The 1,032,747-nt window shown below is 43.8% G+C and overlaps 5 protein-coding genes, 2 non-coding genes and 1 pseudogene across 12 annotated transcripts; 7 read left to right on the plus strand and 1 right to left on the minus strand.

Annotated features, from left to right (window-relative positions):
• The first annotated feature begins 190,331 nt into the window (after positions 1 to 190,331).
• LOC122561437 (dynein axonemal heavy chain 3-like) lies at positions 190,332 to 748,022 on the plus strand. 3 transcript variants are annotated; one of them, XM_087999740.1, is made up of 80 exons: positions 190,332 to 190,437; positions 215,671 to 215,762; positions 233,031 to 233,110; positions 234,349 to 234,466; positions 272,629 to 273,002; positions 273,815 to 273,938; positions 337,042 to 337,180; positions 343,967 to 344,071; positions 345,606 to 345,736; positions 346,406 to 346,604; positions 348,584 to 348,787; positions 360,201 to 360,335; positions 365,152 to 365,270; positions 371,277 to 371,481; positions 398,105 to 398,308; positions 399,200 to 399,330; positions 400,558 to 400,753; positions 406,642 to 406,836; positions 407,205 to 407,393; positions 427,787 to 428,017; positions 431,389 to 431,487; positions 431,997 to 432,136; positions 437,083 to 437,241; positions 437,360 to 437,588; positions 482,733 to 482,885; positions 491,110 to 491,251; positions 525,841 to 526,039; positions 526,931 to 527,039; positions 534,466 to 534,585; positions 537,978 to 538,148; positions 539,522 to 539,659; positions 542,404 to 542,547; positions 559,613 to 559,777; positions 561,874 to 562,096; positions 574,184 to 574,314; positions 577,186 to 577,286; positions 579,939 to 580,053; positions 580,401 to 580,534; positions 582,578 to 582,763; positions 590,411 to 590,606; positions 593,388 to 593,408; positions 595,808 to 596,046; positions 597,312 to 597,461; positions 610,278 to 610,497; positions 611,113 to 611,226; positions 611,330 to 611,479; positions 616,671 to 616,853; positions 616,967 to 617,105; positions 626,461 to 626,651; positions 628,086 to 628,181; positions 629,448 to 629,639; positions 631,664 to 631,797; positions 638,553 to 638,715; positions 641,952 to 642,134; positions 647,606 to 647,764; positions 650,320 to 650,427; positions 653,281 to 653,445; positions 656,960 to 657,144; positions 658,385 to 658,556; positions 661,226 to 661,359; positions 661,445 to 661,616; positions 669,581 to 669,784; positions 672,338 to 672,468; positions 674,180 to 674,372; positions 678,976 to 679,154; positions 680,092 to 680,350; positions 685,036 to 685,161; positions 688,954 to 689,131; positions 698,158 to 698,234; positions 701,088 to 701,381; positions 708,089 to 708,226; positions 714,996 to 715,256; positions 716,358 to 716,450; positions 721,441 to 721,539; positions 732,232 to 732,414; positions 733,753 to 733,845; positions 734,066 to 734,239; positions 738,246 to 738,356; positions 742,096 to 742,156; positions 743,718 to 748,022. In XM_087999740.1, the coding sequence occupies exons 1-80, from the start codon at positions 190,414 to 190,416 to the stop codon at positions 743,861 to 743,863; spliced, it is 12,519 nt and encodes a 4,172-aa protein (XP_087855866.1). In that variant the 5' UTR covers positions 190,332 to 190,413; the 3' UTR covers positions 743,864 to 748,022. The 3 variants fall into 3 exon arrangements, with proteins under 3 accessions (XP_087855866.1, XP_087855867.1, XP_087855868.1); XM_087999741.1 differs by lacking the exon at positions 348,584 to 348,787; XM_087999742.1 differs by lacking the exons at positions 680,092 to 680,350; positions 685,036 to 685,161; positions 688,954 to 689,131; ... (10 more) ...; positions 742,096 to 742,156; positions 743,718 to 748,022 and having other exon boundaries at positions 674,180 to 674,362; positions 678,976 to 679,080.
• Positions 748,023 to 767,014: 18,992 nt separating this feature from the next.
• On the plus strand, positions 767,015 to 767,086 carry trnaw-cca (transfer RNA tryptophan (anticodon CCA)). The gene has a single exon. It is a non-coding gene; the product is annotated as a tRNA-Trp (tRNA).
• A 1,667-nt stretch (positions 767,087 to 768,753) lies between these two features.
• On the plus strand, positions 768,754 to 797,287 carry tmpoa (thymopoietin a). 2 transcript variants are annotated; one of them, XM_043713272.2, is made up of 6 exons: positions 768,754 to 769,030; positions 778,903 to 779,029; positions 782,949 to 783,068; positions 784,496 to 784,581; positions 794,363 to 794,442; positions 796,176 to 797,287. In XM_043713272.2, exons 1-6 carry the CDS (start codon positions 768,785 to 768,787, stop codon positions 796,462 to 796,464), a joined length of 948 nt encoding a protein of 315 aa, XP_043569207.2. In that variant the 5' UTR covers positions 768,754 to 768,784; the 3' UTR covers positions 796,465 to 797,287. The 2 variants fall into 2 exon arrangements, with proteins under 2 accessions (XP_043569207.2, XP_043569208.2); XM_043713273.2 differs by lacking the exon at positions 768,754 to 769,030 and adding an exon at positions 773,156 to 773,977.
• A 6,429-nt stretch (positions 797,288 to 803,716) lies between these two features.
• Positions 803,717 to 811,980, plus strand: LOC122561533 (solute carrier family 25 member 3-like). 2 transcript variants are annotated; one of them, XM_043713271.2, is made up of 7 exons: positions 803,717 to 803,964; positions 804,557 to 804,681; positions 806,540 to 806,719; positions 808,299 to 808,480; positions 810,903 to 811,075; positions 811,453 to 811,563; positions 811,651 to 811,980. In XM_043713271.2, exons 1-7 carry the CDS (start codon positions 803,784 to 803,786, stop codon positions 811,806 to 811,808), a joined length of 1,110 nt encoding a protein of 369 aa, XP_043569206.2. In that variant the 5' UTR covers positions 803,717 to 803,783; the 3' UTR covers positions 811,809 to 811,980. The 2 variants fall into 2 exon arrangements, with proteins under 2 accessions (XP_043569206.2, XP_043569205.2); XM_043713270.2 differs by lacking the exon at positions 804,557 to 804,681 and adding an exon at positions 804,233 to 804,363 and having other exon boundaries at positions 803,728 to 803,964.
• LOC122561897 (small nucleolar RNA SNORA53) lies at positions 808,516 to 808,768 on the plus strand. Its single transcript, XR_006315143.1, has one exon. It is a non-coding gene; the product is annotated as a small nucleolar RNA SNORA53 (small nucleolar RNA).
• Positions 811,981 to 836,661: 24,681 nt separating the features above from the next.
• nuak1b (NUAK family, SNF1-like kinase, 1b) lies at positions 836,662 to 924,864 on the plus strand. Of its 2 annotated transcripts, none has more exons than XM_043713269.2 (7): positions 836,662 to 836,823; positions 879,340 to 879,460; positions 885,650 to 885,801; positions 912,455 to 912,520; positions 917,633 to 917,752; positions 920,823 to 920,955; positions 923,113 to 924,864. In XM_043713269.2, exons 1-7 carry the CDS (start codon positions 836,674 to 836,676, stop codon positions 924,186 to 924,188), a joined length of 1,818 nt encoding a protein of 605 aa, XP_043569204.2. In that variant the 5' UTR covers positions 836,662 to 836,673; the 3' UTR covers positions 924,189 to 924,864. The 2 variants fall into 2 exon arrangements, with proteins under 2 accessions (XP_043569204.2, XP_087855870.1); XM_087999744.1 differs by lacking the exon at positions 836,662 to 836,823 and adding an exon at positions 877,048 to 877,116.
• Positions 924,865 to 952,626: 27,762 nt separating this feature from the next.
• Positions 952,627 to 1,029,893, minus strand: LOC148145908 (uncharacterized). The gene is made up of 6 exons (XM_087999750.1): positions 1,029,780 to 1,029,893; positions 1,003,195 to 1,003,219; positions 975,582 to 975,614; positions 968,891 to 968,970; positions 964,322 to 964,359; positions 952,627 to 957,563 (listed from the first exon to the last, which is right to left on the minus strand). The coding sequence occupies exons 1-6, from the start codon at positions 1,029,891 to 1,029,893 to the stop codon at positions 957,509 to 957,511; spliced, it is 345 nt and encodes a 114-aa protein (XP_087855876.1). The 3' UTR covers positions 952,627 to 957,508.
• Positions 953,570 to 954,561, plus strand: LOC148145909 (28S ribosomal RNA; annotated as a pseudogene; the record flags this gene model as incomplete).
• Positions 1,029,894 to 1,032,747: the final 2,854 nt, after the last annotated feature.

Below are 1,032,747 nucleotides of genomic sequence, written 5' to 3' on the forward strand. Positions count from 1 at the left end.
ATTTGGTTGTAAAACACCTTGAGATGACACGAGATTACGAAAGACTTTTTTTAAAAAATGCAGCTCTATCTATTTTCTTCAGTCGACTGTAAAGCAAAATACAGCAGATGCTTGCCATCTGAATTAAAATCAGAAAATGCTGAAGATCAGCAGGCAGATTCATAGAATCCCTACAGTGTGGAAGCAGGCCATTCAGCCCATCAAGTCCTCACCAAACCTCCAAAAAATCACCCCACCCAAACCCATTCCCTTACAATATCCCTGTGGCTAATCCACCTGGTCTGCATATTCCTGGATACTGTGCGCAAGTTAGCATGGCCAATCCACCTAACCTGAACATCTTTGAACTGCAACAGCAAATCCATGCGGACACAGGGAGAATGTGCAGACTCCACATAGTCACTCAAGGGTAGAATCAAACGCAGGTTCATGGTGCTGTGAAGCAGCAGTGCTCACCACTGAGCCATTGTGTTGCCCAGGCAAACATAATAACCACTGCACTAGAGAAACATATGTGGAGACAGGAGCAGAGTTAATGTCAGCCTCATAGATGTGTGTTGCCCACAGTCAAAGCAATAGTTAACTAGATTTAATGGTTGGTTTAAAGTTGCTGATTATCATTACAATGCTCAAATAAACATCTATTGGTACATAGTTTAATGAAACACAGTATCTGGCATCTACTGAAAGTGTACTGAGAGGAACACACAGCAAGAAAATTCACAATGATGCTTGCCATTTCGAAAATCTCTGTTGGATGAGAAAGATCTATTTTTAGCTTAGCAAATTGCAGCTGTTTTCACCATCTCCGGCTTTAATCTTCATTCACTTTCTGAAAGATAGCATTGCTTCTTTCAGAATGCTCATTCAATTCAGCTCATCAATTTCAGAAAAAATCATGTTCCATTTCAGCTCTCCATTCTTAATCTCCTGGGTGTCAAAAACTGACTCTTCTGCCAAATTCCTGATGGAGATATTCTCAGACTTGATCTATTTCCCATGCAGATATTAAACAAGCAGCAAGAAGTAAATGTAATGAATATCCAGGAAGATAGAATATTTTGAATATAGTTAAAATCACACAACACCAGTTTATAGTCCAACGGGTTTATTTGGAAGTACTAGCTTTCTTTTAGATTAGATTCCCTACAGTGTGGAAACAGACCCTTCAGCCCAACCAGTCCACACCAACCCTCCAACGGGTAACCCACCCAGACCCATTTCTCTCTGTCTAATGCACCTAACACTATGGGCAATTTAGCATGGCCAATTCACCTGACCTGCACATCTTTTGACTGTGGGAGGAAACCAGAGCAAACCCACACAGACACAGGGCGAATGTGCAAACTCCACACAGACAGTTACTCGAGGCTGGAATCGAACCTGGGACCCTGGTGCTGTGAGGCAGCAGTGCTAGCTACTGAGCCACCATGCCACCCTGTGTTGCTCCCTCATCAGGTAGCTAGTGGGGCAGGATCATAGGACACAGAATTTAAAGCAAAATGTCATAGTGTCATACAACTGATGTGATGCATTGAACAAACCTAGATTGCAGTTGGACTATAACCTGATGTTGTGTGGTTTTTAACTTTGTCACAAAAGGCTTAACAGCAATCTAGGTTATTTTCAATATATTGCATCAGTTGTATGACACTGTGATCTTTTGCTCTAAATTCTGTGTCCTATGATCCTGCCCCACTAGCTACCTGATGAAGGAGCAGCGCTCCAAAGGCTTGTACTTTCAAGTAGCCCTGTTGGATTATAATCTGGTGTTGTATGATTTTTAAATTTGTCCACCCCAGACTTGTATGTAGAGGCATGTAAGATAATCAGAGGTTTAGATAGGGTGGACAGTGAGAGCTTTTTTCCTCAGATGGTGATGGCTAGCATGAGGGGACATAGCTTTAAATTAAGGAGTGATAGATATAGGACAGATATCAGAGGTAGGTTATTTACTCAGAGAGTAGCAAGGACGTGGAATGCCCTGCCTGCAACAGTAGTAGACTCGCCAACATTAAAACGGTCATTGGATAAACATGTGGATGAAAATGGAATAGTATAGGTTAGATGGGCTTCAGATTGGTTCCACAGGTTAGTGCAACCTGCAAAGGGCCTGTCCTGCGCTGTAATATTCTACGTTCTATGTAACACCACCACCACATCCACATTATATTTTGAATATCTGCATCAAATCAGTTTGATAGATATGAGAGACGTGGATTCGAGTATTTAGGGTATAATTTAAGTGGTTAGGGTATAATTTCAGTAGTTAGGGTATAATTTCAGTATTGAGGGTATAATTTCAGGTTTGCAACTGAACTTGTAAAGATAGTAGACAATTAATAAGATACTCAGGAGGTCGTAGACTGCTGAAGTCAAGATTAGAGTGGTGCTGGAAGAGCCCTTCATCAGGAATTTTTCTGCTCCTCGGATGCTGCTATGCTCTTCCATCACCACTCTAATCGTGACTCTAATCTCCAGCATCTGCAGTACCCACTTCCGCCAGAGACTGTTGAAGTCAGCCAAAATATAATAGATTAATGTTAATACCAAGAAGTGTGAAATGACACATTTTTGTCGGAGAAATGGGGAGACACAATGAAAGAGACATGTTTCAAAAAAAACATATTTAACAGAGGGGTTTGGAGCATTGGGGGTTTTGTGGATAACATGTATACACAAATCTTTGAAGGGAGCAAGATACATTGAGATGTTATTTTAGTAAAAGCATGTCGCTCCCTTTCTTAAAAGTATGCTCACGGCATGTGGGCACAGTTGGTGTGGCTGCATTTAGTGCCCATCTTGAGTTACCCTTGAGAAGGTAATGGTGAGCTATCTTCTTGGACTGCTGCAATCCTTGAGGAGTAGATACATCCACAATGACACTGGGGAAGGAATTCCAGCATTTTGGGCCCATTGACACTGAAGGAATGGCAATGTTAGGATGGCAAGTGGCTTAGAGGGAATCTTGAAGCACGTATCTGCTCCCTTTGTTCATTCCAGAGAGTAGTAAGGATATGGAATGCATTGCCTGCAATGGTAGTAGATTCGCCAAGTTTAAGTTCATTTAAGTCTTCATTGGACAGGCATATGGATGTAAATGGAATAGTGTAGATGGATGGGCTTCAGATTAGTAAGACAGGGCAGCGCAACATCGAGGGCCGAAGGGCCTGTACTGCGCTGTAATGTTCTATGTTCAATGTTCTATGAAGGTGCTGTTAAGGAGCCTTGGTATATTACTGCAGAGAAATTGAACATAAAAGCAAGAGAGTTACACTAAACCTATGTAAAACAATGGTGTTTTAGGTCAGCAAACTTTAGGGAAGAATGCTGAAGCCTGAAATGAGTGCATAAGAGCAGTTCTAGAATTTTACCAAGGTCAAGGAATGTTAGAGCTGGTGAGGACATCAGATTTCTTTCCCTAAAGGACATCACTGAACCAGGTAGGGTTTCACAACAATTCAGCTGCAGGGTATTCATTTCTCATGACAGCTTTGTATTCCAGATTTATTTACACCATAAGACCATTAGACATAGGAGTGGAAGTAAGGCCATTCGGCCCATTGAGTCCACTCCGCCATTCAATCATGGCTGATGGGCATTTCAACTCCACTTACCTGCATTCTCCCTGTAGCCCTTAATTCCTTGTGACATCAAGAATTTATGCCTTGAAGACATTTAGCACTCTGCGGCAATGAATTCCACAGGCCCACCACTCTCTGGCTGAAGAAATGTCTCCTCATTTCTGTTCTGAATTTACCCCCTCTAATTCTAAGTCTGTGTCCACGGGTCCTAGTCTCCTCGACTAACGGAAACAATTTCCTAGCATCTACCCTTTCCAACTTATCTTGTAAGTTTCTATTAGATCTCCCCTTAATCTTCTAAACTCTCAGGATCCTCAGCCGTTCCTCGTATGTTAGACCTACCTCGTATGTTAGTCAGTGCAAGGTCAGCAACTATTCACAGTCGGTATCAATGGTTTGAGTGTGGGGACCAAATGGATGTTCTCATTCATGAGTAAATAAAAACCTAACATGTATGTGAAGCAAGCAAATAGGAAGACAAATGGGATGTTAGCCTTTATTAAAGAGGAATTGAGTCCAGGAGAAAAGATATCTTCTTACAGTTGTATAGAGCCTTGATAAGACCTCACCTGGAGTATTGTATATAGTTTTGGTCTCTTTAACCAAGGAAGGATATAGTTACCATGGGTTGGGGGCAGGAAGGGGTGGGCGGCAGAGGTTTAGAGAAATAGATAGTGTCTTTTGTAAGCAGGATAGAGAGTCCCGCATGGTATCTTGTTTGCCTGGTCCCAAGGTGCACGACAACTTGAAAGGATATTGGAGAGGGAGGGGGAGGTTCCAGTTGTTGTGGTCCATGTTAGGACAAACAACATAGGCAAGACTAGGAAAGAGGACCTGTTTAGAGATTATCAGGAACTAGGAATTAAATAAAAGAATAGGTCCTCAAGGATTATAATCTCCAGATTACTGCCTGACCCAAGTGCAAATTGCTTTGAGACGTGAGAATAAGGGAAGTAAATACATGGCTAAAACAGTGGTGCGGGAAAGAGGAGCTTCTTTTCATGGGGCACTGGTATCAGCATTGAAACATGAGGGATCTGTACAGTTGGGACGGTCTCCACTTGAACTGAGCTGAGACCAGTGTTCTAGTAAAAAGAGTAAATATGGTGGTCAATGGGACTTTAAATGAGGAAGCAGGGGAGAAGGGAAGGGTAAAACTCCAAGAAGTATAATGGTTAATGGATGACATCTGTCAGGGTGAATTCAACTGCATGGGAAAATATGAAAAAAACTGAAAAGAAAGGAGAACTCAGGAGATGCTATTTAAGCCTCCAGCACAGAAAATAGCACAGAGTGTTTGGAAAGGTTTAAGAATTGAATTTTAAACACACTAGATAAATGAATGACAATGAGAAGAGAGACGGTCAATACAGGTCTGAAGGTGTTGTACATGAATGTTGTACAGTATACAAAATAAGATAAATAAGCTTGTGGCACAGATCAAAATCGGCAGGTATGATGTGATGGGATGTGACTGCAAGGGATCAGGACTGGGAGCTAAAGATCCAAGGACAAACATCCTATCGAAAAGGCAGGCAGGTGGCAGAGGAAGTGCGATTGTCTTGTTAAGTAAGATATTAAATTAAATCAATAGCAATAAATGAAATAAGGTCAGATGATGTAGAATCTGATTGGGTAGATTTGAGGAACTGCAAAGGTAAAACAAAAATGGGAATTTTGTGGAGGCCTCAAAACAGCAGTCAGGATTTGGGATACAAGATACACCAAGAGATAGAAAAGGCATGTAAGAAAGGCAAGGTTACAGTGATCATGGGGGATTTCAATTTTTTTTATTCATTTGTGGGACTTGGGCATCGCTGGCTGGCCATCCTTATTTGCCCTTGACAAGATGGTAGTGAGCTGCCTTCTTGAATCACTGCAGTCCACTTGCTATGGGTTGACCCACAGTAGAGGGGGATTTCCAGGATTTTTACCTAATGACTGTGAAGGAATGGTGGTATACTTCCAAGTCAGAGTGGTGAGCGGCTTGGAGGGGAACTTGCAGGATGTGGTGTTCCCAAGTACCTGCTGCCCTTGTCCTTCTAGTTGGAAGTGATCGTGGGTTTAGAAGATGCTGTCTAAGAATCTTTGGTGAATTTCTGAAATGCATCTTTTAGATAGTACACACTGCTGTTACTGAGCACCGGTGGAGGAGGGATGGAATATTTGTAGATGTGGTGCCAATCAAGCGGGTTGCTTTGTCCTGGATGGTGTCAATCTTCTTGAGTGTTGTTGGAGCTGCACCCATCCAGGCAATTGGGGAGTATTCTATCACACCCCTGACTTGTGTCTTGTAGATGATGGATAGACTTTGGGGTGTCAGGAGATGAGTTACTTGCTGCATTAGCCCTAGTCTCTGACCCGCTCTTGTAGCCCCTCTGTTTATGTGGTGAATCCAGTTGAGTTTCTGGTCAATGGTAGTCCCAAGGATGTTGACAGTGGAAGATTCAGTGATGGTACTACTATTGAATGTCAAGGGGTGGTAGTTAGCTTGTCTCTTATTGGTGATGGACATTGTCTGGCATTTGTGTTGCATGAATGTTACTTGCCACTTGCCGGCCCAAGCCTGGATATTGTCCAGATCTTGTTGTATTTGAGCACAGACTGCTTCAGTATCTGAGGAGTCGTGAATGGTGCTGAACGCTGTGCAATCATCAGTGAACATCCCCATTTCTGACCTGATGCTAGAGGGAAGATCATTGGTGAAGCAGCTGAAGATTGTTGGGCCTAGAACACTACCCTGAGGGTGTCCTGCAGAGATGGCCTGGTCCTGAGATGACTGACCCTCCACAGCCACAATCATTTTCCTTTATGCCAGCTATGACTCTAACCAGTGGAGTGTTTGCCCCCGATACCCATTGATTCCAGTTTTGCCAGGGCTCCTTGATGCCATACTCGGTTGAAAAGGGCCTTGATGTCAAGGGCTGTCACTCTCATCTCCCCTCTGGAATTTAGCTCTTTCGTCCATGTTTGAACCAAGGCTGTAATGAGATCAGGAGCTGAGTGACCCTGGCCAAACTCAGACTGGGCATCACTGAGCAGGTTGTTGCTGAGCAGGTGCTGCTTGATAGCACTGTTGCTGACACCGTCCATCACTTTACTGATGATGGAGAGTAGTCTGATTGGGCAGTAATTGGCCGGGTTGGATTTGTCCTGCTTTCTCGGCAATTTTTCACATTGTCGGGCAGATGCCAGTGTTGTAATTGTCCTGGAAGAGCTTGGCTAGGGGAGCAGCAAATTCTGGAGCACATATCTTCAGTATTCTCGCTGGAATGTTATCAGAGCCCATTGCCTTTTCAGTATCCAGTGTCTCCAGCCATTTCTTGATTTCACGTAGAGTGAATCAAATTAGCTGGAGACTGGTATCTGTGATGTTGGGGACCACTGGAGGAGCCCGTGATGGATCATCCACTCGGTACTTCTGAATGAAGATTGTTGCAAATGCATCAGCCTTATCTTTTGCACGAATGCGCTGGGCTCTTCCATCACTGAGGATGGGGGTATTCGAGGAGCCTCCTCCGCCAGTGAGTTGTTTAATTGTCCACCACCATTCATGACAGGATGTGGCAGGAATGCAGAGCTTACATCTGATCCATTGGTTGTGGGATCACTTAGCTCTGACTAACACTTGCTATTAATGCTGTTTGGCATGCAAATAGTCCTGTTTGGTGGCTGCACCAGGTTGACATGATGTTGCTCCTGGCATGTCCTTCTGCACTCTCCATTGAACCAGGGTTGATCCTCTGGCTTAATGGCAATAGTTGAGTGAGGATATGCCAGGCCATGAGGTTGCAGATTATGTTGGAGTACAGTTCAGCTTCTATTGATGGCTCACAGCGCCTCATGGATGCCTAGTCTTGAGCTGCTAGTTTGGTTCGAAGTCTGTCCCATTTAGCATAATGGAGGTTATTCTGAATGTGAAGGCAGGACTTTGTCTCCACAAGGACAGTGCGGTGGTCACTTTTACCCAAACTAACATGGACAGATACTTCTGCAGCCGGCACATTAGTAAGGATGAGGTCAAGTATGTTTTTCCCTCTTGTAGGTTCCTTCACCACATGCTGCAGACCCAGTCCAGCTTTATCCTTTAGGACCCAACCAGCTTGATTCAGTAATGCTGCTGCTGAGCCACCCTTGGTACATTTTGCACTCTTGCCACCCTCAGTGCTTCCTCCAAGTGTTGTTCAGCATGAAGGGGTACTGATTCATGAACCAAAGTAGGACGTTATATGGTAACCAGTAAGAGGTTGCCTTGACCATGTTTAATCTGGAGCCATGAGACTTCATGGGGTCTGGAGTCGACATCAAGGACTCCCAGGGCAACTCCCTCCCGACTGTATCCCCACTGTGCTGCCACCTCTGCTGGGTCTGTCCTGCTGGTGGGACAGGACATATCCAGGAATGGTATTGGTGGTGTCTGGTGTGTTATCTGTAAGGTATGATTCCATAAGAATGACTATGCCAGGCTTGACTACGTTGCTTGACCAGTCTGTGAGACAGCTCTCCCAATTTCAGCACTAGTCCCCAGATGTTGGTAAGGAGGACTTTGCATGGTTGACAGGGCTATTTGTGTTTTTGTTGTTGTCTTTTCCACTTCCAAGGTTGATGCCAAGTGGTCTGTCCAGTTTCATTTCTTTGTTGTGACTTTCTAGCGATTGATACAACTGAGAGGCTTGCCAGGCCATTTCAGAGGGCAGCCGAAAGTCAACTACATTGCTCTGGGTCTGGAGTCACATATAGACAAGACCAGGTAAGGATGGCAAATTTCTTTCCCTAAAGGACATTCGTTAACCAGATGGGTTTTTCTAACAATGATTTCATGGTTATCAGTCAACTCTTAATTCCACATTTTTAAAAATTGAATTCAAATTCCAAATTCAAATTGAGTTTGCATTTTGTAGAGTTTTGAAGAATGAGAGGTGATCTAATTAAAACTTACAAAATTCTTGCAGGCTATGACAGTGTTGAATGTTCCCTTCCTCCACTGCCTGGGAACATAATGTTAGGATAAGGAGCAGCACTGAGATAAGGAGGAATTTCTTCACTTCAAGACAGAAATTAATAGGTTTCTTCAGATAAATGACATTATGGGATATGGAGATAATATAGGAAAATGGCATTGAAGGAGATGATCAGCCTTGATCTAGAACGGCAAGGCAGGGTTGATGGGCTGAATGGCCTGCTCATGTTTATACATTCCTATGTATGACAGAAGCAGAAATTATGTGAAGGAATAAATGCATTAGAATTAGTCTTTAAAAAGAGGTGTTTGACAAATCTTGAGGTGTTGGAAGAAAATTGAAGTTTATATTGTTGATTTAAAGATCTCAAGAGATTCCAATGAAGTGCTTTGAATACAGTTTTATTCACTCAAAGGATGCGGGCACCTTTGACTAGGCCAGCATTTATCGCCCAGAGGGCAGTTAAGAGTTATCCATATTGATGTGGGTCTGGAGTCACAAGTAGGCCAGGCCGAGTAAGGACAGCAGTTTCCTTTCCATTAGTGAATCCACATGTTTTTTTCCGACAATGTCATCGTTGGACCTGAATTCCAGATTCTGTAAGTTGAATTCAAATTCCACCATAGAGTCATAGAGATGTACAGCATAGAAACAGACCCTTTGGTCCAACCCGTCCATGCCGACCTGATATCCCAACCCAATCTAGTCCCACCTGCCAGCACCTGGCCCGTACCCCTCCAAACCCATCCTATTCATATACCCGTCCAAATGCCTTTTAAATGTTGCAATTGTACCAGCCTCCACCACTTCCTTTGGCAGCTCATTCTATACACGTACCACCCTCTTATGAAAAAGTTGCCCCTTAGGTCTCTTTTATATCTTTCCCCTCTCACCCTAAACCCTCTAGTTCTGGACTCCCTGACCCCAGGGAAAAGACTTTGTCTTTTATCCTACCCATGCCCCTCATGATTTTGTAAACCTCTATAAGGTCATCCCTCAGCCTCCGACGCTTCAGGGAAAACAGCCCCAGCCTGTTCAGCCTCTCCCTACAGCTCAAATCTTTCAACCCTGGCAATATCCTTGTAAATCTTTTCTGAACCCTTTCAAGTTTCACAACATCTTTCCAATTGCAAGGAATTGCAAGGAATATTCCAACAGCGGCCTTAGCAATGTCCTGTACAGCCGCAACATGACCTCCCAACTCCTGTACTCAATACTCTGACCAATAAAAGAAAGATACCAAACACCTTTTTTACTATCCTATCTACCTGTGACTCCACTTTCAAGGAATTATGAACCTGCACTTCAAGGTCTCTTTGTTCATCAACACTCCCTAGGACCTTACCATTAAGTGTATAAGTCCTGCGAAGATTTGCTTTCCCAAAATGCAGCATCTCTCATTTATCTGAATTAAACTCCATCTGCCATTGGCCCAAGTGATCAAGATCCTGTTGTAATCTGAGGTAACCCTCTTCACTGTCCACTGCACCTCCAATTTTGGTGTCATCTGCAAACTTACTAACTGTACCTCTTATGCTCACATCCAAATCATTTATGTAAATGACAAAAAGTAGTGGACCCAGCACCGATCCTTGTGGCACTCCAGTCTGAAAAACAACCCTCCACCACCACCCTCTGTCTTCTCCTTTGAGCCAGTTCTGTATCCAAATAGCTCGTTCTCCCTGTATTCCATGAGATCTAACCTTGCATCTGTGGGACTTGAACACAGATCCCCAGAACATTAGTTGAGTTTCTCATTAATAGTCTAGTCATGGTGCCAGTAGGTCATTGCCTTCCTTGTTGTCACGGGGCAAGCTGCCTGCGTGCAGAAACAGACTAAGACAATGAGCAAACACCCAGATTCTCTGATGGACAGTCACAATGCAAACATAGAGGTGAGGTGTGCATGGAGACCCATGGAATTCTCATTGCACTCTCCGAAGGTATTGACCAGAAGATTCAATTTTTCCCTGAGAAATTCCTCTATCTGAAAGTATCCATAAAAATTAGAGAATCTGGAGGATTCCAAAGAAATTAATTGATACAATTACTCAGGAAGAGTTAAATTATTAAATGCCCAATCTAACTCCTGAGTAACTAATAAACTGGAATTCCCTCCCTAGTGACATTGTGGGTCAACTCACAGCAGGTAGACTGCAGTGGTTCAAGAAGGTGATTCACCACTACCTTCTCAGGGGAAATAGGGACGGGCAATAAATGCTGACCAGCCAGTGTCACCCACATCCCACAAAATGAATAAATAAAAAAAAAACAAGCCCCATATTTACCTCACGCTGCCCCAAATATATGCTGAACCAATACACTGTCCCCTCATCACTAGGCATGCTTTACCAATACCCTGCTCCACATCTGATCTCACCCCCCAACAAATGGTGCTCCCAGACCCAACGCCAGACCCCCATCTCCCCACCCCAAACCCCTGCTGGACCGGACCAGAACCCCACTGCCAGTCCTCTGACCCAGCTCTGGACCCGATACTTAAACTCCCCATCCCACCACCTGTCCGGTTTCTTACATCCATCCAGATCAATCCATTCAGAACAACGGTCTTCCAACCCAGTCCATACTGGCACTTAGCCTCCTGAGCACATCAGATCTTAACATTTGGCATCCTACCCAGATGGCATCCTGTTACCCGACCAGCTACTTACCTGGAGGCCTATCATCTGGCACCCTCCACGCATCGTCCCAGCACTCTATTCCCTGCTCATGTGCAATCATATCTTCCCAGCACCGAACATTACACTTAGCTGACAGCAGCTGTCAAAGTGACTGGCAGGATCTACAACTTTCAGCATACCACAGCTGACAGCTGTGAAAGTGGTGGGGGAAGGGGCAGGTTTGGGGTGGGGTTTCTTTCCTATGATAAATCTACACTTTGAAAGCACCATCAGAATCAAAGGTCCCCTCCACAATACTGAGGAAGCTCTATCAGAAATGTGGAGTGCCATCCTTTCACAAAGAATTTAGAATAGAATTAGAATCCCTACAGTGTGGAAACAGGCCCTTCGACCTAACAAGTCCACACCGACCCTCCAAAGGGTAACCCACCCAGAGCACCCAGGAGCACCCAGAGGAAACCTATGCAGACATGGGGAGACTGTGCAAACTCTACACAGACAGTCACTCGAGGTTGGAATCGAACCCAGGTCCCTGGCATTGTGATGCAGCAGTGCCTAGCCACTGTGCCACCCACAGACGAAGAGGTGGAGGAGGAATCTGCATGAGATAGTTTCTCCTCAGATAAATCGGACCCTCTATGTTAGACAGGTGAGTGGGGCTGTCGGAAGGAACAAATAGAAGAGGAGGTGAGGGATATACTTAATAGATTAATGAGTTGCAGTTTCTAGATTGCACTCCTATAAGCATTTTAACAGTTTGTTTTCTTAAGGACCCACCCACCCACACCTGTGTCTAATGAATTAATGTTAAAGTATGTATCTATCTTAGTCCTGAAAACTTCAATTAAACTGATGCCCACAATCTCTTGAGGGAAGAGATTTCCACATTTCACCTCACTGTGAAGTGCTGACAGCTGATCTCATACCTTGATGCTTTGGTATTAACAGGAAAGTGTCTGTCAGAATAGGAAGGCAGTTAAATTCATTACTGAGTTGAAACCATTGATCTAGATCATAATCCCTATTTCTGTACCAACTGTGACTAAACATGGGTCATTTAATGTTGAAGGAGTTCTCTGGGAGGGAGGGGGTTGATGGGAAAGGGAGGGGGACTGAAGGTTGCAGGTGCGTGAGTGGGCACTGGGGCCTGGTGATAATTGTTGTAAGTGCCAGGTGGTTTGGATGATTGAGGGTGCCAGGTGAATGGTGCAGGGCTTAGGAAAGGCTGGGGTGTCTGTGGGGGATAAGTTGAGAGGAGGTAATGAGTCATTGGAGGGGTGCCAGGACAGAAGTTCAAGCAGGTTTTAACTCAGCTAGTTCTATTCTCCACCCATAGTATTGTAGCCTCTAAATTCATCACTTTCAAATATATACCCAGCTCTCTTTTGAAACCTTGAAGGCAGCTCCAAATCCCAACAAATTACTGAGTAAAGAAGCTTCTCCTCATCTCACTCCTAACTCTCTTGCTAACAAACTCTTCCAACTGCTCCTGGACAGCTGTTAACATGAGTTCATTGGAACCCTCTGAACACTGTGACTCTGTCTCTGACTCAGACTTGACATCTTTGGAAGATTTCAGATGCTGGGTAATTTCCTACTGGAGCTTTCAACTTCCCAGTCAATTCCTGTGAGAATTTCCACAGGGGCCCAATATGCAGTTCCAGTCTGCAATGCTGCCCGTGGTTAAAGATGCCCTCCAACACATCTCGTCCACATCCCACACCTCCGCCCTCAGACCCACCCCTCTAACCGTAACAAGGACAGAACGTCCCTGGTGCTCACCTTCCACCCTACCAACCTTCGCATAAACCAAATCATCCGCCGACATTTCCGCCACCTCCAAAAAGACCCACCACCAGGGATATATTTCCCTGCCCACCCCTTTCCGCCTTCCGCAAAGACCGTTCCTTCCGTGACTACCTACAACCCCCCTACAACCCACCCTCCCATTCCTGCCATTACAGGAATTGTAAAACCTGCGCCCACACCTCCTCCCTCACTTCCATCCAAGGCCCTAAAGGAGCCTTACACATCCATCAAAGTTTTACTTGCACATCCACCAATATCATTTATTATATCCGTTGCTCCCGATGCGGTCTCCTCTACATTGGAGAGACTGGACGCCTCCTAGCAGAGTGCTTTAGGCAACATCTCCGAGACACCCGCACCAATCAACCACACCGCCCTGTGGCCCAACATTTCAACTCCCCCTCCCACTCTGCTGAGGACATGGAGGTCCTGGGCCTCCTTCACCGCCGCTCCCTCACCACCAGACACCTGGAGGAAGAACGCCTCATCTTCCGCCTTGGAACACTTCAACCCCAGGGCATCAATGTGGACTTCAACAGTTTCCTCATTTCCCCTTCCCCCACCTCACCCTAATTCCAAACTTCCAGCTCAGCACTGTCCCCATGACTTGTTCTACCTGCCTATCTTCTTTTCCACCTATCCACTCCACCCTCCTCCCTGACCTATCACCTTCATCCCCTCCCCCACTCACCTATTGTACTCCATGCTACTTTCTCCCCACCCCCACCCTCCTCTAGCTTATTTCTCCACCCTTCAGGCTCTCTGCCTTTATTCCTGATGAAGAGCTTTTGCCCGAAACGTCGATTTTACTTACCTCGGATGCTGCCTGAACGGCTGTGCTCTTCCAGCACCACTAATCCAGAATGCAATGCTGCAGCGACTATCGTCCTGAGGGAAGATCTAGGCTGATGTTTGATATTTTCTTTCAGCTCAAGATATAAACAGTTATATCCACCAGGGGTCAGTGTTGGGACTGTTGCTCATAGACAAAATCTCTGGAGGCTGGTGTAAGAGACACAACCTCAACATTTACTGTTAGTAAAATTAAAGCAAGTCGTTAACCATGAAGAGGACTGTCAATGAATCTAGGAGTCTGGTCAGTTAGCAGGTTGGGTCAACAGAAAATTAGATAACATTTAATGTGGTTAAATAGGGAAGATGAGATTGTGAGGAAGAATCAGTGAGGAAATGCTTGATCACAAGTTGGCAACATTATAAAAGGAGAAATGACACAAATCAATTTGCTCACTCAGATTCACTAAGCTTTAACATGTGAAGGAAAGTTACTTATAAATGTCCCTGACAACTTTGTTTATTTTTTATTTCAAAATATATTCATAAAAATATCTTTATGCAGCAGTCACTAAAGCAGGTCAGTTCTGCACTGTAGCATATGAAGAAAGAAACAAACATTGGAGCTTGACTCTATGCAGCAAACAAGCTTAAGGCATTTGTTACTTGTACAAGTCTATATCTACACACAGTTGGGACACCAGGAGGATCTGGTAATTGAACAGACCCCCATTTTACTTCAGCAGAAAGGCTTTAGATGGTGGTTCTCAAGAGGGCCAAACAATATTACAGCATTTGTTTGAGGTGCTGCTTTTGGACTAAAGCCTCATTTCATGCTACTTAGGTGGATGTACAAATCTCAAAGCAAAGAAGGCAAGCTGAGTTTTGCACAGTCTCCCAGTCAAGATTCAAACCCCTAACCACCTTCATGAATGCACGTGACATGGTCAATAGACAATAGACAATCGGTGCAGGAGTAGGCCATTCAGCCCTTCGAGCCTGCACCGCCATTCAATATGATCATGGCTGATCATTCCTAATCAATATCCTGTTCCTGCCTTATCTCCATAACCCTTGATTCCACTATCTTTGAGAGCTCTATCCAACTCTTTCTTAAATGAATCCAGAGACTGGGCCTCCACTGCCCTCTGGGGCAGAGCATTCCACACAGCCACCACTCTCTGGGTGAAGAGGTTTCTCCTCATCTCTGTCCTAAATGGTCTACCCCATATTTTTAAGCTGTGTCCTCTGGTTCGGCACTCACCCATCAGTCAGTTATTTCATTGCTGGTTACGGTTTTCCTCACATTACGATGTATAGTTACAGAGCTTGCTTGTGTCTCGTCAGTCCTCTATGTTGTTTCTTGCTGTTGTATATGGGGCTGGAAAGATCTGAAAGGGTTAATTGAATAAGCTTCACCCACTGTGATAATGTCTTGAGGACCAGGCAGAAGTATAAAAACAGCATCTGGTGAGAGACAGTGTTGGGGCTAGGCCCTCCCCACAGTCACTATAGACAGGGTTCTTACAGTTACAGAGAAACAATAAACTGCAGCTTGTTTACTCGACAATACACTTCCAGCTCAACCAGGAGAAGGAGACAGCCCTCACACACAGTTGACCATGTAAACCCCCTACTGAACCCACAGACTTTGACATGATAGCACACATAATACCCAAGAGATTTACAATCTGTAATCAGCCTTAATTAAACAAAGTTGCTGCTCTCATAATTTAACAAAAGGTCTAAGGGCTTTGTTGCTTTCGTTTCTACAATTTCATCAGCCGCACACTGAAATCTAATACCCCCAGTCCAAAAAAAATTCAATCTTCTTCAGTGCATGAACAGGCATGTGTGAGCTGCCAAATTGATATTAATAACTTGATTTAAATGCATTTCCAACTGTCATACCAGAATTATGGCAACTGGGGAGTTTAACATTTGATCAGATGAGATTGGAGGTGAGTCCATAAATATTTTACAAAGTAATTATTTAGCAAAGGCTTGGCCAATATTGGGGCCTGTCAGAGACAGTCCTGTGATGAGGAGAGTTGTTGAAGTTTCGATTGACTGTAGCTCGAGGTGTGCTGAAATATTGCATGCTGTGAATGATCTGAAAATCGCTGTTCCAGCCAGGAAATCTGCATTCTGTGTTAAACAAGTAACAGCATCGTGTTGCAGACCTCCTTGGATGTTCCAGCAGTGCGTTTTTGATTATCTCTGCATGTCTGTAGGCAGCAGCAGACAGTGTTTGACACAGTACAATTCACAGTCCCCAAATATTTCGGTGGACACACCACACTATAGTACCTTCAAAATACTTGGGACCTTGAAGAGAAAAAAAAAGTCTAAATATCATGCAATGGAGAAAAAAGACCATAAATTTTAAAACATTGACGTTCTTTTCTGCTGCTGTTAGAATTACTTAAATAGCATAGCTCAGATAGAAATATCTCCTAAATTATCTAATCAACTCATTCAGTAAAACTGGTGAAGATGTGAGCTAATAATGATTAGAATAACAAAGGAGCACTTGCTCCTTTTACAATCTCAGTATGTATTTATGAATGGATGAATCAGGAACAGGTCTAGACCATTCAGCTTTGAGACTTTTCCAACATTCTATAAGATCACCTCTGATCTGATTGTCATCTGAAATCTGTTTTCCCGCCTACCTCCCAGGACCTTTCACTCCCTTCCTTAACAAGAGGCTATCTCTGTCTTCAAAAATATTCAAGGTCTCGGTCTCCATCACCTTTTCAGGAAGTTAGTTCCAGAGACTCATTACTAACTGAGAGAAATAAATTAGCAAAATCTTTGTTTTAATAGGGTCATTCCTGATTTGTGTCGAGAGTGTGTTGCTGGAATTCCTGATGAAGAGCTTATGCCCGAAATGTCGATTTTCCTGCTCCTCGGATGCTGCCTGACCAGCTGTGCTTTTCCAGCGACACACTCTCGACTCTCATCTCCAGTACCTACAGTCCTCACTTTCTCCCACTCCTGATTTGTGTATGGTGACCATTAAATCTAGATACTCCTGTGAGAGGAACCAGCCTCACCACATCCCCTTCTATCTGAAACCTTACCCTCACTCTGTCTCTGTGACTGTATCCACCTCCCATCAAAGTTCATGCTCCACCCCTCTCACTGCTGCCTGCAACATCTTCCCTCACTTGCCCGATCCCATCCTAGCCCCTGGCACCACTAGCCTTTCTGGTTCACAACACTTCTGGTAAGATGGTGGTGGGGTAGGACTTCTGAGCCTGGGTCTCCTCTGCTCCAGCCGCTTTTCTTTTCATTTGTTTTTTTTTTCTCTTTCTCCTCTTTTTATTTCTCTTTTATTTTACTTACCTTTTGGTGAGGAGTTTGGTAGCAAGTAGGCCCAGCAGCATGGACTTGTGGCAGCGATATCGGAGGTGAGTTCAAGTTCCCAGCGGCTTCTGTGTGATCGAGACGGTCCTAGCACTGACCCATGGCTGCTGCCCTGGAGGCGAGGTTTGGGTTCCCGAGGTGTCTGCACTCAGCGCAGATTCATGGAGGCGGCGTTGGAGGCCGGTTTCGACCGGTGTGCGGTACTGGGTGGCATCAGTGACGTCTGCGTTGGCGAGGTCCAGTGAGGACTTGTGGTAGAGACGTTGTTGATAGAGGCGAGCTGGTGCTGAAGAGTGGCGACCTTTGAGGGACTCATGCCTGCATCACATGCCAGAGCATTTAACAAGGAGTCCTGTAAAGTTGAACACTTTGTCTTTACCTTTTTTATTTTTCTGCCTTTATATTTTACATGTTGGCTAGTTTTTCTGTGTCTTGAAATGGTTCCAGAGAGTGGCAACATTATGCAACATTTTTCATGGTACTTTTGTAACAAGAAACATGTAACAATAAATAAATGAAATCAAATCACTGCCTACCCACTCACTCCGGACATCCCCCCACCTATATCATCAGTTATATCTCTGCCACCCACTCTCATCTCCCGCTGTCTTACTCATTCAGGGAGGGAAACAGACTACCATGGGGCAGATCGAGTCAAGATGGTGATGTACTGTTCATCATGTGGCTCCTCATTCTTCATGAGGATAGGATCCTGACTCTGACCACCCTGAGCATGCCCTGGACTGGTATTGTAGACCTATTGTGCCAGGACCCCCTCAAGCCATGGCAATTGATTAAGGCTTCCTGGCTCTGGCTCTGCACTAAACAGCTGGTATAAACAGCAGAAGATGAGCTTGGTATTGCTGCCTGAGGGGGGTAAAGTACAAAATGGTGAGGCAAGAGAGGGATGCTGTGAGCACCAGATAGGCTGAGTGAGTAAGCACTATTCGAAGATGTGCAGGCTCGGTGGATTGGCCAATAGTAAAATGGGGATAGTGTGGGGTTTACGTTTGGGTAGGATGTTCTTCAAAAGAGATGTGCAAACTCAATGGGCCAAATAGCCTTTGAATGCAAAGTAGGGATGTGATGATTCTATGACATTGAGTGAAAAACCCAGAGTTACTGCTTGGTCCAGTCCATGAGCTGGGTGTATGTGGGGGGAGTATGTGGCCCTGTAGAGTATGCTCTGAGATGTTGGTGCCTAATCTTAAACATGGAAGCCATTTAGAACAAGTTGAGCAAGTTGAATCCACTGTTGTTTCTATCTTGAGTTTTCCCAATGGCTTGTTTTCCCAGTGGTGAGCTTCGGAAGGTCACAATTGTGTTGGGCTGCTAACAAAGTCTGTAATGAGAAGTTATAATGATCGCCAGTTTAATGTTTGTGGCTGCCTTGTATGAATCTCAGCAGGGCACTTGTGAAAAATGACCAATCTGCAGCGAAATTATCTCAACGTTGAGATGGACCTCAGTAAACATCCAGCCAATTCTATCACTCATAGCCCTCATCACTCAGAGAATGATACCTTTACGTTTACGTTTCAAGTCTGATATAACTTCTCCATAATGCTGTGGAGCACATTTATTCCCCAACAAACATCACTGAGCCTGCTCTGCAATTCTGAAGAACTCCCTGAACAGTGCTATGGGTGTTCTTAATGTCTGTCTGAGAAGGAAGGTAGGGTTCTCAATTTAATTCCCAATGCAACAGATGGCACCTTTGAGAAAGGAATGTTACTTCAGTGCAAAACTGACAGCAAAACTGAAAAACCTAAGAGGAAGAGAAGAGAGATTGACACATACAGGTCAAAGATCATTACCAAAATAATTTGAAAGTATTAATCTTTCTGCTACATTAGACTCTCATTTCGCTGGTTGTCAGAATCATTTGGAGCATGTTTATATGTGGCTGACTACAGACTGGATGTGTGAACATCCTGAACATTTGTTCACAAATTTTAATCATGGTCAAAATTTGATCTCTTGAACCTTGTTTATTTTTGCATTCCAACCAGGTGCCAACTGGCCGATACATGATACATATTCAAATAAAAGCAAAGGTCTGCAAATGTTGAGTTCATAAATAAAATTAGAAATTGCTGGAGAAACGCAGTAGGTCTGGCAGACTCCTTGGAGACTGAAACAAACATCACTTTGACTCTGGGAGAAGAGACATTCTGGACTTGAAATGTTAACTCTCTGTCTCTCTACAGCTGCTGTCAAACCTGCTGAGTTTCTCCAGCAATTTCTTCTTAAATGAACCTCCTGTGTTTTTCTTCATTCGTGAATGTATGATACAGAAAGATCACATTGGGGCTAAGTTTATTTTTAATGGTTACAACACAGCAGAAAGCCATTTGGTCCATCCAATTCATGCCATCTATTTAGCGTAGTCCCACTCTCTGCCCTATTCCTTATAACTCTGAGAATTATTTCTCTCCAGATCATTAGAGCATTGCAGATCCAATACATTACAACAAGAAGTGCAAACAGGTAGGGAAATTAACTTTTCAGGAGACCTTTCAAAATTGTCAGAAAGACAAATTTTACAGGAAGAATCATCACCTATGGTTAACTAAAGGATTTAAGGACCTGCAATTTCTCTCTGTTTTAATGACAGGTTGCTTTTCTATTCTTCCTGCCAATGTGGGCAAGTTCACAGCTTGGAGAAAGTGAGGACTGCAGATGCTGGAGACCAGAGTTGAAAAATGTGGTGCTGGAAAAACACAGCAGGCCAGGCAGCATCCGAGGAGCAGGAGAATCGACGTTTTGGGCATAAGCCCTTCTTCAGGAAGCTTCCCATATTGTGCTTCATCTGCCAAAATTTGCCACCCACTGACTCTATATCCCTTGGCAATCTCCGTCTGGCCAGTTCACATCTTAATTTTGGAACCATCTTAGTGTCATCCACAAATTCAGCCTCTTTATCAAAGTCATTTATTCCAGTATTTTCCCTGTTATGGACGCTAGGTTAACTGGCCAGCTTTCTGTCTTCTTCTGAAATCAGTCCGGTCAGCTTTTAGTTCTAATACTTCTCTGAACATCTTGCCCCTGGTGGTTGAAAACATTTTGATTTCCTCCTCCCTCTCACTTTACAATTTCTGAGATATCATTTGTAACCTCTACAGTGAAGACTGATGCAAAATACCTCTCTGATTCACTGGCATTTTCTTATTTTCCATTATTAATCCCTCAGATTCACTCTTTAGCAACTACCATTCAGTTTAAAAACCAAAAGAACTGCAAATGTTGAAAATCAGACACAAAAAGAGAACTTGCTGTAAAAATCTCAATAGGTCTGGCAGCACCTGTGGAGAGAAATCAGAGTTAACATTTCAGGTCAGTTCTGCGGAAGGGTCACCAGACCTGAAATGTTAACTCTGATTCCTTTCCATTGTTGCTGTCAGGCCTTCTGAGATTTTCCAGCAATTTCTGTTTTTGTCACCTTTCAGTTTATTTACTCTATATTTTTTAAACATCTGTAGAAACTCTTACTACCTTTTTTTATATTTTGAGCTAGCTTTAACTTATGTTAATTTCTCCCTCCTTTTTCCTTGAATTTTTTGTTCAATCTGCAGACCTGCCATTCGCCTTAATGGAATTACAAGCATTTTCTTTCAATTGATGCCATCTTCAACTTCCTCAGATAGCCATAGATGATAAGCTCTTCCCCAGAGTCTTTTTTACTGGAAGTTATCTTTGCCAAAATTTTCTGAACCAACTCCTAAGTCAATCATTGCATATCTACAGACCTATCCATTAATCTAATTTCCTATTTCACAGCACCCAGCTACATTTGCACACTTCATAATTGCCCTTAGTTATGTTTGAAGCTTTAGGCTTAGACCCACTCTTCTCAGCCTCAAGGTGAAGTTCAATCAGTGATATGATCATTGTTACCAAAAAACAGTTTCAAATCCAGCAAGAATCTTCTTCAGAACTAATGTTCAACATCTACAGTATTTGCTTTTATTCCAGTTTGGAATACTTTCTGGTTGGCTCTAGAAAGTGCTTTCTAAGGTGCTCTTAACTCATCATCCATGTATAGCTGCTCTCTCTGCCTCTCCCCCTCTCTCTTTTCCTCACTATTTGAAGGCCTACAGTGCAGAAAGAGGCTATTCAACCCACTGAGTCTGCTGACCCTCCGAATAACATCCTACCCATAGCCCTACCATGTCCCGATAACTTTGTGTTTACCGTGTAGCTAACACATCCCCAGACACTATGGGCAATTTAGGATGGACAAACTAGCTAACCTGCACGTTTTTGTACTGAAATATCCCCAATAGAATTTCAATCAAATTTTTCAACATACATGGATTCTGTCAAAGAGTATACTCTGTTATTTAAACGATGAAGTCTTCCCCAAGCAGAACTTCCACTTGGGTTCCCATTTTTCATCTCGAGCATTCTAAACTTCTCATATCCTCGAATATTCCCTCAGGACTATTTGACTCTGTGACTCACCAACATATTTCACCACACTGTACGTATTTCACCACACTGTACGTATTTCACCACACTGTGTATATTTCGCCACATTGTGTATATTTCACCACACTGTGTATATTTTATCACACTTTGTATATTTCTCCACATGTGTATTTTCATCACACTGTAGAAATGCATAACGCTGTGTGTATTCATCACTGCATTTATATTTACCACACAGTGTATAATCACATCATACTAGCCAATTCACATCAATTAACAAGCCCTTACTGGACATTGCTATTACCAAGTCTGTTTCCAGAGATGAGAATACAGGCAGTTTGTATGATTGTAAAAATGGGGTGACCTGCCTGCTGGATTGGTAGGGGGCCTGAGGTGATTGGGCACAAAGATGGGGGCAGACGAATGGCCACGGAAAGCCACGCACTTGTTTTGATCTCCAACACAATGAGTCATCTCTCCAAGTGTTCCCAACCCAGGATACAGCTAACCTACTTCTGAAAGGTATTCACGTTCAGCCTCTGAGGTTATCAGCTTCTGATTGGCTTGCAGCTTCAGTAGGGAGGGGGGTGAGGGGTCATCGCAATACCACGAAGTGGTGCATTAAAAGTTCCACCAGGGGACCACCTAATTGGTGTAGGCACTGGTGGACTTTCTCATTGGTGTTGAATCCCCATGTGTTATGGCACCTATCACAGTTGTAAATGGGTCTGAAAGGGTTAACACTTGACTGTGTGCTGTTAACACTACCTACTGTGATGATATCGCAAAGACTAAGTCAGAGCAAAGAAGGAGCCAAGATATGATGGCAATGAGCTCCTGGACAGTCCCGACAGCAATGTGGATTCTATTCCTGTAACTCGTTAGAGTAATGCAATAAACTTCATCTTCAAGACTCTTCTAATTAGAGTAGAAAAGTGGACATTTTAATCCACATTAGATGATTTTATGCTTGAAATAACCCATACTACAATAGAGTGGCAACATTGGGTTTCTGCACAACATGGCGATCAGTGATGATCAGCACTATTTCTAAATCGAGCGCAAAACAGGGAAATGCGGATTCCAGGCTTCAGGAGAAACCATGGAAGAAGTTGATGTCTCCAAAACTCACTGGTGTCACATACTTCGTGAGAGCACCCTGCACTAAAGAATATCTCAGGGAATGAGTCCGAAATTATTTAATATCTGACAGGAGATATACAGGAACAAAATTGGTGCAAGGATAGCCTTAGGTTATAGGAGGATATGGATGGAATGGTCAGATGGGCTGATCAGTGACAAATGGAATACAATCTGGATAAATGTAAATGATGCACTTGTACAGGACAAACAAGGAAACACATGGTGAACAATAGGACCATGGGAAGCACCAAGGTTCAAAGGAATCTTGGTGTTCATGTCCAACAGTACCTTAAGATATCAGGATGGGGGGATAAAAGTGGTTCAGAATGTGATTAGATTAGATTCCCTACAGTGTGGAAACAGGACCTTCGACCCAACAAGTCGACACTGACCCTCTGAAGAGTAACCCCCCAGACCCATTTCCTTCTGACTAACACTATTGGCAATTTAGCATGGCCAATTCACCCAACCTGCACGTCTTTGGACTGTGGGAGGAAACCCACACAGACACGGGAGAATGTGCAAACACTACACATCCAAGGCTGGAATTGAACCTGGGATGCTGGTGCAGTCGAGGCAGCAGTGCTAACCACTGAGCCACCATGCCACGCCATACCATACATGCATATGGTATACTGCCTTTATTCGTCAAGGCATGGAATTTAAGAACAGCGTAGTTATTGCTGGAACTGTATTTGTTCAGCCACTGTATTTTGTGGGAGGGATGTGATAGCACTGGAGAGGGTGCAGAGGAAATTTACCAGATGTTGCCTGGGCTGGAGAGTTTCAGTTATGAAGAGAGATTGGACAGGCTGGGGTTGTTTCCTTGTCCAGAGGAGATTGAGAGGGGACGTGACTGAGAGGGGACGTGATTGAGACGTATAAAATTCTGAGAGGCATAGATAGGGTAGATGGGAAGAAATTTTTCCTCTTGGTGGAGGGATCATAGATTTAAGGTAAGGGGAAGGAGGTTTAGAGGAGATGTGAGGAAAGACCTCTTTGTCCTGAGGCTGGTGGCAAACTAGGACACACTGCCTGTAAGGATGCTAGAGGCAGAAACCCTCAACATATAAGACATATTTAGATGGGCACTTGTGATGCCAAGGCATAGAAAGCTATGGCCCAACGTGCTGGGAAATGGGATTGGAATAGTTAGGTGGTTATTTATGATCGGTGTGTACACGATAGGCCAAAGGGCTTTTTTCTGTGCTGATGATCTCTATGATTGTGCGACTGCCCCATAGATTCACCCTTTTAGTCCTGGTGTCATTCTGTTTGTAGTCAATATTAATTCACAAGTTTTATTTCCAAATTCTGTATGACACAGAACTTTGGGAAAATTGTTGGGAATATCCAAATGGATAGCAAGGGGGTCTTTGTGACTTTGAGAAGAGTTTGAAGAACAGTTAAATATTTATTTCTTGTTGTGTTAAACTCATTATAACCATAATCACTATCCAATTCTAAATATATCTTAAAATGAACTGGTAAAGTGCTTGAAGTTATTTATTTGCAATACATTTAGATCTATTGTGATGATCTAGTGGAGAAATTGTCAACTGTATAATTATCTCTGAAATCTCAACTTCGAGAATGACATGAACATAGTTCTGCTGTTGCTGGAAATGCAAAATAAAAACAGAAAATGCTGGAAGTTTAAGCACATGCTGGGACACAGTATAGACCAACAATCTGAATATAGACCTGAGACTGTAATGGAAATTTGGAAATATCTCCTCAAAAAAAGCTGGGGATTTTTGGGGACAAATTGAAGCTCTCAAAACTGCACGTGAGCATTTTTCTTCTTGGAAGAAGATTCTATGAAACAAATCTGATGAAGAGCCGATTACCCCGTATCAAACTGAAGGATACAGTTGGCTTTGGTATCCTAAGGGAAAGACTAATAACCTGCCCCCATCCCCAGTGATACTTGGATGAGTGCACTGGATATACTGGAGCTCTATCTTGAGGCATATAAAACAAATTGGACCAGTACATGTCATTTTTAGGATTTTACCTTCTGGTTGTCTGAACGGCTTCCTCCTCCTAGCACACTGGCTCAGTGGTTAGCACTGCAGCCTCACAGTGCCAGAGTTTGATTTCAGCCTCAAGTGACTGTCTGCGTGGAGTCTGCACATTCTCCCCGTGTCTGCGTGGATTTCCTTCGGGTGCTCCGGTTTCATCCCACAGTCCAAAGATGTGCAGGTTAGGGTGGATTGTCCATGCTGAAATTGTCCTGTAGTATCCAGGGATGTTCAAACTAGGTGGATTACCCACGGTTGTTATGGGAATTAGGTGGGGGGATGCTCTTTGGAGGGTCAATGCAGTCTTGATGGGCTGAATGGCCTCTATCTGCAATGTAGGGATTCTATTCCAATGTTTTGATATAATTGGTAGAAGGAAAGGTTTATACCAAAACATCAACTCAATATGATCTCACCCGATACACTGAATGCTTCACAGAGTGCCATTTTTCAATTGTCTTTTCAAAGTGTGGGGTCCATTTGAGGACAGTAATCACTGCCACGCCGAAATATGGGCCCTGAGATGGTGAGGAGAGTCTGAGCATCTCTCCAGTTCTAACCTTGCCCCATAATTCCCCCTTCTCGCTGCCTGTCTCACCAGCTCCAGGGAGGGGAAAGTCATACCCATCATTTTTGTTGGGGTTTGTGAATATGTCACAGTTATAAACACAAAGCCATGATGGGAATTAACATCCAGCACATGGCTAATCTCAGCTAAGGTTTCTAATCAAAATGTAGTATTGTGGGTATTGGTCTGTGTTACAGAGTGAATTTTGAACTGTATACCTTCAGTCTAATTCCAAGATCCTTGAGATCTTGGAGAAGATTTGTAGCTGAGGGTATGGATCAGGTTGCCAGTTTGCTCACTGAGCTGGTGGGTTTGTTTTCAGACGTTTCATCAGCATGCTAGATAACATCATCAGTGAGCCTCCAGTGAAACAATAGTGTTCTGTCCTGCTTGTTATCTGTGTCCTGGTTTGTTGTTGTGGGTATTACCATTTCCAGTTCTGTTTCTGAGAGGTTGGTTAAGGGGTCCAAATCTTTACTTTTGTTAATGAAATTGAATGGCAGGCCTCTAGGAACTCCTGTGTGCATCTATATTTGCCTTCTCCCAGGATGGATGCACAGTCCCAGGATGGATCCATTGTCCCAGGATGGATGCACTGTCCCAGGATAGATGCACTCCCCCAGGATGGATGCACTCCCCCATGATGGATGCATTGTCCCAGGATGGATGCACTCCCCCAGGATGGATGCATTGTCCCAGGATGGATGCACTCCCCCAGGATGGATGCACTGCCCCTGGATGGATGCACTGTCCCAGGATGGATGCACTCCACCAGGATGGATGCAATGTCCCAGGATGGATGCATAGTCCCAGGATGGATGCACTGTCCCAGGATGGATGCACTCCCCCAGGATGGATGCACTGCCCCAGGATGGATGCATTGTCCCAGGATGGATGCACTCCCCCAGGATGGATGCACTGCCCCAGGATGGATGCACTGCCCCAGGATGGATGCACTCCCCCAGGATGGATGCATTCCCCCAGGATGGATGCACTCCCCCAGGATGGATGCACTGTCCCAGGATGGATGCATTGTCCCAGGATGGATGCACTACCCCAGGATGGATGCACTGCCCCAGGATGGATGCATTGTCCCAGGATGGATGCATTGTCCCAGGATGGATGCATTGTCCCAGGATGGATGCACTGCCCCAGGATGGATGCATTGTCCCAGGATGGATGCACTCCCCCAGGATGGATGCATTGTCCCAGGATGGATGCACTGCCCCAGGATGGATGCACTGCCCCTGGATGGATGCACTGTCCCAGGATGGAGGCACTCCCCCAGGATGGATGCATTGTCCCAGGATGGATGCATTGTCCCAGGATGGATGCATTTCCCCAGGATGGATGCACTGTCCCAGGATGGATGCATTGTCCCAGGATGGTAGCATTGCCCCAGGATGGATGCATTGTCCCAGGATGGATGCACTACCCCAGGATGGATGCACTGTCCCAGGATGGATGCACTGCCCCAGGATGGATGCATTGTCCCAGGATGGATGCACTCCCCCAGGATAGATGCATTGTCCCAGGATGGATGCACTCCCCCAGGAAGGATGAATTTCCCAAGATGGATGCACTCCCCCAGGATGGATGCATTGTCCCAGGATGGATGCATTGTACCAGGATGGATGCATTTCCCCAGGATGGATGCACTGTCCCAGGATGGATGCATTGTCCCAGGATGGTAGCATTGCCCCAGGATGGATGCACTGTCCCAGGATGGATGCACTCCCCCAGGATGGATGCATTGTCCCAGGATGGATGCACTCCCCCAGGATGGATGCACTGCCCCTGGATGGATGCACTGTCCCAGGATGGATGCACTGTCCCAGAATGGATGCACTGTCCCAGGATGGATGCATTCCCCCAGGATGAATGCATTGCCCCAGGATGGACGCACTTTCCCAGAATGGATGCACTCCCCCAGGATGGATGCACTCCCCCAGGATGGATGCACTCCCCCAGGATGGATGCATTGTCCCAGGATGGATGCACTGCCCCAGGATGGATGCACTGTCCCAGGATGGATGCATTGTCCAAGGATGGATGCACTGCCCCTGGATGGATGCACTGCCCCTGGATGGATGCACTGTCCTAGGATGGATGCACTCCCCCAGGATGGATGCATTGTCCCAGGATGGATGCACTGTCCCAGGATGAATGCATTGTCCCAGGATGGATGCATTTCCCCAGGACGGATGCACTGTCCCAGGATGGATGCACTGTCCCAGGATGGATGCATTGTCTCAGGATGGATGCATTGTCCCAGGATGGATGCACTGCCCCAGGATGGATGCATTGTCCCAGGATGGATGCACTACCCCAGGATGGATGCACTGTCCCAGGATGGATGCACTGCCCCAGGATGGATGCATTGTCCCAGGATGGATGCACTCCCCCAGGATAGATGCATTGTCCCAGGATGGATGCACTCCCCCAGGAAGGATGAATTCCCCCAAGATGGATGCACTCCCCCAGGATGGATGCATTGTCCCAGGATGGATGCACTGTCCCAGGATGGATGCATTGTCCCAGGATGGATGCATTTCCCCAGGATGGATGCACTGTCCCAGGATGGATGCATTGTCCCAGGATGGATGCATTGCCCCAGGATGGATGCACTGTCCCAGGATGGATGCACTACCCCAGGATGGATGCATTGTCCCAGGATGGATGCACTCCCCCAGGATGGATGCACTGCCCCTGGATGGATGCACTGTCCCAGGATGGATGCACTGTCCCAGGATGGATGCATTCCCCCAGGATGAATGCATTGCCCCAGGATGGACGCACTTTCCCAGAATGGATGCACTCCCCCAGGATGGATGCACTCCCCCAGGATGGATGCACTCCCCCAGGATGGATGCACTGTCCCAGAATGGATGCACTGCCCAAGGATGCATGCATTGTCCCAGGATGGATGCACTGCCCCAGGATGGATGCACTGTCCCAGGATGGATGCATTGTCCCAGGATGGATGCACTGCCCCTGGATGGATGCACTGCCCCTGGATGGATGCACTGTCCCAGAATGGATGCACTCCCCCAGGATGGATGCATTGTCCCAGGATGGATGCACTGTCCCAGGATGAATGCATTGTCCCAGGATGGATGCATTTCCCCAGGACGGATGCACTGTCCCAGAATGGATGCATTGTCCCAGGATGGATGCATTGCCCCAGGATGGATGCACTGTCCCAGGATGGATGCACTGCCCCAGGATGGATGCATTGTCCCAGGATGGATGCACTCCCCCAGGATGGATGCATTGTCCCAGGATAGATGCACTGCCCCAGGATGGATGCACTGCCCCTGGATGGATGCACTGTCCCAGCATGGATGCACTCCCCCAGGATGGATGCACTGTCCCAGGATGGGTGCATTCCCCCAGGATGAATGCTTTGCCTGAGGATGGATGCACTGTCCCAGAATGGATGCACTCCCCCAGGATGGATGCATTCCCCCAGGATGGATGCACTCCCCCAGGATGGATGCAGTCCCAGAATGGATGCACTGTCCCAGGATGGATGCATTGTCCCAGCATGGATGCACTGCCCCAGGATGGATGCACTGTCCCAGGATGGATGAATTGTCCAAGGATGGATGCACTCCCCCAGGATGGATGCATTGTCCCAGGATGGATGCACTCCCCCAGGATGGATGCATTGTCCCAGGATGGATGCACTCCCCCAGGATGGATGCATTCCCCCAGGATGGATGCATTGTCCCAGGATGGATGCACTGCCCCAGGATGGATGCATTGTCCCAGGATGGATGCACTGTCCCAGGATGGATGCACTGTCCCAGGATGGATGCATTGTCTCAGGATGGATGCACTGTCCCAGGATGGATGCATTGTCCCAGGATGGATGCACTCCCCCAGGATGGATGCACTGCCCCAGGATGGATGCACTGTCCCAGGATGGATGCACTGCCCCAGGATGGATGCACTGTCCCAGGATGGATGCACTCCCCCAGGATGGATGCACTGCCCCAGGATGGATGCACTGTCCCAGGATGGATGCATTGTCCCAGGATAGATGCATTGTCCCAGGATGGATGCACTGCCCCAGGATGGATGCATTGTCCCAGGATGGATGCACTCCCCCAAGATGGATGCTCTGTCCCAGGATGGATGCACTGCCCCAGGATGGATGCATTGTCCCAGGATGGATGCACTCCCCCAGGATGGATGCATTGTCCCAGGATGGATGCACTCCCCCAGGATGGATGCATTCCCCCAGGATGGATGCATTGTCCCAGGATGGATGCACTGCCCCAGGATGGATGCATTGTCCCAGGATGGATGCACTGTCCCAGGATGGATGCACTGTCCCAGGATGGATGCATTGTCTCAGGATGGATGCATTGTCCCAGGATGGATGCACTGTCCCAGGATGGATGCATTATCCCAGGATGGATGCACTGCCCCAGGATGGATGCACTGCCCCAGGATGGATGCATTGTCCCAGGATGGATGCACTCCCCCAGGATGGATGCACTGCCCCAGGATGGATGCACTGTCCCAGGATGGATGCACTGCCCCAGGATGGATGCACTGTCCCAGGATGGATGCACTCCCCCAGGATGGATGCACTGTCCCAAGATGGATGCACTGTCCCAGGATGGATGCATTGTCCCAGGATAGATGCATTGTCCCAGGATGGATGCACTGCCCCAGGATGGATGCATTGTCCCAGGATGGATGCACTCCCCCAAGATGGATGCTCTGTCCCAGGATGGATGCACTGCCCCAGGATGCATTCATTGTCCCAGGATGGATGCACTCCCCCAGGATGGATGCACTGTCCCAGGATGGATGCACTCCCCCAGGATGGATGCACTCTCCCAGGATGGATGCATTGTCCCAAGATGGATGCACTGTCCCAGGATGGATGCACTCCCCTAGGATGGAAGCATTGTCCCAGGATGGATGCATTGTCCCAGGTTGGATGCACTGCCCCAGAATGGATGCACTCCTCCAGGATGGATGCACTCCCCTAGGATGGATGCATTGTCCCAGGATAGATGCATTGTCCCAGGATGGATGCACTCCCCCAGGATGGATGCATTCCCCCAGGATGGATGCACTGCCCCAGGATGGATGCACTGTCCCAGGATGGATGCACTCCCCCAGGATGGATGCACTCTCCCCAGGATGGATGCACTCTCTCAGGATGGATGCATTGTCCCAAGATGGATGCACTGTCCCAGGATGGATGCATTGTCCCAGGATAGATGCATTGTCCCAGGATGGATGCACTGCCCCAGGATGGATGCATTGTCCCAGGATGGATGCACTCCCCCAAGATGGATGCTCTGTCCCAGGATGGATGCACTGCCCCAGGATGCATGCATTGTCCCAGGATGGATGCACTCCCCCAGGATGGATGCACTGTCCCAGGATGGATGCACTCCCCCAGGATGGATGCACTGTCCCAGAATGGATGCACTCCCCCAGGATGGATGCACTGTCCCAGGATGGATGCACTCCCCTAGGATGGATGCATTGTCCCAGGATGGATGCATTGTCCCAGGTTGGATGCACTGTCCCAGGATGAATGCACTGCCCCAGAATGGATGCACTCCCCCAGGATGGATGCACTCCCCTAGGATGGATGCATTGTCCCAGGATAGATGCATTGTCCCAGGATGGATGCACTCCCCCAGGATGGATGCATTCCCCCAGGATGGATGCACTGCCCCAGGATGGATGCACTGTCCCAGGATGGATGCACTCCCCCAGGATGGATGCACTCTCCCCAGGATGGATCTACTCTCCCAGGATGGATGCATTGTCCCAAGATGGATGCACTGTCCCAGGATGGATGCACTCTCCTAGGATGGATGCATTGTCCCAGGGTGGATGCACTGCCCCAGGATGGATGCACTGTCCCAGGATGGATGCACTCCCCCAGGATGGATGCACTGTCCCAGAATGGATGCACTGCCCCAGGATGGATGCATTGTCCCAGGATGGATGCACTGCCCCAGGATGGATGCACTGTCCCAGGATGGATGCATTGTCCCAGGATGGATGCACTGCCCCTGGATGGATGCATTGCCCCTGGATGAATGCATTGTCCCAGGATGGATGCTTTGTCCCAGGATGGATGCATTGTCCCAGGATGGATGCACTGTCCCAGGATGAATGCATTGTCCCAGGATGGATGCATTTCCCCAGGACGGATGCACTGTCCCTGGATGGATGCATTGTCCCAGGATGGATGCATTGCCCCAGGATGGATGCACTGTCCCAGGATGGATGCACTGCCCCAGGATGGATGCATTGTCCCAGGATGGATGCACTCCCCCAGGATGGATGCATTGTCCCAGGATAGATGCACTGCCCCAGGATGGATGCACTGCCCCTGGATGGATGCACTGTCCCAGGATGGAGGCACTCCCCCAGGATGGATGCACTGTCCCAGGATGGATGCATTCCCCCAGGATGAATGCTTTGCCCGAGGATGGATGCTCTGCCCCAGAATGGATGCACTCCCCCAGGATGGATGCATTGTCCCAGGATGGATGCACTCCCCCAGGATAGATGCATTATCCCAGGATGGATGCACTCCCCCAGGATGGTTGCATTGTCCCAGGATGGATGCACTCCCCCAGGATGGATGCACTCCCCCAGGATGGATGCATTGTCCCAGGATGGATGCACTGTCCCAGGATGGATGCATTGTCCATGGATGGATGCATTTCCCCAGGATGGATGCACTGTCCCAGGATCGATGCATTGTCCCAGGAAGGATGCACTGCCCCAGGATTGACTGCATTGTCCCAGGATGGATGCATTGCCCCAGGATGGATGCACTGTCCAAGGATGGATGCACTGCCCCAGGATGGATGCATTGTCCCAGGATGGATGCACTCCCCCAGGATGGATGCATTGTCCCAGGATAGATGCACTCCCCCAGGATGGATGCACTGCCCTTGGATGGATGCACTGTCCCAGGATGGATGCACTCCCCCAGGATGGATGCAATGTCCCAGGATGGATGCATTTCCCCAGGATGGATGCACTGTCCCAGGATGGATGCACTGCCCCAGGATGGATGCACTGCCCCAGGATAGATGCACTGTCCCAGGAGGGAAGCATCTTCCCAGGATGTATGCACTCGCCCAGGATGGATGCATTGTCCCAGGATGGATGCATTGCCCCAGGATGGATGCACTGTCCAGGATGGATGCACTGCCCCAGGATGGATGCACTGTCCCAAATGGGATGCACTGCCCCGAATGGATGCACTCCCCCAGGATGGATGCACTCCCCCAGGATAGATGCATTGTCCCAGGATGGATGCACTCCCCCAGGGTGGTTGGATTGTCCCAGGATCGATGCACTCCCCCAAGGTGGATGCATTGTCCCAGGATGGATGCATTGTCCCAGGATGGATGCATTGTCCCAGGATGGATGAACTGTCCCAGGATGGATACACTGCCCCAGGATGGATGAACTGTCCCAGGATGGATACACTGCCCCAGGATGGATGCACCGTCCCAAATTGGATGCACTGCCCCAGAATGGATGCACTCCCCCAGGATGGATGCATTGTCCCAGGATAGATGCATTATCCCAGGATGGATGCACTCCCCCAGGATAGATGCATTATCCCAGGATGGATGCACTCCCCCAGGATGGTTGCATCGTCCCAGGATGGATGCACTCCCCCAGGATGGATGCATTCCCCCAGGATGCATGCACTCCCCCAGGATGGATGCATTGTCCCAGGATGGATGCATTGTCCCAGGATGGATGCATTGTCCCAGGATGGATGCACTCCCCCAGGATGGATGCACTGTCCCAAACTGGATGCACTGCCCCAGAATGAATGCACTGCCCCAGGATGGATGCATTGTCCCAGGATGGATGCATTGTCCCAGGATGGATGCACTCCCCCAGGATGGATGCACTGTCCCAGGATATATGCACTGCCCCAGGATGGATGCACTGCCCCAGGATGGATGCACTGTCCCAGGATGGATGCACTCCCCCAGGATGTATGCACTGCCCCAGGATGGATGCATTGTCCCCGGATGGATGCACTGTCCCAGGTTGGATGCATTGTCCCAGGATGGATGCACTGTCCCAGGATGGATGCATTGTCCCAGGATGGATGCATTGCCCCAGGATGGATGCACTGTCCCAGGATGGATGCATTGTCCCAGGATGGATGCACTGTCCCAGGATGGATGCACTCCCCCAGGATGGATGCATTGTCCCAGGATGGATGCATTGTCCCAGGATGGATGCTCTCTCCCAGGATGGATGCACTCCCTCAGGATGGATGCATTGTCCCAGGATGGATGCACTCCCCCAGGATGGATGCACTGCCCCAGGATGGATGCACAGTCCCAGGATGGATGCACTCCCCCAGGATGGATGCACTGCCCCAGGATGGATGCATTGTCCCAGGATGGATGCCCTCCCCCAGGATGGATGCATTCCCCCAGGATGGATGCATTGCCCCAGGATGGATGCATTCCCCCAGGATGGATGCACTGCCCCAGGATGGATGCACTCCCCCAGGATGGATGCATTGTCCCAGGATAGATGCATTATCCCAGGATGGATGCACTCCCCCAGGATAGATGCATTATCCCAGGATGGATGCACTGTCCAGGATGGATGCACTGCCCCAGGATGGATGCACTGTCCCAAATGGGATGCACTGCCCCAGAATGGATGCACTCCCCCAGGATGGATGCATTGTCCCAGGATAGATGCATTATCCCAGGATGGATGCACTCCCCCAGGATAGATGCATTATCCCAGGATGGATGCACTGTCCAGGATGGATGCACTGCCCCAGGATGGATGCACTGTCCCAAATGGGATGCACTGCCCCAGAATGGATGCACTCCCCCAGGATGGATGCATTGTCCCAGGATGGATGCACTCCCCCAGGATAGATGCATTGTCCCAGGATGGATGCACTCCCCCAGGATGGTTGGATTGTCCCAGGATCGATGCACTCCCCCAAGATGGATGCATTGTCCCAGGATGGATGCATTGTCCCAGGATGGATGCATTGTCCCAGGATGGATGAACTGTCCCAGGATGGATGCACTGCCCCAGGATGGATGCACTGTCCCAAATTGGATGCACTCCCCCAGGATGGATGCATTGTCCCAGGATGGATGCACTGCCCCAGAATGGATGCACTCCCCCAGGATGGATGCATTGTCCCAGGATAGATGCATTATCCCAGGATGGATGCACTCCCCCAGGATAGATGCATTATCCCAGGATGGATGCACTCCCCAAGGATGGTTGCATCGTCCCAGGATGGATGCACTCCCCCAGGATGGATGCATTCCCCCAGGATGGATGCACTCCCTCAGGATGGATGCACTGTCCCAAATTGGATGCACTGCCCCAGAATGGATGCACTGCCCCAGAATGGATGCATTGTCCCAGGATGGATGCATTGTCCCAGGATGGATGCACTCCCCCAGGATGGATGCACTGTCCCAGGATATATGCACTGCCCCAGGATGGATGCACTGTCCCAGGATGGATGCATTGTCCCAGGATGGATGAACTGTCCCAGGATGGATGCACTGCCCCACGATGGATGCACTGTCCCAAATTGGATGCACTCCCCCAGGATGGATGCATTGTCCCAGGATGGATGCACTGCCCCAGAATGGATGCACTCCCCCAGGATGGATGCATTGTCCCAGGATAGATGCATTATCCCAGGAAGTATGCACTCCCCCAGGATAGATGCATTATCCCAGGATGGATGCACTCCCCCAGGATGGTTGCATCGTCCCAGGATGGATGCACTCCCCCAGGATGGATGCATTCCCCCAGGATGGATGCACTGTCCCAGGATGGATGCACTGCCCCAGGATGGATGCTCTGTCCAAGGATGGATGCACTCCCTCAGGATGGATGCATTGTCCCAGGATGGATGCACTCCCCCAGGATGGATGCACTGCCCCAGGATGGATGCACAGTCCCAGGATGGATGCACTCCCCCAGGATGGATGCACTGCCCCAGGATGGATGCATTGTCCCAGGATGGATGCCCTCCCCCAGGATGGATGCATTCCCCCAGGATGGATGCATTGTCCCAGGATGGATGCATTGTCCCAGGATGGATGCACTGTCCCAGGATGGATGCACTGCCCCAGGATGGATGCACTGTCCCAGGATGGATGCATTGTCCCAGGATAGATGCATTATCCCAGGATGGATGCACTCCCCCAGGATAGATGCATTATCCCAGGATGGATGCACTCGCCCAGGATGGATGCATTGCCCCAGGATGGATGCACTGTCCAGGATGGATGCACTGCCCCAGGATGGATGTATTGTCCCAGGATGAATGCACTCCCCCAGGATAGATGCATTGTCCCAGGATGGATGCACTCCCCCAGGATGGTTGGATTGTCCCAGAATCGATGCACTCCCCCAAGATGGATGCATTGTCCCAGGATGGATGCATTGTCCCAGGATGGATGCACTGTCCCAGGATGGATGCACTGTCCCAGGATGGATGCACTCCCCCAGGATGGATGCACTGTCCCAGAATGGATGCACTGCCCCAGGATGGATGCATTGTCCCAGGATGGATGCACTGCCCCAGGATGGATGCACTGTCCCAGGATGGATGCATTGTCCCAGGATGGATGCACTGCCCCTGGATGGATGCACTGCCCCTGGATGAATGCATTGTCCCAGGATGGATGCACTCCCCCAGGATGGATGCATTGTCCCAGGATGGATGCACTGTCCCAGGATGAATGCATTGTCCCAGGATGGATGCATTTCCCCAGGACGGATGCACTGTCCCTGGATGGATGCATTGTCCCAGGATGGATGCATTGCCCCAGGATGGATGCACTGTCCCAGGATGGATGCACTGCCCCAGGATGGATGCATTGTCCCAGGATGGATGCCCTCCCCCAGGATGGATGCATTGTCCCAGGATAGATGCACTGCCCCAGGATGGATGCACTGCCCCTGGATGGATGCACTGTCCCAGGATGGAGGCACTCCCCCAGGATGGATGCACTGTCCCAGGATGGATGCATTCCCCCAGGATGAATGCTTTGCCCGAGGATGGATGCTCTGCCCCAGAATGGATGCACTCCCCCAGGATGGATGCATTGTCCCAGGATGGATGCACTCCCCCAGGATAGATGCATTATCCCAGGATGGATGCACTCCCCCAGGATGGTTGCATTGTCCCAGGATGGATGCACTGTCCCAGGATGGATGCACTCCCCCAGGATGGATGCATTGTCCCAGGATGGATGCACTGTCCCAGGATGGATGCATTGTCCATGGATGGATGCATTTCCCCAGGATGGATGCACTGTCCCAGGATCGATGCATTGTCCCAGGAAGGATGCACTGCCCCAGGATGGATGCATTGTCCCAGGATGGATGCATTGCCCCAGGATGGATGCACTGTCCAAGGATGGATGCACTGCCCCAGGATGGATGCATTGTCCCAGGATGGATGCACTCCCCCAGGATGGATGCATTGTCCCAGGATAGATGCACTCCCCCAGGATGGATGCAATGTCCCAGGATGGATGCATTTCCCCAGGATGGATGCAATGTCCCAGGATGGATGCACTGCCCTAGGATGGATGCACTGTCCCAGGATGGATGCACTCCCCCAGGATGGATGCAATGTCCCAGGATGGATGCATTTCCCCAGGATGGATGCACTGTCCCAGGATGGATGCACTGCCCCAGGATGGATGCACTGCCCCAGGATAGATGCACTGTCCCAGGATGGAAGCATCTTCCCAGGATGTATGCACTCGCCCAGGATGGATGCATTGTCCCAGGATGGATGCATTGCCCCAGGATGGATGCACTGTCCAGGATGGATGCACTGCCCCAGGATGGATGCACTGTCCCAAATGGGATGCACTGCCCCAGAATGGATGCACTCCCCCAGGATGGATGCATTGTCCCAGGATGGATGCACTCCCCCAGGATAGATGCATTGTCCCAGGATGGATGCACTCCCCCAGGATGGTTGGATTGTCCCAGGATCGATGCACTCCCCCAAGATGGATGCATTGTCCCAGGATGGATGCATTGTCCCAGGATGGATGCATTGTCCCAGGATGGATGAACTGTCCCAGGATGGATACACTGCCCCAGGATGGATGCACTGTCCCAGGATAGATGCATTATCCCAGGATGGATGCACTCCCCCAGGATAGATGCATTATCCCAGGATGGATGCACTCCCCCAGGATGGTTGCATCGTCCCAGGATGGATGCACTCCCCCAGGATGGATGCATTCCCCCAGGATGCATGCACTCCCCCAGGATGGATGCATTGTCCCAGGATGGATGCATTGTCCCAGGATGGATGCACTCCCCCAGGATGGATGCACTGTCCCAGGATATATGCACTGCCCCAGGATGGATGCACTGCCCCAGGATGGATGCACTGTCCCAGGATGGATGCACTCCCCCAGGATGTATGCACTGCCCCAGGATGGATGCATTGTCCCCGGATGGATGCACTGTCCCAGGTTGGATGCATTGTCCCAGGATGGATGCACTGTCCCAGGATGGATGCATTGTCCCAGGATGGATGCATTGCCCCAGGATGGATGCACTGTCCCAGGATGGATGCATTGTCCCAGGATGGATGCACTGTCCCAGGATGGATGCACTGTCCCAGGATGGATGCATTGTCCCAGGATAGATGCACTGCCCCAGGATGGATGCACTGCCCCAGGATGGATGCACTGTCCCAGGATAGATGCACTGCCCCAGGATGGATGCTCTGTCCCAGGATGGATGCACTCCCTCAGGATGGATGCATTGTCCCAGGATGGATGCACTCCCCCAGGATGGATGCACTGCCCCAGGATGGATGCACAGTCCCAGGATGGATGCACTCCCCCAGGATGGATGCACTGCCCCAGGATGGATGCATTGTCCCAGGATGGATGCATTTCCCCAGGATGGATGCACTGTCCCAGGATCGATGCATTGTCCCAGGATAGATGCACTGCCCCAGGATGGATGCATTGTCCCAGGATGGATGCATTGCCCCAGGATGGTTGCACTGTCCCAGGATGGATACACTGCCCTAGGCTGGATGAATTGTCCCAGGATGGATGCACTTCCCCAGGATGGATGCACTCCCCCAGGATAGATGCACTCCCCCAGGAGGGATGCACTGCCCTAGGATGGATGCACTGTCCCAGGATGGATGCACTCCCCCAGGATGGATGCACTGTCCCAGGATGGATGCATTGCCCCAGGATGGATGCACTGTCCCAGAATGGATGCACTCCCCCAGGAAGGATGCACTGCCCCAGGATGGATGCACTACCCCAGGATGGATGCACTCCCCCAGGATATATGCATTGTCCCAGGATGGATGCATTTCCCCAGGATGGATGCACTGTCCCAGGATGGATGCACTGTCCCAGGATGGATGCACACCCCCAGGATGGATGCATTGTCCCAGGATGGATGCACTCCCCCAGGATGGATGCACTGTCCCAGGATGGATGCACTCCCTGAGGATGGATGCATTGTCCCAGTATAGATGCACTGCCCCAGGATGGATGCACTGCCCCAGGATGGATGCACGGTCACAGGATGGATGCACTGCCCCAGGATGGATGCACTGTCCCAGGATGGATGCACTCCCTGAGGATGGATGCATTGTCCCAGTATAGATGCACTGCCCCAGGATGGATGCATTCTCCCAGGATGGATGCACTGTCCCAGGATGGATGCACTGCCCCAGGATGGATGCACTGTCCCAGGATGGATGCACTCCCTGAGGATGGATGCATTGTCCCAGTATAGATGCACTGCCCCAGGATGGATGCACTGCCCCAGGATGGATGCACGGTCACAGGATGGATGCATTTCCCCAGGGTGGATGCACTGTTCCAGGATAGATGCACTGCCCCAGGATGGATGCATTGTCCCAGGATGGATGCACTCACCCGTGATGGATGCATTGTCCCAGGATAGATGCACTGCCCCAGGATGAATGCACTCGCCCAGGATGGATGCATTGTCCCAGGATGGATGCACTCCCCTAGGATGGATGCATTGTCCCAGGATGGATGCACTGTCCCAGGATGGAAGCATTGTCCCAGTATGTATGCACTCCCCCAGGATGGATGCAATGTCCCAGGATGGATGCACTGTCCCAGGATGGAAGCATTGTCCCAGGATGTTTGCACTCCCCCAGGATGGATGCATTCCCCCAGGATGGATGCCCTCCCCCAGGATGGATGCATTGTCCCAGGATCGATGCATTGTCCCAGGATGGATGCACTGCCCCAGGATGGATGCATTGTCCCAGGATGGATGCATTGCCCCAGGATGGTTGCACTGTCCCGGGATGGATACACTGCCCTAGGCTGGATGAATTGTCCCAGGATGGATGCACTTCCCCAGGATGGATGCACTCCCCCAAGATGGATGCATTGTCCCAGGAGGGATGCACTGCCCTAGGATGGATGCACTGTCCCAGGATGGATGCACTCCCCCAGGATGGATGCACTGTCCCAGGATGGATGCATTGCCCCAGGATGGATGCACTGTCCCAGGATGGATGCATTGCCCCAGGATGGATGCACTGTCCCAGAATAGATGCACTCCCCCAGGAAGGATGCACTGCCCCAGGATGGATGCACTACCCCAGGATGGATGCACTCCCCCAGGATATATGCATTGTCCCAGGATGGATGCATTTCCCCAGGATGGATGCACTGTCCCAGGATGGATGCACTCCCCCAGGATGTATGCACTGTCCCAGGATGGATGCATTGTCCCAGGATAGATGCACTGCCCCAGGATGGATGCACTGCCCCAGGATGGATGCATTGTCCCAGGATGGATGCACTGTCCCAGGATGGATGCACTGCCCCAGGATGGATGCACTGCCCCAGGATGGATGCACTGTCCCAGGATGGATGCACTCCCCCAGGATGTATGCACTGCCCCAGGATGGATGCATAGTCCCCGGATGGATGCACTGCCCCAGGATGGATGCACTGCCCCAGGATGGATGCACTGTCCCAGGATGGATGCACTGCCCCAGGATGGATGCACTGCCCCAGGATGGATGCACTCCCTGAGGATGGATGCATTGTCCCAGTATAGATGCACTGCCCCAGGATGGATGCACTGCCCCAGGATGGATGCACGGTCACAGGATGGATGCATTTCCCCAGGATGGATGCACTGTTCCAGGATGGATGCACTGCCCCAGGATGGATGCATTGTCCCAGGATGGATGCACTCACCCGTGATGGATGCATTGTCCCAGGATAGATGCACTGCCCCAGGATGGATGCACTCCCCCAGGATGGATGCATTGTCCCAGGATGGATGCACTGCCCCAGGATGGATGCACTCCCCTAGGATGGATGCATTGTCCCAGGATGGATGCACTGTCCCAGGATGGAAGCATTGTCCCAGTATGTATGCACTCCCCCAGGATGGATGCAATGTCCCAGGATGGATGCACTGTCCCAGGATGGAAGCATTGTCCCAGGATGTTTGCACTCCCCCAGGATGGATGCATTCCCCCAGGATGGATGCCCTCCCCCAGGATGGTTGCATTGTCCCAGGATGTATGCCCTGTCCCAGGATGGATGCATTGTCCCAGGATGGATGCATTTCCCCAGGATGGATGCACTGTCCCAGGATCGATGCATTGTCCCAGGATGGATGCACTGCCCCAGGATGGATGCATTGTCCCAGGATGGATGTATTGCCCCAGGATGGTTGCACTGTCCCAGGATGGATACACTGCCCCAGGCTGGATGAATTGTCCCAGGATGGATGCACTTCCCCAGGATGGATGCACTCCTCCAGGATAGATGCACTCCCCCAGGATGGATGCACTGCCCTAGGATGGATGCACTGTCCCAGGATGGATGCACTCCCCCAGGATGGATGCACTGTCCCAGGATGGATGCATTGCCCCAGGATGGATGCACTGTCCCAGAATGGATGCACTCCCCCAGGAAGGATGCACTGCCCCAGGATGGATGCACTACCCCAGGATGGATGCACTCCCCCAGGATATATGCATTGTCCCAGGATGGATGCATTTCCCCAGGATGGATGCACTGTCCCAGGATGGATGCACTGTCCCAGGATGGATGCACACCCCCAGGATGGATGCATTGTCCCAGGATGGATGCACTCCCCCATGATGGATGCATTGTCCCAGGATGGATGCAGTCCCCCAGGATGGATGCACTGTCCCAGGATAGCTGCACTGCCCCAGGATGGATGCACTGCCCCAGGATGGATGCACTGTCCCAGGATGGATGCACTCCCCCAGGATGTATGCACTGCCCCAGGATGGATGCATTGTCCCCGGATGGATGCACTGCCCCAGGATGGATGCACTGCCCCAGGATGGATGCATTGTCCCAGGATGGATGCACTGTCCCAGGATGGATGCACTGCCCCAGGATGGATGCACTGTCCCAGGATGGATGCACTCCCTGAGGATGGATGCATTGTCCCAGTATAGATGCACTGCCCCAGGATGGATGCACTGCCCCAGGATGGATGCACTGTCACAGGATGGATGCATTTCCCCAGGATGGATGCACTGTTCCAGGATGGATGCACTGCCCCAGGATGGATGCATTGTCCCAGGATGGATGCACTCACCCGTGATGGATGCATTGTCCCAGGATAGATGCACTGCCCCAGGATGGATGCACTGCCCCAGGATGGATGCATTGTCCCAGGATGGATGCACTGCCCCAGGATGGATGCACTCCCCTAGGATGGATGCATTGTCCCAGGATGGATGCACTGTCCCAGGATGGAAGCATTGTCCCAGTATGTATGCACTCCCCCAGGATGGATGCAATGTCCCAGGATGGATGCACTGTCCCAGGATGGAAGCATTGTCCCAGGATGGATGCACTCCCCCAGGATGGATGCATTGTCCCAGGATAGATGCAGTCCCCCAGGATGGATGCACTGCCCTAGGATGGATGCACTGTCCCAGGATGGATGCACGCCCCCAGGATGGATGCACTGTCCCAGGATGGATGCATTGCCCCAGGATGGATGCACTGTCCCAGGATGGATGCACTGTTCCAGGATGGATGCACTGTCCCAAATTGGATGCACTGCCCCAGAATGGATGCACTCCCCCAGGATGGATGCATTGTCCCATGATGGATGCACTCCCCCAGGATAGATGCATTATCCCAGGATGGATGCACTCCCCCAGGATAGTTGCATTGTCCCAGGATGGATGCACTCCCCCAGGATGGATGCATTCCCCCAGGATGGATGCACTCCCCCAGGATGGATGCATTGTCCCAGGATGGATGTACTGTCCCAGGATGGATGCATTGTCCATGGATGGATGCATTTCCCCAGGATGGATGCACTGTCCCCGGATCGATGCATTGTCCCAGGAAGGATGCACTGCCCCAGGATGGATGCATTGTCCCAGGATGGATGCTCTGTCCCAGGATGGATGCACTGTCCAAGGATGGATGCACTGCCCCAGGATGGATGCATTGTCCCAGGATGGATGCACTCCCCCAGGATGGATGCATTGTCCCAGGATAGATGCACTCCTCCAGGATGGATGCACTGCCCTAGGATGGATGCACTGTCCCAGGATGAATGCACTCCCCCAGGATGGATGCAATGTCCCAGGATGGATGCATTTCCCCAGGATGGATGCACTGTCCCAGGATGGATGCATTGCCCCAGGATGGATGCACTGTCCCAAATTGGATGCACTGCCCCAGAATGGATGCACTCCCCCAGGATGGATGCATTGTCCCAGGATGGATGCACTCCTCCAGGATGGATGCACTGTCCCAGGATATATGCACTGCCCCAGGATGGATGCACTGCCCCAGGATGGATGCACTGTCCCAGGATGGATGCACTCCCCCAGGATGTATGCACTGCCCCAGGATGGATGCATTGTCCCCGGATGGATGCAATGTCCCAGGTTGGATGCATTGTCCCAGGATGGATGCACTCCCCCAGGATGGATGCATTGTCCCAGGATGGATGCACTGTCCCAGGATGGATGCATTGTCCCAGGATGGATGCATTGCCCCAGGATGGATGCACTGTCCCAGGATGGATGCATTGTCCCAGGATGGATGCACTGTCCCAGGATGGATGCACTCCCCCAGGATGGATGCATTGTCCCAAGATAGATGTACTGCCCCAGGATGGATGCACACCCCCAGGATGGATGCACTGTCCGAGGATGGATGCACTGCCCCAGGATGGATGCTCTGTCCCAGGATGGATGCACTCCCTCAGGATGGATGCATTGTCCCAGGATGGATGCACTCCCCCAGGATGGATGCACTGCCCCAGGATGGATGCACAGTCCCAGGATGGATGCACTCCCCCTGGATGGATGCACTCCCCCAGGATGGATGCACTGCCCCAGGATGGATGCATTGTCCCAGGATGGATGCCCTCCCCCAGGATGGATGCATTGTCCCAGGATAGATGCTCTGCCCCAGGATGGATGCACTGCCCCAGGATGGATGCACTGCCCCAGGATGGATGCATTGTCCCAGGATGGATGCACTCCCCCACGATGGATGCATTGTCCCAGGATAGATGCACTGCCCCAGGATGGATGCACTGCCCCAGGATAGATGCACTGTCCCAGGATGGAAGCATCTTCCCAGGATGGATGCACTGCCCCACGATGGATGCATTGTCCCCGGATGGATGCACTGCCCCAGGATGGATGCACTGCCCCAGGATGGATGCATTATCCTAGGATGGATGCACTTTCCCAGGATGGATGCATTGTCCCAGGATGGATGCACTGTCCCAGGATGGATGCATTGTCCCAGGATGGATGCACTGACCCAGGATGGATGCATTGTCCCAGGATGGATGCATTGCCCCAGGATGGATGCACTGTCCCAGAATGGATGCATTGTCCCAGGATGGATGCACTGTCCCAGGATGGATGCACTCCCCCAGGATGGAGGCACTCCCCCAGGATGGATGCATTGTCCCAGGATAGATGCACTGCCCCAGGATGGATGCACTGTCCCAGGATGGATGCACTGTCCCAGGATGGATGCACTCCCTCAGGATGGATGCATTGTCCCAGGATGGATGCACTGCCCCAGGATGGATGCACTGCCCCAGGATGGATGCACTGTCCCAGGATGGATGCACTGCCCCAGGATGGATGCACTATCCCAGGATAGATGCACTCCCCCAGGATGGATGCACTGCCCCAGGATGGATGCACTGTCCCAGGATGGATGCACTCCCCCAGGATGGATGCACTGCCCCAGGATGGATGCACTGCCCCAGGATGGATGCATTGTCCCAGGATGGATGCCCTCCCCCAGGATGGATGCATTGTCCCAGGATCGATGCACTGCCCCAGGATGAATGCACTGCCCTAGGATGGATGCACTGTCCCAGGATGGATGCACTACCCCAGGATGGATGCACTGTCCCAGGATGGATGCATTGTCCCAGGATGGATGCACTCCCCCAGGATCGATGCATTGTCCCAGGATGGATGCACTCCCCCAGGATGAATGTATTGCCCCAGGATGGATGCACTGTCCCAGGATGGATGCACTGTCCCAGGATGGATGCATTGTCCCAGGATGGATGCATTGCCCCAGGATGGATGCACTGTCCCAGGATGGATGCATTGTCCCAGGATGGATGCACTGTCCCAGGATGGATGCACTCCCCCAGGATGGATGCACTGCCCCAGGATGGATGCATTGTCCCAGGATGGATGCACTGCCCCAGGATGGATGCACTGCCCCAGGATGGATGTACTGTCCCAGGATGGATGCACGTCCCAGGATGGATATACTGTCCCAGGATGGATGCACTCCCCCAGGATGGATGCACTCTCCCAGGATGGATGCACTCCCCCAGGATGGATGCACTGCCCCAGGATGGATGCACTCCCCCAGGATGGATGCACTGTCCCTCTTTATCTGTGTGGATGGATACCAGTGTAAGTTGGTCGTGTCTTTTGGTGGCTAGTTGGTGCTCATGTATCCTGCTAGTTTCCTGCCTGCCTGTCAATGTAATGTTTGTTGCAGTCCTTACAGGCTATTTTGTATATGACGTTCATTCTGCTGGCTGCAGGTACGGGGTCCTTTAAATTTATCAGTAGTTGTTTGAGTGTGGCAGTGGGTTTGTAGGCTACCATGATGCCTAGGGGCCAGAGTAGTCTGGTGGGTGGTGACAAAATGTTTGAAAACAAACCCAACAGCTCAGCAAGTAAACCAACAACCTGATCCAAGGCCCGTGATTTTAAAATGCATAAAAATTTGACCAAGGTTATAGTGAGCTTTTTCTCCCAATATGTAGACAACTCAGAAATAGGAAGCTGAAAAAAACTGTGAAGAATATTGCTATCAGGCTAAGAAAGATATTAATCTTTAAAAGAACAGAGCAGGAACAGTTTAGTGTGAGTAAATGCACACAAATTAGTGCAGAAAGAATCAATGTACAGAGGCACTCACTAAACAGATGCTGCTTAGAAAGAAATCTGTTGAATTTTAACATTTACATAAATGTAAACAATTTATATAATGTCTCTCTGTACTAGGGAGCAAGTGAATATATACTGAAGTGTGTTAATAATACACACTTCTGTGAATAATAGTCTAGAAATTTAAGCAGAGTTCCTTGTTGTCATTGCCGCGTTGTAGAAAAGTTACTAATACGTTGAAAGGATCGTCAGATAAATGACAAAAACTGAAGCTTTAAGGATGGTTAGAACATAGAACATTGCAGCACAGTACAGGCCCTTCAGCCCTCAATGTTGCGCCAACCTATGAAATCAATCTGAAACCCATCTATCCTACACTATTCAATTTGATCTTTTGACCTTGTGATGACCCTTTGATCTTATCCTTAAAAATGTGTCCAAGGCCTTTCTCTCACTAACACCCAATGAAGGAGCAGTGCTCCCACAGCTAGTGTTTTCAAAGAAATGGTTGGACTATAACCTGGTATTGCATGATTTTTGATCTTGTCCCTTCCCAGTCCAATACCGGCATCTCTATATCCTGATGAAGGGCTTTTGCCCGAAACGTCGATTTTCTTGTTCCTCGGATACTGCCTGAACTGCTGTGCTTTTCCAGCACCACTCTAATCTAGATGGGGGTTGGATTACCTCCTCCTGTTTGCATAAAAAACATCTCAAACAGTTTTGTGCCTTCTCCTGATCTTGTGCAACAGATTCAATGAGCTGAATGGCCTTATGCTTGCGTGACAATTTCCAGTCACTTTGTGGCCTCTTCCTGTTCTTGTGTTGCAGCATTGAGAAGGCTGAATGGTCTCATCCTGTTGCTGTGTAACAGGATACAGGTCCATTGGGATTGCTTACTCTTTCAAAGAGAACAGTCGGAAGTCGGAACAGTTGGATGTAATTTCATTGAAGCTTTTAAGACTATGAAAGGAACTTAATCTTCACAATCACATTTTCAAATCTCTCTATGGCATCATTCCTCTGTTACTCTGCTGCCTTCTCTCATCCCACAGTCCATACTTCGGTCATCCTAAGTCTTAAAAGCTGATAGTTTGGGGTATTGTGCATTTCTTTTAACACATTGAACTTCTGTATCAATTCTGGGAACAGAGATGCTTAACCTCCAGTGCCTTACCCAATGAGTCATAACATTTTAATTTCTCATTGAGTTCTTGACTGCCTTCATGCTTGTTCTTGCTGTCATCATTTGAAATAAAAGCAGTTCTGGCCTCTAGAGCATTTGGTAATTGTGCCTTTGTTTACCTGGCTCCTAGGCCCTGGAGTTCTCTTCCTGATTAACCCCACCTCTCTGCCTCTTGTTCTCCGTAAGATGGACCTTAAAGCCTCATTGAATAGGCCCAAATACCTCCTTAAGTGCATCACAAGTCAAGCGTGGAGTGATATTGCTGTTTTGAAATGCCTTTTCTTGTGTCAAAAGAGTTATATAACAATAAGGTGTTGTGGACTTAAACTGCTATTAATTGTAACTGCAGCAGAATGACCAGGTGACTTGATAAGGGAAGAAATAGAATTACAATTACAAACACTTAGGAGAGAAGATTAAAAAAGAACTATGACATTAAATCGCCAATAAACATAAAACAAATATATTACAAACACAGCAATCTAAAAGGAAGGCTGGAATGGGATATGGATCATTTAATAGTGAAGGAGAGAATGTCACAAGTAATGACTGAAAGATAGCAGAAATATTAAGTAATTATTTAGCTTCAGGTGTTTTAGTGTAATGTGAGCTTGCTGTATTTTTCAGGCCATCATTGCAACTTGCAGTAAACAGGCAAAAATCATAGATCCGCGACCGGAAAGAATTCATTTTGGTGTCTTAGAATATGGATGTAATTGGCAACGCTGGAATATATTTCCCAACCCTGATGCTCATCAAGAAGGTGTGGCACAGTGGCTCAGTGGTTAGCACTGCTCCTCAATTGTCAGGAACTCAGGTTTGATTCTACTCTTGAGTGACTGTCTGTGTGGAGTTTGCACATTCTCCCCTGTGTCTGTTCGAGTTTCCTCCAGGTGCTCCAGTTTCCTCTCACAGATAAAGTACACGTACATTCAGAAGCACTGAATGTAGTCGTCATGGAGAAACAGCTCTGGCAGCTGAAAAATGCCATAAGTATTCATGAAAATATTTGTAGAACGTTGAGAAATACTTACCAGTTGCATCTTCAGGTGTTTGGGCAAACTGCTAAGTTGAATCCTGATGAGTTGTGCATAGCTCATTGTACATACGTTTCTGCAGAATCGTGCAAGTGAGATCATGCTTCACTCACTTTGCAGCACGCTAACACTTAAACTCCGTCCCTCACGGATTGCACAGTTAAATATCAGCATGAGTGCGCTACACAGGGGCTCAATGGTAATACTCTCATCTGAGCAAGAAAGGTGAGTTTTGAAAACAGAAACAAAATCAGAAATTGCTGGGAAAACTCAGCATCTGCGGAGAGAAATAAATTAATGCTTCGGGTCCAGTAACGCTTCTCCAGAACTGATTGTAGCTAGGAAACATTTGGTATATATGCTTCAGAAGGGGTAAGGGGAGGGGGAGGGGGAGGTGGAAAGGGGAAAGAGTGAGCAATAGGTGGAGAAGGAGCCCAGCGAGAGAGAAAAACAATTGGGCAGACAAAGGAGTGGGTAAAGATCAGTATGGGAGAATCAATATCTGCTCATGGGAACCATTAGTGTGTAATAATGGGTTGTTTGTGATAACAATCCATGTGATGATGAGGCCTGGTGTGTGGAGTGTTGGGGTAAATAGATGGGAAAAGGTGCTCAGGCCCTGAAATAATTGAACTCAATACTGAATCCAGAAGGCTTCAGGTTTCCTAAATGGAAAGTGAGGTGTTGTTCGTCCAACTTGCACTCAGCAAAAGACAGTCCGGGCTGACACTGCAATGTAGACACAGAGGGACAGGGTTGGTGCAGTGGGAAAAGCAAAAGAAGCTCTGAGTGACCTCACACCTTCCAATCTTTGTCCTGCCATTTCGTTGTGTGCCTCTGAAGAATTCCATCCTATTGTATTGATTGTTAATAAATAGTTTCTCCTGTCAACACAGTTCATGTTTTCCTTTATGTCTCTGTGTGTGGTATTTGCGAAATTATTTACCGCAGTGTTGAAGCTTAGAGTGTCAAATCACATTGAACTTAATCCTATTGTGCTCACTCACATTCAGCAATGCAATGACTCCCATTTTAACTCTACCGTCAATGTCACTTAATGTTGGTAAGGTGAGCTCAGAGATTACTCTCATGGCTTTCCTGATATACCAGATTGTGAGGTGACCATACTCAGCCTGTTGAATGCGATTTGGTCACCTTAAGTCTTGCAAAATATTCCTCATTTTATATCTTCATTATTTAATTACCAGTGTCTTCACCTCTATGCTGAGTTCGCATCTTAGTTAGTTCTCGTTGCATTTGATATTTCATTTCATTGGTTACTTTCTCCCCTTCTCACAAGCTCCTTTAGCTCTGAAATGTCTCCAGCATTTCATATAGAACCACATAGAGGCCCATCCTAGTAATGTCCTCAGAGGACTAGCATAAGAACAGAAAGAACAAACTAAGGAAACATTGGAATGTTGGAAGATGGTGACTGGAAAAAAAAAGACATAGATTTCAGATCAGAAATGGGAGATGAGGAATGTAAGAAGACGAGGAGAATGTTTGAATCAAATTTGAGGCAATGGTCATGAGGAAAATAATTGGATGGCCGGAATGGAAACGTATTGTTAGCTGGAAGGCTAAAGTCTACTTTAACAGCAGCTTCTAAACTCACAATATCTACCTCCTAGAAGGATAAGGGCAGCAGATACATGGGAACACCTGCACTTGCAGGTTCCTCTTCAAGCCACTCAGCATCCTCACTTGGAAATATATCGCCATTCCTTCAGTATTATAGAGTCATACAGAGTGTCACTGAGTTGGAGAAGAAAGATAGGACAGACAAATCAGAAAACTGGACTGATCACCTGAAGATACAATATGCCAACTGGAGAATTTATTTTCAAATTGAACTCAGTAATGGTGACCATGCAACAACTGAATTGTTATAAAATCCCTCCTTGATCACTGAAGTCCTTCAGGGAAGGAATTTGTTATTTTATTCATTCATAGCCTTCAGTGGCTGGACCATCATTTATTGCCCAGAGCGCAGATAAGAGTGAATCACATTGCTTTGGATCTGGAGTCTGGCAGCTACTGCCTTGACCCAGTCTAGCCTACACGCAACTTCAAATCATAGCGATGTGGCTGATCTTTAGCTGAAATAACCTCTCAAGCCACTTAGTTGCATTGACAAAGGTGGCTCACCACCAGCTTCACAAGGGAACTAGGGATAGCCAACAAAACCTGCTGTTGATGTTTTGACATTCAGGTAGATTTTAGAACTGTCTTAACAGAAAATAGTCTTGAAAGCATGTTGGTGAAAATCTATTCAAAGTATATTAAACTATTCAAAGTATATTAAAGGGAGGCTTAGGCAGGACATCTCTAGAAGCTGCCACATTTAGGTCCCAGTTCCATGTGAACTGATATCTTCTTTAAACATGCTCGTGGATGAGGGAGTCGCTAGCTGGCCAGCATTTATTGCCCGTTCCTAGTTACCTTTGAGGAGGTGGTGGTGAACTGCCTTCTTGAACAGATATAGTCCATGTCCTGAGGTAGACTCACAATGCCATTAAGAAGGCAAAATCCAGGATTTTGACCCAGCGACAGTGAAGGAAGAGAGATAGATTCCCAAGTCAGGATGATGAGTTGGAGGAGAACTTGACGGTGGTGGGGTTCCATGTATCTATTGCCCTTGTTCTTCTCAATGAAAGTAGTTGTGGGTATGGAAGGTGCCTTGGTGAATTTCTGCAGTGCAGTGAACTTCTGCAGTGCATCTTGTAGATGGTATGCACTGCTACTACTGGGCGTTGGTGGTAGGGGAGTGCCACCACATCCACAGCCATCCAGTTATTTGGACTGCTTTGTCTTGCATGATGTCAGGCTTCTTGAGTGTTATTGAAGCTGTACTTAACCAAGCAAATGGGGAGTATTCCATCACAGTCCTGACTTGTGCCTTGCAGATGCTGGACAAGCTTTAGGGAGTCAGGAGGTGAGTTATTTGCCATAGTATCCTGAGCCTCTGACCTGCTATTTTGTAAGCCATTGTGTTAATGTGGCAAGACCAGTTGAGTTTCTGGTCAATGGTAACCCCCCAGGATGTTGATAGTGGGGGATACATTGATGGTAATGGCATTGAATGTCAAGGGGTACTGGTTGGATTGTCCCTTATTGGAGATGAGACAAAACATATGGTGCTGGAAAAGCACAGAAAGTTAGGTAGCTTCTGAGGAGCAGGAGAGTAAATGTTTCAGGCATAAGCCCTGTATCCGGAATGTGGAGGAGGAAGGGGGGTGAGAGATAAATAGGGGTTTAGCGTTGGGGCTGAGGGAGAGGTAGGTGGGATGGCTATAGATGGATGCAAGTGGGAGGTAATTGTGGTCATTTGGTGGGGAGGGTGGAGCGGATAGGTGGGAAGGAAGATGGACAGGTCAAGGAGATGGTGGCTAGTTGGAGAGTTGGATCTGGGATATGGTAGGATGGGGATTTGTTTTTAGATTCCCTACAGCGTGGAAACAGACCCTTCGGCCCAACAAGTCCACACTGACCCTCCGAAGAGCAACCCACCCAGACCCATTTCCCTCTGACTAATGCACGTAACACTATTGGCAATTTAGCATGGCCAATTCACATGACCTGCACATCTTTGGACTGTGGGAGGAAACTCATGCAGACACAGAGAGAATGTACAAACTCCACACAGACAGTCACACAAGGCTGGAATCGAATCTGGGTCCCTTGTACTGTGGGGCAGTCGTGATAACCACTAGATTGGTTGGAAACTAGTAGAGTCAAGGTTGGAAACTAGTAGAGTTAAGGTTGATACCGTGTGGTTGTAGGGCCCCAAGGCGGCAGATGAGGCATTCTTCCTCCAGTTGGTGGGTGGCTTTCATTTGGCATAGAGGAGGTCCAGGATTTGCATGTCGTTGGGGAAGTGTGAGGGAGAGTTGCAGTGGTTGGCTATAGGGCGGTGGGGTTGTTTGGTGCCTGTGGACGAGAGATGTTCTCTGAATCACTCCATGTTGTTATTGGCGTTCTGTCTCCCCGATGTAGAGGAGGCGGAATTGAGATCGATGGATGCTGTATATGAGGTGGGTGGATTTGTAGGAAAATCTCTGCTGGATTTGAAATGGAGATTGTCAAGTCCTGAAACTTGCGTGTTGTGAATGTTACTTGCTACTTTTCAGCCTAAGTTGTGACATTGTTCCAGATCTTGTTGTACTTGGGTACGGATTGCTTCAGTTTCTGAGGAGTTGGGGATGGTGTTGAATGTTGTCCTATCATCATAGAATATCCCCACTTCTGACCTTATGATGATGGGAAAGTCATTGATGAAGCAACTCGTTGGGTCTTGGACTAAAAGACCATGAAATATAGGAGCAGAATTAGGCCATTTGGCCCATTAAGTCTGCTCTGCCATTCAATCATGGTAATATGTTTCTCAACCCCATTCTCTTGCTTTCTCCCTGTAACTGTTGATCCCTTCACCAATCAAGAACCTATCTATCTCTGTCTTGAACTCAATGATTTGGTATCCACAGCTTTCTGCAGCAATGAAATTGCTTCAGGCTGAAGAAATTCCTCCATATCCCAGTTCTAAAGTATTGTCCCTTTGTTCTGAGGTTGTGTCCTCAGGTCCTAATCTCTCCTTCTAGTGGAAATGCCTTCTCCACATCCACTCTATCCAGACCTCTCTGTATTCTGTAAGTTTCAATGAGATACCCCTCATCCTTCTGAACTCAATCGAGTACAGACCAAGAATCTTCAACTGCTCCTAATTTGACAAACCCTTCACTCCTGAGATCATTCTTGTGAACCTCTTCTTGGCCCCTTCCAAGGCCACACATCCCTCCTTAGATACAAGGCCCAAAACTGCTCATAATATTCCAAATACGGACAGACCAGAGCCTTTGGAGTACATCAGTGCAGCAATGGCAGTGGAACAATTGCTCAGTGGTTAGCTCTGCTGCCTCAAAGCGTCAGGGACCTGGATTCAATTTTTGATGATTTCCTCGTGTCTGTGTGGGTGTCCTCCAGGTGCTCTGGTTTCATCCCACAGTCCAAAGATGTGCAGGGTAGGTGGAGTAGCCATGGTAAATACAGGGTTACAGAGATAGGATAGCAAGCTGGGTCTGTGTGGGATCAGTGCAGGCTAGATGGGCTGAATGGCCTCTTTCTGTGCTGTAGGAATTCTATGACTTCTGCTCCTCGATTCTATCCCTCTGGAAATGAATGCTAACATAACGTTTGTTTTCCTAACTGCCAACTGAAGCTTTGTGTTTACCTTAAGAGAATCCTGAACTAGGGCTCCCAAGTCCCCAGTCAGATTTCCAAAGCCTTTTTCCCATTTAGAAAATGGTCTATACCTCTACTCTTCCTACCAAAGTACATAACCGCACAATTTCCAACATTGTATTTCATCTGCCACTGCTTTGCCTACTCTCCTAGCCTGTCCAAATCCTTCTGCAGCCTCCCCACTTCTTCAACCCTCCACCTATCTTTGTGTCATGTACCTCGGTTCCTTTGTCAAGATCATTAATGCATAATGTGAATAGTTGTGGCCCCAACACTGACCCCACTAGTCACTGGCTAGCATCCTGAAAAAGATTCCTTTAACCTGACTCTCTGCCTTCTGCCAGTCAGCCAATCCTTTATCCATGCCAGTACCTTGTCCTCAATACCAAGAACTCATCTTATTTAGCAGCATCCTGTGCGATGCCTTATCAAAGGCCTTCTGGAAATCCAAATAGATTATGTCCACTGACTCGCCTTTGTCTAATTTACTTGTAACCTCCTCAAAGAATTCTAATGGATTTGTCAGACATGACTTGTCCTTGATGAAGCTGTGCTGACTCAGCACTATTTTACCATGCACTTCCAAGTACTCTGCAATCTCATCCTTAATAATGGTCTCTAAAACCATACTAATGACCAAGGTCAGGCTAACTATCCCATATTTTTCTGTCTTCTGCCTCCCTCCCTTCTTAAACAGTGTTTTACATTGCCGTTTTCTAGTCTGGGACACTCCCTGACTCCAGTGACTGACCACTCTACAATCTGCTCAGCTATCACCTTCAAAGTTCAGAGGTGTAGTCCATCAGGTCTGGGAGATTTATCCACCTTCACACTTTTCAGCACCTTTGCCTTAGTGATGGATGCTGCATTCACCTCTGAGCTTGACTGTCTTGAAGTACTGATATACTACCTTGAGGAACTTCTGCAGAAATGTCCTGCAGTTGAGATGACTGATCTCTAACAACCACAACCATCTTTCTATGTGCCAGCTATGACTCCTACCAGTAAATAGTCTACCCCCAATTCCCATTGACTTCAGTTTTGCTCCTTGATGTCACACTCTGTTGAATGCTGCCTTGATGTCAATGATTGCCACTCTCACCTCCCCTCCTGGAATTCAATTCTTTTGTCCATGTTTGAACCAAGGCTGTAATAAGATCAGGAACTGAGTGGCTCTGGCAGAACCCAGACTGGGCATCACTGAGCAGGTTCTTGCTGAGCAGGTACTACTTGGTTGCACTGTTGATGATGCCTTCCATCACTTTACCGATCATCAGGAGTAGACTGGAAGTGGACGGGTTGGATATGACCTGCTTTTTTGTGGACAGAACATAGCTTCAGTAATTTTCCACATTACTGAAGCTGACAGCTCATTTTCAGGTCTGCCTGGTGCTGCTCCTGGCATGGCCTCCTGCACTCTCCATTGAGCCAAGGTTGATCCCCTGGCTTGATAGTAATGGTTGAGTGGGGGATATAAGGGCCATGAGGTTGCAGGCTCAGTTGACGGCCCATAGGTGTCTCATCAATGTTCGGTCTTGATCTAGATCTATTTGAAGTCTCTTCCATTGTGCACAGTGATAGTGCCACACAACATGTTGGAGGGTATTCTCAATGGGAAGATGGAACTTTATCTCCATTGTACACGGGTCACTCTTACCGATGCTGTTATGGACAGATGCACTTGCTACCGGCAGATTGGTAAGTACATTTTTCCCTCTTATTGGTTCCCTCACCATCTGCCACAGACCCAGTCAAGCAGCTATGTTTTTTAGGACCCGATCAGCTCGATCAGAAGTGCTGCTGCTGAGCTACTCTTGGTGGTGGACATTAAAATTCACCACCCAGCGTTATATTCAGTGCCTTTGCCACTTTTCGTGCTTTCAGCAAGTGTTATTCAACATGGAGGAGTCCTGATTCATCAGCTTAAAGTGGTGGAGGGAGGTTGGTAGCTGTAATTAGCAGGTTTCCCTGCTCCATGTTTGATAACAACTGTGAGACTTTGTAGAGTCCAGAGTCAATGTTAATGACTTCCAGGGCAACTCCCTCCTGACTGAAACTCAGACATCACTGATGATGCTGCTAACTATGAGAATGTTCTGTTACGTCTGAAAATGAACTTACTAACGAAATGTGCATCACGTAAATGAATAAATAAACAAACTGTTGTGGTTATATCAAGGTGGACCTCATAGAATATGAGTTCTCTGATTGGGGCTGTTAAATCGGATCCAATCAGGGAGCCTTGCCTGACAGATATAAACAGAACTGTCCCTGGAGTTGTTAAGGGAGAGGTGGGTGCCACAGGGAGTGGAGTGCATTATTTCCCCCTCCAACTCTATTTTGATTTAGTCCCTGCCCACCCCTTCACTGTTTGATTACACAGCATTGCCCTTTGATGTGAAGGTCACTGCTTGTCACTGGCCACTCAGGTGTTTCCTTTCTTCCTGGTGGTGGAAACCGAATAAAGATTTGTGCACCTTGTGTCTTTCACTGTGTCCCACACCTGCACACACACAACATGGGTGCTGGGAAAATAATAAGCACTATAGCAGTTAGGCGGTAGTGTGGGGGTTTGTAAAAAAAAGAATAAAAGTGTCAGAGATCCTGTTCACTCTGAAAGCTGGCTCTGACGGAGCTGGATCAGTGTCAAGGACCCGCAAAAAAAACAAAATAAACAGAAGTGTCAGAGTTCTGTTCACTCTGAGAGCTGTCTCTGAGCAAGCTGGACCTGTGTCAAGGGCTCTTTACGTATAAATATAGGGTAGCTGGGTGATGGGATACCAGCCGCTGTGGAGTTATTTCAGTGGTGACAAGAGAAAAGTATGCTCCTGAAGACATTCACTTCATAGAATCCGTACAATATGGAAACAGGCCATTTGGCCCAACAAGTCCACACTGACCTTCCAAAGACGAACTCATCCAGAACCATTCCCCTACACTTACCCCTGAATAATGCACCTAACGTACACATCCCTCAACAGTATGGGCAATTTAGCATAGCCAATTCACCTAACCTGCACACCTTTGGATTGTGGGAGGAAACTGTAGAACCCGAATGAAACCCATGCAGGCACCAGGAGAATGCACAAACAGTCGCCCAAGGAATTAAACCAGGTCCCTGGCATTGTGAGACAGCAGTTCTTACCACTGAGCCACTGCGCCACCCCTTTGATTGGGGTAAGCATTTCTGGCATCATACTGTTATTTGGAAAGGTTGACTCATTCAATCTTGCCATCGAAGACTGGGCCCAGTTTGTGAAAAGAATACTTTATTTTTCACAGGCAAATGACATTGGGGCAAATGAACAGCAATGAGCAATTCTCCTGACAGCTTGTGGACCCATAGCCTTTTCAGTTATTAAGAGCCTAATTTTCCCTGAGACACCAGATACTAAACATTTTCAATAATTGAAGGATTTGGCAAAGGATATTAAGCCTCCTCTAATTCTGGGACACTATCAGTTTTACTTGGCAATTCAAAAACCAGGGGAATCTCTATCGGGATTTTAAATTAGGTCAACAGACAGGCAGAGGTATATGACTTTGGTTTAACCCTTAATAAGATGCTGAGAGTCAGTATGGTATGTGGGATTAATGATATAACCATGCAAAAGTGCCTACTAGCTGCAGCAAGTAGAGCATATGAGTTGCAAGGTATTCCAATGAAAGTGGACTCCCTCACCAGTCCGACTGAGCTTGGGGGACACAACTTGAGTGAAGGGAATTGCACAACCTCACTTAGGACATATCCTGATCAGCCCACAGCAAAACTCCAAAACAAAGCCAAGTCTTGGCCAAACAGTTAAAAAAGTTTCTTCAGGAGCTGGGCCTGCAAGTCATTGTAGTTGCTGTCAGTATGTGGACTCAAGACAGCAAAAGAGTTTCACTAGACCCAAACTAAGTCAGAGAACTGATAGGCTAATATCCAGGAAAGTGTCCAAAAAGGAAAATCCATCTACATCTGGTTTGGAACAGTCAAATTACTTAGCAACATCCAAATTAAAACCAATTACAATAAACATCCAGTTAAATGGTCACCTAGTTCTAATGGACACCAGTGCAGCCGTTTCAATAATCCCAGAACCAGTTTTTTAACAAAATTCACTCTGGACTCCAACTCTTAATTTTACACAAGACCTTGGCTAGACTAAGAATCTATACCAGGAAATCCTTACAGATTAAGGGTACAACTTCAGTTTCGGTCTGAAAAGCACTGAGATAAGTATAAAGATTGGGGCCCAGGCTTGATGGTGTGAAATTGGTTGAGAAAGATTCACCCCCCAACATTTGATTCAACATTTTCAAATAGAAAATGGCCGCCTGAGTGAAGTACTAATTAAATAACTCAACATTTTTGTGGAAGGTTTAAAGGAGTCAAGGCCATCTTGAATGTTCACCAGGAAGCAATTCCATGATTCAGCAAAGTGTCATTGCCTTACAGACAAAAGTAGAGGCAGAAATCAGGAGGCTGGAGAGTAGAAGAATCATCAAACCAGTGTATTTTGTGGAATGGGCAGCTCCAGTCGCACACATTGTGAAATCTGATGGGTCGGTTCACCTATTTGGGATTTTAAACAAACGGTAGGTCCTAGGGAGTGTTGCTGAACAAAGAGACCTTGGAGTCGCAGGTAGATAGGATAGTGAAGAAGGTGTTTGGTATGCTTTCCTTTATTGGTCAGAGTATTGAGTACAGGAGTTGGGAGGTCAAGTTGCGACTGTACAGGACATTGGTTAGGCCACTGTTGGAATATTGCATGCAATTCTGGTCTCCTTCCTATCGGAAAGATGTTGTGAAACTTGAAAGGGTTCAGAAAAGATTTACAAGGGTTGGAGGATCTGAGCTATAGGAAGAGGCTGAACAGGCTGGGGCTGTTTTCCCTGGAGCGTTGGACGTTCAGGGGTGACCTTATAAAGGTCTATAAAATTATGAGGTGCATGAATAGGGTAAATGGGCAAAGTCTTTTCCCTGGGGTCGGGGAGTCCAGAACTAGAGGGCATAGGTTTTGGGTGAGAGGGAAAGATATAAAAGAGACCTAAGGGTCAACTTTTTTCACGCAGAGGGTGGTACGTGTATGGAATGAGCTGCCAGAGGAAGTGGTGGAGGCTGGTACAATGGCAACATTTAAGAGGCATTTGGATGGGTGTATGAATAGGAAGTGTTTGGAGGGATATGGGCCTGGTGCTGGCAGGTGGGACTAGATTTGATTGGGATATCTGGTCGGCATTTATGGGTTGGACCAAAGGGTCTGTTTCCATGCTGTACATCCCTATGACTCTATGACTATGACTTTTTGTAGCTGGATAAATACCCAATCCCTGGTATAAATGATTTATATACGCAACGCTGGCAGGGGTGCTGTCCTTCATGAAGCTGGACATGAATCATTCGTACTTGCAATGGTAATTAGATGATTATTCCCAGTATATGAGACTGGCGTTTGGGGGATCATCAGCTTGTACAATTTTTCAGCAAACAATAGAGAACATTTTATAAGGTCTACCCCATGTAACCATTCATCTAGATGATGTGCTAATAACAGAGAAAACCAATAAGGAGCACTAAGAGAACTTGGACATAGTCTTTGGACTTTTCTCCCATGTGGACATACACCTCAGAAAGGAACAATGTCTATTCCAGGCACCGCAAGTGACCTACTCGAGCTTCAGAGCTATAGGAAGAGGCTGAACAGGCTGGGGCTGTTTTGGGGCTGAACAGGCTGGGGATGTAAGGCTGGGTTACATCCATCCGAAGGTAAAGAGAGGGCAGTCAAAGGTGCCCTGGTTCCCATATCTATACCAGAGTGTAGGTGTTTCCTTAGGCTGGTGAATTTTTACTGAGTGTCCTACATAATCCAACCTCTATCACCTTTGCATCAACTCTTAAAAAAGGGTCAGCCTTGGATATGGTCATGTAGCCAAGCCATAGCTTTCAGGAAAGTGGCGAAACAGCTAAGGTGTTGACACACTATGATAGCAGGTGAAATCTGGTATTGACATGTGATGCCTCCCAGGTTGCTATCGGGGCAGTATTAGATCACAAGTGGCTTGATGAACACCCAATAGCACGTGTATTTAGGACTTTGGATAATGCAGAGTTTCAGTATGCCCAGATAGAGAAGGAAAGTTTGACTGAGACCTACCCCCCTTTGACTTTCAGACAATGCCATTTGCTTGAAGCAAGTGCAGAGTGTTTGCTGTGTATGCTGCTGGGGCATAGTACAGTTAAGAGTCAGGGAGTGAATATGTTGCTGTACCAGGAAGCAGTACAGCAACATATTCACTCCCTGACTGAATACTCCTGACAGCCATGATAAGATTTTTGGCTTTGCATCTGCACTAAAAATCAAGACTGAAATACTGTGCACCTGTAGCTCCAGCTGAGGTGGTACGCTGAGGAGGCACCCTCTCCAATTTCTTGTTGCAAATTTTCAGTATCTAGTTTCTATTTGCCTATTGGTAGGTTGGGAACCAAAGCTGCATATTAAGTCAGGTGAGATTAGGAAGTAACAGAGATGATAATGAGTTTAGATCCTCTTTAATAGGCCTCTTGCTACTCATTAGCAAGAATCTCATCTCAGCATCTGGGATTGTCTGGAAATTGTGATTTATTGATCCTGACTTTGTGAGAGTTCTTGCATGACTTCCCACATGATTCTCCCACACTTCCCATTGTATCCCATGTCATCCCAGTCTGGGAATATTCTCCCTGCAGTCTCTATCCAGATTAGTTACCATAGACTTGAAAAGGGAAAATGTAACTTATTTCCATTTGGTGATGGAAAGGTAGAGAATGCAGCTGATGTAGTTCAACCAGATGTTGAAAAGTGTTTAATAAGTTGTCTCACAAGCTGCTTTTGAGTAAGATTCAGGTGTAATGCACATGAGGTTTGGGGCAGATGAGCTGAAGAGAGGTTGGATGTTGAGTCAGCTTTTGTCGGTGTTAGATGTAGAATATTTGGGAAATATGTTAATGACAGAGAGGTAAGAGATTTGGAAAACAGTGAGGGGGAATGTGAAGAACTCCAGGAAGTGACAGCAAATGAGGGTCCTGCCCAGAATGGTGACTGATACCATCTCCTGTGGGGAGTATGTGGTAATGTAATTGCGGAGAGAAAGCGGGAACTGGATTATAAACTTGAAGGAAAGGAACCGAATGTTTCAAGGACAGAGACACCCCAGATTTAAATACATGAAAATGTGACTGTGAACAGTTAAATCCAGAGAAAAGAACAATACGATTGTTTTAAAAACAGAGCGCAGGAATAAAGTGGAAGATGACGTTTATCTTAGCACCCAGATGGAGAACTAAAGTTGTTAATATGATGAATGTGATTTTTGAAGATGCATCATTTCGCATTGCAGAAGGTCTTTCCACACAGATTTAACCGATATTTACATATAGATGTGACAATGTGTCAAAAAGAATTGCAGCTTGATTGAAATGTTATTGTTCTGCCTATCAGTTTATATTTTGTATCAAATTCACCATGCTGTTAACCATTGGATTTGAGTCCCAGTCCGGAGACTTGGTTAGATAACCCGATGTAATACTGGCGGAATGCTGCCCTGTTGGGATGTGCTGTCTTTTAGTTGCGAGATTAAGCCAATCTTCCGTCTCAAGCGAAGGGCAGCATGGTGGCACAGTGGTTAGCACTGCTGCCTCACAGCACTAATAGCCTGGGTTTGATTCCACCCTCAGGGACTGTCTGTGTGTAGTTTGCACATTCTCTTCATGCCTGCGTGGGTTTCCTCCCACAGTCCAAAGATATGCAGGTTAGGTGGATCAGTTATGCCCATAGTATCCAGGGGTGTGCAGGTTAGGTGGGTTATCCATGGGAAATGCGGGGTGGGGGGTGGGGGGTCTAGGTGGAATGCTATCTGGAGGGTCAATGTGGACACGATGGGTTGCATGGCTAGTTTCTACACTGTAGGGATTCTATGAATGTAATGATCCCACTGTGCACTTTCAAAGAGAGCTGGAAAGGTCACCACAAAGTCTATGGAATAGTCTTGGGTAGGACGAAGCTAATATTACACAGTTGAATGAACAACAGCTAGGCAGCGATTGTGTTTGGATTGCAAAAGTGTTGTGTTGGAGGTTTGTAGAGGTGGTTATAGGATTCAAGTTTGGGGAAGGCGATGCAAGGGGGAAAGATGCCCAGGACATATGGGACCCAAGGAGACATTGTGGTACCTGGAGACAATGAAGGAATTTCTGGTTCCAGCTCCTATTGTAGGAAAACTGCAAGAGCTTCACCACTCACAGCTCGGGTTAAAACAGTGGAACTCCTTCAGATCTTAGAGCAAGTCAGTGGGTGTTCCAGCTTCTGAGCAGATTTATATTGTAACCTGGAGGAGGACAGGACTGAGGTAGGGAGCCAGGTAACTTGCTGAGACTTTCTATATGTGAACTTTGACACTCAAGCTGACACTTGGCTGAATGCTCTCCAACAACTGGTCACATTTCTGTTCCTTTACTCAATCAGAAACTCAATATTGCACAGATTTGCACAATCATTGAATTCATCACCTGTTGCTCTTATTTAATTAAATTCTTACGTCTCCCGAGCACACAGGAGAGGCTGGGGAAATCTCGCAAAGGATTCATTCGCTGCACATCTTGCAAATAATGAGACCAATATGTTAGTCACTGATACCGTTAATTAGTTTCTAAATTATATCGCTCAGTGTTAAGCAATTTATAACAGCTGCAACTGTGGAGGGCCATTAACGCACAGACTGGTCCCTACTGTGAGGTATAACTCATCCCTGGTGCAGTCTGGGGGCTAAGTGCTGTCTCAGACGGGGTTGGAAGGGCTGAACTTCATATTTCTTTATTTTTCAAATTTATTCCTATGATTCTGTGATTCCTATGATGGCACAAAGGTCTTTATTGCTGGACTTCTTATTTCCTTATATTTCCTATTCTTTTCCTAAAAATTTGTACTTATGAATCTGCATCTAGGTACATTTGTACCTAACATAGCACCATAAGTGGCGATTTGTAAACTTCTCACTGTAGTCATGTGTGTACGTGTGACAATAAACCTAATTTTCATTCTTAATCTGAAATGAGAGCAGCTATCAACACTGTACAATTATACCTCCTCCTCCTCCGTGCTCCTGTTTACACAACAGGTGGCAAGAACTCTTATAATTATAAAATCCCTATGGTGTGGAAGCAGGTCATTTGGCCCATTGAGCTTCCAAAGAGTATCGTGCCCATATCCACTGAAAGAATGTAGGGGAACCTCGATTATCCGAATGAGATGGGCAGGCACTACTTCGTTCGGATAGTCGAGTATTCGGTTAATTGATTAAATGCCTTTCCTCTGGGGCTCGGAGTTTTTAAAGTCTGCTCATCATTAAGCAGACTGCAGCAGCACACAGCACGCGCGCCCCCGCCCCCAGAACCACACCCACGCCCCCGCCCCCAACCCCATCCAACACCGCTCTCCCACCCAACACCCACCACAAACCCCATCCAACACTGCCCCCATCACCGCTCCCCTGCCCCCACTCCAGTCCAACACCGCTCCCCTGCCCCCACTCCCATCCAACACCGCCCCCTCGCCCCCAATCCCGTCCAACACCGTCCCCTCGCCCCCACTCCAATCCAACACAACCCCCACCCCCACTCCTGTCCGGCACCTCCCCCCACCCCCACTCCCGTCCGACACCTCCCCCCACCCCCACTCCCGTCCGACACCGCTCCCCACCCCCACTCCCGTCCGACACCTCCCCCCACCCCCACTCCCGTCCGAAACCTCCCCCCACCCCCACTCCCGTCCGACACCACCCCACACCCCCACTCCCATCCAACACCCCCCCCGCCCTCAACCCCATCCAACACCGCTCTCCCACCCAACCACCACCCCCACTCCCGCCAACACCACCCCCTGACTCCCACGCAAGTCCAACACCGCGCCCCACCCCCACTCCCATTCAACACAGCCCCCTCGCCCCCACTCCCGTCCAACACCGCTCCCCACCCCCACTCCCGTCCGACACCGCCCCCCACCCCCACTCCCATCCAACACCTCCCCAACCCACTCCCATCCAATACCTCCCTCCACCCTCACTCCCATCCAACACCGACCCCCATCCCCACTCTCGTCCAACACCACCCCCCCCCACTCCTGTCCGACACCACCCCCCCATCCCCACTCTCGTCCAACACTTCCCCCCACATCCACTCCCGTCCAACATCGCCCCCCGCCCCCACTCCCGTCCAACACTGCCGTCCATCCCCACACCCGTCCGACACCGCCCCCCCAACCCTCTCCCGTCCGACACCGCCCCCCCAACCCACTCCCGTCTGACACCGCCCTCCACCCCCACTCCCGTCCGACACCTCCCCCCACCACCACTCCCATCCGACTCCGCTCCCCCACCCCCACACCCGTCCGACACCGCCCCCCCAACCCACCCCCGTCTGACACCGCCCTCCACCCCCACTCCCGTCCGACACCTCGCCCCACCCCCACTCCCATCCAACACCGCTCTCCACTTCCACTCCCGTCCAACACCACCCCCCCTCGACCCGCACTCCAGTCCAACACCACTCCCAACTCCCACTCCCGTCCAACGCCGCCCCTCGCCCCCAACCCCATCCAACACCGCTCTCCCACCCAACCCCCACCCCCACTCCCGCCCAACACCGCCCCCTCGACCCCCACTCCCGTCCAACACCGCGCCCCACCCCTACTCCCGTTCAACACCGTCCACCCGACACCCACTCCCGTCCAATAACTCCCCCATCCCCACTCCAGTCCAACACTTCCCCCGCCCCCACTCCCATCCAACACCTCCACCCACCCCCACTCCCGTCCAACACCACCCCCTGCCCCCACTCCGGTCCAACACCGCCCCCACCCCCACTCACGATAAACACCACCCTCCACACCCACTCCCATCCAACACCTCTCCCCACCCCCACTCCTGCCCAACACCACTCCCCGACCCCCACTCCCGTTCAACACAGTCCACCCGACCCCCACTCCCGTCCAATAACTCCCCCCACCCCCACTCCAGTCCAACACCTACACCGCCCCCACTCCCATCCAACACCTCCACCCACCCCCACTCCCGTCCGACACCACCCCTCTCGCCCCCACTCCCGTCCAACATCGCCCCCGACCCACTCCCATCCGACACCGCCCCCCACCCCCACACCAGTCCAACTCCACCCCCACCGCTACTCCCATCCAACACCTCCCCCCACCCCCACTCCCGTCCAACAGCGCCCCCCCGCCCCACTCCCGTCCAACACCACCCCCCTGCCCCCACTCCCGTCCAACACCGCCCCCTCGCCCCTACTCCCGTCCAACACCTCCCCCCACCCCCACTCCTGTCCAACACCGCCCCCCACCCCCACTCCCGTCCAACACCGTCCCCTCGCCCTCACTCCCGTCCAACACCTCCCCCCACCCCCACCCCCGTCCAACACCTCCCCCCCACCCCCACTCCCGTCAAACACAGTCCCCCACCCCCACTCCCGTCCAAACTTGCCCCCGTCCCAAAACCAGTCCAACACCGCCCCCATCACCATCCCCCACCCCAACCCAGTCCAACACCGCCCCCCCCGCCCCCACTCCCGTCCAACACTGCCTCCGTCCCAAACCCAGTCCAACACCACTTCCATCACCGCCCCCCACCCCAACCCCATCCAACACCGCTCTCCCACCGAAACCACCCTCCCCCAAACCTGTACACACATGTCCTTTCTCCGGGGCAGCTGGACTGGACACCAACAACAAGACTGCTACACACACACACAAACACACAGACACCTTTTGACTGCAGCTTCCACCTTTGCCCTGTACAGGACAGATTACCTGGGGAAGGGGGGTTTAGGGTATACGCCTGTGTAGAACTCCAGGGAGAATGTGGGGAGAGAGAGAGGGCGGGAGGTCAGTCATTTGGGGACGGTGCCTGTTTAATCACTGTAAACAAAAGACGCGATCACTGTTGGAAACGTGTCTTTGATGTAATGTTTCTATCGGGACCTTGAGATCTCCTTCGGATAATCTGATTTTCGGATAATTGGTATTCGGATAATCGAAGTTCCGCTGTATTTTTCTGTTAAAAACTTCTGTTGTCACTAAGCATACGTCAGTAAATGTGACAGGTTAGGTAGAAAGAGCAGTTAATAAAGCAGCAATATTCGTGACTCTATTACTAGGGGCATAGGGCACGGTAGCAAGGAAGGCGATGTGTAAAACACTTGTTAGAACTCAGCCAAAGTATTGTGAACAGTTCTGGGCACAACACTTTAGGAAGGAGGTGAATGCTTTGGAGAGAGTAAAGGAGATGTTAACAAGAGTGTTCCAGGATTGAGAAACTTCAATAATGAGGATAGATTTGAGAAGGTGAGTTTATTAACCTTGGAGAAAAGAAGGGTAAGAAAAGAATCACAAATCCCTATAGTAAGGAGGCAGGCCATTCATCCCATCGAGTCCACACCAATCCTCTGAAGAACATCCCACCCAAACCCACCTCCCTATCCTATCCCTGTAACTCCACATTTCCCATGGCTAATTCACCTAACCTGCACTATTGGCAAATTAGATTAGATTAGATTAGATTAGATTAGATTAGATTAGATTCCTTACAGTGTGGAAACAGGCCCTTTGGCCCAACAAGTCCACACCGAAGAGTACCCACCCAGACTCATTTCCCTACGTTTACCCCAACTAATGCACCTAACACAATGGGCAAATTAACATGGCCAATTCACCTAACCTGCACATCTTTGGACTTTTGCTATCTGCAAGTTGAGAGTTATTAATATTAGCACGGCCAATCCACCTAACCTGCACATCTCTGGGAGGAAGCCCACGCAGATATAGGGAGAACGTGCAAACACCACACAGACAGTCACCCAAGGGTGAAATTGAACTTTGGTTTGTGGTGCTGTGAGGCAGCAGTGTTAACCATTGAGCCACTGTGCCACCCCTCAGAAGCTTTGAAGTTTTGAAGAGGGATCATTGAACCTGAAACGTTAATTCTGCTTTCTCTCCACAGATATTGCCAGACCTTCTGAGCTCTTCCAGCAATTTATAATTTGTTGCTGATTTCCAGAATCTGCAGTTTTCTGGGTTTTATTTATGAGTTTAAGTCTGAAGTTGAAAGTTAATTACTGTCTCCAGGAACTTGTACTCCTTATTAAAGTGTGAACCAGCAGAGCTGAGTGTAATTCTTTGACTCCAATTAAAACTTGGAAGTAACTTTATCACAGAGGATATTTGATTTGTTGAACATCCATCTGGGAGTAGATTGCTTGTTAACCCCTTCATCCACATTAAGTACCAAATCACAAGGACCAGTTCATGATGTTTTTTAATTCTTTCACAGGATGTAGATATTAATGGTTTGGCCAGCATTTATAACCCAAGGGTATTGAGGGAGGTTTCCTTCCCCAAAGGGCACTGATGAACTAATTATGTTTTTCCTGATAATTGACAACGGTCTACTGGTCTTCATTAGACCCTTAGTTCCAGATTTTTGTTGAATTCAATACCACCATTATGCTGGGATTTGAATGCAGGTCTCAGAACCCGAGTCCTTAGATTAATAGTCTGGTAATAGTGCCACTAGGCCACCGACGTTGGCCAAAACTCTGTCCTCATGTAATTGGTGTCTTGATATCTGTTTTGTTTTTATTGGGCCTCTGCGATGCAGCTTGCTGGATATTCTAAAAATTAAAATTTAGATTACCTACAGTGTGGAAACAGGCCATTTGGCCCAACAAGCCCCAACTCTCTGAAGTGTAACCCACCCAGACCCATTCCCCAACCCTGTATTTACCCCTGACTAATACACCTAACACTACAGGCAATTTAGCACGGCCAATTCACCTGGCTTGCACATTGTTGTATTGTGGGAGCAAACTTGTGCATACACAGAGAGAATGTGCAAATTCCATGCAGCAGTTTCCCAAGGCGGGAACTGAACCCAGGTCCCTGGTGCTGTGAGGCAACAGTGCTAACCACTGAGCCACTGTGCTGCCAAAGAAGCAGTGTTAAAGCTGTGAAGTGTTGTTAAGACAAGTAGATAGGTGTCAGGGATCACAGTATAGAACTGTGCATCCATACGACACAGAAAAAGGCCACTTGGCCCATTGGTCTTGTCCTGGCTCTTTGAAAGAGCGAGACTGGGAACAAGTGTAAAATGATTGAGCTTCTCAATCTCCGGTGAGTGTAGATTAAGCTGAGAGAGCACCTACAGCTGAGGTCTGGGCAACCGCTAGACTGATAATATGAGGGTAATCTTCTAGATAATCCCAAATTCCTGTTTGTCAACAGAGATTAATGCAGGCAATGAAACTTGCTCCAAATTTCAGAAAACGTTGCAGGTTTTTAGTATTCCTTCCTGAGAGACTAATTTCAATCTCTGGGTTAAGGTTAGGGTTAGGGCTAGTGGGGCTCTATGAAATCTTAGGAAAACTATTGGCTGTTTCTTATCAAAGAAACTGTTGCATTCTAAAAACAATTTGTTGCATTCTTTGGGATAGTACTATGTTGATCTTTCTCCATTTGTTTTGCTAAGCCAAAGTCACAGAATCACAGAAGAGGAGGTGATGGCCTAATTGGGCTGTTAATTCAGAGACACTGGGAATCCAGGTTGAAATCCTGCCAATGCACATGGAGGAATTTGAATTCAATTCCGTACCAATGTCATCTAGAAGTTTGCTGACAACACCGTGGTAGGACGGATATCAAACAATGATGAGTCAGCAATAGGAAGGAGATAGAGGGCTTGGCGTCATGGTGTAATTATAACAATCTCGCTCTCAATGTCAGCAATGATGCGAGGGTCAAAAATACACAACAAAGCCTCTTCTTCCTCAGGCGGCTAAGGAAATTCAGCATGTCCATTCGGACCCTCATCAACGTTTGCAGATGCTGGGTAGAAAGCGTTTTATTGGGTGCATAATGGCCTGGGATGGCAACTGCTCTGTCTAGGAATGTAAGAAAGTATAAAGCATTGTGTGCACTGTCCAGACCATCACGGAAACCAACCTCCCATCCATGGACCCCATTTACACTTCTTGTTGCAGCAGAAAGGCTGTCAACATCATCAAAGACCCCTCCCACCCTGGTAATGCTCTCTTCCACCTTCTTCCATCAGGCAGAAGATAGAGAAGCTTGAACACTTGCACCAACAGATTCGAGAACAGCTTCTTCCCTGCGTTATTGGATTGCTGAATTGACCTCTCTGATTTCAAATAATGTTGAACTTGTTAATGTTGATCTTGCTTTGTGCAGCTGTAACTTGTATGCCTCGCTCTGTCTAAAGTTAAAAATCACACAACACTAGGTTATAGTCCAACAGGTTTAATTGGAAGCACTAGCTTTCGGAGCGCCACTCCTTCATCAGGTGGTTATGGAGGACACAATTGTAAGACACAGGATTTATAGCAAAAGTTTATAGTGTGATGTAACTGAAATTGTACATTGAAATGTATAATATCTGTATGTCCTTGTTTGCTATGATCTGCTTGCAAAACAAAGTTTCTCACTGTATGTAGGTATATGTAACTGCAATATATCAAATATATATATTGTATATACACACATATATATATATATATATACGATATATCAAATCAAATCAATAAAATTCTGGGATAAGAGTCTGATGATGACCAGGAATCCATTGTTGATTGTCAGAAAAACCCATCTAATTCACTAATAGCCCTGTACCAGTTATCTGAATGAGCACCATGACTTAATGCCATTCTGCTTCCTTTTATTGAGAACCCTGAATATTACTTCTATTTAAATAGTCATCATAATGCTTTCTTGAATACCTTAAATGATATCAGATGGTGGCCTAATGGTAGTGTTATTGCATGATTAATCCAGAAGACCTTGTTTAATATTCCAGGCATTTCCTGATGAAGGGCACCTGCCCGAAACATCGATTTTCCTGCTCCTCGGATGCTGCCTGACTTGCTGTGCTTTTCCAGCACCACTCTAATCTTGACTCTAATATTACAGGGAGTCAGGTTCAAATCCTCCCATTGCAAATAGTTGAACTTAAATGCAATTTAAAAAGACATCTGGAACTGAGAGTCTAATGATGACCATGAAACCAATGTAGATTATCAGGAGATCCATCTGATTCACTAATGTCCTTTGGGGAGGGAAATGTGTTGTCCTTATCTGGTCTGGTCTACATGTGACTCCATACTCACTGCAACGTGGACGACTCCTAGTTGCTCTCTGCAGCAATTGGGATGGGCAATAAATGCTGGTCGATGGATGAATGAAAAAAATTGAAGGCAGTGTATTCCAAACACAAACAATTAATTTCTTTTTCCCACATTGAATTTGCTTCTTTTGCAAATTAGTTTCAATCTGTGACCTCTGCTTCTCATTTCAAAGAAAGCCTGGTTTTTGCTCAGTGTGCCATGTTAACCTTCCTCAAGCAGTTCTCAAACATGTTGCTTAAAGGCTAATTGGATGCAATGTGATTCTTTTTTTTATTTTTCGTTAATAATTTACAAATAATGGCCACTATAAAGTCAACTCTTTACGTTACAGCCCACTTTGAAACTACTTCCTGAAGATAATGACTGTGTTATGGGGCAGTGTTTCACTCACATAGTTGCTCTGTGGGGTTTCTAATGCCGTTGTGCGTTTATTTCCATGACACATCAGGAGGTCAATGGTTCAAGTTTTAGTCCTGAGGTTTGAGCGTACACCATAGTACTGAAGGACTGCTGCATTCCTGAAAGCTCTCTTTTTTGTGAATGAGATGACAAACCAAGGCTCTTGGTGTGCTGACATGTGGATGTACAAATGAATTGCACCTTAAGTGAATGCAGATGTTGGCCTGTAGTTGCACCGTCATGTACACCAGGCAATGTTGAATTGTTAGCTCATTTCCAGCCTTTCTAATTGGCTCAACAGGCGATAAGGCTGTCCTTAAATCAGGTGGGCGTGTTACAACATAGAGTCCACATTGTCTAAATTTTGAAATGGCAAGAATGTGAGAAATAGACGAGCGATATCGATCGATGTAAACTTTAAGGTTTACATTAAACCTCAAATGATGGTCTCTACACTGAATTTTACAAACAGTTGACATGCAATGGATTCAAGGAATATACCTGTCTCTGTGCAGTATATTTCATGGTGCAGAATGCCTCACAACGAAAAAAGTATTTTCAAAGTGTGGCTAGTGTTGGATCCCATTGGAATGCAGCTAAATCCTGCAAACAGTCATGTGAATGACCTATATCCTGTTTTAATTATCGTGTTTGAAGAATAAAGAACAAACCAGGAAACTCCATCCATCCATCTTTGAACAGAAGCGTCTATATCTGATGATTATTGACTCTTGGTTTAATATCTGATTTGGCACCTCCGGTAATGCAGCATTTTGTTATACCGTACTGGGTTATGTGTTCATCTCTTAAGAGTGGAGTTTGGAGGGAGTGTCTGATTACGAGATATAAGCATTGCCACAGAGTTAAGCTGCCAAACTAAGAGGGAAATAGAATTGCTACCAAAGTGACTCTGAACCGCAGTAATGCCTAACGGGTTGGAGACCGTAATCTTTCTTTACGTTTGTCCGTACAAAGTATACCTCTGTTGTTTTTATTTCATGAAGCAGCTTGACGGTTTTACCTGACACTGAACAAGATTTGATAGTGCCAATAAAAATCTGAGATTCTCCTTCAATGTGTATTCGTGAAAAAACCACACAGGCCTTTGAAATCATATCATCTAAAATAAATGTGATGTTGAAAAGGCTAATGATTTTTTCTTTGACTTCCTACCAATAGAATCCAGATCTCCCGCTGTTAATCTAAGGTGCAGCTATGGATATAAAACTTGTTATTGAAATGTCAATGTCCCAGGAGCTTGTTAGCATTCAGAAGCGATTCTCCACAATCGTATTTGCAGGAAAGTCATTTTCAGTGGTGCTGCAGGGAGATGCTATAATCCACCTACACACTGCGCTGATATGAATTGAGTAATGAGATGAGAAAGCTCTTGGAATTTTATTGTGAACCATATTCTTGAATAGCACATAGGTCTCCAGTCAGAGAGGTTGAAGTCAATGGAATAGCTGGTCAAACACATGGGGGCATGTCATTCAGACTCTCCAGTCTGTTCCACCATTCAAAAAGATAATGACGAGTCTGTTCACGGTCTCAGCTGGTACCCATCTCCCATTATCCTGGACTCCCTTGTCTATCAAAAGACCCCGTCAAAGGCTGATATCCCATCCCTTTACTGACATGGGGAAAGTCCTTGACACTGATCCAGCTTCCTGAGATCCAGCTGTCAGAGTGTCAGAATGTCAGACATTCCTCTTTTTATCTGTCAGACAGGGCTCCTTGATTGAATCAGATTGACAACCCCAATCAGGGAACTCATATTCTATGAGATCCACTCAACTAACCTTGTTACAATCACTATACCAGCCATCACTACTTTCTAAGTATCGCCAACAAGCCTCTGAGAGAAATAAACGTCTAATCACTGTCTTGAAAAGGAGACCCCTTATTCTTAAACTACATCTGCCATTTTTACTTCCCCTGAATCAGAAGGCGGCTGAGAGTCATCAAAGTGGAGTTCTGGGAGACATCGCCATAGTTATCAGGAGGCCTCCACAAGAAACACTCAGTGATATAACAAAGAAGGACAGCAAATCAAAGGGGGTTAGGGGGCAGCCGGGAAGGTAAATTTGAATATAAAATGCTTACTTCGTGAATTGGCAGAGCGAAGGCTGAACAGGAGCGGAAGCAGACGAGGGGAGTGCTGGGTAAGTGAACTAATATATTCGGGCAGCAGGCAAACCCGAAACACTACACAAGTCATGTCACATACCTGACCTCCTTCTCGAAAGAAAAAAAAAGACTCTGTGTGGAGGGTTAGTAAGGTAAGGTTATTTTAATCTCTTTTGGCAATTTAGAGCATAGGGGATGGAAGTTAGGGCTGATGCATGCTCCTTTTGGAGGATGTGGGAGGTAAGGGTTACCACTAGTGTCCCTGCTGACTTCACCTGCGAGACATGCACCCAACTCCAGCTGTTCACAGACCGTGTTGGGGAACTGGAGCGGGAGCTGGCTGAACTTTGGATCATTTGGGCGGCTGGAGGGGTGATAGAGAAGAGTTATATGGGTAGTCACACCTAACTTATAGGATAAAGGTAGCTGGGTGACTATCTGGAGAGGGAAAGGGAATAGGCAGACAGTGCAGGGATCCCCTGTGGCCAATCCCCTCAATAATAAGTAAACTGTTTTGGATACTGTTGGGGGGTGGGGGAAACGACCTACCAGGGGAGAGCCACAGCAGCCAGGCTTCTGGCACTGAGCCTGGCTCTGTGGCTCAGTGGGGAAGGGGTCTGAAAAGGAGAATGATAGTGATTACAGGAATAGGCAGGAGATTCTGTGATCGTGAACATGACTCCTAGATGGTGTGTTGCTTCCCTGGTGCCAGGGTCAGGGATGTCACATCATTGATGGGGAAGGTGAACAGCCAAAAGTCAAGGTACACATTGGTACCCATGATATAGCTAAGAAAGGGGATGAGGACCTGAAAAGTAAATATAGGGAGGTAGGTTGGAAGCTAAAAGGCAGGAAGAGCAGCGTAGTAATCTCAGGATTGTTACCAGTGCCACAAGCCAGTGAGGCTAGGAACAGAGAGAGAGTGCGACTGAATACGTGGCTGCAGAGTTGGTGTAGGAGGGAGGGCTTCAGATATGTAGATCATTTAGATACCTTCCGGGGAAAGTGGGACCTGTATATGGGACCAGATGGATTGCATCTGAACTGGAGTGATGCAAATATCCTGGGCGGGAGATTTGCGAAACCTCTTTGGGAAGATTTAAACAAGTTTGGCAGGGGCATGGGAACTGGAGCTACGGATCAGAGAATGGAGTAGCTGGAAAACAAGCAGATACAGTGTGCAGAGAGTCTGTGAGGGAGGATAGACAATTGATAGGCAAAGGTGTAGTCAGTGTGATGGGTTGAAGTGTGTCTATTTCAACGCAACAAGTGTTGGGAATAAGGGTGATGAACATAGAGCATGGATCAGCACTTGGAGCTACAATGTTGTGGCCATTATGGAGACTTGGATATCACAGGGGTAGGAATGGTTGTTGGATGTTCCGGGGTTTAGATGTTTCAAAAGGAATAGGGAGGGAGGTAAAAGAGGTGGGCGAGTGGCATTGCTAATCATAGTGAGAGAAAGAAAGGTCATCGAGGACGGTTTGTCCACAGACTCAGTATGGATGGAAGTCAGAAACAGGAAAGGAACAGTCACTTTATTGTGAGTTTTGTAGACATATCCTAACAGCAACAGAGACACAGAGGAGCAGATTGGAATGCAGATTTTGGAAAGGTGCCGAAATAAAAGAGTTATTATCATGGTTGACTTTAGCTTCCCTAATATAGATTGGAACCTCCTTAGTGCAAATAGTTTGGATGGAGCAGATTTTGTCAGGTGTTGTTGTGGTTCTGTTCGCCGAGCTGGAAGTTTTTGTTGCAAACATTTCGTCCCCTGGCTAGGTGACATCATCAGTGTTTGGGAGCCTCCTGCGAAGCGCTTCTTTGATGTTTCCTCCAGCATTTATAGTGCTCTGTCCCTGCCGCTTCCGGTTGTCAGTTTCAGCTGTCCGCTGTAGTGGTTGTACGTTTTTGGAACTGGTCCTCCTGGGAGCAGATGGGGCGGAGATGAAGGAATTGGGAGAATGGGATGGCTTTTTTATAGAGGGCAGGGTGGGAGGAGGTGTAGTCCAGATAGCTGTGGGAGTCGGTCGGTTTGTAGTAGATGCCTGCAAAGCCCCAGCTATGCCTGCCTCTTCGTAGGATATGTGGAACAGTCCATCTTCCGCAACTACACTGGCCCCACCCCCGACCTTTTCCTCTGCTACATCGATGACTGTATCGGCGCCGCCTCGTGCTCCCACGAGGAGGTTGAACAGTTCATCCACTTCACCAACACCTTCCACCCCGACCTCAAATTCACCTGGACCGTCTCAGACTCCTCCCTCCCCTTCCTCGACCTTTCTATTTCTATCTCAGGCGACTGAATCAACACGGACATCTACTACAAACCGACCGACTCCCACAGCTACCTGGACTACACCTCCTCCCACCCTGCCCCCTGTAAAAACGCCATCCCATATTCCCAATTCCTTCGTCTCCGCCGCATCTGCTCCCAGGAGGACCAGTTCCAAAAACGCACATCCCAGATGGCCTCCTTCAAGGACCGCAATTTCCCCCCCGACGTGGTCGACGATGCCCTCCACCACATCTCTTCCATTTCCCGCTCCTCCGCCCTTGAGTCCCGCCCCTCCAACCGCCACCAGGACAGAACCCCACTGGTCCTCACCTACCACCCCACCAATCTCCATATACAGCGCATCATCCGCCGTCATTTCCGCCACCTCCAAACGGACCCCACCACCAAGGATATATTTCCCTCCCCTCCCCTATCAGCATTCCGTAAAGACCACTCCCTCCATGACTCCCTCGTCAGATCCACACCCCCCACCAACCCAACCTCCACTCCCGGCACCTTCCCCCGCAACCTCAGGAGGTGCAAGACTTGCGCCCACACCTCCCCCCTCACCTCCCTCCAAGGCCCCAAAGGAAACTTCCATATCCGCCACAGATTCACCTGCACCTCCACACACATCATCTATTGCATCCTCTGCACCCGATGTGGCCTCCTCTATATTGGGGAGACAGGCCGCCTACTTGCGGAGCGTTTCAGAGAACACCTCTGGGACACCCGGACCAACCAACCCAACCACCCTGTGGCTCAATACTTCAACTCCCCCTCCCACTCCACCAAGGATATGCAGGTCTTTGGACTCCTCCATCGCCAGACCACAACAACACGACGGTTGGAGGAAGAGCGCCTTATCTTCCGCCTAGGAACCCTCCAACCACAAGGGATGAACTCGGATTTCACCAGTTTCCTCATTTCCCCTCCCCCCACCTTGTCTCAGTCAAATCCATCGAACTCAGCACCGCCTTCCTAACCTGCAATCTATTTCGAGACCTCTCCGCCCCCACCCCAGTCTGACCTATCACCCTCACCTTGACCTCTTTCCACCTATCGCATTTCCGATGCCCCTCCCCCAAGTCCCTCCTCCCTACCTTTTATCTTAGCCTGCTGGACAAACTTTCCTCATTCCTGAAGAAGGGCTTATGCCCGAAACGTCAATTCTCCTGTTCCCTGGATGCTGCCTGAGCTGCTGTGCTTTTCCAGCAACACATTTTCAGGTCTGATCTCCAGCATCTGCAGACCTCACTTTCTCCTCAATATATAGATAGGCCAACTAGAGGGGAGCCTTATTGGATTTGCTGCTTGGCAACGAACCAGGTCAGGTGGGAGAGCATTTTGGTGATAGTGATGACAACTCCTTGACCTTTACTATAGTCATGAAGAGGGATAGGAACAGATAGAGTAGGAAAGTATTTAATTGGGGGAGAGGGAATTACAATGCTATTCGGCAGGAACTGTGGAACATAAATTGGGAGCAAATATCCTCACGACAGAAATATGGAGGTTTTTTTTTTAGGGAGCACTTGCTTCAAGTGTGGGATAGGTTTCTCCCACTCAGGTAAGGTAGGGATGATAGGGCGAAGGAACCTTGGATGACAAGAGATGTCATCTAGTCAAGAGGAAGAAGGAAGTTTATTTAAGTTTGAGGAGGCTCAGACAGGGCTCCAGAGGGTTACAAGGTTGCCAGGAAGGAATTGATGAATGGACTTAGGAGAGCTAGAAGGGGGCATGAAAAAGCCTTGGTGGGTAGGATTAGGGAAAACTGTAAGGCATTCTATTGTTATGTGTGGAACAAGAGGATGGCCAGAGTGAGGGTAGAGCCGATCAGGGATAGTGGAGGGAACGTATGCCTGGAGTCAGAGGAGGTAGGTCCTTAATGCATACTTTTCTTCAGTAATCACTCGTGAGAGGGACCTTGATGTTTATGAAGACAACGTGAAACAGGCTGATATACTCGAACAAAATGATGTTAAGAATGAGAATATGCTGGAAATTTTGAAAAACATGAGGTTAGATAAGTCCCCTGGGCCAGATGGAATATGCCCAAGGATATTAGTGGAAGCAAGGGAAGAGATTGCTGCACCTTTGGCAATGATCTTTCTGTCCTCACTGTCTGCTGGAATAGTACCAGATGATTGGAGAATGGCAAACATTAATCCCTTGTTCAAGAAAAAGAATTGGGAGAACATTGGAATTGCAGACCAGTCTTAAGCTAATGATGGGCACAGTATTGGAGAAGAGTCTGAGAGACAGGATTTATGATTACTTGGAAAACCATAGTTTGATTAAAAATAGTCAGCATGGCTTTGTGAGGGGCAGGTCATGCCTCACAAGTCTTATTGAATTCTTTGAGGATGTGACAAAACACATTGATAAAGGTCGAGCAATGGATGTGGTGTACATGGATTTTAGGAAGGTGTTGATCAGGTTCCCCATGGTAGACTCATTCAGAAATTAAGGAGGTATGGGATACAGTGAAATTTGTCTGTCTGGACAGAGAATTGGTTGGCCCATAGAAGACAGATGGTAGTAGTAAATGGAAAGTATTCAGCCTGGAGTTCGGTGTCCAGTGGTGTTCCGCAGGGATTTGTTCTGTGACCTCTGCTCTTTGTGATTTTTATAAATGACTTGGATGAGGAAGTGCAAGGGTGGGGTAGAAGGATTGCTGATGACACAAAGGTGATGGAGTTACGGATAGTGTGGAGGGCTGTTGTAGCTTGCAAGGGGACATTGACAGGACTCCTGAAGAAGGGCTTATGCCCGAAACGTCGATTCTCCTGTTCCCTGGATGCTGCCTGACCTGCTGCGCTTTTCCAGCAACACATTTTCAGCTCTGATCTCCAGCATCTGCAGACCTCACTTTCTCCTCTGACATTGACAAGATGCAGAGCTGGTCTGAGAAGTGGCAGATGAAGTTCAACCTGGAAAAGTGTGAAGTGATTCGTTTTGGAAGGTGAAATTTGAATGCAGATTACAGGGTTAAAGGCAAGATTCTTGGCAGTGTGGAGGAACAGAGGAATCTTGGGGTCCATGTCGATAGATCCCTCAGATTGTTAAGAAGGCATATGGTGTGTTAGCTTTCATTAGCAGGGTGATTGAGTTTAAGAGCCGCAAGGCTCTATAGAGCTCTGTTGGACCACACTTGGAATATTGTGTTCAGTTCTGGTTGTCTCATTATAGGAAGGATATGGAAGCTTTAGAGAGGGTGCAGAGGAGATTTACTAGGATGCTGCCTGGACTGGAGGGCACGTCTTAAGAAGAAAGGTTGAGGGAGCTAGGGTTTTTCTCAATGGAGTGAAGAAGAATGAGAGGTGACTTGGTAGAAGTGTACAAGGTGATGAGAGGCATAGATAGAGTGGATAGCCACATTTTTTTTCCCCAAGGTGAAATGGCTATCAGGAGGGGTCATAATTTTAAGGTGATTGGAGGAAGGGTTAAGGGAGATGTTCTTTACACAGAAAGTGGAACGCAATGCAATAGTAGTAGAGTCAGATACTTTAGGGACATGGAAGCGACTGTTGGACAGGAACATGGATGATAGTTAGTTTGATCTTAGAGTAGAATAAAAGGTCAGTACAACATCAAAGGCCAAAGGGCCTGTACTGTGCTGTACTGTTCTATGTTCTATGTAAAGGAAGCATCCACCCCACCCATCCCTAGTTGCCCCTTGAGAAATTGGTTGTGAGCTGCCTTCTTTTACCGCTGCAGTCCATGTGCTATAGGTAGACCCACAGTGCCCTTAGGGAAGGAGTTCCAGGATTCCAAATACATTAAAGGAATGGTGACACATTGTCTGAGCCAGGATAGTGAGTGGTTTGGAAGAGAACTTGGAGAATGTGGAGAAATGTGCAGACAAGCTGAGCATGAGTGAGCATTCTGACAGTGAGTGAAGAGCCCAGAAATACAGTCTGGTCCAGTCCATCAGCTTGGTGTATGTCCCTGAGCTCAGTGTCCTTCCTGTAACATTGCAATGAGAATTATCGTGGCAGCCTAAGGTACAGCATTAAGGTGCAGAACTACTCTTTAAGTGAATTGGAGATGTGCCATGAGGATTCTTAGTAGCTGACACATTCAGAAGCCAATGTCTGTAGATGTAGGGTATGTGTGTGTATGTATGGCTGGTGCCCATGGAGTGTACACTTTGATGTTGGTGCCCAGTATCCACCACAGAAATCCTTCAGAGCTGAGACCACCAAGTGCATGCTCTGATTTTGAAGTTTTCTCGATATCAAGTTTGTTTGCCGGGTTTGGTAATATGTGAGCTTGAATATTAATAAGGCGACTTGTGACATTAACAAGACATTTAGCATGCATTATTCCCAATCAATCAGCATTTTTCTGCCATCTGATCAGAATCTCTCCATCACACTTGAGGAAAACATAAAACAGGGAGTGAGATGTTCTCCAGGTTGAGCTGGGCCATGCGGCACTTATCATCCAATTCTGCCACACAACTCACCCCATAGCTCATGTTAACAAATTTGAAGTGAAGGAAGTGTATAAAGCTATTGGGTGAGCATGTTCAGAAGACAGATGGGTGAGGGATGTAGGTTGGCAGACAAATGGATGAGGGTGTAAAATAGCAAGTAACTGGATGAGGGTGTAGGGTGGCAGGTAAGTGGGTGAGGGGCCAATGTGGTGAGGTTAGTATAATGGTATGTGGGTAAAGGTATGGAATGGATTGGGTATTCTGAGGTCAAGTGGGGAACATTGGTTGGGGATATTTGGTCAGGCTCATTCGAGGGGATGATGGAAGGGGATCTGGGTTGGGGGGTGTTGGGGGATTGCTGGGTCAGGTGGGTATTGGAAAGGGAGCTTGGCCAGGAGCTTTTGGGACAGCTAGGTGAGGTTGGGGGTGTGCTTGGGGGTGGGGGTGTGTTGAATCAGGAGGATATTGGAGGGGGAGCTGCATGAGATTGGGGGGTGTTGTCTTGGAGGAGGAGCTGGGTGAGGTTGAGGAGCTAACAGGGTATCAATGGGGCAAAGTCGGTAGGGAGGGGAGAAATCAGTTTCATAGTTAGCCAGGAGCTTGAGTAGGCTTTAATCCCTTTGCACCTTGCATGGGTAACTACTCAGATGAGTGAGTCAGAACTCTCAAAGTCAGAGTTGAAGTCCTTTTCAGAAGATTTCAGAAACTGGGTAATTGTCTGCCCAAATTTTAAAGCTGTTGGGCCAGACCTAGATGATCATGTGTTGGGATAATATTGCACTGACTGCCTGCCATCCAGAGGATGTAGGTCCATGAGGCAAATTGTGAAGTTGTCTATTTTAATGCCAAAAATAAAAAGAAATAAAAGCATTTTTGAATGATAAGGAATGGTTAATCGATTAACATCTAGATAAAACAAATGATTACAGTTTGTTTTCACTCTGTAGTTTAAGAGTAAAGAGATTTCATTGCAACTCTACAGGGCATTAGCGAGGTCACACCTTTGATACAGAAAACAGGTTTAGCCCTCTTACCAAAAGAAGGGACAGACTTGCCCTGGAAGGCAACGAGGGACAGAATGAAGATCGACTGGGCTAGTCCCTGGGATGAAGAGATTTTCCACAATGGAGAGACTGCGTAGGGGGCAATGTTGAGAAAATGTTTCCCCTGAGCTGCAGACTGTAGAACATGGTGGGATTAGGGACCTTGCACTAATACATGAGCAAGGAACAGGAGTAGATTATTCAGCCATTTGACTTTGCTCTGCCATCCAATAAGATCATGGCTGATGTGATTGTAATCTCATTCCCACCTACTTTCATCTCCTTGCTTAAGAGGAATCTATTTTATCTTGGCCTTCAAAATCATAGAATCCCTACAATGCGGAAGCAGGCTATTCAGCCCGTTGAGTCAACTCCAAACCTCCTAAAAGCATCCCGCTCTATAAGTGTGCATTTTTTATGGCCAATCCACGTAGCCTCTACATCTTTGGACTGTGGGAGGAAACTCACACAGACACAGGGAGAATGTACAACCTTCACACAAACAGTCACCCGAGACTGGAATCAGACCTGGGTCCCTGCCATTGAACGGTAGCAGAACTAACCACTGAGCCACTATGCCAACCCCATCCAAGGCTGGTGCTTCCATCGCCTTTTCTGAGAAAGAGTTTCAAAGACTGAGAGAAGAATATTCACCACATAGACTCATAGTGTCATAGAGATGTACAGCATGGAAACAGACCCTTCGGTCCAACCTGTCCATGCTGACCAGATATCCCAACCCAATCTAGTCCCACCTGCCAGCACCAGGCCCATATCCTTCTAAACCTTTCCTATTCATATACCCATCCAAATGCCTCTTAAATTTTGCAATTGTACCAGCCTCCACCACTTCCTCTGGAAGCTCATTGCATACACGTACCACCCTCTGCGTGAAGACATTGCCCCTTACGTCTCTTTTATATCTTTCCCCTCTCACCCTAAACCTATGCCCACTAGTTCTGGACTCCCCGACCCCAAGGAAAAGACTTTGTCTATTTATCCTATCCTTGCCCCTCATCATTTACTTAAATGTGGCACCACGTTAGCCAACCTCCAGTCTTCCGGCACCTCACTTGTGACTATTGATGATACAAATATCTCAGCAAGAGGCCCAGCAATCACTTCTCTAGCTTCCCACAGAGTTCTAGGGTACACCTCATTAGGTCCTGGGGATTTATCCACTTTTAATTGTTTCAAGACATCCAGCACTTCCTCCTCTGTAATCTGGATATTTTTCAAGATGTCACCATCTATTTCCCTACATTCTATATCTTCCATGCCCTTTTCCACAGTAAATACTGATGCAAAATACTCATTTAGTATCTCCCCCATTTTCTGCGGCTCCACACAAAGGTCGCCTTGCTGATCTTTGAGGGACCCTATTCCCTCCCTAGTTACCCTTTTGTCCTTAATATATTTGTAAAAAACCCTTTGGAGTCTCCTTAATTCTATTTGCCAAAGCTATCTCATGTCCCCTTTTTGCCCTCCTGATTTCCCTCTTAAGTATACTTCTATTGCCTTTATACTCTTCTAAGGATTCACTCGATCTATCCTGTCTATACCTGCCATATGCTTCCTTCTTTTTCTTAACCAAACCCTCAATTTCTTTAGTCATTCAGCATTCCCTTTACCTACCAGCCTTTCCTTTCACCCTGACAGGAATATACTTTCTCTGGACTCTCGTTATCTCATTTCTGAAGGCTTCCCATTTTCCAGCCGTCCCTTTACCTGTGAACATTTGCCCCCAATCAGCTTTTGAAAGTTCTTGCCTAATACCTTCAAAATTGGCCTTTCTCCAATTTAGAACTTCAACTTTTCGATCTGCTCTATCCTTTTCCATTACTGTTTAAATCTAATAGAATTATGGTCACTGGCCCCAAAGTGGTCCCCCACTGACACCTCAGTCACCTGTCCTGCCTTATTTGGGGAGAAAGTGAGGTCTGCAGATGCTGGAGATCAGAGCTGAAAATGTGTTGCTGGAAAAGCGCAGCAGGTCAGGCAGCATCCAGGGAACAGGAGAATCGACGTTTCGGGCATAAGCCCTTCTTCAGGAAGAAGGGCTTATGCCTGAAACGCGATTCTCCTGTTCCCTGGATGCTGCCTGACCTGCTGCGCTTTTCCAGCAACACATTTTCAGCTCTGTCCTGCCTTATTTCCCAAGAGTAGGTCACGCTTTGCACCTTCTCTAGTAGGTACATCCACATACTGAATCAGAAAATTTTCTTGTACACACTTAACAAATTCCTCTCCATCTAAACCCTTAACACTATGGCAGTCCCAGTCTATGTTTGGAAAGTTAAAATCCCCTATGACAATCACCCTATTATTCTTACAGATAACTGAGATCTCTACAAATTTGTTTCTCAATTTCCCTCTGACTATTAGAGAATTTGTAATACAATCCCAATAAGATGATCATCCCTTTCTTATTTCTCAGTTCCACCCAAATAACTCCCCTGGATGTATTTCTGGGAATATCCTCCCTCAGTACAGCTATCCCTTATCAAAAACACTACTTCCCCCTCCTCTCTTGCCTTCCTTTTTATCCTTCCTATAGCATTTGTATCCTGGAGCATTAAGCTGCCAGTCCTGTCCATCCTTGAGCCACATTTCTGTAATTGCTATGATATCCCAGTCCCATGTTCCAAACCATGCCCTGAGTTCATCTGCCCTCCGTGTTAGGCCCCTTGCATTGAAATGAATGCAGTTTAATTTATCAGTCCAACCTTGTTCTCTGCTTTGTCCCTGCCTGCCCTGACTGTTTTACTCGCTTCTGTTCTCAACTGCACCAGTCTCGGATTGATCTATTTCCTCAGTATCTCTCTAAGTACCACCACCATCACACACCCACACACACACACACACTTTACTAGTTTAAATCCTCCCGAGCAGCTCTAGCAAATCTCCCTATCGGTATACTAGTCCCCTTCCAATTTAGGTGCAATCCGTCCTTCCTGTACAAGAGATCTCTTCTGGAATCTCTCCCCAGAAGAGATTCCAATGATCCAAAAATGTGAGTCCTTCTCCCATGCACCAGCTCCTCAGCCATGCATTTATCTGCTCTATCCTCCTATTCCTGCCCTCACTAGCTCGTAGCACCGGGAATAATCCAGATATTACTACTCTCGAGGACCTCCTTTTAAAATTTCTGCCTAACTCTCTGTAATCTTCCTTCAGAATCTTAACCTTTTCCCTTCCTATGTCTTTGGTTCCAATGTGGACAATGACCTCTTGCTGGCCTCTCTCCCCCTTCAGAACATGCTGCACCATCTCTGAGACATCCTTGACCCTGGCACCAGGGAAGCAATATACCATTCTGATTTTTCACTGCTGACCACAGAAACATCCGTCTGTACATCAGACAAGAGAGTCCGCTAACACAATTGATCTCTTAGAACTCGACATACTCCTCATTGCATTAGAGCCAGTCTCAATACCAGGAAATTGGCTGTGCGTGCGATGTTCCCCTGTGAATTGATCACCCCCTACATTTTCCAAAACTGCATACTTGTTGAAATGGGGATAGCCATCTGTGTTTAAAATGGGCAATGCCTGACTTTTAAACAGTGACCCCCTGTTCAATAAGTTCATGGTCATTCTGGCATCAATTTCCTGACCTTTCCTCTGATCCTTTGATTCTCTGCATAGCCAAAATTTTGGTTTTGAAGTTATCTTTCTCAGCCTTAGTTATATTCAAGACCAGAGCATCCACAACCCTCTGAGAATTCCAAAGATTCACAAGCATTTGGATGATAACATTTCCCCTCATCTCAGTCCTAAGTGTTTGAGCCCCCGATCCTGAGACTGCGTCCCAGGGTTCTCGATTCTAAGTTGAAACAAGCCCTCAGTGACTTGACCCTGTCTTGCCCCTTTCAGGATCTTGTATGCTTCACTGAGTTCACCTCTCATTTGCTCACCTCCAGGAAGGTTCCATTTCTCATCTTGAAGTGCTTTGTTCTCTTTCTATTGCTGTGATGGTTCTGCTTTTATCTCATTCTTTCACCTTGTTTGCTTGCTGCCAATATGGCAGGAGACAGGCCAAAGGCATGCTTCTGTCAACACCCAATACAAAGCAAGAAGGACATTATTTGGTCTGTGAGCCCCTTGCAATTAGAATGTGTTACTCACACAGCTAATAAGTATAAGTAAACGAAAAATCCCATTGTGCTCACCCACAGTGCTGCCCCAGCCAATTCACTGGGTGTTTTTGATCGATGAGTTGCCCAAACAAAGACAAGCTTTTCTGGTTAAATCAACCCCACAGTCAACTCCTGCTCATGCGCTTAATGTTTCACTCTCGGAGATTACAAGCACGCTTGCTGGGTTACAGAAGAAAATAAATTAACAGATCTCAGAGGATGAGATTTGTCAGACTATTGATCCTTTTCAGATGGTTAACTGGCAGAACTGAGGTGCATTATTACTTGAGAAATAGCCATGCAAGTCTCTCCTGACATTATCGATGAGCAGAGCTGCTGGCACAATAAGCACAGGAGAACATTGAGATCAATGGAGTGGATGCCTACTCTCAACAGATAGCTCTCCTCATCTGAGGTAGGAACTATTTTTGTCATTGGTGTACCGAAAGGTCAACCCTTGGCTCGACCATTCTGGTTCATGTATCGAGGAGAAAGTGAGGTCTGCAGATGCTGGAGATCAAAGTTGAAACTTTATTGCTGGAACAGCACAGCAGGTCAGGCAGGAGATTCGACGTTTCGGGCACAGGCCCTTCTTCAGGAATGAGCAGAGAGTGTTCAGCAGGAGAAGATAAAAGGTAGGGAGGAGGGACTTGGAGGAGGGGCGTTGGAAATGTGATAGGTGGAAAGAGGTCAAGGTAAGGGTGATAGGTCGGAGTAAGATGGAGGCGGAGAGGTCAAGAAGAAGACTGCAGGTCAGGAAGGCGGTGCCGGGCTGGAGGGATTCGGCTGAGACAAGGTGGGGGGAGGGAGGATGAAGAAACTGGTGAAGTCCAAGTTCATCCCCTGTGGTTGGAAGGTTCCCAGTCGGAAGATAAGACGCTCCTCCTCCGACCGTCGCGTTGTTGTGGTTTGGCGGTGGATGAGTCCAATGACCTGCATATCCTCGGTGGAGTGGGAGGGGGAGTTGAAATGCTGTGCTACAGGGTGGTTGGGTTGGTTCGTCCGGGTGGCCCAGAGGTGCTCTCTGAATCGCTCCGCAAGTAGGCGGCCTGTCTCCCCAATATAGAGGAGGCCACACCGGCTGCAGCGGATGCAGTAGATGATGTGGGTGGAGATGCAGGTGAATCTGTGGCGGATATGGAAGTTTCCTTTGGGGCCTTGGAGAGAAGTGAGGGGGGAGGTGTGGGCGCAAGTGTTGCACCTCCTGCGGTTGCAAGGGAAGGTGCCGGGAGTGGAGGTTGGGTCGGTGGGGGGTGTGGATCTGACAAGGGAGTCGCGGAGGGAGTGGTCTCTACGGAAAGCTGATAGGGGAGGGGAGGGAAATATATCCTTGGTGCTGGGGTCTGTTTGGAGGTGGCAGAAGTGACGGCGGATGATGCGCTGTACATGGAGATTGGTGGGGTGGTAGGTGAGGACCAGTGGGGTTCTGTCCTGGTGGCGGTTGGAGGGGCGGGGCTCAAGGGCGGAGGAGCGGGAAGTGGAGGAGATGCGGTGGAGGGCACCGTCGACCACGTCGGGGGGGAAATTGCGGTCCTTGAAGAAGGAGGCCATCCGTGTTGTACGTATTTTGAACTGGTCTTCCTGGGAGCAGATGCGGCGGAGACGAAGGAATTGGGAGAATGGGATGGCGTTTTTACAGGGGGCAGGATGGGAGGAGGTGTAGTCCAAGTAGCTGTGGGAGTCGGTTGGTTTGTAGTAGATGTCCGTGTTGATTCGGTCGCCTGAGATAGAAACAGAAAGGTCTAGGAAGGGGAGGGAGGAGTCCGAGAAACAGAAAGGTCTAGGAAGGGGTTCATGTATCGGGCAGAGTAACAAAACTTAGCTTGACATGACATTCTTTTGTGTGTGATGGTGTTGAGTCAGATGTCATGATCCATCAATGACACAGGGACATTGGTTAGGTCATGTTTGGAATATTATGTGCAATTCTGGTCGCCGTCCTATAAGAAAGATGTTTTGAGACTTGAAAGGGCTCAAAAAGATTTACAAGGATGTTGCCAGGATTGGAGGGTTTAAGCTTGTAGGGAGAGGTTGGATAGGCTAGGGCTGTTTTCCCTGGAGCGTCGGAGGCTGAGGGGTGACCTCATAGAGGTTTATAAAATCATGAGGGGCATGGATAAATGGACAAAGCCTTGTCCCTGGGTTGGGGGAGTCCAGAACTAGGGGGCATAGGTTTAGGGTGAGAGGAGAAAGATTTAAAAGAGACCTAAAGGGGCAACTTTTTCACTCAGAGGGTGGTGCATGCATGGAATGAGCTGCCAGAGGAAGTGGTGGAGGCTGGCACAATTACAACAGTTAAAAGGCATCTGGATGGGTATATGAATAGGAAGGGTTTAGAGGGATAGGGACCAAGTGCTGGCAAATGGGACTAGATTAGTTAGGGTAACTGGTTTGCATGGATGAGTTGGACCAAAAGGTCGGCTTCCATGCTGTATATCTCTATGACTCTAGGACTAATTAATAATACTGCTGTAATGAATTTTTAGGGAGTAGTGAGCACAGAATGACAAAATTTTCCATTATGTTTGGAAAATGTAGCTCAGTCTGAAACAAGGGATGGCACGGTAGTTCAGTGGTTAGCACTGCATCCTCACAGGTTTGATCCCAGCCTCGGGATACTGTCTGTATGGAGTTTGCACATTCTCACTGTGTCTGCGTGGGTTTCCTCTGGGTGTTCCCATAATCCAAAGATGTGCAGGCCATGCTAAATTGCCCATAGTCTTAGGTGCATCAGAGGGAAATGTGTCTCGGTGGGTTCCTCTTCGGAGGGTCGGTGTGGACTGATTGGGCCGAAGGGCCTGTTTCCACACTGTAGTGAATCTAATCTAATATAAATCTAGACAAGGGAAATATGAGGAAGTGCTTGGTTGGAAGAATATACTAAAAGGTTTGACTATATATAGGAAATGGTTAGTATTCAAATAAGTAGTTTGTTTTCAATAAAACCATGGTATTGAAAAATTACACAGATGCATTTTAACTAAACAATGAGAAGTTTTCAACATGTCCATCTGCATGCACTTGTGAAACTACAAATTCTTCCTTTTTAATCCTTACTGACTTGGCCTAACTCCTATGGATCTATCTGAAATAGAGGCGGACTGCTGAGTTTCCTAGTCCTAATATAATGTCCTGTAACATCAAACCACTCAACTTTGAGGTGGATTCCTCCATTCTCTCTGATCATGCTCTGGGTGTTTGTAAGGCCTCGCCTGTGAGTGCACTGGACAATTTCTGCTCCTGTCCAATGTTTCTCCTTTTCGCTTTTGACCCCTGATCTAGCCTTTGAAATAGTTTTAACCTCTGACACATAAGAAGATGGTTGTGGAGGTGAGTCATCTCAGCTCCAGGATGTCTCGACATGAATTCCTCAGAGTAGTGCCTCAGACCCAAACACCTTGCCTACATCATAAGGTCAGAAGCAGGGATGTTCGTCAATCATTGTACAATGTTCAGCACCATTCATGACTCCTCAGCTATTGGAGTATTCCATGTGCAAATGCAGCAAGATCTAGACAATATCCAGGCTTAGGCTGAAAAGGTGAAATTAACATCCACCCCTCACAATTGTTGATTCATTTGACCACATTTCCTTGAATCCCATGGACTCTTTTGCTATTAGTCACTCATATGGGACCTTATCAAAAGTCTGGCTGAAGTCCCAATAGACTACATCAAAAGCATTGCTCTCAAGTACATGCCTGATCACCGCTTTGAAACTTCAGTCCATTTGGTCAGACATGACCTCCCCTTAACAAAACTCTGTTGACCATTCTTGATTAATCTCTGCCTTTCCAAATGCAGATTAATGTTGTCCCTCAGAATTGCTTCCAGTAGCTGCTCTGCCACTGATCTTAGTCTGATTCATCTGTACTTTCTTAGTTTATTCCTGCCTCTATCTTAAACAACAGTACAACACTGGCTATCTTCCAGCGCTCCGGTACCTCCCCCGTGGCTAGAGATAAATTGAAAATGTTTGTAAATGCACCTGTTATTTCCTCACTTGCCTCACTCAACAATTTGGGACACATTTCAGCTGGACCTGCTGAATAATCTACTTTTAAAGCTTCCAGACGACTCAGAACCTCCTCTCTGTCTGTGCTAATTTCTTTAATTAAATCACAGACCTTCTCCCTAAGTTCTGGAGCCACATCTCACTGGTAAACACTGACACAAAGTAGTCATTTAGAACCATACCTACATCCTCTGGCTCCATGCACAAATTACCATTGTAGTCCTTAATGGGCCCTATTCTTTCCCTTGATATCTTTTTACCTCTAATGTGCCTGTAAAATAACTTAGGATTTTCCTTCATTATATCTGCTGTTATCCTTTCACATCCTTTTAGCTTATTGAATCTCATTTTTTAAGTTGTCTCTTGCACATTCTGTACTCCTTGCAGTTATTGTAACAGGTTCTCCAGGTAGATCTCATAGAATATGGGTTGCCTGATTGAGGCTGCTGATTTGGTCCCATCAGGGAGCCCTGGCTGACAGATAAGAACAGGAGTGTCAGACAAGCTGTTCATTTTGAGAGCTGACTTTGAGGGAGCTGGGTCACTGTCACGGATTCTCTAATGGTAATTAAAGGGTGACTTGTTAATGGGACACAGACTCTATTGGGCTAGTTTACTCCCCTAAGCCTTCTACTGTTTTATGCCCTTGGTATCTGCCATAAGTCTCCCTTTTTCCCAGAGTGCTTAGGAAGTGACCATAGAAATAGTAGATGGATTGACAATCAGCTTCCAGGATTCTTTATAGTCTGGAACCTGCTAGAAGATAGCTAATGTAATCCCATTATTTTGAAAGGGCGTTAGAGAGAAAACAGGGACATATAGACCAGTTAGTCTGGCATTGGTAGCGGGGAAGAGGCTAAAGTGCAGAAGACTGGAGAATAGCAAATGTTGCCCACTTGTTCAAGAAGGAAAGTAAATACAACCCTGGTAATTATAGACCAGTGAACCTTACTTTGGTTGTGGTTAAAGTGTTGGAAAAGATTATAAGAGATAGGATTTATAATCAGCCAGAGAGGAATAAGTTGATTAAGGATAGTCAACACAGTTTTGTGAAGGGTAGCCCATGCCTCACAAACCTCATTGAGTTCTTTGAGATGGTGACCAAACAGGTAGATGAGGGTGAAGTGGTTGATGTGGTGTATATGGATTTCAGTGAGGCATTTGATAAGGTTCCCCATGGTAGGCTATTGCACAAAATACGGAGGCATGGGATTGAGGGTGATTTGATGGTTTGGATCAGAAATTGGCTTGCTGAAAGAAGACAGAGGGTGGTTGTTGATGGGAAATGTTCATCCTGGAGTTCAGTTACTAGTGGTGTACCGCAAGGATTTGTTTTGGGTCCACTGCTGTTTGTCATTTTTATAAATGACCTGGATGAAGGTGTATAAGGATGGGTGAGTAAATTTGAGGATGACACTAGGGTCGGTGGAGTTGTGGATAGCACTGAAGGATGTTGTAGGTTACAGAGGGACATAAATAAGCTGCAGAGCTGGGCTGAAAGGGGCAACTGGAGTTTAATGTGGAAAAGTGTGAGGTGATTCACTTTGGAAGGAGTAAAAGGAGTACAGAGTACTGGGCTAATGATAAGATTCTTGATAGTGTAGAAGAGCAGAGAGATCTCGGTGTCCATGTACTTAGATACCTGAAAGTTGCCACCCAGATTGATAGGGTTGTTAAGAAGGCATACAGTGTGTTAGCTTTTATTAGTAGAGAAATTAAGTTTAGGATCCATGAAATCATGCTACAGCTGTACAAAGCCTTGGTGTGGCCGCACTTGGAGTATTGCATACAGTTCTGGTCGCATTCAGGAAGGATGTGGAAGCTTTGGAAAGGTTGCAGAGAAGATTTGCTAGGATGTTGCCTGGTATGGAGGGAAAGTCTTATGAGGAAAGGCTGAGGGATTCGAGGCTGTTTTTGCTGGAGAGAAGAAGGTTGAGAGGTGATTTAATTGAGACATATAAGATAATCAGAGGGTGAGAACCTTTATCCTCGGATAGTGATGAGGGCGTGTAGCTTTAAAAAGAGGGGTGATAGATTTAGAACAGATGCCAGAGGTATTTTCTTTACTCAGAGAGTAGTAAGGGCATGGAATGCACTGCCAGCAACAGTAGCAGACTCATCAAGTTTAAAGGTATTTAAATGGTCATTGGATAAACATATGGATGACAATAGGATAGATGGGCTTCAGATTGGTTCCACAGGTTGGCACAACATCGAGGGCCTGTACTGCACTTTAGTGTTCTATGTTCTATGTTCTATAAAGTCCATTATCAAGGATTTTTAGTAGAAAATTTAGAAAACAGTCTGCATGGATTAACAAAATGGAAATCATGCTTTTCAAATTTACTGGAATTCTTTGAGGATGTAACTAGTAGAGTTGATCAGGGAAGCCAGTGAATGTGGTCTATTTGGACTTTTAAAGGGCTGTTGACAAAGTCTCACATAAGAGATTAAAATGTAAAATTAAAGCACATGGGATTGGGGAAGAGTATTTTTATGGATAGAAAATTGGTCAGCAAACAGGAAACAAGGGTAGGAAGAAATATATCCTTTTCTGAATATCAGGCTGGGACTAGTGGGATACCATAGGGATCAGTAGTAGGACCTCAGCGGTTCACAAATTAAGTTAATAATTTAGATGAGGGAAGTAAAGGTAACATCTCAAATTTTTCAGATGTCACAAAACTATGTGGGAGGCTGAGCTGTGAGGAGGATGCAGAGATGTTGCAGGTGATTTGGACAGACTTTGTGAGTGGGAAAATGCATATCCTGTGCAGTATTATGTGGATAACTGTGTGACTATCAATTCTGTTAATAAAAATAGGAAGGGAGATTATTATTTGAATGGTTGTAACTTGACAGAGGACAATTTCTGTTCAACAAAATCTTGATGTCCTCGTGCACCAGGTGCTGAAAATAAGCGCGCAGGTGCAGCACAAAGAAGACAAGCTATGCGTTGGTCTTCATACCGTGAGGTTTTGAGTACAAGAGCAGTGATGTCTTGCTGAAATTATACAGTTCATTGGGAAGGCCACACCTGGAATATGTGTGCAGTTTTGATCTCCTGATCTGAGGATGGATGTTCTTGCTATTGAGTGAAGGTTTATCAAATTGATTCCTGGGATGGCAGGGCTGACATACAAGGAGAGGTTGGGTCAGTTAGAATTGTATTCACTGGAGTTCAGGAGAATGAGGGGGAATCTCATGGAAATCGACCAGGCCTCGACAAATTACGTGCAGGAAGGATGTTCCTGATGGTGGGGGAGTCCGGAACCAGAGGTCATAGTTTAAGGATAAGGGGTAAACCTTTTACGACTGAGATGAAGAGAAATTTCTTCACATAGAGAGTGGTGGGCCTGTGGAATTCGCTGCCAGAGAAAATGGTTGAGCTCAAAACATGTCTTGTTTTCAAGAAGGAGTTAGATATAACTTTTGTGGCCAAAGGGGTCAAGGGTTATGGGTCAGGGGGTGGTTAGGGTATTAAACTTGATGATCAGCCATGATCATATTGAAAGGTGGGATGGGTTTGAGAGGACGAATATCCTACTTCTGCTCCTAATTGCTATGTTTCTATGTTTTTCTTAATCCAATGCTGTAGAACCCTTGAGTTTGGCTGCCTTTTCTTTATTGTAAATGTGTCCCATCTTCACTGCAGAAATTCACTAAGGATATTTAGATCTTTCCAAACCCATGACCAGTTCCATCTCAATGGACAAGGGCAGCAGATACCACTCCCTGCAAGATCCCCTCCAAGTCACTCATCATTTTGATCTGGAAATATATCACCATTCCCTCATTGTTGTTGGGTCAAAACTGGAACTCCCTCCATAAGTGCATTGTGGGTCTACCTACAGCACACAGACAGCAGTGGTTCAAGAAGGCAGCTCACTGTCAGCTTCACAAGGGCAACAGGCAACAAATGCTGGCCAGCCAGTGATGCCCCGAGGCTATGAGGCTGTTTTCTTGATTCTTTCCCGAAATTAGGTGCTGCTGACTAGGCCAATGCTTGTTGCCCCATTGTGGAGACTGGTGGTGGTGAGCTGCCTCCTATAACTTCTGCAGTCCATATGGTGTTAGGATTTTGACCAAGCGACAATGATATTATTCAAAATCAGGGTAGTAGAACATGTGCAGTGTGCAAGGGAACATGCAGGGAATGGTGCTCCCATCTGTCTGCTGTTCTAAGTGGTAGAAATCGCAAACTTGAAAGGTGCTGTTAGACATGTCTTAGTGAGCTGGTGTAGAGCATCTTGCAGATTATACAACATTCAGAGGAAGGAAAGTTACTAGGCTTTTGGCCTGAATTGTGTTGCAGTCTTTTCTTTCAGTAGAAGAAAAACAAGAAAAGAAACAAACAAGATATTGTGTGACTACTTACTTTGCAATGTTCAAATGAAATGCAAGTTATCTTTCTGCTTGGTTTAGTATTTGTTATGTTTTATGATTTCTAACTGAGCCCCCAGGAGCCACCAATTTAATACATTAAAATTTGAACTATGGAGTTGAACTAAAACTTAGTGTTCATTGGTCATAAAGCATCATGGCTTGGAGATATTCCTCAGTATTCAGCAGGAGTTTCTGAATCAGTCACGCACCAGGCAATGGAAAGCATTTGGATAATTTCAGTAATCACTTGCATTGATTCAAGTCGCTATGACATTCCACTGCAACTCAGCAGGTTCATTATCAGCTTCCTCCGCTGGTTGTCTGCTTTCAGAACCACGAGAAAGGAAATGAAAATCAATTTTCAAAGGAGTTGGATTTGCACTGTTCAGCCCAAACAAAAAATTGAAATGCAGAGGGGCAAGTAGAAGCTTCTTACACAGTGGGTAAGATAAGGACGTGTGGAGCATGGTCATTGTTTTGCCAAGTGAAGTTAGACATAGTTAGTTCAAACACAATTGTCATTGTGCGATCACTTACTGTTAAACAAGCAAAACAGTGTAACAGTTCATGCCTACCTGTATGCTTTTAAAGCTCTGCTCAATCTGTTTTTAATACAATGGAAAGGAGAACATGGAGTTATGCATGAAATACTTAATTAAGCTCAGATATAAACTGAGTGTTAGAACCTGTCATGACAACATGTGACATTGCAATATTCGTATCATTTTAGAATCATAGGAATCCATTCGGTCCATCGAGTCCGCAAGAAGGCTCCAAAGAGCAACTCATCCAGACATAGCTCCCCACCCTATCCCCATAACCCCCCCTCCATTTCCCATGGCTAATCTACCTAACCTGCACATCCCTGGACACGACGGGGCAACTTAGCATCGCCAATTGGCCTAATCTCCATTTGGATGGAGTATAAAACCATTTAATATTCCTGATCCTACTTCAACAACACAAAATGTTTCACAGTTCCATTTCTCAAAAACCTGTTTCCTTTCTTTGTTTCTAAGATTAAAGTAACAGTTCAATTGGCTACTAACCAGGAGGTTAGTTCTTTTACTGATAATAATTATTCTATTACTTTGTAGAAGAATCTTAGGGCATCACAAAAAAATACTGCTGTTGAATTTTATCATTTTGAAGAGTCATCAAATAGGAAAAAATGCAGCCGATTTACTGATGTTGGCTGAGGGGTAAATGCGCACTGCTGCCACTGAGTGTTGACGCTGAAGGGAGTGAATGTTGAAAGTGGTGGACGTGGTGCCAATCAAGTGAGCTGCTTTGTTTTGGATGTTCTTGAGTGTTTTTGAAGCTGCACTCATGTGGAATAGTGGAGGGTTAGATAGGTAGCTGAGTTGGTCTGGGACTAAGTGCAAGCTCCATCAAAACAAAGAATCAATGGATATGTTAAGATTGGATATAAGACACTTCTGGGAAAGGTGAGATTTTCCCATTCCTTTCCCTGTCTACATCGTTAATACTTATGTGGACAAGAGTGTGGTGCTGGAAAAGCACAGCAGGTCAGGCAGCATCCGAGGAGCAGGAAAATCAACGTTTCGGGCAAAAGCCCTTCATCAGGAATGAGACTGGGAACCTCTTGTGTGGAGAGATAAATGGGAGGGGAGTGGGCCTGGGTGGGGGGAAGGTAGCTGAGAGTGCAATAAGTGGATGGAGGTGGGAGTAAATGTGATAGGTCGGAGGGGAGGGTGGTACAGATAGGTGGAAGAAGGATGGACAGATGGGACAGTGCTGAGCTGGAGGGTTGGAACTGGGTTAAGGTGGGGGAGGGGAAATGAGAAAACTGGTGAAATCCACATTGATGCCATGGGGTTGGAAGGTCCCAAGGTGGAAGATGAGGTGTTCTTCCTCCCGGTGTCTAGTGGAGGGTCTGAGGAATCCCCCACTGGTCCTCACCTTTCACCCCATCAACCTCCATATAAATCGCATCATCCTCTGCCATTTCCGCCACCTACACACGGACCCCACCACCAGGGATATATTTCCCTCCCCACCCCTATCCACTTTCCGTAAAGACCATTCTCTCCGCGACTGCCTTGTCAGGTCCACTCCCCCCAACAACTGACCCTCCCGTCCAGGAACCCTACTCTGCCACCGCAGGAATTGCAAAACCTGTGCCCACACCTCCTCCCTCACCTCCATCCAAGGCCCCAAATGAGCCTTTCACATCCATCAAAGTTTCACTTGCACTTCCACACGTCATTTACTGTATCCGTTGCTCCCAATGCGGTCTACTATACACCGGGGAGACCGGATGCCTGTTTGCAGAGCGCTTCAGAGAGCATCTCCAGGACATCAACTCCCCCTCCCACTCTACCAGAGACATGCAGGTCCCTGGCCTCCTCCATCACCACTGCCTAACCACCTGGCACCTGGAAGAAGAACGCCTCACCTTCTGCCTTGGGACCCTCCAGCCCCATGGTATCAATGAGGATTTCATCAGTTTCCTCATTTCCCCTACCCCCCACCTTATCCCAGGTCCAACCTTCCAGCTTAGCACCATCCTCATGACCGTCCCCTCTGACCTCCCACCTCCATCCCCCTACTGCACTCTCAGCTACTTTCCCCCAACACCACTCCCGTCCCATTTATCTCTCCACATACGAGGCTCCCAGTCTCATTCCTGATGAAGGGCTTTTGCCCGAAATGTTGATTTTCCTGCTTCTCGGATGCTGCCTGACCTGCTGTGCTTTTGACTCTAATCTCCAGCATCTGCAGTACTCACTTTCACCTCTGTAGACCAAGTCGTGGTCCACACAGGCACTAACGACATCGATAGGAGAAAGGATGGGAATTTAAGGCAGAAATTCAAGGAGCTAGGCTGGAAGCTTAGTGCTGGAACAAACAGAGTTGTTATCTTTGGTCTCTTGCCTGTATCACATGTTATCTTTGGTCTCTTGCCTGTATCACATGCAAGCGAGGCGAGGAATAGGGAGAGAGAGCAGTCAGACACGTGGCTACAGGGATGGTGCAAGAGGGAGGGTTTCGGATACGTGGATAATTGGGAGTGATTCTGGGGTAGGTGGAATCTCTAAAAACAGAATGGTCTATACCTGAACCAGACAGGAGCCAGTATCCTGGGCGGAAAATTTGCTAATGCTATTTGGGAGGGTTTAAACTAATTCTGCAGGGGATGGGAACCTAAATTGCCATTCCAGTGTCCAGGAGGTTGAGAGTAGTGAGGTCAAAAATATGGTTTCAAGGTCGCAAGAGTTCACCGGCAAGCAGGAAGGTGGTTTGAAGAGTGTCCACTTCAACGCCAGGAGCATCTGGGACAAGGTGGGTGAACCTGCAGCATGTGTTGGTACCTGGCACTTTGATGTTGCGGCCATTTCAGAGACATGGATAGAGCAGGGACAGGAATGGTTGTTGCAGGTTCCGGGGTTTAGATGTTTCAGTAAGAACAGAGAAGATGGTAAAAGAGGGGGAGGTGTGGCATTGTTGGTCAAGGGTACTATTACAGTGGTAGAAAGGGCATTTGAGGTCCTGTGTTTGGGTGTTTTCTATAGGCCTCTGAATAGTTTCAAAGATGTAGAGGAAAGGATAGCAAAGATAATTCTGGATAGGAGCGAGAGTAACAAGATAGCTGTTATGGGGTCTTTAACTTACCAAATTTTGACTGGAAATACGATAGTTTAAGTACTTTGGATGCGTCAGTTTTTGCCCAATGTGTGCAGGAGGGTTTCTTGACACAGTACGTAAACAGGCCAACAGGGGTGGGATGCACATTGAATTTGGTGCTGGGTAATGAACCTGGCCAGGTGTTAGGTTTGGAGGTAGGTGAGCACTCTGGTGATAGTAACCTCAATTCGATTATGTTTACTTTAGTGATAGGTATATACTGCAGAGCAAGAGTTATAGCTGGGGGAAAGGCAATTATTATGCAATGAGGCAAGATTTAGGATGCATAGGATGGGGAAGGAAACTGCTAGGAATGGGCACAATTGAAATGTGGAGTTTATTCAAGGAACAGTGTCCTTGATAAGTATGTATCTGTCAGGCAGGGAGGGAATGATCGAGCGAGAGAGCCTTTGTTTACTCAAGAAGCTGACTCTCTTGTCAAGAGGAAGAAGAAGGCTTATGTTAGGATGAGACAAAAAGGCTCAGTTAAGGTGTTTGAGAATTACAAATTAGCCAGAAAAGACCGAAAGAAAGAGCTAAGAAGACCTGGGAGGGGACATGAGAAGTCATTGGCGGATAGGATGAAGAAAAACCCTAAGCTTCCTATAGGTGTATCAGGAATAAAAGAATGGCAAGAGAAAGATTGGGGACAATCAAAGACAGTAGTGGGAAGTTGAGGAGATAGGGGAAGTGTTAAATGAATATTTTTCATCAGTATTCACACTGGAAAAAGACAATGCTGTTGAGGACAATATTGAGATGCAGGCGACGAGACTAGACAGAGTGGAAGTTCACAAGGAGGAGGTGTTAGCAATTCTGGAAAGTGTGAAAATGGGTACATTCCCTGGGCTGGATGGGATTTATCCTAGGATTCTCTGGGAAGCCAGGAGGGAGATTGCAGAGTCTTTGACTTTGATTTTTATTGTCGTCATTGTCTACAGGAATAGTGTCAGAAAACTGAAGGATAACAAATATTGTTCCCTTGTTCAAGAAGGGGAGTACAGACAACCCTGGGAAATATAGACCAGTGAGCCTTACTTCGGTTGTGGGTAAAGTGTTGGAAAAGATCATAAGAGGATTTATAATCATCTTGAGAGGAATACGTTGATTAGGGATAGTCAACACAGTTTTGTGAAGGGTAGGTTGTGCCTCACAAAACTTAGAGAAGGTGACCAAACATATGGGTGAGGGTAAATCAGTTGATGTGGTGTATATGGATTTCAGTAAGGCTGAAAGGTAAGGTTCCCCATGGTAGGCTATTGCAGAAAATACGGAGGCATGGGATTGTGGGTGATTTAGCCATTTGGATCAGAAATTGGCAAGCTGAAAGAAGACCGAGGGTGGTGATTGATAGGAAATGTTCATCCTGGAGTTCAGTTACTAGTGGTGTACTGCAAGGCTCTGTTGTGGGGCCACTGCTGTTTGTCATTTTTATACATGATCTCGATGAGAGCGTAGAAGGATGGGTTAGTAAATTTGTGGATGGCACTAAAGTCGGTGAAGATGTGGATAATGCTGAAGGATGTTATAGGTTACAGAGGGACATAGATAAGCTGCAGAGCTGGGTTGAGAGGTGGCAAATGGAGTTTAATGTGGAAAAGTGTGAGGTGATTCACTTTTAAAGGAGCAACAAGACTAATGTACTGGGCTAATGGCAAGATTCTTGGTAGTGTGGATGAGCAGAGAGATCTCAGTGTCCATGTACAAGAAAGTTGCCACCTAGGTTGATAGGGTTGTTAGTTTTTACTGGTAGAGGGATTGAGTTTGGAACCATGAGGTCACGTTGCAGCTGTACAAAACTCTGATGCAGCCGCACTTGGAGTACTGCATACAGTTCTGGTCACTGCGTTATAGGAAGGATATGGAAGGTTTGGAAAGAGTTCAGAGGCGATTTACTAGGACTTTTCCTGGTATGGGGGGAAGGTCTTATGAGGAAAGACTGAGGGACCTGAGACTTTCCATTAGAGAGAAGAAGGCTGAGAGGTGACTTAATTGAGACATACAAGTTAATCAGAGGGTTAGATAGGGTGGACAGTGAGAGCCTTTTTCCTCAGATAGCGATGGCTAGCACGAGGGAACGCAGCTTCAAATTGAGGGGTGATAGATATAGGACAGATGTGAGAGGAAGGTTCTTTACTCAGGTGTGGAATGCACTGCCTGCAACAGTAGTAGACTCACCAAGCTTAAGAGCATTTAAATGGTCATTGGATAAACATATGGATGAAAATAGAATAGTGTAGGTTAGATGGGCTTCAGATTGGTTCCACAGGTCGGCGCAACATCGAGGGCCATAGGGCGTGTACTGTGCTATAACGTTCTATCACTTTCACAAAAAAAAGGCACCATGTACAATTTCAAAGTCTTTCCAATTTGGCCTCCAGACACAGGATCTCTCATTTTTCCCATTCAATTGATGTAGTTCATGAGTTGAGTTTATCAGCAACCACATTCCTTTCAAACATCCCCTGGGAATAGTTATCATAGGAATGGTACATCCTGCAGGACTTCCCTCTGGGTATCATCCTGATGGCACAGATTCCCCAACAGGTTTATTTGGAAGCACTGGCCTTCAGAGCGCTGCTCCTTCATCTAGTGAGCTTGTGGAATTCATTACCATTGTTAATGGGCAGCATGCTGGCTCAGTGGTTAGCACTGCTGCCTCACAGCGTCAGGAACCTGGGTTCGATTCCTGTCTTAGGCGACTGTTTGTGTTGCGTTTGTGCATTCTCCCTGTGTCTGCATGGATTTTCTCTGAGTGTTCCAGTTTTCTCCCAGAGTCCAAAGATCTGCAGGTTAGGTGAATTGGCCATGCTAAATTGGCCGTAGTGTTGGGTGCATTAGTCAGGAGTAAATATAGGGGATTGAGTCTGGGTGGGTTACTCTTCGGGAGGTCGGTGTGGACGTGTTGGGCCGAAGGGCCTGTTTCCACACTGTAGGGAATCTAGTCTAACCACCGAAGTAGTTGATGCCAAATCATTGAACATGTTGGCACGAATAGGATCAAAGGTTATGGGGAGAAAGAGGTTCGGTTATTGAGTTGGATGACAGAATAGGCTCGAAGGGCTGAATGGTCTCCTCTTCTTCATATCTTCAATGTTTCTATGTTTGTATGCTTCCATTGGTACTGCTTACAGTTGAAGGATTATCAGGTTATGAGGCCCTGTAATTCTTACCACTGGAAAAAATTACCATCGATCAACTGTAGAAAATGTTTGTCAAACAGTTTTAAAAACTGTATAAAACAAAGAACTGGAGATGCTGGAGATCTGAAACACACAAAAGCAGGAATTGCTGGAGAAACTCAGCTGGCTCAACAGCATCTGTGGACAGAAAATCAAATTAACTTTTCAATTCCAATGGTTACAAAGGTCATTGGACTCGAAACACTTGCTCTGTTTTCCCTCCACTAATGCTGCAAGACTTGCTGAGTTTCTCTATTCACAAAAAAAAGATTCTACACGTATTTAAATCGAATTGCAAATTTTCCTTACATACAGTTTATGGATGAAAGATCTTCACAATGGAGTAATAAAAACAGGGTTCATATGGAGCATCAGTTCTTGAAGAACTTCTGGCATTATGGTCTGCATCCTTCCGTTGAAAATGCCCCTTGTACTGCTGAGAATGATGAGCTGAATGTGCAAGTGATTTCAGTAAACTGTGTTACATTCAGCCTTATTAGCTCTGGATTACCCAAGTGCAAGTCATTGCATTCAGAAAGCTAGTTCAGGACCTCATAATGTTGTTGGGACTCTGCAAACAGTCGTTATAGTCACAGAGGTGTTCAGCACAGAAACAACCCTTCAGTCCAACTCGTCCATGCTGACCAGATATCCAAAATGAATTTAGTCCCATTTGCCAGAACTTAGCCCATTTCCCTCTAAACCCTTCTTGTTCATGCCTTTTGAATGTTGTAATTGTACCAGCCTCCACAACTTCCTCCAGCAGCTCATTCCATACACACACCACCTTCTATGTGAAAAAGTTACACCTTAGGTCCCTTTTAGATCATCTTTTTAAAAAAGTGACATTTGAGAAAGAAGTCAAGGAGGAACAGAATTGCTCCAATTTTAGCATGGTAGATTTGCGAAATCATTTTGCTGAAGCAATGATTACTTGAATTCAATGAAAGAGAAACAATTAGCCCTATCAGATCATCAGAAGCAATATCCAAGGCGTAAAAGCAAAGATGTGTACTCCAAAATGAGAATTCAGGTGTTGATGAGGCCATCAGTTACACCAGCAGGAATAAAATCTACAACAGTCATTTCAGAAATGACAAAAGGAAACACAGGAAACAAAACCCAAGGATGTGCAGGTTAGGTTGATTGGCCATGTTAAAATTGCCCATGGTGTACTGGGGATGTGTAGGTTAGGGGGGTTAGCCACGGTAAATATGGGGTTACGAGGATAATGTGGGGTGGCTGGGTCTGGGTGGGATCCTTTTTGGAGGGTCAGTGTGGACTTGGGCCAAATGTCCTCTTCCTGCATTGCAGGGTCTCTAGGATTCTAGAAAATAGAATTTCAGAAATAAGTTCTGATTGATACCAGGAAAAAATATTTTAAAAATTCCAACCATTTTACTAGCAGTTAAATGATTAAACAACAACTAAAGACTTCCAGAGTTCATAAAGAGCTATTTATATGGAATATGAATGAGTGTTGAAACTCCACCCAATAAGGGACAAATTTCTGGTTTAAACTAATCTGAAGAATTTTAGAATATTTATAACTCAGAAATGGGCTCAGCTTACTCATGTTAATGCTCATGCTCCACATGAATCTCCTTCTACCTTCTTCATCTCACCCTCTCTATAGTCTTCCACTTCCTTTCTCCTTCCTGTACATATGCAGAATCATTAACTTGTCTCAGTACTATTCTCCTCAACTACCCCCTACAGTAATGAGTTCCATATTCTCACTATGCTCTGGATAAGGATATTTGCTCCTGAATTCTTTATGTGATGATCAGAGTATTATTTCTTTTAATAAAACACTTCATTATCTTGTTTAAATTATTTTATTTTTGAATGGACTTTTGATGGATTTTGAAATGGCTGTCACTGAACACAGAATAGGAGAAAGTGAGGTCAGGGCGCCAGCCCGAAATATCGATTCTCCTGCTCCTCGGATGCTGTCTGACCTGCTGTGCTTTTCCAGCAACACACTGTCACACTGAACACAGAATAGCCACTCTGGTTATTTCTAGAAGCTTCCAACAAATACTAGAACAAATGTAAATTCATCACCTCCTGAAATATCATAGTTCTTGCACTGAATGAATATTGTGGCCAAAAGAGACAACTGACCATTATTGCCTGACCTAAACCGGTAAGAAAGGTGTTAAACAAGGGTTCACATTTTGATAGCATCTTTCATGACTTTTAGTCATTCCAAAACACATAACCAAATTAGTATGTTTGATAGATATGCGCTATTGTAAAGTAGAAAACATGGTAGTCATTTCTCTCACTATTGTCACATAAACAGCAATAAGGTAACTCCACCGTTATCTGCTACAAAATATACTGGTTGGTGAGGGGACATCATTCACATCATTAGCTGAGTGCCTCAACTCAAAACTCCAGTCATATGACTGAAGCTGTTGTTTGTTCGAATCATCTTGAAGTGCCCAGTTTCTGGATTACTTTAATCAAACTGCTTTCAAAAATCTGAGTTCTGGAAAGAATTCTGTACTTGGTCTGTGAAGTGAAGCAATTTCCAATTTATAACTACTGGATCTTCACCAACAGCTTGAAAGTGGTAGAGGGGATTTCTGTTCACAGCCAATTGAAAGAATCACCATTGGACATTAACATATTGTACCTGCTGAGTCATGTGAACCAATTCTTAGATCTTAACATAGAAGATAGAACTGTCCAGCACAGGAATGGGGTCTTCAACATACGATGTGCCAAACATGATGACAAATTAAACTAATTTCTTCTGCTTGCCCTTGGACCATATCCATCCATTCCTTGCATGTTCATGTGCTTATCTAAAAATCCCTTAAATATCCTTATCATATCTGCCTCCGCCAGCACCCCAACAGCATGTTCCAGACTCCAACCACTCTCAGCATAAAGAATTTGTCCCTCACATCTCCTTTGAACTTTTTCCCCTACCACCTTAAACGCATGTTTTAGACATTTCATTTTAGACATTTCAACTCCAGGAAAAAGATTCAGATTGTCAACCCTATCTATGTATCTCATAATTGTATAGACTTCTATCAAGTCTCCCCTCAGCCTACGCTGATCCAGAGAAAAGAACCCAGGTTTTTCTAGCTTCTCCTTATAGCTGACACCCTCTAATCCAGGCAGCATCCTGATAAACCTCCTCTGAACCCTCTCTGAAGCCTCCATGTTGTTCCTGTAATATGGCAACCTGAACTGAACGCAATACTCTTTCTTCTTCCTTGGATACGAGTGTGTGAATGTGTTGTGAACCATTTGTTATTCAAAAGGGAATCAGATAATTATTTGGAAAAGAGCAATGTGTAGGATTGTGGGGAGAAGGTGAGAGAATGGTATGTGGAGACAGACCCCTTGTGTGTGGTCTAGGGCTGAGATAGATAGATTCGTGAGCAGTAGGGGAATCAAGGGTTATGGAGAAAACACAGGAAAGTGAACTGTGATCATTCATGAACCTACTGGATAGCAGAACAGGGCCAAATGGCCTACACCTACGCCTATTTCTTATGGTCTTATTGTATTTGGGAAGCTGGCAGAGCTTTGATGGGCTGAATGACCTCCTTCTGCACGGGAACATTGCTGATTGGTTCCAACTTAAAATAGTTTACAAGGTTATTTGCTTTATTCTTAACAGGAACAAGTCTCTGTAATACATATATCTTTATTCACTTCCTGCTTCAAGTTCAGTAAAGTAAAAAGGAACGAGGCTAAATCCTTTACAGCTCCCATTGTTATTGATTAGCTGCTTAACCATATCTGAAAAAGCAGTATTACTTCCATAGATTAATGACGAGAAAGCCTAGAATTTGAAAAACAACCTACAAGTTGATTTTTCAGTCTTTGTTAGCTTGAGTGAAATCCGATAACTGAGCTGGTCAATGAAAGTGAATAAGCTGCTGAGGAGAGCAAGGTCTGAAAGCCACTTAAATCCTGCAGATTCAAATGCTAATTCCAAAGGCAATTTCAGCAAAGAAATGAAAAAGGAAGCTTCGTGCTACAGTGCCCAACTGGATATTACACTCAGTGGTCTGGAGACATTAGATGGAAAATAAATTGAGTTTATTGTCTGCATTGGCAAGTATTAGACTGTTACATTAAAAATAACATGGTATTATAAAAACACAACTTAATTGCAGTAACAAATGCATTTTGATAAATCTTTCGATAAAAAGATCTAAGTGGAGTTACAAAACTTTTATTTACATCTTGTGTTCAATATATGCTGTTCTGGAATTATACATTGACATGGCCTATATAAAATATTTGGATCACCAGTAGTATACATTACATATCAATCTTACAGATATCTCTATATATAATGACCCGAAGTACATATCTTATTGCTGTTTGTGGGACAATGGTGAGAAATGGCTACCACGTTTCCTACAGTGCAATAACACCTACCATTCAAACATCCTTCATTAGTACAGAGGAACTTCAATTATCCAGCATTCAATTATCCGAATATCAGATTACCTGGCATGATCACAAGGTCTCGATGCTTGGCTAAACTCTGTTATCCAGCATTCGATTATCTGAACATTCGATTAACTGAACGAAATACTCTTGCCTGTGTTCTTCGGATAATCGAGATTCCTCAGTAATCATGTGTTTTGGAATGACTAAAGGTCGTGAAAGATGCTATCAAAATGTGATTGCTTAATGTCTTTCTTATTAGCATAGGTACTTTCTAGCCTCTGCACTGTAAATTGGTGTTAACAGCTTTAGCTCTTAGCTGTAGTGCCCAATTTCCCTCTATGAGGAAATGATGCTCATTCATGGAGTTTGCTATTCTGGAGATGGAGCTCTCCCTGGAAACAGTCTGAATCAGAGTATTCACGCCCTCAATATTTCACTGGACCACAAGATGTATCTCTAACCACTTTTCAAATCACCATAAAGCCTTTCAACTGCCACCTTTGTAACATCTGCCTGGCCCATTCCTGTCTTTGCTCAGCTGCTGCTTCTCTGAATCCAGCTACTCCCAAGGCTTAACTGTTCTAATATTTGTCTCCCACACTCTATCCTCCATCATCCTAAACTCATCCGAACTCTGCTTCCTCTCCCCTAACCTGTCCCTTTCCTGCTCTAACTTACATTGGAACACGGATAAACTACAGCATCATTTAAATTTCTCATTTTTGTCTTTGAGTCTCCTTATGGCCTAATCCCTCTCTCTTTAATCTCCTCAAACTCCATGATGCTCAGATATCTGCACTGTTCCAATGCTTGGTACTTCGAGCATGGCCTGATCTTAGTCATTTCATCATTGGCCTCTGTGCCTTAATTTGCCAAAGGTTATGAGCTCTCAAGTTCTCTCTCTAAACTGATCTGTTTCTCTGTCCTCTAAGAATAGAAAAAGTTAAATGCAGAGGTAGACCATTCAGCCCATCGAGTCTGTCCCATCATTCAATGTGGTCATGTCTGGTCTTGGGCTTCGGAATCCTGCCCACTCCTCATGTCCCCTGATTGGGATTAAAGATCAAACATCTGTCCACTTTGGAGCTAAGTACAGTTGATGATGGAGCACCCACGACTCTCTGGGGTACAGAATCCAAAGGTTGTCCAAGTGAAGTAACTTCTCCTCATTTAGGTCCAAAATGATCGTCCCCCTTATCCCAAGAGTGTGCCCCCTGGTTCTAGATTCCCCAGTCAACAGAAACAATCTCTCAGGTCTACTCCACTGAACCTCTTCAAATTCCTCAATGAGATCATCTTGCATTCTTCTAATTTCCATGTTCCTTAAAACCTCGCTTATTGACCAAACTTTCGGTCACTTGCTTCACCATCACCAATGTCAAGATTTACTCGATAATGTTTTTATGAAGCAAGGTGGGATGCTTTTAATTAAATGTGTTATATAAATATTTACTGTTCCCGATGTCTGAGAAAGGACTGTGTCAGAACTACAGTTTGGAGTCTGTTTTGATACTTGGTGCTGCAGAGATATTCCTGGTGCTGATGAGTTCTTTTCTTCCTAGTTCCCTACCTTACAGCAAAGAAAACACCTTCAAGGGGGCATAGCTTTAAATTAAGGGGGGGTATGTATAGGACAGATATTAGGGGTAGGTTCTTTACTCAGCAAGTCGTGAGTTCATGGAATGCCCTGCCAGTAGCAGTGGTGGACTCTCCCTCATTATGGGCATTTAAGTGGGCATTGGATAGGCATATGGAGGATAGTGGGCTAGTGTAGGTTAGGTGGGCTTGGATCGGCGCAACATCGAGGGCCGAAGGGCCTGTACTGCGCTGTATTCTTCTATGTTCTATGTTCTATGTAAAAGTAGCTGCTTTGGGACTTCCAGAAAAGGTGTTATATAAATGCAAGCTTTTATTTTCCCTTCCATTTGATAGATAAAGAGAATGGGAAAAAAATGAGAGCATTTGCTTTGTATGTTTACCTGTGCCTTAGAATGTAAGTCCATTTCAAATAGCTCTGAAGAATGAAGTTTTCATTTGTGCAAAGTAAACGTGACAATAGATTCAAACTGACAATTCATTTACAATGCATGCATACCGTGTGAGTTTACAAGTTACTTGTTCTCAGGTTTATTTAAACCTTCCCTTGACACTTGTGCAGTTGGTAACATTCAGTATTCTGTCCTCTCAGGCGGAGGGGGAGTGGGGGAAGGGAGGGCAGACGTTCACAGCTTCTCTGATGGGGTACAGTGCATTATATAACAGGAAGTGCTACCACATTAACAACCATTTGACTGGTCTTATTTTCAGAGCTATTCCTTTATTCAGCTTGGTGAGGTGTCTTAAAGAGAAAGATTAAGCTTCTTTCTGATGGTTCTCCTTAAACTGTATTGACGTCAGCCATCACTGTTGTCTCAAAGTGGTATTTAATTGATTTGTTTCATTATTGTTGCATATACCTGGGTACCTGTACTGCATGCAAAGCAGATCATACCATACAAAGTGCATTAGAGCGAAGAATACAATTTAATGGCTGTCGAGAACATGCACAAAGAGTGAGATCAACATAAATTTAGAATTTGAGAAGTTCAGAAGTTTAATAACAGCAGGGAAGAAGCTGTTCTTGAATCTTTTGATATGTGTGTTTAAGCTTTTGTATCTTCTGCCTGATGGAATAGGTTGGAAGAGATTATAACTGGGATGGGATTGAATATGGCTGGGCCAGCCTTATTGTCCACCCTTATTGTTGTGAGTCTGGAGTCACATGTAGGCCAGACCAGGAAAGGATGGCAGTTTCCTTCCCCAAAGGATATTAGTGAACCAGATGGGATTTTACAACAATTAGCTATAATTACATGGTTGCCATTCATCTAGTTTTTAATTCCAGATTTTAGTGAATTGAAAATTAACTGTCTTCTGTCACAAGATTCCAGCCCAGATCCCCAGATTTTTACTGAATTCAAATTCCATCATCTGCCATGGTGGGATTTGAACCCAGAACATAGGGTTTCTGGGTTAATGGTCTTGTGTTAATACCAGTAGGCCGTCATCTCCCCTGCAGGGGACCAGGAATCAGCTGCTTCTGGGTGGCAGAGCCCTCAGGGCTGCATGTCAATCTGGAGATTGCGAGCTGGCTCCTCTGGTATTTACACAGCAAGATCCCAGACATTCATTGTGGATGGAATCCCGCAGTGATGTTCTCACAGGCCTCTCTGAAATAGCAATCCATTGACCTGTCGTCATCATCCACTGCCTCATTAACCTTTGGCTGCTCTTCTTCCTCATCTGAAGAGACAGCCGGCTCCTCCCATTCCCCATCTGCCAATGCCTCCCCACTCTGTCTTGAGGCTGTGCAGGAAGTGACAGTCCATGAGAACTGGACAGTCTCTCTGGCGGGTGCTGCCATGTTGTGGCATGGCATCTTCCATCACCCAGAAGGCACCCTCACAATTGTTGGCTTGTGGGGTGGGGCAAACAGTTGTGGCACCAGGGAGTGGGTGAGGATGTACGAATTACGAGAGCTCCCTGACTATGGAGGTCTGAATTCTCTTTGAGTTGCTGTGCCCCTAGAGGGCCCTCAGTGCCAAATGTAAGGACAACATGCCCCTTGACCCTGTGGAAAGACAGCTATGACCGAGAATCCTACAGCTGTCAGGGTCTGTGGTTAATGTCCCCAAACCATTGAGTGCACTCATGACTCCCTGCTGTGTTTGGGAGTGCCCCTTGCAGAGCCCTGGGAAGATCTGCAGAAATAGGCAGTCAATGCCACAGTGACACTTAAAGCCAGTGATATTGATTTTCCCCCAGCCCCAATCCCGGAGTGTCTTCCTGAAGAAGCTGACAATGCAGAGGGACAAAAGCCTATGCCACCCTCAGTTGGCATGGCCTCTCTGACATTTGCAGCTATAATTGTTGTATGAATTAGATTATATTATATACCTCTTTCCATGGTATATTTGATTCTGTGCCAATGCTCAATGTCAAACTAGTCCTGGATTGGGCACATCCTGAGTTGGCATATATTCACTGGAACTTCTTGTTGGTGTAGTGTCGTGATCTGTTCCTGGTTTAGTACCACACTCTGCCAGCTCCTCTCCTGATGTGCTAGAGCCAGCACTGGGCACACTCAACACATCTTGTCTGCCAGAGGTGAATAACGAATGAGAAAAGGGAAGCAGGGGGATGGGAACCTGAGATGTAGTTGCAGTGCACAGGAGGAGGAGAGTAGGGAGGACAGGGACAGGATTTCACGGTCACAAGAATGTGCTGACAGACAGCAAGCTGGTTTGAAGTGTGTTTACTTCAATGCCAGAAGTATCCGAAATAAGGTAGGTGAGCTTGCAGCACTGATAGGTACCTGGCGCTTTGATGTTGTGGCCATTTCAGAGACATGGATAGAGCAGGGTGAGGAATGGATGTTGCAGGTTCCAGGGTTTAGATCTTTCATTAAGAACAGGCAAAGTGGTAAAAGAAGGGGAGGTGTGGCCTTGTTAGTCAAGGATAATATAACGGTGGCTGAAAGAACTTTTGACGAGGACACGTCTACTGAGGTAATGTGGGCTGAGGTTAGAAACAGGAGAGGAGAGGTCACACTGCTTGGAGTTTTTTATAGGCCTCCACAGAGTTCCAGGGAGGTGAAAGAGAGGATTGTCAAAATTACTGTGGATAGGAGTGAAAGGAACAGGGTGGTCATTATGGGGGACTTTAACTTCCCCAACATTGACTGGAAATGTGATAATTCTAGTACGTCGGATGGATCAGTTTTTGTCCAATGTGTACATGAGGGTTTCCTGACACAGTATGTCGAAGGGCCGACAAGAGGGGAGGCCACACCGGATCTGGTGCTTGGTAATGAAGCAGACCAGGAGTTTGATTTAGTTGTAGGTGAGCACTTTGGAGAGAGTGACCATAATTCAGTTACGTTTAGTTTAGCAATGGAAAGGGATAGGTACATGCTGCAGGTCAAGAGTTATCGATGGGGCAAGGGCAATTATAATGCGATTAGGCAAGAATTGGGATGCATAGAATGGGGTAGCAAAATGCAGGGGATGCAGACAATGGAAATGCGGAGCTGGTTTAAGGAACAGATATTGCCTGTCCTCGATAGGTATGTCCCTGTCAGGCAGGGAGGAAACGATAAGGTAAGGGAACCGTGGTTTACAACAGAAATTGCATCTCTTGTTAAGTGGAAGAAGGAGGCTTATGTGACGATGAGACAAGATGGTTCAGATGAGGCGATGGAGAGTTACAGATCAGCTAGGAAGGATTTAAAGAGAGAGTTAAGAAGAGCAAAGAGAGGACACGAGCAGTATTTAGCAAATAGAATAAAGGAGAACCCTAAAGCTTTCTATAGGTATGTGAGGAATAAAAGAATGACGAGGTTAGGAATAGGGCCAGTCAAAGACAGAAGTGGGAAGTTGAGTGTGGACCCTGTGGGGATCGGAGAGGTGCTAAATAAACATTTCTCATTGGTTTTTACTCAGGAAAAGGAGAATATTGTAGAGGAGAAGAATGAGATACGAAATATTAGACTAGAAAAGATTGAGGTTAGTTACGAAGGGATGTTATCAATTCCAGAAGGAGTAAAAGTAGACAAGGACCCTGGGGCAGAAGGGATTTATCCAAGGATTCTCTGGGATGCTAGGGAGGAGATAGCAGAGCCTTTGGCTTTGATATTTGAGTCATCATTGTCTACAGGTTTAGTACCAGAGGACTGGAGATTGCAAATGTTGTGCTCTTTTTCAAGAAGGGCAGTAGAGATGACCCAGGTAATTATAGACCAGTGAGCCTTACTTCTGTTGTAGGAAAGGTTTTGGAAAGGATCATAAGAGATAAGATTTATAATCATCTAGCAAGCAACAATTTGATTTCAGATAGTCAACATGGTTTCATCAAGGGCAGGTCGTGTCTCACAAACCTCACTGAGTATTTTGAGAAGGTGACCAAGCATGTAGATGAGGGTTGGGCAGTTGACGTGCTATACATGGACTTCAGTAAAGCCTTTGATAAGGTTCCACATGGTAGGCTGTTGGAGAAAATGCAGAGGCATGAGATTGAGGATGATTTAGCAGTTTGGATTAGAAACTGACTTTTTGAAAGAAGGCAGCGAGTGGTGGTTGATGGAAAATATTCAGCCTGGATTCTGGTTACTAGTGGAGTGCCACAAGGACCTGGTTTGGGACCACTGCTGTTTGTCATTTTTATAAATGACTTGGACGCAGGCATAGGTGGATGGATTAGTAAATTTGCAGATGACACTAAAGTTGGTGGAGTAATGGACAGTTTGGAAGAATGTTACAGGTTGCAGGGGGACTTGGATAAACTGAAGAAGAGCTTATGCCCGAAACGTCGATTTTCCTGCTCCTTGGATGCTGCCTGACCTGCTGCGCTTTTCCAGCAACACATTTTTCAGCTCGACTTGGATAAACTGCAGAATTGGGCTGAGAGGTGGGAAATGGAGTTCAATGCAGCTAAATGTGAAGTGATTCACTTTGGAAGAATAACAGGAAGGCAGAGTACTGGGTCAGTGGAAAGATTCTTGGTAGTGTGGATGTGCAGAGAGATCTTGGAGTCCATGTGCATAGATCCCTGAAAGTTGCCACCCAGGTTGATAGTGCTGTTAAGAAGGCATATGGTGTGTTAGGTTTCATTCGTAGAGAGATTGAGTTCCGGAGCTGCAATATCATGCTGCAAATATACAAAACGCTAGTGCGGCTGCACTTGGAATATTGCATATAGTTCTTGGCGCCATATTTCGGGAAGGATATGGAAGCGTTGGAAAAGGTGTAGAGGAGATTTATCATGGTGTTGCCTGGTCTGGAGGGAAGGTTTTATGAGGAAAGGCTGAGAGACTTGGGTCTGTTCTCATTGGAAAGAGGAAGGCTCAGGGGGGATTTGATAGAGACATACAAGAGGATTAGATAGGGTAGACAGTGAAAGTCTTTTTCCTAGGATGATGGTATCAGCTTGTATGAGGGGGCATAACTACAAATTGAAGGGTGATAGACTTAAGACAGATGTCAGAGGCAGGTTCTTTACTCAGAGAGTGGTAAGGGCGTGGAATGCCCTGCCTGCTAATGTAGTCAACTCAGCCACATTAGGGGGATTTAAACAATCCTTAGGTAAGCAAATGGATGATTTTGGGATAGTGTAGGGGGATGAGCTGAGAATAGTTCACAGGTCATTGCAACATTGAGAGCTGAAGGGCCTGTTCCGTGCTGTATTGTTCTATGTTCTATGATCCAGTCAGTACAGTCTTTGACGAGCCTGCCCATGTCCTGAACACTTTGACCAATAGGAAATCCTGAGCTATGGATGAGCCACACACTGATCTCCATCCATCCGACCGTCGGACAGTTCCACCATTGAGCTAGATCTTGACAGCTCTTCACGTTGTCACAGTCATGTCTGTGGTACCTCACACTTTAACCTTGGAACTGGAAGCCATCACTCTGCATCTCAGGCATCTTTCACCTTCTGTCTATCACACTTGACCCTCACCTTGCATCTGTGAAGCTCAAGTTAACTCCCATTAACTTTGTTCTGGATTAGTGGTGCTGGAAGAGCACAGCAGTTCAGGCAGCATCCGAGGACAGGCAAAATCCGAGGACAGGCAAAATCGACGTTTCGGGCAAAAGCCCTTCATCAGGAATAAAGGCAGAGAGCCTGAAGCGTGGAGAGATAAGCTAGAGGAGGGTGGGGGTGGGGAGAGAGTAGCATAGAGTACAATAGGTCAATGGGGGAGGAGATGAAGGTGATAGGTCAGGGAGGAGAGGGTGGAGTGGATAGGTGGAAAAGGAGCTGGGCAGGTAGGACAAGTCCGGACAAGTCAAGGAGACAGTGTTGAGCTGGAGGTTAGAAACTAGGATGAGGTGGGGGAAGGGGAAATGAGGAAACTGTTGAAGTCCACATTGATGCCCTGGGGTTGAAGTGTTCCGAGGCGGAAGATGAGGCGTTCTTCTTCCATGTGTCTGGTGGTGAGGGAGCGGCGGTGGAGGAGGCCCAGCACCTCCATATCCTCGGCAGAGTGGGAGGGGGAGTTGAAATGTTGTGCCATGGGGCGGTTTGGTTGATTGGTGCGGGTGTCTCGGAAATGTTCCCTGAAGCTAGGAGGTGCCCAGTCTCCCCAATGTAGAGGAGACCACATCGGGAGCAACGGATACAATAAATGATATTAGTGGATGTGCAGGTAAAACTTTGATGGATGTGGAAGGCTCCTTTAGGGCCTTGGATAGAGGTGAGGGAGGAGGTGTGGGCACAGGTTTTACAGTTCCTGCGGTGGCAGGGGAAAGTGCCAGGATGGGAGGGTGGGTTGTAGGGGGACGTGGACCTGACCAGGTAGTCACGGAGGGAGCGGTCTTTGCGGAAGGGGGAGAGGGGTGGGGAGGGAAATATATCCCCAGTGGTGGGGTCTGTTTGGAGGTGGTGGAAATGTCGGCAGATGATTTGGTTTATGCGAAGGTTGGTAGGGTGGAAGGTGAGCACCAGGGGCGTTCTGTCCTTGTTGCGGTTGGAGGGGTTGGGTCTGAGGGCGGAGGTGCGGGATGTGGACGAGATGCGTTGGAGGGCATCTTTAACTACGTGGGAAGGGAAATTGCGGTCTCTAAAGAAGGAGGCCATCTGGTGTGTTCTATGGTGGAACTGGTCCTCCTGGGAGCAGATACGGCGGAGGCGGAGGAATTGGGAATATGGGATGGCATTTTTGCAAGAGATAGGGTGGGAAGAGGTGTAATCCAGGTAGCTGTGGGAGTCGGTGGGTTTGTAGAAAATGTCAGTGTCTGGTTAAAGATGCCCTCCAACGCATCTCGTCCACATCCCGCACCTCCGCCCTCAGACCCAACCCCTCCAACCGCATCAAGGACAGAACGCCCCTGGTGCTCACCTTCCACCCTACCAACCTTCGCATAAACCAAATCATCCGCCGACATTTCCGCCACCTCCAAATTACCTGGTCAGGTCCACGCCCCCCTACGACCCACCCTCCCATCCTGGCACTTTCCCCTGCCACCGCAGGAACTGTAAAACCTGTGCCCACACCTCCTCCCTCACCTCCATCCAAGGCCCTAAAGGAGCCTTCCACAACCATCAAAGTTTTACCTGCACATCCACTAATATCATTTATTGTATCCGTTGCTCCCGATGCGGTCTCCTCTACATCGGGGAGACTGGGCGCCTCCTAGCAGAGCGCTTCAGGGAACATCTCCGAGACACCCGCACCAATCAACCAAACCGCCCCATGGCACAACATTTCAACTTCCCCTCTCACTCTGCCGAGGATATGGAGGTGCTAGGCCTCCTCCACCGCCGCTCCCTCACCACCAGACGCATGGAAGAAGAACGCCTCATCTTCCACCTCGGAACACTTCAACCCCAGGGCATCAATGTGGACTTCAACAGCTTCCTCATTTCCCCTTCCCCCACCTCATCCTAGTTTCTAACCTCCAGCTCAACACTGTCTCCTTGACTTGTCCGGACTTGTCCGACCTGCCTAGCTCCTTTTCCACCTATCCACTCCACCCTCTCCTCCCTGACCTATCACCTTCATCTCCTCCCCCACTGACCTATTGTACTCTATGCTACTCTCTCCCCACCCCCACCCTCCTCTAGCTTATCTCTCCACGCTTCAGGCTCTCTGCCTTTATTCCTGATGAAGGGCTTTTGCCCGAAACGTCGATTTTGCCTGTCCTCAGATGCTGCCTGAACTGCTGTGCTCTTCCAGCACCACTAATCCAGAATCTGGTTTCCAGCATCTGCAGTCATTGTTTTTACCTTTTTATCCCATTAACTTTGGCCAACTAACAATCACCCTTGTGCATTGAGTGTATCAGCATCGGTGCACAGCTAGCTCCAAATGTCCTCTTAGATCTGGCGGTATTGTGTTTCAATGAGGATGCATGTCATGCTGATGATTTTGGAAAGTATGATTGACTTTGATCTTCTCCCAACAAAACTACTAACAAACCAACCAATTTCCCTCTACATACTAACCATTCCCTACTAAAACAAAATCCTAATGGTATGCTGTTTTAGTAAATAAAAGTCCCACTCATATAAAAAGGCAATAGAATTTAGTCTCTCAAAATTACAGCTAGGATATGTCTTTCGGACTGCTCTTCTCCCTCTCCACTGATTTTCCACTAGGAACACCTTTCTCCATTGAATTCTGGTGTCTGAATTGCCTCTCTCTGTTGAATTCTTGTATCAGTAATATTAGTAAGAGTGCCATAGTACCTTTAAGATGGTGCCTTATCAGAGAGCTTAAAGATTTCTGTGAGAGCCAGATATTTACTCTTCAGATGGCAGTTTGCTGTCACACTGATTTTCAAAAATCTTCTTCTTATATACCCTTGATGACCTGACAATTTTCTTATAATAAGATTAGTCCAAGGATGTCAAAACCACCAAATTTAAAGTTAATTAGGTTTTGGTATCTAGGGCCTTGTTTAAATTAATTGGCTAATATTCAATCTGGTTGCTTTAATATCAAAACCAGCCTAGGTTGCTAACCACACAGCCAATTGATAGATATGTTTCAATTTCAGAACTCTGTGTATCTACAGCTGCTTGCAGGCATTTTTATTTGTTTACATAGAACATAGAAGAATACAGTGCAGTACAGGCCCTTTGGCCCTCGATGTTGCGCCGATCCAAGCCCACCTAACCTACACTAGCCCACTATCCTCCATATGCCTATCCAATGCCCGTTTAAATGCCCATAAAGAGGGAGAGTCCACTACTGCTACTGGCAGGGCATTCCATGAACTCACGACTTGCTGTCCTATACCTACCACCCCTTAATTTAAAGCTATACCCCCACGTAATAGCTGACTCCATACGTGGAAAAAGGTTCTCATGGTCAACCCTATCTAAACCCCTAATCATCTTGTACACCTCTATCAAGTCACCCCTAAACCTTCTTTTCTCCAATGAAAACAGCCCCAAGTGCCTCAACCTTTCCTCATACGATCTTCCTACTATACCAGGCAACATCCTGGTAAACCTCCTCTGCACCTGTTCCAGTGCCTCCACATCCTTCCTATAGTATGGCGACCAAAACTGCACACAATACTCCAGATGCGGCCGCACCAGTGTTTAAATCGCCAAGCTTTGAAAAGCACATTACCTCTTAAAGGGACCATGCACTCTTCCCCACCCCCCAACCAGCATTTTTCATAGACAAATTCTAACTCCCTACCTTCCAATTCACAAGTACTGTGCACAACTTCACCACACAATTTAATAACCAACTTTCATCCTGCTTTTGGGAAGCAGCAGTTTTGCTTCCTCCTCAGTTAAAGTGACTCTAGACATCTAGTTTCCCACATGTGGAAACCTCATAAGATACCTCCTGACATTTTCAGTCTTCATCACTTCATTTACAAGTTCAGTTCTATATTTGTATATATACTCCTGTTCTGAAGAACGGTCATATTAGAATTGAAATGTCTATTTCTGTCTCCACAGATGCTGCAAGACCTACTGAGTTTCTCCAGCACTTTCAGTTTTTATTTGAGATTTCTAGCATCTGCAGTATTATATAAAAAATTATTATGGATCTCACAGCTTTTCATAGCTCAAAATTAGCTAATTTGACATTAAAACAGGTAACTATCCAATTCTTACGCATTGCCGAAACCTCCTGTAACTGTGACACTCACTTCCCATTATGTATTTCTAGTTAGCTATTTTTCTCATACATTCATTTGGTCCATTACTTCTCCAAGCCATTTAAGAACGATATGCAACAGTAAACTTTCAGAGAAATGTCATTTTTCAGAGAGAGCATTAGTCAGAAGCAGTGAGTCCCTCTTGCTGAAGACTGCCACAAGCTGAAAACGTTTTTTTCTGTATCTAGTCTACTAGCTCTTTTATAAATCCTGGAAATCGCAATCAAATCACCCCTTAGGGAAAGTAAGTCCAGCTTCAATATTTCTTCAGTGTACTTTAACTCGGTGAATATTCTAAGGAATCAGAGTGCTGGGTGATGTTCTCTTTAAACTGCAAGGCCAATGTCATGCCAACACCTTGCCAACCCATTCACTTTGGGTCATTCCAGGCAAGGAGCAGAGAAGCTGGAGAAACTAGAGGGAGCATAGGCACCAGCTATATGTATCCATCAACATCCATCATTTCAGCTTTTTCTCAATTTCACAAAAATATACCCACACCAATCTGTTCTGGTCCAAAATGAATCTCAGACATTCTTGCAAGGAAGTTCATCTGTCACAGTTCTGCCCACACACACCTCAATAACTTACAACTAGTGGAGTGCCTCAGGGATCAGTGCTGCGGCCCCAATTATTTACAACATATTAATGACTTGGATGAGGAAAGTGAATGTACTACCACCGGATTTGTAGGCAACGCAAACATTGCTGGGAAGGCAAGTGGTGAGGATGACGCAAATTATCTGTGGGGGAATAAAGACATAGGGTGTAGGTTTGCTCGGTTTGATATCCAGGTTTGATATCCAGACGTTTCATTACCTGGCTGGGTAACATCATCAGTGGCGACCACCAAGTGAAGCGAAGCTGTTGTCTCCTGCTTTCTATTTATATCGTTCTCGTGGATGGGGTTCCTGGGGTTTGTGGTGATGTCATCTCCTGTTCGTTTTCTGAGGGGTTGATAGATGGTATCTAGATCTATGTGTTTGTTTATGGCGTTGTGATTTGAATGCCAGGCCTCTAGGAATTCTCTGGCATGTCTTTGCTTAGCCTGTCCCAGGATAGATGTGTTGTCCCTGTCGAAATGGTGGTTTTTTTCATCCGTGTGGTGGCAATGAGGGAGAGAGGGTAGTGTCTTTTTTTTTAAGACAGGTTTAGTGAGAGGGGAAAAGCTTGGCAGAATTTAATGTGGGAAAACGTGAGGTTACGCAATTTCAGAGATAGAATATAGAAGCTGAATATTAATTCCTCACAGAATCCCTACAGTGTGAAAACAGGCCATTCAGCCCATCAAGTCCACACCAACCATCCAAAGAGCATCCCACTCAGAAACACCCTGCATTTCATATAGTTAATCCACCTACCAACCTACACAACTTTGGACTGTGGGAGGAAACCCACACAGACACAAGGAGAATGTGCAAACTCCACACAGACAGTCACCCAAAGGTGGAATTGAATCTGAGTCTCTGGCGCTGTGAGGCAGCAGTGCTAACTACTGAGCCACTGTGCCATCCCAAGTAATTGAAGAAAAACTGCAGAAAGTGATAGAGCAGAGGAATTGGGAGTCCTTGTGTGTGAATCCTAAAGATCGAGCATCCAAATTCAATACCATATATGCCTTTATTTCAAAGAAATGGAGGTCAAAGTAGGGATGTTTAGCTTAAACTATACACAGCACCAGATAGACCAGAGGTGGAAAGTTTGGGTCCCCTTGTCTAAGACACTTTAAGACATCTGTCACTATTGAAACATACATGATTCTTGGAGGACTTGACAGGGTAAACTTGGAGAGGTTATTTCTCCTTGAGGGAGAAACCAGGACCAGTGGGTATAATCTGAGTAAAGGGATACACATTTTAAATAGAGATAAGGAGCAATTTCTTCTCTCAGATGGTAGTGAATCTGTGGAATTATTTACTGTCAAGGGTTGGATCATTAAGTTTATTCAAGACTGAAATAGACAGCTTTTTAAATCATTAAGGGAATCAAGAGTTATGGGGGAAAAGGCAGGACAGGAGACTTGAGGATTAGAGTCATAGAGATGTACAGCACAGAAACAGTCCAACCCATCCATGCCGAACAGATATCCCAACCCAATCTAAATGATCAGATCAGCCATGGTCTCATTGAATGGCGACCCAGACTCGATGGGCTGAATGGTCTACTTCTGCTCCTGTGTCTTATTGTCTCTTTGTAACTGTGTTATTTACTATGCCAACAAATCTTGTGTGATCAGTAAACTTGAATGTGTGAGTCTCCATGTGTTTTTTAAGTAAAGACCAAACACTGAGCACTGCTGTTGTTCCAGCGCACATTCATGTCCAGTTACAGTGTTGTAATTTGAGCACAGTGGCTTGTTAGTTTATGGGTATGACTGTTGTTGTTGAATGATTGAGATGCAAGAGATCAAATCATGGAGGAATCATGAGCTTTAACCAATAGGTTTTGAACACGTGCAAGAGGCTTCTCAAACACCTTCTGGAAGTCTCCATCTATAAACATTTTGCTGTCAATTTTGTTACCGACTTCCTTAAAAGATTGTAATCTAATTCATTAATCATTACCTGCACTTTATAATCTCACATTGACTCAAATCAGCTAATATTTTCCAAGTATGGATTCATTCTCCCTACAGCAGATGCTAGGCCGACACAATTTACAATTTTTTAGTCTCTCTTCTCTTTTCTTATGGAATGGGATTTTGTTTACAGTTTTCTAATCTAAGGGAGGAAATTCTGAATCAGGAGATCTTTGGAAAATTATGATGAAGACGTCTGCAATTTAATCACCTATTTCCTTCAAAGCCCTCGGGTGAAAACAGCTGGGTTGTGAGCCTCTGAGAATCTTTCAGTGCCTTTTTTTTCTAATGCTTTATCTTCAGTTTGAGTTTCTCTGGACTGACAGACACAGTATACTCTTGCTCTTCTGAGAATATTGACACAAAGTAAATATCAAAAAGCCTGCCATTTCCTTAATTTCATTTGAGATATAACCTGCGTCTGTTTTAAATGGCCCATCTTACCTTTCAGGTGCCCTTTCTTTTCCAACATAAATGCAAAGCTCTTCTGGGTTAATTTTGATATCCCTCACAGGATTTGTATTTTTTTGCCCTTTCTGCAACATCACAATCTTTATCTTCTACTGCTGTTCTTTATATCTCTCCTAGGCCCCTGGAGCTACACTATTCTTGAATATTGACATGCATTTTCTTTTAGTTTTATGTGTTATCTCTGACATCTTTTTCTGTTTCATTTGGTTGTTAGAGCACTTTCCCTGAGGGCCAATGCAGATTCTGTATGAAACTGTTTTCTTCTTTTTATTACCTCCCACTTCCATCTGCAGTAATTGTTTTGACCAGTATGTTGTCAGTATCTGTCTCAGCCTGTTAGACTAAAATCTAAAATCTCGTTAACTCTTGTGTCTCTCCTTCACGGATCAAAGTTTGAACTTGATTATATTATGAAGTAAATGTTCCTTTGCTGCTAGATTACTAGTTTAGTCTGGCTCATTGCCTACTACCACATCTAGTATGACTAGCCTATGTGTTGTTATGTACCTAAGAGGGCAGAGGGACAAACCAGTTCTAGTCATGTGGTGACAACAACTTGCATTTCTGTGGTGTCTTTAGCATAGTAAAATATCAAAGAACATTTGATTAGATTCCCTATAGTGTGGAAGCAGGCCCTTCGGCCCAACAAGTCCACACCAACCCTCCGAAGAGCAACCCACCCAGACCCATTCCCCTACATTCACCCCTGACTAATGCACCTAACACTACGGACAATTTAGCATGGTCAATTCACCTAACCTGCACATAGAGTTATAGAGATGCCGACCAGATATCCCAACCCAATCTAGTCCCACCTGCCAGCACCCGGCCCATATCCCTCCAAACCCTTCCTATTCATATACCCATCCAAATGCCTCTTGCAATTGTACCAGCCTCCACCACTTCCTCTGGCAGCTCATTCTATACACGTACCACCCTCTGCGTGAAAATGTTGCCCCTTAGGTCTCTTTTATATCTTTCCCCTCTCACCCTAAACCTATGCCCTCTAGTTCTGGACTCCCCGATCCCAGGGTAAAGACTTTGCCTCACATCTTTGGATTGTGGGAGGAAACTGGAGCTCATAGGAACAAGGTCAAACAACATTTGACACAAAGGCACACAAGGAGACATGAAGACAGATGACCAAAACTTGATCAAAAAAATGCCTTAAAAGAGACAAGAGAAACAAAGAGGCAGAGACATTTGTGGGGATGGGGGGAGTTCTACAGCTCAGGACTAAAGTACCGGAAGGTTCAGCCAACAATGATGGAGAGATTAAAATCAGTGCCACACAAAAGCTGTGACCTCTGGGGAAGCACTGATCTCCCAGAGAGTTTCAGGGCAGGAGATAAAGATTATGACGATGCTGCTCCTTTAACAAGGTTATGTTGTCCTTGGTTTCTTCCATGAGGGGTTCCAGTAAGTCTGGAAATATCTACTACAGAAGGCTTTTAAATCTTTCTTTTAGAACACCTGTACAATGAAAAGGGAGTGGCCAGTTCTCCCAGTTCAGGGTTTGGGTTGGTTTGCTTTTAGCAGACTGTCTATTTTGAGGCTGCTGGTCAGAGAAACAGCTCCATGCTGACCCTTTCTTTCTCTGATATCTCTCCTATAAGAAGCTGTATTTGATTTTACCTTTTTTTTTTGCCAAGGTGGTGTTTATGGGGATGTTGCAAGTATTTGGAACAACATTATTAAGTTGCCGATAGAGTTGATTGGATTTTCCGCTAGGTTAAGTTATTCTAAATTTGGTTCTCTTTTGTTTTTGTTTCATTCATAAGTGTGTAAATAAATTCTGTTTTGTTTAAAAATATGAGTGGTTTGACCAACTGCATCACTCCCTGGAATATTCACTTTACACCTGCTTAGAACAACTAGCAACGTTAAGGGCTGGGCAACCTTCTTGAAATGTTTTGAGGGGGTCTGGCCTGGTCCATAACAGGATGATGAGGCCTTAGAGGAATTAGAAAACAGGGAGGAGAATTTTAAAATCAAAAAACTTGTCATAACCAGCAGGAGTGTTCACCATATGCTCAGTGAACTGTCAATTGTGATAGCTTTTGCAGGCCCCTAATAATTTGTAATGATTCCCATTTAAGAAAATCAGCAGGCAAGCTTTTATTCAAACTGGTTAAAAATCAGTTTATCATAAGTTATTGCAGAAGGCTCCTTTGAGGTAAAGAGATAAAGTTTTATGAACAAGAAATCGCAGATAAAGCAGGATAGACAAGACAGCAGAGTACTCACAATCTGAATAGTATACCAATGGGGGCTGTTATTTGAATCATTTGTTGCAGAATTGAAGAGTTTAACGTTTGAAGTCATATCCAGCTGCAGTGATGGCATCTCCGTCATGTAGTCTTCTTGCTCAGGTAAACCAGCAGAACAACAGATTTCGGGAGAGCCAGAGGTTCCTTGTTATTCAATAGTTCTGAAGATTCAGCATTTCCACAATCTCTGGTTTTCCTTTGACAGAAAAGTGATTGCTTTCTGTCTACCTTTTGCTCTTTGTTATGTCATAGTCAAACCATCCTCTGAGTCTCGTTCTCAAATCATTCCCATGGAAATCTATAAACTGGCTGTTCCTAGACAGGTTTCTTTATACAGTTCAAAATTCAAAATGGTAGTGTGCTGATTTTGGGTTCCACAAAGCAAAAAAATCAATTATGTTGAGCCTCCTGGCTGCTGTTTCTCTCTAAAACCTGAATTCTCGCACCTCCATTGTCTGATTGCAACCTCCTGGTTTCTCAATAGTCTTTACTTTTCCAGGCATGGCCCTTTACAAGCTATTTACAGCTGGCATCTACACAGTGAGGTGACTTGTAGCAGCTCTGTTGTTTTAGCATCTTATGTCTGGTTAGCATCAGATTTTCTTTTACAAAGTCTTACAATTGTCATAAGCCCTCAGTGCGTGATTGCAATGTCCACCTGGAATCAGTGTAAGTCAATGAAAACAGTGCTGAGTGGAGCTGAATGTCGGTCAGGATATGGGCAGAAGAGTCTTGGATGTGTTCAAGTTTATGGAGGGTTGACCAGGACAAGGGTTCAATTAGTCAGGTCCACAGCACAGCGTGGCTCTCCATCAGTACTGCACGAATACGGTCAGCAAGGAATGTGTGAGGCTTGAACTCACAAACGTCTGACCCAGAAACAAAACAGAAGCACAGAAAGAGGCCAAGATGCTGCAAAACCTTCCTTGCACCATTTTGTTAAAATTCAGAAGCAATCATTGTTTGTTTTGTCTTTGGAGACGCTTCAAACCTGAAAATGATACTTGCAAATAGATTTTCATCTCTTCTCAACGTCCTCCCTGCTACTATGAAATGAAAAGATTTCAGGTAAAGCTTTACAGAGACCAAGATTAATCCAGACAGTGAATTTCAATCTGAAAGAGCAAACAATTTGGATAAAACAAACTGTACTTAGTGATGACAGAGGGTTGTAATTTCACACCAGAAACAGTCTAATGGATGCAGTGACAGCAGTAATGGACAGGGAGCCTGAAGCCTTATGAAAAAATATTCCAGTTTAAATCTGCTCCTGATCCCTGTCACTGCACCGCCGACTCCAGAAACCCCTACCCCCTGTTCTATCAAACTCCAAAACCACTTGCTCCCATACAAACATGACTGGATAATTCCAGAAACCCAGTCAAATATTCAGGTCACCAGGCACCAGGTGGAATTTAAATTTAATTAACGAATCTGACTTTCAAAGCGAGGCTAACAGTGACTACAAAACCATGGTCGATTATCGTAAAAGAAACCCATCTAGTTTACTAATTTCCCTTATGGAAGGAAATCTGCCATCCTTACCTGCTCTGGCCTACATATGACTCCACACTCACAACAACCTCTTAGCTGCCTTCTGAACCATTCAGGTGTATCAAACATCTACAAAGCCTGATAAGAGAATGAAACTGGACAGATGACCCAGCAATGACCAAGGCACCAAAATGACAATTTGCAAACCCAGCTATTTCAACCCTGCACCATCCTCCCAATAAACTGCTTGGGATTTATGCAAAAATTAGGAGAATCGTCCCACAGATCAGTCAAGCAACAACCTGACCCAGTCATATTCATAGAATCACATCTTACAGACACCACCACCACCAATTTTGGTGTGCACTGTCCCACCAGCAGGACAGACCCAGCAGAGGTGGTGGCACAGTGATAAACAGGCAGGAGAAAACTATTCTGGGAGTCCTCGACATTGAGTCCAGACCCCATACAGTCTCATGGCATCAGGTCAAACGTGGACAAGGAGACCTCCTGCGGTTAGCAGCTATCACTCCCTCTTGGCTGATGAATCAGTACTCCTTCATGTTGAACATCACTTGGATGAAGTACTGAGGGTAGCAAGGGTACAAAATACACTTTGGGTGGGGGAATTCCTATGTCCATCACAAAGAGTGGTTCAGGAGCACAAGTATGATCGAGATGATCTGGTCATAAAGGACATAGCTGCTAGACTGAGTCTGTAGCAAGTAGTGAGGGAACCAACAAGATGGAAAAATGTACTTGACCCCATCCTTACCAGCCTGCCAATTCTAGATGCATGTGTCCATGATGATATTAAGAGGGAGCATCGCACAATCTTTGTGGAGGTAACGTCCCATAAGTACTCATGTTCTGACTTTGTACTTTTTTATTCATTCACAGGATGAGGACTTCACTGGCAAAGCAACCCTTAATTACCAGTTCAATTTCTGTCAATGGTAATCCCCAGGCTTGTATTATTTGAGTAGTAGTTTAATATTACATTGAAAACATAGTTGCTTTAAATTTATAAATTTGTTCTTGATATGTGGGCAAGATGGAAGGTCAGATTTCTTTCCTTCCTTAGTCGCCCTGAGAATGTGTTGGTGGACCTTCATTTTGAATTATTAAATATCTGTATGGTGCCACTGCTCCACCTTGCAGCTAATAAGATAAGATATTGGCCTGTCTGGCCTATACTAGTTTAAATGCCTCACATGAATATTCACCCGTCTAACTTCAATTCAGTATCAGCATATCCTTCTGCTCCTTCCTCCACTACGTACTAACCTTGCTGCCTGCAACAGCTTGCAACATTTTTGAAAATGGCAGGTCAATTTGAGAACACTTTTAAAAAGGCATTTGCTATTATTGAGTTTCTTAACAGAGAAAAAAATGTTAAAGTGAGGAAGGTATGTCAACTCATTGTTAAACAATCCTGTCATTAAAATTTGGTGTGTACATCTCAGATGGAATATTGGGTCAATTCTGGTCACCAGACTTTGGGAAGGAGAATGGAGAGGGCGCTGTTGAGATTTTGAGAGATGGAAGAAATTGGAATTTTCTCCTCAGAACAGAGAAGGCTCAGGGCAGATGTGTTGGAGGGTTCAAACTCAAGCTGTTTTTTGGGAGTGGGAATAAATAGACTATTTTCATAGACAGGGTGGTCAGTAATCAGAGAAGACAAGATAAAAATTATTGGTAGAAGAGTGAGGGAGACATGAAAAGCCATTTCTCCACAGTCTGTTGTTCTGATCTGGGATGTGTTTTGTGAAACGACCGGGTAAAATCAGATATAGCGGTAACTTTCAGAGGGGAATTATCAGGGTGTATCTCTCAGGTCTCTGTGCAAACTGCAAGGGGTTGAGACTGGACAACTCCCTCAATGAGCTAGCACAGGAATGATAGGTTGCATGGCTACATTTCTTGCTGCATCATTCTCTGTAAATCTACCAATGTGCTGTGATCTCAATAGGGACCTATTTCTCAAAAAGAGATTTGAACCAGTCAATAGCTGAAAGAATGACATGCAAAAGTTTCAGCTGGTAACACTTTTATTGCAATAAATGACTGAGAAAAGACATTACTGACTAAACATGATTTCACCTTTTGTGAGTAATATACTTTAAACTGTAAAGAGTAATATTTCTCTTACATAAATATAATACATCACACTCTGTTCAATTATCTCCTTTTTTTAATCAAAGAATTCACAATTCATCCCTGCTTCCAAAGGGCTTCTCTGTTACATGGAGCAGTAAATTTGAGTAACTGTTTGCAGGTACTTCCTCAGTTTCAGAAATCTACCAGCAGCAGTAAAATGTGTTCTAAAGCCCTTCCTCCCTCTGGCTGTGCCAGGAAACTTTCTCTGAATCTTTAATTAACTGCAGGAAGCATCATGTTAGCTAGAGACCATCTCTGTCCTGCATTTGGCAGTGATAGCTTACAAATCCAAGCAGCATCTATCTCTGCTGGCCACCTGAAATGAAAACTGTTGTCTGTCCGAGATATTCACTCTTATAGCGAGGCTTGTAATCTCACCCCAACAACAGGAGTTCTCAACCTGTTTTCCTGATCTTTAACGCTATTTTTCTGGTATTTTTATGATAGAATAGCAGACGTCCCCTGTGAAAAGTCACCTTAGTGTTCTTCCCTCAGTCCTACAGCTACTTCACAACTGACAATTCAGAGAAGGATAATGGGAGCCGCACACACACACATACCCACACACACCCACACACAGATACATACACATATAAACACACACAGACAAACACACACACACATAAACACACACACACACATACACACACACATGCAGATACACACACACACACTCACATGCAGAGATACACACATACACAAACACACACACAGACACTCAGACAGACAAACACACACATACACAGATACACACATAAACACACACAAACACACACACACACAGGTACACAAACACACAGACAGACACACACACATTTACGCACATACATACACATACACACACACTCACACACAGAGATACACACACAGACACACAGATAACACACAGCCACAAACACACACATGCACAAACACAGATACACACACGCGCAGACACACAAAAACACAGATACACAGACACACAACATACATGCATACTGAGAGATATTGTGTTATAGATTATCTTTATTAACTCACTCACCAGCTCGCTATATTGTTTAATACCAGGTCCCTATTCATTCATTCATAACCCAGGGTGTGCCTGGGTGGCATGGTGGCACAGTGGCACAGTGGTTAGCACTGCTGCCTCACAGCGCCAGAGACCCGGGTTCAATTCCTGCCTCAGGCAATTGTTTGTGTGGAGTTTACACATTCTCCCTGTGTCTGCGTGGGTGTGCTCCGGCTTCCTCCCACTGTCCAAAAATGTGCAGGTTAGGTGAATTGGCCATCCTAAATTGCCCGTAGTGTTAGGTGAAGGGGTAAATGTAGGGGAATGGGTCTGGGTGGGTTGCTCTTTGGAGGGTGGGTGTGGACTTGTTGGGCCGAAGGGCCTGTTTCCACACTGTAGGGAATCTAATCTACTAACCTGTTATTTACTGTAACATGTTTCATTCATTCAATCGTAACACCGTGGATTTATATTCTATTTTACTAACATAAGAGAAACCAAATTAAAACAACCTTTTATGATTAAAACAACCCTTTCTAATCAAACAGCCCTTTCAAACCCCTTGCTGCATTTTCACACCTTATCAGCCTTTGCTACTAACAGTTTTCGAGTTACCTTCGAATAGGTGTCAATATCAGAAACAATACCATTCGCATCAAGTCTCCATGAAACATTATAATATTAATCAGCTCTTACCAACCATTTCCTGAATCTGAATAGATTACTGAACACTAAACAGTTTAAATACCTTTTAACTGAGCAATTTTCCTTTTAAAAAACTGACTGACAAAATAGTGCTCCTTTGAAATTGCATGAATGAATGAAACTCACACAGGAAAATAGTAAACAAATCTGCAACCCAGGTGCAGTAATCAGTTTAATATACTTTATTCTTTTATTAAGTACAGGTACAATTTCTAACTTATTTAGAGCATATAGGCCTAGTATTTTTTACTAACATTTACTACCTAAAAAGACCAAAGAACTAACACCTCTTAATTATGCAAGCAGACTGCACAGACACTCTTAATCCCATCAGAAGTAGCAGCCAGCACTTAGCACATTTTAACCCATGTACTGTCTCCAAGAACAGAAGCCCTTCAAATCATTGTGCATTCTCGATAAAACAATGTAACACCATAGTAATGGAATTTTAAATATATCTAAGAACTGTATATAAAGGGGCTCTTGTAAGAACTGTATTTCAGGATTCTGTTGCTGCTTCAAACTTGTGCTGGGATTGCTAAATAAAAGAGGCTATTTTCGCCATCAACCATTCCAGTCATTATTTGAACATAATCCCACAACACACACAAAGATACACGTGACATAGACACACATTCAAACACACAACACACACTTACGCACACACAGACTCACAAAAACGCAGATAGACAGACACAGACACACACACATTCACACATCGCTGTGTGTTCCAAAGAATCCAGAGGACATTGGACCACAATCTTATAGAAGTCATAATCTTCAAGGCTACCACAATCATCCTCAATGCTGTGTGACCCCATTTTACACCCCCAATCCCTATCAATGGTCACATTTGATTCCTTGATAACTGTGGATTATGTTACGACACAGAGGTGTATCCCTGGTTTGGTTATTTAAACCAAACACCCAGAAAAGCTCGCCTTGCCTCATAATCTGTTGAAATATGGGTGACAGAGAGCTTCCAAATTCCACTATTTAAAGAAAATAGCATCAATTTACTCTCTTACTCTAAAAGTGAACCTTAAACTAATAACTATTAATTAATCTAAACATCTCTTTCTCTTAACTGCTTTCTATCTGCCTCCAACTCTATTACAATATGCTGTTCCAATAAGACACTTATTAAAATTACACCAACTTAATTTGATAACCACACAGTCTCTGTCTTCTTCTGAATCCTCACTCCTCTGGTTGCTGACCTCCCCAGGTCATCATCTTTCTTTTTATTGCCAGTACATTTCACATGAAAAGATACCTTTGATAGAGAGTGTTTTCTAATTCTTTGAGAGCATGATGTTAGATGGCTCTACAGCAGTTGCTGTCTGACCAATTTTCAAAATGCCTGCATTCTTATATGCCCCAATATCAGATCGTCTCATTAGTTCAATGTTGGCAAAACAATACATTCAAACTCAATTGGGTTTTAGTATCTTGGGGCATAATTTAAACCAATTGTTAAAATTTGTATAGTTATCAAAACTCAGGTATCCATTTCACTGTCAAATATTACATATTTTCAATTTTCGAGTACACTCTGGGACTGCCATCTAATCATATTCATAGGTGTTTGCAAGCTCTCAGTTCAGAACAGTATTCTCTCTCTCTTAAAGGTAAAGTACACATCTTTAATGACAAAACAATTGATAGAACCCTTATGAGTTAATAGGTTGTGGATTTAAGACCCAGTTCACAACAGTTTGACTGATACTCCCCAGTGCAGTACTGAAGGAGAATAACATTTTCAGGTGCAATGATAAATCAAACCTCTGTTTGCTCTCTCAGACGGGTTCAAAACTTCCATAGTGTGGAGCTGAAGAGTTCTTGTCAGTGCACCAGACAATGCTCATCACTCCTCCAACATCAAAGTACAATTTCTGGTCATTATTACATTACTTTTTGTGGGGACTTGCTGTCCTATGGTTATAACAGTGACTTCATATTGAAAGTACTTCATTGACTGTAAAATATGTTGGGATGTTGTAAAAGGCACAATATAGATTCCAGCCCATCTTTTTAAGTGACTGTATCATTCATTCCTTCACAAGATTATGTTGTGATCATGATTACAGAGATATCATTCTGCAATATTCCAGAGACAAGGTCCTGGCATTTCCGTTTTAATTTAATTTTGTTATTATTTCACAGGGAATCCTTATTTATTGTTAGAGATGTACAACTGAGGTACTGCAGTAGTGGTAGTGGTGAATATTTATTTACACCCTCAGAGTTAGCACCAGTACTATAAGTATGTCTACCTTATAATGAAGCTTCTTGCTGGAACTGTGCTGGAGTTGTTCAATGGAGGTTTCAGCTCTTATGTATCAATTTACTATCAAAATTCTGTAGTGATTGACTGCACATTGATAAGCAGGCAGGAGTAACTGCGCTAGCCTCAGCTGGATGTGGTGGTGTAAATACTGCAGATAAATTTGATGAAGTTGTGCCAGGTCTCTCAGTTCCGAGATATGAAGCAGATTTAAAACTAAACCCAGATATTCTGGTTCAACTAGCAATAATTCTCCTCAAAGTTCAATGCACATTAATCTAATAATCTTCTGAAGAACTTCCGTGCCACTAGGCTTTTGTCTGAGTGACTTATAGGAATTGCAACTCTCTGGTGAGATCAACATGAAATAATTCAACATCAGGAGATGACAGAACTGTTCTGGCACTCCATCCCTTATACCTGCACTGGTTCATTAAATAAAAATCATGACCTTGTGTGGATGTTTGCTTTCTACCCCTATCCTTGAACATTATTTTTATCCAAATAATCATCCAATGCGATCTTAAATGCCTCAATTGAATGTGTATCCAGCACTTTTCCAGACAGCGAATTCCAGATCCTAAGTATTGCTGAGTGAGAACATTTTCCTCATTTCAGTCTTAATTTTTTTGCAGATAACTTAAAATCTTTGCTTTCATGTATTCATTCCTTATGAGCAGGAACAGCTCCTCCATATCTACTCTATCCAGCAAATTCATGATTTTGAAAACACAGTGGCTCAGTGGTTAGCACTGCTGCCTCACAGCACCAGGGTCCCAGGTTCGATTCCAGCCTCGGGTAACTGTCTGTGTGGAGTTTGCACATTCTCCCTGTATCTGCGTGGGTTTACTCCGGGTGCTCCAGTTTCCTCCTACAGTCCAAAGGTGTGCAGGTCAGGTGAATTGGCCATGCTAAATTGCCCATAGCGTTAGGTGCATTAGTCAGACAGAAATGGGTCTGGGTGGGTTACTCTTCAGAGGATCAGTGTGGACTTGTGGGGCCGAAGGGCCTGTTTCCACACTGTAGGGAATCTAACCTCATCTAATCTAAAACCTAGTGCGAAGTATAAATAGAGTTAGCGGTAGTTATCTTTACCCAAGGATGGGGGATTTCAAGACTAGGGGCACACTTTTAAGATGAGAGGAGAGAGACTTAAATAAGACATAAGAGGCAAATTGTTTTACAGAGTGTAGTTTGCATGTGGAATAAACTTCCTGAGAAAGTGGTGCATGGTTGGGCCTAGGAATGTTTGCTATTTCAACATTTAAAAGACGTTTGGATAGATACGTGAATAGGAAAGGGATATGGGCCAGGAGCAAGTAGGTTGGACTAGATTAGTTTGGGATTATGTTCAGCATGAAGTGGCTGGACTGAAGTGGGAAATCATGTCTCACAAACTTGATTGAGTTTTCTGAAAAAGTAACAAAGAGGGCAGAGTGGTTCATGTGATCTGTATGGACAGTAAGGCGTTCGACAAAGTTCCCTACGGGAGACTGGTTAGCAAGGTTAGATCTCATGGAATACAGGGAGAACTAGCCATTTGGATACAGAACTGGTTTAAAGGTAGAAGACAGAGGGTGGTGGTGGAGGGTTGCTTTTCAGACTGGAGGCCTGTGACCAGTGGAGTGCGACAAGGATCGGTGCTGGGTCCACTGCTTTTCATCATTTATATAAATGATTTGAATGTGAACATAGGAGGTGTAGTTAGTAAGTTTGCAGCTGGCACCAAAATTGGTGGTGTAGTGGACAGCAAAGAAGGTTACCTCAGATTACAACAGGATCTTGATCAGATGGGCCAATGGACTGAGGAGTGGCAGATGGAGTTTAATTTAGATAAATGTGAGGTGCTGCACATCTTAGCAGGACTTATACACTTAATGGTAAGGTCCTAGGGAGTGTTGCTGAACAAAGAGACCTTGGAGTGCAGGTTCATAGCTCCTTGAAAGGGGAGTCGCAGGTAGATAGGATAGTGAAGAAGGTGTTTTGTATGCTTTCCTTTATTGGTCAGAGCATTGAGTGTAGGAGTTGGGAGATCATGTTGCAGCTGTTCAGGACATTGGTTAGGCCACTTTTGGAATATTGCGTGCGACTCTGGTCTCTTTCCTATCGGAAGGATGTTGTGAAACTTGAAAGGGTTCAGAAAAGATATTGCCAGAGTTGGAGGATTTGAGCTATAGGGAGAGGCTGAACAGGCTGGCGCTGTTTCCCCGGAGCATCAAAGGCCCTATAGGGTGACCCTATAGAGGTTTACAAAATCATGAGGGGCATGGATAGGATAAATAGACAAGGTCTTTTCCCTGGTGTCAGGGAGTCCAGAACTAGAGGTTTAGGGTGAGAGGGGAAAGATATAAAAGAGACCTAAGGGGCAACATTGCACTCAGAGGGTGGTGCATGTATGGAATGAGCTGCCAGAGGAAGTGGTGGAGGCTGGTACAATTGCAACATTTAAGAGGCATCTGGATGGGTATATGAATAGGAAGGGTTTGGAGGGATATAGGCCAAGTGTAGGCACATGAGACAAGATTAGTTTGGGATATCTGGTCAGCATGGACGAGTTAGACCAATGGGTCTGTTTCCGTGCTGTACGTCTCTATGACTCTATGACTCTACGTGTCTGTTTCTTTGCTATATGACTCTATGGCTGTATGACTTTATCAGATCTTTTCTCAGCCTTCTTCTCTCCAAGGAGAACAGTCCCAACGTCTCCAATCTATCCTTATAACTGAAATTTCTCATTCCTGAAACCGTTCTTGTGCATAGTCCTGTACTCTCTCCAATGCATTCACATCTTTCCAATAATATGGTACACATAACTGTACACAATACTCAGGCTGAGGTCTTACATGTGAGTTATGGAAATTTGGGAAATTTCTCCACTGATTGGAGTCAAGCCTGACAGGTAAGAAGGTGATTGTGGTTGCTGGAGGTCAGTCATCTCAGCTCCAGGACATCTCTGTAGGTATTCCTAGGCCCAACCATCTTCAGCTGCTTCATAATGACCTTCCCTGCATCATAAGGTCAGAAGTGGGGATGTTCTCTGATGTGGGGATGTTCTCTGATGATTGCACAATGTTCTGCACCATTTGCGTAACTCCCCAGATATTGAAGCAGCCCATGTCCAAATGCAGCAAGATCTGGACAATATCAAAGCTTAGGCTAAAAAGTGGCAAATAACAGTCACATAACACAAATGCCAAGCAATGACCATTTCAAACAAGACAGAATCTAACCAACCCTCCTTCATTCAATGGTACCATTGAATCCCCCACAGCTTTCGGAATTAGCATTAAGGAGAATCCAAAGGAATTCTACAAATATATTAAGGCCAAAAGAGTATCTAGGGAGAGAATAGAGCTCCTTAAAGATCAACATGGCCATCTATGTGTGGAAGCACAGGAGATGGGTTAGAGTATTTTGCAAGAGTGATTACTGTGGAAGGGGATACAGAAGCTAGAGAACTTGAAAAAGTAAACAGTGATATCTTGAAAAGTGCCCATATCACAGAGAAGGGGGTGTTGGAAGGGGGTGCATATGGTGGATAAATCATTGGGACCCAATCAGGTATATCCTCAGAAGTGTGGGAAGCTAGGGAAGGGATTGCTGCGCCCTTTGCTGAGATGCTTATATCATTGATTTCCACGGGTGTGGTGCCATTATTTAAGAAAGGTGGTAAGGAAAAGCCAGGGAACTATAGCCTGACATCAGTAGTGGGTAAGTTATTGGAGTGGATTCTGAGAGACAGGATTTACATATATTTGGAAAGGCAAGGACTGATTAGGGATAGTCAGCATGGCTTTGTGTGTGGGAAATTGCATCTCACTAACTGTGTTTTTTGAAGAAGTGGCAAAAAGATTGATGAAGGCAGAGCAGTGAACATTGTTTACGGGGATTTTAGTAAGGCATTCAATAAGGTTCCGGTGGTAGACTGGTTAACAAGATTAGATCACATGGAATACGAGGAGCCACTTGTATCCATTTGGATATGAAATTGGCTCGAAGGTAGAAGGTGATAGTAGAGAGTTGCTTTTCAGACTGGAGGTCTGTGACCAGCAATGTGCCTCAAGGATTGATGCTGGGCCCATCTCCTTTTACCATTTATATAAATGAGTCGGATGTGAATATAGGTTAGTATTGTTATTAAGTTTATAGATGACACCAAAATTGATGGTGTAGTGGACAGTGAAGAAGGTTACCTCAGATTACAACGGGACCTTGTTCAGATGGGCCAAGGGCCAAGGAGTGGCAGGTGGAGTTTAATTTAGATAAATGTGAGGTGCTGCATTTTGGCAAACCAAATCAGAGCTGGATTTATTCACTTAATGGTAAGCTCCTGGGGAGTGATGCTGAACAGAGATCTTGGGATGCAGGGTTCCTTGAAAGGTAGACAGGGTGGTGAAGAAGATGTTTGGTATGCTTGCCTTTATTAGTCAGTGCATTGAGTATAGGAGTTGGGATGACACGTAGCAGCTGTAAAGGTCATTTTTGGAATGCAACGTTCAATTCTGGTTACCCTGCAAAAGGAAAGATGCTGCTAAACTTAGAACATAGAACATAGAACATTACAGTGCAGTACAGGCCCTTCAGCCCTCGATGTTGCGCCACCCTGTCATACTAATCTGAAGCCCATCCCACCTACACTATTCCATGTACGTCCATTTGCTTGTCCAATGATGACTTAAATGCACTTAAACTTGGTGAATCTACTACCGATGCAGGCAAAGCATTCCATACCCTCACTACTCTGAGTAAAGAAACTACCTCTGACATCTGTCTTATACCTATCTCCCCTCACTTTAAAGTTGTGTCCCCTTGGAAAGTATTGAAAAGGTTCAGAAAAAATTAGCAAGGATGTTGCCAGGGTTGGCAGGTTTGTGCTATAGGGAGAGGCTGAATAGGCTGGCGCTGTTTTCCCTGGAGCATTGGAAGCTGAGGGGTGACCTTGTGGAAGCTTATAAAATCATGATGGGCATGGATATGGTGAATAGCTAAGGCCTTTTCCCCAGCTTATCGGAGTCCAAAATTAGAGAGCATAGATTTATGGTGAGAGAGGAAAGAATCAAAAGAGACCTAAGGGGCAACTTTTTCATGTAGAGGGTGGTGAGTATATGGAAGAGGGTGGTGAGAATGATCTGCCAGAGGAAGTGGCGGAGACTGGTACAATTACAACATTTAAAAGGCATCTGGATGGGTATATAATAGGGAAGGGTTTAGAGGAATATCGGCCAAATGCTGTTAAATGTGACTAGATTAATTTAGAATTAATAAAACAGACATGTTGGACCAAAATAGAACATAGAACATTACAGCACAGTACAGGCCCTTCAACCCTCGAGGATGTGCTGACCTGTGAAACCAATCTGAAGCTCAACTAACTGACACTATTTCATTTTCGTTCATATACCTGTCCAATGACTATTTAAATGCCCTTAAAGTTGACGTCTACAACTGTTGTAGGTAGTGCCCCCAATATTCTTTGAGTAGATAAACTACCCCTGACATCTATCCTATATCTATCACCACTCAATTTGAAACTAAGCCCCCTCATGTTAGTCATTACCATCTGAGGAAAAAGGCTCTCACAGTCCAATCTATTTAACCCTTTGATGATCTTGTATGTCTCAATTAAGTCGCCTTTCAACCTCCTTCTCTCTAAAGAAAACAGCCTCAAGTCTCTCAACCTTTCCTCGTAACACCTTCCCTCCATACCAGGCAACATCCTAGTAAATCTCCTCTGAACCCTTTCCAAAGCTTCCACATCCTTCCTATATTGCAGTGACCAGAACTGTATGCAATACTCCAAATTGGCCACATCAGAGTTTTATACAGCTGCAGCATGACCTCATGGCTCCAAAATGTGATCCCTTGACTAATAAAAGCTAATGCTTTCTTAGCAGCCCAATGAACCTGGGTGACAACTTTGAGGGATCTTTGTAAGTGGACACTGAGATCTCTCTGCCCATCTACACTACCAAGAATCTTATCATTAGCCCAGTACTCTGCATTGCTGTTACTCCTTCCAAAGTGAATCACCTCACACTTCTCCGCATTAAACTCCATTTGCCATCTCTCAGTTCAGCTCTGCAGTTTATCTATGTCACTCTGTAACTTACAACATCCTTCGGCACAATCCACAACTTATACCAAGCTTAGTGTCATCTGCAAATTTACTAAATCATTTTTCTACACCCTCATCCAGGCCATTTGTACAAATGACAAACAGCAGTGGACCCAAAACAGATCTTAGTAACTGAACCCCAGGATGAACATTTCCCATCAACTACCACCCTCTGTCTTCTTTCAGCCAGCCAATTTCTGATCCAAACCACTAAATCACCCTCAATCCCATGCCTCCATATTTTGTGCAGTAGCCTACCATGGGGAAATTTGTCAAACGCCATACTGAAATCTATATACACCACATCAATGGCTTTACCCTCATCCACCTGTTTGGTCACTTTCTCAAAGAACTCAATAAGGTTTGTGAGGCATGACCTACCCTTCACAAAGGGCATTGACTATCCCTAATCAAGTTATTCCTATCGAGATAATTATAAATCCTATCTCTTATAATCTTTTCCAACACTTTACCCACAACCGAAGTAAGGATCATTCCCAGGATTTTCTTTACTCCCCTTCTTGAACAAGGGAACAACACTTGCTATCCTCTAGTCTTTTGGCATTATTCCTGTAGACAATGACGACATAAAAATCAAAACCAAAGGCTTGGCAATCTCCTCCCTGGCTTCCCAGAGACTCCTAGGATAAATCCCATCTGGCCCAGGGGATTTATCTATTTTCACACTTTCCAGAATTTCTAACACCTCCTCCTTGTGAACCTTAATCCCATCTAGTCTAGTAGCCTGTTTCTCAATATTATCCTTGACAATGAATACTGACAAAAAATATTCATGTAGCGCTTCCCCTATCTCCTCTGACTCCACACACAACTTCCAACTACTGTCCTTGATTGACCCTGTACCTGTAGAAAGCTTTAGGGTTTTCTCTGATCCTATTCGCCAACAACTTCTCATGTCTCTTCCTCTCTCGTCTTAACTTTCTCTTTAGGTCTTTTCTGGCTACCTTGTAACTCTCAATCGCCCTAACTGAGCCTCCATGGCTTATCCTAACATAAGGCTTCTTTTTCCTATTGATAAGAGATTCAACTGCCTTAGTAAACCATGCTCTTTCACTCAACCACTTCCTCCCTGCCTGACAGGTACATACTTATCAAGGACACGCAGCAGCTGTCCCTTGAATAAGCTCCACATTTCAATTGTGCCCATCCCCTGCAGTTTCCTTCCCCATCCTATGCATCCTAAATCTTGCCTAATTGCATCGTAATTGCCTTTCCCCCAGCTGTAGGTCTTGCCCTCCAGTATATACATATCCCTTTCCATTGCTAAAGTAAACATAACTGAATTGTGGTTACTATCACCAAAGTGCTCACCTATCTCCAAATCTAACACCTGGCTGGGTTCATTACTCAGTATCAAATCTAATGTGGCCTCGCCTCTTGTTGGCTAATCTACATACTGTGTCAGGAAACCCTCCTGCACACATTGGACAAAAACTGGTCCATCTAAAGTACTTAAACTATCGTAGTCCCAGTCAATATTTGGAAAGTTAAAGGCTCCCATAACAACTACCTTGTCACTCTTGTTCCCATCAAGAATCATCTTTGCTATCCTTTCCTCTACATCTCTGGAACTATTCGGAGGCCGATAGAAAACCTCCAACAGTGTAACCGCTCCTTTCCTGTTTCTAACCTCAGCCCATACTACCTCAGTTGACGAGTGCTCAACGCCCTTTCTGCCACCGTAATACTGTCCTTGACTAACAATGCCACAGCTCCAACTCTTTTATTGATTTCTCTGTTCTTACTGAAACATCTAAATCCTGGAACCTGTAACAACCATTCCTGTCCCTGCTCTAACCATGTCTCTGAAATAGCCACCACATCAAAATCCCAGGTACCAACCAAGTTTACCCACCTTATTCCGGATGCTCCTGGTGTTGAAGTAGACACACTTCAAAACAACTTCTTCCTTCCTGGTACCCTCTGGTGATCCTAAAATCTTATTTCGGATCTCCATACTCTCAACCACTTGTATACTCGAACTACAATTTAGATTCCCATCCTCCTGCTGAATTAGTTTAAACCCACCCAAAGAGCATTAGTAAATTTCCCCCCCCCAGGATATTGGAACCTCTCTGGTTCAGGTGTAGACCATTCCGTTTGTAGAGGGTCCATCTACCCCAGAATGAGACCCAATTATCCAGGTATCCGAAGCCCTCCTTCCGGCACAGATTGGAGGAGATGTTAGAAATTCTGGAAAGTGTGAAAATAGGTTTCTGTTTCTCTCTTTTAGTTTTCGCTTTTAGGGAACTGGAGCTGGAGCTGGATGACCTTCGGATCATTCAGGAGGGGGAGGGGGTTATTGAGAGGGGTTACAGGGAGGTAGTCACAGCTCAGGTGCAAGAAGAAGGTAGATGGGTTACCGTCATGGGATGGAAAGGACAGGCAGTGCAGGGATCTCCACTGGCCGTTCTCTCAACAACAAGTATACTTGTTGGTGGGAAAAACTTACCAAGAGTAAGCCATGGAGTACAGGTCTTTGGCACAGAGTCTGTTCCTGTTGCTCAGAAGGGAAGGGGGAAGAGGAGCAGAGCATTAGGCACTGGGGAGCCCATAGTTAGGGGGACAGATAGGAGGTTCTGTGGGGACAAGAGAGACTCACGGTTGGTGTGTTGCCTCCCAGGTGCCAGGGTTCGTGATGTCTCGGATCTTGTTTTCGGGATCCTTGTGGGGGAGGGGGAGCAGCCCTAAGTCGTGCTCAACATAGACACAAACGATTTAGGTAGGAAGAGAGATGGGGTTTTAAGGCAGAAATTTAGGGAGCTAGGGTGGAAGCTTAGAGCTAGGATGAACAGAGTTGTTATCCGGCACACAGAAGCTTTTTTTTGTGAAGAGGAGGAGGATGTGCGAGAGACACAACCCGAGTAATGTTTCGGGTAAAGTAACCATCCAAATATAAAGCCTTATTACCCAGCAGCCCTATGTCCGCTCCTGCTCACTGTGCGCACTGCCTTTGTACAAGGTAAGTTTTTAAACTTTACTCCTACCTTCCCATTGGGCCTTTGGTCTTTGCTATCACTCCTCCCACTGCAACTGCCACCGAGAAAGTTTCTGTGCTGTACCATTTCTATGACTCCATGACTGAATCCTGGTTGTTACAAACTGAACTGGGCTCAACATTTCACTACAGTGATTACAAGAGCAGATAAGAGGCTAGGAATCCTGCAGTGAATAACTCACCTCCTGACTCCCCAAAACCTGTCCAACATCTGCAAGTCAAGAGTATGCTGGAATACTCCCCACTTGCCTGGATGACTGCAGCTCCAACAACACTCAAGAAGCCTGACACTATCCAAGCCAAAACAGTCTACTCGATTAGCACCATACCTACAAATATTCAGACGTCCACCACCGACACTCAGGAGCAGCAGTGTGTACCATCTCCAAGATGTACTGCAGAAAATCACCAAAGTTGCTTGGACAGCACCTTCCAACACCATGACCGCTTCCATCTTGAAGGACAAGGACGGCAGATAAGTGGGAACATCACCACTTGCAAATTCCCCTCCAAGGCACTCACCATCCTGATTTGGAAATATATTGCTGTTCCTTCAATGTCACTGGGTCAGAATTCTAGAACTCTCTTCCTAATCAGGGAGTGCAGCGGTTCAAGGAGAAAGCTCATCATCACCTTCTCAAGGGCAGCTGGTTTCGGGGTAATAAATACTGGCCCAGCAACGATGCCCACATCTTGCAAGCAAATGAAAACAAAATGCCCTGGTCTGCAAGTCCTTTGGAATACTGGGATTTTTTTTGGCTTCACAAATGTTCTTACTTGGTCCCAGAGTGCACTCCTGCAAATGTGTCAGGGATTAGTATTCATTGTGAGTCAAACAATTATTTCCCAGTCGGGATCACAGTGCTGATTTAAAATTCCTTTCCATCACTGATATTTAAATGAATGTTGTTTCTGATGACTCACTGTGAGGATAGTAAGAGGCAGAGACTCCCTGTAATCAGAATAATCTGCTCAGCCCTTAATGAATTACTGACCTACAGGGACATTCTGACCTCACTGCATGGCTTGCTAATTTTATGTCATGCTGTAACTCTGTGAAATGAACTGGATGTTAAGGGGCTGCCCACACTTGTGGGTCACTGGTGGGAGAACTTGTCTTCAAAGTCAGTGTGCTTGAAGTAACTTTTCTTAATGATTTCAGACATGTGGGCTGTGCTTCCTGGATGGGCTTTTGTTGATTTATTGCAAAAAATGAGGGATTTCAATAAGTGTTCTTTCTGCTTATTGTGCTCAATGAGAATTGGAGAGCTCTTGGTTTGTGGGATTAATTAGAGAAATAAAAGCTTTTGGCTGCAGAAATATCTTTCAGAACAGTGACACACATGGCATCATAGCTTTCTTGGTACTATAATTGCTATTCAAACCATTATTAAAACTCAGACCCACTATCATTTGAATATATAATTAAACTTAGCAAGTGATGTTTTTCTCATTGATTTGTCTCCTGGATTATTCTTGAAATATACTTTCTTTAACATTGGCTTGCTGAAGTAAGATATATATTGCCAAATGCTATTTTTCAGATGTTTATAATGTCTTTATTGGAATGTTACGTTTGTACTTGACACAAAAATAGGCGGAAGGTAAATGGTGAGGATGATACAAAGAGTCTGAGAGAGTGAGGTTAAGCGAATGGGCAAAGACATGATAGTTGGAATATAATGTAGGGAAATATGAGGTTATGAAAGAAAGAATAGAAGAGCTGAATATTATTTAAATAGAGAAAGACTGCAGAAAGCTGAAGCACAGAGAGATGTGGGGGGGTCCTCATCCAGGAATCACAAAAGGCTGGTGGCTAAATTCCGCAGGTTTTAGGGAAGGCAAATTGAATGTTGGCATCTATTTCAAAGGGAATGGAATATAAAAATAGGGAGGCTTTACAAGACACAAATCAGACCACAACAGGAATACTGTGAACAATCTCCAGATCCTTTGTGCCGTGGCTTTCTGCAGTCTATTTTATTTATATTCAGTCCCTGGATTCTTTCTGCCAAAGTTCATAACCTCACTTATTTACACATTATATTCCATGTACCAAGTTTTTGCTTAGTTAGCCCATGTATTTATATTCCTCTATTGACTTGTGTTATTCCCTACGACTTTTCTTCTATCTATTATATGTTGTATAAATACCCAATGAACATGCCCAATGCCTTGTAATCTATTATCTCCATTCATATGGATTTTCTTCTATGTTCTGTTAGCTATGCCCCTGCTTTTAGCTGCCAACATATCATTCCTAATGTTTTATCCCTATTATCCCTAAATGCTTTCTTCTTAAGTGTAGAGAGGGAGTGAATAGACAACTGGAATTAATCTAGATCAGAAGGGTGTAAAGAGACAATAGGCAATAAGAGCAGTTTTTTCAGCTTACTTGGGGTGCTCCTGAAGGGAAAAGATATTTTCAATTGGGAACAATAGAGATGACCAGCAATTCTAACTGGAACCCAAATGGGATTTGCAGTTGTTCAGTTGGCTCCAATAACTTTTCAGCTGCGTTTACCTGGAATGAGTTAGAATTAGGTGGAGGCGGTTGACAGGTTAGTTGGTTCTTTGAATTAAATCCTGATGTCATGTTTCAACCGGGAGCAGTTGAATCCAATAGGCCTCACAGAGTCCCTCTGCTGTGTGCATCAATCGACAGGAATTCCTTTGGAAGTGTTTCTCTGGGATCACTCCGCTGGAGAGATGACCATGCATCCTTTACTCAGCAGTGGCTCAAATGGACAGGGTCCAGGACCAAAGCAAATTTGGACTTGACCAAAATAGATTGGATGAATTTTTAAAAATTCCTGCGTGGGATGTGGGCGTCACTGAGTGGGGTAACATTTATTGCCTGTCCCTAGTTGCCCTTGAGAAGATGGTGGTAGCTGCCTTCTTGAATTTCTGCAGCCCACAAGTGAATAAAAAAAAGCTATAAACGGGCTCTTTTTCCCACCTGGGATTTATCTTCAGTCAGAAAACCTGCATGGCTTTGGCCCTTAATTCTTACCCAACTATATGCCAAAGTTAACATAATTCTTTCCATGTCATGGCCTGAATTTTCTTAATGCTGGAGACTCTTAATGTCAAGTGTAACAAAAATGGCTTAATTTTGAATATTCAGCCCTCAAACCTGACACCCATCATTTTCCCTGTGGGAGTGGGGATGATGGGAAAGAGGGTTCAGACTTTGGCTTTGACTCATGGAGACAGCTGCACATGTCAAAGAGTGCCTTCAAACAGATTGAATTTTCATAACTAGGTTGTTGAAAACACAACCTGTAGGCTTCAGACTTCCCAGGAGAAAGCTCTTTGAAGAAGCTGAGTGAACCTTTGCAGAGGTTCAGAGACACCTCTGGGAGAGGGCAAGTGCCCTTAGGGACCATTAAAAATAGACTGTGTGCATAAAAAGTGAATAAACTCATTGGAACTGTCAAACTGTCAATTGATTTTAATGTTCTGGCTTTTAAAAAAAGCTCCCTTTTGTGCAACCAGTGAATCATAGAAACCTCTACAGCGCAGAAACAGGCCATTCAGCCCACTGTGTCTGCAATAGCCCTCCAAAGAGCATCCCACTCGACATTTCTCACATCTAATACACTTAGCCTGCATATCCTTGGACACTACGGGTAATTTTACATGGCTAATTCACCTGAGTTTGCACATCTTTGGACTGTGGAAGAAAATTGGAGCACCCAGCAGAAACCCATACAGACGCAGAGAGATTGTGCAAACTCCATGCAGTCACCCAGAGCTGAAATGAACCCAGGTCCCAGTGCTGTGAGGCAGCAGTGCTAACCACTGAGCCACTATGGCTGTCTTCAAATGCTTTCCAGAGGGTCGTGGGACCAAGTCCAGTTGCAATACTTCTGACCCACTCACCTCATCCTGCAGCATAACAAAATCCAATTGCCTGGGCTACTTGCCCCTGAGTGGGATTTCCCTACTCTACACTCCTGAATCAGGCATGAAAATTTGGGAACGTAACATGATTTTCCAAATAAGTCTGTTGCATTTTGAAAGGTCCAGACACACTACATTGACTAAGGTACCTTCTCGATTACTCCATCAAAGGATTCAGTCAGGTAGGTCATTCAAAATTTGCTAATAACAAGGTTGTCCCTTATTAGCACAAGGGGGATTTAATTTTATTCTTGACAAGAGTTTTCCCACCACCTCATTAAAATGACCTAAAGTTATCAGGTTTACCTTTGGTAAAAGTGAAAAAAATATTAGCAATCCTTTTCTCGAAAAAGAATTGGAAGATTGGAAGATAGTAGTGAAATTTATTCTGCTACATTTACTCAGCAACCATAAAACAATCTAATCTGTATCAAGTGACATTATCTTTACACCTTCTAACCCATCCCATTAATTTCATCCTCTTCTTTTGTGAAGATAGATGCAAGACTGTTATGTTTTTCAGTTCTGCTCTTGACCCCCAGAGGCACATTCCTTTTATTGTCCCTAATTGGCCTCAATACTCCTCCTTTCTGTACGCTTACAAAGGACTTTTGGGTCATTGTTATCTTGGCAATTATTTTTTTCATTGTCCATCTCCCAGCATTTCTTTCTCAATTTACTCCTGAATTCTTTGTACATAGAACATTACAGTGCAGTACAGGCCCTTCTGCCCTTGATGTTGCACCAACCTGTGGAGCCAATCTGAAGCCCATCTATCCTACGCTATTCCAATTTTCACCCATATGTTTATCCAATGATCATTTAAATGCTCTTGAAGTTGGCAAGTCCACTATTGTTGCAGGCAGGGTGTTCCAGGCCCCTAGTAATCTCTGAGTAAAGAAACTACCTCTGACATAGAACATAGAAAAGTACAGCACAACCAGGCCCTTCGGCCCATGATGTTGTGCTGAGGATTAATCCTAATCTAAAGTAAAATAACCTAACCTACGCTCTCCTCTATTCACTGCTGACCATGTGCATGTCCAGCAGTCGCTTAAATGTCCCTGATGACTCTGCTTCCACCTCCACCACTGGTAATGCATTCCATGCATTCACAACTCTCTGCGTAAAGAACCTTCCTCTGAAGTCTCCTCTATACCTTCCACGTAACACCTTAAAATGATGACCCGTCGTGCCAGTCAATCCTGCCTGGTGAAAAGTCTCTGGCTATCTTCTCTATCCATGCCTTGCACAGCTCGATCAGGTCACCTCTCGTCCTCCTTCTTTCCAGAGAGAAAAGTCTGAGCTTAGTCAACCACTTTTTGTAAGGCAAGCCCTCCAGTCCAGGCAGCATTCTGGTAGACCTTCTTTGCACCCTCTCCAAATCCTCCTCATCTTTCCTATAATAGAATGACTAGTTTTGTTGAGCTGCAGCAAAACCTTGTGGCTCTTAAACTCGATCCCCCCGTTAATGAAAGCCAAAACATCATATACTTTTTTAACAACCTTATCCACTTGGGTGGCAACTTTGAGGGATCTATGCACTTGAACACCAAGATCCCGCAGTGTCTCCACACTGACAAGAATCCTGTCATTAATCCTATATTCAGCATTCAAGTTCGACCTTCCAAAATGCATCACTTCGCATTTATCCAGGTTTCTCATCCCAGCTCTACATCCTGTCAATGTCCTGCTGCAGCCTGCAACAGCCCTCGATCCGATCAATGGCACCTCCAATCTTTGTGTCATCAGCAAATTTACTAACTGACCCCTCAACCTCCTCATCCAAGTCACTTATTAAAAACTACAAAGAGCAGAACCCTGCAGGACACCACTTACCATTGACCTCCAGGCAGAATCCAAGGAGCTTTGAAATCGACGTTTCGGGCAAAAGCCCTTCATCAGGAATAAAGGCAGTGAGCCTGAAGCGTGGAGAGATAAGCTCTTCCAGCACCGCTAAGCCAGAATCTGGTTTCCAGCATCTGCAGTCATTGTTTTTACCTCCAGGCAGAATACTTTCCATCTACAATCTGTCCTATATCTATCACCCCTCAATTTAAAGCTTGTGTTTTGGGTTTGACTATACAGTTTTGATTTGTCAAATTTTTGATATTTGTCACAAAATTCCATTTTTCTCTTTCAATTTAACCTCTACTTCCTTTACTAGCAAATGAAAAGTGAGCTTTGGATGTCCACTTCTCCTCCCTATTATTGAACTGGATTGAACATACCTTCACCTTCCCATTTATTGTTTTCCTGACCAGTATAAGATTGCAGGGAAGAGAAAGTGAGACTGCAGTTGCTGGAGATCAGAGTAAAAAACGTGGTGTTGGAAAAGCACAGCCAGTCACGCAGCATCTGAGGAGCAGGAGAGTCAACGTTTTGAACATAAGCTCTTCATTAGGAATATGGGGTGACTCAAGGAGACTGAGCAATAAATGGGCAAAGGTAGTTGAGAATGCAATAGGTAGGTGAAGGTGGGGGGGTGATAGTGAGAGGTCAGAATGGAAGGTGGACAGGTAGGACGGTTCAAGAGGGCGGTGCTGAGTTGGAGAGTTGGATCTGGGATAAGGTGAGAGGAGAGGCCATCGGGAAACTGGTGAGATTAGATTACATTAGATTACTTACAGTGTGGAAACAGGTCCTTCGGCCCGACAAGTCCACACCGACCCGCCGAAGCATAACCCACCCAGACCCATTCCCCTACATTTATCCCTTCACCTAACGCTATGGGCAATTTAGCATGGCCAATTCACGTAACCTGCACATTTTTGGTCTGTGGGAGGAAACCGGAGCACCCGGAGGAAACCCACGCAGACACGGGGAGAATGTGCAAACTCCACACAGTCAGTCACCTGAGGCGGGAATTGAACCCGGGTCTCTGGTGCTGTGAGGCAGCAGTGCTAACCACTGTGCCACCGTGCCGCCCACAAAGGGGTGAGGTCGACATTGATTCCATGTGGTTGGTGGATCCCAAGGTGGAAGATGAGATTTTTTCCTCCAGGCGTCAGGTGGCTAGAATTTGGCGGTGGAGGAGGCTGAGTCTTAGATTGCAGTCCACCTCTTCCAAGATCACTGAAACCAGCTCTTTTGGTTCATAGAATAGGAGCAGACCAGAGGCTATTCAGCCTGACAAGTCCAGGCCAGCTATTGGAAAGATGAGTTTAGCTGCTCCGACTTTCCTGATGCCCTGAAAATGTTCTTCCTTTAGGTGTTTAACCGATTCACATTTGAAACTGCCTCACCACAGTCCTTGGTGGTGCATTCCACATCTTGATTTACTTTATCCTGCCTTTTATTCTTTTGTGAAAGCCTAAAATCTGTATTCGCAGCTCTCAATCCTTCAATGGGCAATCAATCTCAATAAACTCTAAATGTACACATCCTTGCAAAAGTGTGGTGCTGAGAATTACACAGAATATTTGAGTTAAGTCTAAACAAAGTATTTTAATGATTTATCGTAACTTCCTGCCTTTTGTACTCTATGCCTCTATTTATAAACTTAGCGTCCTATATGATGTGACGATGCCATCACTTTAACAGGGTTTTTTTAAAAGAGAGGTCGTAAAGGCAGAGGTGCTGAAATGTCTGAGAAGGAACCTAGTTTAACAATGGCAGGGAAGTGCCCAGTTCTCCCAGTTCAGGTTTTTTCTACTTTGGTTTCACTGTAGCAGGCAGTCAGAAGCTGCTGCAGAGAAAAGGTTCCATGCATCAGCAGATGATTCTTGACTGGACTTTTTCTCCAAAATCTCTCCTGCCTGTGAGAACCTGTCTTTGAATTTACCTTTTGCCAAGGAATGTGTTTATGGGATGTTGCGGGAATTGGAAAACAGCTCCTGGGTTAAGTTGCGGAATCGAGTTGGTTGAGTTTTCAAACAGGTAAATCATTCTAAATTCTATTTTATTTTGTTTGTGTATGACCTATAGTGTTTAAATAAATTCTGTTTTGCTTAAAGCCAAGGAGTTTGACGAGTTGTATCACACCTGGAACACCCACTTCACATGTGCCTTTAAAAGACTTAAGGTCTGGGCTACCTTCTTAAAATATTTTGATATAGGAGGGGGTGGGGGGGGGAGGTGCTCTGGCCTGGTCCATAGCAATGTCTTATTAATCATTTTGTCAACCTGTCCTCTGAAACTTAATGTTTTGTGCACATCTACACCCAATCCCTCTGTCCTCCACCCCCATAAGAATTGTACTCTTTATTTTGTACTGTCTTTCCTCATTCTTTCTCTTAAACTGTAGCACTTCATACTTCTTTCCTTTAACATTAATCTGCCACATATCCAACAGTCCATGACACTTCCGAGTTTTACATCATCTGCAGTGTTTGTAATGGTTGTTTGCATTGGAATTGAAAAATTGGAAAAGCGCAGCAGGTCAGGCAGCATCCAAGGAGCAGGAGAATCAATGTTTCGGGCATAAGCCCTTCAGGCTTGCATTGGAATGTCTCGCTCATAGAATCATAGAGATCTATAACACAGAAAAATGCCCTTCAGCCCATCGTGTCTGTGCCAGTAATAAACAACCACATAGGACTCTATCCCACGTTTCAGTTCTTGGACGTTAGCTTTTTATGGCAAGTGCACATCTAAATATTCCTTCAATGTTGTGAGGGTTTCTGCCTCTATCGCTCCTGGAGGCAGTGAGTTCCAGATTTCCACCATCCTTTGGGTCAAAAAGATTTTCCTTACAACCCCTCTAAACATTCTGCTCCTTATCTTAAATCTATGCCTCTCTCTATCAAGAGGAAAAGTTTCTTGCACTTGATAATTTTATCCATCTCAATCATGTCCCCTCCCAATCTCCTTTGCTCTGAGGAAAACAATGCCAGTCTGTCCAACCTCGCTTCAGAACTGAAACTCCCCAACCGAGGCAACAAATCTCCCCTGCACCCTGTCCAGTACTATCACATCCCTCCGAGAATGTGGGTTCCAGAACTGCACACAATAACCTAATCCAGCAATAACCTTCTTGCTCTTAAAATCTGTGCCTCTGTTAAAAAGGCAACTGTCCCATATCTTTCTTCAACCATTTCATCCATCTTTCCTAACATGTTCAATGCATCCCAGGGTTGTACCATTCATCTCTGGCCTTGTTTGTCCTGTCCAAACATGTCACCTCTCATTGATCCAGATTGAATTCCATTTACCACTGACCAGCCCATCTGACCAGCCTACCTTTACCCTGCTGTAATCTAAGGCTATCCTCCTCTCTACCAATTTTTATATCACCTTTGGTCATTCATATAGTGCCTGAAAGGCAGTGGTCTGGAGTGCTGACCCTCAAAGAACCCCATTGTATACCTTCTTCCAGTTTACCATAACACTCTGTTTCTTATCATTCATCCAGCTTTATATCCTAGACGCCAATTTCTCTCTAACTCCATTAGTTTTAACTTGAACAGCAACCCTGTTTGGAGGCACTTTAGCAAATCCCTTTCAGAATATGTTTGCATCTACAATTCTTACAATCTCTTACATTTATCTAAGCTGTGAGGTCCCAGCACAGGTCCTTCTAAGACACTGCTATAGCTGTATGCGGTCAAAATAGCAAACCTGCCCATTATGCAGAAAGTGAGGACAGCAGACGCCAGAGGTCAGAGTCAAAAACTGTGGTGCTGGAAAAGCACAGCAGGTCAGGCAGCATCCGAGGAGCAGCAAAGTCAACATTTCGGACATAAGCTCTTGATCTGGAATGTGGGGGTGCGAAGGGGTCTGAGAGATAAATGGGAGGGGGGTGGATTTGGAGGTGGGAAGGTAGCTACGAAGGTGATAGGTGGATGCAGGTGGGGGAATTATGGTGATAGTCAGAGTGGAGGGTGGAGCAGATAGATGGGAAGGAAGATGGACAGGAAGGATAGTTCAAGAGGGCGGTGCCGAGTTGGATGGTTGGATCTAGGATATGATGGGGAGAGGGGAGATGAGGAAACTGCTGAAATTGACATTGATGCCGTATGGTTGGAGGGTGCCAAGGCAGAAGATGAGGCGTTCTTCTTCCAGGCATCAGGTGACTAGGGTTTGACAGTGGAGGAAGCCCAGGACTTACATGTCCTTGGCGGAGTGAGAGGGGCAGTTAAAGGGTGATGGGGTTGTTTAGTGTATGTGTCCCAGAGATGTTCTCTGAGACATTCCATGAGTTGGCATCCTGTTTCCCCAATGTAGAAGAGACCATTGCAGGACCAGTGTTCATGAACACCAAGGTTCCTTTGATCCTTGGTGTTCCCTTGGCTCCGACCAACCATCATGTATTCCCTTCCTTTGTTTGTTGTGTCCAAGTGCATCACCTCATATCTACTTGAAATCTGGCCTCCACCTAGGCCTGACAGAGATGATTAAGGTGATATTGCTGCTGTGAACCGCTCATTGTATCTTATCCAGCGTGGTCTGTTGTTGGATGTCAGATGTGGGGCTGGTCAAGTCTAACAGCTACTGCATGCTGATAAAACAATGGGTGGCCTGAAGTCATTTAAAATTCCGAGTCACTTCAAAATTGAGTTTCGGTTTGTGAATTTGAACTGACCCTTTGTGAATTCCTCAGTGATTCAGTTGGGTTAATTGCCAGGAACCTGGGCACAGTAGGAGTCTTCTGCTGCCACTCTGGCCAATGTAAGAGACTGCTATTCACAGAACTCACAGTGAGGTTTTTTTTTGGTATGTTATTTACTTACAGCAGGGGCCAAGAGTGAGTGTATCTAGCCTAGTTTGAATTCTTGGGTCAGTTTGACCCAGAGTAACCCCTCCTCTGGTCTACAGAATTTCAATGGAAAATCTAATTACTATAACTGATATCTCAAGTTTAATAGTGCCGGAGAAAACATGACTCAGGTTATTGTTAACACAAATGAACATTTCTTGCCAAAACAAATCAGTTCACTGACGGAGAATCTGCCCTGAAACTCAACCTCAATCAAAACCAACTGACCTTGGATTGGATCCAACTATTGCCACGTGATGTACTTGACACCATTTGTCATCTCTAGTTAGGTTAAAAATGATCCATTCTTCAACCTTTCCAATTCTCACTGAACAAAACGCACAGGTTTCTGATTAAATCGTCACTTCTCTCAGGATGGCTGAAATCCCTGTGTTGGGATAATGTTCAGTAACTGGACACAATTTGACATTTTTTTTCTTTCCAGATGAAGGGCTTTGGCCTGAAACATTGATTCTCCTGCTCCTCGGATGCTGCCTGACCTGCTGTGCTTTTCTAGCAACACACTCTCAACAATTTGACATTTGACATGCAAGTAAAAACCAGAGTGAGGTCAGGTTCCCAATGGTGTTCTTTTTATATAGAATGCCTACAGTATGGAAGCAGGCCATTCAGCCCATCAAGTCCATACAGGCACTCCAAAGAACATCCTACCCAGACCTACTCCCAATCCTATCACCCTGCATTTCCCATGACTAATCCATCTAGCCTTCACATTCCTGGACACTATCAGCAATTTATCATGGCCACCTCGCCTGCACATTTTTGGACTGTGGGAGAAAATCAGAGCACCCAGAATGTGCAAATTTCAAATTGTCACCCAAGGCTGGATTTGAACCCTGGGTCCCTGGCACTGTGAGACAGCAGTGTTAATATGCCACTCTTCTGATTGGAATACTGTGGAAGGTGAACACATTATAGGTCAGTACTGCCTTCTGAAAGAGGCCGATTTTTCGACCTTTGAATCGTCAATGTTTGGATTAGATTTCCTACAGTGTGGAAACAGGACATCTGGCCCAACAAATCCACACCGACCCTCCCAAAGAGCAACCCCCCCTTGACCCATTTCTCTCTGACTAATGCACCTAACACTACGGGCAATTTAGCATGGCCAATTCACCTATCCTGCACATCTTTGGACTGTGGGAGGAAACCAGAGCATCTGGAGGATAACCCACACATCCAAAAGAGTTGCTTCCCTCCTCCACAGGCTCACTGACAATTCAGCCCACTCTTATTGCATCTTTCGCTATCACCACTTCAACACTCCAAAGGTGCAGCGGAACTGAAACCGGGGCGAGGGGGTGCAGGTTTCGTCAGCCTGGAGCCCAGACAGCAAGAGGGAGAGCATAAGGCTCAGGGGCTACACCCTTCAGGAAACCAGAGACAGCTCAGAGAGAGACTGAGGGAAAGAGGGGAAAAGAGAGAGCAAAACTAGGGAGGGACAGAAAGTGTGACTTTTAACAATGTGAGAGAGAGAGAGTGATTGTGAATGAGTGGGAGGGAGAGATAAAGGAGAGATAGAGAAAGGAGGAAAGTTAAAAGGGAGGAAGAAATAAAGCTGGAAAAGAGAAAAGGAGACAGGGTGGGACAGTGAGAGACTGTCGGGGATAGGGAGATAGAGAGAGATTGGCTGTTTGAGGGCGTGGTAAAGACTGATGGAGAAAAAGATTGTGGGGAGAGAGAAACTGGGAGAGAGACAGATTGAGGGGGAGAGAGAGATGCTGGGGGTGAAAGTGATATGGGGGGGTAAGAGAGAGGCTGTGGGGAGACAGAGACAGAGAGAGAGAGGCTGAGAGAGAGAGAGAGAGAGAGAGAGAGACCCCTCTTAATTGGCCACATGGTGGGTAATAAGTAAGATGCAAGCTCCCACTTATGCCATTTCACCCACCCACACAATGTAGGATATTGCCCATCACATTGAGTATCACTAAAACTGTGACAATACGTGCTTTGAAGAGGGTATTGTTCTATCCTGGTTCTCCTGAACAGGAGTGTTGTAAACCTGGTGCTGAAGTGTCTGGTCAATGGAAAGAGAGCAAATAGATTTGGTTTTATTTTAAGTTAGTCAAAAGAAACATGAGTGATTGGAATCAGGCTCACACAGCCCTGGAGTTTTAGTTTTGCTTCAGTTATTGAAGTTGGGTGTTTTGGAATTGAAGTTGATAGAGCCCTGTGCTGCTGTAAAAAGCTTGAGTTTTCAGTCTGGTGCTAGTTTCATTCTGTCAGTGTTCTTTCTCATGAACTGGAGCAGATAGCAAATGAGAGAAATCTGAATTTGCCTTGGGTCAAGGATGTGTTAATGGGATGCTGCTATATTGGAACAGTTGATGAGTAGTAGTTAAATAACATATAATTTTGTTAAGTATTTTGATAGAGTTAAAGTTATGTAAATCCTTTTTTTTTTGTTTATATTTTAACTGTTACGGACCAGGTCAGACTCCCTCAAAATATTTTAAGTAGGTAGCCTAGACCCTAACTTTTCTTATTTTGAAGGCAGATGTGAAGTGGATATTCCAGGTGTGATACAACTGGTCAAATCACTCCAGTTTAAGCAAAGCAGAATTTATTTAAACACTACAGTTGAAATACGAACAAAGGAAGACAGAATTTAAAATAACCTAATTATTGGAAAACCTAACTGACTCAATGCAGTTAGTTAACTAAGTAGCTGTTTCAATTTCCATTACATCCCATAAACACACCCCTTTGGCAAAAGGTAAATTCAAGCACAGGTTCTTACAGGCAATGGGGAACAACTTCCAAAGAAATTTCAGAGAGAAAAGTCTGTCAGGAATCTTCTGCACTGCAGCAGCTTCTCACTGCTACAACTAAACCAAAAGTAGTGAAAACCTGGACTGCGAGAACTGGCCACTCTCTTTCCATTGTCTTTCCAGACATTTTGGCACCTCTGTCTTTATGACCTCTCAAAATAAAAACACAAGGACAAAATAACCTTGTTAAAGGGACAGCATTGTCACATAACTGTAGTAATTAGACCAATTGAGTCACATTGGCAGAATGTCACACTTGCCTCTCGATAAGATAAAAGTTGGGGTCGAGGCTATATCCTTGATATATTTTGAGGGGGTGTGGTCTGGTTCATAATAAAACCGGCATGCAGAAATATTAGCAAGTTTAGAGAAATGGAAGTTAATTAATTATATTAAAATTATGACTAAAAGTCAAAGATCAAGGATTTATGACTCCCAAATAGTTCATAAAACAAAGAGGTAAGGCATATGGTGAAGATAAAGCAGTGGGACTGGGATACAACAAGCCTATTTAAACAGTGAATCAAAGAGCAAACCAGAAATAAATATAACACAAGGAAAAGAGTTAAGAAATCATAGAAACCCTACAGTGTGGAAACAGGCCATTTGCCCCAACAAGTCCACACTAACTCTCCAAAGACTAACCCTGCCAGACCCATTCCCCTACCCTATTAAACTACATTTACCCCTAACTAATGCACCCAAACTACACATTCCTGAACATTATGGGCAATTTAGCATGGCCAGTTCACCTGACCTGTACACATTTGAACTACAAAAGGAAACCGGAGCACCTGGAGGAATCCCACAGGGTCAGAGGGAGAATATGCCATCTGCACACCGACAGTCATCCAAGGCTAGAATCAAACCTGGGTCCCTGGTGTTGTGAGGCAGCAGTGCTAACCACTAAGTCACCATGATGCCCTTCAGCCTTCACACTTACCCTTTGTGTGTGTGTGTGTGTGTGTGTGTGTATATGTGTGTGCGCGCGCGCGTATGTGCATGTGGAGAGAGTGAAATAGGGGATGGTGTCTGGAGTGTGGACTGCTTTCAGATGGCAATGGGGGGTTGATTTTGTTGGGACATCTTCGAGATCGGATTGGAAGGTACAGCCTCAGGCTTGGAAAATAAAGGAGAGTGTGATGTAATGGTAGGCCCCACCACTGCCCTTATTGCAGCACCACTCAGAGAACACATTGTACTTTATCAGGATTTATCACTGTATGTGCTGCAGTTAATATTTCACTCATTGTCAATGTTAGACAGGCCAAGCTTTGTGGTGGGAAGATTAATTTGTTACCCCACGCCCTGTTCCACAATGCCCTCAAGGGGTTCTCTGGCAATGATAATATAGCTCTCCAGCCTGACTGCTGCCTTGGGCCTTTGGATGACTGGAAGGAGATCAGGGCTTGTTCCACTGCGAGTATCTGCTTGCTGATTCATGCCTTGAATAGGAGGCACCATGATGGTTTATCAGCATCACTATGCTGGCTATATGTCTGATCTTTCATTTTGAAGAATTGTGCTGTACAATGATTTCCCCTTGCTCAGCCTGTTTGCTAACAGATTCTATCATGTTATACTCTGCATCCTCACCGCTTTATTCTTCCAAGACCTCCATCCTTAGTGCTTCTGAATATTCCTCCAGCCCCATAACCCTCCAGGATCTCTGTTCTCCTCCAGTTCTGGCCTTCTGCTCATTGGCCAACTTTAACTGCTCCATCAGAGGTGTCCTGGATCCTAAGCTTTGCAATTCCTCTATAAGCTCCTCTTCCTTGCACCATCTCTCTCTTTCTTTAAGTCTCCTTATAAATCTAGATCCCCCCTGGATGTCATGGAACATGTCAAGGGTGGGTTACTCTTCGGAGGGCCGGTGTGGACTTGTTGGGCCAAATGGCCTGTTTCCACACCGTAGGGATTCTACGGTAAGGAAAGAGTTGGACAAAGAGAAATGGTGTATCAATACCAGAATCTCATGTTTGTATGAAGTCTGGAGGAGTCGAGAGAATCTGGGGATGAAATTAAAGAAATTAAAAAGTTAAAGAGAATATGAAAAAACATTGGCCAAAAAAGTGAGGAAAATTGAAACTGTTTCAAAAACACTCAAAGATCTAAAGGATAACTGAGGGAAGAGGAGGGATGATTGGAGATTAAAACAATAACTTGAGTTACAGCAGATAAAGAGATTGTTTATAATATCTTTACAAAGGAGGGTAATGATGAAGACTTTGTCATTAAGGAGGGGCAGTGTGAAATACTTAATGGAATAAGGAGAAAATATGAAGGTGTTTAGCTCCCTTGAAAGTGAACAAATTGCGAGGCTTTGGTAAAACATCGGACAAGACAAGCAAGGGAGGAAACAGCAAAGGCTGCAAGCATAATTTATAATCATCTTGGCTACAGACATGGTACAGAAGGTTTGCTAACATTGTACTGTTGTTTAAAAAGGGAGGTTAGGATAGACTGGGTAATAATCAACCAGGAGAAAGTGAGGACTGCAGATGCTGGAGATCAGAGCTGAAAAATGTGTTGCTGGAAAAGTGCAGCAGGTCAGGCAGCATCCAAGGAGCAGGAGAATCGATGTTTCGGGCATTCCTGAAGAAGGGCTTACGTCCGAAACGTCGATTTTCCTGCTCCTTGGATGCTGCCTGACCTGCTGCGCTTTTCCAGCAGCACATTCTTCAGCATAGCCCGGGTAATTCCAGGCTAATCAACTGAACGTTTGCTGTGATAAATTAGTTCGACAATTTCTGAGAAACAGAATGAATCACCGTTTAGACACAGATTAGACACAGGCATGAACAGGCAGCATGAGTTTATCAAAGGAAAGGTGCTTATGACTGAATTAATTTCTTGAGATGATAACAAGGAGTGTTTTCATTGACCATGTGGAATTTAGTAAGGATTTTGACAAGATCCCACCTGACAGTTAGACAGAAAATTAATGCTCGCAAGCGAGTGGTGCTGCGCTTGCACGGTGGCTCAGTGGTTAGCACTGTTACCTCACAGCACCAGGGTCCCAGGTTTGATTCTAGCCTTGGATGATTATCTGTGTGGAGTTTGCACATTCTTCCTCCCACAATCCAAAGATATGCAGGTTAGGTGAATTGACCATGCTAAGTTGCCTATAGTCCAGGGATGTGTAAATTAGGTGGATTAGCCATGAGAAAGGCAAGGTTACAGGGATAGGGTAGCTGGGGGTAGTCTGGGTGGGATACCATTTGCAGAGTCAGTGTGGACTTATTGGGCTGAATAGCCTGTTTCCACACATTAGGGATTCGATGAACATTTAATTCAAAATTGTCTCAGTGGTAGATAATTTTTTCTCAATCTGTTTATTGAAGTTATTTCCATCTCTGGAGCAAGTGGGACTTGAACCCAAATCTCTGGCAGAGTTAGGGATGCTACCACTGTGCTCTCAGTGGCAGGGCATAAAAAGGAATGGTTCACAGGTAGTAATGCTTGGATGAATACTTCCTAAGAGCTTAGCAACGTCAGCACAAAAAGGTCATTTCCCCTAATTTTACTCACCCATTGGATAATATCATAGCTGATCTGACTACTGCATTAACTCCATGCAACTGTCTGCCTCTTCCCTGTAACCTTTGACTCTCTTGTCAACTAAAAGTCTGTCTAGTTCTTGCCTTGAATAATAACCCACCTACTGGAAAAGAGAAATCAAGTGACTAAAAACCCGATGGGAAAAGAAATAGCTCCTCCATCCCAAATGGGAGAACCCCACATCTTGAAATTACCTCCTTGGTTCTAGACTCCCCCTATAAGAGGAACATCCTCTCAGCATCACCCAATCCAGCTTTAGAGAAATGTACACATTTCAACAGGATCACCTCTCATTCTTCTGAATTCTAAGGAGTACATCTTAGGTTGCACTTCAGTTCAAAAAGTGCTCTCATGCTTAAAATGGTTGGAGTCCACTGGCCAAGATTATAACACACACAAAGGTTATTTTAGAGCTGTGTAAAATGCTGCTTACATCAGAGTAATGAAGGTTCATGATACATGGGTATTTTTGTTTGGAAAATTGGATTCTAAATTGAACAGAACCATGAATATTCTTAAGTTTGATCTTTAGTTCTATATTTTATGGGTGAATTCATTTTTGAATTCTGTCTGTGTCTGGAAACTTGTTAACATGTGTTTAAATGATGTTTTTGAAAAAAAAATGTGGTGACTCAGTACTTTAGAAAACAAGACAGAAGAGAGGGAATAAATTAAGCTAAAGCAGAAAATACTGGAGAATTTCAACAGGTCAGGTAGTGTCTGTTCAGAGAGAAACAGACTTAATTTTTAAAGTCTACTAACTCTTCAACTCTTCAAATTGACACTGGGAGATGCACACACACAGAGAGAAACTAGTTCCTTTAGAGAGACAGAATCATCCGGAAGTTAAGTGAGTGGACAGGTTTATTTCAAAATTAGAAACAGGTCATCAGAGAGATTAAAAAGAAGGGACCTGGAACTTTAGCAGTGCAGTTTAGCAGACTCCAATATAGCCAGGGCAGAAGAAAAGACATCCTGAGTGGCTTAACATTGTTAGGTATGTAGTTGGGTGTGCTACGTCTTTAAGAGAGCAGGCCAGATAACCCAAAGGGGCAGAGATGTGAGAAGTATTCTTGTTCAGATCTACTATTTGTCTACTTTTTATATAATTCTCAATTCCAAGGAAAGTACCAACATGACAAATCTCAGCAAGAAATAAGTTCCAGAAACAGAAGGCTGTGGAAGAGAAATGTAAGGAATCTGTGTTAAGGAAGAATTGAGCTGTGTTAGCGCTGTATTTAAGGCTGTAGGGAAGATATATTAAATAAAGAAGATGGTATCTGGATTCACTCACCACTAAATACAGACATGCTGCTGTGATCCTAGCAGATGTTATTACCAAACAACATCCCAGACAGATCCCAGACAGAAACCTGGCTTGATAGATTATATTTTGATGTGTTTTGGTCTTAACAAAGTGGTTTCTCATTGAAACATAGGCACACAATGCTGCAGATTTTGTTTTACCAATAAAACAAAAGCTTATTAATAAAAGAAATAGAGATAAAATAGAATAAACTAAAACATTTACAAATTCAAATATTTTCAAATACACAGGAGAAGTATAATCCTTTTAGTTCAGAGCACTCTTTCATAAATGGAGAAGGAACAAACCAGCTTTTGTGCATTACCCAAAAGACACCCCCGGTACAGTATCCAAAGCACCATGCATACAATACTCACACCAGAGTCCCTGAAATCAGAGCCACAGCTGGAGTATTATATACAGTCTGATCACATGACATGAAGAATCTGTATGCACTAAAAAGAGCAGAGGCAATTAATGAGGGTATCGCCAGGAATTTTGGTGGTGACAAGAGACTAGATAAACCAAGATGGTTTTCTTTGGAACTTTGTTTGTTGTCTCTTCTTGTAGTTGTTGACCTTATGACAAATTTACTATTTCCATCCTACTCTCTAACACCCCAGTAAGTCTCTATTACCCAAGATTTAATGTTTAACTGTGTTCTTGGGATGTTTGTACCCTTGATGGAGTTAGCTAGCAGCTTCTGACAACTACTCATTCCCAGGTTCTGACACTTCCACAGACCTGAGTCTAAAGGCAGTGAAGACCAATCCTGTGAAAACAGATGATTCAAGAGGATTTGAATGACACCAACAATGAAAAAGGACACATCATGTCAAAATGCCCTTTCTCTGTTGTTTCTACTTTGCTCTCTGATCCCGGGATGAATCGCATGAACAAAAAGAAGAACAAAGAAAATTCTGGCGATGTCTGGAGATATCCGGAGTTGAGGAAATGAAGCCTGGTCTATTCCTCCTGGTATAGGAATTTCTTTTTCTTTTCCATGGTTGCCTCAGCTCGAGGCCATAGACAATGTTGTTATGAAAACGCCATCATGAAGTAGAACTATACCATCATCAAGAACAGAATAAAACCTATGGACCAGAATCTCCAGGAAGTTCCTGGCTAGTACTATGGTCTGCAGGCTTGCACTTTTGAGATAAGGACCCAAATGGTAATGAAAAGATGGTTTCAGATATTGCCCTGCTTCTTTATTGAACGGAAACCTTGAGTGTTTCCATGGCTTGCTGATGGGATTCAATTGCAGACTTCAGCTGAGCTTGATACAAGTTTTTAATCTCGGAACTTTCGTTATTGGCTTGATCCAATTGGGAGTCAAACATTTCACTCTCCCTGGAGAGCATTCTGCTGGCTGCTTGCAACTGTTATATTTTGTGAGTGGGTTCAGTGGAATAAATGAAAAAAAAAATTTTCTAACATTACTATTAAAAAGGGCGATTCTCTTCAAAAGACACAATAGGAGTATTTTCAGTGAAGTCAAAAAGCACAGCAAGATCCCGGACTACTGCTTCCACCAAATCACCAGCATAATTTTCTGATTCTCTTTTCTGAAAGAGGAAAAGAGGGTCTGGAATGTCCTCTTATGGCTTTTAATAAATCATGCTCCTACTTCTTCTGGTCTTTCTCAAAGAGTTGGCAGAGAGCTGAAAGTCCTCCTTTCACCTTGGGGATGGTGTTTCTTTAATGAAAGTGGAGAGGTGTTGTGTGGCTTTATCTCTCTGAGTGGGTAGGTGTCAGAGTGAGTCTCCAAGTCCTTCACCCTCTGCTCCCTATCACATTTGGGCTTCTCTTCAGACTTGTCCTCCTCTTCTGTGCTCACTGGCCTTAGCCTTCACACGCTTTACTATTTTCAGGCATTGCCTTGCCACTTGTTCCTTGCCACTGGTTCTGTGGGCTTGGACACTGCTTACCACTGTGCAGTATGAACACCTCGAGGCTGAGTGACCACCACCCCATGATAAAGAAGACAATAAATCAAAATTCTCCTCCTCATTTGCTTCTACTGTAATCTACTGACCCTTGTCAGTGAACAATAGCAGCAGCCTTCATTAGGTTTGTGGGCCATTTATAGGAGGAGACAAGGGCAGAGATCTCTGAAACCTTTGTGCCATACTCTGGTGCCGTTTGGTCAGACAAAATCATGACATAACTCCTTCTGCACATGCTCGTAGCTATCATTAACAATATCTTTACTCCAAACAAACAGAAACACTGCTCATATTTAAAAAAAGAGAAGTTAGGCACTTGAGATATTGCAACCAACTGAACCACCAACAATGAGCTGGATAAATGGGATTAGATTGGATATCTCCATTTCAGCTAGCACAGACATAATGGGTTAAATGGCTTCCATGTACTTTTTATGCTGCTCCTTAATTTCCATAATCTCTGTTACTTGGTGTAAAATTATGCCTGACAAACCCCTGTGAGTGCGACTTGAGACATTCGTCCACATTCAAGGTGCTTTGAAAATACAGGTTGTTATTGTAATTGTCAGTTTTTTCATACACCTTCCCATCCCCCATGAGTCAAAAAAGAGCCAAATGAGAACCTGACAGTTTTTGGACCATATAATGAGAGCAAAATTGATCATAACTAGCATTGTTTGTCATGTCGATGGGCTGCGGGTTTGATAGTCTCTGTTTTACAGCATCAGCCATCATCAAAATCCATTTCATATGGAGAGAATTTCTCAGCAAAAGTTTTGTAGAAACTACCCAGCTTCAATCAATTGAAATAATCATGTCCTTTTTTGTTTCTTCTTCCATTCTGATTTTAATCCTTCAATGCTGAGCTCCTCTATCTTCTCCTTCTCGTTCCCTCTCACAACCTTTTCAATCATTAATTTCCATTACTCGCCTCCTCTCCAACTCCCCCATTCCATTACTGCTAAACAACACATTGCTGTCCTCCCCTCTCAGGCTGCCTTTTCTTTCTCACAGCTCAGAGCTGTACACAAGCAAAACAACACATAAAAGAATACATGGGCATTTGGAATGTTCATTACGTAGAATAGAATCCCTACAGTGTGGAAACAGGCCCTGCAGCCCAACAAGTCCACACTGACCCTCTGAAGAGTATCCCACCATTTGGGCGGCACGGTGGCACAGTGTGTTAGCACTGCTGCCTCACAGCGCCAGAGACCAAGGTTTAATTCCCGCCTCAGGCGACTCTCTGTGTGGAGTTTGCACGTTCTCCCCGTGTCTGCGTGGGTCCCCTCCGGGTGCTCTAGTTTCCTCCCACAGTCCAAAAATGTGCAGGTTAGGTGAATTGGCCATGCTAAATTGCCCGTAGTGTTAGGTGAAGAGGTAAATGTAGGGGAATGGGTCTGGGTGGGTTTCTCTTCAGAGGTCGGTGTGGACTTGTTGGGCCGAAGGGCCTGTTTCCACACGGTAAGTAAATGATCTAATCCACCCAAACTCATTCCCCTACATTTACCCCTGACTAATGCACCTAACCTACAGGTCTCTGAACACTACGGGCAATTTCGCATGGCCAATTCATTTAACCTGCACATCTTTGGATTGTGGGAGGAAACCCGAGTACCCAAAGGAAACCCACGTAGACACAGGGAGAATGTGCAAACTCCACACAGTCAGTTGCCTGAGGCTGGAATCGAACTTAGGTCCCTGGCAATACGAGGCAGCAGTGCTAACCACTGAGCTACCATGCTGCCTCAAAATTACCAGGAGGCAATGTACAAGATGGTGGCACTGGCACAGTAGGTAGTGTTTAGACTTCTGAGACTGTCTGCTCCAGGCTGGCTGCATCCTTTTCTCTCTGGTATTTTTTTGTCTTTCCCTTTCTCTTTTTTCTTTTCTTCACCTTTTGAGGGCATGGAGAAGCCGGAGCGGTGTTTAGCGGGTTATTGTCAAAGGCAGTGGCGGTGTTTGGAGCGAGGACTCCTGGTTGTGGCAGGTCTGAAACATGGACTCTTGGCAAGTAGTTATTACGGTTCTTGGGGTGGGAACTCTTCAAATCTCGGGATACCTTGCAGAGACCTTGCAGAAGCTTTGGAGCTGTGGTTGAAGACATCTTGTACAGAAGATGAACTCTATTTGAGTAATTTATTTTTATAATTCAAAATGGCGCTGGATAGTGGTGACAGAATGATTTTCATTGCATCTTTCTAGATATATGTGACAACATACAACTTGTAATATAGGAATGGTACATAGAGTACTGTTTGTGTACATAATGTAGTCCTAATATCCATCAGGTGCTGCTTGTATACATAGGTGTATAAGGCAATCTCAGCTGTCTTTACTTTGGTCAACCACCGAATCCCATTATTTAGATTGGCTGAACAAATCCACACCAAACCACCCCCCCTATATTTCCCTCTGACTAATGCACCTAACACTGTGGGTAATTTAGCATGGCCAATTCACCTGACCTGCACACCTTTGGATTGTGGGAAGAAACTGGATCACCCAGAGGAAACCCACAGGGAGAACATGCAAACTCTACACAGACACCCAAGGCAGGAATTGAACTCAGGTCCCTGACGCTGTGAGGCAACAGTGCTGACCACTGAACCATCATGCCACTCCTTGTACGAAGGGATTGATAGAATGAATAATGAGAAAGTGCACCCTGTGGTGAGAGAGTGGATAATCAGAGGTAATTGTCAGAACAACAGAGGGAAGATCAGGTCAGAGTGTTTACACAGTGAATTCCAGTCAGGCATGCACTGTCCAAAATGGAAGAACATTGAAGTAACTTTCAAAAGAGAATAAGCTAAATACTTGAAGGGAAATGTTTTCAGGGCTACACAGAGAATTGTCAGCTCATTGGTTCAGTGGCTATTGTGTGATTCACAAGGATGCTGACTGTGTCCATTCAATCCCTGTTCCAGCCAAAGCAGCTGCCAACTCACCATGAGCCCTCCTGCCAGTGGAAGGAAATTGCTAAATGTCACTGACAAAATAAAAACTGCCCAGAGAGAACAGCCTTGGGCTAGCCAGCAGCAACTGGCAAAGAGCCAAGGCGAGGCAATGGACGAGTGGTATCATTGCTTGACTGTTAATCCAGAGATCCAAGCAATTAGATTAGATTACAGTGTGGAAACAGGCCCTTCGGCCCAACAAGTCCACACCGACCCGCCGAAGCGAAACCCACCCATACCCCTACCCCTACATTTACCCATTACCTAACACTACGGGCAATTTAGTATGGCCAATTCACCTGACCCTGCACATCTTTGGACTGTGGGAGGAAACCGGAGCACCCGGAGGAAACCCACGCAGACACGGGGAGAACGTGCAAACTCCACACAGTCAGTCGCCTGAGTCGGGAATTGAACCCGGGTCTCTGGCGCTGCGAGGCAGCAGTGCTAACCACTGGGAAAAAATGTGGGCTGGAGATCAGAGCTGAGAGTGTGGTGCTGGAAAAGCACAGCCGGTCAGGCAGCATCCGAGGAGCAGGAGAATCGACGTTTCGGGCATAAGCCCTTTATCCGGAGGCTCTGGGAACCCAGGTTTGAATCCCATTATGTCACTAAAAATATGTAATAAAGAGTCAAATGATGAGCATGACTCCATTGTGAATGGTTGGAAAAATCCAGCTGGTTTATTAATGTTGTTTAGGGAGGGAAACTGCCACCCTTACCTGATCCAGCCTGACTCCAGAGTCAATGTGTGGTTGACTTTCTATTGTCCCCTCTGGAGCAATAACAGCTGGCCTCGCCAACGATGCCCTCATCCCACGAATGAATTTCTAAAAAGGAACGTACTTTCAAATACAACACATAAATAAATGAGGTAGAAACTGGGAGTTGAAATGTGGACATCAGCGTAATGGGCCGAAGGGTATTTATTCTGTACTTTAGATAGAATATGGATGATTTTGAGCTCAGGAACCATTTGTTAAATTTGAGCCATTCCTGAATATGCTCTCATCCATGGTGGTGACCTCTCATACTGAGGGGCTGTGTTCCAGGCCATAGGGATTGGTCTGAGGATTGCTATTGTCACAAAACATGGTGAAAACCTTCTCTCCTGTTCAGGGACAGCACTGCACTTGAAGCTCTTGGCTCCTCTGCTGACCACTCTCAGCAACTGTCTCACATCACATAGCTTACAGCATTCAGCTGGAGCTTGCTAGCGCCATGTTAGGGGATACAGTCATGTTGCTCAGAAGGGAAGGGGCGAGATGAGCAGAGTATTAGTCACTGGGGACTCCATAGTTGGGGGGGGGGGGGTTCTGTGGAGGTTAGATAGGAGGATCTGTGGGTATGAGAGGGGCTTATGGTTGATGTGTTGCCTCCCAGGTGCCAGGGTTTGGGATCTCTCAGATCGTATTTTTGGAATCCTTGAGGGGGAGGGGGAGCAGCCCCAAGTCGTGGTCCACATAGGCACTAACGACATAGGTAGGAAAAGGGTTGGGGATTTAAGGCGGAAATTCAGGGAGCTAGGGTGGAAGCTTAGAGCTAGAACAAACAGAGTTGTTTTCTCTGGTTTGTTGTCCGTGCAACGTGCTAGTGAGGAGGGGAATAGGGAGAGAGAGGAGTTGAACATGTGGCTACAAGGTGGTGCAGGAGGGAGGGTTTCAGAACCCTGGATAATTGGAGCTTATTCTGGGGTAGGTGGGACCTCTACAAACAGGATGGTCTACACCTGAACCAGAGGGTTACCAATATCCTGGGGGGAAATTTGCTAATGCTCTTCGGGGGGGTTTAAACTAATTCAGCAGGTGGATGGGAACTTAAATTGTAGTTCCAAAGTCCAGGAGGCTGAAAGTAGTGAGGTCAGAAATAAGATTTCAAGGTCGCAACAGCATACCGGCAAACAGGAAGGTGGTATGAAGTGTGTCTACTTCAATGCCAGGAGAATCCGGAATAAGGCGAGTGAACTTGTAGCACAGGTTAGCACCTGGGACTTCGATGTTGTGGCTATTTTGTAGACATGGATAGAACAGGGACAGGAATGGTTGTTACAGGTTCCAGGATTTGGATGTTTCAGTAAGAACAGAGAAGATGGTAAAAGAGGGGGAGGTGTGACATTGTTAGTCAAGGACAGTATTAAGGTGGCAGAAAGGATGTTTGAGGACTCGTCCACTGAGGTAGTATGGGCTGAGGTTAGAAACAGGAAAGGAGAGGTCACTCTGTTGAGAGTTTTCTATTGGTCTCCGAATAGTTCCAGAGATGTAGAGGAAAGGATAGCAAAGATAATTCTGGATCGCAGCAAGTGTAACAGGGGAGTTGTTATGGGGAATTTTAACTTTCTAAATATTGACTAGAAATACTATAGTTCGAAGACTTTAGATGGGCCAGTTTTTATCCAATGTGTGCAGGAGGGTTTCCTGACCATTCGATTTAGTACTGGATAATGAACCCAGCCAGGTGTTAGATTTGGAGGTAGGTGAACACTTTGGTGATAGTGACCATAATTCGATTATGTTTACTTTAGCAATGGAAAGGGATAGGCATATAACGCAGGGCAGGAGTTATAGCTGGGGGAAAGGTAATTATGATGTGATTAGGCAAGATTTAAGATATATTGGATGGAGAAGGAAACTGCAGGGGATGGGCACAATTGAAATGTGGAGCTTATTCAAGGAACAGCTACTGCATGTCCTTGATAAATATGTACCTGTCAGGCTGAGAGGAAGTGGTGAGTGAGGGAGCCATGGTTTACTAAAAGAATTGAGTCTCTTGTCAAGATGAAGAAGAAAACTTATGTTAGGATGAGATGTGAAGGTTCAGTTAGGGTGCTTGAGAGTTACAAGGTAGCCAGGAAGGATCTGAAAAGAGAGCTAAGAAGAGCCAGGTGGGGACATGAGAAATAAATGGCAGATAGGATCAAGAAAAACCCTAAAGCTTTCTATCGGTATATCAGGAATAAAAGCATGACTAGAGTAAAATTAGGGCCAATCAAGGATAGTAGTGGGAAGTTGTGCGTGGAGTCTGCGGAGTTGGGGAAACACTAAACGAATATTTTTTGTCAGTATTCAGACTGGAAAAAGACAATATTATCAAGGAGAATACTGAGATACAGGCTATAAACTAGATTTTAGTAAGGCATTTGATAAGGTTCCCCATGACAGGCTATTGCACAAAGTATGGAGCAGGGATTAAGGGCAATTTAGCGGTTTGGAATGAAATTGGCGAGCTGAAAGAAGTCAGAGGGTGGTGGTTGATAGGAAATGTTCATCCTGGAGTTCAGTTACTAGTGGTGTAACTGCAAGGATCTGATTTGGGGCCACTGCTGTTTGTCATTTTTATAAATGACCTGAATGAGGGTGTCGAAGGATGAGTTAGTAAATTTGCGGATGACACTAAGGTCAATACAGTTGTGGATAGTGCAGAAGGATATTGTAAGTTACAGAGGGACATAGATAAGCTGCAGAGCTGGGCTGAGAGGTGGCAAATGGAATTTAATGCAGAAAAGTGTGAGAGGATTCACTTTGGAGGAGTAACAGGAATAAAGAGTACTGGGCTAATAGTATGTTTAGTGGAGATGAGCAGAGAGATCTCAGTTCTTCATGTGCATAGATCCCTGAAAGTTGCCACCCAGTTGATAGGTTTGTTAAGAAGGCATAACAATGTGTTAGCTTCTATCAGGAGAGGGAACAAGTTGCGGAACCATGAGGTCATGTTGCAGCTGTACAAAACTCTGGTGCGGCCACACTTGGAGTATTGCGTACAGTTCTGGTCACCGCATTATAGGAAGGATGTAGAAGCTTTGGAAAGGATTCAGTGGATATTTTCTAGGATGTTGCCTGGTATGGCGGGAAGCTATTACGAGGAAAGGTTGAGAGATTTGAGGCTGTTTTTGTTGGAGAAAAGGTTGAGAGGTGACTTAATTGAGACAAATAAGATAATCATAGGGTTAGATCGGGTGGACAGCGAGAGCATTTTCCCTCAGATGGTGAAGGCTAGCATGAGGGGACATAGCTTTAAATTGAGGGGTGATAGATATAGGACAGATGTCAGAGGTAGTTTATTTACTCAGAGAGTAGTATCGGCGTGGAACGCACTCCCTGTAACAGTTGTACACTTGCCAAATTTACAGACATTTAAATGGACATTGGACAGGCATATGGACAAGAATGGAATAGTATAGGTTAGGTGGGATTCAGATTGGTTTCACAGGGCAACATCGCAGGCCGAAGGGCCTGTGCTGTGCTGCAATGTTCTATGTTCTATGGGATTGATGTTCGCAAGGAGGCAGTGTTAGCAATTCTGGAAAGTGTGAAAATAGATAAGTCCCCTGGGCTGGGTGGGATTTATCCTAGGATTCTCTGGGAAACCAGGGAGGGAATTGCTGAGCCTTTGGCTTTGATCTTTGTGTCATCATTGTTTACAGGAATAGTGCCAGAAGACTGGAGGACAGCAAATGTTGTTCCCTTGTTCAAGAAGGGGAATAGAGACAACCCTGGTAATTATAGACCAATGAGCCTTACTTCAGTTGTAGGTAAAGTTTTGGAAATGTTGAGAAGAGATAGGATTTATAATAATCTAGAAAGGAGTAAATTGATTAGGGATAGTCAACACGGTTTTGTGAAGAGTAAGTCATGCCTCACAAACCTTACTAAGTTCTCTGAGGAGGTGACCAAACAGGTGGATGAGGGTAAAGTGGTTAATGTGGTGTATAAGGATTTTGGTAAGCTGCTTGATAAAGTTCCCCATGGTAGGCTATTACACAAAATATGGAGGATTGGGATAGCAGGTGATTTCGCGGTTTGGATAAGAAATTAGCTAGCTGAAAGAAGACAGAGGGTGGTAGCTGATGGGAAATATTCATCCTGGAGTTCAGTTACTAGTGGTGTACCAGAAGGGTCTGTTTTGGGGCCACTGCTATTTGTCATTTTTATAAATTACTGAGGTGAGGGCGTAGAAGGATGGGTTGGTAAATTTGCAGATGACACTAAGGTCGGTGGAGTTGTGGATAATGCTGAAGGATGTTGCAGGTTACAGAGAGACATAGATAAGCTGCAGAGCTGTGCTGAAAGGTGGCAAATGGAGTTTAATGTGGACAAGTATGAGGTGATTCACTTTGGAAGGAGCAACAGGAATAAAGAGTCCTGGGCTAATGGTAATGATAATGTAGATGAGCAGAGAGATCTCAGTGTCCAGGTACATAGATCCCTAAAAGTTGCCACCCAGATTGATAGGGTTGTTAAGAAGGCATATGATGTGTTAGCTTTTAATAGTAGAGGATGTGAGTTTGGAGCCACAAGGGCATGCTGCAACTGTACAAAACTCTGGTGTGGTCGGACTTGGAGTATTGTGTTCCATTCTGGTCACCGCATTATAGGAAGGATGTGGAAACTTTGGAAAGGGTTCAGAGGAGATTTACATAGAACATAGAACATAGAAGAATACAGCGCAGTACAGGCCCTTTGGCCCTCGATGTTGCGCCGATCCAAGCCCACCTAACCTACACTAGCCCACTATCCTCCATATGCCTATCCAATGCCCGCTTAAATGCCCATAAAGAGGGAGAGTCCACCACTGCTACTGGCAGGGCATTCCATGAACTCACGACTCGCTGAGTAAAGAACCTACCCCTAACATCTGTCCTATACCTACCCCCCCTTAATTTAAAGCTATGCCCCCTCGTAATAGCTGACTCCATACGTGGAAAAAGGTTCTCATGGTCAACCCTATCTAAACCCCTAATCATCTTGTACACCTCTATCAAGTCACCCCTAAACCTTCTTTTCTCCAATGAATGTTGCCTGGTAAGGAGGGAAGGCTTTATGAGGAAAAGCTGAGACTCTTGAGGTTATTTTCATTGGATGTAGGTTTGCTCGCTGAGCTGGAAGGTTCATTTCCAGACGTTTTGTTACCCTACTAGGTAACATCTTCAGTGGGCCTCAGGCGAATCAATGCTGAAAATTCCTGCTTTCTATTTATATGTTTGGGTTTCTTTGGGTTGGTGATGTTATTTCCTGTGGTGATGTTATTTCCTGTGGTGAAGTCACTTCCTGTTCCTTTTCTCAGGGGGTGGTAGATGGGGTCTAACTCGATGTGTTTGTTGATAGAATTCCGGTTGGAATGCCATGCTTCTAGGAATTCTCATGCATGTCTTTGTTTGGCTTGTCTTAGGATGGATGTGTTGTCCCAGTCAAAGTGGTGTCCTTCCTCATCCATATGTGAGGATATTCGTGAGAGATAGTCATGTCTTTTTGTGGCTAATTGGTGTTCATATATCCTGGTGGCTAGTTTTTTGCCTGTTTGTAGTGTTTGTTACAGTCCTTGCAAGTGATATTAGTTTTGCTTGTTGTCTGCCTAGGGTCTTTCAAATTCATTAGCTGCTGTTTTAGTGTGTCGGCGGGTTTGTGGGCTACCATGATGCTCATGGGTCTGAGTAGTCTGCAGTCATTTCCGAGATGTCTTTGATATAGGGGAGAGTGGCTAGGGTTTCTGGACGTGTTTTGTCTGTTTGTTTGGGTTTGTTGCTGAGAAATCGGCGGACTGTGTTCATTGGGTACCCATTCTTTTTGATCAATATGTGGTGTATGGTGATGAGACCACAGACCTCACTGATTAAACCACAGAGTAGTACATATATATTGCATAGCGTGTTACAGAGCTGGAATGTAGTAGATTTGGAACCCAGTGTTCCAGACAAATATTCCTGGCATGGGAGTTTCTTCATGACAACTTCAGAATTTGAATTTTGTTAAAAGAATACTTGGAATTAAAATGGATCATTTGTTTTTGGTATACAACTTGAGTCCTGCTGAGAAAAACATCATGTTCTCGAAGCTTTTTGTTTTGTGCTCATCAGGACAGATTCAAATTGGCCAATTTCAAAGGGAATGAGAATTTATACTGCATGAGAAATGAATACTAGTTAGTTGGCAAATCCATTCTGATTTGTTGAGGAGTTACCATGGAGAACGCACCATGGACCTTTTGACCTCCAAGCTGTTCTTGAATTAAAGAAGTCTAATGCTTGGACATGTTCCTTCCACTTGCAAAGGACAGGTTCCTGAGCATTGTCATATTGAATAGGAGCAGGAGTAGGCCATTTGACCCCTCAACTAGACTATGGTTGATCCTCTATCTCAAGTTAATTTCCTGCATTATTTCTGTAATACTCATTATTATTAATATGTAGAAACCAATACAGGAATGATCTCCATCGTAAATACACTCAATGATTGAGCAGCCACAGATTTCTGAGGCTGAGAATTCCAAAGATTCACCTCCCCCCCCACCCCCCCCCCACCACCGAGTGAAGAAATTGCTCTTCATCTGAGTTCCCTGTTCCCTTGTTTGACATTCCCCCATGTCAGCTGTTCCCAGGTCAGTTCCCCTTCCTGCACCTATCCCGTTGAACCTTGTAAGAGTTTTGAGAGCTTCAGTGAGATCCCCTTGCATTTTTTTAAACTCTAGAGAATACAGGCATGATCACCTCAATCACTCCTCCTAGGAGAATCCCACCATCCTGGTAATCTATCTGATGAACTTTTAATTGCATTCCCACTATATCCTGCTTAGATGATGAGACTAAAATTGTCTGCAATATTCCAAGGACCATTTCATGAAGGTTCCCTGTACCTGCACAAGATATCTTTATTCTGCACTCAAATTTCCTTGCGATAAAACCCATTTGCCTTTCTAATAACTTGCTGTACCTGCATGCTAACTTTCACTGATTCAGGAACAAGAACTCCTAGGTCCCTTTGGCTATTAGCATTTCCCACCCTCTCACCATTTGGAAAGTACACTGAATTTCTGTTTTTCTACCAAGGTGGATAATGTCATATTTTTCCATGCGCCTTGCTTCAATCTACTCACACAATCTGTCAAAATCCCCTTGAAACCATTTGTATTCTCCTAGTTTTATGTCAGTAATTAACATTAATTACAATTTGTCCCTGCATCTAAGTTATTGATAGAGATTGTGAACAATTGGAACGCAAGCATTGATCCTTCTGGTACCCCACAACCTGTCCATCTGAGAATGGCCTGTTGTTGTTAACCAGTGAACGCAGGCTTGTAGCAGACAAGTCTCACAATCCCACTTCAACCCCTTAGGCCCACAGGCTTACTTCACTCAAATACCCATCTAATGTTCTTGTAGAATCACCACTTGACCTTTTGTAGTCCACAGTCTGCAATTCTGATTGAATAATCCCTTCTCATAATTTTAGTCTAGGTATTAATTTGGTAAATCTATATTGTAATCACTCCAAGATTATTTTTAGGTTTGCCTGCTGCTGCTTCTGGCATGTCCTCTTACACACTCCATGAAACCAGAGTTGATCCCCTGCCTTGATGCTAATGGTTTGAGTGGGCGATATGCTAGGCCATGAGGTTACAGATTGTGCCTCATGGATGTCCAGTCTTGATTTGCTAGATCTGTTTGAAGTCTGTCCCATTTAGCATGGTGAGAGTGCTACACAGCACGATGGAGGTTATTCTCAATGTGAAGGTGGGACGTCATCTGCACAAGGACTGTGTGGTGGTGCCTCTTATCGATACTGTCGTAGACAGGTGCATCAGCAGCCAGCAGATTGATAAGGATGAAGTCAAGTTTTATTTTTCCCTCTTGTTGGTTCTCTGTATGAGGTCATGCTGGTTCTCTCACCACCGACTGTAGACCCTCACGTTTGGACCTAGAGTAAATGGAAGAGGGTCTGTATGAAAGAGCAGATGATGTGGAGATGCTGATGTTGGACTGGGTGGACAGAAGACTTCACCTGATGAAGGAGAAGCACTCTGAAAGCTTGTGATTTCAAATAAACCTATTGGACTATAATCTGGTGTTGTGTGATTTCTGACTTTGAAATACCACAGATTTAGAGAACCTTCAGGTAAATTTATCAATAAAATAGCCTGAACAGAGACATGCAGAAAAAAATAATTAGGAAGGGATATGATATGCTGCCCTATGTATCTGGAAAAAATGAAAAATAAGGAAGTACAAGTTATATGACAAACTAGGCTGTGTACCATTAAACAATTAAACAACTCACAGGAGAAGGAGGCTCCACAAATAGTCCCAATTCTCAATGATGATTTGATTTGTTCCACAAAATGTCAAGAAACATTTGGAGACGCTGGATAGTGAAAAGGCCTGTGGGCCCTCACAAGATTTAGGTAATAGTTGTTCCACTACAGTTACAATACTAGAATCTACCCTACAATGTAGAATATTGCAAAGATGTCTCCTGTACATAAAAAGGACAAATCTAACTCAGCCAATTTTGCCCCAATTGTCTACTCTCGATCATCAGTAAAGTGATGGAAGATATAATCAACAGTGCTATCAAACAGCACCTGCTCAGCAATAACCTGCTCAGTGACGCCCAGTTTGGGTTCCATCAAGGCCACCCCAACCTCAATACAGCCTTGGTTCAAAAATGGACAAAAGGTAGCTAAATTCTAGAGGTAAGGTAAAAGTGAGAGCCTTTGACATCAAGACCGAGTGTAACATCAAGGTGCTCTAGCAAAACTGGAATGAATGGGAATCGGGGGGAAGCTCTCTGGTGGTTGGAGTCATATCTGGCGCATGGAAAGATATTTAATGGTATCACCATCACTGAATATCCTGCCATCAACATCCTGGGTGTTGCCATTGATCAGGAATTATACTCAACTGGCCATATATATGCCATGGTTACAAGAGCTATTTGGAGGCTAGGAATCCTGCAGTGACTAACTCATCCCCTGACCCAAATCCTGCCTACCATCTCCAAGGCACAAATCAGAAGTGTGAAGGAATACTCCCCACTTGCCTGGAGGGTTGCAGCTCCAACAACACTCAAGACGTCTGACTCCATCCAGGACAAAGTAGCCCAAATGATTGGCATCACATCCACAAGTATCCACTCTCTCCACAGTGATGCTCAGTGGCAGCAATTTGTATTGTTTATAAGATACATTGCAGAAATTCACAAAGGTTCCTTAGAAAGTACCTTCCAAACCCATGACCACTTCCATCTGGAAGGACAAGGGCAGCAGATACATGGGAACACCACCACCACCTTCAAGTTCCCCTCCAAGCCACTTACTACCCTGACTTGGAAATATGTTGCTGTTCCTTTAGTATCGCAGAGTAAAATCCTGAATTCCCTCCCTAATAGCATTATGGGTCTACCTATAGCACATGGGCTGTAGGGGTTCAATAAGGCAGGTAACCATCACCTTCTCAAGAGCAACTAGGGATGGACAATAAATATTTGACCAGGCAGCGATACCGAAATCCTATGAATCAGTCAAAACTGAATGTAACATACGACGTGATCTCCAGGTGTAAAGGTCTCAGACTTCAGTCTGAGGTAGCTGGAAGCATGACATGTGTGTTCTCTATTACAATCTGATAATTTAAACTTAACCCAGGGACTGTATGCCTAAGCAATGTAATATTTGGACATAATAGTTAGCTGTTGTAAATATCTGTCAGATTCTTCAATACCACAACATCCACACTCAGCTTCTGATGTTACTAGGGAAAGTATTACCAATCTTATAAAAAGAACGCTGCTTGAGACAAAAATTACATCATCTTTTAAATTTTTATTCACAAATTTATTTTCATGCTCTCTTTATTCACTATTCCTACTATAATTTTGTCACCCTATGATGCTCTTTGCATGTTTGCCACTTGCCAAGATCTTTGTTCTTTGGAATGTTTTCTTTTTAGCCTTATGCTTTGATTTTTAACTCAGTCTTAATTTGTTATTGTCGAGTCCAGACATGGGCTGCAGTGGGTTAAAAGCTGCTTCATTTCTCCTTTTCAAAAATTACCATGGAGGTTCGCAGAATGCCATTGACTGACTGAAGGAGTCCATTTGATTTGAAGCATTGGATATTACTGATGGAGTAGGAATGGAGAATCCACAGATATTAGCTACTTAACAAGTGGGCATCTGTTATTTAACAAGTGGAATTTTCATAAAATAAAGGTTTACTCTAATATTGAAAAAAAATCAGGATAAAAGTGAGACTTTTCTTATCTAAATCTGCTGGGATCAATGTAGAGAAACAGTCGAGGGGTTGTTTATGAAGCTATTTTAGTCAACGTTCCCTAGAACCTCATGTCACTGTAACCCCTGTTCACTGAAACATATAGATTTGAATGTTTCTGTGAGTATTCTCTGTGATGGAACAATGATTAAAGGGGATGAGTGGGACTTCAAAACCTAGCTCATAGTCATATTACTAGGTCAGGCTGCAATTTGGATATAGAGTGCAGTATTTAAGTGATGTTTTCGACTCCACTATTCTAATCCTCTCCTGTCTGGACTCCCAATTGTTGTCTCTCTACTGTAAATTTCAATTTGTGTAAATTTTGGTTATCTGCACCATACCCCTGACCCACACCAAACCTCATTCACCCATCACCCTCTGCTCACTCGCCTATATTGGTTACATTGCCAGCAACAGTTCACTGTAAACATCTGTCTTCCAATTTCAGCCCTCTTCCTGGCCTTGCTCCTTCTTATCCCTGTTACTTCTGCCAGCTGTTCTTTCCTGAGAGGGCACTGCTGTCTTTTACTTACTTTGTACATTTCTAATTGCAATGACTCCACCATTAGTGGCTGTGTCTTCATCTGTCTGGGCCCTAAGCTCTGGAGTTCTCTTCCTGAACCTCTCTGTCCTTCCTGGTCATTGTTCTCCTTTAGGAAGCTCCTTAAATACTACCTCCTGAACCTTCTAGCCCACTACCTGACCATGGTCTTACTTTATCTACAACATTCATGTGATGTGCCTTGAGCTTTAACTTGCTGATGGTCAGATAATCATTTCTGCAGATGGAAGGTGTGCAGCGGGACCATGCAGAATCCTCTGTTTGTAGCAGAAATGCCTGGGAAATAGAAGATTCCACTGAGAAACTCCTCTCCATCTGGAACCATTTGAAAATCTCACATCCTGGGCACAGGATTTGGAATGATAAAAGGTCCAGCATCACAGGCAGCCATTTTAACACTTCCTGGATAAGAGTAAGTGGGCAAGGAAAATGTGGGGTAATGCAAGGAAAAAATATTATGGGGAATTATGTTGGCAGACCCTCACTTGGTACCCAGCCCCTATGCCCTACCCACCTGGTATTGAACTACCCTACTAACTAGCACCTCCCCACATCGCCATCACACCCTCATCCCACCGCATCCAACCAATGGCATTTTATTCACCAGGCAACTTCGCTTGGCACTTTACTCCCCTACAAACTGGCACCCTACTCCCTAACACTCTAACCCTTACACAATTTGTGCCCTATCCTCTACCCATTTGGTACCCAACTCACCTGGCAACATGCCTTACTGGCACCCTGACCTGTTGCTTATCCTTCCACATGCAGTGTCAAAGTGCTTGTCTGTAATGCTGGGCACTTCATCTCAGAACATGGCAACTGACTGCTGTGAGAAAGGAGATGTGGTCTGCCCTTGTCCACTTTTCTATGCCACGAGGTACTTGTCAGAATGGATGTACAGTTCCACATACCTGAAGGAATCCTGGTGAGAATCTCCTGTCGGAAATGCGGAGCACTTTTGTTTTGTGATAAGGGGGAAGAGTGGCCATGTGAGTGTGATTGCCACTTTTCAGAAAATCCAGCCTGTTATTATACTCAAGGTGGAAGCTAAAAGCATAGTTGTTGTTAATTATTCCGATTGGGATTTGGTACATTCTAGCGCCCCTGCAGAGTAATGGTACATTCAAGACAGGAACTCGTTCTATAACAGAGAAGTACTGACAGTAATTGCTGTCTTGCTGTCTTCCAGTTCCATTGTGAATAATTCATCGAGTGAAGGAGATCTCCTTTCAGAGGGATTTGGCTCTGTATTTACATGAGGTTTATAGGCTACAATTGGAGTCCAGCCAAGGAGTTACTTAGTTACTCCCAAGTAGGAGTTCTGTCAAGATAAGACTATAAGCAAATCTCACCCTTAAAAACGTCTAATGATGAAAGAGTGTGAAACAGAAAGATAATAAGCAATTAGATTTGAGTTGGCTTGGATGGCAAGCAATATTCAAATCACCACTCCAGGCAAACAGTGAGAATTTATTAGAAATAATAGGGCATTAGTAAAGACAGCCTTGTGTTAAAGTGCTAAATGCTGACAAGTGCAGGTCTTTCTGGGTATCTTTAACACTGTGGTGCAGTTAAATTCAAGGTCAGGATATTGGCAATGTTGACTGTGGCTCTGGTTTTCACACTGACAGCTCCAGACCTTTGGAGATCAGGAGGCCAATAAGAGTGTCAGAAACTTTGACCTTTTTACTGTGATCTGAGTGTCTGATACCTTGGGATAGCTCTAAATATGCAGGAGTATTGATTGGGGTGAAATCAACAAAATTGGCAACAGAATAATAAATGCAAAATCCTGCAGATACTGGAAACCTGAAACAGAAAGTGCTGGAGAAACTCAGCAGGTCTGGCAGCATCCGTATAGAGAAAATGATATGTGGAGCTTGTTCAAGGAGCAACTATTGAGTGTCCTTGATAATTATGTACCTGTCAGGCAGGGAGGAAAGGGTCGTGCGAGGGAGCCGTGGTTTAATAAGGAATTGGAATCCCTTGTTAAATGGAAGAGGGCGGCCTATCTCAAGATGAGACGTGAAGGTTCAATTGGGGCGATTGAGAGTTATAGGGTAGCCAGGAAGGACCTGAAGAGAGAGCTAAGAGCAGCAAGGAGGGGACATGAAAGGTCCTTAGTCGGTAGGATTAGGGAAAACCCTAAGGCTTTCTATAGGTATGTTAGGAATAAAAGAATGACTAGGGTAGGAATAGGTCCAGTCAAGGACAGTAGTGGGAAGTTGCGTGTGGAGGCGGAAGAGATTGGGGAGACACTGAATGAATACTTTTCTTCAGTATTTACTCAGGAACAGGGCATTGTCGTCGATGTGAATACTGAGTCACAAATAAGTAGAATGGATGGCTTTGAGGTATGTAGAGAAGAGGTGTTGGAAATCCTGGAAAAGGTGAAAATAGATAAGTCCCCCGGGCCTGATGGCATTTATCCTAGGATTCTCTGGGAAGCAAGGGAGGAGATTGCAGAGCCATTGGCCTTGATGTTTATGTCCTCTTTGTCTACAGGAGTAGTGCCAGAAGACTGGAGGATAGCAAATGTGGTTCCCTTGTTCAAAAAGGGGAGTAGGGATAACCCTAGTAACTATAGGGTTTTAATGAAGTACTTGCGGCTGTAATTGAACAGTTTGCTACAGCAATGTGCAAGTTCTCTAAAGAATGGTTTAATAGTCGTATTGGACTGTTTTTGCAGAATTGAACGCAATTGAGATTTAACTGCTACAGCATAAATATTCCTGATGTTATGTCATCAGGATCCAGAAATGACTCTTGATGATCTTAATGCATATTCAATTTTTAAAAATTCTTTCAAGAGACATGGGCATTGCTGGCTGGCCAGTCTTTATTGCTTGTCACTACTTGCCTTGAGAAGGTGATGGTGAGCTACCTTCTTGAACTGCTGCAGTCCATGTCCCGGAGATGAATTAGGGAGGGAATTTACAGCCAGTATTGGCTAAAATAGCATCTGCTAAAATGGAAGACAGGAATATTCATTTCGTAATCTGAGCTATTTAATAGAGTATTCATGCTCAACATGCCTGTAGCAATCCTCATTAACACACTCAATGCTCTCTTCTCCTTCGGCCCTCTTGCGCTAACCTATACAAGTAGTTCTTCCATAATGCGATGAGTCTCACTTCTGTTGTGGGCAAAGTCTTAGAGAGAATTGTAAGGGATAGGATTTATGCACATCTGGATAGGAATAATGTGATCAAGGATAGTCAGCATGGTTTTGTGAAGGGCAGGTCGTGCCTCACAAACCTTATTGAATTCTTTGAAAAGGTGACGAAGGAGGTTGATGAGGGGAAAGCAGTAGATGTGGTATATATGGATTTTAGTAAGGCGTTTGATAAGGTTCCCCATGGTAGGCTATTGCAGAAAATACGGAGATATGGCATTGAGGGTGAGTTGGAGGTTTGGATTAGGAATTGGCTGGATGGAAGAAGACAGAGGGTAGTAGTTGATGGCAAAGTTTCTTCATGGAGTGCCGTCACTAGTGATGTTCCGCAAGGATCTGTTTTGGGACCATTGCTGTTTGTCATTTTTATAAATGACCTGGAAGAGGGGTTAGAAGGTTGGGTGAGCAAGTTTGCGGATGATACGAAAGTCGGAGGAGTTGTTGACAGTGAGGAAGGATGTGGCAGGTTACAGCAGGATATAGAGAAGCTGCAGAGCTGGGCAGAAAGGTGGCAAATGGAATTCAATGTAGCTAAGTGTGAGGTGATTCACTTTTGGAAGAATAACAAAAAGATGGGGTACTGGGCTAATGGTCGGATACTTGGTAGTGTGGATGAGCAGAGGGATCTTGGTGTCCATGTACACAGATCTCTGAAAGTTGCCACCCAGGTAAATAGTGTGGTGAGGAAGGCATATGGCGTACTGGCTTTTATTGGTAGAGGAATTGAGTTCCGGAGTCCTGAGGTCATGATGCAGTTGTATAAGACTCTGGTGCGGCCGCATCTGGAATATTGTGTGCAGTTTTGGTCGCCATACTATAGGAAGGATGTGTGGAGGCACTGGAACGGGTGCAGAGGAGGTTTACCAGGATGTTGCCTGGTATGGAAGGAAGATCGTATGAGGAAAGACTGAGACACTTGGGGCTGTTTTCATTAGAGAAAAGAAGGTTTAGGGGTGACTTGATTGAGGTGTACAAGATGATTAGGGGGTTAGATAGGGTTGACAGTGTGAACCTTTTCCCGCGTATGGAGTCGGGTATTACAAGGGGGCATAGCTTTAAATTAAGGGGGGGTAGATATAGGACTGAAGTTAGGGGTAGGTTCTTCACTCAGCGAGTCGTAAGTTCATGGAATGCCCTGCCAGTAGCAGCGGTGGACTCTCCCTCTTTATGGGCATTTCAGCGGGCATTGGATAGGTATATGGAGGATAGTGGGTTAGTATAGGTTAGGTGGGCTTGGATCGGCGCAACATCGAGGGCCAAAGGGCCTGTACTGCGCTGTATTCTTCTATGTTCTATGTTCTATGTTCTAAAACAGAGTTAATGTTTGAATATGACTCTTCTTCCGAGTTGGGTTCTGTGTTAGTCCAGAATCACATATGTGTTTAGATTGTCCAATACTTGTCTCTTTAAAATGGTTTGGTTATTGTATCGATGTGCTAGGGAGATGATATCCAGTCAGAGCTGCAACTTTTGTTTTGAATTGCTACCCATTCATCCTGAATTGCCATCCTTTTATACAGGATTTTGTCAGTTTTGACTCACTCCATCCCCAATGCCTGGTTTCTCATCAGCTCACATCAAACTGTGGACCAGTCCCACAGATCACCTCCTCATGGTGCATTCTGTGCCTCTGTCTTGGACCTGCAGGTCTTTTCTGTTTCCATGGGTCTTCTGTCAGATCTGAAATATTTTCTGAGTCATTCTCAGTCGTTCAGCACAGGGTGTAATGACAAGGTTTATGGGATTGTCTGACACCAGCGACCAGCAGGATCTGTTACTTTTGATGTCTTTGGAGCCACCAACCTCTTCTTTCATGGTTTCTCTTGAAGCCGGAAATCCTCAATTCTCCTTTTTGGGCTTGCTTCAGAAACAGTGCTGGTTATCACTGATCACTATGCTGTGGCAGAGACCTATCGTTGGCACCATGTGGTACTGCGGCTTACTTCAAGCCCAAAGTCATCTAATGTGGATTAGGATATCCACCTATCTCCTCTAAATAGAGGACTCTTGAGTAAACAAGAAGTTTATTGCATTACTGTGACTATTTACAATTTAAATGCATATGACCATTAGTCCAATGATTGTTAGGAGCTCATTATCCCCAGGTCTGTCTGGTAATAGCTTCATGTTTACTCTGACCAAGTCCCCAAGTCATTATAGTGTTAACTGCATTCACTAAAGTATGAATCCTGTCAGACCCATGTACAACTCTCTCTTTATCAATGTTTAGCGTGCTCAGTATCTTCCGCTGTCTTCTTCATGAAGACTTCAACAACAACACCTTCCTGGTAAAGACAGATGTAAAATAGCCATTTAATATCTTTTCATACTCTCCCCACTTCCAGGCAGAGATTTACAGTTACTAATATTTTCTTTTGACACTGATCAAGTAGATTCTGTCCTTAACTCCTGCAGCATCTCTCCTCTCTTTATCAGTATAATATCCACCTTAATCAGTACCAGTAACATCACCCCACCTCCTTTCTTTACTCCCCTATTGTTCCTGAACTCTTTGTGTCCAGGAATATTTAATTTTCAGTCCATCCTTTTTTCAATCAGATCTCCATTACCACCATGGGGCTATCTCTAGCTTGCAGTTCACCATCCCTATTAACCATGCACTGCAATACATCCACTATCAACAAGAATTAAAGCGAATTACGTAATTATTCTCCAGTGGCCTCACTAGGAGGTCAGACAGATACAAAATACAGACGGAGCATGACTGGATAGTGTGCTCCAGAACTGTCTAATTAATAGACAAATTGTCAATACCTTAGTACATTTCTGTCAGCTGAGGTGAGTTAAGCTTCCAATATCTGAAAACTGCAAAATAATATAAGTATTGTGACACTTTAACACAACACAAGAGAAGACATTTTGAGGAGATGTCTAGCAAAAGGTTGTTGAAATCAGTTCAGTATGTCACAATATGGCAGGCTTGAAGATGTTGAGAAAAGTCACCTTCTCGGAGGGGAAATTGGGATCTGAGTAAAGAACAATCTACAAGGTCATGGCTTGGTATATCCCTCATTCTACTATTACCATTAAGCCAGGTGATCAACACTGGTTTAACGCGGAGTGCAGGAAGGCATGCCAGGAGCACACCAGGCATACCTGAAAATGAGGTATCAACCAGGTGAAGCTACCAAACAGGACTGTTTGCATGAGCAGCAAGTGATAGACAGTTAAGTGATCCTTCAACCAACAGATCAAAGCTCTGTAGTCCTGCCATGTTCAGTCATGAATGGTGCCAGACAATTAAACAACTCACTGAAGGAGGAGATTCCACAAATACCGCCATCCTCAATGATGGAAGACCCAATACATCAGTGCAAAACGTAAGGCTGAAGTATGTGCAGTAACCTTCAGCCAGAAATGCCAAGTGGATGATCTATCTCAGCCACCTCCAGCGGTCCCCAACATCACAAATACCAGTCTTCAGCCAATTGATTCACTCCACATGATATCCAGAAACAATTGCAGGCACTGGACACCACAAAGGCCTGTGGACCCTGACAAGATTTCGGCAATAGTACAGAAGAGCTGTGTCCAGAATATGTCATTGCCCTAGCCAAGCTGTTCCAGTACCGTTACTATGCTGGTATAGCCTGACAATGTGAAAAATTGCCCAAGTTTGCCCCACACAGACACATTCTCCTCATGCCTGTACGGGTTTCCTCCCACACTCCAAAGTTGTGCAAGTTAGGTGAATTGCTCATGTGTTCAGGGATGTGTAGGTTTGGTATGTTACTCAGACACAAATGTAGAGTAATAGGGAATGGGTGTGGGTGGGATACTCTTCAGAGGGTTGTGTGGACTTGTTGGGCTGAAGGGCCTGTTTCCACACTGTACAGATTCTAGTTCTAGATGTCATCACCTGTGCCATCAAGCTCAGCAATAAGATCAATGTTGCCCAGTTTGGGTTCTGCCAGGGCCACCCAGCTCCTGACATCATTACAGTCTTGGTTCAAACATGGACAAAAGAGTCGAATTCCAGCGATGAGGTGAGAGTGACAGCCCTTGACATTAAGGCCACATTTGATTGAGTAAGGCATCAAAGACCCCTGGCAAAACTGGAATCAATGAGTATCAGGAGGCAAACTTTCTGCTGATTGGAGTCATACCTGGTACATAGGAAGATGGTTATGGTTGTTGGAGGTTAACTTTCTCAACCCTAGGACATCATTGAAAAAGTGTCAACCATTTTCAGCTGAAGTTGTTAATCTGTCAATGTTTAAAACCACTGCCATGACAAAGATCTGCATGGTTCTTAACCCATGTTATCAATGAGACAGGGTGTTGGTTTCTTTGTCAATGCTGTCAATGCTGCCATTGTGGTACCAGTGCCTGTGGTAGATGTGGTGTTGGTATTGACAGTAACCTGGAATTAGTGTCAATGTTAATTCAGGTGTTGGAGCTGGGAAGGTGAAGGATGCAGATGGATCGTGTTCACAGGATTATGTTTATCAGTCCCTCAGAATGTGGTGACCAAGCCACTAATTGAGATTAGATTACCTACTGTATGGAAACAGGCTCTTCAGCCCAACAAGTCCACACTGACCCTCTGAAGAGCAACCCACCCAGACCCATTCCCCTACATTTACCCCTGACTAACGCACCTAACACCTTTAGCATGGTCAATTCACCTAACCTGCACATAGAACATAGAACATAAAAACATACCGCACAGAATAGGCCCTTTGGCCCACAATGTTGTGCTGAGGTTTAATCCTAATGTAAAATATAATAACTTAGCCTACACACCCCTCAACTCACTGCTATCCATGTACATGTCCAGCACATCTTTGGACTGTGGGAGGGAACTGGAGCAAACCCGCACAGACATAGGGAGAATGTACAAACTCCACACAGACCATCGCCCAAGGTGAGAATTGAACCCAGGTCCCTGGCACTGTGAGGCAGCAGTGCTAACTACTGAGCCACCATGCCACCCCAATTAACCTTGGAATTGCACTCAGAGACAGTGTGTAAGTGTTGACGAATGAGGCTAAAATAAAGAAATAGAGCCATAGATTCATAGAGATGTACAGCATGGAAACAGAAATAGAACTGAGGAATGAATGGGATTGCTTGGTGTTAAATCTCTAAGACCCATTGACCTGTTAACTAGTGATTTAAAAGAGGCAGTGGGATCCATGGCTTGTTTTGCCCAGGATTCACATCATTTTACATCAATTATACAGGGTGTTGGTAAGACCACCCACACAGAGTAGTATGTGCAGTTTTGGTCCTCCTATCTAAGCTAGGACACGGAGTGAATTTCCTATGATCAAGGGATGGTTTAATTAGGAATGACTGAGTATATGAGGTCTCTACTCCTGAAAATTTAGATAACCATCTCTAAATAAGTCAAGAGTGAGAAGAATCTCTTCACTCAAATAGTTGTTAATCCTCGAAATTCTTTTGCTGAGAAAGCTCTAAAAGCTCAATAAGGTTGTTCAGGATTGAGGTCAATACATTTTTGGGTATTCGGAACATGCAGATAATGTTGGAATTTGGAGCTGAAATGAAAGATCAGCCGTGGTCTATGTGTACTATCCACAAGATGCACTTTAGAAATTCATCTTAGACAGCACCTTCCAAACCCACATTCACTTCCATCTGGAAGGATAAAGACAGCAGATACATGGTAATACCACCACCTGCAAGTTCCCTTCCAAGCCACTCAGCATCCTGACTTGGAAAATAAATCCTTGTTCCTTCACTGTCGCTGGGTCAAATTCCCTTTGCAAGGGCATTGTGGGTCTACCTACAGCAGGCGGACAATAGCATAGAGTCATAGAGATGTACAGCATGGAAACAGACCCTTCAGTCCAACTCGTCTATGCCGACCAGATATCCCAACCTAATCAAGTCCAATTTGCCAGCACTTGGCCCATATCCCTCTAAACCATTCCTATTCATATACCCATCCAGATGCCTTTTCAATAATGCAATCCACCACTTCCTCTGGCAGCTCATTCCATACACAGACCACCCTCTGTGTGAAAAAGTTGCCCCTTCAGGCCATTTTATATCTTTCCCCTCTCACCCTAAACCTATGCCCTCTAGTTCTGGACTCCCCCACCCCAGGGAAAAGAGTTTGTCTATTTATCATATCCATGCCCCTCATGATTTTGTAAACCTCTATGAGGTCACCCCTCAGCCTTTAAAACTCCAGGGAAAACCGCCCCAGTCTCTCCCTATAGCTCAAATGCTCTGAGCCTTGCAACATCCTTGCAAATCTTTGCTGAACCCTTTCAAGTTTCACACAGTTCAAGAAGGCAGCTCATCACCACCTTCTCAAGGGGCAATTAGGGAGGGTCAATAAATGCTGGCCAGCTAGTGATGCACATATCCCATGAGCACATAAACAGATTGGAGGGGACACATCAGCGACATATCAGGGGACAAATAAGTTTGATAGTTTGGTAGTTTGTTCAGATTCTCACCAACTGGATTGTCAGTCACAGCTAGTTGGATCATATGATTATTCAGTGTCACTATTAAATGTCACAGTCCAGTACCTCTCACTGTTTGAATGAGTCTTTACTGAGTATAATCCAGTATTCTGACTAGTATTGATTGAGCCAGTGAAGACCGGTTCAGTAGCAAATGACCTTTTCCCTTTTAATAGTATTGTTAATGACTATGTAATTGTTGTTTGTACGTAAGTAATCAGAATGTGAGAATGGCAGAACAATGGTGTGTCTAACTGCCAGACCAGGAAGAACAGGCAGTCCCATTGGAGTTGGGGGGTGGGGAGGGGGCGAAGACATAGTGACAGACAAGTAAAGTTAAAAGAAAGGGAAGAAATGTGAGTGGGTTGATAATCTGAAGATGCTGAACTCAATATTATGTCCAGAAGGCTGGAAAGTGCCTTGTCTGAGGGTGAGATGCTGTTCCTTCAGTTTGCACTGTGATTCGCTGGAGCATTGCAGCATGCTGAGGACAGACAAGTGGGCATGTGAGCAGGGTACTGGCTATGGGAAGGTCAGACTCATGCTTGCTCATGGATAGGAGATGTCCTGCAAAGCAGTCACCCAGTCTGCATTTGGTTTCTCCACAGTGAGTAGGCCACAGTGGGTGCAGTGAATGCAATAGACCAGATTGGAGGAGATGCAGGTGAAATGCTGCTTTGGCTGAGAAGTTCTGGTTGTGAAAATTAGGGTGAATCCAAAGAGATTCTTTAAGTTTATTAAAGGAGAAAGAATAACTAGAAAGAGAATAGGACTCCTCAAGAACCAAAGTGGACATATATGTGTGGAACCGCAGGAGATGGGTGAGGTCCTCTATGAATATTTCTCCTCTGTGTTTACTGTGGAGAAGACTTGAGAACTTGGGAAAATTAGTGGTGATATCTTGGGGACAATTCATATCACAGTAGAGGAAGTGTTGGACGTATGAAGGTGGATAAATCTCCAGTTATATTCTAGAACACTGCTAGAGGCTAGAGAAGAAATTGCAGGGGCTCTGTGTGATTGTTTGCATCATTGCTAGCCTCGGGTGAGGTCCTGAAGACTGGAGGGTGGCTGCAAAGAAAAACCTGGCAGCTATAGACCAGTAAGCCCAACATCTGTGGTAGGTAAGTGACTTGAGAAGATTCTGAGGGATAATATATACATGCATTTGGAAAGACAGGGTTTGATTAGAAGTAGACAGCATGGCTTTTTGCATGGGAGATCATGCCTTGCAAAGTTGTTAGAGTTCTTTGATGAATTGACCAGAAAAGTTGACAAGGGCAAGGCAGTAGAGAGCTGGGGAGCAACTTCGTATCTAGTTCTGTGGCCGACCACTCACCCAGGAGCTTATGCCAGAATACCTTGGCAACACTGACCCACCTTGGCTAACACGTCTATTGCAATTTAAAGATCAGAGTCTCATCTGGAAACTGGCCAGAGTCAACACATTCTGCTGAACTTCACTCAGGCTAGTCTGTCCAACAGGACAGTACTGCTGCTGAACTGGGCTCAGGAACCACCAGGTAAACGTGGTTACTATCCACCTTTAGGACGTCAGCAGGAAAATTTCTGGAACTGTGGCCAATAAAACTCAAAGGGCTTCCTGAATGTATCAAATTTTCTGATGTCCACAGGAAAAATATCCTCTTCAAAGATCACCATTGGCTAACAGCAAGTTGAACACTTCTATTGACACAGGAAGAAGGAGTGAGGGGGTAGGGAAGGAGGAGATAATGAGTGGGGGGGGGGGGGGCGGGGTAATGAGAGGGTGATTAAGGGAATAATGTCAATGTGAGTTAGGGTGGACAGGGGGGTGAGACTGACACAGTGTGCAGAGTGTAATGTAAACAATTATTACACAACGTAACAATAATTTGAGCACTTTGATGTGATTGACTTGGGATGAGTACTGAGTATTTCAGACCTCTTTGACTTTCATTGTTAGGAACTGAGTGAGGCACCTTCACTGTATCCTCACAGTGTGCCATCTGCAATGGCTTTGAGATGAAGGAATCCCAGCTGCTGCATTTTGTAGCTAATACAGTAAACTCAGCTGTTCACATGCTCCAGCTCTCATTATCTCTGCTCCATCATTTAAGAGAATCATGGTTGATCTCATCTCGGCTTCAACTCCACTTTCCTGCCTGCTCCCTATAACCCTTCAACCCATTACTCATTAAAAATCTGTCGAGCTCCTCCTTAAATTCTCAATGGCCCAACATCGATTGCATGCTGGGGTAGGAAATTCCACAGATTCATGACTCTTTGATATAAGTAATTTCTCCTCTCTCTGTTTTATTTTAAAGCTATGACCTCTCACTTGAGAAGAGGAAACCTCCTCTCTACATCTACTTTGTCAATCCTCTTCAGCATCTTATCCATCTCAATTAGACCTCCTCCCATTCTTCTAACCTGCAGCAAGTACATGCCAAAACTGCTCATTCTCTCTTCATAAGACAAGCCCCTCATCTCTGAGGGTCAGTTTGGGGACACCTTTGGACCATTCTCTGAGCTCATGTCCCCAGGGCTGGAAGTCCTGCCAAATGAAGAGTCCAATAAGAGACAAGCAGCTCTTAGTGCTCAGTAGCACGACAGAGAAAGTCTGGCTGTGACCAGGATGACACCCAAGTTCCTGAAGACCAGGGTTTCAGGTGGGGAGGGGTGGGAAGTTTGGGGGATAGGCCAGCTCTTGCGCTATTTCTAATCCCTCAATTAGACCAGATTGAGAGAGTACCCGTCCCTCACCTCGCTGACAGCCTGCCCAACTGGAAGTGATATATTTACAGCCAGGCAGGAACAGGGCCTTAGAGTTGGTCATTAATTGGCAACATAATGGCCTTATTTGGCAGAGAAATGGGAGAGAGGAGCCTGTGCCTCCTTGCCCAGGACTTAACTTGGACAGTTGGTGAGAAGGTGGCAGTGGTACCACCTAGTGGGACAACACCACTCCAACCACTCCGGTTGGCTTCTGACCTCCAGACCTGCCTCCTCCAGGATTGGACAATCTTGCCTCTTCATTGCTACCATGCCAGAATAAAACAAACAAATCATTCCTAGTGACCAAATGTATAAGTTGGTATAGACCAGGTATGGGAAAAGGAAATTAACTGGGTTAGCAGCACTAACAGTAATGGTCTCTTTTTGGGGATGTATGCTTAGATTGAGCCCTTATTTGCCAGCACAGTTTTCTGCATTCCTAATTGCAATATGTCATCTTGGATTGCCCTGCTCTATAAGTTTACTTCTAATTGTCTATTTGATTATAAGACGGGAGGATAAGTACAGTGTGTGAGATAAAAGCTATGCGGCTGCTGGACAACTGCTGCCATATTATTGTCAAGCTTAGCAGGTGCCCCTCCACCCTCCCCAGCACAAAGATCTAGAAGCATCTCAGTATTTGAGGCTCAAAAGGGCAGTTGTGAAGGAATCTCCTTGAGAACCTTGAGAGTTGCCTGTGTACAGTGCAAGTGAGTACTTACTACATCAACGATGGCTGTGTAACCTCAGGTGGATCATGTACTTCTCTGATCTAAAGCTTTGCTTGACCTTGCCTTTCTGCAGGGTTTACAGATGCAATGGAAGTTGGTTGTGAACCTTGAACTCATGCAATTGTTGATTATAGATGTACCCATGGTGTTGTTAGGGAAGGAGTTCCAGGATTTTGACCCAATGACCTTAATGGCAAATCGTCACAATTCAAGCACAATATCTACCAAAACAACTGTAGGACTGTCAGTTGTGAATTCAGAGATGCAGGACAATTTCAAAGTCAGAAAGCAGATACATTTGAATCAAGCAGACCGCAGAGACTGGAAATAATTCTACAGTGCTCTGAGAGCCTCATTCAACAGATTCATCAGAGATCCTGGGTTTAGATAGGGCATCATTGCTCACAGTGAAGATACAAATTCTAGGGATTTGAGCAGGGCTGTTTAATCACCTCCTCAATTGAGTTGCATTGATCAGTGAAGAAGCAATCAACAGGCTGTCACAGATCACTATTAACTGCTGTCTCGATGAATGCCCCACATTGTTACAAACAAAAAACACTAGCAGCATAGTCTGAGAAGCTGATGCTTTTCCAGCTGAGATCTATAAATCGGGAGGTCAATGCCAGGTCACAATGCTCACCTCAGTCCAAGGGAGGCAGGAGCCATCCTGTAAGAGTGCAAAGAGGCCTCCACTATCCACATGTAGAAGTGGAACCATGTGATCCTGTAACAGTAACAGAGGAATAGCTGGGGAAACTGACCAAGGCCATCAATGGTCGTGGAAAAATTCAACTGCTATGAGAAATTCATCACAATCAACAATTCCATGACAATGTGTTCATGTCTCATGGACAATGCTGAGTCTTTTGACATATTCACACTCACTAATGGAGTTAATTAGAGGTGTATGCTAACACCAATCTTGATGATGTTCTCTGTTATCTTTAATGATGCCTTCCATGATGGTGATCCTGGCATTGGAATCATGTAACAAATGGCTGAGACCACTCCAAGAAGGGTTTTTAATTCAATCATGGGACATGGGTGTCCCTGCCTGGACAGCAGTTATTGCCTTTGCTAGTTGCCTTTGAGAAGGTGGACTGCCATCTTGACTGCAGTCCATGTGTTGTAAGTAGACCCACAATGCCATGAGGAAGGGAATTCCAGGATTTTGACCCAGCGACACTGGAGGAATAGCAATATATTTCCAAGCCCGAATGGTAAGTGGCTTGGAGGAGAACTTGCATGTCGTGGTGTTCCCATGTATCTGTTGCTCTTGTCTTTCGAGATGGAAGTAGTCATGGGTTTGGAAGGTGCTGTCTAAGGATCTTTGTTAAATTTCTGCAGTACATCTTGTAGGTAGTGCACACTGTGGCTACTGAGCGTCAGTAGTGAAGGGAATGAATGCTTGTGGATATGATGTCAATCAGAGGCTGCTTGGTTTGTGGTGTTTAGGTGACTGTATATGATTGCCTCATCCTTTCCGGACCAAGGTTTCCACATATTCTTATGTCATTTAATGATTTGAGGGACGCTAAAAGTTTGGATGTGAAATGCTTCAGAGTATCGTGCAACAATGAAGTGTTACAAGAATGTAAGTTCTTGTTGCTATAGTTGGGTCATGAGTGACAAAAAGAAAACCTATGCTCCCCATTGTGTCATGGCTCAAGCAGTACTATTTGGACCAGAGTGCTGGCAGTGTGTTTAAAAACAACAATTGTCAGTCGCTGAAAATGCCAATTTGCAGAGGTGGCAAACATTAGAGGCATTTAGGAGCTGCTGTTATGATATACTAATGTTGTAAAGAATTCTACTGCAGCTGTTTTAAGTAGCACCTAGAGCCCAAGGGTTTGCCAGGTTGTTAAGACTTCAATCAGGCTCTGCTTTATCCCTCCTTAATGGGTGACTTCCTTCTGGAAACACAAGGAAAGTAATTTCTAATGATTCAACATTTTTGTTTGAAGTTTTTGTTTGAACAGGTTAAAAGTTAATTTAATGCAAATTATTACTAAAGGTTCCTTAAGGATACATAAATATTATAAAAAATTATAAATAAGAAATTGCAGATATCAAAGTTAAAACGAGTACAGATAGGACCCAATGAATACCTTTAAGAAGGAAGTCCAAACAAGTCCTTGTGGTACATCATTTGGCGAATTGTTTGAGTTCTTTGTTGCTGAATTGGAAAGATTGAAGTGAGATCCATTGGCTGTAATGGTTTCTACAGTTGAATAGTTGGCCTTTTCTTCTTAGGTTACTTACCTTTAACATCAGAATTTTAGGAAGGAGAGAAGGTTCTTTAAATTTGGCACCTTCAAACTCTCTGACATTCTTTCAATTGAAAAGCATTTAACTTCAGTATATCTTTCCCACCCCTCCCTTAAAGTGGGAAACTACAGATCAGTTAGTTTGATCTCCGTAGTGGGGAAGTTATAGACACATAGAGTCATAGTCATAGAGCACGGCAACAATCCCTTCAGTCCAATTAGCCCATGCCGACCCTGTTCCGACTTACCTTTATTTGGCCCTTATCACTCCAAACCTTTCCTATTAATGGACTTATCCAAATGTCTTTTAAATGTTATGATTGGACCCGCATCCACCACTTCCTCTGACAGTTCATTCCACACACAAACCACTCTCTGTGTAAGAAGGTTGCCTCTCATGTACTTTTTAAAACTTTTTCCTCTCACCTTAAGAATTTGCCTCCTAGTTTTGAACTCCCCCAACCTAAGGAAATCCTTGCTATTAACCTTATACATGCCCCTCATGATTTTATAAGCCTCTATAAAGTTCACCCTTCAACCCACATTGCGTATTGAACTCAGCAATTATCTCAGAACCCATCAAACCAGAGTGCAAGCAGTTTTCCTCAATCCCAAAGGGCTGTTTAATAGTACCTGATTACATAAATGGAATTGTTACTAACTGTAGTAAGTTCCAAAGGATATTGCTGGAGTCAATCATAAAGGAGGAAACAACTAAACACTTGGAAAAACAAAACACAATTCACCAGTGTTAGCACAGTTTTATGAAGGGCAAGTTTTACTTGACAAACTTGCTGGAATTCTTTGAGAATGTAATCAGCAAAGTGGATAGTGGGGATTAGGTGGATGTGGTATGTCCAGGCTTCTAGAAGGCATTTGACAAGGTGCCCCACAAAAAAAAACTGACCCAGAAGATTAGATTCCCGGGAATTAAGGGTAGTGTATTGGCTTGGATACAGGATTGGCTGTCTAACAGGTAGGGATAAATGGGTCCTTCTCTGGATGGTGAACTGTAAACTAAATGGGATACCATAAGGTTCATTTCTCAGACCTCAACTATTTACAACCCATATGAATGATCTGCAAGCAGGGACAGAGTGTCACTGAGAAAGATTTGCAGATGGTACTAAAATAGGGGGCAAGGTGGGCTGACCTGAGGACATAAAGAGTTTGCAGATGGACGTGGATAGGCTGGGAGACTGGTCCAGAATTAGCCAGATAGAGTTTAATGTGGATAAGTGTGAAGGTGTGTATTTTGGTTGGAAAATTAAAAGGGCAATTTTTTATTTAAATGGGCAGCAGATTCAAAGTGCATCAGTGCAGAGGGTGTCCTTGTGCATGAATTGCAGAAAGTGGGTATGCAGGTGCTGTGCATAATAAGGAAGGCAAATGGAATCCTGGCATTTATTGCAAAAGGACTGGATTATAAAAGTAAGGAAGTGTTGTTACAATTATATAAAGTGTTGGAGAGACCACGCCTGGAGTACTGTGTCCAGTTTTGGGTCTCCTTACTTGAGGACAGATATGATGGCACTGAAGGCAGTTCAGAAGAGGTTCACCAGGGATGAAAGGGCTGTCATACAAGGAGCAGTTGAATAACCTAGGCTCATACTCTCTGGAGTTCAGAAAATGAGGGAGGATCTGATTGAGGTATATCAAATGCTAAAGGAGATTGGTAAGGTGGACAGATGTTGCCTTTTATTGGACAGTCTCGAACAAGACAGCATAGATGTAGAGTGACAGGAGGTAGGTTCAAAGCTGAGATGAGAAGAAATTACCTCTCTTAGGTAATTTGTGGAACTCACTGCCCCAGTGGAGGCAGAATCAATCACCAGATTCAAGAAAGAAATAGAAACATTTCTGATGAAAAATGGGATAAAGAGCGTTGGTGAGCAGGCAGGAAAGTAGAATTGAGATCAGGACAAGATCAGCTTTGCTCAAAACTCCTAAGGATTGTTCTCAAAGTCTTATATTGGAGTTCAGCACACCAAGAAAAATGTGCAGGTAATTGCAAGAACTGTCTGTTGCAGACCTTTGAGTTATCCTGCCAACTTAAAGGCTAGTTCTAGAGTATTTGCAAGATACAGTGTCTTGCAAATGAGGCTAACAGCTTTCCAAATGCTGCAGTTATCAACTTGAATGGCTCCTGCTTTGCGGGGAGAGACAGGGAGAGCTGTTTGCCCCTTAGAAGGATCCATTGTGTACCACAGGGCTCAGTGAACTATAAATGTCACTCTTTTTTGTAATTTGAGACTGACAGGACACAGCTCAATAGCTGTACTGTGACAGATGTAGCCTAATGAAGTCTCCATCTTGAAATATCTTTATTAACTTTATTGACAATGCACAGATTTTAAAGTAGAAACGTCCTCCTGATGCTTTTTTCTTAAAAACCTAAAATATCAGAAAGTGTATTTGTAACAATTCAAAACCAGTTTTAAGACATAATTGTAGAAATGTTCACTGTAATTCAGTGTGCAGAGTATGAATACACCAAGTATAAATAATTTACTGATGTTTTCTTGAATGTGTGGCTGAAAAACACAGGATTCTTTGTACAGTTTATCAGCATACTTTTTAAAGAGTAACTGAAGTACATTGTTGTACTGATGGTTACTAATGGAAACTTGGATTCTATCAGCACACTCCATTCACTTGTCACTTAGTGAGAACTATGCATGCTCTTGGGAATAGCCACACCTTGTTAAATCCTGCCTCATGAACTAATACCCAGTCGGCAGAAAGAATTCTGTAAACAGGTTTACTCTTTCGCGTTGGTTGCTTGAGTTACCTTTTGTTTTAAGTTGAAAAGCCAAATTTGAACCTGATAGTTTGCACCTGGGTGCAGGGCATTGTTGTTCTTCTCCATGGAAAGAGTGTGCGGAGGGAATCCAGGAGTAAATGGCTGCTGACGAATTTGATGTGGTAAGGCTTTACTCTTGAAGGATTTGTTGGATAAAGACTGGCTGTGGTCACTCTGTTTTTCTGAGCTTCACAGAAGTAGCTACAATTAGAAGATTGCAATTACACCACAATTGGAAAGTTTCGGCATCTGTTTTCAGATCTTATAAGATGAATAATTCTATCCTCTTCTCAATTCCTCTTACTCACAGTGGATTATTAGAGAAACATTTTCTCCACTTGCCACTGCTTTTTTTGTGTCTCACTTTGTCCTATTCCAAAAATGCCATTTGTGATTGATGCTGGATAATGTTACATCTGATATATGTTTTGAGCATGTGCAAAGATGCTAGTTAATTATCAGGACAAATTGTAAGACTGAGAACTTATAATTATTTTCTGCTGAGTAATATTGTAAAATTTGATTGCTTCAAAGTAGAGTTAGACGACTATACCTGTGAACATTAATGAAAAATGAACATCAAACATTGTGATATAATTCTTATTGTATACAAAGAGGATGGACTGTCTGAGCAGAAATGTAGATTCGCCAAATCTGATTGTAAACATTTTCAGGTTTTCCTGCTGTCAGAGTCTTACAGGAGTTTTAACTGGATTTTTTGATCATTTTTTCAGAGTAGATGGGAGGTGCATGCAGGAACCCTGTGGAATCCCCATTTCTTTTATTCATTCATGAGATATGGGTGTCACTGGCTAGATTAGTAATTATTGCCCATTTGCAAGAGTCAACATATTGCTGTGGGTCTGGAGTCACATGTGGGCCAGATCAGTTAAAGATGGCAATTTCTTTCCCTCAAAGACAATAGTGAGCCAGATGGGTTGTCACAAGAATTCACAATGGGTTCATGGTCATCATTAAATTCCTAATTTAAGATTTTTTTTATTGAATTCAAATTCTACCATCTGCCAGAATGTTCAAACCCGGGTCCCCAGAACATTATCGGGGTCGCTGGATTAACAGTCCAGTGATAATTCCACTGGGCTGTCATTTCCCCAGTGTTGCAGACTCTGAGGGAATAACCTGAGCAAGTTACCTCTACCTGGAAGGCTCTGATAGTCTACATTTAAACCACAGAATCTGGAAGGTGCCACTGCAATTAAGTAAAATAGATAGGAACAGTCAGTCTATTAAATGTCTAAACTAATTCCAGAGTAAATATCAACAGTCACCAACCAACCTCACATTCCTCCCAACAACATCTTCCTCAGACTCCCAACACCCACCAGCGCCAGACTCAAAACCTCTCCTGATATTACGAACCAACACACCCCATGACATGACCCCTGCCTCACCACCAGACCTAGCCTGTTCTTTTGCTACTCACCTGACTCCCCACTGGTGCACTGCCAGACCTGAACACCTCCACTGCACATTGCCAGACCTGAACTCTCTTCTGCCACTCCCTATTTGACCCACATTTACTCCATCACCACACCTGATTCCCCTTCTGCTTCAGAAATGACACCCCCCACTCCCCTCACCACGCCTCAAAACCTGGTCCCCTTTTCCATTCTGGGCCAAACCTCCCTTCCAATCCAAAATTGGACACAAAATCCCAGACTCCTCCTTCCTGCACCTGAACTGATATCTCCCACTTGCACCTACATTTTATCACTTACTGTCCTGTCACCTTGCTGCCTGACGCCCTTCTTATGACACCCTATCCACTTGGCATCCTACTTCCTACCCATTTGGCACCATACCCCCTCCTCACTTGGCACCCTGATCCCCAACGCACAAACCTTATGTCCACTTACTGTTCCACGGGAGCTGTCAAACTGACAGTGGGTAACATTGATCCTTTAATCACAGAGTGTAGCTACTCACCATTCTGAAAGAAAGGAGGACTGGCTTGCCTACGTCTGACTGTTCTTTGCTATGGGAGACCTGTCAGATGGAAGTAGAGCTCCACATTTCTGAAGAAGCCCTGATCAGAAACCCCTGTCAGAAATGCAAAGCTCTATGGTTGTATGTACATTACGGAGCAGAGTGGAAATCTCTGTGAGAATGTCACATCTCAGAAAATCCAGACCCATGACCTGTGCGAACTGACCAAATTTGGTCAGGCTGTTTGACACTATCAAAACAGAAATAATTTTATCCAATTTACATTAAAATTGATTGAGACTCCATGGTAATATATCACGGCTACAACAATTGTACTTAGTAGCACAAGCATCCTTGCTGTTGCATCACAGGTAGAGAGGGTGGTTAAGAAATATTTTGCATGCTTGCCTTCATTGCTCAAGCCATTGAGTATTGGAGTTGGGATGTCATGTTGAGATTGAACAAGAAATTGGTGAGGCCACTTTTGAAGTACAGTGTACAGTTCTGGTCACCCTTCTAGAAGAAATATTAAATTGGAGAGGGTTCAGAAAAGATTTACAAGGATTTGCCGGCACTGGAGGGTTTGAATAGGCTGAAGGAGAGGCTGAATAGGCTGGGTCTTTTTTCACTTGAATGTTGGAGGTTGAGGGGTGACTATATTAGAGGTTTATAAAATCATAAGTGGCAAAGCAAATAAGGTGAACAACAAAGGTATTTTCCCTAGGTTGGGGGAGTTCATACAAGAAGTATATTTTTAAATTGAAAGGACAAAGATGTAAAAGAGACCTGAGGTGCAATCTTCTCACACAGAGGGTGGTGCGTTTATGGACTGCGTTTATGTTAGTCGTGTCATTTTAAGAAGGTAGCCTAGACCCTAACCTTTTCTTATTTTAAAGGCAGATGTGAAGTGGATATTCCAGGTGTGATGCAGCTGGTCAAACCTCTTGGCTTTAAGCAAAGCAGAACTTACTTAAACACTATAGTTGAAACACAAATGTAAGAAAGCGAAATTAAGAATAACGTTACTGGAAAACTTAACCAAGCAATACAGTAACTACTAAAAATTAACTGTTTCAATACAGTAACACCCCATAAACATACCCCTTGGCAAATCTAAGTTCAAACATAGATGCTTACAGGCAGGAGGGAACAACTTCCAGAATAAGATTTTAGAAAAAAGTCAGAGGAGTTCTTTACTGAAGTTTGCAACTCTCCTGGACTCATGCATCTTGTGACTGCTACAGCTAAAACAATCTACAAAATAACCTGAACTAGGAGAACTGGCCACTCCCCTTCCATTGTTAAACTAGACTCCTCGGCAGATCTGCCTTTGTGACCTCTCCTCAAAAAAACCAAGGAAAAAATAACCATTTTAAAGTGACAGCATCATCACATTGGCTGTAATGAGGTCATTGTAGAGTCCCATGGTGAAATCCAAAATGTGCATTTGACTGGGTGTGGCATCAAGGAGACCTAACAAAACTGAAATCAATGGGTATCAGGGGGCAGTCTCCCCACTTGCTGCAATCTTACTTGGCACATAGATTAATGGTTTTGATTGTTGGAGGTCAGTCATCTCAGCTCCAGGACATCTCTGCAGGAGTTACTCAGGCTAGTGTCCCAGGCACAACCATCTTCAGCTGCTTCATCAATGACCTTCCCTCCATCATAAGGTCAGAAATGGGGATGTTTGCCAATAATTTCACAATGTTCAGCACCATTCATGATTCCTCAGATATTGAAGCAGTCCATGTTCAAGATCTTGATAATATTCAGGTGTGGGCTGACAAGTAACATTCACACTGCACAAATATCAGGCAATGACTATCGTAATTAAAATACAACTCAACCACGCCCCCTTGACATTCAATGGTGTTGCCAACACTGAATCCACCAATATCAACATCCTTGGGGTTAGCACTGACCAAAAACTCAATTAGACTCACCACATAAACACAATGGCAACAAATGCAGGTCAGAAGCTAGGAATAGCTCACCTCCTGACTCCTCAAAGCCTGTCCACATTCTACAACGTACTGGTCAGGAGTGTGATGGAATATTCCCCACTTGCATGAATGTGTGCAGCTCCAAGAACATTCAAGAAGCTTGACACCATCCAGAACAAAGCAGCCCGCTTCATTGACATCACATCCGCAAGCATCCACTCCCCCCAGCACCTTAAACAACACCTCCCAAACCCACACCCATTTCCATCTAGAAGGACTGGGACAGCCAATACTTGGGAACACCACCAGCTGAAAGTTCCCATTCAAGTCGCTCAGCATCCTGACTTGGAAATATATCATCATTCATTCACTGCCATTGAGAAAACATCCTGGAATTCCCTCCCAAATGGCATTGTAGAACAACCTACAGCACACAGATTTGCAGCAGTTCAAGAAGGAAGCTCACCATCACCTTCTCAAAGACAACTAAGGACGGGCAATGAATGCTGGCCTAGCCAGCAAAGCCCACATCCCGCAAGTGCACAATAAGCAACTTGTACTTTGTATTTTGAAAGCGGATATTTTTTGTACTATTGTCCTGTTTCCAATTCTTTTATTGTTTTGATAATACATGCACCAGCTCACTTGTGCTAGAAAATTTCTAACTGGGATTTTTATTAGCTATTGGTATTAAGGGCTATGAAACCAGGTCAGGATAAAGAGAGACAAGAAACAGGTCAGTAGTGACTTAATTGAAAGGTAGAACAGACATGAGGAACTGAATGGCTCTCTCTGGCTCCCAGTTTATATTTTGGATATGTTTGAATTGCCCTGGCAGTGTGGAGAACCCATTCATCACTGACTGGTTGTAATTTCATAATAATAAATGGACTGTCATAATTTATCAGATGCTGCTATTGATTAAATTGAATTAAAACATTAAAGAATAGTTGGCATGTTAAAAATTAAATGAATAGAAAACAGGTGAGTTTATATTATTGGTAAAACTGAATATGCAAATATTAGCAGAGTGAATACTCAGTGGCCGTGTAGTTAGCTATTTGTCATTTTAGAAGTGCATTCACAATACTATGAATATTCATTCATATATGTTTGTTTTTAGTGTTTGAATTTGATTTGTTGACACACTGAACCAGTTTAACAACTAATCTGTTTTTCAGGATTTTAAATTTCCTGTTGGTATCAAATTATTCACTGGAGTAAAGTCCCAGTCATTGAAAGATGATTAATGCTCCATTTAATCTGCCTGTATAACTCACATCTCTATTATTGCAAAGTACTGAAAACAGGAGGCTTCAGTTTGTAAAGGTCAGATCTGTGCACCTTATTTATACAAAATTGATAATGAATAGCTGGTGATTCATAGTTCGAGTTATTTAGCTCCATGAGCCCTGTACATTTACCAGCAAGTGATTATGTTACATAAATTGCTTTCAAGATAACAGGGAAAATGGAATTCAAATGGGTTTAGTCTCAACGCAACTTGGATTGAATAGTTTTGTTGCTAATGGGCACATTATTATGATAATATTGATGTAAACTGCATCATACGTCAATGAATACATCCCAGAATAGCAGCCTGGTATATGGTATATCAAATTGGTTTAATCATTGAATTATACAGATCAGAGAGAGACCATTCAGCCTATCATGCCCATGTCAACTGCTTAAAAGAGTTACCAATTAGTTCCATTCTCCTATACTTTCTCCATATCACTAAAAACTTTCCCACTTCAAATATTTATCAAAGCCCCTCTTGAAATATGGTACTGTATTTGCTTTCATCACCCTTTCAGGCAGTGTGTTCCATTGTCATAACTCATAATAAAAAGAAAAAAAGTCTCCTCTCATTTCTAGTCCTTTTGTCAATTATTTTAAATCTGTGCTTTCTGCAACTGACCCTTTTACCCTTAGAATTAGCTAACAGGTTCATCCTGCCTCTATGGCTGAGGGAAAAGTGTGTGGAGTAAATGAACAAACTGATCATGAGGATGATGGTCAAAAAGATGTTACTTAAAAATCTCCCAGTAAGGTATTCTCTGGGAAATAGTGATCATAACATAACATTGAGTTTGCAAGTGATGTACATAATCTGAAACCAAGCATTAAGTTTTAGTGTGGACAATTGCTTTAATATAAGATGTGAGTTTGCTAATATCATTTTGAAGATTGGATTAAAAGGTGTGACAGTAGATAAGTAATGGTGAATATTTAACACAATTCATTTTCTCAATCAATATAGTTTCCAGAAGAAACTGAAGTTCACCATGAAAGTACTTACCTGTGATTAAGAACAAGAATTTAAGAAAAATAAAGGTCAAAGATCATGAGAGTTTTAGAAACCGGTAAGGGATGACCAAAGGAATTGATTAAGAGGGAGAAAACAGGGTATCAGAGAGTACAAAACATGAAAACAGACTGCAGGAGCTCCCACAATTATGTGAAAAAGAAGAGATAACTGATAACCTATTAGAGGCTGAGATAGTGCAATACATAATGTGGAATAAGGAAGGAGCAGAAATGTTGGATAATTATTTTGTGTCTTTCAGCTCAAATAAAATGTATATAAAATACAAGAAATAGTGAGGAACCAAAGTTCTAATAAGATTGAAGAAATTTAGTAATTGGTATTCGTAAATTAAAAGCTGACAGTTCCGTTGATCTTCTCGATCAGTAAGTGGATCAACGGTTATTGGGAGATGGCAGGAGAATGGGGTTGAGACACATATCTGCCATGATTGATAGGTATAGCAGACTTGAAAGGCTGAATTGCCTAATTCTGCTTCTATATCTTATGGTCTTCAAGGAGGTCACTACAGAGATGGCTCAGAGCCAATGATCTTCGCTGGCTCTGATCTTTCAAATATCCTTATAACCTGGAAATGTACTGATGAATTGGAAGTTCACAAATATAATGCAATATTTAAGAACGGTGGATGAGAGAAAACAGAAAACTGTCAGCCAGTCAGCCTGATATCAATTGTTGGGAAGATGCTAGAAACCATTAATAAGAAATAGTAAGTATAATGGAAAATCTCATTGTGATTATGGCTTTAAGAAAGAAAATTATTTTTGATATATGTACTCAAGTACTCAACTAACAAGTACATAAGGGAGGACGATTAGTGAGTTTTGAGAAGATTTGTAGCTCAGGTTGATGTTTTGGAAGTAGGTTTGCTCACTGAGCTAGAAGGTTCATTTCCAGGTGTTTCGTCATCCTACTAAGTAACAGCTTCAGTGGGTCTCTGGGCGAAGCACTGCTGGTGATTTCTGCTTTCTATTTATATGTTTGGGTTTCTTTGGGTTGGTGAGGACCATTAGGTATACCATTTTTGGATTCTCAAAATGAATTCAACAAAGATTTTGAAATGGTGGCATACAAAACGAGGGATCATGTAGTTGGGGGTAAAATGTAATTATGAATAGACTAGAGGTTAAAGAACAGAAAAGAGAAAGTAACAATCAATTGAGTTGGCAGACTGTCACAAGGAGATCAGTGCTGGGGCCGTAGTGAAATATAATGTATAAATGACAGCACCAAAAGTAATGTATTTTATATTTGCTGTTGATTCAAAGCTGGGTGGAAATGAGTGGAAATGTAGATCATAAAGCGAAAATACAGGGGCACAGGATTTATAGATCTGTAGCACTACTAGATACAGTGTTATTGAAACTAGAGGTTTTCACAGGGGGAGGAGACTGTTCAACCAACCATACAGGAGGCTGTCTGAAAGGACTGACTAAGCTGCTGTTAGTGTTCCCTGTATGCTGCCCATTCAATATATACATCTCAGTCTCATACATCTGGTTCTCTCACCCTCCAGGCAGCACTATTTGAAACTCCCTCCTATCTCCCTTTCTCTATCCCGATCAACATGTCCTTTTGTTCCTTTCACCCTCACGCTCTTATTGACTGGCTCCTTTAAAATATCAATACTGTCCACCTTAACTCTCCGTGGGCAAACATTCCCCATTCTGTCAATTTACTGAGTAAAGGAGTTTCTCCTAAATTCATTAATGACTATTTTATATTCATGGTGTCTCGTTTTGGAATCTCCCAGAAGTGCAGACACCTTCTCCGCATGTACCATTGTGAACTGTTCCAAATTTAAAGAACAGTTTCTGTCATCCATCAATCTTCTTTGTTCAGAGAAAACTCCCCAGTCTATTCAATCATTCCTGATAGTTGTACCCTCTTAGCTCTAATCATATCTTAAGAAGTCCTATGTGTGCATTCTCCAATGACTCTATCTCTTTTCAAAAATGTGGTGAACTGAACTGTACAGAGTTCACGAAGTTTGGTATAACCTGATAGTTTAATATAACTTCCTAGCTGCATGTTTGTGGAGTTAATCTTGATCCTTGCCAGAATTTGAGACAAATCTAAAACTCTTTTAGAGTTCAGTACTTGGTCTTAGCTCTATCCTTGTACCACAAAAATATTAAAACGATGAACAGGAGTAGGTCTTAATGCCTCTTGAGCCTGCCTCACAATTCATTAAGACTATGGCTGATTTTCTATATTAACTAGACTTTTCTACCCAATTCCAATATCTATCAATCACTTCGATAGCCAAAATCCATCAATCTCAATAGAGAATGCAGCCAATGACTGCAATGGCTTTCTGGGACAGAATTCGAAATCAAAACAAACGCTTCCAAATGAAGAAAATGCTCCATCTTAGTCCAAACTTCCTTTCCCCTTATCATAAAAGCAAGTCCCCATGTCTAAGGTTTCCCCACCAAGTGAAACAACGTCTCAGCATTGACATGGCCAAGCTCCTACAGGTTGACCAGATTCTCTGATGGCAGTGCTTTATAGTCTGCTTCTCCTGGAGAGAGCTGGCAGAGGATCACAGGCCAGAATACCTCTTAAATGTCTGATGAGGCATTAATTGTCAAATGAAGGGACTTCAATTCCAATCTGGGGAGGACTTCCTGTCTAAAGAATTCCTAGTCAAATGGGTTGTCTGGCCAATCCTTATTCCCAGCTACCCAAGGTTCAGGCAGTAGGTGGACAGTAGGTTAGTAGACACACGTCACAGTTTATGATCTGTCCCCCTTAAAATTCCTCTCATTTATCGAAACTGCAGAGAAGGTAAATTCTTTCTCTACAATATCAATTGCCCTCTCATTTGAAAAAATTATCTTATTTACTCCTTCTGTCTGTTTTCTGTCCATTAACCAATCCTCAAACCCTACTCAATTTTATTCCCAGTCAAATGAGTCCTCATTTACAATAACCTTTTCTGTGGCACCTTCAGTAACGACCTTATGTAGGAATATGTAAAGATATAGCATCCCGTCATTTATGCCTCAAACACAGCAGCATATTTTTGTTCCAAACATAATTTCCCCTCCAAAATGTTTGTCTAGATTATCCCAAAGGATATTTGAGTTTTCTGAGAACCTTGTTACATCTCTAATAATAAATTTTAATAAATGATTCATGACAGGAGAAATGGCCTTTGGTTCTCTGTTTTGTACGACTTTCGATGAGTGATTTTGTGATTTTTGATAGCTTCTGATCCACTAGCAAGGACTAGCAAATTCTGGATGACCTGAGCTTGTCTCTGCATCCACCTCTTGTTAAAAGCTAGGATTTTGGCCATCAGATGCAGAAAACTTGTCAGCTTTTAGTCACATTAGTTTATCTGGTATTTCTTTTTCTTCTGGTACAATCTCCTTAATCACATTAGACCTTGTGTTCCCTGTCCCCAGTGTGTGTATTTTATTACATCTTCTGCTGTGAAGACAGATGCAACATATTTGTTTAATATCTCTACCATTACCATTCATCTCATTCTAATTTGGCAAAAGCAAAATACTATCAATGCTGGAGATGTGAAATAACAACAGGAAGTGCTGGAGAAACTCAGCAGGTCTGGCAGCATCTGTGGAGAAAGAGAAGCAGAGTTAATGTATTCGGAACTGCATTCTAATTTATCCTGTCTCCGTCTCTGAGGTAACAATGCTTGCTTTCACTAAATGATTTCGTTTTATGCTCTTGCAATCTGTTTTAATATTTCTTCCTAGTTTATTGTCAGATGCTGTTCTCTCTCTCGTTTCTATTTTCTAAAATTCTTCCAATTGTCAGTCTTGTCTCCTATAAATCTTCAGCATTGCTGAAAAAAAGACAGTTTGTTGAATCTATTTGTACTGCACTCATCAAGACAATTTGCAAAGAAACATAAATTTAAAACCAACATTTATACAGCATGAGAGGAAATTCTGATAGAGGTGTTTCTATGAAGAATGCACCAGCTAACAATGATTGACAGTTAACTATTATGTTTTGATTACATTTTAAAACAATAGTTAATATCTTGTTTAAACCTTATATTATCTGAAATCGTTCTAATAAGTGATATTCAGATTAATTGAGATTGTATTTCTTAAGGGAATGCATATTCATTGACAATTATGAATTATTTTCTTAACTATTTGCCACTGTTTATCTGCTCAGTAATCTCAGTTTTCCTGCTTCCCGAAAGGATTTATTAAATGCAAGATCACAGTTTTAGAACCGGAGTAGTTATATCAGTGACCTTATTTTTAACTGTGGTTCTGAATGAAATGGTTCTTTACAAGGCACACTGGGATTGGAACTCTTACCTAATCCCTGACAATTATCAGCAAGAACCTGCTACAGTTCGGAATCTGCCTGTTGGAAAGTTTTATGATGTCACCTCATTGGAACCTAAGAGACTCTAAGGGAGAAGTGGTCATAGCTGCATTGGGATAGCGTTTTCAGCAGTTTATGCACATACCTCTTTAATTTACCCTAACCGCCACCCCTACATTCCAACATTGAACTCTAATGCTGACCCCTTTAACTTCAGGTATGTTAGAGCATTAGATTAGATTAGATTACATTACAGTGTGGAAACAGGCCCTTCGGCCCAACAAGTCCACACCGACCCGCCGAAGCGCAACCCACCCATACCCCTACATTTACCCCTTACCTAACACTACGGGCAATTTAGCATGGCCAATTCACCTGACCTGCACATCTTTGGACTGTGGGAGGAAACCGGAGCACGCGGAGGAAACCCACGCAGACACGGGGAGAATGTGCAAACTCCACACAGTCAGTCGCCTGAGGCGGGAATTGAACCCTGGTCTCAGGCGCTGTGAGGCAGCAGTGCTAACCACTGTGCCACCGCACCGCCCTATTTTAGCTCTTCCTCATAATGCACTGACCCCAACATTACCTTTACGGATCCATGGACCAATTGGACACTGTGGAGACATAGGGTTCTGGTTGTGAGTCCTTTTCACCTCTCACTGTGAAGGTTTGAGGTTGTGAACCGTTTTCGGGGAAAATAAGAGGTGAAAATAATAAGTATGTCGCTTCCGATATTGTTCAGGGGGACGACCTATCAGCGGATAACCATGGCGGCCAGGTCTCTGGCACTGAACATGGCTCTGTGGCTCAGAAGGGAAAGGGGGAGAGTTGGAGAGCGATAGTGATAGAAGATTCAACTGTTAGAGGAACAGACAGGAGATTCTGTGATCATGAACGAGACTCCTGGATGGTGTGTTGCCTCCCGGGTGCCAGGGTCAGGGATATCTCGGACTGACTCTACAGGATTCCTAAGGGGGAGAGGGAGCAGTCAGAAGTAGTGGCACATATCAGTATCAATGATCGGAAAAGTGAAACAGGGAGTTAGGTTGGAAGCTAAAAGGCAGGACAAGCAGAGTAGTAATCTCAGGCTTGCTACCAGAGTCACAGGCTAGTGAGGCTAGGAACAGGGAGCAAGTGTAGCTGAACACGTGGCTGCAGACCTGGTATAAGAGGAAGGGTTTTAGATATGTGGATCATTGGGATGCCTTCTAGGGAAGGTGCGACCTGTACAAGGAGGACGGGGCACCAATATCCTGGGAGAAAGTGATGACTGCGGATGCTGGAAATCAGAGTCAAAACGTGTGGTGCTGGAAAAGTACAGCCAGTCAGGAAGTGTCCGAGGAGCAGGACAGTCGAGCATAAGCTCTTCATCAGGAATGTGGGGGTGGGCGGTGGGGACAAGGGGGCTGAGAGATAAATGGGAGGGGGTGGGGCTCTGGGAAAGGTATCTGGGAATGTAATAGGTAGATGGAAGTGGGGGGAGATGGTGATAGATCAGATTGGAGGGTGGAGCGGATAGGTGGGAAGGAAGATGGATAGGTAGGACAGTTCAAGAGGGCGGAGCCGAGTTGAAGGGTTGGATCTGGGATAAGGTGGGAGGAGGGGAGATGAGGAAACTGGTGCAATCAACATTGATGCCATGTGGTTGGAGGGTCCCAAGGCAGAAGATGAGGTATTCTTCCTCCAGGCGTCAGGTGGCTTGGATTTTGCTGTGGAGGAGGCCCAGGACATGCATGTCCTTGGCAGAGTGGGAGGGGGAGTTGAAGTGTTCGGCCACAGTTCGGTGGGGTTGTTTAGTGCGTGTGTCCCAGAGATGTTCTCTGAACCATTCTACAACTTGGCGTCCTGTCTTCCTAATGTAGAGGAGACCACATCGGGAGTAACAGACACAGTCGATGATGTGTGTATGGATGTGCAGGAAACTCTCTGCTGCATATGGAAGGATCCTTTGGGGCCTTGGATGGAGGTGACTGGGGACAGGCTTTACACCTCTGGTGGTGGCAAGGAAAGATGCTGGGAGGGGAGGGTTGGTTGGTGGGGGGCATGGACCTAACAAGGGAGTCACAGAGGGAATGGTCTCTGCGGAACGCAGATAGTGATGGGGAGGGAAATATATCTCTGGTGGTAGGGTCTGTGTGTAGGTGGTGGAAATGGTGGAGGATGATGCATTGTATCCGGCGGTTGATGGTGGGGAAGGTGAGGACAATGGAGTTCAATCCTTGTTACGATCGGAGGGGTGGGGTTCAAGTGTGGAGATGTGGAACGTGGAGGAGATGCTCTGGAGTGCACCATTGACTACCTGGCAGGGGAAATTGTGGTCTTTGAAGAAGGAGGCCATCAAAGATATTCTATGGAGGAATTGGTCCTCCTGGGAGCAGATGCGGCAGAGGTGGAGGAATTAAGAGTAAGGGATAATGTTTTTACAGGAGATAGGGCAGGAAGAGGTGTAGTCCAGGTAGTTATGGGAGTCGATGGGCTTGAGATAGATGTCCATGTTGAGTCGGTCACCGGAAATGGAGATGGAGAGGTCCAGGGAGGGGAGGGAGGTGTCCGAGATGGTCCAGGTGAACTTTGAGTCAGGGTGGAAGGTGTTCATGAAGTTGATGAACTGTTCAACCTCATCATGGGAGTACAATGGTCATGTAGTGGAGGAAAGGTAGGGAATGGTGTGGTGTAACTGTGGAGGATGGACTGTTCCACGTTTCTGACAAAGAGGCAGGTATAGCTGAGTGTGATTGGCCATGGCCACCCATTTGGTCTGGACGAAGTAGGATAATTCAAAGAAGAAATTGTTGAGGGTAAGGACCAGTTCAGCCAATTGAATGAGTATGTCAGTGGAAGGATACTGGTTGGGTCAGCAGGACAGGAAGAAATGAAGGGTTTGGAGGCCTTTGTCATGGTGGTTGGCTGTGTGTTGGGACTGGATGTTCATGGTGAAGATGAGGCATTGGGTGTGGAAGCATGGAGGAGATGGAATGTGTGGGTGGTGCCTCAAATGTATGCAATAAGATCCTGGACCAAGGGGACAGGACAGTGTCAAGGTATGCAGAGATATATTCGGTGCAACAGGACCAGGCTGAGACCAGGGCAGTCAGGTTTGTGCATGTTCAGTAGGAGGCAGAACTGGGCGGTGCAGGGTTACTGGATGATGAGGTTGGAGGCTGTCCATGGGTGATATCCTGAGGTGATGAGATTGTGTATGGTCTGGGAGACGATAGTTTGGTGTTGTGGATGGTCTGGGAGACGATAGTTTGGTGTTGTGTATGGTCTGGGAGATGATAGTTTGGTGTTGTGGATGGTCTGGGAGACGATAGTTTGGTGTTGTGGATATTCTGGGAGACGATAGTTTGGTGTTGTGGATGGTCTGGGAGACAATAGTTTGTTGTTGTGGATGGTCTTGGAGATGATAGTTTGGTGTTGTGGATGTTCTGGGAGACGATAGTTTGGTGTTGTGGATGTTCTGGGAGATGATAGTTTGGTGTTGTGGATGGTCTGGGAGACAATAGTTTGGTGTTGTGGATGGTCTGGGAGACGATAGTTTGGTGTTGTGGGTGGTCTGGGAGATGATAGTTTGGTGTTGCGGATGTTCTGGGAGATGATAGTTTGGTGTTGTGGATGTTCTGGGAGATGATAGTTTGGTGTTGTGGGTGGTCTTGGAGATGATAGTTTGGTGTTGTGGGTGGTCTGGGAGATGATAGTTTGGTGTTGTGGATGGTCTGGGAGACGATAATTTGGTGTTGTGGGTGGTCTGGGAGATGATAGTTTGGTGTTGTGGATGTTCTGGGAGATGATAGTTTGGTGTTGTGGGTGGTCTGGGAGATGATAGTTTGGTGTTGTGGGTGGTCTTGGAGATGATAGTTTAGTGTTGTGGATGTTCTGGGAGACGATAGTTTGGTGTTGTGGATGGTCTGGGAGACGATAGTTTGGTGTTGTGGGTGGTCTGGGAGATGATAGTTTGGTGTTGTGGATGTTCTGGGAGATGATAGTTTGGTGTTGTGGATGGTCTGGGAGATGATAGTTTGGTGTTGTGGATGTCCAGGAGATGATAGTTTGTTGTTGTGGATGGTCTGGGAGATGATAGTTTGGTGTTGTGGATGGTCTGGGAGATGATAGTTTGTTGTTGTGGGTGGTCTGTTTTCTACAATCCCCTAAATAGCAACAGAGACTGGAGGAGCAGATTGAGAGCCAGGTTTTGGAAAGGTGTTGTTGTCATGGGTGACTTCAACTTCCCTAATATTGCTTGGAACCTCCTTAGTGCAAATAATTTGGATGGAACAGATTTTGTCAGGTGTGTCCAGGAAGGATTCCTGATGCAATATGCAGATAGGCCAACTAGAGGGAAAGCCATATTGGATTTGGTGCTTGGCAATGAATCAGGTCAGGCATCAGAACTCTTTGGTGGGAGAGCATTTCGGTGATAGTGATCATAATTCCCTGACCTTTACTATCCTCATGGAGAAGGATAGGAGCAGACAGTATGGGCAAGTATGTAATTGGGGGAGGGGGAGTTACAATGTTATTGGGCAGGAACTAGGGACCATACACTAGGAACAAATACTCTCAGGGAAATGCACAACAGAAATGTGGAGATTGTTTAAGGAGTACTTGCTGCAAATGCTGCATAAGTTTATCTCCCTGAGGCAAGGAAGGGATGGTAGAGTGAAGGAACCTTGGACGATAAGAGCTGTGGAACATCTAGTCAAAAGGAAGAGGAAGCTTTCTTAAGGTTGAGGAAGCAAGGATCAGACAGGGCTCAAGAGAATCACAGGTTAGCCAGGCTAGGAACTGAAAAATGTACTTAGAAGAGCTAGAGGGGGCATGAAAAGCCTTGGCAGTTAGGATTAGGAAAAACCCCAAGGCTCTCTACACTTATGTGAGGAACAAGAGAATGACCACAAAGCGGGTAGGGCCAATCAGAGATAGTGGGAGTGAACTTTGCCTGGAGTCAGATTAGGCAGGGGAGGTCCTTAATGAATACTTTGCTTCAGCATTCACTAGTGACAGGGACCTTGTCATTTGTAAGGACAGCATGAAACAGGCTGATATACTCAAACAGGTTCTTTTTAAGAAGGAGGATATGCTGGAAATTTTGAAAACACGAGGATAGATAGGTCCCCTGGGCCAGACAGGATGTACCTAAGATTTCTACAGGAAGTGAGGGAAGAGATTACTGGGCTTTTGGTGATGATCTTTGCATCCTCACTGTCCACTGGAGTAGTGCCAGACGCTTGGAGAATGGCAAATGTTATTCCCTTGTTCAAGAAAGAGAACAAGGGTAACTCTGGGAATTACAGACCAGTCAGTCCTACATCTGCGGTGGGCAACCTATTGGAGAGGACTCTGAGAGACAGGATTCATGATTCTTTAGAAAAGCATAGCTTGATTAGAGATAGTCACCATGGCTTTGTGAGGGGCAGGTCATGCCTCACAAGTCTTATTGAATTCTTTGAGGATGTGACAAAACACATTGATGAAGGTAGAGCAGTGGATGTGGTGTATGTGGATTTTAGCAAGGTAGTTGATAAGGTTCCCCAAGGTAGGCTCATTCAGAAAGTAAGGAAGCTTGGGATACAGGGAAATCTGGCTGTCTGGAATTGACTGGCACATAGTAAACAGTGGGTAGTAGTAGGTGGAAAGTAATCAGCTTGGAGCTCAGTTACCCGTGGTGTTCCGCAGTTCTGGAACCTCTGCACTTTGGAATTTTTATAAATGACTTGGATGTGGAAATGGATGGGTGAGTTAGTAGGCTTGCCAATGATATGAAGATTGGTGAAGCTGTGGATAGTGTGGAGAGCTGTTGTAGGTTGCAATGGGACATTGACAGGATGCAGAACTGGGCTGAGAAGTGGCAGATGGAGTTCAACCTGGAAAAGTGTGAAGTGATTCACTTTGGAAGGTCAAATTTGAATGCAGATTACAGAGTTAAAGGCAGGATTATTGGCAGTATGGAGGAACAGAGGGATTTTGGGGTCACGTGCATAGATCCCTCAAAATTGCTACCTAAGTTATTAGGGTTGTTAAGAAGGTGTACTGTGTGTTGGCCTACATTAGCAGGGGGATTGAGGTTAAGAGCTTTGGTTATGCTGCAGCTCTATAAAGCCCTAGTTAGACCACACTTAGAATATTGTGTTCAGTTCTGGTCACCTCATTATAGAAAGGATGTGGAAGCTTTCGAGAGGGTGAAGAGGAGATTTACCAGGATACTGCCTGGACTGGAGGGGATGTCTTATGAAGAAATGTTGAGGCTAGGGCTTTTCTCGTTAGAGTAAAGAAGGATGAGAGATGACTTGATAAAGGTGTACAAGATGATGAGAAGCATAGATAGAGTGGATAGCCAGAGACTTTTTTCCCAGGATGGAAATGTCTATCATGAGGGGTATAATTTTAAGGTGATTGGAGGAAGGTTCAGGGGAGATGTCAGAAGTCGGTTCTTTACACAGAGCGTGGTGGGTACATGGAAGACATAGAACATAGAATAGTACAGCACAGCCCTTTGGCCCTCGATGTAGTGCCGATCTTTTATCCTACTCTAAGATCAAACTAACCTACATACCCTTGATTTTATTATCATCCATGTGCTCATCCAAGAGTCACTTAAATATCCCTAATGCATCTGGATCTGCTACCACTGCTGGCAGTGTATTACATGCAACCACCACTCTCTGTGTAAAGAACCTACCTCTGACGTGGCCCCTGAATCTTCCTCCAATCACCTTAAAATTATGTCCATTCATAATAGCCATTTCCACCCTGGGAAAATGTCTCTTGCTATCCATTCTATCCACGTCTCTCATCATCTTGTCCACCTCAGTCAAGTTACTTCTCATCCCCTTCGCTCCAATGAGAAAAGCCCTAGCTCCCTGAACCTTTCTTCATATGACATGCTCTCCAGTCCAGGCAGCATCCTGGAATGCACCGCCAGCAGTGCTATTAGAATCAGATACATTAAGGACATTTAAGTGACTCTTGGATGGGCACATGGATGCTAGTAAAATGAAGGGTATGTAGTCAAGTTGATCTTAGAGTAGGATAAAAGGTCAGCACTACATCAAGGGCCAAAGGTAAGCCAAAGGGCCTATACTGTGCTATACTGCTTTATGTTCTATGTCCTAAAATAGAGAGAATGCTAATCAGGGACACATTTAAGACCAACTTGTCTAGGTAATAGGGTCATATAGTGCAAAAAATGCCTTGCAGCCCATTGAGTTGGGTTTAATAGTTTTCAATCAACCTGTTTGGCCATGTTATGACATACTTCTGGGGATGGTATAATTTGAACCTGGACCTTCTGACCCAGAAATAGGGGCAATACCACTGTTCCATAAGAAACCCCATGGTTCAAAGCATGTTATCATCGGCTCATTGGGTTCAAAGAGTATCTGATGCCAGAGTTTTACTGAAAGTGTGTGAATGAAAGCACCTTGAAGAAAATCTCCAAGCGTTAACTGTTTATCTGAAACTGCCCATTTTCAGCTTGTCTCTCCTTCGGTTATTCCCAGCAGAATGTTCACTGATTTATCTTACACCCAGGAAACACTGAAGTTTTAGTGGGAAGGTTTTTTTTTCATTTGTTCATTGAGATGCCTGATAACAAATATGTGTGGCATATCTTCAGTTTTGTAAGTAGAGACACAGTGTATGGAAAAAGGGAAGATCAAGTTAATTTATATAAATCATTTGGTTAGGTTTCAGCTAGAGTAAGCTGTTCAGTTCAGGACATTCATACACTAGGGAGCATGTGAACACCACACAGAAGGCACTAAGGAGAGTTCATAGAGTGGTTGTAGGGATGTGTAGAGATGTTGGAGAGGCTAGGGTTATTCTTACAGCTGAGAATATTAAGAGGAGCTTTAATAGTTATTCAAAATTGTAAGGGGTTTTGACAGAATGAGTGCAGAGAAATTACTTATACTTGTGTACTCAGTTCCTGGATGTCCAGTACTTGTATATTCAGGCCCTGTGTATTCAGTGGAGGTGATGGGAAGATGATGGCTCAGTGGTACTATATTTGGGCTGTTAATCCAGAGACCAAGGAATGTTCTGGGTGCTTGGGTTCAAACTCCATCTTGGCAGATGGTAGAATTTGAATTGAATAAAAATCTGGAATTAAGAGTCTAATGATGACCATAAATCCACTAATGATTGTTGGGAAAAACTCAACTGCTTCACTAATGCCCTGTAGGGAAGGAAACTGCCATCCTCAACTATATGTGACTCCAGATCCACAGCAAAGTAATTGACTCTTAACTGCCCTCTGAGCAGTTAGGGATAAACAATAAATGCTGGTCTAACCAGCGGCGCCCTCATCCTGTGAATGCATACCTTTAGAAAATTCCTGTATATTGAAGTCCTGTCTTATTCAACTCCTGTGTATTTAATGTTCAGTATTTGAATATTCTATCCATGTAATGTCAGTTCTGTGAATTCAGAACCTATATATTCGGTAGTTGTGTAATCAGGACTTATCCATGCAGTACCTGCACAGCCACTGCCATGAAGGTTGGTTAGCTCAGTTGGCTGGATGACTGGTTTGCAATGCAGCAAGGGTTCAATTTCCACATGAACTGAGGTCACTATGAAGGACCCTCCTTCTGAACTGTTCCCCTTCTCTAAGGTGCGATGACCCTCAGGTAAAACCATCAATGGTCATCTCTGTCTGTCTCTCTCTCTCTCTCTGATGAAGGCCGCCCTATGGTCCAGTAGGAGTATGGAAACTTTATTTAGTATCTGTATATTCAATGTCTTTATTTGGGACTAGGTCAAGAAAATAACAGGTGTTGGTTTTCCTTAGTGTGCACTGTGACAGCATTCTTATCTTTTACTGTTGAGTTTAAATTTCATATCAATGTACAGCAAAGTATGAACATGGATTGATAATGAAAGTATGTAATTCCACACTCGATATTTATCCATTTAATGCAGTGTTGTCTATTCCATGATGTGGCTTGGGCACCAAATATTGCAGGGATGTCAATTGGCAATCCTGATGGCTTCATGCAGCTTGTCCGTTCCTCTAGCCTGCTCCATGAGCTTTGTTTATTATACATATCCGCTGCACAAAATTTCATCAAAAACTGCCTGAAGCTTGAGACACAGCGTTCTGACAGATACATTTCCATTATCCTGTAACAAATTGGGAGTTGAATTTTGTTTCTTGCATATTAGTTGGTCTCCATATTGAAAATCAGACCTCCCTGATGGCTGTGAAAGAAGAGTTTGCAAAGACAGATAGCTGGTGGCAAATTATAGAGTGAGAACATGACTGTGTAGTGGTAACCTTACTCAACCAGTAAAACACAGGATCAGACTAATGATTTGAGAGCCTGTGAGTGAATCTCACCTCTGCAATGGTAGAAGTTTGAATTCACTTCATAAATCTGAGATTCAAAGTTAGTCTAATGGTGACCATTTAATGATTGTCAGGAAAAACCCATCTGGCTCACTCATTTCATTTACGGAAGGAAATCTACCATCATCACCTGGTCTGGCCTACATGTGACTCCAGACCGGCTGCAATGTGGTTGAATCTTAACTGTTCTTTAAAATGTCCTCGAGAGCCACTCAATTCAAGGACAATTAGGAAAGGGCAACAATTGTTGGCCTAGCCAGTGATTTTCACTTCATATTAAATATTTTAAGAAGTTATATGACACTAACATGATGCTTCATTGCTATCTGGTGTGATTTACAGTAAATGAAACTGCTACTTGTTTATACAAGGAACAACACTTGACCATTCAAGCCTAATGCACCATTTATTAAGATCATGACCAGATTTTAAGCTCAACTCTACATTTCCGCGTATCCCCAATTAACTGTCATCCCCTTGGCCATCAAGAATCTATCTACCTCTGCTTTCAAATTATTTAAACATCCTGCACCCACTACTTTTTGAGGAAAGGAGTTCCATAAAAACACACAACCCTCTGAGAAAAATTATTTCCACATCTTTGTCTTAAACGGGTGACCCCTTACGAACCCAATTTCTAGACTGTCCCACAACAGGAAGCATCCTTTCAATATCCACCTGGTCAAGTCCCCTCAGGATCTTATAGCTTTCAGTTAAGTCCCTCTGACTCCTCTAAACTCCGGAGGATACATGCTCAGCCTGTCTAGCCTTTCCTCATAAGGCAATCAACTCATACCAGGTATTAGACTAACAAACTTTATTTGAACTGCTTTCAATGCATTAACATCTTTCCATAAGTACGGTGACAGTACTTTACACAGTATTCCAGAAATTGACTTATTCAAGCCCAGTATAACTGTTATAAAACCTCCCTACTCTTACATTCAAATCCCCCTCATTAAACCATAACATTCTATTAGCTTTCCTGATCACCGCTGTACCTGCACTAGGACACTCAGATCTTCCTGTATCGCAGAGCTCTGCAACTGCTCACCATTTAGATAGTATATTTTTAAAATTCTTTTTGCCAAAATGGACAATTTCACACTTTCCCACATTGTTACCATTTGCCAGATCTTTGCCTGCTAATTTAACCTTTGCAACTTCCTTAAGTCATCTTCAGAATTCACTTCTCTGCCTATCTTTGTGTCCCCAGCAAATTTATCTCCAGTCCCTTTGTGAAAATCATTTATAGAAATTGCAAAAAGTAATTTCTCAACACTGACCTCTGTCGCACACCAGTTAAGACATCCTGCCAGCCTGAAAAAGACTCATTTATTTCTACTCTCTGCTTTCTGCCAGTCATCCAATCTTCTATCTATGCTAATTCATGCATGTTAGTCCCTATGCCATGAACTTCTACTTTCTCAAACAACCTTTGATGTGACACATTATCAAAACAAAATAAAGAACTGTGAGTGTTGATGATCGGAAACAAAAACAGAAAATGTTGGAGAAACTCAGTGTATCTGGCAGCATCTGTGGAGAAAAATCAGAGTTAATGATTTGAATCCAGTGATCATTTGTCAAAACCAAAGAATTCTATCAATCTATGCAAAATTCTATGTATTTTATTTAGGTTAGATCCTATCTTTGACTTTTTTAGTTAATCATGGATGATGGGTTCATCCCCTACAATTTTTCTTATTTGTTGGAATTTGCCTATTTTGTGCTTTGTGGAATAGCCCTTAAATGTTTGCCACTGCATCTGTATTGACCTATCCCTTACCCTAAATTCTAGTTCACTTTTGCTAGCTCTGCGTTCATGCCCATGTTGTCCTTGTTTAACTTCCAAATGGTAAGGTTGAACCCACACTTCTCTCCCTTACACTATGTCAATGTGTAGGTTAAAAACCCCATGATAATTGCTGTACCCTTTTGACATGCTGCCATTTTTCTTCCTTGATATCATGTCCAACCATATGGGGACCTGAACACATCTACCACCAAGTGCACTTTTGCCTTTATCATTCCTCATCTCTATACAGGCTGCTTCAATCCTGGTTTCCTGAATTTAGGCATTCTCCCTCTATTGAGCCAATCTCACATTTACTTAGAAGAACCACTCTTTCAGCGTTTCCTAGCCCTTCCTAAATGTCACATTCCCTTCAATATTCAGGTTCCAGTGTAGGTCATCCTGTAGCCACATCTCAGTAATGCCTACTGAATTGCATTTATTTATCTCAATTTATACTACTAGCTCATCTGCACAGGTTCATCTGATGAGTTTCTTGTCAACCTCAGCAACCATTATTTGTAAGTATGACATCGATTTCCCATGAATGTGCTCTTGCTGTGTTGCTTTCTCTTGGGCGAGGTGATGTGATATGATCACTAGACTATTGATATATAATGTTCTAGGACCCAGGTTTGAATCTCACCATGGCAAATGGTGGAATTTGAATTCAGTAAAAAATTCTGAAATTAAGAGTGTAATGATGGCTATGAAACCATGTGGATCTTTGGAAAAGCCCATCTGCTTCACTAATTCCTCTTTAAGGAAGAAAATCGACCACCCTTATCTGGTCTGGCCTACATGTGACTCCAGGCAAACAACAATTTGGTTGATCCCCTGCCCTGTGAAATGGCCCAGCAAGCCACGCAGTTGTAAAAATCACTGCAAAGTCTCCAAAAAGGAATGAAACTGACAGACTATCTGGCATCAACCTGGACAGCAGAAATGGCAACAGTAGAAATAGCTCTGCAAAGTTCTCCTTAACATCTAGGACCAAGTGCCAAAATTGGGAGAGCTGACTCACAGACTAATCAAACAGCAGCCTGGCATAGTCACACTCACAGAATTCATACCTATAGACAATGTCCCAGACACCAACATCTCCATTCCTGGATGTGTCCTGTCCCACTGACAGGATCGATCCAGCAGCGGTAGCAGCACAGTGGGGAGGGGGTTGCCCTGGGAATCTTCAACATTGACTCTGGACCTGATGAATTCTCATGGCTTTAGGTTAAACATTAACAAGGAAACCTCCTGCAATTACCACCTACACTCCTACCTTAGTGGCCCTCCTCCATGATGAACACTTGAAGGAAGCACACGATATACTCTAAATGTGGGATTTCAATCTACACCATCAAGAGTGGTTATGCAGCAGTAATACTGAAGGAGCTGCGATGGTCCTAAAGGATATAGATGCAAGGCTGGGTCTGCAGCAGATGTGATAAGGAAATCAATAAGTGGGAAAAACACTTGACCTCATCCCTACCAATCTGCCAGTTGCAGATACATCTGTCCATGACAGTACTGGTAAGAGTGACGATCGCACAGTCCTTGTGGGGACAAAGTCCTGCCTTCACATTGAGAATATTCTCTATTGCGTTGTGTGGCATTTTCATTGTGTTAAATGGGATAGACTGTGAACAGATCTAGCAATTCAAAACTGGGCATCCATGAGGCACTATGAGCCATCAATAACAGCAGAATTGTGCTTCAACACACTGTGCAGCCTATTGGCCCAGCATATGCCCACTCAACCATTGCACCAAACCTCAGTACCAGGCATATCTGAAAATGAGTTGTCAACTTGGTGAAGCTACAGAACAGGACTACTTGCGTGCAACCAGCATAAGCAGTAAGCAATAGACAGAGGTAAGCGATTCCTCATCGAATAGATCAGATCCAAGCTCTGCAGTCCTGCCCAATCCAGTCGTGGATGGTGGTGTAAAATTAAACATCACACTGGAGGAGGAGGCTCCACAAATATCCCCATCCTCAATGATGGAAGGGCTGAAGGGCCCGTTTCCACACTGTAAGTAATCCAATCTAATCTAAGCCCAACACATAAGGCAGAAGATAAGGCTGAAGCATTTGCAGCAATCTTCAGACAGAAGTGCTGAGTAGATGATCCATCTCAGCCTCCTCCAGTGGCCACCAGCGTCACAGATACCAGTTTCCAGCTAATTTGATTCACTCCATGTAATATCAAGAAATAATTGGAAACACTGGAATACTGCAAAGGCTATGAGCCCTGACAACACTCTGGCAATAGTACTGAAGAATTGTGCTTCAGAATTTGCCACACCCCAAGCAAACTGTTCTAGTGAAGTTACAATACTGGCATTTACCCAACAATGTGGAAAATTGTCTCAGTGTGCCCTACACATAAAAAGCAGGATAAATTCAACCTGGCCAATTACCGCCTCATCAGTCTCCTCTTGATGATCAGTAAAGTGATGGAAGATATCATTAACAGTGCTATCAAGCAGCACCTGCTCAGCAACAACCTGCTCAGTGACGCCCAGTTTGGGTTCCACCAGGACCACTCAGCTCCTGACCTCATTACGGCCTTGGTTCAAACATGGACAAAAGAGCTGAATTCCAGAAGGGAGTTGAGAGTAACAACTTTTGGCATCCAGGCTGCATTCAACCGAGTGTGGCATCAAATAGCCCGAGCAAAACTGGAATCAATGGGAATCAATGTCATGGGGGATACTATTGATCAGAAATTGAACTTGACTTGCCACAAAAACACAGTGGCAACAACAGCAGGTCAGAGGCTAGAATACTGCAATGAGTAACTCACCTCCTGACTCCCCAAAATCTGTCCATCCTCTACAAGACACAAGTGATGGAATACTCCCCACTTGCCTGGATGAGTGCCTGCTCTGCCATTTGATAGGATCATGGCAGATTTTTCATTCTTCATGTCCCCTTTTCTTCCTTTTCACCATAACCCTTGGTTCCCCGACTGGTCAAAATTCTATCTCAGCCTTGAATACAGACACAGAATCTCCCTCCACAGTTCTCTGAGCTAAGGAATTCATAAGACTCTCAACCCGCTGAGAGAAGAAATTCCTCCACACATCAGTGCCCCCTTATTCTGAGACTGTGCCCTCTGGTCCGAGACTCTACCATGAGGTGAAACATCTTTTCAATATTTACCGTGTCAAGCTGCTTAAGAACCTGATATGTTCAATGAGATCACCTCCCATTCTTCTAAACTTGTGAGTATAGTTCCAACCTGTTTAGCCTTTACTCATAAGATAATCCCTCTATACTAGAAACCATCCTAATAATGAATCTTTTCTGAACTGCTTCCAGTTGTAGTTCCACTTCCCTACTCTTACACCCAACCCCTTGAACTAAGGGCCAACATTCCATGAATCTTCCTGATTACTTGCTGCACCTGTGTGTTTCTGTGTTTTGTGTACAAATACCCTTCAGTCCCTTTATGTTGCAGTTTTCTGTAGTATCTCTCCATTTAAATAATATTCTGTTCTTTTGTCCTCCCTTCCAAACGAACAACATCATATTCACATAACATCACAACCTAAACAATTCCACACTCACTGTTGTCAGGGATTACTTGAAATTGCCTTTACAATGTGAACATGGGAGGATGATGATGAGATTAATGATCCCCGGACAATTCTTTCTTTTATACAGCCAGTGTGTAGCCAGACCCCAAAGATCCTCCAACGTGGACCTTTGACTCAAGCAGCTCCTTGGAAAGAGGAGAAGTTTTATCGAAATGTCAGGTAAATCTCTTCTTGTCATTTCTTCTGAATTTCACCAGAGATATTTGAGGGTGTAATGGCTGTGGTGACATTCTGCAGTGTTCCTAATTCTACCCTTGGAAATTTATTTGAATGATCATAATAGATCCTGTTGCAATAGCACCAAGCAGATTGGTGACTTATTCACTTGGTAACAGGAAGAGTTTATATTTAGTCACATCTTTCCATTTGTTATTTCAATGCCAATAATTGATCCAGAGATGGTGACTTTCACAGTACTTACAGTCATTGGCTGCTGTGTTTGTACTGAAAGAATTCTTTGCACAAACTGTTTTTTCACTTTCCCTTGACCACCTGCAAACCAAGAAACACAAAGAAACAAAAACAATCCTTTTTGGAAATCAGGGACTATTGAACTGCTCAAAAACTCCAGTTGAGCTTTTGCCATCTTGAGAGCTTGTCAAGGTTACTGAATGAGATGGAAATGAAGTCATAGTTGCATTTCTCTGAAGTACACTTCAATTTCTACACAGCAAGCATTTCTACAAACAACAAGATGATAATGATGAGATCATCTGTTTCAGTGATGTTAGTTGAAAGATACATCTGAGGAGAACCCCTCTGCTTCTGTATATCACTATCTTTAAACTCATCTCATTGAGGTGTGTCATTTGTCAGATGGTGCCTCCAGCAGTCAGCTGTACTGCATTGGAACAGCAGTCCAGACTACTGGCTCAAAGCCCTAATGAGCCAAGGTCAACTTAAAATTAAATTAGTGACCACAATCTGCCACCAAATCCATCAAGTCTGGAAAATTGATTCGATACTTAATAGAATAGTGTTTATTTCCCAGCTCCAATTGGTGCTGATGGTGAACTGCCTTCTTGAACCATTGTAGTTGGTGGGATGTAGGAGATCTTGGTGGGATTTAGGAGATGTTGGTGGGATGTAGGAGACTCAAAATGCCAATAGGGAGGGAATTCCAACATTTTGACCCAATGACAGTGATATATTTCCAAGTCAGGATGGTGAGTGGTTTGGACAGAAAATTGCAGGTTGTGATGTTTCCATGTATCTGCTACCCTTGCCCTTCTAGGGGGTAGAGGTCTTCAGTTTGGAAGGTACTATCAGAGGAATCATGGTGAGTTTCTGCAGTGAGTCTTGCAGATGTTCCACACTGCTGCTATTGAGTGTCAGTGGTGGAAGGAGTGAATTTGAGGGTGGGGTATGTGGTGCTAATCAAGTGAGCTGCCTTATCCAGGAGGGTTTTAAGCTTCTTGAGTCTTGTAGGATCTACACTCATCCAGAGAAGTTTATTTGGCATTTAGAGCATCATTCCAACTTTATAAACAAAACCAAAGCTAGCTGGTCTCTGAGTAGACAGCTTGCCTCCAAGTTTATAAGACTTGCTTTCAAAAGGAACATGAAAGGCAGATTTGTAACAATACATCCTGCACTCTGTTTAGGATTGGATCAAAATACACATATCCCACATTCTATCCCCCCTCAGTCTTCTCTGCTCTAAAGAAAACAACCCAAGCCTAACTAGTCTCTCCTGATAGCTCAAGTGGAAGGGTGAGTTAGTAGGTTTGCCAATGACATGAAAGTTTGTGGAGCTGTGGGTAGTGTAGAGGGCTGTTGTAGGTTGCAACAGGACATTGACAGGATGCAAACCTGGGTTGAGAAGTGACAGATGAAGTTCAAAGTGAATTTAAAAAATGTGAAGTGATTTATTTTGGAATTTGAATGCAAATTCCAGGGTTAAAGGTGGGATTCTTGGCAGTGTGGAGGAACAGAGGGATCTTGGGGACCATGTCCAATAATCCCTCAAAGTTGCCACCCAAGTTGATAGGGTTGTTAAAAAGGCATATGGTATGTTGGCTTGCATTAGCAGGGGGATTGAGTTTAAGAGGTTACGACATTGTTGTGTCTGCATTACTGTACTTGTGTTGCAGTGAGCTGTATGGTATAATGGTGATCGTTACAGTAAAGCTGTTTTTAAGCCATGAGGTTACACTGCAGCTCAAAAAAGCCCTGGTTAGATCACACTTGGAATATTGTGTTCAGTTCTGGTCGCCTCATTATAGGAAGGATGAGGAAACTTTAGACAAGGTGCAGAGGAGATTTACTAGGATGCTGCCTAGACTGGAGGGCATGATATATGAAGAAAGGTTGAGGGAGCTAGGGCTTTTCTCATTAAGGTGATTGGAGAAAGGATCAGGAGAGATGTCAGAGATAGGTTCTTTACACAGAGAGTGGTGGGTCTGTGGAATGCACTTCCAGCGGTGGTAATAGAATCAGTTACATTAGGGATATTTAAATGACTCTAGGAAGACTGTACAGTGAAGGGTATGGAGGTTAGTTTGATCTTAGAGTAGGATAGCAGGTCGGCACAACATCGAGGGCCGAATGGCCTGTTGCTGTACTATTCTATGTTCTAAGTTCTAATTTCTCCATCACAGGCAACATCCTAGTGAACGTCCTCCATATCCCCTCGAGTGCTGTCACATCCCTCCTGTAGTGAGGTGACCACAGTATTCCAGCTGTCGCCTGTACAAATTCAAAATTATCTCTTTGTTCTTATACTCCATGCCATGACTGATGAAAGCAAGTCTCCCATATGCCTTCTTAACAATCCTACTCATGTGCTCAGCCAACTCCCGGGATCTGTGAAAGATTACCCCAAGATCCTTCTGTTTCTCTGTTCCTCAAAGCTACTCAGTGTCCTGCCATTCATTAAATACTCCCTTTTCTTGTTTCGTGTTCCAAAGTGCATCATGGTGGCTCATAGCACCCAGGGACCAAGGTTCAATTCCAGCCTTGGGCCACTGTCTGTGTAGAGTTTGCACATTCGCTCCATGTCTGCTCCAGTTTCCTCCCACAGTCCAAAGATGTGCAGATCAGGTGAATTGGCCATGCTAAATTGCCCATGATGTTAGGTCCATTGGTCTGGTTGGATATTGTTCAGAGGGTTGGTGTGGACTGATTGGACCAAATGGCTTGTTTCCACACTATAGGTAATCTAAGCTCAAAACTGTGAACTTGTCAGTGTTAAATACCATCTGCTCATTGGAACGTTCCCCCTTATATTTTCATCTACACCATTTAAGTATATTACAAACAATAAGGGTCCCAATACTGATTCTTGTGGTACACTGCTGGTCACTCCAGTCACTGAAACAATCATCTACCACTATATTTTACATCCAATGACTAAGCCAGTTTCTGATCCATCTCATGAAGTTTCCTTCAATTACATGTGCTTCAACCTTGTTTCTGACATGGCAACAATATCATACTCCCATGTGTCAATTTACACCATTAACTCATCAATCTTACCTATTACACTCCTAGCACTAAAGTTAAGACCATTCAGCCTTGCCTTACTCTCTTGATACTCAACATAGCTGAACTCATTATGACTTGCTTTCTTTGTTTACATCCCACGCCCCAGTTAGGATCAGATCAATGGACACCTGTTCCACACCCTGTTTGGGATTAGATCTACGTACATACATTCCACATTCTGCCGGAACTTGGCTTCTGACTAGATCTTGAACTTAGACCTCAGGTCATACCAGAATTCTTGTTCATCCCCGGCCTGTCACACCTAGACTTGAGGCCTGAATCCACTCAGGTGTCTATAAAATACTGAAGGTGGCATTAGTTCTGATCCATAAACATTGTCATATCTGCACTCACTGAATTGCTGTACTTATGTTGCAGTGAGCTGTGTAGTATAATGGTGATTGTTACTGTCAAGCTGTTTTTTTCCCCATACAATTATATCATGCTGATGTTTTATCTTTAATGTGGCAATCTGTGTAATATGGCCTAAGCACAATTAATGTAATCTGGATCACAGCAGGTCACATCTTGTTGGTGATGCATTACTTTGTGCTGTTCTTGCAGTGTACATTGCTAGGATGACAAAGTCGTATCTCAGTGAGGTATGGTGCAGGTCAGACTGGGCCAGATTATTTTCAACTATCCTGCATCAGGCATTAACACCATCCTCCAATGTCTCCAATCTGTGCACAAAGCAACACAAACCCCATCACAGACAGATAGATAATCTTGAAAGCCTAATGATTTAATGTGCCTGCTTTTTCAGGACAGGATGTCTGCATGTATCAGACTGTGGCTGCAAGTAGATGTGATACAAATGTTGAAAATAGCTTGTGAAAATAGTTTTCATGATTTATGGGAATGTTCAACAGTCAACCAATCAAATTTGGGTGAGCTTTCCAAACTTGCAGTCTTGTTACATTTTTGGGTATTACTCTCAATACTTTCCTCAGTCCCTCTGGGAGCTGGAGCATTGCCTCTGTCTCCTCAACAGCCAGCCAATCAGTGAGTACATGGTCTGATCAGAAAATGTCATTATCTCTCTATCTTTTACTGTCACAGACCCTCTTTAACTTTGGATAGAGATGACAAAACACTTTCTTATAGTCTTTAAGTCAAGATAGTAATTAAAATCAAACAGGCAATTGGACAGTGTTTCAGTAGGTACATGATCAGAAATTTACATGTACAGGGTGGCACGATGGCACAGCCTCACAGCGCCAGAGACCCAGGTTCAATTCCCACCTCAGGCAACTGTCTGTGTGGAGTTTGCACGTTATCCCAGCGTGGGTTTCCTCCGGGTGCTCTGGTTTCCTCCCACAATCCAAAAATGTGCAGATTAGGTGAACTGGCCATGCTAAATTGCTTGTAGTGTTAGGTGAAGGGGTAAATGTAGGGGAGTGGGTCTGGGTGGGTTGCTCTTCGGAGGGTCAGTGTGGACTTGTTGGGCTGAAGGGCCTGTTTCCACATTGTAAGAAATCTAATCTAAAATCAGACCTCAGTGCTATCAATGAGTTAGATGAGAGCTAGGACATTGGTTCGGGCACTTTTGGAATACTGCATTCAGTGCTTGTCTCCCAGCCATAGGAAAGATGTTGTTAAACTTGAAAGAGTTCAGAAAAGATTTATAAGGATGTTGCCAGAGTTGGAGGGTTTGAGGTAAAGGCTGAATAAACTGAGGTTATTTTTCATGGAGCATTGGAGATGAGGGGTGACATTATAGAAGCTTATAAAATCACAAGGGGTATGGATAGGGTGAATAGTCAAAGTCTTTTCCCCAGACTAGGGATTCCAAAACTAGAGGGCATAGGTTTAAGGTGAGAGCAGAAAGATTTAAAAGAGACCTAAGGGCAACTATTTCATGATGTGGAGGTGCTGGTGTTGGACTGGGGTGGGCAAAGTCAGAAGTCACACAACACTAGGTTAGAGTCCAACAGGTTTATTTGAAATGGGAGAAAGTGAGGACTGCAGGTGCTGGAGACCAGAGTTGAAAAATGTGGTGCTGGAAAAACACAGCAGGCCAGGCAGCATCCGAGGAGCAGGAGAATCGACGTTTCGGGCATTCCTGAGGAAAGGTTTATTTGAAATCACAAGCTTGCGGAGCACTGCTCCTTCATCAGATGAAGTGTGGAATGAACTACGAGAGGAAGTGGTGGAGGCTAATACAATTACAACATTTAAATCACATCTGGATGGGTATATGAAAAGGAAGGATTTAGGGGAAATGGGCCAAATGCTGGCAAATGGGACAAGATTAATTTAGGATATCTGGTCGGCATGGACAATTTGGACTGAAAGGTTTGATTCCGTGCTGTACATCTCTAGATAGATATGTTGATACAACACTGAGGGAGTTACAACACTGTCAGAGGCTCTGTCTTTTGAATGAGATGTTAAACCAAAGCTGATCTGTCCTCTCAGGTGAATGGAAGAAATCTCATGATCACTATTTAAATAAAGGGAAGTTATTTCCTGTGACTCAGCTAATAGTTACCCCACAGTCAATATCTCCGAGCAGAATTTCTGGTCATTTATTTAATCTCTGCTTGTGGGAGTTTGCATTCTGCCATGTGACCTCTCTTACACCGCTGATTATTCAACGATATCCCACTGGGTGTTCGAAATCACAGGAAATGTTATCCTAATACTCTCCTTATTTTGATTCTTTAACTATCCTTCCACACAAGAAAGGAAGGAACATTTCGTTACACCTGCTATATTGAACTGTATTTTAATTTGGCAAAACAGCAGTTAATGGGGCTGGAGACACAGTGAGTAAGGGAACACAGAGCTGGGGAGTCAGAGGCCTAACTGAAAAGGTGTTCGTGTTGATCCTCTACGGGTCCCCATAGCCATTGACACCTTTAGCTTCTAGAAATCAATCTCTCTTTTTCTTGAAGGTATTCAGTCACTCAGCCTCCCCAGCCTTCTGTGGTAGAGACATCCACAGGTTCGCCACTTTTAAACTGAAGACATTTCTCCTCATCTCAGTCTGAAATGGCCTGAGATTGCGACCTGTTGTTCTGGACATTCATCACCTGGAAGTATCATCCCTGCGTCCAGTCTTGTCAGAATTTTATAGGTTTCAATTAGATCCTTTTTCTAAACTCCTGGTAATACAGGCCCACTTAGCCCACTCTCTCTTCATATGATAAACTTGCCATCCCAGGAATCAGTCTGGTGAACCATTTCTGCACTCCCTCCATGACAAGTATTATATTTTCTTGGAGGTTTGACACTTAATTCCCTCATCCAAATCCTTGCTCGATATTGTGAATAGCTGGGGCGCAGGCACTGATCCTTGTGGTAGCCCAGTAGTCACTGCCTTCCATTCTGAAAATGGCCCATTTATCCCTGCTCTCTTCTTCCTGCTTGCAAGTCAATTCTCAATCTATAATGTTACCCCCAATCCTTGAAATATAATGTTTTCATTTTCCACTTTAATGTCTCCTGTGGGAAACTATTAAAACCTTGCTGAAGATTCAAATATACAACATTCATTGATTCTCCATGTTTTTTTTAGATTAGATTCCCTACACTGTGGAAACAGGCCCTTTGGCCCAACAAGTCCACACCGACCCTCCGGAGAGTAACCCACCCAGACCCATTTCCCTCTGACTAATTTACCTAATCACCTAGCATGGCCAATTCACCTGACCGGTGCACCCGGAGGAAACGCAGACACAGGAGAACATGCAAACTCCACACAGACAGTTGCCCGAGGCTGGAATTGAACCTGGGACCCTGGTGCTGTGAGGCAGAAATGCTAACCACTGAGCCACCATGCCACCCCATCTATTCCACTGACTGCATCCTCAAAGAACTCACATTTACCAAATATGATTTCCCTTTCAGTAAACCATGCTGACTTTAATTCTGCAGATATTTATGATGTGATAACAATTACTTTATAGAAATGTCGAAATCAGGAGCAGGAGTAGGCCATTCAGCACTTCAAGCCTGCTCTGCCATTCATTATGCTCCTCAATGTCAACGCTGTATTTTAACTTTCTCCCCATACTCCTTGATGTCTTTGAGATCTAAATATTTATCTTTCTTGAATATATTCAATGACTTAACCTCCACTGCCTGTGGTAGAGAATTCCACAGGTTCACTACTTCTCGAGTGAAGACATTTTCTCTCATCTCTGTTCCAATTGGTCTATCCCATTTCCTGAAACTGTGTGCCCTAGTTCTAAACTGCCCAACCAGGGGAAACATCCTCTCTGTATCTAGTCTGTCCAGCCCTGAAAGAATCTTATACATTTCAATCATACTCCCCTCAACCTTTGAAACACTAGCGAATACAGACCTGATCGAATCAATCTGTCCTCATAGAACAGTCCTGCCATCCTCAGAACCGGCCTGGTGAACCTCCACTCCACTCCCTTCACGGCAGGTATACACGTATATCCATTCTGAGGCAGGGAGACCAAAGCTACACACATTATACTCCAGATGTGGTCTCACCAACGCCCTGTATAACTGTAATAAGACATACCGTAACTGTGAACTCAAATTGTCTCACAATTAAGGGAAACATTTCATTTGGTTTCCTAATTGCTTGCTGCACCTGCCTGTCTACTTTCATTAACTGGTGTACAAGGACACTCTGATCCCTTTGAGTATCCACTCTTCCCAATATTTGAGCATTTAAATAATACAGTAGCGCCTCGACATACAAACGACCCCGTTCACAAACAAATCGGTTTACAAACAGGATTGTACATAAAGGTTTGCTTCAACTACGTACAAAGTTCAAGGTACGAACGAAGGTACGAGCGCAAAAAGCCCGTGTGCGACGACGTGGTTTCATTGTTCTGCTTTTCTATGCGCTTGTTGAAAGCAAAAGCTCTTGGGCCCCGATGATCTCACTCAGTTCGTCTTTGGCACGTGCGCAGTGAATGCTATCCGAACAATGTTCGTAAGTCGAGGCACTACTGTACTCTTCCTTTCAGATTTTCAGATTGAAGCGTTGAACGCCGTATTCATCCACGTTTATTGCCTCTGCCATGTGTTTGCCCACTCACTCAACTTGTCTAAATTACCCTGAAGCTTCCTTGCAGCCTCTTCCTAATTCACAATCTCGCTCAGGTTTTGTCATCAATAGATGTCATAAAAGACTTTATAATTTTGCCTGTTACCAAAATTAGGCTAACGACTTTGTAATTCTCTGCTTTCCCCTAAGCCACTGAGACTGTTCCAGAATCTTGGAAGATAACAACAACACATCCATTCTTGCTACAGCCCTCTCCTTTGGCAGCCTGAGATGTAGATTACAAGGCCCTTGGGATTTATTAATTTTCAATTCATTAATTGATCTCTGGGTAGGCAGGTGATTTGCCAACTTCCCTGCTTCAGGCAATATGGCAGAATAGATTCATAGAATCCCGACAGTGTGGAAACTGGCCTTTTGGCCCGAGTCCACACCAACCTCCAATGAGTAACTCATCCAGACCCATTTCCCTACATTTTCCCCTAACTAATGCATCTAACCTACACATCCCTGAACACTATTGGCAATTTAGCATAGCCAATTCACCTAACCTGCACATTTTTGCACTGTGGGAAGAATCCGGGACAGATACGGGGAGAATGTGCAAACTCCACACAGATAGTCACGCAAGGCTGGAATTGAACCTGGGTGAAAGTGAGGACTGCAGATGCTGGAGATCAGAATCTAGATTAGAGTGATGCTGGAAAAGCACAGCAGGTCAGGCAGCATCTGAGGAAAATCGATGTTTCGGGCAAAAGCCCTTCATCAGGGAACCTGGGTCCCTGGCGCTGTGAGGCAACTGTGCTAACCACTGAGCCACTGTGCTGCCTTAAATAGTAGGATACTTTGATTGTGATACTGTCTCCCAATATGCCGAGAAAGGCTGTGGCCAATTCCAGTATTAATTAAATAACAATATGAGGAAGAAAAAAGGACAACAATGAGTGAGTGATGCAGCAGCGCCTAATGTTCACACAGCGGGAAATATCTCCCTGGTTAAAATGGGAAAAGAAAGAACGTCCATTTCTTCCAACGGTTTTCAAAACATCAGTGCGCCCCTTTCAGTACTTCACAGCCAACATGTCTGAAGTGGTCTCTGCTGTAATGTGACAAACACAGCAGCCAGTTTTTAATCAGCAACATTCACAAACAGCAATCAGTGACGTTACTTGTTCAATAAATGTTGACCAAGGGACCAGGATTAACGTGCATTCATTTCAAAAATCATAGTCATAGCATCCTTGACGTTGACCTGGAAAGGAAACTTCTGCCCTGGTTTAATGTACAGGAACATCACAATCAGTCGAATTACGTGGGGCCCACTCTTTAAACTTGTGTTAAATAGAGCTTTGGGAGTACTGAGGTGCCCCTTTACAAATGGACGTTACCTGCTATTCTGCTATACATTAAAAAGATGAAAACAGCACTGCAGTCAATAAATACGAAAATGATTTTTGTTTTCAGTTTACTCACAAGTGGATAAGATGGTAAAGAATTTGTATGGTATGCTTGCCTCCATTGTCAGGGCATTGAGGATAAAAGTTGGCAAGTCATGTTGCAGCTATATAAAACTTTAGTTGGGCCACATTTGGAGTATTATGTGTGCAGTTCTGGTTGCCACATTATGGGAATGATGTGCAGGCTTTAGAGAGGGAAAAGGTTTACCAGGATGCTACCTGGATTGCAGCGTGTAGCTATAAGGAAAGGATGAACAAACTTGGATTGTTTTAGCTGGAATGTCGGAGGCTGAGGGACAATAGACAATAGACAATAGGTGCAGGAGTAGGCCATTCTGCCCTTCGAGCCTGCACCACCATTCAATATGATCATGGCTGATCAACCTGATAGAACCTGTATAAAATAATGATAGGCATGGATAGGGTGGATATTCAAGGTCTTTATCCCCAAGATGGAAATGTCAAATGGTCTGGACATCATTTCATCACTGTTTGTGCAATCCTGGGTCACAGATTCATGGAAGTCTGCCGTACAGGAAACGGCCCTTCAGCCCATCTGAACTGTACTGGTCTAAGGTGACCACCTCACTATTCTAATACCATTCTCCAGAACATGTTCCATAGCTCTTGTATGCCTTGGCATCACATGTGTATATCTAAATACTTTTCAAATACTTAAAGGGCATATATTTAAGTTTAAACAAGATGCGCGAGATAAGTTTTTTACACAGAGAGTGGGTGGTACCTGGACTGTGCTGCCAGGAGAAGTGGTACAAGCTACAATAGCAAAGTTTGAGAGGCATTTAAACAGACATATGAGCAGGCAGGGAATAGAGGGACCATGTTCAGGCCCATCGGATGAGTGTAGAATAGTATCATGGTCAGCACTGGCATGATAGGCTGAAGGGCTTGTTCCTGTGCCGTACTGTTCTATGTTCTTTAATAACCTGATCTTCGACAGATAATGAAAAATGATGGGAGATGGTTCTGGAAAAACTCAGTCACTTAGAGCGCTATCTTCAGATACCAAGTTGTCAATTCGGTCAAACATCTTTCCTGTTTTGAAATCCCGAAGTTATTCCATGATCCTTATGGGTTCAGGCAGGGAAACAGGCAGCTGAGCTATCCTCAATTTCCTCAGCCTTCCATTCAGCTTTCACAGAGAGGTCTCAACATCCAACCGAGGCTTCCCCATAATTTCACATCTCAGTGCGGCCGAACTCTGCTCCTATTGGTTGGCAAGGTCATGTGATAAACTGAAGCTTGGCTAACCCGGATTTACTGTTCCTAAACTCTGGCTGATCATCAGTTTCCATTGATTGGATGGTGGGAATGGCTGATGACTTTGAGACAGCTGCAGTTTTGGGCGATCTGATTGTGATTCAATGTGATTTCACAACACCGTGTAAAATGCAGTAGAACATAGAACATTACAGCGCAGTACAGGCTCTTCGGCCCTCGATGTTGCGCTGACCTGTGAAACCAATCTGAAGCCCATTTATCCTACACTATTCCATTGTCATCCATATGTTTATCAAATGATCATTTAAATGCCCTTACAGTTGGCGAGTCTACTACTGTTGCAAGAAGGCATTCCAGGCCCCTACTACTCTCTGAGTAAAGAAACTACCTAAACATCTGTCTTATATCAGTCACCCTTCAATTTAAAGCTACTAATTAGTACCTCATTGCTCTCAATGTTATAGCTCAAAGAACAGCAGAACAGACTGAAGGGGATCAAATGACTTCCTCATGTTCCTCTTGCCAAGGTTTTAAGAGTTGTGCAGTCACTTGATACAGTGCCACACAATAGACTTGTGAGGAAAGCTATGGTATACCATGGTAGAGCACCATGGTATAGCACCATAGATAGAAGCTGAAACTTTATTGCTGGAACAGCACAGCAGGTCAGGCAGCATCTAGGGAACAGAAGATTCGACGTTTCGGGCACATGCCCTTCTTCCTGAAGAAGGGCATGTGCCCGAAACGTCGAATCTTCTGTTCCCTAGATGCTGCCTGACCTGCTGTGCTGTTCCAGCAATAAAGTTTCAGCTTTGATCTCCAGCGTCTGCAGACCTCACTTTCTCCCCATAGATAGAAAACAGGCTGAGTGATAGGAAACAGAAAGTAATGGTCAATGATTGTTTTCTGGGCTGACAGAATGTTTGTGGTGGAGCTCCCCAGAGGCCTCTATTGGGACCAAATAAAAACCTAAAGAACTGAGGATGCTGGAAATCAGAAAGAAAAACAGAAATTGCTGGAAAAGCTCAGCAGGTCTGGCAGCATTTGTGGAGAGAAATCGGAGTTAATATTTTGGGTCCACTGACTCTTCCTCAAGAACTGATGGCAGCTAAAGGTCCCCATTAATGGCTATTCACCCTGCTAGCCTGATCGTTATCCATTCCTTTTTTCCTACCAACTGTTCTCTCCCTTTGGGCTGTACCTTCACCTATTGTTTACTCCCTACCCCCCCCCCCCCCACCCCAACTCCACGTTCTGCATAAAAAAACAAATTTTTTTTCACAGCAGTCATGAGTTCTGAGCAAGTGTCACTGGACCTGAAATGTGAACCCCGATTTCTCCCCACAGATGCTACCAGACTTACTGAGCTTTTCCAACAATTTCTGTTTTTGTGGCAGTATTAGGATCTTTGCTTTTCCTTATACATATTAGCAATTTAGGTAATGCAGGGGCCATTAAACTGGAAGAATTGTAAACCGTGAAAAGGACAGTGAGGAACTCCAAAGCGACAGTGACAAATTAGCAGAGGTAGATGACTTTCAGTGCGGAGAAATGTGAGGTGATGCATTTGAGTCAGAAGGACACTGAAAAAAAAACAGGGTACAATTCTAAAGGGGGTGCAGGAACAGTTGGACGTGGGTGTATATGTGCACAGATCATTGAAGGAAGTGGGACAGGTGGAGAAAGCTGTTAATAAATCAGAGAGTAGTCTCAGTTTTAATAACAAGGCCATAAGATACAAGAGCAAGGGGGTGATGTTTAACTTGTACAAGGCCCTGGTTAGACCTCAGCTGGAATAGTGTGTACAGTACATTGTAGGAAAGATGTGAATGCATTGGAGAGATACAGAAGTGATTTACAGAATGGTTCCAGGAATGAGAACTTCAGCACTGAGGAGAGATTGAAGAAGTTGGGACAGTTCTCCTTGGAGAGGAACCAACTAAGAACAGACACTAAGCAAAAAATAATGAAGAACTGCGGATGCTGGAAATCATTAACTGCTGGAGAAACTCAGCAGGTCTGGCAGCATCTGTGGAGAGAAATCAAAGTCAATGTTTCAGTTCAGTGAGCCTTCTTCAGAATATCTGACCCTTCTTCTGAGCTGAGAGGAGGTTCTTTTTAACGATCCCCATGACCATGAGTAAGCTGGACAGGGTAGATAAGGAGAAGCTGTGTCTGCTTGGAAAAGTTACAAAGACTGAAAGGATGCAGATTTGAAGCAAATGAGGCAAGAGTGATGTGAGAAAAAGCTTTTTCACACAGCGAGTGGTTAAGATATGAGATGCGCTGGCTGGAAATGTGGTGGAGGCAGGTTCAATTGAGACATTCATGAGGGGCATGGAATGGTTATTTGACTAGAAATAATGGGTAGGGATATTGTGCAAAGTCAGGAGGTTGGCACTTGGGAATAGAATTGATGTCGGCATAATGGGTTGATTGCCCTCTTTCTGTGTTAAAGAAATCTGTGAAACATGAAACAGAAAGCAGTGGTAATCACATTCTGAGTTTAGTGGCATTGGTGTTCAGTAAGTGCCTTCAGTCGTACTGCAACCAAACAGTTAAATACATAAATCAGTGTAATTTCTGTATTGATGGTTTACAATGCCTGTTAGCCACTTGTTACAAATCAGGCAGTAATCCCATTCTGCACTAACTATGGAATGACTTTGCCATTACTATAGCAACATCCTGATAATGAGCTCAACGCATCGCAGTAGGCTGCACCACCCGTTAGCTTTACTGATTCACGATGGCAGTCTGTCTCTACCCTTTGTTGGGATGGCTAAATGTCAACTCCGCTATAACTCACTCTGCCATCGGCCCCCAGTTTGGGATTGAGACAGAGTTTTCGATGAATTTGAGGTTGCTGCCTCGGCAACGACTTATTCAGTTTGCTTGTCTACAAATGACTTCCCTGTAGACTGTTTGTCTTTACTTATTGTTTCCTTTTTCTAAACTGCATCATTAAACTAACTCTTCAAAACTCTCAACTTGAGCTTTCACTGTCAGCTGCAATCGGTTGCTTTGAAAAAACAATTAGAACAATTATATCTGTCTCTTTGCTTAGACTCTAAATATTTGTTTCCAATCTCTAATTAAGCCTTGCCCTTCTAGGTCCTAAACAACAGTTCCTGTATTTTGTTACCTTGGAATGAATTTGCTGTTTATTTTAATCTCAGCCACTTTCTTTCTGTCCCTCATTAAACAGTTCAGTCAGATTCTATTTCTCAGATTCTGCCTTTCCAGCTCAGCACTTCTTGTTGAAGTATTCACAGCAGCTCTCCGGATATGTTACTTTCCGTAGTGATGATGCTTTCTTAACTTCAACTGCAAACAATCCCTTTCATCTCCTGCTGAAGGTATAAATCCATTCATTGCACCACTTGTGTTACTGAATAAAAGATTGAAAGTATTATTCCAGTTTGAGATCTTTAGAAAAGCCATTGAAACCAAAGACAAATGCGTATTCTGTGAAATGCTGTCAATTTCCTGATCCATTATCATCAGATTTAAATCGTTTCAGGGTATTGTAGTGCTGATTTAATATGCTCTATAATCACTGGGTAATCTCTGCATTCTGCAGAGAAGGGTGATTGACAGATCAGAGTGAAGCATTGCCTTCCACGCGGAGGAGTATTGGGCATTATTTGTGGCAGTATCTGACTGACCCTGTCCTGGATGTTCAGTCAACAAGCCAGTGGACAGTGACAGTGCAATTGCCTCTCCATTCTGGGAGCCGGTGGGGTATCAGGATTGTAGAATTCATTGAGCAGTAGCTTGGCAGGTCCTGCTGCACTCTCAAGGCAAAGTGTTGTGCTTCTTCAACACAGCTTGTACATCACAGTGACACCCCATAGGATTAGCACAGACTGAAGTGTTCAAATTTCCTCATGGTGGACAGCACAGAATTCATTTCACAGACTTGCTTAAGATCTAAGTAACTTTGTTCTGTCTGCTTTGGCACCAATTAATCACAGTTACATATAAAAGATCTGTTGACTGTGTGAACTGCAGTGCAGTTAGTATTGTTAACCATGAAAGACATTACTCTGTGAAAAGGGAAATAGGAAGGGGAGAGGGGAATGAGGAGAAGGGGTGTGGAATTAGGAGGAGGGGGAGGGGAATGAAGGGGGTAGAAGAATGAGAAGGAGGAGGAGGGGAATGAGGGGGAGGAAAATGAAGAGGGAGAAATTAGGAGGGGACAGGCGAATGAGGAGGGGGAGGTGAATGAGGAGGGGAGGGGGATGAGGACAAGGAGAGTGGAATGGGGAGGAGGAGAATTGAAATGAGGTTGGGAAAGTAGAATGAGGAGGGGGAGTGGAGCGAGGTGCAATAGCTTCTAGCCATTATATTCAGTTCGAAAATTTTGATGCAAGCCACAGTAGAACAGCTTGGTAACACTGACTACACAGAGTTCATATAATCAGTATATACTGAGTATACATGGGGTAATATCCCATGTGTAGGAACTGCCTGCTTGGCGAGTCAAGATGCTCTAACTTGGTGTCCCCTTCACATATGCTTCATGTGACTATTGCTATCGCCTGAGGCTCCTAGTTTGCAAGTTCCACGCAAGGTCACACTACCTTGGGAGCCTGCTACCTTCATGAAAACTGTAAAACATTTCACAGATGATTCACATCCAATTGTTTAACATTCTACTTTCTGTGATTCACATCCTAAATCTATCATCAAACATTGCAGAGGATCAATCATTCCATTTTTCAAAATGTAATTCTCAAATAGAACATAAGTACTTCCAGGAACATTTCAAAAGCTTCTACATCCTTTCATAGAGTCATAAAGATGTACAGCATGGAAACAGACTCTTTGGTCCAACTCAACCGCTGATCTCTACTCATTATCTAGGTTTCTGAGACTTACAGGAATATTGATAAAATGCAGCTCAATAAACAAAGCAGAAGGCCTTTACCCAAACAGAACAAGTTCCCTCAGACAATAGAATAAATAGATTGGCCCCCACCACCTGTCATCCAGCACCTGGAGAGACCAGGGCAGCAGATTCAGGGAGCATCGCTGTAGGATTCTGATTTTGCGAGGTTTGGTAGGACAGGACTTGAGTGTTGCTGAAAAAAGAAATGTTTGTGTTACCCTCATGCAAGAATGTCCTTGCAAGAAATAACTATGTAAAGGGAAAGCAACATTTATGAGAGTGCTGATTGGTTAGCAAGTGGACTCTGATTAGTGGAGGTGTTGCCATGGAGAATGCACCAACTAATTGACTCTGATTGATCAGGTTAATGGCCTGAGAAATGAACCAAAGACTGGTTGTTAACTATTTTGTTGATTTGAATTAGGCACAGTATAGATGCATGTACCTTCTGTCTTCAAAGAACAGGGACTATTAATATATGTAGCTTCCAGTCCACGCATAAACACTACAAGCCTATCAATCCTAATCAATGTAATTCTTCTTACACTCAGAATTATGTGGCAAATGTTGTCCACTTGTTAATATTGTGTCTACTTTTGAGAAATAGCATGGCACAGTGGCTCAGTGGTTAGCACTGCTGCCTCACAGCACCAGGGACCCAGGTTCGATTCCAGCCTCGGGTGATTGTCTGTGTGGAGTTTGCACATTCTCCCCGTGTCTGCGTGGGTTTCCTCCGGGTGCTCTGGTTTCCTCCCACAGTCTAAAGATGTGCAGGTCAGGCGAATTGGCCATGCTAAATTGTCCATAGTTTTAGGTGCATTAGTCAGAGGGAAGTGAGTCTGGGTGAGTTACTCTTCGGAGGGTCGATGTGGACTGGTTGGGATGAAGGGCCTGTTTCCACTGTAGGAAATCTAATCTAAAAAACCCTACCAGGCAGATTCAAACCCCACTCTGGATAAAGTCAATCTAGATCTCGTTCTCAATAACAAGTCGCAATATGGAATGGGGAATACAGGGATGTAGAGTAGAGAATATGAGAATATAGAATAGAGATGATTAAGGTATAGATTGGGGAATATCAGGATACAAAATGATTGGCTAAAGTTCAGTGTAAACATCTTATCTGCAGTAATATTCTGTGAAACATTTTTTAGCTGCAGGAACATTTCATTTATTGCAGGTTATGCTGGTGGATTCATCGCAGTTATTTATAGAAAGATTTTTCCAGTGGCTAAATTGTTCTTCCAGCTTTGCAGGAGAAAATGAGTGTGACGTTAGCACTGTGAGATCAATGAGCAAGTTGAACTCATTATTTGGCAGAGTTTCACTGAGATATTTGTTTTCTTTTTCAGTGATTCCATTGCAAATAACTACAGTCCTGCAGCCAGAAACTATTCAACTGATCATATCTACAAGCTGCTCAGCTCCTGTGGTAAGGACATCTAATAAGTGGCACTGCACTGTTTATTCTCATCCATTGACAGACAGCAACAATTCACAAAAAAAATCTTCTATATCTAATTTTTTGGTGCAATCTGTAATTCCTTTCTAAACATGCTGCTTCAAACCAGTTGCCTTGAACAGATTTTTGGTCATCTGCCCTAATGTAGCTCAATGTTTAACATGGCTCAGTGTCAGATTGTGTTTTGAAATGTTACTGTAAAGCATCTCAGCTCATTTGATTACACTAAGGGTATCTTATAAATTTTGATGCTGGCTGTACAGACTTTATGATGTGCAGTCTTCATGTCATGCACAGTCTGTGTTATGTGTCCAATCTATGTGACATACATAATCTTTATGATTTATGCAGTTGTGTTGTATTCAGTCTTTATGATCTGTACAGTTTGCATGTTGTGAACAGTCTGTGTGTTATGTATGGTCTTTATTTACAGTCAATATCTTGTACAGTCTATATTGTAGAACATAGAACCCCTATAATGTGGAAACAGGCCACACCAACCCTATCCTATTGCGCTGCATTTCTCCTGACCTACACATCCCTGAACACTATGGGCAATTTAGCATGGTCAATTCACCTAACCTACACACCTTTAGATTGTGGGAGGAAACCAGAGCACCCGGAGGAAATCCATGCTGACACGGGGAGAATATGCAAACTCCACACGGACAGTCGAACCTGGGTCCCTGGCGTTGTGAGGCAGCAGTGCTAACCACTAAGCCAATGTGCAGTTGATATCTTGTACAGTCTTCAAGTTATATACAGTCTGTGTGATGTTTATGAATCTTTCGAATATTATAATTTTGGCACCTGACACTTGACCAAGGAAATAGTTTCCTGAAATTGTGAGTGGCCCATTAGATTATTCTGAAGATGCAATCACTAAGATCTGCACAAATGTTAGATTTCAAAAATACCCAGCTCCAATTACAGCACAGTGGAAAAGCACCGACTACAGCTACCAACTATTGATCAGGTCAAAAACATGAAGTTAATGCAGTTACAGCAGGGAAATACTTCACTTCAATGAGACTGGATAAATCTTACAACCAGCCCACTGAGGCAGCTTCATACTTTGGTTTGATGCTTTCTAACATTATTAGTGTCCCTCAGTCTCTGTGCCAACACTACATCCAGTGTAAAACAGTATTGATTTGGGAAAAGATTACTGTGATGAGAATTCTATATTTATTTTGTGTCTGATTCAGAATCACTTGAACAGCAGTGGAGCGATGATCCAGAATCATCACTGTCTCTAAGAACTGCTCGCCATGGATCAAAGGGCCTCAAGAACAAATCACCCAGAACACCTCTGGGCAGGAGAAAGTAAGTACTGATTAGTGCTAATGAATAATATGAAATGAATTTGAACAATTAATTTCCAAAAGGTTTGGACACATTCCTTAAGTTAATTCTCAACATGTTGGTATCACTGGTTAGGCTGTCATCTTCTGCTCAAACCTAATCACCATGGAGAAGGTCATTATAAGGTTCCTGAAGTGACACAGTTCTTGTGGTGAAGGGCCAACCATATTATTGTGTATAAAGGAAGTTCAGGATTTTAACCCAGCAACACTGAAGGGAAAGCAATACATCTCCAAGCCAGGAATGTGAGTGGCTTGGAGGGGATTTTGTGGTTGGTGGTGTTCTCCTTCTTGGTATGCACCTCCTTCCCAAGTCCGTCTTAATGGAAGTGGTCATGGGTTTAGAAGGTCTCAGGAGCTTGGTGAATTTCTGCATTGAATCATGTGAATGACAAGTAATATTTTTCTTGCATGAACATTAGGCAATGACCATCACTCCTTCAAGTTCAACAGCATGATCATTCCCCCACTAACAACATTCTGGGGGTTACCATTGACCAGAAAGTGAACTGAACTAGCCATATGAATACATTAGCTACAAGAGCAGATCAGAGGCTCAGAATCTCACAGCAAGTAACTCAGATCCTGACTCCCCAAGCCTGTCCGCTACCTACAAGGCATAAGTCAGGAGTGTGATGGAATACTCCCCACTTGCCTGGAAGATTGCAGCTCCAACAACATCCAAGAATCTCAACATCTTCCTGGTGAAGAGCTTATGCCTGAAACATTGACTCTTCTGCTGCCTGATCTGCTGTGCTCTTCCAGCACCACACTTTTTGACTCTGATCTCCAGCAGCTGCAGTCCTCACCATCCAGGAAAAAGCAACTGGCTTGTTTGTCAACCCATTCTTGGGAAATAGAAATGTGCTGGAGGAAAGCTCAATTGAAGCATTCAAGAGGGTTTTGGATTTATAATTTGGATAGTAATGGTGTGCAGGTTTAATGAGGGAAAAAGCAGGAGATTGGCAGGAGATACGTCGTAGGACCAGCTTAAGACTGATGGGCCAAATGGCCTCCTTCGACAGTGGATCCATTCTGAGAGTCTTTTGAAGCATAAGGGAAACAAACATTTTGAAATTGAGTTGATAAATTAATAAATGATAATGTAATTAGACGCAACCCACAAAAATGAACAAAGATTTACAAAAATGGCTCTAGGAATGAGTTACTCCGGTAATGTAGGTAGTTTGGAGACAGTGCAAATCTTCTTCTTGGAAGTGGGACATCGAGAGGAGATTTGATCAAGATGTTTGGAATCATAACTGAAGAAAATGATGTGCAGCTCACACCCTAGGCACCTGGACCTTCTTCTGCATTACCTCCTGAAATCTCACCATCCCTTTCCAGAAAACCTCCCTCAATGACCACCCTCACAGTTGACTGTCCTAAAATCTCCCTTATGTCAGTTGATGCCTCATATCATGCTGTAAGATTTCTGTGAAATGTTTCAGAACATTTAATCATGTTGCTACATAAATGCAGGGTGATATTGTACACTTTGGGACAAAACTCATCCCAATGGATCCATTGGTTCTGAATTTTGGAGAATATACTGATAAAGATTCCCAGTTTAATGGCAGAACCAATCAGATTTAGAATAGCTAGGCTACAGTGGATGTGACGATACTGAGAGATGGGCGCTCAGTAAGTGCCAGTCACCGATGTGCTTCCAATTATTTTACCAATAAATCTGCTAAAAATAACAGCATTAGTTAACTGTGTGAAATGAAATGCATCCTTCCTCCTTTTATCTCTATAAATGCTTCAAAAAATGGAGCATGTGGAGTGTAGTTGACAGTTTAAAAAGAAAAGTTGATTTAATTCATTGTCGCATGAGATTACTCGTAAGTAGTTGTAATTTCCTAAATGTGTGATTCTGACATTTTCTGATATAAGCATTTTCCTCCAATTAGCATTTGCATTAAGTGTTTTGGGTGAAATGGAAGTTCTACTGGCTTGCCCAGTTTAATGCTGGTGGATTCATCATTTGTGGAGGCTTATGTGATGTTGAGACAAGATGGTTCATGAGGCGATGGAGAGTTACAGATCAGCTAGGAAGGATTTAAAGAGAGAGTTAAGAAGAGCAAGGAGGGGACATGAGCAGTCTTTAGCAGGTAAAATAAAGGAGAACCCTAAAGCTTTATATAGGTATGTGATGAATAAAAGGATGACTAGGGTAGGAGTAGGCCCAGTCAAAGACAGAAGTGGGAAGTTGTGTGTGGACCTGTGGTGATCAGAGAGGTGTTAAATGAATATTTCTCATTTGTTTTCACTCAAGAAAAGGAAAATATTGTAGAGGAGAAGACTGGGATATGGGCTATTAGACTAGGGAGGATTGAGGTTCGTAAGAAAGAAGTGTTATCAATTCTAGAGGTATGGAAGTAGACAAGTCCCCTGGGCCGGATGGGATTTATCCAAGGATTCTCTGGGAAGCTTGGGAGGAGATGGCGGAGCCATTGGCTTTGATCTCAGGTTTAGTACCAGAGGACTGGAGTATTACAAATATTGTGCCCTTGTTCAAGAAGGGCGGTCTTACGTCTGTCGTAGAAAAAGCTTTGGAAAGGATTATAAGAGATAGGATTTATAATCATCTAGCAAGCAACAATTTGGAAATCATCAACATGGTTTCATCAAGGACAGGTCATGTCTCACAAACTTCATTTTTTGAGAAGGTGACCAAACATGTGGATGAGGGTAGGGCAGTTATTGTGGTGCATATGGACTTCAGTAAAGCCTTGATAATGTGGAGGCATGGGATTGAGGGTGATTTAGCAGTTTGGATTAGAAACTGGCTTTTTGTAGGAAGGCAATGAGTGGTGGTTGATGGAAAATATTCAGCCTCGAGTCTGATTACAAGTGATGTGCCACAAGGATCTATTTTGGGACACTGCTGTTTGTCATTTTTAAAAATGACTTGGATGCAGGCTTAGGAGGGTGGGTTAATAAGTTTGCAGACGACACTAACGTCAGTGGAGTAGTGGACAGTGTGGAAGAATGTTGCAGGTTGCAGGGGGAGTTGGATAAACTGCAGAATTGGGCTGAGAGGGGGCAAAGGGAGTTCAATGCAGGTAAATGTGAGGTGATTCACTTTGGAAGAATAACAGGAAGGCAGAGTCCTGGGTCAATGGGAAGATTCTTGATAGTGTGGATGTGCAGAGGGATCTTGTTGTCCAGATACATAGATCCCTGAAAGTTGCTACTCAGGTTGATAGTGCTATAAAGAAGGCATACGGTATCTTTGGTTTCATTGGTAGAGGGATTGAGTTCTGGAGCCAGGATGTCATGCTGCAACTGTACAAAACGCTAGTGCAGCCTCATTTGAAATATTGTGTACAGTTCTGGTTGCCCCATTACAAGAAGGATGTGGAAGCATTGGAAAAGGTGAAGAGAAGATTTACCAGGATGTGGCCTGGTCTGGAGGGAAGGTCTGATGAGGAAAGGCTGAGAAACTTGGGTTTGTTCTCATTGGGGAGAAGAAGGCTAAGAGGGGATTTAATAGAGACCAACAAGATGATCAGAGGATTAGATAGCGTGGATAGAGAGGGTCTTTTTCCTAGAATGATGATATTGGCTTGTATGAGGGAGCATAGCTGCAAATTGAGGGGTGACAGATTTAAGACAGATGTCAGAGTCAGGTCCTTTACACAGAGTGTGGTAAGGGCGTGGAATGCCCTGCCTGCCAATGTAGTTAACTCAGCCACATTAGGGCGATTTAAATAGTCCTTGGATAAGCACATGGATGATGATGGGATAACTTAGGGGGATGGACTTAGATTGGTTTCACAGGTCGGCGCAACATCGAGCGCCAAAGGGTCTGTTCTGCTCCGTATTGTTCTATGTTCTATGTCCTATATCCTATGTTCTATTTATTTCATTGGTTCATCATTCAGTTCATTTTGGGACCACTGGTATCCCATCCCATACCTTGCAATAGGCATTCTTCTGTCTTCTCCATTTGCCATATCTGATGGTCAGTGTTGGAGCAATGATAAAAACAGAAATGCAGTGATCTTTCAGTCCCCTGCCCTTTCCAAGCATTCACACCCTGCACCCCTACCCCCTTCATTTGTACTGATCAAGAGATTTCCAAATCTGCCCCGTTGTGGAGATGTAATTTCAGCAAGTTTTACTGTAAAGGCTGGTTCACATAATTAAGGCTCATTGAATAGGAGATCGAACTGGATAAACCAATTGGATTAGAAACAAAGGAGCAGGTTTCTCAACTTTACTCCACCGATCGATAAGAACATGGCAGTCATGCTTCTGACTTCAATCCCACTTTCCTGTCACTGTCCTTGTCCATTTACTTTCTTGTCAATGATTCCTTCTGACTGAATCTTTCACAGAATGCCATTGACTGCCCTTCTTTCCTCATTGGTCATCACTGATAAATTTTACAAAATGGTACAGGAATATAAACAACTTGATGTTTAATACCACAAAGGACAAGAATCTGCCTCAGAGTTTCACCTTGTTGGAGACTTTCTTGCTGTGTTGAAATACTGGAAAATTTCAGGAAACGCAAGTCCCATCTCTGAATGGACCAAAGTTTCTGTTTTAGTGCTGTATGATTCTATGACTCTATGAACACAGAACTTCTCGTTTCTCCGAGGGCAAGATTTGGGGTGGGCCATAGATTGTACCTTTTATGTACCTTTCCTAAAGGCAACTGCCCTTTTAAATTAAAGAATAGTAGGTGGGTGTAGACATTTAAGTTGTCACAGGGACTGGCAAGAGCAGAAACCGGGGGCTATTGGGAAGGCAAATTCTTAATTTAGCAACTTAGCAGAGTGTAGAGGCTTCTGGGACTTTTTATTTCCCCTACAGGTACATACATTGGTGTATTGCCTCCCTGGTGCCAGGGTTTGTAATGTCTCACAGGAATGTACCAGCAGGTGGGAAGGTGGTTTGAAGTGTGTCTACTTCAATGGCAGGAGCATCCAGAATAAGGTGGATGAACTTGCAGCATGGCTTGGTACCTGGGACTTCGATGTTGTGGCCATTTTGGAGACATGGATAGAGCAGGATCAGGAATGGTTATTGCAGGTTCTGGGATATTGATGTTTCAGTGAGAACAAGGAAGTGATAAAAGAGGGGGTGGTGTGACATTGTTAGTCAAGGACAGTATTACGGTGGCAGAAAGGACATTTGATGAGGACTCCTCTACTGAGGTAGTATGGGCTAAGTTAGAAACAGGAAAGGAGAGGTCACCCTGTTGGGAGCTTTCTATAGTCTCTGAATAGTTCTAGAGATGTAGAGGAAAGGATTGCAAAGATGATTCTGGATGGAGCGAGAGTGACAGGGTAGTTGTTATGGGGTCTTTAACTTGCCAAATATTGACTGGACATACTATCGTTCAAGTACATGAGATGTGTCAGTTTTTGACCAATGTATGCAGGAGGGTTTCTTGACACAATATGCAGATAGGTCAACAAGGGGCGAGGCCACACTCGATTTGGTACTGGGTAATGAACCCAGCCAGGTGTTAGATTTGGAAGTAGGTGAGCACTTTGGTGGTAGTGACCACAATTCGGTTATGTTTACTTTCATGATGGAAAGGGATAAGTATATACTGCAAGGCAAGAGTTATATCTGGGGAAAAGGCAATTATGATGTGATGAGGCAAGATTTAGGATGCATAGGATGGGGAAGAAAATTGCAGGGGATAGGCACAATTGAAATGGGGAAGCTTATTCAAGGAACAGTTACTATGTGTCCTTGATAAGTATGCACCTGTCAGGCAGGGAGGAAGTGGTCAAGCGAGGGAGCCATGGTTTACTAAAGAAGTTGAATATCTTGTCAAGAGGAAGATGACAGCTTACGTAAAGATGAGACATGAAGGCTCAATTAGGGCGCTGAGAGTTACAAGTTAGCCAGGAAGGATCTAAAGAGAGAGAGCTAAGAAGAGCAAGGAGGGGATATAATAAAACTTTGGCAGGTAGGATCGAGGAAAACCCTAAAGCCTTTTATTGGTATGTCAGTAATAAAAGAATGACTAGGGTAAGATTAGGGCCTGATGAAGAGCTCATGTTCAAAATGTTAAGCTCCTGCTCTTCAGATGCTGCCAGACTGGCTGTGCTTTTCCAGCAGAACACCTTTTGACTCTGATCTCCAGCATCTGCAGTCATCACTTTCTCCTAAGGTTTCAGCCAGTAGTGGGAAGTTGTGCATGGAGATAGGAGAGGTACTAAATGAATATTTTCCGTCAGTATTCACACAGGAAAAAGACAATGTTGTCAAAGTGAAGACTGAGATACAGGCTATTAGACTAGAAAGGATTGACGTTCATAAGGAGGAGGTGTTAGCAATTATGGAAGGTGTGAAAATAGGTAAATCCCCTGGGCCAGGTGAGATTTATCCCAGGATTCTCTGGGAAGCTAGCGAAGAGATTGCAGAGCTTTTCACTTTGATCTTTATGTCATTATTGTCTACATGAATTGTGCCAGAAGACTGGAGGATAGCAAATGTTGTCCCCTTGTTCAAGAAGGGGAATAGAGACATACTCAGGCCTTACTTCAGTTAAGGGCAAAGTTTTGGAAAGGATTATAAGAGATAAGATTTATAATCATCTGGAGAGGAATAATTTGATTAGGGATATTCAACATGGTTTTCTGAAGGGTAGATCGTGCCTCACAAACCTAATTGAGTTCTTTGAGAAGGTGACCAAGTAGGTGAATGCGGGTAAAGCAGTTGATGTGGTCTATTTGGATTTCAGTGAGGTGTTTGATAAGGTTCCCCATGCTAGGCTATTGAAGAAAAGAATGAGGCATGGGATTGAGGGTGATTTAAGGATTTGGATGAGAAACTGGCTAGCTGTAAGAAGGCAAAGGGTGCAGGTTGATGGGATATGTTCATCCTGGAGATCAGTTACACTTGGGGTACCACAAGGATCTGTTTTGGGGCACTGCTGTTTGTCATTTTTATTAATGACCTACATGAGGGCGTAAAAGGATTGGTTAGTAAATTTTCAGATGACAATAAGGATGTAGAAGCATTGGAAAGACTGAAGAGAAGATTTACCAGGATGTTACCTGATATGGAGGGAAGGCCTTATCACTGAGGCTGAGGGAAGGCTGAGGGAAGTGAGGCTGTTTTTGTTAGAGAGAAGAAGGTTAAGAGGTGACTTAATAGAGACATGCAAGATGATCAGAGAATCTGCTAGGGTAGACAGTGAGAGCTTTTTTTCTCGGACGGGGATGGCTAGCATGAGGGTACATAGCTTTAAATTGAGGGGTGATAGATATAGGACAGATGTCAGAAGTAGGTTCTTTACTTAGAGAGTCGTAAGAGCATGGAATGCCCTGCCTGCAGCAGTAATGGACTTGCCAACTTTAAGGGCATTTAAATGGTAATTGGATAAACATATGGATATAGAATGGAATAATGTAGGTTAGATGGGCTTTAGATTGGTTTCACAGGTAGGTGCAAAATCGAGGGCTGAAGGGCCTGTACTGCGCTGTCATATTCTATGTTCTATGTATGAATAATACAGGACACAAACTACATTTTTGTACTGATGTAAATGTGTTTTCCCTGAATTATTCTGTACCCCTTTTGTTTTGGAGAGAAACTATCTTTGCTTCTGTCCCCTGTCAGGTCTCCTTTGAATTGCCCTAAAAATCTTTTAGTCACTCAACTTTCAAAGCTATAATCAATCTTTGATGGTTCTGAACCATAAGCTCAGTGTTTACTCTCCCAGTTATAAAGCATCACTGTACCAGCAATCTTCCATTAACAGTTCAGGAGTCCCTGCTCTTTGACACACTGTGATTAGACACACTTTTGTAATAAGACAGATGTGTTGATGGCATTAATAGAAATAAATGAATATGATCTGATGGCTATTAAAGTGATATGGTTACAGAGTGACCAGGAATGGTAACTCTATATTTAAGAGTGTTCAATTTTCCAGAAGAATAGGCAAAAAGAAAAAGGAATTGTGGGAGCTTTACTACTAAAGGATGATATCAGTGTGCAGTGAATAGTGATACAGATGCAATTGATCCTGATGTGTTATCAGTTTGAGTGGAAATAAGGAATTGAAAAGAAATAAAATGATGAGTGAGAATCATCTGTGTAGCCTTACTGTAAGATGCAGTGTAAATCAGGAAATCAAGGATGCATGGGAGAAAGGCATGAAAATTGTTATGGGTGATTTGATTCTGTATATCAACTGGACCAATCAGATCAGAAAGTGTGACATGGAAGAAACGTTTTTAGAGTATATCAGGGATTGTTTCTTAGAGCAGCTCTTCACAGAGTCTACCCAGAAATAGGCTAATTTAGCGTTAGTAATATGTATTCACAAAGGATTGATAAGAGATCTCACATTTAGGGATCTCATAGTTAGGATCCTTTGGAGGGAGTGATCACAATATGGTGCAACTTCAGCTTCAGTTTGAGGAAGAGCAAACCAGGTTTCAATTTAGTGCCCTCAATTTAAATAGGATGTATGAAAAGGTGTCCAAAGTGGGCTAGGAGAGACAGTTGATGAGCAATGGCAGACAGTTAAGCAGATATTTCATAACACTCAAAAGGCTATTTTAGTCAAAAAGGACATACTGAGAATGATGTAGCATGTGTGTGATAAACAAAATCAGCCAAAGAGAATATCCAATTTAAAAAAATACCTAAGGCATACAAATCTGATGAAGAGCTTATGCTCAGAAAAATCAACTCTCCTGCTCTTCAGATGCTGCCTGACAGGCTGTGCTTTTCCAGCACTACATCTTTTGACAGCAAAAATCAATGGCAAGCCAGAAGATTGGGAATATTTTTGTTGATTTTTCAGGATCAGCAGCAGATGAGTAGAAAACTAAGATGGAGAAAATTGACTATGAAACTAAACTGGCAAGAAATATAGAAACAGACAGCAAAAGCTTCTATGGGTACATAAAGGAGTGTCCAGAATATGTGAGGGACTCTTGTAGGATGTATCAGGGGAATTAATAACAGGGAACAGGGAAATAGCAACTAACTTAAATTGATATTTTGTAAGAGTCTTCATGGTGGAGGACACTATAAACATCCCAAAGATGGGAGATAAGCAAGGTACTAGTGGGAGTAAAGGTTTATAACAATCTCTGTCACAAGTCACAAAGCTTTTGATGGACTTTGATGGATAATGGGACTAAAGACAGATAAGCCATTAGAACCTGATGACCTGCATCCAAGGATTTTAAAGGAAGCAGCTGCAGAGTTCATGGGAGCAGGGGCCTAAATATTCCAGAGCTCAATGGAATCTAGGAGGGTGCCAGTGGAATGGAAAACTGTTGATGTGACACCCCTGTTCAAGAGAGAAGGACATAAAACAGGAAACCATAGGCCAGTTAGCCTCACATCTGTTGTTTAGAAAATGCTGTAGAGCTATTATCAAGAAAGATATAGCAGACCTTTAGAAAAACTTAACATAGCAGGACTTATACACTTCATAGTAAGGTCCTATGGAGTGTTGCTGAACAAAGAGACCTTGGAGTGCAGGTTCATAGCTCCTTGAAAGTGGAGTCACAGGTAGATAGGATAGTGAAGAAGGCATTTGGTATGCTTTCCTTTATTGGTCAGAGTATTGAGTACAGGAGTTGGGAGGTCATGTTGCAGCTGTACAGGACATTGGTTAGGCCACTGTTGGAATATTGTGTGCAATTCTAGTCTCCTTCCTATCGGAAAGATGTTGTGAAACTTGAAAGGGTTCAGAAAAGATTTACAAGGATGTTGCCAGGGTTGGAGGATTTGAGCTATAGGGAGAGGTTGAACAGGCTGGGGTTGTTTTCCCTGGAGCGTCGGAGGCTGAGGGGTGACCTTATAGAGGTTTACAAAATTATATGGGGCATGGATAGGATAAATAGACAAGGTCTTTTCCCTGGGGTCGGGGAGTCCAGAACTAGAGGGCATAGGTTTAGGGTGAGAGGAGAAAGGTAGAAAAGAGACCTAAGGGACAACCTTTTCACGCAGAGGGTGGTACGTGTATGGAATGAGCTGCCAGAGGATGTAGTAGAGGCTGGTACAATTGCAACATTTAAGAAGCATTTGGATGGGTGTATGAATAGGAAGGATTTTGAGGGATATGGGCCGGGTGCTGGCAGGTGGGACTAGATTGGGTTGGGATATCTGGTCGGCATGGACAGGTTGGACCGAAGGGTCTGTTTCTGTGCTGTACATCTCTATGACTCTATGACTCTAAGCCCACTGTACACAGACAGGCCATTTGGCTTGGCACATGGATGCTGACATTCCTGCTTCACTTGGGAATCTTCTCACTTTTACCTAAGCAGAACATCCTTCTATTCTTTTCTCCACATGTGTTTATCCAACTTTCCTTAAATACATCTATACTCTTTAACTCAACTATTCCATCATATATTCACTGCCTTAATTGATCAAGAACATTCTTCTCAATTTTGTAGCGTTTTTGGTTAATATGTAGTTTATGGTAGGTAACTATATTAAACTGAAATTTCCTCACAGGTCAGGTTCAGCCAATGTTCTGTCAAAGTTTTTTTTAAATCTCTGCCTTTAATTTGATTGCCCTAGAAATAAATCCCAGTGTTTTTACTCTTTCTGTGGTATATCAGACAGCATCACTACTCTTCAAAGATCTGAGTCTGTGTGCTTTCACTGGCATTGACAGTGGAGTCTACAGCATAGAAAAAGCCCCTTCAGCCCTTTGAGTCTGTGCCAGTTGAAAGCATTGACCTAACTATTCAGATTCCCTGAAAATTTCTTTTAAAAGTCCCATTACTTCAATTCTCCAGACAATATTTTTATGAGTATACAGCCTCCTGAACAAAATATACGCCTCATTTATACCTCACAACCTGCTTAGATATATTTTGATCCACCTCAGGAACAGAGAGACTTGAACCTGGATTATACTGTGCCAAGACAGGGACACCAACACCATGCCACCTGGTCACAGGTGTTGACACTGCAGTCGTGATGCCATATGGTGTGTATTTCTTAATGTTGTCTCAATCTGAAACCTGCAGAGGGAGCTGGTATGACATTAGTCAGCTTGTTTTGCTCCATCCAAGCTGTTGAACCAGAGTGGATGCAATTCATACAGTCCCATCACTGGCCCCAAGCTGGGGAAAGGCAATCCCTCGTCAAGTGGGGACTCTGCTTCTCTCTGTTTGTCCCTACGCTCTGATTCTGCTGTTGGCCTTCCTGGATGTTAAATGACACTAACACATCTTCGTTGCTCTCTTCTCTCTCACTGACTCGCTCACCCCCTCTGTGTCTCCTCACTCCAGTTCATGTCTTTAATCCTTGTCTGTGTCTTCTTCAGTTTCTACTGCCTTCTTTCTAAGAGAAAAGAATGACTTATATTTCTACAGTTCCATTTATAACCTTGGCATCCTCCAAAACGTATTGCTAATGAAGAACCTTTTGAAGAGTAGTACTATTTAAAGTAGAAAATCTTGTCTTTCTTATACACCACCCGCATCTCAGTCTTTCTTATACACCACCCGCATCTCAGTCTTTCTTATACACCACCCGCATCTCAGTCTTTCTTATACACCACCCGCATCTCAGTCTTTCTTATACACCGCCCGCATCTCAGTCTTTCTTATACACCGCCCGCATCTCAGTCTTTCTTATACACCACCCGCATCTCAGTCTTTCTTATACACCACCCGCATCTCAGTCTTTCTCCCTGTACTTACCTCACTTTCTTATACACCACTTTCTTATACACCACCCGCATCTCAGTCTTTCTCCCTGTACTTACCTCTCTTTCTTATACACCACTTTCTTATACACCACCCGCATCTCAGTCTTTCTTATACACCACCCGCATCTCAGTCTTTCTTATACACCACCCACATCTCAGTCTTTCTTATACACCGCCCGCATCTCAGTCTTTCTTATACACCACCCGCATCTCAGTCTTTCTTATACACCACCTGCATCTCAGTCTTTCTTATACACCACCCGCATCTCAGTCTTTCTTATACACCACCTGCATCTCAGTCTTTCTTATACACCACCCGCATCTCAGTCTTTCTTATACACCGCCCGCATCTCAGTCTTTCTTATACACCACCCGCATCTCAGTCTTTCTTATACACCACCCGCATCTCAGTCTTTCTTATACACCACCCGCATCTCAGTCTTTCTCCCTGTACTTACCTCTCTTTCTTATACACCACTTTCTTATACACCACCCGCATCTCAGTCTTTCTTATACACCACCCGCATCTCAGTCTTTCTTATGCACCACCCGCATCTCAGTCTTTCTCCCTGTACTTACCTCTCTTTTTTTCTGAATTTTATTTTCTGTTTCTCCCTCATCTGGAAATTCAAAGCTGACTAGGAACTGTACCCTCAGATTTCTCTCTGACTCTACAACTGATTTTGTCTTCCTTGGAGTGAGGGGTCAGCACTTGGTCGATATCCCTCTAAACCCTTTCCTATTCATATACCCATCCAGATGCCTTTTAAATGTTGTAATTGTACCAGCTTCCACCACTTCCTCTGGCAGCTCATTCCATACACATACCACCCTCTGAAAGGGTGAAAAGTTCACCCCTTAGGTCTCTTTGATATTTTCCCTGGGGTAGTATGGTGGCTCAGTAGTTAGCACTGTAGCCTCACAGCGCCAGGGACCTGGGTTCAATTCTCGCCTTGGCCGACTATCTGTGTGGAGTTTATACATTCTCCCTGTGTCTGCATGGATTTCCTCACACAATCCAAAGATGTGCAGGTTAAGTGAACTGGCCATACTAAATTGCCCATTAGTCAGGGGTAAATATAGGGTGTGTTACTCTTTGCAGGGTTGGTGTGGATTTGTTGGGCTGAAGGGCCTGCTTCCATACTGTATGGATCTAATCTAATCACCCTAAACCTATGCCCTCTAGTTCTGGACTCCTCCACCACAGGAAAAATACTTTGTCTGTTTATCCTATCCATGCCTCTCATGATTTTATAAACCTCTAGCCTCCGTCACTCCAGGGAAAACAGCTCCAGCCTGTTCAGCCTCTCCCATAGCTCAAATCCTCCAACCCTGGCAACATTCTTCTAAATCTTTTCTGAACCCTTTCAAGTTTCACAACATTCTTCCAATAGGAGGGAGGCCAGAATTGCGCACAATATTCCAAAAGTGGCCTGTCCAGCCGCAACATGACATCCGAACTCCTATATTCAATGTTCTGTCCGATAAAGGAAAGCATACCAAACACCTTCTTCACTATCTTATCTACCTGTAACTACCCTTCCAAGGAACTATGAACCTGTACTCTAAGGTCTCTTTGCTCAGCAACACTTCCCCAGGACCTTACCATTAAGTGAATAGGTCCTGCTAAGATTTGCCTTTCAAAAATGCAACACCTCACAACTATCACTCCATCTGCCACTCCACAGCCCACTGACCAATCTGATCAAGATCCCATTGTACTCTGAGATAATCTTCTTCGCTGTCCACTACACCTCCATTTTGGTGTCATCTGCAAAACTCACTAACTATACCTCCTATGTTCACATTTATATAAATGATGAAAAGTAGTGGACCCAGCACCGATCCTTGTGGCACTCCACTGGTCACAGGCCTCCAGTCTGTAAAGCAACACTCCACCACCACCCTCTGTCTTCTACTTCAAACCAGTTCTGTATCCAAATGGCTAGTTCTCCTTGTATTCCATGAGATCTAACCTTGTTAACCAGTCTTCCATGGGGAACCTTGTTGAATGCCTTACTGAAGTCCATATTGAACACATTCGCCACTCTGCCCTAATCAATCCTCTTTGTTACTTCTTTTAAAAACTCAGTCAAGTTCAAGAGATGTGATTTCTCACGCACAAAGTCATGTTGATTATTAGATTAGACTCCTTTCAGTGTGGAAACAGGCCCTTTGGCCCAACCAGTCCATACCGACCCTCCGAAGAGTAACCCGCCCAGACCCATTTCCCTCTGACTAATTGACATAACACTATAGGGCAATTTAGCAGGGCCCTAATCAGTCCTTGCCTTTCCAAATACATGGTCAAGAGTGTGGTGCTGGAAAAGCACAGCCAGTCAGGCAGCATCTAAGGAGCAGAAGAATCAACGTTTCGGTCATAAGCCTTTCATCAGCTTATGCCTGAAAGCGTTGATTCTCCTGCTCCTCAGATGCCGTCAGACTGGCTGTGCTTTCCCAACACCACACTATTGATACTGATCTCCAGCACCTGCAGTTTTCACTTTCTCCTAATCCTTTCCAAATACATGTAAATCATGTCTTCAGGATTCCCTCCAACAACTTGCCCACCACCGATGTCAAGCTTCACCGGTCTATAGTTCTCTGGCTTGTCCTTACCATCCTACTTAAACAGTGGCACCACGTTAGCCAACCTCCAGTCTTCCGGCACCTCACCTGTGACTATCGATGATAGAAATATTCAGCAAGGTGCCCAGCAAACACTTCCCTAGCTTCCCACAGAGGTCTAGGATACATGTAATCAGGATAGAGGATTTATCCACTTTTATGTGTTTTAAGATATCCAGCATCTCCTCCTCTGTAATATGGACATTTTTCAAGATGTCACTGTCTATTTCCCTACATTCTATATCTTCCATGTCCTTCTCCACAGTAAACACTGATGCAAAATATTTGTTTAATATCTCCTCCATCTCCTGCAACTCCACACAAAGGCCACCTTGCTGATCTTTGAGAGGCCCTATTCTCTTCCTACTTACCCTTTTGTCCTTAATGTATTTATAAAATCTCTTTGGATTCTCCTCAACTGCATTTGCCAAAGCCAATTCATATCCCCTTTTTGCCCCCCTGATTTCCCTCTTAAGTATACTCCTACTGCCTTTATACTCTAAGGATTCACTCGATCTCCGCTATCTATACCTGACATACGTTTCCTTCTTTTCTCAACCAAAACCTCAATTTCTCTATTCATCCAGCATTCCCTATACCTACCATCCTTGCCTTTCACCCTAACAGGAATATACTGTCTCTTGACTCTCGTGATCTCATTTCTGAAGGCTTCCCATTTTCCATGAATATCCACCCCCAATCACTTTAGAAAGTTCTTGCCTAATACCCTCAAAATTGGCCTTCCTCCAATTTAGAACTTCAATTTTTAGCCCCGTCTACCTTTTCCATCACTATTTTAAATCTATTAGAATTATGGTCACTGGCCCCAAAGTACTCCCCCACTGATACCTCAGTCACCTGCCCTGCCTTATTTCCAAAGAGTAGGTCAAATTTTGCACCTTCTCTAGTAGGGACATCCTACATACTGAATCAGAAAATTTTCTTGTGCATACTTAACAAATTCCTCTCCATCTAAACTTTTAACACTATAGCAGTCCCAGTCTATTTTTGGAAAATTAAAATCCCTGACCATAATCACCCTATTATTCTTACAGATAGCTGAGATCTCCTTACAAATTTGTTTCTCAATTTCCCGCTGACTATTAGGGGTCTATAATACAATCCCAATAAGGTGATCACCCCTTTCCTATTTTTCAGTTCCACCCAAATAACACCCCTGGACATATTCCCAGGAACATCCTCCCTCAGTACAGCTGCAATGCTATCCCTTATCAAAGACACTATTCCCCCTCTTCTCTTGCCTCCTTTTCTATCCTTACTGTAGCATTTGTATCCTAGAACATTGAACTGCCTATTCTGTTCATCCCTGAGCCATGTTTCTGTAATTGCTATGATATCCCAGTCCCATGTTCCTAACCATGCCCTGAGTTCATCTGCCTTCCCTGTTAGGCCCCTTGCATTGAAATAAACGCAGTTTAATTTATCAGTTCTACCTTGTTCTCTGCTTTGTCCCTGCCTGCCCTGACTATTTGGCTTATTTCTTTTCTCAACTGTACCAGTCTCAGATTGATATTGTTTCTCAGTATTTCCCTGGGTACCACCCCCCCTCCCACCCCACCTTTCTAGTTTAAATCCTCCTGAGCAGCTCTAGCGAATCTCCCTGCCAGTATATATATTAGTTCCTTCCAATTCAGATGCAATCTGACCTTTTTGTACAGGTCACTTCTACCCCAGAAGAGATTCCAATGATTCAAAAATGTGAATCCTTCTCCTCTGCCCCAGCTCTTCAAACATGCATTCATCTGTTCTATCCTCCTATTCCTACTCTCACTAGCTTGTGGAGTAATCCAGATATTACTACCCCCCAGAATCTCAATGTTTTCCCTTCCTATGTTGTTAGTTCCAATGTGTACAATGACCTCCTGCTGGACCCTCTCCCCTTTGAGAATATTCTACACCCTCTCTGAGGTATCGTAGATCCTGGCATCAGGGAGGTAACACACCAATCTGGTTTTTTGCTGCCGGCCACAGAAATGTCTGTTTGTGCCTCTGACGAGAGAGTTCCCTATCACAATCAATGAGGGAACCTAACGTACCCCTCATTATATTAGAGCCAGTCTCGGTACCAGAAACGTTCCTGAACAGCATACTTGTTTGAGATGAGATGGATCACTGGGAACTCCTGCACCACCTGCTTCCCTCTCCGACCTTTGCTGGAGTTAACACATCTACCTGATTGTATCTGTGGCTTTTCTCTCTTCCTAAACTGTCATCCATCACACCCCTTGCCTCCTGTCAATTCTTCAGTGACTCTAAGTATCACTTTAACTGATCCATGTGATCTGATAGGATTTGCAACCAAAGACACTTCCTGCAGACATAATCATCAATAAAATGGAAACTCTCCCGAAACTTCCCCATCTGACAGGAAGAGCATATCACTCTACTAAAGGCCATCTTTGCTCCTTCACAATCTACAGACCCAGAAAATAGCGTCATCTTTTTACTCTAAAAAACAGTGCTCTGGGCTAACTTAGTACTCATGGTTTATATTTTTAAAATTTAATCAAGAGACAGATATCATCAAGAAAGAACCCACTCTACTAACTATTGTAAATTTATAGTAAGGTTACACTCAAAACCTATGCACTTATCTGATCCTGTGCTCTGAGCTCTCCCATACAGGTTTGTCTAAGGTCAGCTGTGAATTTTGCTATTGTTAACTTTTCCAAGACGCACTCTGATGTCCAGAGATATTTAAACTCAAATAGCAAAGGCAGTAACTATGCAGCTTCACTGCTGTGTCAGACAGCAGGATAGGTTTCTTTCTCTGACCTGTGGTTGCTGCCTTTGTCTGTCTTCCATCTTTTCGAAGTACCATTGTTTTGATCTTTTTTCCCTCAAAGTTCCAAAACAATGCAACAGATAATAAAACAGTAATTGCTGCTCCTCCAACACCTAAAATGCCTCAAAAAAAGGAGCAGCTCCTACAGCCCAATTTTCTCCTGTCCTCTATCTTGGATTACCCAGAATTGATGGGCTGAATGGCCTGCTTCCATGCTGTAGGGGGTCTATGACTCCAGCAGCACTACTTTGGGAGACTAAACAGAAGTCAAACACACAACATTGTGGTGGCAAAAAGGAGGGATCACAGACAACAACTGCTGTGAGGCTCTGATCAACAAGAGAAGCGAAATGTTTTCCAAGACTCCAATAGGACAGCGGGGACATCATGGATTGGGCAGACTGTGTCCGAATAGACATGGATACCAGTTCACAGTGAGTCCTGATCTGAAGCAGTGGACAGCAGGGCACACATGGTGATGGATGAATGAACAACTAAAGTTAAAGAAAAATATGGGTCTGCTAGAGTTCCTGGGATTCCAAAGAGAAATTAGAGATAGTATTAGATCCAAAGATTAGTATTAGATCAAAAATTGCCAGGCAAAGCAGCAAGCCTGAGGATTGGGATTAGAGGGGATCCTTAGAAGGAAGAGAGGGGATCTGATTGAAATGTATTAAATTCTAACAGAGCTGGACAGACTAGATACAGGGCAGATGTTTCCCCTGGGTGGGGAGTCTAGAACCGGGGAATACAGTCTCAGTACACAAGGTAGACCATTTCAGACTAAGCTGAGGAAAACTTTCTTCGTTCAAAGAGCTGTGGAAACTTTCACTGTGGAAAGAAATCTGTGGAGGTCAAGTCGCCAAATATATTCAAGAACAAGAGAGATAAATGTTTAGATTTTAAATGCATCAAGGGGATAAAGTGGGAATTTGGCATTGAGATAGAGGATCAGCCATGGTCATATTGAATAGCAGGACAGACTCAAAGGGTTGAATTGCCTACCCCTGCTCCCTAATTTCTACGCCTCTATCAGCAGGTGTACAATGGTGATGATGGAGTGGTGTTAGATCAGTGCAATTAGATATAGAGCTGGAAGAGTGCTATAGCTCTGTCCTGCTGCAGACAATGGATTGATCCCTACCACTCCCCACCTCTTCCTCCGCTACATTGATAACTGCATTGGCGCCACCTCGTGCTCCCGCGAGGAGGTTGAGCAATTCATCAACTTCACCAACACATTCCACCCTGACCTTAAATTTAGCTGGACCATCTCTGACACCTCCCTCCCCTTCCTGGACCTCTCCATCTCCATTAATGACGACCGACTTGACACTGACATTTTTTACAAACCCACCGACTCCCACAGTTACCTGGATTACACCTCTTCCCACCCTACTTCTTGCAAAAATGCCATCCCGTATTCCCAATTCCTCCGCCTCCACCATATCTGCTCCCAGGAGGACCAGTTCCACCACAGAACACACCAGATGGCCTCCTTCTTTAGAGACCGCAATTTCCCTTCCCAAGTGGCTAAAGATGCCCTCCAACGCATCTCATCCACATCCCGCACCTCTACCCTCAGACCCCACCCCTCCAACCGTAACAAGGACAGAACGCCCCTGGTGCTCACCTTCCACCCTACCAACCTTCGCATAAACCAAATCATCTACCGACATTTCCGCCACCTCCAAAAAGACCCCTCCACCAGGGATATATTTCCCTCCCCACCCCTTTCCACCTTCCGCAAAGACCGTTCCTTCCGTGACTACCTGGTCAGGTCCACGCCCCCCTACAACCCACCCTCCCATCCTGGCACTTTCCCCTGCCACCGCAGGAACTGCAAAACCTGCGCCCACACCTTCCTCACCTCCATCCAAGTCCCTAAAGGAGCCTTCCACATCCATCAAAATTTTACCTGCACATCCACCAATATCATTTATTGTATCCGTTGCTCCCGATGTGGTCCCCTCTACATTGGGGAGACTGGACGCCTCCTAGCAGAGCGCTTTAGGGAACATCTCCGGGACACCCGCACCAATCAACCACACCGCCCTGTGGCTCAACATTTCAACTCCTCCTCCCACTCTGCCGAGGACATGGAGGTCCTGGGCCTCCTTCACGCTGCTCCCTCACCACCAGATGCCTGGAGGAAGAACGCCTCATCTTCTGCCTCGGAACACTTCAACCCCAGGGCATCAATGTGAACTTCAACAGCTTCCTCATTTCCCCTTCCCCCACCTCACCCTAGTTCCAAACTTCCAGCTCAGCACTGTCCCCATGACTTGTCCTACCTGCCTATCTTCTTTTCAACCTATCCAATCCACCCTCCTCCTTGACCTATCACCTTCATCCCCTCCGCCACTCATCTATTGTACTCTATGCTACTTTCTCCCCACCCCCACCCTCCTCTCATTTATCTCTCTACCTTTATTCCTGATGAAGGGCTTTTGCCCGAAAAGTCAATTTTACTGCTCCTCAGATGCTGCCTGAACTGCTGTGCTCTTCCAGCACCACTAATCCAGAGCTTGGGATAGAGCCAAAAAAAAGACAAATAACAAACAAAAAACTGGAGACAGTGAGACAGGCACATGCTGGACTGGTAGATAGGAATATATTTGTTGATATGAAGTCAGGAGGCTGTGATTCTCTATCGAGAGAGTTTGGGCCCAGATTGCTGATTATCAGGAGCAGCAGGCATCAAGTAGAACAGCCTCAAGCCAGGAAAATTCAACATCAGACATAAACTGAACACTGAGTCTTAGAAAACAAGTATTATACCAGTCCCAAGACCAAAGGGAATTAACATTCTCTGAGGTGTTTGAGATAATCCTCAGCATTGATGGGAAAATGTTTTTGTTCCTGTTATATTTTTAAATGAAAGCAACAAGGCATTAGGTGGGGAGCTTGGAGCCTGGGGTGGGGTGGGAGGGTGGGGCTGTTGTGAGAAGAGAGGTTTTAATCAGGCTGGAAGGGGTAGGAATCCTGCACTCTCCCCATGTCAGACTGATTAAATATAGGGTAGAAAGGATGGATAGGCTTTTTTTCTGGAAGTCAATCGAGGCCCTTCCATAGGTTGTTAATCAGTTAATGCCATCTTAATGGCTTTGTATCATTGTGGATATTTGACCAGTGGCAGTAAAGCAAACCCTACACTCTTTCACTGTGAACCTACAGGGTTGTGTGGGAGGTCTCGTTATTGGGACCTCAGTCTCTGATTTGATGACCTGACCTCAGAATGGGAGCAGCCAATGAAAGTCGGGACCAGCCCTGTCTCTGACCTCCAAGGGTCCCAGTCCCCAGTGCCCAACCCCCAGTCCCCAGTCCCCAGTCCCTAGTCCCTAGTCCCTAGTCCCTAGTCCCCAATCCCCAATCCCCAGTCCCCAGTCCCCAGTCCCCAGTTCCCAGTCCCCAATCCCCAATCCCCAATCCCCAACCCCCAGTCCCCAACCCCCAGTCCCCAACCCCCAGTCCCCAACCCCCAGTCCCCAACCCCCAGTCCCCAGTCCCCAATCCCCAGTCCCCAGTCCCCAAACCCCAATCCCCAGTCCCCAACCCCCAACCCCCAACCCCCAACCCCCAGTCCCCAGTCCCCAGTCCCCAACCCCCCGTCCCCAACCCCCAGTCCCCAGTCCCCAGTCCCCAACCCCCAGTCCCCAACCCCCATTCCCCAACCCCCAGTCCCCAGTCCCCAACCCCCAGTCCCCAACCCCCAGTCCCCAATCCCCAATCACAAATCCAGCACCATTCACATTTGGCCTAAGCCCCTCAATGATCCTGAGCCTCTACGAGCTGCATTACCAGCAGCTACCACCACTCCTGATAGTGCTTTTAACAATGGAGGAACATCAGCCTCTGATTGGCCAGCAGCATTTAGGGGATGCCATTTCTATTCTAGGGTCTTTCAAACTGGTAAAGGCCTAAAGTTGGCCACTGAAATGCCTGATGGGCCTTAATGGGGCTTCGCAAACTTAAACTCTGCCCATAGAGACATTGAGTACAGGAGGAAGGAGGCCATTCAGCTTGAGAATAAACTTTCAACAATGTTTGCTTGGCTCCTTATGTAAAGTTAATAAACTATTCAGTGTCAGTTTTTTTTACTGTTTCTCCAGCTAATGAAATTGGGTTTTGATTATCTTCTCCTTAGCCAATCAGGTATTTGGGTCTGTCTTCAGTTGGTTTGAGCCAGTTTAGTTTTTGCCCAAAAGTTCTGAGGAAGCATTACAAGACTTAAAACATTAACTCTGCTTCTCTTTCCACGGATGCTGCCTAACCTGCTGAGTTTCCCCAGCATTCTCTATGTTTGTTTCAGATTTCCAACATTCACAGTATTTTGAGTTGAAAACATAAAAATGCTGGAGATCACAGCGAGTTGGGCAGCATCCATGGAGAAACAGCAAGCTAACGTTTCGAGTCTCGATGCCTCTTCATCAGAGCTGAAGTAAAGTGTGCAGGGGGCAGAATTTATGCAATAGGTGAAGGGAGGGGTTAGGAGTGCTAGGGAAGAAAGGATGTTGATAGTTTACATTAAGTAATCAGACTGCTGCGTCTAACATTCCTGATGAAGGGCCTATATCCAAAACGTTGACTCTTCTGCTCCTCAGATGCTGCCTGACCTATTGTGCTTTTCCAGCGCCACACTTTTTGACTCTGATCTCCAGCATCTGCATTTCTCACTTTCTCCCAGAACAATGGCTTGGCTAACCGCCAGACTAGAAAGAATAGACAATCCCACTGGAAGGAGGCGGGCTGGGGGGGGGAGGGGGGGGGGGGGGCGAGCAGGTGATAGAGAATGTAAAAAGCAAAGCTAAAAGAAAGGGAAGGAATGGCTTTACAACTCGAAGGTGTTGAACTCAGTATTGAGCCCAGAAGATTGTAAATTGTCTTGCTTGAAGATGAAATGTTGCTCCTCCAATTTGCACTGTGATTTATTGGAGCATTGCAGCACATCAAGGTCAGACAAATGGGCATGCAAGCAAAATGTGGTGTTAAAATGACCTGCTTTGGGAAGTTCAGGTCCACGCTTGCTCGTGGACTGGAGGTGTTCTGCAAAGCGTTCACCCAGTCTGTGTTTAAATTTGATTCCCTACAGTATGGAAAGAGGCCCTTCGGCCCAACAAGTCCACACCATCAGTAACCCATCCAGACCCATTCCTTGACATTTACCCCCAATAATCACCTAACACCATGGGCAATTTAGCATGGTCAATTCACCTGACCTGCACATCCTTGGACAGTGGGAGGAAACCCACACTGACGTGGGGAGAGTGTGCAAACTGCACACAGATTCGCCCAAGACTGGAATTGAACTCAGGTCCCTGATGCTGTGAGGTAGCAGTGCTAACCACTGAGTCACCATGCCCAATTAGTTTAGTTTCTCCAATGTAGAGTAGGCCGCAGTGGATGCAGCAAATACAATACACAAGAATGGAGCAGATACACCTGCTTCACCTGGAAAGACTGTTTAGGCCCTTGGGTGGTAAGCAGGGAGGAGGTGAAGGGGCAGGTGTTGCACCTTCTGAGGTCATTTGAGAAAGTGCGGTGAGAAGGGGAATGGTGTTTGTGCTTGAGAAATGGACTTGGGTGTCCTGGAGGGAATGATCCTTGTGCAATGCAGACAGAAGGAGCTCTCCTCTCCCAGCCCCCAACCCAGTGGGACTATCTGTTCTTTCCAATCTGGCAGTTAGACCCACCATTGTTCTGCTATTCTCACAATCCGTTCACTTAATCTGAATTAGCAATTTTCTTTCCCCCCAGCACTCCAAACCACCCGCCCCCCCCCCCCACCCCTACTATTGCATAAACGCTGCTGCTCCACACTTCACTTCAGCTCTGATTAAGAGGCATCTCGACTCGAAACATTAGTTTGTTGTCTCTCCATGGATGCCACCTGACCCACTGTGATCACCAACATTTTTTTGTTTTCAGTTCAGATTCCAGTATCTGCAGTAATTTGCTCCTACTATCTGCATTTTGCTTTGTTAGAGGAATACAGTTCACACCAGGAGACATTGAAGACCGAAGAATGTTCATTTTTAACGTATTTCTCTTTTTTTTCCTGTTTTTTTCTCATGTCTATATTATTCACGATGTTACACTAACTTTAAGGAGCATTGCTTGCATTTAAATGGTAAAGAAACAAAAAAAATACAGATTTGAGGAAATTGCAAAGCAGGAAATAAATAGAGAAGGAGAAGCAATTAGTTTGAGATGTTTAATCTTGAACAATGACAACTTTTCCATGCATCTCTCCCATTGTTAATACAATCTTGACAACAGGTTTCTCAGTTACCAAACAGAAATAGGAGAACACGTTTCTGTTGGTATATTGTTAATGAAAATTTGCTCTTTCTATCTAATCCAGCTGATCACATTCAGATCTGATCCCACTGCTTCCTGTTCTCCCCACATTCCTTTATCCTCATCTGTTTCACAAACCGATTCAACTTTCCATAAAGGATAAGGTTGGCCTCAGCCTCTCCTTGCTAAAGCAACTCAAGTTCCAATGATCGTCTCTGTGAAAAAAATTCCTGTCTCCTCAGTCTCTGTGACTATTTTAAATTGATTGACACCTGAAACAGAGGAAGTAGCATTTCCCTTGTCAATCTATCAAAACCTGTCAAAATTTTAAAGGGATTGCCATTAAGCTTTCTCAGCTTGCTGTGTTCCAATGGAAACAGCCCCAGGAACTTGAATCTTTCCTCATTACTCATATTCCTCAACCCTGTTGTCACCTTGGAGCGTCATCTCCTCACTTTGAGCTGTCTACACTGAGAGGTGATATGCTGTCTCTAACGGGGACAAAGATCTCTGATTCACACACAATCAATGTTTTTGTATTAATGCAGAGGAGGACTGCTACAACACCAAGGAGAGCATGAAGAGACTTTCAGAAAGTGAATGGCAGATAGAATCAATTAAAACGAAAGTACGAAGTGGTCCATTGAGTTAAAAAGAATTCCCCTTGAAAAATGAGTCAAAACAGGGAAGAAAGACAAAGGGATCTCAGTGGGCACTGATTTACAACTTGTTAGATGTAGTATCACAAATTAATAAATTCAGCAGACCTCTGGGATTCGTTCCAAGTGGAATAGATTTGAAAAACAGAAAGGTTATCTTAATCCCATATCAAGCATTAGTGAGACCATGCATGGATGCTGTGAATAGTTATTTTGTAAAAATGGATTCAGAGACATTGAAGAATGCACAAGAAAGTTTTGATTGAATAATACCAGAACTAAGAAGTTATAACTGTCAGGAAAAGTTTAAGGGTGGGGTTTCTCAATAAAAGCAGAGACTGAGTTGTGAAGGACCTTGATCAACACATCTGGAGATGTTACAACTTGCAGCAAGACCAACCTAATGACCATAAATATAAAAGAGTCACTGCATTATAGATGACAGATACTTTTAAACTTTACACAACATAATTTGCATTTAAATGAAAATGTAAAAATGTTTAGATTAAAGGAAAAAAGTACAGAAAATAAATTGAAAAAGCAAAGTGATTGGCTTCTCATGCTTATGTCCTGAACAAACTGTATACGTGGCAATAACAGGTTTATCATGCATGACATTCAACTGTTAATTATAATCTTGACAACAGGTTTATCAGTTATCAAACAGAGCCTGCAGATGAACTGCAGCACCAGATATAATTTTCTGTTGGTCTATTGTTAATGCAGGTTTCTCTAGCTGTTTAATTGAATTCAACTGGTTTTTGAAACCTAAAGTGAGAAAAGCATTTGCTTTTCTGTCAAAAACCAATTGAATTCGATTAAACAGCTACAGCAGTTTGCTTTTATCCTTAAATGCCTCACAATTATCCAACAGCCTTTTTTTCCAATGTGATTGCTCAAAACATACTTTGAAGCTAGGTTTGTTTTATAGTCTTAATATGTATATGTCATAGCATCAAAGAGGTCTACAGCACACAAAAAAACCCTGTGGCCCATTGTATTCATGCCGGTCAAAACAAACACCTAACTATTCTAATCCAAAAACCTGTCCACCCTCCAGAAGACGCAAGTCAGGAGTGTAATGCAATACCCTTGATAACCCAGGTGAGTGCACCTCCCAACAACACTCAGAAAACTCAGTACTATCCAGGACCATGCACCTCACGTGAAGGAGTCTATAGCAACTCCCTCCATCAGTCACGCTTAGTAGCAGCAGTGTCTACTATCTACAAGATTCATAACATAGATGTGCCAAAGATCCTTAGACAGCACCTTCCAAACCCATGACGACTTCCACTTCGAATTATAAGGATGACAGATACATGCCAAGTTCCCTTCCTAGCCACTCACTATTCTAATTTGGAAATTTATCACTGTTGCTGGGTCAAAATCACGGAAGTTCCTTACTCAGGGCACATGGACTGTAGTGGTTCAAGAAGGAAGCTTATCACCACTTTCTCAAGGAGCAGTTAGGAATGGGCAATAATCACTGACAAATCAGTGACATCTATATTCCGTGGACAAATGAAGAAATATTGTTATTTACCCAAAGAGTAAGTGAGAAAGGAAAACAGCATTGTTAACATGTGGTTTCCTGAATGAACTGAAAACTCACAGATGTTGCCTCTTCTGTTGGTGCATCTATAATCCACAGCAACACAACATCTCAACAGATGGCCTGGTATAAATTATATAAATGTAGCTAGCTTAATTAGATATAACAGAATTTCACTAAGTTTTCCAAATCTCACTGATTCTGTGCAGAAGTCTCTAGATAATGTTGTTTATGTCTAACTGATGTAATTAACCCATCAAAGGCATGCCAACATCAAACCTGGTGCCCAGTATTGAGTGTTTAACATTTCACCTCTGAAAGTATGGAACAGAGCTGCCTCAATCGATGTGAACTGATTTCTTTGGCTGATCCTTTCTAAATTTTATTTTACAGAAATGGAATAGGTTGGTCTGACCATATAGCCTACAAAGAAACAACATTGGCTGCTTGCATTTATATAACCTCTGAGCTAGTTAAACATCCCAAGGTGTCGCAGTCACATAGAGTCATAAAATCATACAATATGGCCTAACTCTTCCATGCAAACCAGGTTCCCTAAACTGAATTAGTCCCACTTGCCTGCATTTGGCCTATATCCCTCTAAACCCTCCCTTTTCATGTACCTGTCCAAATGTCTTTTAAGTGTTGTAATTGTACCTGCCTCTACCATTTCCTCTGGTAGCTTATTCCATACACGCACCACCCTCTGTGTGAAAAGTTGCCCCTCAGGTCCCTTTTTACATCTTTGTCCTCTCACCGTAAACCTATGCCCCCACCCTAGTTTTACATTCCCATACTCTAGAGAAAAGACGTTGGCAATTCACTGTACATGATGGGATTTGCCCCTCATGAGTTTATAAATCTCCACAAGATTACCCCTTCTCTCCAAAGCTCCAGGGACAAACAGCCTATCCAGCCTCTCCTTATGACTCCAACCTTCTAGTATCAGTAACATGTTTGTAAATCTTTTCTGCACCCTTTCCAGTTTAATAACATCCTTTCTACAGGAGGGCAACCAGAACATATAACAATATTAAGGCAGGCTAGAAGAACATTTTCTGGCAGGTGATCAGAAAGTTAAAGTTTCGCTGAGTGTTTTAATGAGGTAGAAAGGCAGGGAGGTTTAAGAAGAGAATTCCAGGACATTCAGGTGTACCCACTAAACGATGGAATGAATCAGAATAGTCAAGAAGCTAGGACTAGAGAGCACCAACAACACATGGGTGGCTCAGTGGTTAGCACTGTTGCCTCACAGTACCAGAGGTCCCAGGTTCGATTCTCATCTCGGGCAACTGTGTGTGTGGAGTTTGCACATTCTCCCCGTGGCTGCGTGGGTTTCCTCTGGGTGCTCTGGTTTCCTCCTACAGTCCAAAGATGTGCAGGTCAGGTGAATTGGCCATGCTAAATTGCCCGTAGTGTTAGGTGCTTTAGTCAGAGGGAAATGGGTCTGGGTGGGTTTCTCTTCGGAGGGTCGGTGTTGGGCCAAAGGGCCTGTTTCCACACTGTAGGGAATATAATCTAATCAAAGCTTGTGAGGTTGAAGGAGATCACATAAATAGGAAGTGATGGAGGAATTTAAAAACAAACGTGAGATCTCTAAAATCATGATGTTGCCCCAATTGTCAGTAAGCACAGGAGAGATGGCCGAGTAGATTTTGTGAGAGCTGAAATATAACTATAGATTTTCACAGTTTACAGATAAGAGAATGTATGGACCCCAGTCAGGAGTATGTTGGATAATTGATTATAGAAGAAACACAAGGTGGGTGAGTGTTTGCGCAGTAAATGAGCTGAGGAAGGGGTGATGGTCTGGAGGTGCAGCCAAGATGATGGTTTCAGTCTGTCTGCTCATTCACTACTGGCTGTCAGACAAGCAGGAGGGTAATTTAGCAGGAGAGATGATGGTAAGCTAGAGTATCAGCATACCTTGTGGAAACTTAATGCTGTGTTTTTGAATGACCTGCAAAGGGCAGCATGAAGGTGGGAACTGTCAAGAGACTATAATTAGAGTACTTCAGGAAACCAGAGAGAACAGTGCAGGAGCAGGGAAAGATATAGAATCTGTGGCTGTGAGTAAGTGGTTAAGAATGGCACCAGGCAGCAGGTTCAGTCCCACCCAGCTGAGTGGCCATGGAGAGACAAATGCTGGACTACAATTTCATGATCAATTGTATCAAAGGGTATGAAGGATAGATTATCATGGTCACAATCTCAAGTTTAATTTGGACTGTTTGAGTTCTGAGGCAAGGTAATAAGCTAGTGGTCACAGCGTTGCACCTGTAATCCAGAAGGCCATGCTAAAGCTCTGAGAGGTTCAAATCCAATCAGAGCTTCAAATTAATAAAGAGCTGAGATTAAAACCGGATGCTAGATTTTCATCTCAAGGAAAGTAGGAAGAGAAGTCTTTGTTGTGTGGGCGATGGGTTCTGGTGCTTATTGAAGTCTAACCTGGAAAGCAAAAGAAAACCTTGGAAGGATCACGTGACATTGACCCATGTAAGGGAAACAGCAACAACACACCCCACCTTGGCCATCCTGCTAGGTTAGCCGAACTAACATCAGGGGGCTTGTGGTGGTTGGATCCTTCACAGATTGGAATCCAGTAAAAACTATGATCCAGTGCATGGAGGTCAATCATAGGCTGTGACCCAGTGAAGACTGTGATAATGCTCTAATCTGTAACTCGGATCCAGTGCAGACCATGGTCCATCTTATACTATGTTCCATTTCAGTCTGTGATCTATTACAGACTTTGATCTGCTTCATACTGTGATCCATTTCAAACTGATCCACTGCAGACTGTGATCCACCTGACTGCGATCCATTGCAGACTGAGATTTAGTGCAGACTGCACTGTAGACTGGTCCACAGGAATGTGACCTAGTGCAGTCCATGATCCGTCTCAGAGTGTGATCCACCTCAGGCTGGAGTCTAACTGCAGAGTGTGATCCACCTCAGGCTCTGTCTTACTGCAATCTGCGATTCATCTCAGACTGTGATCTAGTGCAGTCTTATGTCGACTATGATTCACGTCAGACTGTGATCTAGTGCCATCTATGATCCATAGTCTGGAACCCATGACAGCTGATAACGGAGAAGCCTTGCTGGAGGATTGAACTATTGTGTGCACTGGGAGTGTCAAGTGGGCTTTCATTGACAACAGACTGACCATTCTGCAAGAGGGAAAATTTCCCCTCAGATTCTGCTTCTGCTGCTTTTTTCATAGATGACTTGGATGAGGAAGTGGAAGGGTGGGTTAATAAGTTTGCTGGTGACACGAAGGTTGGTGCAATAGGACATTGAGAAGTGGCATATGGAATTTGACCTGGAAAAGTGTGAAGTGATTAATTTTGCAAGGTGGAATTTGAATGTAGATTACAGAGTTAAAGGTAGGATTCTTGGTAATGTGGAGGAACAGATGGATTTTGGGGTCCACATCCATAGATCCCTCAAAGTTGCCACCCATGTTGATAGGGTTGTTAAGAAGACGTATGGGGTAGTGGTGTCCTTGACAAGTACGTACCTGTCAGGCAAGGAGGAAGTGGTTGAGCAAGGGAGCTGTGGTTTACTGAAGAGTTGAATCACTTGACAAAAGATAGAAGGAGGTTTATGTTAGGATGAGTCATGAAAGCTCAGTTAGGGCGCTTGAGAGTTACAAGTTAGCCAGGAAGGACCAAAGGACAGAGCTAAGAAGAGTCAGGAGGGGACATTAGAAGTCTTTAGCAGGTAGGATCAAGGAAAACTCTAAAGTTTTCTACAGGTATGTCGGGAATAAAAGAATGACTAGGGTGAGATTGTGGCCAGTCAAGGACAGTAGTGGGAAATTGTGCATGGAGTCTGAAGAGACAGGAGAGGTGCTACATGAATATTTTTTGTCAGTATTCACACAGGAAAAAGACAGTGTTGTCAAGGAGAATACAGAGACACAGGCTATTAGACGAGATGGGATTGAGGTTCATAAGGAGGAGATGTTAGCAATTCTGGAAAGTGTGGAAATAGATAAGTCCCTGGGGTCGGATGGGATTTATCCTAGGATTCCTGGGAAGCCAGGGAGGAGATTGCAGAGCATTTGGCTTTGATCTTTATGTCATCATTGTCTACAGGAATAGTGCCAGAAGACTAGAGGATAGCAAATGTTGTCCCCTTGTTCAAGAAGGGGAGTAGAGACAACCCTGGGAATTATAGACCAGTGAGCCTTACTTCAGTTGTGGGCAAAGTTTTGGAAAGGATTATAGGAAATTGGATTGATAATCATCTATAAAGAAATAATTTGATTAGGGATCATCAACATAGTTTTGTGAAGGGTAGGTTGTACCTCACTAACCTTATTGAGTTCTTTGAGAAGGTGACGAAACAGATGGATGATGGTAAAGCAGTTGATATGGTGTATATTGATTTCAGCAAAGCATTTGATAGGGTTGCCCATGGTAGACTATTGCAGAAAACACGGAGGCATGGGATTGAGGGTGATTTAGCGGTTTGGATCAGAATTTGGCTAGCTGAAATAAGACAGAGGGTGGAGGTTGATGGGAAATGTTTATCTTGGAGTTCAGTTACTAATGGTGTACCACATGGGTCTGTATTGGGTCCACTGCTGTTTGTCATTTTTATAAATGACTTGGATGAGGGCCTAGAAGGATGGATTAGTAAATTTGCGGATGACACTAAGTTTGGTGAAGTTGTGGATAGTGCTGATGGATGATGTAGGTTACAGAGAGACATAGATAAGCTGCAGAGCTGGGCTGAGAGGCGCAAATGGAGTTTAATGTGGGAAAGTATGAGATGATTCACTTTGGAAGGAGTAACAGGGATAAAGAGTACTGGGTGAATGGTAAATTCTTGGTAGTGTGGATGAGCAGAGAGATGTCGGTGTCTATATCCATAGATCCATGAAAGTTGCCACCCAGGGTTATAGGGTTGTTAAGAGGTAATACGGTGTGTTAGTTTTTATTGGTAGAGAGATTGAGTTTTGGAGTTACAAGGTCATGTTGCAGCTGTACAAAACACTGGTACAGCTGCACTTGGAGTATTGCATACAGTTCTGGTAGCGGTATTATAGGAAGGATGTAGAAGCATTAGAAAGAGTGAAGAGGAAATCTACCAAGATGTTGCTTAGTATTGAGGGAAAGTCTTTTGAGGAAAAGCTGAGGGATTTGAGGCTGTTTTTCTTTAAGTGAGAAGAAGGTTAAGGGGTGACTTATTAAAGGCATGCAAGATGGTCAAAGGATTAGATAGGGTGGTGGTGGCTAGCACGAGGGGACATTGCTTTAAAATGAGAGGTGAAAGATATAGGACAGATGTCAGAGTTAGGTTCTTTACTTAGAGCGTAGTAAGAGCATGGAATTCCCTGCCAGCAACAGTAGTGGACTTGCCAACATTAAGGGCATTTAAATGGTATTGGCTAAACACATGGATGATAATGGAATAGTGTAGGTAAGGTGGGCTTGAGATTGGTTTCACAGGTTGGCACAACATCGAGGGCTAAAGGGTTTGTAATGTTCTATGTTCTTGCATTAGCAGGGGAATTGAGTTTAAGAGCCGCGAGGTTATGCTGCATCACTGTAGAGCTCTGGTTAGACCATACTTGGAATATTGTGTTCAGTTCTGGTCGCCTCATTGTAGGAAGGATGTGGAAGCTTTAGAGAGGGTGCAGAGGAGATTTACCAGGATGCTGGCTGGACTGGAGGGCATGTCTTATGAAGAAAGGTTGAGAGAGCTAGGGCTTTTCTCATTGGAGCAAAGAAGGATGAGAGGTGACTCGATAGAGGTGTACAAGATGATGAGAGGCTTAGATAGAGTGAATAGCCAGAGACTTTTCCCCAAAAATGGCTATCATAAGGGGGCATAATTTTCAGGTGATTGGAGGAAGGTTTAGGGGAGATGTCAGAGGAAGGTCCTTTACATAGAGAGTGGTGGGTGTATGGAATGCACTGCCAGCAGTGGTAGTAGGTTCATTAGAAACATTTAAGCAACTTTTGGACAGGCACATGGATGATAGTAAAATGAAGTGTATGTCAGTTAGTTTGATCTTAGAGTAGGATAAAAGGTCGGCACAACATCGAGGGCTGAAGGGCCTGTACTGAGCTGTAACGTTCTGTGTTCTATGTATTCAATTCCTGCCTTAGGACTAACACTCATACTGAATGAATCTATTCCACTGTTGTCAATCTGGACTGAACCTCAGGCTGTCTCAGTCTGTGTATCGCTTTCTGTGAGCAGTCAACGTTGGCAGCATCTATCTTATGCTTTCTTGACTTCTTGTTTCAAAGTTGATTGAAAGAATTGAATTGATGCTCATTCAGCCCAAGACTGTTTCCTTACCTGTTCTTGAACCCTCCCAGAATCAGCAAATAGACATAGCTCCACTTCAAATTCCATTAACTTTTTCTCTGCAAATGTGATACAGCCAACAATTAGACTTACAACTGAGAGTGATGACAGCAGGCAGCTCTGTTTATTGCTGCTATTCCAATCACCTTGACACTGATGATGGTAGAGTGTAGCTGAGTATTTTGCATGTACATTGTGACTTTGGTTCTGTATTTGGGTGAGTGAAGAAGAATTGTTCATGCACAGAAAGTCGAGCTACATGTTGATACTGTGACTTTATTCAAGAAACACACTTACAGCCAAAGTCTGAATTGCAGTGTAATGCATATCAGAGTATCTTTATGAATTGACCAAGTAATTACATTCAATTCATAAAAAGTAGCATGCTGCCACATAACAACAAACAAATTCAGGAAGTAACAGAAAAGAGGTGGATGGGATATTACAAGAAATAAAATTGAATTCAAACGTGCTTTTGAAAATGTATTCATGGGATGTAGCCATTGCTGACTGGGTCAGAATTTATTGCCCAGCCCTAGTTGCCTGTGCGAAAGTGGTGATGTGGTGCCTTACAGTCGTACATTTCACAGCATGGAAAGTGACCTTTTCACTCATTATGGTTTTGCTGTCATCAAGGAGAAAGTGAGGACTGCAGATGCTGGAGATCAGAGCTGAAAATGTGTTGCTGGAAAAGCGCAGCAGGTCAGGCAGCATCCAAGGAACAGGAGAATCGACGTTTCGGGCATTAGCCTGAAGAAGGGCTTATGCCCGAAACGTCGATTCTCCTGCTCCTTGGATGCTGCCTGACCTGCTGCGCTTTTCCAGCAACACATTTTCAGCTTTGCTGGTCATCAAGCAACTATGTCTTCTCATCTCATTTTCCAACGTTTGGCATGTTGCCTTGTCTTCTTTGACACTTCAGTTATTGTCTAAATAAATCTTTAATTTTATGAGGGTCTCCTCTTCTACGATCCTTTCAGGCAGTGAATTCTAGGCACCAATGTCCCAACTCTTTGTGCAAAATATTTTTCCTTATATCTGTCTAAACCTCCTACTCCTTACCTTAAATCTATCATTCCCCTACCCCCGCCTGGATATTGACCCCTCTACTAAGGGGAAACATTTCATCCTATCTATGCCTTTTATAACTCGGTATACCTCAATCAGGTGTCCTGCTCAGCCTTCTCTCCTCAAAGGAAAACAACTCCAGCCTATCTACCCTCTTTATGTCTATATCACGCCAAACCATGCATATCCTGGGAATCTCCTCTTCTCCCTCTCTGAAATCACTGCAGTCCATAAGCTGTAGGTTGACCCACGCTGCTTTTAATTCCAGGATTTTCTCACAATGGAAGGAACAGCAATGTGTTCCAAGTCAGGATGGTGAGTAGCTTGGAGGGGACTTACAGGTGATGGTGGTGTTCCTCTATATCTGTTGCCTTTGTCCTTCTAGATGGAACTGGTGGTGGGTTTGGAAGATGCTGTCTGAGAATCTTTGGTGAATTTCTGCAGCACATCTTGTAGATGGTACACACTGCTGCTACTGGGCATTAGTGATGGAGGGAGTGGATGTTTGTGGATGTGGTGCCAATTAAACACGTTGCTTTGTCTCAAATAGTATCAAACTTCTTGAATGCTGGAACTACACTGATACAGGCAAGTAGGGAATATTCAATCGCACTTCTTACAGGCTTTGAGGAGTCAGGAAATGAATTACTCATTGCAGGATTTCTAGATCTGACCTACTCTTGAAGACATTTTATTTATGTTGTTCAGTTTCTCATCAATGGTAAGCCCCAGGATGTTGATTGTGGGGACTCAGTGGTGGTAACACCATTGAATTTCAAAGGAGCAATAGTTAGTTTGTCTCTTATTGGAGATGGTCATTGCTTGGCATTTGTGTGGCGCAAAGTTTACTTGCCACTTGTCGGTCCAAACCTGATTTTGCTGCACTCAGACACACACTGCTTCAATATCTGAGTGGTGCTGAACATTGTGTATTGCAGCTCTCTGCAGTCTTTCTCTGTTTATGGATTGCAATTGACTGCAGCGGTTCAAGGACAATATGCAATGGGCTAGAAGTGCAGGCCCATCCAGCGAGTCCAACTCCTGCTGAGTAAATAAAGAAAAAAGTACTTTTATACAGCATCCTTCCCAGCCACTGAAAGCCTTCACAGCAAATGGAGACTTTTCAAAGTGTAGTCTCCATTGTCATGCAGGAAACATGGCAGCCAGTTTGTGCACAGCAAGATCCCACAAGCAGCACCACGCCAATGGCCAGCTGATCTCTTTTTCTTTCCTTTTGTTGCAAACAGAAAATCTGGAATTACTCAGCAGGTCTGCCAGTATCTGTTGGGAGAGAAACACAATTAACTGGTTTCTAGTTAATAACTGCTCTTGTGCTTTGTGATACTGAGTGAGGGATCAATATTGGCTAGGAGACACCCTTCACCACCCTGCCCCAACACTGTTCAAGATATTATCACAGGACTTTTCGCATTCATTGAGAGAGTAGGCAGGGTGCTTAGCTGAATACCTCATCAGCATGACAGTCCCTGGGGCAGTGTAGCACTCCTTCAGCATTGCTCGGGAGTGTCAGCCTTGTTTGCTGAGATTAAGTCTCTGGAATGGGACTGTGAATGTTAGCTTTCTGGCTCAGAGACCAAAGTGCGACTGACTGAGCTCCAGCTGACAGAATCATGATGCTTATCTCCCAGCTGAATGACTGAAAGAATCACCCGTGGGCCCACTGTGGATTAAAGCCACCTCTGAAACAAGTCTTGGAAACTCAAGATTTTAAAAATGTTAGAATCTTTCAGAATAAAGTCTTGTAGATTTGGTTTAGTTTCTTTTAGAATGAAACGTGGACATACAAAGAACATTTAAGCAGTGCGGGTGAAATAACTCCACGGATGTCAGTATCCTGTCACGAAGACACATTTTGTTTTCACATGGAGAGCCCTTGAAACTGGTCCAGCTTCCTCAGAGCCAGTTCTCTGAGTGAAAGGAAACCCTGACACTCCTGTTTAAACCTGTCAGCCAGGGCTCCCTGATTGGACCAGATTAACAGCCCCAATCATTGGACTCATATTCTATGAGGTCCACCTAGCTGACCTCATTACAATCACAGCAGTGAACTACCATTTTGGTGATAGTGATGAGAGGAATCTATTCCTTGGTGCTTCACGGAGCTGTTGACAGGGAAGGGATTGTAATGGTCAAGAGAGGGTGGGGATGGATGTAATGAAGGAGATTGATGGGATGATAAATATTATCCTCAGAATCTCTGCCAGCTTCACAAACTTTACAGTCAGGAATGTGAAGGACAAAGGAACACCACCAGTTGCAAGTTTCCCTCCAAGACATTCACCATCCTAACTTGGAATTTGATATTGATGTACAGAGGGATCTTGGAGTGCAAGTCCATAGCTCCCTCCAAGTTGCAGCATAAAGGTGGTAAGGTGGCATGTTTGCCTTCATTAGTTAGAGCATTGAGTATAAAAGTTGGCAATTCATGTTGGATCTGTCTACGACTTTTGTGAGACCATATTTGGAGTATTGTCTGTAGTTATGGTCACCATATTAAAAGAAAGTTGTGTATGCTTTGTTGTAAGGAGAGGTTGGACAAACTTGCATTGTTTTTGCTGGACCATTGGATGCTGAATGGCGACCTGATCAAAGTATATAAAATTATGAGAGATATGGACAAGATGGATAGTTGGAGTCTTTATCCCAGGGTGGAAATGTCAATGGCTGTGGAAGCATAGGTTTAAGGAAAGGGGGGGAAATGTTTAAAGCAGATGTGCAGAGAAAGCTTTTTTAAACACGGAGGGTGGTAGGTGCCTGGAACATGCTGCCAGGGAGGTGGTAGAATCAGATACCTTGGCAATGTTTAAGAGGCTTTTCGACAGATACATGAATGGGCAGGGAATAGAGGGACACAGACCATGTGCGGGGAGATGGAGTTAGTTTGGAATAGTATCACGGTTGGCACAGGCATGGTGTACCATTTTACATTCTAATATAGCATCGTCTCGTCCGTGTTGCTGGGTCAAAATCCTCCAAGTCTCTTCCTAACAGTATTGTGGATCTATCTACATCAGATCAGGTTCAGTGCAGACAAGTGTGAGGTGATGCACTTTTCATAGAACCTCTACTGTATGGAAACAGACCATTAAGCCCAACAAGTCCACAACGGGCGGCACGGTGGCACAGTGGTTAGCACTGCTGCCTCACAGCGCCAGAGACCCGGGTTCAATTCCCGCCTCAGGCGACTGACTGTGTGGAGTTTGCATGTTCTCCCCGTGTCTGCGTGGGTTTCCTCCGGGTGCTCCGGTTTCCTCCCACAGTCCAAAGATGTGCAGGTCAGGTAAATTGGCCATGCTAAATTGCCCGTAGTGTTAGGTAAGTGGTAAATGCAGGGGTATGGGTGGGTTGCGCTTCAGCAGGGCGGTGTGGACTTGTTGGGCCGAAGGGCCTGTTTCCACACTGTAAGTAATCTAATCTAATCTAAACGGCCCTCTGAAGAGTATCCCATTCAGGCTCATTCCCCTACCCTATTACTCTACATTTCCCCAGACTAATGCGCCTAACCTGCACATCTTTGGACTGTGGGAGGGAACCAGAGCACCTGGAGGAAACCCCACAGACATGGGGAGAATGTGCAAGCTCCACACAGATAGCTGCCTGAGGCTGGAATTGAATGCGGGTCCCAGGTGTTGTGAGTCACTTTTGTTAGAACATTGAAAGATAATTCAATATAAGGGGTACAATTCTAAAATGGGTGCAAGAGCAGAGGACCTGGGGGCACATGTGCACAGAGCATTGAAGGTGGCAGGACAAGTGGAGAGAGCTATTAATAAAGCATACCGTGGTCTCAGTTTAATTAATCAAGGCATAGAGTACAAGAGCAAGCTGGTGATGGTGAACTTGTATAAGCCATATTACAGGAAAGATGTGAACACATAGGAGAGAAAGTGCAGAAATGGTTTAAAAGAATGGTTTCAGGAATGAGAAACTTCAAGTGATGAGGATAGATTGAAGAAATTGGGATAGTTTTCAGTGGAGACAAGAAGACTGAGAAATGTTTTGATGAGGGTTTTCAAAATCATGAGTGGATTGGACAGAGTAGATAAGGAGAAGCTGTTCCTGGTCATGTAATGAACAAGAATGAGTGAGCATGGGTTTAAAGTGATGTCAAAAGAAAAAAGGATGATTTTAGAAAAAGACCTTTTCTCACTTCAAGTAGTGAGGATTTTGGACTACAGTGCCTGGGAATGGTGTGAAGGCAGGTTCAATTGAAACATACAAGAAGGGCATTGGATGGTTATTTGGGCTGAAATGGTGTACAGGGTTATGGGGGAAAGGCAGAAGATTGGCATTGGGTGCAGGCATGATAGGTTGAATGGTCTCCTGCCCACAACAATTCTGTGATTCTGTGAAAGGGGCAGCGGTTTAGGAGGGCAACTCACCTTCATCTTCTCAAGGGACATTTCGAGATGGGCAAGCATCCCTTGAGGAAATACAGAGTCTGTTCCACACATGAATTGTAACAGAATATTTCATTGCACCATGTTGTGTGACTCCATGAAATATCTAAGGTACAATTTAATTTTCAGCAACGATAGAAAATCAAATTAGCATCGGGGTTAAAGTTTCAGTTCACTGAATCCCTCAGCTCAATGATGCAATGCAATGATGTAATCAACGTTCCTGAAGTTTGTGTTTCTAGTCTGACAGCAATGCTCACTTCAAGAGATACTGTGACCCTAGGGGGTGTGGGGGAGATGTGGTGTTGGAATAGTCTCTGAAATAGCTAGGCTGGAGCTCCGATTGCTCAGATTTAGCTGGGTTGTACAGAGCTCTCCCAACACTGAGCAGGAGCAATTCTTCAGCCAATCTGAAAAGAGAGAGAAAAAAATGAAATCGCTATGGTAACTGGCAGGAGGTTTAGCACAGCTTCCTTTCAAAAAGAACCGTCAGAGCTTGTGACAGTGGGGAGAGGAGCGTTGATTTTGAAAACCTCTAGCAGATCAGGCTGAGTGCAAGCCCCTGATAAAGAGTGATGAGACTGAGGTGGTTTGGTTCTCTAGGGGCACAGCCCCACGGGGCTGGAGGGAAGATATGAAGGGGAGTTAACAAGGCTTGTGATTTTCAAATGATCTTTCCTTTGCAGGTTTAGTCCTCAAAGGCAGCTTCAGTGTGAATGGACTCTCAGAGATCACAATGAGGCTTGCTCGGACGTGGCAACTCAAGGCACTGAATTTTACACCGAAAGCCCAGCCTTCAAGATGTGGGTCCTGGGCCGGGAGCTCCAGGTTCTGGACAGTCTCCCCCCCATCCACAGCCACTTCAAACTGGGAATTTCCTGCTCTCCCGAGAGGGCAAGGTGGAGCCAGCCCCCACAGGGGGCAGGGGGACGCTCGGAGACCAGGATTGTGGGGGAAGAGGTGGCAAGTGAGGAGAGGTCCCAGGAAGACTGGGGAGCTGCAACAGAACCCCAGAAGCAAGAGGCTGGACCTGCGGAATTTTGTCTCCCTGCAGAATGTGGTGAGTTAATTCCCATGTTGCTGTTCCTGTGCACTTTGGAAATTGATTTGCACTTGTCCAAAACAAAAAGTCATGGTGCTTTTAAAGTTTAATGTTTGGGGATAGTAAGGATGTGTTTCAAACACTCATGAGTCCCTGAGAGAAGAAAGATTTCATCTCATCTCTGCTTTGTCAGCTGTCCGAAATCATTCCTGAATAAAATGAGCTGCAGCAAGAAGGCAGGGTGTTTAATCTGTGCAGCTACAGTTCAAAAGTAAAGCAACCAATTCTTATCCAGTATTGAGTGACAGCCTGTACATTCCAAATTGCCTGTGTGCTGTAAGCTTAAACTCTGCTTCCAGTTTTGCTTGTCCTGTCCCTCCTTTTAGTCCCCCTGCTCACCCCTATATAGTCTTTCCAATCTCAGATGCAGAAGGCCATTCAGTATTAATGTGCATCAAGGTGTGAACAAACTCCAGAAAAACCCATGAAGACAGCAGTTTCTCATTGAAATAAAGAGGGTGGGAAATAACCTGGCAGCCTATATTGTTCATTTTCACTCACTATTCACATGGAAAATGACTCGGTGATAATCAAATAGAAATGGAAACCCCATCAGAATCTGCACTGTTGAGGGAGATGGAATCAGGAATGTGTCACTGATTCTCAGATTGAGCAGCTCTGGTTTAGTCCAGTATGGTGAAGAATTAACTGTTGAATCTACACTCAGTATGATGGCTGCTGCTTGACCTGACATTAAGTTGATGGACTCACATGTCAATCAGTCACGATCTCTCCTAACCTGCTGCCTTTATTTTGTCCAATACATTCAGATGAAGATTATACCCTCCATGATGAAGCAACAAGGGCAGCTCTGGGCATCTTTTTTATCTCAGCCAAACATTCGACACATGGCTTATCAAGACCAGCTACTCCCAGAGAAGATCAGTTAGTGAGGTACACATTCTGCACTTGTGTATGTGTGTGTGTTTGTTAATGTGTGTAACTCCACATTTGTGATAGTGTGTGTATATGTGAGTGTGAGTTACTGCATATATGTGGTAGTGTATTGGAGCGTGCATGTTTTGGCATTTGTAATTAACAAACGAGTTGAAGATTATCGGGAGTAACTGGGAATGTGGAGTGAAGGCTGCAGTCAGATCAGCTGTGATCTTGTTGAATGATGGAGACTTGAGGGGCCGAGTGGCCTATTCCTGCTCCTACTTCATGTATTTTGTATAATTGTGCTGGTGTGTGTTATTGTGCCTGTGTTGTAGCATTGTGTGTGTTATAGAGTGTGTTAGTGTGTGTGTTACCATGTGTGTTACTGTATCTGTGTTATCGTGAGTGTGTTAGTATGACTGTGCTGTAGCTTGTGTGTCTTATAGAATATGTATTCATGTTTGCATTGTGCTGCATATTGGTGTGTCAATGTTATAGCACACGCGTGTCAGAGATTGTGTGTTTATAGTGTGTGTTAGTGTTTGTGTAGTGCTGTGTGTTAGTTTATCTGTGTTTACAGTGTGTCTTAGTGTGCCTGTGTTAGTGTGCCTGTGTGTTAGTGTGCCTGTGTGTGTTAGTGTGCCTGTGTGTTAGTGTGTCCATGTTAGCACGTGTGTCACTGTGTCTGTGTTAGTGTGCCTGTCTGTGTTAGTGTGCCTGCGTTGGCACATGTGTTACTGAGTCTCTGTTAGTGTACCTGTGTGTATTAGTGTATCCGAGTTAGCACGTGTGTTACTGTGCCTGTATTAGTGTGCCTGTGTGTGTTAGTGTGTCCATGTTAGCACGTGTGTTACTGTGCCTGTATTAGTGTGCCTGTGTGTGTTAATGTATCCGAGTTAGCACGTGTGTTACTGTGTCTGTATTCGTGTGCCTGTGTGTGTTAGTGTGTCCGTGTTAGTATGTGTGTCACTGTGTCTCTGTTAGTGTGCCTGTGTGTGTTAGTGTGTCCGTGTTAGCACATGTGTCACTGTGTCTGTATTAGTATGCCTGTGTGTGTTAGTGTGTCCATGTTAGCATGTGTGTTACTGTGTCTGTATTAGTGTGCCTGTGTGTGTTAGTGTGTCCGTGTTAGCATGTGTGTTACTGTGTCTGTATAGTGTGCCTGTGTGTGTTAGTGTGTCAAGTGTTAGCATGTGTGTTACTGTGTCTGTATTAGTGTGCCTGTGTGTGCCAGTGTGTCCATGTTAGCACGTGTGTTACTGTGTCTGTATTAGTGTGCCTGTGTGTGTTAGTGTGTCCGTGTTAGCACGTGTGTTTCTGTGTCTGTATTCGTGTGCTTGTGTGTGTTAGTGTGTCCGTGTTAGCACGTGTGTTACTGTGTCTGTATTAGTGTGCCTGAGTGTGTTAGTGTGTTCATGTTAGCACGTGTGTTACTGTGTCTGTATTAGTGTGCCTGTGTGTGTGTGTGTCCGTGTTAGCACGTGTTACTATGTCTGTATTAGTGTGCCTGTGTGTGTTAGTGTGTCCGTGTTAGCACATGTGTCACTGTGCCTCTGTTAGTGTGCCTGTGTGTGTTAGCGTTTCCGTGTTAGCACATGTGTCACTGTGTCTCTGTTAGTGTGCCTGTGTGTGTTAGTGTGTCCGTGTTAGCACGTGTGTCACTGTGTCTGTATTAGTGTACCTGTGTGTGTTAGTGTGTTCGTGTTAGCACGTGTGTTACTGTATCTGTATTAGTGTGCCTGTGTGTGTTAGTGTGTCCGTGTTAGCACGTGTGTTACTGTGTCTGTGTTAGTGTGCCTGTGTGTCAGTGTTACACGTGTGTCACTGTGTCTGTATTAGTTTGCCTGTGTGTGTTGGTGTGTCCATGTTAGCATGTGTGTCACTGTGTCTGTGTTAGTATACCTGTGTGTGTTAGTGTGTCCGTGTTAGCACGTGTGTTACTGTGTCTGTATTAGTGTACCTGTGTTTGTTAATGTGTCCGTGTTAGCACGTGTGATACTGTGTTTGTATTAGTGTACCTGTGTTTGTTAGTGTGTCCGTGTTAGCACGTGTGTCACTGTGTCTGTGTTAGTGTACCTGTGTTTGTTAGTGTGTCCGTGTTAGCACGTGTGTCACTGTGTCTGTGTTAGTGTACCTGTGTTTGTTAGTGTCCGTGTTAGCACGTGTCACTGTGTCTGTATTCGTGTGCTTGTGTTTGTTAGTGTGTACGTGTTAGCACATGTATCTCTGTGTCTGCGTTAGCGTGCCTGTATGCATTCCAGTGTTACAGTATGCATGTATTACAGTTCTAGTGCATGCATCTTAGCATGTGTGCATAGTAATCATGTTAGTGTATGCATGTTAACGTGTATGTATTAGTGTGTTATCACAGGACTAGCCTCCATTCTGAGAGCCTTGTACTTTATAAAGAAACTTGCCTTTCATTTTAATTGCTCGTCAAATGGAATTAAACACAGCATGCTTTCTCTTGCCTTTTGAAGGCTGAAGAATGAAAAGATTCCTCTAGTATCAATTAGATACAGTGTTATTAATGTTCAGAATTTTTAAATATGTAAAAATTATTACTCTCATCAGCCTTGGCTCAGTGGTAGCACTCTGAGCTCTGAGTCAGAAGGTCATAAGTTTGAACATGTAAACCAGGCTGACTGAGACCTGCATTGGTGAAGGGCTAAAGTTCGGACCAGTTATCAGCACAACTCACTTCTGCTATCACAGGTAAATGTAAAAAACCCCAGGCAACTACTTGAGAGCTTCTCCCAGTGACTTAGTGATATTTAACTCTCAACCAGTATCTGGGAAATACATCATCTGTTTATTAAATCACTTTGCTGTTTGTGGGGGCTTGCTTTGCGAACATTGACTGCTACATTAGCAACGTGACTCTGGTTCAGAAGTATGTCATTGGCTGAGAAGTGTTGTGTTGTGGCCGGGTGAGGGGCATTGCTGAATTTATGAAAAGCTGGGATAAAAGTGCCAGCAAGGATGCTGTATGTGCAGTGGATGATTTGGAATGTTTCATTTTCTGTATGCTGTGGTCTTTTTCACTGCCCGTTTCTGCATGTATATCAGCAATAGCTCCAAATGCCACTCCAGAGCTTTAACCTCGGCAAAAACACTGAGGAGGGAGGGAAGGAGGAAAAGCATCCTACCCAGACCTACCCCCTAACCTGTAACTTGCATTTGCCGTGGCCAATCCACCTAGCATGCACATCCCTGGAGACTATGGGCATGTTAGCATGATCAATCCACCTAACCTGCACATCTTTGGACAGTGGGAGAAAACCAGAGCACATGGAGGAACCCCATGATGAGAATGTCCAAACTCCACAGAGACAGTCTCCTGAGGCGGGAATTGAACTCGGGTCCCTGGTGCTGTGAGGCAATAGTGCCAACCATGGTGCTTTCCCTAGATGCAGAGCTTGAAATGAAAGGGATGAAAAGACCTCAGAATCAAACCAAGGGCAGCAACAGACTCAGGAAAAAAAGCAACAGAAAACACTGGAAATAACCAGTGGGGCATTGCACTATCTGTGGACAGAGAGAAACAGAAAGTGGGGAACATGGAAAGGGATCAAAGAGCAGGCGGGGTTTGTAATGGGGTGAAGGGCATGATGAAGTCAATGATAACGCAGGATAAAGAGAGTGGGAATGGGGAGCAAAAGAGACATAACAGGAGTCTAAGGGAGGTGTGAATGGCAAGGTTCACTTCTGCCTTCCACATCAAGGGATGGTCAGGCAGGTTCAAGGGAGGCTGAAGAGCGAGTCACCCTGGGCATCATGATACAGGAGAGAGATGAGTGAGAACCAAACTGAAAATTGGGAGGAGTTGGGAGTAGGTGTTTCAGGAGGAAGAGGAGACGAACATTGTCCTTAGTTTCCAAGCTGCTCCTAGAGCAGTGAATAATCATACAAAGCTTGATGGGAAAGTAAGCTCTGAGGATGACACAGAAGCTGCATAGACAGCTTGAACAGAGATGGGAGCAGCTGGAGTATAATGTGAGGAGTTGACAAATTAATGTGAGGAGGTGACAAATTTTGGTAGGAAAAATCCAAAAAGGAAGAATATTTTTAAATGGTAATCAAATGGGATTTTGATGTCCTGGGATGAAAAACATAAAGTTATCATACAGGAGAACAATTACAAGGGCAAATAGCATGTTGGCCTTTATTGCAAGGAAATTGGAGTACAGATTAGAGAAGCCTTACCACAATTATATAGGGAGATTGATGTGACCATACTTGTAGCAACATGTCTCCATATTTGCAAAAAGATGGGATGTCAATGAAGACTCATTGAGAGATTGATATTCTCTGAGTTTTGAAGAAACAGAGGTGATACAAAACCTATCAGAGTATGAGAGGCTTTGGATAAGCAGACATGGAGAGGTTGTTTCCAAGGCTGGAGTGGTTCGAACATGGTGAGTGAGGGTGAGAGTGCTATCTCAGGATAAGGGATCAACTATTTTGGATTGTAATTCAAGAAATGTTTTCACTCAGAGGGGTTATGAGCCATAGAGTCATAGAGTCTTGGAGATGTCCAGCACGGAAACAGACCCTTCGGTCCAACTCGTCCATGCCGACCAGATATCCCAAACTAATCTAGTCCCACCAGCACCTGGCCCATATCCCTCCAAACCCTTCCTATTCGTATACCCATCCAAATGCCTTTTAAATGTTGCAACCACTTCCTCTGGCAGCTCATTCCATACACATACCACCCTCTGCGTGAAAAAGGTTTCCCCTTGGGCCTCTTTTATATCTTTCCTCTCTCACCCTAAACCTTTAGTTCTGGACTCCCCAAACCCAGGGAAAAGACCTTGTCTATTTATCCTACCCATACCCCTCATGATTTTATAAACCTCTATCAGGTCATCCCCTCAGCTTCCAACGCTCCAGGGAAAACAGCTCCAGCCTATTCAACCTCTCCCTATAACTTAAATCCTCCAACCCTGGCAACATCCTTGTAAATTTTTTCTGAACCCTTTCAAGTTTCACAGCATCTTTCCAACAGGAAGGAGACCAGCATTGCACACAATATTTCAACAGTGGCCTAACCAATGTCTTGTACAGCCACAACATGGCCTCCCAACTCCTGTACTCAATACTCTGACCAATATAGGAAAGCATACCAAACGCCTTCTTCACTATCCTATCTACCTGCGACTCCACTTTCAAAGAGCACACGAAGAGCTCTTTGTTCAGCAACACTCCCTAGGACCTTACCATTAAGTGTATAAGTCCTGCTAAGATTTGCTTTTCGGCATGGTGACACAGTGATTAGCACTGCTGCCTCACAGCACCAGAGACCCGGGTTCAATTCCCGCTTCAGGTGACTGACTGTGTGGAGTTTGCACGTTCTCCCCGTGTCTGCATGGGTTTCCTCCGGCTGCTCCGGTTTCCTCCCACAGTCCAAAAATGTGCAGGTCAGGTGAATTGGCCATGATCAATTGCTTGTAGTGTTAGGGGCAGGGGTAAATGTAGGGGAATGGGTCTGGGTGGGTTGCGCTTTGGCGGATCGGTGTGGACTTGTTGGGCCGAAGGGCCTGTTTCCACACTGTAAGTAATCTAATCTAATCAAAATGCAACACCTCACATTTATCTAAATTAAGCTCCATCTGCCACTTCTCAGCCCATTGGCCCATTTGATCAAGATCCCGTTGTACTCTGACATAACCTTCTTCGCTGTCCAATACACTTCAAATTTTGGTGTCATCAGCAAATTTACTAACTGTACCTCTTATGCTCACATCCAAATCATTTATTTAAACGATGAAAAGTAATGGACTCAGCACCGATCCTTGTGGCATTCCACTGCTCACAGGCCTCCAGTCTGAAAAACAACCCTCCACCACCTCCCTCTGTCTTCTACCTTTGAGCCAGTTCTGTATCCAAATGGCGAGTTCTCCCTGTATTCCATGAGATCTAACACTTCTCACCAGTCCCCAGGGGGAACCTTGTCGAACGCCTTACTGATGTCCATAGCGATCACATCTACTGCTCTGCCCTCTTTGTTACTTCAAAAAACTCAATCAAGTTTGTGAGCCATGATTTCCCATGCACAAAGCCATGTTCTTTGGGATTCTCAAATCCAAGAGCTGTGGGTGTACATTCACTGTGCGGGTATCACATTCTCTTAGGGAATTAGAGTGAGGGCAGAGAGCACTCAAGGTTCTTTGTGATTGCTTTCTGTTCCTTATTCTTGTGTTCTCAGAAGGGTGACCGTAGAAAATAATGTTTGGTGATGTGGCCATGTTAAAACTGGGAGTGAGGACATTCACCGACAATATTCGAATCTGAATATACAAATGTGGATGTTGTGACAGGAAAGAATTAAAGGATTTTTGTTCGGGGGCAAGAGGATGGAAAGTAGAAGACAAAAATGCTGTTTAAATAGAGAGAATGCTGTTGAGTGAACTGGGACTTCATCTCTCCATCAACAAAGGAAGATAGCAGCTGTAGATGTGTTGCCTTCTCATACCATGGTAAGAGATATCTCAAAACGACTGGAACAGAATCAGAAAGGGTGTTGGAAAATCCAATAATGGTGATCCTATTGAGAACTAAGTGCTACTGAGGAAGTACTGGGAGTACTGAGGAAGTACTGAGAAACTCAATTTAAGGGTAATAATGTTTGGCTTATTGCCTGAAGAATGTGCAAACTGGCAGAGAGGTAAACATCAGGAGAATGAACACGCAGCTAAAAGGTTGGTGGGAAAAGTAGGTGGTCCTTTTTAATGATGATTGGGATCAGGAAGGAACAATGCTGATGGGATATGTTCCACCTGAAGCAGAATGAAACCAATGTTCCACACAAAGAAGGTGGTTGGGAGATGGGAAAATTAAAGAAGCCTAAATATAAACAAAATGGCAAAGTTGTGCAACTGGATAGACAAAATTATGGAATTGTCACAGTATAGAGGAGGCCATTTGGACCATAAGCAAATAAGCAAGTCCGATAGTTCCATTTTTCTACCTTCTCTCTGTTGCAAAGCAATTCTTTCTTTTCAGAAAATAATCCAATTCGTTCTTGAAAGTCTCAATTGTACTGAAGACTAAAGCATTACAGAAATGGCCAGGGAGTAATTATAAAACAGAGTGAACAGACATGGTTAAAATAAAGAGAGAAAAATAGTGATTAAAAATGTACTAAGGTGTCAGGATGGCAATTTGGGGAAATGGATTTAATAATACATTGTGAACAACTTGATATAATTGGGATTATAGAAATATGGCTACAGAGAAACCCGGAACTGAAATTAAATATTGTTGAGATTAAATATTTTGAAAAGATAAGAAAATGGGAGGTAAAATAGCTGTGCTGTCAGAGGTAGTAGAACATATGACACAGCCACCAACAAGCTAGTGAATCCCTTGTCTAAAAGAAAAAAAGTACCCCTGCAATAAATGGTGTAATCCACAGATCTCTGAACTGTGCAATAGGCAGGCAGTAAGGGGTGGTATTGGTGGGGAACGATGCATGTAAACAAGAGAAAATTGCTGAAACTCTAATAATAATCTTGGTGGAGTTTGGGGGCTGGGCTTGTTTCAACAACCCGAGAATTAAGTAGTCAGAAGAGAGAGGTAAATGGGAGGGATATGGCAATGGAGGGATATGGCAATGGAGGGATATGGGGACTAGTTACATAGAGTAGAAAGAAGCTCAAACACGGAGGATTTGGCAATGGATATAATAATGAGGAATGAATCAAAATAGATGTAGAGAATTAAAAGTAGAAGGCTATTGAGGTGATCATAGTACAATCATAATAATTGAGGGAAAAACGGATGAAATAATTGACGATTGTGTTGGATTTTATTAGCAGGGGGATTGAGTTTAGGAGCCACGAGGTTATGCTCCAGCTGTATAGAGCCTGGGTTGGAATGTTGTGTTCAGTTCTGGTCGCCTCATTATAAGAAGGATGTGGAAAGCTTTAGAGAGGGTGCAGAGGAGATTTACCAGGATGCTGCCTCAACTGGAGGGGATGTCTTATGAAGAAAGGTTGAGAGAGCTAGGGCTTTTCTCATTGGAGCGAAGGAGGATGAGAGGTGACTTGATAGAGGTGTACAAGATGATGAGAGGCATAGATAGAGTGGATAGCCAGAGACTTTTTTCCTAGGGCAGAAATGGCTATAATGAGGGGCCATAATTTTAAGGTGATTGGAGGAAGATTTTTGGGGTGATGTCAGAGATTAACACAGAGAGTGGTGGGTGCATGGAATACCCTCCCAGCAGTGGTAATAGAGTCAGATACATTAGGGACATCTAAGTGACTTTTGGATAGGCACATGGAAGATAGGGAAATGAAGAGTATGTAGATTAATTTGATCTTAGAGTAGGATAAAAGATCAGCATAACATCGAGGGCTGAAGGGCCTGCACGGTACTGTAATGTTCAATGTCCTATGTTCAGTAACAAAGTCCTGACTAATAGGTTGCAGTATGATGAAATATTCCCCACTTGCCTGGATAACTGCAGTCCCACTCAAGAAGCTTGACACCATCCAGCACAAAGCAGCCTGCTTAATTGGTACCACATTCACAGCATCCATTCCTCCATCACTGAAGCTCAGAAGCTGCACTGCAGAAATTCACCAAAGATCCTCAGACAGTACCATCCAAATCCATGACCACTTCCATCTAGATGCATGGGAACACCACTGCCTACAAGTTCCCCTCCAAGTCGCTCACCATCCTGACTTGGAAATATATCAGTATCATTGGTGTCACCCCCAACAGAAATATATTCAGCGTCATCGGTAAAAGTCCTGGAATTCCCTCCCTAAGGGTACTGTTTGTCAACCTCCAGCACACGGATTTCGGTGGTTTAAGAAGACAGCTCACCATCACCTTCTCAAGGGCAACTACAGACAGGCAATGAATACTGACCAACCAGTGATGTCCACATCCTGCAAGAGAATAAAAAGGTTTGAGGAATGGAACATGGAAAAATTGAATGCTAACAATATTGGCAAACAATGTGGAACAACACGGGAAAAAAATAATAAAAGTACTGTTCAGTCGAGTTCATGAAAAATATACCAAAAGAGAAAATGCAAGAAAATCTCAGCAGTCTGGCAGCATCTGTAAGGAGAGAAAAGAGCTGATGTTTAGAGTCTAACTGACCCTTTGACAAAGGGTCAGTTAGACTCGAAACGTCAGCTCTTTTCTCTCCTTACAGATGCTGCCAACCTGCTGAGATTTCCAGCATTTTCTCTTTTGGTTTCATATTCCAGCATCCGCAGTAATTTGCTTTTATCATGAAAAATATATTCTGCTTAAAAAGAGCAAACTGAACATTAATGAGAGATGATGAATGAAAATGAGACTTACTTTGCCACCAATGTTGCAAAAGAAGGATCCTGTTAATCACAACATCACCAACACAGATGAGTTACACAGGATTGATCAGAGGTGTTTACAGCACATTGTAACAGAGGGATGGCAGGGCTGACAGGGCACATAGTTCACCTCCAGGACATATGCCTTGCCAGAGTGGTAGTCATAGAAGAACAACACCTCTGAATGACAAAAAATTAAAAGGCTGGCCAAAGCAGATCTGGCAAAGTATATTTAAGTAGGGCAAATGGTGGAATCTTGCTGTGCATTGAAGCACATGGGACTGAAGGAAGTAATCCTAAATAACTATGTTTCTAGCACGACTTTCATGATCTCAGGATGTCTGAAACTGCTTTATATCTACTGAACATAACAACTGGGAGCAGGATCAGGCCATTTGATTCTTTGAAGCTGCTCCATTATTCAATAGGGTCTTGGCTGATCTGATTGTCAACTTAAATATCCTTTCCTGTCTATCCTCAATGACCACAACTCATCTGTAGATCAGAAAATCTATCTCATTCAGCTTTGAATATATTCAACAACTGAGATTCTTATCGCTGGAGAAGAGAATTCCAAAGGGTTATGATTATCTGAGAGAACAAATAGTGCCTCGTCTTTGTGTTAAATGACTTTACTCTTAAACTATGTTTCTCAACTACCCCGCAAGAGAAATTATCGTTCCAGCATGGGCTCTGTCAAGACCTCTCACAATATAGCACAGCAATCCATTTGCCTAATTACTAGTTATGCCTGATGCTAGCATTTTGTGATTCGTGTACAAAGAGATCCACAACCTCCTATACAGAAGCATTGTACAGTCTATATTCAATTAAATAATTTGCTCCTTTTCCCTGTTCTTCCTGTCAACTCACATTTTCCTACATTCTACTCCATTGCCAATTTTGTTTTGCCCATTCACTTTAACATACCTTTATCCCTTTGCAGACTCTGTACACCCTCCTAGCAACTTGCTTTCCTATTTGTCTTGGCTATATCAGCAAATGTGGCTATAAAAAGCTCCATTCCTTCGCCAACTCATTAACATAGATTGAGGTCCATGAGGCAAAAAAGCAAACACTTTCCCTTGTGATAGAGGTTATTGACTGCTCAATCATCTTCACCTTCCTGAGTACCATAACCTCTTAATATGTGTGACATCTTCTCGAATGTCTTTTGGACATGCAAATACATGACATCTAATAGTCTCCCTTTATCTACCCTTGCATGCTACATACTCAAATAACTCGTAATACATTTTTCAAGCACAATTTTCTTTTCAACAATACCACATTGACTCTGTTCTGCTCTGTTCTGCTAGGTCCTGCTAATACGTCCTTAATAATGGATTTGTGTATTTTCCCTGAGATGCGTGTTAGGCTAACTGACCTGTAGCTACCTGCTCTTTGCCTCTTTTCTTTTTTGAACAGAGATATTATATTTTCTTTGATTCAGTTCATCAGGCTTTTTTCCAGACTTTTTTCCATGATTCCTGATGAAGGACTCTGGCTCAAAACGTCGATTTTCCTGCTCTTCGGATGCTGCCTGATCTGCTGTGTTTTCCCAGCAACACATTCTCAACACTGATCTCCAGCATCTGCAGACCTCACTTTCTCCTAGCCCCAGTTCTATGATTTGGCAGGACAACTCTCTGACATTATTGATCGTCTGCCAGTTTGTCCCAGAAATTATTACCTTTGTGGTTCTCCTTTCTGATTTAGCCTCTACACTCTACACCCCCATAACAGAATCTCCTTCTTACTCCCATCTTTGTGTTTGGTACTTACATGTACCAGGATGTCTGCACCTTTCGCTCTTACGCCAAGGTCCTTTAAACCACCAAAGAGGCGTCCTTCACTCTGGCACTGAGCAGGCAACACTGTCTTTGGGACTCATACTCTTGGCTGTGAGTCAAACCAAGAGAGAACAGTTTCTGTACAACTAGCTAGTCTGGACTTTCCTGACTATCACATTCCTCTATACTCCCTACCTTCAATACGTTCAATACCCCAACTTCAAAGCCTTGGTTCAAAAATAGACAAAAGAGCTGAATTCCAGAGGAGAACTAAGAGTGACAGTTCTTGACATCAAGACTGCATTCGACTAAGCGTGGCATCAAGAATCAGTGGTTATCAGGGGGCAAACTCTCCACTGGTCAGAATCATACCTGACACATAGAAAGGTGGTTGTGGCTGTTAGAAGTCAGCTATCTCAGCTCCAGGACATCTCTGCAGGAGTTCCTCAGTGTTCCTAGGTTCAACCATCGTCAGCTGCTTCAACAATAACTTTCCTACCACCTTAATGTCAGAAGTGGAGATGTTCACAGATAATTATATAATGTTCAGCAACTCCTTAGATACTGAAGCTGTCCATGTTCAAAAACAGCAAGATGTGACAACATTCAAGCTTCAGCTGGGAAGTGGTAAGTAATATCCATGCCACTAAAATGTCACATAATGACAATTTCCAATAAGAAAGAATCTAATCACCATCCATTAGCATTCAATGGTGTTACCATCACTGCATCCCCCACTATCAACATCCTGGGGGTTATCATTGACCAGAAACTCAACAGAACTAGCCATATAACATAATGACTACAATACCAGGTAGGCTAGAAATCCTGCGGTGAGTAATTCACCTCCTGACTCCCCAAAGCCGGTCCACCATGTACAAGGCAAAAGTCAGGAGTGTGATGGAATACACTATTCTTGCCAGGATGAATGTAACCCCATAAACACTAAACAAGCTTGATACCAATGAGGACAAAGCAGCCCACTGGATCGTTGTTCCCTGCTCCCTGTCTCGGACTGTTCCTTATCTTGAGAAAGGACAAAACATCATCTCTAACTGCACCGAATGCTCTCACTCACCAAGTTCCCAAGTTAGGTAGTCTGTTGAAGCTGTCTTCCACCTTTATGTTATTTAGTAGTATGAAATGCAAATTGATTGCAAATAGAACGGGAGTGTAGGAAACCTGACAGTTAATTTGCAAGTAACAAAAACCCATAAACAGCAATGTTATAATGACCAGATAATTTGTTTTTTATTTGTGATGCTGATTGAGGGATAATCACCAACCAAGACACCAGGGAAAACTGCTGTACTCTTCCAGGAGAAAAGCGTAAAACGAAGGAGAATGTGGACAGAAGTCAGAAAAATAATTGAGAAGGCAAAGAGGTTCTGTGCTATCAGATTATCATTGAATATGTGAAAAAGAAGCAAAATATTCTATTCACATATAAATTAAAAAACTAAACGTTAGAATTAAAATAGAGGAACTAAGGAGCAGACAGGGTCTAATCAAAGATGGTGAAAGCATAAATTTAGAGATATTAATTAAGTACTTTACTTCACTATTTACTGACAGATGGATTATAATTTCTACCATTAATTGAGACTTTGGAAGCAAAGATTCAAATTCTAAATCTTGTGGATGACATCTAATTTGGCGATGGTGGGTGGGAGGATGGAATCAACTCAGGGGCAGTGCAATATGTGATAAGAAGATATGAACATAGATCCAGGGTGGAGAAATTCCGGCAAATGATGTACAGTCCAATAAAACTGAGATATTTCATTCCCAGGAAAGAAAATCAAGAGGTTGCTCCCCACTTACAATCATAGGATCATTGAACTATTACAGAACAGCAGGTGGACATTCATCCCATCAAATCCATGCCAGCTCTCTGTACAGAAACTTGCTGCCGTTGTCCACTTTTCCTTCCGGAGTCCTCTCCGTTTTTTTTAACCAGTTCCCATTACATTTCTTCTTGAAATCATTCATTTTCACTTCCAGTGCTCTGGTCCAACTGGCTGTGAAAGTCACTTCCTCTTCATATGCTCCTTTCATACGTCCTGGTTCATTCACATTGACTCCACAGCCAAGAAAAGCACACCAATGCCTCTAATTCCTCAGGAGGTGAAGGAACTTCGACATGTCCACAATGACTCTTGCCAATTTTTAATGATACACCATAGAAAGCATTCTATCTGGATACATCACAGCTTAGTATGGCAACTGCTCTGCACTGACTCTGACTACACTTCCCGCTGCCTCGAGAAAACAGCTAATTTAATCAATGACCCCTCCAACCCCAGTTAAGCACTCGTCCAAGACACCAGGGAAAACTGCTGTGCTCTTCCAGGAGCACAGAGAGAGCCAGAGAGAGGACACAAAAGTTTGAAAGCTTGGACCAACATTTTCAAGCACAGCTCCTTCCTCGTTGTTGTCAGACTTTTGAATGGACATCTCTTATCTTAGAGTTGAGCTTTCTCTGCACCTTCTCTGTAGCTGTAACACATGTTTTGTTCTATTACCCTGATGTACTTGTACAATTAATGATTTGTCTGGATAGCAATCAAAACAGTACTTTTCACTGTGTCACGGTACATGTGACAATATTAAATCAAATCCAATCAAAACAAAATCAAAAACAGTGTCCCTGCTGCTGGGACAATCAGTGAAGAGCTTTTCTTTGTCTTCCTTATCCAAACCTGTCAAATTCCTGTCCACCAGCTTCTCCAGCAAAATTCTGTCATTCAATTCCATCATCCCTGGACCCATTCTGATAAATCTCCTACTCAGTCTCTCTGACTCACTCACATCCTTCCTAAAATGCGATGGCCAGAACTGCATAAAATACTCTAGTCAGAGCCTAAACAGTTTTATAAAGATTCAGCATAGCATCCCTGCTTTTGTAATCGATATTGAGACTGTGTTGCTGGAAAAGCACAGTAGGTCAGACAGTATCTGAGGAGCAGGAGAATTGACATTACGGGCCCGATGCTGCCCAACCTGCTGTGCTTTTCCTGCAACACACTCTCAACTCTGATCTCCAGCATCTGCAGGCCTCACTTTCTCCTTTTGTAATCGATGTCTCCGTTTATGAAGAGCTTGATCCCATCAGCTTTACGAACCACACTCTTTATATGTCCTTCTACTATCTAAGATTGACATAAATGAGCTCCCAGGATACACTTAGTCTCAAGCCAAGGAGCCTACTCCTGCCTTTAATTTATCTGTCCCTGGAAACTCTACAGAGTTGTCACATTAAATCTATGTTACCGGCCTCTGTCTTTTCTGTCATCATCTCACACTTCTCTCTTTTAAGTAACATCTGCCACATATATTGTCACTGTGCTCTAATATCCTAATTATTTATATATATCCAAAAAACAATGGTCCTAGCGCTGATCCTTAGGGAACATCTATATTCCAGACTAAAAAAAAACATTCACCATCACTCACTCTTTCTTTCCATAAGACTAATTTTTTTCCAGTTAGATACTGACCCTTCTATTCAACCAGACTTTTATATGATACTTTGTCAAATCCTTTCTTCAAATCCATATCGGCCACATCCATTAGAATCCCTTCATCAGTCTCCTCTATAAACTCAACAAAATATAAGTCTGTAAGTTAGCTCGCTGAGCTGGAAGGTTTGTTTCCAGACATTGTCACCGTACTAGGTAACATCACCAGTGAGAGTCTCTGGTGAAGTGCTGGTGGTATTTATAGGTCTTGGTTGCTTAAGGTGGGTGATATCATTTCCAGTTCATTTCTTCAAGGGAAGATAGATGGGATCTAAATCAATGTGTTTATTGATGGAGTTCTGGTTAGAATGCCATGCCTCTAAGAATTCTCATGCGTGTCTTTCTTTTGCCTGTCCTAGGATGTGTGTGTTGTCCCAGTCAAAGTGGTGTCCTTCTTTGTCTGTATTTATGGAAACTAGTAAGGGTGGGTCATGTCTTTTGGTGGCCAGTTGGTGTTCATGTATCCTGGTGGCAAGTTTCCTGCTAGTTTGTCCGATGTAGTGTTTTTTACAGTTCTTGCATGGTATCTTGTAAATAAACACATTGACTTAGATCCTATCTACCTTCCCTTGAAAAAAGAGCCGGAAATGGCATCACCCACCTTAAGAAACCAAGACCTACAAATAGAGCCTCTCACTGACGACGTTACCTAGCATGGTGATGAAACGTCTGAAAACAAACCTGCCAGCTCAGCGAGCTAACTTACAGAATTATCATCAACCTGAGCTGCAAATCTTCTCAAAAATCACTATCATCAAAATATTTCATCAGATTAGTCAAGCACAATCTGCCTTTTACAAATCTATGTTAACACTCCATTATTAATTCTAATCTCTTCAAGTGCCATTGATTTTTCCCTGGTGATCATTTTAAGAAATCTGACCCATATTGATGTTAAACTCACAGCCTGTAGGCATGTCGTCCCCCCACTTTCTTGTATAAAGTGAAACATGCACAATGTTACAATTGGAAGATATTCTGTTAACTGCAGCTCCCCCACCCCTGCCTTCAGCACCCCAGAATGAAAGCTATTCACCCAGTCTAAGTACAGCAGCCTTTCCAAGCATCTACTTCCACTTCATCCTATAGCTTTGCCTGCTCTGCTTCCAACAACATTGTCAGCATCTTCTTCCTCACTGACACAAAGTATTTATTACATATTCTAGCCTTGCACAGTGCCTCCAAATCCTAATTCAATTTCGTTATTCCTAATAGGCTCCATTCTGCCTCTTACCACCTGCTTACTAACTCAATGTTGGTAGAAAGCTTTTAATGTCCCTTTTATGTTAACTGTCATTCCATTCACATCTCCTCTTTGCCAATCTTACTTTCTTCTTCATATCCTCCCTCAACTTACTGTACTTACCTGGTTATCTCATTTGAGTGGAATCACACACTCTGGTGTTTTATTTTATTTTATCATTTTCTATACAACTCTCATCATTCAAGAAGCCCTCTTCTTCCTTCTCGCCATTGCTGGAACATACATAGCCATTTCTGAAGTACTGATTCTTTCCAGTTCACCGTAGTTGCGTTTGAGCTTTCCCTGTCAATCTTTAGTTGCACTTTACCCTGGCTGCATTTTCACCTCACCTCTTTGAAGTTAGCTATCCTCCAAATAGGAAGTTCCACTTGTTTTGTTCCTGCCTTCTCTTTGCTGCTAATCTAAAGCTTATGAGATAATGATAATGAGGTTCTAAACAAGGGAATGGAGATATTTTCTACAATCATGGGTGGGCATATATGACTATGTTCAAATTCCTGACCCATGTGGCAACTACAGATGCTTCATGTGTGTAAGAGGTGTCTTCTGCCAATTGGTTCTCAGGTTCAGAATTGAACTGGAAGGCAATTGGAGTTTCATGGATGGTATGTTCCAGATGGTGGTCAGTCCACAGGTGGAGAGAGATCAGGATGGTAGATTGGCAACTATTTGGAACAGTCTTCAGGGTGTGCATCTCTCTGAAACTCAGTATTGGAGAGCCCTGGGGATGATGTTCTCCTGAATATGTTTAGTCTAAACCATTAGGCAAGGCTCTATATCAAGGAGAACAGTGCAGATTGAAAATACAATCTTTGCTCAAGATTTAATTGTCAGGATGCTAGACAGCCAGATGTGTAGAGTTGCACAATGTGTTGCCACCCTTGGGGCTAGATTAGAGTGGTGCTGGAAAAGCACAGCAGTTCAGGCAGCATACGAGGGGCAGTAAAATCGATGTTTCGGGCAAAAGCCCTTCGGTGCTGAGGTAAAGGATATCATGGCGAGGGTGCAAATTATTCCGCTGAGGGAGGGGAATGAGCCAGAAGATGCAGGATATGTTGGTCCACTTCACCTATCTTATTCAAAGAACAAAGCACAGGATCAGGCCCTTTGGCCTATCAAGACTGCACCGATGCATGACATCTTTCGAAAGAAATACCTTAACACAAAGGGTGGGTCGGATGTGGAATGAACTGCCAGAGGAAGTGATGGATGCAGGTACAGTTACAACATTTAAAAGACATTTGGACAGGTGCATGAATAGGAAAGGTTTGGAGGGATACAGGCTACACTCAGTAAGTGGGACTAGTGTAGGTTAGGAAACTTGGTCGACATGAGCGAGTTGGACTAAAGGTCTGTTTCTGTGCTATGCCCTCTAGTTTTGGATCCCCTACCCTGTGGAAAAGCCCTTGGCTACTCAACTTATCTATGTCTCTGATGATTTTATAAATCTCTATAAGGTCACCCCTCAGCCTCCTGTTCGCCAGCCTATTCTTATAAGTCAAATTCAAAGAACTAGACTTCTATGAAGAATTTTGAGCCCCTTATCCTGGGAAATACTGGCAATGGAGATGGTCCAGATAAAGTTCACGAAATTGGACCTGCGTATGGAGAGAGTTTCTTATGAGGTGAGGATGAGCAAACTGGGCTTATGCTCATTGGAGTTGAGAAGAATGGGGGAGAGACTTATTGAAACATACAAGATTCTTAGGGGGCTTTACAGGGTAGATACAAGGCAGTTATTTCCCTATTTGGGAGAGTCTATAGTCAAAGGGCACAATCTCAGAGTCATAGGTCACCCATTTAAGACAGATGGGGAGAGTATTTTTCCTCAGAGGGAACTTAATCTGTGAATTCTTTACTGCAGAAAGCTGCAGAGGCTGTGTTCATTAATGTTCAAAGGCTCACGTATTTAGATTGTTATTCAGTAAAGGAATCAAGGGTATTGGGGAAAAAGGCAGGAGGCTAGAGTTAGAATTATGAGATCAGCCAGCCCTATCGGTCACATAGCCTTCTTCTATTCCTACCTCTTATAGTCTGATGAAGATGACACAATCGCCAAATGTGTGCGAAGTCATGAGTGCTTATAGCTAATTGTGGCTTATCTTTGAAGTATCAACGACTTAAAGTGAAATTCATCCTTTAATTTGAAATGTTCTTCACCTTATTATGTTAACATTTAAATTCTGTCAATTTTAGTCGGTGTACTCCCGTGACAGTTGTCCAGCAGTTTTCCTTCTGTTGGTTTCCTTTCTTTTAATAAGTTATCCTTCTGCACAGAAATCATAACTAAAAGGTGGGAGTGAGGCCATAAAGGGCTTGAGAACAAGGACAAGAATGACGAGAACGAGGGTAGGTCCGATCAAGGACAGTAGTGGGAGACTGTGTTTTGAGTCGGAAGAGATAGGAGAGGTCTTGAATGAGTACTTTTCTTCAGTATTTACAAACGAGAGGGACCGTATTGTTGAAGAGGAGCGTGTGAAACAGACTGGTAAGCTAGAGGAGATACTTGTTAGGAAGGAAGATGTGTTGGACATTTTGAAAAACTTGAGGATAGACATGTCCCCCGAGCCTGACAGGATATATCCTAGGATTATGTGGGAAGCAAGAGAGGAAATTGCAGAACCGTTGGCAATGATCTTTTTGTCTTCACTGTCAATGGGGGTGGTACCAGGGGACTGGAGAGTGGCGAATGTTGTGCCCCTGTTCAAAAAAGGGAATAGGGATAACCCCAGGAATTACAGGCCAGTTAGTCTTACTTCGGTGGTAGGCAAAGTAATGGAAAGGGTACTAAGGGATAGGATTTATGAGTATCTGGAAAGACACTGCTTGATTAGAGACACCCAGCACGCATTTGTGAGGGGTAGGTCTTGCCTTACAAGTCTTATTGAATTCTTTGAGGAGGTGACCAAGCATGTGAATGAGGATAGAGCAGTGCATGTAGTGTACATGGATTTTAGTAAGGCATTTGATGAGGTTCCCCATGGTAGGCTTATGCGGAAAGTCAGGAGGCATGGGATAGTGGGACGTTTGGCCAGTTGGATAGAGAACTGGCTAACCGGTCGAAGTCAGAGAGTGGTGGTAGATGGTAAATATTCAGCCTGGAGCCCAGTTACAAGAGGAGTTCCTCAGGGATCAGTTCTGGGTCCTCTGCTGTTTGTAATTTTTATTAATGACTTGGAAGAGGGAGTTGAAGGGTGGGTCAGTAAATTTGCAGACGATACGAAGATTGGTGGAGTTGTGGATAGTGAGGAGGGCTGTTGTCAGCTGCAAAGGGACTTAGATATGATGCAGAGCTGGGCTGAGGAGTGGCAGATGGAGTTCAACCCTGTCAAGTGTGGGGTTGTCCATTTTGGAAGGACAAATAAGAATGCGGAATACAGAGTTAACGGTAGGGTTCTTAGTAAGGTGGAGGAGCAGAGGGATCTTGGGGTCTATGTTCATAGATCTTTGAAAGTTGCCACTCAGGTGGATAGAGCTTGTAAGAAGGCCTATGGTGTATTAGCGTTCGTTAGCAGAGGGATTGAATTCAAGAGTCGTGAGGTGATGTTGCAGCTGTATAGGACCTTGGTAAGGCCACATTTGGAGCATTGTGTGCAGTTCTGGTCGCCTCATTTTAGGAAAGATGTGGAAGCTTTGGAGAGGGTGCAGACGAGATTTACTAGGATGTTGCCTGGAATGGAGAATAGGTCGTACGAGAATAGGTTGAGAGTGCTAGGCATTTTCTCATTGGAACGGCGAAGGATGAGGGGTGACTTGATAGAGGTTTATAAGATGATCAGAGGAATAGATAGAGTAGACAGTCAGAGACTTTTTCCCCGGGTACAACAGAGTGTTACAAGGGGACATAAATTTAAGGTGAAGGGTGGAAGATATAGGGGGGATGTCAGGGGTAGGTTCTTTACCCAGAGAGTGGTGGGGGCATGGAATGCGCTGTCTGTGGGAGTGGCAGAGTCAGAATCATTAGTGACCTTTAAGCGGCAATTGGATAGGTACATGGAGCGGTGCTTAAGCTAGGACAAATGTTCGGCACAACATTGTGGGCCGAAGGGCCTGTTCTGTGCTGTATTGTTCTATGTTCAATGTTCTATGTGACATCATTATGACTCCAGGAAGGCCAGAAACCAATAAAGATGAGCACAAAGATGATGGATGAGCAGAACATAGTGAGAGAGAGTGGTATGTATATGGGAATGGGAACAACTGAAAGACATGCCCTGATACAGCAAGAAATATGAATGGAACCAGGAGAGGACATGAAGGTCCTGGGCCTCCTTCACCGCCGCTCCCTCACCACCAGACGCCTGGAGGAAGAACGCCTCATCTTCCGCCTCGGAACACTTCAACCCCAGAACATCAATGTGGACTTCAACAGTTTCCTCATTTCCCCTTCCCCCACCTCACCCTAGTTCCAAACTTCCAGCTCAGCACTGTCCCCATGACTTGTCCTACCTGCCTATCTCCTTTTCCACCTATCCACTCCACCCTCCCCCCGCTCTCGACCTATCACCTTCATCCCCTCCCCCACTCACCTATTGTACTCTATGCTACTTTCTCCCCACCCCCACCCTCCTCTAGCTTATCTCTCTACGCTTCAGGCTCTCTGCCTTTATTCCTGATGAAGGGCTTTTGTCCGAAACGTCGATTTTACTGCTCCTCGGATGCTGCCTGAACTGCTGTGCTCTTCCAGCACCACTAATCCAGAATCTGGTTTCCAGCATCTGCAGTCATTGTTTTTACCCAGAAGAGGACCTAGCTAGCCCTAACTAGTTGAACAATAGTGGATTGGTGTTTGATTGTTGGTGTGTCAGACTGATTGACAGATAGTCACATGGGATACATTAGGCCAGAAGTTCAGCAAGCGGATGATGGACTTGAATGGCCATGGTCCCAATCTGAGCTGTTCCTCATGTTCCACTCATGGAACAGATGGCTACATCATCCCTGACTGTCCTCAAGCTGACAAGGATTGTCCATATTTTCCAAGGATGGGTGAAGTCTGGGATTTCATTGCTTCGGTCAGTTATTGGGTCATGGTCAGTGATATTTGCAGACAATGTATGCCAGAGAGAAGTGGGACCAACTGTCGTTGGTTTGTGGGCTTCTGAACAGCGAAAGGGGAAAGGCAAATTAAACAAATACTCCACAACCACCTGATGAAGGAGCAGCGCTCCGAAAGCTAGTGCTTCCAATTAAACCTGTTGACTATAACCTGGTGTTGTGTGATTTTTAAAATTAAGCAAAGGCCCAGCTGAATCTGCACAGATAAAAGCGAAATACTAAAGATACTGGAATTAGGGAACAAACAAAGAATGCTGGAGAAACTCAGCAGGTCTGGCAGCATTTGGGGAGAGAGAAACTGAGTTAACATTGACTTCTTCAGAACTAGATTCAGAACTTCTGACAACGCACTGATCATTCCGTTAAAAGATCAGTTCTGAACCGGTCAGCAAGCGCTAACATTATTTCTCTCCTCCGATGCGGAGTTCCTCCAGCACTTTGTTTACATTTTGGAGTCCAGCCTCTGGAGAACTTCCTTTTTTTGTTTTCACACATGAGCGGGAGGTGATTAAATTGGCGCCACTTTCTGATTCTGATGAAGGATTCCCCGACACTAAGCGGGAACTCGGGGGAAACGGTTGCCCCATGAACCGAGCTGAGCCTCCCCGCTCGGTGCCTTCCTCACCCTGCCCGCTCTGCCCCGGCCTCGGGCCCCCGCTGTCGCCGCCGCCGCCGCCCCCACTCCGGTGTCCGCCTCCTCATCGCTGGAGAAGTCCGCGCCGCGCCCGCTGTTCCGCGCCGTCAGGTGCCGCAGGTAAAGCTGCACATAGACATCTTTGCGCTGGTCCCCGAGCGGCAGCTGCACACTGTGGGCAATCAGCTCGCTCTTCAGCCGCTCCTTGGTCAGCACCGACGGGTCCTGCAGATACTCGGGCATCGCGGTGGGAGGCCTAGCCTGCACTCAAGCTCCTGCTGGGCTGCAGACCTCCCGTTCTCTCAACTCCATCTTCCATTACTCCGCCCAACCTTTCATCCTGTCTCCATCCTGCTGTGTCCTCTGGCAATCCCCCTTGCTGTCCACAATCCCCTAGACTCTCTGTCACCCTCAAACTTACCAATCAGGCCACTGACATTCTCCTTCATTTACTTATATTACAAACAATAGGGGCCCCACAACTGATCCTGGAGGAGCACCACTGGGTCATAGATCTCACATCAGGAATGCAACCTTCCACCACTACTCTCTGCCTTCTATAACTAATCCAGTTCTGCATCCATTTTACCAGCTCACTGTGGATCCCATGTAACTTCACCAGGCATCACAGTGGCTCAGTGGTTAGCACTGCTGCCTCCCAGCACCAGGGACCGGGGTTGATTCCTCCTTCGAGCAACTGTGTGTGGAGTTTGCACCATCCCCCAGTGTCTGTATGGGTTTCCTCCAGGAGCTCTGGCTTCCTCCCATAGTCCAACGATGTGCAGGTTTGGCCATGCTAGATTACCTGTAGTGTCCAGGGATTGAGGGCATCAAATGAGAGTGCCTGGCAGGATTAGAGAAGGGAGTACTTTGCTGGAATTAAGAACAACATTATTGCAGGCCAGGTGGATTAGTTATGGGAGATGTAGGGTTACAGGGGTAGGGGGTGGGTCTCAGTGGGTCTTCAGAGAATCGGTGTGGACTCCAAGAACCAAATGACCTGCTTCCACTCTGTAGGGATTCTCTGATTTGATGAAAGATCATGTCAAAGGTGTTGCTAAAGTCCATTCTTCAGCACCAGGTGCAGCAATACCTCCTCTCCAGCTGGACTGAGAACAGGCTAATGCAGGGAGTTCTCCTGAGAGCTTTCATTTATTTCCACCCCTTACCCCTTACACTAATATTAGCTCACACATCAGGCCCTAATGGTGGGATCATGGTAACCTCTCTGGACTGATAACCCAGAAACCTGAGCTAATGCCTTGGGGAGAAAGGTTTGAGTTCCGCCACAGCAGATAGCAAAATTTGGTTTCAGCTAATACATCTGGAAACGGCTGTCAATTATTGTAAAAATCCCATCTGGTTCACTTGTGGCCTTTGGGGAAGGAAATCTGCCAACTTTACCTGTTCTGGACTATGTGTCGCTCCAGACCCACAGCAATGCATTTAACTCTGAACTGCCTAAGGGGGTAATAAATACTAGCTTGTTAATGATTCCCATATCCCATGAAAGAATAAAGGAAATGAATATTTGGGTAACTAACATTTCTCAATCACCTTTGCATTTATCTATGATTTCCCGCAGGTTTGCACCTATCTCTCTCAGTGGAGAATGGCCTCAGTGGTGTGATCATATCCTTTTAGTTCTCAACTCGAACTTTCCCTAATCAATGCTGCTTCGCAAAGTCTCTTTTTCCTTTCTCCTTCTTGTCTGAACACTCTTTCCTTGCACATTAAGTGCTGTCTCTTTACTGCTTCTATTATTGCCACTATGTCATGTTTCCATTCAGTTATTTGTACTTTTAACTTACCTGCTTTATTCCCTTAGAGCTTTCCACATAAGCATTGTCATCCTGCCTTTATATTTCCATAGTCCCGATAGTTAGATATAGATTTTGGGGCTAAAGGGATCAATGAGTATGGGGAGAAAGTGGGAACAAGCACTGAGTTGGAGGATGATGATCCATGATCATATTGAACGGTGGAGCAGACTCAAAGGGTTAAATTGCCTATTCCTGTTCCTATTTTCTACATTTCTATGCTCTTCTTAATTCTACCTAATAGCAAAGTACTCCCTTCTCTAATCCTGCCCAATACTCTCACTTGATGCCCTCATTTCGCTTTTCAACTTTTTATGCTCCTTATTTAGTTTAAACACTCCCCAAACACCCTAGTGACCTTCTCCAGAAGCACAGTATTGTGCAGGGCAGCTCTGCCTGTTGGATTAATTGCCAAATGCCCCAGTGCTGGCTCCCTAACCTCAGGAATCACCATGCCTCAAACCACACATTTATCCTCTCTGTCAATCGTTTCAGATGGTTGGAGACCAGATGTATAAACAGGCCACCAAATGCATCTGGACCCCTCCGATTTTCCAGAACATGTGCTCTGTGTGAATTTCCCAGGAAGTTTGAAATCCCGATAGAATCAGAGACTGCTGGTTTGCTCACCTGATTAGTTACCCAGCAAGTGTTAGCTAGAAAATTCCTCATTGGGTAACTATAAAAGTGACCACCCCACCACCCGACTCTCCTTTGATTACGCCCCAAACCAACCTGAACCAATCTTGCTGCCCATTCCAGCTACCAACCTACTGCTTCACCCACTTACTGCACCCACCCTAACTATTATTGTTCAGATTGTTCAAAGACTAATTTTGGATTAGATTTCCTACAGTATGGAAACAGGCCCTTCGGCCCAACAAGTCCACACCGCCCTCTGAAAAGTAACCCACCCAGACCCACCCCCCCTCTGACTAATGCACCTAACACTACTGGCAATTTAGCATGGCCAATTCACCTGACCTGCACATCTTTGGACTGTGGGAGGAAACCGGAGCACCCGGAGGAAACCCACGCAGACACTGGGAGGATGCGCAAACTCCACATAGACAGTCGCTCGAGGCTGGAATTGAACCTGGGAACCCTGGTGCTATGAGGCTGCAGTGCTAACCACTGAGCCACCGTGCCGCCCATGGGAGTGTTGCTGAACAGAAAGACCACTGGGTGCAGGTGCATAGTTCCTTGAAAGTGGAGTCACAGGTAGACAGACTAGTAAAGAAGGCGTTTGGTATGCTTGCCTTCATTGGTCAGTGCATTGAGTAATGAGTTGTACAGGACATTGGTGAGGCCATTTTTAGAAAATTGTGTTCAATTCTTGTCTCCCTGCCATAGGAAAGATGTTGTGAAACTTGAAAGTGTGCAGAAAAGATTTACAAGTATATTGCCAGGACTGGAGGGTTTAAGCTATAGGGAGAGGCTGAATAGGCTGGGGCTGTTTCCCCAGAGCGTCAGGTGCTGAGGGGTGACCTTTTGAGGTCTAAGAGAAAAGACACTCTCACCAGGTTTCATCAATGAACAACAAAACCAAAACCTTGCTAATTATAACAAAGTTATCTGTGTCAAAAATGGATTATTAATTACCGATCTGCAAAGTCAAGCTAAACCCCATTAAATCCAAACACATACAGATACTCATTCACAAATAGAATGGAAAAAACCAGATGAGACAAACGGTCCTACTGCAAAATGGTAGGTGGAAGATCCTGAGAAAAAGAAACAAGGTCAATGGACGAAGAGTCTAAATTACAATGGGGAATGATAGTCAGGGGAACTGTAGAGTAACAGGGTGCGGGAATGAGTCTGGATGGGATACTCTTTAGAGAGTTGGTATGGACTTGTTGGGCCAAATGGCCTGTTTCCATACTGTAGCATTTCTATTCTATTCTATTCTATACCACATTGTTATCGATTGTAGTGATGCTCAGTTCGGTATCTGGTTTGCCGAACCTTGAATTTAAAGTTTCGTTTCTGTTTGCAGGATCTTTAAATAATATGTCGTTTGTCACTCATAGACTTCTAGCATAGTGAGAAAAACTTCTAGCTTGTTAATAGGCTTTCAGAATCTGGGACCTCAAACATTGTCTCTCCTTTCGGTTCTGTGACAAACTGCTTCTTAAAACCAATCCAAAAGCTGTTGATGGGCCATTTCATTATTTTTCACCCCAAAAGATACTCAGTGCAAGCTGTTCTCTCAAATCCAGTGTCAGCAAGAGTTTGAAAAACAAACCAAAGAATTGCAAATGCTGGAAATCAGAAATAAAAAGGGAAATTGCTGGAGAAACCCAGCCAGGAGCCTGAAGTCTTGGTGGTGGTGATGCCCAGAGTGGGGACTCCTGGCAATAGTAGGCCCGGAGCCTGGACTCTTGGTGGCAGCAGTTCCCGAGGCATAAACTGCTGGTGAAGGTAGGCCCGGAGCCTGAGCGCTTGGTGGTGGTGATGCCCAGAGTGGGGACAGTGGCGGCAATATGCCTGGACTCTTGGCAGTGTCAGTGTGGCAGTGGCAGCAGCAGAGCTGGGGTCTCCTGGTATAATGGGATTCACGAAGGTGCCAACCATCCCAAACATCGCCAACAGACCCAAGTAGAGGCCAGGTGCAAACAGTGGAAGGAGCATGTGAAAACCGAAGAGTCACACCTCCTCACCAAACACCAATACACCTCCTGTGGCGGACATTGTAATCAGCTCAGGATCAACAACTCCAGAATGGAGGGAAGTCACCCTCAATCCTGAGGGAGTGCCTAAGAAGAAGACACTATTAATCTGGACTTGATGCTACTTTGTTCATGCAGAAGCAAGAAGCTTCCTGTATTTCCCTTTTCAATAGAAGATAAGACTGAAATGGGATAGGAATGTAAAGGAATCTAGGGGACAAAAGTATATGACTGAAAGTGGTGTTTCCAATGAATAAGGCTATTTCCACCAAAGAAATAATGTTGAAATGTAAAGATGTTTTCCCAAACCTTGATTGAGGCTTTGTTTGGAGTATTGTGTACATTTTGTAACCACAATTATTCAGAAATGTTGTCGAGGCACTGAGAGAGAGAGAGAGAGAGAGAGAATAAAAGGTTTGCAGTAATATCAGGAAAATCTGTGATGTGAACTTCTTTTCTTAAAAGGTGAAGATTGAGGGAGTCATCACTGAAGTAATGGCTCCAGCATGTGAGACAGCGCAAAACTAATGGTCATCTCTATAATTGAGTCACTCAAAATCCATCAGGGAATTCAGATTAAACCTCTTTACAGTGTCTGGTTTTGGAAAGGAAGAGGTAGCAGATATTGATAAGACAGTGATAAGAATGGGGATGCAGTCTCAACATTGCTATTGACAATGAAAGCCACAAATGATATGCTTTTATCTTTGTTTGTGTTCAATCCCACAGTGCAAGTTTCTCCCTCTAAGTAAAAGCCTCATCCCTTTGTAAACTCCCCCTTAACACACACACACACACACAAACAACAAAGAGGGAGAATAGATTATTGCTGGAACTAGAGAAAATTTGTGAAGTCAGTTCATCAGTCTTTGCTTTCTGATTCTCGTGTTGAGATGATCCTATTTCACTTAGCCAGGCCCTTGGTGTTCAGTTGTCTTTCTCTGGAAGCTTTCACTGGTTTGGAAGAAATACAGAGTGACTGAATCACTTGGAAAGTGTCTCTGATTTATCCCTTTAAAAACTCACATCTCACAGCAACTGCTACATGGTTTTTTGTTAAAGTGAGTTTTCTTACTGCAGAGAACAGGCAGCTTCTGCTGCTGGAAATAGCGGCTCACCCTCTTGTATCTTTCCCTCTGTCTGTGTCGATGTAGCTTGTTTCACCCTCTTGTATCTTTCCCTCTGTCTGTGTCGATGTAGCTTGTTTCCAGTTCCAACCTGCTCAGTCAGATGAGAGTCAATCAGCTTCACCTATAAACAACTCCCTGGCTCTTGGTCACCTGCTCAGTGCAGGAATCCACAGCAACAAAAATACAGTCCTCAACAGTCATCAACTTCTCTGACAGGAAATTGAGCAGCCACAAAAAACAGGTTTTAAAGTCCTTTTAATAGGGATACACTGAGGAACAAGCTTGAACCAATATCACGTTTGTGTGTGAATATTCCGTGCATCAGAATACCAACATTTGTCCTGTGGAAATTGAGTTCAGGGCTCAAATTCAGAAGTACCCAGATGTGAGGATTTCTAAAAACAAAACTTTGACTCACCCTTCATCTCACTGTGCCGGATCAATGGGTCTTTATACTGCAATATGTCAAAGAACTAACCATCAACTGGGAAGTGGGAACCTGCTTGTACAATGATCCAATATCTTCATACAGAAATAATGTTGAAGCAGGAGGAGGCTATTCAGTCCCTTGAGCCTGTTCCAGACACCCAATCTGTTAGAGATTTGGTGCTCAGTAAGTTGGACCAGGCATCTCTCTGGTTGGGAATCTATCTGGGCTGCTTTATATTTATATAATTCCCACTGGTAATCATTGCTCAGTAACAGACAGTCACATCAGTAAATTCTAATGGATCTGCTGACAGCATTTCAAAATGGATTTCAAAAATCCAATTAATAAAGTTTAAATTGCTACAATGAGATTCTTACTAAAAACAATCCAATGTCTGCACCCTCAGCCAGACTTCCAGAATCTATTCCAGGACTTTGTCATTTAAATCTGGGATACACTAAATAAACAGTATGAGAGCTATACTGATACAATTTGCTTCTTATTTATTGGCCATTTGGTTGATTGAAAATTATGGGTTTTTTTGTTGAAAGTTGTAGTAACGGATACAGAGTGACTTAATCATCTTTCATTTTTACTTTCATGTCAGCAGGAGTAGACAAGGAACGTAAGATCATTAACTAGTTGCTAAGTTCCCTTGGAAAGCAAGAAGCTATTTTTGGTTGCCATAGTAGATCTGACCTTATTCCTTGCCGTTTTTAGTGAGCCTACTTTATTTAGGAACATGGACCTTGATTTATGTCTAGATGAAACTTTGAATGCCAGTGCCTGGGAGTGACTAACAATCCTTTCAACTTTAACAAGTGAACACTGCTGTCTCCCTGAAAAGCTGTTTGTTCAAGGTTAATGGGATGGAACAGCCCAGAGTCTCTACAAATTGTTCACAGGTTGTAAAGGAAACAATGGAAACTTGGAGCAATAGCTTGAAAATCTGTTCATTGCCCCATTTATTATGTTTTGATTTAAACACACAATCTACGTTTGAGACAATGGCTCAGATATTGGATTGTGATATTCCCGCTGGTCAGGTATTAAGTGGGCACATTATCCAGTATGGTGAGTGGTACTTGTGCCAAAGTGCGTTGCACCTATCAGATGCCCATCAGATTTGTAAAGGCGGAGTGGTGGATGTCCAATGCCTGAGAATGGTGTGAGGCACTTTGCAGTCACAAATTGGGCTCCTTATATCTGTTTTCAGCCCTTTTCTTTTCAAATTCTACTGCCTTAAACTCAACTAGTGTTGGATGCATTCTGAAAATGATGGTCCTTGTGTGACCTTACCAACAGTCTTTAAAAGGATCGCTAGCTAGTACCACCAAAGAAAATGTGCTTTTATTAAAAAATATCACTTGAATGTGGAGCTGAGACATGCAGGAGTAGACCCCAAAACATTGTAACAAGAAAATGACTACAGCTAGTCCAACTCAAGCCCCAATCACCCTCTTTGCCCTCCATTATTTCCTTCCTGCACCCTGTCACTGCCAATCTCTTAAGACTAGCTCAAAGGTCATTGTCAATGTGTGACACCCAGTGGCTGCCTCAAGACTGTGACCCTCTAAAAATCTGTTCCTCAAGATTTGGTATTCCAGTCTCAGAAATGTTCTTACTCCACTGTTATAATTGGCTCTAAAGTAACATATTGTTGTTCAGTCTAAATCTTATGCTCTTCCAGCTGGATGCTACATCCAGTGTAAGAGGTCTATTGTTCTCCTTCACTCCTTATATATATTTATAGTTGTTGACTTGGGTTAATTCTGTTTCATTTCTCATAAAATCATAGAATTCTTACAGTGTGGAAGCAGGCCATTCAATCCATCGAGTCCACACCAACCCTCCAAAGAGCACCCCACCTCTCTACTGGATCAGCTGGCATTTCTTATGGCTAATCCACCTAGGCTGCACACTATGGGCAATTTAACATGGCCAATGCACCTAATCTACACATCCTTTGACTGTGGGAGGAAACCGAAGCATCTGAAAGAAACCCACACAGACTCAGGGGGAATGTGCAAACTCGACACACATAGTCACCCAAGGATCCCTGGCACTGTGAGGCAGCAGTGCTAACCACTGAGCCACCCCATGTCTCACTCATTAGGAAGCTTCCCAAATCTGACTATAAAATCTTGCTTGAATAATGCATTCTACATTTGAATAATTTGTTAAAATTAATGGCTTCTTTTCTATTTGGAAATAATCTCCTTTAATTGCAGCTAAACATGATTTGATTCATTATGAAGGAAGATTAGGAAGGAAACAGACTAATCGTGATCTGAATAGCTGAGCTCTCCAGAGCTCTAAAAAAGCCCCACATTTTCTTTGTGTTCAGTTATTAGCCACTGCTGATTCCATTTGCTGGCTTCACATCAGCAAGTCACCATTGACCTTTTTCAAACGTCAAATTAAAACAAGCCTGATAAAGCCTTCACATGACAGTCATTCTGGATAATTCTGCCTTTTCATAATCGCTGTTGTGGATGGAGCCACACTGTGTGATAAATGTGTTAGCAGCTTTATTCAGAGACTAGAAAAAGTAATTTCACACAAACACACTGACTCTGTTGTTTGCTCATGATTTACTGCAGTAGTACCATAGCTTTCTCCCCCCACACCCACACCCTTTCCCCAATATGCCACCAGTCTCTCTTTCTGAGTTTGCCCATTATTTTGAAACGTCAAGAATCCAAGCGTTTGATCAATGTGACCTGATGACGTTATACTTAAAGCAACAGGGAATCTTGCTTCAAACGTTTTAGGATGTCAGCAGGAATCACTGAAAAACAGACACACTGTAGAATATCTTTGCCTTGCAATCATCAGGACAGAATTGCAAGAATACCAAATCCCAAAGGGAGCAACATGCTCACATTTTGGGCCTTTTTCAGTTAAAGAAAATCTGACAGGTTAGCCAGTCCAAAGGTAGGCGGATCAGCCTTAGTAACGTGTCTATCGTGTCCAGGGATGTGTAAGTATGCGGGTTAGCCATGAGAAATGTGGGTTTATGAGGATAGAGTGGGGGCTGGGTCACGGTCTGGGTAGAATATTCTTTGGAGATTCAGTAAAGACTTAACAGGCTGAATAGCCTCTTTCTGTATTGTAAGGATTCTATGATTCCTTGGTATATGCTCCATGGCAAGACCTTGACAAATCAGAGTTCACTTGTCAACCAATCAATAGCCTCTTCTCATGAAATGTAAATTGTTGTTCCCTTTGGGATTTAATATTCTTGCAATTCTGCCACGATAAATGTAAGGAGTAAAGTTTCAACTGCATGTCTTCTTTATTTTAAGGAATACTCAGTCCCATAACAACAAGTGACTGAATTAATAAATATTTTTTCCAGACATACCCAGTAGGAAAGAAGATGACAAATGCATTTTTGCTACTCATCAAGGCCTTGCCATGGGCAAGTGCCTTTTGCTTTTTTTACATTTTTCACTCAAACAATACTGAGAATTTCCTTGGATATTCTCCCACTCCACCTCAATTGTAAACTTGCTGCTGGTTTGGCAATAATGTGGTTTTACAGCTGCCTGTGCAGGGTTTCTGGGTTAGTATGTTTGAGTGTCTGTAAGTCTGCACATCGCAGGACCAACTGCTCCTTCCATTGTGTCCAGGTGGGAAAGCTGACACTTGAGTTTCAGTAGGATTTCCCTGGGTCCCCCGTCCACAAAGTAACCAGGTAATGGCTTATCATCAAATAAAATTATTGGGAGGCCACATACCTCTCTCCATAACTCCATTTTAACCTTGGAATAAAAGAACAGTCTTAAACTTTAATCTTAGTCTAAACAATCATATCAAAACCAATCTTAGAATAGGTCACGGTGGCACAGTGGTTTGATTCCAGCCTTGGGCAACAGTCTGTGTGGCATTTGTACATTCTCCCCATGTCTGTGTGAGGGTTTCCTCACGAAGGGCTTATGCCCGAGACGTCGATTCTCCTGTTCCCTGGATGCTGCCTGACCTGCTGCACTTTTCCAGCAACACATTTTCGGCTCTTTCCTCACGGTGCCCGGTTTCATCCCACAATCCAAAGATGTGCAGGTTAGGTGGATTGGCCATGCTAAAATGTCCTGTAGCATCCTGGGATGTGCCGGCTAGGTGGAATAGCCTTGGGAAATGAAGGGCAACAGGTGGAAGGGTGGGTCTGAGCGGGAAGCTTCTTGGAAGATCGGTGCAGTTTCAATAGGCCAAATGACCTCTATGGAGAAAGTGAGGTCTGCAGATGCTGGAGATCAGAGCTGAAAATGTGTTGCTGGAACAGCGCAGCAGGTCAGGCAGCATCCAAGGAACAGGAGAATCGACGTTTCGGGCATAAGCCCTTCTTCAGGGCTTATGCCCGAAACGTCGATTCTCCTGTTCCCTGGATGCTGCCTGACCTGCTGCGCTTCTCCAGCAACACATTTTCAGCAAATGACCTCTATCTGAACTGTAGAGATTCTATGAGAATTTATAATAGTCATTACACCTCTTAGAAAAAAAATCATCAAAATATAACATAGTGAGCACATTAAAAATTTTACTATATTCAGAATAGATAATATTCTATTCCTCATTATCATTTGAAAGAAGTAATTTCTCCTCATCTCTGTTTTAAATCTGCTACCCCTCTTCATAAAACAATGACATCTCATTCATTGCCCCACATGCGGTAACATCCTTTCTATGTTTATTTTGTCAAACCCATTAGCATCTTATATACATGAATTAAATTTCTTCTCGTTCTTCTTAACTCTAGAGAGTACAGGTCTAAACTGCTCAATCTCTCTTCATAACACAGACACTTCATTTCTGAAACCTGTAATACCTTTTAACCTCGAGATTCTGCAATTCCTCCTGTTCTTCTGTAAAAACTGACACTGCATTCTCATTATGGGGTTGACACCTCAGTGCAGTTTTTGAATTTCCCTATTTTGGTTGTAACTTCTAAGCCCCATTCACTTCCAAGTTGATGATTTATTTCAATGTCTAAATCTGTAAAGGAGCCCTCAATCTGCCAAACATCTGAATTGTTCTCATCCTATTGAAATGCAGGATTATTTTTATTTTTACATTTGTTTCCTGCTTTATTCTAACAGTGTTCTGTATGAAGAATCACTGGGTCTGTTTTACTCACTGCCTTCTTTAGTACAAGCAGGTCTTTCTTCTGTTGAGTAAAATGTTCTTTATGAAAACCCTGAATATTAGGTAAATGGTAAGGCACAGAATTCCAGTACACTTTATTTTAGTCAGTTCAGGAATTATTTTCAATTCATTTTGCTTCTCAGTTCCCAATCAGCAGGTTCTTCAGTCTATTCTTTTCTGGTGAATATTAGAACTAAGTTAGGGATGGATCAATTGTTTCCTTTCCTCGTCTGGTCACAATATAGATTTGGATTAACAGGGAGATGATCGTGCCAAAGTTACCTCAGACAGTATCAGAAACAAGATAGATTAGTTCCTCACATCAATGAAGAACCAATTTATTGCAAACAAAACTTAGTCAAGCAAAAATGTAAAAAATGATTAACTGTGGCTAAATCTTACATTTTTTAAATCAAGTTTGTGTTGTGTCATATTTTTAAGGGTTATTTACTCAACGTTGTCTTGTCATATCTTGTTAAGTACATACCCCATCCCAATGGTGTCTACCTCTTCCAAATTTTAGTTGAGCTCTCTTTTTCTGGAGACAGTGGTGTAGATTCAGACTTCTCTTTTAAGAATTCTCTAATTTTGAGTTCTCAACTGTCAAACATTTGAGTCCCACAGGGATCTGTGCTGGGGCCTCACCCTTTTACAATTTATACCGAAACAGGGCAAGTTATAAAGGGAACACGGAGATGGCAGACTAGTTCATTACATAACTTTGATCCTGTTTCCAAAAAGGAGGACTCAAATAATGTTCCATGGTCTAGTGAGAGGGAAGAACTGAGGAATGTTAGTATTTGCAGGGAAATGGTTTGGGGGAAATTGATGGGATTAAAGGCTGATAAATCTGCAAACTCAATAATCTACATCCGAGAATACTTAAGGAATTGGCTACAGAAACACATTGATGAATAAGTGGCTATCTTTCAAGATTCAATACACTCTGGAAAAGTTTCTATGGAGGATAGCTAATGTAACCTCTAATTTAAAAAGGAAGGTAAAGAACTAATGGGAATTATGGCCTGGTTAGTCTGACATTAGTGGTAGGGAAAATATTAGAGTCCATTATAAGAGATTTAATAGCAGAGCTCTTGCAAAGGAGGGACAGAATTAATCAGTCAACATGGATTTATGAAAGTGAAATATTGCATGACAAATATACTGGAATTTTCTGAAGCGATTGACATGAAGTTGGTGTGTAAAAACTTGGTCAAACTGTAAAATGGGGAAAGCACTGCGACATCCCTTTAAAAGATGGTGTTGTTTTCGATGTTCAGAGAATTAAAAATGAATGTCTGTAGTCAACAGCTGCAGGTGCTCGAACTGACACATTGTGTCAAAAAGTCATTAGATGGCAAGCCCAAATAGACAACAGTTTAAATTCAGGGATTTGGAGACTAAGGGCCAAATAAATTCAAATCTGATGGTGTTGACAACAGGGGGAGATGGAAAAGAACTTAAAATATTGAGAGATGAAAGTATTTGCACTCTGTCTGAAATTTTACCAGAGGGAGTGATAATCTGTGGTATTATTCCTTCCTGTGAATTCAAGGAAAATAATGGTACCAGATGGAGTACCAGGCCGTGCACTCAGAGCATGTGCAGATCAACTAGCAGAGGTCTTCTCAGACATTTTCAATCTCTCCCTGCAGCAGCCACTGTCCCTGCCTGTTTCAAGAGGGCCATCATCATCCCTGTGCCTAAGAAGGCTCATGCAGCATGTCTCAATGACTACTGCCCATGGGCCCTAACTTCAGTGGTCATGAAGTGCTTTGAAAGGCTGGTCATGACATTAATCAACTCCAGCCTCCCCACTGCTTTTGACCCACTCCAATTTGTCTATCGAGCCAACAGATCCATGTCAGATGTCATATCACTGACTCTTCACTCCACCCTAGGACATCTTGAGACCAAGAACAACTACATAAGAATTCTACTCATTGACTACAGTTCTGCATTCAACACTATTATCCCCTCGAGACTGATTATGAAATATAGTGATCTTGGACTAAGCTCAAGGCACAATCAGTGAAGATTGGGGACAATGTTTCATCCGCACTAACACTCCAAGACCGTGTTAGGGAACTGGAGCTGGAGTTGGATGAACTTAGGATCATTCGGGAGGCAGAGGGGTTCATAGATCGGAGCTTTAGGGAAGTAGTAACTCCAAAGATTGCAGACAGATGAGTGACAGTGAGGGGGACTGGGAGGAAGCAGCCAGTGCAGGGACCCCCTGCGGTGTTCCCCTCAAGAACAAGTATACCGTTTTGGATACTTGTGGGGGGGGCGACTTACCAGGGGTAAGTAATGGGGCTCAGGCCTCTGGCATGGAGCCTGTCCCCGTTGCTCAGAAGGGAAGGGTGAAGAAGAGCAGAGCAATAGTAATTGGGGACTCAATAGTTCGGGGCACAGATAGGCAGTTTTGTGGGGGCGAGAGAGATTCACGTTTGGTATGTTGCCTCCCAGGTGCAAGGGTACGTGATGTCTCTGATCATGTTTTCCGGGTCCTTAAGGGGGAGGGGGAGCAGCCCGAAGTCGTGGTCCACATTGGCACCAACGACATAGTAGGAGGAGAGCTGAGGATGTTAGGCAGGCTTTCAGGGAGCTAGGTTGGAAGCTCAGAGTTAAAACGAACAGAGTTGTTGTCTCTGGTTTGTTACCCGTGCCACGTGATAGAGAGTCGAGGAATAGGAAGAGAGAACAGTTAAATGCGTGGCTACAGGGATGGTGCAGGAGGGAGGGATTCCGGTATTTGGATAACTGGGGTTCTTTCTGGGGAAGGTGGGACCTCTATAAACAGGATGGTCTACACCAGAACCTGAGGGGGACCAGTATCCTTGGGGGGAGGTTTTGCTAGTGCTCTTGGGGGGGGTTTAAACTAACTCTGCAGGGGCATGGGAACCCAGACTGTAGCTTTAGGGTGCAGGACCTGGAGTGTAGGGAGGTTAGGAACATGGCATCAATCTCAAAGGAGGGTGCCTGTAAACAGGAAAGTGGCTTGAAGTGTGTACACTTCAATGCAAGAAGAATACGAAATAAGGTAGGTGAACTTGCAGCGTGGGTTGGTACCTGGGACTTCGATGTTGTGCTATTATGGAGACATGGGTAGAACAGGGACAGGATTGGCTGTTGCAGGTTCCAGGGTTTAAATGTTTTAGTAGGGTCAGAGGTGGGGGTAAAAGAGGGGGAGGTGTGGCATTGCTTGTCAAAGATAGTATTACAGCGGTGGAAAGGACGATGGATGAAGACTCGCCATCTGAGGTAGTTTGGGCTGAGGTTAGGAATAGGAAAGGTGAGCTCACCCTGTTAGGAGTTTTTTATAGGCCTCCCAATAGTCCTAGAGACATAGAAGAAAGGATTGCGAGGATGATTCAGGAGAAGAGTGAAAGTAATAGGGTGGTTGTTATGGGGGACTTTAACTTTCCTGATATTGATTGAGAAAGCTATAGCTCTAGTTCGTTAAATGGGTCGGTGTTTGTCCAATGTGTGCAGGAGGGTTTCCTGACACAATATGTAGACAGGCCAACAAGAGGTGAGGCCATACTGGATTTGATTCTGGGTAACGAACAAGGCCAGGTGTGAGAATTAGAGGTAGGTGAGCACTTTGGGGATCGTGACCACAATTCAGTGACTTTTACTCTAGTGATGGAGAGGGATAAATGTGCACTGCAGGGCAAGAGTTATAGCTGGGGGCAGGGAAATTATGATGCGGTGAGGCATGATTTAGGATGCGTGGCTTGGAAAAGTAGGCTTCAAGGCAAGGGCGTAATTGATATGTGGAGCTTGTTCAAGGAGCAACTATTGAGTGTCCTTGATAAGTATGTACCTGTCAGGCAGGGAGGAAAGGGTCGTGTGAGGGAGCCGTGGTTTAATAAGGAATTGGAATCCCTTGTTAAATGGAAGAGGGCGGCCTATGTAAAGATGAGGCGTGAAGGTTCAATTGGGGCGATTGAGAGTTATAAGGTAGCCAGGAAGGATCTGAAGAGAGAGCTAAGAGCAGCAAGGAGGGGACATGAAAGGTCCTTAGTTGGTAGGATTAGGGAAAACCCTAAGGCTTTCTATAGGTATGTCAGGAATAAAAGAATGACTAGGGTAGGAATAGGTCCAGTCAAGGATAGTAGTGGGAAGTTGCGTGTGGAGGCTGAAGAGATTGGGGAGACACTGAATAAATACTTTTCGTCAGTATTCACTCAGGAACAGGACATTGTTGCTGATGTGAATACTGAGTCACAATTAAGTAGAATGGATGGCTTTGAGGTATGTAGGGAAGAGGTGTTGGAAATTCTGGAAAGGGTGAAAATAGATAAGTCCCCTGGGCCTGATGGCATTTATCCTAGGATTCTCTGGGAAGCAAGGGAGGAGATTGCAGAGCCATTGGCCTTGATTTTTATGTCCTCTTTGTCTACAGGAGTAGTGCCAGATGACTGGAGGCTAGCAAATGTGGTTCCCTTGTTCAAGAAGGGGAGTAGGGATAACCCTGGTAACTATAGGCTGGTGAGTCTCACTTCTGTTGTGGGCAAAGTCTTAGAGAGAGAATTGTAAGGGATAGGATTTATGAACATCTGGATAGGAATAATGTGATCAAGGATAGTCAGCATGGTTTTGTGAAGGACAGGTCGTGCCTCACAAACCTTATTGAATTCTTTGAGAAGGTGACTAAGGAGGTGGACTAGGGGAAAGCGGTAGATGTGGTGTATATGGATTTTAGTAAGGCGTTTGATAAGGTTCCCCATGGTAGGCTACTTCAAAAAATATGGAGGTATGGCATTGAGGGAGAGTTGGAGGTTTGGATTAGGAATTGGCTGGCTGGAAGAAGACAGAGGGTAGTAGTTGATGGCAAAGGTTCATCTTGAAGTGCCGTTACTAGCGGTGTTCCGCAAGGATCTGTTTTGGGACCATTGCTGTTTGTCATTTTCATAAATGACCTGGAGGAGGGGCTAGAAGGTTGGGTGAGCAAGTTTGCGGATGATACGAAAGTCGGAGGAGTTGTTGACAGTGAGGAAGGATGTGGCAGGTTACAGCGGGATATAGATAAGCTGCAGACCTGGGCAGAAAGGTGGCAAATCGAGTTCAATGTAGCTAAGTGTGAGGTGATTCACTTTGGTAAGAGTAACAAAAAGATGGGGTACTGGGCTAATGGTCGGATACTTGATAGTATGGATGAGCAGAGGGATCTTGGTGTCCATGTACACAGATCTTTGAAAGTTGCCACCCTGGCTTTTATTGGTAGAGGAATTGAGTTCCAGAGTCCTGAGATCATGTTGCAGTTGTATAAGACTCTGGTGCAGCCGCATCTGGAGTATTGTGTGCAGTTTTGTCGCCATACTATAGGAAGGATGTGGAGGCACTGGAACGGGTGCAGAGGAGGTTTACCAGGATGTTGCCTGGTATGGTAGGAAGATCGTATGAGGAAAGGCTGAGGCACTTGGGGTTGTTTTCATTGGAGAAAAGAAGGTATAGGGGTGACTTGATAGAGGTGTACAAGATGATTAGGGGTTTAGATAGAGTTGACCGTGAGAACCTTTTTCCACATATGGAGTCAGCTAATACGAGGGGGTATAGCTTTAAAGTAAGGGGTGCTGGGTATAGGACAGATGTTAGGGGTAGGTTCTTTACTCAGCGAGTCGTGAGTTCATGGAATGCCCTGCCAGTAGCAGTGGTGGACTCTCCCTCTTTATGGGCATTTAAGTGGGCATTGGATAGGCATATGGAGGATAGTGGGCTAGTGTAGGTTAGGTGGGCTTGGATCGGCGCAACATCGAGGGCCAGAGGGCCTGTACTGCGCTGTATTCTTCTATGTTCTATGTTCTAACACCGGAGCCCCCCACAGGGTGCGTACTCAGCCCCCTACTGTACTTACTGTATACCCTTGATTGCGTCACCACATACCAGTCTAATGCCATTTACATGTTCGCTGATGACACCACTATTGTCAGTCTAATCTCAGATGGCAACGAAACAGATTACAGACGGGAGGTGGAAGACCTGGAAAAATGGTGCACTGAGAACAACCTAGCTCTCAATGCCAGCAAAACCAAGGAAACTCATTATTGACTTTTGGCGGGATGTTACTAATGCCTCCCTACACATTAATAGCACGGAGGTGGAATGAGTGCAGAGTGTCAAGCTCCTGGGAGTGGTCATCCACAACAAGCTTTCTTGGACTCTTCATGTGGATGCACTGGTTACAAAGGCCCAACAACATCTCTTCATCCTCAGGCAGCTGCGGAAATTTGGCATGACGGCAAATACCCTTGCCAACTTTTATAGGTGTACCATCGAGAGCATTCTGTCTGGATGTATCACTACCTGGTATGGCAACTGTACCATTCAAGATCGGAGATGGTTACAGAGAGTGGTGAACTCGGCCCAGACAATCACAAAGGCCAACCTCCCATCATAGAATCCACCTACCAGGTCCGCTGTCAAGGAAAGGTCACCAGCATTCTCAAAGATCCATCCCACTCTGGCAATGTTTTTCTACAATCTCTACCATCGGGGAGAAGGTACAGAAGCTTGAACACATGCACCAGCCAGTTTTGTAACAGTTTCTACCCTACTGTTGTAGGGATACAGGTACAGTCGACTGTTAAGAGTTTGTGTGTCTTGTATCCCTACTGTTGTAGGGATACAACAGTGGGGATACAAGACACACAAACTCTTAACAGTCGACTGTACCTGTGGTTTTGTTTTTGCCTCTGTTTACCTATTATTTACTATCTATGCTACTTAACTATGTGATCTGCCTGTATTGCTTGCAAAACAAAGCTTTTCACTATGCCTTTGTACATGTAACAATAAATTCAATTCAATTCAATTCAGGCAGAGAGAGAGATTTAGCATTCCCCTCTGTAAGGTCAGATTGGAAAGTCCACCCAAGACTAGGGAAGTGACAGTCGGAGTGATTGCAAGACTGTGTATTCCAGGAATACAGTTTGCTCTTGGAAAGGACCTAGCTGGATCAAAAGTGGGAATGACGACCCTTATAGTAGAGAGGCCAAAGGCAAACCAGGGAACTGAGGACTTAAAAGAAAAATACCCTGGAATTTGTCTGGACTGTGTGCTAACAACTATAATAAATTAAAGCAAGTAGGAAAACCAAGTGATAGATGAAGCAGTTGAAATCCAGTTAGCTGACAACCTGATGGATGTAATGGTAAAGGAAGAATCTGAGAAGGTGGAGGATCAGGCAGAGGTGCTGAGTTCTGAAAGATTATTGGAATTACAATAAAAAGATGAGGCAATAAAAGACTTATTTAATAAAGGCTATTCAGAAAAGGAACCAGAATGTATTCCTGAATGTTATTATTTCAAGAATAGAATCCTAAGACAAAAATGGAGGCCACAGCAGATTATTACAGGGGAGGAATGGGCAGAAGTGCACCAGAATGTGGTGCCGGTAGCGTACGGACAGGAGGTATTACAGGTAGCACATGAATTCTCTGCAGGAGATCATCTAGGAATGAGGAAGATTCAGGCTAAGAGACAAAAGCACTTCTATTGGCCTGGATTGCATAAGGATGTGGTTGAATTTTGCTGTACCTATCATATGTGTCAAATGGTAGGAAAGCCACAGGCAGTAATAAAGCTAGCGCCTTTGGAAAGCGAACCGGAGAAAAAGGTATAAGTTACTGCGCCTCAGAGTGAGGAACCAAATCTGGAAGATTTGGATTTTGATGTGCCTCAGAGTAGATTGACTAATGTGGAGGTCATGAAGGAATGGGATAGGATAGTAAGCTATCTGTCTCAGGATGAAGGAACTGATTTGAAAGGCTTTTTGCAGTGATATAAGGACATATGTAGGAATTGACTGGGAGGACTAATACTGTAGTGAATGAGGGTGATGTAGGGAATGGTGTTCTGATAAAACAGCCCCTACAGGGATGGATCCAAGAAGACATTATCCAGCTGAGTCAAAGTGAGTGGAGTTTGCCGGTCATGTTGGTTCTGAAGCCTGAAGTACTCAATGGTTCTGCGTGGATTATCAGGTCAACATCCTAACAAAATCAGACTCATACCCAATCCCATGGCTGGAGGACTACGTTGAAAATGTTGGACAAGCCACTTACATTACAAGGTTGGACTTACTGCATGGTCACTGGCAAGTACCTTTGTCAGAGGAAGCAAAAGAAGTTTCTGCATTTGCAACCCCAAATGGGCTATAACAATTTAAAGCAATGCCCTTTGGAATGAAGAATGCACTAGTCACATTTCAAAGACTTATGAAAAGAGTTGTGGCTGGATTAACTAATTGTGCCATCTTTCTTGATGATTTAGTGATCTTTAGTTATTCATGGAAAGATCACATGTGCATTTGGCAGAGCTGTTTGAAAGATTACAGAAAGTGAAACTGGTTCTAAATTTAGATAAAACAGAATTCGTGAAGGCAGAAGTGATGTTCTTGGGACACGACATGGGACATGGAAGGATGACCCCCAAGAAAGTGAAGACAAAGGCCATCAAGGCATTTCCCAGACCATCCTCAGAGAAGGAAGTGCTTTAATCTTTGGGACTGAGCGGATTCTACTGGAGGTTTGTACCAAACATTAGTAGTGTGGTGGCACCAGTAACAGATTTGCTGAAGAAGATCAAGGAATATTGGTGGATAGAACAATGCCAAAAGGCATTTGAGAATTTAAAAGCTGTGTTAACCACCACAACAGTTTTAGACACACTAAATTTCTTAAAACCCTTTAAAGATGCAATTGACACCAGCAATGTAGGGGTTGGAGCTGTGTTGTTGCGGGAAGATAATGGTGAATTTGAAAGGCCAATTGGTTATTTTTCAAAGAAACTCAATATCCATCAGAGAAAATAGTCCACCGTCGAAAAAGAGTTATTGGGTTTGGTACTGGCCTTATAACATTTTAATATTTACGTTATGAAGAATGTTTTGGAGACACGGAACATAACTCTCTCACCTTTTTGGAACAATTTAAGGACAAAAATATGAGACTATTTCATTGGAGTTTTACGTTACAGGCATTTAATTTACAAATTGTACATGTTGCGGGTCATAGAAATATGATTGCAGATGCATTATCGCGGGCTTAAAAGAAAATGTGTAGATAAGATGGAACCAGTGTGGTCCAATGTTATGCAGAATTAGTATGAAAGGTATAACTTTAGATTAATGACTGATGTGTCTTGCAACAATGGCATTAAGATTCAGGAGAGAGAAACAAAAAAGTCATCATTTTATTATGATGGTTAATCTTTTTCTTATGGGAGAAGTATCACGAAGTTGGGATATAAAAACTTATAAAATGGGGAAAACATTACAATGTCCCTTTAAGAGATGGTGTTCTTTTTGGTACTAAGAGATTTAAAAATGAATGCCTGTGGGCAGCAGCTGCAGGTGCTTAAATTAACACAGTGTATCAAAAAGCAGTTCAGTTAGCTGGCCCAAGCAGCATTTCTACCCAGGCAAAAGTTTAAATTCAACCAATTAATTTAGAAAGGACCAATTAAATTCAAATCTGATGGTGTTGACAACCTGAAACCAATCATAAGAATTTGATGTGTTATATTCGGTATACAACAAAGAGGTAAATGGACAGAGAGGGGAGAACCAACTGCCATTTGAAGAGATAAGAAACTTTCCAGCTGCCAGAGACAAAAAGCAACATTTATCTAAAAAGTACACGGCATGTTTAGCGAATATTCTTGACATTGGAAAATGACTGAGAAGGCATTTTGGACAGAAGAAGATACAGAAAGTTTGTGAGGATCCATTCTGTGCGAACTTTGAGACACTAAGTTTTAATTTATTGTTCTAATTACATGGATTTATATAAGTGGGACCTATGTTATTGTAACAGCATTCCAATAGAACCTTGTTTTATTCAGGAATAGGTAGCTCATGAGGGATTGTTTAGTTTGGTAGTTGTTCTGTTAATTTGTTCACTGTTGGAGTTAGATAGATAAATTGTTACTTGTTGATTATAAAGTATGTGAAAGGATTCCACTTTATTTAACCATTCCTTTATAACAGATTGGGACTAAGAGGTAGGTTATACTACTTGTCATCCCTTCCTTATTAAGTTACAAGGTGAGGTGCTCCTGTCTGGGATTTTTGGTTTTAATGATCAGAGGTGTGTTGACCTCTACTTCGCAATGCTATACTGGTTGTGTTGATAAGAGGGAGCCAATGGATGACATCTACCTGGATTTTCAGAAAACACTCGATAGGGTTAGATTAGATTCCCTACAGTGTGGAAACAGGTCCTTCAGCTTAACCAGTCCACACCGACCCTCCGAAGAGTAACCCATCCAGATCCATTTACGTCTGACTAATGCACCTAACACTATGGGCAATATAGCACGGCCAATTCTCCTAACCTGCACATCTTTGGACTCTAACCGGAGCACCCAGAGGAAATCCACACAGACATGGGGAGAATGTGCAAACTCCACACAGACAGTCGCCTGAGGCTGGAATCGAACATGGGACCCTGGTGCTGTGAGGCAGCATTGCTAACTACTGAGCCGCCCTAGTACCACATGAGCATGTAAAATTGGATTGAGAGTGGTTAACTGAAATGGATAAAGTACTGGATGACAGACAGGAGGCAAAGTATTAATAATGGGTCTTTTTCTGAGTGGCAGCCACTGACTAGTAGGTTAAAGTGCTTGGACCCCAACTATTTACAATGTCTATCAATGATTTAGATTAGGGTACTAATTGTAATATCTCCAGGTTTGCAGGGTGGGAGGGTGAACTGTAAGGAGGAAAAGTTGAGTGAGTGGGCAAATACATGGCAAATAAAGTATAATGTGGATAAATGTGAGGTCATCTACTTTGGTAGCAACAACAGGAAGGCAGTTTCTTACCTGAGCTTGGGAAAGGGGGGAGATGCAACAAGACCTGGGTATCCTTGTACACCAGTTGCTGAATGAAAGCATGCAGATACAGCAAGCAAGAAAGCAGGTAAAGAGCATGTTGGCTTTCATCGCGAGAGAATTCGTGTACAGGAGCAGGGATGGTTTTGTTGTACTTGTACAGGGCTTCAGTGAAACCACGTCTGGAGAATAGTGTGCAGTTTTTTTTTATCTGAGACATGGAGGGAGTGCAGTGAAGGTTTCCCAGACTGATTCCTGGGATGGCAGAACTGACATAGGAGGACGGACTGGATTAGTTCTGGCTTTATTTGCTATTGTTTAGAAGAATAGGGAAGATCTCATAGAAACCTATAAAGTTTTAATAGGACTGAATAGGGTAAACACAGGAAGGATAATTCAAAAGACCACGGAGTCCAGAAACTAGGGTCACCATCTAAGGATATGGGATAGGCATTTAGGACTGAGATGAGGAGAAATTTCTTCACCCAGAGAGTGGTGAGCCTGTGGAATTCTCTAACACATAAAATGGCTATGACCAAAACATTGAATGTTTTCAAGAAGGACTTAGATGTAGTTCTTAGGGGTAAAGGGATCAAAGTGTATGGGGAGAAAGCAGGAACAGGGGACTGAATTGGATAATCAGCCATGATCATATGGAATGGAGAGGTGGGCTGGAAGGGCTGAATGGCCTATTTCTACTCCTATTTTCTACATTTGTATGTTCTTTCCTTCAAAAAGTGTTACTTCCAAGATGTTCAAGACACTTTCAACTGATGATATTGTCAGATTATAACTCATCTTCACAAAGCAAGGGTGACATCATTTTTAATGTTTTAATTTTTGAATGCTCTCTTGTAGCTCCCGATGGGTTGTAGTTGTCCTTTCAGTTTCAAAGTGAGCCTTTCCTTTGTTCCATCATTAGTTTTAAGTCCTGCTGCTATCTGCTTTGATCCCTCTTGCTCAGGTTCGATCTGTATATGTGAACCAGACTGTTTTAATCCATCTCCCATTGCTCTTTACACTTTGTTGTCAGTCTGAGATTCTGATGTCCCTTTAAGATGAGCAGTTGGAAGGTTTTGAGTCTTTGATTGAAATGGTGGTTGCTGCAACAGGATTTCAGACACTTGTGGATCTTTTACGTCACTTGCATTTACTTATAAATTTCAGTTTTACCAGCTTTGTCAGTCTTTGTTTGTAACTCCAGCCAAGCCATTTCCCTATTTCAAAAATCATTACCTTTAATTTCGAACATAGAAACAAAGAGGAGAAAGTGAGGACTGCAGATGCTGGAGATCAGAGCTGAAAATGTGGTGCTGGAAAAGTGCAGCAGGAATGAGGAAAGTGCATTCCTGAAGAAGGGCTCATGCCCGAAACGTCGATTTTCCTGCTCCTTGGATGCTGCCTGACCTGCTGCGCTTTTCCAGCAACACATTTTCAACATAGAAACAAACTCTATTATTACAGGACTAGAGGCTAGGTCATACTTTGACAGAATCACAAAACAGTGCAGAGAGAGGCCATTTGGCCCATCATGCCTGAACTGGTTCTATCCTCTAGTGCCAATCTCCTGTTTTTTCCCATATTACTGCACATCATTTTTAACCATCCAGTGCCCTCTTGAATATCTAAATTGTATATGCCTCCACAAAATTTCCAGGCAGTGCATTCCAGACCTTAATTATTCACTGTATGAAAAATGTTTTTCCTCACATCATCCTTGCTTCATTTTTGCACATCACTCTAAATTCATGCCCTTTTGTTCATTTTAATTTTTCAAGCAGAAACAGCTTCTCCCTATTTACTCTATCCAACTCACTGAAGAGTTTGAAAATCTCTCTCCGATCTCCTGTCAGTCATCTTCTCTCCAAAGAGAACAGTCCTACTGCTTCAAAATACCCTCACAGCTGAAATTTCTCATTCGTGTAGATCACTTCTGCACTCTTTCCACTGTCTTCGCATCTTTCCTATAATGTGACACCCACAAATGTACACAATACTCTAGGTGAGGTCTAACAAGTATCTTGTATTAATTCACCAGACTCTCCTTGCTCTATTTCATCTTGAATTTCAACATTTTAAATGATCTCAATGTAATGGAATCTCCATAATTTGACTAATTCAATACATTTTTATACTGTGAATCTTCTGGAGGGAGATACCCATCACCTAACACTGTTAGTGATTGAGATGACCCTGTACCTCCCTTACCCCTACACCTCACCCACCGCATGTCCCTTACCCATCACCCATTTACCTGTCAGCCCACCCCTTCATCCATCCCATCCCCTCACCAACCTTGCACCATTGCCCTACTCACTTACCAATCAATCACTCCATTTCCACCCCCACATACTTTCCACCCTAACTCATTACCCACTCCAAACTTTACCTCCTTTACCCATGTGCTGTTGTACCTTTTACCCATTCACTGTCATCTGAATGCCTACCCCAACCCCATACCCATCTGCTAGGCAACACCATTACCTACATGGCACAGTCCACCTTACCCATCCACCACCCTATCGTCTTACCCACCTTCCATAAACACCAACATTGCCACGTTTTAAACTGTGCCCACTTCCTGGAGTACAGCAGTAATTGCTGTAACAAGGGATGTGACCTCTGATGCTGTCCATGCAGTATGTTGGACTGCACCTGTTGGGGTGGATTCTGCTGAGAAACAGGCAAAACCAACAAGATAACTTCTTACCTAACCTGGGTGGGAGTCCCTATGTCCAACCCAAATTGGAAAGTTTGGCCCATCCCAATTTGTCTGTCTATTTCATGGAACAAAAATGGGGAAGTACAAGTCTTTTATTTCCTGTATTGTGATATTTTACAGGAGCAAATACTTTACAAGCTACCAGTTTTTGCAAACCCTAACCACTCATAAATAATTCTCTGGGGACATGGTATCCAATTCCTCAGTGTGATAGTTCTCCTTTTTAATTTCCACCAGTCAGCTCTGGTATGTCCTCATCACAAAATTAGCATATTGCCTCCTTGAATAGTCTTTTCTTTACTACTCTGAGGAGTATTGGTATCTTAAATCCTGGTATCCTCCTCAATCTTATATCTAATGATTTCTTTGCAGACCACAGCTGACAGCTACTCACATGCTTGTGAGACGAGACATAGTCGATCTTTAAAATGCTATGGTCTTCGAGGTGCGGCCTGATTCCTAATGAGACACTATTGCAAATTCCTTTGTAGTTATTGTTTGAAACCTTGTTCAACCTTGACGCCATCTGTCAAGTCACATTTCCTTTTCTCCAATCAATTCCACAGAAGTCTGATTCTGTTTCTTTTTCAGGTTTCTACATTCTTCCACATAAGTGTCTGGTCTGAGCACATACACAGTACCATGGTGGTTTTCACTCTAAAACTGTAGCCCTGAAATAAACTTAGCAGTAGAATGGACCAACATTCTTTTGGCAATTGTAACTTTGTAGCAATTCTCTCAAATGAAATAGGGATGTGAGATTGATTTAGGGCTGAGGAGAGAGATCAGGAGTGAGGGATCAGATTAGGATTGATGTAGGGTAATGTGGAGAGTGCAGTTCAGTAGGATTATTTTAGAGATTGTTACAGGACTATGGGGAGAGAGGGTGACATTGGGAATAGTTTGGGATTGATACAGGGCCTTGGAGACAGATCTGGACAGTGGGATTAATTTGGGATTAATACAGCGCCTTGGCGAGATACGGCAGGACAGTGGATGAGTTTGAGTTTGATTCAGGGCTATGGAGAGAGGAGGGCAGTGGGATTAATTTGGGATTGATGCAGGGCTGTGGGGAGAGAGTGGGACAATGGGATTCATTTGAGATTGATGCAGGACAATGGGGAGAGAGTGGGACAGTGGATTAGTTTAGGGTTGATATACTAAAATGTTGGTCCATTTCTTCCTTCTGCAGTACAAGAATTGTTTTTCTCCTGGTTCATCTCATTATTAGGACAAACTTGATATACATCACTCAATTAAAACGCCCTCACATTTAACCCTCAGTGGTGCTTGCTATTGATACCAGCAAACACTGTACTGCAGCTGGGGCAAGCCTCTTCCATTCAAGGCAATCTGATTTGAACATCCACTGATCGAAGTCGATGCTGGTATAGGTATTGCTCTTACACTTTGTGGACAGTGCACTTAATCAAAGTGAAATCCCCACAAAGGAGCTACAAGTATTTGTCTCCAGGCACTACGGCCTTTAATGTTGTGACCATGTTTGTATTCCTCTCTGTGGGCTGTGGAACAATTCAATAGAAGGTTAATCATCTCTGTTATGTGAAGATCATTACACATCACTGGACATTGCTCAGAGATCTGAGGTCCTGCCGTGGGAATCAATCAATCAGTGTGAGTCTCTATTTGCTTGGTGTGTTCTCAGCTGTTACTGACATGGTGACTTGTAATTCTGTCTCCCCACAAATAATTGAGAATATAAATGGCACACATTTGTTTGTTGATGTGTTGTTAAATGGTTCTTCTCAATCTCTGCTCCCCAAATGTCCATTGTCAGCATTAGAGGGAGATGAGACAAATGGGTTATGGAGCCTGTTAGGATCCTGAAGTCTTTTCTGTTGCCCCTTGGTGATGTGAAAGGTGGGGAGTTTTCTTTTGTCAATGATGTGCTAATACAACAATATGTCCTCCCTCAGGTTTGAGACTGGAACCTCTCTATTTCTACCTGCTGGTCAGTGTGATTGCTTCCTGTGTCAGTCATTCTCTCAAAGTGAGAACCTGTCATCATAAGCTAATTCTCTGCCTTAGTCTTGTTGCTTAAGTAAATGGTTTTGAAGTTTCTTTGCTTGTTGCTGAATGATGCATCTCTCTTCGTATGAGTGGAGATGGCAGATTGTACGTTGTTCCAGATCCCAATCCGAAGTAGCTGGATCCTGAATTATCCCATGGTGGATAGAAAATTTGAATGTAAATGGGAAGCACTGGTTAGAGAATCCTCTGTGAGAACAGATACAGACACAGGGTACCTTTCTGAGCTACTGTCACCAGTGACTAGTGAGCTGAAGGGTTTGTCCCTGTGCTGTACTATTCTATGACTGGTTTCGCCATTGGCTGGGGTACATTGTACATGATAGCCCATGAACAGGGCATCTTACTGCCCCCCCCAAAATGCCATTCCCTTGGCTATGATGACAGTCAATCCAGTAATGCCCATGCTGTGCCCCATCTGAAAGTTAAGTTGCCCCTCAGTGTTTCTTAATCACAGATCACAGTTCTTCCCTCTGCCTCCAACACCCCAATCAAATCAGTTACTCTCCCCTTACTTCCCTGAAATTAATCAGGATGTTGCTGTGTGTTAATGTAGTATATACATTTATGTTGTACATTGTATGGTGTTATAGTCCATATGAGAGAAGAGGAATGACCTGGTCAATACTTATTCTTCAAACTGCATCACAAAGCCCAGTTTACCTACTCATTGTTGCTTGGTGGTGATGTGTGCAAGTCAGGTTTTTGTTTTGCAACAGAGACTACATTTCAAGGGGAGCTCACTTGTCAGCAAGAGTGTTGAGCTATCCTTGTTTGTGAAAAGTGTCATATCAATGCAAGTCTTCTTTTCTTTGTTCTTCCAAGAAACACCATGTGAATATAGATGATAAAAGATTTAAACACAATGAGGAGGGCTCTCCATAAAACCTGGGTACATTGTGAATTTGTTACAGTAAATTTGCAACAACGGAGTGGTCCAAGATATTGAAACAAATGATTAATTACAGGAAAAAGTTAAATATCATTGAAATAGTAGCTATTCCACATTGACTCAAATATTCACAGTCAGGTTCATTGTGTCTGTACGGCCTTTGCTCAGATTATCCCAAAACTAATCCCACTTTCTATCCATAGCCATGTATCAACCCAAATGAATATCTTTATTCTAGTCTTTCCCAAAACCCCTGCATCAATTCCAAAGTAAATGCACATCTTCCATTGTTCTAAACTCCTTTGGAATGAGCCTATCCCCATAAAACAACATACTCATTCCAGGTACTAGGAAAAGTGAGGATTGCAGATGCTGGAGAGTCAGAGTGGAAAAGTGTGGTGCTGGATAGCACAGCAGGTCAGGCAGCATCGAGGAGCAGGAGAGTCAATGTTTCGGACTTAAGCTCTTCATCAGGAATGTGGAGGGGAAGGGGGGATGAGAGATAAATATGGGGATAGCACTGGGAGAAAGGTAGCTGTGAAGGTGATAGGTTGATGAAGGTGAGGGATAATAGTGAAGGGTCAGTGACCAGGGTGGAGCAGATTGGTGGGAAGGAAGATAGAGAGGTAGGACAGGTCAAGACAGTGTGCCAAGTTGGAGGGATGAGGTGGGGGGACGGGAGATTTGGAATCTGGTGAAATCAATGTTGATGTCTTTGGTTGAAGGGGTCAGATGAAAGATGAGGCGTTCTTTCTCCAGATGTCAGGTGACTTGGATTTGGCGGTGCAATCTTGTAAACCTCCTGTGAATTGCCTCCAACATTTGACATCCTTCCTTAATTATGGGAAGACCAAAACTGCACACTGTATTTGAGATGTTGTCTCACCAATGCCTTGAAAAACTGAAGAATAACATGCTCAAGTTTTCGTTAAGTTCCCCTCGTAATAAAGGATAGCGTCCAATGAACTTTCTTGATTGCTGTACCTGCAAACTAACTTTGTGTGACACATGCACTGGAACAGAGATTCCTTTTACACCTTGGAATCCTGGAGTCATTATCCACTTTCATTCTTCCTGCTAATGTGAACATCTTCTTGTTTTTTCATATTGTACTCCACCTGCCAGATGTTTATGCACACTCCCACAACCTATCTATATTCTTCTTCACACTCCTTATGTCTTCTTCAAAACATATTTTCCTACTTGTCTTGGCATCATCTGTGATTTAGCCATCATGCTTTTGCTTCCTTCATCTAAGTTATTGATGTAAACTGTAAAAGGTTGAAGCCCTGGGAGACTGCATTCATCACAGCCTGCTAATCAAAGACAGATTCATATATATGCTCTCTGTTTTCTGCCAGCCAGCTGATTTTCTATTGTTGTTACCATGTGACCCTCTACACCATGGGCTTTCATTTTCTGCAATAACCTTTGGTATGGCACCATACCAAATGCCATCAGAAAATCCCAAACTAATCCCTCTTCATGGCCCTGTTTGAATCCCAAGCTAATCTCCCTGGTGTTGGATTAGGGTGGACAAAGTCAGAAGTCCATTTGGGAGTAATACAGGACCATGCTGCTCCGTCGTCAGGTGATAGAGCAGCGCTCTGAAAGCTTGCAATTTCAAATAAACCTATTGAACTACAACCTGGTGTCATTTGACTTCTGACTTAATCTCTCTGCATCACTCTCTTCTCATGGCCCTGTATTACTCCCAAACAAATCCCATAGCCCTACTCCCTCATGGCCCTGTTGCAATGTTCCATAGACTTGGATCAATCCCAAACGATTCCCAATTTCCCACTGTCTTTCAACAGCCCTGCATTAATTGTAAAATAAGCCCACTTCTCCAATTCTTCCTGGTAGCCAACTCAATTCACAAATTAATCCCACTGCCCTGCTCTCTCCCCATAGCCTTGTATCAATCTCAAATAAATCTAAATGTCCCATTCTGTCCTCATTGCCCCCGGTATCAAACTCAAATTACTCCCAATGTCCGATCTCTTTGTATCTTGTTCGCATTCAAATATTTGTCTACTTGCCCTAAATAAAATGCAGTGAACTGCATTCATGAACTCTATTAAACCACGGGAGGAAAGAAAAACCTTGTTTTATTTTTATTCATCCTGCTTCCTCAATCATTCAGTACTTGAATTTTTGATCCATGTTTGGGCCCGTGATGAAGTTCCACTCAAATTTATCTCCATGTAATGTCTTGACATTTTCTTAAATGAAGGGATTTACAAGTGGTCGATGGTTTTCAGACTTTAAATTAATGATAACAAAGCCTTTGATTTATACCACTCTGACACCTTTCTCTAGCTAGGTTGCAGTTTAATTTATTTCTTTGTTGTTTTGCTCACAATTTGATATTGGAACTTTTTTTCCTATTGTCTTAATGGTTGTCAAGTTTTAATTCATCACTGAGATGTCATCGTATTCAGGAATGCCTATTTCCTGGGTGCTATGAGGTTTGGAATGTTCTAATATGTGTGTACTGGCACCCAAGCTTCATTGCGAGGTGCACTGAATAACTGTCTGCCAGGAGAGTAAGAAAGGCACAGCCAGATGGCTTCTTTATCTTCTTGTGTAATCATTTCTGTCAGAAACTGTTGGACTTTTCTGTATCGTTTATCTGTTTGCCAGTTCTGTAGAGTTTTCAGCATAAGTTTCAGGCTGCAGAGAGGAACCAGTAAAGGCACAGAACTTCACTTGCTTCAATCTTGGGTTTATGTCGTTCCAACAAAAGTGACCAGGGAAATCAATTCTCAATCAACCTTCTCAGAGTGTGCACTTTGCACTGAGTAAACTCCCTTGGGGATGAAGCTCAGCAGAACTGACATTACCCTGTGAGACAGGTTGGGAGGCAAGAATCCTCTGAAAATAGCACGCAAAGTGCAATAACTCTACCGAGGCCAGAATCCTGTCACCAAGTCACCCTTTATTTAAATGGGGAGAACCTTTGACACTGAGCCAGCTCCCTTAGAGTGAACAGGGATGTCTGACCCTCCTGTTTATATCTGTCAGCCAGTCTCCCTGTTTGGATCAGGTTAACAGTCTCAATCAAGGAACTCATATTCTATGAGGTCCACCATTACAATCAGGATATCCCTCCCCCTCTAAGTCTGAAAACATAGGCTGGTGTTTTTGATTAGATTACTTACAGTGTGGAAACAGGCCTTTTGGCCCAACAAGTCCACACCAACCAGCCAAAGTGCAGCCCACCCAGACCCTTACCCCTACATTTACCCCTTCATCTAACACTACGGACAATTTAGCATGGCCAATTCACCCAACCTGCACATTTTTGGAGTGTAGGAAGAAACTGGAGCTCCTCCTGGGACATTTTAGTACTAGGTCAGGTTCCTCCAACTCTGCTTCTGAAACAGACAGTGTCTAATGCACAGCGTCTAAAGCACATTAATTCACCTCTCATGCCCAGAGGGTCTTGGAAGAAACTCATTTTCCCCTTCAGGTGGCAAAGGCGTTGAGGTGGCCACATCTAATATGTCCACACAGATTCCGAGGTATCCTCAATGCTTGATGGAAAGCGAGAACCCTCAGGTCCCTCAAGTTAGAAAGGTTGTGAAGGAGCCGGGCAGGTTTTGCTCCTGCACCATTTTCAAGTTTGCAGCTTTCATATGGTCCACGTACTTGTTCTGGACCATCTTACCTATCTGGTCACTGGACATGATCTTGCATCGACCGTGCTTCTTGCCCATGCAGGGCCATTTCTGTGGTTTCTACACAAGTTTGCCCCCTGAAGTAAACTGTCTCTCTCACTTTAGTGGAGTCTTGTGTCCAGCATTGATGCTCCTGATGTCGTTTTACCCTACACCTCTACGTCTAGGAATATCAGATTTAATCTGGTGTGGAATCTTCTCCCCATTAGCAACTCTGCTGGAGTTATCCCTATAGTTGTATGAGAGATGGTCCTGTAATCAATAGGAACCATGATAGTTTAGTATCTAGTGAAGCTATAGACTGTTTCTTAGGCCTGCCTTCAAAGTTTGGATTGCTCTTTCTACCAGATCATTGTATGATGGATGGTATGAAGTTGTCCTTATATGACAACCATTTGAGTTTAGTAAATAAAGGCCTGTTATCTGTGACCAACTCTTCCAACAGTGTGTATATTGCAAAAGACATGGTTACATGTTTGAAAAATGAATTCTATGCTTGTCCAGCCACTTTGAATGGGCATCCATAATGACTAAGAGCATCGTGCGCATGAAAGGACCTGCATAGTCCAATGTTCACCCAGCCATTCCAATGAATGCAGTGACCTTGGTGGCAGTAATTGTTGTCCATGTTGGCACTCTGGGCACTGCCCCACCAATGTCTGCATCCAGTCCTGGCCACCAGACATAATTTCTTGCCAACATCTTTATTTTGGAAACCCATGGACAGAGTGGGTGGAGTTCAGCCAGTATCCCGTGGCCGCCTTTGGTCAGGACAATCACTCATATTCCCCATAATAAAAGGTTTTAGTTCTGGTTGTGATGACATTTTGGTTTCCCCCGTCACCACCAGCTATTTCAGTTTGTCAAGATCAGATCTTTCTGTGTCCAAAGTTTGATATTGGAAGTGTGTCCAGAAAATTTAAAACCATTATGGACTCTTCCAGTGGTGGTACTACTGGTGGTGTGTTGGCCAACGGGAGGTGGCTCAATGCATCCTCATTTGCTACCTGGCCACCCAGGCAGTATTCCAACTTGTAATTATATGCACTTAGTATTAGAGCCTACTACTGAATTCTGCCTGAAGCTATGGGCAGCACTGCCTTGTCCTTTTGAAGTAGACCTTGCAGGAGTTTGTTGTCCATTATTATGTCCGTAAAGGTATTGGTGGAACTTCCTGACCCCGAATATGACTGCCAATCCTTACTTCTATATCTGGGCACATATACACTCTGCATTACCCAAAGTCCTGGATTTTGGTTCATATGCTATTGAGCATTCCTCTCCCTTGGGCCTCCTTTGAGCTAATACTACTCTGATGCCATACAGAGTGGCATTGCATGTCAATATCAGATCTCACTTGGAGTCATAGTGTGCTAACACCTAACAGGATGATAGCTGTTTCATCACTTCCCTGAAAACTATGGTTTGGCTATGCAACCGTTTCCAAGGCTGACTCTTTAAGATGTAGAGGTGCCAGTGTTGGACTGGGATGGACAAAGTTAAAAATCACATAACACCAGGTTATACTCCAAAAGGTTTATTTGGACTTGTACCTCCAAATAAACCTTTGTTAAGAGATTAGATTACTTAGTGTGGAAACAGGCCCTTCGGCCCAACAAGACCACACCGACCCGCCTAAGCGCAACCCACCCATTCCCCTACATTTACCCACCTCCCTAACACTATGGGCAATTTAGCATGGCCAATTCACCTGACCTGCACATCTTTGGACTGTGGGAGGAAACCGGAGGAAACCCACGCAGACACGGGGAGAATGTGCAAACTCCACACAGTCAGTTGCCTGAGTCGGGAATTGAACCCGGGTCTCTGGTGCTGTGAGGCAGCAGTGCTAACCACTGTGCCACCGTGCCGCCCCTGATGCTGCAAAGGTGCCTAGATGGCTGCCAGGTTACATATGTATCTTCTGTAATAATTCACCAGCTCAAGGAAAGACCTATGCTCCAGTACAGATGTAGGAGCTGGGGCAGCTTTGATCACCCTCACTCTGTAGTCTGGATGTAGTCTGGTCGTGTCAAATCTGTGGCCCAACTAGATTATTTGGGATGCCTGGAACACATATTTTTTCTCTTTAAGACCATAGGACCACCTAAGAGAAACATGTAAGGACTAAGTCCAAGTAATCTTAATGCTCCTTATGAGCATGTCATCTAGATCAATCAGAGCCTGGTGTAGACTTTATAAAATGTTCTCCATTGTCCACTGAAGCAAAACCAATAGTGTCTCAGAATTAGACAAGGCTTTGTCAGGAGAATTGCTGGTTGCTTTTCATTTGCTGCAACGTCATTTGCCTGGAAAAAAAAAACCAATGCATTCTTCCCACATATTGGGCTCAGTGTTCGATAGCAAGATTGAATGATTGAAGCTTCCCAAAGAACGGCATGATGCCAGAAATGCTTACCCCAACTCAAAAATGACTGTTGCTAGCAAATTTCTTCAGGAGTGTGCTTTTCTCTCATCATCACTGAAATAACTCTACATTTGCCGGTATCCCCAAGTCAACTTTTTTTTTCCACACATGGAGAGGCTTTGCTACTTACAACCATCTCTCGGAGTGAACAGAGTTTATAACACACCTGTTCTTTTGTCCTTTTTTTTTCTTTGATCTTTTTAAATTTTTTTTGAATCTCATTTTTATTCTTCTTCTTTTTCCCTACACTACCGCCTAACTGCAGTAGTGCTTATGTTTTCCCCAGCACTCATATTGTGTGTGTGTGTGTGCAGGTGAGACACAGTGAAAGACAACAGGGTGTACAAACTCTTATTCAATTCCCACCACCAGGAACAAAGGAAGCACCCAAGTGACCAGTGACAAGCAGTGCCCTTCTCAGGGAGCAATGCTGCATGATCAAACAGTGAAGGGGAGCGCAGGGATTAAATCAACACTTTTTTTTATTTTATTAAACAATTATGAAACATTTTACAAAACAGTTTACAAAAAGAGTTAACATTTACAGCTGTATACAAGAGACAGCAATTTTACAAGGGAGAGGAGCAGCAAAACCAGGCTCCAAACCATACCATTCAACCAGTTTACAGGGAAATGAGGACAAACCTCAAATCCCAGTTTCACATATAAAAGACAGTGACAATGACATTTGTACATAAAAGGACAATCCAGTTACATAAAAAAGTGCATACAATACAGACCCAGCAAGCCCCCGTCCCTCCCATTCTAAGGCAGCCACCCCTACCCACCTTCCGGCTCTCGGTCCACCCCATGCCTCTTCCAGTTATTGGTTCCCCCCTGACACACCTTTTGACCACCTCTAAGGCAGCCCGGCCCGGTACCTGCCCGGGGTGACAGCAGTCAGGACAGCTACCCGCCTTCTGGCTCTCGGAAAACACCCGAGTGGCCAGTGACAAGCAGTGCCCTTCACAAAAGGGCAATGCTGTGTGATCACTCACTCCTGTTTATATTTTTTCTTCTTTTTTTTCAAATTGCATTGTGTGTTTTTTAGATTAGATTACTTAGTGTGGAAACAGGCCCTTCGGCCCAACAAGTCCACACCGATGGTTGTAAGGGAGCTGGATCAGTAGCAAAGCCTCTCCACATGCGGGGAAAAAAAAAGTTGATTTGGGGATACCGGCAAATGTAGAGTTATTTCAGTGATGATGAGAGAAAAGCAACTCACCCAGATCCAGTCCCCTACATTTACCCCTTCACCTAACACTACGGGCAATTTAGCATGGCCAATTCACCTAATCTGCACATTTTTGGACTGTGGGAGGAAACCGGAGCACCCGGAGGAAAACCACGCAGACATGGGGAGAATGTGCAAACTCCACACAGACAGTTGCCTGAGGTGGGAATTGAACCCGGGTCTCTGGCGCTGTGAGGCAGCAGTGCTAACCACTGTGCCACCGTGCCACCCACTCCTGTTTATTTATATCTTTTTTTCTTTTTTTTTCCTTTTTTTTTATTTTAACCCCCACACTACCACCTAAGTGCGGTAGTGCTTATTTTATCCCCAGCACCCATGGTGTGTGTGTGCACAGGTGTGAGACACAGTGAAAGACACAAAGTGCACGAATCACGCCTGTTTATTTATTTTTTTTATTTTTTAAACTAGGATTCTTCTGCACTTACTGTTTCCTTTGGTGTTGGATTGTATTTTCTATAAGACCATAAGCTATTAGAGTGGAATCAAGCCATTTGACCCATTAGATTAGATTACTTAGTGTGGAAACAGGCCCTTCGGCCCAACAAGTCCACACCGCCCCGCCGAAGCGCAACCCACCCATACCCCTAAATTTACCCCTTCACCTAACACTACGGGCAATTTAACATGGCCAATTCACCTGACCTGCACATTTTTTTTTGGACTGTGGGAGGAAACCGGAGCACCCGGAGGAAACCCACGCAGACACAGGGAGAATGTGCAAACTCCACACAGTCAGTCGCCCTAGGCGGGAATTGAACCCGGGTCTCTGGCGCTGTGAGGCAGCAGTGCTAACCACTGTGCCACCGTGCCACCCACTCCTGTTTATTTTTTTTTATATCTTTTTTCTTTTTTTTTTCCTTTTTTTTTAATTTTAACCCCAACACTACCACCTAAGTGCAGTAGTGCTTATTTTATCCCCAGCACCCATGGTGTGTGTGTGCACAGGTGTGAGATACAGTGAAAGACACAAAGTGCACGAATCACGCCTGTTTATATCTGTCAGGCAGGGCTCCCTGATTGGACCAAACTAACAGCCTCAATCAGAAAACTCATATTCCATGAGGTCCATCTGACTAACCTCATTACAATCACTACACAAAGGTGTCAGTAAGGGAATCTAAATTCTTCCTGCTACTCCAGATCATTCCAAACTGTGGGAGTGGGTGGGGCACAGCTACCTACTGAGCAGTTAAAGTAATTCATGAGACGTATGACTTCACATCCTCATTAGCAATTGAGCACAACAATCCCATCCCGGGCGGCACAGTGGTCAGCACTGCTGCCTCACAGTGCCATGGACCCAGGTTCAATGCCTACCTCAGGCAACTGTCTGTGTGGAGTTTGCACATTCTCTGCGTGGCTTTCCTCCGGATGCTCTGGTTTCCTCCCACTGCCCAAAGATGTGCAGGTTAGGTGAATTGGCCATGCTAAAATTGCCTATAGTGTTAGGTGAAGGGATAAATGTTGGGGGATGGGTCTGGGCGGGTTGCTCTTCGGAGGGTCGGTGTGAACTTGTTGGGCTGAAGGGCCTGTTTCCACACTGTAACTAATCTAATCTAATCAGAAGGGGCCAGCCAATTAACAGGTTCCGGGGAGGGAGCTTCCCTTTTATGGCTACTCGGTGGTCCCACAGTTAGACACATTGGAGGTACTGGTGACCCTACTGATCTGACATCCAGATAGCTGGTTCACACATCCACCCACCTGTGCCAGCCACCTGGATAATAACCTGCCTGGCCTCTGAGGACACCTCAACATGGAATGTTTTCTTCCTCTTCCTGCAGTGGTCACCTCTGTCAAGGTGGCCAGGCCATTGTGCTGCATGAGGTGAGCCATCATCCTCAATTGGGTGGCTTTTTTTATTGATTCATGGAGAGAGAGTGAGGGGGGGGGAAGAGAGAGTGAGGGGGGGAAGAGAGAGTGAGGGGGGGAAGAGAGAGTGAGGAGGCCAGCATTTACTGCCTGTCCCTAGTTATCCGTGAGAAGGTGGTGGTGAGCTGCCTTCTTGAACCGCTGCAGTCATGTGTTGGAGATTGACTCATAATGGCCTTCAGGAGGGAATTCCAGGATTTTGACCAGTAACAGTGAAGGAGTCAGACTAGTGAGTAGCTTGGAGGGGAACTTTCAATGAGTGATGTTCCCATGTATCAGCTGCCCTTGTCCTTCTAGGTGGAAGTGGTTGTGAGCTTGGGAGGTGCTATCTAAGATTTTTTGGTGAATTACTGCAATGTATCTTGTCGATCTTACACACTGCTGCTGCTGAGCCTCCGAGGTAATGGGGTGGATTTTTGTGCATGTGGTGCCAAGCAGTGGGCTGCTTTGTCCTGGATGGTGTCAAGCTTCTTGAGTATTGTTGGGCTGCATCCATCCAGGCAAGTGGGAAGTTTTTCATCACATTCCTAACTTGTGCTTTTTAGACAGTGGACAGGTTTGGGCATCAGGAAGTCAGTATTCCTTGTATTCCATTACAGTATTCCCAGCCTCTGAACTGCTCTTCTTGCCACTGTATTTCTAGTTTGTTTCTGGTCAATAGTCATCCCCTAGAATTTTTGTAATGGAGAAAGGTTAGATATTCTCCTGTTGGAGATGGTTATTGTCTGCTATTGTGTTGCATGAATCTCACTAGCCACTCTTCAGTCCAGATCTTGCTGCATTTGAACACGGACTGCTTCAGTACCTGAGGGGTCATGAATGGTGCCTGAACATCGCACAATTATTGGCTAACATCCCCACTTCTAAACTTATAATGGACCAACTGTCATTGAAGGAGCAGCTGAAGATGGTTGGACGTAGGACATGACTCGCCCACCCCTCTCACCTTTCCCCTCTCCCCTGGCACTGTTCCAAATGCCTGATCTCTGAGTTTCAAACTGGGTTTCCCTTCTCAACCATTCTGCGTGGAGCAAAAGGTTCAGGACCTGTAACTTTAAAGACTTACTCGATTGTGCCTGTGTGCTCTAGTCTTTATAGTCTTTAACCTGCTTCGCCTAGAGATACTTTCGGTCTTTATTCCTTAAGTCCATGCTACATACCATGGCCAATGGACCACAGATAGCAAACCTCAGGTTGTTACCTGAACAACGACAGCAGCAGCTTGTATTCAGAAAGGCAGCTGCAAGCTGGAGCCCATTCTCCAAGCTGCTCAGTGCACACTGCTCAAAGGATGGTGGAAGCTGGAGGGACTTATAGAGGTGAGGAGGCATGAGGCCACATGGGGATTTGTAAATGAAGAATTATGAAAATGGAGACATTATTGGACAACATACTAACTTAAATTCAAGTTAAAACCTTTCCTAGTCTTGAGTAGACATTGACCAGCCCGATATTAGTAGCAGCGATGTCACACTCACTGCTTTCCGGGCTGAAACCGCTGAGAAGGGCAGGCTTTCTGACCACACTTGCTCATAAACTTTCTGAACTTTATTGTCTGGGATTATGCAGCTCCCTAATTCGTCAAAGAATTGAAAAGACAATCCTCATGAATTTTAATATTCCCCCTTGCTTTAGAAGTGGTTGATGCATATAATAAGCAGCTTACCTGATACAATTGGGAGGCTTAAGTACTTGGTACATTGACAATGATCCTCATTTAAACTGAGTGGGAAATATGGAAGACGGATGTCTGCAGGATGGCTGCCTCTCGTCTTTCTCTGTGGAACACCTTTTGAACTCATTATTTTGCTGGTTGAATTAAATGAACACGTTTGTCTTGGTCAGCACTTGTACCAAACGAAATTCTCTGTCTCTGGAACTTCCGAGGCGAGGGCTCCAACACAAATTGTCTCCCCCTGCCCACCCCTGAACTGCCTGAGTTCAGCTCCGTGGTCGCGCCTCCTCCAGGAACAGGCTTTTAAAGTCAAAGGAACTCCTGGGAATGGGCTGCGGGAGGGTGGCAAGTGCGATCCGTGAAAGATAACCATTTTTAATAAAGTTTAAAATTACACAACACCACATTTATTTGGGAGCACTAGCTTTCGGAGCGCTGTATTTTTAATAAGACCTCCCAGCAGGACTCTCTTACGGAGGGTAGTTGGAAAACGGGTTGCCCCCCTCTCTCCCTGCCTTCGGCTCTCCCATCCACTTCCTTTCTCCTTCTCCCCTTCTCGCTGTCTCCCTCTCTCTCTCCCTTTGTCCTGCTCTCCCTCTATCTCCTTGGCCCTCTCCCTCTCTCTCTCACTACCCCGTCTCTCCCTTTCCCCCATTCCCCCCTCTCCTTCTCTCTCTCCCCTTTTCCTCTCGCCCTCTCTCCCCTATCTCTCACTCTCCCTTTCCTCCATCCCCTCCCTCTCTCCCCTCCATCCCCTCCCTCTCTCCCCTGCCTCTCACTCTCCCCCATCCCTCTCTCTCTCTCCTTTCCCTCTCGCCCTCTCTCCCCTGCCTCTCACTCTCCCTTTTCCCCCATCCCCCCTCCTCTCTCCCCCCTTTTCCTCTCGCCCTCTCTCCCCTGCCTCTCACTCTCCCTTTCCTCCATCCCCTCCCTCTCTCCCCTGCCTCTCACTCTCCCTTTCCTCCATCCCCTCCCTCTCTCCCCTGCCTCTCACTCTCCCCCATCCCTCTCTCTCTCTCTCTCTCTCTCACGGTACACCATTGGCCCCCAAGCACACTGCTGTCCCTCCCCAGTGAGCATGGAGCTGAACAATCCCACCAGGAGGGTACTAGGAGATGTGAGTGGGACCCTCGGTGCCCTTTCTCTGCCCCAGCTCTGCGGGAACCGGCAGCACCCGCACCCCTCATTCACTCCCATCGATCCGGGCCAGCCATTTAATCAGCAAGAGGGCCACTCTGCCGCCCTGACTGAGCGAGCAGTAATGGGAGACGGAGAAGAGGCAAAACCCCCTCCGTGAGAAGCAAACGTTCATTACTCACGTGACAAGACAATTCGAGAGCCTCTGAAAGTAAAGCCAAAACAAAAAAGGATTTAATCGAGAAAGCAACAAATGATTGTGAAGTAACCAGGGATTGCACAAATCTCTAAAACCATGTTTGGGGATTCCAAATAAGAGGAGAAAGTGAGGGCTGCAGATGCTGGAGATCAGAGCTGAAAATGTGTTGCTGGAAAAGCGCAGCAGGTCAGGCAGCATCCTTTCTCCTGTTCCTTGGATGCTGCCTGACCTGCTGCGCTTTTCCAGCGATTCCAAATAAGAGACAGGCAGTGAAGCAATGCTTTATCAGGCTCTTCGGTGGGCATGTATGATCCTAATTACTGTGTGCAGGATGCAATAGGAATGCAGCCAGGACATCCAGGGTTACGGGAACAAACGGAAGAATGGGGATGAGAAACTTAACAGGCATGATTGAATGGCAGAGAGATTCGATGGGCTGAATGGCCTAATTTCTGCTCCTCTGTCTTATGGTCTTAGGCAGGAGTGATGATCAAGATGGGATGAAGTGGAGCCAGTCTGGGAGGTGCCTGGCCTGGCCCACAGTTTGTCTGATCCTGCTGTAACTGAGGGCCATCAGTATTGGCCGCTGCAGATACAGGAGGCCGAATGGCATTTCGATAACGGTGGCATCACCATCAATCCCCCCAAACGGGTCAGCCAGCGAACTCGGTCAGGGAGGAAGAAACAACTTCCCAATTCATAATAGCAGCAACTCTAGCATCTAGATAACGGCGTTCCCCACTGTCCTGAAGCACTTTTGTGCCAATGAAGTCGTTTTGAAGTGGAGCCCCATGTTGGAATAACCGAGGCAGGTATCTGCCGGTGATCTGTTTGAATGAAGTTGCTTGGGGGATAAATGTTGACCAAGGAGGGAAAACTCTGCAAATCTTTATATCACGCAGGGAGTCTCTAACACCGATTGCGTTAATCAACCCTAAGATCGTACCATGCAGGAGTAGGAAATTCAGCCCATCAAGTTTGCTCTGCCATTCAGTGAGATCGTGGCTGATCTGATAATCCTCAACCCCACTTTCCTGCTTTTACCCCATATCCCCCGATACCCTTCCTGATTAAAAATCCGACTCCCTGTGTCTGATGACAATGCAGCACTCTCTCAGTGCTGACACTCCAGTAGCTTCCTGGACCACAAGGAGCTTGTTGAATTGGACCATCGTATTGTCCCCTGGTGTTGTCGGGCACTCCATATCCTTCAGTATCCATCAGCTGTGAAAATCCCAATTATTGACAGCTCCCAGGTTACCCGACAGGGGTGAGGCTGTGGAAGAGGCGGAGGTGGTCAGAGTCACTGCCACCATTAAACATGACCCTCCCTGACCCTTGTCCATCCTGGGCCTCTGGGATACCCGCACAGCCAAGCCCACAGGCACTGAGGGCTGTGAGAATTTGTGTTCCAGTGCACCAATGCAAGGGGGAGGGGTTATTGCCAGTTGGAGAATATTTCCAATCTCCTCAGCAATTAAGAGGAGACCAATGGATGGAGAGGTGACAGTAACTGATGTGACTTCTGATCTTTCATATTTGTGTTTCCCTTGTAGGTACTATGATCTTATTGAACGATGTATTGATCCCAGTGTAGTGACTCCATTGAGCAACGATTGGCTGCAGAGAGCCTATGCCTATGTCCCTGTTGACCACGACACTCAGCTAAGGGACACATGTCAGCGGCTAACACAGGTACAAGCTGAGGAACACTTGCTGCCATTTTGTTTGTGGGTATGATGCGATGGCAGCAAATCAATGACAATAAATGTGTTCTTTTTAGAGGAAGTGTACATTTATTTACCAGGTTTAACAGAGTAACTAACCTCACCCTGGACCCACCAAGTCCCTCAAATCTCATTTTGACTCCCCCCAGAGACCCTTAACTCTCACCTTTAACCCCCCAAACCCCTTAACTCTCACCCTGACCCATTCCAACTCCCTCGACTTCTCATCCCAATTCCCCCAATGACCCTTAACCCTCATCTTGACCCCTCAGAGACTGTTAACCCTCACCAATACCTCCCACCAGTGACCATTAACCCTCACCCTGACCCCTCAGAGATTGTTAACCCTCAACAATACCTCCCACCAGAGACCCTGAAGTTTCACTCTGACCCCCCAGAGACCCTTAATCTGCTGCTTCATACCCACTCCATCTGGTTTATCTTTTACTAAGACAACATAAGCCCATCCTGACTCACGTCTGAGGCCTTGTCCTTATTGCTACACACTACTTTGTCAGATGTTAAGTAATGTTACTCAGAACTGCACTTGGCTAAACAGTTTAGTCTTTAAGGGAGTTGAGATATTGTTCTTTATCAAAGCCACAAATTGCCTATAGCTGCTCCTTTACTGTCCACTCTCCCATTACGGTCTTGACAGTCAGAGATCAGAGGTACATGGCCTGTCTTTGAAGATGTGATGCCTTTACTTGTTGATGAACAGTCAGTGGAAATGAGGGGCCCATTTGCACCTTGCCTCAGATTAGCATCAGGAATGAAAATCAGGCTATTGGCTTGTTGTTCCTGCGCTGGCACATCCACTCATTATTTGTCAAGTAGATTAGATTCCCAACAGTATGGAAATAGGCCCTTTGGCCCAACGAGTCCACAATGACCTTCCAAAGAGTAACTCACCCAGACTCATTCCCCTACACTTACCCCTGACAAATGCACCCAACACTATGGGCAATTTAGCATGGCCCATTCACCTGACCTGCACATCTTTGGACTGTGGGAGGAAACCAGAGCACCCAGAAGAAATCCAGGCAGACATGATTAGATTAGATTACTTACGGTGTGGAAACAGGCCCTTCGGCCCAACAAGTCCACACCGACCTGCCGAAGCGCAACCCACCCATACCCCTACACTAACCCCTTCACCTAACACTACGGGCAATTTAGCATGGCCAATTCACCTGACCTGCACATCTTTGGACTGTGGGAGGAAACCGGAGCACCCGGTGGAAACCCACGCAGACACGGGGAGAATGCGCAAACTCCACACAGTCAGTCGCCTGAGGCGGGAATTGAACCCGGGTCTCTGGCGCTGTGAGGCAGTAGTGCTAACCACTGTGCCACCGTGCCGCCCACATGGGGAGAATGTGTGAACTCCACACAGACAGTTGCCCGAGGCTGGAGTCGAACCCAGGTCCCTGACGCTGTGAGGCAGCAGTGCTAACCACTGAGCCACTGTGCCGCCCCACCACATCACATCACGCCATCTCCTCAAACATCCCATCATATCGGATTTGAGTGCCTGGGTTCATAGCAGGGCTTGTGTCAGGTCCCTTATGTTTGGGAAACTGAAGTTATCCCAGAAGGAGAAACCAGAGAAATGAACCACAGTCATACTTAGAAACCAAGTTACTGGTTGTACTGGACTCCTGCTTTGAAGCTTAGCAGATCAGTTGGCGCAGTATATCTCATTCTCCAGTTTTATCAGTTTAATTTTCAGAGATATATATTTTCAACTCCAGCATGACCTCGTCAGCTATTTAAGCACAGATGGTTTGGTGGTTATCGGTTGTGTCATAACAGAAATGTTTAAATGCACCATAGAAAGCAACCTGTCCTGATGCATCGCAGCTTGCTCTACTAAGACCGCAAGAAATTACTGGGAGTTGTGAATGCATTACAAAAACCAGCCTTCCTTCCACTGACTCCACTTACACTTCCCATTGCCTCGAGAAAGCAGACAACATTATCAAAAAGCAGCCCCCCCCCCCCCACCCTGGTTATACTGTCTTCCACCCTCTTCCATCAGGCAGAAGATACAAAAGTTTGAAAACACGTACCGACAGAGTCAAGAGCAGCATCTTCACCGCTGTTATCAAACATGTGAATAGACCTCTCATATATCAGAGGTGATCTTTCTCTGCACCTTCTCTGTAGCTGTAACATTATATTCTGCATTATATTCTACCCTGGTGTGAATGAATGATTTATTGTCATTTGTACTCTACAATGAACAACACAGTAAAATACAGTGAAAAGCTTTAGCTCTTGCCACAATCCAGCACCATTTGAATATTTTAAGATAAATCTGAAAGAACGTCTATCTTAGTTCTGCCGCCTCCACCATGGGTCCTGAGCTGGTTGACCAATGACAACTACACTGCCAACTGTGCCAGACTCGCCACTCTTCAGGCACCATCTCTTCATCACTGGGCCCACCTCGCCCTTGATGCTGGGTCCCATGCTGGACCCACAGTCGGCCCACACCCAGGAGCCCCCGGCTCCACTGCTGCTGCAGCCTCACCAATAACCAGGTGACCCTGGCCTGAGGCCTAGCACAACCAGAAGCCCCTGGCTCCATTGCCAGGCCAGGCTGCTGCCTTGTCAAGAGCTCCGTTCTGGCTGCTCTCTTCCACATGGCGCCTTTCACATGCTGCCTAAAGGAAGAGGGTGAAGTAAAAGACAGAAGACAAAAAGGGTAAGGAAAGAAGGGAGGAAGCGGCCGTCTGACCAAGGAGCCCAAATGCTGCCGACCTTATGGGTTCTCTGGTTAGCATGCAAAACAAAACTTTTCACTGTAGATCGTAACAGTAATCAAATCAGTAATCAAATTAAAAAAAGATCAGGTTCACAACTGTGGATAATGATCACTGTGCAGCTGGAAAAAAGGTGTGATCAGTGCAGAATAACGCAAATCGCGATTCAGGATTGACGTTGTAACAATCTGAATAAACTGCAATGGATGAAGGAAGATGCTTAGGATGTTCTCCTCCTTGGTTTACCCATGGCTCATCGGAGCAACAGCAACGTGCACTTATGTAGCATATTTAACATAATGAGGTATTCCAAGGCACATCACCTTCAGGGAAAGATAATGGTACAGTGAAAATGCCACTAGGTTAGCAAACCAGGACCCAAGGCTAATATTCGGAGGGACTGGGGTTATGTGGCACTCTGATGATGAAATTTGAATCAGTTAATACCAGGGAGAAAGAGTCTAATAGTGCCAATGTAACCACTGTCAACTGTAGTGAAAACCCATCAGAGTCACTAATGCCCTTTAGGGAAGGCAATCTGCCATCCTTACTCGGTCTGGCCTACATGTGACTCCCAGGTCCACAGCAATGTGATTGACCCTTAACTGCCCTCTGGGTAATTAGGAATGGGCAATAAATGCTGCTCCAATCAACGATGCCCACATCCTGTGTATGAATAAAAATTTAAAAAAGCAGGAATGTTAACAAATAAAATTGAATTAGAAGCCACATAGATAGACATTGAGATAGGTGAGTGGGTGTCTGAAAGGAAAATAAAGAGACACAGTGAGGGAACTCCTATCTATAGAGCCAATGTAGCTGAAGGCATAATCAGCAACAATGAAATTAGGGCTTACTCAAGAGACCAGAATTAGTGAAGCGCTGATATCTCTGGGGGTTGTGGAGCTGGAGGAGATGGCAGAGACTGGGACAGACCAGGCTCTGGAAGGAATTGAAACAAGGATGAGAATTTGAGGGCATTGTGGTACCATACCCAGCTCAGTCAGAGCACATGGGATAAGTGGGAAATGAGATTCAGTGTATGTTAGAACACAAACCATGGGCTTTCAGAGAGACACTGAAACTGAGAAACCTTTCTAGAACAAAAGATGAAAAAAGAAACAGCATTTTGTGTTTGTAATAACTCTAAAAGTCTGGAGAAACAGCATTTTGAAGTTCATGACTACTCGATGCTTCATGTCCCTGAATGTGAGTCTGTATTATGAGCTTACTATGCCCAGGACTGTCACACATGAGACCGGATGCCAGGAATCTCCATCACATACCCCACACGTAATCAATCTCTGTCATTGCATTGCACTGACTCCATGTTGGATGCTTGTAGCGCAGTATTACTGCTTGCCTCCTTACTGCCCGGCCTCACACTCAGACTCACAATGGAGCTACACCACTCAGCAGCTCATACAGCGCCAGCTCCTAGGCCTCTCCTCACAGCTTGGATCATGTACATATCACATCAATTCTCACCATAAGCAAAGACCACCACCAAGCTGCCTGGCTTCAACACCAACCCCTCCCAGCAGTATCAGGCACACACATCCTGTAGAATCTTCTTCATTCAAATCAACTCAAGACTTTGACCTATCATTCAGAATCCTTCAACATTTAACATCACCAATACCACATTCTTCTTCCTGGTAATGTACTCAGACAGTCACTGCTCTGGGGATTACCTCGCATGGTGCTAATGTATCCATTCCAATTTGATTTCATGCATCTCTCCTTCTGCAGGGGAGGATCCTGTATCACTAGCGTGAGGGTGTCCAGATTGGGAGAGGGGGCTGGAACTTGACATAGGCTCAGCTTCTTTAACAAACACGCACTGAACTGGCAGGGAGACAAGGGGCACTGAGCTGGTTTTGAACAGGAAACTGACTCCATCCAGCTATCATGAGAGGAACTCATCAACTGTCTCCACCCTGAAGCAAGTGACACTGACCTACCTTTAGTTTGTCCGTGCAGCCCTGAAACACCCAGTCCCCAGGACCCTTCTCTCCCAGCCTCTTGAAATTGCTGGAGGGGAACGAAACAGCAGAGGGCTCTGATTTTCAGAAGGCTGCTGGAAGCAAGCCCCTGCTGAGGCCAATACAAGGATAAGACTCTGGGCATGGCTATTAAGGTGTTGTCAGAGATACAGGGGGTAGCAGAGGAACATCTGGCAGAGTGGCCAGAGATTATTTAAGGCTTTGATGGATTCTTGATCAGTAAGGGAATGAGGAAAAGTCAAGAAAATGGACGTAGGAATGCTGAATCAGCCATGATCCTATTGAATGGTGGAGCAAGCTCAAGGGGTTGAATGGCCTACTCCTGTTCTTATTTCTTATCACTTCAAGGTGCAAGTGACTGGAAATCGTAGTGAAGGTACCTGCTTGCAGGTTTTAGGTCTTAACCATCTTCAGTGTGCTGTGATTGTATATCTTCAATCTTTGAGGAGAAAGTGAGGACTGCAGATGCTGGAGATCAGAGCTGAAAATGTGTTGCTGGAAAAGCGCAGCAGGTCAGGCAGCATCCAAGGAGCAGGAGAGTCGACGTTTCGGGCATAAGCCTGAAGAAGGCTGATTCCCGAAGAAGGGCTTATGCCCGAAACGTCGATTCTCCTGCTCCTTGGATGCTGCCTGACCTGCTGCGCTTTTCCAGCAACACATTTCCAGCTCAGTATCTTCAATCTTTGACCAAGTTTTGAAGACACAATGAACCCAGAACCAAGCCTCTCAGTGTCGGAAATAGCTCTTGAGCATCACTCATCTGAAGAAATGAATATTTCTTCAGGCATTACTGAATCTTATGAGATGTGAAGAACCGAGATATGTCTTCCGTTTAATAATTCATGGCAATGTGATTACATGTTAATATTTAATATCCGCAGGTTTCATCAGAATATTCCAAGACGATAGTAAACTGAAGTGTTTGTGATTTGTTACAAGTTGTAGTAACCTAATGGCTGTCATTGGTTTACATTTCTTAAAGCATTTCCCTTGCACCATTTATTGGGAACTTATTAACCCAACTTTCTGAAGCATGAGATAACTTTATGTAAACATTCATACAGTCATATAGTCACAGAGATATATAACAGACCCTTCAGTCCAACTTGTGCATACCGACCAGATATCCTATATTAATTGAGTCCCATTTGCCAGCACTTGGCCCATATCCTTCTAAACCCTTCCTGTTCATGTACTCATCCAGATGCCTTCTAAATGTTGTAATTGTACCAGCCCCCACTACTTCCTCTGCCAGCTTATTCCATACTAGTTTTTCACCAAACATTACGTGTTGTCTGATTAGTGTTTCAAGCAGAATGCGAAAGCTTGATGTCAATTTCTCCAATCGGACGTGCCCTGCTCTCCCCTGCTACAGCCAGCAAACTGATTCCTCGTTTCAACAGTGGCTTGTGTGTCCACCATGTCTATTGTTTGTCAGTGTTTCAGATCTCATTCTTAGTAAAGGATGTTCCTTCATGATAGCACTATTACAGATTCATAGAAACAAAAGCAGAGAGGATGATGTTAGTGCTAGCTCTTTGGCTATTGAGTACGTTCTAATCTCAAGCTCTCACCCTATAACATGAAAAATCCTGAGTTTTTAATCTAATTCCATTCCACAGGTCGCTATTGATATTGCTTCCATGATCCTTTTAGGTAGAACATTGCAGATTAGACAATACTAGAAAATAATGGACTGCTCTTTTCCATCAAAATTGGGTAGCAGTGAATTTAATGAAATAACTGCCACTCAGGAATCACTGCATTCTCCAAACATTAATGAGGGCAGAGAGTCTTTCTGTCAAACCTCAGTTTGTTTCTGTTGAACCCATTGAATCCAGCCTTTAATTTATCTGGGATGAGTTTTATTTAAGAAAAATGACTTTACAAGTAACTTTTCTCCACTCAGTTTTCCCATATTGCTGAGCAATTCTGTAAACAGGCAGTACATCTGAACCTCTCAATTTCCTTCACTATTAGGAGATTCGGGATGCATATTCAGGAGCTATGAGGAAGGCTATACTTGACTATGTGCTGTTAGATCCATTTGAACAGGAAAGACTTGGTATTGACCTCCTTCCCAAGGTATGTGGAAATATAAGTTTCTTGGTCAATTGACCATGATTCTGAGGGAAAGTGTGTGTCTTCATGCACCATTTAGGAGAATTGTATGTTCTTCACATCCTGCATTTTGAATAAGTGAAGGTATAGTCATGAAATATGGTTGTGCTAGGCTGATACCAGGGGCAGATACAGGCTGAATCCTTTCCTGTCACTCAGTACTCTTCACTGGTTCCTGTAATGACATTGTGTTGTACTATAAACATATTCTATTATCTGACAGGAAATATTAGAAATTGTAAATTGCAAATCCTTTCAGAAATGTAATCTGCCTGCTCCATTTGCTCAGACGTGATACTACATTTGGCCAGGTGCACTGTGTTTGATTATTACCCTAATTCACACATAGGTCTGACCTTGTGTGAAAGAGAATAAGCAGTACAACAGCTGAATGAGCATCAACTTGGGCACTTGTTATCCACAAAACAGTGGATTTTATATCAGGTGAAGAGTAACTCCCCCCCCCCTTTAGATTAGATTATTAGATTAGATTACATTACAGTATGGAAACAGGCCCTTCGGCCCAACAAGTCCACACCGACCTGCCGAAGCGCAACCCACCCATACCCCTACATTTACCCCTTACCTAACTCTACAGGCAATTTAGCATGGCCAATTCACCTGACCTGCACATCTTTAGACTGTGGGAGGAAACCGGAGCACCCGGAGGAAACCCACGCAGACACGGGGAGAATGTGCAAACTCCACACAATCAGTCGCCTGAGGCAGGAATTGAACCCGGGTCTCTGGCGCTGTGAGGCAGCAATGATAACCACTGTGGGACCGTGCCGCCCACTTTTGCAGTAACATCCAAAATATTGAGATTGTGGCAGGAGGTGTGGGTCAGTTTAATCATTTGGCTGAATAATCTATGATTTCTGTAAATGCAGGGTAAGGGAATTGGTCTGGGTGAGTTACTCTTCAGAAAGTAGGTGTGGACCTGTTGGACCAAATGACCTGTTACCACACAGTCGGGATTCTATGAATATTGTGTGCAGCAGCTCCAACTGTGTAGATTGAAGCCGTCTATTATAGAGGTGGTTCTTGGACATTGCCCCCTCACCCTGACTGAAGGCATTTCCTTGTGTAAACCAGGATTAGGGGTCCTCCGACAATGAGAACTCAGAGAAATGAGAGACATACACACACCCAGATATTTGCTATCTGATTTCTTGGTCTCTATAGTGAAATGTTGCCAGAATTGCTAGAGTTAAATATCAGCCAAACCTAATAAACCAATTGAAAGATTAGGATTGACCTTAATGGCCAAGACAGTAAGTCAGAAATATTCGCAAACACAGGAGGAACTCAGCACAGGGGTGCTCCAAAGTGGGAAAGGACGGAGATTGAGGTTACCTACCTGTGTGGAATGGGATGATAATGAGACCTGCTGAAATGCAGAATCTACCAACAGCTATGAGCTACTGAACTCATCGATGCTGATGATATTCTCAATGCGTGTCTGTATCTTTACTGTAAATCCACTTTATTTCTCCAGCGGTCTAACACAGCGGGAAGAGGGAGGCTCCCCTGGCATGAAAGCGTAAAGTCTGCACGTGAGAAATTAACTGATAACTTATACATCACTCATCCAGTCATGTCCTCAATATTGCTCAATTTTCAGACCAGGTAGGCATTTTGAAACCTCCACTTCAAACTGTCTAGAAAATGTCAATCATTGTCGAATATCATTAATTCCCATATGGTTCGTTGATGATCTTTAGGGAAGGAAACTGCCTTCCTTGCCTCATCTCGTCTAAATGTGACTCCAGACCCATAGCAAAGTAGTTGACTTTTATCTGAAATTCTGAAATGGCCTAGCAAGCCACTCAGCTCAAAGGAAATTAGGAAATATGTAATAAATGCTAGCCCAGCCAGCGACACCCACATCCTATGAAGAAATTTAAAAAGTGATCAAGTAGTGACCACTTAAAGGTCTCAACTCACCACCCCCCTGATCACTCCAGCAATGAAACTGTAGTGACCTCTTTAGGGAGGGCCTTCAATTGTCCCAACTTGAGGGAACATGGAGACATAGATGGTGAGTGAGGAAGTAGCTTTGAAATGGCTGTGGTAATGAGCAAATAAGGGAGTGGAGCTTGTTTTGTGCATAAACATCTCTGCACATGCTTCAGAAGAACCTCCCAGACTGTAGGATATTTTGGAACATCATTTCTGTAGCACCGTGATGCAGCAAAGCAGCTTACAGCCAACAAAGGTGATTATGAAATTCAGTTTCTGTTTTACTGTGAGGAGAATCTGTGTCCCTGCAGGTAATTTTGCACTTCTGTGTTACAGATACAAAAACTTCCGACTGATAGAAGCTGAGCTGCTCTCACAGGTCTTCCCCTTTACTCTGGATCAGTTAATTAACCACGTCTCCATGGTTACAGAGAACAGGAGTATGGTTTTGCAGGATCACTGGTTGAAGGACTGTTCTGAGATCATTGCTGAGGACAGAGAGATTGTAGAAGCCTGGATGCCCCATGATAATGAGGTAAAACACTGACTGTGAATACTTCTATATTCAAGCTGAATTCTCCTGACAAATCCTGATTGGTAAGAACATTCCTCAAATTTTTCCCATTGGTCTTCAGAGTTGTAAACTGGCGGCACGGTGGTTCAATGGTTAGCACTGCTGCCTCACAGCGCCAGAGACCTGGGTTCGATTCCAGCCGTGGGTGACTCTGTGTCAAGTTTGCACGTGCTCCCTGTGTTTGTGTGGGTTTCCTCTGGGTGCTCCGGTTTCCTCCCACAATCCAAAGATGTACAGGTTAGGTGACTTGGCCATGCTAAATTGCCCACAGTGCTCAGGGGTGTGCAGGTTAGGTGTCTTAGTCAGAGGTAAATGTAAAGTAATGGAGAATGGGTTTGGGTGGGATGCTCTTCAGAGGGTCAGTGTGGACATGTTGGGCCACACTGTATGGATTCTAAACAAAGAAGAGAAACTGTGTCCTGCCTTGAACCAATCCCTCCAGACCCTTCTATCCCTATCCTCATCCCTGAACTCTTTCCCCCACATCTGATTTCCTCTCCTACCCTTCTCCCATTTACCTATCCTCCTTCCCCTGCACCAGCTCTCTGTGCATCCTCACCTCTCTTCCCCTTAAGTTCTCCAACCCACGCTGTGCTTGTTTCATCACAGTTTAGGTTTTGAGCCGGAATTTCCAATTTGGAGTCAGGAATTATGTGTTGGGATAGCTCACAATGTTGCATCTTGCATTAACACACATGTCTATGCTACTTATCCAGTGGGGAGTAGGGGTTAGTCCTTTCATTTCCCCTTTCCCTCATGCATCCTCCAGACCCACCTATCCTGTATTCACTATAGGAAGGACGTGTGAGCCTTATACTATCATTGGACAAATTTAGACATAATCACAAAAACAGCAAAAACAAATCACCCATTGAAACCCCACTTGAAAAAAATGCTTACCTTAAACATTTTTTTTTAATAAATAGGTTTATCTGCTGCTGAGGTAAATCAGTTTATGTGTGTTGGTACTCAGCCAAGCATTCATAATGAGATTCCATCATACAGGTGGTTCAGTAAATCCTCCAGAGCTGATTATGATAGAGATGTGATCTCATTATTTTCAAAGGTTCAGAAGATAGATTTTCAATCAAAGATACTTGGCATCAGTTCAGCTTTTTTCAACTGATAAATGTATAGCCTTTAAAAAAGTTAATGACCTTCAATCACTGGTCCAAATGACACAATAAAAGTTGTTTCTCGATACTGTTGAATACCCTTTATTCAGTGGAGAAAGTGCTGTAATACATCTGAACACTTCAACATTGCTGGTTGTTTGGTCAGCTATCCCAGTGCCATTTTGTGTGAACTTCAAATTAGAACTTGCCACATTTCCTGCACAAGACACGATAATGTCTGGGACAAATTGGAGGGGAAATAGTATATTTGTTCCCCCTCTGCCTCCTCCATTTCCAACCTCTAACATTGTTACAATGGCAAAATCAGTCTCTAGATTGCAGCAAGCTTACCAAAACATCCATTTCTTTAACAAAGCTGAGTCTGGGATTTCTCATGCTTCTATCATTCAAATTCTGGTAATTTGAGCAAACACTGGAGAAAGCAATTTAATAAAAATGTATAATTAGTCAGGAAAGAATATAATCCATCCCACGAATACAAATGAACATAAGCATGTATACATGATGATAGGAGCAGGACAGGCTAATAAAAGCCTGGATGTTAAACCAGTGAGTGAACAGTCTGCAGTTGATTGGAGCATGAAACTGCTGAGTAAATCACATCACATTCAGTTTTGTAATAGCTCAAATTAAAAACATTCACAATGCACTGATTAACCAATGGAGCTTGTATTAATTTGGATCATTTTGCAAAGTTCTACTTACTGCTTAAGAATTTTTATTTTCCAAATAGTCTGCATTAAACCACATCAACACCAAAAGATGATTAATGTTCTCTTGATGTAAAAATGATTTGAACTATAGGAGCTGAGGATGGTAAAAATGGACCACTTCTTTGGCAGTGTTGCCACACTCACATCAAATCTCCTCCGAAGCATTGTGGAAGGATCACTTCAAGAATTAGTCCAGATATTCGAAGTCTATCAACAAGGAAACAGTTATGAAGGAGATTACCCTACGGATTCCCTGGGGCTTCCTGTCAAACCTCATCCCATCATCATCTTCGTGGTAAGAGAAGACTACATTACGTCATTACCTCTGCTTTTCGCCCTCCACAGATGCTTTCACCCCTGCGGCATTTCTCCAACACTTTTGGTTTACCTTTCAACATCCACAGTATTTTATCTTTTTTTGTTGATTACAGTTCATTCATTACCCTCTGAAATTTCCTCTGAAGCTTCCAGAATATTTCCTTGCATTTGTTTCCTCTCCATATACCACGGAGAGGAGAGGATAATGGGGATGGGGGGAAGAGGGAAGGTAGAAAGAGCGACAGGATGAAGGAAGAATGTTAAGGAGAAAATGTGAGGAGAAGGGGAGGTGACAGGAGGGAAAGGGTTGAATGTGAGGCAGAGAGTGAGTGAAGGAATGAAGGGAGAAAGTAAGGGATGGGATAAAGGAAAGGGGAGAAGAATGGTAGGGAGAGGGAGGGGGGAAGAGGAGACGGATTGAAGGCTGAGGGGAGGAGATTAGAAAAGTAGTGAATGATGAGGAGGAGGGAGGGGTCAGCTGAGGGAAGAGAGAACAGAAGGCAGAATGAATGGCAAAAGGTGAGCATGGGGAGAGGAGCAAGGGAGTGCAGGACACATGGGTAAAGGGACAGATTTGAGGCAGAGATGAGGAAAGGCAACAGCTAATGGGGAAGTGACACACTGTAAATTGCTCAGACACTGAGCTAGCAGGTACACAATGGACCAAATGGCCTCTTTCTGTGCTGTAACAATTTTGAGAATTTATGTGAGAGAAGGAGATGAGGGGTTACAGGGAAAGGTGGAAAGGGGACATGTGGGAAAATCTCTGAAAAGGAAAAGGAAAACAAGCTGTCAATAATCGTACAGTGACAGAGCTCCCTGATGACAAATAGGATTCTTTCCTCCTCCTCTGGATAACCACTGTGGCCTGACCAATCTCTCCACGAGGTTCTCCCATCTGACCTTTGTCCCCATGATTTTTTTACTTACCCATCTCTGAACCTGGAGGGTCCTCTCTGCTCATTGTGACCCCTCACCTGAATAAACAGCTGAGGTTTCTAAACAGCTCTGAGGAGCCTGTCCACCCACCTCTTTTAATTGCATCTTTCTTTTTTCAATTCTTTCACTGGACGTCAGCATCACTGGTTGGACCAGCATTTATTGCCCGTCGCTAGTTAGATAGATAAAATCCCTATAGTGTGGAACCAGCCATTTGGCTCAACAAGTCCACACCGACTCTCCAGAGAGTGTCCTTCCCGGAACCATTCCCCTCCCCTATTACTCTACATTTCCCATGATTAATGCACCTAATCTACACATCCCTGAACACTATGGGTAATTTAGCATGGCCAATTCACCTAACCTGAACATCTTTGGACTGTGGAGCACCTGGTGGAAACCCACGCAGACACGGGGAGAATGTGCAAACTCCACACAGTCTCCCGAGTCTGGAATCGAACACGGGTCCCTGGTGCTGTGAGGCAGCAGTACTAACCACTGAGCCACCAGGTGATGATGAGCTACCTTGTTGAGCTGCTATTATCTGCATACTTTAGGTGGACCCACAATGTCATTGGGAAGGGAATTCCAGGATCTTCGTAGATGGTGCACACCTACTGAGTGTCGATGTTGGAGGTGGTGGATGTTTGTGGATGTGCCAATCAACCAGGCTGCTTTGTCGTGGATGGTGCCAACCTTCTTGAGTGTTATTGGAGCTGCACCCATCCAGGCAAATAGGGAGTATTCCATCACATGCCTGACTTGTGCTTTGTAGATGGTAGACAGGTTTTGGAGAGTCAGGAGATGAGTTACTCACCACAGGATTCCTAGCCTCTGACCTGGTCTTGCATTTATATATTTATATATATATTTTCCACAATGTTTATGGTCTAGTTCAGTTTCTTGTCAATAGTAAGCTCTGGGATAGTGGGCGATTCCGTAGTCATAATGGCGTTGAATGTCAAAGGTGATGACTAGATTCCCTTTTAATGGAGATGGACACTGCCTGACACCCACAATTCCATTTGAGAGGGAATGCCAGGATTTTGACCAAGCAATATTGAAGGAACGGCAATATATTTCCAAGTCAGGATGGTAAGAGGTTTGGAGGGAAACTTGCAGGTGGCAGTGTTCACATGTATCTGCTACCCTTGTCCTTCTAGATGGAAGTGTTGTGGGTTTGGAGGGTGCTGTCTAAGGAACCTTGGTGAAATTCTGCAGTGCACCTTTATAGATATGTGTGGTAACATTGTACACTTCTCACTGTATGGTGTACTTGAGTACACATGACAATAAAACCTAAATCTAACTCTAAATCTGCCTGTATTGCTCGCAAGACAAAGCTTTTCACTGTGCCTCAGTATGTGTGACAATAAATTCAATTCAATTCAAATCAAGATGGTGGACATTACTGAAATTGAGCATCAGTGGTGGAGAGAGTTGATTTTGAAGATAGTCAATCAAATGGGCTGCTTTGTCCTGATGGGGTCATTGTTGCAATTTAGTCTAGTTTAGCAACAGATGACATTGCACGGAAGCCAGTCAATAAGATTCAGAGTAGTAACAATCTTTAAAATTGTGTCCTTGCACAGGGAGTTCCATAAACTCTGAGGTGGGGTGATTTGCAAAGGACAATTTGCAGAGTTGAGCAAACACACCAGCAGAGACACAGCATCCAACAGAGGGAAGAAGATCAGGAACAGAAGGGTGACCAAGGGGCTGCATCCAGAAGAAAGCACTGATCTTTACACAGTTTCCAGAGGTCAGGGCTCCAATAGGGCTGTTGCTCTAGTGCCAAGTGGCCATCTACCCATGTGCCCTATTGGAGCTCAACTTCATGTCGTTAGGCCACTGGCAACCACCATTGCCCATGGCAGTGACTGGCCTGGAATCTTCATGTGTCCAGCTGAGTCCCAGACACAGCCACTGACACCTGAAGAATCTCACAATCGTCAAACCCTGATACTCTCTGTCCACTTGAGCATCCCAAAATATAGTTGCTCCACTTTTGAAGGCTGTACCTTCAAAGGCCTGGACCAAACCTCTGGACATTGATCCAGAAATTTCCCTGACCGCACTCTCCTCGACCATGACAGTCCTTCAGATCAGTCTCTGACCTCCCATTTGATCATCTACCCTTACATTTCCTCATGTGCTGGACACCTAAAGTTGCTGCAACAGTACTGCTGTGAATCCCCTGAGGAGATTTTAGAAAGGTTAAAGGCACTGTATAAATTCGAATTAATTTTGGCTCTCCATTGAGGGTTAAAGGACTCTAACCAATTCTTCTGCAATTTCAAGCCTACTTCTAACCCTACCTCAGCATCTCTGTCCTATTTTACTGTACTATGCACACATCCATTCACAACCATATACACACACACATATACACACATACACCTCACACACAAACATACATCTCACACACACACATACACGCACATCAGATAGACACACAGATTTATTCAGACACATCTCCTTGAAAATGAGCTCTTTCTATTCTGCTGTCTGCTGCATCTCTCCTTTGTGTCTAGCCAGATGATTTGTATATCTCAACTGCCTTCCTTATCGCACTGCTTCCAGGTCAAGAATCCCCAGATCATATGGGCTTATTGTTCAAGAAATTACAATTGATCCTTTTAAGTAATGCAATCTCTTAAAAGTCCCTTTCAAACATCTTTCAAAACAATAAAGATTCTACAGGCAAAGAAACTACACATTTTTTAAACTGTGTTTTGTCCAGATCAGAGGTCATCTGAGGATATCTGGTTTGTACTTGAGTCATCACTTTGCTGTGCTTCCCATTAGAGATTTTACTCTGCAATCATCTTTTCCCATTTACCCACTTTACTTTCCTAAAACATAAAGTTAACTCTTCCCCTGTGTAGTATTTTTACCTTGAAGGTTTTCTGGCCTTTTTTCATAAATGCTTTAAACCAAATTATATGGCTGCTGTTAATAGTTAAAATTGTCACAGAAATGGCAGTCTGCTGTTTAATGAGTGAGCTGGCTTTCTTCATTAGGGCAATTTTCTGTGCACCAAAAATCATAAATCCATTCATAATGAAATGGTTTGTACAATTACAGCATTCAGTATTCTGATGGGAAAGGCTAGTAAATAATAATATCGTAACTAGAAAATGCTGACAGTGACCTTTCTGAAGCAAAAGAGAATTATAAAAATGTAATACTGTTTAAGAACAAAGAACAATACAGTATAGGAACAGGACCTTTGGCCCTCTGAGCCTGTGTTGTCACATTTTGATCTTCCATACTGAAACTGTCTTCACTTAAAGGATCCTTATCCCTCTATTCCCTTCCTATTTATGCATTCATCCAGGTGTTTCTTGAATGCTGCTAGTGTGTCTGCTTCCACCACCTCCCCTGGCAGTACGTTCCAGGCACTCACCACCCTTTGTGTGAAAAACATGCCTCACACATCTCTTTTAAACTTTCCCCTCTCCCTGCACCCTGAACCTTTGTTCCCTAGTAATTGACCCCTCCACCCTGGCAAAAAAAGCCTCATACTTGCTGCTCTATCCATGCCATTCACAATCTTATAAACATCTAGCAGGATGCCCCTCAACCTCCTGCATCCCAGTGAAAACAAACCCAGTCTATCCAACCTTCCTTCATAGCTAAAATCCCCCCATACCAGGCAACATCCTGGGAAATATTTTCTGTACCCTGTCCATACATCCATCTGGTAGTGTGATGACCAGACTGTATGTAAATATGCATGATTATTTTGTTGTTTGAAATACCCTGATCATTTTTGCATGTTGATATGATGATCCTTGATGCAGACGTTTGTGATGTACACGCATACAGAGCCATAGAGTAACACAGCATGGAAACAGGCCCTTCGGCCCAAACTGGTCCATGCTGACCATGGTGCCCACTCAGTTAGTTCCAATTGCTCGCATTTGGACTATATTCCTTCTAAACCCTTCCCTTCCATGTACCTATCCAAATGTTTTTTAAATGTTGCTACTGTACCTGCCTCAACCACTTTCTTTAGCAGCCTATTCCATATATGCACCACTCACTGCATAAAGACATTGCCCCTCAGGTCCTTCTTAAATCTTGCCCCTCTTAACTTAATCTTATGCCCCCTGGGGGAAAAGACTACATGCATTCATCCTATCTATACCCCTCATGATTTGATATACCTCAGTAAGGTCACAGATGTGTGCTGCAAGGATCTGTTCTCGGTCCACTGCTGTTGGTCATTTTTATAAATGACCTGAATGAGGGCATACAAGGATGGGTTAGTAAATTTGTGGATGACACTAAAGTGAGTGGAGTTGCGGACAATGTGGAAAGATGTTGCAGGTGACAGAGAGAGACATAGATAAGCTGCAAGCTGGGCTGAGAGGTGGCAAATGGAGTCTAATTCAGAAAAGTGTGAGGTGGTTCATTTTGGAAAGAGTAACAGGAATTTAGAGTACTCAGCTAATGGTAAGAAAGTTGGGAGTGTAGATGAGCAGAGAGATCTCGGTGTCCATGTACATAGATCCCTCAAAGTTGGCACCCAGGGTGATAGGATTGTTAAGAAGGCTTACGATGTGTTAGCTTTTATTGATAGAGGGAGTGAGTTTCTGAGCCATGAGGTCATGCTGCAACTGTACAAAACTCTGGTGCGGCCACACTTGGAGTACTGTGTACAGTTCTGGTCACCGCATTATAGGAAGGATGTGGAAGCATTGGAAAGGGTGCAGAGGAGATTTACCAGGATGTTGCCTGGTATGGAGGGAAGGTCTTATGAGGAAAGGCTGAGGGACTTGAGGTTGTTTTTGTTAGAGAGAAGAAGGTTGAGAGGTGACTTAATAGAGTCGTACAGGATGATCAGAGGATTAGATAGGATGGACAGTGAGAGCGTTTTTCATCGGATGGTGATGGCTAGCACAAGGGGACATAAATTTAAATTGATGGGTGATAGATATAGGACAGAGGTCGGTTCTTTACCCAGAGAGTAGTAAAGTGTGGAATTCCCTGCCTGTAACAGTAGTAGACTCATTAACCTTAAGGGCATTTAGAGTCATAGAGTCATAGAGATGTACAGCATGGAATCAGACCCTTCGGTCCAACCCGTCCATGCTGACCAGATATCCCAACCCAGTCTAGTCCCATCTGCAAGCACCCGGCCCATATCCCTCAAAGCCCTTCCTATTCATATACCCATCCAAATGCTTTTTCAATGTTGCAATTGTACCAGCCTCCACCACTTCCTCTGGCAGCTCAATCCATACACGTAACTGCGTGAAAAAGTTGCCCCTTAGGTTTCTTTTATATCTTTCCCCTCTCACTCTAAACCTATGCCCTCCAGTTCTGGACTCCCAGACCCCAGAGAAGAGACTTTTTCTATTTATCCTATCCATGCCCCTCATAATTTTGTAAACTGCTATAAGGTCACCCCTCAGCCTCTGACGCTCCAGGGAAAACAGCCCCAGCCTATTCAACATCTACCTATAGCTCAAATCCTCCAACCCTGGCAACATCCTTGTAAATCTTTTCTAAACCATTTCAAGTTTCACAACATCTTTCCAATAGGAAGGAGACCAGAATTGCACTCAGTATTCCAACAGTGGCCTAACCAATGTCCTGTACAGCTGCAACATGACCTCCCAACTCCTGTACTCAATACTCTGACCAATAAAAGAAAGCATACCAAATGCCTTCTTCACTATCCTATCTACCTGCGACTCCACTTTCAAGGAGCTATGAACCTGCACTCTCTTTGTTCAGCAACACTCCCTCGGACCTTACCATTAAGTGTATAAGTCCTGCTAAGATTTGCTTTCCCAAAATGCAGCACCTCGCATTTATCTGAATTAAGCTCCATCTACCACTTCTCAGCCCATTGGCCCATCTGGTCCAGATCCTGTTGTAATCTGAGGTAACCCTCTTCGCTGTCCACCACATCTCCAATTTTGGTGTCATCTGCAACTCACTAACTGTACCTCTTATGCTCACATCCAAATCATTTATGTAAATGACAAAAAGTAGTGGACCCAGCGCCGATCCTTGTGGCACTCCACTGGTCACAGGCCTCCAGTCTGAAAAACAACCCTCCACCACCACCCTCTGTCTTCTAGCTTTGAGCCAGTTCTGTATCCAAATGGCTAGTTCTCCCTGTATTCTGTGAGATCTAACCTTGCTGATCAGTCTCCTATGTGGAAGCTTGTCAAACGCCTTACTGAAGTCCATATAGATCACATCTATGGCTCTGTCCTCATCAATCTTCTTTGTTACTTCTTCAAAAAACTCAATCAAGTTTGTGAGACATGATTTCCCACGCACAAAACCATGTTGACTATCCCTAATCAGTCCTTGCCTTTCCAAATACATGTATATCCTGTCCCTCAGAATTCCCTCCAACAACTTGCCCACCACCTGGCTTGTCCTTACCGCCCTTCTTAAACAGTGGCACCATGTTAGCCAACCTCCAGTCTTCCAGCACCTCTCTTGTGACAATTGATGATACAAATATCTCAGCAAGAGGCCCAGCAATCACTTCTCTAGCTTCCCACAGAGTTCTAGGGTACACCTGATCAGGTTCTGGGGATTTATCCACGTTTATGCGTTTCAAAACATCCAGCACTTCCTCCTCTGTAATATGGACATTTTTCAACGTGTCACCATCTATTTCCCTACAGTCTATACCTTCCATGTCCTTTTCCACAGTAAACGCTGATGCAAAATACTCGTTTGGTATCTCCCCCATTTTCTGCGGCTCCACACAAAGGCCCCTTGCTGATCTTTGAGGGGCACTATTCTCTCGGCAAAAGTGAGGACTGCAGATGCTGGAAACCAGAGTTTAGATTAGAGTGGTGCTGGAAAAGCACAGCATGTCAGGCAGCATCCGAGGAACAGGAAAATCGACATTTCGGGCCCTATTCCCTCCCTAGTTACCCTTTTGTCCTTAATGTATTTGTAAAAACCCTTTGGATTCTCCTTAATTCTATTTGTCAAAGCTATCTCATGTCCCCTTGTGGCCCTCCTGATTTCCCTCTTAAGTGTACTCCTCTTCCTTTATACTCTTCTAAGGATTCACTCGATCTATCCTGTCTATTCCTTCTTTTTCTTAACCAAACCCTCAATTTCTTTAGTCATTCAGCATTCCCTATACCTATCAGCCTTTCCTTTCACCCTGACAGGAATATACTTTCTCTGGATTCTTGTTATCTCATTTCTGAAGGCTTCCCGTTTCCAGCCGTCCCTTTAACTGCAAACATTTGCCCCCAATCAGCTTTTGAAAGTTCTTGCCTAATACCATCAAAATTGGCCTTTCTCCAATTTAGAACTTCAACTTTTAGATCTGGTCTATCCTTTTCCATCACTATTTTAAATATAATGGAATTATGGTCGCTGACCCCAAAGTGCTCCCCCACTGACACCTCAGTCACCTGCCCTGCCTTATTTCCCAAGAGTAGGTCAAGTTTTGCACCTTCTCTAGTAGGTACATCCTAATGTTCTATGTTCTATGTACCCCTCATTTTCCTACATTCTCAGGAATAAAGTCCTATCCTGGCCAAACTCTACTTATAACTCAAGCCTACTAGTCCTGGCAACATCCTCGTAAATCTTCTTTGCATTTTTTCCAGTTTAACTGTCTTTCCTATAACAGGGTGACCAAAACTGTACACAATACTCTGAATTGGCCTCACCAACAATGTATACAACTGTAAATAATGTCCAACTCCTGTACTCAGTGCCTGAACCAATGAAGGCCAGAATGCTAAATACCTTCTTCACCACCCTGTCTACCTGTGACACTGCTTTCAACGAACTATGTACTTGTATTCCTAGGTCTCTCTGTTCCATAACACTCTTCAGGACTTCCTATTTACTTATTTGTATTGAATTGAATTTGCCAATCCTCAGTTCCCTTCCCCATCTGTTGGAGATCCCTCTGTAATTTTTGATAGCCTTCCTCGCTATCAATGAGGTATAAAGATGTCCGTGTTGTAATCAACTCTACAAGAGTTCTATATATACTCATTGATACCCAGATGCAATGATTTTAATTTCCTGCAAGGTACAATATAGTTTCAAATAAGTATTTTATACAATCACAGATTTAAGGTAAATCAATGAGCTGATTTTACAATGAACCTAGATACTGGCTGTTGAAAAGAATTCTCTGGAGTGATCCCTGTAACACCAGTCCAAGCACCTTAAGAAAAAAATCTTGCATTTGTATAGAACTTTCAAAATCTCAGAATGTCCCAATGCTCTTTCCAACCAACAAAATACTGTGGAAGTGTCTGCACTGTTTTAATGCAAAAAAATGCATCCATGTGCTTTTCAAGCCTTCATAATATGGATTAGTACAACACAGGACAGACCCTTCAATCCACCATATCTGTGCCTGATCATAATGGCATTCTAAAGTGATCTCATCTGCCTGCACATGATCCATATCCCTCTATTCCCTAACTGTTCAGATGCTTGACTAAAACCCTCTTAAACTTTGCTATTGTACCTGCTCTACTACCCCCCCCCACTCCCTCCATCCCCCTGCAGCATGTTCCAGGCACCTACCTCCACCCATGTAAAATACTTCCCTTGCACATCTCCTGTGAACTTTCCACCTCCCATCTTAAACCTATACCCTCTAGTATTTGACAAATATTCAGATGTACAGATGCCAAAGCATACAAAAGCCACGGGAGAAATGCTGGAAAATGGGATTAGAATTGCTAGATGATTGCTTAGACCAGTACAATCCAGATTAGGTGATTGCTTAGGTGATTGCTTAGAACAGTACAATCCAGATGGGCTGAAGGGCCTTTTCCTGTGCTGTGCAGACTTCTGTGACTTTGTGACCCAAGCTCCTGCAAAGAGTGATGAAAAGATATCTAGATTTCTGTTTTTCTTCAGATATATTAAAAACCAGATTTCCATTGGTATGCTAGTGCCCCATATCAGTCACATTCCAGCTGTATTGTATGGCTGTTGGATTTGCACTTCTGGGGGGGACGCTGCAGATATTTATTCATTTACAGGGCAAATCATTTTTGTTGAAATCTTTGCCATGCAGAAAATAAAGAGATGTACCAAGCAGCAAAATCAGGAACTACTTTCCATGTCGCTCTGAGGTAGAGATTTTGTTGTTGAATGTTTTGTTGGAGAGGTGACAGTATCCTGCTGATATTTCTCAAAGCTGCAGTAGGGAGGGACATTAGTGAGTGCTATGTTTCTTTACGGAGAGTGTTTGGTCGTGGTGGCTGGCGATTGTAATGCTGAGCTTCAGGTGATTTATTTTCACCTGCTTTGCCTCGTTGTGTGCTCCCTAATTAAATGCGATTTGCGGATATCTTAATGCAGCTCACACACCCTGCCCAATCACCACCTCTTTGAGTACCTTAGCTTAATCACAATTGAAATAGCCCTGTGTGATAGAGCTAGCTAATTGTCCATTAATGTTTAACATTTCTGTGATGTGTCTTTAATTCAGTAGACTCGTTTCTGAATTTGTTTTGGTGGGCAGGCAAGTTAGGGAGGTGGTTAATATTTCAAGTGGTCCTCTGAATGGACACAGCAGTGGGTCTATTTGTGAAATGTTATGTAAATTGCATACTTCACACAGCGAGTAATTAGGGTTTCGAATGCTCTGCCTGGAACTGTGGTGGAGGGGGGTACAATTGAGACATTCAGGAGGGCCATTAGATGATTACTTGGATAGAAATAACATGCAGAGTAGAGGAGAAAAGGCAGGAGTGTACATTCTGATTGTGCGAGCATCCAAGGTGCAACTCTGGCAGTGAGTTCCAGAATCAGAATTCATTGCTGCGATTGGTGCGCCAATCCACAGAACGTCAGAGTGACTGCGCACAGCCACTTACAGGGAACGCTGATTGGGCAAGAGGTAATGGTTTAATAAGCCAGTCGGCATGACGGACTGAATGGCCTTCCTTCTGCACCTAACACAGCATGGGTCAGCACAGTGGCTGAGTGGTTAACACTGCTGCCTCATAGCGGCAGGGACCTGAGTTTGATTTCACCCTCGGGTGACTGTCTGTGTGGAGTTTGCACATTCTTCCTGTGTTTGTGTGGATTTCCAGTTTCTTCCCAGAGTCCAAAGATGTGCAGGTGAGGTGGATTGGCCATGTTAAATTGCCCATGGCATTCAGGGATGTGCAGTCTAGCTGCGTTAACCACGGGAAATGCTGGGTTTCAGGGATGGGGAGGCAGTCTAGGTGGGATGCTCTTTGAAGGATCAGTGTGGACTTAATGGGCCGAGTGGCTTCCACACTTTAGGGATTCTATGAATAATTATGTAAATCTAAAGCTGAAGGCACCATTTCTAATTTAATAATAACACTGACTAACCTAATAATGTCATGATACTTGGAAATAATGTATTTTCTGTAACTCTGATGTGTGATAAAAAAATCTTCAAAGTTCTCTATTCCTGAGTCTGTTTAACTCTGTGAAATGTATAGAAGCCTCAGTTGGAGGGATCCCAGGTCATATTCACACCAACTGTTGATGATGTGATCGAAGGATTAAATCGCATCGTGGACCTTTTAGTCACCAGCGTCCAGCAGATACCGAGAATTGAACACCAGCTCTTTCAGGTAGTTATCGGCTGCACTGCTTATTTTCACATGCCTCTCAGTAACTGCTATTTTCCTGTCTATGTATCCAATTTTCTCCCATTCATTCTGATGTACAGTATAAGCTGATCCTGCCTTAGAGTTCTCTGGGCTGTGTATGACTCAATTAACTGTGTTCAGGTCGAAACTGTGTCACTGAATGTTGGGAAGATGGTGGGCAATCACACCTGAGACCCAAGCTTCCCTCATCTGGTTTTGGGACAAACAGGTCCTTGGGGTGTTCGGGACTGGGAGCCCTGGATGATTTTCTGTGCACAGGGCAACAGTGGGGAACTGTGATTATCTCTGCCTTAGAACAGTGAACACGTAGGCAGACCCAGTCAAGACATTTTCCACAACGTTATCAATTCTTTCCCCAAGTGTTATACCTCACGGAGGCAGGGTGCTGGAGTTGAGTCGGTATTCAGTCTTGAACTCTCCTTTGATGGGATATTGATTGCAGTCAAGGTTTTGATGTAGGTGTTGAGGCCAGCCCTTACTTGGCATATTGACATTGACATGGGTGCCTTGACTAAATCAAGGCAACTGACATGGTAAGGAACAGCCGGCTGCAAAATGGCGTCAGTAATTGGAGGGCCAAGTCTCACAGCAACTTTGTAAAAAATTCCCAACATAAAACAGGCAGTTTGGGCACAACTTAGTGCGAGTGTGTATCTCTGTGTATTTGTATGTGCATGAGTGAGAATGTGTGTGGCTGGATGTGTGCATGGAAGTGTGTGTCTGTGTTTCTCTGCGTGTGTGCCTCTGTCCAAATGTGTGTGTGCTTGTATATGTGTCTGTATTTGTAAGTGTATCTGTGTCCGGGTACATGTGTGTTTGTGTCTGAGTGCATATATATGTGTATGTCAGTATGTGTGCGTGGATACGTATCTCTGTGTTGATGTGCGTGTGTATCTGAGTGTGCATATGTCTGTCTATCTGCATGTGAATGCGTGAGTGCGGGTTTCTGTGTGTGTATGTATGTGTTTCCCTGTCTGTGTGTGTTTGAATATCTGTGTGTGCATACATGTCTGTATGTATGGAGTGTGTATTTGTGTGTGTGTTTGGGGGGATGGTCGGTAGAGTGGGTGGTGGGGAGGCTCCACGCCCATTCCCCATATTCCCAGCACCGGGCAGATCTATCTGCTCCCTGTTGCACTGGGAAACTGGAGGGCAATTGGAACATTCCAGTTTCACATCAGAAGCAAAATACCATGGATGCTAAAGATCTGAAATAAAAACTGAAACTGCTAGAAAGCCCTAGCAAGTCTGGCAGCATCTGTAGTGAGAGAAAGAAAAGCTAAAATTTCACATCTATCATGAGAAGTGAAAGAGAGGTGGACAAGTGATGGCTTTTATGCTGCTGACGAAGTGAAGAGGGGCAGGAATAAGAGTGGGTTAGGGTCAGGATTAGGGTTAGAGTTAGATTTCAGATGAGAGTTAGAGTTAAGATTCGAGCCAGCATTAGGGTCAGAGTTATGGCTAGGGTTAGGATCAGGGTTGAGGTTAGGGTCAGGGTGAGGGTTAGGGTTGGGGTCTTGGTTCGAGTTAGGGTCAGGGTTAGGGTTAGGTTCAGGGTTATAGAACATAGAACAGTATAGCATACTACAGGCTGTCAATGCTACCTTTTATCCTACTGTAAAATCAAGCTAACCAACATATCCTTCATTTTGCTATCATCAATGTGCCTATCCAAGAGGCGCTTAAATGTCCCCAATAGTGCGGTGAGGAAGGCATATGGCGTACTGGCTTTTATTGGTAGAGGAATTGAGTTCCGGAGTCCTGAGGTCATGATGCAGTTGTATAAGACTCTGGTGCGGCCGCATCTGGAATATTGTGTGCAGTTTTGGTCGCCATACTATAGGAAGGATGTGGAGGCACTGGAACGGGTGCAGAGGAGGTTTACCAGGATGTTGCCTGGTATGGAAGGAAGATCGTATGAGGAAAGACTGAGACACTTGGGGCTGTTTTCATTAGAGAAAAGAAGGTTTAGGGGTGACTTGATTGAGGTGTACAAGATGATTAGGGGGTTAGATAGGGTTGACAGTGTGAACCTTTTCCCGCGTATGGAGTCGGGTATTACAAGGGGGCATAGCTTTAAATTAAGGGGGGGTAGATATAGGACTGAAGTTAGGGGTAGGTTCTTCACTCAGCGAGTCGTAAGTTCATGGAATGCCCTGCCAGTAGCAGTGGTGGACTCTCCCTCTTTATGGGCATTTAAGCGGGCATTGGATAGGTATATGGAGGATAGTGGGTTAGTATAGGTTAGGTGGGCTTGGATTGGTGCAACATCGAGGGCCAAAGGGCCTGTACTGCGCTGTATTCTTCTATGTTCTATGTTCTAATGTACCTGACTCTGCTGTCAGTGCATTCCATGCACCCACCACTCTCTGATATTTCCCCTATACCTTCCTCAAATCACCTTAAAATTATGCCCCTCATGATAGATATTTCTGCCCTGGGAAAAAGTCTCTGGCTATCTACACTATCTATGTCTCTCATCATCTTGTACACCTCTATCAAGTCACCTCTCATCCTTCTTTGCTCCAATGGGAAAAGCCGTAGCTCCTTCAACATTTCTTCATAAGACGTGCCCTCCAGTCCGGGCAGCATCCTGGTAAATCTCCTCTGCACCTTCCCTAAAACTTCCACATCCTTCCTATACTGAGGCAACCACAAATGAACACAATATTCCAAGTGTGGTCTAACCAGGGCTTTATAGAGATGCAGCATAACCTTGTGGCTCTTAAATTCAATTTCTTGCTAATGAAAGCCAACACACCATATGCCTTCTTAACAACCCTATCTACAAGAGTGCCATGATGACCCAATGGTTAGCACTGCTGCTTCACAGCGCTAGGGACTTGGGTTTGATTCCAACCTCGGGCGACCATCTCTGTGGAGTTTGTACAGTTCTCTCCGTGTCTGCATGGGTTTCCTCCCACAGTCCAAAGATGTACAGGTTAGATGAATTAGCCATGCTAAATTGCCCGTAGTGTTCCGGGATGTGTAAATTACATGCATTAGTCATGGGAAATGTAAGGTAATAGGATAGGGGAATGGGCCTGGGTGGAATATTTTTCGGAGGATCTGTGTGGACATGTTGGGCCAAATGGGCTGTTTCCACTCTGTAGGGATTCTATGAACTAGGTAACTTTGAGGGATCTATGGATGTGGACCCCAAGATCCCTCTGTTCCTCCACACTGCCAAAAATCCTGCCTTTAGCCCTGTATTCTGCATTCAACTTTGACCTTTCAAAATGAATCACTTCACACTTTTCCAGGTTGAACTCCATCTGCCACTTCTCAGCCCAGTTCTGCATCCTGTCAATGTCCCGTTGCAACCTACCACACCACCGACCTTCATGTCATCGGCAGTCTTACTAACCCACCCTTCCACTTCCTTATCCAATTCATTTATAAAAGTCGCAAAGAGCAGAGGTTTCAGAACAGATCCCTGCGGAATACCACTGGTCACTGAGCTCCAGGCTGAATACTTTCCATTTACCATTTTTATTTCTTCTATGGGCCAGCCAATTCTGTATCCAGACAACCAAATCCCTGTATCCCATACCTCCTTATTTTCTGGATCAGCCTACCTTGGAGAACCTTATTGACCACCTTGCTAAAATCCACATACACCACATCCACTGCTCTACCTTCATCAATGTATCCTTTCACATCCTCAAATAACTCAACAAGGCTTGTGAGGCATGACCTGCCCTTCACAAAGCCATGCTAACTATTTCTACTCAAACTATTTCCAACTAATCATAAATCCTTTCTCTCAGAATCCTTGCCAATAATCTGCCCACCATTGACATAAGACTGAATGGTCTGTAATTCCCAGAGTTATCCCTATTCCCTTTCTTGAACAAGGGAATAACATTTGCCACCCTCCATAATATTTGCCACTTTATAGTCAGGGTTAGCGTCAGGATTAGGTTCAGAGTCAGGGTTAGGGTCAGGTGTAGTGTCATGGTTAGGGGTTAAGATTAGTAGGTTAGGGAGATTAGAGATCAAAGGTGCCCCAGAACAAAAAGTAAAGGTTGTGGATAAGGGATAAAAGCATATGTCCAGGGCAAGTGTGAAGAGCAGACGAAATGTCAGTTTTGACTGAAAACAAAATGCAGACGGGCACTTGGGTAAAAGAGAAGAGTGTTCATGCTCTGAAGTTTTTGATGAACTGAACTTTCAATCCTGATGAGATGCTGCACCTCCAGGTAATGTGGAGCTGATCTGGAACACTGCAGTAGGCCCAGGATAGAAACACCAGCATGACAGCAAGATGGCTTATTGAAATGGCAAGTAACTGGGATGTCAGGGTCATGTTTGTGGACTGATTGGATGTGTTTCCCAAAATTATCAGCTTCCTGGGATGAGCAGACCCCAGGCCGCTTTGGATAAAACATCTAACTTCAGTGATATTCTTAGGAGGCTGGCCTCCAAACCAACGTCATCACTTTCAAGCCCCACCTTCACCTCTTCTTGACATCAGCGCTAGCATTCAACCTAATGGGGTTGATGTTAACCCATTCAATAGCCACTCACTTAAAGAATTCAGCTTTTCTATCTGTCTGTGTGATACTGTCAGTTGGCTATAAATCCATATTAATGTTCCAAATTCCAACTAAAACAAAGATGACCTCACCTCAAATTCTTTTTTTTTTTAGCTTTTCTGCACAGATTCATGAAAAAACAACAAAAAGAAGAGACTTTGTGTCTGAATGCTGTTTATTTTGGTGTTTCCAGTCAATGGGTAAAGTTGGCATCACTGGCTTGTCTATTTGTCCTGCAGGCTGTAGCTAACCTGGAGATCAAATATATCAGCTCAGTTCGAAATGAAGAGGAGATGGTCCTGAGTGCAAAAGCCACACTTCAGACTGTTGTTACAAACAACAGTCATGGTCCACTCAGGTAAGAGTGCATTAACAACAATCACATTACGATTTGGGATCGTATACTAGTCCTGGCAGATGTGGGGAGTGTGACACGTTTGGGAGGAACAAGTGAGTTTTTCTCTGGGCTGTTCAAGGTTGGAAGGCAGGTGGGTGAACTCATAAATTCATCCAGGTTCTTTAGACAGCACTTTCCAAGCTTACGACCACTTTCATTGAGAAGGATAAGGTCAGCAGATACATGGGAACACCACCATCTGCAAGTTCTCATTCAAGTCACTCACCATCCTAACTTATAGTCACAGAGTCATACAGCATGGAAATATACCCTTCGGTCCAACAACCCACACCAACCAGGTTCCAAAGTAAATTAGTCTCTGCCTGCATTTGCTCACATCCCTTGAAACCTTTCCTATTCATGTATTTATCCAATGTCTTTTAAATGCTTTCCCTGCATCCACCACTTCCTCTGTCAGTTCATTCCACACTCTCTGTTTAAAAGAATTGCCCCATGTAACCTTGTTAAAACGTTCTCCTTTCACCTTAAAAATATGCCCCATAGTTTTGAACTCCTCCAACCCTAAGGTTGCTATTCACCTTATCTCTGCTCCACATAATTTTATAAACCTCTTTCAGGTCACCCCTCAACCACCTATGCTCCAGTGGAAGAATTCCCAGCCTCTCCAGCCTTTCTTTATAACTCAAACTCTCCACTCCAGGTAACAGCCTAGTAAATCTTTTCTGAACCATCTCTAATTTAATAATATTCTTCCTATAGCAGGGCAACCAGAAATGCACACAGTATTCCAGAAGAGGCCAAGGCAATGTCCTGTACAACCTCATTTTGGAAATATATCTGTGTTCCTTCAAAATCCTGGAAATTCCCATTTTAACGTCACTGTGGGTCTCTCTACAGCACATGGACTGCAGTGGTTCAAGAGGGCAGCTCACCACCACCTTCTCAAGGGCAACTAGGGATAGGCAATAAATGCTGCCCAGATAGTGATGCCCACTTTCCACAAATGAATAAGAAAAAAACAGGGAACCATGCCATCAGCGTACCCACCATCTGCCCATCTGCTCCCACTCTCACAGCTACTTTACAAGTGGGGTCAGAATGGAGAGTTATCAGGTCCATATACACCACATCAACCGCTTTACCTTCATCCACCTGTTTTGTCACCTACTTGAAGAACTCAATAAGGTTAGTTAGGCATGGCCTACCCTTCACAAAACTGTGTTGATTGGCCCTAAATAAATTATTCATTTCCAGATGATTATAAATCCTATCTCTTATAACCTTTTCCAACATCTGACCCACAACCAAAGGAAGGCTCCTGGGCCTATAATTACCAGGGTTGTTCCAACTCCCCTTCTTAAACATTTGCTATTCTCCAGTCTTCTGGCACTACTCCTGTCAACAATGATGACATAAAAATCAAAGGCAAAGGTTTTGCACTCTCCTCCCTCATTTCCCAAAGAATCCAAGGATAAATCCCATTTGGCCCAGGGGTCTTATCTATTTTCAGATCTTCCAAAATTGCTAAAACCTCCTCCTTGTCAATCATAATCCCATCTAATCCAGGAGCCTGTATCTCCATATTCTACTAATATTGCTCTTTTCCAATATGAATGTGAATATCATGCAGTAAGTATAACAGTGAGAATATTGATACTCACTGTGGGGCAACAGGCCCCTCTGAAGAGTAACCCACCCAGACACATTCCCCTACCCTACATTTCCCCTGACTAGTGCACCTACTCTACACAAGACCAATTCATCTAACCTGCATATCTTTAGACTGTGGGAGGAAACCGGAGCACCCGGAGGAAACTCACACAGGCACAGGGAGAATGTGTAAACTCAGATAGTCATCCAAGGCTAGATTCGAACCCCGGTCCCTGGCATTGTGAGATAGCAGTGCTAACCATGAACCACCATGCTGCCCTCAAATGCCTCCATCATGGTTGACTCAGTAGTTAGCACTGCTGAGTCACAGCGCCAGGGATCTGGGTTCGATTCCACCCTCGGGCAACTATCTGTGTGGAGTTTGCACATTCTCTCCGTGTCTGCGTGGGTTTCCTCCCACAGTCCAAAAATGTGCATGCTAGGTGGTTTAGCCATGGAAGATGCAGGGTTACAGGGAGAAGGTCAGATCTGGGTGGGATGCTCTTTGAATAGCCGCTGAGGGCTTGATGAGCCAAACAGCCTTCTTCCATACTGTAGGGATTCTGATGATTATCAAAAATTTGCGATTTCAAACTCATGCAAATGTATAGTCCCTACATACAAACTAAACTCACCACAAAATGTTCAGACTTTGTCCAGGTTGAGAAGGTGATGACCTAGTGGTATGATTGCAAAAATATTAATCCAGAGACCCAGAAAATTCCCTGGGTGCCTGGTTTCAAATCTCATGATGCCAGGATTAACAACTTAATGATGATTATGAAACCATTGTTGATTTTTATAAAACTCACTGATGTCATTACCTGGTCTGGCCGACATGTGCCCTCCAGACCTACAGCAATGTAGTTGACTCTAACCTGTCATCTGGGCAATTAGGGATGGGCAATAATGCTGGACTAGCCAGCAACATCCACATCCCAGGAATGAATTAAATAAAAGTTCGGTCTAAATGGATTTTTAAAGATGTGATAAATATTAGTTGCAAACTGAACACTTTGTCCCTGTAAGTTTTCTTTTATGTGGAGGTATGTTTTTTCAGATGTTAATGATTGTCAAAGATTTTGAAAGATTAGAAATTTATGAATTAGGATCTTTTAATTAATTTTGTGCCTTTAAATGTAGTTTTTCAATACACCACTGCCAACCTGACCCTTACACCTTCATCATTTCCTTTATTTAGATTTAAAACTCTAACTTTGGATTCGACCATAAAACCATAAGAAACAGGAACAGGCACAGGCCATTCTGCCCCTCGAGCCTGCTGTGCTATGCAGTAGGATCATGGCTGATCTGATATTCCTGCTCTTCTCCTACAACTCTCATTCCTTAACTTATCAATAATCTATCGATCTCAGCCTTAAATATAAACAAGGGCTTTGCACTCACCACTTTCTGAGGCAAGGAGTTCCAAAGACTCACACCCCTCTGAGAGAAGAAATTTCTCCTCATCTTAGTCTTTAACTGAGCCCTTCTATTCTGTGACAATGCCATCTGGAACTAGACTGTCCCATGAGGGGAAACATGCTCTTAGCATTTATCCTGTTAAGCCCCTTAAGAATCATATATCTCTTAATGAAATTACCTCGGATTTTTCTAAACTCCAGTAAGTAGAGTCCCAACTTGTTGAACCTTTGCTCATAAGGCAATCCTTCCATACCAGATCAAACAAAGCACTGCAGATGCTGACAGGCTATAAAGCCTTCAGAACTCTCACTCCTGGCTGCAGAGAGAGTTCCCCTAACTATATTATTGTAGCTTGGAGGGGAACTTGAAGGTGATGGTGCTCCCATGTATCTGCTACTTTTGTCCTTCTACATGGAAGTCGTTGTGGGTTTGCAAAGTGCAGTGTGAGGAGCTGCTGTGAGTTACTGTAATACATCGTGAGGTTGGTACACATTACTGCTACTGAGCATTGGTGGTGGAGGACATGAATGTTTATGACTGTGTTCCATTCAAGTGGTCTGCTTTGTCCTGGATGGTGTCAAACTCCTTGATTGTTGTTGCAGATATAGTCAGCCAGGCAAGTGAAGAGTAGTCCATCACACTCCTGACTTGTACCTTGTGGACACGCTTTGGGGAGGCAGGTGGTGAGTTACTCACTGCTGTGTTCCTAGCCTCTGATCTGCTCTTGTAGTCACTTTGTTGACGTGCTGAGTCCAGTTGAGTTTCTGGTCAATGGTAACCCTCAAGATGTTAATGGTGAAAGATCCAGAGGTAGTAATGCTATTTAGTGTCCAAGGCCAATAGTTAGATTTTCTCTTTTTGGAGATGATCATTGCCTGACACTTCTTTGCCACAAATGTTACTTGACACTTGTCAGCCCAAACTTGGGTAGTGTTCAGATCTTGTAACATTCGAACATGAACTTCAATATCTGAAGAGTCACACATGCTGCTGAACTATACAATCATTAGTGAACATCCCAACTCCTGACCCTATAATTGAGGGAAGGTCATTGATGAAGCAACTGAAGATTTTTGAGCCTCAGACTCTACCCTGAGGAACTCCCGCAGAGATGCCCTGGAGCTGAGATGACTGACCTCCAACAACCAGGTATGGCTTCAACAGGTAGAGACTTTGCTCCCTGATGCCCATTGATTTCAATTTTGCTAGGCTCCTTGATGCCACATTTGATCGAATATGTTCTTGATTTTAGGGGTTGTCACTCTCATCTCTGGAATTCAACTCTTTTGTTCATGGTTGAACCAAGGCTGTAATGAGGTCAGGAGCTGAGTGACCCTGGTAAAACCCAAACTGGGCCTCACTGAGCAGGTTATTGCTGAGCAGGTGCTGCTTCATAGCAATGTTAATGACCCCTTCCATCATTTTCCTGATGATCAAGAAGAGACAGATGGGGTGGTAGTTGGCTGAGTTGGATTTACAGTCATACAGTCATTGGGATATACAGCACGGAAACAGACCTTTCACTTCAACTCATCCATACTGACCAGATATTCAAAACCAATCTGGTTTCATTTGCCAGCACTAGGTCAATATCTCTCCAAATCCTTCTTATTCATCTAACCATCCAGATGTCTTTTAAATGTTGTAATTGTAACAGCCTCCACCACTTCCTCTGGCAGTTCATCTCCATACATACACCATCCTTTGCGTGAAAAAAATGCCCCTTAGGTCCCTTTTAAATCTTTCCCCTCTCATCTTAAAGCTATGCCCTCTAGTTCTGGACCTTGTGTATTTACCATATCCATACCCCTCATGATTTTATAAAACTCTGTAAGGTCACCCCTCAGCCTCTGATGCTCCAGGAAAAACAGCCCCAGCCTATTCAGCCTCTCCTTATTACTCAAACCCTCCAACCCTAGCAACATCTTTGTAAATCTTTTCGGAACCCTTTCAAGTTTCACAACATCCTTCCAGTAGGAGGGACACCAAAATTGCACACAATATTCCAAAAGTAGTCTAGCCAATATCAGCTACAAGATGACCTCCCAACTCCTGTACTCAATGCTCTGACCAATAAAGGAAAGCATACCAAACGCCTTCTCCACTATCCTATCTACCTGAAACTCCACTTTCAAGGAGCTATGAACCTATACTCCAAGGCCTCTTTGTTCAGCAACACTCCCCAGGACCTTACCATTAAGGGTATAAGTCCTGCCTGGTTTGCCTTTCCAAAATGCAGCACCTCTCATTTGAAATCCATTTGTCACTCCTCAGCCTATTGGCCCCTTTGATCAAGATCCTCTGAGGTAACCTTCTTGATCATTCACTACACCTCTAATTTTGGTACCATTTGCAAACTTACTAACTATACCTCCTATGTTCACATCCGGCGGTGTGGCCTCTGAGCATCTGTAGAAATTTCTGAAACTGGAGGTAAGGGCCACAGTTGGTGTGCCAATGCTGATTGCCAGTGCACAGAAACCTGCAATAGCTGCACATGCAGCCGTGCAGCTTAGAACAAACCTTTACGTACAAGGACACTCCTGGACAATTTTCCACAATGTCAGGTAGATACCAGTGTTGTAACTGTATGGAATAGCATGGCTATGGGAGCGACAGGTTCTGGAGCACAAGTCTTCATTACTCCTGACAGAATGTTGTCAGGGCCCATAGCCTTTGCATTATCCAGTGCTTCCCACTGTTTCTTGACATTATCTAGAGTGAATTGAGTTGGCTGAAGTCTGGTATCTGTAATGCTCCCTCTAAGCTGCACAGCTGGTCTTTCAGCCATTACATTGGTAGAGGGATTGAGTTTCAGAGACATGAGGTCATGTTGCAGCTGTACAATCAGGAGTATTGTGTACAGCAATTATTATTAGAAATTAATGTGAATTCTTGATTCTGAAAACCCCTTTGTCTCACTTTTGATAGATACTGCTCAATATATGAACCATACAAATGCTTATTGTCCCTGGAAACAGAAAATAAGATTGAAGCTACAATCAAGAAAGAGTTCAACCTGAGAATATATACCAATGAGATTGAGAAGCTCCGAACAATGGCTTTGGAACTCGCCTCTCTCCCAGTCCGTGTCCCATTGAATTTGCTGCTTCTCGATGTCTCCGAGTTAAATCAGGTAAATGTGTTAGTTGTTTTGACAGTCTTGTGGTAGTTTTGTTCGAGACAAAAAAACTGCAGATGCTGGTATCCAAGGTAGACAAGCAGGAGGCTGGGAGAACACAGCAAGGCAGGCAGCATCAGGAGGGAGAGGAACACAGCAAGGCAGGCAGCATCAGGAGGGAGGGGGACACAGCAAAACAGGCAGCATCTGGAAGGAGAGGAACACAGCAAGGCAGGCAGCATCAGGAAGGAGAGGAACACAGCAAGGCAGGCAGCATCAGGAGGGAGAGGGACACAGCAAGGCTGGCAGCATCTGGAAGGAGAGGAACACAGCAAGGCAGGCAGCATCAGGAAGGAGAGGAACACAGCAAGGCAGGCAGCATCAGGAGGGAGAGGAACACAGCAAGGCAGGCAGCATCAGGAGGGAGAGGAACACAGCAAGGCAGGCAGCGTCAGGAGGGAGAGGAACACAGCAAAACAGGCAGCATCTGGAAGGAGAGGAACACAGCAAGGCAGGCAGCATCAGGAAGGAGAGGAACACAGCAAGGCAGGCAGCATCAGAAGGAAGAGGAACACAGCAAGGCAGGCAGCATTAGGAGGGAGAGGAACACAGCAGGGCAGGCAGCATCAGGAGGGAGAGGAACACAGCAAGGCAGGCAGCATCAGGAGGGAGAGGAACACAGCAAGGCAGGCAGCATCAGGAGGGAGAGGAACACAGCAAGGCAGGCAGCATCAGGAGGGAGAGGAACACAGCAAGGCAGGCAGCGTCAGGAGTCTGGGAGAACACAGCAAGGCAGGCAGCATCAGGAGGGAGAGGAACACATCAGGAGGTGAAGAAGGGTCACATCCGAAACGTCGACTTCTCCACCTACTGATGCTGCCTGCCTTGCTGTGTTCTCCCAGCCTCCTGCTTATCTACTTTGTGGAAGTTATGTGGCAGAGTGAGGCCGTGGTCCTGTATTTCTACTGGGATTCTCCCAATCCTCTAATGGGCTTTTCCTCTCAGGAGTATCCAATCTCATCCTGGGATATTCTGAGTGCATTCATACAATCAACATTGTTAGCATTGGTCATTCTGATGAACCTTTGAGTTGGGAAATTGATGCTGTCCCTACAGCGGGAAAGCTAACAGCCGGGATATTTTAGGCTAATTCACCATTTGTTGTGGGGAAATTATGAGAATCTGTTAATTGGGACAGAACAACTCAATATTTGGACAAATGTGAAATGATCAGAGAGAATGCAGATTTGTAAAAGAGTGAGCTATACCTGATGATTCTGATTGGATTTTTACAGATGATTTACATAGTCAAGAAGGGAGGGTCATGGATGGTAGTTATAGAGCTTCCTAGAGTGTGTTCCAAATGGTTTCACAATACACAATACACAATAAACAAAATAGAGTTAATACACAACAGAGAGTTAACACACAACAGAGTTAACACATAACAGAGATGTAATGATAGTAATGAGGCCTCCCCTTCCTGGACCTCTCCATCTCCATTAATGACGACCGACTTGACACTGACATTTTTTTACAAACCCACCGACTCCCATAACTACCTGGATTACACCTCTTCCCACCCTACCTCTTGCAAAAATGCCATCCCGTATTCCCAATTCCTCCACCTCCGCCATATCTGCTCCCAGGAGGACCAGTTCTACCACAGAACACACCAGATGGCCTCCTTCTTTAGAGACCGCAATTTCCCTTCCCACGTGGTTAAAGATGCCCTCCAACGCATCTCATCCACATCCCGCACCTCCGCCCTCAGACCCCACCCCTCCAACCGTAACAAGGACAGAACGCCGCTGGTGCTCACCTTCCACCCTACCAACTTTCGCATAAACCAAATCATCTGCCGACATTTCCGCCACCTCCAGACAGACCCCACCACCAGGAATATATTTCCCTCCCCACCCCTTTCCACCTTCCGCAAAGACCGTTCCCTCCGTGACTACCTGGTCAGGTCCACGCCCCCCTACAACCCACCCTCCCATCCTGGCACTTTCCCCTGCCACCGCAGGAACTGTAAAACCTGCGCCCACACCTCCTCCCTCACCTCTATCCAAGGCCCTAAAGGAGCCTTACAAATCCATCAAAGTTTTACTTGCACATCCACTAATATAATTTATTGTATCCGTTGCTCCCGATGCGGTCTCCTCTACATTGGGGAGACTGGGCGCCTCCTAGCAGAGCGCTTTAGGGAACATCTCCGGGACACCCGCACCAATCAACCACACCGCCCCGTGGCCCAACATTTCAACTCCCCCTCCCACTCTGCCGAAGACATGGAGGTCCTGGGCCTCCTTCACCGCCGCTCCCTCACCACCAGACGCCTGGAGGAAGAATGCCTCATCTTCTGCCTCGGAACACTTCAACCACAGGGCATCAATGTGGACTTCAACAGTTTCCTCATTTCCCCTTCCCCCACCTCACCCTAGTTCCAAACTTCCAGCTCAACACTGTCCCCATGACTTGTCCGGACTTGTCTGACCTGCCTATCTCCTTTTCCACCTATCCACTCCACCCTCTCCTCCCTGACCTATCACCTTCATCCCCTCCCCCACTCACCCATTGTACTCTATGCTACTTTCTCCCCACCCCCACCCTCCTCTAGCTTATCTCTTCACGCTTCAGGCTCACTGCCTTTATTCCTGATGAAGGGCTTTTGACCGAAACGTCGATTTCGAAGCTCCTTCGATGCTGCCTGAACTGCTGTGCTCTTCCAGCACCACTAATCCAGAATGATAGTAATGAGGTCAGCCAGGTCGATCTCATGCTCCTGATGTGGTCTCTTCTATCTCAGGGACACCAAATGCAAACTCAGGGATTGGTTCGCGGCTCTGCATGCATTAACCAACCCATTCTTCTGGTTGCCATCTATTTTATTTCCCCCTCCCACTCCAAAGGTGACATGTCCATCCTCGGATGCCTCCACTGTCAGAGTTAGGCTAAACATAAATTGGAGGAACAATACCTGATATTTTGCCGGGGCGGGGGGGTTATGGTCTAATGGCCTCAGTATTAATTTCAACTTCAAAATTCCTCCAGCCCCAGCCTTTTCCCATGTCCAGCCCTTCCTCTTCACCTTGCTTCCTTGACCTGGCCTAGCTTGTCTACCTTCCTACTCAACTATCCGCTCCATCCTTCCCACTGACCAATCACAATAACCCCCTACCTGCATCCACCTATGACCATCCCACCTACTCTTCCCCCAGCCTCACTCCCATCCCTCTATTTACTTCTGGGCTCCCCTCCCCCTCCCCAGTTCTGATGAAGAGTTTAGGCTCAAAATATTGATTTTCCTGCTCCTTGGATGCTGTCTGACCTGTTGTGCTCTTCCAGCGTCACATCTATTGACTTGTAGAATATGAGTCCCCTGATTGGACCTGTTAATCTGATCCAATCAGGGAGCCCTAGCCAACAGATTAGAACAGGAGGGTGGGTAATGAGTTCTGTTCACTGTAGGAGCTAACTATGAGCTAGTTGGATCCCTGTCATGTATTATGCACGTGTAAATAAATGTGAATTGGTGATAGGATATCAGCCTTCGTGGAGTTATTTCAAGAGACTTACCATACAAGAGAGTCCACACACAGAGTATTAGCAAAAAAACAGACAGTGAACACAGAACAGAGAATTCACACAAGACAGAGAGTAAACACAGAAGAGTGTTAAAACCAGAGTAACACAAGACAGACTTCTCAAGATGGCAGCAAGGCAACATCTGTAGCTGAAACGGGACTTGTAGCCTGGGGGCAGCCTGGTCTGGCAGCGGAGCCAGGGAGTTTTCATTGCATGGCGAGTGTGGGTTCAGCAGTGTCAACGATGTGGGCCTAGCGGCAAAGAGATAGTGCCTACAGTGGGGTGAGTCCTACGTGGATGGGTCCAGCACAGGCAGTGGAGGTCTCCCTTGAGGCTAGGTGGCAGCGTGGATTCGGTCAGAAAAACTGATATTCTGAACTTTTTACATCTTTATTTTTCTAATGTATTCCTATGACCTATAATGCTGGACATTTTTTTCGCTTTTCTAATTTTTTTGTTTCCTAAGAATTTAATCTTAAGTAACTGTACCTAGGTAACTTTGAACCCAAAATGGCGTTGTAATGCGGCCACTGTAAACATTTCACTGTATGCATTTGAGTACATTGACAATAAAGTTGATTCAATTCAGAGAATTAATAGAAAACAGAGAGTTAACATACCACAAAGAATTGATGAAAAACTAGAGAGTTAACACAAAACAGAGAGTTAACATAAAACAAGGAGTGAATGCACAACAGTTAAAACAGTGTTAACACACAAGATTATCATAGAATTATCCAGCATCGAAACAGACCGTTTGATCCAACTTGTCTGTGCCAATCAGAACATCCCAAACTGACCAAGTCCCATTTGCCAGCATTTGGCCCATATCCTCCTGGGAAGATACCTATCCAGATGCCTTTTAAATGTTGTAATTGTACCTGTCTCCACAACTTCCTCTGCAGATCAGGGAGACCAAACATAAACTTAGGGAAGGGTTCACCGAACATTTCAGCTGGGGCCACACGGGCCGACTGCACCTCCCAGTCATCGCCATTTTAATTCCCCTTCCCACTCCCTTTCCAACGTCAACATCCTCAGCCTCCTCCATTGTCACAATGAATCAAACTGCAAATTGGAGGAACAACACCTCATCTTCTGCCTGGACAACCTACAACCTGGAGGACTTAAAAATGAGTTCTCCAACTCCAAATAACCCCTCTTCCTTCCCCTTCCCCCACTCCCTTCCCAGCTCCTCCCCCATCCCTTCCCCTTCCACTCCTCCCACTAACCGGATTTATTCCTCTCATCGACCAACCACATCGTACCTTCTACCTGTATTTAGCTATCCCCACTTCACCACCGTGCCCCCTCCACCCTCTTTGTTTGCAGCTCCACCCATACCCAACCCCAGTCCTGAAGAAGGGTCAAACCCAAAACACTTCCGCACTTCCTGGTGCTGCCTGGCTTGCTTTGTTCTCCCAGCCTCCTGCCTTTGGATTCCAGTATCTGCAGTTTTTCTGTCTCTCTCCACGACTTCAGTTCGAACTCTGGCAGTTCGTCCCATACACGCAACACCCTCTGCATGAAAAAGTTGCCCCTCAGGTCCTTTTTAAATCTTTCCCCTCTCACCTTAGACCTATGCCCTTTAGTTTTGATCACCGCACCCCCCCCCCCCCCCCCCTCAGCACACCCACACACTCCCCCCCACCCTCCTAAGGAAAAAGACCTTGGCCATTCACTCTATCCACCCTCACGATTTTATAAACCTCTATAACGTCACCCCTCAGCCTCCGATGCTCCACGGAAAACAACCCCAGTCTATTCAGCCTCTCCCTATAATTCAAACCCTCCAGTTCTGGCAGCATTTTTGTAAATCTTTTCCACACCCACTCAAGTTTAACAACATCTTTCCTATAGAAGGGCAAACAGAATTGTGCACAGAATTCCAAAAGTGGCCTCATCAATGTCTTGTACAGTGCAACATGACGTCCCGACTCCTGTACTCAATGCAGTGCCCACTGATGACAAGAAAGCCAAATGTCTTCTGCATCACCCTATCTACCTGTGACTCCACGTTCAAGGAACTATGCACTTGCACCCCTAGGTCTCTTTGACAACATTCCCCAGGGCCCTATCATTAATTGTATGCGGAGAAGTGGAGATCTGAAACTATGAGTAAGTTGTAGAGGCTGGTAATCAATTGCAAATGTTAAAACTGACATTAATAAATGGTGACTGGGTACGTACACTAAAAATTACACAATTAAGAGGGAAATCATGTTAAGATGCAGACCAGGTATAATCCAACTGAGTGGTGAAAATGTTTAATTGCATGCAAATTTTGATCAAATTGGCTATTTCTTCTATGAGGAATTTGTAATACATGCAGTGACATTGCTAAGAAAAAAGTGATCTTACCTCAGTAACAATTATTAAAATAGTGGAAACTGTTACAAGCACTCAACTGTTGCAACTAGAACTCAAACCAAAATAACTCTGGAAACCCTGAACAGTCAGGCAGGCAGGATTTACAAAGTCAGACCTGTTGACTTATTACTCGAAGTGGAGATTAGCTTTTGTTACAAATGGTTAACAGCCTCATTAACCAGACCAAATACAGAGAAGTTAAGTGCAAATCAATACTTTGGCAATGCAAAATCTGCTTTCATATTTCAAAGCGTTATTTTGTAACATGTTCATCTTAAAAGTTAATAAACAAATATAACTGTCTTGTGAAAAGGACATGGATATATTCACCTCCTTGTTTGTTCATAACATTTTCTGAAAAATTGCATTATTTTTTACAAAGTTAAAAATCACAGAACACCAGGTTATAGTCCTATAGGTTTATTTGAAAGCACTAGCTTTCAGAGCGCTGCTCAACCAACTGCAACCGACAGGCTATCCTTCATTGTCCAGTACTTCCCAGGAGCCAAAGAGTTATGCCATGTTCTTCGCAGCGTGCAACATGATCAATGAGGATGAGCACCTCGCCAAGACCTTCCCCACACCTCTACGTCTTGCCTTTAAACAACCACTAAACCTCAAACAGATCATTGTTCACAGCAAACAGACAGGCTTTCTGTACAACACCATAGAACCCTGTCACGGTAGCTGCTGCAAGACATGTCAGAGTATTGACACGGATACCACCAGTACACGTGGGGACACCTCCCACCACGTACGTGGCAGGTACTCATGTGACTCAGCCAACGTTGTCTACCTCATATGCTGCAGGCAAGGATGCCCTGAGGCATGGTACATTGGCGAGACCAAGCAGAGACTACAGCAATGGATGAATGGGCACCGCACGACAGTCCTCAGACAGAAGTGCTCCCCCCCAGTCAGAGAACACTTCAGCGGTCCGGGACATTCGACCTCGGACCTTTGGGTGACCATCCTCCAAGATGGACTTCAGGACAGGCAACAACATAAAGTGGCCGAGCAGAGGCTGATAGTTTGGTACCCATGGGGATGGCCTCAACTGGAATCTTGGGTTCATGTCACACTTTAGCTTAAAAATGTGTTGCTGGAAAAGCGCAGCAGGTCAGGCAGCATCAAAGGAGAAGGAGACCCTCTCTCATTCACAAGCTCTCTCTCATACGCTCACACACACACTCCCACATTCACACATGCACCCTCTCACAGACACTCATAGTGCCTGAACACACCCACACACACACACACACATTGAGGGGTGAATTTGTACTTGCACAATTACATTTTATTTTGCTCAAAAACTGCACAAATCCATGTAAGATTCTGTAAATCCCTTTTTTAGATTAGAATCAGTCTGAACATTGTGACACAGACAGCCTCACACAGGGGCACTCACACTTTCAATGCATTATCTGGGCCGACATGGCACCAACCGAGAATATAACTTTAAGAAAGTTCTGGAATTTACATATGAAAGAATTGAAACCAACATGCCCATTCTAAAAGATGAGAGACTTAACAAGCAATCCAGGTCTTTTTGCAATATATAATTTCAGTTACATCACCTTGTAAACTTTCGCTAAAAATTCTGTGTCCTGCGATCTTATAACTCCACAACCACCTGATGAAGGAGCAATGCTCCAAAAGCTGGTGCTTCCAAATAAACCTGTTGGACTATAACCTGGTGTTGTGTGATTTTTAACTTTGTATATACCAGTCCAACACTGGCACCTCCAAATCATTATTTTTTACAATGTACACAGAGAAGTATCACTACAGTCCTGAAAGGAACCTGAACCTTGCTTTGTACGTTGTTGCATAGTATGTCGAGAAGTACAATGTATCTTTCAGTGTTGTTATTTTATCTGAGTGTTTGAAGTAAATGTGCGCCATGTATAACAGAATTATTAGGTCAGTGTGTATGTTGGTACCAAGAACATAGGTAGAGCAAGGAATGAGATTCTGCAGAGAGAATATAGGAAAGTAGGCAGGAAGTTGAAAAGTAAATCCTCGAGGGTAGTAATATCTGGATTACTCCTGGTGCAATGAGGATCGAATTTGTGACTGAAGGGTTGGTGCAGGGGACAAGGATTTACATTTTTAGACTGTTAGGATCTCTTCAGACCTATAGTAAAGGGATAAATTCCACCTGAATTGGAAGGTGATCAATATCCTTGTGGGGCAATTTGCTCGGGATCCTCAGGTGATGGTAACTAGCAGGAATAGTCAGCGGGAAATGGAGAATTACACAATTCCGGACAATTAAACAAGACAAAATTCCAGAAAATGAAACCCGACAGGACCAACACCCCACAATTCTACGTACTACCAAAAATCCATAAATGAGGAGCCCCCTCAGACCCATAGTCTCACTACCCGGAACACCAACTTACAGACTGGCCATAGAACTACATGCAAGACTAAAATACCTAGTAGAAGAGTCACAGCACTCCATCTACTCCACCTAGGAATTCCTAAAAATCATCAAAAACACCAAAACAGAGCAAGACGAAGCAATGATCTCATTCGACGTACTGTTCACCTCCATCAACATCGACCTGGCAAAGGAAACACTTACCACACTTTTAGAAGAGACCATCACACACACACACACACACACAAACACACACACCAACCAACCACCATCAATCACATTACCAACGGAAACATCATGAAGCCAGTGGACCTGTGCCTCACCACCCACTTCACTTTCAACAACATAGTCGACAAACAAACCAATGGCACACCCATGGGATCTCCGCTATCAAGATTCCTAGCAGAAGCAGTAATGCAAAGACTAGAACAAACAGCCCTACCAACCATCAAACCAAAAATCTGAATCCGCTACGTAGATGACACCTTTGTCATCACAAAACGAAACAAGATAGAAGAGACATTTAACAACATCAACAACACCCTCACAGGCATAAAGTTCACCAAGGAGGAAGAAACCGACAATAAACTCGCATTCCTGGACGTCACAGTCGAAAGAGAGGACAATGGAGAACTACAAATCTGCGTATACAGAAAACCGACAAACACTGACCAAATACTTAACTACACCAGCAACCATCCCAACACACACAAACAAAGCTGTATCAGAACACTATTCCAACGAGCCACCACACACTGCAGCACAGACGAACTTTGGAAAACAGAGGAGAACCACCTATACAACGTATTCAAGAAGAATGGATACTCAAAAAATACAGTGCGCAGATTCCTCAAGAACAAACCATGACAAGCAGACCAAACACAGCCAGAAACCCTAACCACCTTACCATACATCAAAGAAGTTTCAGAAATGACAGCTAGACTACTAAGACCCCTCGGAATCCTAGTTGCACACAAACCCACCAACATTCTCAAACAAAAACTATCAAACTTAAAAGACCCAGTACAACCCATGGACAAAACCAACATCATCTACAAAATTCCATGCAAGGACTGCCACAAACACTACGTAGGACAGACAGGAAGAAAGTTAGCCACCAGGATACATGAACACCAGCTAGCCACAAAAAGACACAACCCTCTCTCCCTCGTAGCCCTACACACGGATGAAAAAAACCACCATTTCGACTGGGACAACACATCTATCCTGGGACAGGCTAAGCAAAGACATGCCAGAGAATTCCTAGAGGCCTGGCACTCCAACCACAACGCCATAAACAAACACATAGGTCTAGATGCCATCTATCAACCCCTCAGAAAACGAACAGGAAATGACATCACCACAAACCCAGGAACCCCATCCAAGAGAAAGATATAAATAGAAAGCAGGAGACAACAGCTTCGCTTCACTTGGAGGTCGCCACTGATGATGTTACCTAGCCAGGTAATGAAACATCTGGATATCAAACCCACAGCTCAGCGAGCAAACCTACACCCTAAATTGAGAAGCAAATATGTAAGGAGATCTCCAATTTCTGTAAGAAAAATAGGGTTGTAATGGTTAGGGATTTTAACTTTCCAACCATAGACTGGGGCTGTATAGTATTAAAGGATGAGAAGGAATTTGTTAAGTGTGTACAAGAAAACTTTCTTATTCAATATATGGATGTGCCTACTATAGAAAGAGCAAAACTTGACCTTCTCTTGAGAAATAAGGCAGGGCAAGTGACTGAGGTGTCTGAGAGGACTTTGGGGCAAGTGATCTTAATTCTATTAATTTTTAAATTGTCATGGAAAAGAATAGAACTGATCAAAAATTAAAATTGGAGAAGGCCAATTTTGATGGGATGAGACAGGAACCCTCAAAATTTGACTGGGGGAAGCTATTTGCATGTAAAGGGATGGTTGGGAACTAGGAGGTCTTTAATAAAGAGATAATGAGAGTTCACAGACTGTATGTTCCTGTTAGTGTGAAGGGCAAGGTTGGTAGGTGTAGGGAATGCTGGATGACTAGAGACCTGATGCTCTGCTCAACAAAAAGAAGGCAGCATGTATCAAGTATTGACAGCAAGGATTGAGTGAATCGCTAGAGAGGTGTAATGGCAGTAGGAGTGCACTTAAGGGAAAAATCGAGAGGAAGATAAAGGGACATAAGATAACTTTGACAAATAGAGGTAAGTAGAATCCAAAGAAATTTTATAAATAGATTAAGGGCAAAAGAGTAACTAGGGAGAAACGAGGGCCCTTAAAGCTCAATGTGGCCAGCTATGCGCGGAACCACAGGAGATGGTGAGATACTAAATTAATATTTTGCCATCAGTATTTACTGTGAAGAAGGACATGGAAGGTAGCAAACTTGGGGAAATAAACAGTGATCTCTTGAAAAGAGTTCATATTACAGAAGAGGAAGTGTTGGAGATCTTACAACACATAAAGGTGGTTGAATCCCCAGGACCTGATCAGGTGTACCCTAGAACTCTGTGGGAAGTGAGAGAAAAGATTGCTGGGCCCCTTGCTGAGATATTTGTGTTATCAATAGCCATGGGTGAGGTGCCAGAAGACCGGAGATTCACTAATGTGATGCCATTAAGAAAGGCTATAAGGAAAAGCCAGGGATCTATGGACCAGTGAGCCTTATGTCAGTGGTGGGTAAGTTGTTGGAGCAGATTCTGAGTGACAGGATTTGTATTCATTTGGAAAGGCAAGGACTGATCAGGGATAGTCAGCATAGCTTTGTACGTGGGAAATATTGTCTCAATAACTTGATTGAGGTTTTTGAAGAGTTGTAAAAGAAGATTGATGAAGGCAGACCATAGATGTTGTCTATATGGATTTCAGCAAAACATTTGACAGGGTTTTGCATGTCAGACTGGCTAGTAAGTTCAGATCACGTGGAATCCAGGGAAGATAGCCAACTGAATACAAAATTGGCTTGAAGGTAGGAGACAGAGGTAGGTGGAAGGTAGTGTGATTATTACAACAGAATATGAATGGAGCCTTTACAAGTAGGCACCAGAGAATTTATTGTGGACAGGGAAAAGGCTAAGAAACTAAACAGTTACTTTGTGTGTATCTTCACAAAGTAAGGCACAGGTAATCTCCCAGAAATACTAAGAGACCAAGGAATGTGTGGAATTGAGGAATTGAAAGAAATGAATATTGTTAAAGAAATATTAGTTTAAAACTTAGCTGGATTGAGGTTGATAAATCCTCTGGAGTAGATGGGATTCACTCCAGAGTATTGAAGGAGGCAGGCATGGAGATAGGCATGGAGACAGGCATGCCTGTCCTTGGATGCTGCCTGAATTGCTGTGCTCTTCCAGCACCACTGATCCAGAATCTGGTTTCCAGCATCTGCAGTCATTGTTTTTACCCCATGGAGATAGTCGATGCCTTTCAAAGGCATGGAGGTTCTAGAAAGGTTCCTGCCAACTGCAATTGCAAATGGAACTCCACTATTTAAAAAGGGAGAGAAAGAGAGAGGAAGTGGAGAACAACAGAACTATCAGTTTGACATCAGTCAGAGGGAAAATATTAGAATCTATTGTAAAGGATGCGGTAACTCGGCAATTAGAAAAGACTGGCAGAATCAGGGAGAGTCAGAATGGATTTATGAAGGGGTAATCATGCTTAACCAGCCTGCTGAAGTTTTTTGAGGATAATACCTGTAAATATAGATAAAGAAGATCCAACGAATGTGGTGTATTTGGATTTTTGAATGGCTTTTGGTAAGGTTCCATACAGAGGGTTAGTAAAATAAAATTACTGGACATGGGATTGTCGGGTAATAAATTGGTATGGATAGAGAATTGATTAACAGACAGAAAGCAGAGAGTAGGAATAAACAGGTCATTCTCAGGATGGCTGGCTGTGAATAATGAGGTCAGCGTTAGGTCCAGAACTGTTCACAGCCTGTATCCATGATTTGGGTGTGGGGACAAAGTGTAGTATTTCCACATTTACTGATGACACCAAACTGGGTGGGAATGTCAACTGCGAAGAGACTGCAAGGAGGCTTCAAGAGGACTTGGACAGTCCACACGAATGGATTCAAGCATGGCAGATGGAATATAACGGGAATAAATGTGAAGTTCTCCACTTTGTTTAAAACAAAATAAGAAAGACAGAGTATTTTTAAATAGTGAAGGTTTGGAAAGTGCAGGTATCCAAAAGGATCCCGGTGGCCTAGTTCTTGAGTCACTAAAAGCAGCTAAAATAGTCAGTAAGGAAGGCAAATGGTATGTTATCTTTTATGGCAACATGATTTGAATACAGGAGTGAAGATGCAGTTATATGGAGCTTTGGTGAGACCATAACTGGAGTATTGCATACCATTTTGTCTCCTTATTTAAGGGGGATTCACATGTCATGGAGGGAATGCAACAGACGTTCACCAAGCTAAACTCTGCTTTGGTGGAATTGTCTTATGAGGAGAGATTGAGCGGACTGGATTAATATCCCTTAAAGGTTTGACAAAATAAGGAATGACTGTATTCAAACTTATAAGATTCCTACAAGAGGTAGTTTCACTTACTTAGTGTCTCTAGCACCAGGATACATAATATCAGGATAAGGGGCTGGCCACGCAGGACAGAAGATGATGAATCTTTGGAATTCTCTGCCCTGAATGCCTGCGGAAGCTCAAACACTGAATATGGTAGAGACAGAAATGGATATATTTCTGGAAGCTTATGGCTTTTAAGGAATATAGAGAAAGTGGAGAAAGTGTCATGGAGGTAGATGATCAGCTATAGTCCAGAATAATGGTGGAACAAACTCAATGGGGTGAATGGTCTTCTCCTGTTCCTATGTTGAAGCTTCTAGTAGCCTGTATATCGCCTAAATTAGGATGTCTATGTGGAGGAGGTGAAACTGAAGGAATGGGATTCCTTCCTAAGTGAGGATCTCACCTTCAGAAAAGTATGGATGGGACCAAAGGTAATTTGAGAACTAGACCCACGGAGGTCAAGGATCAACGTGGTTCAAAATGTTTCACATCATTCTCAAAACAGGAAGATGATAGTTAACTGCTTTCTCAGAGGGATACCGAGAAAGCTAAAACAGTGTCCCATTTCCAGATCTACACCTTTTGCTTGTGTTCCTGTGTCTAACAGGGAGGGATCAGGGTGAGCTGGTGTAAGGTACGCCCTTTGAAGGTCCTGAACTTCAGTGGCCTCAGCACTAGAATTCCAAGGAGTCAGAGATCTGTGAGGCCTTTGTTCACAATGTCAGTCTGCAGTAGGTAGGAGATGTGCAGTTGTACTGGCCTTTCTCATTCATCATTGCCCTTAAGTAAATAAAGACCACATGTATAAAATACAGAGGAAAACTATTCCAATTGTCTTAAAATAGATTGCACTAGTGATAGAGTAAAGGGCAGAGAGAGGAAAATGGAAAGGACATGAAATTGGATTGTGGATAGTGAGGAAGGTTGTTCAAGGATGCAGAGCTGAAAATGTGTTGCTGGAAAAGCGCAGCAGGTCAGGCAGCATCCAAGGAGCAGGAGAATCGACGTTTCGGGCATAAGCCCTTCTTCGGGAATCAGCCTTCTTCAGGCTTATGCCTGAAACATCGATTCTGCTGCTCCTTGGATGCTGCCTGACCTGCTGCGCTTTTCCAGCAACACATTTTCAGCTCTGATCTCCAGCATCTGCAATCCTCACTTTCTGTTCAAGGATACAGCAGGATATAGATCAGTTAGAAAGTTGGGTGGGGAAATGGCAGACGAAATTTAATCTGGTCAAATGCAAGAGGAAAAAAATACAGTAAATGGTAAGCCCCTTAGGAGCATTGATGTACAGAGAGATCTTGGGGTGCAAATCCACACCTCCCTGAAAGTGGCAACACAAGTGGATAAGGTGGTGAAGAAGACATATGGCATGCTGGCCTTCATTGGTTGGGGCATTGAGTATAAAAGTTGGCAAGTCATGTTGCAGCTGTACAAGACTTTAGTTAGCAGGAGAATTGACGTTTCGGGCATGAGCCCTTCTTCAGGAAGGGCTCATGCCCGAAACGTCGATTCTCCTGCTCCTTGGATGCTGCCTGACCTGCTGCGCTTTTCCAGCAATATATTTTCAGCCCTGATCTCCAGCATCTGCAGTCCTCACTTCCTCCTACAAGACTTTAGTTAGTCCACATTTGGAGTACTATGTGCAGTTCTAATGGCAGCAATATAGGATGGATATGGAGGCTTTGGAGAGAGTGCAAAAGAGATTTACCAGGATGTTGCCTAGATTGCAGTGTATCAGTCATAAAGTGAGGCTGCAAAAGGTCGGTTAGTTTTCACAAGAGTGCCAGAGGCTAAGGAATGACTTGAGAGAAACATAGAAAATTATGAGGGGCATAGATAGTGTGGATAGTTGGAGTCTTTTTCCCAGAGTAGAAATGTCAAATACGGTGGGCATAGGTTTAGGTATCAGGTGGAAAGTCTAAAGGAAATGTGTGAGGTAATTTTTCTACACAGAGGGTGGTACATGTCTGGAACATGCTGCCAGGGGAGGTGGTATTGGCAGATACGATAGCATTATTTTAGAGACATTTAGACAGACACATGAATAAGCAGGGAGGAAAGGGATACAGATCATATGCAGGCAGAAGGCATCATGATGGGTACAGACATGATGGGCTGAAGGGCATGTTCCTATGCCATTCTGTTCTATGTATCTATGTTTTTGAAGTGATTTTAGCAGGCTTTTTTGCCTTAGGTATTTAAATAATTGCTTGGTAATCAAAACTTAAACATTGCTAAATGGAGAGACAAAGACAAAGCTCTTCATCTTGCCCTCATCAGGCCTAGGGCATATTTGCAAAATGAACCCCAATTTATACAGCATTAATGAGGATTCTCATTGAATGGGCCATCACTAGCATGGAGCATCAGCACGAACAATTAGCACTCAATAATAGATCTCAAACCAGGAGGGTAAACTCTAATTTTGGTCAGGATATTGACAAGGAAATGCAGCAGAGATTGACAGTCTCCATGACCTATTCTTTTTCCCATGAAAAAAGATGTAAGCTGAAGATAAAAATGACAGGAAATCTCAGACCGGTGTTACGCTCCTCTTGCTCAATTTGGGAGCTCAGCGACGCGCTGATGACCCTGACTCATTCGCATGCAGGAAGTGTGTCCAGCTCCAGCTCTTGTTAGAGCACATGGCAACTCTGGAGCTGCAGATGGACTCACTTTGGAGCATCCGCGATGCTGAGGAGATTGTGGATAGCACATTTAGTGAATTGATCGCACCGCAGATTAGGATTGAGGGGGAAAGGAAATGGGTGACCAAAAGGCAGAGAAAGAGTAGGAAGGCAGTGCAGGTGTCCCCTGCGGTCATCTCCCTCCTAAACAGGTATACCGTTTTGGATACTGTTGGAGGAGATGGCTCACCAGGGGAGGGCAGCATTAGCCAGGTTCATGGCACCGTGGCAGGTTCTGCTGAACAGAAGGGCGGGAAAAAGAGTGGAAGGGCTATAGTCATAGGGGATTCAATTATAAGGGGAGTAGATAGGTGGTTCTGTTGTCAAAAATTAGACTCCTGAATGCCTCTCAGTTGCACGGGTCAGGGCTGTCTCAGATCGGCTTCAGGACATTCTGATGGGGAGGGAGCTGTTGTGGTGCATATAGGCACCAATGATTTAGGTAAAAAAACGGGATGAGGCCCTACAAGCAGAACAAAGGGAGTTAAGAGCCAAGTTAAAAAGTAGAACCTCAGAGATAGTAATCTCAGGATTGCTACCAGTGCCACACGCTAGTCAGAGTAGAAATGAAAGAACAGGCAGGATGAATGAGTGACTTGAGAGATGGTGCAGGAAGGAGGGATTAAGATTTTTGGGACATTGAGACAGGTTCTGGGGGAAATGAGACTATTACAAATTGGATGTTCTACTGATAAGCCCATTTCCTTCTAAATGTAAATAGATCCTATCCCTCAGTATCTTCTCCAGCAGCTTCCTTTGCACTGACGTCAGGCTCACCAGTCCATAATTACCTGGATTATCCCCGCGACCTTGGGCCAGATTGGAACCAATGTCCTTGAAGGTGCTTTTGCTAACGCTGGTTGGGGAGGGTTTAAACTAATGTGGCAGGGGATGGGAACCAAATGAGGAGGTTAGTGGTCAGGAAGGAGGTAGTAACTAAAGCCTGTAAAGAACTAGATAATGAAGTCAGCATGACCAAGGGAAGAGTAGGCAGGAAGTGGAAGATGAACTGGTGGTCTGAGGTGCATTTGTTTTAATGCGAGAAGGCCGATGAACTTAGGGCTAGGATTAGTACCTGGGTGTGTGGTGTTATTGTTATTACTGAGATTTAGTTGAGGGAAGGGCAACTAAATATCCCAGGATCTGGATGCTTCAGGCAGGATAGAGAGGGTGCACTTACAATGTTGGGGCTGTACTACAGGCCTCCCAACAGTGAGCATCAGATAGAGGTACAAATATATCAACAGATTATGGGAAGGTGTAGAAATGACAGGGTGGTGGTGATAGATTTTAATTTTCCCAACATTGACTGGGATTCACTTAGTGTTAGATTTCTAGGTGGAGCAGAATTTGTAAGGAGTATCTGGGAGGATTTTCTAGAGCAGTATGTAAGTAGTCCAACTCATGAATGGCCCATACTAGACCTGGTGTTGGGGAATGAGCCTAGCCAGGTGGTTGAAGTTTCAGTGGGGGATTACTTTGGGAATAGTGATCACAATTCCATAAGTTTTAGAAACTCATGGACAAAGACAAGAGTGGTCCAAAAGGAAGAGTGCTAAATTGGGGGAAGTCGAACTATCGCAAAATTCGGCAGGAGCTGGGGAATGTGATTTCGGAGCTAATGTTTGAAGGGAAATCCACATTTGATATGTGGGGCGCTTTTAAAGAGAGGTTGATTAGAGTGCAGGAGAGATATGTTCCTGTGAAAATGAGGGATAGAAATGGCAAGATTAGGGAACCATGGATGACAGGTGAAATTGTAAGAGAAAAAGGAAGCATAATAAGGTCTAGGTGACTGAAAACAGACAAAGCTTTGGAAGAATTTTGGGAATGTTGGACCAATCTGAAACAAGGAATTAAGAGGGCTACAAGGGGTCATGAAATATCTTTAACAAACAGGGTTAAGGAAAATCCAATGCCTTTTAATCATATGTTAGGAACAAGAGGGTAACTAAAGAAAGGGTTGGCCCACTCAAGGAAAAAGAAGGAAAGATATACATGGAGTCAGAGGAAATAGGTGAGATTCTTAATGAGTACTTTGCATTGGTATTCACCGAGGAGAGGGACATGATGGATATTGAGGTTTTGAGGTCAAGTCAGCATAAGAAGGGAGGAGGTGTGTATTCTAGAAGGTATTGAGATGGACAATTCCCCAGGTCCGGATGGGATATATCCCAGGTTACCGAAGGAAGTGAGAGAGGAAATAACTGGTGCCTTAACAAATATCATTGTGGCATCCTTGAACACAGGTAAGGTCGGGGAGGACTGAAGAATTGCTAATATTATCCCCTTGTTTAAGAAAGGTCGCAGGGATAATCCAGGTAATTATAGACCGGTGAGCCTGACATCAGTGCGAGGGACGCTGCTGGAGAGGATACTGAGGAATAGGATCTACTTACATTTAGAATAAAATGAGCTTATCAGTAATGGGCAGCATGGTTTTGTGCAGGGAAGGTCATGTCTTACCAACTTAATAGAATTCTTTGAGGAAGTGATAAAGTTGATTGATGAGGGGAAGGGCTGTGGATGTCATATCCATGGAGTTCAGTAAGGCATTTTATAAGATTTTCCATGGTAGGCTGATGGAGAAAGTGAAGTCACATGGGGTCCAGGGTGTTCTAGCTAAATGGATAGAGAACTGGCTGGGCAGCAGGAGACAGACAGTAGTAGTGGAAGGGTGCTTCTCAAAATGGAGACCTGTGACCAATGGTGCTGGGACCACTGTTGTTTGTGATATACATACATGATCTGGAGGAAGGTATAGGTGGTTTGATTAGCAAGTTTGCAGGTGACACTATAATTAGTAGAAGAGCAGATAGTGAAGGGGACTATCAGAGAATGCAGCAGAATGTGGATAGATTGGAGAGTTCCGCAGAGAAATGGCAGATGGAGTTCAATCTGGACAAATGCGAGGTGATGTATTTTGGAAGATCCAGTTGAAGAGCAAACAATACAGTGAATGGAAAAGCCCTGGGGAAAATTGATATATAGAGGGATCTGGGTGTCAGGTCCATTGTTCCCTGAAGGTAGCAATGCAGGTCAATAGAGTGGTCAAGAAGGCTACGGTATGCTTTCCTACACTGGACAGGGTATTGAGTACAAGAGTTGGCAGGCCATGTTACAGTTGTATAAGACTTTGATTTGGCCACATTTGGAATACTGCGTACAGTTCTGGTCACCACGTTACCAAAAGGATGTGGATGTTTTGGAGAGGGTGCAGAGGAGGTTCACCAGGATGTTGCCTAGTATGGAGGGCAGTAGCTATGTGGAGAGGATAAGTAGTTTAGGATTATTTTCATTGCAAAGAAGGAGGTTGAGGGGGTGACCTGACTGAGGCCTACAAAATCATGAGATGTATAGACAGGGTGGATAGCAAGAAGCTTTTTCTCGGCGTGTGGGGGAGGGATCTCAATTACTAGGGTCATGGGTTCAGAGTGAGAGGGGAAAAGTTTAAGGGAAATATGCTTGGAAAGTTCTTCACACAGAGAGGGTTGGTGCCTGGAACGCATTGTCAGCCGAGGTGGTAGAGGCGGGCACAACAGTGTCATTTAAGATGTATTTAGACAGATAATGAGTGGGCACAGAACAGAGGGATCTAGATCCTTGGAAAATAGGTGACAGATTTAGATAGAGGATCTGAAATTGGCACAGGCTTGGAGGGCCGAAGGGCCTGTTCCTGTGCTATAATTTTGTCTAATTCTCTGCAGTTTCTTGTAGTTTTGGAAAGAGCAGTTGCTATACCAGACTGTAATGCATCCAGATAGGATGCTTTCTATGGTGTATCTATAGTCTTTTGGGACATGTCAAATTTTCTTAGCTACCTCTGTGTGTACTTTCTTGACTGTAGTGTTAACATGGATAGGTTGTTGACATTGTCACTTCCAGGAGTTTGATGCTCTTGACCATCTCCACCTCAGCACTGAGTCTGTTCTCCACTCTGCTTCCTGAAGTCAATGAGCAGCTCCTTCATTTTTCTGACACTGATGAAGAGATTGTTGTCTTTACATCATGCTGTTAAACAGTCCATCTCCTTCCTGTGCTCTGTGACATTGTTGTTTGAGATTGGACCTACAACAGTGGTGTCGTCAGCAAACGTGTAAATGGAGTTAGAGCTGAATTCAGCCACACACTTGTGAGTGTATAAGGAGAATAGTAGGGAGCTGTGTTTACAGCCTTGCAGGATACTGGTATTAAAGATTACCGTGGAGCAGGTGTTGTCACCTATCCTTACTGACTGCAGTCTGTTGGTCAGGAAATCAAGGATCCAGTTATAGAGAAGGGAGCACAGACTTAGGTCCCAAAGTTCGGAGATGAGTTTGTTTGGTATTATAGTGTTGAAGGTAGAGCTGTAATCAAAAGGTAGGAGCCTGACATGGGTATCCTTGTTATCCAGATGTTCCAGGGATGAGTGCAGGGCCAGGGAGATGGTGTCTGCAGTGGACCTGTCATGACAGTCTGTGAATTGCAAGGAATCAAGGCAGGCTGGGAAGCTAGCGGTGACGCGAACCATGACCAACATCTCAGAGCACTTCATAATTATGGATGTCTGAGCTACTGGCTGGTAATCATTGAGGCACATTGCATCATTTTTCTTTGGCACCAGGATGATGGCGGTCTTCTTGAAGCAGGTGGGGACTTCAAATCGTAATAAGGAGAGGTTAAAGATGTCAGAGAATACTCACACCAGCTGGTTCACGCAGGATCTGCATACACAGCCAGGGACTTCATCCCGGCCAGCCGCATTCTGTGGGTTCACCCTTCAGAAGGCCAATCTAACATCTGCAGTGATGACCAAGGGTACAGATGCATTTGAAGTTGATGGGACAGGTGATATTGTTTCACTGTCCTTCTGTTCAAGCACAAGTGGAATGTATTGAGCTCATCGGATATGGATGTAATGTTGTCTGCGATTCTGTTCCGCTTCACTTTGTAGTCCTTTATGTTGTGCAAGCCTTGCCACAAACGATGGGTGTCCACGTACTTAGTCTGGGTCTCAGGCTTAGTTTGCTATTGTCTTTTGACATTCCTTATGGCATTCCGAAGGTTGTACCTGGATTTCCTGTATAGGTCAGGGCTAAACAGCTTGAACGCCTCAGACCTGGACTTCAGTAGGGATTTGATCTCCTGGTTCTTCCATGGTTTCCAGTTGGGGAATGATCAGATTAACGTCTTTGCACGCAGCCATCTGCACAGTTCCTGATGGAGTCTGTAATGGTAGTTACAATTTATGTATCAATTCTTTTTACCTAAATTCCATTGAGAAAAACATTCTCTGGGAGAAAGATGATACATTTATGGCTAACTAAGGAAGCTATAGTCGGTATCAAATTTAAAATAAATGACATGGCATGCAGCAAAGGTTAATTGTAGACAAGAAGATTTGAGAAATGTTCACAACGAGCAAAGAATGGCTGAAAAGAAAGATGAAAAATAATCATTAAAGACGGAAGTTAAAGTTGAAAAGTCCCTTCAGCCTTTTTACCTTCATCTTATGGTTTGTAAAGAAATTATTGCAAAGAGAATGGGATGCATCAATTGTATTCTTTCAACATTGCCAATTTCCCAAAAGTTCTCAGCAGATTGGATAACAATTTATGTAAGGTCCCTAGAGATAGAAAGTCTGAATCAGTAGGTGAGTTAGCATTAATGCCTGTCATTAGAAACATGCTAGAATTCCTTATTAAGCAAATAGTAATTTGACATTTTGGAAGTCATGATCTAGTCAGGCAGAGTTTGTGGTTTGAGTTGAGTACAATATATTATCAAAGGGCTAACTATCAAGAAACGGAGAGACAAGATAAATGGGTTATTTCAGGTTGGCAAATAGTAACTCGTAGGATACCTCAGATCTCAATTGTTCATGATCTATATTGATGACTGGGATGAAAAGACTAGCTATTTGTTGTCAGCATTGTTGATGATAAATAGATAGAAAAGCAAGTTGCAATACATATACAAAGTGTCTGAAAAGCACGTGAGCAAAGATTTGGCAAGTGGCTCAGTAGTTAGCACTGCTGCCTCACAGTACCAGAGACCCAGATTCAATTCCAGCCTTGGGCGACTGTCTGTGTTGAGTTTGCACATTCTCCCCGTGTCTGTGTGGATTTCCTCTGGGTGTTCCAATCTCCGCCCACAGTCGAAAGGTGTGCAGGTTAGGTGAACTGGCCATACTAAGTTATCCCGTAGTGCCCAGGGATGGGCAGGCTAGGTGGATTAGCCATGGGAAATGTAAAGTTAGAGGGATGGGGTGGGGGTGGGGGTCAATATGGACTTGGTGGGCCGAATGGACTGCTTCCATACTGTACAGATATATGATTCTAGGTGATTATAATATGGTAAAATGTGAAGTTGCCCACTTTGGGAGGAAGAATAGGAAACCAGAGGGTAGAATCTTACTGACATCTGAGTGACTTAGTTAATGGCGAGATGTCTGGTAGAATGAGACAACAAAGTCCACTGAGGTCTATCTTGAAGTCGAGATCACCTTTGATGTTTTTGACAAGCATTGTGTGCTGAGATTCTCACTGGGCAGCGCCGAGATGTCAACTGCTGTCATTATTGATTGTTAAATGTCTTGTCAGCACCACAATTCACCTCCTCCATGTCCACACTCCCATTATATCAGACTCCACAGACAAGGCCCAAGTCCAGGAAAACTCAACAGCGAAACCAGCGTGATCCCCTTTCAGACTCAGCTCACCACATGCTCTGAACACAACCTTTCACTTAAAGATTGAGATGAAGGAACTGAGGGAATTCTGGCTAAGTTTGCAGATGATACAAAGACAGGTGGAGGGTCAGGTAGTAGTGAGGTGGTGGGGAGGTGCAGAAGGATTTAGACAGGTTAGGAGAGTGAGCAAAGAAGTGGCAGATAAGATACAATGTGGGAAAGTGTGAGATCATGCACTTTATTAGGCAGAAAAGAGGCAAGGACTATTATTTAAATGGGGGAAAATTCAGAAATCTGGAGTACAAAGGGACTTGGGAGTACTATTCCAGGATTCTCTTAAGGTAAACCTGCAGGTTCGGTCACAAATTAGAAAGGTAAATGCAGTGTTGGCATTTATTTCAAGAGGACTAGAATATAAATGCAGCGATATACTTTCAAGGTTTTATTTGGAATCTATATTTGGATCACGTTTGGGATATTGTGAGCAATTTTTGGCCCTCATATCTCAGGAAGGATGTATTGGCTCTGGAGTGAGTCTAAAGGAGGTTCATGAGAATGATCCCAGGCTTGAACGGCTTAACGTGTGTGAACAATGTTTGACAACTCTGACTCGATGGAGTTTAGAAGGATGGGGGGGGGGATCTAATTGCAACTTACAGAATGCTGAAAGATCTGCATAGAGTGGATGTTGGGAAGATGTTTCCATTACCAGGAAAGATTAGGACCCAAGGACACAGCCGTGGAGTAAAGGGAAAACCATTTAGAATGGAGAGAAGGAGAAATGTCTTCAGCCAGAGAGGGGTGAATCTATGGAACTCATTGCCACAGAAGTCTGTGGAGCCAGGTCATTGAGTATACTTAGGACAAAGATACATAGGTTATTGATTGTCAAGAGGATCGACAGTTACAAGAAGGTGGGAGAATAGGTTGAGAAACTTATCAGCCATGATTGACTGGCAAAGAGCAGGATCAATGGGCCGAATGGCCTAATTTTTGTGCCTATGTATTATGGTATTATGGTCTTATGATTGACCTTTGTATTGTAATCCAGGCACCAACATCTCAGGGCATGCTCCGTGGGCACTAGTCACACACCCCACATCCACAGACATTGGCATCTGACATGTACCAACCTCTCAACACCTTTGTGACACATCTACAATTCACTTAGAGGATATTTCTGCCCTTTCATGCTGCATCTCAGGCTGCACTGGCAATTACCATTGTAATTCTACAGAAAGGACTCTGTGCTCAGGGACACACTCCCAGCTTGTGGACTGGACCAGGCTGCATCTCCAGGCTCTTCACTCACCATCATAGCACTCACTCACTCTGAGCCTGACTGGATGCTCACACCATCCCTGCCTTGCCTCATCATTTTATACATTGCCCCCTCAGCCAGAGATACCAAGCTCATCTTCCTGCTGTTTATACCAGCTGTTTATTGCAGACACAGAGCCAGGAAACTTGTATGGTTGGCAGCAGACCTTAGTCAAGTACAGGGAGGTAGTGTAACTCAGGGAGTCCCTGTCAGGGACAGTTTCTGATACCGGTCCAGGGGCTTGGGTATGGTCAGCCACTCAGGGTAGTACAGCCAGGATCCACGCCCGAGATGGGTGAGGAGCTGAGTATCAGACAGCTTCCCTGTCCATATTGCCTCTTTCTGCCCTATTGTGGGTTCCTTTCCTCCAGGAATGAGAGCGAGGTTAAGGAAACTTGGTCAGCATGGACGGGTTGGACTGAAAGGTCTGTTTCTCTGCCGTAGGACTCATTGCTGGGTGAGGCAAGGGCTAGCTCCCCACAATTTTCATGAGGTCAGAGCAGTTTCTCAAGGATACATTAACCACACCTCCCCAGGAGAGTCATGATTGTATGCAGGAACCTTTTGATAAGTAAGTTCAAAAGATCCTACTGATGATCCCCTTGCTCACTCATGCCGCCTACCTGCACTCATTGGCTCCTCATATCCTCGATGTCAACTCATCTCTGTGTCCATGCACCCAGCGCTCACTTTGGACGAAACTCATTAAAGCCTGTACCAGCAATAGCATCCTTACACAACAGCTATTCATAATTACCACAACCCTATAAATGGGTCAGCTATTTAAAGTATCAATAGCACATAACACCTTTATTTTGTGAAAATAAACACTGAGCCAGTTTCAAAATTGATCTGAGAGAGAAAAGGGATTGTAGACCTATTAATTAAACAGTTTATAATTTCTTTGCATATTTTGAATGAACTATTAGACTCCCGTACTCTCAACCAAACCTCATTATGCATTCAACAGTTGCATCGATATAGCACCTCTAATGTTCACAGCTGCTTTGCATGAGCATTGTTGAGCAGATATTTGGTGAAAGAGGTCAACTGTACAGAGCATGGTACAGGAGAAACGCAGTGAGACAGAGAGGTTTGAGAAGAACATCAGCGCAAGGTAATGAGGCCACTATTGTGGAACATTTAGAATCAGTGAGGAACAAGAGGTCAGAGCTCGAGGTAGCAGGATCTGACAGCATCTATGGCTGCAGGAGTTTACACAGATAGGGGGCTATGAGGCCACGCAGGGATTGGTAAGTGAATTTTAACATTGAGGCTTTGGGGAACAGGAAGCCAGTGTTCAGTCAGTGGGCACAGGGCTGCTGCATGAAAAGAATTCAGTGTGAGGAAGGATTTGGGCATCAGGGCTTTGGGTAAGTTGAGGTTTACAATGTACCAAGATTTCTGGTAAAGTGTTCTATTCTAACATGTTGTCTATATTCAAAAAAGCCAAGAGCCAAATGGATAGACACTCAGGCCCCAATTCTCCTTGTTGTTTCTCCTGCCCATTGGTTTACACAACCATATCATCACCAGAGGCTCAGGACGTGTATATCATCTGAGGAATAGACCCTCAAAGAAATCTCCTCTGCCTCCTCCAAAGGAAGTCACTTGAGAATTTTATTGACAACTCTCCTCAATTTCCCCGACCTGAACTTCCCTCCCAGCCACCAAACCCCAATGAGGGTCGATTTGGAACCTTCCAGAAGCTACTATACCTCATCCCACTGGACATACTGACTTACATCATTCGTCAAGCCCAATATGAAGCACGTCATTAGAAACCTCCAGCGATTTCCACAGTGTACTTTAGATTTTGGGTAATGTTTTAAACTGAGGCTGTGAATGTAAGTGATCGCACGGCTCTGTCGGGAGCAGCTCTGACCGAGGTCCTGCTGATCTTTACTCCCAGGCACCACCACCAAGAGAGAGGGTGAGAGTCTGAGCACGTCGGCTGGCTTCCCAGCGTGCACATAGCAGTCACACTGTACATTCATCATTGTCTGTGAAACACATTGGGATAGGTTATGAAAGGTGCGAGATAAGTTCCACTCTTTCTACATTAAACAGTTACACAATATTAGGAACGTAACAAATGACTGAGCTCAGCCCCAGCGCTGGTATACCTAGTTCAGTCATACAAACATCCACTTTAATTCCTCCCACTTCTATTTTCTCACATCTTTGAGGCAAATCCATCAATGCCGATAATTTATTGCCTTCATTGCAATGTAGAGGAATGTAAAACAGTTAAACAAGTGAACAAGTCACATGTAATCCCTGCGTGTAGGTTGAAAATGAAAGATTACAGTGGAGACTCATTAGCGAAACAGAGACGGTGCTAGCTGCAGTAAGTTTCAGTTCCAAAAGTCAAAAACACTGCCAGATACATCATCCTTTCGTGTAAGGAGTGGAACATTAGAGATGCAACCTTCCTGCATCAAATATTAATAAGCCTGTCAATATGCATAATTTTGATATTTTAAAGGAGCTAATACCTTTTGGAACATTTGTATAATTTTGTGCTTTAATGATATCTGAGGTTCAGTGTTGTGTAAATGAAATATCTTCCAGGAGGATGGTACAGTGGCTCACAAACTTAACTAACTGATTCAGCACAGCCGATTAAAAGTTTTACTGAATATCCTCAAAGTGATGGAAGTCGCACACCTCAATTCAAAGGTGCACCTTGAATGTCTGAATTGTTAATAATCGTCGTGGTCTCAATTGAATGTCACAAACACAATATATTATTTTCAGAAGTAAGGTCAGAAATGGATTGCAGATTGCAGCACAGTCTGGGCTTAGATCTGAATAGTTTTATTGATAATATGTATGGGCTTTAAAGCAGTCTGATCAGTCTCCAGATGTTAAGTCCTGTTCACTGATTGTCATGGTTTCCTGCGGGATAGCCAGCGACACTTTAGCTTCTTAAACTCCCAGTCTCAGGGAGGGAGAGACAGAGCTAATCTGGCTTTCAAATTAAAAGTTGGAAGTGGTAAGGAAGATACAGATCAAAATTGTGACAAATCATGTGACTGTCCTCACATGGAGCCTGAAGGTGTTTAATGGTTTCTGTTTCCTAGTGCCTGATTGATCGCACACGACAACTAGCTCATATCGTGATTAACAAAGTCGTCAGCGTGTCTGAGAAGTTTAATCGCAGGATCTGCCAGCAGTACGACAGCATCATGAGGAAAATAACAAACAAAACAGACTCCACTCATAAACTGGTCCAGGTGCAGAACTATTTGGATACACTGAGGAGCCATGAAATGCTTCAGCTCAAGGTACCTTCACTATCCTTCTTGACACTCGGGAAATGTTAATGAAGACAGGCATTACAAGAGCAAACCATCCGAATTTGTCTGGATTTTAGCCCAGAATAAAACCTTTCTGTGGTGAAAGATGCAAATTAAAATTCTTTTCATATATTCTGTAATATTGTAAACTGAATTTTCAAGTTTGTCGCAATTGGCAATGACCAAATGATTCGGGACAGATTGTCTTCGTTCCCTGATGTGTAATTTTGTGCATGGTCTGTAGCTGGTGGATAGAATGTCACGGTGATGTTTCACTAATGAGAATACCTGTAAGAGCAGCAGTGTGACATTAACCAACAGGGACTATGTGACAGCTACAATGGATTGGGCTAGTGGGAGGAAGGGGGCGGGACACACAACAAACTGCAACGTTAATGTCTCCTTTTAAATTAAACCTGGAGCATACTGCTACCTTTTAATTCCTGCTATGAGGTGGGTGGGATTGAAGAAGTGAAGTTGAAGTTAGTCATCTGCATGGATTTGCAGGACGTCTGTAGGTTCTGCTCTGGCTGTGCAAACAATCCCTTTGATTCCGTACGGGGCCCTCATTAATTTCTCTCTGTAAGGCAAAGGGTTTATGCAAAAACACGTAGCTTTTATATTTTGTAGAAGTTATCTGTTCAGTCTGCGTTGTGATGCCAAAGCACGTGAATGTAAAATAGCTGGAACCAATGGAAAAACCTGCCAGGTTATATGACTGTTCAATGGCTCCCTGGATATTAATGGGTCGGCCATCATTTAAAATTTGTTGCATCTTTATGGTTTGATGTCACTGGTATTTGAATGCTGAGAGGTGGAGAAAGGCTCATAGACTCTGGATTGGCAACAACATCACGTGTCTATCATCATCTCAAACAGGACAAGCTGGACATAGCAGCTGAGAATCTCCTATTCCTTATGGACTACGCCTCGCTCTCCAAGAAAGACATTACTCTGAATGGAAACACCTTCTCATGGCCAGATAGGATCAGCCCACTCATCAGAAACAGGTCTGTTTAAAGACTCACTGCCTCCAAGAGAACAAGGGCCCTTTAAAATAACCTGTTTTGTAATGATTTCTCATCCTCATGTGAGAATTATGGTGAGAAAGAGCATTCCCTACACAGAAGCTGAGAAGACCATTTACACTATATTCTACACAGTTTTCTCAATATCAGAAGATTAGCAATCTTAATTTTAATTCTTAAAGTTCTGTACAAGCAGCTTGTTAGGATTATCTCTTACAAGATGATGATAAATTCTATTACTAATCATTTTAATCTATTATTAATACAACATACTGATTTCCTGATGATTTCTATCCATGATAAAGATTAGATTACTTACAGTGTAGAAACAGGCCCTTCGGCCCAACAAGTCCACACCGCCCCGCCGAAGCGCAACCCACCCATACCCCTACATGTATCCCTAACCTAATACTACGGGCAATTTAGCGTGGCCAATTCACCTGACCTGCACATCTTTGGACTGTGGGAGGAAACCGGAGCACCCGGAGGAAACCCACGCAGACACGGGGAGAACGTGCAAACTCCACACAGTCAGTCGCCTGAGGCGGGAACTGAACCCGGGTCTCTGGCGCTGTGAGGCAGCAGTGCTAACCACTGTGCCACCGTGCCGCCCCAATCTTCTCTTCAAAGTAATGGCTGGATCTGTAACAGTTTTTCCTCGAGTGACTGGCAATGCCTTTAGGTCCATGTGCTGTAAAAAGCGTTCACACCTGAAATGTAGAGGCAGAGTCCCTGTGTGTATTTAGGGCTGAGATAGAGAGATTCTTAATCAATAGGTGAACCGAGGATAATGGGGAAAATGCAGGAAAGTGGATGTAAAGATCAGCCATGATCCAATTGAACAGTGAAGCTGGCTTGAGGCCTACTATTTCTATTTCTTATGGTCTAAACCTCACCAGCTGTCTAGCTTTCTTTCCTCCTCAGTATTGCTCCTTCACTTATCTCTCCAACCAAGATTTTGTTCAAACATCTTGACATCTACTCATGCAGCTGAGTGTCAAATTTTGTTTAGTACTCTATTCAGTGACGCCCCTTGGGAATTGTCAGTATCCTGAAGGTGATGTATAAATGCCAGTTGTTGTTTATTGTCTGAAAGCTGAGGTGAAATGATTGAAGTCCACGTTATTCACAAACATTATTGAGACACTGCATTGTTTCCACGCTAAGAAGCAGTTTATTTTCCTTTTTCTCCCTTCCCCTTGCCTTTAGTGAAATGCGTTTGCAGAGAGAACATGATATGGCAGTTTCCAAACTGGTTGACTGGCAGAATGATTTTACAAAGCGCATCGCAGAAACAGCAGCCTGGGTGAAGACATTTCAAAGGAAGGATCACATGTCTGAGGCACAGCACTATGTGACGGATCTGGAAGGCATCAATAGGCAACTAGAGCAATTTACAGAGGAGGTAAGCTTGAGTATAGTTCTTTGTCAGATTCTGGTTTAGGACACTCTGCAACTTTCCACAAAGCTGAACAGATATTGAGGAAAGCGGAAGAATTATGGTGAGATCACATTGCTTATGTGAACTCTACCCTTAAATATTCTGTGTCCTGTTAATTACGAGTTGTTAATTATGTCAGAAGTTGTTCCCTCATCATTTCCCTGCAATTATATTGAATGAAAATAAACCGTACATTACATTTGCTAATGACAGAAGTTCTTTGTTGTTTGATGATAGAATTAGCAGAACAAGCAAGTAATCGGATGGAGTTCAATAATGTTTCTGTGATTAAATATATTGGAGCTCCTTGAAACAGAGCAGAACCAAAGTCTCCAATATATTTAATCTCCAAAATGTCACGAGAGACAGAGAGAGAGGACCCTAATCTTGAAAAACTGTGACAGAGAGAAAGAGAATCTGAAGCCTTTAAACTGAGACAGAGAGGGAGACAGAGAGAGAGAGAGAAATTATCAAATTGATATAATAAGTGATAGGATGAGGATACTTCAATTAAATTCAGTAATTGGTTAAGACAATAATTGATTACTTAATTAAGACATGGCAGAGAAGGTGGTGTGTTGTAACTGCAGTATACAGGGGCTATCAGATGCCACTGTGTTCCAGAACAAGCCCATCTGCAGTCAGTAGCTGCAACTTGAGGAGCTTTAGCCCAGAGTTTATGAGCTGGTGACTGAGCCACAGACATTACAACATATCAGAGAAGTGTAGAGTTATTTGGGCATTTGGTGTCAGGTGGCCATCACAACTCTGAGGATAAGGTCTTCTGAATTGGTCAGTGGTCAGGGATGGGTTGATGTCACTGTGAGCAAGACATGTATAGAGACCTGCAGCTCAAAGGCGAGGAGTCTTAGCTCTTTACATTTGTCCAATATCTTCATGGTTCTCGCAGGCTGTGTTGATGAAAATGGTGGCTGCAGATTGTGTGAGTAAACTTACTTTGAGGAAAGAAGTCATTCAAGTGTGAGAGGTGAATAGAAAAGTAGTTGTGGTGTTAGGAGACTGTATGTTCATGGAGGGTTAACACTTTTCTCTGCTATCAGAGGGATATTGTCAAACTTGAAAGGGTTCAGAAAAGATTTACAAGGATTTGAGCTATAGGGAGAGGATGAATAGGCTGGGGCTGTTTTCCCTGGAGTATCAGAAGCTGAGGGGTGACCTTATAAAGGTTTATAAAATCATGAAGGGCATGGATAAGGTGAATAGCCAAAGTCTTTTCCCCAGGTGGGTGAGTCCAAACCGAGAGGGCATAGGTTTAAAGTGAGAGGGGAAAGATTTAAATGGGCAACCTTTTGACACAGACGGTAGTGTGTGTGCGTGTGTGGAATGTGCTGTCAGAAGAAGTGGGGGTGGCTGGTACAATTACAACATTTAAAAGGCATCTGGATGGATGTATGAATAGGAAGGATTTAGAAGGACGTGGGCCAAATGCTGGCAAATATAACTGGATTGATGTAGGATATCTGGTCAGCATGGACGAGTTGGACCGAAGGGTCTGTTCCCGTGCTGTACATCTCTATGACTCTGTGCTGCCGAGCGCAAGTGTCCAGGCAGATGCGTTGCCTCCCCAGGTGTCAGGGGTCACAACATTTGCCGTTGGTGGGTTAGGAGCTTGCAGTGAGAGGGGGACATGGTCTCCAGTGGACATGGTCTAAGTAGGTAGCACAAACATAAGTAGGGTTAGGAAAAAGATTCTGCTGATGCATTATGAGCAGCTAAGGGCTAAATTTAAAAGTAAAACTTTATAGGTAATAATCTCCGAATTAGTATGTGAACTGTGAGCAAACTGGAATGAGAACAGAAATTGCTTTGGAAAAAACTCAACAGGTCTAGCAGCATCTGTGAAGTGAAAGCAGAGTTAAAGTTTCAGGTCTGGTGACCCTTCAGAACTGATTGTAGGGAAGAAAAGGTTGGTAAACATGCTAGAGAAGGACTGGGAGGAGGGGGAAGGAGGAAATGATTAGATTACTTACAGTGTGGAAACAGGCCCTTCAGCCAACAAGTCCACATTGACCCGCCAAAGCGAAACCCACCCAGACCCATTCCCCTACACCTAACACTACAGGCAATTTAGCATGGCTAATTCACCTAACCTGCACATTTTTGGATTGTGGGAGGAAACCCACGCAGACACAGGGAGAATGTGCAAACTCCACCCAGAGAGTCGCCTGAGACGGGAATTGAACCCAGGTCTCTGGCGCTGTGAGGCAGCAGTGCTAACCACTGTGCCACCGTGCCGCCCAATGATAGTGGAGATGGAGCCCAGGGAGGGAGAGAAAATCAATTGGGCAGACAAAGGAATGGGTAAAAGAAATGGATCAGCCTGGGGGAGTCAAAACCTGCTAATGGGGACTTTTAGTAGCTGACACTGGGTTGGTTGTGGTAACAGCCCATATGATGACATGGTCTGGTGTGTGGGCATTGGAGTAAGGATATGGGAGAGGGTGCTGAGGGTCGAGACGTGTTGAACTTGATAATCCTACTGGTGCTGGTGGAAATGTCAGCTAATGATCATTTGGGTGTGGATGCATAAAGGGTGTATGCTGGTAAGTGGGAGCAGGGGGACACTATTGCTATAGAACTGGATCAAGGAATGTTCCACATACGCCACAAAGAGACCGGCATAACTGGGTCGCATGTAGGTACACATAGCCACACCGTTGAGCTGAAGAAAGTGAAAGGAGTTAAAGAAGTATTTCTACCAAATCCAGTTCAGTCTTGTCAATGGTGACATCGTGGATATTGATAGTGACGGATTCAGTAATGGTAATGACATTGAATGTCAAGGATTTCCTCATTTGATTGCGTCTTACTAAGAACAAAGAAAATTTACAGCCCAGGAACAGGCTCTTCAGCCCTCCAAGCCTGAGCCGATCCAAATCCACTGTCTAAACCTGTCACCCAATTCCTAAGGATCTATATCCCTCTGCTCCCCACCTACTCATGCATGTTCCAGACACACCGTAAATGAATCTACCATGCCTGCCGCTACTATCTCTGCTGGCAATACGTTCCAGGCACCTGGAACTTTCCGCATGTTTCCCCCTTAAACTTGTCACCTCTCACCTTGAACACATTTTTGAATCCCTCACCCTGGGAAAAAGCTTATCTCTATTCACCCTGTCTATACCCTTCATGATTTTGTAAATCTCAATCAGGACCCCCTCAATCTCCTTTTTTCTAATGAAAACAATCCTAACCTACTCAACCTCTCTTCATACTTAGCATCTTCCATACCAGGCAACATCCTCGTAAACCTTCTCTGCACCCTCTCCAAAAGCATCCACATCCTTTTGGTAATGTGGCGACCAGAACTGTACACAGTATTCTAAATTCGGCCGAACCAAAGTCTTGTACAATTTTAGATGGAAATGTGTTGCTGGAAAAGCGCAGCAGGTCAGGCAGCATCTAGGGAACAGGAGAATCGACGTTTCGGGCATTAGCCCTTCTTCAGCCCTTCTTCATTAGCCTGAAGAAGGGCTAATGCCCAAAACGTCAATTCTCCTGTTCCCTAGATGCTGCCTGACCTGCTGCGCTTTTCCAGCAACACATTTCCATCTCTGATCTCCAGCATCTGCAGACCTCACTTTCTCCTTGTACAATTTTAACATGACCTGCCAGCTCTTATACTCAATACCCCATCCAATGAAGGCAAGCCTTCTTGACCACTCTATCCACCCGTGCGGGGACCTGAACTCCCAGATCTCTCTGCTCATCAACTTTTCCCAAGGCTCTTCCATTTACAGTATAGTTCACTCTAGAATCACCTCACATTTGTCTGGATTGAACTCCATCTGCCACTTCTATGCCCAACTCTCCAGTCTATCTATATTCTCCTGTATTCTTTGACAGTCCCCTATGCTTTCTGCTACTCCACCAATCTTTGTGTCATCTGCAAACTTACTGATCAGATTACCAATGCCCTCTTCCAGATCATTTATGTATATCCCAAACAACAGTGGCCCCAGCACTGATCCCTGTAGAATACCACTAGTCAACTTTCTCCATTTCAAGAAACTCTCTTCAACTACTACTCTGTGTCTCCTGTTGCTCAACCAGTTCTTTATCCACCTAGCTAGAACAGCCTGCACACCATGTGACATCACTTCCTCCGTTAGTTTACCATGGGGGACCTTATTTGTGGAGCTGCCTCCTCCAGTGAGTTGTTTGATTGTCCACCACCAATCACGACTGGATGTGGTCAAACTGTAGAGCTCTGAACTATTGGTTGTGGGGGACTTGTGAGAAAGGTACAGTAATAATCAAGGTTGACCCTAAGATGCACAACTGCTCTGAACACACTAGAGTTCTTCGAGAAAGCAAGAAACAGTATGAACCAAGGGGAATTTGGGAATAACTGGAAAACATTTGACAAGAAGCCACACCAAAGCTTACAATGAAAATAAATGCTCATTCTGCCAGGGGTAACATTTTTCTAAGCATAGATGGGGACAAGGAAATGGAACATAAAGGTAGAGATATTTTACTGCAGTAGTGGAAGACTTTGGCGCTGGTCACATTTGGAACACTGTACTGTTTTAGTCTCCTTAGAAAACATAAATTTGTCAGTTCTGAGACAGTTTCCTGACTGATTTCTGGGATGGGCAATTTATCCTGTGAAGAAATGTGGGGCAGATTGAGCCTGAGTCCATTGAAGTTGAGAAGAACAGGTGATGATTTTATTGAAGCACTTAAGATTTTGAGGGATCTTGACAGAATGGATGCTGAGATGATGGGGAGAGACTGTAAAACAAAGGTGTTTCCCAATTTAGATGGAGACCGAAGAAATGTTTTTTCTCCTGGGGTGGGGGGGGGGGAGGGGGGTCTTGAGTCTGCAGAATCCTTTTCCTAAAGTAGGGTGGAGACATTGCATATCTTTAAGGCAGATGGGAATCGATTCTTGTGTTTAGTTAAAATCAGTCTGAAAATGTGTTGCTGGAAAAGCGCAGCAGGTCAGGCAGCATCCAAGGAGCAGGAGAATCGATGTTTCGGGCATGAGCTCTTCTTCAGGAATGAGGAAAGTGTGTCCAGCAGGCTAAGATAAAAGGTAGGGAGGAGGGACTTGGGGGAGGGGCATTGGAATTGCGATAGGTGGAAGGAGGTTAAGGTGAGGGTGATAGGCCGGAGTGGGGGTGGGGGCGGGGAGGTCAGGAAGAAGATTGCAGGTTAAGAAGGTGGTGCTGAGTTCGAGGGTTGGGACTGAGACAAGGTGGGGGGAGGGGAAATGAGGAAACTGGAGAATCAGTCTGCCCGGTTTTGGAGCAGGTGGGACTTGGACACATGGGTCGTCTGGTTCAAACCTGCCACAAGAGCTCAAGATAAATTCTTGATTTCTGTTATTTTAAAAACAACCTGATCCGAAACATTTCTGAAGTAGGTAGAACTTGGACCTTGGCTTCCTGGCTCAGAGACGGGAACACTATCACAAGCGCCATTACATTGTTTTCCTTTAACCTATTTTTCTAACCAACCTGTTCAGAGATGTTTGGTGCAGGGTGGGTGGGACTTTAAACCTGGACACTCACTGCGCCACAAAAGCCACAGATTAATTGTTGATGAATTAGGGAGTTTGAATGGTATTGGGTGGAGTTTAGGCAATTTGAGCAGCCATGTCATTATTAACTGGCAGAGCAGTATGATTACAAACCTTAATTTATATTCAGCGAATCCAGTTGGTTATATCTTGTTTTGATTGAATGCTCAGTTGGCAATCTGCATTCACCTGACTGTTATCAGTGTCCCCAGGGGGTAGTTTTTTACAGAATCTGTTTTGGATTGACCATGCCAGCTGCCCTTGTGTCAGGGTGTGACAAGTTGCTCTTATCTTCGTTCAGAAAGCCCAGATCAACAATGAAGAGGTTCTGCTGGAGACAGGACACATTAGCCCTTACCATCAAATCCAGCATATTATCAATGCTAAGGAGCCCTTTGAGAGGTTGTGGAAAACCGCTGTGCAGTTTAACCTGCTCTCTGACAAGTGGATGTATGGCCCCTTGTTACAAGTCAATGCTGAGGATGTGGAACATGAGGTTAGAAATATACCACTTTTAATCACAGAAGTCAAAATTCTCCTTAAACCGTAATTCTATTATATTACAATATTTTAAGTATAAACATACATATAAATACAATAGTTATGAGATTTTTAAAAATGTGTATGTTCGAATGATTGCTGGACTTTAATTTTAAAAATACTGCCTGTTTAAAAATTAATAGTTTAAGATTGAAAGCAACAGTCTGTATGAATGAAATGCGTTAAAATAATGTATCTTGCAGTGAGCTCAATTCGTGTTATTTTTAGCTTCCGAGAGACATTAAAAAGCATGTGGGTTAATCTGTTAGTCTTCAATTTCCAGTGCTTTAAAAGATCTTTGCTGCTGTGAACTGTTTCCATCAGGTGCAGACTTTATGGAGGGTTAGCTACAAGTTAACCAAGGTCTTCAGTCACCCAGATTTACACGGACCTTTGAAAGTTGCCACAACCATCAAAACGAAGCTGGAAAAGTTCAAAATCAATATGCCGCTCATCAATGCCCTCTGCACCCCGGGGATTAAACCACGCCACTGGAGTTTGATGAGCCAAAAGGTAGGCAGATTGTTTTAAGGGCACAGAATTTTATTTATAACTCACAGGATACAAGCATCTCTGGCGAGGGCAACATTTATTGCCCATACCTAATTACCCAGAGGGCAGTCAAGAGTCAAACTGCTGTGGGCCTGGAGTCACGTAGTCCAGACTTGACAAGGATAGCAGTTTCCTTCCCGAAAGAACGTTAGTGACCCAGATGGGTTTTTACAACAATCGAGAATGATTATCATTAAACTCTTAATTGCAGATTCTTTATTGAATTCAAATTCCGCCACCTGCCATGGTGGGATTCGAACCTGGGTCCCCAGAACACTAGAGTCAGGGTGTGGTGCTGGAAAAGCGCAGCAGGTCAGCAGCATCCCGGCAGCAGGAAAATTGACGTTTCGGGCAAAAGCCCTTCATGAGGAATGAGGCTGGGAGCCTCGGAGGGGGGGTTGGAGAGATAAAAGGGAGGGGGGTGGGGCTGGGGGGGGAAGGTCACTGAGAGTGCAATAGATGGATGGAGGTGGGGTAAAGGTGATAGGTTGGAGGGGAGGGTGGTGCAGATAGGTGGGAAGGAAGATGGACAGGTGGAACAGGTCATGAGGATGGTGCTGAGCTGGAAGGCTGGAACTGGGGTAAGGTGGGGGAGGGGAAGTGAGGAAACTGGTGAAATCCACATTGATGCCATGGGGTTGGAGGGTCCTGAGGCGGAAGATAAGGCGTGGGTGGTAAGGGAGGGACGATGGATGAGGCCCAGGACCTGCATATCCTGGCAGACTGAGAGGCAGAGTTGAAGTTTTCGGCTGTGGGATGGTGTGGTTGGTTGGCGCAGGTGTCCTGGAGATGTTCTCTAAAGTGCTCTGCGAATGGGTGCCCTGTCCTCCTGACGTAGAGGAGACCACATCAGGAGCAACGGATACAGTAAATGATGTGTGGAAGTGCAGGTGAAACTTTGATGGATGTGGAAGTCTTCGTTGAGGTCTTGGATGAATGTGGGGGAGGAGGTGTGGGCGCAGGTTTTGCAATTCCTGCGGTGGCAGGGTAAGGTGCCAGGATGGGTAGGTGGGTTGTTGGGGGGCGTGCACCTGACGAGGTAGTCATGGAGGGAATGGTCTTTACAGAAAGTGGATAGGGGTGGGAAGGGAAATATATCTCTGGTGGTGGAGTCTGTGTGTAGGTGGCGGAAATGGCACAGGATGATGCCATGTATATGGAGGTTGGTGGGATAGAAGGTGAGGATCAGGGGGGTTCAATCCTTGTTGTGGTTGGAGGGGATGGGGTTCAAGGTGGAGGTGCAGGAAGTGGTTAAGAGGCATCTTCAACCATGTGGGAGGGGAAATTGTGGTCTCTAAAGAAGGAGGCCATCTGGTGTGTTCTGTGGTGGAACCTGTCCTCCTGGGAGCAGATGCAGCAGAGGCGGAGGAATTGGGAATATGGGATAGCATTTTTGCAGGAGGCGGGGTGGGAGGAGGTGTAATCCAGGTAGCTGTGAGAGTCAGTGGGTTTGTAGAAAATGTCAGTGTTGAGTCGGTCACCGTTGATGGAGATGGAGAGGTCCAGAAAGGGGAGGGAGGTGTCAGAGATGGTCTGGTGAATTTAAGGTCGGAGTGGAGTGTGTTGGTGAAGTTGATGAACTGTCAACTACGTCACATCATCCTCTGCCATTTCCGCCACCTACAAACGGACCCCACCACCAGGGATATATTTCCCTCCCCACCCCATCCGCTTTCCGCAAAGACCGTTCCCTCCGTGACTACCTGGCCAGGTCCATGCCCCCCAACAACGCACCGTCCTCTCCTGGCACCTTCCCCTGCCACTGCAGGAATTGCAAAACCTGCGGCCACACCTCCCCTCTCACCTCCATCCAAGGCCCCAAAGGAGCCTTCCACATCCATCAAAGTTTCACCTGCACTTCCACATATGTCATTTACTGTACTTGTTGCTCCCGATGCGATCTCCTCTACATTGGGGAGACTAGACACCTCCTTATAAAGCACTTCAGAGAGCATCTCCAGGACACCCGCACCAATCAACCTCACTTTCCTCATTTCCCTAACCCCACCTTACCCCAGTTCCAACCTTCCAGCTCAGCAGCACCTCATGACCTGTCCTACCTGTCCATCTTCCTTCCCACCTATCCACTCCACTCTGACCTATCACCTTTACCCTCATCTCCATCCTCCTATTGCACTCTCAGCGACCTTCCCCCGCCCAGACCCACACCCTCCCATTTATCTCTCCACCCCCGAGGCTCCCAGCCTCAATCCTGATGAAGGGCTTATCCCCAAAATGTCGATTTTCCTGCTCCTGGGATGCTGCCTGACCGGCTGTGTTCTAATCTCCAGCATCTGCAGTCCTCACTTTCCCCAGAATATTAGCTGAGTGTCTGGATTCACAGATTAATTTCTGACCAATTGTGGAGAAAATCAGTGATGATATGTTGGAAATGAGAATAATGTAAAGGACAACATCCACTGGTCTCTTGTCTAATTATCCAGAACCCCAGGATAATGCTCTAGGGACAGGTGTACGAATCCTGTTGGTGAAATTCAACTTTATTAAATATTAGGAATTAAAAGCTAACAAGATAGTGACAGTGTTGTTTGTGTATGAAATTAATCCTCTATTTCATTTTAGTCCCTCTGTTTGTTTGATTTACCCAAAGCTGTGCTCTTCCCCACCATCTCCATTGGCTGGCTGGTGTTTTGGATGGGTAGGAATTTCCAGCTGGGGAGATGTAACGAGAGTTTTCAGCGAGGGAAGTGATTGCTGGGCCTCTTATTGAGGCATATGTATCATCGATAGACACAGGTGAGGTGCCGGAAGACTGGACGTTGGCTAACATGGTGCCATTGTTTAAGAAAGGTGGTAAGGAAAAGCCAGGGAACTATAGACCAGTGAGCCTGATGTCGGTGGTGGGCAAGTTGTTGGAGGGAATCCTGAGGGTCAGGATGTACATGTATTTGGAAAGGCAAGGACTGATTAGGGATACTCAACATGGCTTTGTGCATGGGAAATCATGTCTCACAAACTTGATTGAGTTTTTTGAGGAAGTAACAAAGAGGATTGACGAAGGCAGAGCAGTGGCTGTGATCTATATGGACTTCAGTAAGGCGTTCGACAAGGTTCCCCATGGGAGACTGGCTAGTAAGAGTAGATCTCATGGAGATCTAGCCATTTGGATACAGAACTGGCTCAAAGGTAGAAGGCACAGGGTGTTGGTGGAGGGTTGTTTTTCAGACTGGAGGCCTGTGACCAGTGGAGTGCCACAAGGATCGGCGCTGGGTCCTCTACTTTTCATCATTTACATAAATGATTTGGATGTGAGCATAAGAGGTATAGTTAGTAAGTTTGCAGATGACACCAAAATTGGAGGTGTAGTGGACAGCGAAGAAGGTTACCTCAGATTACAATGGAATCTTGATTAGATGGGCCAATGGGCTGAGGAATGGCAGATGGAGTTTAATTTAGATAAATGTGAGGTGTTGCATTTTGGGAAAGCGAATCTTAGCAGGACTTATACACTTAATGGTAAGGTTCTAGGGAGTGTTGCTGAACAAAGAGACCTTGAAGTGGAGATTCATAGCTCCTTGAAAGTGGAGTCCCAAGTAGATAGGATAGTGAAGAAGACATTTGTTATGCTTTCTTTTATTGGTCAGAGTATTGAGTACAGGGGTTGGGAGGTCATGTTGTGGCTGTACAGGACATTGGTTAGGCCACTGTTGGAATATTGCGTGCATTTCACGTCTCCTTCCTATTGGAAATATGAAAGGGTTCAGAAAAGATTTACAAGGATGTTGCCAGGGTTGGAGGATTTGAGCTATAGAGAGAGGTTGAATATGCTGGGACTGTTTTCCCTTGAGCGTCGGAGGCTGAGGGGTGACCTTATAGAGGTTTATAAAATCATGAGGGGCATGGATAGGATAAATAGACAAGGTCTTTTCCCTGGGGTCGGGGAGTCCAGAACTAGAGGGCATAGGTTTAGGGTGAGAGGGGAAAGATATAAAAGAAACCTAAGGGACAACTTTTTCACACTGAGGGTGGTACGTATATGGATTGAGCTGCCAGAGGAAGTGGTGGAGGCTGGTACAATTGCAACATTTAAAAGGCATTTGGATGGGTATATGAATAGAAAGGGTTTGGAGGGATATGGGCCGGGTGCTGGCAGGTGGGACTAGATTGGGTTGGGATATCTGGTTGTGGACCAGAAGTGGACCGAAGGATCTGTTTCCATGTTGTTCATCTCTACGATTCTATGACTCTGTCTGCCCCAGATGTGAGAGTGGTTTACACCTAAGATCCTTGAATCAGCAGGTTTAACTTTTTTTTTAAATTCACTCAAGGCATCACTGTCTGCACCAGCATTCCTGGCCCAGCCCCCTCGCTGCCCTTGAGAAAATGGTGGTGAGCAGCATTCTTAAACTGCTGCAGTCCATGTGCTTTAGGTTGACCCACAATGCCATGAGGGAGGGAATTCCAGGAGTTTGACCCAGTGATACTGAAGGAAGAGCAACATATTTCCAAGTCAGGATAATGAGTGGCTTGGACGGGAACTTGAAGGTAGTGATGTTCTCATGTATCTGCTGCCCTCATCCTTCTGGATGGAAGTGGTCACTGGTTTCGAAGGTGCTGTCTTTGATGAAGTGCTATTTCTTCATTCACTGCTGAAGCAAATAATTCCAAAAGCACCTCCCTCAGAGTGGGGTCTGTGATGCCTGTATATTCTCTGAGGAGGGGGCAAGGACTGCAGGAGCCCATTGTCCAAATAACTGCAGGTGTCCATTGTCCAATGTGACTCTTTCTTCTTTTGCATCATCCATGGGAGCTTGGTTGTATCTCCTCTGAGAAGCCTTTCACAGTGTGAGGCTGGAGAATGGGGAGCTGGATGCTGAGCGTGTACTTATCCCTGACCCTGTCTGAAACAAGGTGGAGATGGTGAGGGGGCAGCCATTGCTCCGTGGTTCTTCTACTTCACCGCTGCCAGTTTTCGGTAAACCCATAGAGAGCAGGTTGCCCACTGTCAGGGTAAGGGATATGTAGGAACCTTGTGAATGGACAAATCTGGATCCGTCTCACCCTAGCATTACTCCTTTCAACATTTGCCATGAGGAAGCTTGTTTTGCTGAGGATGGGGTTTTCCTAAAGAACATTCCGGCAAAGTGGTGCACATCATGGTTCATTGTGATGCCCCCCCCCCCCACCCCACCCCACCAGGCCTCAATGGGTACACCCATCACAGTGGTGTTGTAGACATGGGGCAGCCAATGCCGAGGGAGGTGGGGGGAGGGAAGTCCACCACTCTCTGCAAATGTTGGGCAGGAAGGAGTAGGATGGTTCACAAGGCCTAACTCAGGCAGACCCTGCCCAGTATATCCCCTTCCAGTGGACCCACTGATACCCATAATAGGAGTTGAGGGCAATGGCAGTGACTGCTCCAGAGCGAAGCATATCGACTGAGGAGACTTCACCCAGCTGTCATTGCCATTGGCTGGTCAGGACCTAAGACTCCCACTCCCAGTGAGCTCCATCAGGAATACTGGGGACACAATGCTGTGCACGCCTCTGTGCTTCAATCAGGACACTTCCCCAGCCTCCCACCAGACAGAGGCCTCCATCCATCCATCCATCCATCCAAACCAGGTTCCAAAGCCAGCACAGCCTAGTGGAATCAATCCCCAAAACTCCCTGATCTGAAATCAGGACAGCGAGGAGAAAAACATCAGCCCACAATGTTCAATTTACATTTCACCCACATTCTTGTCTTTACATTTATTTAATAATTTACTGATTCTTGTCTCTCAATGTCCTGATAGTTGATAAAATAAACTTCACAGTGGTCTACAAAATGCCATTGTTCTTTCTCAGAGTGTGATAGAATACTCCCCACGGGCCTGGATGGCGCAGCTCCAACAACACTCGAGATATTTGACACCATCCAGGAAAAAGCTGCCTGCTTAATTGACACCACATCCACAAGTATCCACTCCCTCCACCATCAATGCTCAATAGCAGCAGTGTGTACCATCTACAGGATGCACTGCAGAAATTCATAAAAGATCCTCAGACAGCACCTTCCAAACCCATAACCACTTCCATCTAGAATGACAAGGGCAACAGATACATTGGAACACCACCCCCTGAAAGTTCCTTTCCAGGCCACTCACCATCCCTGACTTGGAGATGTATTGCCACTGATGTTGGGTCAAAATCCTGGAACTCTCTCCCACACAGCATTGTGAGTGTAAGCATTCTGGTTTCCAGCATCTGCAGTCATTGCTTTTACCTCGTTGATTTTAACCCTACTGCGAATCCTCTTGCAAGGATGCCTGCCTTGAAGAAGTTTTCCTCCTCTCTCTACAAGAATCTCAGGGATCCCTCTCCCACTGCAACTCCCAGGTCATTTCCTCTGCCCTGAAGCTCTTCAACCATGTCCTGAAACAAACTCGCTATGCTACTTTCTCCCCACCCCCACCCTCCTCTAGCTTATCTATCCACACTTCAGGCAGTCTGCCTTTATTCCTGATGAAGGGCTTTTGCCCGAAATGTCGATTTTACTGCTCCTCGGATGCTGCCTGAACTGCTGTGCTCTTCCAGCACCATTAATCCAGATATTGTGGGTGTATGTACTCCCGAGGACTGCAGCACTTCAAGGTTAAGGTTTCATTTTAACCTTCACTGAGAAAGCAGAATTGTAGCTCATTTTAAATGTGCAATCTACCCTGGTCCCATTGCATTGTTTCGTCCTGTTTCTCATTCAGTTCCCCATTTGAGGGAACGCGGTGTTCTAGTTTGATGGACTGTCAGTGCATTGAAACTAAGGACATAAACTAGAGAAGAGGCTGTATTGAGTGACGGCATATCAGAAAAGGAGGCAGCCACTTGATCTCAAATTAAATACATTCAGGAAACACCAGCCCCACCCCTCATCCTAGTGAGAGTCTCAGTTTTATTTAAATTACACAGCATGAGCCAGGAAGGAGAAATGATTAACTGCAGTTGATAAGGACATATGAGATCACCAGCCCGGTAAGAATTCAGCTCAAAGGTGACATCCAGTTAGATGTCAAACCTCCAGTTGTGTGCAATTTATGTTCCTGCTTGTGTTGTCAGAGACTGATGTTGTTAAAATGTCATGATGTTTTCATCCTGTGAAAACCCCATAAATAAAAGCAGTAGGGAATTCCTCCAAGACATGACACTACCTCCACAACACTCGCCATGACAACAAAGCTGACAATGTACACAACGCCCAGTCAAATCCTTTGTGTTCAATGGACACATTCCTTCTCATTGCTACCCTACTCCATAGTCATTGCATTCAGCCAGAAGTTTCAGATGAATTCTCTGTTCTATGCAGGACAAACTCCTGTGCTACAGGCAGTGGTTTTTCCATTCACTCACAGAATGGAAACATCGCTGGCTGGAGCAGCATTCATTGCATGTCCCTTGGAGAAGGTGTGGGCTGAGCTATCTTCTTGAACCGTTGCAGTTCTTGGGACACTCATTGCAGAATCCAGGATTTTGCCCAGTGACACTGAAAGAACAGTGATATATTTCCAAGTCAGGATGTTGAATGAATCAGAGGGGAACTTGCAGGGAGTGGTTTTCCCAAACCGTGGAAATGATGTGTGGAAATTCCACATGATCCCACAGTTGTTTCCATTGGATTTGCAGGATGACTGCATTATCCCCTATTTGTTTGGTTAACTTTTAAGAGGACTTAGAACCTGGAATTTCTGTGACATCTGCCACTGAGAGAGATTTTATCCAAGAACTGCAGAAACCTGCCACAATAGTCAGGACACCTGTGAAAATGTGGGTTTGGTGAGCCTTTCTTTCAAATGGACAGAAAAAGGCAGACATTTTCTTTCTTTGACACAGACCCAATTTCAATTAATCTTCCAAAATAAATGCAAACTGAACTGAGTAGAAAGCATTGACCTGGGATTTCTACACTACCTGGGTTAGTTTCCACTCCCGGCACCTTCCCCTGCAACCGCAGGAGGTGCAAGACTTGCGCCCACACCTCCCCCCTCACCTCCCTCCAAGGCCCCAAATAAAACTTCCATATCTGCCACAGATTCACCTGCACCTCCACACACATCATCTATTGCATCCTCTGCACCCGATGTGGCCTCCTCTATATTGGGGAGACAGGCCGCCTACTTGCGGAGCGTTTCAGAGAACACCTCTGGGACACCCGGACCAACCAACCCAACCACCCGGTGGCTCAACACTTCAACTCCCCCTCCCACTCCACCAAGGACATGCAGGTCCTTGGACTCCTCCATCGCCAGACATAGCAACACGACGGCTGGAGGAAGAGCGCCTCATCTTCCGCCTAGGAACCCTACAACCACAAGGGATGAACTCGGATTTCCCCAGTTTCCTCATTTCCCCTTCCCCCACCTTGTCTCAGTCAAATCCATCGAACTCAGCACCGCCTTCCTAACCTGCAATCTTCTTCCTGACCTCTCCCCCCCCACCCCAGTCTGACCTATCACCCTCACCTTGACCTCTTTCCGCCTATCGCATTTCCGACGCCCCTCCCCCAAGTCCCTCCTCCCTACCTTGTATCTTAGCCTGCTGGACACACTTCCCTCATTCCTGAAGAAGGGCTTATGCCCGAAACGTCGATTCTCCTGTTCCCTGGATGCTGCCTGACCTGCTGCGCTTTTCCAGCAACACATTTTCAGCTCTAGTTTTTAAAACACCTATCTGATACTCTCTAAATCTGAAACAATATCCGTTTTCTCACTAGATTCCAATCAACAAAAAAATCAACAAAAATAAATATTGAAGTGAACACAAATGTTTAATCCTAACCCTAACCCATAACTCTAACCCAAATGTTAAATATAACCCTAAACCTACCCCCACACTTACTCTACCCTAAAACTAATCTTACTGCTGACCTACACCTTAACATGAGCCCTAAACTTCATCCTAACCCTAAAACTACCACTAACTCTACCCCGAAACCTATAAATCTAGCCCTAACCCTGACCGTAACCTAATGGTAGCCTTGACCCTAGCCCTAACCCTAATCGTAATGCTAACCCTAACCCTAACACTAACCTTAACACTGACCTTAATCTAATGTAACCCTCACCCTAACTCGAAACCTAATGCTAATTTTATCCAAATGTACAAGCAGATACAGGAGCAGCAGTAAAGCAAGTTGTAGGCATTGGACAAATGGACTCACAGGTGCAGGTCTCCAACAATGCAGTTTGTACCAAGCTCCCTTAGGCCTGTGACTGTCTGACTGCGTAGCGCCAGCACCCTCAGCATCTGCTAGATAGATGCACAGACCTGCACTGCAATGCTCTAACTACTGGTGCTCAGCAGCAACAGAAATGCAAAAGAGAAGAAAGGACTTTGACGTCACTCCCACTCATCCTTACACAACAGGAGACAGGGTGGGAGCAAGAGGTACCCAGCTGGAAGGGAAACCATACACACTGGCTTCCCAGAAGGATGCTGCAGAAGTGGCCGGGTTTCTGCTTGCTATTCTCAGCTGAGTGGGGAGTTCAAGATGCGGAGGGTGAGCCTGCCTCACAGCAGGACACACTCAGCATGTCTCGGCACCCTGGGGTCACCTGTGCACTACTCCCAATGCTCCATCATAAGACAGGTTCCTCCAGCCAACTGCAGACACCAAGACTGTACCTGCAGGAGGCTGGAGGGAAAAGCAAAAGGAGACCTCATCTGGGCACATGGGAAGTAGGTTAATGCTTCATTATGGAGCCTTGGTTCAAACCATGTGAAACAGTAAGGCAAGACAACAGGACCAGAAGCCTGGATGAGGCGGCAAAAGTGCAATAAGGTCAGGCCAAGGAAAGACCATGATAGAGACTCTGTGAACATCCCAAGTCGGTGCAAAGTGAGTGAGCAAACAAGGAGTTGGCAAATACTGTCTTGTCCAGTCAATGAGCTGGGAGCTGTCCCTGTGTGGAATGTGTCCTGGCTGCAGTGTTAGAATGAAGGTGCCACTGCAGTGTTGGAGCGCTTTGTTGGAGTTCAGTAACATGCTGTTACGGGTGAGAGATGTATCATGAGGCTGTGGTGAGGCTGGTTCATATCCGATGACACCGTCCATGGACAGAGAGTGCAGCACAGTCACTGTCCATGGAGTGTGCCCTGGCATGTTGGTGACTGCGGAGGAGTGAGCAGCAAAGTGGAGTCACCAGTTTAGACTTCCATGTTGGGAACTGGCCCCGCCTAGTTTCTCTCCACAGTGTGGGAAAATAACAAATTGCCTATCGCGGAGGCAAAAAGAGGTATTAACGCCATGGTACTTCATGAAAACTGGTAGGCAGTCCGTCATTGGCCCTCAGTTTGAATGCAGGACAGATTCAATGGCAACAACTTGATGGTTCAGGGACTGAGGGAGCAGGAATTAGACATGAAACAAAGGAATAAAAACAAAATGCTGCAGATGAAATCTGAAACAAACACAGAGAATGCTGGAGAAATTCAGAAGGTCTGGCAGCAACAGTGGTTAGAGACATCGAGTTAATGTTTCGTGTGTGATATGACACTAGAACAGAGCAAATGTGGTGCCCTGAGGAGATGTGAATGGCAGGACAATGAACAATTATCCTTCACATGAAATCTCCTAAATTGGCCGACACTTGAACTCGGCTTTTCATCTGTCCAATGAGATTTCTGAATCATTGAGGTTGTTTATGTGGATGGTTCCAAATTCACAGGTTCAACCCTTGATAGTTTGTGAGTTGATAATTGAGCTTTACCTGCTCTTGACAGCTCAGGAGCTTGTGCCCACTCTCCTTGAGGCCATGCTAAATTGCCCATAATGTCCATGAATGTACAGGCTAGGTGGATTAGCCTAGGGAAATACAGGGATAAGGTAGCAGGGTGGGTCTGGGCAGGATGCTCTTCACAGGGTCTTTGTGGACCCAAGGGTTGAACGGCCTGCATCCATACTGAAAGGATTTCTCTGATTCAGCTCAGAGGAGTACATTTCTAGGCCTTTTACTCATTTATCTGCATCTAACTTTGAGAAGAGTCTTACCCTTTGTGAACTGGCACAATGGTGAGGAACATTATTCTTACTTATCAAGCACCAAGTACTGCATGTTAACATCTCATTGAACTACAATTAGAGGACGGTCAGCCAAATGAGAACAGTACCCTGTGTCCAACATAAAACTAGCTAGAATATTTATACAGCTTCTAAAAATGATATGGGTACAGAAATCAGGGAGAAGGCCTGTGGACAGAGAGGAGGACCTGGGTGGTCAGGCAGGCTTAAAGGGCCAGATGAAATATATCCCAGGCTGTAAATATATCCCAGACTGTTCAATGAGACAAGGGATGAAATAGCAAGGGCACTTACAATAATTTTCAATTGCTCCCTTGTTGAGGTGCCAGAGGGATGGAGGAAGCTAATGTCATACCGTTGTTCAAGGAAGCAAGGGATAAAGTAGGAAACTGCCTCTCAATATGGGGAAAAGTGTTGGAATCAATGCTGAAGAACAGAATTAAGCTACACTTGGAGAGGCAGGGATTAATCAAGAGCAGTCAGCACAGTTTTATTTTGGGGGCGGTCATATCTGACCAACTCGAGTGAATGTTTTGAAGAGGTGACCGGCTGTGTAGATATGGGACTTTAGCAAGGCTTTTGATCATGCCCCACATGGAAACACTTATAACAAAGGTAAGAGCCCAGGGGATCCAAGGAAATTTGGCAAATTGGATACAGTGGCAGGAAGCAGAGGGTGATGGTTGAGGGGTGGTTTTCTGACTGGAAATCTGTGTCCTGTAAGATCTCACAGGGGTCAGTGTTGCGCTCTTGTTGTTTATGGTTTATATGAATGATGTAGAGATAGTTCTGGGATAAGGCGCATTTCAACAGTACAATTTGGCTGTAACATTGCTGAAGAATGAGGGAATGGTGTTTTCGAGAACGCTTACCTCTATTGGCAATAGCGTGATTCCAGTGGGGATCTGTTTGTGTGCTTCATTCTGCCCAGGTGCCAATGTCTGAGCAATCCTGTGCATGCGCCAATATCCGTGTTGTTCCATGCATGCACAACTTCAGTGCCAGTCTTTGTACCAATGTCAACACCGAAGGCTTCATGCCATTCTGCACATGTGTGATGTTAGCGTCAGCCTTTATGCTGTTCTGCGCATGCACCAATGTCAGCTGTTGACAGAGTAGCTTTCTGTGAGAGGTACTGTACAGGGAGCAGCTTTCATACATTTTTTAAATGTACTGTGTTAAATTTACATTTGTTTCATTAATAAATATGATTTCAACCTCCACTCAGGGTGTGCGATACTTTGCATTAGACTTTTGGGTGATTTTTGAGCGATTGTGAGCAATAGTGTTTGTTGACCCCACGTTTCCCATAGGCCCATTATTTCTATGAAGTGATTTTCTATTAAATGAAGTTTCACTGGAATACAACTGTGGGCATTTTAGGAAAACTACCTGTAGATTGAATGCTGGACAGTTGAACAGTAAGTTCATAGGTGATACAAAAATTGGTGGGATGGTATATAATGAGCCTTGGATTACAGGAGGAAATAGACTGGCTTGTCAGATGGGATGATCAATGACAAATGGAATTCAATCCAGTTAAATGTGAGACGTTGTACTTGAATGATCAGACCTGGGAAGCACCAAGGGTCAGTGGGACCTTGGTGTATATTTATACACCGGTCCCTTAAGCTAGTACGACAGGTAGATAAAACGGTTAAGAAGGCATATAGGATATGTGCCTTTATTAGTTGAGGCATCGTGTTTAAGAGCAGGGGGATTATCCTAGAACTGTATAAAATGTAGGTTAGGCCACAGCTAGTGTATTGCGTGCAATTCTGGAATCTGCATGTTTGGAGGGATATGATAGCACTGGAGAGGATACAGAGAAGACTTAGCACAATGTTGTATGAACTGGAGAGTTTCAGATTTGAAGAGAGATTGGTGAGACTGGGATTGTTTTCCTGAGAACAGAGGACATTGAGAGGGAACATGATTAAGATGTAAAAAATTCTGAAGGGTATAGGTAGGATAGGCAGGAAGGAACTTTGATGGGGATCAGTGATCAGGAGGCATGGATTTAAGGAACAGGGCAGGCAGTTTAAAGCGGATGTAAGGACAATCTTTTTTCACTCAGAGGATGATGGGAAATCTGGAACTCACTGCCTGTAACAGTTGTAGAGGCAGAAACCTTTAGAACATTTAAGAAGTATTCAGATGTACCCTTGCGATGCCAAGACATACAAAGCTATGGGCCAAGGATTGGGAAATAGGATTAAAATAATTAGGTGGTTGTTTTTGACCAGCAGAGATGCAATTGGCCAAAGAGCCTTTTTTCTGTGCTGTACACCTTCATGACTTGGAGCAACCTAACGGTATCGATATCTTGTATTCAGAACATTGTTAGTGGAGCTGCAGGTAAAGTTTGCCACCCTTCATTTGCACTTATTTACTGGATTGGGCCTACTGTGAGGCTGGGATGTCAGGATTATTAACAGGGTAATAGTAATGCACTTCACTAATGACAGGCTGCCAGAGTCACTGCGGGCTCTGTGATCGTGCAGACAGCATGATTTAATCATTTGGGGAAACTGCTACAGAAATGATTTCTTGCTTTCTGTCTGTTCTTGCAGCCTGAGCAGCCAGAGAAAGGTGGTGTCTAGCCTCTCTGGTGGTAGGGGATTCAATCCTTTCATAAATCTCAGCTGCAGCCTTCTGTCGAGCACTGATAAACCCGAGGGGTCAAACCTGGTCTGTGCTGTTTCTGTGCACACAAAAGAAAGAGACTAGTTTTCTCAGCAACTTAAAATGGTGTTAAATATCCTCCTTGAAATGCTCAGCATTTCTTCCTGTTCTCTTCATGTGCTTGTTTTGCTGGCCTTTCTCTGAAGAGATTTACTAAATGGGGCTGTGTTTAGGTCATCTAGAAGTACAGCCATAAAGCCACATTGATGGAGAGTCATAGAGTCCTACAGCACAGAAACAGACCCTTCAGTCCAACTCGGCCATGCTGACCAAGTTTCCTTAAATAAACTAGCCCCATTTGCTTGTGTTGGGCCTATAATCCTCTAAACTTTTCATAACTTTCTAAACTATTCATGTACCTGTCCAAATGTAACTCTACCTGCATCTACAAATTTCTTTGCCAGTTCATTCCACATAAGAACCACCCTCTGTGTGGAAAAAGTTGCCCCTCATGTCCCTTTTAAATCTTTTTCCTCTCTCCTTAAAAATATGCCCCCAAGTATTCAACTCCCCCCAACCGAGGGAAAAGACACTTGCTATTCATCTAATCTATGCCCCTCATGATTTTATAAACCTCTGTAAGGTCACCCCTCACCTTCCTTCACTCCAGTAAAAAAAATCCAAGCCTATTCAGCCTCTCGTTATGACTCAACGACACCCAGCAACATCCTGGAAAATCTTTTCTGAACCCCCTACAATGTAATAATATCCTTCCTATAGCAGGACAACTAGAACTGTACACAGTTCTCCAGAAGTGGCCTCACCAAAGTCCTGTATAACCTCAACATGATATCCCAACTCCTATACTCAATGGTCTGAGCAATGAAGACACGCCTGCCTAAATGCCTCCTTAACCACTCTGTCGCCCTGTGATGCAACTTGCAAAGAACTTTGTACCTGAATCCCTAGGTCTCTCTATTCTACAACACTACCCAGGGCCTGGCCATTAGTTATATAAGCCCTGTCCTTATTTGTTTTACCAAATTACAATACCTTGCACTTATTCAAAATTAAATTCCAAATGCCATTCCTCAGCTCATTGGCCCAATTGATCAAGATCCATTTGTAATCTGAGGTAACCTTCTTCACTGTTTACTATACCACCAATTTTGGTATCATCTGTAAACTTACTAACCACTCCTAAATTCTCATCCAGATCATTCATATACATGACAAACAGCAGTGAGCTCAACAAGGGGCTAATGGTCGGGTGACAAGATTTTTTTAAAAAATTGACCTGTTTAGAGACATGATTACACATCACTGGATCAAGTGGTACTTGAAGTTGGGCTTCCTAGCTCAAAGGTAGGGACAACTACCACTGCACCACAAGACCCCTCCCTTGTCATGTGACAACACCTGAGTAGTGAAATAGGTTCACACAGTAAACTCTGGTAAGACTCTTTGAACTGAAAATGTGTTGCTGGAAAAGCGCAGCAGAACAGGCAGCATCCAAGGAGCAGGAGAATCGACGTTTCGGGCATAAGCCCTTCTTCAGGAATGAGCTCCCAGCCCTGCCGTGTTTTCACCATCCCTCCAGAACTACCCCTCTTTGAGGATGAAAGATCAGTCCTCAGCAGAGGCCTCACCTTCATTCCCCTACTCTCTCGGATTAACGAGTCCAACATGCGGCGTGACATCGAACAATTCTTCCGCCGCCTTCGCCTCCGCGCCTACTTCTTCAACCAAGACTCTCGCCCACCCTCTGACGACCCCTTCTCCCGCCTCCAACACACCCCATCCACCTGGACACCCCATGCTGAAAAAAAAAGCCGCATTCTTGAAGAAGGGCTTATGCCCGAAACGTCGATTCTCCTGCTCCTTGGATGCTGCCTGACCTGCTGCGCTTTTCCAGCAACACATTTTCAGCACTGATCTCCAGCATCTGCAGTCCTCACTTTCTCCTCTAAGACTCTTTGAAGTTTATATGTAGATGGAAAGTCAGATTCTGGTATAGAACTGTGAGTTTTCAGATATGTTTCAGGAAGGTTGCATTGCTAAACAGGAAACTACCTGATGATTGCAGTTTTCTGTCAATCTGTTGAAAGTTGTTGGTTCAATTGATGTTAACTACTGTATCACAAAATAAAACTAGTTAATGGTTGATCTGAAGCTATGGATACAAGACAGGTTTTTAAACTGTATGGTCAGTCAGATGAGCAGACTATACCCGAGTGAGTAATGAATTAAGTTTAGGTGGTAAATGCTGATAAGTCTTTTTGAAGTTTATATATGGGTTAAGAATCAGACTCTGACAAGTCAACTAACAACCTTGAAAGTAAGTGTGATTGCCTTATTAAACTGACTGAATTGTAGACAGGATAGATAGTGAATTGGATTTTTAATGCTGAGCTCGAGCAAGTTTAAATATAGATTAAGAGTCAGGCTCTAACGTTAGAATGAACAACTTTCAAGTGAGTTTGATCACCTTGTTAAACAGTGAAATGTCATGAGCAGTGAATTGGGATCACTTGGGAATTCCGTGCATGAAGGAAAGCAATGCTTTTAAGTCAAGTTAGTTGCAAAAAGTGGTTAACAATCAGATTTATCACTTCAATTAAGGTTTATCAATAGTTGTCAGGATTAAGTAATGGCTAAGTAAAATAAAGTTAACATAAGTGAGGTAATGCCAAGGCACAGCAGGTTTGTTTATCCTGTAGTATAGGGAAGTTGTGGATGCTATCTGTAACCGAGGCAACTGTGTGAGGGATGTGCCACTAGCTGCAGAAACCTCAGTTCAATGTTTCAGATCACGAGCAGTCACTGTCAGGTCAGTAAGGGTAATGGTTGTGTGGATAGCTCATTCACAGAGAAGTGGTCACCCCTAGAGTCAGAGTATGGAGGCAGATAGGGAATGTGGGACATTCTTAGAGAACTACAAACATAAGAATAGGAGGAGGAGTTGGTCATTCAGCCTCTGAAGTCTCCTCTACCATCTAATACAATAATGACTGATCTCATCTTGGCCCACCCTCATTTTCCTGTCCACTCTTCCTGACACTTTCTCCCTTTACTCATTAAAAACCTATCTCCTCTTTCAAATTTATTCAGTGTTCTGGAGTCCACTGCACTCTGTATTATTGAATTTCACGGATTTACGATCCTTTGCAGAAAGGAATCTCTTTTCATCTCTGGTTTTAATTTGCTACCCCTTATCCTAAAACTGTGGTATCAATTTCTAGATTGTCCCATAAGGGGAAACTGGGGAAGGTAGTGCAAGTATCCTGGAGGTCAAGCTGTCTAAATGGTTTTCTAGTTTTGGATACTGGTAATGGCCTTGGTTACTCTGAGTTAATGGGCGGCACAGTGGCTCAATAGTTAGCACTGTTACTTCACAGTGTCAGGGACCCAGGTTCCATTCCACCCTTGGCCAATTGTCTGTGTGCAGTTTGCACACTCCCCCCGTGTCTGCATAAGTTTCCTCCAGGTGTTCTGGTTTCCTCCAACAGTCCAAAGATGTGGAGATTGGGTGGATTGGCTAAATTGTCCATAGTGTCCAGGAACGTACAGGCCAGGTTGATTAGCCATGGGGAAGTACAGTGTTAGGGTAGAGGGCTGGGTCTTGGTGGGTGCTCTTTGGAGGGTCAATATGGACTTGATGGGCTGAATGGCCTACTTCCACAGTGTAGGGATTCTATGATTCATAACCAGGTCTGTAGCATGAGAAAGAGGAGAAGGAGTACTCTGGCAGAGAACTGATTCATTAGGGAGCAGGCAGTCTATGACTTTATGTCACTCATCCCTGAGGACAACACTGGACAGAGGAAGTTCCAGAAGATCAAAAGCAGTAGATCTGATTGTGCTGGTGTCTATCGGGAAGACGGGCGTCTACCCCATTGATGGTGAAGTGGGGGGAGCCTCCTTCAGTTCAGTAGAGGAGGCACAGCAGGATTAAGTGCCCTTGGTTATTGCCATGATCATTGGTGAACCTTCCTGTAATTGGGGCCGGAGGTGGGGTTGGGATGTGGGGCAGTGCCAGAGGTCCTGCCCAGCATGGACTGCCAGATAAGCAGAGGCTTGTGGCTCTCTGCCTCTAGTGCCAATGGGCAAGGTGGTACTGTACCAAAGCAGGAGTGAGAACTGCAGATGCTGGAAACCAGAATTTAGATTAGAGTGGTGCTGGAAAAGCACAGCAGGTCAGGCAGCATCCGAGGAGTAGGAAAATCACCTAAAACATCGATTTTCCTGCTCTTCGGATGCTGCCTGACCTACTGTGTTTTTCCAGCACCACTCTAATCTAAACTCTGGTACTGTACCTACCTCTCAGAGCAGCATAGTATCCAGGGTAATTTGACTCTCACAGGGAGTTGGTGTCAGAGGCAACAGCAAGGAGTTAACTCCAAGCATTTCACCCTCCACTCCCTCCTAGTGCCAGGAGGCCCACTCAGGCACATTGGTGATGATGTGCCCACTTTTCCCCTTTTGCTGCATGGGGGCCACTGGCAAATCCCAACCAGATTTGTTGGATTGTTTACCAGGCACTTGGAAAGTGCTGGGATTGTCATGATGTTCATTAGAAACCAGTAAATTACTGTGTATTCAAGGGTAAGGAAAGTTGTTTGTGCCATTTTGGTGATTCCGATTGACATCTTACCTCCAGAATCCTGTGTCAGGGAGATGTTGCCCATTACTGAGTGCCCCTAACCAGAATTCAGTGTATCTGACCACCACAGACCCCACTTGAGGTGCAGTCAATCTAGCCCATTATGGCTGTAGTCACCTGTTTTAAAACCTTACAGTGTAGAATATCAGGTTCAGGGGATGTAACCTGTGAAACCGATTTGATGCTAAACGACAATAATGGAGTTCCATGAATCTCCTGGCTGACCACATGTTAAGCTACAAGAAGGCTTCCCACCAGCACTAGTTCACCACTAGTTACTTACAGACTAATTAATAGGTTGAGATCTTTTGGCTTTTAATTCTCTAAGTGTTTAGTTTTTTTTATATACACAGTTGATTGAAGTTGCAGAATTTTTCAGAGAGTGTGCCACGTCTCAAGGGATTCCTGCCTATGTCTGCCCAAACCAGTTGGACCCAGCCTTTGGCTTCCTCTTGGATCTGGGAGCATGTACAGAGGTCACATGGAGTAGGGCCAACTGCAGGTGAAGGAGAAAGATGGACACGTTCACCTATCCAGTGGGAGGTTGGACAGTCCCATTGTACATGAAACATTCATGTGAGTGTGAGAGCATTGACCTCAACCCCAGCTTCCCCCTTCACTCATACTCCGTATCTTCCATTTGTCACTGACCACCACATCATTCTCTTGGCAAGAAGTTAGAAATAACAGCTAACTCAAATATTCCAATCCAAATGCATGAGGCACATTTTGCTGCAATTCATACGAACTTTAACTCATCAATGTTGTCCCTGCCTTTTGCGTTATTCAGCTGGGGGTATGACAGACACCAGGCAAAGAAACGGTGCCGTGCTTTGGAATTAAATCCCTCGAGGGGTGCAAGTTATCTGATGTGGTGGGGGGTTACCATGACGTGGTGCTGATTCTGGGGTCAGAGTGGAGATGAACTGCATGGATGGCACTCAAGGTCCTGTGTGACAGTCATTTGCAGTGGCAATATCACAATAACTAGAGCACAAAGTATGAGTGGAAAGTAGAATGCAGAGGGAATGGTCTCTTGTTTCTATCCTCGGGGAAAAGGCCATCCCTTCTATCCAGGGCAGCCCTCAGGAGAACCTTTAGGGAGTTGAACCCTGGACCCTCAGATTAAAAATCAAGTGATCTTGGCCTTCCATTGATTATTGCCACCTGATTTTGAATAATGTTGGTTCTTTATTTAATCATATTCCCCTTTCTCAGGTCAATTATTTGATATTTTAGACCAAATCCCCTCGTCTGTGTTTTCGTGTTCCATTTCTGCTGCCTCACAGCGCCTGAGACCCGGGTTTAATTCCCGCCTCAGAATGTGTGGAGTTTGCACATTCTCCCCGTGTCTGCGTGGGTTTCCTCCGGGTGCTCCGGTTTCCTCCCACAGTCCAAAGATGTGCAGGTCAGGTGAATTGGCCATGCTAAATTTCCCATTGTGTTAGGTAAGGGGTAAATGTAGGGGTATGGGTGGGTTGCGCTTCAGCATGTCGGTGTGGACTTGTTGGGCCGAAGGGCCTGTTTCCACGCTGTAATGTAATCTAATTTAATGTAATCTAATCTAATCTAATTTCAAAATTCCTTAAATAAAGCAAAAAAATCCATCTGCTATACTGGGCGGCACAGTGGCACAGTGGTTAGCACAGCTGCCTCACAGCACCAGAGATCCGGGTTCAATTTCTGCCTCAGGCGACTGTCTGTGTGGAGTTTGCACATTCTCCCCGTGTCTGTGTGGATTTCCTCTGGGTGCTCCGGTTTCCTCCCACAGTCCAAAAATGTGCAGGTCAGGTGAATTGGCCATGCTAAATTGCCCGTAGTGTTAGGTGTAGGGGAATGGGTCTGGGTGGGTTGCTGTTCGGAGGGTCGGTGTGGACTTGTTGGGCCGAAGGGCCTGTTTCCGCACTGTAAGTAACCTAATCTAATATGGAATTAAAAATGGATACAAACACCCGATGATGAAAGGCTACTTCTCCACTCATTCAACATTGAAACCATGTAGATTGTTTGCAGTGACTGTATGTGTGTGTAAGGAGATTCACTTTGTCACAGGTTGGATTCAGTATCATGCCACATGAAAGCACAACCTTGATGGACGTCATGCAGCTGGGTCTTGAGAAGTACCTGGAAGATTTAAACCATATCAGCTCACAAGCCAGTAAAGAATATGCACTGGAGAAAGCTCTCAGCAAGATGGAGGAAGACTGGGACGAAGTTAATTTTACATACATCAGTTACAAATATACCGGCATCAAAATCTTAGCAGCAGTGGACGATATTCAGGTGCAGTATGTCAAAGGTGTTTTACTGATTAGATTCACACAGCACAGATAAGGTCCTTCGGTCCATCAAATCTGTACCAACATAACGGTGCACTAATCCCAATTTCCTGCGTCTGTCCCATATCCCTGAATGTTATGATATTTGAAGTATTTATCCAGATATGTTTTAAAGGTTATAAGGTTTCCAGCCTCCACTACCCTCCCAGGCAATGTATTCCCGATTCCCACCACTCACTGAGTGAAAAGGTTATTTTCCCAAATCCCCTTTGAATCTCCCATCTCTTACCCTAAGACTATGCCCCCTTGTGATTGACCCCTCAACCAAGGGAAACAGCTGCTCTGTATTCACCCTGTCCGTACCTCTCATAATCTTATACACCTCAATCATGTCCCATTTCTGCTGCAGAGAATTTCTCCATCCCAGGCAACATCCTGGTGAACCTCCTCTGTATCCCCTTCAGTGCTATCCCATCCTTCCTGTAGTGAGGCAACCAGAACTGCATCCAATAATCCAGCTCTGGCCAGACCAACACGCTGTACAACTCCAACATGACCTCCTTGCTCTTAAACTCCAAGCCATGACTGATGAAAGCCTTCTGAAATCCAGCTCCTCACCAAACTGTGCATGTGCCTTCTCAACAATCCTGTTCACATGCTATGTTGACTTCATGGATCTGTGAATAATTATCCCAAGATCCCTCTGTTCCTCTTCACTGTCCAGTGTCCTGCCATTCATTAAATACTCCCTCATCTTTTTTTGTCTTCCAAAGTGCATCACCTTGTAGTTATCAGGGTTAAAGACCACCTGCCACTGGTCTGCCTTATCAAAGGTTTTACTAAAATCCATGTAAGTATTCACATACATGCTCGCATTTTCAAAACTTTCTACCCCTAATTAACTAATGCATTTCCAAGTGGATATTAATCTGCTCTTTCATGAATTTTCGCCAATAGCTTCCCTACCACTGACGTGAGACTCACCTGCCTGTAATTTCCTGGCTCATCTCTACCACTCTTCTTAAAGAGTAGAACCATAATATGCCATCTTCCAGTCCTCTGGCATCTCCCTTGCGGCCAGAGATTAATCAAGACTTTGTGTTAGAGCCTCGGCAATTTCCTGCTTCGCCTCTCACAGCAGCCTGGGATGCAATTCATCTAGGCCAGGGGATTTGTCTGTTTTTAAGTCTGACTGAGCCTCCAGCTCCTCACCAAACTGTGCAAGTTCCTTACATTCCCTTTTACCAAATTTCATATCTACATTCTCCTTTTTCAGAATGAAGGGATGTGTTCATTCAACACTCTTACATTATCCTGCAGCCTCACACACAAGTTTAGATTAGATTAGATTAGATTACTTACAATGTGGAAACAGGCCCAAGAGCCCAACAAGTCCACACCGACTCGCCACCCACACATACTCCTACATTTACCCCTTCACCTAACACTTTGGGCAATTTAGCATGTCCAATTCACCTGACCTGCACATCTTTGGACTGTGGGAGGAAACCCACGCAGACACAGGGAGAATGTGCAAACTTCACACAGTCAGTCGCCTGAGGTGGGAATTGAACCCAGATCTCTGGCGCTGTGAGGCACCACTGTGCCACCGTGCCGTCCATACCAAGTTATAACCATAACCAAGTTTGGTTCCTAATAGGCCCTATTCTTTGTAATGTATTTATAAAACATCTTAGGATTCTCCATAATCCTGTTCACATGTCATTTCTCATACCCCTTTTTTAATTTTCTAATTGCTTTCTTAAGTTCCGACCTGTTCGTCTTGTATTCCTCAAGGGCCGCAGCTGAATTGCTCCCTTTGGACTTGCTAAAAGACTTACTCTGCTTCATCCTTATCCAGTCCTGAGTTGATCTAGACATCCAGGGTTCTCTGAACTTATTACTCCTACACTTCCGTCTTAAGGGTGAATGTTGCACCTGCATTTTCCCCAGCTCCTTTTTGAATGCCCCCCACTGCTCCGCAGTAGACTTACCCGCAAGGAGCTGTTCCCACTCTACTGTGGCCAGATCCTGCTTTACTTTAATAAAATCAGCCTTCCATAGTCCAAAGCCAGCTTTTGAAGCCATCTTTTTCCTAGTCTAAAACAAATTTGAACCATACCGTGCTGTGGGCTCTATCACTAAACTGATCCCGTACTGCCAAGTCAAACACTTGTCCAACCAGCTTCTGCCCCTGAACCACCTCATTGGACCTTCTACATATTGCTATAAAAAGATCCCCTGGTTACATTTCAAGAAATCCGCCCTGTCTAAACGCTTAACACTGTGACTTTCCCAAATTATGTCGGAAAAGTTGAAATCCCCTAGTGCAATTAGCTGATTATTATTCTTACACTCCTCTGTGAACTGTCTACATGATACATTGAGGTAATGCCTCCAGTTTCCTTTAGGAGTGAGTTGTGCAGTTACACTTGATGGTTAAGGAGGAAGTTTGGAACCAGTTTCCATATTTTTGTTCGACTTGGAGTGGGATTTTATCAAATGCAGAGGCACTCTTTAAAATGTGTTCAGCTTGAGAATGTAACTGGATTTGAACCTAATCTTCAGTGATCAGCTGTGCCTCGAATAGAGATCAGAAGATATCTAAAGGCTGCAGCTCATTTGATCTTTTGCTTGCTGCAGTATGTGTGATGGCATTTGCTGGCAGCTGCTGCTCTTGTGATTTTAAAAATACCTGATTTCCTAATTGGTTAAAAAAAGGAATAAGCCAAACTTGTAGGAAGCTATTTTTCATTAATAGCATCCAAAATCACACCTGGTCATTTCATAAGAATCAGTCTCAAGTTCACTTTTAAAAAATACAAAATTATGTGATCCCAAATTTTGAACAAGTAATATTGGATGAATTCTCTCACTTAGTGGATTAACTTCACAAATTACAATTAATTCTTCTGTTGCAGATACTGACAAGAATCATGTAATTCCATTATTGCAAAATAGACTTTTTGCAGAAGAGGTTTAAATTGTCTGCTTTGAAGTTAGCTGGTGCTTTTATTAAACCTCTCCATTGCACTAGGAAAAGAATGGATAGGAGTCTGGAGCTTATTTAATAGCTGCTATCTTGCATGCTGCATTTAAATAAAAAACTCTGTGATCTTATTGAGTGAAGGTATGAAAATTTAAATTGTTAAAGTGACAATAGTGAAATAGTTTCAGATGAGATTCTATGGGCAGGAGGGTTTTCTTTTGTAAATGACACTTCAGTCTCTGCAGCAAACAGCAATAAGGTTCAATCATTGCCAATTGCTGGCCACAAATCTAGCTCTGTACAAGCTCTAACTTATCTCTTCGTTTTATCTTATTCTTGGCATCCATTCAGGACCATAATCCGTGAGTATAATCTATTTCTCTCAGGTTTTACTTGAAGACCACATTGTAAAAACTACCACCATGAAAGGTTCTCCATTTATTGCCTCCTTCGAAAAGGAAATATCAGCATGGGAGTCTAAGCTGGTAAGTTGGTTTCTTGTAGAATTTAATTAGTGTCTGAATTTTTTTTTGTTGCATCCCACGCCTTGGTTTTTTTTTGTTATCTGTTGGCGTTCATGCTTCAGCAGTTTTCAGTTGATGTAACTTCTTCAACTTGGGCTGCAGTGCTGGTCTTGTGGGAACAGCATGACATGCAAACTGCTGAACTGAGGCTGCTTTAGTTTTCATCGTGAGAGACGAAACTAAATAGGCAGTCACTCAGTAAGTGAGCAACTCATCCATGTGAGACTGACCAAGGAGCAGGCTTGGCTCTTACTTCACTGTGCTTCTTCAACTAGAACAGAAAGAAGGAATGTCAGGGCTGGTTGTGCAAGATGAGAGTTCACCTCCCAGAAGCTTGCAAGACAGAAAGGAGGAGAACAGGCATCTGCAGAGCCATCCCCTTTCTCTGAAAAGTAATCCGTCTCTTTTCTTGTTACATTCGTACTGGTAGCAACAATTTCGACTTCACCCAGTATGTTGTCTTTTCACAGTGGCTGATGCATAATATCCTGGAATCTTGGCTCCGTGTCCAAATGGCTTGGCTGTACCTGGAGCCGATATTCAGCTCAGAGGATATCCACAGTCAAATCCCAGAGCAAGGAAAGATGTTTGACGTGGTGGATACAAACTGGTAAGGAACTCCTTTTACTTAAACAAAACAGAAACATGTGAAAGGATCATAGCGGAAGGGAGGGGAGGTGGTCTGTGTTTGTATTATAATAGAAACTAACCGCTTTTGTAAGAAAATGTGACATTTACTGTGGTTCTACAATGAATTTATCCACAAAATCATTGTTTTATCCCATATTTTACTGGCAAACGTGTTTTATTCACTATACATGTGAAAACGTTTGTTAGTCTAACATACATGAAAGAACCTGATTAAAATTAAGTTCCTTCACACAGAAAGATTTGTAATCATGATAAGTGATGAAATATAAGCAGCTCAGTTGGTGTTGCATTGATTGTGTTTACATTGAACCCCATTGTCTAGTGTTTTCTTATCATTGTTGGAACACTGAGTGCGTAGCTTGACTTTGTTTTTTTTAAAACTCACCGAGTAAATCTCCTTCTGTCAGTCGAGCTCAAAGTCCAAGTCTTTTTGAAGCTGAATGGACTGCATTGTCCTCCCAGCTAAAGGGATGCAATTAGCAATTTTAAACTCCGATGAGGAAATATGAGGTTGATATAAGGCAAGAGACTAGGGGATTAATGTCAAACTAGAACAATGAGAATCCCTTCTAATTGCAAATGCTTTTCACTAGTAAACATAGCAAAGGTTTTTAAAATGATCCAGTTAATTAATTTCTTATTCTCATATCTGATCTGGTATTAAATTTGGACATCACGATGTGATTTCATTTGATTTAAAAATAGTTGGTTCATTGTCACGCACAAAGATCGAGAAAGACATCGACCTGTAAAGATTCAAAGACCTGTTTCTCTCTTGAGGGGTGTCATGTACACCTTTAAAACTTGGCACAACTAGCTGTCTTAGCATCAAGTAAATGTGACTTTCCAATCTTTCAATATTGTGCAGTAACGCCAATAATGCCATAAAGCATATCTCTTTTGGAATTGGTTTTATGCTTCATCTAAGAATTTGGGTTGAAAGAACGGGCTGGATGAAAGGAATACAACTTCAAGACTTGGGTTTTTTTTGTCAGACTGTTGATCACAAATTAAGCCAAAACATTTCTTTACTCATTAATCTTTGATATTTTTGGCTCCAAATCTACTTTATTAAAAGACTATTTCAACATGTGCTTCTTTCTTCCAAATTCCTAATCGTCTGACTGACTCCTCCCACTCTGTGCTATTTGTGCCCAGTGGGGAGCAGGTCTGTGACAGCATCACAAAGTTACTCCAGGGTCCTAAATCCCTTACACAGTAGTATGCTCAGTACAGTGGAGTCTGAATCGAGACATAACAGTGAGGCCCCTATCTATCAACAAGGATGTAGAAGATCACAGGGCATAGGAAAGCAAGACAGTTATCTCTGGTCTCCACCATCATCTGTTAAAGAGATGATCTGGTAATTTATTAAGGAGCTGCTTATGGGAACTTGCTGTGTGCAAATTAGCTAGTGGGTTTCCTGTATTGCAAAAATGACTTCACTGTGAAAGTATTTCATCTGGCTTTGGGAGGTTGTGGTTGCGAAAAGTGCTCTCAAAACAAGTCCTTCTTTGTTTAACAATTCCATCATGTTTCTTTTTCGTAATAGCCTGGATTGAATTGTGAGCTGTTAGAGTGGCATTCACATTGACATCAAATAGAATGAGGCAGATTTGTGAAGAGACAATCAATCAGAACACAGCTTGAATGATGCTGCCTGAGACTGAAATGAACGCAATGATCTGAGCACATGCGGAACGTAGTATGTGTGCTTTTATAAAAACCAAACTGTGCAAACAACTGGCTTCAACTACCCACAACATGCATTTCCAAAATGTCTTTCAATTTTTCCGGTCTGTGCACACTACGTTTGTTTAAATGAATGTTCCTTCTCAGAGGGAAAATCCAGCAACACTTGAAATGAGGGTATGGGAGCGCCATTTTGCAATACAGTTGGTCCAGTGTGCATCATTTGTATGTTATATTATCCTTCTGGAAGAGTAAAGATCAGCCTTTCTGCATTTGTGTTCTGAATATTATTCTGTGCAGTATGACAATTGCTGCTTCCAGTTAGCTAAATCCTGTAGAGCTCTACAAGGTACAGAATGACTAACTGCATTGTGTGGTGATCAGGACTTTTAAAAATTAAATATGGGACATGGGTGTCACTAGCTGATCCAGCATTTATTGCCCATCCTTCGTTGTCCTTGAGTAGGTGGTGGGGAGCTGCATTCTTGAACCGCTGCAGTCAATGTGCTGTAGGTAGACCCACAATACCTTTAGGGAGGGAATTCCAAGATTTTGACCCAGTAACACTGAAGGAATGGTGATACATTTCCAAGTCGGGATGGTGAGTGGCTTGGAGGAGAACTTGCAGGTGGAGGTGTTCCAATGTATGCCATGCCCTTGTCCCGAGATGGAAGTGGCCATGGGTGTGAAAGGCGCTGTCTGAGGATCTTTGATGAATTTTTGATGGGACAATGTGCTGTGAGTGACTCAGATTATTACTATTGGTTTCCCAGGTCTTTATATTGAAGTTCAGTTGCAATATTCCTGTGTGCCATCTGCTGTTATTTCACATCTCAATTATAAAAAGGCAGAATTTAATTCTCCTCACCCCTTACCCCCACGATGGCAGGTTCAGTGAAGAAGGGGGGATGTTAAATAGAGGTAGTGGGGTTCAGGGTAGTGGTGGAGTCTCCCATCTTCCTACATTTCCCCTGTTCCATTTCTGGGGATTTCCCACAACTGAAGGCCAGTAAAGGGTTTCATTCTGTCTTCACTGGTGCCCCAGCAATGGGCAAGGGAAGTATTGCAATCCAACAAAGTGCGCCATCAAACCCTGACATATTTTTGTGGGTTGTTGTTGAGGGAGCCGGAGAAGAGGTCCCTTGTACATAAACGCATCTGATTTGAGGGGCCAGAAACTGAGATTAGGGTTCTCCATTGAGAACCAACCTCTTTAGGATTGACTCTCCCTCCTGACTCCCCTGTGCCTGGGACCAGTAACAATCTTAGGCCTTGAGATGGGTTTTGTATCAACATCAGACACAATCTTCACCTCCACCCCTCCAGGGATCCATTAGGGTCTGTTATAAATATTGAAAGGACTTTCACTATTCTGTAATAATTAAAGATGACCCTCACAGACTTGGTGAAACAGGATTAGACATTCTTCTCATGAGCCTTACCTTGGAGTCAGATGTTATTTGATTCACGCTCATCCCATGGATGAGCAACAAAACTCAATATAAACAGCTCTTTGTACTTGTCAATCGAAACAGAATAACACGGTGAAGTGACCGATGAGGATCACAAGCATCAGAGCCAAAATACATGTGCTCAATAAAGATTTATCTCAGATTTAAAATTGAGCATCCACTGATGTGTGTGGAAGAGAGTTCTAAATTAGAAATGCTTCCTAACATCTCTCCTGAACAGTCCGCCCCTAATTCTCCCTAGTTTTAGAATCTACTTCAGGGGTAATAGTTTATCTTTTACTATTAATTCCTATTAATATGTTGGACCCCTTAACCTTCTAAATTCTGGAGAGAACAGGCCCAATTTGTACAATCCCTGCTCAGAACTTAAATTATTTTGAGCAGGAACAATTTCTCCGTATCTCCTCTGTTTTTGAAAACCTCTATCAGATCTCTTCTTGGCCCTCGACTCTCCAGGGAGAACAGTCTCAATCTCTCAAATTTATCCTCCTAATTAATAAATCTTATCTCTGGGACCATTCTTGTAAATCTCTTCTGCACTCTCTCTCCAAAGTGTAGTGCCCAGAATGCAATACTCCAGCTAAGGACTGACAAATGACTTATAGAAACCTTGCTCCAGTGCTCTATGCCCCCATTAATAAACTGGAATTTTTATTAACTGCTCTTTCTCCATTTACCTTCAAAATAATTTCCTCTCATAGACCCAGATCATTCTGCTTCTGCATCCCTTTCAAGATTTTATCCCTTATTTATAATGTCAGAAAATATTTACTGTCAGAAAACTACGAGTTTCATTAATAGTAAGTAACCTCAGGCATGAAGCACAAATCTTTGTAACATGTAACACTGTGAAATTTAAAAATGTCTTTTTAACAAGGTGTTTAAGTATTTTAGAAAGACAATCCTTTGAGTTTAGCATTCCTGGTAGGTTTTTATTAGCATCAAAGTGTGACTGTTTTCATTCTTTTATTTTAAAGAAAGAGCAAGGTGTTCTGAATGTATTTTGTGCTGATTTGCAGAGAATTATGGAGTCCTAGCCATCAAAACCCCAATGGTCTAGTTTTCATTTTGTGAATGGCTATGAGAGCCATTTAGAATCGTTTCATAGTGTGAGACTTGAGTCAGTACCACATCGGAAAGAAAGGAAGACTTGCATTTATATAGCAACCTCTACAACCTCATGGCATCCAGTAGGGGATTAAAGATGGCAGTTTCCATAAGAGTCAACTAATTCAGACTGCCACTTTTGAAGCCAGGCTCAAGTTGAATATGGCATCCTTGCTATATACTGCTCAGCCATCCTGTTAGCTGCTGTTTCTTTGTGTTTAACTTGAGAATTGTGGTTTGGCAGACAGTCACAATGTGTCACGTTTTTTTTTTAAATAAGCTGAAAGTATTGGCATCAATAATGAAAACCTGCTCTGAGCAAATTAACAAAATTGCATTTTTAAAAAAAACCCTCTTCTGTCCCGTTTTTGTGAGGGCAGTTTTCAATTGGCTGTCTCGGGATAAAAATGATTCACACTGAGAACAATTGCAGCTTTTCATGTTCCATTTAGCTATAATTTGAGAATGAGGACAGCTGTGCTTTTGTAACAGGCAAGGCTGTTGTATTAACACGGTCCTGGTGGCTTCATGCTCATGCTGGTGTTTTGCGGCAATGCATTTTCAATTAAAGTTGTGAAGCCTGTTGTGCAAAGGTACAGTCACTTTATTCCGTCTATTCTCTCTGACTCTCCAGGAGGCTGATAATGAGAGAATCGGTCAAGGGAGCCAATGCAATGCAAGTTATCTCCCAGCCACAGATGTTGGATAAGCTGAGAGAAGCAGAGTCACTGTTGGATGACATTCAGAAGGGGCTCAACGAGTATTTAGAAAAGAAAAGACTTTTCTTCCCCCGGTAACCTACGTCTTTTTTTTTTACGCTTTTGTTTGGTCAAACAGCTTGCGGCTCATTCGAGTTGACTGAGTGGGATTTCGGGGCTTCACTCCCCCCTTGTTCTCCTTCTTTTCTGTAGGTTTTTCTTCCTCTCTAATGACGAACTGTTGGAGATTCTCTCAGAGACAAAAGATCCTCTTCGAGTCCAGCCTCACCTCAAGAAATGTTTCGAAGGGATTGCTCAGCTCACCTTCAACGCCAACAAAGAAATTACCCACATCGAGTCAGCCGAAGGGGAGAAAGTTGAACTTGTCACTCGCATCATCCCGGCCAAAGCCAAGGACCTTGTGGAAAAGTGGCTTTATGAGGTGAAGTGGCTCATTCTATCTCTGCTTTGGAAAACCTTACCCAATTAAAGAATGTAAAAACTAGGAGCAGAAGTAGGCCATTCAGCCCATCCAGCCTGTTCCACCATTTAATCAGATTATGGCTGATCTCATCTCAGCCTCAACTCCAATTTGCTGCCCTTCCTTTCACCCATTAATCATTAAAAATCTGGCCATCTCCTCCTTAAACTTATTCATAGGACATTATAGCATAGTTCAGGCACTTCTGCCCTTGATGTTGTGCCGACCTGTGAAACCAATATGAAGCCCATCTAATCTATACTATTCGCCCTTAAAGTTGGCGAGTCTACACCTGTTGCAGGCAGGCCGTTCCACATCCCTACTACTCCCTGAGTAAAGAAACTATCTCTGACATCTGTTCTATATTTATCACCTCTCAGTTTAAAGCTAGGCCCCCTCGTGCTATCCATCACCATCCGAAGAAAAAGGCTCTCCCTGTCCACCCTAGCTAACCCTCTGATTATCTTATATGTCTCTATTAAGTCACCTCTCAACCTTCTTCTCTCTCACGAAAACAGCCTCAAGTCCCTCAATCTTTCCTTGTAAGACCTTCCCTCCATAACAGGGAACATCCTAGTAAATTTCCTCTGAACCCTTGCCAAAGCTTCCACATCCTTCCTGTAATGTGATGACCAGAACTGTGCATAACACTCCAAATGTGGCCACACCAGAGTTTTGTACAGCCATGATCTCATGGTTCCAGAACTCTACTAATAAACGCGAACATACCATATGCCTTCTTAACAGCCCTATCAACCTAGGTGACAACTTTGAGGGATCTAGGTACATGGACATCGAGATCTCTCTGCTCATCTACACGACCAAGAATCTTACCATTCACCCAGTGCTCTGCATTCCTGTTACTCCTTCCAAAGTGAATCAGCTTATGATTTTCAGCATTAAACTCCATTTTCCATCTCTCAGCCCAGCTCTGCAGCTCTCCATGACCCTCTGTAACCTACAACATCCTTCGGCACTATCCACAACTGTACTGACCTTAGTGTCGTCTGCAAATTTACTAACCCATCCTTCTACTCCCTCATCCAAGTTGTTTGTAAAAATGATAAATAGCAGTGGACCCAAAACAGATCCTTACGATACACTAGTAACTGAACTCCAGGATGAACATTTCCCATCAACCATCACCCTCTGTCTTCTTTCAGCTAGCCAATCTTTGATCCAAGCCGCTAAATCACCCGCAATCCCATGCCTCTGTATTTTGTGCAATAGCCTACTTTGGGGAACCTTATCAAATGCCTCACTGAAATCCATATACACCACGTCAACCGCTTTACCCTCATCTACCTGTTTGGTCACCTTCTCAAAGAACTCAGTAAGGTTTGTGAGGCACGACTTAGTCTTCACAAAACCATATTCTGGATCAGTGGTGCTGGAAGAGCACAGCAATTCAGGCAGCATCCGAGGATAGGCAAAACCATGTTGACTATCCCTAATCAACTTATTCCTTTTGAAATGATTATAAATCCTATCTCTTATAACCCTTTCCAACACTTTACCCACAACTGAAGTAAGGCTCATTGGTCTATAATTACCAGGATTGTCTCTACTCCTCTTCTTGAACAAGGGAACAACATTTGCTGTCCTCCAGTCTCCTGGTACTATTCCTGTAGACAATGATGACATAAAGATCAAAGCCAAAGGTTCGGCAATCTCCTCCCTAGCTTCCCAGAGAATCCTAGGATAAATTCCATCTGACCCATGGGATTTATCTATCTTCACACTTTCCAGAATTGCTAACAACTCCTCCTTGTGAACCTCAATCCCATCTAGTCTGGTTGCCTGTTTCTCAGTATTCTCCGCAACAATATTGTCTTTTTCCAATATGAACAACATTCTTTTTCCTGGAATTCCACAGATTCATGATTCTTTGAGAGAAGTGATTTCTCCTCATCGCTGTTTCAAATCCACTATGCTATATCCTAAACCTATGACCTCTCATTCTCGATTGCCCCATTTAAGGAAACTCTATTGCCTCCCTATCTCCACCAGCCAATTAGCCAAACACCGACATATAGAACATAGAACAGTACAGCACAGAACAGGCCCTTCAGCCCACGATGTTGTGCCGACCATTGACCCTCAAATTTCTGTGACCATATGCAGGTCCAGCAGTCTCTTAAATGTCCCCAATGACCTCGCTTCCACAACTGCTGCTGGCAACGCATTCCATGCTCTCACAACTCTCTGTGTAAACAACCCGTCTCTGACATCCCCTCTCTACTTTCCTCCAACAAGCTTAAAACTATGACCCCTCGTGTTAGCCATTTCTGCCCTGGGAAATAGTCTCTGGCTATCGACTCTATCTATGCCTCTCATTATCTTGTATACCTCAATTAGGTCCCATCTCCTCCTCCCTTTCTCCAATGAAAAAAGTCCGAGCTCAGTCAACTCTCCTCATAAGATAAGCCTTCCAGTCCAGGCAGCAGCCTGGTAAACCTCCTCTGAACCCTCTCCAAAGCATCCACATCTTTCCTATAATAGGGCGACCAGAACTGGACGCAGTATTCCAAGTGCGGTCTAACCAAAGTTTTATAGAGCTGCAATAAGATCTCACGACTCTTAAACTCAATCCCCCTGTTAATGAAAGCCAAAACACTATATGCTTTCTTAACAACTCTGTCCACTTAGGTGGCCATTTTAAGGGAGCTATGTACCTGCAGACCAAGATCCTCTGTTCCTTCACACTGCCAAGAATCCTATCCTTAATCCTGTACTCAGCTTTCAAATTCGACTTTCCAAAATGCATCACCTCGCATTTATCCAGGTTGAACTCCATCTGCAACCTCTCAGCCCATCTCTGCATCCTGTCAATGTCCTGCTGCAGCCTACAACAGCCCTCTATACTGTCAATGACACCTCCGACCTTTGTGTCATTGGCAAACTTGCTGAACCATCCTTCAATCCCCTCATCCAAGTCATTAATAAAAATTACAAACAGTAGAGGCCCAAGGACAGAGCCCTGTGGAACACCACTCACCACTGACCTCCAGGCAGAATATTTTCCTTCTACTACCACTCGCTGTCTTCTGTTGGCCAGCCAATTCTGTATCCAGACAGCTACGTTCCCCTGTATCCCATTCCTCCTGACCTTCTGAATGAGCCTACCATGGGGAACCTTATCAAATGCCTTGCTGAAGTCCATATACACCACATCCACAGCCCGACCCTCATCACCTTTTCTAGTCACATCCTCAAAGAACTCGATAAGGTTTGTGAGGCATGACCTGCCCCTCACAAAGCCGTGTTGACTGCATTTAATTAAGCCATGCTCTTCCAGATGGTCATAAATCCTATCCCTCAAAATCCTTTCTAACACCTTGCAGACGACAGACGTGAGACTTACTGGTCTGTAATTGCCGGGCATTTCCCTATTTCCTCTCTTGAAGAGAGGAATTACATTTGTCTCTCTCCAGTCCTCAGGTACGACTCCAGTGGAGAGCGAGGATGAAAAGATCTTCGCAAGTGATGAAGCAATTGCATTTCTCATTTCCCAAAGCAGCCGAGGACAAATCTGGTCCGGGCCTAGCGACTTGTCAATCTTAATGTTTGACAAAATCTTCAGCACATCAGCTTCCTCTATCTCTATCTATTTCAGCATGCACACCTGCTCTTCAAAGCTTTCATTCACTACAAAATTCGTTTCTTTCGTAAAGACAGAAGCAAAAAACTCATTTAGGGCTTCCCCTACTTCCTCAGACTCCACACACAAGTTCTCTATGCTATCCCTGATCGGCCCTACTCTTTCTTTGACCATTTTCTTATTCCTCACATAAATGTAAAATGCCTTTGTGTTCTCCCTAATCCGTTCTGCCACACCTTTCTCATGCCCCCTCCTGGCTCTCCTCAGACCATTTTTGAGCTCTTTCCTCGCCTGCCTGTAATCCTCTAGAGCTAAAAAGCGCAGCAGGTCAGGCAGCATCCAAGGAGCAGGAGAATCAATGTTTCGGGCATGAGCCTTCTTCAGGAATGAGGAAAGTGTGCCCAGCAGGCTAAGAGAAAAGGTAGGGAGGGGGGACTTGGGGGAGGGGCGTTGGAAATGTGATAAGTGGAAGGAGGTTAAGGTGAGGGTGATAGGCCGGAGTGGGGGTGGGGGTGGAGAGGTCAGGAAGAAGATTGCAGGTTAGGAAGGCGGTGCTGAGTTCGAGGGTTGGGACTGAGACAAGGTGGGGGGAGGGGAAATGAGGAAACTGGAGAAATCTGAGTTCATCCCTTGTGGTTGGAAGGTTCCTGGGCGGAAGATGAGGCGCTCTTCCTCCAGCCGTCGTGTTGCTATGGTCTGGCGATGGAGGAGTCCAAGGACCTGCATGTCCTTGGTGGAGTGGGAGGGGGAGTTAAAGTGTTGGGCTACGGGGTGGTTGGGTTGGTTGGTCCAAGTGTCCCAGAGGTGTTCTCTGAAACGTTCCGCAAGTAGGCGGCCTGTCTCCCCAATATAGAGGAGGCCACATCGGGTGCAGCGGATGCAGTAAATGATGTGAGTGGAGGTGCAGGTGAATTCCTCCCCCAAGTCCCTCCTCCCTACCTTTTATCTTAGCCTGTTGGCACACTTTCCTCATTCCTGAAGCAGGGCTCATGCCCGAAACGTCGATTCTCCTGCTCCTTGGATGCTGCCTGACCTGCTGCGCTTTTCCAGCAACACATTTTCAGCTCTGATCTCCAGCATCTGCAGTCCTCATTTTCTCCTGTAATCCTCTAGAGCTGAGCTTCACCCTAGCTTCCTCCACCTTCTGTAAGCTACCTTCTTCCTTTTGACGAGAAGCTCCATCACTCTCGTCATCCAAGGTTGCTTTATCTTACGCCTTCTTGCCTGTCTCAGAGGGACATATTTATTCATCACTTGCAACAACTGTTCCTTAAGCAGTCTCCACATGTCTATAGTGCCTTTACCATGGAACAATTGCTCCCAGTCCATGCTTCCTAACTCATGTCTAATCGCATCATAGTTTCCTCTTCCCCAATTAAATATCCTCCCATTTTGCCTAATCCTCTCCTTCTCCATAGCTATGTAGAATGTGAGGCAGTTGTGGTCACTATCACCAAAATGCTCTCCCACCACAAGATCTGATACCTGCCCGGTTCGTTTCTGAGCAGCAGGTCTGGAATGGCCTCTCCCCTTGTTGGCCTGTCAACGTACTGAGTTAGGAAACCCTCCTGAACACACTTTACAAAAACAGCTCCATTCAAATCTTCTGCTCGAAGGAGGTTGCAATGAATATTGGGAAAGTTAAAGTCACCCATTACAACAACCCTACTACGTCCACACTTTTCCAAAATCTGCCGACCTATGCTTTCTTCAATCTCCCTGCTGCTATTGGGGGGCCTGTAGTAAACCCCTAAAGAGGTGACTGCTCCCTTGCTGTTCCTAATTTCCACCCATACTGACTCGGTAGGCAGATCTTCCTCGACAATGGAAGCTTCTGTAGCTGTGATACCCTCTCTGATTAGTAGTGCTACACCCCCTCCTCTTTCTCCCCCCTCCCTATTCTTTTTAAAGGCTCTAAACCCTGGAACATCCCTTGCCCCTGAGAAACCCATGTCTCTGTTATGGCCACAACATCATAGCACCAGGTGCTGATCCATGCTCTAAGTTCATCATTTTTATTCCTGATACTCCTTGCGTTAAAGCAAACACACTTTAACTGATCCCTTGGTTCCTTCCCAGGAAAATCCTTCCCACTAGCTGGTCTACCTCTTACTATTGCCTCATCTGCACCAACTCTCACCTCCGGTATACAGCTCAGGTTCCCACCCCCCTGCCATATCCCTCCTGGGGTTTTGTTTCCTCACTGTCATTGTCAGGTTGAATCCTGCAGCATACCACACAGTAACCTGGTGCTCCCTGTTACCCTTCGTGCATTTGAAATGATTGCTGCAGAGCTTACCAGTGTTATGAAGCTGAAAAGACTCCAATTAAAACTCTGGTTTGAATCAACTCATTTAGGCCAGAAACTAATTGGGCAGGGGGTTGGAGCACAGAATAGATGTAAAGTGAGGAACAAGGTTCAGTTATATATGTACTCGATACATACAGGAATACTAGGGCAGTTCCTGCAGGCGGCAGAGACATGTCCTGGATAAGGCACATGGGAAGGCTGGAAAGCTAAATTCTACCTGTTTTAATACAGTGAGCCTGACTGATAAGATTAATAAACTTAGAGCATTGATGAGTAGATGGGAATTTGATATTGTTGTAATCATTGAAACAGTGTTGAAGGAAAAGCAGGATGGGCAGCTCAAACTTCCAGAATATAAAAGCTTCAGGAGGTATGGGTTGGGATGTAAGAGAGGCGGCGGTTGGTGGGGGGGGCTATTGCATTATTGATAAAGGAGGCCATCATTGCAATAATGAAGGAAGCTGTCTTTGAAGGTTCTTCAAATCAGGCCATCTGGTTTGAGCTTAGAAATCAAAAAGGGCTCATTGCTTTGTTAGGATTACACTACAGACCTCACAACGGTCAGAGGGAGATAGAAAAGCTGACTTAGTAGGCAAATTGCAAAGAGGTCTGAGAGGAATAGTGCTATTGTTGTAGGGAATTTCAACTTTGCGAACATTAACTGGGATCACCTTAGATTGAAAAGATTAGTCAGGATGGAATATTTAAAAGTGCATGCAGGATAGCTTTCTATATCGGTACATAGATAGTCTGACTAGAAATAGTGCAGTGCTAAGGCATGCCAGCACAGGCAGATGGTGGTGAAGAAGGCATATGGGATTCCTGTCCTCATTAACCTGGGCATAGAATAAAGAGGCAAGGACGTTTTGTTGGAACTTTGTCGAGTACTGATTAGGACATGGATGGAATACTGTGTGCAGCTCTGGTCGCCATACTATTGGAAGGACATGATTGCACTGGAGAGGGTACAAAAGAAGTTCACCAGGATAATGCCTGGGAAGAAAAGTCTCTGTTGTGAGAAGAGAGTCGATAGGCTGTGTTTGTTTTCCCTGGAGCAGAGGAAGCTGAGGGAGGCTCTGATTGAGGTATAAAAAATTGAAAAGCACAGATAATGTAGATTGTGAAAATCTTTTCTGCATGCTAGACATATCTTAATACTGGAGGGCATAAGTTTTAAGGTGAGGAGTAAGTGGTAGAAAGGAGATCTGAGCGATAAACAATTTCACCCAGAGGGTTGTAGAAATATGGAATGTGCACCCCCAGAGGATGATTAAACATTTAAGAAGCCTTTGGGTGAGCACTTAAAATGCCAGATCATAGGAAACTAGGGACCAAATGCAAATAAATGGGATTTAGTTTATAATTTAGTTTTGGAAATCACTTATGTTAGTTGGTTGGCATAGGTATGATGCCCTCACTTTCTCCATAGGTATTATGTGCTCTATGGCTTTGAAATCTAACCTGAAACCTAGAAATTAGGATCAAGAGTAGGCCATTCCAACCTTTGAGTCTGCTCTGCCATTCAGTACAATCTTTATGGATTCTCTATCTTAATGCCACATTTCCACTTTCTCCTCATATTCCTTGATGCTTTTAAAATCTAAACATTTGTCTCTCTTGAGTATCGTCAGTAAGGCCTGCAAGGTCTCCTGTCGTAGTGAATTCCACAGATTCACTACCATTTCCTCATCTCAGTCCCATATTGTGTCCCATGGTTCTCGATTCCCCATCCCTGGGAAACCTTCTTCCTGCATCTAGCCTGTCCAGCCCTGTTAGAATTTTTTACGTTTCAATCAGATCCCTCTCATCCTTCTAATCTTGAGTGGATACAGGCCCAGACGAACCAGGCATGCCTCATTGGACAGAGCTGCCATCCCCAGTTTCACCCGAGTGGACCTCCACTGCACTCCCTCTATGACAAGGTACCATCTATTAGATGGGGAGACCAGACCTACATTCAATATTCCAGGCGTATGCAATATTTCTAGAATGGTTCTCAATGAGCTTAGTAAAGCACTTCACGCACACAAATAACATCACATTAGGAACTGTACATGGCAAAGGACGTTCAATTAAAGTTGGAGTCATTCTTATGTGTTATTATCCAGATGTGTTTGCTGCTGAGTCACACAGCGTTCCCCTTAAGGGTGACTCCTTTACCTTCTGTAAACTCCTCCCTCTGTCCCTGCTGTCTGTCCTATGCCCAGAGGTAATGGCCGAGGAGTGGCAGATGCAGTTTAATTTGGGTAAATGCGAGGTGCTGTATTTTGGAGAGGCAAATCAGGGCAGGACTTATACACTTAATGGTGGGGTCCTGGGGAGTGTTGCTGAACAAAGAGATCTTGGAGTGCAGGTTCATAGCTCCTTGAAAGTGGAGTAGAGATAGACAGGATAGTGAAGAAGGCATTTTGTACACTTGCCGTTTTAGGTCGGTGCATTGAGTATAGGAGTTGGGAGGTCATGCTGTGGCTGTACAGAACATTGTTCGACCACTTTTGGAATACTGTGTTCAATTCTGTTCTCCCTACTAAAGGAAAGATGTTGTGAAACTTGAAAGGGTTCAGAAAAGATTTACAAGGATATTGCCAGGCTTTGAAGGGTTTGAGCTATTGGGAGAGGCTGAATAGGCTGGAGCTGTTTTCTCCGGAGCGTTGGAGGCTGAGGGGTGACCTTAAAGTTTATGGATAGGGGTATAGATAGGGTGAATAATCAAGGTCTTTTCCCTAACATATGGAGTCCAAAGTTTTAAGATGAGAAGGGAAAGATTTAAAAGGGACCTAAGGGGCAAATTGTTCAAGCAGAGGGTGGTGTGTGTATGGAATGAGCTGTCAGAGGAAGTGGTGGAAGCTGGTATAATTACAACATTTAAAAGGCATCTGGATTGGTATATGAATAGGAAAGGTTTGGAGGGATATGGGCCAAGTGCAGGCAAATGGCACTAGATTAGGTTGGGATATCTAGTCAGCATGCACGAGTGGACTCAAGGGTTTGTTTCTATCCTGTCCATCTCTATGACTCTGTGAACTGCAAGACTGTGTGAAATATTAATCATATCATCTGCGAGAAGTATCTGTACTTACAGATTTCCACAACAACTAACTTCTTTCCCACATAAAACTGGAGATAAGTCACCAGACATGGAAAGCTCAACGATTGAATGTTAGTTTTAATCACTTACATGAGGCAAGTGATCACAAATCCCCAGCCTATTTTACACCCCGCTCCATTTTCTTGATGATTAAAGTAAGTGAAAACATAATTGATGCCAAAAACTAACTACACGCCACTGTGTTGTATTAGGTGAGGATCTGAAAGACTTCATGTTAAGGCTACATTGGGTTCCACACCATATTAGGCTATGTGTGGCGAATTGTGCCTCCTAACACAAGTCCTCATGAGTTAAGAGACAGATGTTATCTCTGGGTCTTAGTAGTCTTTTGGAATTGTGTCTAAGGAGTCAACACAATCTGTAATTATTGCAATAAACAACATCTTGTTGCTAAGTCAATGATCCTATTGAATGGTAGAGCAGGTCGAGGGGCTGAATGGCATACTCCTGTTCCTATTTCTTACTGCCTTACCTTTAAGACTCAATAGTAGTTTATCCTCTACCACTGCTAATTGGAAACACTTATCCTCAGTGCAGAAAGGAAGATTGTCCCACCTCAGTTGCCTAACCTGATTAACACTTTGAAAAGAGTAGAGAGGAGGATTACAGCTGGAAAGAATCCTCAATCAAGCCCATGATTTCTATCCCTGCAACGCTATTTTAATTTAATTTTGATGACGTTTCTATTGCAGTTCTTCACGTTTCAATTGACCGCATGATTTTTGTTTTCATTAGTGTCCCACCAGTTTACTATTAAAAATAGCAAGGAGGGTTGGTGACAACAATCCACCCCAGCTACAGGCTGCCAGGGGTTGGTACCAGAATATACAACCCCCGGTGATGGTAAAACCCCTGGTGATGGTATTGTTCAGAGGTGATAAACAAATTATGAACCTAACAGGTAATTAAATATTTTGTGATCGTTGGAGAGATTGACCATGGGAACGGTAAACAGACGAGTGACTCAGAAATCCAATAGGGAAATCAGGAGAAACATCTACCCGGAAACGAGTAATGAGAATGTGCAACTCATTGCAGTAGTTAAGCAGGACAGCACATACATTGAAGTTAGAGACATAGGGGAAAGAAAAAGAAGTGAATACTCAGACAAAATGGGATGGGAGAATGATCAACACCAACATTATCCAGTTAGACTGAATGTCCTGCTTTTGTACTGTACAATCTGAAGTGAATCATAAAATCATAGAGATGTACAGCACGGGAACAGACCCTTCAGTCCAACCTATCCACGCCAACCAGATATTCCAACCCAATCTAGTCCCACCTGCCAGCACCCGGCCCATATCCCTCCAAACCCTTCCTATTCATGTACCCATCCAAATGCCTTTTAAATGTTGCAATTGTATCAGCCTCCACCACTTCCTCTGGCAGCTCAAAAAGTCTGAATCTTGATTTAAGACGTTGGTTTTTTTTAAATCATCTTTGGTTGGTAGCCTGACGGACTATCTTGTTGTAGATTCCAGCCCTACCGTTGTGTGTGTGTGTGTGTGTGTGTGTGTGTGTGTGTGTGTGTGTGTGTGTGTGTGTGTGTGTGTGTGTGTGTGTGTGTGTGTGTGTGTGTGTGTGTGTGTGTGTGTGTGTGTGTGTGTGTGTGTGTGAGAGATAGATGGAAGGGATGTGTGGAGAGATTGAGAGCATATCAGAAATCACTGCAGGTGTTAAAAGATCAGGATTTGAGCAGCAGAATTTTGGATGCGCTCAGGTTTGAGAGTGGAAGATGGAGGCTAGCTGGGAAATCATTATTTTGACTGGAGCTCAGTTCACCTCTCGGTAAGAATAGAAGCAGAGAATTTCGTAAAGCTGTGAAACTTTCAAAATGTTGATATTCAGAGAGTGCATTTGTACAAGAAACACCAGAAATTTGCATGCAGGTGCAACAAACAATTCTGGAAGAGAATGGCAAATTGGATTTGATTTCAAGGGAGTTTGATTAGATTAGATTAGATTACATTACAGTATGGAAACAGGCCCTTCGGCCCAACAAGTCCACACCGACCCGCCGAAGCGCAACCCACCCATACCCCTACATTTACCCCTATACCTAACACTACGGGCAATTTAGCATGGCCAATCCACCTGACCTGCACATCTTTTGGACTGTGGGAGGAAACCGGAGCACCCGGAGGAAACCCACACAGACACGGGGAGAACGTGCAAACTCCACACAGTCAGTCGCCTGAGGCGGGAATTGAACCCGGGTCTCTGGCGCTGTGTGGCAGCAGTGCTAACCACTGTGCCACCATGCCGCCCACAAAGTACAAGAAACAAGAGATCTTGCTATCTTTGTATGGTACATTGTATGGGACATGACCAAACCTACAATACTGTGTGCCTTTCATCTTTAACGAAGATGCGACTAGCATTGGAGCTAGTATAGTACAGGGCCATTAGATTGGTCCCCGAGACTAGAGGTTTGCCCTATAACAGACTGAGTAAGTTGGGTCTATCCTCTCTAGAGCTTAGGAGAATATGAGGTGATCTCATTGAAACAGCCAACACCCTAAAAGTGTTTGACAGGATTGACTATGGGGTTGTTTTCCCCTGACTAGGAAATCTAGAAGACTCTGGATAACTCTGTTAGTTTGGGAGTGAGATGAGGAGGGATTTCTTCAGCCAAACGAGTTGTGAATATTTGGAATTTTTTATTCCAGATAGTTATGGGTGCCCCATTACTGATTATATTTAGTGCTCACCATAATAGATATTGAATGAAGGGGCTTTGGAAACAGTTGGGTAAAATAGAGTCGACAGATAATCAGCTGCGATGATTGAAATGGCAGTGCAGGCTTCAAAAGCCTAATGGGCTACTCCTGCTCCTATTTCTCCAGGTCTAGTGCAATTGGGCAGACGTGAAGCAAAAGTAGAAGATGATGGATAGGATATGTGTCAGAAGCTCAGACTCAATGAGATATGAAGTTTAAAGCATCTGATTCTGGCTCAGGAAGAGGTAAGGATTGAAGTCAGTGGCCAGAGCATAGTTAGTTGTGAAGACCGAGGTTTTGGCCTTCCTAAAGTTTAACTGGACAAAGGATCTACTCATCTGAGAGTGAAGAGTGGACAAGCTGTCTAATAACACAGTTGATGGAGGTGGTGATGAGCTAAAACTGGGGTCATCAGCTGAATGTCACACAGCTCGGCCAGCGTTTTAACACCTTCAAACAATCATACAATGGGCCAACTCGTCTTCTGTTCTCTAAAACTGCAGCTCTTGACATTCCTCTCATTGCCAAGTGACAGCCCATATGTTAACAAGCAGCACAGTGACATTGTAGCACCAATTTTAGGAACATCATTGGATAGGTTCACTCAGCATATCCATGAGGGTGAGAGTAGGTCAATTTAGTGTTTTAGTTTAATACCCCATCTCTAATGCGCCAGACCTTCAAAGTATAGAAAAAAATAACCATCTGAGTAACTGCAAATGGGAATTAGGTTGGGCTTGTAATGGTGGGGCTGATCACACTGGGTCTGTAATGCTAGGGCTGACCACGGTGGGCTTATAATGGTGGGGATGACCACACTGGCTCTGTAATGCCAGGGCTGACCACAGTGAGTCTGTAGTGCCAGGGCTGACCACACTGGGTCTGTAATGCCAGGGCTGACCGCAGTGAGTCTGTAGTGCCAGAACTGATGACACTGGGTCTGTAGTGGCAGGGCTGACTGCAGTGAGTCTGTAATGCCAGGGCTGACCGCAGTGGGTCTGTAATGCCAGGGCTGACCGCAGTGGGTCTGTAATGCCAGGTCTGATCACAGTGGGTCTGTAATGCCAGGGCAGACCACAGCACGTCTGTAATGCCAGGGCAGACCACAGCACGTCTGTAATGCCAGGGCTGAATGCAGTGAGTCCGTAATAGCAGATAGAAGTTGTGGAAATAATGTGGCTTCATTAAAAAGTGTTTTTCTTATCTGTGAGCAGCCTCAGTAATATTGTTATATGCAGTTTGCAAATATGGTTATGTAATGCAGCATGAAATGACCCTTCCATTTTGAAGAAGAAATGAGACCATGCAAAGAAAACGATGTCGGCAGTAATGAATTATTAGTCAGTGCTCAGCTCAAGCTGCTGAATTGGTGGAACAAATCTCAGAACTTCCTCTTCCTCTGTGTTTGCTTCTTGTATATTTTCCTCACCATAACTGTGCCTGTAATTGTCTTGGGCCCAAGGCAAGTTACTAACCCTGAACACTCAGCAGGCCTGAATATCTGCTAAATTGCACCTCTGTACTTATTGGAGTTTTGGTGATTCCCTCCTTAATGTAAAGTAGCATTTTTGAAACATTGTTCTCTTGGATTTTATCCAACAATTTTTCTTTTAGTCTGACAATTCATTTACTGAGGTTTGGTTTTCAGTTGTCTGTTTGAGGCTATTAATCCAATCCCATCCACTGTTGCACTAATGTTATCTAACTGATGGCAAAGGCTGTATTGCATTGGGGCTGCAATGCCAGGACTGACCACACTAGATCTGTAATGCCAGGGTTGACTGCAGTGGAACTGTACTGCCAGGGCTAATGACACTGGGTCTGTAATGCCAGGGCTGACCACAGTGGGCCTGTAATTCCAGGGCTGACCACAGTGGGCTTGTAATGGTGGGGCTGACCACACTGGGTCTGTAATGCCAGGGCTGACCACAGTGGGCCTGTAATACCAGGGCTGACCACAGTGGGCTTGTAATGGTGGGGCTGACCACACTGGGTCTGTAGTGCCAGGGGTGACCACAGTGGGCCTGTAATACCAGGGCTGACCACAGTGGGCTTGTAATGGTGGGGCTGATCACACTGGGTCTGTAATGCTAGGGCTGACCACGGTGGGCTTATAATGGTGGGGATGACCACACTGGTTCTGTAATGCCAGGGCTGACCACAGTGAGTCTGTAGTGCCAGGGCTGACCACACTGGGTCTGTAATGCCAGGGCTGACTGCAATGAGTCTGTAATGTCAGGGCTGACCGCAGTGGGTCTGTAATGCCAGGTCTGATCACAGTGGGTCTGTAATGCCAGGGCTGACCGCAGTGGGTCTGTAATGCCAGGGCTGACCGCAGTGGGTCTGTAATGCCAGGTCTGATCACAGTGGGTCTGTAATGCCAGGGCAGACCACAGCACGTCTGTAATGCCAGGGCTGAATGCAGTGAGTCCGTAATAGCAGATAGAAGTTGTGGAAATAATGTGGCTTCATTAAAAAGTGTTTTTCTTATCTGTGAGCAGCCTCAGTAATATTGTTATATGCAGTTTGCAAATATGGTTATGTAATGCAGCATGAAATGACCCTTCCATTTTGAAGAAGAAATGAGACCATGCAAAGAAAACGATGTCGGCAGTAATGAAGATAGATTCGCTGCATCGCTTTATGGCTTTTTATTCCTATGTGATTGTGATACAGTGGCACGTAGGGATGAAAGCCATGAACTGTTCAGTGATGAACCTCGGGGGAACATCCTGGAACGTTCCAATGCGTGCTGAATGTACAAACAGGTTTCCCTTCACCTCTCCTATCCATGCTCAATCAGTGATAGTTTAAATCATTGTTTGCAGCTCATCGATAATAAACAAGGACCAGCAATAGCCTTGCAATTTCAGATCAATACAGGAGGGCAAATTATTGAGCAAGTCCTAGCAATCTGTTGTTCACACTCTTCCAGAAGCATTTTCTTTCTAATTGATTATTATTCATTCTTTAAAGCACTTCACCTTTATGATGCTGTGCCTGCTCTGGTTGGAGCTGTCTTATCAAGTTTGATTTCCTTTGATGTAAAAGTTAATATCCTGCTTTAAAAATTGCATATATTTAATTTCAAAATATATTAATACATTTTTCTTGGCTGTGAAGGTATTTGATCCAACCATCATTACAGGAAGTGCATAGTGCACACATGAATGATCATCAGCACCTATTCCTAGATTCTATAATGAAATGATTTCTAGCAATAAGGTTCTGCCTCACTAACTATCTGAGAACATGGTAATTCAATCACAGGTTGTGAGATACAGGTGTAGCTGACAGTACAGTATTCAGTCATTGACAGCAGTCCGAGTGTGCACTGAGGGAGGGGGACAGCAGTCCGCGTGTGCACCGAGGGAGGGGGACAGCAGTCCGCGTGTACACTGAGGGAGGGGGACAGCAGTCCACGTGTGCACTGAGGGAGGGAGACAGCAGTCCGAGTGTACACTGAGGGAGGAGGACAGCAGTCCGAGTGTGCACTGAGGGAGGGGGATAGCAGTCCGCATGTGCTCTGAGGGAGGGAGGGAGACAGCAGTCTGAGTGTACACTAACGGAGGGGGACAGCAGTCCGAGTGTACACTGAGGGAGGAGGACAGCAGTCCGAGTGTGCACTGAGGGAGGGGAACAGCAGTCCACGTGTTCACTGAGGGAGGGGGACAGCAGTCCACGTGTGCACTGAGGGAGGGGGACAGCAGTCCGAGTATGCACTGAGGGAGGGGGTCAGCAGTCTGAGTGTACACTGAGGGAGGGGGACAGCAGTCCGCGTGTACACTGAGGGAGGGGAACAGCAGTCCGCGTGTACACTGAGGGAGGGGAACAGCAGTCCGCGTGTAGACTGAGGGAGGGGTACAGCAGTCCAAGTGTGCACCGAGGGAGGGGGACAGCAGTCCACGTGTACACCGAGGGAGGGGGACAGCAGTCCGAGTGTACACTGAGGGAAGGGGACAGCAGTCTGCGTGTACACTGAGGGAGGGGGACAGCAGTCCGAGTGTGCACCGAGGGAGAGGGGCAGCGGTCTGAGTGTGCACCGAGGGAGAGGTGCAGCGGTCTGAGTCTGCACAGAGGGAGAGGTGCAGCGGTCCGAGTGTGCACTGAGGGAGGGGGGCAGCAGTCCGAATGTGTGCTCAGGGAGAGGGGCAGCAGTCCGAATGTGCACTGAGGGAGGGGTCAGCAGTCCGAATGTGCACTGAGGGAGGGGGACAGCAGTCCGAATGTGCACTGAGGGAGGGGGACAGCAGTCCGAGTGTGCGCTCAGGGAGGGGGACAGCAATCCGTGTTGCACCGAGGGAGGGGGACAGCAGTCTGATTGTACACTGAAGGAGGGGGACAGCAGTCCGAGTGTGCACTGAGGGAGGGGGACAGCAGTCCGAGTGTGCACTGAGGGAGGGGGACAGCAGTCTGATTGTACACTGAGGGAGGGGGACAGCAGTCTGATTGTACACTGAGGGAGGGGGACAGCAGTCTGATTGTACACTGAGGGAGGGGGACAGCAGTCTGAGTGTGCACTGAGGGAAGGGGACAGCAGTCTGACTGTACACTGAGGGAGGGGGACAGCAGTCTGAGTGTGCACTGAGGGAGGGGGACAGCAGTCCACGTGTGAACCGAGGAAGGGGGACAGCAGTCTGATTGTACACTGAGGGAGGGGGTCAGCAGTCCGAGTGTGCACTGAGGGAGGGGGACAGCAGTCCGAATGCGCACTGAGGTAAGGGGCAGCAGTCCGTGTGTGCAATGAGGGAGGGGGACAGCAGTCCGAGTGTGCACCGAGGGAAGGGAACAGCAGTCCGAGTGTGCGCTCAGGGAGGGGGACAGCAGTCCGAGTGTGCACTGAGGGAGAGGGGCAGCAGTCCAAGTGTGCACTGAGGGAAGGAGACAGCAGTCCGAGTGTGCGCTCAGGAGGGGGACAGCAATCCGAGTGTGCACTCAGGGAGAGGGGCAGCAGTCCACGTGTGCATTGAGGGAGGGGGACAGCGGTCTGATTGTACACTGAGGGAGAGGGACAGCAATCCGAGTGTGCACTGAGGGAGAGGGGCAGGAGTCCACGTGTGCACTGAGGGAGGGGGACAGCGGTCCACGTGTGCACCGAGGGAGGGGGACAGCAGTCCACGTGTGCACCGAGGGAGGGGTCAGCAGTCCGAAAGTGCACCCAGGGAGGGGGATAGCAATCCGTGTTGCACCGAGGGAGGGGGACAGCAGTCCACGTGTTCACTGAGGGAGGGGGACAGCAGTCTGATTGTACACTGAGGGAGGGGGTCAGCAGTCCAAGTGTGCACTGAGGGAGGGGGACAGCAGTCCATGTGTGCACCGAGGGAGGGGGACAGCAGTCTGATTGTATACTGAGGGAGGGGGACAGCAGTCCAAGTGTGCACTGAGGGAGGGGGACAGCAGTCCACGTGTGCACCGAGGGAGGGGGGACAGCAGTCCGAGTGTGCACTGAGGGAGGGGGCAGCAGTCCGAGTTGCACCGAGGGAGGGGGGACAGCAGTCCGAGTGTGCACTGAGGGAGGGGGATAGCAGTCTGAGTTGCACTGAGGGAGGGGGGACAGCAGTCCGAGTGTGCGCTCAGGGAGGGGGACAGCAGTCCGAGTTGCACCGAGGGAGGGGGGATAGCAGTCCACGTGTGCACTGAGGAAGGGGGACAGCAGTCTGATTGTACACTGAGGGAGGGGGACAGCAGTCTGATTGTGCACCGAGGGAGGGGTCAGCAGTCTGAGTGTGCACCGAGGGAGGGGGGGTCAGCAGTCCGAGTGTGCACTGAGGGAGGGGGTCACCAGTTCGAGTGTGCACTGAGGGAGGGGGTCAGCAGTCCGAGTGTGCGCTGAGGGAGGGGGTCAGCAGTAGGAGTGTGCACTGAGGGAGGGGGTCAGCAGTCCGAGCGTGCGCTGAGGGAGGGGGTCAGCAGTCCGAGTGTGCGCTGAGGGAGGGGGTCAGCAGTAGGAGTGTGCACCGAGGGGGGGGGGCAGCAGGGGTCTGCATGGATTCCCACCTCTGTTTTTTCTTTTGCATTGAAATTTATTCAAATCAAGCTCCCTCTGAACTGATCTCTCTTCTCTGCTGACTGGTTTATGGCAATTGGTTGTTTGGCAAAGAATGTTAAGCAAATATTTTGATGCTATCTCTGTCTTATCATGAATGAAATATGTGTCTCACTAGACGCGGCGTAAGAAAATCACTGGAATTCATGATGACAGAACAATGGAAGGCAATGATTGATCACTTCAGTCTGATACAATAAAGGAATTTGTGACTTGTTTCACTTACCGTAAATGACTGAAGCTCAGTATCAACAACTATCGCAAGACAGAACATTTAAAATATGGTGTGCATATAGGATTAGTTGGCTCAGGTGACTTTGCCAGTGTCCTTGTGGGATAATGACTAGTTCAAAGCCTTTTAAAAAAAAGGATTGCATACCCAAAGCTGGTGAGATTCAGAAATACGCCTGTGGTAGTTACTTTACCTGGAAAACAAGCTGCTAACCTGCATTGCAAGGCATTTTCTATTCATTCGTGGGGTGTGTATATCACTGGCTGTCCCAGCATTGATTGTCCACCCCTAGTTACCCTGAGAAGGTGGTAGTGAGCTGCTGCAATCCACATACTGTAGGTAGGCCCACAATACTGTCTGACAGGAATTCCAGGATTTTGACCCAGTGACAGTGAAAGAATGGCGGTATACTTCCAACTTGGGATGGTGAGTGGCTTCGAGGGGAATTTGCAGGTGATGGTGTTCCCATGTATCTGCTGCTCTTGTCCTTCGAGGCAGAAGTGGTCATGGGTTTGGAAGATGCTCGTCTGGGAATCTTTGTGGTGAATTTCTGCCGTAAACACAGCTACTACTGAGTGTTGGTGGTGAAGGAAGTCAATGGCATCACATCCACAGACAGTCATTTGGGCTTCTTTGTCCTGGATCCTGTCAAGCTTCCATCCATCTAGGTATGTGAGAGTACTTGTGGGTGGCACAATGGCTCAGTGGTTAGCACTGCTGCCTCACAGTGCCAGGGACCCAAGTTCAATTCCAGCCTCGGGCGACTGTTTGTGTGGAGTTTGCACATTCTCTCCGTGTCTGCGTGGGTTTCCTCCTGGTGCTCCGGTTTCCTCCCACAGTCCAAATATGTGCAGGTCATGCTAAATTGCCCATAGTGTTGAGGGATGTATAAGTTTGGTGCATTAGTTAGGGGTAAATGTAGAATAATAGGATAGGGGAATGGAATACTCTTCGGAGGGTCGGTGTGGACTTGTTGGGCCAAATGGCCTGTTTTCACACTGTAGGGATTCTAGTATTCCATCACAATACTGACTTGTGCCTTGTATATGGTGAACAGGCTTTGGGAGTCAGATGAGTTACTAACCTATGACCGACTCTTGTAGCCATGGTATTTACGTATGTAATTAATCCAATCCAGTTTCTGATGGATGGGCACCCCTAGGCTGTTGCTGACATTTGTATCAAAGGTGCTGATCTAAGAGAAATGCACTGAGATCAATGGCAATCCATGATTGGTTGATAGATCCAGCTGGGCTGACTGGTGGAGTATTCTACAATCTTCCCACTCCTCCAACTGTATGTGCATAAAACAGATGACTAGTGTACCCCTGACCTACCTTCCCCATATCATAGGTATCCTCCAGCCATTTAAGAACCTTATGTTGGCCATTAGCTGCCTCTCGAGGGCATCATTCCACCTTCCACAGTAATTATTCAACCCAAGGGCAGAGTGGAAGGAAAACAGACTGCAGGAAGAGGTGTACATCCTTTAGAGGGCCCCCTGGGCCATTAGAGTGATGTCACCGCTCTCCCCAACCCATGACAAACAAATCAATCAATGGCATTCAGGAAGACAACTGCCATCACTTTCTCAAATTGGAAATGGACAATAAATGCAGGCTTTCCTGAGTATACCCACAAACTGAGAATTCCTATCTTTTAAAATCAAAATAAGGGAATGAAAAGAGGTATGGACAATGGCGGAGACTCATTTTGAAGATGATGTTCATCACTGTGTTGCCCATGTCCTCTCAAGTTTCAGATTCTGTATGGAGGCGGATTCATCAACATTTTTGTCATGTTTACAAGAGTAAATGATGAAGCACATTTTGCTCCTGTTGTCTGCACACTGATTACAAAGTTTAGTTGACAATTTATCAGACAAATAGAATATCGAAATAATAATTACCATCTTCACTTCTGGATTACTGGGTCCTAAATTGTGATGCAACTGCCATTAATACAGTTATTATGACATTATCAAACAAATATTGCAACTGGTTTTCTAAATTAAAATACTGAAATTAGGACTGATTGAACATTTGATATTGGAGTTACTTTACTGTCGGAATGTATCTTTGTTTTGATTTGAACACATGCTAAAGGATTAGGAGTAAGCTATTTGTCTTCACCGCAGTTTTAAATAACCTGCCTTTATCCTATGCTAATGTCCCCATGTTGTAGAGCTGCCAACCAGAGGAAACTTCCTATTCTGTAGCTGCCCTATCACAATCATAAGAATTTTGTAAGTTTGAATGAAAATTGCTTCTCATCTTTGAATTTCTAGAAATTTTGGATCCAGTTTCCTCAAATCTCTTTAACTCAAATAATTATGCCATTTCATGGATTAATCTGGTGAAGCTCCATTCTGCTGCCTCTATGGCAACTATATCTTTCCTAAATAAGGTGTTTACTGCACGCAGTAGCTCTCCTCATTACTCGTTGTACCTGCACACTATCCTCCTGTGATCCATGCACTGGGACACCCAGATCTCTCTGCATCTCAGCTCTTCAATCTCTCATCAATTAGATTAAATGTTATTTATACTCTTCCTGCCAAAATGGTCTATTGCACAGTTTCCTCCACTATATTCCATTTTCCAGATGTTTGCCTACTTACTTAACCTATGTATAACTTTCTGAAGCCTCCCAGTGTCCTCTTCATTTCTAACTTCCTTGCCTATCTTTTTGTCACCAGCAAATTTGGCAACTATATCTTCAATCCCTTCATCTAAATAATTTTATATAGCTTTGAAACAGTTGAGGTCCCATCTGATCCCTGTGGCAGACCACTCATTGCATCTCTACAATCTAAAAAAAGCTTATTTATGCTTACTGTTCGCCAAACAATCTTCTACCTGTGTTACCCTGTACAGCATGAGCTTTCACCCTCTGCAAGAACCTTTGCAGCATGTTACCAAATGCCTTCTGGAGGTTTAAGTACAGTGGTCCCAGTGGAACCCAAAATGGGGGTCCTCAAGCAGGTTGTTGCTAAGTAAGTGCTACTTGACAGCACTGTTGATGACACCTTCCATTCTTTTCCGATGATGGAGAGTAGACTGATGGGGCAGTAATTGGCCGGGTTGGATTTGTCCTTCTTTTTGTGTACAGGATATACCTGGACAAATTTCCACGTTGTCAGGTAGATGCCAGTGTTACAACTGTACTGGAACTGCTTGGCTGGGGGAGTGCAAGTGTGGGAGCACATTTTAAGTTCTATTGCTGGAGTGTTTTTTTTTATTTGTAACAGGGTGAGGGCATTGCTAGCTAGGCAGCATTTATTGTCCATCCCTAATTGCCCAGTAGGCAGTTAAGAGTCAACCACATTGCTGTGGGTTTGGAGGCACATGTAGGCCAGACTAGGTAAGGTCAGCAGTTTCCTTCCCTAAAGGACATTAGTGAACCAGATAGCTTTTTCCGGCAATTGGCAAAAGATTTATAGTAGTCGCAGTGGTTAGCACTGCTGCCTCACCGCGCCTGAGACCCGGCTTCAATTCCCACCTCAGGCGACTGACTGTGTGGAGTTTGCACATTCTCCCCGTGTCTGCGTGGGTTTCCTCCGGGTGCTCTAGTTTCCTCCCACAGTCCGAAGATGTGCAGGTTAGGTGAATTGGCCATGCTAAATTGCCCGTAGTGTTAGGTGAGGGGGTAAATATAGGGGTATGGGTATGGGTGGGTTGCGCTTTGGCGGGTCGGTGTGGACTTTTTGGGCCGAAGGGCCTGTTTCCACACTGTAAGTAATCTAATTAGATACTTAATTTCAGATCTTTATTGAATTCAAATTCCACCATCTGCCATGATGGGATTCAAACCCGGGTCCCTGGAACATTACCTGGGTCTCTGGATTAACAGTCCAGTGATAATACCACCAGGCTATCACCTCCCTGCTGTCAGAGCCCATGGCCTTTACAGTGCCTCCAAATGTTTAGTGATATCAAATAGAGGGAATCAAATTATCTGAAGATTGGTGTCTGTGATGCTGGGCACCACTGGAGGGGGCCAAGATGGCTTTCATCACTTCTGGCTAAAGATTGTGGTGCATATATCTTTTGCACTGACATGGTGGGCTCTTCCATCATTGAGGATGGGAATATTTATTGAGCCTCCCCCTCCAGTGAGTTGGTTAATTGTCCACCACCATTCATGACTCATTGTGGCAGCATAGCAGAGTTTAGATCTGATTCTTTGGCTGTGGGATCACTCAGTTCTGTCTGTCACTTGCTGCTTGTGCTTGTTGGCATGCAAGTTGCCCTGTTTGGTGGCCTCACCAGGTTGCCACCTCATTTTTTGGTAAGCCTGGTAATGGTCCTAGCATGTGTTCCTGCACTCTCCATTGATCCAGAAATCTCTTCAGTACTCCTAATGAACCACAATCCACGATTCTTTAACATGAATCCTAAAGGAAATATCAATAATGGAGCATCGTCATGACAATATCGATATTCATTCACTGACCCTTTTGGTATCTAACCCACTGGAGCCTGAGCCTCCTTCGATGCTTTTTCCATTCCCTGGGGGATCAGCTCCTTAGGGGTCAGACCCTACCTTCTCCCTGAGGGGTGAGTCTACACACACTTCCTGGTAAAAACAATGACTGCAGATGCTGGAAACCAGATTCTGGATTAGTGGTGCTGGAAGAGCACAGCAGTTCAGGCAGCATCCAAGGAGCTTCGAAATCGACGTTTTGGGAAAAAGCCCTTCATCAGGAATAAAGGCAGTGAGCCTGAAGCGTGGAGAGATAAGCTAGAGGAGGGTGGGGGTGGGGAGAAAGTCTTCCTGAAAGGGTCCCTGTTGGTCAAGTCTGCACTGTTTTATTTCTTGCTATGTCCCAAATTCTCTTTCCACACAATCTTAATCCACTAGCCAGCAGTAACTTGAGGGGTGTGAAGGTGAGGTTGATCTTAGATTAAGATAAATGCTTGGCACAACATCATGGGCGGAAGGGCCTGTACTGTGCTCTACATTTCTATGTTCTATGTTCTGGCCATTTCCATCTGGCCGCAGAGCAACTCTTTCTGTTTGTTCCCAGCCGCACAACAGTATTTCCATATCTGATCAGCTTCCTGTATTCGTTGTTGGTTAAATTCAATTTTAAAACCAGGCAGAAGAAGCAAGCTCTGACCTCTGGTGCTGACAATCTCAGGGGTCATGTATCCACAGAAGCATCATCACTACTAAGAAGTAAGAGGAACTGGCAAGGATTTGATATCGGCCTGAATTTGATTCCTGTTTGCAGCTTCCGTCTCAGTACCAGAGGATCGAGACAGGCCAGAATAAAGATTCACAAGGATGGTTACTGTGAGAAACTACATTGAGGAAGAAAAGCTACACTCATTGGGCAGTTTTTCATCAGAACAGAGTTAATTGTAGGAGGAAATGATAGGCTAGGACAAGGCAGAGAGAAACTTTTTCGAGGGACCCAGAGAGGCAGTGGGAGTGAAATAGACAATTTGAAAGGACGCAGAGGAATAAAGAAACAAGGGAGTGGACACTCTTAGCTACAAAGATTTAGCACTAAGGTGACAACCTACAGACTGAAAGACATAAGTCAACACCTTCAATGAAGAGTCCTTCATATCATGCTGGGTGGGGCTTATCGCCTAATATCAGTTAACCCTTCCAGGTACTAACTTCCTTCTATTGCAGTATTCATCCGTAATAAATCATGTGTGAGTACCCAGATAGAGAATGGTGATAAGAGCATTGCATGAGTAAACCAGAGGCCAGGTTAATATATTGAGGACATGGGTTTCAATCCCATGATGGCAGCTGGTGAAATTTAAATGTAATTAATAAATCTGGAATATTGAGTTATCATTCCTGAAATTCTGTCTGTTTCATTCATGTCTTTTTGGAAAAGAAACCTGCCATCCTTAGTCAGTCTGACCTACTTGTGACTCCGGACCAATAACAACATGGTCAACTATTAACTACCCTGTGAAATAGCCAAGGAAGGCATCAGCTCAAGGGCGATAGGGATGGACAACAAGGTGCTGGTCTTTTCTGTGATGTCTACATCCATACAACAGTAAAGATTATACATCTTTGAAGTAGCAGGACAGTTTGATTTCAAACATGTGGGTTTCTTGGCTCTATAAAAATAAGTTTGTGCAAAGATTTGTAGCTCGGGTGCTCGTTGTTGTGGTTCTGTTCGCCGAGCTGGAAGTTTTTGTTGCAAATGTTTCGTCCCCTGGCTAGGCGACATCATCAGTGCTTGGGAGCCTCCTGTGAAGCGCTTCTTTGATGTTTCCTCCGGTGTTTATAGTGGTCTGTCCCTGCCGCTTCCGGTTGTCAGTTTCAGCTGTCCGCTGTAGTGGTTGGTATATTGGGTCCAAGTCGATGTGTTTGTTGATGGAGTTTGTGGATGAATGCCATGCCTCTAAGAATTCCCTGGCTGTTCTCTGTCTGGCTTGCCCTATGATAGTAGTGTTGTCCCAGTCGAATTCATGTTGCTTGTTGTCTGCGTGTGTGGTTACTAAGGATAGCTGGTCGTGTCGTTTCGTGGCTAGTTGATGTTCATGTATGCGGATTGTTAGCTGTCTTCCTGTTTGTCCTATCTAGTGTTTTGTGCAGTCCTTGCATGGTATTTTGTACACAACATTAGTTTTACTCATGTTGGGTATCGGGTCCTTCGTTCTGGTGAGTTGTTGTCTGAGCGTGGCTGTTGGTTTGTGTGCCGTTATGAGTCCTAGGGGTCGCAGTAGTCTGGCTGTCAGTTCCGAGATGCTCCTGATGTATGGTAGTGTGGCTAGTCCTTTTGGTTGTGGTATGTCCTCGTTCCGTGGTCTTTCTCTTAGGCATCTGTTGATGAAGTTGCGCGGGTATCCGTTTTAGCGAATACCTTGTTTAGGTGTTCCTCTTCTTCTTTTTGCAGTTCTGGTGTACTGCAGTGTGTCTATAATAATAAGTAAAAATAATAAAAGTTATAGTATAATAAAGGGGTGGAGTACCAAGGTTTTGATAAGGTCATGGGCAAGTTCACCAGAACCATCTGGGATTCCTCGTGCAGATTCATAGCCACTGATCTCTCTTATTAAACTAATGATACCATATGGGGAAGAATGCCCAAATAAAGTCATTGACAGAAGTGAGATTTGATCAATAGTAAAAGTTTATTACATAGTACTTAATAACTAGTTACATTACATCTGAGATCCATGGTACTCTCAGGTAAGCCGGGAAAAACATTACTGTTTAGCTACAAAGATTTAGCGCTAAGGTGACAACGTACAGACTGAAAGACATAAGTCAACAACTTCAATGAAGAGTCCTTTATATCATGATGGGTGGGGCTTATCGCCTAATGTCAGTTAACCCTTCCAGGTACTAACTTCCTTCTATTGCAGTATTAATCTGTAATAAATCATGTGTGAGTTTCCAGATGGAGTATTATGTTCAGTTCAGAGCGTTCACTTTAAGGAAGGATAGTAAGGGCTTTGAAAGAGTGCAGAACAGCTTTTATTGGGATGGGATCAGGGAGAAGGGACTTCGGTTGTGTGGAAAGGTTGAAGAGGCTGGTATAGTTCTCTGAAGAGCAAGAGAAGAGATAAATAAAGTTAGGAATTTTAAACAAGTAAACAGGAAGACAGCTGCAAACAGTGGTGTCAGCATGGTCAGTCACCAGAGATACACAGATTTAAACAAATTGGAAGAAGAACCACACACATTGAGCTGTGGCACTCTGCAATCGAATTGGCGAGAAGGTTAATGGAAGCAGCAAAAAGAACCTCAGAAAGGAATGGATAAATACTCAAAATGGAAAAAGAATTGCATGGGTACCTGGAAATAATACAGGCAGAAGTCACATGACACCAAGTTGTAGTCTGACAGGTTTACTTGAAATCAGAAGCTTTAGGTGTGCAGCCCCTTCTTCAGGTGTAGTGAAAGAGAAGAACACATAGACCCAGAACTAATAGGTGGAGAGATCAAAAGATCATACAACTGGTGTGAGTGGGTTGTCGAATAATAAGTCTCTGCAGATGATCAAGAGTGTCAGATGATTTGAGTAAAGTGTCAACAACTGAAAACAACTGATGACCTATAATCTGATTAAATGAGGCAGAGAGATAATAACAAAAAATTAAAAATAAAGTGGTTCTGGAGACAAACTAAATGATTGGAATTATATGATGGTTATAGAGTTGTACACAAAGAGTCTAACCAAAATAATAAGTAATCCAAAACTATATAAACTAATTAAGGTAGAGAGATGATAACAATTTATAAAGGTGACAGTGTCAAAACAGGTACAGAACAGTGTGGTGGGGTCACATGAACCCAAGTTCACAACTGAGGCCATCTTCATGGGTACAGAACTTAATAATGAGTTTCTGCTCAGCAATTCTGAATTGTTGTGTATCTTGAAATCTATCTGATGACGCTTACCCGAAGATCTGAGGCCAAATGTCTTTGACAGATGAAGTTCCCAGACTGGGAGGGAACATTCCGGTCTGAAGATTGTTGCACAGTGTCCATTCATCCGTTGTCATAGACACTGGATGGTCTCACCAATATACCATGCCTCTGGACATTCTTGCCTGCAGCATATGAGATAGACAACATTGGCTGAGTCACATTAGTCTCTGCTGTGTACATGGTGGGTGGTGTTCCCACATGTGATGGTAGGATCCATGTTGATGATCTGACAAGTCTTGCAGTGGTTGCCATGGCAGGGTTGTATGGTGCTGTGGTCGATGTTGTCCCGAAGGCTGGGTAGTTTGCTGCTTAAGGTTTGGTGGTTGTTTGAAGTGGAGGCGTAAGGATGACATGTTAAAGACTGCGAAGAACATGGCACTGTCCCTCTGCCCTGGGGAAGTACTGAAAAATGAAGATCAGTCATATCCTGTGTCTGTCTTCTGAGAAGGTCTTGCAGTTTTTCGCTGTGGCATGTCAGAACTGGTGATCAATGAGTTGAGCTTCATATCCCGTTCTTTTGAGGGCATCCTTCAAAATCTTTAGGTGTCCATAACATTCCTCATCATTTAATATATTTCGGGTGAAAGCTAGAGAAGTGCAGCATTGTGAGATTATCTGTGGGCTTCTGGTAGAGTGAGGTACTGAGGTGTCAGTCCTTGATTGAGATGTGTGTATCCAAAAATGAGACTGGTTCTGATGAATAGTCAATGGCAAGTCTAATGATGGGATAGAACGCGTTGATATCACTATGTAGTCATTTCAGTGATTCCTCGCCATGAGTCCAAAGGAAAATAATATCTGGAAAGAATACAAGAATAGTTTTAATTCCATAGCCCTCACCATGAGCCAGTATAGTGACAATAAGTCAGGTACTCTCCTTTTGCACTGTATCAGTGCACCACAACATAAAGCAGTGGGCAAGATCAAATATAAAGGATTTAAACAAAGATCACAAGGATATTCATTCACACAGACCCATGACGGTCCCAGGGCCCATGGATATGGCAAAATGTCAGCACTGGAAATGAGATCGGTCAGGTGGAAGAACAGGGTTGCAGTAACAGGAGAAATAAACATAATTTAAACTGTTGACATGTATGGAGAGAAAATATCAATATAGTCTGGTTGGGCTCAGTGGTCTGTTTCTGTGTTGTTAGATTTGTTTATTTCTCTGAGAATTATAAACTCATTAGTTTGACTTTTATTCTGATCAAATACGTTCAGGCTGATTGCTTTAAGAAAGCAATTAGAGAGATATTAGCAAGTGCGAAGGCAATAAATTCAGGTATACTGGGCTTGTGGAAAGTATGTTAGGCCAAATGAAAATAACTGGATGGTGATGAGAATCAGTAACTGAGGAATCAGTGATGAGAACACTTTAATATAGCTTTCAACAAGTTTCGGATGGGGATCTACAAATCTAAACAAATCTAAACAAAACTTGGGAGAGGCACAAGGAGAAATGGAAATCTAGCAGCTCGAAAGAGCTGAAGAAACAACAAAGGGAGAAAAGGAAATTAAAAATAATTCATGGTAGGTATTTAACAGGGACTTGCCCATCAGCTATCAGGAAGTTATTAATTCAGTAAGTCAGATATTAAAAAGGCAAAATTGAGTTTGAGTAAAGAGTTAGCAAAGACAAGTAATCTGAGACTGATGTATCTGGAGTTGGGTGTATTCCCAGCACTACCTGAACATCCTGGGGCTTACCTTTGATCAGAAACTGGACTGGACTAGCCATATAAATACAGAAATTGCTGGAGAAACTCAAGGGGTCTGACAGCAGTTGTGGAGAGAAAGCGGAGTTCACGTTTCAAGTCCAGTGACCCTTCTTCAGAACTGGATTCAAAATGTCAACTCTGCTTTCTCTACACAGATATTGCCAGATCTGCTGAGTTTCTCCAGCAATTTTTGTTTCTGTTTCAGATCTTCAGCATCCTCATTTATTTGTTTTATTTTAGCCATATCAACACAGTGACTACGAGAGCACATTGGAGGCTAGCAATGCCACAGCAAGAATCTGACCACCTGACCCCCCCTAAAACCTGTCCACCACCTCTCACCCTCAATAACGCCGCGATATTAACCACCACCTGAACTCCCCCACCCCTCTCACCCACTCCAACCTCTCACCCTCAATAACCCCAAGTGCCTCCTCCCTACCTTTTATCTTAGCCTACTGGACACACTTTCCTCATTCCTGAAGAAGGGCATATGCCCGAAACGTCGATTCTCCTGTTCCCTGGATGCTGCCTGACCTGCTGCGCTGTTCCAGCAACACATTTTCAGCACCATCTACAAGCCACAAGTCAAGAATGTGATGGAATACTCCCCACTTCCTCGGATGTGTGCAGCTCCAACAACATTCAAGAAGCTTGACACAATCAAAGCACTTGGCTTGATTGGCACTTCATCTACCACTTTTAACATTCCCTTCCTCCACCACCAAAGCCCTGTAAAATTTTACCAGGATACCTTCCACAGAATACTTAAAAACCTATAACTGCTTCCATGTAGAAGGACAAGGGCAGCAGATACATGGGAATATAACCAACCACCAGCCACTCACTGTCCAACTTGGAAATATGAGGAAGCGTCACTGGACCCAAAATGTTAACTCTTATTTCTCTTCACCAATGCTGCCAGACCTGCTGAGCTTTTCCAGCAACTTCCATTTTTGTTTCTGATTTACAGAAAACACAATTTTTCCATTTTTATTTGGAAATATATTGTTGTTCCTTCACTGTCACTGGAGAAAAATCCTGGAAACAGCTGCATTGTGAGTTTCCTCCGGGGCGGCACGGTGGCACAGTGGTTAGCACTGCTGCCTCAGAGCACCAGAGACCCGGGTTCAATTCCCACCTCCTCTGTGTGGAGTTTGCACATTCTCCCCGTGTCTGCGTGGGCTTCCTCAGGGTGCTCCGGTTTCCTCCCACAATCCAAAAATGTGCAGGTTAGGTGAATTGACCATGCTAAATTGTCCGTAGTGTTAGGTGTTAGGGGTTAGGGGTAAGTGTAGGAGTATGGGTCTGGGTGGTATACGCTTCGGCGGATCGGTGTGGACTTGTTGGGCCGAAGGGCCTGTTTCCACACTGTAAGTAATCTAATCTAATCTAAACCAAATGGACTGCAATGGTTCAAGAGGAGGTCAGTTACACCTCCTAAAGAGCAATGTGATATAAGCTTTAAATGTTGTCTAATCAGTGATGCAAATAGCTAGTGGAAGATTAAAGAATGAAGAATATATGTCTCATCTATATGAGGCAATATTTCCCTAGTTTAATAGTAGGCTTGTGTCACTATTGTGATCCTTTTCCCAAGGCCATTCTAATATGTTGGCGAAACAACAAATCGTTTAATCACCACAATTCACTGAAGGTGCCACTCCATGCCATCAGAGATCCTGTCTCTTGGGTGGGACTTTCCAAGAACCGTGTCTGTCTCTTTGGAGGTTAAATCTTCTGTGACTTATACCTGATGTCAAGCCAATGTTTAACCTCAATCAACATCACAAAGACAGATTATCTACCAAGTAATGCGTTGCCGTTGTAGCATCTTGCTGCTGTGTGCACATTGACTGTGTGCTGTGTTTCCCATATCACAACAGTGACTACACTTCAAAAAGTACATCTGACTATAACAAAAACAGGCATTGCTGGAAAAGCCCAGCAGGCCTGGCAATATCTGTAGACAGGAAGCTGAGGTAAGCTCCGGTGAGCCTTTCTGAGAACCTTTCTTCTGTTCTGAATAAGGGTCACTGGACTTGAAACAATGACACTTTCTCTCCACAGATGCTACCAGACCTGCTGACCTTTCCCAGCAACTTCTGTTTTTGTTTCTGATTTCCAGCATTAGCAATTCTTTGGGGGATTTTTTACTTCGGGCTACTTTAAGACATGTGGTGGTCAGGAGAAGTGCTACATAAATGAAAATTTTGCCTTTTTAAATTAATGAACATGTATACCTATAGAGTTGTATAAACATATATGCATTTGCAATATGTTGGCGGAGTAGCACACTTCAGCCAGAGCTCATCTGTTCTGTCCGTTTCTTTCTGTCTTTTTTTTTCCTCCTTTCCTTTCTCTCTTTGTGTTTCTTTTCTTCTTTCTTCTCTCAGCCTCAGCACAGACCCAGCGAGGCGTCCTCCTGACCCAGAGTGGGAGTCTTTTGGCAACATATGGCGGTCTTCTGGCCCTGTGTCCAAGATGGCCGGTGGTGAGAGTGGGGCTGAGTGTACACCCGGGTGATAGGTGGCTGCAAGTAGGTCCCGGCTGGGCATGTTCCGGAGGCAGCAACAGCAGGAACGATGACATCGTGGCCCAACATGGGAAGAGTGAATGGTGAGGGTGGCCCCCCCAGTATCTGTGGCAGTAACCAGATCAGGAGCTGAGGTCACCCGGACAGCAAGCTAAGCAGAGGAGAGTGGGACCCCAGCAAGCACTCATCAAAGACTGTTAAACTTTTTTTTTCTGGTTTATATTAAGAAGGACTTTAATGTCAACAAATACATTATTTCTTTATTTTCTACTTATTCTACAAATGCTTAACTTTTAAAGTTTGTTTCTTTTGTTACTTTGTACTTGAGTTTTTTGTGGCGCCATGTGTGGGTGACATTATACATTTTTCACCACACGCCCATACTTCTGTACTTGAATACATGTGACAATAAATCTAAATCTAAATTATACATGAAAATAGGAACATCCTCTTTCATAGTAACCCCATGAAATTTTTTTATTTCATGAAAACTGGTTTAACCTCAGCAACAAAACCAAATTGCTGACATCATAACTCATTGGGGGAATCAATAAAGTATATTCCTGAGAAATGTGGCCATGTTGACTCCAAATATAAGTTTCATTCCTCATTGAGTCATGCAGTTCATTAATTTGTCATTGTAATAAAAACACAAATGAAGACAAGTTATAGTCTCAGAACTCCAAGGAAATTTTTGCCATTTTGTTTTCCTGCGTCAGCTGGAAACCCTTAAATCTGCTAAGGTTAGGGTTAGGGTTAGTCAATAGTCAATGGACCAATCATGTCTGAATTCTTTGTCTGACCAATCCCAAGCTAATTTTATGCCCCCACTCTCGCAATATCTTGTATCAGTCTCAAACTAATCCCACTACCCCAGCCTCTCCCTATGGCCCTGCATCAATCCCAAATGGATCCCAGTTCTCTATGCTCTCCTTATGGCCCTGTAATCAATCCTCATCTCATCCCACTGTTCCATCCTCTCCTTGTAGCCCTGTATCAATCCCAAACTAATCCTACTAGCCTGCTTTCTCCCCATAGTCCTGCACCAATCCCCAAACTAATCTCATTGCCACACTGTCACTGTAGCCTTGTATCAGTCCCCAAAATAATCCTACTATCGTCCTCTCTTTCTATAATCTTGGATCAATCCCAAATTAATCCTACTCTTCCAACATGATCCCCAAAGCCCTGTATCAATCTCTATCTGTTTCCCATCGCTACTGCTATCCAGAGCTGATATGTCTCTATGGTTCTCAGCTGGCACTTAAACTGCGCTCAGAACTCAAACACTAATTCAAGAGAAACATGGAATGCTGGCCTTTATCTCAAGAAAGCTTGAATACAAAGAGTAAAATTATTATCACAGCTGGACTGAGCTCTGGTTATATTCCAATCAGAAATTATTGGATTCAGTTTAGATTAGATTACTTACAGTATGGACACAGGCCCTTGGGCCCAACCAGTCCACACCGACCCGCCGAAGCGCAACCCACCCATACCCCTACATTTACCCCTTTAACCTAACACTACGGGCAATTTAGCATGGCCAATTCACCTGACCCGCACATCTTTGGACTGTGGGAGGAAACCGGAACACCCGGAGGAAACCCACGCATACATGGGAAGAATGTGCAAACTCCACACAGTCAGTCGTCTGAGTCGGGAATTGAACCCGGGTCTCTGGCGCTGTGAGGCAGCAGTGCTAACCACTGTGCCACTGTGCCGCCCACATGTTCCATCCTCTCCTTGTAGCTCTGTTCTGGACACTACGCCTTGGGAGGACTATATCGGCACTGGAGGGGGTGTAGTGTGCATTCAAAATAATATTGAGGGCAAAATGGTTGTTGTACAGTATTGGTGGTTCTGGAACCCAGGTGGGGTAAAGGAGTTAAGATACAGATCAGCCATGAGTGGAACAACGGGCTTGAAGGACTGAAAGGCTATCCTCTTGTTTCGCGTTCCTTACTGTGTGGGCTAGCTGGTGTTTAGTATAGTTTCTCAGTAAGACTTTACTCTTATCCTCAATAAAATCCAAGATGTGAATGGCCTATACTTTATTGATCAAGGAAATCTGTCACTGAACCCTTAAAATTTCTCTTCTCAAACACGCACCACATCCTTCAATGACACAGATATCCCCAACCTTTGTTTTCACCTCAGAATATTTCTCTGAGCTTCTTCCCATCAACTTAAATCATATCAGCTCCCTATCTATTCCATGAACTTATCTACGTCTTCCTGTACATTCCTCTTTTCCCATATGGGTTGATGCCACACTATGAGCTTGGACTCTTTGCAGATTGATTGAGTAGAAGGCAAAGTGAAGGATTATCTTTAGGCCTGGATTTCAAAGTAACTCCATTAGTTGTACATTGAAACTAAATCCTCCTGTAAATGGTAATTACAGATATATCAGGCTTTGACATTAGGTAAGGACTAAATTATCTTCTTCATGTGTTCATGCCTGTGTTTACTCTATATTTTCCAAAGAACAATGTCATTTAATCTCGTTTAGTCTAGTGTAGAATGATCTAACTCCACCCACACTGTTGTTTATACCCAGTGATGTGTAGCTCTGAGACATCATCGCAAGGTTACTCCAAGTGCCCAAAGTCCTTACATAGCAACATTCACCCACATCCTTTGCAAAATCTGATTATATTTCTAATGTTAATAAATTGTAATATCACACACCCTCAGAATCCAGTTCCAAATCTGATGACAGAAATGGGCTAATCACCAGGACACACCAATCTAAACCTTCCCTGTCATTCAAACAGGACCCATTATTTCTCGCCACCTCGTTCTCCATCAATCAATCAGCATTTTTATCAGACTGGAACAGGCTTCACTTGAAACACCTCAGAAGGCTTTTGACAATCTATACACTCAAAATGCTTTAGCCATTCGCATCAAATAAGATGGGTCACTTCTTCAAAAAAAACCTCCATCAACAGAAATTGTACCACGGAATTGTCCAAGAGTCCATAGGGGAAAAAATGAATTTAAGTGGTGTTGTGAGATGTTTGACATTCAAGCCTTTGTTTATCAGCAGAATATCTGACATATTTCCAAAGGGTCTACTGCACTGAAGTGGGAGTTGAACCGAGATGCTGAGCTGAAGAGGAGTTTAAAACTATGATCTATTCACATGGAAGTCAAAACACTGCCATGAAGTCAAGCTGATGAGAAGGTTGAGGGAGGAGAAATTCCACAGTTCTTGCAAGAGAATGACTCAGTGGTTGGATCCTGATTTTGACACAATGGAAATACAAGGGGGACTAATTGCTGAGGAAACAAATTACGTTAATTAGGAATTGCAAACATTAGCTTGATTGTTTTCACTGTGTTTGTGTAGTCAACAACAGCTTTAAACACCATCTGTGACTATTCATGACATTGAGCTTTAGAACCAGTGTTTGGAAGCATTCCAGACTGAGATTTTTGTTAAACACAATCTCAGCAATCGCTCTTCATCTTCCTGTCACCATTAGCTTTAAATGCAGTCGAGTTTAGCTGGTCTTTTGTGTTGAGTCATTATTCATGTAATAAAACCAACTTGCAGCAAACGCTATATAATAAGACAATTGGCACTTTATTGTAAATGCATATTGTGACATTTGTTCAGCTTCATCTGACTCACCAGCATCAAACTACATCCCTTCCAATCAGAGTGGTTCTATTGTCTTTTAATGAAGGCACAATATGTTCTAAACATTCTATCACAAAGTTCATCATCACCGTTTTGATGAGAACTTCACTTCCCAGGCTGTCAGTAATTATCTGGGGTAAGATTTGAGATCTTTTGTCAATTTCTTCGACACAAAGTTAGCACCATGACAGCCCATGAGAGATCCTGTTGCCAGATTAATCCTCACAGGTTTGAGGTATTCTTCATCTATATTTCTAGCCCAAGCTACCATAAGTCACTGGGAGAAGTCATCGCTAATTGGAGTCATAGCTGCACATAGGGAAATAGTTGTGGTTGTTGGAGGTCAGTCATTTCAGCTCCAAAACATCTCTGCAGGGTAGTGTCCCAGGCTGAACCATCTTCAGCTGTTTCATCAACGACCTTCCCCCCATCCTAAGAAGGATGTTCACTGATGATTACACAATGTTCAGTACCATTCACTACTCTTCAGATACTGAAGCAGTCCATGTTCAAATGCAGCAAGAACTAACTTGAGCTGATAAGTGGCAAGTAACATTTGCATAACTCAAAGGGCGACATGGTGGCTCAGTAGCTAGCACTGCTGCCTCACAGCGCCAGGAACCCAGGTTCAATTCCAGCCTCGGGTGACTGTCTGTGTGGAGTTTGCACATTCTCCCCATGTCTGCATGGGTTTCCTCCGGGTGCTCTGGTTTCCTCCCACAATCCAAAGATGTGCAGGTCAGGTGAATTGGCCATGCTAAATTGCCCATAGTGTTAGGTGCATTAGTCAGAGGGAAATGGGTCTGGGTGAATTACTCTTCAGAGGGTTGGTGTGGACTTGTTGGGCCGAAGGGCCTCTTCCCACACTGTAGGGAGTCTAATCTAAAAGTGCCAAGTAATGACCATCTCCAACAAAACAGGATCTAGCCAGCATCCTGTATTCAAAAGAATTATCATCATTGAATCCCCCACTATCAATATCCTAAGGGCAGAAACTGACTTGGAAACAAAAATAGAAGTTGCTGGAAAAGCTCAGCAGGTCTGGTAGCATCTGTGAAGATAAATCAAAGCTAACTTCTGAGGAAGGGTCAGCAGATCCGAAATGTTAGCTTTGGTTTCTCTTCACAGATGCTGTCAGATCTGATGACCTTTTCTAGCAACTTCTGGTTTTGTTTCTGATTTACAGCATCTGCAGTTCTTTCTTTTTTAGAAACTGAACTAGGCCAGTCATGTAACTATAGTGACTGCAAGCGTCAATCAGAGGCTAGGAATCCAGCAGCGATGACTCTACCTTCTGACTCCTGTCCACCAAGGCACAAATCAGGATTGAGATGGAATACTCCCCACTTGCCTGGATGGGTGCAGCTTGAATACCACTTAGGGGGCTTGACTCTATTCAGCACCAAAGTAGCCCACTTGATTGGCAACACCGACATGAACATCCACTCCCTTCACCACTGGCGCTCAGTAGCAGCAGTGTGTACTATCGACAAGGGGCACTGCAGGAATTTATCAAAGATCCTTAGCCAACATCTTCCAAACCCACAAGCATTTCCATCTCGAAAGACAAGGGTAGCAGATACACGGGAACATCACTACCTGCAAATTCCCCTCCAGGCCAATTCCCATCCTGACTTGGAAATTCCTTTAATGTCACTTGGTCAAAATCCTCGAACTTCCTCCCGAACGGTATTGTACACGTACTGCAATAGTTCAAGATGGCCTCTCATTGCCACCTTCTCAGACAGCAGCAACCACATCCTGCCATTTAACTAAAAATGGGTGTTTCAGTGGCTGATGCTTGTCCTGACATCATCCTGTAACAGCAACCAGGAGGATGAAATTTCAAGCACTGCTTCGAGTGATATTCTCTGTTCAAAGGGGTGTTCATTCATAAAATCCCTACAGTGTGGAAACAGGCCATTTGGCCCAACACATCCCCACGGAAGAGTAACCCACGCAGAGCCATTCCGCTATCCTATTACTCTATATTTCCCCTGACTAACTCATCAAACCTACACATCCCTGAACACTAGGGCAATTTAGCATGGCCAATTCACCTGATCTGCACATCTTTGGATTGTGGGAGGAAACCGGAGCACCCATAGGAAACCCATGCAGACACGGGGAGAATGTGCAAACTCCACCCAGACAGTCACCCGAGGCTGGAATTGAACCTGGGTCCCTGGTGCTGTGAGGCAGCAGTGCTAACCACTGGGCCACCATGCCACCCACTGACACTCATTTGTTGCTATTTTTGTGAAGACAACTTTCCGCATCAAGAATCATAATCAGAGATTTACCCCACAGAATGAGACCACTTGGCCCTTCATATCTCTCATGGCTCGCAGGAATGATCAGCCCAATCCCAGGCCTTGTTCCTTGTCTGTAATTTGTAGGCACTTAAAGTGCACATTTTGATGTTTACTTAAAACATGACAAAGATGTCTCTATCACCTTTTCAGGCAGTGATTTCGGGATCCCTATCACACTCTGGGTGAAAATGTTATTTTTCAAATCCCCTCAAGCTCCTGTTCCTCTAACTCTCAATCTTTATTTACTGGTAATGGATCCCTCTGCCTAGAGGAATAGGCTATTCCTATGCCCATTCTCTGGATTCATCATAAATGTTAAATAAATCTTCCTTCAGTCTCCTTTATTCCAAATTGAGAAAAAGGCCAAACCATCCAATCATACCTTCCTACTAAATTTCCCTGATCCAGTCAATATTCTCATCAATCATGCTTTTACTCTCTACAGTACAATCACATCTTTTCTATATTGTAGTGACCAGAACTGCATACAATGTCGAGCTATAGTCTATATTTCTCATTTTCTCACTCAGGTCTTTTGTTCTATTCCTTAGCCAATAAAAGCAAATGTCCAATCACCTTCTTAAGCACCATGCCAACTTTTCCTGCGACCTATGGATCTGACTTCCTGTTCTTCCACAATTCTCAATACCCAGCCAGTAATTGTCTATCTCCCAATTTGTTAGCCTTCCCCAAATGCATTGCCTTACACATCTCCAAATTCCATTTGCCTTTGTCTCCATCATACTATTGATCTTCCTGTAGTCTACAGCTTTCCTCCTCACTGTCAACAATAGCACCAATTGCTATCTCTCAATTATTCTCCCATGTTCAAACCAAGGTTATTGATGCATACTACAAACAATGCAGAAATCACAAACCGATAGAAACCTCGTGAAGCAGCTTTCCATTTACAAAATGAACAGCTGACCATAATCTTCATGAAGGGATTTTGCTCGAAACATCGATTTTCCTGCTCCTCGGATGCTGCCTGACCTGCTGTGCTTTACCAGCACCACTCTGATCTCCAGCATCTGCAGTACCCACTTCCGCCACAATCTCTTGCTTCCTGTCCTTGAACAAATTTTGAATTGAACTTGAACCTAGTTAGAAACATAGAAAATAGGAGCAGGAGTAGGCCGTTTGGCCCTTCAGGCCTGCACCACCATTAAATATGATCATGCCTGATCATCCTACTCAGTCCCCTGTTCCCACTTTCTCCCCATACCTTTTGATCCCTTTAGCCCTAAAAATTATATCTAACTCCTTCTTGAAAAGTTTTGGCCTTAGCCACTTTCTGCGGCAGAGAATTCCATCAACTCACCACGCTTTAGTAAAGACATTTCTCCTCTTCCCAGTCCTGAATCGTCAATTCCATATTCTTAAACAGTAACTCTGGTTCTGGTCAATCTAGTCATAGGGAAAATCTTTCCTGCATTTATCCTGTCTAGTACTGTTAGAATGTTCTAGTTACTATGTGTTCTCCCATCATTCTTCTAAACTCCAGGAAATATAGTTTTAACTGATCCAGTCTCTCTTCATAGTTCAGTCCTGCCATCCCAGGAATCAGTCTGGTAAACTTTTGTGCACTCCCTTCATAGCTAGATTATCCCTCCTCAGATAAGGAGACTAAACTGCACACAGTACTCCAGGAGTGGTTTCACCAAGACCATTACAGCAAGACATCCATGCTCCTGTATTCCTGTGAAGGCCAATATACCATTTGCCTCTTCACCACCTGCTGTACCTGCACACGACATTTCTATGCTGTTAACTCATGAAATGTGGGCATCACTGGTTGTACCATATTTATTGCCCATCCCTAGTTACCCTGGTGATAAGCTGCTTTCTTAACCAGCTACAGTTCCTATGCTGTAGATAATCTACAATATCATTAGGGAGGAAATTCCAGGACTTTGACCCAATGATAGTGAAGGAACAGTGATATACTTCAAAGTCAGTGAGTGGCTTGAAGGGGACTTTATAGTTGGTATCTGCTGCCCTTGTCCTTCTAGATGGAAATGGTTGTGAGCTTGGTGATGCTGTCTGAGGATCTTTGGTGAATTTCTGCAGTGCATCTTGTAGATACTACACACACTGCTACTAAGTGTCAGTGGTGGAGGAAGTGGATGTTTGTGTATGTGGTGCCAATCAAGCAGACTGCTTTGTCCTGGATGGTGTCACGCTTCTTGAGTGTTGATGGAGCTGCCCCCATCCAGGCAAATGGGGAAGTATTCCATCACACTCCTGACTTGTGCCTTGTTGATGGTGAACAGGCTTTGTGGAGTCAGGAGCTGAGTTACTCACTGCAGGACGTTTAACCTCTGACCTGCTCTTGTAGCCATGTGTTTATGTGGTGAGTCCAGTTGATTGCTGATCAATGGTAGCCCTCATGATGATGATAGTGGGTTCAACACTATCAACATCGTGAGGGTTGATGATGACAGGAATGGTGATGACATTGAATATCAAGGGCGATGATTAGATTGTCTTATTGGAGGTAGTCACTGCCTGGTATTAGTGTGGTGCAAATATTACAAATGGTTTACAAGGACACCTAGATCTTGTTACACCTCCCCTTTCCTCAAACTGTTGCCATCCAGATAACAAACTGCCTCCCCGTTTTTGCTACCAAAGTGGATAGCCACACATTTATCCATATATATTATGTATTTGCCTATTCATTCAGGCTGTCCAAAGCATATTGAAGCATCATTGACAGATGTCAGAGGTAGTTTCTTTACTCAGAGAGTAGTAAGGATATGGAATGCTTTGCCTGCAACGGTAGTAGATTCGCCAACTTTAAGTACATTTAAGTCATCATTGGACAAGCATATCGACGTACGTGGAATAGTGTAGGTTAGATGGGCTTCAGATTGGTATGACAGGTCGGCGCAACATCGAGGGCCGAAGGGCCTGTACTGCGCTGTAATGTTCTATGTTCTATGTTCTATCCTTTTCACAGCCTTATGTTGCCTGCAAACTGAGAGAAATTACATTTACTTCCCTCATCTAAATCATTAATATATATTATGAATAGTTGGAGTCCAAGCACTGATCCCCACTAACTGTAGCCTACTGCTTACTGTCTGTCACTCAGAAAAAGCCCCGTCTATTCCTACTGTTTGAATTCACCTTTGAGACCATGTCAAAAGTCTTGCTATAATTCATCAAATGCACTACTCCCACTACTCCTTGTTACCCCCTCCAGAAAGTCAATCAATTAATCAGATGCAGCCCTTTCTAAACAAAGAAACTGCCTTCCCTTAACAAATCCAGGTTGTTTTTACTTCATTGTCTCTTCCTCAATGAAGATTTGTCTTGTCACTTCAATATTTTCCGATAATTTTCCCACCACATGGCTTAGGCTGACTGTTGTGTAATGATTGGCTTGATTCCTTTCTTCCTTTTTGAACAATTCCTGAACATCCAAGCAACTTTAACCTGCAAATTCCCTGAGGACTTCATGGGGGTAGAGCACTTTCTGAATCTAACGTCCAAACAGCGTCAGGGATTTGGAACAAGTGGGATTTGTCTGGTCAGCATTTATCCAGCTGAGATTATAACTAACAAGTGGGCGGCACGGTGGCACAGTGGTCAGCACTGCTGCCTCACAGCGCCAGGGACCCGGGTTCAATTCCTGCCTCAGGCAACTGTCTGTGTGGAGTTTGCACGTTCTCCCGTGTCTGCGTGGGTTTGCTCCAGTTTCCTCCCACAATCCAAAGACGTGCAGGTTAGGTGAATTGGCCATGCTAAGTTGCCCGTAGTGTTAGTGGAATGGGTCTGGGTAGGTTGCTCTTTAGAGGGTCAGTGTGGACTTGTTGGGCCAAAGGGCCTGTTTCCACACTGTAAGTATTCTAATCTAAAAAAAAATTAGAATCCAAATTAAAACTGTAAAGAAAACTACAAGCTGGTTAATATAAACAGACTGGCTGTGACAGTTAACTTTCTTTCAACTGAAAGTGTCTGTCTCAATAATTATCAATTATTTTGCTCAAAAACTGCATGAATTTATGTAAAAACCTGTTATTTCACTTTTTAGATTGGAATCAATCTAAACATCAGGTCATAGACAGAGAACACAGGGGGCTAATACCTTCAACATATTGACTAGCTATCACCATTGTTAACAGCTAACCCAAGAATGCAACTTTAAAAAAAAGGGTTTTGTGATTTACACATGAAAGAAGTGAAACTATCACTGTATTCTAACAGATGAAAGGCTTAACAGACAATTAATTCTTCAATGTATAATTTCAATTACATCACACTGAAAATTTTTGCTATAAATTCTGTTACGATCGAGCCCTCCACAATCACCTGATGAAGGAGCGTTGCTCCGAAAGCTAGTGTGCTTCCAATTAAACCTGTTGGACTATAACCTGATGTTGTGTGATTTTTAACTTTGTACACCCCAGTCCAACACCGGCATCTCCGAATCACAATTATTTTGCAGTTGTAATTTGGTGCAAGTCAGAACTTCTGTATACCAGTAGACAGGGTTGACAAGAGTATGGAGCAAAATAACCAGGGAATAGAGTGTGTTAAAGACCAGCTGCTGAGGTGGAAATTGGTGCAACTGGGAATCTGTACAGTTGAGAAAAGAAATTGCTGATTTTTATTGTTTTTTTTATTTCACCTATCAAAGCTAACAAGGTCTATTCTATTTTCTCCCAGTTAAGAGATTATTACTTGTTTTCTAATTTATGAATAGCCAAAGTCTTTTCTACGGGGTAGGGGAGTCCAAAACTAGAGGGCATAGGCTTAAGGTGAGAGGGGAAAGATTTAAAAGTGACCTCAGGAACAACATTTTCATGCAGAAGGTGATGAGTGTGTGGAATAAGCAGCCAGAGAAAGTGATATATAAATAAGATTGGGCCAAATGCTGGCAAATGGGACGAGGTCAGTTTAGGATTTCTGGGCCACATGGAGGAGTTGGACCAAAGGATGTGTTTCAGTGCTGTATATCTCTATGACTTTATGACTCTATAATCAAATCAATAAGGTTAGATAGACATGTTTGGATTAGTAGACTGTCCTGACTGCAAACTTGGAAATCTGTGGAATGTATCACAATCTTGGACAACCATATCAAAGTCCACAGCATAGAAAAAGGTTTTTCGGCCCATCAAGTCTGTGACAGTCAAAAACAGCCACCAAACTAATCTAATCCCAATTTCCAGTAGTTGCCCCACAGCCTTGTATGCCTAGGCATCATAATGTACATCTAAATGTTTCTTAAATGTTAAGATCAATGGAACTGATGGAATGTATTGCAAGGGGAATGTAATAAAAACACTTTATAGCAGCTGTACAGGGCCTTGTCAGCGGAAAGTGCTGGAATAAATTATTAAGGAAGTGTTAATGAGGCCTATATAGAGTGAACAAATTATTTTTAAAAAGTCAATAAATGTTCCATTGCTGTCTTTCTCTCTAATTTCTCATTGGCAGTTTGAATGAATGGACATTTTTGAAAACAAAATCTGGAGTAGGTTAGGAACAGATCTTTAAAAAATTAAAGTTCCATGAAATTTATCAAATCGCAATTTGACATGTATTAATACAGTAATTAATTACAGAGACTACAGATGGCCAAACCCTGAATTGAGCAAATTTTGACAATCTTATGGTGATTAATCATATTCAACTGCCTCTCACATTTTTTTGAATTTGGTGCTGCCACAGTTTATTCTGAAGCCGAGAACGATCACCTGAACAGAGGATAATGATGTGGAGGTGCTGCTGTTGGACTGGGGTGGACAAAGCTAAAAATCCCACAACACCAGGTTATAGTCCATCAGGTTTATTTGGAAGTACAAACTTTGGGAGCGCTGCTCCTTCATCAGCTAGCTAGTGATAAGAACAGTGACTGTGACATTGACTCTGAGCAAAAGAGATTTATCAGGAAATAGAGTCATAGAGTCACAGAGATGTACAGCATGGAAACAGACCCTTCGGTCCAACTCATCCATGCTGACCAGATATCCCAACCCAATCTTGTCCTACCTGCCAGCACCCGGCCCATATCCCTTCAAACCCTTCCTATTCATATACCCATCCAAATGCCTTTTAAATGTTGCAATTGTACCAGCCTCCACCACTTCCTCTGGCAGCTCATTCCACACACGTACCACCCTCTGCGTGAAAAAGTTGCCCCTTAGGTCTCTTTTTTATCTTTCCCCTCTCACCCTAAACCTATGCCCTCTAGTTCTGGACTCCCCGACCCCAGGGAAAAGACTTTGCCTATTTACCCTATCCATGTCCCTCATAATTTTGTAAACCTCTATAAGGTCACCCCTCAGCCTCTGACGCTCCAAGGAAAACAGCCCCAGCCTGTTTAGCCTCTCCCTATAGCTCAAATCCTCCAACCCTGGCAACATCCAGGATTGCCAGGGTTGGAGGCAAGGTGGCACAGTGGTTAGCACTGCTGCCTCACAGCACCAGAGACCCGGGTTCAATTCCCACCTCAGGCGACTGACTGTGTGGAGTTTGCACGTTCTCTGCGTGAGTTTCCTCCGGGTGCTCCGGTTTCCTCCCACAGTCCAAAGATGTGCAGGTCAGGTGAATTGGCCATGCTAAATTGCCAGTAGTGTTAGGTAAGGGGTAAATGTAGGGGTATGGGTGGGTTGCGCTTCGGCGGGTCGGTGTGGACTTGTTGGGCCGAAGGGCCTGTTTCCACACTGTAATGTAATCTGTAATCTGTAAAAACACCCTTGTAAATCTTTTCTAAATCCTTTCAGGTTTCACAACATCTTTCCAATAGGAAGGAGACCAGAATTGCACACAATATTCCAAAAGTGGTCTAACCAATGTCCTGTATAGCCGCAACATGACCTCCCAATTCCTGTACTCAATACCCTGACCAATAAAGGAAAGCATACCAAACACCTTCTTCACTATCCTATCTACCTGTGACTCCACTTTCAAGGAGCTATGAACCTGCACTCCAAGGTCTCTTTCTTTAGCAACACTCCCTAGGACATTCAGTGTATAAGTCCTGCTAGGATTTGCTTTCTCAAAATGCAGCACCTCGCATTTATCTGAATTAAATTCCATCTGTCACTTCTCAGCCCATTGGCCCATCTGATCAAGATCCCGTTGTAATCTGAGGTAACCTTCTTCGCTGGCCATACACCTCCAATTTTTGGTGTCATCTGCAAACTTACTAACTGTACCTTTTATGTACACATCCAAATCATTTATATAAATGATGAAAAGTAGAGGGCCCAGCACCGATCCTTGTGGCACTCCACTGGTCCCAGGCCTCCAGTCTGAAAAACAACACTCTACCACCACCCTCTGTCTTCTACCTTTGAGCCAGTTCTGTGCCCAAATGGCTAGTTCTCCCTGTATTCCATGAGATCTAATCTTGCTAATCAGTCTCCCATGGGGAGCTTTGTTGAACGCCTTATCGAAGACCATATCGACCATGTCCACCACTCTGCCCTCATCAATCCTCTTTGTTACTTCTTCAAAAAACTCAATCAAGTTTGTGAGACATGATTTCCCACGCACAAAGCCATGTTGACTATCCCTAATCAGTCCTTGACTTTCAAAATACATGTACATCCTGTCCCTCAGGAATCCCTCCAACAATTTGCCCACCACCGAGGTCAGGCTCACTGATCTATAGTTCCGTGGCTTGTCCTTACCACCCTTCTTAAACAGTGGCACCACGTTTGTCAACCTCCAGTCTTCCGGCACCTCACCTGTGACTATTGATGATACAAATATCTCAGCAAAGGGCCCAGCAATCACTTCCCTCGCTTCCCACAGAGTTCTCGGGTATACCTGATCAGGTCCTGGAGATTTATCCACTTTTATGTGTTTCAAGACATCCGGCACTTTCTCCTCTGTAATATGGACATTTTTCAAGGTGGCACCATCTATTTCCCTACATTCTATATCTTCCATGTCCTTTTCCACAGTAAACACTGATGCAAAATTCTGATAAATGATGTTGTTTAAATTAAATTATGCATACGAGGGTTATCATGGAATTTTTAAAGAAGTTTGTGGTGCAGTACTATTCCGTCATCTGAGATGAAAGCTCTGGATTCAAGCCCCACTCTGGGACTTGAGGTTCAAAATCAGTGTTCACAGCAAGGCCAGATGGATTTGTTACTCCTCCCAAAGCAGGCAGGAAGTGCAGGAGAGATTACTACTCAGCCACAGGACATAAAGGAGACTCTGCTGTTTGGGCCATTGCTCCAGACTGCAACATGATGGAAAAGTATGTGTTATCATAGTAACCCAGAGTCCCAGAGTAAATGGTAAACCACCACAAGGGAAATTTATATCAAATAATAATCTCTATCAGGCAAGTGTACAGGGAAATTGTTCAGTTGGTTTTTGGAGTCTTGTCATTTGAATCATGTGTTAATGAAATCCAGGAAATTGTTTTATCAAGAAATATTAATACCGATTGTCATCTCTTTAATGTTCAGGTGGAAAAGGGAATGAAGAGCTCCTTGGGTGAAGTAATGCTACAGGCTATCATTGCTTACTCTAGCACTTCAAGAAAGGAGTGGGTGCTGAACTGGCCTGGCCAAGTAGTGTTGGCATCTAGCATTGTATACTGGACTGCAGCTGTCTCAGCGGTGAGTAACCAGCCCTAACTCTGTATCGATTACCCTGTTTCGATACGCAAAGAAATGGAATGTTTACAGAATGATGACATGTCCAATTGTATAGATTAAATATATATGAATAAAGTATATTTTTGAAATAAAAAAAATATGTTCTTATCAGTTTAATCAGAGGGCCCACGCAGTCATTTGGGCTCCGCTGGCGTCTCAGCTCAATGTAATCGCACCAACCTGTGAATACGAATGATTACCCTGTTTCGATACGCAAAGAAATGGAATGTGTACAGAATGATGACATGTCCAATTGTATAGATTAAATATATATGAATAAAGTATATTTTTGAAATAAAAAAAACCCAGCCCTAACTCTCTCACCAGGTCAGTATCCAGTCCCTGTCCTCTCGCAGAGGCAGCAACCAGCCCTTGCTCTCTCACAGGGTCAATATCTAGCCTCTGCCCTGTCACTAAGTTAGTATCCAGTCCCTCTCACAGGGTCAGGTACTACCTTTTGCCCTCTCACAGGGTCAGGTACTACTTTTTGCCCCGTCACAGGGCCAGTAACCGGTTTTTGCCTTCACAGGGTCAGATACCAGTTTTTGCTCAGTCATTAGAGAACCACAGACTTGTTGACAGAGAGATGGTGCCGGTGAGGTATTTGACAGCAAGTGACTGTACTCATTAATGAGGGACCGAACTAGGCCTGGGATGTCCAGGAGCATAGTCAGGAGCAGAGATGTTATCAGAAGCTGTTTAAAAAGATGCAATTTTCTTTATGATTTGTACATGGGACATGGGTATTGCTGTCTAGGCTCAGCATTTATCACTGGATCCTAGTTGCCCTTGAAGGTGTTGGTGAGCTGCCTTCTTGAACTGCTGCAGTCCACGTGCTGTAGGTAGACCTGCAATGCTCTTAGGGAGGGAATTCCAGCATGGAATTCAGGATGGACATGACCCACCAACAGTAAAGGAACGCCAATATATTTCCCAGTCAGGATGGTGAGTAGCTTTGAGGGGAACTAGTGGGTGGTGGTATTCCCATATATTTGCTGCTCTTGTCCTTCTGGAAGTGCAGAATCACAGAATTGTCACAGTGCACAAGGAGGACATCCAGGCCAATAAATGTGCATGGGGTCCATGATCTAGTATCAACTCCTGTCTTTCCCCCATAACCCTGAGCACCATTCTGTCCAAACACCTATCCAATATCCTCTTACATGCCTCAATTGAACCTGCTTCCACCACATTTCCAGGCAGCATATTCCAGACCATAACGACTCACTGTGTAAGAAAGCTCTTCTCAGATCACTCTTGCTTCATTTGCACTTTAAATCTGCATCCTCTCATTCTTTTTCCATTACGAACAGAGACAGTTTCTGCCTTTGTACTCAATCCACCCTCATCATGGTTTTGAAAACCTCTATCAAATCACCTCTCAGCCTTGTTTACTCCCAACCTCTTCAATCTATCCTCATCACTGAAGTTTCTCATTCCTGAAACTTGTCTTGTAAAACACTTCTGAATTCTGCATTCCTATAATGTGGCATCTGCAACTGGTCATAATGTTCGAGCTGAGGTCTAACAAGTGTGGCAGGTGTGGGGAATGGTGGACGGCTGGGAATTTGAGGCTCTGATCAAGAAAAAGAAGGAGGCCTATCTTAGGTCTCGACAGCTGAGATCGAGTGAATCACTGGACGAGTATAAGAGCAGCTGGGAGGATATTCAAGAGGGCAAACAGGGAACGCAAGATAGCTTTGGCAAATAGGATTATGAAAAATCAAAACGGATTCTACAAATACATTAAGGGCAAAAGAGTAACTAGGGGGAGAATAGGGCTTCGTAAAGATCACCATGGTAGTCTATGTGTGGAACCACAGGAGATGGTGAGTATAAATGAGTTTTTGCAGTGCATCAAATAGATGGAGCACTCTGATACTCCTGTGCATTGGTGATAAAGGGATTGAATGTTGAATGTTTGTGGATGTGATGTCAATCAAGCAGGTTGCATTATTCTGAATGGTATCAAGCTTCTTGAGTGTTATTGGAGCTGCACTCATCCAAGCAAGTGGGAAGTATTTCATCACACTCCTGAATTGTGGACAGGTATTGCGGTGTCAGGAATCACGTTACCTGCTGCAGTATGTTATGGACCGAGCCAGACCCTCTCAAAGCATTTTTAAGAAGGTAGCCCAGACCCTAATTGTTTTAGTTGGTTTAGGCAGTTGTAAGGTACATATCCCAGCTGGTCAAACCACTCAGCTTTAAGGAAAACAGAAATTATGTACACACCACCAAATGAAACACAAGCAAAAGAAAACCGAATTTAGAAAAACAACTATTTGAAAACCCAACCGACATAATATACCCGCAACTTAACAAAGGAGCTCCTCCAATTTCCTGCATCCCCATGAACACACCCCTTGGCAAAAAAAAAGTAAGTTCAAACACAGGTTTTTACAGGAGACATGTTAGAGAGAGAGAGAGAGAGAGTCAGCCAGAAACCTCTGTTGAATCAGGGAACCTTTTTATTCCCCCAGCAGCTGCCTTTGACCAGCAGCTTCCAAGAGACTACTTGCTGAAACCAAACCAAACCATTTTTTAAAAAACCCTGAATTGGGAGAATTGGCCACTCCCCTTTCATTCTAGAAGTTTGTAAACAAAAACCTAAATACCCTTTTCCCTGATTGTTTGTTAGGCCATATCTGTTAGCCATTAGCAAAGTCCCTAACCCAGACAAATTGGAACCTCTGCCTTTTACAACCCCTTTTGAAAAAAACCAGGACAACATAACCTTGTTAAAGGAGCAACATCGTCACACCTCCCCCCCCCCCCTTAAAAAAAGAACCATCAATATCCATAGATGCCTTCATTTTAAAACCCCTTAATCTTACACTGTTGGTGGAAATTGGAATTGCCAGGCATTTGTGTGCTGTGAATGTTACTTGCCACTTTTCAAGCCAAAGGAGAAAGTGAGGACTGCAGATGCTGGAGATCAGAGCTGAAAATGGAAGAAGGGCTCATGCCCGAAACGTCGACTCTCCTGCTCCTTGGATGCTGCCTGACCTGCTGCGCTTTTCCAGCAACACATTTTCAGCACTTTTCAAGCCAAGCTTGGAAAAGTGCAAGTCATGGTACCACTCACAGTGAAATTGCCTCAAGCAATAGAGGGAATTTAATGCCCTCCCTCAGGCACATTTGGACAGTTGGAGGTTCAATTGCTAATCAATTGGATGAGAGGATACTGTGTGGAGACCCTAATTAATTCGGGGACAGGAAGGTTCATACACTGCCCTCCCATCCCAGTGCTAACTGAGGAACTAAAGCCCATGTAAGGACTTCATCATACACCGACTGGCATTCAGACTCGGCCTGCTGGGACTGTGTTCACCTTGCGTATGGTCTTCCAGAGGAGGTCCTTCATTGCAAGGAACTCAAGGTAATAAGGCATGGGCAATAAATGCTATTCAGCCATAACTGCATCACATGAAAGAAAAAGAAAACCAAAATGTGTATTCTAACACTTCAGGAAGAGGCTGTAAACAGAAGGCTGATGACTGACCAAACAGAGAACTCAAAATGGTGAAAGGCCTTGATGGAGTGGGTACAGAGAGAATTCATGGCAGAAGTGGGTACTGCAGATGCTGGAGATTAGAGTCAAGATTAGAGTGGTGCAGGAAAAGCACAGCAGGTCAGACAACATCCGAGGAGCAGGAAAATCGATGTTTTGGGCAAAAGCCCTTCATTAGGAATGAGGCTGGAAGCCTCAGGGGTGGAGAGAAAAATACAAGGGGGCTGGGGAGAAGGCAGCCAATAGGTGGATGGAGGTGGGGACAAAGGTGATAGGTCAGAGGGGAGGGTGGAGCGGATAGATGGGAAGGAAGATTGGCAGGTAGGACAGATCATGAGGATGGTGCTGAAGTGGAAGTGTGGAGCTGGGGTGAGGTGGGGGAAGGGGAAATGAGGAAACTGGTGAAGTCCACATTGATGCCCTGGGGATGAAGTGTTCCGAGTCGGAAGATGAGACATTCTTTCTCCACGCATCGAGTGGTGAGGGAGTGGTGGTGGAGGAGGCCCAGGACCTGCATGTCCTCGACAGAGTGGGAGGGGGAGTTGAAATGTTCAGCCACGGGCAGTGAGGTTGATTGGTGCGGGTGTCCCAGAGATGTTCTCTGAAGCGCTCTGCAAGTAGGCATCCAGTCTCCCCAGAGTAGAGGAGACCACATCGGGAGCAACGGATATAGTAAATAGCATGTGTGGAAGTGCAGGTGAAACTTTGATGGTTGTGGATGGCTCCTTTGGGGCCTTGGATGGAGGTGAGGGGGGAGGTGTGGGCACAGGTTTTGCAATTCCTGCAGTGGCAGGGGAGGGTGCCAGGAGGGGAGGGTGGGTTGTTGAGGGCGTGGACCTGACTAGGTAGTCATGGAGGGAATGGTCTTTGCAGAAAGTGGATAGGGGTGGGGAGAGAAATATAGGGCTCCATTTGTAGCTGGTCGAAATGTGAGATTTATGTGGAGGTTGGTGGGGTAGAAGATGAGGACTGGGGGGGTTCTGTCCTTGTTGCGGGTGGAGGGGTGGGGTTCGAGGGCAGTGGTGGAGGGCATCATCAAACATGTGGGAGGGGAAATTGCGATATTTAAAGAAGGAGGCCATTTGTTGTATTCTGTAGTGGAACTGGTCCTCCTGGGAGCAGATGTGGCGAGGCGGAGGAATTGGGAATATGGGATAGCATTTTTGCAGGAGGTAGGGTGGGAGGAGGTGTAATCCAGGTAGCTGAGGGAGTCAGTATTGAGTCGGTCATCATTGATGCAGATGGAGAGGTCCAGGAATGCACAGAGACAATGCATCCTATTGTGGGGAAAAGCACAATGAGACTCCATCAGTATTAGAGAGTCCCCAAAAAATCCGTGGAATTCAAGATTATAGAGAGTGAATAAATTCCCTGCATTTAAAGAGAAGTCAGACAAGCATTTGAGCAAGAAGAGAATAGATGGTTACACTGTTAGATTTAGAGAAAAGACTGGAAAAGGTGTAGTGAGGAAAGACACGGAGGTAGATTGATCAGGCAAAATGGCCTTTTTCTGTGTCCTATGTCCTAGGTAACCTTAGGATATCAAAGAAATAGGTGCCCCTAATTATAATCTTCCAAAATTCTCAATTTAGGAACCATACTTGGCGATTCAGAAATTGGTTGTGTTGCTCTGCTCCATAAGAGAAGATAGGAGGGGAACCATAGTTGGCCTAGCTTCTGTTATTAGGAACTAACTCATCATTGGGATGACTGAACTCTCTGAAGATATTCAGCTAAGCAGAGAGGGTCAGCATGGGTTTGTAAAGGGTAGGTCAGGTCTGTGTTAAAGTTTTAAAAAGGTGACTAAAACTCTCAATGGAGAGATGTCCAGAGATGCTGTTTACGTAGAATTCCAGAAAGTATTTTGTATTTCTAAAGAAACCGTTGACTGTAAGTGAAACTTGTGGAATTGAAATATTCATACTGTAACTGAGAACATTAACAGATAATCTTGCAAATTAACATGCCCATGAAGCCTATCAGTATGCTCATCACAGTTCCCAACATTTATAAGTTTTGTAAAATTAAAATTGTGGCCATCACACTCACATTTGTTGAATTTTTAAAAATCAGGAAAAGTACTGGTGCTAATTCTGACCTTGGAGTCATTGAACCCCACTGTATACCTATCTCCAGTCCAAAACAAATCTTACCACTATTCTGTTTCTCTGTTAGGCAATTTCTTCTGAATCTAGATCAGTTCCATTTATTCCACAGTCTTTGATTCTGTTGGTAAGCGTTGACTGTGGCACTTTATCAAAGGCCTTTTGGAAGTCCATATACATGTTGCCAACCATATTCCTCTCATTTGTTACTTTATTAAAAAATCCAATAGTTTCATTTTTGAAAACTTCAAGAATTTGATTCCCTGATGTATATGCTTTTGGGTATTGTTTACTTGAGAGCAATTGTGTCTCCTTCTGCACCAGTTCCCAGCCCATGTCAAGGGATCGGTCAGTCCACCAAATCTAGCTGTAGGTCAATCTGTGCACTTGTAGCTCATGTCCCCATATAGAGAGACAGCAACACACAGGGCAGTGCCAACATCTCTCAATTGTATTACAACAGCAGGCAAGTGCCAATGGGAAACGGCAAGAACATTTGAAAGTCATTTTACTTTTTTGAAGAATCAAAATCCAATGCACCACCACTGGTGCGGTATCATCATTACTGGGTCAGTATCACTGTCACTGGGTCAGTGTCACTATCACTGATTCAGTATCACTGTCATTGGGTCAATATCACTGTCATTGGGTCAATATCACTGTCATTGGTGTGGTGCTGGAAAAGCACAGCAGGTCAGGCAGCGTTCGAGGAGCAGGAGAATCGACGTTTCAAGAAAGAGCCCTTCATCATGTTTCTCCTGCTCCTCAGATGCTGCCTGACCGGCTGTGTTTTTCCAGCTCCCCACTCTTGACTCTGATCTCCAGCATCTGCAGTCCTCACTTTCTCCCAGTTGATTTTAACCATCGCTGTCATTCGGTCTATATCCAGGAACGCCCTTCCATAGGTGTATCTACCACAAAAAGACTGCATCAGTTCAAGAAGGCAGCTCACCAGCACTTTCCTCAGGGCAACTAGGGATTTATAATCAATACTGGCCCAGTCAGTGATGCCCATATCTTCTAAATGAATAAAAAGAAAATCATTGTACAGGTCATTCTGCTATACTGCACGTTTCGTTAACGTGAATTTGCTATAAGGTGACTGATGAATGAAAGACACTGTTTGCAAAGTGTGAATGTTTAAAACATGCGTTGGCTGTAACATGATTACACTGCTAACATTTTAAACGCTGTTTCTAAAACACGATTTTTCTATAATACGGGGTTGCACAAGAATGCAACCAATGTGTTATAGAAGAATGACCTGTAATTGGATCAGAATCATCATCCCTGAGATTGTCTCACTGTCACTGAGTCAGTATTGCTGCTCCTTCATAAGACCATAAGAACTAGGAGCCCTTCGCCCACTTCACCACTCAATAAGATCATTGCTCATCCTTCCATAGCCTCAGCCCCACTTACCCACCCTCGCACTATGACCTTTAATTTCTTCACCATCCAAAAAATTATCTATCTTAGCTTTAAAAACATTAAATTAGGAAGCCTCGATGACTTCATTGGGCAGGGAATTCCACTGAACTTCACTGACTAATGCCCTAAATTTCTCTGATAACACCAACATGGAAATTCGTTCAGTAGTTTGTGAAAGGAGATCACCACCAGGACAACCAGAGATGACCAATAAGTGCCAGTCTTGCCAGTGATGCCCACAAATTTAAAATAAGGTTTTAACTATATAACAAATGACCCCTTATGAAACAAAAGATTAAGGCTTTATACCGAGATTATGGTCCTTTTGGTTCCAGCGATACTCAAAATTAGTGCCAGGGACCCGGGTTCAATTCCAGCCACGGGTGACGGCCTGTGTGGAGTTTGCACATTCTCCCTGTGTCTGTGTGGGTTTCTTCCCACAGTCCAAAGATATGCAGGTCAAGTGAATTGGCTGTGCTAAATTGCCCATCATGTTCAGGGATGTGTAGGTTTGGTGCATTAATCAGGGGTAAATGTAGAGCAGGGGGAATGGGTTAAGTGTGGGCTACTCTTCAGAGGATCGGTGTGGACTTGTTAGGCCAAAGAGCCTGTTTCCAGGCTGTAGGGATTCTGTGATCTGCTTCTAAAATGCTAGAAAGTCATTATGCCCTCATTACATTATTTCACACTGTGTAATTATTTTCAATTTAACATTTCACATCACCAAAGAATGTAACAAAATTAAATTTTCTACACGAGAGATGTTGAATGCAATGAAACAAAATAGTGATGGATGAGATTGATGTCTTTTTCATCATTTACATTCAATGTCATTCACTTAGTTCCTGCTGTTTTATTAGCAGGACCCAGAAATGTATTCAAATAATCTACAATGGGAAGAGAAGATACTCAATCTTCTGTGAGAGGATAAAGTAGAGGTCTCTGGTAAATTACCCAAACTCTTATTGGAGATGTCTGTCTGCTCTGTTTGTTTAATGAGATTTAAGTTTGGACTCAATAACATCAATTACTATAAAACAAATCGAAATGGACAAATAAAAAGAGTCAATCTCTCTAGTGTGACGCAAATAAGTGAGCTGTTTGCAAATAGCTTTCAGCCTTGTTTCTCTTTCAGGCCATCACTCAACAGAATGGACTAAGTGAATTTCTGGAGGAAAGTAATAAACAGATTGACGATATTGTCACCCTGGTGCGGGGCAAACTAACTAAGATGGCGAGAATAACCCTGGCTGCACTCATCACCATCGATGTTCATGGTGAGTGAAAGGTTACACTGAATTTCACATCTCTTATTCACTTCAGTAAAATGTTTAATATAAAGAGCATGAGACAAGGGATAAACATTTACCAGTCAAATCAGGGGCTGATTCTACTGTTGAGTTCAATCATTGAATCCCTACAGTGTGGAAGCAGGCCATTTGGCCCATCAAGTCCATACTAACCCTTAGAAGACTATCCCACCTAGACCCTGTAACCCTGCATTTCCCATGGCCAATCCATGTAAACTGCGCATCCTTGGACTGTGGGAGGAAACCACAGCACCTAGAGGAAATACACGCAGACATGGGGAGACTGTGCAAACTCTCCACAGATAGACACCTGAGGTGGAATCGAGACCATGTCCCTAGTGCTGTGAGGCAGCAGTGCTAACCACTGAGCTACCATGCTGCCCCATGTTCCTTCATAGAAGGATCTTAAGCAGTCTCTTAGAATCTGATGAAAGTGCTGACTGTTTTTAGAATGTTTATTGCCTGTATTTTCTTTTGTAGTAAATGCTATCCCTCAGGCTCCCCCTCCCTTGATAAACTCAACAGTTACCTCCAGTCTGTTATTAGATATCTCATGTTTCAAGTTATTCACTGTGGTGATGTCACTTCACTGGCTCAATTAACATCTCCACTCTTGTGTTTAACTTCCTTCACTGCCTTGCATTATGTGATTCTTTCTCTATTCAGTCGTGGGACGTGAACAGCCCTTGTGGAGGTGGTTATGAGCTGCCTTCTTGAACTACTGCAGTCCGCATGCTGTAGGCAGACCTACAATGCCTTCAGGGAAGGGGTTCCAGGATTTCGACCCTGTAACACGGGAGGAATGGCGATATTTTTCCAAATCAGGGTGCTGAGTGATTTGGAGAGGAATGTGGTGGTGTTCCCATGTATCTGTTGTCCTTGGCCATCTAGATGGAAGGAGTAATGGGTTTGTAAGTGCTGTGTAAGGAACTTTGGTAAATTTCTACAGTGCTATCTATCTATCATAAGATGTGCAGTAACAGCATGTGTACTATCTACAAGATAGATAGCACTGTAGAAATTTACCAAAAGTTCCTTACACAGCTTGTGAATAGAACATCGAACATTATAGCGCAGTACAGGCCCTTCGGCCCTTGATGTTGCACCAACCTGTGGAACCAATTTGAAACCTACCTAACCTACACTATTCCATCCATATATTTATCCAATGACCACTTAAATGCCCTTAAAGTTGGCGAGCCTACTACTGTTGCAAGCAATGCGTTCCATGCCCTTACTACTCTCTGTGTAAAGAGACTACCTCTGACATCTGTCCTATATCTATCACCCCTCAGTTTAAAGCTTTGTGCCCTTATGTTAGCTATCACCATCCGAGGAAAAAGGCTCTCACTGTCACCTCTATCTAACCCTCTGATTATCTTACATGTCTCAATTAAGTCTATCAAGCAGGCTGCTTTGTTCTGGATAGTGTCAAGCTTCTTGAGCTACACTCATCCAGACACTCCTGACTTGTGCCTTGTAGATGGAGGACAGGCTTTAGGAGTCAAGAGGTGAGCTACTCACTGCAGTGTTCCTAGCCCCTGACCTGCTCTTGTAGCCACAGTGTTTATGTAGCAAATGCAGTCATTGGGTAACCCCAATGATAGTGATAGTTAGGGATTCAGTGATGGTAATACCATTGAAGGTCAAGTATCCGTGACTAGGTTGTCTCTTATTGGTGATAGACATTGCCTGGCATTTCAGTGGCATGAATATTACTTGCCATATGTCAGCCCAAGCTCACCTATTTTTGGTGACTCAGCAATCATGGAATCACAAATTTCTTACAGCACAGAAGGAAGCCGTTCAGCCTATCATGTCTGGTTCTATTACTTTGCACTAATCATCTGTCTTTTCCCCATTTCCCCATGCACCATTTCTACCTAAATAATCATCCATCTTGAATGTCTCATTTAAACTTCCCTCCACCCTATTTCCAGGCAGGTCATACCCTAACTACTCGCTGTGTGAAAATATTTTTTTCTCATATGCCCTTTGATTCATTTCAATATGTACAGATCACAGGTTCTGTGCTTCTCCACATTCAAGGGTCTGTGTGAATGGCAGATCATGGGTATACCGACCATCAGAGATGTTGTTTCTGGAATTGAACCGAAGAATTCAGACACCCAGAATCTCACCATAGCAAGGTATGAGAGGCCCATGGTAGAACGTGATCGCAAAGCTCCAGATTGACATTGAGAAGGAATGTCACCCTCCTGTCTGGACTACATGTGACTCCAGTCCCACACTGTGTGGTTGCCCATCACGGTCTGCTGACTGGAAAGCTGGATGAATCACTTGCCAAAATGTAAATATTCACTTTCGGCTAGGACCTGGCCTCAACTTCATTGGCTGGCTGTTTGGCCAGAGCAGGGCTCTCAGAGCAGCTCACTCTCCTGAAGCCTACAAAAACATGGACGCAGCAGGAATCAGGGAGAGGGAGGGAAATGGAGGTTATGGGAGGCTGGGGGAGCAGGGGGTGCGGTTTTCTGGTGATGGGGTTAGCTCTTGCCAAGGATTGTGTATCATTTCCTTATGGAGCTCGGGCGTTGGGGATACAGGGGGTGTGTGAGGATCCTTCTGAAATGTGGCTTTCAATAATGATCTGTCACATTTCACACTTCCTCAGTCAGACCTAATGTTCAGATCCAAAACCGCTTGGCATCCCAGGCTCCAAATTGTATTCAAATGTAAATTAGGATCCCATCAGAGTTACAGGGGAGCTGGGAAATGAATAGATTGTTTCTCTGGGGACAGAGACAGTGAATTGCCTCTGTTACATCTGAGAAATGATCTGGTTGGAAACTCAATCCTACACTCATTAGTCATTGGACAGGCAGTTAGATGTGAGCCTTGCAGTTGTCATCAGTTTCCTGTTAGCACATCGTAAGAAATTAACATTGTCCTGTTCTTTCTGTAAGTATTGACAAACACCAGAGGATAAGGAAAAACAAAATGAAAGAACTGTGGATGCTGTAAATTGCTGGAAAAGCTCAGCATGTCTGGCAGCATCTGTGGAGAGAAATCAGAATTACTGTTTCAGGTCTCTTGACCCTTCCACAAAATGGAAGTTAAGATGTTGGTTAAGCAGCATGCTGGCATTCCCTCTTCCAGTCGAAGTCTAATTCTGACTCAACATCCCCCCACCCAAACTCCCAGTACACTAACTTGTACCATGTCACATTCTCACCCAGTTACTGATGAATATCAACAAAATATTATTTTCATCATTATCCATGGCAGACATGTCATTGTAGATTAGATTAGTTTCCCTACAGTGTGGAAACAGGCCCTTTGGCCCAACAAGTCCACACCGACCCTCCGAAGAGCAACCCACCCGGAATCATTCCCCTACATTTACCCCTGACTAATGCACCTAACACTACGGGCAATTTAGCATGGCCAAGTCACCTGACCTGCATATCTTTGGACTGTGGGAGGAAACCAGAACACCCGGAGGAAACCCACGCAGACACAGGGAGAACGTGCAAACTCCATACAAACAATTGCCTGAGGTGGGAATTGAACCCGGGTAATGAACAGTTACATGTAATTTCAATGACTAATAAACCAGAATAATTTTGTTATACAGGGGGAAAGAAGTACAAGAGCCAATGTTCATGTAGTTTTGCAGTTTCTGATTTTACTTATATACTTGTGCCTCTCAGCTGGGCTGGGGTTCAATCAGCCTGAATTTGACCACGCTGATTGTGCAGTTTCATGAGTAAATACTTTCTGATCCAAATGAAGTTTCTGTAATGGCTTTCTGCTGGTCGCTGCAACCCAGGGCAAGGCTACTTCTACCCTCAAATGGAACTCGCCTGCTGTAAGTTGCTGCTCTTTCCTTTGTTTTCAGCCTTTAGACCGAATTCACCAAATGAAACTGGTGTTTACTATGTTGACTCATGTGAATGCCAGAATTATCAAGTCATCACCAACTCTATCCCTAAATGTAGTGGCAAAAGATTGCAGCGGACTCTGATGAGATGGTCCGCTTGAAATCATGTGTTGTTGCGTGTGGAGTATTGGGAATTAATCTATAGTGGTAAAGGTATATATATCATACATACTCAAGTGATGATCGATTTTGTATATAAGTGAACCTTTAAATTTTAGCCAAAAAATCTAAACTCTATCTATGTCCCCAGTGGAGACAAGTAATGAGTACCAAGAGTTTGGGGATTTTGTACTGAAAGTCCAGAGCTAATTTATTCCAAAAAACGACTATTATACAAGTTTACGCGGCGTGTGACACCTTTTGATTAAATTTTAAGAAATTTCTCCCTGATCCTTTCTGGAAAGTTCTGGAGATGACAATACGTCAACACACCTGAACTTCCACCTTTGCTGATTCTAACAGGTGATTAGATTCCCTACAGTATAGAAATAGGCCGTTCGGCCCATCAAGTCCACACCGACCCTCTGAAGACTAACCCACCCAGACCCAATATTTACCCCTGAATAATGCACCTAACACTATGGACACTTTAGCATGGCCAATTCACCTGCCCTGCATATCATTGGATTGTGGGAGGAAACCGGAGCACTCGGAGGAAACCCACGCAGACACGGGGAGAATGTGCAAACTCCACACAGACAGTCGCTTGATATTGACAGACATAAGCACTGATGATCAAGAGCTTGATCAAAGAGGTAGACCTTGTGGAGCATTCTAAAGGATGAAATAGTAAGATCACCGTCTCAAAGCTTCTAAGTTGTAAAATTTACTAAAACAACAGACGTCTGTCAGCAATGAAACAAAAACATGGCTTTGATAGTTTTTTGCAGTGACTTCAAACCCAGGTTAATGACAGGTCACAGACTCCGATCACAATATTTCCCCTTTCTGATGATGACAATTTTAGATGCATCAGGTTACCACTTTCTCAGTAATATTTCAACACACAGAACCTTTTCAAATTACATTCCAAACCTCTTTCCCAATTGGGTTCATGAAGGATTGCTGACATGCTATAGAATTGCAATGAAAACCTGAGACAAGAAAAGCTTCTTAAAAGCAAATACAAATTTGAACACAATTCAACACAGCAGAAAAATCAGAAAATCCAGACTCCTGTATTTGACTTATGCTCCCAAGCAATTACAGAAATAAAACCATCAAATGCAACATATAGCAAAGAAGCTTGCACAAAGCTGAATTCTCCTGGTTTTTACAAAAAAAACAGTAGTAACAATGTTAAGAACTGGCTGTCAACATTGAAAGCATTTCATTCGTCATCACAAAGCAGTTTTCACTCCAAATTTAACCTTAATTGCAACAGACATGTCTAATCATGAACAAAAGATTGTGTGAACAATCAATTTTCCAACTTAATTCTGCTGGAAGACAGGTCGCTATGGTAACTGTGCTGAATCAGACATGTTATTGACAGGTGCCTGAGCACAGTTTAATGTTCAAAATAGAAGGTGGGTTTTAGTTTGCAACTGGACTGATTGGCATTGATCAAAAGAGCAATTAAATAGAGATTGATTAATTCTCCCCATATTCTGCAGAAACTGACTGGTAATATCCAATTAGTTGAGACATGCACCAATGTTACAGTTTTGGAGATGTTGAAATGTTTACTGGCTGAACAAGTTAACAAAATTGATCTGCTAATCGTTTAGTGTATTAATTATAATAAACACTGAAAGCAGTTCCTTGGGGTATCATATCAACCATGCTTTGACAGGGAAATGATCTATGATAATATATCCCTGAGACTATTCCTAACTTTCAGCTTTCTCAGCCATGCGTCAGTCAGTCTCAGCAATGAATCACTAGATTCTGGTTAGAACATAGAACATTACAGCACAGTATAGGCCCTTCGGCCCTTGATGTTGCGCCGACCTGTGAAACCAATCTAAAGCCCATCTAACCTACCCTATTCCATTATCATCCATATGTTTATCCAATGACCATTTAAATGCCTTTAATGTTGGCGAGTCCACTACTGTTGCAGGCAGTGCATTCCACGCCCTTACTACTCTCTGAGTAAAGAACCTACCTCTGATATCTGTCCTATATCCATCACCCTTCAGCTTAAAGCTATGTTCCCTTGTGCTAGCCATCACCATCCGAGGGAAAAGGCTTTCAGTGTCCACCCTATCTAATCCTTTGATCATCTTGTATGCCTCTAATAAGTCACCTCTTAACCATCTTCTCTATGCCAAAAACAGTCTCAAGTCCCTCAGTCTTTCTTCATAAGATCTTCCCTCCATACCAGGCAACACCCTGGTAAATCTCCTCTGCATTCTTTCCAATGCTTCCGCATCCTTCCTATATTCTGGCGACCAGAACTGTCCACAATATTCCAAGTGCGGCCGCTCCAGTGTGTTATACAGCTGCAACATGACCTCACTGCTCCTAAACTTAATCCCTCTACCAATAAAAGCTAACACACCATAGAACATAGAACAATACAGCACAGAACAGACCCTTTGGCCCTTGATGTTGCGCCGACCTGTGAAACCAATCTAAGCCCATCCCCCTACACTATCCCATCATCATCCATGTGCTTATCCAAGGATTGTTTAAATCTCCCTAGTGTGGCTGAGTTAACTACCTTGGCAGGTAGGGCATTCCACCCCCTTACCACTCTCTGAGTAAAGAACCTGCCTCTGACATCTGTCTTAAATCTATCACCCCTCAATTTGTAGCTATGCTCCCTCGTACAAGCTGACATCATCATCCTAGGAAAATGACTTTTGCTGTCTACCCTACCTAATACTCTGATCATCTTGTATGTCTCTTAGCCTTCTTTTCTCCAATGAGAACAGACCCAAGTCTCTCAGCTTTTCCTCATAAGACCTTCCCTCCAGACCAGGCAACATCCTGGTAAATCTCCTCTGCACCTTTTCTAATGCTTCCACATTCTTCCTGGCAGCCAGAAATGTATACAGTATTCCAAGTGTGGTTGCATTAGTGTTTTGTATAGTTGCAGCATGACATTATTGCTCCAGAACTCAATCCCTCTACCAATAAAACCTAACACACCGTATGCCTTCTTAACAGCACTATCAATCTGGGTGGCAACGTTCACAGATCTATGTACATGGACTCCAGGATCCCTCTGCACATCCACACTACCAAGAATCTTTCCACTGACCCAGTACTCTGCCTTCCTGTTATTCTTCCCAAAATGAATCACCTCACAACTCCATTTGCCACCGCTCAGCCCAATTCTGCAGTTTACCCAAGTCCCCCTTCCAAACTGTCCCACTCCACCGACTTTAGTGTCATCTGCAAATTTACTAATCCATCCACCTATGCTTGCATCCAAGTCATTTATAAAAATGACAAACAGCAGGTTCCAAAACAGGTCCTTATGGCACACCACTAATAACCGGACTCCAGGCTGAATGTTTTCCATCAACCACCACTCGCTGCTTTCTTACAGAAAGCCAGTTTCTAAATCACCCTCAATCCCATACCTCTGCATTTTCTTCAACAGCCTACCATGTGCAGCCTTATCAAAGGCTTTACTGAAATCCATGTACACCACGTCAACTGCTCTACCCTCATCTACATGCTTGGTCACCTTCTCAAAAAACTCAATGAGGTTTGTGAGACATGACCTGTCCTTGACGAAACCATGTTGACTATCTGTAATCAAATTGTTGCTTGCTAGATGATTATAAATCCTATCTCTTATAATCCTTTCCAAAACTTTTCCTACAACAGAAGTGAGGCTCACTAAGTATAATTACCTGGGTCATTTCTACTGCCCTTCTTGAACAAGGGCACAACATTTGCAATCCTCCAGCCCTCTGGTACTAAACCTGTAGACAATGACAACTCAAAGATCAAGGCCAAAGGCTCCAACATCTCCTCTCTACCTTCCCAGAGAACCTTCGGATAAATCCCATTCAGCCCAGAGGACTTGTCTCCTTTCACTCCTTCTAGAATTGATAACAACTCTTCCTTACTAAACTCAATCCTTTCTCGTCTAATATCCCATATCTCATTCTTCTCCTCTACAATATTCTCCTTTTCCTAAGTGAAATCAGATAAGAAATATTCATTTAACACCTCTCCAATCTCCACAGGGTCCACACACAATTTCCCACTTCTGTCTTTTTTTCTGGCCTTGTTCCTACTCTAATCGTCCTTTTATTCCTCACATACCTATAGAAAGCTTTATGGTTCTCCTTTATTCTACCTGCTAAAATCTGCTCATGTCCTCTCTTTGTTCTTCTTAACTCTCTCTTTAAATCCTTCCTAACTAATCTGTAACCCTCCATCACCTCATCTGAACCATCTTGTCTCATCGTCACATAAGCCTCCTTCTTCCACTTAACAAGAGATGCAATTTCTGTAGTAAACCACGGTACCCTTAACTTATCACTTCTTCCCTGCTTGACAGGGAAATATCTAACAAGAACATGCAATATCTGTTCCTTAAACCAGCTCCACATTTTGATTGTCCCCATCCCCTGCATGTACCTGTGGCATGTACCTATTCCTTTCCATCACTAAACTAAACATAACTGAATTTTGGTCACTCTCTCCAAAGTGCTCACCTATCATTAAATCAAATACCTGGCCTGGTTCATTACCAAGCACCAGATCCAGTATAGCCTCCCCTCTTGTCGGCCCTTCGACATAATGTGTCAGGAAACCTTCTTGCACACATTGGACAAAAACTGATTCATCCAATGTACTAGAGTTATAGCATTTCCAGTCAATACACACCAATACACCATACAGCTTCTGAACAATCCTATCAACCTGAATGGTAACTTTCAGGGATGGACCCCAAGATCTCTCTGCTCATCCACACTATCAAGAATTTACCATTAGCCCAGTACTCTGCATTCCTGTTACTCCTTCCAAAGTGAATCATCTCACATTTCTCCACATTAAACTCCATTTGCCACCTCTCAACTCAGCTCTTCAGCTTATTCATGTTCCTCTGGAACCTATAACATCCTTCCGCCTGCCCACAACTATACTGACTTTCGTGTCATCCACAAAATTTACTAACCCATTCTTCTAAGCCCTCATTCAGGTCATTTATAAAAACGACGAACAGCAGTGGTCCCAAAACAAATCTTTGTGGTACACCACTAGTAACTGAACTCCAGGATGAACATTTCCCATCAACCACCATCCTCCATCTTCTTGCAGCGAGCCAATTTCTGATTCAAATTGCTAAATCATCTCAATCCCATGCCTCCGTATTTTCTGCAATAGCCGACCATAGGGAACCTTATCAAATGCTTTACTGAAGTCCATATACACCACATCAACTGCTTTACCCTTATCCACCTGTTTGGTTACCATCTCAAAGAACTCAATAAGGTTTGTGAGGCAAGGCCTTCCTTCACAAAACTATGTTGACTATCCCTAATCAAATTATTCCTTTCTAGATTATTATAGATCCTTACAGGAGGAGGGCCTGTAGGAGCAGTTTAGAACTCCAGAAATGAAATTAGAATTTTTTTATGGGAAATAATAGGTCAAAAGACCAAGCTGGGAAGGAGAGAAGTGAAAATAAGAATGTACCTTCAAACAGAGCAACGCTACTATCATCACCAAACTGGCTCCACCAGGCACATTTACAGTGGACAGAGTGAGAGTCAGAAAATTAATTTATACCGAAGCCACATAATCAAAAAAATGTTGCCAAGCACATTTAAGACAAAAGTATGCTTGAGTTTCAAAACGGAGTCCAGTGGAAGGCAACATTAGAAGAATTTTAATTTTGTGATAGACTGGGACATTCACAACCTAAATGCAAATTTAGTGGAAAGAGTTATTAAGGCTGCAGCCACAGAGTTTTATTTAGAAAATTGTGCAAAGAGCTATGCATTCCATTTTAAACTTAAAAGATAGGAAAAGCCTGGATTTTTCCCAAGAAGAAGCAGGAAACCTCCACCTTGAGGTCATTGAAGGCATGAAACCAAAGGACAGAAGAATCCACAGTAAACTGTACAAAGATACAATTGTTATAAAATAAATTTGAAACTTAAAGGAAGTAACATACTACAGCATATTACAAAATTCATAGTGATATTACAAGAAAATACTACAGCATAACTATAACGCAGAGATTAAAGTCTTGCAGACAAGGAAAATGCTCCAACTTTGCTATTGTATTGGTGATTCAAGTTTGACAGAAATTGTTTATGTCAAAGAACATCTCATTGATTTTAAGCTTGATACGGGGCAAGTGTCACCACCTTATAAGAGCAAATACCATGGCTACAGAAACAGAAGTTACAAACTGCAGATATGAAGTTATGTGCTGAACTCTCGACATTAACGGCATGTTACAAGTAACACTACAACAGAAAGGATATCCGATAGGGTGGAATGTGTACATAAGTCAAAAACAGGAAACCTCCTTCTTGAGAAAAAATAGAATCACAGAGTCATAGAGATATACAGCACGGAAACAGACCCTTCGGTCCAACCCGTCCATGCCGACCAGATATCCCAACCCAATCTAGTCCCACCTGCCAGCACCTGGCCCATATCCCTCCAAACCCTTCCTATTCATATACCCATCCAGATGCCTTTTAAATGTTGCAATTGTACCAGCCTCCACCACTTCCTCTGGCACCTCATTCCATACACGTACCACCCTCTGTGTGAAAAAGTTGCCCCTTAGGTCTCTTTTATATCTTTCCCCTCTCACCCTAAACCTATGCCCTCTAGTTCTGGACTCCCCGACCCCAGGGAAAAGACTTTGTCTATTTATCCTATCCATGCCCCTCATGATTTTGTAAACCTCTATAAGAACACCCCTCAACCTCCGATGCTCCAGGGAAAAAACCCCAGTCTATTTAGCCTCTCCCTATAGCTCCAACCCTCCAACCCTGGCATCATCCTTGTAATTCTTTTCTGAACCCTTTCAAGTTTCACAACATCTGTCCAATAGGAAGGAGACCAGAATTGCACGCAACATTCCAACAGTGGCCTAACCAATGTCCTGTACAGCCGCAACATGACCTCAATACTCTGACCAATAAAAGAAAGGAATGTTTTACACTTAATCTTGTTCAAAAGATTAAAGAATTACAATAGCACAGCTGTAAAAGACACCTTGAGACAGGATAAATCGTTTGCAGGTGAGGCAAGCTCAATATTGAATACAGCATCAAAGGAGGATGCTAAACTGTTAAACACCCAGGAGGATTCCATATCTCTTAATGAATCAAATTCAGAAGCAACTTGAGAAAATGTCCAGGTTGGGTAAGATTTCCCCAGTGACAAAACTAATGGAGTAGTCCTCAGGCATGGTTACTTTGCCCAAACTCAATGTCACCATCAGAATATGTGTTGACTTAAAACAGCTCAACAGCAAGGGAAATCTCCCATGTAATAACTGTTGCTGAGAGTTTAGCCAAATTGTTCAAACTCAATGCCAACAGCGGGCATAGGCAGGTGCCAGCAGAACAGCAATTAAGACTGATTATGACATTTTTCATTCCATTTGGAATATTTGATACAACAGAATGCCGTTATGGATTGTCTTAGTTCCAGAGATTTTTCAAATGATATTATTTGTAAAATTTGTATGGTGCCAGATAAAGACCATTTCCAATAAGACACAATCCACCAACCACCCTTTGATATTCAATGGCATTACCATCACTGAATTCCCCATGATCAACATCCTGCTGTTTCGGGAACAACCAGATGGATGTCAGCAACTAGGATATTATTAGATTAGATTTGATTACTTACAGTGTGGAAACAGGCCCTTCGGCCCAACAAGTCCACACCGACCCGCCGAAGCGCAACCCACCCATACCCCTACATCTCCCCCTTACCTAACACTACGGGCAATTTAGCATGGCCAATTCACCTGACCTGCACATCTTTGGACTGTGGGAGGAAACCGGAGCACCCGGAGGAAACCCACGCAGACACGGGGAGAATGTGCAAACTCCACACAGTCAGTCGCCTGAGGCGGGAATTGAACCCGGGTCTCTGGCGCTGTGAGGCAGCAGTGCTAACCACTGTGCCACCATGCCACCCACGGTGGCATTATGCACCTAGAGCATTGTCAAACATGGAGACATACTGCACAGTTACAGAAAAAGAGTCTTGCTTGGTCACTTGTGCGTGCGAGAGGTTTTCAGACTACATCTTTGGCCTGCAAGCCCTCATAGAGATGGACGATGAACCATTAGTGTCCCTACTGTCAAGAAAGAATTGGCAAAGATGTTACCACGATTCAGAGGTTCCTAATCTTCCTGATGAGGTTTGCCTACGAGGCTAAATATGTGCATGGAAAGCTCCAACAGTGACAGATACAGTCTCCAGAGTGACTATTGGCAGCCTTCCAATGACTGATGGGGAATTCATTGGTGAAATTGAATCATATTCTCAGGCCACATTGAGCCAATGGCCAGCAAAGAGAAAGAAGCTCAATCACGTCCAACAGAAACAAAGGAAAGACCAGGATTGTGTTTTTATTTGTCACAATTGTGGCAAAGGTTGACCAGACCAAAGGCCCAATGGGTTGAACATGATGACCTATTTCAACAACATTTCACTGTTTCAGATGACTTGCTGCTATTTGATGAAAGGCTGGTTATTCAAGCTTCGCTGTGGGACAACATTGTAGACAAGATGGAAGCTTGAGGGCATACAAGTGCACACCCAGAGATCAGAGGTCGTGTGCTGGCCAGGGAACCAAAAGGAGATCAAGAACTTTGGAATTGATTGTGAAACATGTGCCATTCACAGGTCTGAACACAGAGAGGCACTGACTGCCATTCCATTCCCCAGCAAATCATGAGAACAAATAGGAACAAAACTGTTTACAGTGATGGATGATCTTACCTAATAGTTGTAATTATTTTTTCACAATGAACAGGATTGAAAATGGTAAATCCCCCCACCACGCAGAGTCAATGTCAGAGTATTATATATGAAATAATCACAACAACAGATCTATCTGTTCCTGTGAAGGTGAAGGGCAAGGGTGGCAGGAGGGGGGAACCCTGGATGACAAGAGATTTGGAGGTTTTAACCAGAAAAAAGAAGTAGATATGGCTCAGGTACAGGCAGTTGAGATCAAGGGAATCACAGGAGACAAATTGGGGATACAGAAACTTACTGAAGAAGGAAATCAGGAGGGCAAAAAGTGAGCACAAGATAGCTTTGGCTGAGAAGATTAGGGTGAATCTAAAGAGATACTTTAAGCATATTAAAGAGAAAAGAATAATTAGAGAGAGAATATGACCCCTCAAGGACCAAAGTGGACATGTAGGTGTGGAACTGCAGGAGATGGGCAAGGTTCTCTATGAATATTTTCCCTCTGTGTTTACCATGGAGAAAGACATGAAGACTTGGGAACTTGGTGAAAGCTAGTGGTGATACCTTGGGGACAGTCCATATCACAGTAGAGGAGATGTTGGATATATTAGAATTCATGAAGGTGGATAACTCTCCTGGTCCTGACCAGGAGAATCCTGCAAGAAGCTAGGGAAGAAATTGCAGGGGCCCTGGCTGATATCTTTGCACCATCATTAACCACAGGTGAGGTCCCAGAAGATGGGAAGGTAGCGGATTTTGTGACCTAATTCAAGAAGGGCTGCAAAGAAAAACCTGGGAACTATAGACCAGTAAGCCTAACCTCCTGGGTAGATATGTTACTTGAGAAGAATCTGAAAGATAAGATATACATACATCTGGAAAGATAGGGTTTATTTAGGAGTAATCAGCATGGCTTTGTGAGTGGGAGATCATGCCTCACAAATTTATTAGAGTTCTTTAATGAAGTGACCAGGAAGGTTGATGAGGCAGGGCGGTAGATGTAGTCTATATGGGTTTCAGTAAGGCCTTTGATACGGTTCCACATGGTAGGCTGCACTGGAATCCAAGGGGAGCTGGCAAATTGGATAGACAATTGGCTAGATGGTAGGAAGCAGAGGGTAATAGTGGAAAGGTGCTTGTCAGACTAGAGGCCTGTGACGAGTAGAGTGCCTCGGATCAGTGCTGGGCCCATTGCTGCTTGTTATCTATATCAGCGATTTGGATGAGAATGTACAAGACGTGATTAGTAAGTTTGCAGATGACACCAAAATAGGTGGTATTGTGGACAGTGAGGAAGGTTCTCAGAAATTTCAGCAGGATCTTGATCAGCTTAGGAAGTAGGCTGAGAAATGGAGTTTAATATAGGTAAGTGTAAGATCTTGCAATTTGGCTATTCAAATGAAGATAGGAGTTTCATAGTGAATGGTAGGGCCTTAAGGAGTGTAGTGGAACAGAAGGACCTTGGAGTTCAGGTGCACAGTTCTCGGAGAGTGGAGTCACAGGTAGACAGGGCAGTGAGGAAGGCTTTTGGCACCGAGTGACAGAGAATTCCTAAATTCCACTATTTAAAGAAAAATAACAATTCATTGTCTTAACTCTAATACTGAACACTAAACAACAATTATTCACAAATCCAAGCCCCCTTTTCTTAATTACTTACTATCTGACCACAATTCTATAAAAAATATGCTGTTCCTATAACACACTTATTAAAAATTACATCAATGTCATCTTAAGACCACACAGTCTGTCTTCTCTACTGTCTTCAATCTTCCAGTTACTGATCTCCCGGGGTTGTCTTCTTTCTTTTTTTTAATGTGAGTATGCTTTACATGAATACAGAAGTTGGGAAGTTATGTTGCAGTTGTACAGGACATTGGTGAGGCCACCCTTGGAATATTGTGTTGAGTTTTGGCCACCGTGTGATAGGAAGGATGTTATTAAACCAGAAAGAGTGCAAAAGAATTTCACAAGGATGTTGCCAGGACTAAAGGGACTGAGTTATAGGGAGAGGTTAGAGCGACTAGGACTTTTTTCTTTAGAGTGTATGAGACTGGGTAGGTGGGGTGCACTCAGCTTTTTTTCCCAGGGTTGGGGAATCAAGGACTACAGAGCATCAGTTTAAGATAAATTGGGAGTAGATGTTCTCAGGAAAATGCTCAAAATGTGAAGGCTGTTTAGGAAACACTTGCTTATAGTGCTGGATAGGTTTGTACCACAGAAGCAAGGAAGTAGTGGTAGATTGAAGGAACCTTGGTTGACAAGGAATCTGGAACATCTAGTCAAGAGGAAGAGGGAAGCTTACTTAAGGTTGAGGAGGCAAGTTGGAAGTCGTGGGTTTGGAAGGTGCTGTCTAAGGTTGTTTGATGAATTTTTGCAGTGCATCTTGGAGATGGTACAAACTGCTGCTATTGAGTGCTGGTGGTGGAGGGATTGAATATTTGTGGATGTAGTGCCAATCAAGTGGTTTGCTTTGTCCTGGATGGTGTCAAGCTTCTTGAGTTTTTTTGGGGCTGCACCCATCCAGGCAAGTGGGGAGTATTCCATCACACTCTGACTTGTGCCTTATAGATGGTGGATTGACTTTGGGGTGTCAGAAGGTAAGTTACTCGCCACACTATCCCTAATCTCGGACCTGCTCTTGTAGCCATTGTGTTTATGTGGTGAGTCCACTTGAGTTTCTGGTCAATGTCAACCCCAAGGATGTTGACAGTGGGGGATTCAGTGATAGTACTACTGTTGAATGCCAACGGGTGGTGGTTAGAGTGTCTCTTATTGGTGATGGTCATTGTCTGGCATTTGTGTGGCGCGAATGTTACTTGCCACTTGTCAGCTCACACCTGGATATTGTCCAGACTGCTTCAGTATCTGAGGAGTAGCGAATCATGCTGAACACTATGCAATCATTGGCGAACATTCCCACTTCTGACCTTATGAGAGAGGGAAGGTCATTGATGAAGCAACTGAAGATTGTTGGGCCTAGGACAGTATCCTGAGGGACTCCTGCAGAGATGGCCTAGAGCTGGGGTGACTGATCCTCCACAACCACAACCATCTTCCTTTGTGCCAGCTATGACTCTAACCAGTGGAGGGTGTAGAGGGCTGTTGTAGGTTGCAACGGGACATTGACAGGATGCAGAGCTGGGTTGAGAAGTGGCAAATGGAGTTCAACCTGTGAAGTGATTAATCTTGAAAGGTCGAATTTGGATGCAAGTTCCAGGGTTAAAGGCAGGATTCTTGGCAGTGTGAAAGAACAGAGAGATCTTGAGGTCCATGTCCATAGATTCCCTCAAAGTTGCCACCCAAGTTGATAGGGCTATTAAGAAAGCATATGATGTGTTGGCTTTCGTTAGCTGGGCATTGAGTTTAAGAGCCGCGAGGTTATGCTGTAGCTCTATAAAGCCCTGCTTAGCCCACACTTGGAATATTATGCTCAGTTCTGGTCACCTCATTGTAGGAAGGTTGTGGAAGCTTTAGAGCGGGTGCAGAGGAGATTTACCAGGATGCTGCCTGGATTGGAGGGCATGTCTTATGAAGAAAGGTTGAAGGAGCTAGGGCATTTCTCATTGAAGCGAAGAAAGATGAGGGGTGACTTGATAGAGGTGTAGAGGATGATGAGGAATAAGAGTGGATAGTCAGAGACTTTTTCCCATGGCTCTCACACGGGGCATAATCTTAAGGTGATTGGAGGAAGGTTTGGGGGAGATATCAGAGGTAGGTTCTTTACACAGAGAGTGGTGGGTGCGTGGAATACAATGTCAGCAGTAGTAGTAGAGTCATACAATAGGGATATTTGAGTGACTCTTGAATAGGCACATGGATGATAGGGAAATGAAGAGTATGTAGCTTAATTTTATCTTAGAGTAGGATAAAAGGTCAGTACAACATCAAGGGTTGAAGGGCCTGTACTGTGCTGTACTGTTCTATGTTCTACATAAGAGGGGAAAGATTATAGGAAAGTTGAGGGACAAGGTTTTACACAGAGGGTGGTACGCATATGGAATAAGCTGCCAACAGAAGTGGTTGAGGCAGGTACATTAGTAACATGAGACCCCTAGTGTGGTTATGGGAGGCAATAGATCACAGTTTGTTACCAAGTCTTTCAGTCAGTTTGTAGCCAGTTTTGGATTTGAAGGTGGATCAGCTTGTGGAGTTACAGACTTGTACTCCAAGATCCCTCTGTAAATTAATGCTCCTCAAGGTCCTGCCAGTTCCTGTATACTTTATTCTTGCATTTGACCTACCAAAATTCAATATTTCATACTTGTCATCTGCCAATTTCCATCCTCCATCTGTCATTTCTCCATTTAGCACTGCTGCCTCACAATGCCAGAGACCTGGGTTCAACAGTGGGGCAACTGTGTCTGAGGAAACTGTGAAGGAAACCCACGCAGGCTTTTAGAGACCAGCAGGTGGGATGCATCATCAGCCCCAAAACACAAAACTCTAAATATGTATGTTCCTTAGAAATTTTGATTTTCATTTGAAATCTCCTCAGAGGCTATCGACACTAATTTTGTTTTGTTTGCTCATTCTAAAACAGCAAAGATGAGGGTTGGTAGCAGCACTCTACTGGAGTTTTACAAGGATGCAATTTGTAGAGTAGATAAGGGACAGCCAGTGAATCTGGTGTATTTGAATTTTTAGAGATATTTTGATAAGGTCCTTTGTTAAAAGTTAAATCATGTGGCAATCATAGAATTCCTAGAGTGTAGAAACAGGCCCTTCAAGGAGAAAGTGAGGTCTGCAGATGCTGGAGATCAAAGTTGAAACTTTATTGCTGGAACAGCACAGCAGGTCGGGCAGCATCCAGGGAACAGGAGATTCGACGTTTCGGGCACAGGCCCTTCTTCAGGAATGTTTCCTGAAGAAGGGCCTGTGCCCGAAACGTCGAATCTCCTGTTCCCTGGATGCTGCCTGACCTGCTGTGCTGTTCCAGCAATAAAGTTTCAACAAACAAGCCCTTCAGCCCAACAAGTCCACACTGACTCTCTGAAGAGTAACCAACCCAGACCCATCCCCTATTATACTACATTTACCCCAGACTAATGCACCTAGCCTACATATCCCTGGATACTATGGGCAATTTAGCTGAGCCAATTCACCTAACCTGCACATCTTTGGACCGTGGGAGGAAACCCAGACAGACACAAGGAGAATGCACAAACTCCACAAAGACAGTCAGCTGAGGCTGGAATTGAACCCAGGTCCCCGGCATTGTGAGGCAACAGGACTAACAACTGAGCCATTGCGCCACCCCAATATATTGGCATGGGTCGAGAGTTGCTTGACAGACAGGAAACAGAGAGTGGGAATAAATTTTCCTGAGTGATACGTAGTGATCAGTGGAATACGGGGTTCAATACTTCGGTTCTAACAATTCACAATATATATCCATGATCCGGATAAGGAAACTAAATGCATTATTTCCAAGTTTGTTGACCACACAAAACTGGATGGCATTGTGAGGAGGTTGTGAGGAGGCTTCAGAGTGATTTAGAGAAGCTGGGTGAGTGGGCAAATACATGGCAGACGCAGTACCTTCTCGTTAAATGGGTAGAAGCGGCCAGAGTGGCGCAGCGGGAGCGTGCTGGGCCCATAACCCAGCAGTCGATGGATCAAAACTATCCTCTGCTATGGTTCAATATCACATGGGTGGCATGGTGGCTCAGCGGTTAGCACCGCTGCCTTGCAGCACCAGGGTCCCAGGTTCAATTCCAGCCTCGGGTCTGTGTGGAGTTTGCACATTCTCCCTGTGTCTGTGTGGGTTTCCTCCTACAGTCTAAAGATGTGCAAGTCAGGTAAATTGGCCGTGCTAAATTGCCCGTAGTGTTAGATGCATTTGTGGGTGGGTTACTCTTCGGAGGGTCGGTGTGGACTGTAGGGAATCTAATCTTTAAAAAAAATCTAAAATGCACAATGTGAAAACAGAAAGGAAGAGTTATTTAAATGGTGAGATATTGGGAAGTGTGGATGTACAAAGAGATCTAGGTTTCCTTATACAGTACAGGCAGGTGCAACAAGCAATTAGGAAGGCAAATGGTACGTTGTTCTTCATTGTAATTGAAGTAAGGATTGATTTGAGGTCAGTGTAGGAATGTCTTCCTGCAGTTATACAGGGCATTGGTTAGACCACACCTGGAGTATTGTGTATAGCATTGGTTTCCCTACCTCAGAATGAATATACTGAGACTGTTACTGAGGATGGCAGGATTTTCCTATGAGGAGAGATTGTTGTGGCCGAGTCTGTATTCATTATTGGTTTGAAGGATGAGAGGGAAAATGTTTGAAATGTATAAAATTCTATCAGGACTGGATAGACTAAATGCGAGGCAAATGTTTCCCCTGGCTGGGGGTTTAGAACTAGGGACACAGTCTCAGGTAGACCATTTAAGACTGAGCTAAGGGAAGATTTCTTCTCTCGGAGGATTACGAATCTGTGGAATTCTGTACCTCAGAAAGATGTGAAGGTCAAGTCACTGAATATATTCAAGAAGAGATACTTAAATATTTAGATTTTAAGGCATCAAGAGCTATGGAGAGGAAGTGAGAACATGGCAGTGAGATAGAGGATCAGCCATGATCATATTGAATGGTCGAAAAGGTTTTGAAGGGCTGAACAGCATTCTCTTGGTCCTAGATTCTGTCTTAGATCGACAGGCAGGGGGCTAGAAGAACACAGCAAGCCAGGACTGAGGAAAGGTTATACCCAAAACGTCAACTTCTCCACCTCCTGATGCTGCCTGGCTTGCTGCGTTCTTCCAGCCTCCTGCCTGTTCACTTTGGATTCCAGCATCTGCTGTGTTTTTGTCTGTAACCCAGTTTCTATCTGCCTTTACCACAAGCCACTGATGATTGGTACCATGCACATAACACAGATCAAAATACACTGATCTCCTGGCACTATTTCAACAAAGTACAAAGGAACTATGCCTGGCATCCTTCAGTCAACATCACAGAAAAGCAGATTATTTACTCCTGATCACATTTCCACTTATGAGAGTTTGTTGTTCAACAATTGGTTTCAGCATAACAAAATTTAATACACTCTGAGGCATCACTTGGTCTGCTTAGCACTGAAATTTGATCATTCGGCTATCTGTTCATATCAGTTGAACCAAATACCAACAATATCCCCAGTAGCAATCTGACCTATAGGGTGTATATGGATGTTGGGAGTCATGGGGGGAGGGGAGTGGGGAGGGGAGAGTGGAGGGTGGTGCTACTGGAGATACCAGAGTTGGAGAGGTGCCCCCACAGAATTAAGATCAGTTCTGATATCCTACCCGCAAGCACTGTGACTGACCTCAGATGGAATTCTCTCCTGCACTTAGATTCCTTGACAATCTCTTGTTCCCAACCTCTGCCCATACAGATTATCCTCAAAAAAATCTTTCACCCTTGAGACTCTCCTTCCCCTAATTTCTCTCGCTCCATCTCAGTCCCCAGACTTTCCTTTTTCTGGGTTTTCTCACTTGTTCCAGCAGCTCCTCCATTTTTCCCAAAGCATTCTGGGATTGGTCAAAGATGTCCAAAAGCATCTGGATGTCTTTGACAGTTTTTACACTTTAATGCCAGTGAGAGCTTTTTCAAAGTCAAGAATGCCTAACCAGCCCATTGATATTGATAACTGCTGTTATTCATTCCAAGCAAGAATATTTGATAGCTGTGCTATGTGCAGGAGCAATGAAAGGAAAATTAATGTTGAGATTTCAATGTTGGGGCAGTATGATGGCTCAGTGGTTAGGACTGGGTTTGATGCCACCCATGAGCGACTGTGTGGAGTTTGTATGTTCTCTCTGTGTTTGCACAGGGTTCCTCTGGGTGCTCCGGTTTCCTCCAACAGTCCAAAGACATGCAGATTAGGTGAATTGGCCTTGTTAAATTGCCCACAATATCCAGGTATGTGCCGGCTCGGTGGATTAGCTTTGGGAAATACAGGAATACAGGGATGGGGTGGGCGGTCTGGGCGGGATGCTGGTTGGAGCCGAATGGCTCCTGCTTCCACACTGTAAGGATTCCATGATTTCCTGGTGGGGCTGTGATTTTCATCCTGCTGGTCCAATCACCAACCTCCCAGATTTCCACATCTCCGACCTCTCTTCCTCCAAACCCCAGGGAATCTGGCTATAGCTTCCTATCTGTGGAGTTTGCTGGGAGCAGATGGCAAGATTTCCATTTGATCTGTTGGAAAATGGAACTAAAATCTGAGAATAGGGTCCTGCTATGAGGTTTGGCCGGCCTATGTTGGTCTTGCCTGCTGGGATCTTTGACCATGTGCAATGTTTCCCATTTCAGGACCAGAATACCCCTTGGCAGTAGGAAATTGAGGATGTCACTGCTTCACAGAATAACGAAGAGACAGAGTGTGGTTAGCATCTCACCGCCATGAGCACTCACTGTCACTAATGAAGTGAAGCACTATCCTATTGTCAATTCCAAACCGAGTCGGCATAATATTGAGACAGACCCAGGGAGAGCAATTTCTATGTCACCTTCACAATTTGTGCATTCAGTGAGAGAACACATTAATCAAGTAAAGATAATGAAGGTATGCAGGGCAAAGAGCAGACTGAGTCATTACTTATTGAAAATCAATGCTTCATTCTACTTAAGAAGATGTGAATGTCAATATGGATTGATGAATATCAACTCAAATTATAAACACTGCCTCCGCAGAAAATAAAATGAACTGAGATAATTTTGTGTGTAGGATCCAGTTTGTATTCACTGACCTGTGACTGGTTCCTAATCAAATATCTACTTGAATTATTACTGATGGAAGGAGCTGATGGTAAAGGGTAGAGTCTTCACTGCAGCAGTATACATTTTAACAAGCTGCGTGTTCAGCAACTGGAGAGTGACAGTGCTGGGAAATAGATATTTAATTGTTGGATGCTGCATGTTATTCCCTGTCACAGTCCCTTCAGTGTCATCCTGATACAGAGGGTAGAATCCTCTTGATCCCAAAAGTGGGCAGGAAAGAGCAGGGGTATTATTATCTAGGTCCGGCAGGGAAGTCTGAAGCCTAATGGAATTAGGAACCAGTTCATCATTATCTGTTAATTATGGAATAATTGAATGAGCACTTGACAAGTTGTATCAAGAGGGTGAAGACGTAATCAGTTAAGTTTAATGAAAACTGAATTATTGGTTTTAAAAATCTGACTGGAAGAGTGTATGCTGGCTTGTGTCTAATCAACCTTTAACCTCTGGTGCTTAGCAAAGGGATGGGGATATGGCTGTTAGAGGCAGACCCTAGAGGAATTTCAGCGATATTCAGACCCTGAGTGGTGTTTCACAGAGTTCTTGCTCCTCACAGATGCATCTTTAACTGCTGCTTTGTGGCTGACTTGGTGCATTACCAGGGTCATTCCAGAGACAGATAGGCTGCCCACCTCAACTGCATATATGTGTGTGGGATGTATGTGCATGGTATGAGTGTATACGTTTGTGTGGTATGGATGTGTGTGGTGTGTGTGCATATCTGATATGTGTGTGTAGTATGTGCGTGCTGTATGTGTGGGTTTGTGGTCTTTGTGTATATGTGTGTGTGTGGTATGTGTATATATGTGGTGTATGTGTGCGGTATGCATGTATATATATTTGTGTGAGTGAGTGTGTGGTAAATGTTTCTGTGGTATGTATGTGTGTGCATGTGTGTGCATGTGTGGTGTATGTGTGGTGTGTGCATTTGTAGTCTGCATGTGTGGTGTATGTGTGTGTGGAATGGGTGTGTTTGGTATGGGTGTGTATATGTGTGTGGGGGAGAATGTGTGTGTATGTGGTGTGTGTGTGGTATGTGTAGTGTGTGTGTGGTGTGTGGTGTATATGATGTATGTGTGTTTGGAAGATGTAGTGTGTGTGGTGTGGGTGTGTGTGATGAGTGTGTATGGTGTATGTGTGTTTGATACATGTAGTGTGTGTGGTGTGGGTGTATGTGGTGTGTGGTGAGTGTGTATGGTGTATATGTGTTTGACACATGTAGTATGTGTAGTGGGTGTGTGTGATGTATGTAGTGTTTGTGCATGGTTCGTGTGTGGTATGTGTATATATATGTATGTGTTTGTGTGTGTGGTGTGTGTAATGTGTGTGTGCATACATGTGTGTGTAGTGCATCTGTGTGTGCAGTGTGTGTGTGGTGTGTGGGTGTGTGGTCTGTGTGTATATGTGTGTGCAGTATGTGTGCATATTGTGTGTGTGTGATATGCATGTATGTTTGTGTGAGTGTTATGGATGTGTGTGGTTTGTGGTTGATGTGTGTGGTGCTCTGTGTGCATGTGTGTGTGTGGTATGCATGTATGTGTGGTATGTGCATTGTGTGCGTGGTATATTGATGTTCTGGGAGTATTTGTGCATGCTGTATGTGTGGTATGTGTGTGTGTGGGTGGAGTATGTGTGTGTGCTGTATGTGTGGTGCGCGTGGTGTGGTAAGTGTGGTGTGTGTATGTGGTGTGTGTGGTGTGTGCATGTGCAGTGTGTGCATTTGTGGTCTGTGTGTGTGATGCATGTGTGTATGTGTGTGTTGGGGATATGTATGTGTGGTGTGTGTGTACGTGGTGTGTGTGTGTGCGCGGTACCTGTGTGTGGCATGTGCAGTGTGTGTGTGATGTGTGGTGAGTCTGAGTGGTGTGTGGTGTATGGTTGTGTGGTGCATGCGTGTTTGGCATGTGTAGTGTGTGGTATGTGTATGGTGTATGTAGTGTTTATGCATGGTGAGTGTGTGTGCACATATATGTATGCGTATGTGTGGCAAGGGTATGTGTGTGTGCTATGTACATATGTGTGTGGTAAGGGTATGTGTGTGCTGTGTACATGTGTGCTGTGTATAGCATATATGAAGTGTGTGGGTTTGTGTTTGGTGTGTGGTGTATGTATGTGTGGTTTGTGTGTGTGGTATATGTAGTATATGTGTTTGCTATGTGTAGTGTGTGTGAGGTGGGGGTATATGTGTGTGCAGTATACATATGTGGTGTGTGTGTGGTTTATGTGTGGTGTGCAGATTTGTGGTCTGTGTGTGGTGTATTTGTGTGTGTGATGTGTGTGGTCTGTGTGTGTGGTATGTGTGTATATGTGTGGTGTGTGCAGTGTGTGTGCATAGTGTGTATGTACATATGTATGTGTGTGTGGTGGGGGTATTTGTGTGTGCTGTGTACATGCGTAGTGTGTGGGTTTGTAGTCTGTGTGGTGTATGCGTGTATGATGTGTGTGTAGTGTGTGCGTGATATGTATGTAGTGTGTGTATGTGGTATGTGTGTGCGCGGTATGTGTAGTATGTGTGTTTGCTATCTGTAGTGTGTGGTGGGTGTGTGTGGTGTATGTAGTGTTTGTTCATGATCTGTGTGTGTTCATATGTATGTGGTGTGTGTTGTATGTGTGCATGTAGTGTATGTGTGTGGGGTGTGTGTTGTGTGGGAAATGTGTCTGTGCAGTATGGCTGTGTGTGGTATGTGTGTATGTGGTGTGTATGTTGTGTGTGTGGGGTATCAGTGTGTTGTATATGTGTGTGGGGGGGGTCTATGTTTGGTGTGTGTGTGATATCTGTGGTATGTGCATATGGTATGTGTGTGTGGTATGTGTTTGTCTCTGAGGTATATATGTGTGAGGTATGTGTGTGTGGTATATGTGAGTATGTTTGTGTGTGGTGTATGTGTGTATTTGTGGTATGTGCATGGTATGTGTAAGTGGTATATGTGTATGTGTGGTATGTGTGTGTGCTATGTGTGTTTGTATGATATGCATGTTTGTGTGATGTATGTGTAGCATATGTGTGTTTGTCTAGTATTAAGGTGAACACATCCCCAGGTCCGGATGGGATCTATCCCAGGTTACTGAGGGAAGCAAGACAGGAAATAGCTGGGGCCTTAACAGATATTTTTGCAGAATCCTTAGACATGGGTGAGGTCCTGGAGTACTGGAGAACTGCGAAAGTCCCTTTTTAAAAAGTGTGTAGACAGGCAGAAGGCTGGAAGAACACAATTTGGATTCTAGCATCTGCAGTTTTTTTGTCTCTAACTGTTTAAGAAGGGTAACAGGGATGATGCAGGTGAGCCTGACGTCAGTGTTAGGGAAGCTACTGGAGAATATACTGAGGGATAGGTTCTATTTACAGGAGATCCTTGATTATCCAAACGTGATGGGTAGGAGTATTTTATTTGGATAATTGATCACTCGGTTAATCGATCTGATTATGAGTGCCGGTTATCGAACATTTCTGAGTTATCCGTCAATGCACACCATAATGCCGTTTAACCGATAACTGAATGCTGAGTTGCCTAATGCCGTTTTTATGGGACCTTGAGATCTTGTTTGGATAATCCAAATTTCGGATAATTGATGTTTGGATAATCAAGGTTGTACTAAGTAGTGGAAGGGAACTTCTCAAAATGGAGAATTATGACCAGTGATGTCCCCCAGGGATCCGTGCTGGGACCACTGTTGTTTGTGATATACATAAATGATTTGGAGGAAGGTATAGGTGGTCTGTTTAGCAAGTTTTTAGATGACACTAAGATTGGTGGAGGAGCAGATAGTGAAGGGGACTGTCAGAGAATGCAGCAGAATGTGGATAGATTGGAGAGTTCCGCAGAGAAATGGCAGATGGAGTTCAATCTGGGCAAATGCGAGGTGATGTATTTTGGAAGATCCAACTCAAGAGTAAAACTATACGGTTAATGGAAAAGCCCTGGGGAAAATTGATTTACAGAGAGATCTGGGTGTTCAGGTCCATTGTTCCCTGAAGGTGGCAATGCAGGTCAGTGGTCAAGCAGTCATATGGCATGCTTTCCTTCATCAGATGGGGTATTGAGTACAAGAGTTGGCAGGTCATGTTACAGTTATATAGGACTTTGGTTCGGCCACATTTGGAATACTGCGTACAGTTCTGATCGCCACATTACCAATAGGATATGGATACTTCGGAGAGGGTGCAGAGGAGGTTCACCAGGATGTCACCTGGTATAGGAGGCACTAGCTATGAAGAAAAGCTGAGTAGATTAGGACTACTTTCATTAGAAAGATGAAGGTTGGGGAGTCCTGATCGAGGTCTACAAAATCATGAGGGGTATATTCAGGTGGATAGCAAGAAGCTTTTCCCCAGAATGGAGGGGCTCAATTACTAGGGGTGATGAGTTCAAGGTGAGAGTGGAAATGTTTAAAGGAGATATGCGGAGAAAGTTCTTTGCACAGAGGATGGTGGGTGCCTGGAACGCGTCGCCAGTGGAGATGGTAGAGAAGGGCACAATAGTGCCACTTAAGATGTATCTAGATAGATACATGAATGGGCAGGGAGCAGAGGGATACAGATCCTTAGAAAATAGCTGACAGGTTTAGATTGAGGATTTGGATCAGTGCAGGCTTGGAGGGCGGAAGGTTATTTTCCTGTGCTGTAATTTTCTTTGTTCTTTGCGCTTTGTTTGATATATGTGTGTGTGAATGTGTGAGTGTGTGGGGTATGTCTGTGTGCATGCGTGTGTGGGGTATGTCTGTGTATGTGAAGGGGGTATGTCTGTGTGTGTGTGAGAGGGGGTTATGTCTGTGTGTGTGGGGGGTATGCCTGTGTGTGTGTATGTGTGTGTGTGTGTGTGTGCGAGGGGTGTATGTCTGTGTGTGTGGGGGGGGTATGCCTGTGTGTGTGTATGTGTGTGTGTGTGGGGGGGGGGGGGAGGTATGTCTGTGTGTCTGGGGGGGTATGTCTGTGTGTGTGTGTATGTGTGTTTGTGTCTGTGTGTGTGAGGGGGGGTAGAACGTAGAACATAGAACAATACAGCACAGAACAGGCCCTTCGGCCCACAATGTTGTGCCAAACATTTGTCCTAGCTTAAGCACCCATCCCTGTACCTATCCAATTGCCGCTTAAAGGTCACCAAAGATTCTGACTCTACCACTCCCACGGGCAGCGCATTCCATGCCCCCACCACTCTCTGGGTAAAGAACCCACCCCTGACATCTCCCCTATACCTTCCACCCTTCACCTTAAATTTATGTCCCCTTGTAACACTCTGTTGCACCCGGGGAAAAAGTTTCTGACTGTCTACTCTATCTATTCCTCTGATTATCTTATAAACCTCTATCAAGTCACCCCTCATCCTTCGCCGTTCCAACGAGAAAAGGCCTAGCACGCTCAACCTATCCTCGTACGACCTATTCTCCATTCCAGGCAACATCCTGGTAAATCTTCTCTGCACCCTCTCCAAAGCTTCCACATCTTTCCTAAAGTGAGGCGACCAGAACTGCACACAGTACTCCAAATATGGCCTAACCAAAGTCCTGTACAGTTGCAACATCACTTCACGACTCTTGAATTCAATCCCTCTGCTAACGAACGCTAATACACCATAGGCCTTCTTACAAGCTCTATCCACCTGAGTGGCAACTTTCAAAGATCTATGAACATAGACCCCAAGATCCCTCTGTTCCTCCACCTCATTAAGAACCCTACCGTTAACCCTGTATTCCGCATTCTTATTTGTCTTTCCAAAATGGACAACCTCACACTTGGCAGGGTTGAACTCCATCTGCCACTCCTCAGCCCAGCTCTGCATCATATCTAAGTCTCTTTGCAGCCGACAGCAGCCCTCCTCACTATCCACAACTCCACCAATCTTCGTATCATCTGCAAATTTACTGACCCACCCTTCGACTCCCTCATCCAAGTCATTAATAAAAATTACAAACAGCAGAGGACCCAGAACTGATCCCTGAGGAACTCCACTTGTAACTGGGCTCCAGGCTGAATATTTACCATCTGCCACCACTCTCTGACTTCGACCGGTTAGCCAGTTCTCTATCCAACTGGCCAAACGTCCCACTATCCCATGCCTCCTGACTTTCCGCATAAGCCTACCATGGGGAACCTTATCAAGGAACTCCACTTGTAACTGGGCTCCAGGCTGAATATTTGCCATCTACCACCACTCTCTGACTTCGACCGGTTAGCCAGTTTTCTATCCAATTGGCCAAATTTCCCTCTATCCCATGCCTCCTGACTTTCCGCATAAGCCTACCATGGGGAAGATGGTATGTCTGTGTGTGTGGGGGGGTATGTCTGTGTGTGTGTATATGCATGTGTGTCTGTGTGTGTGTGTGAGAGGGGGGTATGTCTGTGTGTGGGGGGATATGTCTGTGTGTGTGTACGTGTGTGTGTGTCTGTGTGTATGTGTGAGAGGGGGGTCTGTGTGGGGGGGTATTTCTGTGTGTGTGTGTATGTGTGTGTGGGGGTAGGTCTGTGTGTGCGCGTGTGTGTGTGTGTGTGTTGGGAGGGTATGTATGTGTGTGTGTGTCTGTGTGTGTTGGGGGGTATGTCTGTGTGTGGGGGTATGTCTGTGTGTGTGTGCGTGCGTGTGTACGTATGTGTGGGGGTATGTCTGTGTGTGTGTGCGTGCGTGTGTACATGTGTGTGTGGGAGGGTGTCTGTGTGTGTAGGGGGGTATCTCTGTGTGCGTGTCTGTGTGTGGGGGGTGGGGTATGTCTGTGTGTGTGTCTGTGTGTATGTGTATGTGTGTGTGTCTGTGTGTGTGTAGGGGGGATATGTCTGTGTATGTGTCTGTGTGTATGTGTATGTGTATGTGTGTGTGTAGGGGGGATATGTCTGTGTATGTGTCTGTGTGTATGTGTATGTGTATGTGTGTGTGTGTCTGTGTGTCTGTGTGTGGCGGTATATCTGTCTGTGTGTCTGTGTCTGTGTGTGGGGGGGGTATGTCTGTGTGTGTATCTTTGTGTATGTGTCTGTGTGTGTTGGGGGAATATGTCTCTGTATGTGTGTGTGTGTGTGTGGGGGGGGGGGGGGGGGGGAGTGGGGAACGCACCTGGGAGTGATCCCCTATCACACCTACAAGACCAGAGAGGTCTGCCCAGAGTCAACCAAAGAGGCAGCAGTCATGCTAACGAGACTTCAAAAATCCTTTAACATCTCCCGAATTGAAGGCTTCTCTACTTTGTCCATCTCCTTTACCTCTCCCTATCCTCCAATCATAGCACAGCTTTCTCCTCACCTGATATTTTGGAATATATTATCCCCTTCCCCTATGATGACTGATGTATGTTCACTACATCAGCAGTATAACCCTACATTTTCATTCCTAATCAGCTACCCACTTTGTTTAATTGGACTTCTACTATTTATGTTTTTATGGAAGATTTGGAGCTTCCTTTTTACATAACCTCTCATCTTTCACAGGCACTGTCCTGGTCTCTTCGAGAGATTCCTCCTCTAACTTCTCGAGCATAGAACATAGAACATTACAGCGCAGTACAGGCCCTTCGGCCCTCGATGTTGCACCGACCTGTCATACTAATCTGAAGCCCATCCCACCTACACTATTCCATGTACATCCAAATGCCTCAGCCTTTCCTCGTAAGACATTTCCTCCATACCAGGCACCATCCTAGTAAATCTCCTCTGCACCCTTTCCAAAGCTTCCACATCCTTCCTATAATGCAATGACCAGAACTGTACACAATACTCCAAGTGTGGCCGTACCAGAGCTTTGTACAGCTGCAGCATAGCCTCATGGTTCCACAATTCAATCCCTTTATTAATAAAGGCCAAAACACTGTATGCCTTCTTAACAACGCTGTCAATCTGGGTGGCAACTTTCAGGGATCTGTGTACATGGACACCGAGATCTCTCTGCTCATCTGCACTCCCAAGAATCTTACCATTAGCCCAGTACTTTGCATTCCAATTACTCCGTCCAAAGTGTATCACCTCACACTTGTCCACATTAAACTCCATTTGCCACCTCGCAGCCCAGCTCTGCATCCTATCTATGTCTCTCTGTAACCTACTACATCCTTCGTCACTATCCACAACTCCACTGACCTTACTGTCGTCTGCAAATTTACTAACCCACCCTTCTAAGCCCTCATCCAGGTTATTTATAAAAATGACGAAAGCAGTTGACCCAACACCGACCCTTGTGGTACGCCGCTAGTAACTGGACACCACGATGAAATGTTCCATCAGCTACAAACCTCTGTTTTCTTTCAGCAAGCCAATTACTGATCCAAACTGCTATGTCTCCCACAATCCCATTCCTCTGCATTTTGCATAATAGCCTACTGTGGGGAACCTTATTGAACGCCTTGCTGAAATCCATATACACTACATCAAATGGTTTACTCTCATCTACCTGTTTGGTCACTTTATCAAAAAACTCAATAAGATTCATTAGGCACGATCTACCTTTCACAAAACCTGTCCCTGATCAGATTATTCTTTTCTAGATGGTTATAAATCCTATCTCCTATAACCTTTTCCAACACTTTACCAACAACTGGAGTGAGACTCGCTGGTCTGTAATTACCAGGGTTGTCTTTACTACCCTTTTTGAACAAGGGAGCCACATTTGCTATCCTCCAGTCCTCAGGCACTATTCCTGTAGACAATGATGATTTGAAGATCAATGCCAAAGGCTCGGCAATCTCTTCCCTTGCTTCCCAGAGGATCCAGGATAGATCCCAACTGGCCCAGGGGACTTGTCTACTTTCACACTCTGCAGTATTTCTAATATCTCTTCCTTGTGAACCTCAATCTCTTCTAGTCTTGATGCAAGTATCTCTGTATCTTCCTCGCCAACATTTTCATTTTCTATAGTGAACACTGTCAAAAAATATTTATTTAGTGCTTCCCCTATCTCCTCTGACTCCACACACAATTTCCCACTATTATCCTTGATTGGCCCTAATTTAACTCTCGTCATTCTTTTATTCTTGACATACCTATGGAAAGCCTTAGGGTTAACCCTGATCCTATCCGCCAACAACTTCTCATGTCTCCTCCTGGCTCTTCTGAGCTCTCTTAATAAAGTCTTTCCTGACTTCCTTGTAACCCTCAAGCGCCCTGAGTTTTCACATTTTGTCCTAACATAAGCCGCCTTCTTCTTCTTGACCATGGATTCCACTTCCTTAGTAAACCACGGCTCACACGTTCTATATCTTCCTCCCTGTCTGACAGGTACATACTTATCTAGGACACACAGGAGCATTTCCTTGAATAAGCTCCACATTTTTAATGTGCTCATCCCCTGCAGTTTCCTTCCCCATTCTATGCTTCCTAAATCTTTCCTAATTGCATCGTAATTTCCCTTCCCCCAGCTGAAACTCTTGCTCGGTGAAGTACACCTATCCCTTTCCATCACTAAAGTAAACCTGACAGAATTGTGATCGCTGTCTCCAAAGTGCTCACCTACTTCCAAATCTAACACCTGGCCAGGCTCGTTGCTCAGTACTAAATCTAAAGTGGCTTCGCCCCTTGTTGGCCTGTCTACATACTGTGTCAGGAAGCCCTCCTGCAGACACTGGACAAAAACTGACCCATCTACAATACTCGTACTGTAGTGATCCCAGTCAATATTTGGATAGTTGAAGTCCCCCATGACAACTACCCTGCCTCTCTCACTCCTATCGAGAATCATCTTTGCTGTCCTTTCCTCTACATCTCTGGGACTATTCGGAGGCCTATAGAAAACTCCCAGCATGGTGATTTCTCCTTTCCTGTTTCTAACCTCAGCCCATACTACCTCAGTTAATGAGTCCCCAAACATCCTATTTACAATTGTAATATTGTCCTTGATCAACAATGCCACACCTCCCCCTCTTTTACCATCTTCTCTGTTCTTACTGAAACATCTGAATCCCGGAACCTGCAACAGCCATTCCTGTCCCTGCTCTATCCATGTCTCCGTAATGGCCACAACATCAAAGCCCCAGGTACCAACCCACGCTGCCAGTTCACCCACTTTATTTCAGATGCTCCTGGTGTTAAAGTACACACACTTCAAACCAAGTTCTCACTTGCCAGTGTCAGATACTTGATTTTGGAACTCCCTACGCTCATCCTCTTCTGTACCTGTCCTACAATTTTGGTTCCCATCCCCCTGCTGTATTAGTTTAAATCCACCTTAATAGCTTTAGCGAATTTCCCCCCCCACCCCCGCCCAGGATATTGGTACCCCTCTGGTTTAGATGAAGACCATCCTGCTTGTAGAGGTCCCACCTACCCCAGAAAGAGCTCCAATTATCCAAAAACCTGAAACCCTCCCTCCTGCACCATCCCTGTAGCCACGTGTTCAAATCCTTTCTCTCCCTATTCCTCACCTCACTAGAATCCCAAAAACACGATCAGAGACATCACGGACCCTGGCACCTGGGAGGCAACATACCAACCGTGAGTCTCTCTCGTCCCCACAGAACCTCCTATCTGTCCCCTTAACTGTCGAGTCCCCAATGACTACTGCTCTGCTCTTGTTCCCCCTTCCCCTCTGAGCAGCCCCACGGTAAGTCATCCCCCCCCCAACAGTATCCAAAACGGTATATTTATTTTTGAGGGGAATGGCCACAGGGGATCCCTGCACTGCCTGTCGGTTCCCTTTCTGTCCCCTAACAGTCACCCATCTGTCTTTTTCTTTTATCTGGGGAGTGACTACCTCTCTGTAAGTCCTGTCAATAACCCCTCTGCCTCCCGAATGATCCGATGTTTATCCAACTCCAGCTCCAGTTCCCTAACACGGTTTTCGACAAGCTGGTGTTGGGTGCATTTCCCACAGATGTAGCCAGCAGGGACAATAGTGGTGACCCTTACTTCCCACATTCTGCAGGAGGAACATTCCACTGCCCTAAACTCCATTCCCACTGTTCTAACTCCCGAAGTGACTGTGCTTTACTTGGGTCCGAATTGTATCAGGAACATGCATTTATTTAAAGTTCCTTTTTTTCTAATCTATTGCATTTCTCTAATCATTCAGGACCCCTATTGCTTCTTCTGATCTGTCTCGTCTGTACCTGAATCATTGTATCCCCACATCAGGAGTGAGAGTGTTACCGATATGTCAAACTGCAGTGCAAAATCCATTCCCATTGCATATATACCGAATGGGTTTATTCACTAACATTGTTCACTGGAACATAGTGTTTTGTCATCATTTACAGGTTGTTTACTGATCTTTTCTCAGGCCAGCTGTTTAGTGTTCTCTCTTCATGTACAAATTGTTTGTAAATTATGCCACAAATGTAGCAAATTCGGAAACCTCAATTTCAGGCAGGTTCAGGCTTTTGGACTTTGCTGGAATAGTTGCAGATTTATCATGTAAATGTTTTGTTTTGTGTGCAATCGTGTCATTCCTAGAGGGAGGATTTTTCAGGATTATCCCATAAATTGAAACTAATTGTGAGGAAATTGGTCCAGTTTCATGAGCGACACCACATGAATCCAAGTTTCTCTGGAGTACAAGGTGGAGGAGGGGAATGTTGTGTGGAAAGGCGGATGGTCAATGGAGCGGAAGGTGTCTGCAGGGGTGTATTACCCAGCCAGGCCACATTAATACCATCCCACCTCATTCAAGAAGCATGCTCAGGGGAATTCCCATTCGAGCAAGGGCAGGGATGGAGATATAACTGTCCTTTCCCTGACTATAGAAAGAGGTGGAAGATACTGGAAAGACATCACTCATGCCTCTAATCTCGACTCACCTAAAGGACCCTCACCTCCTCCTAAATACCTCGACTCCTGATGGCTGGTAGCTCTCGAGAGGAGTTAGTGAGGGCCACTCAGAATCTAACTGAGTAGTAGCCTTGATTCTCCCAGCAGTCTGGCAACATTATGTCAATCAACCCTTGTGTAATGGTTGCCAAGTTTGTTAAATGCTTTCCCACTGGTCATAAAGGTGGCATGTTTGTATGGTCATTGGAACCAAGGACTTTTACCCTCATGTATTCTGAGAGGACTATGTTGTGTCTGGACGAGTATGTCACCCCTTCTCCACTGGGTCCAGTCTTGACAAAAGATGAAAGCTTCTGTATTTTCCCCCCAGGATCCCATATGTCTCGTTAGGCAGCATTGTCTAGTTGGTGAGCTTACAAAACATCCCTCCAAATGAACCATGCCAGATTGGATGGGCAGTCACAGAGCTTAAAATTCACATTGCAGAGTTGAAATTATCCTTTGGAGTTGGATTTCTGACTTGAAGGATGATAGGTGAATGGGAGCTTCACTCAGCACCCGATCTGGATGTATTATTCTGTGAGCTAAAATCTGACTGGTAACAGAAACCCCAAGATGAGGTATAGCATTATCTCAGTACCCAGATCCAATATCCATTTATGCAGTGCCAGCATAAGACATTGGTCAGCACACCTCCATGAGGAGACAGTGGCATAGCAATAGCATCATCGCTGTAGTCATCCAGAGTCCCTGGTTAATGCCGGGGCACAGGGGTTCAAATCCTTCGGTAGGAGGTAGTGAAATTTGAATCCAATAAAATCTGAAAATAACAAAGTTGGTATAATGGTGACCATTGTCAGAAAAGCCATCTGGTTCACTAATGGTCTTCAGGGAAGGAAATCTGCCATCCTCACCCAGTCTGGCCTACGTATCAGCCCAGACCCACAGCCATAATGCCGTTAATTCTTAATTGTCCTCTGAAGTGGTGTCCGGTAGCCAATCAGTTTAATAATTAAGATACCCAATAAATGCTAACCTTGTCAGTAGGAAAAAGAAAACATCAGGTCATCTTCCTACCCTCCCAGTTGGCCCTGCTCCTGAGAGATGCCATGTCACAGTTAACCCCTTTAGATTGCGGTGCTAATCCTGAGGTCAAGGAACATAATTGTATAGCAACCTCCTCTTCCTTCGTGTTGGCCCCTCAAATCCAGGGCCCCATTGACCTTGAGGAGTTTTCTCTTCGTCTTCAACAATCAAGCAAATCTTTTTTATTATTGTTATTAATGATGAATTCTGCTCACAAATAATATGAGAATATACTTCAATTCTCTCTGCTAGCTCGAGATGTTGTTGCAAAACTGAACAATCTAGGAATTACCACCACAACAGACTTTAATTGGATTGCACAGTTGCGATATTATTTGGAGAAGGAAAACATCATTGTCAGAATGATTACCACCACAGTACCTTATGGTTATGAATATTTGGGCAACACAGGAAGGCTTGTTATCACACCCCTGACTGACAGGTGTTACAGGTAAGAGTTCAGATCCTGTTAACTGCTTCCGGTGTCTTGGATGAAGGATCTAGGATGACACTATTTATTAGCTCTAGGTGTGTTACATTAAATTAAAGATTATGTGTAATAATGATGAGAAATCTGTGAAGGAAAGCAGACTAACCCCATTCTCTTCCAGGCACAAGTCACAGGGGGATGCTTTAAACTTGTCACTGAGTGTGGAAGTGGCGTTGTGTATCAGACTATTTAACAAACCCACGGGTCTCATCACTGCTGAATGCAAGGGAAAATCAGTACGCAGCAATGTGTCATCTACTGAAAAACTATTTAATCTCCACACATTCAACTCACAGCCCAAACCCTGTAAAAACATCACTGCCTTAGAAAGAATAATAAACTGTGAGGTATCTTCAGACTCTGGTCTAAACCCTCAGCTCTTCACAGATTATTCTTATTCTCAACAAAATTAAATTAACTACATGCACTTAAAGACGAACAGAGTTACTTCAAAAGCAATCTGGTTTCAGGGATTTGCTGTTCAAGTGTAAGGTGCTTTGTTGTTTTGAAGTTTTTGCATTTGAACAATGAAAGCTGTGACAGAGAAATGATTTGCTGGAATCTGTTCTTTCTTCATTTGAATTCAATCTTGCTTTTTCCTAATTTGCTTTGCTCCTCATTTAATTTCCTCTCTTCTTCCTTGATCATCATTTTTCCTTGTCTTCTTCATTTCAACAAAGGAGCTAAATTAAGCACATGCTATTGTTCACCAAAATTATATTGAGTCAGCATCAGCGTGAAACTCAACGCAGATCTCCCCAAATGAAGATTGCAGTGGTAGTCAGGTGTGACTATGTAAAACGTCTCTGCAGTTTAAACCAAACCATCATCTCTGCTAACCTCTTCTTACAGAACACTAATGGGGGCTTTACAACTGAACCTAGGAGGGGCTCCAGAAGGACCTGCAGGAACTGGCAAAACCGAAACCTGCAAAGATTTGGCCAAGGCTGTGGCTAAACAGGTAGAATATGGAATCCGAAGTTAACTGTGTGGAGATTTTCTTAAAGCCACTGTGATGGATTCTTTTTGAACTATTGTGTATCAACATTTGAAGAAAAGCAAAAAATGTTTCTAAACCAGGAAGCACTGAATCACAGGTTTGCAAAATTATAATGGTGCAGAAGGAAGCCATTCAGCCCTTAATTTGCAACTGCATTATTATCTAATGCTAAATTCCTGCCCTTTCACACATATCCCTGCACACCAGTTCTACCCAGACACACACCCAATGCCCACTTGAATGGCTCAATTGGATCTCCCTCCACCATATTTCCAGACAGTGTCTTCCAGACCCTAACTACTCACCGTCTGCAAAAGTTCTTCTCACATCACCCTTGCTTCATATGTACATGTGCCATTTTCTTCTTTTGCCTTGAACATTAGGAACAGTTTCCCCCATCTGTTCTGTCTAGCTCACTCATGATTTTGAAAGCCTCTATCAAATCTTCTCTCAGCTTTCTTTTCTCCATGGTGAACAGTCCCAATTTCTTCAATCTATCCTCATCACTGAAGTTTCTCATTCTTGTAATTGCTTCTGAACTCTCTCAGTTGCATTCACATCCTTTCTATAATGTGGTTTCCATACCGTGCACAATTTTCTAGCTGACGCCTAATAAGTTCAACATCACCTCCATGCTCTTGTACTCTCTGACCCTATTAATTAATCGGAGAATACTGTATGATTTATAAACTGCTTTCTCCACCTGTCCTATCATTTTCAATAATCTGTGCACATATACACGCAGGTCCAGCTGCTCCACATCCTTTAGAATTGTACCCCTATTTTATACTATCTTTCAATGTTCTTCTGACTGAAGTGCATCACCTCACACTTCTCTACATCAAACTTCATCTGCCATCTATTCTCCTTCCTCCACCAACTTGTCACTACCCTTTTGGAGTTCCACACTGTCCTTCTCACAGTTTACAATTCTTCACTTTAGGGTCAGCTGCAAACTTGGAAATTATACCCTGCACGTCACAACCCAGATCATTCATATGTATCAGAAAAAACAAGGTCCCCATATCAACTCCCGGTGAACTCCAGAAATTCTCCTCCGTCTGAAAAAGAGCCATTGGCCATTACTATCACTCACTCAATTTTGTATCTATGTTGCTAATTTCCCTTTTATTTCGTGACCTATGACTTTCCACAAGTCTGTTGTGTGGTACTGTACCAAACACCATCTGAAAATCCATGCAAAGTTAATTTAATATCTCAGTCATGCCCCTGTCTCAATGTGTAAATCCCCCTCTTTGATCTCTGATCAGCTCTGCTCCTCCTTTTAACCACTGTCTTCCTGTCAATATTGAAACTTTATTGCTGGAACAGCACAGCAGGTCAGGCAGCATCCAGGGAACAGGAGATTCGACGTTTCGGGCACAGGCCCTTCTTCAGGAATGAGCAGAGAGTGTTCAGCAGGAGAAGATAAAAGGTAGGGAGGAGGGACTTGGAGGAGGGGAGTTGGAAATGTGATAGGTGGAAAGAGGTCAAGGTGAGGGTGATAGGTCGGAGTAGGATGGAGGGGGAGAGGTCAAGAAGAAGACTGCAGGTCAGGAAGGCGGTGCCGGGCTGGAAGGATCCGGCTGAGACAAGGTGGGGGGAGGGGGGATGAAGAAACTGGTGAAGTCCAAGTTCATCCCCTGCGGTTGGAGGGTTCCCAGTCGGAAGATAAGACGCTCCTCCTCCGACTGTCGGGTTGTTGTGGTTTGGCGGTGGATGAGTCCAATGACCTGCATATCCTCGGTGGAGTGGGAGGGGGAGTTGAAATGCTGTGCCACAGGTTGGTTGGGTTGGTTCGTCCGGGTGGCCCAGAGGTGCTCCCTGAATCGCTCCGCAAGTAGGCGGCCTGTCTCCCCAATATAGAGGAGGCCACACCGGCTGCAGCGGATGCAGTAGATGATGTGGGTGGAGGTGCAGGTGAATCTGTGGCGGATATGGAAGTTTCCCTTGGGGCCTTGGAGAGAAGTGAGGGGGGAGGTGTGGGCGCACGTGTTGCACCTCCTGCGGTTGCAAGGGAAGGTGCCGGGAGTGGTGGTTGGGTCGGTGGGGGGTGTGGATCTGACAAGGGAGTCGCGGAGGGAGTGGTCTCTACGGAAAGCTGATAGGGGAGGGGAGGGAAATATATCCTTGTTGCTGGGGTCTGTTTGGAGGTGGCGGAAGTGACGGCGGATGATGCGCTGTACATGGAGATTGGTGGGGTGGTAGGTGAGGACCAGTGGGGTTCTGTCCTGGTGGCGGTTGGAGGGGCGGGGCTCAAGAGCGGAGGAGCGGGAAGTGGAGGAGATGCGGTGGAGGGCACCGTCGACCACGTCGGGGGGGAAATTGCGGTCCTTGAAGAAGGAGGCCATCTGTGTTGTACGTATTTTGAACTGGTCCTCCTGGGAGCAGATGCGGCGGAGACGAAGGAATTGGGAGAATGGGATGGCGTTTTTACAGGGGGCAGGATGGGAGGAGGTGTAGTCCAGGTAGCCGGATGCGGCGGAGACGAAGGAATTGGGAGGCACAGCATTTCAACTCCCCCTCCCACTCCACCGAGGATATGCAGGTCATTGGACTCATCCACCGCCAAACCACAACAACCCGACGGTCGGAGGAGGAGCGTCTTATCTTCCGACTGGGAACCCTCCAACCGCAGGGGATGAACTTGGACTTCACCAGTTTCTTCATCCCCCCTCCCCCCACCTTGTCTCAGCCGAATCCCTCCAGCCCGGCACCGCCTTCCTGACCTGCAGTCTTCTTCTTGACCTCTCCGCCTCCATCCTACTCCGACCTATCACCCTCACCTTGACCTCTTTCCACCTATCACATTTCCAACGCCCCTCCTCCAAGTCCCTCCTCCCTACCTTTTATCTTCTCCTGCTGAACACTCTCTGCTCATTCCTGAAGAAGGGCCTGTGCCCGAAACGTCGAATCTCCTGTTCCCTGGATGCTGCCTGACCTGCTGTGCTGTTCCAGCAATAAAGTTTCAACTTTGATCTCCAGCATCTGCAGACCTCACTTTCTCCTTCCTGTCAATATGCCAATAGAGGACTTTGGGATGTCCCTTGATGTTAGCTGCTGTTCACGAAGGAGTTAGCAGGAGTTCACTTTGTCAGGAAATAAACCCAGGGCCCTCTGACTGCACTGGGAATGAGATGACAGAGAGGGATTCCTAGATCCACATCCTGTCCCTCTCACACTATGTCACTGCTCCAAATGAAACCTGCAGACACAGCGTTCCAAATTTATTCACAAAAATGCACATCAAAGAATTTTGTGCTGTTTGTTCTGGGAGTCGAGAGGTTATAAAGAGAGTGTTAACCTGTTTTTTTTAAAAATGTTGATTCCATTCTGTGGAAATATAAGAATTTTCAACACAACATCAGACCATTCAGCCCAACAGATTCTCGTCAGTGATTATGCGTTATCATGTTGTTAGGTCAATCCTCAAGTGGCAGGAGTTGGGAGGTCATGTTGCGACTGTACAGAGAATTGGTTAGGCAACTTTTGGAATATTGTGTGCAATTCTGGTTTCCCTCCTATAGGAAGGATGTTGTGAAACTTGAAAAGATTCAGAAAAGATTTACAAGGATGTTGCCAGATTTGGAGGATTTGAGCTATAGGGAGAGGCTAAAAATGTTGGGGCTGTTTTCCCTGGAGCATCGGAGGCTGAGGGGTGACTTTATAGAGGTTTATAAAATCATGAGGGGCATGAATGGGGTAAATAGACAAAGTCTTTTCCCTGGAGTGGGGGAGTCTAGAACTAGAGGGCATAGCTTTAGGGTAGGAGGGCAAATATTTAAAAGGGACCTAAGGGATAACTTTTTCATGCAGAGGGTGGTGCACGTATGGAATGAGCTGCCAGAGAAATGGTGGAGGTTGGTACAGTTACAACATTTAAAAAGAATCTAGATGGGTCTACAAATAGGAAGGGTTTGGAACGATATGGGGCCAAGTGCTGGCAAATGGGACTAGATTAGATTAGGATATCTGGTTGGCATGGACAAGTTAGACCCAAGGGTCTGGTTCTGTGCTGTACTTCTCTGTGACCCTATTACCCTTCTGTAAAACCGAAAGGAGCTGAAAAATGTGTTTTTTTATGCAGTGGGAGGAGCAAGTCAAATAGTTTGTGAAGGTGCCCTATGTCAAAGGCCGTGGCAGTGATTTTGATGGTAAAGGAGAGAGATGAAGATGTAAAATAGATGTAAATGACAGGTGTGAAAAAGAGAAAATGGGTCCAACCTGCTGAGAGCAAAGTCAACAAGTCACAGGCAGGAGAGGGAAGGTTGGAGATGTAAGAAAAATAGAGTTTCGAGGTCATGTTCTAAAGTTATGGAGCTCCATGTTCAGTCCTGGATGCTGTAAAATGCCAAAGCAAAAATGAGATAGAACATAGAACAATACAGCACAGAACAGGCCCTTCGGCCCACGATGTTGTGCCGAACATTTGTCCTAGCTTAAGCACCCATCCATGTACCTATCCAATTGCCACTTAAAGGTCACCAAAGATCCTGACTCTGCCACTCCCACAGGCAGTGTATTCCATGCCCCCATCACTCTCTGGGTAAAGAACCCACCCCTGACATCTCCCCTTCACCTTCCATCCTTCACCTTAAATTTATGTCCCCTTGTAACACTCTGTTGTACCCGGGGGAAAAAGTTTCTGACTGTCTACTCTATCTATTCCTCTGATCATCTTATAAACCTCTATCAAGTCACCCCTCATCCTTCGCCGTTCCAACGAGAAAAGGCTTAGCACTCTCAACCTATCCTCGTACGACCTATTCTCCATTCCAGGCAACATCCTGGTAAATCTTCTCTGCACCCTCTCCAAAGCTTTGACATCTTTCCTAAAGTGAGGCGACCAGAACTGCACACAGTACTCCAAATGTGGCCGAACCAAAGACCTGTACAGTTGCAACATCACTTCACGACTCTTGAATTCAATCCCTCTGCTAATGATTGCTAATACACCACAGGCCTTTTTACAAGCTCTATCCACCTGAGTGTCAACTTTCAAAGATCTATGAACATAGACCCCAAGATCCCTCTGTTCCTCCACCTCACTAAGAACCCTACCGTTTACCCTGTATTCCGCATTCTTATTTGTCTTTCCAAAATGGACAACCTCACACTTGGCAGGGTTGAACTCCATCTGCCACTCCTCAGCCCAGCTCTGCATCATATCTAAGTCCCTTTGCAGCCGACAACAGCCCTCCTCACTATCCACAACTCCACCAATCTTCGTATCATCTGCAAATTTACTGACCCACCCTTCGACTCCCTCATCCAAGTCATTAATAAAAATTACAAACAGCAGAGGACCCAGAACTGATCCCTGCGGAACTCCACTTGTAACTGGGCTGAATATTTACCATCAACACCACTCTCTGACTTCGACCGGTTAGCCAGTTTTCTATCCAATTGGCCAAATTTCCCTCTATCCCATGCCTCCTGACTTTCCGCATAAGCCAACCATGGGGAACCTTATCAAATGCCTTACTAAAATCCATGTATACTACATCCACTGCTCTACCCTCATCCACATGCTTGGTCACCTCCTCAAAGAATTCAATAAGACTTGTAAGGCAAGACCTACCCTTCACAAATCCGTGCTGGCTGTCCCTAATCAAGCAGTGTCTTTCCAGATACTCATAAATCCTATCCCTCAGTACCCTTTCCATTACTTTGCCTACCACCGAAGTAAGACTAACTGGCCTGTAATTCCCGGGGTTATCCCTATTCCCTTTTTTGAACAGGGGCACAACATTCGCCACTCTCCAGTCCCCTGGTACCACCCCTGTTGACAGTGAAGACGAAAAGATCATTGCCAACTGTACTGCAATTTCCTCTCTTGCTTCCCACATAATCCTAGGATATATACCGTCAGGCCCGGGGGACTTGTCTATCCTCACGTTGTTCAAAATGTCCAACACATCTTCCTTCCTAACAAGTATCTCCTCTAGCTTACCAGTCCGTTTCACACTCTCCTCTTCAACAACACGGTCCCTCTCTTCGTAAATACTGAAGAAAAGTACTCATTCAAGACCTCTCCTATCTCTTCCGACTCAATACACAGTCTCCCACTACTGTCCTTGATCGGACCTACCCTCGTCCTCGTCATTTTCATGTTTCTCACATACGCATAAAATGCCTTTGGGTTATCCTTGATCCTATCCACCAAAGATTTTTCATGCCCTCTCTTAGCTCTCCTAATCCCTTTCTTCAGGTCCCTTCTGGCTATCCTGTATCCCTCCACTGCTCTGTCTGAACCCTGTTTCCTCAATCTTATGTAAGCCTCCTTCTTCCTCTTTACAAGACATTCAACCTCCCTCGTCAACCAAGGTTCCCTCACACGACCATTTCTTTCCTGCCTGTCAGGTACATACATATCAAGGACATGTCGTATCTGTTCCTTGAAAAAGTTCCACATTTCCATGACATCCTTCCCTGACAGCCTATGCTCCCAACTTATGCTCCTCAGATCCTGTCTTACAGCATCGTAATTACCCTACCCTGTTACACGCACCTATCTCTCTTCATAACCAAGGTGAAAGTCACAGAATTGTGGTCACCATCACCAAAATGTTCACCCACTAACAAGCCCATCACTTGTCCCGGTTCGTTACCGAGTACCAAATCCAATATGGCCTCCCCTCTGGTCGGACAATCTACATACTGAGTTAGAAAAGCTTCCTGGACACACTGCGCAAACACCGCCCAATCCAATCTACTTGATCTAAAGAGCTTCCAATCAATATTTGGGAAGTTGAAATCGCCCAAATGTTGTTACTCATGCTTGTTTCCTTCGAGCCTTTACTAATGAACACAACTGAAACTTTTATTTAACTAACATCTTTCTGCAAAACATCACTTCTGGCAGATATGTAACATTATAGGCACAATCCCACAGTCACTCCCAGTTTCCCTGCAATTCATTTCTCTGCACGTCAGCTCAAAACCTCCAGTCTCTGTTGAGAATTGTCCCTCTCACACTGGATTTCCTGGATACAGTTTTCACCTTGGTCACTATCCATTGCTCAATCTTCAAAGGCCCCATCCATTCTGTTCCTTTCCTTTTGATCAGAAATTGAACTCTGCTCAGCATCTTGCTTCATCACCCCTTGTCTCACCACAACAGTAGCTTCTTTGCCCCATGACTAAAACAGCAGTGGTCCTTCATTTGTGAGATGTTATGAAAAGGAGATAAACCTGATCTCTGTTTCAGTTCCTTTCCCCATGGTAACAGGAGATGCTTGTCTGAACTTTTCAAAGTATTTTTTCAAACATAGTGGTGTTGTAAAGTTTTCATTATCAATACTGCTGTTTAGTGCATTATGTTTACAACATGATGCATTTTCTGCATATTTTACATGAATGATTCAGTTATTTTCTATTTTCACAGTGTGTTGTGTTTAACTGTTCCGATGGACTCAACTACAGAGCAATGGGGAAGTTTTTCAAAGGCCTGGTACAGTCTGGAGCTTGGGCTTGTTTTGATGAATTTAATCGTATAGAATTAGAGGTAAATGTAATTAACTTTACAATTAACCTTTAAACAGAATATCATTGTAATGGTGATATTAATGAGTAATCACACCATCAACTAGAAACCACACTTGAAGTCCAAAGCTTGAAAGTTTGATGAACTTTCTTTTTTAAATTGCAATTAACATTTATATGATGATTTTGGATCCAAATTAAAAAGTACGCTTAATTTGATTTAGTAATTCACTACCTCACACCTGTATTTTATAATTTACTGTTGCTCTTGTCAAGCAATCAGTAACATTTCCAATGTTCCTAATGTCAATTACTGTCAGATGTTCTAAATGTAGCTAAAAAGAGGGATCAGGAAGTAGGGGGTTACAGATGCTACTCAAATTGGCAAACAATGGGGAAAATTACTACATATGCTGGAATCTGCACTGAAAACAAGAAATGCTGGAAATCACAGCAGTCAAGCAGCATCCATACAGAGAGAATAAGCTAAAGTTTCAAGTCTAGATGACTTTTCATCAGCTCTGACCTGCTGTGATTTCCAGCATTGTTTTCAAACACTGAAGAATATTGCCCTATATGAGGATCACTGTTGTTCACATTTACAAACACCCTGGAGACGCAGAAATCTGAAATACAGTTTCAAAACTTGCAGAAACACAAAATTCAGGATGTAGTTAATACAGAGGAGAACTGTAGAGAATAATTAGTCAACTAGAAAAGTGGGCACTTGGCCGATCAATTATGTCTAAAATAGAAAAGTCTTAGGTAGCTCAGTTGTTTTCTCTGCCAAAAAAAATACTTTATTCATAAAATTTAAAAGTTTGTCATATGTCTGACAGGACAACATGATGCGCCATGTGAAAGTCTGGAGAGTGAACATGATTTCCAAATGTATGTGTAACTTTGCTTCTCATTTTCTGGGTGGACTGCTGGCAACTAGCAATGTAAAACAAGAGAGAACTGTTTATGTGTCTCCCTGACAGTGCACAGCCTCTCCCTGAGCCAGTCCTCAGCTCTTTGTCTCCTTGTAATGTAATGAGGTCCCTAGCCCCAGGTTAAAACTTCACAGGAACTTAGAGCAAATCTGATCCCCAGACCTGCAGTGTACAGGTTCAAATCAATGTAGACAAACCCTCACAACCTATGGTTCTATTTCTCTTCTAGTTGTGCATACCTAGTAAAGAAACAGCAAGACATCAACAAGGGATAAGATATTGATTAATACTGAAATATGTAGATTCATTCATTTAGGAGCTGCGAAGTTCCTAATTGAATATTTCAAGAATTTTGGACACATCTAATTGGTAACTTCCTTAGAACGAACCCTTATGAATAATTCTGAACCACATAATAGATTTCATCACTTCCTCTCTAACAAAGTACACAGAAAATATAACTAGGCCTATCTCTTGTGGTGGAAGTGACAATGTCCCTATCCCTTGACTGAGAGGCCTGGGTTCACATTCCCACCTGCTCCAAAGTTGTGTAATAACATCAGAAAAATAGGTTAAATTGAAAAAACGCTTCATTTAAAGCCACACTCTCAAAAGCATGTACCAATCATTCATCAATGGTACACCTAAAAGGTATACCACAACAGCAGATCAAAGATGGGGATGTTCATTGATGATTGCAAAACGTTCACACCATTTTCAACTCCTCAGATACTGAAACAGTCCATGTTCAAATATGGCAAGACTTGGACAAGATTCAGGTTGGGGCTAATAAGTGGAAAGTTGTATTGCACTGCACAAGTGCCAGGCAATAACCATCTCCTTGACATTAAACGGTGTTACCATCACTGAATACCCCACCATTAATTTCCTGGGGCTTACTATTGAACAAAAACTCAACTAGAATCACCATATAAATACAATGATTACAAAAGCAGGTCAGGGGCTAGGAATCCTGTGGTGAGTAACTCACCTCGTGACTCCCAAAACCTATCCATCACCTACAAGTCACACTTGCCTGGATGAGTGCAGATCCAACAAGAAACTTGACGCTATCGAAGACAAAGCACCCCGCTTCATTGGCACCACCTCCACAAATATCCACAAATAGCCATTCTCTCCACTATCAATGTTCAGTAGCAGCAGTGTGTACTAACTACAAGATACTCTGCAAAAATTCACCAAGGCTCCTAAGACCAAACCCATGATCACTTTCATCTAGAAGGATAAAGTGAGAAGATACATGAAATCTTCATCACCTGCAAGCTCCCCTCCAAGTCACTACCTATCCTGACTTGGAAATAGATCATTATTCCATTAACATCACTGGGTCAAAATCCTGGAACTCCTGGAGGAGAGCATCTGGATGGAGTCAGACTCCAGTTTTGTCGGAAGAATCTGACAGGTAGTGCCCTTCTCACCACCAGCCAAGCTCTGTCTTGGTGCTTGTTGGAAAATTCTGATATTGAGCCATTTTGCAAGTAGGCGATAGCCAGGTTGGACCAGATGTTGATTGTAGCCATCACTCAAAGCTTCCACAGCAATAGCACAAAAGGCCAAACCGGAAAAAAATAACAACTGACAGGGAACTCCAAAAACCAAACGTGAAAGGTCAAAGTCACCACTGAAACCTCCAAAAATAAAACTAATCCCCAAGATTCATATTCATCCTGGTGTTGATGATGGTATATCCCTATCAGATTAGTAGCAGGGCCAGGGACACAATGTAGTCCTTTGAGAGTCTTGAGCCCCAGGTTTTTACCGCCCAGGCTGTTATGTGCCTCTATCCTGGGTCTTGGCTAGTAGGAAGGATAATGAGATCACAAATCAAGTCAAAACTTGCATGCGTGAGGCCATAAAAAATGCATAGCTAATATATAAAGAGATAGAATTGAAAACTAGACAAGTCATGTTGAATTTATTTAATTCATTATAAGCATGACAAAAAATTAACATTTTAATCCAATGCATCTAAACTGTGATATATTTTTGTCTCAAACAGACACAGAAATCCACATGAGACAACTACAAAATAATCTTTAAAATTCTGAGGTTTTCCAAAGGAAGTTGTCACCTCTTTTCAAGGATAAGTTCTATGTAATAAAAAAAAACTCAAACTGATGATGATGGCATGTTGGACATAAAAAAAAGGAAAGATCAGATAAGAATAAGCTTTCATTTCTCCCTCAGCTGCTTACAGCTCATTCCCAGAGGGATAAGCCTTTCGCTTGATGCTGGTTTTTAATCAAAAGACGACAATCCCATTGATCTTTATTAAGATAATGTCAGAAGGGGAATTGCAGCTTTTCCAAGCTGTGGATAACAGATGCTGGACAGATCGAACCGAAACATAGCTTTTCATTCCTTTGTTTTTACCGCCCAGTGACTGAGCATGTGGTGGAGGTGACAAATCAGTTTGCAGCCTGTTCTCTTGACACAGCTTCTCTTGTTTCCTTCTCAGGTTCTGTCTGTTGTTGCCCAGCAGATCCAAACCATTCAGCGAGCGGTTTCAGAACAAGTCAAGACCTTTGTCTTTGAAGGAACAGAAATCTCGCTGGACCCATCCTGCACTGTGTTTATAACCATGAACCCAGGCTACGCTGGCAGGGCTGAGTTACCTGACAATCTGAAGGTAAAAGCAGCAACCTGGAGGCAGATTACACTTCAGGAGATCACCATTATTCAGAAAACTACAACTAATGAGCAGCACATACTGACAGTATGTTCTGTGATCTTGTAATAGAGAGAGTTTCATAACTATATAGTACTTTTTGAGAAGAGTATGAACCTGTCTAATTAATAATTGAAACGCAGTGTGAAACAGTGTGCACTAAACAATAGTTGAAGTAACTAAATTGATGTGACGGTCTTGAAGGAGCCACTGCAGTTCAACTGGTGAAATCATAGGGAACTATCTAAGGCAGGGGAGCCTGCTGGCAGAGCAAGGCAATTACCAGCAGGATGAAGCATGGTACCATTCCCAGGGTAAGGCACATGGGCTACAACACAACTCGACACAGCAAAGGCACATCATGACAAGGCAAAGCATTACACTCCCCACGGAGCTGTAATTAATCAAAATAATCACATTTAATAGATAAATCTCAAGTGAAGGAACTACCAACAAGATTTTGCCTTTTGTAACTTTTACTTTAACACGAATCTGAACAGTCCCAATTTAACATGAATTAACGAGGAAATGATGACTCAAGGATAAAGGCAAATTTCATTTTCTATAGTCAATACAACAAAGATATACCTTACCAATCACAAGCAGCCCCATTGTTCCCCAGAGACAAAAGGCACCACTAGCAGTTCCAGAGGTTTTCTATTCAGCTTCTCACTCTCCCACTCAACCGATACAGTCTAATTCACCAGGAGCTGGGTTCTAAAACAGGTTCCTGGATATAGGTAAACGTAGGCTCCTCATTGACTCCAGCTTAGTTCAATTCCTGTACAGGGTTAATTTAATGGGAGTGTTTCTGGCTAAAAGCTATATGTGTTGGCTGGCTCAGTGTGAGACTGAGCATCTGAAACCAGCAGACCATTAGAAGGGGGTGCATTACGAGAGGCTGGGGGTGTAGCTCCAGCTTTAAGATGCTGTCTCCTCTTTGATTTCCCCAAAAGAATTCCCTGACACATTCACCTGAAACAAACAAAAATAGAAGGTGCTGGAGAAGCTCAGCAGGTCTGGTTAGGGCCTTTGTTAGAATCCAGAATCATTGGCCTCAAAACGTTAACACTATTCTTTCTCCACAGGTGCTGACAGACCTGCTGAGCTCTTTCTGTTTTTGCTCGTCTCATATTTCCAGCATCTCCAGTTCTTTGCTTCATATTAACTACACTCGTGTGCTTGCTCGGCACCACCAGATTTCTGCAACATCACTCCAGGGAACTGTCACCATCTTCATTGGCATCTCTGGAATATGTCCAGCCAATGTTGGTGACAGGAGTGCACTGTGTGTGTAGAGTGTGATATCTCTGACTGCAATGTTCTTGCTGCAGGTTCTGTTTCGTCCTGTGGCTATGATGGTCCCAGATTATGCACTCATTGCTGAACTCTCTCTCTACTCCATGGGGTTTGTCAGTGCTCGGATCCTCGCTGCGAAAGTTGTAGCAATGTACCGACTCTGCTCGGAGCAAGTAAGTATGACTGAGCATTGGAATATAAGACAATCACTGATGCTTTCTCTGTTAAACATCTCTATTTCCTATTACTATGATCCCTGAGACAGGGATTCCTGGCAGTGGGATTGGCTTTATTTGGATTACTGAGGCTTGAACCAACACTGTGAGGCATTTGCGTTTCCTCAGGCTGATTTTTGCTCTCAATAGCTCAATCCAGGTACTTTCACAACTTGGCACTGCCCCGAGTGGTGTGATGTTGAATAGGTGGGGTTTGGAGGAAGGTGCACTATGAGGATCAGACCCCCCACACATACACAGACACACACACACACACAGACACACACACGTCAGAAGCAGCCACAGTGAACTGTTGAAGACGCCTGTGTAAAAGGATCACCTCAGTTCTATCTAACTGTGACCCCTATCTAAATGATAAACATTCAGCATTCTAATACTCACCCTCATGCTCCTTAATCCCCACTCCAATGCCCCTCTCTCATTATAAACCCAACCCACCACACTCCCCAACATCCCAACCCCAACTGTCCTGAGTCCTCCATGATTCTATGACGCCAATGAGCACAAGAGATTCTGACTTCTGATTGGCTGACAACTCTCACTCAGGAGGACTGCTGCTCTGGGGTCTTGATTCTCAGGGGTGTCTCACTGGTGGCCTTGCAGCTGCCTGATTACCATGACAGTGCCTTTCCTGGAAGACATGATGTGGAGGTGCCAGTGTTGGACTGGGGTGTACAAAGTTAAAATTTTACCTCGTTGTTACCTTTTTATCAGGTAATAGTCCAACAAGTTTATTTGGAAGCACCAGCTGACAGAGTTTGAAAGCTAATACTTCCAAATAAACCTGTTGGACGATAACCTGGTGTTGTGGGCTTTTTAACTTTCCTGGAAGAGGAAGCGCAGGTCTCTGGTCGACAGGTTAGATCCTTACTGCCTTGACTGCACATAGAGGGTCCATGAGACATAGTTTTCAGTCCATCCCACACCCTGTTCCTTAGCCACAAATTCCATCTCACTCCCTAGCAGCCATCTGACATTAAACTCTTGGTGATCATGCAATGAGCTGACAGCTTCACATTGTGTCACCACTAAGGCCACTGACTCAATATCAGCCCTGCCAATGCACTTGAAACCCTCAGCCAGATATTTCATTCAACCTGTTCAGACACAGCTCTAGAACAGGTGGCACTGTAGGTAGGCAGGCCTCCTGACTCAGAGGTTCGGACACTATGACTGCACTAGAAGAAATCCCTTGTTTTATTAACTCTAGACTTGACTGTTTCAACACACTCCTGGCTGGTCTCCCACATTCTACCAAAACACTGCCACTTATGTCTTAACATATCAATCCCATTCCCCTGTTCTCACTAGGTTCCACTCAAGCAAAAGCCTGATTTTACAATTCCCATCCCCGTAATCAATTCTCTGCTAGCCTCCCTCCTCATTTCCATCTTCTCCACTCCACAGTCCCTCAGGGTCACTGCCTCCCTCTAAGCCTAGCCTCTTGTACATCCTCATTTATGATTCCTACACCACAGGTGGCCTAGGTCTAGGCTCAGGAATACCTTCCTCACCCTCTTGGCCTCCCTACATCATCCTCTTCCTTTAAGGCCCCTATATTGGAAAAACATATGGATGAAAATGGAATTGTGTCGGTTTGAAGGGCTTCAGATTGGCTTCACAGGTCGGCACAACATAGAGGACCGAAGGGCCTGTACTGTGCTGTAATGTTCTACGTTCTACAGTTGAACTCTGTGAGCATTTTGTTCCTTAAGCTAGTATCTCCTAGTGTGGCTCAGCCTGTGCTTTGTTTAATCATTCTGCTGTGAAGCATCTTAACATATTTCTTTGTGTGCTCTATAAACATAAGTTGTTGTTGAAATGGTTGAGAGGAAGTGAGGCAGGTAGACAGAAACAAAAAGAGAGAGAGGGACAGAGGCAGGGATATAGTGAGAGAGGGATAGGGATAATGGTAGGGATAGAGTGCGAGAGCGGGATAGAAACAGTGGCAGTGATAGAGGGATAGGAACAGTTGTAGGGATAAAGCGAGAGTGGGGAACAGGGACAGTGGCAGGGATAGAGTGAGAGAGAGAGGGATAGAGTGAGAGAGAGAGAGAGATAGGAACAGTCACAGGGATAGAGTGAGAGAGAGGGATAGAGTGAGACAGAGAGAGAGAGATAGGAACAGTTGCAGGGATAGAGTGTGAGAGAGAAAGATAGGAAAAGTTGCAGGGATAGAGTGAGAGAGAGAGGGATACAGAGAGAGAGAGAGAGGAACAGTTGCAGGGATAGAGTGAGAGTGGGGAACAGGGACAGTGGCAGGGATAGAGTGAGAGAGAGGGGGATAGGAACAGGTTGCAGGGATAGAGTGAGAGTGGAGAACAGGGACAGTGGTAGGGATAGAGTGAGAGAGAAAAGATGCTGGATAAAGAGATTCCAAGTTAGAGTGAGAGTGAAGATGAAAGAGCATATCATGGGAAATGAGCAACAGATATATATGAAGAGTTTAGACAATAAACATAAAGCTGAAATCCTGGGAATGTCATTTCTAATTAGCTGAAAGCCTGAATGAAAGTAACAAATTTTACAAAGGTAGATTATTACCTAAGGAGCTTATCATTCTATATCCCATGTTGATTGTGTCTGGTGACTGAGTGAAATAACAAAATAAAAGTTATCAAAAGCACTATTTGAGTGGGACATTGATCTATTGTTTACTAATCAGAGTTTCTAATTTGCAGCTTTCCTCTCAACATCACTATGATTATGGGATGCGAGCTGTAAAATCCGTCTTAACTGCAGCAGGAAACTTGAAAGTCAAGTACCCCGAGGAAAAAGAAGAGGTTCTCACACTTCGTTCCATCACTGATGTCAACCTGCCAAAGGTACACTGACCGACATCACTGACTGACATCACTGACCGGCATCAATGACTAACACCTCTGACCTTAACTTACCAAAGGTACACTGACCGACATCACTGACTGACATTACTGACCGGCATCAATGACCAACACCTCTGACCTTAACCTGCCAAAGGTACACTGACCGACATCACTGACCGGCATCAATGATCAACACCTCTGACCTTAACCTGCCAAAGGTACACTGACCGACATCACTGACTGACATTACTGACCGGCATCAATGATCAAAACCTCTGACCTTAACCTGCCAAAGGTACACTGACCAGCATCACTGACTGGTATCATTGACGTTAACCTGTCAAACGGTACACTGACTGACATCACTGACTTAACTTACCAAAGGTACACTGACAATGAGGAATCTACAAGAGCAAGGGAGTCTGATGGATGGCAGTTATAGGAAGGGGGGCAAGTTGCAGATACAGTCACATAAATGGGTTAACTCCAGGAAAGGTAAGAGAGGTAGGCAGGTAGTGCAGGAGTTTTCTGTGGCTATCCCCATTTCAAACAGTATGATGTTTTGGAAAATGTAGGGGGTGATGGATTCTAAGGGGAATGTAACAAGAACAGCCAAATTTCTGGTGTTGAGACTGATTCTAATGCAACGAGGGGCATGTCGGGTTCCAAGAGATCGATTGTGTAAGGGGACTCTCTACTCCGAGGTACAGACAGACATTTCTGTGGCTGGCAGTGAAAAATCAGAATAGTATGTTGCCTCCCTAATGCCGAGATCAAGGATGTCACAGAGAGGGTGCAGAACGTTCTCAAGGGGGAGAGGGACCAACAGGAGGTCATTGTACACATTGGAACCAATGACATAGGAAGAGAAAAGGATGAGATTCTGAAGGGACAATATAGAGAGTTAGGCAGGAATTTAAAAAGGAGATCCTAGAGATTAGTAATATCTGGAATACTCCTGGTGCGACGAGCTAGTGAGGCTAGGAATAGGAGGATAGAGTAGATGATTACATGGCTAAGGAGTTGGTGTATGGGAGAAGGATTCACATTTTTGGATAATTGGAATCTCTTCTGGGATAGAAGTGACCTGTCCAAGAAGGACAGATTGCACCTAAATTGGAAGGGGACTAATACACTGCCAGGGAGATTTGCTAGAACTGCTCGGGGAGGATTTAAACTAGTAAGGGGGGGGGGGGGGGGCGGCGGGACCCGGGGAGATAGTGAGGCAAGAGATCAATCTGAGACTGGCATAGTCAAATAATCTGAGCAGACAGGGACAAACCAGAGAACAAAGAAGGACTGATAAATTGAACTGCATTTATTTCAATGCAAGGGGCCTAACAGGAAAGGCAGATGAACTCAGGGCATGGTTAGGAACATGGGACTGGGATACAACATAGATACAACATAGAACAATACAGCACAGAACAGGCCCTTCGGCCCACGATGTTGTGCCGAACATTTGTCCTAGCTTAAACACCTATCCATGTACCTATCCAATTGCCACTTAAAGGTCACCAATGATTCTGACTCTGCCACTTCCACAGGCAGCGCATTCCATGCCCCCACCACTCTCTGGGTAAAGAACCTACCCCTGACATCCCCCCTATACCTTCCACCCTTCACCTTAAATTTATGTCCCCTTGTAACGCTCTGTTGTACCCGGGGAAAACGTCTCTGACTGTCTACTCTATCTATTCCCCTGATCGTCTTATAAACCTCTATCAAGTCACCCCTCATTCTTCGCTGTTCCAACGAGAAAAGGCCTAGCACTCTCAACCTATCCTCGTACGACCTATTCTCCATTCCAGGCAACATCCTGGTAAATCTCCTCTGCACCCTCTCCAAAGCTTCCACATCTTTCCTAAAATGAGGCGACCAGAACTGCACACAGTACTCCAAATGTGGCCTTACCAAGGTCCTATACAGCTGCAACATCACTTCACGACTCTTGAATTCAATCCCTCTGCTAATGAACGCTTATACACCATAGGCCTTCTTACAAGCTCTATCCACCTGAGTGGCAACTTTCAAAGATCTATGAACATAGACTCCAAGATCCCTCTGCTCCTCCACCTTACTAAGAACCCTACCGTTTACCCTGTATTCCGCATTCTTATTTGTCTTTCCAAAATGGACAACCTCACACTTGACAGGGTTGAACTCCATCTGCCACTCCTCAGCCCAGCTCTGCATCATATCTAAGTCCCTTTGCAGCCGACAACAGCCCTCCTCACTATCCACAACTCCACCAATCTTCGTATCGTCTGCAAATTTACTTACCCACCCTTCGACTCCCTCATCCAAGTCATTAATAAAAATTACAAACAGCAGAGGACCCAGAACTGATCCCTGCGGAACTCCACTTGTAACTGGGCTCCAGGCTGAATACTTACCATCTACCACCACTCTCTGACTTTGACCGGTTAGCCAGTTCTCTATCCAACTGGCCAAATTTCCCTCTATCCCATGCCTCCTGACTTTCCGCATAAGCCTACCATGGAAAACCTTATCAAATGCCTTACTAAAATCCATGTATACTACATCCACTGCTCTACCCTCATTCACATGCTTGGTCACCTCCTCAAAGAATTCAATAAGACTTGTAAGGCAAGACCTACCCCTCACAAATCCGTGCTGGGTGTCTCTAATCAAGCAGTGTCTTTCCAGATACTCATAAATCCTATCCCTCAGTACCCTTTCCATTACTTTGCCTACCACCGAAATAAGACTAACTGGCCTATAATTCCCGGGGTTATCCCTATTCCCTTTTTTGAACAGGGGCACAACATTCACCACTCTCCAGTCCCCTGGTACCACCCCCGTTGACAGTGAAGACGAAAAGATCATTGCCAACTGTACTGCAATTTCCTCTCTTGCTTCCCACATAATCCTAGGATATATCCCGTCAGGTCTGGGGGACTTGTCTATCCTCAAGTTTTTCAAAATGCCCAACACATCTTCTTTCCTAACAAGTATCTCCTCTAGCTTACCAGTCTGTTTCACACTCTCCTCTTCAACAACACGATCCCTCTCATTTGTAAATACTGAAGAAAAGTACTCATTCAAGACCTCTCCTATCTCTTCTGACTCAATACACAGTCTCCCACTACTGTCCTTGATCGGACCTACCCTCGTTCTCGTCATTCTCATGTTTCTCACATACGCATAAAAGGCCTTGGGGTTATCCTTGATCCTACCCGTCAAAGATTTTTCATGCCCTCTCTTAGCTCTCCTAATCCCTTTCTTCAGCTCCCTCCTGGCAATCCTGTATCCCTCCAACACTCTGTCTGAACCTTGTTTTCTCAACCTTATGTAAGCCTCCTTCTTCCTCCTTACAAGACATTCAACCTCCCTCGTCAACCAAGGTTCCCTCACACGACCATCTCTTTCCTGCCTGACAGGTACATACATATCAAGGACACGTCGTATCTGTTCCTTGAAAAAGTTCCACATTTCAACGACATCCTTCCTTGACAGCCTATGCTCCCAATTTATGCTCCTCAGATCCTGTCTTGCAGCATCATATTTAACCTTCCCCCAATTGTAAAACCTGCCCTGTTGCACACACCTATATCTCTCCATAACCAAGGTTAAAGTCACAGAATTGTGGTCACCATCACCAAAATGTTCACCCACTAACAAGCCCATCACTTGTCCTGGTTCGTTACCAAGTACCAAATCCAATATGGCCTCCTCTCTGGTCGGACAATCTACATACTGAGTTAGAAGAGCTTCCTGAACACACTGCACAAACACCGCCCCGTCCAATCTACTTGATCTAAAGAGCTTCCAATCAATATTTGGGAAGTTGAAATCGCCCATGACTACTACCTGTGGCGTCTGCACCTTTCCAAAATCTGTTTCCTAATCTGTTTCTCCACGTCTCTGCTGCTATTGGGGGGCCTATAGTAAACACCCAACAAGGTGACTGTTCCTTTCCTATTTCTGACTTCAGCCCATACTACCTCCAAAGGCAGATGCCCTTCGAACTGCCTTTCTGCAGCCGTTATACCATTTCTAATTAGCAATGCCACCTCCCCTCCTTTTTTACCACCCCCCCCAATCTTACTGAAACATCTGTAACCAGGAACTTCCAACAATCATTCCTGTCCCTCTTCTATCCACGTTTCCGTGATGGACACAACATCGTAGTCCCAAGTACCGATCCACGCCTTAAGTTCACCCACTTTATTTCTGATACTCCTTGCGTTGAAGTATACGCACTTGAGCCCATCTCTGTGTCCGCAAGTATTCCCTGTCAGTGCTACCTTCTCCACAGCCTCCCTACATTCTTGGACATCCTGAAAAACAGCTAGCCTACTTGCTGGACTACAAGTCCGGATCCCATCCCCCTGCCAAATCAGTTTAAACCCCACCGAAGAGTGCTAGCAAACCTACCCCCCAGGATATTGGTGCCCTTCTGGTTCAGGTGCAACCCGTCCTGCTTGTATAGGTCCCACCTTCCCCAGAATGCAGTCCAATTGTCCAAATACCTGAAGCCCTCCCTCCTACACCATCATATCATAGCAATTACAGAAACATGGCTCAGGGATGGGCAGGACTGGCAGCTTAATGTTCCAGGATACAAATGCTACAGGAAGGATAGAAAGGGAGGCAAGAAAGGAGGGGGAGTGGCATTTTTGACAAGAGATAGCATTACAACTGTACTGAAGGAGGATATTCCCAGAAATACATCCAGAGATGTTATTTGGGAGGAATTGAGAAATAAGAAAGGGATGATCACCCTTTGTATTAAAGATCCCCTAATAGTCAGAGGGAAATTGAGAAACAAATTTGTAAGGTGATCTCAGTTATCTGTAAGAATAATAGGGTGGTTATGGTCAGGGATTTTAACTTTCCAAACATCGACTGGGACTGCCATAGTGTTAAGGGTTTAGATGGAGAGGAATTTGTTAAGTGTATACAAGAAAATTTTCTGATTCAATAAGTGAATGTACCTACTAGAGAAGGTGCAAAACCTGACCTACTCTTGGCAAATAAGGCAGAGCAGGTGACTGAGGTGTCAATGGGAGAGCACTTTGATGCCAGCGACCATAATTCTATTAGGTTTAAAGTAGTAATGGAAAAAGATAGACCAGATCTAAAAGTTGAAGTTCTAAATTAGAGAAAGGCTAATTTTGACTGTATTAGGCAAGAACTTTCAAAAGCTGATTGGGGGCAGATGTTCACAGGTAAAGGGACGGCTGGAAAATGGGAAGCCTTCAGAAATGAGATAACGAGAGTCAAGAGACAGTTGGAGGTGTAGTGGACGGCGAAGAAGATTACCTCGGATTACAACAGGATCTTGATCAGATGGGCCAATGGGCTGAGAAGTGGCAGATGGATTATAATTTAGATAAATGCGAAGTGCTGCATTTTGGAAAAGCAAATCTTAGCAGGACTTATACACTTAATGGTAAGGTCCCAGGGAATGTTGCTGAACAAAGAGACCTTGGAGTGCAGGTTCATAGCTCCTTGAAAATGGAGTCACAGGTAGATAGGATAGTGAAGAAGGCGTTTGGTATGCTTTCCTTTATTGGTCAGAGTATTGAGTACAGGAGTTGGGAGGTCATGTTGTGGCAGTACAGGACATTGGTTAGGCCATTGTTGGAATATTGCATGCAATTCTGGTCTCCTTCCTATCGAAAGGATGTTGTGAAACTTGAAATGGTTCAGAAAAGATTTACAAGAATGTTGCTAGGGTTGGAGGATTTGAGCTATAGGGAGAGGTTGAATAGGCTGGAACTGTTTTCCCTGGAGCATCGGAGGCTGAGGGGTGACCTTATAGAGGTTTACAAAATCATGAGGGACATGGATAGGATAAATAGACAAGGTCTTTTCCCTGGAGTGGGGAAGTACAGAACTAGAGGGCATAGGTTTTGGGTGAGAGGGGAAAGATATAAAAGAGACCTAAGGGGCAACTTTTTCACGCAGAGGGTGGTACGGGTATGGAATGAGCTGCCAGAGGAAGTGGTGGAGGCTGGTACAATTGCAACATTTAAGAGGCATCTGGATGGGTATATGAATAGGAAGGGTTTGGAGGGATATGGGCCAGGTGCTGGCAGGTGGGACTAGATTGGGTTGGGATATCTGGTCGGCATGGACAGGTTGGACCAAAGGGTCTATTTCCGTGCTGTACATCTCTATGACTCTATGACCGACATCACTGACCTTAACCTGCCAACCGGTACGCTGACTGACATCACTGACTGTAACCTGCCAAACGGTATACTGACTGCCCACTCTATCACTGTGTTTGATTCTGTGAACACTCTGCGTGAGGTACAGAGTGGAATAATAACTGGATCTGATTTTCCGACATTTAGCCTCTCTGCAAGTTATGACTCCAGCATTTCTCTGTTGTGAAAAGGGGGAGCTCCACATTTTTGAGATGAGATTCTGCTCAGGGTCTGGCCACAGTGGGTTTGAGTCTAGCCAGGGTTTGGGGGGTGAGGGGCTCTCAAACGGGGTCAAGTAATGGCAGACATGGGGTTTGGGTAGGAGGCAGGTTGGTGGGGGCTGAGATCTGGTCCAGTTTGTAGACAACAGGAGGGAGAGGGTGAGGTCCAGCACTGAGAGGGGAGGGGGTAGGGGGTCAGTGGGAGATATGTCAGGTCTCCAGAGGCTGTTGGGTCAGCATGTGGAGGGTGTAAGTGTCTAGAGATGTATCGTTGGGGCTGTGTAAACTAAGTACAGCGTTAGTTTAATAGTTACTCAGGAGTTAGACTATACTTTTCCTCAGTAAGTATTTAATTTAATTACATCTGAACCCTCCAAACTCTCTGAATTAAATGGAATCATTGAGAGTGTTACAATTGGGATTCCACAACTCAAAGAACAAAAGAACAAAGCAAATTTACAGCCCAGGAACAGGCCCTTCGGCCCTCCAAGCCTGAGCCGATCCACATCTACTGTCTAAAACTGTTGGTCAATTCCTAAACATCTGTATCCCTCTGCTCCCCACCTACTTATGCATCTGTCCAGACACATCTTAACTGAATCTACCTTGCCTGCCTCTACCACCTCTGCTGGCAACGTGTTCCAGACACCCACCACCCTCTGTGTGAAGTATTTGCCGCATGTATCCCCCTTAAACTTTCCACCTCTCACTTTGAAAGCATGACATCTCGTTATTGAATCCTTCACCCTGGGAAAAAGCTTGTCTCTATCCACCCTGTCTATACCCTTCATGATTTTATAAACCTCAATCAGGTCCCCCCTTAATCTCCTTTTTTCTAGTGAAAATAAACCTAACCTACTCAACCTCCCTTCATAGTTAGCACCTCCATACCAGGCAACATCCTCGGAAACCTTCTCTGCTCCCTCTCCAAAGCCTCCACATCTTTTTGGTAATGTGGCGACCAGAACTGTACACAGTATTCTAAATGTGGCCGAATCAATGTCTTGTACAATGTTAACATGACTTGCCAGCTCTTATACTGAATACCCCGTCCGATGAAGGCAAGCATACCATATGCCTCTTTGACCACTCTATCCACCTGTGCAGCAACCTTCAGGATAAAATGGACCGGAACTCCCAGATCTCTCTGCCCACCAACTTTTTCCAAGGCTCTTCCATTCATTGTATAATTCGCTCTGAAATTAGTCTTGCCTAAATGCATCATTTGTCTGGATTGAAAACCATCTGCTACTTTTCTGCCCAACTCTCCAGTCTATCTATATCCTTCTGTATTCCTTGACAGTCCCTTATGCTTTCTGCTACTCCACCAATCTTCGTGTCATCTGCAAACTTGCTGATCATACCAACAGTACCCTCTTCCAGATCATTTATGTATATCACAAACAACAGTGGCCCCAACACTGACCCCTGTGGAACACCACTGGTCACCTTTCTCCATTTCGAGAAATTCCCTTCAACTACTACTCTCTGTCTCCTGTTGCTCAACCAGTTCTTTATCCACCTAGCTAGAACACCCCGCACATCATGTGACTTCACTTTCTCCATTAGTCTACAGTGGGGAACATTATCAAACGCCTTACTAAAGTCCATGTATATGACATCAACAGCCCTTCCTTCATCTGTCAACTTGGTCACTTCCTCGAAGAACTCTATCAAGTTGGTAAGGCACGATCTCCCCAGCACAAAACCATGCTGCCTATCACTGATAGGATCTATTTATATTTGGAAAAGAATGAGCTTATCTCTCAGTACCCTCTCCAGCAATTTCCCCACCACTGACGTCAGGCTCACTGGTCTGTAGTTACCCAGAATATCCCTACTACCCTTCTTGTCCAGGGGACATGAGCAACCTTCCAGTCCTCCGGCACCTCACCTGTATTTAAGGATGCCACAAAGATGTCTGTCAGGGCCCCAGCTATTTCCTCTCTCGCTTCCCTCAGTAACCTGGGATAGATCCTATCTGGTCCTGGGGATTTGTCCACCTTAGCCTACCCAATACATCTTCCCTCCTTATGTCAATGTGATCCAGAGTAAACAAACTTCTATCTCTAATCTCAACATTCATCATGTTCCTCTCGTCAGTGAACACTGATGCAAAGTAATCATTCAGAATCTCACCCATTCTCTCAGGTTTGGCACACAGCCTTCCTTCATTATCTTTTAGTGGACCAATCCTTTCTCTAGTTACCCGCTTACTTCTTAGATAAGAATAAAATGCTTTGGGATTCTTCCTAATTCTGCTCGCTACAGCTATTTCATGACCCCTTTTAACCCACTTGATTCCTTGTTTAAGACTTGTCCTACTCTTCCGATATTCCTCCAGGGCCCGTTCTGTCCTCAGCTGCTTAGACCTTATGTACGCTTCCCTTTTCCTCTTGGCCAGTCGTACAATTTCTCCTGTCATCCACGGTTCACAAATCTTGCCCTTCCGATCCTTTTCCTTCAACGGGACATGCCTATCCTGCACTGCTGTTAACTTATCTTTGAAAGCCTCCCACATCTCAAATGTAGACTTCCCTTCAAATAGCTGTGTCCACTCCACATTTATCAGCTCCTGCCTAATTTTGATATAATTGGCCTTGACCCAGTTTAGCACTCTTCCCTTAGGACCACTCTCTTCTTTATCTACGAGTATTATAAAACTTACAGAATTGTGGTCACTGTTCCCAAAGCAATCCCCCACAGCAACTTCTACCACCTGTCCTGGCTCATTCCCCATTACCAGGTCCAATATGGCCCCTTCCCTCATCGGACTATTGACATACTGCTCTAGAAAACTCTCCTGGACGCTTCGTATAAATTCTACTCCATCCAGACCTCTGACGTTAAGTGTAAGCCAGTCAATGTTGGGAAAATTAAAATCTCCCATCACCACTACTCTATTGCCTCTACATCTATTCATAATCTGTTTATCTATTTGTTTTGCTACCTCACGCTCACTGTAATACAGCCCCAACAATGTAATTGCGCCCTTCTTAATTCTCAGCTCTACCTGTAATGCCTCACTACCCAAGACCACCATAGTGTCCTCCTTGATCTCGTCCCTGACCAGCAATGCAACCCCACCCCTCCTTTTACTTTCCTCCCTGTCCTGTCTGAAGCGTCTATATCCTGGAACATTTAGTTGCCAATCATCATGCCCTTCCTTCAACCAAGTCTCTGTGATGGCAATAACGTCATACTCCCAGGCACCAATCCAAACCCCAAGTTCATCTGCCTTACACACTATACTCCTTGCATTAAAGTAGATGCATTTCAGGCCACCAGTTCTTTTGTGCTCACCTGCTCACTGCCTATTCTTCCCTTTATTAATGTTATCTTCATAATTCTTACAGTCTGCAGTCTCCACCTCGCTGTCTACTTGTTTTCTCTTCTGGTTCCCAGTCCCCTGCCACATTAGTTTAAAACCTCCCCAGCAGCAGTAGCAAAATCTCCCCCAAGGACATTGATTCCAGTCCGGTTCAGATGTAGACCGTCCCTTTTGTAATACAGAACCGGTCCCAATGTCCAACAAATCGAACCCCTCCCTCCTACACCATCTCTCAAGCCACGTGTTCATCCTGCCTATGTTTTTATTTCTACGCTGGCTAGCACATGGCACTGGTAGTAATCCCGAGATCAGTACCGCCTATCTACCCCCTTACAATAGAATCCCCTCTGACTATGGCCTTATGAGTCTTTTTCCCACCCCTATGAACAGCAGGGCCCGCCACGGTGCCATGAGCTTGACAACTGCTGCCCTCACCTGGTGAGCCATCTCCCCCAACAGTATCCAATATGGTTTACCTGTTTTGGAGGGAGATGACCGCAGGGGACACCTGCACTGCCTTCCTACGCTTTTTCTGCCTTGTGGTCACCCATTCACTGTCTCCCTCAGCAAGTCTAACCTGCGGTGTGACCAGTTCACTAAACGTGCTATCCCCGACCTCCTCAGCATCGCAGATCCTCCACAGTGAGTCCATCCACAGCTCCAGAGCTATCATGTGGTCAAACAAGAGCTGCAGCTGGACACACTTCTTGTAAGTGTAAGAGTCAGGAACGTCAGACACGTTCCTAAGCTCCCACATCAAGCAAGAGGCACATGTCAAACTCTCATCGACTCTTTCAAACTGAAAGTAAAGTCCCTCGACACTGTCCCCATTAAACACTTGCAGGACAGGTACAGCCTGGGGTTCATTACAGAGTAAAGCTCCATTTACTTTTTTAAATTCTTGAAATAGACGCTGTATGGGTGAGATTTGGTGAAGCATTCTCTGTTCTTTTAAAAAGATCATCAAAAATAATAATATGCTGGCGCACTGTACCAAAATAAAACACAAATTAACAGTCAACACAACTTTGTATCATGAAAATGAAACTTACTAATTTAAAATAACATTGTTCGCACCCCTGCTCCTGTGGTGCCCACCCCAGTCTCTATAGGCCTCTATACGTAGTCTGGCAGCAGATGAGCGACTGAGTCTACGGTTGTACAGGACCACCACATGCAGCATCTCCACCCCAGATCCCCGATATAAGAGGAGAATCTGCCTTTATTGGAGGGGGCCCCAGCGGGGAAGTCCACTGCCAGAGGGCAAAACGGTCTAGGCAGCGGGCAAAGGCATGGCATTGAGAGTGTATACCATCAGCCTGGATAAATAACACCTACATACTGATCGAAAGGGCACCAGGAGGATATCACTGAGATGGCTGAGAGTGTGGGCCACCATGTCATGGAGGAAGGGTACGTGGTGTGGAGCTGTTGTTGGGATAGGACTCAGTTCGTCCTGAAGTCGAGAGTGTGGTGGTCAGACAGCATCCGAGGAGCAGGAGAATCAAGGTTTCAGGCAAAAGCCCTTCATTAGGAATCAGGCTGTTAGCCAAGGAGGTGGAGAGTTAAATGGGAGGGGGGGTGGGGTGAGGGGGAAGGTAGCTGAGAGTGCAATAGGTGGATGGAGGAGGCTCCTCCAAGGTGGTGTGCCCTGATGATATATTATTTCCAATACCGAACAACCCAGATGGCCTCCTTCTTCAAAGACTGCAATTTCCCCCCAGACGTGATCGACGATGCCCTCCACCGCATTTCCTCCACGTCCCGCTCCTCTGCCCTTGAGTTCCGCCCCTCCAATCGCCACTAGGACAGAACCCCACTGGTCCTCACCTACCACCCCACCAACCTCCATATACAGCGTACCATCCGCCATCATTTCCGCCACCTCCAAACGGACCCCACCACGAGGGATATATTTCCCTCCCCTCCCCTATCAGCGTTCCGAAAAGACCACTCCCTCCGTGACTCCCTCGTCAGGTCCACACCCCCCACCAACCCAACCTCCACTCCCGGCACCTTCCCCTGCAAACGCAAGAAATGCAAAACTTACACCCACACCTCCCCCCTCACTTCCCTCCAAGGCCCCCAAGGGATCCTTCCATATCCGCCACAAATTCACCTGCACCTCCATGCACATCATTTACTGCATCCACTGCACCCGATATGGCCTCCTCTATATTGGGGAGACAGGCCGCCTACTTGCGGAACGTTTCAGAAAACACCTCTGGGACACCCATATCAACCAACCCAACCACCCCGTGGCTCAACACTTCAACTCCCCCTCCCACTCCACCAAGGACATGCAGGTCCTTGGACTCCTCCATTGCCAGACCATAGCAACACGACGGCTGGAGGAAGAGCGCCTTATCTTCCACCTAGGAACTCTCCAACCACAAGGGATGAACTCAGATTTCTCCAGTTTCCTCACTTCCACTCCCCCCACCCTGTCTCAGTCCCAACCTTTGAACTCAGCACTACCTTCCTAACCTGCAATCTTCTTCCTGACCTCTCCGCCCCCCCCCCCCCCCCACTCCGGCCTATCACCCTCACCTTATCACCCTCACCTTAACCTCCTTCCACCTATCGCATTCCCAACCCCCTTCCCCAAGTCCCTCCTCCCGACCTTTTATCTTAGCCTGCTTTCCTCATTCCTGAAGAAGGGCTCATGCCCAAAACGTCGATTCTCCTGCTCCTTGGATGCTGCCTGACCTGCTGCGCTTTTCCAGCAACACATTTTCAGCTCTGATCTACAGCATCTGCAGTCCTCACTTTCTCCTAGATATATTATTTCCATCAGGTACATGGCCTGCATTATGATGCACAGTTCGTGTTCATGGAATTGCCCTACCCTCTGGTCTCCTTCCAGAAATTATCTGTCTTTTACCTGGAGCTGATCATATTCCAGGACATGGTTGGCTTTCCCCCTCTGGGAGTGGTGGCTTTTGTCTGGGAGCCACTGCTCAGGAACAGGTTCCTCAGCAAGTGTGGTTTGTGCTGGCTGAGGGAGCAGAGAGCAAATAAGTTGCTCAGCCCTGACACCTCGTGAGCAATCGAGGTGGCTAAGGTTTGCGGTGGGCTTCCGGACAAACTGTTACCTGAGGGTGAAACCAAACACGGGGGGGTCCCTGGCACTGTGAGGCAGCAATGGTAACCACTGAACTACAGTGCACCCCATAGTGGTCACTGGTTTATTGTAGGAAAAACAGCAGTCAATTTGTGCATTGCAAGATCCCAAAAATAGTGACTCAGTGGTTAGCACTGCTGCCTCACAACACCCGGGACCCAGGTTCAATTCCAGCCTTGGGCGACTCTCTGTGTGAAGTTTGCACATTCTCCCCCGTCTTCCTAAGTTTCCTCTGGATGCTCTGGTTTCTTCCCACAGTCCAAAGGTATATGGATTAGGTAAGTTGGCCATGCTAACTTGCCCATAATGTTCAAGGATGTGTAGGTTACGCACATTAGTCACGGGAAATGTAGAATAATAGGGTAGGGGAATGGATCTGGGTGGGATACTCTTTGGAGGGGTGATGTGAACTTGGTGGGCCAAATTGCCTTTTCCAAACTTTAGAGATTCTATGATCCATTCTGAACATCTGCTTTCATGGCCATTGGTTAAAGGATCAGGACAGTAGAGAGAATTCTCCAATAGCAATTTTGAATGATTTAGCATCCACCCTGGAGGATAACTGACTTAATGTTGCAGCAGGAAGACAGTACCACTGACAGTGCAGCACTCCCTTAGTTATTCCGAAACTGTCTGGGAGTTACTACACACAAGGAGTACAGTGTACTAGGAATGACAATTTCCAATTCAGTAACTTTGTTTCTACCCCAGATTACTGAGGGGACGGAGAGAGGAACTAGCTGGGGCTTTAACAGATATCTTTGCAGCATCCTTGAACACGGAGAATTGCTCATGTTGTCCCCTTGTTTAAGAAGGGTAGCAGGGATAATTCAGGAAATTATAGACCGGTGAGCCTGACATCAGTGTTAGGGAATCTGCTGGAGAAGATACTGAGGAATAGGATCTATTCCCACTTGGAAGAAAATGAGCTTATCAGTGCTAGGGTGACATGGTTTCGTCCAGGGAAGGTCATGTCTTACAAATCTAATGGAATTCTTTAAGGGAGTGACAAAGTTGATTGATGAGGGAAGGGCTGTAGATGTCATATATAGGGACTTCAGTAAGACGTTTGATGAGGTTCCCCATGGTAGGCTGATGGAGAAGGTGAAGTCGCATGGGGTTCAGCATGTACTAGCTAGATTAGATTCCCTACAGATTACGTTAGGTTCCCTACAGCGTGGAAGCAGGCCCTTCAGCCCAACAAGTCCACACCGACCCTCCGAAGAGCAACCCACCCAGACCGATTCCCCTGCATTTACCCCAACTAATGCACCTAACACTATGGGCAATCTAGCATGGCCAATTCACCTAGATGGATAGAGAACTGGCTGGGCAGCAGGAGACAGAGGAGTAGTGGAAGGGAAGTTCTCAAAATGGGGACCTGTGACCAGTGGCATTCCATAGGGATCCGTTTTGAGACCACTGTTGTTTGTGATGTACATAAATGATTTGGAGGAAGGTATAGTTGGTCTGATTATCAAGTTTGCAGATGACACTAAGATTGGTAGAGTAGCAGACAGTGAAGGGGATTGTCAGAGAATGCAGCAGAATGTGGATAGTTTGGAGAGTTGGACAGAGAAATGACAGATGGAGTTCAATCCGGGCAAATGCGAGGTGATGCATTTTGGAAGATCCAATTCAAGAGCGAACTAAATGGAAATGCCCTGGGGAAAATTGGTGTACTGAGAGAGCTGGGTGTTCAGGTCCATTGTACCCTGAAGGTGGCAATGCAGGTCAAGGAAGGCATGCAGCATGCTTTCCTTCATCGGATTAGGCGCTGAGTACAAGAGTTGGCAGGTCATGGTACACTTGTATAGGACTTTGGTTTGGCCACATTTGGAATACTGCGTACAGTTCTGATCACCACATTACCAAAAGGACGTGGATGCTTTGGAGAGGGTGCAGAGGAAGTTCACCAGGAAGTTGCCTGGTATGGAGGGCACTAGCTATGAAGAGAGGTTGAGTAGATTATGATTGTTTTCATTAGCAAGATAGAGGTTGAGGGGGGACCTGATTAAAGTTCACAAAATCACGAGAGGTGTAGACAGGGTGGACAATGCTTCTTCTGCAGAGTGGGGTACTCAATTACTAGGGGTCATGAGTTCAAGGTGAGAGGGGAAAAGTTTAGGGGAGATATGCGTGGAAAGGTCTTTAAGCAGAGGGTGGTGGTTGCCTGGAATGCATTGCCAACGCAGGTGGTAGGGGTGGGAGCCATAGCTTCATTTAAGATGTATCTAGACAGATACATGAATGGGCAGAGAGCAGAAGGATACAGAACCTTAGAAAATAGGTGACAGGTTTAGATAAAGGATCTGGACTGGCGCAGGCTTGGAGGGCCGAAGGGCCTGTTCTTTTGCTGTAATTTTCTTTGTTCTTTGTTCTATCCTCTCAGCACCAAACTCCACATATTCTGCACTAAACAAAAACAACCCAAAGAATTGCAGCTACTGGAAATCATAAATAATATCAGAAATTGTTAGAACATAGAACATAGAAGAATACAGCGCAGTACAGGCCCTTTGGCCCTCGATGTTGCGCCGATCCAAGCCCACCTAACCTATACTAACCCACTATCCTCCATATACCTATCCAATGCCCGCTTAAATGCCCATAAAGAGGGAGAGTCCACCACTGCTACTGGCAGGGCATTCCATGAACTTACGACTCGCTGAGTGAAGAACCTACCCCTAACTTCAGTCCTATATCTACCCCCCCTTAATTTAAAGCTATGCCCCCTTGTAATACCCGACTCCATACGCGGGAAAAGGTTCACACTGTCAACCCTATCTAACCCCCTAATCATCTTGTACACCTCAATCAAGTCACCCCTAAACCTTCTTTTCTCTAATGAAAACAGCCCCAAGTGTCTCAGTCTTTCCTCATACGATCTTCTCATACGAGTTGGGAAAACTCAGCAGGTCACGCAGCATCTGTGGAGAAAAAGCAGAGTTAACGTTTGGGAAAAGGTTGGTATTTATGTTAGAGAAGTGGTGGGAGAGGGTGAAGGAGTAAACAATAGATGGAAAAGGAGCCCAGAGAGAGAGAAACAGTTGGGTAGACAAGGACTGGACAAAGACCAGCCTGGGAGAATGAATAGCTGCTAATAGATTTGATTCCCTACAGTGTGGAAACAGGCCCTTCAGCCCAACCAGTCCACACCAACCCTCCAAAGAGTAACCCACCCAGACCCATTTCCCTCTGACTAATGCACCTAGCACTATGGGCAATTTAGAATGGCCAATTCACCTGACCTGCACATCTTTGGACTGTGGACGGAAACCGGAGCACCCGGAGGAAACCCACGCAGACACTGGGGAGAATGTGCAAACTCTACACAGACAGTCGCCCGAGGCTGGGATCAAACCTGGGACCTTGGTGCTGTGAGGCAGCAGTGCTAACCACTGAGTCACCATGCCGCCCAAATGGTGACCATTAATGACTAACAAGACCTCGGGTGTGGGGGTCGGGGGAAGGACTTGAGAGAAGATGTTCAGGCCCTAAAATTGTTGAACTCAATATTGAGTCCAGAAAGCTGTAGACTTCCCAAGCAGAAAATGAGGTGCTGTTCTTCCGGCTTACACTGAGCTTCACTAGAGCACTGCAGCAAGCCTGAGACAGAGGTAGTTGGCCAAGAAATACGGTGGTGTGTTGAAGTGGTAGGCAACTGGAATCTCAGGGCCATTTTTGCGGACACAACATAGTGAGGAGGGAAGCAAGAAACAGTTTGTGTGGAAGGCTGACAAGGCAGCCTGTAAATCACAGCAGTGAGGAGCTCTCAATTGAGAAACCCTCTTTGTGGGCTACCACACACACACACATTGTCAGCTATTATAGTCCCCACTAGCCACTATTCATTCTCCCAGGCTGACCATTAACCACTGCTTTGTCTGTCCAAATATTTTTCTCTTTCTGGGTTCTGTCTCCACTGATCACTTAGTCCTTCCCCTTCTCCCCCCACACCTACTTCAGCATTTATACCAATGTTTCCTAGCTACCATCAGTTCTGAAGAAGGGTCATTCGACAAAAACAAATGTTAACTCTGCTTTCTCTCCACATGATGCTGCCAGACCTGCTGAATTTTTCCAGCAATTCCTGTTGGGCTCCATATATTCTGACTTCATGTGTGTTTTTAGAGGAAGATTTTATAAAGTTTCATCAGCTCCTAGTCCTGTTAATTTCTAAGTTGTTTTTATTTCCAATTTTCAGTTCCTCTCCCACGACATCCCACTTTTTGACAGCATAATTTCTGATCTCTTCCCGGGGGTCGTTTTGCCAACTCGTCACCATGGCAACCTGGAGATTACTATCCAAGAAACCATTAAAGGATTTAATCTTCAGCCTTCACCCTGGTTCATTGAAAAAATCATTCAGGTAATGAATAGGATGCCATTGAAAGTGTTGTCTCCAGACTGGGAATGAATAAGATCCCCAGTTTTACTAGGGCTGGGGAGAGGAAGAGGGTATGGGTTAAATTCCAACATTTGGGCCAGAGTTTTGATTTCCAATCTAAGGGGTGAAGGGTGGATATTTTGTCACTGCCTCCCATCTAAAGAGGTCTGTGAGGTGATCTTTGCTCTATTTAGCAGAACAATCTACTTGATCATGGTATAGCCCAGGCACCCACTTCAACTCCTCAGATGAACCCCAACTTTATTCAACACATGATATATTAAAAAAAGGACTTGTATCTCATAAGAGCAGTGATCCTAACACTGACTCTTGAGGAACACCAATCTTTGAGGAACACCACTGTCTATCATCCCACGGCTGAAAGTACCCACTTACCACATTCCGCTGTTTTCTGCCCTTAAGTTGACTTTATCCAGTAAGATACTAACCTTTCTATGCCATGAGCCTCGATTTTGTGAACCAGCCTTTTATACAGTACATTGTCAAACACTTCCTTAAAATTCATATAGACAACATCCACCATGCTCCATTAACCTTCTCTGTTAGATCACCAAAATACTTAATTACACTTGTTAAGCACAATTGTGCCTTTTACAAATCCTGAATTAACCCCAAACTCTCTGTGGGCCTATAGTGTCCTCTCTAATCATTGATTCTAAAACTTGATGTTGATCTTGATGGCCTCACTCAGAATGTCCATATATCTGTCTGTTGAATCATGTGTAGCACTTTCCAATTCTTTGACATCTCCCCCATATTGAGGGAAGACTGGAAGATTTTCACAAACCCTTCCACTCTCTCCACCACCATTTCCTTGAGCGAACTGTGATGCATCCTGAAAAGGTGACACTAAGTCCTTGTGTCTATCAATTCTCAGCCCCATCCACCAACTCACTTTCTGCAGATATTTTGTCAATATCTTCTTCATTAGTAACTATTCATACTAAGGGGAAAATGCCAAAGTTACAGGATTGATAATATACACCTCATCTATATAATGTTGATCATGATAACTGCAATTGCTGTCAAAACCCACCTAGTTCATAAGGGAAGGCAATCTGCTGGCCTCATTTAGTCTGCTCTACACATGATCCCTGACCCACAGAATTATGGCCGATTCTGAATCGTCTTATTCATTCATAGGATGTGGGTGTCACTGGCTAGACTAACATTTATTGTTCATCCCTTATTGGCCAGAGGTCAGTTAAATGTTGAACACATTGTTGTGGGGCTGAAGTTACATGTAGACCAGACCAGGTAAGGATGGCAGATTTCCTTCCCTGAAGTGAATCAAATGGATTTTCCCCCAACAATGATTACTGTCTCTGTGAGATCATTTTGATTTTAGTTATGCATTTCATTTCTTCTTGAATTCAAATTTCACCACCTGCCACTGGTGGGATTTGAAATCATGTTCCCAGAAAATTGCCTGTGGTGCAGGATTACTAACCTAGTGAAATTGACACTTAAATGGCTCAGGAAGTTATTCTGTTCAAGAATAACAAATGCTGGCCCAGTGACACCAACATTCCATGAAAAAAATAAAAGAACGACATATCAAACAAAGGACAAAGTTCTGAAGAAGGGTCATTGAAATGTTTACCTTGATTCTCTCTCCACAGATACTACCAGATGTGCCAAGTTTTTCCAGCAATTTCTGTTTTTGTTTCCATTAAAGAAAAAATGTTCTCAGTCATTATTCTCACCTTGTGCAGAGGCTCCCACTGCGCTGTTTACTATTTCCCTGCCAATGGAAGATGCTTGGGGTTCCCTTTAACGTTGACTGCCATTCTATTGTCATACTCTCTCCTAGCCGATCTTACTCTCCTCTTCACATTCGTTTCCAACCTTCTTACTGGAAAAATTCACTCGACTTGTAACGTTTCTATTTTATTCTCCTGGTATGGAGTTATGCTCTCATTGCTGGCTTTGTAAGTCTCTAGCAAAACCCCAAAGTGCAGGAAGGAATAGTTTTCACTGTGACAATTTCTTTATCAAGTAGCTTGTCTCCTTCAGGTTGGATGGAAATTAACAGCTTTAATTGTTTATGTCCTCAGATTTATGAAATGATGTTGGTGCGTCATGGCTTCATGCTGGTTGGGAGCCCCCTGGGGGGTAAGACTTGTGCCCTGAAGGTACTGGCTGGTGTGCTGGAGCTGCTGGAAGAGAGGGGCCTGATGGATGAACATAGAGTGCAGTATGTCATCATCAATCCAAAAGCCATCAGCATGAGCCAATTGTACGGCAGCTTTGATCCAGTGTCTCACGAGTGGAGTGATGGTGAGTCCAACCCACAGGTGAAGGTGTACATAGAAATGAGCTCATTTCCAACCAGCTCAGTCATTATACAAACAAATCATTCTGGAATTCATCTCACAAGAAGAATCATAGCCATAGGATCCTACAGCATGGAAACAGACTCATCAGTTCAACCTGTCCACTCCGATCATGTTCCCAAATTAAACCATTCCCTGCTCCTGGTCCATATCCCTCCAAACCTTGCCTATTCATGATATGGAGATGCTGGTGTTGGATTGGGTTGTACAAAGTTAAAAATCACACAACACCAGGTTGTAGTCCAACAGGTTTCATTGGAAGCACTAGCTTTCAGAGTGCTGCTCCTTTATCGGGTGGTTGTCAACCTGATGACAACCACCTGATGAAGGAGCAGCGCTCCAAAAGCTAGTGCTTCCAATGAAACCTGTTGGACTACAACCTGGTGTTGTGTGATTTTTAACTTTGCCCATTCGTGAACTTATCCAAATGTCTTAAAAATGTTGTAACTGTGTCCACACCTACCACTTTTTCTGGCAGTTCATTCCACATATGAACCACTCTCCGTGTAAAAAAGTTACCCCTCATATCTTTTTTAAATCTTTCTCCTCTCACCTTAAAGATATGCCCCCCTGGTTTTGAATCCCCTACCCTATGTACATCCCTCATGATTCTATAAACCTCAATAAAGGTCACCTCTCAGCCTCCTAAGCTCCAGTGAAAATAGTCACAGTCTTTCCAGTCTATTTTTATATCACAAACCCTGTATTCCTTGTAACATCCTTTTCGGAACCAGTCTAATAATACCCTTCCTATAACAGGGCAAACAAAACTACACACAATAAAAAAAAAGGATGATGCAAGAAAGTCTCTCAAGACTCAGGAGCAGCTGCAATCTCCATGCTCCTCTAAGTCCACTTTTTTAGATAGTCCTTGCATCTAAAATTTAGTTATCAGAAATCATCCACGTCGCAAGTGGCTTTGTTGAGGACACTGCAGAGAGTGAAAATGCCTTGTGGACAAATGGTAAGATATTAAGCTTTAGATTGCTTGAACTGTTTACCAGGGTGAATAGATTTGAAGAGAAAATGTCATACCAGGTAGATTTTCGCCAGTAGTCAATGACAGGAATTAAAGGCAAAAAAAAATGACAGAAAAAAAGCATTACCAACGTAGTTACATCTTTCACAAATGTTTAAAATCCAAATGTCCTACAGACATATCTTAATGATGGGGCTTTATCAATAGTGATATTTTCCAGGGAATATGTCAGGACAGGAAAGGTATCCATTCTCCTGCAGCTTTCTTGGTAGTGGATGTCAGAATTAGGGACTGGGATAAGCCATCTTCTAAGCACTCCAGGATTTGCTGACCTTTACAATGAAGAATAATTTCAGCATCCATCAGCTATCCCTGTGAGGGTTTCTCTGGGAAGAGTTGTGTTACCTAACTGGGCACTTGCTTAATATCCCAGACTATCAATGTACCCACCGACCGTTTCCAGCTAGCGCCTCCTCTGTCCAGCAGGTGTAAGGCATTGTGGAGTGTCGAACACTGTGAACTAGGATACTGGTAAAGCTTTGAATGCTGGTTCGTAAACCTTTTCTGGATTTGGCCTGCTAATTGCTGCACTGGAGAGAATCATCGAAGGAGGACATTCAGACCATCAACCTCAGTGCTAGCCCACTGAAGGAAGTCACCTGGTGTTTATTCCCCACCTGGAGCGCTGTACATTCTTCCTTTTTGGGTAGTGATCCAATCCCCTTGAGAAAATGGCTCCACTAGAGCTGCCTCCCCTTCCACTCTCAGGTGGAAAGCATACCCAATCTCAAACAGTGTGAGCAGATTTCTCCTTGTGTTACAATTGCTTCTTTTTCCTTCAATCTGTATTCTCTGATTCTTGATCCTTCCACCACTGGGAATAGTTTCTCCCTTTTTTATTCTGTCATGCTCCCTTATAATTATGAGTTTCTGTCAAATCTCCCCTAATCCTCAGTATATATTCTTAACCACACTCTCAATCTGTCCCACCACATTCAATAATTAATGCACTGATAATGCTAGGTCTCTTTGTTACTGCACCCTCTTTAAAATTGAACCCTTTATTATGTATTGCTTCTTCATATTCTTCCTAGCAAAATGAATCACTGCACACTTCTCTGCATTAAATTTAATCAGCTGCTTGTCTATTCATTCCCACCTCCTTTGTCCTTTCAAAGTTTGCATTATCCTCCTCACAGCTGACAATGCTTTCAAGTTTCGTGTAGTCTCCATGCTTTGAAATTTTGGCATGCACACTAAGGTTGAGGTCATTAATATGTATCGGGGGAACAAGGTTCATAACACTAACTTATGGAGAACTCTATTACGAACCTTTCTCCAGTCCAAAAAAATACAATCACCGCAGCTCTCTAATTCCCATTATTCAGCCAATTTTGTGTCCATGTATTGTGTCAAGGGTGCCACAGTAGCTCAGTGGTTAACACTGCTGCATCACAATGCAAGGGACCCAGGTTCAATTCCAGCCTCAAGCTTTACATCTGTGTAAAGTTTGTACATTCTTCCTGAGTCTGCATGGGTTTCCTCCCACAGTTACAAAAGTGTGCAGGTTAGGGTGGATTGGCTGTGCTAAATTGCCCATTGTGTCCAGGGATGTGTAAGCTAGGGGGGTTAGTCATGGAAAGTGCAGGCTTATTTGGTAGGGGGAGGGTCATAGTGTTGATGGGCTGAATGGTCTGCTTCCGCACTGTAGATTGTGTTCCTGTCCATTTTATTACATGAGCTTGAAAATTTCTCAAGTTTATATTGTGACTTTTTATGAAACAATAACAACTTGTTCTGAACAAAGCTATTCAAATATACATAGTGGGAACAGGTATAAACCATTCAGTCCCTCCAGCTTGTCCTACATTTAGTAAATTCATGGCTGCTCTGATTGGAACAGCAAGTCCTAATCAATTCTTGCGTATCCCCTTTAACATTGCACTCATTTGCTTATCCAGAATCCATCCACCTGCCCCGTTAAAAACAGTCACAGACCCTGCTCCACCACCTTTTGAGGAAGAGAGTTCCACAACTGTCTGAGAGATAAAAGTCTCCTTAATTCTGTCTTAAATGGGTTGCTGCATATTTTAAACAGTGACACCTAGTTCTCGATTCCCATTGGGGGCAACATTCCTTCTACATCCACTGGTCAAGATCCCTCAGGATCTTACATAGTTCATTTCAATCACATCACTTTCTTAATCTCCAACAGATACAAGACCAGCCTGCCTAGTTTTTCCTCATAATTCCAGGTATTCATCTGTTAAACCTTCTCTGAACTGTTACCAGCATATTTACATCGGCAATAAATACACTGTACACAGTACTGCAGATGTGTCACAGCATCAAAGAGATCTTCACCAGCAAAGACCTTTTCAAATTTGCACCAGTCAAAAACAACCACTTCTCTAACCCCATTCGCCAGCACGTGGCACATAGCCTTGTAATGCCTTGGTATCACAAGTGCACATGTAAATACTTCTTAAATATACTGAGCATTTCTGCCTCTACCACTCTGACAGACAGTGAATTCCAGATTCCCAACACCTCTGGGCGAAAAAGTATTTCTTCACCAAACCTCCTGCCCGTACCTTAAATATGGTTATGGATCCTTAGGGGAAACATTTCTTCCTGTGTACCCTATCTATGCCCCTCATAATTTTATACAGCTTCATCATGTCCCCTGTTGATATCTTCTGCTCTGAGGAAAACAATCCCAGTCTGTCCAATCTCTATTCATATGTGAAACTCTCCAGCTCAGGCAATATCCTGGTAAATCTCCTCTGTACCTGGTGCTGTCATGTCCCTCCTATAATGTGGATTCTAGAACTGCACACAGCACTCTAACTATGGCCTAACCAACATTTTATACAGTTCCAGGATAAACTCCCTGCTCTTAAACTCTATGACTCAATTAACAAAGGCATGTATCCTATATGCCTTCTTAACCACTGGGTTAAGTTTGGGGTACCTGTCACACTACCCTAAGGAATTGGTGAACATGCACATCAAGGTCCCTCTGATCCTCGGTGTTCCTAGGTCCTACCGTTCACCATGCATTCCTTGCCTTGTTTGTCCCTGCATACATGCAACACCTCACATTGATCCACATTGAATTCAATTTTCCACTGATCAGCCCATCTGACCAAGCAATCTTTATTCTCCGATATATCCTCCAAGCCTGTACCTCCTCACTATTTACCACCTCACGAATTTTCATATCATCAACAGACATACTGATCAACCCTCCTGTGGTCTCACTAGTGCCCTGTACAACTAAGGTATAACTTTCATATTCAATTCCCCTGACAATAAACAACATTCTATTCGCTTTCCTAATTACTTGCTGCAGGCTAGTCTTTTGTACACTGGAGATCAGAGCTGAAAATGTGTTGATGGAAAAGCGCAGCAGGTCAGGCAGCATCCAAGGAGCAGGAGAATCGACATTTCGGGCATAAGCCCTTCTTCAGGAAGGGATCCTGACACCCAGATCTTTCTGCATCTCGGAGCTCTGCAACCTCTCACAGTTTATAGAATATGCCTCTATCCTTTCTGCCAAAATAGACAATTTCATATTTCACATTTTTCCACGTTATTCTCCATTTACCACAACTTTGTTCACTCACTTAACCTATCCATGTCCCTTTGTAGCTTTGTTATGTCCTCATCAAAACTTATTCTTCTCTCTAACTTCATGTCATTGTCTAATTTAGTTTCCATAACTTCCGTCCATTCACCCAAATCATTGTTAAAAATAAGGAAAGGTGAAGTCCCAAAATTCTTCTCAGTGATATAACATTTGCCACACCTTACCATTAAAAAAAATCAATTTATGTCCCTTCCCTGCTTCTAATTTGCCAGCCAATCTTCTACCCATGTCAATATGTTACCCTGGACCATGACTGTTTGTTACCTTTGATGTGATACTTCATCAGTTGTCTTCTGAAGACCCAAATACAATACATTCACAAATTCCCCTTAACTAACAGCATGTTACTTCTTCAAAGAACTCGATAAATTCAGTGAATATTTATTTCCCTTCAATGGAACTGTGCTAATTCTGCCCTCTAATATCTTTAATAATAGTTTCTAACATTTTCCCTGTGACAGATGTTAAGCTAACTGGCTTAAATTAATGGAAGAATGATTAATTTATTGTCACATATATCTTGAAGATACAGTGGAAATGTTTTGTCACCACAATCTGGCACCATTTTGAGATACAATAAGATTAAATACAAATTATTTAAGTAAGAGTTCATTTTCTGTTCAAATTGGGGTCTCAAACACAGCTTTAGGGCTTCTGCAAGGGGTCTGGAAGGTGTTTCAGTCCTCAAGGAATCCTGCTCTGGGAACAGTAATTACAACACCAATGCCCCAGGAGCCACTGACTCTGCTGTCACCTCCACCTTACCAACACAACCAAGAGTGCAGGCTCCAGGTCTCCCGGTGCCTGGAGACCCCACTTCAGGCATTGGCACCACCCAGAGTCTAGGCTCAAGGCCAACCACGACCACCACCACCAAAGAGTCCTGGTCCATGCCACCAACAATGCTGCGATGTGCCTGGCCGACACCACTCCAGACTCGAAGATGAAGAAAGGAAGAAGAAAAGAACAAATATAAAAAGTGCATAGAGAAACGATGCCTCTAGTCTGAAGCAGACGGGCTCCAATGAGCCTGAACACTGCCTACCGTGCTGGTGCCTTTTTGGATTTGAAGTTTTCTGCTTCTGCCTCCCTATCCTTTTGAATAAAGGACTTACATTCGCAATCTAATGGTACCTTCCCAGAAGCAATATTGACTTTTCATCATTCAATTTTACATGTGGAGGAAATGATGGCGCAGTGTTAGTGACTCTTAACTAGTAATTGAAAGGCTCAGGTTAATGCTCTGGGAGCATGGCTTCAAATGGAACAAAAGCAGCTGGTAGAATAAAAGTACATGTAACAAGTCTGGAGTTGAAGGACAATCTCAGCAATTATGATCATGAACCTATCAGTAATTGTTCTAAAAGCAGACCTTTAAGGAAAGGTATCTGCCATCCTTACCTTGTCTGTGTGACTCTCAAACCACAGCAATGTGCTTGACTTGTCATTGCTCAACAACCAACTAATTCATTCCTCAAGGAACAGAGCTGACCAATCAGAATCACCATGCTAAGTTTAAAATATAAAGGAAGCATGCCAGTTAGCTGTCAATCATCATTAGTGGCAATGCTTCTAACAACAGAACCCATTTTCCAACCAATCAGCAGCCTCCTCTCACGCAATAAAAATGCCGATTTTCCCCATTCCCCTTTCCACTGGTACCCTCACAAATTTTCCTGATAGATGTGAAACAAAAAGCCTTGATAAGAAGTGTCTTTTCTCAACAATATGAAATACTTAAATCTATAAATTATCAGTAATCCCCCTGGGAAATTCAGCTTTTCCAGCTTTAATCCCTCCTTTGTTAAACCTAGAGGTGGTCAGTTGCAAGTGATTTGAACTAGAATTGGAAATTTTTCAAAATTTCAGTTTTTTAGCTGACCCCCGAGCAGTACTGACCCTCTAGCAGCACAATGCTCCCTCAGTACTGACTCTCTAACAGTGCAGCACGTCCCTCATCACTGACCCTACAGAAGTGCAGCACTACCTCAGTACTGACCCTTTAACAGTGCAGCATGTCCCTCATTACTGATCCTATAGAAGTGCAGCACTACCTCAGTACTGACCCTTTAACAGTGCAGCACATCCTTCATTACTGACCCTCCAGAAGTGCAGCACTACCTCAGTACTGACCCTTTAACAGTGCAGCAATCCCTCATTACTGACCCTACAGAAGTGCAGCATTACTTCAGTACTGACCCTTTAACAGTGCAGCATGTCCCTCATTATTGACCCTATAGAAGTGCAGCACTACCTCAGTACTGACCCTTTAACGGTGCAGCATGTCCCTCATTACTGACCCTATAGAAGTGCAGCACTCCCTCAGTACTGACCCTGTAATAGCGCAGCACGTCCCCCATCACTGACCCTCCAAACAGTGCAATGCACCCTCAACACTGATCCTCTGACAATGCAGTGCTTCCTCAGTCCTGATACTCTGACAATGAGGTGCTTCTTTGACCCTCACTGAAACAGGTAGTCTTGCAATATTGGAGTTGAGCAGTTGTGAAGAGCCACAGCTTTTCTCAGTAAACCATGGAAGGGAAGGACACAACACTGAGGAATAACACGGAGCCTGTCCCCGTTGCTCAGAAGGGAAGGGTGGAGAAGAGCAGAGCAATAGTTATTGGGGACTCGATAGTTCGGGGCACAGATAGGCGGTTTTGTGGGAACGAGAGAGACTCACGTTTGGTATGTTGCCTCCCAGGTGCAAGGGTACGTGATGTCTCTGATCGTGTTTTCCGGGTCCTTAAGGGGGAGGAGGAGCAGCCCGAAGTCGTGGTCCACATTGGCACCAACGACATAGGTAGGAGGAGGGCTGAGGAAGTTAGGCAGGCTTTCAGGGAGCTAAGTTGGAAGCTCAAAGTTAGAACGAACAGAGTTGTTGTCTCTGGTTTGTTACCCGTGCCACGTGATAGAGAGTCGAGGAATAGGGAGAGAGAACAGTTAAATGCGTGGCTACAGGGATGGTGCAGGAGGGAGGGATTCCGGTATTTGGATAACTGGGGTTCTTTATGGGGAAGGTGGGACCTCTATAAACAGGATGGTCTGCACCTGAATCTGAGGGGCACCAGTATCCTTGGGGGGAGGTTTGCTAGTGCTCTTGGGGGGGGTTTAAACTAACTCTGCAGGGGCATGGGAACCCAGATTGTAGCTTCAGGGTGCAGGGCCTGGAGTGTAGGGAGGTTAGGAACATGACATCATTTTCAAAGGAGGGTGCCTGTAAACAGGAAAGTGGGTTGAAATGTGTATACTTCAATGCAAGAAGTATACGAAATAAGGTAGGTGAACTTGCAGCGTGGGTTGGTACCTGGGACTTCGATGTTGTGGCTATTACGGAGACATGGGTAGAACAGGGACAGGATTGGCTGTTGCAGGTCCCAGGGTTTAAATGTTTTAGTAGGGTCAGAGGTGGGGGTAAAAGAGGGGGAGGTGTGGCATTGCTTGTCAAAGATAGTATTACAGCTGTGGAAAGGACGATGGATGAAGACTCGCCATCTGAGGTAGTTTGGGCTGAGGTTAGGAATAGGAAAGGTGAGCTCACCCTGTTAGGAGTTTTTACAGGCCTCCTAATAGTCCTAGAAACGTAGAAGAAAGGATTGCGAGGATGATTCAAGAGAAGAGTGAAAGTAATAGGGTGATTGTTATGGGGGACTTTAACTTTCCTGCTATTGATTGGGAAAGCTATAGCTCAAGTTCGTTAGATGGGTCAGTGTTTGTCCAATGTGTGCAGGAGGGTTTCCTGACACAATATGTAGATAGGCCAACAAGAGGTGAGGCCATACTGGATTTGGTTCTGGGTAATGAACCAGGCCAGGTGTTAGAATTAGAGGTAGGTGAGCACTTTGGGGACAGTGACCACAATTCGGTGACTTTTACTCTAGTGATGGAGAGGGATAAGTGTGCACTACAGGGCAAGAGTTATAGCTGGGGGCAGGGAAATTATGATGCGGTGAGGCATGACTTAGGATGTGTGGCTTGGAAAAGTAAGCTTCAAGGCAAGGGCGTAATTGATATGTGGAGCTTGTTCAAGGAGCAACTATTGAGTGTCCTTGATAAGTATGTACCCGTCAGGCAGGGAGGAAAGGGTCGTGTGAGAGAGCCATGGTTTAATAAGGAATTGGAATCCCTTGTTAAATGGAAGAGGGCGGCCTATGTAAAGATGAGGCCTATGTAAAGGTTCAATTGGGGCGATTGAGAGTTATAAGGTTGCCAGGAAGGACCTGAAGAGAGAGTTAAGAGCAGCAAGGAGGGGACTTGAAAGGTCCTTAGTTGGTAGGATTAGGGAAAATCCTAAGGCTTTCTATAGGTATGTCAGGAATAAAAGAATGACGAGGGTGGGAATAGGTCCAGTCAAGGATAGTAGTGGGAAGTTGCGTGTGGAGGCTGAAGAGATTGGGGAGACACTGAATGAATACTTTTCATCAGTATTCAATCAGGAACAGGACATTGTTGTCAATGTGAATACTGAGTCACAATTAAATAGAATGGATGGCTTTGAGGGATGTCGAGAAGAGGTGTTTGAAATTCTGGAAAGGGTGAAAATAGATAAGTCCCCTGGGCCTGATGGCATTTATCCTAGGATTCTCTGGGAAGCAAGGGAGGAGATTGCAGAGCCATTGGCCTTGATTTTTATGTCCTCGTTGTCGACAGGAGTAATGCCAGAAGATTGGAGGCTAGCAAATGTGGTTCCCTTATTCAAGAAGGGGAGTAGGGATAACCCTAGTAACTATAGGCCGGTGAGTCTCACTTCTGTTGTGGGCAAAATCTTAGAGAGAATTGTAAGGGATAGGATTTATGAACATCTGGATAGGAATAATGTGATCAAGGATAGTCAGCATGGTTTTGTGAAGGGCAGGTCGTGCCTCACAAACCTTATTGAATTCTTTGAGAAGGTGACTAAGGAGGTGGACGAGGGGAAAGCGGTAGATGTGGTGTATATGGATTTTAGTAAGGCGTTTGATAAGGTTCCCCATGGTAGACTACTGCAAAAAATACGGAGGTATGGCATTGAGGGTGAGTTGGAGGTTTGGATTAGGAGTTGGCTGGCTGGAAGAAGACAGAGGGTAGTAGTTGATGGTAAAGGTTCATCTTGGAGTGCCGTCACTAGCGGTGTTCCACAAGGATCTGTTTTGGGACCATTGCTGTTTGTCATTTTTATAAATGACCTGGAGGAGGGGTTAGAAGGTTGGGTGAGCAAGTTTGCGGATGATACAAAAGTCGGAGGAGTTGTAGACAGTGAGGAAGGACGTGGCAGGTTACAGCGGGATATAGATAAGCTGCAGAACTGGGCAGAAAGGTGGCAAATGGAGTTCAATGTAGCTAAGTGTGAGGTGATTCACTTTGGTAAGAGTAACAAAAAGATGGGGTACTGGGCTAATGGTCGGATACTTGGTAGTGTGGATGAGCAGAGGGATCTTGGTGTCCATGTACACAGATCTCTGAAAGTTGCCACCCAGGTAAATAGTGCGGTGAAGAAGGCATATGGCGTACTGGCTTTTATTGGTAGAGGAATTGAGTTCCGGAGCCCTGAGGTCATGTTGCAGTTGGAAAAGACTCTGGTGCGGCCGCATCTGGAGTATTGTGTGCAGTTTTGGTCGCCATACTATAGGAAGGAGGTGGAGGCACTGGAACGGGTGCAGAGGAGGTTTACCAGGATGTTGCCTGGTATGGTAGGAAGATCGTATGAGGAAAGGCTGAGGCATTTGGGGTTGTTTTCATTGGAGAAAAGAAGGTTTAGGGGTGACTTGATAGAGGTGTACAAGATGATTAGGGGTTTAGATAGGGTCAACAGTGAGAATCTTTTTCCACGTATGGAGTCAGCTATTATGAGGGGGCATAGCTTTAAATTAAGGGGGGGTAGGTATAGGACAGATGTTAGGGGTAGGTTCTTTACTCAGCGAGTTGTGAGTTCATGGAATGCCCTGCCAGTAGCAGTGGTGGACTCTCCCTCATTATGGGCATTTAAGCGGGCATTGGATAGGCATATGGAGGATAGTGGGCTAGTGTAGGTTAGGTGGGCTTGGATCGGCGCAACATCGAGGGCCGAAGGGCCTGTACTGCGCTGTATTCTTCTATGTTATATGTTCTAAAGTGAGTACACCATTGAAAAGTACCCTCTAATCAGACACAAAGAAGTTGTGATGTAAAAGGTACCCAGTGTGTTTTGATGAAACATTTGGATGTTTTGAAGACTTTTTATCACATCAGCACTGACCCAGTGATAAGTCAGAGGCATATTGTGAATATTGTGAATAGGAGATTAGAAACTCTTCTCAGAAGACAGAGATGATACCAACCACAACATCAACCACTTGCTGAGGAGTGGAGTGAAGGCAGTGCTGAGGGGGCAGTTTGTCGCAGGTATCAAATCTCTTTCTGATATTTAACTGGAGGAATTTACTGCTTATCCAGTAGTGAATGTTGGACAAGCAAGGCGATAATACAGAGCCACTGGCAGGTCGAGAGAAGCAGTGCTGAGGTAGAACTGGGATTGTCAGTGTACATGGTAGAAAATGGCATTGCATCTTGGAGTGATGTGACCCTGGACAGAGTACCCAAGCAATACGAAAAGAGGAAAGACCACAGGAGGGAAGGATCCAGGAGAGGGAGAGAGGAAAACAAAGGTAAAGAAAGGGAATAATAAGGTGGAAATGGAAGTGATGGGTCAGGTCTGGAGGAGCAGCTACAGTGCATGTTTGTCTATTGGAACAAAGCAGGTTGAATAGGTCAACACTTGGCTTAGCATAGGGTACAAGAGAACAGCATGTCATTAATGTAATAGACATTCTCATAGATGGATACATTGAGAACCTGAATAAAGGAGCAAAAAATGGTTCCTTTGAGATACCCTCTAGGAAAAGGAGCAGGTTCGCCTCTGTGGATCCCCTGTAGACCAATGATATTCCCATAATTCCTGAGAAGCCCACCATATAGCTGGAGGGAACATGTACACTCATAGTCTTGAGTTTATGATGACCAACAGGCTCCAGAATAGTAGGACAGAAGGTGGGCTTTTGACTGTCTTCAGGGCCAGAGAATCTAATTGTCAGTAATGCAATGGGCTCAACTCACAAAAGACAATTAAATATATCCCCAGTTCAGCTGGGAGAGATCACAGAACTGGTACAAAAGCAAAATATTCCTGATGATAGAAAGCAGAAAAGTTCATAGTATTGGCAAAGAGAGAAAGCTAATGTTCCAGCTCGATGGTTTTTTCATTCAAATTCATCAAGCTGAAACGTTAGCTGTGATTGTCTCTCCACAGTTAGTGTCTGACCCATAGAGACTCTCCAGCATTCAGACTAATTTTGAGGCACTTTTATATAACAGCTGGGAGCCCCACATGTTCCAACAATGAATCACAGAATATGAGGTAACACTGTATTTGTCTTGGACAGGAATCCTGGCTAATGTGTTTCGGGAACATGCCACCAGTCTGACCAGTGACCGGAAGTGGTGCATCTTTGATGGCCCCGTGGACGCAGTCTGGGTGGAAAACATGAACACAGTACTTGATGATAACAAAAAGGTAATGTACACTGGAGTGCAGCCTGTATTCTGACAAACATCACTTAAAAGCAATCAGTGAAACAGAGAGAGGGACTGGAGGTGAGATGGTACCTATATACAACAACATCACGTGTCTTGATATCCTGTAACTATGTTAAAATTACTGTTTCAACAGAAAGCTATACTATGATACAACAAATACTTTACAGGCATTTTAATTCCATAGATGCTTTAATGCTGCAGATTCATTAACAGTACAGATACTTTAATGCTGCAGACAGTTTAATACTGCAGGTATATTATTGCTGATACTTCAGTGCTGCTGATTCTTTAATGCTGCAAATACTTTAACCCTGCAAATGCCTCAAACCTGCAGATGCTTTAATGCTCCAGGTACTTTAGTGTTGTTGATACATTAATGCTGCAAGAGTTTTAATAATTTAGATACATTGATGATTTCGATACATGATTGATTAATATTGCAAGTACTTCACTGCAGCAGGTGCTTTTATACTGCAACGTTAATGCTGCAGATAATTTAATGCAAAAGATATTAAATGCTGCAGATACCTTAATACCGCTGATATTTCAATACTCCAGGCACTTCAGGTCTGCAGGACTTCAAGATAATCAGCATGGATTTGTGCGCAGGAAGTCATGTCTGACAAATCTTTTAGAGATTTTCGTAGGTGTAACGAAGAAGATGGATGAGGCTAGGGCAGTGGATGTTGTCTACATGGACTTTAGTAAGGCCTTTGACAAGATCCCACACAGCAGGCTAGTCATGAAGGTTAGGTCACAAGGGATTCAGGGAGAGCTAGCTAATTGGATTCAAAATTGGCTCGATGGGAGGAAGCAGCGGGTGATGTTCAGAGATTGTTTCTCAGACTGGAGGCCTGTGACTAGTGGTATGTCACGAGGGTCAGTGCTGGCACCTTTGTTATTTGTTATTTACATAAATGATCTGGATATGAATGTACAAGGCATGATTAGTAGGTTTGCGGATGATACAAAATTAGGAGGTTTCATTGATAGTGAGAAAGGTTATCAAAAAGTACAGAGGGATTCTGACCAAATGGAGTTGAGGATTGGTAGATGCAATTCAATGCAGATAAGTGTGAGGTGTGTGAGGTATTGCACTTTGGAAAGTGAAACCAGGGTAGGACTTATACAGTAAATGTAAGGTCCTGAGGAGTGTTATGGAACAGAGGGACCTAGGAATACAAGTACATAGTTTTTTGAAAGTAGCGTCACAGGTAGACAGAGTGGTGAAGAAGGCATTTAGCATGCTGGCATTGAGGCATTGAGTATAGGATTTGGGATATTATGTTTCAACTGTACACTTTATTGGTGAAGCTACACTTGGAGTTTTATGTACAGTTTGGTCACCCTGTTATAGGAAAGACATAGTTAAACTGGAAAGAGTGCAAAGAAGATTTACAAGGATGTTGCCAGGACTAATAGGTCTGAGTTACAGGGAATGGTTGACCAGGATAGGACTTTATTCCTTCGAAAGTCGGAGAATGAGGGGTGACCTTATTGAAGTGTATAAAATCATGTGGGGTACTGATAGGATGAATGCATTTAGTCTTTTTCTCAGAGATGGGGAATTGAAAACTAGAAGGCGTAGGTTTAAGGTGAGAGGGGAGAGATTTAAAAAAGACCTGAGGGGCAACTTCTTCACACAGAGAGTGGTGCTTATATGGAATGGGTTGCCAGGGAAAGTGGTTGAGGCAGGTGCAGTAGCAACATTTAAAAGTCATTTGGATAGGTACATGGAAGGGAAGGGTTTAGAGGGATATGGACCAAACTAAAGTAATTGGAACTAGCTGAGTGGGTACCATGGTCATCATGGACCAGTTTGGGCTGAAGGGCCTGTTTCCACATTGTGTTATTCTAAGACTTTAGTGCTTGTCTACTTTAAAACTATAGGCACTTTAATGCTGCAAGTGATTTAGCATTTCAGATGCAAAAATAAAAATTGCTGGAAAAATTCAGTAGGTCTGGCAGCCTCTGTGGAGAGAAAGCAGAGTTAATGTGACCCTTTACTCAGAGAGTAGTAGGGGCATGGAATACACTGCCTGCAATAGTAGTAGACTCACCAACTTTAAGGGCAGTTAAATGGTCATTAGATAGGCATATGGATAAGAATGGAATAGTGCAGGTTAGATGGGCATCAGATTGGTTCCACAGGTCAGTACAACAGCAAGGGCCGTAGGGCCTGTACTGCACTGTAATGTTCTATGTTCTACATTCTCTCTGCAGGTTTTGCCGGACATGCTGAGTTTTTCCAATAATCTTTGGTTTTGCATCTGACTTCCAGCATTTGCAGTACTTTTTTTTTGTTTAGTAATCCAAATACTACAGCTGTTTTAATGATGCATTACCCTTTAACACTGCAAATACTTTACTACTGAAGATAATTTAATGTTGTGGGTACTTTAATACTGGATATACTTTAACACTGGACATACTTTAATGTTGCATGTTCTTTAACACTGCAAGTACATTTTTGCTACAGATAATTAAATGCTACAGATATTTTAATATGCTTTTTCAATAGACAGACCAAATTCAAACCCTTCTCTCTAGTTTAGCTGTGAAGAGTAATTATCCTATTTGAATGAAGATTTTCACTTGACCCCTTCAGGGACAGGCAAACATTTCATTCAGTTTGAAATATACAATACAATTGGCAAGGAATCCTCCTGAGTATTCTATTATGATCTGTGTAACATTTATTATGGTAATCCCAGGAAATGATAACATTTTCATTATTTATCATTGAAAAGAATATTCATCAGCTTTGAAATTTCAGTGGTTCTGTAGCTCTCATCGGAGTGCAGCATCTATTGTACATGAATGTAAAGTGCATTGCTCTGCCCTGCAGCTCTGTTTGATGAGTGGGGAGATTATTCAGATGAGTTCCCAGCAGAATATCATTTTCGAAGTTCTGGATCTTAAACAAGCATCGCCTGCAACCGTCAGCAGGTGGGTAAGGGACACAGATCAGGTGGGAATGGTGTGATCTGCATGGACTGGGGGGTGGGGGGAATGTGATGGTGAGTGTCATCACTGAGATGTGACGCCAACAGGGAAGATCTCACTTGGATTCTAATGTTTCTGCTGGTGAGTGATCCGATGTTGGATGGGGATGGGCACCAATGTTAGGTGGCAGGATGGGTGTTGGGTGGGGATGAGCACCCATGTTGGGCAACAGGGTGGATGATTCATGGGGATTGGTGCTGGGCAGCAGGGTGGGCTTTGGATGGGGGATGGGCACCAATGTTGTGTGTTGGATGGAGGGGTGGGCACTGATGTTGGGTGGCAGGGTGGATATTATTGGGGGATGAGTACCAGCGTTGGGTGGCAGGGTGGGTGATTGGGAGCATGTGTTGGTGATCTATTTACAGACGAACCTCGATTATCCAAACGAGATGGGCGGGCACTATTTCATTCGGATAATTGATTATTCGGTTAATTGATTCAATGCCTCTCCTCTGAGGCTCGGAGTTTTCTGAAGTTTCCTTTATCATTGCTCTGCCTGTATCTGCTTTGTTTCTGAGCAGAGACACACACATGTGTGTAAGGGACCTGCAGCATTGTTAAAAAGCCTCCACTCCTCCGACTGCCCCCACCCCACCCCCGCCCGACCCCCAACCCCATTCAACCCCGCCCCCCCATCCGACTCCACCCACCAACCACGCCCCCACCCACCCCCATCCAACCTGGCCCCACTCCCTGTCAGCGCCCCCTCCACGGCAGCCAGATTGGATACCAGCAGTAAGACTGCTGTTGCCTTTGAGAGTTGAGTCTCCAAATAGCGCGCATACACACACACCTTTTTATTGCAACTTTGCTAAGAAAGATGACATTTCCCGGCACTGATTCTGAGACAGATCCATCTAAACAAATATGGGGGCACAGAATTGATAGAATAAATGAAGGGCGCAGTCCATCTCATTCACCTCCTGCTGCAGAGAGGAGGTTGCACCTTTCTCTGAGCTATCAAATAGGACACGAGATTGAGGACTGTCACAACTGGAGAAGTATAACATCATATATTTCATTTGGAAGGGTAATCTGTCGTTTTAAAATGCACACAGCATCGCACAATTCATATGATTGTGTTCTTACACTGACAGCCAAAAATCAAACAGACTAGAGTATTCATCCGACATCAGTGACAAAGGGAGACACCCAGATTTCAATTAGCCTTTAGGCGACACAATGTGTCCTTCTAAAGCTTCTCAGAAATCCAGGAGATTTGGAGGACCCACACAAGGAATTCAGCATAATTGATTTTGTGGAGCAATAGTTCATCAAACATAAATGTGACAACTATCTTAAGTTTTGATCTATATAAGAAGATACACTATTTTTAACATAACCTCCCTAGAAGGACTTTTAGAGAGGTTCCCAGAGAGAGAGAAAGTTATCACTCAAATAGAGCTCAATGAAAAGGGCTTTCAGCAGTCGACTACTTTTTCTACCGAGAAGTTCCATGCAATCTGCGAGTGCCATAATCACAGAACTAGAAAGAAACAAGCAATATGCTCTCTGTCTCTCCAACCCTGCTTCAACTATTCAGTCCACCTTTTAGTGGGCAGCATGGTGACTCGGTGGTTAGCACTGCTGCCTCACAGCGCCGGGGACCTGGGTTCAATTCCCGCCTTGGGCAACTGTCTGTGTGGAGTTTGCATATTCTCCCCGTGTCTGTATGGGTTTCCTCCCACAGTCCGAAGATATGCAGGTGAACTGGCCATGCTAAATTGCCCATAGTTAGGGGAATGGGTCTTGATGGGTTGCTCTTGGAGGGTCGGTGTGGACTTATTGGGCCGAAGGGCCTGTTTCCACGCTGTAGGGAATCTAATCTAATCTTATGAGTAACTTCCACCAAACAACCACTGAAGACCTCACAGCTGCTGAATTTGGACTTCAATATTTCAACCCCTTCATCTTCCATAGAATCCTACAGTGTGGAAGCAGACCATTCTGCCCATCGAGTCCACACCTACTTTCTGAAGAGCACCCTGGCCCCATAACCCTGCAATATCCAAAGGTAAACCACCTACCCTACACCCTGTGGGCAATTTAGCACAGTCAATCCACCTAACTTTGGACTGTGGGAGGAAACCCATGCACCTGGAGAAAACCCACACAGATGCACGGAGAATGTGCAAATTCCACACAGTCACCTGAGGGTGGAACTGAACCCAGGTCCCTGGTACTGCAAAGGCAGCAGTGCTAACCACTGTGCCACCTTTGGATAGAGAAATCTTCAAGCACATAAAAGACAGTGCAGGACAGCTCTGGACTGACAATGTTTGTCCAGTTGCACAACTCACTTTTAAAACAAAAACCATGGTCACAGGGATGCCAATGAATTCTGGGATGTCTGCTCAGTGGCAAATTATTGTGGGAATGGCTCCTGTTAAGGTGGGTGGGATGGGGGTGCGGGGCTTGTTAATGAGATGCGTTTGGCAACGTATGGCAAGGCAATATTTTAGGTCTCACGATGAAAGTCCTTCCAAAACATTTGATGCAGCTTCGACTTAGCCAAAAACAAGCCTAAGATTCAGCCCAACCATCCAATCTAACACAGAAAACATCATTTGTCATTCTTGCTTTTCGCCCTCACAGATGCGGGATGATTTATATGGAGCCAATGAATCTTGGGTGGGAACTGTTGGTCCAGTCCTGGTTAGCTACAAAGCTACCTCAGCAACTGACAACAGAGCAGAGGCAGATTGTACAGGTATGTTCCTGAGCTCCCAATAGACTCATGACTCAATTTATTTCTGTTTGTTCATCAAATGTACCATTTCTGACTATCCTAGCATTTATTGCCTATTCCTTAGTTGCCCTTGAGAAGGTAGTGGTGAGCTGCCTTCTTGAACCACTACAGCCCATATGCTGTAGGTTGACCCACATTGAAGGAACGTAACATATTTCCAAGTCAGGATGGTGAGTGGCTTAGAGGGGAACTTGCTGGTGATTCATCACATTTTAATGCAAACCAGAAACTGTTTCGCGTTGATGTCTGATATTTTGAGAAAACACTGGAACTGGAACTGAAAAGTCAACTGTTGTCTTTCTGTCTAGATGCTGTGTAATTGGCTGTTACCACCATGTTTGGACTTTGTCCAGAAGAAGTGTAATCTCATGGTACAGTCGTCTCCCATGCACCTGACTGTCTCCATGCTGAAAATCTATGAGAGCTTGTTGGCAGAAATCAGGTAAGAGCTTTCAAAGATCGTGGCTCTCGGGGAAAACATAGCTAAGGGTGCGTGGGTCAGGGACTAGAGACTGTTCCTTAGTCCCATCAAGGATGGAGCAAGGTGGCAACAGAGAGTGGCAAAACCTCAGGGCCAGCTAACTGCCCCCAAGGTGGGTATCCCTACAATCGCTCTCATTGAAGCTGCCATTGGCCAGATCATTCTTTGTCGATTTCCTTTCCATCCACCTTGGTTGCTGCCACCATTTTCGATGACTGACGTGTTGAAGATGGTAATAGGATCGGCCCTGGCAACAGTTAAAGCCTCAAGATCCTAAAATCATAACAAACAGCGGAAGTAAGCTGTTTGCCCCCTCATCCCTGTTTCATCACTCATTAAGATCATAGCTGATCTGATTGTGATTGGGACACCACTTTAACTGTCCGCCCCCCCCCCCCATCACCATTGTGTTCATTATTGTTCAAAAAAATCTGTTTCCAACTTAAATATACTCAATGACCCTGACTCCACTATTCTCTGGGTAGAAAATCTCAAAGATCAACAATCCTCTCAAAAGAAATTCCTCCTCATCTTTATTTTAAAAGGGTGAGCATAAATCTTTAATCTGTGCCACCTAATTTTCCTAGAAAGGAAAGCATCCTTTCAGCATCTAACCTTTCAGGTCCCCTCAGAGTCATGGAGACATAGAGATCTACAGCACAGAAAAATGGCCCTTCAACCCATCGAGTCTGCACCAGTCAAAAACGAACACTTATTCTAATCCTATTTTCCAGCACTGGATCCATTGCCTTGGCATCGCAAATGTACATCTAAATAACTTCTTAAAACTTATGAGGGTTTCTGCCTCTCCCATCCCTAAGACAGTGAGTTCCAGATTCCCACCATCCTGAGGGTGAAAATATTTTACCTCACATTTCCTCAAAATATCCCATCCCTTACCATAAATCTATGTCAAGTGGCTTAATCTTATGTTTTAGATATTTCAATAAGATTGTCTCTCACTCTTCTAAATTCCAAAGAGGAAGGAGGCCCCGTTAGACCTGTTTCTTGGGAATGATGTGGGCCAAGTTGATCCAGTGTCAATGGGATGCGTTTGGGGGACAATGTTCATTTGTCAATGACATCATTGGGATGAGAACAGAACTAGTCTGGATAGACTGAAACCAAAGCTTGGCAGGAGAAACAGCAGCTGAACAATGAGCTACCTTCAAAACGAAAGGGATTGGGAAGGGGTTAGATGGATGGACTGAGAGCCCCTCAACTCATAGTCCACCCTGAAAAGGTCAGTCCCATCCAGAGTTTCTGTTTTGTTTTATGAATCAATATCAGCAAGTCAGTGGGCAGTGTGAAACAGGCAGATTGTCTTCTGTGTAGAAGGAAGGGGAAATGATCCACAGATCGGAACCCGTAGCCATGCAAGTTAAAGACAGTGACTCCTTACAAGGAGCAGCTTTCGCACCTTCACTCTCACAATGTAACATATTCCGAGGAAGGAGAGGGAGCAGGCTCCATCTAGTGTTATCTGGATGTGCTGCTGGTCATCTGATAATAACAATTTAAATAAAATCGATGCTTATACATTGATCTGAGCATAGCTACTTCCTCTAAAAGCTCCATAGCTGATCTATACAAAAGGAATGAGGAAATAAATTAGCTTCTCTGCTCAAAAGCTAAGAAAAAATAGATTTTCTTTTAACTTTTAAACTGAGATTTTTATTTATGTTTTCATACAAGATTTTGGTTTTACATTTGTAGCCAAATATCTAGTTCATCACACAACAATCTATTTTCTTTAAATATATCCACAAGACTATACAATGTAGGAGCTGAGATGGGCATTTAGTCCATGTATGTTCAAGCTCAATGAAACGTAGCATCGTCTCCCTGGCTTTATTTAATACGTGGAGAGTTCTGGGAACCATAGTGCCACCTGCAGGAAAACATTGAAACTCAAGTTGATTTATTGATCAGTAAAGCAGGTCGAATGAACAATCTCACTTGTTAATAGACAAAGATATCACAGAATGGCTTCTTGTGTTGTAGCTTCACTGAAGATCCTGTTGGTGAGGCTGAGGAGATTTTTCCAGCCCTGCAAGTAGTGGATGAAAAGAGCTTCTCATCCACCAGACAGAAGGAGGTGGAGGAGGTCACTAACCATCTGATAGCTTACGCCTTCTTTTCAGTCATCTGGTCGGTTGGTGGCATGCTTGACCCTGCATCAAAGCCAAGGTAATATTATGGGGCTGAAAAATTAATCAGACATCCGCAGCTCCAAAAGCTGTGCTCTTGTGGAGTATGAGGAGAAAGTGAGGACTGCAGATGCTGGAGATCAGAGCTGAAAATGTGTTGCTGGAAAAGCGCAGCAGGTCAGGCAGCATCCAAGGAGCAGGAGAATCGATGTTTCGGGCATGAGCCCTTCTTCAGGAATGAGGAAAGTGTGCCAAGCAGGCTAAGATGAAAGGTAGGGAGGAGGGACTTTGGAAATGCGATAGGTGGAAGGTATCGCATTTCCAACGCCCCTCCCCCAAGTCCCTCTTCCCTACCTTTTACCTTAGCCTGCTTGGCACATTTTCCTCATTCCTGAAGAAGGGCTCCTGCCCGAAACATCGATTCTCCTGCTCCTTGGATGCTGCCTGACCTGCTGCGCTTTTCCAGCAACACATTTTCAGCTCTTGTGGAGTATGAGATGACTTCAAAGTTGAGATGAGGATATCATTAAGCAGGAGAAGGTTCAGAAGAGACTTACCAGGATGTTGCTGGGTATGGAAGGTTTGAGTTGTAAAGAAAGGTTGGATAGACTGGACTGTTTTCACTGGAGCACAGGAGGTAAAGGAGTGACCTTATAGAGGTTTATAAAATCATGAGGAGTATAGATAGAATCAATGGTAATTGTCTTTTCCCTAAAATGGGGGATTTCAAGACTAGGGGCACACTTTTAAGGTGAGAGGAAAAAAATTTTAAAAAGACATGGGGCAAAGCTTTTACGTATAGGGTCATTAGCGTGTGGAATGAACTTCCTGAGGAAGTGGTGGATATGGGTACAATTACAATCTTTAAAATATATTTGGATAGGTTTATGAATAGGAAAGGTTTGGAGGGATATGGACCAGGAGGACGCAGGTGGGACTAGTTTAGTTTGGGATTATTTTCGACATGGATTGATTGGACTGAAGGGTCTGTTTCCATGTTGTATGACTCGCTGACTTTATAATGGTGCCATTAGATTTAGATCAATTAATGGAGAGACAATGGCCTAATGATACTATTGCTGAATGTTTAATCCAAGACACTCAGCTAATGTTGTGGGGACATGGGTTAAAATCCTGCCACGGCAGATCATGGAATTCAAATTCAATCTGGTATTAAGAGTCTAATGATGACCATGAATCCATTGTCAATTGCCAGGATAAACCCATCTGGTTAACTAATGTCCTTTAGGGAAGGAAATCTATCACCCTTACCTGGTCTGGCCTACATGTGTCTCTTGTGGTTGACTTTTAATTCAATTAGGCCTCGGCAACAAATGCTGACCTAGCCTGTGATGCTGATTGCTGACCTCGACAAACTTTAGCTTAATACCAAAGATCTACCATGAGAGGAATTAATGAATTGTGGCCAATACATGTAACTTTTATCAACATTTTTCCATTTAAAAACCACCATTGGAAGAGAAAGCGGGGAGGCAAAAAGCTTCAGGACTGGCTATGTTAAACATTTTTATTCCAAGATCATTCCTTGCTTAGATTGAATGTACGGAACTTAAACATTGCTAAAAGGAGACACAAGGTAAAATCTGTTCATATTTGCAAGGACTGGGACGAGAACACAAGAAAGCAGAGTTACGAAAAGGGGCCTCAGTTTATATAACATGAGCATGATTGGCCCATCATTGGCACAGAGCTACAGGAGGAATAGTTAACCATCAGTCTTAGTTCTCAGACCAGGCACGTAGACTCTGATTGGTCAGGATATTGCTGTGGGAATGAAGACGAGATTATCAGTTTCCACCAACCCTTTTTTCCCCCATGGAAGATATGCAAGGCATGTACAGGTTGTGTCAATAATCCTAGCTGGTCAGGCAGCATCTAGGGAACAGGAGAATCGACGTTTCGGGCATTAGCCCTTCTTCAGGAATGAGGGAAGTTGGTCCAGCAGGCTAAGATAAAAGATAGGGAGGAGGGACTTGGGGGAGGGGCGTCGGAAATGTGATAGGTGGAAAGAGGTCAAGGTGAGGGTGATAGGTCAGACTGGGGTGGGGGCGGAGAGGTCGGGAAGAAGATTGCAGGTTAGGAAGGCGGTGCTGAATTTGATGGATTTGACTGAGACAGGCTGGGGGGAGGGGAAATGAGGAAACTGGTGAAATCCGAGTTCATCCCTTGTGGTTGGAGGGTTCCTAGCCGGAAGATGAGGCGTTCTTCCTCCAACCTCTTTCGCTGTGGTCTGACGATGGAGGAGTCCAAAGACCTGCATATCCTTAGTGGAGTGGGAGGGGGAATTGAAATGTTGAGCTACAGGGTGGTTGGGTTGGTTGGTCCGGGTGTCCCAGAGGTGTTCTCTGAAACGCTCCGCAAGTAGGCGGCCTGTCTCCCCAATATAGAGTAGGCCACATCGGGTGCAAAGGATGCAATAAATGATATGTGTGGAGGTACAGGTGAATCTGTGGCGGATATGGAAGTTTCCTTTGGGGCCTTGGAGGGAGGTGAGGGGGGAGGTGTGGGCGCAAGTCTTGCACCTCCTGCGGTTGCAGGGGAAGGTGCCGGGAGTGGAGGTTGGGTCGGTGGGGGGTGTGGATCTGACGAGGGAGTCACAGAGGGAGTGGTCTTTACGGAATGCTGATAGGGGAGGGGAGGGAAATATATCCTTGGTGGTGGGGTCCGTTTGGAGGTGGCGGAAATGGCGGCGGATGATGCGCTGTACATGGAGGTTAGTGGGGTGGTAGGTGAGGACCAGTGGGGTTCTGTCCTGGTGGCGGTTGGAGGGGCAGGGTTCAAGGGCGGAGGATCGGGAAGTGGAAGAGATGCGGTGGAGGGCATCGTCGACCACGTCGGGGGGGAAATTGCGGTCCTTGAAGAAGGAGGCCATCTGGGATGTGTGTTTTTGGAACTGGTCCTCCTGGGAGCAGATGCGGCGGAGTCGAAGGAATTGGGAGAATGGGATGGCTTTTTTACAGGGGGCAGGATGGGAGGAGGTGTAGTCCAGGTAGCTGTGGGAGTCGGTTGGTTTGTAGTAGATGTCCGTACAGCTACCTGGACTACACCTCCTCCCATCCTGCCCCCTGTAAAAACGCCATCCCATTCTCCCATATCCTTCGACTCCGCCGCATCTGCTCCCAGGAGGACCAGTTCCAAAAACGCACATCCCAGATGGCCTCCTTCTTCAAGGACCGTAATTTCCCCCCTGACGTGGTCGACGATGCCCTCCACCGCATCTCTTCCACTTCCCGATCCTCCGCCCTTGAACCCTGCCCCTCCAACCGCCACCAGGACAGAACCCCACTGGTCCTCACCTACCACCTCACCAATCTCCATGTACAGCGCATCATCCGCCGTCATTTCCGCCACCTCCAAACGGACCCCACCACCAAGGATATATTTCCCTCCCCTCCCCTATCAGCATTCCGTAAAGACCACTCCCTCTGTGACTCCCTCGTCAGATCCACACCCCCCACCGACCCAACCTCCACTCCCGGCACCTTCCCCTGCAACCGCAGGAGGTGCAAGACTTGCGCCCACACCTCCCCCCTCACCTCCCTCCAAGGCCCCAAAGGAAACCTCCATATCCGCCACAGATTCACCTGTACCTCCACATATATCATCTATTGCATCCTTTGCACCCGATGTGGCCTCCTCTATATTGGGGAGACAGGGCGCCTACTTGCGGAGCGATTCAGAGAACACCTCTGGGACACCCGGACCAACCAACCCAACCACCCTGTAGCTCAACATTTCAATTCCCCCTCCCACTCCACCAAGGATATGCAGGTCTTTGGACTCCTCCATCGTCAGACCACAGCGAAACGACGGTTGGAGGAAGAACGCCTCATCTTCCGGCTAGGAACCCTCCAACCACAAGGGATGAACTCGGATTTCACCAGTTTCCTCATTTCCCCTCCCCCCAGCCTGTCTCAGTCAAATCCATCAAATTCAGCACCGCCTTCCTAACCTGCAATCTTCTTCCCGACCTCTCCGCCCCCACCCCAGTCTGACCTATCACCCTCACCTTGACCTCTTTCCACCTATCACATTTCCGACACCCCTCCCCCAAGTCCCTCCTCCCTATCTTTTATCTTAGCCTGCTGGACCAACTTCCCTCATTCCTGAAGAAGGGCTAATGCCCGAAACGTCGATTCTCCTGTTCCCTAGATGCTGCCTGACCTGCTGCGCTTTTCCAGCAACACATTTCCATCTCTGATCTCCAGCATCTGCAGACCTCACTTTCTCCTCAATAATCCTAGCAACCATTTGTGGTGGGCACTGTCTCATGATGCTCAAACAGCCCTCTCAAACAGCATGTTCAAATTCCTGTTGTCTACACAAACCAGGCTCCACGTGTAAGCGCATGTAATTTCCAACACGCTAAAATGAATCATGCTGTGTGTTAAACTGATAGTCTTAAACTGGTTTCCAGTGTAAAGCTTAGTACAATCACGATTATTTAATAAATGTTGTCCAATAGCAGAATTATACCTAATGTTGGACATTATGTACTACGCTTGTGAACAGGGGCTGTTTGAGCACCATGAGACATTGCCTACCACAATGGTCTCTAGGATTGTTGACACAATCTGTCTGTTGTTGGGGCAACAGTGGAAAAAAGAATAAGGCTGAAGCTTTTACATCAATCCTCACCCAGAAGTGCAGATGATCCATTTTGGACTCCTTCAGTTGACCCCCACATCACAGATGCCATTCTTCAGCTAATTCAATTCACTGCACTTGATATTAAGAAACAAATGAAAACACTGAATATTGTGAAGTCTATGGGATCTAGCAGCATCCTGGGGGAGATGGTGGCAAAGTGTAATGTCCCTGGGCTAGTAATCCAGCAGACCAGGCTACTGTTCTGAGTGCATGGGTTTGAATCCCATCATAGCAGGTAGTGAAATTTGAATTCATTAAACGAAAATGTTGAATTAAAAGCTGATATTTTGCTAACGTTGTTAATAGTTGTAAAAAAAAACCCATTTAGTTTACTAATGCTCTTTAAGAAAGGAAGTCTGCCAATCATACCCAGTTTGGCCCACATGTGACTCCAGACCCACTGACTGTTAAGTGCCTTCTGAAATAATTGATAGAGCCAAACAGTTCTTGATTAGTTCCAAACAGTTCCACCAGGACCACTCAGCTCCTGACCTCATTACAGCCTTGGTCCAAATATGGACAAAAGCACTGAATTCAAAAAGTCAGCATTTATTGCTCGTCCCTAATTGTCCTCAATAAAGTGATGAGTCACATTCTTGAAGTGCTGCAGTCCATGTGCCATAGGTGCATTCACAGTGCTGGTAGGGAGGTAGTTCCACGTGTGACACAGTCACACTGAAGTTCTTTGATAGTCGCGGCTTTAATTATCTTCATATACCATCAGTCACACCTCCTCACACTAAAGTAACTTTAAAAACAAAACTTTAAAAACCAAGCAAACAGCTTGGTGACAAGGATAATAACGCTTCAGGGTAAAATCCTGTGAGAAGAACATGTCGTCACTTGAGCTGACACAGACAATCATTCCTGAAGCTAAGTTATAACCAGCTCACACTGGAGAACTAAAGACAGCATGAGTCATGACTTTGAGGAACTGCACAATAGCGAGTTTTCATTGCATATCTTACTCTGCATAATGCCTGAAGATTCATTGCATGAAATTCATCATCGACGCCTACTTGGGAAATGAACCATTTCTCAGAACTCCATCTGCCAAGCATAAGAATATTTCTAAGAGATAAAATAATTTGTCGTTTAGCAATGTTCTTCTTGCATGCAGAATCAGTCTTGACTCAATGTTAGAAATCCCACCAGAGTTAGAAGATTGTGCATTCACACCCACTCCAGAGATTCAAGTGCAAATGTCTCAACATCAAGATCCTGCAAAATGATTCACTTTCTGACTTCCCAACGCCGGTCCACCATCGACAAGGCACAAGTCAGGAATGTGAGGGAATATTCTCCACTTACCTGGATGAGTGCACTTACCTGGAAGGTTGAGACCATCCAGGGACAAAGCAGCTGGCTTGATTGGCACTACATCCATAAATATTCTCTCCATCCACCACCAACACTCGCAAGCAGCAGTGTGTACAATTTTCAAGATATGCACTGCAAAAATCCACCAAGGATCCTTAGACAGAATCTTCCAAATGACTATTTTGATAATGTACGAAAGAAGTTCAGCGAGAATTCATTAGAACCTCAGCAAGGCCCACCTCAACATCAAGATCATCCTGTTCCACCTTTTATGTTTTACACAAGCGACATGGCGAGATTCTCACTAAGCAGCTACAGAATGCCAGTTGATGTGTATTAACGCTTGTGAAACACATTGCTAACAACACACCTTACCCCATTGTTCTTCAGAAACCCATTTTACCAAACTCGACAGAGAGTCCCTGTCAGATTCAGCTCACTGCTTCCTCCAAATGATCTCCATTTTTGACCATGGACATCAGCAACTCAGGGCACACTCCATGGGCACCAGCCGCACATACCCCACATCCATGGACATTGGTATCTGTCACATTCCTAAGTACCTTCATGGCACATCTCCAGTTCACTCACTACATACTTCTGCACTGTGGACTGCTCTGGTAACTATCATTGTAATGCTGCAGCAAGGACAATGTGTGCTCAGGGATACTCACTCAGCTCAGGGACTGGACCAAGTTGCATCTCTGGGCTGTTCACTCACTATCAGAGCACTCACTCACTCTGAGCCTGTCTGGATGCTTACAGCATCCCTGCCTTACACTGCCTTGCCTTTCAGAGAAACCAAGCTCCTATTCCTGCTGCTTGCCCTTGCTGTTTAGCGCAGACACAAAGGAAGAAGGCTTCTTATAGATCTCAGCAGGCCTCAGTCCAGTTAAGGGATTAGCCTTCTATTGGGACAGCTCTGGACTGACAGTGCTGGTCTAGATTCACAGCAGTTTGTTAAAGATGATGCCGCTGAGTTCCACACGGCCTGGTTTTTCAGAAAGGCACATGCTAAAATGGGACAGAAGTCAGACATGACAGACCTGTCAGGAGCGGGGTAGCTGGTTAATCAGGTATGGTTTAGTAAGAAGTGGTGAAGGTATTTGCTAGGCCTCATGTCGCAACAAAAAATTAATACAATTTGAATATAGGCAAAAAAAAAGTAAAATTCACCACATTGTTCCTGCTGCTGTGTATTGTTTAAATGTTATTTGCACAGTTTCGCAGTGGACCTACTTAAATTGTGAAAATGTAGATAAATATTTGCAGAATATCACTCTGATATCACCGTGTGGGTAGTTCAGTGGTTAGCACTGCTACCTCACAGCGCCAGGGACCTGGGTTTGATTCCAGCCTCGGGTGACTGTCTGTGTGGAGTTTGCACATTCTCCCCGTGTCTGAGTGGGTTTCCTCTGGGTGCTCCGGTTTCCTCCCACAATCCAAAGACTTGCATGTTAGGTGAGCTGGCCATGCTAAATTGCTGTAGTGTTCAGGGATGTGTAGGTTAGGTTAGGGGGAATGGGTCTGGGTGGGTTACTCTTTGGAGGGTCAGTGTTGGGCTGAAGGACCTGTTTCCACACTGTGGGGATTCTACAATAAGTATTGTATATTCTGATTCAAAACGAAAACTTTATTTAAGTCACTTCATATTTCAACATTGATCATTCATTCAGTAACAAATTTTAATTTGCAGATTCAGCGACTTTTTCAGCAATTTCTGTGAATGGGACTCAACATATCCAAGACCGAAAGATTTAAAATTTCCGCGAGCTTTGCAAATCCCAAAGAAAGGGAGTGTTTTCGACTATGTCTACCTCAAAAGAACCTTTTCATCATGGTGCACATGGAGAGACCTGATCACTACTGTTGACATTCAGCAGAGTATAAATGTAGGCAGTTATTAAGGAATATATTCATGGAGATATGTGGTTACTAAGATGAGTAATTGTTCAGGGATGTATTCATTAGACACTTACGAAAGTATGTACTTAATAAGGGACTCATTTCCTAAAATTCGTATGTACTAAGGGATGTAATAAAATCAGGTGAACCTGGTGAAACTACCAAACAGGACTACTTGCATGTCAAACAGTACAGGCAGCAAGTGTTGGACCATGCTAAGTGATCCTGCAACCAATGGATCAGATCTAAGTTTTGCTGTCCTGTTATGTCCAGTCATGAATGGTGGTGGAACTCACTGGAGGATGAGGCTCCACAAATATCCCCATCCACAATGATGGAAGAGACTAACATCAGTACAAAAGATAAGGCTGAAGCAGTTGCAACAATCTTTAGCCAGAATTGCTGAGTCGATGATCTGTCTCAGCCTCCCACAGAGGTTCTAAGCATCTCATGCCAATCTTCAGCCAATTCAATTCACTCCGTGTGATATCAAGAAATGGCTGGTTGCATTAGCTATTGCAAAGGTTATGGGCCCCAACAAGATTCCAGCAGTAATCCTCAAGATTTGTGTTCCAAATGTTGCCACAACCCTAGCCAAGTTATTTCAGTACACTTATAACACTGGCATCTACCCAAATAATATGGAAAATTGCCCAAGTATATCCTGAACACAAAAAGCAGGACAATCCAACCTGCCAATTACCACCCCATCAGTCCACTGTCAAATCATCAATAAAGTGATGGAAGATGTCAACAACAATGTTATCAAGCAGCATCTGCTCAGTTTGACTCTGCCAGGACCACTCAGTTCTTGACCTGGGCAGCACAGTGGCTCAGTGTTTAGCACTACCGCCATCACAGTGCCAGGTCCCAGGTTCGATTCCAACCTCGGGCGACTGTCTGAGTGGAGTTTGCACATTCTCCCCGTGTCTGCATGGGTTTTCTCTGGGTGCTCCAGTTTCCTCCCACAGTCCAAAGATGTGCAGGTCAGGTGAATTGGCCGTGGTAAATTGCCCGTAGTGTTAGGTGCATCATTCAGAGGGAAATGGGTCTTGGTGGGTTCCTTCGGAGGGTCGGTGTGGACTGGTTGGGCCGAAGGGCCTGTTTCCACACTGTAGGAAATCTAATCTAAAAAAAAGTCTTGGTTGAAACATGGACAAATGAGTTGATTTTCAGAGGTGAGGTGAGAGTGACAGCACTTGATATCCAGGCTGCATTCGACTGAGATTGGCACCAAGGAGCCCTAGCAAAACTGGAATCAGTGGGTATCAAGGTAAAACTCTCCACTAGTTGGAGTCATACCAGCACATAGGAAGATGATCATAGTTGTTGGAGATCAGTCACCCCAGCTCCAGGACATCCCTGCAGGACCAGCTCAGGGTAGTGTCCTAGGCCCAACCATCTTCAGGGTAGTGTCCTAGGCCTGACCATCTTCAGCTGCTTCAATGTGCTTTCCTCCAAAGTAAATTGAGAAATGAGAATGTCCATGGATGGTACCTCATTTGCCTGTCCATTGCAGTCTGTCTAACAAAGTCAGAAATATGAGGAAGAGCTTTGCTCACTTCCTCTCAGACACCACTCACAGCTGAATACTGATTTCTAAGGCAAAACGTTAGGAAGAGTATAAAAACCAGAAACATCCATTTGCAATAAGCAAACTGTGCTGGAACTACAGATGGTATGTGTTGCCATAGAGTTTGCAACACTGTGCCTATCCTTCCAGGAACATAGCCAGGGGACCTGTTTTTCCAGAGGTGGCTTCCTAAATTGCCAGCATCACATTTGCCTCAATGGTCTCTCCTTCATGCTGTCAGTTCAGTCAGATACAATTCTGGAACCTCCCAGCCAGCCCCAGAGAGGTAAAAAATCCTGCTTGAGTCAGAGACCCCAGTAAGTTGTTATCAATCAGCTCCTCATCACCTCAATAGGGGTGGTGCCGTCTCACAGTAATGGCTAATGCTGCCATCTCACAGTGCCAAGGACCTGGGTTCAATTCCGACCCCAGGCAACTGTCTGTGTGGATTTTGCACATTCTCCCATGTCTGCATGTGTTTCTTCCAGGTGCTCTGGTTTCCTCCCACAGTGCATAGACGTGCAAGTTTGGTGGATTGGCTATGCTAAATTGCCCATAGTGTTCAGGGATCTGTATGTTAAGTGCATTAACCAGGGGAAATGTAAGGTTACAGGGAAAGGGTAGGGGATGGGTCTGGATGGGCTGCTTTTTGGAGGGTTGGTGAGGTCTTAATGGGCCAAATGGCCTGTTTTCACACTGTAGGGATTCTATGGAAATTCTATAGATATTGTGAATGATAGCTCAGGTACAAAATGGCCAGTGTAGAGGAAATTTAGATCACAAGCCATGTTTAATTCTCCTTCAGTCAATCAACCAATCAACCTTTCACCTTCTGTATCTCCAAATCTTCCTGCTTCTTGTTAAGGATGAGTTATCATTCCTTATTCGACACTAAATATAATTAAAACCAAATTATTAAAAGGATGTTTGTTTTTGTTATATTACACCCAACTGTTATAATCACTATATTGTTCAGCTAGTATCTGGATTATTGATATGACAACTATAATACAGTTAATGGTAAAGCTCGTGACAGTTCTGAATAACAGGTTCTGAGTGAATATTATTACAATTCATCAGTAAGATATTGTCAGGCTGGAGTGATCTCAGTGTTGGTATGTATTCTTTTGCATGTCATTACTGTTCTTGATGGATATCCTGGGCTGTGCACTGGACTCACCCTCAACCTATCCAGGCTGACGGTCAAGATATTCGGGTAGGTCAAAGCCACCAGTAACATTTCGGAGCTCACTGGAGACTATATTTCAGTTGCTGCTATTTTGCTTGTAATTAATCTTGTAAGAGACAGAGTGGAACTGTTAAGCCCTGCTATTGAATATGTCATCTCCTATAATGCCAAGGGACTCCACTGACATGCGAAACTGCACCAATTCAAATATATAATCAGTCTTCATTGTGCTAACTCCAGTCTGAAACTTCACTCTTCTGAGTCATGCCATGGAAACAAATCATTGAATTCCACCATAGTTAAAGTTTGAAGTAGCTAGGGGTAAGGGATTGAAAATGGAATCTACCCATTTTCATAGCAATCTCCTCACTGAATATACATTCAAGTCCTCTGTATTTTGCTGATAGCTTGAGATTGCAACAGGGTAAAATGAGAAGTGTCACTTGAATGAAATTACTGCCAGGAAATTCAGTGACTATTGGATTTTGACATTGGAAAAAAACCCAAGAATGAATTATAGATGTACAGTTCAAAATCCAAGAATCATAATTTTGATTACAGACTAATGTAAGCAGCAGGGGCAAGGCCACAGAGGGAGTTCGAAACAAGCATTAGAATTTTGAAATGAAGGCATCAGAGCCGAGTTGAGAGGGTTTCAGCGGCAGATGAGCTGAGACAAAGACAAATCTGGTGAGAGTTACAGAGGTCAGAATAGATGGTCTTCATGATAGTGCAAAAAGGAGGTTCAATCTCATCTTGGGGTCAAATGTTTCACTGCAGAATGACATTTACACTGTAAATTGAGGTCATTCAGCCCATCATATCTGTACTGCCTAATAAACTTGCTACTTTGACTCTTTGAATATTTTAGGCTTTCTACTCCCTCAATGAATAAATTATTGGTGAACCTAGCTTGATCACTTGCTCAACTGTGTTGAAGAATAATTGTCATTTAATGTTGTGCCATTTACTGTTCTTGCAGAATCTTCTTTGAAAGGGCTGACATTTTACTTGGCATTCCTAATCACTCAGCTCATATCAGCAGGCTTGAATTTGGAGTCAACAGTTGTTCCCTGTGCCATGTGGCAATCTGACTCAGGAAAATGATGAGATCTTTAATCAGCATTCTCAGGTTACCATAGAATGTACAGTATAAAAAGAGGCCATTCAACCCATTGTGTCTATACTGGCTCCAGAAAGAGCTATCCAGTTAGTCCCACTCTCTAGCACCATCACCATAACCTTCTAAATTTATCACTTTCAAACATATATCCAACTCTCTTTTGAAACATACTTTGGAATCTGCCTCCACTACTTTTGCAGGCATTGCATTCTAAATCCTAACAACTCTCTGAGTATAGAAGTTTCTCATCATCTCACTCTGGGCTCTCTTGCTGACATCCTTGAAATTGTGACCCTTAGTTACTGACATTCCAATTAGTAGAAACAGAATATCCTCCTTTACCCTGTCAGAATTGTTCAATTTTGAACATCTCAATAGGGTCACCTCTTATTCTTCTTTGCTCCAAGGAAAATTAGTCCAATCTCTCTAATGTTTCCTTGTGTGTAAAATTCCTCATTCCTGGTATCATTTCAGTAAATCTCCTTTGCACTCGCTCCAGGGCTTTAACGTTCATCCTTTAATAAGGCGCCCAGAACTGAACACAGTACTCCAAATACATTCTGACCAATGATTTGAAGAGGTGTAGCATCACTTGTTCACTTTTGTTATAGTTTCAGATGGGAAGACGGTAAGTACTTACCAAATGCAGCAATCAAACTGTTATGGTTCATTCCTCATGGTTAACCAGAATTAATCACAAAATCTTGGACCCTCAGCAGCTGGTAGAAGTAAATGAGTCATCTTGTAGCTCAAATGTTTATCGTTTATTCTGTAATGAAGATCCACTAAATACCGATCTCACAAAAGTTTATTTGTATCAGAAGAGAAAACCTTCAAGCTCCTTCGTAATGCAGACTGACCATTTCTTATCAGGTGGTACTGTGGAAATTTGGGATCTGTTTTACTAATAAAGTCAGAGTAGAATTTTGAAATCAGAGTCAGGCTTTTGGGGCCTTTAAGTATATTGTTTACCTATTAAGCAGAAAGGTCTGAAATAACTTCATATTGACAATGGTACAACAATTCTATAAATCCGACAATGCTACTCCCTTTATGGCCTGTGGGGAATCACCCATTAATTTCCTTATTGAGATTGTTAAGTATGAGTTCCCTTGTAACAGGCAATGGCATGTCTGGCTGGAACTCATCACCTGAGCCCTTTATAAAGTAGACCTAGGAATCAGTCTGCATAACTGTCTTTCCCAGGCTGGGGCTAGCCTATGTATACCATGAGTAGTGGCTCTATTTTGGTGTTTCTGTTTATTCATGTCATCCTAAAGTTATACTTTTATTGTTCCTGCAGCTAAATGACATTATTGTTGACACCACGGAGACAGCGATGCAGACGTATTTTCTTGAGAGATTGTTGCTGCACAATAAGCCATTGCTATTTGTAGGACCCACAGGCACTGGCAAGACAGCTATCATCAACAGATTCCTGCGAAATCTCATGGCCCAAAAATATACTGTGTGCCAAATCACTTTCTCAGCACAGACTACAGCCAATCAAACCCAGGAGATCATCCTCACACAGCAAGAAAAGTATGCATACTAATTGATCATCAAATAATCAGCTTGAATTTTTTTGCAGTGGGAATAAGGTTTCATTTGACTGAGCATGAAATTGAAGGAATCTAATCTGTGAAGGAGCTAATGCTTTTGCCAGGAGCTGTTTTGGAGTGAGAAAGAGTCCTTTTGGTTGAACTTTGTTGTTTTAATATTTTCAATTCCAAAGCAAAGATACAACTGGGTAAAGGAACAAATTCACAAATGGTATCCAGTCCAGTCTCAAAGCAGGGAATCTGCCTCGACACTTTGGGAAAGCTGATAGCTGCCAAAGGGCGAAGAATATAGATTAGAGGATAGAGTAAATGAACAAGAAGACATGGGATTATGCAAGTAACCAGTGCGATAAGACACCTAATCTGCAGTGATAACTCCCATGTTTATTCCAGAAAGAGAGTAAAAGGAGTAAACTCCTGCCTCCATCTTCCTCATCTCTCCCCCTGCCAATTCCTCATTGATTTCCTGAAATGTCCAACCACCTCTCAGTTCTGTTCTTACAGAACAGAAATTGATCCAACTGGACCATTCACTATTCTCTTTTCCAAAATGAATATATTTTAGAAACAAAATCAAATTGCTGGAAAAGCTCAGCAGGTCTGGCATCATCTGTGAAAAGAAATAAGAGTTAATGTTTCAGGTCTGGTGACTTTTCCTTGGAGGAAGGGTAACTGGAGCTTTTCCAGTAATTGCTGTTTTTGTTTCTGATATACAGCATCTGCAGTTCTTTCATTTTTTATTGAATATTTTTAGGAATGACTGGTGTAATTTTTCAATTTGTCTTGAATCGTCCAACAACATATCTCCTTTTATTATTTCCGAAGGCATTAATCTTCAAATCATAGATAATCCTGGCTTATCCTGAAGGATTGGCAATGTGAAAATGGGGAAGGTTGTTGAATCTCTGAGTGAATCTCTGAGGGAGCTGTGTTACTGCCCGGGAACAGTTCATTTCCATTTTCTAACTTGCTGGATTTAACAGCTACTAATTCCTCAGTAGTTATCCCAGTGCTGGGAATACTGGGTCACTCCAAATCAATGATGCTGAAGCTGATTGAAGTGGGAAGAGAAAGCAAGAGAGTAGGAGTGAATTTAAGGGGCAGAGCGTGAAAGAGTGAGAGGGAGAGACAGATACATTTCCGACGTCGTGAATGTGGCCACTGTTTATAATTCTACACGGTGATGGATCACCTGAATGTAGAAACCAATTGAATAATGACCACCCATATCATTTTACTAAACAGGAGGAGAAAAATTATCTCTGGGACCCAGCAAGTTAGAAGAGTTTATGTTTTTGTTGATGACCTCAACATGCCAGCAAAGGAGAAATATGGAGCCCAGCCTCCAGTGGAACTGCTTCGTCAATGGATAGACCACGGCTATTGGTTTGACAGGTAAGCTCACTGTTACACCATATCCCTGTGGAAACAATACAGCCATATTCTACAGTGCAGGAGGCTTGCTTATTTTAAAGTTCCTGAAGCAAATTTTGTTTTGCTGCTTCTGTAATTTGGGAAGCCAAAACAACCAAGTTGAAGAAAGATTCATAAATCCCATTCTCTTCATTCTGTCCTTACTCAGGTAGACCCTATCAGCCAAGTTAATAAGAGAACCCATTTTCAATAACACAACATTGCTGGCAATTTAGTCAGTATCACCATCAGGATATCTTGAAGATTTGTTTATAATCTTGTTTATTCCCCACAACTGGATCAACTTGTGAAATGGAGAAAGGGAGGTTAAAATAAATTAGTGCTTCACTAGATTACAACAGATTGAGTTTTAGAAGCAGAGCCACTGGGACAGCCCTTTATAAGGAGCCCAATGTAATAGACAATAGACAATAGGTGCAGGAGTAGGCCATTCAGCCCTTCGAGCCTGCACCGCCATTCAATATAATCATGGCTGATCATTCCTAATCAGTATCCTGTTCCTGCCTTATCTCCATAATCCTTGATTCCACTATCTTTGAGAGCTCTATCCAACTCTTTCTTAAATGAATCCAGAGAGTGGGCTTCCACTGCCCTCTGGGGCAGAGCATTCCACACAGCCGCCACTCTCTGGGTGAAGAAGTTTCTCCTGAGCTCTGTCCTAAATGGTCTACCCCGTATTTTTAAGCTGTGTCCTCTGGTTCGGCATTCACCCATCAGTGGAAATATGTTTCCTACTGCCAGAGTGTCCAATCCTTTCATAATCTTATACGTCTCAATCAGATCCCCTCTCAGTCTTCGAATCTCAAGGGTATACAAGCCCAGTCGCTTCAGTCTTTCAGTGTAAGGTAATCCTGCCATTCCAGGAATTGACCTCGTGAATCTACGCTGCACTCCCTCAATAGCCAGAATGTCTTTTCTCAAATTTGGAGACCAGAACATCACACAGTACTCCAGGTGTGGTCTCACCAGGGCCCTGTACAGCTGCAGAAGCACCTCTTTGCTTCTATACTCAATTCCTCTTGTTATGAAGGCCAGCATGCTATTAGCCTTCTTCACTACCTGCTGTACCTGCATGCTTGCCTTCATTGACTGGTGTACAAGAACACCCAGATCTCTCTGTACTGCCCCATTACATAAATTGATTCCATTGAGGTAGTAGTCTGCCTTCCTGTTCTTGCCACCAAAGTGGATAACCATACATTTATCCACATTAAACTGCATCTGCCATGCATCTGCCCACTCACTTAACTTATCCAGGTCACCCTGTAATCTCCTAACATCCTCATCACATTTCACCCTGCCACCCAGCTTTGTATCATCAGCAAATTTGCTAATGTTATTGCTGATAACATTAGCAAATATCATTAACATATATTGTAAAAAGCTGCGGTCCCAGCACGGATCCCGGCAGTACCCCACTGGTCACTGCCTGCCATTCCGAAATGGAGCCGTTTATCACTACCCTTTGTTTCCTATTAGCCAACCAAATTTCAATCCAATCCAGTACTTTGCCCCCAATACCATGCGCCCTAATTTTACTCACTAGCCTCCTGCGTGGGACTTTATCAAAAGCTTTCTGAAAGTCCAGGTACACTACATCTACTGGATCTCCCTCATCCATCTTCAGAGTTACATCCTCAAAAAATTCAAAAAGATTAGTCAAGCATGATTTCCCCTTCATAAATCCATGCTGACTCTGTCCTATCCTGTTACTACTATCCAGATGTGCAGTAATTTTATCCTTTATAATAGACTCCAGCATCTTTCCCACCACTGAGGTCAGACTAACTGGTCTATAATTTCCTGCTTTCTCTCGCCCACCTTTCTTAAAAAGTGGTATAACATTAGCCACCCTCCAATCCTCAGGAACCGACCCCGAATCTATTGAACTCTGGAAAATAATCACCAACGCATCCACGATTTCCCGAGCCACCTCCTTCAGTACCCTGGGATGCAGACCATCAGGCCCCGGAGACTTATCAACCTTCAGTCCTAACAGTCTCTCCAACACCAAATCCTGGCAAATATAAATTCCCTTAAGTTCAGGTCCTTCAGCCACTGTTACCTCAGGGAGATTGCTTGTGTCTTCCCCAGTGAACACAGATCTGAAGTACCCATTTAATTCCTCTGCCATTTATTTGTTCCTAGTAATATATTCCCCTGTTTCTGTCTTCAAGGGCCCAATTTTTGTCCTAACCATTTTTTTGCCTTGCACATACCTAAAAAAGCTTTTACTATCCTCCTTAATATTCTTGGCCAGTTTACCTTCGTACCTCATTTTTTCTCTGCGTATTTCCTTCTTAGTAATCCTCTGTTGCTCTTTAAAAGCTTCCCAGTCCTCAGTTTTCCCACTTATCTTAGCTATGTTATACTTTTTCTCTTTTAACTTTATATGTTTCTTAACTTCCCTCGTCAGCCACGGCCGCCCATGCGTCCTCCTGGGATCTTCCTTCCTTTTGGGAATGAACTGATCCTGTAACTTCTGCATTATACACAGAAATATCCACCATTGTTCCTCCACGGTCATCCCTGCTAAGGTATTGCACCATTGAACTTTGGCCAGCTCCTCCCTCATAGCTCCATAGTTCCCTTTATTCAACAGAAGTACTGTCACTTCTGACTGTACCCTTTCCCTCTCAAATTGCAGATTGAAGCTTATTGTATTATGGTCACTACTTCCCAATGGCTCCTTCACTTTGAGGTCTCTGACCAATTCTGGTTCGTTACACAATACCAGATCCAGAATTGCCTTCTCCCTGGTCGGCTCCAGCACCAGCTGCTCTAAGAATCCATCTCTGAGGCACTCCACAAAGTCTCTTTCTTGAGGCCCAATACCATCCTGATTCTCCCAGTCTACCTGCATGTTAAAATCCCCCATAACAAATGTAGTAACATCTTTACGACAGGCCAATTTCGGCTCCTGATTTAACTTACATCCGACATCCAGACTACTGTTTGGGGGCTGTAGATAACTCCCAAGAGGGTCTTTTTACCCTTAGTATTTTGAAGCTCTATCCACACTGACTCTACATCTCCTGACTCTAGGTCCCCCCGCGCAAGGGACTGAATATCGTCCCTTACCAACAAGGCCACCCCACCCCCTCTGCCCGTCAGTCTGTCCTTACGATAACACATGTATCCTTGAATATTCATTTCCCAGGCCCTGTCCACTTGAAGCCACGTCTCAGTTATCCCCACAATATCGTATCTGCCAATTTCCAAAAGAGCCTCAAGCTCATCCATCTTATTTCTAATGCTTCGTGCATTCATGTATAGTATTTTTAATTTGTTACTGCTCTCACCCTTCCCATCAACCCTTATTTCACTCAACCTTACAGCATGATCCCTTTCTGAGTTTTCTGCCTCATTGATACAGTTGTCTTTCTTGACTTCTCTTATTCTAACCTTCCCTTCAATTTCCTTTTTAAATATCCAGCTTGTCCCCTCCCCCCCCGCTACTTAGTTTAAACGTAGCGGTGTTGCAGTAGAAAACCTGCCTGCCAGAATGCTGGTCCCTAACCTATTAAGGTGCAAGCCGTCTCTCTTGTAGAATTTATGCTTACCACAAAATATACCCCAGTGATCCAAGAACTTAATTTAGTTCATGAAGGTCTCTGATATAAAAATCAGATGAAGGAAATTGAAAATTGAAAATCTATAATTTGACACATCCATGTCACAAAAAAAACAAATATCAATGATATTTCTCTCTTGTTTTACATTTATCCTTCTTTTAGAACATCAATTTGAATTAACAATGGGTGGCATGGTGGCTCAGTGGTTAGCACTGCTGCCTTGCGGCACCAGGCATCTGGCTACGATTCCAGCCCTGGGTGGCTGTGTGGAGTTTGCACATTCTTCCCAAGTCTATGTGAGTTTCCTCTGGATGCTCCAGCTTCCATCCACAGCCCAAAGATGCAGGTTAGGTGGATTGGTCATGTTGAATTGTCTTGTAGAGTCCAAGGATATGTAAATTAATTGGATTAGCCATGGGATAGGGTGGGGCTGGGTCTGTGTGGGATGCTCTTTGGAGCTTCAGTATGAACCTGATAGACTGAATGGCCTCTTCGTACACTGTATGGATTCTATGAATTTAAAACTTGGGACAACCCATATTCAGGTGAAAGTGAGGACTGCAGATGCTGGAGATCAGAGTCGAGAGTGTGGTGCTGGGAAAGCACAGCAGGTCAGGCAGCATCCAAGGAGCAGGAAATTCAACGTTTCGGGCAAAAGTTGCTGTGCTTTTCCAGTGCCACTCTAATCTTAACAACCCATATTCAGTATATTCATCCTAACCAAGGTTTAAAACTCTCCTTAGTGTCGGCAACTAAATTCAGGCTTTTTTGCAGATTTGATCTCTGGATGTTGGTGGGTGGTAATCTGATGTGTTGAAACTTTATTGCTGGAACAGCACAGCAGGTCAGGCAGCATCCAGGGAACAGGAGATTCGACGTTTCGGGCACAGGCCCTTCTTCTCCTGTTCCCTGGATGCTGCCTGACCTGCTGTGCTGTTCCAGCAATAAAGTTTCAACTTTGATCTCCAGCATCTGCAGACCTCACTTTCTCCTCGGTAATCTGATGTGTGCCTCCTGTGGAGAGTCATCTGCTGTGGAGTGTGTTCCCTTCCCTTTCCCCTCTCTATTGGGAATGGGCTGTTCCCAAGCCTGTTCCAAATTCTCTGGAAGACTACTGCCATCAGGTGAATAGAGCATAGAACAATAGAGCACAGGCACAGACTATTCAGCTCACTGTGTCTGTGCCTGACTATGATGCCATTCAAAACTAATCCCATTTCCTGCACACAGTCCATATTGCTCTAGTCCCTTGTTCATGTATCTGTCTAAATGCCTCTTAAACATTGCTATCATATCTGCTTCTACCACCTCCCCTGGTATGGTGTTCTAGGCACCTATCACCCTCTATGTAAAAAACTTTCCTCATGCATCTCATTTAAACATTTCCCATCTCACCTTACATGTGCCCCTAGTATGTGACATTTCCACCCTGGGAAAGACTCCAACCATCCATCTTTTCTCGTAATTTTGTATATTTCGATCAGCTTGCCCCTCAGTCTCTGATGCTATGGCGATGTTCAGCTTCTGCCACCCTTTCCCGTGGCTCTTCCACTCACTGAGACTTCACCCTCGCTTTCTCCAGGCTTGATTGAGAACTCTTTGTGTTCTCTTTTAAATCTGTGCTGGAGTTGTTAGTTACCCAGATCTCTGTTAACAATAAAATATCTAAATTGACATTGGCAAATTTGAACTACCACAACCCTATAAAAAATTATTTGAGTAAACTCTAACCAGTGACACGTCCATGCTCTTCACTATGACCCCTTTTTTTAAATCGGTACACTGGAATTTAATTGAATTTATGGTTATGATTATTGATAATCACCTTATCAGACACGTGAAAACTGAAATAGGAGAAATATGTTTTCTTACACCTGATTCAGTGGCTGCTTTCAAAGTCTTTTAACAAATTCTCAATTTATTCCACAATACTTTCCTGAATGTGCCTCAATTTGTGGGCAGGTGAACACTGCAGCCATTTTATAAAATGTCAATTTTTAAACCTATTATTTAGTCCATTAAAATCTCATGGCATGGAGAGATTGTTGAATGAACAAAAGCTAAACAGGTCAGGACTCTATGCATTGCAGTTTAGAAGAATGAGAGGTGATCTCATTGAAACATATAAGATTCTTCATGGGTTGGGCAGATAAATGCTGAGAGGATGTTTCCTCTCATGGGGCAGTCTAGGACCAGAGGGCATAGTCTCAGAATAAATGGGCACCAATTGAAGACTGAGACAAGGAGGAATTTCTTCTCTCAGAGGACTGTGAGTCTGTGGAACTCCCTGCTGCAGACAGCTGTGGAGGCAGATTCCTTGTGTATACTTAAAGCTGCAACAGATAGATTCTTGATTAATAGAGGAATCAAGGGTTACATTGGAGCGGTAGGAAAGTAGATATGAGGAATGTTGAGTTAGCCATGATCCTATTGAATGGCAGAGCAGGTTCAAGGGGCTGAATAGTCTTATGCATGCTCCCATTTATTAAGGTCTTATGATCTTAAAATCAGATAAAGGTGGTTGAAAATCAACAATACATAATTTTACCACTATTGTGGCAAATGTCACAGCTCAATTTACCAAATTAAAATCATTAATAATCCCAAATCTTCATCAAATCTTCATCAAAGAAGGTTCTGGACTTAAAATTCTGCTTCAGTAATGAAGATCAATGATATAGATCAGACAGCTGTATACCAATGTACGCAGGTTCTGTATGATTGGTCAGGCCTGATAAACACAAGCCTTATTCCAGCTTGGATTAAAGCTGAGAATTCTGTCAATTTGTGTGCTGGTCTGGTCAGGACAGGAATCTGCCTGATAAATACAAGTCTTATTTCAGTTCGAAGATGAGGGTCTTAGTCTGATTTATGGTTCATTGACCAATTGTGACTAGCTGCCTACTAGCTGTGGTGGGCGTTTGGAATGCATTGCCAGCAGAGGTGGTAGAGGCAGGCACGGTAGATTCATTTAAGATGCATCTGGACAGTTGCATGAGTAGGTGGGGAGTAGATGGATACAGATGCTTAGGAATTGACCAACTGGTTTAGACAGTGCATTTGGATAGGCTCAGGCTTGGAGGGCCGAAGGGCCTGTTCCTGGGCTGTAAATTTTCTTTGTTCTTACTCAGTTTACCCAAGGTGTCATTGGTGATCAGAGAGATCACATCTTTACCACATCGTGTGAGAAAACAGCTCAAAATTCTTTTTATCCACTGCTATTCCTCTTTTCTACTTCCTGTCTCTCTGTCATCTCACCTCTTTTTTTCAGTCTTCCTCTTTCTCAAATAAGAGTCAGTTTGTGCAGTGGTGCAAAATTGGATAGAATGTATTAAGAGTTTGTTAAATTGCATTGCTAACCAATCTCCCTCTCTTGCTTAAAGGGAATAATTTTCATTTCTTTTCTCACACTCTGTGACAGAGTGAAAGCTAACCTTAACCAAATCAGTGCCAATTGTATTGAATGTAATTAAGTCAGCCAGGTGGACCTCATAGAATATGAGTTCCCTGATTGGGGCTGTTAATCTGGTCCAATGAGGGAGCCCTGTCTGACAGGTACAAACAGGAGTGTCACCGCAGGGAGTGGAGTGTGTTGCTTTCCCCTCCAACTCTATTTGGATTTAATCCCTGCCCTCCCCTTCACGGTTTGATCACACAGCATTCCCCTTAAACACTCGGGTGTTTCCTTTCTTCCTGGTGGTGAAACATCAATAATGATTTACAAACTTGTACTTCACGAATAAAAGAAGAAAAAAGAACAGGAGTATCAGAGATTCTGTTCGCTCTGACAGCTGACTCTGAAGGAGCTGGATCAGTGTCAAGGACAGTATAAATAAAGAGTGACTTGGTGATGGGATACCAGCCTGTGTGGGGCTATTTCACTAATGACTCATGCCCCTGTTCAAGCCAGTCAAACACGGTGAGAAGATTCTCAGCATTAGGCCAAGTTAGAATAATACACCATGTTTTATATTTATCTAAGACAGGAACAGAAGGAGAACATTCATCCCTTTGGGTCTGCTCTGCGATTGAATTAGACCATGTTGTTCTGTACTTTCACTTCATTTAGCCAACCTTGTCCCTTGTCAGTTCATGGCCTTATCTGATAATGATCTATTAATCTCGCCCTGAGTTTATCAATTGACCTGCAGCCCCAACAACTTTTCTTGGGGGAAGAGTTTCAGATTTCCACTCCTTGTTGTGTGAAGAACTGCACAAGACCTCAAAAGTCCAATCATTTTCAGCCACTTCATCAATGATATTCCCTCCATCATAAGGTCAGAAATGGGATGCTTGCTGATGATTGTATAATGTTCATGGTTCCGCAAATACTGAAGCAGTTCATGTTCAAATAGAGCAAGACCTGGACAATATCCAGGCTTGGCCTGACAAATGGCAAGTAACATTCATGCCACACAGATGTCAGGCAATGACCATCTCCAATATATAAGAATTTAACCACCATCTCTAGAAATTAATTGGCGTTACTATCACCAGTCCCCTACTATCAACTTCCTGAGAGTCACTATTGACCAAAAACTGAACTGGACTACCGACATAAATACAGTGGTTACAAGAGTGGTTCAGAGGCAAGGAATCTGCAGTAGGTAACTCACCCCCTGATTCCCCAAAGCCTGCCCATCATCTACAAAGTATAAGTCAGGAGTGTGATGGAATACACCTGCCTGGATAGATGTAGTCCCAACAACACTCAAGAAGTTTGACACTTTCCAGGACGTAGCAGCCCAATTGATTGCTATCACATCACAAACACTCATTCCCTCCACCATTAATGTTCATTGGCTGTCCTGTGTACTTTCTACAAGATGCACACTAGAAATTCTCCAAGGAGACACCTTCCAAATGCATGACCACTTCATTCTAGAATGACAAGGGCAGCAGATTTGGAAATGTATCACCATTCCTTCAGTGTTGCTGGGTCAAAACTGGAGAGCCCTCCCTCAGGGCATTCTGGGTTTACTTACAGCACACGGACTGCAGTTGGTCAAGAAGGCAGCTCACCCCCACCTTCTCAAGGTCAATTAGGGACAAACAATAAATGCTGGTACAGATAGTGACATGCACATCCCATGACAAAATATGAAAAAATACAATTCCAAGGGGAGTCTTGGTGCAGCGACTTGGGGATGTGGAGGGACGGGTAAATGCTTACTAAACAGACGCCTTGAAAACAAAAGCCCCACACTGATCTCCACCCCCCACGCCGATCTCCGCCCCCCACGCCGATCTCCGCCCCCATGCCCAACTCCGCCCCCATGCCCAACTCCCCCCCATGCCTAACTCCACCCCCATGCCTAACTCCACCCACATGCCTAACTCCGTCCCCACACCTAATCCCGCACCCACTCCCAGCTCCAGCCCCACACCAGGTCCCAGGTCCTAGCTCCCAGCCCTGCCGTATTTTCACCATCCCTCCAAACCTCCTCCTCTCTGAGGACGAAAGATCAGTCCACAGCAGAGGCCTCACCTTCATCCCCCTATGCTCCCAGATTAACGAGTTCAACACGCAGCGAGACATCGAAAAATTCTTCCACTGCCTTCGCCTCCGCGCCTACTTCTTCAACCAGGATTCTCGCCCACCCTCTAACGACCCCTTCTCCCGTCTCCAACACACCCCATCCACCTGGACACCCCGTGCTGGCCTCTTACCTGCCCTCGATCTCTTCATAGCCAACTGCCACTGCGACATTAACCGCCTCAACCTCTCACCCACTCCAACCTCTCACCCTCGGAACGTGCAGCCCTCCACTCCCTCCGTTCCAACCCCAACCTCACTATCAAACCGGCAGACAAGGGAGGCGTGGTGGTAGTTTGGCGCACCGATCTTTACACCGCTGAGGCTAAATGCCAGCTCGCGGACACCTCCTCCTACTGCACCCTTGACCATGACCCCACCTCCCACCACCAAACCATCATCTCCCAGACCATCCATAACCTCATCTCCTCAGGGGATCTCCCATCCACTGCCTCCAACCTCATAGTCCCACAACCCCGCACCTAGTGATGGAGTTTCTACCTCCTGCCCAAAATCCACAAACCTGACTGCCCCGGCTGACCCATTGTCTCAGCCTGCTCCTGCCCCACCGAACTCATCTCTGTATACCTCGACATGGTCCTGTTCCCCCTTAGTCCAAGAATTCCCCACCTATATTCCGGACACCACCCACGCCCTCCACCTCCTCCATGATTTTCACTTCCCCGGCCCCCAACGCCTTATCTTCACCATGGACATCCAGTCCCTATACACCTCCATCCCCCATCACGAAAGCCTCCAGGCCCTCCGCTTCTTCCTTTCCCACCGACCCAACCAGTACCCTTCCACTGACACCCTCCTTTGACTGACTGAACTGGTCCTCACTCTGAATAACTTCTCTTTCCAATCCTCCTACTTCCTCCAAACCAAAGGAGTAGCCATGGGCACCCGCATGGGCCCCAGCTATGACTGCCTCTCCATCAGATATGTGGAACAGTCCATCTTCCACGGTTACATTGGCACCACCTCCCAACTTTTCCTCCGCTACATCGATGACTGTATCGGTGCTACCTTGTGCTCCCACGAGGAGGTTGAACAGTTCATCCACTTTACTAACACCTTCCACCCGACCTCAAATTTACCTGGACCGTCTCAGACTCCTCCCTCCCCTTCCTAGACCTCTCCATTTCTATCTCAGGCAACTGACTCAACACGGACATTTACTATAAACCGACCGACTCCCACAGCTACCTGGACTACACCTCCTCCCAACCTGCCCCCTGTAAAAACGCCATCCCATAGTCCCAATTCCTTCGTCTCCACCGCATCTGCTCCCAGGAGGACCAATTCCAAAACCGAACAACCCAGATGGCCTCCTTCTTCAAAGACCCCAATTTCCCCCCAGACGTGATCGACGATGCCCTCCACCGCATCTCCTCCATTTCCCGCTCTTCCGCCCTTGAACCCCGTCCCTCCAATCGCCACCAGGACAGAATCCCACTGGTCCTCACCTACCACCCCACCAACCTCCAGATACATCTTATCACCCTTCTTCATTTCCGCTACCTCCAAACAGACCCCACCACCAAGGATATATTTCCCTCCCCTCCCCTATCAGCATTCCGAAAAGACCACTCCCTCCACGACTCCCTCATCCGGTCCACACCCTCCACCAACCCAACCTCCACTCCCGGCACCTTTCCCTTCAACCGCAAGAAATGCAAAACGTGTGCCCACACCTCCCCCCTCACTTCCCTCCAAGGCCCCAAGGAATCCTTCCATATCCGTCACAAATTCACCTGCACCTCCACACACATCATTTACTGCATCCGCTGCACCCGATGTGGCCTCCTCTACATTGGGGAGACAGGCCGCCTACTTGCAGAATGTTTCAGAGAACACCTCTGGGACACCCGCACCAACCAACCCAACTCCCCCATGGTGGAACACTTTAACTCCCCCTCCCACTCCACCAAGGACATGCAAGTCCTTGGACTCCTCCATCGCCAGACCATGGCAACACGACGCCTGGAGGAAGAGCGCCTCATCTTCTGCCTAGGAACCCTCCAACCACAAGGGATGAATACAGATTTCTCCAGTTTCCTCATTTCCCCTCCCCCCACCTTATCTCAGTCCCAACCCTCGGACTCAGCACCGCCTTCTTGACCTGCAATCTTCTTCCCGACCTCTCCGCCCCCACCCCCTCTCCGGCCTATCACCCTCACCTTAACCTCCTTCCACCCATCGCATTCCCAACGCCCCTCCCCAAGTCCCTCCTTTTATCTTAGCCTGCTTGGCACACCTTCCTCATTCCTGAAGAAGGGCTTATGCCCGAAACGTCGATTCTCCTGTTCCTTGGATGTTGCCTGACCTGCTGCGCTTTTCCAGCAACACATTTTCAGCTCTGATCTCCAGCATCTGCAGACCTCACTTTCTCCTAAACTAAAGCCATGTTCAACCTGCACAAAGCACTGGTTGGCCTCAAATGGAATATTGCATCTGAGCATTGCACTTTGGGATGAAACAAAGGAGTGCAGCAAAGATTCACAGGAATAGTCTCAGGGAGGAGAAATGTTTGTCATGTAGAGAGACCGGAGAAGTTGGGACTGTTTTCCTGAGAGAAAAGAACGGTGAGAGGAGGTTTGATCAAGGTATTCAGGACCATGAAGGGGTATTCAGGACCATGAAGGGGTATTCAGGACCATGAAGGGGTATTCAGGACCATGAAGGGGTATTCAGTACCATGAAGGGGTTGTACAGAAACTCTATTTGTGGAAGGATGCGCGCCAGTAAACATTAATTTGTGTTTTGAGATCTCCAGCTGTTTTATGAAGAAGTGTTTACAAACATCAGCTGACCAGCCTGGCTCGAGTTTTAATGCTCCATCCCCAGATCTGCAAAAACACCAAAGGAAATATTTTCCCTCAATATGCACTTGGATAGCTATTGTTTGAAAGACCTTGATTTGATTGATAGCTTTCTTTTTAACTATGCAATGCACATAAGAAAGTTTGTTTATACACTTCACGAGGCCAGCACTTGTTGCAATGTAATTATTTTCTAATCATTCGGATCAACGATGTTATGACACACAAGGATGTTGCCGTTACCAGGAGTCGGGGGTGGGGGGGGGCGCTTGAGTTATACAGCAAGATTGGATAAGCTAGGACTTTTTTCCCTGGACCATGGGAGGGTCGGGGTGCCTTAATAGAAGTGTATAACATCACAAGGGCCACAGATAAGATGAGTAGCCAAAGTCTTTTCCCTATGGTAAGGGAATTCAAAGCTAGAGGATATATCTTTAAAATGGGAGGTGAAAGATTTAAAAGCGACCTTAGGGGCAATGTTTTCACACAGGGGTATTTCATGTGTGGAATGAACTTTCAGAGGAAGTGGTAGATGCAGGTACAGTTACAACATTTGTGAGACATTTGGTGCATGATTAGGGAAAGGTTTCGAGTGTTAAGGGCCAAACGCAGGCAAATGTGACTAGTTTAGTTTGGGAAACTTGGTCAGCATAGACGAGGTGGACCAAAGAGTCCGTTTCTATACTGTATGACTCTATGACCTCAGGGGCAGGTGGAATGTGAACCCACATCCCCTGGGCCAGAGATAGGGACTTCATCACTGCACCACAAAAGCCCCTTTGTTGTCGTGTATTATGAGAGTGTGCTGTTGTTTCTGAAGTCTGTGTTCATGTGATTACAGGACAGACACGAGCATTCTGCCAGTCCATGACATGTCCATAGTGGCAGCAATGGCCCCCCCTGGTGGTGGGCGACAAACTGTCACTCCACGCTGCCTCCGACACTTCAATATTATCACCATCGACACTTTCAGTGAAGAAACCATGAAGACTATCTTCCAGCCTGTGGTGGACTGGCACTTCAGTAAGGGATTCGATGTCTCCTTGAAGAGATACTCCAGGGTAAGAAATTACCAAAATCTAATTGCGCTACAGAGAATGAAACTACGACTGACTACTGTTTGTCAAGTTGCAACAGGCAACTGTGAGGCAAGATTTCATCTCACTTCAGGATCAGGCACCATTGGAAATGTTTTAAATTCAGTTCAGAGCAGTCTTTTCCTGAGCTCCTTCAGCCTCCACATTTCTGCTGTTTGGAAACAACTGGAGAAGTATGAATGAGGTGCTATGCTGAGACCCTATCTAACATCTACAACGTTTGCCACAAGCACTATTTTGAAGAAAAGCAGGGGAATTTCTTTGGCAATATTAATTCCTTGAATCAACACTGTGAGAAACAGATTACCTGGGTCATTATTGCCTTGCCAGTTGTGGGACCTTGCTGTGCCCACAATAATTCCCCTGTTTCCTGCAACACAATTGCGACAGCACTTCAGAAGGTCTTTGTGAGCTGCAAAGCATTTTGGGATGTTCCAAGGTTGTGAAAGGCACAATGTAAATATAGGTCGTGTGGAAATATCTGTAGTTGGGTGATTGGGATTTGCTGTGGTTCACATTGTAAGGTTGTTCTGTATACAGATATGAATAGTTTTGTCCTTACTGTATCTGTTTCTGCAGATTCTGGTCTGGGCTACAACAGAAGTGTACATCCAAGCACTGGAAAAATTCCTCCCGACTCCTTCTAAATCACATTACATCTTTAGTCTCCGAGATTTCTCCCGGGTGATTCAGGTAACATGATCTCAGAGCAATTACTACAGGAATGATCCAGGTGACACCAAACAGAATGTTGTGAATTATCCCATTAACTTGAATGTACCTGTCCTTATTTCAGGGTTTGCTCCTGTTAAAATCAGATTGTGTTCCACAAGGAATCGAAGGGGATCATAAATTAATGAGACTCTGGATCCACGAGGTCTATCGTGTCTTCTGCGACCGATTGGTGAACACTGAAGATAGAAAGCTATTCTTCCACATTGTGAAGGTTAGTAAAAGTGTCCTTAGAATGATTACCATGGTGATGCCATGCTAACATCATTGCGTCAGTGTGGGCTTGCTGACCCTTTACCTTTGACCCTGAGGGTTGGCTTTTCTCCATGATTTGTCTAACTGAGAGAACTTCCTCCATCCTCATTTGATGTACTTCCTTCTTTAGCAAATTGTTCTTTGTGAATATTATTGATCCTATCATTTGCCTCCAGCAGGATGTTCTGTTACAACATTGCGTATATTGTCTCCCATTGCATTAGAAACTGGATACTGTGGTATTGAAAAATCCAAGACATTTATTAAAACTGAATATGACACAGAACATATAACACTACAGCACAGTACAGGCCCTTCGGCCCTTGATGTTGTGCTAAGATTTTATCTTAATCTAAGATCAGCCTAATCTACACACCCCTCAATTTACTGTCGTCCATGTGTTTGTTCAGCAGTTGGTTAAATGTCCCTAATGTCTCTGACTCTACTACCACCACTGGCTGTGCATTCCATGCACCCACAACTCTCTGCATAAAGAACCTACCTCTGACATCTCCCCTATACCTTCCTCCAATTACCTTAAAATTATCACCCCCCCCCGTGACAGTTATTTCTGCCCTGGGGAAAAGTCTCTGGCTATCTCCTCTATCTATGCCTCTCATTACCTTGCACACTTCTATCAAGTCACCTCTTTTCCTTCTTCTCTCCAGTGTGAAAAGCCCCAGCTCATTCAATCTCTCTTCATAAGACAAGCTCTCCAATCCAGGCAGTAGCCTGATAAATCTCCTCTGCATCTTCTCTGAAGCATCTACATCCTTCCTATAATGAGGTGACCAGACAGGACACAATATTCCAAGTGTGGTCTAACTAGGGTTTTATAGAGCTGCAGCAAAACCTCGTGGCTCTTAAACTTAATTCCCCTGTTAATGAAAGCCAAAACACCATACACCTTCTTAAGAACCCTATCAACGTGGGTGGCAACTTTGAGGAATCTATGTACGTGGACTCCAGATCCCACTGTCCCAACACACTGCTGAAAATGCTGTCTTTAACCCTGTATTCAGCATTCAAATTCGACCTTCCAAAATGGATCACTTTGCATTTATGCAGGTTGAACTCCATCTGCCACTTCTCTGCCCAACTCTGCATCCTGTCAATGTCTTATTGTAGCTGAAAAATGTGTTGCTGGAAAAGTGCAGCAGGTCAGGCAGCATCAAAGGAGCAGGAGAATCGACGTTTCGGGCATAAGCCCTTCTTCAGGAAAAGGGCTTATGCCCGAAATGTCGATTCTCCTGCTCCTTTGATGCTGCCTGACCTGCTGCGCTTTTCCAACAACACATTTTTCAGCTCTGATCTCCAGCATCTGCAGTCCTCACTTTCTCCTAATGTCTTATTGTAGCCTGCAACAGCCCTCGACACTATCTACAACACCACCGACCATTGTGATATTCGCAAACTTACTAAACCACCCTTCCACTTCTTCATCCAAGTCATGCATAAAAACTGCAAAGAGCACAGGCCCAAGAACAGATCCCTGTGGGACACCACTGCTCACCGACTTCCCGGCATAATACTTTCCATCCACTACCACTCGCTGCCTTCTTTTGGACAGCCAATTCTGTATCCAGACAGCCACATTTCCCTGGTTCCCAGACCTCCTAACATTCTGAATGAGCCTACCATGGGGATCCTTATCCAACCACATGGGATCAATGTGGATTTCACTAGTTTCCCTATTTCCCCTCCCCACACGTTATCCCAATCCACCACCAGCTCCCAGTCCAACTCAGCACCACCCTCTTGACCTGTCCTACCTGTCCATCTTCTCTCCCACTTATCCACTCCATCCTCCACCCTGACCTATCACTTTCACCCCACCTTCATCTATCTTGCATTCCTAGCTACCTACCCCCCAGCTCCACCCCCTCCCATTTATCTCTCAGCTCTCCCCAGCCCACAGCCTCATTCCTGATGAAGGGCTTATGTCTGAAACATCAATTCTCCTGCTCCTTGGATGCTGCCTGAACTGCTGTGCTTTTCCACCACCACAACTTCGACTCTGATCTCCAGCATCTGCAATCCTTTCTCCTAGAACTTTACTGAAATCCATATACACCATATCCACTGTTCAACCTTCGTCAACTTGTCTTGTCACATCCTCAAAGAACTCAATAAGGTTTGTGAGACATGACTGCTCCTCACAAAGCTATCTTTAATCAAACTATGTTTTTCCAGATAGTCATAAATCCTATCTCTCAGAATCCTTTCCAGTACCTTGCTTACCACAGATGTAAGACTGACTGGTCTGGTAATTCTCAGGGATTTCCCTATTTCCTTTCTTGAACAGAGGAACAACATTCGCCTCCCTCCAATCAGCTGGTACTATTCCCGTAGAGAGTGAGGATGCAAGGATCATTGCCAGAGGCGCAGCAGTGTCATTCCTCGCTTCCTGGATATATATAACCTTGGATATATCTGGTCTCGCCCTGGGTCCTTATCTATCTTGATGCTTCCCAGAATTTCCAGCACATCCACTCCCTTGGAGGGAACCTGTTCAAGCCGATTAAACTGGTCCACGGTGTTCTCACTATCAACAAGGTCCCTCTCTCTCATGAATACTGAAGCAATAACTCATCTATGGCCTCCCCTACCTATTCAGACTCCAGGCACAGGTTCCCTCCACTATCCATGATCGGCTCTACCCTCTCACTGATCATTCTCTTATTCCTCATGTATGTGTAGAACACCTTTGAATTTTTCCTAATTCTTCCCACCAAGGCTTTTCCCAGCTCTCCTCAGTCCATTTTTGAGTTCTTTCCTAGCTACCCTGTAATCCTTTAAAGCTGTTCCATATCTTTGCTTCCTCAACCTTAAGTTAGCTTCCTTTATCCTTTTGACGAGAAGCTCCTCTTCTCTTGTCATCCAAGGCTCCGTCACCTTACTATTCCTTGCCTGTCTCAGTGGGACAAAGTTATCCAGCAGTCATAACAAATGCTCCTTAAACAGCCTCCACATTCCTGTTGTGCATTTCCCGTAGAACAATTGTTCCCAGTTTATACTCCACAGCTCCTGTCTCATAGCAGTATAATTTCCACCACCACTACTGCTCCCCCACCCCCCACCCCCCATACACAAACTGAACACCTTCCCATACTGTCTCTTTCTATCCATCTCCATAGCTATAGCAAAGGTGAGGCAGTTGTGGTCACTGTCACTAAAATGCTCTCCCACCGAGAGATCTGACACCTGACCTGGCTCATTGCCTAGCACCAAATCCAATATGGCCTCCCCCCTAGTTGCCTATCTACATATTGAGACAGGAATCCTTCTTGGACACACCTAACAAAATCAGCTCCATCCAGCCCATCTGCACTAAGGAATTTCCAATCAATATTGGAGAAGTTGAAGTCACCCGTAACAACAACTCTGTTATATCTGCACCTTTCCAAGACCTGCTGTCCAGTTTGTTCTTCAACCTCACTGCTGCTATTGGGGGGCTGTACAGAAAACACCCAAAAAAGTGATTGCTCCTTTCCTGTTTCTGACTTCCACCCATACTGACTCAGTAGACAAACCCTCCTCAACAACCACCTTTTCTGCAGCTGTGATGCACTCTTTAATTAACAAGCATTGCATTCATTAGGTATATCAGTGTCTGAGCTATATATTCAGATATTAGGTTACAACAGAGAAGCATGCTTCCTGTTGAGTGCCATGCTCTAAGTGGTCCAAGCATGATGGATCATGAGATTTTGTACGCTCAGATTATATTCTATTTCATTTTACCTAGCAGTCTGATCCTATGTTTTAGCTTTGGGTTCATGATAAACTGGTCAGGGAAATCACAATGTAAAGAACTAACTTCAGGCTTAGACTTCAAAGTTAGCACTATTTCTTATACATTAATAATAACTACTGCTGTAAATTAAAAGGCATCACAATAACAGAAACCCCAACTCTCAATATCCGAGAGGTTATTTTTGATCAGAATCTGAACTGAACTATCCATACAAATACAATAGCTGCAGAATAACAAGCGTAGGTCAGAGGCTATAAATCCTGCAGCAAATAACTCACATCCTGACAAGACCTCCATCTCCCCTGCCCTGCCACCCCCACTCCCACCCCCACAAAGCCTGTCCACCATCTACAAGGCGCAAGTCAGGATTGTGATGGAATACTCCCCACTTGCCAGATGAGTTCAGCTCCAACAATGCTCAGGAGGCTTGATACCATCCTGGACAAAGCAACCCACTTGATTGGCATGACATTCAGCATCCAGTCCCTGCTCCATGCACTATCTACAAGGTACACTACAGAAATTCATAAAAGATTCTCAGACAGCACCTTCCAAACCCATAACTGCTTTTATGTTGAAGGACAATGGCAGCAGACATGTGGGAACACCACCACCTGCAAGTTCCCCTTTCAAGCCACTCACCATGGAAATATATCACTGTTCTTTCAGGGTCATTAATCAAAATTCTGGACTTCCCTCCCTAAGGCATTGTGGGTCAACCCTCAGCGCATGGACTGCGGCAGTTCAAGGAGGCAGATCACCAATGTCTTCTCAAGGACAACTTGAGTGATAACTGGGCAATAAATCCTGGCCAGCCAGTGATGCCCATGTCTCATTAGTGAATTTTTTAAAAAAAATTTAGGATACCAGCTTCTGATCTTATACTCACATTCAATGAGGAGTAATCTATCTTCTTCATATGTTCATGTCCCTGTGGTTGTCTGAATCTTCTCGATTAGATGATTCTAACCCTGCCCACACTGACCTATTTATGCTCTGTGATGTGCATCTTCGTAAGCTTGCTCACAGGTGCTGAAGTCCTTACACAACATGTGATACAGTGATGGGCATCATGGGCATTTCTCTTCCAGGCATACTGACATTCTGACCATGAGATATATCACATCAATCACTTCCTGTCTGTACACCACCCTCCCATACCTCCATCTTGCCCCCACTGACACCTGTGAGCCCATGCTAAAATGGGAAGATACACTGGAAAGATAATGTGACAGACATGGCAGGCACAGAACCATGCAGCATCTGTCAATGAAGATCTGTCCATCTCTCAGTCGATTGTTCATTATTAGGTGTCAGTCGAGAGATCAGAGTGTGGGGACAGCTTTGTGTCTAACAGTGAGATCATTGCTGATGTTTCTCTCTTCAATGTCAGAACGTGGTGCAGAAACAGTTCAAAGAAAAAATCAACAATGTTTTCAACCACATGATCATTGGCAGAGATCTCAATGATGATGACATCCGCACTCTATTCTTTGGTGACTATATGTCACTGAAATCAAACCAGAAGAGAAAGAAGGCATATAATGAAATAACAGATATGAACGAGCTAAAGAACGTAAGTCTTTAATTAGTTGAATTAATCACAGCAATAAACACATAATAGCCACTGCTTTACAATGATCTGCAGACCTAGATATCTAGCTTTTGCCTTTGTTCTCCCCAATGTAGACTATTGAACGCTATCTGGATGAATTTAATCGGAACAGCAAGGCTCCCATGGACCTGGTGATGTTTAACTTCGTTATTGAACACATCTCACGTCTCAGCAGGATTCTCAAACAACCGAGTGGGCATGCTTTGTTGATTGGTGAGTCTGGGTGTGATGAAAAATACAATAACTGGAGTCTTTACATTTTTTCATGGTCACTGCTGTCTATTTGCCCTGGAGCAGAGATTTAACAGTGATTTCCAAAACAGAAATGACTGTGACGTGGTTTCTTAGGTGAAACACCACTGCCTTTATGATATGGCCTGAGTACAGCCTCATATGTAACATATTCCACAAAGACAGGTTCCTGTTGAGACAGATGTCTTAAAGTTTATGAACAACATGAACTGTATACATTGTTGTAATTTCATAGACTTGTCCACAATATGGCTTCAATACTTATTAACTTTTACCATACACCATATATGCAGAGCTTATTGACTGAACACACTGCCCTGACTCCTTTGCATTGAGAGGATGACGTACAGTGAGGTGGATATCGTTATACTTGGACATCATATGTTATTTTATCATAAAACTGTCTACTCTGGGATCTATGCAAATATAAAACAAAATGAATAAGTACAAAGGGGAAATGTTCAGAGCTCTGGGAGTGCAACTATTGAGATAGCTCTTTCAAAGAGCCAGTACAGACATGAGGCCTGAATGGCCTTGCTCATTGCTAGAGGATTCTATCAGTACTTCATGGGAAAACACAAAATAGTAGTAATGGTTAAAAAAAAATTCCATGGTTCAAATCTATATGTGTGTGTGTGTGTGTGTGTGTCTGTCTATCTGTGTGTGTCTGAATGTGTGTCTGTCTATGTGTCAGTCTGTCTGTCTATCTGTGTATGTGTTTGTCAGTCTGTGTGTGTGTCTGTCTGTGTCTGTCTCTGTGTGTGTGTATGTGTCTGTGTGTGTGTCTGTATGTGAGTCTGTGTGTGTGTATCTGTGTGTCTGTGTGTCTATGTGTCTGTGTGTTTGTGTGTGTGTGTATCTGTGTGTGTGCCTGTGTCTGTGTGTGTGTCTATGTATCTGTGTGTGTCTATGTGTTTGTGTGTGTGTGAGTCTGTGTCTGTATGTGTGTCTATGTATCTGTGTGTGTATGTGTCTGTGTGCGTGTGTTTGTGTATGTGTGTGAGTGTCTGTATGTGTGTCTATATGTCTGTGTGTGTGTGTGTGTGTGAGTCTGTCTGTGTGTGTTGTGTGTGTCTGTGTGTGTGTCTATGTGTCTGTGTCTGTGTGTGTATATTGGGAGGGGGAGGGAGGGAGGAGGTTGGTAAAGTTCCAGTCAATGACCAGAGGTTCTTGAGAGTTATTGGGCAGATAGGAGGATCTCTCCTGATTTTGTCTCAATGTGTAAATACATTCTAGAAAACTAGCTTGTTTATTGGTGTTACAGGTAAAACAGCTCACTATCTAATCCACTGACCACTGACAATGTTTTCCAAGAGGCCCTTAAGCACCATGTAGGATGAGGATTCCAAACTGTGGGTAATGACCCCAATGAGGTTCTGGGATGAGATTTTGGGGACTTGCATTCTGGGGTAACAATAGCAGCCATGGAGCTCAGATTGAGACCTCTTTAAACCTATGGGTTATTTCTGTCATATTTCTTGTGTTATTGGTGAGTTAGATTAAATAAATAGTGTGGATTCAGTTTTCTGAAGAATCTCAGACAAGTTTATTTTTGACAGATCACACTACAAGTTTGCAGTTATGGACAACTACAAGAGCATCCTGACTTTAACATGCTCTATTTGACTTCATGTGGCAGTTGATTATGTGATTCCACCCTGGGTCCTTGGCCCAATAGCATAACCAGATTTTAAGTCGACACAGCTGTCAAAGCAATAAGAAACATCCCTTATTTTTCCAATATAAAATTACAGAAAATGAGTAAATATACCATACCTTAGGGTAGTTGCAAAATTATTTATACAAAAACATCAATTGAAACATCTAGGAGCTGAAGATTCTGTTACACTGTATAAGTGGTTTGATGATTCTTATGGATATTGTGATGCTATAATCTTCTGGAGATTTAGGCTTCACGCTCAGGTGTCTCGATTCACAGTACGTCGGAGTTTGGAATGTATCAGTGTATTATGTTTTGTACACAATTGGAGCACTGAATGGTTCCCTGTGTTGACTTCTGTTTCTCCTCAATGTTGTGACTTTTTAGGTTCGTTGTACACTTTGAATGACATTGTTTTCTCTATAGAGGATGGAGGACTCTGCTTTCTGTCCTACCTGCCGATTAGGCAGTTCCACACCTGCATATTGATCATGTACCATCTTCAGTCTCCATTGTTTTGCGAGAAATTTGTCTAGTAATTCTGAGAACTTGAACAGGCAATTACTTGTCTTCCAGAGATGATCTCTGCAGCTGGATAAGCCCATATCCAAAGGAATAGCATGAGAAATTAAGAACCAGGAGTAGGAGGAGGCCATCTGGCCCTTTAGATCCACTCTGCCATTCAATAAGATCAGGGCCAATCTTTTCATGGCCTCAGCTCCACTTACCCGCCCTGTCACCATAACTCTTAATTCCTTTACTGTTCAAAAGGTTTAGCTTTAAAAACACTCAATGAGGAAGCCTCAACTACTTCACTGGGCAGGGAATTTCACAGATTCACAACCTTCTGGGTGAAGAAGTTCCTTCTCAATTCAGTCCGAAATCTGCTTCCTCTAATCTTGAGGCTATGCTCTCTAGTTCTATTTTCACCTGCCAGTGGGAACCTCTCTCTACTTCTATCTGATCTATTCCCTTCACAATTTTACATGTTTCTATAAGAACCCCCTCATTCTTCTAAATTCCAATGAATATAATCCCAATCTACTCAGTCTCTCCTCATAAGCCAACTCCCTCAACACAAATCAGCCTAGTGAAACTCCTCTGCAGCCCTTCCAGTGCCAGTATATTCTTTCTCAAGTAAGGAGACCAAAACTGCACACAGTACTCCAGATGTGGCCTCATCAGCACCTTGTTTAGCTGCAACATTACCTCCCTGCTTTTAAATTCAATCCCTTTAGCAATGAAGGACAAAACTCCATTTGCTTTCTTGCACCTGCAGATCAACCTTCTGTGATTCATGCACAAGGACACCCAGGTCCCTCTGCACAGCAGCATGCTGCAATTTCTTACCATTCAAGTAATAGTCCTTTTTAATGTTATTCCTACCAAAATGGATGACTTCACATTTATTAACATTGTACTCCATCTGCCTGACCTTTGCTCACTCACTTAAACTTTCTATGTCTCTCTGCAAACTTACACAGTCCTCTGCACACTTCACTCTACAATTCAGCTTAGTGTCATCCACAAACTTTGACATACTACACATGGTCCTCAATTCCAAATCATCTATGTAAATTGTGAATAGTTGTGGTCCCAACACACCATTAGTCACTGATCGCCAACCAGAGTAGCATTAATTTATCCCCACTCTTTGCTTCCTGTTAGTTAACCAATCCCCTATCCATGCTAATACATTACCTGTAATGCCATGCATCTTTATCCTATGCAGCAGCCTGTTGTGCAGCACCTTATTGAATGCCTTTTGGAAATCTAGATGCACCACATCTACTGGGTTCCCGTTGTTGACCATGCTCAAAATGTCTTCATAGAATTCGAGTAAATAGCTCTCAAGTATAGCATAGCAATATGAAAATCCTGTTTTGTTTCCCTGAACTTCATGAGAAGTACTTTTAACATTGTAAGCCATTTGCTTAGCAAGCAAGTTGAGCCTGGGATAATCTGGTGACAATTTCACATGCTCTGTTCCCATTTAGCATGCATGGCCCTGGAAAGTCTGCATGTCTATTGTGGCTCATTGTCAGATATAATCTGAATATTGCACTATTGTCTGCCTTTTGACTGACAATTAAAATTTTTTAGAAAAGAGCAAATTGTTGCCTTGCATAATTAATAAATCTGTTGCAATGTTGTATGAAGGGACTTGGGATGGAATCTCATGAGCAACACCTCCCTACTTTTATATTCTATTGTCTTTGAAATAAAGGCCAACATTCCAGTTGCCTCCCTTTCATCCACTAAACTTGGATGCTAGTTTTTTTGCGATTCATGCATGAGGACTCCCAAATCTTTTTGTGCTGTGGCTTTCTGCAGTCTTTCTTCATTTAAGTAATATTCAGCTCCTCTGTTCTTCCTGCTAAAGTGTATAACCTCATATTTTCCCATATTATATTCCATCTTCCAAGATTCTACCCACTGGCTTAACCTCTCTCTCTCTCTCTCTCTCTCTCTGTGCAGATGTTTTGTATCATCCTCACAATTTTTTTTAGATTCCCTACAGTGTAGAAACAGGCCTTTCAGCCCAACAAAACCACACCGACCCTCCGGAGAGCAATCTACCCAGACCCATTCCCCTACATTCACCCCTGACTGAATGCACCTAACACCACAGGCAATTTAGCATGGCCAATTCACCTAACCTGCAGATCTTTGGACTGTGGGAGGAAACCGGAGCACCCGGAGGAAACCCACGCAGACACTGGGAGAATGTGCAAACTCCACACAGACAATTGCCTGAGTCGGGAATTGAACCCGGGTCCCTGGCGCTGTGAGGCAGCAGTGCTAACCACTGAGCCACTATGCTGCCTCAGTGTGCCTTCCCACCTGTTTTTGTGCCATCTACAAACCTAGTGGTAGCACCTTCATTTTCCTCATCCAAGTCATTAATATAAATTGTAAATAATTGTGGTCCAGGCACTGATCCCTGTGGCACACCATTAGTTACAGGTTGCCATCCTGAAACTGCACCATTTTATCCCAACTCTCTGTCTTCTATTAGTTAGCCAATCGTGTATCCATGCTAACATATTACCCCAATACAATGGGCTCTCATCTTATTAAGTAACCTCATGTGTGACAACTTTTGGAAATTCAAATATATTATACCTAGTGGTTTCCCTTTATCTATCCTGTTTGTTACCTCCTCAAAGGAGTATAATAGGGTTGTCAGGCATGACATCCCCTTCAGGAAGCCATGTTGATTTACCTGATTACGTCATGTATTTAGATTAGATTACTTACAGTGTGGAAACAGGCCCTTCGGCCCAACAAGTCCACACCGACCCGCCGAAGCGCAACCCACCCAGACCCCTACATTTACCCCTTACCTAACACTACAGGCAATTTAGCATGGCCAATTCACCTGACCTGCAGATCTTTGGACAATGGGAGGAAACCGGAGCACCCGGAGGAAACCCACGCAGACACGGGGAGAATGTGCAAACTCCACACAGTCAGTCGCCTGAGGCAGGAATTGAACCCAGGTCTCTGGCGCTGTGAGGCAGCAGTGCTAACCACTGTGCCACCGTGCCTGCCACTGTGCCGCCCACAAATTTGTAAGTATATGTAAGTGTTCTGCTAAAATATCCTTTATTAGGGATTCTAACGTTTTCCAAATAACAGACGTTAAGCTAACACATTACATTGGCGGTTTTCCACTCCTCTGGGATGTTTCTAGAATCTAAGGATTTCTGGAAGATTATTACCAATGCATCCAAAATCTCTGAATCTAATTCTTAACATCCTAGGATGCATTGCATTCTAATGAATTTTAGCCCTCTGTCCCACCCTCTGAATTTAGCCATTTGATTATTTAATATTAAAGATCATAAGAACTAAGAACGAGAGTAGGCCATTCAACCCCTCGAGCTGCTCCATGATTCATTAGGATCACAGCTAATCCAACATTCCTTACTTCTACTTTCTTGCCCTTTCCCCATAACCCTTGATTTCCTGACTGATTGAAAATCTATCTAGCTCAACCTTAAGTATGCACAAGGACTGTGCCCCCACAGCACTCTGTGGCAAGAAGTTCCAAAGACTCACAACATTCTAAGAGAAGAAATCGGTGCCTCTTTATTCCGAGTCTATGGTCCCAGGCTTTCCCAGGCTCTCCCAAGAAACATCCTCTCAGCATTTATCCTGTCAAATCCTTAACAATTCAATATGAATCTGGATTTTTTTGGAAATAACATTTTTGGACTGCTATTAGTAACATCTACCATAAAAACTGGTGTAAAGTATTAATTCAACGTCTTCGCTATTTCCTCTTACCCTATTATTACTTCCCCAGCCTCATTCTCTAAGGGGCCCATGCTCACTTTGGCTAATCTCTTTCTTTTAATGAATTTAAAGAAGCTCTTGTTTTTGGTTGTCTTTTATCAGTTTTTAAAAATGCTCCCAACCCTCAGGTTTGCAATCAATATTTTCCACAATGTTTCTCTTCTTCCAATTTGCTGTTGTCCTTAACTTCCCTGTTAGGTTTATTCCCATCCTAGAATATTTCCTCCTCTTGACTGTGAGCCAGGAACAATTTTCTTAAACATTTTTTCTGCTAAATTCTTTTCCCAGTTCATCCCAGTCAACTCTGCTTTTATATCTGTGTATTTACCCTTATTTCAGCTCAGCACGTTTTTATTCACTTGTGAGACATGGGCATTACTGGCTGGCCAGTATTTTATTAATCATCCCGAGTTGTCCTTGAGAAGGTGGTGGTGTGCTGCCTTCTTAATCCGTTGCAATCCTTACGCTGCAGATAAACACACAATGCTGTTAGGGAGTTAATTCCAGGATTTTGACCCAGCAACAATGAAGTAATGACAATGTACTTCCAAGTCAGGATGGTAATATGCTTGAAGGTGAAGTTGCAGGGCATGGTGTTCCCATGTATCTGCTGCCCTTGTCCTTCTAGATAGTAGAGGTCGTGGGTTGGGAAAGGAATTTGCAGGTGGTATTGTTTCTGATGAGATTTCTCAATCTCAAACTGAAGACTAAATTCTACCATGTTATGGTCACTGTTCCCAAGAGGATCTTTTGCTTTGATATCATTTATTGAAACTGCCTCATGTCTAAAATAGCTGATTGATGGTTAGATCGGCAACATATTGTTCCAGGAAACTCCCAAGTATGCTCAATGAATTCTTCCTTATTGCCAATTTGATTTCCCCAATCTGCATGAAGATTAACGTCATTAATTATTAATATACTGCCTTATTTACATGGCCTCATTATCTCTTGATTTATTTGCTGTCCTACAGCATAGCCACTGTTTAGGAGCCTATAGTCTATTTCCACCAGTGTCTTCTTCCCCTTGTTATTTCTTACTTCTACCCATCTGGATTCTATAACATCCAATCCAAGATCACCTCTTGACTTTGATCCTCAGTGTATGTTTGCCGGTGTACTCTTCTGGTATTTGATGCTAATTGGGACTATCCTATACTTCTTTGACTTCAGCTGTACAATTTGTCACATTCACAATGTTAACAACCTGTTCACTATCTGGTCAAAGGTTCTCCCACTCTGAATCTTGGCCCTAGCCTGTCTTACTACAAATCTCACACATTGTTGTATTTATGCAGCAGGTTCTGTTGTTGCAGAACATGCTTTCTGTTTAGGGGTCTCCAATTGTAGCCTCTGGCTCTCTGCAAGTAGATTTCTTGCATAGGTCTGGCCAATGTCCTTCCTCTCTAAATGACCTGCAGAGATCCTGGAGTGCAGGACAGCTTCATTTTTACTGCAACAGTCCATGCAATGTGCTTTCTGAATCCTGACTACTGCCCCAAATCTGCTAACTGTACCTAATACTTGGAGATGTTTTGAGGCAATGACCCTGACGTCTTTAAGCAATGTTTATGTGTCATGATCTTTTTTTCTGCAATGGATCTTTATGGAACATATTGATGAGCATTAATGCTGTCACCAGTTCTATTACTCCATAGTCAGCTCAGTTTCTGAAAAATCGGCCCTGCCCTTGTCATAGCACCTAACAAACTGATTAATTAATTCTTGTGACTGTTACTTTTAAGGCATCAACCCTAGAATTCTAAAGTTTACTTCTACATCAAGCTGATCTCTGGTCATCTTAAAACAAGATGCAAATGTCTGAAGTGTTGAGACTATACAACACCTCCTTTCCAATGGCTACCTTTGTTTTCACTGCTTATTTATCTGGTTCTGTAAACACTGAATCTAAAAATTCCGTTTTTAAAAAAAAGCCTAACAATATACAGGAGATCTGAGGCCTTCCAATTCATGCTAGGGAATCTTTCTGATGCTCCCTGTCTTTTGGAAATTCTACCAATATGTGGGGAAATTATGTTCATCTTGCTGTATTCAGCAGTGCAGTTGCATCATTAATTTTGCTTTTGAAATATTTTTGATGCATACTTTTATGACCCAATTTAAAACCAATTCTGCCTGATCAGGCTCATAAAACAGTTCCCATAGCGACTTTTTTCAGCAGTCCAATTGTAAATGTTGTTTTAAACCTTGTCGGAAGTTTTCTCTATGTAGTTTTCAAACTAATACTTGGTTTTTAAGGAAAAGCACTTCTAATCACCATGTCGTATTTCTTGTGTTATTGGTATGTGGCACAGCTTAAATAGTTTGGATTCAGTTTAATTGAAAGTCCCTTGAGGTTTATTTAACAGCTTGGACTGCAATTTGCAGTTACAGATAACAATGTATTCATCCCACTTCTAGCTTGCTTCTGTTGGACTGCACATACCGTTGGTCATGTGATTTCAATCCTGATCTTTTGCTCTTTCGCATATCGGCTCTTAAAGCAACACAACTCTTACAGCAATAACACACAAGTGGAAGTGGTTTGACCATCTGTTCTCTCAGGCTTAATTGCTGCTGCAACATTCTGTAAAATGGATGTAGGTTTGCTCACTGAGCGAGAAGGTTCGTTTAGAACCTCAACCTGAGTTACAAATCTTCTCAAAGTTCTGTAAAATGGTGGTTTCTCAAACTTTTCAGGTTGAACTCAGCAGTTTTAAGCTCTCTGAGTCAAACCATATCTTCACCTTGCTGTTCTGCTAGCTCTCCACTCTCCTCAAACATTAACTCTGGGGTTACAGAATGTCTGAGATATTAAAGTGAGCTCAGACCAGGAAGAGGTTTGGGAAGAATGGTGCTTCATTAATATGCTCTGAGGTCCTAAGGCCATTGATTGAACCTGGGCCCCACAATGGAGTAATCTCCCTCACGCACTGGGGGTTACATTTGTCTACTGTCCTGCTATTTGTGCCTCCCCAAATAAACATAATAAGTTGCAAAACAATGGCTGCCCGATTCTGCTGCTGCGCCTTTAATATGAGAGGTAGTGATGTTTTTAAATGTGTATCTAAAATCATTTTTCTCAAAATGCTTCACATGCCAATTAATTTTAGAAAGAAAGATGTCTTGTGTGCGTCAATGTTCAGTCAAGAATGTATGCAGACTTGTAGCTGCTATAAAACTGCTGTAAAGTAGTTTTCTCCATGAGGTTTCCTCACTCACACAGAAAAATGTCACAGAAAGCTTTCCTTTTGCAGAGCACCTCGATGTTTAATTATGGAATGATGGACCAATCACTCATTCACAAACCTGGATGTGTTGTTGGATAATACTTGCTTGTGTTATCAATGGCAGGGATCGGGGGGAGTGGGAGACAGTCAGCAACAAGGCTCACTGCATTCATGGCTGAAACCGAGGTGTTCCAAGTCAGCATTCAGAAAACATACACACTGTCCGAGTGGAAGGAAGATCTGAAGAAGGTATTACGTGGAGCTGGGCAGAATGGCACTCCGACCGTCTTCCTATTTGCCGACCATCAGATCAAGGTATCAACTGGGATGGCCACACAGAATCCATTTGCGGTACTTCTCCAAATCCCACTCCCCAACATCGGTTTGGCCTCTTTCAATCTTTCATTTCCTCTGTGTGTCCTGCTACCTTCCAAATATTAAATACAGACCTCTCAAGCCTAAACCGAAGATGGCTTTCAGACAGTACCCTCCCAGAGTTACACGTATCAAATGTGCCACTCTATTGTAACCTGGAAACTGTGAGTTTATTAAAATTGGTTATGTAAAATCTGACAGTAAAATGTGTAAAAGTGACCATGAATTTGGTTTGTTGTAAAAGCCGGCTGGTTTATTCATGTCTTTTCAGGTAGGGGAAGCAAAGTGGCATCTCCAGTCTGGCCAGATGTAAAATGATTGAGCACAGCATTGGTGGGGTGGTGGACAGTGAGGAGAAAGGTGTTAGGTTACAAGAGGATGTAAACAGATTGGTCAGATGGCAGATGGAATGTAACCCTGATGAATGTGAGGTAATGCACTTTGTTAAAAGGAATAAGATAGTGGGGTACTCAATGAATATCGGGACATTGGGAATCTCTGAGGAACAGTGGGATTTGCATTGCCTGTTCACAGATCCATGACGGTGGCTGGACACACCTTAAGAGGGTAGTTAGGAAGGCAATCTGGACTCTTGCTTTTATTGCTAAGGCATAATTATAAGAGCAGAAGGTTACTTTGGAGCTGTATAAGACTGGTTAGGTCACAGCTAGAGTACTGTGTGCAGTTCTGATCACTACGCTATAGGAAAGGTGTGATGGATTGGAGGAGGGTGGAGGAGAAGCCCTCCAATTACTCATTGTCACCTCTATGGAAAGGAGCATTTCAGCAATAGAGAGAGGCTTGAAAAGCTCAGGATGTTTCCTTTGGAACAAAGAAGGTGAAATGGAACCTAACAGAGGTGTATAAGCTCATGAGGGGCATAGAAAAGGTTAATGGAAAGCAGTTGTTTCCCTTAGTTGAAAGGTCAGTCACAAGGGGACATACTTTTAAAGTAAAAGACTGGTAGTTTGGAGAGGATTTGAGAAAAATCTTCTTCACCCAGAGGGTAGTGAGGGTAGTTGAGGCAGGTGAGCCCACAACATTTAAAAAATATTTGGAAGGGCATTTGCTGTGTCATAACATTCAGAGGTAAGGGCCCAGTGCTGGGAAGTGGGACGAGTTTAGATTTAGTGTGGCTTTGGTGGTACAGACTGAAAGTCCTCTTCTGTACTGTATGATGCGATGTATTTGATTTTTAGCCGTTCTCTGACCAGTGCTATAGCTGAGGAAGGCATCTTGCTGCCATCTCCTCAGGGCTTTAATTGGCCAATAAATGCCAGCCCTCACCAATGATGCCACATCCAGAGAATGGCTAGGAATGAATAATCTTCAGTTTCAAAGTCTGCAGTTCTCCTCATCACTGTTTTCCATCAGGATGAAGCCTTTCTTGAAGACATTAGCATGATTCTCAACACCGGAGACATTCCCAACCTGTATGATAATGAGGAGAAGCGAATCATCATTGAAAAGGTTGGTGTTTGTCTCAACATCAGAGCCATTTTTTGGGACTGACTGCAGGTTTCTTTCCTTTGAGACGGATTGGTGAGCTAATTTTGTAAAGCTGTGGCTTGCGCAACTGTGACTGTACATTTCACTCATCACCCCAGCCCTCCAATTACTCGTTGTCACCTCTATTCACACAATCCCCATCATTCATTCAATCTCACAGTCACTCAATGCCTCCACCATTCAAGTGTTCACTCCTCCATTCATTCGCCCACTTACTTCACCCCTCTAATCAATCACTTCCCCCTTCCAATCACTGACTTACTATCCCCTCCATTCATTCATCCCCCCTCCATTCACTCACTGGCACCTCAATTCATTCACTCCCCCCTCCATTCACTTACTCCCCCTTCCATTCATTCACTCATCCTCCCACTATTCACTCTCCACTCCATTCACTCATTCTCCCCTCCATTCACGCTTCCCTTGAGGAACTGATGCACTGGGGGACTGTTGCTGTGATGGAATGTTACAATGAGGGAGCATCACATTAAGGAGTGTCGAATTGAGAGAGTGCTGTAATGAAGGAGTATCATATCAAGGGAGCGCCGCAGTGAGGAAGTGCCACACTGAGGGAGTGAGATATTTGCAGAATGCCACACTGAGGGAGAGTCACAGTGAGGGAGTGAGACACTTAGGGAGAGTCACAGTGAGGGAGTGAGACACTTAGGGAGTGTCTCAGTGAGGGAGTAAGACACTGAGGGAGTGAGACACTAAGGGAGTGAGACACTAAGGGAATGTTGCAGTGAGGGAGTGAGACACTGAGGGAGTGCAGTAATGATGATAATTCCTTTAGCATTAAGATTAGAGTCAAGAGTTAGGGTTACCTCAGAGGTGCTGTCCTTAATTAGGATTGTTACATGAGGCCCTACTGAACCTCCCAGGTAGTGTTGAAGGATCCCATCATGAGATTCGAGGAGGGAGTGGGCTTTCTGCAAATTTTCTGGACAATATTCACCATGCAATCCACATCATTCCAATTGATGCTCTGACCATTTATCACCTTCCTTGTTTGTGAATGCTTGCAATCTGTGCCCAAACATTTCAAATGTGAAGTGGTGTGAAGTGTACAGGCCATCTTGAGATCAGAGAGCTGTTTTGGAAATGTTGCTGTCAGTGTATCAGAGTGACAATATTCTGAACATGCTTATGTTTGAACGATGAGCACTAACATCACAGGTGTGCCTGTGTCCCTCGGGTTATTTGATGCTAACGTTCTCTCCCGGCCAGATGACCCAGCTTGCACCAGCTGGCAAAGTGAAGCTAGAGCTTTCACCCACCAATCCATACAGCAAATTCACCGAGAGGATTCAGCAAAACCTGCACCTGATGCTGGTATTCAGCCCAATCGGTGAGGCATTCCGGAACCATCTGCGGCACTTCCCAGCTCTGATTAACTGCTGCACCATTGACTGGTTCCAGGTAACTCTGTTTCAATACTTATAAACAAAGAGTAATGGGCCACAGCAATTGTTATCTGAAAGCTTTCTGTTGGAGTAAACTTTACAGATGTATTTATATTTCTTCACCAAAGGTATTTGCAACAGTCTTGAACTGAGATAGAATGGCCGAATACTTGGCCACAATGCACTTTTTAATATTCCACCTTATAATTAGACTGTTTTGTGAGTGGAAAGTTTCAATATGTTTTCCTGCGAGTTCCAGAGGATAAATGGAGCTGCACATCAGACAGGAAGCTTGTTGCAAAGAGCAAGAGTTGCTGAATAGCTTCATTCTGTCGGAAGGTTATAGAGGTGTACAGCATGAAAACAGGCCCTTCCGCCCAACTTGCCCATGCCACCCAGTTTTCACAACCTAAACCAGTCCCATTTGTCTGCATTTGGTCCATAAACCCCCATAACTATCCCATCCATGTACCTGTCTACATGCTTCTTAAATGACAAAATTGTGCTCACTTCCACCACTACCTCATAGAGTCATAGATTCCAACAGCACGGAGACAGGCCCTTTGGTCCAAACTGGTCCATGCTGACCAAAATGTCCATGAACGCTAACCCCATTTCCCTGCACTTGGCCCATATCTTTCTAATGCTTTCCTATCCATGTATTTGTCCGAATACCTTTTAAATATTGTTAACGTACCCGCCTCAACCTCTTCTGTTGGCAGCTCATTCCATACGCGTACTACCCTCCGTGTAAAAACGTTGCCCCTCAGGTTCCCTTTTATTTTTTCCCCTCTAACCTTAAACTGATGCCCTCTAGTCCTTCCTTCCCAAACCCTAGCAAAAAGACTGAGTGCATTCACCCTATTGTGAGAAATGAACCCCACTTCATCAATAATTCTCAGTCCCAGTCAAAGAGTTCTGAAGCAGCACATTTATTTGAACATCTTGCAAGATGGGTGGCTGTATGAGGAGAGACACACCCGACAGTAAAATACAGAGCTTTTTATACTTTTCTGAGGGGTCTCTCGACACCCCTACACTGAGCAATAAACCTATCATAAGTGTCTATTTCATTCTATCCCCTTATTTAGTTATTACTTGCGTCCGTTATTCCTTCATTTGATAATTCCCTGCACCCAAGCCCAAGCCTATCATACTTATTAATTACCTCACTTGTTTTTCTTTAAATCTGCCTTATTTGGCTGTCCTTGTTCGTTACAGCCTTCCTGTTATTTTGTCCAGTTCCTCTTATCTAACCTTCTGACTTCTGAGATCATCCTTTACTATCTTGATAATTCAAAACGCGGACCTACAAACTATGAGCTTATTGCGAAATGCCCCTGCCACTTTTTTATTTTGTGTGTGGTCAGCTACAACACTCAAAGTAATTTCTTAGCTTAAAACTATTTCTTAAAAGACCTTTTACATTCGTTAAAATCAACATACACTTGACAACCTGAAATTTATCTCTCTCACTATCCATGCCTCTCTTGACCTTATACACTTCTATAAGATCCCCCCCTCAGTCTCCTATGCTCTACAGAAAAAAGTCCTAGCTTCTCCAACCTCTGCCTTGAGTCCTGGCAACATCCTTGTAAATTTCATCTGCACCATTTCCAGTTTAATAACATCCTTCCTATAGCAAGGTGACCAAAACTGAACACAATGCTCCAAGTGCGGCCTCACCAATGTCCTGTATAACTACAATATAACTTCCCAACTTCTAAACTCAATGCCAATGTGACAAAAACCACCTTCACTGCCCTGTCTACCTGTGACGCCACTTTCAGAGAACCATGCACGCCAAGGTCCTTCTGTTCCACTACACTTCTAAAGGCCCTACCATTTACCTTGAAACACCTACCTTCATTTGACTTTCCAAGATGCAAGATCTCTGTCTGACACTGACTCTCTGAATGACACTGACTCTCTGTATGGCACTGACTCTCTCTCTCTCACACTGACTCTCACTTTGCTAGTAGATTGTGTTATGAATTGATTTAAATTCATGTTGTACTCTTTCACATTTCTATATTGCAGGCTTGGCCTGACGATGCCTTAGAGAAAGTGGCGAACCATTTTCTGGATGATGTTGAAATGTCACAAGCTATCCGGAATGAAGCTGTGTTCATATGTAAACATTTCCACCAGAGTGTCATTGCTCTTTCTGGAAGGTGACTGTTTGTTGTTTGAATATTATTGTTTGACTTTAATTTGCTGGTATTACTGATACTTTAATGATACTTCTCTGAGAGTGCAAAATCTTTATTGATTTATTTTAAAAGAATTGGTCAAAGGCGCTATGCATTTTTTCACCGAGTTATTTAATAAGCATCAAAAGTTTATAAATAAGATCATAAGAACATATGAAATAGGAGCAGGAGTAGGCCATTCAGCCTCTTGAGCCTGTTCCACCATTTAATACCATCATGGCTGATCTCAACTGGCTTAGAAAAGTGGACACTGGGAAATTGTTTCCATCAGGTGGGGATACTAGGACCTGTGGGCACAGCCTTAGAATTAGAGGGGGTCAATTTAGAACAGAAATGTGAAGACATTTCTTTAGCAATTGAGTGGTGGGCCTGTGGGATTCATTGCTATGGAGTGCAGTGGGAGCAGGGACATTAAACCTCTTCAAGGCAGAGATTGATAAATGCTTAATCTCGCAAGGAATTAAGGGATACGGGGAGAGGGCGGGTAAGTGGCATTGAAAGGCCCATCAGCAATGACTGAATGGCAGAGTGGACTCGATGGGCCAAATGGCCTTACTTCCACTCCTATGTCTTATGGTCTCAACTCCACTTTCCTGCCTACTCTCCACAGCACTTCTACCCATTTCTAATTAAAAATGTATATACTTCCTCCTTTAATTTATTCAGTGTCCCGGCATCCACCATACTCTGGAGAATGAATTCCACAGATTCACTACCCTTTGAGAGAAGTAATTTTTCCTCATCTCTGATTTAAATCCACCACCTCTTATCCTAAAGCTATAACCTCTCCTTCTAGCTTGTCCCATATGAGGAAACATCCTCTCTATGTCTACTTTGTCAATCCCCTTTAGCATCCGACATACCTCAATTAGATTTCCTCTCATTTTGCTAAACTCTAGCAAGATCTAAGTGGCTCTATTTCTCTTTATAAGACAAGCCCCTCTCTCTGAAAGTCCTCGGAACTGCCTCCAAAACAACTACACCCCTCCTCAAATTGGGAGACCAAAATAGTACACAGTTTCTAGGTACAGTCTCACTAATGCCTTGTACCATTGCAGCAATACTTTTTCACATTTATAGTCTATTCCTTTATCAATAAATGCAAATATTCTAATGTGTGAGAGTCAGAAATAAGTTATAGCTCATTAACTATGACACTGAGGTTAAACAGGAGAAATTTAATATCCCTCCCTTTCTGCTACAAAAACAGAATATTTCCTGGACAATGTTCACATTCACATTGATTGGGATGTGCAGAGCGTCGGAGTTCAAAATTCCAAAAGTGTGCTTGTGATCATTTTCTGCAGCTTTATTTTGTAGACATAGAGAGATGGGCCACGTTTGATTCAGTAATGAGGGCTGAGATGAACTGATGTGGAAGTGCCAGTGTGGGACTGGGATGGACAAAGTCAGGGGTCAAGTGACACCAGGTTATAGTCCAACAGGTTTATTTGAAATCACAAGCTTTTGGAGTGCAGCCCCTACATCAGGTGAAGGTACGTGAGATAGACTGAGTTCTCAGTTTAATGACATGTGAATGTTCCCCTCACAGTGATCATAATTCGATCCAGTTCAACAGAATGTTGAAAGGAGAAACTGAGAAAATGACAATATTTGCATTAAAATGATTTCAATAGAATGAGACAGAAATTATCCATGGTAAATTGGGCAAATTATCAACAATGGGATGCTGGCTCAATATTGAGAGCTATGATTTGGAGGTGCCAGTGTTGGACTGGGGTGGACAAAGATAAAAATTCCACAACACCAGTTTAGAGTTCAAAAAGTTTATTTGGAAGTACAAGCTTTCAGAGCACTGCTCTTTCATCAGGTAGCTAGTGGGGCAGGATCATAGGACAAAGAATAAGACACCCAAAGAGCTTTTTGCTATAACTTCTGTGTCCAATGAGTCTACTCCACTGGTTACCTGACAAAGGAGCAGCGCTCTGAAAGCTAGTGCTTCCAAATAAACCTGTAGGACTATAACCTGGTGTTGTGTGATTTTTAACATAAAGAGGGCAGGCAATCCTGAGTCAAAGTTCTGGTTAGACTACATCAGGAGACTGTGATGACATCTGATCAATAGGGTCAACTGGGGGAAATTATTGCTGCTGGTCAGGGAGCTGAGGACCAAGGAGCAGAATCGAAAAATTAGGGCCTGAGTGATATTCAGAAGCACAAAGGACAGGTGAAGTTCAGAAACAACAAGTGATACGAGGTCAACATGGTACATTTTCATGTGAGGTTTGACAGACTGATTGTTGTCCCTTGTATTACGGGATGTGGGATGAAGGCAGATAGATGGACTTCAATCAATGTCAGCCATGAGTCCATTGCACTGCAGTGAAACAAGGCCAAAGTGATAAATCAAGTCCTCATGTTTCAGTTTTTGACATCTCAATTAATACTGAAACGCAGGTTCAGGTCATCACTTAACATTCAATATCCCTCTTCAACACTGGAACTGAGGACAGCGATATTCAAAATCTCACTGCAACACTGGAACTGAGGACAGGGACATTCAATATCCCTCTGCAACACTGGAACTGAGGACAGGGATATTCAATATCTCACTGCAACACTGGAACTGAGGACAGGGATATTCAATATCCCTCTGCAACACTGGAACTGAGGACAGGGATATTCAATATCCCTCTGCAACACTGGACATGAGGACAGGGATATTCAATATCCCTCTGCAACACTGGAACTGAGGATAGGGATATTCAATATCCCTCTGCAACACTGGACATGAGGACAGGGATATTCAATATCCCTCTGCAACACTGGAACTGAGGACAGGGATAGTTAATATCCCTCTGCAACACTGGACATGAGGACAGGGATATTCAATATCCCTCTGCAACACTGGAACTGAGGACACGGATAGTTAATATCCCTCTGCAACACTTGAACAGAGGACAGAGATATTCAATATCCCTCTGCAACACTGGAACTGAGGACAGGGATATTCAATATCCCTCTGCAACACTGGAACTGAGGACAGGGATATTCAATATCTCACTGCAACACTGGAACTGAGGACAGGGATATTCAATATCCCTCTGCAACACTGGAACTGAGGACAGGGATATTCAATATCCCTCTGCAACACTGGAACTGAGGACAGGGATATTCAATATCCCTCTGCAACACTGGAACTGAGGACAGGGATATTCAATATCCCTCTGCAACACTGGAACTGAGGACAGGGATATTCAATATCCCTCTGCAACACTGGAACTGAGGACAGGGATATTCAATATCCCTCTGCAACACTGGAACTGAGGACAGGGATATTCAATATCTGTCTGCAACACTGGACATGAGGACAGGGATATTCAATATCCCTCTGCAACACTGGAACTGAGGACAGGGATATTCAATATCCCTCTGCAACACTGGAACTGAGGACAGGGATATTCAATATCCCACAGAAACACTGGAACTGAGGACAGGGATATTCAATATCCCACTGCAACGCTGGAAATAAGGACAAGGATATTCGATATCCCACAGCATCACAGGAACTGAGGACAGAGATATTCAATATCCCTCTGCAACACTGAGACAGAGGATAGGGATATTCAATATCCCATTGTAACACTGGAACAGAGGACAGCGATATTCAATATCTCACTGCAACACTGGAACTGAGGACAGGGATATTCAATATCCCTCTGCAACACTGGAACTGAGGACAGGGATATTCAATATCCCAATGAAAGACTGGAAATGAGGACAGGGATATTCAGTATTTCAGTGCAGCACTGGAAATGAGGACAGGGATATTCAATATCTCACTGCAACACTGGAACCCTGGACAGGAATATTCAATATCCCACTGTCACACTGGAACTGAGGACAGGGATATTCAATATCTCACCAAAACACTGGAACCCTGGACAGGAATATTCAATATCCCACTGTCACACTGGAACAGAGGACAGCGATATTCAATATCTCACTGCAACACTGGAACTGAGGACAGGGATATTCAATATCCCTCTGCAACACTAGAACTGAGGACAGGGATATTCAATATCCCTCTGCAACACTGGAACTGAGGATAGTGATATTCAATATCCCTCTGCAACACTGGAACTGAGGATAGTGATATTCAATATCCCTCTGCAACACTGGAACTGAGGATAGTGATATTCAATATCCCACGGAAGTACTGGAACTTGAATGAATGATATTCAATATCCACTGTAACACTGCAATTGAGGACATGGAATTGCATTGTCCCACAGAAACACTGGAACTGAGAATAGCATGGGATAATTATACCGTTATTAAAAGAACAGAAACAAGTGAAAAATAGTGGTGTTAGAAAAGCACAGCCAGTCAGGCAGCATCCGATGAGCAGGAGAATCGACCTTTTGGGCATAAGCCCTTCATCAGGAAATCCTGCTGGAGTCCAGAAGGAAGGCAGTCCAAGCCCCGCTGACCTGAAAGACAAGTCCCAGTGGTGAGCCCAGTACATGGAGGCAGTGAGTCTTCATGTTCTGAATCCCAGCAGGCACGGTCTCAGTGAATAGGACTATAATTTGAGAACTTTTTAAAGATACTTTTATTCTTATTCTGGTCTTTGAGTGAGCTGAGTACTTTCTAAAACCTTGTATTCTTATGCTAAAGTTCTTTTTTACTCTTTCAATTCTGTGACAAACATTTGAAGAATCTGTATCTAGGTAGTCAGTACCTGAGATAACACCAAAGCGGTGACATTATAAACTTTTCACTGCACTCATCTGAGTGCACGTGACAATCAAGGCTATTCTATTCTATTTTTCTGTGAGAGTTCTTGATTCGAAAGTCTCATTCTGTGCAAACTGCTGGGTAGCTTAACGGTTGTAACTTACACAGACTGTGTGGGAATGGTTCACATTGCAATCAGCCTCCAGCTACTTGAAAACTGAGGCTGCTAATAAATTCACTGGACGAACACATTCAATACTAAATGCAACCCAGCATTAATTTTAATCTGTTGAAAGACAGGGATGCTAATTGAATTATGGAAGGCAAGACTCAGCTATTTGGTCCACTCTGACTGCTTATATCCTTTGAAAGAGTCTTCAAATTGGTTCCACAAATGAGTCCTTTACAAACCTCTGACTGACAGTTCCAACTGAATTTGTTTCCACAGCATTGTAGGCAGTGTGTCCCCAATTGCATCATCCATCGAGGAAAAAGCTTCCTCCTCATCGATAATTTGCCAATTTTTCTTTAGTAATCTATACCATTATTCACCCTCCTGTTTCTCCCTATTGTTAAAACATGAAGACAGACAGTCAAATCAAATCAGCCTCCTGATGCCTGTATTCATAACACATATTAATTACCCCAACACCATTTCCCAACTTATGCTGTTTTCCTTCAGTTTCTCCCTCTCATGAGGCACAGTGTTTCCTGACATTTTTAGGACATAAATTGTGTTCTCCTTTGTTTAAGCAGAAAGAAAATATGTAGTTAATTGGTCTGTCATCTCTTTGTTCCCCATTCTAATTTCTCCTGTTTCTAATTGCAAGCGACCTACATTGGTCCTGACCAACCTTCACATCCCTATAGAAAGTTTTGCAGTCAGTTTGTATGTTCCCCACAAGTTCTCCATTTTTCACTCTTAATCAATCCCTTTTTGAAAGGCTAAACCTATCCCAGTCCTTAGGTCAGCTGCTTTTTATGCCCCTTCCTTGGATCGAATATTATCTATAAATTCCCTTGTAAATCATGGTTTGACCACCCTTTTACATTTGCGCCAAACAAAACTGACCAATTGTTGCTGTTCTTCATTGAACTCCTTATATATTTGTCATAGTCTATCTACCAGTATCCCTTTAAGTAACATTCCCCAATTTATCACAGGCACCCCTCATACCATTGTAATTTCCTTTCATGTAGATTCAGTAACCAGGTCATTGATGTTGTCATATGATCACTCTTTCCCACAAAACCTTGCACAACTAGATTTCCAATCATTCTTTTCTCATTACAGAATACCCGATTTAGTATGGTCTGTGCTCTATTAATTTTTCAACATATTGGTCCAGAAAGCTATCGAGGGATTATTCATCAATGACATTGTCACTGATTTGATTTGCCCAATCTAAATGCAGATTAATGTTGCTCATAGTTACTGTTACAGTTTGGGGGCCTATATGCAAATCTGACGATCATTTTTTGCCTCACAGTGTTTCTAAATTCTATCCAAATACCTTTAGTGTTTTGTCAGAACAATTAATTTTATAAAACAGTCATTTCAACAAAATTTACAGAGATTAGACAAAGGGCAGCAGATTGGAATAGATTGAGTGTGGGGGCTAGTGAGGGGGAGAATGGGATTAGGTCAGGCGGGATATTAAAGGGGACGTGGAGTAACGGGTGTGTAGGGTTAGACTGGGCAGCATATTAAAGAGAGCGAGGGGAGAGAGGAGAGTGGGATTAAACTGGGTGGGATATTAAAGGGTGAGGGGAGAGCAGGGTCAGACTAATGCGATATTCAGTGGTGTTCCCCCTGCTCTACAATCTCTTCCCTTCTGGAGAAGTTCAAAACCAGGTCGATTTGAATCCAAGCAGCTAGCTATTTGCTATTCGGGCTGGGAACTGTCTTGGCAGATGCTGCTGATTTGCTGAGTGTTCTAGTACATTCTGCTTTTATTTCAGAATCCCAGTTTTCTGATTGCTTCTTACTATGCTCACCATCTTATCATCTCTAGATTCTACGAAACACTTCAAAGGAGAGCTTATGTCACACCTACATCCTACCTTGAACTGATAAAGATATTTAAAAACCTATTAGAAAGAAAAAGACTTGCATTATTGGCCAATAAGAACAGGTACACAGTTGGATTGGAAAAACTGGACTTTGCAGCCTCCCAGGTAGGCTTCACTGAAGTGTGTTACAATATATCCCCAGCTCTGGGACTTGGTGCAATATGATCATTATTAGATTGTTCTCATCCAGCTCCCAATCCCTCGACCTGATCTCTAAATCTGGGTCATAACCAGGCTGTGTATCAGAAAGGAAGTCTCTATAATCATTACGGATCTTTCCAATCCACATGATCTCTTGTGAATTCTCCTGTTTAACTGCTTGTGTATGAATCACAGACCTGGCCAGTGGATGAACTGAGTGAACAGCTGAGAAGACTGTGTGCAGTTTTAGTTGTAAGAAAATGCTGATCTGAATGGGGTTTGTTCTCCTTATTTCACAGCCCTGGTGAAACACATTAAGCAATCCATGTTGAGGATTTGTTCGGCCCATGAATGAAAATATATGTGAATTAAGTCAAAAAGTGTGGTGCTGGAAAAGCACAGCTGGTCAGGCAGCATCCAAGAAGCAGGAGAGTCGACATTTTGAATATAAGCTCTTCATCAGGAATGATGAAAGTTTATGCTTGAAATTTTGACTCTCCTGCTCCTCTGATGCTGCCTGACCAGTTGTGTTTTCCCAGCACCACAGTTTGTGACTCTGATCTCCAGCTACTGCAGTCCTCACTTTCTCCAAATATATGAATGAAGGCCATTCAGCCTCTTGAGATTGCTTCACAATTCAATAAGATCGTGCCTGATCTGATTGTAAACTCAAATCCAGATTCTCATCTGTTCCTATAAACTTTCACTCTCATGATTAACCAATATCTCTCCACCCCTGCCTTAAAAATGTTCAAGGATTCTTCTTTCTTCACCTTTTCAGGAACAAACACCAAAGTCACAATACCCTCTGAGAGAAAAAAAAATTGTCTTGTGACTTTAATTGAATAATCCCCAAATTCTAGATTATTCTTCAAAAGGAAACATCTCCACATCTACTCCTCGGGATCTTGTATTTTCCATACTTGTCTTCTCAACTCCAATGAATACAAACCTAGCCTGTTCAAACTTTCTTCACAAGACAACCCACACATTCCAGGTTTGCCAAACCTTTTCTGAACAGCCTCCAGTATATTTACACCTATAAATATGGTGATCAGTTCTGTATATAGTACTCCAAATGTAATCTCACCAATAACCCGTATAACTGAAACATAACTTCCCCACCCTTGCATTCAATTGCCCTCACACTGAATCATAATATTCTGTTAGGTTTCCTTATTACTTCCTGTAGCCTCACACTAACCTTCCGTGATTCATGAACTAGGTTACCCAGAACTCTCTATATCTCACAGCTCTGCAACCTTTTGTTGTTTAAATAATTTGCTTCTTTTGTATTATTCCTTCCAAAATTGACAATTTCATACTTTACCACATTATACCTGATTTGCTGCAACTTTGCTCAAGTTACTTAACCTGTCAATATTTTTTTCTTGGAACCTCCTTATGTCCTCTTCACAGCCCTCTCTCCTCTCTATCTTTATGTCAACAGGGGTTGGCAAGGTGGCTCAGTGGTTACCACTGCTGCCTCACAGCGCCAGGGACCCAGATTTGTTTCTAGCCTCAGGCAACTGTCTGTGTGGAGTTTGCACATTCTCCCAGTGCCTGCTCTGGTTTACTCCCACAGTCCAAAGATGTGCCGGTCAGGTGAATTGGCCAGGCTAGATTGCCCATAATGTTAGGTGGATTAGTCAGAGGGAAATGGGTCTGGGTGGATTATGCTTCAGAGGGTCAGTGTGGACTTGTTGGGCTGAAGGGCCTATTCCACACTGTAGGGAATCTAATCTAGTGATTGTTTATAAATTTGAAAGCACTAAGTTAAAAAAAAAAATTAAATTAGAATTGGGTTCATTGTCACATGGACTCAAGTACAGGAGGACAGTGAAAAGTTTACAACGTCACCCTTTATGGCATCATCTTAGGTACAAGGTACCGATTAGCAAACCTTTAATACAAAATGGAGAAATAAAGAAAAATAAAGTTACATTACCTTACAGTGATTCATAGTATAAGTTAGAAAATAAATAAAATTAAAAGGATAATCATTACAGTCAGATAAACAAATTACAGATAAATATTACAGCAAATTTAGCTGCCACACCTTTGGTCCCTTTATCTAAATCATTTATATAAATTGCAAAAAGTCAAGGTCCCAACACTGACCCCTGTGGCACACCACTCAATACATTTTATTTATCCTACTGTCTGCTTTCTGTTAGCCATCTAATCTTCTGGCCATGTCAATGTTTCCACAGTAATCTTGCTGTGGCACCTTATCAAATGCATTCTGAAAATCTAAGATTTTCCTTTATCTCCAGCACAAATTATTTCTTTAGAGAACTCCAACAAATTAGTTCAACACAATTTCCCTTTGAGAAAACCATGTTGACTCTACCTGATCACTTTGAACTTACTCAAGTGTCCTTTTATAACATAGCTTATGACATTTTCCCCTATGACAGAGGTTAAGCTAACTGGCCTGACGTTTCTTGCTTTCTGTCTCCCTTCTTAATAAAAAAGTTACATTTGCTAGCTACCAATCTAGTGGGAGTTTCCAAATCAGGGAATTTATTTGGGAAATTGAAATCAATGCATCAGCTATCTCATTCGCCCTTCTTTTACATCCTAAACCAAAGTACCTCAAGAGCTGGGCTCTTGTCAGCATGTAGCTCTGACAATTTATTCAGTACCATTCCTTCAGTGATTGTAATTTTCCTGAGTTCCTTCCTCACTTCCACTTCCTGATTTATCCTGATTTTCTGCTTCTGGGATGTTACTTGTATCCTGTGTAGTGAAGACTGATGCAAAATCGCAGCTCAGTTCATCTGTCATTTCCCTATTTCAATATTAATTCACCAGACTCATTATCTGTAGGATCAGTGCTCTCTTTGCTAAATCTTTTCCTCATTTTCTTGCTCTTATTTGCCCTCAGAAACCCTTATTTTGCCATTTATTTATATTTATCTCTAGTTTTCCAGACACACACACACACACCTACATATACAACTATGGACACACACACACCTACATATACAACTATAGACACACACACACACACCTACATATACAACTATAGACACCCACACACACACACACCTACATATACAACTATAGACACCCACACACACACCCACACACACACCTACATATACAACTATAGACACACACACCTACATATACAACTATAGACACCCACACACACACATATATTGTGCTGATCCTTTTTTGTTGTACTCAATCAGATTGCGATAATGCAGCAGGAACTGACAGGGTTAAAGCCTCTGTTAATGGAACGAAACCAGGAGACAGAGGAGCTTCTAAAGGTCATTGCTAATGAGACACTGGAGGTGGAGGTTGTGAAGAGGGTGGTGGAAACTGATGAAGAAACAGCAAATAAAGCAGCACAGGAGGCCCGGGCGATTAAGGTAAATTATTTGAATGCTGCCTCATCCAAAAGACAAAGATTTAGCGACAGAGTCAAACCCACTCTGACTTACATACCCCCCACAGCTGACAGCCCCGACAGCATTCTGACTACAGGAGTACAACAGTCAGGAAACCAAGTGTAGCCAAGTTCCCCATTGGACTTGTATTGTGTTTTGATATTTAAATATGATAAACTACACCACACTTTAATCCTAATATTATTTGTTCAGTGTCTGAAATGCGGCTGGTCAAAAACTGAATGGTCTGAAAACTGAACATTTTGATAATTTGCCAAGGATCATTTTAAGGAGGTAAAATAAATAACTGACCTGGACAATATGGATCAGTACTCATATTGACACAAGGTGCACCAGAAGAATGGTTAGCTTTGCCACTCCATGCACCAGCCTGTTCCACACTTCCAATGATCGTTGATCCTACTCAAATCTCTTGATCTGAAATGTCTATTTCTCAGCTGACTGATCCAAAATCCAGCATGATCCCAACTCCAGCATGGGGATTAATATTCCCAACAACAGTGTGAGAATTGGCAGTATAGATGAGAGTGTTGGTGCTGTGTAAAGATCCAAAATAATACTTTGGGGTTACAGCTGCGAGGTTATTTGTTAAAGAATTGTCAGGAGTGTTAGGTAGAGTAAAACAAAGCGGAGGGGTGCTGGTGCTCAGAAATGCCTGGACTTTGCTTTAAGATGGACAAGGTGCTAGGACAGAGGCAGGAGGAGTCTCCATAACTTGGTAGTTCACACCATCAATCTAATTGTTTAATCCAGTTTTCAATATGGTTAATTGTACACTTTGTCTACATTTGACTTAAGACCATAAGACATAGGAGTGGAAGTAAGGCCATTCAGCCCATCGAGTCCACTCCACCATTTAATCATGGCTGATGGGCATTTCAAGGGGAAAGTGAGGTCTGCAGATGCTGGAGATCAGAGCTGAAAATGTGTTGCTGGAAAAGCGCAGCAGGTCAGGCAGCATCCAAGGAACAGGAGAATCGACGTTTCGGGCAGGAGGGCTCTTGCCCGAAATGTCGATTCTCCTGCTCCTTGGATGCTGCCTGACCTGCTGCGCCTTTCCAGCAACACATTTTCAGCTCTGATGGGCATTTCAACTCCACTTACCCGCATTCTCCCCATAGCCCTTAATTCCTTGTGACATCAAGAATTTATCAATCTCTGCCTTGAAGACATTTAGCGTCCCGGCCTCCACTGCACTCCACGGCAATGAATTCCACAGGCCCACCACTCTCTGGCTGAAGAAATGTCTCCGCATTTCTGTTCTGAATTGACCCCCTCTAATTCTAAGGCTGTGCCCACGGGTCGTAGTCTCCTTGCCTAACGGAAACAATTTCTTAGCATCCACCCTTTCCAAGCCATGTATTATCTTGTAAGTTTCTATTAGATCTCCCCTTAATCTTCTAAACTCCAATGAGTACAATCCCAGGATCCTCAGCCGTTCCTCATATGTTAGACCTACCATTCCAGGGATCATCCGTGTGAATCTCCGCTGGACATGCTCCAGTGCCAGTATGTCCCTCCTGAGGTGTGGGGCCCAAAATTGGACACAGTACTCCAAATGGGGCCTAACCAGAGCTTTATAAAGTCTCAGTAGCACATCACTGCTTTTATATTCCAACCCTCTTGAGATAAATGACAACATTGCATTCGCTTTCTTAATCATGGATTCAACCTGCATGTTTACCTTTAGAGAATCCTCCACTAGCACTCCCAGATCCCTTTGTACTTTGGCTTTATGAATTTTCTCACTGTTTAGAAAGTATTCCATGCTTGTATTCTTTTTTCCAAAGTGCAAGACCTCGCATTTGCTCACATTGAATTTCATCAGCCATTTCCTGGACCACTCTCCCAAACTGTCTAGATCCTTCTGCAGCCTCCCCACTTCCTCAGTGCTACCTGCCTGTCCACCTATCTTCGTATCATGGCAAACTTCGCTAGAATGCCCCCAGTCCCTTCATCCTGATCATTAATATATAACATGAACAGCTGCGGCCCCAAAACTAAACCCTGTGGGACACCACTTGTCACCGGCTGCCATTCCGAAAAAGAACCTCTTATCCCAACTCTCTTCCTTCTGTCAGACAGCCAATCCTCAATCCATGCCAGTAACTCACCTCGAACACCATGGGCCCTCACCTTACTCAGCAGCCTCCCGTGTGGCACCTTATCTAAGGCCTTTTGGAAGTCTAGATAGACCACATCCACTGGGTTTCCCTGGTCTAACCTACTTGTCACCTCTTCAAATAATTCTAACAGGTTTGTCAGGCACAACCTCCCCTTACTTAAAATAGAAAGATCCATCAAGTAAGTGTGGACCCGCAGGAGATGGGCGGGTCCTCAATGAATATTTCTCCCCTGTGTTTACCTTGCAGGAAGACATGAGGATTTGGGAATATAGGGAAGTTAGTGGTGATATCTTAGGGACAGTCCATATCACAGTTGGATGTATTAGAACGTATGAAGATGGATAAATCTCCTGGTTCTGACACGATATTTCCAAGAATTTTGCAAGAGGCTAGAGAAGAAAATATGGAGGCCCTGGCTGACGTTTTTGCATCATCATTAGCCATGGGTGAGGTTCTGGAAGACTGGAGGGTAGCGAATGTTGTGCCCTTATTCAAGAAGGGCTGGAAAGAAAAATCTGGGAACTACAGAACAGTAAGCCTAACATCAGTGTTAGATAAGTTACTTGAGAAGATTCTGAGGGATTAGATATACATTTGGAAAGACAGGGTTTGATTAGAGTAGTCAGCATGGCTTTGTGCATGGGAGGTCATGCCTCACAAATTTTTTACAGTTCTTCAATGAAGTGACCAGGAAGGTTGACAAGGGCAGGGCAGTAGACATAGTCTACATGAATTTCAGTAAGGCTTTTGATAAGATTCTAAATGGTCAGCTGCTCTGGAAGATTAGATTGCATGGAATCTGGGGAGAGCTGGCAAATTGGATACACAATTGGCTAGATGGTAGGAAGCAGAGGATAGTACTGGAAGGATGCTTGTCGGACTGGAGGTCTGTGACTAGTCGAGTGCCTCAGGGTCAGTGCTGGGCCCATTGCTGCTTGTTATCTATATCACTGATTTGGATGACAATGTAAAAGGCATGTAAGTTTGCAGCTGACACTGAAATAGGCGGTATCGTGGACAGTGAGAAAGGTTATCAGAAACTGCAGCAGGTTCTTGATCAGCTGTGGAAGTGGGCCGAGAAATGGAAAATGGAGTTTAATATAGAAAAGTGTGAGGTCTTGCATTTTGGAATTTCAAATGAAGGTAGGACTGTCATGGTGTATGGCAGGACCTCAAGGAGTGTAGTGGAACATAGGGACTTGGAGTTCAGGTGTACGGTTTTCTGAAAGTGGAGTCACCAGTAGAAAGGGCAGTGAAGAAGGCTTTTGACACACTGGCTTTCAACAGTCAGGGCACCAAGTATAGAAGTTGGGAAGTTATGTTGCAGTTGTACAGAATGTTGGTGAGGCCACACTTGGAGTATTGTATCAGTTTAAGGTTGGAGTGGGAAGAATAAATGGGAATCTGAAGGACAGAGGGTGGTACACATATGGAATGATCTACCAGTGGAGGTGGTTGAGGGGGGTACATTACCAACATTTAAAAGGCATTTGGACAAATACATGGATAGGAAAGTATTGGAAGGATATAGGTCAATGCAGAGAGAAGTGGTTAGCGTAATTGACATTTTGGGCCAAAGTTTGGGCAAAAGGGCATGTCTCCATGCTGTTGGACTCTTTGACTCTATAATTCTATAAGCAGATGTCTTCAATAAACAAAAATACCGACATCCCTAGCACCAATGCCACCTTAAAAATCCTGTTTTGTACCTCGACAGACACTCAGTCCGGAGATGCCCAACACATATTTGCCCCTGACATGGCAGATGGAAAAACCGGCACCCACTTTGTGCTCCTGCTGACAGGGCAGTGCACAGTTACCCCAAGACCAAGGGTGGAGGGCATGAAACCAGGGCATGCCAGCCTGTGTTTCAAGTAGTCTCAGCCATCTGGAGGAATGCCCAACACTGTAGGAAGACAATCAATGTCCTTCTTCACTCCAATACTCTAAGTGCCACCATCTTCCCCTTCTATCTACCTTCACACTCAGTACAACCAAACCTACCCTGTTGTACTGTACCCACCTCCCATCAAGGCTCATACATAACTGTTCAACCAAATTCACCTCCTGTAATACCAGACTCACTCTCTCACTCTCGGAAGAAAGAAGCCCACAATAGGACAGAAAGAGTTTATACAGGTGGCAAACTGCCTGACATTCAGCTCCTCACTCCTTATGAGGAGGGGATCCTGTCTGTACTGCTCTGAGCATGCCCTGGACTGGTACAGGAGGCTGCCCAACACTTACCATTCCAGGACTCATTAACTCTTTTGTCTTGACTGACACCTGCTGATAACAATGACAAACCTCTTGACTTGGTGCTGCATTAAACAGCATAGCAATATGGCAGTAAGATGAGCCTGAAATCTCTGGCTGATGTGAGCATCCAGACAGGCTCAAAGTGAGTCAGTGTTGCAGCAGTGAGTGAAGAGCCCGGAGATGTAGCCTGGTCCAGTCTATGAGCTGGCTGTGTCCCTCAACACACAGCGTCCTTTATGCAGCATTACAGTGCGGATTACCTGAGCAATCGGAGGTGCAGAAGTCATAGAATCAGAGAGGTCACCAGAGCAGAAAGAGGCCTTTCGGCCCATCAATTTTGCACCAATCAAGTACAATCACCTAACTACTCTAATCCCATTTTCCAGCACTTAGCCCATAGGCCTGTATGCCTTGGTATTGCAAGTGCATATCGAAATACTTCTTAAATGTTATGAGGGTTTCTGCCTTTGCCATGGTTACAGGCAAAGTTCCAGATTGCCACCACCTGCTGGGTAAAAAGGTCTTTTCTCACAGCTCCTCCAAATCCATGCCCTTTGGTCATTGATCCTTCCATCTTGGCAAAAGGTTTCTTCCTGCTCCTCAGAATTGTATACAGCTCAATCATATCACCCTTCAATCTCCTCTACAGTAACAAAAAAAACCCCAGTCTGTCCAATTTCTCTTCATAGCTAAAACTCTCCAGCCCAGGCAACATCCAGGTAGATCTCCTCTGCACTCTCTCAAATGCTATCACATCCCTCCTATAATGTGGATTCCAAAACTGCACACAATGCTTTAGCTGAAATTAACCAACATTTTATAGTTTTTCAGCATAACCTCCCTGCTCTTAAGCTCTATGCCTTGACTAATAATGGCAAGACACTGAAATGGAAAGCATTTGTCTCTAATTTAGAGTAAAAAACATCCCATTTGACTGTATCACTGAGGCATTGCTTGACATAAAAGGATTGACATACTTTGATATAATTGTGTTTGATTGTACCTTATGTCCTCCAGCCAGAGGGTAACTGTGTGACTCTCCTGTAGGTTGAGTGTGAGCAGAAGCTGAGTGTGGCTATGCCAGCTCTCAACGATGCTATCACAGCTCTCGACACACTGAAGGCCAGTGATATCACTCTACTGAAGACCATGCAGAACCCTCCAGCAGGGGTGCGGCTCACACTCACTGCCATTTGTATCTTGAAGGTATCCCAGAAAGTAAAAAGTCTAATGTTCACTGAAAAAAGTGCGTATGGCATTTTCACAAATTGAACGCTCCCATAATACACCTGGCATGGTATCTGTGTTCATGTTGAGGAACATATGAACCGATCATGTTACAGAATAGTTATACTGACAACTTTACATCATGCTAAGTTCCACAAGTGAATTCCAGAGGTGAAGTAAGTGTGATATCCTTGACATTAAGGCCACATTTGACGAGGTGTGGCATCAAAGAGCCCTAGCAAAACTGGAATTAGGGGGCAAATTCTACACTGGTTGGAGTCATAGTTGGCACAAAGGAAGACTATGGTTGTGGATGTTGGATGTCAATCATCTCAGCTCCATGACATCTTTGCAGGAGTTCCTCAGGATAGTGTCTAATCATCTTCAGCTGCTTCATCAATGACCTTCCCTCCATCATATGGTTAGGAGTAGGGATGTTTGCCAATGCTGGCAAAATGTTCAGCACCATTTGCGACTCCTCAGATACTGAAGCAGTCCAAATGCAACAAAAGCGGGTCAATGCTCAGACTTGGATTGAAAAGTGCCAAGTGGCATTGCCTGACCCTTGTGTGGCATTAATGTTAACTTCACATTCAATGGCATTACTGACTCCCCACTATCAATGGTGATTACCATTGACCAAAAATTGAACTGCACTTGTTATATAAATAAAGGAGTTGCAAGAGTAGATAAGAAGCTAGGAATCCCGACTCCCCAAAATTGTCCACCATCTACAAGGAACAAGCTAGGAGTGTGATGGTATACTCCCCACTTGTATATTTGACTGCAATTTCAATAACACTCAAGTAGCTTGACACCGTCCATGACAAAGCAGTCCAGTTTACTGGCACCACATCCAAAAGCATCCATTCCCTCCACCACTGAGACTTAGTAGCACCAGTGTGTACTATCTACTAGATACACTTCAGTGACACACCAAGCCTCCTTTCACAGCACCTTTGATTGACCAGCATTCTGCCAAAGGTGCAGTTTTTATATACATTGCTTCTTGTCCTTATCCTAAGACACAATCTCCTGAACACTGAGGGCTGAACCTCTCTCGCTGGCCTCTGCAAAACTGGACCAGCACACTTTTGTGGTCTGCAAGCCACATGCCCAACTCATGAATGGCCGCACACACCACTTTCGCCTTTTCACACCGGGTCGGGTTCACAATGCAGATTGTGAGCAGTACAGTCCTCAGGTGCGATATAATATTGATGGAAAATAATTTTACTAACCTTGGGGGAAAAGTAAATCTCGGCATCTAATGAAAGCCTCCATTTATTAATTCTAAGAAAAAGTGAATTCAGCCATCTGTAAAATACTTTGCATTATGTGTTTATGTCAGCAAACTAGTAATCACATCAAAGGGATAAGCTGTTACTTCAACTTCTTGAAGGCTGTCTTTCAATGTCAAATGAATATAACAGCTATTGTTATGAAGTCCATTAGCCCTGAAAACTCAGCCAAACATTGATAATGACTACAGCTGTCGAAATAATCAACAGAAAAGAAGTGTTCATTTCAGGAAAACGTTTCTGGCAATCAATGTAAGGAAGCAGCAGAAGGTATTTTCAGATTGTCAGATATTCTCATGTGTTAAAACCATATTTATATCTATCCCAGCTGTTTAAGTAACAACAGATAAAAATGGCAACAAAGACTGACATTTTGATACATTATCACTGCAATTTGTCTTTTCCTCCATTGGGAAAGTGTGCAATGCATATGAAAAAGTACACAAGGGTGGTCAACGTAAATTCTGGATTAGTGGTGCTGGAAGAGCACAGCAGTTCAGGCAGCATCCGAGGACAGGCAAAATCGACGTTTCGGGCTGTCGATTTTGCCTGTCCTCGGATGCTGCCTGAACTGCTGTGCTCTTCCAGCACCACTAATCCAGAATCTGGTTTCCAGCATCTGCAGTCATTGTTTTTACCTGGTCAACGTAAAGTCCAACTTGCTGAAATAAGACAGGTCCCTTTGAGGAATCACTGCACTAAAGCATTACAATACAACACCTAACAATTCAAAGGTGTAAAAACCCTTTATTCAGAACAATCCAGACCCTTCAGCAACTGTTTCATTTTCTTCACAAAATTTTTTTTTAGATTACTTACAGTGTGGAAACAGGCCCTTCGGCCCAAGTCCACACCGACCCTCCGAAGAGCATCCCACCCAGACACATTCCCCTACATTTACCCCTTCACCTAACACTGTGGATAATTTAGCATGGCCAATTCACCTAACCTGCACATCTTTGAACTGTGGGAGGAAACCCGCGCAGACAATGTGCAAACTCCACACAGACAGTTGCCCGAGGCAGGAACTGAACCCAGGTTTCTGGTGCTGTGAGGTAGCAGTGCTAACCACTGTGCCACCGTGCTGCCCAAATTTAGGGCTCTTTTAATGGGCTTCCAAAACTCTACCAGATAAAATGGTGCAAATCAATTTAATAAATGTAGAACAGCAGAAACAAATCTGTTTCTAAGTAGCAGTAAATAACCTAATATCCAACTTCTATCTTTCTTGAGGGAATTAAACCTGAGAAAAAAGTGGATGCAAATGGGAAAAGTATGGATGATTACTGGCCCTCTGCAAAGAAGATGCTGAGTGATATGAAATTCCTGGAATCACTGAAGGTAAAGTCTGCTACAAATTCAACTTAGCAGGAGTTACAGAGGTTGTGCACAACTTTGAGAGAGCATAGGTTGGTACAGTGGATGAAGCTTAATGTGAGGAATTCTGAGTTAATACTGAGTTGATGGGAAGAACATGGAGAGACAATTTAAGTAAAGGTTCAAACTCTAAAGGGAGTGCAAGAGTGGAGAGGCCGAGCTGCACAGTGCTTTGAAATTCACAGAATGAGTTAAGAAACCAGTTAATTAAAGCATACGGCATTTTTTGACTTCATTAAAGGGCACAGAGTACACGAGCAATGAACAACCTAGTCCACTCCTCCATCACATCTAACACCTCTCCAATCACAAACGGCACCTTCCCATCACATCTAACACCTCTCCAATCACAAACGGCACCTTCCCATCACATCTAACACCTCTCCAATCACACACGGCACCTTCCCATCACATCTAACACCTCTCCAATCACAAACGGCACCTTCCCATCACACCTAACACCTCTCCCATCACACACAGCACCTTCCTATCACACCTAACACCTCTCCCATCACACAAGGCACCTTCCCATCACATCTTACACCTCTCCCATCACACACAGCACCTTCCTATCACATCTTACACCTCTCCCATCACACACTGCACCTTCCCATCACACCTAACACCTCTCCCATCACACACTGCACCTTCCCATCACATCTAACACCTCTCCCATCACACACTGCATTTTCCCATCACACCTAACACCTCTCCCATCACAAACTGCACCTTCCCATCACATCTAACACCTCTCCCATCACACACTGCACCTTCCCATGCAATCACAGAAGGGGCAACACCTGCCCATTTACCTCTTCCATGCTCACCATCCAAGGCCCCAAACACTCATTTCAGATTAAGCAGCGTTTCACTTGTACCTCTTTCAATTTGGTCTAATGCATTCGTTGCTCCCAATGTGGTCTCCTCTATAACGGAGAGACAAAACGCCGACTGGGAGATCGCTTTGCTGAGCACCTTCGGTCTGTATGCAATCAGGTCCTGGACCTTCCCGTGGCTTGCCACTTCAACACAATCCTGCTCCCATACCTACATGTCTGTCCTGGGCCTGCTGCAATGTTCCAGTGAAGCTCAACGCAAACTGGAGGAACAGCATCTCATCTTCCGACCAGGCACGTTACAGCCTGCCGGCCTCAACATTGAATTCAACAACTTCAGATTAATTTCCCATCTCGACTCCTCTGTTTTCATTCTGCTCCATAATTTTATTTCATTTATTTTATTCTTTTTTTCACTATTCTGTACCTTTTATTTCTTGATTGTCTTTCTCTCACTCCCCACTCTCTCATCACTTTTTTCCTCTCCTCTTCCCCCTTTGCTACCCTTCTCCCCTGTTTTCCATTTTGTCTCTGCTTCACCCATCCCCCCCCCCCCCCCCCCCCGATCCCCCACATATTTTGTCACATAGCACTGGCTTCAGCCTTGGTCATTCACAGCCCCTAATCTCCCTATAATCTCTCTATGCACTGTCATTATCACCTCGTTATTGCTACCCTTGCTTCTTGACTCACCTTCTCTCAGCCTCGTATAAATAAATACCTCCCTACATCTCCCTTTTTTTAGCTTTGACAAAGGGTCAGTTAGACTCGAAACGTCAGCTCTTTTCTCTCCTTACAGATGCTGCCAGACCTGCTGAGATTTTCCCGCATTTTCTCTTTTGGTTACAAGAGCAATGACATTATGTTGAACTTGTAAATGGCACTAGTTTGTCCTCAGCTGGAGTACTGCATCCAGTTTTGGACATTGCACTTTAGGGGGAAGGTGAATTCATTGGAGAAATATTACCAAGAATGGTTTCAGGGATGTGGAACTTCAAAGATGAAGATAGATTAAAGAAGTTGGGACTGTTTTCCTTGAAGAAAAGAAACAGTTTCAATTGCAGAATGTTAACCTTAAAAGGAAGAATGTGTAGGGGGAAGGTGGGGAAAAGGCAGAAGAATGTCACCAATTGCACTGTTCATTTGGAGTGTTTGAGCACAAAGGATGGACTGTGATTCTCTGAGGATAACAGTTGGAAGTCCTTCTGAAGGTTACACCATAGGTGCTAACTCTAAGAACAATCACAAGCAGCATCCCTCATAACACTGGGCTCTTCAATTATCTGCTACGCCATCACATAGCATCACAGTGAGAGAAACATAGCGTCGAGTCAGGGTTTGGAGTGTGCAATGAAATATGAAGGCTCTCTCCCAGGAGAATCATCACAGACTGACGATCCTCACCACTGTGTTGAGAGTATTTCTTTTCTTCATTGCCTTGTGCCATTGTGTTGCTGTTAACAACCCCAAGAAACTTGAATAGCATAGGAGCTGTGATAATGTAGAGACTCAAGGTAAATGGATTACTTAGAAAGGTGAGGGATAACTTCGATGAACCACAATTCAAGTCAAATTTCATCAGTACGACAGTGAACTATACTGCATGAAGTGTGTTTGAAATGAAGAAATATATTTTGTGAATAAATATTTGACTTGATAAACTTAAAAAAGAGCTCTTTTATAGGGATTAGCTTCCATGCAGGAGGGCAGGCTGCATTCAATAATCTTCCCATTTGTTAATAACTATTCCCTGAGGTTCAATTAATGATTCTTTGAAGCCGAACATGTTCAGGGAGGTGGTGAAGATATGTTTGGGTGTGGGTCCTACCTGAGAGTACATTCTCTCTGTTCATTTCATCAGGGAATGTCCTATCAATCTGAGTCTCATTCAGTTTCTACACTGAACAGACTCTGCACAAAGTTTTTGCTTCCACTGCCAGTTCTGCTTCTGTCAGTCAACATTGTGATGTCCTCTCCACAGGATTTCGATAAAGACAATATCCCTGTGAAAGTGATAGCCCACATTCGAAGAGACTTTATCAGCAATCCTGAATTTCAACCATGTGTCATCAGGAATGTTTCCTCAGCCTGTGAGGGCCTCTGCAGCTGGGTCCGAGCCATTGAAGTCTATGATAAAGTCGCAAAGGTAAACTTTATACAAGGTTAAAGCCAGTTCATTTCATGTTGTGTTCCAGCAATCGGTAAGGTGACAGAAGGTGTAACATTTGCAGGTTGTCTACCATCACTGTGTGTAAAAGTGCACATAATTTACCCATTCTGCCATCACACATACTGCTGCACTGGTACATCTGTACCCATATTGGACACAGCTCACACCGAAGACAATCTTACAGTCCCAAATATATTTTAAAACAATAAAGTGTCCATGCACCTTGTCATCAATCACACCATTCATTGTGATATTTTCCCAGAAAACCATTGCTGGCACATTGTGGTATTTGCCACGTTTACCAGTCTGTGGAGCTGGATAAGGGAGTTCACTGCCCCAATTCTCTTTTATCTTTGCTTTGTCAGAGGGCTATCTAGTGATTAATAGAATCACTGTAGTAGAGCCTCGACAGAAAAGGCGCTGTTCTTGGTTAACCAGAAGGTAAATTGGATGATAGCGATAAGTACAATTACATTTAGTCAGGCAGAATTGCTAGGACCTTATGGAGCTAGTACAGACCCATCTGTTTTGTCCGAAAGCAAGAGTAGAACCAAGATCTCCACTCAAAATGTGTGTGATATTAGTACAATGGAAGGAATCAATACAACGTGAACATTAACCCCTTCAGAACCTTATTCAACACTCACAGGCAGAATGGTCAGCAGCAGTTCCACAATAGTTATGATGATGGTTCCCATCTCAGTAGAAAAATGGAGACAGCACGTAGAGGTGTCACCTGTCTTGAAATCACCCTGAACTTGGCTTTATTCACTCTGCTGAGTTGTCCCAAGCTAAGAGAATTCTATATCACTGCATTGTGGCCGTGCCCGTGGCTCCCTCATTGCTAGAATGACACACATAGTCACATAACAGCAACTGTGCCAGTTCTAGACGAGGAGAAAGTGAGGACTACAGATTCTGGAGATTCCTGATTGTCTGAAACATTGACTCTCCTGCTCCTTGGATGTTGCCTGACCTGCTGTGCTTTTTCAGTGCCACACTTTACAACTCAGTTCTAGACCAGGCCTGGCATCTATGATAAGAGTGGGTGTCTGCTGGTAGGGTTTCTGGAAGTAGAGATGTTAGATATGGAAAAGGCATATTAGGTGATGGGGGAGAGGGTGTTTAGGAGAAGGGATATGACACACCTCCCCAGAGGCCAATATCCCGTAACTATGGCTCCCTTTATTAATACATAAACAGTTCTTGACTTAAGTACTGCCTCATTCAGAATCACATAGCAGAGCGTCAGTATCTTTGACACTCACCTTTTTTATATGTCAGCCATGGCTCCCTGATTGGAGGAGAAAGTGAGGTCTTCAGATGCTGGAGATCAGAGCTGAAAATGTGTTGCTGGAACAGCGCAGCAGGTCAGGCAGCATCCAGGGAACCCCTGAAGAAGGGCTTATGCCCGAAACGTCGATTCTCCTGTTCCCTGGATGCTGCCTGACCGGCTGCGCTGTTCCAGCAACACATTTTCAGCTCCCTGATTGGACCAGATTAACAGCCCCAACCAGTGAACTCTTATTCTATGAGGTCTAGCTGGCTGACCTCATTCCAACCAATACAGAATGTTTGGCTGTGGGAGAAGGGGTCTTGGGTAATGGGAAGGTGGGGCTTGGAAGGAGGGATTCTAGGTGAATGGAAAAGGAGTGTTGGGAGAAGGGGTGTTAGGTGTTGAGAGTGGGATTGGGATAATTGGAGAGAGTGTCCTTTTAAGTGATGGTGGTCAGGATGATGAGTGTGTGGGAAATGGGTGTTGATTATGAGAAGATATTGATGAGAGTGTTGGGAAATGGTGTTGAATGATGGTGGTGGTAGGAGAAAGTGAGGACTGCAGATGCTGGAGTGTGGTGCTGGAAAAGCATCTGAGGAGCAGGAGAATCAACATTTCAGGCATAACCCTTTCATCAGGAATGGTGGCGGTGGTAGGGATGTTGGATATTGGGAGGTGGATGTTAGATAATGATGGTGGTAAGATTGGGGATGTTAGGAGGTGGGTGTTGGGTAATGGTGGTAATAGGGGTGAGGGTGTTGGGAGGTGAGTGTTGGGTAATGATGGTGACAGAGTGGGGTGTTGGGAGGTGGGTGTTGGGTAATGATGGTGATGGGGTGGGGGTGTTGGGAGGTGAGTGTTGGGTAATGATCGTGATAGGGGTGGGGGTGTTGGGAGGTGGGTGTTGGGTAATGATGGTGACAGAGGTGGGGGTGTTGGGAGGTGGTTGTTAGTTAATGCTGGTGATAGGGGTGGGGGTGTTGGGAGGTGCGCGTTGGGTAATGATGGTGACAGAGGTGGGGGTGTTGGGAGGTGGTTGTTAGTTAATGCTGGTGATAGGGGTGGGGGTGTTGGGAGGTGGGTGTTGGGTAATGATGGTGATGGGGTGGGGTGTGTTGGGAGGTGAGTGTTGGGTAATGATGGTGACAGGTTGGGATGTTGGGAGGTGAGTGTTGGGTAATGGTAGTGATAGGGGTGGGGGTGTTGGGAGATGGGTGTTGGGTAATGATGGTGATAGGGGTGGGGGTGTTGGGAGGTGAGTGTTGGGTAATGATGGTGATAGGGGTGAGGTTGTTGGGAGGCGGGTGTTGGGTAATGATGGTGACAGAGGTGGGGGTGTTGGGAGGTGGGTGTTGGGTAATGATGGTGACAGAGGTGGGGGTGTTGGGAGGTGAGTGTTGGGTAATGATTGTGACAGAGATGGGGGTGTTGGGAGGTGGGTGTTGGGTAATGATGGTGATAGGGGTGGGGGTGTTGGGAGGTGAGTGTTGGGTAATGATGGTGACAGAGGTGGGGGTGTTGGGAGGTGGGTGTTGGGTCATGATGGTGACAGAGGTGGGGGTGTTGGGAGGTGAGTGTTGGGTAATGATGGTGATAGGGGTGGGGGTGTTGGGAGGTGAGTGTTGGATAATGATGGTGATAGGGGTGGGGGTGTTGGGAGGTGAGTGTTGGCTAATGATGGTGATAGGGGTGGGGGTGTTGGGAGATGGGTGTTGGGTAATGGTGGTGATAGGGGTGGGGGTGTGTTGGGAAGTGGATGTTGGGTGAAAGTGATAGGGTTGGGGTGTTAGGAGGTGGGTATTGGGTAATGGTGGTGATAGGGGTGGGTGTATTGGGAAGTGGACGTGGGTGATAGTGATAGGGTTGGGGATGTTGGGAGGTGGGTATTGGGTAATGGTGGTGATAGGGGTGGGGGTGTTGGGAGAAGGATTATTGGAATTATGATAATGGGATTGGTTGGTGAGAAAGAGAGTGTTGGTTGAGGGGATGTAGGGTGTTGGGAGGTCAGTGTTGAAGATTGGGTAATAATGGTCATGTGGATGAGGGTGTTGGGAATGATAGTGGGATTCTTTTGGTGGGAGAGAGGGTCTTGGTGTGATGGTAGTGGAATGGAGGTGTTGGGAGGGTGTGTTGGGACATGGTTATTAGGTGGGGAATTTGGGTGTTGGTCTGGGGGCATCTGCAGTCTGATATGGGTACTTTTGCCTCTTTCAGATTGTTGCCCCTAAGCGGAGGAAGCTGGAGGAAGCAGAGGCAGAGCTGAAAATCCAAATGGAGAAATTGAATAAAAAGAGGTCGGAGCTGACTGAGATTAAAAGTAAACTAGAACTACTTCAGAACCAACTCTCGCAAAAACTTGCTGAAAAGAAGCAACTGGAAGAGAGCATCAAACTGACGGAGTATGTCTCCTAAACATCACTCAGCATACTGCTTTATAGCACTGTGTGTGTGTGTGTCTGTGTGTGTGTGTGTGTGTGAGGGTCTATGTATGTGTGTGTCTGTGTGAGAGCATCTGTGTGAGTGTGTGTGGGTCTATGTGTGTGTGTCTGTGTGAGAGTGTCTGTGTGTGTATCTATGGGTGTGCGTGTGTGTGTTTGTGTGAGAGTGTCTGTGTGTGTGTCTGTGTGAGTGTGAGGATCTATGTGTATGTATCTATGTGTGTGTGTCTGTGTGACAGCATCTGTGTGTCTGTGTGTGTGTGTGTGTGTGTGTGTGTGTCTGTGTGTGTGTGTGTCTGTGTGTGTGTGCATGATCTCAAAAGGCTTGATCAACTTCTCTTTGTTTATTTTATTTAGTTACCAATCACCAGATTGGATTGCGCTCTGTCACAATTATCCTGACATTTGGAAACACGAAATATTGTAAACTCAGTAAATGGCCTTTTGTTTATATGCAGATGGTCTTAGTTGTTACTGAGAGGAAGGCACTCCCTCTACATCAGAAGGTCACGTGGACCAAGACTCTCAGCTAACACCTCACTGTGAGGGTGAGGGAGTGCCACATTGTCAAAAGATGCCATTCTGGATATGAACATTTAACCATTGCTCCCATAATACTGACACTGTGTTCTTTGTGAGAAATTGCTGTGTACAAATTGGATGTTGCATTTCCTACGTTGCATTTCCTACATTGCATTGTTGACTGTAAAGCAGTTTGGGACATCCTGTGTTTTTGAATGGTGCTGTATAAATGCATATTCAGTTGTCCATAATCACATGGTGTCTGGAAAGTGAATCGTTTGATAGTGATTGAGAATTATAAGCTGGAGCTCTGGTGTCCTTGCACTGGAACTGCTGGAAATGGGTCTCGAACACACTACACTCTGCCTCTTTGTCAAAGCCAGAGATTTGTTCTGTCTTTACACTGTGGTCTCAGTCCCAAAATCTGGAATCCCGACCTGTCCGCCCATCCACTGTCACAATGACTCAATGGATGGAAACTCATATCCAACTAGTTCAGGAAAGGATGGAAGAATCCAAATCTGTGCTGTGGGGTGATGGCTAGGTGAGGGTGAGAGGGAGCAGTGCTGTCAGAATGGGCTGTGGTTCAGTGTCTCACAATTGCCTCTGGGTTATCTTGTGGGTTTGCAGCATGCATGTTGTCCTCTGTCCCTGCTCATGAGCTCCAGTCTGATTTCAGGCTGAAACTGGAACGAGCTGAGAAGCTAATCAATGGCCTTGGAGGAGAGAGAGAACGATGGACAAGTATTTCAGAGCACCTGGAGGCAACATACCAGAACATTATCGGCGATGTTTTATTAAGTGCCAGCGTGGTGGCATACCTTGGTCCCTTCACACCTGAATTCCGACAGGTAAGGCAAGCTGGCAAAGCTTTTTAATCTCAACAGCAATGCTAAGTGTAATTCCATGTGTGAGCAGGAATAGGGTGAGGGATGACATTGGGCTGTTCACAATTCCATTTGGGAAAGAACTTCCTGCTTACCGCACACAGATTCAACCCAATCATTACAGAACCAAAACTAAAGCAGCTTACAGGACCACTCGGATGTTTCAGCCCCTCATACCTATACCAGGCTGATCAAAGTGTACATTGTTGTACTGTGTACACCAAGCAGTCTGCCACTTGGTCCTACTGTGCCCTGGAGACAAGCAGGAGGCAATTATCACTCTGCCCCTCTATCTCAGAGTGATTGAGAACAGCCCCAGTGAGGATCAGCTGTTGATTCTATACCATGAACACAATGTAAATGTTCTCAGTCTTCAACCTTCACTGCTCACTTTGCTGCTTTTGGTTGGATTTACTGACCCAGTGTGCACATTGGGAAGGCAGGATGACAGGGTAACGTTTCCACCAGTTGCACCCAAGTAACAAGGACCCACCAGCTTAGCCACCTTGAGACTCTTAACCCCTGAACTGGAATGAAGATTTCAGTCTTCCCAATTGGAGGAAACTATGGCTCATCCCAATCAGAGAAAAGCACTTTGACAGTGTGGATACAGCAGAGAGGAAGAGCGTTTGTGGAGCCATTAGTGAATAAGTGCAACCTTGGGCCAGTTTATGGGGATGACATGAACTTCAACCTGTTTCCTACCTTGTAGTCTAAGTTGTGAGGCAGCAGCTGTTCCCTCTGGTTCTGAAAGGGTTAATGTTGGGGACTGCTTTAAGATCCACCCAATCTGATGATGATACTTGGATGGGGATAAGGCAGATGATTTTATTGTTGTGTGGAATGCAGATCCAGATCCACAGATTTCCCCATTGTTTTAGTGACAATGACAAACAAATTAATGCAATTTAGCCTTAATTGCTTCAGCTACAACTTTACAATAATCTATATCTTGGATGTAGGTTTGCTTGCTAAGCTGGAAGGTTCATTTTTCATACATTTTGTCACTATAATAGGTAACATCTTCAACGAGCATCTGGATGAAGCACTGGTGGTTAGCCAGCTTTCTATTTATATGTTTGAGTTTCCTTAGGTTGGTGATGTCATTTCCTCTAGTGATGTCATTTCCTGTTCTTTTTCTCAGGTGGTGGTAAATGGGCTCCAAGTCCATGTGTTTGATGATAGAATTTGGGTTGGAATGCTATGCTTCTGGGAATTCTCGTGCGTGTTTCTGTTTGGTTTGTTCTAGGATGGATGTGTTCTCCCAGTCAAAGTGGTGTCCTTCCTCAGCCGTATTTAAGGATGGAGTGGGTCATGTCTTTTTGTGGCTAGTTGATGTTCATGTATCCTAGTGGCTTAGTCTTGCTTGGTGTCTATATAGAGTCTTTGAAGTTCATTAGTTTCTGTTTTTAGTGTGTTGGTGAGTTTGTGGGCTACCATGATGCCAAGGGGTCTGGAGCAGTCATTTCAGAAATGTCTTTGAAGTAGGAGAGAGTGGCTAGGGTTTCTGGATGGGTTTTATCTGCTTGTTTGGGTTTGTTGCTGAGAAATTGGCAAACTGTGTTCATTGAGTACCCATTCTTTTTGAATACACGGTATAGGTGATTTTCCTCCGCTCTGCGTAGTTCCTCTGTACTGCATTGTGTGGTGGCTCATTGAAATAATGTTCTAACACAGCTTTGTTTGTGGGTGTTGGGATGATTGCTTCTATAGTTCAGTATTTGGTCCGTATGTGTTGTTTTCCTGTAGACGCTGGTTATAGAACATAGAACAATATAGCACAGAACAGGCCCTTCGGCCCACGATGTTGTGCCGAACATTTGTCCTAGCTTAAGCACCTATCCATGTAACTATCCAATTGCCGCTTAAAGGTCACCAATGATTCTGACTCTGCCACTCCCACAGGCAGCGCATTCCATGCCCCCACGACTCTCTGGGTAAAGATTTGAAGTTCCCCATTAGCTGTTCACTCTACTGTAACATCCTAGGAATGGCAGTTTGTTGTTGTTTTTCTCCTCTATCCTTCACCATAGGAAATGGCATCACCGACCCAAGGAAAGCCAAACATAGAAAGTGGGCTACACCACCAGTGCTTCATTCGGAGGCTCACTGAAGATATTACCTCGTATGGTAATGAAATGTCTGAAAATGAACCTTGCATCTCAGCAAGCAAATCTACATCCAGAACCTCAACCTGTGCTACAAATCTTCTCAAAACTCACTAATCTACACCTTGTTAAGATAAGAACCTCTTCTTGTCAAGACTCACTTGTCATTGTTCCTCTATCATCGTAAACGAGATAGACCTTTAGACCCAGTGACAGTATCATTTTACCCCCATCCAGAAACATCCACTCCCTACCTCCCATACTCAGCAGCAGTATAAACTACAAGATGCACAGCAGAAATTCACCAAGGCTCCTGAGACCACACCTTCCAAACCCACGACCACTTCCATCTAAAAGGACAAAGGCAGCAAATACACAGAAACACCACCTCACCAACGTTCCTCTCCATTCACCATATAGTGCATATGTATGCACATGGAGCAGATACTTAATCTGTTTTCAATTCCAGGGACTACATCTTGTACAGATTTCATTTGTTGGGTTGGTATTTCATTTTCTTTGCAGAATGTTTTGGGAGAATGGTTGGATATGTGCAAGCAGAAACAGATCCCAGTCTCCAGTGTCTTCTCCTTATTGAATACATTGGGGGACCCTGTGAACATCATGGAGTGGCAACTACATGGACTTCCACGGGACACGTAAGCATTTTTCTCCCAAAACCTCTGCCTGGAATGTGCAAAGTCTTTGGCACAGTCTCTCAAAACAATTTTCCTATCCCCTCAGATTCTCGGTGGATAATGCCATCATCGTGACTTCAGCTCAGCGCTGGCCACTCATGATTGACCCCCAGGGTCAGGCCAATAAGTGGATCAAAAACATGGAAAAATCCAACAAGCTTCATGTCAGCAAACTGACTGAGTCTGACTGTATTCGCACTCTGGGGAACTGCATTCAGGTAAGGATCCTATATTCTGTTATCTGGTCAAACTTCTTCCAGCTCAACCTTCGCCAGATCTGAGAGTGTATACATTCACGGTCCTGTGGCCTTTGACAGGGATCAGTTGGTGATTGGAGTGTGACAACAGATTTCAGGACTTGCTCTTTTACTCCTTGTCAGCAGAGAAGCAGGGGTCAACGATCATCCTACAGTGGGCGGTGGATAATTTAAAGATTCTTCAGTATCTCTGTCCTGGTTTATCCCCCATAAATTGAAGTTGAATCTTCAAGACCTGTGTCATCAGATTTTTGGATTAACCATAAACCGCTTCAGACCACACTCTAACTAGCATGGGATCCTACCATGTCCCTTCCAACTAACAGGGAGTATCCATTTTTTGCAGTGGGGAGTGGTGAGAGTGAGGACCGGGGGTTGACAGGAAGGTAAATAAATCCTATAAAAGCTTACCTCATGAATAGGCGGAGCGCACACTAAGCAGGAGCAGACACTGGACTGCTGAGTAAGTGAGGTCATATATTTGGGTGGTTGCATTACCTGAAACACTCGGTAGTGTCTCCCACCCATCCTCCTCCTCCAACCAAAACAAAAGTTCTATGCACTGATTTGGTGAGGTTATGGATTTTTAAAATAGTCTCTTTGGGAATTGAGAATAGTGGGAATGGAGGTTAGGGCAGTTGAATGCTCCTCCTGTAGAATGTGGGAGGCAATGGTCACTACTAATGTCCCCACTGACTTCCTCTGCGGGAAGTGCATTAACTCCAGCTCCTCGCAAACCACGTTAGGAATCTGGAGCTGGATGCACTTCAGATCATTCAGGAGGCTGAGGGGGTAATTGAGAGGAGTTACATGGAGGTAGCCTCACCTCAGGCATACAAAAAAGGTAGATGGGTTACAGTCAGGGGACGGAAAGGGAACAGGCAGACCGTGCAGGGGTCCCCTGAGGCCGTTTCCCTCAATAACGAGCAGAACGTTTTGGATACTGTTGAGGGGGACCGGGATAAACTGTGGGATACAGATCTCTGGCACGGAGTCTGTCCCTGTTGCTCAGAAGGGAAGGGGGAAGAGGAGCAGAGCATTAGTCACTGGAGACTCCATAGTTAGGAGGACAGATAGGAAGTTCAGCAGGAACGAGAGAGACTCACAGTTGGTGTGTTGCCTCCCAGGTGCCAGGGTTTGTGATGTCTCGGATCGTGTTTTCGGGATCCTTAAGAGGGTGGGGGAGCAGCCCCGAGTCGTGGCCCACATAGGCACCAATGACATAGGTAGGAAAAGGGATGAAGATGTAAGACAGAAATTCAGGGATCTAGGGTGGAAGCTTAGTGAGGTGAGGAATAGGGAGAGACAGCAGTTCAATACATAGCTACAGGATGGTGTAGGAGGGAGGGATTCAGATACCTGGATAACTGGGGCTCATTCTGGCGTAGGTGGGACCTCTACAAACTGGATAGACTAGACCTGAACCACAGAGATACCAATATCCTGGGAGGGAGGTTTGCTGATTATCTTCGGGAGAGTTTAAACTAATTCAGCAGGGGGATGGGAACTTGAATTGTAGTTCCAGTGTCCAGGAGGTTGAGAGTAGTGAGGTCAGAAATAAGGTTTCTAGGTCACAGGAGTGTACCTGCAGGTGGGAAAGTAGTTTGAAGTGTATCTACTTCAATGCCAGGAGCATCTGGAATAAGGTGGGTGAACTTGCACCATGGGTTAGTACCTGGGACTTTGATGTTGTGGCCATTTCGGAGACATGGATAGAGCAGGGACAGAAATGGTTCTTGCAGGTTCCAGGGGTTTAGATGTTTCAGCAACAGGGAAGGTGATAAAAGAGGGGGAGGCATGGCATTGTTAGTCAAGGACAGTATTACTGTGGCAGAAAGGACATTTGATGAGGACTCCTCTGCTGAGGTAGTATGGGCTGAGGTTAAAAACAAGAAAGGAGAGGTCACCTTATTGAGAATTGTCTATAGCCTCCGAAAAGTTCCAGAGACGTAGAGGAAAGGATTGCAAAGATTAATTTGGATAAGAGCAAAAGTAACAGGGTAGCTGTTATGGAGTCTTTAACTTTCCAAATTATTGACTGGAAATGCTATTGTTCAAGTACCTTACGTGGGTCAGTTTGGTTTCCAGAAGAAGGGCTTATGCCCGAAAAGTCGATTCTCCTGCTCCTTGGATGCTGCCTGGCCTGCTGTGTTTTTCCAGCACGACATTTTTCAACTCTGGGTCAGTTTTTATCCTACGTGTGCAGGAGGGTTTCCTGACACAGTATAAAGATAGGCCAACAAGAGACAAGGCTAAATTGGATTTGGTAGTGGGTAATGAACCAGGCTAGATGTTAGATTTGGAAGTAAGTGAGTACTTCAGTGATAGTGACCATAATTCGGTTAAGTTTACTTTAGCAATGGAAAAGGATAGGTGTATACAGCAGGACGAGTTATAGCTGGGGGAAAGGCAATTATGATGTGATTAGGCAAGATTTAGGAAACATAGGATGGGGAAGGAAACTGCAGGGGATTGGACAATTGAAATGTGGAACTTGTTCAAAGAACAGCTACTATGTGTCCTTGATAAGTATATACCTGTCAGGCAGAGAGGAAGTGATCGAGCAAGGGAATCATGGTTTACTAAAGAAATTGAACTGCTTGTCTAAAGGAAGAAGAAGGCTTATGTTAGGATGAGACGTGAAGGCTCAGTTAGAGCACTTGAGAGTTACAAGTTAGCCAGGAAAGACCTAAACAGAGAGCTGAGAAGAGCCAGGAGGGGACAGGAGAAGTCTTGGGCAGATAGGATCAAGGAAAACCCTAAATCTTTCTATAGCTATATCAGGAATAAAGGAATGACTAGAGTAAGATTAGGGCTAGTCAAGGATAGTAGTGGGAAGTTGTGCGTGGAGTCTGAAGAAATAGAACAGGCAGTAAATGAATATTTTTCATCTGTATTCACACTGGAAAAAGACAGTGTTGTCAAGGAGAATACTGAGATACAGGCTTCTAGACCAGACAGGATTGAGGTTCACAAGGAGGAGGTGTTAGCAATTCTGGAAAGTGTGAAAATAGGCAAGTCCCCTGGGCCAGATGGGATTTACCCTAGGATTCTTTGGGAAGCTAGGGAGGAGATTGCAGAGCCTTTGGCTTTGATCTTTATATTGCTATTGTCTAAAGGAATAATCCCAGGGATAGCAAATGTTATCCTTTTGTTCAAGAAGGGGAGTAGAGACAATCCTGGTAATTATAGACCAGTAAGCCTTACTTCGGTTGTGGGTAAATTGTTGGAAATGATTATAAGAGATAAGATTTATAATCATCGAGAAAGGAATAATTTGATTAGGGACAGTCAATTTGTTTTTGTAGAGGGTAGGGTGTACCTCACAAACCTTATTGAGTTCTTTAAGATGGTGACCAAACAGGTGGATGAGGGTAAAGCAGCTGATGTTGTGTATATGGATTTCAGTAAAGCTTTTGTTAACGTTCCCCATGGTAGGCTCTTACAGAAATTTCAGAGGCATGGGATTGTGGGTGATTTTGTTGTTTGGATCAGACGTTGGCTCGCTGTAAGAAGTCAGAGGATGGTGGTTGATGGGAAATGTTCATCCTGGAGTTCATTTACTAGTGGGGTATCTTAAGGATCTAATTCGGGGCCACTGCTGTTCTTCATTTTTATAAATGATCTGGATGAGGGTGTAAAAGGATGGATTAATAAATTTGAGGATGACACTAAAGTTAGTGGAGTTGTGGACAGTGCGGAAGGATGTTGTAGGTTACAGAGGAACATAGATAAGCTGCAGAGCTAGGCTGAGAAGTGGCAAATGGAGTTTAATGTGGAAAAGTGTGACGTGATTCACTTTGGTCAGAGTAACAGGAATGCAAAGTACTGGGCTAATGGTAAGCTTCTTGGTAGTGTGGATGAGCAGAGAAATCTCTGTGTCCATATGTGTAGATCTCTGAAAGTTGCCACCCAGGTTGATAGGATTGTTCAGAAGGTGCACAGTGTGTTAGCTTTTATTGGGAGAGGGATTGAGTTTCGGAGCCACAAGGCTGCTGTACATAACTCTGGTGTGGCCGCATTTGGACAATTGCGTACAGTTCTGGTCGCAGCATTATAGGAAGGATGTGGAAGCATTGAAAAGAGTGCAGAGGAAATTTACCAGGATGTTGTCTGGTCTGGAGGGAAGGTCTTATGAGGAAAGGCTGAGGGACTTGAGGCTGTTTTCGTTAGAGAGAAGATGATTAAGAGGTGACTTAAAGAGGTGAATTAATAGAGACATACAAGATGATCGGAGGATTAGATAGGGTGGACAGTGAGAGCCTTTTTCCTCTCTTTGGTGATGGCTAGCACAAGAGAACATAGCTTTAAACTGAGGGGTGAGAGATATAGGACAGATGTCAGAGGTAGGTTCTTTACTCAGAGAGTAGCAAGGGCATGGAATGCCCTGCCTGCAACAGCCAACTTTAAGGGCATTTAAATGGTCATTTGATAGGCGTATGGATGAAAATGGAATAGTGTGGGTTAGATCGGCTTTAGATTGGTTTCACAGGTCGGCACAACATCGAGGGCCGAAGGGCCTGTACTCCTCTGTTTTATTCTATGTTCAATCGCATTGACAAACCATGTGACTCCGGATAAAACCTTGAATCATATATATCAGGAACTATTAGCCAAAGGAAAACTGGACTTAGTTTAATGATTTCATGGCTCTGAAGTACTTAATAAATACTTTTCATCAGTATTCACATTGAAAAGGGCAATGTTAGTGAGAATATGGAGATACAGGCTTCACGATTAGATCAGATTGAGAAAGGATGTTTTAGCAATTTCGGAATCTCTGAAAATACATCAGACCCTACGGCTGGATGGAAATTATCCACAGATTTTCTGGGAAGCCAGGGAGGAGATTGTAGAGCCTTTGGCTTTGATCTTTGTCATCATTATTGACAGGAGTAGTGCCAGAGGACTGGAGGATAGCAAATGTTGTTCCCTTGTTCAAGAAGGGGAGTCGGGACAACCCTGGAAATTATAGGCCAGTGAGCCTTACTTCAGTTGTATTTAAGGTGTTGGAAAAGGTTATAAGAGATAGTATTTATAATAATCTGGAAAGGAATAAGTTAATTAGGGATAGTCAACACAGTTTTGTGAAGGGTAGATCGTGCCTCACTAACCTTATTGAGTTCTTCGAGAAGGTGACCAAACAGGTGGATGAAGGTAAGTCGGTTGATATGTACATGGACTTCAGTAAGGCATTTGATAAGGTTCCACACAGTAGGCTATTGCACAAAATAAGGGGTTTTGGGATTGAAGGTGATTTAATGGTTTAATGAGAAAGTGTGAGGTAGTTCACTTCAGAATAAGTGACAGGAATGAAGAATACTGGGCTAATGATAAAATACTTGGCAGTGTAGATGAACAGAGAGATCTCGGTGTACATGTGCATAAATCCCTGAAAGTTACCACTTGGGTTGTTGGAGTTGTTAAGAAGGCATGTGGGGTGTAGGTGTTTGTTGGTAGGGGGATTGAGTTTCAGAGCCACGAGATCATGTTTCAGCTGTACAAGACACTGGTAAGGCCGCACCTGGAGTATTGCGTGCAGTTCTGGTCACTGCGTTATTGGAAGGATGTGAAAGCTATGGAAAGGGTGCAGAGGAGATTTACTAGGATATTGCCTGGTATGGAAGGAAGGCCTTGCAAGGAAAGGCTGAGGGAACCGAGGCTGTTTTTGTTGGAGAGAAGATTGAAAAGTGACTTAATCGAGGTGTATAAGATAATCAGCAGGTTAGATAGGGTGGACAGTGAGAGCCTTTTCCCTTGGATGGTGAAAGCTAGCACGAGGGGACATAGCTTTAAATTGAGGGGTGATAGATTTAGAAATCGGGGGTAGAGGGATAGCTTCTTTACTCGGAGAGCAGTAGGGGCATGGAACGGCCTGCCTACAACTGTAGTAGACTTGCTGACGTTAAAGGCAATTAAATGGACATTGGACATATATATGGATAATAATGGAATGGTGTAGATTAGATGGACATCAGATTAATTTCACAGGTCACTGCAACATTGAGGGCTGAAGGGTCTGTACTGCGCTGTAACGTTCTATGTTTGTTCTATATTTTAAGATTCTTATCCAATTCATTTGTGGGTCAGCTCTTTTCAGAATATTTGAAACATATACAGTATCCACAATGACTGAGATATCATTTGTCAGACACCACCCAAACACACCCAGAGCCAACATCAACACATCCCATTATATTCATTACAAATACATCAGAATGGAAAACCTTAGCACATCTGGACAATATCCAATTTGGGTTCATGTGCAACAATGACAATTTGCACCACATAAGTGACAGACAATAACCATCTCTGACCAAAAAGAAGGGGCTTTACCATTTCCTGTCATTTTCAATGGTATTGCCATTATTCAATCCTTCACTATCAATAACCTGGGGTTACCATTGACCAGAAACTAAACTGGACTAGCCATATAAATACAGTGACTGCAAGGACAGGTCAGAAGCTAGGAACCCTGCAGTAAATAACTCAAACTCCTGACTCCCCAAAGCTTGTCCACCACTTACAAGGTACAACTCAGGAGTATTGGAACACTCCCCATTTACCTGAATGGGTGCAACTTTAACAACACCAAGAAGCTCGATACCACCCAGGACAAAACGACCTGCTCAACTGGCACAACATTCACAAACATCCACTCCCTCCACCAGCTGGAAGGACAAGAGTAACATCTGCATGGGAGCACCACCACCTCCAGGATCCCCTCCAAGTCCGATTTTGAAATATATCACCTTTCCTTCACTGTTTACTGCACAGCCCCAAGACAGCAGTGGTTCAGGAAAGAATTTCATCTCCACCTTCTCCACGCCTGCTATAAATGGACAATAAATGCTGGCCTAGCCAGTGAACCACAAAATCCCATGAAAGAATGAAAGAAAACCTTAACTGAACAAAAATGATATTCTCCAACTGATATCAGGTATAATACTGGGATAGATGAGGCCCATTTGCTCTGCTTTACAGCAGAATATGGCTCTTGGAAACCTATTTTGTAGCCTTTCCATCTTTGAGCTGAAAATGTGTCGCTGGAAAAGTGCAGCAGGTTAGGCAGCATCCAAGGAGCAGGAGAATCGACATTTCGGGCATGAGCCATTCTTCAGGAATGAGGAAAGTGTGCCAAGCAGGCTAAGATAAAAGGTAGGGAGGAGGGACTTGGGCGAGGGGCGTTGGAAATGCAATAGGTGGAAGGAGGTTAAGGTGAGGGTGATAAGTCAGACTGGGGTGGGGGCGGAGAGGTCAGGAAGAAGATTGCAGGTTAGGAAGGTAGTGCTGAGTTCAAATGTTGGGACTGAGACAAGGTGGGGGGAGGGGAAATGAGGAAACTGGAGAAGTCTGAGTTCATCCCTGAGTTCATTCCCATCTTTATAGTCAGTTAATGAATTGTTGCTGAGGAAAATATATGGTCGATAGATGTAATTGAAATTCACACAAAGCAAAGCCAAGGGAGATGGGTCAGGACATGTGAAACTTTGGGACACAGAGTATCCCATTGCATATCACTGCCTAAGCATCTGTCCCACCTTAAGAATGTGAAACTTCCAAGTGAGCATCACACCCAGAATTGACCCCGAAGATGAACCACCATCCACTTACCCATCACTGATTTCACACGTTCCTCAATTAATCTATATGAAAACTTGCATTCATTAAACAGATCAAGGAATAATCATTAGCAATTAGCAAGCTCAACAAAATCAAACATTAAGTTATTTTTTTCCAAACCCAGATGTCGAGAAAGAAAATCAAATTAAATCAGTCAGACAACTTTCAGACTGTTTCACTGTTGTTTTTCTTTTCTCCCTTATGTGGCTACTAAAAATAGCACTCAATTTAATAAGCATGATAGAGTCTCTAATGTTCCATGTCTTAGCACACTGTCTAAATTATTAGTTTCTATCTTCTAGTTTGGAAATCCAGTTTTAATTGAAAATCTTTCGGAAGAACTCGATCCCATTCTGGAGCCATTACTGCTGAAACAAACTTTTAAACAAAGAGGGATGGACTGCATTCGCCTTGGAGAAACAGTTGTACAATACTCAAAAGATTTCAAGCTGTACATGACCACCCGGCTTCGAAACCCCCATTACCTCCCAGAGGTTTCTGTCAAGGTAGACCCATCAATCAGTTCACATCAAAACCGGGACGGCTAAAATTGGTTTGGTGCAAAAATCGAGTTGTTTATTCCCTATGAATGTTTCCAACAAACCTGAGCTGGTGAATCCCTCCAATTAGTCCTGTCAGCTCTTACAGCCAGAGAGATATGGAGCAGACACCACAAGATGATGCCTGTAGACCTGTCACCTGCCCTTTTGTCCTACTATGTAGTTTATAGGATATAAGTATAGGATCAATGCCGTGTCTGTAGGGGTGCCTGCTAATCACTGGGGTTTACTCTCAAATGTATTTGCTGATGTTGTTACTGCAAAGGGCCATCTTTATATACAGGACCATGATGCAACAATGCTACTGGAGCTGGTTCACCTCAGGGATATGGGCAGTGTTTATGGAAAAGTAAATTGAGTTAACATTTGGGTGCAACATGATGCTGCTTCTGAACTGAAGAGAGAGGTAAATGCATGGCACATTTTATAATACGAGAAAAGTAGGGGAAAAACACTTGGATAAGAAGGGAGGTCAGGGAAGGTTAGAGGGTGAGGGATATTAGAGATCACAGGAGTCACAGAACAAAAGGTAACGTGGGATGTTTTAGAGAAAGGACAAACATAGATACAGAGCAGTAATAGCGAGTTTTGAGAAGATTTGTAGCTTAGGTTGAGGTTCTGGATGTAGGTTTGCTCATTCAGCTGGAAGGTTCATTTCTAGACATTTCATCACCATACTAGACCTTCAGTGAGCCTCCAGGTGAAGCACTGCAGATAATTCCTGCTTTCAATTTATATGTTTGGGTTTCTTTGGTTGGTGATGTCATTACCTGTGCTGATGTCATTTCCTGTTCTTTTTCTCAGGGGGAGGTAGATGGGGTCTAACTCGATGCGTTTGTTGATAGAGTTCCAGTTGGAATGCCATGCTTCTAGGAATTCTCGTGCGTGTCTGTCATAAGATGGATATGTTGTCCCAGTTGAAGTGGTGTCCTTCCTTATTTGTATGTGAGGATACTAGTGAGAGATGGTCATGTCGTTTTGTGGCTAGTTGATGTATCCTGGTGGCTAGGTTTCTGCCTGTTTGTCCAAGGTAATGTTTGTTACAGTTGTTGCACAGTATCTTGTAAATGACATTAGTTTTGCTTGTTGTCTGTATAGAGTCTTTCAAGTTCATTAGTTGCTGTTTTAGTGTGTTGGTGAGTTTGTGGGCTACCATGATGCCAAGGGGTCTGGAGTAGTCTGGCAGTCATTTTAGAAATGTCTTTGAAGTAGGGGAGAGTAGCTAGGGTTTCTGGAAGTGTTTTGTCTGCTTGTTTGGGTTTGTTGCTGAGAAATCGGCGGACTGTGTTCATTGGATACCTGTTCATTTTGAATAACGGTATAGGTGATTTTCCTCCGCTCTGCGTAGTTCCTCTGTGCTGCAGTGTGTGGTGGCTCATTGAAATAATGTTCTGGTGCAGCTTCGTTTGTGGGTGTTGGGATGATTGCTTCTGTAGTTCAGTATTTGGTCTGTATGTGTTGTTTTCCTGTAGAGGCTGGTTTGAAGTTCCCTGTTGGATGTTCGCTCTACTGTGACGTCTAGGAATGGCAGTTTGTTGTTTGAATTTTTTCACTAAAGAGGAGGAAAGCAACTCCCTTGTCGGTCCAACCTCACTCCCCAATTGCCCTCTCATCATTCCCCTCTCTCCCCACTCTCCTGCTTTCCCCTAACCCCTCCCCCCCCCCCCCCCCCCACTCTTTCCCCCTTTCCTTTTACCCTAACCCACTTCCCCTTCCTCCACCCTTCCACTTAGCCTCACAAGAAAGTAAAACATATTGTGCAAATGTAATGTTTGTTAAGGAGCTCATATAATATTAGTCCTGTGTTTCAATGTGCAGGTCAGGGGGGTTCGAGTCACATTCCAGGATTTGTGGTTAAAGAAGGTGTGTTCATGACATGACCAAACAAGTTAAGGATTAATTTATACCTGTTTCCAACATGTGCCACAGGGACAGAGAGTGGGAGAGATTTCTGCTCAACCACAGGACTGGGAGCAATTGGAACCTCAGCCAGTGCCATCGATAGCTCCATACATTAAAAAAGTGTGTGTTGTCATAGCACCTGTGTCTCCAAATGATCTGTAATTTACAACTATTTTTATTGTGCTCTTTTAGAAAGGAAGGCATGGCTCAGTGGTTAGCGCCTGCTGCTTCACAGAGCCAGGGATCTGAGTTTGATGCCAGTCTCGGGCGACTGTCTGTGTGGAGTTTGCGCATTCTCCCTGTGTCTATGCAGGTTTCCTTCCACAATCCAAAGATGTGCAGGTTAGGTGAATTGGCCATGCTAAATTGCCCATAGTGTTCAGGGATGTGTGGATTAGGTGCATTAGTCAGAGGTAAATGTAGAGTAATAGGGGAGGGGAATGGGTCGGGATGGGTTACTCTTCAGAGATCAATGTGAACTTGTTGGGCTAAATGGCCTGTCTCTACACTGTAGGGACTCAATGATTCTAGGAAAATTTCATTCCTGCTATGGGCAGGGATGGTGCCAAACTCAAAGTGACATCTTTGATTTTTCAGGTCACTCTCCTGAACTTCATGATCACATCTGTCGGCTTGGAGGACCAGCTGCTGAATATCGTCACAGCGAAGGAGAAACCGGAACTGGAGGAAAAGAAGAAAGTTCTTTATCTGGAAAGGGCACAAAACAGGTACAAGTGAAAACAGCAGCATCAGACCCAGGGTGACAGCTCTGGTCACAGTATCACACACTGAAACCAAACCGGATGTTGGCACAAAGAAAGGTTAAGTTTGACCAGGTTCATCATCTGAAACAGTGGTAAATATAAATGATTCAGAACTGTTTTACACATATTTTAGCATTGACTAGGAAGAAAGTTCTTTGTGCAACTCACATTGCAAGTTCCAATGTTCTGCTTAGACCCAGCTTGAGGATAGCATTTTGTCTGGACACTACACTTCAGTGAGCACTTACTCACCTTGGAAGGACTGTTGGGCTCATTATAGGCACAAATTCCTTAAACCAGGCTTATTCCATTGAGCTCTGAAGAAGAGCTCATTGTCATGTTTAAGATGTTTAAATGGATTTTATACTTAACGGAGAGAAACCGTTTTGTCTTCAGTGCAGCACAAAGAATAGAGGTTTATCATCTCAACTTGCCCATTCTAGAAACTCAAATTGAAATCGAAAAGCAATTTTTCACTGGAATATAGAAACTCCCTCATCTCCCTGTGGATTCTGAGTTAAAAAACACACAACACTGGGTTATAGTCCAACAGGTTTATTTGGAAGCACTAGCTTTCGAAACGCTGCTCCTTCATCAGGTAGCTGTGGCGTAGAAGATTACTGATGAAGAAGCAGCGCTCCAAAAGCTAGTGCTCTCAAATAAACCTGTTGGACTACAACCTGCTGTTGTGTGATTTTTAACTTTGTCCACCTCAGCCCAACACCAGAACTTCCACATGGTGGGTACTTAGGAAAGCCTTGGTCTGATTAAACTCAGTAATAGTTTGAGAAACAATATCTTACTTTCTGACTATGCATGTTAGACCATAAGACCATAAGATGTAGGAACAGAAGTAGGCCATTCAGCCCTTCAAGCCTGTGCTGCCATTCAGTTTGTCTACAGCGGATCTGATCATTCTTACACCTTCTTGTCTTTTCCCTCTAACATTATAAATTTCAGGACTCTTCACGGGGTTCGATGATTTTAGGTCCTCATTATACAGGCTGCAACATGTTACTCAAGAATCCACCTTTCCCTTTCACATTGCCTCAAAGCCCATCTTTTTTTATTTATTTGTATGTTCCATTATTACCTCTTTTGACTTCTTATTTTCCCCTACCTGATCACAGCCCTTCTCTTTGTCCCTACACTCATCCACTTTCTCTGACCCTGCACCAGGTTAAATCCTGCTACATCTCAAACTTTTTTTCTGGTTCGGATGACCCACCATCACACTGAAACATGAGATGGAGCTTTCTCTTGGGTTCGGGAATGTACATTAGAACATTTCCCAATTTGTACTGAATGTGCTGAAGAAGGGTCACAGGACCCGAAACATTGACTCTGCTTTCTCTCCGCTGACCTGCTGAGTTTCTCCAGCAATATCTGTTTTTTTTTCTCATTTCTAGCATCCATAGTTCTTTACTTTTTCCATTATGTATGCTCCTGATGGCCCAGGTAATAACTTAGTGACTAATACTGTTCCCAGTGAGTAGGCTCTCATCTGTAAGCCGCAGTTGAGGCTGGAGGAGTGGGGTTACTGAGGAGGATACAGGGGCATGTCATTAAAATCCAGTAATTCCACACTAGGTTACCTTATCCCAAATAGTGTCAGGCCCATTTCCTTCAACCGCTATCACTGAGTCTGATGATTGATTCTAATTTCAATACTCAGGAAGCTTCTAAAAGAAACCGAGGATCAGATCTTGGAAGTGCTGTCCATGTCGCAGGGGAACATCCTGGAGGACGAGCGAGCCATCAATATTTTGTCGTCTAGCAAACAGCTCTCGCAGGAAATCTTGGAGAAACAGCAAGTCACGACACAGACCGAGAAGCAGATCGATGAAACCAGGGATGGGTACAGGCCTGTCAGTCCATTGCCCATTTGGCATTCTAGAATCTTCCATGCATTTCTAGTTTAGAAGAATTTGTTTGCCCAATGATTGATGTCAGATTGCTTTGTGTTTAATCAGACAGTTGATGAATGTTTCAGAAAGTAAAGGTGCATATGAACATAGGAATTAGGAGCGAGAGTAGGCAATTCAGTCCTTTAAGTTTAAAAATCACACATCACCAGGTTATAGTCCAACAGGTTTAATTGGAAGCACGCTTTTGGAGCGACGCTCATTCATCAGGTGATAGTGGAGGGCTCGATCGTAACACAGACTTTATAGCAAAAATTTGCAGTGTGATGTAACTGAAATTATACATTGAAGAATTGATTGTCTGTTAAGCCTTTCATCTGTTAGAATACAGTGATAGTTTCACTTCTTTCATGTGTAAATCACAAAACCCTTTTTTTAAAAAGAAACATATCTATTTCTTTCTTGTATCTGTTGGTTGATTCTCCCTCCTTTCTGCCTTACTTTCTATTCATCCATTAGATAAGGGTGTCACTGTCTAGGCCATTATTTATTACTCATCCTTAGTTGCCCAGAGAACAGTTAAGAGTCAACCGCATTACTGCAGTCGCATGTATTCCAGATCAGATAAGGACGGCAGTTTCTTTCATTAGTGAGCCAATGCGATTTTGTTTTTTTTAATAAATTTTATTTTTGTTTCCTCCCTTTTTTTTTCCCCCCCAATAATCAGCAATAGTGTCATGGCCATCGCCGAACCTATTTCCAGATTTTTATTGAAATTCAAACTCTACCATCTATTATGGTGGGATTCCAACCCAGAGCCCCAAGGCATTACCAGGTTCTCTTGGATTAATACTGGAAATGTGTTGCTGGAAAAGCGCAGCAGGTCAGGCAGCATCCAGGGAACAGGAGAATTGACGTTTTGGGCATAAGCCCTTCTTCAGGAAGGGCTCTTGGATTAATAGTCCAGTGGTACTACCACTAGGCCACTGCCTTCACCTCCCCCCTCCTTAAGTAGAGCTCCTGGAGGCAAGAAAGCTAAGAGATCAGCAATAGATATTTTACCCATAAACAAATTATATTCCTATATAAAATGTATATACCTATATAATTGACATATTGAATCATTAGGTGGTTGTTTGTGACCAGAGCAGATTTTTCGGTGTTGTAGACCTCATTGACTCTGAAGCATAAATGCTTCCAGTTCCTCTTTTGTTGCTGCTTTGATATGGTCCTTAAATATCTCTCTGACCTTATTTTTTTTCATTTTCCCTTGTTTTATTTGTTTCATTGCATTTTATGTCAGACTCTTGATCCCATCCATTGATGCTACTGTTATACATAAATCCCTGATTTCCCCTGTTTTATATCCAATCCTGATCCTACTATCTGAATCCTACTCTGCTCCTTTAAGACCATAAGAAACAGGAACAAGATTACACGATTTGGCCTCCTTGAGCCTGCTTCACCATTCAGTTGGATCACGCTAATCCAACTACCTCATGTCTACTTTCCTGCCTTTTCCCTGTAACTTGATTCCACTACTGTCAAGAATTTATCTATCTCAGCCTTAAATGCACACAAAGAATTCCAAAGACACTCCACCTTCTGAGAGAAGTTGTTCCTCATCTCAGTCTTATTTTTATGTTCCTTTATCCTGGACTATGCCCTCTGGTACTCGACTCTCCCATGTGGGGAAACGTTCTCTCAGCATTTACCCTGTCAAGCCCATTAAGAATCTGTGATGTTGTGATGAGATCACCTCTCATTCTTGTAACCTGCAGTGAGTAGAATCCCAATCTGTTTAATCTTTGCTCATAAAACAAGCCCCCCCATACCAAGAATCATTCTAGTGAAAATTCTCTAAACTGCATCCAATGAAATGATATATTTCCTTAAATAAGGGAACCAAAACTGTTCACAGTATTCCACGTGTTCTTACCAGCAACTTGTACAGTTGCAGTGAGACTTCCCTATTCTTAAACTCCAATCCCTTTGAAATGAGAGCCAACATGCCATTAGTTTTCCTGATTACACATTGCACTTGTGTGCTAGCTTTGAGTTTTATGCACAAATATCTCCAAATCCTTCTTTGTCAATCTGCTTTCTGCAGTTAGTCTCTTTAAATAATATTCTGTTCTTTGTTCTCCCTTCCAAAATGAACAATTTCACATTTTACCACATTTGCCAATGTTTTTCTCCCTTAATTAATCTATCATTATATCTTTTTAAACTGCTGGTAACCCTCTCACAACCCGTTTTTCCACCTTTTTTTGTCATCTGCAAATGTGGCTACAGAACATTCACTTCCAAGTCATTAGTGCATATTGCACACCATAGTGGTCCCAGCATTGAGCCTTGTGGAAACCCCACTGGTCACAGATTCCAACCCGAAAAAGAACCCCTTTTCCCAATTGCTGCTTACTTCCCATTAGCCTAATCTATAATGATGTTAATATAATACCGTCAACACCATGGACTCTTATTCTATGACCTGACATTTTATGAGGTACCTTGTCAATGCCTTCTGGAGGTCAAAATACAACACATCTACTGGATCCACTCTATTGAGACTTCCTCAAAAAGCTCTAATAAATTAGTCAGACATGATTTCCCTCCCATGAAGCCCATGCTAACTTGTTTGATTAGATTATGATTTTCCAACTGTTCTGCCATGCCTTACTTAATAACTGTTTCCCATAAATTTCCAACAATGAATGTTAGGCTACTTGGCCGATAGTTACTTGTTTTTTTTTTTTGCCTCGCTCCCATTTTAAATAGGGGTGTCACATGAGCAGTTTTCCAATCCTCTGATACTTATCCAGATTCCAAGGATTTTTGGAAAAATACCAACAACTTATCTCTGTAGCTACCTCTTTTAGCTCCGAGAATGCAAGCCATCAGGGCTATGGGACTTATCTGCTTTTAGCCTTATTAGCTTGTCTAATACTACTTCTAGTGTTGGTGATGATACTTAATTCCTCCCCTGAATTGTTTAGTATCATTCGGATGTTCAAAGTATCTTCCAACATTAAGACAAATGCAAAATATCTGTTTAACTCCTTTGCCATTTCCTTGCTCCCCATAACTATTTCCCAAGATTCATTTTCTAAGAGGCCCATGTTCACTTTGATCTCTCTCTTGCTTTTGATCTAAAGAAGCTCTTATTGTCAGTTTTTATATTCCTCATAAGTTTGCCTTCAACATTTATTTTCTTTCTTTTTATTTTTTTAATCCTCCATTGCTGGCTTCTGAATATATCCTAGTCTTCAGGCTCACACTGACTTTGGCCTCCTCATATGTTTTCTCTTTCAACTTAATACTCTCCTTAACTTCCTTAGCCATGATTGGTTTATCTCTCTCTTTAGAATCTTTGTTCCTTACTGAGAGTCAGGAACTACCTCCTGCAGGAGATGGTGTTATTCTGTCTGCACAATCTTATCTTCTCCCCCCATTTCCTCCCCTAGCAAGATGTGCCTGAGGAAACATTCCCCTCACTCCCATTCTCCAGTTGTGCTTTGTGATCTTCTACATGTTTGCCATGTTCTACACACCACAAAGAATTGGGTTCTTGTTGAATCAAATGTCTTGAAGTTTATCAACAACACCAAGTATTTTCATGTTTACAATATCACAGACCTACATACACAATCTGGGTTTTGTGCTTACTGATATTACATATATACAGCTGATTGACACTACACTAACTCCACAACACCAAGAGTCATCCCAGAATAACCTAGTATAGGACTCCCCATTTCCCATGGTTGTTTTACTGATTCCTCTTGGCCCTGCTAACCCCTGTGCTTCCAGACCCACCACAGAGCCCAGAATCCCTGCACACTCCCACTGATAGTCATTCTCCACACTGACTCCCAATTTCCCCAATGACTGCCTGCTGACCTCCACCAAACCCCATTTCCCATGACCTGTCCTACCTGCCAATCTCCCTTCCCACCTATCCACTCCACCCTCCTCTCTGACCTATCACCTCACCTCCATCCCCACCCCCATTCACCTATTGTACTCCTTGCTACTTTCTCTCCCTCCCCACCCCCCCCCCCTCGCTTATCTCTCCACCCTGGAGGCTCCCTGCCTCCATTCCTGATGAAGGGCTTTTGCCCGAAACGTCAATTTTCTTGCTCCTTGGATGCTGTCTGACCTGCTGTGCTTTTCCAACACCACTCTAATCTGCAGTCCACACCTTTTGCCCTGTTTCCCAGTCCACCAACTAACCCTCACTCCCGACACTGACTATTCCTCCTTGACCACTCTCACCCCCATAACACTCCCTGCCCCAGTTGCTTGGATCACTTTGCTCAGTGAATAAAATGATGGTTTTTGGGTGTGATGATGAATTGTGCTGACATATTCTCACTCATGCACTGAAATCTTGGTGACAACTCACCTCCTGCTTGTTATTGGAACTGGCTGTCATTTGGAAGCGTTTACACCGTTAAATGATTAATTGAAAAACTGAGTATGTGAGAAGCATCTTACAGCAAGTCACATTGTAGCTATTAACATAATGGCCACAATGAATGTTTCAGAGCCACACTACACCCCACACCCAAATTTTAAAACTGTTATTTTTTGTGTTCTCTTACAGGTAGCAACCCACTCCAGTGTGCTGTTTTTTGTCATTTCTAATTTGATTTACATTGATCCCATGTACCAATATTCCCTTGTCTGGTTTCTCAATCTCTATATGAACTCGATTGACAAAAGCATTCCCTCTAAAGTGCTCCATGAACGGATACGCAATCTGAATGAGCACTTCACTTATAGGTAATTACTGGAGCTTGGCATTGGAGTTCTGTTTGTGGAGCCAGTGGAGAGATTGTGCTACGTTGCAGTGAGAGGTTAGCACTGGATAGTATCAGCACCTGACCTGCAGGAATGGGAAGGCTGTCTTCAGTCTCTCCAGCCCTGGGTCAGGGAATGAGAAATGACCATCCAGACTACTAGCTAGGATCCCCTTCCCTTGGATCCTTCCTCAACCAGGATCCTCTCCCAGTGAATGATCTTCTCCCAACCTGGGATCCTCTCTCACCCAGGATTTTCTCCAATCTGGGATCATCTCCCAGCCTGCGATACTCTCTAATCCTGGATTCTTTCCCATCCGGGATCCTCTCCCAGCCAAGGAACCTGCCACAGTCCAGAATCCTCTCCCAGCCCAGGAATCTCCCCCTGTCTGAGATCCTCTCCTCAGGGATCCTCTCCCAGTCTGGGATACTCTCCAGCCATGGCTGGTTGATAGGGCAGGAGGTTCAAGTTTGGACAAGGGTAGAGTAGATCCAGTCTGCTGATTTAACATGGCAGCTGCTGGTTTAGAAATTACAATCAGGAATTTGATTAGGGTACAAGCTACTTAGCAGGACCAGTTGAGTTACTGGAATTGTTCAGGGTAAAGCCCGCAATTTTAACACTTAGAGGAAGAGAGGATGGTCAGGCTGAGCGATTGGTGATTAAAAAAACACTATTTGTGACTCCCAAACAGCTGCTTGACCATGTGCTGTGGGAAGGATTCTGGAGCAGCCCCACTACTGATGGGGTTAACCCTTAACTGCTCCTGAAATCAAACAAAGACAACCAACCTCCTGGGGGAGTTCGGAATGAGCATGATTCAGTTTTTATATTCCTTACAGTCCAAGAATGGGCTTTATAAAATTTAAAGATCCCCCGAATGTAGCTGAGTAAGAACAGTCTATCTTTCTTTTTCCAGTATCTACCAGAATGTCTGCCGTTCTCTGTTTGAGCGAGACAAGATGCTGTTTTCATTCCTGCTGTGTATTGGCATTCAGAGGAGTCTGAATCTGGTGAATGATGATGAGTGGTGCTTTCTCCTGACGGGAGGGGTGGCGCTAGAGATCCCATTTCCTAATCCTGCCCCCAGCTGGCTGAAGAACAAATCCTGGGGGGAAATTGTTCGCCTCTCTACACTTCCTGCCTTCGCTGATTTAAAGAACCACTTCTGTTCAAAGGTGAGCGTTAGAACATGTAAGTATACAGAGCCTGACATGAATATAAAGCAACGTGAAGAAGAGTCACATCAGACTTGAAACATTAACTCTTGTTTCTCTCTCCTCAGAAGCTGCCAGGCCTGCTGAGTTTCTCCAGCACATTTTATGTTTGGAATATGAGGGAGTTATTGTTTGGATTGGAAGGACTGTTCATACAAACAACTCCAGGGCTACATTGAAACCAAAAGAACTGCAGATGTTGTAAATCAGAAACAAAAGTTGCTTGAAAAGCTCAGCAGGTCTGGCAGCATCTGTGAAGAGAAATCAAAGTTAATGTTTAGGGTCCAGTGACTTTTCCTCAGAACTGATGGTAGCTAGGAAAATGTTGGTTTATATGCTGATGATAGGGTGGGGGGGACAGGGTAAGGAGTAAACAATTGGTGGGGATAGAGCCCAAGAAGAAAGGAGTTAATAATGATCTGGCTGGGATGGTGAATAGCTGTTAATGGAGATTGGTAGTGGTTAACAATAGGTAATGACTGTGTGATAACAAGACTTGGTGTTTGTGGTAGGGGGACAGGACATAAGGGAGTTCAGATCCTAAAATTATTGAACGCAATATTGAGTCCAGAGGGCTCTAAAGGGGTTAATGTTCTCCTATTCTACTAATGTCTCCACCATATTCTATTAATGACTGTGAGACAAGGAGTTCTACTCCAGCTTTTGGGCAGAGCAGGTGGATCTGTAAAGCTCCTTGAGGTCATAATCATTCTGCCTGACGCAGTGCAGTTATATTTAATGCTAAAATACAATTTATCTTCTTGGTATCTAAGAACAGTGTTTTTTTTCCCCCTGTTGATATTCTACAGTGGTATATTATCTCCTACTAATTACAGTCAGTTCTTCTATAACATGATAGTTGCATTCTTGTGCAAGAAAAATCACACTTTGGAAACAGTGCTTAAGGTGTTAGCGCTGTGATCGCGTAACATTGGCTGTAACATGATCACAGTATGAATACTTTAAGTACTGTTTTCAAAGTGCGATTTTTTTCTTGCACAAGAACAAAACTATCACATTATCAAAGAACTGACTGTAATTAGTAGGAGATACACATTCATGCTGTAGCAAGTGTCCCCAATTCTTCAACCGCTTAACAGCAAATTCCCATTATACCACAACGACCTGTACTAGATTGGCCCAACAAGGACTGTGGCAGCAAACTACCTTAACCAGGTATCACATATTGGTAGAGATGGCAAATATAACTACATACTAAGAGAGGTCATCTGGGAAAATTATCACAATGAACTTGGTATTTTGGGGATAATATTAATTCACTTGAACTAACATCAATAAGACAGATCATTGTCATTTGCTGTTTGTGAGTCTTCCCATGTTTGAAGTGACTGCTGTAGTTTTCACATCACAACAGTGACTACACTTCAGAACTACGCCAGTATCTGGGACGTGCTTTGGGAGATCCTGAGCCTGTGACTTTCCTCTCTAGGTGATGGCTGAGTTGTACAAAGTTAAAAATGACACACCAGGTTATAGTCTGACAGGTTTAATTGGAAACACTAGCTTTCAGAGCGCTGCTCCTTCATGAGGTGGTTGTGGAGTACACAATTGTAAGAGACAGAATTTATAGCAAAAGTTTACAGTGTGATGTAACTGAAATTATACATTGAAAAATACCTTGATTGTTTGTTAAGTCTCTCATCTGTTAGAATGACCATGATATGTAAATCACAAAACCTTTTTAAAAAAGTTACATTCTCAGGTTAACTGAACTTTTGCTATAAATTTTGTGTCTTACAATTGCGAACTCCACGACCACCTGATGAAGGAGCGCTCCGAAAGCTAGTGCTTCCAATTAAACCTGTTGGACTATAATCTGGTGTTGTGTGATTTTTAATTTTGTACAGCCCAGTCCAACACCAGCATCTCCAAATCGTGGCTGAGTTGGGAGAGGTTCCATAAAAATGCTGTCCATAGCAGCACCTACTGGTCAGAGCTGGTCACCACATTGTTAGAGGAAGCTGTTAACATGCAGGATTTCCACTCAACACCCCAGGGATTTATTTGGCATAGGCTTGGGTTGCTTTGCTTTTGCCTTATTCTAACTGGCAAGCAACACATTAAGAGTAATGAATAGATATTGCTACCTATCCCCAAAGTGAAGAATTATTAGTTCAGTTAGAATCTATAAAATCAGCGTAATGTTAGCATTTTTATTGATGAAGACATAAAAGCTAGATAAATAAAATGGCTAATCCACAATTCAGTTATACAATAACTTGGCAAAAACTTCTCCTAAGCCGATGTGTTCAGCACTGAGTCACTAACCACTGAAAACCAACTTTGTTGGTTGAGCCATGTTGCAGTTGTATAAGACTCTGGTGCAGCCGCATCTGGAGTATTGTGTGCAGTTTTGGTCGCCATACTATAGGAAGGATGTGGAGGCACTGGAACGGGTGCAGAGGAGGTTTATCAGGATGTTGCCTGGTATGGTAGAAAGATCGTATGAGGAAAGGCTGAGGCACTTGGGGTTGTTTTCGTTGGAGAAAAGGTTTAGGGGTGACTTGATAGAGGTGTACAAGATGATTAGGGGTTTATATAGGGTCGACAGTGAGAATCTTTTTCCACGTATGGAGTCAGCTATTACAAGGGGGCATAGCTTTAAATTAAGGGGGGGTAGGTATAGGACAGATGTTAGGGGTAGGTTCTTTACTCAGCGAGTCGTGAGTTCATGGAATGCCCTGCCAGTAGCAGTGGTGGACTCTCCCTCATTATGGGCACTTAAGCGAGCATTGGATAGGCATATGGAGGATAGTGGGCTAGTGTAGGTTAGGTGGGCTTGGATCGGCGCAACATCGAGGGCCAAAGGGCCTGTACTGCGCTGAATTCTTCTATGTTCTATGTCGATCATCTTCTTGATACCGGACTCCAGTAGTAACTGCCCACCTTGTAACTCTGTCATGGCAGGAGACTTTGGGAGCTGAAAATGTGCTGCTGGAAAAGCGCAGGAGGCGCATTCCTGAAGAAAGGTTCATGCCCGAGGCGTCGATTCTCCTGCTCCTTGGATGCTGCCTGGCCTGCTGCGCTTTTCCAGCAGCACATTTTCGGCTCTGGTCTCCAGCATCTGCAGTCCTCATTTTCTCCTGGGGGACTTTGGGAGTATGGTGAAAGCACTCAAAGGGAGATCCTTAAGGTATCCCTAAAGATGTGAAAACATGCCTACTCACTCACGTAAGTCCCTGGTTTGAGATCACACAAAAAGAGGTGGTCATTTGGAAGGCACCAGACATATCAAGAACATGTGAAGTCAAGGTAGATAGTGCAGACAAATCTCCCAACAACTCCTCTTTCCAACTCTGAGCACTGCCAAACGTGGCAGAGTCTGCAGATTGTGCATTGAAGTCAACAACTATCTCAGAATCCATCAAACCAGAGTGCAAGCAAGTTATCCTCATTACCAAAGGACTGCCTAAAAGAAAAGCAAGGAGAATGGACCAGTTGTGTGTTACAATGTGGGGCCAGCCTTCTTGTGACAATGTGCTGAAATACATATTTATACTGAATAATGACATATACATAAGTTCATCCAGTTTTATACCCCAGTTGTGCTGCCTCCTATCCTTCTCTACTTTCTCATCTCAATCTACCATCGCAACTTCATCACCATCCATCTCTTAGTCTCCCAAACACGAGACTAACATCCCTTTAAATACATCTTTATTATTCATCCTGACCGTTTCCTGTGGTCTTGAGTTCCACATTCTCACCAGTCTGTGGGGAAAGCAGTTCTTTTTGAATTCTCAAATGGATTGCTTACAGACTCTAGTGCTGTTCCCCGCATGTTGAAATGCTCTTCTGCATTCACTCTATCACAATCTTTCATCATTTTAGACTGCTTAGTAGGTCACCCGTCAGCCTTCTCTTTTCAAGACAGCAGAGACCCAGCGTGTGTAACCTCGCAGTTATAGAATCCTCCTTCTCAACCTTCTGTGCATCCATTTCTGGTTCCTTTCAAGTAAACAATTCCATGTCAGTAAATCAGTCCCATATTTGGTGAGCCTCCTGGTAGGTTTCCAACACAGAGTGAAGAAGAGCTGCTGGAAAAATTTGCCTATGCCCTGGAACACTTGCTTTCTTGGTCTTGTGAGGGCTGTGTGTAGTCTGTATTATAAGGACTGTCACCCAGTTCTCTCTCCCATGCCCACATGTCTACGTCCGGGAGCTGATTGCTCTCCCAGTCCATTCATTACATTCAGTGGGTAGTATACATACCCTCCACCAATATAGTGGAAGGGGCAGTTCATCTAAGACTCTGGTGGATCACTCAACCTGGAGACAGGGAAAGGGGAGAGCAAATGGACCTGGAGAAATCAGATGCTCATCATAACCTGAACTTTTCGAATTTTGGCATGACAGCCCAAATAACATCAATATTTAAACAGTATCCCAGTACCACACAGCACTGTATTTTGTGACAATAAAGTTTTCACTGACAAGATAGTAACACATCTGGAAGTATAACTCTGGTTCCAATTTTTCTCTCAACACCACCCAATCTCAGTTCCCCATATGCTAACCAATATCCAGAACCGTTTCCCAAGCAAGACTCTGACATTTGCTTGACTGGTAATACGAATGGGCCCTGAATCAGTGCTTGCTAACTGATCTATGTTTAATGTCCTCAGCTCCCTGAATGGAAGAAAATCTATGATTCCTCACAGCCTGAGAAAATGCCTTTACCCACTCCCTGGAACGTCAGTCTGAGCACTTTCCAGTCACTACTGTTGCTACGCTGTATCAGGCTGGACAAGGTTTGTGTAGATTTGAGAAATTTGTCACTTTTCCTGGTTTTACATTCACTGCTATCATTTTAGTCTAGCACTTATGTTGAATTAGACCATTGTTAAATGTTCATCTATCACATCTATACACAAGAATGTACTGGACAAGAATGGGAATGTGCTATTATTTATATATCAGAGTGGTGCTAGAAAAGCACAGCAGGTCAGGTAGCAGCTGAGGAGCAGGAAAATCGATGTTTCGGGCAAAAGCCCTTCATCAAGAATGGCTTCCTGATGAAGGGCTTTTGCCCAAAACGTCGATTTTCCTGCTCCTCAGATGCTGCTTGACCTGCTGTGCTTTTCCAGCACCACTCTGATTTAAACTCTGGTTTCCAGCATCTGCAGTCCTCACTTTTGCCTACTCTATTATTTACATATGTCATGTGTGTTCCATTTGTTTGTGGGATGAGGTCATCACCGGTGAGGCAACATTTATTGCCCATGCCAATTCTCTAATTATCCAGGAAAAGGTAGTAGTGAGCTGCTTTCTTGAACTGCTGCAGTCCACATGCTGTAGGTTAACCCACAATGCCCTCAGGTAGGGAATTCCAGGATTTTGACCCAGCAACAGGGAAGGAATGGTGACATATTTCCAAGTCAGGATGTGAGCCGCTTGGAGGGGAACTCACAGGTTGTGGTGTTCTCATGTATCTGTTGCCCTGTCCTTTAGGTGATAGTTGTGAGTTTGGAAGGTGCTGTTGAAGTAGCTTTAGATTACATTAGAGTGTGGAAACAGGCCCTTCGGCCCAACAAGTCCACACCGACCCGCAAAGCGCAACCCACCCATACCCCTACATTTACCCCTTACCTAACACTACGGGCAATTTAGCATGGCCAATTCACCTGACCCGCACATCTTTGGACTGTGGGAGGAAACCAGAGCACCCGGAGGAAACCCACGCAGACACGGGGAGAGCGTGCAAACTCCACACAGTCAGTCGCCTGAGTCGGGAATTGAACCCAGGTCTCTGGCGCTGTGAGGCAGCAGTGCTAACCACTGCGTTAACAAGTTGCTGTAATGCCTCTTGTAGATAGGAAAACACAGCTGCTCCTGAGTTTGGGGGTGGATGGAGTGAATGTTTGTGGATGTGGTGTCAATCAAGTGGGCTTTTTTGTCCTGGATGATGACAAGCAATTTGAGTGTTGTTGAAGCTACACACATTCAGCCAAATGGGGTGTGTTCCATCACTCTCCTGTCTTGTTTCTTCTAGATGGTGGACAGGCTTTGGGGTGAGTTACTTGGCATAGACATCTTATCATCTAACCTGTTCTTGCCGCCACAATATTTATATAACTACATCAGTTCAGTTTCTGATCGATGGTAACCTCCAGGATGTTGATAGTGGGGGATTCTGTGAGGGTGATGCAATTGAATGTAAAGGGGTGATTGTCTCTTGTTAATTGTCTGGCATTTGAGTGGTGTGAATGTTACTTCCCATGTGTCAGCGCAAGCCTGGATATTGTCTAGGTCTTGCTGCATTTCAACATGGACTGCTTCAGCATCTGAGGAATCATGAATGGTGCTGAACGTTGCGCAATCATCAGCGAACATCCCCCACTTCTGAACTTGTGATGGAGGGAAGATTATTGATGAAGCAGCTGAAGATGGTTGGCCCTACGAGACTATCCTGAGGAATGTATGCAGGGATGTCCTGGGGCTGAGATGACACATTTCCAACAACCACAACCACCTTCCTTTGTTCCAACCACCAGAGGGTTTGCCATTGATTCCAGTTTTGCTAGGGCTCCTTGATGCCACATTTGGTCGAATGCAGCCTTGACGTCAGGGGCTGTCATTCCCACCTCACCTCTGGAATTCGTCTGTTTTGTCCATATTTGAATGAAGGCTGTAATGAGGTCAGGAACTGAGTGGTTTTGGTGGACCCCAAACTGGGCGTCACTGAGCAGGTTATTGGTGAGCAGGTGCTGCACAACAGCACAGTTAATGACACCTTCCATCACTTTACTGATAATCGAGACAGTAACTAGCTGGGTTGGATTTTTGTGTATGGGACATATCTGGGCAATTTACCACATTGTCACATCGATGTCAGTGTTGTAACTGTACTGGAACAGCTTGGCTTGGGGTGCAGCATGTTATAGAGCACAAGTCTTCAGTACTATTGCCAGAATGTTGTCAGAGCCCACAACCTTTGCAGTATCGCATTATACTTTATGTTAACAAAGCTTTAAACTAATTCAGCCCTGGGGTTCGGAACCGAATTTGTAGCTCGAGTATACAAGTGGATGAGAGTAGTGAAGTCAGAACTAAGATTTCAAGATCGCAAGAAGGGCACTGGCAGGCAAGAAGTTGGTTTGAAGTGTGTCTACTTCAACGCCAGGAGCATCCAGAATAAGGTGGGTGAACTTACGGCATGGGTTGGTATCTGGGATTTCGATGTTGTGGCCATTTCAGAGACATGGATAGAGCAGGGACAGGGATGGTTATTGCAGGTTCCAGGATTTAGATATTTCAGTAAGAACAGAGAAAATGTAAAAGAGGGGTTGGTGTGGCACTGTTAGTCAAGGACAGTATTACGGTTGAGAAAGGACGTTTGAGGACTCCTCTACTGAGGTAGTATGGGCTGAGATTAGAAACAGGAAAAGAGAGGTCACACTGTTGGGAGTTTTCTAAAGGCCTTGAAATAGTTCCGGAGATGTAGAGGATAGGATAGCAAAGATGATCCTTGGTAGGAACGAGAGTAACAGGGTAGTTGTTATGGGGGACTTTAACTTTCCAAATATTGGCTGGGAATACTTTAGTTCAAGTACTTTTAGATGGGTCAGTTTTTGTCCAATGTGTGCAAGAGAGTTTCCTGACACAGTATGTAGACAGGCCAAATAGGGGCGAGACCCTCCAATCCGCAGGAACTGATCCCGAATCTATCGAACTCTGGAAAATAATCACCAACGCATCCACGATTTCTCGAGCCACCTCCTTCAGTACCCTGGGATGTCAGGCTTTTCCTTACTACCTTTTGTAAATAGTAGCGCTACATTAGCCAGTCTCCAGTCTTCTGGCACCTTACCTGTGGCTATCAATGAAACAAATATCGCAACAAGGGGCACAGCCATCATTTCCCTAGCTTCCCTGAAATAGGGCCACAGTGTGAGCAAGTTTAGGAAGCACGAAGAAGTTTGTAGGGATAGAGAGGTTCATGTCGCACAGATTCTCGAAGGCGGATCCAACCAAGAGAGTGAGCAAGGGTGTATGGCATCTTGGACTTAATAAGGACAGATATTGAGTACAAAAGCAAGGAAGTTATGCCAAATCATTATAAAACTCTGGTTAAGCCCTAATTGGAGTACTGTATCCAGTTCTAATCACTGCGCTTTGGACAAGGGAAACAAGGAAAAGCTGATGGTACAAGAACGAAGTGCTGTTTTAAAGTCTTTGAGAAGAGATGCAAGAGGGATTTGAGGAGAATGTTTCTGGCAAGAAGTGGTAACAGCTTGATCCTTACGAGGAGTTGGAAGCTGAAACAACGAGTGATTTCAAAATGGACATTTGAAGACAATAAATCAGCTGGCCAATGAGGATTGAGCAGAGGGATTATTTGCATTGCTCTACAGCGAGCCAGCAAGGACATAATGGGCTCCTTTGATGCTGTAATCACTCACCAGACATGCTACTCAATACAGAACTCTCACTCGCTATGATTGAAAATAATTAAATCTGTGCTCGGTTAAAAACAGGAGTACTATCTCCGTGTAGTTTAATTTGCTGAACTTTTTGTTGATTGCTAATTTTTTATTCCGCAGATGATTCCCGCCATTCAGCAATTCATCACAGTGAAAATGGGTGCAGCTTACATTGAGCCTCCAACCTTTGATCTCCAACACAGTTATAAGGGCTCCAGGCATTTCACTCCACTCATCTTTGTCCTTTCAGCTGGAGCTGATCCCATGGCCTTACTGATGAGATTCGCTGAGGAACAAGGTATTGCCAATTATCAGTGACACTGTCTTACTTAGAAAGTACAGTAAAACTTCGCTCAACAACAGCAAAGTCTTGTATTTACATAGGGCCTTTAAAGTAGGAAGGTGACCCAAGGCCTGCTCAGGGGTGTGTACAAAGCAAACTGCAATCTACATTACACAAGGGAATGTTGGGGAAAATGACTCAAATCTCCGTCCAGAGTTTTCAGGAGCATTGTAAAAGATGAGTAAGTGATGGAGAGCTTAAAGAGGGAGTTCCTGAGTTCATGATCTATCAGCTGCTGAAAGCATGTAGGGTGATAAAAATTGTGAATTTGCAAGAGGGCAGGACTGGGGAAAACAGGAATTTTGGATGGCTTCAGATCAAGAAGAGGTTAAAGTGGAGAGTTATTTTTTCATTCATTCAACTTAAAATGGGTTTGTCACAAAAATTAAACATTCTTAAATTGGGTAGTTAGTCTACTTCCTGGAAAATGCTGACAATAATTTTGAATAGCTATACTGAATTATCAAAAACACAGGAAGTGCGGGAAAAACCCAGCATCTATGGAGAGAGAAATTGAGTTAAAACTTTGAGTTTTAAAATGTGACTCTTATTCAGATTAGTGTCTGAATATGAGTCTTATTCAGAACTCTGACTGAACTATTTACTGGTTTGATTGTTATACAGGCTGCGTAAATTAAGTAGTTCCTGTGATTTAAATGATGCCTGGCAGCTGGTAACTGTAGGTTAATTTGAACAGTCTGGATATTGATCCACAATTAGCAGAAACTTGCTGCGCAGACAAATTTGACTTGGAGGCAGTTTTGAAGGTAGGACAATATTTCTATAAGCACAATATTTTATAAACTAATGTAAAACATCTTGCCATTTCTTCATTGTCTCTGGATCAAAATCTTGGAATTCCCTCCTTTTGTGGATCCACAAGTACTGCAGCGGTTCAAGAAGGTAGCTCACCATCACCTTCACAAGGGCAATTAGGGATGGGCAATAAATCCTGGAAAGCCAGTGATGTCCTGTGAATGAATAAAGAGAAGAAAATCACAGTTGTGTCACAAAGCTAATCCTTTTTTTTCTAACAGCTGTTCATTGGCTCAAGGAGAATCTGTCTGTGATTTTTTTTCAGAGGGGCAATAAATCGGGCCAGGTTCCAATCAGTCTGGTTTGGTACAGAGATGAAAAGGAGTTTCAGAGGCCTTTTGTTTATTTGTAAACATATGAGACTTCAGGCCAAAGTGGTCATGCTTTAGAAGTGACCTCTATAAAGAGAGGGGAGTGGTCAGCTCTTTGAGCTGAGCAGTTTTAGTTCTAGTTCAGTCTTGAACTAGGAAGTTCAACAGGGAGCTGTGTGGAAACTCTCTCTCCTTCTGCCTTCAACTTCAACCTGTAAACATGTGTTCCATTTCTACTGGTTTTTAAAGGGAATTTGCTTACTGGGACTGTTGTGTGTATTCAGAACAGCATAACTAAGTCTAGTTGGATAGGTTGAGTTCTGGAGAAGTTCTTTATTCCGTTCTTTATGTTTTATTGTGTAATTTTTTGAATAAAGCTTTTGCCTGTTTTAAAATCTAGTAGTCAACCTAGCTATCTTACTCCGGGTAATTTTCATTGCACACTTACTGAAACAAATTGCAAAGTTAGGTCTCGGGCTGCCTGCTTAAGAATGTTTTGAGTGGTCTGGCCTAGTCCATAACAGTTGATTTTTTTTTGTTTGAAATTCAGCAATGTTTCTTCCTGCTTGGCCAATTACAGGCAGGCTTGTGGAAACACTAACCCCTCACTTCCAGGCAGAACTCAAATCAGAATTTCTGGTCACTAAATGAAGCCCATGTAATGTTTCTTGGGTTGGGCACACATCCCAATCGACATTTTATTTTAACCTGTGATCTAACATATTATGGGAAACCCACTTAATATTTAGTTTTGCAGAAAAATGTCAAAGATCTGCTCCGCAGAGTTTGACAAAAATGTTCATTTCCTCAAAGCCTTTCATTTTTTTTATTTGTTCACAGAATATGGCCATCACTTCATTTATCATCTTTGCCCAGGAGAAGCTGCCCTTCTTGAACTACTACAGCACTTGGGCTATAGCTGTACCCACAGTAATGTTAGGGAGTTTCAGGATTTTGACCCAGCAACAGTTAACGAATGGCAATACAGTTCTAAGTCAGGATGGTGTATGGCTTGGAGCGGAACCTTGGTGTTCAAAGTATCTTTTGCCCTTGTCCTTCTAGGGGATAGATGTCACAGGTTTAGAAGGTGCTACCAGAGAAGCCCTAATGAGTTACTGCAGTGCATTTAGTAAATGCACTGGTGTTGGGGGAAGTGAATATTGAAGCTGGTGCCAATCAAGCAGGCTGCTTTGTCCTGGATAGTGTCAAAGTTCTTTAATGTTGTGAAGAGTATTCCATTACACCAGTGTGTCTCTTGTGCCTTGAAGTTGGTGGATAGGCTTTGGGGAGACAGGGGTTGAGTTAGCGGCTGTTGAATTACAGGCCTCTGCTCTGCCCTTGTAGTTGCTGTATCTGTATGGTTGGTCCAGCTCAGTTTCTGATCAATGGTAACTTCAAGGTTGTTGATATGTTGGATTCAGCAGTTGTAGTGCCAAGGAAAATCAGGGGGTGGTTATTGGATTCTCTCTTGTTGGAGGTGATCGTTGCCTGGCATTTGTGTGGTGCAAATCCTCCTTGACAGTTTAGATTTAGATTACTTTAGATTACTTACAGTGTGGAAACAGGCCCTTCGGCCCAATAAATCCACACCGACCCGCCGAAGCGCAACCCACCCATACCCCTACATTTACCCCTAACCTAACACTACGGGCAATTTAGCATGGCCAATTCACCTGACCTGCACATCTTTGGACTGTGGGAGGAAACCGGAGCACCCGGAGGAAACCCACGCAGACACGGGGAGAACGTGCAAACTCCACACAGTCAGTCGCCTGAGGCGGGAATTGAACCCGGGTCTCTGGTGCTCTGAGGCAGCAGTGCTAACCACTGTGCCACCGTGCCGCCCTAAACATGAATATTGTCCAGGTCTTGCTGCACTGGACATGGACTGCCTCAGTATCTCAAGTGTCAGCAATGAACATTAGGCAGTCATCAGCGAAAATCCCCATTTCTGAGCTTTATGATAGACGGAGGAAAAATTATGAAGCAACTGAAGCTGGTTGGGGAAAGGACACTACCCTGTAGAACTCAAGAGTTTTGTAGTGAAGTTGTCATGTCACAACTCTGAGCCAGGAGACCCGGGTTCACGTCCCTACCTGTTTCAGATGTGCGTAATAACATTCCTGAACAGGTTGATTGGAAAATATCTAACCTGAGGAAATTCCTGCAAGCTGTCCTGGAACTGAGATATTTGAACTTCTATTCAACCACATTCATCTTCCTTTTTACGAGGTAGTGTCACTGTAAAGGAAACAAAGTGTAGATTATTCAAAAGACAAGTCTTAAGTACTGTATCTGACTGCATGGAATATTCACAATAAAATAGAGAAGTAGTACTAGATAAACTAATGGAGCTAAATGTAAATAAATCCCCTGATGGCCTGCATCCTAAGATCTAAAAAGAAGTAGCTACAGAGATAGTAGATGCCTTGATTGTAATCTTCCAAAAATCCTTAAGCTCTAAGAAATACTGGTGGTTTAGAAACTGTCAATGTGACATGCCACAAAAGCTTAGGTCATAAGATAAGAGTCCATGATGTTGGAGGTAGTACATTAGCCAATTTGATATATTTGTGCCAATGAGCAGGAAACAGCAAGTGGAGCTAAGGGGTTCTTTATCAGACTGGCAACATGGAACTAGTTGGGTTCCACTGGGATCAGTGTTGGGACCTCAACTGTTGACAATGTATATAGATGACGTGGAGAAAGGAAGCAATTGTACTCTAGCACAAAAATAAATGGAAAGGCAAGTTGTGAGAAGGAAAGAGACAGAGTTTACAGAAAGATATTGGTAGGCTAAGTAAGTTTGCAAAAGTTGGCAAATGCAGTACAATGTGCGAAAGTATGAAGTTGTTCCTTTTGGAAGAGAGAACAAATGAACAGAGTATTTAAGTGGAGAAAAAATGCACAAAGCTGCAACCAAAGGAACTTGTGCACAAAGCACAGAAGGCTAGCACAAGTGCAGCAGAAATGTTGGCCCAGTCATCAGGGAACATTCCTGAGCAACATGGAATGTTGACCCAGATTTTAAGGTTTTGGAATATAAGAGCAGGAAAGTTTTACTGCAACAGAACAAGGTGGTAGTGAGACTACATCTGGAGTACTATGAGAACTTTTGGTCCCCTTATTTAAGGAAAGATATTGGAGAAAGATCAGAAAAGGCACAATTAGGATGATCCTTGGTTTGGAGGTATTGCCTTATGAGCAAAGGGTGAACAGGGTGGGATTCTACTTATTGCAGTTCAGAAGAATGAGAGGTGATCTCATTGAAATATGTCGGATTCTTAATGAGCTTGACAGGGTAAATGCTGAGAGAAGGTGGGAGAGTCTAGGACCAGAGGCATAGTCTCAAGATAAAGGAACATGAATTTAAGACTGAGATGAGGAGGAACTTCTTCTCAAAGGGGGTTGAATCTTTGGAACACCTTGCCACAGAGAGCTTCACAAGAGTCATTGTGCATATTTAAGGATATAATACACATTCTTGATTGGTAGTGGAATCGAGGATTACAGGGAAAAAGCAGCAAAGTGAATGTAAGGACTGTCAGATCAACCTGTCATGTTCCTATTCAATGATAGAGCAGGCTCAAGGGGCCAAATGGCTACACTTGTTCCTATCTCTTCTGATCATCTTAACACCAGCAATGCCTCCAGAAAATGTTTCAATCCAGCTGCAGTCCAGGCACTCCAATATCAGTATCGCCACTCAGACCAACATGTCAGACAGTCAGTTGGGCAGGCCCACATTGTCTGCATGCCTAACACAAGACTTCCAAAACAAGCTCTCAACTCAGAACTCCAGCATGTCAAGTATTTACCAGGAGAACCAAGGAAACATTATACATGCTGCCTCTAGATGCATTCTGGTCTAACTGGAAAAGTATCTTGTTATAAACACGTTATGGTTGATTGTAACATGTAATTAGTTGCAGAAATGCAGAGATAAGTTATGTTATTACAGCAACGATTAAGAGGGCCGAATCGCAGGTCTGATTCCTTTAAATCCTTAGGGTATCTCCCACACTCCAACCAGCTCTCTAACATTACTACATTGGATGGTGCTTATGGCAACAAATCACTATTAATCCTTTCAGACCTATGCAACAGCACCTCTCTACAGTTTTCATAAATTAACCTCCAACTTTATAGATTTACATAATCGAACTCTCAAAATCCTGTCTCCTCCTCAGATTTCACAATTTTTGTTTATACGCTTCCAGAACCAGCTCATATGCATCAACCACAGTAATTTTAACTGTGCTATCTGCAGACTGTCTATCCGAAACAGTTGAATATATCTCCAATTTTTGTTTTCCTACCAAAACACTTTGTAATAGGATTATCCAAATTTCTTGTATCACTGAGCTTTCAGAGCAATTTTCTCAAATAATATGTAATATATTTCATCTTATCCCTCTCTGAGTTTTGGCATGAGTCAAATATTCTTTGTCACATTAAAGACAGGTATTAAATCATCAGTCTGCTGGTTGTTCTCTGTTCATGTAATCAAAGCCTTTCTCTATCAAGTTCAAATTGCCAGGCTTCACTTTCTCTTAGCAATTTTCTTTTTTCCTTTTCCAAGTTTGAATATAATCTTTTATATTATCTTTTCTCTTTCCACTTTATCTTCCTTTATTTCCCTACAACCCCACCCCTCCACCAACCCCGCTCCCCCAAACCTCCTTTACCACCCCTTTCGTAGTCAGAATTTTTTCTATATCTTGAAGTTCAATTGCTTCACTTGTAAATGAATCCTAGAGGTCAGGTTATATGTCACCTTTACTTCCTCAAGATCCCCTCATTGAGTTAATACTTCAATAATTTCTGCTTTCATAATGCTAACATTTTCCCCTATTTCCACCTTTCCTGCCACTACTTTTAAATTTTAAATTATTTGATGTAAGGCACTTAAAGATGCATTCTATATTTTAAGAAAAGTTTCAGCAATCAGCAAAGCCATTTTAATTCTTCACTAAATGGAACAAGAACAACTGAATTCTTCTGTTCATATAAGTGCTGGCCAAATTTATTGTAGAGATTTGTGCCTTTTAAAAATAAATTTAAACTATTAGTTGAAAGAATGACAAGACAAGATTTTTGTATTTTACGACCTTCACTGTAATAAATAACTAAAAACACCATTGATCAAACACTATTTTCTTTTTGTATGCAACCTATATTTTCAACTACAGACAGAAATGTTTGTCTTTTACTCCTGTCAGACAGCACAGTCTCGACTAGAATTATAATGGTTCCTTCAAGCAGTCCACAGGTGCTCCCCATTTCTAAAGCTGTTCCAATTTTCTGGGGTAGTATCTTTGAAAGTCAATTCCTGTTCACCTTGGAAATAAATAGACAATTTAAAATGTAACTGTTTACTACCAAGCATTCTCAAGATTTTTCTGGAATTTTGGGGAATTGTTGGTACACAATGTCTCCAAACATAAACACCCTGCACCTTCTTCCCAGTGACATAGCTGCCCCCTCCCTTAACCTGTAACAATGAAGCCATCCCAGCTTCCAATTAAACCTGTTGGACTATAACCTGGTGTTGTGTGATTTTCAGCTTTAGAACAGATCACATGATCCCTGCATTTCACCCTTCTTTTAAAAATACAATTTCCAAACAGCATAATTCACAGCAAAACAGACTTCCTGCAGACATAACCATCAGTAACATAGAAACTTTGCCTATAAACCTCAGAATGGTTAACAAAAATTATAAAGGCAATTTTCATTAATCTGGATATATAAACTGTGATAGCAGCCTGGGTAATCCAAGATGGAGGACTGGAAAAAATTGTGGCTGTAAGAACTTCTCCTTTCTTGAGATATTGTCAGTGTTGAAGCTGATCTCCTCGAATTCTAGCTGTTGCATTGTTTTGGAACTTTAGGGAGGAAAAAGCATCAAAACAATGGCACTTTAAAAAGGAGGAAGAGAGACAAACATAGTAACCACATGGGAAGTAAATCAAACAGAGCAGTAAACTTATGTAGCTGTCTGACCCACCAGTCATGACTTGGAGATGCTGGTGTTGGACTGGGGTGTACAAAGTTAAAAATCACACAACATCAGGTTATAGTCCAACAGGTTTAATTGGAAGCACCGAAAGCTAGTGTGCTTCCAATTAAACCTGTTGGACTATAGCCTGGTGTTGTGTGATTTTTAACTTTGATCCACCAGTAACCTGCACAGCTAACTGCCTCTGCTGTTTGGTTTCAAGTATCTCTGGACATCGGAGTTTGTCTAAGAAAAATTAACAAACAGCAAAATTCACAGCTGACCTTAGAGAAACCTGTGTGGGGGAGCTCACAGCAGGGGAATAGCTAAGTGACTAGTTTTGAAGTGTAACCTTACTGGGTTTTTTTTTGAAAATCTACAAAAGTGAATAGAGTGCATTCTTTGTCAATTATATATTTTTATTGAGATGTCTCTTGATTAAACTCTAAAAATATTTTGAACAGGTACTAAGCTAGCCTTGAGCAAGTGTTTTTAGAGCAGTCAGACTTTGATTTTCTGGGTCTGTAGTTTATGAAGATGAAAAGATGGCATTTAGTGATATGCTCTTCTGGTTTGATGTGGGAGATTAGGCAAATTTCTATGTTACTGATGGTTATATCTGCAGGAAGTCTGTTTTGCTGTGAATCTTATCAGATCGGTTGGAGTGGCAGTTAGAGGCAATGAAGAATTCACAGGAGTTAGGAGGTGTGTTGGATAGCAGTTTTAGGAAGGGAGAAAAACCACAGGTAGATGGGTGACCTCCAGGAAAGGTAGGAGAGGGAGGCAGTTAGTGCAGGAGTCTCCTGTGACAATCCTCATTTCAAACAAGTATGCTGTTTTGGAAAATGTCGGGGTTGATGGACTCTCAGGGGAATGTAGCACTTACAGACAGGTTTCTGGCATCAAGACTGACTTTAATGTAACAAAGACTATGCCAGGTTTCAAGCGATCGAATGTGATAGTGGATTCTCTTGTCAGCGACACAGATAGACATTTCTGTGGCCAACAGCAAGATATTAAAATATTGTTTTGCCTTCCTGGAGACAGGATTAAGTATATCTTGGACAGGGTGCAGAATACTCTCAAAGGGGAGAGGGTGCAGCAGGAGATTGTTGTATATGTTGGAACTAATGACATTGGAATAGAAAAGGATGAAATTCTGAGGGGAACATACAAGAAGTTAGACAGGAATTCAAAAAGGAGTCCTAGAGGGTAATAAAATCTAGATTACTCCCATGTCATGAGCTCGTGAGGGTAGGAATAGGAGGATAGAGCAGATGAATGCATGACTAAGGAGCTGGTGCAGGGGAGAAGGGTTCACATTTTTGGATCAGTGGAATTTCTTCTGAGGTAGAAGTGACGTATAAGAAGGACGGATTTAAATAAAATCATGAGGGGCATGGATACAGTGAATAGCCAAGTTTTCTTTTCCCCAAGGTAGGGGAATCCAAAACTATAGGGCATAGTTTGAAGGTGAGAGGGGAAAAATGTAAAAGGAACCTAAGAGACAACGTTTTCAAGCAGACGGTGGTGTGTATATGGAATGAGCTACTAGAAGAAGTGGTGGAGGCTGGTATAATTACATTTAAAAGGCGTCTGGATGGGTTCAGAGGGATATGGGCCAATTACTGGCAAATGGGATTATATTTATTTAGGATACCCGGTCGGCAAGGACGAGTTGAACTGAAGGGTCTGTTTCTGTAAATCTCTATTACTCTATGACTCTAAGTCGGGTTTTAGGACTGGAAATGAATAATATGCACAAGATGGTGAGTATACATTGATGGATATATGTTGGTTTATTATCAGTCCATTCGAAAGTAATGTTTGTTAAAATGTATGTTGTGTTTCAGGAATGGGGGCAGCCAATCTCCAAACGATCTCACTTGGCCAGGGCCAAGGTCCAATTGCTGGAAAAATGATTGAAAAAGTAAGTTTTTGAATAATTATTTCCTGATAGCAATTCATTTTCCCATTATGATTTATACTCCATTATATAACAGTCACTGAATCTAAGAAAGTAACAGCTAGTCAGAAATTCCCACATATCTGATGTTAATGTTTGTGGATGTTTCAAGTGCAGCTTTCTTCCTATTGTCTCTCAAAAATGCCTAAAAGGAACAGTTCACCCAATTTAAATAAGAAACAGGAGACAGCTGGTTCTGTCGGTTCAGCGAATGTCAAATTACTTTGTAATAGCCTCCCAGGCTGGGAAATGACAGGGGCGACAAGTCACCCTGATGGGACTGGGCAGGGCTCAAACCAGAACCAGAATCGTGTGAGATGGTGGTTTTGGAGATGGGGGGAGGGTACTCTAGAAAGTTCTGTATCAAATTCACTGCCTACTCTACTTTGGTAGGGGGGGGGCGAGGTGCAATTGTCACTGTCAGTGAGGTAGCTTGTTCTCAGCAATTCAGGGGCCACTTGGGGACAGATTTGTGCAGCTACAAGAATTGCAGTGGTGGCACTTGCCATCTTCACGCCAGGTACCCGGAACCTGCTTTCTGGTGGTGGCTGGAGGCTGGCAAGACTTTCTTTAGGTCTGTCATCATGCTGGAGCCACGGGTATTAGAATGGGCATCTTCTTGAGAGCATCTCCCTCCACAGTGATGACCTACCAGCTGTTTTATTCGATGTCTTTTCTGTGTGCTGTCTTCTGTTGTTGTCTCCCTCTTCAGAGACCTTCGTGGTCTCTGACCTCCAGCAGCAGTGCTCACTTCTCCCAGTGTTGGTCCCCCACAACTCTAACATTCCCGTTGGACCTCCAAGTTCACTCACTAAAATTCCAGAGATCATTTACAGGAAGATTACAGAGGTGGGTGCACCTTAGAAACCATCATGATCGACATCCAGAAATGATCCATCTCTGCTTTGAAAATAATGAGAATCCACTAGTGTGTGATCCTAGATGATACAACGGGCACAATTATATGGCACACCAACAACAGAGATGAAGAGATCGGCCCCTATGTTGCAATATTTCTTTTAAAATCATCACTGAGCTTTATGTTGATTTAGTTACAGCATTCAGTCTGTTTAAATGGACAGACTGAATACCTCAGTCACCTCTCCAGACACAACACAGAATCGGTCAAATTCACACACCAAAGCAATAAATAATTGTTGCCAAAAATAGTTGCAACATGACATCCCACCTCGTGTATAAAATTATCAAATTTTGGAGGTATTTCTACATGCCATTTGGCAAGAATGAGTACTGATCAATCTGGTGTTTCTGGAGGATTGTCTGTCTAGTTGAGTCTATATGGAGTTGGCAGCCTGATTCAGTCTGTGTAAAGTTGACTGGGAGATTCAGTGTCCTTAAAGAGACTCAGCTGTGTGATTCAGTCTGTACGGAGCTGATTGTGTGATTTAGTACCTGGATAAAACTGACTGTATATAGAGCTGACTGTGTGATGCAATACCTATAGGATCATAGTGGAGAAGCAAGCCATTCAGCCCATCAAGTCCATACTGCCCCTCTGAAGAACATCACACCCAGACCGACCCCTCAACCCTATCCCAGTGAATCTGCATTTCCCATGGCTAATCCACCTAGCTTGCACATCCCTGGACACTATCTGCAATTTAGCATGGCCAATCCACCTAATTTGCATATTTTTGGGCATAGCAGGAAAATGGGGCACCCGGAGGAAACCCATGCAGACATGGGGAGAATATGCAAACTCCACACAGATAGTCACCCAAGGATGGCATCAAACCCTGGCGCTGTGAGGCAGCAGGGCTAATCAGTGAGCCACTATGCCACTTGCATAAGCTGACTGTGTGATTCAGTATAAAGTTGGTTCTGTGATTCATTGAGTCAGAGAGTCATAGAGTTGTACAGCATGGAAACAGAGCATAAATCATTCAAGTCCCATCTGTCAGTATTTGGCCCATATCCCTCTAAACCATTCCTGTTCATGTAACTGTCTATCTTTTAAATATTGTAATTGTACCAGCCTCCACCACATCCTTTGGCAGCTCATTCCATACTTACACCCCCTCTGCATGAAAACGTTGCCCCTCAGGTCCCTTTTATATTATTCCCCTCTCACCTTAAGACTTTGCCCTCTACTTTTAGACTCCCCTACCTTAGGGGAAAGAAGCTTGCTATACACTGTATCCATGCCCCTCATGATTTTATACAAACCTCTATAAGGTCACCCCTCAGCCTCAACACTCCAAGGAAAATAGCCCCAGCCTATTCAGTCTCTCTCTATAACTCAAACCCTCTAACCCTGACGACATCCTTGTAAATCTTTTCTGCACCCTTTCACGTTTCACAACATCTTTCCTATAGCAGGAATGCAGTATTCCAAAAGTGGCCTAACCGATGTCCTGTACAGCCGCAACATGTCATCCCACCTCCTGTACACAATGCACTGACCAGTAAAGGTAAGCATACTGAACACCTTCACTATCCTGTCTACCTGTGACCATCTTCAAGGAACAATGAACCTGCACCCCAAGGTCCCTTTGTTCGGCAACACTCCTCAGGACCCTATAATTAAGTGTATAAGTCCTGCCCTGATTTTCCCTCCCAAAATGCAACACTTCACATTTATTGAAATTAAATTCCATCTTCCACTCCTCAGTCCATTCAAATAAGGCCCCATTGTACTGAGGTAACCTTCTTCACTGTATATTGTATCACCAATTTTGGTGTCGTCTGCAAATTTACTCACCATACCTCCTATATTCACATCAAAATCATTCATATAAATGACAAAAAGTGTCAGACTGTACAGAACTGGTTGTGTAATGGTTTGGTGTTTTCTAGGCGGCTGAGGAAGGTACGTGGCTTGTTCTACAGAATTGTCACCTGGCGAGTAGTTGGCTGCCAGAGCTGGAACGTATCTGTGAAGAGGTCATCACTGACAGTGACATAACCAAACCAGAATTTCGCCTATGGCTCACTAGCTATCCTTCTCAAAATTTCCCAGTCTCTTTATTACAAAATGGAATCAAAATGACAAATGAACCACCGAAGGGACTTCGAGCCAATCTGCTGAGGTCCTACCTGAATGATCCAATCTCAGATCCACATTTCTTCAATGGCTGCAATAAACCAGAGGTATGGCCCACTTCCAGTTCCTGCTTCCCATGAGTTCTGTTTGCCCATGTATCATTGGTGTGTCAAATCTAATTATACTCTTGCTGACACTGTTAATGTTTGAGTGATGTGTCTCAGGATGTTGGTCTTTGTAGAAGAGGTAAAGTATAAATGATGAAGATTCATCTGAGCATTTGATTCTTGGGTTTGGAAAAGAAAATTGATCTCAATGGGCATGTGAAGTAAGAGCTCTTAGACGTTACGCTAGTGAGCTGTAGTCTTCGATGTGCAGATGTAAATAAAGAGTGTTATAGTATATCACGAGGCAAAGGGTCTTACCCTAGCATGAGGAGCCAGCAACCTTTAAATGTACATGCACCTACACTCACAGCCAGAGATGTGAAGAGGTATCTAACCATGCCAGTAGCAGTAATAACCTGAAGCATAGATTAAAACATGGTGACAGCTCGGATAACCTCCAAAACCGGGATCTCAAGTCAGATCACAGTCCATGGGCAACAGCTGAGAAAACAGGAAGTCTTCAAAACAAAAGCATGAATGTGTAGTGACTGTAACAAGGTCAGCCAGGTCAACCCCCATAGAATATGAGTTCCTGATTGGAGCTATTAATTTGGTCCAAGCAGGGAGTCCCAGCTGACAGATATAAACAGGAGTGCCAGAGGCTCTGTTCACTCGTTCAGCTGGCTCTGAGGGAGCTGGATCAGTGTTAAGGACTCTCCATGTGTAAATAAAGGGTGATGTGGTGACAGGATACCATCCTACATAGACATATAATAATTCTGTGGTGTTATTTCAGAAAGAACTTCAGAAGACCTCAAAGCCAAACAACACATTGGGGAAACTCCGGAGAGTAAAAGCACAGAAATAGGACACTCAAAAGAAAGCAGGGAGTTCTCACTGATGTCAGTTTGGCACAGGATGGCACCTCCAGTAAAAAACGTTGCCAATATTATTACCATTTGAAAATGTGGAGGGTCCACAATGAGGCCAGAAGTGAGAGCTCTCTTACTGGCAGTCTCTGTGCAATAGAATTCTGAAAGGTTTACATATAAAGGAGCAGGGACACCCAGTCAGCAAGTTTATACGCTGTGGGTCGAGAGCTGATAATAGACCAAGCATGAAAGAAAGTGCTGCAGAATATGGGCGGCACGGTGGCACAGTGGTTAGCACTGCTGCCTCGCAGCGCCAGAGACCCGGGTTCGGTTCCCGCCTCAGGCGACTGACTGTGTGGAGTTTGCACATTCTCCCCGTGTCTGCGTGGGTTTCCTCCCACACTCCAAAGATGTGCAAGTCAGGTGAATTGGCCATGCTAAATTGCCCGTAGTGTTAGGTAAAGGGGTAAATGTAGGGGTATGGGTGGGTTACGCTTCGGCGGGTCAGTGTGGACTTGTTGGGCCGAAGGGCCTGTTTCCACACTGTAAGTAATCTAATCTAATATGACGCATTTTTAAAGTATTCCCAGAATCCCAGAAGTGTGACAGTGCAGAAGGAGGCCATTTATCCCATTGTGTCGGTACCAGACCTTCAAGTGCCAATCTCTTGCTTTTCCCCACGCGCTTGCGTGTTATTTTTATTCAATTAACCATCTGAAGCCCTCTTGAATGTTTCAAATGAACCTGCCTCAACCACATTTCCAGGCAGCGCATGCCATACCCTAACCACTTGCTGTGTGCACAAACGTTGTTTTCTATCACCCTTGCTTCCTTTGCAAATCACTTTACATCTATGGCTCTTGGTCCACTTATAAGCAGGAACAGTTTCTCCCCATCTACTCCCATTCTCAGAATTTTGCAAACACCTATCAGATCTCTTCTCAGCCTCCTTCTCTCCAAGGAGAAATGTCCCAACCTCTTCAGTCTATCCTCATAACTACACATTCCTGGAACCATTTTTGTAAATCGTTTCTGCACACTCACCAGAGCATTCGCATCTTTCCTATTATGTGACATCCACAACTGTACACAATACTCCAAATGAAGCCGAACAAGTGTTTTGTACAATGCACACTTTAGCCGTAAAAGAACTTTAGTCGTAGAAAGGGCAAGTTTCAATCAATCAAGTCGTGTTGCATAAAAATTCTAGTGAGACAGCATGGTCAAAGTAAGGTCAGATTGCCAGTGACTGAACTGACACAATAGTGCTCAATTGATTCTCAAACCAAACAGAGACTGTGTGAGACTCTCACACAGTTAAACACAGGAGCTTGAAAACACTTCCATCCTATTTCATCAGCTGTCAACAATTTGGCCAAATTAGCAAGAAGAAACTCCTTTAGTAAATGAGATGCAAACAGCTGTTTTGGACAGATACACTTCAACAAAAAGTCATGATTGCTGACTACATTCAGTGCAAGAGCTCAAAAATCAATATGGTGGCCAAGAATTTCTAAAGGAATAAGACATTTCATTTTATCATTTCACAAACTTATGATCAACAGTGCCATCAACAAATGCCATGATGTGGAGGAGCCGGGTGGACAAAGTTTTTTTAAAAAATCACAACAGCAGGCTATGGTCCTGGTTTTATTGTGGTAATCTGCAGGTGGTCAATGCAGGCAGTCACTCTGTAATATTTTGTAAATTCCACTTTGGAAATAGAACTAGTCTGACTCAAGATTGGGATATAGATAAACTCTAACCTCACACCTTTAATGCATTGTCTGAGCTGAAATGTCACTTTTTTTTATAAAACCATAAGTTATCTTGAGAATGTGACTTAAAAGAAGTTCTGGGATTTACATATTAATGAACTGAAACCTGCAACCCATTCTAAACGATAAAAGACTTTACGACAATCTAGGTTTGTTCAATATATCATTTCAGTTGCATGACACTGTAATTTTTTTTATAAATTCTGTGTCTTATGGTCCTACCTCACAACTACATGATGAAGGAGCAGCGCTCCAAAAGCTAGTGATTCCAAATAAACCTGTCAGACTATAACCTGGTGTTGTGTGATTTTTAACTTTATCAACAAATACCAACAATTAATGCTGTCAAAATGTCCAAAAGGGCCAGGGGATTTGACTGATTTCAAAAAGAATTGACTGTAATTAAAGATGGATTGAAGTGGCAAAAGAACTTGTTACAAACCCAGCAGGGTTAGTAACTAAAGCCCTGGAAAGGATCTTTGTGATACACAGGTTCTTGGAGGAACTAATATCTGACAACAGACCTCAATTCGTATAAAAGGAATTCCGAAAGTTCACTTCAGAGGCCTATATCAATCAGATGATAAAATCTCCACTTCATCCTCCATCACATGGAGAAGCAGAGAGGATGGTAAAGATTGCAAAGTCACTGATGCAAAAGAATGTAGCCAGAAAATCAGCACGACTCAGTTACAGAGCAGCACTATTGAATAATGAGTATTCATCAGCCAAGTTGTTAACGAGGAGGTTAAAAGTGGATCTACCAGTTTTAATGTTTAATTTCAAGAACAAAGAAAATTACAGCACAGGTCCTCCAAGCCTGCGCCGATCCAGATCCTCGATCTAAACCTGTCACCTATTTTCACAGGATCTGTATCCCTTTGCTCCCTCCCATTCATGTATCTGTCTATGGTTCCCACCCCTACCACCTCCACTGGCAACACATTCCAGGCAACCACCACCCTCTGTGCAAAGAACCTTTGCACACATATCTCCCTAAATCTTTCGCCTCTCACTTTGACCTCATGACCCCTAGTAATTGAGTCCTCCACTCTGGGAAAAGGTTTCTTGCTATCCACCCTGTCTACACCTCCCATGATTTTGTAGGCCTCAATCAGGTCCACCCTCAACCTTCTTCTTTGCAATGTAATTAATGGTAAACTACTCATCCTCTCCTCATAGCTGGTGCTCTCTATACCAGGCAACATCCTGGTGAACCTCCTCTGCACCCTCTCCAAAACATCCATATCTTTTTGGTAATGGGGCGACCAGAAATGTATGCAGTATTCCAAATGTGGCCGAACCAAAGTCTTAGACAACTGTAACATGGCCTGCCAACTCTTGTACTCCATATCCGTCCAATGAAGGAAAACATGCCGTAAGCCTTCTTGACCACTCCATCGACGTGTGTTGCCACCTTCAGGGAATAATGGACTTGAACACCCAGATCTCTCTGTACATCAATTTTCCCCAAGACCTTTCCATATACTGTATAGTTCGCTGTTGAACTGCATCTTCCAAAATGCATCACCTTGCATTTGCCCGGACTGAACTCTATCTGCCATTTCTCTGCCCAACTCTTTAAGCTGCTGTATTCTCTGACAGCCCCCTTCACTATCTGCGACTCCAAAAATCTTAGTGTAATCTGCAAACTGGCTAATGAGGCAACCTACATCTTCCTCCAAATCATTTATGTACATCACAAACAACAGTGGTCCCAGCATGGATCCCTGTGGGACACCACTGGTCACAGGTTTCCATTTTGAGAAGTTCCCTTCCTCTGTCTCCTGTTGCTCAACCAGTTCTCTATCCATCTAGCTAGAAAACCCTGAAGCCCATGCGACTTCACTTTCTTCATCAGCCTGGAGAACCTTATTTTCCCCCATCAATCAACTTTGTCACCACTTCAAAGAATTCTATTAGGTTTGTAAGCCATGACCTTCCCTCCTGATGAAGGGCTTTTGCCCGAAACGTCGATTTTGCCTGTCCTCGGATGCTGTCTGAATTGCTGTGCTCTTCCAGCACCACTGATCCAGAATCTGGTTTCCAGCATCTGCAGTCATTGTTTTTACCTTCCCTGCACAAAACCATGCTGCCTATCACTGATAAGCCCATTTTCTTCCAAATGGGTACATATCCGATTCCTTAGTATCTTCTCCAGTAGCTTCCCTACCACTGACGTCAGACTCACCGGTCTGTAATTACCTGGATTATCCCTGCTACCCTTCTTAAACAAGGGGACAACATTAGCAATTATTCAGTCTGCTGGGACCTCCATCCATGTTCAAGGATGCTGCAAAGATATCTGTTAAAGCCCCAGCTATTTTGTCTCTTGCTTCCCTCAGAAATCTGAGATAGATCCCATCCGGTCCTGGAGACTTGTCCACCTTAATGCCTTTTAGAATAGACAACGCTTCCTCCTTCCTTATGCCGACTTGACCTAGAGTAATCAAAGATCTATTCCCTAACCTCAACAAAGCACCCGTTAAGAATCTCACCCATTTTTTCTGACTCCACCCATAACTTTCCTCCTTTATTCTTGAGTGGGCCAACCCTTTTCCTAATTACCCTCTTGTTCCTTATATATAAATAAAAGGCTTTGGGGTTTTCCTTAACCCTGCTCACTAAAGATATTTCATGACCCCTTTTCGCTCTCTTAATTCCTCATCCTAATTCAAGCCAAATATAATCTTCCATGAAAATTAGATGCTAGAAAAAATGGAGAAAACCCACAACAGAGGCAATACAATGCGACACAAAGTGAAAGCATTGTTGTATTTAAAACCAGAGCAGAAAAGCTGGTTGAGGGACAGAAAATCAGAAGCAGCAGTCATCAGAGTGACAGATCAGCCATAAGCTCATATAATCAGACACTTGAAAGTGTCATTCAGGAAGAGCAGGAGAGCAATGATCTAACTTGAGCTAAAAAGTGAGACTGAGTATGATTATCACAAGATGTGGGACAGAGGTGGGTCACACCAAATTGAAAATGTACAGAGCGTTACAATAATTCCACACATGGTACAACATGATTATGTTGAAGTCAAGCAAGCCAGATTGGGGTGCCAGTCAGAGTTCCAGATCATCTTGATCTTGAGATTCAGATTTTGAGAGGGGTAGGGGAGAATGGAAGATGGTGACAATAATTACAACATGGGCGGCACGGTGGCTCAGTGGTTAGCACAGGTGTCTCTCAGCACCAGGGACCAGGGTCCGATTCCAGTCTCTAGTGACTGTCTGTGTGGCATTTGCACATTTTCCCCGTGTCTGTGTGGGTTTCCTCCCTGTACTCTGGTTTCCTCCTACAATCACAAAGATGTGCAGGTTAGGTGAATTGGCCATGCTACATTGCCCATAGTGTTCAGGGATGTGTAGGTCAGATGCATTAGTTTAGGGTAAATGTAGAGTAATAGGGTAGGAGAGTGGGTCAGGGAGGATTACTCTTCATAGGGTCAGTGTGGACCTGTTGGGCTGAACGCCCTGTTTCCACATGGTAGGGATTCTATGATTACAATGACTATGTCAATAAGCCAAAGTAATAATAAAAATGTAATCATGTAAAATAAGTAAGAGAAAAACCTGGGGAAGATGCAAGATAATGGAATAGGCAAAAGACAATGTTGCTTTGATATCAGTTGCATAGGATGGAAGAAGTCATCAGACTAGAAGCATGTAAAGAGAGAGGTCTTAAACACTACAGTACAGAAGTGTGTTTAGTAACCTGCAATGTACAGGTGTAAATAAAACAACGGTATGTCAGGAGTGAAAGAATGTTCCTCAAGGATAAAGTGTATGCATATATACTGACGGCCCACAGATATTAAGCAGAGGTATCTAACTTTTCTTGTAGTAGTATTATCCTACAAAACAATCGCAACAGGAGCTCAGTTTTCCTTCTGTAGGTTCACTCTGGATCAGTCCATGATCCCAAACTCTCCCCTTTTTCACTTGACTCTGAAGCAGTGTTTGATGTCATCATTTCCATTTAAAGAATTTGGGATTAGTTTTTTTATATAAGAAACTGGAGTTTATGTTTTACAGTTATTGTCATTAACAGGTATGGGAGAAGCTTCTCTTCGCTTTGTGTTTCTTCCACGCTCTCATTCAAGAACGCAGGATGTTTGGTTCACTCGGCTGGAATGTCCCTTATGAATTCAATGAATCTGATCTCAGGATCAGTGCAAAGCAGGTTCAGGTATGTCACAATGAGAGACTGTGTTGAAAGAATGCTCAAATGATAATGAATTACAATCATTAAATTGCTGTGCTATTGTTAAATCTGGATTCCCTTGTTAACAGTTTCAATGTGGCCCTGTTGGTGATATTCTCCCATTTGAGTTAGAAGAAGGACTTGCATTTATATAGCACCTTTCACAACTTTAGTATGTACAAATGTCTTTCAGTTCAAAGATGTGCGGGTTAGGTGAATTGGCCATACTAAATTGCCCATAGTGTTCAGGGATGTGTCTGTTAGGTGTATTAGTTTGGGAAAATGTAGAGTAATAGGGCGGGGAATGGGTCTGGGTGGGATACTCTTCGGAGGATCAGTGTAGACTTGTTGGGCAAACTGGCCTGTTTCCACACTGTAGGGATTCTCTGATTCATTGACAGTTCATACACCATACCTGGTATTACCTAGTTTGAAATAGGTCAGTTTCATAATTTAGTTTTGATGAGTTTTATGAGATTGGTTTTGGAATGAACCAGTTTTCTTATGAGAAAAAGCTGGACAGGCTGTGCTTGTTTCCATTGGAGTTCAGGAAAGTGAGGGATAATCTGATTGAAGTGAGTACAAATTCTGACTGGTCTGGACAAGGTTGATCTGGAAAGAAATGTTTCCTTTTGCATTTTGGTAAGGCAAATCAAGGCAGGACTTATACACATAATGGTAAGGACCTGGGGAGTGTTGCTGAACAAAGTGACCTTGGAGTGCAGGATCATTATTCCTCGACCGTAGAGTTGCAGATAGACAGGATAGTGAAGAAGGTGTTTGGTATTCTTGCCTTTATTGGCCAGTGCATTGAGTATAAGAGATGGGAGGTCATGTTGAGGCTGTACAAGACATGGATTAGGCCACTGTTGGAATACTGCATTCAATTCTCCCTGCTATAGAAAGGATGTTGTGAAACCTGAAAGGGTTCAGAAAAGATTTACAAGGATGTTGCCAGACTTGGAAGGTTTGAGCTTTAAGGAGAGGCTGAATAGGCTGGGTCTAATTTCCTTGAAGGGTTGGAAGCTAAGGGGCGACTTTGTAGAGGTCTATAAAATCAGGAGGAGCGTAAATAGGGTAAGTAGCTATTATTTACCCTACCCAGGGGTAGCAGAGTCCAAAACTAGAGGGCGTAGGTTTAAGGTGAAAAGGTTTTTTCTTCAGTCAAGGGGCAACTTTTTCATGCAAAGAGTGGTGCGTGTATGGAATGTGCTGTCAAAGGAAGTGGTGGAGGCTGGTACAAATACAACATTTGAAAGACATTTAATGGGTGTACAAATAGGAAGAGTTTAGAGGGATATGGGCCAAATGCTGGCAAATGAAACGAGATTAATTTAGGATATCTGGTCAGCATGAATGAGGTCTGTTTCCACGCTGTAAAGTTCGATGATTCTATAACTGATTCCAGCGGTAGGGGGTAGTATATAAAATTCAGGGTCGCCCTTTTCAAACAACAATGAGGGGAAATGTGAGGGCTGTGAAACTTTGGAACTCTGCCTCAGAGGGCAGTGAGGGTTTTTGAATATTGAATATTTGATTTAATATTCATTGAATATTTTGCATAAATAGACAGGGAAATGAAACATTTTCTGGGTAGATGGGAATGTCGAATTTGCAACATCAGTCCTTATTGACCTTTTTCAGTAGTGGGACAGACACTAAGGACTGAACATAATATTCCCCCTTCTATTTCATATGTTTGTATATTTGTCAGTTACTATCCAGTTATTTATTACTACATATTCTGTTATAAAGCATTGGAATATTGAATGAGTTGATGGAAAGGCTTTTCCCCCATTTTCTCTGAAACTTTTGGTCAAGGTTCTGGTATCCCCACCCTCCACTGGAACATACTGTCAATTGGCAGTGTGCAATGCACTGTAACAAGATGGCCCTCCCTAGCTCCCAAGCTGCTCCTCCCCCTCAGCCGGCGTGAGGTCTCCAGCCTTCATCCCTGGCAACAACTAAGAGCACCCTCAGCTAGGTCCTTACTGATGGCTCTTCATATTCCACATTCAACTCATCATGTCCATGCTGGCCCTCCTAGGCAACAGCTCCAATACAGTACAACTCGTGTTCCTTTCGCACATCCCCTTACATTCGTCGTCCTCCAATATTTTGAATATTTAGAAAATGCAGAAAAATTATGGCACGGAAGGATGCCACTCTGCCCATTGTGACTGCACTGGCCAAGAACTATCTGTCCAGGCCTAATCCCATTTCCCAGCACTTGCTTTCCCTTGAGGTGCATCTCCAGGCACCTTCTAAATGAGTCGAGGGTTTCTGCCACTACTACAAGCAGTCTGCACCAGACCCTGACAACCATCTGGGTGAAAATATTTGTCATCTTCCCTCTAACCGTTTTATAAATCTACATCCTCAAGTCACTTTACCTCTCGCCCAAAGGAAATCGCTCCTTCCCAAATAGCCAATCCAGAGCCCTCACAGCCCCATACATCTCAATCAGATCTCCTCTCAGTCTTCTGTCTTTCAGGGAGAACTACACCTGCCCTATCCAATCTTTCCTAATCACAATAGTTTTCCAGTCCTGGCACCATCTGGCTAAATCTCCTCTGTGTTCTCTCCAGTGCAATTACATTGTCTCTGTAATGAAGTGACCAGAAATGTACACAGTACTCAAGTTATTGTATAAATAGCATTTTTTAAAGCTCCAGCATAACTCTTTTATATCCTATGCTTCAGTGAATACAGGAAAGGATTTCATACACTTTCTTAACCACCATATCAACCTGTCCAGTTGCTTCAGGAACCTATGGACTTTCATCCCAATGTTTCTCACTTCCTCGATACCTCTCAGCATTTGCACATTTATTGAATATAGTTTTACCTATCTAACTCCCTAAATTCATCACCACTTCTCCAGCTGAACTCCATTTGTCACTATTCTGCCCACCTTCCTGCAGCCTCAAGCAATCCTCCTATCATGTTTGCCCTCTACATTATATATACTATGAAGGAGGGGATCAGGAGTTGAAGTCTATGGAACCCCACTGAAACAATCTTTCAGCCACAATAAGGGAAATTTATTGTGGGTAGCATGGTGGCTCAGTGGTTAGCACTGCTGCCTCACAGCACCAGACACCCAGGTTTGGTTCCACCCTTGGTGACAGACTGTATGGAGTTTGCACATTCTCCCTGTGTTTGCATCGGTTTCCTCTGGGTGCTCTGGTTTCTTCCCACAGTTCAAAGATGTGTAAGTTAGGTGGATTGGCTATGCTAAATTGCAAATAGTGTCCAGTGATGTGCAGATTAGGTGAATTGCCATGGGAAATGTGGGATTACAGGGATAGGGTGAGACGACGCTCTTTGGGATGGCCTGGTTCCACACTTTAGGGATTGTAGAATTCTTATATTAATAAGAGAACATTTATTTTTTAAATCTGTGGGACATGTGGGACCTTGTCAAAAGCCGTACTAAAATCCATGTCTTGCACATTCTGTAATTTTGATGACCAGCTTAAACACAATGGGTTAAAGGGCACCTTTCCATGCTGTACAAACACTGTGACTCTTTAGCTGCATTACTCTCATCATTCCATCTTCTTACGCCATCAATAAATTCAGTCAGGTTAGTCAGACACTGTCTTGATGTAACAATTTCATGTGGCTGTCCTTGATTACGTTGAGCCAAAATAATAGTTTATTCTGTCTCTCAGAAATGAATCCAATAATTCTTCCATTGTTGAGGTTTGATTGACTGTGATTATTCAGTCTAATCCTTGCTGTATTTTTAAACAAAGTAAAAACATCAGTTGTTCTCCAATCCTCTGGGACCAAACCTGCATCCATTTGAGGATTGTTAAATGATGATCAGAGGCTCTGCTATTTCCACCATGGCTTATTTTAATGGCCTGGAATACATTTCATCTGCTCCTGGTAGAGGGGCCTCTATAGTACCTTTACCTTTTACTCTTTCCTGGACCTTATTTTTCCCTAAGATATTCCCTGACATTTAATGCATTGATAATATATCTTTGGATTCTTGATTTTGCTTGACAGTATTGTTTCATGCTCTCCCTTTTGCTTTCCTAATTTCCTTTTTTTATTTCACCCCTGTATGTTCTATGTTCCTTTCAGCTTTCTGCAATACTCATTTCTTGGTGTCTGACATAAGCTTTCCTTTTCTGTTTTATCTTACCTTGCAGATACTTGACATCCAGGGCACTGTAGATTTGATCATTTCAGTCTTTCGCTTTGTGGGAATTCCTAAATTTCCCTTTGAATGCCACCTACTACTTGATTACCTTCAGTACCTGTTTCCAGTTCACTTTTGCTAAAACACACCTTACCTCAATTTAGAAATTTCAATCCTGCCCCATCTTTCATCTTTTCCATAATTATCATAAAGCTGAATTATAATCATTACTACCAGAAATGCTCCCCTGCTGTCACTGCTATCAGCTGTCCAGATTCATTTCCTAAAACTAAGTAAGGTGTGGTGAGTTGAGGTGACAGTGACTGTTCTTGACATCAAAGCTGCATTTGACCAATCATGACTTCAATGAACCTGAGCAAAACTGAAGTCATAGAGTCCTACAGCACGGAGACCTAAATGCCCTTCTATACTAACCCCATTTCCCTGCCATTGACCCACATCCTTCTATAACTTTCCTGTCTATGTATTTGTCCAAATGTCTTTTAAATGTTGTTAAAGTACCCATCTCAACCACTTCTACTGACAGCTAATTCATATGCATGTGTAAAAAAAGTTGCCCCTCAGGTTCCCTTTTATTCTTTCCCCTCTAACCTTAAACTGATGCCCTCTAGTCCATGATTTCTCCAATTCTGGGAAAAAGAGTGCGTACATTGACCCTATTCCTGCCTCTCATGACCTTATACACCTCCATAAGGTGCCCCCTTCAGTCTCTTATGCTCTAAAGAAAAGTTGTCCTAGCTTGTCCAACCTCTCCCTATAACTCCCTATAACTGTTGAGTCCTGGCAACATCCTTGTAAATTTCTCCTACACTCTTTGCAGTTTAATAACATTCTTCCTATAGCAAGGTGACCAAACCTGAACACAATTCTCCAAGTGCAGCCTCACCTACATCCTGTACAATTGCAATATACCTTCCCAATTTCTTTACTCAATGCCCTGGCTAATGAAGGCAAATCTGTCAAAAGCCTTCTTCACTGCCCTGTCTACCTGTGACTCCACTCTCAGAGAACCGTGCACCTGAACTCCAAGGTCCCTCTGTTCCACTACATGTCTTAAGGCCCTACCATTCACCATGAAACTGCTACCTTTATTTGACTTTCCAAAATGCAAAGATCAATGGGAATCTGGGAGGAAACTTCCCACTGGTTGGAGTCATACCTGGCAAAAAGATGGTTGTCGTTATCAGAGGTCAGTTCGAGGAAATATATCATCTTTCCTTCAATGTCGCTGGTTCAAAATCCTGGAACTCCCTCCCTAATGACATTGTGAGTCTACAATGTACCTACAGCAAATGAACTCCAGCGGTTCAAGGAGGCAGTTCACGACCACCTTCTCAAGAGAACTAAGGATGGATAATAAATGCTAGCCCAGCAGTGACTCCCATATCCCATGAACGAATAAAAAAAAATTCCAAACTATGTATTGTATTGTTGGATTAGTCAAAATATTTCTTCTAAACGATCTCAAGAATTCTGTTCCCTCCATTCATTCTAAACTAAACCCTAAAACTATCTTAATTGATATTGGGATAGTTAAAATCCCCCATTATTACTGCCTTGCAGTGCTCAGAGATTTGCTACATTTTCTTTTCGATCTCCCTCTGACTGTTTAGGGTTTCTGGGTCGCTTGCAGTGGTGTAACTGCCTCCATTTTCCTTCCTACCTCCTTTGCTCAATTGATATGTCCTCATATGATGATCCTTTTACATACCATCTTCCTCATAGCTGTCATTTTTCTTCCACCAAAGTTGCCAGCACCCTCCTATTTTTAATGCCCCCTTGATTTTATGTAAAATTCCTGTAACTAGGAATGTGGAGTTCCATTCCTGTCCCTTTTTAAGCTATGTTTCTGTAATAGCAAACATTTTTATGAGATTATTAGTGTCTCAGTGTTGATGAGCTCAAGTTGGTTGGATGGCTGGTTTGTGATAACGAGTGGGTTCAATTATCATACCAGCTGTGGTTACCATAACGGATTCTCCTTCTCAACTTCTCCCTTGCCTGAAGTGTGGTGACTGTCAGTTCAAACCACCAACAAGTTGTTTCTTTTGAATGAAAGAGTAGCCTCGTAGTCCGAGAAGACCTTCATTAATGTCTACTGCATAAAATAGGATATTCCTGTACTTTTCAAATATAGGCACAGTTGTAAAGTAGCAAATGTGGCAGCTAATGTTCAACAGCAAGCTCCCACAAACAGTTTTGAGATAAATAGCTAGATAATGTTTCAGCCAATTTCAATGCTTCAGGGAGAATTCTTCTGCTCTTCAAAGTAGTGCCACGGGATCTTTAATGCTTAGTTTCTGTGCTCAAAACCCTGGAGTGAGACTTGATGAGAATACTGTCCTACAGCCAAGCCCACAAACGTAGCTGACATAATTCAGGCTACACTCTGGCCCAGTACTAATGAAATATTAATTTGCCTGTAAAACACTCTGGGATGTCCTGAGCACATGACTGATGTCATGTGACTGATATCATGTAAATGCATCTTTTTCTTTGACCTGAGAAAAATGATTTACTTTCAGATGCAGATTGCAGAGTGGATAAAGTGTCTGATCAATTGCAATATCTCCACAGATATTCCTGAATGAATACAATCAGATTCCTTTCGAAGCTCTGATCTACCTGACTGGAGAGTGTAACTATGGTGGCCGTGTGACAGATGATTATGATCGACGGCTCCTCATCAGCCTGCTGGAGAACTTCTACTGTCAAAGTGTCATCAGTGATGACTGCTACAAATTCTCTGCCAGTGGTATCTACTTTGTCCCCAGGAGAAACAGCTATGAGAGTTATTTGGAATACATAAAGCAATTACCCCTCAATGCAGATCCAGAGGTATAATAAGGTGTTGTGAGACTGAAGTGGGTGAAGTGTTAGGACTAAGGGTGAATTGTTATGGGCCAGGCCAGACACCCTCAACACATTCTCAGAAAGTAGCCCAGACCCTAACTTTCCCAGTTGTTTTAAGCAGGTGTAGCGCGGATGTTCCAGGAGTGATGCAGCTGGTCAAACCACTGCATTTTAGACAAAACAAAATTCACTTACAAGATTATCGAGTGAAACACAATCAAAAGAGAACATAATAATGAATAACTTGACCTCTCCGAAACCCCAACAGATCATCCCAAATTACTGATACTGTTCCAAATACCTGCAACAATCCCCATAAACACCCCTTGGCAAAAAAGGTAAAATCAAACTCAGGGTCTTACAGGAGAGAGAGAGAGAGAGAGAGATGACAGAGGGACTCAGCATGGAACACCTTCTTCCATGTCACTGTTTCTTGGACCAGCAGCCTCAAACTGAACTGACTGCTTTCAGTGAACAGCCAGACTGCTAAAACCAACCCAAACCAAACCAAACCAGAGAAAAGCTGAGTTGGTAGAACAGGCCATTCCCCTTCCATTGTACAAGTTTTGGTTTTAAAATTTGAAAGAATTCTCAAGCAGATCAACCCCAGACATTTCGGAGTCTGTGTCTTTAATGATGTCCTGAAAAAAAAACTAAAGAAGCAGCATCGTCACACTCTGCAATTGGCCAGTCCACTTGTAAACCTTCATATCTTCAAATAATTTCACAGACCAATCACAGGTCTCAATCAGTTTGGAGAATTTATTGTATTTAATATCATTCACTTATGTGCATGCTTATTCCCATTTGTCATCTGGAAAGGATGACCTACCAGTTATGGAGGATGACTGCAACAGTTTCTCCTGTAGAGTACTTCTGTTCTTCCTGACCCATAAGCAGTACTGGAAAGGCACTTTGCCACTCGTCTGCACCCTCTTAGAAATCTTGATCATTAAATTGTGGAGCCCAAGTTAACAACAGTGAATGAGATGGACCCTTTCAGATTTGTTCAGTGCCTGCCTTGGTCGAGACTAAAAGTATCCTTTGATGTGTCTGTTTAGTTTCTCCCACTCATTTCTTGTTCAGGCCTTTGGGTTGCACGAAAATGCAAATATCACGAAAGAACAGAAGGAGACGCAGAGGCTTTTCGATGGGATCCTGAGCACACTGCCTCGTGAGGTGAGCCCTGTCTTATTTGAATGCAGGTGGTTTTGATCTGTGTGAGTACAGTCGCGTGAGTGACAGCTCCACCTAGCAGCAGCTTGTATGTTACTCATGGTTTTGTTATTCTGACTGATGGTGTGAGACTGTCACCCTGTGGGTACACAATACTCTTGAAGAAAATCTGCCCGAAATTGAGGCAAAAATGCTCAGCTTTATTCTTTGAATGGCAATCTATCCGATATAACAATGATTATAATCAGAACCATCCATTGTTATCTGACGTAACAATGGTTATAGCAGGTGACAATAGATGGTTCAGATTAAACAATGTGAGTCAATCTGAGAGGTCACAGAGCATCGTAAAATCTCAAGTAGCTACATGAGCTGCTCAATTGAATTATAACCTCCATTATTACCTCTGAGGAATTTGTACACAATATTTATATTCTGAATTAGAGTAACAATGTTAGCAGTCCAGGACACACAATTCAGGTCTTAGAACATAGAACAGCACAGCACAGAACAGGCCCTTCAGCCCACGATGTTGTGCCGACCACTGATCCTCATGTATGCACCCTCAAATTTCTGTATCCATATGCATGTCCAGGAGTCTCTTAAATGTCCCCAATGACCCTGCCTCCACAACTGCTGCTGGCAACGTATTCCATGCTCTCACAACTCTCTGTGTAAAGAACCCGCCTCTGGCATTCCCTCTATACTTTCCTCCAACCAGCTTAAAACTATGACCCCTCGTGTTAGCTATTTCTGCCCTCGGAAATAGTCTCTGGCTATCGACTCTATCTATGCCTCTCATTATCTTCTATACCTCAATTAGGTCCCCTCTTCTCCTCCTTTTCTCCAATGAAAAAAGTCAGAGCTCAGTCAACCTCTCCTCATAAGATAAGCCCTCCAGTCTAGGCAGCATCCTGGTAAACCTCCTCTGAACCTGTTCCAAAGCATCCACATTTTTCTTATAATAGGGCGACCAGAAATGGACGCAGTATTCCAAGTGCTGTCTAACCAAAGTTTTATAGCGCTGCAACAAGATCTCACGTCTCTTAAACTCAATACCCCTGTTAATGAAAGCCAATACACCATATGCTTTCTTAACAGCCCTATCCACTTGGGTGGCCATTTTAAGGTACCTGCACTGAAAATGTGTTGCTGGAAAAGCGCAGCAGGTCAGGCAGCATCCAGGGAACAGGAGAATGGACGTTTCGGGCATAAGCCCTTCTTCAGGTTTATGCCCGAAACGTCGATTCTCCTGTTCCCTGGATGCTGCCTGACCTGCTGCGCTTTTCCAGCAACACATTTTCAGCTCTGATCTCCAGCATCTGCAGTCCTCACTTTCTCCTCTAAGGTACCTGCACCCCAAGATCCCTCTGTTCCTCCACACTGCCAAGAATCCTATCCTTAATCCTGTACTCAGCTTTCAAATTCAACCTTCCAAAATGCATCACCTTGCATTTATCCAGGTTGAACGGCATCTGCCACCTCTTTGCCCATTTCTGCATCCTGTCAATGTCCTGCTGCAGCCTACTATACTGTCAACGACACCTCCAACCTTTGTGTCATCTGCAAACTTGCTGAACCATCCTTCGATACCCTCATCCAAGTCATTAATAAAAATTACAAACAGTAGAGGCCCAAGGACAGAGCCCTGTGGAACACCACTCACCACTGACTTCCAGGCAGAATATTTTCCTTCTACTACCACTCGCTGTCTTCTGTTGGCCAGCCAATTCTGTATCCAGACAGGTAAGGTCCCCTGTATCCCATTCCTCCTGACCTTCTGAATGAGCCTACCATGGGTAACCTTATCAAATGCCTTGCTGAAGTCCATATACACCACATCCACAGCTCAACCCTCATCAACTTTTCTAGTCACATCCTCAAAGAACTCGATAAGGTTTGTGAGGCATGACCTGCCCCTCACAAAGCCGTGTTGACTGCATTTAATCAAGCCATGCTCTTCCAAATGGTCATAAATCCTATCCCTCAGAATCCCTTCTAACTCCTTGCAGACGACAGACGTGAGACTTGCTGGTCTGTAATTGCCGGGGATTTCCCTATTTCCTTTCTTGAAGAGAGGAATTACATTTGTCTCTCTCCAGTCCTCAGATACGACTCCAGTGGAGAGCGAGGATGAAAAGATCTTTGCAAGTGACGAAGCAATTGCATTTCTCGTTTCCCAAAGCAGCCGAGGACAAATCTGGTCCGGGCCTGGCAACTTGTCAATCTTGATGTTTGACAAAATTTTCAGCACATCAGCTTCCTCTATCTCTATCCATTCCAGCATGCACACCTGCTCTTCAAAGGTTTCATTCACTACAAAGTTAGTTTCTTTTGTAAAGACAGAAGCAAAAAACTCATTTAAAGCTTCCCCTACTTCCTCAGACTCCATACACAAGTTCCCTATGCTATCCCTGATTGGCCCTACTCTTTCTTTGACCATTCTCTTATTCCTCACCTAAGTGTAAAATGCCTTTGTGTTCACCCTAATCCGTTCTGCCAAGCCTTTCTTGTGCCCCCTCCTGGCTCTCCTCAGACCATTTTTAAGCTCCTTCCTCGCCTGCGTGTAATCCTCTAGAGCTGAGCTTGACCCTAGCTTCCTCCACCTTATGTAAGCTACCTTTTTCCTTTTGACAAGAAGCTCCACCGCTCTCGTCATCCAAGGTTCCTTTATCTTACCACTCCTTGTCTGTCTCGGAGGGGCATATTTATTCATCACTTGCAACAACTGTTCCTTAAACAGTCTCCACATGTCTATAGTGCCTTTACCATGGAACAATTGCTCCCAATCCATGCTTCCTAACTCATGTCTCATCGCATCTTCCCCAATTAAATATCCTCCCATTTTGCCTAATCCTCTCCTCCATAGCTATGTAGAATGTGAGGCAGTTGTGGTCACTATCACCAAAATGCTCTCCCACCACAAGATCTGATACCTGCCCCGGCTCATTTCCGAGCACTAAGTCGAGAATGGCCTCTCCCCTCATCGGCCTGTCAACGTACTGAGTTAGGAAACTCTCCTGAACACACCTTACAAAAACAGCTCCATTCAAATCTTCTGCTCAAAGGAGGTTCCAATCAATATTGAGAAAGTTAAAGTCACCCATTACAACAACCCTATTACGTCCACACTTTTCCAAAATCTGCCAACCTATGCTTTCTTCCATCTCCCTGCTGCTATTGGGGGGCCTGTAGTAAACCCCTAACGAGGTGACTGCTCCCTTACTGTTTCTAATTTCCACCCATACTGACTTGGTAGGCAGATCTTCCTCAACAATGGAAGCTTCTGTAGCTGTGATACCCTCTCTGATTAGTAGTGCTACACCCCCTCCTCTTTTTCCCCCCTCCCTATTCTTTTTAAATGCTCTAAACCCTGGAACATCCAGCAACCATTCCTGCCCCTGAGAAACCCATGTCTCTGTTATGGCCACAACATCATAGCACCAGGTACTGATCCATGCTCTAAGTTCGTCACTTTTATTCCTGATACTCCTTGCGTTAAAGCAAACACACTTTAACTGATACCTTGGTTCCTTCCCAGGAAAATCCTTCCCACTAGCTGGTCTACCTCTTGCTATTGCCTCATCTGCATCAACTCTCACCTCTGGTATATAGCTCAGGTTCCCACCCCCCTGCCATACTAGTTTAAACCCTCCTGAGCAAACCTTCCACCCAGGACATTGGTCCCCTTCCAGTTCAGATGCAACCCGTCCTTCTTGTACAGGTCCCACCTTCCCCAGAAGGCATCCCAATTATCTACATATCTGAAGCCCTCCCTCCTACACCAGCTGCACAGCCACGTGTTAAGCTGCGCCCGCTCCTTGTTCCTCGCCTATCTCGTGGCACCGGGAGTAAACTAGAGAACACTACTCTGTTCGTCCTGCTTTGCAGCTTCCATCCTAACTCCCTGAAATCAATTTTTATATCTTCGATCCTTTTCCTGACTATATCATTGGTGCCAATATGTAAGAAGATTTCTGGCTGTTTGCCCTCCCCTTTTAGAACCTTATACACCCGATCGGAGACGTCTCGGACCCTGGCACCAGGGAGGTAACATACCTTCCGGGAATCCCGATCCTGACCACAAAATCTCCTGTCGATTCCCCTAACTATCGAGTCCCCTACCATGAGTACTTTTCTATTCTGCCCCCTTCCCTTCTTTGCCACAGTGTCAGGCTCAGTGCCAGAGAACTGACTGCTATGGCTTTCCTCTGGTAGGTCATCCCCCCCAGCAGTATCCAAAACGGTATACTTATTGCTGAGGGGAATGTCCACAGGGGATCTCTGCACTGTCTGGCTGTCCCCTTTCCTCCCCCTAACTGTAACCCATTTATCCTTGTCCTGAGCCTTAGGAGTGACCAACTCCCGGTAACTCCTCTCAATTACCCCCTCAGCCTCCCGAATGATCCGTAGTTCATTTAGCTCCAGCTCCAATTCCCTAACACGGGTTTTCAAGAAGCTGGAGTTGGGTGCACTTCCCACAGATGTAGCCAGCGGAGACCTGTGTCATGTCTTCCACCTGCCACATTCTGCAGGAGGAGCAAGCAACTGCCCTAGCATCCATACCCAACTTATCTGAACACGCACTCAGTACTAAAGTAGAAAGCTTAGTTCAAGTTACTATAAAATCAATAACAAACTTATATTCAATAGAGGAAGTTTAGAATGAACCTTACCTTATTAGCTAGGTTAGAGGAGGAGGGCGGGTGGGAGACACTACAGTTGTAGAGTCTCGGGTTTAGCCATCTTGCTGATATATATGGTCACTGCTTTCCTTCCCGGCTGCCCCTCTGGTCCTCGTCACTTCTCCCGCTGCTCCCACTCCTTCTGTGAAAGGGAAAACACCGCTGTCCACTACTGGTAAGTAATTTTTTTAAAAAATCTTGCAGGGATTTAGTATTGAAACATTTCACTTAAATAGTGGAGGTGTCAGGATATTAGAGAACAGGAGGGAATAATAGTGTCTGAATTGCAAACTGTTTCTTGCTTGCAGGTCAGTGGAGGAGACAGATCATCATCTGAGATCGTGCAGGAACTGGCCACAGATATTCTATCCAAAATCCCACCTGACTTTGTAATGGAGGATGTGATGGTGAGAAATAGCACATGTTTGTATTGCTGGGATCTCTGCTCTCTAATTTTGGCTCACTAAGTGAAAATGGTTCTTTTCAGGTTGGCAACCTATAAACATTGCAGATCCACAGGGATCAGTGCTGGGACCATAACTATTTACTATATGTATTGACTTGGAGAAAGTAAGGACTGCAGATGCTGGAGACCAGAGTCAAAGACTGTGGTGCTGGAAAAGCACAGCCAGTCAGGCAATGTCTGAGGAGTAAGAGAATCCTGATGAAGGGCTTATGTTTGAAACCTCGATTCTCCTGCCTGACTGGCTGTGCTTTTCTGGCACCACACTCTTTGATATTGACTTTGGAGGAAGGAAGTGAATGTACTGTAAGCAACTCTGCAGATGACACAAAAATAAGTCAAAAGGCAAGTTGAGGGGGATATAGTTGACAGAGAGATAATGAGTTTAAGTAAGTGACAAAAAGTTGGCAATAGTCTATGATGTGGGAAAATGTGAATTCGTTCATTTTGGAAGAGAGAATGAATGAACGAAGTATTATTTCAATGGAGAAAAACGACAGAAAGCTGCAACACAATGGGACTTGGGGTACTTGTGCACAAAACTCAAAAAGCGAGCACATACAGTAATCAGGACAGCTAATGGGAATATTACAAGACTTATGTCTTACTGCAACTGTGCAAGGTGCTGGTGAGATCTCTTCTGGAGTACTGTGGGGAGTTTTGGGTTCCTTTATTTAATGATATCATTTCATCAGAGGCAGTTCAGATAAGGCTCACTAGGAGGATCCCTGGTATGGAGAGTATCTTATGAGCAAAGGCTAAACAGTGTGGGACACAACTGATGAGAGAATAAAAGGTGATCTCATTGAAACATATAGGATTCTTAACAGGCTTTACAAGTAAACATTGAGAGGATGTTCCCCTCATAGGAGAGTCTGGGATCAGAGGATAGAACATCGTCTTGATCTCTAAATTAACAGTCCAGTGATAATCCCACTAGGCCATTGCCTCCCCTTACATTGCAATTCACCCTCTTTCAGTCTGTCAGTGAATTGGAACATCTGTAACCTGTGCATTCTTAGTCACACCTTCCTCACCTAGAGGCCTACACTGAAACTAAATACCTTTTGATATTATGTTTTTTCTCATGGATATTTGCTAATTATCTCCAATTATTTTGTTTCCCACTCATTACTTGAATCTCATTCTTCTCCAAATGTCATTGGAACAGGACAAAGCCATTCTGCCCCTTGAATCATTCACTAAGGTCTCAGTTGATCTGGATCTGACATTCATTCACTGATCTGGATTATGTAATCCCAGATACCTTTCCCAAGAAAATATCCATCAATTTCAGAGTTGAGATTTTTAAATAATTAGGAGTGAAGTTTCAAATGTCTATTCCTCCTTTTATGTGAAGAAATTGCTTCTGGATGTTGCCCTAAACAGTTTGGCTTGAATTTGAGGCCAATGTTCCCTCCTTGTTTTGAACATCTCCACCCAAGAAACTGCTTTAACACCATCACTCTGAGCATCATTCCACCATTTGTGACTATCATTCTGGCTATCGCTGACTACCAATCTGACGATCTTTCTGACTGTTACTGACTAACAATCTGGCTGTTCTATCTATCGCTGTCAATCTGTAATCTTTCTGACTATGACTGACTAACAATCTGACTGTTCTTCTATCTATCGCTGTAAATCTTTTACTGACTAACAATCTGACTGTTGTTCTGTCCGTTGCTGACTGTCAATCTGACAATCATTCTGGTTATTTCTGGCCACTGCTACCTGTCAGTATTTTGTGACCTTTGGGCCCCGACTTAAATCTTTAAATTGTCTCAGGCTACAGGGAACGTGCCAGAGGACTGAAGGACAGGTAATGTGGTTCCACTTTATAAAAAGAATGGTAGAGATAGAGCAGGTATTTATAGCAATGACTCTCACATCAGTAGCAGGAAAAATAGTAAAGGAGAAATTTGATCTCCATTTAGAGAGGCAAGGGTTGATTAGGGATGATCAGTATGGCTTTGTCAGAGGGAGGACATGCCTATAAAATCTAGTAGAATTTTTCAAGAAGGCGACCAATGGCGAGAATGCAGTTGATGTCATTTATATGGATTTCAACAAGGTCCTTAACAAAGTCCCACATGGAATACTGATTAGGAAGGTAAAGGCACATGGGATCCAGAGTAACTTGTCATGTTAGATCCAAAACTGGCTTAGTAACAGGAGACAACAAGTAGCAAAAAAGGCTGTTTTTGTGACTGAAGGTTGGTGTCCAGTGGCATACCACAGGGATCAGTGCTGGGTCTGTTATTGTTTGAGTTACTCATAAATAATGTGGATGAGAATTTGGGGAGGGAACGGGGATGATGCATAAATTTGTGAATGACACTGTTAGCGCAGATGAAATGATATCAGTCCGAGCCCAGAGTGCGGTTCAACAATCTGTAACGTTTATTACTGCAGTAACGCCGGCGGAGACCAACCGAGGTCCGAATCTCGGCTGCTCTGCTGTTCCCCCGAGCAGCTTCATATTATATACTTTTAGTTGTCAGGGTGTGTGGGATTTGAGGATGAATGGGATGATAGTTCCCCATCATCACTGGAGTAGGTGCGAATAGGCTGTTTCCTGCCGTCCCAGGAGAGTTGCAGGGCACGCACAATAGGGTGCTAATTGGTTTATGTAAAATGGGTCCGGGTATTATCTGCTTGTCTCTCTCTGTGAGGGCAGGGGCTAGCACCCCCCTTTGTTCCCTTGGGGTGTTGGTGTGTATTGGTCTGTCTGTTCCTGTCTGGTGGATGCCTGTCCTTTGTGTCAGGGTGGCTCCGTAGCGATGGGTATGGGTGTATTTCAGTCAGTCTCTTGATGTGATTAGGAGATGGGTTTCCATATTTAATTAATTCCGGAGTTTTGGCCCATGAGTCATAGGTAATGTTGGTCTAGTGTGGATTCTATCTGTCCTCTGTCTCCTATCTCCCAGTCACGTGGGCAGACCGGCAGCTGCTGAGTTTTTGTGGGTTTAAAGCTGCGACTGCTGTTTAAAACACAAAAATGAATTCTTATCGTTTCCTGATGTAGGCATAGTCCCGTGGCAAATGCGGGGTGGCTCTGATGCCCGCTTGCAACACAAAGGTTGTTTGGGTGGTTGATGGTGAGGAAGAAGGTGTTAAATTACAGGAGGATAGAAACAAATTAGTCAGATCGGCAGATCAGTGGCAAATGGAATGTATTCCTGATTAATGTGAAATGATGCACTTTGGAAGAAGAAACAAGACAACACTCAATCATTGGCAGGAGATTAGGAAGCTCAGTGGAACAGAGAGGTCTTGGGGTGCTTGTCCCCGAAGAAAGCAGGAGAAGTTAACTGGACAGTTAAGGACACTTGCCTTTATCAGTCAAGGCATAAATTATAAGAGCAGGGAGGTTACATTGGTGCTGTGGAGGACCTTGGTTAGGCACGGCTGGAGTACAATGTGCAGCCCTGGTCGTACACAATAGGAAGGATCCGTGCCATTCTGCACATGCGTAATGTCCCGGCCAGGGTCTCTGTGCCATTCTGCACATGTGTGATGTCCCGGCCAGGGTCTCTGTGCCATTCTGCACATGTGTGATGTCCCGGCAAAGGTCTCTGTGCCATTCTGCACATGCGTGATGTCCCGGCCAAGGTCTCTGTGCCATTCTGCGCATGCGTAATGTCCAAGTCAAAGACTGGAGGAGGTACAGAGGAGGCTCACCAGGTTGTTGCCTAGGATGGAGCATTTCAACAATGAAGAGAGGTTGGATAAGCTCAGGCTGTTTTCTTCGGAGCAGAGACATTTAAGGGCAGACCTGGTACAAGTGTATAAGATTGAGGGGCATGAATAAGGTGAATAGAAAACATCTATTTCCTTTGGCCTAAGGGTCAATAACAAGCAGACATCATTTTAAAGTGAAAGACAGGTGTTTTAGGGGGGATTTGACCATAAGATGATAAGCAATGCGAACAGGAGTAGGCCCTTCAGCCCCTCGAGCCTGCTCCACCATACAATAGGATCATAGCTGAACCAACACTCCTTTTCCCCATAACCCTTAATTCTCCAACTGATTAAGAATCAGTTTATCTCAACTTTAAATATACAGTTAATTCTGGGATAATGCATGTTTCGGCAGCATGAGTTGGCTATAAAGTCGCTGAAGAATTAGGGAATGGTGTTTACAAGAACGCTTACCTCCATTGGCAATAGCGCAATTCCAGGGGGGATCGGTTCGCGTGCTTTATTCTGTGCATATGACGACACCTGTGACGCAAATCTCTGCACCTTTCTGCACATGCTCAAACATCGGTGCCAGTCTTCATGCTGCTCTGTGCATGCATAATGTCCTGGCCAAAGTCTCTGTGCCATTCTGCGCATGCGTGATATCCAGGTCAAAGTCTCCATGCTGTTCTGCACATGTGTGTTGTCCTGGCCAAGGTCTCTGCCATTCTGCACATGTGTGATGTCCGGGCCAAAGTCTCCAAGCCATGTTGCGCACGCATTGTATCCGGCCCAAAATCTCCATGCCATTCTGCACATGAGTGATGTCCCGGTCAAGGTCTCTGTGCCATTCTGCACATGCGTGATGTCCCGGCCAAGGTCTCTGTGCCATTCTGCACATGCGTGATGCCTGGGCCAAAGCCTCCGTGTTATTCTGCGTTTGCGTAATGTCCAGGTCAAAGTCTCCAGATTATTCTGCTCATGCGTGAAGTCCGGGCCAAAGTTGCCATGCCATTCTGAACACGCTTGATGTCCAGGCCAAAGTCTTGATGCCATTCTGCACATGCGTGATGTCTGGGCCAAAGTCTCCTCGCCATTCTGAACACGCGTGATGTCCCGGTCAAACTCTCCACGCCATTCTGCGCATGCATGAAGTCCGGGACAAAGTCTCCATGCCATTCTGAACACACGTGATGTCTGCGCCAAAGTCTCCATGCCATGTTGCACACATGTGATGTCCAGGCAAAAGTCTCCATGCCATGTTGTGCACACATGATATCTGTGCCGAAGTCTCCACGCGATTCTGCGCACATGTGATGTTCAGGCCATAGTCTCCACGCTATTCTGCACATGCGTGATGTCCCGGCCAAAGTCTCCACGCTATTCTGCACATCCGTGATGTCCAGGCCAAAGTCTCCGTGCCATTTTGCACATGCGTGATATCTGCGCCGAAGTCTCTGCACCATTCTGCACATGTGCAATGTTAGCACCAATCTTCATGCCAGTCTGCTCATGCTGCCGACAGAGCAGCTTTCTGTGAGAGGTGCTGTAGAGAAAACAGCTTTCTTACATTTTTAAATGTACTGTGTTAACTTTGCTTTTGTTTTGTTAATAAATATGATTTCAACCTTCACTTAGGCTAAGCTACACTTTGCATAAGGCTTTAGGATGATTTTTGAGTGATTGTGAGTGATATTATGCTGGTCTGCACCAACCCCACTTTTCCCCATTATTCCTACTAAACGATTTTCTATTAACTGCAATGCAGTTTCGCTGGAATGCAACTACAGAGTTATAGGAGAATTACTTGAACACAAGGCTTCTGCCCCAACAGCTCTGTGGCAAGAATTTCCAAACACACTCAATCCTCTGAGAGAAAAAACAATTCTCCTCATCTCTGTCTTAAACTGCGCCCCCCCCCCCCCCCCCCCCCCCCCTTATTCTGAGTCTATGAACACTGGTCTTGGACTCTTCCAGGAGAGGAAACATCTTCTCAACATTCACCTTGTCAAGTCCCTTACGAATTTTATATTTCTCAATGACATCACCTCACATTCTTCTGAGGTAGAGTCCCAAACTATTTAATCTTTGATTTTAAGGCAACCCCTCCATACAAAGCATCATCTTAGTGAACCATCTTTGAATTACTTCCAGTGTAATAATATCTTTTCTAAGTGTTCCCCATACTCCAAGTGTGGTCTCACCACCACCTTGTACAGTTGCAGTAAGGAGGAAGAACCTTTCACTCAGAGGGTGTTGAGAGTCGTTGATGTGGGAAACCTCACAACCTTTTAAAAAGTACTTGGATGAGCACTTGATGTGACATAAGTTAAAAGGAAGGATCATAAAAATTGGGTCTATTTTCTCTCATGTTTATAAGTTTAAGAGGTGATCTGATCGAAGTCTTCAAAGTATTAATGGGAAAAGACAGGGTAGATAATGATAAACTATTTCCACTGATTAGGGATTCTAGAACTAGGGAGCATTATCTGAGAATTAGGGTCAAACCGTTCAGGAGGGATATTTGGAAGTACTTCAAAATACAAAGGATGTAGATGTTTGGAATTCTCTTCCACATTCATCAATGGATGCTGGATCTGTTGTTAATTTTAAGTCGAAATTAGTTAATTTTTTGTTAAGCAAAGGTATTAAGGGATCAAATGCAAATACAGTATATGGAGTTAGGCCACCGAACAGCCATAATTTTACTGAACAGTGGAACAGGTTCAAGGGCTGAATCACCTATTCCTGTTTCTAATTTCCTATGGTCAGAAAAGTGAATGTCCATTGAATACTTGGGCATGATACGTTGGATCCAAAATTGGCTCAGTGACAGGAAACAAAGGGTAATACAGAACAACCTTGATCATCCGAACGAGACAGGCGGGAAGTATTTCAGATAACTGATTGTTCATATAACTGATTGTTAGGATAGTGGATAACATTTTTGAGATCTTGAGAGGATAATCCGAAATTCAGATAATTGATGTTCAGGTAACCAAGGTTTAGATTAGATTAGATTAGATTAGATTACTTACAGTGTGGAAACAGGCCCTTCGGCCCAACAAGTCCACACTGCCCCGCCGAAGCGCAACCCACCCATACCCTTACGTTTATCCCTTACCTAACACTACAGGCAATTTAGCATGGCCAATTCACCTGACCTGCACATCTTTGGACTGTGGGAGGAAACCGGAGCACCCGGATGAAACCCACACAGACACGGGGAGAACGTGCAAACTCCACACAGTCAGTCGCCTGAGGCGGGAATTGAACCCGGGTCTCTGGCGCTGTGAGGCAGCAGTGCTAACCACTGTGCCACCGTGCCGCCCACTGCTTGGATAAAATGAACAGGGAAGAGACAGTTCCCCTCCTGGAGAGGTCAATTACTGGAGGGCAGAGATTTAAAATGATTGGTAGAATGATTAGAGGAAACACAAGAAAATACCTTTTCACGTACAGAATGGTGGGTGTATAGAATTAGCTGCCCCATTTGATCAGTAACCAATCAATTACTGCTTTTATGAAGGAAAGTGGTTTTCAGTGCTGCTCCCTCAATGTTAGGACTCTTTCTTTCATATTAATGACTTAGACTGAAATGAGGGCGGCACAATTGGAAAATTTGCAGACCATACAAAAATTGTCTGGGTAGTTGATAGTGAAAAGGATGGTTGTCAACTGCAGGAATGTCTCACTGGTTTGGTTGAATGGGCAGAAAAGTGGCAAATGGAATTCAATCTGGGAAAAATGGAAGATAATGCATTTGGGAAGAGCAAATGAAGCAAGAGAATACATAGTATACAGAAGAACATTGAGAGGGGTAGAGGAAGTGAGAGACTCTGGAATGCATGTCCCCATATCGTGAAGGTGTCAGAGCAGATACATAAGATGGTAAAGAAGTGATATGGAATACTTTCTTCTGTTGGGAAAGGTCATGAATATAACAGCATGCTAGAATTGACACAGGAGGCTCTTGTAGCACACAGGTACTGTGCCTATCTCTGGGCCAGAGGGCCTTGATTTAAGTTCCAACTGCTTGAGAGGTGTGTCATAACATATCCGAAGAGGTGGATTAAAAATTTTTGTAAGATGCAGGCCTCAGCTGGAGTTTGTGTACAGTTATGTCACCACTTTACTGGAGAGAGTACAGAGAAGAATGTTGCCAGACCTTGAAAATTGCAGCTATAAGGAAATAGGTTATAGCTGTGTTCCTTAGAACAGAGGAGGCTGAAAGGTGACTTCATTGAACTGTCCAAAATAATGAGGGGCTTGGATAAAATGAACAGGGAAGAGACAGTTCCCCTCCTGGAGAGGTCAATTACTGGAGGGCAGGGATTTAAAATGATTGGTAGAATGATTAGAGGAAACACAAGAAAATACCTTTTCACGTACAGAATGGTGGGTGTATAGAATTAGCTGCCCCATTTGATTGTTGAGATGGAAACCCTCAACTCATTTCAGAGGAACCTGAATCTGCCCCAAAGCACTTCAGCTGCATCTGGACCGGAGCTATAAAGTGAGATTAGAAATGGACAGCTAGTTTATTTAGGTGGTAAAACAATGACTGCAGATGCTGGAAACCAGATTCTGGATCAGTGGTGCTGGAAGAGCACAGCAATTCAGGCAGCATCCGAAGACAGGCAAAATCGACGTTTCGGGCAAAAGCCCTTCATCAGGAATAAAGGCAGAGAGCCTGAAGCGTGGAGAGATAAGCTAGAGGAGGGTGGGGGTGGGGAGAGAGTGGCATAGAGTACAATAGGTCAGCCCCCTTGACCATGACCCCACCCCCCATCACCAAACCATCATCTCCCAGACCATACAGAACCTCATCACCTCAGGAGATCTCCCACCCACAGCTTCCAACCTCATAGTCCGGGAACCCCGCACTGCCCGGTTCTACCTCCTTCCCAAGATCCACAAGCCTGACCACCCTGGCCGACCCATTGTCTCAGCATGCTCCTGCCCCACTGAACTCATCTCTACCTACCTCGACACTGTCCTATCCCCCCTAGTCCAGGAACTCCCCACATATGTTCGAGACACCACCCACGCCCTCCACCTCCTCCAAGACTTCCGTTTCCCCGGCCCCCAACGCCTCATCTTCACCATGGATATCCAATCCCTCTACACCTCCATCCGCCATGACCAGGGCCTCCAAGCCCTCCGTTTTTTCCTCTCCAGACGTTCCCAACAGTACCCCTCCACCGACACTCTTATTCGTTTGGCCGAACTGGTCCTCACCCTTAACAATTTCTCCTTTGAATCCTCCCACTTCCTCCAGACCAAAGGGGTAGCCATGGGCACACGTATGGGCCCCAGCTATGCCTGTCTCTTTGTTGGCTACGTAGAGCAGTTGATCTTCCGTAATTACACCGGCACCACTACCCACCTCTTCCTCCGCTACATTGATGACTGCATTGGCGCCACCTCGTGCTCCCGCGAGGAGGTTGAGCAATTCATCAACTTCACCAACACATTCCACCCTGACCTTAAATTTACCTGGACCATCTCTGACACCTCCCTCCCCTTCCTGGACCTCTCCATCTCCATCAGTTACGACCGACTTGACACTGACATCTTCTACAAACCCACCGACTCCCACAGCTACCTGGATTACACCTCTTCCCACCCTACCTCTTGCAAAAATGCCATCCCGTATTCCCAATTCCTCCGCCTCCGCCGTATCTGCTCCCAGGAGGAGCAGTTCCACCATAGAACACACCAGATGGCCTCCTTCTTTAGAGACCGCAATTTCCCTTCCCACGTGGTTAAAGATGCCCTCCAACGCATCTCATCCACATCCCGCACCTCCGCCCTCAGACCCAACCCCTCCAACCGCAACAAGGACAGAACGCCCCTGGTGCTCACCTTCCACCCTACCAACCTTCGCATAAACCAAATCATCCGCCGACATTTCCGCCACCTCCAAACAGACCCCACCACCAGGGATATATTTCCCTCCCCACCCCTCTCCGCCTTCCGCAAAGACCGTTCCCTCCGTGACTACCTGGTCAGGTCCACGCCCCCCTACGACCCACCCTCCCATCCTGGCACTTTCCCCTGCCACCGCAGGAACTGTAAAACCTGCGCCCACACCTCCTCCCTCACCTCTATCCAAGGCCCCAAAGGAGCTTTCCACATCCATCAAAGTTTTACCTGCACATCCACTAATATCATCTATTGTATCCGTTGCTCCCGATGCGGTCTCCTCTACATTGGGGAGACTGGGCGCCTCCTAGCAGAGCGCTTTAGGGAACATCTCCGAGACACCCGCACCAATCAACCAAATCGCCCAGTGGCTCAACATTTCAACTCCCCCTCCCACTCTGCCGAGGATATGGAGGTGCTGGGCCTCCTCCACCGCCGCTCCCTCACCACCAGACGCCTGGAGGAAGAACGCCTCATCTTCCGCCTCGGAACACTTCAACCCCAGGGCATCAATGTGGATTTCAACAATTTCCTCATTTCCCCTTCCCCCACCTCATCCTAGCTTCTAACCTCCAGCAACTCGATCCCCTGACCTGTCCGGACTTGTCCGACCTGCCCAGCTCCTTTTCCACCTATCCACTCCACCTTCTCCTCCCTGACCTATCACCTTCATCTCCTTCCCCACTGACCTATTGTACTCTATGCCACTCTCTCCCCACCCCCACCCTCCTCTAGCTTATCTCTCCACGCTTCAGGCTCTCTGCCTTTATTCCTGATGAAGGGCTTTTGCCCGAAACGTCGATTTTGCCTGTCTTCGGATGCTGCCTGAATTGCTGTGCTCTTCCAGCACCACTGATCCAGAAGCTAGTTTATTTAGCTGACACAGACACAATGGACTAAATATCCCCCTTCTGTGCCATAAACATTTGATTGTTTTATCTGTTTGTGCTTTCCTTTCCCATGACTCTCTTTATCTTATTTACTGTTTCATTTTACCTGATTTCTATTTCTATTTAATCCACAGAATAAATACCCAACAAAGTACAGTGAATCAATGAACACTGTGCTGGTACAGGAACTCCTTCATTTTAACCGTCTGATATCCATAATCAGAACCAGTCTGACAGACATCAATAAAGCAATTCAAGGTTTGATTCTCATGTCCAGCCAGCTTGAAGATATCTTCAACAGCATGATTGTAGGCAAAGTAAGTCATTGGGATAATCATAACCTACTAGAATCATTTTAATTTTGGGAGATCATGGGGAAAGGTGGACATCAAATGAGAAATCTGTCAACATAAATTTCTAACAGAGAAACCATGTTTAACTAACTTGCTGGAATCTTTTTGAAGAGGCTTGATGAGGGTTATGCTGTTGATGTGGTGTACACGGATTTTCAGAAGGTGTTTGATCCAATGCCACACAACAAACCTGTGCGGAAAGTTATAGGTCAGAATATAAAAGGGACAGTGGCACCACAGATACAAAATAGGCTGAGTGATAGGAAACAGAGATTCATGGACAATAGATATGTTTCGGGCTAGCAGGAGATTTGTACTGGAGTTCCACAGAGACCCTTGGACCCTTGCTATATGTATTAATGATCTAGATCTGGATTGCTTTCTGCGCCATAACAACTTTGTGATTCTGTGATCTGATTTAGTTCCTTTCCCTGTCACTCTGCCCCTCCTCATCTAACTCCTCAAAACACATTGTCACTAGTGGATAATGGGGACAGTATGATATTATGGAGACAATGTGGAGTTCACTATCTCACTAATTGATAATGGAGACAGTGTGGAGTTCACTTTGTCACTAATTGATAATGGAAACAATGTGGGGTTCACTTTGTCAGTATTGGATAATGAAGAGACAGTGTGAAGCTCACATTTTCACAAGTGGATAATAGAGATAATGTGAAGGTTTGAGTCAAAAAGCGTGGTGCTAAAAAAGCACAACCCACCAGGCAGCATTTGAGGAACAGGAGAGTCGATGTTTCAAGCATAAGCTCTTCATCAAGAATGCGATGAAGCACCAGCACCACACTTTTTGACTCTGATCTCCAGCATCTGCAGTCCTATTTCTCCCATAATATTGTCACAAATGTAATTTTTGTAGAATTGAAAATGTCACTAATTGTTAAGGGAGACGGTGTGGGATTCGCATTGTCGCTAGTGGATAATGGTGACTGTGCGGAGTTCATATTGTCACTAATGGATAATGGAGACAGTGTAGGGTTCTCATTGTCAGTGTTAGGTAATGAAGACAGTGTGATGTTCACATCGCTAATCAATAATGGAGATAGTGCGGAGTTCATATTGTCACTAATGAATAATGGAGATTTCAAAATAACAGTAGTTTAGAATACAAATGGTGTGGAGCTCACATTGTCATTATGGATAATGGAGACTATGTGGATTTCACATTGTCACTAATGGATAAAAGGGGACAGTGTGAATTTCTGTTTGTCACGAATGAATAATGGAGATAATATGGGTTCCACAGAATTGGTTCTGAATTTTGTCCATTGCTTAATCTTGCAGGTACCCTCCATGTGGTCAGCAAAGTCCTACCCATCACTGAAACCTCTGGGTAGCTACATCACTGACCTCCTCTTTAGAATTCAGTTCTTTCAGGTACAGATAAAAGTAGATCTTTTATAATAAGATCTCTCTCAGGAATTCTCTTTACATATTTGTCCACATCAGTCTCCTTTACAATCCTGTCTCTGTAATATTGCCTTTTTTTGGATCATTGTAAATTTATTTCTGAATATACTGTGTTTGTCATCAGGAATATTGCTTCATTATGTGTTTGTGTTTGTTTTAATCTCTCTTTTGTTCTGATGAATTTCAGACCTGGATTCACAAAGGAACCCCAATTGTTTTCTGGATCTCCGGATTTTACTTCACTCAGAGCTTCCTGACAGGTGCTATCCAGAACTATGCACGGAAATATCGAATCCCAATAGATCATCTGGGCTTCCAGTTTGATGTGACTGACCAGGATCATGACATGCCAGTTCCACCAGTAACTTTCTAACTGCAAAACAAACATTTTCATTGAACCACGTTTATTTTCTACTCTGTTGCAGATCCTCTCTCACTTTCTGATCATAGATCTCAATGTCTTACCATCTCCCCAGGGTTGAAATCTGCACCACTCCACAGCTCAGCCTCACAGACAATTCCACAGTCTAACTGTACATTGGCCATTGTCGGGAGCTGAATTCCTTGCCCATTCTCTGAAAATATCTCACCACTTCAGTGGAAGCCTCGGGAAATTTCTGGATGTGCAGCAGATATTCCGGAGAAAATCATGAGAATGAATGCTGCTAAGAGTTTAGTTCTTTGACTTGTACAGAGTGCATATTTGGAGCACTCTCTCCACACAGTCTCACTGACCTGCTGCTGATTAAATAACAGAATATTCCTTCAAATACATTTTGGAAAGATTGAAGCCATTCTTTTCTGTTACTGTCACTAAAACCATTTCCTAGAAATTAACACGGTGCATGTCCCTGTCCCTGTCCCTGCCGTGACTGAACCAGAATGTTCGCTGACTGGACATCCAGAGCTGATCTTCTGATTGTATGCTTGCTCCATCAGCATTGCCAGCTATTCGTACTTCAATTCGATGTCTCATCGCCACAGTGCGGCAGCTCCCCTACTGTTCCATCCCTCACCCATAAATTAGAACATCAAAGAATCTGTATTCAGTACAGGATAGGGTGGAGCCTCCCAGGTGTGGCTTGCTCACATTCCAGCTCCCCACTACCAAATGCCATGCCTCCAACCCCCACTTCCAGTGCAGTGAAAGAGCAGCTCGGCATCAACCTGACGCTGAGTTTTGTGGGGGGTTCCGAGACCCTCCTTTTCAGCGTGAAACTAGCAGCACAAGCAGAAGCCACCCAGTATCTGAGAGCTGCAATTGAACCTCAGACTGATGCAAACTCACTTGGACTGCAAACATCATAGCTATGTACATCAGAGCTAAAAATGACTGGCAGTACCCAGCAAGCTGTGCCCAACACGTTGCTACAATTGCTGGTGGAGAGGCAGGGAGGGTAGGGAGTGATGGTGCCACAGTGGATCAGGGACCAGTTACCCCGTCTCAGAATGAACTACTAATCCTCCTATTCCAGCCACTGTCCCAGTGTCCACTGTTGCCAATCAGCCAACCAAGCCAGACTGCTATTGCCCATATTGAGGTACACCAGTCCAAAGCCAGTCCCTCTCGATCCAGAGCTGTTTGTCCCACAAAGCTCCCTGTAATCTGCCCTGGTGAGAGTCAGTAGCCAGGCTGCAGTTATTGGGGAAGCAGTGTGGAAGCATGAGAAAAGAAAGTAAACTAAGCAAAGTATTAGGACTGAGGACAGACAAGTCCCTCCGGGCCTGATGGCCTCCATCCTAAGGTATTAAAGGAAGTGGCGGTGGAGATAGTAGGGTACAATATTCCAAAATTCCCTGGACATGGGAGACTTTCCAGTGGATTTGAAAATGGCTCTTATTCAAAAAGGGAGAGAGGCAAAATATGGGCAATTGCAGACCAGTTAGTTTAACATCTGTTGTTATGAAAGTGTTAGAATCAATTATCAAGGAAGCAATATCAGGACATTTGGAAAGTCAAAATGCTATCCATCAGAGTCAGCATGGTTTTATGAAGAGCAAATCATGCTTGACTAATTTGCTAGGGTTCTTCGAAGATCCAACAAGCATAGTGGATAATGGGGATTCTGTAGATATAATGTATCTGGACTTCTGGAAGGTGTTTGGTAAGGTACTGCACAAAAGGTTAATTCACAAGGTTGGATCATATAGGATTAGGGGTAATTTATTAGCTTGGATAGGTGACTGGCTGATGATCAAAAGACAGCGGGTCGGGATAATGGGTTTTTTTCAGGATGGCAAGATGTAACTGGTGGGGTGCCCCAGGGTTGGGTCCTTGGAATCAACTATTTATAATCTACATTTAATACAGGGATAGAAGGTCTATAGCCAAATTTGTGGACAACACAAAAATAGGCGGGATGGTAAATTGCACTGAGGAAATAAGAACCTTACAAATGAATATAGATGGATTAGGAGAGTGGGCCAAAATGTGGCAGCTGGAGTTTAATGTGGATAAGTGTGAGGTCATGCATTTGGATTGAAAAATGGGGACGCAAGCTGTTATCTTAATGGGGAGACACTTTGGAGTGCTCTGGTGCAGAGGGATCTAGGTGTACTTGTTCAAGAGTCACAGAAAACTAGCATGAGCGTACTGCAGGTCATAAAGAAAGTGAATGGAATGTTGGCTTTTATAGCGAAAGGAATAGAATATAAAAGTAAGGAAGTATTGTTACAACTGTACAAGGCATTGGTGAGACTGCATTGTGCACAGTTTTGGTCCCCTTATTTGTGGGAACATGGAGTGGTAATGCAGACAGTTCAGATGAGGTTCACAAGATTGCTGAGGGGTTTGTTGTATGAAGAAAGGTTAAACAGTTTAGGCATTTACTGTCTGGAATTTAGAAGAATGAGGGGAGATCAAATTGAAGTATTCAAGATAATAAAAGGTGTGGATAAAATAGATGTGGAGCAGATGCTTCCTCTTGTGGAGCATTCTAGGCTGAGAGGTCATAGTCTTAGGATAATTGGTAGTAAATTTAAAACAGCGTTGAGGAGAAACTATTTCTCCCAAAGGGTTGTGAATCTGTGGAATTCTCTACCCCAAAGTAGGTGGGTGCTGGGACAGTGAGTAAATTTAAGGAGGGGTTAGACAGATTTTTAATTGATAGTGGGTTGCAGGAAAATGGGGGTAAGGAGCATATCAGCCATGACCAAATGCGGAGCAGACTCAATGGGCCATATGGCCCAATTCTGCTTCTTTACCTTATGAACAGAAAAACATAGGTAGATTAGATTACTTCGAGTGGAAACAGGCCCTTCGGCCCAACAAGTCCACACTTAACCTCCGAAGAGGAACCCACCCAGACCCATTCCCCTACATTTACCCCTTCACCTAACACTACAGGCAATTTAGCATGGCCAATTCACCTAAGCTGCACATCTTTGGATTGTGGGAGGAAACCGGAGCACCCGGAGGAAACCCACACAGACACGGGGAGAATGTGCAAACTCCACACAGACAGTTGCCTGAGGGGGGAATTGAACCCAGGTCTCTGGCGCTATGAGGCAGCAGTGCTAACCACTGTGCCACCATCAATAGACTGTACATTGTCTGTGAGCTTTGATTCCATGTTACGCTGTTTCTTGGCCACATTCCTAATTTTGGCTCATGCCCAGACTTTGGTAAGAAGGACTTTGCAAGGTCAACAGGATTGACTGTAGTCATTTCCCGTACATTGTTCAATGTTTGATTAGATTAGATGTGGAATCAATTAAAAATCTGTCTACAATGTGGAAACAGGCCCTTTGGCCCAACAAGTCCATCCCAACCCTCTGAAGAGTAACCCACCCAGACCTATTCCCCCTGACTAATGAACCTTACACAATGTGCAACCTAGCATGGCCAATTCACCTGAACTGCACATCTTTGGATTGTGGGAGGAAACCGGAGAACCCGGAGGAAACCCACACAGACACGGGGAGAAAGTGCAAACTCCACACAGACAGTCGCCCAAGGTGGGAATCGAACCCGGGTCCCTGGCGCCCATTGTCTGGTTTCATTCCTTTTATCAGACTTTGGAGTAATTTGATACAATGGAGTGCCCTACTGGGCCATGTCAGACAGCATTTAAGAATCAACCACATTGCTGTAAGTCTGGAGACACATGTAGGCCAGACTGGATAAGGACAGCAGATTTCCTTCCCTGAAGGACATCAGTGAACCAAAGGGGTTTTAATGACAATGGTTTCATTGTTATCATTAGATTAATACATCTAGAAATAATTCAAATTCTGCTATTTGCCCTGGTGCAATTCAAACCTATGTATCCTGGGACCCTGGATTACAAGACTAGTGATAATATTATGAAGCCATCATTTTCCTATGTAAATATGGGTATATATTGTTGTTTTCTTTTTCACTTTAGACTGATGGAGTTTATATTAATGGTCTTTACATGGAGGGAGCAAAATGGGATCGAAAGAAACACAGGATTGGAGAATCACTTCCCAAAGTTCTCTATGACAACCTACCAATTGTATCCTGACCTTTGATTGTTAGAACCACATTTATAAATGTTTCACAAAGTTCATGGAAGGTGCTAGCTATGAAGAGAGGTTAAGTAGGTTAGGATTGTTTTCATTAGAAAAAAGGAGATTGAGGGGGTCCTGATTGAGGTTTACAAAATCATGAAGGGTATAGACAGGGTGGATAGAGGCTAGTTTTTTCCCAGGGTGAAGGATTCAATACGAGAGGTCATGCGTTCAAGGTGAGAGGTGAAACATTTAAGGGCAATATACACAGCAAGTACTTTACACAGGTGCCTGGAACGCATTGCCAGCAGAGGTGGTAGAGGCAGGCACGGTAGATTCATTTAAGGTGCATCTGGACACATGCATGAGTAGGTGGGGAGCAGAGGGATACAGATGCTTAGGAATTGGGTGACAGGTTTAGCCAGTGGATTTGGATCAGCTCAGGCTTGGAGGGCTGAAGGGTCTGTTCCTGGGCTGTAAATGTTCTTTATTCAGTTAAGACAAGTAAATGCACTGACTTTCTTCTTCGTTCATAATATTGCTGACAAATCCAGTCATTATTACCCTTCTCCAATTATTCAGTCTGAAAACTTTATCCAGTGAAAGGAGTGTGAGACAAGCAACAGCTTTGTCCTGGATTGAAGCTGTCAAGCTTGATGAGTGTTGTTGGAGTTGGGGAGAAAGTGAGGTCTGCAGACGCTGGAGATCAAAGCTGAAACTTTATTGCTGGAACAGCACAGCAGGTCAGGCAGCATCTAGGGAACAGAAGATTCGACGTTTCGGGCACATGCCCTTCTTCAGGAATGAGCAGAGAGTGTTCAGCAGGAGAAGATAAAAGGTAGGGAGGAGGGACTTGGAGGAGGGGCGTTGGAAATGTGATAGGTGGAAAGAGGTCAAGGTGAAGGTGATAGGTCGGAGTAGGGTGGAGGCGGAGAGGTCAAGAAGAAGACTGCAGGTCAGGAAGGCGGTGCCAAGCTGGAGGGATTCGGCTGAGACAAGGTGGGGGGAGGGGGGATGAAGAAACTGGTGAAGTCCAAGTTCATCCCCTGTGGTTGGAGGGTTCCCAGTCGGAAGATAAGACGCTCCTCCTCCGACCGTCGCGTTGTTGTGGTTTGGCGGTGGATGAGTCCAATGACCTGCATATCCTCGGTGGAGTGGGAGGGGGAGTTGAAATGCTGTGCTACAGGGTGATTGGGTTGGTTCGTCCGGGTGGCCCAGAGGTGCTCTCTGAATCGCTCCGCAAGTAGGCGGCCTGTCTCCCCAATATAGAGGAGGCCACACCGGCTGCAGCGGATGCAGTAGATAATGTGGGTGGAGATGCAGGTGAATCTGTGGCGGATATGGAAGTTTCCTTTGGGGCCTTGGAGAGAAGTGAGGGGGGAGAGGTGTGGGCGCAAGTGTTGCACCTCCTGCGGTTGCAAGGAAAGGTGCCGGGAGTGGAGGTTGGGTTGGTGGGGGGTATGGATCTGACAAGGGAGTCGCGGAGGGAGTGGTCTCTACGGAAAGCTGATAGAGGAGGGGAGGGAAATATATCCTTGGTGGTGGGGTCCGTTTGGAGGTGGCGGAAGTGACGGCGGATGATGCGCTGTACATGGAGATTGGTGGGGTGGTAGGTGAGGACCAGTGGGGTTCTGTCCTGGTGGCGGTTGGAGGGGCGGGGCTCAAGGGCGGAGGAGCGGGAAGTGGAGGAGATGCGGTGGAGGGCATCGTCGATCACGTCGGGGGGGAAATTGCGGTCCTTGAAGAAGGAGGCCGTCTGTGTTGTGCGTATTTTGAACTGGTCCTCCTGGGAGCAGATGCGGCGGAGACGAAGGAATTGGGAGAATGGGATGGCGTTTTTACAGGGGGCGGGGTGGGAGGAGGTGTAGTCCAGGTAGCTGTGGGAGTCGGTCGGTTTGTAGTAGATGTCCGTGTTGGAGTTGCACTTGTCAAACCTGACAATATTCCAACACAGCACAAGGTTATCCTGGAATTGTATAAAACAATGGTTAGGCCATAGTTAGAATATTATGTGCAGTTCTGGAGTCCACATAGTAGGAGGGATGTGATAGCCCAGGAGAGATTGCAGAGGAGATTCACAATGCCTGAGCTGGAAAGTTTTAGTAATGACCAGAGATTGAATAGATTAGGGTTGTTTCCCTTGGAGCAGAGAAGACTGAGAGGGACATAATTGAGATGTGTAAAATTATGAGAGGCATAGACAGAGGAGATGCAAAGGAACTTTTCCACTTGGTGGAGAGGCCAGTGATTGGGGGCAACGACTTAAAGTAAGGGACGAGATTAGAGGAGATGCAAAGATAAACCTTTTCACCCAATGGTTGGTGGGAATCTGGAACCCATTGGTGGGAGAGGCTTGAAACCCTTCCTCTGCAGAAAGTGACATGTAAGGCTATAACTTGTTCCCTCTTTTCTAGGGATGTAACCCATTTCCATAATATTGATCTTTTTCTTCCACTGGTCACATGGTTTAGATACCATTAGAAGATAATCATACCTGGCAATAACATTAGAAGATAATCATACCTGGCAATTTATACTTGCTTTCTGGCATTTTCCATGAGGCCACTAGAATTGTAGTTTACTGTCTGAGAATGTTTATTTTATTTCTAATCATTAAATTTGGGCAGTCATCCTTTGCTACCATGTTATAAACTTAGAAAGCCCGATGTGTTGAAGAATATAGAGTGCTAATCTTTATCTGCTAGAAACATTTATTTACAAAGATACACATTACAGGCATGCACCTACAGATTCCTGAGGAATGGCTCTTGCCTGAAACGTCGATTCTCCTGCTTTCCTGATGCTATCTGACCTGCTGCGCTTTTCCAGCACCACATTCTCGACTCTGATCTCCAGCATCTGCAGTCCTCACTTTCTCCATACACCTACTCACCCTACAATCACACAATACCAGGCCTCCATGCTGCCTTGTATTTGTATGGTTGGCCCGATAGAGTTTCTGATTAATGGTAACTCCCTAGCATGTTGATGGTGGATGGTAATGCTGTTGAATGTCAAGGGAAGATGATTAGATTCTCTCTTAGTAGAGGTGTGCACCATTGTCTGGCATTCTGATAAACCCTGCCTTAATGTCAAAGAAAGCATAGCCATGGCATGTATGGGCATCAAGACCTTACAAAGTAAATGGTCAGGTTGTTCCATGAGCAATGGAGTTGAAGATGCCCAGCCACAGATACTCAGTCACTTACATGTGAGCACAATAGAAAAGAAAATCCAGGTCCCGCAAAAAAAAAACTCTAGGCCACTGCTGCCCTGGGAAAACACCCTGCACATTGGCAATCCCTGCACCTAACACAGTCCAATCCTCATGGCAGAACTTGGGAAGCTGCACTTGGAAAATACATTTGGTTTCCCACAGCCCACCAGCCAAATGCAAATACTGCTGCATGAGGAGTAGTCACATCACTCCCACAATAAGCAAGGTCAGAACATTTCATTGATTGGTTACTGAAAGTCCAAATAGTTCCCACTTCTGGACAGGGGATAACGAAACATTGTCAGGTGAAATTCACTGGGTGGATTTTGTACATTTCACTGCAGTTCCTGTGGGATTGGCCTGAATATACTAGGCAGCATGAGCGAGGAGTGGGTTAAAGAGAAGAGGAAGTATTGAGTCTAACATTGGAATTCTACAATGTGACCGACTCTGGGTTATCGGTGCCTCTTGATATGATCATTTCTTTACTCTCTTTGCTGGTACTCACCCTTAACTAGTTCAATCAGATATGGCTCAAACCAGGTGAAAAGCTATCATTTAAAGAGGAATCTGTTTATGGATGTCCAGGTAAAAATGTGCACTTTTACTTCTAATGCAACCCTTGTCTCGAAGATCATGCTTATAATAACAATCCATTTATAGACAACAACATCCTTTTACAGTTAAGTCACACTGTTGATATCTTCACTATTTGTGACCATTTACCTGTGCAAAGTCTTTTGCACATAATGTCAATGTTCACTTATCCCTAATTTTTAGGAAATATAAAATATAGAGATGGATGCAATAATGTTGTTCTCAAATGGTTCTGGATTTCTGAGACTGAGACATTTTATGTTCGCTGTCTAGTTGTTGGTGTCATGGGGCTTCTTAATATCCTCTTCAAGAATTCATCAACAAAAACAGATTTTCAGTTCACTTCTGTTCATGTGACCTGGCTCCCTGGTTTGTTTTCATAATGATAGTGAATCCACTGCTCACGCATGGGATGTGCTGAGAACATACTCTCTCAGTTTAAACATTGGCTTGAATTAGCAGAGATGTTTTAGCGTTACACAGAAGCAGGAAGCAATGTGAAACTGAGCAAGATCAATAAGCCTTTCTGACCCAGAGAAGCTGGGATTAATTTTTGTTTTGTTTTAGTTTATTTCACTATTTCTTCAGTAACATTTAATTTTTTTAAAAGTACCAAGTGAATGTTATCTTGCACTGAGGGCTGTGGATATTACCATTTCGAACAGTGGGAACATATGCAGCTGACTCCAGTGTTTGCTGTTTGTGTGATTCACTGTTTGCAAGGTTTTCCACAAACAGTAGGGACTTTACCATTTAAATAAATGCTTTCACAGAAAAATAATCAAACATTGAAAGAGTTACAGCTTATAAAAACCGGGGCTGAGCCAGAAGAGGAAGTGAAAGGCAGGTGACCAAAGGCCTGCTCAAAGGACAAAGGTGGCTTTTAAGAAGATTCTTCAGAGTGTTGAGGGACAGGCGGGGGATGACAGAGTTCAGAGAATGGGCCTTAAATGACTGGAGGCATGGCTGGCAATGCTGTGTGGAGGTGTAAGGTGTAGTTGAGTTTAGGAGGTATGAAGCCTTTTTCTTCTCATGTGGCAAGCACTTGTTGCCCATCCCAAATTTCCCTTGAACTAACTGGCTTTCCAGGTCATTTCAGGGAGCAGGTAAGAGTCACCACATGTGGGTCTGGAATCACACGAAGGCCAGACCAGGTGAGGATGGCAGGTGGGGCGGCACAGTGGCTCAGTGGTTAGCACTGCTGCCTCAGCGCCAGGGACTGGGTTCAATTCCCGCCTTGGGCAACTGTCTGTGTGGAGTTTGCACATTCTCCCCATGTCTGCATGGGTTTCCTCCAGGTGCTCTGGTTTCCTCCCACAGTCCAAAGATGTGCAGGTTAGGTGAATTGGCTATGCTAAATTGTCCATAGTGTTAGGTGCATGCTATAGGAAGGACATTATTAAATTAGAGAGAGTTCCAAAAAATATTTACATTGATGTTGCTGGGACAGGAGGAATTGAGTTATAAAGATAGGCTAAATAGGATTTGTTTCCGTGATGTATGACTCTCTGACTCTATAAGCAGTCTGACTGATTTTGTTTTTGTTCCACAGTTTACAAGACGAGTGTTCGAAGAGGGATACTCTCCACCACCGGTCATTCCACAAACTATGTCCTGACAATTGAGTTCCCATCAGACCAGCCACAAAATCACTGGGTCATCAGGGGAGTGGCCTGTCTGTGTCAGCTCGATTATTGACAACTATCTACACTCCTGAAGAAAAAGCACATGGGCTCTGCATCGATACAGCGTGGAGTTAAAGAATTGCTCCTACCTGCTCTGGGGGCAGGACTCTGTATATTAATCGCCAATTACTGGGTTTAGAATGATATTTGTATAGAGCAGGATGAACTTTTTAATCGAGTGGTTGGTGTACATTTCCAAATGTATAATAATCGCTTCTATTCCTGTGTGAAGGAATAAATGAAATCTCCGATATTTATGATGTACTCTTTCAGCACTGTCCTATGAGTCATAAAGTCCTACAGCATGGAGACAGGCCCTTTTGGCCAAACTGGTCATCCACACTAAAATGTGCATCCACACTAACCTCATTTCCCTGCACTTTGAATCCCTTCCTCTCTATGTATTTGTCCAAATGCGTTTTAAATGTTGTTAATGTACCTGCCTCAAACACTTCTGCTGGCAACTCATTCCATATGAGTACCACCCTCTGTGTAAAAAGGTTATCCCTGAGCTTCCCTTTTATTCTTTCCCCTCAAACCTTAAACTGATGCCCTCTAGTCCTCAATTCCTCAAGCCTGGGAAAAAGACTGAGTTTTTTTCACCCTATCCATGCCTCTCATGATCTTATACACACCTATAAGAACCCCCTCAGTCTCCTACACTTTAAAGAAAAAGGTCCTACCTTGTCCAACCTCCCCCTATAATGCAGAACCTAGAGTCCTGGCAACATCCTTGTAAATTTCTTCTGCACTCTTTCCAGTTTATTAACATCCTTTCTAGAACAAGGTGACCAAAACTGAATACAATACTCTAAGTGCAGCCTCACCAACATCCTGTACAACTGCAAAATACTTCCCAACTTCTATGCCCTGACTGATGAAGACCAGTGTGCCAAACGCCTTCTTCACTCCCCTGTCTACCTGTGACTCCACTCTCCAAGAACTGTGAATCTGAAAGCCAAGATCCCTCTCTTCCACTACACTCCTTAAGCCCCATCCATCCACCATGAAATCCCTGCCTTGATTTGACTTTCCAAAATGAAAGACCTCACTCTTATCTATATTAGACTCCATTTACCATTTCTCAGCCCACTTCCCCAGCTGATCAATTTCTAATAACCTTCCTCACTGTCAATGATAAGGCCTACTTTAGTGTGATCAGCAAACTTACTAATCACTGACTTGTACATTCTCATCCGAATCATTGATATAGATAACACACAGCACCGGCCATTGAGGCACTCCACTAGTTACAGCCCTCCAGTCTGACAAGCATCCTTCCACTAATACCCTCTGCTTTCTACCATCAAGCCAATTTTGTATCCAGTTTGCCAGCTTGCCTTGGATTCCATGCAATCTAATCTTCTAGAGCAGCAGACCATGTGGAACTTTATCAAAGGCCTCACTGAAATCCGTACAGACTACGAATATCACCCTGCCCTCATCAACCTTCCTGGTCACTTCATCAAAGAACTCTAATAAATTTGTGAGGCATGATCTCCCACTCACAAAGCCATGCTGACTACTCCTAATCAAACCCTGTCTTTACAAATGCATGTATAGTATCTTCTCAAGTAACTTATCTACAACAGATGTTAAGCTTACTGGTCTATAGTTTCCAGGCTTTCCTCTGCAGCCCTTGTAGAATAATGGCACAATATTTGCTACCCAGTAGTCTTCCAGGACCACACCCTGGCTAACGATGATGCAAAAATAGGTGAAAGTGAGGACTGCAGATGCTGGAGATTAGAGTCAAGAGTGTGGTGCTGGAAAAGCACAGCAGGTCAGGCAGCATCCGAAGAGCAGGAAAATCGACATTTTGGGCATAATCCCTTCATCAGGAAATATCAGCCAGGGCCCCCGTAATTCCTTCTCCAGCTTCTCGCAGTTTTCTTGGATATAGCTGGTCAGGACCGGGAGATTTATCCACTTTCATACATTCTAATACATTCAACACCTCCTCTACTGTGATGTTGACTGTCCCCAAAATATTATGACTAACTTCCCCAAGTTCCCAAGTCTTCGTGTCTTTCTCCACGGTAAACACAGAAGAGAAATATTCATTGAGCACCTCGCCCATCTCCTGCGTTTCTACACATACATGTCCACTTTGGTCCTTGAGGGGTCCTATCCTCTCTAGTTATTCTTTTTCCTTTAATATACTTAAAGAATGTCTTTGGATTCACCCTAATCTTCTCAGCCAAGGCCATCTCGTGTCCCTTTTTCACCCTCCTGATTTCCTTCTTCAGTAAACTCCCATATTCCCTGTATACCTTTAGGAATTCCCTTGATCCCAGCTGCCTATACCTGAGCCATGCCTCCTTTTTTCTGGTCAAACCCTCAATATGTCTTGTTATCCAGGGTTCCCTACTCCTGCCAACCTTGCCCTTCACCCTCACAGGAACATATCGACCTTGAACTCCAGCTATCTGACTTTTAAAGGCCTCCCACTTGCCAGAGGTCCCTTTGCCTGAAAACAAACTACTCCAATCAATCCCTGCAAGCTCCTGTCTACTTCCATCAAAGTTCACCTTGCCCCAATTTAAAACTTGAGCCTGCAGACCAGTTTTGTCCCTTTCCATAACTATTTTAAAATTAATAGAACAATGGTCACTGGTGCTCCCCCACTGTCACATCTGTCACCTATCCTGCACTATTTCCCAACCCAGGTTAGGTTTTTGCCCCTTGCTGAGTAGGACCCTCTATATACTGCTTGTGGAAACTTTCCTGAATGCACTTAACAAATTCCATCCCATCTAAGCCTTAACACTCTGGCAGTCCCAGTCTATGTTAGGAAAATTTAAATTGCCTACCATGGCAACCCTATTGCTCCTGCATATGTGTTCTTCTAATTCCCGCTGCCTATTTGGTTCCTACTGTACAATCCCAATAACGTCACCACCCCCTTCTTATTTCTGACAAAGCCTCACTGGATAATCCCTCAGTTATTTTATCTCTGATTACTGCTGTGATACTCGCCTTATTCAAAAATGCAACCCCCCTTCCCCTCCTTCCACCACCGCTGTTCTGCTTAAAGCGCACATTAAGCTGCCAGTCCTTTCCTCCCTTAGCCATATTCTGTAATGACTATAATATCCCAGTCCCACGTACCTATCCATGCCCTGAGTTCATCGGCCTTACTTGTCAGCCCTCTTGCATTGAAATAAATGCAACTTAATCCAACAGGCATTCCATGCTCCCTGTCGTGTTCCAGCCTGACCTTTCTCGTCAACTTAATATTTCCAACCATTGTGTCTCCTTTGAGCCTCGCATTTGCCTCCCTGCTGTTGAGGATCCCATCCCTTGCCAGTCTAGTTTACAATATGCCTTGCAGCTTGAGCAAACCTGGTCGCCAAGATACTGGTCCTCCTCCAGTTCAGGTCCCTATTGAACAGGTCACCTCTGCCCCAGAAAAGATCCCAATGATCTCAAAATCTGAATCCCTGCCCCTGCACCAATTCTTTAGCCACACATTGATCTGCCACATCCTCCTATTCTTACCCTCACTAGCACGTGAGCACTGGAAATAATCCGGAGTTAATCACCAACGAGGTCCTGGTTTTTAACTTCCTTCCTAGCTCTTGATAATCACCCTGCAGGACCTCATCCCTATTTCTACCTATGTCATTTGTGCCAATATGCACAATGGCTTCTGGCTGCTCCCTCTCCCCCTTGCAGCTGCTCTCTGAGACATCTTGGACCCTGGCACCTGAGAGGCAGCACGCCATCATGGATTCCTATTTGCAGCCACAGAATCTCCTTTCTGTCCCCTAACTATTGAGTCTCCTAACACTAGGATCCCGTTCACCTTTACCCTTTCCCACTATGCCCCAGAGCCGTTCGTAGTGCCACCAAGCTGGCTACTGCCTGCACGGCCAAATCCAAGCCGCCTGACGCCTGGAGGAAGAATGCCCCATCTTCCACCTTGGGATCTTCCAGCTTCACGGAATTAATGTCAATTTCACCAGTTTCCTCATCCTCCCTTCCTACTGTCCTACCTGTTCATCTTCCTTCTATCTACCTATCTGCTGCACTCTCCCCGCCAGCCTATCACCATCACCCCCCACCTCCATTTACCTAATACCAGTAGATAACCAGTGCTCATTGTGCAGTTACAATGTTTTACATGCTGCAAAATGTGTCAGTAAACTGCTATTACTGTACAGGTGTCTCATCTTTATTCTGTTTTCTTGCATTGTGTTCAACCCAGAACACAAACGAATGTCAGATTGGGAGAAGCCTTCTCCACTAGGCCAAACCTTTCTGTGTCTCTATAAGCTTATAGCTGATCTGAATGCTACTCCACATACCTGAATAATTCCACATACCTGACTCACCTCCATAACTATTAATACATCCAGTAATATCGACCTCTAGTTTAAAATGTGAGGAGGTGCGAGATTTGGGTATGACTGTTAATAAAATTTTACATTTCTCTCACAAAATTGAGAAACAATGCAGACACTGTAGTTAAGGAGAACTGTGAAATATTCAATGGGATAAAAATGTAGAGGCGGTGAATATTAAGCTCTTTAGCATCCATGAAAATGGATAAATCACCAGTCTCAAGTGAAATCCATTCCAGGACAAAAGAGGCAAAGGAGGAGAAAACATCCATAATTTTTCAACCCTCCTGGCTATGGTTTACTGCTGGAGGATTGCTAACCATGTTTAAAAAGTGAGGAAGGGATAAAGTGAGTATTTCCAGCCCAATCAGTCTAAACCCCAGTGACGGGCAAATCATTGGAAAAAGGTTATTTAGAAAGACATGGTTAAAGGACTGTTAACATGGGCTTTTTGGAAAGGTTGTATCTGACTAGATTACTTTCAGTGTGGAAACAGGCCCTTCAGCCCAACAAGTCCACACCGACCCTCCAAAGAGCAACCCACCCAGACCCATTCCCCTACATTTACCCCTACATTTACCCCTTCACCTAGCACTACGGGCAATTTAGCATGGCCAATTCACCTAACTTGCACATTTTTAGTCAGTGGGAGGAAACCGGAGCACCCAGAGGAAACCCACGCAGGCACAGGGAGAATGTGCAAACTCCACACGGACAGTTGCCTGAGGCAGGAATTGAACCCGGGTCTCTGGCGCTGTGAGGCAGCAGTGCTAACCACTGTGCCACCGTGCCGCCCACTGCTAACCATTGTGCCACCGTGCCGCCCACTGATGCAATTTTTTGAGCATGTAACAAGGAGAATTAATGAGAGTAGCTCGTTTGATTCTGCAAAAATTTCAGCAAAATGTTTAACCCATCCCCACAAAACAGACATCAAGGATGATAAGGGGTACCGTGAAGAGGCAGTCTCACCCCTTAGATTAATAACATCAAATCTGGGCTGTGGTCAGGAATAGGAGAGTGTGGCTGTGAGTGAATTAAGTATAAGGGTTCTAACATTTGTCCTTGGAGAAGCCTTGGTCAGTACTCTTGATTAATTGGTATGAGGTTCTTGCTCCTAGTGTGGACAAGGACATGGACTTCAGGGGGAATGAGTGAACTGACCACAGCACCATGGTCCAGAGCATCATTCTAGTTGGGGGAAAGGGAAATGTAGGAATAATAGGGAACAGCATTGTTACAGGAATCGATACTATTCTCTGCAGCAAAGATAGAGAGTCCAAAAGGTTGTATTGCCTACCTGGTACCAAGGTTTAGGACATCTTTTCTGTGTTGGAGAGAACTTTGCAGTGGGAGGGGAAGGATTCAGTTGTCTTGGTCTGCCTAGGTATCAACAACATAAGAAGAACTAGTAAAGAGATTCTATTAAGGGATTATGAGCAGCTTGGGCCAAATTGGAAAGCAGAAGCACAAAGACAATAATTTCAAATTACTACCTGAGCCATATGCAAATTGGTGTAAGGTAAGTAAGATTAGAGAGGTAAATGCAAGGCTCAAATGTTGGTGTGGGAGAAATGGGTTCTGATTCTTGGGGCACTGGCACCAGTGTTCTGACACGCAGGTCAAACCCCTCTGCTAATTAAACAGAAAATGCCCAGAGAAGCTCACCTCATATCGTAATCTATTAAAAATGTGACAGAGTGAAAGAAAACCCCTAACTTCCAGTGTTTAAAGAAAAAAATAACAATTTACTTTCCTAACTCTAACAGTGAACACTAAACAAAACCTAACAACAAACTCGAGCCTCATTTTCTTGCCTAATCACAATCTGACCCTGATTCTGCATACACATACACAACATTTGGACTGTACCAGTTATCTTATCTGTTCCTTTTCTTTAAGTCCATGATAATGCATCTGCAATAATATTTTTCCAACCCATCACATGTACAATTTATAAATTAAAAGCCTGTAACATCAGACTCAATCGAAATAATCTTGAATTTTTGTCCTTGAATCTTTCCAAAAAAAATGAGAGGGTTGTGATCAGTCTATGCTACCATCTCCAAAATATTGTTCGTAACGTAAACCTTAAAACGATGTAAGGCTAGGACTAAACTCCTAACTATTCTTCAATGATGGAATATTTTGTCTGATGAATATTGAGTTTCTTCAAAAAGTAAACAATTGGCCGTTTAGTTCCATTATTATCTTCCTGCATCAATACAGCTCCAACCCCTCTATCGCTGGTGTCGATGACAACTTTAAAAGGTTTTACGAGGTTTGGTGTGGCTAAAACTGACGCAGTGGTTAGTATGGCTTTTTGATTTTCAAATGCCTCCTGGCAGTGTTCTGACCATTGAAACTGCATGTTGTTCCTTAGCAAATCCATTAGCGGTGCCATCACACGGCTGAAGTTGGTACAAACTTCCAGTAGAATTCACGTAGTCCCAAAAATTGGAGCACCTCTTTCAAACATAGAACAGTACAGCACAGTATAGACCCTTCAGCCCATGATATTGTACCGAGCATTCCTCTTAATCTAAGATCAACCTCACCTACACATCCCTCAATTTACTGCTGTCCATGTGCTTGTCCAGCAATCGCTTAAATGTCCCTAATGTCTCTGACTCTATTACCACCACAGGCAGTACATTCTACACACCCACCACTCTCTGCATAAAGAACCTACCTCTGATATCACCCTTATACCTTCCTCCAATCACCATAAAATTATGACCCCTCATGATAGCCATTTCTGCCCTGGGGAAAAGTCTCTAGCTATCTCCTCTATCTATGTCTCTCATTACTCTGTACACCTCTATCAAGTCACCTCTCTTCCTTCTTCTCTCTAGTGTGAAAAGCTCTAGCTCACTCAGCCTTTCTTCATAAGACAAGCCCTCCAATCCAGTCAGCATCCTGGTAAATCTCCTCTGCACCCTCTCTACAGCATCTACACCCTTCCTATAATGAGGTGACCAGAACTGGACACAATATTCCAAGTGTGGTCTAACCAGGGTTTTATAGAGCTGCAGCAAAACCTTGTGGCTCTTAAACTCAATTCCCCTGTTAATGAAAGCCAAACCACCATATGCCTTCTTAACAACCCTATCAACGTGGGTGGCAACTTTGAGGAATCTATGTACGTGGAACCCAAGAACCCGCTGTTCCTCCACACTGCCAAGAATCCTGACTTTAACCCTGCATTCAGCATTCAAATTCAACCTTCCAAAATGAATCACTTCACATTTATGCAGGTTGAACTCTATCTACCACTTCTCAACCCAGCTCTGCATCCTGTTAATGTCGTGTTGTAGCCTGAAACAGCCCTCGAAACAATCTACAACACCACCGACCTTTGTGTCATCGGCAAAATTACTAACTCACCTTTCCACTTCTTTATCCAAGTCATTTATAAAAACTACAAAGGATGGTCGAGGAAATTCCTCAATGGCTTTCGCCTTCACATTCCTTAGGGTCAATCTTCCATGTCCAATATTATGTCCCAAGAACGTCACTTCTGCCTTCTCAAATTTAGTTTCTACTAGATTAGTAACCAGTTTCGCCTTTCAAAGAGCTCTGCCAAGTACACTTGTGATCTTTCCACAAATGACTAAAGATTACCAAGTCATTGATACAGATGGAACAATTAGCCAAGCTGGCCACAACTCTGGTCACGAGTCTTTGGAAGATGACTGGTGCGTTCTTCTTTCCAAAGGGCGTCACTTTGAATGCATGTAGCGCATTTGGAGTTATAAATGCAGAAACTTATTTTGCTTTCTCCAATAAAGGTACCTGCCAGTAACCACGCAATAGGTCCAATTGCGCGATGTGGGTGACTTGTCCAATTTTCTCCATACAGTGTTTCAATCTTGGTACGGTGTATGAGTTTGAGTTAGTTACAGCGTTGACCTTCCGATAGTCCACACAAAATTGTTGGGTCCCATCAGGTTTGGTAACGAACACATCGGCGAAATCCACTCACTTTGACTCTGCTCAATGATATCTTCTTTCAGCATCACATTCACTTCCTTCTGTACCCGTGCAATTTTGAGAGGATTAAGCTTGTATTGGTGTTGTTATGTTGGAACAGCATTCCCTACTTCTACCTCATGCACTATAATATTAGTCCTCCCCATTCTGTGCCTACATATGTCCCCATACTGTTGCAACAAACCTTCAATATGGCTCTTTGCTCTTTGCTCCTGAGACAGATAGCTCACTATCCTATCCCTTTCTTCAAAGACTTCCTTGTCATTTAACTTATTTTGAGGCACATCAAAATCCATGTCATCTGGATTTGATTCCTCATTCTGTTTCCCCAGTTCCCTATCTCTATTATAATAAGATTTCAACATATTCATATGCCATGCCTGATATGTTTTTTTCCTATCTGGCATCTTTACCAGATAGTTTACCTGACTCAACTTCTTCTCAATTTAATAGGAACCATTGGCTTGAAGGGATCCCCTACCACTGGTAACAACAGTAATACGTCACCCCATGGGAAAATGTCTGAAGTTTAGAGTTTTTATCTGCCTCCCACTTCATTTTATGCTGTGCCCTTGCTGTTTAGCTAATTCACCTACCCAGTTTAATTCCTCCCTCATCTCAGATACGTCATCCAAGTATGAGATCTCTGACTTTGGTCTGTTATAGGCCAGGCCAGACTCCCTCAAAACATTTCAAAAAGGTAGCCTCGACCCTAACTTTTCTCATTGTTTTGAGCAGGCGTACAGTGGATATTCCAGGAGAGATGCAGCTGGTCAAAACCCCTCGGGTTTATACTGTGGAGCGGTACGGTGGCTCAGTGGTTAGCACTGTTGCCTCACAACATCAGGGACCCAGATAGAGTCAAGCCTTGGGTGACTATCTGTGTGGAGTTTGCACATTCTCCCCGTGTCTGCATGGGTTTCCTCCGGATGCTCCAGTTCCCTCCCACAGTCCAAAAATGTGCAGGTAAGGTGAATTGGCCATGCTAAATTGCCCATAGTGTTAGGTGCATTAGTCAGAAGGAAATGGGTCTGGGTGGGTTACTCTTCGGAGGGTCGGTGTGGACTTGTTGTGTTGAAGGGCCTGTTTCCACACTGTAGGGAATCTAATCTAAGAGTACCAAATGAAACACAACGAAAAGAGAACAGCATACAGAATAACTTCACTTATCTGAAAACCCAACAGATTATCCCAACTCAATGGTGCTGTTCTAAATTCCTGCAACAATCCCCATAAACTCCCTTTGTCAAAAATAAAATCAAAAACAGGGTCTTACAAGTGAGAGATGGCAGACAGATTCAGCATGGAACACCTTCTTCCTTGTAGATGTTTCTTTGACCAGCAGCCTCAAAAACTGACTGCTTGCTCAAACCAAACCAAACCAGAGAAAAGTTGAGCTGGGAGAACTGGCCACTCCTCTTTCATTGTACAAGTTTTTTTAAAAACTTAAGAGCTTCTTCAAGTAGATAAACACAGACATTTCAGAATCTATGCATTTACGACCCCTATGAGAAAATAAAACAAAGACAACCTAATCTTGTTAAAGGAGCAGTATCATCACAGGTCCTATCAATTTTTCCTTAATTAATGTCAAAGGCCCTCTCACTTTGTGTCCAAATAATAACTCAAAGGGAATAAACTGAGTTGATTTATTTGGGGATTTCCTAATGGCAAACAATATGAATGGGGTACCTTTATCCCAATCATTTGGGTAATCCTGACAGGACACTCTTAACTTGATCTTCGGTGTCTGATGCCACCTTTCCAAGGCTCCCTGGGATTCATGATGGTACACACTTGGTTTAAAGTGTTGTATGTCTAAACTATCCATGACTTCCTTAAATAGTTTAGCAGTAAAATTAGACCCTCGGTCTGACTGAATCTCCCTGGGTAGCCTGTACCAGGTAAAGAAAGCTACCAACTCCTCCATCACCCTTTTTGCCTTAACAGTCCGTAATGGAATTACCTCCGGGAATCCGACGGACACATCCGTGATGGTTAGCAAATACTGGTTCCCACTTTTAGTTTTAAGGAGGGGACCTACACAATCAATCAATCATAACCTACATGATAGGTTCTTCGAATGTGGGAATTGACAACAAAGCTGCTGGTTTTATTACTGCCTGCAGCTTACCTACCATTTGGCATGTATGATATGTACAGCAAAATTGCTGTCCCGACAATGTGGAAAATTGCCCAGGTGTGTCCTGTACACAAAAAGCAGGACAAATCCAACCTGGCCAATTACCGTCCAATCAGTCTACTCTCCATCATCAGTAAAGTGATGGACGGTGTCAGCAACAGTGCTATCAAGCAGCACCTGCTCAGCAACAACCTGCTCAGTGATGCTCAGTCTGAGTTTGGCCAGGGTCACTCAGCTTCTGATCTCATTACAACCTTAGTTCAAACATGGACAAAAGAGCTGAATTCCACAGGTGACGTGAGAGTGACAGCCCTTGGCATCATGGCTGTATTGTACCAAGTATGGCATCCAGAGCCTTGGCAAAGTGGAATCAATGGGTATCGGGGGCAAACACTCTGCTGATTAGAGTCATAGCTGGCACAAAGGAAGATGGGCTGTGGTTATGAAAGGTCAGTCATCTCAGCTCCAGGCCATCTCTGCAGGAGTCCTTCAGGGGAGTGTCCTCGGCCCAACAATCTTCAGCTGCTTCGTCTATGACCTTCCCTCTATCATCAGGTCAGAAATTGGGATGTTCGCCGATAATTGCACACTGTTCAGCACCATTCACGACTCCTCAGATACTGAAGCACTCTGTGCTCAAATACAACAAGATCTGGACAATATCCAGGCTTGGGCCGACAAGCAGCAAGTAACATTCATGCCACACAAATGCCAAACAATGACCATCACCAATAAGAGACACTCTCACCACCACACCTTGACATTCAATGGTATTACCATCTCTGAATACCCCACTGTATTCAGAGATGGTAATAACCCCTCCTTGGGGTTACCATTGACCAGAAACACACATGGACTCACCAAATAAACACAATGGCTACAAGAGCAGGTCAGAGACTAGAGCGACTGTGACGAGTAACTCACCTTCTGACACTCCAAAGTCTAGCCACAAGGCACAAGTCAGGTGTGTGATGGAATACTCACCAGTTGCCTGGATGGGTGCAGCTCCAACAACACTTAAGAAGCTTGACAACATTCAGTTGTAATTCACATTCAGTTAGTGATCAGGGACATCAGAGTGTGACTGTAAGTGAGCTGAAAACGTGTTGCTGGAAAAGCGCAGCAGGTCAGGCAGCATCCAGGGAACAGGAGAATCGACGATTCTCCTGTTCCCTGGATGCTGCCTGACCTGCTGCGCTTTTCCAGCAACACATTTTCAGCTCTGATCTCCAGCATCTGCAAACCTCACTCTCTCCTCTGTGACTGTAAGTGAGGCAGGCAGGGGGAACTTGAGTTCAGGAGTGCAGGAGCCTCAGCCCTTGACCTTGTCTAACAGGTATGAGATTCTTGCTCACTATACGGATGAGGAAAAGGGCTCTGGACAGGATGAGCCAGCTGACCACGGCACCATTCAAGAGGGGGGAGCAAAAAGACAAGTAGTTGTTACAGAGGATTCTATAATTAGGGGGACAGATAGCCGGATGCAAGCCGGATCGGGATCATGGTGTGTTGCCTGTCCCGGTGCCAGGGTACGGGACATCTCCAACCGGCTTGAAAGGATATTGGAGCGAGAGGGGGAGGATCCAGTTGTTGTGGTCCACGTTGGGACTAACAACATAGGCAAAGCTAGGGTGGAGCTAGGGTGGGGATTATCAAGCACTAGGAAGGAAATTGAAGTACAGGTCCTCAAGGGTCATGATCTCTGGATTACTGCCCGAGCCACATGCCAATTGGTATAGGGATAAGAAAATTAGGGAAGTAAACACGTGGCTAAGGGATTGGTGAGGGAAAGAGGGATTCCATTTCATGGGGCATTGGCATCAGTTTTGGAACCGGGGGGATGTGTACCGTTGGGACGGTCTCCACCTGAACCGATCTGGTACCAATGTTCTACCGAATAGGGTGGTCAGTAGGACTTTAAACTTCTGAGTTGGGGGGAAGGGAAAGTGAAAGCGACAGGGAGTATGGAGTTAAATGGAAAGATAAGCAGGAGGATAGCATGTATGCAGGTGGATTTAACCTTGAGGCAGATTAGGAATGCAACAAAAAGGAAAGATAACTTAGGACATCTTATGACTTCCAATATCTCTAGTGATAAGAATGTTAGCATTAAGGCACTTTACCTGAATGCTCGTAGCATTCGTAACAAAGTAGATGAACTAACGGCACAGATCATCGTGAATGATTATGATGTGGTAGGCATCACAGAGACATGGTTGCAGGGGGTTCAGGACTGGCAGTTAAACATCCAAGGATTTACAACTTATCGAAAAGACAGGAAGGTGGGCCGAGGGGGCGGGGTGGCCTTGTTAGTTAAGAAAAAAATTAAATCTATGGCACTGAATGACATAGCGTCAGATGATGTGGAGTCTGTGTGGGTGGAATTGAGGAACCACAAAAGCAAAAAAACCATAATGGGAGTTATGTACAGACCTCCTAACAGTGGTCAGGACCAGGGGCGCAACAGGATATAGAAAAGGCATGTCAGAAAGGCAAGGTCACGGTGATCATGAGAGACTTCAATATGCAGGTGGACTGGGTAAATAATGTTGCCAGTGGATCCAAAGAAAGGGAATTCATGGAATGCTTATAGGATGGCTTTTTGGAACAGCTTGTCATGGAGCCCACAAGGGAGCAGGCTATTTTGGACCTAGTGCTATGTAATGAACCAGAATTTATAAAAGATCTTAAAGTAAGGGAACACTTAGGAAGCAGCGATCATAATATGGTAGAGTTCAGTCTGCAGTTTGAAAGAGAGAAGGCAAAATCGGATGTAATGGTGTTACAGTTAAACAAAGGTAATTACGAGGACATAAGAGAAGAACTGACGAAAATAGACTGGAAGCAGAGCCTAGCAGGAAAGACAGTAGAGCAAAAATGGCAGGAGTTTGAGTGTATAATTGAGGACACAGTACAGAGGTTCATCCCCAAGAAAAGAAAGGTTATCCGGGGAGGGATTAGACAGCCATGGCTGACAAAGGAAGTCAGGAAATGTATTAAAGAAAAAGAGAGATCCTATAAAGTGGCCAAGAGCACTGGGAAATCAGAAGATTGGGAAGGCTACAAAAACAAACAGAGGATAACAAAGAGAGAAATAAGGAAGGAGAGGATCAAATATGAAGGTAGGCTAGCCAGTAATATTAGAAATGATAGTAAAAGTTTCTTTCAATACATAAGAAACAAACGACAGGCAAAAGTAGACATTGGGCCACTTCAAACTTGCTGGAAGGCTAGTGATGGGAGATAAGGAAATAGCTGGAGAACTTAATAAGTACTTTGCGTCAGTCTTCACAGTGGAAGACATGAGTAATATCCCAACAATTAAAGGGAGTCGGGGGCTGAGTTGAGTATGGTTGCCATTACAAAAGAGAAAGTGCTAGATAAGCTAAAAGGTCTTAAAATTGATAAATCTCCTGGCCCCGATGGGCTACATCCTAGAGTTCTGAGGGAGGTGGCTGAGGAAATAGCGGAGGCATTGGTTGAGATCTTTCAAAAGTCACTGGAGTCAGGGAAAGTCCCGGATGATTGGAAGATTGCTGTTGTAACCCCATTGTTCAAGAAAGGATCAAGACAAAAGATGTAAAATTATAGGCCAATTAGCCTAACCTCGGTTGTTGGTAAAATTCTAGAATCCATCATTAAGGATGAGGTTTCTAAATTCTTGGGAGAACAGGGTCGGATTAGAACAAGTCAACATAGATTTAGTAAGGGGAGGTCGTGCCTGACAAACCTGTTAGAATTCTTTGAAGAGGTGACAAGTAGGTTAGACCAGGGAAACCCGGTGGATGTGGTCTATCTGGACATCCAAAAGGCCTTTGATAAGGTGCTACATGGGAGGCTGCTGAGAAAGGTGAGGGCCCATAGTGTTCGAGGTGAGCTACTGGCATGGATTGAGGATTGGCTGTCTGACAGAAGGCAGAGAGTTGGGATAAGAGGTTCTTTTTCGGAATGGCAGCCGGTGACAAGCGGTGTCCCACAGAGTTCAGTGTTGGGGCCGCAGCTGTTCACATTATATATTAATGATCAGGATGAAGGGACTGGGGGCATTCTAGCGAAGTTTGCCATGATACAAAGATAGGTGGACAGGCAGGTAGTACTGAGGAAGTGGGGAGGCTGCAGAAGGATCTAGACAGTTTGGGAGAGTGGTCCAGGAAATGGCTGATGAAATTCAATGTGAGCAAATGCGAGGTCTTGCACTTTGGAAAAAAGAATACAAACATGGAATACTTTCTAAACGGTGAGAAAATTCATAAAGCTAAAGTACAAAGGGATCTGGGAGTGCTAGTTGAGGATTCTCTAAAGGTAAACATGCAGGTTGAATCCGTGATTAAGAAAGCGAATGCAATGTTGTCATTTATCTCAAGAGGGTTGGAATATAAAAGCAGTGATGTGCTACTGAGACTTTATAAAGTTCTGGTTAGGCACCATTTGGAATACTGTGTCCAGTTTTGGGGCCCACACCTCAGGAGGGACATACTGGCACTGGAGCATGTCCAGCGGAGATTCACATGGATGATCCCTGGAGTGGTAGGTCTAACATACAAGGAACTGCTGAGGATCCTGGGATTGTACTCATTGGAGTTTAGAAGATTAAGGGGAGATCTAATAGAAACTTACAAGATAATACATGGCTTGGAAAGGGTGGACGCTAAGAAATTGTTTCCGTTAGGCGAGGAGACTAGGATCCGTGGGCACAGCCTTAGAATTAGAGGGGGTAAATTCAGAACAGAAATGCGGAGACATTTCTTCAGCCAGAGAGTGGTGGGCCTGTGGAATTCATTGCCGTGGAGTGCAGTGGAGGCCGAGACGCTAAATGTCTTCAAGGCAGAGATTGATAAATTCTTGATATCATAAGGAATTAAGGGCTACGGGGAGAATGCGGGTAAGTGGAGTTGAAATGCCCATCAGCCATGATTAAATGGCGGAGTGGACTCGATGGGCCAAATGGCCTTACTTCCACTTCTATGTCTTATGGTCTTATGGTCTTATGGACACCATCCTTGATTGGCACTACATACACAAATATTCAATCCCTCCACTATCAGCACTCTGCAGCAGCAGTGTGTACTATCTACAAGATACACTGCAGAAATTCACCAGAGATCCTCAGGCAGCACCTTCCAAACCCACGACCACGTCCATCCAGAAGGACAAAGGCAGCAGGTATTTGGGAACACCACCTCCTGTAAGTTCCCCTCCAAGCCATTCACCATCCTGACTTGGAAATATACTGCCATTCTTTCACAGTTGTTGGGTCAAAATCCTGGAATTCCCTCCCTCCCTGCATTGTGGGTCATCCCATAGCAAGTAGACTGCAGTGATTCAAGAAGGCAGCTCACCACCACCTTCCCAGGGCAAATAGGGATGTGCTATCAATGCTGGCCAGCCAGCAATGCCCAAGTCCCACAAATGAATTAAAAAAATATATTGACCAGATCCCTTACCTCTTAAAATTGTAACTTCTTTCCCTGCTTCCCCTGTTCTTCCTGAGGTGAAGTCATTATGGAGAGCAGGCACCAACTCAGAACCCAGCCCTTGCCTAGGCTGATCACACTCCTGCAGCTCCTCAATTTCTCGATGTCTTTTGGAGTTTCCTTTACTATTTCCACTAATCTCACTGGCTTCGCCTCTTTTACCACATCTTTTCCTGCAGTGCCTTTCTTTAACAACCAGCACCAGGACTTTCCGTCCTGTGGAAACATCAGAGGCCTTTCACCCCCTTAGGTTTCTTCTTTCGCCTGTAGTAAGCTATTTCCAGGGTGATCTACTTTTTCTTTTGCAGTAACGGATCTCCCCTTCTCCCAATTTCGATCTCTCACAGGATGAAATTCCTGTCGGATGCTAAATTTCACCTTATGCACCAATGCATAGTCATCTGCCATTTCTGCATCTCTCCTCACTTCTTGAACTTTCTGTTCATCCACATAAGTTCTTATCATCTCTGGAAGTGAGTTTTTAAACACCTCTAGAAGAATAGCACTGCTGCCTCACAGCGCCAGAGACCCGGGTTCATTTCCCGCCTCAGGCGACTGACTGTGTAGAGCTTGCACATTCTCCCCGTGTCTGCGTGCGCTGGTTTCCTCCGGTTGCTCCGGATTCCTTCCGCAGTCCAAAAATTTGCAGGTCAGGTGAATTGACCACGCTAAATTGCCTGTAGTGTTAGGTGAAGGGGTAAATGTAGGGGAATGGGTCTGGGTGGGTTGCGCTTCAGCGGGTCGGTGTGGACTTGTTGGGCCGAAGGGCCTGTTTCCACACTGTAAGTAATCTAATAGTCTCTCTTAGAGCCTCATATGCCTTGTCTATTTTTAAGGCCCACACCCATCTATCAAAATTGCTATGTTTAATTCTTTTGAATTCAATGTGAGTCTGGCCTGCTTCCTTCTTTATGTTTCTGAGCCACTGTCTATATGCTTCTGATACCAATTCATATGCATTCAAAGTAGCCTGTCTGACATCTGCATAATCCCTTGACCTCTCATCTGACAGTGCCGCAAATACCTCACTAGCCCTGCCTACCAACTTCGTCTGAACTAGCGTTACCCACAAGTTCTCTGGCCACTCCATCTGCCTTGCCAATTTTCCAAATGAAATAGAAAATACTTTGACATCTTCCTCATCGAAATGTAGTAATGTTTCAACATGAGTGTATTCATCCCTACATTTTCTTGGATAGGCACATGGATGATAGTGCAATGATGGGTATGTAGGTTAGTTTGATTTTAGAGTAGGATAAAGGATCAGCACAACTTCAACGGCCAAAGGGCTCATACTGTGCTGTACTTTTCTATGTTCTATGTTCTCCCTTCATCTCCATCCTATTAATTTGACTTTCCTGACTAATTCAGAACTTCTGAACTCAAACCTCTCTTTTCTCTTTCTTCTCTCTCTTTCTTTGTTTTTTTCTCCTCTAATTCAAGCTGCTTCATCTGCAATTGAATGGTAGCCTTTTCCAAAGATTCAAATGGCCTTTCCAGCACATTTAAATGTTGAGCTATTTCAGTAATACCCTCATCTTTTTTTCAGAGATACAGCTAATCCCAGCTCCAGCTTGTTTGCCAATTGCAGCAACTTTTCTTTGCTCACCTTTTGTAAAACTTCTTCCACCCCAGAAAACAGTTTGTAACTGAAAGTGCCATTTCTCTTACTTTTGAGCTAACCAACTACTAGTAGCAAAAATTAAACAGATTTTCTCAACTAAATCTTATTTAAAGATCTAGGTCACTAAAAGCTCAAATCTGTTTAAATCTGTCCAAATCCATTCAGATCCCATACACGAACCACCCAGATCTCAGACACTAATGCCTAACCTGTTCCAATCTCAAATCTGAGCTTCCAATCTGCTCAAATCCCTGAGAGTGTCCAATCTGTTCAAATCCCAGCCAAGCCCCCAATTTGTTACAACGCGGAGTTCCAACCCCTTTGCAACATGCAGAGAAGCTTGCCTCACCTCATAATCTGTTAAACGCGTGAGTGAAAGAAAACCCCTGATTTTCACTATTTAAAGATAAATAAAATAACAATTTATTTTCCTAACTCTAACAGCGAAAACTAAACAACAAGTATTAACAAGCCTGAGCCCCCTTTTTCTTAACTAATCACAATCTGACCCCAACTCCATTAAAATGCTGCTCCAATAACATAATTACTAAATATTAAATTCACGTAATCTCTCAAAGTCCAAACATGCTGTTTCCTTGTGGTCATCCAATTCTGCTGTTTCCTTCCATCCTTCTGATTCTGCTGTCTTCTTCCTGGGCAGTCCTCTATGTGCTTTTTTTTACTGTGAGTATCTTTGTATAAAGAGCACTGTCTGGGAACAGGCTATTTTAGATCTAGTAATGAGTAATGAGGTGGATTAATCAGAGAACTTACAATTATGGATCCTTTAGGGGGTAGCGAACACAACATTTCAAATACATTTGAGTGAGAAAATCTCAGGTTTGAAATCAGTGTCCTGATCTTATAAAAGGGCAATTCCAGAGTTTTGAAGAAAGAATTGCCTAAAGTGAGCTTGGAAAAATAGACAGTGGGAAAGGTCAGTAGGTGAGCAGTGGCAGACGTTTAAGCAGGTATTCCATAACACTCAGCGCAAATTTATTCCAATCAGAAGGACCGAACAAGAAAGATGAACTACCGAACAAAAGCAGCCAAGGAGGATATTCAATCAAAATCCAAGACAGGAAAGCAGTGAAAACTCGTGGCTAGGGAATGGGATTTTTTTTTGGAACCAGTATCAGATGTCCAAAAAGACTAATGAAGATGTAAAGAATTGATTATGAAAGATAATGGGCAAGAAATATAAAAACAAACAGCAAGTTCTTCTATAGGAAGATAAAGAGAAACAGTATCTAAAGAAAGCGTAGGGCTCTTGGAGAATACAACTGGGAATGAAAAACAGACAAAAGGCAGATAATTTACACCAATAGTTTGCACTGGTCTTCACAGTAGGGGGACACTATAAATAGCCCAAAGGTAGAAGCTAAGCACATGGGAAAAAAAGATCTTGTAACGCTCTCTATCACAAGTCACCAGGAAATGATGGCCTGATTCCAGAGGTTTTAAAGGAATTAACTGCAGAGATGGCAGGGGGATGGGTTCAAATATTCCAGAATTCACTGGAAGTAATCTAGTGGATTGGAAAACCCTTTATCAAGAGCCCCACATCTGCCATTGGGAAAATTCTAGAATCCATTAGGAAGAAATAGCAGAACGTTTAGAAAGGCTTAACATAATCAAACAAAGTCAATATGGTTTTGTACAAGGGAAATCATGCTTAACAAATAAACCTGATTTCTTTGAGGATACAAGAAGCAGATTTGATAAAGGGGAACCAGTAAACATAATATATTTGGATTTCCAGAAGGCATTCGATAAGGTGCCACATAAATGGTTACCGCACATGATAGGAGCTCACAGTATTGGGGATAATGTATTGGCATGGATTAAAAATTTGTTAACACACGGAAGACAGAGAGTCGGGGGTTAACAGATCTTTCTCAGGTTGGAAAGACATAACTAGAGGATTGCCACAAGGATCAGTCCTAGAGCCTCAATTATTTACTATTGTCAGATCTGTGCTTTATATTTTGTGCTTTTAAAAACTGAGGTCTGAAATGAGAAAAATCTGTTTTAAAAATCAGTGTTTGAAAAGGCGGCTTAATATTTTGAAAGCATGTTACATGACACCTATTGTGTAAACAACTACTTGAAGAAGCAGTAATTAAAAATCGAGTTACAGACAATTCACAGCCAAATGGCTGTATAGATGCAGAATTAATATGTTGATTGTACTGTGGACTGGTAACCAGGTTATCAATGATCGAGATCTTATTGCCTGGCAACAACTGTGTGATTGGCTCTTAGGTAACTGAGCAGCTTTTGAGCCGGGAATGAGTTACAGAGAAAGAAAAGTGTTCAGTTCTTCCCCAGCTTAGGCATGGTCTCTCTGCTCTCTGCTGTCAAAATTCACTGTAATCCCAAGGCCTCCACTACATCCTCAGGCAGCACATTCCATACACACACCACCCTCTGTGTGAAAAAGGTGTCCTTAAGTTCCTTTTGAATCTTTCCCCTCTCACCTTAAACCTATGCCCTCTAGTTTTGGACTCACCTACCCTGGAAAAAAGACTTTGGCTATTCACCTTATCCATGCCCCTCATGATTTTATAACTCTCAAAACGTCACTCCTCAGTCTCCAGTGCTCCAGAGAAAATAGGCTGGGTCTATTCAGCCTCTCCCTACAGCTCAAACTCTCCAACCCCAGCAATATCCTTGTACATCTTTTCTGCACCCTTTCAAGTTTCACAACATCTTTCCTTTAGCACGGAGACCAGAATTGCACACAGTATTCCAAAAGTGGCCTAAGAATGTCGTATAAAACTACAATATGACATCCCATTTCCTACATTGACCAATAAAGGCAAGCATACCAAACACTTGCTTCACTATCCTGTCTATCTGTGACTCCACTTTCAAGGAACTATGAACATGGACCTTACATGTTATGAGGGTTACTGCCTCTTACAGACAGTGAGCTCCAGATTCCCACTACCCTCTGGGTGAAAATGTTTTTCTTCACATCTCCTCAAAACCTTCCTTACCCTAAACTTATAGCCTCCTGGTCATTGATCCCTCCATCAAGGGGAAATATTTCTTCCTGTCTACCCTGTCTATGCACCTCAGAATTTTATACATCTCAATCATTTCCCTTATCAACTGCCTCTGTTCCAAGCCAAACAACCCCAGTCTGTCCAATCTCTCTTCATAACTGAAACTCTCCAGCCCAGGTAACTTCCTGGTCAATCTCCTCTGCATGCTGTCCGCTGCTATCGTATCGTTGACACTATTGAGTTGTCAGAGACTGAGTGGTCAGTCTTCCACCATCCCTACATGAAGGTGAGGAATGGGACCAAAATCTCAGGATGGGAATAACTGAAGAATCACGAAGAACTCAAGACAGTATTCATTTGACCTGCAAGTCAGAAGAATGAGAGCAGCTGTATCATGGGGAACCAATACTCGCCATTCCACAGAGGCCGGTATCCCATCACCGAGACACCCTTTATTTGCACACTAGTCCAGCTCCCTCCATGCCAGCTCTCAGTGTGTCAATATGCCTGACACTCCTCATTTTATCTGTCAGGCAGGGCTCCCTGATTGAACCAGATTAACTGCCCCAATGAGGAAACCCATACTCTCGCCTTACATTCATCCCAGGAACATCCGGATAATAAAGATACCTGTGTCAGATTTCTACTGACTGACTACAGCTCCACCTTCAACACTATAATTCTAACCAAACTAATCTCCAACTAATCTCTGCTCCGCTGGCTGCAACTGGATCTTCAACTTCCTGACCCACATTCCACAATCAGTGAGGGTAGGTAACAGCACCTCCTCCATGACAATCCTCAACACTCAGCCTCTGACTGTACTTCGGGTACACTCAAATTACATTCAAACTCCATCTCCAGGTTCACTGACAACACCATCACTGTAGGCTGGATAGCAAACAATAATGAGACAGAATACAGGAAAGAGATGGAGTGCTTGGTGGCATGGTGTAAAGATAACAATTTCGCCCTCAATGTCAACAAAACTAAAGGGCTGATCATTGACTTCAGGAAGCAAGGAGAGCACACTCCTATCTACATCAATGTAGCTGAGGTGGAGATGGTCGACAATATCAAGTTCCTAGGAGTGAAAATCACCAACAATCTGTCCTGGACTATCCACGTTGATGAAGCAGTCAAGAAAGCACAGCAACGCCTCTTCTTTCTTAGGAGGCTAAGAAAATTCAGCATGGCCACCAACTTTTATAGATGCACCATAGAAAGCATTCTATTCGAATACATCACAGCTTGGTATGGCAACTGTTCTGCCCAAGACCATAAAAAACTACAGAGTTGTAAACACAGCCCAGTCCATCACACAAACCTCGCACCCCATCCATTGACTCAATCTACACTTCTCACTGTCTCGGAAAGACAGCCACCAAAAGCACAGACATCTCCTACCCTGGTTATAATCTCCTCCAAGCTCTTCTGTTAGGTAGAAGATACAAAACCTTAAACACACATAGCAATAGGTTCAAGAATAGCTTCTTTCCCAGCTGTTGTCAGGCTTCTGAATTGACCTCTCAAATTTCAATCTAATGTTAATCTTTTTTTTGTAAATATATTTATTAGCAATTTTTTTAACTTTACAAACATATAGAATTATTGAAAAATACAATCAATAACAAAAATCAGTATAATAAAAAGAAAAAACCCACAAATTACAATATAACTACTGTCTACTAACTATTAACCTACTCTACAATACAAAACAAACCCTAACACTATGGTTAATCGTGTTTTTATTATCTTCTCTGCAGCCATAACATTGTATTCCTCTCTTGGTTCTATTACTGCTATGCACTTTGTATGAAATGATCTGCTTATAATGTACGCAAAGCAGAACTTTTAACTGTGCACTGGTAGATGTGACAATAAAAATCAAATCAAAAAAGGTTCCACCTGGCTGAACTTGTTACAATCACTACAGACTGCAGCAGCTCAAGGAGCCTCTTCAGTTAGAGATAGACATTAAATATCAGTCTTCTCAGTGACCCTTTATAACAATGATGTGGAGGTGCCAGCGTTGGACTGGGGTGGACAAAATTAAAAATCACTCAACACCAGGTTATAGTCCAATAGGTTTTATTTGAAAGTACTGGCTTTCAGTAACTAGTGTTCAATATACGATTTTAATTGCATGACACTGTGATCTTTTGCTATAAATTCTGTGTTGTATGGTCTTTCCCCACTAGTTACCTGATGAGGGAGCAGCCCTTTATAACAAAGCAGGGGAAATGAAAGGTTTTGACATCAGGAAATGCACTAGGTGTAATATCTGAAGGGTCGCCTCACCATCCCCGCCCTCTGGTGGCAAAAGACGGTATGGGCTGCCATTCCCACTGCCGCCCAACGAGTGGCGCTGCAGTTTCACAATCGCCCCTGGGTGTGGGGGATGGGCCCCGAGTGGGTGCAGGCTCTGGGTGGGGCGATCCCGGGAAGCAGGTATCTCGCTGGGGTCTGGGCCACAGCCGCTTCCAGGACCAGGCAGATTCCAAGCAGAATTGACCGGAGAAAGTGCACTCCGAGCTACAGCTTTAATAAGATTTTCTGGAGCTACTTTCTCAGACCTCGTGGCGCAACGGTAGCGCGTCTGACTCCAGATCAGAAGGCTGCGTGTTCGAATCACGTCGGGGTCATCACTTTTGTTTATACAATCTATAAAATATTTTTAAAATATACTTGTTTAATTACTTCATGCATTCTATAGTTACCTGGGTGTGAGGGATACATTCGAACACATTCAATAAATCTTTATTACCTATTTATATCGCTGTAAATTTGTTTTATTCAATGATCTGCAATCTCATGTTCACCTCCTGCAGGAATCTCTCCCTCATGACAAGGCAGCTTCAGATCTTGGGTCACTGCAACTGGACCTTTGATTCTGGTCAATGACACACGTCATTAACCCTAGACCCTGGTCACTGAGGCTGGACAGAAAACTGAACCCTTGACATTGACAACTGGAGGGTGGTAATGATGAAGTGCTTTTTAAAGAGTGTTAATGTTACCAGTTTAAAATTAAACTTAAAATTTGAGCTATTTATTGCTGGTATAATTATATAGAATGCAAAGTTCATACGTTTAGCAGCATGGCTACAGAAGGCACCAGACTAACGTAGTCCAACTGACATTGGATTATCTAGTGAAGAAGCTGCTGAGTACATCAAATGACTGAGATTTAAATAACTGTAGTTCTTAACACGTGATGGAGGCAAGGGTGGAGGAGGCAGGGGAGGGGCGTTTAAGGAGATGTATGGTATTGGAGAAAGGAAGCCAGAATTTGTCAACTGTTCCCAATATATTTTTCTACCATTTATATTTTTTTTATTCATGTGACACTTCATGTTAAATTTGGTACCAAACTGGAAAAGCCTTCAAACATTCAATATGAGATGCCATTGGATCCAGGGAGGGGAAGGGGAAATTCCACAGGAGCTGAAGAAGTTAATAACTGTGCATGGTCTTGGGTCAACCTAATCTTCCAGCTCTCTGCTTTTGTGTCTGGGTTCTAGGATCATCATGTTTGCCAGTCAGTGCTTACTGCCAGCTAATGTGTTGGATTTAATTATGTTTGTCCATGGCTAACATTTCAAAACAGGCACAGCTGTATGTGTTATAAGACTGACATCAACTGACTTGCAATCTGTATACCAGATGTGGTGAAACAGGCCAAACCAGCACAAGTTACAATTTGTGTATGTCAAGTTTCCAAATGTATAACAGCTGTATAACATCAATGTCCTGAGAGCTCGCCACCACTGCATTCCCTTCCTGCCCAGCCCCAAGAACCACTGCACCCTGACTGAATCCATCGCTGTGACAAATCTTCGACGATTGCATCTGTTTGTGACCCTTCAAAGAGCTTTTCTGAGCAATTCCGTTGGCAGCCCAAAGTCATTTTAAAAGCCTTTGCATTAAAAAAAAGATATTATTTACTATAATTAACAAGGAAAGCTCTTAGTTATTGCAATGGGAATTGATTATCCAAAGTAGGGAGGTTATACAGGGTACAGCTTCACCTAGTGTAAGGTAATGTAATGGAAGAAGCTGAGACAAGGTTTAGCACAGGCTGGTTGAGAATGAAAGGCTAACCGGTATGCTGTGGGTTTAAGGGGAGGTGTATAGTTGACAATGTGAACATTGACAGGGATATCCGGATGGTCCAGCCTCACTCTCCCGCCTGAGCCGTTACCCCGGGTTACGGCCCCGCCCATTTACTCCGTCTGTCCAATGGGAGTGTGCGTCAGTGCGGGGCCTGAGCCAATCACGGCCGATGTTGTTGGCGGGTGACGAAGCGGGAGTTCCGAGGCCTAGCGGGAGCTTGAGCCGCGATGCCCGAGTATCTGCAGGACCCGTCGGTGCTGACCAAGGAGCGGCTGAAGAGCGAGCTGATCGCCCACAGTGTGCAGCTGCCGCTCGGGGACCAGCGCAAAGATGTCTATGTGCAGCTTTACCTGCGGCACCTGACGGCGCGGAACAGCGGGCGCGGCGCGGACTTCTCCAGCGATGAGGAGGCGGACACCGGAGTGGGGGCGGCGGCGACAGCGGGGGCCCGAGGCCGGGGCAGAGCGGGCAGGGTGAGGAAGGCACCGAGCGGGGAGGCTCAGCTCGGTTCATGGGGCAACCGTTTCCCCCGAGTTCCCGCTTAGTGTCGGGGAATCCTTCATCAGAATCAGAAAGTGGCGCCAATTTAATCACCTCCCGCTCATGTGTGAAAACAAAAAAAGGAAGTTCTCCAGAGGCTGGACTCCAAAATGTAAACAAAGTGCTGGAGGAACTCCGCATCGGAGGAGAGAAATAATGTTAGCGCTTGCTGACCGGTTCAGAACTGATCTTTTATTTGAATTTATTGTCACGTGTACCGAGGCGCAGTGAAAAAGCTTTGTGTTGTGAGCAATACAATACAGGCAGATCATAGAGTTAAGTAGCGTAGATAAGTAAGTAATAGGTAAACAGCGGCAAAAGCACAGGTACAGGCGAATGTTAAAATTTGAGAGTCCATTCAGTATTCTAACAACAGTAGGGTAGATACTGTTTCAAAACCAGCTGGTGCATGTGATGGAACGATTGGTGCATTGTCAGAAGTTCTGAATCCCGTTCTGAAGAAGTCAATGTTAACTCAGTTTCTCTCTCCCCAAATGCTGCCAGACCTGCTGAGTAATTCCAGCTTCTTTGTTTGTTCTGTAATTCTAGCATCTTGAGTATTTTGCTTATTTTCGTGCATGTTCAGCTGAGCCTTTTACTTTGCTATTTCAGTTTTGCTGTTCAGTCGCCCACAAACCTATGATAGTCCTTCCCACTTCTCAATGGGACACATTGCAAATATCACTGACCGTGACCCAATAAATGACCCGAGCGGTGAAATCCCAGAGTTTACCCGTTTGTGGAAAACGTGGACAATACTTGGCAGCTTGAGGACAGCCAAAGAACATGTGGCCATTTGTTCCACAAGTGAAACATGAGGAAATGCTCAGATTGGGACTGTGGTCATCCAGGTCAGTTATCTGTTTGCTGAACTTCTGCCCTGAAAGGTCTAATGTGACTATCTATCAATTAGCCTGACACCCCGATGTTATTGAATGCCACTCCACTATTTTGTTCAACTAGTTAGGTCCTCTCCTGATTCCATCCATATTTCTTGCTGTACCAGAGCATGTCTTTCAATTGTTTCACTTCCCATTCCCATATCCATACCCCACACTCTCACTGTGTCCTGATCATCCATCATCTTTGTGCTCATCTTTATTGGCTTCTGGCCTTCATAGAGTTATAATGATGTCCAAATTCTTGTCCTTGTGTTCAAGTCCTTTTAGTTATGATTTCTGTGTAGAAGGATAACTTATTAAAAGAAAGAAAACCAACAGAAGGAAAACTGCTGAGCAACTATCACGGGAGTACACTGACTAAAATTGACAGAATGTAAACATTAACAGGTGAAGAATATTTCAAACTAAAGGATGGATTTTTCTTTAAATAGTTGATACTTCAAAAGGTAAGCCACATTTCGTTATAAGCAGCATGATGTCCTACACAATTTAACAATTGCGTCATCTTCATAAGACTATAAGAGGTAGGAATAGAAGAAGGCCAATCGACTGATTGAGCTTACTCCACCGTTTTGGGCAATCGTGGCTGATCTCATAATTCTGAACTCCACTATCTTGTCCTTTTCCTCTTTACCCTTGATTCCCTCACTGAATAAAAATCTGTCTGCTTTGAATATTAATGATTCTGCAGCTTTCTGCTGTAAAGAATTCACAGGTTGAGTTCCCTTTTGAGGGAAAAATAACCTTACCTGTCTTTGTCTCAAATAGCTTACCTCTGGTACCGAGATTATATCTTCTGATTATAGGCTGTCCCACGTGGGGAAACAACTTCTCTGTATCTACACTGTAAAGCCCCCTAAAAATCTTGTATGTTTCAATAAGGTATCTCCTCATTCTTCTAAACCCAATGAGCATGAGCCCAGCCTGCTCGCCCTCTCCTCATAAGAAATTGTCTGAATGCCTAGGTCCAACCTAATGAACTTTATTTGGACTGTTTCTACTGTCTGTATATCTAAGGATAAGGGACTCAAAATTCTTCTTAGCGTTGTAAGGATAGGCTGGCACTTTTTCCCCTGGAGTGTAGGAGGCTAAGGGGCTTAGATAAGGTGTATAGGGAAGTCCAAAATTACAGGGCATAAGTTTAAGGTGAAAGATTTAAAGGAGACCTGAGGGGCAACATTTTCACAGAGAAGGTGGTGACTAAGTGGAACAAGCTGTCAGAGGTGGTAGAGATGGGTACAATTACAGCATTTAAAAGACATTTGAGTGGATACATGGATAGAAAAGGTTTTGGGCTGAAGGGTCTGTTTCCATGCTGTTTACCTTTATTACTCTCTGTGGTCTGACCACTAACTTGTAAAGTTTTTGGAAGACTTCCAAATTTTTATACTTTCTTTCCTTTGTAATAAAGTTGAAACTTTATTGCTGGAACAGCACAGCAGGTCAGGCAGCATCCAGGGAACAGGAGATTCGAAGTTTCGGGCACAGGCCCTTCTTCAGGAATGAAGAAGGGCCCATTCCTGAAGAAGGGCCTGTGCCCGAAACGTCGAATCTCCTGTTCCCTGGATGCTGCCTGACCTGCTGTGCTGTTCCAGCAATAAAGTTTCAACTTTGATCTCCAGCATCTGCAGACCTCACTTTCTCCTTCCTTTGTAATAAAGCCAAAATCCATTTTCCCTCTTTAATATTCTCTGAACTGGACGCTGGCTTGATCTGATTCGTATATTTAGACGCATTTCCACCCAACCAGTCCCTCTGTTCTGCAGGTTTCTGCAGTCTTTCTCTATTTAAATAATATTCAGCTCCTCTTCCTACCATCCACATTTGCTACGTTGTATTCCTTCTGTGGAATTTTTTGCCCACTCACCTAACCTGTCTATATCCCTCTACAACACTGTGTTATCCTCACCGCTCCTCATCTGTTTTTGTGTCATTTGCAAAGTGGCGACTAGTAGGTTCACTCTGTCATCTAAATCATTATTGTATGTTGATATTATACTAACTGGAGAGGGTGTAAATGAGGTCAGGCTCATTGTGAGACTCTTTATAGTGACAGTATACTGACTGAGACGTGCAAATGATTGTGGTCCCAACACCACAATTATTGACACTTCAATAATTACAGGTTGCAATATGAAAATTTCCCCTTTACCCCAATTCTTTCTTCAATTAGTTAGCCAGTCTTCTATCTCGTACTCTTCATAATTCAAACTTGATATTTGGGATCTCTCACTACCCAGTCAATAGATTTGGTAGCTGAAATGTGTTGCTGGAACAGCGCAGCAGGTCAGGCAGCATCCAGGGAACAGGAGAATCGACGTTTCGGGCATAAGCCCTTCTTCAGGAATGGAACAGCGCAGCAGGTCAGGCAGCATCCACGGAATAGGAGAATTGACGTTTCGGGCATAAGCCCTTCTCCAGGAATTCCAGCAACACATTTCAGCTCTGATCTCCAGCATCTGCAGACCTCACTTTCTCAATAGATTTGGTAATTGAGTCACTTTCACTAGCAGCTGGACTTTGTCCATATACCTGCGATATGGTTGACCTTGACAGGTGCACATCTGCAGACCCTCTTTTTTTTTTCTTGTGTTATGACAGTCCAGTTTTTTTTTCTTTTAAACTGATTATGACAGTTTCCAGTGCACATGAAGTACACTTACTGTGTTATGTCTTTGTAAGGCATCCATTAAAATCGGTGCCCATTTCTAAAACTTTTCCTTGTTCACACCTCTGTGTAAATTTCTGTTGCCTAACACTGAGATAAAGCCAGTTCTTAATAGACGTTGTTATTACACTGTAATCCCAGTTTCACTGTTTATCTCGTTTGTTAATGGTAAACTTTGAATCTAGTAGCTGTAACCAACTGATAGAGCTGATGAATAGTATGCTGAAGTTCTGAGATTTTCAATAGCTAAGAAATGGGAGCAGAGGTAAGTCATGCAAGTCTTTTCCATCATTCTGTTAGATCAAAGCTGAACATCAAATTCAATTCTACTTTCCTACTTTTTTTTTAGCTGGACCACATTTGGAAATATGGTCAATTGAGATGTAAACTGTAACTATTTCCAGGGGCATGCTGGACTATTGTTGGATATACTCCATTGAGTCTCTGGCAGAATTCTCTGGTAAAAAGCTGCATGTGATGAATTGTTTCCCAAGACCAGATGTTGTCATAAAGCAGCTGATATTGTAATATTACTTCCTATTTTGAGGTTCTGTTGTGACTTGCTGAAAATCTCACAGTTGTTGATTCCACTAAATTGCCTTCAAACTGCATTGATAAATATTCCTAACAAATTCATTGCAAGGATATTTTGCCTTGAAGCTGCTTTGAATAAAAAATTAAAATTGCCAGTGAAAGTCAACACACTATCTTTCCTGTTTGTAGATCAAAAATTGGAATTTGCCAATTGTCTTTCAGTAATTTCCTGTTCTTTGCAATAAATGCATAACTCCAAGTCCAGGAGCAGGGAAATATTCAAAGGCTTCTAATTATTAATTATTAATTAAACAGCTACATTTATCCCTTCTACCATCTTCTGAGTATTCCAGTCACCTTATGAATTATTCAGCTACCTCGTTCGTTTCTCTTGACTCAAATTGTAAGGTATGACAGCAAAATCTGGGTCAAAACACTATTTATCAAAGAGGTAGACTAGAATGTTTAGCAATAAAGAATTACATTTTAGTACCTGTTTCATCTTTATTGCCTGCTGAAGGTGAAATAGGAAAAAGATTTGGAGGAGATGTAGAATTCAGAGCTAAATTGACTATTTTCATTCACTCAAGATGCTGGCTTGCAAACATTTCTTGTCTGTCCTTAGTTGGCCTTGTGAAGGTGGTGATGAGCTGACTTCTTGAAATGTTGCATTCCATGGTAGCCCCACAATGCCCTGGGGGAGGGAATTCCAGGATTTTGACCCAGCAACAGTAAAATCAAGTTTTGCCTCAGCACTGACAAGAGCGAAATTTAAGGTGATTAATAAAAGCAGTTTAAAAAAAGTAACTCAAAGGACTGAAATTGGATAAATACCTAGAACCTGATGATCTACAACCTCATTCTAAAAGAGAAAGCTGCAGAGAAAGTGCGTACTCAGAGTATGAATTTGGAAAATTTTCTTATTCTAGAGAAGTCCTAGCGGATTGGAAGTTAACAAATGTAACATTGCTATTCAAGAAAGAAGAGAGAATAAGTGGAACTACAGGTCAGTTAGCTTGACTCACAGGGAAAGTGTTGGAATCAATTATAGATGAATTCTTAATTTACTTGATCTAATTATAATCCACATTTCTAAGTCAACATCTTTTTACAAAGAGTAATCCTGTTTGACAAAATTTGAATTTTATTTTTGAGGATAGACTAGTAGGGTAGATAACAGGGAACCAGTAGTTGTAGTGTACTTGGATTTCCAAATGGCTCTTCATAAGCTGGCATATGAAAAATTAATTTATTAGATGAGGATTCCTGGGTTGGGAAAGATGTAATTAGAGAATTGGTTAAGCAACAGAAAGTGGGAGATAAATGGGACATTTTCAGATTGTCAGGGTGTGGAGTTTTCAAAGGATCTGTGCTGGGGCTTAATGTATTTACAATCTATTTTAATGACTTTGATGAAAAAAAGGGTAATGTAAGCTTTTTGATGATTTGCTGGGTGCAAATGTGAGCTGTCAGGAGGACACAAGCTGCAGAGAGATATTGATGGGTTGTCAATTATGCCCCCCTTCAGTCATCTAAGGAAAACAACCCCAGTCAATCCAACTTTTCTTCGTAACTGAAACTCTCCATCCTGGTAACTCTCCTGTGCACCCTGTCCAGTGTAATCACTTCCCACCTATAATGTGGATTCCACAACTGTAAGCAATACTCTCGCTGTGGCGTAATCAATGTTTTAGATATTTTTAATCAACCTGTTCAGGAATGCTTTGAAACACCAGTGAAGCAGGTGAAACTTTAACCCAAGCATCCTGGCTTAGAGGTAGGGACACTACCACTGTGCCATGTTACACTGTTCCAGCATCACCTATCCTTCACCTACTAAAGGCAAGTATCCCATCTGCCTTCTGAGCCACTTTATCTCCCTGTCCTGCTAATTTTAGGGACCAGTGGGCCTACACACACTTTTGCACGGTCCTACTGTTCCAACGTGTATTCCCTTGCCTAGTTTATCTTACCCAAGCACATCACATCACACTTATCCAGACTGAATTCCATTTGCCACTGATCAGCCCATCTATATCCTGTAATCTAAGACTATCCTCCTCACTATTTAACTGCCTCACTAATTTTGTGTTTAATCCATAATTGTACTGATCAACCCTCCTACATTCGAGTCTAAGTTATTTATATGTACCACAACAGCAAGATCCACAACACTAATCCTTATGGAACACTATTGGACACAGTCTTTCAGTCAAAAAATGTGCCCTTCGACCATCACCTTCTACTTCCTACAGCTCAGCTAATTCTGTATCGATTGACCAAATTTCCTTGAATCCCATGGGCTTTGCTATCAGTCTCTCGTGTGAGACCTTGTCAAAAATTTTGCTGAAGTCCATGTTGAATACGTCGAATGCATTATCCTCATCTACACCTGATTCCCTCTTCGAAATATTCAATCAAGTTGGTTTAATATGAATTAAATGGTCCAATTTTGCAGGGAATGTAGAAACAGAGGCTTGTCTGTGTATACCAACAAATTTCTGGAAGATGATTTAAGGAAAATAATGTTGCAAAATATATAAATCTGAAAATAAATAACAGGAAAGACAAGAACTACTGGATTACAATTCTGTTGGGGGTGCAAGAGCGAAGGGGTTTGCATGTATCGTGGGCACAGATCATTAAAAGTGACAGGGAGAATAGAGAGCAGTTAATAAAGCATAGTGTTCTCAGCTTTAATAATTGTGACATCAAGTACAGGAGCAAGGAAATGATGCTGAACTTGTTAAACTTTAGCTAGAATATTGTGCACAGTTTTGGGGGCCATATTACAGAGAGAGTTACACAGCACAGATATTACACAGCATCGGAGAGAGTGCAGAACTGGTTTACAAAATGGTTCTAGTGATGCATTTCATTGAGGATTGATTGAAGAAGTTGGGACTGTTCTCCTTGGAGAAGAACTGAGAGAGGCTTTCAAAATCATGAAGGGAATGGATAAGTAGATGGGGAGAAACTGTTTCCACTTGTAAGATGAACAAGAGGGCATAAATTTTTTTAAGATCCTTTAAAACTCCACAGGAATAGAGTCATAGTCATACAGCACAGAAACTAGTCCATCCCAACCATAATTCCAAACTAAACTAATCCACCTGAAGAAGGGCTAATGCCCGAAATGTTGATTCTCCTGTTCCCTAGATGCTGCCTGACCTGCTGCGCTTTTCCAGCAACACATTTCCATCTCATAAACAAATCCACCTGCCTGCCCTTGGCCCATATTCCTCCAAACATTTCTTATTCATGTACTTCTCCAAATGTCTTTTAAGCATTGTAACTGTACCCATGTCCACCCCTTCCTCTGAAAACAAAGATCAGACATACTTTCAGAACAGTGCTTCAATCCGCCAGTGCTTCAATCCACCAGAAGACTGCAAACCCTTATGGTGTTAATGGAAAGATATTTAGAGTTTGACAGATAGTGAACATATGTGAGGCCTTTGACTTTGTTTTCCATTCAGAAAAATCTAACCTTAAGCATTTTTAAAAAAAATTAGCTCAAAGGTCATCAAGGTGGAGTAGAAAAACATGTTTAATTTCTTTCTCGAGGCGATTCAGAAAACAAGTCCACTCAGAAGGATTAAGTTTGTGAAACATTTAAGACAAAGGATCAGAAATAGGCCATTTGACCCATAGAGCAGACTCCGTCATTTAATGAGATCAGAGCTAATCTAATAATCCTCAAATTCACTTTCTATCCTTTTCCCCATAATCCCTGATTCCCTGAGCTTAAAAATTTGTCTATCTCAGCCTTGAGTATGCTGAATGACCCAGCCTCAACGCTGCAAGGTAAAGAACTCCAGATTCTCCCTCATCTCTGTCTTAAATGACCCACCCCTGACTCTGAGACTTTAGTTAGAAATCTGCAGATTATGTGAGAAAGATAAGGCTCTCAGCTTTGTGAAGAAGTTCATATTGACAGATTTGGAAAGGACTCATCAAACTGTCTCCACATGCCACAGGAAAGAACCTGAAAGGAGGCAGTTAAGTAGAACCCTAAAGGGCTGATGTGGGGGATAATATTTTTAGATTTGAGCCTCTGTGACAAATGATGTTAGGAGTCGAGTAAAAGGTGAAAGATTTATACGATGTGAAGAAAAACCAGAGTATACTATAAAAGTGATTGCAAATGAAGCAAAGGTGAAGTGACGAAAAAGCTTTCATTGAGTAAGGTTTTAGGGTATGGAACTCTGATGGGGGCAAGTTCCATTGAGAGTATTGGATGATTATTTAGATAAAAATGTTGTGCAAAAATGTTATGGGAAACATCAGATTGGTGCTACCGAGTCAGTGTAGGAACAATGGGCCAATTGCCTCGTCTGCGCCATAAAGATTCTGTGATACATAGCAGGTTAGTCATGATCTGTGGTGAGAACAGTTAAGCCTAGGTTTTGGATTTTAAGAATGAACTATACCTGAAATATTAATGTCTAAAGAATACACCTTAAAGTCTTATTCTCAAAAAAATAGTGTTAAAAGAATAGATGTTATGTTAAACTTTTCCCTGAGCTAAAGTGCTAAATTCAATTCTGGTCACCGTGCTTTAGGAAGACTATAAAGCCTTGGAAGAATGCAAAAAAGGGATACAAGAAGTTTAGAATTGATGAAACACTTCAGTTACATGGACTGTTGTTGCTCTCAATGCGAGGGTGTATTTAAAGGATTCTGATAGAATACATAAAGAGAAGTTGTTTTTGTGGACTGGAGGCTCGTTATCACAGGATGGAGATTTAAGTTAATTGACAAAATATCCAATGGAGAGAAGAGAAATATTTTTAAAACATTGAGTTGTTGTGATTCGGGGCGCACTGTCTGAGGCTGGTGGAAGCAGATTAATTTGTTTCCATCAGAAACAAGAAACAACTATGAAGCTATGGGGCAAGAACAGTACAAATTGTTGAATTTCACAGATTCACAGGTGCCAGTATTGGAATGGGGTGGGCAAAGTTAAAAGTCACACAACCCCAGATTATAGTATAATGGGTTTATTTGAAAGTACAAGCTTTCGGAGCACTGCTCCTTCGTCAGGTAGCTATTGGGGCAGGATCACAGGACACCAAATTTATAGTAAAAGATCAAAATGTGATACAACTGATGTTATGTATTTCATAGAGGCATTGTAGAAATGGTAAGGCCATACAGCTGTCTCTGTGGACTGTGAATCTGTGACTGTTCTTGTCAACAAAGTTATCTGACAACAAAACTTTATATTGTGCCAAGGACAAAAATCACACGACAGTAGGTTATAGTCCAACAGGTTAGCACTGCTGCCTCGCAGCGCCAGAGACCCGGGTTCAATTCCCGCCTCAGGCGACTGACTGTGTGGAGTTTGCACATTCTCCCTGTGTCTGCGTGGGTTTCCGCCGGGTGCTCCAGTTTCCTTCCTCAGACAGGTTTCAAATAAATCTGTTGGACTATAATCCGGTGTCCACCCCAGTCCAACACCAGCATCTCCAAATTGTGGCTTATATTGTGCTGTCAGATCTATTATCACAGGGAGAGCAGTGGAGTTTTTCTCTGTGATCTTCGGGTGCTGTAGTTTACTTCTGTACCATTCTGATCAAAAGGGTTGAGGGGGAGTGGGGAAGCAAAGCGTTCAACTACCACAGAAATTTCAAAAATGCTTGACCTGAATATTTCCATGTATGTCAGTATTTTATTTAATAGTTTCTTCCTTATACAGAAAGCCACAAAAAAGACAGATAAAACCACTGTGGAAGAGAAAGAATTTATCGAGGTGTCTGATTTGTCAGATGAAGATTTAAAAGAACAACTTATAAAATATGGATTTTCTGCAGGTCCTATTGTGGGTGAGTATTAATATCGAATTACACTGCTATTATGCAGTGAAAGGCCCATCTTTATTTACTAAGGGGTTAAAGATGAGAAAGCTATCAATTAAATATAATTCTTCAATCAGACAGTTGTTTGTTGCACCATCCAGTTTTTTCAAGTTCTTCCAGAGCTTTGTGGGCATCACGGTGGCACAGTGGTTAGCACTGCTGCCTCGCAGCACCAGAGACCCGGGTTCAATTCCCGCCTCAGGCGACTGACTGTGTGGAGTTTGCACATTCTCCCTGTGTCTGCGTGGGTTTCCTCCGGGTGCTCCAGTTTCCTTCCACAGTCCAAAAATGTGCAGGTCAGGTGAATTGGCCATGCTAAATTGCCCATAGTGTTAGGCGCAGGGGTAAATGTAGGGGAATGGGTCAGGGTGGGTTGCGCTTCGGCGGGTCGGTCTGGACTTGTTGGGCCAAAGGGCCTGTTTCCACACTGTAAGTAATCTAATCCTAAGCTTTCACTTCTGTTACAACCAGAAGTCATTTCATGATGTAAAACTGAACAATTTGAATTCATGTTCCTTTCACCCTTCTCCAGCAGCTTATTTTCTTACATTTCTTGAAATTTCTTCCCATAATTTTCTTGATTATCAATATCACCATCTAGTAATATCATTCAGGCACCTTCCCATCAGTGTGAGCAGCCTGTGTTCATAACTCAGACTCCAGATTTCCACTTGTACGAGTATATCATTTCATGAGTTGTGTCTTCCGTTGATAGCTAATGTACATATTTCCTATTGGAAACTGCATGTTCAGATGTTGAATGCAATCTGTGAGGCTCCCTTTGATTATAAAAGTGTTTTTACATGCCATTCCACTGATATCATGGTTGCAATCACAGAGGTCACTTTCTACCAAAATAGTTTTGGTTACAGCCTTTAAGTGGCTCCTGAGTAGTATCAATTTGAACATGCCACTCCTGCTATGATACTACTCTTCATATAAAAGCACAATACTGTGGAAACCTGAAACAAAAACAGAGAATACTGGAGAAACTCTAGATCTGGCAGAATCTGAGGAGACAGAAACATTTTGAGTCTGATGTGACTGTTCAGAACCGAGACCTGAGACTTTTCAGTTCTGAATAGTCATAGTTCTTCATCAATCTCTTTTTTTTTTTCTTCCATTCTTCATACTTACCACAGTGTGTCCTGTCCTTTTTTTTGGAAAGCATTTGTCACTTTCAGCAAAGAAGTTGTAAAGTAACTTCCTGCGTACTAAGTTCAGATCTGCTTACGTGTGGGATTCACCCCTGCATGTAAACACTGTGTAGCTACCAAACAGGAATCATGAAACATTGTGGTAAAATTAATATCTTTATTGCAATAGTACTTTTCAGAATCCTCATTCTACCCTAACCTCCCATGTAATTACCAGTCTATTTCTTTTGTCCTCATCATATCAGTTCCATCCCATTCATTCCTATACAAGTAGTTCTTCCATAATGTGATGGTCATGTTCTTGTGTAACCCTGCATTATAGAAAAATTGCATTTCTAGAAACCATGCTTAAAAGTGTTGGCGATGTAATCACATTACAGCCAATACACATTTTAAAAGTTTGTGCTTTAAAAAGTGTCCCCAATTCATTGATCACATTACAGCAAATTCATGTTAACGAATCATACATTATAGGAGCATGACCTGCACAAACCCCTGCATTCCACCCCTCCCATGCATTGAGAGTAATGGAAAATTTTCCCTCTTTTTTTAGTTTCTGATGACTGGTAGCCCCACATATTTGCAAACATTTGGGGGAGCAGCAGAATGCTGGATATGTATTATCTTGTTACACGGTGGCATTGTGTTAGTACTTCAGTCTGAGAAACTAGTAACCATTCCTTTAGAAATACGTTTTGTAATCTTCAGGTGGTGCTGAATTTGAATGCTGAAATTTGATTGCTAATCGGGAAAGCTGGAAATGCTTTATTGTTGGCATAAAATCAGATTGTTTAATTCTACATAGTAACAACCTGGCTGCCACTCTTGGAATCTAGCTAAAGGAGATGGTTAAGAGCAACCTGATGGAAACAGCCTGTTTCCTTTAGGAGAAATAGTATTAGAATACTTTTATAGGAATAGTCTACAGGCTTCCTAACAATAGTTGTTTAGTAGGACTGAGAATAAATTTTATACCTAGTTACCTTTTTGTACCTAAAATGGCACAAAGGTCTGTAATGCTGAACTTTTCATTTCTTTATCTTTCTAACTTATTCCTAAGAATCTGTTCCTAGGTACCATAAGTGGCAACTTTGGAAACTTTAAACTTTTGTACTCATGTAAGCACATGTGACAATAAACATAATTCCAATTCTAAAAATTTGTAGAAAATGACACCATGTAAGAAAAACAATACATTACTTATGGGTGACTTGAATCTTCATGTAAATTAGAATAGCTGGATTGGCAGAGGAAGCTATGTAGAAGAGTTTTGAGAACAGTTTTCTAGAAATGTTTGTTGAATGAATGAAAGAATGATTTATGATCACATATACCTAGGGAGATAGTGAAAATTGTTCTGTCACCCCAATCTGGTGCCATTTTGAGGTACAAAAGAATAAAAAGAAAGTATTTAGAGTTCAGCTGGGGTCCTCAAAATGGCTTCAGGACTTGGTTCCCACTCCCAGCCTGCTACAGCCCCCACTCTGGGCACCGACATCACCGCGGTCAATAACCTATCACTGAAAAGAATCCACATTCCAAGCCTACTGCAGCCAGAAGTACCTACTGCACCATTGCTGCAGTCGATGCCCTGCTGCCATTCCAGGAGTCCACGTATTAGACCTACGAAACTCCCCTATCACTGCAGCTGACACCACTCCAGACTCCCTGCAACGTCAAGACAATGAGACAGCTGGTCTGGAGTGGAGGGGCTCAGTCCAAACACTACTTACCCTGACGGTGCCACCATCTTGTGGATCCTACCAGAGATCAGGCTGTTTTGGATTTGGTGATGTGTAATGAGGCAGGTTTCGATAAATAATGTCAAAGTCAAAGATCCCCTAGAAAACAGTGACCATATTATTAGTAGAATTTAGCATTCAGACTTGATGGACTGAATGGCCTGTTTCTTATCCTGGATCTTATGGACATACCTCATCTCCAGTCACTGCCAACTTGTGTGAAAATTAAAAATCACAACACCAGGTTATGGTCCAGCAGGTTTATTTGGAAGTACTTAGCTTTTGGAGTCCGACTCCTTCATCAGATAGCTGTGGAGCAGGATCGTAATGCACAGAATTTATAGCAAAAGATCACAGTGTCATGCATGCAACTGATATGATATGTTGAATAAACATAGATTGCTGTTATGTCTTTCATCTTTTAGAATGGGTTTCAAGTTTCAGTTCATTAATATATAAATCTTAGAACTTCATTCAGATCATATTCTCGAGACAACTTAGGTTTTATTAAGGTGACATCGCAGCTCAGACAATGCATTAAAGGTGTGAGGTTAGAGTCAGTCTATTTTCATTATTCAATCCAAAGCACTCTGCTGCCGACCAATACTAGTGAATATGGGATTAGTGCAGACAACCAGTGGTTGTATTTTTTTAAGAACATATTAAGGAGTTGCAGGTGTTCACTGTGTGAAATATACCTGATATGGAGATGTTAAAGTCTAGTAATCTGACTAAAGAGAAAAAGAGCTCTAATTGGCATACAGTTACTCTTTCCCTTAACCCTGTTTCCTAGCTGAAACGCTATTATATATCCTTATAGGTGCTGTCTCTTCCAAATATGCTGATCACTTGTACAAAACAGTACCTTTTTGTGTTGGATGTTTTACTTCTGTTATCATGCTTTATTGTACTTATTTGAGGTATTGAATCAGAAAGCTGCAGATAATGAGTAACATCCTAATTCTCTCCCTTACTGATGTTGTGCAGCCACCACAAGAAAGGTTTATGAGAAAAAGCTGGAACAGCTGATGGACCAGGGCTCAGTAATTGAGGAAAATCAACCAAATGGGAGCACAGATTCTGATCAGTACAGTGACACGGAGGAAGGTGAGTAAACCCAGCTTATTCACAATTGTCTTTTGTAGCTGCCAGTTTAAATAAAAGAAGATGCTGTATGAACTTTTGCAGCTACTTTTGGTATCCATCACAAAACAACAATTGTCTTTAAATCCTGAAGCAAAGACAAATTGTTGGAGAAATTCAGCAGGTCTGGCAGCAGTTGTGGAGAGAAAGCAAAGTAAATGTTCTGAGTCCTTCAGAACTCACTGGACTCTAAACATTATCTTTGCTTTCTCTGCTCAGATCTTCAACATCCGCTGTTTTACTCTTAAAACCCATCTCTCCAATTCTGTATCCTCCTGAGTTTGTAATTATCGAAATGAAATTAAATGGAACTGAATCTTCATTTTGTGTTGAGGATAAGCAGGAACCAAACTCAGTTGAGGTGTATTGACTCTCCCCTGATCCTGGTTTGACAGGAAGGAGCCTTTCCATTACAATCTCCTCTTTATACGAATGTAGGTTGTTAAAATATTTCAGATTTACTTTTATTGAAGCGTCACTTCTAATGGAACTGCTGGGCAGTAACCAGTGTTTAGTTCAGGAGCTGATTCAACTGTAATTTACACATTTATTTCATCTGCAAAGAATTTTGAGTTCTTTGTCACATTGTTCAGAGTTAACACATTACAAACTTTTTATCCTGTCCCATTTCCCTACCCTTGCCTTGCCATTCATTTTAATATTTTGCTGTCAAATATTTATTCAATTAATTTTTTTTAAAAAGAAAGTTTCCTCTTTATTCTACTTCAATTGATGTTTCTTAACAATTCTTTACAGAGGAACAGTCTCTGAGCCATTACACTAAGAGCTGGAGAAACAGATTTGCAGGAAAAATATTGAATTGTTAGAATTAGAGGAGTTATGATAATGAGATACTTTAACTACTTCAGTAATGAACAATATGTCATGAAGGGCAGAATAGGTACATGCATGTCTCTCTTGTTTTTGTGAAGAATGCAAGTTTCTTTAATCTCTTTTCAGAATGAAAGAGTTTGACTCCTAATATTGTCATGATGAATCTCTCCAGTACCATTTTTCCTAAAACAAGGTGCCAGTAATTGATCACAGTATCTTAACTACAGCCTGACCAAAGTGATTAAGTGCTATCACAAATAAAGACACAAAATGTTGGAAATACTCTTGTCTTAGAGAAGCTTCAGCTCTGGAGAGACAACATTTTAACTTTATGAAATCAACTAATTGTTAATTGTATAAATGTTGGTATACTACCTTACACGTTTTCCCATTGCATTTGCGCTGTGTTCAACACCAAATTGTTTGATTGCTGTCTAAGATTCAGCTTGTTTTATTTCTGTGAGATAGTGAGCCCCAGCGAATTGTACATTGCATTGTTTCTGTAATCAAAGAGCAGAACCTGGTGAATAACACTTACTTGTCTTTTGATTATTCAGAGATTGTAACTGAAAAGAAGGAGCTGTTTACAAGCAAGACCAAAACTCCTGTAATAACCAGGCAGAGAAAAACCGAATATAGTTGGGTAAGTGATTTACTTGGAATATTGCATAACATTGTCAGTGTTTCACAGTCAAAAATTCAAATTATTATATATTTTAAAAATTAGACAGTGCAAAAATTCAAATTATTATATATTTTAAAAATTAGACAGTGTAAAAAATTGATTAGTACAGCAAGCTTGTTTTAACCAGCACCTTAGGAACTGACACTCTCAGTAAACTATCAAAAATTATATACCCAAAATACCAGAAGTTTACTGTTTTATCCCAATATTCGCAATGTCCGGAGTAGTCAGTTGAGGATGTGAGTGAGAAAGCTCCCATGTAAAGTATAACAGTGATGTGTATACATCCTGCATTATATTTCTATTACTTAATATATAGAACATAGAAGAATACAGCGCAGTACAGGCCCTTTGGCCCTCGATGTTGCGCTGATCCAAGCCCACCTAACTTATACTAACCCACTATCCTCCATATACCTATCCAATGCCCGCTTAAATGCCCATAAAGAGGGAGAGTCCACCACTGCTACTGGCAGGGCATTCCATGAACTTACGACTCGCTGAGTGAAGAACCTACCCCTAACTTCAGTCCTATATCTACCCCCCCTTAATTTAAAGCTATATGTTTTTACATTATAATATTTGAGCAACTGGTACCTCACTGGTTCCATAGGTACCAGTTAATAAAACGTTTGCTGCATTTTGAATTGAGCAGCATAAAAAACAGGAATTAGTGCTGAAAAACATTTCAAATAGTTGAAGTTCAGAAGAATTCGTACAGATTTGTAAGTGTTTTATAATCAACCGGTTCAGATATGTTATGACACAACTCTGGAGAAATGTGCGGTGACATACTTCTGGCGCAGATGGGACCTGAATACAGGCCTCCAAGCTGAGAGGTATGGACATTACCAGTGCCAAAAGATCCATCTGCATTCAATTTATATAGTGTTTTTTAAAAATGTTGAGCAAATCTATTGCGATCTCAGAGCATAAAATAGCTTATGGGCAGTTTGTTGATGTTTTAATGAAGTACTTGCGGCTGTAATTGAACAGTTTGCTACAGCAATGTGCAAGTTCTCTAAAGAATGGTTTAATAGTCGTATTGGACTGTTTTTGCAGAATTGAACGCAATTGAGATTTAACTGCTACAGCATAAATATTCCTGATGTTATGTCATCAGGATCCAGAAATGACTCTTGATGATCTTAATGCATATTCAATTTTTAAAAATTCTTTCAAGAGACATGGGCATTGCTGGCTGGCCAGTCTTTATTGCTTGTCTACTTGCCTTGAGAAGGTGATGGTGAGCTACCTTCTTGAACTGCTGCAGTCCATGTCCCGGAGATGAATTAGGGAGGGAATTTACAGCCAGTATTGGCTAAAATAGCATCTGCTAAAATGGAAGACAGGAATATTCATTTCGTAATCTGAGCTATTTAATAGAGTATTCATGCTCAACATGCCTGTAGCAATCCTCATTAACACACTCAATGCTCTCTTCTCCTTCGGCCCTCTTGCGCTAACCTAATGGAGAACATACAGTGCAGGAACAGGCCCTTTGGCCCTCCAAGCCTGCGCCGATCCATATCCTCTATCTAAATCTGCCAGCCATTTTCTAAGGATGTATATCGCTTTGCTACCTGTCCAATCATCTTAAATGACGCTATCATTCCTGCCCCTACCACTTCCGCTAGCAATGCATTCCAGGCACCAACCACCCTCTGCATAAAGAACTTTCCACGTATATCTCCCCTAAACTTTTTCCCTGCTCACTTTGAACTCGTGACACCTAGTAATTCAGTCCTCCATTCTGGGAAAATGTTTCTTGCTATCCACGGTGTCTACACCTCATGATTTTGTCGGCCACAAAATAGGAGGTCTCCCCCCAACCACCACCTTTCCAATGAAAATAATCCTAATCTACTCAACCTATCCTCATAGTTAGCACCCTCCATACCAGGCAACATCTTGGTGAATCTTCTCTGCATTCTCTCCAAAGCATCTAATTCCTTTTGATAATGTCGCAACCTGAACTGTACGCAGCATTCCAAATGTGACTGAACCAAATTCTTATACAATTGTAACATGACCTGCCAACTCTTATACTCAATACCCCCTCCAATGAAGGAAGGCATTTCTCTGTACATAGATTTTTTTTTTCCCCAGGACTTTTCCATTTACTGTATAGTTCGCTCTTGAATTGCATCTTCCAAAATGCATCACCTCTGTACATAGATTTATCTGAATTGAACTGCATCTGCTATTTCTCTCCCCAGATCTCCAATCTATCTACATTCTGCTGTATTCTCTGACAGTCCCCTTCACTATCTACTCGTCCACCAATTGTAGTGTCATCTGCAAACGTGCTAATGGTGCAACCTACACCTTCCTCCAAATCATTTATGTATATCACAACAGTGGTCCCAGCACAGATCCCTGTGGGACACCACTGGTCACAGGTCTCTATTTTGAGAAGCTCCCTTTCACTACTACTGTCTCCTGTTGCCCAACCAGTTCTCTATTCATCTAGCTAGAACACCCTGGACCCCATGCAACTTCACCTTCATCAGCCTACCATGGGAACCTTATCAAATATATTACTAATGTCCATGTATAGATCTACATCCCTCCTCTCATCAATCAACTTTGTCAGCTCTTCGAAGAATTCTATTAGGTTCGTAAGACACAACCTTTCCTGCACAAAAACCTGCCTATCACTGATAAGTCCATTTTCTTCCAAATGGGTATATATCCTATCCCTTTGTATCTTCTCCAGTGGCTTCCCTACCACTGATGTCAGGCTCACCAGTCTGTAATTACCTGGATTATCCTCCTTTAAACAAGGGGACAATATTAGCAATTCTCCAGTCCTCTGGCACCTCCCCCATTTTCAAGGATACTGCAAAGATATCTGATAAAGCCCCAGTTATTTCCCCTCTCGCTTCCCTCAGTAACCTGAGTGAGGACTGCAGATACTGGGGATCCAAGCTTAAAAATGTGTTGCTGGAAAAGCGCAGCAGGTCAGGCAGCATCAAAACAGAAGGAAAATCCTTCTCCTTTGATGCTACCTGACCTGCTGCGCTTTTCCAGCAACACATTTTTAAGTCTAGATCCCATCTGGTCCTGGGGACTTGTCCACCTTAATATCTTTTAGAATACACAACACCACTGTGTTGTGTATTCCTCCCTCCTTATGCCGATTTGACCTAGAGTAATTAAAGATCTATTCCTAACCTCAAAGTCTGCCATGTCCTTCTCCTTCTCCTTGGTGAATACCGATGCAAAGTACTCATTAAGAATTTCACCCATTTCCTCCACTCCACGCATATTTTTCCTCCTTTATCCTTGCGTGGGCCAACCCTTTCCCTTGTTACCCTCTTGCTCCTTATATATGAATAAAAGGATTTGGGATTTTCCCTAACCCTGCTCGCTAAGGATATTTCATGACCTCTTTTTGCCGCCTTAATTCCTCGTTTCAGATTGGTCCTACATTCCCAACATTCTTCCAAAGCTTTGTCTATCTTTAGTTGCCTAAACCTTATGTACGCATCCGTTTTCCTCTTAGCTAGTCTCGCAATTTCAACTGTCATCCATGGTTCCCTAATTTGCCATTTCTATCCCTCATTTTCATACGAACATATCTCTCCTGAACTCTAACCAACCTCTGTTTAAAAGCCTTCCACATATCGAATGTGGATTTCGCTTCAAACAGCTGCTCTAATCTACATTTCCCAGCTCCTGCTGTATTTTGATATAGTTCGCCTTCCCCCAATTTAGCACTCTTCCTTTAGGACCACTCTCCCTTTAGGACCACTCTCATCTTTGTCCATGAGTATTCTAAAACATATGGAATTGTGATCACTATTCCCAAAGTAATCCCTCACTGAAACTTCAGCCACATGATCGGGCTCATTTCCCGTGCTCGAGAAAACCGCCTGGATGCCCCTACAAATTCTGCTCCGTCCAATCCTCTAACACTAAGTGAATCCCATTCAATGTTGGGAAAATTAAAATCGCCTATCACCACCACCCTGTTGCTCCTACATCCTTCTGTAATCTCTCTACATATTTGTACCTCTATCTTACATTCGCTGTTGGGAGGCCTGTAGTACAGCCCTAAAATTGTTACCGCATCCTTCCAATTTCTGAGCTCTGCCCATATTGCCTCACTGCTTGAGTCTTCCATAGTGCCCTCCTTCAGCACAGCTGTGATATCTTCTTTGACCCGTAATGCAACTCCTCCACCCCTTTTACCTTCCTCTGTATCCCACCTGAAGCATCAATATCCTGGGACACATAGTTGCCAATCATGCCGTTCCCTCAAATTAAGTCTCAGTAAACTTCAACCCAGATTTCAAACACATTCAGCGCATTACTCAGTGATAGGTAGACTAATTACTTGTGGATGTATTAAAATATGGAGCATAATTTGTTGGTGCATGCAATAAAGAGATATATATATATAAAAAATGTAGCCTTTCCAACATCCTGATCTCCCAAAGTTGTTTACAACTACTTTTCAAACATGGTCACTATTGTAACTGTATCTAATGTGGCAGTGCATTTGCACACAGCAGGGTTGCACAAACAGAAATGTAATATACGATCAGATCTTATTTCCACTTTTGGGTTTTGACTGACCGGTAACTATGTATCTGAGCCACAATTTGGTTTGCAATTAGTCTAAAGAGGCTACTTGTATTTTCTGAAATAAATACAGAAAATGGAGGATGGGAAATGTTTCTGGCTGTAACCGGCTGATCCTTATTTGAGGTATTTTAGGTGTTGGAGGTGACTACCTCGAATTCCAGGAGGAGCAGCAGTTACTGTTTTATATGCTGTTGCGTTGTTTTGGAATTTTGGAGAAAAAAAAATCAAAACAGTAAAGGGAGAGGAACAAACAAAGGCAGCACATGGTGAGGTCAGTACAGGAGAGAGTGAGCGAGAGAGAAAGAAATTCACATTGTTAACTGACACAGCAGTGAACCAGCACAATTGCTGCCTTTGCTGTTTGAATTCGGAGTGTGGACATCGGAGTGTGTCTGGGAAAATTAACAAACAGTGAAATTTACAACTAATCTTGGAGGAACCTGTTTAGGAGAGGTCACAGCACAGAAACAGATAAGTGAATATTTTTAAGTATGGCCTTACAGTAAGTCTGCAGTGGTGAGTAGAGTGGGTTCTTTCTTGATTATATGCTTTATTGAAATATGTCTCTGATTAAACTCAAAAGTTTAAGCTGTAAGTATTAAGTTAGCCTGGAGCAGTGTTTTACAGAGGAATAAGACAGTGCTATTTTCTGGGTCTATAGATTGAAAGAAGCAAAATGGCCTTTAGTAGAGCGATATGCTCTTGTCGTTTGTGGGAGTTTAGGGAGAGTTTACTCTTACTGAGGATTATATCTGCAATAAATGTCGTTGGTTGTGAATCCTATTATATTGAATGGATCGGTCAGAGAGACACTTAGAGACAATGAGGAATTTACAAGAGCAAGGGGATGTGATGGATGGCAGTTATAGGAAGGGAGAAAAGTTGCAGATACAGTCACATAGATGGGTTAATTCCATGTCTGGTTTCCTCCCACAGTCCAAAAATGTGCAGGTTAGGTCAATTGACTATGCTAAATTGCCCGTAGTGTTAGGTGAAGGGGTAAATGTAGGGGAATAGGTCTGGGTGGGTTGTGCTTCAGCGGGTCAGTGTGGACTTGTTGGGCCAAAGGGCCTGTTTCCACACTAAGTAATCTAATCAAAAAAAAAAAAAAGAAACGTAAGACAGAGGTAGATAGATAGCCACAGAAGGCTCCTGCACTATCCCCATTTCAAATAAGTATGCTGTTTTGGAAAATGTAGGGGGTGATGGATTCTCAGGGGATTGTGGCACAAACAGCCAAATTTCTGGTATTGAGACTGACTCTAATGCAATACGTTGGATTCCAAGAGATCAATTGTGTTACAGGACTCTCTAATCTGAGATGCAGACAGACGTTTGTGGCCAGCAGCAAAAAATCAGAATGGTGTGTTGCCTCCCTAATGCCGAAATCAAGGATGTCACAGAGAGAGTGCAGAATGTTCTCAAGGGGGAGAGGGACCAACAGGAGGTCATTGTACACATTGGAACCAATGACATAGGAAGGGAAAAGATGAGATTCTGAAGGGAGAATATAGAGAGTTAGACAGGAATTTAAAAAGGAGATTCTCAAGAGTAGTAATATTTGGAATACTCCTGGTGTGACGAGCTAGTGAGTGTAGGAATAAGAGGATAGAGCAGATGAATGCGTGGCTGAGGAGTTGGTGTATGGGAGAAAGATTCACATTTTTGGATCATTGGAATCTCTTCTGGGGTAGAAATGACCTGTACAAGAAGGACGTATTGCACCTAAATTGGAAGGGGACTAATATACTGGCAGGGAGGTCGTGACGAAAGAGATCAACCTGAGACTGGTACAGTTGGGAAAAGGAGCAAGACGAGATTAGGTTAGGATATCTGGTCGGCGTGGACGAGTTGGATCAAAGGGTCTGTTTCCATGCTTGTATGTCTCTATGACTCTACAAGCGATCAGGGCAGGCAGGGACAAGGCAGAGAACAAGGTAGGACTGATAGATTAAACTGCATTTATTTCAATGCAAGAGGCTAACAGGGAAGGCAGATGAACTCGGGGCATGGTTAGGAACATCTGACTGGGATATCATAACAATTACAGAAACATGACTCCGGGATGGACAAGACTGGCAGCTTAATGTTCCAGGATACAAATGCACCAGAAAGTACAGAAAGGGAGGAGGGGAGTGGCATTTTTGATAAGGGATATCATTATAACTGTACTGAGGGAGGATATTCCTGGAAATACGTCCAGGGAGTTATTTGGGTGGAACTGAGAAATAACAAAGGGATGATGATCTTATTGGGATTGTACTATAGACCCCCTACTAGTCATAGGGAAATTGAGAAACAAATTTGTAAGGAATTTTCCTGCTCCTCGGATGCTGCTTGACCTGCTGTGCTTTTCCATCACCACTCTAATCTTGACCTTACCCATTAACCTATCAGAAGAACTTACAGCATTTACAGGTTTTTCTCTATATTATATCAAAGATGATGTGATGGCCTCGTGGTAGTGTTACTAACTAGTAATCCAAAATCTCAGGCTAATGCAATCTGGTTGACTCATAGCTTATCCCTCATCAGTCAGAGGACAGTTATGAGTGACAGCCTTGCCAGCGGTATCTATATCACATGAACAAATTTTTAAAACAGAATAGTTAAATGAATAACTGATTAAAGGATAAACATTTAAGACTTTAAAAAAATTCAAGTTGTAGAAGCCACAATTTAGTGAATTAGTGAAATACTGACTTGCTAAAGCTGATCAGTGTCTTTACCTTAAAGATATAATTGGATGTGAAATTACCCACTAACCTGTTTGGGGATGTTTGAGTTGTTGTCATTTTGCAGCTGACAGAGACAAACATGTAGTAATTTATGTAACAGTCACTTTTATCTAGGTAAGAGAGTAGCTACTGTTAAAGGTTTCTAATGTGTCCATATTACAATATAATGCCAAATTTGAAAATTAAAAATCAAAACATAAAAGAAGTTGGCACTGGCTATCATCACTGGTATTGAGTATAGAAGTTGGAAAGTTATGTTAGCAGATGTACGAGATGTTGGTGAGGCCGCATCTGGAGGATTGTATTCAGTTTTGGTCAACTTGCTTCAGGAAGGATATTATTAAACTGGAAAGAGCACAGAAGAAATTTACAAAGATGTAGCCAAAACTCAATGGTGTGAGTTATGGCAAGAGATTGGACAAGCTAGGCGAGAGATTGGACAAGCTAGGACTTTTTTCTTTCGAACGTAGGAGACTGAGAGGGGTATCTTCTAGAAGTGTATAAGATCATGAGAGGCATGGATAGGGTGGATGCACTCGGTCTTTTTCCCAGCATTGGTGAATCACACACTAGCAGGCATCAATTTAAAGTTAAAGGGGAAAGAATAAAAGGGAACCCGAGGGGCAAGTTTTTTACACAGTTGGGTGGCATGCATATGGAATGTGCTGCCAGCAGAAATGGTTGAGGTGGATACATTAACAACATTTAAAAGGTATTTGGGCAAATAAATGGATAGGAAAGGTTTAGAAGGATTAGAAGTGCAGGGAAATGTGGTTAGCATGGATGGACATTTTGGTCGGTATGAACCAGTTTGGGCCAAAGAGTCTTGTCTCCATGCTGTAGGGCTCTGTCTCCAGAGCATTTATAATTCTGGTTTCTATTGTGATACTTTAAGATTCCTTTTGTTATGTTATATCTGATATGGAGAAGTAACCACTTCTAATCAGTTAGACTTCTTAAATGACCTCTTCTGGATTCCAAACATTGTTAAAGTTGAAATCCATTGATCCCTCTGTAACTGCGAAAGAAATTAGATCACAGTTGTAAAATTATTGGAATTAATTTTACGAATCTTTCTTTACCGTGCTTGTGACATGTGAATCTGATGAAGAATGAGTTAAGTCCCATTCTCCTCATAAACTGAACCACATTACTGCATTTTGAAAATATCGTGTTTTTCTCTCTAACTCCAAATTCTATATCTGTTAATTAGTCCTGACTTGGTATATCTACAAATGCCACATATAAGTTTGTTTTTAAAAATGAGATCACAAAGGCAGAGTAAGTTGTCATTTTTAAAATTTGCTTTATCTCTTCCGTTCTGTCTCCTTATTTTGCCTACCGTAAGATATTGGTGAAATCTATTTTGTCTGTACTGTATATTATTTGTTGCTGGTTTCAGCATTGCAATACATAACCATTTATCCTTGAACTTGAATGGTAGGCTGTGAAATTTGAGGGTTATCCATAAACGCACACTAAACTGTAGGAACTTAAATATTTAACTATGATTGACAGGTATAACAAGTAGGGAAACCAGTTTCAGGATCATTTAGTAACTCTGAAATCATTTTGTTTGTAAGTACTGTTTTAATTCTTTGCCAGCTCTAATTGGGTGTTGAAACATTAATTGCATGCAATCATTATATTCATTATATCTTTGTTGTCCATTATTTTAATTTTCTCTAACCTCATTTGGTTGCACTTTGTTATTTACCTTTTTGATTTGAATACAGCACTTTATAAAATTGCCCAGTCTTTCATTGGGATTGAAGATAAATGTAAATAAGCTCTAGAAGTGAAATAAAAAGAAACAGATCCTTTATGTGTGGTTTGGTGCATTGGTGTTCAAGGAAAGTAGTCCTTAACAACTCATTAGTTAGGAATTAACTAAGACATCTGTGAAGTTTATTTCTTTCAGAAGTGTTGATGATGTGTTTGTGCAGGGCTTAAAAAGCATATCAGATGTTTTTAAAAACATCTATATATTTTGCAGAAAAATTGAAGAGCTCCAATCTCTCTCTCTCATCTGCAGTTGTCATGATTAATACTAGTCCTGTGTAAAGGCAATTGCTGAATTCTGCTTTATTAGAGGGAAAACAATTTTGGTTTCCTTCATGCACCAGAACGCTTGAGTTGGTATGTGGAGTAACTTCTGTAAATCCAAATAATTATTTTCTGCAGGAAAAGCAGAGAGCAGATGGGCTGCTTAAATAAATGCCAGATAATCAGCTACCCTAAACAAATGAAAAGGCAAAGAAAAAAAACCAGGAAAGTAGGCAACTCCTGTACCACAGAGTAGATTCTCTCTCTATCTCTGTCGAGTTCTGGGTCTTTTAGTTTCTATCATTCTAAAGCCAGTTACCACAACTAAACCTTAAATGAAAGGGTTTCTATTTTCTTTATAGGTGGAACAAAAGGAAGTTGTGAAGGACAATATGCGAGAAGACATGTTCCCTGATCAGGCACCAACACCTACAGGGATCAGGTAGGATGGGGACTGCTGTACCTAAAATGGAGTATCTTTACAGAGGTTTCATTTCACAGAATCTCGGACTTACTAAAGAACCCCTCTACATAAGAAGAATTGGAAATTTATGACCAATTCCAACAGACGAGTATTTTCTTCTCTGAAGGCAGTCAGCCTGTGGAATTCTTTACAGCAGACAGCTGTGCTAGTTAGTTTGTTAAATATATTCAAGACTGTAATAGAGTAAGTATATCAAGAGTTTAGGGGGATAAGGCAGGAAAGTGAAGTTGAAGATTATCAGATCAGCCATGATCTCAGATGGATTGAATGGTTACTTCTGATCCTATGTCTTATGGTCTTAATTCATAGGGTTAAGGAAAAGAGGGAACTTTTCAAATAGGTTGGACTCTACATATTCTGAGCTGAGACAAGGACTCTGGCAAATCCAGTAACTAGACTAGTTGGTAAAACTTTAAACTACTGACAGGCAAAAAGGTTTCTGATAAAGGTAAATTTATGAATCTAAAGAAGAGACTTCAGTCTATAAGGAGAGTAGAGATTTGGAGAAAATCAAATAAATCATGTCAGAAAAGGCCTACAGAAATTGGACACTTGTGTCTAAGGATACAGTGCAAAATAAACAGCTAAAATTCAAGGTGTTTTTTGACTTTATGTACCAAAAATGTATTAATGCCAGAAACATAGATAAATGGGTTTGGTCCTTTAGTCTTTGCTGAGACCCGATTGTATGGTGAGTTGGGAATTGGGTACTCCAAAGTGTTTCGCATTTTTAAGCAAAAGGCAAGCTGAGAAAGGAGATGGAGTGCCCATGGCAATAAAACATGAGGTGAAGGTATTAGAGAGGAACATAATCTGGAAAATCAGAATGTCAGTTATGTATGGCTGAAGCTATGAAATAAAAGCCCAGAAAATCTATTGATCGGAGTAGGATATACCTGTCTCCTTTCAGGCAATAGTAGTTAGACTATAAATCAGGAAATTGGAGCGTAATAATGGGAATGAAATAATCCTGGAGGATTTGAACACTGAGTAAACCAGATTGGCAAAAGGAGCTTATGGGGTAAGTTAATGGAATGCATTGTAGGCAGTTTCCTAGGACATGATTTTAAATCTTCTGTATTCAAGTAAAGGAACATAGGAATTAGGAGTGGGATTAGGTAATTCAGCCCTTCAAGTCTGTCCCAACATTTAACATCATCCTAACTGATCTTATCCTGGTCTCAACTCCATTTTCCTGCCTGCTCCTATGTCCCGTTCTCCCACTTTCCATCAGGAATATATCCATTTCTTCCTTGAATCTGTTGATAGATTTTGTCTCTATTGCGCTCTTGGGCAGTGCATTCCACAAATTCACAGTTTCTCCTCATCTCAGTTTTGAACCAACCTCCTATCACTCTGTATCTATGGTGTATTGTTCGAGACTGTCCTTTTTACAAGCCTAGTCAAAGCAAAATATATTCCTAAACTCCTTAGCCTGGTTTTATTCCGATGAATCTGTCCTGTACCTTTCCAAGGCCTATATATCCACTGGGGTGTGTTACTCTTCAAAACCCAAAATGTATTCCTAAACTCCTTAGCCTGGTTTTATTCTGATGAATCTGTCCTGTGCCTTTCCAAGGCCTATATATCCACTGGGGTGTGTTACTCTTCATAACCCAAATTGCAACTGTGGTAAGCTTATCATGTATTAAATGCTTTTATTCATTTCATTCTTTCTGACTCTTCATTAGTGCCACTTGTCGTAAACCAATCAGAGGAGCTGCTGGGAGACCAATTGAGTTCACTTACAAGGACGCACTTCCAAGGAGGCCTTTACCCAAAATCCAGCCAGTGACACAGGTCAAATTGGAAAAGAGTAAAAGTCCGCGTTCTGTCTCCATCTGGATACAGATTGTGGTGCTTCTCATCGTGGCATTATTTCTGCTCTTAGTTTATCAAGCTATGGAAACAAACAAAGGGAATCCATTCCCTGTCATTCCTGAAGGTTCCTCAAAATCAGCGGCTGGCAGTCACCAGTGAGCAAGATGGTACAGGAACTTTAACCATTGGTACATCCTGGAGTTCAGGTCTGAACGAACAGTTCTGCGTTCTTTTTACATTGGAACGGAGATTGAGGGTTGAGGGGTTAGCAGGAGGAAACTGAACATCTGACTTCTTAAAGATGAACTGTATCAGGTCTCTGTGCCATATAAGGAAACAGAAAATTCATTTTAAAATTACAGCCTCAAACATTTTGTAAAATATTTTTCTAAGTTCTGACTTTTTTCACACTTTTTAAAAACTGATACAATTGGCACAATGAGGATAACAAAGATTTGAAGAGATACTGCAGTGTGTTTTAAATTTTAAGTCATCGTCCATAAAGATTGTATATAAAGTCAGTAGTAATGTTGAATCTTTCAAACCTGTTGAGGCATGGATAGACTATTCTTGAGGCATAAGGTCAAAAGTCTGAGTTCTAAAAATAATGCTGTGATCTGTGATGTTAGTTGAACTGTGGTAAAATGAGGATTAAAATAGAATGAAAGTTTTCTGCATTACTGCTTAAAGCAGGAAATACATTTACTGTAGCAGAATATGTTTGAAAATAATGGCATCTTTCAGTAAGCAATTTAATTGGATAGAATTACAAATCTCATCATGAGCCTAGGCACAGACTTATCAGGTTTTCTTCACCATTCGTTGCTCTTTTCAGTATGATGATTTCAAACAGCCATTTACAAATGTGTATGTGCAGTCATAACAAAGACTTTTGTGTTTTAATTGTTTAGACCTGTCGTCTTAGAAGACCTATTTATTAGCAATACTAACATTCATATTAAAATAAAATCATTAAAATAATGATGACTGAGGATTATATATATCTTGCAAACAACATTTTATTTCTTGCCAACTAGCCAATCATCAGATTTGTTCAGCTAGTTTATTTCAACTCTTCGGGATTCTCCTCATTTGCTGCCATATCTTTGCAACTCCGTCTCCTACCCTGGTATTTCTGTCAGGCTTACAATGGCTAATCAGCAGAACCTACATGGGAATTGTTTTGAGCTGCATGCTCTGTTTTATTGGGAGATATCTGGTGTTACAAGCACAACTTTAACATACTGGTTCCTAAACACTAGGCGGTCAGATCTATTATTACATTAGAACAACCTAACTGGACGAACTACATGAAGTGATTTCATTGTATGCAAAGTGAGCAACTTATTCGATGGTGTGAAGGAAGAACAACTTCAAAGAAGTTTCCAGTACACGTGGGATGGGCTGGAGAGATTTTGAAATTCCTTCTAGTGCAATGCAGCAGAAAGAAAAGATCTGTTGGAAGGAGACGTAAACAGAAATCACAGAATCTTTACCAATTGCTGCTGTCCAAAAAAGACAACATTAGATATGATCCCAAATTATTGAACTCCGCATTCATTCTGAAAGGCTGTTGGGTGCCCAATTGAACAATGAATATTGAATTTCATTACAGCAGTGTAGGTAACAAGCAAGCCCAAGTTGGAAATCGGTGAGGAGTTCAAATCACACAACAGGAAGCTCCAGACTGAGCAGAGGTGTTTCACAAATCATACAATCCCTACAGTGTGGAAGCAGGCCATTTAGCCTGAGTCCACGCTGACCCTCAAAGAGCATCCCTGCCAGACCCACCCTCCTATTCTATCTCTGTAACCTTGCATTTCCCATGACTAATCCACCTAACCTGCACAACCCTGGACACAATAAGCAATTTAACATGGCCAATCCACCTAACATGCACACATTTTACCTGCATTTAGTTACTTCCTTTAGAGGAAACAGCAGTATACAGCATCAACAAGTAGAGTGAGTGGCCAAATGCATGGCCGATATGGATAACTGAGAAGTTATCCACTTTGGCAAAACCAGGAAGATGGATTATTATCTCAATGACTCTAGGTTGGGAATGAGGAAGTGCATTGAGACCTGATTGTCCTTAACACCAGTCACAGAAAGTAAGCATACTGGTGCAGCAAGTGGTGAAAAAGACAAATGCTGCATTGGCCTTCGCAGCAAGAGAATTTGAGTATAGGAGAAAGGATGTCTTGCTGCAATAGGATAAATAAATCCCCGGGGCCAGACAGGATATACCCTCACAAGAAGTGAGGGAAGAGATTGCCACGCCTTTGACGATGATCTTTGTGTTCTTGCTGTCCAATGGAGTATCATCATCATAGAATCCCTACATCACAGAATCATTGTAGAATCCCTACAGTGTGGAAACAGACCCTTTGGCCCAAAACGTCCACACCAATCCTCTGAAGAGTAACCCACCCAGACCCATTCCCCTGCCCTGTTATCCTACATTTACCCCAGACAAATGCATCTAACCTACACCCCTCCACCCCCGAACACTTTAGGAAATTTAGCATGGCAGTTCACCTCACCTGCACATCTTTGGATTGTGGGAGGAAACCAGAGCACCTGAAGGAAATCCACGCAGACACTGGGAGAATGTGCAAACTCCACATACAGTTACCAGAGGATGGAGTCAAACCCGGATCCCTGGCTCTGTCAGATAACAGTGCTAACTACTAAGATACCATGCCGCCCAGTAGTACCAGATGATTGGAGGGTGGCAAATGTTATTCCCTTGTTCAAGAAAGGGAATGGGGATAACCCTGGGAATTACAGACCAATCAGTCTTATGTTGGTGGTGTGCAAATTATTGCAGAGGATTCTGAGAGACAGGATTTATGATTATTTGGAAAAGCAGAATTCAAAAGTCAGCATGGCTTTGTGAGGGGCAGGTTATGTGGTGAATCATTTTAGCAAGGCATTTTTTAAGGTTCCCCATGGTAGGTTCATTCAGAAAGTAAAAAGGGAAATTTGGCTATCATTTTGAAAGTATTCAGCCTGGAGTTCGGTATCCAGTGGTGTACCACAGGGATCTATTCTGGGACCTCTGCTCTTTGTGATTTTTATAAATGACTTGGAAGGGTGGTTTAGTAAGTTTGCCAATAACACCAAGGTTGGTGGAATTGTGGATAGTGTGGAGGGCTGTTGTAGGTTGCAACAGGGTATTGACAGGATGCAGAGCTGGGTTGAGAAGTGGCGGATGGAGTTCAACCTGGAAAAGTGAAATGATTCATTCTGGAAGGTGGAATTTGAGTGTAGATTACAGGGTTAAAGGCAGGAGTCTTGGCAGTGTGGAGGAACAGAGAGATCTTGGGGTCCGTATCCATAGATCCCTCAAGGTTGCCACCCAAGTTGATAGGGTTGTTAAGAAGGCGTGTGGTGTGTTAGTTTTCATTAGCAGGAGTTTAAGAACTACGAGGTCATGCTGCTTCTGTAAAGCCCTGGTTAGACAACACTTGGAATAATGTGTTCAGTTCTGGTCATTTCATTACATGAAGGATGTGGAAGCTTTAGAGAGGGTGCAAAGAAGATTCACCAAGATGCTGACTGGACTGTTTGTCTTATGAACAAAGGTTGAGGATCAACTGGTTTTTCTCACTGGAGCGAAGAAGGATGAGAGGTGACTTGATAGAGGTGTACAAGATGATGAGAGGCCAGAGGCTTTTTCCCATGGCGGAAATGGCTATCACAAAGGGTCATATTTTTAAGGTGATTGGAAGGTTTAGTGGAGATGTCAAAGTTAGGTTCTTTACACAGAGAGTATTGGACACGTGGAATGCACTGCCAGCAGTGATAGTAGAGTGAAGTACATGAGGGACATTTAAGCAACTCTTGGATGGGCACATGGATGATAGTAAAATGAACGGAATGTAAGTTAGTTTGATCTTAGAGTAGGATAAAAGGTTGGCACAACATCGAGGGCTGAAAGTCCTGTACTATGCTGTACTGTTCTATGTTGTTCTATGTTAATTGTACAGTGCCTTGGTAAGACCATACTTGGAGTATTGAGCAAAGTTTTGGTTTCTTTATCTGAGGAAGAATGTTTTGGGTATGTAGTGAGTGCAGCAAAGGTTTACCAGACTGATACCTGGGATGGCAAGATTCTGACATGAAGAGCGAATAAATCGCCTAGGACCTATGTTCGCTGGAGTTTAGAAGAATGTGGGATAGGATTTCTTAGAGACCTATAAAGTTGTGCAGGACTATATAGGAGAGAAAAAATTGTCAAATAGAAAGAAATCAACTCTGTGTAGCAAGAGTCAGCTGAATTATGTATCTTCCAGGCATTCCTCTGACAGTTGAGTCAGTTACTATAAACATTGAGATAATAACTATTCGGGTCAGGTAGTGACTATAGTCTAATAGCTAAAAATAAACTGTCCTTTGATCCCAATTTGCTGTCAGCATGCTGTAATAAATTGATGTAGTACAGAAGGGGAGCTGGAATTTATTTGAAAGAAATAAACTTAGAGCTATGAGAATAGAGCGAGGTGTGGGACTGATTTGTCTCTCAACAGAAACTTTAAAACAGTTTTGAAGAAGGGTCAAAAATATAAGTCGCTGGAAAAGCTCTGCGTGTCTGGCAGCATCTGTGAAGAAAAACCAAAGTTAATGTTTCAGGTGTTCTGAGGAAGAGTCACCGTACCCAAAGCAATAACTTTGATTTCTCTTCATAGATACTGCCGGACCTGCTAAACATTTCTAGCAACTTTTCTTTTTGTTTCTGATTTACAGCATCCACAGTTCTTTCAGTTTTTCTGAAGAAGCATCACTGGACTTGAAATATTAACTCCTGAGATCAGCTGAATATCTCCAACAATTTCTGCTTTTGTGGCAGCCACAGTTATATTATGCTGGTATGGAATTGATTGGCAACCAGCCTAAATTATTTTATATAGTCATTAATTGATAGATTTGGCCTTTGCTCTCATCCTTTTGCAAGTACTTTTTGGTTTCATTATTCTGCCAGAGCATCTCTCTTTATTAGTTTAAAGTCCTTTTTACAGCTCTGTTTATCTTTCCAGATATGGACTTTGGTCTGAGTCCATTCAGATGCAGGAATAGCACAAAAGCAAAATACTTCTGTTCCAAAAATATCTATGGTTACGTAGCTCTGCTCTTTCCTCCAGTGAGAGTTCAGTTTGTCTCTTTGACTTTGTTCATTTTCATTTGAATTTCCCTTCTTACTTTTGATGGGCTATCTAGGAAAACGCAGTTTCACAGTGTATCTCTTTCCATTGAACTGCCTGATGTCAATACATAGTGTCACGTCCTGCCACATGCACATTCTCAACTTGTCTTCAGCACTGGAAGATAGGAAGAGGAGGAATCATTGTCGTTGCAGCTCATCAAGCCGCCTCCACCATTTGATATAATCATGATTGACATTGAGCTTCACCTTTTATTTTCCTGCCTACACCTTATATTCTTCAACTCATTGACATAACAAAAATCTGCCCATCATCTCAACCTTCAATGTTGGAGCACTCACGACTGTCAGGTAGAGGTTTCTAAAAATTCACCTCCTTAAGTTGATTATTCTGCCCCTTCAGTTCAATCCTAGATGATCAATACTAATCCTGCCACATTGATCCCCTTATTTAAGGAAGCAGATCAAAGAAGGTTCACTCGAACGATCCAGAGTGAAGAGATTCTCAGGCTGAATAGGTTGGCGCTGTACTCACTGGAATTTTGAAGAATGATAGGTATTCTCATTGGGTCATATAGGATTTGTAAAGGGCTTAAGAGGGTAAATGCTGAGAGAATGTTTCCCCTCTTGGGAAAGTATATGACCAGAGGGCATAGTCTGAAAATAAGTGGGTGCCCATTTAAGACCGCAATGAGAATTTCTTCTGAGGTTTGAGTGTCTTTGGAATGCCTTGCCACAAAAAGCTGTGGGGCAAAGTCCTTGTGTATATTTAAGGCTGAGAATAGACAGACATGCTTGAGTCAAGGGTGATAAAGAAAATGCAGAAAGTGAATATCTGGCATATTGGATCAGCTGTGATCTTATTGAATGGGTGAAAAGGCTCAACAGGCTGAATGACACACTGCTGTTCTTATTCCTTCTGGTCTACACCTCTACATTCCATATTCCTCCAGCTGGGAAAAGAATCTGTCTTCTCTGCCTCCCCTCCCCAAAGGCCTATCCATAAGACGCAGTGGGGGGAGTGTGGTGGGACGAAATCCCATGCTTAATGATAACCCACTGTTGACCCTCACTCTTATACGGATTCTGCTGTTGTCAGCTCAGATTGTATGTAGCCAGAGCCAGAAGCAGGATTGGGTTTTAATTAAACTCAAGTCCTTAGCTTGGCCTTGGTCTTTCCTACCAAAAAAGGCAAAGGAGATTGTATTAGTTTACACTTTATGCTTATTGTTATTTGACAGACTGCTTTGCAATTCTTTTACTGCTGAATTTGTTTACTGTTGTGCCAAACCTCCTCATCTTGAAATTTGTTCACCATTCTTGAGTTAGAAGAGATTAACTAAATCCCCTGCATGTGCAAAAGTTGGGTGATGAGCTAGAAGCTCAGTAGTAGGAGATACATGGTAACATCATCCCACCTGCAAATTCCCCTCCAAGTTACTCTCCATCCTGGTTTCAAAGTCAACTACCATTCCTGCAATTGGGTTCATCCTGGAACTATGACATTGTGGGTCTACCTACAGAACATAGACTGCAGCAGTTTAAGAAGGCAGCTAGCTCACCATCAACCTCGAGGGTAACTGGGGGCAGGCAGTCCCTGCTCTAAGAAAGATGTTGTTAAACTTGAAAGGTTCAAAAAACATTTCCAAAGATGTTGCAGTGGTTGGGGACGGGCGTTTGAGCTTCAGGGAGAGACTGAATAGGTTGGCATGCTTTTTTTCCCCTGAAGTGTTGGAGGCAGAGGGGTGAGCTTTGAGAGGTTTATAAATTCATGATGATGAATAGCCAAATTCTTTTCCCAGAGTAGGGAGTCCAAGACTAGTGGGCATAGGTTTAAGATGAGAGGGAAAAGATTTAAAGGGGACGTAAAAAGCAACTTTTTCACACATAGGGTGGTGCACGTGTGGAACAAGCTGCCAGAGGATGTGGTGCAGGCTGGTACAATTACAACATTTAACAGGCATCTGGTTGGGCACATGTATAGGAAGGGTTTAGAGGACAATAGGACTAAATCAGATTAAGATAGATAGTTGGACCCAAGGGTCTGTATCTGTACTTTATATCTCTGACTCTAAATGCAGTGTGGGAATGAGGTGATGTGCTGGAGAGGAAGTGTGTGCTTTACCCAGAAACGGCAGGCTGACTGCGGCTGCGCCAGGGATTAATTCCGCCTCTAGGTCACATGCGCCGCACATGAGCCAATGATTGGACATTGCGTCACGGTGACGTAGTAAAGGACGCATTAATTAGCCGGAGGTCGTGGGGCTCGAGCTGCCGCCGCCATCTTACAGAGAGCTCGGTGTTAACGGCCATGTACCCGAGCTCGCTGCTCGCCCTGTCTGGGGGAAACCCCTTCAATGCTCCCCGGTTCCAGCTCCTCACAGAGCCCGTCTCCCCTCCTACACGCATCGCCAACAAGGCCGCGCCACCCGCTGACCGGGTCGTCCCTCGCCGGAGGCTGGCCGCGGCCGCTGCAGCTCCCGCCATCACAGGTAATGCCCAGCGACTGGGGACAGAGCACCAGGGGGAGGTACAGGAGCAGACTGAGACTCCGGGCTGGATGGAGAAACGGGGGTTACAGTGAGGGGCCTGGTCCCCTGGATCGACAGGCCGCTCACTCCGGGGACCTGAGGCCTAGTGTGCCCTTGGCCGGGTGTGAGGCTGACCTCCGCGGGTTGATGCCCGCTATCGTTCCCCGGGGCCTGGCTCCACACTCACCTCTCTCTCCTTTCCCCCCTCCCCTCCCTCCCTCACACACAGAGCAGGAACAGTACAGTTGTGAGTATGGCTCGGCTCGCTTCTACGCCCTGTGCGGTCTGGGCGGTATCCTGAGCTGCGGGACGACCCACACGGCCGTGGTGCCCTTGGACTTGGTGAAGTGCCGGATTCAGGTTGGAGCATAATTCCTGTCCTCCCACCCCCACCAGAACTCCCTGGGGCGGGGCCCGGCCCGGCCCGGAGAGAGGGCGAGGGTGGTTGGCGGGGGGCGGGGGTAGCTGGTGGTCCTGGGACCACCCCCTTCGCCCTCTCTTGGTGCTGCATGTACTAACCGCATGGTGTGTCTTTGTGTCTCACTGACTGCAGAGGAGTACAGCTGCGAGTATGGCTCCGCCAAGTTTTATGCTTTGTGTGGATTTGGAGGTGTGTTGAGCTGTGGGCTAACACACACGGCTGTGGTGCCCTTGGATCTGGTGAAATGTCGCATTCAGGTGTGTATCCACGTTTTCAGCGAGCTGTACTGAGCTTGACTGCCAGCTCCCAGTCAGTGCTCAAACCGGTGTTGCCTTTCTGTCCAGCGAATAGCATGAAGGGTTGTTCCTGGTGTAAAGGTACCCAATACAATTGTGGTAGTGACAGTATTTTTGGCTAACTAGTGTTCATTGCAGGAATTATTGTTGCTAAGATTACATCACTTTACAGTATGGCTTGATTGTCATAAAATTAATTCTAAATCAAAAATGTATCATGTGTACTCATGAGTGCTATGAAAAGTTTACAAATTGCTATCTTGGAATCATTGAATCCTTATGGTGTGGAAGCAGGCCATACGGCCATTAGACTACACCAACACTCCAAAGAGCATCCCCACACTCTTACCCTGTCCCTGTAACCCTGTGTTTACCATGGCCAAGCCACCTCACCTGTGCTTCATTGGACTGTGGGAGACAGGGAGAATGTGTGTGGGGTGTTTGGCACAGATGATTGTGCCTAGCACGGATTCTTAAGTACAAATTCTTGTGAAAAAGTTAGAAAAATAAAGAAACATCCAGTATTTCAGCACTTTGTGCCATCTTAGTATGTAAGTATAAAATCATGAGAATAAATTAGAAAAATATATAAACAAATTCAGTAACAGTCTGCTCCAGCACCTAGCCCCCAGATTGCACCGGGCTTTGCCTCAAGGCTGGGAATCTGCACTGAGTATGGGATCCCGTAACTGAGTCTGAGATTACATGATGGCTTCACTTGAGGCTCAGAGGCAGGAGATAAGGAAGATGGGGGGGGGGGGGCGGGGTAGGTGAAGAACACAAGAAAAGTAATGGATGGAGTAGATGAAGTCTAGTTGAGATGTTTATGGGTTTTGCGAGTTAGTCACTTTCATAGCACATATTACTTGACTGTAAATGCTTCTTGTCCACCTACGAAACCCCCTTCTCTGCCTGCCTCCTTGTCAGTATAGCGGTGCTTTGTGGAACTTTTGAGTACTCCAAAATGTAGCATTTTTAATGAAAATGAAGCTAGTAATGGAATCTTCAATATCGTAGGAGGCTGTATATGAAAGTCTGGTTACATAAGTAACTAGTTTCTCAAGAGTTCACCTTCATAGGCTGTTACACTGTTCCTTTCATGCCCAAGTGTGCAGGTGAGATCCTGTATAGGTCAAATGAGATGAATGGCCTTGACTTAGAGGCAATTGTTTAGCTTGAGGGAGACTGCTGCCTGCATGTTAAGATTACATCATCTTTTCTCTCCATCCCCAAAAACTCTTAACGTATTTATCCCAACTAACTAAGATAGCAGGCAGCCTTCATTCTGGGTTAACATTTACGGCAGGGTTTGAACATAGAGCTTGTGCTGAGTGAATATCATCACTGGGTCAAGCTGGTACTGACAGCATGGAAGACTGGCCTGCCTTGGTTTGATGGGTACAATGCATGATCACTCTTGACTTGTATATGAAACTGGCGAGTTTAATAGGATGAAGTGTGACTTGTGCTATCTTGTGTGAAATGATATTGTTAACTATGAAAGCGTTGAAAAATGCAGTTGTGCCAAGTTCACGTGCCTGTCTACCCAGTTCTGTTTGTCTTGTACAACTTGGATCAGCTACAGTACTGAAAAATAAGGGGGAATGTAATTAATTCAGTTGTCATTTGACTGCTAAACAGTGTGCAAGCCAATTTATGTTGCTTTGCTGGATTGGGTTTGTGATATACAGGAAATCTGGATTCTCTTCAGTGTGCAAGTTTTTTATTGCTATTTTAATGTTGATTCTCCATTCCTGGATGAAAAATAAATGGGAATTTTGTCTTTTACATATGACCTTTTTTGCGTTCTTGTGATTAGGTAGACCCTGGAAAATACCAGAGCATCTTCAAAGGGTTTTCTGTCACTGTGAAAGAAGATGGTATTCGTGGTCTGGGAAAAGGTTGGGCCCCAACCTTCATTGGTTATTCGATGCAAGGGCTATGCAAATTTGGTTTCTATGAAGTTTTCAAGAACATATATGGTGAACTACTAGGTGAAGTAAGTATTTTCCTAGAGTTCTTTGTTGCTGAGAGTGCGGCACTTTGTGCTCAGTGGGTGAAGATGAGTGTTATGCACACAAGATCAGCCACATTCATATAAAAATATTTTGTTGGGGATTTTTTTTGGATTTCTTTAAAGATAGAGAGGTTTGTGTTCTCTCTCATTGTGTTGTTGGTAATCGCGGTAAATAAGTAATGCTAAATATCAGTCGATAGTGGGCTGCTGGAAAAGCACAGCAGGTCAGATCAGGCAGCATCTGAGGAGCAGGAGATTTGACGTTTTAGGGCAAGAGCCCTTGATCGGGAATCCTTTTTGGACTCTTACACAAAACGTTGATTCTCCTTCTCGGATGCTGCCTGGCCTGCTGTACTTTTCCAGCACCCCACTCTCGACTCTGATCTCCAGCATCTGCAGTCCTCACTTTCTCCAATGCTAAATAGCAGAGGAACAATCCCATTGGAGTTTTGTGTGGGCAGAGATGAAGTCTTGTTGGGATAGGTGGGGAATTTGAGGCTGAAGATGTTGCCTCAGGAGTGAGAATCCAGGTAGTAGAGTTGAGTTGAACTGTCACGAAGGAGACTTGGAATTCTAGCAGTTCACATTAATTTGTTGCTGTTTGAGTTCTTCCTGTATGAAGTTAGATTTAAACTTCCATGCTCTGCTTTCTGTAATCTGCTGTAGATTTTACTAATTACATTAAGGGGCTTAGTTGGATTCCTGTTTGTGATCAAAGACCCTTCCTTCTGATTGAAGTAGGAGCAGTTAAGTTTGTAAAACACCACAGTTCTAGCCCACCGCCCTCATTCTTTAACCAAGTGCTGTTCAAGGTTGTGTTTTTGAATTTACAATCTCTGTGCTAAATATGTGACTGTGCATCAAATTTAACTCCACTAGCATTGATCCAGGTTTTCATGTAGGACCAGTCTGGAGCTGCAGTAAGAGTTGGAGTTAGTCATAGTCATAGATGTACAGCATGAAAAGGGACCTTTTTGATCCAACTCAACCATACTGACCAGATATCCCAACCTAATCTAGTTCCATGGGCCAAGTGCTGGCAAATATTCCTCTAAACCCTTCCTATTCACTACCCATCCACATGCCTTTTAAATGTTGCAGTTGTACCAGCCTTCACTATTTGCTCTGGCAGCTCATTCCCCACACGCACCACACTGCGTGAAAATGTTGCCTCTTAGGTCCCTTTTATATCTCTTCCCTCTTGGCTTAAACCTATGCCCTCTAGTTCTGGACTCCCCCACCACCAGGAAAAGACTTTGTCCGTTTACCCAATCCATGCCCCTTGTTCCAACTTGTCTAATTTTGCCTTCATCTGTAGGGTCAAGGTGTGTTGAGTGTCTTGGTGCTCTGTATAGAATTGTTACAATGTGAAGATGTTATCATATTTCAAGTCAACAGACTTTAGATTTATAATCAGGAGTGGTATAGTGACTGAAGGCAGGTCAGTTACAGTACTCAATACTGGGCACCATTTGAGAATGAAAAGAATTTCCTTTTGAGTACTGAGAACTAATGATTGTATCTGTCCTATTGAATACACAATCTTTCTGTCTCACTCTAGGAAAACGCTTATCTCTGGCGTACGTCTTTATACCTTGCTGCATCTGCCAGTGCTGAGTTCTTTGCTGATATTGCACTTGCTCCAATGGAGGCTTGTAAGGTCCGTATTCAGACTCAGCCTGGCTATGCCAACACTCTTAGAGAAGCTCTTCCTAAAATGCATGCTGAAGAAGGTCTCTGGGCGTGAGTATGGGTTACATTTATTAAATTAAAAGTCAAACACATTTCCTTAGATCCATCTTTGGGGCATATCTGTTTTGCTCTGTTGGCAGAACTCATTGCATTGCAGTGAGGTTTTTCAGCTTAGTTATCAGATAGTCCACAACTTGTATGGTTGCATAGTCAAAGGTGCTTGAGTCATTGATGTGTGAGAATAATATACCTGCGTATTAGCCACATTGTTCCAATGTGAACAGTCTGTATTCAGCAAGCTGTTTTCTGCCATTGGAACTTGGCTGGTTTGCGGACATGAAAACAAATTTTGTTTTCAAGCCATATGTCTTGAGAGCAATGTCTACCAATAGGAGTCTAACTTTTTTATCATTACTTAGATGTCACAAAATTGAAACAAGTCCAGTGTATGCAGGCACGTTGGTGTTCCAAGTCAATTAATAGATTTCTCCTCACTAGAGGCATCATGTTTCCGGTCAATGAGCCTGCAGAATTCAGCCTTACCTTTGCCTTCAATACTGAAGGACTCTGCTTCTAACACATGACCTTCTTAAGGAAAATTGTTTCCATCATTTGTCTCAAATGGGCAATCCCTTTGTTCATGAGCAGTGACCCCTTAGTTCTATCTCCACAGTCTAAATCTCTTATCTGATGAGCTGTGTTTAAAAATCTCACAACACTAGGTTATAGTCCAACAGGTTTAATTGGAAGCAATACTTTTGGAGCGCTGCTCCTTCATTAGGTGGTTGCCTGAAGAAGGGCTTATGCCCGAAACGTCGATTCTCCTGTTCCCTGGATGCTGCCTGACCTGCGCTTTTCCAGCAACACATTTTCAGCTCTGATCTCCAGCATCTGCAGACCTCCCTTTCTCCTGATGAAGGAGCAGCGTTCCTAAAGCTAGGGCTTCCAATTAAACCTGTTGGACTATAACCTGTTGTTGTGATTTTTAACTTTGTACACCCCAGTCCAACACTGGTATCTCAAACTGATGAGCAGTGTGAGGCTTTGTAACATAGCTGAGCTTTTAAATGGATATTTTGAATCTTATCTAGCATAGAGAAAGATTTTGTCAATATAGAAATCTGAGAGGTGCTATGATATACGTGAAAGAAATAGCATTGAGAGAGGAGGTGTTAGTGGTTTTAAAATGCTTGAAAGTTGATAAATCAATTTACATATCCCAGGCTGCTATGGGAAGCATGGAAAGGTTATAACATTGTCAAATTCTCTATGGCCATGGGAGAGGTGCAGAGGACAGCTAATGGGATGAGTAAATTAGGAAATCTGACTAGTGAGTCTAACATCTGGGAAAGGAAAACTATTGGAAAATGTTCTGTGGACAGAATTAAGCTCTACCTGGCGAGGCAAAGATTAATCAAAGATAGTTATATGGCTTTGTCATGTCAAACAAATTTGATTGAATATTTCAAGATAACTGAGGTTAGTGTATTTGATCTAGTCTGGATGGACTTAACAAGATCTTTGACATGGTCACATGTGAAGTCTTGTTATTAACAACAGTTTATGGGATCTAACGTTTTGGCAATTGATTTTAAAATTTTAAAAGCATGGGATGACGATTGAATTGTGGTTTTTGCGATTGGAGGCCTGAGTCCAGTGGCTTCACAGGGTTCAGTACTGGGTCCTTTACTGTTGTGTATATTAATGATCTAAAATGAATGGAAGTGGTATGATTAGTAAATTCTAACGTGATATGAGATTTGGTGAAGTTGGAAATGTCGGAGAGGATCGTTAGACTCTGATAGAGATGGGCTGGTCAGATGGCACTATGGTGGTAAATGGAATTTAATCCTGAAAAGTTGAGAGGTGATCCATTTTTAGAGGACAAATAGCAAGCGGGTACACATTAAACTTTAGGATCTTCAAATGCAGAAGATCAAAAGAACCTTGAAGTCCATGGGTCTTTGAAAGCAGCAAGACAAAAGGCTTTTTTTTTTAAAAAAAAAGCATGACTTCAATACCTTGATTAATGAAGGCAAGCATTTAGACAGGGCATTGTGAATGAACTGTATATAGTTTCGCTACAGTGTATTTTGTGCTGTTTTGACTGCCACGTATAGGAAGGGTGTGATTTTGTGGGGAGGGTACAGAAGAGATTTGCTGGAATGCTTCTCGGCTCTAGATTTTGGATGTAGAAGTAGGGGTTGGGATTTAAATTGCAGTGTCTTATCAAATTTATTGTAAAGCTTTCTTTATATGTGCACTTGCCAGATTCATTATTTGGCGAATCTGCTGTTTTTTGAGGTATGTTAATTTGACAATTATAGGTTTTCTAATTCAAGTTCTGTTTATGTAGATTAAACCAAGATTAATTGAGATGTGCCAAAAGAATGATTTGAGTAGAATGTGGAATTATTACAATTAGTTGGCATGAGAGCTTGAGTTTTAACAAACTTTATTACTCTTTCATTAGATTTTACAAAGGTGTTACCCCTCTGTGGATGAGGCAGATTCCCTACACGATGATGAAGTTTGCTTGCTTTGAGCGCACGGTTGAAGCATTATATAAATACGTGGTGCCTAAACCTCGTGACAGTTGTACCAAAGCTGAGCAACTGGTGGTGACGTTTATTGCTGGTTATATTGGTAAGAGAATTATTTGATTGTCTGGCATAAACATTTTAGCTATCCTCTGTGTACATGCTTTTGGTGCATTTGTTAATGCAATGTTGTTTGTAGATGCCTTCAGACATTGAGCCTCCTCCACATTTTGTCTTTATAACAATAAGAACAGTTAACCAGCACCACATGTTGTAGATGCTGGAATAACAGTTTTCAGTCTTTGCATTGAAATGTCTGCTGTTCACATGTTTTGATTCTGTATTCCTTTCTTTTTAAAAAAAAAAAAAAAAAAATTTTGAAATTTTCAATTGAACTTGATCCTTGGCAGCTTTTTGCAGAGAAAGTATGTGAGAAGGCCATTCCTCTATGCTATAGAATTGACCACTATCTGTTTCTTTCAGCTGGTGTTTTTTGTGCTATTGTATCTCACCCTGCTGACTCTGTGGTGTCGGTACTGAACAAGGAAAAGGGTAGCAGTGCATTACAGGTTTTGAAAAGGCTTGGACCTCTAGGTAAGCCATTGTTCTACATATCAAAGTGCAGCATTTCCAAATTCAACATGTGTAATCTATTGACCCCATTGAACATTTGTTTTTCAGGAGTGTGGAAAGGGCTTTTTGCCCGTATTATCATGATTGGCACTCTGACTGCCCTACAGTGGTTTATCTATGACTCTGTTAAGGTCTACTTCAGGCTTCCTCGTCCACCTCCCCCTGAGATGCCAGCATCGCTGAAAAAGAAGCTTGGGTTGATGTAAAAATGGGTGGACTTCATTTGTTGCCCTGGCTAAGTCAGATATGTCTCATAAGGCATGTAAAAGACCTATTTAATACTGAGAATATCATGTCTGTAATGTCATGTTGATGAAGCTTGGCAGTGAGTGCAGAGTATTCATCAACACCAATTCTGAATAAAGAACAGTGACCCAAGTTTTAGATGTGGTCGTTTATAATTGGTTTATTTAAACGTGATTGTGATTAAAACAAATCATTTCATTCTAGAAACTCAGTATTGGTGAACAGCTAAACCCACCTGCACTTTTTGCACCACACCTTTTTTAACTCAGTACAAAATGTTTCAAGCCTGTAGATATTAGTGATGGTGCCTGGGTTTGTAAATTTCAATGCCAGTAGTTTTAGATTTGGTTGGAACAGCTATTTAAAGTCAACACACTCCTTGGGTGCGTCTTTTGTGGGATGTCTGTTCTGCCTTGCTGGTGGTTCTTTTAACCCTGGTGTTGGGTTCTGCAATGTGCTGACAGCTCATATTTATCAACTTTAAAGGTTGCACATGGTAACCCATCCGTTCTGATGTCCGTGACTAGGCTGTTGTGTACCATCAGAACTTTGCTGTGTGGACATTTCACCAAAATTGATCTTGTTTAAATGTAATAAAATGAGATGTTCGCAAGCTATTCTAGCTGCTTAGTGACCCCATGACTCCATTGCTGGTTGTGCAAAATCCTCTTTTTTTTAATATATAGAAGTGTCTGCATCAAGAAATGACTGATCTTGACAATAAAATGGCTGTAACATTGCAATTCCCTGTTATGTTTGCCATTTCAAAGTGTTAAATGTTGAATAACCTGTCTTCTGCTAAAATGGAACCAAGAGACACTGATTTTGTACATGTTATTATTATAGATTCCACTCTTGGGTTTTTTGGTTGTTTTGGGTCAATAAGCATTAAAGAATATTTGCAACAGTCAATTTTTCTCATTTTACTCTTTTGAATGTGTTCACTTTCTTAATGATATTTCTGATATTAGTTCTAGTCTTGATTCAGGATTGGTTAACTTGTCTAGATTAAATGACGCTTTTTGGATTGGAATACTGTTAACTAAGTTGTGCAAAGTAAACATTTACTATATTAATGTATCAAAATTTTGTTCACAATATAAAAATAGGTGGAAATGCATGTCATGTGGGTTTAGTTGGGTGGGTGGATAAAAGCTTGACAATGTGTTTTCACAGCAACAATAGAACAAGATGAGGTCTTGCAGCAAGAACTCAGGAGAACTATGTAATAGAAGTAGGAATCTGAAGGTTGTTATCTCAGGATTACTCCCAGTGCCATGTGCAAGTGAGTACAAAAATGAAATAGGACAGATAAAGATGTGGTTGAAGAGTTAGTGCTGCAGGGAGGATTTTAGATACACGGATCACGGAGACTGCTCCTGAAGAAAGTGGAACCTGTACCAGAATGAGATGACCTTTTGTTGATATCAGTTTAAATTGGTTTGGAATGGGGCACAGAATAACATTTTAATGCAGAAGGTGGTGCATGTATGGAATGAGCTGCCAGAGGAAGTGGTGGAGGCTGACATAATTACAACATTTTGTAAAACCGATATAAAATAGGTAGGGTTTAGAGAGGGGTATGGGGCAGGTGCTGGTAGAAGAGACTAGATTTATTTACGATATCTAGTCTTCATGTGTGAGTTGGACCTAAAGGGTTTGGTTCCATGCTGTACATCTGATGCTATTTGGACATTTCACCCCTCCCTCCCCCCACTATAAATTGAGATAATCAGTATAAAAACTTTATGGGGGAAGATTTTGTGAAATGTATACAGGAAAGCTTGATATATCAACATCTAGATGGCCCTACAAGGGATGGTGCTGTACTAAACCTAATTCTGGACAACAAAATCCTCAGTTCTGAGGTGACAGTGGAGAGAGCATTTTATTGATAGCTACCACAACGGTTTTTCTCTTTGCACATGCAAACTAATTCCAAAGTCCTTTTTTGGGACTAAAGCAGAATCTGACCAAAATAGACTGGAAGCAGTTTTTTGAGGGTATATCATTAGAAATGGGGATTCATAAAAATACTGGGGGAATGCATGTCTAACATATATTTCCTTTGGGCTTGTTGTTCCCACATTTTACCCTAAAGAACCTGGATATCTCTGAATGTTCCAGACTGGATTAAAAGGAAGAGAGGCATATAACAGTTAGGAAAGGAGCAAATCAACAGAATTGTAGGAAATGTGGGGAGTTCAATTAAACAGTTAGGAGAGCAAAGACAGCATTATAACAAGTGTCCAGAATAACCAGTGAATGAGTTGGGCCTATTAGGAAATAGTAGTCAGTATCATGCAGCAGAGAAACAGTTCCTTTGGCCCAACCACTCTAGCCAATATTCCTCTATATATCTTTTCTATTCATGTACTTATGCAAATATCTTTTAAACATTGTAACTGTGGGGGTGGAGAGGTCAGGTGGCTCAACACTTCAACTCCCCCTCCCACTCCACCAAGGACATGCAGGTCCTTGGACTCCTCCATCGCCAGACCATAGCAACACCCTGGCTGGAGGAAGAGCACCTCCTCTTCTGCCTAGGAACCCTCCAACCACAAGGGATGAACTCAGATTTCTCCAGTTTCCTCATTCCCCTCCCCCCACCTTGTCTCAGTCCCAAACCTTGAACTCAGCACCACCTTCCTAACCTGCAATCTTCTTCCTGACCTCTCCACCCCCACTCCAGGCTATCACCCTCACCTTAACCTCCTTCCACCTATCGCATTTCCAACTCCCCTCCCCCAATTCCCTCCTCCCTACCTTTTATCTTAGCCTCACTTTCCTCATTCCTGAAGAAGGGCTCATGCCTGAAATGTCAATTCTCCTGCTCCTTGGATGCTGCCTGACCTGCACTTTTCTAGCAACACATTTTCAGCTCTGATCTCCAGCATCTGCAGTCCTCAGTTTCTCTAGAACAAAGAAACAAGACTGGCTATTCTCCAGTCTTCTGGGACCTTGCCTATGTCAAAAGGGGATACAAATATCTCTATCAAAACCCCAGTAATCTCCTCCCTTGCCTCCTTCAGTATCCTGGGAAACATTCAATCAGGCCCTGGGGACTTATCAATCTTAATGTTTTTCCATACACCCAACATCTCTTCTGAATATCAACATGCTTTTCATTATCAACATATCTTACTATTAACCATACCTTCTTTTCTGGATGAATTCCATCATTTGTCTTTGAGTGAATTGATATTTTTCTTAGCTACCCCCGACTGCTAGTATACTTATAAAATGCCTTGGGTTTCTCCTTAATCCTACTTGCCAATGACATTTTTTGGTCCCTTATAAACTAGGAAGGCTATCATTTAAGTTCTTTTCTGCTTCCTTTATATTCCTCAAGGGCCTTGTTTGATTTCAGTTTTCTAAACCTTACGTGTGCTTCCTTTCTGTTTTGACCAACCTTTCAATATCTGTTATCATCCAGGTTTCCCGAATCTTGCCGTCCTCATTTTTCATCCTCACAGGAATATGTGGTGAACTGATAAAGAAGGTAAAAGCTCATGGGATCTAGGAAAACTTGGCAAGTTGGATCCAAAATTGTACTAGTGGCAGGAGACAGAAAGCAGTGATAAAGTTGTTTTTTGTGACTGGAGGCTGATATCCATTGGCATATCACGGGGAACCCTTGTTGCTTGTGATAGATGTAAACAATATAGATAAGAATATTGTGGGAGGGGAGATTGATAGGTAAGTTTTGCAGATGACACAAAAGGTTCGCCAGGAAGGTCACATTGAGGAGGAAGGTGTTGGGTTACAGTAGAATATAAAGAGATTGATCACATTCAATTTAATCCTGATAAATGGGAGGTGATGTGAAGAAATTTCTTCTCTGAGGGCAGAGAAGAAATATTTGGAATTCTCTATGTCAGAGTTGTGGAGGCCAGAACACTGAAAATATTTAAAGAGAAAGTAATCTTTTGAAATATTGCAGAGTAGCAGACATGAATGAACTAGTACAAAAGGAGTTGAGGTCTCAGGCAGATCAGCCATAATCCTGTTGAATGGCAGGGCAGGCACAAGAGGATGTGCTAGCTGTATTAATTAGCTGATTTTTAGTATGTGCCAGGGCAGCTGAATGGATACTGGGACTGGGGACAGGAATACAGTTTGTGATTTGTTTTGCTTTGTTTCCCCGGGTCCATCCTTTAGCCTAAGACAATAAGAGTACCTGGATTTCTCAATGTGTCCTGCATGTCAGAAGTTTGACAAACTGCAGAACTGTGCACCAGCTATGTAAAATCATGCTACAGATAAGTAACTGAATTACATTAAACAGATCTCAATCCCATCAGATCCATGTTGAAGACTTACAATTGAACACCCATTAGCCTTCTGATTCAACATTACACCCCTGTCATGTTTTTAATGCTTAAAGCTTCCACTCTGACAATATTTTGCGATTTTGTTTTAGAAAATGGGAGCCTGCACTCTACACTACAGCAAAGTATGTCTATACCAGTTTATTTTTAATGTTCATGGGATATGGGCATCGCTGTCTGGCCAGCAAGTACTACCCATCTCTAGTTGCCCTTGAAAAGGTGGTGGTGAGCTATGTTCTTGAACCACTGCAGTCCACCTGCTGTGAGTTGGCCTACAATGCCATTACAGAGGGAATTCCAGGATCTTGACCCTGTGACATTGAAGGAATGGTGATATATTTCCAAGTCAGGATGGTGAGTGGTTTGGGGGGGGACTTTGCAAGTGATGGTGTTCCCATGTATTTGCTGCCCTTTTCCTTCTAGATGGAAGTGGCCATAGGTTTGGAAGATGCTGTCTATGGATCTTTGGTGAATTTCTGAAATGCATCTTGTAGATAGTACGCACTGCTCCTATTGACCATTGGTAGTGGAGTGGATGTGGTGCCAATCAATAACATAGAACAGAGCCTATTCCGCTATTCAATAATATCACGGCGGATCTGGTTATGGTCTCCATTTTTCTGCCCTGTTTAAAAAGAGCAATGATAGTTTAGACTGCCTCTGGTAGGGCAATGTAATAAAAAGCCAAGAGGACCAAGTTAACTCAATTCAAAATATTGGGATCATGATGTAATACTTGCCTGTATGCCAGCCTCCCTTACCCATCACTCACTCACTCATTCACCAAAAATCTAACTCAGCCTTGAACAAGAAAGACCTAACCTACTCCAACCGCTGGGAAAGACAATTTCACATTGAATGACCCTTTTCGAAAACAATTTCTCCTCATTGTTCTTAAAATAGAGACCTTTTTTTGAAATTGTTCTATAGTTTTAATCTGTCTCCACAAGAGGAAGCATTCTGCTGGCAATCAGCATGATTAGTCTCCACAAGATCTTATTTCAGTAAGATTACCCCTCATTTTGCTCAACTGCATCTCAAGGAGGCAATGGCCTAGTAGTATAATCGCTAGACTGTTAATCCAGAAACTCAGCTAATGTTCCACGGTGAAGTTTGAATTTTAAAAAGGAACCTGGCATTAAGGGTCTAATTATGGTCATAAAACCATTGTTGACTATCAGAAAAACCCATCTGCTTGACTAATGTCCTTTAGAGAACACTGCAAGCACATAGCAAGCGATTCATCAAGACATGGGATATTCATTACGATATTCCACGAGCAACAGAACAATTGCACCTGTGAGGTTTGGCCATGTAAAGCCATATATAAATGTAACTTGTTCATTGCAGAAAAAAATATTTTTGGTTTCCTGATATGTTTTATGATTTGCTGAATTGTGGCAGCAAGAGCAAAGGACAAAGACTGAGAAATTCATCCATAGCAAACTCATCAAAAATGTACAGGAATAATTACTCACCTGGGTAGGTACATTAATTCAAGGAGATAGGTCACCACCATCTCCTTAGGGAATCTAGGAGGGATACGTAAAGGTTATCCTTGTCCATGATATTGACATCACAAGAATCAATATAATGGTAGAACAGTAGCATATTACACAGGTCTGACTGTGTGACAACTCAAATTCGCAATGGTAGATGATGAAGTTTAAAATCCATTCAAAAATCTTAAACTAAAAGTGAGCCGAATGGTAATAATGAAACTGTTAACAATTGTTAGAAAAATCCATCTAGGTCAGTAATGTCCTTTAGGGAAGGAAATCTACGATCCTTACCCGGTCTGCCGATATGTGACTCCAGATCTACAGCAATGTGGTTGACTTTGAACTACCCTTTGAAGTGGCCTAGAGAGCTGATCACTCCCAAAGACAACTAGGAATGAGCAACAAATGCTAGCCTTGTCAGCAACACCCACATCCCACATAAGAATTAGGAAGATAAACCTCCACAATAGCCCATGCACATTTCACACACCCAACAGCACACAGCTGACTGCTGAAATGGTCTGCCCTGAAATGCTGTTAACTAACAGCAGCTCCATTCCTTGAGCCACTTGTGGTAACTCAAAATGCAGCTGAACTTTATATCCCTCATGCTCTATTGCATCCTTTTTTAGCTCAATGATCCTGTAAATGCAGCAGCAGCAGGAATTTTTAACTGCCGTGAGAAGAAAATGTGGTCGCAGGACCATCAAGGTGAATATTTGTTTGGTGCTTCTACCTTCTCCCCCTTGTCCTCACCCTCTAGAACTATACAATGACAGAGTGGCCTAATGGCTGTGCCTGGCCTGTCATTTTTCCTTCTCCAGTTAAATAATGAACATTCATTTCTACTGCAATAAAAACAGAATTTGCTGGAAAAGCAAATGGGCCAATTGGTCAAGGAATAGGAGATGGAGTTTAATTTAGATAAATGTAAAGTGTTGCATTTTGGTAAGACAAACTAGGACTTACACAGTTAATGGTGGGGCCTTGGGTAGTGTTGTTGAACAGAGAGACTTTGGTGTGCAGGTACGTAGAAAGTGGCATCACAGGTAAGACAGGGTGATGATGAAAACATTGGTAAGACTTGCCTTCATTGTTCAGACCTTTGAGTATAAGAGTTGAAACACCATGTTGTGGTTGAACAAGACATTGGTAAGGCCACATTTAGAGTATTGCATAGAATTCTATTTGCTCTGCTGTAGGAAGGATGTTAATAATCCCAAGGCCCTATGTTGAGGAAGATCTCCCTATTGCCCTGGCCACTATTGATCCTTTACTCAACAGCACCATCACTGACTCACCTCTACCTCATCAAGGAGGTCTGGCACCATCTGTGGAGGGAAATCAGAATTAATGTTTCAGGTCCAGTGATCCTTCTTCAGACCCTTGTCCAGTGAAGAAGGGTCACTGGACCCAAAACATTAATTCTGATTTCTCTCCACAGATGCTGCTAGACCTGCTGAGCTTTTCCAGCACTGTTGTTGTTTGCTGAAAATTGCCATTTTTGTTTCAGATTTCCAGCATCCACGGTTCTTTCATTTTTGTTGTCCATTTCTATAGCACTTTTCTTCAGAACATCTCAAAATATTTATAGCAAAAGAAGTGGTTTTGAACTGTATCACTATTGTGATGTAGGAAACATGACTGCCAATATGTGCACAGCAAGCTCCCACAAACAGTGATAATGACCATATCATCTGTTTCAGATTTTCTTCCTTCACAGGGTATGGTGTCATTGGTAAGACATTTATTTCACATCCCTAATTGTCCTTGATGAGGTAGAGGTGAGTCAGTGATGGTGCTGTTGTTGAGTAAAGGATCAATAGTGGCCAGGTCAATAGGGAGATCTTCCTCAACATCGGGCCTTGGGATTATTAACATCCTTCCTACAGCAGAGCAAATAGAATTCTATGCAATACTCTAAATGTGGCCTTACCAATGTCTTGTTCAACCACAACATGGTGTTTCAACTCTTATACTCAAAGGTCTGAACAATGAAGGCAAGTCTTACCAATGTTTTCATCATCACCCTGTCTTACCTGTGATGCCACTTTCTATGTACCTGCACACCAAAGTCTTTCTGTTCAACAACACTACCCAAGGCCCCACCATTAACTGTGTAAGTCCTAGTTTGTCTTACCAAAATGCAACACTTTACATTTATCTAAATTAAACTCCATCTCCTATTCCTTGACCAATTGGCCCATTTGATCAAGATCCTGATATACTCTTAGACAATCTTCACAAATCACTATACCACCAATTTTGGTGTCATCCACAAACTTACTAACCATTACTCCTATATTCTCATCCAAATTGTTTATATAAGTGATGAACAACAACCCAGCACCAACACTTGCTGCACACCATTGGTTACAGGCCTCCAGTCTGAACAACAAAACATTGGTACCAAGAGTGGAGGTCCTGTTGGAACAACAAAAGGTACCATTTAAGCTGCCATCTTGAAAATTCTCTCTGAAAGATGAAGAATTATACTGTGAATACCCCAGCCTAAAACGGAGTTACAGCAAGGAATGACAGCGCTGGGATGGTGTTAATGAAACACCTCAGTCTAGATGGAAGTTATAGAACATCCCGTGAAAATAAATTTTAGATACAGAAACAGAATTATTTCCATTTTAATGTTCATATAATGTTTTGATTGATTCACAAAATTTTTAAATTTTTTGCTGCATTTTCTTAGTGCTAAAATCTCATTCTTGAAAAAAGATGTGATGCTCATGTGATGAAACACCCACATTTTTTTCTGAAAAAACTTTGTTAGGAAAAAGAAAAAATGCATTGTTATGTTGCTCGTGTAATGAAGGTGAAGGTGTGTACTGTACCTTTAAGAGAGAGAGGAAGCTGGCAAGGACTGACTGAAAGCACACAGTGAGCTGAACAATTTAAAAATCCATCATTTGGTTACCACAAATAGCTAATGCTGTGTTGCCATGGTACAAAAACAAATTCAAATTCGGCCAATCAGTTTAAATGTGTCCCAGAGACCAAACTCCAATCAAATTTGAATTTTACTGTTTGGGATGACATTAAATTAATGAAATGATCCAATGTGTTGGGGTATAAAATCAAATATTTTGAACAGTTAGGGGAGAGAACAGCAAAGAGCACCCACAAGTACGGACTGCCAGCCGAATAGCTCTCTGAAAGGTACCTGTCCATAAGAAAAATTGCGCAGCAGAAGACCAAAGAAAGGATGACCCAGGAAAATCTATAAAGGAGAATCGACAAAGCTGGCTGGTTTTGAAATGTCATTTTTTTGTGTGTGTAAATCTTAAACAGGGTCTTTTTTTAAAAAAATCAGACAAGTATTGTAGAGTGGGAGGCAAAAGATACATTTAAGAGAAAGGGATTGTAAATAGTTGTTGTTTTAATAATCTCTTTTGAATTTAAAGAATAAAATTGTTAATTTTTACATTAAATTGTGAGATCTGGGATAATTCTTTGCCTCTTGAAATTTAACAGATTACGGCGCGAGGTAAGCTTAAACCATAAGACATAGGAGTGGAAGTAGGGCCACTCAGCCCATCAAGTCCTCTCTGCCATTTGATCATGGCTGATAGGCATTTCATCGCCACTTACCCACACTCTCTCCGTATCTCTGTGTGTCGGGTTTAAATTAGCAGAGTCATCCACTTATCAAAGTAGGAGTCTGTTAATTTGCTTTTCACAGTTCAATACAAATGCAAATCTGCTTTCTCACCTTCCTGATCAACTTCCCTTACTGGAGCCCTTAAGTATATGCTCCAATGACTATCAGCTATATTCTTTTATTGCCAGATCATGTCCTGGTATGTTCTTAAAGAAACTATCATTTTCAACATTGCCACATAGGTCAGTGTGACTAATAGCAGACTGGGTGTGTGAGGGAAAGGGTTGATAGCAAAGTCAGTAATGGAAAGGCAGGGAATAATAAAATGGAGATAGTGAGGACTGCAGGAGTTGGAAAGTCAGAGTCAATAAAGCATGGAATTGGAAAAAGCACAGCGGGTCAAGCAGCATCTGCAGAGCAGGGGAGTCAACGTTTCAGGTTGGAATCTTTCAAGAGGACTCTGTGATGTATCTTGATGAAAGGTTCTGACCTGTTATGTCGACTCCCCTGCTCCTCAGATGCTGCTTGATCTGCTGTGCTTTTTCCAGCTCCACTCTTTATTGACAGGGAATAACAACAGGTTGGGGAAGACTGGAAATCAGAAGGGTTTATAGCAGAGTTGGAGAGGGACTGCCGGCAGAATCGTGAACTCCCTGACTTCCTCTCATTGAACTGTTCCACTTCTGGAAACTCTGGTACTCCCTTCCCAACGGCACTGTGGTTTTCTCTATACCCCAAAGACTACAGTGGTTCAAGGACTTAGCTCACCACCATCTTCTGCACGACAATTGTGGATTGGCAAGAAATGCCAGCTCAGCCAGTGATACTCCCATTTCATGAACAAATAAAACAAAGTGTTATAAATCTGAGGCGATTCAATCATAATCCTTATGACTTTGGGGCTGGAGGAATCCAATTCAAACTCATTCTATGGGTTGAAAATGGGATGCTTTAAGTGCACACTTAAATTTCGAGTAAACTTGGGTATGGAATTGAATGACCAACATTAGAATTAATGACCCTTAGAATAACCACAAGAAACAAAAATGTTTGTTGCGTTACGCCTCACTGGGATAGCTTGCTGTAAATCAAGCGTTCTTATTGCTGGAGTCATCACAAAATTAAAGGATTCTAAAATGTCCACAATACTTTCCAATTTACCTGTCTTTTAGGCTCAGGCTTACAGAAAGCATGAACTAGGTGTCTGTGCTGAACAAGAATTGCTATTTGTTACAAATGAATACATTTTTACTACAGATAACAAATGTGAACCATCAACATATAACTAGTATAAACTCAAACCCCATTGTAAAGCTCCCACTCTAAACAAACACATACACAAAAAGCTGTTGTGTTACAGAGGGAAAATTCAGGGAGGCAGTTCAATCATCCCTGTTCACAGGGTTTGCTAAAATTATTTTGTTGCTGATCAGAGCATTATTTCTCAATCTTCCTACTCCAGATACACACGTGTGTTTAAATAAGGCACAGGAAGACTGTTGTAAAGGTCTCTGACTCAGAGTCATAGAGATATACAGCATGGAAACAGTCCATTCAGTCCAACCCATCGATGCTGACCAGATATCCCAACCCAATCTAGTCCCACCTGCCAGCATTCGGCCCATATCCCTCTAAATCCTTCCTATTCATATACCCATCCAAATGCCTCTTAAATGTTGCAATTGTACCAGCTTCTACCACTTCCTCTGGCAGCTCATTCCATACACATACCACCCTCTGAGTAAAGAGTTCCTCTGTAGGTTTCTTTTATATCTTTCCCCTCTCATCCTAAACTAGTTCTGGACCCCGGGGAAAAGACTTTGTCTATTTATCTATGCCCCTCATAATTTTGTAAACCTCTATAAGGTCACCCCTCAGCCTCCGATGCTCCAGGGAAAACAGCCCCAGCCTGTTCAACCTCTCCCTGTAGCTCAGATTCTCCAACTCTGGCAACATGCTTGTAAATCTTTTCTGAACCCATTCAAGTTTCACAACATCTTTCCGATAGGAAGGAGACCAGAATTGCACGCAATATTCCAACAGTGGGCTAACCAATGTCCTGTACAGCCACAGCATGACCTCCCAACTCCTGTACTCAATACTCTGACCAATAAAGGAAAGCATACCAAACGCCTTCTTCACTATCCTATCTACCTGCGACTCCACTTTCAAGGAGCTATAAACCTACACTCCAAGGTTTCTTTGTTCAGCAACACTCCCCCACAGCTTAGCTATTGATGTGGGGAAAAAAACTAGCTATCCATGGGCTTGAGACATTTTCTGCTGCAAAGCAGAAACACAGCTCCTTTCCTTCTGGAGGTGAAATTGCTTCTGCCAAGCATTCGCACCCCTAAGCTGATCAGCTACCTGGAAGCCAATCACATAGTTGTTGGCCAGCATGAGGCATTAGTCAACGATAAGGGCAAGTGATTGAAGAGTTAGTAGGGTTACACTTTGGCACTAGTGATCATAATTCTATTAGTTTTAAAATAGTTATGGAAAAAGATAGGCCTTCCATAAAAGCTAAATTTTTTGATTGGAGTAAGACAAGTTTTAATGGTTTGAGGCAGGCATTTTCAAAAGTTGTTTGGAGTAGACTGTTCACAGGTAAAGAGCAAGTGAGGACTGCAGCTGCCTGGAGGTCAGAGTTGAAAAGTGTGCTGCAGGAAAAGCACAGCAGGTCATGCACCATCTGAGGAGCAGGAGGTTTTCTTGATAAAGGGCTTATGCCTGAAACGTCGACTTTCCTGCTTCTCAGATGCTGCCTGACCTGCTGTGCTTTTCCAGCACCACACTTGTCGATACTGTTCACAGGTGAAGGGACAATTGACAAGTGGGAGGCTTACAAAAGCATGATAGTAAACATTATGTTCCTGATAGAGTGAAGGGCAAGCCTGGTAGGAGTCAGGAACAATTGATGAATAAAGATTCTAGCTGAAAATGTGTTGCTGGAAAGGCGCAGCAGGTCAGGCTGCATCCAAGGAGCAGGAAAATCGATGTTCCTGAGCCCTTCTTCAGGAATGAGGAAAGTGTGTCCAGCAGGCCTCACTTTCCCCTCGAATAAAGATTCTAGTCAAGAATAAGAGTCATACATTAGATGTAGACAACTGGGATCAAATGAATCTTTCGAACATTATGAAGGGTGTAGGGGCATTTTTAAGAGGGAAATCAGGAGGGCTAAAAGGGATATCAAAGGGATTATCTTGGCAGATAAGGTTAAGTATAATCAAAAGAATTTCTATAAGTATATTAAGAGCAAAAGAGCAACTAGGGCTCCTTAAAGATTGCATATGAGTTTGCATATGTTTTGAACTTCTGGAGGTGGGAGAGATGCTCACTGAATATTTCTGCTCCATTTGTACTGTGGAGAAAGAAATAGAGGCTAAGGAACTCAGGGAAATAAATATTGATGTTTTGAAAGCAGTTCACATTACAGAAGTAGTAGTACCGGAGGTCTTAGAAACTGGAAAAGTGGATGAATCTGGGACCTGATCAAGTATATCCCAGGACATTGTGGAAAGTTGAGGAAGAAACCATGGGACCCCTAGCAGAGATTTATTTCATCTACAGCCACGGGTGAGGTACCAGAGGACTGAAGGGTGGCTAATGTTGTGCCTTTATTTAAGAAAGGCTGAAAGAAGAAACCTGAGAACTACAGACCTGTTAGCGTGACATTGGAAGATAGTAAGCTGTTGGAGGTGATTCTGAAAGACAGTTTTACATGTATTTGGAGAGGCAAGGACTGATTAACATAAGAACATAAGAACTAGGAGCAGGAGGAGGCCATGTGGCCTTTTGGGCCTGCTCTGCCATTCTATAAGATCATGACTGAACTTTTTGTGGACTGAGATCCACTTAACCCTCCTCTCACTGTATCCGTTAATTCCTTTATTGTTAAAAACAAAATCTATCTTAGCTTTAAAAACATTTACTGAAGTAGTGTCAACGACTTCACTGGTCAAGGAATTCCAGAGATTTACAACCCTCTGGGTGAAGAAGTTCCTTCTCAGTTCAGCCCTAAATCTGCTCCCTCTAATCTTGAGGCTATGCCCTCTTGACCTAGTTTCACCCGCCAGTGAAAACATCCTTTCTACCTTTATCTTCTCTACTCCCTTCATAGTTTTATATGTTTCTCTAAGATCCCCCTCATTCTTCTGAATTCCAGTGAATATAATCCCAGTCTACTCAGTCTGTCCTCATCAGCCAACCCCCTCAACTCCAGAATCAACCTCGTGAACCTCCTCTGCACCCCCTCTCATGCCAGCACATCCTTTCTCAAGTAAGGAGACCAAAGCTGCACACAGTACTCCAGGTGTGGCCTCACCAGCACCCTGTACAGCTGTAACATAACCTCCCTGCTTTTAAACTCAATCCTTTTAGCAAAGAAGGACACAATTATATTTGCCTTCTGTGATTCATGCACAAGGTCCCTCTGCACAGCAGCATGCTGCAACTTTTAAGCATTCAAACAATAATCCTTTTTACTGTTACTCCTACCAAAATGGATGACTTCACATTTATTAACATTGCATTCCATCTGCCAGACCTTTGCCCACTCACTCAAAGTATCTATGTTCTTCTGCAAAGTTTCACAGTCCTCTGCACACTTTGCTCTGCCACTCATCTTAGTGTCATCTGCAAACTTTGACATATTACACATGGTGCCCAGCTCCAAATCAAATTGTGAATAATTGTGGTCCCAACACTGATCCCTGAGGCACACCCACTAGTTACTGATTGCCAACCAGAATAGCACTCATTTCTCCCCAATCTTTGCTTCCTGAAAGTCAACCAATCCTCTATCCATCCTAATATTTTACCCATAATGCCATGCATCCTTATCGTACGCAGCAGCCTCTAGTGCGGCACCTTGTTAAAGGCCTTTTAGAAATCTAGGTACACCACATTCACTGGGTCCACATTGTCCACCTTGCTTGTAATGTCATCATAGAATTCCAAAATATTTGTTAAGCATGACCTGCCCTTCACTAACCCATGCCGTGTCTGCCCAAGGGGACAATTTCTATCTAGATGCCTTGCTATTTCTTCCTTGATAATAGACTCAAGTATCTTCCCCATTCAGAGGTTAAGCTAACTGGTCTATAGTTTCCCATCTCTTGTCTACCTCCCTTTTTAAACAGTGGCGTCACATTTGCTGTTTTCCAATCTGCTGGGACTACCACAGAGTCCAGCGAATTTTGGAAAATTACGGCCAGTGCACTTGAAATTTCCCCGCCATCTGTTTTAGCACCCTGGGATGCATTCCACGCGAGTCAGGAGAATTGTCTATCCTTAGCTCCATTAGCTTGCCCAACACTGCCTCTTCTGTAATAATGACTGTTTCGAGGTCCTCACCTACCTTAGTCACTTAGTGGCATGTTATTAGTGTTCTCCACTGTGAAGACTGACAACAAAATGTCTTGGCCATTTCATCATTTCTAAATTCCCCTCCTCATCCTCTAAAGGGCCAATGTTTATTTAGCCACTCCTTTTCGTTTTATATTTTGATAGAAACTTTTGCTATCTGTCTTTATATTCTCTGCTAGTTTTTCTCATGTTCTATTTTAATTTTCTTTATAGCTCTTTTTGTGGCTTTCTGTTGACCTTTAAGTTTTCCCAATTTTCTAGTTTCCTGCTGTTCTTGGCCACTTTGTTGCCTTCTATTTTAATTTGATAGCCTCCCTTATTTCCTTAGAACACCCATGGCCGATTACCCCTTTTCTTACAGTTCTTCCTTTTCACTGGAATATACTTTTGCTGAGCACTTTGAAAAATTTCTTTGAAAGTCCTCCACTGCTCGTCAATGGTCCCTACTTTAGCCAAGTCCTCCTTTATTCTATTGTAGTGTCCCTTGTTTAAGCACAGGGCCCTGGTATTGGATTTTATTTTCACACTCTCCGTTTGTATTCTAAATTCAACCATACTATGATCGCCCCTTCCAAGAGGATCCCTCACTATGAGATTATTAATTATTCCTGTCTCATTACACAGGACCAAATCTGGGATAGCTTGCTCCCTCGTCAGTTCCATTACATATTGTTGAAGAAAACTATCGCGGATACCCTCAAAGAATTCCTCCTCAAGGATACCCTGACCAATCGACATACAGATTAAAATCTTCCATAATAATTGCCGTACCATTTTTACCGGCATTAGTCGTTTCTGTTTATTGCCCACTTGAATGTGTTGTTATTATTTGGTAGCCAATAGACTACGCCTATCAGTGACCTTTTCTAATTTTCACCCAAATGAATTCAACCGTATTGTCCATAGAACCCATATCATCTCTCAGCACCACCCTGATGTCGTCCTTGAATATCAGAACGATACCATCTCCCTTACCTTCCTGTCTGTCCTTTAGAATAGTTTGATACCCCTGGATATTTAACGCCCAGTTGTGACCATCCTATAACTAGGTCTCTGTAATGGCTACCAAATCATTCGCAATGATTTGTGCCATTAACTCATCAACCTAGTTACAAATACCACAAGCATTGAGGACAACTAGCAAGTCTCATGTCTCACAAACTTGACTAAGTTTTTTGAGGAAGTAACCAAAAGATTGATGAGGGCAGAGTGATAGATGTTGTTTACATAGACTCTGGTAAAGCCTTTGACAAGGTTCAAAAGTACAGGGCATTTTTTAAGGTGAGAGGAGCAAGATTTAAAAAGGACATGGGTGGGGGGTGGGGAACACAAAGTAGTTCATATGTAGAATGAATTGCCAGAAGAAATGGTGGATGCAGGTATAGTTACAACATCTAAAAGACATTTGGATAAGTACATGAATAGGAAAGGTTTCAGGGATATGGGTCAAACGCAGGCAAGTGAAACTAGTTTCATTTGAGAACACGGTTAGCATGCTAGTTGGACCAAAGAGACTGCTTCCATGCTTTATGACTCAATGATTCTACCACTGCCCTCTGTCTCCTGACATCAAGGAAATTTCATATCCAATTGGCTAGCACTCTGTAGATTCCACGTGATATAACCTTACCAATCATTCTACTATGAGGAACCTTCTCGAAGGTCTTGTCCATGTACACAACATCTACCATGTTTCCTGCATCTATCTTCTTGGTCACCTCTTCGAATAACTCATGCAAGTTTGTGAGACATGATTTCCCATGCGCAAAGCAATAATGATTATCCCAAAGCAGACATTGTCTTTCCAAATGCCTCCTTGTAGGATATGTGTCAGCTATGCCTGCCTCTTCATAGGATACATGCAAACCAGAGGGATAGCTATGCCTGCCTCTTCGTAGGAAATGTGCAGACCAAACAGGTAGCCATGGGCCCCCACATGGGCCCCAGCTATGCCTGCCACTTTGTAGAATATGTGGGACAGTCCCTCTTCCGGACTTACACCAGCACCATGCCCCACCTGTTCCTCTGCAAAAGTGATGACCGTATTGGAGCCACCTCGTGCTCCCATGAGGAGCTTGAACAGTTCATCAACTTCACCAACACCTTCCATCTTGACCTCAAGTCAGGAGCGACATGGTGGCTCAGTGGTTAGCTCTGCTACCTCACAGTGCCAGGGACCCGGGTTCAATTCCAGCCTAGGGCAACTATGTGGAGTATGCACATTCTCCCCGTGTCTGCGTGGGCTTCCTCCCACAATCCAAAGATGTGGAGGTTAGGTGAATTGGCCCTGCTAAATTGCCCAAAGTGAAGTTTATTAGTTAGGGGTAAATGGGTCTGAGTGGGTTACTCTTTGGAGGGTTGAAGTGGACTAGTTGGGCCGAAGGGCCTGTTTCCACACTGTAGGAATTCTAAAGTTTACCTGGACTATCTCTGACACCTCCCTCCCCTTCCTGGACCTCTCTGTCTCTGCCTCTGGCGATGACTCAACATGGACATCTCTTTCAAAACCATCGACTTCCACAGCTACCTTGACTACACCTCTTCTCAATCCCCGTCCTGAAAAACACAATCCCTTACTCCAAATCTGGATGACTAAAGAAATTGAGGGTTTGATTAAGAAAAAGAAGTAAGGTATAGACAGGATCCTTAGAAGAGCATAAAGGCAGTAGGAGTATACTTAAGAGGAAAATCAGGAGGGCAAAAAGGGAACATTAGATAGCTTTGGCAAAGAGAATTAAAGAGAATCCAAAGGGTTTTTACAAATACATTAAGGACAAGAGGGTAACTAGAGAGTGAATAGGGCCCCTCAAAGATCAGCAAGGCAGCCTTTGTGTGGAGCCATAGAATTTGGGGGAAATATTAAACGTATATTTTGCATCAGTATTTACTGTGGAAAAGAACATGGAAGATATAGAATGTAGGGAAATAGAAAGTGACATCCTGAAAAATGTCCATATTACAGAGGAGGAAGTGCTGGATGTCTTGAAACGCATAAAGGTGGATAAATTCCCAGGATCTGATCAGGTGTACCTGAGAACTCTGTGGGAAGCTAGAGAAGTGATTGCTGGGCCTCTTGCTGAGATATTTGTATTATTGATAGTCTCAAGTCAGGTGCTGGAAGACTGGAGGTTGGCTGACGTGGTGCCACTGTTTAAGAAGGATGGCAAGGACAAGCCAGGGAACTATAGACCGGTGAGCCTGATATCGGTGGTGGGCAAATTTTGGAGGGAATCCTGAGGGACAGGATGTACATGTATTTGGAAAGGCAAGGACTGATTCTGGATAGTCAACATGGGATTGTGCATCATAAATCATGTCTCACAAACTTGATTGAGTTTTTTGAAGAAGTAACAAAGAGGATTGATGAGGGCAGAGCAGTAGATGTGATCTATATGGACTTCAGTAAGGCATTCGACAAGGTTCCCCATGGGAGACTGGTTAGCAAGGTTAGATCTCATGGAATAGAGGGAGAACTAGCCATTTGGATACAGAACTGATTCAAAGGTAGAAGACAGAGGGTGGTGGTGGAGGGTTGTTTTTCAGACTGGAGGCCACAAGGATCGGTGCTGGATCCACTACTTTTCATCATTTACATAAATGATTTGGATGATTAGATTAGATTACTTACAGTGTGGAAACAAGCCCTTCGGCCCAACAAGTCCACACCGACATGCAACCCACCCAGACCCATTCCCCTACATTTATCCCTTCACCTAACACTATGGGCAATTTAGCATGGCCAATTCACCTAACCTGCACATTTTTGGACTGTGGGAGGAAACCGGAGCACCAGGAGGAAACCCACACAGACACGGGGAGAATGTGCAAACTCCACACAGTCAGTCGCCTGAGGCGGGAATTGAACCCAGGTCTCTGGTGCTGTGAGGCAGCAATGCTAACCACTGTGCCGCCCACAAAGGATGTGAGCATAAGAGATACAGTTAGTAAGTTTGCAGATGCACCAAAATTGGAGGTGTAGTGGACAGCAAAGAAGGTTACCTCAGATTACAACAGGAATTGATCAAATGGGCCAATGGGCTGAGAAGTGGCAGATGGAGTTTAATTCAGATAAATGCAAGGTGCTGAATTTTGGGAAAGCAAATCTTAACAGGACTTATACACTTAATGGTAAGGTCCTAGAGAGTGTTGCTGAACAAAGAGACTTTGGAATGCATGTTCATAGCCCCTTGAAAGTGGAGTCGCAGGTAGATAGGATAGTGAAGAAGGTGTTTGGTATGCTTTCCTTTATTGGTCAGAGTATTGAGTACAGGAGTTGGGAGGTCATGTTGCAGCTGTACAGGATATTGGTTAGGCCACTGTTGGAATATCTAAATCTATCATCTAATTCCTACTCATGCATCTGTCTGTGCCTGCCTCTACTCTCTCTGCTGGCAACGCGTTCCAGGCACCTACCACCCTCTGTGTAAAGTATTTTCCGTGTGTATCTCCCTTAAACTTTTCACCTCTCACCTTGAATGCTTGGTCTATCGTTATTGAATCCCTCACCCTGGGAAAAAGCTTACCTCTATCTACACTGTTTATACCCTTCATGATTTTGTAGACCTCAATCAAGTCCCCCCTCAATCTCTTTTTTTCTAATGGAAACAATCCTAACCTACTCAACTTCTCTTCATAGCCAGCACTTCCATACCAGGCAACATCCTCATAAACCTTCTCTGCACCCTCTCCAAAGTGTCCACATCCTTTTGGTAATGTGGCGACCAGAACTGTACACAGTATTCTAAATGTGGCTGAACCTAAGTCTTGTACAATTTTAACATGACCTGCCAGCTCTTATACTCAACACCCCATTCCGATGAAGGCAAGCATACCATATGCCTCTTTGACCACTCTATTCACCTGTGCAGCAACCTTCAGGATACAATGGACCTGAACTCCCAGATCTCTCTGCCCATCAACTTTTCCCAAGGCTCTTCTGTTTACAGCATACGTTGTCTTCAACAGTTTCCAAATCTCCCTTCCCCCCACCTCATCCCAGATCCAACCCTCCAACTCGACAATGTCCTCTAGACCTGTCCAACTACCTGCTCCATCCTCCTTCTAGCTGCATCCACCTCTTCCCATCCCACCCACCTTCCCACCAGCCCCCTTCCCCCTCCAAATTCATGATGAAGGGTTTATGCCCGAAATGTTGACTCTCCTGCTCCTCAGATGTTGCCTGACCTGCTGTGTTTTTCCAGCGTAACATCTTTTGACTCTAACTCTCCAGCATCGGCAGTCCTCACTTTCTCCTAGTTTCCAAATGCATGTAGATCCTGTCTCTCAGAATCCCTTACAACAAACTACCTACCATTGACATCAGGCTGACGGGTGTGTAGTTCCCTGGCTTTCCCTTGCAAGATTTCCTAAATAATAGCACCACATTAGCCAACCTCCCATCTTCTGGCATCTCATCTGGGGCAATTTATAATACAAATATCTCTGCTAGGGGCCCTGCAATTTCTTCCTTACCTTCTCACAATGTCATGGGATACACTTAGAACATAGAACATTACAGTGCAGTACAGATCTTTTGACCCTTGATGTTGCGCCGACCTGTGGAACCAATCTGAAGCCCATCTAATCTACACTATTCCATTTTCGTCCATTTGTTTATCCAATGACTATTTAAATGCCTTTAAAGTTAGGGAGTCTACTACTGTTGCAGGCAGTGCATTCCACGCCCTTACTACTCTCTGAGTAAAGAAACTACCTCTGACATCTGTCCTATATCTAACACCGCTCAATTTAAAGCTATGTCCCCTCGTTCTAGCCATCACTATCTGAGGAAAAAAGCTCTCACTGTTCACCCTATCTAACCCTCTGATTATCTTACATGTCTCAAATAAATCACCTCTCAACCTTCTTCTCTCTAATGAAAACAGCCTTAAGTCCCTCAGCCTTTCCTCATAAGACCTTCCTTCCATATCAGGCAACATCCTGGTAAATCTCCTGTGCACCCTTTCCAAAGCTTCTACATCCTTCCTATAGTGCAGTGACCAAAACTGTACGCAATACTCTAAATGTGGCTACACCAGTGTTTTGTTCAGCTGCAGCATGATCTCATGGTACCAAAACTCAATCCCTCTCCCAATAAAAGCTAACACATTGTATACCTCCTAACAACCCTATACGTGGACACTGAGATCCTCTCTGCTCATCCACACTGCCAAGATTCTTACCATTAGCCCAATACTCTATTCCTGCTGCTCCTTCCAAAGTGAATCACCTCACACTTTTCTGCATTAAACTCCCTTTGCCACCTCTCAGCCCAACTCTGCAGCTTATCTATGTCTCTCTGTAACCTGCAACATCCTTCCACACTGTCCAAATTCTACCGACCTTAGCGTCATCTGCAAATTTACTAACCAATCCTTCTGCGCCCTCAACTAGATCATTTACAAAAATGACGAACACCAGCGGTCCCAAAATAGATCCTTGCAGTACACCACTAGTAACTGAACTCCAGGATGAACATTTCTCATAAACCACCACCCTCTGTCTTCTTTCAGCTTGCCAATTTCTGATCCAAACCGCTAAATCACCCTCAATCCTATGCCTCCGTATTTTCTGTAATAGCCTACCGTGGGAAACATTATCAAACTGAAATCCATATTTACCACATCAACCACTTCACCCTCATCCGCCTGTTTGGTCACCTTCTCAAAGAACTCAATAAGGTTTGTGAGGCACAACCTACCCTTCACAAAACTGTGTTGACTATCCCTAATCAACTTATTCTTCGCTAGATGATTATAAATCCTATATCTTATAATCTTTTCTAACACTTTACCCACAACAGAAGTAAGGCTCACTGGTCTATAATAACCAGGGCTGTCTCTACTCCTCTTCTCGAAAAAGGAGACAACTTTTGCTATCCTCTAGTCTTTTGGTACTATTCTTGTAAACAATGACAATATAAAGTTCAAATCCAAAGGCTCTGCAGTCTCCTCCCTAGATTCCCAGAGAATTCTAGGTTAAATCCCATCCGACCCCGAGGACCTGTCTATTTTCACACTTTCCAGAATTGCTAACAACGCCTCCTTGTGAACCTCAATCCCTGGTCCTCACCTTCCACACCACCAACTTCTGTATATATCACATCATCCTCTGCCATTTCTGCCACCTACAAAAGGACCCCATCACCAGAGATATATTTCCCTCCTAACCCCTGTCCACTTTCCGTAAAGACCATTCCCTCCGCAACTGCCTTGTCAGGTCCCCCCAACAACCCACCCTCCTCTCCTGGCACCTTCCCCTGCCACCTCAGAAAATGCAAAACCTCTGCCCACACCTCCCCCCTCACCTCCATCCAAGGCTCCAAAGCAGCTTTCCACATCCATCAAAGTGTCATTTACGTATCTGTTGCTCCCAGTGCAGTTTCCTCTACATCAGGGACACAGGATTCCTACTTGGAGCATGCTTCAGAGAACATCGCTGGGACACCCACACCAACCAACCCTGTGGCTGAATACTTCAACTCCCCCTCAAAGTCTGCCAAGGACATGCAGGTCCTGGACCTCCTCTATCGCCAAACCCTAACCACCCGACGCCTAGAGGAAGAACACCTTATCTTCCACCTTGGGACCCTCCAACCCAATGGCATCAATGTGAATTTCACCAGTTTCCTCATTTCCCCTCCCCCCACCGTTCCAACTTTCCAACTCGGCACTGCTCTCATGACCTGTCCATCTTCCTTCCCACCTATCAGTTTCACCCTCCTCCCCGACCTATCACTTTTATCCCCATCTCTATCTACCTATGGCACTCTCAGCTACCTTCCCCCTAGCCCAACCCCCCTCCCATTTATCTCTCCACTCCCCAAGGCTCCTAGCCTCATTCCTGATGAAGGGCCTTTGCCCGAAACATCGATTCTCCTCCACCTCGGATGCCACCTGACCTGCAGTGCTTTTCCAGCACCACACTTTCGACTCAACCCTGAGAAGCCTGTATCTCAGTATTCTCCTCGACAACATTGTCTTTTTCCAGTGTGAAAACTGACAAAAAAATATTCATTTCATGCTTTCCCTATCTCCTTGGTCTCGACGCACAACTTACCACTACTTTCCTTGATTGGCCCTAATCTTTCTCTAGTCATTCTTTTATTCCTGACATACCTATAGAAAGCTTTAGGGTTTTCCTTGATCCTATCTGCCAACAACTTCTCATGCCCCCTTTTAGCTCTTCTTAGTTCTCTCTTTAGGTAAGTATGTAAGTTAACTTGCTGAGCTGGAAGATTTGTTTTTAGACATTATCCATTCATACAGACAAGGAGGATACCACTTTGACTCGGTCAACACACACATCCTAGGACAGGCAAAACAAAGACATACATGAGAATTCTTAGAGGCACGGCATTCTAACCAAAACTCTATCAATAAACACATCAATTTAGATCCTATCTACCTTCCCTTGAAAAAGAGAACCGGAAATGACATTACCCACCTTATGAAACCAAGACCTATAAATAGAGGCAGGATGTGCCACCAGTACTTCACCAGATCCTCTCACTGATGATGTTACCTAGTATGGTGGCGAAATATCTGAAAACAAATCTTCCAGCTCAGCTAGTTAACTTACATACTTACCATCAACCTAAGCTACAAATCTTCTCAAAAATCTCTCCCCTTATGTCTTCCCCGACTAACTTCTAATTCTCAAGTGCCCTAACTGAGCCTTCACATCTCATCCTAACACAAACCTTCTTCTTCCTCTTGACAAGAGATTCAACCTGTTTAGTAAACCACGGCTCCCTTGCTCGGCCACTTCCTCCCTGCCTAACAGGGACATACTTATCAAGAACACACAGTAGCTGTTCCTTGAATAAGCTCCACATTGCAATTGTGCGCATCCCCTGCAGTTTCCTTCCCCATCCTATGCATCCTAAATCTTGCCTAATCGCATCATAATTGCCTTTCCCCCAACAATAACTCTTGCCCTGACACTTGATCAGATCCAAGGGATTTATCTACTTTTGTGCATTTTACAACCTCCAGCACCTCATCTTCTGTAATTATGGACCCTTTTCAAGATATCACCTTTTATTCCCCAAGTTCTCTTGCTTACATGTCTTGCTCCATGGTAAATACTGACACAAAATATTTGTTTAGGATCATACCCACCTCTTGTGGCTCCACACATTAAGGGCCTTGTTGATCATTAAGAGGCCCTATTTTCTCCCTCGTTACTCTTTTGCCCTTAATATGCTTGTAGAATCTCTGGATTTCATGAAGTCTCACAGGTCTTGGAAACAGGCCCTTGGACCCAACTTGCCTATGCCTCCCAGTTTTCACTGTTTAAACTAGTCCCATTTGCCTGGGTTTGGTCCATATCTCCCCATGTACCTATCTAAATGTTTCTTAAATGATGAAATTGTACTTGCATCCACCACTACCTCTGGCAGCCCGTTCCGCATGTTGGCCGCACTCCGTGTGAAGAAAAATGCCCCTCTGGACCCTTCTTTTTTCTCTTCCCTCTCACCTTAAACTTAGTTAAAAACCACAGAACACCAGGTTAGAGTCCAACTGGTTTATTTGGAGGCACTAGCTTTCGGAGCACTGCTCCTCCAACAGGTGGTTGTGTAACCTTGTGTTGAGCGATTTTTAACTTTGTACACCCCAGTCCAACATCAGCATTTCCCATTCATGACCTTAAACTTATGCCCTGTAGTTTCAGACTCCCCTACCATGTGGAAAAGCTGTCAGAATAAGATGATGGAATAAAACACACTACGTATTCCCACGTATTGGGAGATTCACTCCACATTATGCCTTGATTCTGGCCCTCCTCATTCCTCACTAACTCCGTTCCTCAGCCCGGCCAACCCTTATTCCCTTTCTCCCTCTTCCCATTCCTCACTGTCCTTCCACATATACTCACTCCTCCTCCCGGTCCAGCCCTTCCACATTTATCCCTCCTCCTGAGCCGGAGTCTCCGCCCCGCTCTGCCGTCAGGGCCGAGCCCGGGCTGAGGGAGGCTCGGTGCCGGGGTGAGTGTCCCCGCTCCCCCCGGGATGGAGCCCGAGCCCGAGCCCGAGCCCCCCGCGGTGCGGAGACATCAGCATCAACACAACCTGAAACACCGGTACGTGCTGGGGCGGACCCTGGGCAGGGGCACGTACGGCCGGGTCAAGTCGGCTACCGAGCGGCTCACCGGCAGGACGGTAAGGAAATACCGGCAATTGGGAATTACATAGCGAGTGGAGAGACTAGGAATAATGGGAGACTGGGATTAGTTCAGGGAATGAAGAGACAGTAGCGAGGGGTCTGAAGAGACTGGGAGAAACAAGGAGACTGGGAATAATACAGGGAAGGGCGTGCCTGGGAATAACACAGGGACCTGGGAAAATTATACACGGGATTTGTAAACTGGAATGGAACGGGAAAGATTAGTAACAACTCAAGGTATGGGAAAATCTGAATATTACTGAGGATGGGATAGATTGGAAATACCAAAGGGACTGGGAAGCTAGGAATATTAATGGTACTGGGAATGTTACAGCCACCATTGTCTGGGAATAGCAGAGAGGTTGGGAACGATTCAAAATATTTCAGGAAATGGGAGAAACTAGGAATGTTGCAGTATCCTGGAACCTTGGGACAATGTATGGAATGAAAGAGATTGGGAATGTCATGCCTAAAAGCAGAGACTGAGAATAATAGAGGGGCTGGAAGAAACTAAGAATTTCAGACAGAAACTGGCAATATCATAGGGACTGAGAATATCACCGAGAATGGAAGACATTGGGGAAAATCTGTAAACTGGAATTAAATGGAGACTAGGAAAATGAGAGGGTCACAATGACCAAAACCTAAGATTTAATTTGATTTGATTTGATTTATTATTGTCACGTGGACTAAAGTACAGTGAAAAGTAGTGTTTTATGTGCTAAGCAGATAAATTGTACCTTACATAAGTACATTAGGAAAACGGAACAGAATACAGAGTATATATTACAGCTACAGAGAAGATGCAGAGAAAGATCAATTCTAATATGAGAGGTCCATTCATAAGTCTGATAGCAGCAGGGAAGAAGCTGTTTTTGAATCTCTTGGTACCTGTTTTAAAACTTTTGTATCTTCTGCCCGGTGGAAGAGAGTAAACCCAGGGTGGGAGGGGTCTTTGATGTTAGCTGCTTTCCTGAGGCAGCAGAAAGTGTAGCCAGAGGCGGTGGAAGAACGACTGATCATGATGGACTGGGCTGCATTCAGAACTCGCTGTCATTTCTTGCAGTCTTGGCAGAGCAGTTACCATTCCAAGCTGTGTTGCATCAGGATTAGATTTTTTCTATGGTACATCTATAAATATTGATAGGAGTCATTGTGGACATGCCGAATTTCTTTAGCTTTCTGAGGACGTAGAGGCATTGGAGTGCCTTCCTCACTGTCGTGTCAATGTGGATGGACCAGCACAGATTGTTGGTGATATTTTACTTCCATGAGCATGAAGTTGTCAACCACCTCCACCTCAGCACCGTTGATACAGACAGGGACATGCCCTCCACTCTGCTTCCTGATGTTGATGACCAGCTCCTTTGTTTTGCTGACATTGAGGGAGAGATCGTTGTCTTTACTCTATGCTAGTAAGTTGTCCTTTCCTGTATTCTGTCTTGTCATTGTTCGAGATCTGACCCACTACAATGTTGTCATCAGCAAATTTGTAAATGGAGTTGGTGCAGAATTCAGTCATGCAGTCGAGGGTGTTGAGGATTATTGTGGAGGAAGTGTTGTCACCTGCCCTGACTGATTGCGGTCTGTGAGTCAGGAAGTCGAGGATCCAGTTGCAGAGGGGTGAACAGAGTCCTAGGATTCGGAGTTCGGAGATGGGTTTTGTTGGAATTATGGTTTTGAAAGCGGACCTAAAGTCAATAAATAAGAGTCTGATGTTATCCAGATGTTCATAGAATTGTAGAATCCCTTTAGTGCGAAAGCAGACTATTTGGCCCATCAGGTCCACACCAACCCTCCCATCAGCATCCCACCCAGACCCCCCCCTACCTAGCCAGCACATCCCTGGATGTTATGGGCAATTTAGCATGGCCAGTCAACCTAACCTGTACATCTTTGCACTGTGGGAGGAAACCAGAACATCTAGAGGAAGGCCATGCAGTCACTATGAGAATGTGTAAACTCCACACAGTCACCTGAGGATGGAATCAAACCCAGTCCCTGGTGCTGTGAGGCAGCAGTGCTAACCACTGAGCCTCCCTGTTGCCCTGTTCCAGGGATGAGTGTAGAGCAAAAGAGATGGTATCTGCCGTGGACCTGTTGTAGCCATAGCCAAATTGTCGCAGATCAACTAACCTCTCAAAGCATTTCACAATGATGGATGTCAGAGCTACCAGGCGGTTGTCATTAAGGCATGTTGCCTTATTTTTCTTTGCTACCGGAATAATAATAGTCTTCTTGAAATAGGAGGGAACCTCACATCTTGGTAGGGAGAGGTTAAAGATGTCTGCAAGTACTCCCCCAGTTGGTCTGCTTAGCACCTGAGTGCATGGCCAGGGACTCCATCTGGGCCAGTTGCTTTCCGTGGGTTCTTCCTCAAGAAGGTTGGTCTGACGTCTGTAGCGGTGACTGTGGGCAGGTGACGTCATTTCACTGACATTCTACTCAAAATGAGCATAAAATGCATTTAGCTCATCCAGAAGGAATACATGGTTGTCAGCCATTCTACTCAACATCGCTTTGTAGCCTGTAAGCCTTGCCACAGTCTGTGTGGTTAGTCTAGGACTCTAGTTTAGTCTGGTATTGTCTCTTGCAATCCCTTGCAAATATTGTACCTAGATTTCAGGGTTACGTGACTTGAACGCCTCAGACTTCAGTAGGGAGTGAATCTTCTGGTTCATCTATGGTTTCCAGTTGGGGAACACGGATTAACTTCTTTGGCATGTATTTACTGATGAAGTCAGTGACGGTAGTAGCATATTCATTTAGGTTGACCGCAGAGTTCTTGAAAATGGACCAGTTGTACAACTCCCTGTACCAGATATCACAGGTACTATAAAACTGTGTATCAGAGAGCTGGGAAACTGGGAATATCACAGGGAATGAGAGAAGTTGGGAATGACCCAGGGACCAGGAGACTGGGGTAACATACTGGAGTTTTGATCTATGTAAAGAGGTTGAGACTGAAGGAAGTGCATAGTTCCCAGTGGATATTCAGCACAGTGCAGAAGACTGGATATAATTATAAAATTCACAAGCATCATGCAAATGGGTGACTGTTTTAAAAATGAAAAATGATGAGCCAAATGGCAACTTTCTGTGCCCTGGCAAATCTGAGTGTGGATGTGTCAGTGCACCCAGAGTACTCAATCCCGCTGCCAGTGCACACAATAAATACCTAGTCAGAGTGCCATTACACAAAGTGAGTGCCCTCTCCTACAGCCTGTAGCCTCTCAGTGCTAGTGCATGGCATTGATTTCTAATCACAGTACCAGTGCAGACAGTGTGTCCACTCCCAAAGCTACACAGAATATGGAGGCATGAGGCACAAATTGACTGAGCTCGATTGGGAAAGTATACTAAAAGGCATGACCGTACATAGGCAATGGACAGTCTTTAAAGAGCTATTACATGACTTACAACCAGGAATTCCTTTAACATGCAAAAACTCAAAAAGACAGTCAACTATCGCTGACGAAGGAAGTTAAAGATTTTATAAGATTAAAAGAAAAAGCTTCTGAAATTATTTGAAATAATAAATCTGCGGATCAGGATGTTTTAAGTATGCTGTATAGCAAAGGACGATTAGGGAAAGGAAAGTAGAAGATGAATGGAATCTAGCAAAAAAAAAGCAATGGACTAAAGCTTGTACTGGCACTGAATAAAGAAATGGCAGAGAAACTAAATTTGTGTCTGTTTATATTGAGAAAGAAACAAGACATCTTCCAGAACTAGGTATCTAAAAGGCTATGGAAAACGAGGAGCTGAAGGAAACTAATATTAGTAGGAAGATTGTACTGGAGAAATTAATGGAGCTGAAAGTTAATAAATCCCCAGGACCTGATATTTTATATCCCAGAGTGCTGAAGGGGCTGGTTTTAAAGATTGTCGATGTATTAATGAGCATTTTTCCAAACTCCTTACATTCTGAAATTATTACCATGGATTGGAAGGTAGCCAATGTCACCCTACCCTACTATTTAACATTTTCAGACTGAGTGGGGTAGAATCAGTGCTTAGACCCCAGCTGTTCACAAAATATATCAATCATTTTGAGGTGGGAATCAAAGGTAGCGTTTCCAAATTTGCAGATAGTGCAAAGCTAGGCAGGAATGGGAATTGTGAGAAAGATACAAGCTTCAAGAGAATATGGACAGGCTTCTTGAATGGGTAAGAACATGTGTTACGACAAGGGATAAACTCCTCTGCTAATTTAAACCTGACACTTAGAGGAGCTGACCTCGTGCCGTAATCTGTTAAATCTCGAGAGGCAAAGAACTATCCCAGATTTCCCTATTTAAAGTAAAAATTAACAAATTTATTCTTTAAGTCCAACAGAGAACAGTAGAACCACTATTTATGATTCCTTTCTCTTAAACCTATCTTTTATCTCCCACTCTTCAATATTGGTCTGATTTAAAAAAAAATTAAGATTTACAACAAAAAAAAGACATTTCAAAACCAGTCAGCTTTGTCATTTCTCTTTTGTGATCTTTCTAGGTTGTCCTCAGTGTTCTGCAGCACAAAGTTCTTATGGACAGGTACCTTTGGAGAGTTATTCAGCTAACAGTCTATGCTTGTTGGTTTTCTTGGCAGTTCTCCCTCTAACTGTTCAAAATATCCAGTTTTATACCTCAAAATATCACATCATTTCATTGGATTGATGTATTCAAAACACTAAATTCAAATTCAATTGGATTTTTGTGCGTGGAGCATAATTTAAACTGCATGGCTGAATTTGAATTTGTTTTTGTTCCATGGCAACACAAAACCAGCGATTTGTTTCAACCAAGTGTTTTTACCTTGTTCAGGACACTCTGTGCTTTCAGTTAGTCCTTACTATTTTCCTCCTTCTCTTAAAGATACAGTACACCTTTGTAACACATGGCAGATGGAATATACCATACATACTAAAGTTATAGTTGATTTCTTCTAAAGGGAAACCCCTATTTTCAGCCAAAAAAATCTGGAATTTTCCATATATCTCATGTAAAAGTTGACCCTAGTTCTTCACAGATAACAGATCAATATTTGTGAACCAGTCTGCTGGCCATCCTGCTCCCCTATGGACATCCAGTCCACCAGCCCTCATATTCTGTTTTGGGTTTCCAGAATTACTATAATTCGGTGTGTATTTTTTTTTCTTTATTCATTTAGAGATTAGTAAGGCTTCTGCTAATGATACTGTATGAATTTTGACAGGCATGAATTTCAGCCCCTCAAAATTAGCATCCGCATAACAGTCGACTCCATAAAGTTAACCTTAAAAAGTAGTCCAAAAAAGTTTGACTATTACTTAAATATATATGGTAATGTGGATAAATTTGAGTTTGTCACCTAGGTAGGAGATTTAGAAAGTATTAAGGGGCTTGGGTACCCTTGTCAGTAAGTCACTGAAGTTTAAGTTTAAGGTACAGCAAGCTATTAGGAAGGTTATGGAATGTTAGCCCGTAGTACAATAGGATCTGAGTATAGGTGTGTGGCACAGTGGTTTGCACTGCTGCCTCACAGCGCCAGAGACCCAGGTTCAATTCCCGCCTCAGGTGACTGACTGTGTGGAGTTTGCACATTCTCTCAGTGTCTGCGTGGGTTTCCTCCGGGTGCTCCGGTTTCCTCCCACAAATGTGCAGGTCAGGTGAATTGGCCATACTAAATTGCCCATAGTGTTAGGTGAAGGGGTAAATGTAGGGGAATGAGTCCGGGTGGGTTGTTCTTCGGAGGGTCGGTGTGGACTTGTTGGGCCGAAGGGCCTGTTTTCACACTGTAAGTAATCTAAAGTATTGCTTCAATTGTAAAGGAGCTTGGTTAGACTACACCTAGAGTATCCAGTGCAGTTTTGATCATCTTATTTGAGGAAGTAGTGCAACAAATGTTCACCAGACTTGTTCCTGGGATGATGGAACCTCCTGTGAAGAGAGATTCTACAAACTGGGCATGTATTCTCTACAGTTTGAAGAATGAGGGGTGATCTCAGTGAAGCTTACAAAATACTTAAAGGGATAGACAGGATAAATGCAGGTAAGATGTTTCCAGTGGTCAGGGAGTCCAGAACCAGGAGCACAATTTAAAAATGAAAAGGGATTAGATTACATTACATTACAGTGTGGAAACAGGCCCTTTGGCCCAACAAGTCCACACCGACCCGCTGAAGTGCAACCCACCCATACCCCTACATTTACCCCTTACCTAACACTACGGGCAATTTAGCATGCCACTTAGGATGTCACTTAGATCTGAGGTACAAAGAACAATGAAAGTTACAGCACAGGAACAGGCCCTTCAGCCCTCCAAGCCTGAGCCAATCCAGATCCTCGATCTAAATTTGTTGCCTATTTTCCAAGCATCTGTATCCCTCTGTCCGTGCCAATTCCTGTATCTGTCTATATACATCTTAAATGACACTATCGTGCCCGCTTCTACCACCTACACTGGCAATGCATTCCAGACACCCACGACCCTCTGCGTAAAGAATTTTTCACGTATATCTCCCCTGTCACTTTGAACTTGTGACCTCTAGGAATCGATTCCACCAACTCCCCCTAAACTCTGGGGGAGAAAGCTTCTTGCTATCTACCCTGTCTATACCTCTCATGATTTTATAGACCTCAATCAGGTCCCCCTTCAACCGCCTTCTTTCCAATGAAAATAATCCTAATCTATTTAGCCTCTCTTCATAGCTGGTGCCCTCCGTACCAGGCAACATCCTCCTCTACACCCTCTCCAAAGCATCCACACCCTTTTGATAATGTGCTGACCAGAACTGTACGCAGTATTCCAAATGTGGCCAAACCAAAGTCTAATACAACTGTAACATGATCTGCTAATTCTTGTACTCAATACCCTGTCCGATGAAGGAAAGCATGCCATATGCCTTCTTGACCACTATTGACCTGCATTGCTACTTTCAGGGTACGATGGACCTGAACACTCACATCTCTCTGTGCATCAATTTTCCCCAGGGGTTTTCCATTTACTGTACAGTTTGCTCTTGAATTGCATCTTCCAAAATACATCACCTCGCATTTGCCCAGATTGAACTCCATCTGCCATTTCTCTGCCCAACTCTCCAATCTATCTACATTCTGCTGCATTCTCTGACAGTCCCCTTCACTATCTGCTACTCCACCAATCTTAGTGTCATCTGCAAACTTGCTAATCAGACCACATATACCTTCCTCTGGATCATTTATGTATATCACAAACAATAGTGGTCCCAGCACAGATCCCTGTGGAATACCACTGGTCACAGGTTTCCATTTTGAAAAATTCCTTTCTACTACTACTCTGTCTCCTGCTGCCCAGCCAGTTCTCCATCCATCTAGCTAGTACACCCTAGACCTCATGCAACTTCATTTTCTCCATCAGCCTACCATGGGGAACCTTATCAAACACCTTACTGAAGTCCATGTATATGACATCTACAGCCCTTCCCTCATCAATCAATTTTGTCACTTCCTCAAAGAATTCTATTAAGTTGGTAAAGTGGGCACGAAAGTGGGCATGATAGCTTAGTGGTTAGCACCACTGCCTCACAGCGCCAGGGACACTGGTTCGAGTCCAATCTCGGGCAAATGTCTGTGTGGAGTTTGCAGATTGTCCCTCCGGGTGCTCTGGTTTCCTCCCACAATCCAAAGATGTGCAGGTCAGGTGAATTGGCCATGTTAAATTTGCCATAGAGTTCAGGGATGTGTAGGTTAGGTGCATTAGTCAGGGGTAAACATAGGGTCTGGGTGGGTTACACTTGAGAGGGTTGATGTGGTCTTATTGGGCCAAAGGGCCTGTTGCCACACTATAGGGATTCTATTCTATAAAATATTGTGTCGTCGATAAGCCCATTTTCTTCCAAATGGAAATAGATCCAATCCCTCAGTATCTTCTCCAGCAGCTTCCCTACCACTGACTTCAGGCTCACTGGTTGTAGTTTCTTGGAATATCCCTGCTACCCTTCTTCAACAAGGGGACACATTAGCAATTCTCCAGTCTGCTGGGACCTCCCAATTTTCAAGGATGCTGCAAAGGTATATGTTAAAGTCCCGGCTATTTCCTCTCTCGCTTCCCTCAGTAACCTGGGATAGATCCCATCCGATCCTGGGGACTTGTCCACCTTAATGCCTTTTAGAATACAAACGCTTCCTCCCTCCCTATGCCGAGAGTAATCAAAGATCTATCCCTAACCTCAACATCCATCATGTCCCTCTCCTCAGTGAATACCGATGCAAAGTACTCATTAAGAATCTCACCCACTTTCACTGACTTCACGTATACCTTTCCTGTTCTGTCATTGAGTGGGCCAATCCTTTCTCTAGTTACCCTCTTGCTCCTTATATATAAATAAAAGGCATTGGGATTTTCCTTAACTCTGTTTGCTAAAGATACCTCATGGGTATGCTGTTTTGGAAAATGTAGGGGGTGATGGATTCTCAGGGGAACGGAGCATGAACGTAGCATGAAGTTTCTGGTGTTGAGACTGGCTCTGATGCAACGAGGGGTATGTTGGCTTCCAAGAGATCAATTGTGTTAGGGGATTCTGTAGTCCGAGGTACAGACAAACGTTTCTGTGGCCAGCAGAGAAAAAGCAGAATGGTGTCTTGTTTCCCTGGTGCCAGGATCAAGGATGTCTCGGAGAGGGTGCAGAATGTTCTCACGGGGGGAGAGGGGCCAGCAGGAGGTCATTGTCTACATTGGAACCAACGACATAGGAAGGGAAAAGGTTGAGACTCTGAAGGGAGATTACAGAGAGTTAGGCAGAAATTTAAAAAGGAGGTCCTCAAGGGTAGTAATATCTGGATTACTCCCAGTGCTACGAGCTAGTGAGGGCAGGAATAGGAGGATAGAGCAGATGAATGCATGGCTGAGGAGCTGGTTTATGGGAGAAGGATTCACATTTTTGGATCATTGGAATCTCTTTTGGGGTAGAAGTGACCTGTACAAGAAGGACAGATTGCTCCTAATTGGAAGGGGACTAATACACTGGCAGGGAAATTTGCTAGAATTGCTTGGGAGGATTTAAACTAGTAAAATGGGGAGGGGGGTAGACCCAGGTAGATAATGAGGAAAGAGATCGATCTGAGACAGGTACAGCTGAGAACAGAAGCGAGTCAAACAGTCAGGGCAGGCAGGGACAAGGTAGATCTAACAAATTGAACTGCATTTATTTCAATGCAAGGGGCCTAACAGGGAAGGCATTGCTATGATAACTCGGGGCATGGTTAGGAACATGGGCCTGGGATATCATAGCAATTACGGAAACATGGCTCAGGACTGGCAGCTTAACGTTCCAGGATACAAATGCTACAGGAAGGATAGAAAGGGAGGCAAGAGAGGAGGGGGAGTGGCATTTTTGATAAGGGATAGCATTACAGCTGTGTTGAGGGAGGATATTCCCGGAAATACATCCAGGGAAGTTATTTGGGTGGAACTGAGAAATAAGAAAGGGATGATAACCTTATTGGGATTGTATTATAGACCCCCTAATAGTCAGAGGGAAATTGAGAAACAAACTTGTAAGGAGATTTCAGCTATCTGTCAGAACAATATGGTGGTTATGGTAGGGGATTTTAACTCTCCAAACATCGACTGGGACTGCCATAGTGTTGACGGTTTAGATGGAGAGGAATTTGTGAAGTGTGTACAAGAAAATTTTCTGATTCAGTATGTGAATGTACCTACTAGAGAAGGTGCAAAACTTGACCTATTCTTGGGAAATAAGGCAGGGCAAGTGACTGAGGTGTCAGTGGGGGAGAACTTTGGGGTCAGCGACTATAATTCTATTTGTTTCAAAATCATGATGGAAAAGGATAGACCAGATCTAAAAGTTGAAGTTCTAAATTGGAGAAAGGCCAATTTTGAGGGTATTGGACAAGAACTTTCGAAAGCTGATTGGAGGCAGATGTTTGCAGGTAAACAGACGGCTAGAAAATGGGAAGCCTTCAGAAATGAGATAACAAGAATCCAGAGAAAGTATATTCCTGTCAGGGTGAAAGGGAAGGCTGGTAGGTATAGGGAATGCTGGATGACTAAAGAAACTGAGGGTTTGGTTAAGAAAACGAAGGAAGCATATGTCAGATATAGACAGGATAGATCAAGTGAATCCTTAGAAGAGTATAAAGGAAGTAGGAGTATACTTAAGAGGGAAATCAGGAGACCAAAATGTGCACTATATAGGACAAACAGGAAGACAGCTAACGATCCGCATCCATGAACATTAACTAGCCACGAAACGCCACGACCAGCTATCCCTAGTAGCCACACACGCAGACGACAAGCAACATGAATTCGACTGGGACAACACTACCATTATAGGGCAAGCCAAACAAAGAACAGCCAGGGAATTCCTAGAAGCATGGCACTCCTCCACAAACTCCATCAACAAACACATCGACCTGGACCCAATATACCGGCGAGAAAGTGAGGTCTGCAGATGCTGGAGATCAAAGTTGAAACTTTATTGCTGGAACAGCACAGCAGGTCAGGCAGCATCCAGGGAACAGGAGATTCGACGTTTCGGGCCACTACAGTGGACAGCTGAAACTGACAACCGGAAGCGGCAGGGACAGGCCACTATAAGTGCCGGAGGAAACACCATAGAAGCGCTTCACAGGAGGCTCCCAAGCACTGAGAATGTCACCTAGACAGGGGACGAAACGTTTGCAACAAAAATTTCCAGCTCGGTTTTTACAACTATATTAAGGTCAAAAGGGTAACTAGGGAGTGAATAGGGTCCCTCAAAGATCAGCTAGGAGAAAGTCCTTGCAGGTCCTTGGACTCCTTCATCGCCAGACCATAGCAACATGATGGCTGGAGGAAGAGTGCCTCATCTTCCGCCTAGGAACCCTCCAACCACAAGGGATGAACTAAGATTTCTCCAGTTTCCTCATTTCCCCTCCCCCCACCTTGTCTCAGTCCCAACCCTCGAACTCAGCATCACCTTCCTAACCTGCAATCTTCTTCCTGACCTCTCTGCCCCCATCCCCACTCCGGCCTATCACCCTCACCTTAACCTCCTTCCACCTATCGCATTTCCAATGCCCCTCCCCCAAGACCCTCCTCCCTACCTTTTACCTTAGCCTGCTTAGCACACTTTCCTCATTCCTGAAGAAGGGTTCATGCCCAAAACGTTGATTCTCCTGCTCCTTGGATGCTGCCAGACCTGCTGCACTTTTCCAGCAACACATTTTCACCCCTCAAAGATCAGCAAGGTGGCCTTTATGTGGAGCCACAGAAAATGGGGGAGATACTAAATGAATATTTTGCATCAGTATTTACTGTGGAAAAGGATATGGAAGATATAGACTGGAGGGAAATAGATGGTGACATCTTGCAAAGTGTCCAGATTACAGAGGAGGAAGTGCTGGATGCCTTGAAACGGTTAAAGGTGGATAAATCCCCAGGACCTGATCAGGTGTACCCGAGGGAACTCTGTGGGAAGCTAGAAAAGTGATTGCTGGGCCTCTTGCTGAGATATTTGTATCATCGATAGTCACAGGTGAGGTGCCGGAAGACTGGAGATTGGCAAATGTGGTGCCACTGTTTAAAAAGGGCGGTAAAGACAAGCCAGGGAACTATAGACCGGTGAGCATGACCTCGGTGGTGGGCTAGTTGTTGGAGGGAATCCTGAGGGACAGGATGTACATGTATTTGGAAAGGCAAGGACTGATTCGGGATAGCCAACATGGCTTTGTGCGTGGGAAATCATGTCTCACAAACTTGATTGAGTTTTTTTGAAGAAGTAACAAAGAAGATTGATGAGGGCAGAGCAGTAGATGTGATCTATATGGACTTCAGTAATGCGTTTGACAAGAAACTGATTAGCAAGGTGTTTTAAAAAATTCTCAAGGTCAAGGACCAGGCTCGCAGGAAAGTAGTCTGACACAGAACAAACAGCCAAGAGGCGAGTCTGCTAGAATATAAGTGTTTTATTCCCCGCAGCGTCGCCACAACCAGGTCTCGTACTTACAACGGGTCTGGTTTATACTCACTCTACGTGTTACCGGAACTGGGAGCCGTCAGTTCTCGTAGAGCGGTTGCCAACAACCCACCCTCGGCGGTTAAACGCAACCCCGGAGCAGACTCTACCGAACTGGAGACTTTTCCAGCTGATATACTCTTTTCCAGATATAAACATTCATGTGAACAGCAGAGCAAGGCTAAAAAACACATTCCATTCTGGTTACATACAGATAAGAAGATTCACACGGGAAGGTGTATAATAAGATTCACACGGGACTAAGCGACACCTTCCATTTTCGGTTAGATTCACACATGTATTGGGACACAATTTTAACCCTTTCACCACATTCCACTGCTTGGCCCAATACATGTGTTGCATTATGATTCACACATGTATTGGGACATAATTTTACACCACATTCCACTGCTTGGCCCAATACATGTGTTACATTATGCCCATATGTATTCTTTCTAACAAGCGCCTACGTACACGCCAAATATACAAGCAAGTCAGGACATTACAGCATGTTAAAATCACCAGGACCGCTACCAGGATCGACAAGGGTGGGAACAGGAATGTCCCCGCAGTGGAGGACATACCACTCAATATGTCCCACCAATGATGAGCTGACTCCACGTCCACTACACGGGCAGCATGTACTACCTCCTGTCCATGTATAAAGGTAGACACCGTAACCTTGGTGACATTGGTTTGATGCTTTCGTAATATCTGCTTAAGCTCCTCGGATCGGTCCAATGCTCGCTTAAACCGATCCAGGGAAATGTTCCAAGGATTCATCAGCACTTTCCACTGCACCTTGGTAAAGTGGCGAGCACTGCTATAAGTGGTCAACAGATAGGTCTGATTCTGCCAGTGCCACTGATAGACATTTGAGAGGCATCCCGATAGGATGTGGATTATTGGTAGCCACACAGAGCGTGTGTGGCCCAATCTGCCACATCATGTCCCTTGGAGTTTCAACAGTCCATTCGCACAGGGCCGTTCCCTTAGTCAAGCAAGGGTCCCGATACCTGTCCATCAGTAGGCAAGTTTTCCCCTGATCAGTCTGTTCACAAGCGGACAGATCATAGGCAATATTGGTATCTGGGCTAAACCACTGTCCCCTTGTCTTCAGAAAATAATATCCAGAAGATGTAATCACTGGTAATACATAATATCGACAGTAACAGTGTGGGTTACATTCATGGTAACAAAGTATCCGTTACACATAGTTGCGTTACACCATGGATGGGTTATCATCCACAATTTCTCAGATACATTCCATATTCCCCTCCACGCTTGTACATTGGGGGATGTTACCACACGCAAAAAGCGTTCTTTCTGTATTTGAGCATGCAACATTTGAATATGACAGGCAGTCCAATTTAACTGAGCCGTAATGTTCTCAAACAGTTCCTGAGTGGCACCCCAGACATCCAGTTCCCATTGCAGAGATCGTATCATTATTTCAGCTGTCTCTCCTTGAGTCATCATTACGGATGGCATCCACCTTCCAATAGTATGTAGTCCTTGTGAGGTGGCCTGTCCCGTGTTAGATAATTTAGTACGGGTTACCTCAGAGTCAATAGCATTTGAGATACCCATGACAGTTCCTGCACCTCCCAGTAGAGTGTCATACCATGCACGCCGCCTCCTCTTATGTTGGCATTCTGGGATAGCCGGCAGCCGCACCTGCCAGTGAACATCAGTGTGCAGTACTGCCTGGGCCATCTGCTGACAAGTTGACATAATGGGAGCCAACTGTGTGCGGTGCGCGTCAGAGACGTTAGGGCGCACCAAGATCAGCCATAACATTCGAATCCGGTTTTGAATAACTGTTCCATTGCTGATCCAGATGTCCTCATCTCCAGTCGTGATGTTCCATCGTGTCCCGTTTGAGCTTTCACATTCACGAGTGGTTATATTCCAATGACACATATTCACCGTTGCATTCAACATCAATGTACAGTTAGGGGTTATCAAAGTTACATTTCTCCCCTTATAACATCGTACACAAGTATACATTTGACAATCACTCGTGAGATCTAAAATTGTACACCATTGATTTGCCGCGCACTTAAAATCATCTTGCTGTCGTTCCTCACTACTAATTTTCCAACCTACATTTTGTTTCGATAAGGGTACCAACGACTGAGCTGGCACACTCCTCCAGACTGATTCCCCAGGATACATAATGGTGACCAGACTGTCTTTTCCTTGGGCTATGATCTCTGCCGGTTTGGGGGGACCAGTTGTCTGGCGTACCCATACCTTGGCACCCTGAGTGTCAGTAGACCCAAATCCCCCCGTCCCACGCTCAGTAACCTTAACGGGAGCTCCCGTCTCTTCCACCATTGTAAGGTTACATGGCTTAATGACCAATTGCGCTATTCTGTCCCCCTTCTGTATCACGTAAGGTTCAGCAGTGATGTTGACCAGGACCACCCCCAACTCCCCTTGGTAGTCCGCGTCAATTACGCCTGCCATCACATCAATCCCCTTTAGTGACAATCCCGATCGCGGGAGGATATGCCCATAGGTCCCAGGGGGACAAATCAATCCTAATCCGGTCTTAATCACCGTAGGTTTTTGTTGGACCAAAGTCTGTGTAGTTAACGCTCGTAAGTCCAGTCCAGCCGACATGACTACCATATGCACTGCTTTTAATTCTGCCCACTGACTACTTTTTCCCTCCCCTAATTCTTCTAGGGTAGTGCCTTGTTTTGGGTTAAAGGCGGCAGCTTTCCATCTACGCTGTCCCGCTTTCCATTGGGCTGACCCATCTACGAACCAAGCCGTGGCTTGTTCATCCGGGGTCAGTTCATCATACCGTTTTCCCATCTTAACGGGTGATTCCTTGTATTCAATCACCTCAAACCGTTTTTCCCCTTCCTCAGGGGCCTCCGCCACTTGCTCATGTAGGACTGACACTCCTTTCTGTCCAGTCCGCACTCCCTCCGACACATACCATTTCCATTTAATGATGCTGCTCTCTTGGGCAGTTCCTATTCGGTGGGTAGTGGGGTCACTAAGTACCCACGGAAGAATAGGGATAGCTGTTCTCATGATCACTTCATGTCCAATGGTCAGGGCTTCGGTTTCCACCAAGCCCCAGTAGCATGCTAATAACTGTTTCTCAAAGGGGGTATACCGTTCCCCTGCCGGGGGTAATCTTCGGGACCAAAATCCCAATGGCTTACGGGTTCTTCCCTGTTTTTGCCATAAGCTCCAATTGGCATAATCCCCCTGTGCTGAGACTTGCAGTTCTACAGGTCCTGACTGTACCTTTCCCAAGGATACAGCTTGCTGTATCGCTTGCTTGGCCATTTCAAATGCAGTTTGATGGACCTCCGTCCATCCGAACGCTGCCTTTTTCCTCGTAACTCGATACAAAGGTTTTAAAATTTGTCCTAAATGGGGAATATGCTGTCTCCAGAATCCGAATAACCCAATAAATTGCTGCACGTCCTTCTGGGTGTGAGGGACGGCAAAGACCTGAATCTTATTTTTAGCTTTCGCAGTGATTTCCCTTTCCCCCTTGTTCCACACGATTCCTAAGAATTTTACCGTTTGTGAGGGACCCTGGATTTTGGCTGGGTTGATCTCCCACCCATATCCTCGCATATGTTGAACCAGTTGGTCCAGCAATTCCTGAACCTGCTTCTGACTTGTCCCCTGTATCATCATATCGTCAATATAGTGCGAGATCATCACTTCATCAGGCACTTTAAAGGCAGCCAAGTGTTCTGCAACTATCCGGTGGCAGATAGTAGGGCTATGCAGATATCCTTGGGGCAATCGCGTGAACGTGAATTGTCTACCCTCCCAAGTGAATGCGAACTGTTCCTGCCTATCTTCGGGAATAGGAATTGTGAAGAAGGCATTAGCCAAATCAATTACTCCGTACCACACCCCTGGATGATGTTGGATTCGTCCTATAATAGTGACGGCATCCGGGACCGCTGCCGTCAAGGCCGGAGTGTGTTTTAAAAAATTCTCAAGGTCAGGTTCGTAGGAGAGTAGTCTGACACAGAACAAACGACCAAGAGGCGAGTCTGCTAGAATATGGGCATTTTATTCCCCGCAGCGTCGCCACAACCAGGTCTCATACAACGGGTCTGGCTTATACTCACTCTGCATGTTACCGGAACTGGGAGCCGTCAGTTCTCGTAGAGCGGTTGCCAACAACCCACGCTCGGCGGTTAAACGTAACCCCGGAGCAGACTCACCGAACTGGAGACTTTTCCAGCTGATATACTCTTTTCCAGATATAAACATTCATGTGAACAGCAGAGCAAGGCTAAAAAACACATTCCATTCTGGTTACATACAGATAAGAAGATTCACACGGGGAGGTGTGTAATAAGATTCACACGGGACTAAGCAACACCTCCATTCCGGTTAGATTCACACATGTATTGGGACATAATTTTTAACCGTTTCACCACAGAGTGTGACGGTTTAGTTGCCGATAATCTGCCGTCATCCGCCATGACCCATCGGCTTTATGTACGGGCCATAAGGGGTTATTCCACGCCGTGGTGCATGTCCTAAGCACTCCCGCTTCCAAATAATCCTTAATTGTGGCGGATATTTCTTTATGTCCGCCGGGAATCCTATACTGTCTAAGACTTATTACGCGATCGGCGATCGGGATGGGGAAGGGGTCCATTTTAACCTTTCCCACTAACACCGTCCTACAGCGCAAAGCCATTTTCGTGATTCCAAATTCAAACTTCCCTTGTTGGAGGTGAAGTGTTAAACCGGCCAGAATGTCCATTCCCAGGATCCATTCTCTAACTGGTGTAATGATAATTGAATAAGTTTTAATGGGCATTGTACCTATCTTTAGGGGCAATTGTACTGTTTTTCCTTCAATCAGATTACCTCCCAGCCCAACCAGCGTGCCTGGGGTTCCTTTAAACTTATGGGGCGTCCCATAGATTAAGGTGGCCTCCGCCCCTGTGTCCACTAGAGCCATAACGGTTTGGACGGATTTGCGAATGTCGTCTGCTGACCATTGGCTCGTTCGTGGGCAAACCCTTGGGGCTTGGCCCGATTCCTATTGTTCCTCCCATTCATCTTCCCTAGACAGCACTGGGTAAAGACGTTTGCCTCGCCCTTCTTTGTTCTTGCCTTTCTTACTAGGTTTCCGGCCACGCCTATCCACTTTATAACACTCTCGGAGGGGAGGCCGTACCTCCTCCTCCTCCTCGTCCTCCGAGGATTCCCACCGCTGGGAAGTGGAAGTTCTACCCCTTCGAGGCTCATTAACAACCGGACCCCGTGTCTGACATTTTTGTGTTAGTAATTCCACTAGGTCTTCCATAGTGGGTCGGGACTCCGTCTCTACCCGGGACACCTTCAGTCCCTTTCGTCTGCATAAGTCTTTTAATTCCGGTGTAGGTAGGCCATCAATCTCCGATGCTGGGACCTGCGCCCGTATCAAAGCTTGCCACAAAGCACGCCGTGAGGGGCCTTGGTTACTTCCTTGATTAGGGTTTACTTTTCCCCCTGCCCGAGCCTCAGGGCGACGCCCCTCCGTGCCCCCCTGAGAAGCACGGGTTGTGGGTCCCCAATCCCCCAAACCACCCATTTCCCTCATCATACTACGGGCATCTCCTAGGGTTTCTCCCCGTCCACTCAACATTATGGTTAATAACAGTGGTTTATAATGGGGGGGGGCAGTCTTCACTAGGTGGTCTCTAGTCTGTCTACTAACATTTGTGTTATCTACCTCGTCCAGCACTCCCAGCAACAGGGCATCCCGCACACACAAACGGGTTAGCCTCTGAACCCCTTCCTTAATTGTTGTCCAAGTTCCTTCCAAGGGGGGCCAATCGGACGGGAAGGGATACTGTTCGGCCACTGCCCTGGCATACATCCCAAATAAGGTCCCCATACTGCGATCTATTACCATATCCTTGGCTTGTCTGCGGTACCCCAGGTCTATGGCAGCATCCTTTGCTAATCCACCAAACTTGGGAGCATCCTGATAGTCTACCTGCACTTGTTGCCCCCCTTCCTCGAGGAGCCGAATTAGCCATAGCTCTAACGGCTCCCCAGGATTACGTCGGGTTTTCTGGGTGATAAACAGCACCTCATCGGTAGTGAAGTCTTCCGTTAATTCAGAGAATTCTGCAGGAGGCTGAGCCCGCGGTAATTCATGCATAATTGCCTCCCCTTGTTCATTCCGTATAGGGTTTCCTTCCTCATCTAACATTACCTCCCGTTGCACTGGGAGACGTCTCTGAACCTGCTTTCTCCTAACCACTGGTTTAGCTTGGAGTACGGGTGGGTCCTCTTCGTACTGATCATCTGAATCTCCCCAAATGTTCCCATCCCAATGATCGATATCCCACCGATCCCCGTTATTTAACTGGGCTACAAACGCCCGTACTTGTACTGGGTCCGGGGTTCGAGGGACCTTCCTTTTCTCTTTCCGTTTCTTAGCAGACAGATACATAATAGTTCGTCCTGCTAGTTCAGTTAATGCTGTCAATTCAGTTTTTAACTTCATAATTTCCTGCCTCAACATAGAGGCATCTCCCGAACTGAGTCCCTGCTCATGTTTCAGGAGGGCTAATTCTGCTTCAGCTTTTTGGCGCTTGTCTGACTGTTGTCTACAAGCCGCCGCACAGGCCCACATCCTCCGCTGTACCCCAGGCAAGGGGTTCTTCGGCAGGACTGGGATCCTCTCAAGGGTGGACAGCAGCGACCCTGGGGTTCCTACGCCCTCGGCCTCCCAGTTCTCCGGTCGCCCCCCACCATTTCTCAAACAAACTGCCACGCCATGCCACGGTCCATGCCATCCCAGGACGGTCGGGACCTCCACAGTTTGTTCCTCTGGTTTCTTAGCCTTTTTCCAAAACATTGTTCTGTATCAAAATCTTTCCTCAATTGCGATTGATCCTGCCGGCTACGCCAAAATGTTTTAAAAAATTCTCAAGGTCAAGGACCAGGCTCGCAGGAAAGTAGTCTGACACAGAACAAACAGCCAAGAGGCGAGTCTGCTAGAATATAAGTGTTTTATTCCCCGCAGCGTCGCCACAACCAGGTCTCGTACTTACAACGGGTCTGGTTTATACTCACTCTACGTGTTACCGGAACTGGGAGCCATCAGTTCTCGTAGAGCGGTTGCCAACAACCCACGCTCGGCGGTTAAACGCAACCCCGGAGCAGACTCTACCGAACTGGAGACTTTTCCAGCTGATATACTCTTTTCCAGATATAAACATTCATGTGAACAGCAGAGCAAGGCTAAAAAACACATTCCATTCTGGTTACATACAGATAAGAAGATTCACACGGGAAGGTGTATAATAAGATTCACACGGGACTAAGCGACACCTTCCATTTTCGGTTAGATTCACACATGTATTGGGACACATTTTTAACCCTTTCACCACACAAGGTTAGATCACATGGAATACAGGGAGAACTAACCACTTGGATACACAACTGGCTCAAAGGTAGAAGTCAGAGGGTGGTGGTGGAGGGTTGTTTTTCAGACTGGAGGCCTATGACCAGTGGAGTGCCACAAAGGATCAGTGCTGGGCCCTCTACTTTTTGTCATTTATATAAATGATTTGGATGCGAGCATAAGAGGTACAGTTAATAAGTTTGCAGATGACACCAAAATTGGAGGTGTATGGCCAGCGAAGAAGGTTACCTCAGATTACAACATGATCTGGACCAGATGGGCCAATGGGCTGAGAAGTGGCAGATGGAGTTTAATTCAGATAAATGCGAGGTGCTGCATTTTGGGAAAGCAAATCTTAGCAGGACTTATACACTTAATGGTAAGGTTCTCGGGAGTGTTGCTGAACAAAGAGACCTTGGAGTGCAGGTTCATAGCTCCTTGAAAGTGGAGTCGCAGGTAGATAGGATAGTGAAGAAGGCGTTGGGTATGCTTTCCTTTATTGGTCAGAGTACTGAGTACAGGAGTTGGGAGGTCAAGTTGCGGCTACAGGACATTGGTTAGGCCACTGTTGGAATATTACGTGCAATTCTAGTCTCCTTCCTACTGGAAAGATGTTGTGAAACTTGAAAGGGTTCAGAAAAGATTTACAAGAATGTTGCCAGGGTTGGAGGATCTGACCTACAGGGAGAGGTTGAACAGGCTGGGGCTGTTTTCCCTGGAGCGTCAGAGGCTGAGGGGTGACCTTATAGAGGTTTACAAAATTATGAGGGACATAGATAGGATAAATAGACAAAGTCTTTTCCCTGGGGTCAGGGAGTCCAGAACTAGAGGGCATAGGTTTAGGGTGAGAGGGGAAAGATATAAAAGAGACCTAATGGGCAACCTTTTCACGCAGAGGGTGGTACGTGTATGGAATGAGCTGCCAGAGGATGTGGTGGAGGCTGGTACAATTGCAATATTCAAGAGGCATTTGGATGGGTATATGAATAGGAAGGGTTTGGAGGGATATGGGCTGGGTGCTGGCAGGTTGGGCTGGGATATCTGGTCAGCATGGACGGGTTGGACTGAAGGGTCTGTTTCTATGCTGTACCTCTCTATGACTCTATAACTCCTTTTAGCCCTCTTAATTCCTCATTTCAGGTTGGTCCTACATTCCCGATATTCTTCCAAAGCTTCATCTGTCTTCAATTGCCTGTGCCTTATGTACGCTTCCTTTTTCCTCTTAGCTAGTCTCTCAATTTCACCTGTCATCCATGGTTCCCTAATCTTGCCATTTCTAGCCCTTATTTTCACAGAAACAGGTCTGTCCTGCACTCTAATCAACCTTTCTTTAAAAGCTTCCCACATATCAAATGTGGATTTCCCTTCAAACAGTTGCTCGCAATTCACTTGCCCCAGCTCCTGCTGAATTTTGGTATAGTTGATCTTCCCCCAATTTAGCACTGTTCCTTTAGGGTCAGTCTTGACTTTGTCCATGTATATTCTAAAACTTATGGAATTATGATCGCTATTCCCAAAATAATTCCCCACTGAAACTTCAACCACCTGGCCAGGCTCATTCTCCAACACCAGGTCCAGTGTGGCCCCTTCAACAAAGGGTCAGTTAGACTCGAAACGTCACCTCTTTTCTCTCCTTACAGATGCTGCCAGACTTGCTGAGATTTTCCAGCATTTTCTCTTTTGGCCCCTTCATGAGTTGGATTACTTACATACCGCTCAAGAAAACCCTCCTGGATGGTCCTTCCAAATTCTGCTCTATTCAATCCTCTAACACTAAGTGAATCCCCAGTCAATGTTGGGAAAATTAAAACTCCTATCATCACCACCCTGTTGCTCTTACATATTTCCGTAATCTGTTTACATTTTTGTATCTCTATCTCACTTTCGCTGTTGAGAGGCCTGTAATACAGCCCTAACATTGTTACCACACCCTTCCAATTTCTGAGCTCTGCCCATATTGCCTCACTGCTCGAGTCCTCCATAGTGCCCTCCTTCAGCAGAGCTGTGATATCCTCTCTGACCAGTAATGCAACTCCTCCATCCCTTTTACCTCCCTCTGTATTCCACCTGAAGCATCGATATCCTGGGACATTTAGTTGCCAATTTAGGGCAACTAAATCAACAAAGTCTCAGTAATAGCAATAACATCATACTCCCAGGGACTAATCCAAGTCCTAAGTTCATCTGCTTTACTTACTACACTTCCTGCATTAAAACAAATGGACCTAAGACCATCAGTCCCTTTGCGTTCATCATCTGCTCTCTGCCTACTCTTCCCCTTAGTCACACTGACTTCATTATCTAGTTCCTTACAGGCTGTAGTTACTACCTCCTTCCTGTACACGAACCTCCTCATTTGGTTCCCATCCCCCTGCCACATTAGTTTAAACCCTCCCCAACAGCACATGTTTAGTTAGTTTAAGCCTGCCCCAAAAGATGTGTATAATTTGTTTTATTCAAAAGACTATGAACTTTTGAAATTTTTTACTGTAGAGGGCTGTGAAAGTATCTCTGAGTATGTTTTAGGTCAATATTAATAGATTTCTGATTACCAATAGTAATAGCGTGGCTAAAAGGCATTGAAGTGATGGATCAGCCATGATAGTATTTCATGGTGCAGAATGCTCAATGGCTGAATGGCCTACTCCTGTTCCTGTTAATTATGATGACGACAAAATGTGAACATTTTCAGGAAACTCTGTCAGGTTTGTAGGTGTCCTTTAGAACCTTGGAAGTCTGCCATTTTACTTGGTTTGCTGTCTAATTTGACTCCAAGCTCTTGTACTTGGAAGTAAATGAACAAGTCACTTGGTCATATCGAAATATAACAATGGGCTGCAGATGTTGAAGAAGCTTGCAGAACCTTCATTACAGTCTTATCTGGGACTGCGTTCCTTGAGTGCAGATTATGGTTTAAGAAATTGTTGTGGTTCTGGTTAGTTAAATAATCAGAAAGAGTGTGATCTGACAATCCTGACAAGGGAGAAGAGGTTGGTGCTTACAATCTGGAAGGCCAGTAGTCAGTTAAACCATGGGATAAACATCTCCTGCATGGAAACCCAGTGGCAGCTGGGTTTGGGTTATTTGAAGATACTGATTTTAATTTGATTTGATTTATTATTATCAAGTGTGCCGAGATACAGTGAAAAGTACTGTTTTCTGTGCCAACCAAACAAATCAGACATTACATAGGAATATAGTGCTACACCCACCGAGAAGGTGTCGAAAAAGATAATTCTAAAATGAGAGGCCCATTCATAAGTCTGATAACAGTGGGGAAGAAGCTGTTCTTGAATCTCTTGGTACCTGTTTTCAACTTTCATATCTTCTCCCAGAACGAAGAGGGTGCAAGAGAATATAACTGGGATGGAAAGGGGTCTTTGATCCCATTGGCTGCTTTCCCGAGGCAGCAGGAAATTTAGGCGGACTCAATGGAAGGAAGGCTGATTTTCGTGATGTACTGGGCTTGTATTCACAACTCCATAATTTCTTGCGGTCTTGTACAGACTAAGTGTGATGCATCCGATAGACTGCTTTCTATGGTGCATCTGTAAAAATTGTTAAGAGTCATTGTGGACATGCCAAATTTCCTTAGCCTTCTGAGGAAGTAGAGGTGTTGGTGTGCTTTCCTGGCTGTAGCATGATGTGGATGGGCCAGGATAGATTGTTGGTGATGTTTACTCCATGGAATTTTAAGTACTCAACCACCTCCACCTCAGCATCATTGATACAGACACTCTGCTTCCTGAGGTTGATGACCAGCTCCTTTGTTTTGCTGACATTGAGGGAAAGGTCAATGTCCTTACACCATTATCTCTATCTCTTTCCTGTACTCGGTCTCATCTGTGTTTGAAATCTGACCCAGTGATGGTAACATTAGCAAATTTATAAATGGAGTTAGAACTGAATTCGGCCACACAGTTGTACATGTGTAAGGTGTATAATAAGGTGCTGAGTATGCAGCCTTATGGGGCGCCAGTGTTTGAGGATTATTGTGGACGAGGTATTGTCACCTATCTTTATTGAATGTGGTCAATTGAAGGAAATCAAGGATCTAGTTGCACAGAGGGGAATACAGTCCTAGGTCTTGGAGTTTAGAGATGGGTTTTGTTGAAATTATGGTGTTGAAGGTGAAAGTAAAGTCAATAAATAGGAGTTTAACGTGGGTGCCCTTGTTGTCCAGATGTTCCATGGATGAGTAAAGGGCCAGGGAGATGGTGTTTGCTGTGGGCCAATTATGGTGGTAGGAAAATTTTAGTGGTTCATGCCAATCTAAGAGGCTCACGTTGATGTGTGCCATTACAAACCAGTTGAAGCACTTCATTAGGTTGAGAGTGCTAGGCCTTTTCTCGTTGGAACGGCAAAGGATGAGGGGTGACTTGATAGAGGTTTATAAGATGATCAGAGGAATAGATAGAGTAGACAGTCAGAAACTTTTTCCCCGGGTGCAACAGAGTGTTACAAGGGGACATAAATTTAAGGTGAAGGGTGGAAGGTATAGGGGAGAGGTCAGGGGTGGGTTCTTTACCCAGAGAGTGGTGGGGGCATGGAATGCGCTGCCTGTGGGAGTGGTAGAGTCAGAATCTTTGGTGACCTTTAAGCAGCAATTGGATAGGTACATGGATGGGTGCTTAAGCTAGGACAAATGTTCAGCACAACATCGTGGGCCGAAGGGCCTGTTCTGTGCTGTATTGTTCTATGTTCTATAATGATGGATGTCAGAGCCACTGGGTGGTAGTCATTAAGGCATGTTACCTTTAGCACCGGGATAATAATGGTCTTTGTGAAGCAGGTGAGAACCTCACATCATAGGCAGGAGAGGTTAAAGATGTTTGAAAATGCTCCCACCAGATGGTCAGTACAGAACCTGAGTGCACAGTGTGGGATTGTGTTCAAATAATGACCAAACTCGTTATAATCAGCCCTTACCGACCGTCTCTCGGACCTGAACAGATTGGTGAAAATAACCTGTTTACTCATCAACTGCAGTAACACAAGTTCGAGGTGGCGATAGAATCCCAAAATACAGTTCTTACACCTTTTTATACACCGTTCTTAAACTTGTGGGCGGCACGGTGGCACAGTGGTTAGCACTGCTGCCTCACAGCGTCAGAGACCCGGGTTCAATTCCCGCCTCAGGCGACTGACTGTGTGGAGTTTGCACGTTCTCCCTGTGTCTGCGTGGGTTTCCTCCGGGTGCTCCGGTTTCCTCCCACCATCCAAAGATGTGCAGGCCATACTAAATTGCCTGTAGTGTTAGGTAAGGGGTAAATGTAGGGGTATGGGTGGGTTTCGCTTCAGCGGGTCGGTGTGGACTTGTTGGGCTAAAGGGCCTGTTTCCACACTGTAATCTAATCTAAATCTAGCCTTTTTATACACCGTTCTTAAATATATTAAAATTCCATTATCGTAGTGTTACATTGTAGTATCTGTAGTACACACGGGTTTGAAGGACCTCCGTCCTGGGGGACAGGAGATGGGTTAAAACATGTACTAAATGTTGGCTGCGACTCCTGTTAGGGTTAGAGGTATCTGTCTGATCTGCTTGCGTAATTAAAAGGTGTTAGTAAAAAAAAAACTAGGTCTGGACAAGCAAATGGACGTCATTCTATTGAGTGGTGTGCAGATGAGATTGATTTTAGATTAAGATAAATGCTTGGCACAACATCGTGGGCTGAAGGGGTCTGTACTATGTAGTTCTATGTTCTATATGTGCTCTAAATAAGTTAAAAATTGTATCATGTTAAATTGCCATAGAGTTAGGTGCATTAGTTAGGGGGAATGGTTACTCTTCGGAGCGTCGGTGTGGACTAGTTTGGCCGAAGGGCCTGTTTCTACACTGTAGGGAATCTAGTGTTGTCAGTGTGAGTTTCATTCATTCATGCAATTTCACATAAGCGCTGTTTCGACAGTTAGTTTCTTAAAGTGATAACGGCCCAATTAAAAGATGTTTAACATGTACGTACTAATTGGGGGAAAATGTTTGGTGTTCTGTAATCTGTTCAGGTCCGAGAGATGGTTGGTAAGGGCTGATTAATATTATAATCTTTTCATAGTTTCTAGTAGGTCATGGAGATGTGATGGCGGGGATGGTATTGTTCTGGTTAGTAGTCTTTGATAATTATTCAGAGGTGACTTTTGATGTAAAAATAGTCTGATGGGGTTGAAGTTGTAAGGGAGCAGTAATGGATTTAGAAGTATTGCTTTAATTTTAGTCCATCTTGCAATAGTAAAATAAATTACAGAACCGCAGTTTTATGAAACCATGTTATAGTAAATAACGGGTTAGTGAAGGGTTATAAATGAATGAACAGGAACCCGGCATTTAAGAATATAGCGAGCTGGTGAGTGAGTTAATAAAGATAACAACCTATAACACAATATCTCACAATGGCTGGAGACTCCATCCAGGCCAGTTGATTTCCATGAGTTCACCCTCTAGAAGGTCAATCTGATTGTCTGAGGCGGTAACTGTGGATACAGGTGCAACTGAGGCTGTTGGGGCAGGTGACATCATTTCACTGACCTGTCCTTCAAAATGAGCAGAGAATGGATTGAGCTCATCAGGGAGGGACACTGGCTAGTGAGTAGAAATTACCGAATGAAAGCAATTTGAAATACCTACACAAATGACAGATTTGAAAGTGTAATCAAAGGAGGAATCTGCAAGGGGCAGGGAGATGGAGGAGAATCTCCTCCCTATTAAACATTTTACATTATTGAATTCTCATACTCTCCACCTCATGTTGATAACTGCTCCTCCCATTTTCTACAGTTATTCCAAACTCCACCTCCCTGAATCCCCCTCTATCTGTTCTAAATGCATTATATTTTGCAGCTTTTAATTATTAGTCCTCTTTCCCTGAAGCCATACCAGTTGTTAAGCCTACTATGTCTGGTTCCTCCCATAGCTTCCTTCAGACTCTCCTGTTTAATTATGGATATTGTTGTACAGACAATTTTCATTTTTCCCAGCACTTTATCTCAATTTCTATTCAAGCATCTTCTTAGCCTTTCTCTCTAGCTCTATTTACTTGCTTGTCAGAACTATCTGCTCTTTCTTTTGTCATCAGTAGCTTGTAAATTTTAAAACAGGTCTCTCCCTTCGTTTACCAGCTGTCCAGAATCAGATTGCTACTTAGAGTTTGTCCCTGTGTGAACAGCTTCTATCATTCCCTCTGTTGAAGGGGTTGCACCACACTGTGGATGTTAAGCATTTATGTCTCTCTCACTCAAATACAGGGGGCATGCTGAATAACACTTGCAAATATAGAACAGAGGAGATCAATTTGAAAGCAGCAAAGAAATGATTCAATTAGCAAAAGCAAACAACTGACACAATTTATTTATCAATGTGCTTGCTTTTAAAATAAGCCAAATCTCTTCTAAAGTTTTCCAAGGAAGTTTTTTGAAAATTTTATCAGTCGAGGTTGTATGGCCTTCACTGCCTGCTATTTCAGAATGGTATGGTTAAAAAGGTTTAATACTGTGGAGTCATGTGACCAAGTCTCCTGGGAAGGCTGGATTAGGGGAAACCGTGACTGTCAAGACCAAATATTGCATTGCAAATAACCAGCTGTCTATGGCTCATCTGAGAGGAGCAGTAGAATGTTGTTATTCACACATCTCCTGTTGTGACTAGCAATTCTACTGGGTTTTTTTATTTCTGTCTTTTTGACAGTTTCTAACATGATAATTAGCACTCTAGGCCCATCAGGAGGTACTCGAGGCATTGGCCGTTGGCTGATTTTTGGCTTTTGGAAGGCTACTCCTCAATCCAGTTACAACTGCTATCTTTGTAGATTTGTTTTTAAAACAGTGACTATATATGGACATGTATTAAAGTTGTTTTGCTTTATTAGTTTGTAACAATTTCTCCTTCCTATGTTCTCATGCCTCGCTCTGTTTACACTTAGACTGTTATTGTTTCTTGACAATTCATCTGTCCAATCTTCCCATTTTAAAGCCTCTAGCTGCTACCTTCCTATTTACCTTTCCACTGAGAGAAAGTGGGGTCTGCAGATGCTGGAGATCAGAGCTGAGAGTATGTTGCTGGAAAAGCACAGCTGGTCAGACAGCATCCGAGGAGCAGGAGAATTGACGTTTCAGGCATAAGCTCATCATCAGGAATGCAGTTGGGAACCTCGGGGTAGAGAGATAAATGGGAAGGGGGTGGGGCTGGGGGGAAGGTAGCTGAGAGTGCAGTAGGTGAATGGAGGTGGGGATGATGGTGATAGGTCAGAGACGAGGGTGGAGCAGATAGGTGGGAAGGAAGATTGACAGATGGGACAGGTCATTAGAGTGTGCTGAACTGGAAGGTTGGAACTGGGGTAAGTGGGGGGGAGGGGAAATGAGGAAACTGGTGAAATCCACATTGAAGTCATGGGGTTGGAGGGTCCCAAGGCGGAAGATAAAGTGTTCTTCCTCCAGGCGTCAGGTGGCGATGGAGGAGGCCCAGGACCTGCATGTCCTCAACAGAGTGAGAGGGGGAGTTGAAATGTTCGGCCATGGGGCGGTGGGGTTGATTGGTGCCGGTGTCCCGGAGATGTTCTCTGAAGCGCTCTGCGAGAAGGCATCCAGTCTTGCCAATGTAGAGGAAACCGTAACGGATACAATAACTGACATGTGTGGAAGTGCAGGTGAAACATTGATGGATGTGGAAGGCTCGTTTGGGGCCTTGGATGGAGGTGAGGGGGGAGGTGGCTTGTCAGGGGCTGATCCCACCCCTTATGTAGTGTTATTATTAACTATGGTAACCTGACAACTGAAACTGGGCTCTTACTGAGAAAATGTATCAGAAGATTGATTGATAGAGCAACTAGATGCATCTTGGACATTGGTATATTCTGATTTCAAGTGGGTTGATTAATTGACTTTTCTGACAGATTACAAAGTACAGCAGCTGTCATTCAGGAGGAGCTGCTACATTGCATGTGAGATGGAGTCACACTAATGTCATCAACAATCCCGGTTCAGGAAAGTCCATCCTATGGATACTTCTGATTTCAGAACTGGTGCCCGTCTTCCATGGATAAGAACCTCTTCCCTACATTTCAATTCTCCCAATCTCTCTGCTCCTGTGCTAATTTACATGGAGCCCAGAGATTGTCCTCGTCCAGGTCCTGCTGCTACTTTCTCAGCACCTCCTCTGCTTTTTTTATTCCAACATGACCACAATAACTGGATTTACCCTGTCCCTTTACAAACTTCTCTCCCTAACAGTCATACACTCCCTTTCCTGAGCCAGTTTTGGGTTTGAATATATTCTGGATAAAACTGTCCAGAAACCCTTTCCCTCTCCTCTCAGTCTCATTACATGCTGTTCCCCATCTTGGACTAGATTAATTGATAGATGTAACGATGCAGTTTAACTTGAGGGAAGGTGGTGGTCAACTGGACTAGCAATCCAGAGACCCACGTAATGTGGCCGAGTGGTCTATGGCGTTGAATTGAAAGGCACGCAGTGGCTCAGCGTTTAGCACTGCTGTCTCAGGGCCCTGGGTTCAATTCCAGCCTTATGTGACTGTGTGGAGTTTGCATGTTCTCCTCATGTCTGTCTGGGTTTCCTCCAGATGCTTTGGATTTCTCACATCGTCCAAAGATGTGCAGGTTAGGTGGTTTAACCATGCTAAATTGTTTGTAGTGTCCAGGGATGTGTGGGCGAGGTGGATTAGTCAGGATAATTACACGGTCACAGGGATAGGGTGGTGGGCTGCATCTGGATGTGATGCTCTTTGGAGGGTCAGTGTAGACTCAATGGGCTGAATAGCCTCGATCTGCACCATAGGGATTCTATAATTCTGTGTAATGTTCTGGGGACCTGGTGTCAAATCCCAAATGGCCGATAGTAGACTAAATTCAATAAATATTGGGAATCAAAACTTTAAACACTTGCTGGTTTTCTTAAGAACCAAATTTGGTTCACTAGCATCTTACCTGATGTGACTCCTGAACCACCACAATGTGGCTGACACTTAACAGTCTTTGGAAACAGTCTAGACATTCACCAAAATGCCTCAAAAATAAAGAAATGAAATCAGATATCACAAGTACTTTAACTAGAGGGGGGAGGTGATCTAGTGGAAACGTCACTGGCCCATTGGCTTCCATAAGGAATATGTTGAAGGAATTTCAATGTATTTGTCTGTTGTGTTCTTGTTATCAATTAGTGTTTTTTCCAATAGTGAAAACATCAATAGACACTGTCAGCATGGCTGCTGAGGGTTAGCCACCGGTGAGTTGGCATGGAAAGGGTAGAGCAGAGAGTGAGGGGTACAGAGTACAGTTTGAATAGGGATTACAAAGGTATATGGGGATGTAGGATGGCACAGGCTGTGCCATGTGAGTATAGATTGGCATGGGATCTATAAGGGCGCTAGGGACAAGTCAAGGGCACAGGGAGGCTTGGATGGGGCATAGAAGGTGTCTGGAAATGAGTGAGTGAAATCAGGATAGTTGTTTACTGTTTTAATCTTTATTTTTAAGCTTTGAACACTGCGTTGCGGTCCTTAGCAGGTTGTCAAACTGAGCTCAGGGACTGGGCAGCTTCCTCTGGGTTGTGTTCTCTATCTCCCAGGTGCTCCTGCTGAGCTCAGCAGCAGTGTACTGAACAGAGAACAGTGTTAAAAACTGCCACAATCAGTCTGCTAAGGGGGCTGCACAATCTTTGAGTGTGACTCTTCTTGATCTGAATAGGCAGATCATAAGCTATGAGCCCCAAGGCCAAAAATGGAACAAACTAATTCTTCATCCACTGCATTCTTGGAAGTCAGAGAGCTTTCTCTTCATTGGGTAAAAGCAAGTGTCTTTGGGAAAATGGCACAAATGTGTCACAAGTATTGACAGAGAGGGAGGGGTACAGACAAAGTGAGGGAAGCAGACAGGGTGGTTAGCAGACTGAAACAGCAACAGACGGAGGAAGACAAAGACTGGGACAGAGAAAGGTATGGATTCTCCCTATTAGGAGTAACTGCAAACTCCCAAGCAGGCAGGATGATGGGCTGAATGTTCCCAGGATTTTGCAATTTTAATTTTGGATGGGGGTGGGGATGTCAGATCCTTCAGAGCCCCATGGCTCTGCTGTTCAGCTCATTAATAATGATCATAGGCTCTCAGTGCCTGTCTTGGTGGGATAGGTTAGAAGTGTTCGTCACTGCCAGGAGTTTGCGATGTGGATGCCATTGATGCTATATTTAAACTCCAGCTCATCATCAGCTCAGATGCTGCAGGGCTCCATCACTAATCCTATCACAGGATATAGCCCTGACAACATTAGAACCCAGGAGAAAGTGAGGACTGCAGATGCTGAAGACCAGAGTGGAGAGTTGGTGCTGGAAAAGCACAGCAGGTCAGGCAGCATCCGAGGAGCAGGAGAATCGACGTTTCGGGCATAAGCCCTTCTTCAGGAATGAGGCTGGTGTGCCAAGCGGGCGGAGGTAAAGGGTAGGGGGAGGGAATTTGGGGAAGGGGCGCTGGGAGTACGATAGGTGGAAGGAGGTGAGGGTGATAGGCCGGAGAGGGGTTGGGGGCGGAGAGGTCGGGAAGAAGATTGCAGGTCAAGAGGGCGGTGCTGAATCCGGGGGTTGGGACTGAGATAAGGTGGGGGGAGGGGAAATGAGGAAGCTGTAGAAATCTACATTCATCCCGTGTGGTTGGAGGGTTCCTAGGTGGAAGATGAGGCGCTCTTCCTCCAGGCGTCATGTGGCCAGGGTCTGGCGATGGAAGAGGCCAAGGACCTGCATGTCATTGGCGGAGTGGGAGGGGGAGCTAAAGTGTTCAGCCACAGGGGTGGTTGGGTTAGTTGGTGCGGGTGTCCCAGAGGTGTTCCCTGAAACATTCCGCAAGTAGGCGGCCTGTCTCCCCAATGTAGAGGAGACCACATCGGGTGCAGCGGATACAATAAATGATGTGTGTGGAGGTGCAGGTGAATTTGTGACGGATATAGAAGGATCCATTGGGGCCTTGGAGGGAGGTGAGGGGGGAGGTGTGGTCGCAAGTTTTGCACTTCTTGCGGTTGCAGGGGAAGGTGCCTGGAGTGGAGGTTGGGTTGGTGGGGGGTGTGGACCTTATGAGGGAGTCGCAGAGGGAGTGGTCTCTCCTGAATGCAGATAGAGGTGGAGAGGGAAATATATCCCTGGTGGTGGGGTCTGTCTGGAGGTGGCGGAAATGACGGAGGATGATACGATGTATCCGGAGGTTGGTGGGGTGGTAGGTGAGGACCAGTGGGGTTCTGTCCTGGTGGCGATTGGAGGGGCGGGGTTCAAGGGCGGAGGAGCGGGAAGTGGAGGAGATGCGATGGAGAGCATCGTCGACCACGTCGGAGGGGAAATTGCGGTCTTTGAAGAAGGAGGGCATCTGAGTTGTTCGGTAGTGGAATTGGTCCTCCTGGGAGCAGATGTGGCGGAGGAATTGGGAGAATGGGATGGCATTTTTACAGGGGGCAGTGTGAGAGGAGGTGTAATCTAGGTAGCTGTGGGAGTCGGTCGGTTTGTAGTAAATGTCTGTGTTGAGTCGGTCGTCCGAGATAGAAATGGAGAGGTCTAGGAAGGGGAGGGAGGAGTCTGAGACGGTCCAGGTAAATTTGAGGTTGGAGTGGAAGGTGTTAGTAAAGTGGATGAACTGTTCAACCTCCTCGTGGGAGCACGAGGCAGCGCCGATGCAGTCATCGATATAGCGGAGGAAAAGGTGGGGGGGTGGTGCCAATGTAGCTGTGGAAGATGGACTCTTCCACATATCCGACGAAGAGGCAGGCATAGCTGGGGCCCTTTGGTTTGGCGGAAGTGGGAGGATTGGAAGGAGAAATTGTTAAGAGTGAGGACCAGTTCAGTCAGTGGAAGGGTACTGGTTGTGTCGGCGGGAGAGGAAGAAGCGAAGGGTTTGGAGGCCTTTGTGTTGGGGGATGGAACTGTATAGGGACTGGGTGTTCATGGTGAAGATAAGGCGTTGGGGGCTGGGGAAGCGAAAATCATGGAGGAGGTAGAGGGCGTGGGTGGTGTCCCGAACGTAGGTGGGGAGTTCTTGGACTAAGAGGGACAGGACAGTGTCGAGGTATGCAGAGATGAGTTCGGTGGGGCAGGAGCAAGCGGAGACAATGGGTCGGCTGGGTCAGTCAGGTTTGTGGATTTTGGGCAGGAGGTAGAAATGGGTGGTGCGGGGTTGTGGGACTATGAGGTTGGGGCAGTGGATGGGAGATCCCCCGAGGTAATGAGGTTATGGATGACTCCCTCCTTCGACTGACTGAACTGGTCCTCACTCTTAACAACTTCTCCTTCCAATCCTCCCACTTCCTTGTGGCGCTACCTTGTGCTCCCACGAGGAGGTTGAACAGTTCATCCACTTTACTAACACTTTCCACCCCAACCTCAAATTTACCTGGACCGTCTCAGACTTCTCCCTCCCCTTCCTAGACCATTTCTATCTCGGGCGACTGACTCAACACAGACATTTACTACAAACCGACAGACTCCCACAGCTACTCCCACCCTGCCCCCTGTAAAAACGCCATCCCATATTCCCAATTCCTCCATCTCCACTGGATCTGCTCCCAGGAGGACCAATTCCCCTATCGAACAACTCAGATGCCCTCCTTCTTCAAAGATCGCAATTTCCCCTCCAACGTGGTCGACGACCTCTCCACCGCATCTCCTCCACTTCCAGCTCCTCCGCCCTTGAACCCCGCCCCTCCAATCGCCACCAGGACAGAACCCCACTGGTCCTCACCTTCCACCCTACCAACCTCCGGATACATCGTATCATCCTCCGTCATTTCCGCCACCTCCAGACAGACCCCACCACCAGGGATATATTTCCCTCTCCACCTCTATCTGCATTCAGGAGAGACCACTCCCTCTGCGACTCCCTCGTCAGGTCCATACACCCCACCAACCCAACCTCCACTCCTGGCACCATCCCCTGCAATTGCAAGAAGTGCAAAACTTGCGACCACACCTCCCCCCTCACCTCCCTCCAAGGCCCCAATGGATCCTTCTATATCCGTTGCAAATTCACCTGCACCTCCACACACACCATCTATTGCATCCGCTGCACCTGATGTGGTCTCCTCTACATTGGGGAGACAGGCCGCCTACTTGTGGAACGTTTCAGGGAACACCTCTGGGACACCCGCACCAACCAACCCAACCGTCCCGTGGCTGAACACTTTTGCTCCCCCTCCCACTTCGCCAATGACATGCAGGTCCTTGGCCGCCTCCATCGCCAGACCCTGGCCACATGGCGTCTGGAGGAAGAGCACCTCATCTTCCACCTAGGAACCCTCCAACCACACGGGATGAATGTAGATTTCTCCAGCTTCCTCATTTCCCCTCCCCCACCTTATCTCAGTCCCAACCCCCGGATTCAGCACCGCCCTCTTGACCTGCAATCTTCTTCCCGACCTCTCCGCCCCCACTCCCTCTCTGGCCTATCACCCTCACCCTCACCTCCTTCCACCTATCGTATTCCCAGCGCCCCTCCCCCAAATTCCCTCCCCCCTACCTTTTATCTCAGCCCACTTGGCACACCAGCCTCATTCCTGAAGAAGGGCTTATGCCCGAAACGTCGATTCTCCTGCTCCTCGGATGCTGCCTGACCTGCTGTGTTTTTCCAGCACCACATTTTTCAACATTAGAACCCAGCAAATGGCACCAAAAGGGAAGCTGAGACACTGCATGGTGATATCACAATAGTATTCCTGAGCCTTCACGTTGACCACAATAAAACAACATGTTGTGGCCTTGCACAGTGTGACAGGAAAGATTCCCCTTCAGAAAGGAGGTCCATGATATTCTTGCCTTGCTAAGGAGTTCTGAACTCCAACTTTATAGAGGTATGTTACAAAATCAAAATGCAAATGCTACCCTGGAGAGTTAAATACAGGCATCGTCCATCACGATGTGACATTGTGTGATCTGAGACATTGTGTTCCAATGTCTGGTGTGAAAAGTGATGGAGAAATGGCTAAAAGTTGTAAGGTTCATTGTTGCTAAAAGAACGACCTCTCGATAGAATCCAACTTGAGAACCGATAGGTGGCATGACGCAATTAAAGGTTACATTAGCTGGGTCCCACTTGCGAATCATTGTATTCTGCTCCTGAAGAGAAAAGCAGAAACCTTCCTGATCCACCCTGTGGGTGTGTGCAGCCAGTTTGTTTTGGTATTGTGCTTTGGAGCTTGGTGCCAAGATGCCAAAGTTTCAGCTCTGAGTTCTCATGAGTGACCTGGGGCAAACAATGATTCTGCCCAATCCTTCATGTTCCCTTCCTGTGTCCCTGATGACCTTTCAGCCTGCCCACTTACTGTTCAACTCCTTAGTCTTACGATTAATATTCCCCACTTACAGTCAGAGAGACGTACAGCAATGGAAACAGGCCCTTCGGTCCAATTCATCCATGCTGACCAGATTTCCTAAATACATCTAGTCCTATTTTCCAGCATTTAGCCTATATCCCTCTAAATCTTTCCTATTCATATACTCATCCAAATGCTTTTTAAATCTTTAATTGTACCAGCCTCCACCACTTCTTCTGGCAGCTCATTCCATTCACTCACCACCCTCTGGGTGCAACAGTTGTCTCTGGGTCCCTTCTAAATCTGTCCCCTCTCACCCTAAACCTATGCCCTCCAGTTTTGGACAAACGATCTTGACTAATCATCCTATCCATGCCCCTTATGATTTTATAAACCTCCATAAGGTCACAGGTCTCTTGTCCAAAAAGCAACCCTCCACCACCACCCTCTGTCCCCTACCTTCTAGCCAATTCATCTCCAAATGAATAGTTCTCCCTGTATTCCAGATGATCTAATCTTGGTAACCATTCTACCATGCCCTCAACTTTTGAACCAATGGCTTTGCAAATTGCCTTGTCCTTGTTGACCATTCATTCCCCTCATAATGTGGCTAATGTGAATGTAAATGTTGAAGAGCCATGCATCCTCCATAGCTGCATGAGGTATGTCCATGTGTGCAAAACAGCCTGGCAGTAACAGTCAAGGCATTGCCTCCCTGAGCTCCGGTGTGAAGCTGTGAACAGGCAAAAATGGCATGTGAGATGGTCTCAAAGTGACCCCTGGGACGTGGTGAGACTGGGCATTTGGTGATGCCAGCTATTTGGACATCTAGTGATGTTGGTTAGTCAGTGCCCATGGAGCATGCAGGGAGTTGGTGGTAACATGGAGCTGGACAAAGACTCAGAGAAGCAAGGTGTGAGCTGTGTTGCCGGATCAATGTTTCATGTTTAGATTTGGCGCTATCTAGTTTGTCAAGGAAGTGGGAAAGCTGCATCAAAATGAAGCAAGTTATCTGTTCAGGAGATTCAAAACTCACTGTTTAAACTTTAGGGGGAAACCCAGGAATCTTTCTCTCAACATCAGCAATCTGATTTTGTTTCATTCTCTGTGTTTTCTAAACTTTCTCACCATTGTCCATGTTGCTTGAGGCATCGGAAAATTCTTCCCAAAGTTGCATCTAATGTCCACAGAAGTTCAACCTGCCTGGCAAGTTAGGCATTCCCGAATGTGTGCCTTTTAAAACCTCGTATTGCCACAAACACTCTGACATTGGCAAGGACTGACCTGAAAGTTGAGACAATTACCAAGGTTGGATCTTTATTGGTCTTAATCAACAACAACATGATGTTGTTTCCTGGGCTGTGTTGATATCGTGAAAGGGCAGTAAATGTGCTTTGAATTGGAACAATATTATCCAGTGACCCTGCCCCTCACTGATAATTCAGCCAAATCAGTGCAGACGTGTGTAATCATTAACTTCACTGCAAATCTCACAGTGAACCATACAAGGAGACATCAGGAACTAGTGACCAGAAGCTTCGTCAGGGACAAAAGCTTTATGCAACATCACAAAATGAAGAGTGAGTTGGAGGTTGGGAAGTGAATTCCAGTGTTTGAATTTCAACAACTGAAGGCACGGCTTTTTCTTGCTGTTTCTGTGAAACAATCCTATTGAAGGGTGTGTGTGTAAGTTTTGGTGAGAGTTCTAAATATTAGTCAAACAATGTGCTGGAAAAGCAACCGGTCAGGCAGCATCCAAGGAGCAGGAGAGTTGACATTTCAGACATAAGCCTTTCATCAGGATTGTGGAGAGAGGCCCAAGGGGACTGAGAGATAAAAGGTGGAGTTGGGGGGAAGGTAGCTTGGAAGGCAATAGGCAGATGTAGGTGGGGGTGATAGTGATAGGTTGGAGTGGATAAGTGGGAAAGAAGATAGACAGCTTGAACAGTTCAAGAGGGTGGTGCTGAGTTGGAGGGTTGGATCTGGGATATGGTGGGGGGAGGGGAGGTGAGGAGACTGGTGAAATCGACATTGATGCCATGTGGTTGGAGGGTCCCAAGACGGAAGATGAGGTGTTCTTCCTCCAGGTGTTGGGTGTCTTGGATTTGGTGGTGGAGGAGGCCCAGGACTTGCATGTCCTTGGCGGCGTGAAAGGGGGAGTTGCAGTGGTTGGCCACAGGGCAGTGGGGCTGGTTGGTGTGTGTCCCCCAGAGATTTTAGTCAGGGAGGAGGGGATGCTATCTGTTTGGTGAGTCTTTGATATTTGGTTAAGATCTTTTCTACTCTTAAAATTTAACATAGCTAATTTGATGGTAAAGTTAACAAAATATATAAAAAAGCAACACAAATAAGTTCTAATAGAATTAAATAAGGAATTAAAGTTCATTATAGTGGCAGGATAGATGACGTGTCAAGGCTTCAGCACTTGGAAGCTTCTGGATAGCATTGTGAATGAAGACAATCCCATTTGCAGTCAGTGTTGGATGTATGAGCAGCTTTGGCGCAGAGTTTATGACCTGGAGACTGCGACGCATCAAGGAGAAAGTTACTTGAATGTTTTGTACCAAGAGTCAATGACACCACTTAGGATTGATCCTCTAATTTGAAGAGTATTAAAGGGACAAGATCACCCGCTTCAATGATTCACAGTGATCAGTGTCAGCTTGCTGAATACTGCATCGCTATCTGGATCCAGAACTCTGCCATTCCTTGGCCTTAGTGGCAGCCAGAAAGAAAGTTAGAGGGAGCTCTGGACGGGAGTGTCAGCCTCTGCACCTGTCTAGTGGTTTTGAGATTCTCTTAGCCTATTGGATGACTGCAGGAGTGGCTGAATTCTTAAACATTAAGGAATTAAGGATTATTACATGAGTTGCATACAAATTGCCGTAGGATATGTAAATTATAGAGAGACATATATGTAGCTCAAAGACTGGCGTGGGAGAAATTGGTTCATGCACCATTGCCATCAATACTGGGGCAAGTGGGTGCTGCCTGTCATGGCTGTATAACCTAGGAAAGTAGAGAGGGTTTTAAATTTAAATAGTTATGGTAAGTGTAAAATAAATTATATAGGAAATGGTAGGAATGGACAGAGGAAAAAAAAACTTAGGAGTACACCAACAGTCAAAATTAGACGCTGCAAAGACAACAAAAAGACAAAACTAAAGGCTCAATTTTTGCATGTACATAGCATTCAGAACAAAGTCAGTAAATTGATAGCACACATTTGAAGTAAATAAATATAATCTGATATGATCTGATTACAGAGTCAAGACTGCAACAAGACAAAAATTAGACCCTGAATACTGTGGGGTGCATGATATTCAAGTAGATTAAGAAATTCAGTAAAGGTGGAAGAGTAGCGCTGAGGATCAAGGATGGCATTTTTGCAACAATTAGGTTGGTTCAGTAGATCAGGAGGTAGAACTGGTTTTGATGAAAGTGGGAAATTATAGGGGAAAGAAGTGACAAGTGGAAATGGTGTACAGGTCACTGAACAGTAGTCACAATGTGAAACAAAGTATTTAAGAAGAAATTTTGGGTGGTTTTGATAAAAGGATGGTAATATTCATGGGTGACTTTAATCTACATATAAAATAGAAAAATCAGATTGACTATAGTAGCCTGGTTGAAAAGTTCAAGGAGTACTTTTAAGGTAGTTTTTTTGGAGCAGTGCATTCTGGAACTGACCAGAGAGCAGATTGTATTAGACTTAGTATTGTGTAATGTGACAGAGCTAATTACTAATGTCAAAGTTAAGGTACACTAAGGAGCATTGCCCACAATCATAGAAGCATAGAATTCTTCAGTGCAAAAAGAGGCCATTCAGCCCATCAAATTGGCATCAACAATCCAAAGACCATCACACCCAGACTCACCACCAGTCTGCTCCACCTTAAATCCTTCACCCTGCATTTCCTATGGCTAACCCACCAACCCTACACATCCCTGGATACTATGGGCAATTTAGCATGACCAATCCACCTAACCTGCACATCTTTGGACTGTGGGAGGACCAAAGCATAGATGCAGAAATGGGGAGAAAGTGCAAACTCCACACAGTCGCCCAAGAGTGGAATTGAACCCAGGTCCCTGGTGCTCTGAGGCAGTAGCACTAACCACTGTGCCATCTTGTTGCAATATGCTTGAATTTTACTTGTAGGTTGAATCCAAATACAGGCATGAAAGCTAATCAAACTAGAATACTGGTAGATTAACAGACTAGATCAACAGACATACAGTGGCACACTTTTAAGTAGATATTTCAGAATACCTAGGATAAGTGAATTCCTACCATAAAGAAAACTTCTAAAAAACCCACCACCAGTCAGTTAACTGAAGAAGTTAGGGAAAGCATCAAATGTAAAGAAAAAGCATATAATTATACCAAGGTTAGTGGCAAGTCAGGTTCTAAAGAACAGCAAGGAATGTTGCAACGGTTAATCTGCAGAAGCTAATTAGGAATGGAAAAAATAAGATAGCAATGTTTATTCAGATATCCAAAGGAGAAGAGAGTGTGGTCTTCCAGAAAATGAGAATGGAGTATTCACAATAAGTAATGAGGAAATGGTGGATCAAATAATGAAATGTTTGTCTTTTGTTTTCACTATAGGAGATGCAGAAAATTATTGCAGTAATAGCTGTAAACCAGGAGGAGGAAGGGAGGGAGGAACTAACTGAAATTACACCAGGAAGGAAGTGATACCGAACAAACTGATGGAGCTGGATGCTGAGATATCTGAGTCCAAATGGACTTCATCCTAGGGTCTTAAAAGAAGTGGCTAATGCGGTAATAGATGCATTGTGTTAATTTATCAAAATTCCCTCAATCCAGGAAATCTTCAGTCAGACTAGAATGTATCATATAAGTAAGGTAAAAACAATGACTGCAGATACTGGAAACCAGAGTCTAGAGTAGACTGGTGCTGGAAAAGTTCAGGTAGCATCCGAGGAGCAGTAAAATCAGCAAAAGCCCTTCATCAGGAATACAGGCAGAGAGCCTGAAGGGTGGAGAGATAAGTGAGATCTGTATCATATAAGTAGCAAGTTTGGAGGAAGACAGAAAACAGGATAATATAGACCAGTTAGCTTGACATCTGTTGTAGGGAAGGTATTAAAATTAATCATTAAAGAGATTATAGTGACACATTTAGAAATGTTAAATGAGCAATTACACACTCAAGGTGATCAGGAAAAGTCAACAAGATTTCATCATAGGGAAATCATTTTTAACCAAGTTAGAGGTTCTTTGAAGGAGTAACATGCACTGTGGATATTTGGGAATGAGTAGACATACTGTATTTGGAATTTTAGAAGGCAATTTAAAAAGTGCCAAATTGAAGGTTATTGAGGAAAATAGAAGCTCATGACATGAGGGGCTGACATATTAACATTGTAGAAGATTGGCTGACTGTCAGAAAACAGTGTACCTGAATGGGTTTTCCCCTGATTCACAGGATGTGATGGTTGAGTTCTGCTGGGGCCTCAACATTTTACAGTATCCATCAATGATTGAGATTAGGAAAGTAAATACTTTTGCTAATTTCACAGATGACATCAAGGAAAAGAAGTAAGAAAATCTGTTCTGAAGAAGAGATGAAGAATTTTGCAGAGAGCTATTGATCAGTTGAGTGAGTGAACAAAAATCTGGCAGATGGAGTATATTGTGAAAAAAATGAAGTTTTTCATTTTGATAGAACAAATAAAAAAACAGAAAATAAATAGAGAACAACTGCAGAATTCCAAGGTTCAGAGGGATTTAGATTTCTAGTGCAAGACTTAAATGTTAGTTAATGGTAGTGAGGAATTGAACATAAAGGTAAGGACTACATCAAATACTGAATTGTTTTTGTCTCCTTACTCAAGAAAGGATGTAAATGCATTGAAGGCAGTTCGAAGATTTTCTAAGTCAGAAGTCATTCAGTTCCGGACTATAGCCCAACAGGTTTATTTGAAATCACAAGCTTGATGAAGGAGCAGCACTCCAAAAGCTTCTGATTTCAAATAAATTTGTTGGACTATAACTTGGTGTCATGTGACTTCTGACCTTGTCCACCCCAGTCCAACACCGGCATCTCCACATCGAAAATTTACTAGATTGATATCGGGTATGAGTGTTTACTTATAGGGGTTGTTTTCACTGGTGTTTAGGAGCATAAGGAGTAACTTGATTGAATTGGAGAAGATTCTGGATGGTGTTGGCAAGGTGGAAGTGGAAAATGTTGCCTCTTATGGGTCAGTCCAGAACTAATGGGCACTGTTTTGAAATTGGAGGCTTCCCATTTAAGGTATAGATGCTGAGACTATGAGCCAAGCACTGGAAAATCGGATTAGAATACTGTAGTTAGGTGGTTGCTTTTGACTGGTGTGGAAACAATGGACTGAAAGGGGCCTAATACTATAATACCCTATGAAAATATTTCTCCTAGACTTTGGTACTGTCTGTCTCAAAAGGTAGCTGAAAATGTGTTGTTGGAAAAGCGCAGTAGGTTAGGCAGCATCCAGGGAACAGGAGAATCGACGTTTCGGGCATAAGACCTTCTTCAGGAAAGGCTTCCTGAAGGTTTCCTGAAGAAGGGCTTATGCCCGAAATGTTGATTCTCCTGCTCCTTGGATGCTGCCTGACCTGCTGCGCTTTTCCAGCAACACATTTTCAGCTCTGATCTCCAGCATCTGCAGTCCTCACTTTCTCCTGTCTCAAAAGGTAGTTCAACGGTAGGGCATTGAATATTCTTAAGGTGGAGCTAGATAACATCTCGTTAAGCAGGGAATCAAAGGTTATTGGAGGTAGATGGGAATCTGGAATTCAAAACCGAAACAGATCAGCCTTGATCTTGCTGAAAGGCAGAATACACCCAAGGAGCTGAATTTTCTATATTTGCACCTATTTTGTATTGTCCTATGTTTGTATGTATATTTCATTTGGGGTTTATATTTCAATGGCTATTGTACATTTCAATAAGGAGGAGCTGTATATTTCAGTGAGACTGTGTTGCAATTTTTCACTCTTTTCGCCTTGTCACCTGTCCACTTGCAACTTCCCCGATGTTGGACTTTGTAGATTGCTGTTTGTAATATTCCTGCTCCCCTGCAAATCAAAAATGCACAACACACAAAATCTGTGAATTCACCTTGTGTGAATGATTATGGGGTAGGCTGCTGCATCTGCACCCTGCATTCTGTTCAACAGAGAACACAACGTACAGCAGCAGCAATGGGATAGGCAACCTGCTTCTCTTACTCCAGGTTGCCTCTTCAAGGAATACTGCATAAGAGGATTACTGCAATGGAAATTATTGGAAACTGCCCAGAACAGACACTGAGCTCTATTGTGAGCAGAAGGTGAGATGTCATTGGACCCTGGGGTCACTCGCTGAGGGAACAACTGACTAGGGTGATAAACCTGAGGACCATGAGGCAGTTCTAGAAGGAAGGGTAATAACCTCTCCCGAGTGGTGAACGTCAATGAATGGATCTGCCAGCCCCCATTCCACCAGCCTCCCTCTCATCCACACGTGAGTGAATACAGGGTACAGCGCAGCCATAACTCGGAAGAGGTCAATGGAGGGAATTCCAGATTTTAGGACCAAAGCCATTTGGGAATGGGAACTGTGTCCTGACAGTCCTGAGAATGACCGAAGTCCCCTGGAAATGGTTGTTGAGTAAACTCAAAATCTCCTCTTTTCTCTTTGATCTTTGTGAGGATGAAGTACAATGATCCTTTCTGATTTTCTGTGGAAGTTGCAAAGGAGCACATAATGGTCCCAGATTGTGATCAATGAGTGACAGTATTTATGGTTTCAGTACATGCTGATGAAATATGTTATATTTGCATGTAGTATATTGTTCAACAGGTTGCAATAAAATCAATCCGGAAAGATCGAATCAAAGATGAACAGGATATGGCACACATCCGACGAGAGATTGAAATCATGTCATCCTTAAACCACCCTCACATCATCAACATCTATGAAGGTTTGTACCTTTGTCCTATTTATAGCTTTCTCTGTGACAGATGATGCAGGTCCCACAGTGTGAATTACAGAAACAAGGCTCCTGATAGTTACATGAAACATTTGGAAGGTTTGAGGATTGTGGAACCTTGAAAAAACCTTGGGGTGATCCCCAGCAAAAGGGACCAGTCGGAAGTAAGGATAGGGGGTCAGACTGCCAAACAAGAGCGAGAGGAGGTTGGGAGACAATATGATGCAATGAGGGAATTGGGAGAAGTTAATTAAGTTAGATGGGGCATGGTGAAGGATTGGGTACAATGGAGGGGGCATTGGAAGTGATAGGGTGTGCAAGAGCGGGCATCCGCACAAGTGGGATCTTAAGACATGATTATCCTCAAGTCCAGCCTTTTCCTCATGACCTTTAACTCCCTTACTGATTAAAATCTATCTCAGCCTAAATGACACAGCCTCATCAATCCTCGGCAATTTAAAAAAAAAATCCAGATTCAGTGCCTTCCAAGGGAAGAAATTCCTCTTCACCCCTGTTTTAAACAGGCCTTTGTGTGGGTATTCCAGGATTTTGACCCAGTGGTAGTGATGGAATGGTGATATATTTCCAAGTCAGGATGGTGAATGGCTTGGAGGGAAATGTGCAAATGGATGTGTTCCCATGTATCTGTTGCCCTTATCCTTCAAGGTAGTAAAGGTCAAGTGTTGTCTACAGGCCTATAAGCAGGGGATGGCATTAAACAGAAAATTAGAGATACATGTAATGGGGAATACAGGGGTGACTTCAAGCTACATTCAGACTGTGCAAACGACATTAGCAACAATAGTGTGGTGAATTCCTGAAGTGTGTGCAAGACCTTTTTGTAGATCAGTACATCGAAGAACCAACTCAGTGACACACTATCCTAGATTTGGAACAATGAGAAGAGATTAGTTAATAATCTTCTTGTGAGAGATCCTTGGGAAAAAATGATCATAACGTGATGGAATTCATCATTGACATCGAAAGTGAAAATGCCCAATCCAATGCTTTGATCCTAAATTAAGCAAATAGAACTAGTCAGTTCTTCTATAACGAGATGGTTACGTTCTTGTGCAACCCTGTGTTGTAGAAAAATTGCACTTTAGAAACAACGCTTAAAATGTTGGTGCTGTAATTGCATTAACACACATTTTAAACGTGCTGTAGAAGCACAATCCCCAATTTGCCAATCGTATTACAGTGAATTTGCATTGATGAAATGCGCATTATAACAGAACAACCCGTACAAAGTTATAAGAGGTGGGTTGGCCGTGATAGACTGCATAACTTCATTAAAATGTATGACAGTGGGCAGGTAAGGATTAATATTTAAGGAAAATGAAGCCTCTTCAGCAGTTAGATGCTGCTTTTCGACCAAAGACCCAACAGGAAAGGTGGACCGACCATGGTTTGAAAAAAAAACTAAGGACAGTCAATTCAAAGAGGAAACATATAAAAGTTGGAAAAGGTAACAAAACTGAGGACTGAAAGCAGTTTACAATTCAACAAAGGAGGGCAAGAAGATTGATTAAGAGGGGAAAATTACAGTAAGAGTAAACTTGCAAGGAACATAAAGGTGGACTGTAAGAGCTTCTATAAGCATCAAACAAGAGAACAGTTAGTGAAGGCAAATGCAAACCACCATTTGTCTGAAACAGGAGAATTAATAATGGAGAACAAGGAAATGACAGAGCAATTAACCAACTAATTTTGTTCTATTTTTAAAGAAGAAAGGCACAAAGAACTTCTTAAAATGCTCTGGAAGCAAGGGTATTTTGGGAAGGAGGAATTGATTGAAATTAGCATTTGTAAATGAGAAAACGAGGTGGCTTGAATCATAAGGTATGACAGACAAGAAACTGGGTCGGATTGTGGGGTGTGCTAGGTCATAGGCTGTGTTGGTGGGGAGGGGCACAGGCTGGCTTGAGGGGATCAAGTCAGTGCATGGATCCATGTGGGTGGGACCCCTGAGTGAACACCAGCGCAGGCTTTGTTGAGGATGGGGTGAGGATTTATTTTAGGACAGTTTGGAATAGGGTGGGCAGCGACAAGTTTTGAGTTGGGGGAGAGGGGGGAGGTTCAGTGGGAATTTGAGGGGAAATGAGAGGAAATGTTTTCATTCAGAGGGTGGTGGGGACTGGTAGTGGGTACGTTTCTCTGCCTGACATTTTGGTAGAGGCAGAAACCCTTGTCGTGTTTTAGAAATGCTTGCATATGTACTTGAAGTGTCGTAACTGGCACAATACAGACAAAGAACTGAACATTGAGATTGGACTGGATTACTCCAGTTGGCTGGTGTCAACAGAAAGGGCTGAAAGGCCTACTTCTGTACGGTGAATTTTTATGATTCTATAAGCTGAACCTAATCCTTATCTTAACTATAATCCTAATCTAACCTACCATTATCATGACACAAATCTATTCTAACTCAGGGGGAGGAAAGGCAACAGACAGATAGTGCAGAGATCCCCTGTGGACATTCCCCTCAGCAATAAGTATATTGTTTTGGATACTGCTGGGGGGGATGACCCACCAGAGAAAAACCATAGTTGTCAGTTCTCTGGCACTGAGCCTGACACTGTGGCAAAGAAGGGATGGGGCCAGAATAGAAAAGCGCTAGTGATAGGAGACTCAATTGTTAGGAAAATTGACAGGAGATTTTGTGGTCAGGATCGGGATTCCCGGAAGGTTTGTTGCTCCCTCGTGCCAGGGTCCGGGACGTCTCTGATCGGGTGTATAAGATTCTGAAAGGGGAGGGCGAACAGCCAGAAATCGTGTTAATACTGGCACCAATGATATAGCCTGGAAAAGGATCGAGGATATAAAAAGTGATTTCATGGAGTTAGGGTGGAAGCTGCAGAGCAGGACGAACAGAGTAATGTTCTCCGGTTTACTACCGGCGCCACGAGATAGGCGAGGAACAGGAAGCGGGCGCAGCTGGTATAGGAGGGAGGGCTTCAGATATGTAGATAATTGGGATGCCTTCTGGGAAGGTGGGACCTGTACAAGAAGGACTGGTTGCACCTGAACTGGAAAGGGACCAATGTCCTGGGTGGAAGGTTTGCACGAGTTGTTCAGGAGGGTTTAAACTGGTGGTGGGGGGGGGTGGGAACCTGAGCTATGTATCGCTGGTGAGAGTTTATGGAGATGAGGCAATAACAAGAGGTAGCGCAGCCAGTGGGAAGGAATTTCCTGGGAAAGAACCAAGGGATCGGTTAAAGTGTGTTTGCTTTAATGCAAGGAGTATCAGGAATAAAAGTGATGAGCTTAGAGCATGGATCAGTACCTGGTGCTATGATGTTGTGGCCATAACAGAGACGTGGGTTTCTCAGGGGCAGGAATGGTTGCTAGACATTCCAAGGTTTAGAGCATTTAAAAAGAATAGGAGGGGGGAAAAAAGAGGAGGGGGTGTAGCACTGCTAATCAGAGAGGGTATCACAGCTACAGAAGTTACCATTGTCGAGGAGGGTCTGCCTACTGAGTCAGTATGAGTGGAAATTAGGAACAGTAAGGGAGCAGTTACCTCGTTAGGGGTTTACTACAGGCCCCCCAATAGCAGCAGGGAGATTGAAGAAAGCGTAGGTCAGCAGATTTTGGAAAAGTGTGAATGTAGTAGGGTTATTGTAATGGGTGACTTTAACTTTCCCAATATTGATTGGAACATCCTTCAAACAGATGGTTTGGAAGGAGCTGTTTTTGTAAGGGTGTTCAGGAGGGTTTCCTAACTCAGTACGTTGACAGGCTGATGAGGGGAGAGGCCATTTTGGATTTGGTGCTTGGCAGTGAGCCGGGGCAGGTGTCAGATCTTGCAGTGGGAGAGCATTTTGGTGATAGTGACCATAACTGCCTCACATTCTACATAGCTATGGGGAATGAGAGAAGCAGGCACAATGGGAGGATATTTAATTGGGGAAAAGGAAACTATGATACTATCAGACGTGCGTTGGGAAGCATGGACTGGGAGCAATTGTTCCATGGTAAAGGCAGTATAGACATGTGGAGACTGTTTAAGGAACAGTTGTTGTGAGTGATGAACAAATATGTCCCTCTGAGACAGGCAAGAAGGGATAAGATAAAGGAACCTTGGATGGCAAGAGAGGAGGAGCTTCTCGTCAAAAGAGAGAAGGCAGCTTACGTAAGGTTGAGGAAGCTAGGGTCTTGCTCAGCTCTAGAGGATTACAGGCAGGCGAGGAAGGAGCTCAAAAATGGTCTGGGGAGAGCCAGGAAGGGGCATGAAAAAGGCTTGGCAGGAAGGATTAGGGAGAATCCAAAGGCATTTACATGTATGTGAGGAATAAGAGAATGATCAAAGAAAGAGTAGGGCTGCTCAGGTAGGCTGATCAGTCTGAGGAGGTAGGGGAAGCCCCTAAATGAGTTTTTTGCTTCTGTCTTTACTAGAGAAAAGGACCTTGTAGTGAATGAAACCATTGAGGAGCAGGTGTGCATGCTGGAACAGATAGAGATTGAGGAAGCTGATGTGCTGAAAAGTTTGACAAACATTAAGATTGACAAGTCGCCAGGGCTAGACCAGATTTGTCCTCGGCTGCTTTGGGAAGCGAGAAATGTGATTGCTTCGCTGCTTGCGAAGATCTTTGCATCCTCGCTCTCCACCTGAGGACTGGAGGGAGGCAAATGTAATTCCTCTCTTCAAGAAAGGAAATCGGGAAATAGGTAATTACAGACCAGTAAGTCTCACGTCTGTCGTCTACAAGGTATTAGAAAGGATTCTGAGGGATAGGAATTATGACCATCTTGAAGAGCATGGCTTGATTAAAAGCTTTGTGAGGGGCAGCACGGCTTTGTGAGGGGCAGGTCATGCCTCACAAATCTTATTGAGTTCTTTGAGGATGTTACTAGACAAATTGATGAAGGTCGAGCGGTGGATGTGGTGTATATGGACTTCAGTAAGGCATTTGATAAGGTTCCCCATTGTAGGCTCGTTCAGAAGGTCAGGAGGAATGGGATACAGGGAAATTTAGCTGTGTGGATACAGAATTGGCTGGTCGACAGAAGACAGCGAGTGGTAGTGGAAGGAAAATATTCTGCCTGGAAGTCAGCATTGAGTGGTGTTCCACAGGGCTCTGTTCTTGCGTCTCGACTCTTTGTAATTTTTATTAATGACTTGGATGAGGAGATTGAAGGATGGATTAGCAAGTTTACAGACGACACAAAGGTTGGAGGTGTCGTTGACAGTACAGAGGGCTGTTGTAGGCTGCAGCGTGACATTAACAGGATGCAGAGATGGCCTGAGAGGTGGCAGATGAAGTTCAACCTGGATAAATGCGTTTTGATGCATTTTGGAAGGTTGAATTTGAAAGCTGAGTACAGGATTAAAGACAGGATTCTTGGCAGTGTGGAGGAATAGTGGGATCTTGATGTACAGGTACATAGATCCCTTAAAATGGCCACCCAAGTGGACAGGGTTGTTAAGAAAGCATATGGTGTTTTGGCTTTCATTAACAGGGGGATTGAGTTTAAGAGCCATGAGATCTTGTTGCAGCTCTATAAAACTTTGGTTAGACTGCACTTGGAATACTGTGTCCAGTTCTGGTCGCCCTATTATAGGAAAAATGTGGATGCTTTGGAGAGAATTCAGAGGAGGTTTACCAGGGTGCTGCCTGGAATGGAGGGCTTATCTTATGAAGAGAGGTTGACTGAGCTCGGACCTTTTTCATTGGAAAAAGGAAGGAAGAGAGGGGACCTAATTGAGGTGTACAAGATAATGAGAGGCATAGATAGAGTTGATAGCCAGAGACTTTTTCCCAGGGCAGAAATTGTTAACATGAGGGGTCATAGTTTTAAGCTGTTTGGCGGAAAGTATAGAGGAGATGTCAGAGGTGGGTTCTTTACGCAGAGAGTTGTGAGAGCATGGAATGCGTTGCCAGCAGCAGGTGTGGAAGCGAGGTCATTGGGGATATTTAAGAGACTGCTGGACATGCATATGGTCACAGAAATTTGAGCGTTTGTACATTAGGTTTACCTTACATGAGGATCAATGGTTGACACAACATCGTGGGTTGAAGGGCCTGTTCTGTGCTGTGCTGTTCTATGTTCTAACTCCTTGTGTCAGACATATCGCCATCAGCATTTGACTCAATATTGCATTTTTTTAAAAAATGTGTTTGTCTGAAATTGAATCATTTTTGGAGGGAGTAAACCTTGTTCTGATTGTTTCAACAGTTTTCGAGAACAAGGATAAAATGGTGATAGTGATGGAATGTGCAAGCAAAGGCGAGTTATATGACTACATCAGTGAGAGGCACAAGTTAAGTGAGAGGGAGACCAGAATGTTCTTCAGACAGATCGTGGATGCCATTCACTACTGTCATAAGGTAAGAACACCAGCAGATTATAGATGTTTTCATGAAGGCAGTAATAATAAGAGAAATCCATATATCGAACTTTGCTCTTTAACCTATTTCATTAACAAAAGTCTTATTGATCTCAGTTTTAAAATTAACAATTGAATCAGGATCAATTGCTATTTGTGAAATGAGTTTTAAACTCCTATCACCCATTGTGTAGAGAAAGCTTTGTTGCTTCAAATAAGGTTCCAGTCAAATGTTTAAATGCTGTCCAGCATTTATTGCCTGTCCCTAGTTGCTTCCTGAGAAGGTGGTGGTGAGCTGCCGCCTTGAACCACTGCAGACCATGTGCTGTAGGTAAACCCACAATGCACTTCAGGAGGGAGTTCTAGGATTTTGACCCACCACACTGAAGGAACAGTGATATATTTCCAATGGTGAGTGGCATGGAGAGGAATTTGCTGGTGAAGGTGTTCCCATTTATTCCTTCTAAATGGCAGGAGTTGTGGGTTTGGAAGGTGCTGTCCAGAGATCTTTGGTGAATTTCTGCATGTTGTAGATAATACATACTACTGCTATTGAGAATTGATGGTGGAGGGAGTGGGTGTTTGTGAATGTGGTGCTAGTCAAGCGGGCTGCTTTGTCCTGGACCTCATGAGTGTTATTGGAGCTGCATTCATCCAGGCAAGGAGGGAGTGTTCTGTTAACACTCCTGATTTGTGTCTTGTAGGTGGTGGGGAGTCAAGAAGTCAGTTTCTTGCTATCAGTATTCCTAGCCTCTGACCTTCTGTTATAGCCAGCTTCTCAGCAATTTCGGTCCACCTCAGTGATGCAGTTTCCCTCACAGTGATGCCAGTCTCCCTCACCATGATTGTAGTCCACTTCACAGTAATCCCAATTGCTTCAGAGTGATCCCTGTCTTCTATTCTGTTAGCCCAGTTTGCTTCACAGTATTCCGGACCTGCTTCCCAAATGCTGGCGCTTCATACTTTCTCATAACACACTCTGTTTGGACTTACAAGAATGGTAGGTCTCTTGTTGGAGAACTATTGAGATCATTCTGATTTGTGGATCATTTTTACACTGGAGAATTCTTCCTTTCTTGGACATCCATTGCAGAGGGTTCGGATCTTGTAAATGTTGATCCGTTACCTTATCTAGAAGACCCTTAATTTCCTGAATTTTCTTTCTGGAAGACAACAGCTCTATTGGAATACATACTTTGTTTCTTGGAGTAGCCTGGATTTCTAAATTAGGCAGTTACTCTCTCATTTGAGATTTCCAAGACGAGGAATACTGCAGCAAGTAAGTAACCTCCTGACTCCCCAAAACCTGATCGCCAGCCACAAGGCATAAGTCAGGAGTGTGATGGAATACTCTCACTTACCTGGTTGGATGCAGCTCCAATGACACTCAAGAAGCTTCACACCATCCAGGACAAACCAAGCAGCTTGGTTTGCACCACATCATCAGACTTCCATCACCAATGCTCAGCAGCAGCAGTGTGTATCACCTACAAGATGTACTCCTCCACCACTCAGAACATTTCCTGCTCAGTCATCTCCCTATTCCTGCATGGCAGCTTTCCATGCAATCACAGGAGGTGTAATACTTGCCCATTCCTCTGCTTCACTGCCAATACCCCAAACACTCCCTCCAGGTGAAGCTTCTTTTTCAGTCTCATCTACTATACCCACTACTTACACTGTGGTCCCCATTACATTGGCAAGGCCCATCGCAGACTGGGTGATAGCTTTGCAGAACCCTTGCTCCGTCCGTGTCAATGATCATCTTGCTGTCATGCTAACATTACTGTCCTGGGCCTGCTGCAATGTTCCGATGAAGCACAACACAAACTCAAGGAACAACACCTCATTTTCCACATAGGCACCTTAAGCCTCAAGGTTTCAACGTTGAATTCATCATCTTTTGAGAATGACTTCTGTGCCCATTCAATTACAGCTCCCCTCCCTTATCCCATCCCACCCAACCCTATTCCCAAACCCCTCCCCCCCCCCTTTCATCTTCAGTCCTGTCTTGTTAGCTTTGCTCTCAGCAAATTGGGCCCATTCTCTCCTTTTCCCAACTATCACTTACACTCATTTAACATCTGTATCACTCCTTACTCAGTTTTCGCATTCTCCTTTGCACTGGACTCCATGCCATCTGTTCCACTTACTCCTCCACAATCTGTCAAAAATACATAGCACACCATTTTCTGCTCCTTACATTTCTGAAGAAGAGTCGTATCAGTCTTGAATATTAACTCTGTCTCTCCACAGATGCTGTCAGACCTGCTGAGTTTCTCCAGAACTTTCAGTTCTTATTTCAGATTTCCAGCATCTGCAACTTTTCCCTCTTATTTACAGATATTCAAACCTCAATGAAGTGTCCACGTGGCCATACACTGTTCCTTTTTATGTTCAATTGATGAGCATCTTAAGTTAGTGTCTCTTCATGGAATCATTAAACATAGTGCTAACATAGCACACTTACTCGTTAATGTGTGTTCCTTGAACTCCTGTATTCACCAGCCTTGTCAAATGTCTTCCTCTATTACACACAAAAGCCTTTTATTTCTGGAAGTTTTCTCTTACTGACTTCTACTGCCACTCAGGACTTCTTTCATTCTTCTCTGTCTGTTATGGAGACTGCTAAGCTGTATTGCTGAAGGCACAGGCCTTTTCTCTCTGAATGATTTGCCTTTCATTGTAAGAAATACCTGTCCACTCATTGACCACTTGAATAGTTCTATCTGCTGTCTTTCTGAAATGTTCTGTCTCTGTGTCACAAGATTGTTACGCAATAGACTAATATTTTCTCTCTACTCTGTTTTCTAAAGCAACTGAAATTCAGTTATTTAAACACATGTAAGCAAATATCCAACCGTACCCCAATACTACATTCAGAATTCAAAGACAAAGTAAAATTATGACTGTCCTTCTTAGAATTACCACTCAAACTTAAAAGGTATACATGGTTCTATCACTTTAGAACCCAAGTTTTCAAATAATAGAACATAGAACAGAGAAAAATACAGCGCAGTACAGGCCCTTTGGCCCTCGATGTTGCGCCGATCCAAGCCCACCTAACCTACACTAGCCCACTATCCTCCATATGCTTATCCAATGCCTGTTTAAATGCCCATAAAGAGGGAGAGTCAACCACTGCTACTGGCAGGGCATTCCATGAACTCACGCCTCACTGAGTGAAGAATCTATCCCTAACATCTGTCCCAGACCTACCACCCCTTACTTTAAAGCTATGCCCCCTCGTAATAGCTGACTCCATACATGGAAAAAGGTTCTCATGGTCAACCCTATCTAAACCCCTAATCATCTTGTACACCTTCTTTTCTCCAATGAAAACAGCCCCAAGTGCCTCAGCCTTTCCTCATACGATCTTCCTACTATACCAGGCAACATCCTGGTAAACCTCCTCTGCACCCGTTCCAGTGCCTCCACATCCTTCCTATAGTATGGCGACCAAAACTGCACACAATATTCCAGATGCGGCCGCACCAGAGTCTTATACAACTGCAACATGACCTCAGGACTCTGGAACTCAATTCCTCTACCAATAAAAGCCAGTACGCCATATGCCTTCTTCACCGCACTATTTACTTGGGTGGCAACTTTCAGAGATCTGTGTACATGGACACCAAGATCCCTCTGCTCATCCACACTACCAAGTATCCGACCATTAGCCCAGTACCCCATCTTTTTGTTACTCTTACCAAAGTGAATCACCTCACACTTACCTACATTGAACTCCATTTGCCACCTTTCTGCCCAGCTCTGCAACTTATCTATATCCTGCTGTAACCTGACACATCCTTCCTCACTGTCAACAACTCCACCGACTTTCGTATCATCCGCAAACTTGCTCACCCAACCTTCTAGCCCCTCCTCCAGGTCATTTATGAAAATGACAAACAGCAATGGTCCCAAAACAGATCCTTGCGGAACACCGCTAGTAACGGCACTCCAAGATGAACCTTTACCATCAACTACTACCCTCTGTCTTCTTCCAGCCAGCCAATTCCTAATCCAAACCTCCAACTCACCCTCAATGCCATACCTCCGTATTTTTTGGAGTAGCCTACCATGGGGAACCTTATCAAACGCCTTACTAAAATCCATATACACCACATCTACCGCTTTACCCTCGTCTACCTCCTTAGTCATCTTCTCAAAGAATTCAATAAGGTTTGTGAGGCACGACCTGCCATTCACAAAACCATGCTGACTATCCTTGATCACATTATTCCTATCCAGATGTTCATAAATCCTATCCCTTACAATTCTCTCTAAGACTTTACCCACAACAGAAGTGAGACTCACCGGCCTATAGTTACTAGGGTTATCCCTACTCCCCTTCTTGAACAAGGGAACCACATTTGCTATCCTCCAGTCTTCTGGCACTACTCCTGTAGACAACGAGGACATAAAAATCAAGGCCAATGGCTCTGCAATCTCCTCCCTTGCTTCCCAGAGAATCCTAGGATAAATGCCATCAGGCCCAGGGGACTTATCTATTTTCACCCTTTCCAGAATTTCCAACACCTCTTCCCTACATACCTCAAAGCCATCCATTCTAATTAATTGTGACTCAGTATTCACATCAGCAACTCCTCAGCATTCACTCCTGTTCCTGAGTGAATACTGACGAAAAGTATTCATTCAGTGCCTCCCCAATCTCTTCAGCGTCCACACGCAACTTACCACTACTATCCTTGACTGGACCTATTCCTACCCTAGTCATTCTTTTATTCCTGACATACCTATAGAAAGCCTTTGGGTTTTCCCTAATCCTACCAACTTTTCATGTCCCCTCCTTGCTGCTCTTAGCTCTCTCTTCAGATCCTTCCTGGCTAACTTATAACTCTCAATCGCCCTAATTGAACCTTCACGCCTCATCTTTACATAGGCCGCCCTCTTCCCTTTAACAAGGGATTCCAATTCCTTATTAAACCACGGCTCCCTCACACGACCCTTTCCTCCCTGCCTGATAGGTACATACTTATCAAGGACACTCAATAACTCTTGAACAAGCTCCACATATCAATTGTGCTCTTCCCTTGAAGCCTACTTTTCCAAGCCACGCATCCTAAGTCGTCACCGCATCATAATTTCCCTGCCCCCAGCTATAACTCTTGCCCTGCAGTGCACACTTATCCCTCTCCATCACTAGAGTAAAAGTCACCGAATTGTGGTCACTGTCCCCAAAGTGCTCATCTACCTCCAATTCTAACACCTGGCCTGGTTCGTTACCCAGAACCAAATCCAGTATGGCCTCACTTCTTGTTGGCCTGTCTACATATTGTGTCAGGAAACCCTCCTGCACACATTGGACAAACACCGTCCCATCTAACGAACCCAAGCTATAGCTTTCCCAGTTAATATCTGGAAAGTTAAAGTCCCCCATAACAACCACCCTATTACTTTCACTCTTCTCCTGAATCATCCTCACAATCCTTTCTTCTACGTCTCTAGGAATATTAGGAGGCCTGTAGAAAACTCCTAACAGGGTGACCTCACCTTTCCTATTCCTAACCTCAGCCCAAACTACCTCAGATGGCGAGTCTTCATCCATTGTCCTTTCCACTGCTTTAATACTATCTTTGACAAGCAATGCCACACCTCCCCTTCTTTTATCCCCACCTCTGACCCTACTAAAACATTTAAACCCTGGAACCTGCAACAGCCAATCCTGTCCCTGTTCTACCCATGTCTCCGTAATAGCCACAACATCGAAGTCCCAGGTACCAACCCACACTGCAAGTTCACCTACCTTATTTCGTATACTTCTTGCATTAAAGTATACACACTTCAACCCACTTTCCTGTTTACAGGCACCCTCCATTGAGATTGATGCCATGTTCCTAACCTCCCTACACTCCAGGTCCTGCACCCTAAAGCTACAGTCTAGGTTCCCATGCCCCTGCAGAGTTAGTTTAAACCCCCCCCAAGAGCACTAGCAAACCTCCCCCCAAGGATACTGGTGCACCTCAGGTTCAGGTGTAGACCATCCTGTTTATAGAGGTCCCACCTTCCCCAGAAAGAACCCCAGTTATCCAGATACCGGAATCCCTCCCTCCCCTCCTGCACCATCCCTGTAGCCACGCATTTAACTGTTCTCTCTCCCTATTCCTCAACTCTCTATCACGTGGCACGGGTAACAAACCAGAGACAACAACTCTGTTTGTTCTAACTCTGAGCTTCCAACCTAATAATTACATAACCTTCAGTATTATGTCACAGTTGTGTTCATAGAGTCATAGAGATGTACAGCATGGAACCAGATCCTTTGGTCCAACTTGTCCATGCCAACCAGATATCCTAACCCAATCTAGTCCCACCTGCCAGCACCCAGCCCATATCCCTCCAAACCCTTCCTATTCATAAACCCATCCAGATGCCTTTTAAATGTTGCAATTGTACCAGTCTCCACCACATCCTCTGGCAGCTCATTCCATTCATGTACCACTCTCTGTGTGAAAAGGTTGCCCCTTAGGTCTCTTTTATATCTTTCCCCTCTCACCCTAACCTATGCCCTCTCGTTCTGGACTCCCCCACCCCAGAGAAGAGACTTTGTCTATTTATCCTATCCATGCCCCTCATGATTTTCTAAACCTCTATAAGGTCACCCCTCAGCATCTGATGCTCCAGGGAAAACAGCTCCAGCCTATTCAATGTCTCCCTATAGCTCAAATCCTCCAACCCTGGCAACATCATTGTAAGTCTTTCCTGAACTCTTTCAAGTTTCACAACATCTTTCCGATAGGAAAGAGACCAGGATTGCACGCAATATTCCCACAGTGACCTAACCAATGTCCTGTACAGCCGCAACATGACCTCTCAACTCTTGTACTTAATACTCTGATCAATAAATGAAAGAATACCAAACGTCGTCTTCACTATCCTATCCACCTGCAATTCTACTTTCAAGGAGCTATGAACCTTCACTCCAAGGTCTGGAAGAAAGCTGCTTATTCAGCACTATTTCTGTCACTTGTATTGATGTGTCTAATTTAAAAGACAGAGAATTGAACATTTCTTCTGCAACCTCGATCAAAATTTATTTCCTGTCCCTTCTACTGTTCATTGCAGCTGCACCTCATGGAGCCTAATCTCATTGGCGGCGATACTCGTTATGAGAGGTGAGTACTCACTTTACACTTTATTACTTAACTCTCAGGTCTCTGCATCATTTTTCACAAGTTATTCTCCTTCCTTCTGAGGCTTTCTAGCTTTACTTCCTGGAGCTTTTAGCTGCTCCATAGTGGAATCTTTCTCACGAAGGCTTCTGTATTTTCTAAGTGTGGCTCGCTTTTCTCTTTTTCTGGCCCACAGTATTGCCCCAGCACTTCTTACCAATATCTGAATGAGATTTTGCTTTCGAGTGCTGAGTTTGTCTTTTTTCTGTTTCCATGGCTGTAGTTGATTCTCTCTGTTGATAATCGTGCTTCACTAACTGTATTGTCTTGAAGCAGTAACCCTCTTAAAGTGGAAAATTCCCTCAGAACATAGGAATTAGGAGGAGGAATAGGCAATTCCTCCCTTTGAGCCCACTCCACCATTTAACTTGATCATGGGGAGTCTTACACTTTCCTGTGTGCTCCCCATTTCCCTTTATCCCACTTTTCATCATAAATGTATCTATTTCTGTCTTGAATCTGTTGGTTGATTCTATCTCCACTGCACTCTGGGAAATGAGTTCCACAGATTTGCAACCCTCTGAGAGAAGTAATTTCTCCTCATCTCAGTTTTGAACCGACCCTTCTCACTCTATATCAATGACCTCTTGTCTGAGACTTTCTCACAAAGGGATCATCAGTGCAACATCCACCTTATCAATCCCCTTTAGCATTTGACGTACCTCAATCAGATTCCCCTCATTATTTTGAACTCCAGCAAGTACAGTAAATTATTTAACTTCTCCTTGTACGTCATCCCTGGAATCAATCTGATGAACCTCCTCTGACCTGCCTCCAGTGCCTTCCTCAAGTCAGGAGACCAAAACTGGACACAATACTCCAGTTTCTCAATACTTGCTTGAATTTCTTTTTCTGGGTCTTCTAGTTTTCTCTGCCTTGTGGTGAGGATCAAATCTGCATTACAATACCTCAGTGACATTTTCCCAGATGATGACTACTTGCACCTTGGGGTATTTGCCATCTCTTGTGGAGCTAGGGAAGGGTTGTTTAAGGTAGTTCTGCATGCCCAATTCTCCTTTATCATGCTTTGTCTGAGGCCTGTCTAGATTCCTAGATGGTACACCACAGTGGAGTATTTACAGAAAAGGTACTGTCCTTGGGTAACAAGAGGTACATTGGATAATAACAATCAGGACAACTATATTTCGTAAGGCATAATTACTAGGACCTTATGGAACTGGTACAGAACTATCTGCTCAATCCAAATGCTAAAGTAGAACTCCTTGTTTCCGCCGACAGACAGTATGACGTGAATAAGATGGGTGGAGCCAATATATGAAAATTAACTCCTTAACTACCATTACCTTATACAAAGTCTCATATAAAATCCTTTGGAGAGAAGAGGACCCAGAGACATTTTTCAGCAGCTAATAGTGCAGGGGAGAGAGGGAGGAAGCTAGATAAAACAGTGAAGGAGAGGAGGAAAAGGTCAAAGAGTGGTGCCACAGGAACATTGTGAATTGATTAGTGGTTCAGCAGCTGCTATTAGGGATTGTGTTTCAACTTGAGTAGTTTTGAAAAACTTGAATTTCTAAACTAACACAAGGAAAAAGAGATTTTGTAAGAACAGGCAACAGAGCTAGTTTGTGAATAAGAGCAAATAATTTATTTTCTTTACTAATCTCCAGTTTTTGTTATTAGTACGTGAGTAAGATTAGATTAGATTAGATTCCCTACAATATGGAAACAGGCCATTTATCCCAATAAGTCCACACCAACCCTCTGAAGAGTAACCCACCCAGACCCATTCCCCTACCATATACTGTATTTACCCCTGACTAATGCACCTAACACTATGGGCAGTTTAGCATGGCCAATTCACCTGACCTGCACATCTTTGGACTGCGGGAGGACACTGGAGCACCCGGAGGAAACCCACGCAGACAGAGGGAGAATGTGCAAACTCCACACAGACAGTTGCCTGAGGCGGAAATTGAACCCGGGCCCCTGGCGCTGTGAGGCAGCAGTGCTAACCACTGAGCTACTAAGATTAAAGTAGTTACAGTTACAGTAAAGTAACTTCACAGTGTGAATTGAGGTATGGCAGAATATCTCAGCCAAGTGGACTGCATTCCCTGTGGTATGTGGGGAGCTGTGGACACTTCTCATGACCTGGAAGAGCCTGTGTGCAGCATGTGTCAATAGCTGCACAAGCCTGAGAGCCAAGTTTCAGAGCCGATGCAGCAGCTGGAGTCAGTGAGATGCTTCCAGGAGACAGAGATCTGTGCACAAAGCAAGTCCATAGGGAGGTACTCTCACCACAGGCCAACAGGGAATGGGTGACCACCAGGCAGTCCAATAGAAACAACAGGCATTGTGGAAGTCTCCGGAGATTCTGCTCACTAACTGGTTTTCCATTCTGAATGTCAGTGTGCGCGATGATCTTTGGAGGAGTGCAGTAATATGCAGCTCATAGTTCTGTGAATGTCCCAGCTGTAGAGCAGGGCAGGAAAAAGACAGGAAGGCCAGTGCTGATAGGTGATTCTTCATTTCCTGAACAGACCGGCTTTTCTACAGATTCCAGTGTAACACCAGCATGTCACCAAATAGCTGCAGGACATTCTTGTGGAGGAGGACAAACAGTCTGAAGTTGTAGTACACGTTGGCATGCACAGCATACTGTAGGAAGTGGGATGTAGTCCTGCAATTAATGGGAAGATGGTGGTAACACTGGACTAGTAATCCAGAACCCCAGGCTAATGCTCTAGTGGCAGAGATGAAATTTTAATTCCACAAAAAAGCTAGAATAATGAGCTGGGTAAAGGAGTATCAGCGCTAGGACTCTTAGCTGTTCACAATATATTTTAATGATTTAGATGAGGGAACGAAATGTAAGATCTCCAGATTTACAGATGACACAAAGCTGGATGGTAGGGTGAACTGTGAGGTGGAAATACAGAAGCTTCAGTATGATTTAGACAGGCAGAATTGAAGATTCAAATTTTGAGTCCTGGTTGTTGTCAGAAGCAACAAATATATGTAGGTTTTCATTATCCACAGGGTAGCTTTTCAATTTAAAATAGCATAGCAAAATGGCTTCAAGTTGTGATATGATTTTGTGAACCTGTATTGCTGCTCTGCCGAATTAGCTGAAAAAGAAGATAAGGCAATCAATGGAGTTTTCATAATATGAATCATGACATATTAATTGACCACTCAAACGAACCTTGAACTGCTTGGCATGAGATGATCTACGTGAGACAAGAATCATTTCCCAGGAAATATCATTGAATTAACCTGCTGTCAATCATGTCACCATATTACAGTTGATTGGTCTTTTCTTGTAATTAAGGCTATACTGTTTCTTAAAAACATATAAAAAATGCTTATTGTTCAATTGTAATTGTGTAACTTCACCAAGGGACACAGACGTTTTAACCTATGTGTTGATGGACAAAACTGCACCAGACTGCCTTATTTTATTAAACTGGTAACCTTGCTTTATACAGACCGCATTCCTGTTGATTCTTTTGACCGATCATGAAACAGAGGGATCTAGATCTTCAGAGTGAACGAGCAAATGCATGGCAGATGCAATATAATGTGGATAATTGTGAGATTATCCACTTTGGGAGCAAAAACAGGAAGATAGATTATTATGTGAATGACTATAAATTAAGATGGGGAACATGCGATGAGATTTCTGTGGCTTTGTACATCAATCACTGAAGGTGAGCATCGTGGTACAGCAGGCAGTAAAGAAAGTTAATGGTATGTTTGCTTTCATAGCGAGAGGATTCAAGTAGAGGAATGAGGATATCTAGCTGCAATTATAGAGAGAAATGCTGAGGCCACATCAGAGACAGTATGTGTGTCTATGGTCTCCTTATCTGAGGAAAGATGTTCCTGCGATAAAGGGAGTACAGTGAAGGTTTACCATGCTGATTCCTGCGATGACAGCACTGATGTATGAGAAGAGATTGAATCACATGGGATTATATTTGCTGGAAGTACAGAGGAATCTCATAGGAACCTGTAAAATTCCAATAGGAACAGACAGGATAGATGCAGGAAGGTTGTTCCTGCTGATGGTGGAATCTAGAACCAGAGGCCACAGTTTAAGGATAGAAGTAGACCACTTAGGAGTGAAATGAGAAGAAATGTATTCACTCAGAGTGGTGAGCCTGTGGAATTCACTCCAAGTTAAGGCCAAAACATGTCTGATTTCAGGAAGGAGTTGGATACAGCAATTTGTGCTAAAGGTATCAGAAGAATTCTGGTCTCCATTCAATTGGAAGGATATTGTGAAACTTGAAAGGGTTCAGAAAAGATTTACAAGGATGTTGCGAAGGTTGGAGGTTTGAGCTATAGGGAGAGGCTGAATAGGCTGGGGCTGTTTTCCCTGGAGCATCAGACGCTGAGGGGTGACCTTAGGGACCCAAGGGGCAACTTTATCATGCAGAGGGTGATATGTGTATGGAATGAGCTGCCAGAAGAAGTAGTAGAGACTGGTACAATTACAACATTTAAAAGGCATCTAAATGTATTTTAAGAATAGGAAGGGTTTAGAGGGATATGGGCCAAATACTGGCAAATGGGACTAGATTAACTTAGGATAACTGGTCGGCATGGACAAGTGCCTGCTTCTCTTCTGTATGTTTTTATGACTCTACGACTATATGGAGAAAAATGCAGGAACAGGCTATTGAGTTGGATGATAATGAGTGGTGGAGCAGACCTGAAGGACCAAATGCCCTATTCTTGCTCCTATTTTCTATATTGCCAAAGAAGGATTATGAGAAAAGACTGGCAGCTACCATAAAATGATTTCTCAAAATCTTGTACAAACACATCAATAATTAAAAAAAATGGTAAAGGAGAAGTAGGGTCGAGTAAGCACTAAAAAGGGAGGCAGGGGTGTGGGTGTTGTGTTAAATGAATACTTTGCTTTAATGCAATGTATTCTATTTATACCAAAGAGAAATATACTACTCATGATGGATGAGGAAACTCTGTCACTAGAAAGGTTCAAAATTGATAAGGCAGAAGTTTGGGATAAACTATTAATGCTTAAAGTTGACAACACCAGGACTGGATGAGATACATCCAAGTATTTGAAGGAAGTGAGGGTGCGAATTGTATGGGCTCTGGCCCCAGTACTCTTTGGACTTGGAGGAAAATTGCAAACATTATATCCTTTTTCAAACAAGGTTGGCTCAGCAACTACGTGCCAGTCAATTTAACTTTAGCTTTGGGGAAACGGCTAGAAGCATTTATTCAGGATAGAATCAATTGTCATGTGGAAAATTGTGGATTGATTCCCAGGTGTGGTTTTTTTTGTTAAGGAAAGGCTGAATGGGGGTAACACTATTGATGTGGTTTATATGGATTTCCAGAAGGTATTTGATGCAGTGCTACACACAAGCTTGAGGAAAGTTATAGGTCATGGAATAAAATGGAGAATAGCAATGTGGATACAAAATTGGCTGAGGATAGGAAACAAAGCTTAATGATCGAAGGAAATTTGTTTGGGCTGGAAGAAGAGTTGTAGTGCGCTCCCCCAGGGGTCAGTGTTGGGACCCTCTCTTTTTTGTGATGTGTGTAAATGATTCAGTTCTTGGTATGAAAGCCACAACTTCAATGCGATGACATAAAACTTGTAGGAATAGTAAATTGTGAAGAGGACAGTGTGGAACTCTGAAAGGACAATGACTAAGTTGGTGGGAGGGTTGGGTAAGTGGCAGATGAAGTTCAATGCAGCCAATAGAGGTGATAGACCTTGGTATAAAGAGTACGATGAGACAAAATAAAAGAACATGTATTATTTTTAAGGTTGTGCAGGAATAGAGACCTGGGTGAATATGTACATAAATCATTAAAGGTGGCAGGACAACCTAACCTTAGCCTTAACCCTATCACAGGTAGAGGCGCTTGGGCAACTTTCCACGTTGTTGGGTCGATGTTAGTGTTGCAATTGTACTGAAACAGTTTGACTGGAGCTACAGCAAGTTCTGAACACAGGTTTTCAGTACTACTGCAGGAATATTGTTAGGGCTCATAACCTTTGCAGTATCCAGTGCCTCCAACAGTTTTCGTGACTTCACATGGAGTGAATCAAATTAGCTGAAGACTGGTATCTATGATGCTGGAGACCACTGAAGAAGGCCAAGATAGATCATCCACTTGGCTGAAGATTGATCTTTTACATTGATGTGATGGGCTCTCCCATCATTGAGGATGGGGGTATTTGTGGAGCCTCCTCCTCCAGCATTTAATGGTCCACCACCATTCACAGCTGGATGTTGCAGAACTACAGATCTTAGATCTGACTTCTTGGTTTTAGGATCACTTGCTGCTTATGATTTTTGACATGCAAGTAGTCTTGTTTGGTAGCTTCACCAGGTTGACACTTCATCTTCAGGTATGCCTGTACTGGTCCTTGCATGCTCTCCTACACTCTATTGAACCAGCGTTGATTCCCTGGCTTGATGCAAATGGTGAAGTGGAGGATATGCCAAGCCATGAAGTTGCAGATTGTGTTGGAGTACAATTCTGCTGCTATTGATGGCCCACAGTGCCTCATAGATGTCCAGCCTTGAATTGCTAGATCTGTCTGTCCCGTTTAGAACGGTGATAGTGCCATATAACACAATGGAGGGTACTCTCAATGTGAAGGCTGGACTTTGTCTCCACAAAGACTGTGTGATGGTAACCTTTACCAATACTGTCATGCATACATCTGCAGCTGGCCAATTGGTAAGGATGAAGTCAAGTATGTTTTTCCTTGTTGGTTCCCTCACCACCTGCTGCAGACCCAGTCTAGCAGCTATGTCTTTTAGGACCCAACCAGCTTGATCAGTAATGCCACAGTTAAGTTACTGTTGGTGGTGGACATTGAAATCCCCCAATCAGAGTACATATGTGACCTTTCCACCCTCTGTGCTTTCTTCAAGTGTTGTTCAACATCGATGAGTTCTGATTCATTAGCCAAGTGAGTATGGGATGTAATAATCAGCAAGAGGTTTTCTTGCCCATGTTTAACCCAAAGCCATGAGACTTCAAGGTATCCAAGTCAATGTTGAGGACTCCCAGGGCAACTCCCTCCCAACTGAACACCACTGTGCTGCCATCTCTGATGATACTGTTGACTATTTGGTCAAGGACTACAAGTGAAAAATCAAATGAAAACAAGAGATCATCATTTCTGTACAAAAATCACTGGGAATATAAGCATAGTAGAGCATTGTCAATATATATAGAAATTCTAATTCATTTCCTGGGACATTAGAAATGGGAGAGTCCAAGTCATGTTTAATTATTGGGATAGAGGGTAAGACTAGGGGTTTATACTATTATTTGTAATTAAATATTCAGATGAGTATCAAAGTAATAAAACTAGTGACAATCAGAGTTCTGCTGTACAGAAATCGCGAAATGCGAAATATAATCGCCACAGCTCCACCACAAGTGTGGCAACTTTGCTTTGGCAATTTACATTGTACATATTTACATATTGATTAGGATGGAAAGTGGACATGGGAAATAAAGCTTTGTTGGCAGGAAGCACAGGCAGATATAAGATTTTAAATGAATAGGGTGTCCTTGCCCTTGGTTTACTTTTGATTTTGAAGATGACTGTGTTTTGTGTATGATGCATATGGCCCTGCCTTGTTTTCCACAGTGTGGGTGAACTGAGAGTGACCTGTCTGAATTTGTTGCCACTGCTAAGTCTTTCCACCTTGCCATTAGCAGCCTGTATTCTTTGCTGTTTGAAGGAGACAACATCACTGTTGTCTCCTTCAAACAGAGATCCCTTCCTTGTTGGTTCCTTCTAATGCACTTCTTCCTTGTCAGTGCTATCACATTTTTCCTGAGGTTTGCCTAGAAGGAGTCCTGAAGCTGTGAAATATGTGGATAGTTTTTCAGAAGTCAGCATTTTAGACTAATCCTTGGATCTTATTGAAGTGTTATTGTGTGCTGATATTAAACATCAAACAAAGTGTTCACATGATCATTAAGGGTCCACAACACATTTCACTACACATGTGCTAAGTACATCAACTCAAAGGTTTGAAGTTATGACCAGGAATACATGGAAACTTACCTTAATGTTCCAAAGACACATTGTAACACTACACTGTAATCTCTCAATACTGTCACACTTCCACACACAAAGAGTGACAGATCATAGAATCTCTACAGTGTGGAAGCAGGCCATTTGGCCCACTGAGTCCACACTAACCATCCAAGACCATCCCAGCTAGACCCACCCCCAACCTTATCGCTGTAAACCTGCATTCTTTTTAGATTAGATTACTTACAGGGTGGAAACAGGCCCTTCGGCCCAACAAGTCCACACTGACCCGCCGAAGCGCAACCCACCCATACCCCTACCCCTACATTTACCCCTTTAACCTAACAATTCACCTGACCCTGCACATCTTTGGACTGTGGGAGGAAACCGGAGCACCCGGAGGAAACCCACGCAGACACGGGGAGAACGTACAAACTCCACACAGTCAGTCGCCTGAGTCGGGAATTGAACCCGGGTCTCTGGCGCTGTGAGGCAGCAGTGCTAACCACTGTGCCACCGTGCCGCCCACTATTCTCACGGTTAATCAACTGAGTCTGCACATCCCTTGACACTACAGACAATTAAGCATGGCCAATCCACCCTAACCTGCACATCTTTGGACTATGGGAGGAAATCAAGGCATCCAGAGGAAACCCATGCAGACACGGGGAGAATGTCCAAACTCTGAGACTGGAATAGAGTCCCTAACCACTGAGCCACCATGCCATCCTCACATGTTTGGAACTCTCTTCCACAAATAGTGGTTGATGCTGGATCTGTTGCCAATTATAAATCTGAAATAGATAAATTGGTGTTGAGCAAAGGTATAGGCAAAAGACAGGTATTTGAAGGTAGGGAACAGATCGGCTATTAGCCATAATCTCATTGAATGGCAGAACAAGCTCAAGGCCTACTCCTGTTCCTATGTTCCAGGGAGTTTGCACTTTTGAAAAGAGTTGAGACTCCCCTTACTATTTAGAGTAAAAGAAGCCTGAAGATTAATTAAATCACAGTGTGTGAATCACTACCTACATTCCAATCTGTTTTCCGATTCTTTAGACTGAATAAGATTGTCCTGACAGAGTACTGTAAATTCAGTAGTTCACTCTGGTTTATCTGTTCAGCTCTCACATTGACCTGCTGGAAACGCAGCTTGACAAATCTAGCAGTAGCTCTGACTGACTGCAGACGCATTGGGCAGACTCTCACAGGGGCCTGAGCGACATGGGCTATGGCAAGACTTGTGCCAGAATCTGGCCAGTGGGGAAAGACCTATCTCAATGTTGGGAACTGCTTGCTGCATCTTTAAATATAAGTTGAGTGTTGAGAGAAGTTTCTCACCACACAGTGGCACGATTCCAATTAAGGAGAAATTAAAGACATATTAATTGTCTCATTGATATTCAGCTTACCAAATATGCCAAAAAAGTTGGATATTAAGAAATCTCGACATGGAAATCAGAGCAGGTATTTAGTGACTTCAGCTTGAAGTTTGTTCCAAATGTAACTATAGATCGGTGAGCCTGACATGGGTGGCGGGCAGGAATCCTAAGGGACAGGATGTACATGTATTTGGAAAGGCAAGGATTGATTAGGGGTAGTCAAAATGGCACTGAACATGGGAAATTGTGTCTCTCAAACCTGAATGAGTTTTCTGAAGAAGTAACAAAGACGATTGATGAGGGCAGAGCTGTGGACGTGATTTATTTGGACTTCAGTCAGGTGTTCAACAAGGTTCCCTGTGGGAGACTGGTTAGCAAGGTTAGATCTCATTGAATACAGGGAGAAATAGCCACTTGGATACAGAACTGGCTCAAAGGTGATGGTAGAGAGTTGCCATTCAGACTGGAGGTCTGAGACCAGTGGTGTGCCACAAGGATCAGTGCAGGGTCCACTGTTTTTCATCATTTATATAAATGATTTGGATGTGAGCATAAGAGGTATAGTTAGTAAGTTTGCAGATGACACCAAAATTGGAGGTGTAGCGGAAGGTTACCTCAGATTACAACGGGACCTTGACTTGGTGGGCCAATGGGCTGAGAAGTGGCAGATGGAGTTTAATTTTGGAAAGGCAAATCAGAGCAGAACTTATACACTTAATTGTAAGGTCCTGGGGAGTGTTGCTGAACAAAGAGATGTTCATAGTTCATTGAAAGTAGAGTGACAGGTAGATAGGATAGTGAAAAAGGCATTTGGTATGCTTTCCTTTATTGGTCAGAGCATTGAGTACAGGAGTTGGCAGGTTATGTTGCGGCTATACAGGACATTGGTTAGGCCACGTTTGGAATATTGTGTGCAGTGATGGTCTCCTTCCTATTGTTGGAAGGATGTTGTGAATCTTGAAAGGGTTCAGAAAATATTTAGAAGGATGTTGCCAGGGTTGGAGAGTTTGAGCTGTAGGGAGAGGTTGAATAGGCTGGGGTTGTTTTCTCTGGAGTGTCGGAGGCTGAGGGGTGACCTTACAGAGGATTATAAAATCATGAGGGGCATGGACAGGATAAATAGACAAGGTCTTTTCCTTGGGGTGGGGGAGTCCAGAACTAGAGGGCATAGGTTTAGGGTGAGAGGGGAAAAATTTAAAAGGGACCTGAGGGACAACATTTTCATGCAGAGGGTGGTACGTGTATGGATTAAGCTGCCAGAGGAAGTGGTGGACGCTGGTACAATTACAACATTTAAAAGGCATTTGGATGTGTGTGCCAAAAGGAAGGGTTTAGAGGAATATGGGCCAAGTGCTGGCAAGTGGGAATAGATTAGGTTAAGATATTTGGTCAGCATGGATGAGTTGGACTGAAGGGTCTTTATCCGTACTCTACATCTCTATGACGCTATGATCACTGTGTTGTAATCCAGGCACCAACATCTCAGGACATGCTCCATCGGCAGTAGCCACACATACCCCACATCCACAGACATTGGCATCTGACATGTGCCAACCTCTCAACACCTTCATGATACATCTGCAATTCACTTACGGGACACTTCTGCCTTTCCATTGCTGCATCTCAGTTTGTACTGACAATTACCACTGTAATTCTACAGAAAGGACTCTGTGCTCAGGGACACACTCCCAGTTTGTGGACTGGACCAGGCTGCATCTCCAGGCTCTTCACTCACTATCATAGCACTCACTCACTCTGAGCCTGACTGGATGCTCACACCATCCCTGCCTTGCCTCACCATTTTGTACTTTGCCCCCTCAGCCAGAGATACCAGGCTCATCTTCCTGCTGTTTACACCGGCTGTTTAGTGCAGACACAGAGCCAGGAAGCTTGTCCTGGTAGGCCTCAGTATGTCAAGGCCCTTAGGTATTCCTCCTGGCACAATACGTCATGGGAAGTCTCCAATACTAGTTCAGGGCACACTCAGGGTGGTTAGAGTCAGGATCCTGTCCTCATGAGGAATGAGGAGCTGCATGACAGACAGCACACCACCGTCTTGACTCAATTTGCCCCAAGGTGGTCTGTTTCCCTCCTTGAATAAGCAAGAGATGCAGAGGTTATGGGAGATGAAAGTAGGTGGCACAGATGTTTACTGATGGTACACGTGGGGGATGTCCTGAATGAGTGAGTATGCAGTGCAGAAGGCATGAGGGTTAGTGAGATGAAGGGCTTTTGCCCGAAATGTCGATTTTACTGCTCCTCGGATGCTGCCTGAACTGCTGTGCTCTTCCAGCACCACTAATCCAGAATCTGGTTTCCAGCATCTGCAGTCATTGTTTTTACCTGAGGGTTAGTGAGGACAGACGTTGGGGTAGGTGAGAGAGTGTGAGTGAGGGAAGATGTGGCTGGCAGTAGTGAGAGGGGTAGAGCATGAGCCTTGGTGAGAGATGGGTACATTCACAGAGTGACTTTATTAGTGAGAAGGTGGTGGCATTCAGACTGGCAAAGCGGAGAAGGCTATTGCCCTTCTTCCATGGAATGCTGGGCATTCCTCCAGACAGCTGAGATTGCACAGACCAGACTGGTACTGGTCTGATGGTCGTGGCCTCCATTGCTGCTCCTGAAAAATGGGGAAAGCCTTTCTGTTGGCACCACCGAGTCCAGCAACAGCATTAGGACCCTGCCAATGAAGTGGGGCACCAGTCAGTCAGTTAGATTGGATTGGGAGCAGCATCTCCAATCCCATCACACTCAGTGCAGAGGCCCTCCCAGGCTGTGTGCTTAGTCCACTGCTGTTCACCCTGCTGACACACGACTGTGCAGTGATGCACAGCTGAAACCATATCATTACATTCGCTGGTGACACAACTGCAGCGGGTCTCATTAGCAAGAATGACAAGTCAGCATACAGAGAGGAGGTGAAGCGGCTAACAGACTGGTGCAGAGCCAACAACCTGTCTCTGAACGCGGACAAAATGAAAGAGATGGTTGGTGACTTCAGGAGGGTACGGAATGAGCATTTTCTGCTGGACACTGGCTTCCGTGTGGAGATTGTGAAGAGCACCAAATTTCTTGGCGTTCACCTGGTGGAGAATCACACCTGGTCCCTCAATACCAGCTCCATAGTCTTCACCCCCCTGGCACTCTACTCCCTCCTTAATTACCTCGTGCTCTATTCCTTCCTTACCCACCTGCCGTTCTACTGCTATTACCCACCTGGCACCTGCTTCTCCCCTTACCCACCTGACACCTTCCTCTCTCCTTACCCATGTGGCACCAAATGTGGTCTGACCAGAGCCTCAGAAGTACATCCCTGTTTTTATATTCAAGTCCTCTCAAAATAAAGCCATCATTGCATTTCACACAACACCAGGTGATTTTTAACTTTGTCCACCCCAGTCCAATGCTGGCATCTCCTCCTCATCATTGCATTTGCCTTCCTAATTACTGACTCAACCTGCAAGTTTACTTTGGAAGAATCCTAGACTAGAACTCCCAAGTCTCTTTGCACTTCAGACTTCTGAACTTTCTCCTTAATCAGAAAACAGTCCATGCCTCTATTCTTCCTACCAAAGTGCATGACCTCACACTTTCCCACATTGTACTCCATCTGCAAGTTCTTTGCCCACTTTCCTAACCTGTCCAAATCCTTCTGCAGCCTTCCCCCTTCCTCAATGCTACATGTCCCTCTACCTATCTTTGTATCATCTGCAAACATAACCAGATGCCCTCGGTTCCTTCATCTAGATCGTTAATGTTAGCGAGTTTTGAGAAGATTTGTAGCTCAGGTTGAGGTTTTGGCTGTAGGTTTGCTTGATGAGCTGCAAGGTTCATTTCTAGGAATTCTCGTGAGTGTCTTTGTTTGGCTTGTCCTAGAATGGATGTGTTGTCCCAGTCGAAACAATCATCCCAACACCCACAAACTAAGCTGCACCAGAACATTATTTCAACGAACCAACACATATTGCAGCACAAAGGAACCACGCAGAGCAGAAGAAAATCACCTATACCGTGTATTCAAAAAGAGTGTGTACCCAATGAACACAGTCCGCCGATTTCTCAGCAACAAACCCAAACAAGCAGACAAAACACGTCCAGAAACCCTAGCCCCTCTCCCCTACATCAAAGACATCTTGGAAATGACTGTCAGACTACTCAGACCCCTTGGCATCATGGTAGCCCACAAACCCACCAACACACTAAAACAGCAGCTAATGGAACTTGAAAGACCCTATACGGACAATGAGCAAAACTAACATCATTTCCATAATACTGTGCAAGGTCTGTAACAAACACTACATTGGACAAACAGGCAGAAAACTAGCCACCAGGATACATGAACACCAACTAGCCAAAAGAAGACATGACCCTCTCTCACTAGAATCCTCACATATGAATGAGGAAGGACACCACTTCGATTGGGACAACACATCCATCCTAGGACAAGCCAAACAAAGACACACACGAGAATTCCTAGAAGCATAGTATTCCAACCAGAACTCTATCAACAAACACATCAAGTTAGACCCCATCAACCACCTCCTGAGAAAAGGAAGAGGAAGTGACTTCATCACAGGAAATGACATCACCAACCCAAGGAAACCCAGACATATAAATAGAAAGCAGGAATTTTCAGCATTGCTTTGCATGAGATCCACTGAATATGTTACCGAGTAAGGTAACAAAATGTCTGGAAATGAACCTTTCAGCTCAGCGAGCAAACCTACACCCAAGATCGTTAATTAGATTAGATTAGATTAGATTACTTACAGTGTGGAAACAGGCCCTTCGGCCCAACAAGTCCACACCGACCCACCGAAGCATAACCCACCCATACCCCTACATTTACCCCTTACCTAACACTACGGGCAATTTAGCATGGCCAATTCATCTGACCTGCACATCTTTTGGACTGTGGGAGGAAACCGGAGCACCCGGAGGAAACCCACGCAGACACGGGGAGAACGTGCAAACTCCACACAGTCAGTCACCTGAGGCAGGAATTGAACCCGGGTCTCAGGCGCTGTGAGGCAGCAGTGCTAACCACTGTGCCACCGTGCCACCCACAAATGTGTTAATGTATAAAGTGAAAAGTTTGGTACCAACACTGAGCCTTGCAGAACACCACTTGTCACAGGTTACCCTGAGAGCGAGGTTTCTATCCATGCTATCACCTTGCCTCTGACACCATGGGCCCTTACTCAGTAACCTCCTGTGCAGCATCTAGTCAAAAGCCTTGAAGTCCAGGTAGATAACATCCATTAGCTCTCCTAGGTCTAACCTGCTCAATACTTCCTCAAAGAATTCTAGAAGGCATGACCTCCCCTTGATGAAACCATGCTGACTTTGCCCTATTTTACTATACATGTCCAAATATTCAGAAATTTCATCCTTCACAGCGGCACGGTGGCTCAGTGGTTAGCACTGCTGTCTCACAGCTCCAGGGACTCGGGTTCAATTCCTGCCTCGGGCGACTATCTGTGTGGAATTTGCACATTCTCTCCATGTCTGTGTGGGTTTACTCCAGGTGCTTTGGTTTTCTCCCACAATCCAAAAATGTGCAGGTCAGGTGAATTGGCCATGCTAAATTGCCTATAGTGTTCGGTGCATTAGTCAGGGATAAATACAGGGGAGGGGAATAGGTCTGGGTGGGTTACTCTTCAGAGGGTTGGTTTGGACTTGTTGGGCCAAAGAGCCTGTTTCCGTACTTAGGGAATCTAATCTTCACATCGGGGGCAAATGTCAGGAGCCATGCAGGGCAGCTCTGGACTGACAGTTCTTGCCTGGGTACACCACAGGACTCGAAGATGGCGCAGGTGCAAGGGATGCCAATGCTTCGGCAGAAATTTGGTGACAGTTGAGTTATTCCAGGACCGGCACATGGCAAGATGGGGCTGGCACCAGATCTGAGTGATGTCGTGTAGGTAGAGTAGGTAGTTCCTGAGGGGACAACTCAATTCTGGGGTTCAACTCAAGTCGACCCAAAACGTTAACTCTAATTTCTGTCCACAGATGTGCCAGACCTGTTGAGCCTTTCCAGCAATTTATGTTTTTGTATCTGATTTACAGCATCTACAGCGCTTTCATTTTTTTTAGTTAACGAGGTGAGTTTGGTAAATACAGTGAAAACTCTTGCTAGGCCTCACCGTGAGTAACCCTCCAAAAAAACCACTTGGCCAAAAAGATTTAGCCCTTTGTCTGAATTAAACATGTTAACATTCTACTTATTTTTTTGCAGGATCTAGCAGTTTACAGCTATCATCATTGTTTTTATAGTACTGGAATTATGCCACTGCATAATTTCATATCTACACAATCGGGTTTAATACTAACATTAACATCAAGGTGCAGAAATTTAAAGGAAACTCTCAAGTCATTGTGTTTTTAGTCTCCTACCACAGGTAAACAGTTAGGGACCCCTCATTCTGAACAGAAGGCAACATTTCTGAGCGATTCGGAATAAGAGTATCCTGTATAGTTGGGCTGAATTCAAAACATTGTATATTTTTAATCAGTCAGATTGGACATCTTAATACTTCATTATCATATCGTGTGGTCGCACCTGAACCCAGACCTTCTGGCCCAGAGAGAGAGGCACTGCCAGTTCACCACAAGATCCAAAGTTGGATAAGCTGTTAATAGCAAGTTTGAGAAATTAGTTTTGTTAAATCAAGAACACAAATTGAACATAAGTTTAAGTAAAGACATATGGTTGGGATGTGTCCATTCAGTAAAGCTGCCCAATTTACCCCACTTCCCTTACTCATTCCCCTTAATCCTGCATTTTTCCTTTGCTAAATAGAAAATAGAAAACAGGAGCAGGAATAGGCCGTTCAGCCCATCAAGCCCATTCGATATGATTATCCTACTCAGTCCCCTGTTCCCACTTTCACCCCATACACTTGGATCCCTTTAGCCCGAAGAACTGTAGTGGCTCAGTGGTTAGCACTGCTGCCTTACAGCGCCAGGGACCCGGGTTCAATTCCCAACTTGGGTAACTGTCTGTGTGGAGTTTGCACGTTCTCCCCATATCTGCGTGGGTTTCCTCCGGGTGCTCCAGTTTCCTCCCACAGTCCAAAGATGTGCAGGTCAGGTGAATTGGCCGTGCTAAAATTGCCTGTAGTGTGAGGTGCATTTGTCAGGGGTAAATGTAGGGGAATGGATCTGGGTGGGTTGCTCTTCAGAGGGTCAGTGTTGAGCTGAAGGGCCTGTTTCCACACTGTAGGGAATCTAATCTAAAAAAAATCTAAACTATATCTAGCTCTTTCTTGAGAGCATTCAGTGTTTTGGCCTTAACCCCTTTCTGTGAAAGAGAATTCCACAGTCGCTCCGCGTTCCAGATGAAGACATTTCACCTCATCTCAATCTGAAGTGGCCACATCCTTACCCTTAAATTAGAATTTATCTGCATTAGATGTAGAAAGTTGTGACTATATCTGCTTCCTTGGCCTATTCAGGCAGCGTGTTCCACCTCATTAGAATTCACTGCTTTTGCCCTGACAACAAAAACACGACCTGTGAAGAAATACATGCTTGAACAGCACAGGGGAAGCAGGGTGTTGTATACAGAACGGGGATAGTGAAAACTTGTGTACGGTATGGGGACGGCGGGGTGTTGTGTACAGTGCAGAGGGGTTGTGGACAGTATGGTGAGGTGTTGTGTACAGTACAGGGATGGCATGGTGTTGTGGACAGTACGGTGAGGTGTTGTGTACAGTACAGGGACGGGGGGGTGTTGTGTATGGTACAGGGGCGGCGGGGTGTTGTGGACAGTATGGTGAGGTGTTGTGTACGGTACAGGGACGTGGAGGTGTTGTGGACAGTACGGTGAGGTGTTGTGTACAGTACAGGGACGGGGGGGTGTTGTGGACAGTACGGTGAGGTGTTGTGTACGGTACAGGGACGTGGAGGTGTTGTGGACAGTACGGTGAGGTGTTGTGTACGGTACAGGGACGGCGGGGTGTTGTGGACAGTACGGTGAGGTGTTGTGTACGGTACGGGGACGGCGGGGTGTTGTGGACAGTACGGTGAGGTGTTGTGTACGGTACAGGGACGGCGGGGTGTTGTGGACAGTACGGTGAGGTGTTGTGTACGGTACAGGGACGTGGAGGTGTTGTGGACAGTACGGTGAGGTGTTGTGTACAGTACAGGGACGGGGGGGGTGTTGTGTATGGTACAGGGATGGCGGGCTGTTGTGGACAGTGTGGTGAGGTGTTGTGTACAGTACAGGGACGGGGGGGTGTTGTGTATGGTACAGGGACGTGGAGGTGTTGTGGACAGTACGGTGAGGTGTTGTGTATGCTAGGGTGATGGCGGGGTGTTGGGGACACTACGTTGAGGTGTTGTGTACGGTACAGGGACGGCGGGGTGTTGTGGACAGTACGGTGAGGTGTTGTATACAGTACAGGGGCGGCAGGGTGTGTGGACAGGATGGTGAGGTGTTGTATACAGTAGAGGGGCGGCAGGGTGTTGTGGACAGTACGGTGTGGTGTTGTATACAGTACAGGGGCGGCAGGGTGTGTGGACAGGATGGTGAGGTTTGTATACAGTACAGGGACGGTGGGGTGTTGTGGACAGTGCGGTGAGATGTTCTGTAAGGCACAGGCATGGCGGGGTGTTGTGGACAGTATGGTGAGGTGTTGTCTACGGTACAGGGACGTGGAGGTGTTGTGGACAATACGGTGAGGTGTTGTGTACGGTACGGGGACGGCGGGGTGTTGGGGACAGTACGGTGAGGTGTTGTGTACGGTACAGGGACGGGGGGGGTGTTGGGGACAGTACGGTGAGGTGTTGTATACAGTACAGGGACGGGGGGTGTTGGGGACAGTACGGTGAGGTGTTGTGTACGGTACGGGGACGGCGGGGTGTTGGGGACAGTACGGTGAGGTGTTGTGTACGGTACAGGGACGGGGGGGGTGTTGGGGACAGTACGGTGAGGTGTTGTATACAGTACAGGGACGGGGGGTGTTGGGGACAGTACGGTGAGGTGTTGTATACAGTACGGGGACGGCGGGGTGTTGTGGACAGTACGGTGAGGTGTTGTGTACGGTACAGGGACGGGGGGTGTTGGGGACAGTACGGTGAGGTGTTGTATACAGTACGGGGACGGCGGGGTGTTGGGGACAGTACGGTGAGGTGTTGTGTACGGTACAGGGACGGGGGGTGTTGGGGACAGTACGGTGAGGTGTTGTGTACGGTACAGGGACGGGGGGTGTTGGGGACAGTACGGTGAGGTGTTGTGTACGGTACGGGGACGGCGGGGTGTTGGGGACAGTACGGTGAGGTGTTGTATACAGTACGGGGACGGCGGGGTGTTGGGGACAGTACGGTGAGGTGTTGTGTACGGTACAGGGACGGGGGGGTGTTGGGGACAGTACGGTGAGGTGTTGTGTACGGTACAGGGACGGGGGGGTGTTGTGGACAGTACGGTGAGGTGTTGTGTACAGTACAGGGACGGCGGGGTGTTGGGGACAGTACGGTGAGGTGTTGTGTACAGTACGGGGACGGCGGGGTGTTGTGGACAGTACGGTGAGGTGTTGTGTACGGTACAGGGACGGGGGGGTGTTGGGGAAAGTACGGTGAGGTGTTGTATACAGTACGGGGACGGCGGGGTGTTGGGGACAGTACGGTGAGGTGTTGTGTACAGTACAGGGATGGCGGGGTGTTGGGGACAGTACGGTGAGGTGTTGTGTACAGTACAGGGACGGCGGGGTGTTGGGGACAGTACGGTGAGGTGTTGTGTACGGTACAGGGACGGGGGGGTGTTGGGGACAGTACGGTGAGGTGTTGTGTACAGTACAGGGATGGCGGGGTGTTGGGGACAGTACGGTGAGGTGTTGTGTACAGTACAGGGACGGCGGGGTGTTGGGGACAGTACGGTGAGGTGTTGTGTACAGTACAGGGACGGGGGGTGTTGGGGACAGTACGGTGAGGTGTTGTGTACAGTACGGGGACGGCGGGGTGTTGGGGACAGTACGGTGAGGTGTTGTGTATGGCACAGGGGCAGTGAGTGGAGCAGATGGCATATGGGCATTGATGACTTGTCTCTCTGTCTCTCTAACACAGAATGGAGTTGTTCACCGTGATCTGAAATTAGAGAACATCTTGTTGGATGAAAATTATAACATTAAGGTAAGATTTGTTTTGTAAACAAGAAGACAATACCATTTTATTTGTGCTGTTCTTCAGAAGAAATTTTGAAAATTCAGATATGTTCTCAGTGTGAAGCCTAAAGTTATATCAATTGAACTGTTAAACATAATGTATGGAGTGGTGATCTGTTTCCTTTCTAACCTCCAGAGACCGTGGTCTGGAACGGGACTTCCCAAACCATTTCCCACTGCGGCTCTATTTTGAGATTTGAAAATTGCCACAACCAGCTGTTGTGAATAGAGATTGTGGGAGGTCAGTGGCACAGTTGTTAGAACTCAGTCAGACCTCCTTGATTGCCATTGCAGTGTCAGAGCACACAACCATAAACTTTCAACTCATGACCCCACTTTTTCAAAACCTGTCCTTGGGATTTCATCAATGGTTAGACCATTAATTTCACATTCCTAATTGATGCTTGAAGTAAGTGGCTTGCTAGGGCCATCCAAAAGGCAGTTAAGAGTCAGTCACATTTCCCTGAAGGACATTCGGGAGCACGATGGGTTTTAGAACTTTAAGATGCCCTGGTCTAAAGTGAAGGGAATGCATAGTTTCACATCAAGAAGCATTCATTGATACCATGCATGGGGAGAGATGTCAAGGCTTCCCTCCTGATGTTTTCTGTTGCCATTCTAAGAGTTGAGAATGTGTTGCTGGAAAAGCACAGCAGGTCAGGCAGCATCCGAGGAACAGGAAAATCAATTTTTCGGGCTGGTGCCCTTCATCAGGAATGAAGGGCTCTGGTCTGAAACATCGACTTTTATGCTTCTCGGTAGTTTCTTTACTCAGAGAGTAGCAAAGGCGTGCAATGCACTGCTTGCAACACTAATAGACTCGCCAACATTAAAGGCATTTAAATGGTCATTGGATAAACATATGAATGATAATGGTGATAGGTTAGATGGGCTTTAGATTGGTTTACCAGGTCAGCGCAACATCGAGGGCCAAAAGGTCTGTACTGTGCTGTAATGTTCTATGTTTTATTGATCTCAGCTATCTCCCTTTCAGATATTGTATCAGCATCGTCTTCCTCTGTATACCCTGATACAGAGTACTTACTATATATTCAAGCCTAATCTATTGCCTCCACCACATTACCCTCTTTATCCCAAAAAATGTCCCCCCAGCATTACTAATTATGTGTTATTCTCTTCTTTTGCCAACCACATTCCATTCTCATGTTCTGTCTTCTGCAGGTTATTCCTTTGTATTTCAATTCTCAATTGGTCTCATTTATAGAGTCATACAGCACAGAAACAAACCCTTCAATCCACGTCAACCATAATCCCAAACTGAACTAGTCGCCCCTGTCTATACTTGGCCCATATAAATATTTCTTATTCATATACTTATCAAAATGTCTTTTAAATGTTGTAACTGTATCTGCATCCACCACTTCCTCTGGAAGTTCACTCCACACATGAACCTGTGTAAAAACAATTGCCTCCTATGTTATGAGAATTGGGAGGTCATGTTGGAGCTGTACAGAAAATTGGTTTGGCCACTTTTGGAGTATTGCATGCAAATCTGGTCTCCCTCCTATAGGAAGGATATTGTAAAACTTGAAAGAATTCAGAAAAGATTGACACGGATGTTGCCAGGGTCAGTGTGTTTGAGCTTTCGGGAGAAGCTGAACAGACTTGGGCTGTTTTCCCTGGACCATCGGAGGCTGAGGAGTGACCTTCTAGAGGTTTATAAAATTATGAGGGGCCTGGATAGGATAAATAGACAAAGTGTTTTCCCTGGGGTGGGGGAGTCCAAAACTAGAGGGCATAGGTTTCGGGTGAGAAAGATAGAAAAGAGACGTAAGGGGCAACTTTTTCACACAGAGGGTGGTGCATATATGGAATTGGTGGTGGCTGGTACGATTATAACGTTTAAAAGGCACTTGGATATGTATATGAATAGGGAGGGTTTCGAGGGATATGGGTCAGATGCTGGCAAATTGGACTAGATTTATATCGGATATTTGGTCAGCATGGATGAGTTGGACCAAAGGCTCTGTTTCCGTGCTGTGTAATTCTATGACTCTATAATTCCTCCTCTCACCTTTAAAAATGTGTCGACTAGTCTTGATATCTCCCAAGTAAAAACAATGACTGCAGATGCTGGAAACCAGATTCTGGATTAGTAGTGCCGGAAGAGCACAGCAGTTCAGGCACCATCCAACGAGTAGCGAAATCGACGTTTCGGGCAAAAGCCCTTCATCAGGAATAAAGGCAGAGAGCCTGAAGCGTGGAGAGATAAGCTAGAGGAGGGTGGGGGTGGGGAGAAAGTAGCATAGAGTACAATGGGTGAGTGGGGGAAGGGATGAAGGTGATAGGTCAGGGAGGAGAGGGTGGAGTGGATAGGTGGAAAAGGAGATAGGCAGGTAGGACAAGTCCAGACAAGTCATGGGGACATATCTCCCACCCTGGAGGAAAAAAAACACTTGTCATTCGCCTTATTTATATCTCTCACTATTTTATAAACCTCTTATAAGGTCACCTCTCAACTCCTACACTCCAGTGTGGAAAACAAAATCTCAGCCTTTCCAGCCTGTCTTTAAACTGAAATCCTCCATTCCCAGCAACATTCTGATAAATCTTTTCTGAACCCTCTCTAGTTTAATAATATCCTTCATATCAAAGATTGACCAGAATTGGACACAGAACTCCAGACAAGGCCTCACCAATGTCCTGTACATTCTCAACATAACGTCCTGACTCCTCCATTCAGAGGTCTGAGCAATGAAGGGAAGCATGCTAAATGCCTTCTTAACCACCTTATCTATATGCGATGCAAACTTTGACGAATTATGTACCTGAGCCCCTAGGTCTCTCTGTTCTACAACACTGTCCAAGGGCCCACTTTTAATTGTTTAATTCTTGTCTTTATTTGATTTTCCAAAATGTAATACTTTACATTTATCCAAATTAAACTCCATCTGTCACTCTTCAGCCCATTGATCAACATTTCTTTGTAATCTTAGATAACCTTCTCACTTGAAGGACTTAGAGTCATTGAAATGTAAAGCATGGAAACAGACCCTTCGGTCCAACCCGTCCATGCTGACCAGATATCCCAACCCAATCTAGTCCCACCTGCCAGCACCTGGCCCATATCCCTCCAAACCCTTCCTATTCATATACTCATCCAATTGCCTCTTAAATGTTGCAATTGTACCAGCCTCCACCACTTCCTCTGGCAGCTCATTCCATACACGTACCACCCTCTGCGTGAAAAAGCTGCCCCTTAGGCCCCTTTTAAATTTTTCCTCTCTCACCCTAAACCTATGCCCTCTAGTTCTGGACTCCCCGATCCCAGGGAAAAGACTTTGTCTATTTATCCTATCCGTGCCCCTCATAATTTTGTAAACCTCTATAAGGTCACCCCTCAGCCTCCGACGCTCCAGGGAAAGCAGTCCCAGCCTGTTCAGCCTCTCCCTGTAGCTCAAATCCTCCAAATCTGGCAACATCCTTGTAAATGTTTTCTGAACCCTTTCAAGTTTCACAACATCTTTCTGATGGGAAGGAGACCAGAATTGCACGTAATATTCCAACAGTGGCCTAACCAATGTCCTGTACAGCCCCAACGTGACCTTCCAACTCCTGTACTCAATACTCTGACCAATAAAGGAAAGCATACCAAACGCCTTCTTCACTATCCTATCTACCTGCGACTACACTTTCAAGGAGCTATGTACCTGCACTCCAAGGTCTCTTTGTTCAGCAACACTCCCTAGGACCTTACCATTAAGTGTATAAGTCCTGCTAAAATTTGCTTTCCCAAAATGCAGCACCTCGCATTTATTAAACTCCATCTTCCACTTCTCAGCCCATTGGCCCATCTGGTCCAGATCCTGTTGTAATCTGAGGTAACCCTCTTTGCTGTCCACTACACCTCCAATTTTGGTGTCATCTGCAAACTTACTAACTGTACCTCTTATAATCACATCCAAATCATTTATGTAAATGACAAAAAGTAGAGGGCCAGCACCGATCCTTATGGCACTCCACTGGTCACAGACCTCCAGTCTGAAAAACAACCCTCCACCAGCACCCTCTGTCTTCTACCTTTGAGCCAGTTCTGTATCCGAATGGCTAATTCTCCCTCTATTCCATGAGATCTAACCTTGCTAATCAGTCTCCCATGGGGTACCTTGTTGAACGCCTTACTGAAGTCCATATAGATCACATCTACTGCTCTGCCCTCATCAATCTTCTTTGTTACTTCAAAAAACTCAAATCAAGTTGCCTGACGTTGTTTGACAGTTCCTTGCTCTTCTCTATCACTGGCCTAAACTTTATTACACAATGACTACTTTTAACTAAATGTTCCTCAAAGGCATTTAGTTCACTCAGCACAGTCATTTCCTAGCACCAGATCCAAAAATACCTCATTTCTGGTTGGCTGAGGACATTCTAGTCAGTGAAGTTCTCATGAACACATTTCTAAACAATATTTCACTAGTTCCCTTTATGGTAACACTATCCCACACAGAAATTGCTGGAGAAACTCAGCAGGTCTGGCAGCATCTGCAGAGAGAGAAAAACAGAGTTAATGTCTTGAGTCTGATAACTATACCTTGGTTCTGAGGGGATGGAAAACGTTAGTTTTTATGCTGTTTAAAAGGGAACTGGAACAGATAGTGAGTGCTAATGGTGATAAGGGAGAATTAAGATGTAAAATTGGTGTCAATGGTGAGTTTGAAACGGAGAAAATAGGTCAGCTCTTACTTAGAACAAAGCCAACAAGATACAAACAAGACACAGCAACAGAGGATCAAAATGGAGGCTTGGAGTTGTTGAACCCAATGTTGAATCCTAAAGGTTACGATGTGTTAAAGTATAAAATGAAGTGTTGTTTGCTAGAACCCTTTCTGACACCCTCACTATCTGTTCCATTTGCTGCTCCCACTTTCTGTTCACAGAATAAAATCCATCGTTTTCAGGCCTCAATCACCTCTGAAAACAGGTCACTGGACTGGAAACATTAACTCTTTCTTTTTCCAAATGCGGTACCTGTTGAGTTTCCTGAGCAGGTAATGTGAGCACAGATTTTCAGCATTAACAGTATTTAGTTTTAATTCTATTCCATATAATCCTTTTACAGATTGCAGACTTTGGGCTGTCTAATCTGTACCAGAAGGACAAATTTCTGCAAACCTTCTGTGGGAGCCCACTTTATGCTTCACCGGAAATTGTCAATGGCCATCCATATCATGGACCAGAGGTTAGTGTCTCAGGCTGGTGAATAAACCAGTGCTTAACCAGGTTAGTGTTCCAAGTTGGTGAATGAACCAGTGTTAAACTGGGTTAGTATTCCAAGCTGGTGAATGATCCACCACCAAAACAGGTTAGTGTCTCAGGCTGGTGAATGAAACAGCACTATACTGGGTTAGTGTTCCAAGTTGGCTGGGTTCGTGTGGCAGGCTGGTGAATGAACCACTGCTAAACCATGTTAGCTTTCCAGGCTGATGAATGAACTAGAGTTTAACCTGGGTCAGTGTTCCAGGCTGGTAATGGATTAGCACTTGACAGTGTTAGTATCCCAGGCTGGAGCAATTAAACAGCATCTAACTGGATTAGTTTACCAGGCTGGAGAATTAGCGAGCACTTAACAAGGATATCAACAGAGGTTGGTGAATAAACCAACATTTAGCCCCTGGTGCTGGTTTCTTTTGATGGGAGATTTGCTGATGAAACATTTGCCATTTTTAATTTATTTGCAGCTGCTTGTTTTTATTCTTAGATAGCTGATTGAAGAGTCAATAAATGATAATGTTGGACTATTCTTAGGAATTACATTTTCATAATTGTCATCTGACCTATTTAGTCAACAAATATTGTCATTATGAATGGGAAATTAGCTAATTGCTATAAGTTAGTCAGTCCAAATAATTTGATAACGAAATGGTGTAAGTCAGTAGAAGAGTGAGTAAGGCAGGGAGGATTTGTTCTTGTCTTACCCTGGAACAAACCTTTTTGAATAAGGTTCACTACCCTCCAGTCTTTCAGAACCTCACCCGTGGCTAACGATTAGATTACATTCTCTACAGTGTGGAAACAGGCTCTTCAGCCCAACAAGTTCACACCTCCCCTCCGAAGAGAAACCCACCCAAACCCATTCCCCTACCCTATATTTACCCCTGACTAACACACCTAACACTGTGGGCAATTTAGCATGGCCAATTCACCTGACATGCACATCTTTGGATTGTGGGAGGAAACCGGAGCACCCAGAGGAAACCCACGCAGACACAGGGAGAATGTGCAAACTCCACACAGACAGGTGGGAATCGAACCCAGGACCCTGGTGCTGTGAGGCGGCAGTACTAACCACTGAGCCACCATGCCACCCATGATTCAAGAAACTGAACAACCAGGGTGAAACGGAAGGAAATCTGGAATTTTCAGCAGGCAAAGCATTGTTCGAAGTTGTCACAATCACTGCAACATCACTCAATTTCAGAATCCAGTTGCAATCATTTCAGTGTGGGGGATTTATGTTTAAATAAATGTGCTCAGAAAGTTCTAGATTCGAAGGATGTTAATGCTGGTCATCAAACTCAGATGGCTAGATGCCAGGAGAATGCATTGTGGGATATCTCTAGTGTCAGTACTGATTGGACACAAAGGCAACACCAACTTGGTCTCAAAGCATTAACGTTACAACTCAGAGAAGCAAACTCTAGTCATTGTGTGCTCATGTAACTGATCACAAGCCGTTGGATAAATCTCCTGATCCTGACCGGATATATCTAAGAACCCTGCAAGAGGCTAGAGAAGAAATTGCAGGCATCCTAGCTGATTTTTTTTATCATCATTCGCCATTGGTGAGGTTCTGAAAGACTGGAGGGTAGTGAATGTTGTTTCCTTATTCAAGAAGGGCTGCAAAAAAAAACCCCTGGGAACTACAGACCAGTAAGCCTAATGTCAGTGTTAGATAAGTTACTTCAGAAGATTCTTACCGGTAAGATACACATGCATTTGGAAAGACAGGGTTTGATTAGGAGTAGTCAACATGGCTTTGTGCATGAAAGATCATATCTCACAAATTTGTTAGAGCTCTTTGATGAAGTGAGCAGGAAGATGGATGAGGGCAGGGTGGCAGATGTAGTCTACATGGATTTCAGTAACGCCTTTGATAAGATTCCATATGGTAGATTGCTCTGGAAGATTGGATCACATGGAATCCACGGGGAACTGTATACACAGTTGGCTTGATGGTAGGAAGCAGAGGGTAATAGTGGATGGATGCTTGTAGAACTGGAGGCTTGTGACTAGTGGAGTGTCTCAGGGGTTGTTGCTGGGCCCATTGCTGTTTGTTATCTATATCAATGATTTAAATGAGAATGTACAAGGCATGATTAGTAAGTTTGCTGATAATGTTGGACAGTGAGGAAGAGTATTACAAATTGCAGTAGCTGCTTGATCAGCTAGGGAAATGGGCTGAGAAATGGTAAATGGAGTTTACTATAGGTAAGTGTGAGGTGTTGCATTGTGGAAAGTCAAATTAAGGTAGGAGTTTCATGGTGAATGGTAGGGCTTTAAGGAGCGTAATGGAACAGGAGGACCTTGGAGTTCAGGTGCAAGGTTCTCTGAGAGCAGAGTCACAGGTAGACAGGGGCAGTGAAGAAGGCTTATGGCACACTGGCCTTCATTAGTCATGGCATTGAATATAGAAGTTGGGAAGTTATATTGCAGTTGTACAGGACCTGAGGCTGCACTTGGGAGTATTGTCAGTTTTAGTCACCTTACTATAGGAAGAATATTTTTAAACTAGAAAGAGTGCAGAAGAAATTTACAAGGATGTTGCAAGACTCAAGTTATAGGACAAGCTAGGACTTTTTTTCTTTAGAGAGTAGGAGACTGAGGGGGTATTTTATAAAAGTGTATAAGATCATGAGAGGCATAGATAGGGTGAATGCACTCAGGAATCAAAGACTGGAGAGCATCAGTTTAAGGTGAGAGCAGAAAGAATAAAAGGGAACCAGAGGTGCAGCTTTTATAAACAGAGGGTGGTACTCATATGGAATGAGCTTCCAGCGGAAGTGGTTGAGGTGTGCACATTAACATTTAAAAGGCATTTAGACAAGTACTTGGATAGGAAAGATTTAGAAGGATATGGGCCAAGTGAAGGGAAATGGGGTTAGCATGGATGGACATTTCGATTGGCATGAATTTGTTTGGGCCAAAGGACTTGTGTATGTGCTGACTCTATGACTCCATTTGTGTATCTGTGGAAGCTCTCACTATCTGCAGTCTGGAGCTGATTGGGTGTTCCCGTTTGGCACTCTCAGGTAGACAGCTGGGCTCTGGGTGTGCTACTGTATACTCTGGTTTACGGGACCATGCCATTTGATGGTTGCGACCACAGAAATCTCGTCAGGCAGATAAGCAGCGGGGATTATCAGGAACCCACTCCACCATCAGGTAGGTGACAGTTGATAAGAAGGTACTGATGAACTGAAAATGGTGGGCTTAGTGCCAATAATGAGTAACCATTTAGAATCCAAAACTTGAGCACATGTTAATCCAGAGCAGCGAAAATAATGAATCGAGTTTGACTGATTTATGCAGCCACACACACATGTAGCTTAAGGGGGGCTCAACCTGATAATGATAATGTTGGAGTACTCCTTCGAATTACATTTTAATAATTGTTAACCAATCCATTTTTAATTAATAAGTATTGTCCACATGACTGTGAAATTAACCAATTGCGATGACACAGTCAGTCCAAAAAGTTTGATTTAATTTACCTTCTGGCCTGAGCAGAACCCAGAGTGATTTTGTTTTTAGCTGAGCTAGTGCTGCTTGATGGCACTGCCAATGGACACCTTTTTTGATGATCAAGAGTAGACTGATGTGGCATTAATGGCTGGCTAACTTTGATTTTGTCTGCTTTTTGTGGACAGGATAAACCTCAGCAATAATCCACATTGTCCAATCGATGCCAATGCTGTGGCTGTTCTGGGAAAGTTTGGCTAGGTGCACACCTAATTCTGGAGCATAAATCTTCAGTATTCTGACCAATTCTGGCCATGCTGTTTAGAATGGCTTTAAAGAGGACACAAAATAAATTTAATCAGATATTTCAGGTGATGAATAACCATTATGTGGAGAGTCATTTGCTCTTTGATAGAACCAGCACAAAGTTAATGGGTCTAAAGGCCTCGAGCTGTCCTGCAGAATTATTTAATTCAATGCAACCTTGGAAAGTCTGATGAAAACCCTTTATTAGATTGAGCAAGAAGGCAACAAAATATAACCTCCTATTCAGTGTATATTAGATGTGAGTACTAATGATAACTCATGAACTCACATTTAGCCAGGCCTCCTTGAGTTTGAAAGTGTTGTCTAAACTAGTCCCCGTGCTCCATTTTCTTTAATAATTCTTTTCTGGATTGTGGTTGTCAATGACAAGGCCATTGTTGCCCATTTTGCATTGTCCTTGAACTGCTAAGCCATTGTGGCTGTGAATCCAGAGATACATATAGGTGAGACTAGTTAAGGATGGTAGATTTCAAAGTGAAACAGATTAGATTTTCACAACAATTGTCAATGGTTTTCCAGTTATCATTAGACTAACTTTAAATTCCACATGTACTAATTGAATTCAAATTTCACCAGATTCCATGCAATGGATTTTAAATCACATTCTCAGATAATTAACCTAGATCTCTAGTATGCTAGTTCATGACAATACCATTACATCACTGAAACTCCCTCCCTAAAAGCAAGTATATTTCATGAATTTGTGCATTCCTTTCCTTAATGCACTGCCATAACAACACATTCTAACCACATCTGATTAATTTTCTTTCAAGATGTCCTTGCCATAACAGTGCTTTAGTGAGAAACTACACATATCATTTATGATATTTTTCTTTTCACCTGTTCCTACTACATCCAAAATGCAGGCTTACTCAAACTCCTTATAGATACTTGACTGATTTATCATGGCATTACTTATCTCTTCTCACTATGGTAAATGTTTCCCATGCTCCAGGTCTGTTTGGTCATTGTGGAATGAAACCTTGTATTTTGTAAGTTTCCTGTAGCTGTTTGCCCTGGTACATCGATACACTCAGATTGAGATCAGCTCTTGACAAATTAAAGGGATAAGGTGACCAGGGTTGATGTGATGTGAATTGAAACCCAAAACAGGCATACACAGTAAATGATTAACAGACGGGGCGGTGGTGTACTGATATTGTCACTGTACTAGTAATTCAAAGGCCTAGGCTAATCACAGCAGATGGTGAAACTTGAATTCATTTCATAAATCTGCTACTATCATTAAAAACCCATCTAGTTCACCAATGTCCTTCAAGAAAGAAAATCTGCCATCCTCACCTGATCTGACTCCAAACCTACAGCAATGTGGCTTACACTTACCTGCGCTCAGAAATGGCCGAGCAAGCAACTCTGTTCAAAAGCAATTAGGGATGGGCAATAAATGTTGGCATTGCCAGCGTTGCCCTTGTGTTGTTAAAGAATAAAACAGAATGTTAAGGTCAGTTCTGTAAAGAGCGAGAATCATGGCCAGGAATTGCAATGTGACTGTCTGTTGCTGCTCCCTGACAGATGCCCGTGGCCTTATCAGGTGGATGTTGATGGTGAATCCTGAGCGCCGAGCCACAATTGAGGACATCGCTAACCACTGGTGGGTGAATTGGGGTTATCAAGCGAGTGTGTGTGACTGCAATCCTTTTGGAAGCTCAGAGGTTAGCTTTATTGGTTGGCAACATCACTCACGCTGTTCACAGTCAGAGGGCGAATCGAAGCTAAAATGCCCAGTAAAGCAGATCCAATCTCAGGGAGTGCGAGCAGCCCAGACATCTGTGAAGAAGTCCAAGAAAGAGACTGACATTGCTCACTGTCTGCATGAAGGAATGCCAAGCAACAAGTGCATACTGAAAAGGCCCAAAGGAATTTTAAAGCAGAAGATGGCCGATGACTGTCATGCTCACAGCACTGGGGGTGTGAAAGTAGTTTCAGAGCATGAACTTAGCATGAGCAGTCCCTCTGCTGGAGCCTTTGGAGGCATTGAAACAACTTCTCTGTGCACACAAACTGCTGAAAACTCCATTGTGAAGCCGAAGAAGGGAATTCTGAAAAAAGCACAGCAGAGAGAATCTGGTTATTACTCTTCCCCCGAGCACAGTGAATCGTCGGAGCTCCTGGATCGGGACTGTGCGGCTAATACCAACTCCATCTGCTCTCCTAAGCATGGTGCAGGTTTTAAGGGCCCTGGCATAATGGTCCAGGGAAGGAAAGGAATCCTGAAGCACACTGGCAAGTTATCAGACTCTGCCATGAACAGTGAATCATCATCAGAGATTACAGAGTTAACACAGCAGGTGACAGAAGCTCAAGGCTGCAGCCTCTCATCCACAATTAAAGACAAGGGCAGCCTCCTCTCTAAAGAGTCATTCAAGCTGCACCATTTACCAGAAGACAGGCCAATTCGCAGCTGTGTCTCTGCAGGAAACCTGCTGCATCTCGAAGACTTTGAGGGGTTGAGGATCCACCAACCTATTCGCCACATGAAAGCTTTCTGTCAACAACTGAGTGACAGCAGCTCCTCTCTGCTCACGGACATGGACAATTTCACTCAGATCTACAAGAAAGCTCTTGAGATAAGCAGCAATTTGGAATGAGGAGTTTGTGTGTGACAGCTGAATGCATGGATTGATTTGTTAGCATTTAATGGTAAAATCAGAAGCATGGTAAGAGTCCCTTGCAGTAGCACTGAATGGGCTCTAAGTAAGTGAAGGGGGAGAAGGATTGGAAGGTCAATACTAGTAATGAGGCCAAGTGAATATAACCAAGTGTATTGGAGTTATTGAGGCATCTGAGGAACTAGAGGATTCACATTGAGGTTTGGATGTATACTGAATCGAGATTTTTGAGACTGGTTTTTGGGAAGCTGCTATCAGGAATGTTCTCTCCTGTTTTGACAGGAACTCCACAATCAGAATTGAAGGAGCTGAAAGCTCAACCTATTGGACAGTCATTTAACAGTTTGGCTGTAATAAGACTTGAAAAGGATGAAACTCCAGAGTAAAGAATTAATGAATGAATGAATGTGATGCCTATATTCATAAACTAAAACCAATGATTGCATCTAGCAGTGACTAGCATGTGTAAAATTACTTAGGTATATCATTATTCCTGTGAAACTTGACTAGATAATATTTCCATGGTACGCATTGTATTTCTGCTGAATGTGATATTATTTATGTCAGTGTGCTTTAACTTATTGGCGTCTCAGCCATTTGTTGTTGTAATGTATTGCATGAAATGATAAAATTGTGCTAATGTTTTAACCTAAAATCAGAGTTGACACTGAATAATCTGTTTGGCAAGATGTCACGAGGCAAAAAAACACTTTCTACAGTAATCACTGATTCAAGAAAAATCAGCAACATCTGAAGTTGCTGATGTCAATGCACTAAACTGGATATGCATGAAAGTCAATGTTTGTTTCCTTTGCAGAAGACAAGGGGTGGAATCTTGTAAGGGTCAACGTGATGTGGGCAGTGATGATGTGTGTGAATGAAGTGCAGTAATGCCCATCTTGAAATCTCATGCCATATTTTATGCTTTTCACAAGCAGTATGGTGATACAACATTCTCTCTGGGTAGTGGTGAGATGCCAATTAACTCATTACTGCTTGTCAAATGCCTTGTTAACACCACAGCTCATTTATTACCCCAAATAAGTTAGATATTGGAAAACACGACAAGGAAACTAGAGTGAGCCCCTGGTAGATTTAGCTCACTATTTGCTCTGAGCCATCTGTATGTTGGATATCAGGCATCAACATCTCAGGGCATATTCCATGGGCACCAGCCACACACACCCTACATCCACAGGCATTAGCATCTAACATGTACAAGCCTTTAAGAACCCTTGTGGGACAGTGGCACTGCTGCCTCAAAGCACCAGAGACCCGGGTTCAATTCCTGCCTTGGGCAACTGTCTGTGTGGAGTTTGCATGTTCTCCCTGGTGTCAGTAGTGGGTAAGTTGTTGGAAGGGTTTCTGTGGACAGGATGATATGCATTTGGAAAGGTAATGACTGATTTGGAATCGTCAGCATGGCTTTGTGCATGGGAAATAGTGTCTCTCTAACTTGATTGTGTTTTTTGAAGAAGTGACAAAGAGGGTTGGTGAAGGAAGAGCAGTGAACATTATCTGTATAGACTTCAGTAAGGCATTCGATAAGGTTCGCAGATGTGTCGGTTCCGTAGGCAGGTGCTGAGAAAGGAGATATGGCTGTGGTAACGAGTCTGCTTCAGAATGTGGCTGAAGAGCTTCTGTGCAGAGGAGATGACCTGGGGTGTGCAGTGAGAGAGGGACTCACTGAAATCTTTGTAGAGAGAAGCAGAGAGCTTCTTCAAGGAAGGCATCCTTGTAAGAGGATTCGCAGTAGGTTGAAATCTTCGAGGAGAAAGTGAGGTCTGCAGATGGGAGATATGGCTGTGGTAACGAGTCTGCTTCAGAATGTGGCTGAAGAGCTTCTGTGCAGAGGAGATGACCTGGGGTGTGCAGTGAGAGAGGGACTCACTGAAATCTTTGTAGAGAGAGGCAGAGAGCTTCTTCAAGGAAGGCATCCTTGTAAGAGGATTCGCAGTATCTGCAGACCTCACTTTCTCCTATTCGATAAGGTTCCACATGGTAGACTGGTTAGCAAAGTTAGATCACATGGAATACAGGGAGAGTTAGCCATTTGGATACAAAATAGGCATGAAGGTAGGAGGTGGTGGTAGAGGATTGTTTTGAGGACTACAGGCCTGTGACCAGCAGTGTACTGCAAGGATCGGTGCTGGGCCCACTACTCTTTGATATTTGTATAATGATTTGGAATTTGAATATAGGAAGTATGTTTAGTAAGTTTGCAGATGGTCCAATGGGCCAAGGATTGGCAGATGGAGTTTAAATTAGATAATTTTGAGGTCTGCATGTTGGAAAAGCAAATCAGGGCAGGACTTACACACTTAATGGCAAGGTCCTGGGGAATGTTCCCAAACAAAGAGACCTTGAGGTATAGGTTCACTGTTCCTTGCAAGTGGAGTCACAGTGAAGAAGGCGTTTGGTATGCTTTCCTTTGTTGGTCAGTGCATTGAACAAGGGAGTTGGGAGGTCATGTTGCGGCTGTACAGGACACTAGTTGTGCCACTTTTGGAATACTTCATTCAATTCTGGTCGTCTCTGCAATAGGAAAGATGGTGTGAAATGTGAAAGGGTTCAGAAAAGATTTACAAGGATGCTGCCAGGGTTGGAGGGTTTGAGCCATATGGAGGGACTGAATAGGCTGGGGCTTCTTTTCCTGGAGTGTTGGAGGCTGAGGGGTGACCTTTATAGAGGTTTATAAAATCATGAGGGGTATGGATTGGGTGAATACCAATGTCTTTTCCCCAGGGTAGGAGAGTTCAGAAGTAAAGGACATAAGCTTAAGGTGAGAGGGGAGAGATTTAAAAGGAACCCTAAGGGGCAACGTTTTCATGCAGAGGGTGGTGTGTGTATGGAATGAGCTGCCAGAGGAAGTAATGGAAGCTAGTACACTTACAACATTGAAAAGGCACCTGGATGGGTATATGAATAGGAAGGGTTTAGAGGGATATGGGCCAAATGCTTGCAAATGAGACTAGATTAATTTAGAATATCTGCTCGGCCTGTATGAGTTAGACTAAAGGGCCTGTTTCCATGCTGTACATCTCCATGACTCTATGATCAAGATGAGAAATTTCTGCACAGGATTTTGAATCTTTCGAATTCTGTATTCCATACAGTAATGGTTGCCCCATTATTTAAAGCTGCGATAGAAAGATTTTGGTATTTGGAGATTCAAGGGATATGTGAAGGTGGAATTAAAGCCCAAGATCAAGCATGATCATATTCAATAGGGAGGCAGGTTGAAGGGGCTGAAAGATCTACTTTTGCTCTACTCTCTTGTATGGTTATGATGGTGATATATTTCAGCAGGACACTGATGGGCTGCTGAATAGGTGGAAACAACAATTGGAATTGAATGCAGAGATTTATGAAGTGATTCATTTTTGTACAAACAACAATGGGCAGGATGGCCTAATTTCTGCTCCTATGTCTTATGGTCTGCAATATCAAATAAAATATATAATTCTACAGAGGCTACAGAAGCAGAAAATGCACCATCACTGAATGTGGAAGAGCAGGTTGAGGAAATGGTTGGAAAGGCATATGGAAACCTGGACTTTATAAAGTGGTAGAGAGAGCAAAAACACGGAATTCATGAGAAACTTGTACAACACACTGGTACAGCCTCATCTTCATAGCGTCCAATTCTGGGCATTGTATTTAATGAATGCTCTGAAAGCTTTATAAATGGTGCCAAAAAAAGTAATGAGAATGGTTCGAGGGAATGAAGGATTTCAGTAATGTGAATAGATTGGCATAGCTGTGTTTTTTTCTCTTTAAAAAAGTTAAGAGACTTGGTAGAAGTGTTCAAAATCATGACAAGTTTAGAGATTCAATTCAAATTATTCTCAATGTCAGAAGGCATGTACTGAAGGTGACTGGCAAAAGAACGCTAAGAGAAAGCTTTTTTAAGCAGTAAAAGGTTAGGATTTAGAATGCATAACCCAAGTGTGTGGAAAACAGTTCAATGTGGGAGACTGGAGAAGCAGCTAAAAAGTGTAACATGGTGGTTAAGTCTGACTGTGTGATTTGCTAATAAAACCGTATCACAGCAATGATACAATGTCACAGCTTACTCGTTCTTGCAGCCTCAGGAATATACACAGTAAAATGCTTTTAGAGTCAGAGAGATGTATAGCATGGAAACAGGTCCTTCAGTCCAACCTGTCCATGTCAATAAGATATCCCAACCAAATCTAGTCCCACCTGCCAGCACTCAGCCCATATCCTTCCAAACCCTTCCTATTCATATACCCATCCTGATGCCTTTTCAATGTTGCAATTGCACCAGCCTCCACCACTTCCTCTGGCAGCTCATTCCATACACGTACCACCCTCTGCATGAAAAAGTTGCCTCCTAGGTCTCTTTTATATCTTTCCCCTCTCACCCTAAACCTATGCCCTCTAGTTCTAGACTCCCCCACCCTAGGGAAAAGACTTTGTGTATTTATCCTAACCATGCCCCTCATGATTTTATAAACCTCTATAAGGTCACCCCTCAGCCTCCAACGCTCCAGGGAAAACAGCCCCAACCTATTCAACCTCTCCCTATAGCTCAAATCCTCCAACCCTGGATCTTTGTAAATCTTTTCTGAACCCTTTCAAGTTTCACAACATCTTTCTGATAGAAAGGAGACCAGAATTGCATGCAATATTCCAAAAGTGGCCTAACTAATATCCTGTACAGCTGCAACATGACCTCCCAACTCCTGTACTCAATACTCTGACCAATATAGAAAAGCATACCAAACGCCTTCTTCACTATCCTATCTACTTGTGACTCCACTTTCAAGGAGCTATGAACCTGCACTCCAATGTCTCTTTGTTCAGCAACACTCCCTAGGACCTTACCATTAAGTGTCTAAGTCCTGCAAAGATTTGATTTCCCAAAATGCAACACCTCACATTTATCTAAATTAAATTCCATCTGCCACTTCTCAGCCCATTGGCCCATCTGGTTAAGATCCTGTTGTAATCTGAGGTAACCTTCTTCACTGTCCACTACATCTCCAATTTTGGTGTCACCTGCAAACTTACTAACTGTACCTCTTGTGCTCAAACCCAAATCATTTATATAAATGATGAAAAGTAGAGGACCCAGCACCGATCCTTGTGGTACTCCACTGGTCACAGGTGTCCAGTCTGAAAAACAACCCTCCACCACAACCCTGTCTTCTACCTTTGAGCCAGTTCTGTATCCGAATAGCTAGTCCTCCCTGTATTCCATGAGATCTAATCTTGCTAACCAGTCTCCCATGGGGAACCTTGTCGAATGCCTTACTGAAGTCCATACAGATGACATCTACCGCTCTGCCCTCATCAATCCTCTTTGTTACCTCTTCAAAAAACTCAATCAAGTTTGTGAGACATGAGTTCCCACGTACAAAGCCATGTTAACTATCCTTGCCTTTCCAAATACATGTACATCCTGTCCCTCAGGACTCCCTCCAACAACTTGCCCACCACCGACATTTATAGTTCCCTGACTTGTCCTTACCACCTTTCTTAAACAGTGGCATCACGTTAGCCAACCTCCAGTCTTCCGGCACCTCACCTGTGACTATCGCTGATACAAATATCTCAGCAAGTGGCTCAACAATCACTTCCCTAGCTTCCCACAGAGTTCAAGGGTACACCTGATCAGGTCCTGGGGAATTATCCAGTTTTATGCATTTGAAGACATTCAGCACTTCCTCCCCTGTGATATGAACATTTTGCAAGATGTCACCACCAATTTCCCTACATTCTATATCTTCCATGTCCTTTTCCACAGCAAAATACTTGTTTAGTATGTCCCCCATCTTCTGCGGCTCTACACAAAGGCCGCCTTTCTGATCTTTGAGCGGCCCTCAACATGTTTGGAAAAACCCTTTGGATTCTCCTTAACTCTATTTGCAAAGCTATCTCATGTTCCCTTTTTGCCCTCCTGATTTCGCTCAAGTATACTCTTATTATATCGACTTCAGTAAGGCATTCAACAAGGTTCCCCATGGGAGACTGGTTAGCAAGGTTAGATCTCATGGAATACAGGGAGGACTAGCCATTTGGACTAGTCAACTGGCTCAAAGGTAGAAGACAGAGAGTGGTGGTGGAGCGTTATTTTCCAGACTGGAGGCCTGTGACAAGTGGAGTGCTACAAGGATCGGTGCTGAGTCCACTACTTTTCATAATTTATATAAATGATTTGGATGTGAGCATAAGAGGTATAATTATAATTATATAAGTTTGCAGATGACACCAAAATTGGAGGTGTAGTGGACAGTGAAGAAGGTTACCTCAGGTTACAATGTTAAAAATCACACAAAACCAGGTTATAGTCCAACAGGTTTAATTAGAAGCACACTAGCTCTCGGAGCGCTGCTCCTTCATCAGGTGGTTGTGGAGTACACAATTGTAAGACACAGAATTTATAGCAAAAGTTTACAGTGTGATGTAACTGAAATTATAAATTGAAAAATACCTTGATTGTCTGTTGAGTCTTTCATCTGTTTGAATACCATGATAGTTTCACTTCTTTCATGTGTAAATCACAAAACCTTTTTTTAAAAGTTGCATTCTCAGGTTAACTGTAACAATTGGTGTTAGCTAGACAATATGTTGAAGGTGTTAGCCCCCTGTGTTCTCTGTCTATGCCATGATGTTTAGTTTGATTCTAATCTAAAAAGTGAGATAGAGTTTTACATGAATTCATGCAGTTTTTGAGCAAAGTACAATGTAACTCTGCAAGTACAAATTCACCCCACAAAATATATGTACATGTATGCATGTGGGTCTTTGTGTGTGTGTGTGTGTGTGTGTGTGTGTGTAGTGCAATGGGGAGGGCCTCAATCGGGACCTTGGGTTCATGTCACACTACAGGTGACCACCATTGCACTACACACACACACACACACACTCCCACACTCTCACATGCATCCTCTCAGAGACAGACCACTCTACACTCTCGCACACACATATACACTCTCTCACACTCACAAACCCCCACCCCAGACACATACACTCCCACACGCACCCCCTCACAGACTTAAGACACTTTACACTCACATACACACACATATACACTCTCTCTCACACTCACAACTCCCCAACCCAGACAGACAGACAGACACACACATACACACACAAAGACCCACATGCACACATATACATATATTTTGTGGGGTGAATTTGTACTTGCAGAGTTACATTGTACTTTGCTCAAAAACTGCATGAATTCATGTAAAACTCTGTATTCTCACTTTTCAGATTAGAATCAATCTAAAAATCATGGCATAGACAGAGAACACATGGGGCTAACACCTTCAACATATTGTCTAGCTAACACCAATTATTACAGTTAACCTAAGAATGCAAATTTTTTATAAAAAGGTTTTGTGATTTACACATGAAAGAAGTGAAACTATCATGGTATTCGAACAGATGAAAGACTCAACAGACAATCAAGGTATTTTTCAATGGCTCAGTGGTTAGCACTGCTGTCTCACAGCTCCAGGTACCTGGGTTCAGTTCCTGCCTCGGGCGACTATCTGTGTGGAGTTTGCACATTCTCTCCATGTCTGTGTGGGTTTACTCCTGGTGCTTTGGTTTTCTCCCACAATCCAAAGATGTGCAGGTCAGGTGAATTGGCCATACTAAATTGCCCATAGTGTTAGGTGCATTAGTCAGGGATAAATATAGGGTAGGGGAATGGGTCTGGGTGGGTTACTCTTCAGAGGGTTGGTTTGGACTTGTTGGGTCAAAAGGCCTATTTCCATGCTGTAGGGAATCTAATCTAATCCTTACAGTAGATTCCAGGATCCTACCCATGACCGACATTAAGCTAATTGGTCTGTAATTTCCCATCTTTTGCCCTACTCCCTTTTTAAACGGCTGTCACATTAGCGATTTTCCAGTCCTCTGGGACAGTCCCTGATTCTCGCAATTCATGAAAGATCACGACTAACACCTCTAATATCTTTTCAGCTTTCTCCATTAGAACGCTGAGGTGTAGTCCATCTGGCCCAGGGAATTTACCCACCTTCAAGCCATTCAGTTTTTCTAGCACCTTCTCCTTGGTGATGGCCACCATACTCAACTCTGCCCCCTCACTATTTTGAATTTTTGGGATATTACCCTTGTCTTCCACCGTGAAGACTGACGCAAAGTAATTATTCAGTTCCTCAGCCATTTCCTTGTTGCCTACTACTATCTCTCCAGCATCATTTTCCCAATGCCCAATGTCCACTTTTGTCTCTCTTTTGGCCTTTATGTATCTGAAGAACCTCTTACAGTTTTCCTTTATATTACTGGCTAGCTTACCTTCATATTTAATCTTCTCCCTCCTTTTTTTTGTTACCCTTTGTTGGTCCTTATAAGCTTCCCAATCCTCTGGTTTCCCACTACCCTTTGTCACATTATATGCTTTCTCTAGGACAAATATTCGGCACAACATCTGTGCTGTATTGTTCTATGTTCTCTTTTGCTTTTTCTAGTCAGCCATGTTGTCTCCTCCTCCCTGTACCGTGTTTCTTTTTTCCTCAGTATGAAACTGCTGTGTCTCCTGAATTACTCCCAGAAACCTCTGCCATTGCTATTCCACTGTCTTTCCTGCTAGGCTCCTGTTTCTTTTTGGGTGTTAGCTCAAAAGCTTCTCCCTGCCTTAATTTTCTTTGCACCCCTTTCTATTTCTCCAACTCTAGTTCTGCTCCATCTTTTTCAGCTTACTTCTAACTGGCTTTATATCCTGTTTGGACTCTTTTCTTCTTGAGAGAGTCTATTAACTTGGAAATCACAAAAGAGAAAGAAAACAGTTCTAAATATGAATGGTGATTCAATGAGGGATAGGTACAGATACTACTGTCATCATCAATATAGCAGTGGAAGACTGTAAAATGAATAATTTGCATCTTTCTCGTGACTGAGGAAGCAGTACAAAAAAAAAAGCCAAAAGGGATGATACTGTGAGATTTAATATGTTTGAATATGATGAAAAACAAATTAGTGAGTTTAAAGGCAGACAACTCTCCATAACCCAATAGTTTTCATTGCAGAGTACTAATAGAACTAGATCAGGAAGTTTCCAAAGAACTTGATATAGTGTCTTTGCATGAAACAAGTAGAAAGCTTACTCCACAGTTTTAGGTGGAGGTAGAGAGAAACACAATTAACTAACAAACTGCTTGTTTAACTTCAGCTGTGATTACTATAATCTATCAGCACACACAATCCTTGAGGTTATTTTTAGTCAATCTGTTCAGACACGTTATAACACACCACTTGGGCAGATGGGACTGGAACCCGGACCACTTAGCCCTAATTACCACTAATGTTACATGATTGGACAAGTGTTCTATCACAGAACAGACTTGTGTTGTAGATGGTGGGCTGAGCTTTGGAGAGTCAGAAAGTGAGTTACTCACTCAGAATTCTCAGCCCCTGAACTTGCAGCCACTGGAATTATACTTCTCATTAGAATTATAGATTGATTGGAGATCATTAAATATATTGAGTCTAACAACAACAACACGACTGATACATTTCACGATGTTTTTCTCTTTACAGTATTTATCATGCTGTTAAAGAATACGTACAGAGTGTGCTGTGCTACGGAAAATATTAAACATTATTTTACAAACACTGAGTACTCCGAATGCTAGAGTGGCTGATAAAATGACTGTCATACTTGCACATGTGGGGCCAGTGAGGGGGTAAAATGACAACCAAAGCTGAGTCAAATGATTGATCAAATTCATTTGATGATTTTGGGATTATTATACTCTAAAAGGATGAGCATAACCACATTATTAGAATAAAAGACATACAGGTTGCAGCGAAACCATACATTCCTACTTGACAGACAAACATAAAACGTGATGTCTTTGTGCACTTATTGCTCCAGCTGGTGGTAGCATTCATAATAGACACAGCTATTTTCTGGGTCTATAGATTGAAAGAAACAAAACTGGCCTTTAGTAGAGTAGAGTATGCTCTTCTTGTCGGATGTGGGAGTATAGGGACAGTTTACGGGTTGCTGAGGATTATATCTGCAATAAAAACCATTGGTTGCGAATCCTATCAGATCGAATGGATCGGTTGGAGATTTAGTTAGAGGCAATGAGGAATTTACAAAATCAAGGAGATGTGATGGATGGAAAAAGTCGCAGATACAGTCACATAGATGGATTAACTCCAGGAAAGGTAAGAGAGGTAGGCAGTTATCCTAGGATTATGTGGGAAGCTAGAGAGGAAATTGCAGTACCGTTGGCAATGATCTTCTCGTCTTCACTGGCAAAGGGGGTGGTACCAGGGGACTGGAGAGTAGCGAATGTTGTGCCCCTGTTCAAAAAAGGGAATAGGGATAACCCCGGGAATTACAGGCCTGTTAGTCTTACTTCTGTGGTAGGCAAAGTAATGGAAAGGGTACTGAGGGATAGGATTTATGAGTATCTGGAAAGACACTGCTTGATTAGGGACAGCCAGCACGGATTTGTGAAGGGTAGGTCTTGCCTTACAAGTCTTATTGAATTCTTCGAGGAGGTGACCAAGCATGTGGATGAGGGAAGAGCAGTGGATGTAGTGTACATGGATTTTAGTAAGGCATTTGATAAGGTTCCCCATGGTAGGCTTATGCGGAAAGTCAGGAGGCATGGGATAGAGGGAAATTTGGCCAATTGGATAGAAAACTGGCTAACCGGTCGAAGGCAGAGAGTGGTGGTAGATGGTAAATACTCAGCCTGGAGCCCAGTTACAAGTGGAGTTCCGCAGGGATCAGTTCTGGGTCCTCTGCTGTTTGTAATTTTTATTAATGACTTAGATGAGGGAGTTGAAGGGTGGGTCAGTAAATTTGCAGATGATACGAAGATAGGTGGAGTTGTGGACAGTGAGGAGGGCTGTTGTCGGCTGCAGAGGGACTTAGATATGATGCAGAGCTGGGCTGAGGAGTGGCAGATGGAGTTCAACCCTGCCAAGTGTGAGGTTGTCCATTTTGGAAGAACAAATAAGAATGCGGAATATAGGGTTAATGGTAGGGTTCTTAGTCAGGTGGAGGAACAGAGGGATCTTGGGGTCTATGTACATAGATCTTTGAAGGTTGCCACTCAGGTGGATAGAGTTTGTAAGAAGGCCTATGGAGTATTATCGTTCATTAGCAGAGGGATTGAATTCAAGAGTCGTGAAGTGATGTTGCAGCTGTACAGGACTTTGGTTAGGCCACAGTTGGAGTACTGTGTGCAGTTCTGGTCGCCTCACTATAGGAAAGATGTGGAAGCTTTGGAGAGGGTGCAGAGAAGATTTACCAGGATGTTGCCTGGAATGGAGAGGAAGTCGTACGAGGATAGGTTGAGAGTTCTCGGTCTTTTCTCGTTGGAACGGCGAAGGATGAGGGGTGACTTGATAGAGGTTTATAAGATGATCAGAGGAATTAGATAGAGTAGACAGTCAGAAACTTTTTCCCCAGGTACAACAGAGTGTTACAAGGGGACATAAATTTAAGGTGAAGGGTGGAAGGTATAGGGGAGATGTCAGGGGTGGGTTCTTTACCCAGAGAGTGGTGGGGGCATGGAATGCGCTGCCCGTGGGAGTGGTGGAGTCGGAATCATTGGCGACCTTTAAGCGGCATTTGGATAGGTACATGGATGGGTACTTAATCTAGGTTAGAAGTTCGGCACAACATCGTGGGCCGAAGGGCCTGTTCTGTGCTGTATTGTTCTATGTTCTATGTTCTATTAGTGAAGGAGCCTTCTGTGGTATCCCCATTTCAAGCAAGTATGCTTTTTGGAAACTGTACGAGGTGATGGATTCTAAGGGGAACGTAGCATGAACAGCCAAGTTTCTGGCATTGAGACTGGCTCTAATGCAATGAGGGGTATGTCGGGTTCCAAGAGATCAATTAGGTTAGGGGACTCTCTAGTTGGAGGTACAGAAAGAAGTTTTTGTGGCCAGCAGCGAAAAATCAGAATGGTGTGTTGCTTCCCTGGTGCCAGGATCAAGGATGTCTCAGAGAGGGTGCAAAATGTTCTCAAGGGGAAGAGAGGCCAGCAAGAGGTCAATGTACACATTGAAACCAATGACATAGGAAGGGAAAAGGTTGAGATTCTGAAGGGAGATAACAGAGGCCAAGAAATTTGGTGCTCTTCAGTATCTCCACACAAGAGCCGATGTCCAGCAGAGAATGCTCATTCAGTGACCTCCTGAAGTCACCAATAGACAATAGGTGCAGGAGTAGGCCATTCTGCCCTTTGAGCCTGCACCACCATTCAATATGATCATGGCTGATCATCCTTAATCAGTATCCTGTTCCTGCCTTATCTCCATAACCCTTGATTCCACAATCCTTGAGAGCTCTATCCAACTCTTTCTTAAGTGAATCCAGAGACTGGGCCTCCACTGTCCTCTGGGGCAGAGCATTCCACACAGCCACCACTCTCTGGGTGAAGAAGTTTCTCCTCATCTCTGTCCTAAATGTTCTACCCCGTATTTTTAAGCTGTGTCCTCTGGTTCGACACTCCCCCATCAGTGGAAACATGTTTCCTGCCTCCAGAGTGTCCAATCCTTTAATAATCTTATATGTCTCAATCAGATCCCCTCTCAGTCTTCTAAACTCAAGGGTATACAAGCCCAGTCGCTCCAGTCTTTCAGTGTAAGATAATCCCGCCATTCCAAGAATTGACCTCGTGAACCTATGCTGCCCTCCCTCAATAGTCAGAATGTCTTTCCTCAAATTTGGAGACCAGAACTGCACACAGTGCTCCAGGTGTGGTCTCACCAGGGCCCTGTACAGCTGCAGAAGAACCTCTTTGCTTCTATACTCAATCCCTCTTGTTATGAAGGCCAGCATGCTATTAGCCTTCTTCACTACCTGCTGTACCTGCATGCTTACCTTCATTGACTGGTGTACAAGAACACCCAGATCTCTCTGTACTGCCCCTTTACCTAAATTGATTCCATTTAGGTAGTAATCTGCCTTCCTGTTCTTGCCACCTAAGTGGATAACCATACATTTATCCACATTAAACTGCATCTGCCATGCATCTGACCACTCACCTAACTTGTCCAGGTCACCCTGTAATCTCCTAACATCCTCATCACATTTCACCCTGCCACCCAGTTTAGTATCATCAGCAAATTTGCTAATGTTATTGCTAATACCATCTTCTGTATCATTAACATATATTGTAAAAAGCTGCGGTCCCAGTACTGATCCCTGCGGTACCCCACTGGTCACTGCCTGCCATTCCGAAATGGAGCCGTTTATCACTACTCTTTGTTTCCTATCAGCAACTTTCAATCCAAGTTAGTACTTTGCCTCCAATACCATGCGCCCTAATTTTGCTCACTTACCTCCTATGTGGGACTTTATCAAAAGCTTTCTGAAAGTCCAGGTATTCTACATCTACTGGATCTCCCTCATCCATCTTCAGAGTTACATCCTCAAAAAATTCCAGAAGATTAGTCAAGCATGATTTCCCCTTCATACATCCATGCTGACTCTGACCTATCCTGTTACTACTATCCAGATGTGTCGTAATTTCATCCTTTATAATAGACTCCAGCATCTTTCCCACCACTGAGGTCAGACTAACTGGTCTATAATTTCCTGTTTTCTCTCTCCCACCTTTCTTAAAAAGTGGTACAACAGTAGCCACCCTCCAATCCGCAGGAACTGATCCCGAATCTATCGAACTCTGGAAAATAATCACCAACACATGCACGATTTCTCGAGCCACCTCCTTCAGTACCCTGGGATGTAGACCATCAACCTTCAGACCTAACAGTCTCTCCAACACCAATTCCTGGTAAATATAAATTCCCTTAAGTTCAGGTCCTTCAGCCACTGTTACCTCAGGGAGATTGCTTGTGTCTTCCCCAGTGAACACAGATCTGAAGTACCAATTCAATTCTTCTGCCATTTCTTTGTTCCCTGTAATATATTCCCGTTTCTGTCTTCAAGGGCCCAATTTTAGTCTTAACCATTTTTTTGCCTTTCACATACCTAAAAAAACTTTTACTATCCTCCTTTATATTATTGGCCAGTTTACCTTCGTACCTCATTTTTTCTCTGCGTATTTCCTTCTTAGTAATCTTCTGTTGTTCTTTAAAAGCTTCCCAGTTCTCCGTTTTCCCACTTATCTTTGCTATGTTATACTTTTTCTCTTTTAACTTTATATGTTTCTTAACTTCCCTCGTCAGCCACGGCCACCCATGCCTCCTCCTAGGATCTTTCTTCCTTTTTGGATTATACACAGAAATATCTGTCATTGTTCCTCCACTGTCATCCCTGCTAAGGTATTGCACCATTGAACTTTGGCCAGCTCCTCCCTCATAGCTCCATAGTTCCATTTATTCAACAGAAATATTGTCACTTCCGATTGTACCTTCTCCCTCTCAAATTGCAGATTGAAGCTTATTGTATTATGGTCACTACTTCCCAATGGCTCCTTCACGTCGAGGTCCCTGACCAATTCTGGTTCGTTGCACAATACCAGATCCAGAATTGCCTTCTCCCTGGTCGGCTCCAGCACCAGCTGTTCTAAGAATCCATCTCTGAGGCACTCCACAAAGTCTCTTTCTTGAGGTCCAATACCATCCTGATTCTCCCAGTCTACCTGCATGTTGAAATCCCCCATCTTTGTGACAGGCCAATTTCAGCTCCTGATTTAACTTATATCCGACATCCAGACTACTGTTTGGGGGCCTGTAGATAACTCTCAAGAGGGTCTTTTTACCCTTAGTATTTCTCAGCTCTATCCACACTGACTCTACATCCCCTGATTCTAGGACCCCCCCCCCGCGCAAGGGACTGAATATCATCCCTTACCAACATGGCCACCCCACCCCCTCTGCCCGTCAGTCTGTCCTTACGATAGCACGTGTAGCCTTGAATATTCATTTCCCAGGCCCTGTCCACTTGAAGCCACGTCTCAGTTATCCCCACAATATCGTATCTGCCAATTTCCAAAAGCTCAAGCTCATCCATCTTATTTCTAATGCTTCGTGCATTCATGTATAGTATTTTTAATTTGTTACTGCCCTCACTCTTCCCATTAACTCCTATTTCACTCAACCTTACAGCATGATCCCTTTCTGAGTTTTCTGCCTCATTGATACAGTTGTCTTTCTTGACTTCCCTTGTTCTAACTTTCCCTCCAATTTCCTTCTTAAATATTCAGTTTGTCCCCTCCCCCCGCTACTTCGTTTAAACGTAGCTGTGTTGCAGTAGCAAACCTGCCTGCCAGAATGCTGGTCCCTAACCTATTCAGGTGCAAACCGTCTCTCTTGTAGAATTTATGCTTACCACAAAACATACCCAGTGATCCAAGAATTTAAATCCTTGCTTCCTGCACCAGTTCCCCAGCCAAACATTCAAGTCCATTATCTCCCTGTTTCCGGCCTCACCAGCCCAAGGAACTGGAAGCAAACCGGAGATAACCAACTTGGACGTCCTGCTTTTCAGCCTTCTTCCTAGTTCCCGAAGTCCTGCTGTAGTATGTTCCTCCTCTTCTTCCCGACATAATTTGTGCCATGTACCACCACCTCTGACTCTTCACCTTCGTCCTTGAGGATTTCCTGCAGTCTGTCTGTGATGTCTTTAACCCTGGCACCAGGAAGGCAACACCCCATCCTTAAGTCCCATCTGCTGCCACAAAAACCCCGGTCAGTTCCTCTCACTATGGAGTCCCCTATTACCACGGCTCTTCCACTCTGTCAGACTCTTCCACTCTGTCTCCACACCAACTTTTGATTGACAGACCTGGCTGCCTCGCGGACTGGCAGTGTCATCTGTCTCTGTTTCCAAAAGATTCAACTTGTTCCTGACAGGTACTTCCGCCGGGGTCTCTTGCACCTGTCTCCTCTCTGCCTTGCTCATCGTTTGCTCTCTTCTGGTACGATTGGTGAAATAACATCACTGAAGGTCTTGTCCAGAAAGATCTCGTTCTCTCGGATGAGCCTAAGGTCCTCGAGTTCTTTCATCAGTGCTGCAATATGCTCTGTCAGTAGCTGAACGTGCACACACTTTCCATACTTATACAAGGCAGACACACCAGAGTCGTTGACCTCCCACATCAAGCACATAGCACACTGAACCAGCTTGGCAGTCATGTCTTCACCCTCTTCAACTGTGGCGTAATCACTTCACTCAACCTCCTTGTCAAAGACTCCTGAGCTAAAGCCTCACTCTTCAATCCACAGGATCTTCCTTGGACCCTCTTTTTGGGGCAAGTCTGCAGACTTTTAATTTAGGTTAGAGGAGGAGGATGGGAGGGAGGCCCTACTTTGTAGGACCTGGGGTCTAGAACACACCCACTCAAATAACAATCATTTACCTTTAGGTAAGGGGTAAGTGTAGGAGTATGGGTGGGTTGCGCTTTGGCGGGTCGGTGTGGACTTTTTGGACCGAAGGGCCTGTTTCCACACTGTAATGTAATCTAATCTAAAACAAATCTAAAAATTCTAATCTAATCTAATCTACCTTCCCGACCGTCTTTACGCTCTGCCTTCACTTCCGCCCAGCTCCCGCCGTCTCTTTCATTTTGTCCGCGTTCAGAGACAGGTTGTTGGCTCTGCACCAGTCTGTTAGCCGCTTCACCTCCTCTCTGTATGCTGACTTGTCATTCTTGCTAATGAGACCCGCTGCAGTTGTGTCACCGGCGAATGTAATCATATGGTTTGAGCTGTGCATCGCTGCACAGTCATGTGTCAGCAGGGTGAACAGCAGTGGATTGAGCACACAGCCTGAGAGGGCCTCTGTACTCAGTGTGATGGTATTGGAGATGCTGTTCCCAATCCGGTCTAACTGACTGAGGGCTCCCAGTCAGGAAGTCCAGGATCCAGTTAGATATACATTCAGACCCAGCAGACACAGGTTTCCAATCAGGTGAATGCAGAACTGAAGTCATGAACAGTAATCTGATGTAGGTATTCGTTTTTGTCCAGGTGGGCAAGCCAGATGGAGGTTGGTGGAAATGGCATCATCTGTTGAGCAGTTGGGACAATATGCGACCTGCAGGGTGTCCAGCGAGGGGGCAGTAGGGTGTTAATAGGTCTACAAAATCATGAAAGGGATGGGAAAGGTAGATAAAGATAAGCTTTTTTTCCCAGGATGAAGGATTCAATAAAGAGGTCACGCTTTCAAGGTGAGAGGTGAAAAGTTTAAGGGGGATACATGCGGCAAGTACTTTATACAGAGGGTGGTAGGTATCTGGAATGCGTTGCCAGCAGAGATGGTAGAGGCAGGCATGGGTAGATTCAATTAAGATCTGCCTGGACAGATGCATGAGCAGGTGGGGAGCAGAGGGATACAGATGCTTAGGAATTGGGCGACAGGTTTAGACAGTGAATTTGGATCAGCTCAGGCTTGGAGGGCCGAAGGGCCTTTTCCTGGTGAGGCATAGAACAATGTTCTTTGTTCTATGCCTCACCACAAGCCTCTTCATGATGATGGGTGTTAGTGCAACGGGGCAGTAGTTGTTGAGGCAGGAAACTGAAGACTTCTTCGGCATGGGGATGATGTTAGCGGCCATGAAGCACATTGGAACCATGGCGCAGCTCAGGGAGATGTTAAAGATGTCCGTGAGAACATCTGTCAGCATGTCAGAGCATCCTCTGAGCAGGGATGTTATCTGGTTCAGCAGCCTTACCTGGGTTGACTCTGCATTGGGTTTTCCTCACGTCAGCCATGGTAAGGCACAGCACCTGGTCACTGGGAGAGGGAGTGATCCTCCTCACTGCCACATCATTTCATGTCTTTAACCGTGCATAGAAGTTGTTCAACTCATCCAGGAGGGAGGCGTCACTAGCATAAGCAAGCGATGCTGTTCTGTGGTTGATTATGGGGGCCTGAATGCCCTTCCACATGCTCTGTATATCGTCGCTGTGCCCTTCCACATGCTCTATATATCGTCGCTGTCATGAAAATGGCTATGTATTTTCTGTGCCTGTGCATGCTTTGCCTCTTTAATGGCACAAGACAGACTGGCCCTCGCTATTGTTAGGGCTACCTTGTCATCTGCTCTGGTCCAAGGAATGAAAAGCTTAACATATGAGGAACATTTGAAGACTCTGGGTTTATACTCGACAGAGTTTAGAAGGATGAGGGGGATCTAATTGAAACATACAGAATACTGAATGGCCTGGACAGAGTGGATGTTGGGAAGATGTTTCTGTTGGTAGGAAAGACTCAGACCTGAGGGCATAGCTTAAAGGGAAGACCTTTTAGAATCGTCTTCAGCCAGAGAGTTGTGAATCTATGGAATTCATTGCCACAGTAGGCTGCGGAGGCCAGGTCATTGAGTATATTTAAAACTAAGATAGATAAGTTCTTGAGTATCAAGGCTTAATGGGAGAAAGTGGAAGAATAGCATTCGGAAAGATATCAGCCATGATTGAATGGTGGAGCAGACTCGATGGACTGAATGGCCTAATTTCTGCTCCTATGTCTTATAACTATAGGATTAAACAGCCCACTTGCTTGGCACATTTGAAAACAATCACTCCCTACTCTACCAATGCTTAGTAACAGCAATGTGCTCCATCTTCAAGGTGCACTGCAGAAATTCACCAAGGCTCCTACGACAGTACCTTCCAAACCCATGTCCACTATCATCTAGAAGGACAATGCCAGCAGACACATTGGTACACCACCATGTGCAATTTGTCTCTAAACCTACGCACCATCCTGACTTGGAAATAAATGGCCATTCCTTTTGAGTTGGTGGGTCAAACTCCGTGGAAGTCCCTCCCTAACAGCATTGTGTATACCTAGACTAATGGATTGCAATGATTCAAGGAGGAACTCACCACCACCATCACCAACTAGAGATGGACAAAAAAATGATGGTCCAGCCAATGACATCCACATCACTATGCCAGGCAGGTGGTGATGTTCCCATGCATTTGCTGCCCTTGACCTTCTAGTTGGTAGAGTTAACAAGTTTGGAAGCTGCTGTCTGAGATACTTAAGTGAGTTTCCTGCTGGCAAGATGGCAGATACTGACACTAAAGTGGGAGACCGTTACCAATGGCCATGACTTCTGGAGGGTGACTGCCTCAAAGGGAAGAGATGAACAGAATTTGAAAATTCAGCTCGATGAAGGAGATCCCAGAGAAAGCAGAGACCGATGAATCATGCAATGTCACCCCACTGTCGTCTTCTGAATCAATTGTGGCAGAGATTACCATGCCAGATGACCACAGGGGACTCCTACACCAGCTGCTCATGCTCACTATGTTTCCTGGTGGTCATCCAATGTTGTTTTGCTTATCTTGCCCTTACTTTTCATATGTCCAGCTCGCTAAACATGCTATCCATGATTTTCTCAGCCTCATAGATGCTCCACAGTGAATCCATCTGCAGCACTATCCGCTCCATGTTTTCGTCAGGAGTTGCAGCTGAAGAGATGTCACCATGGAGTCTGGAAGTGTCCCTGATTTCCCACATATTACAGAAGGAGCATTCCACCAGATTAAGTTCTCCTGCCATGTGATCTCTTACCAGCTACAAACAGTAAGTGGAAACAAATTATTCAACCCTACTCATTACTCGCAAAATCAGATTTCTCACTATCTGTCTATTCCATACAAATTACAAACCACAAAAATAAGGACTTTACACTCTGTCTCCCTCCTGATATTACTCACTCGGTCTCTAAAGCTGGTTCCTCCCCACCAGAGTTCCTCCTCCCGATTTAGCTCTACTCCACTCCACTGCTGCTCTAACTGAGCTCAATTCTTAGTTAATACTATCCTTAACTTTCTTAGTAAGTCATGAATGGATCTTCCTTGCTGAGACCTTGCTTTTCAATGAAATGTATTTTTGAACATTTTTGTTTCTTTAACCTCTTAGTCTATTTACTTGAGCCAACTGTCTTGCATTCAATTAGCTTTACCTCAGTTCAAGATTTTTCTTTGTGACTGGAGTATGCCACTTATGGTATGACCACTTTTTCCATCAAATCTTTGACTTTGATCTTATTAATCAACCCTGCCTGACTGCAAAATACTAGATCTAAAATAGTTTGATCTCCTAGTCAGTTCCCCAATGTATTATTCCAGAAAACTGCCATAAAACAGTTTGGTTCCTTCTAGGGAAGATTGCAGAGTTCTCCTGCCATATGATCTCTTACCAGCTACAAACAGTAAGTGGAAACAAATTATTCAACCCTACTCATTACTCGCAAAATCAGATTTCTCACTATCTGTCTATTCCTTACAAATTACAAACCACAAAAATGTCACTGGGCTACAATCCAGAAACCCAGGCTAAAGTTCTGGAGACAGATTCAAATCCAAATGGTAAATGGTGAAATCTAAATTCAATAGAAAATCTGGAATAAAAAAGCTGCCCGAATGGCAACCATTGTTGATTGTTGACTAATATCCTTTAGGGTTTATTAATATCCTTTAGGGAAGAAAATCTGCATCACTTATCGAGTCTGGCCTACATGTGACTCCAGACCTACAGCAATGTGACTGATTCTTAACTGTCCTCTGGGCAATAAATGCTGGCCCAGCCCATGGTGCCCATATCTCATTAACAAATATTGTAATTATTTAGTAAACACTACCAATACAGACACATCAAATTTACATTCAAAACCTTGAAAATTGAACATTCTGCAAGTGAAACAAATTTCAGAATTAATAATTCAGACAAAACTGGTGTAAGGATGAAGAATTTAATTTTATGAATGGAGCAATAACTCCGTATTCCTTTAAAAAAATTATTTGGTGGTTATCACTAATGAGATAACATTCTTTGGTCCTGCACACAGCTGCTATTATATCTAATAACAGTCAATGTTACACAGTTATGTAGAAGCAGTTTACATGAAAGAAAATATGAGCAAATTTTCAAGATCAAATTGAGTTTCCAGCATGCAAAGATCTATCATTCAAACATCTCAGGGAAAAAATTTATAACAATTTTTTCATCATACAAAGCATTGCATGTAAATACAATATTTATGTTAGCTCATCAATGTGTTGGCTTAATTTCTGAAATAACAATGTCAGAGTCGAGCAGTATATTGTAAGAGCAAAATATTATCAGGTTCAACTTCAGCCTAGTTAAAACCATTGTTACTTCTTAAAATAATTCACCTTAAACCAAATTGCATCTTTTTTCAGTACATAAGGGAATATTTATAACAGAAAATTAATGCAGAGTAATAAAATACCACTATTTTCACTTAAAACTGATAGGGCTGAATCATTAGAATGCCATGCCAGTTCACCCTTCGATACCTTGCCCCAGGAGCTCTGTAAATCTTCCACTGCAGTGCAGAATCATTGTTGGAAGCCAAGCCATACTTCCTTCCTACAACACTAACTGCCAGTATTACAGGTTCCAAAGTCCTAAAGGCACTTTGACAAGATATGGAGAGAAGGTGAGTGTGCAACATAGATGGGTGGATAGTTGAGGGACTAGGCTATCAGGTGGGTGAGGAGGTAAGGTGACAGGGGGTGAATGTATATACAGTGTGGGTTAAGAGAAAAGTCAGATCAGATCATGGCAGCCGGGTGATGTGGATATTCAGGGAGGTCATGTTAAAGTCATGTGGAATCAGGTCAGAGGTGAGTCAGGGGTTGAGTCACTTTTATGGTTACATAGGCTCCACAGCAGATTTAAATCCCTTTAATGTTTCCTGGGTAACCATTCAGGTATAAGAATCAGAACCCTCAGTTATACCTTACACTAATAGAATTTAAACTTCCTGGGTAAATCTCTCATAGTCAATGCATTCAGACTTCTGAGGAGCCCTGTATGGAATCTGTTAGGGCACTAGATTGCAATGATCATCTTCCAGTTGGGAGATCTGGGCTATATTTTCAGCTTTAAAACTGACTGAAAATTTGACAAATGACTAATTCTAAATCCTTGTTCCAATCAATTGCTCTCCCCTCTTGGTAGTAGCAAAGATTTCAGTCCTGGGGCTTAACGTTTATTTGTGCTTGAAATGAACTACATTTCTGAATTTCTGAAAAAGATTGGTCCTGATTTCCAGTGAGATTGTGGATATACAGGTATTAACAGAACATATTTAGATAACCAAATATCAATCAAGAAAGAATGATATATGACAGGTACAAGATTGGTTCACAAATCTATCATACGCTGCCCGATATTTCTAGCCAGCCAGCTGTGACACATTTGTTTCTACAAACATATTTAAAAAACTGATATAATTCTAAAGCCAATTTGTTACTCACATCAATTTTAAGATTTCCCAAACGTTACCACAGATATCTATTTTCATTTTAAAATTTGTATCAACTTTACGTATAACAGAATAAACCAAATTTATAGAGCTGTATGACTTGTACACAAATAATGCAGTTTGACCCTTTTCAATGACATCTGTCATCATGTCCCCAGCAGTTCATAATATTTGCTCACTCCTATAGATCCTCTCCTTGAATATATTTGTAAACTTATTATCTTGAAAGATTAATCATTGTTCAATGTTTTATGTGTGTACACCACACAGACATGCTATGCCCATGTAACATATTAATATTGAGTATCACTTCAGTTTTAGTTAGCCAATGAACCACATAAACTCTAATATATAATGTGAGAAACGAACAATTCCTTATAGTGAAAGGATTTTGATTTTGAAATTTCATTTTTAAAAAGTAACAAAACCTATCAAGGGTTTTTCTAGTATTATGCTCTGTACAATAACAAAGTAATTCTATAATCCAGAAAGCTCACAAATCACCTGCTGAAAGCAGCTATATCGATATTGTAACTCAGTAGCCCTGGGTTATGGAAGAATAAGAAGTAACTACACCATCCTGTCTAGGGCATATGTCACTTCTTTTTTCAGCAGCATCTTGGCACTCTGTCCCTGTAAAGTCTATGAACTGTAGTGCTTCAAGAAGATGACCCACTTCTCAGGGTTAGGGATAGAACATGCTATCCTTGCTTGTGAAACCCAATACTAACAACAGTATGAAGTCTCACTGTTGCCTCCTGTTGGTGCAAACTTTTCTCCACCCATAGAGTGATGAGCCTGCAATATTCTCTACCATAGGAAGTGGTTGGAGCTAAATCATTGCATTTTCACAAAGGAATTAGATTAGTTCTTAGGGTTAAAGGGATCAAAGAGTATGGGTGAGAAAGTGGGAACAAGGTACTGAGTTTGATGAACAACTGTGTTCATACTGAACTATGGAGCAGCTAAAAAGGCCAAATTACCTACTCCTGCTCCTATTTTCTAAGAGAAGCTCGTGCAGTTGCATCACATCTCAGACAGTTGAGTACAAAAATCTAACCTGGCACCTCAGTGACCTTGGTGATGGGAAAGATTTTTGAAACAATAACTAATAATGAAACTGATAGTCACTTGGGCAAATGTGGGTTAACAACAGAAAGCCAGCTTAGATTGATTAAGTGAAAAGTGATCTGGTTAAAACTGACTTCCAGACAGCATTTGGAAAGGTGTCACATAAAAGGCCCATTAGCTAAGCTGCAGCCCATGGATTGTGAGGCATGGTGGTAACATGGGTATAAAATAGGATGTGGCAGAAAAGAAAGCAATGTTGGAAGGTTGATTTTCATGCTGGAGATAGATAAGACTAGCATTCCAATGGAGTTGGGACCCCTGCTTTTCCTCATAATAAGTTCATGATCGAGACTTGGGTGGATAGGGCACAATGTTAAAAATTGAGAATGATACAAAAATTGGAAATGTGAAATATGTGGAAGATAATGATATGCCTGAGGGATAGGCAAATGAAAAGTGAAGTGGTACATTTTGATATGAAGAGCAAGGAGGGGAGATGTAAAATAAAGAATATTCTTAAAGAGGGCACAGGAATCTTAAAGGCACAAATCATTGAAGGTAGCAAAGAAGGTTGATAAAACAGTTGATATTGCATTTGGGATTCTGGCCATCATAAATATGGGCATTGAGTACAAAAACAAAGAAGTTAGGGTAAACCTGTAAAGATTGGTGCATCTCGATGCTGAAACATTGTGTCTATTTCTGTGTACCTAGAGTTCTTTCTCAGGCATGCCACCTGAGAAACAATCAAGGGTAGTTTCTGTAAATATCATTATTTAATGTCTGATTTCTTGGACCCCTTTGAATGTAACAATGAGAAGTTTGAAACATTAGGACTTTTCTTTGCTGTTCGCTCCTTTTTTTGTAAGTTATTACTGTTGTACAATAATGTATCATCATCACTGACCCACGTCTTACTCACTTTGTAGTTCCTTCTGGAGCTGAGGGGGCTATAAACTCCGGACGTTTTTTCAGTACAAGCCTTATTGTTTTGGGGTGTTATCTGTTGAGAAACAACACTTACTGGAAAGAGAGATTTTTATTGTGTGGTGGAACAGTGAAATGGATGGAAAGGACCACTTTTGGCAATATATGAACACCTCAGAGTACGGATTCTGACATGGAAGAAAAGCAAAATTCACAAAAACAACATGGTGGTCGTCCATTTCTGAAATGTTCAACATTGAAGATTTATGTAAAATCAGTTATTAGTGTTGAACATCTTTCGAAATTAGGTAAATATATTGCAAATCTAAAAAGCAGAAGCTGGGAACAGTTAGCAGGTCAGTCGCATTTGTTGACAGAAAGAGTTGACATTTCAGTTTACAGGTTCATTATAGAAATTGTCTCACCTGTGATGTGAGTTCTGACCAGTGCTGTAAGTATCAAGTGAAGAAATTCAATGAAGTGCAGGTAAATGGCAGGAGTAACTACGACTCTCTTTGTGGTGAGGTCTCTCCAGGGAGTCATGCCTGAATACTTATCATTGTGGGAGTTTTACCGCTTTTTTTGTATGTTGCAACAATAGGTCAAACCTCCATGTTGGTTCCCACTGGAAACAGCAACAGTTTCAGCAATTAGCTGGCTAACAGACCTCAGAAGAATTGAGACGGCTGTTTGATCCACCTGGATCACAACATTGCACCCTTATGATGTCAGCCCCAAAAATCAGCATTAGGATGGAAGGAAGGTTCAATGGACCTACTTAAGTCCAGCTGGGCCACTTCCTGAGAAAATAACTGCCCTGCAGGCTCATCAGTGGTGGTGACCTGTGAAAAATGTAGTAGCCACATTAGATCCAAGTTGTTCAGCGACACTGGAAAGGTTTCTACCTCAAAACAGACCAAGGAGATTGTCTGTCTCACATGTCTCAAGCCTTTCAGCTCCTATCTTAAATTGGTACCTAGATATGGGCTTGAGGATCTACTAGTTTCAATAGATTAGATTAGATTAGATTCCTTACAGTGTGGAAACAGGTCCTTCGGCCCAACAAGTCCACACCGCCCCGCCGAAGCGCAACCCACCCATACCCCTACATTTACCCCTTACCTAACACTACGGGCACTTTAGCATGGCCAATTCACCTGACCTGCACATCTTTGGATTGTGGGAGGAAACCGGAGCACCCTTTAATAGATAATGATAAATCCATTAGAGAAGAATCCAATCAGGCTGCCCCCCGTTTGGACACTAAAACTATTATTAGAACTCAAATCTTCTACAGAAGTGCTAATAAAGAAATGGACAAGACAGTTTTAGCTTATGTTAATGATGAGGAAACCCAGGTAAGACACCCATTACAGAACTTAGAATTATCTCCCCAACATACAACAGAAATTCTGTTAGTGTGGTAATAATATAAAATCCTGTCGATGGGTCGTTTTATACCACGTCTTACTCCCTTCTTCCCACAATGGGTGCTTCTTGTACTCATTCGACTAAAAAACATGGCATTAAAAATATTTGCACTAAGTGCTCTAAACGTGATCAGCCTGGTGAGTACTAGACCATCACTTGTCATTATGCCAAATGTAATAAAGATCAAAATAACAGAAAAGTAGGAGCTTTCACCTGTTTCAACTGTGATTTACTTAGCTATCATATCTAAAATAGGTCTTGGCCAGCACAAGAGGCATAAACATGCTGACCTTAGAAATCAAAAATGTTTAGAATTCAAAATCAGGCAGAAGAGTCAGAGGAAGAGACTAGGCTCCTTCGTAAACATGAACAACAATTTAAAGGGAGCTCTGGTATCAATAAGAAAATTGCGAGTAAAAGGCCCAAGCAAATTTCAGACAAGAGAAGAACTTTACAAAAGATAGATACTAAGCCACTAAACCCAGCTCCTGATACGCCTTTAAAGAACATGAGTGAAGAAGAAGCTGATGAAGAAGTACATCAGATTGAGTTCCCTCTAATTACTAGTAAAACTATTCAAATATCTGCCTGTATCACCAAACATCAGGACATAGACAATCAGCTCCTACAGGCAGAAGAGCTAATTGACAAAGAGAGAGATTCGGAGGTGAGAAGGCTAGGATTAGAACTTAATCAATGTATTACAGATCATTACAACTAATTAATTAACTGGAAAGTGACTTCAAGAAAGGATAGTAATAGCAAGAAATGACAACACGGGCAAATAGATTGTAAGGAAAAGAAGTGTGATCAGAATAATGGAGCTTGGATATGCAGTTAAGGAGGCTCTATTTATGGAAGTCCAATTACCTGTATTATATAAAACCAACAGAAGTCAGGTTGTCCATCAAATTATTGGGGCTCCAACAATTATCCCAATCCTCTATCGAAAGAAGAGTTGGAAAGGTAACTTTTCGCCAAGTTATCAGTAAGTATGAGCAAATTCAAATCTTATATTGGCCAGAGGGACATGAACCAACTGATGCAACCCACAGAGATGATTTGGAGATGCCGGTGTTGGATTGGGGTGTACAAAGTTAAAAATCACACAACACCAGGTTATAGTCCAACAGGTTTAATCAGAAGCACTAGCTTTTGGAGCGCTGCTCCTTCATGAGGTGGTTGTGGAGTTATAAGATTGTAAGACACAGAATTTATAGCAAAAGTTTACATGGTGATGTAACTGAAATTATATATTGAAAAAAAACCTGGATTGTTTAAGTCTCTCATCTGTTACAATGACCATGTTGGTTTCAGTTCTTTCATATGTAAATAGCAAAACCTTTTTTAAAAGTTACATTCTCAAGTGAACTTTAAAAATTGGTGTCTATCAGCCCAGATAATGTATTGAAAGTGTGAACTCCCATGTGTGATACTGTCTGTGCCACAATGTTTAGACTGATTCAATTCTAAAAAAATGAATTTACAGAATCTTACATGGATTCATGCAGTTTTTTTAGCAAAGTACAATGTAACTCTGCAACTAAAAATTCACCCCACAAACATATTTTTGTATGTGTGCACGTATGTGTGTGTGAGAGAGTGGGTGCATGTGTGTGATTGTGAGTATAAATGGGTATAAGCCTGTGAGAGGGTGCACGTGTGTGTGTCGGAGTGTCTGTGTGTGTATAGTGCAATGGGGTCACCTGTAGTGTGACATGAACCCAAGGTTCCCGGTTGAGGCCATCCTCATGGGTACTGAACTTGGCTATCTGCCTCTGCTCGGCCACTTTTCGTTGCTGCCTGTCCTGAAGTCCACCTTGGAGGATGGTCACTCAAATGTCCCGAACGCTGAAGTGTTTTCCGACTGGGAGGGAACATTCCTGTCTGTTGATTGTTGTGCGGTGCCCATTCATCCGTTACCGTAGCCTCTGCTCGGTCTCACCAATGTACCATGCCTCAGGGCATCCTTGCCTGCAGCATATGAGATAGACAATGTTGACGGAGTCGCATGAGTACCTGCCACGTATATGGTGTGATGTGTCCCCACGCATAACTTGCAGAGTTACATTGTACTTCGCTCAAAAACTGCATGTAAGATTTTGTAAATTCATTTTAGATTACTTACAGTGTGGAAACAGGCCCTTCGGCCTAACAAGTCCACACCGACCCGCCAAAGCTCAACCCACCCAGACCCATTCCCCTACATTTACCCCTTCCCCTAACACTACAGGCAATTTAGCATGGCCAATTCACCTAACGTGCATGTTTTTGGGCTGTGGGAGGAAACGGAGCACCCGGAGGAAACCCACGCAGACACGGGAAGAATGTGTAAACTCCACAGAGTCAGTCGCCTGAGGCGGGAATTGAACCCGGGTCTCTGACGCTGTGCGGCAGAGATTTTTTAGATTAGAATCAGTCTCAACATTGTGGCACAGACACTATCACATAGGGGAGCTCACATTATCTGGGCTGACAGGCACCAATTGTTAAAGTTCACTTGAGAATGTAACTTTTTGAAAAAAAAAGTTTTGCGATTTACATATGAAAGAACTGAAACCAACATGGTCATTCTAACAGATGAGAGACTTAACAAACAATCCAGGTCTTTTTCAATATATAATTTCAGTTACACCACACTGTAAACGTTTGCTATAAATTCCGTGTCTTACAATCTTATACTCCACAACCACCTGATGAAGGAGCTCCGAAAGCTAGTGCTTCCAATTAAACCCATGGGACTATAACTTGATGTTGTGTGATTTTTAACTTTGTAAACCCATATAGAGAGAGAGAGAGAGAGATTAACACAGCAAGAGAAGCGACTCCCTCAGAGACAGCTCCTGTTCCCGATGGCATGAAGCAAAAAGATATCCTAGTAATTTATGCAAGGGCTGCCATGCATCTCCCCAGGTTCCTTTCTCTATGGCTAAAATCAGCTGTGACTCTAGACTCCCTCCAAGTCAGCAGACAAAGACAGCTTAAGAATTATTGACAACTGGAGGCCAATCACAAATGGAATGATTTTACTTCAACTTTTCATCTAATTCATGGCCAAGAGGCTGAGGGAGGCATGGAATCAAGATTTAGACAAAAGGGATTCCTAGCAATAACCTCCAGCTGCAATGTGAATATCACTATTTTAGAGAATATCATTAAAGCAGCAAAAAAAAAGGAAGGATCTTTCAATTGTTTTTATCAATTTGATTTAGGCCTTTGATTCAGTAGGACATAAGCTATATTTTCTAATGCTTGGGGCAGCATGGTGACTCAGTGGTTAACATTCTATTTTACCATCTTTAAGTAAGTCTAAGCATTTTACTATTTTAATTAATTTTAGTAATTTTAGTCAATAAAGTTTAATATTTTATTCAAGTATGTAAAGGTGGAGGGTAATACAGCAGTGTTATTGTTTGCTTGCACTAATCAACATGTCAAATGATGTTAATGTTTTCGGACTATTATCTAACCAGGTGGTGCTGCCTGGCTTCACAATCCCTTTGTATAAGATCTCTACGCTTGGTGAAAAGCCTTTTATGTCCTTTTACTGTTCTCTTTAATACCGTAACTGTGGGGTAGCTATAAATAGCTAAAACCAGGCAGATGCACTTAAATTTAAATGCCTTAAAATAGCCAAATGCCTCGTTACCTAATTAGTGACACACACGAATGGATGAACAAAATTTCTACTGTCCCTACCTACTATCTAGAAAACCGCAGCCAAGGAAACGGGCTTGTCAGAATTAGCAGGGAAAGAAGACCCTGTTGAACTTATCTCTAGTCTGGTACTGTAAAAAGACATGATAGGTGTGGAATAAGTGCAAGGCCTTGGCTGCCCGTAAAATCCCACTATTATCGTTTACTTACCCGGTGAGATGGGGAGCCAAGCCCTGAGAGACTGTCGCCTCTGATCAGAAGTGCCCAGGCGCAACCCGCTCCAGTGACAGTGGCAGCTGGCACGTTTGACTGGGGCGATACACCTGTCACACTGTAACAAGGTGATCTCAAGGAGGACAGAAACCTCACGTGGAGCAGAAAGGCGAAAGCTAGTTTGATCTTTATTTTCGGCATAAGTACAGAACTTGAAAGTGGGGCTTCACGATCCTTCTGACTTTTCACGTTTTAAGCAGGAGGTGTCAGAAAAGTTACCACGGGGATAACTGGCTTGTGGCAGTCAAGTGTTCATAGCGACATTGCTTTTTGATCCTTCGATGTTGGCTCTTTCATTGTAAAGCAACATTCATCGAGCATTGGATTGTTTACTAACTAACAGGGAATGTGAGCTGGGTTTTGACCTTTGTGACACAGGTTAGTTTTACCTTACTGATGATGTGTTGTTGTAGTAGTAATCCTGCTCAGTACGAGAGGAACCACATGTTCAAACATTCATTGTATGTGCTTGGCTGGGGAGCCAATGGTACAAAGTTACTAACTGTGGTATTGTTACTGAACAAGTGTAAGTTAGAATTCCACCTAAACATAACGATATCCTTGTGCCTCAGATTATTAGTTAGCCTGGAAATAACAGACTCCGGTCGGTGTATATTGCTGCTTGATTCAGAGCAGAAGCGTGGTTAGACAGGCGCCACCTCTGTCTCCTGAACGTACAGCATGTTTGTGGGGAGCTTGGTGCTAAATAATGATGACCTATTCTGACTGAGGATTTTGTATGTAGCAGAGTAGCTACCTCACTATGATCTACTGAAAGTTAACCCTCGAGCCAAACTTTTGTTTACCTAATGTCAGTGGTGGGGAATCTGTTGGACAAGATACTGAGAGACAGGATTTATTGATATTTGGAAGCAAATGGCCTCGTGAGTGATAAACAGCATGGATTTGCGTGGGGAAGGTCATATCTCACCAACTTGATTGAGTTTTTTTGAGGTGACAAAAATGATTGCTGAGGGAAGGGCAGTGAATGTTGTCTACTTTAGTAAGGCATTTGATAAGGTACCTCATAGCAGGCTGGTACAAAAGGTAGAGTCTGATGGGATGTGGAATATTCTGGGTATATTCTGGGAATATTCGGGTATCCCTGATGAAGGGCGTTTGCTCGAAACGTCGATTTTACTGCTCCTCGGATGCTGCCTGAACTGCTGTGCTTTTCCAGCACCACTCTACTCCAGAATCTGGCTAGATGAAGATAGAACTGGCTTGGTTATAGAAGACAGAGAATAATGGTTGAAGGATTCTTTTCAGAATGGAGACCAGTAACTAGTGGTGTTCCGCAGGGATCAATGCTAAGACCTTTGTTCTTTGTAACATGTATAAATGATCTGGAAGAAAGTGTAGGTGGTGTGATTAATAAATTTGCAGATGACACCAAAATCAGCAGAGCTGCGGATAGTGAGGAGGATTGTCAAAGGGTACAGTGCAAATTTGGCAGGGAAATGGCAAATGGAGTTTAATCTGGAAAAATGTGAACTGATACATCTTGGAAGGTCAAATTCAGGTGCGAATTATACAATAAATATCAGAAGCCTTACAGAGGGATCAATACAGGTGGATTAGTTGTCAAGAAAGCATATAGCACACTTGCCTTTATTGGCCAGGGCATTGAATATAAAATTTGGCAAGTTATGTTACAGCTACATAAAACTTTGGTTAGGCCATATTTGCAATATTGCATGCAGTCTGGTCACCACATTACCAGAAGCTTTGGAAAGGGTGCAGAGAAGGTTTACCAGGATGTTTCCTGGTCTGGAGGGTTTTGGGTATGAGGAGAGGTTGGATAAACTCTGATTGTTTTCACTGGAAAGACAGAAGTTGAGGTGTGACCTGATAGAGGTTTACAAAATTGAGAGTTATAGACAGGATGGATAGTCAGAGGCTTTTTCCCAAGGTAGAAAGTTCAACTACAAGAGGGCACAAGTTCAAGGTGAGAGGGGAAAGTTTAGGCAAGTGGTGTGGGGAAATGTTTTCACATGTAGTGAGGTGGATACTTGGAACACACTGCTAGTGTGAAGCAGGAAGCAGGAAGGTGTATCTTGATAGACACATGGACAGGAGGCAAACAGAGGGATAGAAACCCATATGGGCAATAAATAGCAGGTTTAAATAAGGATCAGGAAATGGTGCAAGCTTGGTGGGCTGAAGGGCCTGTTCATGTGCTGTATTGTTCTTTGGAATCCTAACTGTCCCTGTCATCTCTCATGAACATTACCTGATCTGTTTATGTGATTCAGCATCTTCTACTCTGAAGTTGCAAAATCTGTCAGCCAATTAATTTATTACGAAATCACATTACTCCAGACATGGAGCAGGAAACATATATTCACAGTGGGCTAATAACCTACTTTCCAATTTCTTTTCTATAATAAAAAATTATATTGAAATCAAGTTTGAATGGAAGACACAAGACCATATTGTCATCATTTCAATAAAGAAAAGATCATTTACCAAATTTTAACAATTGAAGTACTAAATATATCAGTTAAAAATGAAGAATAATTATGATTTTAAAAAATGGGCCTCCTTTGGTTTTTAGTACAAAAATGGGCTGGAGTATTTGCCAGGTTAAATCTAGCCAATCTCCTTCTAAAACAGATAATAAAAATATAATTTAAGAAACTTCTCCACCAAAACCTAAAACAATACTCAATCAAACAAATGCACCAATGTTCAAAACAACGCAACTATAATTACAACTCGTGATTTGGAATGAGAAATTAAGTCAAATTCCAGGTAGAATCAGGAAAAGTCATGAATGCTTTTGCTGAAATATATTTCAACAAAACGCTGCATTAAAATTTCAGAATTTAAGAAAACCATCTTATCAAATAAATTACTCTGGTAAATGGATCTTACATCTTAATACCAGAATCAGCTTGAGTGTTACAGATACATTTGATAAATACATCAGAAGCTCTAAAATATTGCATCTCACACCAAGCTCAGATTAAGTTTTTGGCTCAATAGTTTGTCTCGTATGGTAATAATCTCACCTCTGGGGCAGATGTTTGGGGTTTCAAACCATGGCGTGGATTGCAGTCCTGTAGGTTTGCTGCATTTTTAGTTGCTTTTCAGAAATATGTTAAACTAAGGCCTGTAGGACTAAAGGAATAGATGCAATGTGTACTCTGCTTATTAATTTTTAAAAACTATGGGATCATGCTGAGCAAAACACGACTTCTGTATTTGCTCACCCATCTTTGACAGCTGCACTTCAAATTTAATCTGTTGTTTTACGTGTTTCCAGAACGCGTAATAATCAGATGCTTTACAATAAAGGTTCTTTTTCTTCCTAAAAGGCAAATTAAGCAAATTCATTTTCTGGAAAACAATTTAAAACTGTGAAGTTGAAATCATGCCCCATTCATCCCCAAACACAACCCTTAACTTTAGACAGTCAACATTTTCTTCCTCCAATCACATCATGAGGTGACTTCCAGATGATAAGATATCCACAGTGAGAACTCAGCATCCAAGAACCTTAGTCATTAGAGTGGTGCTGGAGTTGTAGTCAAATCTTGAGAATATACAATATGATAGTTCTTACAGTTTTTGCTCCCACACACCAGGTATCTTCACTTGCTTGCTTTCAAAAGCTCCCAATTCGTTAATGTAACAGGAAACATTTGGCAACCATTAGCTATCAAGGCAGTACCATTCTGTAAAGTTACCTGATATCACCTAATTTAAAAAAAAAAATTCAAACCGAATGCCATTCAGCCAAAGCTACTGTATAGAATGAGACGGGTACTGCCCTGGACGAGGCTTCAACTTGTATACACTATAAAAGATAGAAAGCAATGTTACTAGATTGTCAGTTAAAATCTGAAATAAAGTACACCTTTTACTGACTGAATTACTAACACAGGTGACAATGTACTATGCTACATTATTTTAAAATATTTAAAGAATATGAACTCAATTTTATGGCAGACAAACAGACTTGCATTTTGTATAGCATTTTTCATAACTGAAACATGTCTCAAAACACTCTACTGCCAATGAAATACTTTTGGAAGTGTAGTTACCATTGTAAGAAACAAATCAGCTAAGTTGCATTCAAGCAAACTCCTGCACATTTCAATGCGATCATTTAGGCAATCTCGTTCTCATGGTATCAGATTGAGGGATGAATATTGGCCAGGATACTTCCCTACTCTTCTTTAAGATAGTTCCATGGGATCTTTTATATCCATGAAAAATGAATGGAGCCATTGTTTAATGTCTCATCCAGAAGACAGAATCTCCAATGTTCTGATGCTCCCTCAGTACTGCATTATGGTATCAGCTTTGATTCTTATCAAGTTCTGGAATGTGGAACTTGAACCCAGAAACTTGTGATTTCAGCAGCCACTAACTGTTGAAGCAATGTTAATTTTAGAAAGATAAAACCAATATCAATGCTGACAATCTGTTGTTGAACCAGTGAGGTAAATGGACTTAGAGCAAAGAAACAGTGAACACAGTATTCTAAAAAGTTTCATTGTTCATTTTAACATTCAGAAATTGTTGCAAAAAAGTATACATACCTTTGAAGTACCGATGAGTGTCCTAATCGGAGGAAGCTATCGAGTACTGCAATTAGGATGCAGTGTGGAAAACCACAATTGGGAGAAATTGTTGATCACTGTGATTGGGGGAATATTGTTGACCACCACATTTTTAGGGATACCATGAGCTGGACTTACAAGAATTTACATAAATTCTTAGTCACAATATAATACACTCTTACAGAAGCTGATTATTTTACATTTAAACTTTATTTTTAAAACCAAGGTTTACCATAGATGGCTTTGTTCTCCAATGCATGATAGAAGATGTGCTTCTCCAGATATGTAACATGGCCGGTATTACAATTTTTTAAAAAGGTTTTGCACACAGAAGAGAGGGTGAAAGGTAACCTTAACATTGGGCAAATAAAAAGCAACTACACTCAAATCAGCCACTGTTCTATATCATGCCCAATCATGCTCCACTGACCTCAATGGAAGTTAAAAAGCAATTTTGATATCACATAAAAGTTAGATTTTAGGTACAGCAGGTAATTAGGAAGGCAGATGTAACATTGGCCTTAAGTGCACAGGGACGGAGGATAGAAGGAATATAAAATTACTGGAGAACCTGAGCAGGTCTTACACCACCAGTGGAGGTGCCGGTGTTGGACTAGAATGGACAAAGTTAAAAATCATACAACACTAAGTTATAGTCCAACAGGTTTATTTGGAAGTACAAGCATTTGGAGTGCTGCACCTTCGTCAGGTAACTAGGGGGACAGGATCATAGGACATAGCATTTATAGCACAAGATCAAAGTGTCATACAACTGATGCGATGTATTGAACAACTCTAGATTGCTGTTAAGTCTTTAATCACTTGGAATGAGGAGGTAGGTCTTGATTGATTAATATGTAAATCCCAGAACTTCTTTCAATCACAGTCGCAAGGTAACTTAAGGTTTTATGAGAAAAGATTACAGCTTGCTCAGACAATGCATTAAAGGTGTGAGGTTAGAGCCTGTCTGTATCCCAAACTTGAGTCAGATTGCTTCCATTTCCAAAGTAGGAAGTTCTAAAATGTCACATGGACTGACTACCTACAGATTGTGTGCTTTTTGAACAAAAAAATCTGCAAATACAAATTCACCCCATAGACTTCTGTGTGTGTGTGTGTGTGTGAGAGAGAGAGAGAGAGAGACAGACAGAGAGAGAGTGTGAAATTGTGTGTGTGTACGTATGTGCGTGAGAGAGGGAGAAAGTTTGTGTGTGCGCATGTGAGAGTGTGTGTGTATGTGTTTGTGCGTGCTTGATAGCGTATGCACGAGTATGCTCAGCGACCCTGCATTGTTGCATCTCCCCAAGTCTGTCTTGGAGAACAGTCACCCGAAGATCTGAGGCCGACTGTCCTTAAAGCTGAAGTGTTCCCCGACAGGGAAGTACTGGATGACAAAGGGTACCCAATTGGTCGTATCCTGTGTCTGTCTCCTGAGGAAGTCATTACGGTTTCTCGCTGTGGCACATCAGAACTGGCGATCCATGAGTATCCTGTTCTTATAAGGGCGCCTTCAGCACCTTTAGGTGTCCGTTGCATTCCTCCTCATTTGAACAGATTCTGTGTACGTGTAGGGCTTGTCCATAGAGGATGGCTGTTTTAATATGTTTAGTGTGGAAGCTAGAGAAGTGCAGCATCATGAGGTTATCCATGGGCTTGCAGTAGAATGAGGTACTGAGGTGCCCTTGATGGAGATGTGTGTGTCCAAGAATGAGACTGATTCTAAAGAGTAGTCCATGGAAAGTCTGATGGTGGGATGAAACTTGTAGATATCACTGTGTAGTTGTTTCAGTGACTCCTCACCTTGGGGCTAGAGGAAGAAAATGTCATCAATGTATTTGGTGTATAATGTTGGTTGGCGAACCTGTGCAGCAAGGAAGTCTTGTTCGAACTGGTGCATGAAAATGTTGGCATATTGGGGTGCAAATTTGATCCCCATGTTTGTTCCGTGTGTCAAATTAGTTGTCAAAGAATTAGTTGTCAAAGATGAAGATGTTGTGGTCAAGGATGAAGTGGATGAGTTGTAGGATGGTGCTTGGAGATTGGCAGTTGTTGGTTTTGAGTACTAAGGCTGTTGCAGCAATGCCGTCATCGTGGGGGATGATGGTGTAAAGTGCCGAAACATCCATTGTGATGAGGAATGTTTGACTGGTCCATGGATGCTGAGATTCTGTAAGAAATCTGTAGTAGGGACATCACTTCCAAATAAAAGTTTCTGCAGAAATGCAAGACGCCCTCATAAGAACAGGGTATGAAGCTCAACTCATCGATTGCCAGTTCCAACATGCCACAGTGAGAAACTGTAATGACCTCCTCAGGAGACAGACACGGGAATACGACTGATAGGTTACCCTTCATTGACCAGTATTTCCTGGGAGTGGAGCAAATATGCCATGTTCTTCGCAGCCTACAACACATTATTAACGAGGATGAGCACCTCGCTAAGATCTTCACTATGTCTCTACTTCTCGCCTTTAAACAACCTCCAAACCTTAAACAGACCATTTTTGCAGGAAACTGCCCAGCCTTCAGGACAACATGACCAGAACACCACACAACCCTGTCAAGGCTACCACTGCAAGATGTGACACTCGTTGACATGGATACTACCATTACAGGTGGGTATACCACCTACCATGTGAGCGGCAGGTACTCATGTGACTTGGCCAACGTTCTCTATCTCATATGCTAGAGGCAAGGATGCCCTCATGCATGGAATATTGGTGAGATGAAGCAGATGCGATGACAATGGATTAATGGACACCATGCGACAATTGCCGGACAGGGATGTTCCCTCCAAGTCAGGGAACACTCCAGCAGTCAAGGGCATTCTTCCTCAGATCTTCGGGTGACCACCCTCCTATGCAGATTTTGTGATCCACAACAAAGCAGAGGCTGATAGATCAGTTCAGTACCCATGAAGACGGCCTCACTGGGATCTTGGGTTTATGACACATTACACATTATGACCCCACTACATTATACACTCTCTATCTCTTTTTCTCTCTCACACACACCCCCTCTCACAGGCATATACATCATCACACACACTTGCACAAACTACCAAGCACACATACACAGAAATTCACATGTACACACACACACACACACACACACACATAATCATATAAGTCTATGGGGTGAATTTACATTTGCAGATTTGTATTTGCAAATACATTCTACTTTTGTTCAAAAAGCACACAATCTGTAGGTAGTCAGTCCATGTGATATTTTAGAAATTCTTACTTTAGAAACAGAACCAGTCTGTCTCAAGGCTGGGATACAGACAGACTCAAACCTCGCACCTTTAATGTATTGTCTGAGATGAGATGTCACCTTTTCTCATAAAACCTTAATGTTATGTCGGGACTGTGACTTGAAAGAAGTTCTGGGAATTACATATTAATCAATTAAAACCTGCATCCCCATTTTGTGATTAAAGACTTAACAGCATTGTAGGTTTGTTCAATACATTGCATCAGTTGTATGACACTTTGATCTTTTGCGATAAATGCTGTGCCCAATAGCTACCTGACAAAGGAGCAGCGCTCCGAAAGATTGTACTTCCAAATAAACCTGTTGGACTATAACCTGACGTTGTGTGATTTTTAACTTTGACCACCTGTGGAGATAGGCATAAACTTAACGATTTAAGTCCAGTATGATTATTCCACAGAAAAATCTGCAAGGTTGTGGGGAGTAGGCAGGATACTGGGGTTTAGGCCAAACTCAGATCAGCCATAATGTTACTAGATAGTAGAGCAAGTTAAAGGGGCAGTTGTAGGGATTAAATAGTCATAGAGATGTACAGCACGGAAACAGACCCTTCGGTCCAACTCGTCGGTGCCGACCAGGTATCCCGACCATTTGCCAGCACTTGGCCCATATCACTCCAAACCCTTCCTATTCATATACCCATTCAGATACCTTTTAAATGTTGCGATTGTACCAGCTTCCACCACTTCCTCTGGCAGCTCATTCCATACACGCACCACCCTCTGCATGAAAAAGTTACCCCTTAGGACCCTTTTTGTATCTTACCCCTCTCACCCTAAATCTATGCCATCTAGTTCTGGATTCCCCTATCCCAGGGAAATGACTTTGTCTATTTATCCTATCCATGCCCCTTATGATTTTAACAAACTTTTTTGAGATCACCTTTGTTGCTCTGGGGAAAACAGCCCCAACATATTCAGCCTCTCCCTATAGCTCAAATCCTCTAAACCCTTGTAAATATTTTCTGAACCCTTTCAAGTTTCACAACATCTGTCCAATAGGAAGGAGACCAGAATTGCACACAATATTCCAAAAGTGGCCTAACCAATGTCATATACAGCTGCAACATGGCCTCCCAACTCCTGTACTCAATGCTCTGACCAATAAAGGAAAGCATACTAAACACCTTCTTCACTATCCTCTCTACCTGCAACTCTGCTTTCAAGGAGCTATGAACCTGCACTCCAAGGTCTCTTTGTTCAGCAACACTCCTCAGGACCTTACTATCAAGTGTACAAGTCCTGCTATGATTTGCTTTCCCAAAATGCAGAACTTTGCATTTATCTAAATTAAACTCCATCTGCTACTCCTCAGCCCATTGGCTCATTTAATCAAGATTCCATTCTTGATCACCTTCTTCACTGTACACTACACCTCCAAATTTGATGTCATTTGCAAACTTACTAACCATATCTCTTATGTTCATATCCAAATCATTTATATAAATGACGAAAAGAAATGGACCCAGCAACGATCCTTGTGGCACTCCGCTAGTCACAGGCCTCCAGTCTGAAAAACAACCTTCCACCACCACCCTCTGTCTTCTATCTTTGAGCCAGTTCTGTATCCAAATGGCTAGTTCTCCCTGTATTCCATGAGATCTAACCTTGCAAACCAGTCTCCCATGGGGAACCTTGTCGAATGCCTTACAGAAGTCCATATAGATCACGTCCACTGCTCTGCCCTCATCAATCCTCTTTGTTACTTTTTCAAAAAACTCAATCAAGTTCATGAGACATGATTTCCCAAGCACATAGCCATGTTGACTATCCCTGATCAGTCCTTGCCTTTCCAAATACACGTAAATCCTGTCCCTTAAGATTCCCTCCAACAATTTGTGGGCGGCACGGTGGGACAGTGGTTAGCACTGCTGCCTCGCAGTGCCAGAGACCCGGGTTCAATTCCCGCCTCAGGCGACTGGCTGTGTGGAGTTTGCACATTCTCCCCGTGTCTGCGTGGGTTTCCTCCGGGTGCTCCGGTTTCCTCCCACAGTCCAAAGATGTGCAGGTCAGGTGAATTGGCCATGCTAAATTGCCCGTAGTGGTAGGTAAGGGGTAGATGTGTAGGGGTATGGGTGGGTTGCGCTTCGGCGGGTCGGTGTGGACTTGTTGGGCCGAAGGGCCTGTTTCCACACTGTAAAGTAATCTATATAAAAAAAAAATTTGCCCAACACTGACGTCAGGCTCTGGTCTATAGTCCCCTGGCTTGTCCTTACCATCTTTCTTAAATAATGGTACCAACCTCTTCCAGCGCCTTACCTGTGACTATCGATGATACAAATGTCTCAGCAAGGGGCCCAGCAATCACTTACCTAGTTTCTCACAGAGTTCTAGGGTACACCTGATCAGGTCCTGGGAATTTATCCACCTTTATGCATTTCAATTAATGATTTAAATCCAATATGATGATTCTCCCTGTGAACAACTTCTTCTCCTATTTCTTATGTTATTTTCTTAGCAGTCACATTAAGAGTGGCAGTTCAACATAGTCCATGTGGAGTCCAAGTGTGAATGGAGCAGCACTGATTCTCTCTCATATCATGTGTTCACACCCTGCATTTCAGAAACTGAACCTATTACCAAGAAAGTGACAGATATTCTTCCTGGTCCAATTCATGTTTATACAAATATATGCAATTACAATCTTACTTTTCATCGCATTGGCGTTTTCACAATTCACACATATATTTCAGATTTTCAAATTAAGAAAAACATACCTTTTAATTAAGATCCCTTTGTGTCTGCATGTTAGCTTCTAGACTTTAAGAAAAGGGAAAAAAAAGTGATGAAGCACACTGAGTTATCATACATTAGGTTTACTGAGTTGAGTGGTTATTGTGTAACCTACTACTGTCCAAAGAAACTCAAACTGACAAAATTATCTGGCTCAAGAAAAACTACGAAATCTTGAAATCATCTACTTATACAGAATTGATATTACTGACTTTTTTTTTAGATTAGATTAGATTACTCACAGTGTGGAAACAGGCCCTTCGGCCCAACAAGTCCACACCGACCCGCCGAAGCGCAACCCACCCATACCCCTACATTTACCCCTTTTAACCTAACGCTACGGGCAATTTAGCATGGCCAATTCACCTGACCCGCACATCTTTGTGACTGTGGGAGGAAACCGGAGCACCCGGAGGAAACCCACGCAGACACGGGGAGAATGTGCAAACTCCACACAGTCAGTCGCCTGAGTCGGGAATTGAACCCGGGTCTCTGGCGCTGTGAGGCAGCAGTGCTAACCACTGTGCTACCGTGCTGCCCACAAAAGACAAAAGACAAAAGAGAGAGGTGGCAAAAGTTTTCATCTCACACTGACCAGGACAGATGCAAGAATGATAAAATTTAAAACACATGTGAGACAAGGTAGTGATTGATTGGCATACAACTCCTATTGGTCAAGGTGTAGCCAAGCAGAATGCATCAGGGAACGGCGTCCTGCAAGCTTTTATTTAAAGATAACAATGCCTGGACAGATTCCTTTCCTGCAGAGTACCAGGCCCCAATATATGTAGCTTTTAGCAAGTGTTAGTGAGCAGCATTGCAAGCCCAAATGATGTCACAGTAGTAACATCATTAGGCTAATGATTCATTGCCTAGGCTAATACTATGGAGACGCAGTTTCAAATCTCCCTACGATAACTATGGAATTTATATTTAATTAATATATAACGAATTGAAAACTAGTCTCAGGAATGAAATCACGAAACTGTCATTGATTTTTGTAAAAACATTCAATTTAGGGAATCAAATCGACCCCTCTTAACTGGTCCGGTTTGCGTGTGGCTCCCGACACACAGTGATGTAGCTGACTCTTAATTGCCCTCTGAAATGGGCTGCAGCAGTTTAAGAAGGCAGTTCACCACCATCTTCTCAAGGGTAATTAGGATGGGCAACAAAGAAGGATCATTCAACCTGAAACATTAACTCTGATTTCTCTCCACAGATGCTGCCAGGCCTTCTGAGCTTTTCCAGCAATTTCTGTTTCTAATTTACAGCATCCGTTGTTCTTTTGGTTTTTACTTAGAGGTTGAAGGAGAGTATCTATTAGGTTCTTAATGCACTGAACTAGCTTAACAGATACTGTGTTGATAATTTGTTTCTAAAACAACATTAAAATTATTGTAATTATTTTATAAATCTAAATTGGGAGACAAGAAATGCCACACCATATTCGAACTGCTACTATGTGTTCTAAGCTTCAGGTGAGGGCAAACTGTGATCCCCCAAACTCAATACAGCTGAGTGTTGGTGATAACCTAATCACACATTAGACATTTTGGACAGCACTGATAACTTTAACAGCAAACTGAATTGATTTACACCACATGAAATATGAAGGACACTGGCAGGTGTGTCCTGTGCTGTGCAAGTTCACACCTGAAATGTCAACTTTGTTTTTTTCTGCAATGGTAGTGAATATTTCCAACATTTTCTGTTCTTATGGCTTGCATTTGCTTTTTGAAATATATGTTGATGTTAAATAGTTAGAAAATGTAAGGGGAGAGTGTGGCAGGGGAGGGGAGAGTGCGGCAAGGGAGGGAAGAGCTCTACTGGGGTTAGAGGGACTGGGAGAGAGCGTGTAAATAAGGGAGGGTGGGAGGGAGGAAAAGCCTGGGGAAGAGAGACTTAGAGGGGAGTGCGTGGGAGGGGGAAGAGTCGGAGGGGTAAGAGGAGAGAGTAGGGGTAAGAAGAGGAGAGGGAGTGGATGGTAGGGAGCAGGAGAACAGAGGGAACTGCAGGGTGGAAACAACACAAGCAGAGAGTGTGTCGGAGGGGATGAGAAAGCGGAAGATGCAGAGAGTGGGGGTGGGAGAGAAGAGTTGGAGAGAGTTTTTCTTATTATTCAGTCTTGGGACACGGGCATTACTGGCAGGCCAGTATTTATTGGCCGTCCCTAATTGCCCTTGAGAAGGTATTGGTGAGTTGCCTTCTTAAACTGCTGTAGTCAATGTGCTGTAGGTTGAGGCACAATGCTGTTTGGGAGGGAATGCCAGGATTTTGACCCAGCAATACTGAAGAAACAGTGATGTATTTCCACATCAGGACAGTGAGTGGCTTGGAGGGGAAGTTGCAGGCAGTTATGTTCCCATGTATCTGCTGGCCTTGTCTTTCTGGATGGAAGCAGCCGTTGGTTTAGAAGGCGCTGGCTAAGGATCGTTGATAAATTTCTGCCGTGCATCTTGTAGACAGAACATACTGCTGCTACTGAGCATCAGTGGAGGAAAGAGTGGGTGCTTTTGGATGTGTAGCACCACAATGTCAAGACACAGTGGTTGGTTATCTCTTATTGGAGATGATCATTGCTTTGACATTTCTTGTGCAAATGTTACTTGCCATTTGTCAGCCTAAATCTGGATATTGTCCAGATCTAATTGCATTTGAACATGGACTACTTTAGTATCTGAGTTGTGAATGGTGTTGAATATTGTGCAATTATCAGCAAACAACCCCACATCTGACCTTTTGTTGGAAGGAAGGTCATTGATGAAGCAGTTGAAGATGATTGGGCCTTGAATACCACCCAAAGGAAGTCCTGCAGACATATCCTGGAGTTGAGATGACTGACCTTGATCAATCCCAACCATCCTCCTGTGTGCTAGGTATGACTCCAACTAGCAGAGAATCTGTCCTCTGATACCCATTGATTCCAGATTTGCAAGGGCTCCTTGATGCCACACACTATGAATGTGGCCTTTATATTGTCACTCTCATCTCACCTCTGGAATTCAGCTCTTTTGTTCATGTTTGAACTAAAGCTGCAATGATGTCAGGAACCCAAACTGGGTGTCAAAGTGCAGGTTATTGCTGAGCAGATGCTGCTTGATAGAACTGCTGATGATACCATCCATCACTTTCCAAATGATAGAGAGTAGATTGATGGAACGGTAATTGGCCGAGTTGTATTTATTCTGTTTTTTTGTGTATGGGACATACATGGCTGCTTTTTCGATTAGACCAGGTAGATGTCAGTCTTGTAAGTGTATTGGAAGAGCTTGGCTAGTCTGCTATTGTTGGAATGTTGTCAGGGCCCACTGTTTTGCACTATCCAGTTTCTTGTTATCACGTGGAATGAATTGAATTAGCTGAAGACTGCCATCTGTGATGCTGAAGACCACTGGAGGGGACCAAGATGGATCATTCGTTTGGCACTTCTGGTCCAGTCTTATTTTTGAACTGACATGCTGGACTCTTCCACCATTGAGGATGTCTTTGAAGCCTCCTCCTCTAATGAGCTATTCAATTGCCCAGTACCATTCATGACATGATGTGGGGGCTGAGGAGAGTGAGAGAGCAGAGGGAGTTGGAAGGTGAAATGAATGGCAGACGGGAGAGAGTGGGAGGGGGAGTGTGTGGAAATAGGGAGAGTGTGGGATGGTGTGGAGAGTGGATGGGGGAGGGAAGAGAGTAGAGATTGGAAAGAGGGAGGTAGTGGGAGAGTGCGAGGGGTAGAGCATATGGGAAGATAGTGAAACGGGAGAGGGGGAATAAGATGGAGAGTGGGAGAAGACAGAGAGCACATGGGGAGAGAGTGAGACGGGGAGAGGGGGAAGAAGGTGGAGTGTGCGAGAAGGCAGACAGCAGAAGAGGAGACAAAGTGGGCAGGGGAAGCAGGAAGCAGAGGGAGAGGTGGAGGGGTTGGGAGCATGGGAGGGTGTTCAGAGCATAGGAGGGGGTTTGAGAGAGCAAAAGGGGGCTGAGAGCAAATGGGGTGGTGTTGAGAGCACGGGGAGGTTGAGAGGGTGGGAGGGAGGAGGGTTTGAATAAGTGGGGTGGTTTTGAGAGAGTAGGGATGATGAGAGGTGGAAGTGAGAGAGTGGGAGGGAGGGTGAGAGACTGCAGGAAGGAAGAGGGAGAGTGTGTGGGAGGGAGATGACTGTGGGTGGCTGTGTAAGGTGGGAAGGAGAGAGAGCTAGAGGGTGCTGAGACAGTGGGAGGGGGGAGATAGCCAGAGAGGTAAGGGAGTGCAGAGCAGGAGAGAGAGAATCCCTGGTCCTGTGCCCTCACACTCTCAACTCCCTGTCCCCTCAGATTCCCGTTCCAACTGTTGACCCCCAATTTAAAAGTGTGCACACTTCTCTCTGCATGTGCTGTGAACTCTTTCTGTATGAGGTCATGTGTAAATTCCACATGTTGTGTCTGCAATTACTGCATGTGTACATTTACAGATTAACTACATTGTGGTGGACCACAGTTGTGGGTGTCAGCTAACACTGCCAATCATATTTGTAAATATTTTGACTAATTGGAAGTACACATTAAAAGGCCTTTAATACCTTTGCCAGTTGTAGCTGTGTGACTGGGAACCTTGGTGGCAGTATCTGCAGGCAAGCCAACGTAGACACCTCCATAATTCCTTAATTATTGAAAAAAAACAATTATTATTATTTGTAAAAAGCTGAAGAAAATTTATCTTGCCAAAACATAAGTTTATGCTCACACTTCAGTACAACTGCTATCCATAATTTTAGACACACACTGGGATATATAACCCAAACAGGGTACTTTACAAATATACACTCCCAGCAGCAAGCCGAACAAGTCGTACAGCATGTCAAGAAAATTGCAGACAAGGTGACTACCATTTTGGTAGCAAAGGTTTCATGCATTCAAGCTTCACATTTTAATCGCATAGTTTGTTCCTTTCACCTACCCTACAACACCCTCCTCCATTAAGAACCACTCCTTATTCCTGTGCAATGTTTCTCAGAGGTGGAGAGGATTTTCAGAAAGACAGCTGTTCTACTGTTGACTAACCATTATGAATAACTGCTAAACAAGCAAAAACTGTGAGGCCTCTGCGCAAAGAAAGAAAAGTCACCATTACAAGTCACACTACAAAGGCAATCATTTAATGCAACAGTTCAACTATTTCTGACTAACCAACAATAAATACTTCAAGTTAACAATATTAGCTTGCATTTATATAGCACCTTTAACACCTTCTGCTTTTTGCAATTTACATATAAACAAGGAGCCACTCAAGTCTCTTTTGCCATTCAGTAAGAACATGGCTGATCTGATGGTAATCTCAAATCCACAGTTCCACCTTTCACCCCCTTGCTTCACAAGAATCTATCCACACCTGCTTTAAAAAAAAATTCAAGTACTCTGTTTCCTGACTTTTTTGGGAAGAGAGTTTCAGAGACTTATGACTCTGGAAGGATAAATTTCGTTCTTTATCTGTTTTGAAAAATGGACGACCCCTGATTATTAACACTGGCTTCTCGTTAGAATTGTTCTACAAGAGGAAACATCCACTCCATATCTACCCTGTTAATACCCCTCAGGATCTTGTATGTTTCAATCAGGTCACCTCTTGCTCTTAGAACCTCCATAGGATACAAGCCTACTATCTTCAACTTTTCCTATTCGGCAATCCACTCATTCTGGGAGTTCTGAAGAAGGATCATTGGACTTGAAACATTAACTCTGCTTCTCTCTCCACAGATGCTGCCAGACCTGAGTTTTTGTTTCAGATTTCCAACATTTGTAGTCCTTTGTTTTATTGTATTTGGCAATAGCGTGGCAAACTTTGACTGAACTGCTTCCAAAATCATCTTTCCTTAAATAAGGAGTGTACTATGCCTCTGTGACTCAATACTGCACACAGTACTTCAGATGCAGTCTCAACATTGACCCAGAAATAAAGCATAACCTCTGTACTTTCATGTCAAATTGTCCTCGTAATAAATTATAACATTCTATTAGTTTTATGCATTAATTGCTGTGCCTGCATATTAACCTTTTATGATCCATGCATTTGGATACCCAGATCTCTCTGCATCTTAAGAGTTCTATAACCTCTTACCATTTAGATAATCTGCTTGTTTTTTATTCTTCTTGCCAAAATAGGCAATTTCAGATTTGTTTAATGTTTGTCCACTCATTGAATCTGTCTTTCTGTAGTCTACTTTTGGTCCCTTCAAAATTTATTATCTTTTCTATTTTATGTCATCAGCAAATGTAGGTCATCATATCTTCCCTGCCTTCATCTGAGTAATTTATATCAATTGTAAACAGTGTAAACAGCTGAAATACCAGCACTGATCCTTGTGGCACACCATTTGTTACATCTTGCAAACATGCAGAATAACTTTATGCCTCCTCTGCTAACCAGAGGTTAACTGACTGGTTAACCAGTCAACCTTCTATCCATGCCATACTACCCCATACCTTTTATTTTTACTTTCCACAAAACAACAGACATCAGTGACATTTTGTTGTTTAGTATTCTGTCAAGCTAACCAATAGAATATTAAAATTAATTCATTATAAATTATACTAAAACGTGAGAGAGACTCACGTTTGGTATGTTGCCTCCCAGGTGCAAGGGTACGTGACGTCTCTGATCGTGTTTTCCGGGTCCTTAAGGGGGAGGGGGAGCAGCCCGAAGTCGTGGTCCACATTGGCACCAACGACATAGGTAGGAGGAGGGCTGAGGATGTTAGGCAGGCATTCAGGGAGCAATGACCACAACAACGCGATGGTTGGAGGAAGAGCGCCTCATCTTCCGGCTAGGAACCCTCCAACCACAAGGGATGAACTCTGATTTCACCAGTTTCCTCATTTCCCCTCCCCCCAGCCTGTCTCAGTCAAATCCATCAAATTCAGCACCGCCTTCCTAACCTGCAATCTTCTTCCTGACCTCTCCGCCCCCACCCCAGTCTGACCTATCACCCTCACCTTGACCTCTTTCCACCTATCACATTTCCGACGCCCCTCCCCCAGGTCCCTCCTCCCTACCTTTTATCTTAGCCTGCTGGACAAACTTTCCTCATTCCTGAAGAAGGGCTTATGCCCGAAATGTCGATTCTCCTGTTCCCTGGATGCTGCCTGACCTGCTGCGCTTTTCCAGCAACACATTTTCAGCTCAGAGTTAGAACAAACAGAGTTGTTGTCTCTGGTTTGTTACCGGTGCCACGTGATAGAGAGTTGAGGAATAGGGAGAGAGAACAGTTAAATGTGTGGCTACAGGGATGGTGAGGGAGGGAGGGATTCCTGTATCTGGATAACTGGGGTTCTTTCTGGGGAAGGTGGGACCTCTATAAACAGGATGGTCTACACCTGAACCTGAGGGGCACCAGTATCCTTGGGGGGAGGTTTGCTAGTGCTCTTGGGGGGGATTTAAACTAACTCTGCAGGGGCATGGGAACCTAGACTGTAGCTTTAGGGTGCAGGAGCTGGAGTGTAGGGAGGTTAGGAACATGGCATCAATCTCAAACAAGGGTGCCTGTAAACAGGAAAGTGGGTTGAAGTGTGTACACTTCAATGCAAGAAGTATACGAAATAAGGTAGGTGAACTTGCAGCGTGGGTTGGTACCTGGGATTTCGATGTTGTGGCTATTACGGAGACATGGGTAGAACAGGGACAGGATTGGCTGTTGCAGGTTCCAGAGTTTAAATGTTTTAGTAGGGTCAGAGGTGGGGATAAAAGAAGGGGAGGTGTGGCATTGCTTGTCAAAGATAGTATTACTGCGGTGGAAAGGACGATGGATGAAGACTCGCCATCTGAGGTAGTTTGGGCCGAGGTTAGGAATAGGAAAGGTGAGGTCACCCTGTTAGGAGTTTTCTACAGGCCTCCTAATAGTCCTAGAGACGTAGAAGAAAGGATTGCGAGGATGATTCAGGAGAAGAGTGAAAGTAATAGGGTGATTGTTATGGGGGACTTTAACTTTCCAGATATTGACTGGGAAAGCTATAGCTCGAGTTCGTTAGATGGGTCGGTGTTTATCCAATGTGTTCAGGAGAGTTTCCTGACACAATATGTAGACAGGCCAACAAGAAGTGAGGCCATACTGGATTTGGTTCTGGGTAACGAACCAGGCCAGGTGTTAGAATTGGAGGTAGGTGAGCACTTTGGGGACAGTGACCAACTTTTCGGTGACTTTTACTCTAGTGATGGAGAGGGATAAGCGGCACGGTGGCACAGTGGTTAGCACTGCTGCCTCACAGCTCCAGAGACCTGAGTTCAATTCCTGCCTCAGGCGACTGACTGTGTGGAGTTTGCACGTTCTCCCCGTGTCTGCGTGGGTTTCCTCTGGGTGCTCCGGTTTCCTCCCAGAGTCCAAAGATGTGCAGGTCAGGTGAATTGGCCATGCTAAATTGCCCGCAGTGTTAGGTGTTAGGTATAGGAGTAAAATGTAGGGGTATGGGTGGGTTGCGCTTCGGCGGGTCGGTGTGGACTTGTTAAGCCAACGGGCCTGTTTCCACACTGTAATGTAATCTAAAAAAAAGTGTGCACTGCAGGGCAAGAGTTATAGCTGGGGGCAGGGAAATTATGATGCGGTGAGGCACGACTTAGGATGCGTGGCTTGGAAAAGTAGCCTTCAAGGCACAATTGATATGTGGAGCTTGTTCAAGGAGCAACTATTGAGTGTCATTGATAAGTATGTACCTGTCAGGTAGGGAGGAAAGCGTCGCGTGAGGGAGCCGTGGTTTAATAAGGAATTGGAATCCCTTGTTAAAGGGAAGAGGGCGGCCTATGTAAAGATGAGGCGTGAAGGTTCAATTAGGGCAATTGAGAGTTATAAGGTAGCCAGGAAGGATCTGAAGAGAGAACTAAGAGCAGCAAGGAGGGGACATGAAAAGTCCTTAGTTGGTAGGATTAGGGAAAACCCAAAGGCTTTCTATAGGTATGTCAGGAATAAAAGAATGACTAGGGTAGGAATAGGTCCAGTCAAGGATAGTAGTGGGAAGTTGCATGTGGAGGCTGAAGAGATTGGGGAGACACTGAATGAATACTTTTCATCAATACTCACACAGGAAAAGGACATTGTTGCCGATGTTAATACTGAGTCACAATTAATTAGAATGGACGGCTTTGAGGTATGTAGGGAAGAGGTGTTGGAAATTCTGGAAAGGGTGAAAATAGATAAGTCCCCTGGGCCTGATGGCATTTATCCTAGGATTCTCTGGGAAGCAAGGGAGGAGATTGCAGAGCCATTGGCCTTGATTTTTATGTCCTCGTTGTCGAAAGGAATAGTGCCAGAAGACTGGAGGATAGCAAATGTGGTTCCTTTGTTCAAGAAGGGGAGTAGGGATAACCCTAGTAAGTATAGGCCAGTGAGTCTCACTTCTGTTGTGGGCAAAGTCTTAGAGAGAATTGTAAGGGATAGGATTTATGAACATCTGGATAGGAATAATGTGATCAAGGATAGTCAGCATGGTTTTGTGAAGGGCAGGTCGTGCCTCACAAATCTTATTGAATTCTTTGAGAAGGTGACTAAAGAGGTAGACGAGGGTAAAGCGGTAGATGTGGTGTATATGGATTTTAGTAAGGCGTTTGATAAGGTTCCCCATGGTAGGCTACTGCAAAAAATACGGAGGTATGGCATTGAGGGTGAGTTGGAGGTTTGGATTAGGAATTGGCTGGCTGGAAGAAGACAGAGGGTAGTAGTTGATGGTAAAGGTTCATCTTGGAGTGCAGTTATTAGCGGTGTTCAGCAAGGATCTGTTTTGGGACCATTGCTGTTTGTCATTTTTATAAATGACCTGGAGGAGGGGCTAGAAGGTTGGGTGAGCAAGTTTGCGGATGATACGAAAGTCGATGGAGTTGTTGACAGTGAGGAAGGATGTGTCAGGTTACAGCGGGATATAGATAAGTTGCAGAGCTGGGCAGAAAGGTGGCAAATGGAGTTCAATGTAGGTAAGTGTGAGGTGATTCACTTTGGTAAGAGTAACAAAAAGATGGGGTACTGGGCTAATGGTCGGATACTTGGTAGTGTGGATGAGCAGAGGGATCTTGGTGTCCATGTACACAGATCTCTGAAAGTTGCCACCCAGGTAAATAGTGCTGTGAGGAAGGCATATGGCGTACTGGCTTTTATTGGTAGAGGAATTGAGCTCCGGAGCCCTGAGGTCATGTTGCAGTTGTATAAGACTCTGGTGCGGCCGCATCTGGAGTATTGTGTGCAGTTTTGGTCGCCATATTATAGGAAGGATGTGGAGGCACTGGAACGGGTGCAGAGGAAGTTTACCAGGATGTTGCCTGGTATGGTAGGAAGATCGTATGAGGAAAGGCTGAGGCATTTGGGACTGTTTTTATTGGAGAAAAGAAGGTTTAGGGGTGACTTGATAGAGGTGTACAAGATGATTAGGGGTTTAGATAGGGTTGACCATGAGAACCTTTTTCCACATATGGAGTCAGCTATTACGAGGGGGCATAGCTTTAAATTAAGGGGTGGTAGGTATAGGACAGATGTTAGGGGTAGATTCTTTACTCAGCGAATCGTGAGTTCATGGAATGCCCTGCCAGTAGCAGTGGTGGACTCTCCCTCTTTATGGGCATTTAAACAGGCATTGGATAAGCATATGGAGGATAGTGGGCTAGTGTAGGTTAGGTGGGCTTGGATCGGCGCAACATCGAGAGCCAAAGGGCCTGTACTGCGCTGTATTTTTCTATGTTCTATGTTTACGTTGAAGATTCACTCTAGTTTCAGGCAGGAGTCGTTATCATTTTAGGTTTAGTATACCTCTAGAAGATTATTCCAGTGAGTAGGATGAGAGAATAAAGTGAGAACCTGCAGTCAAAATCCACAGAGTACATTTTGTCTCTTGACATTAAAGGTATTGCCCATATCCTAACCTAAAGTGTGCTGACAACAGTCGATTCAGTGTGTTGCATTGGAGCAGAGAGACTACTTGTGCAGATCAGAACAGGGACTTACATTTAGCTGAAAAGGCTGTGGGTTGGGGAAAGGGACAGAGCAGAAGAGAGAGACCCTCTTGAACATAGCAATCCAAACATATAAATTGATAAATGGTTGAAAATGCTATGCAAGAGGTCCACGGTAAGTTTATATTGGTATTTGAAAACTGAACATTTGAATCACTGACCTATTAACTCCTGTAATCATTACCTTGAAAATTACACCAAAGTTTGCAATATTAATAACGCAGCAATTATTCCTGTTAGATAACCTTACGTTGCATTAAGTTAAAAGAGAAAAAAAGTGTAATACATACCTTCTTTTCTCATCTTCTGACATTGACTCTGGCCTTTTCATCACAATAGCAAACAGCATGAAGAGAAAATAACAAATTGTTGAGTTTACAATTTCTTTTTTCAACTTTTAAATTTACACTTCACATTGCAATTACCACAATAGTGAGACAATGGCTTTGGAGGATGTCTGGATTGTACTCTCTCTCAAAGTTTTGTTGGAAGATGCAGCATAACTTAAACACATGCAAGTGAACTTCACCATTCAAACACCACAGTTCAGCATCAAACAAGCTGAAATGCAGTCTGTAAAATCTGAACTGTGATATAAAGGAAACAAAGCTATTTTGCACACAAAGAAACTCAGTAGCATCAAGATAATTTCCTATTATTTTATAAAACATATTTTAATCTTGTTGCTCCATGCAATCCTCCTGAAGCACAGACTATAAGGTGCAACCCAAACAAAGATGAAGAGGATTTCAACTGTATTGCAAATTTACTTTCAACAAAGCTAAATTTGCACTGCAGTCTTTATTCTGAACAGACAAAATAAATCAGTTGACCTCATGAAAATGTATGTTCCTATTACTTCTGAATTCAGCCAATCTAGACCACTTTTAGAACAGATAAAGTGCCTCACTTAACAAACTTAATTAATATGGCATTGCATCCGCCACAAATACTTCTAAAGATCTCGGACAGGTTGCCTGACAACATGCCGGTTGAGCAGAAGGACAGATTGCACCTGAATTGCAAGGGGACTATTATACTGGCAGGGAGATTTGCTAGAGCTGCTCGGGGAGATTTAAACTCGTTATGTGTGGCGGGGGGAGGGGGGGAGGAAGAGAGGAAGATAGTGAGGAAAGAGTTCAATCTGAGATTGGTACAATTGGGAAAAGGAGCGAGTCAAACAGCCAGAGCAGGCAGGAACAAAGCACAGAACAAGGTAGGGCTGATGAGTTAAAAGAGGACTAACAGGGAAGGCAGATGAACCTCAGGGCATGGCTAGGAACATGGGAGTGACATCATAGCAGTTACAGGGATGTGGCTCAGGGATAGATAGGACTGGAAGCTTAATGTTCCAGGATACAAACGCTTTAGGAAGGATCAAAAGGGGGCAAGAGAGGAGGGGGAGTGGCGTTTTTGATAAAGGATAGATTATAGCTGTACTTAGGAAAGATATTCTTAAGAATACATCCAAGGAAGTTATTTGGGTGGAACTGAGAAATAAGAACGGGATGATCACCTTATTGGGATTATATTATAGCCCATCCAATAGTCAGTAGGAAATTGAAAAACAAATTTGTAAGGAGATCTCAGTTATCTTTAAGATTAATAGGGTGGTTATTTTAGGGGACTTTAAGTTGCCAACCATGGACTGGGACTGCCATAGTGTTAAGGGCTTAGATGGAGAGGAATTTGTTAAGCGTGTACAAGAAAATTTTCTGATTCAGCATGTCAATGTACCTACAAGAGAAGGTGCAAAAGTTGACCTACTGTTGGCAAATAAGGCAGGGCAGGTAACGGAGGGGGAGTGTTACGAGACGGGGTAAACCTTTGTGCTTAATTTAAAACCACAGAAAAACTGTGCAGTAATCTGTAAAAATTCGAAGGCTGGTATGAACTTGATGGGCTGAATAGACTGTTTCCACACTGTAGGGATTCTATGGTTCAATAAATAGCCAAAACTGTTGGCCTGAATTTCCCAGTCATCAAGAACCTCCTTGCAGCGTTTACCTTGTCTAGTTTTGGTAGAATTTAAGATGTTTCTATGACATCCCCCTCCTCATTCTTCTTGACTCCAGTGAATACAGTCCGAACAGATCTAGTCTCTGTACATCAGTCCTGCCATCCCAGAATCTGTCTGATAAACCTTTGTTGCACTCTCTGCATAGCCAGAGAAACATTCCTCAGATAGGGAAACCAAAATTTCACACAAATACTCCAAGTATGTTCTCAACAAGTCCTGTGCAATTGTTGCATGACATCCTTGCTCCTGTACTCAAATCGTCTTGCTGTGAAAGTCAACTTATCGTTTGTCTTCTTCACTACTTGCTGCACTTGCACAATTACCTTTAATTACTGATGTACTAGGACATTCAGGTCTCGTTGCACTACTTACTCCCATCAATCTATCTTTCCTAGAAATTTCCTAGAATTCTCACCTTTCCCTATCGCCATTCAGGAAATAATCTGACTTTCTATTTTTGCTACCAAAATAGATAACCTCACATTTATCCACATTACATTTCATCTCCCATGCATTTCCCCACACACTCAACTTGTTCAAATCATACTGAAGCATCTCCGCATCCTTCTCACAGCTCACCTCCCGCCTTGGTTTGTGTTGTTTCAAACTTGGAGATATTACCTTTAATTCCCTCATCTAAATCATTAACATATATTGTGAATAGCTGGGGTCCAAGCACTGATCAGTGTGATAAATCACTAGCCATTGCCTATCACTTGGAAAAAGACTAATTTATTCCTATCCTTTGTTTCCTGTAAACTGGCCAGTTCTTTATCCATGTCAGTACACTAACTCTGATCCTATTAACCTCACATACTAATCTTTATGTGGGACCTTATTGAAAGTCTTCTGAAAATCCAAGTAAGTCACATAAACATGCTTTCCCTCATCAACTCTACTAATTACATCATTGAAAAGCTCCAGTAGATTTGTCAAGCATGATTTCTCTTTCATAAATCCACGTTGACTCCATCTAAACCTGTCACTGTTTTCCAAGTGCTCTGCTATTAAATGCTTTATAATGAACTCTAGCATTTTCACTAACACTGATGTCAGACTAACCAGTCTATAATTCCCCATTTTCTCTTACCTCCATTTTTAAACAGACAGGTTACATTAAGTACCCTTCAATCCATAAGAACTGTTCTACAGTATATCGAACTTTGAAAGATGACTATCAACACATCCACAATTGTTAGGGCCACTTCCTTTAGTATTCTGGGATGTAGATTGTTGGGGATTTATTGGCTTTTAGCCACTTCAATTTCTCAAGCACCATTTCCCGACTATTTCTGATTTCCTTCAGTTCCTCCTTCACGCTAGACCTTGTGGTCCCCAACATTTCTGGGAAGTTATTTGTGTCTTCCTTTGTGAAGACAACCAAAGACTGTATCTAAAATAAAACAAAGAACAGCGGATTCCATAAATCTGAAACAAAAACAGATGTTGCTGGAAAACCTCAGCAGAGGTGTGGAGAGAAAGCAGAAAGTTCTGAGTTCAGAAGAAGGATCACTGGACCTGACATGTTAACTCCACTTTCTGTCGAATTTGCGGCCAGATCTGCTGAGTTTCTCCAGCAATTTCTATTTTTGTTTCAAAGTATGTATCTAATTGGTCTGTCATCTCTTTGTTACCCATTAACTTCCCTTTTCTGATCATGTTTATTTTCATTAATCTTTTTCTTTTCACATACTTACAGAAGCTTTTATAATCAGTTTGCGTGTTCACTGCAAATTTAGTCGTGTAATCTATATTCCCACACTTAATCAATCCCTTTGTCCTCCTTTGCTGAATTCTCAACTGTTCCCAATCCTCAGGTTTGCTGCTTTTTTTGGCTATTGGGTATGAGTCTTCCTTGGATCTAATATTATCCCTAATTTTAGTGGAATCAAGGGTTATGGAGAAAAGGCAGGAACAGGATATTGATTGAGGATGATCAGCCATGATCATAATGAATCGTGGTGCAGGCTCGAAGGGCAGAATGGCCTACTCCTGCACCTATTGTCTATTTCCCTTGTTAGCCATAGTCAGGCCACATTTCCTGTTTTAATGTTAGGAATGTGAATAGTTGTTGCAGTTCATCAATGTGCTCTTTTAATGTTTTCCATTGCCTATCCACCATCAACTTTTTAAACTGTGCTCCCCAATTTCTTCCGCAATCACTAACAAAGCACCAGCCCATAACCAGCAGTAACATCAATGCGCAATTTAACACTTCAAAAATCAGAAACAAATTGTTCACTTGAAAACGAATCCTGAAAGTACTACTGAACAGTTGATCATTTCTGAAGTAGTCTTCATTGCTAGATGATTTCTGGAAATTGCACACATCTCAATAACATTGTTTTACAAGAATAAATACATTCTACGGTGTGGCCCTCTGGAGTGTTCCAATTGTTAGAAATTTTGAGCATAATAAAGTTGTTTTCACATAAAAGGAAAAATATTTATTAATCACTTGCATTAATTAATCTGTCCTGCAATTCTGTCATTTTTGTTCATAGTCACAAGCTCTAAGAGGATTTATGGTATTGTATACAATTATGGTCATCTTGCTATAGGAAGGATTTTATTAAATTGGAGATGGTGCAGAAAAGATTTGCATAATTGTTATCGTGACAACTATCATATTGAGAGGCATTTGTGGTTGGGATTCAGAGAGAAGTTTCTGTTTAAATCTGTTTTCCATCATATAAAGACACTGACATGAAACGAGGAAGGAAGTAGTTTTGGTAGTGATTGTCTCAGACTGTTTTGGAATGGAATCATATTAGGATGGCCACACTTCCTGCAATTAAACCACAACCATTTCCCTCTATATTGGGCACACAATGAAGAATGAGATTGATTCCAGCCTGGAGCAATCGATATACCTTTGTGATACAATCTCAATCTTATCGCACCAAGTTGGTATATCTACGTCCCATACTAGAGCAAAGGATTATAAATTACTCAAGGTGAATCACACATTCCAGCCTCTGACCTTGTCTTGAATTAGCTGATTAATATCCTGGCCATAAGCAAATTTGCTGGATCTCTCCTACTGAGAGCATCCTACACAAAAGTAACAATGTTATGCGTGTGATGGAAGGAATGCATTGGTAATCAAGCCCCACAACTCCATCAATTGTGCAATTAATTGCAGTCACTAAGCTGGCACAACTAATTTCCTTATATATTAACGACAATTCAGGTTAGTAAACACTTTCACCAGGCTTCATTATGAGTCTTTGACCAATGGAGAATCTTTTATACCAAGCTTCAGTTTGGTGAAAATCCAGTTTAGACCTAAGTCTTGGAATAGAGGTCACAGTTTTTTTTAAAAGTGTTGGCAAAGGTAGTCCAAGTATTGAGGAACCTCTTAAAAACTGTCCTTAAAAAAGGAAAGTAAGAAAGCTATATATACATATTTATATATTATATATATATATAGAGAGAGAGAGAGAGAGAGAGATTTGCAATTCTATGTATGGTTTTGAACATCTTTATGAAATCTCTGCTCAAGCTTCACTTTCCAGGCTTCAGTTCATCCAATTTATCCAAATGTCTATTATATTCAAATTCCTGGAACATTCTTGCAAATTTTTTCTGCACCTTCTCCAAAGCCTCCACATATTTCCTAAAGCCCAGTGCCAAGAATTATACATAATACATTTGTTGGGGCCAAACTAGGTTAATCATAACTAATTTTTATACTCTACACCCCTAATGAAAAAGCCCAGGATCCAGTGTGTCTTTCCAGTCACTTCCTCAATCTTCCTTGCTACTTTCAATAATTTGGGCACATGTATCCAAAAGTTTCTCTATTCCTCTATCTGTTTCAAAATTGCACCCTTTTTTCATATTACCTCCCATTGTTCTTCCTACCAAATGAATTACTTTACACTCCAGTGAAGGAGAAAATTAATCTCCATTTAGAAATTAAAAATCACTCAATGCTAGGTTATAGTCCAACAGGTTGATTTGGAAGCACTAGCTTTGGGAGCGCTGCTCCTTCATCAGGACAACTGCCTTATGAAGAAGCAGTGCTCCGAAAGCTAGTGCTTCTAAATAAACCTGTTGGACTATAACCTGGCGTTGCGTGATCTTTAACTTTGTATACCCCAGTCCAATATCGGCCCCTCCAAATCATGACTTCCATTTCGAGAGACAAGGTTTGACCAGGGATAGTCAGTATGGCTTTGTTAGAGGGATAGCATGTCTAACAATTCTAGTGGAACTTTCCGATGAGGTGACCAAATGTTTGGACGAGGATAGGGCAATTGACATGGTTTATATGGATTCAGTCTTTGACATGGTTCTACATTGATAAAGAAGGTGTCCATGGTTACAACTTAGTAAGTTGGATCCAAAGATCGTTTACAGGAGACAGAGGGTGGGGGTAGAAGACAGTGTGACTGCAGCCCAGTGTGCATTGGTGTACCACAAGGATCAGTCCTGGGTCACTTACTCTTTGTGATATTCACAAATTACGTAAATGAGAATGTGGGGGGGGGGGGGGGGGGGTAGGAGGGATAAGAAGTAAGCTTGCGGATGACACAAAGATTGGTTGGATTGTTGAGGGGGGGAAGAAGGTGTTAAGTTACAGGAAAATGTAAACGGATTAGTCAGATGAGCAAGTGGGATTTAACCCTAACAAATGTGAGGGTGGATAGAAAGCAGCAATTGAAGGGATGTCATTTTCATTGTGAAAGAATAGAAGCAGGAGTAGGCCATTCGGCCCACTGAGCCTGCTCCGACATTCATTCAGATTATGGCTGAGCTCCTCCTTACCTGCATTATTCACATAACCATTAATTTCCATACCATGCAAAAACCCATCCAACTGTGTCTTGAATATATTTAATGAAGCTGCCGCTACCTCTTCCGTGGGTAAAGAATTCCATAGATTCAATACTCTCTGGGAAAAGCAGTTCCTCCTCATCCCTGTCCTAAATCTACTCCCTCTAATTTTGAGGCCATGTCCCCTAGTCCTAGTCTCACTCACCAGCGGAAACAATTTTCCTGCCTCTATCTTATCTATCCCTTTCATAATTTTATATGTTTCTATAATATCCTCTCTCATTCTTCTAAATTCTAGGAGTACAGTCCCAGGTGGCTTAACCTCTCCTCAGAGGATACCCCCCTCATCTCTGGAATCAACCTGGTGAACCTCCTCTGCACGGCCTCCAAAGCCAATATATCCTTACTCAAGTAAGGAGACCCGAACTGCACACAATACTCCAGGTGCAGTCTCACCATTATCTTGTACAATTGCAGCAGTACGTCCCTGCTGTTCAGATTAGATTAGATTAGATTCTCTACAGTGTGGAAACAAGCCCTTCGGCCCAACAAGTTCACACCGCCCCTCCGAAGAGAAATCCACTCAAACCCATTCCCCTACCCTATATTTACCCCTGACTAACACTGTGGGCAATTTAGCATGACCAATTCACCTGACCTGCACATCTTTGGATTGTGGGAGGACACCGGAGCACCTGGAGGAAACCCACGCAGACACAGGGAGAATGTGCAAACTCTACACAGACAGGCAGGAATCGAACCCAGGACCCTGGTGCTGTGAGGCAGCAGTGCTAACCACTGAGCCACTGTGCCGGCCCCTTCTATCAATCCTTCTAGCCATGAAAGCCAATATCCCATTTGCCTTCCTGATTACCTGTTGTACCTGCAAATCAACTTGTAGTGATTCATGTATGAGCACTCCTAAGTCTCTCTGCACAACAGCATGCTGCAATCTTTCACCATTTAAATAATACTCTGAACTATTGCTTTTACTTCCGAAGTGGATAACCTCATATTGGAGTACCAACATTGTACTCCAACTACCAGACCCTTGCCCACTCACTTAACCTATATAAATCTTACTGCAGACCCTCCACATCCTCTGCACAGTTTGCCTTTCCATTCAATTTAGTGTCATCAGCAAACTTGGATACGTTACACATTAATGATTTAGAAGAGGAGACTGAGTGTATCATGAACAGTTGTGGGCCCAACACCGACCCCTACAGCACCCCGCACACCACTGATCTCCAACCAGAGAAACACCCATTTATCCCAACTCTCTGCTTTCTATTGGTTAACCCGTCCTCGATCCATGCCAGTACATTCCCCGCAACGCCATGCATTCTTTTCTTGCATCTTCCATGTGGCACTTTATCATACGCCTTCTGGAAATCTAAGTATATAACATCCACCTATTCCTCTCAATCCACTGTGCTTGTTTTACATCCTCAAAGAACTCCAGTAAGTTTGTCAAACATGACCTTCCCTTCCTGAATCCCTTCCTGTGTCTGCCTGATGGAACCCTTTCCATCCAGATGTCTCACTATTGTTTCTTTAATGATTGCCTCCAGCATTTTCCCTGACTACAGATGTTAAGCTAACTGACCTAAGGTGACCTGCCTTTTGTCTACACCCTTTTTTAAATAGCGGCATGACATTCGCTGTCTTCCAGTCCACTGGGACCTGCCTGGAATTTTGGCAAATTACCATTAAAGTATCTACTATAACTTCCACCATTTCTTTTATCACCCTGGGATGCATTTCATCAGGACCAGGGGACTTATCTACCTTTAGACCCTCATGTTTACTCAATTTTGCTTTTAAAAGTGAAAGGTAGGGGTCTTAGAGGGGGGGTTGAGGAAAAACATTTTCATACAGACCCCCTGTAGTGCAAACATATCCTTCCTATAGTGTGACGAGAACTGCAACACAATACTCCAGCTATGGACCAACCAAAGTGCTGTACAGTTCCACATGACTCACTACTTTTATAATCTATGCCACGATTGATTATGCTTTTTCAACTACCCTATTAACCTATCCTGCCAAAGTGCATATTCTCAAATCTTCCCACATTATATTCCATCTGTCAAGTTTTTGCCTATTTGCTTAATCTGTCTATATTCCTCTGCAGTCTGCGTCATCCTCACCACTTGCTTTCTGGTCCTTTTTTTGTGCCATCCGCAAAATTGGCTATGATACATTCACTTTCCTCATCCAAGACGTTAATGTTTATTGTAACGAATTGTGGCACCAGAACTCATCCCTGTGGCCCTCCAGCCCGTTATCCCAACTCTATTAGTTAGCCAATCTTCTATCCATATGCATACACTACCTCCAACGCCATGGGCTATTATCATATCAAGTAGCCTAATATATGGTACCTTATCAATGCCTTCTGAAAGCCCAAATATGTCACAACCACTGCTTTCCCATTATCTATCCTGCTTATTACTTCTTCAAAGAATTCTAGTATATTCGTCAAGCTATGCTGACTCTGCTTGATCATTTTATGTATTTCTAAATACTCCGCTATTATATTCTTTATAATATATGCTAACATTTTCTAACAACAGATATTAAGGCAACTGATCTATATTCACTTGATTTTTGTCTCCTTGTTTTCTAAAATATAGACATTACAGTGGCAGTTGATTAGATTAGATCCCCTACAGCATGGAAACAGGCCCTTCGGCTCAACCAGACCACATCGACCCTCCGAAGAGTAACCCACCCAGGGCCATTTTCCTCTGACTAATGCACCTAGCACTATGGGCAATTTAGCATGGCCAAATCACCTAACCTGCACATCATTGGACTGTGGGAGGAAACCGGAGTACCTGGAGGAAACCCATGCAGACACGGGGAGAATGTGCAAACTCCTCACAGACAGTCGTCCGAGGCTGGAATTGAACCTGGGACCCTGGTGCTGTGAGGCAGCAGTGCTAACCACTGAACCACCGCGCCGCCTTTTGCCTGCCCTTGTTCCATATCCCTCCAAGCCTTGCATATTCATGCGCTTATCTAAAAGCGCCTTAAAAGCCCTATCATATCTGCCTGCACCACCATCCCTGTCAGCATTTGGAGATGCCGGTGTTGGACTGGGGTGTACAAAGTTAAAAATCACACAACACCAGGTTAGAGTCCAACAGTTTAATTGGAAGCACACTAGCTTTCAGAGCGCCACTCCTTCTTCAGATGATAGTGGAGGACACAATTCTAAGTCACAGATTTTTTAATAAAAATTTACAGTTGATGTAACTGAAATTACACATTGAAAAATACCTTGATTGTCTATTGAGTCTTTCATCTGTTCGAATACCATGATAGTTTCACTTCTTTCGTGTGTAAATCACAAAACCCTTTTTTTTAAAAAGTTCTATTTTCAGATTAGCTGTAACAATGAGTGTTAGCTAGACAATATGTTGAAGGTGTTAGCCCCCTATATTCTCTGTCTATGCCATGATTTTTAGATTGATTCTAATCTGAAAAGTGAGATAACAGAGTTTTACATTAATTCATGCAGTTTTTGAGCAAAGTGCAATGTAACTCTGCAAGTACAAATTCACCCCACAAAATATATGTGTGCATGTGGGTCTTTGTCTGTTTGTGTGTGTGTGTCTGTCTGGGTTGGGGCTTGTGAGTGTGAGAGAGCATGTATATGTTGGTGTAGTGAGTGTAGAGTATCTTAAGTCTGTGAGGGGTGCATGTGAGAGTGCTGGGAGTGTGTGTGCGTGTCTGGGGTGGGGGTTGTGAGTGTCACTGAGAGAGAGTGTATATGTATGTGCATGAGTGTAGAGTGGTTGGGGCTTGTGAGTGTGAGAGAGCATGTATATGTTGGTGTAGTGAGTGTAGAGTATCTTAAGTCTGTGAGGGGTGCATGTGAGAGTGTGTCTGTCTGTAAGGGTGTGTGTGATTGTGTGTGTGTGTCTGTAAGGGTGTGTTTGTGTCGGTGTACATGTGTGCCCTTGTGTATGTGTGTGTATAGGAGTGCCTGTGTGTGTGTGTAGGAGTGTCTGTGTGTGTGTATAGTACAATGGTGGTCACCTGTAATGTGACATGATCCCAAGGTCCCGGTTGAGGCCCACCCTATGGGTACCGATCCCATATGGGTTCATGTCAGGTGATTACAGGTGACTACCATTGCACCATACACACACACACACAGACACTCCTACACACATACACAGGCACTCCTATACACACACGTATACACGGACACACATGTACACAGACGCATAGACACTCACATACACCTTACAGACACACACACTCCCACACAGGCATCCTCTCAGAGACTGAGGCCACTCTACACTCATGCACACACATATATACTCTCTCTCACAGACACTCTCAACCCCCCACCCCAGACATGTACACACATTCCCACACTCACACGTGCACCCACTCACAGACTTAAGACACTCTACACTCACTACACACACATACATACTCTCTCTCACATTCACAACCTCCAACCCAGACACACACAAACAGATAAAGATCCACATGCACACATATATTTTTGGGGTGAATTTGTACTTGCAGAGTTACATTGTACTTTGCTCAAAAACTGCGTGTATTCATGTAAAAGTCTGAGCTCAAAAACTGCATGAATTCATGTAAAACTCTGTTATCTCACTTTTCAGATTAGAATCAATCTAAACATCATGGCATAGACAGAGAACACAGGGGGCTAACACCTTCAACATATTGTCTAGCTAACACTCATTGTAAAAGCTAACCTGAATATGCAACATTTCAAAAAAAGGGTTTTGTGATTTACACATGAAAGAAGTGAAACTATCATGGTATTCGAACTGATAAAAAGAATCAACAGATAATCAAGGTATTTTTCAATGTATAATTTCAGTTACATCACACTGTAAATTTTTGCTATAAATTCTGTGTTTTGGGATTGAGCCCTCCACTATCACCTGGAGAATGAGCGGCGCTCCGAAAGGTTGCCCCTTAGGTCCCTTTTAATTTTTTCCCTCTCACCCTAAACCGATGCCCTCTAGTTCTGGACTCCCTCGCCTCAGGGAAAATACCTTGTCTATTTGCCATATCCATGCCTCTCATCATTTTATAAACCTCTATAATGTCACCCCTCAGCCTCTGATGCTTTAGGGAAAACAGCTCCAGACTGTTCAGTCTCTCCCTATAGATCAATTCCTCCAACCCTGGCAACATCCTTGTAAAATCTTTTCTGAACCCTTTCAAGTTTCACAATATCCTTCAGATAGGAGGGAGACCAGAATTGCATGCAATATTCCAAAAGTGGCCTAACCAATGTCCTGTACAGCCACAACATGACCTCCCAACTCCTATACTCAATGCTCTGTCCAAAAAAGGAAAGCATACCAAACGCCTTCTTCACTATCCTATTTACCTGCGACTCTATTTTCAAGGAACTGTGACTCTGTACTCCAAAGTCTCTTTGTTCAGCAACACTCGCTAAGACCTTACCATTTAAGTGTATAAGTCCTGCTCTGATTTGCCTTTCCAAAATGCAGCACCTCACATTTTTCTAAATTATACTCTAAGTGCAGCTTAATCAAAGTCTGATAAAGCTGCAACATGACATCCTGACTCTTGTACTCAATACCCCGACCAATAAACCCACACTTGCTATACCCTATGCACAGGTTCCTAGCACTGTATTGGAGCTGTTCAGATCAATAAAGACAAGCATGTCATACAGCTTCTTTACCATCCTATCCACTTGTGTGGCCACTTCCAGGGAGGCATGGATTTCAATCCCAAGAGCCCTCTGTGCATCAATGCTGATCAAGGTCCTGCCATTAACTACATATTTTGCCTTAACGTTTGATCTCCCAAAGTGCAGCACGTCACACTTGATTGGATTAAACGTTATTTGCCATTTCTCTGCCCATATCTGCAACTGATCTATAACCCATCATATCCTTTGACACCTTCTACAGTATCCATGACTCCACCAATCTTTGTGTCTTCTGCAAACTTATTACATTTTCATCCAAATAATTTATAAATATCACAATAGCAGAAGTCCCAGTACAGACCCCTGCAGAACTTCACTGGTCATACATCTCCAGGCAGAAAAAGACCTCCCACCAAAACCAGTCTATGCATTGTAAATGCAGAGACTACTGCCATAACATAAATGCCTTGCACTTTTCCGTCAGCAAAACTTTCTAACCTTTCCTTTGATCTTTGACAATGAAGTCACCTCGAACGCACGTCACACAAATTGCAGAACAGGTTATATAATCACCTTCACTTACCCTAAATTTAAAGTTACAATTCCAACAATCCACATATAACCTCATAATTGTAACATATGGTATAGCTATACAAAACCCTGGTTCAAGCACAACTGGAAAACTGAGAGCAAATCTGGTCACCATACCTTATGAAAAAATGTGCCGGCCTTGAAGGAGTGCAATTTGGATTTTCCAGTATTTAATTTGGACTCTAAGACTCCACATTTTTCTTTATTAATTCACCGGATGAGGGCATTGGTGGCCAGGCCAGCATTTATTGCCCATCCCTAATTGCCCAGAGGGCAGTTGAGAGTCAGCCATATTGCTGTGGGTCTGGAGTCACATGTAGACCAGATCAGGTGACTATGGTGGATTTCCTTCTCTAAAAGGACATTAGTTTCACTGTCATCATTAGAGTCTTAATTTCAGATATTTTATTGAATTTAAACTCCCCTATCTACCATGGTGGGATTTGAACTCAGGATCCCAAAACATTACATGGGTCTCTGGATTAATACTGCTGGAAAAGCGCAGGTCAGGCAGCATCCAAGGAGCTGGAGAATCGACGTTTCGGGCATGAGCCCTTCTTCAGGAATGAGCTCATTCCTGAAGAAGGGCTCATGCCCGAAACGTTGATTCCCCTGCTCCTTGGATGCTGCCTGACCTGCTGCGCTTTTCCAGCAGCACATTTTCAGCTCTGATCTCCAGTCCTCACTTTCATCTGGATTAATAGTCCAGTGATAATACCACTAGGCTATCATCTCCTTTGGAGAAGTATGAAAAGAGATTAAATAAACCAAGGTTTTATTATCTGAAACTTAAAAAAATTAAAGGATGATTTGATCAAGATTTTCAAGATATTAAGGTTTAGTGGATGATGTGAAAGTATTTGTGCTGGTTAAGTTGTTGAAGACAAGGGATCAGTCTAAAAATTAGAGCTAGACTTTCAGCAGTGAAGTTAAGAAACATTCTCAGATACACAGGATGGAAAAAAGTTTGGAACTTTCTTCTACAAACAGCAATTGAATGTTTGATCAATTGTTAATTTTAAAACGGAGATTGATCATTCTGTTATCCAAAAGTATTCAGAGATCTGGAACAAAGGATTTAGCATATGGAGATAGGTGGTGGAACACATATGATCTCACTGAGTGGCAGAACAGGTTCACAGTGTGAGAACTCCCCATAAATTCCCATGCCATTCCCTAAATCCTTGTTGCTTTGGTAAGACTCTGAAAGTTTCTATCAACACCCAAATCTATGTCCACTCTCTTGTCACTTTGCTGATTCCATAAGTACTGTCGATTCACCTCAAAATATTTCCTGAATACTGATACAGGTTTGTTTTGATTGTTTATTGATGAGTGTTAAACATTGGACTTTGAGATTGCTTGAATTATTAAATCAATCATTAGCTTTGTTCTATAGGTCGTACTGCTATGTGATAGTTGTGTCCTCTGCAACCTCAAGCTGCAAAAATCCTGCTGTAGAAGATCGCTAATTACTATGCCCATTCAGTAGAAAGTTCATGTTATCCAATCAATGTTCACAATCTGTCAATTGTGCTGTAGCCAATTTGCGCGAACAAAATGCATGTTATAGCAGAACAACCTGTAATTGTTTATTTGTGTAAATCTTTCACAGCTAAATCCTTGAATTAAGACTTGTTTAACTTTTGTTTTCCTTTTGCTGCTTACAGTATCTTTAAAAAAATCAAATAATGCCTTTAATATGAATACAATTCTTTGAAAGTAGTGTGAAAGACCTAAGTTACTCCTACTAGATCCACATACTGAACTGACTGTATCACTAAATGTGCATTTCTACTCAGTATATTAATTTAGCTGATAGCACAATACCTCAATTAACAACCTTGGAGAGGAAGTATATTTTTAAAAAAGAGTAGTCCCTGTTATAACATATGGAGGAATGTGACAAAGCTTCTCAAACTAGATACCCTTTCTAGTGTTATGACAATAGCTTGGGAGTAGTTTACTTACCCCACATTATGAACCTGGAGGGATTTGTCAGAAGACTCAAAACTAGGAAAAAGCACACCTGTCAACATCTGTATGATAATACAGCTCTGTCATCTGTCAGGCTCAGTAACTCCTCCAAATCATCTAGCAAAGTCATTGTAGGAGTGATCCAAATGGGAATAAATTTCAGGAGACAGCAGAGTTTCGGCACATGGCAGCTTATTCAAGCGATCACCGGTATCATGCAGGGAAAGGCACTTGAGACACACTACTCAGGGTTGTGTCAAATGCACTCTACCCTAATACAAGTAGATTCTCTCTTTTTTTAACATTTTCCTGTCCTTTTCTGACACCATAACATACATAGATATATACACCATAGCATGTATCTTTAGTCATGCCAGCTGCACTGTGTTTAGCTGCGAATGAATTAGATAAGGAACTTTTAAAATTTTCCCACTACAGGGACTATAAAATAATGTTGGTTTTTCATAAGTTCTTCAAGGCCATGTGGTTACATCTCACGCGAGAATTCTTTAACTAACAAGTTGCATCTCAAATGTATTCATTCAGCCTACATTCCAATGCCTGATAGGCACTGTCCTCCATGTAACGATAAGGGGCCCAGTTCTACCACCTGAAACTACTTTGAATCTTTTCCTCTAATGATTTTGATGGTTTTTGGTTCATAAATGGATCTATTACTGCTTCGGACTCAAAGTCTATGATTATCTGAAGGACCTTACTAAAATCTACTCTTAATATTGTAACAGATTAATGAGTTGTTTCTCTTGAATCACTTAATCAGTGTGAAATGTTCTTATCCACGTAAGCAATTTTAGCTGCACATTTTATCTCATTTATTACAGAACTGTTATGGTTCTACTTCATGAGACTACATTAAGTATGTATTTTCCCACACCCTAACTACTGTCTGCCATATTCTGCAGAACTTGTCAGGGCAGTTGTCAGCCATTTTGTGTTGCTTGGGCAACCCTAACAGTCATCAATCAGTACACACTTTAAACAAAAATATACTCGCTACAAAAAGACTTCAATAAATTATAATTCTTTCTGGATGATTCAAAATACATTTTACTCGGTAAACTGTTCTAATCTGCTTATGCCCAAAACGTCGATTCTCCTTCTCCTTTGATGCTGCCTGACCTGCTGCGCTTTTCCAGCAACACATTTTTAAGCTCTAATCTGCAAGAATCATGGAAGGAGATACTACATAAATGAGAACTAAATTAAAACTTGAAAATGAAAACCTGCAGGATTATGAAGTACAAGTAGGGGAGTGAGCTCATTCAAAGCAGCAGAACAAGCTTTATCGCTGATGGACTTTAAGTCTATATAGTATCATTCTATGAAATTAAAGTAAAAATAACATCAATGTTAATTGTCTTACAGTCAGCTCAATTTTGTGTGGTTGACAGCTTGTTTTATTGTTTTTCTCATTACTTCCTGTATTTGTGATTTTTGTCTTGGGTTTTTTTAAAATCTGTAATTCATCTGAATTTTGGCAGGTATAATTGAGCACAATGGCCTTCATGGTAAACATGGATAGGTGAGAAGGGGGTGGATAGTCAGGCAGACTGAGCCTGACAGGTCAGGGCAGGTAATTGGACAGACGATCTCTCATTGTTGGGATGGGGGAATTTTGAAAATGTAAAATCTGTAAAATGTACCATTTATCAAATGCACTAACTTTTCATATGCTGTTTAGTCAAAGAAAGATATCAAATCAAATCAGAATTTCAGTTACAGGATTTCAGAAACTGGAATTGCTTTCCTTACAGTGGAGAAGATTAAGAGGAGATTTAATAGAGATGCTTAAATGAAAGAAAGCTTTTGGTACAGTAAGCAGTCAGAAACTTTTGTCAGTGACAGGAGGATCAGTAACTAGAGAACCAATTTGATTGGCAAAATATCCAGGGGGGCATAAAGGACATAAAAGTACACAGTGAAGTGTTGTGATCTGGAATGCAGATCTGAAAGAATAGTAGAAGATAACTTTCTAAAGGAAACTGAAAAGCAAAAATTAAGCTACTGAAAGAAGGCAGGCAAGTGGGACCAATTGGTCTTTTAAAGAATCAGTACCGGCACAACGTTGCACAATTTTTAATTCTACCCAGTAACTACTGTGGCAGCAAAACTGATGATGTAATGGCACTGAAACATGAATACCTGGCTTAGCAGGATAGGGTTACGAAACAGAAAGACACTGTCAACTTACAAGTATTTAGTTTCATTGCAAGCATTGAAACAGACCAACAAACAATGCAAGTAAGCTCCCAAATTAAGTTAAGTGGAACAAAAGTTATGCTTTATTTGAAAAAATCATGAAGGAGAACAAAAACTAGACATCAGAAGAATAACTTACAACACAGAATAGGACCATTCCTGACATTTTCAAATAGCAGTCATATTAGTCCCACATTCCTGCTGTTTGTCCATAACTAGAAAAGCACGTTGGCACAGTGGTTAGCACTGCTGCCACACATCCCACAGTCCAAAAATGTGCAGGTTAGGCGAATTGGCCATGCTAAATTGCCCAGCGTGTTAGGTGTAGGGGAATGGGTCTGGGGTTGCTCTTCAGAGTGCCAGAGTGGACTTGTTGGGTCGAAGGGCCTGTTTCCCTCTCTATGACTCTAAGTTTAAGGGACGGTGGTAGAGGCAGAAAACCTCATAACATTTAAGTATCTTGATATGCACTTGTGATGTCAAGGTATACAAGGCTATGGGCCACATGCTGGAAATGACAGTAGGATAGTTGGGTAGTTGTTCCTTAGAGTCTGGGAGTCTAGTGTTTATATACCTGTCCAACTGTTTACTAGATTAGATTCTCTACAGCGTGGAAACAGGCCCTTCGGCCCAACAAGTCCACACCGATCCTCCCAAGAGCAACCCACGCAGACCCATTTTTTAATCTAAAATTATTGATTCAGCTTTCACCACCGTGACAGATGGAGCATTCCAGGTTTGGACAACTAAGTGAGAATGATTTTCTTGATGGATCTTTAACCAATAATTTTAAATCTATGACCTTATGTTTATGTCCTCAAGATCAATCATTTTTGCAACAAATCCAGTCTGTCAACCCTTACACCATGATATACTGGGCTTGGTCGGATGCTGTTGTGCTTCAAGAACACATTTGTTACATTTACCTCTTGCAGCTTCATCCTAAGCCTGCCTTTATAAAAGGAGACTTGTATCGAATGTGTAACTTTTCAGTCTAACCTTTATTTTTGTATTTTATGCATGAAAGGGAGAGGTTGGGGAAAGAGGTGGACTTTTTAAATTTCATTTGTACAGTTGATTTGTGAGTGGTGTCATAAAGTTGAGGTCTTGTTGTTTATATGCATTTTAATGAAGTTTTACCACTTGAAGTGGAGATGAGGTTTTACAATTCAAGATTGAAATAAAACCTGCCGAGCAGCAGGTGTCCAGTGGCACAGACATATAGAATAATTCATAAAGTCTGCCAATCCAACTGTTTGTGCCCCAGGGAGTGAAGAATTGTTGAAAACAGTTTAGGGAACTCATAGGTTTGCTCTGAAGTTAAAGTTACAGTGTATTGAGCTTGCAGCTTGTTTTGTGTGTCTCGAGGAGAGTGAGAAAAACCATCTCGCAGCTGCACAGAAATATGTTGAAAGGAAAGAGATTGCAGCTGTTGCATCCGGAGTCTGAGTAAGGAACCTTAGCATGGAAATGGTGGTAACTCTTTATTTGAAGTTTTGGGTGTTTTTAAGAACTTTGCTGGGGTACAAAGGATAAAATGACTATGAATACTTTTCCGACGTTTGTAATTAAATCATTCCAATCTTTTGTCTAGTTTTTGATTTCTTTTTAAAGTACACTTGTAACCTCTAGAGTCTGTTCTTTTGATTAATATAAATTAGGATTTAGTAAACCAGATTGCAATCTGGGAGGTAACTTGCCCAGTATTAACATCAGCTGGAATCATCACAGGTAACAGTAAATTATATAGAACTCTCAGCATGAAAACAGGCCATTTGTTCCACTTGGACTATGCTGTTGCTTATACGTCACAAAAGTCTTTTCCCAAACAAATGTTTTCTCTCCACTGTGATATAAATTGTGTCTTATATATATATTGGTAATATATATATTTTGGTTTTGAATTTGGGGTTAATAACAAAAATTTCTTTGTGCTTGAATGTTAGTAATTATTGTGCAGCCATGGTGATTTCCTGTAAAACAGTTTGAGAAAGAATTTTGTCAGCCTAAAGTGTTCTTGTTTACCTTATGTTGATTTACTGTTTGGTTAGGTTGACCATTGTGCTTTAAGCCGAAAATGTGTTGCTGGAACAGCGCAGCAGGCCAGGCAGCATCCAGGGAACAGGAGAATCGACGTTTCGGGCATAAGCCCTTCTTCAGGAATGAGGAAAGAAGGGCTCATTCCTGAAGAAGGGCTTATGCCCGAAACGTCGATTCTCCTGTTCCCTGGATGCTGCGCTATTCCAGCAACACATTTGCGGCTCTGATCTCCAGCATCTGCAGACCTCACTTTCTCCTCCATTGTGCTTTAAGGACTTATAGGATTTTCTATACTTTTTCAAGCTTGGGAAATACCCATAGCTTAGAGAGAGAAACTTTTGTCCAGTTTTACTTTGTGGCAGTTCTATGAAGACCTTGCATGGAAATGCAAGTATAAAGAAGTTCACTCAAGAGGAAAGGTATATGATGAAACTAGATTACATCAGAGTAAAGACGTTCATGATGGTCCCAGACCAGAAATGTTGGGATAAAACCCTTAAACTAACCTTTAAGTTCAGGCATATGATGACCTAACACAGTACACAGACAAGCCAACAGGGGTGAGGCCATATTAGATTTGGTACTGGGTAATGAACCAGGCCAGGTGTTAGATTTGGAGGTAGGTGAGCACTTTGGTGATAGTGACCACAATTTGGTTATGTTTACTTTGGCGATGGAAAGGGATAACACAGGGCAAGAGTCATTGCTGGGGGAAAGGCAATTATGATGTAATTAGGCAAGATTTAGGACGCACAGGATGCAGAAGGAAACTGCAGGGGATGGGCACAATAGGGCTCAATTAAAGAGACAGGATTTATAATCATCTAGAGAGGAATACGTTGATTAGAGATCTTCAACACGGTTTTGTGAAGGATAGGTCGTGGCTCATAAATCTTATTGAGTTCTTTAGGAAGGTGACCAAATAGATAGATGAGGGTAAAGCGGTTGCTGTGGTGTATATGGATTTCAGTAAGGCATTTGATAACGCTCCCCACGGTAGGCTATTGCAGAAACTATGGAGGCATGGGATTGTGGGTGATTTAGCAGTTTGGATCAGAAATTGGCTAGCAGAAAGAAGACAGAGGGTGGTGGTTGATGGGAAATGTTCATCCTGGAGTTCAGTTAAAGTGGTGTATCACAAGGATCTGGTTTGGGTCCACTGTTGTTGTCATTTTTATAAATGACTTAGATGAGGGCATATAAGGATGGGTTAGTAAATTTGCAGATGACAATAAGGTCAATGGAGTTGTGGATAGTGCTGAAGGATGTTGCAGGTTACACAGGGACATAGATAAGCTGCTGAGCTGTGCTGAGAGGTGGGAAATGGAGTTTATTGTGGAAAAATATGAGGTGATTCAGTTTGGAAGGAGCAACAGGAATAAAGGGTACTGGTAAGATTCTTGGTCGTGTAGATGAGCAGAGAATTCTCGGTGTCCATGTACACAGATCTCTGAATGTTGACCTCCCAGGTCGATAGGGTTGTTAAGACAGCATACAGAGTGTACTGGTAGAGGGATTAAGTTTTGGAGCCACAAGGTCATGCTGCAGCTGTACAAAATTCTGGTGCAGCTCCACGTGGAGTATTGCATACAGTTCTGGTCACTACATTATAGGAAGGATATGGAAGCTTTGGAAAGGGTTCAGAGGACATTTACTAGGATGCTGCCTGGTATGAAGGGAAGGTCTTATGAGAAAAGGCTGAAGGATTTGAGGCTGTTTTCATTAGAGAGAATAAGGTTGAGAGGTGATTTATTTGAGACATGTAAGATAATCATAGGGTGGACAGTGAGAGCTTTTTTCCTCAGATAGTGATGGCTAGCACGAGGGGACATAGCTTTAACTTGAGGGGTGATAGATATAGGACAGATGTCAGAGGTAGCAAGGGTGTGGAATGCATTGTCTGCATCAGTAGTAGACACCCAACTTTAAGGATATTTAAATGGTCATTGGATAAACATATGGATGAAAATGGAATAGTGTAGGGTAAATGGGCTTCAGATTGGTTCCACAGATTGACGCAACATCAAGGATCGAAAGAAATGTACTATGTTGTAATGTTCTATAATTCCAGAAATCAGCTATTAGAGGTTCCAGTCTAGGAGTTGAAGCATAGTTACCTAAATCTATTAAGGTGTAAGGAAAAAGGAATACTAGTGCAAGTGTTGTACAAGGGTTGCGGTTGGGTACTTAATAAGGGATTTTATTTTAAACTTTGTAAAGGGTTTTTGGGATGAATGGGATTATACTTTTATTGTGTTTAAAACCTTTGAATTTTTGTTACAAGTAATTGGATTGGTTTATTCTATGTTAACTTCCTTTCATTTATTTAACAAATTTCTGTTTTATTGTTAAAACAAAATCTGCAACAATGCCTGCTTGTCTCAATTAAAACCACAAAATGATCTGTCAAGACCATTCCTCCCTGTCTTTGAATGTCACCTGTTTCAACCATTCTGACAACAGATTTCACGTTCTACTGTTCTCTCTATAAAGAACAGCAAATGAATCTCTGCAAGCTAAGTTTGAAACTAAAAGGACGAGATTCCAGGAAACTTGTAAAACACCTCTATCACAGTTACAAAACTGCTTTCAAACAGCAGAGACGAACTGCTATTTCAGCACAGTGAGTTCTATCATGTAGAACTTTTCTAGCCCTCTATTCGCTCCACCTGGAGTAGCCTACAACCTCCCCATTCAGGCTGCGGCATTAACACTACCCACAACATTAAAAATAACCCTATTATCAAGATATGAGGCAGATGAAACTTCAGCTTAGCCACTCTGCAACAGAAATTTGTGCCCTCAAATTATTTCAAATATGACTTTTGTGAAAACTGTATTGTAACTGAAATCAATAACACAAGGTCACATATTAATCCAGCTATTTAAAGCAATATGCGTAATATTTACTAAAGGACTTTCTATAACATTGTTGATATAACATTTGTTTACCGCAAAGCCAATGAGTACAATTTCAGTTCCAAGGTTAAGTCCATCAAATCGCCATACAAGATTATTACTTTGAATAATATGTCCCAATGTAAATGTGCCTTTGGTGTCATGTGTTGGCCAACAGAACATTATAAAATTGTAATTGTTATCCATTTATTACATTTTATACAAAAGTAAAATTTAAACAGGTTCTTAAGAAAGTGAAGTCGATATTACATACTTGGCCAAGTTTGTAATGCAATAAGATTGTAAAGACCAAATTGTTGGAGACAGAACTATTATGATCTTACAGCAATAGTAATTTCCATTCGTTTAACACCTTCAGCAGATAAAACACTTCAAGGCAATTTGAGAAATGGCTGGCCAAAACACTGCAAATTTTAAGCAGTCCAACTAAAAGGAGACCAAATTTCCTCACTGATCTTGGCTCTTAAAAATTATTTGGAGAATACAAATTCCTGAAGCCAACCAATCACTTCATTTGCTGACTTTAAAGTAATTTGTCCATTATTTTGCCTCATATTGCTGCATACTTTCAACACATATATATGTACGGAGATTTGTACGGAGACCACAGTGGAGGAGGTTGGCTGCACAGAGGCTCTGCTTGTCTAGTAAAGATAACTCTCACTGTGGTAGTTCAAAACTGACCAATCAGTGGAAGGCCATTCTTAAGAAATATGACTGCCTGCGTTTTCCATTCTTTGATCCAAAACATGTCTGCTAGTAGATCATACTGATCTTGTAACAAGATGGGAACATTGATGACAGACTTTGAGGATTTAGGGGTTCACATTAGATGGCGGCCCAATGGTTACCACTGCTGCCTCACAGCGCCAGGGACCTGGGTTTGATTCCAGCCTTGGGCGACTATCCTTGTGGAGTTTGCACATTCTCCCCGTGTCTGCGTGGGTTTCCTCCGGGTGCTCCGGATTCCTCCCACAATCCAAATATGTGCAGGTGAGGTAAATTGGCCATAGTGTTAGGTGCATTAGACAGGGGAATGGGTTTGGGTGGGTTACTCTTCGGAGGGTCGGTATGGACTTGTTGAGCCGAGGAGCCTGTTTCCACACTGCAGGGATTCTAATTCTAAAGTTCAAAAGATGTGACACCAAATGAACATATGCAATCACTAGTGATTTATCACCAGTACGTCCATTTGTTCGACCTGTCCTGCATGTTAATGAAAACCTTGCTTAAGAATTCACTACTGAGAGGGACCTTGATGTTTCGGAGGATAGCCTGAAACAGACAGATACGCTAGAACAGGTTGATGTTAAGAAGGAGGATGTGCTGAAACTTTTGAAAAACATAACGACAGATAAATCTCCTGAGCCAGACGGGCTATCCCCATGTTACTATAGGAAGTGAGAGAAGAGATTGCTGCGCTGTTGGTGAGGATCTTTGTGTCTTCACTGTCCACTGAAGTAGTGCCAGATGATTGGAGGGTGGCAAATGTTATCCCTTTGTTCAAGAAAGGGAAAAGGGATGATTCTGAGAATTGCAGACCAGTCAGTCTTACATCAGTGGTGGGCAAAGTATTTGGGAGAATTCTGACAGACAGAATTATGATTAGTTAAACTATGGTTTTCCAAGTAAAGATAGTCAGCATGGCTTTGAGAAGGGCAGGTCATGCCTCACAAACCTTACTGAATTCTTTGAGGATGTGACAAAACACACTGATGAAAGTAGAGCAGTGGATGTGGTGTACATGGATTTCAGCAAGGCATTTGATAAGATTCCCCGTGGTAGGTCCATTCAGAAAGTGAGGAGGCATGGGATACAGTGAAATGTGGCTGTCTGGCTATAGACTTCGCTGGCCCATAGAAGACAGAGCGTGGTGGTAGATAGAAATTATTCATCTTGGAGCTCGGTGACCAGTGGTGTCTGCAGAGATCGGTTCTAGGCCCTCTGCTCTTTGTAATTTTTATAAATGACTTGGATGAGGAAGTGGAAGGGTGGGTTAGTAAGTTTGCCAGTGACAAAAAGGTTGGTGGAGTTGTGGATAGTGTAGAGGGCTGTTGCAGATTGCAATGGGACATTGACAGGATGCAGAACTGGGCTGAGATGTGGCAGATGGAGTTCAACCTGATGAAGTGTGAAGTCAGTCACTTTGAAAGGTCAAATTTGAATGCAGAATACAGTGCTAAAGGCAGGATTCGTTGCAGTGTGGAGGAACAGAGGGATCTTGGGGGTCCATGTCGATAGATCCCTCAAAGTTGCCACCCAAGTTGACAGGGTTGTTAAAAGGCATATGGTGTATTGGCTTTCATTGAGTTTAAGAGCCGCGAGGTTATGCTACAGCTCTATAGAGCTCTGGTTAGACCACACTTGAAATTTGTGGTCAGCTCTGGTCACCACACTTTAGGAAGTGCAGAGGAGATTTGTCAGGATGCTGCCTGGATTGGAGGGCATGTCTTATGAAGAAAGATTGAGTGGGCCAAGGCATTTCTCACTGGAGCAAAGAAGGGTGAAACGCAACTTGATAGAGGTGTACAAGATGATGAAAGGCATAGATGGCGTGAATAGTCAGAGACTTTTCCCCAGGGCAGAAATAGCTATCACAAGTGGACATAATTTTAAAGTGATTGAAGGAAGGTTTTTGGGGAGATGTCAAAGGTTGGTTCTTTACACAGCGGTGAGTGCTTGGAATTCACCACCAGTAGTGGTAGTAGCGTCAGATAGATTAGGGACATTTAAACGACTCTTGGATAAGCACATGGATGATAGTAAAATGAAGGGTATGTAGGTTAGTTTGATCTTCGAGTAGGATAAACGTTGGCGTAATATCATGGGTCAAAGTGCCTGTTCTGTGCTGTACTGTTCTATGACCTTACTATCAGTCCTTTTCCTCAGCCTGCCATCAGCCACACTGACTTCAAGGCAATGTTGTAATTTGGCAAGTTTCTTTAAGAATGTACTAGGACATGTTCTGGAAATAAAAGTGTGACTGACAATCATTGGAGCACATACTTAAAGGCTCATTTTCTTCCAGTAAGGTAAGGTATCAAGAATGTGAGAGCGCAGACTGGAGCTTGTATTGAACTGTGAAAAGCAAATAAACAGTTTGCTTTTCACAGAAGACTAACTTCTTCTTTGATAAATGGATGACTAGCAACAATGCATTTCTCCTTTTCCTGACAAAGTTTTTTTAGAAAAAGCACATGGGTGTTTTAGCAGTCAAAAGATCACATGACTATACCTTTTTCTCAAGAGCACAACAAGGATGCGGTTTAGCTCCAAAGAATGTAGCAAAAAATTAAAAATTTGCAAATCAAAACATTATACGAATATTAAAATGGAAATAATCCTGTTTTTGTGTGATATCTACAATTTATTTTCACAAGATGTTCTCCAATTTCCATCTTTTCACTGAGGCGTGTCATTAACACTATCTCAGCTCTGCCATTTCTTGCTGTAATTCCCTTTTCGGCTGGGATGTTGAGTATAATTCTTCATCTTTCAAAAATAATTTTCAAGATGTCAGCTGAAATGCTGTGGAAAAAACGGGTAGACAGAACACTTGTTGAAAGTACATCAATGTGGATGAATGATCGGGTGGGGCCGGACATGATAATCTGTAATGTTATTCAACACAAATTATGGTGATATTGCTGAAATAAAAATGATACTGCTTCAACTTGCATATTACCTTGTTGTTATAATTGTAAAATTTATAGACTATGCTAGATCATTACATCTTTAAATTTAGAAAAAGATTAATGCAACACGTTGAAGTGTGCCTTACAATGAAGCTGGTTTGCTGAGGTCAGGCTACAGGTTTCGCATACAGGAATATCACAGACAGAAGAGGTTGTATTTGATCTTGTAGAGTCTGCAGCCAACTGGGAGGAGGAGAACACAGAAAAGAATGTCTGTCGAGCTGGCACATTGCAACCCTAATATTTACCAAGCAGAATACGATGGGAGTTTGTACTCAGTTTGAAGAGTAAGTTTGAGAGAATTTAAAGCAGGGTTGAAGGGTTCACCTAGCCGGAGCTCGAGGGAGAAATGTCTAGGAAAATGCATACTGTGGAAAATGATATTGGGGAAAGGCAAATAAAAGAAAGCAAAGTCCTTGGGAGCCTCCAATCATTTTGAATTTGTTGCAGGATCTTAAGAGATTGACATCCTATTTAAAAGTCTTGAATGTGTGGCTGTCTTAGGAAAACAGAATTTTTATGGATACGAAGATCATTAGGATATGGCTTGGTGGTGTGTGTGTGAGAGAGAGGGAGAGTGTGTGTGTGAGAGAGAGGATATAGCTGAATTGTTAATCCAGAGAACCAGGTAAATGTCCTGGGGACTGGGTTCAAATCCTGCCAGTGGCTGGTGGAATTTGAATTGAATTTTTAAAAATCTGCAATGAAGAGTCTAAAGATGATCACGAATCGATTATTGGAAAAACCCATCTAGTTCTCTAATGTTCTTTAGGGAAGGAAACTGCTATCCTTACCTGGTTTGGCCTACATGCAACTCCAGGTCCACAGCAATGTGGTTGACTCCAAACTGCCCTCTGGGCAATTAGGGATAGGCAATAAATGCTGGACTAGCCAGCGACACCTTCATCCCACGAATGAATGAAAACAAAATTAAACCGGACATGAAAGGTATTTGTTGAGCCAATTATCCTTGATGAAATGCGCTTTTGTCAAAAGCACAGCATCATCACAAATGAACATCTTGTGTCAGGTTTACTGTAGGAAAAGGCTAAAATTCTTCAGCTGTTGACAATGTCAGATTCTGAACTTTTTGTGTCCTTTTCAATAAGGATGTTTGACAGAAGCTGATGAGTAGACAAGAATATGTACTCAGGTTGGACTCATTGATTATTCTAATTACACTGGAATTGTTTTAATACTTATTTTAAATGAAGTTAGATTTCATGGTATAGCAAACTTTTCGTGTTTCTTATATATGTGATAAAAATGGTAAATGACTTTTTTCAAACAAGCAATGTACATGAAATAAAATGGAATGTATGGAATTTTCAGAATAGACAAAGAAGTGAAAATATTGCAAACAAACTGGAGTTTTTGATTGTCATTAAAAATAGATGGAGTTAAATTCTGTTTGCTTGTTTAAAGCATGAGCTACCTACGAAAAGTGTTGTTAGTCATTTTTTTGCATTTGTCACAGTGAAACTTTTAAAAAAATAAAATCATGTTGTATGTTCTTCTTTCAGCTAATAACTTTTCAAGGGAAATTTAAAATTTCAGTTATCAGGCTCAGTAGAGATCCTCATAATTGCTACATAAAAATTCTCTCTTGTATCAAATGGATCAAAGAACAACGAACAAAGAAAATTACAGCACACGAACAGGCTCTTCAGCCCTCCAAGCCTGTGCCGATCCAGATCCTCTATCTAAACCTGTCACTTATTTTCTAGGGGTCTGTGTCCCTTTGCTCGCTGCCCATTCATGTATCAGCTGAGGTTTACATGTAATTTCATATTTATTACCTGTGTGCAAAGCATGTGTTTCACAGCCTGAATTGGACACCTCCATGTTTATCAACCTTAACGCATTTTGTGTGTTACTTTAGGAAACAAAAATGTTAATTTGCAATGTCACCCATTTATGGTAAAGTAATATCTGTACACTAATTCAAGATTAATAACAAAACTAGTACTTACGTATCTTTTGTTGTTCCAGCAGGACCTGAAATATATTTAAAAATATAGTCAACATTGCAGAAATAAATTTCATTCTAAACCATCCTTGGCCCTACAGTTTTATCCCCATGCCCACTATAGAAACAGAAAGAGACCATTCAGCCCCTCAAATCTATTCCACCAAGAATGCAAATATAGCTAACACTCATCTTGCTTTATCATTTTAAACAGACCCAAGTAGAGCAAGTTTACCTTGTATTACCCAAAGTATTACCCAATACATTGTCTGGGCTGACACCAATTGTTAAAGTTCTCTTAAGAATATAAGTATTTTAAAAAAAGTTTTGCGATTTACATATGAAAGAAGTGAAACTAACATGATTATTTTAACAGATGAGAAACTTAACAAATAATCAATCAAGGTATTTTTCAATGTATAATTTCAGTTACATCATACTATAAATTTTTGCTATAAGTTCTGTGTCTTACAATCTTATACTCCACAACCACCTGATGAAGGAGCAGCGCTCCGAAAGCTAGTGCTTCCAATTAAACCTGTTGGACTATAACCTGGTGTTGTGTGATTTTTAGATTAGATTAGATTAGATTAGATTAGATTACTTTACAGTGTGGAAACAGGCCCTTCGGCCCAACAAGTCCACACCGACCCGCCGAAGCGCAACCCACACATACCCCTACATTTACCCCTTACCTAACACTACGGGCAATTTAGCATGGCCAATTCACCTGACCTGCACATCTTTGGACTGTGGGAGGAAACCGGAGCACCCGGAGGAAACCCACGCAGACATGGGGAGAACGTGCAGACTCCACACAGTCGCCTGAGGCGGGAATTGAACCCGGGTCTCTGGCGCTGTGAGGCAGCAGTGCTAACCACTGTGCCACCGTGCCGCCCACGTGCCGTAGCTTAATCAAAGAACTCAATAAGGCTTGTGAGGCACGACCTACTCTTCACAAAATGATGTTGACTATCCCTAATCAATGTATTCCTTTCTAGATGATTATAAATCCTATCTCAAAATCTTTTCCAACACTTTACCCACAACTGAAGTAAGGCTCACTGGACTATAATTACCAGGGCTGTCTCTACTCCCCCTTTTGAACAAGGGAACAACATTTGCTATCCTCCAGTCTTCTGGCATTAATCCTGTCGACAATGACGACATAGAGATCAAAGCCAAAGGCTCTGCAATTTCCTCCCTGGCTTCCCAGAGATTTCTAGGATCAATCCCATCCGGCCCAGCGGACTTATCTATTTTCAAACTTCCAGAATCGCTAACACCTCCTCCTTGTGAACCTCAATTCCGTCTAGTCTACTCGACAACATTGTCTTTTTCCAGTGTGTATACCGACAAAAAAAAATTCATTTTGCACTTTCCCTATCTCCTTTGACTCCACACACAACTTCTCACTCCTGTCCTTGATTGGTCCTAATATTTCCCTAGTCATTCTTTTATTCCTGACATACCTATAGAAAGCTTTAGGGCTTTCCTTGATCCTATCTGCCAACGACTTCTCATGTCCCCTTCTTAGCTCTCTTTTTGTCTTTCCTAGCTAACTTAGAACTCTCGAGCGTCCTAACTAAACCTTCATATCTCATCCTAACATAAAACGCCTTCTTCCTCTTGAAGAAATATTCAACTTCTTTAGTAAACCATGGCTCCCTCACTCGACTACTTCCTCCCTGCCCGACAGGTACATACTTATCAAGGGCATGCAGTAGCTGTTTCTCAAATAAGCTCCACATTTCAATTGTGCCCATCACCTGCAGTTTCCTTCCCCATCCCGTGCATCCTAAATCTTGCCTAATCGCATCATAATTGCCTTTCCCTCAGCAGTAACTCTTGCCCTGCCGTATATACCTATCCCTTTCCATCGCTAAAGTAAACATAACTGAATTGTTGTCATTATCACCAAAGAGCTCATGTACCTTCAAATCTAACACCTGGCCAGGTCAGAACTATGACATCTAAAGGCAAACATCCCAGAATGGTTACCTGGATGACTATTATTCTTAAAAAATCTAGAGTAATGTGACAAAAATGAAAGTACAAGAAAAGCCAGTGTCAAGTTTAAATATTGGCTGCATTTTCAGGATGAGGGCCAAAAGTGAGGAATGGAGAGTAAAAAAGCATAGGTTGTCAGTCCAAAGTCAGAAAATGAAATATATGCTAGAGAGGAATTCTCAAACAGTGCAAAAGGAAGACCACATCGTGGTGTTCCCGACAGAAATAAAAATGCAAGTCGAGGGTGAAAATTCAGTTGCTTATAAATGAAATAAGGGCTATAGAGTTGTCTCAAAACAGAATTAAATGGAGTCCTCATGGTTCGGTGGTTGTCAAAACTTGAGAACAAATTAACAAGAAAGGCATAATAAAGGAAATTAGATAGTTGGGGAGAACAGAGTCTATTTTGAGGTACCAGTGAAGATTCAACCAGCAGTGGGCGGCACAGTGGTTAGCATTGCTGCCTCACTGCGTCAGAGACCTGGGTTCAATTCCCGCCTCGGGAAACTGTGTGTAGTTTGCACATTCTCCCCGTGTCTGCGTGGGTTTCCTCCGGGTGCTTCAGTTTCCTCCCACAGTCCAAAGATGTGCAGGTTAGGTGAATTGGCCATGCTAAATTGCCCGTAGTGTTAGGTGAAGGGGTAAATGTAGAGGAATGGGTCTGGGTGGGTTGCTCTTCAGAGGGTCGGTGTGGACTTGTTGGGCCAAAGGGCCTGTTTCCACACTAAGTAATCTAATCTAAATCAGCCTGGCCACAGTGATGGATTCATTTTGAAAAGATTTGGAAAGGTTAAAGTGAAGCAAGTAGGTTTTCAAATAGTGACTGGTTGATACAGATATTACAATGGACTCTCCCACATTGGGTCATAGATTAGATTAGATTAGATTAGATTCCCTACAGTGTGGAAACAGGACCTTCGGACCAACAAGGCCACACCGACCCTCCGAAGAGCAACCTAACCAGTCCCATTCCCCTACATTCACCCCTGATGAATGCATCTACTACCACGGGCAATTTAGCATGGCCAATTCACCTAACCTGCACATCTTGGGACTGTGGGAGGAAACCGGAGCACCCGGAGGTAACCCACGCAGACACTGGGAGGCGGGAATTGAACCCGGGCCCCTGGAGCTGTGAGGCAGCAGTGCTAACCACTGAGCCACCATAGAGATGGACAGCATGGAAACAGATCCTTCAGTCCAACACTTTCATGCCGACCAGATATCCTAAATTAATCTCGTCCCATTTGCCAGCATTTGGTCCATATCCCTTTAAACCCTTCTCCCTATTCATGTACCTTTCGAGTTGCCTTTTAAATGTTGTTATTGTACCCACCTCCACCACTTCCCCGGTAGCTTATTCCATACACACCACCACCCTCCGTGTGCAGACGTTGCTCTTTGAGTATCTTTTAATATTTCCCCTCTCACTTGAAATCTACACTCTCTGATTTTGGACTCTTCTACCCTAGGGAAAAGACCTTGGCTATTCACCCTAGCATGCCCCTCATGATTTTATAAACTCCAAAAGGACATCCACCAGCCTCTGACACTCGAGAGAGAATAGCCCCAGCCTGTTCAGCCTTTCGCTATTGCTCAGACCCTCTAACCCAAGCAACATCCTTGTAAATCTTTTTTGAACCCTTTCAAGTTTCACAACATCCTTCCTATAGCAAGGACACCTGAACTGAATGCAGTATTCCAAAAGTGGCCTAACCAGTATCCTGTACAGCCGCAAGATGACCTCAAACTCCTATACCCAATGCTCTGACTAATAAAGGAAGGCATACCAAACACCTTCTTCACTATCCTATCTACCTGCAACTCCACTTAAAAGGAGATATGAACCTGCTCCAAGGCCTCTTTGTTCAGCAACATTCCCCAGGGCCTTACCAAAGATAATTTAAATTTCCATTTAGCTCTTTGGTCACATATTTGTGAGAAGCAAATCAGATTTCTGCAGAATGATACTTTTCAAAATCATATAAGGAGGCAGAAACTGCAGAAGGAAAATTTTCAAAACTAAATAAACATGCCTATGACTGAATGATATTTCCAGCAGGTAACATTTTATTGGTGGGATCTGTTTTACTGAAAACAGTTTGTTCTCCACTAAATACCAATCCCACAATAGAACATAGAACAGTACAGTACAGGCCCTTCAGCTCGATGATGTGCCAACCTTTTAACTGACTCTAAGATCAAACTAAGCTATATACCTTTCATTTTACTATCTGTATGCTTATCCAAGATTCGTTTAAATGTCCCAAACATATCTGACTCTACTCACACTGCTGGCAGTGCATTCCACACATTCACCACTCTCTGCGTAAAGAACCTACCTCTGACATCTCCCTAAAACCTTCCTCCAATCACCTTAACATTATGCCCCCATATCTGCCCTGGGAAAATTCTCTGGCTATCCACTCTATCTAAGCCTCTCATCATCTTGTACACCTCTATCAAGTCACCTCTCATCCTTCTTCACTCCAATGAGCCTTCACTCCCTCAACCTTACCTCATAAGAGAAAAACCTCCAGTCCAGGTAGCGTCCTGGTAAATCTCCTCTGCACCTCTCTAAAGCTTCCACATCCTTCTTATGATGAGGCGACCAGAACTGAACACAGTATTCCAAGTGTGATCTAACCAGGGATTTATAGAGCTGCAGCAAAACCTCACGGCTCTTAAACTCAATCCACCTGCTAATGTAAACAACACACCATATGCGTTCTTAACATCCCTATCAACATGGATGGCAACTTTGAGAGATCTATGGTCCTGGATCCCAAGATCCCTCTGTTCCTCCACACTGCCAAGAATCCTGCTTTTAACCCTGTAATCTGTATTCAAATTCAACTTTTCAAAATGAATCACTTCAAAATGAACCAGGTTGAACTCCATCTGCCATTTCTCAGCCCAGTTCTGCACCCTGTCAATGTCCTGTTGCAACCTACAACAGCCCTCCTCTCTACCCACCACTCCACCAACCGTTGTGTAATCCCCAAACTTTCTAACTCACACTTCTACTTCCTCATCCAAGTCATTCATAAAAATCACAAAGAGTAGAGGTCCGACAACAGATCCCTGCTGAACACTACTGGTCACGGAGCTCCAGGCTGAATACTTTCCATCTACTACCACCCTCTGTCTTCTATGAGCCAGCCAATTCTGTATCTAGACAGCCAAAATTTACTGTATCCCATGCCTCCTTACTTTGAATGAGCCTATGTGCTGTAAAATTATGTCCCAATACATGTGTGAATCATAATGTAACACATGTATTGGGCCAAGCAGTGGAATGTGGTGTAAAATTCCAAGCAGTGGAATGTGGTGAAACGGTTAAAAATTATGTCCCAATACATGTGTGAATCTAACCGGAATGGAGGTGTTGCTTAGTCCCGTGTGAATCTTCTTATCTGTATGTAACCAGAATGGAATGTGTTTTTTAGCCTTGCTCTGCTGTTCACATGAATGTTTATATCTGGAAAAGAGTATATCAGCTGGAAAAGTCTCCAGTTCGGTGAGTCTGCTCCGGGGTTACGTTTAACCGCCGAGCGTGGGTTGTTGGCAACCGCTCTACGAGAACTGACGGCTCCCAGTTTTTGTAACATGTAGAGTGAGTATAAGCCAGACCCGTTGTGCGACGCTGCGGGGAATAAAATGCCCATTATTCTAGCAGTCTCGCCTCTTGGTCGTTTGTTCTGTGTCAGACTACTCTCCTACGAACCTGACCTTGAGAATTTTTTAAAACAGCCTACCATGGGGAACCTTATCAAATGCATTGCTAAAATCCATGCACACCCCACTTCCATTGCTCTACCTTCATCAATGTGTTTTGTCACATCCTCAAAGAATTCAATGAGGTTTGTGAGGCATGACCTGCCCCTCACAAAGCCATGCTGACTATCTCTAATCAAAATATGGCTTTCCAAGTAATCATAAATCCTCTCTCTCAGAATCCTCTCCACGAATTTGCCCATCACAGACGTAAGACTGACTGGTCACTAATTCCTAGGGATTATCCCTATTCTCTTTCTTAATCAAGAGAATAACATTTGCCACCCTCCAATCATCTGGCACTACTTCAGTGGACAGGGACGACACAAAGATCATTGCCAAAGGCACAACAATCTCTTCCCTCTTTTCCTGTAGTAACCTTGTGTATGTCTCGTCTGGCCCAGAGGACTTATCTATCCTTATGATTTTCAAAGGATCATCCCCCTTCTGAACATCGATCTGTTCAAGCATATTTCATGCAGTCCTCATAAATGTTAAGGTCGCTCTCGGTACTGAACACTGGAGCAAAGTATCCATTAAGGACCTCTCCACCTCCTCCAACTGAGGGCACAAGTTCCTTCCACTATTCCTGATCAGCCCTACCCTCACTCTGGCCATCCTCTTGTTCCTCACATAAGTGTAGAATGCCTTATGGCTTTCCTTAATCCTATTCGCTAAAGCTTTTTCATGCCCCCTTCTAGCTCTCCAAAGTCCATTCTTCAGCTCCTCCCGGGCTACCTTGTAACTCTCAAGAGCCCTGTCTGATCCTTGTCCCCTCAACCTTAAGTAAACTTCGTTCTTCCTCTTGACTAAATGTTCCACATCCCTTGTTACCCAAGGTTCCTTCAAACTACAATCCCTTCCTTGCCTCAGTGCTGGATAGGTTTGTCGCACTATCAGCAAGTGCTCCCTAAACAACCTCCACATTTCTGTTGTGCATTTTCCTGATAACATCCGTTCCCAATTTAGGCACCCCAGTTTCTACCTGATAGCATTGTAATTCCCCTTCCCCCAATTAAATATTTTCCCATACTGTCTGTTCCTCTCCCTCACCATAAATATAGTAAAGGTCATGGAGTTGTGATCACTATCTCCAAAATGCCCTCCCATTGAGAGATCTGACACCTGGCTGAGTTCATTTCCAAGCACCAAATCCAATATGACCTCCCCTCTCATCTGCCTATCTACATATTGAGTCAGGAACCCTTCCTGGACACACCTGACAAAAACTGCTCCAACCGAACAATTTGAACTAAGGAGGTTCCAATCAATATTAGGCAAGTTAAAGTCAGCCAGGAGAACAACCCTGTTACTTCTGCATGTTTCCAAAATCTGCCCCCCCAATCTGCTCCTCTGTTGCTTTTGGGAGGGTCTGTAGAAAACCACCAGTAAAAGTGACTGCTCCTTTCCTGTTTCTGACTTCCACCCATACTGATTAGTGGACAAACCCTCCTCAACAACCTCCCTTTCTGCAGCTGTGATACTATCCCTGATTAGCAATGCCACTTCATCTACAAGATGATTAGGGGGTTAGATAGGGTCGACAGTATGAACCTTTTCCCGCGTATTGAGTCGGGTATTACAAGGGGGCATAGCTTTAAATTAAGGGGGGGTAGATATAGGACTGATGTTAGGGGTAGGTTCTTCACTCAGCGAGTCGTTAGTTCATGGAATGCCCTGCCAGTAACAGTGGTGGACTCTCCCTCTTTATGGGCATTTAAGAGGGCATTGGATAGGTATATGGAGGATAGTGGGTTAGTGTAGTTTAGGTGGGCTTGGATCGGCGCAACATCGAGGGCCCAAGGGCCTGTACTGCGCTGTATTCTTCTATGTTCTATGTTCTATGTTCTATCATATCTTTTACCTCCCTCCCGTTTCTTTTTGAAACATCCGCACCCTTGTTTTATTTGTATCAAATGAGAAAATTTTCAAACTTCTTTGTGATACAGACTGACCATTTCTCATCAGATGATGCTGTTAAAATTTGAAAACTGTGTTACTATTAAGATCAAAGTAGAATTTGAAATAGAGAGTCAATTTTCTTTGTTCAGGCTTTTAAGTATATTGTACTGTACTGTTTAAGTATGTTGTACATTTAAGTATACTGTACTTCCAGTACACCCACGACTCTATTGCCAAATTCCAAATGAACGCCATCTCCAAATCTGCTGACCTTAGTAGGCCGGATATCTAACAAAGACAACTCAAAATACAGATGGAAGATAGAGGGTTTAGTGACATGGTTCAATGAGAACAACCTCTCTCTGAACATCAGCAAAACTAAATAACTGATCATTGACTTCAGAAAGCAAGGAGAAGAACACGCCCCCATCTACATCAACAGAACTGAGGTTGAGAGGGTGGAGAGCATCAAGTTCCTCAGAGTGACGATAACTAACAACCTGTCCTGGTCTTCCCATGTAGATGCAACAGTCAAGAAGGCACAACAACATTCCTCAGGCGGCTAAGGAAATTTGGCATGTCCATAAGGACACTCACTAACTTCTACAGATGCACCCCTGAAAGCATTCTGTCTGGGTGCATAACGACCTGGTACGTCAACTGCTCTGCCCAGGACCATTAGAAATTACAGAAGGTGGTGCACAGCCCAGACCATCACAGAAGCCACCCTTCCATCCATGGACTCCACTGACACAGCTCGCAGGCACAGAAAGGCTGCCAACATTATCAAAGACCCATCACACTCTCATAATGATTTCCTACAACCTCTTCCATCAGGCAGAAGACACAGAAGATGAACACATACACCAGCAAGTTCAAGAACAGACTTATTCCTGGCCTTTATTAAACTGATGAATGGACTCCAGCCTCAAACAATGTTGATCTTGCTAATGTGAAGCGGGAAAAGCATAGCAGGTCAGACAACATCCAAGGAGCAGGAAAGTCAATGTTTCAGCCTGAAATGTTGACTTTCCTGTTCCTCAGATGCAGTCTGACAGCATCTTTTCCAGCTTCACATCTACTGACTCTGACTTCAAGCATCTACAATCCTTACTGTGTTCAAGTCTCCTGATCTTGCTAACACTGATCTCGCCTAGCGCAATGTAACCTGTCTGCCTCTGTCTAAGTCTTTTTGATTTATACATCCTTGCTTACTATGATCTGCCTGCACTACTCTCAAACAAAGCTTTTCATTGTACTTGAGTACACATGACAATAAATCAATCAATATTGTTAGCTATTAAGCAGAAAGTTCTGGGATAACTTTAGATTGACAATTCTATAACAAGAATGCAATTCCCATTCTGTTTAATCAGACTAGGTCCTTACAGAAAGATGATGTTATATCTAAAGATGAGACAGAATAATTGTGAAGCTTGAACTAATTGGGAGACAACATGAGCACAGATGTTGAGTCTGATGTACTGGAGTTAAATACCACAATAAAAGACCCTAGAGAACAATGTAAAGGCAAATAACAAAGTGCAGGGGTGTGAGTGGCCAAAAGCAAATGAGTTTTACATTTTTTAAAATAAGAAATTGTGTAATTATGGTCATTCTTATTATTTGCGGTGAAATGCAAATACCTCTATGCCATTTAAAATGGGTGGAATGATTGAACTTTGACTGGGTTGAAACATAAATATTTCCTTTGTTTCTCTTCTCTTACTGCCAAGACTGTGAATCAATACCTTCTATAAAAACAAAGTATAACCTCAGTATTTCAATATTCAATAAAGTTAGTAGATATAATACAAGATGAAGTCCATACTAACAACAGTAAAATCACTTTGCTGGGTGACGTAAATGGAAATCCCATGAATGGACCACCATAATCAGTTGAAATTGAACATGCTTAGGCAAAAACAATACAGCAATAAAGCAGCAAAGGAACAATAGTATGTTATTAAGGTTTGTGCATAATATTAAGGTTCTCAACAGGGCACTGAGTGGGAACAATTTTAAGAAGAACACAGAAAATAGCTTCATTCTGAACACTGTGCCAACACAGGCTGAGTATGAAATCCAAGATTAATGTCACAGAAAATCTAATTATTGATAGGGAGTGAGTATAATTTGTTTTGGTATATTTTATTTTGATACCATTTATAAAAAAGCAACACCTCCTTATATTTCAGGAAGGAACACAAGCAAAAGTGAAGTATAATTAAGTGAACCCAAAGTAAAACAAGTTACTAGTAAGATTTAGTAGTAACTTTATTTTTATTCAAAAGTAACAAATATCTTTCTGAGTTACAGGATGACAAGTCAGTTGGAACAAGGGAATGTACATTCTGTAATATGCATGGACATACCATGCATCCCAGAGAAAGACACCTTTTGGAAGTGTCACCAGCTACATACGCTTGAACTCTGGCTTTAGGAAGTTGGGCAACTGGAATCACTATTTTGCATCCACGAGACAGAGGATTATGTGGATAGTACATATAGAAGGTTAGAATTATACAAGCAGAGGGATTGGTGAGTACCAGGCAATCTAAGTAATGAAGCAAGTAATATCAATCAGTATTTTACTTTAGAAATTGGAGGAGGTGAATCCTCAGAGGTGTGTAGTTGAGAGACAGTGTGTTACGGGTTATCTTTATTAACTCACTCACCAACTCGCTATATTCATTAATACCAGGTTCCTGTTCATTCATTCATAACCCTTTACTAACCTGTTTACGATAACATCCATAACACTGCAGTTCTGTGGTATATTTTACTATCATAAGATAGAAAGGGTTGATTTAAATTTGGTCTAATCAAAACAATCCATTTCAAACCTATTACTACATTTTCATAGAATCCCTACAGTGTGGAAACAGGCCATTTGGCTCAACAAGTCCACACCGACTCTCCAAAGAGTATCCCACCCAGACCCATTCCCCTACCCTATTACGCTACATTTCCCTGGACTAATGCGCCTATCATACACATCCCTGAACACTATGGGCAATTCAGCTTGGCCAATTCACATAAGCTGCACATCTTTGGGCTGCAGGAGGAAAGCGGAGCACCTGGAGGAAACCCATGCAGACACGGGGAGAATATGCAAACTCCAGACAGACAGTTGCCAGAGGCTGGAATTGAACCCAGATTCCTGATGCTGTGAGGCCACAGTATTAACCATTGAGCCACCTTGCCACACCTTCTCAGCTCTTGCTACAAGCAGGGTTTACCTCTAAATATGTGTAGCGAATAGAAAATTACCAGCCCTGCCATCATGTCTCCATGAAACATTATAATATTAATCAGCCTTTACCAACCATCTCCTGGACCCAAATACATTACAGGACACCAAACAATTTCCCCAATAGTATGTACTTGTTAAATATGTTTTAACTGGACCATTATCTCTTTAAAAAACTGTCAAATCAGCACTTAAGTGAAATAGCTTGAATGAATGAAACTCTCACCCGGCAAATGGTAAACAAATCTCACAACCCAGCTGTGGTAATCAGTTTAATGTCCTTTGTTCTTTTATTAAGTACAGGTACAGTTTCTAACTTATTTAGGGCATATAGAACTAGTATTTTTACTAACATTTACTACCTTAAAGAACAAAAGGACTAACGCCTCTTAATTATGCAAGTAGACCAGATAGACACTCTTAATCCCATCAGAAATAACAGCTAGCACTAAGAACGTTTTAACCCAACCCCTGTCTCCCAGGACAGAAGCCCCTCAAATCTGTGTTTACTACAGATAAAAAATGTAACACCACTGTAATGGAATTTTAATATATGGAAGAACTGTGTATAAAGGGGCTCCTGAAAGAACTGTGTTTCGGGATTCTATTGCCACCTCAAACTGGTGTTTATTGTAGTTGCTGAATAAAGGAAGCTATTTTTGTCAATCACCGATTTCGGTCATTATTTGAACACAATCCCACAAATTCAAGACATGTTCTTGGTGCCACGGACATGTCAGCTTTATAGGTAAGAAGAAAGGAGAATGGAAAGGCAATAATGACAGGGTATTCCATAAATCAGGGAATGCATTATGATATGTGACTCCAAGATAATGTGTTGCCTCCAGGTGCCAGAATCAAGGACGACACAAGTGGATTTAGGATATCGTTCCAGCAGATTAGGAACCATGGTACCAATGACACGTGAGAAGACAGATGACATCCTGAAAGCACAATTCAGGCATTTAGGAAGAACATTAAAAAGCAGCTCTTAAAGAGCAGTAATCTCAGGATTATTCTCTGTGCTACATGCTAGTGAGTATAAGAACATGTGGCTAGAGAAATAGTTTAGAGCTGAAAATGTGTTGCTGGAAAAGCGCAGCAGGTCAGGCAGCATCCAGGGAACAGGAGAATCGACGTTTCGGGCATAAGCCCTTCTTCAGGAATGAGGAAAGTTTGTCCAGCAGGCTAAGATAAAAGGTAGGGAGGAGGGACCTGGGGGAGGGGCGTCGGAAATGTGATAGGTGGAAAGAGGTCAAGGTGAGGGTGATAGGTCAGACTGGGGCGGGGGCGGAGAGGTCAGTAAGAAGATTGCAGGTTAGGAAGGCGGTGCTGAATTCAATGGATTTGACTGAGACAAGGTGGGGGGAGGGGAAATGAGGAAACTGGTGAAATCAGAGTTCATCCCTTGTGGTTGGAGGGTTCCTAGGCGGAAGATGAGGCGCTCTTCCTCCAACCGTCGTGTTGTTGTGGTCTGGCGATGGAGGAGTCCAAAGACCTGCATATCCTTGGTTGAGTGGGAGGGGGAGTTGAAATGTTGAGCCACAGGGTGGTTGGGTTATTTGGTCCGGGTGTCCCAGAGGTGTTCTCTGAAACGCTCCGCAAGTAGCCGGCCTGTCTCCCCAATATAGAGGAGGCCACATCGGGTGCAGAGGATGCAATAGATGAATTCAGCACCGCCTTCCTAACCTGCAATCTTCTTCCTGACCTCTCCGCCCCCACCCCAGTCTGACCTATCACCCTCACCTTGACCTCTTTCCACCTATCACATTTCCGACGCCCCTCCCCCAAGTCCCTCCTCCCTACCTTTTATCTTAGCCTGCTGGACAAACTTTCCTCATTCCTGAAGAAGGGCTGATGCCCGAAACGTCGATTCTCCTGTTCCCTGGATGCTGCCTGACCTGCTGCGCTTTTCCAGCAACACATTTTCAGTTCTGATCTCCAGCATCTGCAGACCTCACTTTCTCCTTAGAGAAATAGTTTAGGCAGGAAGATTACAATTTCTGAAGACCAGTTTCACGGCAAATGAGAAAATGCTGAAGGGATTACATTTTAAGGATCCTCACAGAGATTTACCAGTGCGCTTGGAGCTGGTTTAAACAAGCTTGTCAAAGGGATGGGAATCTGAGCAGTAACTCAAATTGTAAGGGAGTTAAGCTTGATAGAAAAGCTGCAAGGGAGACCAGATGTGGAAAAGAAAATAATGCAGAGTGTGAAAATAGATAAGTCCCCTGGGCCGGCTGGGATTTATCCTAGGGTCCTCTGGGAAGCTAGGGAGGAGATTGCCCAGCCTTTGGCATTGATCTTTAAATCATCATTGTATACAGGAATAGTGCCAGAAGACTGGAGGGTAGCAAATGTGGTTCCCCTGTTCAAGAAGGGGAGTAGAGACAACCTGGTAATTATAGACCAGTGAGCCTTACTTCAGTTGTTGGTAAAGTGTTGGAAAAGGTTATAAGAGATAGGATTTATAATCATCTAGAAAAGAATAATTTGATTAGGGATAGTCAGCACGGTTTTGTTAAGGGTAGGTCGTGCCTCAAAAACCTTATTGAGTTCTTTGAGAAGGTGACCAAACAGGTAGATGAGAGTAAACCGGTTGATGTGGTGCAAATAGATTTCAGCCAGATTATTCGATAAGGTTCCCCATAGTAGGCTATTGTACAAAATGCGGAGGAATGGGATTGTGGGAGATATAGCAGTTTGGATCAGTAATTGGCTTGCTGAAAGAAGACAGAGGGTGATGGTTGATGGGAAATGTTCATCCTGGAGTCCGGTGTACCGCAAGGGTCGGTGTTGGATCCACTGCTGTTCGTCGTTTTTATAAATGACCTGGATGAGGGCGTAAAAGGATGAGTTAGTAAATTTGCAGATGACACTAAGGTCGGTGGAGTTGTGGATAGTGACAAAGGATGTTGTAGGTTACAGAGAGAGACAGATAAGCTGCAGAGCTGGGTTGAGAGATGGCAAATGGAGTTTAATGTGGACAAGCGTGAGGTGATTCACTTTGATCGGAGTAACCGGAATGCAAAGTACTGGGCTAATGGTAAGATTCTTGGTAGCAGAGATGAGCAGAGAGATCTCTGTGTCCAGGTACACAGATCCTTGAAAGTTGCCACCCAGGTTGACAGGGTTGTTAAGAAGGCATACAGTATTTTAGCTTTTATTAATAGAGGGATCGAGTTCTGGAATCATGAGGCTATGCTACAGCTGTACAAAACTCTGGTGCGGCCACACTTGGAGTATTGTGTACAGTTCTGGTCACCGCATTATAAGAAGGATGTGGAAGCTTTGGAAAGGGTGCAGAGGAGATTTATTAGGATGTTGCCTGGTATGGAGGGAAGGTCTTACGAGAAAGGCTGAGGGACTTGACGCTGTTTTCGTTGGAGAGAAGAAGGTTGAGAGGTGACTTAATAGAGACATATAAGATAATCGGAGGGTTAGAAAAGGTGGACAGGGAGAGCCTTTTTCCAAGTATGGTGACGGCAAGCATGAGGGGACATAGCTTTAAATTGAGGGGTGATAGATATAGGACAGATGCCAGAGGTAGTTTCTTTACTCAGAGTAGTAAGGGTATGGAATGCTTTGCCTGCAATGATAGTAGATTAAATGTACTTTAAGTACATTTAAGTCATCACTGGACAAGTATATGGACGTACATGGAATAGTGTAGGTTAGATGGGCTTCAGACTGGTATGACAGGTTGGGCAACATTGAGGGCCGAAGGGCCTGTACTGCGCTGTAATGTTCTATATAATAGTAGTTGTTAGGAGCACAGTATAAATCAGAAGATGAGAGAAGCTTGCAGCATATACTGTACAGAGTAATCATGGGTGACATCAACCTGAATCCTGAAGAAGGGTCCTGCCTGAAATATGGACTCTCTTACTCCTCACATGTGCCTGATCTGCTGTGCTTTTTCCAGCAGCACGCTTTATCAACTCGGACTCTCCAGCATTTGCAGTCCTCACTTTCTCCTAGTCCCTGACTTCAACCTGTAGACAGACTGGGTAAACTAAGTGAGCACTAAAGCTGAGGAGGAAGAGTTTCTGCACTGTCTTAGGGATGGTTTTCTATAGCAGAATGTTGAAGGGTCAAAAGCTATTCTGGAATCTTGTTGGGAAAGAACCTTTTGGGATGAATGACCATGATATGATAGAATTTTAAATTACAGTTGAAAGTGAGGTAGTTCAATCTGAAGCAGGATTGTTAAATTTGAATAAGAAAAATTATGGAACTATGTGTGACAAGTTGGCTGAACTGAATTAAGAAAATACATTAAAAGGCATGACTGTACACAAGCAATTTTTTTAAAGAACTATGACATGGCTAAAGTATCTATACATTCCATCAAGGTGCAAAAGCACAAAGATCAGCCAATCGTGGCTGTCAAAGGAAATTAATACTTGTATAAAACTAAAACAAAAGGCTTATAAAGTGATCAGAAATAGCAATAAATCTGAGGACTGAATTTTAAAGAATAACAAGGAGAACCAAGAGACTAATAAAGAAGAATACAAAAGGAAGTTATAAAAAAAAAATTAAAAACGGACTGTTAAACATTTTACACATACCAAAAAGGAAATGTTTAGCTAAAATGAATGTGGGTCCATTAGGAGGATTTATAATGGGGAACAGAAAAATGGCAAAGAAGCTAAATGATTACTTTGTCTGTTTTCTCTGAAGACAACATAGGAATCTCTCAGAATTAGATATCCAAGTGACTAGGGAGAGTAAGGAATTCAAAGAGATTAGTATTAATAAAAAGGTCGTATGAGAGAAATTACTGACAGCGAGATCTGATAGTCTACATTCCAAGGTATTGAAAGAGGTGGCTATAGAGATAGCTGAAACATTGGTAATCATTCTCCAACACTCGATCGAGTCACACAGCATAGAAACATGCACACAGCTTAGCCCACCAGATTAATAATCAACCAACAAACAAAACTACACTAATCTAATTTACATGCACTTGATCCATAGCCTACTATATCCTACTAGTTTTAAGTGCCCATCTAGAGGCTTCTTAAATTTGGGACAGAACTTGCCACCAACTCTCTCAGGCAGCATGATCCATATTTCTATCACCCACTGGTCTCCTCTGAACCACATACTCCTCGCCTTAAACTTATATCCTCCTGGTGTTATAGATTCTGTCATAATTCATAAATATTGGAGTACTGCAAAGATCATTACTCGGACCCCAGCTATTCACTGATATATATCAATGATTTGGGCATGAATTTGGGCAAAATTAATGTTTCCAAATTTTCAAATGATACTAAACTAAGCAGTTATTGTTTTGTGAGGACCATATAAAATATTTCAGGTGGATTTGGTCAGGCTTAATGATTGAGCAAGGACAAGGCAAATGGAACATAATGTGATTTATCAGAAAAATAAATGTGATTTATCCCGTCAGGAGAAAGAATAGACATGCAAATTATTTATTAAATTTTGAGAAGCTTCAAAGTGTAGACGTACAAACGGGATGGGAGTGCCCTGGCCAATAAGGCTAACATTCAGATGTAGCAAGCTATTAGGAAGGTAACCTTGATTGCAAGAAGATTTGAGAGGAGTAATGAAGTCTTGTTTTGATTGTATAGGAACTTGGTTAGGCTGTATCTGGTTTACTGTGTGCACTTTTGGTCTCCTTATTTCAGGAAGGATATTAATGCCACAGAGGGAGTGCAAAAAAGGTTCACCAGAAGTGTTCCCAGAATGGTTAGACAGTTTATGAAGAGAGATTGAACAAAATGGCCTGCACTCTCTAATGTTTTGAAGAACGAGAGGCAATCTCTTTGAAAGTTACAAAATCCTAGAAAACATAGACAGTGTAGACACAGGAAAGATGTTTCCCCTAGTTGAGGGGTCTAGAATCCAGATGAAAAGTTTATTTTATCCAGAGCTAGTGAACCTTTGGAGTTTTCTGCCCCAGATGGCTGTAGAAGCTTAGTCTGAGTACATTTAAAATAGAGGTTAATAAACTTTTGATTATCAATAGCAAAAAGGGTTATGGGGCTAGTGTGGATAGAAGGCATGGAAGTGCCAACGATGATCATATTAATTGGTGGAACAGGCTTGATGGCTTATATCTGTTTCTATATCCTTAATATAAAATAGCACATTATTAAAACACAGATTTTCATACTTGTAAGTACTTTATATGGACGTCTTTTTTTCATACTTGGGTAGATTTCTGTAAAGTTCCAGAATAGAAAATCCAGACTGGACTTCACAGTACGAGATTCCTTTGATCAAAAAATGTCACATTTTTAAACAAGCTGTCTAAACAAGATCAGCATTATTTTGTTTGAACTAGCTTTGAATAGACAAAGATTAGGTTATAAAATATTCATGCTTAATAATATTGTACTTCTTATTTTTCATACTTCAATTAGCAACCTGTTCAAAGGAAACACAATAAACCATCTTGTATAGAGGATAATAATGACACTCATGTTGACCTTCCATATTTCTCACTATTTCGTGGTAAAGGTCTGACAGGCATTTCATGCTGATTTCCCTGCTTGTGTTCCTAAATTGGCTCTTACAAGGTACATGATGTGAGGTCAGCTTAAGTTGATTTTCAATTTGACCTCAATAACAGAATTGGCATCCCATCCACATAACCAGGTTAAGATCAACAACCCAGCCATAAAGAAAATTACGGTGCACATTTTGTAGCCAGTCAAATGGCTCCATGGCTTATTTCTCTTCTGATTTCCTGACTTGACCTTCAAATCGCATAGCAAAGACAACAGAAAGTTCATAAGATTATTATTGGTTATTACAGCACATTTTTCTTTCGCTCCTCTCCGGATATTTCAAAGTGAAATACTAGACAATGATATGATTTGATTTAATGTATTTATTGTCATGTGTATTTTGTTACTGAATACAATGGAAAGTGTGTAGTGTCATCCAGCGTCATCTAAAAACACTGAAAAATAAAACAAAACATAGAATATAAAGGTAGAAGAATAAATAAATCAAGAAAAAGTGGTCAACTTTTACAGTCCTTCTTGTTAAGTGCTCTGCCTTGGGCCTGGTGGCCAGGCACAAGTCTCATCAGGCTGCCACTGTTGTATCAAAAGTCAGCACTCCTAAATCCCATCTCATCTCCACTAACACCCTCGCCAGACCTCGCTGACGCTGTTGCCACTGGGTACCACACCAGCCCAAACTTAACTCCACTGCCACCATAAGTCCACTTCAAGCCCACCTCGATAATGCAGCCGCTGCCGCAGGAACTTGTACTGTGCCCAAACTCGCCACTGCCGCCTCCACAAATCTGCACTGGATGCAGACATCACTGAGAACCCAGCTTGCCTCCACAGCAGCAGCCAACAATCAGCAGCTAGAACTGTGGGCTGCACGGTGGCACAGTGGTTAGCACTGCTGCCTCACAGCGCCAGAGACCTGGGTTCAATTCCCGCCTCAGGCGACTGACTGTGTGGAGTTTGCACATTCTCCCTGTGTCTGCGTGGGTTTCCTCCGGGTGCTCCGGTTTCCTCCCACAGTCCAAAGATGTGCAATGCAGGTCAGGTGAATTGGCCATACTAAATTGCCCGTAGTGTTAGGTAAGGGGTAAATGTAGGGGTATGAGTGGGTTGCGCTTCGGCAGGTTGGTGTGGACTTGTTGGGCCAAAGGGCCTGTTTCCACACTGTAATGTAATGCAATCTAATCTAAAACTGTCTCATTGATGCAGAAGCTGCTAGGAATCCAAACTCTCTCCAATGCCGTCACAGGTCCGCGCAGGTCCGACTCGCCAAGTAAGAGTTCTTCAACAAGAGGCAGGTAAAATAACAGAGCAAAGAAGAACAAAAAATGAGCAAAGAGAGAAAGAAAGTGAAAAGAAAACTGGATGGAGCAGATGAACCCTGGGCTCAGATGCCCTACTCCACTGCCAACTTATTGTAAATTTGGACTATTGAGCAATTCATTGACTAGTGCTCAGACTAAGCTAAAAAGAAGTTTTACCTGCTGGTTTACCAACTGGTAGGTTCAGTACTCTCCCTGTCATCTCTGTGTTTGATACCATTTGTTTCTACTCATCTCTTCATGTTGATCACTACCTCTTGAAATTCAATGGATTGAAGTTGTGCTGAATGATGCGAACTGCATATTTGAGTCCAATTTCTTTGTCTAATATTTCAATATTAAATATTTACATCTCTTTTGGAGTGGGAAATGTCTTCAAATTTTATTAGCAACCTGTTCCATATATAAACAATTCAAAAATACCCTCCAATCACCCTCCTCACCTCACCCCATCCCACTAACTGTCAAATGGTAGATTCAACAGACAGAAGCTAAGAGACAGTTTCCCAGGCCAGAGGGAAGAAGGAAAAATGAAAGGAATTGTGAGCATTATTATCTTAGTAAGCCCCCAAGTTTCACATTTGGTTTTAAAAATAAAAATTATTAGTTCTAGCCAGATTATAACAAAGTTGGCAGTCTGTTCTAGGACTGTAAAAACAACTTGTATTCTGAGAAAAGATATTTTCTCTATCATCTTTATCCCATTCTATTTATCCAGATGACCTTCATTTTCCTTCGTTTTAATCACCTTCGGGTCAAATGTCCTGTAATAATCAACTCCCAATCTTTGTCACCCTGCAGCCAATCAAGTTCATTATTTCTAACTAAGATATCAATTCATCTATCTTGTTCCAGTGATTCATGAACTCAAATATAGTACCTTTAGCTTTTGTGCTTTTCCCTGAAGTACTTTTGTTGCTCTACATTGCTCAGATCTCTGATCCATCTTGACCATTGACTTTTCCTAAATTACTGCTCCACAGCCTTGACAGTTTTCTTATACCCTTCAAATTTACCCTTTCCTAAATCTTCCCTTGCCTTTATTAAAGCTTAATCAACTGCCCAAATATTCAATTAACCAACCCTGTCTCAGCCCCTTAAAACAAAGAACTGCAGATGCTGGAGATCTGAAACATTGAAAATTGCTGGAGAAAGTCAGTTGATCTGGCAGCATCTTTGGACAGAAAATAGTTAACACTTTGAGTTGAGTTTGAGTCTGTTCTGAAGAAAGGTCACTGGTCTCAAAATGCTAACTGTTTTCTGTCCACAAATGCCACTAGACCCTGCTAAGTTTCTTTGGAATTTCTGATTTTACCCATTTCAACAGTGCTTATTTGAAAGAAGCAACTCCCTCTTTCCCCAGTACTGGTGGCAATAAGCTGTAAACCGAATATTCTGTTTCTCATATCAGTCATTCAATCTTAACTTTAAAATTCTAATCTGGTTAACCCAAGACCAATTGACATATGCCAAAATAACAATACAGAGGTTAACTTTGAGCTTCTGCATTTTAATTTCATAAAATAGGATAGAATCCCTACAATGTGAAAACAGGCCATTTGGCCCAACAAGTCCATACCAATCCTCCAAAGAGTGTCTCACCCAGACCTATTCCCCTATCCTATTACCCTATGTTTCCCACACCTAATGCACCTAACCTCCACATCCCTGAACAGTATGGGCAATTTAGCATGGCCAATTCACCTAACCTGCATACCTTTGACTGGAGCATACAGAGGAAACCCACACAGACATGGGGAGAATGTACAAACTCCACACAGACAGTTGCCCAAACCTGGTCCCTGGCACTGTGAGGCAGCAGTGCTAACCACGGAGCCACCGTGCCACCCTCTAATATGAACCCCGACCTCCTCAAACTCTCTCATCAGTATTCAACCCATGTCATTGGTTCGTACATGGAGTATAACTGGATCCCCCTCCTACTCTCAAGTTTGTCTAGCTATGACACAAGTCATGCAGCAACTTTCACAACTCCTGGTACAGAGAAAAGTATTTACCCTCTTGAAATACTTCTCCCCAAGACCACCATGTTTTATGTTCCTGTTCACTTTCTCCACTGACCCTGCTGACTTAACATACCCACAAAAGCAGTCAGAATTTGACCTGCTGGACAAGAACACTATCATCTTAGTCCAGAGTGTGATGCTGGGAAAGGACAGCAGGTCAGGCAGCATCCGAGAAGCAGGAGAATCAACGTTTCGAGCATTAGCTTTTCATCAGGAATGAGGCCTGTGGGCTGGGGCTGAGAGATAAATGGGAGGGGAGTGGGGCTGGGAAGAAGGTATACTGTTCGAACTTTTCAAGGTTGAATTTCACTTGCCACTGTTCTGACCACATGACCAGTCCTTTGATACTGTTCTGCAATTTATACCTATCCTCAATATTTGTGTTATCCGCAAACTTCTTGCTCATACTTCCTATATTCAGATCCAAATCATTAACGTACACCATAAAAAGCATGAGTACCTGTGCCAAGTCTTGCAGGACCCAACGAGAATCCGTTTGCTATTCTTTATGTCCTCTCTGAGTTGGCAACCTCAGCTTTTTTTTTAGTAAGTTCTATCTCCTAGTTTCATGTCATTTCTCATTTCCCTTGTTGACCAATGCTATTCAATTAGATAACCACGCACTGACTTGCTGAGCATTTCCAACATTTTGTAAAACATTTATGTCAGATTTCTAGCATTCTTCAGTACTTTTGCTTTAATAGCAATGACTGTGACAGCTTTGCACGGTCTTGCATAAACAGCAAGTGATAAACAGAGCTAAGCGATCCCAGGTACCAGTCTCCAGCCAATTCGATTCACTCCATGTGATATCAAGAAACGCTGGAGGCACTGGATACTGCAAAGGCAATGGGCACTGATAACATTCTGGCGATAGTACTGAAAGCGTGTGCTCCAGAACTTGCTGCTCCCCTAGCCAAGCTTTTCCAGTCCAGTTATATCTCTGGCATCTACCTGACAATATAGAAAACTGCCTAGGTACGTCCTGTACATAAAAAGCAGGACAAATCCAACCCAGCCAATTATCGTCCAATCAGTCTGCTCTCCATCATTAGTAAAGTGATGGAAGGGGTGATCAACAGTGCCATTGAGGGGATCCAAGGTGGCAGCGATCTAGGAAGGTCGTGTTGTAGAGCTCAGCACCGCAGTACAAGTGGGACAAAGTCTTAACCCGCCCTACCCATAGCAGCGTGACATCATGGGACTCTGGAAAGGTCTAGGAGTCCCAGGAAACTATTAGAGCAACTTACCTCAGTTTTTGCTGTCCAGGGATGCAAAAGAAGGGAGGAGGTATGTCCAAGGCCAGGCTCACAGCCCAGCCAGCAGGATTCTTTGACTTATTTCCTACCAGGTCCTGGTAAAGGAGCTCGCAAAATCTTGTTTAAAATTGGGGAAGCAGATATGGGAGAAGCTGGCCCCGATCTCTATCTTTTGCTGCAGAAGCATGAACAGCACGTGGGGGTTCTGGAGAAAAGGACGGATGAGGTAGGACGGATGAGGTAGAACGGAGGGTCACTGTGGTGGAAGCTGACAAAGATTCCTCCAAGGATAAGGTTCACACCCTGGAGATGCAGGTCCGTAATTTGCTTGACCCCAGGTTGATCTCGAGAACAGGGGCAGGAGAAAAAAAACATTTGGAACGTCGGTCTGCCGGAGGGTAAGGAAGGTGAGTGACCTGTAGAATTTACTGAGGATTGATTGCAGAAATTCCTTAACTTGGAGGCTTGAAGATTGAATGGGCTCACTAGGTCACGGCGCAGAGGTCAGGTCTGGCCCAACATCCTCATCCTGTCTTGATGCGGTTTCATCATTATATAGATAAGGAGAGAATTGAGGAAGCTTCCAGAATCTAGGGGAAGGATCAGAAGGCCCTAGTTTACAAGGGTTCTAAGGTCATGTTCTTCCAGGACTTCTCAGTGGCGGTGATTCAGAAAATATGACGGCACCAAGACTGAGGAAGCTTGAGATCTAGTACTCTCTGGCAAAGCTTCGGATCACCTTAGATGTACCTGTATATCTCTTTGACATGTCAGAGAAGGCAAGAGACAGTGCGGACAAATTAACTTAATCTGAACAATTTAGTATGTACAAATAATAGCGTTGTTTGGGTATGTCTCTACTTTTCTTTAAAAAAAAAAGGTAGTCCGGTCAGGGCTTTCTTTTCCTTTTTTTAATTGGAAACAATCTGGTCTAAACGATGCTAGGGAGTAGTTGGGCTGTGTACTTTCAATTTCTAAATTAAGTTAAACCAAAGGAGGGTAGGGTACTTCGCTTTTTTTCCCCACAATTTCTTTGTTCACATGGTTATTTCATGGTGTACTTTCTTTCCTTTCTGCTTGCGTTTGTGTGCGGCTCCAGCTAGGAGAGGAGAAAATGGCTGGGATGGCTGGGTGCCCACTTACGGGCAGCTTATGCCCGGTTCAGGCATTTAAAGTGCTTTAGCTGCAGTATTGGCAGCAGGATGGAAAGTTAGGTTTTGGGATGGGTAGTTGCCCCCTTTGGGGAGGGGGTGAGTTCCCCATTCAGTGCCATTGGCGCTTTATATGTTGGTTTGTTTTTTTTTGGTTTTTGTTTTATATAGTCTTTGATAGCTTTGTAGGTTTCTTAACTGTAGTGGTTTTAGTTTATGAGGAGAAAGTGAGGTCTGCAGATGCTGGAGATCAAAGCTGAAACTTTATTGCTGGAACAGCACAGCAGGTCAGGCAGCATCCAGGGAACAGGAGATTCGACGTTTCGGGCACAGGCCCTTCTTCCTGAAGAAGGGCCTGTGCCCGAAACATCGAATCTCCTGTTCCCTGGATGCTGCCTGACCTGCTGTGCTGTTCCAGCAATAAAGTTTCAACTGGTTTTAGTTTATGTAGATTTTATATTCAATGGATCTTGCGACAAGGCTCAGTGGATTTGTAATTCGAGTTCCTCTTCTCTGAACTCTAAAATATTACTGCAGAAGGTTATGGTTAATGACATGATTAAATACTGTACCTGGAACATCAAGGGGAGTCACTCACCAATTAAGAGGAAACCCTGGACTTGGTGGCATCTTGTACGATTGGTAATATTACCATCTCCGATCACACTCCAGTGTATCTGTTGGTTAACATTAAGGATGCTATAGTGGGCCTGAGGCACAGGTGACTGGATCCCTTTATCCATAAGTCTAATAAATTTGTGGAGTACTTCTCTAAGGAATTTAGGGCACTCCTAGACATTAATTCAGGCTTGGTTAGTAGTCCATCCTTCCTTTGGGAAACTGCCAAAGCCTCTGCCGGGGGTTAGTCATCTCCTACTCTGCCAGTAGGAAGCAGAAGGGCGAGCAGCAACATCTCCTCGAAGCATAGGTGAAGGAAGCAGAGATGCCTTACTTTGACAGGCTCTCGTTGGCCAAGCTACAGAAGATTATGGCACTGCAGTCTGCACTGAATTCTGTGCTCACGCTGACAGCAATGAAGAAACTTACTTTCGCAAAACAATAGGTTATGTGAGCATGGTGATGAAGAGGGAGATGGCACGGGCATGGACACACAAGTTGGCCGCTGAGCCATCAGTTGGCCAACTTGACACACAAGATGGCCGCCGGACGACAATTATGGAGAGAAACAGCAGAGCAGATATAGACACCGCCTGGGGCCACCATAATGCCAGCACAATGCACTTACAACCCAGTTGATTAGTTTAAAGTGGGTAGGGGAGAGAATACATGAGTAACGAACGCTACCTGCCGAAGTGTCTGGGTCCAATCAACACCTCTTATAGAAATGCTAACAGCTTGATACAGACTCAATACGAAATGCTAATGAGTTTTGAGATTTGTCGCTTAGATTGAGGTTCTGGATGTAGATTTGCTCACTGAGCAGGAATCATCAGTTATGCTTCGTCTGGAGGCTCACTGAAGATATTATCTAGTATGGTGACGAAACGTCTGAAAATGAACCTTCCAGCTCAGTGAGCAAACCTACATCCAGGATGAAATGCTAATAGCCAGAGCTGCAGTAATCGTCCTTCTCAGGAAGAGCGATTAGAGCCTATTACCACAGCAATGGATTTCCGTCCAGACATTGAAACTGACAATGACCACATAGAAATTGAGAAAGGCTGCGCTGGAACTGACAAAGACTGTATCGAAACTATCAATGATTCTGCAATGATTGCCACAAACAAACCATGTTACATAGACAATAATCTCGTCATTGACCTATTGTATCACAAGATGTATAAAAGTTTCTTGACATGTGCCCTGGGTCAGGAGAAGACTCGCAGCTGACCACTGTGCTGTTGGTGTCTTTCTCTCCCCTGACCTCCAGTGTTTTCTTGTGCAGTATGCTCTGTCATTGAATCCGATTCTAACACAGACTGGTGTTTTTCCCCACAACATTGACAAGTACCTAGCATATCTTGCCAGGAAAAGGAGTGCCCCTCAAGTGATTACGTCGATTAGGGAAGGGTCTGGGAACCTAACATGTGATTCCAAAAAGATTAATGCAGCATTCCAGAGATTTTACTCTGAATTCTACCAATCTGAGGGTTGTGAGGAGCGGCGGGCCAAGATGGAGTGCTGTTTCAAAGATCTGGAGCTCCTGGCTGTGACTCCTGAACAGGAGTCTTTTCTCAATGCCCCTTGCAAAAGGTGCAGGAGGCTGTGAAGCAGCTTCAGAGTGGATGGACTTCCCAGTGAATTCTATAAAAAAATTCATAAGCATATCGTCAGGCCTGTTGCTCAACATGTTCAATGATTTGTACAGTCATGATTGTCTCCTGCCATCTCTAAGAGAGGTCAATATTTCACTTATTCTTAACAAAGGAAAAGTCCCAGAGGATTGTTCTTCTTACAAGCCCGTTTCATTCTTAAATGTTGACTTTAAAATGCTCTCTAAGACTCTTACTTTGAGGCTAAAAACTGTGTTATCTTTGATTGTTAAAGAGGACTAGACGAGCCCCATAACGTTTTCAACAAGCAGTGGTTGGCACAGTGGTTAGCCCTGCTGTCTCATAGTGCTAGGGACCCAGGTTCGATATTAGTTTGTTGTTGGTTATTATTTATTTAGTTAAGTAGTTAGTTGGGTTTTTAAACATTTTTTATATATATTTATACATTTGTACATGAGGGCGGTTTGGGTTGTTAAATTTGTTTCTGGTGTTCTTTCTTTGTATTGTTTTGAATTGTATTGTTTTTCATTCGTTGTAAGATTTAAAAATAAAGCCCCAAACCTGTGGCAGGCGGCTCGTTTCTCTCTCAATTCCTGCACCGAAACCAATCCATCCCTGTCTGCAACATATGTGCCCAATCTGGGCGCCCCACCCCGACTCATGCCCCCTCTCTCACATACACACGCAACTGAGCCCCCTGCTCCCCTCACCAGCCCACCCTACATCAGGCCCTCACACTCTCTTCCCCCATCACCTGGGCAGCTCCTCATTCTCCCCCCCAACCCTCCTCTCAGGCTCCGCATTCCCTTCCCTCCTCGTCCCGGGCATCTCTCACTCTCCCATCAACCACTCCCTCCTCTTCCACCCGGACCCATCATTCTCTGCCATCCCCTTAACCCGACCGCTAACCTTTCTGCTTCTCTCCCCCAGCAAGCCCATCCCTCACCGGGGGGTTGGGGTCACATTCTTCCCGCCCTCATCGGAGAATTGTTTATATAAGTGTGCAAGCGTGTTGGGTAAGAAGCAGGAGATTGCCCGACTGGGTCGAATGGTCTCCCCCTGCATCTATGATTCACCTCCCAAATTACAGTCCCCGTTCCTCACCTTCCTTTCCCTTCACCCGCTCGGACCTTTCCCCCGGGCCATACCTCCACTCTCGGTGGCGGCCGCTGTCGAGTTGCCGCAGCCCATGCCAACGGAACCGCACTCCAGTCCCCGCCCTCGTCACCACGGCAACGGAACAGCCAGTCACCCGCGCGCATGGACTTTGGCAACAAGGGCTGGTCACAGCGCTGTCAATCAACGGCGCGGAGGCTGAACCGCAAGGGAGAGGCGGGGCCAGTCTATGACATTCACATGGACAAGCGGAGCGACCAATCACGGTGTAGGTGGGCGGTGCCGGCCCAACAATCTCAGGGAGTCCCTCTCCCACTGCAACGCCCAGGTCATTTCCTCTGCCCTGTAGCTCTTCAACTATGTGTACTCTATGCTACTTTCTCCCCACCCCCACCAGCTTATCTCTCCACGCTTCAGGCTCTCTGCCATTATTCCTGATGAAGGGCTTTAGCCCGATTTCGCTGCTCCTTGGATGCTGCCTGAACTGCTGTGCTCTTCCAGCACCACTAATTCATGATGATGACATGGACCTATCGTGATTGGGCGGGCCGGAGTAAGGATAACCGTCAGGGTCAACTTGCACTTTCTGCTATAATCAGGTAGTGATAGCACTTTATGCTGTGCTCCAGGGTCACACCCGAAACGTTGACTTCTTCACCCCCTGATGTTGCCTGGCTTGCTGTGTTCTTCCAGCCTCCTGCTTGTCAGCCTTGGATTCCAGCATCTGCAGTTTTGTTTTGTCTCGTGCTCCCGAGTTAGGCTACAAAGGTTTACCAATGCAGACCTGTTGTCTTCATATCCTTCATACAATCAATATGGAAGCAGGTTAATCGGTCCATTGAGTCCATACCGACCCTCCAAAAAGCCAGACCCATTCTATCCATGTAACCCTGCATTTCCCATGGCTAATCCGTCTAGTCTGCATGTCTCTAGACACTATAGTATAGACAATCCACCTACCTTGCACATCTTTGAATTGTGGGAAGAAACTGGAGCACCCTGAGGAACCCCACACAAATACAGGGAGAACGTGTAACATCCACACAACAGTCGCCCAAGGGTGGAATAAAACCGGAGTCCCAGGTGCTGTGAGGCAGCAGTGCTAACCACCATGCTGCTTCCCTAGATGAAAGCCTGCAGTTCTTCCACTCAAATTAGATATACTTTATCATTCCTACACATAGTTCAGAATTGAAATGTACAGGCTCACAACTTTTGTATCATACATGCTGTGGAGTAATGCTCTCATCTACAGAGCATTACTCCACTCTACTTATTTCAAAAATATACTTTTATTCAAAAAATATCTTTATATTACATAGTTTTTAAAGTGGTGAGTGGGGGTGGGGATGAAGGTGATAGGTCAGGGAGGAGGGTGGAGTGGATAGATGGAAAACAAGATAGGCAGGTAGGACAAGTCATGGGGGCAGTGCTGAGCTGCCCCCACTCACCTATTGTACGCTATGCTACTTTCTCCCCACCCCCACCCTCTTCTCATTTATCTCTCCACCCTTCAGGCACTCTGCCTGTATTCCTGATGAAGGGCTTTTGCCCGAAACGTCGATTTTACTGCTCCTCGGATGCTGCCTGAACTGCTGTGCTTTTCCAGCACCACTAATCCAGAATCCAGTTTCCAGCATCTGCAGTCATTGTTTTTAACCCAGTCTGATCAGGGAACAACTCAACAGGCTTCAGCCTCCTTTTTCCGCAGGGTCTTGATGCCTCTATGTGTTGACCATTTCCTAATAGACTTCTGATCAAAGGTTTTTTTTCTTTGCAAATTTCTCCATGAAGGACAGGTGATAAGGAACAGTCCAGCTACTTGGAAAATTCCACAACAACGAGGCCAGACCCATCCTTCACAACACCGGGGAAAGACAAACTTCACTATGTAGTGACACTTGGTGTTTGCATGATGCAGCCAAAGGTGACCATCAGGATAAGGTGGTGTTGGGTACACTCTTCCTTCCTTACCCAGAGTTTTGTACATGGTGTCTCTATGGACACAGTCCATCTTAGACCTCCAGATGAAGTGGAAAACAGCTCAGGTGACTGCAACCATTTACACAACAGAACTGACAGAAAGCTGCTCAACATTGTTCACCTGAGATCGGGACAAAAAGGAGTTGCTTTACATTGGTGGTGAGATCCAGATCTGAACAGTTTCTACCGTTAATGTATCTTTGGTATCCCCTGTCAGGACAAGATCAGCAATATAGAGGTCCTGGAGTATGCTAAGTCCATCAGTGTTCATTATTAAACCAATGAGGTCTGCAATTGATATCCATTGGATGGATTGACATTTGTTCATCCAAAGACCATTTGTACACAGCACTGGCTACTGGGCTACAATCTCCTCCCCATTGATACTTTCCCTAATGGCAACCAATAGTAGGGAAAGCAACCTATGTCATGTCAGGACCTGGGGTGTAGGGAGTGAGTAAACAACTACACCCTCTACTTGGGGTGTAGGGAGTGAGAAGATATTCAGGTTCTAAAATTATTGAACTTGACGTTGAGTCCTGATGTCTGCATGTCTCCTAGATGGAAAATTAGATGCTGTTGTCCCAGTTTGTGCTGAGCCTCGCTGGAGTACTGCAGCAAGCCTAAGAATTGAAGTGGCGGGCAACTATAAGTCTGGGGTCATTTTTGCAGACAGGATCTAGACGTTGTGCAAAACAGTCTTCCAGTCTTCATTTTACCTCTCCAATGTAAAGAAAACCACATTGTAAACAGTGAATAGAGTAAAACTAGATTGAGTGAAATGCAGCCAAATTACTGCTTCATCTAAAAAGTGAGTCTGGGATCTTGGGTAGTGAAGAGGCAGGCTTTATACCATCTGCAATTACATGGGAAGGTGCTGTGGGAACCTAGGGAGATGTTGGGAGTGGAAGACAGGTTGACCAGGCTCCCAGAGGGCACACTCCCTGCGAAGTGCTTATAAATGCTTAGGGTAAATATGTGTCCGGTGGTGGCATTCCAAGAAAGGTGGTGGAAATA

Source organism: Chiloscyllium plagiosum, unplaced genomic scaffold (genome assembly GCF_037043375.1).
Source record: "Chiloscyllium plagiosum isolate Xiang-an unplaced genomic scaffold, Cpla_swu_hap1 HiC_scaffold_23, whole genome shotgun sequence".
Taxonomy (NCBI): Eukaryota; Metazoa; Chordata; class Chondrichthyes; order Orectolobiformes; family Hemiscylliidae; genus Chiloscyllium; species Chiloscyllium plagiosum.

Bases quoted from the DNA above. Each gene is read 5' to 3' on its own strand.
- LOC122561533 (XM_043713270.2), top strand. From the start codon at position 803,784: ATGTACCCGAGCTCGCTGCTCGCCCTGTCTGGGGGAAACCCCTTCAAT. The intron at 803,965-804,232 runs GTAATGCCCAGC...CCTCACACACAG, and splicing joins TGCAGCTCCCGCCATCACAG to AGCAGGAACAGTACAGTTGT. The intron at 811,076-811,452 runs GTAAGAGAATTA...TGTTTCTTTCAG, and splicing joins GTTTATTGCTGGTTATATTG to CTGGTGTTTTTTGTGCTATT.
- LOC148145908 (XM_087999750.1), bottom strand. From the start codon at position 1,029,893: ATGCGCGCGGGTGACTGGCTGTTCCGTTGCCGTGGTGACGAGGGCGGG. The intron at 1,003,220-1,029,779 runs GTATGGCCCGGG...AATATATTTCAG, and splicing joins GGCCGCCACCGAGAGTGGAG to GTCCTGCTGGAACAACAAAA. The intron at 968,971-975,581 runs GTATGTATTACA...TCAATAATTAAG, and splicing joins TCAGAAGATGAGAAAAGAAG to GAATTATGGAGGTGTCTACG.
- LOC122561437 (XM_087999740.1), top strand. From the start codon at position 190,414: ATGGCTGCTGACGAATTTGATGTG. The intron at 626,652-628,085 runs GTATCAACTGGG...GTTTTCCATCAG, and splicing joins TTGCCGACCATCAGATCAAG to GATGAAGCCTTTCTTGAAGA. The intron at 650,428-653,280 runs GTAAAGTCTGCT...TCCTCTCCACAG, and splicing joins AATTCCTGGAATCACTGAAG to GATTTCGATAAAGACAATAT.
- nuak1b (XM_043713269.2), top strand. From the start codon at position 836,674: ATGGAGCCCGAGCCCGAGCCCGAGCCCCCCGCGGTGCGGAGACATCAG. The intron at 885,802-912,454 runs GTAAGAACACCA...TCTCTAACACAG, and splicing joins CCATTCACTACTGTCATAAG to AATGGAGTTGTTCACCGTGA. The intron at 920,956-923,112 runs GTAGGTGACAGT...GCTCCCTGACAG, and splicing joins GGAACCCACTCCACCATCAG to ATGCCCGTGGCCTTATCAGG.
- tmpoa (XM_043713272.2), top strand. From the start codon at position 768,785: ATGCCCGAGTATCTGCAGGACCCGTCGGTGCTGACCAAGGAGCGGCTG. The intron at 769,031-778,902 runs GTGAGGAAGGCA...TTCCTTATACAG, and splicing joins GCCGGGGCAGAGCGGGCAGG to AAAGCCACAAAAAAGACAGA. The intron at 783,069-784,495 runs GTGAGTAAACCC...TTGATTATTCAG, and splicing joins GTACAGTGACACGGAGGAAG to AGATTGTAACTGAAAAGAAG.